The sequence below is a fragment of the Narcine bancroftii genome, chromosome 7, assembly GCF_036971445.1.
Source record: "Narcine bancroftii isolate sNarBan1 chromosome 7, sNarBan1.hap1, whole genome shotgun sequence".
Taxonomy (NCBI): Eukaryota; Metazoa; Chordata; class Chondrichthyes; order Torpediniformes; family Narcinidae; genus Narcine; species Narcine bancroftii.
In genome coordinates this window covers 155,263,785-156,108,405 of record NC_091475.1, presented here as the reverse complement: position 1 = coordinate 156,108,405, position 844,621 = coordinate 155,263,785, and the positions used below count along the sequence as shown (strand labels likewise).

The 844,621-nt window shown below is 40.9% G+C and overlaps 9 protein-coding genes, 2 long non-coding RNA genes and 2 pseudogenes across 63 annotated transcripts in view; 7 read left to right on the top strand and 6 right to left on the bottom strand.

Moving 5' to 3' along the window:
• The first annotated feature begins 4,032 nt into the window (after window positions 1-4,032).
• On the top strand, window positions 4,033-15,140 carry tmem126a (transmembrane protein 126A). The gene is made up of 5 exons (XM_069890965.1): window positions 4,033-4,136; window positions 4,484-4,593; window positions 6,591-6,784; window positions 11,142-11,256; window positions 14,635-15,140. Exons 2-5 carry the CDS (start codon window positions 4,487-4,489, stop codon window positions 14,837-14,839), a joined length of 621 nt encoding a protein of 206 aa, XP_069747066.1. The 5' UTR covers window positions 4,033-4,136; window positions 4,484-4,486; the 3' UTR covers window positions 14,840-15,140.
• On the bottom strand, window positions 7,202-10,977 carry LOC138739257 (uncharacterized). Its single transcript, XR_011342128.1, has 2 exons — window positions 10,693-10,977; window positions 7,202-8,555 (listed from the first exon to the last, which is right to left on the bottom strand). It is a non-coding gene; the product is annotated as an uncharacterized lncRNA (long non-coding RNA).
• A 13,574-nt stretch (window positions 15,141-28,714) lies between the features above and the next one.
• On the bottom strand, window positions 28,715-175,220 carry sytl2a (synaptotagmin-like 2a). 12 transcript variants are annotated; one of them, XM_069890947.1, is made up of 22 exons: window positions 127,938-128,130; window positions 124,706-124,740; window positions 87,823-87,880; window positions 87,125-87,524; window positions 83,318-83,463; window positions 82,387-82,519; window positions 77,759-77,837; window positions 67,747-67,849; window positions 61,133-61,975; window positions 56,391-56,462; window positions 53,676-54,125; window positions 50,200-50,292; window positions 49,629-49,682; window positions 48,822-48,910; window positions 47,004-47,117; window positions 44,964-45,133; window positions 43,155-43,257; window positions 39,153-39,314; window positions 37,121-37,205; window positions 36,953-37,043; window positions 31,926-32,131; window positions 28,715-29,647 (listed from the first exon to the last, which is right to left on the bottom strand). In XM_069890947.1, the coding sequence occupies exons 4-22, from the start codon at window positions 87,223-87,225 to the stop codon at window positions 29,499-29,501; spliced, it is 3,243 nt and encodes a 1,080-aa protein (XP_069747048.1). In that variant the 5' UTR covers window positions 87,226-87,524; window positions 87,823-87,880; window positions 124,706-124,740; window positions 127,938-128,130; the 3' UTR covers window positions 28,715-29,498. The 12 variants fall into 12 exon arrangements, with proteins under 12 accessions (XP_069747048.1, XP_069747049.1, XP_069747046.1 ...); XM_069890948.1 differs by lacking the exons at window positions 124,706-124,740; window positions 127,938-128,130 and adding an exon at window positions 175,198-175,220; XM_069890945.1 differs by lacking the exons at window positions 124,706-124,740; window positions 127,938-128,130 and adding an exon at window positions 128,155-128,313.
• On the top strand, window positions 174,084-242,701 carry ccdc83 (coiled-coil domain containing 83). 4 transcript variants are annotated; one of them, XM_069890955.1, is made up of 12 exons: window positions 174,084-174,179; window positions 174,945-175,038; window positions 188,098-188,182; window positions 189,278-189,446; window positions 199,904-200,071; window positions 205,157-205,248; window positions 213,047-213,115; window positions 216,879-217,000; window positions 218,461-218,558; window positions 233,187-233,377; window positions 235,151-235,327; window positions 242,382-242,701. In XM_069890955.1, exons 2-11 carry the CDS (start codon window positions 174,962-174,964, stop codon window positions 235,325-235,327), a joined length of 1,248 nt encoding a protein of 415 aa, XP_069747056.1. In that variant the 5' UTR covers window positions 174,084-174,179; window positions 174,945-174,961; the 3' UTR covers window positions 242,382-242,701. The 4 variants fall into 4 exon arrangements, with proteins under 4 accessions (XP_069747056.1, XP_069747055.1, XP_069747058.1 ...); XM_069890954.1 differs by having other exon boundaries at window positions 174,099-174,208; XM_069890956.1 differs by lacking the exon at window positions 174,084-174,179 and adding an exon at window positions 174,283-174,662.
• A 9,257-nt stretch (window positions 242,702-251,958) lies between these two features.
• picalma (phosphatidylinositol binding clathrin assembly protein a) lies at window positions 251,959-427,192 on the bottom strand. Of its 26 annotated transcripts, none has more exons than XM_069890923.1 (24): window positions 426,875-427,192; window positions 422,119-422,242; window positions 419,723-419,905; window positions 349,649-349,791; window positions 347,539-347,614; window positions 344,318-344,420; window positions 335,729-335,822; window positions 331,757-331,868; window positions 324,918-325,024; window positions 324,775-324,816; window positions 320,082-320,170; window positions 315,751-315,877; window positions 312,000-312,139; window positions 304,811-304,911; window positions 300,269-300,415; window positions 293,573-293,653; window positions 288,681-288,797; window positions 283,676-283,807; window positions 283,562-283,592; window positions 282,453-282,555; window positions 265,010-265,069; window positions 261,944-262,048; window positions 254,209-254,311; window positions 251,959-253,414 (listed from the first exon to the last, which is right to left on the bottom strand). In XM_069890923.1, the coding sequence occupies exons 4-23, from the start codon at window positions 349,766-349,768 to the stop codon at window positions 254,219-254,221; spliced, it is 1,980 nt and encodes a 659-aa protein (XP_069747024.1). In that variant the 5' UTR covers window positions 349,769-349,791; window positions 419,723-419,905; window positions 422,119-422,242; window positions 426,875-427,192; the 3' UTR covers window positions 251,959-253,414; window positions 254,209-254,218. The 26 variants fall into 26 exon arrangements, 25 of the variants coding, with proteins under 25 accessions (XP_069747024.1, XP_069747026.1, XP_069747028.1 ...); XM_069890925.1 differs by having other exon boundaries at window positions 422,140-422,242; XM_069890927.1 differs by having other exon boundaries at window positions 422,157-422,242.
• eed (embryonic ectoderm development) lies at window positions 426,348-447,878 on the top strand. Of its 3 annotated transcripts, none has more exons than XM_069890937.1 (13): window positions 426,348-426,501; window positions 426,718-427,128; window positions 431,413-431,565; window positions 433,026-433,118; window positions 434,167-434,232; window positions 435,215-435,340; window positions 436,805-436,886; window positions 438,422-438,513; window positions 443,091-443,224; window positions 445,707-445,812; window positions 446,141-446,299; window positions 447,071-447,144; window positions 447,571-447,878. In XM_069890937.1, the coding sequence occupies exons 2-13, from the start codon at window positions 427,036-427,038 to the stop codon at window positions 447,695-447,697; spliced, it is 1,305 nt and encodes a 434-aa protein (XP_069747038.1). In that variant the 5' UTR covers window positions 426,348-426,501; window positions 426,718-427,035; the 3' UTR covers window positions 447,698-447,878. The 3 variants fall into 3 exon arrangements, with proteins under 3 accessions (XP_069747038.1, XP_069747040.1, XP_069747039.1); XM_069890938.1 differs by having other exon boundaries at window positions 426,350-426,451; XM_069890939.1 differs by lacking the exon at window positions 447,071-447,144.
• Window positions 447,879-449,388: 1,510 nt separating this feature from the next.
• hikeshi (heat shock protein nuclear import factor hikeshi) lies at window positions 449,389-506,900 on the top strand. Of its 3 annotated transcripts, XR_011342118.1 has the most exons (6): window positions 449,389-449,527; window positions 461,475-461,712; window positions 473,981-474,132; window positions 481,496-481,614; window positions 481,777-481,904; window positions 504,181-504,340. XR_011342118.1 is itself a non-coding variant. In XM_069890907.1 (5 exons), exons 1-5 carry the CDS (start codon window positions 449,498-449,500, stop codon window positions 504,233-504,235), a joined length of 594 nt encoding a protein of 197 aa, XP_069747008.1. In that variant the 5' UTR covers window positions 449,389-449,497; the 3' UTR covers window positions 504,236-506,900. The 3 variants fall into 3 exon arrangements, 2 of the variants coding, with proteins under 2 accessions (XP_069747008.1, XP_069747010.1); XM_069890907.1 differs by lacking the exon at window positions 481,777-481,904 and having other exon boundaries at window positions 504,181-506,900; XM_069890909.1 differs by lacking the exon at window positions 504,181-504,340 and having other exon boundaries at window positions 481,777-482,139.
• On the bottom strand, window positions 462,877-466,308 carry LOC138739732 (RNA-binding protein 25 pseudogene; annotated as a pseudogene).
• Window positions 502,624-524,608, bottom strand: LOC138739248 (uncharacterized). 4 transcript variants are annotated; one of them, XR_011342120.1, is made up of 5 exons: window positions 524,575-524,608; window positions 515,532-515,664; window positions 508,763-508,896; window positions 507,688-507,753; window positions 502,624-504,028 (listed from the first exon to the last, which is right to left on the bottom strand). It is a non-coding gene; the product is annotated as an uncharacterized lncRNA (long non-coding RNA). The 4 variants fall into 4 exon arrangements; XR_011342119.1 differs by lacking the exon at window positions 524,575-524,608 and adding an exon at window positions 522,417-524,530; XR_011342121.1 differs by lacking the exon at window positions 524,575-524,608 and adding an exon at window positions 524,342-524,530.
• Window positions 524,609-528,229: 3,621 nt separating this feature from the next.
• On the top strand, window positions 528,230-623,797 carry LOC138739246 (coiled-coil domain-containing protein 81-like). 3 transcript variants are annotated; one of them, XM_069890904.1, is made up of 16 exons: window positions 528,230-528,527; window positions 528,808-528,867; window positions 534,081-534,142; window positions 534,530-534,683; window positions 536,125-536,381; window positions 563,233-563,318; window positions 564,744-564,901; window positions 569,792-569,903; window positions 598,344-598,464; window positions 601,175-601,321; window positions 606,600-606,707; window positions 611,150-611,319; window positions 613,854-613,932; window positions 618,297-618,520; window positions 621,084-621,209; window positions 623,483-623,797. In XM_069890904.1, exons 1-16 carry the CDS (start codon window positions 528,449-528,451, stop codon window positions 623,607-623,609), a joined length of 2,070 nt encoding a protein of 689 aa, XP_069747005.1. In that variant the 5' UTR covers window positions 528,230-528,448; the 3' UTR covers window positions 623,610-623,797. The 3 variants fall into 3 exon arrangements, with proteins under 3 accessions (XP_069747005.1, XP_069747006.1, XP_069747007.1); XM_069890905.1 differs by lacking the exon at window positions 528,808-528,867 and having other exon boundaries at window positions 528,231-528,527; XM_069890906.1 differs by lacking the exons at window positions 528,808-528,867; window positions 534,081-534,142 and having other exon boundaries at window positions 528,439-528,527.
• Window positions 559,154-562,457, top strand: LOC138739731 (uncharacterized; annotated as a pseudogene).
• A 10,834-nt stretch (window positions 623,798-634,631) lies between the features above and the next one.
• On the bottom strand, window positions 634,632-764,875 carry LOC138739245 (NADP-dependent malic enzyme-like). The gene is made up of 14 exons (XM_069890903.1): window positions 764,341-764,875; window positions 719,188-719,321; window positions 707,723-707,872; window positions 697,632-697,707; window positions 681,948-682,109; window positions 674,632-674,735; window positions 668,405-668,514; window positions 654,720-654,817; window positions 647,841-647,954; window positions 645,765-645,870; window positions 641,351-641,493; window positions 640,653-640,826; window positions 638,600-638,698; window positions 634,632-636,170 (listed from the first exon to the last, which is right to left on the bottom strand). Exons 1-14 carry the CDS (start codon window positions 764,521-764,523, stop codon window positions 636,009-636,011), a joined length of 1,815 nt encoding a protein of 604 aa, XP_069747004.1. The 5' UTR covers window positions 764,524-764,875; the 3' UTR covers window positions 634,632-636,008.
• A 47,166-nt stretch (window positions 764,876-812,041) lies between these two features.
• Window positions 812,042-844,621, top strand: part of LOC138739243 (serine protease 23-like) — a 51,551-nt gene continuing 18,971 nt past the window's right edge. For 3 of the 5 annotated variants that reach the window (XM_069890902.1, XM_069890897.1, XM_069890900.1), the window contains exon 1: window positions 844,002-844,307. The gene's annotated coding sequence lies outside the window, so the exon portion shown is untranslated. Of the gene's footprint in view, window positions 812,060-844,001; window positions 844,308-844,357; window positions 844,512-844,621 lie in introns of those variants that run through there. The other 2 variants (XM_069890901.1, XM_069890898.1) reach the window with 2 other exon arrangements.

Sequence of the window (844,621 nt, the reverse complement as noted above, 5' to 3'; positions counted from 1 at the left end):
TTAGAGATAGAGATAGAGATAGAGATAGAGATAGAGATAGAGATAGAGATAGAGATAGAGATAGAGATAGAGATAGAGATAGAGATAGAGATAGAGAGATAGAGATAGAGAGATAGAGATAGAGATAGAGATAGAGAGATAGAGATAGAGATAGAGATAGAGATAGAGATAGAGATAGAGATAGAGAGATAGAGATAGAGATAGAGATAGAGATAGAGATAGAGATAGAGATAGAGATAGAGATAGAGATATAGAGATAGAGATATAGAGATAGAGATATAGAGATAGAGATATAGAGATAGAGATATAGAGATAGAGATATAGAGATATAGAGATAGAGATAGAGATATAGAGATAGAGATATAGAGATAGAGATAGAGATATAGAGATAGAGATATAGAGATAGAGATAGAGATAGAGATAGAGAGATAGAGATAGAGATATAGAGATAGAGATATAGAGATAGAGATATAGAGATAGAGATATAGAGATAGAGATATAGAGATAGAGATATAGAGATAGAGATATAGAGATAGAGAAAGAAAGAGAGAGAGAGAGAGAGAGCAAGAATATTCATTTTGCATGTCATCCATGCAATCTAACTCAATAATAAACGAGAAGTTTATTAATGTAACAGTTGTCAATTATTGCAAGGTTGGAGAAATGTACAAAGATAATGCAAGAAATAGAGAATAGCTATAAAGACAATTCAAGGACATTACCTGTTGCTAGTATGATAGACTCAAAATGTGAAATGTTCCAGTTCTCAAAAACATGCACTTTCCGATCATTGGATGGGAGAAGGAGGGAGCACATTTTTAAAAAAAAATATTTTAATAGCTCTCCCAACAGCACGAGAGCTAAATGGATGAGGAAAGGAAGCCAAGAAGTCTGTCAGTCACTGGGTGGGATAAGGTGAAAATAAAAGGTATGCCACAGACAAGAAAAGCCATGGTTCTTTCAGCACAGGACAATTTTGGAACATTGTCCAGATTTTATGATGGCGACAAGTACAACAGTGTTTTTTTGTGACGTGAGCCTTTCTTGGGCACATGTGAAAATGAGAAGAGGACCATTCCAGAGGACAAATGATAAAGATTTTTGTTGGGAACTGGAGTGTGATGAGGATTTGACTGAAAGATCAGCACCTGCAAGAACTGGAGGGCAAATGGTTAAGACAAACGAAATTGTTCAAGCATGAAAGCCTACCCTTGAAAAAAAAGCAAAACATTTTAAAATATGAAAATTAGGGCAATACTTTTGTTTAATCTCAGTGGGCTGAGATAGGTTATTGAATATTTATTTTTGCTCAATAGCCCATAAATCAAGCATGGGGAGATAAAGTACATTTTGAATGCAAAATGTAAAAAAGACATACAAAATTGATTTGAACATTTTCTACTTTGTCTATGTATAGAATACCCACATTATTAGAAAACTAAACAACAAACACCAACACTCAGCTTTCAAGTCTAACTTTCGTGGTTGACTTAAGACTAGTGGTAGGGCAGTTTAAGCCTATACCTCTATGAACACTACTAACAGAAATATCTTATTCCCACTCATAGCCATAGGTTCTTAAATCTAACTCTGGAGAACCAATTTTGTTTCACTAAGCAAACAAGGAAATGAACGAAATTCTCACACCCCTAATAGAACATCAAAAATGCACAAGAGATTGCTCTCAAGCTTCAAAAACTGAGGATTGACGAGGGATGGGTTAGTTGAATAATGCAAACGCAGAACTTTGTATCTTTTAAGTCCATGTGGTCAAAGGTCTTTGACCCAGGAAAACAATAACTTCAGGGGAATGAATTAATTGGCGACCGAATCACGGCGACTTTAATCTGAACTCACCTTTTTTCACCGGCATTTTTCTCTCGGAATCCCGAGTTTGATTTGTATCAGCAGTGATTTTCTCCAGCTCTCGAGATGCTGACACTCGACGCCGTTCGTGTTTGCCTCTTCTCACTCCCATGAAGTTGCAGCCACGCCACCGTCAACAGTTAAACCTCCCTCGTAACGAAAGGCCAGTGCCTATATTAATTCATTGAACAAGCCTCGCTCGCTCACGCACACACACACATCCAGAAAACTCTCGAGAAAACTTCATGATTTTTTTAATGGAGAGAATTTGCATTTCCAGACGCTAGATTTCGGTCATTCAATCCAGTTTAAACTCAGCATGATTTGGAATTCCGTTTTTTTCTAAAAGGAAAGACACAACCTTTAACCTTCACTACTTTTAACATCCAGAGCCATATGTTCAAAGATTGTCCACGCTCGATGCAATTCCTTAGAGAAAGTGTTCTTTCCCTTCCCCCAAAGGTGGAGGGGGGGGGGGGGGGGTGGCTGCTGGCAGCCTGTTACGATGTGCAACTGACGGCGAGGCGCTGTCGGCCAGAGCCAGGGGAGATGAGGGGCCGGAGAAAACGATAGCAGGTGCTGGTGTTCGGCTGTACCAAGCGCTCCGACGTTCAAAGTACAACATCTCGTTTTCCCTTCATTCTCACGGGGTCATTTTGGGAAGGAGCTCCTCCTAGTGATCTGGCCCACCGTCCGGTGGAACTGTTTGAAAGACGTTTTAAACAGAAACAATGAATCAAAGCAATCAAGAACCATTTCCCCGAACCCACATGCAACATCCGCGAGAAAATATTGAACGCAATTTCAAGAGCACTCTTGCTAACTTTCAGAGGTGAAGCCCCTTCGAGAAACGAAAAATTACTGCTCATCTCAAATTCTAAACCAGACTTCGCTCTCTCTCCACTTGACTCTTTGGCACCTTCTGGTTCTCATGCACCAGGCTCAGTGATCGCTGCCCGTCTCAAATCCCATCTCAGTGATCGTTGCCCATCTCAAATCCCATCTCTGTGATCGCTGTCCATTCTCTGTGATCGCTGCCCATCTCAAATCCCATCTCAGTGATCGCTGCCCATCTCAAATCCCATCTCAGTGATCGCTGCCCATCTCAAATCCCATCTCAGTGATCGCTGCCCATCTCAAATCCCATCTCAGTGATCGCTGCCCATCTCAAATCCCATCTCAGTGATCGCTGCCCATCTCAAATCCCATCTCAGTGATCGCTGCCCATCTCAAATCCCATCTCAGTGATCGCTGCCCATCTCAAATCCCATCTCAGTGATCGCTGCCCATCTCAAATCCCATCTCACTGATCGCTGCCCATCTCAAATCCCATCCCACTGATCGCTGCCCATCTCAAATCCCACCTCAGTGATCGCTGCCCATCTCAAATCCCACCTCAGTGATCGCTGCCCATCTCAAATCCCACCTCAGTGATCGCTGCCCATCTCAAATCCCACCTCAGTGATCGCTGCCCATCTCAAATCCCACCTCAGTGATCGCTGCCCATCTCAAATCCCACCTCAGTGATCGCTGCCATCTCAATCCCATCTCAGTGATGCTGCCCATCTCAAATCCCACCTCAGTGATCGCTGCCCATCTCAAATCCCATCTCAGTGATCGCTGCCATCTCAAATTCTAAAACCAGACCGGCTCTCTCTCCACTTGACTCTACGGCTTGAAGGATCGACTCTTTGGCACCTTGTGGTTCTCATGCACCCCTGGCTCAGTGATCACTGCCCGTCTCAAATCCGAACGGGGAACACGTGCACCAAGTGAGGCCATGGGGGAACCTGGAGGCTGGACCAAGTATCTCCACCTCCCCATCCAAGCGGTGCAGATTTAATTCGAGCTACAGATTTAAAGGCAGCGCGACACCTGCCGACGATCTTTATTCATATTTTTCCGCGGCTGAAATAACACAACACGCGGAATCATTTAAAACGCACCTCCAGTGAAAAATGAACACTTTTTTGTTAAATCTGCAAAGCCGACGCAATGGAATTCGATCGCTCCGGGGTCTCCCGTCCCCACTTCAGTCCGGCTTCCCCAAGCCTCCTCTCAACTCGCATTTGGTCACGGAAGGAATTCGCACCCCGTTGGAGAGACGTTTGCCGTCGCCATTCAAATACGAGAAGCTGCCTGGGCGGGGCGCCTGAGCAGCCAATTGAGGCCGAGGAAAGGGGCGGGCCTTCCGGGAAGGCGAGGCGTCGGTCATCGGTCAGCTGATCAACATGGCTGCGTCCAGGGGACTGAACTGACATCGCGGGCAGGTGACTGTGTCACGTTTCATTTTTATATCAATAAGTTAGGGAAATTTTACTCGCGTTTTACTTTATATCAGGGATGTTTGCTGTTTTACATCGATTTTTCGGCAACTTTGCTATTTCGAGGATGCTGCTTAGACATTTTCTATCCTATTTCACTAACGACATGACAAAGATTGTTGAAGCCGCGACGGTTTCCTCTCCGGAACTCATCGGGTTCATTGATAAATGTCCTTTCGCTACTTTATCGCGCGATTTATTAAAAGTGTATATTCGGGAGGCTTGGCATTTTTGAATGGGTGTCGAGGATTGGTAGTTTGCATCATTTAATCGAAAGTTATTAATTATTGTAGGCGATGAAAATGGAAGACAACGTTACCTTGCATGGACAAGGTCATAATCCCAGCCCAAATGTGATGCAAACGCTCATTGAACGGTTTGAACGTCTTCCAGAATTAGACAGGTGGGTGACCTTATTACCATCCCTACAAAATAAATTTAGTTCACGTTGGGAGTTTGTACACAGTCGCTGCTCTTGTGTGCAGAGCTATGTTTCAGTTTGGTGTTGGTCAATCACTAAAAATGTACTTCGATTTGCATTTCATGTTTTCTTAATCAATTTTAAATAAGCATTATTGATTTTCAAACAATTCCATTGAAATAAGAGGCTGTAAAGGTCGTGACTGATATGACCTACTCTTTGTTATTGCACCTATTTGGTTGATGAAGAGGGAAGCCCTTGATGGATTGGAGGAGACGGAAAATATATTGCAAAACAAAGTCACCAAATACTACATTATTTTGGACTTTTCCACAACATCGAGCCACCTCAAGCCTGTGATGTTAGGTCCCTGCTCTATTCCCCAACGCTCATTATTGCGTAGCCAAGTTCAGTTTCACTAATATCTATAAACAACACCAACATTGATGACCAAACAGCAGGACATAATAAGTCAGAATACAGGGTACAGATTAAGAATCTGGTTGGGTGGGGCAGGGAACAATCTTGCTCTCAAGGTCAGCAAAACCAAGAAGCTTATTGGGGACTTTAAGACCTGTCTTCATTGATAGGATGCTGGATGGAAAAACATTAGTTCCATTGAAGTTCCTGGGAGTCCACATGTTAGAGGATCTCTCCTGGAGCCATCACATCAAAGCAACTGTTTTGAAGGCACACACCAATAGTTATAATAAGTCTGAAGCGAGAAGCATGTCCTCAAATACTCCACCAAACTTCAAGTGCACTATGGAAAGTATACTGACTAGTTGCATCACACACCTTGGTTTGGTACTTTTAGTGCCCAAGAACACAGAATGTAGCAAACATAGCTAAGTCCATCACGAGCACTGACCTCCCATCCCTTGAAGATGTGTGAGGCGCTGCCTCAAGGCAACCAACCTCCAAAAGGACCCCATCACCCTGGTTACAACCCCTTCTCCGTGCTGCCTTCCAGAATCATGTACTTGAAATCAGCACCTCTAGGTTTAAAAACAGTTTATGTACAGCAGCTATCAGGCCCTGTAACTCTCTCCTTACTACTCTTGTCATAAACTACTCTAGGACTACCAAAAGATCTGTCTTCACTCTTGAAATATTACTTTTTTTCTTGCACTAACTGCAACTGTGAATATTTATTCATCTATCCTTTATTATTTTTCTGCTTTGGCATATTGTGATAATATATAGTACTGTAATTGGTGTATTTGTTTGGCTGCAGCAAGCAAGTTTGGTGTATTTGTACATTGTATCTTATGTGTACGATAAGCTCTCATGAATCATTATCCCCATTAACTTCAGGTTTGTGATGTTGAGTCATGTGGGTGTAAATTCAACAACAGTAACATGAAAGGCTATTTAAAAAGGTTTATTCAATTAGAATAGGGATTGGAATATATTTATTAAAATAATGTAGTATTTGATTACTTCAGTGTACTCTACAATGTGAGACCTCTCCTTAGTTGATGTAACATAGAATCGCTTTCACTTATTGTCCCTTTAAATCCGCAATAGGGTCAATTCACATCCAGATTTGGTTCTTCTAATATTTTGTTGGCTAAAATTATCAAATAAAAATCTGAAGCACAAACTGAATTGGGCAATAACATTTCACCATAAAGGGTAAATGAAAAGTCAATTTAAGTAGTCCAATTTAAGTGGGAATGGGTCACAATATTATATATCCAATTTAGTAATTTAGTGTACTGATCAGACATTGTTATGCTCTTCTATTAACCCTTTTTTTTCCTGGAGCAGTTTATTTTATGTTCATGACATTGCTTCCAAAAATGTTATACATAGCCATTACTTGGTCTTGTTTCATATTTGAACTTCCTTCTAATCCACTTTCTTTCTACATGCATTTGAATTTGTGTTAAAGCCACCTCTCAGTGTTCTCATGTCAGGCAAGATGTTCTACATGCTTTTTTTTAATAAACTGGGTTTATTTTCCCCATTCACAGAACATTTTTTGCTTATGGACCTTTCTACCTTGGGATAAATTCAGCATTTGCTGGTCTAATTGCCAACAGTTTATTTCGAAGAGCCCTCAATATTGCACAGGCTCGTTTTGCATCCGGTTTACCGATGGCAGTCCTTCCATTGCTATCGACTGTAGCAGGGTATAATGCTATGGTATCAAAACCTTTGCTTTCAGGTTAGTAAAGACTCTTGTGTATTTAAAAATATTTTAAAAATGCTTTCTTTATGCTTGTGCTGTCTGGACTCAAATAGCCATATTCTATTTTTAATACAAAGTATTTTATGGCACTCTTTGTAATAATTTTGATTAATTTTATTGCTTTGTGGAAAGAAAAGCCTGCCATTTTTAAACAATACACACAACTTATACCATGTAACATTTTAATGTTTTCTTCAATAAAATGCCCCACCTTTTTCGCTGCAGGCTAATATGCTTGGAGGAAAGTGATATGAGGGAGAAAACTAGCAGGATGGAGGAAGGTGTTGATTGTAAGAATAATACCTCAGCTTAATCAATGGAGTGACTCAAAACAATGTTGTAGCAACTGGATCATAGTGTGAAATGAAGAATGAGAAAAGACGTAGTCGAGTCAAAATTCAATAAAAGTTGTTTATCCAAACAGTCACACTTAGCTTTTTAAAACACCCTGCGTTCCAACTGATATCATGATGTCACAATGCGATGATGTCACTCAGAACCTCCCAAGCCGATTCGATTAAGTCTCTGGTGAGCCACTACATGGTGTGCCGCACCCCCCCACCCCCGGCGATAAGAAGTTAAACCTCTGCTGCCATTACTGTGCACCATTCTTGGGTGGTCGTCTGCGCCTTCACATCAGGGAGTCATGGCAAGGGTTGATCAAGGTTGAAATAAGCGGGCTTTAGTCAGTCAATCATAAATGTTCTGGATGCCCCCCAATGTCCAGTACACAAGTTGTACTATTGTTTTGCAGCACTCTGAAGGGGCCCTCATACAGCCTCTGTACACCTCTATGCACAAACTCAAACTCAGTCCTGGAGTTACTTTGGGATGAAGGGTGTCGTTATTCCATGTCTTTTCATGAAAACTGGGGCCAATTTTTCAGGCACCTCCTGCCTGCCTGCTGAACTCCCCAGGTACAATGAGCAGGGCTACATAAACCAACTGTGCCGATGAGGAGATGAGACCCTCCTTGGGTGCTGTTGTTATTCCCAGGAGGATCCAGGGTAGCTTGTCTGCTCAATCAGGATTCTGAAGGTGGCCCATCAGTGCAGCCTTCATGTGCCTATGGAACCAGGCTATTCAACTGCGGGTGGTAGACTGTCGTGTGGTGGAGCTGCAATCCCAGCAGTCACAATAAAACGTCCCAGAGTGCACAAGTAAACTGTGGGCCTCTTTCAGAGGTGATGTGTTAGGTAGGCTGAACTGAGATATCCAGGTAAAAATAAAAGCACTGGCACATGAATCAGTTGATGAGTCCATCATAGGAACTGCCTCTGGTCACATCGTGAATCTATTGCTAACCGTTAACAAGTACTTAGACCCTCGTGACACTGGAAGTGGGCTGCCAATGTCAACATGCACATGGTTAAATCTGTACTGCAGTGGCTTGAAAGGCTAAAGCCCTTCACGTGACTTTGCATTTTTGCAGATTGGCAGTCCATGCATGTCTTTACCCAGTACGTGACCTGCTTTTTGAGTCCGTATCATGCAAACTTGTTAGCTATCAGGCAGACCATCGTTCAAGTTGAGGGGCAGGACAATCTGTGAATGGCATCAAAAATGCAACATCTCCACGCAACAGGGACGATAGGGCAAGGCTGACCTGCGGAAACATCGCACAGCAGAATGGTACCTTGTGGCCCCAAGGCAACATCCTTGAGTTGCAGGCTCATGATAGCAGTTCTATAAGCCAGGAGTTTGTTGTACTGGCATTGAGCTTTGGTGAGCACCATGTAGTCTACACCTGGAGAGAGAACAGAGGAGAAGGACAGGGCATCAGCCACCACATTACTCTTACTGTAGATGTGTTTAATCCAGGTTGAAAACTTGAATACATAAGATAGGTGGTGTTACCGGCGGGCAGACCAGGGATCTGATGCCTTCGCGAAAGTGAATGTTAGCAGTTTACCATGAAGCCCTTGCCTTCCAAAAAAAATGATGGAAGTATCCTACCGCTGGGTTTAGTGCCAGCAGTCCCCTATCAAATGTGCTGTATTTTATTTCCAGGGGACAGAGGTGCCTACTCAAAAACACTTCAGGCTACCATTGGTGTACTGTTCCAAGACCCTACCTACTGCCACATCGAACGCATCTATCGTCAAGGCGGTTGGTGCATCAATTTGTGGATGGACCAGCAATGTTGCCTTCATTTTGGTCTACTGGAATGCTACAGACATCTCCTTTGTCCACTCGAGTTCTTTGGCATCGCTAGGTATGAGGCCAAAGAGAGATTTTATAATATGAGCTGCAGAGGATAGAAAGCGGAGATAGAAATTGACCATCCCCACAAATTCCTGGAGTCATTTGATGGCATCAGGCCTCGCAAATTTGAGGATGGCTTCCACCTTACTAGGCAATGGAACGACATCCCCACTACAGATCTGATGTCCCAAGAACTCGATAGAGGACTGCCCAAATTTGCACTTGGCATGGTTCACAGTTTGCCCGAACACCTGTAGGCAGCGACAGAATAAATGCAGGTGCTCTTTGTGGGAGTGACTGATGTCAAGTATGACATCCAAGTATACGGAAGAAAGTCCATGCCACGCCCCACTGTGTTCATCAGTCACTAGAATGTTTGTGCAGTATTTTTGAGCCCAAAAGGCATTCTCAAAAATTGTTATGATGGCAGTCTTGGGCACATCCTCCAGGTTTACATGTACCCACGCACCAAGTCAATTTTAGAATATATCCTGGCCCCATGAAGATTAGCTGTAATGCTCTGTATATGAGGCACAGGGTAGCAGTCTGCAGTAGTAGTGTCATTGAGACACCTGTAATCCTCACAAGGCCTCCAGCCTCCTGTGGCTTTGGGGACTATATGTAGCAGGGAACCCCATGGGCCAGCAGACCTGCATATGATTCCAAGTTCCTCCATTTTGTGGAACTCTTGTTTTGCAAGGCGCAATTTGTCAGGCGGTAAGCTTGGACATGTAGAGATCCTTGGGTGAGGATGTGTGCGACACCATGCTTGGGCATTGCAGTGGAGAACTGGGGAGTGGCAATGTCTGGAAGCTCCACAAAAAGTTTGCCGAATTTGTTGTTGGAGTACTCCACAGTGTCTAGGGGCAGGTATTTTGGCTTTTCCAAGGCGGAAAGTCTGGAATGTTGTCACCAACTGACGCCCTTTTAAGTCCAACATCAGTGAATGGGCTCTAAGGAAGTCAGCACCCAGTAATGGCCAGGACACAGCAACAAGAATGAACTTCCATGTGAACATATTGTGGCTTAATTTCAGGGATATAGTCCATGTGCCGTATATACGAATTGAACTGTTATTCACCGCAGTGAGTGGTGGACCTGTGCTCCTGGTATGGGTGTCAAAGTCTGAAGGAGGAAGGAAACTCTCCTCCACACTGTGTTGATTAGAAATTTGCACTGGGAGAGTTCATCCCAGACATAGAGTAGGCTATTACAGTGGCCAGCTGCCATAGCCATTGTTACGGAGTCGTGCTTGTCCTGGGGATCGTGTGCCCTCGTCACTGATACTCATGAAGCCTGGGTCTTTGGGTGTGATGCAGCTTTAATTTTTATGGGGTTTGCACCCTGTTGTTTCGTACACCACAGGATGTCTGCACAGGTGGCCACTGTTTAAGGGTTATGAAAGTCCTCGTCAGCCAACATGAGGCGGATGTCTTCTGGCATATTCCCTAAAAACAACTGCTTGAAGAGCAAGCAAGGCCTATGGCCATCTGCCAATGACAACATGTTCATTAACTCTGAGGGGGCACAGTCCCCCAGGTCATTGATATTGAGGAGCTGTGCAGCTCAAGATGTAAATCTGGAGGAGGGCTTTTAGGGCTTTGTACTTGCCGAGAGCTAAGTGGGTCCCGAAGGAAATCTACTGCTCGACTGGCCATGTCCTGGTCCAGGGTGCTTACCACATGAAAGTACTTTGTGGTGTCCACTTTTATCTTGCAAATGTGGAACCGCACCTCAGCCTCAGGTTGAGTGGTCCAAAAGACAGGCAGTTTGAGCAAAACCGCTGCGTTGTTAGGTTGGGTCCAAAATCCATTCGGGCCTGTCAGGGTCACCAATGTAGCAACTGGGTCGCAGTGTGAAATGAAGAACTAGAAAATGATCAGATGTAGTCGAGTCGAAATTCAGTAAAAGTCATTTTCTCAAACAGACACACACACACGTAGCTTTTTAAAATCCCGCATGTTCCAAATGACTTCATCGCATTGTAACATCATGACGTCACCCGGAACCTCCCAAGATGGTTCAATTAAGCCTCTGCTGAGCTGCTACAATATCAAGATTGTTACTGAAAAACACATTTTTTTTTAACCATCTCAAACTAAAACAAGTTATGAATGTCTTTGTTTAGGTGATTTAAACTGTCCCACATGTGCTCTAGTTAGAGGAGGATTGGTGGCTACTCTTGGTGGAGGCCTGTATCCCATTCTCTTGGCTTTGCCTATAAATGCTGGACTTGCAACAAGGTAAGAATAACCACTGTTATAAAGCCATCTTATTAATGATTGTTTTGATCCTGTAGTTAATCTCTGTTGGTTTAATATGAGGCATGTATTGGTTACAATATTCCTCAGTCAAAATTCATTGTGAATAAGCATTTCAAATATACATGGGGGAAAAACAGACTCAAAATGTTCCTTTTGTACATGATCGTGAAGTTCTTCAGAATCAAAGTCTCTCTCTCTTTTCTGCCGCCCCCCCCCCCCCCACCCCAACCCCACCTTTCCCCCTTTGCAAACGACTGGGTGTCCTTGTTCTGGAGAAAGTGAGATTTCTTCCATTGTTCCAATGAACTTAGGGGGTGGATTATTATCTGAGGAGGACTTTCTTTTGGTGGGCGGGGGGGGGGGGCAATAAAACAGACCAGCAAGATTACCTTTATTTTTCCATACACATTGCAGTCACAAGGAAATTCAAAAGTGTAGGACCCTGTTTTCCACAAATGTTGGTTTAATTTTAAATAAATATTTTCCAGAATATAGAAACATAAGCAAGTGTGAAACCAAGGATCCAAAAATTTATTTTAAAAAATCAGGTCATGGTTAAGGTTCCTTTTATTGTCACATAATAATACATAAAAATATAATTTACTTAACATACTTCAACTCAATCCCATGAGCATTGCCCAGCACCCCTGATAATAAGAGAAAGAAGCAAAAGAGAGTCCCTTCAGAGGTGATGGCTGTCGATGGATTCACCTCCAACACTTCCACAGGCTCTGCAGACACACAGTCTCCTATTCAAGCCATTGGATACCCAAGCTCCAGATACAAACTTCCAATATAATCAGGAAGCCTTCAGCACCCGCGGTCCTTTGGAAGCCCTTGTTGCCTTCAGCACTCTCTCAAATCCATTCTGAGTCAGTCTCCAGCAATCCACAACCCTAGTGGATCCTTTTACCACACGTTGCCAACTGCCTACAGCCATGTAGGTCCTTCAGCCAGTGCCTCTCCCTGGCCAGCTGCCGTGGTCACAGTCATATCCCATCCTTGTCCTGCTCAACGGAGGTGGGGGGGGGGGGGGGGGGGAGGAGTGTTCTCCCCATTTCTTGTGCCCTGTATCAGTTTGCTGATCCCCAGGAGTCTGCAACCCCTCATATTATGCTGCTCAGCAACAGGCGTTTTCTTCTTGGCGACAGACTTCCATTGTTGAAGAATTTTTTTTAAAAAAAAAACACTGTTGGCTCTTCCAACAGGCCGTTTAAAGCCTTTACACGCTGTCTGAGTGTATACAGAGCCTATGTGGCCCATTAAGCCTGCTTTACCATTTAATATCATCATGGCTGATCTATAATTCCTCCTAAATGCAAGATCCTCAATACCATCCAGAATCTATCTGTCATGAGCTAATCTCCACAATTCTCCACAACAAATAATTCCAGAAATTCATTCTCTGCAAATAAATTTCTGCATACCTCCATTTTAACTAACTGTACCCATATATTAAAAGTATGTCCCTTTGTTTGAGATGCTTCCACTGGTGAAAATAGTCAGATAGCATGATGGATAAATGAGCAAAAGCTTAATTAGTCGAAAACCAAATTAACGCAATTTAAGGTCCAGTGGTCCTCAACCAGTGGGCCACAGCGTGTTTCCATGTGGGTCTTTAAAATGTTAAATAAAACATTTTAAATTAGATAATGATGTGTTTCTTACATGGCTACATTTGACTTGAAAATATTGCTCAGTCATTGCCACTAGTGGGCCATGGAATGTTAGGCCAGAAGCCGAGTGGATCTTAGACCAAAATGGTTGCAAACCACTCTTAAGATCATAAAATAACCATAATTGAATGATATCCAAAATGTATCATAGTTGCATATGAGCATGGATGAACATTAACTACCACCATGTACTGGAGAAAAGCTTGAATTCAACTTGTTCTTGAGTTGGAGGCTGTGATAAATAAAGATGATATTCATGTTTTAGACATGCTCTCTGAGACTAATATTTTCCAGTTGCTGTGGTATTAATTCTGTCACTCTCTGGCCCAGATCTGAACAAGATTGTTCTTTCCTCCTATCGTATTTGCTAAACTTCCTCAAGAAAAAAAATTGCTTAGACTAGCAACTTAGACGACTAAATCAAAAAGTATTCAGTTTTGTATTAATGCTATTATTTCAAGCAGTCCCAGTTTTTATTCCAAAATCATTTTTTGATAATATTGACTAAAATATCTTCTTGTATTCGGAATAAAAAGAGTGCCAGATTGAGTAAATCCCATCTGTAATTAAAGAAAGACGGTGATATGGCTTTACCTAATCTTAGACTATTATTGGGCAGTTATTTTCTGGGTCTACTCCTCTGACAAATTTGAACTCCCTTATTGGGTAGATCTGGAATTGAATTCCGTGCAGAGGTATTCAGTAGCCTCTTTATTAGGAGTAGCTCTTTCACACTTTCTAAGATTAGCAGAGATACCTTCAACCCAATACTTAAACATACATTACAGATTTGGTTTCAATTTTGGAAGTTCTTTGACTTGAAAATTTTAATTTCATCCAGCACCATTTCTCTTAATTATTTTTTTAACTGTCTATAATTAATCAAGCCTTGTCTTTTTGAAAACTTAAAGGAATTTTTTTTTCCAGATTTGTTTATTGATGTCTTTTGAACAATTATCTAATAAATAAAATATACCCAAGTCAATTTTTTTTAGATACTTTAAAATTAGATATTTTCTAAATACCCTTTACTGCCTAACTTTCCAACATCATACCAATCGGATTTAGTTGATACTTTTTTTTCCCCATTTGAACCCTTCTCATAAGGGTTTAATAGATAACATTTATAATAAATTATTGCAATCAAATTCTAATGACAAAAGTAGAACTGGAAAGAGGAACTTCAGTTACATCTTCCAGAGGAATCATAGGAGAAGATTTTTGGATTGGTTAATACCTCTTCAATATGTGCTCGTCATTCTTTGATTCAGTTTAAAGCGGTACATCGGGATCATACGTCAAAAGACAAATTGACCCATATTTTTTCTAATGTTAGTCCTATTTATGACAGACATAAATCAGAAGTGGTTTCTCAAACTCATGTTTTGGTCAAGATCTATGTTGGAGAGGTATTGGTTAGATATTTTTAAGACTTTGTCCGTGATATTGGATATCTATTTGCAACCTAACGCATTGACTGTTCTTTTTGGAATTATACTTCCAGAAGTGGGACAAGTTCCCACTTCCACATATCAGGTTATAGTCTTTTCTACATTTTTCCCCCTTTTTGATTATGGACTCCTATTCTCCTCATGTATTGTTTACCTATAATATGATTAATAAAAAGAAAAATAAGGTATTCAGTTTCAGTTTACAAACTATTCCATTATTTTTGTTCCAGATACAATTCGAGTCCAATGCCAGAGAAAGGAAATATAACAAGATTCTGGATCGCTATTTCTCAGCCAGTTATGAAGAAATTAAGTTTTGTGATAATTCTTCAAGCTCTCTTTGGAGCCTACCTAAGTTCTAAGCACTATACAATTTACCTGAAGATGCTTGAACTTCCTCCACCCAACAAAGATTCGGAATTAAACACTAATTAAGATAGAAAATTATTTAATTTCTTGGCTATTACACCATGAACCAACCAGTTCATCTGGTGTTTCAGACATTTTAATGACAGTAAAACCAGTTAAACTCATGAACAAATGACCTGAAGCAGTCTTAATTGTACCTCAAGACCAATAAAGTGACTTTTAAGATCTGCTTGTATTAAAAAAAATCTAGAAAACAAAACTTGCATTCATAACATAATCAGACAATTCAGAGAAGCAATGCTGATTTTCTTGATGCAATGGAACATTCATTTTTAAATTTGTAATATAATAAATGTACTTAAACATTTGTATTGTAATCTGATTTTTACTAACAAGTTCTTGCTCAAAGGAAATTTGATCTGTGTTCCTTTCCCACTTTCCATTGAATCTCAATTATACCTTTTCAAATCAATTGATCATTATTAAGTGGGGAGCTTGCAGTATATATTTTTAAATTGCTGTAATGTATTCCTGCTTTTTTTCCCTTAAATGTTGATTTGCTGCAATTTTTATTCATACCATCAAAAGGGCAAATTTTAAATAAAATGGTGTAGCACAGTATTCTATACTGAGCTACTATATATAGACATTGTCAAGTTGATGTACAATTTTACACACTGTGGAGTCTAGTGCAAGACTGACACCTCCAGGCTTGCATGCTGGGCTTAGATGCATCACTGTTTCTGTCTCAGGGACAGGAAGTGATGCCATCAGTAATGTCATCAGCTCAGATAAAAACCTGTGTTGGATGCAGGTCAATTTTCCATGTTTTCCACCACACGTCTGCCATTTCAGGAGCTGCTTTGCTTGCTGTTAAGTGGGTCACCACATGCCCCCACCCCCGAACCGGCATTCCTGTTGCAGACCCCACCCCCCCAAGTCTGCAGTTTGTTTTTGTATGGGCAGCCGTCCTCTCTGCTGAGGCACCTGATCCACCACTGGTCCGTCCAGATCCAGAGGAGCAGGTTTGAGGTGGTCAATTGCAAAAGCTTCCTCTTTATCTCTGATATCCAAAATGTTTGTCAAACCCTTGTTTTGAAGGGACCCTCATACGGACACTGGAATGGTGCGTAGTGTGCTTTTTGTACGAAAACATACTTGCAGTCCTGCAAGTTCTGGGGTATATAGAATCTGGTCTGATCATGTTGAGATGTCAGTATGTGCTCTAAAGAACTAAGCTTCTTGTGGAGCTTGCTTAGGACCGCCGCAGGCGTCTCCTATCTTCGTGAGTCTGATAGAAAATCTCCTGGAACCATCAGGGGCAAACTGTAGACCAACTTTGATGATGAGGCACCTATATCATCCTTGCGTGCTGTTCGTATGCCCAAGAGAACTCATGGGAATTCGTCAACACAGTTAAGTCCCTGCAGATGCGCCTTAAGGGCCGAATTCAAATGCCTGTGGAATCTTTCCACCAATCCGTTGGATTGTAAGTGGTACACAGTTGTGAGTAGTGCAACTTGGTTCCAAGGAGGGTGGCCATTGCTGACCACAGGCTTGACATGAATTGGGCACCCCTATCAGATGTGATGTGTGCTGGTGGACCAAAACATGCTATCCAGGCAGAAATGAAGGTCCTGGTGCAGGTGGAATCGCATGTGGCCCAATCCATTGCAGTGAGAAGAAAACTGAAACTACTTGATAACAGCAGGGGGCCTACAATGTCCATGTGTACGTGGTCAAACAATGGATATTTCAGCTCAAAAGATTGTGGGGCTTTGTGTGTTGCTGGACTTTGGATGTCTGGCAACAAGTGCATGTCTTCACCCAATTGCTGATCTGTTTTTGAAGGCCATGCCACACAAATCTGTGGGCTACCATCCAGATAGTCATTCTGATCGATGGCTGTGCCAACCTGTGTACCATGTCAAATATCTGCCACCTCCAGGCCACTGGAACAATTGGGCAAGGATGACCTGTAGATACGACACACAGGATTTTGAGCTCCCCTGGCCCTACCAGAATTTCTTCCAGCTGCAGGTTCAAGTCTCCTGTTCCGTAACATGGAATTTCTTCATCTGCCTGTTGCACTTTTGCAAGCACAACATAGTCCACCCTTGGGCTAAGGTCTGCACAGATTGTATGCCGGGTGAAACAGTGCATCTGCCACTACATTGGTCTTTCCTGAGATGTGTCCGATGGCCATCGTGAACTCAGAAATATATGCTAAATGTCTCTGTTAATGAGCCGACCATGGATCTGATATCTTGAAGGCAAATGTAAGTGTCTTATGGTCCGTAAAAGCCATGAAGAGCAAGTACCCGATAGCCAGGTATAGTGCCAACAATTCTCGATCAGAGCACAGTATTTGAGTTCTGATGGTCTTAGGTGCTTGCTAAAGAAAGCCAATGGTTTCCAATGCCAATCGATGTTCAAGCACCCCTCCTACTGCTATACTGGATGCATTCACTGTCAGGGCTGTTGGGACATCCATTCTTGGGTGGACCAGCAATGCAGCTTTGCCGTTCTCGAATACCTGCCAATGATTCTTCATCCCAAGTGACATCCCTTGCCTTACCTGACATCAGGGCAAAGAGGGGGCGCATGATGTGAGCCGCTAATTGTAGAAACCGGCAATAAAAGTTCACCATTCCAATGAACTCCTGGAGGCCTTTAACTGTGCTGGGCTTAGCAAAGGCCCAGATTGCCTCATCCTTTGCTGGTAGTGGCTTTGGTCCGCATTTGTCGATTCTATGACCCAGAAAGTCGATGGTCTCTAACCCAATTTGACACTCGGCTGGGTTGATGGTCAGCCCAAACTCATTCAAATGAGTGAAAAGCTTGTGCACGTGGGAAAGATGTTCTTGAGAACTGCGGCTAGCGATAAGTATGTCATCGAGGAATATGAATGTAAAGTTGAGATTGCGTCCCGCTCTGTCTATTAAACATTGGAAAGTCTACGTGGTATTCTTGAGCCCAAAAGACATCTTTCTGAACTCAAAAAGGCTAAAGGGTGTAATAATAACCATTTTGGAATGTCATCTCGGTGGATTGGGATCTCATGATACCCCCGGATCAGGTCCACCTTGAAAAAGATGTGGGCTCCCTGCAGGGAGTCTTGTAAATGCAGAACCGGGTAGCGATCCAGTGCAGTAAACACGTTTAACCTGTAGTAATCACTTCAGGGTCTCCATCCGCCTGTTGACTTGGGTATCATATGAAGTGGAGAAGTCCAGGAGCTATTGGACTGTTGTACATACCTATGTCCTCCATCCTTTCAAACTCCTCTTTGGCCAGATGAAGTTTATCTGGAGGGAGCCTGTGAACTTGGGCATGCAGTGGTGGCTCTTCAGTTGGTATGTAAGTACTGCACCCCACGTTTTGGCATCGCCAAGGTGAATTGAGGCATAATTATTGCAGGGAATTGTGCCAACAACCTTGTAAGTTCATTCTCCAAAAGAGTAAAAGTGTTTAAATGAGGAACTGGCAGCTTGGCTTCACTTAGGGCAAAGGACTGGAAAGTGTTGGTATGAATGAGCCATCGTCCCTCAAGTCTAGATCAACCAGCAGGCCATGTGCTCTAAGAAAATCAGCTCCCAGTAGTAGGTGTGTGACCGCAGCCAATGTGAACATCCACATGTACTTAGTATCGACAAACTGAAGTGGGATCGTACACGTGCCAAATGTCTGGATAGTACTGCAATTTGCAGCTTTCACTAATGGCCCAGGTTTTCTGTTACGTGTGTCATACCCCAAAGGAGGAAGCACACTGATCTCAGCCCCTGTATCCACAAGGAAACACTGGCCAGAATTAGCGACAGCTGGCCCCGACGTTTTCCCTGAAACACACAGCGAGGTCGTTGATGGTACGAACACCGATGGGTGCTACCTTCGTCCCGTTGTCTCCAGGCTGACTGGCAGTCTGACAATGAATTTGATCGACCCTGCTGTCAGTTTAAAGTTGGAGTTGCACAGTTCTGCTGCTATGAGCGGGATCTGGTGACCTATACTATGGAGGTCTTGCTTTCTTGCCTAGTTCGCCATAGAATGTCAGCACAGGCAGTGACTCTCCATGGGTCACTGAAATCCTCATCAACCACCAGGATGTGGATATCTTCTGGCAACTGCTCCAAGAAAGCCTGTTCAGTTTGGTATGAATTTGGCAGAGCCTATGCTCTTCTGCTAGTGCCAGCATTTCATTCATAAGCGTGGAAGGGGTCCTGGTCCCAAGCCATCCAAGTGAAATAAACAGGCCACTCACTCATATTGTGAGAGGCCAAAGGTATGGATGAGCAGACTATTGAACACCATTTACTTGCCCTCCTCTGGAGAATGGTGCAGAAAATCAGAAACTCGGTATGCCATCTCTTGATCCAGGGCTATTACTACATAGTAGAACTGTGCGGAATCATATGTCATCTACCCAACTGGAATTGGGCTTCTGCTTGATCAAACATGGTTGTGAAATCCAAAACATTGGCAGTTTCAGAGCCATGGTATGCATTGAAGAAAAATGTTCCATGTTGTGGAATCGCTGTACACGTTGTAAAGTTGATGTATATGCAGGGAAGTCAATGTGCACGCTGTGGAGTCAAGAGCAAGACTGACACCTTCAGGCAAGCATGCTGGGTTTATACATATCACTGCTTTGGCACATGGACAAGAAGCGACATCATTAGCTCAGATAAAAACCTATGTTGGATGCAGGTCAATATCAAAGTTTTCCACAGAACTTCTGCCAGTTCTGGAGCCAGTTCCCTTGCTGGTAGGTGAGTCATCTCGATGACTTTGATAAATATTGCATACCTATTTGTGTCATTGAAATAAGGCTTCCATATTTTCAATATCCAATGTAAAAGACAAGCATTTTTAAAGTGATTTTGCACACAAAGCCTAATGATTAGTTGTATCTGCTAAACAAGCCTGTCTTTTTTTTTCTGATAAAGCTAAATATCCCATATGTGCACATTATAAAACTTGGAATAAAATATTTACATCCCACTTTTCAACTATTCATACTAACAAATCTTGGAAGTTTTGATTTATAATTTTTCTGCAAATAATGTCAATAATATTGAAATTCTAGCAGTATTCCAGAGAAAATTCAAAGAAAAATTCCATTAATTCAAACAAATCCCAGGTCAACAACCAGAAGATACAGTGTCCACACCTGCATGTGATATCTGAAACATTTTTATATCAGTAATCCCAATGTAGTTCACATAAGTTTTGATTAAACAGATTAAAGGCATAAAAATCCATATAATTTTTCACATTTCCAATGAATATATAAATTTAATCTGAAAAGTCATGTATTTTAAGTAACCAGAATCATTCCTTACCAGCTAATTAGCTTTTTATGGGATAGAAAAGGAAAAAAATGAATCTTCCATATTAAAATGTGCCCCTCACTTTTTCAATTCTGGTTTAACTCACAGCAACATGTGAATACAATCTCCACAAGTCAGAATATTCCATGGAAAGTGATAAATAGAATGCATTATGTTCATGAAAATCTTCTTTGTTTTTAACCAAGATACAAATTGCATATTGTATTAATTTACATATTGTTTATTTCTTGCACCATTTTCAATACAAATTTAATTTATGGTTGTCTGATCTAGAAGGTACAAATACACGGGATCCATGATGAGTTGATAGGATTGATATGGGATTCCCTAGCCTATGGAAGACAGAGGTTAGTGATGGGGCCTATGACCAGTATATTTTTCAGAGATCAGTGTTAACACCTCTGTGGTTTATACATGATTTCATGGTGTCATTGCTGCGCAATTGCTCAGCAAAAGGAGGTGTAAGGCAGTCCTTCCGTCCCATAACCTACATGTCCCCCTTGGGCAAGGTGTTTTACCTGTTTAGCCTCCCAGTCAGGGTCACGTGAAGCCATGGATTGCCGATGGTGAATGTTTTTTTTCAAGCAGATTCTACAAATTTTAATTTATGATTGTAAAACTAAAAATGCTGGGCAGATGAATCTGCAGATCAATGGCCAGGGTTACCTGTCCAATATGGACACTGCAACTGAAGAAGGCAACGGGAAATCACTTCAGCATTTTTCCCTTGTATAATCATGAAGTCAACATCGATTATAGTCTCAGTTCAAAGATGGAGCCTTCACTGAAGGAGAACAGGGGAGGCAACAACTACAATTCGGAGGGCCAGAAATCATGAGGGATGAAGAGATATGATTGCCCATGCCGAACAGCAAGGCACATGAATGAATGATAAATGATTTGGATGAAAAAGTTGGGTGGGTTGATAAGTTTGAAGATGTTGCTAAGATTGGTGGAGCTCAGGACAGCATGGAGGGCCAACAAAGAATACACCTGAATAAAGAGAATACAGATATAGGTGGAGAAGTGGGAGATTGAGTTTAATCTGACAAATGTGAGTTGTAGCACTTTGAGAGGTCATATGCATGGGGGTGTGTTCAGTTAATGGCAGGGCTCTTAAATGTATTTATGCAGAGGGATTTGGGGATCAAAGTCTATGGGTTATTGGAAGTAGATAAGAGTGGTATATGGTATGTGTGGTAACTTCTACCTTGAAAAATAACCACTTGACAATTTCAAGTTCAAAAGAACAACTTTATTTGGAATAGCAAAACCAAGACTCACAGGAAGTAAAGAAGACAGACACGATGTAAAAACCCTCCCAGCCTCACTTTAAAAACAGCTCACATTACAACACTTCTCCCCCCCCACTTTGAATCCAACATGCCCCAAATATAAAAGAACAATGGTTTCATTAGCTAGTGTACTCCTAAAATTTATAACATCTCAGCAACAGTTTAATAATATAAAAACATCTTTAAAAAAGTGGCAGATTCCACATTCAATCTACTAAAAAGAACTGTCCAATCAAAGATTTAGTCCGTCAGGTTTGCGAGTATGCTGTGATTTGCATGCTACCCACGATGACCCAGCTGACCACTGATGAAAGTGTAAGGGCAGATCTGGTGTTGGGGACATAAGAGGGGTCTGTGTGTCCATGTGAGAAGGTCCATCCTTTTTAGGGGACCCAGGCCCCTCTGGCAAAGTCGCTGGGGAACACACTTCCACAGTAGTCTGTCTCACCACTGGAAACTCCATAGAACTGTCCGCCTCTGAGTAGGTCTCATGGTGCAAGCGCACATGGTCCTGATGCCTGTGGAAAACATGTCCATCAGTCAGCTGAACAATATAGGAGACGGGCCCCTCTGCTTAAGAATAACCCTGGAGAGTCATTGCTGTTTGTTCCTCACATCGACATTTCCATCTGGTTTTATCTGTCTTTCTCACCCATGTTGATCATGTCCTCCTTCTGCTTTCTCTCCACTCTTCCCTTCATGTACTGGTGCAGCAGGTCCAATCTTGACTTGGGCCTACGCCCATCAGCATCTCTGCTGGATGGCGTGCAGTTGTCTGTGGTATTAGGCGGTGTTTAAACAAGAAATGTGAAAGCCTGATGCTAAGAGAGTCCATCATCCTCTTTAGATCTTCCTTCACTGTCTGAACAGCCCACTCGGCCAAACCATTTGAGGCTGGGTGGAAAGAGACGTCCAAATGTGATGAACGTCATTCTGCTGCATGAACTCACTGAACAGCTCACTGGTAAACTTAGGGCAACCCCTGGACTGCAAACACTATTTTTTAAAACTTTATTTATTCGTTCAAAATACAGATAAGTAACATATATAACAAAAAAACCATAAACATGAACATTATATTATATATATATATTAAAAAGAAAAAAAAAGAAAAAGAAAAAGAAAGAACTCCCTCCCCCTTCAGCCAACTCTCCTAAGGAGAGCCTTAAAGCGAAGAAAAAAAATATTAAGGAAAAATTAAACGTACATATTAAGATCTAAGTGTAAATATTCTGAATATAACAACCACGTTAATAAAGAAATTATAGTTATCACGCAAAACATATGTAATTTTTTCCATTGTTAAACAATATTTCATCTCATTATGCCATCTATTAATATCAATCATATTTGTATCTTTCCACGTACTAGCAATACATTTTTTCACTACAGATAAAGCTAAATATACAAAAGCAAGTTGAAACTTATCTAATCCCAAACCTTTCAGAGGTTGCAAACTACCCAATAAAAATACTGTCAGATCTAAAGGTATTTTAATCTTATACAGGTATTCTAAAAACGATTGAATTTTCTTCCAAAAAGATTGTATATGTATACATGACCAAACAGCATGAAAAAAAGTTCCAACAGAATTACCACATCTAAAACACAAATCTAATTCATGAAAACCATACTTTTTTAATTTTTCAGGTGTTAAGTATAATTGATGTAGAAAATTATAGTTAATCATTGCGTAACATGCATTTATCAATCTAGTTACACTATCATAACAAATATCTAACCAATCGTCCTCGGAAAAAATAAAACCGATATCCACTTCCCATTTACCTTTGGATTTATCCCAACCCTTTTTATCCATACCATCCTGTAATATTTGATACATAAATGAAATATAACCCTTCTCTGGTACCTTCATAAGAAAAGTGTCAAATTTAGTCATTTCAGATAAAATCATATCTCTACCAAACACATGTTTCACCAAAGATCGAATTTGATAATAAAGAAACAAAGAGTTCTTATCAATACCATAACTATCTCTCATCTGGTCAAAAGATAAAAATTTACCTTCTTTAAAACAATCTCCCAAATTTTCCACACCTTTAAATCTTCAATGTAATAAACTTTGATTATGTATTGAGAAAGAAATAAGTTGATTATTATACAACGGAGTCAAGGTCGATAATTCACAGGAAGATAATTCATTTTCTTTTTCTTTGTCCATAACTTCATTGTATGTTTTAATATAGTCACATTATGTTGCTGTAACAAATTTACATTCCATCTAAACAAAATTGATGTATTTCAAATTCAGAGATATTTGCCATCTCAATTTTAGCCCAACTAGGGGGCCGTTTCAAATCCATCAATGAATTTAAATTGGGCTGCTTCATAATAATTTCAAAAATGTGGTAAACGTAGTCCCCCTAATTCATATTTCCAAATTAATTTATTCAAGGCTACTCTTGAAAATTTACCTCTCCATAAAAACTCCCTAACCATTTTATTCAAATCTCAAAAAAAATATTATCAAGTAAATACAGAATAGATTGAAATAAATATTGCTTACGTGGAAAAATATTCATCTTAATTGTATTTATTCTACCCAATAAATTAATAGGCATATCTTTCCATTTAATCAAATCAATTTTAAATTTTTTTATATAAAGATTGATAATTAACATCCAGAATTATACCCAAATACCTAATTCGATCCGCTGGACTGCAAACACTTGACTGAGTTTGTCTATGGTTGAGTGGGCTGTAATGTTGCTTATGATGTGAGCTTCTATCCATTGGGCTAGAAATATCTGCTCCATAAAAGGGCCAGCAAAGTCCAAATGTAGCCTGGACCAAGAGCGGTCTGGCTATCTGGCCACTCCCATCGGTATAAAGGTGCTGCTAGTGGAATTTTCTGATTGATCTGACATTGTGTGCATAATTTTACCTTGTTCTCTAGATCTTGATCCATTTTTGGCTACCAGACGTAGGATCTTGCAAGACTTTTCATTTGAGACACCGCCTGGATAAGTCTCATGAACTTCCTCCACAATCTTTGAATGGCCATCTCCTCCTGTAGGTCTCCTCGCAAGTGACCAATGCTGTAGCCCTTGAATCAATCTCAAACTTAATATCCTTTCCTTTGTAAGTGACTGTGGCAGAATATGGTTCAGGTGGTTCTTCATCTGTTTCCACTCCAAACATATTGTAAGTACACACCGTCTTTTCATCTGCTTCTTCTAGGTCACACGTCAATCTCAGGCCCGCGGGCCAAATTTGGCCCGTGATATTATATTTGGCCCACAAGATCATATCAAATATGTATTAGAATTGGCCCGCTGGCCGCCGCGCCAGTATAGCGCATGCACAGCTAATACTACAAATCCCAGAATGCTTTGCAAATGCGTTGGCGCCGCCCCGTCAGCCCGCTAATCGCCCCCACGTCTTCTCTTTACTTTCATTAGCATCTGCGACCTGTCGCCCAACTCACATGTAATAAGCCCCTTACGAAAAATGGCCAAACCAAAGACAGAAAACAGGACCTTTCAAGACAGGTGGGAGGCAGACTATATGTTCATCATTTTAAAAGACAAACCTGTTTGTCATTGAAGCAAGTTGTTTTTTTTTGACTTGTTGGCTTGTGAAAAAAAATACATTTAAAAGGAGCTTAAAGACTACAGAGAAATATTATTTATTGAATATTTTATTTCTCATTTGTTAATGCTTCTTTTGGAAAGAGTTTAACCAAAACTATTATTAAACATTTATTTTAATAAGAAAAAGTTTAACATTACATATGTTGAAAGAAGAGTAAACATGCAGATGTTGTTGAAAATTTTGAATAAATATTTAGTTTGGCCCACGACTTAGTCCAAGTTTTTAATTTTGGCCCTCTGTGAATTTGAGTTTGACACCCCTGTTCTAGGTAGTGTGTGGCTGCCAGAGCCTGTTGAGCTTTCCCCTGCCCAGGTTTAACCTTACCCTTTGAACTCCTGCACTTCTTAGCTAAATGTTCTTGCTGCAAGGGATTCCGCATACAGCAGTGTAACTGGATGATATTTTGATCACGGGGGGCCATGGAGGTGGACCATCTGGCTAACTTGGAACAGGTGTTGAAGAGACTCTCAGATACAGGGCTGCAATTGAAATGTGGCAAATGTGTTTTTGCCACAACCACAGCAGACAGTGTCTTTGAATTTGCACTCATTTGTATAGTGTGTCCCTCCACACCGAAAACCTTCTATCCACTTTGCCTGTATAACCTCCCTCCTGAATTGGTTCACTGCTGTTGACTTTCCCACCCCCACCCCCCATCCCCGTGTCCTTTCTAGATTTCCTTGGCATTATTAGCCACCATCTCCATGCCTTCTCCATGCAAAATGTGCACTTTGAGGTGAAAAATGTGGCAGTGAAGACAACCTCTCATTCAAATGATCAGGTGCTATGTCTTGCAGTGGCCAACATGAAGAGGGAGTTAGGCAAGGTCAACCTATGGAAAGCTGCTGGGCAGGATAACATACCTGGCAGAGTGCTCAGGGGATGTGCAGCTCAGCTAGCAGAGGTTCTCACCAATATCTTTTACATCTCCCTGAGAGGTGCTGTGGTCCCAACATACTTCAAAGCTGCCGCCATTGTTCCCATGCCGAAGAAGTCGCCTGTGTCCTGCCTCAGTGACTACTGCCCTGCTACACTCACGCCAACGTCATGACGTGCTTAGAGAGGCTCGTCGTGGGGCACATCAAGCTCCTGGTGCTCCTGACGTCGTCCTCCTACAGTTCACATACAGATCCAACCACTCTATGGACATTGCAATCGCCCTCATACATTCAAATGCTGTTTATCGACTTCAGTTCGGCATTCAACACAATCATACCTCAGTACCTGATAAGGAAGTTGAGCATGCTGGGTCTAAACACCTCTTCTGCAATTGGATTCTTCCTGTCAGGGAGATCTTAAGCAGTCCAGATCAGTAACAGCACTTTCAAGACTATCACACTGAGCACGGGGTGTGGGGGGGTGGTGGGGGGCAGGGTTGCATGCTTAATGCTTAGACCACTGCCATTCTCTCTGCTGACCCATGACTGTGCAGCTAAACACAGCTCAAACCTCATCAAGTTTGGTGATGACACAACCGTGGCGGTGGGCCTTATTACAGTTTCAACTTGTAGCCTGAAAACTGACTAAATTGTGAGAGAGGGGGAGAGAGAGAAAGGGAGAGAAAGGGAGGGGGAGAGAGGGAGGGAGGGGGAGCAAGGGAGGGAGGGAGGGGGAGCAAGGGAGGGAGGGGGAGCGAAGGAGGGAGAGGGAGGGAGGGGGAGCGAGGGAGGGAGGGGGAGCGAGGAAGGGAGGGGGAGCGAGGGAGGGAGGGGGAGCGAGGTAGGGAGGGGGAGTGAGGGAGGGAGGGGAAGAGAGAAAGGGAGGGGGAGAGAGGTAGGGAGGGAGAGAGAAAGGGAGGGAGGGAGAGAGAAAGGGAGGGAGGGAGAAAGGGAGGGAGGGAGAAAGGGAGGGAGGGAGAAAGGGAGGGAGGGAGAAAGGGAGGGAGGGAGAGAGAAAGGGAGGGAGAAAGGGAGGGAGGGAGAAAGGGAGGGAGGGAGGGAGAGAGAAAAGCAGGGAGAGACAGGGGCCAACCAGAATACAATTCATGCCCTTCGTCCCACGACATTGGACCAATAAGTTAATTTACTCCACAACAATCTCATTCTTCTTTATTTCAAAGATTTGGTTACTTTTATTGTTATATAATGCATACATGATATACTTTAACATTTATTTGCCGAAAGGCAAACAAAGTGACATCATGAGTATTACCCAGCACCCCTAACATGAGTTGAAAGAGAATGCCTTCAGAAACAGAGTTTCCACACTCATAACCCTCTATTTTTATTACATCCAGATGCCTATCTGTAATGGAGGATTTAGACCATACTTTTGCTTATGCAAGGCTGAGTATCAGTAACCTACTTTGAGAACGTATGAATCATGAATCAGCAGACATAATCTAATTTACATCATGAGGCCCAGAGATGCAGTTGTCTTTTGTTGGTCGCAGACTGTCAGGCGAGACCTTGAAGATAAGTAAATCATTTATTCAAAGTGATAAGCCATGAGTAGGCAATTTTTGGGTAATATAAGCCATGGTCCCGCTGCTGAAGTTTCAGACTCTCCAAGGGGTGGAAATGTCTCTCGGCAAGAAGAACTTCTAGAGTCCAACCAACTTCCCGGTCGGGGGAGGTGGAGAAGCTGCTACCAGTGCCCTGACAACCTACTACAAGTGTGCGGACATTGCCTCGCTTCGGCGATTGGGACCAGTCCAGGCGTTGATAAGTATAATGGGGCTTGCATATTGTAGTTCGAAATCAGCTTAAGATTTTGTAATAAAGTTTGTATGAACTAAAGTGCTCTCGGCGTGTGTCTCTGTTTTCTTTTGGTAGCTCAAACACTGTGACCAATCTAAAATGAACAAAATGAGAGGTACGAGTTTACCAGAACACTATCTAAGAGTCTTTTAAATATCTCTATTGTACTAGCTCCACCACCACCCTTGGCAATGCATTAACTCTGAATAAAATATTTACCTCTAACATCTCTCCTAATTTTTCCTCAACTCATCTTAAGCAAATGTCCTTTGGTATTTGTTACTGTCAGACCAGAAAAAAAGGTTGCTGGCTATCCACCCTATCTATAGAGTATATCTCTATAGGTCACCATAGAACACAACAGCACAGAAACAGGTCCTCAGCCCATCTAGTCTGTTACAAACTAATTATTCTGCCTAGTCTCAATAACCTGCATCCAGACCAAAGCCCTCCATACCCCTCCCATTCATGTCCCTGTCCAATTTTATTCTTAAATATCAAAATGGAGCCTGCATTCACCACTTCAGCTAACAGCTCATTCCACACCCTCACCACTCTCTCCATGAAGAAGTTCTCCTTTCATTCTGACCCTTGTCCTCTAGTTCTCGTCTCACCGGACCTCAGTCTACTTGCATTTAATCTATACACCTCATAATTTTATATACGTCTATCAAATCTCTTCTCATCCTTCATTGGTCCAAAGAGTAAAGTCCGAGCTCTGTCAACCTTGCTTCATGTCGCTTTAGCTTTTCTTGCCTTTGGTAAATGCGCATTTATTTTTAAGTCAATGCAAATAAGTGACAAAAACAAAACTTTTTCCATATTATCACACCTGGTCTTGGTCACAAAAATATTTTGTTTCATGGGTTTATTAAAAAGGGCTTATTCTGCACTTTCACATCACAAACTGTTTGTGAAATGTAGGTAGAGTGCCATGTATGAGACTCTATCTTGGACCCTGTAAATTATCAAGACAAGCACTCAATGGTAGTTTGTGTCTTTATTATGAATATACTTGTTTGCAGTGTTACATTGTCACAATTTAGAATACTTTGAAGTGAAACATGAAAGTCTGCAGACACAGTGATTGAAGTAAAAACACAATGCTGGAGAAACTCAGCAGGTGTCTGCCTCCATACCACGCATACCTTGATGAAGGGCTCAACCTCGAAACATTGGTTATGTATCTTTATGATATAAAGTATAATGTATGGCTGCTGAATTTCTCCAACATAATGTTTTTATTGAGAATACTTTATTTGTTATTTACACTGCCTAATTTAAAAAAAAATTCTCATTGATTATAAAGACATTGGGGTTGAAAATACTCTTTGGTTAGCAGTGTGAAATAGATTATATAAAATTATGGGCAATATCTTGTACTGGATATTTTAAGTGCTGCAAAATGAAAGAACAATTGTATAATTTCCATTCTATTGAAGCATATCTTCACACAATATATGAACAAGTAATTATTCTTTTATAACCTACAATATTGCAGCATCAATAATAAACTGTCTTCAGAATGAAACAGTTTATTTTTATCACTGAGTGTTAATGGGCATGAATGATAATATCTCAGTTTTGTAAAATATATTTTAATAAAACAACTTAAAGCTTTAGCTTGTATTTGGTAAATCCACATAGAAATTTTAGTCCAATGCAATTTTTTTTTTCTGGTGTTGAGCCATGAAAATATTTCATTTTACTTGTTAATAAAAAGACCTCACCCAGATTTTAAAATTTAATGTTCAAGATTTCAGTTTCAGTTCGTAGTGTTTTTGCTGAGCATCAGCACTCTCAAAGGAAGGACCTCCTCGACCCATATATTGGGCTGGGTAATCATTTTATTCCAAACTTGCCTTTCCTCTTCTGTAGAATCCATCCAATCTACCATCATTCCATAACTCTTACCTGTCCAATAAGAGAAATTGTCAATAAAAAGAGTACAGCTTTCAAGCTCAATTTAGAAACAGAGATTTCACAATCATATGATTAATAGATTGCCTTCTTTGTTACATCATGATACACTACATTTCTGCAGAGTGCTATGTATCTTTCGATGCGGTATGTGATATAAAAATAAACTGCCACTTACAGAAAAGATTAGAAGGTGTTGAGGTGATTTCTTCAATTTAAGAGGAAGTGTTAAAATGCAGCAACTTCAGAACAGGCTGCTACTGCATACGATTAAGGCACAAGATAGAATGGAAGCAATGAGGCAACAGCAAGAAGGCCAGAGTTAGGTGAGCAGAGAGTATTGTTATAGGCCCAGAGGACCCCAAGACCCAGCAGCAATAGAAATTCACCAAGACAAATGGTGACTTAAACAAAAGTTACTTTTAATTTTCTTTAAACATAAAAACAGGATCAAACTTTAACTTATTACTATTAACTTAATCTAACAACCCCTTCTAATTCTAAGTGCATGTGTATGTAATGTGTATATGTTCAGAAATTTCTTTGATTCACAGTCCAATCTCACTTCTCACTCCTCCAAGTTCACTGGTATCAGGCAATTCTTATACTGTGCACAGAATTTAACACTTATTTAACACCAAGCTCTGGTGTTTCAAGGTAATTGGTTACCGCTCAGGAAGGTTCTTGTTGATTTCAGAGAGATTCATTGCTCGTTGGGCACACAAACAGATTTCCTCCAATCAGTCACTTCAATGTCTTGCTGAAGAAACTTGCCCCCTCAGAGTTTTCCAAATGATAATCTCTTTCCATTCACCATAGAGTTCCTCTCGTTTCCCTTATTTCAGGAGAAACACTCTATCCAGCCGTTTTCTCACCAGGCTGAACTCAGAACTTACAACCTGTCTTCAAAATGGGGTCTTCAACAAGCTGCCAGCTTGTCATGTTCCAGTCTCAAAAGCCTCTGCAAAATTGAATTCTCTCCTTCCAAAGAATTACGTTTTTTCTCTCTCTGCTTGCAAAATCATATGACCCCCCCTCACTTCCCCAGACTCCAGACCCTGTTCATCTGTTGCTTTCAAAACAATAGACCATTACTCCACAGCGTCAGTCCAATTAACACTAGCGAAGTCTCCATCACCATTCTTCAAAGTTTTTGCAAAACCTCAATGTCTCACTTTCAGCAAACCTCTTGCATTTTAAATGAGATCTGTTTTGTGAAGTATTTCTTTGTGACCTACACTAAACCCCCACATTCTATTTTCTTTAAAAATATATTTATATATAATATAAAATATAATATACCATCACAGTATATTTTGAGGCTTTAAATTGGAGATTGTAATTAATACATCACAAAGGAATGGACAGGAAAGTAATGAGGCCACTTTCTCCACTGATTTGATACATCATTCTGTAATTGTTAAAAATTTTATTTTCAGGCTGGTGGAGTGGCATCAAGCAAGGAAAATGCCACTAAACCATCTCCAAATATTTAACAATACAGGGACAACATCAATTCACACAAACTGTTCAAATGAAAACAAAACGATTGTAATTCAGCACTGTAGCTCAATAAAGCAGTCCTTCATGTAACAGTTTCGGAAGCTGTGAATCAACTTGTGAAGTTATGAAAGATCATCGTCAAACCAAGGTGTATAATAGAGAAACACATATCCAGAACTTGTTTGGATAGAATTTTGACAGGCCATATATTTCATCAAGCACAAATCCTCTAACTTTCCCTAAATATCTGGTAAGTATAGAAATACAGAGTTCATGTATCTTTGATCAAACAAAGGAGGAAAAACCCAACACCCAACCCCAACCAACCAATTTTCCCCTGCAACCGTTGCAACCGTGTCTGCCTGTCCCGCATCGGACTTGTCAGCCACAAACGAGCCTGCAGCTGACGTGGACTTTTTACCCCCTCCATAAATCTTCGTCCGCGAAGCCAAGCCAAAGAAAGAGTATAATATCTCCTTTGGGAAAAGAGATAAGAGCATCTAATACAGTGGGAAGAAATGGTAAATAAGTCCATAATTTTATCCTGTTGCAAGGCTGTGTGAAATTATCATGTTGGAAGTAGTCAAGTGTTCTAATCAATGTTTGAATGCATTCCCAGGACATATATAAATTACAATTGAAATCTAATTTGTAGAATTATTTCACAAGCCCTATCGTTAAGGCTGTGAAAAAGCATAACAGGATAACTTTCATGGTTACAGTGGATAATATTGAAATTCAAACTATTTAAAATCTTAGAAGCTATTACCTGTGCCATAGCCAATCCTCAGTCCTCCAAGGAAATGATTTACCAATTTATCATGGTCCCAGACTGAGAGTTCAATACATGCATCTTTGAGGTCACCAGGCCCAAAGCCATCATAAACCATGGTATGATTGAAATTGGGATTTCTAGTTTTCTTTATAACCCGAGTCTTCTGACGGCTTTTACTGCTCGTGTCTGGAAGAATGAAGCTGTAGGGGGAAAAAAAACAATTGAAACAAACTTAAAACATAAGTTTCAAAAATAAATTGATTTTGGCATGCACATAATTTGCAAATTGCAAAAAACTAACTTCCAAATTGCAATGATCTGACGAAGTCATCAAGTTTGATGATTGTCACAAAAAGCAACATACCAAAAAATCCAGAGATCTTTCTTCTAAGGAATATAAGAAGAACTTGGACTCGATTTGGATGGAGCACAAAAAAGATTTATTATGATAGCCCTAGCTGTAGCAAAAAAATGTATTATGTCAACCTGGAAATTAGAAGATAGCCTGACAATATAGCAATGGTACATAGAAATGAATAAATGTATTCCATTAGAAAAAATAACATATAATTTAAGAAATAACATCACAGTATTCGAACAAATTTGGGAACCGTACATGGAACACAACAGATAAGTCCTACCGCGGACCTCCACCGCCTAAAATGACAGAAGGAGAAGAAGACGAAATGAACTGACCCAATGTGTAAAAGTAGAAGACACAAATTTCTTGTTTACTTTCATTGTGTGATGACATTGTTTAATGGGTTTAATGTATCATATAGGTTGAACGTTGAGTGGGTGGGGAGGGGGGGGGGTGAAGGAGGGAGGGAAGGGAGGGGGGAAAAAAGGGAAGAAAATGACACTGTGTATATTCAAGAGGGAAATGTTTGTGTGTATTTTGGTTAGTATGGTTCATAGTGTGAAAAATTAAAAAAAAATTTTTTTTAAAGTTTGATGATTGATTAGCCTTTGGAACCAGCTCTCAGCCAATTAAAGATCCACGCTGCCTAGCTTTAGTGGAAAGAGGTTAACAACTTACCACTGGACTGTTCGCATTTCTCCACTATATATCAGCAACAAAAATTGCTGCATGAAAATTACAGTTCCAAAGTTGCAGTCAATATGATTTCAAAAACCCTGGTGAATATCTACAGATGTGTGATGGAAAGTGTGCTGACCAGGTGCACACAGTCTGGTATGGGACACCAATACCCCTGAGAGGAAAGCTCTGCAAAAGGTAGTGGACACAGCCCAGGACATCCCCACCATTGAGAACATCTACAGGGAATGCTGCCATCGGAGAGCAGCAGCAACCATCAAGGATTCACACCATCCACCACATGCTCTGCTCTCACAGCTACCATCAGTTAAGAGTCACACCATCAGGTTCAGGAACATCTGCTACTCCCCCACCATCAGACTCCTCAACAAACAAACTCAAGCAGGAACTCATTTAAGGACTCTTACTTTTTCAGTTTGTTTAATACAAAGATAAAAAAAAAATCAATAGTCAGTTTGTTTACATGTATACGTATCTTGAGTACAGTTTTTTGTACTAGCAATAAACGGTAATTTTGGCTCGCCCTCAGGAAAAAGAATCTCAGGGTTGTATGTGAAGTCATGTTTATACTCTGACAATCAATCTGAACATTGAACTATTCACTATTTTCCTTACTCTCCTTCATCCTTCTCTTGTGAGTTCAGATGAAAACAAGGAAAGTTTCTATGAGGACCTAGACCAGACTATTCGGACAACCTGTCAGCAACAAACTTGTCATCTTGGGCCACTTCAATGCTCGGGTGGAGATAGTGACAACTAGGACAGAGTCCTTGGGGGGCATGGAATAGAAAAATTAAACAGTAATAACCTGCTGCATCATTAACATGATATTCCTGTGCATCATTAACATGATATTCAGACTTGCAAACAAGTACAAAACAATTTGAATGCATCCCTATGTCCAAACACTGGCACCCATTTGACTATGTCATAGTATGCCAGCGTGACCTTCAAGAAGTCACCATCACCCAGGTCAAGCAAAGTGCTGAGTGTTGGACAGATCACAGGCTGGTTCAGTCAGTCCTCAATCTGCACATATCCCCTTTGCATCATAAACAATCATAGACTCTCAGAGTGTCATTCAACGTTGACCGACTGCAAGGTCCAGGTCAAGTCCAACATTTTCAAGATGTACTTTAATGAAAAACTCTCCAGCAATTCACCACTTGTGGGAACCTGTTCTGAAAAGTGGAAGCAGTTCAAAGATGTTGTCACATGAACTGCAACAACTATACTTGGAATGAAAACCCAAGTTCATCAAGATTGGTTTGATGAAAACCACGAGACCATTTCAGCAGCCCTTTGGGCCAAGGACAAGGCCAATACAGATTGGCAAAATGACCTCAATGTCTCAAAGAAAGACAAGTTTAAGCATCTGCAGTCTAAAGTACAGGTGGATCTGTGAGAAATGAGGGACAAGTGGTGGCAGAGAAAGGCTGAGCAGATAGGGCTATGCTGACATGCATGCAACCAGAGAGTTTTCATGGCCTTTCTAAATCAGGATTCTCCCCATTGCTGTCATCAGATGGGTTGAGCCTGATCAAAGACCAGGAAATACTGAAAAATTGTTGGGCTGAATACTTTTCCAACCTACTCATTAGGCCATCCACAGTTGATTCTGATGTCTTACAGCACACCCCTCAGTAGCTTGTCCTGGATGACCTAGGCCCATTGCCCTCTACTGATGAGATCAATAAAGCGATCTCTCAGATAAATTCAAATAAAGCAACAGGGCAGGGTGCATTCCTGCCGAGATCTTCAAAGCTCTAAGCTCAAACACATTGCAGGCGTTCCAAGATACCCTGGAAGACATCTGGATCACAGAGGAGATGCCTGATGACTTCCACAATGCCAATGACTTCTGTCATGCCCTTTACATCATGGCTCTCTATAAAAATAAAAGGAGCAAATCAAACTGTGGAAACCACAGGGCTATCTCATTTGTCTATTGCAGGCAAGAATTCCGCCTGCATCCTCCTGAACAGACTTGTCACTGTCTCAGAAAGGAATCTCCTGGACGTGCAGTGCAGCTTTTGGCCAGAACGGAGTAGAGTGGGTGTGATATTTGCTGTGAGACAAGTTCAGGAGAAACACATCAAGCAGAACAAGCCTCTTTACTCTGTCTTCATTGATTTGACAAAGGCATTTGTCACTGTAAACAGGGAGGCTCTCTGGATCATCCTGAGATGTTACGGATGCTCAAGGAAATTCGTACAAATGATTCAGCTGCTCCATGACAGGACAGGTTCTCTGCAGTGGTGATAACATCAGCTGCATTTGCCATTTCTAATGGGGTGATGCAAGGCTGTGTACTAGCCACAATCTTGTTCAATCTGTACTTTACTCTGTTGTCACATGCTGTCCAAGGTCTGGAGGAGGGAGTGTACATCAGGTATCTGTTGGATGGGTCTCCTTTTGACCTTCGCCACTTGAATGCATCTACCCAGTCATTCAAGAAACCCTTTTTGCTGATGACTGTGCGCTCTTGGCGCACAAAGATAGTGATCTGCATTTAAAGCTGAACAAATTCTCAGATGCTGCTACGGTCTTTGGCCTAACCATCAACCTGAACAACATCAGTCCATGCCAAACACCAACACCAGGGAACCAAAAATCATTGTTGATGACATCCAGCTGACAAATGTAAACAGCTTCAAATACTTGGGGAGCATTATCTTGAGAGATGGGTCTTTGGGCAAAGAAATAGACTCCAGGATCATCAAGACCACCTAGGCTCTGGGGAGGCTGTGTACCAGAGTGCTCAATCAACACCATGTCCACATCTCCACAAAACTGAATTTCTGCAGAGCTGTGGTCATCTCTCCTCTATGTAAGATCTAGAATCTAGACTCTATACCAACGTCACATCAAGCAACTGGAGAAATTCCACATGCGCGTCATCCGTTCCATCCTTGGCCTCCGTTAACAAAACTGTGGCTCCAACCTGGAGGTCTTGGGTTGTGCAAAGTTGACCAGCATTGAGACCTTGATCATCAGAGGCCAGATGCAGTGGGTGGAACGTGTCATCAGAATGGACGACCACCATATGCCTCACCAGCTGCTTTATAGTGAACTGATGACCAGAAGGACACCTCAAGGTTGTCCACTCGAGCACTATAAAAACACTGTGAAGGAAACCCTACACAACTGTGGCACTCAGCCAAGAGAACTAGAAGCTGCGGCTGCTGACAGGTCCCGTTGATGAGCCCTGTGCGATGAAGCCTACACCAGTTTTGAAGATAGGTGCTGCCAAAAACTGGTGTAAGGCCAAGAACAGCATCACAGAGCAGTAGCCACCGTTGTTACAACAATGGACTTCCAGTGCCACATTGTGTTGGACTTTGGACTTCCAGACTGGGACTGCAAAGTCACCTTCGTGTTCATAAATGATCCGCACAACAACGTCTTCTTCAAACCAAAAGATAACCAATAATAATTTTTCTTAGATAATAATTACCATTCATCAAACTATATTGCTAAGTGCACTGGAAATCCCTCATTATTTCAAAATATAGTGCATTTTAAATTAAATATAAAAATATTCAGTTTCTAGCAAACCAATTTCCAAATGATTAGATAGAAACTGAACTACATGTTTTAATGCATTGTGTTCTGAGAATGTGTTTAAAAAGTTATTTTAAAATGTTTCTTCCCTAATAATTTAACATCTGAGAGGTTTTTTTTAATATTATAGGCAGTTACACGAGTTTGATAACATCTCAGCAACAATTGGATAACAGCAATCCCATTGAACTCTACCCAAAAGAAATTGATATTCATGTCAGAGATGGTTATCTCCTTAAGACCATTGGTCTTTTGCTTTCTTATTAGCACAAATTTAAAGGCCTTCAACTTTGAAAGAATGAAAGAAGTATTTGAAAATATTTTCTAAAAATTGCTTAGAAAGTAAAACATAGAAAAGATGTATACTAATTGTGCAATAGAAAAAAAATTTTATTACCATTTTACAAATGGATCCAAACGATGTGCCCTAACTTGTGGTAAATTATTGGCTTCCTTCACCCAAATCTGAACTTCGCCTGTTTTTTTCCCTGTGTGTAAAAATATTAGTAAGCATACTGATTCAGTACCATTAACAGTAAATGATCAAAAGTGAAAGATAAAATACCTCTGTGTTTCTGTGGTATGTAACGGAAAGCCACTTTTAAAGTACCTTTGTTATCCATTGTGTAAGGCGACACTGCATGCAAAGACTTATGAGCAAGAAAATTAATTTGGTCAACATTTTAAATAACATATTTGCCATTACTTATCAAAAACTCTGTTTATGTACTTCATTAAAAATGATCATAGTCATATACACACAAGGTATTTTTTTTAAAATTGCCTTGCAGTGCAAAAGTGCAGCATTAATGTGTTTTTAGCTCATGGAGCTATGTTAAACTTCTGGTTCTCTCTCTGCATTTTACCTCTTCCTTACAAAAGGAGTAAAAGAGATGGTCTTTTCTTGGTTCTAGCTATCTATCCAACCATTTCAAAAGCATTTCTAGTTCAGTATTTTTCCTCCAGTTCTACAGAGTTACCTCAGGAATCCATCAAGAGTTTGCTCCTTTTCTTTCTCATTTGTACTTTCAGCACAAGAAAACAAAGGGATTGATTGATTCAGAAGGGGAGAACAGAGTACAAGAGTAAACTTGGAGAACATAAAACCTGACTATAAAAGCTTCCATTGATATATGAAGAAAAATAATTAATGAAGACAAATGTTAGTACCTTTCAGAAAGAAACTGGGAAATAAAGAAATGACACCTTGCTTTTGTCTCCACAAAAGGCAATATAAATAATTTGTCAAAATGTTAGGGGATCATGGGGTCTCATGATAAGTAGGAATTAAACTAAATCAAAAAAGAGAAACTACTGGAATTTAGGACCAATAATCACCAAGGCCTGATAGTTTGCATCCCAGAAATTTTAAGGAACGGTTCCTAAAAATAGTGGACAACTATTTTCCGACATTCTTTTAACTCTGCAACAGTTCCAGTAGATTAGAGTAAAGCAAATGTGATCCACTTTTTTTTTAAAAAGTCGAAAAAAAACAGGCAATTGTACCAGTTAGTATAACAATGGCTGCAGGGAGCATGCTAGAGTCAATTAGAAAATATATATTTGCAGTGAAGACAGAATGTAGTCACAATATCAACATGGATTTGTGAAAGGAATATCTTGTTTGACAAAACACAGAAATGCTGGAGGACCTCAGCCAGTTTTGCAGCATCCACAGTTGGTAAAGATATATTACAGAAGTTTCAGCCCTGAGCCCTTCCTCAAGGTACAATGACTACAATCACAGCATCTGCATTAAGTTTGACAAGTCTATTAGGAATCTAACTGGCAGTATAGATGAAGGAGAACTAATGGACACGATGAATTTGGACATGCAGAAAACATTCAATTAGGTTCTACAGAAGAGATTAGTGTATGCATTGATAGTTATTTCCCAAAATTATTTATATTCTGGAATAGTTCCAGTAGTTTGGAGATTGGTAATGTAATTGCGGTATATTTTAAAAAAAGGAGGGAGTGAGAAAATAGAACTATGGATATAGGTACAATGGAATTGACAATCAGGAGCTGCTGTGGATGGCTGACAGGAATCCATTTTCTGATCGATACCACAGAGATCAGTGCTGGGATCCAATCTACTCACAAGATATATTAATAATTTGGATGAGGGAATTAAATTCTCCAAGATTCATGGATGAAACAAAGCTGGGTGGGAAGGTGAGCCATGAGGAGGATGCACAGAAGCTCCAGGTTGATTTGGACAAGAGAATGAGAAAATACAGTATATACTGATAAATGCAAATTATCCACTTTGATGGCAATAACAAGAAAGTTCATTATAGTCCAAATGGTGATAGACTGGGAAAAGGGAAGGAGCAATATGACCTGCACCAGCCACTGAAGATACGTGCCCAGGTGCCACAACAAATTAAACGCTGGCCTTTATCGCCAGAGTTTGACTACAGCAGCAGGGATGTCTTACTTTAGTTGTACAGGGCTTGCTGAGATACACCTTGGGTATTATGTGCGGTTTTCATCACCTTGTCCAAGGAAGTGACCAATATTTAATTCTGAATTAATATTTCAGATATACACCAATTTAACCATACATTTTAAATTATTTCTCAATAAATTACCCTTGGTTTCAGGTTGTACCATTCCATTTGCTTATTGTTCCAATTCCACTTATCCAATTCCATCACTACTTCACCAAGAAAACTGTTTCGTCCAAATGTGTCATTGTGCCAAACAGAAAGGTTCAAAGTTTGAGCCATCAGGACATTTTTTTCCACTTTATACTGTAACATGAGAAATTCAGAACATAATCAGAATGGAAACAAAAACAAACATTTATCATGAACAGTTTTTTTTTGAGGGTCACTAATGTGTGGACACTCAACATCTCCTCACTTGTCAGGAAGGTTCAACTGCTACTGCACTTTCCGAGAAGCGTCCTGGCCAACTGCATTACAGTGTGGTACAGTTGATGAGGGAATTGGGTCGGAGGTCAATCCACAGATCTATGACTGGCAGAGAGGATCACTGGAGTATTCCCCCCCCCCCCCAAATCAATGTGATCTACCGGGATTGTTGTCTGAAGAGGGTGTGCAAAATCATTGAGGACCCTTTCCACCTTGCACACAGCATCTTTCAGCTGCTCCCATCAGGGAAGAGATACAGAGGTATCAGAGCCAGGCTGAGGAACAGCATCTTTCCAAGGGCAGTAAGAATGCTGAATGACCAAAGGAACTGCTCACACCGGCCATCCATGACTCTCTTGTTCATGGAACAGTATTTATTTGTACAGATGAATACTTGAATTGTTTGTCTGTATGTGCATTATGTCTGGTTGTATGTCTGCGTATTTTGCACCAAGGGCCAGTTAATGCTTGTTTACCACTTAATGGCTATTCATTAAAATATGCATCGTATTCTTAAAGCATTTGCATGTTTAGTGCCAATTAATTTACAACTGAGTTTCAAATTTGCTGAGTAGGATATCAGTTCTGTTCAATTTAGAGATAAAATAACACAAGGTAGGAGCTGGAGTCTGGCATTTAACAAGATTGTATTTGCTCTGGCTGTGGATTTGGCTCCTTTTCCCTGCCCATAATCCTTAATTCCCCTACTATGCAAAAATCTCTCTCTACTGTGTCTTAAATGTATTCAATTAGACAGGTTCTATTGCTTCCTCTGACAAAGGATTCCACACAGATTCACTACTCTTGGGAAAAGTTGTTCCTCTTCTTCTCCATCCTAATTCTACTCCCAGAATATTTCACGCTATGGAACCGGTGCGGACTCGAAAGGCCAACATGGCCTTTTTCCGCTCCGTTAATGGTTATATGGTTAACTGCAACTAATGTGAACAAATTAAGTACTCCATGCGCTATTATAAAAAAAAAGTAGTTTCCGCACATTTCACAATGACCACACAAAATGGACCCAAGTATTGTTATGCATTCTAAAAGGGTTTTTTTTTGTGTTTTGTTTTAGGTTTCATGATAATACAAAACAGGTTAGTTTTCTGGTCAAGTGGGAATAGAGTGGATCTTTTCCCAGACCCTTTTATTTCATTATATGCCCACCTTGTTTTCCCGGTTTAATATTAAAAAGGCCTAAACTGAGACAATATCTTCCCTCCAGCAAAGATCGTGAAGCCATGAGAAACAGGTACAATGGCAAACCAGGCCATACTGCAGCAAAAATTCAACCACAACACCAGAAGCACAAAAAATTAAAAATATAATCGTAAAGAGTGCAAATTGAAAGAAAAGGAGATATTCTACCTCCATCATAGCATGTATGGGCTACAACTCCTCAGAGAGACTCTATTTGGACTCGCAGGGAGTAAGATCAGAATCGAACACAGCAGAAATTCTGCTGAAATTGTGAACATTAATTTTCAAACATCTACTATTAATATTCCATCCAAGTTAGAAAGTAAATGAAGATGTCCCAGGATTATTCATCTAGGGGACAAAATCCTCCATTCAAAATCACAACACCTTCCAAATTGTGTACACAATTTTAGCACAAGTAACATCCTCATTTTAACTCAGTATAATTAATTAGTCTGGTATAGCAAACACCCAACAGAACTAAAACATTTAACTCCTGAATCCTGTTCCAACATTTTATTAATGCATAGCTAATTTGTATCTCCAATCATCTACCTTACTTTGTCCCATACAAAAGTCCATGGAGCTATTGGGAAATTCCACAGATTTAATGTCTTTTTAAGGATGATAACTCCACAATCATTATTGAGAAAAACATTCTTAAAAATTCTTAAATAAAAACATAAGAGGCAGGTTATGTTGCATCAATGCAGAAAAGGCTAAGCTTTCAGATCAATATTTTGATGAAAATTAATTGATCTGAAATGTTTCTTGTTTCACAGATGGTATCTAATTTTCTGGTTACTTTCAACATTTCTTGTTTATATTAAGGTTTCCTCAAACTATTGAATTTTGCTTTTGTTAAGAAAATATTACCTGATTTCACTCCAAACGAACACAAATTAGCCCCTTGGTTTCAGATTTTCCAACCTGATAAAATAGTTTAAGAACACAAGAAACAGAGTAGAACCAGGCCTCATGGGCCATCCATCAAGCCTATTCTGCTGTTCAGTAAAATCAGGATGAATTTTATATCAGCTTCTCTTAGTTCTACAAACTCACTTGACTTAGTCCTGAATATGAAAATAGACCAATTCCAAAGGTAGTCTGAGTCCATGAAAAAGAGTTGTAAACTCTAGAGACCGTCATGCAGTGGAAACAGCCTCCCAGCACAAATCAAAGAGATCATGTTTTATTCTTCCAAGCTTACAGGTCTATTCTGCCTTAACACATGACAACCCTCTCATCCTAGGATTCAATGAAGTGAACTTTGGGTACAGACCTATCTCAGGTCATACAATGAAATTTAAACTAAATGCAGCACTCCAAGTTTGGGCTACCAAAGATCACTGTATTTGCCACAAGACTCATTTACTCCCATTCTAACCCACGTGAAAAGGCCAAAATAATTGCTTGTCCCACTAATTAATTTTCTTGTCCCTGCAACTTCTTAACATCTTCATTAATTCATCACATCACAATTTAACCACTTCTCAAACCTTTGGAATTTAAAAGCAATACAAATTATGTTTATGAAAACAACGTTAAATTTTCAGAAATTCATAAGTTCCTTTTATTGTCACATAATAAAACATAAAAATGTAATATGCATGATATACTTCAACTTTTGTCTGCCGCAAGGCAAGAGTCGCCATGAGCATTGCCCAGCACCCCTAACAATAAGAGAAAGGGAAGTAAATGAGAATCCCTTCAGAGATTCACCCCCAGGAGCCTCTGCAGCCACACAGACTCCTGATCAAGCTATTGGCACACTGAGTTCCAGGTCTAAACCACCGATACAATCAGGAAGTCTTCAGCACCTGAGCCTTTCTTGCCCTTAGATACTTGGCTCCCATGAGTCAATCTCTAGCAAGCCACAGCCTGTGCGGGTCCTTCAGCCGCTAAGTCTTTCACTGGTCTGCTGCCATGATCTCCTTCTCTGTAGGGTCATCTCCCATGCTTCTCCATCTCAATAAGGAGAGTGGTGGGGGTCTTCTCCCCATTTGTCCCTGGTGCCAGCCCACTGCTCCCCCAGTTTCCAACTCCTCATGGTACACTGCCCAACCAAAGTGCTACCATTTTGGGCACAGATCTCAGTGGTTGCAGGATTTTAAAAACAAATAACGTTGCCTCCTTGAAAGTCTGCATGAAGCCGTTGGCATCATGACCAGCAGTAGGATGTTGCGGAGCAGTGCTGCGTCTCTGCTTCCCCCCTCCCCCGCATCACTCTGGTATTTTCAATATAATCCAGACAAAATACATCTTATCAAAAGTGTAGGAAGGGTGGTATCACAATTGTCACATTATGAAATTTGCTTCTGATATTTCAGTGGCAAATATATTTATATAACCTGAAGGTTTTCTAATGAATAATCATTGGAAGAGCTGTATTCAAATGAGAATATTTAACTTCAATTAATTATTGATTTATATTCTAAATTAAATGCTACAAAAATATGAAAAGTAGTTGTTTTTTTTAAATAACTAAATGAAGAGCAGAAATATGCTCCCCCTTACCCTTAATATTTCATTGTAGACTGGATTCAAAGTTTTCTTCTTCACTGATGTTTTCTTCTTACCAAGCTTAACTCTATCTGGAAGCAGGTAGCTCTTCACATATCTAAAGGAATTGGACATTTATAATGAAATGCAATTGAATTGGGCAGATCACGATGATTTTGCTTTAAAACTGCTTGAACTTGGAATTCAATTTTCCCCATTCTTAATTTGCAAATGAAGAAAGTCACTTGGTCCATTATGTTTGTATTGGAGGATTAAAACCATGTACCCAGATGCTTTTTTGCTTATGTGGAACTGACGACACTGGGTCCACACGCAGGTCACCTTACTTTCAGAACTAGCAGATGTAATTAAACTCAGCCATGGGGACTTATCTGAAGATACACTTTGAAATGGAATTCCACTGTGAGGCCCAGGGAAAGCAGTTGTCAAATGCAACACTCTGAAATTGACGAATTGGTCACAACCTGTCTTGCTCGAGAAGTTTTAATAAGTCTTTGTATCTACGAGATAAACCAGGAAATCATAACATCCTGGTTCCATAATAATTAATCTTCTAAATCGTAGAATGTAATGTTCAGTTTTGATTTTGACTGACAAATATTAGAAGGAGTAGGCGCATGATTAATTGTTTTTGGGGTATATAAGCCTGTGGTCCTGCTGCTGAAGTTTAGACTCTCCGAGGGGTGGGAACACCCCTTGTCAAGAAGGAAGAACAGCCAGAGTTCGAGCAACGTCCCAGTCGGGGGAGGTGGAGAAGCTGCTACCAGCGCCCTGACAACCTACTACAAGTGTGCAGTCGTTGCCTCGCTTCGGCAGTTGGGACCAGTCCAAGCGTTGATAAGTATAGTTGGGAAGGGCTTGCATATTGTAGTGTGAAATCAGCTTTTGAATTAGTAATAAACATTTGTATAAACTGAACTGCTCTCGGTGTGTGTGTCTATTTTCTTTCGGTAGCTCAAACACTGTGACCAATCTAAAATGAACAAAATGAGAGGTATAAGTTTACCCAAGACAATGTTTCATCCACTTCATGAGTTACATTCAACTTTGCATCTAATTGTTTAAGACTCAGGATCTATGTCTCTGCTCCAAAGCAATAATTTTTTTTAAAAATCACAACCCGATTCTTAAATATACATTTTACCAGCCTGAATTTGTATCCCCTATACTCAATTTAATATTTGTTTTACCTTTACTATTCCAGTATTATTTATAAAAATATAAATAATTTCTTTATAAATTGTCTTTATAAAAATTACTTTGTATCACTCTTCTAAGGATGAAAAGCACATCGAGTCATTTTCGGCTTTTATACTAGAGAAGTGGATGCACGTTCTGCTTTGTGCTACACCTTTTATTTGAACATCATTTCAGTGACCGCAGCCGTGTCTAGGTGTGGTTCTTGTATCTTTGTTTAATTTCTCTTCAGCTTTGTGGAGCAACTTTCATCATCAGATGAAACATAATATCCAACAGTTCATCGGCCAATTAGCTGACAAACGTGGAGCAGCGGTATTAAATTGTAATGCACTAAATCCTAATTACTACTCGTCATTGGTTGGAAATAATGATGGTAGTTGGGGCTCTCTGGTCAATAATGTGCCTCTCTTAGGCACATTATTGGGGTGTTGCCACTCAATTTTTTAATTTTATATTACTTGATTTCAAATTTATCTGTTATTATTCTACTCATTCAACATATTTTATCAATAGACCATCACTGAGGTCAAGCAGCATGCATGAAATAGAACAGAAATAACGCAGAGAGGAATAAATAATGGGGAAGAGAAATAATATACTAACGGATCAGATCGATTTTTCTTCTCATCAACAGCAGCAAGATCTGAACAACGTACAACAAATATGTGGAATTCCTTCAACTTGTCGACATAATCCAATGAAATTTGAATTTTCCCTCTGACATCAATGTTTCCAAAGTCACCACTATAGATGCTCATTATACTCCCACTAACCTGTTAGGAATCAAACAGTTCATAAATTAAATACCAGGATTATATATTTACACAAGAAAATATTAAGCAAATTTAGCTTTACAGGTTTTTCATCCATTATTCCTTCAGCAAGTTTTGCTGCTGAGTAAGCATCTCCTTTGGAACTAAGGATGACATTTTAAATAATGAAACAAGAATTCCAATATTGAACAGAAAAATAACATCATGGTATTCTAGAAAATACATTTTCAAGGGGGAAAAGGGTAACATTGTGAACACTTGGCATATCCTTCTGCATTTTGAACAGTCTTGTCTATCCAATAGAAAATATCTTAGAAATTTTCAGATACAATAATTAAACTTAAATAGTCTGTCATTTGGTTTTTGAAGTGATCAAACAGAAATAAAAAGTGCAAGCTGACTTTTCAGCTAAACAAAAATTTTTTTAAAACTACTGATGTTGGGATCTCGTGCGTGCCTTACACAAAAGAGCCGGAAAAACTCAGCAGGTCACGCAGCACCCCACATTTTTCATTACTGTCAATTATTTGTTTTCTAACGAAACTCTCAAACCTGATTTTGGGACCAAGCTCCTCATTAGTTTTTTTTAAATAGATCTTTTCTATAAAACATGATAGCTGTACTTCTGCATGATTAGTTAAAAATGCTACCAATTATATGTATAAGACAGTGAATTTATGCAAATTAGGTATGACACCAAACAGAATTATTTCTCAAAGGTGCTATTTATTAGTACACACAAACAGATAAGAATGGGATAAATGCAGATGCCTTGCTTCATAGTGTGACATTATTGCAGTGAATCAAAAGGTTTGGCAGCTAGTAAGCAGAAGGTACACAAGGGTATTAATGATATGAACAGCTACATCACAGGCCTGCCAGTGACCATTCGAAACATTTCAGTGGTGGGTTTTTCCCACACATCCTTGTCATTCTACACAACTAGTGAAAGATGGGAAAATGGTGGGAAAGAGCTATCCTGTAACTACAAGTCTTAAAGAGTTAAAAGGTGCAAAAGCAAAATGTACTCAATATTAATGTGAGTTTTCTCCAACCTGTGGCATTCTCCACCAATCCCAAATAAATTTTGATGATGCCCCTCTGGAACAGTGGTGAAAAATTAGAGCAAATGGGCAAAAATCCATACAGATATTGGAGAGATCTTGGACTGAATGTCCATACTCTGACCAATGAAAGTTCAGGAATGTGGGGTGCTGCAAAATATTTAAAAATTAGGAAAAAACTCTTTTAAAAGTACCTTATTATTGGTAAAAATGTCCAAAAACAGGAAGATGCATGTATGGCTGATTGATTATGTTTGAAAGAAAGGTTTCAGTTCCATGGGACAGATATTGCAGGAAGAAATTATGGACTACAATTAATTAAATATATTTACACGAGGGGAAAGGTTTCATAAGGACTAGGATTACCATTAATCTTGCTCATAATCTTCATGAATAGTCACATGAGAATTGGAACAACAATTTTAAAACAGAAGAAACCAGACTGAGTGAGATGGAACACAAAGAAAGATTACATTAAAGATAGGCATGTAATTATCAAATTAAATCTAACAAAGATAATGGATTTTGAATTGAATAAAGAAACAGCAAACAACTTGGAGGATAATAGTGGGTTGATTCTCCCTGCTGCTGACCACTGGTTCCAAAGGAAATTCAGCCATTTGCTATTGTGGGCCCCAGACTTACATGACTGTTCATATAATGTGGGTGTACAGGATCTACAAGAATAGATGACTGTATATCCATTATTTAGCACTTCAATTAGAATTATTGAGGATCTTTTGAGAGTATAGTTAGCAAATTGTTATTTGGATAGAAAAGAGAAAGAGGTGGTGAGTTATACATACAGAGGATCTGGATGTCATGCCAGGCGAGCTGCTAATGTTTGTTAAAGAGCTTGCAATCGTTCCATGCTTGTTCATCTGGAAGCTCTGATCCGACAGTGAGTCTGCATCATCATTCTATGGAGTTCCATAATAAATCATCTGCTGTCAAATGCAGTTCAAATACCTTTGTAAAGTAAAGTAATATACTCTAAGAGTATATTACTACATATCTGGTAAACTAAAGGATGAGGTTTTACTCAAATCAAAACGATAAGGCCTAGTTCTCAATTTTTTTTTTGCTTAATCCCACGTATTAATCTTTATGCTATTCAAAATAATTAGGGCAGGTATTTCTTTAAAGTAAATTTTTTGGTACCGATTATCTTGCCTTTCTTAGTGTTGGATATTATTTGGCTTTCCAAAGTCCATAAGTAAGAACAATTTCATCTACCAATTTGGGATTAAACAGATAATGCGCAATTATATCCAAATACATTTTAAAATAACAACTGGGTGCTAAAATAAACTTTTTTTTCAGTAATTTCTCACAAATAAAACACCAGTATTATTTTATTTCATATACAAACATAATTGCTTTTTCTCCCCACTGATCAAACAGAAATCCACAAAAGGGGTTATTTTTGTCCTGAACAGATATTTATAAAAAAAAATTACACACTTTGGAGTATGTATGTGATTTCATGATGATTGTTAATTTGGTATTGTAATCTGATATTCTAACAGTAAATAAAGCTTTGTAATCACATATAATGTTTGGAAGAACCACAATTATTATTAAATCTTGAAGAAAATGTGTTTCAGCAACAACTGCACTAAAATATTGTGAGCTGTGCAATAAATTTCTTAAATTGCCATTTCAGCCACAAAACATTGCCTTTAGTGAGATACCAACTTTGTACTACTTTAGTTTTTCTGCACACAAAAGAAACTTAATTACTTGTGACTTCTAAAGTATTTGAGGGCGAGATGAAAAAATATGAATCGGGCATGGATGAAATGATAAGTTGAACAAATAAACCATTTGCTAGCACTACCTGACCCCAAAAAACACAAGGAAAATGCCTCTTGCTTCAATTTTCCCCTTCCATTTACAGCAATTTCAAGTTGCACAGAAAAACCTATCACTATGCATTTATAATGCAAATTAATTCCCATTAGATTTAGTTCTTTGCACAAATAATGGGCTAATAGTTTATATTCTGATTACAAGTATCATATGAGGATGGAGGTAATAAACAAAGAACTCGTCAAGTAAACACCAAGAATTAAATACAATCACACTTTATTTATACTGACTATACTTCCAGAGAGATTGTAGTGGGATAAAATCCATCTAGAAAAATTTCGTAGGCAATGACGGGATTTCATTAACAGTGCTGTTTCTGCTTTGATAAACTAAAATCATGAAACCATAAAAGAAACCAGTGGAGGATTGAAGACCATGCTAACATCAAGAGGTGTGAAAGGAGAGGAAGTGGGGCTTGGTTACAATTATAAATTGTTAAGTATTTGCATTTAGTTCTTTGCTTATTGCCTCCATTCTCCATGATACTTGAAGTACTTGTACCAAAATACAAATTACTCTCTTATTATTTGTGCAAAGAACTAAATCAAATGGGAATTTATTTGCATTAATAATGCATATTTATAGTTGTTTTTCTACGCAGCTTGAAATTGCTACAAGTATTTGCATTTAGTTTCTCCTCTGTAACTATACCAAAGTTTATTGCAGTGTGTGGGATTAAAGACCATCAACAGGAGTGATGAATGACTCAATTTTAAAAAAACTGCTAAAGCAGCTACCCATATTTGCCTTACCTCAGCAAGTACAGGTACTGATTGGCTCAATCTCTTCAATTTTTTTGACTGCAAAGGTGTGTTCTCTGGAGATTCTGGAAAATTAGAAACTAAACAGCAAATACAAACATCTGGTTAAAACATTCTTAATAATTTCTATTAAATAGTGTAGAAATTAAACGTACAAAAATAATTTCCAGCACATAATGTACATGATCAAATTATAGTGAATGAATTTCCAAAATACAATAACCCCATGTTACTAATTTTGATATTCTTGCAGATTTCTTATTTGCTTTGCTTTGTCAGGGGTAACAATAGAGATGTATCAGAATGTTGCAGGTTTGAAGGAAAAAGTTGAACTAACTTGTTTTTTCTTCTCCAGATCACGGAGGGGAGGGGAGAGGGGAAGCAGAAATTTATAAAACCATGAGAGGCCATTATATTATATTCTCGTCAGAACCTCTTTCAAGGGTAAAAGCATCACACATGCACATGTAATTAGCTGTCAGGCTTAGTGGTGAAAAAAAGACAATAAGGGAAAGTTAGAGAAAAAGAGGGAATGTAAGAAAGAGATAAGCAGGAAGAGGAGAAAGGGAGGAGAGAAAGAGAAAAGCAAGAGAGAGAAAGAAAGTGAGGGATAGAGAGAGAGAAAAGAGAGGGAGAGAAAAAGCAAGGGGGAAGAGAGAAAGAACGGGAGAAATCCACAGACCTTAACGCAGCCAATAGATGTTAAGCATAATAAAGCAAACTCACCATTGCTAATTTATTTGCAAGTTATTATAATTGTACAAGCTGTATATTTATCATTAAAACATATATATTTACCATCACCAGCACTGAGGACCATTTCTTTGTTCTGAGAATCCAATGCGCTTGGCACTATTGTGAAATCAATAAAAAGCTGTTCATGCATCAAACACTAGTTTAGTCGGCAGTTTAAACAAAAAAATAAAAACTATCAAGTTAGCAGTCACAATTTTCTTTAGTTATCTTTGGGAACAAAGCAAAATAAACACATGCCCATCATAATATCGTGGACCTTCTACTCACATGACTTCCACTGGTAGTAAAGATCAATAATTTGTGCACATTGAAAAGATTTTTTTTTAATACTAAACAATTTGTAGGTACAAATTAATATAATTTTGGGGTGAAGGTGGAGCTCTCTGTTCCCATTTCATAAAATAATCTGATGTGTGATTTTGCAATTTTTGTAAGGTACAGGGGGCTGAAGAAAAGCAGACATATTGTGCAGCTGCTTTGCTTTATGTGGCGAATAAAATTATTTTATTATGGATATTACTTATTTGTGACATAATGTTAAAGAAAAGTTTGTTTAATAGAGCATTGAAAGTATAGTTATAGTATCTAAATAATTAAAATACATAACTCTTACTTGATTCAATGGTATTGAGATCCTGCAGGCTTTTAGAAATTTCACTTGTATGTGGATTTCTTTTCCAAGCCACTCGAGTTGCGTCTTCGTTGTCTGTTATAAAGGAAAACATTGAAAATATTGCCAGTTTAAGAGTACTCTATTTTGTTTAATGGTGTTTAAGAAAAAAGAATTATGTGGTTTTTTAAAAATGTTTGCATCTCTGTATGAATAAGTCAGATAATTAAACATTTGATTAATCTTGAGCCCAGGGCCCTGGTACTGTAGAGCACTCACAATATTGTTAGCTCTGACAATAAAAATATTGGACCTTCTAAAGCAACTGCTGAACTGAGAACTGAATGCTTACTGAAGCATTGTTGGGGAAAAAAAAAACTAATGGGATGAATTAATCAATCAATATTTTCATTGCCTTCTTGAATTTTTGATATTATTGAGCCAGTTGATATTTTTGCACAAATTTACAATATAGTCAATTTGAAATTTGAAAAAAATAGGCCTATGCTCATCTTAATAAAGCAAAACTATCCTTCTTCCATCATTATCTCTCTGCAGTCCAACAACTTACTCTTTCTTACACGCCATCAATTCCCTTTGACTATTTATCCATTTACACACAGTAACTTACCAGTATATCATTGGGATATAGGAGGAAACCAAGGCTTCAGATAGAAACACATGGGGAGAAGATGCAGGCTCCACACAGACCCGAGGTAAAGATCAAACTCAAGTCGCTGGAGCTGTGAGGCAACAGTGCTCATTGCTGTGCACCATGCCACCATCCCCTTCAGGAACAGACTAAACTCCAAAGTGACAATTCTTGTCAAAATAAACTAGGATTCTAAAGAAACTGGTCAACATGGAAGCTTAAGAACAGTAATAATACCATTTATTAACCTGTAATTCATTGGATCTAAGCAACTCAATGCTATCTTAGCGTCAGCAAAACAGGTTTGAATCCAGTGCTGTCAGTAAAGAGTTTGTATGTTGTCCCCATGTCACGTGTGGGTTTTCTCTCTCTGATTTCCCCCACCCTCTAAAAATATCTGGGGTTAGTAGGTTAATTAGTTGTAATTGGGCAGCATGGATTTTATAGGTCATGATGTATCATTAAAATTAAAATGTTAAAAAATACTTAAATTCTTATTATCTCATCTGTTTTTTTCATTTGCACCAAAGATTTTTCAATAGCTTCAACTTATGGTTAATCTGAACCCTGGTTTACTTTAATTTCTTCAGTCATAAAGAGAGATTTCTCCAGTTAGAATTTCATCTGCCACCAAAATATTCCAAAATATACACAAATCATTCTGTGTCCAAATTAGTTCTCTACTGGAATTTATCTCCTTCAACAGTTTTGTGTTCTTAGAAAGCATCTTCATGGCTCTGGGTTCTTTGTTGCTTTCTTAGATTCCTTTTAAATGGATGAGATCCTGACCGAAAGATCTCTTTGAGATTCATATTTTCTTGAGAGTACAATGAACATATCAGGTCAGAATTAATGCTGCCTTTCAACATCCACACATTGTAACTTTCGATATTTTCACTGCAAGTGGATTTGGAAGGTGAGGAAATATCATCTTAGCAAAAAGGTGCTATTACTTCAACATGTATGCCAAAAATGCAAAGAGTTCCTGCCTCTGATATAGAAAGCCATCATTATAAGTGCAGCAGAACTGGAAACTGTACATCCCCTGAATGGGTATTAATAATGGACACATGAAAATGCTTTGAACAAATATGACTGGAAGTTTATTTGCACAGTGTCATCTGTGCACTTACCAAGATTGGCTAATTAAAATTTTATTTTTTCTTGTGAATGACATGTGATAACCATGTCAGATTGTGCCACTCAGAAAATTTGACTGGGTGTTTGTACTTTTTATACTGAAGCAATTTCTGAATCAGAAACACATGAGAAGACATCATTTTGGGTGCACAACCCCTTTTGGAGCACGGCAAGGAACTGACTTCCCTTTGTTGTGCATTCCCAGGATAGGACTACCTTCTTTCTTTTGTATTGACTTGGGGAGAAGATGGGTTGTGGGAAGGATGACTCCAAGTAAAATCCTTACCCATCAACCCATCCAACCAACCCCTACCCTGAACTTAAACAGGCTTTCCAGCAACTGAAATCCTTAGATGCCAATCCAGTGCTTGACCTTACTCAGCATAATGCCTTTAGAGCACCAGCAATTGGGACTGGGGTTCAAATCCCATGCTGCCTGTAAAGAGTTTGTATGCTCTCCCCGTGTCTGCGTGGGGTTTCCCTGGGGCTCTGGTTACCTCCCACCATTTGAGATGTACCAGGGGGTTTAGATAATTGGCTATAAATTGGGTGGCACGGACTTGTGGTCCGAAATGGCCTGTTACTGAGCGGTATGTCTAAATTTTTTTAAAAATTATTTAAAATTTACTGCTGATCCAAATCTCCATTCCCAACAAAGTGTCAAACTCTGATCTCCAGCTCTTTCATAAATTCTCAGTCTTTGATTCCTCCTTATTCCCATTCTCTCAAATCCCTTTTCCCACAACTCTTACCCAATTAATGTTATTCTGGTCAATACCCCCATCCCTTCCAAACCTTCATCCAAAGCAACTCTCAACTCCCTTCGCTCACCAGCACAAAAATAAATGGGTGGTACAGATTCCCATTTTTTTGCCAACCTCACCCATCATCAAGCACACTGTAACCATTTCCTACATACAACTACTCCTCCATCCCTAACAAATGGACCTTAACCACCTCAGATATCTTTCTAATTAATTCTGCTGAGTGTTGGCCCACCAGATCTATATTGTTTATTGTGCCCCAATGGGTAAATCAAAACTTCCAAGCTCTTTTTTCCCCAATTAGATTCATAAACAACTTTGTCAAAAGACAGCTTTGTTATGTAGATGTAGATGAACCTGGTATTTCTACAATTAATGGTCCAAGAGTAAAGTTTCTTGAATACTTGTATTAAAATTAATGACATTAAGAAAGCAAATTGACAGAATCCAAGTTAACTTCTCTCAAAGGCAGGATCTCTAGACAGTCATAGTGAATGATCAAGATTAGAAGTTCAAGTCTTGCAGAAGGCTTGATCTCATGATATTTTTTCACCAAGAAAAAGTTGAATCAATATCCGCATCCCATGTGCTAACATTCAAGCTGCAATAAGTGTGGAAAGTTAACATTTTTCAGAATCACCACAATTCTTTTGATGGTTTTAAATCTTGTTATTCTACCAGAATGAAAAAAAAAGGTTATTTTAAATGTGGCAATTAAATAAGAAAAATTTATTATTCCCATTCTGGAATTAAGCCAGGATAGAACTGAAGTTTTTTTTTGGGTCTATTATTGCAAACAGAGCATCCAAAATGAAAATCCAGAATCCATCAAAATCAAGAGATGATTGGTGGAAGTGTATAATCAGCTAGATCAAAGATCACAAGCAAATAGAAAATGGATAAAACAAGAGAATAATACAGACCAGCCACCATGCTAATAAAAAGATAACGCTGATGCTCACTGAGTGAACTTCTGGTTTCCGTGGGCAAGTGGCCGTTTCCTCCTGAATAATCTGACACTAACTTTTTAGCTTCCTGCTCAGCATTATAAGGAGTTTTGAGGATTTTCGTAGGTATATTATTGGAAACATCATCACTTTCCTTGAAGGTGCTTGTCCTTGTCATTGCAGATGGAAGATTCAACCTAGGTTCAAATTCTTCTTGGTATTCAAAACCTTTGTTATACATATCCAGATCTACTCTTGAGATTTCATCATATGTAGCTTCTCTATCACTCTTAATAGGCGATAATCCTTCTTCTTGTAAATATACACCAGCAGGGTTCAGATTTGTTTGGATTGTGCTAGCTGATGAATCAAATTTATTGAGTTTCTTCTGAGAGATGTCATTTTCCTCTCTGAACCTGGAACCTCCTGCAAACAAAGTAAGATTTCCTTCATTATTGCTCATAGCATCAGAGGAATTTTGTCTAACTGGTATCTTTTCATTCTGGTAAGATATACCTATTGATTGGATTCTGTTGTCTAATGATTCAACATTGCCCCTGCTCCTTTCCAGAATATGTTGCTCTTCCTTATTCTTGATTAGATTAGATCTGTTTTGTCCATGAACTGCTTCACCATCTCTGAGCATTGAGGTCAGGTCTTTTGATAGCAATTCTCCTCCATCTTCATTCAGTTCATCTCTAATTAATACTTCACTTTCATCTTCTTGAAGCAGTTTGTGCAATCCAATATTTGAAGTGTTTAATTTTGGCTGACCAGTTGTATTCTCTTCAGTGTCTTCCTCAACCTCAGATGATGGTCTGTGTAAAATACTGGAAGCAGGGGAAAGCCCTTCAATTAAGACATCAGGCATTTTCTTACATTTTTCCTGAATCTCCTTGGGATCTGTGGGAAGAACCTTGGGAAAGTATTTGGTATCCAGCTTTTTCTTTACACTTTCAGTTTGATTTTGTTGACAGAGTTGTTGCATTATCTCATTGACAGTTGGCCCTTTGTGACTCTGGGGTTTTTTGCATTCATTTTCGATACGTTCTTCAGGAGTTTCAAAGTTAGAAGTTTGAGTAATTCTTTGGACATGTGCAGAATTCTGTGTTGGCAAAGGCTGCAGTTCTAGTGGAAACCCTGGTTCAACTTCCTTCACCACTTGTGTGCTTAGAGATTTTTCACCAGGTGTTGTAGAGAACATTGGCTCATCATCATTACAATTAGAACTTTTAGTTCCCTTGTCCCAGAAATTCATTAAGTTTGTGAATTGTGTGTTATTAAGAAGAGAATTATCTGATGCTTCATGTATTCTTTTCTTGATTGAAACTATAGTGAAAGGTTTAGTATCCTCAGGAGTTATGTTTGCGTCATTGCCCTCCAAATTGAAATTCACCTCAGTATTATTTTCCTCTTTGTTCAATATTTGCTCCACCTCCGGGACATTAACATTTCTATTCAATTGTAAAATATTGGTTTCTTGCTTGTTTTGCTTGGTAGATGGACTCATTTCTAATTTGCAAAGAGCTGCATTTTCCATTGAAACTGTCCCATTTGCAGATTTATCTCCAGCTTGATTTTGTCTTTGCCTTTCATTTTTCAAGAAAGACTCCTCACATGTTATTTGTTCTTTCTTATTTCTATTTATTTTCTGTCTGTCTAATTCAACATCAGATTGTTCTTCCTTTGTTTTGCTCTGAGCTAATTCCTGCACTTCTCCATTGCTGGGAAAGGTAGAACTCATAGTTTCAGTTGGATCATTTCCTTTGTTTGCTGATCTGCCATTAATTGAATACACATTCTCTTTTTTGGATGACTTTCTAAATACTGCACTTGCAAAAGCATTTTTATCATATGATGTTTTGATCATTAGTGAAGACGTTTGAACAGTAGGACATGTATTCTTTTTTATATCTTTTGTTGGCACAATTTTAGGTCCTTCTAAGCTAAACTTTGTTTGTTCTGGTCTTGATGTAGACTCCTGTGCACTATTTTCAATGGTAGCAATGGGTAAAACATCAATATCCTCTGAAGCCGATTCAATGCTTTCAAACACTCCACCTGTGTTTTCTCGTATGCCAACACTCCTTTTCTCATTTAAGGGCTTTAAAATCAATGGTCCTTGTTCTGACTCTTCATTTTGCTTCTGGCTCAAATCCTGCTGTTTATCATTGGAATGGCTGTTCAAAATCTTGGATACTGTATCATCAATCCCATTGACATCTTTTGTTCCTGTTATACTTCTATCTCCCAAAAGCATTGATTCTGGGATTTCAGATTTATTAAAAAGGTTCTTCTTTATCTTAGTTTGTGCATCCTGCAATTGGATTTCTTGCTCATCTTTGCCCCGAACTTCGTAATTTAAGAATGGCAGCAATTGGGGATCTTCTGTCAGCAAAGCTGGTTCAACATGCGTATACTCAGTATCTGTCTTTGGAAGTACAGTTTTTAAAGGTTTAGATATGCTTTCCACCTTTGTTTCAATTGGACTCTTCATTTCTTCTAAATTTGCAGATGGTATTTCTTCACTTCTGGTGAACCAATCCAACACCTTTAATATGGATTCATCTGTTGCCTTGATATGTTCAGTGGTAAATCTGTCATGCACTTGAGACTTGGAAGAATGAGCTTCAAGTCTTTGTTCTGCTGGTGCAGTCTTGGAGAGAGGAACTGCAAAATTAACCCGCTTACCTTGGAATATTTCTGGACGCTGCCGATCGGACACCTGAGGTGACTCAAAGTCAGTGTGAAGTATCTGCTTATCTGCAATGAGACAAATATAACAATGAATACCGTATTTTCATGAATAGATTTCAAGTACAATTACATTGAATAACAGTAACACAAGGATAAAGACTCAACATATTTATAACCTAACAGTTAAATGAACTCATGTCTTTGTTAAAATGAACATACGAACACGAAAGATTTCATCCACCTATGCTCTTTACATCCAATGTTTTCTAAGACTGTTCAAAAAAAATGTTTGCCTTCATATTTAATCATAACAAAGAACAACTAGAACATTTGCTACCCTTAGTTTAATAAATGACATATACATTCTAAATGATGGATCTCTGATATCAACTAATAACCAACAAAACATTTAATCCATTAAGCAATTTAATCACCAGACATCATCAAACAAAGATTTAAAACAAGGACCTAGTACTTTAAAGAAAATGTGAAATTTTAAATTCACAGATGATCAAAATGCCAGAGTTGCATTGTATGTCGGGTATATGTAGATATAAAGACATTACATCATAGAAGAATATTTTTAAAAGGTGAAGTTATTAAACTTGAGGTTACTTAAAGAAGAACAATGTGGATCAGTGGGCACAGAACCTTGGGGTGAATAGGAGCTGAAAGGCATGGACGTCAATATTTTAGAAAACCTCGAATTACAACAGATGAACAAGAGAGGTCAACAAGCTGTATTCCAACGGCTAAGTCTGAGAAACAACAAAAGTCAAAGTTAGGTTTTCAAGGATGAGTTGAGCAGGGGGAAAAAAAAAAATCAGGCAAATTTGCAGAGGTGGAAATGAACAGTTTTTCTGGACAAGGTGAATATGGTTCACCTGACTGGAAAAAGAGTTACTGGGGTCAATAGTAATAGGTCAAAGGCTGCAAACAAGTTGAGGAGGATAAGAAGGTACAGTGTACCTCTCCTAGTCATAAAAACTGTTATGAAATATGGCTATTTTAAAACTATGACAGGGCAGAACAATGATGAAAGGAATTCAAGCTAACTCAAATAAATAGTGGAAATTAAAAATTGCATACAAAATTAGCAAAGCCACAAACACTCTGCTGGTCAAACAGCCTCCATGGTGAGAGAAACAGAGTTAGTATTTCAACTCAATTGGAAAAGGGAGAAAAACAAATACTATACACAAACATACTGGAGAAACACTGCAGGTCACATAAAACCCATAGTAAGTAAAAATTAACCAATGTTTCAGGTCTGTGTCCTTCATCAGGAATCAGGAAAAGTGAGCAAAAAGGTGGGGGGGGGGGGTGGAGGAGAGTAGGGAAGGAGAAGAAGGGCAAGAGCACAGATGAACAAGTGCGAGGCAATAAATGGATACAGGTGGGGAGGTAGAAGAGAAAGACGCTGAGAAGGGATCAGGGAGAGGGCTAAGGGGGAGAGGGCAGAGGGCTAAGAAGGGTAGCTCTCTGATGAGGAAGGAAGGGATAAGGGAGGGGACCTGGAGGAAAGGATGCAGAAAGATAGAGGCAGGGAGATAGTGGAGAGGGGGATTAATGGAAATTGGAGAAATCGATATTAATGCCATCTGGATGGAAATCAGTGAGACAGAATACAAAATGTTATTCCTCCAGCTTCCAGATGGCCTTGATTTGGCAGTACACGAGGCCATGGACAAACATGCCAGTATGGCAATGGTGTATGGAATTAAAATGGCTACTGTACATATTGTTGGCTAGTGGTCACAGGGGTAGGTACCAAGGCAGAGATTAGTGGGAAGGGAAAAGAGTGGATAAAGGAATCCTAGAGGGAGCGATCCCTATGGAAAGCAGAGTGAGGAGGGGAGGTGAAGATGCACCTGGTAGTAGGATCCTGTTGTAGGTGGCAGAAATTGTGGAGGTTAATACATTGGATTTGGAGGCTGCTGGGGTTGTAATTGTGGACGAAGGGGTACCCGGTCTTTTCACGACTTGGGAGAGGGAGGGTGTAGAAGGGGTCAGGATAGATATGTGGGAAATAGCAGAGATGTGGGTGAAAACAAGTGTGTTTTGTTATGTAAAAGGGTAGGGATGGAGAGAAGAAGGAATATCTGTGATAGGATTGTCATTAACAATCACTCAAAATACCAAAAGATAGTCTAAATTGAAACTGAAATATCCAGCAATATCTGTGAAGAGAAATGTAAAACAAGATGGTTACCTGACACTGTTGATTCTTCAGGGCTGCAGTGTGCCCTGTCAGGAGATGAAGTATTGATTCTTGAGCTAATGTTACTCTTACCTCTCTGCATTTGATTCCTACATTGTTCTAACAATACTCTATATAATCATGAGGAATGGTACGTCATCTTCTATCAGAGATTGTTACACACCTCAGTCTTCTCAATTTCACAACTTTGGTCTGCTACTATCACAGTCATTCCCTTTATTCTATTCTCTCCTCCCTAAATTTGCAACTTAATGCACACATTTTCTCACACTTTCAGTTTGATGAAGGGTCACTCCCAAAAACAAATTCTGTTTCTCTCTCCACAGACACTGTTTGGCTTTCTGAATGCTCTTGGAATTTTCTGTTTTGCTTCAGATTTTCAACTTTCTGCAGTTTTATGCTGCAGACTGATTGTCCAGTTATTGCTCATGTGAAGGTTGATGGACATGTGTGTAATAATTACTTAATGCTTAAAATATTTAAATGTTGTAGAATTTATTGCCATTGTATCAATAAAGTAAAAAGATCCCCAAAAAATCTGACTAAAGCGAAGAGATTTCTTTATTTGATCTTATTTTTCACCTCTCACCTGCCACCAAACTGGCATTCCTCTCCTTTCCCTCTCCCCCCACCCTTTCATTCAATCTTCTGCCCTTTTCTTGGTATTCCTAATGAAGGCTACAGCCCAAAACATTGCCTATGTATTATGTTCCATGGATGCTACCTGAACTGCTGAGCTCTTCCAGCATTTTATGTGTTGATTCTGGAGATTATGTCTTTTTTATCACATCTTCAAAGAAATTAGTTAAGAAGGCTTTTATTGCATTGGTCAGGCAATTGAGGTAATGTGGCAACTCTATAAAGCTATGGATAGACCATACTTTGAATACTATGTTCAGTTCTGGTGGCTTTATTACAGGAAAAATGTGGAAACTTTAAAGAGGGTGCAGAGGAGAGGCAAAATTATCAGAGCTAGAGCTTTTCTCTGGAGCAAAGAAGAATGAGAGGGCTACAAGATTATGAGAGGCATAGATAGGGTGGACAGCCAGTACCTTTTTCCCAGGGCAACAGTAGCAAATACCAGAAGATATCTGTACAGTGTGAGGGGATGAAAGTTTAAGGGAAACATCAGGGGTACCTTTTTTTTTTAAAAAAAATATACACAGAGTAATGGGTGCCTGGAATACATTGCCAGGGGTAGTGGTGAATGCTGGTACAATAAGAGCATTTGAACGATTTTTACACAGGCAAATAGATGCAATAAAAACAGAGAGTTATGGGTGTGAGGTGAAGATTTAGATTGTTGAGTAGGTTTATATAGGTTGGCACAACAACATGGGCCAAAGAACCCGTAAAAGATCTGTAAAATCCATATTTTACATTTCAGATCATCAGATTATAAATCTGGAAGTAGGCAAAATTAATTGGTAACCCTATTATGTCATTTCAATACTTTATCATGAGAATAACATTGACAAATATGATAACTTTCCAATCCATACAAAGTCATTGATTTGAAGATTCTCAGCTAAATGAAAAGATACAGAAGGAGAGCAAATGATTCCAAATGTAATCAAAGGACACATCTTTGTCTCACAAGGTATCAACTTATTGGCATAACTCATAATTGGACTATAGATATTCAAGCAGCAATTGTCAACAAGGAATCTGCCCAAGTGATGGATGTTATTAACAGTCATTGCCAACAACTTGCTACCAATGGCCAATGAGAGAATCTAAAATTAATATTGAAATAAATATGAAAGAGTGGATAACCAGAGAATTGCATGAAAAAAACACGCAAAACTCCAAATTTTTGTTTAAATCAGAGAATTACGTTACTTCAATTACTATAGTTCTGCATCTTGAGAACCTTGAATGCCAGACTCAACTGAACATAAAATGTAGACATGATGTATTCTACATGCAAAATCTGACATTTAGTTGAATCTTTGCAAGACAAAGAGTTTGATTTAGCTTGAAGACACTTCCCAAATTTGTGCTTCTACATAAGAACTGCATGCCTAGAAATTTATCCCAAATCAATATTGGTAAAATCAGTTGATGCATTTTCAAGTAAAATGCAATATGTTTATATGGTTATTTACTGAGGATATATTAATGCCCAAATGTTATCTTAATTGGCTTTATGCTTCAGACACCACATATTCAGAAACAGTTTTCATTAGCTTCCAAATGAGATTGTTCACAATACAAATAAAGTGTAGAAGAGAAATAAGTGATTAAAAAGATTTAGCATGCAGGCAGGCTATCATTGTAGAAAAGATGGTTTGGAAAATATTATAGAGTTCAACAATCCTCAAAAAAATAAATTATATTTGTCCTCTTCTTAAACGTGTTCCAATTTTCTGAAAATATTGCAGTAAATTTTCTAGATTTTGAGTTATTAGTGAGCTAAAATGTTTTTGAAATTCAAATTGATGCAAATCAAATAGATAGTCATGCTAGTAGATAAATGAATGATTGGCAATAGTTTCTTTAATATCCATCTTACCAATACTGTAATTGGATGGATTTGATGTAGAATCCAATCTTCGACTAGGCTTCTTTTCCATTAGCATTTCACCTGTGTACAGTTCATGGGCTTGGTTTGTAAGTCTATTAGAACTATTACTTGGTAAGTGAGTATCAGGATATTTTTTTGGATTTGAGTTTGTTGCTTGAATGGATTCCAAGTCTATATCCGTCACTGAATTAATATCTTCTTGGTTCAAATGAACAAAGTCAGTTTGTGAGGAAGGTATTAGATGTTGCAATTCAGAAATGACACTATTCTCCTGTAGATTTCCATTTTCCTCTGCGCTGTCTATTTCACCTGTATTTTTTTCATTTATTTCCCTTATATCAGCATCTAAGATATTATCACCTATTTTAGAAGTTTTGTTTATATCGTAATGCTCTTGTGTCTGAGGTATTCTTTTCTCATCCACGTTTGTTGAGAATCGGACTTGTTTTAATTTTTCAAGATTATTGTTTTCAAAGGATTCTTCATTCACTACAGTTTCATTTGGCTCTGTCGCTCCTTCTGGGATGGTTAGAGAAACAGGAACCTTGTTTTTTGAATCCTGGACACCAATGCGCAAGATTTCAGAATCATTGGAGCTTGTACTTGGACTACGCTTTAAAATGCTTTTAGGAGTTGAAGAATTGCCATGTAAACCATTCCAATTCTTGGGTCCTGATGCAATGCTAAGATCATCACTAGGGCCTTGCAGTTTGGTAGAAATATTTCTTGGCTTTGCCACTGGATGAATTTCTGAATTCTTCTCTGCAGGAGAATGGTCATTTGAGGAAAAGTGCATTCTGGAAATATTATCCTTTGGATGAGATAAACTCTCTGGAAGAAAAACAAGGGTAACAAGGGGAAGGATAAAGATAACTTCAACAAGGAAATTAAAGTATAGAAATAATCCAGGAAAGAATCACTTTATAAAGAGCTATAATATTGTAAATGCATATAAAATTGATAAGATATAAATATCCACACAAAAATAGTATAAACCATTTCACAGCTTAAAATTCAGACAGAAATTGAAATGTAAAAATACTAAATAATGTAATTAAAGAAAATTATAATTTTTTCTTTGTAATAAATGTAAATTCTGAGTATACTTTTAAAAATTTCAAAACCTCCAAATGTAGATATTTGTGCAAAGCACAATAGCAAACTTCAACCCTGTTAATTGAAAAATTGGTGAACTCAAAATGAAAATTATTACTCTAATTTGCATTTTCAAAATTCCAATAATTTGAATGGTTACAACATTTGGAGTATCTTAATTAATATAACAGCCTATTTCTGAGAGAAAGTCTTGTCTAAAAATGAATTTTTATTTAGAAAAAACTCAGTTATCACATAAAAGTGATTGGAAATAAAGATAATTAAGAGATTTAAGCTAGGTGGCCCAATGACCCAGCCATCGGTGCTTCCGCCTCATAGGACCAGTGATCCAAATTCAATCCTGACCACTGGAGCTAGCTGTCTGGGGTTTGCATGTTTTCCCTGTGACATATGGGACTTCCACAATATCTCCAGCGTTCTCCCATGTCCAAAGCATGATCGTTGGTGGACTAAATGACCATTATAAATTGCCCTAATAGGGAGGGTTAGGGTTAGAGTGAGTTGATGGGAATGAGGAGAATAAAATAATATCAATGTCAGACTACTGGAACTGGGTGCTTGATGGCCAGCACAGATCTGCATAGTTGAAAATTTTATTTCCATGAAGTTGAATCTTAGGACCATGAAATGACAATGTTAAACAAATATTTTAGTAGTAATTTGGATCGACACAGAGACACCTGCCGAGAAACATGAAAGAAAAATAAGGTGCAAGCATGAGAAAAAACATGAGGATATTTTCTGAACTCAACCATTTATAACAATTATGCCACCATTCAATTCTGATGATAATACAGAAAAATTCATGTCAGGGAGGTACTGGAGAAAATTTAGTCTGTCTCGTATTTGCAATATTTTGCCGCTACATTTTTAACATGCACATCTCTGAACAAATGTCTTAGACTAACAGAAGCAAGTGAAAATTAAAAGTACAATGGGTTTTAGTTAGTTTCCAATGTTCATTTTACAAAAAGATGTGGAAACCATTTTAATATATGCGTCTCTCATTTAATTTTGATCTGCTCTTTTACATTTGTATTTTAAAGTAACCGTGGATTTGAGTTAAAGTATTAATAACACCAAAAATGCATGGTTCAATGGCAATATCAAAAAAACACAATAGCAAAAAGACCAGCCAAGTGTATCAACATACAACATCATTTCCATGAACATAAAGCAAGTTAAAGCCAAAGACCTGCTTGTTTATGAAAACAGCTGAAGTGGAAAATGATGTATCAGTAAATTATGAGAATTGATCATTTACTGATACTCAAAAAAATTGTTTCCTTTCAGATTGTTCTCAAACTCATCTTCTTCACCATAATAAAAAACTTACTTTAGGAAGATAGTTTATGATTACCAGATCAGTTGTGAAAGAGACTGCAGCCAACTACAGGACTGAAAGTGAAATATGCTCTTATCTGTCTTGCATTCCAATTCCTCAATCATCTCATGTTTTCATCTAGTTACAGGATACAAACCATGCTCCTTCCCATTCAAACCAAACCCTTGTCTCTTTTTTGTTATTCAAAAGGTTCCCAAACTCCACAATATTAAGGCTTTAAACAACATCAAGTCATTCAATCTGATAGTCACGATACCATTTCAGATTCATGGACATCAGCATGTCTGTCATTAAATGTCCAGAGAAGTCCAGCTGCAATCATATACATGTATTTATCATGGGCCATGGTATCATTTGTGACAAAACATTATATTTTGATTGCTGGGACTTCTGCATCCAGATGGCTTATGGCACTAATACAATAATGACAGTATTTTAATGGAAATTAAAATTTGCTGTGTTGCAATGGTAACTTTCCACTGATGATAATGTTCCAAGTCCAAATGTTGCCAAAGTTTTGCAGCATAGAGATAATCTTGGTCAATGCCCTTATTCAGTGGAAAAATGACCCTTATCTGAATCACATGTGGGATAACCCATCCATTCACAGCAAATCTGGAGGGATCTTTTCATCATTACAGCATAAATTTTTTTTTCTTTCTTTCCTTAATCTGAAGAGCAGATGTAAAAAGGCTAGAGCCAGATTATTGCCAGAGTGCTGGATGTGGCACTTGACAAGAGCAAATCAGAAAACTTTCTTTTAAAGATACTGCAGGCACCCAATGATTCCAGATAACAAAATCACAGCTCAAAGACCTGAACGATCATCTCCATAGGTTTCTTGAGATCCTATGCCTCTGGTTCCAACAACATTCTCAAGCGTTTTGCAGGGATCCACTATGAAAGAAAAGCTGTGAATTGAGATCTTCGAAAGCTCAGACAGTGCAACAGGTGAAATATGGTGAACGCAGGCAATGGTGGAAGCAGATACAATAGCAAGGTTTAAGAAACTTGTAGATACACACATGAATGTGAAAAGGATAGAGGGCTATCCATCAAGTGCAAGCAGCAGAGCTTGATTTAGAGATCATTTTCGTGACAAACATGAGGGATGAAGGGCCTGTCCCTGTGCTATGCTGATCTGTTCTTAGATAAATGGGATATTCTGTAGGTAAGAAAAGAATTTCAGAAAGCAGCAATAAGATAACGACGAAAAATTAAGAAACATACAAAGTGAGAGACAATAAAAATGCATACAAGGGAAATTAAAAAAGATACAAGCATAGATTCAGAGAGAGAGAAAGGAGGAGGAAGGTGTTTGAAGCCCCTTTTCCACTGGCACCTTGTCCCAGGAATTAATAGGGAATTAACTGGGACAGGGTCCAGTGCAAAAAGAAAATAATCAACATGCTGGTGGCTTCTACCCCAACTCATATCCCTGGCATGAGCGGATGTCGACGTGCTGATTAAACCAGTGGAAAAAGGACAGAAGAAAGTCACTCATTTCCAGTTGAAGGTAGAACATTCTGATCCCTGGGGAGGAGTTGTGTTCAGTGGAAATCCAGTTAATGCCCCAGTTAAAGGTGGCCCAGTGGAAAAGGCACAATCGGCTTCTTATCCAGGGACATTGCACGGCCAATTAACTAGGATGCCAGTGGAAAAAGGGCTACAGAGACGAGAAGGAGAGGTGGGGGGGAAGAGGGGGAGAGGCAAACAGCTAGACAAAGAATGGAGGAGCCAGATACTGAAAAATACAAAATAGAGAAAGAGAATAGATTATTAGCGCTGGTACATTCAAGGACTTTCATAAATGGGACTTGTACAAAGGCATCGTTTTGAATTTATACCAATCTAACTGTGGTCCAACAACATTTTTTTGAATGGGTGAGGAATGCACAACCAGCACAAAATGGAAGGGTGTCTCTTGTACAAGTTTAAAATAGTGAGTCACAATAAAATTAGATTTTACTACTTAAACTGTTACTTGACAGGATGTAATTGTGAGCAAAATGTATTTAATGCAATTAAGAAAATTAAGAATGATTAAATTATTGAATGCATCCATAATTATAAAGATGTTTGTAATCAAATACAAGCTTGCATTGGTTCTGCAGTGATGAAAGCAGAATGATCCCGTTTTAGCTCTTCAAACTTGCCCAACTTCAAATTTATAAGATATCTTCCTTGAGCCAATTATGCTTCAATGGAAACTTAAAACAAATTAAAAACTGTTTATTGCAAGTTATTTATGCTGACTGTTAGACAAGTAATAGTGAATATATCCAAGTTACTTTTTTGTTCTTACAGTCCTCATCTATATGCTTCTTGACGCTACAAAAAGCATAAAAGTGCTAATATGCATAGAAAGATGCAAGTGCATTGGCCTTGTGGTCAAAATGCGAATTATGTCACCTTCTTAAATTCTGGGGCAAAAATTGTTCATTGATATGCTGATGAACAAAATGTAGTTGAGTCAGGCAGATACCATTGTTATATCTATTGTTTTAAAGTTTTAAAATCTGAAGTTCAAAATATGAATTAAAAATATACGTGATGTATTAGATCATTGTGTGTGGGTGTGGGTGTGGGTGTGGGTGTTTGTGTGGGTGTATACACACACCCGAACAGATCTACAAAAACACACACCCACACACACACCCACACCCACACCCACCCACACCCACCCACACCCACCCACCCACACCCACCCACACCCACCCACACCCACCCACACCCACCCACACCCACCCACACCCACCCACACACACCCACACACACCCACAAACCTTGAGCACAATCTTTGTGTGTGCGTGTGCGCCCATGCTAAGAGAGAAGGGTGCTGTTTATGACTCAAAGCTGGAGAAATTAAATTTGATAATACACAGCTAAAAAAACTGAACAACTTATTTAAAGGCAAGTAATGAAAAGGCCAAAAAGAGAGGCACATCCTTTCCAAATAGAACATCGTGAAGTTTCCTGCAGTTCTGCTCAAGATATACTGCCATCTCCACCGTCATACAATGAATATATGAAATGTGCTTCCACCATTGCCATTTAATACATGGACTCCCCATTGGTAAAATCCATGGTAGGAAAAGTCCTTGTTTAATACAGTCCACAAATGTTCAGATCTGAATAAATTCAAAACTTGTTTTTATTGTATATTGATAATAATCTGACTTTGGTAGTCTCTCCCAGAAAAGAGTCTTAGAAGATAACAATTATGGGGATCCCTCCAAAATCATGGGATAAGATGAGTTCAGAGAATCGAATCAAGTTTATTGCTATGAACATCTGTCATGAAATTTGTTCTTTTGTGGCAGCAGTATTGTGCATTACAGGTGCAAAATTGCTATAACTTACTGTTCTGCAAATAGAATATTTAAAAATAAATAATTAGTACAAAAAAGAGAAAAGAGTGAGGTAGAGTCTTATAGGTTCATTCTCCATGCAGAAATCTGATGGCGGAGGGGAAGAAGCTGTTTTTGTAATGTTGGGTGTGCATCTTCAGGCACAGCTCCTTCCTGATGGGAGCAATGAGAAACGGGCATGGTCTGGATGGTGAGGGTGCTTGATGATGCAAGGTGCTTTATGCCACAATTAATTTTGTGATACCTGATTTAGGATTACTTACAAGGCCATAAGACCATGACCAAGTTTGCTCTAGTATTCCATCAGGAGCTGATCTATTCTCCCACTCAGTCCCACTCCCCTGTCTTCTTCTCATAATTTTTGATACCCTGACAATTCAGATACTTCTCAATCTCTTCTTTAAATACACCCAACAACCTGGCCTCCACAGCTGCCCTCGGTAGCAAATTCCAGAGAATTATTCAGCATCGATTGTCTGCATTTATCACTTTAATCAAACTTTTTGGTTAAGGCACAGTTAAGGTGGAACCACAAACACAGTAAGCATTTGCAAGATGTGTGACTTCTGACAAATTGCCGAGATATCAGTCAATGTTTACATGAACATTCAGAGAAAAAGTCACCAGTAAATCCAGACCAAACAAAACAATAGAGTTTAAGAGAAGTTGATTTGAACAGCATGAATATTTAATCTCTCTTAAACACAAGATAAAAAGATGAACATGCTAGTTTCTGGATTATCTCTCTAAATTGGTTTATTGGTCATTACCTTGCTTGGCTGTTGACTGATTTCCAATAGATAGCGGTGATCTATTGTCTTCATTTGGGTAATCAGATGACAACATTGATTTGTTAAATGGGTTTTCTCTTTGCTGAAAAGTAATTGTTCCAAAAGTATGACTATGATTTATTAATCACGATAATAAAACATTCAAGAAATAAATCAAAATGTAGGTTACTATTTAAGAGTCCAAATATAAATACCATCTCAATTCTTCAGAAAGATAAATGGTAGAAGAAGAAATTTCTTCTGCATCCTCCAGAGGGAGGAAGAACTCTCCCTTTGAGAAAAGACTGGAAAAATGTAAGCTATTCATTCACTGGGAAAGCGTAATTGAGAATAAATCTTGATGATTTCATCAAATGTTAAACCATTTAAAAGGGTTATTTTTTTTTTAAAAACATGGCATTACAAAAGATTTCATTTTCACTATGGGTTATGGACAATAGAATTAAAATGGCTATTAATTAGTCAAGTAAAAAGATTACTATTAATATTTGAAACTAAAATAGCAAAGAAGTCAAGGGAAGGGTAATGCAACATCACATAGGTCTTCACGGGCTTGCACAGGTATGAAGGGCTGCAATTCCATAAAATGACTTGAAATCAATGGTTTGAAAAAAATAAGACAATTCAAAACTTACAAGCAACAAGAAAGCAATATAATTGCCAAGAAATTCTAATACATTCAATCAAGGGCACAAAATAATGCAGCAGTGAGGTACTAATGACTCTCAAGTTTCTGGCCTTTGGATACAACCAGGTTGCAGCCATTTATTTACCTTGCTTTCAGACAGCCTATGAACTTGCAAAAAAGACCATGGTGTGTTGGAGGGGTCATTGATAGGTGCCCTTAACACATTATCCAACTTCTTTACAATACTTCAGAAGTAATCTGATTTCATTTTATCCGAATGATTGCTGCCAAGAAGAGCCCAATTTGATTTCAAAATTATTTAAAATGATCCAGATATCCCATGCTAATATAGGATAGAACCAATGCTTGGAAGGCAGACCAGAAAGCAGAAGTTGGCTCAAATGGAACTGCTTTTTAATGATAATAATGTTTATTATCATGCACATTTGCAACAATATCTTTTCTTGCTCCAGGCACTTGTAATGAAAAACTAAATTAGGAAATTATTTGAATCAATTAAAAAGAGACAATAAATACATAAGATAGATAATAAATATTCACAATAATCCTAGTGCTAAAAAAGTGGCTTGCAATAGTGCAGTCTGTCGGAGCAGTCTATGATTAGTGAACCAAGGGGATGTGAAAGAGTCAAAATAGTTGTTGAACCTTGAGATAATGGTTTTGCCCAAAGGTAGCAGCAAAAAGAAGCAGTAGGCTTTTTAAAAATCAGAGATCAATTAAATACAGCCAATAAACATTCTCCCACTATCAACCGGTTTGCCAAGAAAATTGACCCATTTGCTCATGTTTTTAATGCACCAGCAATCCATAAAACTGATTTTACATACAATAGAGCATTTCCTGTTGAAACCTTGTCAATTGCAAAATTGGACAGGAAATTCTTTGGAGTAATTTCCTTTATCATTTATCAGTGTTATCCATGCATGTCATCAATGAGCTTGAGATCCATCATCTCCTCCCCAAAAGAATTTGAGCAATAATATTCAGTCAGTGACCTGAGGTTTAAACTTCTGATAAAACAGGAGCAAATGATAGACGGACCCAAGCTCATTAGAATTTAGAAGAGTAAAAGGTGATTTAATTGAAACATATATCTGAGTGGGATTGGCAAATTGGATGCATACAGTATATCCCCACGGTAAAGTACCCAGAGCTAGTCATCACAGTCTCAAAGAAATAGATGGATATTTGGGACTGAGATAAGAAGACATCTCTTCACCTAGAGAATAGTGAATCTTTAGAATTCTCTACCCAGGGGCTTATTTATTAAGTATATTCAACAAGGTCGGGTCAGATACAGCAATGAGCTCTCTGAACCCTTCTCCATTAACAATGGCGTGAAGCAAGGCTGTGTTCTCGCACCAACCCTCTTTTCAATCTTCTTCAGCATGATGCTGAACCAAGCCATGAAAGACCCCAACAATGAAGACGCTGTTTACATCCGGTACCGCACGGATGGCAGTCTCTTCAATCTGAGGCGCCTGCAAGCTCACACCAAGACACAAGAGAAACTTGTCCGTGAACTACTCTTTTCAGACGATGCCGCTTTAGTTGCCCATTCAGAGCCAGCTCTTCAGCGCTTGACGTCCTGCTTTGCGGAAACTGCCAAAATGTTTGGCCTGGAAGTCAGCCTGAAGAAAACTGAGGTCCTCCATCAGCCAGCTCCCCACCATGACTACCAGCCCCCCCACATCTCCATCGGGCACACAAAACTCAAAACGGTCAACCAGTTTACCTATCTCGGCTGCACCATTTCATCAGATGCAAGGATCGACAATGAGATAGACAACAGACTCGCCAAGGCAAATAGCGCCTTTGGAAGACTACACAAAAGAGTCTGGAAAAACAACCAACTGAAAAACCTCACAAAGGTAAGCGTATACAGAGCCGTTGTCATACCCACACTCCTGTTCGGCTCCGAATCATGGGTCCTCTACCGGCACCACCTACGGCTCCTAGAACGCTTCCACCAGCGTTGTCTCCGCTCCATCCTCAACATCCATTGGAGCGCTTTCATCCCTAACGTCGAAGTACTCGAGATGGCAGAGGTCGACAGCATCGAGTCCACGCTGCTGAAGATCCAGCTGCGCTGGATGGGTCACGTCTCCAGAATGGAGGACCATCGCCTTCCCAAGATCGTGTTATATGGCGAGCTCTCCACTGGCCACTGTGACAGAGGTGCACCAAAGAAAAGGTACAAGGACTGCCTAAAGAAATCTCTTGGTGCCTGCCACATTGACCACAGCCAGTGGGCTGATAACGCCTCAAACCGTGCATCTTGGTGCCTCACAGTTTGGCGGGCAGCAACCTCCTTTGAAGAAGACCGCAGAGCCCACCTCACTGACAAAAGGCAAAGGAGGAAAAACCCAACACCCAACCCCAACCAACCAATTTTCCCCTGCAACCGCTGCAACCATGTCTGCCTGTCCCGCATCGGACTTGTCAGCCACAAACGAGCCTGCAGCTGACGTGGACTTTTTACCCCCTCCCTAAATCTTCGTCCGCGAAGCCAAGCCAAAGAAGAAGATATTCAAGGTAGAGATAGGCATGGGTTGACATTTAGAAAATAAGAGAATTGAAATGTTGGGTTTGTACTGGAAAGTGGCACTGAGATAAAAATCTTTTTCATTCACTTTTTGAATGACAGTGTACTGCTGTTTAGCAGGGAAATGTGGCACACTAATTATGCACAGTAGCTTTCACAAACAGCAAGGAGGTAAGTGAACAGCTTCATCTGTTAAGGTGCTGTTGAAGAATAGATATCAGCAAGGACACATGTGAAACAACTTGTTTTTCATTAAATGCAAGACAGATAGGACATCTGCTTAACATGCATCCAATGTTGAAAAATTCTTTACTGCAGCATCAGGCACATTTGCATTGAAACACAGCACAGTTAATTTAATATAAAAACATTCTGGAACAAACAGTTCTGATACTTAGGGTCAAGTTAACAAGTTGAGCTAATATAATGCAGAAATACAAGATTTGAAGTTTTCTGAAGGAAAATTGTGAAAGGAACACAAAGTCCACAGTTAAATTTTCAGCATATTTAAAAACAGGAGGTGGAAAATATATTCATCAACCTGATTTAATCCAAAATATCCACTCCCCCACACCATAATTATCCATGTTGACAGATGGGATGGAACAAGTTGCAGTGCATGTATGAGAGACATCACAGACATCCACTGCATGTGAAGGTGCAAATTATACTGTGGGTATGAAGATTATGCTCAGAAAGGCTTTCTGTCAGTGTTTGCCCTGGCCACAGAGAAATAATGCAACTGCAGGGCTGGAGCATGGGAGACAATGAACATAACATAACATAACAATTACAGCACAGAAACAGGCCATTAGCCCCTTCTAGTCCGCACCGAACCAAACACTCCTCTCTAGTCCCACCTACCTGCACAATGACCATAACCCTCCACCTTCTTCTCATCCATATACCTGTCCAGCTTTTTCTTAAATAATAAAATTGACTCTGCCGCCACTATTTCTCCCGGAAGCTCGTTCCACACCGCTACCACTCTCTGAGTAAAGAAGTTCCCCCTCATGTTACCTCTAAACCTCTGCCCCTTAACTCTTAACTTATGTCCTCTTGTTTCAATCTCTCCTACTCTTAACGAAAATAGTCTATCCACATCCACTCTGTCTATCCCTTTCATAATCTTAAATACTTCTATCAAATCCCCTCTCATCCTTCTACACTCCAAAGAATAAAGACCTAATCTGCCCAATCTCTCCCTGTACTCTAGATGCTTAAACCCAGGTAACATTCTGGTAAATCTTCTCTGCACTCTCTCCACTCTGTTTATATCCTTCCTATAATTAGGCGACCAGAACTGCACACAGAACTCTAAATTAGGCTGCACCATCGCCTTATACAATCTCAACATCACTTCCCAACTCCTATATTCCATGCAATGATTGATAAAGGCCAGCATACTAAAAGACTTCTTCACCACCCTATTCACATGAGTTTCTACCTTCAGGGAACGATGTACCGTTACTCCTAAATCCTTCTGCTCTTCTGTATTCATCAATGCTCTCCCATTTACTACGTATGTCCTGTTCTGATTCTTCTTACCAAAATGAAGCACCTCACACTTATCAGCATTAAATTCCATCTGCCATTTTTCAGCCCACTTTTCTAAGCAGCCCAAATCCCTCTGCAATCCTTGAAAACCTTCTTCATTATCCACTATTCCGCCTATCTTAGTATCGTCTGCATATTTACTAATCCAATTCACCACCCCATCATCTAGATCATTAATGTATATAACGAACAACAATGGGCCCAATACAGATCCCTGAGGCACACCACTGGTCACTGGCCTCCAACCTGACAGACAATTTTCCACTACCACTCTCTGGCCTCTCCCTTTCAGCCAATGTTCAATCCATTTGACTATCTCAAAATTTATACCTAAAGACTGCACCTTCCTAACTAACCTTCCATGTGGTACCTTATCGAAGGCGTTACTGAAGTCCATATAGACAACATCCACCGTGCTACCCTCATCCACATTCCTAGTCACCTCTTCAAAAAATTCAATCAGATTGGTCAAACAGGACCTTCCGCCCACAAATCCATGTTGAGTGCTCCTGATCAGACCCTGTCTATCCAGATATTTATAAGTACTATCTCTAAGAACTTTCTCCATTAATTTACCTACCACAGATGTCAAACTTACAGGCCGATAACTGCCAGGCTTCCTCCTTGAACCCTTTTTAAATAACAGAACCACATGCGCAATACGCCAATCCTCCGGCACTATCCCCATCTCTAATGACATTTGGAAAATTACCATCAGAGCCTCTGCTATTTCCTCCTTTACTTCTCTCAATGACCTGGGGAAGATACCGTCTGGTCCCGGAGACTTATCCACCTTTATATTCTTCAAAAGCCCTAACACTACATCTTTCGTAATCACTATAATCTCCATATTTACCCAATTTACTTTTTTTTATCTCACATATCCCAATATCCTTCTCCTTGGTGAATACCGAAGAAAATAAACTGTTCAATATCTCCCCCATTTCTCTAGGCTCCACACACAGTTTTCCACTCTGATTTTCTAAGGGACCAATTTTGTCTCTCGCTTTCCTTTTACCATTAACATATTTGTAGAACCCTTTTGGATTAATTTTCACTCTGCTTGCTATAGTCTCCTCGTACCTTCTTTTAGCTTTCCTAATTCCTCTCTTAAGATTCCTCTTACATTCAATGTATTTTTCAAACATCTCCTTAATTCCATGCTTCCTATACCTAATGTACACCTCCCTTTTTCTTCGAACCAAGTTTCCAATATTCCTTGAAAACCACGGCTCTCTCCAACCTTTTGCCCCTCCTTTTAACCTAACAGGAACATAAAGCTTTTGCACTCTCAAAATCTGATCTTTAAAAGACTTCCATCTCTGTACTACATCCTGCCTATAAAACAAATTGTCCCAATGCACACCCTGCAAGTCCTTTCGCATCTCCTCAAATCTAGCTTTTCCCCAATCAAAAACCTCAACCCTTGGCCCTGACTTTTCTCTTTCCATAATGACATTGAAGCTGATGGCATTATGATCACTGGTCCCGAATTGCTCGCCAACACTAACCTCTGTCACTTGACCCATCCCATTTGCCAACAGTAGATCTAACACTGCTCCTTCTCTGGTCGGCACCTCTACATATTGTTGTAAAAAACTATCTTGCACACATTTCACAAACTCTAACCCATCCAGCCCTTTCACAGAATGTGTTTCCCAATCTATATGTGGAAAATTAAAATCTCCCATAATTACAACCCTGTGCTTATCACAAATATCCACTATCTCCCTACAGATTTGCTCCTCTAGGTCTCGGTCCCCTCCAGGTAGTCTATAATACACCCCTACAAGTGTAACCTCTCCTTTCCCACTCCTCAGTTCCACCCAAATAGCCTCCGTGGACGAGCCCTCTAATCTATCCTGCCTAAGCACTGCTGTAATATTCTCCCTGACAAGCAATGCAACACCACCTCCTCTTGCCCCTCCGACTCTATCACACCTAAAGCAATGAAACCCAGGGATATTCAGCTGCCAATCACATCCCTCCTGCAACCATGTCTCACTAATCGCTACCACATCATACTTCCAAGTTTTAATCCACACCTTCAGCTCATCCACCCTTTTTTTACCATACTCCTGGCATTAAAATATATGAATTTCAGAGATTTCCCAATTCTTAATCCCTGTTTTCCCTCATCTTTAATAACAAAATTATTTCCTTTTCCTGCCAATTGCCCTTCATCTTCTTCCAGAGCATTTCCTTTCTTTATCACCTTCCCATCCATATTCAAATACTTACTACAAACTTTCTTTGTTTGCATTCTAACCTTCTCCTTACTGCTCGGTACTATTTTGCTCCCTCCCCCCAACCATTCTAGTTTAAAGGATCCTGTGTAGCCCTAGCAAATACCCCTGCCAGGATTCTGGTCCCCCTGGGATTTAAGTGTAACCCGTCCTTACTGTACAGGTCACATCTTCCCCAAAAAAGGTCCCAGTGATCCAGAAACTTGAAACCCTGCCCCTTACTCCACCCCTTCAGCCACGTGTTAATCCTCCACCTCATTCTATTTCTATTCTCACTGTCACGTGGCACAGGGAGTAATCCAGAGATTACCCCCTTTGTGGTCCTTCTTTTTAACTCCCTACCTAACTGCCTGTACTCACTTTTTAGGACCTCTTCTCTATTCCTCCCTATGTCATTGGTACCTACATGTACCACGACCTCTGGCTCCTGTCCCTCCCACTTTAGGATATCTGGGACACGAGCAGCATTTAAATGAAGTGGAGAATTTCATCCAGCCCAATACATCAGCCTTCAAAAGAGAAGAATCATTTATTCAGATTCAAATAGTTTACCTCATTATTATGCTTAGAATTGGCTTTTCATTGGGTTCACTTCCTAATACAAGTTACTTACTGGGCAAGTTATTTCAAATTTTTAAAAAAACAACACTTCATCAAAAGTTTGCACTTGAAACACGGGTGAACAAGTGTCCCTTAAAAGTTTTAATCAGGCTGCAGTGGACGATCAACATTAATTATTTCAGAATTCCATTATTTTCTGTCACATTCAGGGAAACAAATTATTGCCCGCAAATTGGATCACATGATGGATTTTAGGTGCTAATGTCTAATAAATTGGATTTTTAACTTGGTGTAACTCCCAGATCAACAAGCCCAGGTTAAACAACCTGATTACACTTCTGAGGACATTCCATTATTTTCTGGTGTCAGAAACACACGATTGTTCATATAACTTCTATCTTCAACAACATAAATTGCTGTCTCAGCAGGATGAGGGGTACATGTTAGTTTGTGGCCTTTGTCACTATTATGCTCATATAAATGTGCAGCTTCTAAACTAAATATCAGCTATACAGACAGATTTCACAGTCCATGAAGTGTTTTCCCCAGAATTCCATGTATGCTTTCAGCAGCGAGTCATCAGGTAGCAATCCAATGCTAGAGACTTCAATATCGGCATGATTGGTCACTTAGGGTACTTCCAGAAAGAAGGCAATAACTTCTCAGTACAGTTCATCTGTACTAGACAGGGTGGAGACAAAATTTACCAGGACATTGCCTGGAATTAAGTGTTTCAATTATGAGGAGAGACTGGAAAGGCTAGGTCTATGTTTCCTGTAGCAGAGGTGGTTAAGAGGGGGTATAATTGAAAAATATAAAATGATGATGGGTAGAGACTGGACAGGAGTGCAGGAAATGTTTCCCCCATTACAGAAGGTGGCATGGTTAGCACAGAAGTTAGAGCAGTTATGCTGTTACATCACCAGTGACCGGGGTTCATATCAAGCACTGTCTGTAAGGAGCTTTTACATTTTCCCCACGTTCGCGTGGGTTTCTTCCCACTGTTCCAAAAGTGTACCTGTCAATTGGGTGTAAATGGGCGACATGGGCTTGTTAGCCAAAAGGGCCTGTTCCATGCTGTATGTTTGTCTAAATTTAAATTTAAAACTTAGGATGAAGCATAAATGTCTGCTGCCTGAGAGAGAGGGGAGGCCACTGTTGCTGGCATTTTAAGAAGAGTCAAGATAAGCTCTTGAATTGCCTTGGCATAGAAGGGTATAGGCCAAGTTCTAGAAAGTGGGAATAATATAGATAGGTGGCCACTGGTTGACATGGACAAGTTAGAACAAATGATTGATGTTTTTATTCTCTTTGTAGTGAACTCTTGTCTAATAATCAGTCCCATACGTGTACAATTAAAAGCTGGGAATTCTTACAATTGTGGGTGCAAATGAAATACAGTGTTGGAAAGTATGGTCGTGCACTTTGGTAGAAGGAATAAAAGGTGGGGAGAAAATCCAAAGATGCAAAGGGACTCAGGAGTCCTCGTGCAGATGAAAGCAATGCCGGCATTCATATCTGGAGGAATTGGATACTAGAGCAGCAATGTGATGTTGAGGCTCTATAAGGTGGTATGTGAGTGGGAAGGGAAGGGTGAGAATCACTGCTGTAGACTCAATTGTTATTGAAATGTCTTGCTTGAGAAAAATTGTCATTGGCCCACTTCCTTTGGAGTTATGAGTCCGGGCGCATAACGAGTCATTTAGGTACGATTAAAACACTGGTTTTCAAACTTTTTATTTCCATTCACTTACCACCTTAAGCAATCCCTTACTAATCACAGAGCACCTATGACATAGGGATTACTTGAAGTGGTATGTGAGTGGAAAGAAAATGTTTGGGAAACCCTGCCTTATGGTATTGACTTGTAGGTGGTTGAATGACATTTTTTTATTGATACAAAGTACTCAACCATAACCAGTTCTGCATTGTATTCATTTTAATGAATATAGCTACTCAGATTTAAATTCATAAAAGTCAAGAGCACTGAAATACTTTCAAATTTAATTTCTGCTATATTTACAGATCAGAAATGATGTGCTTTTTCCACAAACTCGTCTGAAGATTTAATTTTAGTGCACTGGTTTCTCTCCAATATCCAATATTTATATTACAGATCTGGAATATTTTATTAGAACCTACAGATAATTTAGGATATATTCTTTAAGTTGAGGCCACCCACACCAACCTGAGCTGAAGAATGAAAAATAAAAATTCTGGAATGTTGATGTCCATGCAAATCTGAGTAATGAGTATGAAAATATTCATAATTTCTTATTGCTCAAAACATATGAAGGAGCCATACAACTATTATGTATCGCGCTATGCCACGGTTGTCAATGGTGGTATTACATTTCAATTTCTTTTGAGTACATTATTTAATCATTGATTAGATGGACAGATTTGAAATTACTGAGCCATTATAAAACATACCTTTCCTGGTGATGGGGAAGTCTTCTTTCGTATTGGTTGCTGTTGTGGATTTGCATGGTTTTCTTTTTGTGATGTTGTACTGTAAGAGGGAAAAAAAATAAGTTCATGCACTTTCAAAAAGCATTCCATAATATTTAACTCTGCATTAAAAAATTATGCATTTTAATTTATTACAATTTTCTTTAATAGGTCAACTTGTTCAACTCATTTATTTCTTACGCTGTTTATTTCTGCAAAGCTTCATTCATACTTCCTGCATTCCAAAACCATATCCATTTAACCTTGCTTTCAGGATGGCTGTAGATAACCAAGCAGCTTATCGTCTATTGTGATTAAAATACAGTCTCAAATATCTTATAAGGAATGCCCAAGAAAAAGAGAAAAAGCATCCAACGACATACTTCAGTGTAATTCAGATTTATTCTATATTCTAAGCAGTTTGTTTCCATTAGGTACAATTACAAAAAAATGGTGCATGGAGGTATGCCGGTGGTGCTGACCCAGGAGAGTAGAAACACAGAACTGCTGCACAAGGTTCTACTGCCTGGCCATGATGACAATGGCTCCGTTACAACTTTAAACAGCCTATTAGAGGTTTTTTTTTTAAACATCCTGCAATCCCAGAGGTTTGTGCCCAAAATGGCAACCCCAGCAATGGGCTGCAGACTCCAGGGGAGCAGCAGACCGATGCAGGGCACCAGAAACTGGGAGAATACCCCTGTTGAGAAGGACAAACCTGGAGATAACCCTATAGGGAAGGTGACCACAGGAGCAGACCCACCGAGGGGCTCAATGGCTGAAGGATCCCCAGAGTCTGCAGGCTATTGGCAAGTTATTGTTGAAGGACTCACACAGCAAGGACTTGTACCAGATTGTGGGCTACTCACAAGTACCTCAGGTGCTGAAGATTTCCTGATCGTATCGGAGGTTTGAATCTGGAGCTCAGGTTACCAGTGGTTTGAACAGGAATTTGAGTGGCTGCAGGAGCACTGGAAGCAAATCCACTTACAAACAGTTTCTCTGAAAGGACTTTCTTTCTCTTGTTGCTAGGGTTCTGGGCAATGCTCTTGGTGACTCTTTGTTTGCTTTCATAGCAGTCAAAAGTTGAAATATCTCGCATATATTACATTCTTTGTCTTATAATGCGATTGTGGTAAACCACTGTATGTTTGACTGTCTGGGCACACCCATTGGCCAACTGTACCTGTGGCTCTTCCCACAGACTCCTGAATAAAGGTGACTGTTCCTCATCCCCCTCCTCATTTTGGGACACTTGACCAGCATGGATGTGCCTTCATTCTATTGAGAATAAAAGCCCATCAGTTTTGCTCAACTTAGTCTTTTGAGTCATTGATGGTGCATCAATTTTATTCACGATAGTCTTGACAATGGAGCAGATCCTGAAGCCAGAGAAACTGGAAATTGACCCTCAACCGCCTGAGGCATCTACCAACTTTGAACTCTGTCTGTGCTGTTTCGAAGCATTCCTGCAGGCATCATCAGCCATTGTACGGTTGGAGAGCAAAAAATTACAGGTACTGCAATCCCGAGTTGGGCCACTGGTATACTTGATGATCAGGGACACCATGTCATATCCAGAGGAAATGGACATATTGAAGGGCCAGTGCCTGAGAAAGGTCAACGAGGTCTATGCCAGACACCTCCTGGTGGCCTGAAAGCAGTGACCCGGGAAGTTAAATGCAGAGTACCTCTGGGCCCTGCGAACCCTTGGATAGGCCTGTGAATGCAAGGACCTGATTAGGTATGCCTATGTCACAGGGATCAGGGCCAATTACATCCACCAGACACCACTAGAGCAAGGTGAGCTCAGTCTGCAGAGGGCAGTCAAATTGGCATGCACACTGAAGATGGCCATTCAGACCTACTCAACTGACAACGTGGCCACCTCGTGGTTGCCCCGGGTGTCACCAACCTGGGACATTACCCCACTGTCACATTCCACCAACACCTCAACCACAGCCATTGTACTCTGCAAGCACCCAAAGTGCTACTTTACCAGTCTGGGCAAGCATCCGATGAAATGCTGCCCACCATCTTTGAGATCCATCAGAGCCACGTGTAGGCTATGGGGGCCACCATCTTGGATGCTGCCACCTCCTGACATGCAGTGACAAGCAGCAATCCAACACTGGCTTCTATCATACTCGACCAGGGCAGTCCCCATCAACTCGCCAAATCATTGATGGACATTCAGGTAAATGGCCATGTGATGAGTTTCCTGTGCTTCATCCATCCCGACACAGTGCAGATGCTGGCGTCAAGTGCAATAAAGATTCCAATACATGGACATGTGGTTTTCAAGAATTGATGATGTGTCACATGATTTTGAGAAATACATTGGCAAATTGAGATATTTTGATTGAGTTCAGAAGTCAAGACTCTGTGTGAAACACACAGGAGTTAGACTCTTGTGAAAGATAGGGTTGAATTACAGTAACTGGAATAAGTGCTGTTATGTGTTACTCCTAATCAAAGGGGAATACAATAAAAGTGGATTTCAAAAGGGAGACCACTTTCTGACTGGTCTTTTGAAAATAAAGAGTGCAGCCTCATCGTGGAAGAAAACTGAAGACTAAGAACTTAAGCTTCTGGAAAGACAGGACTTGATTGTCCTATTCATAGGAGATACAATGTAAATGGCTTTTAAATAAGTAAGACTCATTTGTGCCCTTATGATGGTCACTCCTGTTAGAAGAAATCTCTCTCTGAAAGACAGCTCATAAAGAAACTTTTAAGTTTAAAGAGATCTGAAAATATAATGTTTAAAAGAGCACCATATTTACTTTTGAACTACAATTTTAAAAGAAACTGAAGTCAACAAGGTATTTGAAACTGGACTTTTAAAAGTGAATTTTTCAGAATCAAGTTTAAACTGTAATGGTTTTGGACTTTAATACACGCGCGCACACGCACAGTGAAGTTTTAAGATAAAGTAAAGTTTAGAGATAAGTATGAAATGTTTTTAATAAAACTATTATTTTGAATTACCAGTATCGGGTGAATTTTCCATTGCTGGTCCTTTGTTAGTACTAATAATGTTTGTTAGTTCATAACAAAATTAATTTACATATTTGGTAATTTAAGAAATATAAAAGGCAATAAAAATCAAGTTGTACAATTAAAGGAGTTATATCAATAGATAATTCTTGATGTTCATCTGTACAATTTATTGAAGGGGGTACAACAAATTGAGAAGGTTAATAGTAAAATTGATATTGGTTGGTTTATCAAGTTCAAATTTATTATCTGATAGTACAAGTACAACCCAACAAAACAGAGTTCACAGGTCGTCCGATCTTTGTTAATATTGTGCAACATTCAATCCCCTTTGCAACTCCTCAGAAAATAAAGTAAACCATATTTTCTTGCAGCAAAACCTGAACAACATGCCAGCAATAGCTGATGTCAGAAGTAATATTCACTTCATACAAGGATCAGCTCCATCTTCCAAGAACTAAATCACCTATTCTTAACATTCTTCAGATGTGAGTAAGCACCCAACTCAATCAACTTTCCAGGTCAATGGTAACAAGAAACATTATAACATCAGCTACATTAATATTAAAGCTACAATAGCAAATTAGAGCTGGATATTCTGTGCCTGTTAACTCTCCATCTGGGTCCCCATAGACCTTCCACTCATCTTTAAGACCCAAGCAAGCAATGTGTGGAATAATCTTCATTTGAATGCATGCCCAACAGTATTCAAGAACCTGGATACCTTTCAAAATAAAGTGCTCCATTTGACTGACAAAACATCCATGATCTTAAAGATTCCCTGCTTCCACCTTGAGCACACCATGTGGTGCAGATCAACAAAAATAAAATGGACAGCAGTTCCTCAAAACACTTAGTTTTCAGGTGTTTCTTTCTCAGTCCCATTAATCCATCCCTCTCTCTGTTCACCTTTTCTATCCATCAGCCCCTCATTACCAAGACCTCCCCCTCCCCCACATGGTTCCATATGGATTCATCCTCCTTTTCTCTTTTCACCCAACATCCATCAGTTTGTCTCATCCATCCCCCTCACTTCTACATACCGGCTATTTACCCCTCGGCACTCTGTGAGATTTTGACACTTGTTTTGCTTCCACAGGCACTACTTAACCTGCTGAGATCCCCCAGAAGTTCCCCCCCCCCCACTTTTTCAGCATCTCGGCATTTGTGGATGTTAACAGCGTCAAAAGACAAGGTAACAGTTCCGATAAGCTACACATGTTGAATTGGGAACTTATCTTTCCTTTGACTAGATCTTGGAACATTATTAAATTACTTTCATTGAAAGAAGTTCATTTATTTAATTAGGAGACTCAACCTACAAGGGCAATTTGCATAGGCAATGAATGTTGACCTTGAGGGCAACATTAACATATTAGGAATAAACAGAAATGTAAAAATACAAAATCTCAGCTCATAATCAGTATCTTTTGTACGATAACATTTTCAGGTTCACTTTTTCATAAAATGCATAATAAACCACTCACTGAAAGTATCTACTTGATAAAGAAAAAAAATTTGTAAGTGAAGATCAGACACAGGGCACCTTTCTGTCTACGCAGTTCTACCAGCTCTAACTAAAGTTGTTCACATTCAATTATAATCAATACCTAGATTGAGGTTCTTCCAACTTTGGTTCTTGTACGAAGAAAGAAAGCTCGGGAGGTATAAAAATACTGCTCCCAGAACTTTTCAAAAACCTGCTGGATTTCTCCTTGAATTCATTAGCCTGGAGACGTTCATCTGTGAAGGAAAATCCATACATTCAGTGAAATAGAATAATAATTGAATAAATGACAGATGCTGAAAATGTGAAATAAAAGCAGAAGATGCCACAAATATTCAGCTGGCCAGGCAGCATCAGTGGAGTGAGAAAAACTGGGGGTAATGTTTCAGGTTGATGACTTCCTTCAACTTGAAAAGTTAACTTAGTTTCTCCAACTACAGATAAGAGAAACTCCTATGGACATTCTGTCTTCTAATTCTATATCCTGAATTTACTTTTACTTGAAATATTCACATTGTCTTTTGCATGTCACCTGTCATTATTCCTGGCATTTGCAGATGGAATATGTGAAACAGTTCAACCCAAAACTGCTGTTTTACAAGGGTCTGTCAAGCAGAGAATGGACTAGTACAAGGCATAAAACTTCAAAACTTGTACAGAGGCTATATTATTAAATAGAACATAGCTTTCACTGGACTGCATGCCTTACCCATATTAACAATTAATTACTTGCTGCATTGGTATAAATCATTAGAAAAGTACAGAACCTGTGCACTTATTCGGGGAGAAAATGTAACCAAGAGCATATAATTACTCAAAATGTTTTGAAGGATGCTTCATAATCCATATGTGAGCAAGGCATTGTGGTCATGACCATGTCCTGAAGCTGACAACAAAAAAAGACTGACTTGTTAAAATTCTTCATTCCATTGTGTTAGCTAGAGCCTTTCAAGTGATTGTTCCTCGTTTACACCAGGTTTATCATAAGTTAATGATTGGGAAGTCAATTTTAAAAAGTGATCAAGGAAACTTACATATAGTCAACTGTTTCTTCTTCCGTATTGATGCTTGAATTAGTTCAGCTCCATGCAGTGTATCTTTGTGCCTCTTTGCTTTGGCATCATAAAACCACTCACCAGTCATATTCTTACGTTGAATTTCATTTTTGACATTCAATTGCCTAGAAAACACAGAAGAACTCAATGTTTTGTAAATGACTAGCCACAGGTAATTTAAAGCCTCGAAATCACTTCTTTCCCCAACTGGAGATGAAAGCTAATCCAGACAAGCCTGTAACACTGATGTGGACACTTTGCATTTCACCTTTCACTAATCAGATGTGAAGCTGAAGAGGATTTAAAAATTGATAATTCAAAAGTAAACATACCCAAGATACAGCAACAATTAAAAGAAATAGAAAATAAAAGTAGAACATGCTGGAAACAAATCAGCAGGCCATGCAGCATCTGCCTGCCAAGAGAGAAACAGTTAACGTCTTTGACCTTTCACGTCTCTGGCACGGTCTGTTCTTATTTCCGATTTCCAGCATCCTAACCCATCAGCAGCATCTGTGGAAAATTAAATTGAGTTAATGTTTCAGGTCGTTGACCCTTTATTAGAAGTGTGATAGTAAGAATTCTAGCAAGTTTTAAGATGCAGAGAGAATAGAAATAAAAGCATATAAACTAATAGGAGGAGTCCACCTGGCCCCTCTATTCTACCCCACCATGAAATAAGATCATGATGAGTACATTTGAGAGAGCGATGGAGACACAAAAGGGAGGTTTTGAAACTGGGTAGTGAACAAGGTTGTCCAAGACTCACAATTGCTTTCAGTGCGGTCTCTCTCTCTCTGGAATGATGGAGGGCTCAGGCCCGAAAGTCTGATTAGCGAATACTTCCTATGAATGGTGTGTGTCCTGCTGAGTTTTTCCAACATATTAGGGCAGCACAGTTAACACAGTGGTTAGCACAATGCTGTTACAGCACCAGCGATCAGGACCAGGGTTCAAATCCCATGCTGTCGGTAAGGAGTTTGTACGTTCTCCCTGTTTTTGTGTGGGTTTTCCCTGGGTGTTCCAGGTTCCTCCCACCCTTCAAAATGTACCGGGGGTTGGAGGTCAATTGGTTGGCGCAGGCTCATGGGCCAAAAGGGCCTGTTACTGTGCTGTATGTCTAAATACAATTTTTTTAAAAATTTAAACATTTGTGTATTGCATTTGGCCTTTGCATCTGCACACACTCTTGTTTAACTCATCATTGTTCTTAGCTGGACTGATGGGAGCAATGTATGATTAATGAGGAACAAGAAAAAAAACATGCTGCAGATGGGAGCTGCACAACACAGCAAGTTTTGTGGAAAGTTGAAACAAAGGTGAATGCTGGAAATACTTATTGAATCAGGAGATAATAAAACTGAGTTGAAGTTACAGGAAGATGATCTTACATCATCAACAAAATCAATGGTACTATAATCAAGGAACCTACCATAGTCACACCATCTCTTTGCTAAACCTGAAAGTTTGATAACCATCAAAAGCTATTTTGATTATTTTAAAATATATCGTAAATTATCAATAACCAAAAGATGTTAATATAAATTTTAATAAAATAGAATAAGCAATGTCTATTGCATTAGACTGGAATGTTCATTGTTCTCTCACCTCATCCAACCTGCTCTTGCTTCTGGCATCCCTCTTAGTTACCTTAGAGCACTCTGACCATCCTCCTAGCCTGAGCTGAATCAGTAAACTTCAGTATGCAAAAGGGAATCCAAGGATTTGGGAAAAAAAATCAGCATTTTAAAGTCGAGATAGTAAAATGTGATAGTGATTGATAGAATAAGCTTGAACAAACATGTGATCTTTTCTTGTCCTTAATGTCTTATTCATATTTTAAAAGGCTGACTATTTATACAGATCCTTACGATTTCTGGCTTTATGGTTCTTCAGGGGAAACAGCCATTCACCAGGAACCAGTCATCTGTTATGTTTCAACAGATTACACGTTACTTTTCTAAATAGAAAATTTAAGGCCATTTTATACACTGTATCCCCATAGGTCAACATCTTTACATAGAATAAATCCTCCAGTTATCATCAACATCAATCCTTCCACTTCCCACTGTCGGCAGCAAGGCTGACTTATTTCATACCAGACAGTTTCCTCCTCTACACAGCCTCAGTGAGATAACTGAAGCTCTACTTTTCATTCAAAAGTGAGCACGAGGCAGTCCATGTACATGGATTTGCCAACATTGCACATTCCTCAAGGTTCAAGTATTGACATACTGTGTTCATGTGCATCTTCAAGCTCCTTTATGGAACATCAGTCAAAAGGTCACTCTCCCTTGGTTCAGGTGGCAGTTAAACAAGAGGCAAACCTTGAATCTGGAATGCATTGTCTGATGATGTGGTGGAGGTGAACATTCTGTCAGTGTTTGAGTATTTAAATCAGCTAATCTCATTAAAGACCATAGCAACACCGCTTACCCCCCACCCCAGGACCTTTAAGGGGACCACAGACTGAAATCATAAAATGTTTTTTTTTAATGTAGTAGATAGGAGAGAAATACGAAGAAACCAACTAAAGGACTGCTTCAAAGGGAATAAGCCCATAAACTTTGAGTAGTGTCTGAAGGGGTCCATAGCCAAAAGAAGGTTGAGAATTACTGATTTAGATGATGATTATAAATGGCATTTAAAGCTAACTGTCCAAGTGCAATAAAGTGGCTTTAATACAGATAAATATTTGATGGCTGGCATGGACATGATGAACTGAAAAACACGTTTCCATGCTGTTTGGCTCTGTCCCTTCAATATTTTTCTCTCAACACTCATAATTAATTGAAGTTAATGGAAGGATAGCATCAAAACCCATCTCTCACGAATCTGCACACTCAATTTGTGAATTCATCACATTTGAAATCTGAACTGAAAGGCTTAACTGGGCAAAACAAAATTAAAATATTAGTTCAAAATTAAACTTCCATTTATAATTTATTTTACTTCACACCCGAATACTTTCTCAAGCCTTCCACATCGGCTTAACATTCTGTTGCTATGCTCCTGACTACCATTGCTATGGCTGCCACCAGGGAGTGAATATGTTGCTCTTTTACCTTGATATGAGGCATCAGAAATGGATATCCACAATCAGCGGGTGTCTTCCAACCACATCATCCGTCATGAATGGATGCAGTTTGGGATACCTAGCTGTGGCAGTCAGGTGAAGGCATGGTGGGAGAACCTGTACTGGGGAGTGGTGACAAACTGGCATCGTGAAAAAGTAGTATCTTACTCTCCAATCCTACTGCAACTCTCACATGATCTAGTGGACAATGGAATGGTGATCTATGGTGATCTAGAACCCCTGTCACTGAATTCTCCACACTTATGTCAATTATAAATTTCTCAGACAACAACTTCTTTCCCCCCCCACCCATCCCCCCAGTAGAAACAAAATAAATTTGTTCCAGGTGACATGAAAGCAGAAATCCAGCTAAGAAAGTCCTCCTCTTTTCCTGTTAAAATACCACACTGTTCCTGAGCAGCATTTTTTTCTGTTTCTTCCCAACGGCACATCGTCCTTGGTAATGGCTATGTGAGTTCTGGTGGGATCACCTGGAGTTCCTACAGAGACATGAAGGTTATGCATGGCCACCAGCAGGAAAGTCAAACTTGATCCCTCCGACTGACTGGCAAAGAGCTTTACATGGCTTCCAAATGGCATCCTGTCACCAGTCAACTTCACACATGTCTGATATGAACAATTTTCTCACAAATGTTATTTCATATATTTTGCATTATCTATAATCAATAGCATTTTAAAATAAATCTTACCCAATTCTTTTTTCCTCCACTTTTCTCAACTCTGCATCTCTCTGCAGCACCCTCAAGATATTCGCCTGCTCCTCCTCTGTTAGGTAACTTAGGTCAATCATTTGTTCAGCTTGATCAGATTACTTGGTAAATATATAATTTCAAAAATTTGTTACAGTTACAGGTTCTACAAAATCGAGATGTTAATTATTTTACATTCCTTCAAAGTCCGTTAACCGCTAGTGACAGGTTAGTTCCTAAATCTTTGTAAAGTTGTGTTGCTCTACTTCATGGCTTTTGATATTTAAGGAGTGCTGTGAAAATAAATTCTTCTCTTCTGGTTTCTGCCACAAGTTGGCAAAAATGCAGTCTCTCAAATTTCACCCTGCAATTAAATGTTCCTGAAAGTATTCAGCAGGTTCTGAAAGAAAAAAAAAGCAATGTTACCACTCAAACAAGTGATTTCATGATTTGTAAATACTCATTCAAATTGAAGTTCAAAGATCCTTCCTTGACAAATGGTTGAACAAGGTATCATAAATTTTATAATATTCCTTTCAACTTAAACTAATTCTAGATGATTTTAATAAGTACTCAAAATTAGTTTTTGTCTAATTTAAACAAATTTAATTTTCTCTGCACCATGGGGAGATGGGGAGGAAAGGGGAAGAGAAAAATCTTGTTGGACTGCACTCAATACACCCAATACCCTCGCTTACCTGGTATGGACGTGCAGGTGAAATGTTGCACCTTTGGGTCTTGTTGACATTTCATAAGCTATGGTAGAAACATTTAAATATTAAAATTGATGTGTTATTTGAAAAAGATCACCAAAACATCTACAATAACTCAAATCAACTGGATCAATCTAATTTATCAACTTACTAAAGTGTATACCTAATGCTCTGTATAACCACACGTCATGCATGTGTAAGCAACAAATCCAGTCCACAGAAAGGCAAAAAAATCCCAAAATTTTTCCACCATCTGAATCCTGTATGTGTATAACATTCAAAAACAAAGGCTACTGAAAGTCAAATATTTGAAATGTTTGATAATTTGTAATAACTAATTTAAAATATATTGAGGAACACTACCAATCAATTAAGAACACTTAATACAAATAGAAATTCAAAAATTGTAAACCATGTAAACAGACCACTAGCAAAACAGTCGAAGTCGCAGTGAGATCAGGTCGTGGCTGGGGTTGGGGAGGGGGCACAGCACTGTTTTGAGACGACCGATTGAAGCTGTTTCAAGGAGGCGACCACCTACAACAGCTACGTAAACTTCAACGACGACAAGAGTTCAGTGACAGGCTACCTTAGCTAGTGCATTGAGGATGAAATGGAGATCAAATGCTACCCAACCAGGGCTAATCAGAAACTATGGTTGGATACAGAAATCTGTGCATTTCTCAGAGGTTGAGAGGCAGCTTTCAGGACTGGTGGCATGTAGGCACGAAGATCACCGAGGACTGAACTCTCCCATGCAATCCAGAAGGCAAAGCCTGGATAGTACAGAGGACCCATAATCTGCTGTGCAACAACGGCAACACGAGGCGCATATGGCAAGATATCTAAACAATAATAGATTACAAGACAACCTTGTGAGTCAATTACAATAATGTCTCCTTCTGGAGGAGCTAAACATCATCTGCAAATGGCTTGACATGAAGAACAGTCTGTCTTCCCAAAAGAACAGGTCCCCTGCACAGGCCTCAATGACTACCACCCTATAGTACTGCCCTCCACCACTATGAAATGCTTCCAGTATCAGTATCTGATGGTGGAACATATAAAACCGCATATCCCAGAAACACTAGACTAATTTCAATTCATCTGCTGAAGGAACTGTTCCACTAACAATGCTATAGCCTTGCCCCTCCACTCCATCCTAACCCACCTGGAGAACGATGTCTTATACACCAGACTGCTGTTAATTGACTTTAGCTTGGCATTTCATACAATCATATCCCAGAGGCTGATAGAGATGCTGTCATCAGTCTGCCTGGGTTGGCAGCCGAACATTGAGCACCATCAAGTTGAGCACTGGCGTACCTCAGGGCAGTGTGCTCAGCCTGAGCCTGTTCACGCTACTGACCCACAAATGCCACACCAGATCCAGCCCCAACAAAGTCACCAAGTTTGGAGATGACATGAGAGTAATGGGCCTCATCAGCAACAATGATAAGCTGCAGTACAGAGATAGAAAATCACGTGAAATGGTGCGTGAATAACAACCTGAGTCTCAAGATCCAGGAGATGATGTGAACTTCAGGAGAACCAGGGATGACCACCTCCACTACGTATTAATAAATCAGTAGTGGAGAGCCTCAAGTTCCTCAGTATTCACTTAAGAAGTGACCTATCCTGGACACACATCTCATTTGTCAGGAAGGTGCAGCGGTGACTTCACTTCCTTAGTAGGCCGAAGCGGGAAAGGCTACCAGCCGTCATTCTGTAAACTTTCTATAGGACCTCTATCATGGGTGTCTTGGCCATCTGCGCCACAGTGTGGTACGGTTGCTACAGAGCATCAGATCAAAGGTCAATCCACAGGTTTATAAAAATCTGTGAGGACCCCTGCCACCTCGCACACAGCATCCCATCAAGAATGAGATACAAAAGTATTAGAGCCAGAATCACCAGGCTGAGTAACAGCTTCTTCTCATGGGCATTTAGACTGCTGAATGACTGACGAACTGCTAAAACCATGAGTCTACTATGTATTAATATTTATTTTAATATACTGTATGAATACAAGTTCTACGTTTCTGTATCTTTTGTCTGTATGCACATTAATATCTGCATGTGTACTTGCACTGTTTTGCCTCAGGGATACACAGGGACTCTGAAGGGGCTATCTTTTGCTTCTCTTTCTCTCAAACTATAAGGGGCATCAGGTAACACTAATGGTAACTCTTTTGACTGTCTTACAGCAGGCAGATGGCAATTTTGTGTAAGAATACATGTTCTCTTCAATTACATGACAATAAAGGAATCTTGAACTTTGAATGAAGCTGCTTTTTCTGTGCCAGATCTGGCAGTGAACATATCGGAGCAATCCTGGGCTGAATGGTGTAAAGATGGGGTAACTTCAATTATCAATGCAAGGATTGGTTTGGTGCAATATAATTTTTTGCACCAATTATATTTGGCACCATAAAGATTGCACAAATCAAAACCAGAAATATCAGACAGATGTTTTTGACGTGAAATCAAGGAAGGACATTGTGGTCATGTACCAAGGTCAATTCTTTCTGGCAAAAAGTATTGGAAGTCTTGAAGATTACTGGAGTTAATTTACCCGGTAACCCGGAATTATATCTATTGGGGAATTTTATAGATATTAGTCATCATCTTACGGAGTATCAAATATCGTATACCAAGATTGCACTGGCGATAACCAAGACATGTGTGGCAGACACATTCAAATACAGGTACATTGATCTCTTTGGCAAGATGGATATCAGAAATGGACAGTTGTACCCCTATGGAAAATATCACTTACAATTGGCAAAACAAACATGATATATTCCTCAAGACCTGGCAACTGTATTTGAATTATATTGGTGCACAGATATAATATTGCTGTTGTAAATTTATGATCTTCCCTCAATTTAACACTACTTTTATTTATATTTTTTTAAAAAGTAAAATAGACTGCAAGCTCCGAAGGTGGACAGAAAGATGAAGGAGGTGGTGGGAGGGAGGGGGGGAGGTGGCTTGAATGCTTATTGCTTGGAAATTTTATTTTTCAGGTTGATTTTTGTTACAAATATTTACGAAAATGTGTATTTTTTTTTAAAAGAAGGATTTTTATTTTGTACGTAAGCAGCAAAGACTATTTTACTATATTTGTGTAAAAGATATGTTTGAAAACCAAAATAAAATATTTTTAAAATGTTGAGTTGACTGTGATGAAGATCATTCCCTCTGGCCTGTTTCATGCCATTTCCTGACCTGCTGCCTTTTCACATCTAACACGACTTCACGATCAGATGCACAACTTACGTTATTTCTTGTGCAATGTGCAGGACAGAAATTATTGATAATTTTGAGACAATTATATCCTAACAGTGCAGTGATGAACTTGGATTCCACTAAGTTTCATTCTTATAGTCTTATCTTTTGAGGCATCCCACCTCAGATCCCATCATCATGTTATCAACAAATCCACCGGACTATTGGTTCCCAAATTAGTCTGGGACATGTCCTCCAGTCTTCCATCAGAGCAAATATTTTTGGAAGTCATCAATGAAGCCCAAAGGAGGCCTTCTCTCCATCCTCCCCTGCTCCACTCTAATCCAAATTCTTAATTGATTTCCATCCAAACCTCATGCTCCGAGTTCCCTATAATCCTGCACTTAAAAAAATGCATTTAAACCTTTAAGGATTAGGAAAAATTAATTCCTTGAAAAGGAATCAAGATTCAAGAAAATGTAGTTAATTGCAGAACCAGTGGAATTTTTCAGAAATGCACAGCCCCTTTTATAATGGTCAGCAGCAGCTAATTTTTTCATAACCCAAGCTATTACAAAAACATTTATGAATGTTTGCATACCTTCCCCACCTACATCTGCAACACCTCACATGCCCTCATCTCCTCAGTGACTTCAAATTCCCTGAAATGGACCACCTCATTTTCACAATGGATGTCCAAACCCTCTGTACCTCAATCCCTACCCAGGTCTAAAAGCATTTTGCTTCTTCCTGGACTAAAGACCTGATGAGTCATCTGCTCTAACCACCCTCCTCCATCTGGCAGAACATGTCCTCACCCTAACTTCTCCTTTAACTCATCCCACCTCCCCCCACCTCCTCCAAATCAAAGGAGTAGCCATGGGTAGCAGCTATGCCTGCATGTTTGTGGGTTTCATGGAACAATCTATCCTGCAAGCCTACACAGGCAAGGTCCCTCAACTCTTCCTCTGGTATATTGACGATTACATCGGGGCTGCCTCATGCACCCATGATGAGTTTGTCAGCTTCATCCACTTTGCATCCAACTTCCACTCCAATCTCACTCATCTAGTCCATCTCTGACAACACTCTCTCCTTCCTGGATCTCTGTGTCCAGCTCAGGAGATGAGCTTTCCACTGATATCTACAGCAATCCTACCAACTCCCGCAACTACCTGGACTGCAATTCCTCTTACTCTGCCCCCTGCAAGGATTCCATCCCCTTCTCTCAATTTCTCTGTCTCCGTTGCATCTGTTCCCAAGATGAGGTCTTCCAGTCCAGAGCTTCTGAAATGTCTACCTTCTTCCACAAAGATAGCTTCCCCTCCACCACTATCAACTCAGTCCTCACCTACATCTCCTTCATCTCCCACTCATCTGCCCTGGCTCCCTCTGCAACAAACATAGAATCCCCCTTATCCTCACCTACCAACCCACCAGCCTCCACATCCAACACATCCACAAGAATTTCCAGCAGTTACTAAAGGATCCCACCACTAGACACATTTTTGCCTCTCCTCCCCTCTCAGCTTTCTGCAGGGACCACTCCCTCTGTGATTCCCTCGTGCACTCATCCCCTCTCCACCCATCACACCCCCAACACGTTCTCCTGTACCTGCAGGAGTTCCGTGGCCCCAAAATGGCCTTTCACATGAAGCAATACTTCACAAACATCGAGAGGACTTATTTACTGTATCCAGTGGTCCCTTTGTGTCATTCTTGACATCGAAGAGAGACTGGGAGATCGCTTCTCTCAGCACCTCTGCTCCATTTGCAACCACAGGGACCTCCCAGTGGCCAACCATTTCAATTCTGGGTCACACTTCTGCGCTCACATGTCTGTCTATGGCCTTGTGTACTGTCCCATTCTGACCACCCGCAGATTGGAGGAACAAAACCTTATTTTCTATCTGAGCACCATCTAGCCACATGGCATGAACATTGACTTTACTACTTTCCATTAAACTGGTTTGCCTTTTCTTCCCCCCACCCCTTTTCCTGTCCTTCCAGTTCTTTCATCCACACAGCCCTACCATCCTCCCTTCCCTTCTTTGCTGCTGTCCCCTCCCTCTTTACTCCACCCATCAACCCCTGCCTTGACACCATCAGCCCCCTTCCACCCTTTTGTTCAGATGCTTGTCAGCGTTTTTTCATACTTTGATGAAGGGCTTAAGCCAGAAACATCAGTTATGTAACTTTATCTTTGCGACATAAAGGACCCTGTTTGACCTGCTGAGCTTCTCCAGCATTTTGTTTTTACAAAATATAGCTGTGTATTTATTTACTGGTCTACAAATACTTACAGTTTGTTTAAAATGTTGGATATTGTAAGTATGTAAATATTTAAACAATTTATTTACTATTCAGGAGGAGACATTGTAATCTTTGAGAAATAATCAGAATACTTCACAAGTTACACTAAATTTATTTTAAGCACATGATCTTTGCTAAACAAAATAAGATCAATTAAAAATATAGAATCGTTAGGTGTTTTCACACCACAGGTGAGTGGTGACCCAACTTTGTCCTGGAGAAATTCCCAGGAATTAAGGATCTCCCAGGCCTTTGACACCACGGTCCAAATTCCTAAGAATTTGCTCTCCCCAGCAATTTTGGGAGAGTCCTGCCCCCAAACCGATGATGCATTATGCACTCATAGGTACAAGAACAAGATCCACCCCGTCCGTCGTTTGCCCACCAGCTCCATTCCTGTCCGTCCGGTCTCTCATCCGCCCACTCCCTCCCGTCATTCACTCACCCTCCTGCTCCCCCGCCCCCTCCCTCTCCCGTCCGTCAGTCAGTCTTTCACCCGCCTGCTCCCTCTCACCAGACACCCATCAGTCAGTCGCTCGCTCCCTCCACCATCCGGCTTCTCGCCTGCCCCTCCCTCCGGCCATCCAGTCACTTGCTTCTTCCTCCCTCCAACCGTCCATTGGTCCCTCTGACCATTCATCAATCATTCCCCCCCCCCCGCCCAGCCATCCATCGGTCGCTTGCCCACCCGTCCACCCCACCCCACCCCCTGCGCTTCCGGGCCCCTTCAGCATATCGTGACAGTGGCACAATGTGGCATGAATGGCTAACATTGTTTCCCATAATCCTTCACACAGCTGAAACTGCTCTGGGAAAACAGCTGTGTGAAGAATTATGGTTAATGAAGGTGGGCATCCATCCTCCATTCTGCTGCAGTCGTGACGTGTCGAAGTGGCCCGCTGTTGTCAGGAGGCAAGTATCTTTTAATGACCGAAGTGACACAGCACAAAAGCGCTTCCCTGCTTGGCCATTGGGCTCTTCAGACCGTAGGAAGAAGATGGTCTAGGAAAATTTCCCAGGGCCGCCGTCCTACCTACGAGGTTTAAACCATTTTAAAATTCCTGGGCTGACCTTTTCACACCTCAGGTTCACTAGAAACTTTCCAGGGAATCTCCATTTAACAATGTGGTGTGAAAAGGCCTTATCGTAATTTGGACAAACTTGAATCATCTCTACCCTACTTTCGATGTTGCTTTCTTTTCAGTTAACGAGGAAAAGCATCCTTGCCAGATTATTCCACAATGTAGAAAACGATAGCTTGAAAGATAAACTTGAAGGATTCATGTTGGCTGTTTTCAACCCCCTGGATATCCTGTAGGAGATATAATTCAGTAGTTGTCTAGTTTCTACTGCAACCATTTGCTAATCAGCATCATAAAATCAAGAGTTCCTGCATGGGTTATGTTTGATAGAGATTACAATTCTGCCTTCTTCATGAAGGTTTGATTTAAATGGTCTTTGTCTATAAGGTATGTCTATAATTTTAAGAGGGGCACAAACTTCACCAAAAAGAATATTTGTTGTCAGACTACAATAATTTCAATAAAAATACAAATGTTTATAACAAGGACTGTCCAAATCCATTAAAAAAGTATTTTATTCTTTTTGCTTTTTGAGAAAATGTTAGACTGGTAAAGAATGACACTAGAAGATAATTGCACATTAAACAAAACAACCAACCAGAATCTTGCTCAAAAACATGCACACAAGCAAAAATTGATTATTAAAAGATATAGTACTTTTACTTTTTATTATAATTTTTTATTTTTCACACCATGAACCTTATCGAACAAAATATGTACAAACGTTTCTCATTAAATTTACACAGTGGTCTTTTTTCCCCTTTCCCTCCCTCCCCCCCCTCCAAAACCCATAAATATTCAACATATACAATAAACCCATAAAACAATATTTTCTCACAAAGAAAAATAAACAACAAAAATGCATCATCTATTTATTACTCACTGAATCTAGTCATTTTGTCTTATCATTTTCATTCTCATTTTAGGGGATGGAGGTCGTACACAAGCTCTCTCTGATATGTTTCATGTATGGTTCCCAAATTTGTTCAAACATTGTGACGTTAATTTTTAAATTGTATGTTATTTTTTCCAATGGAATACATTTATTCATTTTCATTTCCTGCATTGATTTAACCATAAATTTGGCTACTTTATTCTTTTCATAAACTTTTAATCCTCCTCATTAGGCGCATATAGATTGAGCAAATTCTAAAATTCTGAGTATATCTGACACTTTATCACTGCATACTTCCCTGCCGGATCTATTATTTCCTCCTCTATTTTGATTGGTACATCTTTGTTAATTAGTATGGCTACACCTCTAGCTTTTGAGTTATAGGATGCTGCGTTTCATGTCCTACCAAATCTCTCTTTAGTTTGTTATGATCTGCTTCAGTTAGATGCGTTTTCTGCACAAATGCTATATCTATTTTTTCCTTCTTCAATAAATTTAGTTGTCTCTTCCTTTTAATTTGGTTATGTATTCCATTAATGTTTATAGTCATATAGTTCAACATGGCCATCTTATATCTTGCATACACCTCTTCGCCACCTCCATTCCCCTTTTCATCCCTTAGTTTTTTCTTATTACACTTAATGTACAACACATTTAAGACAAAGTACCCCCAGAGTTCCCACTTCCACTAATAGCTTGACCCCAAAAGTCCCCCCCCCTCTGAGTTGCCCCATATTCCCTCGCCGGGCAACCACAACTCCCCATTTCATTTGGATTGCGATCTTGTTCGCAGCGTCAACGGATTTGAGGGCATTGTTAATACAAGTTAAAATGTCTTGGTTTGCATACAGAAGTTGAAAGAAACCAAGTTATGAGACAACAGGAATAGGACTACTGCTGAAGGTCCACTTTGCAAACCTTTTAAAAGGAATAAAGCTCATAAGTTCACTCTTAAGTTAGCAATAAAAAATATACAGTACTTAAAATCAGAAAATAAAAACAAAATGCTGGAAAAACTCAGTAAACCGGTCAGTAATTTTCAAAAGAAAATGGGACTTAATGTTTCAGGTTGGTAATCTTTCATCAAAACAGTGAAAAGTTAGAAATCAAACAGATTTTGAGTTGTGGAGAGGTGAAAATAAATGGAAAGTACAAAAGGGAAACTTGTCACAAGGAGATCAACAGAGAACAAATGAGAGAAAAAGAGATGAACTGGCTAAGAGCAATTAGCCCTCCATCTCCTCAATGACTTGATATTCCCTGAACTGGACTACCTCATCTTCATGATGGATGTCCAATTCTTTTATACCTCTATCCTCCTCACAGAAGGTCTGAAGCACTTTGCTTCTTCCTGGACCAAAGATCCAACCAGTCACCTGCTACCACCACCTTCCTCAGTCTGTTAGAGAATGTCCTCATTCTAAACAATTTCTCTTTTAACTCATCTCATTTCCTCCAAATCAAAGGAGTAGCCATGGATACCCACATGGGTCCCAGCTACACCTGCCTGTTTGTGGGCTTAGTGGAGCAATCCATACTGCAAGCCTATATGGACAAGAACCCCTCAAACTCTTCCTCCAGTATATCAACGACTACATTAGGGCTGCCTCATGTACCCATGATGAGCATTTCAGCTTCAGCCGCTTTGCATCCAACTTCCACCCAACCTCAAACTCACCTGGTCCATCACCGATAAAACTCTCCTCTTCCTGGATTTCCCTGTCTCCATTTCGGGAAACAACAAGTTTTCCACTGATATCTACTACAAACCCTCCAACTCCCATAACTTCCTGGACTACACTTCCTCTCACCCTGCCCCCTGCAAGGATTCCATCCCATATAACCATTTACGGAGCGGAAACAGGCCATGTTGGCCTTTCGAGTCCGCACCGGTTCCCTCGAACAACTCCACTAGCTCAAACCTCCCACTCTCTGCCAATAACCCTCCAACCCCCCCACCTCCATGTACACATCCTTTTTCTTTGGCTTGGCTTCGCGGACGAAGATTTATGGAGTGGTAATGTCCACGTCAGCTGCAGGCTCATTTGTGGCTGCAGCGGTTGCAAGGGAAAATTGGTTGGTTGGGGTTGGGTGTTGGGTTTTTCCTCCTTTGTCTTTTGATAGTGAGGTGGGCTCTGCGGTCTTCTTCAAAGGAGGTTGCTGCCCGCCGAACTGTGAGGCGCCAAGATGCACAGTTTGAGGCGATATCAGCCCACTGGCGATGGTCAATGTGGCAGGCACCAAGAGCTTTCTTTAGGCAGTCCTTGTACCTTTTCTTTGGTGCACCTCTGTCTTGGTGGCCAGTGGAGAGCTCGCCATATAACACGATCTTGGGAAGGCCATCTCATGTTGTGCTGCATGTCCAAATTTATATTTTAAAACATTCTCTGTACCCTTCATGCTGATCAAGTCCCCTTCTAATTCTTCTACTCTTTTAAGGACCCCTTCTCTCAATTTCTCAGTCTCCTTCATATCTATTCCCAAGGTGAAGTCTTCCAGTCCAGAGTTTCCAAAATATTTCCCTTCTTCCAGAAACACTACTTCCCCTCCACCCTATAAAGTCAGCCCTACTTGCAACTCCTCCATTTCCCATTAATCTGCCCTGGCTCCCTCTCCCCCTGATGAAACAAACATAGAATCCCCTCATCCTCACCTACCATCCCACCAGCCTCAGCATCCAGAACATCATCTGCCAGAATTTCCAGTACTTACTACAGGATCCCACCACCAGACACATTTTTCTTTCTCCTCCCCTCTTAGCCTTCCACAGGGTCTGCTCCCTCCGTGACTCCCTTGTGCACTGATCCCTCCCCACCCATCACACCCTTGGCACCTTCCCCTGTGCCCAGAGGTGGTGCATTACTTACACCCACAGCTCTTTTCTCACCACTAACCGGGGACCCAAACAACCCTTTCTCGTAAAGCGACACTTCACTTGTACATCCAGAGGACTTATTTACTGTATCTGGTTCACCCTTTGTGGCATTCTCTCTAATTGCAATGACAGGTCACAGACTGGGAGATCACTTCGCTCACCTCCACTCCTTTCGCAACCCAGTGGCCAACCATTTTAATTCAGAGTCACACTCCTGCACTCACATGTCTATCCATGGCCTTATGTACTGTCCTCCCCTGACCATCCCAAGATTGGAGGAGCAACACTTTATATTCCGTCTGAGCACCTTACAGCCAGATGGCATTAAAATCGACTTTACTGCTTTCCATTAAACCTGCCTGCCTTTTCTTCCCCTCCCCCTTTTCCTGTCCTTCCAGTTCTTTCACCTGCACAGCCCTACCATCCCCCCTCCCCCTCATTGCTACTGTCTCCTCTCTCCATTCTCCACCCATCATCTCCTGCCTTGCCACCAACCCTTTCCCCCCACAACTCTTTTATTCGGATGTCTGCCAGCATTTTCCTCATACATTAATGAAGGGCTCAAGCCCAAAACGTTGGTTATGTACTTTGTCTTTGCTACATAAAGGATCCTGAGCTTCTCAGCATCTTCTGCTTTTACTTCAAGCACAGTGTCTACAAAATTTTGTGATTTATTTCTTACTGATTTGTCAGGCGGGGATACAAATACAGCAAAACCCCTGATATCCAGAATTCATGCAGCCTCAAGCAAAGGGCATAAAAATCAAGGAAAATAATTTTTTTAAATTTACATAAATAAGAAAATAATAGGTAAAAATGTAAATGTTCACTGAAGTAATACATAAACCATTGGTGAAGATGGGAGCAAATATTCAGCCAGCAGAGCACCTTGGTCGTGTTTTGCTCAATCAGCTGTTTGAATAAAGCATGTGAAACAGCAATGGCGTCGCCCAGGATGAAGAGCTGGTTGATGCCGCTCGCCATTGAGGTGACTCTCTTACAGTGTCTCCTTACCCCTGCTTAGTAAGAGTCACTCCAGTCAGAGGCTTTATCTGTAAACTTGGGGAAGGGATCGGGAGCTAAATTATTGATCATATTATTGTTCGTCTTTTGGGCGGGTCCATGGAGAGGGAGGAACCTACAGATGCAGTGATGGTTAAATGCATGACTGAAAATGATGTAAATTGCTTTAAGGTATGACGACCCATTTACCAGCAAGTGAACCGGCTCCCAAAATGGCGGATGTGCTGTGTAAAACACGGAAAATTGACCTGCAACCAACACAGGTTTTAAATCCAAGATGATTACATCACTTCCTGTCCATGTGACTGAAGCAGCGATGTATACAAGCCCAGCATGCAAGCCTGGAGGTGTGGGTCTTGCACTGGACTCTACAGTGTGTACATCGACTTCCCCTGTGTACAGCAATTCCATAACATGTACTGCAATGTCAATAATAACTCAGTATAGAATACTTTGCTACAAAGGATTATATATTAAACAAATATCGTTTGTTTAGCACAAGTACAGTATAGCATTTTTGTCTTTTAAACTGTTTATTTTTAATGCAGGTCTATTAGTTTGGCATTGTAAAAGAGTCTCAAATATCTAACAATCCCCATAGGTGCTGGATACCAAGGGTTTTACTGTAGAATGAGGTGAATGGGAGCAGGAGAGAGATGAAAGGAAAACATTCTGGAACTGTTTGATTACAAAGAATTCCAGTTAGAAGTTGAAAAGAAATGGCTGAAAATATTCTGTTCAGGAAGCAGCTGTGGAAGGAGTAAACTGGAATCTGCAGATTGATGACATTTCAACAAAACTGGCCAGTTCTGTCACAACTGGAAAAGCCAGTTAGCTGAAATATCTCCACTGTTGGAACCAATACTTACTTCTCACACAATATCATTAATAAAATTTATCTCATTGTCATATTTCAAGCATGAGTTGCACAATTGAATGTTTCTATTCTTTACAATAGAGGCAGAACTTCAGAATTACTATCCTAGTTTTCAAGCACTTCAACGTGTCTCAAAAAGGGAGAAGGACATGGTGCAACAGAAAAGTAATTTTTTCTTCTTGGTTTAAACCTATTCGTATCCTTGTGTATACAAACATTTCTGACATGTATGCGATAGAGCCCAGCCCCCCAACTTGGATACTTAGGCCACATATCTGTAATGCTAATTTCAGCATACAGACTGCTCGTCAGACACTCCAGATAAGTTCAGAAGCAAGTTAAAACCTAGCCAGTGGGGGCCTTTCTTGCACTCCATGGCTGCTTTGAGCACAATGACTGGCACATATTCAAGGAAGCAGCAACCAGTGGCAATTGCATCAATCTGGAGGAGTAAACAGGATCTGTAACTAGCTACATCAGTAAATGTTCTGATGACATCTGTGTTCAAGACCATCATAACTCACTCCATTCAGAAGCAATGGATGACAGAGGAGATGTGCATGCAGCTGAGCAACCAGGATGCTGCCTTCAGAGCAGACGACAAAGTAGTCTTAGTTATTACAAGAGTCAAGCTGTCTAATACTATCAGGGAAGCAAACTGTGTGCATGCCCAGCGCATTCACCGTCACTTCCTGGACAACAAGGATATGCAACACATGTGGAAGGGCATCGAAGTTATCACCAACCACAAGACTACACCACCTGCCCATGCTGGCGATGCCTCCCTCCCAGATGCACTGAACAACTTCTACGCACACTTTGAGGCAAAAATCGACATTGCAGTAAAGAAGACCACCTCTTCTCCAAATGACCAGGTGCTGTGTCTTGCAGTGGCTGACATGAAGAGAAAGTTAGGCAAGGTCACACACGGGAAGCTGCTGGGAATGTGCGGCTCAGCTAGCAGAGGTTCTCACTTGCATCTTTAACATATCCCTGAGAAATGCTGTGATCCCAACGTGCTTCAAAGCCACCACCATTGTCCCCATGCCAAAGAAGTTGTCTGTGTTCTGCCCTGTCCCACTCATACCCATCATCATGAAGTGCTTCAAGAGGCTCATCACGGGGCACATCAAGCTACTGCTGTCCCATCACTAGACCCCCCCCACCGCAGGACACATACAGACCCAACTGCTCTACGGACAATGTCATTGCCACTGTCTTCCATCTTTCCCTCACCTACCTGGAAAATAAGGATACGCATGTTTGAATGCTGTTTATTCAACACAATCATACCTGATAAGGAAGTTGAGCCTGCTGGGTCTAAACACCTCCCTCTGCAATTGGATACTCGACTTCCTGTCAGGGAGACCTCAAGCAGTCTAGTTTGGTAACAAAATCTCCAAGTCCATCACACTGAGCATGGGGGCCCCCAGGGCTGTGGGCTTAGTCCACTACTGTTCACTCTGCTGAACCACGACTGTGCAGCTGAATCACATCATCAAGCTCGCTGATGACATAACTGAGGTGGGCCTGATTAGTAAGAATGAGTCGTCAGTGTACAGAGATGAGGTGCAGTGGCTAACGGACTGGTGCTGAGCCAACAACCTGTATCTGAATGTTAACAAAAAAAACAAAAGAGATGGTTGTTGACTTCAGGAGGCCTGGGGGCGGTAGGGGGGGGAGGAGGCCTGGGGGCGGTAGGGGGGGGGAGGAGGCCTGGGGGCGGTAGGGGGGGGGGGAGGAGGCCTGGGGGCGGTAGGGGGGGGGGAGGAGGCCTGGGGGCGGTAGGGGGGGGGAGGAGGCCTGGGGGCGGTAGGGGGGGGGAGGAGGCCTGGGGGCGGTAGGGGGGGGGAGGAGGCCTGGGGGCGGTAGGGGGGGGGAGGAGGCCTGGGGGCGGTAGGGGGGGGGGAGGAGGCCTGGGGGCGGTAGGGGGGGGAGGAGGCCTGGGGGCGGTAGGGGGGGGGAGGAGGCCTGGGGGCGGTAGGGGGGGGGAGGAGGCCTGGGGGCGGTAGGGGGGGGGAGGAGGCCTGGGGGCGGTAGGGGGGGGGAGGAGGCCTGGGGGCGGTAGGGGGGGGAGGAGGCCTGGGGGCGGTAGGGGGGGGAGGAGGCCTGGGGGCGGTAGGGGGGGGAGGAGGCCTGGGGGCGGTAGGGGGGGGAGGAGGCCTGGGGGCGGTAGGGGGGGGAGGAGGCCTGGGGGCGGTAGGGGGGGGAGGAGGCCTGGGGGCGGTAGGGGGGGGAGGAGGCCTGGGGGCGGTAGGGGGGGGAGGAGGCCTGGGGGCGGTAGGGGGGGGAGGAGGCCTGGGGGCGGTAGGGGGGCGAGGAGGCCTGGGGGCGGTAGGGGGGGGGAGGAGGCCTGGGGGCGGTAGGGGGGGGAGGAGGCCTGGGGGCGGTAGGGGGGGGAGGAGGCCTGGGGGCGGTAGGGGGGGGAGGAGGCCTGGGGGCGGTAGGGGGGGGAGGAGGCCTGGGGGCGGTAGGGGGGGAGGAGGCCTGGGGGCGGTAGGGGGGGGAGGAGGCCTGGGGGCGGTAGGGGGGGGAGGAGGCCTGGGGGCGGTAGGGGGGGGGAGGAGGCCTGGGGGGCGGTAGGGGGGGGGAGGAGGCCTGGGGGCGGTAGGGGGGGGGAGGAGGCCTGGGGGCGGTAGGGGGGGGGAGGAGGCCTGGGGGCGGTAGGGGGGGGGAGGAGGACTGGGGGCGGTAGGGGGGGGGAGGAGGCCTGGGGGCGGTAGGGGGGGGAGGAGGCCTGGGGGCGGTAGGGGGGGGAGGAGGCCTGGGGGCGGTAGGGGGGGGAGGAGGCCTGGGGGCGGTAGGGGGGGGAGGAGGCCTGGGGGCGGTAGGGGGGGAGGAGGCCTGGGGGCGGTAGGGGGGGGAGGAGGCCTGGGGGCGGTAGGGGGGGGAGGAGGCCTGGGGGCGGTAGGGGGGGGAGGAGGCCTGGGGGCGGTAGGGGGGGAGGAGGCCTGGGGGCGGTAGGGGGGGGAGGAGGCCTGGGGGCGGTAGGGGGGGGAGGAGGCCTGGGGGCGGTAGGGGGGGGAGGAGGCCTGGGGGCGGTAGGGGGGGGAGGAGGCCTGGGGGCGGTAGGGGGGGGAGGAGGCCTGGGGGCGGTAGGGGGGGGAGGAGGCCTGGGGGCGGTAGGGGGGGGAGGAGGCCTGGGGGCGGTAGGGGGGGGAGGAGGCCTGGGGGCGGTAGGGGGGGGAGGAGGCCTGGGGGCGGTAGGGGGGGGAGGAGGCCTGGGGGCGGTAGGGGGGGGAGGAGGCCTGGGGGCGGTAGGGGGGGGAGGAGGCCTGGGGGCGGTAGGGGGGGGAGGAGGCCTGGGGGCGGTAGGGGGGGGGAGGAGGCCTGGGGGCGGTAGGGGGGGGAGGAGGCCTGGGGGCGGTAGGGGGGGAGGAGGCCTGGGGGCGGTAGGGGGGGGAGGAGGCCTGGGGGCGGTAGGGGGGGGAGGAGGCCTGGGGGCGGTAGGGGGGGGAGGAGGCCTGGGGGCGGTAGGGGGGGGAGGAGGCCTGGGGGCGGTAGGGGGGGGAGGAGGCCTGGGGGCGGTAGGGGGGGGAGGAGGCCTGGGGGCGGTAGGGGGGGGAGGAGGCCTGGGGGCGGTAGGGGGGGGAGGAGGCCTGGGGGCGGTAGGGGGGGGAGGAGGCCTGGGGGCGGTGGGGGGGGGGAGGAGGCCTGGGGGCGGTGGGGGGGGGGGAGGAGGCCTGGGGGCGGTGGGGGGGGGGAGGAGGCCTGGGGGCGGTGGGGGGGGGAGGAGGCCTGGGGGCGGTGGGGGGGGAGGAGGCCTGGGGGCGGTGGGGGGGGGAGGAGGCCTGGGGGCGGTGGGGGGGGGAGGAGGCCTGGGGGCGGTGGGGGGGGGAGGAGGCCTGGGGGCGGTGGGGGGGGGAGGAGGCCTGGGGGCGGTGGGGGGGGGAGGAGGCCTGGGGGCGGTGGGGGGGGGAGGAGGCCTGGGGGCGGTGGGGGGGGGAGGAGGCCTGGGGCGGTGGGGGGGGGGAGGAGGCCTGGGGGCGGTGGGGGGGGGAGGAGGCCTGGGGGCGGTGGGGGGGGGAGGAGGCCTGGGGGCGGTGGGGGGGGGGGAGGAGGCCTGGGGGCGGTGGGGGGGGGAGGAGGCCTGGGGGCGGTGGGGGGGGGAGGAGGCCTGGGGGCGGTGGGGGGGGGAGGAGGCCTGGGGGCGGTGGGGGGGGGGAGGAGGCCTGGGGGCGGTGGGGGGGGGAGGAGGCCTGGGGGCGGTGGGGGGGGGAGGAGGCCTGGGGGCGGTGGGGGGGGGAGGAGGCCTGGGGCGGTGGGGGGGGGAGGAGGCCTGGGGGCGGTGGGGGGGGGAGGAGGCCTGGGGGCGGTGGGGGGGGGAGGAGGCCTGGGGGCGGTGGGGGGGGGAGGAGGCCTGGGGGCGGTGGGGGGGGGAGGAGGCCTGGGGGCGGTGGGGGGGGGAGGAGGCCTGGGGGCGGTGGGGGGGGGAGGAGGCCTGGGGGCGGTGGGGGGGGGAGGAGGCCTGGGGCGGTGGGGGGGGAGGAGGCCTGGGGGCGGTGGGGGGGGGAGGAGGCCTGGGGGCGGTGGGGGGGGGAGGAGGCCTGGGGGCGGTGGGGGGGGGAGGAGGCCTGGGGGCGGTGGGGGGGGAGGAGGCCTGGGGGCGGTGGGGGGGGGAGGAGGCCTGGGGGCGGTGGGGGGGGGAGGAGGCCTGGGGGCGGTGGGGGGGGGAGGAGGCCTGGGGGCGGTAGGGGGGGGAGGAGGCCTGGGGGCGGTAGGGGGGGGAGGAGGCCTGGGGGCGGTAGGGGGGGGAGGAGGCCTGGGGGCGGTAGGGGGGGGAGGAGGCCTGGGGGCGGTAGGGGGGGGAGGAGGCCTGGGGGCGGTAGGGGGGGGAGGAGGCCTGGGGGCGGTAGGGGGGGGAGGAGGCCTGGGGGCGGTAGGGGGGGGAGGAGGCCTGGGGGCGGTAGGGGGGGGAGGAGGCCTGGGGGCGGTAGGGGGGGGAGGAGGCCTGGGGGCGGTAGGGGGGGGAGGAGGCCTGGGGGCGGTAGGGGGGGGAGGAGGCCTGGGGGCGGTAGGGGGGGGAGGAGGCCTGGGGGCGGTAGGGGGGGGAGGAGGCCTGGGGGCGGTAGGGGGGGGAGGAGGCCTGGGGGCGGTAGGGGGGGGAGGAGGCCTGGGGGCGGTAGGGGGGGGAGGAGGCCTGGGGGCGGTAGGGGGGGGAGGAGGCCTGGGGGCGGTAGGGGGGGGAGGAGGCCTGGGGGCGGTAGGGGGGGGAGGAGGCCTGGGGGCGGTAGGGGGGGGAGGAGGCCTGGGGGCGGTAGGGGGGGGAGGAGGCCTGGGGGCGGTAGGGGGGGGAGGAGGCTTGGGGGCGGTAGGGGGGGGAGGAGGCTTGGAGGCGGTAGGGGGGGGAGGAGGCCTGGGGGCGGTAGGGGGGGGAGGAGGCCTGGGGGCGGTAGGGGGGGAGGAGGCCTGGGGGCGGTAGGGGGGGGAGGAGGCCTGGGGGCGGTAGGGGGGGGAGGAGGCCTGGGGGCGGTAGGGGGGGGGAGGAGGCCTGGGGGCGGTAGGGGGGGGAGGAGGCCTGGGGGCGGTAGGGGGGGGAGGAGGCCTGGGGGCGGTAGGGGGGGGAGGAGGCCTGGGGGCGGTAGGGGGGGGAGGAGGCCTGGGGGCGGTAGGGGGGGGAGGAGGCCTGGGGGCGGTAGGGGGGGGAGGAGGCCTGGGGGCGGTAGGGGGGGGAGGAGGCCTGGGGGCGGTAGGGGGGGGAGGAGGCCTGGGGGCGGTAGGGGGGGGAGGAGGCCTGGGGGCGGTAGGGGGGGGAGGAGGCCTGGGGGCGGTAGGGGGGGGAGGAGGCCTGGGGGCGGTAGGGGGGGGAGGAGGCCTGGGGGCGGTAGGGGGGGGAGGAGGCCTGGGGGCGGTAGGGGGGGGAGGAGGCCTGGGGGCGGTAGGGGGGGGAGGAGGCCTGGGGGCGGTAGGGGGGGGAGGAGGCCTGGGGGCGGTAGGGGGGGGAGGAGGCCTGGGGGCGGTAGGGGGGGGGAGGAGGCCTGGGGGCGGTAGGGGGGGGGAGGAGGCCTGGGGGCGGTGGGGGGGGGGAGGAGGCCTGGGGGCGGTGGGGGGGGGGAGGAGGCCTGGGGGCGGTGGGGGGGGGAGGAGGCCTGGGGGCGGTGGGGGGGGGAGGAGGCCTGGGGGCGGTGGGGGGGGGAGGAGGCCTGGGGGCGGTGGGGGGGGGAGGAGGCCTGGGGGCGGTGGGGGGGGGAGGAGGCCTGGGGGCGGTGGGGGGGGGAGGAGGCCTGGGGGCGGTGGGGGGGGAGGAGGCCTGGGGGCGGTGGGGGGGGGAGGAGGCCTGGGGGCGGTGGGGGGGGGAGGAGGCCTGGGGGCGGTGGGGGGGGGAGGAGGCCTGGGGGCGGTGGGGGGGGGAGGAGGCCTGGGGGCGGTGGGGGGGGGAGGAGGCCTGGGGGCGGTGGGGGGGGGAGGAGGCCTGGGGGCGGTGGGGGGGGGAGGAGGCCTGGGGGCGGTGGGGGGGGGAGGAGGCCTGGGGGCGGTGGGGGGGGGAGGAGGCCTGGGGGCGGTGGGGGGGGGAGGAGGCCTGGGGGCGGTGGGGGGGGGAGGAGGCCTGGGGGCGGTGGGGGGGGGAGGAGGCCTGGGGGCGGTGGGGGGGGGAGGAGGCCTGGGGGCAGTGGGGGGGGGAGGAGGCCTGGGGGCAGTGGGGGGGGGAGGAGGCCTGGGGGCAGTGGGGGGGGGAGGAGGCCTGGGGGCAGTGGGTGGGGGAGGAGGCCTGGGGGCAGTGGGGGGGGAGGAGGCCTGGGGGCGGTGGGGGGGGAGGAGGCCTGGGGGCGGTGGGGGGGGAGGAGGCCTGGGGGCGGTGGGGGGGGAGGAGGCCTGGGGGCGGTGGGGGGGGGAGGAGGCCTGGGGGCGGTGGGGGGGGGAGGAGGCCTGGGGGCGGTGGGGGGGGGAGGAGGCCTGGGGGCGGTGGGGGGGGGAGGAGGCCTGGGGGCGGTGGGGGGGGGAGGAGGCCTGGGGGCGGTGGGGGGGGGAGGAGGCCTGGGGGCGGTGGGGGGGGGAGGAGGCCTGGGGGCGGTGGGGGGGGGAGGAGGCCTGGGGGCGGTGGGGGGGGGAGGAGGCCTGGGGGCGGTGGGGGGGGGAGGAGGCCTGGGGGCGGTGGGGGGGGGAGGAGGCCTGGGGGCGGTGGGGGGGGGAGGAGGCCTGGGGGCGGTGGGGGGGGGAGGAGGCCTGGGGGCGGTGGGGGGGGGAGGAGGCCTGGGGGCGGTGGGGGGGGGAGGAGGCCTGGGGGCGGTGGGGGGGGGAGGAGGCCTGGGGGCGGTGGGGGGGGAGGAGGCCTGGGGGCGGTGGGGGGGGGAGGAGGCCTGGGGGCGGTGGGGGGGGGAGGAGGCCTGGGGGCGGTGGGGGGGGGAGGAGGCCTGGGGGCGGTGGGGGGGGGAGGAGGCCTGGGGGCGGTGGGGGGGGGAGGAGGCCTGGGGGCGGTGGGGGGGGAGGAGGCCTGGGGGCGGTGGGGGGGGGAGGAGGCCTGGGGGCGGTGGGGGGGGGAGGAGGCCTGGGGGCGGTGGGGGGGGGAGGAGGCCTGGGGGCGGTGGGGGGGGAGGAGGCCTGGGGGCGGTGGGGGGGGGAGGAGGCCTGGGGGCGGTGGGGGGGGAGGAGGCCTGGGGGCGGTGGGGGGGGAGGAGGCCTGGGGGCGGTGGGGGGGGAGGAGGCGGGGGGACAGGACACCATGCTCCACTAATCATTGATGGCTCCACCGTTGAGTTGGTCAAGAGTATCAAGTTCCTTGGAGTGCACTTGGTGGAGAATTTCACCTGGCCCCTTAACCCCATCCTCACTACATTCTACAGAGAGAGGATATATTGAGGACATCCTGTTCAATTGCATTACCACCTTGTTTGGAAGCTGTACTACCTTGGACCACAAGACCCTGCAGAGGATAGTGAAGTCAGTGGAAAAGATCACCGAGGGCTTTCTTCCTACCATGAACGACATCTACAACTTTTGATGCAGGCGAAGGGCAATAAACATTGTGAAAGGCTCCACACACCCCTCGCATATACTGTTCTCCCTTCTGCCATCTGGTCAGAGGTACTGTAGCACTCAGGTCATTATGTCCACATTGAGCAACAGTTTTTTCCCCCAAGCCATCAGGCTCCTGGATTCCCAGAGCATATGTGGATAGTGTACCATGGACCTTTAATGTATACATCTTAATATTTTAATCTATTTAACTTCTCTTCTAACTTATATTTATGTACAGGTAAATACGTTTCATGGTCCTGGAGAAACACTATCTTATCTTTACCATGTGAGCATGGTATGAACAATAAATTAAGGTGACTTGACTTAATCCATTCATCACCAATGGATAAAAATCCAAAAATATCACACCAACATGAACACAAAACACATCTGTAATTCGAATGGAAACCTCTGGGAAATTAAGAATAGGAATTAACGCAGCCTTGATGGGACCACCTTCATCCCAAAAATAAACAAACATAAATGTGCTAGGCCATAATGGAAAAGACAGATCCAAACAAATCTAATTCTGACAAAATCCCACACAGACATGTCTTGTCCATGGCTCATGTTCTGCCAAATTGAAGCCTCTAGTAAACTGGAAGAACAACACTTAAATTCTGTCTCGAAAGATGACATCAATAATAACTTATCCCATTTCCGGTAATTCCCTCCCCCCTCCATTTCTGTCATCCTCTTTTTCCCTTCTCTTATTCATCTGACTCCTTTCCTTCTCTTTCCCCTGCCTGTCACTCACACCTTCCTAGCCCTTTTCCTTTCTTCCTCCTACCTGTATTAGCATCTTTTTCAGCCCTATCACCCCTCTTCTTTCGCGCCTCAGTTCCTTTCCCAGCAGGCTTCACCTATCACCTCTTAGGCCTGTACTGCTCTCCGCTTCCCCACTTTCTTGTTTGGGCATTTGCCCAATTTTTGGTAAACCTGACAAAGGCCTCAGACACAAAATGTCGACTGCCTTTTGTTTTCTATAGATGCTGCATGACCTGCCAAGATCTACCACCATTTTTATGTATTGCCCCTTGGTGAAAAAATATTGATTTGTAACATCCAAAATGTTTTGCCACTTCATATCCCATAATTTCAAGCATTAAAAATTTCTATCTGACAGGCAACTTTGTTCTTTATATTTATACCGGAGTCAGAAAACAAATTTGTAACTAAAAAAAAAGAGGAACAATGAAGCTAGTTTGATAACATCCTTCTGGGTTATAATTCCATATTTAAAGTAACATTTAAAAAAGCCAAGGTCTTTCCTGGAGGATGCAAACATGCTCTTTTTTAGATTCACAAAGGTGAAACTAGAGTGGCCCTCTGGATATACTTTCACCCTGGACCTAATCAAAGACCTATCAAAATATCATCTGCTCCATTTGTTCCATATTCTTGTTACCTGATCATAAAGCATTATCAAAGCATTGACTAACATTTACAAAAATAAACAGCGTGATTTAAAGTCAACAATTTAGCAGGGAGTATTAGTGCAGAGATTGGTGAAGTATTTGATAGACTAAGACACAGCCACACCCTCTGTTCACAAGGGAATCAAGGATCTGGGTGGTGTAGGATCGTGGCATGGAGTTAAAAGATCAGTCATTGGAAGGGCAGGTGCAAGAGGCTGAAAGACCCATTTCTTCTTCTTTTTGATTGGTCACATTCATAACCCGTCAATATCTTTTGCAGATTTTTTTTTAAAACAATCATCTTGAAGACTACAAGCTGAAGTCCTTTCATATTTAACATCGTACCTTTGACTACAAATCTTGTCCAATATGCAGCAACCATAAAATCTGCACACAAATACATGCCATTGAGGGGACATCAAGGAAAGGCTGCTCAACTTTCTCTCCATTTGCAAGCTCCTCTGGTCTCCACTGCTAATTCTTCCATTTAATACAGTTCCTGTGTGACAGATTCTTTGAAGACAGAGAAGTGATCTCTGTAGATTACTGATCCAAGAAATCTCAAGGCAAATTGTGCATTGTGTGGTGTACAATTGATGTTATAAGTTTGTAGCGTTCGCACTACTTGAGTGTGGAGAAAAACAACATGCGCACCAAAGCCTTGGAAAACGAGACTGGTTTATTGTTCTGGCCGTTGCACCTATTATGGACGCCAGGGGCTGATGTCAGAGCCCCGCATCATCAGAGCACCGGCCTCCGTTTGGCTGGAGTTTCCCCTCTTCCCACCATGCGGAGGTCTCCTGGGACAATGGCCGGTGCCATCCCCAGCTTCACGCGGTCATCAGCCATTTTGCAAGCTGATCTGTGACTCTGTGTACAGGCCGCTACAAGTTCAATATTATCTCATTCAAATTGGAGAATGTACACACAGTGACTATGAAGCAATGGCTCAGCTTTGCACATCTAGAATTGAAAATTGGACTCCAATTACACTGTACTGAATATGGGACAAGCCAACTAATATCTAAAATGTCCCAGGATATTTTGTCACCAAATTGCACCTGGCATGAATATCAAGCAAATCTTCTGACTGCCTTTCAAGTTATTTGTTGAATTGAGAAGCTAGGTTCCAGCAGGATAATAGAATTTCAAACAACGAAGGGAAAGGAAGTGTTTTACTTTTTCAAAACAAATCACTGCTGCTAAAATAAGAATTGTTCAAACAGTGAATGCATAACATCTGCTTATTAATTCAACCACAACATACAGTGAACACTTTATAAATTTGGCATAAAACCACCAAGCTCTTGTCATCCCATCATGTAGTTGAAAGAGTTAGTGGTGGAGACCTCAACAGTATGTCAAGGAAGCTGAGCAGCTCTTCTTTTCAAAGGACCTGTACAACATATCAGTTGGGGCCACTGTGACCAGCTTACATGCACATTCTGTAATTTGTATCAATTAAACATACATGCACACACATGCCTTATTTCAATCGGTCCCAGACTGCGGTCGTGTCACTATGCATACCACTGCACCGTCATGAAAGTAGGCCAGTTGAACATCTTTCATTTATGAACATTGACTTAACTGAATGTGGCACAACCTACAAATCAGAGCTTCTTTTGAGTTTGTACTGAAGAAGCACGACTACAGTAACCAGTAAATGAAGCATTTATCCAGCATTTAAAATATATTCTCTCCATTCAGCCATGACATCATTGAATGGTGGTGCAGACTCAATGCGCCAATCTCTTAAGTTTTATCGGCAATAATCTGGTACTGCCAAAAAGTGGCTAACCTCTGTTCAGGTACATGGCGCTTACTTTTTGACTCTGAGTATTACCATGACTATACAGGCAAGCCCACATTACAGGAGGGTTGCATTCTAGAAATGAGACCATATGATGACTACCTTTAGTATGAAGTCATATCATCTGTATTTGCATCAAGAAACACAAGTAAAGGGGAAAAAAAAAGTAGTTTTCCCCCCCACAAACACAGATTCTGTGAAGGCAAATTTTATTCAATATCTTAAATTTTAGGTTAGTGTTAGTGAATTCTGGAAAAACAAATTTCCATTATCTAAATGGTCACAACTCAGGGTCACCTGCATTGAATTCTGGTCCTCAAAAGATGCATGCTGGAAGCCATTAGGTTGTTCAAAACACGGATTGACTTCTTCATCTGTATACCAGTGATACAGCAGTAAAACACATTTACATTGAAATGGATAAAATGTAATTGATTAAATCAACAAATTGGAAAAAATAATTTCCAGATCTCACTTGTATTCACTGAACCTCAATATACAGACATTATCTTTGGAAAAATTCACTAGAGACAAGTACAGCAGATATATTTCTTTCCACACTGCTGTCAGTATCAATAGCAAAATTAAGCAAAGGATGCCATCAGTTTCTTGGTGTTGGTGCTGTGCAATTACTCAGAAAAAGGTGTCAGGTGCTCCTTCTATCCAATTGCCTGCAGTTCACTTTTGGCCAAAGTGTAGTACCTGTTTAGCCTCCCATTAAGGATAATGTGAAGCCATGGAATGCAGATGGTGGATGGTTTTTACAAGCTGATTCTATAATTTATGGTTGTAAAACTAAAAACGCTGGGCAAATAAATCTGCTGATCAATGGTCAGGGTTACCCATTCAGTATGGACACTGCAACTGAAGAAGGCAATGGGAAACCACTTCAGTATTTTTCCCTTGTATAATCATGATCTCAACATCAACTACGGTCTCAGCTCAAAGATGGAGTCTTCACCGAAGGAGAACAGGGGAGGCAAGAACAACAATTCGGAGGGTCAGAGATCATGACGGATGGAGAGACATTATCAGCCATGCCAAACAGAAAGGCACCTGAATGAATCCCATCAGTTTATATCACCATTGCAAACAAGATTATACGTGATTGGCATGCTGTTATAATGAGTTGCATCAGTCAATGTGTTTGATGGGCACCCCTCCACATTCCAAATCCTGATTTAAAAGTGCAGCCCCTGTATTTCTCCCTCCCCCTTCAAAAACCACACTCTACATTGTCAGGGTACGCATTTAAGTCGATTCATCCTCATTTTCCAGTTGTATTTTTTGCTCATTTATTTTGAAAAAAATTTTTTTTGGATTATCCCTCAGTAAGCCTACCAGTCTTATGGACTCATTGATGAGGCATCAATTTTATTAGCTATAATTTTCTATAATAGAGCTGATCCTGAAGCCAGAGAAGCTGGAAATTGACCCTCAATCACCTCAGCCACTCTGATACGGTGCAGCACTACTCCCTTGTTCTAAGGCCAGTAAACCAAAAGTTCTCCTTTGCCTCAAAGTCACATACAGTGGATGTCCGTGACTACCCCATTTGGGGTACAGACTACAACGACTGCAAGCCCGTCGCCACAAAAAACAGACAGTACAGTGGGACAGGGTCTTTATTCCGCAGAAGTACAGTGGCTACTTAATGAGAGGCCAGAAACAGCCCTTGGAGACACAAGTGGTGGTAATGAGGCATGGGGGTGAAGAAAAGAATGGTCATCAACTACAGTCAGTCCATTAACAGGTACACATAACTAGACACGTACACCCTCCCATCAACGTGAAGTCCACGTATCATCAGCTCCCTATCAGCCCAGAGGACTGCCAATATACTGGGTTTGAGACTGCTGGCTGCCTTTACCACTTCCTGCAGGTCCCCTTCGACATCACCAGCAGAGTATCTGTCTTCCAGCAGGAGATGGACCACATAATAGATCATTACAAGCTGCAGGCCACTTTCCATATCTCAACAATGTCGCCATTTGCAGCTACAACCTGCAGGGCCATGATGCCAACCTTCAGATTCCTCCAAACCCCCAAGCTCCTCAAATTCACATACAATGAGGTCAAGTGTGTATTTCTCACATCCTCCCTCTCTATCTTTGGGTGTGTCATTGAGAATGGAGTCATTGGTCCTGACCCTGACGCACCCACTCCAGGAAATTCCCCTCCCCACAGCCCCAAGGCCCTGAAAAGGTGCCTGGGCTTTTCCTCTTACTATGCCCAGTGGGCCCCTAACTATGCAGACAAGGCCTGGCCCCTCATTAAACCCACCTCTTTCCCTCTGATGCCAGAGGCCCGTGCAGCCTTCAGCCGCATCAAGGCAGATATTGCCAAGGCCACAATGCATGCTGTGGCTGAATCTACCCCATTCCAGGTGGATTGCGATATGTCAGACTTCACTCTGGCTGCTACACTTAACCAGGTAGGCTGATGAGTTGTTTTATTTTCCTGTACCCTCCAGGGCCCAGAAATTCACCAATCCCCTGTCAAGAAGGAAGCCCAAGCCATTGTTGAGGCAGTGCGGGACTGGAGACACTACCTGCCCGGTGAACAATTTACCCTGCTAACTGACCAACATGCAGTGGTGTTCATGTTCAATAATCAGCAGCGAGGAAAAACCAAGAACGACAAGATATTGAGGTAGAGAATTGAACTGTCCACCTACAATTACATTAAATTGTACCACCCCAGGAAACTCAATGAGCCACCTGATGCCCAGAACCTGTGCCAGCGCACAAATCAACCGCCTACAAGCCCTTCACAATAGCTCTGCCACCCTGGAGTTACCAGGTTCTTCCACTTCAAAGTCCACAACCCGCTGCACTCCATTGAAGATATCAAGCCAATGACCAAAAACTGCCAGGTCTGCATTGAGTGCAAACCACACTTCTACCACCCAGACAGAGCACAGTTGATAAAGGCCACCCACCACTGTGAATGCCTGCTCTCCATTTTATTGATGAGTACTCCAGTTTTCCATTTTCCATCCTCTGCCCTGACATGACAACTGCCACAGTCATCAGGCCCCTGCGCAGTCTATTCAGCTTTCCCTGTTATATTCATAGTGAACGGGGGTCCTCTTTTATGAGCGACGAACTGAATCAGTTCCTGCTGGCCAGAAGCATTGCCACAAGCAGGATTACTAGCTACTACCCCTGGGGGAATGGGCAGGTGGGAATGGACAGGTGGAAAGGGAGAACACCACAGTCTGGAAGGCTGACCTCCTAGCCCTGAGATCTAAGGGCCTTCCAGTCTTCCGCTGGCAAGAGGTCCTCCCAGAAGCACTCCATCAGGTCTCTCCTATGTACAGCCACCAATGCCAGACTGCATATGTATATTCTCCTTTCCCAGGAAATCTGTGACAAGGGCCACGCTGCCAACATTGCTGACCAGGGCTGGTCCTACTCCAGAAGCATGTGAGCAGCCCCAAGCCTGACCCTCTGGTTGAAAAGGTCCACCTCCTCCACACCAACCCCCCAATACGTGGCGTACCCTGATAAGCACAAGGACACAGTTAGGGATCTGGCACTCTCAGGGGCTCTGGAGACTTCCACTGATCACTTCACACCCCTAGCCACCCACGTTGTGCCAGGGCCATAGCACATTACCTCACCCCCAACAGAGGACACACCACTCGTCATCACAACCCACCAGCCCAACGCCAATGATTGTACACAGGCAACCCCAGACTGCCCAGGATCCCATTGCTGCATCGCAGCCAGTATTACAAAGCAGCAGAAAACCAGACTGCCTGAAAGACTTAATCTGTTATTGTATTATCAACACTTCACCCTGCCTGTCTCTTCTCCCTGCCTGTCTCTTTTTAAAAAGGGGTCAAATGTGGTAAACCACTAAATGTATATATTTAACTGTTTGGCCAACTGTACCTGTGGCCCCTTCCACAGGCTTCTGAATAAAGGTGACTGTTCCACAGCCCCCTCCCCAGTGCAGGACAGTTGAGCAGCATGAACATGCCTTTGTTCAACTTCAATCTTTTGGAGTCATTGATGGTGCATCAATGGCATGGAAGACCTTGTCCTGGGAGCAGATGCAACAGAGACAAAGGAATTGAGAGAAGGGAATAGTTACAAGTTTGTTTCATCTAAATCATCTAAAACAACCAGTTTGGGCAAAAAAATAAAACACTAACCTACAAATGATTCTGATTTCACATGCTCAAAAGCTGCCTTTCACACCCCTGATGACAAAAATGTCTCAGAGCTTGCTCAGTCTTGTCTGATTTTAGAATTCAAAGCTGAGTCAGCCCTGGTTAGTGTGGTGCATTTTCCTTTTGCAAACAACTTCTGTTGTTTGCAGTCTTTGTTATGGAATTCTAGTCTCTTCCCAGATATTCCAAAGATGGGAAATTGCTGCATTGAAATAAGTGACTGACTCGCTGGCTAGTGCATCACTTTTCCACACCATCCTCTGGTCTGGCAGCGTCCTGCCTCAACTATCCCAATTCTTCTGTGGATGTCTTGTCCCCCTTTCTCTCTCTCTCTTTCTTTTTACTGTTTCTCTCCAACTCTCCCCCCCTCTCCCTCACTCTCTCCCCCCTCTCCCTCACTCTCTCCCCCCCCTCCCTCACTCTCTCCCCCCCCCCTCACTCTCTCCCCCCCCTCCCTCACTCTCTCCCCCCCCTCCCTCACTCTCTCCCCCCCCTCCCTCACTCTCTCCCCCCCCTCCCTCACTCTCTCCCCCCCCTCCCTCACTCTCTCCCCCCCCTCCCTCACTCTCTCCCCCCCCTCCCTCACTCTCTCCCCCCCTCTCCCTCACTCTCTCCCCCCCTCTCCCTCACTCTCTCCCCCCCCTCTCCCTCACTCTCTCCCCCCCCTCTCCCTCACTCTCTCCCCCTCTCCCTCTCACGCTCCCCCCCTCTCCCTCACGCTCCCCCCCTCTCCCTCACGCTCCCCCCCTCTCCCTCACGCTCCCCCCCTCTCCCTCACGCTCCCCCCCTCTCCCTCACTCTCTCCCCCCCTCTCCCTCACTCTCTCCCCCCTCTCCCTCACTCTCTCCCCCCTCTCCCTCACTCTCTCCCCCCTCTCCTCACTCTCTCCCCCCCTCTCCCTCACTCTCTCCCCCCCTCTCCCTCACTCTCTCCCCCCCTCTCCCTCACTCTCTCCCCCCCTCTCCCTCACTCTCTCCCCCCCTCTCCCTCACTCTCTCCCCCCCCTCTCCCTCACTCTCTCCCCCCCTCTCCCTCACTCTCTCCCCCCCTCTCCCTCACTCTCTCCCCCCCTCTCCCTCACTCTCTCCCCCCCTCTCCCTCACTCTCTCCCCCCCTCTCCCTCACTCTCTCCCCCCCTCTCCCTCACTCTCTCCCCCCCTCTCCCTCACTCTCTCCCCCCCTCTCCCTCACTCTCTCCCCCCCTCTCCCTCACTCTCTCCCCCCCTCTCCCTCACTCTCTCCCCCCCTCTCCCTCACTCTCTCCCCCCCTCTCCCTCACTCTCTCCCCCCCTCTCCCTCACTCTCTCCCCCCCTCTCCCTCACTCTCTCCCCCCCTCTCCCTCACTCTCTCCCCCCCTCTCCCTCACTCTCTCCCCCCCTCTCCCTCACTCTCTCCCCCCTCTCCCTCACTCTCTCCCCCCCTCTCCCTCACTCTCTCCCCCCCTCTCCCTCACTCTCTCCCCCCCTCTCCCTCACTCTCTCCCCCCCTCTCCCTCACTCTCTCCCCCCCTCTCCCTCACTCTCTCCCCCCCTCTCCCTCACTCTCTCCCCCCTCTCCCTCACTCTCTCCCCCCCTTTCCCTCACTCTCTCCCCCCCTTTCCCTCACTCTCTCCCCCCCCTCCCTCACTCATTTTCTCTCTATCTTCCTCTGGTTTCTTCCTTTATTCCTGCTGCCGAGCACATGCTTTTGTCTCACTGCAACTCAACTTCATTCCTGTCATTGTTCTCTTCTCACCAAATTTTCACCTCCAAAGTCCTTTTTACCCAAAATCCTGTAGATCCCATCGTCCAGAGTGTGGAATTTTTATCCTCGTTGCCACTTCATCTTGTATTTTCCCTTTGTAAATAACCTCACTCAAGAGATGCTGTAAGCACTTTTATTCATGTCAAGATGGTGCCAAACTGAACCACCCCATACAATGTAACTCTGCGTATATGACATCACGCATGCATGCGCATTTCCATAATGTTAGGACTTGGATAGAAGACCACGCATGAATACTTGCTACAGTTTAGGTGAAGAGAAAATGCCCAAGAATTGACAATGATCCAAAGCTTCTTTCAACATCTAAATTGCCCAAAATTTTCAGTGATCTCAGGGCTGATTCTGACTGTTTGAATAACTTGGTACTCCAATACTTTATCAACTAGATATCAAAAGAAAGCTTGAACAGTATTTTTGTGAGTAGCCCTGACTTTGTTCAAAGAACTTTAGTTTGTTGAAACTCTTTGCTGACTTAGTAAGGCAGGGATGCCCATTTTTTATTTTGTTTTCAATGATAGCATCGAACATTACCACTTGTTGCATAGATTCTGACAGAATTCAACAAAGAATTTGTAAATCAAGAGGAAAGTTGAGCAACTTGAAAGCAACTGGAGATGATCCAATAATGTATTGAGTAAAACATGACGCAAACAAAATATTAAACCAATCCAGTCTCATAGTCTGTAACATATCCTACAAAGAATCTTATTTTGGTTCCTTATTGGAATAAATTCTATATGATTCTATGAACACATTTGCATAGAAAGTCACCATTTTATTGAGTTGAAGACTGTCTGCAGTCAGCAGCAAGAATCCATGCTGGGTATTTAATTCCAGCCTAAATTCTCACTCAATTTGTTCACATTCTGTTGATAAACGAAGCTGACTCCATACCTCTCATGGCAAAACCCTTCAAATGGATCAAAATGTCCTTTTTGTAAAATTGCTGATAAGGTGTTTGCAGCCAGTAAAACACGACTCCTGGCTTAGGCTGTTGTCAAAACATGCCTTCATGTGTGGAACAAAAGAAAACATTAGAACAAGTTGGGTGTTCATAATTGACAAAATACTATGTCTTCTTGGGCAAAATGTAAATTGCAAAGACTAGTTAGGAATATTGTATTTCATGTTTGACCATTAATCGCCCAGAAGCAACAACCCCCTGATAATGGTACAAAAAGATACCAAAATTTAAACAATTAATGTTACGTTTGGGCAAGGTTGGAGAGCAAACAATAAAATGTTTTTGTTAGAAGTAATACCATGCTCTTAAAAAGTGTAAAAATAAACTTCAAGCCTTGGTGGTAAAATTGAAAAAAAAGTGAAACAAATTGGATTCATTAGAAACATTGGAGCATAGAAGGTTGAGAGGGGATTTGATAGAGCTATTTAAATTTATGAGGGGGAAAAAAAAAAATCGATAGAGAAGATGTGAATAGGCTCTTCCCATTGAAGATAGAAGAGATTGGAATGAGGGGTCATAAGTTAAGGGTTAGGAGTAACACAAGAGGAAGCTTCTTCAGTCAGAGAGTGGTGGCTGAGAGGAATGACCTTCCAGAAGAGGTGGTTGTAGCAGGGTCAATTTTGTCATTTAAGAGGAGGTTGGATGAGTACATGGATGTGAGGGGGTTGGAGGGTTATGGGCAGAGAGCAGGTAGGTGGAGTTCACTTAAATCGGTGCGGACTAGAAGGGCTGATATGGCCTGTTTCCGTGTTGTAATTGATATATGGTTATAAAAGCATTCTTTAAAAAAATGCCATATTATTTCCTACTTCTCATGACAAGTGGCTATTCAGCCCATCACATGTATGTCAGCTTTCAAAGGTAATCCTATGGTCTTAATTTCAAATGACCTATTCTCTTTTATATCAACAACCCTGTGAAATTTTGAAGACGGAGAGGCAAACAAATAGGTTTGGTGAACCTATTACTGCAGTAAAAGTAACATTATTTGAAGTGATGTTCTGTCATAAAAGGCATTTTAAAAATGCACGTGTAATACTTGCACTGTAGCTTCACTGTTTTTAGCAAGTACAAGCAAATAATAGAAATCGAAGAGCTTCAGTAAAAGAAGAACATGTTAAATGTACAGATCCTTACACAAATGTTGGGAAGGAAGTGCAAAGCAGGGGGTAGGTGGCAGGGAGAAGAGGGGGTTGTCGTCGAAGTACAAAGAGGTTAGACTATATAATTTACTAATCTACATCAGATTGAGTTTTGAACAATAAAATTTATGGAAAGTGGAGAAATATAAACAGTGGCATAGATATTTGTGGAATGCTAATGGCAATTAAATCATTGGTGAGGATTTTGACCAAAGTGGAACTGGTAAAAGTGGCCCATCTTAGTAGAAACACAACATGGTAACTTGCAACTCATTTGGAGTTGTACATAATCTCTATGTTATTACAGCCAGAGCTAGTAACCGGAATAAAGGGAGGAAGCCAATGTTGTAAGAACTGAATTTACGGAAAATATCCAAAATGGTCTTTCTGAAAGTTACAAAGAAATTTGACTAATGTGCTATTCCAGGAACTCTTAAAAGATTTTTGAATGAATTTTTAAATTTTTCCAATTGTACTACCCCGACTAAATGCAATTCTTTTTTCTAAGTCCTCCTTTGAAAAACCTCAATGTAAATTAAATTTGTTTCTCCCACTTACAAGTATTAAAAATATTTTTAAAATTCTGACAACAATTCTGTCTGGCTCAGAGATCAAATTAGTTGAATCTTCAACCTGCATTGCAAAATGGATTTTCAGATGCCTCCTGCTGCTAAAAGGCAAATTACAAACAGATCTCATCATAGTGCCATGTTTCTACTGGGACACCTCGTATCACCGCAAATTTTTGTCCCCCGCATCACTGCGTATTTTACCCAAACTGTTTCTACTGAGCGATAAATGCAGGGCGACCAGGAAGTCGTGTATTTTTAGGTCACATATCAGGTCGTTTTGTTTTCCCATCCAAAATGCCCTTCACCATCATTTCCTGCCATTTTGTGATCAAGAATCGCTGAAGATCAAATGTCCAGTTGATTCTGTCCAACATATTCCAACGAAGAAATGAAAAAGTTATTATAACAACAGACAAGCTTGATATTTGTCCAGGGAAATTACTCCAATTTAACAATACACAAAGGAACAGCGGAGGTGATATGAACGCAGTATAGCTAGCTAGTAGGTAGCTTGTGCAGTATATATATGCAATAAGATAATGCGCTGTGCCGGTGCGTGCATGCGATGATCAATTGAAAAGCGCGGGCGAAAAATCGAGACTTCCGGTACACCGCGAATTCGTTACTCACTGTGTTTCTACTGAAAAATCGTCCCTCGCATCACCACGCATCGACCACCTCAAAAGGTGGATGACGGAACACCTCGCATCGGCCCGCTGTGTTTCTACTGAGGAAAAATTCGAGGTGTTACCTCGCATCGCCCCGAATTTTCATCGCTCAGTAGAAACACGGCCATAGTCATATTCAGCTCAGAAACAAGTCCTTCAGTCAAACTAGTTAATCTTGACCAAATCTGATCGATCAATCTGTCCCAAGATCTTGTAAATGTTTTAATTATACCTGTCACTACCATTTTCAAGTACCAATCATCCTCTAAGTGGAAACCCATGCCTCTCGGATCCCCTTTAAATCTTTCCCTTCCCACCTTAAACTTAATGTCCTCTTGTTGTAGACTTCCCACTCAAGAAAGAAGGTTGTCATCATTAACCAGTGTCTTATACATCTTGTACAGATGTCACATTGAAATGAATGAAAGCAAATGTGTCACATGCTTTCTTTAACACTGGGTCAAGCATTTTTGCCATCTTCAGGGAACCATGTACTTGTACCCCAGGTCCTTTTTTTTTCTGTACACCACTCCACAGTGTTCCATCATTTATTGTGCAGGTTCTGACTTGGTTTATCCGCCCAAAATGCATCACTTAACACTTCCTTCAGTTAAATTCTATCTGCCACTCCTTTGACCCACCTTCCCAATTGATCTCAATCCTGTCACAAGCAACCTTCTTCACCAATTCTCATGTCAGCTGCAACAGAAAAATAGAAGGGCCAATAATACATCCCCTGAAGAAAACTGTATAGAAATCTGAAGAGAAACTATTCCTGGAGATGCAATGTTGGCAATAAAATATAGTTAATGGCTTCAAGGTAGATGACATTTTGAAGTATCATTTGCTGACACTTTTTTTCAAAGCAGACATGCGATAACTGCATTTTAAAATATGATTGGACAAGTTAGAACTATGATCAAGAATACTGAGGATGCAAAAGTCTGACTAGACTGAAGCAAGGAGAAACAGAAAAAATGCAGGGAAGAGTCTTCTATCATGTATTTCCTTCTACCAACAATTACAAATCAGCAATCCATCTGCCACAAGTGTGGACATGAAAATTCATTATGAAAATTCATTAGGATGTCTGCAAGAATATTATAAAATTTAAACCCAGTCTTTGGTCCTAGATGTATTATGCAATGATTTTTTTCACAAATCACTAGACAACAATTTTCTTTCAGAAGGTTTGCTTACTGAAAACTAATTGGGGATTATGATAAACAATTTCAAGCAGAATAAAAAGATAAGTTCAGATTTGTTGTATCACATTGGAAGTTGGAGAAACATCAAATGAACTTTTATTGGATTTAGCAATGTTTATCACATAATGATGCTGTTCAACTGACCTAAAAAATGTTTTGTGGCTGATTTTCATCTATATCAGCATCTGATGCCTCTTGTGTCAGTGTCTTAACAATAGTCAGCCAGCAATGATGGATTCCACTTGCCCTAATACCACTTTTCTATGGTCTCAATGTCCTGGTGAAACCTTTCACCATGTTCATCCTTGACTGCACCAAGATCAGCAGGGAAGTCCAAGTATGAATGCAGAAAATGAATTTTCAGTGATTTTATGGTTTTGTATACTTGAAGGAAATCACAAAAATATGTTACATCTAAAAAATACAGTATGTGATGATAGGAAAATTTTACAGTGATTTTCATGATCGAGTCAGGAAGCAAAATCTTCATTGTTCAGTGTTTGGAGAGCGCAAAAGAGAGATCTTTATTCTAAATATATACATCCCTCTCTATAGATATATTATCTCTACCTCTCGCATATATATCTCTATCAACTCATTCAGATTATATGTCTTTAACATTCTAGAACATCCACTTGTTTACTACCTAAAATCAATACTTATGAATGCTAGATTATACTCATGTCAATGCTTTGCTCACATAAAAGATTATTTAGAATAAAAACAACAAAATGCTGAAAATCCTCAGTAATAAGGCATCATCTGTGAGAGAGAAACAGTTAACATATCATATTGATGAATCTTCATAAGAATGTTAAAGCAGCAGAAATAGCTATTGACAAATGCCTCAACCAAAAGTATTTACTTTCTGATCAATATTGTTTCACCTGCAAGATATTTTCCCAAAGTAGTCGTCTGCTTGGTAAAACTATTTAAAACTATGTAAGGTTTTGAATTGTCTAATGTTTTTCACAATGTCAAGACATTCCAATGTGCTTTAAGGTAGCAGAATTTTGCATGGATAACATTTTACATAGAGTCCTTAAAACAGTACATAGACGATAACCATAAAATACACTTCTCAGGAGGGTTGATTGGCAAGTAAGTACTAGGCAAGACACGGGAGAAATTTCTCCAATTCTTAAAAATAATCCCTGGGAACGTTTTGTTCTCGTCAGAGAGCAGGTAGCACGTTGGTTCTGTGTCTCAACTGAAAAACAGCAGGTTTATCGTTATTCCATAATTCCCAATAATACTCCAGAGTGCCAGTTTGGAGGTTTGTGCTTAAGACTCTGGAGTGAAACTCAGCATTCTAACTCAGAGACAAGAATGCTATCAAAATGAGCAAAGGGATACACACACAAAGGGACATAATTTTGGGTAATATTAGAGGCTTGTTTTCCTGTCATTTTAAGAGGAGTACTGATTGACAATTATAATGATCCTGCAAAATGCAAAAAGATTTAATATCTGCAACACTCATTTCTGCCACCTAGGGTATCCGAAATCTTATAAACAAATTTATATGCTGTAATACTGGCAAATGCAAATTCTGAAGAGGTGCGAAACTTGTAAGACCAGTCAAAACCATTCACAATGTGTATGCTCAGTAAATATTTGTGTTTATCAGTCAGATGATAAGACATGTAAAATAAATTTACATTTGCTGTCCATTCTATAATCCCATTTGGCATACTTCAGTCTCAAGCATAAAACTGAAAGTATTTTAACTGTAGATTATACAAATCGCACAATCACCAGCTCATCTTTTTTTTGTTATATTTTAGTTTTCCTAATTCATTTCCAGTTTTGAAAAGAAATACAATCTTTATGCTGTTTGCTGTAATAAATTGTTATTCAACTAGATTCAAGATCTACTGAAATAATGGATTGAAATTTTGGCAGATGAGGGAAATGGCAAGTAAGAGTATTTTCATCCAAAATGTTAATTATGGTCATTACATTCAATAAAATGTCTCTTAGCTAAACAACAAATTAAAACTTCAAATTTAATTCGTTAATATATTTCATGTGATTCAAGTGATCACTCCCAAAATTTTAGACGATAGGAAGTTATTTTAAAACCCCTGGACTTAAAAAAAATTATTTGAATAGGGTTAGGAATGTTAAATTAAGCTCAGCGAACCGAGTTGTGCATAATTCATAGCCTGTTGCAAATTGAGTGCCCATCCTAATATGAATCACTGAGGCAGTTTACTGTGAAGGCACAGGATATTAGTCATAGCCTCAACTAAACTCAAGTAGACTAAAAGCTGCCTCTATATAAACAACAAAATCCAATGTACCTAAATTTGACGTTATAAATACGAGTCTGGTTTATTTTGGATCATAGAATTTCAGACAGACTACCCATTTAAAAAAAACAATGATGGGTTGTCAGCAAGAAAAGTTAATTAAGTAATGCCATGCTCATTTTGGTGAAGCCCATGTCTTACTTCACACAAAGTAACTGCAAGATTGTTAAATGGTTTTAACTCAACTCTTAACACAGGATTTTCTACACATGAATTTGCCATGATGTGCATTTGAACAAATTATTGCCCTTGGGAAAAAAAAATTTCTTGGCAAACAAGGCATAAATCCGTAAAGGTAGCATATAAAAAAGTAAATTAATGAAATTAAAGCATAATATTTACTCTACCCAAAAAGTTGCAATGTGCAATCAATTTTACAGGATGTGGTGCGGCATTAAACATTACATACAAGGATACATTTAAGACTATTTTTCTACTGACAACTGGTATTTCTAAAGAACAATAATTTGCCAAGTTTCATAAATTAGAGTATTTTTAATCTGTGACACAAAATTAAATCATGGACAAAATCTATAAAATAGAGCAGATGAGTTCCACATCATCACATACTTTCATGTCTTTAGATTCTCTTCTCTCCCACATACCTGCACATTTAAGAAAACAATATGTCCATATCCATAACATATTAGTCAAAAAAAATTAGAATACTTTCACAAAAAATGTACTCAGAGAAGTGCTGCAATCTAAAATAGCCAATACCATAAATAATATATATTCAAAAATGTAAAATTAAGTTAGGTGATTTACTTATGCAACTCTTTCAAACCTCCCATACCAGTCATGCTATTCCTGGAAATGGTTATTTGGCTGAAAGCTCCTCTGAGCAAATTTTAAGATTCCAGTGTACCAAGACTGCTGTCATGTACACAAATAATTCATTTCAATGTACATTTTCTTTAATTTACAATCATGTTCAAATCTCTGCTTCTTCACACCACTATTTAACAAATAAGATATCACCAAGTTCTCAGTGAAATGAGTGATATTCACATTTCTGGTGGTAATTTTGTAAGAATGATTGTGAAGAGCCAAGATATCTGCAGACTTCAACACAACCATGGTCCAAACATGCACCACAGATTTCCCAGGCCCAATCATCTTCAGCTGCTTCTTCAATTAATCTCCTTTCAAGGTTCTTTTATTGTCGTGTACATAAATACACAAAATGTGTTTACTTTTGTTTTCCTGTAAAAGCACACAAAGAAACACCACTAAACCACCGCCCCTACCAAGAAGAGAAAGAAGCAAAAGAGAGTCCCTTTAGAGGCATCAAGTGCCCATTGATCATGCCATCTCCTCCTGAGTTTCTGTTATCTTTGGAGCTGTAGAGTCTCCTATCTGTTCCAGAGGTGAACTTGTGACAGAGTATTTAGAGGTGGTTTGGGAGGAATTGTTAGAGCAGCTTGCACACACACATTTTAAAACACAGAATATTTGCAGGACTTTTGCAGAATGCTTTCTAAAGGAGGCAACAAAGTATCGACAGCAGCTTGCCTGGGAGAGCATGTGATCTTTGCAGGCAGAGGAGAAGAGTTTTGCTCTCAGAGAAGGAGGGAGTGAAACAGAGAGATAGGAGACAGAAATCAGTTCCAGAAGGACAAGCTGGCAAACTTTGGAAGGCTGCCTGGTCAAAGGAGAAGACTGGTGGTGTGAAAGGTGACCTGAAAGAAAGAGGATCATCTGGAGAACTCTGAAGGGGGCAAGTTTCATCAGCAAGACTGATTGAGAAGGAATTAGTTGCGGATGTTCTGGAAAAGGAATCTCTCTCTGAAAACCAGCAAGAACCCTCCTGAGTGGTAACCATTTGCCTATTAAGCACCAAAGACTAGTGAACTTTGTTAATGCCAACTTCTGTGCACAGTACAAGAATTGCCTGCAACCAGTGAAATTGGACTGTGATCCAAAGAACTTTTCTAATCTTAAATATGCATTACACACACCTGCACTTGGTATTAGAGGGGGGATCAAGTAGTTAAGTAATAAGTTAAAGTTCGATTCTGTTTTCTTGTTTAAATATAATTAAAAACTACTTTTGCTTAAGTTACCCTGTGTTGTGGTGGATACCTATTGCTGCTGGTTTTTGGGGTCCTCTGGAGACTCTGTAACAAACCCAAGCTCCAGGCATCCAAGTGATTCTCCTTGACCCCTGGTTCTAAATTCCTGTACAATTAGGGGGATGTTAACTTCGGAGGCCTTTCAGGAACCCTGTTCACCATCAGTACCCTCATAAATCCCAATCCCACTACCTGCTTACCAAGGGCCAATCTCCAGCAGCCCACAGTGTGGTGTGAGCCCTTCATCCACCAAGACTCTTGCTGGCCTACTGCTGTGATCTCCTCCCCTGTAGGGTCTTCTCTCAGAATTTTTTTTCCACACTCTGTGCCAGTGCACTGGTCTCCAGAGCCTGCAAACTTCTTGGTGTGGGTTGCCAAGCATGGGCATTGCCATAATTGAACACAGACCTCCGTGTAGTCTCCAAACAAAAAAAAAACACTGCCAGATCCATTCTACAGATGTTTCAAACTCATATAGGATCATTAGTGTCACAACTGGGGAGTAAAACCTCACAGAGGAGCATTAGAAGATACAGTTCCTCTCCCCATGGGTCGACATTAGTGGCAGTGTTGGTGTTACCGCAGCTGCATCAGTGCCACCATTTTCATCACAAGGTCAAAAGTGTGGATGTTTGTTGATGACTTGCATTGTTCAATTCCATTTGCAACTCTTCAACAAATAAGCTAGTCCATGCCAGCACACAGGAAGGCTTAGATAACATTCAGGCATGTACTGTTAGTGGTAAGTAACATTTGCTCCACCAAAGTGTCTGACAAAGGCAATCTCCAACCAGAGAGCCTAACACCTCTTCCTGACATCACCATGCTAAATTCTCCACCAACAATATCCAAGGATCACCATTCACCCCATACTGAGCCATATGCTGTCACTATGAGAGGAGGTCTTACCTTCAGCTATTTAAAAGCCTTTGCATCAACTCCAAGCAACAAGTCTGATAGAATACTCTTCACTTGATCCAACAAACCCTCAAGAATCTTTGATAACATCCAGGTCAAATCAACCTGTCTTACTGGTATTTGATAACCCTTCCCCTGCAACACAGTGGAAATATCTTCACCTGAAGAGGTGCAGTGGTTCAAGGCCAACTGGGGATGGACAATAAATATTGACTCAGCAAACTGCGAAGCAAAAGATTTTGGAGAGAAAAAAAACCCTCTAATTCTTTTGAATGCAGTTGCAAAATTTACTATCCAGTTAACCCTTTGGATTCCGTGTCCCTGTTTTCACGACTTTCAACAGTGCATAGATTCCGTATCCCGGTTTTATTCCCAACTACCAACTGGTTCATGCTGGTGTTCGTACGAGTTAATCCATGGACGCAGTGCGGAGAATATATTATAAAAGGTTAAAAATGGCCGGAGTCCAAAGGGTTAAGTGGCAAGTTTAGCAACTTGAAGTTTCAGAAAGAAAAGAGAAACTAGAACAATCTAATTACCCCCAGTATTACACTAAACGTTCAGAGTCTATCTTGATAAATCCTCAAATCAAATCCTACCATTTATTTAATCAAAAGATTACCAAAAGTCTAAGCTAATGTACCTGTTGCTTCGATTTGTTTATTTGCACGAGACAAATGATACTGTGAAGTTGGACAGATTTGATAAATAGGGGGATGTGATTAAAATCACACAGTAAAAAGGACATATCGTGAAGATACCGTTTCTTTTTAAGCTAAAACGTTGACAAAGTACAAAAATGAACTCACCTTTCTCACAGGTAATATGCAGTTGCTGTAACTTACTCTATAAATTGTGATTGCTGGTTTCTGATTTCGACATTAAACATGCTCATGATTTTAAATACCAAATCACAAACCAAAGTTAATGTTCACATTTTTGTGACTCGTCTCTGTTAATCCTTAAACCTGCTCGACGAATATCATTCCGGACAACATTACTATTCATGGGCAAACTGCGACTCACCAAAACAGGCTTCGTCAATACTACTGCATAATCCAGTTAACAAGGCAGGAATGCTTAAACTGATCCCAGTCACAAATGTTACACTTCCCCAAAGTCAGAGAGTCACAAATATTTTGCGTTCAGCAACTCAATAGGGTGCTTTAAACAAAATGGTCTTTTTGCAGTCGATCCAGTACAACCAAACTGAAGTCTCCGCCCCCAGGATAATTAATACATTGCATTCCTATGATATACCGAAACTGGGCAAGGTTCTCGTGTGCAAACAATGACATGGAATCCGGAAGTGGGTTATCCACTGGTGTCAACCCTCAAAGCAAACAGGAATGTGAAAGAAAATGACATGCTTCTCTGAGTAGGAAGGAACCAGACGATTTCCTTCAAAAACTGCGCTGATTGCTTTTACAATCGAACGCCAAAGGCGTTGACTGAGCCTGAAGCTTTTTGCACGATGGGATCGGTGACAGATAATTTTCTAAACTTTATTGTCCAAAATATATGAAAAATTATATTCAGCATTTGAACATATTTACTAATATTTATGTTGTATCTCATTACCTCCAGTTGGGAACATATTGAATTAAAAACTGAAAAATAAGACACATCTTGCAATTATTTATTATCTGATATTTCACGTAACATGTTAAGAATATGCAAATTTTCTACGACACATTGAAAGATGAGATTGGCAAAACTGCTATTTTGGTTCATCTTGGGCATAAAAAAACCTCAAGAGATTCAAGGTAGTGTACACAATGTCACAAGCACATTTGTAGAAAGGATCATCCAAACTGCCCCCAAACTCACATACGACTTTAAGTAACCCCTAGGCCATCGGTGCTCTGTGATTAGTAAGGGATTGCTAAAGGTGGTATGTGATTGGGAAGGGAAGGTTGAGAGTCATTGCTCTGGACCCAATTATTACTGAAATATTTTGCTTGAGAAAAATTGTCATTGGTCCATTTCCTTGGGAGTTATGAAACCGTGCACATAACGACTCAATTAGATAGAATTAAAACAGTGGTTTTCCAACTTTTTCCTTTCCACCCACATACCACCTTAAGCAATCCCTTACTAATCACAGAGCACCTATGGCATAGGGAATACTTAAATTGGTATGTGAGTGGAAAGTACAAGGTTGATAACCACTGATTTATAACTTTCTTGAAAAAGAATTTATAATTTCATCTTTTTTTTTCTCCTTTGGGTTGTGGTTTTTTGTTGTCATGTTTTGATATACTATTACCACTGTGCAATGGATTTTTGAATAGTTGCATTTTTTTCCTTTTGTTTTAATTATGTGGCACATTTTAGAATTGTATTGTTCAATTGTTTATACTTGAAATACTAACAACAAATTTAAAAGGAAAAGAAAGCACATTGTTGGATACCTTCTTCTGGGAATGTTCAAGCAGGTGAGTTGGTTAAATAATGAGATAGAACAGGTCCTCACAATTAACTAAGCCTATGAATCCCATTATAATTAATCAAACCAAAATTTCAGACCTTGTTCAGAGACACCAAGAAGATAAAAATTTAAAGCTTTTCTCACATCTTTCCAGGCACCTATTGCCAGTGGATAAAAAGTTGCACATTTTGGATGTTTTTTTTTGGAAGTTTGCTATGTAACACCAGTTCAGGTTCATATCAGACAATTTATAGGTATCACAATGTTTATAAATGTCATCATTCAAGCCACCTATAAAGGGTTAAAATCTTATCTTTATGACCTGATAATGAAAAATTATGTGCATCAGAATTGCATCATTTGTGCTCAGAAATACCAATACCTGCAGCAAATACCAATGCACCTATACTTCTTTCCTGAAGGCAGCAGCAAAAACAGAGCATGAGCTGGGTGGTGTGGGTCTATGATGATTGCTGCTGCTCTCTGATGGCAGTGTTCCCTGAAGATGTACTCAATAGTGAGGAGGGTTTTGCAAATTTGTAGATGGTGTAATTGTTGTACGGAGCCACACAGTTGTAGGGGTAAAGTGAATAGAGCAAGGAGCTAAGAACACAACCCTGTGGTGCTCTGGTACTGATGGAGATTGTGAAGATGTTCTTACCAGTCTTCACTGATTGTGGTCTGGAGGTGAAGAAATCCAAGATCCATTTACACAGTTGGAGTTTACTAATTAGATTTGAGGGGATAATAGTTTTAAATTCCAAACTGTAGTCAATAAAGAGCATCCTGATATATGCATCTTTCCAGAGCTTTGTGTAGAGCCAGTGAAATGGTATCCACTGTAGACCAGTTACTACATTAGGTGAACTGGAATGTATCCATGTCACTGCTCAGACAGGAGCTGATATGCTTCATCACCAGCCTGACATATATCCTAATAATTGTGGATATCATTCATGTATCCTAATAGTTGTGGATATATTCACCAAATGATGCTTTTTCCACAAGAATAAAGACAGCTACAATTACAGCAGAAAGTTTAGTTAATTATTCGGTCCATTGATTGTGACCGAGGCACCCATTTTACAGTAAACACACAATGGGTCTATTTGTGTTAAGTAAAAATCAGCCGTGGTATTGTTGAATTCATTAATTGTACATTAAAACATTTAATGTTTAAGACAGTTTAACAAATCAATTCTTATTGGGCACTTGTGTTGCCCTTTTATGTTAACGATTCTTCATAAGACTGTTTCTATTTCTGCAAGATACACTTCTCATCAATTTATGACTGGACGTATCTGTAGAGCTCATTGAAAGAATCAAAGACTTGTTGATCCAAACCAAGGCTTTTATTAGCAAAAGACAGGAGCTCTTCACAGGTGGCCGACCAGTCCGGAATGATCCGACCTGGCTAGGGACACAACCCTTTAAGGCCCAGACAATAGGTGTGGCTTAGCTCTCAGCCAATCGCTGTAAGCACAGTCTAGATACTGTAACTATATACATTGGTGATAGATCTGTACTATCACAGTATCATAAAGGGCCATGTCAATCTTCAAGATTTTGATCTTTCATCATGAGCACAGGTAGAATATGATATTGAACAACAGGTCATACCTCAGATGTTCCATTTTGGTACTTTCCTTTCATCCAGATATTGGGGACCACATGCCAATGTTGATCAAGCCAGCCCTCCTGTGTGCAAACTTATGCTAACATCTCGAAAGACTGGCTGGTATCATGTTAATGAGTTAAAGGCTTTTGGGTCACAGCATAATTGTTATCATTAGTGGCATATTCTTCTTGATGCCCAAACTGAAGCTGAGTTTAATCCACAGCCCTAATATTCAACTCATAATCGTAGATGCAGATGGAGGTGTCAACCTTATTGTGAATTGCATTGCAGATCACTAGTAGGTGACAGGCTATTTTGCAGTCCTTCACTGACAGAAGTAACTGATGCTTATATCTTGTCTCACCCTTGATGGTGATGATTCATTTAAAGTTTTGTTATAAACTGGACATAACAGGAGAAACTATATTTTTCTTTTCCAGACTTGTCTTTGGGATTATAAAGTTTATTCACAAAGAAGTGCAATAATCAAGATTACTGAAGGAAAATAATGAATACTATGGATTCCACAGCCTGTTCTATCAATGAGAGCAATTCTTCATCGTATCTTCTTCCCAGTTGTCTGTCCTACTGATATTTGTTAACACTTAAGCCTTGATTTCAACTTGATTGAGAGTGCAATGTGTAGGAACCAGAACAGAAATTAAATACTCATATTAATGCTAGCATAAAACCCAAAAGATTTTGTTTACTCCCCAGCCTTCATTAAATATCCTGATGTTGATTCTTGTCGAAAGCCAATGGGGATGATATTGAATCCATTGGATGGAAGCAGGAAGTTGAATAGAACTGCCAACCCGCAATACCCTGACAGGGCCCTTGAGGACATGCAATAAGCTTTCCAACAAAATTAGTGAAGCACAGAAGTAGATGATCATGAGGATAGAGGAAGGTTTGTAACAAACACAGTTGGTGAAGGGACAAAAGCCTGAAACAGGGAGTCCTCAAGGTTTCTTTGTGGGGTCAGAACCTTTGTCCCTCATGGCCCCCCAAAAGAAAACTTTAAAAATATTAAATATGGAAATGACAAATCAAGCCCTGGTCCAATTTTTTGGGGGGCTCTGGATTACAAGATGGGCAGTAAAATTGTGCATTTATTTATCATTATAACCCATTTGCTGCATATCTTCATCATGATGGAGAATATTTGCAGCTTTCACCCCCAAGATCTATTGTTCACTGACCTGAACTGTTAACTCTATTTGTCTCTTCAAAGAATGTGCCTGCCCTGCTGAGAATTTCCAGCATCTGCAGTTTTTAAACATTTTCATCAAACAAACATACGTGTTAATTTAATGTCAATGGTCAGCACTATAACTTCATATTGTATTTTGTGGTTAGATATTTTTAAAGATATACGCTTACTCCACCACCATGTTTTCAAAGAGAAATATTATCCAACTGGAATAGAGATCAATGAATTATGGTTCCAGGTTGAATAAATGAACGGATGAAAGGTCTACTTAGTAACACGAGACCTGTGATTATCCCTCTTCATTATTACTTGTTAGTACCTGCAATGCTCTTATATCAAACTATTCTTCAGAAATACAAGCTTCACTTGTACTTTAGTAAAGAGATGCAAAAACCCAGATAAGAAGGTAGTGCCAATGGAATTTGTTCTTTCATTCCACATTCTGCACATAAAAGCAAAAAAAGATGAGGCACATCGCATTATAATTAACAGCTTCATGGTTCATTTATCTAAAATCATAATATAATCAATTTAAATGTGGTAACCAAAGCTAAGAAAGACAAAAAGCTGAAAGATTCTATCAAGGAAAAGCTGATTTCCTAGATGGATTTGAGTAAAGGCTGTCTGAGGTGTTCATCAACTAATAAAACAGACGATTTGTTTGAGATGATTGGACAGGGAAGAGTTTGTTAAATAAAGAAATTAACACAGAACCAGTTCATATCCTCCTACAGCTCTAATTGTCTTAAATAAAGCTGCCACAGATCATTAAAGAAGTAAATGACAACATAAATAATGAGAAATCAATGACCTAAAACCAAATCCAAATATTTACCAAAAGGCAAAAACTAGGGCAGGTCCTGGAGACTGGGAAAAGTACAAGGAAATGCATAAGGAGACAAAACACATACTGAGGAATCATCAGAATCAGACTCAGGATTTATTGTCATGAACAAGTCACGAAATTCGACGTGCAAACGTTCATATTGTAACCATCTTACAACATTGCTATATAAAATAAAGTAATAATACCAATAGTAATGCACGAAAAGTAAGGCAGAGTCTTTGTTTCATTGATTATTCAGGAATCTGATGGCAGTGGGGAAGAAGCTGTCCTTGTGCCACTGGGTGCTTGTCTTTAGGCTCTTTCCCCAATGGTAGCAGAGTGAAGAGGGCATGGTCAGGGTGGTGGGGGTCTTTGAGGATAGAGGCTGCTTTTTTTAAGACACCACCTCATGTAGATGTTCTCGATGGAGTGATATCATAGGCCGACAACAACCCTCTGGAGTTTATTCTTATCCTGAGGGTTGGTGCCTCCATAGTGAAGCAACCAGCCAGAATGCTCTCCACGGTACATCTGTAGAAGTTTACGAGAGCCTTCAGTGACATACTGAATCTCCTCGGACACCTCACAAAGTATAGCCGTTGGCGAGTCTTCATTGTGATTGCATCAATGTGGAGGCTCCAGGACAGATCATCAGAGATGTTGACACCCAGGAATTTGAAGTTTTTGACCCTCTCCACTACTGAGCCCTCGATGAGGATTGGGTTGTGTTCTCTTGACTTCCTCTGGAAGTCCACAATCATCTTGGTTTTGCTGATATTGACAATATCAATAAGATTGTTGTTGTTACACCATTCAATGAGCTGATCTACATCCCTCCTGTATGTTTCATCATTGCCGTTTGTGATTCTGCTAACAACTGTAGTGTCATCAGTAAATTTGTAGATGGTATTGGAATTGTGCCTGGCCACACAGTCATGGGTGTATAATGAGTAGAGCAGTGGGCTAAGCATGCATCCTTGGGATGTGCCTGTGTTGATGATCAGTAAGGAGGAGACGTTGTTTCCAATTTGCACTGATTGGGGTTTTCCAATGAGAAAGTCAAAGATCCAGTTGCAGAGTGGGGTACAGAGGCCTAGAGTTTGTAACTACTTGACCAGCACTGACGGAATAATGGTATTGGAGGTCAAGCTGTAGTTGATGAAGAGCAGCCGTATGTATGAATTGCTGTTTTCAAGGTGATCCAGAGCTGAGTGGAGACCCAGTGATATTGCATCTGCCTTGGAGTGATTGTGACGATAGACGAATTGCAGTGGGTCCAGATCTTTACTTAGGTACGTGTTAATTCTGATCATGATGAGCCTTTCGAAGCATTTAATCACAGTAGAAGTTAGTGCTACTGGGAGTTAGTCAATGAGTTAGTCCACGCTACTCTTCTTGGGAACCATAATGATTGATGCCCTTTTGAAGCTGGTGGGAACCTCTAACTGCCACAATGAGTGGTTGAAAATGTCTGTGAACACTGGCTAGTTGGTTGGTGCAATGTCCGGTACCCTACCAGGTACACTGTCAGGACCTGACGCTTAGGAAGGGTTCACCCTCTCGAATGATATTCTGACGTCGCCCTCAGAGACAGATATCATGAGGTCCTCAGCCTTTGCATGGATTTTAGAAGGCATTGTTTGGTTCTTCTTTTCAAAGAGGGCATAGAAGGTGTTCAGCTCATTGGGTAGTGAATAGTGAAGCATCACAGCCATCTATAGTGTTCACCCTCGTTTTGTAGGCTATCATGACCTACACTCCCTGCCATAGCTGGCATATATCTGTCTCTAGTTTCCTCTGGAATTGTCACTTTGCTTTGGACATGATGGCCACCAGTCATACCTGAACTTCTTGTAAAAATCTTGATCCCCAGCCTTAAATGTCCTTGTTCTCACCCTCAGCACATTGCAAATTCTCTGATTGATGAACACCCAGTTTGGCACACACTCATCCATGCAGGTCTTAATAAAATTGGTGACAAATATTGCATATTCATCATAATAATAACTACTGCAAAGAAAAATGCATCAGATTTCAAAATCAATGCCACAATGCAAATAAGTGATATGGGGAGGAAGCGAGTTATTATGATTAGGCTCCCTAGAAAAGAAACTGAAAGAAACAATAGACATTCAAGTTCGCTCCCATCCCTAGAACCCAACATTTTCCATTTTTAGTTAATAAAAAGATGACCTTAGTCTCATAGAATCTGAAAGGTTAAGAGAGATATAGCATGAAAACAGGCCCTTTTATCCCAGAGTCTGCACCAATCACCACCTCTCACTTACACTAATCCTACATTAATCTAATTTTTACTCTCACCACGTTCTCATTAATGCCCCCCGATCTACAACATATCTACAAACTAAAGACAATTTACAATGGCCAGCGAACCTACCAACCCACATCTTTGGGATGGGATGTGGGAGGAAAGTGGTCTCAGACAGAACATCCAGACTCCATGCATACAGATCCTCAGGTCAGATTGAACCCAGATCTTGTGCAGGAAAAATGAAATAAATTCAGCAAAAAAAAAGTTATATCTCAGCCATTCCAATCTAAGGATATTTTTTAACAATGTTATACAGTAGGATTCTAATACCGTAATCTACTCTCCTGTTAGGAAATATTGAAGGGTTAGCAGCTGGCTCATCAGACACCTGCCACACCCCTTTCAAATACCTAATTTCTTTGCTCCCTTTAAACTCACTAAGAGCCTGTTGATTTGTTCCTTTTAAACATTGGGACCTATTTCCCATGTTCCTTTGATATACACTCCTTCTTTAATCTTACTGAATGGCGAAACAGATATGAGAAGCCAACTTGCCTTGTCATTCCATTGCTCACATTTGCTGTGGGACTAATGTTATTAATTTTGGCCACGTTGGAATCCTATCAACTTTGTGCAAAAGCCCACATCATGATCTACTTTCTCTGCTTTCTTAAAACATAATCAATTTGCCTGATAGCTCAGACCATGATTTTTTTTAAAAACATGCAAACCATTTTTAATAATTTCTAAAATACCTTGAAGAAAATATTGCAGTTGAATCTTCTGGGTGTATAGTTCAAATTAAAGAGCATTATTAATAAATGGCATATTTTTAAATGTAGACATATAGCATAGTAACAGGCCATTTCGGCCCATGGGTTCTTGCCACCCAATTTACACCCAATTAACCCACACCCCCCAGTACATTTCAAATGGTGGGAGGAACCCAGAGCCCCCGAGGAAACCCACACTGACATAGGGAGAACATATAAACTCCTTACAGAAAGTGTGGGATTCGAACCCCAGTCCCGATCATTGGCGCTGTAAAGGCATTGCGCTAACTACTGAGCCACCTGTGACATCCTCCTCTCACATCATTCCAATTCAAAAACAAAAAAGGTTCAAATGCATGAATGAATGTGTCACGTCCTGATATGAGTAAACAATCACAGAACCTGGTCTTGAATATCCTAGTTAAGACCATGGTATTTTATGGCAATTTATACCATTAGTTGCATTATTATTTCAAAGGTCAGAACAGGTAGCTTCCAATGGACTGTTTTCAACTGGAATTCTGATTTGACAACACCAGATCCAAAATAGTGTGTTAGAAGCAGAGTGGGTATATTTCCCCAGTGTGTATTTTCAACAGAGTGCAGAGGTCAGAAGTTGGCAACGTATGGGCAGTGGTCTAAAATTTATTGGGGCCCTGTATTAATATAAAATTTGATAATACATCACATTGTTAAAAATATGACTGCATCAAAAAAACATTAATACTTACACCATTAAATATTTACATGTTGCAATAATATATAAAACATTAGATGTCATGTCAAAATAAACCAGAATTTTTTTTTCAGGTAAAAATAAATTTTCTACCTTCATTTTTTAAAAATTACTAATCATATATAGCATCTGGCAACACTGTTAGGCAGGGGCTTTGAGTTTTGTCTCCTTTTTATTTTTTCCTTGTTTTTTCCTATTTGATCCTTTTTTCCCTTTTTTTCTCTTTGTTTTTTATATACCTTTTGATATTAGCTTTTTTAATATAAAATGTATATATATAGTATAATACAACTCCGACTATCTGAAATGGTCAGGACCAGACCTATTTAATATAACTGAATTTTTCGAATAACTGGTTCGTTATTTAAAAACAGTCCGCAACAGCAAATCACTTGTATCGATGTTTAAACAACAAACAACAAGGGAAGGCTTTTTAAGCATTAAAATAATGTTTAATTCTCACCAAAATAATGCTGGCTGCTGCCAATCCCCGACACATCCCCAATGCCGCTGCTGATCACCAAGATCTCCCAACCCGCCGCCGCCGATCCTCAACACATCCTGACAAGAGCCCACTGACTCGCCGGGGATCACCCATGGCAAGTTGGCGAGCTCCTGTCTCCCCATGAGCTCATTTTGGCAGGGGCTCCTCTGGCTTCGCGTCCTGGTTCTCAATGTTGGAGCCCAATACAGGCCCAATCTTTGCCTACACACACTCCGCCTCCCAACTGCCACTGACGATTACTGACACCTCCACATTGAGGTCCTGCTCCTGTTTAGGAGCCCGAGGTCCCTGCTCCTGCCCAGGAGGCCCCTCTCTTTGATGACGCAGGGAAAAGAGATTCTTCAGTGGTACACCGTTTGAGAGGGAGAGTTGGAGAAAAAAGTCAATAGAGGAAGGTAAAGAAGAAATGGAAAGAGAGAGGGGAGGGTGTTACCTGAAACAAGGGAATTGTTGTTCTAAGCTCATGTCAGGTAAATTTGTTTTTCAACCTGTGAAGTCAGTTCAGATCAAAAAAAAATATCAGATAACTGAGGATTTCTGATTGTTTCGGATATCTTCATTTATCCAAATTGTTTTTTTGGAAGCGAAGAAACGTCATATCCAGCTCCAAAAAAATTTTGTGTTGTGACAGATTATGTTATGTTTGTATTGTATATAGATATGTTTTTGGGAGATAAATTGTGGCAGGTTTTTTAGTGTAGGTCACATACAAACACTTTAAAACAGATCTTATTTAACATACTGGAGCTCTGCTCATGCTAGACATGTTGGCCCAAGAGCCTTTGCAAAAACTTTGGAGAGTGCCCAAGAGACTTCTCTAATGGATTGTTGTTTGCAAAAAGGCCACAGAAGAAAGAACTTGTCAGAGCCACAGACTGTCTGGAGTGGAACTTGCTGTTCTAGGAGGGTCATGTGGTTTTGCAAGCAGAGAGAGTCAAACATGTTTTCTCTGTGTGTGTGTGTAAGGGAGAAAGACACACACAGTTCTGGAGTTTTACAGTCAGCAGCAGCAGCTGGGACTGGAAAAGAACAAGATGGCAAACTTGTGGAAAACCCAATTTGGAAGACAGGTTGTGAGTGCTTAGTTCAGTCTTGTCAAAGCCCTTGTGGTTCATGCAAGAGGAGAAGACTGGCTGTCTAATGTTTCACTTGAAATAAGAGTAACAGAAAGGGAACTCTGTGATGACCTGAAAGAAAGAGGTTATCATCTGGAGAACCCTAAGGGGGCAAGTTTCTTCGGCAAGACACTGAAGTGGCTGATTAAAACAGGAACAACAGATCTCTCTCTGAAAACCAACAAGAACATTCCTGAGCAGTAACCATTTACTTTTCAAGCACCAAAGCCTGGTGAACTTTATAAATGTTAAATTCTGTGCACAGTATAAGAATTATCTGCAACCAGTGAACTTGGAGGAATAAGAAGTGAGATTGGACTGTGAACCAAGGAACTTTTCTGAACTTACACACACATTACATACACGTGCACTTAGAATTAGAAGGGGGTTAAGTTAGGTTAAGTCAGTCAATAGTGATAAGTTGAAGTGTGATTCTGTTTTCATGTTTAAAAATAATTAAAAGCAACTTTTGTTTAAGTAACCATTTGTCTTGGTGAATATCTATTGCTGCTGGGTTTTGGGGTCCTCTGGGCTCGTAACAGTATAAATGAGGATTTCGGATAATCCTATTTCAGATTGGAGTTGTTCTGTACGTGGAATACAAACTATGGATATAATTTACAATTTGTGTTTGTTTTTGATCCACTAAATGTTTTATTAATTTTGTGTAACTATCATTATCATTTTATCAAATTGTATTATTCATATTTCTTTATTAAAATCAATAAATATATTTTAAAAAGAGAGAAAATCAACCACAATTAAAAATTAAATGGATCAATTATCATAGATGAACAGTTTCCATTCATGAATCTGCATGTTTTGTGTTTTACTTGTTTATGTAGAATTTGTTAGACTTTTTTAAAGACATATTTTACATTCAACTGCATGACCATAAATTACTGCAAAAAACAGACTGCAATGATATTCTTAAGCACAAGTCAAATAATACCATTACTGATTTTTGCAATTGAAATAAAGAAATAAGTTTATCCATATTGTATATCTCAAGCAAACCTGATATGCAAACATGTGCTAAACTATAAATCTGCATACTTTATAATCCTATCCATTTTAATGCTTCCAGCACATAGATGTGTAAGTAAAATGTGGGAAAAAATACAAACAAAATCTCCTGGGAATGTATGTTTTATCTCAGCATGAAAATGTTTACTTTTTCTCTGAATTGGGAAGCCAAACATATTTCCTCCCTATCCACCCTCAATAACCACGACCGTATATCAGTTTTATCAGGAATCCTTCATGTTCAGGTATGCATGATTGTTTCTAATAAATTAAATCTGGAAGGAATACCAATTTATAAAAAAATCTTTCAGCCTTGAGTGTCCATAACAGTTCTTTAAAATAATTATTTAAAATTGCAGACTGTGCAAATGAAAAACATACATCCACAAGTTCTGTATCCCAGTACTGACATAAAAATGGAAGGAATAAAGCAGGATTGAGCCAATTGACCCTTTGTGCCCTAATCTATTAGGGACTTCAGTAAGGCATTTGACAAGATCCCTCATGATAGGCTGATTCAGAAGGTATAAATACATGAGGTCCACCATGAATTGATAGTTTGGATTTGGAATTGGTTGGCTAATAAAAGACACAGGATAGTATGGAAGGATGTTATTTTTGATGACCTGTGGTGTTTCACAGTTACTGGTGATGGGACCCCTGTTTTTTGTGATGTATTTAAATGCCTTGGGTAGGTAGTAAGTTTCCAGGTGACAATAAGATTGATGGAGCTGTGTACAATAGAGGGAGACATCAAAGAATGCAAAAGGTTATAATATAGATCATCGATATGGGCACATAAATCACAGATATAGTTTAATTCAGATAAATATGAGTGTTGTTACTTTTGGAAGTCAAAGGTAAGGGGAAAAGTACACAGTTCATGGTGGAACTCTTGATGTGCAGAGGGTTCTGGGAGTTCAGATTGATTGCTCCTTAACAATGGCCATGCAAGTAGATCCAGTGATACAGAAGGTGTATGGTATGCTTTTCTTCAATGGGTAGGGCAATAAAGTTTTCCATGGCTGCAACATGACATCTTCACCCTTATTCTCTCAGAGTTAAGGATGTCTTGATGCAGGTATATTAGACTTTATTTATGCCAAATGTGAATTATTGCATGTAATTCTAGTCACTTTATTACAGCAAGGATATGGAGGCTTTGGAAAGGTTACAGAAGAGATTTACCAGGATGTTGCCTGGATTAGTGGGAATGATTGGAAAAATTTGGCGTATCAGAGGCTGAGAAATATATAAAATTATGAGAGGCATTGATAGTCTGGACAATCAGAATGTTATTACTTGGGTAAAAATGCTTGAGGACATATGTTTAAGGTGAGGGAAGGGAAGTTTAAAAGAGTCATTTTTTTTCCAGAGTGTTAAGTGCTGGGAATGATCTGCCAGGTGTCGTGGTGGAAGCAGATACGATAAGAGGCAATAATATAATCAATGTTTAAGAGGCTTCTTGGAAGACATATGAATATGGAGGGAAAATAAGGACATTGAGCATCCGAAATTAGAATCAGAATCAAGTTTATCATCATGAACATGTGTCATAAAATTTGTTGTTTTGTGGCAGCAGTATTGTGCATTACAGGTGCAAAATTGCTGTAAATTATAAGTCCTAAATAGAAGATTTTAAAAACTAAATAATTAGTGCAAAAACAAGAATAGTGAGGTCACGTCTGTGGTTCATTGTCCGTTCAAAAATTTCTTGGCAGAGGGGAGGAAACTGTTTTTGTAACATTGAGTGTTTGTCTTCAGGCTCCTGTACCTCCTTCCTGATAGAAGCAGTGAGAAAAGGGCATGGCCTAAGTGGTGAGAGTCCTTGAAGATAGGAGCTGTTTTCTTTGGACAGGGCCTCTTAAAAAATGTCTTTAATGGAGTGAAGACTAATGCCCATGTGGTGTTGGCCAACATCAAAAGCCTTTTCCTGTCCTATGCATTGGCACCTCCAAACCAGATGATGCATGATCAATTACGTTAAGACTGAAGATACTGGAACTGAAGGCTTTTATTAGCAAGAGATGGGCAGCATCCCTTGTGTTGCTGGCTCTCCCTGTCCCGGACTCAAACTGGGGACAGGCTTGTGGCATGACAGCCTTGATGGGGGGATAAAGGGGAGGAGTCACAAGCCAGCCAGTGAGAGCAGGGTCAAATGTAAAATATATATCATTTACTTATACAATAGTGGTTTCACCACATTCGTCCTCTCTTTTAAAAGAAGTCCCGGGGTGGGGGAGTGGGTGCGTGTTGTGGTCAGGTGACCTTATATGTTCAATCTGTCCAGTGCCCCCATCTGAGGGTCTGTGGTGGTCTCTGTTGGCTGTGGCTGCTCCATCTTGGTTAGCCAGGCTGGGGTATTTTGTGGAGCTGGGAGGGTTGGACTGTGTGTGTGTCGGCTGCTGGGTTGGCCGGGGTTGGGGGGGGGGCATACCTGTTGGTTTATTGGGGGGGGGTCCAGATGCTCCCATGTGTGCCGGGTCCCGGATGGATACTGTGTCCTCATGTCCGTCTGGAAATACCACGTAGGCATACTGTGGGTTAGGTTGGAGCAGCAGGAACCTCTCAACCAGATAGTCGGACTTATGGGTTCTCATGTGTTTGCGAAGTAGGATGGGTCTGGGGAAAGTCGGTCAGGTGAGTAAGGTAGTTCCTGATACCGATCTCCTGGGGGATGTAAAGAATCTCTCATGAGGTATCTCATTGGTAGCCATACATAGGAGGAACTGGGTAGCGTGGAGGGTCTCTGGGAGGACTTCTTGCCAATGAGGGAAGGGGAGGCCCTTGGACCTTAAGGCCAGTAGTACTGTCTTTCAGACTGTGCTGCTCTCATGCTTCACCTGGCCATTCCCTTTGGGGTTATAGCTGGTGGTCCACCTCGAGACAATGCCCTTGGACAGCAAATATTGATGTAGCTTATCGCTCGTGAAGGATGAATCCCTCTCACTATGGACATAGCAGGGGTATCTGAAGATAGTGAACAGGTTGTTCAGAGCCTTTATGACGTTAGCTGCAGTCATGTCCAGGCAGGGGATGGCAAAGGGGAACCGCGAGTACTCATCAGTGATGTTGATGAAGTACACATAGTTCATGGAGGGTAGGGGTCCTTTGAAGTCCATACTCAGATGTTCAAAAGGGTGAGTAGCCTTGATCAGAAGTGACCTGTCAGGCTGGTAGAAGTGCAGACTTGGAAATTTTTGGTCAGTGACCTGATGTCCTCAATGGAGTAGGAGAGATTTACGGGCTTTGATGAAGTGAAAAAAACAGATGATCCCTGGTTGGCAGAGGCTGTTGTGCAGTGCCTGCAACTGGTCCATCTGTGCACTGGCACATGTCCCTTAAGGTGTCAGAGGACTTGTTGAGGTTTCCAGGCCACTACAGTATATCATAGTTGTAGGTGGAGAACTCAATTCTCCACCTCAGGATTTTATCGTTTTTGATTTTACCTCGCTGCTGGTTGTTGAACATTAAGGCAACTGCCCGTTCATCAGTCAGCAGGGTAAGATGCTTACTGGTGAGATAATGCCTCCAGTGCCACACCGCTTCAACAATGGCTTGGGCCTCTTTCTCCATAGAGGAGTGCCGGATCTTGGGGCCCTGGAGGATGTGGGAAAAAAGACATCACTGTCCTGCCCACCTGGTTAAGTGTGGCAGCCAGGGAAAAGTCCGATGCATCACTCTCCACCTAGAATGGGATGGACTCATCCACTGCGTGCATTGTGGCCTTTGCAATGTTGGCTTTAATATGATCTAATGCCTCACGGGTTTCTGCCGACAGGGGGATAACGGTGGCCTTGATGAGGGGGTGAGATTTCTCCGCCTAGCTGGGAACCCACTGCTCGTAATAGGAGTAAAACCTCAGACATCTTTACAGGGCTTTGGAGCAGTGGGGGAGTGGGAGTTCTAACACTGGGTGCATGACTCCATTTTCCACAATGCAGCCTAATATAGCCAGGTGATGTGTGCTGAAGACACACTTCCCTGTCTTATACATCAGGTTGAGGCATTTCACAGTGTGAAGGAATTTTTGGAGATTCTCGTCATGATCCTGCTGGTCATGGCCACAGAAGGTGATGTTATTGAAGTCTGGAAAAGTGGCTTGCAGCCCGTGCTTGTCCATCATCCAATCCATCTCCCTTTGAAAAGCAGACACCCCATTCATGACCCCAAAAGGGACTCTCAGAAAGTGGTAGAGTCGACTATCTGCCTCGAAAGCAATGTTTTGCCGGTCCTCAGGACAGATGTGGAGTTGGTAATAAGCAGACTTAAGGTCTATGGTCAAGAACACCCTGTATTGGGCGATGTGATTCACCAAGTTGGAAATGCTGGGCAGGGTATATGCCTCAAGCCAGGTGAGCCTATTGATGGTCTAGGATTGCCTATGGCCATCTGGTGTTTCTCCCCAGTCTTCATTACAAAGACTTGTGTTCTCCAGGGGCTCAATGAGGAGTCATCTCACCTTGGACTTAATAAATGCCATGTCTCCAGCACTATATCGCCAACATTTAGAGGCAACGGACTTACAGTCAGGAGTGAGGTTAGCAAACAAGGGTGGGGGGGGGGGATCTAAACGTGGAGAGGCCGCATATCAGATGCGGTGATTGGGTTTGGGGCTGCTGGTTGGCCATGTGGTGAGGGAGGTGTGGGCGATTCATAAACTGTTCATTACATACTATGAGGGGAGGGTGAGGCCCATCGTACTCCATGGTGATGCTCTTTAAATTGCACTGAAAGTCTAATCCTTGTAGGATAGGTGCACAGAGCTGTGGCAGTACTAGGAGCTTGACATCACGATATACTGTGCCTTGGATAGTCAGTGTCACAGTACAACTGCCATGAACTTTAACCAATTTGGATTTGGAGGCTAGGGAGACGCTGCACATTTCGGGCTGGATCCCAAGGGAGTAGTGCTGTACCGTGTTCGGGTGAATGAAGCTCATCGTGCTTCCACTGTCAAATAGGCAAGCAGTGGGGCGGCCGTTTCTCTGGCTCTGGAAAATTGGTGTGGTCTGCATTGATCCAGGGTCACCAATGCCAGCATCTGAGGAGTTCTGTTGGCTGCCGGCAGTCTGATAAGATGGTGGCCCCATGGCACGCACGCACAGCCCAGTCATCATTCGCCGGAAGGGAAGAGGGAGAAGACGGAAGTGACATCATTGTGATCGGTGATCTCTGTGGCACGCATGTGTGGGGGTTCCAGGACCCTGGAAGTGGCGGTGGAAATGATTGCATTAAAGATGGTGGCCCCCATTTGCACGCAGTGCTGCTGGGCTTGGGGGTTTGTTAGACTTACAGACTTCTGCGAAGTGTCCCTTTTTCTTGCAGTTGGAGCAGACAGCATCCTTGGCAGGGCAACGTTTCCTCAGAAGCTTGCCCTGCCCATCGAAGTAGCACTTAGGGTGGTCGCTAACTGCTGCAGTGATCAGTTCAGGGCGGGAGGGGTTTGCGATCCCACCTCCCATGATGGCGCTGCCCGTGTCCCCCATGAGGTGGCCGCATACTCGCTGGAGGAAGATTCTGCATTATGGATGGCTACTTCCAGAGTGTTTGCCAGTTGATGTAGGCTCAGTCTTTTCTGCTCGAGTAGCCTCTGCCTCACATAGTCAGAGCGGACGCCTGCTACACAGGTATCTCTGATCAGCAGCTGTGTGTGCTGTTCAGCATTCACAGCCTGGCAGTTGCAATCCCTTGCAAGCTTCTCCAGTGCCCTGATGAAAGTTTCCCCATATAGCTGCATGCGTGAGTGGAGTACATGCCATGCATAGACTTCATTCACTTGTACCTTGTACTTGTCTTTCAGGGTGTCCATGGCTTCTCTGTAGGTCTGGCAGTCTGGGACAATCCAGTAGACTCGGTGTCTGATGTACGAAAATAACAGATGGAGCTTGTCTTCGTTGTCCTGGATCACAGCTGCAGAGGCTGCAAGGAAATTTTTGAAGCAGCAGTGCTAGAGTGTGAATTTGTCGGCTGCTTCAGGTTCTCTCGGATCAGTCTCTAGGTGGTTCAGCTTCAAGTATTTGTCCATGTTCCGAAGAAACAAAGTCTTGCTAATAAAATTGATGCACGATCAATTACTTAAAGACTGAAGTTACTGGAATTGAAGACTTTTATTAGCAAGAGATGGACAACATCCCTTGTGTTGCTGGCTCTCCCTGACCCGGACTCGAACTGGGGGCACGGTTGTGGCATGACAGCCTTGATGGGAGATAGAGGGGAGGAATCATGAGCTGGCCAGTGAGAGCAGGGTCAAACATAAAAAGTCATATCATTTACATATATAATAGTGATTTCACCATACCGGACAATAATGCAACCAGACAGAATGCTCTTGACAGAACATGTAAAAAAATTTCAGAAGTCTTTGGTGACATACCAAATCTTCTCAAACTCCTAACGAAATATAGGAGCTGGTGAGCCTTCTTCATGTTTGCATCAACATGATGGCCCCAGGATAGGTCTTCAGAGATTATGACATCCAGAAATTTAAAGTTTCTACCCTCTCCATTGCTGACTCCTCAATGAGAACTGGTTTGTTTCCACACGTTTCCCCTTCCTGGTCCACAATCAATCCTTAGTTTTGCTAAAATTGAGTGCAAGGATGCTGTTGTGACACCTCTCAACTAGCTGATCTATCTCACTTCTGGACACTTCCTCACTGCTGTCTGTGATTCTACGGATAACTGTGGTATCATCAGTAAATTTGTGGATGGCATTTGAATTGTGGCTTGCCACACAGTCATGGGTGTAGAGCAAGTAGAGCAGTGGGAATAGCATGCATCACTGAGATACGCCTGATGATTGTTAGTGGGGATGAGGAGATATTAAGGCAATACAGAAGTCAATTTTCCTTTCAGATACAGGGCTATTGGCAACCTTAGCTCTGATTGCGAGGTCACATGCCTGGCAACTTCTTAAGCAACACTGCCTTTCTCCTAGAAGTTCCCTAAACTAGGGCACCTGAGAGGTAAAATCAGATGAAACATGGGAAAAAGGCAGGAGACGGTAGATGCTGAAATCTGAAACTAAATCTGCTGGAGAAACTCAGCAGGTCAAACAGCATCAGTGGGAGAAAAAGAATGGTCAGTGTTTCAACACGGGAAATGTAGAGGAGAATCTAGTACAAACAGGACAGAGTGGGACAGGGTCCCATGTGAGTTTGATGAACCAGGTATAGGTGGAACATAACAAGCAGAATAAGTAGATTGGCAGATGCCATTCAAACAGAAAGAAAGGCAAGAAAATCAAAGAGATCAGGTGGAGAAAGATGAATCATTCAAAGTGAAGTAAGTGATGAAAAGACAAAAACTGCCAGGTCTGCAATCTGATCAGAGGAGGAAGTGCAAATCATTTTATAGAGGCTAGATGGAACTGAAGGGAGATTGGGGGTGAAGAGGGTAAGAATCTAGTGGGGATATGGGGGTTGAGGGGGGATGGAACTAAAGAGAGGGTGAATGAGAATGAGTGGGGGGAGCTGGGTGGGGGAGGGTTAAAAAGGGGAAAGGGGAAGATCAGAAAGGGTACAGAGGAAGATAGAAAGGACTCATTATCTGAGATTAGAAAATTCTGTGTTCACATCATTGGGCCTTGATTTGATCCACCATGATTTGACTTACTAAAGTGCAGGACCTTGCACTTGGCAAAGTTGAATTCCATTGGTTTCTCCTTGGCCCATCTTTCTAAATGGTCAGGATTCCAAGTAAATTTAAATATCCTTCCTCATTGTCCACTATACCACCAATTCCACGTGCAAATTCATTAATCATGTTAACTACATTAACTATAACTCATTCATGTAAATAGTAAACAACAGTGAACCCACTTGTCACAGGCTTCCAAACAGAGAAACCTCCCTCTACTACTACTCTCTGACTCCTTCCACAAAGTCAATTTTGAACTGCAAGGGCCAGCACCCTTCGGATCCCCTTCCACACTAAAGTGCCATACTGGAACTTATAAAAGTCCATATATAAAACACCCATGCCTCATGAATTCTCTCCATCACCTCTTCAATACACACGATCTGCTAGGCCATGCTGACTACCTCCAATCAGTCCCTGACTGCACAAATGCAGGTAGAATTCCCCCCATTAATTTTCTGAACAATGATATTAAGCTCCTTGGCCAATAATTCCCTGGCTTGTCTTTGCTCACCTTTTTAAATAATGACACAACATCAACTACCTTCCAATCTTCTGGCACTTTACCTGAGACCAAAGATGATGTAACTCTGTCAGCAAGGACCTCCACAATTTCTTCCTTAGCTTCCCACAGTGCGCAAGGATGCAATTTTATTTATTTACTTCAGATTTATTGTCAGAGTACAAACGTGACATCACATACAGCCCTGAGATTCTTTTTCCTGCAGGCAAAGCAGAATTATCACTGATTGCATTAATGCAACAAAAACTGTACACAATGTATGCATGTAAACAAATAAAGATATGTAAAGAGATAAAGAAATGTAAACAGACTAACTGTGCAGTAGAGAACATTTTTTAAAAAATCAATAAAATGCAAAATAAGTGTCCTTAAATGAGTCCCTCATTGAGGAGTCTGATGGTCGAGGAATAGCAGCTGTTCCTTATCCTGCTGGTGTGAGCCTCATGGCACCTATGCCTCTTTCCTGATGGTGGCAGCAAGAATAGAATGTGTGTTAGGTGGCGTGGATCCTTGATGATTGCTGCTACTCTCTGATGTCAGCATTCCCTGTAGATATTCTCGATGGTGGGGAGGGTTTGCCTGGGAAGTCCTGGGCTGTGTCCACTCCTTCTGGAGGGCTTTACGCTTAGGGATATTGGTGTCCCTATACCAGTCCATGATGCAGCCAGTCAGTACATTTTTCACCAAACATTTATAGAAATTTTCAAGGGTCTCTGATGTCATACCAAAACTCTGCAAACTCCTGAAGAAATAAAGGTCCTGACATGCCTTTTTCATGATGCTTTTAGTGTGTTGGGTCCAGGAAAGATCCTCTGAGATAGTGACTCCCAAGAACATAAATTTACTCACCCTCTCCATCTCTGATCCCCCAATGATCACTGAACCACATACCTCTCACTTTCCCTTCCTGAAGTCAACAATCAGCTCCTTAGTTTTGGTGACATTGTGTGCAAGGTTGTTGTTGGTGCACCTTAAGCCAAGTTTTCAATCTCCCTCCTGTATGCTGATTCATCACCTTTTTTATACAACCCACTACACCGGCATTGGTGGAAAATTTATAGATGGTGTTATTGTCCTACTGAGCCACACAGTTGTATGTGTAAAGTAAGTAAAGCAGGGGCTAAGACGCAGCCCTGTGGTGCTCCACTATTGATGGAGATGGTGGAGCAGATGTTCTTAATAATGCTCAATGATTATGCAAAAGACTGTCTGTTAATAAATTCTTTGGATATGCTCTAAGTGGACTAAGTTTAAAAAAAAATGGTTGTGCTGCCAGAATGGCAGTGTTGCCACTGCGGCCTCAGGGAGTTCCAGACTCCTTGAGGAAATTATGAGACGACTCCCCCACCCTCATTTGAGAAGAAGCAGAAGATGCACCCCACGGGATAGTGACTACGGCAGCGGACCAGCAAGGGATTCTGAGGCAAGGGATTCAGTGGACTGTTGATGACTCAAGGAGAGGAACCCACGCAGACTGTGGGCTGCAGGCGACTGCAGTCAAGGGACTCGCACCATGCTGTGAACTGCTGGAGACTAGTTTGAGACTGGCTAAAGGGGTACCAGTTATCGGAACTGAGATGTGAGAGGGTGCCTCATTGTGTCAGAGGTTTGGATCTGAAAGTCAGATTGCCAATGGTTTGAACTGAAGGTTGTGTGGCTGCAGAGGCAGCAGGAGCACTGGAGGTGTATCCATGGACTCTAGGGAGACTCTTTTGCTTCTCTTTCTCTGACCGTAAGTGACACTGGGCAATTTCTGCTGATGGCAAATCTTCGTCTACCTTACAGTAGACAAAAGGACATTTTGTATAATATTGTATTTTCCGTTTTATAACATGAACATAAAAGAATCTTGAATCCAAAAGAGCAGAAGTCCTGCATAAAATATAATTCACCTCACACATATGTGCACTGATTTTCTCCCACAACCTACAAACATCCCAATGAATATTTAAATCCAAAAATTATTCTTGTTAATATTTGAAAATTCCTCTGATTAAATTCTTTCATGTAAACCACCCTACGTGAAGATGCTTGTTGTTTCAAACATATTTGGATCTGTTGCTATTTCAGGGTGTGATTCATGCAAGCCGGAGGAATGATATGAATGCGAAAGGAGGAGTCACGTAATACAAACTTTGTGATTTACTGATAAGTTGCGCATTTTTTGTTGACATTGAACAGATAAATATAGCACTTCATTTTAAGTGCATTTTGGATGTTTAAAACTTGTATGCATTATTTTAATCAAAATACCACGTTTATATGCTGACTAAACTCATTATGTTACACTTGACAGGTGGGGTCAGATAAAAATGTGTTCAAACCAGAATTACTTAAAAGAATAGGTCAGTGAGTACAAAAATCCAAACTGGTTCAGTGAAGATTTAGCTATTTTAGGAATTTGGTTATCTCATGATATATAGAAATGAATCAAGCTAGCTGTGAAAACAAAAGTAGCACAAATATTTCAATTGTGATCATACACAAACTTGTACAACAGCCTCGCTATGAAAAAATATTAATACATTTCTTATTCTTATAAGTGAAATAACAATAACATTTCCAGTCTATGGTGTTATATAGGTCTATATACTATGCTTCAAATTTCTGAGGTTTGCCTTGTGCTAAAACTCAGGGAGAGAAAGTAAGTTCAAATGCAGGCCTGACTTGCTAAGAGGATCTAAAGAAAGTTGGACGAACATTAAAATTCTTCTAAAGTACCTTTATTGTCCTGGTTGGCTTTTTGCCAGTACTTATTTAAACCTTCCTATCTTCGGGGTTACACAAGTGTAACATTATTTCTTGGAATGCTCCTGCATTCTGAAGTACCAGAAGAGGAAATTGAAACATAACAACTTTGCTGGCATTTGAATATAGGGTTTACTCCCAGCACATATAACGAAAGGAGGAGTCAGGCGAACAGGCACAACATGAGTGAATTTTTCAACACAAGACCATCTACTACCAAAATACTCCAGCACCCATGCAAAAAAAGCTAAGAATAACATTTGGAAGGACTCACACAACAGCCAAGACTTGCTTTGACTCATGTGTTCTTAACTCCACCCCACATTGACAAAAAGATGAAAAGCTGACATACCTAACTGAAAAAAAGGAATCAAATGCAACAAGCATCCTCATGGAAGTTTTAAAACTTGACTGAGAGGAACTTCAGATGCAAATTCACAATTTCATCTTGCACCTAAGCGACATGGTTAGCACAGAAGTTAGCGCAATGCTATTGCAGCGTCAGCGACCCGGGTTGAAATCCAACGCTGCCTATAAGGAGTTTGTACGTATTCAGCATGTCTGAGTGAGTTTCCTCTTTGTGCTCCAGTTTCCTCCCACCCTTCAAAAACATACAGAGATTGTAGGTTAATAGTGGTAATTGGTGAGGGGCACAGCCTCATGAGCTGGAAGGGCCTGTTACCATGCAATGTGTTTTAAACAACATCTGGGAAGAAGAGAGCCGACCAAGGACCACATGACTCACCAATTATGACTACTTTCAAAAAGGAGAAAAATCAGATCGTAGTAACTACAGAGGGGTCTACAACAAGGAAGGTGATCACTAAGCTTTTCCCCTCACTGCCTCCTGCAGGTAACCAAAGAACTATTCCTGGGATAACGTTGGAGATCTATCTTATCTAGAGAATCATTAAAACAGCCGAAGAGATCACTGGGGTCTCCCTTTCCTCTATTGAGGACATTCACTGAGAGTGTTGCTTAAAGAAGGTTCAAATAATTATTGACGATCCCTACCATCCATCTCACAATATCTTTGACCTACCATCAGCAAGGAGGTACAAGAGCTTCAAAACCTGGACTGCCAGGCGGGGAACTAGCCACAAGGTGTGAGATTGATGAACAGAATAAATTAAATTGAGCAAATTATTCCAGAATATTTATGCATTTTTTAAAAATTATATTTTATGTATATATGTGATTATTATGTCCTGTGTATGAAATGTTTTATGTGTGTATGTTTGGGTACTGTGGTCCAGAGAAACACCATTTCATCTTATTTTATACAGTATGAACAGTCAGATGATAATACACTTAAACTTGAGAGCTCTGTCCTTCACTGTGTGGTAATGCTATGAAAAATGCAGGGAGGAGTATGAACCAACACGTATGCTCTTTTTTGATTTAAAAAAAAAGCATTTGATTCTGTCAATTGAGAGAGACTGTGAGGAATCTTTCTCAAATCGTTTCCTCAGAAATTGTTTTTCATTTTACTTTATGCAAGCTGTGATTTTGGCTAGTTCATCACAGAACCAGTTTCAAAATGGTGTCAGGCAAAGCTGTGTAATCATTCCAAAACTTTTCAAAGGTTTGCCACAATACCACACCTCTCCATCAACAGGCATCCTGCTGAAGTGAAACTTGAGGACAAATGGAAAACTATTCAACTGATGTTCCTCCACTTCAAATCCTAAGTCTCAGTGGACAAGAAAATGGCGGCTTCACCTAAGTGGCTTCTAGCAACCTGTTCCACCTGCGCTACTCCCCCACCTAAACCCTCCTTATTCTCAATGTTAGTGGTCCATGATGAAATCCTGGAAAACAGAGATCACCCCACTCCCACATAGCTTGAAAGGCTTTGTTCAGTTATGACAAACATCAATTAAGAAACTTACCACTGTTTTCAGTGCATTTAACAAAGAAAGCGCAAAGCTGATGTCTACTGGACAGTAGTGATCCTTGCCTTCCTGTACACTTCAAAAGTATAAAGAAAGTACATCAGGTAGAGCAATTGGATAGGTAGCACTAATGCTATCTCCAAAAATCCCCTATCAGCATTTTTACCAGGTTAATATTTGCAATATTTAACTCCACTTCTCTCTATTCATTTAACTTGATGTAACAATACACCCTACACTTGTTTATTTAATTTTTATTGTTGCAGTACCCGCTATATGAGTTGACCTGTAAAGATAGCACTCAAAACAAAACTTTTTACAGGTACATCAGCCTTTATCCAGACACCTAAAACCTGGAAAGCTCCAAAATCCGGCAAATGGGGACCAGTGGTCAGGGGAGGTGGCCAAGGGAGACTGCCGGGCGGCTGGGTGAGGCAGCCAAGGGAGACAGCCGAGGGACCAGCAGTCAGGGGACTGGCGGCAGGGAGAGACAGCTGAGGGACTGGCGGTCGGGGGAGACTGCTGGGCGGCTGAGGGACCAGCGGTCGGGGGAGGTGGCCGGGCTGCCGAGGGACCGGCAGTCGGGGGAGGCAGCCGAGGGACCGGTGGTCTGGGGAGGCGGCCGGGCAGCTGAGGGACCACGGTTGGGGGAGACAGCTGAGGGACCGGCGGTCGAGGGAAGCGGCCGGGCGACTGAGGGACCGCGGTCGGGGGAGGTGGCTGGGCGGCTGAGGGACCGTGGTTGGGGGAGGTGGCTGGGTGGCCGAGTGACCGTGGTTGGGGGAGACAGCCGAGGGACCAGCACTATGGGGAGACGTCCATAGTGGCCAAGGGTCCGGCGGTCATGGGAGGTGGCCGAGGGGCCGCAGTTGGGGGAGACAGCCGGGCAACTGGAAGGGGGTGAGGGTGGATACAGCAGCACAATTCGGAAGGGCTTTCCGAAATCTGGGAAAATCCAAAATTTGGAACACACTGTCTCCCAAGGGTTCCGGATAAAGGATCATGTACTGTACTGTATCTCAGTACATGTGACAATAAACGATTCAATCAATTCAAGTGTTGAGGTTCTAGTCAGACCTAGCTAACTCAGGGAAGAGCAATTGTATGCACATTCTGAGAGTTCTCAGCACTTATTGGGAAATTGAGCTGACCTTTCTGCAGGATCTTGGATTCCGATGCACCACTTTCAAGTATAAGACTCCCAAAAAATTATATCAATAGTAGAACAAAAGACAACATTCATAGAAGTGATATTTTCAACTCACTGGTCTGAAAAATCTATAGCTCTTATTTACTGAAAATACAATCAAGTTTTACTAAACTCACCTCCTTAAACCATGCTACTTCAAAGCTCAAAACTTGAAAACTCTCCATCCTCACTGTTACATTCTATGAACTGAAATGTAGCCTCACATGTGGGTCTGAAAATGTTTTACCTTTTCTTTTTTAAACACTGGCATTTGTAGTGTGTGTTCAAATCCTTGCTGCAGGATCTCTATCGCCCTCTTCCATGAAGAAAGCATCTCAATGATGCACTTTTTTTCAATGGTCTGTCCAGATACTCAGGAGCATTTTCTGATCACATTCCATCTTTCCAGCATCCATTCATTCAGTTGCAACACTCTCATTGCTTTCTTGCATTGTTTGGTTTAAGTTTAGTTGTCACAAAAAAAAACCTGGTAGTGTGAGAAGGATTCTTTTGCAAGCAGACTAATAGGTTATATCTAGTATTCATATACCCATGTAAAGAGCACAATTACAGAATATAGGATTGCAATGAAAAGAAAGGCCAATTAGCACTAAGCAAGGCAATCACGTTAGCACTGTTCTAGAGTTCATTTAGGGGCCTGATGGTTGTGGGGAAGAAACTGCCTTTAAGCCTGCTGATGTGTACTTTCACATTTTTAAGCCTTCTCCTGATGGATGATGGAGAAGAGTGTGTGTCCAGGGTGTATTTGGTTGTTCAGTATATTGGCAGCATTTTCATGGCAGGAAGTGATGTAGTTGGAGTCCATTGAGAGGAGGAAAGTTTGCATTATGTTCTAGGCTTCATTCACTACCTTCTACCAATCTTGAGTAGAGAAACGCCCATACAATAGTGTGATTCATCTATCAAGTGTGCTTTTGATGGTCCACCTGTGAAAGTTGGAACAAGGAAGACATTATGGAACCATAGAACAACACAACACAGAAACAGGCACCTTGGCCCTTATAGTCCATGCTGAACTATTATTCTCCCTAGTTCCACTGACCTGCACTCCAACCATGGCCCTCCAATCCATATACCTGTCCATATACTTAAAAATTAAAATGAGCCCACATTCACCACTTCAGTTGGCAGCTTGTTCCACACTCCCACCACTCTCTGTGTTAAGAAGTTCCCCCTAAATAAACCTTTCCCCTTTCACCATTAACCCATGTCCTCTGGTTTGTATTTCACCTACCATAAGTCTAGATCCCTCAAAATTTTAAATATGAGGCTATATTTCAGATCATAGAATGTAACAGTGAGGATGGAGAGTTTTCAAGTTTTGAGCTTTTAAGTAGCATGGTTTAAGGAGAAGTGAGTTTAGTAAAAATTGATTGTATTTTCAGTAAATCCTCTATCAAATCTCCTGTGACAGAGTATTTCAAGGTGGCTTGGGATGAATTGCTAGAGTAGCTTGCACACACACATTTTAAAATGCATAATTTTTGTAGGACTTTTGCAGAATGCTTTTTGCAGAGGAGCAACAAAGTAGCCACATTCAGCATCTTGTCTGGAAGAGCATGTGATCTTTGCAGGCAGGCCAGAACAGTTTTGCTCTCAGAGAGGGAGGGTGTGAAACAGAGAGAGAAGGAGACACAGAAATCAGTTCCAGAAGGACAAGCTGGAAAACTTTGGAAGGCTGCCTGGTCAAAGGAGAAGACTGACGGTGTGAAAGGTGACCTGAAAGAAAGAGGATCATCTGGAGAACCCTGAAGGGGGCAAGTTTCGTCAGCAAGATTGATTGAGAAGGAATCAGTTGTGGATGTCCTGGAAAAGGAATCTCTCTCTGAAAACCAGCAAGAACCCTCCTGAGTGGTAACCAATTTCCTGTTAAACACCAAAGCCTAGTGAACTTTGTTAATGCTAAGTTCTGCGCACAGTACAAGAACTTCTGCAACCAGTGAGGTTGGACTGTGATCCAAAGAACTTTTCTAATCTTAATTATACATAACATACAACTGCGCTTAGTATTAGAGGGGGATTAAGTAGGTTAGGTAGGTTAAGTAAGTAGGTTAAGTAATAAGTTAAAATTTAATTCTGTTTTCATGTTCAATTATAATTAAAAACTACTTTTGTTTAAGTAACCCTGTGTTGTGGTGCATATCTATTGCTGCTGGTTTTTGGGGTCCTCTGGACTCCGTAACATTCCCCTCATTCTTCTACGCTCCAGAGAATAAAATCCTAACCTGTTTAACCTTTCCATGTAACTTAGTTCATGAAGTCCAGGCAACATCCTAGTAAATCTTGCCTAAACTCTTTCAATCTTGTTGATGGCTTTCCTGTAGTTAGGTGACCAAAATTGTACACAATTCCAAATTTGGCCTTGCTGGGTGTCTTGTGTATTTTTACCATAACATCCCAACTTCTATACCCAATACTTTGATTTATGAAGGCCAATATGCTCTCTTTACAACCCTGTCTACCTGTGAAACCTCTGCACTCCCAGATCCCTCTGTTCTACCATACTCCTCAGTGCCCTTACATTTATTGTGTACATCCTTTCTTGATTTGTCCTTCCAAAATGCAACACCTCACACTTGTCTGGATTAAATTCCATCTGCAATTTTTTGGCCCATTTTTCCAGCTAGTCCAGATCCCTCTGTAAGCTTTGAAAGCCTTCCTCACTGTCCACAACACCTCTAATCTTTGTGTCATCTGCAAATTTGTGATCCAAAATTTATCACATTATCATCCATATCATTGATATAAATGACAAACAAGAATGGTACCAGCACTGATCCCTGAGGCACACCACTAGTCACAGGCATCCAATCTGATAACCAATCATCCACTACCTCTCTCTGGATTCTCCAGTATAGCCAACGTCCAATCCAGTTGACTACCTCCCCATGAATATCTAGCGTCTGAACCTTTCTGACTAACCTCCCATGTTGGACCTTGTCAAAGGCCAAACTAAACTCCATGTAGACAACATCCACAGCCTTTCCTTCATCAACCTTCCTGGTAACCTCCTCAAAAAACTCTATAAGATTGGTTAAACATGACCTACCACACACAAAACCATGTTGACTGTTACTAATCAGTCCCTGGCTATCCAAATACTTGTATGCCTGATCCCTAATAACTTACTGTGATAGTACAGATCTATCACCAATGTACATAGTGTATATAGTTACTGTATCTAGACTGTGCTTACAGTGATTGGCTGAGAGCTAAGCCACACCTATTGTCTGGGCCTTAAAGGGTTGTGTCCCTAGCCAGGTCGGATCATTCCGGACTGGTCGGCCACCTGTGAAGAGCTCCGGTCTTTTGCTAATAAAAGCCTTGGTTTGGATCAACAAGTCTTTGGTTCTTTCGACGAGCTCTACACTTACCTACTATTGATATCTGCCTCACCAGTCTATAATTTCCAGAGTTACTTTTGGGGCCTTTTTTTAAACAACAGAACAACATGAACTACCCTACAATCCTCCGGTACCACACCTGTGACTAAGGACATTTTAATTATTTCAGCCAGAGCCCCTGAAATTTCTACACTACTCTCCATTAAAATCTGAGGGAATATTTTGTCAAGCCCTGGGGATTTATCCATCCTTATTTGTTTGAAGACAGCAAGCACCTCCTCTTTAATCTATATAGGTTCCATGACCTCACTGCTTATTTTTCTTACTTCCTTAGACTCTGTACAGCAGTGGTTCTCAACTTTTTTCTTTCCACTCACATAACCACTTTAAATGATCCTTATTCCATAAGTGCTCTGTGATTAGTAAGGGATTGCTTAAGGTGATATGTGAGTGGGAAGGGAAGGTTGAGAATCACTGCTATAGATCCAATTGTTACTAAAATATTTTGCTTGAGAAAAATTGTCATTGGCCCATTTCCTTTGAAGTTATGCAACTGTTGGTTGTTTTTCCAGACTCTTTTGTGTAGTCTTCCAAAGGCGCTATTTGCCTTGGCGAGTCTGTTGTCTATCTCATTGTCGATCCTTGCATCTGATGAAATGGTGCAGCCGAGATAGGTAAACTGGTTGACCGTTTTGAGTTTTGTGTGCCCGATGGAGATGTGGGGGGGCTGGTAATCATGGTGGGGAGCTGGCTGATGGAGGACCTCAGTTTTCTTCAGGCTGACTTCCAGGCCAAACATTTTAGCAGTTTCCGCAAAGCAGGACGTCAAGCGCTGAAGAGCTGGCTCTGAATGGGCAACTAAAGCGGCATCGTCTGCAAAGAGTAGTTCACGGACAAGTTTCTCTTGTGTCTTGGTGTGAGCTTGCAGGCGCCTCAGATTGAAGAGACTGCCATCCGTGCGGTACCGGATGTAAACAGCGTCTTCATTGTTGGGGTCTTTCATGGCTTGGTTCAGCATCATGCTGAAGAAGATTGAAAAGAGGGTTGGTGCCAGAACACAGCCTTGCTTCACGCCATTGTTAATGGAGAAGGGTTCAGAGAGCTCATTGCTGTATCTGACCCGACCTTGTTGGTTTTCGTGCAGTTGGATAATCATGTTGAGGAACTTTGGGGGACATCCGATGCGCTCTAGTATTTGCCAAAGCCCTTTCCTGCTCACGGTGTCGAAGGCTTTGGTGAGGTCAACAAAGGTGATGTAGAGTCCTTTGTTTTGTTCTCTGCATTTTTCTTGGAGCTGTCTGAGGGCAAAGACCATGTCAGTAGTTCCTCTGTTTGCGCGAAAGCCGCACTGTGATTCTGGGAGAATATTCTCGGCGACACTAGGTATTATTCTATTTAGTAGAATCCTAGCGAAGATTTTGCCTGCAATGGAGAGCAACGTGATTCCCCTGTAGTTTGAGCAGTCTGATTTCTCGCCTTTGTTTTTGTACAGGGTGATGATGGTGGCATCACGAAGATCCTGAGGCAGTTTACCTTGGTCCCAACAAAGCTTGAAACAACCAACTGAAAAACCTCACAAAGATAAGCGTATACAGAGCCGTTGTCATACCCACACTCCTGTTCGGCTCCGAATCATGGGTCCTCTACCGGCACCACCTACGGCTCCTAGAACGCTTCCACCAGCGTTGTCTCCGCTCCATCCTCAACATCCATTGGAGCGCTTACATCCCTAACGTCGAAGTACTCGAGATGGCAGAGGTCGACAGCATCGAGTCCACGCTGCTGAAGATCCAGCTGCGCTGGATGGGTCACGTCTCCAGAATGGAGGACCATCGCCTTCCCAAGATCGTGTTATATGGCGAGCTCTCCACTGGCCACCGTGACAGAGGTGCACCAAAGAAAAGGTACAAGGACTGCCTAAAGAAATCTCTTGGTGCCTGCCACATTGACCACCGCCAGTGGGCTGATATCGCCTCAAACCGTGCATCTTGGCGCCTCACAGTTTGGCGGGCAGCAACCTCCTTTGAAGAAGACCGCAGAGCCTACCTCACTGACAAAAGGCAAAGGAGGAAAAACCCAACACCCATCCCCAACCAACCAATTTTCCCCTGCAACCGCTGCAATCGTGTCTGCCTGTCCCGCATCGGACTTGTCAGCCACAAACGAGTCTGCAGCTGACGTGGACTTTTTACCCCCTCCATAAATCTTCGTCCGCGAAGCCAAGCCAAAGAAAGAAGATGCAACTGTGCACATAACAAGTCAATTAGGTACGATTAAAATAGTGGTTTTCAAACTATTGCTTTCTACCCACATACCACCTTAAGCAATCCTTTACTGATCACAGAGCACCTATGGCATAGGGATTACTTAAAGTGGTATGTGAGTGGGAAAAAAAGTTTGAAAACCACTGTTTTAATTGTACCTAATTGACTTGTTATGTGCACTACTTCATAACTGCAAAAGAAATGGGTCTGGCAATTTTTCTCAAGCACAATATTTCAGAAACAATTGGGAACCAATGCTGTACAGGTTTCCTGACTAAATACTAATTTTAAAAAAAAAAATTAAGATCTCCCACATCTGGCTCTATACATAGCCAACCATTCTGGTCTTCAAGTGGACCTATTTAGTCACTTATTATCCTTTTGCTCTTAATATACACGTAGAAACCCTTTGGGCTTTCCTTCACATTGTCTGCCACAGCAACCTCATGTCTTCTTTTAGCCTTCCTGATCTCTTTCTTGAGATTTTTCTTGCATTTTTTAAATACTTCTCGAGTACCTTATTTTCTCTGTGTTGCTTATATCTTCTTTACACTTCTCCCTTCTTCTGAACCACATTCCCAATATCCCTCAAAAACCAAGTCTTCCTATGCCTGCTTAATTTGCTTTTAATCCTAACAGGAACATACAAACTGTATTCTTAAAATTTCACCTTTGAAGTTCTTTACTTACCAAGAACATCCTTTCCAGAAAACAACTTTATCGCAGTCCATGTATTTTAGATCCTTTCTCATTTCCTCAAAATTGGCCCTTCTCCAATTTAGAATCACAATCCAAGCACGGACCCAACCTTCTCCATAATTAACTTGAAATTAATGGCTTACCTAAATTTATATACCTTTTTCAGGCTTTGCCTGTGTTTATTCCTGTCTTTTTTTTATTCCCTTGACTCAGTCTTATCTTATATATGGAAGAATAAACATCTTTACCTCAATATAGTCCATTTTCAAAAACTTAAAAAGAATGGAGGTTTAGCTTTACCAAACTTTAGGTTTTATTATTGGGCAGTCAATATACGAAACATTATGTTTTGGTTATATTATAATAACTGTGAAGACTGTTCAATATGGATATGTCTGGAATCAAATTCTGTTACAAAGTTTTCTTTCATTTCTCTTCTTGGATCCTTGCTTCCTATAGCTCTAAATAAATTAACTAATAATATGGTGGTTAAACATATTTTCAGGATCTGGATACAATTTAGAAAACATTTTGGTTTAATGAGATTTTCTCTTTCTAGTCCTATTGTTTCTAATTATTTCTTTAAACCTTCATGATTGATGTAACTTTCAAAGAATGGTATAAATTGGGTATAAAATGTTTTAAAGATTTATTAGTCAAAGGGAGTCTTGCTTCTTTTGTACATCTTTCCATTAAATATGGTCTACCAAATACTCATTTTTTCGTTATCTACTGATTAGATATTTTTTTACGATGTCAATTACATAAATTTCCTAAGAAGACTGATAATGTATAACCTTTCTATAATGGTTCAATATGTAACATTTATGATGTGCTGTTGGGAATAAGAGAGCCTCCTTCAGATAAAATTTAAAAAGCCTGGGAACAAGACCTGCAGCTTTTAAGTCCTGAAGAAACTTGGAGTGTAATTTTCAAATTGGTTAATACCTCTTCTTTATGTGCCCGCCACTTCTACAATTTAAAGTGGTACATAGGGCTCACATGTCCAAAGTCAAACTATCTTGTTTTTATGTGGATGTATCTCCTCATTGGGAGAAATGCAACAATGGAGATGGCTCATTAATTCATATGTTCTGGACATTCCAGTCTTGAGAAATATTGGATTAAAGTATTTCAAACTTTCTCTGCACTTTTTAAGTTAATGTTAAACCAAATCCCTCAACTGCTTTATTTGGTATTGTTGGAGAGAAGGACATAACATTAACAACATATTAACTTTTATTTCTCTTATGGCTAGGTGAGTGGTGTTGGTCAGATGGAGGGACGTTACCCCACCTAATCATGATCATTTGCTATGTGATGTCACGTCATATTTAAACCTAGAGAATATTAGATGCTCAATTTCTGATTTAAATTTTCAAACTCTTTTTAAATTAGTTTTATAATCTTTGATATGTTATGAAGGTAGAATTATTGTCTAATGGGGTAATTTATCACTTTGGTAAAAATTATGTCTTTTTTTTGGCCAAACAGCTTCTTTCTTGGTAGTGGATTTAGAATTTCCTTTTTTTAAAATAAAATAATATATCAAAACAATATAATCTGTTTGATTAAAATATGGATGAAATATGATTTAAGTGTAATGTGTCTTTTTGAATTTTAACATATATGCTTTGCATTTTTGGATGTGAAATTTCAATGTTAATAAAAATATTGAGAAAGAAACCAATGGCATTATGATAACTGGACCCAAAATGTTCCCTTGCACAAACTTTTGTCACCTCTCCTGCCTCGTTCCCTATAGGAGATCCAGTATTGCACTCTCTCAAGTTGGTTGCTCTATATATAGATTTAGAAAACTTTCTTGAACACATTTGACAAACTCCAAGCCATCCACCCCTTTTATAGTAAGGGAGTCCTAGTCAATATGTGGAAAGTTAAGATCACTTACTAACATTTATGTTTCTTGCATCTGTCTGATATCTCTCTGCATGTTTCCTCCGCCACTTCTCACAAACTATTGGGCAGTCTTCAATACAACTCCATGAGTGTGGTTGTACCTTTCCCATACCTCAGCTCCACCCATATATCCTGAGTAGAACAACCCTCTGGGCTGTCCTGCCTGAGCACAAATGTGATATTTTCCCTGACAAGCAGTGCCACTCCTTCCCCTTTCATTCACCCTATTCTATCACATCTCAAACGGAAGCCCAGAACATTGAGCTGCCAGCCCTGCCCCTCCTGCAACCACAATGTCATAATCACTGACGACCACAATGTCATAATTCCACATGGCAATCCACACTCTAAACTTCTCTGCCTTTCCTAAAATACTTCTTGAAATGCATGTGTTAATTCCCTGTAATGAAAGCCAAGGGGAGTCAGGACTGTAAGTTGGCCAAATTAGTAGTTTTAAATAAAAGCTCCTGAAGCACCCACCCCATGAGGTATTTGCTTTTGTTAATGGGAGGGCTGGTGGGGACGCTGTCATTGACGAGTGGAAACAAAATATATACAATACTTCTTTGGTAGTATTTGATCTGTAATACTGTACTTATAAACTGTAACATTGTAATTGTGATCTGTAACTCCACTTTCCTGAGGGTACTGAGAGTCATTTATGGTTTTTAGACTGCAGATATGTAATGGCACAAATCAAGGAATTTTGCTGCTACACGGGCAGTGTAAAAATGAATGTGCAGGAATTTTGAGTCAATTACCGCACCGCGATTTATCCTGCAAGACTCCTACAGCATTTTGGAGGAGCCTGCAGTGTAAATCATACCAGAAAAATTTATTGTCAGTCATCCACTCTACTGCACATCCAACCACCCAGACTGTTGCACTCAGGTACTTGCAGTCTAAAAAGGTGCCCACTGTGAATGACCACACGGGCAGTAATGTTATTTTTTTCTCTGTGATTTTCCCCATCATTGCAGTCTAAGAACCATGACTATTACCACAGCTCAGAGTGTAGAAAAAAAGAAGCAAAAGGTCCTTTACAAAAGCTGTTCTTGGAATGTGCATAACAAAGGATGTGGCTATTGTTAAGCTCCAATGTCCAATGATGACCTTTCCATGGCAGTAGCTGTCATATGTCTGCTTGAAAGTTTGGGGCATAATAAGCAACAAAAGCTCCTTTCTGCTTAAAGGAGCTGGTGGGTTTGCAGCATTCTGTTTTGATGTGCGTTTCGTAGACCATCACATCGAGAAGAACAACAGCTTGAAGTGGGTGGGGGGATTGGTACAGCTCAAAATATAGATGGAGGGGAGGCTAGTCCAGGTCAGAGTGGGCAGCACACAGCAAACTCCACCTTCACAGGGCTACCTCAATGCTCTCTCCAGAGAATATGCATGTCTCTGATGCTGCCATCATTGATTCCTTCAGCAGACCGCCCAGGGTGCTCATTTCCCAATGAGAGAGGCAGACATTGGGGGACCCTTGTCCCATAGCCATGCAGCGGCATGGCTAGGCGTTTGCCTGGCCATTAGTGGTAATGGTCTCCTCGCCCGGTTAGCTCCTTAGTGGAGTAGTCCTGAGTCTTACGGTGAATACTTATGTGCCACCCGAGTTCCCCCCCCCCCCCACCATTTTGGCTACCTTCCTGTTTTGGAGGGTCAGCAGAGCACCTTTGTGGCAGACCTGGGCACACAGTGCCGAGGCCATGTGTCATAGGACTCATTTTCCTCATGGTCATCACCATCCCATCCACACATACCCATCCTCCAACCATGTGTTGATCCTCTCCCTTCACTGGACAATGGCTTGGACTTTGCCTGGGTCGAGCTGCCAGCCAGACCTGCAAGCTGCTTGCAGCTGCTGTGTTTCAATCAGCTTGGAAGTTGTATCCATGACTTTCATTTCTAAGATGGTCACTCACACTTGGGTAGACTGCATAGTCTAGTAGACGACAGTGATGTTGCAGGGATTCAATCTCCCTATCTTTCTGGGTATTCTGATCACTTAATCTAGACTTGATAACCCACTGGTCTTAAATAGGGATATGAGTAACCATTGAGCTCCCATATGACTCCCCTTAGCCTTGGTAAACCCCAGTTCCTCCAGGAGGGAGGCCAGATGGTGCCTATCTTCTCTCCATGGGGGTCCAACCCATCAATCCAGTCGACCAACATGGTGGAGCTTTCCAACCACACTGCTGAATGGTTGAACCCCTGACAGTTGTTGGTCCACCCGGGGATTTTATATTCTGACCTTGGGGTTCCTTTACTAGCTGTGGGTCATCTCCTTCTACTCCCATTGGTGAGCAGGTACAGAATAATGCATGCACCTGACAGGACACCCGCAAACACACTCATTAGCACAACCTCCCACATGGTTAGTACTCCATGAGTGTCCAGCCGATACTCTTTGAACCCTGCTTGCAGTGCCAATTGTTGTGTTTGGAAGGTATCAGGTTTGGTTGGTTCACAGAGAGATGAGTGGACACAAGTATTACAATCACAGATAACTTTAATGAACACACAGGAGACAAACAGGGGAGAATGTCAAATGATACTCAATTACTATACTGTATTATTAAACGACAATATAGTAATTCACATCAGACCACGGTTAGACTCCGATATCAGTGGTCGCCTCTAATCTATACGCTCATATACATGTATACACTCTACAGACAGGAAATTTCAGACACACTCCTGATTCCCTGTACCAACGGAGGTGCGGCTCACTGCAAGTACTGATCTATCACAGTACAGGCTCAGCTTAAGTGTGGTGCACACCTTACCTGCCACACTTCCAGCTATGTCTACAGTAGTGTGGAGCTCTGTCAGGGCTTGGACCATGACGCAAATGTGCTATGCATCAATGTTTTATACAGTTCTGAGCTGGGCATCTAACCAATGATGACCCTAAGTAATTTTAAGGAGCCAATGGCAAGGTGTGGCCAGATTTCAACCTTGATTGACAGGTGATGTGACTTCTGAATAATTTTCAGACAAGGATGACATATGACCACCCACAATCCACAATATTTCAGACAGGCAGGGATACCACGTGTTTCTCCATAATTCACATATAACAACATTGGCTTAATGGGAGAAGTCAGAGAGTAGTGATGGATGATTGCCTCTCTGACTGGAGGCCTGTGACTTGAGGTGTACCTCAGGGATTGGTGCTGGTGCCATTGTTGTTTGTCATCAATATCAATGATCTAGATTATAATGTGGTAAATTGGATCGGCAAGTTTGCAGAAGACACAAAGACTGGAGGTGTAGTGGACAGTGAGAAAGGATTTTAAGGCTTGCAAAGGGCTCTGGATCTGCTGTAAAAGTGGACTGCAAAATGGCAGATGGAATTTAATGCAGGCAAGTGTATGGTGTTGCATTTTGGAAGAACAAATCAAGGTAGGGCATAGGCGATAACTGTAGGGCACTGAGGAGAGTAGTAGAACTGAGGGTTCTGGGAGTGCAGATATATAATTCCCTGAAAGTGGTGTCACAGGTAAATAGGGTCGTAAAGAGAACTGTTGGCACATTGGCCTTCATAAATTAAAGTATTGAGTATAGGAGTTGGGATGTTATGGTAAAGTTGTATAAGATATTGGTGAGGTCAAATTTGGAGTATTGTGTGCAGTTTTGGTCACCCAAGTACAGGAAAGATATCAATAAGATAGAAAGAGTGCAGAGAAGATTTACTAGGATGTTGTCTGGACTTCAGGAACTGAGTTACAGGGAAAGGTAAAACAGATTAGGACTTTATTCCCTGGAATGCAGAAGAATGAGGGGAGATTTGATAGAGGTATTCAAAATTACAATGGGCACAGTGAACAAAGAAAGCTGAGGGACTTAACGATCCAGACAGTATCCATGGATGGTCAGTCAACATTTTGGGTCAGGATCCTTCTTTAAATGAAAGTAGGAAGGGGTATAAATAGAGTAAATGCAAGTTGGCTTTTTCCACCGTCTTTAGATGAGATGGGTTAGGGGTGAAAGTGGAGAAATTTACAGTGAATATTAGGGGGAATTTGTTCACACAGGGAATGAAGGGAGCATGGAACGAGCTGTCAGCTGAAGTGGTGAATTTTAACATTTAAGAAAATCTTCAGCAGGAATATGGATGAGAGGGGTATGGAAGGAAATGGAAGAGGTACAAGTTAGTGGGACTAAGCAGAATAATAGTTCGGCACAGACTATTTTTTTATGTGCTGTAATGTTCTGTGTTTCAGGCACTTTTATGATCTGTAAGCAACAATGTTCAATCATTATGTATCAAAAGCATGGTTTTCGCATTTCACAAAAGATTATAAGAAATATTATCCTTCCAAATAGCTGCACCAGTCTTACTGACAAAACCTGGTCACTAAGGGTGATCATATAATCATATTCAATTTTTCAAATAGATTAAAAGCTTGTTTATATCTAATGAGTTAAATCTTGGCAAAGAATACTGTATTAATTAAATTAAGTGAAGTGTAGATTCACTAAAATTATTCTTTGAGCTATTTTGAGTAGAGAACCTTATCTTTCACCTGTAATTGGCTATTGTGTTTTGAAACCAGAAACAAAGTAGAAATTGAAACAATTGTGCTGTTTTAATTTTAAGTTATAGCTAGTTATCTCTTGATTAAACATTTCTGGCTTTTCATTTTGTTACATTTATTTAAATCACCACAATGGAGCATGAAATGTACATCAATGCAGCACAATGAATTAAACAATTTTCTTCATTTTGCTGGATGTATCAGAGAATCCAAAATCTGCAGAGAACAAGATCAAGGGCGTTTAAGGCTGGAAGATCATCTCTGAAGCAAAATGGCAATTCTGGAGGAAACTAGAAACAGAGACAGATACAGGCCAGCTATGGCAGGGAGTGCAGGCCATTACAGCCCACAAAGCGAGGGCGAGCACCATAGATGGCTGCGTTGCTTCATTACCCGATGAACTGAACACCTTCTATGTCCACTTTGAGAAGAAGAACCAAACAATGCCTACTAGAATCCCTACATAGGCTGAGGACCCTGTGATATCTGTCTCTGAGGGCGACGTCAGAATATCATTTAAGAGGGTGAACCCTCGCAAGGTGGCAGGCCCTGACAGCGTACGTGGCAGGGCACTGAAAATCTGCACCAACCACCTAGCTGGAGTGTTCATGGACATTTTCAACCTCTCAATGAGGCAGTCAGAGGTTTTCACCAGCTTCAAAAGGGCATCAATCATCCAGGTACCCAAGAAAAGTAGTGTGGGTTTCCTCAACAACTACCACCCAGTAGCACTAACTTCTACTGTGATGTAATGCTTTGAGAGGCTGGTCATGACCAGAATTAACATGTACTTAAGTAAAGATCTGGACCCACTGCAATTCGCCTATTGTCACAATCGCTCCACAGCAGATGCAATATCGCTGGCTCTCCACTCAGCTCGAGAGCACCTCAAAAACAGCAATTCATAAATACGCTCCTTTTCATAGACTACAGCTCAGCCTTTGATACCATTATTCCCTCAGTGCTGGTCAAGTCAAATAATTACAAACTATAGGCTTCAGTACCCCAATCTGCAACTGGATCTTTGACTTTCTCATTGGAAAACCACAGCCAGTACAAATTGGAAACAACGCCTCCTCTTCATTGATCATCAACACAGGCACATCCCAAGGATGCATTCTTAGCCCACTGCTCTACTCGTTATACATCCACGACTGTGTGACCAGGAACAATTTCAATGCCATCTACAAATTTACCAATGACATCACAGTTGTTTGCAGAATCACAAACGGCAATGAGGAAGCAAACAGGAGGGAGATGGATCAGCTCATTGAATGGTGAAATGACAACAACCTTGCACTCAACATCAGCAAAACCAAGGAGATAGAGCTCCAGTGGCGCAATCGGTTAGCGCGCGGTACTTATACAGCAAAACCAAGGAGATGATTGTGGACTTCAGGAGCAAGTCAGGGGAACATAACCCAGTCCTCATTGAGGGCTCTGTAGTAGCGAGGGTCAAGAACTTCAAATTCCTGGGTGTCAACATCTCCGAGGATCTGTCCTGGAGCCTCCACATTGATGCAAACACAATGAAGACTTGCCAACGGCTATACTTTGTGAGGTGTCTGAGGAGATTCGGTATCTCACCGAAGATTCTCATAAACATATACAGATGTACCGCGAAGAGCATTCTGGCTGGTTGCATCACTGCCTGGTATGGAGGTGCCAACTCTCAGGACAAGAATGAACTCCAGAGGGTTGTTAACTCTGTCTGCGTCATCACAGGTATCAGACTTCACTCCATCGAGGACGTCTACATGAGGCGGTGACTTAAAAAAGCAGCCTCTATCCTCAAAGACCCCCACTATCCAGGCTATGTCTGCTCCACTCTGCTACCATTAGGGGAAAGATACAGGAGCCTAAAGATGAGCACTCAATGGCATGAGGACAGCTTCTTCCCCATTGCCATCAGATTCCTGAATAATCAATGAACCAAAGACACTGCTTTATTTTTCGTGCATATTTTTGTTACTTTTTTTAGAATAATGTTGTAAGATGGTTATAATGTGTATGTTTGCCCTATGACGCTGCCACAAAACACCAAATTTCATGATTTCTTTATGACAATAAATCCTGATTCTGATTCAAGAGTTTGCTGGTCTTGGTCTTGTCCAAAGGCAATGGTTCCCAAACTTTTTCAGGCTGTCGCCCCCTTGGCCTCCCCTTGGCACCACCCACCACCCACCTTCAATGGCACTGGGGGTAGGTTTGTGGCAGCTCTGAGCAGGGTGGGTGTTTAGAGACGGTGCTGATGGAGGGGGGGGGGGGTTTGTGGCCGAATTGAGGGGAATAGTGGTGGCGCTGAGAGGGGGGTTAGTGGTGGCTTTGAGAGGGGTTGGTAGCAGTGCTGAGACGGGAGTTATTGGTGGTGATGAGAAGGGATGGTAGCGGCACTGAGAGGGCAGTTATTGGTGGCGATGAGAGGGGTGTAATGGTGGCACTGATAGGGGATGGTGGCGGTGCTGAGAGGGGATGGTGGTGGCTCTGAGAGGGGGATTGGTGGCGGCACAGAGGGGGCGGTAATGACACCAGTACAACATGGTGGCCACTGAGACCAGCTCTCACAAGAATGCTCGCCATTTATTTTGCTCACTACTGCCACCTTGAGTCTGCCAGAAAATTCTTTCTTTCTATGGCTTGGCTTCGTGGACGAAGATTTATGGAGGGGTATGTCCATGTCTGCTGCAGCCTCGTTGGTGACGAACAAGTCCAATGCGGGACAGGCAGGCACGGTTGCAGTGGTTGGAAGGGAAAATTGGTTGGTTGGGGTTGGGTGTTGGGTTTTCCTCCTTTGTCTTTTGTCAGTGAGATGGGCTCTGCGGTCTTCTTCAAAGGAGGTTGCTGCCCGCCGAACTGTGAGGCGCCAAGATGCACGGTTTGAGGTGAGGTGGTGGTCAATGTGGCAGGCACCAAGAGATTTCTTTAGGCAGTCCTTGTACCTCTTCTTTGGTGCACCTCTGACACGATGGCCAGTGGAGAGCTCGCCATATAACACGATCTTGGGGAGGCGATGGTCCTCCATTCTGGAGACGTGACCTACCCAGCACAGTTTGATCTTCAACAGCATGGAATTGATGCTTGCGGACTCTGCCAGTTCGAGTACTTCGATGTTTGTGATGAAGTCATTCCAATGAATGATGAGGATGGAGTGGAAATAGCGCTGGTGGAAGCGTTCTAGGAGCCGTAGGTGATGCCTGTAGAGGACCCATGATTCAGAGCCGAACAGGAGTGTGTGTATGACAACGGCTCTGTACACGCTGATCTTTGTGTGTTTCTTCAGGTGGTTGTTTTTCCAGACTCTTTTGTGCAGTCTTCCAAAGGCGCTATTTGCCTTGGCGAGTCTGTTGTCTATCTCTTTGTCGATCCTTGCATCAGATGAAATGGTGCAGCCGAGGTAGGTAAACTGGTTGACTGTTTTGAGTTTTGTGTGCCCGATGGAGATGTGGGGGGACTGGTGGTCATGGTGGGGAGCTGGCTGATGGAGGACCTCAGTCTTCTTCAGGCTGACTTCCAGGCCAAACATTTTGGCAGTTTCCCCAAAACACGACATCATGCGCTGGAGGGCTGCCTCTGAATGGGCAACTAAAGCGGCATCGTCTGCAAAGAGTAGTTCACGGACAAGTTTCTCTTGTGTCTTGGTGTGAGCTTGCAGGCACCTCAGATTGAAGAGACTGCCATCCGTGCGGTACCGGATGTAAACACCGTCTTCATTGTTGAGAAAATTACTTTGCAGCAAACTGAATAACGATGGATTGTTTATACCGCTCCCTTTTCCCTCACTCCCTTGGATCTTTCCACTGTCCACAGGAGGGCAGCAGTGCCCACTTTAGGAATCACTATCCTACCCATTTTTTTCCGATATTGTACTTTTTTTTAGATTGGTTATTTTGATGGAGGGAGGTCTGGGAGGTGGGGGTGTGTGTGTGTGTGTGTGTGTGTGTCCCTGGGGGATAAATACGATTATGTATGCAATTTTTAATTTGTTGTATGGAAAAAATTAGATAAAATATTCAAAAAAGGAGCTCACTGTTGTAAGGTTTGCTAAAAGTTTCATTAAGCGTTGTGTGTGAAGATTGCTGGAGTAGACACTCTGTGTAAACCTCCAATATCATAATCTATTTATTGCATAATTAATTAAAATAATCATGGTAAAATGCACAATACTTGGCTTTAACACTTCACAACAGTTACCCCAACACAATAATAAATACTTAAAATCAATAACACATCTTTTTAAAACACTGAACAAAATGTTTCTTTTAACTTATTAATTCAGATTAATCTTATTTGCATATGAGATGCCCATATATATTAAAATGTATTGTAACTGAAGTGGGTAAATATACATGCCCTGTTAGCTGCCATTGACACCTGGAGGGGAAATAGATGGTGATGGAAACAAAAAGATAAATGGTCAGAAATTCATCTGAGGACAAATATGAAACTCAGTCAGAGTCGTGGAATCAGTCCCAGGGAACCAAAGCCAATGGGGTCGCCCTTGGTCATATTTAATTGGGGGAAAAAAATTGTTCATCTTGAACTGTTTTTTTGATGGTTTAGGAATGACAGAAACGATTCCTAATGATCGTGCGAGGTGTTCTATAGTGTTGAACAAGAGTGTCTGCAAATGTTGGGGGTCCAGTGCAAAATGCAAATGAGATCTCATAGAGAAACCCAGCAGGTCACGAAGCATCTACAGAAAATAAAAGGGGGGGGGGGGGTAAAACACGAAAGTCTGCAGACATCATGGTTAATGCAAAAACACAATGCTGGAGAACAGAAGATCAAAGAGTGCACTTTTATAAAGAGAAAGGAAAATGACACATAACCAACGATTCGGGCTTGGGCCTTCATCAAGATAACAGATGATCAGTTCATTGATGGATTTGGAACGGCCCCCTAGTTAGGCCAAAATTGAGATGGCAAATATTTCTGAATTTGAAATACATCAATTTTTGTTTAGATGGAATGTAAATTTGTTACAGCAACATAATGTGACTATATTAAAACATTTAATGAAGCTATGGAAAAAGAAAAAGAAAATGATAGGTTCTAGTGGTGAATTGTCGGTCTTGACTCCGTTGTATAATAATCATTTTATTTCTTTCTCAATACAGAATCGAAGTTTATTATATTGGAGATTTAAAGGTGTGGAAAATTTGTGAGATTGTTTTAAAGAAGGTAAATTTTTATCTTTTGATCAGATGAGGGACAGTTATGGTATTGTTTCTTTATTATCAAATTCGATCCTTGGTTAAGCATGTGTTTGGTAGAGATATGATTTTACCTGAAATGACTAAATTTGAGACTTTTCTTATGAAGGTACCAGAGAAGGGTTATATTTCAGTTATGTATCAAATATTACAGGATGGTATGGATAAAAAGGGTTGGGATAAATCTAAAGGTAAATGGGAAGCGGAAATTGGTTTTATTTTTTCTGAGGATGATTGGTCAGATATTTGTTATGATAGTGTAACTAAACTGATAAATGCACGTTATGCAATGATTAAGTATAATTTTTTACATCAATTATACTTAACACCTGAAAAATTTTTAAAATATGGTTTTCAGGAATCAGATTTGTGTTTTAGATGTGGTAACGCTGTTGGAACTTCTTTTCACGTGGTTTGGTCATGTATATATATACAATCTTTTTGGAAGAAAGTACAATTGTTTCTGGAATACCTGTATAAGATTAAAATACCTTTAGATCCGACAGTATTTTTATTGGGTAGTTTGCAACCTCTGAAAGGTCTGGGATTAGATAAGTTCCAACTTGCTTTTGTATATTATATCCGTAGCGAAAAAAATGTATTGCTAGTCCGTGGAAAGATACAAATATGATTGATATTAATAGATGGCATAACGAGATTAACAAAGGACTCTACATCACCTTTGTTGACCTCACCAAAGCCTTCGACACCGTGAGCAGGAAAGGGCTTTGGCAAATACTAGAGCGCATCGGATGTCCCCCAAAGTTCCTCAACATGATTATCCAACTGCACGAAAACCAACAAGGTCGGGTCAGATACAGCAATGAGCTCTCTGAACCCTTCTCCATTAACAATGGCGTGAAGCAAGGCTGTGTTCTCGCACCAACCCTCTTTTCAATCTTCTTCAGCATGATGCTGAACCAAGCCATGAAAGACCTCAACAATGAAGACGCTGTTTACATCTGGTACCGCACGGATGGCAGTCTCTTCAATCTGAGGCGCCTGCAAGCTCACACCAAGACACAAGAGAAACTTGTCCGTGAACTACTCTTTGCAGACGATGCCGCTTTAGTTGCCCATTCAGAGCCAGCTCTTCAGCGCTTGACGTCCTGCTTTGCGGAAACTGCCAAAATGTTTGGCCTGGAAGTCAGCCTGAAGAAAACTGAGGTCCTCCATCAGCCAGCTCCCCACCATGACTACCAGCCCCCCCCACATCTCCATCGGGCACACAAAACTCAAAACGGTCAACCAGTTTACCTATCTCGGCTGCACCATTTCATCAGATGCAAGGATCGACAATGAGATAGACAACAGACTCGCCAAGGCAAATAGCGCCTTTGGAAGACTACACAAAAGAGTCTGGAAAAACAACCAACTGAAAAACCTCACAAAGATAAGCGTATACAGAGCCGTTGTCATACCCACACTCCTGTTCGGCTCCGAATCATGGGTCCTCTACCGGCACCACCTACGGCTCCTGGAACGCTTCCACCAGCGTTGTCTCCGCTCCATCCTCAACATCCATTGGAGCGCTTTCATCCCTAACGTCGAAGTACTCGAGATGGCAGAGGTCGACAGCATCGAGTCCACGCTGCTGAAGATCCAGCTGCGCTGGATGGGTCACGTCTCCAGAATGGAGGACCATCGCCTTCCCAAGATCGTGTTATATGGCGAGCTCTCCACTGGCCACTGTGACAGAGGTGCACCAAAGAAAAGGTACAAGGACTGCCTAAAGAAATCTCTTGGTGCCTGCCACATTGACCACCGCCAGTGGGCTGATAACGCCTCAAACCGTGCATCTTGGCGCCTCACAGTTTGGCGGGCAGCAACCTCCTTTGAAGAAAACCGCAGAGCCCACCTCACTGACAAAAGGCAAAGGAGGAAAAACCCAAACACCCAACCCCAACCAACCAATTTTCCCCTGCAACCGCTGCAATCGTGTCTGCCTGTCCCGCATCGGACTTGTCAGCCACAAACGAGCCTGCAGCTGACGTGGACTTTTTACCCCCTCCATAAATCTTCGTCCGCGAAGCCAAGCCAAAGAAGAACTAGATTAAATATTGCTTAATAATGGAAAAAATCACATATGTTTCACGTGATAATTATCATTTTTTATTAATAAGTGGTTGTTATATTCAGAATATTTACATTTTGATTTACATTAATTAGATCTTAATATGTATGCTTAATTTTTCTTTATTTTTTTCTCTCTTTATGGCTCTCCTTAGGAGAGTTGGCTGAAAGGGGGGGGGGTTCTTTTTTTTTTCTTTCTTTTTTTCTTATATATATATATATAGTTCATGTTTATTGTTATATATGTTACTTATCTGTGTTGTGTTTTTTAAAAAAGATAACGGATGATCATGTCGTGACCGCTTGGGGGCACTGTTGCCCCCCCGGATGGTTTTTCTGGGCATGAGATCCGTAGACCAATCAGATTGCGACTTGTGCGTTGCCCCTGGTGACCGCATCGGGCTGCGGCTGCAAATAAACGGAGGCGCAGCTGTTGAGAATGGACACGGGTCGCAGAAGAACGGTCGGTTTCAGACGCTAGATCACCAGGAGGTTCGATGGACGTTGTATTCCCGCTGTTTTGGAGCATGTTGGGTTCCTTTCCCCCCCCCCCCCCCCGTTGGTAGGAGGCGGGGCGGGGGGCGGGGTGGGGGGGAATGGATGGCGTCCTTTTGCATTCTGCATTCTGAGGCGCCCTTGAATTGATGAGATTTAAATGGAGGAAGCCCAAAGAAGAAGTTGCAGCCGGCCTGTTGACAGCGCTTGCCCTCCAGAGACGAGCTGAGCACCAAAAAGAAAGTGCAACGGACATTTAACCGCAGAAGTCAAGCAAATCACTCACAAGGGAATAGAAGTCATGGAAGCGTGAAAGTATAGAAGAATCTTGTCCAGAGATCGCTCAGAGGGGATGTGCTGTTTAGCAGGGGCTTGAAATGTTTTGTGAGGAGAGGTGGAGAACACCGGTGTGGGGTTTTCTGACAGGACTTGAGCACGGCGTGTCGTTTTGGTAATTACCTTACATTACAGGAAAGGTTTGATTGCGCTGGGTTACAAGGACTAGAACGTTGTATATACATCAGAACAGGTTGTAGGGGCCAGAGTTGTCTTTTTTTTAGGAATATGGGATGTAATTGAAATGCCTGGAGAGAGTACACGGGATTTCCAATTGTCCTTGGCAAAGAAGTGGCTAGAAATAGATGGATGAGCAGATTTATTTCTGAATGACAAGTTTGAACCATTCATGACTTGTAGAAGTTTATCAATTGATGCGACTATTTTGAAAATCTAGCACGCCCTGAAGTGAAAATGGGAAAGAAAAAGAGAGTCACTAGAGGAAGTAATGAAGATAAAATGACTTTGGCAGAAGCTGTTCTGGGATTTCGGTATGTATGCACCCTTCAGTTGCCAATGTTATTTTAACTTCAGACGGTCTTTGATATGCATTCCCGTTCTCTTGCAATGTGCTGTCCTTGATTGCTCTAACATTTCATTCCATTGAATTTGTACAGTCTATTAATGAAGCTACACAAGCAGAGACTCACCACAAGGCTCGGTGGGGTTTCAGTGGAACTGATTTATTTGAAGGTCGCGCGCGCCCCTTCAAGGCCGACGCGGGGGTGATGTCATCCTGTTGCTGGGGCGCGAGCTGTGAGGTAATCAGTGGGCCCCGACGGCGCCATCTTCTTGCAGCTGCCCCGCGGGCCGGTTCGGCCCGAGATGTGCACCGCCCCAGAATGTTAATTGAATGGGTTAGAAATGCCAATAGCAACTGAATTGCTCTACTTTTTGTGCATTATGATATATTTTTCCATCCTAATGTTGCAAGATGATTATAATATGAATGCACTATGATGCAGCCGCAAAAATCCAAATTTCATCACTTGTTCATGACAGTAAATTCTGATTCTGAATTGTACTAGTTAATTTTTACTTGCGGTTTTTGCATCTTTGGACTTTGCAGTGGGCATTTCACGTATGATAATTCTGCATTTAAAGTGATGCTACAGATAAATACTGAAAGTCTTGCAGATTTGTCGTCAATATAGCAAAAGCTGGGAGCATGGTGGTGAGCCACTGCAGGATGTCGTGAAGGTACTCACATGTTTAAGAAGATCCTGTTCTTGGATCCACCACCAATGAACAACCTAATATTTACATTTAGGTTGGGGTAGTGTGAAACTTGCATGGCCAGTGGGAAGTGCTGCACCATTTCCCCTCCCCCCCCCCCCCCCCCCCCCCCCAGAAAATAGTATTTATTAGGTTTTTAAATATTACTCAGCAGTATAATAAATTGTATTCAAATAAACTAGGCGAATTTGAAGGGAGTACTGAAACTGGGGCCCCAGTGAGAAAAACAAAAATATCAATTACATTATCTATGACATTTATCTGAGTAAATCCATGTAATGAAAGTAGAAACATTTTGAGTACAACATCAAATCGATAATTTTATTTTTCTGGCCAGCTGGATTGTACAAAATGATGAAACTGATGCCAAATGTTCTATGTAAAGTAATACTGGTAATTATTAGCCATATGAAAACTCTATTACATTTTGGGAGTATAAGAATGCTTGGTTTATGCTTGAGACCTTGTAGCATTTAAACTGGCATGCAAATACTGCTATGTTGACAATCTGCCATGTAGGACTCAATGAGCCAGATTTTGATTTCTGTACTGGATGAAGGTACTTTCCCAGAGGCAATTGTGGAATTTAAATTTTCTTCACTAGGAGCTGCAATTCTTCAAGGGTCTTATGACTTGTGTTCTACAGGATATGAAGTTGTTTATCTCCTTAACCAATCACATTGGACACAGAGTATAAATGAAAATGTTTGATCAGAATACTTAACATCAAATCAAGTACAGAAAGAGAAAAGTAGTAAAACTTTAATTTCTGAGCCTCATCAAATTTTGTTTGTGCTTCTTTCACATTCCATTATGTGTAAAGGAAATGTGATGCGACCACTTCTGTTAAATTCATAGTTCAAGTCAAGTTTATTTTAGTCATTTGATTGCACAAGTGCAACCCCACAAAACAGCATTCTCTAATCCATGGTGCAAAGACACACAGCCAGATATAACATACATATATAGACAAATAAAGCACATGCAGGATAAGTATTAATATATACAAATAAATAAATATTATTTTGTGAATATGAGAGACTGGGACGGTTAATGTGAGCAGTTCCTTTTTGGTCATTCAGCATTCTCACTGCCCATGGGACGAAGCTCTTCTTCAGCCTGGTAGTGCTGGCTCTAATACTCCTGCATCTCTTCTTTGATGGGAGCACTTGAAAGATGCTGTATGAGGGTTAGAAGGGGACATCAATGATTTTGCTTGCCCTCTTCAGGCAATGATCCTGGTAAATCATGTCGATGAGGGGTTGAGATGAGGGAGACTACAGTGATCCTGTCTGCTGCTCTTATGGTTCTGTGGATTGACCTCTGATCCATTTTTCTGAAGCAACTGTACCACACTGATGCAGAGGGCCAGGACACTCTAGATAGAGCTTAGTAGCCTTTCCTGCTTCAGTCTTCTCAGGAAGTGCAGCACTGTTGCCCTTCATGACAAGTGAGGAGATGTTGAATGTCCACAATAGGTCACTAATTAATTGAACACCAAGGTGTTCCTGGTCTGACTGAAGTCCACAATCGTCTCCTTCGTCTTGTCCACGTTGAGACTCTGGTTTTTCTTATCGGAGATTTTCCACCTTTTCTCTGTTGCTGATCATTTTTCCTGATGAGGCCAAATACTGTTGTGTCATCTGCAAGCTTGATGACCCTGTTAGGGGGGGGAGATGGCGGGGCGGGCGGGGGGGGAGATGGCGGGGCGGGCGGGGGGGGCGATGGCGGGCGGGGGGGGCGATGGCGGGCGGGGGGGCGATGGCGGGCGGGGGGGGCGATGGCGGGCGGGGGGGGCGATGGCGGGCGGGGGGGGCGATGGCGGGCGGGGGGGGCGATGGCGGGCGGGGGGGGCGATGGCGGGCGGGGGGGGCGATGGCGGGCGGGGGGGGCGATGGCGGGCGGGGGGGGCGATGGCGGGAGATTAATGCAAACATGGTCATTATTAGCACATGTTTAATATTTTGCAAGTCATGTGCACTTTATCAATTAGTTTCTGCGTATCTCTCTCCGATGTTGCTATAAGCTCATTGTCCTCAGCAAATAGGAGACAAATTTGTTGATGACAGTGAAATGTTTATTAGAGGTTTCACCAGTAAATTAAATAAATGTGGTTAAAAACACACAAAAGCGGCCTTTATTTAGCAAAGGGGTTTTTACGAGGCTCTAAAGGCTGTGTATGGCCCCTCACCCCAAGTCCAAAGACCGCTGCACAGCTCAGATGGCAAAGTCCTCCTCAGCGACAAGATCTCCATCCTCAACCGATGGTCAGAACACTTCCAATCTCTTTTCAGTGCCAACTGCTAAGTCCAAGATTCCGCCCTGCTCCAGCTCCCTCAACACCCCCTAAGGCTAGAACTGGATGAGGTCCTCACCCGGGAAGAGACATATAAGGCAATTGAACAACTGAAAAGTGGCAAAGCAGCAGGTATGGATGGAATCCCCCCCAGAGGTCTGGAAGGCTGGCGGCAAAACTCTGCATGCCAAACTGCATGAGTTTTTCAAGCTTTGCTGGGACCAAGGAAAACTGCCTCAGGACCTTCGTGATGCCATCATCATCACCTTGTACAAAAACAAAGGCAAGAAATCAGCTCAAACTACAGGGGAATCACGCTGCTCTCCATTGCAGGCAAAATCTTCGCTAGGATTCTCCTAAATAGAATAATACCTAGTGTCACCGAGAATGTTCTCCCAGAATCACAGTGCGCTCAGAGGAACTACTGACATGGTCTTTGCCCTCAGACAGCTCCAAGAAAAGTGCAGAGAACAAAACAAAGGACTCTACATCACCTTTGTTGACCTCACCAAAGCCTTCGACACCGTGAGCAGGAAAGGGCTTTGGCAAATACTAGAGTGCCTCGGATGCCCCCCAAAGTTCCTCAACATGGTTATCCAACTGCATGAAAACCAACAAGGTCGGGTCAGATACAGCAATAAGCTCTCTGAACCCTTCTCCATAAACAATGGCGTGAAGCAAGGCTGCGTTCTCGCACCAACCCTCTTTTCAATCTTCTTCAGCATGATGCTGAACCAAGCCATGAAAGACCTCAACAATGAAGATGCTGTTTACATCCGGTACCGCACGGATGGCAGCCTCTTCAATCTGAGGCACCTGAAAGCTCACACCAAGACACAAAAGCAACTTGTCCGTGAACTACTCTTTGCAGACGATGTCGCTTTAGTTGCCCATTCAGAGCCAGCTCTTCAGCGCTTGACGACCTGTTTTGTGGAAACTGCCAAAATGTTTGGCCTGGAAGTCAGCCTGAAGAAAACTGAGGTCCTCCATCAGCCAGCTCCCCACCATGACTACCAGTCCCCCCCACATCTCCATCAGGCACACAAAACTCAAAACGGTCAACCAGTTTACCTATCTCGGCTGCACCATTTCATCGGATGCAAGGATCGACAACGAGATAGACAACAGACTCGCCAAGGCAAATAGCGCCTTTGGAAGACTACACAAAAGAGTCTGGAAAAACAACCAACTGAAAAACCACACAAAGATGCGCGTATACAGAGCCGTTGTCATACCCACACTCCTGTTCGTCTCCGAATCATGGGTCCTCTACAGGCATCACCTACGGCTCCTAGAACGCTTCCACCAGCGTTGTCTCCGCCCATTCTCAACATTCATTGGAGCGACTTCATCCCTAACATCGAAGTACTCGAGATGGCAGAGGCCGACAGCATCGAATCCACGCTGTTGAAGATCAAATTGCGCTGGGTAGGTCACGTCTCCAGAATGGAAGACCATCGCCTCCCCAAGATCGTGTTATATGGCGAGCTCTCCACTGGCCATCGTGTCAGAGGTGCACCAAAGAAGAGGTACAAGAACTGCCTAAAGAAATCTCTTGGTGCCTGCCACATTGACCACCGCCAGTGGGCTGATATCGCCTCAAACCGTGCATCTTGGCGCCTCATAGTTCGGCGGGCAGCAACCTCCTTTGAAGAAGACCGCAGAGCCCACCTCACTGACAAAAGACAAAGGAGGAAACACCCAACCCCAACCAACCAGACACGCTGCAACCGTGTCTGCCTGTCCCGCATCGGACTTGTCAGCCACAAACGAGCCTGCAGCTGACGTGGACATTTACCCCTCCATAAATCTTCGTCCGCGAAGCCAAGCCAAAGAAGAAATAAAGGATGCTGTTTTACTTGCTGAGTTTCTCCAACATTGTGTGATTTTTACTTCAACCACGGTGTCTACAGATTTCCGTGTTTTATTAAATAAATGTGGTAGCTGTCTATTTTTCCTAACCTCAGATGTTAATCTAATCCACGATGCTAGTTTCCTTTTGTCTTCATAGCTCTTGAGTACTTGTTGCAGATATTTTCTAATAGTCTGATTAGCTACTCAGAAATGATCAAGACGATCCATTTTGTTATTATACTCTTAAAATGAAAATGTACTTCTACTTGTTATACTAGTCTACTAGTTTTATAATGCATCAATATAGATGCATATAATTTTGTGTCATAATTTGGGTAAAATGTTACCCATTCTTGTTGCCACAAATCACATTGTTAATGGGATACAGCATGGATATAAAGACAGGCAATAACATGTAAGACATGAGACAGAATTAGCAATAAACTATTCGGTCCATTGAGTCTCCCCCACCATTCAGTCATGAGCTGATCCATTTTCCTACTCAGCCCATTGTATTGCTGTTCCCCATAACCTTTGATGCCCTGGCTCAGTGACTTGGCCTCCACAAGTGTCTAAGGCAACAAATTCCACAGATTTACTACCCTCTTCCTAAAGAAATTCCTCTTCATTTCTGTTCTAAGTCTGAATCCTGACTATATTAGTAACTGGTATTAATTACATCTGGTATAAATTCAATTTGTTGGTTTTCTCACTTAGTCTCCAGTCCTCACTTCAACTCTTTTCAAATGGTGGTGTTCATAAATAAATTGAGGTGCAGCTTAGTTACAAAATTGGACATTTGAATTGTGTCTCTTTTGACTTTAGGTTTGTAAGAAATTCTTGTATTTATTATTTGTATTTTTTTCACAAATATGTTTGTATTGAGGTCACTTTGATTAAACATCTTGAAAATCAATGCAGTTAATATCACCATCACCTGCAGGAAATTCTATGTCTTTGTAACTATCCACATCTTTTGTATCACTTGACACTCTAGTTCAATATTTGTAATCTTTGTATCCTAATTCAGTCTAAGATGAGCATCTAACAACACAATCTTTCTGCATCATGTTCAAGTTTATTGTCATCTGTACATATCAGGAGTTCTATACTGGCTTTGAAAGCAGTGCTGAGGAGTTTCACCAGGTTGATTTCAGAGATGAGGGGTTAGAAGATAGAGGTAGGTAAGTTGTTTCCACTGGTATGTGAGACTAGAACTAAGGAACATGGCCTCAAGATTCAGGGTCATGGATCTAGGACAGAGATGAGGAGGAACTGCTTTTCCCAAAGAGTGGTGAATTGCTGGAGTTCTCTGCCCACTGAAGCAGTAAATAAATTGAAGACAAGGTTGGATAGATTTTGGTGTTGTAGGGGAAATTAAAGGATATGAAGCAGGTGGATGGAGATGAGCCAATCATCAGATCAGCCGTGATGGTATTGTCTGCCAGAGCAGGCTTGATGGGTCAGCTGACCTTCTGTTTCTATTTCTTGTGTTCTTATATCCATAATCAACCTGGCAAAACAGCCTATCTCTGGACCACAGTAAAGGACACAAAGGTCTCTTACATACAAATGATGTATATACATAGCGATCCAAATTAATCCAAAAAACAGTGCCCTCCAAAATATTTGGGATAAAGACTTTTTTTTCATTCATTTGTCCCTGTGCTCCACAGTTTTAAATTTGCAATCAAAAAATTTGTGATTAAACTGCACGTTCCAAATTTTATTGAAGGTTATTTGTATACATTTTGGTTTGACCATACAGAATAAGCAGCACTTTTTAAAAATTGTCACTTAATTTCAGGGCACCATAATGTTTGGGATATTAAGCTTAACAGGTGTTTGTGAGTACTTGGGTATGTTTAACTGCTTCATTGATGCTGGTACAGGAGAGCTAGGCTTGCTTCTAAGCTTCTGATCACCTTTGGTGTCTGTCTTTTTCAACATGAGGACCAGAGTTGTGCCAATGAAAGTCAAAGAAGCCATTATGAGACTGAAAAACAAGAATATAATATTAAGTGTCATCACCCAAACTGAGGATTACTAAAATCAACTGGACCATCATTAAGAAAAAATGGTGAGTTCAGTAATTGCAAAGGGACTGGTAGGCTAATGAAATCCTTTACAGCTGATGACAAAAATTTTCATCATAATGGGGGAAAAAAAAAATCCCAAAACACCTGTCCAACAGATAAGAAAAACCCTTCAGAAGGGTGGCGTCAGTGTGTTAATGACTACTATTTGTACAAGACTTTGTGCACAGAAATACATAAGTTACACTGCAAGATACAAGCCACTTGTTAGTCACAGAAACAGGATGGCAAGATTACAGTTTGCCAAGAAGCAGTTAAAGACCCTACAGAATTCTGCAAAAAGGTCTTGTGGACAGATGAGATCAAGGTAAACTTGCATCAGTGTGATGGCAAGAGCAAAGTGTAGAGGATGAAGGAACTGCTCAAGATCTAAAGCATATCACCTCATCTGTGAAACATGGTGGAGGAGTTATGGCCTCGGCATGTATGGCTGCCGTAGGGACTGGTGCACAACTTCATTGATGATGTTACAGCTGATGGCAGAAGCAAAATGAGAAACCTCTTATCTGCTCAAGTTCGAGAAAATGCCTCCAAACTCATTGGACAGCACTTCATTCTACAGTCAGACAATGATCCCAAACATACTGAGAAAGGAACAAAGCTAAAATCTGGAATATTCTTGAAAGCCAAGTCAGTCCCCAAATCCAATTGAGCATGGCTTGCATGTGCTGAGGAAACTTGAGGAAAGAAGCCTCTGAAACAAGCAGGGACAAATTTGCAGACGATACTTCTGAAGTCAGTTATATAAAAGTGATAAGTCAGTATACAGGAGGGAGATTGAAAACTTGGCTAACTGGTGCACCAACAACAACTTTGCACTCAATGTCACCAAAACTAAGGAGCTGATTTTTGACTTCAGGAAAGGAAAGCCAGATGTATACAATCCAGTGATCATTGGGGGATCAGAGGTGGAGAGGTTGAGCAAATTTAAGTTCTTTGGAATCGCTATCTAGGAGGATTTTTCCTGGACCGAACACACTAAAAGCATGGTTTTCGGAGGTTTGGTTTGACACCAGAAATCATGGCAAATTTCTGCAGCTTTATGGTGGAAAGTGTGCTGACCAGTTGCATCAAGATCTGGTATGGGAATACTAATATCTCTGAGCGTAAAGCCCTCCAAAAAGTAGTGGACACAGCTCAGGACATCACAGGCAAAACCCTCCCTACTATTGAGTATGCTGATTTAGTAGAGCCGCAGCAATCATCACCACACCACCAGCACATTCTTTGTTCTCACTGCTGCCATCAGGAAAGAGGTAGAGGTGCCACAAGACTCACACCACCAGGTTCAGGAACAGCTGCTCCCCCTCCACCATCAGACTCCTCAACAACAAACTCAGAGACTCGTTTAAGGATTCTTACTTGTGCACTTTGATTTTTTTAAAAATTCTCTACAGTTCTTTATTTGTTTACATGTACGTGTGTACAGTTTTGTTTTGCATTACCAATAAGTGGTAATTCTGCCTTGGCCACAGAAAAAGAATCTGAGTTGTATGTGATATTATATATTATATATGTACTCTGACAATAAATCTCAAATCTGATCTTAAGATGGCTGCAGTAGAGGCCTGGTAGAGCATCACTAGCGAAGATGCTCAGCATTTTGTGATGTTGATGAATCACAGACATCAAGCAGTCATTGCATCCAAGGGATATGCAACAAGTATTAAACATGACTCTTCTTTGGCTTGGCTTCGTGGACGAAGATTTATGGAGGGGTAATGTCCACGTCAGCTGCAGGCTCGTTTGTGGCTGACAAGTCTGATGCGGGACAGGCAGACATGGTTGCAGCGGTTGCAAGGGAAAATTGGTTGGTTGGGGTTTTCATCCTTTGTCTTTTGTCAGTGAGGTGACTATTTTAATACATATACCATTGCTGTGAACCAAATATTATGATGCCCTGAAATGAGGAGACAATGTATATATTTTGTAAAAACAAAATACTGTATTTCTTCATTGTCAAATCAAAATATATACAAATAACTCTTAATAAAATCTGGAATGTGCACTTTAATCACATGTGAATTGTTTGATTTACAAATTTAAGTCTGGAGCTCAGGGGCAAATGAAGAAAAAAGGGTCTTTGTCCGAAATAATATGGAGGGATCTGTACATGTATATATATTTTAAATTACAGTTTTCTAGAATTGTTCAACAGTCCCACTGCCTGGAGTCCTTGGTTTTATGCTCTTGTATGTCTTCCTTCAAGGTAGTGGCTCAAAGATACTGTAGGCTGGATGGGAAAGGTCCTCAATGATTCTCTCTCCCCTCTTTCAGCAGACAACTGTGTTTCACTCCTCTTTAAACACCGCTCTCTGTAAATATCAATATCCCAGTGATCTTTTCAGCAGTTTTGACAGTCTCAATGGTTTGTCCAGGACATCGAGCACTGTCACACTGAGCTCTGGCGCACCACGGGCCTGTGTGCTCAACCTGCTCCCCTTCAAACAACTGACCCATGACTGCAAGCCAGATCTAACTCCAGCAGAGTCATCAAGTTTGGTAGTTGGCCTCCTCAGCAAAAATGATGAGTCGTACTACAGAGAAGAGGTGGAAAATCTTGTGATATGGTGTGAGAATGACAACCTCAGTTTCAACATGGACAAGATGAAAAATATGAGGACTCTGGAGGACCAGAAACAACTACCCTCCACCACACATTAATAAGTGGAAAGAATAGAGAGCACCAAGTTCCTCGGAGTCTACTAAATAAATGACCCATCTCGGACAGACAGCATCTCCTCACTTGTCAGGAAGACACAACAGCGACTGTACTTCCAGAGAAGACTGAAGTGGGCAAGGCTCTGGCCATCATCATGACAACCTTCTTGAAGAGTTCTATCAAGAGCATCCTGGTTAGCTGCATCAGTGTTGTATGGTCACGAGAGAGAATTAGATCAGTGGTCAATCCGCAGGACTAGAAGAGTGGCAGAGATGATCACAGGAGTCTCCCACCCCTCAGTATGATATACCAGGATCATTGTCTGAAGAGGGCATGCAAAATAGTTGAGGACCCCTACCAACCCACACACATCTTCCAGTTACTCCTTTTGGGAAAGAGATAAAGGATTATTGGAGCCAGCAGCACTAGGCTGAGAAACAGTTTCTTCCCATGGGCAGTAAGAATGCTGAACGATTAAATGAACTGCTCACACTAACCATCTGAGACTTTATTATTTATTAAACTATATTTATTTTTGTACATGTATATTTGTCCTGCATATGTAATGCTTGTCTGTATATGTTACATCTGGTTGTGTGTGTGTGCGCATGGTTTGCACTGAAGAATGGAGAAACACTGTTTCATCAGCATCGGATGATAAATGAACTTGGACTTAATCACCTTCCTTATTGACCATGATGCAGCTAGTCAAGATATTCTATTGTGCTCCTGTTGAACGAACATTGTTATGAGGCAAGGCATCATTCTCTTGGTTGGTCTGGATGGAGTGGCGGGTCAGGGCTATAACATTGTTCATGGATTGGTTTGGCTGATAAGCAAACTGAAATGTGTCCATTGTCACTGGTAAATGCACTTTGATGCTCTCCATTACCAGTCACTCAAAGCACTTAATGATCATGGAGTGCCACTGGATAGTTATCATTTAATCCAACTACTCTCAGGCTGATGGTGGGTGCCTTTAAACCTGCAAGGACAATGGACTAATGGAGTGAGATATTGAAGATGTCTATTAGGAACTCAGTCAGCTGGTCCACACAATCCTTCAATAACCAGGAATGTTATCTGGACCAAATACTTGTGAGGGTTCACCCTTGATGGGATCCTCTGCACATCAGTTACCTGATCCTCAAGGGTGGGTTGGGGCTGCCTTTGGTGTCATTGATGATGTTGCAGCTGATGGCAAGATTACAGTTTGCCAAGAAGCAGTTTTTCCCACATTGAACTGTGCGTAGAAGGTGCCCAGCATGTCAGAATGGGAGGCATCATTTTCAAGGTTGACTTGTGGCCCTTTATGGTTTTAATACCTTGTAACACACATCTTGCAATGCCAGTGTCTCACAGTTGTTTGTGGATCTTGTGTGCGACTTCCTGCTTTGTCATCCTGATTACCCAGGACAGTTTGATTGCTGTTCTTAGTGCTATCTTGTCACTATACCTGAAAGCAGCATCCCTAGCTCTGAGTAATGCATGGACCTCCATGTCTAGCCATGGATTCTAGTTCACTCTGGCTGTGTAGTGTTTGGTCACCATGACATCCTTTATACACTCTGATGTAGCTGTGCTTGTATATTCATTGATGTTGATGTGGTCATTGTAGGTAGCTGCCTCCTTGAATCTCCTCCAGTCCATAATTCAAAAACAATCCTGCACCTTTGCTGCAGCTTTATCTGGCCAAGTTCTGATCTCCCTGCAAACTGATTTGGCTTGTCTCATTAGTGATCTGTATGCAGGAGGTAGCAGAATGGGAATGTGTCTGGGTTTCTGAGGTAGGGGTGGGAAACAGTGTTGTTTGCTCCAGGGATGTACACCCTATGTTAGATATACTCTCCTCTGATTGGAAAGTATACACCAATACCCGAGCATATAGCCCTCCAAAAGGTAGTGGACATAGCCCAGGACATCACCGGCAAAACCCTCCCCACTATCAAGAACATTTGCAGGGAATGCTGCCGTTGGAAAGTAGCAGCAATCATCAACAATCCACACTATCCAGCACAAGATCTGTTCTCACTGCTCCCATCAAGAAAGAGGTATAGGTGTCACAAGTTCACACCATCAGGTTCAGGAATAGCTGCTACCCCTCCACCATCAGACTCCTCAATAACAAACTCAAACGGGGACTCATTTAAAGACTTACTTGTGCACTTTATTGATTTTAAAAATAATATTCTCTCTGTATTCAATTTGTTTACATTCATTATCTGTTTGCAGTACTTTATTTGTTTACATTAATATGCTGTGCAGTTTTCTTTTGCACTACCAATAGATGGTAATCCTGCCCTGCCAGCAGAAAAAAAATCTGTGTTGTCGTGCATATACTTTGACAACAAATCTGAAATCTAAAATTTAATATGCTGTTGGACCTTTAGCAGGACTGCTTTCAGGTTAGTGTGGTTGAACTCACCAGAGACTATCATAAAACTATCTAGGTGCATTGCTCAGGCTTCACATACGGCCCCATAAAGCTCTTTCATTACTTCTCCATCATTCACAGAAGGAGGAACATAAACCTGGTGATCAGGGTGGTTGTGAATCTTTTGGGTAGGTAGAAAGGCCTGCTCTTCACCATTAAGAGCTCTACCTTTAGTGAGCAGTGGGCCTTTTCTACAGAGATGTTGGAGATTAACCAACTTTAACTGTCCTAGACGACTTTCTCATCCAACCTCTGCAAACAAGCCTCAGTCCACAAACATGAACATAGACATTTGTTGTGCTGTACTGTAGAAAGGGCTTGCAGTGAGGATTTTTATATATCTAAACAAGTTCATTCAAAACTCTGGCATCTCTTTATTAATCTGTACCACGGTTGACATTTCATCCTCCCTGACCTTGCTGTCTTCATTTTATACCCCTGGTGCCTTCAACTTAACATGTTTACCTTTGTGGTATAAGATGGGAAGAAATTGGAACACCTTCTTGTCATGCATATCTAAGAATTCTGTTCATCTCTGTCGAATCCTGAGGTCAAACAAAGTCAAAACTCTTGGGTGGAGTTCAAATATACTCAGTCTTTTTCCACCATTACTGTTTTTTTTACTCCCTCATAATAGTGTGCAACATGCCAGCCGTTATCGTCAATAACCAATCTATATTATGCAAGGCATTACAGTCGATAACCGAACTATATTATCTATTACTATGACAATCTCCAGCTCTGTCTTGTGTGTCCTGTCTCCCTTCACTCCACCATTGACAATCATGTCTTTAGCTGATACAAAATACAAAACTGTCAAATTCTTCAAATTTTTGTTTCCCCAGCTTTAAAATACAGTACTTTGAAAGTGAAATTGGCTAAAGCTCTTGCAAGGTTCCATGTGTAGTGATTGCAATGTTTACTCTCTTTAATACCTATTCTCAATGCTACTTTAGATTTTAATGTTCTTAGATTTCAGATAAAGGAGAGAGCTTTTGAAAAAATCACAAACGAATTTAAAGAGCTTGAAGAAGTGAATGCACGGTGCAGAGAAAGAGTAAGGCATTATTATGTGAATTGAGTAATGTTGCTCAGATTACTAATATTCTAACAATGATTGATTTCATGAGGAGTTAGAACTCTTTCAATATCGACTTGCACCTTATGCCCAATATTTTCAGTGAGATAATTAAATATTCATACACAAAATCAGATGTGTGTTGCCATGTTTATTTGAAAGAGCTGGTGTAATTTCACAAACTGCATGATTCTCATGCCCATGCATGCATGTGAAAGGAACAAAATGCACTATTTAATTTTCTAACACTTAAATAGCTGACTTCCTTTGATTCTGTTTAAATTTATAAATGAGGAAACTCTGTTTGACCACTTTTCTGCTGGTCGCTCGTCTAATCAGAGAAACACAAGAACTGGAGATGCTAGAAACTTGAGTAAACAGAGAGAAGCAGGATGGACTCAGTGGGTCAGGTGACATTTATGGGGAGAAATATGACCCTTTGTTGAGATGTCTAATCTCCCATCTTTTAATTTCAACGGCCACATAGTTCATTGCCCACTTGCTTCTGAGTCAAGTTGTGGGATCAAGCCTCAGTCCAGAAACGTGAGCATATAAATGTGCTGTGCAGCACTGTAGGAAGAGCTAGCAGTTTTATGCAAAACCACAAAAGGTCTGTCCCCAAAATGGTTGTGCCCATATTTGGCAGCAGTCCACATGGGATTGTGGGGATCGGGGAACCAGTGGACTAGGGCAGGGCACCAGAGCAGGACAACACTTGCCTTTAAGGATCCTTGGAGATGACTACAGGGGTGGTGGCTGTGACCTCCATAATCATTTTTGGTGCCATTTCTTTTAAAACATCATGTGGTATTTTTCGTTCACAGTTCTAAAATTGCCAGATTCTCAAACATGGGGCATTGTCTTGTAACTAATCTAACTTTAAGCCGCAGCACTTAAACAGATTACAATGCCTTTCAAACTGTAAGATCTTGTTCTTGTAACAGAACTCAAATTTTGTTTTGGAGTGGAATTGTCAAATTGAGCAGTGTGCAGATAGAGGAAGAAATCCATTCTTGTTTGCACTGTTTTATGGCTGTTGTAAATATTTCTGGGTTTTTTCTGTACTTTTGTAAGAATGAACAGTTGAAGAAGGAACAAAAGGAACACATCAAGAATCTATTTAAATTAACCAAGGACAAAGAGAAAGAACTGGAACACAAAGAGCTAATCAACACTGAACAAGTAGAACAGGCCATAAAAGAAAAAATTGAGCTCGTTAGACAAAATGAACAGCAAGTGCAAGGTATTCACTCACTTTTTCAAAACTTATACTATGCCTCTAAGTGTACTAAAATGGGTTATGTATATACCTGCATTGTCTGCAATAAGAGTAAGCTACACCTTGCATGTTCTGGTTCTTTTTGTAAGTTAATATACAAAAGCAAAGATTTGCTCTAATTTAATTGCTCTAATTTAATTGTTCTATTTGCCAGGTAACACATGGTCGGTTTTGACAGGAATTAAAAATAAACTATTGTTATTCTTTTCATCTTCATTCAGTGATCGTTTTGATAGGTGCATTGCAATGGTTATTTTATCAGTGGCAACTAATGTTGTAGTTATGTTGCAAATTCAACTCTAGAAAATTAGACCTGCTCAGGTTAAAAGAAACAAAGTGAAACTCTCTTGCAGGGGTAGTCTTAATTTGTTTATTTTGGAATCAGTTTCCATCTTCCTACATTTCTTTTTGCATCATTGACTTGCATTAACGATTTGCCACTTGTGTTTTTGGTCAGCACGGGCTCATGGGCTGAAAGGGCCTGTTGCCATACTGTGTGTAACATACATAGATACAGATATGCGCACACACACTTTTAAAAATCTGTATATAAATCTAACTATACATGGAAGATATGAAGATGAACATAATCCGTCAAATGTATCTATTATAATAAATTATATTAAAATTGAACATTACAAATACTCAAATAATTCACAGTACAATAAAACTGCAATAATTCATTGTCCAATTGTTCAGATGTCTTGACTGTTTGACTTGTGGCTTAAGCAGCATTATTTCCTACAATGCCTCTACCATGTTGGGACCCTGGTTCTACATTTTCTTTAACACAATGAAACCCTAGTTCCTGCACTTCTTTTAAATTTGCCAGGTTTCCTGAAAGATTTATTGTATTGTGTCACTTCTTTTGTTTCAAGTGAGTAAAGAATTTGGAGTCTTGATTGGAATAGTCGAGCAAAATCGATCATTCAGCACCATTAAAGTTTTGAGTGTGTTGGAATATTATAGCAATATATTTCATCAAGATCAAGCTTATTATCATCTAATTGTACAACAAGTACAATTACAACAAGTACAACAAAACAGTAAAACACTCTTGTGTTCCATTAAGTAAAAAGTAGTTTAAAAAAAAACACTTGCATTGACATTTTGCACCACAATATCTCTTCTGCAGGGCTTTTCATTGACTAAAGCTCAACTTTCAATACCCTCAGAACTAGTTAGCAAACTTCAAAACTGACCTCTGCACCTGGATCCCTGACTTCCTCAACAGAAAACCACAGTCAATACTAATCAGAAACAGCATCTCCTTCTCACTGACAGTCAGCACAGGTGCACCTCATGGATGCATGCTTAGCCCACTGCTCTACTCACTCTATGCCCATGACTGTGTGGTTAGGCTCAATTGAAATGCCATCGACAAATTTGCCATTGACACCATGGTTGTCGGCTGAATCCCAGAGTGCAATGAGGAAGTGTACAGGAATGAGATCAGCTGATTGAATGGTATAAAAACACAGAAATGCTGGAGGAACTCAGCTAGTCTTGTAGCATCTATAGGAGGTAAAGTTGTACAGTATTACCAACGTTTTGGGCCTGAGCCCTTCTTCAAAGTACAAATAAAGAATAGGAGGGCATCAAAATAAAATGGCTGAATTACCGAGGGAAGAGTCCAAACCAAGGTTACAGTGCTAAATTTTTAGGTGCCAGAACTCACCAAAAACAGTGACGAGGTGCCCAGAGTGGCACCCTGAGGTGCTGGGATGGCACTCCAGTGAGCTCTGGCAGCACTGCACCCCTGGTCCAGACCAACAAAAATTGGATATGATAAGAGGAGAGGTGAGAATAGATTTTAGCCCTGTGAAAGGAGTCAGAGGGAAAGGGAAGAGCGAAAGAGAAAGACAAAAATGGGGGAAAGGGGGTTCAAATGGAAACCTGAAAAGTCAACGTTGATATCATCCAATTGGAGGGTGTCTAGATGGAAGATGAGGTGTTGTTCCTCCATTTTGTGGGTGATCTCAGTCTGGCAGTGCATGAGACCACTGATAGATAGGAAATTGAAATGGGTGGCCACTGGGAGATCCATGCTTTTGTGGCAGACAGAGCCATGGTGCTCAACAAAGCAATCGCTCAGTCTCTTCAATGTAGAGGAAACCCCAATGAGATCACTGGATGCAGTAGATCTGAAGATCTATCCTGGGGCCTCCATGCCAATGCAATCATGAAGAAGGCTTGCCAACAGCTATATCTTGGATGTGAGGAGAATTGGCATTTTGATAGGTGTACTGAGAAGAGCATTCTGACTGGGTGGATCACTGTCTAGTAAGGAGGTGCCAATGCATAGGACAGGAAAAGACTACAGAGAGTTGTGAACTCAACCAGAACAATCATGGCCATCTGTCTTCACTCCATCAAGTTCATCTACAAAAGGTAGAGTCTCAAAAAAAGCTGCCTCTATCCTCAGGCACCCTTACCACCCAGGCCATGCCCTCTTACTGCTACCATTCTCGATGCTACATGAGCCTGAACATGAACACCCTTTGGTACAAAAACAGGTTCTCCTCCTCTGCCATCAGATTTCTGAATAGACAATAGATACTACCTCACTTTTCTTTTGCACTAATTTATTTTTTAATGTAATTTGTAATTTATAGCAAGTTTGCTCCTATAATGCTGCTTCAAAAAAAAAACACATTTAGTGACACATGTTCATGACAATAACTTTTGATTCTGATTCACATAGATATGCATATCCTAATAAATAAATTAACGATTTGAAGTTCACAAAAAACTTGATAAGAGGTGGGTTAAAAGTATATTTAAAAGGAAAGGGAATTGGATATGCAGAATTTATTTTCAAGCTGAATTGACAAGAGACTATTGATGTAGAATTATAATTGACCTTGACTAACGGCTCCCATTCTTTAATTAGGATATCCTGTTCCACATCAAGTCATATACTCATTGCACTTAGATGAAATTAAAGATTCCAATCCAAAATGTCAACCATTCTTTTTCTTCCACTGAGGCAACTCAATTCACTGAGTTCCTCCAGCTCATTTTATTTTGCTTTGGACAAGCCAAATGATTTGTGTATTTGAGGAAAAGGGACTAGCATGACCAAAGAATGCACAAAAGAGGCCAAAGATAGAGGATCAGCAAATAAAATTGGAGTTCTAGTGATTGGGAAAACACAGCACTAAATTTAAGCATAACAATGGGAAATTTAAATTGGAGACTTTTTTTCTTTTAAAAATATTTTTATTACAGTATAACTCCAATTGTCCAAAATCCTCATTTATCCAAAAAAATTTACATTTCCGATAAATGAGGATTTCTGAAACAAATCAGAAATCCTCATTTTATCCGAATATTTTTCGGAGCCAAATTGACCTCGTGGGAAAAAAAATTAATTTGACATGAAATTAGAATGACTATTGTCCTCATTTCAGGTAACTCCCTCCCCTCTCTTTCCATTTCTTCTTTACCTTCCCCTATTGCCTTTTCTCCAACTTTACCTCTCAAATTGTGTGCCATTGTCTCTCAGCTGCAAGCGGTCAGAAGAATCCTTATCCCAACGTCATCAAAGAGAGCAGGACCACGGCCTCAGAGGCGTTCTCTCCCTTCTTTCCCTCCACCCCCACCCACGGCACAACGTAGGAGCTCCCGATGCCTAACCATCCCCTCTGCCTATTACTGAAAATACACACTGGAATCCCTGGTGTGCGTGTACGGTAGATTTGGGGAAGAGTTCAGAGTCGGAAGTCAGGAGCTCCGGTGAATCGGGAGGCAGGAGCCCAACAACTTGCCAGTGATTGTTCCACCAGCCTGGGAAGCCTCCCCAGGAAATGGCGGCAGTGTTTAGTCTGTCTTGGTGATCGGCAGCGGCCAACATTTTTTGGTGAGATTTAAACATTGTTTTAATGCTTAAAAAACTGTCCCTTGCTGTTTAAATGTTGATACAAATGATTTGCTGTTGCTACTGGGCTGTTTTTTTTTTAAATTAAGCCAGGTCCCCATCATTTTGGATAATCTGAGATGTACTTTAATTTCAATGATAGTAAATTTGTACAGTACAATTATAGAATGTGCTACAGAAAAAAAATTACAAACCATGCAAGCATAATCAGACAAATGAATTCCAAAGCACAGCCATAATAAAGAAAGGACATAATAAATTTAAATTAAGCAAAACCCTTAAACCAAACATATTTAAAATAGTACTCAATGAAGAAAAGAAAAAAGAGAAAAACCCTTTAATCAAAACCCCTCCATTAACAAGGTTAGGAAAAAACCCCTAGCATGTGGGTATCAAGTGACGACAACTCAAAAACCGACAACACAATATCGAGGTTTAGAACAATCTTAAAACTTTAGATTATGATAATGATCCATAGAATGACCCCATGTCTTTGAAAAATTAGTATTCAAATCTTTAATGGCATATCTAATTTTTTTCTAAGCTTAAACAAGACATAATATAATTTAGCCATTGTATGTGTATATTTTTCTTTGGCTTGGCTTCGCAGACGAAGATTTATGGAGGGGTAAATGTCCACGTCAGCTGCAGACTCGTTTGTGGCTGACAAGTCTGATGCGGGACAGGCAGATACGGTTGCAGCGGTTGCAGGAGAAAATTTGTTGGTTGGGGTTGGGTGTTGGGTTTTTCCTCTGTCTTTTGTCAGTGAGGTGGGCTATGCGGTCTTCTTCAAAGGAGGTTGCTGCCCGCCGAACTGTGAGGCGCCAAGATGCACGGTTTTTTTACAGAGCAATTAAAAGGCAAGGTTTCAATTTAACCTTAAGAATCACGGATAGAGTGTGAAAATATCTTTCCAAAATTTTTCAGGACTAAAACATGTGAACTGAGGAACTCTCTGCAATTTTACATCTCTCACATAGAGAATTTATATCTGAATTAAAAACAAGCTAATTTAGCTTTAGATAAATATACTCTCTGGACCACTTTAAATTGCAATAAATAATGTCATGCACAAAAGGAAGTCGTATTAATCAAATTACAAATGGAATCCCAAACCTCATCAGAAAATGAAAGATTCAAATCCTATTCCCAATCACTCTTGATCTTATCTAACAAGTTATTATAAGTAAGAGATATTAAACCTTTGTGAGAAAGTTGAAAATCCAAAAGTTAATCAAGAATATTCTCCTCAGGAATTTGTGGAAAATTGGGAATCTGAGATTGAGCAAAATGTCTAACTTGTAAATATCTAAAAAATGTGTAGGTGGTAAGTTAAATTTTGTCACCAATTGTTCAAAAGAAACAAAACTATTACTAATAAAGGTCTTTGAAATGTTTAATACCCAATTTATGCCACTAATTAAAAACTGTCCTGCAAAGAAGGTTTTTTTAAAAAAAGTGATTAAATATAATGGGACTAGCAAGTGAAAAATTCTAAAATCCAAAAAACTTTAAATTGTGCCCATATTCTCAAACTATATTTAATTATTGGAATATTAGTTACCTTGTATAAAAAGGATTAACAGGAACCTAAAATTGCATATAAAAGAGTATTTTTTTTGTAAAATTCAATTCCATTTCTATCCATGAAGGGCAGTCAAACAAATTATCAAAATGTAATGAGTTAATTTGCATATAATGACTGCCCAGTAGTATAATTGGAAAATGCCATTCCACCATCCCCTTTAGCTCTTTGAAGATGAGCTTTATTTAAGACATGATGTTTTCTTGGCATATGTAAGAAGATATAACCAAATCCAGTGAGTCAAAAAAATTAGGAATAAAAATTGGTAGAGATTAATAAAGATGACCATCTCAATAATGATAATTTAAGATTAATTTTTCCTTAAAAAGATGCTTGTAGCTCCTAATGATTGTAATACCAATAGGTAAATTGGTTTTCCACAAACATAAAAGGAAAATTAGCATAACTTGATATAGAACTATTTAAAGGTAAAAGTTCACTTTTATGTAGCTTCAACTTGTACCCAGAAAATGGACTAATATTAGAGAACAGAGCTAATATAATAGGCAAGGAAACATTTGGATTAGAAACAAAAAGCAATAGATCATCTGCATGTAAAGAAACCTTATGCTCAGTACCCTTTGGAGCCCTCTAAAATCTCTACTATCTCGAAGAGCAATTGCTACGGGCTCTAATATCAAAAAGTAATTACCTTAAAAGACAACTCTGAGTACGAAGTTTGAAAGGTTTTGATCTCTGTAAATTAGTAAGAATTGAGGCAGTAGGACATAAATTAAATAATTTAATCAATTTAGCAAAACAAGGCCCAAAATTAAACTTTGCCAAAGTAGCAAACAAATAACCCCATTTCACCCTATCAAAAGTTTTCTCTGCATCCAGAAAAAGGACACATTCAAGAATAGGAGTGGTATGTAAATACAGAATATTCAATAACTGATATTTTAAAAAAACAGCAATTTTTAATAAAACCAGTTTGATCTACAGAAATGATTGAAAATCCAACATTAAAGTGTTATTATTGGATTCAGAGGTATGCAATTTGGAATAAAATTCTCTAGATATATAATTTATTTGAAATTGGTCAGTTGTGTCCATACCATCTTCCATGCTAATTTTAATTTGTTTCTTGGCAGCCAACCCTTTCAATGAACTCGCCAAAATTTTTACAGATTTTTCACCATGAATGGAGAACTGACTCCTTCTCCTTAAAAGTTGCTGTTCAATTGAACAGGTAGAAAGAAGATCAAATCTAGTTTTAAATTAAGCTCACCTTTTATACAAATCTGGACTTTTAACTTGCGCACACTGTAAATCAATTTGTTTAATTTAATTGGCCAAATCTAATCTTTCTGCATTGGTCTTTTTTATTCCAGCTGTGTGAGACATAATTTGCCTTTTACGATATGCTTTCATAGTATCCTAAACAAGAAAACTAAAAGCTGTTGAAGAAACATTTGTAGTAAAAAAATAACTTCATTTGCTCTTTCTGAAGATTCAGAAAATCATTGTCTGAAATTAAAGTAGAATTAAAATACCAATGCCTCCTTGTGAAAGGAACCAAGAAAATTCAAAGATGAAATGACAGGACCATGATTAGAAATCACTATTCCTTGGTATTCACATGATTTTGTCAATTAAATCAATTGATATCTATTAAAAAAATAAGCTCTAAGAGACTAAGAACAGTGCACATCTGGGATGCCATAATTTGTTTTAAAAAGAAAGAATGAATTACAGTTGCAAATTTACTTAAGATTTAGTAGAGGAATGATGAATGATCTAGAATTGTATTAAGACAAAAATTAAAATCCACTGCCCCCCCCCCACATACCAATGAATAATGATTTAAGTCAGGTAAAGCTGAAAACAATCTCTTAAAACATTCCAGTTCATCAGTATTTGGGTCATAAACATTATCCAGAGCAACCTTTTTAATTATATAATTTTCCAGTGAGAACAATAGAGCAACCTTGTTTGTTTAACAACATATTATGCAATTCAAATGGAATGTTTTGATTAATTAAAGTAGAAACTCTTTTAATCTTGGCATCAGAACATGAGTGAAGTGGTTGTCCTTTTTGGATAAAAGCCTCTCTTTATCAGAGTTCTTAATATGGGTTTCTCAGAGTTCTTAATATGGGTTTCTCAAAGAAAAACGATATCTAACTTCATCATGAATGAGCAAATATCCTAATTCTTTTAATTGAACTTTATAACTTTAACATTCCAATTAATAATTCTCATTGGGCTAATCCTGTCTTAATTAATATTAATTAATAATATACAAAATCCTCTAGCTGTGTGGTCTCATTCCAAGAGCCACCATCTTGAAACTATACTGCAATACAGAAAATGTAATTGTGAACAGAATATAACCTTGCAAAATCCAAACCCAAAAAAAGAAAAACAACCTTCCCGACCCAAACCACCTCACTCCGAAAGTTGCCAAACAGATAGCAAGGCAATCATCTCATATCACAAATTCTTGTAAGTGTCTTCTGCTGTAATTTTAAAATAGCTCCTTTATATTAAAAGTATATTTTTTAAATATTTTATTTAAGATCGACACATATGTAATCAATTAAAAAATCATATCACATTATTACAAATTTATTGATTAAATACATGTTGATTTATATAAAGAAAAAAAAGAACCCATCTAAATTCTAACTAAACCCTCCCTCCCAACTCCTTCTACCCCACTAAAAACATTAACAATATTTAAAAAAAAAAATCTAAATTACTAAAATACATAATAAATATGATTATATATTAATTTGGATTGCTTTAGGAAATGCACAAAGATCCCAAAAACATTTCAGAAAAAAAATTATTAGTTTTTAAGGGTAGACTTCTCTGGTCTGGAGGATTCAAAATAATTATTTATAATTTCAAAACTAATGTTCGAGCATACAGGCTCCAAATCTGTTTTTTGAAAAAATGGAATAGTTACCTCTCAAATTACGTCATTTTTTCTGTTAATAAAACATCTGATTTCCAAGTGACAGCAATACATTTCCTTGCTATCACCAAATTTATTTAAAAGAAAAATTAATTGTTCCCCCTCAAAGTTCTATATGTGAAAAAAGAAAATTTTAACCAAAGCACCCATAAACAGAATTGTATTTACTGCCAATGCTTAACAGAAAAGTCTACAATGTTAACAGTAAGAATAAACAATATACACATATATTACCATAGCTTCATGATTCATTCCTAATATATGTCAAGTTAGAGAAAATATTCACAGCTGTGGTAATATCCAAACCTATAATAGATAAAGCGCTTATACATTATATCATTAATAACTGCATTTTCCCATGGTTGAGTAATAAGCTAATCACACAAGTCAGCTTTCCCAGGGTAGAATAATAAACTCCATTAATTATATTGATTGCAGCTTTAATAAATGAATAATCAAAATAGGAAAAAACAATTTACTGGATCACTGGGGTAGTGGGTGGGGACACTGGATCACTGAGAGAGTCGATGACGAGAGGACACAATGTCAGGATTGAAGGGCGGCCACTTAGTACAGAGAATTGGAGGAATTTCTTCAGCCAGAGGGTGGCGAACCTGTGGAATTTGTTACCACAGGCGGTTATGGAGGCTGGGTCATTGGGTGTATTTAAGGCAGAGATTGATGGGTTCTTGATTAGCCAGAGCATCAATCTGTATGAATCTGAATATCAAAAAAGCCTCCCAGAGTAAAAAAAAAATAAGATAAATTAAAATAAAGCCACTTAATTAATTCAGTAAACCCCTCAAATGGCAAAAAAGAGGGGTAAAAACAATCAAACTCCCCCACCCACTCAAAAGAAAAAAACCTTCAATTAAAGAAAAGCTAGCAAAATAAATTTTATTAATTCATGTTAAACTTGAAATTAAAGAGGGATCCTCCAAGATTTGGGGAGTGGGGGGTGGGGGGGGGGGTGATCATCCATTAAGTTTATTAAAAAAATCTTCTGACCCTTCCAAGGTGATTCTCAAGCAAGCAGGTCAGTAGGTCTCAGTCCTTTTTTTATGAAGCTCCGTCAAGACTCCACTGTATTCTTTTTGCTTTTCCATAATTTTGGGGCAGAAATCTTCCACAAATTTTATTTGTTGACTTTGATAATTCAGTTTTTCTTCTGACAGGCTTTGTGAATGACCTAGTAATTTTCTTGATAATAAGGAAAGCAATGGATTACTGAGCCTGAGTGCTGCTCCAAGACTGGCTTGGCAGCTAGAGATCAATGTGCTCTATTGAGCTCTGGTTTAGAGCCAAAGAATTCTTCTCCAAACACCTCCATAAGCAAGCCAGAGAAGAAATCAGTTGGTTTGCCTTTTTCTTTTGAACCTAAAATCCATAGGTTATTACATCTGCTCCTGTTCTCCAGGTCAAGTACCCTCGAGGTTAGCTTGGAATTGCTGGCAGCCATAGTTTCCCATCAGTTTTCCAAACTAGCTATATATTAATTAACTGACAGCAAATCACCTTCAACAGTGTCCAGATGCTCTTCAATTACTTTAATTGTTTCCAAAACTTGATTAATCTTGTGTCATTCCTTCAAGGCAGCAGCGATTTCTTTGACTAGCTCCCAAGATTATTTCTTCAGCATTTCAGTGATGTTTTCAACAATGGAGCTGTCTATTCTTTCTCATTCTTTGCAGCTTTCCCAGCTCTGTCGATGTAATTTCAAAAGGAATGATATTAAATATCAAAGGGGCAAACTTAAGCCACTTTGGCTAAAAATTAAGAATGATTAAATGAGTATTTAGAAATTATCAGGAGCACCTAATTACTGTCTCCTATCTCGTAGCAGTCACCAGCTATAAGTCTGAATAGGAGGTTTTGAGGGATCAGGGCTCGGTAGGTGCACAAGTGCAAGGAATATATGACTTGATGTGGAACAGGATATCCTAAATAAAGAATGGGAGGCATTAATTTCTACATTGTATTCTGAACACTTTTAAACATCTTATCAATGTGTGAATTTTTTTTGTTTTGAATAGAGTTACTGACCTACATATCCAGTGTGGAGCAAGATATCCTGAAGATGACAGAAGTAAAAGAGTATTGGCAAGAGTACAAAAATGTTGGAAGCTTTGAACATGGCAAAATCATTAAGATTCGGGAAGATGAGCTCCTTGAGATGGCCAGAAGTTTCACTGAGATAGAAGGTAATAATTTAATCATTATGGTCTCTAATTTCCTCCTTTTTCAAGCAGTGGAACAATACAAGCTTCTAATCTCTGACACCTTTCCTAAGCAAGTGGGGAATGAAATTGATGATCAGAACCTCCATAATGTACTTCCTTCCATCTTTTGATAGTTTGAGATGTATTTCAGCTGAGTCCAAATGACTTATCAACATTAAAACTTTGATAATCCACAATGAAGCTATTCAGAAATTCTGATTTTTGACAGTTGGTTCACTGGGTAATGTTTTCAGTACTCCATCTCCACTACCTCATGCCTGGTTCCTGCGCTTCCTTAAAATTCATCGGATTCTGTTAACCACTTTCATTTGAAACTTCCCTAGTGTGTTTGTCGCCCTTTCTTTTTTGACAATTTTATTGATGATTTTCCAAACTTAAACTCAAACATTTATCAAAATTATCAATGCTAATATTGATGATGTCAATATTGATTACAATTTACAATATCAATTCTATGCAAGATTTTCTGTAAAGTTCAGGCTTTTTCTGTCCCCTTCTTCCCCACCCCCCACCCCACCTCTTCTTACACCCTCCACATTTAACACAACTAACCACAGTCACACACATCCAGGACATTCACAACAAAGGTTTTCCTTTTCCTGATTGGGATGGGATTCCCCCACCAATTGAAGGATAGAAGGGGAAGGTAGGATGGCGAGGCACAATGGTCAATAATATAAATTGTGCTCCTATGGAATTTTGGTATGGTTGCCAATTTTTCAAGAAAGTGCTGTACTTCTTCCTCAAGTTGTAAGTAATTTTCTCCAGGGGGAGCGCAGCTTTGCATTTCTGCGTTCCAGTGTGATATGCTCAGGTAGGAGTCTGACTTCTAGGTAACCACTATGCATTTCCTGTCCACTGCCAGTGTGATCATTAGAAATTGGATTTAAAATTTGGACAGGTTCTTTGCAAGTCTTGTGTCCATTACATTTCCCAACAGGAATAGCTCTGGGTCCTGTGGGAATTCTTTACCTGTGATTTTTTTTTTTTTTCTTTTTCCAGGGTTTGTCTCAGTTCCATCCTGAAGAATCTCACCTTGGTACATGTCCAAGTTGCATGCACAAAGGTTCTTGTCACAATGCCACATCTGAAGCATTGGTCTGATAATTCTGATTTGGATCTATTCAATTTTTTTCAGTGTCAGGTATAGCTAGTGTAGGAAGTTGTATTGTACCAGCTTGTACCGCACATTAATAATTACAGTCATGCTGGTCCAACACAGGTTGGATCAGCACCGCTCATCAATCATTATTCCTAAATCTGACTCCCACCTCTGCCTTAATTTGTGAAGGCCTGGTTTTGGTCATTCTGCTTGGAGCAATAAATCCATTGCCGAGATGAACTTCAATGTGTTTCTCCTTCGAATCACTGCATGCTATGTCACTGCATGCTGCTAGGGCCATAGATGGACCTAATTAGTCCTGTAGAAAAGGTATTTTCTGAAGATAGCAGTGGAACACCTTATTTGATAAATCATACTTATTCTTAAGTTATTCAAATGACATTAGCCACCCCATTCGTAAAAGTCCTCTACACACATGATGCCAGGTGACCAGGATCTTGTTACCCACTGTCAATGGTATTAATCTATTTGGAGTTGGAAATTATTTGTTTTAGGATAGGGCTGCCTGTTTTCCCAGATAACGATTTAGCATCCCATTTATAAATAAAGTCTTCTGCCACCTTCTCACCTACCACTTGCAGGTAAATTTATGCCCAGGATGGTACACCTTCCTCCTTGATGAGTGAGGCAGTGTATCTCAACTGGGCTGCCCAATAATATTTCTTGAAGTCTGGCATTCATAGTCTGCCCAGACTGTAATCCCAGGTCAATTTTTCCATAGAGACTCTGGCTACCTTTTCATTTCCATAGAAATGTCCTTATTCGTGAAAGCAAATTTTGGAAGAATCCCTGGGGCAATGCCACACGCAGTGCTGGAAGAGGTACTGAAGTCTCAGCAACACATACATTTTAACACCATGGACCCTGCCCACTAACATTATGGGCAGGGACATCCACCTATTTAGGTCCTTCTCAATTCTCCCAAGCAAGGCAGGTATAATTTAGCTTATATAAATTATTCAAGTTATTGTTTATTCTGACTCCAAGATATTTGATCCCATTTTGTGGCAACTTTAAATGACTATTTTCTTGATATTGACTATAATCCCCCTTAGTAAACGGCATGATTTTGCTCTTTCCGCAATTGACCTTATACCCAGAGATCTCCCCATAGTCCTCCAGAGTAGACCGCAGCTTGGACGAGTTTGTTGGGTCTGTCAGATATATCAGTACATTATTGGCAAATAAATTTCTTTTGTATTCTTCCTAGCATATTCTAAAACCCTTGATGTTCTGGATCCTAGCAAATGGCTTCTGCTAGTGGCTCCATGGCTAGTATGAAAGCTGGAGATAGCAGGCACCTTTGTCTATTTGACCTAGTTAGTGGAAAAGCTGGAGAAATTTGTCTATTGGTCACACCTTTAGCCTTGGGTGCATAGTATCCAATTTAAAATCCTACTCCAATCTGTCAAATGCCTTTTCTGCATCCAGGGCCACAGCTAAACCCCTCTCATTTCTGGTTTGTGTCAGATGCATTATACTCAACAGCCTCCCAATGTTATCAGCTGCCTGTCTTTTTTGTACAAAGCCCGCTTGGTCTTTATTTATTAGCTTTGGCAAATGTTTCGTCGATCTATTTGCCAGGACTTTGGCAAGTATCTTATCTTTATTAAGTAGTGAAATGGGATTAGCAGATCTTTGTCTTTTTTAAGGATCATCATAATGATTGCTGTTGAAAAAGATTCTGGGAAGGTCTTGAATCCATAAATTCCTTAAAACTCAGGTGGAAATCCATCCTCACCTGGAGACTTGTTGGACTGCAGCAAATTCAATGCTTTTCCTATCCCTTCTTCAGTGAAGGGAAGATCTAGCCCTTCCTGTTCTTCTAGGTCTAAATTTGGTAACTCTAATTTGGACAGAAACTCGCTGGCTTTATCAGACTCCCCTGTCAATTCTGATTTATATAAACCCTCATAGAATTCCCTGAAGGTCACATTAATCTCTTTTGGCTTATCAGAGATCCTGCCATTTCCAGTTTGTATTGCATTGATCGTCCTTGAGACTTGTTTTGTCCTCCATTGCCAAGAGAAGACTTTGTGGGCTCTCTCTCCCAATTCATAATATTTTTGTTTTGACAGCATTATGGCCTTTACAATACTATACATTGAAGCATATTGTATTTCAATGTTTCATTTATTAGAGCCCTGTAATGGTCCTATGAACCCAATTTTTGGAAGTCCTTTTCTAGTCGAGTAATTTCCTGTTCTAATTTGTCCACCAACCTCATATATTCCTTTCTTACTGTTTTGGTGTATCCAATTATTTGACCTCTCAAATATGCTTTGAGGGTATCCCATAAAAGATTTCTTTCTGGAGTAGATGTACAGTTGGTCTCGCAGAACATAACTATCAGCACTCTTATATAACTATAAAACTCTGGCTTCTTTAACATCAACGTATTAAGATGTCATCTGTATACTGTATTCTGGCATTTCTATTGTTAGTATCAGGAGTGAGTGGTCTGAGAGAAGTCTTACTGCGTACTCAGCCTCCATGATCCTATCCTCGACATGGGCTGAAGCCAGGAAAAAAATCTATTCTAGAGTAGAAATCATGTTGTTTTGAGTAGAAGGAATAGTCCCTCTCCCTTGGATGTTTCTGCCTCCATACAACCATATAACCATATAACTGTTTACAGAGCGGAAACAGGCTATGTCAGCCCTTCGAGTCTGCACTGGTTCACTAGAACAACTCCACTAGCTCAACCCTCCCGCTCTCCACCCATAACCCTCCAACCCCCTCATCTCCATGTACACATCCAACCTTCTCTTAAATGACGGCAACTATCAAATTCAGCTCCTTCACACAGTCAATGGTAGTCCTTGCTACCTTTGGTTTAGTTATTTTCTCTGTTGACTTATCTAAGACAGGATCCATTTCTGTGTGTTTTTGTAGCTTTTGTGTTTCACCCTCATTCCTGTTAAACCATGAAATAAATTAAGTTGATTTCTTCCATACTTCTCTCCCACAGATAACATAAAAAATAATTAGCATTTCAATCCTTGCTTTACCCCCAATTTAATGTTCTGTGGCCCCCAGGAGGGGATGCATGTCCTCTGTTGAGAATGACTGACTAGAAATGTTCTTGCCTGGCACCACCAAGTCCTAAATATGTCAGATTAACAGTTATTTTGTATTTACAAAGATGTAGACCAGTGGTTTTCATACTGCCCCCCTAAACTCGATTTCACCTTAAGCAATCCCTATGCCATCAGTCCTCTGTGATTGGTCAGGGATTGCTTAAGATGGTATGTGAGTGAAGTCTGCTGTAGACCCAATTGTTAACCAAATGCATTTTGCTTGAGAAAATTTGTCATTGGCTCATTTCCTTTGGTCTTGTGAAACCGTGTCAATAAATGAGACAATTATGTCTGATTAAAACAGTGGTTTTCAAACTTTTTCTTTCCACTCACAGACCACCTTAAGCAATCCCTTACTAACTAACACAGAACACTTATGGCATGGGGGCTCCATTTTCCTTCCACCATTCAAAACATACTGGGGGTGTAGGTTAATTGGGTGTAAATTGGGCAGAATGGACTCATGGTCTTAAATGGTCTGTGAGTGTGCTGTATGTCTAAATTTAATTTAAAATTTAAGTTTTCATTTTGTCATTTTATTCTTGAAGATTTATCTTTAGATAATATGCAGTATCATAAGTAGGAGTTATCCCAAGCAATCCAAACAGCATATTATTTTTCATGTGTTGGAGTGATAAATGGGGGATGTTAATTGACATCTATGATTCATCAATAGTAGAAAAGCTAATTGCAGTACTTGTTACCCAAATTGACATTTTGCCAATTTAGTTCATAAAGAGATTGAATATGGATTCTGTTTGAGCTGTCTGATTTAACACTGTGATTCTAATGTCATGAAGGCAGCGATTATTTTTCATTTTTATTTTTTATCTGCTTTAAAAGATCACTTTCATCGAGCTTTGGAAAAGGTAAAAGAAGAAACTGATAAATTATCAATAGAGCAAATGGATGAAAAAAAAGCAATTGCTACACAGGTGAATGAAATGTTTTATTTATAATTTTTTTATTTCACCTCTGAAAATCGCAATTATCATGCAACAGAAGTTTGATTTCTAAAATTTAATAGTAATATTGAATATGTGCAGAACACTCAAAATCCAAATTGCTGCCGTGATGTTATCTGATCTTGAACTGGAATATTAATTATGCCTGTCACCTGGATATTGGAAATAATCCAAATATCTCTGAAAGAATGTCATCATTCAGAAGTGCTTTGAACTCAATTTTTAATCATAATGTTATATAGTCAGGAATCTGGCATTAATATTATAAATTACTTTTGCTTTGTGGCATATAACAAGTTTACAAACATAAAAATTGCTTGAAATCATGTGAAAATGAGAATTAAATCTTCAACTCCTTTAATAAAATCGGTAAGTGATCCTAACTGTAATGAAAGTCTAACAAAACTTCTATGCCCTAACTTTGTCCTGTTACTAATATCCTTTCTGCTAAGAATACTCTTTTCATACTGATTTAGCAACTTTACTTTTTTAACATGTATTTTAACATAAAGATCAAGTGTGAGAATGAGATTAAAACTTAAGACATTTCCATCATAATTGGTCTTAAATAGGACCATTAAAGGCTCTGGTCCTACTGTTAGTTTGTTGGGCTCCTTTTTTCCCCAACCCAGGCATGCAACAAAAGTATAAAACCCACATTAAGATTCCTACATTGAAGGCCCAGTGTCTGTAGAAGGACCCCATTAAGTATCAAATTTTCACCAGGCCAGGCAGCCTCTCACTCCAAGAAAGTTCTTTTTTTAAAAAAAATAGTTTGAAGTCCTTCCTGTAAAACCAAAAAGTACACAAGCTCCCCCTTCCTCTGCCCCATCACGCAGCACAGTCCGCATAGCAGTTAGCGCAAAGCCTTTACAGCACCAGTGATCAGAACAGGGGTTCGAATCCCACGTTGTCTGTAAGGAGTTTGTACGTTCTCCCCATTGAAGACTCTCAAACTTCTACAGGTGTACCGTGAAAAGCATTCTGGCTGGTTCTATCACTATCTTGTATGAAGGTGCCAAATTTCAGGACAAGAAAAAGCTCCAGAGGATTGTTAACTTGGCCTGTGACATGTTAGGCACCAGCCTTCTCTCTATTGAGGACAACTATATGAGGTGGTGTTATTAAAAAAAGCAGCCAGTAGCATAGATAAAAGCTCTCACACAACTAGAGGGAGAACAAACGCTTTTATTAGCTTTCAACAACAGATAAAGTTCACAACTAGGCTTCAGAAGGGTTCTGGGTTTAGGTGGGATATCAGGGTTATATATGGGTAAACGGGGGGTGGAGCTGGGAGGTAGGGCCAGTTATCAATACAGCACTCTCCCAGTGAATCCCAGTTCACTGCATTCACCCCCTTCCTGCAGAATTAAGGGTCTGTGGATGAAGAGAACATGGGATCAGAAGGTGGCAGAAGACAGAAAAAAAAAATACAATACATACACTATTTATAAATTTAGGTAGTCTGGGGGTCTGGAATCCAGGTGCAGCACCTTAACACCTAAGGGCTTGGGCATCTTGGGTCTCCTGGTCCCCCTGTGATGGAGGAGTAGAGGGCTGGGACTCTGGCTTGATGATGGAGGGGGGTTCACTCTCCTCCTGAACTGGATACCCTGAGGCCCTTAGTGGGGGTGGAGAGAAAGAGCTTGGTAGCTCGTGGGGCACCATAGGCAACTCTCTTCTGATGGGTGCCAAGTCTCTGAGGGAGACGGTGTCCGCCCTACCATCCGGGTACTCCACGTATGCGTACATGGGATTGGCATGAAGCAGTTTCACATCCTTCTTCTTAAGAAGGATCGGACCAGGACTAGTGAACCAGGCTGGGAGTGTAGTCCCCAAGGCTGACCTTCTGTCGAAAGTGAACAGTAGCTTGTGAGGAGTAGCATTGGTCGCAGTACAGAGTAGCAACCAAATGGAGTGGAGCACGATGGGGAGGACATCCAGCCAGCATGAGTCTGGAAGGCCTTTTTGCTTCAGGGCAAGTTTGATAGCCTTCCAGATCATGGCGTTCTCTTTTTCAACCTGCCTGTACCCCCTGGAGTTGTAGCTGGTAGTCCTGCTGGACGCGATGCCCCTCACCAACAGGTACTGGCGTCGCTTATCACTCAAGAAGGCTGAGCTCCAGTTGCTATGAATAAACTGGGATACCCGAACATGGTGAAAATGGAGTCTCGGGCCTTCATAACTGACGAGGCGGATGTGTCTGAGCATGGGATGACGAACGGGAAGTGGGAATACTTGTCAATGACAGAGAGGAAGAAAGTGTTCCTGTTCGTGGATGGGAGAGGTCCCTTAAAATCAATGCTGAGCTGTTCGAAGGGCCTGTATGACTTGATCACGTGCACTTTTGCAGGGCGATAAAAGTGTGGCTTGCACTCAATGCAGATCTAGCATGACCTGATCATCTCCCTGACTTCTTCTACCAAGTAAGGCAAATTGTGGGATTTGACAAAATGAGCCATGTGGGTCACCCCTGGTGCAGATATGTATGATCCACAGCTGGCCGGTGTGTGCAGAGTCACAGCATCCCCTGGACAAGGCATCTGGAGGGTCATTAATGGCTCCTGGCCGATACGCAATGTCATAATTGTAGTTGGAGAGTTCGATCCTCAACCTAGCAATTTTGTCATTCTTGATTTTTTTTTTCCTCTCTTGACATTGCTGAACACGAATGTGACAGAGAGCCACTCCGTGAGGAGTGTCAATCCTCTCCCAGCCAGGTTGTGCCTCCAGTGCCTTACAGCTTCTACAATGGCCTGAGCCTCCTTTTCCACTAATGCAGAGCTCATGGCCTTGTAACGTTCGTGAAAAGGTGACAGTCCTGCCTGCCTGATTGAGGGTAGCGACCATGGCTACGTCCGAAGCATCACTTTCCACTTGGAAAAGTACATTCTCGTCCACCATGTGCATGGTGGTTTTCATAATGTGACTTTGGAGGTAATTGAAAGCTGTCTGGGCTTCAGCCATGACGGGGAAAGTAGTGGCCTTTAAGAGTAGCATATTGAGGGAGGGATCCACTGGGCATAATATAAGTAAAACCCCAGGCATCTCCTCAAAGCTTTGGTGGTCCCAGGGAGGGGGAGCTCTAACAGGGGGGTGCATCCTATTGGGATCGTGGCCAATGGTGCCATTCTGCACCACATAGCCAAGGATAACCAATCATGTAGTCCTGAATACACAGTTGTTGGAATTATGTGAGATTCAGGACTCTCACCACATGGAGAAAGTTCTGGAGATTGGCGTCATGTCCTTCCGTGGTGTGGCCACAGATTATGATATTATCGATGTAGGGGAAGGTAGCCTTCAACCCATTCTGTCCATCTGCCACTGGAAGATAGACACCCTGTTGGTAATGCCAAAAGGGACCCACCGGAACTGATAGAGTTGACTGTTAGCCTCAAATTCCATGTACGGATGGCCCTCGGAATGGATTGGCAGCTGGTGACAGGCAGCTTTCAGGTCGAATAGACCCGATGCTGTGCGATATCATTCACCTTATCCAATATGCAAGGGAGGGGGTGTGTCCAGGAGTGTATCGGTTAATAGTTTGGCTATAGTCAATTACTAGCCTGGACTTGTTTTCCCTCTTTACAACCACCACGCACTCTCCATGGGCTGATGCTGGGCTCGATGATCCCCTCCTCCAGCAGGCGCTGGGTCTCTGTCTTTATGGAGTCCCTGACTGCCGCGCTGTACCTCCCACTCTTGGTGGCGAAGGACTTACAGTCGACAGACTGGTTTGGGAATAGAGGGGGAGGGTCGATGTTCAGCGTGGAGAGACTGCAAGTGAGTCCTGATTTTCAGGGTCCTCCATTCTGAACTGTTACCAGGGGGGAGGGGACCAGAAAACTCCAAGGCCACAATTTTAAGGTGACACAGGAAATCCAGACCCAACAGTACCAGAGCACACAATTCATCCAAAATATACACACGAAATTTACAAAATTGATCAGATGATCACGGGCGAGTTCGGAGCAGATGGCTCGGATCCAGGAGTGGTGCAGGCCATGGACTTTCCCGGACCTCCCTTTGCGCAGCAGACCCTCGCCCAATGTCCCTTCTTTCCATAGCTGGAGCACGCCGAGTCTTTAGCAGGGCAGTGGGCTCAGGGGTGCTGACCTCTTCCTCAGAAAAAGCACTCCCTGGCATGGGAAGTGGCAGCTGATAGAGCAGGGCATCCGTTGCGGGAGCACTTGGTCCTTGGAGGTGCTCACCTGAAAGCACAAGTTCGCTGGCTTCGAGATCGTTGTTTTTGAGTCTGGCCTGTTCCAGTAATTTGGCCAGCTTGACATGACTAGTGAGGTTCTTCTTTCCCAAATTGAGTAGTTGCTGCCTCATGTATGTTGAGCAGACTCCTGCGACCAGAATGTTCTGGATCTGCTCGTCTTCCTGGACGTGACCCGAAGCCACTTCATACCTGCACTTCTTAGCAAGCATCCACAGTTTTAGCAGGTAGTTGTCGATTGACTCTCCAGGCCGTTGGCGATGTAGAGCAAGCCAGTGCCTCACTAGGACCTTGTTCAGGGACTTCATGTAGAGAGCCTTCAGTGCCTCGATGGTGGCTTCGTACATCTGGCGGTCTCTGATGACTGCGTATCCCTTCGTTCCTACCTTGGAGATGAGTGCCGACCTCCAGAGTTTGTCTGTGTGGAAGACATTCCTGGTCGCGTTCAGGTAGGCCTGGAAACAGTCTAGCCAATATGCGAATTCCTCAGCCGTGTTGGGGGACTGGCGGTCTATTAGCAGCATACTGGGCTTGAGTAACACCTCCATCCTTGATTTAAAAGCTATTAAAATTGTAGCATAGATAAAAGCTCTCACTCAACTGGAGGGAGAACAATCACTTTTATTAGCTTTCAACAATGGGGAGGGTTTCTGGGTTTAGGTGGGAAACTAGGGTTAAATATGGTTAAATGGGGGTGGAGCTGGGAGGCGGGGCCAGTCATCAATACAGCTCTCTCTATCCTCTATCCTCAAAGACCCCCACCACCCAGGCCATGCCCTCGTCATTCTGCTACCATCGGGAGAAAGGTACAGGAGCTTGAAGATGAGGACTCAGCGGCACAAGACAGTTTCTTCCCTGCTGCCATCAGATTTCGGAATAATGAACCAAAGACACTGCCTTACTTTTCGTGTAGTTTTTTTTAAATAGTTATTGTTTTAAGATGGTTTATACTGTAATATGAATGTTTACATTATGATGCTGCTGCAAAACACTGAATTTTGTGACTTGTTCATGACAAATTCTGTCTCTTGTCAGTTTTCCCTTAGGGTTCCAGTTTTCTCCTACTGTTTGAAACCTACAGGGGTGTAGGTTAATTGGGTGGCAAGGACTCATGAGCTAAAATACTCTGCTGTATGTCTAAACTTTTGTTTTAAAAAAGCGTGCTGTGCTCGAGGCTTGCTCTGCCCCCCCAGACGTGTGGTGGGCTCGAGGCTTGCTCTGCCCCCCCAGACGTGTGGTGGGCTCGAGGCTTGCTCTGCCCCCCCAGACGTGTGGTGGGCTCGAGGCTTGCTCTGCCCCCCCCAGACGTGTGGTGGGCTCGAGGCTTGCTCTGCCCCCCCCAGACGTGTGGTGGGCTCGAGGCTTGCTCTTCCCCCTCAGACGTGTGGTGGGCTCGAGGCTTGCTCTGCCCCACCAGACGTGTGGTGGGCTCGAGGCTTGCTCTGCCCCACCAGACGTGTGGTGGGCTCGAGGCTTGCTCTGCCCCACCAGACGTGTGGTGGGCTCGAGGCTTGCTCTGCCCCACCAGACGTGTGGTGGGCTCGAGGCTTGCTCTGCCCCACCAGACGTGTGGTGGGCTCGAGGCTTGCTCTGCCCCACCAGACGTGTGGTGGGCTCGAGGCTTGCTCTGCCCCACCAGACGTGTGGTGGGCTCGAGGCTTGCTCTGCCCCACCAGACGTGTGGTGGGCTCGAGGCTTGCTCTGCCCCCCCAGACGTGTGGTGGGCTCGAGGCTTGCTCTGCCCCCCCAGACGTGTGGTGGGCTCGAGGCTTGCTCTGCCCCACCAGACGTGTGGTGGGCTCGAGGCTTGCTCTGCCCCACCAGACGTGTGGTGGGCTCGAGGCTTGCTCTGCCCCCCCAGACGTGTGGTGGGCTCGAGGCTTGCTCTGCCCCACCAGACGTGTGGTGGGCTCGAGGCTTGCTCTGCCCCCCCAGACGTGTGGTGGGCTCGAGGCTTGCTCTGCCCCACCAGACGTGTGGTGGGCTCGAGGCTTGCTCTGCCCCACCAGACGTGTGGTGGGCTCGAGGCTTGCTCTGCCCCACCAGACGTGTGGTGGGCTCGAGGCTTGCTCTGCCCCACCAGACGTGTGGTGGGCTCGAGGCTTGCTCTGCCCCACCAGACGTGTGGTGGGCTCGAGGCTTGCTCTGCCCCACCAGACGTGTGGTGGGCTCGAGGCTTGCTCTGCCCCACCAGACGTGTGGTGGGCTCGAGGCTTGCTCTGCCCCACCAGACGTGTGGTGGGCTCGAGGCTTGCTCTGCCCCACCAGACGTGTGGTGGGCTCGAGGCTTGCTCTGCCCCACCAGACGTGTGGTGGGCTCGAGGCTTGCTCTGCCCCACCAGACGTGTGGTGGGCTCGAGGCTTGCTCTGCCCCACCAGACGTGTGGTGGGCTCGAGGCTTGCTCTGCCCCACCAGACGTGTGGTGGGCTCGAGGCTTGCTCTGCCCCACCAGACGTGTGGTGGGCTCGAGGCTTGCTCTGCCCCACCAGACGTGTGGTGGGCTCGAGGCTTGCTCTGCCCCACCAGACGTGTGGTGGGCTCGAGGCTTGCTCTGCCCCACCAGACGTGTGGTGGGCTCGAGGCTTGCTCTGCCCCACCAGACGTGTGGTGGGCTCGAGGCTTGCTCTGCCCCACCAGACGTGTGGTGGGCTCGAGGCTTGCTCTGCCCCACCAGACGTGTGGTGGGCTCGAGGCTTGCTCTGCCCCACCAGACGTGTGGTGGGCTCGAGGCTTGCTCTGCCCCCCCAGACGTGTGGTGGGCTCGAGGCTTGCTCTGCCCCCCCAGACGTGTGGTGGGCTTAGGGGTCCACCTTGTTCTCCTAATTCCTTTTGAATTTTCCTGCTATGATCCAATACAAACCACCCCTGTTGTTTTCACGGCCCTTTTACACTGCCCTTAAAAAATGGGATTTACCCACCTTTTAACCGTTTCATTTACCTGTATGAGTGCAACAAATGCAGGATGGGGAGGGTCAATTTCATCCCAGTAATGCTCGGCAAGGTAAATAGTATCAAAGGCTTATCCACTTTCCCAGGTCCATGTCAGTGATGCATTGATCATGTTTAATGCTTGTGACCTTCCAGCAATACATTCATGCTTGAAACTGCATCAAGGAGATTGCAACAGTCAGTATACATTTAGAAACTGAACTATATTTGCATTTGAAATGTGCCATCAATGTGCATGGCTAGCATACACATCTCAAAATTGCTCACTATAATTGTGTACTGAAAGCTGTCATTGCCTGGCACAGGCGTTATACATCACACGGGACTTCGACACTGTAATGCTGCAGATACCGTGTCCTTCCGATCTGGGATACAGGATTGCTATGTGAAAGCTCGTTCTGACCTGGCTTTTCTTGGTACAGTGTGAACGACCTGATCCAACTTTAAACATGAATCATTCACATGCCAATTTAATAGGATCTCTTATTGATGCAGTCTTGTTTTTCCAGTGGCTATTTGTTCAAAACAGTTGTGATATATCCATCCATACTATTTATATGATATTTTTAAATAATCTTTTCTCCCCACCATAGAAAGCTACAAGTTATATGGGAAGGCACAGTCGACAAGAAGTAAAAGAAAATGACTGGCTAAAGAAAGAGGTAAAGCAACGCAACTGGAAATTTCCTAATGCATATCGTCTGCTTCAGTTTGAATTTTCCCTCAGCACAAGCAGAAAGGGCATTGAATGCAAACTCATTTTTTGTGTTTCAATCACTTTCTCTATATTCATGTTTATTTTGTGTCTGATGGGAACAGTGTCAGTCAACTGATCATCTTGTCCCATTTGATTTATTAAATACTTTTGCAGGTGCATCAGTTTATTTGAATATATAATTAGGGTAGAATTGCAACAAGCACCAGGACAGAGAGCTGTGGTTAAAGCTAATGATCTCAGTCCTTTCTGTATCTTAGTCCTAGTTGTGACAGTAATTCCTCAAGATGGTGCCTTGCACCAACCTATTTTCAATTGTTTTATAAATTAGGTGGTCAGATTTATGACATACACAAATGATTTCACAAAACCAAGCTTAATTTGCTATTATTATTGCTGAATACAATTATTGAAAACTTTAAATTTTTTTCTGACTTTTCTAAATAACTGGATATTTATTGTGTTTAGATCCACGCTGCAAAAATATCTTGGATGAGAAATAATTTGGATAATAGCCAATCTGCCATGTTGACATCATTTTTAATGAATAAAAACTGTTCTAGTAAATTGACTGAAAGCTGTGTTGATGGAACTAGATATTCTTGTGTAATGGCATATTATCCTACAATTACAGAGATTCAATCTTGCAGAGAAAATCAATTCGGCAGCAGAATTGTTGTAAGAGGAGATGAAGGGTAGAATTAAGAAACAAGACAAATTATTATTTGGGGCTGTTTATGCCCTCAAATTGTCAACAGGAATTGGAAGAACAGATGTGTGAGGGGAAATTGCAGATAGCTTTAAGAATAATAGATTTGTATTACTGAGAAATTTAGCATCCAGAGGTTGACTGGAGCACCCACAGTACAAAGGGCTTAGACAGGATGGAATTTGAGTGAGTCCAAGAGAGCTTCCTCAATCAATACATAACTAGAGAGGGGAAGGCTGGAAAGTGGAATATTTTTAAAGGTGAGATAGCAAGAGTTCAGGAATGGCATTTTTCTGTTGTGATAAAAGGCAAGGCTGGTTGATGAGGGATATTGAGTTTCTGATCAGGAAAAAAAAGAGGCATACATCAGATTTATGTGGTCCCGATTAAATGAATAAAGAATGTTGGCATATGCTTAAGATGGAAATCAGAAGGGAAAAAAAGAAGCCATGAGATGGAGCTGGCAGGTAGAATGAAGGAAAATTTCAAGAGATTCCATTGGTATGTTAAGAGTAAAAGGGTGACTGGGGAGAGAATTAGTCCCATGAAAATCAACAGGGCTGTCTTTATGTGGAGCCATAGGAGATAGGTGATACTTGCAGTGGATCATGGAAAGTCAAAGAATTGTGGAATGAGTGGCAACATCTTGGAACATATTGAAATCATGGAGGAGATATTATTTAAAAAGGACGGCAAGGACAAACCAGGCAACTGCAGCTAATGAATTTGACATCAGTGGTGGGTAAATTGCTGGAGGGGAGGGACAGTATCTACCAGCATTTGGATTGTGAGGGATTGGTTGAAGGAATCAGCATGAATACATGCATGACAGATTGTGTCTCATGAGTCTTTTGGAGTGTTTTGAGGCAGTGAATTTATGAACTTTTGCAAGGTCCTTTAACAGAAAGTTAATCTGGAAGGTTAAATCATACGGGATCCAAGGTGAACTGCCCTATTAGATTCAAAACTGGCTTAGTGGAAGAGGAGAGTAAAGGAAGGATTTTTTTTTCTGATTGGAGGTCTGTAACCAGACCTGATGAGCTGCAGGGGTCTGTATTGGGTCCACTGTTGTTTGTTATCCAGATAGTTAATATAGATGACAATGTTAACATGGTTAGTAAATTTGTGGATGATACACATTTTGGTGTAGTGGACAGTGAAGAAGGCTATCCAAGTTTACAAGAAGATCTAAATCAGTCATCCTAGGTATAGCAAACAGAATTTAACTCTTGACAAGTCAGGCGTTACAATTTGGTAAGTCAAACCAGGGCAGAACTTGTACAATGAATGGCAGGTCCCTGGAGAGTTTGGTAGAACTGAAAGACCTAGAGGCACAGGTGCATTGATTGTTCTTTGAAAGCGGCAAATTGGGTCGACAAAGTGAAGGTGTTTGGCATGCAGATCTTCATTGGACAGGGTACATAGTTCAAAAGTTGGGACCACATGATTCATCGGCACAAGATGTTGGTGAGACCACACAAAGTACTGTGTGCATTTCTGATTGTCCAACTACAGGAAAGCTATCAATAAACTGCAAGGGCTGAAGAGCAAAATCACCAGAATTTTGCTGGGACTGGATGCTTTAAGTTATCGGGAGAAGCTGGATAGACTGAAGCATGAAGCAGGCTGAAAGATGATCTTGTGGAGGCTTATAAAATCATGTAGTGCATAAACAAAGCCCCCCTATATCCCCTTGAAGATGGTGATGGCTGTTGCTTGAACAGCTGCAGTCTTTCTTGTGAAAATACTACGGTGTACAACTTGGAGGGAAACCTGCAGGTTTATGAGATTCTGTGTGTATAGTTTGTGGCAGCTCTTTCAATTTACACACCAGTCCATGGCCATCTATTACTTTGTAAGGTCAGTTGAGGTGAGAATGAACTGCTTTGCCATAGCTGAATTTGGGGCTTGGGTTGATGGATTATTCTTTCTGCTTGAACATAATAGTAATAGCACAACTCTGCTGAGCCATTTCAAAAGGAATCAGAGATAACCATTTGGATCTGAGGTTATAAAATGTAAGGAGTGGCTTTTATTAAATCAGAAAAGATTTTGCACAATTTAATGGTGTATAGTCATCATTAGGAATTAATGGAATTTAAACTCTATAGCTACCGTCAGGAACTTGAACATTTAACGATCATGAGTCTGAGCATATTTTAACCTCTACATGAGATTCCCAATAATTGTCAAGTAGTAATTTTTTTTGAATGATCTTTGATTTTCTATTGCTTTGTTTATCTGTCCTTCTCACCTCCTTCCTGCTTTCACATGGTCATAGACAAAAAGTCTGCATTATCCATCAAGAAAACACAGATGATAGAATTTATTTTCAAAATTTGCCTTGAGATTTAGCTTTACTGATTTTTCTTCAAGTAATATTGAAACGCAAAAGACCTTGCAAGAGAGGGAGAGATGCAGTTGGTGAATTGAATAGCCAAAATTATACAATGGCATGTACAAGTGTTTCATTTGTGGGAATTGATGGCAAAAATATTATTTAAGCTCAGGGTTTCAGAAGAGGTTTAGACCTTCAGTTAAAGTGCCAAAAACTCTGAGAAAATTAACAAGTAATTGTTTTTGAGAAGTATTTAATTTATTAGTTTACACACATACATTTCAATTACCAAGAAAATTTGAGCATTTTGTTTAAATAATAAAAGCCTTTTTAGTGATTCAGTAACAAACTGATGGCTAGATATTGTCGTACCCTTTTGGTGCAGTCCAAGAAAAATCTGTATCAAATCACTTAAGTTTAACATAGAAAATGAGTAATTTTTTTTGACAGAGAATATTTTCCATATACTTTTTTTAAAAAAATGTTAAATCTTTCAAATGAGAATGCTGACCATTACTTACTACAGATTTTGCTTTGGAAATAAATTGAATCCTGCATTATCTAAACCAAATTCAATTATTTTATTTAATAACTTGGCTATAAAATATTTTTCAGCATAATTCTTGATACTGATTAACTTCATTTGTTTTTTTGTTTATCCAGCTCAAACTGTACAGTTTGGAAGTTGCTAATTTAGAACAAGCTGTTCAGAAGGTTGAAGAGGAAAATCTAGCAATTTTGAGTCAATTGTTTGATTGTCAGATTAGTGACCTTAACATATGCAGGTAACTCCTACATTTGAGTGTCTCATGTAGAGAAAGATAATATAAATTATTGCTAATTATAATCAATGTATCAACTATGGAACCACAACTTTTTTTAAAATTACTTTTTGGTATTGACATATTCAAATTATTGGTAATGTCAAATAACTAAGGTTTTGTCTTTGTGAACTTGAGGTTCAAAATTTTGTATATTCATCATTTTACCCTTCAACCATTAATATAAACTGGAGGATACAATTCTAACGAGGGTACATGAACAATTCTTTTTTTTTCTCTTTTTTTCTTCTTTGGCTTGGCTTCGCGGACGAAGATTTATGGAGGGGGTAAAAAGTCCACGTCAGCTGCAGGCTCGTTTGTGGCTGACAAGTCCGATGCGGGACAGGCAGACACGGTTGCAGCGGTTGCAGGGGAAAATTGGTTGGTTGGGGTTGGGTTTTTCCTCCTTTGCCTTTTGTCAGTGAGGTGGGCTCTGCGGTCTTCTTCAAAGGAGGTTGCTGCCCGCCAAACTGTGAGGCGCCAAGATGCATGGTTTGAGGCGTTATCAGCCCACTGGCGGTGGTCAATGTGGCAGGCACCAAGAGATTTCTTTAGGCAGTCCTTGTACCTTTTCTTTGGTGCACCTCTGTCACGGTGGCCAGTGGAGAGCTCGCCATATAACACAATCTTGGGAAGGCGATGGTCCTCCATTCTGGAGACGTGACCCATCCAGCGCAGCTGGATCTTCAGCAGCGTGGACTCGATGCTGTCGACCTCTGCCATCTCGAGTACTTCGACGTTAGGGATGAAAGCGCTCCAATGGATGTTGAGGATGGAGCGGAGACAACGCTGGTGGAAGCGTTCTAGGAGCCGTAGGTGGTGCCGGTAGAGGACCCATGATTCGGAGTCGAACAGGAACAATAGTTCTTGGGATATTGGCATGGCAGTTGGAGAATAATTAAGAAAACATTCAGGATTCTTTAAGAATCACAATATTGAATATGCATAGAATCTTTTATAATAACTTGCTTTTGCCACAGCTGAACTATTGTGTCCAGTTCTGGTCATCATGACAGAGGGAAAAGTGTGAGAAGCGTAATGGGTTGCAGAGTAGATTATAAAGAGAGAAACTGACAGAAGATTAAAACATTTTGAAGCTGTAAGCAGATTATTTATTGGTATTCAAAAGAGAACTGCATCATCACTTGAAAGTAAACAATAACTGCCTTTAGTAGGAGGGTAGCAGCATGAGCTTTGTTGTTTGTACACTGAAAAAGCAGAGTTTTGATGGGCCAAAGGGTCTCTGCATTGTAATTCTTGTATGATTGTGTATGTTTGGTGCAAAACACTAGTTTTCCAAAGAATGCATCTATTTAAAAATATTGCTTATTTGTGGAGCATGAAATCAGTTCTAAGCTAGCTTGTGGTTTGGTTTTCTTCAATTGTTTATTCATCTATTGGTGCTTTATGTTTGATGATTGCAGGAACTTGATTGGGACTTGTGCAGTTGGAACCAAAAACAATGATCCCAGTTTCCTGGTGGGTAATTCATCTGAGTTGAACGACAAAAGCAAAATTTCAGGTAATATTGACAGAGCAAATATTCTTGAACCACACTTTGGATTTTTTGTAAAAAAAAAAATGCTGGACAAACTGCAGGTCAAACCGCATATTTTATATAGCAAAGATTAAGATACATAACAACATTTTGGGCTTGACCCTTTCATCAGTGTATGAACAAAATGTTTGGGGTGGGGCAGGGGGAGGACAGTCCCATAGGCAAGAATGTGGTAGATAAGAGGAGGCCACACCCACAAACCGGGGGAGAGGGTTGGATAGCTCAGTGAATGTGGAGGGAAGGGGTTGGAGAGTTGGAAGAAAGAAATCAGAGGTATAGGGAAGATTTGGATTTTTTTGCTCTGTTGTGTTAAACATGTAACTTTTTAATCAATAAACCTTGAACAATGTTTGATATTCAATTGATGTCAGTTTACTTAAATACTATAATGATTTGGAATCTGGTGAAGGAAAAGGAATCCTCCTTATTCTTACCTACCACTCTACCTCAGCTGATGGAACAGTACTTGGCTGTGTTGAACACCACTTATTTGAAGCATTCACAGTAAAGAAGACCAATGTACTTTGAATGCCAATGTTCATCAACAATGTAGCTTGGTGTCACCAAAGGTGGTTGATCTTTGAAAGGTACAGTTGTCAGACTGGGCCTGAGGCAGGGCATGAAAGAACCAACATGAGGAACAATGCATTCGATCTTTTTGTGATCATTTTATTGATGAAGACTTGTTAGTTCTTGATGGTATTTAGAGAATGATCACTAAAATCTTTGAAGAAGTCATTTCATCTTTATGCTGAAACCATTTTAACATTTTTCACCTTTTAATCTATTCTAACACTATCTGCAATAGCACAGTAGAGTGAGAGACATGTAAATCTGTTATACTCAAACCTCAGCTCATTGAAGAATATAGTAGAGCAGATCAGAAACAGAGACTTTCTCAATTTTGCATACAAGCAGAAAACAGCCAATGCAGCCAACAAAGTATTGTAAGGCAGTAGTGATCAGAGGGACCAAATCATCCAACTGACTGTTTGCTTGTGGATGAAACCGAATCAGAGGCAGAGCAGCTATTTATGGTCAGAGTTATATTAGAGTAACATACTATTCCCTTGTTTGACAGCACTTGGAGTTTATTGCTATGAATAAACAAAGAGCAGCTGGAGGGACTATGCAGGTCAGACAGTATGAAATGATCAACATTTTGGATAGGAACCCTTTGAGTGTAAAGTGGGAATGGGAGAATCAAGTAGAAAAATCAAGAATGATCAAAAGAAAGTGGCTAGCTCAGTGTAACGGTTAGAGCAATGCTTTAACAGCACCAGCGAACTGGGTTCGACTCTGATGGAGTCTCCGTAAGACTTTTGAACTTTCTCCCCTGTCTGTGGGTTTCCTCCAGATGCTTCAGTTCTCACCAGCCCTTCAAAAAAAAACATGCAGAACTTGTAGGTTAATTGGTATATTTAGGCAGTATAGGCTTGTGGGCCAGAAGGGCCTGTTACCGCGCTGTATATCTCAATTTAAAAAAGAATTAAAGTTTTAACAACCTGAACTTGACATTCAAAGGCATTGGCATCACTAAATTCCCCTCATCTTTCTGGGAGTTAAGAAGAGATCTTAAATATGTGACCTTTATCTGCAAGGAGAACAGGGGCATTAGGGGTAAGAGAACATAATCACAGGTGATTTCCATCAAGGTCACCTCCAATGTATCACAAGATTCTTTAAAGAGGCCCCCAGTCCAATTGTCTGTCCATTTCTTTCTATGGATGCTGCCTGACCCAGTTGCTCCAGCTTCACTTTGTTTTCTCATCATTACAATATCTACATATTCTTTTATTTCCACTCTTCTCCATCTCTGATTCAAAATCATGGCACTCCATACCTAAATCAATTGGAGCAAAATCACAAACAAAGACTCGACTGGCCATTCCTTTCCCATGGGTGATTAGAAAGTGACACATCACGGACAAAGGGTTTTTAAAAAAGAATTGGAAGGGAAAGTTGACTTTTTATTTTTCAAGAAATGCATAAATTATTAGCAATCCCACAGTTTCTTTTTATCTGCCCTTGATATGAGTGGCTTGATCACTTTGGATGGTCAGTTAAGGCCACATTTTTCCCTTAACATAGAACACTATAGCACATTAAAGGACCTTCAGCTCTCAATGTTGTACCAAACCATATATTCCTTAAAAAAAATCTACTAATTTCTTCCTACTTCGTAACTCTATTTTTCTTTCATCCATGAGCCTGTTTAAGAGTCTCTTAAATGCTTATAATGTTTCAACATCCAATACCATCCCTGGCAAAGCATTCCAGGCACCCACAACTCTGTGCTTATATATAATTTAAAAAAAAACACCCCTAATATCTCCCCTAAACTCCACTCCCTTGTACGTGGTATTTGCAATTCCTGCCCTGAGGTAAAGGTTCTGGCTTCCATTCTAACTATGCCTCTCCATCTTGTAAACCTCTATTAAGTCTCCTCTCATCCTTCTACACTGCAAAGAGAAAAGTCCCAGCTCTGTTAACCTTGCCTCACGATTTATTTTCTAATTCAGGCAACATCCTGGTAAATTTCCTCTGTACTCTTTCCTTAGCTTCCACGTCCTTCCTATAATGAGCTGACCAGAAGTAAACACTTATTCCATGTTTGGTCTCACCAGAGATTTGTAGAGTTGCAAATATGACCTCTTGAAATCAATCCCTTTATTAATGAAGCCTAACATCCCCAGGCCTTAACAATGCTATCAACCTGTGCGGCGACCTTGAGGAATGTATGGATTTGGTCCCTAAGGTCCATCCACACTCTTAAGTAACCGACCATTAATTAACCCTGTTCTCATACTTCTGGTTTGTCCTTCCAAAATGCATATTCTTGCATTTATCTACCCAACTCTGCGTCCTGTGATGTTCCTTTTGTAGCCTATAACAACTTTCAGCACCATTCATAACTTCTCCAACCTTTGTATTATCCACAAACTTACTGATCCATCCTTCCGCCTCTTCATCTACATCATTTATTTTAAAAAAAATCACAAAGAGCAAGGGGTCCCAGAACAGATACCTGTAGAATTCAACTAGTCACTGACCTCCAGGCAGAATACTTTCCTTCCACTATTACTCTCTGCTTTCGACATGCAAGTCAATTTTTTATCCACACAGCCAAGGTTCCATGGATCCCATGCCTCATGACTTTCTGAACAATTGTCTCATGGGGAACCTTGTCATATGCCATGTAGACCACATGTACTGACCTACCCTAATCTATTTCTTTTGTTATCTCCTCAAAAAACTAAATTCAGCTCTTGAGGCATTATCTTCTCACAAAGCCATGCTGGCTATTCCTGAGAACACTGTACTTCTCCAAATGCTCATAAATCTTATCCTTAAGAATCCTCTTGATGACGTGATGACGTGGGGTTAGACTGATAATCCCTGCTTTCCTTGAAAAAGTTGAGAAAAAGTGACAAAAAAGACTATAAAAGTAACAGAAAATATAAGAACTATCTGAAGACGCATAGAAGACATTAACAATGCCACCAAAGAGGTTAAAAGACTTACTGTTGTAGAAGAAACTGATCAAAAAAAAGGAACAAGAAAAGGAAGTGAGGTCTACCTTAAGAAAGGATCCTGGAGCTGTTTGTCAGGTAGTATCCAAAGGAGAGAGGCTAGAAGCTGGGAAGAATTTGGACACGCGGCACAAGGTCTCCCTCGATAATGGTCGCCGACATTGGGTGAAGATGCGACTCTGTGCATGTGCAGAGCACAAAAAAAGGAAATTTTAAAATAGATTCCAGACACCCACAGCTCAAGAAGAAGACCTAGAAAAGCAAAGGAAAGAACAAGGACGACCTACAATCAAGAAAAAAGTAGAATAAGGTGCAGAAGCTTCTTTATCTTCTGGTGAATTAAAACCAATCTTAATTTTTTTTTGACAATCCATGAAAGAGTTATCTGATGAAGTAAGGAAGAATGGTGATAAGATGGAAAGATTAGTGTAACAAGTGGACACTAGATTTGAAACGGGATGGAAAAATTAAAGGGAATGAGTTCAAGATTCAAAATATTAAAGATCAAATGAAGAAAGCAGAAGCAGCTGCTAAGCATGATCAGTTAATGCAAAAAAAAAAACATTTTGGAAAATTTTAGTAGATGGAATGATATCAAGATTGTTGGACTTAAAGAAGGGGATGAGGGTCAAGACTTGAAAAATTTTTTGCAACAATGGATACCGGAATCTTTGGGTCAGGTTGCATTTCAAGGAGACTTGGAGATAGAACAAGCCCATAGGGCATTGAGACCTAAATCTCATCCTGACCAAAGGCTCCGTCCAAATCTTGTCAGATTCCTTCGATATGAAATAAGAGAGAAAATAATGGAGCTGGCAGCGAAATAAGCTTAAAAAAAGACAAATCACCTTTGATTTATAATGGAAATAAGATTTTCTTTTATCCAGATACAAGTTTTGATCTGTTGGAAAAAAAAGTTTAACCCAGTTAAAGATTTATTGTGGGGAATAAAGGCGATGCCTATATTTTGAGATACCCAGCTGTTTTGAAAGTATTTGTCCCAGGAGGGAGGAATAGATTTTTTTTTTAGCCTAATGAAGCAAAGGTATATGCCGATTCACTGCCTGTTAAAGATCTACAGATGGTTGTGGATACTTGAATTTATTATATAACTGAGGTTTTGCTGTAACTGAAAATATATTAAATATACTGGATAAGATTAGCAGTTTAAAAGGTCTATTGATAAGATTATAGTAAGGGATAGTATGATGTTTTGAGTGGGTTAGTGGGAAATGTGATGCCGACCACTATGGAATCATGGGCACTAATGTGACTTGTTTTGCATCCCATACAGATCAGGGCAATAGAGAAGTCTTAATATCACGTGCCTTTGGGGTTTTCCCTTATCTTTTTTCTCTTCTTATTTTTTTTTGGTTCTTAGCCTGGACTAATTCAGGGAGGGTTGAGTTGGATGGGGAGATGGATGGATATAAGTTTTAATTTTGATGTCTAATGGCAGGGAAATTGTTATTTATTAGTTATAATATTAATAGAATCCGATAAAGAGAACTATATGAAACAATTTAAAGTAGTTGTGGCTTTTGTACGATAAACTCATTTAATGGAAATAGAACATATGAAATTAAAGAGAGATTTGGTAGTAGGGGTAATCTCTTCTTCACTGAATTCTAAAACTAGAGGAGTAGCAATATTAATAAATAAAAGTTTACCAATTGAAATATTGAATGTAATGATTGATAAAGTGGGCAGGTATGTGATGATAAATTGTAAAATATATTCTGAATATTGGAGCTTAATGAACATGTATGTGCCAAAGGTAGATGATGGAAAATTTAATCAAGATTTTTATGCAGTTAGCTAATGCAAAAGGGAAAATAATTATGGGAGGAGACTTTAATTTTACTTTTAATTCCAAATTGGATAGATCAGGAGGAATTATGGTTAAAAATAAGGTAACAAAAGATGTGAAAAATTTTATGAATGAAATGAAACTTGTTGATAGTTGGAGGAAGATGCATCCTGAAATTAGGGATTATTCATTTTATTCTTATAGCCATAAGACATATTCCCATATAGATATGTTTTTAATCGCCTCTCAACTCCAGACACTAGTTCATAGTATTGAATATCAGGCAAGGATATTGTCTGACCATTCACCTTTAGTTATGTCAGTTTTAATGGAGGAGGATCAAAATATAGGTTAGAGATGGAGGTTTTATGCAGCATTGTTGAAAAAGAAAGATTTAGCAATTTATAAGGCAACAGATAAAACTTTTTAAGGACCTGAATGAACATTCTGTAACATTAAGTATGATATGGGATTCTTTGAAGGCTTATTTAAGTGGACAAATAGTTAATTGTATGGCAAAGGTTTAAAAAAAAATGTCTGAAGTTAATTATTTGGAAAAGGAAATAATAAAGATAGAAGAATTGCAAAATTGAGGGAATGATGAACAAAGGAAAATAATGGATTTAAAGAAATTGAAGCTTAAAATGATACAATCTTATAGAGCAGAGGGATCTAAGATGAACCTGTCAAAAATATTCTGAGTTGGGAAACGGAGCTCAAAGTTTTAGCATAGCAATTGAAGACTGAACAAGTATCGAGAACAATAGTAGCTGTAAAAGAAGATTTGGGCCATCTTACTTAAAAAACACAAGGTATTAATGATGTGTTTATGAAACTTTGTTAGAAATTTCACAAATCGGAATATTTGAAAGATGGAGATAAAATAGATGAATATTTGTCCAAAATTACTTTACCACAGTTAAACATAGAAGAGAAGACAGAATTAACAAATTCATTAACAGTTACAGAATTATATGATATATTGATGTCTTTACCAAATAATAAGGCTCCAGGGGAGGATGGTTTATTTCCAGAGTTTTATAAAGAATTTAAAGAGTTATTAATTCCAATATTTATGGGGTTGTTAGATCAAATGGAAGATCTGTGGGACTTAACTGAGTCATTTAAAACTGCGTTAATAACAGTTATTCTAAACAAAAAGGAAGGATCCTTTGCTTCCTTTGCTTATTATAGACCAATTTCACTATTGAATACTGATTACAAAATTTTGTCCAAATTAATAGCTAATAGATCAGCCAAATGTTTACCTAAATTGATTAATATAGACCAAACAGGTTTTATTAAAAAATAAAAGATCAGGATATAATTGTTAGATTTTTAACTTTATTAAATATAGCTCAGAAAAGAAAAATGCCTCTGTGGCTTTAGCTTTAGTTGCAGAAAAGGCATTTGATTGATTCAAATGGGATTATTTATTTAAAGTACTGAAGGTTTTTGGAATTGTGACACATTTTATAAATTGGATAAGAGCATTATATAATCGTCCAAAGGCTAAAGTGATTACAAATAGAAAATCCTTTTTGTTGGAAAGAACATCTAAATAAAGTTGTCCATTATCTCCCTTTTTATTTGCATTAGCTGTAGAACCTTTAGCTAAGGTGATTAGAAGTGATAATGAGATTGAGGGTTTTAAGATAAATGATAAAGAACACAAAATTCGTCTGTATGCAGATGATATAATACTATATCTTACAAACCATGAAAGCTCATTAAAAAAAAGTAAATGATCAATCGGCAGAGTATGAATTAGTATCAGGTTACAAAGTAAATATTGATAAAAGTGAAGTGATGTCAATGATTGAGACAGATTATGTTCAAGTCAAGAAAAGGACAAAATTTAAATGACAGAAAGGCGCAATTAAATATTTAGGAATTAATGTTGAAAAGAATTTAAATAATTTATTTAAATTAAATTACATACCTTTATTGAGGAAAATTTAATAAGATGGAAGGATTAATTTCCAAGAATACAATATCTTTACCAATTTTTGTACCAATAATGTTTTTTTCAAGATTTAAATAAGTGTAAGAAGATTTATTTGGCTGGATCAAATGTCTCGGATGGCATTGGAAAAATTAACTTGGAAATGCGATCGGGGTGACTTAGATTGCCTAATTTTAAAAATTATTATAAAGCAGCTCAACTTAGATTTTTGTTCCTTGTTATCAGACCAATGAAAAGATTGCATAGGTGCAAATTGAAATGAGTAAAATAGGAGAAAGTAATTCTGAACATATTTTATATAAATGGCATGAGGGATTATTAAAAGGAAAACTAGATACCCCAATTTTGAGGGATATGCTTAAATTATGGAATGAATTATCAGTTGGCTAAAATTGTATTAAATCAAAATCCTCTAATTCCTTTTACGATTAATAATTGTTATTTGATGTTTGGTATAATTGTGGAATAAAAAGAATTAGGGATGGTTTTTTAGGATTTGTTTCTTTTACTTTTGACCAATTGAAAGATAAATGTATCACAATACTACTTTTTCTTATTATCCACTTAAATCATATTTATAAAGAAAGTTAGAGAGGAATTTTAAATTACCAGAACAAAATCCATTTGAATATATAATAACAGATATGTTTATTGAAAGATTCATTACCAATATGTATCTCAAATTACAAGAGACTATTCAGAAAAAGAATTTATTCAAATCTAAATCCAGATGGGAAAAAGACTTAAATATATAGATTCAAGAAGAAGTATGGTCAAAATTATGATATGAAAATGTAACTAATACAATTAATGTTAGATATCAAATGGCACAATTTAAATTTTTACATCAATTATATTATACTCCATACAAATTAAATGCACTTCACTTAAATTGATCTGATCAATGTTTTAGATGTAATAAAGAAGTAGGATCTTTCTGTATGTAGTTTGGCAATGTGAAAAGGTAGATAAGTTTTGGAAGGATATAAGTATCTTATTGGGATGAGATTTGAAGATGCAAATTTTGAGGATCCCAGAATATTTTTATTGGGAGATTTTTCCAAATTGAAGTTAGATATTTATCAGAAGTTGTTTTTAAGTGTAACAATAACAAAAAAATCTATAGCTGTAACATGGAAATCGGGTGATATTGTGGGGTTGAATAGGTGGCGAATGGAATTATTAAATTGTACACCATTAGAGAAGATAACATAGAAGTTACAAAATCAATCAGAAAACATTGATAAGATTTAGAAACCCAACATGGATTTTATTGCTATGACTTTACCTACAGCATCCACCACTCCCCCATCCAACCTGCCCTAATTAGTTAATTGTTTAAGATGATTATGGAAATTTGAAATTAATTAATTAAATGTCTTAAGTTTATTAGACAGGCTTTTTTTTCCCCCTACTTTTTTTAGGGAGGGTGGGGGGAGAAAATATAAAAAATAATATTCTTTGTGTGTCATAGTTTTTATTATTCTTGTTATGGTTAAATACTGTATGTTTTGACACAAATAAAAAATAAAATTAAAAAGATCCTCTCCAATAAATTGCACACCAGTGACATAAGACTCACTGGTCTATAATTTCCAGGATTCTCCCTATTACATTTTTTTAAACAAGGGAACTACATTTGCATTCTCCAATCCCCTGTGGCCAAAGAAGGCTCAAAGATCATAGCCACTGTCCCAGCTTTCTCTTTCCTCACTTGCTAATGTTCTTAAGAAGATCCAACACTACCTCTACTTTAATCTCAACATCACACAGCACACAAGCTTGTTTTATTCCAACCTCACTCTGTTCATTAAAGACATTAATAAACCAGATCAAATCTTACAATACCCTGTTAGGTTAATGGTCAATAACTAAGCTAGTTTGAGAGTTCCAAAATGCCGGCAGTAGATTTAGAGAGCTTCCGTAGCGAGGATCATAAAGGATTTTTTAAAAACCACAGAACCCTGTAGAAATTTTAAAAAATAGAGAAAATAAGAAAATGGTGGAAAAAATTGAGAAATGGAGAAATCTCACCTCTTAGAAAGGAGAAGGAGACCAACACCAAAAACAATGACACTAGCACCTGAATGAAGGAGCCCCTGTCAGGAACTGAGTTTGTTGGAGGAGGCAGGGGAGAAACTGACCTGGGAAGCCATCACGAAAGAGCCGCGATTGGAGCGCTGTCGGGCGCAACACAAGCAGAGGCCCAAGGTCAAGGGAACCATGGCGGCACCAAAATGCTGGCGACATCAGCCACAGCTGAGGGAAAGCCTGCACTGGTTGGCTGTCGAGAGAAGAGCTTGTTGGAGGGGGTGAATGAGGACTGTCAGGAGGGACTGACCTGGGTGTCAGGTGAGGGCTGCGACCAAGGCAGTGGGATCACTGTCGGGATCAGGACAGCGTCAGGAGAAGGCCATGACTGAAGTGGTGGAATCACTATTGGGTGCAACACAAGTGGAGGCCCGAGGTCAGGGGAGCCTGGATGGCACCAAAATGGCAGCAACATCAGTAGTAGTGGAGGGAGAGACCCCATGGGCCGGGAGAAAGAGGGACTCACCCGGTAAGGCTCCTCCTTCTGGCAGACGCAAGGAGATTGGGTCCGAGGGTGTTCGAGGTGTCGGGCCAGGTGGACTTCAGGAACAGAGAAAATGGTGGGAAAGTTATGTGACTGGACAGCCTGAAGTCGGAAAGTGAGGTGGAGGAGGAAGAGGAAGATTGAAGGAGTAAAAGAAATACAATTTAGGGAGGTGAAAGGCAGAGAAAGGAAGCAGAGGGCCTGATGCCTTTTGCAAAAGTAAGACTGGAGGCCATTGGCTAAATCAAAAAAAACTTTGAAGAAACTGGTGGCAGGGCAGGTGGCAATTAAAGAAAGATTGGATAAATTGACAGATAGGGTATCGGAAGTGGAGGAGATACTTGAGAGAGTGAAAGAAAGGTTGGATAAGAGGGAAAATGAAATGGATGAGTGGGAGAGGGACAGGGTGAGGATGAGGGAGAAGATAGATACCTTAGAAAGTAGGAGGAATAATGTTCAGATTGTGGGGGTGAAGAAGGGTACAGAGGGGAGGGACATAGTGGAGTTCCTGAAAAAAATGGGATCCTAGATATACTGAGGAAGGGACAAATAGGAAAAAAATTAAAAATAGAATGGGCCCACTGGTCTCTCACTTAACACCCCCGCCACCTGCTCAGGGCCACGTTCTTTCTAGATGAGACTCCTTTGCTACCAGGATAGAGAAGATTTTATGGTGGTGGTGGTGGAATTGAAGGCAAGAGTGGGGTCTGGAGGAATATGAGGGGGAAAAGGTTTTATATTACCTGGACATAAGTGTGGCACTATTGAAGCGCAGGAAGGAATTTAACCCAGACAAAAGGAACCTTAAACAAAAAGGAATTGAATTTGCCCTCCTTCGCCCAGCAATGCTGAAGACAGTAAGGGGAAAGAGTTTTTTTTTTAAAAAAGGGATCCAAGGAAAGCAATGGATTTAGTAAGAATCCTGTCACCACTTTGGGATTAAATGTAAATAAGGAGGAAAGAGGGAATTGGGGGAATGATGGACTGTAAATATTGTAATTGTGATAACTATGAAGGGGGATAAGCTTTTTTCATAAAGTAATTATTTAAAGATGAATGTATATTTCAAGTGAAGAATGAATACAGGGAGCTCAAGTTAAGGGTGGGAAGACTAAGCAGTAGATGGGTGTACTGGGCACTTTTCAAAATGGCAGGGAAGTTGGCACCAATAGCTTGGCTGTTGGTGCTGGGGTGGGTAAAAGTAAACCAGAAGGTAGAAAGGAGGTTGGGGGTTTGGGGGTATTTAATATATATTTTTGGAATTGTTGGTTTTAGTTTGCTTAAGTTTTGTTTCAAGCATGGACGTCTGCCCCAGGAGTCGGCAGAAAACAAAAGGGACGAAGGGAACCCTGAGGTAATGGAATAGATTAATTTCCCCCTTTTCAAAAAAAAAGGGATAAGGTAACACCCTGTCACAATAAGGCAGGGTGTGTGAATATAGAAAAGGGACTGAGTGCAGACGGCATGCTTTTCCTTTCAGGTTTTTAGTTCTTTGCTCTTTTGGGTTTCATTTTTTTTTTCTCTTTTTGGAGGTGTATTCATTGTTATTTATTTTTTCTCTTCTGGGTTTTGGTAGGGGTCATAGATAAACTTTTCAAGTGAATTTGTAGGATGGGTGGGGATAAATTCAGAGTGTATGTTGTATGTGAATGTTGGATTCAACTGTTGAATTCTGAGTATATAAAAATTAAAAGAAAATATTCAAAAAGAAAATAACTAGTTCACTAGACATTTTCTAATTAAAGAAAATATGAATTCCCAGTTCATGAGGATGTCTGGACTCTGAAGGGAGGTATGGGGTACTGAGCTGTAGGAAGAGGGTGAGCAGACTAGGTATTAATTTGACCACATGAGGTTGAAGGGTGAGATCAGAAAAGGATCAAATCGGGTGAGGAATAGATAGGGTGAATACAGTCTTTAGCCCCCAGTATGGGAATTCAGTAGCCAGAGGACATGGGTTTAAGATGGGGAGGGGGTGAGAAAGAGGATTAATAAGAACCTGAGGGGGCAACATTTGCATTTATTTATTTATTTTACAGAGTGTTAAGTATATGGAATGGGCTAAAAATAAGTTCACTTATACACAGGTAGGATAAGTTTAGAATTTAGAGAAATATGGTACTCATGTTGGTGGGACATTTTGGTTGGCATAGGCAAGTTGGGCCAAAAGGTGTGTTTCCACAATGGATAACTGGATGACTAACCTGCATCAACATTGTAGTGATAAGAGAATGACGACTGGGTACACTATGACAAAGTGATTATCCTCCTGAACTATTCAACTCTGACATGGATGTGGGAAAATCAATGAGAAAGAAACAGATTACAGTTTGCTCAATGAATGCTCACATTCTTCAACCAGATACAATGTTGTCCAAGTCATAAGAATAAACCAAAAATAGTTCCTGAGCAAGTTGCCGGGCATGCAGAATAGATAACAAAATGGAATATGAACCACAGATCATTAGATAGAATATGCAAGAAATCCACAGGAGATAATGCTGGCAAAATAGTGCATTGGAAAAGTCTAGCCCTGATTAAAAGGAATGAAAGGTTCAGCATGGTAGAAAATGGTGTTCATCATTCATTGTAAATGGGGATTACCATTCATTACGATCTTCATAGTTTTTCTAGAACAAGATGTACAGATTTAGGATTTAAAGATCTGCATATTCTACAAAATCAGTGCCAAAGAGAATTGCAAGAAAATACATGCTGTATAACTAACATAATAGTCCTGGAAGTAAAAATTTAATTTCAATACAGGCAAATTAAGTGTGGCATTTAGAAGGGAAAGTAAGGAGATTAATACTGATGAATAAACCAGGAAGTGCAATAGTTCAAGGGCAACCAATAGTCAAGTTTATTTATCATTCAATTGTACAAGTAAAACATGATAAAACCCCATTCTCTGGTCCTTGGTGCAAAATAAAGCACCATCAGCTCCTGTAACAGGCAGTGCGATTAGGCAGTAAGACCCTTTTGGGGAACGCTATGTCTCCTCTCCCTAGGTCCGCACCATCAGCAGCGCTGCCATTTTAGCTTTGATCCCTTGCCATAAGTACTTAGTGTTGCCAGTGTCACACAGCTGACTGTGGATCTTCTGTGCATAATCACACTTTGTCTTTCAGATTGCAAGTGAGAGTTCAGCCCAGGCTGATCTTAGTGCTATCTTGTCTCCTGTGTTGAAGGTATCATCATATCCTTTCAGAAGTGCAGACTGCTGCATCCATACATAGTTTCTGGTTAGACCTAGTTGTTTAACATTTGATCTTTGTGACATCCTTGATGCACTTGCTTATGTAGCTAGTAACTGAGCTCATGGACACCTCTATGTTTATATGGCTGCTTCCCTGAAACTGCTCCAGTCCAGAGTCTCAAAACAGTCCTGTAGCGCTGCCATGCATCCCCAACTCCCCCACGTCCTGACTTCCCTGCAAACATATTGCCAATGGTCTGTAAGCCAGCATTACCAGGGTGGATATGTGATCAGAGTAATGTGGGGCAGCCTTGTACACACCAGGGACATTGTTGTACACTTGATCAAGGGTGTTCTCTCTCATTTGGCAAAGTGGACATGTTGTTGAAACCGTGGTAGAACATTTTTCAGGTTGGCATGGATGAAGTCGCTGTTCACAATCACGGCACCTTCAGGGTGGGACATCTGGGCCTCTCAAAGCTCCTGCATTGCTTCACTCTCATTTACTGAAGGCAGAACATAGACTGCGGCAATCTGCGTGGCTGAGAATTCCCTGAGCATATAGAAGGGTCTGCATTTCACGATCAGCTGCTCTATTGCTGTTGAGCAGAACATCCTTACAACAGAGGCATTTGTGCACCAGCTCTCACTGAAGCAAATGCACATCTGCCAGAAGGAGATAAGGTCATCTAGCTGGATCGCTGAGTCTGGAATGGAGTGCAGCACCCATGAGCACACCAGTCAGATGCAGCTTCAGGTCATCCATTTTTCTTCTCCAGCAATCTTACAATTGCAAGTAAGATCAGTAGAAGCATGGATCTGATTTAAATAAGTGTTTCTTCAGTCAATTTTATGGATAAAATTAGGATCACATTTGAATTCTAACACTTGGGTTTGACCACATTCAGACTTTTGTGCTCAGCTGTGGTTTCTGCATTACGAGAATAAAAGTGCAATAGAATTTTGATAGATTGACACCTGAATATGTATAACTTTCAGAAAACACTGAACAGACTGACTTCTTAAAGACAGTTGACAATAGTCTTTAATACTAGAATATAATAGAATGATAGAATACAAGGCAATGATTTTTTTTCAAAATCCAAACCCTTGAAGGTCTCACGAATTCATATTTATTGGTTACCTGTAAACCAAAAAACCAACCTAATCAGATTGAGACACACCAGCTCATTGATATTGGGCATGACTTCAATCTCATTGCTCTTAAGCCTTGCCCAATGCCTTAACAATATACTATTGTTTACATTATTCCAGTTGCAGTGAACTGAGAATCACTGCCGGTGTATTATACTAGTGGCTGGCTCCACCCCAATCTACCCATATATAACCATGGTTTTCTGCCTAAACCCTTAACCCCTCTGAAAACCACTGTTAGACCCTACCCTCAGTTATAAGCTCATAAAAGCGTACGTTCTCCGTCCAGTCGTGAGAGCTTTTATTCACACTACACCAGTCAATGTTCATTCTTTGTTGTTGTTTCTCTTACAGAAATAGATAAATCTAATCAACCAAAATCCAAGAGCAAAACACTTCTGGCAGTTGAAAAGAATGTTTCCGCAATGCAACCATTTATTAAAGAGGAACAGACAGAAAGTTATGAAGTAACACAATTCAATTTAAGCAAGTCTGTATCACAGAATCTCGCATATCTGCTGCAAGATGATGAAAAATACATGGAGGTTAGTTAATTTTTAAAAATAGCCATTATCTGCTTTTTAGTGTATTAGAATTAAAGATACATTATATATTTCAAGGTATACCCTCAGTTATTATGCAGTCTTAAATAATTTCATGGAGATGCAATGTCCAAAGTGAAACCATTAATGTGTCATTCAGGAAAAGTTGAAACAGGTCATGACACAATTGCAAACTTTGATCACAAGAACATAATACCATCATGTAATCGGAAAAATGGGAAGCCTCATCATAAATAGCTACCTTCATTTCCCATTGACAATTTGATTGGGACACAGTGAATTGCCCTTATTCTAACATTTACTAACTTTCCATACCTGCCCCCGCAAAAAAAACCCTTAATTGTATTTTTTTTCCATTTGTAAAACAGAAATATCAAACATGCATCAAAATACATATTTTTCAAAATATATATTTGACCAATATATCTAGCATTTTGTTTTCATTGCATACTTTATAAAAATAACATTTGTGCAAAACATATTTTTCAATGTTGCAAACCCATCGACGTTTTGAAATAAATAGTTACCCTAAAACATCTGACTTTTTCCTGTGGTATGGAGACCTGGGTCTCATTCCATCCTCCTTTTTAATCCACACGGTTTCATTCCCATGCTTCTTATTAACTCACTGATGCCCTGTTTGTAGCATTACATTTAAACTTGCTGGGTTTTTTTTCCTAGAATCCTTTAAAATTCACCAGGACATAATTAACCAGCAATTTTTAAAATAAACTAAAGTCCAATATGCATTATATATTTTTATAGGTAAAATTATTTTGTTTCCTGAGAAATTTATTCTGTTGTGACTATTCTCAAGTGCCTGAGCTTTGCATTGCCTTTTTCATCAATACACCATCCATGCCCACTTTACATGTGTTTGGCTATCTGCAGTATTCCAGTGATCTCTGATTGGCCAGTCAGAACAGCACGTCTTCTATCTGGGCACATTGTAGTAGACTGCATTCAATATTGAATTCAACTGGTTTGGTTAGCAACTATTTAGCTCAGTACAGAGGATGCTGTATATTTGTTGAGTTTCTTTTCACCAGTTTTTAATGCTAATACCCCAATTACTGATCTCCACCCTCTCATAGACATGGTCTTTTCTCTCCACCCTTTGCAACTTGAAGCACAATTTTCTCCTCCAGTTCTGATGATGTGTTATTGTCTCTCTCCATGGATACTGCTTGATATGTTGTGCTTACATCATTCACATCCATTAGTTTTATAAGGGTCATCTTATTAAAGTTCTCCACTGATGGCAATGTAACATCACACTTGAGTGAGATGAAATCTGATCTTTCTCATTGTTCTGGCTATTTCCCCCTCATGCATATGAAGCTCATGTATTTGTGCTGTCCTCTAAATCGCATACATTACCACGATATGGACATGGACATTTTGTCACTCCCAACCTCAATCTTTTATCACCATCCAATTTAATGTATTCATTTATCAAAAAGAGAAAAATATAAGAATAGGATGACTGATAGTTGTAGGAGACAGGGGGTTAAGTGGCCCATCCTTGTGTCATCTGCTGCTTTTATCTGAAATACTGAATGTTTTTTTAAATTTAAATGTCAACTATACTTAAATATTTCAGCCATCTGCCCTCTATCTCAAGGATTGCAAGTGTGCCTGCAGGAAAACATGCTGGCCCCAACTTGATACTTTTTTTTTTAATTAAGGCTCTACTGAAGAAACTAAAAAAGGTTACTATATAATTGAGTGAAATATTTCTAATTTGCAATCCAGCACTTAGAGTGTACAGCATTTGAGCAGAGACGGTTACACATAAAAGGCCACGCAATGCCACTTCAAGCAATCGAGGAACCTTCCGGACAAGGAAAGAAAAATGAACAAAAACAACCAACTGAGACAGAGTTGGGATGGCCGGTGTCTGGTACAATGCTGCGATCTATTCTTTCATAGGTATTAAAACTAACTTAAAATCAATAGTTCATTTGAAGATGATTTAACTTCTGGATCACTAACTATAGTTACATTCCAATTCAGTCTATTTCCCTACCCACCAAGCCCAGCAATTTGAAGTTACGACTGTTATTGGAAAAATAGTTCAACAGACAAGGTCCTGTGGAATCTTACATGCGTAAACAATTATGACTCCATTAGATTTTTCAGTTTAACAATTTTCTACTTTTAATTTAGTTACAGTAGTATAACATCAATCCAAGCAAAAACATTTGATTAAGATATCCTTGGAAATTCAAAAGTAATTTATTTAATTCAATCATAGACCAAATTCATGCCTATATTTAAACTTTAAATTTTAGAAGAAATAAAGTGCCCCATCTGTAAAACTTAGAAGAGTGGAATCATTAAGGAATGAGTATTCTTGTTTGTAAGATCAGAATCAGGATTTATTGTCATGAACAAGTCATGAAATTCGGTGTTTTGTGACAGTATCAAAGTGCAAACATGCATATTATAACCATCTTATGACATTACTATAAAAAATAAAATAAATAATAAGAATACTAGTGCATGAAAAGTAAGGCAGAGTCTTCGTTTCATTGATTATTCAGGAATCTGATGGCAGTGGGGAAGAAGCTGTCCTTGTGCCACTGAGTGCTCATCTTTAGGTTCTTGTACCTTTTCCCTGATTGTTGCAGAGTGAAGAGGGCATAGCCTGGGTGGTGGGGGTCTTTGAGGATAGAGGCTGCTTTTTTAAGACACCCCCTCACGTAAGTGTTCTCGATGGTGCCTGTGATGTCGCAGACCAAGTTAACAAACCTCTGGAATTTTTCTTGTCCATACCAGGCAGTGATGCAACCAGCCAGAATGCTCTCCACCGTAGACCTGGAGAAGTTTACGAGAGTCTTTGGTGACACACCAAACCAACTCAGACACCTCACGAAGTATAGCGTGGAGGCTCCAGGACAGATCCTCATAGATGTTGGCACCCAGGAATTTGTAGTTCTTGTCCCTCTCCACTAGTGAGTCCTTGATGAAGACTGGATTGTGTTACCCTGACTTCCTTCTGAAGTCCATAATCATCTCCTTGGTTTTGCTGATGTTGAGTTGTTGTTGCTGGTTCCTCATTGCTGTTTGTGATTTTGACGACAACTATCGTGTCATTGGCAAATTAGTAGATTGTATTGGAATTGTGGCTAGCCACACAGCCATGGATGTATAAACGAGTAGAGCAGTGGGCTAAGCACGTATCCTTTGGGTGCGCGTGTGTTGAGATGTTGTTTCCAATTCATACTGACTGTGGTCTTCCAATGAGGAAGGGGGATACAGAGACCTAGAGTTTGTAACTTCTTGAACAGCACTGAAGGTATAAATGGCTGTAGTCGAAGAAGAGCAGCCATATGTATGAATTGCTGCTTTTGAGGTGATCCAGAGCTGAGTGGAGCCAGCGATATTGCATTTGCTGTGGAACAATTGTGACGATAGGCGAATTGCAGTGGGTCCAGATCTTTACTTAAGTACGTGTTAATTCTGGTCATGACCAGCCTCTCAACGCATTTAATCACAGGAGTTAATGCTACTGGGCGGTAGCCATTGAGGCAGCCCATGCTACTCTTCTTGGATACTGGGATGATTAATGCCCTTTTGAAGCTGGTGGGAAAACCTGACTGCCATAATGAGAGGTTGAAAATGTCTGTGAACACTCTGGATAGTTGGATGGCACAGATTTTCAGTATCCTGCCAGATTCGCCATCCGGGCCTGAAACCTTGCATGGGTTCACCATCTTGAATGATGTTTTCACGTCGCCCTCAGAGACAGATAACACAGGGTCCTCAGCTTTTTCAGGGATTCTAGTAGGCATTGCACAGAGGATACAGATGCTGGTGAAGGTTCATTTGGAGTACAGTGCTCAGTTTTGGTGACCAGTGATGCAGGAAAGAAGTCAAGCTGGAGAAGATCTGATGTTATTCCCAGGACTTACCTTGCCCACCACCCAAGCTACAGGAAAAGGTTGAGCAGGTGAGGGCATTATTTTCTTGGAGAAAAGGAGTGATCTTATTGAGGTATATAAAATCATGAGAGAAATAGATTGGGTAAATGTAGTCTTTCTTTCCCCCCCAACCCCACCCCCAGAGTAAAATCTGTAACCAGAGGATACAGATAAAGAGAAAAGGTAGAGGGTTAACAGGAACTGAGGTGCAAGTTTTTTTTTTTTTTTTTTTTTTTTTACACAGAGGGTGGTGAGTGTATGCTGGAGGAGTTGGTTGAGGCAGGTATTATCACAACATTTAAGAAAAAAATTGGACAAATGGAAATATGGGCCAAACACAGGCAGGTGGAACTAGTATGGGTAAGTGGGCTGAAGAGCCTGTTTCCATCCTGTATGACTGTTAAGTCAACAACCAAATAATTATGCAAAAATTCTTTTTTTAATTTACATCATTCAAAGGCAGGTTAGAAAATGACTATCAACAAGGAGTAGACCTCTGCTCTGCCTTGAGTAAGATGAGGTATAATCTTGCTCAGCAAATTTTCCCAACTATCTTTTTATCACTATACAGAAGTCCAAAACTCCAAACGTATGTAAATATTGAAAAACTAGGAATCTAGCACTAATTCCTACAAGACCATGCTAGAACCTGCCAACCTGAAGAGTACATGTTTATTCAGTCTTAGCTTTCTCTTCAGTCACCAGTTCTTAATGAATGGTACTTTACTCCTAAATGCATCTGCATCCTCCAACCTTGCTGAACAGCTTCCTATGTGGGATCTAATTGAAAGGCTTCCAAAAATCTAAATAAATCACCTTCTTGGAAACCATCTTATTCAATATACTACTCACAAGAAATCTAGTAAATCAAACAAATGTGTTCCTAAATCCATGCTGACTTTGCTCAATTTTATTTTCTCCAATGTATTCATGCAACAAAAAAATTTGCAGCATTTTCTCTCAGGTATCAGGCAAAAGTCAGTTTTTTTTCCCCCATTTTCTTTGTCCCTTCTTTAAGCAGTGAGGTCACATTTACTGTTTCCTACTTCAAAAGAATAATTCAATAATCCATAGGATCTGGGCCAGTAATGGGAGTCAAAATATAATTCTGACAAATGCAATGTATTTTGGAAAGTTAAACCAGGGCAGGGCACAAGGACTTTGGGGAGTGTTTATTGGCAGAGGCACTGGGGGCAATACATAGTTCCCTGAAAATAATGACACAGATAGATAGTGATGAAGTGAAAGGCATACTTGCCACATTGAAGATAGTACTGAATAGAGGAAATGGGTTATCATTTTATAGCAGTACAAGATGTTGGGGGAAACTGCACCAGGAACAACTTGTGCAGTTCCAGCTGCCATAATCAAGGAGGATTTGATTAAACTAGAGAGGGTGCAGAAAAGATTCAAAGCATGTTGCCAGGACTGGAGGGTTTGAATTACAAGGAGAAACTAAATAGGCTGTAAAAGGCAGAGTGTGACTCCCCACCCCTGCCCCACTCCCAGAAGAGTCCAACACCAGAGCTTTATTGGTTTAAAGTGAGGAAACATTTAAAGGGATATGAGACCCAAGTATTTCCATTATTGTAACTATACAGAATGTGCCGCTTAAGAAAGTGGTAAAGACTGGATATAATTTCAATATTTAGAACAAAAAATGGGAAAGGTTTAGAGGGAAATGGGTTATTTAGGAGGAAACTGAACTAGCTCAGGAAGATACTTTGGTAAGCAAGGACAAGCTGGGTTGACTCTAATTCAGGGGTGGCCAAACTTTTTGGTTTAGGGCCAAAATACAAGGAGTTACAGGCCAAACAAGGTTAAGCCTAGTATTTTCTACCAGTTACACTGCAAGAAAAATGGTGTTTTTAAACCATAAAACCCCAGTGCTGCGGCAAGGGAGAGCTGCACTGCTGGAGAGTAATACTGAGGCTGCATCACTCATCACTGGAGATGTCACAAGGCTGCCAGACCATTGCAAAGTTATCTCTCTGCAACTGTGCAGGGTATCTCATATGACACCATGTGGGTAAGTTGTCTGGACCTGCTCAGTTTCTACCCACATTTCTGCCAGAAAGATTATTTGATCATCTAGTTTTGGGATCTTGCTATGCAGTCAGCTGCAAGAGGCAGGAGGGACTGGACTGCAGAGTGGATTGCATTGGTTGGGACTCACTGAAAGAGAGACAAGAGGTGCATCAGTCATTCAGGTTCTAGCCTAATGAGCAGCCATCGATAGGTTGAGTCCAAAGATGGAAGTCTTGCAGGCTGGGAAATGTGGAAGTGCTCAATCCAGCACCCCCTAGACTCGAATGGAATGGTGTGTTCAGACTGTTAACAGAGCAGACAGTGCACACCAGGATGGCTCAACCCCCTTCATCACCTCACAGTTCTGGTCACTGTTGCAATGGCCAATCTGAACACAGCAAGATCCCACATGGTCGAAAAGCACCCCCAATTGCCTCATGGGATACTAAGTGTGGTATCACACATCTCTATGCTTCCCTGTGTCTGGTAGGTACAGGTTACACAGCACCCCAGGAGGTTTGGAGAGACCTATACCGGCTGCTTCCCTCAAGCATGCCCCTCCCAGCTCATCATGTCCACATCTGGCATTGCACAACTGCAACGTCACATCGGATTTTCACCACACTGCAGTCTCCAGGAGTGAGGGGGGGGGGGGGTTTGTGGGGTGGGGGGAAGCTTGCAACAGCAGCAGAGTGGATGACTGTAGGAATGGGAGTTGGACCAGCATGACCAGAGGAGAATCCCCCACCTCACCCAGTTCCCCAAAACAAAGCAGCTCCTCTCTGTGAGAGGAGGCCAGGCAGGGAACACCAATTGGAAAAGACATTTGTAGTTCCCTTGTATCTGGCTCCCAGCCAGCATCAGGTCAGCCCACAGGAAGTCAAGCCCTGCCCTCCCTCAAGCACGGTTACCCCACCAGAGCTCCAGGTGAACTGCACAGCAGTTGCCTCCTGTTAAAGGTTCAGCCCACTTAAAAAGAGAACAGGAGAAAATCCCCCCCTCCCCCCCATCCATTTGTGCAGAAAGAGAGCAGAGGATAGACTTGAGATTCAAAATGGCAGAGTGTTGGAACTAAATGCAACAATTCCCTCATATTGTTCAAAATGGCAGTGGCATCTCATACTGAAACTAAGAAGTGCAATTTATTGTTGGAGACCATGTTCTAACGGGCCACAGTTGGCCTGCAAGCTGTAGTTTGGCCACCCGTTTCATTGTCAAGCAAGCTAATTTAACACAGAGCTCGAAGGAATACATACACAGCAGCCAGAGATTTTCATTATTAAACACAGGTGTCGGCAGAGGAAGTCGACTTCCATAACCATACAACCCAAATTCAGAGAACAACCAATCTGCTGGACGGACTCAGCAGGCCAAGCAGCATCAGTAAGAAAAAAAGGAAGTATAAATTTTTGGGCTGGAACCCAAGACTTGAAAGGTTGACAAGACCCCAGGGAACCTCTCTGCCACTATTTTGGACCTGTGGATTGACCTCTGATCTGATATTTTACTTCAACTATATCACTTTGTGATGAAACAGGTCAGGATGCTCTCAATAGAGCTCCTAGATAAAGTTGACAGGATGGTGGTCGCCTTCCTGCCTCAGTCTTCTCGTGAAGTGCAGTTGCTGTTGTGCCTTCCTGCTAAAGTGAGGAGATGTGTGTCCAGGAATAGGTCACTATTGTTAAATCAATCCACAGTAATGTGAAAGTATAAGAAATATTAATCCAAATTTAAATGTCAATATTTATATTCAGCAATCAGAATTTTATGATTATGGATAGTCATTTTTAAGACAATAATATCACCGTACCTGATAAGGAGGTTGAACCTGCTAGGTCGAAACCTCTGCAAATGGATTCTCGACTTCCTGTCAAGGAGACATTAGCCAGTCCACTGTTGTTCAACAGAGCTCAAACCACATCAAGTTCATTGACATGACCGTGGGGGGCTTGATTAATAAGAATGATGAGTCAGCATGCAAAGATGCAGTCACAAATGGACTGGTGCAGAGCCAACCTGTGTCTGAATGTTAAAAAAAACAAGAGAGATGCTTGTCAACTTCTGGAAGCCCCAGGGGGACCTCACTCCACTGACCATTGACGACTTCATCATTGAGGTCATCAAGAGTATCAAGTTCCTTGGAGTGTACTTGGCAGAGAATCTTACTGGTCCCTTAACACCAGCTCCACAGCCAAGAAAGCCCAGCAGCGCCTCTACTTCCTGCGAAGGGCAAGTCAAGTTCATCTCCCACCCTACATCCTCACTCTACATTCTGTGGAGGATGTTTCGAGAGCATCTTGTGCAACTGTATCCCACCTGGTTTGGAAGCTGTACCTCCTTGAACCACAAGACCTTGCAGAAAATAGTGGTCAGTGGAAAAGATCATTGAGGACTCTCTTCTTACCATGAAGGACATGTACAACACTTGATGCAGGTGAAAGGCATTATGAAGGACTCCACACACCCCTCAAGTAAACTGTTCACCCTTCTGCCATCTGCAGCACTAAGGACTATCTATCCAGATTTGGCAAGTTTTCCCCCAGGATGTCAGACTCCTGAATTCCCAGAGCATATGTGCATAGAGTATCTTGGTACTGGGGACTCTTACAATATAAAATATTAAGGCGTATGTGTTTAACTTCTATCTTAACTTATATTTATGTAAATATTCTCCTTGGTCCTGGAGAAATGCTATGCAAGCATAGTAATGGTAAATAAATAGCATTGGTATATGATATAAATACCATAGTAATGGTAAATAAAGGTGACTTGATAATCCCAATTCAGTGCATATAAAACCATTTCTATTTTGAAGACAATGAAAGGTTTTGTAGAAATTAGTGCCAAAGTGTATAGTACATGGAACTCATATCCAAGGGGATCCTCATTATGGCAGCATAGTCCAGTATATTAAATTACTGCATTCATTTATAAAATGCACTACAAGTGTATAATACAATCTCATAAGCATCACAGAAATTCGTAATTGTTCTCATAGCTAAGATTTGTTCATTTTTTTTTCTCATTTGCAGTGTACAGACTGTGAGAACACACAATTTTGTTCCATATGCTCTTAGGAGGAGGTTACAATGAAAACAAATACAGTAGGTTCATAAAAAGCCAACAGGAAATGCAAACCATTATTCATCTCCCCAGTGTATCCAGGCAAAGTGCTCCAGCTTCTCATCATCCATTCATTTTGTTCATGGGGAATGATTGCAATATTAAATCTCAATCAACAAAATAAAGTCTACATTCAAGTTTGGAGAATCTAATTCAACCTGTGGGAAGAGACATCGAAGATTGTATGAAAACGTTAAGGCCAATAAATGAGAATAGGCTTCTTACTATTGATGAGTGTTAAGTGCCTTGTTAAGAGTTTATTGTTTGTAAGCAGGTCAAAAATTATTTTACACACTTCCATGCAACCAGCTCATGCAAGCAACCTATTTTAGATTTGTCAGCCTGGGTCTGGAAGATGTGGTTTTATTATATAAAAAAAACACAAGTTATCAATGAAGCAGGGAAAGAGATCAGAAAACTTTAGTGTAGCCGCTAATTTAATAAAGAATTGGAATGGGGTGCACTGAACCCCTTTTAAAAATTAGCCAGATGTCCAAAGTAGTGATGTCCTGAAGCAAAGAATAAACAATTTGCTGGAAGAACTCAGCAAATCAAGCAGCACCAGTGGGAGAAAAAGAATGGCCAACCTTTCAGGCTGGACTTCCAGCGTTGTTTTTTTTTGCTCCAGATTCAATCATATGCAGTTTCACACGTGTCCCTGGTGGTGTTTTGCACTGGATATTTTGACTAAGGTGTTACCATGCTAAAATAGGACCTTTCAAGCTTTCTTATAAAATGGGGTTAACCGGGCAATTTGCCCAGTTAGTGCCCTACTCAAAAGGTAGCATGAAAGGGTCTGACACAGTTAGCAACATCCAAAATCAACCTACCTCGGAGGTAGTCATGGAGCTCATTAATACTCACCTCGGTTGAGTCCTTTTGTAGCTTGATAGCAAAGATGGCCAACCCAATTACTCCTGTGACATCAGCGCTTGCATGCTGGCGACATAGGGAATCCTCAGCAGAAGGGGAGAAAGGGGCAGCTGGCAGGGCACAGGGTTCCCCACAATTGGTGGGCTTGGGGAGCGGAGGCGTTGGCTGCCACGGGTGGGGGGGGCGCAATTGACAGCTGGTGGGGGTAATGGGGAGACTTACCGATAGTTTGCGTGACATCGTGGGGGCGGGATCCCCCTTAAGTCACCGGGTTGGTGATTTACTCAGTCCATCCTGCCTCAGTTTGAAAGATGATAGGAGCACCATTGACCCATGTAATGCACCTGGGTCCCAAGAGGGCTACCCAGGTGTGGCAGTTTAAAAGCACCTATTGCCTTAATACTGTATGGAGTTAAGGGCAAATCTGACTCAATGATTGCTTTGGGGGTGGTTTTACCTGTCCCCAAAAATATCAATCAAAACCAGGGACATGGGACAGAATCTGTAATTGGAGATCATTTTAGCTAGATTACACAACCTTGGCATAACAATTTAATCATCTGAAAACAGCAAGAAAATTCTCACCAATGCAAGCTGCCCAACAGTATTAGCCAATTTGTTGTTTTAGTTGTAGCATACATGCAAGTGCATTCTAACATGTGCAACAGTTGGTGCCTCTCAGCCAATCCCATCGTCCTGACAGGATAATCTTTGTCAAAGCAAGCCAAAATCTTATTGAACTATTGTTTAAGATCCCCCAGTTTTAGCCTCTGAATTATGTTCTACATCATTATAAATGGAAGAGAGCAGGTTGAGCCTTGCATACATCCCTTTTGTAACCAGTCCCATCATTTTATCTCCTGAAGTAAAAGGATGATAGAAAATGTCAAAGTTGGATATCCATTTCCTCTGAAGAAAAATTCACATTGTGCTCAAATGTTGTACTTTAACTTCTATCATTCAAGTTTTGAAGAGTTCACAACTCTCTGACACTTTCAGGGACCTGAATCTCTTCAGTGTTACTCAACCTTTGAACCAAATAGCACAGCTAAGTTTTACCAGGATTTCTGTGTTGTACATGAGGTTGTGAAGGTTGTGGGCAGAGTGGTGATGGTGGACAAGGAGGAAAGATGTTTTCTCTCAAATTTTGTACGAAAAATCTGGCTATTTTCTATAATTTGGGATTCTACAAGACTTTTAAGACCTGTCTATGGCAGCTTTCAAAGATACTTGTCGAAAGCATTAGAATGAGGGGACAGAGATGCAGCTCATTTATCTTTCAGATGTACCTGACTGACTTTAGGGTGTGGACAACCAGAAAGATAAACCACTCACATTTTCCCTTGCAAAATGTAGGAACCTCAGGCGGCAAATCTAGACATACTTGAAGAAGCCTATTCAATTTGTTTTTATTTGCTAGTTTTGTTAAAATGGCCATAATGTTGAAGTTGTGCATTTAATTTCTACTACCATTCTGAAATATTTGGGTTGGTTGGCACAATTCCTTGTGTGCCAAAAATAGAACACTTTAAGCATTAGTGGTTTGGTCTTTTGTATATGTTATGAATTACTCAGTTTTACTGAATATATTTTTTCTCAAGGGATCAAAAGAGGGAATGTATCAAGTGGCCATTTGTACTATGACAAAATCATCAGTGCCCACCTTGACAACATGATTATACACTGTCTTTATTCTGTATACAATTGAGACCAATTGATGTACATGAGGAGTGAGTAATCAGACTAGTTTAAACTTCAATATGTTCAGAAATAAGAGAGTTCCAAATCCTCATGTTTTCATAAATAATTCATTTTACTGGGATTTCCATGTTATAAAATGGGTCGGGGAAGGGTGCTGGATGAAGAGAAATATCTGGCTATTTGCTATAATTGGGATTCTACACCCACCAATTGAGGCAATCAAGAGGTTTATTTCTTTAGTTCCTGTTGGTTCATTTGCACTCACCCACATTCAAACACAAGAACATTACTTCAGTTATACTATTGTACCAGAAGTCAAACAATATTTCTTTGTTTCAATCCTACAAATTGATTCAGTGCAAGAATGTTGAGAAAGTAAAAAAATTGCTCGTGTCAAAAGTGTAAATATTGTATGATGCAAAAAAAAAAAACCCAAACAACAAACTGATTGCATGAGAGGAACAGATAATTTAGGAGAATACACTTACCTATATATTTCATTTTGTTGACACAATCCCGGAGAACATAACTTAAAACAAATTTTGATTAGTTATACATTTTTGAAATTTGAGACAAAAGATTTTCTTCATAAATCTTATGCAGCAATTTTAGTCAATATATAATTTATATTTCCTCTTGTAGTTTTGCCATCTTTCCCATATTCCTCTGTGGTTTAATATTCTATGATAATCATAAATTTGAAAGGCAAATGATCACATTTGAGCAACCTATGAAGCTTGTTAATGTGGAGCTCTGAAAATCATTGGGGAAACATTTGTTTGGCACAGACTAGAAGGGGCAAAGGGGGCTGTTTCTGTGCTGTAGTGTTCTATGGATGCCAATAAAGTATTTTATAACCATGTGCCTCTACCAAATAACAGGTGAATATATCAGAACCAAAGAATAGTTGTTTTTTTTTCTTGCCCAGTTAGGATGCATGCACTGCTTTGAGACAGAAAACTTTTGTCATTGTTCATACACTTGACCAGGCAATGGAGTAGACTAATTATGCACACAAAAGTAAAAAAAAAATTATGGTAATCAATGGCGTACCAGCAGTTTAAAAAAAACAAGCCAGAATGGACCCATGTCAGCAAAATTCAATTTTCTGTGCATCAAATACTTAATTTCATAAAATATTTTGGAAATACTAATTTTACAATAGCCTAAATTAATAGAAAGAACATTTGTATGAAAGACGAGGGTTCAATCAGCCATTTGTTTATATTCCTAATCTCTACTGTCATTAGCAAGGATAATTAACAAGAGAAAATTTTGAAAATATTTATCAGGTCAGGCTGCATCTGTCACCATTTACAGTCGAAGACCTTTAATCAGAATTGGGGAAGAGAAATTTTTAAGATGCAGGGAGGTTGGGGCAGAGGGATGTCTCTGATAGAATAAAACTGGGATAAATCACAGGGTCAAGATCTAAACAAGGTTTTCTTGTCAAAGTGTGAAAGGCTGCAGTGAAAGTGAGAAAATACACATGCAAATATAGAAGTTGTGAAATGCAGAGCAAGACAACATACCCAGATCATTCCCAGAGGGAAAAAAGGGTTTTTTAAAAAAAAACTGAGCTAACATCACAAATGGACAACAGATACCAATTCAAAAATAACAAATTACCTGAAGCTGTAGAATCCATTATGAAATCCAGATTGCAATATGCCCAGGTAGAAAATAAGATGCTGTTTCTCAGGCTTACCTTGGGTATCACTGTGACAACACAGGAGACCATAAATGGATAGAACAGTGGGTTAAAGAACTGAATAGGCAGGCAATGGGAAAATGTCACCCTTGCTTCTGCAAAGCCATTTCCCATTCTGAGTTTGGTTTCTCCATTATAGAGATTGCATTGAGAACAAGGGATACAGTGCACAAGGTTGGAAGAGTTGCAAACAAATCACTGCTTCACCTGGAAAGACTGTTTAGTCTCTGAATGGTGTGAAGGAAAGAGGTGAAAAGTCAAGGGATGCATTACCAGCAGTTGCAAGAGGAAATGCTGTAAAAAGGGAGCTGATTAATGAGAGTAGGAAAGAGGACCAGGGAGTTGTGCAAAATGCTGAAATGAGGGGAAAATGTGTCTCGTCGTCCAATCTATTTGAACGTGGCAGAAATTGTGAAGAATGCAGAGACTGGTGGGTTCTCGATCCGTGTTCTGTCCTGGAGATGGGGAGAGAGCAAAGGCACAGGAAATTAATTGAATAGAGTCAAGGATTTTGAAAACAATGGTAGAAGGAAAACAATGGTTTAGGAAGGAGGAACACATTTCAGAAGTATCTGTACGAAAGAAAATCATCAGATCAAAAATGAAGGCAGAGGAACTGAGTAAGAAAAGTCCAAACAGAAGGCAGGGTGAGATGGAGGGAAGTCAAGATAGCTCTGGGAGTTGGTTGGCTTGTAGGGATGTTTGTGGCTAGACTACCTCCTAATAGAGAGAGATCAGGAAAAGGAAGAACCAAGAGATTGATCATATGAGGGTGAACGCTCTTTCCCTCTCTGGAAATGGATGACATGCTCAGCCCCACCTGCCTGGCATCTTGTTCTGCATTTCACATTTGCTATGTTCTTTTGTCATTTTTCATATTCTTACCTATTTTCACCCATTGACCAGATTACCTTGTTCTTGGCATATTCCCAGTCATCACTTTTTTACCTAACACAGACATCCCCTCTTTCCTGCATCTTAACAAGCTCTTTTTCTCTCCCCTCCCAGTTCTGATAATTCAACCTGATCAACTATTTCTCTTTACGCAGATGCATTTTTTTTTCAGATTTCCAGCATCTGCATTTTGATAGTTGTGATTGTCTGAAAACAGACCTCTAACATATAATTAATTATATCAAAAGGTGGACTAAGAATGACATTATTATCCTGAGGAGGAACATGCACTGAATTTAATAATGGAAATTCTTCAGTCCCTTGAACTTATTTTGCTCTTTGGCAAGATTACATTTAATTTGGGTCTTGATTTCATTTACCCATCTTTGGTCCATATTGTTATCTGACAAATATACAAAAATATGAGTGAATAAGATTACCCAACATCCATAGCTTTTTGGAAGAGAACTTCACAACACTAAATGTGTGCAAAAAATTGCTTCTTTATTTCACACACTATTATTGTACTTCAGTTTCAAATTATTTTCTGTGAAGAATACTAATCTCTGTACTTTGAATCCTTTTATCATTTATGAATGCAGTGATTAGATCACTCTTCAATAATCTGTTTGAATCCCATTTTTTTTTGCAACCACTGATATCTATCTGAATGTTGGTGCCCAAAGAAGAATACCACCCTCCAAGAGGTAACCGGACCAAAGCTCTGAAAAGTTGGTTAACAACTTCCTCCTCTAACATATGAAGACCGCATTTGTTTTTCTTAAATCCTTGCACTGTAGAACAGCAGACCCTTCAGCCCTCTAGTTTGTGCCGACCTATACTTACCAAAAAAATTACTAAATCTTTACCTTGTAACTTTTTTTTCTATTGATGTGCCTGTCTAGGAGTCTCTTAAATGCCCCTAATGTTTCAGCCTCCACCACCATCTCTGACACCCACAACTCACTGTGTTAAAAAAACTTACCACGATGTCTCCCCTAAACATCACTTTTTTTCCCCCAGATGTTCTTTGGTGTTTGTTATTCCTGCCTTGGGAAACAGGCACTGGCTGGCCACCCTATCTAAGCCTTTCATAATCTTGTAGACCTCTGTTAAGTCTCCTCTCATCCTTCTATGCTCCAAAGAGAAAAGTTCCAACTCTGCTAAATTTGCCTCATAAGACTTATTTTCCAATCCAAACAACATCCTGGTAAATATCCTCTGCACCCTCTTTATAGTTTCCACATCCTTCCGAAAATGAGATGTCCAGAACTGAATACCATACTCCACAAGTATGGTTTCATCAAGATTTGTAGCATTACAGCATAACCTATCGATTCTAGAACTCAATCCCTCATTAATGTATCCCAACATCCCATAGGCCTCCCAACTATCTTATCATCCAGTGCTGCAACCTTGAGAGATATATGAATTGGGATCCCAAGGTCCTTCTGTTCCTCTACACTGGTAAGTATCCAACCATTAACCCTGAACTCAGTCTTCAGATTTGACCTTCCAAAATGCATCACGTCATAATCATACTTATCTGAACTCTAGCAAAGTATTTTCTGCCCAACTCTGCATCCTGTCTATATCCTTTTGTAGCCTATGAGATCCTTCTACGCTATCCACAACTGCTCCAATCTTATCATCCACAAACATACTGATCCATCCTTTTGCTTTTTCATCTTGATCATTTATAAACATCTCAAAGAGTAGGGATCGCAGAACAAACAGATCCTTATGAAACTCCCTGGTCACCGACCTCCAGGCAGAAGATTTTCTACTACTACTCTCTGCTTTCTGCAGGTAAGCCAATTTTTAATCCACAGTCAAGGTTCCATGCCTCATGATTTTCTGAATGAGTCTCTCATGGGAGTCCTTGTCAAATGCCTTACTAAAAGAAAGACTAAAATCCATATATGCAATATCTACCAACCAACCTTCATCAATTTGTTTCCTCCTCAAAAAACATTTAGGCTCATAAGGCATGACCTTCTCCTTACAAAGCCATGCTGACTATCCCTGAATAGACTGCACTTCTCCAAATGTTCATAAACCTTGACTTTCTGAATCCTCTCCAATAGTTTGCACATCACTGATGCAAGACTCTCGGGTCTAGAATTCCCAGGATTCATTCTTTCTTTTACCTTTTTTAAAAAAAGGGACCATATCTGCCATTCTCCAATCTGCAGGCGCATCACCTGTGGCCAAGGAGAAGGCAAAGATCAAAGCCAACACCCCAGCTATCTTTTCCCTCCCCACAGCAACCTGGGGTATATTGCGTCCGGCCCCAGGGACTTTTCAATGTTAATGTTTTGAAGATCCAGCACTTCTGCTTTTCCAATCTCAACATGGTCCAGCACATGCGTGCTCTATTCTGTCCTCACCTTGATCAAGGTCCTTTTCTCTGGTGAACACTGAAGCAAAGCATTCATTTAGGACCTCCCAACTTCCTCCACCTCTGGGCACATGTTGCCTGCTTTATTCTAAAGCAGCCCTACCTTCTCTCTCATTATGGTACTGTTTTATACATACACATAGAATGCCTTGGGGTTCTCCTTAATCCTATTTGCTAAGGCCTTCTCATGCCCCCTTTGAGCTCTCCTGTCCTTTAAGTTCCTCCCTGACTACCATACAATTCTCATGAACCTTTTCTGTTTTTTGCTTTTTAAATTTAATGCTTCCTTCTTTCTCTTAAATAGCTGTCTTAACTATTTTGTCAACCTTTCCCTACCATCTTTTCCCTCTCAGTGGGATAAACCTATCCAAAACCCTGCGCAAGTCCCTCAACATCCTCTACATTAGTTCTGTGCTTTCTCCTATGAATATCCTTTCCCAATTCACTCTCCCCAGTTCCTGTCTCATCCATTGTAATTAGCCCTTCCCCTATTAAACACTTTCCCATTTTGTCTCCATTTATTCATGTCCATCGCTGAACTAAAACTCAGGGAATTGTGGTCACTGTCTCCAAAATGCTCCCCCACTGAGAGGTCAGTCACCTGATCAGGCTCATTACCCCGTACTAGATCCAGTATGGCCTCTCCTCTAGTCAGCTGGTCCACATACTGTGTCAGGAATCCTTCTTCGACAAACTTGACAAATTCTGTCCCATCTATCTCTCTTGCAGACAGGAGGTGCCAATTAATATTTGGGAAGTTGAAGTCTCCCATAACCACAACGCTGTACCATTCTAAAATCTGCCTACTTATCTGTTTCTGTGTCCCAGGGGCTATTTGAGGCCTATAGACTACTCCCCATACATTGACTTCTATTTCTGACCTTCACGCACACAGATTCAGTAGATATTCCATCTTCCATATCCCCATTTTCTACACCCATAATACTATCCTGGACAAGTAGTGCTTCTTCTCCCCCCATCTCTCTCTTACCTCCTATCCTAGGAGAGCATAGAGTAATCAGTATACTTAAAATCCTTTGTTCTTTAATTGCATCTTGTCCCTCATTCTGCCCTATTATATTGTCATTTTAACAATTTAATTGAGCATATGGAATAAGAGAGAAACTTTCTCCTGACTGAATTCATAAAGATGATAAATATTGTAATCAAAAGACAGCCATTTCTACCCAGAATACTACAAACAAGTTCCTTGGGACTACGTCAAAAGGATGTCAAAATAGTAGAGGGCAATATGTTGATCCTTGATTGGGAAGAGGTCAGCTCCATTTTCAAATTGTGGAGTGAGAAAACCTGGACACTTTTAGGCATGATTAGGCATATCAAATAATACAAGCGTTGGGTCATGATCAACCAGAGTCAAATATACTCACCAAGACATTCAATTCAGTTATTTTCAACTATTAATCTCATAAAGAACTTTGTTAAAAATCTACTGCATGCTCCTATGGCAAATATTTTTTGACACTACCCTTTTAACATCTTGTCCAATCGTCAAATGAATCTATCGGATGCATGCTACCCTGTGAAAAGTTAATAACTGGTGTTTTTGACTAAAATACTGAGATCACTTGGTTAAAGAACACATCTTTCTACAATTTAGACAATTTTGAGGGAGGACTGCTTGTCCTACAGTCAATCAATATTGGCCAATCTCGGATGCTACTTTTTTCCCCTGATAAATAATAAGTGAAACAAAAAGGAATTCCATGACAAATAAAAACTTGGAACTTATCAATATTTGTGACTAACTATTGATAAATCCTGTATGGGCTTCTATTATTTCCTTGAAAAATACAAAACTGAAGATCTTTACAAATGAGCACAGATATAATTTCTGAACACATAGCCTTTCTAATATTGTAAAAGATTGAGATGACAGAACAGCTTACCTATAACAGCTTAATTCTTTTATTAAATAATGCAGAGTTGTTATATCCATGCACAGGATCTTTTGTAATCAAGATGATGTAACTTGGACCTAGCTGGTAACAAAATTTCAGTGAAAGCTGCTCTTTATTTGAAAATCCAATTTTCTCCTACATACAGTTTTCTTTTAAACAAAATATATTCTGCAAAGACAATGCAGCAAAATTTTGCTAAGTTCATGTACTGAATTGCCTTAAGCTCAAACTATCCTTCACACTACTGATGTGGACAGAATTTATGTTATATACAATGAAGCACCGATCAACAGTGCTTTACTGTGTTACTTTTCAACTTTGCTCTACTTTGTTAAAAAAAAATCTACGCAGAAACTATTCCCTCATATCCAACTATGTGTAAACAGATCTTCTCAGAACCAATGAAGACACCATGTGTGGACATTTAAACAATTTTTTCTAGTGTTCTGAGATCTCCAAACAACTTGGAGTCCAATAGAGGTAGAGGATCCTTGTGAACTGAAGGCAATTCCTTACATTTTAGAAAGGCAGCATCAAACTTGGGTGTAAAATAATGATACACTGAGCATGGAGCAATAAAAATGGCCTTCCCATTTATGCTAATGCCAAAATACAAATACCGTGCTTTGCATGTCAATAATTGTTCCCTCACAAACTCCTAGGCACAGAATTAACTACATTGATTAATACATTTTCATTCTAAATCCCATATAAACGCAAGATTTTGTTCTGCCTACAAATAATTGTACTAGGAATAATTAAACTGATTTGTAGAATTAGTGCTTCATCTTTCAATTAACTGTATTTTTCATCCGATTGATGAATCGTGCACAACTATATTAATCCTCACAGGAAGCATCTGATGCAATATTGTTACTTAATCTGACAGTCATAAATAAATATAATACACAAGGAATGTCTACTGCAAAACTTGAATAAAGTGTAAAATTATGAATTAATAATTTTAGCAAGATTGTGAAAAAAATTGGTGAACAGAAGTTTACATAATTTACTGCTGTTTTTCAAAGAATACCTCACCAATTCTGATAATTTACATTCCAGCAGTTGTTTCATAATTATATATCCTACTTGTTTTTCAAGCCACCATTTTAAAATTAATAGAGGTTTTACTCAACAATGGAACAAAAGGTTGTTGTACTATGGAGCACAATTGGTTTCACCAATTAAAATCCTAATCAAATCGGTCATCAACCCATCAAAAGCCTTTCCTTCTGCTGCTGAAGTTTGTCCATCAACATTTTCTTTCTAATAAATGTTCTATCTTGATCATTTTGCCATCTTGTTTTATGTCCGTACTGAGGTCATACTTATGGAAGATAGTTTCACAACAGCGAGTATTTTGCATGAAGAATAAAGATTTGCTGCTCAGCACTCATCTTCTCAGAATCTATCCATTTGATATCACTACATAAATTGCATCTGAAAACAAAAACAAAAAGAAAATAGCTCATTACTATCAAGCAAGAACCATTTGGCAAATTTTGCCTTGCTGTTCAAAAATCTTGTTTGTTTAAAAAGTACAGTTCCTCCCAAAAGAACAACTCGCAAAATTACTTTTTCCATTCCAACTCAATTTAAATTCAGATTATTTTGATCCAAATAGTAACATAGACTAGTTTTCTCATTTTTCTCTTCTTTCACAAAGTTTTTTTTGACATTTTGTGAAACAATGGAATGAGGAAAAAAAAAGCTACAAAAGATCCAAGAATACAAGATGATTAAACATTCCATTTTCCAAATGGTCAAATTTTATTTTACATATGATGGGTTTGTCAAAGATCCCACTGATAATCGATGGAGTACAAATGACACCATCATGCATGTTTGAAAACAAATTCACTGTTTTATGGAGTACATTTGTTTGATGCTTTTTATGAGGACAGAAAATTAACTTTTATGGTGGAAAATTTAACAAAGACATGCTTAAACTGGCGTACAGGACCCATTTATGGCTGAAATTGTTGCCATGGTATTAACTCCACGGAAAAAAGGTTGTGCAATAATCTGTGCATGCACTATTTATGAAAGAAAATCAACATTACATATGGCCACAAAGCACAATTACATCACAATATCCCATGCAATAAGGGCACTGGCAGGATAATTAAGGATTTCAGCAAACTTTCAACAGCAATTCTAATGCAGCAGCCTCGTTGACTATTTTAGAGACTGTCCTGTAGCATACACAAACATACACATCACACCATGAATACCTTGTCTGTTCTACAAGAAGTCCTTGAGAGAGAGCTCTGCAAATGGATCCTTTCCGGGAGCTCTAGGAGGACTTTGACTAGAAGGACTTGAGGCTGCAGACAACTAGTTCAGAAAGTGAAGAGAGTGAAAGCAGAAAATGCGAAGAACACAGGAAATCAGTGACAACAATGCAGAAAACTCATTGCCACTTTATGAATATTTGCAAGGGCTTAACTTTTGCATCAGTATATTTTTTAAGATAATGGTGTTTAAGGAAAGAGCTTTAGCAGCTGAGAAGTTACTTCTTAATAAGAATGTTTATAATAACAAAGGTGTTAGCACAGAAATGGCTAGCTTAAATTCATCCAAACATTGTTCCAAACAAAATGTTAAGTTTTACTTTCCTGAAACAAAGAGATTCTTAAATTTAGCAATTGAATGACATGGTGTTTTTATGTTTATTTAATAAAAATGTATTATGTATATCTAACAAGTTTAAGAGAGGCATTTACACAAAATGTTAATGATAGTATTATTAATGGATATCATGCCTCTCACCATGGGAATGGATGACAGAGAATCAAAATTTGAACAGAGACCGGAAAACTAAAATCAAATGTGGCTCATCTTTCAGAACAGAGAAATAAAACTGGTCAGAAGGAAGAAAATAAAGCAGGAAAGTTATGAAGAACATTCTCAGCAAATAATCATTTGTTGATTCAATTTACAAACAATATCTGTTTTGTTTGAGTGGTTTTAAAACAGAACACAAAAACAAAATCTGCACTGCACCTTTAGCAAACCTCCAAGAGATTCATAGAAGTATGTGACAAAAACAGCATTAGACATGAGTGGGCATAATTGGGAGGAGAGTAGCTGGGGCATTCAGCAACCAACAAAGAGAAATAAAAATTAGTTAAGACGCAAGAGGAAAACGGATAGTCATTGTGATGGAGGGTACGGAATGTGAGGGAACAGATTGAGGAATGATGTGGAATGAGTAGCAAATGTATGGAATTTATCTGGGAAGCCTGAAGTCATGTTTATGGTCATCTAATTAATTGTTTAACTGAAGGTGAGACACACTCTGTAAAAATGGCTCTTCTGAAATGGAGCGAGATAGTACCACAGGAGAATGAACTACAGTACAAATCCGATTATCCAAAATGGTCAGACCAGACCTATTTCAGGTAACTGAATTTTTTGGATAACTGGTCATTATTTAAAAACAACCCAGTAGCAACAGCGAATCACTTGTATCAATGTTTAAACAACAAGAGAAGGCTTTTTAGGCATTAAAATAAAGTTTAATTCTCACCAAAAAATGCTGGCTGTCACCAATCCCCGACGCGTCCCCAACACCGCGGCCAATCCCCAAGACCTCCCAACTGCCACTGCCGATCCCTGGCACAACCCACCGTTGCCGCTGATCCCCAGGGAGACTTCCTGGGCTGGTGGAACACTCACTGGCGAGTCGGCGGACTTCTGTCTCCCCATGGGCTTGTTCCATTAAGGGCTGTTCAGCTTCATGTCCTGGTTCTTGATGTTGGAGCCTGATACTGACCCAGTCTTTGCCTGCACACACTTCCCCCTCCCAACTGTCACCACTGATCCCTGACATGTCACCACTGATCCCTGACATGTCACCACTGATCCCTGACATGTCCCCACCGCTGCTGCCGATCCCTTGGAGGCTTCCTGGGCCGGTGGAACACTCACTGGTAAGTTGACAGGCTCCTGTCTCCCCGTGGGCTCGTTCCGGCATGGGCTATTCCGGCTTTGCATCCTGGTTCCCAATGTTGGAGCCTGACACAGTCCCAGTCTTTGACTGCGCACACTCCCCCTCCCAACCACTGCCGGCAATCGACACCTTGTCACCAATGTCCTGCTCCTGCCTGGGAGCCTGAGGTCCCTGCTCCTGCCCAGGAGGCACTCTCCTTGATAACGTCGGGACAAGGGATTCTTCCAACCGCTTGCAGCTGGGAGGTAGTGGCACACAGTTTGAGAGGGAGAGATGGAGAGAAAAGTCAATAGGGGTCGGTAAAGAAGAAATGCAAAGAGAGGGGGAGGGAGTTACCTGAAATGAGGACAATCGACATTCTAAGCTAATGTGAATTTTTTTCAGCCTGTGATGTCATTTCTGGGTCCAAAAAATTTCAGATAATCTGAGTTGCAATGTATTTACAACAAGGAGTAGCAAGGGAAACTGAATAATCACATATTTACTGGAATTGATTTGTTGAAATATAAAATACTGCAGATGATAAAAATTCAATAAAATAAAATAATGAACCGAGTTTTGTCCAGAGATGTGACCTAACTTGCTGAGTATCCCCAGCATTTAAATTTTTTTTTACTGTATATCTGTTATTTTGGTAGAATGAAGACCATTCAAATTGAATGCTTGCATTGAGATGAATTCCTCCCTTGACTGCTTACCAGGATTCAAGAAAATATTTTTAGATCATTTGGTTGGTTCTTGGCAATATTTAGGATTCTGGAAAAAATGATGGACAGCACAAGTACTTGGTGAAACAAACCTGTGAACTATTACGCATGATCTTAGCCAAAAGGCCGAGAAGCAATACCTGTGAACTATTACACATGATCTTAGCCAAAAGGTCGAGAAGCAATACCTGTGAACTATTACACATGATTTTAGCCAAAAGGTCGAGAAGCAATACCTATGAACTATTTATTAATTTTAAAAATTCATTGAGCATCTTGATATTAGTTTGGAAATAAAGGTGTTCTCAAAGAACATTTGCAATATTATTTCTGACAACCTTTGGGAAAGCTCATACCTCCATTCTCAGTGCCACATTTTCTATTAATGACCAGCCTTCATTATTATCTCATTATCAATTTCTTGATTCACTCTTTATAGGTGCCTTTTACACATTTTTCCTACAAAATTATCAAACTTTGCCAAACAGACAGTCCCCCACGAGATTCAACATTCTGTCCAGAGAATGCAGAATTTACTACAGTAAAGCACTCTTATTAGTCTCCATTTTCAAATCTCCAGCAAAACACATGGACAATTCTGTAACTCAACAAGCATGACAAGCAAGCTTTGTGCTAATTACAACACAATTCTTATAAGAGGTTAAACTAAAATTCAAATTTTAAATAAAATAATGATCAATTGTTATTAAATCGCAGTAGGCTGTATATTTTTGTAAAAACACAATAGTGCTTTATTTGGAAAAACTCAATTCATGGTCATGGTTAAGATTTTTGAAATAACTTATTCCTACACTAATATGCCTTATAACTTTCAACAAAGCTGAAGTGTGACCATACTGTTAGAATATTCTTAAATGGAACTGTGTGGGATTTTACCTCAAAGTAAGCCAAAATACATCACAGTATGATCACAGTATGATCATAGCTTTGTAATTCAAGCAAATGACCCACTTAGGCAGAAAAAAAATGACTTCGACTCTGAAATGCACTCTCCATTATTAAACCAGGCAATAATTCCGGTGAGGGGATTGGGAGATTAATTTCGACTGAACCAATATTAAACACAAGTTTCAAAATAAACAATTAACACCCAGTGAACACAAAGCAGTCAGCTGCTAACTAAACTTCATGCAATTATAATTCCTTCATCATCCATCTATCAATAACGCTAATTTCATCAATGGTCAACTCCAGTTAAAGTTACCCATATTGCTTTGAGGTTATTGGAACGTCTTAGAAAATAAGAAAATATCACTTTATAGGATGCCCCACTAGCCACTGCCATGAGCCAGGCCCAGAAAAGCTAACAATAAGCAAAGTCTTAAGTGATCTTGCAAAACTGATCATCATCTGTGACTCCATTTCAAACACGACATCCGAACAAATACATTACTAGCCTCATAGACTATTCAATTAATCTCTCACCTAGCACAGAAATCATATACTGAAAAGCCTGTTCCTGTGCTCTACTGTTCTTTGTTTTATATACCTAGATTTTTTTTATTCAGAATTCATGGCTAATATCCCTCATCTTAAAAATTTGTGCATAATTAAACATGGCCATAATCAAGGCGGGTCGCCAGAATCTACACTTCATTGGAAGGTTGAGTAGACTTGGTATGTCACCAAAGACTCTTGCAAATTTCTAAAGTGGACCATGGAGAGCATTCTGACTTATTGCATCACTGTCTTGTATGTCGGTGCCAATGCACAGGACAAGCAAAGGCTAGAGAGTTGTGAACTCAGCAAGCGCATCATGGGCATTTGTCTTCACTCCATTAAGGACATCTACAAGAGCCAGTGTCTCCAAAAAAAGCAGCCTCTATCACCACCCAGGCCATGCCCTCTTCACTCTGCTACTATCAGGAAAAAGGAACTGGAGCCTGAAAATCAGCACCCAAAGACACAAGGACAGCTTTTCCCCCTCTGCCATCAGATTTCAGAATTGGCAATTAAACACAGACACTACTTCACTTTTTCTCTTCTTTTGCACGAGTTTATTTACTTAAAAAAAGGTAATTTATAGCAATTTTCACACCTTTAATGCTACTGGAAAACAATAAATTTTGTGACACATGTGCATGACAATAGATTCTGAAACCTGTGCATGTTGCTCTGCCTGAATTACAGGAACACATTTCTTGAAAGTATTTTCATAAACTGCTTTATTATCCACCTGTCAGAGACCAGGTCATGTGGCAACCAGTAAACAATATTAGATGATTTGCTATTCAGAATGCTGGGTTTGCAAAGCAAAGGTTGAAACCAGCATCCTTATCTACTTTCCATAATCAATGGCAGAAAATATTCATTAATGAAGCAGCAGGAATGTACACACTTCAAGGAATAACTCCTTCTGCATTGAAATACCCAAGAATTTAAATTTAGGTTGAAATATCATGTCAACAATGAAGACCCACAGTTATTTTTCTCACTCGAGTTTGTAGGCTCAGGTGCTGACATGCATTGTTTATGAAAGCTATATCATGGAGATGTACCACGAAGGGTATAAATACTCTGCAACGAGCAGAATAGGTAAGATAATCATTCTTTGGAATGAATCAATAAAATTACTTCCCCTCACAAAATTAAGGTAAACATTACATTGGATGATGCCCAATGAAATGCCTAATGCATTGGCGATCCCATTAGAAAATCCGTGTTCAATACAAAGGTGCATGCAGGAATGCAGCACCAAAGTAGATTAAGGCTTCAAGCAGAGCTCATCTCCCATTTTTTCTGGTCAAACTCCATGATGGCAGATGTTAGTTTAATGACAACTTAAGCAACAGCTATCGAAAAGAGGGTTGCCCTGCTAGGCTAGTCAGAAACACATATGGGCAGCCTTCTTGAATTTGTACTGTTAACACTGCACAGAATTCATAGGATTGAGACAATTTTGCATTCCTTTTAAAAGAAATTCTGAAATTTCACCCCAGGGTCGCAGCAACATCACTGATTTTTGAAGATGTTGTCTTCTGTCCAACAAGATCATTCATCCTTCAAACATTGACGTTATGTATGTACTTTTTGCAGTTCCAGGTCAGAAATTGTGCACACAACAGAATGGATTTTGGGCATTTCCTGATAAAAGGCTCAAGCCTGAAACAGCAGTTTTGTACTTTTGCTATATAAATCATGGTGTCTACAGATTTTCATGTTTTACAATGGATTTTGGGTCAGGGTTGTTCAAGAATTGACATCACTTTCAATAAACTTCCTCATAGAGTTCACAATCTTGCAAAAACAATGCTGCTGCTGCTGTGGTAGCACTGCAGTGAAACATATCCACTGACAGCCCTGCTGCGGACACCTACCCTCCCCGCTGCCTGATAGACCCTGGCATGGGACTACGGAGCTGGGGCGGCCGACGGAGGACTACGGGGCTCACGCACGCACACAAAATCCCGCTAAATTTAAAAAGTGAGAGCTTTCGATAAGTCAGGATTCTCGGGGACGGCCGCCCCAGCCCCGTACTCCCCCGCCGGCCGCCCCATCCCCGTACTCACCCCCCCCAGCCCCGTTCCCCCAGCCCTGTAACTCTCCCCCCACCCTGTTCCGTACTCTCCCGCCAGCTGCCCCAGCCCCGTACTCCTACCCCGGCTGCCCCAGCCCTGCAGTCCCACGCAGGGGGGCTTCAGGCAGCGGGGAGGGGACTGTCAGGCAGTGGGAGGTGAGCCATCAGACTGCTGCCCCTGGTCGGAGCTGGCGTTTGCTCTGTGGCCCCTCTTCCCGCTTCTGATCTTTCAGATGGCAGAACACCTCTTTCAGCGCCGCCACCTGAACGTCTCTTCACAGACACTTGCAGCCTGCACCGGAGCCGCATTCTCCATGCAATTCCACCTGAAAGCGGCTAAAGTTTCAAACACAAGTTCTCAGCTTGAATTCTCTTCTTCAATGAAACCCTGAGTTGAAGAGAATTGCATGAAACCCTGGCAGTGGCCAGTACTGTAGTAAAAGATTGCTGGAGTATTCAGCATTGCAGTTTCTGATGCTGAATGGACCAGGTTAGAAACAGAAGTTCCAAGCTAACCCTGCATCAGATGTTATTGCATACATCGACTGACTTTATCGTGGGAAGAGCAAGGGCGAAAAATACATTTACTGTTTTTAGTTTCGTTGTGCTCAGTTGCTGATCTATTGCCAATTTTATAAAGTTTTAATGGTATTTCAAAAGAAAAATTCATTTCAAATGCACTTTTAAAAAAATCTTCAATTGTTTCTACAAATCTCTTCTGGTTTTCAGTTATAAAAATAAAACTCAATTTCAATTAGAAGGGATTATGACGAGACCACAGCCACACGCTAAAGAAAAGCAAAATCCCAAACCCTGCCAGTAAATCAGGAAACCCACACTGTACCATATCCATCCTCCAATTCTGGCCTCAGCACCACCACTCCTCCTCAAAGATGGATTCTCAGATCCATTATATGGAGTATTATCCCATCCCACATTTTTTCAGCAAGTTCCAAGAACCAAGACTGCTTATTACACAGTAAGAAATGAAGCATACATTGTTTATTTATTTGCTTAAATGGATAAACCCATAGAATTTCAAAATAAGCTAATCAGAAGAAAATCTGAATGCTACAAAATAAAAATGAAATTAAGATCTAAGTCATCAAAAAAATGTCCAATGAAATGTGCAATTTTGCAGCTAACTTTAAACTGCCTCACTATGAAAAGTTGCAGAACTTTGTCACGTGTACTTCCTTTGCTATTTCAAAGTCATGGACAAACTCAATATACAGGTACACAATCCTTTATCCGGAACCCTTGGGGGACAGTGTATCCTGAATTTTGGATTTTTCCGGATTTCAGAAAGCCAGATTTAAATCCACCTGATTTGTGCTGCCGTATCCAACCCCATCCCCTTCCAGTTGCGCTGCCGGTCTCCCGCCCGCCCGACTCGCACTGCCGATCTCCCGCCCGCCCGACTCGCACTGCCGATCTCCCACCCGCCCGACTCGCGCTGCCGATCTCCCGCCCGCCCGACTCGCGTTGCCGATCTCCTGCCTGCCCGACTCGCGCTGCCGATCTCCCGCCCGCCCGACTCACGTTGCCGGTCTCTCTCCCCACTTGCCAGATTTTGGAGCTTTCCGGATTTTCGATATCCAGATAAAGGATTGCGTACCATTAAAAATAATATATATATAAAATGTTTCTTTACATCTGTTCAACCTTCGTAAAATATCAATGGGATGACCATTATATAACTGCTAAACAAATAGCCAAATGCATCAATCCAGTGGATCGACTTTTTTAATTACACAAAAATAGAATACCTGGGCACCAGGTCCAGAGCTGAAGGGGTTAGATGGTCTCATGACTGGCTGGGTGTACATCATTGTTGGTTGGGTCATCAAAGGCATAGTTCCCATTGGAGGTGGCTGGAGAAGTCAAAAAATTCAAAAATTATAGTTCAAATAAAAGATTCCACGTACTGTAAATAGTGACACCCCCTCTCCCTCTCCCCCCCCCCACCACATTACAGCCATTCAGATAATGAAAATGCACCTTTAGATAATTCACAAATCACTATCCAGCTGCTTGAGCTACAGAATAAATTGTCCTCTTGTGGAATTTATGTGGAAAACACTATTTTTTTCCACATTTTTGAAACATACATAGATGGCACCATTTTGTAATTTGAAAAATTGGATACAGACTATTTACTTGGAACACAGTCACTACCTGTCATGCACAAGGCACTTTTACTTCAAGCATTTACATTTTACATTACTTATGGTTTAAGTTTTACAAAATTTACAAAGTACTCCACAACCACACTCAACACTAGTGATCCTCAAGGGTGCGTTGTCAGTCCCCTACTATACTCCCTCTACAGCCATAACTGTTCATCTAAACATCATCCCTACTCCATCTTCAAATTTATCAACAAAACCATAGTGTGGAACAGGTATCAAATAACAATGAGAAGGAATACAGGATAGAAACTTAAAGTCTAGTGCAAATCACAAACTTGTTGGAGAAACTCAGAAGACCATACAGAATCTGTAGAAAGTAAAAGACAATCAATGTTTCGGTCCTGAGCCTTTCAACAGGAATCTGTGTCTGGTGACATGGTACCAAGATTGAAGCCTCTTTTTCAACATCAGTAAGACAAAGAAGTTGATCATCAACTTCAGGAGAGGGGGCAGAGTCTACACCTCTGTCCACATTAATTGCAATGAAGTCAAAAGAGTAGGTACTTTAAGTTCTTAAGAATAATATCTCTCATGTCCTGACCCGGAAGAAGCACATTGATATGAGACCCAAAGTGCATCCACAACACTACTTTCTCAGAGGACTAGAAAAGTTTGGTATGCCTCTGCCCCTCAACAGGTGCACTGTCAAAAGCCTAGTTGCTGGATGCTTCACAGCATAGTTTGGGATATGCTCTGCTAAAATTTGGAAGCTACAAAAGATAATAAATGCTGCTCAGAACATAATGCAAAATTCCCTCCGATCCACAGATTCCAATTACATCTCCTGCAGCTTAGAAAATAGAAAAGGCAGCCAACATACTGAATGTCCCATCACACCCCAGACCTGCTCTCTTCTCCCTCCTCCCATCGGGGGAATGCATGAGAGTGTGAATGCACACTCAACAGACTTATTGATAAGTTTCTTCCTTAATATTGAATGAATCCCAAAAATGCAGCCATTTATTGGTGCCCAATTGATCTTTCTTTTCACTGTAATACTATGCTCTGTAAATTGTATTCTTTACATGATTGTAATGGTAGAGGCAACCATGTGATCTGTTTGTAGAAGAAACCTTCTTAGTGTACTGGATATGGAGACAAATAAGCAAACAAACTTATTAGATTTGGTTTTGAAAGCTTCACTTATTTATTCACTCCTTCAGTAATCCATCCAATAGTTCCCAATAATTAAAATATATTTTGTACTATTTTGTTGAATATTATAGGAAGGTTCTTGATATCCCACCAATTTTCTCAGGAATCAGAATGTGGATATTTAAAGAAAGGACATGTACAAAAAAATTCTTGAAGATCATGAAAGGTTAGTGACCTGATTATGTGACATATTATATTTTATATTGTATATAGATAGGTTTTAAAGGAGATAAATTGTGGCAGGTTTTTTTAGTGTAGGTCACATACAAACACTTCAAAACAGATCTCATTTAAAATGCCAGAGCTCTGCTCAAGACAGACAGTCCAGGCTCCAGGTGCCTTTGCAAAAACTCTGAAGAATGCCTATAAGGACTTCACATGTAAGTGTTCATTGGAATGCTGTGGAGTGATGGATTATTGTTTTGGAAAGCAACAGATGGACAAACTTGGGAGATTGGGTCCAGAGCTGCTGTTTTCAGAGGGTCATGTGGTTATCTATGTGTGTGTGTGAGAGAGAGAGAGAGAGAGAGAGAGAGAGAGAGAGAGAGAGAGAGAGAGAGAGAGAGAGAGAGAGAGTGAGAGAGAGAGAGAGAGAAGAAAAGCCCCATTTTGAAAATGAGTTGTGAGTTCTTAGTTCAGCCTGGGCAAAGCCCTTGAGGTCCATACAAGAGGAGATGGCTGGCTGTATAATGTTTCACTTGATATAAGCGAAACAGAAAAGGAACTCTGTGGTGACCTGAAAGAAAGAGGTTATCACCTGGAAAACCCTGATTGGGCAAGTTTCTTTGGCAAGACACTGAAGTAGCTGATCTAAAGAAATCAGTTGTGGGTGTCCAACGAGCAACAAATCTCTCTCTGAAAACCGACAAGAACCTTGCTGATCGGTAACCATTTACCTTTCAAGCACCAAAGCCTGGTGAAATTCATAAATGTTAAATTCTGTGCACAATATAAGAAGTGCCCGATACCAGTGAACTTGGAGGAGTGAGAAATTAGATTGGACTGTAAATCAAAGAACTTTTCTGAACTTGCATATACATTACATACACGTGTGCTTAGAATTAGAAGGGGGATAGCTTAAGTTAATAGTAACAAGTTAAAGTTTGATCCTTTTTAATGTTTAAAGATAATTAAAAGCAACTTTTGTTTAAGTAACTATATGTCTTGGTGAATTTCTATTGCTGCTGGGTTTTGGGATCCTCTGGGCCCATAACATTTATGATAGTTAAAAGCAGCTTCCACCTGAAAATAATTGCCCTTTTATATTAGGTAGGCAGAGCAATTTGAATACAATGATTATTGTAAAGCTTTTGGCAAACACAGGCACATTAGAGGAACCACTAAAAATTGAGAATCAACATCTTAAGATGGGGTGTGTTTTGAATGAGTTACGTAGTGAGGTGAGTTACTTTTTATATATCTGTGCAGATATATAAAAAAATGTTTACACAATAAGAAAATAAATGAAAAAAGTTTAAAAGTACTTACCATGCCATATCCCATCACTGCTGTTGGCGTTGTGGCTGGGTAAGCCATAATTGGAGGAGCCTACGTCAGAATCATTTAATTACAATGTAGTAAGGTGACTTAACCACAACTACAAATAAACCACTTTTAAACCAAAGACAACACATTATGTCATTATCTGATCAAATACTGCATCCTTTGCTAAATAGCACAGTGTATAGAAGATATGGGTGTGTTAATTTTGCATTTTCTCAAAGCTACCCAAAATAAGAAGAAATTTACATAAAATTTGCAATGATTCAGTCAATTATCTTCAACAAAGAATGGAATCCAAGGTAATACAATACTACTGGTTAAATCATAACTAGAATGTGATTTTTAAAATATATTTCACACAAACTCGAATTTGGAAAAGCATTGCAGAAACTCCATTTTTTAAAAATAAACATAGGATTAGAATCACTAAATAGATACATCACTCATCGGCTGAGCTACTCGACCCAGATCATAGATGCAATTTAATTTTTTCCAACCGTGATCGTAGGGATTAAAATGTGTTTCATGCTCGCCACTTATCTGTGTTTCTTTTTGTTTAACATATTTTAATACTATCTCCTACCAACATCTTTGCTTCAGGGTCATAGTTAGTTTTCTCTACTTGCTTGGGAGATAAAGAGTTTAGTTTTTATTCTGTGGATTGGATGGTAAGAGGATATTCCAACATTTTTCTATTGACCATTTAACAACTTATAATGTTAACAATGTTTAATATCATTTAATAAACTTTGGAAAACTCAACTTTAGCACAAATTTGGTTGAAAGAGTCATAGACAACAACATTTTCTTAGCATCCAAGCAACTAATAATAGAAAGTAGTCGCTACAAATAAAGCAATAGAATGTTGGAAATTGGATTGGATTAATTGGGCTCTGATTAGAGCATTTTGAACTCAATTATTAACAGCAGCATCAAGGCCATCGTAAATGGTAAGCCTTACTTAGGGATTCCTTCTGTGTTTTCATTGCACGTTTGGAACACAGTTGGAGTTACTGCTGCTTGATTGGTTTTTGATTCGGGAGTTATTGTTGTGCAAGTTTGCTGCCTAAGCACAGCAGTTAGCTGGATGGATGAGTGATATGGCCACTGCTGCTGAATCTGTTGCCCCTGAGGAGCGACATATCAAGGAGATGAAGGTCCCAGAACTGAGAGAAGAACTGTAACAGTGGCACTTAAATAAAAGTAGAGCAAAAGCTGTTTTCTTTACAAGACTCAAAGAAGCAAGAGAAGCAGAGAAGGTTTTGGCTGCTGAGAATACAAACCCCACAAAACTACTGCAAAAAACATCAACAGAATCGAAGATCAGCCACTTGAAAATGTCTGAAGGTGTGTCCCACAAGATGGTGATGTGGAGGATAAGCAATACAAACTTGAGAAAAAGTTAGATTGACATAAAGGATGAAATACGACCCGAAGATAGTGTGTCAAATGCTTGAAGTAGGAGAAGCAAAAGAAGTTCTTCTCGATCAAGCTATAGAGTTTCCTGTACTTCAAGTACTGCATCTGCACATTTAAAGGTTCAGGCTGAAGTTGCTACTCTTGTTGCAGAACAAGAATAGTTTCAAAACAAATCAGGAGGATCAGCTAAGGAAGAAAAGGGAGCAGCTATGGAGGGAGGAGGACCAGCTATGGATGGAAGAGTAGCAGAGAACGGAGCTGCAGGAGGATCAGCTCAGGAAGAAAAGAGAGGAAATGAAGTTGAAAAAAACCCTTGCTGTTGCTAAGACTAAAATGAAGAAACTAACAACCTCAAAGGGACCTGATGTTCTAAGTAATTTATCTAAAATGTCTAATGTTATGGAGTCACGTTTTGAGGAAGGACAACAGAAAAAGGAAATATTTAATACTAAGGCAAAGCTTAGGAAGGTTTTCTCAACAGGACCAATTACCAAAATCTGTCTTTTATTACAAGAGGCAGAAAGTTTTGATACTGGACTTTGATTTTTTTTATTTTTACCCAGTTAAGCTGTTTGATTATTTTCTTTTTGATAATTATTATTTTTAAACATCACAATTAGGGGCCAGTATTGTAGGGGTTAAAATGTGTTTCATGCTTGCCACTCCTTTGTGGTTTTTTTTTTTGTTTAACTTTTTTTTAATGCCGTCTCCTAGCAACATCTTTGCTCAGTCATAACTAGGTTTCACTGCTTACTTGGGAATAGAGTTTAGTTTTTGTTCTGCGGAAAGGATGGCAAGAGGATCCTCCGACATTTTCCATTGGCCTTTTAATGATATAATAATGTTAAGTGTTTAATATCATTTAATAAACTTTGGAAAACTCAACTTTACACGAATTTGTTTGAACAAGTGATAGACAACAACATTCTCTCAGTATCCAAGCGACTATAATGGAAAGTAGTCGGTATAATGACAGTGTGTGCCAGGAAGTTTAAAAAACAAGCAGGAAAAACCTACTTGAACTTCCCCATGTCAATTTACCTGTCATAGTCCATGTCAGCATGGTAGGAGTGACTTCAAACCATGTGCAGAAAAAGTTCCATGATGCTGGGAACATAATACAGCATTGTATAGAATTCCCTGTGCAAGATTAACAGCAGACCTTATTCCTCAAAATGGAGCTGAAATCTGGGCTACTAGCAACAGAACTGCAATTCAATGCATCTATACCTTTTATCTCACCCTACCACAAACATACACGTCAGGATTAACTTTGCTTGTATTCAGAAACAAAGCATGCCACAACCTGATGAACCCAATAATGAGATGCCAATTTGGTAAAGCTTCACGATGGTATGGCAACATGTTATAGATGTAGGTAAGTAATTCCTGAACTAACAAATCAAAATGAGCATCTCCAGATTTGACACATTCAGTTTTACAAATGGACGAGCATACCAGTTGCGGCTACACAGCACCAGAGACCTGGGTTTAATCCTGACCATTATACTATATTTTTAGTTTCCTTGAGAACTCCAATTTCCTCCTCCATTACAGAAGAGCTGACTGATAGATTGTCTATTGTAAATTGGCCCTTGGGTGACAGGACAAGCAGGTGAATTAATGGGCACGTGAGAAAGGTTATAGACAAAATGGGTGACTAAGAATGACAGGAATGCTCAGAATTAACACTGATAGTTATTTTATCACGAGAAAACGAGGAAGTTTCATTTCTAGCTCCACACACAATGAGTGAGCTCCTACAAAAGATGACATTTTAAGGACATCCATGACACTTCATGGATGATCCACTCATTTCTGCTCCAGAGGACCCCATCATTCCAAAATAAATGCAATGGATTCTGCATGAAATTAAGAAAAAGACAAAAAAAAGTGGCTAGAGAAAGGGCTATTAGCCCCTGACAACATCCCAGTGTAATGCTGAAATGTATGCCAAAAATAGCTGCCCAGCCGTCTTCATACGCCATGACACTCAGATCTAACCAACAAAATGAAGAATTGCTCAAGTATGCACTTGTCCAAATATCTCAACTTCAGTCAAGTTTGTTTATTTACAATAGTCAGCCAATTATTTTAGGGAACATTAATGAGGTAGCACTTGTACACTAAACTGACTGATGTTCAAGCTAAGTTCATCTAGGACCATCTGGATGAAGAGCTATTATCACTTTTGTTCAATTATTAACAAATGAAGCCAAACTCCAGATGTGTAATGGGAACATCTACCCATAGATCACATGTCAGAATGAGATCAAGAAATTTAAATCAATATTGTGGCAGTCATTAACCATATTTTACAAGCTCTGGAATGACCAGAGTTCAAACCAAGGTCTAAACTCCTGCCTTTAATGTTTAATAACACTAACATCAGATTCTGCTTCTTCTTGGAGTGAATAATGACCAAACTTTAATGAAACCAGATTCTTCATTTGTTAATAAACTAGATCAGAGCACCAATAACATCTCTTACTCTCTGAAGTCTTTGCACTGTGTAGAGTGTGCACATTATGGAACACTTTCTACTTCCCTCAATGAGAGTAATGCCGATGGAGTATAATGCTATCTGAGAACAAGCAGCTCTCTTATTCCATTATCGCCATCAATATTTGCTCCTCCACTGCAACCTCATGCCCATCTCAAACTTCACATTTCTGTACAAAGTCATAGAAGTCGGAGATGGACCAATAATACCAGGACAACACTGGAGACATTTTTTTTGCAAAAGAGCTGATTACAGCCAGATGAAATGTCCCATGAAACCTCATGTTCAACAAGAAACATTGCAGCTTCCAAAAGAAACTCATGAACTCTTGTATCTGAAAAGACAAGGGAAACAGGGCCATAGGTGCACTAACCAGGCTGGTCCTCTTCAAATTATACATCATCCTAAGTGGGAAATATTTCACTACTTACACAGGAAAAAAAAAGTGCAATTCCCTGACACTACTGCATGGGCTGTAGTGATTTAAGACATCTCAAAAGGCAATCAAGTTCATCAAATGCTGGAATTTTGGGGAACACCAGGATTCCACAAACAAATAGGAAGTTTGTATTGGTTATTACTAAATTACAGTAAAATTAACAAGAATTTCAGGGAAGCAAGATACACCAATCCAAAAATTCCTCAAGATTTCACAGCAGCAGTTTGATTAAACAATTGTGGAACAAAAAATTTACAGTATGAACAATTGCACATATATTTATTGCTTATTAAAAATAAACTGCAATAGAATGTCACGAAAAGCTTTGCGGCTCCGACAATAGCTTATGGGAACATTTTACTTTGAATAATTCGATAATCATTTCTTATCAGCAATCTCAAATGAATTTAATAATTGGGCAGGTGATGAAATGCAATTCAATTTTCACCCTCTCCTGCAGGTGTAATGTTCTCTTTTCACAGAAAGATTTGCTTGAATGAATGAAATGATTCCATTTCCTATTTATATTTTCTTCATGAAAAAGTACAACTATCTTTCCCCGACCGTACCATCACCATAGTACCAATAATGGACAGGACATGATCCTGGAACTGTGCCATGTTGTTTATTGACTTGGGTGACAATACAAATGTTTTGAAAACATTGGGGAAACCAGAAATGCTATTAAACATTTATTGGACCTACTGTCCAAAGTAACAAAGAAACAAATTACATTCACTACTTTTTTTTAAACTTAATATTAGTGATCCATTAGACTCAATGGCTCAGCTCTGTCCATTAGTGTGCTGCCACTGGTCTCTGCAGCGAGTCCTGCCCATCTCAAACTTCACATTTCAGTTCAAAGTCATAGAAGTCGGAGATGGACCAATAATACTAGGACAACACTGGAGGCTTTTTTTTGTGAAAGTTCTGGTTACAGCCAGATGATATGTCCCATTAAAGAAGTCCATGATCATCAAAACTATTTTTAAGGTTATCCTGAAAACAAGTTTTCTTTTCTTTCTTTAAAGAGCTCCTTTGCAAATTGTGATGGTTTGATTGTGTGGTTCACCATGCCTTTTCCTTCCCAAATTTTCAACTAAAATTTCTCACATTAAACACGTTGACATTAATTCTGCTTGCTAAAACGGGACTACCACAGACTACACTGAATGGAATGGTTCTCAGACAGTATATTAATGATAAAATCCAATGTAACCATGAATGTCAAACAACTCAAGGAAAAAAAAAATTAGGCAAGAATCTAATTTTTGCAACTTCAATCTTTTAGTCATATGGTGTTGGCCATATCTATAAGCCAGTTCATCTTAATTAGGTCAGCAATCTCAGAAAAAAAGATAAATTTAAAGATAGAGATTATTGGACTGGATATGTGAAGAACACATTGCCCATTCAATAAACTCAATCTTTTTTTCTAGTGAAGGCTTTTAATTACCTGTTTTAGTATATAATTACTATAATAATGTGCTCAGTCATAATGCAGACCAATTCAATTCCAAAATTCTAAGCTACTCTCATTTAAAACACCCCCCCAAATTACTCAGTTGGTAAATGAATAAACCACAAAAGCAATTGAGTTATCAGACTAAGACTGATCGAGATTCATTTCTTGATAGAATGATCCCATTTGAGACAAAGGAGTTAAGCACAAGAAAATAGGATCAGGAAAACACTATTTAGTCTTTCAAACCTGCAACACAGCTGACCTACCCTTGGTCTTGATTCCTCCTCTGTGCCAGATCAACATAGCCTTAAAATGTGGATGTACATCCACTTTAAATTGTACTAATAAGCTTTCCTCCATAACACTATAGAGTATAAAAATTACCAGACCCCTGAGAAGAAATTTATCTGTACCTCAGTTTTAAATGACAAGTCCTCTTGACTGAGCTTATCCTACAAATGAAAACATCATCATGTTATGCCACCTTGGGATTTTAGATTATAGCGACTATGATCCAATGAATAGCTGCTTGAAGGCTAAGTGAGGCACTTTATTTGTGACACATTTCAATTATTTTCAATACAAATCAAGATGTATTTAAATCCTTTATTTAAACACAAACTTGAAACCATCTTCTTAAATGTTGCAATTTCAATAAATAACATCCTTATAAATGTTTAATAACCTCTGTATTAATCTGTGTGAAAAATGGTATTCATCCCAGTGAAAACAGTCAACGAAAATTATGAACGTTTCACTCACCCTTCTCTGTTGCCTTGTATAATAATACTCTAAAGATCCTGATTTGCGCCATACACTAACGGGCATTACACATTTTGTCTCCCACAATACTCGTCTCTAATTATTATAATAAGTTGTAATGTCTTAAATAATAATTACATAATTACAAAGAACGATCAAACATAATATTCAAACAATATACACATCTTCTTTCTTCACAAGGCTAGAGGTTACTAGCACATAGCCTTGAAAAAGAGTGATCGTTTCCACCAGTCTGGATCAATAAAGTCTATAACCTGTGTAGTAGGCAGAAACCAACAAAATAAAGTCAGTTTGTACTTATCAAAGTTCCTTGGTCTCCAGAATCTTTTGAGTTAAAATATCGACCAGTAAGCCTCAAATCTTCCTCAGACAGAGTAGATACAACTTTTGAGTTTAACATGAGGTTCTTCTTGAGCATGTCATTCGGCTTTCTTCCTTTCTTCAACATTCTGCTTCTCAGAGAAAGAATTTGAACTCTTAAAACCAAATTTTGAAAATTTATCTGATCCTCCCGATTTTAATAAAATGGGTCTCTATCCTTCCCTGCAACAGATTTGCTCATCCTTTTCTCTCATTTCTGCAGTTGGTCATAAATCAGCAAAGATTCAAATGACATTAGTTCTTCAAATTCATCAACAATCACAACATTTGTAGAAACATTCTGTAAAGAAGTAGACTGGTTCCACTTATGGCTCATACAAATCTCTAACTGGAACTGCAGCCTTTTCAACCACTCTGGCTTCCATTACCTTTTCCTGCAATTCCAGATCCAATTTTGCAAATTCCAATTCAGTTGCAGTTTCTGATGATTTATTTTGAAACCTTCATTAAATTCTCTTTCTGCATTCAGTTCTATCAATAAGTAGTTCTCTCATTATCTTCCAAGAAATGAATAACTTGATCCAAAGTTGAAAAGTTCATGTGATACTTTGGGAATTTTGTTGTCAGCCCTGAAGTGTTTGAATTTCTTCATCGTTTGTGACATTGTTGAAGTGCAATTTCTCTTTCTTTCTATTTTCTTATTAGCGGAGCCTTCTTTACATTTTTGTTTGTTTTCTATACGCAGCTGTCTTGTGTTATTAACCAATGACGTTCTCTTTCAAAAGATGAATCTCTTCCTCCAAACTTTTGCATCTTGATAAGGCTGAATTTCTTTCCTCAATAATAATTTCTTCAGCAGTTATTCTTTTCTTCTGTTTTTTTTTGGTTTTGAGAATTCCATCTACAATTAAATCTTTCTGGTTACTTTTTTCATGATTATCTAATACTTTCAAGTCCCTTTTCAATATGTTGTTCCCCGAATGCAGTTGGACCAGTTCCGTCAACACAATTTTCTGCACTCGCCCGTTTTGCAACACATTGCGAGATTTCTTCAATGTCCTTGTCTGCTGTAACCTCTGAGCTACAAATGTTACTTTCAAATTTGTTTTCAATCATTTGTTTTGGTCCTGGCTCAAATTCAATTACACAGGAATAATCACCAGCAGTATTTGCAACATCTTCTAAGAATTGATTTTTATCTATTGTTGATGAAAACAATTCCTTCAATATTGGTTTAGATGTCTTGGATTATTTTCACATTGATCCAGTTTTTTTTCCTCTAAGTGAATTTCTTATTTACAGTCTTTTGCTGCTCCCACAACTCATATCCTGCTGACACTCGTCTTTAAATGTTCCTGAGCAATTTCATTCTTTCTTTCTAATGGTCCAGGTCTAGTTTTAATGGCGTAAAGTCCATCTCCCACACTCCGTATTACTTCTAATGGTTCCAAAGCCTTTGGCATATCTGAGCCAATCAGCATCTCTACCTCAAATTAACTTCAGGTAGATAAGATGCATCATTATTATGTGGGATGTTTCCTTCATACATGGGCATAGTCTTCTGAATGTATAAAATTGGAAGATCAGAAAAATCTTTGCCATGCAATCTAGCAAACTCTAAATTTGAAACAATGTTGGTTTCAACAACTTTTTCTTGTCCCATGCTTTTCAACATAATCTTTGACCTTCTTCCCTGAAGATTAAGTTTGTTCGTTAGTTCCACGGTGCAAAAAGATGCAGTGCTGCCGCCTGGATCGAGAAATGCATTAGTACATACTGTTGCATTCCTGTTCTTAGATTACAAGTTAACTTGTACCGGCACTTTTGAAAGTTTGCAGTTATCCTCACTGCCCCCAGTAAGACCACTTGTCTGAACTGAGGCTATAGAACTGTTTTTTCATGTTTCCTTTGTTTCTGTTTGCTCCTTTTCCAATTCCTTGCTCTTTTGTTGGATATGCAGCATTCTAGGATGCTTAAAATGGCATATATTACAACTAAGTCGCTTCTTGCAGTTTTTATTAATGCCTCCTTTACAGACAGCTAAAACATACTCTATTTTCCAATATGAAAGTTCCTTCTTTTCCAACCGTAAACATATTTCCAAAGCATGTCCACTTTTACAGAACTCTTCTCAGTAGGCAAATTCTCCTTTTCCTTAGTTAATCTTTTTCCTTATTTATAACTGACACAGTAGTAGCAAAGGTGCTCCTTTGCAATTTTGAACTAGTCTGAGTTGGACTTCCTTACATCTCTGTTCCCCATTGAAGTGTCTCTGGTATTTCCATATACTGGATCTGTTGCAATATACACCTGCCGGTCAAGAAAATCCACCAGATCCTTTAAGGTAGCTCTTTGATTGTAATTTTTCTGGAATACACAAGCCAAAGTTCTCCATATATCCCACAGCCAGTAGGGTACTTAAAATGATTTGCATATTAACAGGCACGTCAAGCTCACGAATATTGTGATAGCTTCCATGGCATTACAACATGCTCTTAAAAAGATTGTATGCTTGTAGAGCTTTTGTGTCATTTGGTTTTGTTGATGACCATGAAAGAACTTTATCCATAGAAGCTAAAGCAAATCTATGCTTGTTGCCAAAATGCTCCTCTAGTAAAATCTTAGCCTTGTTGAATCCTTTATCCAGGGACATATAACCATTTACGGAGCGGAAACAGGCCATGTTGGCCTTTCGAGTCTGCACCGGTTCACTGATTTTGTGTGCCCTCTTCAGGCATTGGTCCCGGTAGATCTTCATTCAATAACGATGGGCAAATTCAATGCAGGTGGAATCTTTACTTAACTAGTTCCTTTGGCTGTCCTCTTGTAAACATTTCCAAATAATAAAAACATTCTTCAGGATCTTGGCAGTTGTTTTCAATATTGTGTCTAAAAAAATCTCATGAACGATTGGTACTGAAGTGGTAATCATCATAAGTTTTAATCTCCTTCTTGGGCAAAGAGAGAGACTGTAGCTGGATCAATGATGTGGCGATTTCATTTTGTCTTCCCATGGGTGAGAGTACATTGTTCTTGTAGCAGGTAATGTATCTGGAAACCTCATAAGTGTAGGTTCACCCATATTTCTGATGTTTGACTGGAATGCCAAAGGATCTACAGTGTTTAACTGAACCCATGCCACAGCTCTATCTGTGGATGTTACTACTGGTACATGTGGCTTGATAACCCCATGCTCAGGGAGGATTTGTCCATGTATATGCAGGTCTAGTACCCGTGGTAGTAAAATATCTGCCTTATTAAATGGTTTCCTTTCCTGTGGTTCTTTCTCAAAATATGTCTCCATACACTTTAGATAAATTACTCCAAACACCAGATACCGTTGAGCCTTCTGGTACCTCCATTCTGTCCCTGGTAATAGCAATAGTTGTTTCCAGCTCCTGCTGCTCCTCCTGTTCTTCTAAGACAGGTTTATCCTCAAGCTATTTTTTTTGTGCAAGAAGAGCAGCCATTTAAGCTTTAATCTTTATATATGTTGAACTGGAAACTCTGGACCTTGAACCAGAAGAAATTTTCTTTCTTCTCCTGCTTTCAACATTTGACACACTGTCACTTGCTTGCATTTCTTTCTGTATGTCAGATGTTGATTTATTATTTGACTCTTTCTATAGTTCAAATTGTACATCCTTTGGATTTTCTTCATCACAACTTTAGCCATTTTCACGTTGCTGCCTTCAAATTCAGTCGTCTTCTGCAATGGTTTTGTAATGTCTTCATTCCCATTAACCGAAGCAGCCTGTTCTTCCATTCCCTGTTTCAAACTTGCAATGAGAACACTTTTATCACCACTTGTCTTTTTCCTCCATTGCTTCACTTCTTCTCGGAGATCTGCAATCTTCATGTCTTCAATACGTCGTTCCTTGATAGCAAAGCCAGTGGCTGCTGTGGCCATTTTTACTTGCCTTGTTCCACTGTCTATTGAACATGCATCAGTCCCCAATGGACTATCGGCTGCAAAGGCCAAACTGTGTTCAAACTTGCCACAAATACACAGGAGTCCACAGACTATCACTTCTGATGGTGAAATGTGCTGCTATTAACAAACGGGTTTCCATCGCAGCATCAGTCAATAATATCACTGATTTGCAAGAAATGTCTTCACCAAGGTATCTATAAAACACTTTGCTATTAGAATAGAAACTCTGAATCCATCTCTGGCCGATACTAATGGCTGATGGATGTGGATTACAAATTGCCCCAAACTCAAGGGATCTCCAATATGGCTGCCATTTTATTTTCAATATCAATCCAAAACACAGAGAGATTATTTTCCTATCTTCTATTTTCTGTTTCAAACAATAAATTTTTGTTGACTAAATTGTAGCGACTTCGATCCAATAAATAGTCGCTTGAAGGCTAAACGAGACTCTTTATTTGTGATGCATTTCAATTATTTCCAATACAAATCCAGATATATTTAAATCTTTTATTTTAACACATAAACAAAACCATCTTTTTAAATGTTGCAATGTCCATAAATAATATCTTTATAAATGTTTCATAACATCTGTATTGATCTCCATGAAAATGGTCAATGAAAATTATGAACATTTCACTCACCCTTCTCTATGTCACCATGTTGTATAATACTCTAAAGCTCCCGATTCGTGCCATACACTGCTGTGCATGCTCCAGCCATCCCACTAATATATGAATGCACTGTGCATGCTGCAGATTGCATTTCAATACAAAAAAGCACCCTGCATGCTCCACCCCAGCTTGTACTCCAATACACAAACGAACCTCGCATGCTCCAGCCAACACTTGCACATGCACACAAGAACAAAAATGATCGCGCCCAGCCAATTGACCCAAGAATGCCAACTGAACAAGGTAAGTAAACAAATTACACATTTTGGCTTATATATAGATATTTCAATAAAACTATTCCTCATTCTTCCACAATTCCAAAGAAAACAGACCCTAACTTGTTTAACCTCTCCTGAGTGGACAATACTCTTAATCTAGAATTAGCCTGGTAAATTCCTCTGGAACTGCCTTTACTGCTGCTATATCCTTTCTGAGGTAAGGAGACCAGAAATGTGTGGTCTCACCCACACCCTGAACAAATATATAAAATAAATCTTCTATTTGCCTCAGCTATGGGCTTTCGAGAGCCACTTTCATTTCAGGTTTATCATGGATGCTTGGGGAAGGTGTTTTGGTTATATGAAAAAAAATAGAGATTCAGCATCTGTACAAAAAGAAAGCTTTTTTTTAGGTCAATGATCTATCATAACTGGAAAAGTGCAAAAACAAGCATGTGGAGGGATAGAAAATTAATGTCTGTAATACAGGATTTTTGGTGCTATGTCAAAGGGATAATGAATGATCAAATTTCATAGATATGAAATGTAAAATCTGTTTCAGTTGCCACCGATGTTGTCTGACCTGCTGTGTATGTCCTGCTCAAATTTTATGTCAGATTTCCAACATCTTCTGTTTCTTGCTTTATGATTTTAGTTTTGATGCTTTTGTGGAGAATAATCTATCAATCTTTCATTTAAAAGGACTGTGCAGTCTTTAAGGTCTACTCAAGTTCCAAGACAATCATGGCAAAATAAGATTAACAGCAGTGTTTGTTTATGCTATTTAATGCTACTTCACCACGCAATTTCTAAATTTAGATATACAGCATGGCAAAAGGCTCTTTCAGCCCAATTACACCCAATTGACCTACGGCCCCCCAGTACATTTTTTTTTAAAAAAGGTGGGAGGAAACTGGAGTCCCCGGGGAAAAAGACACATAGACACGGGGAGAACATAGCGCAGGATTCAAACCCCAGTCCCGATCGCTGGCGGTGCAACACCGTTGCGCTAACCATGCCAACTTTGAAACTATTCAATAAACATTTGCTATCTACTTTAACTCACCATAAAGACTACAAAAATATTTTACCATTAGAGGTTATCCATGTTTATCAGTAAGGGAGACATTACTCTATATGACCTTAATGTAGCTAAAGGTAAATAGAACTGGAAAATTTCTGAGGTAGATCATGCTTCAAACTTAAGTGTAATTTTGTTTTATCAGTATATCAGACAGAGGTGGTATTTGCTTCACATTCGGTGTCAAACCACTGCCAAAGTAGATTACTAAAAGAATTCATGCATTATGGCTATTTTGGCAGTTCTTTCATGTATGAGTTCATGAAACTACACGCAAACACACCAGATCTGACTAGGAGAATGGAAAAAAGATGGATAGGAGGCAAGAAAAAGGGTTTCATACATCAATTTATGTGGAAGTTTTTTTTAAGATTAGTTCACATGCTGCCCTCAAGAGTGACATTTTGAAGGTAGTCAATGGCAGCAGCAGATGAAAAGCACAACAGCTGTATTTTTCAGATCTGTAGCAATTGACAAGAGCATGCCAGGTTTTACGGTAAAAATCATTTCACTTACGTATTGAGGGAAATGCATGCCATTCTGCTTTTCAAAGGAAACAATTGCAGAAAGCATCAAATATTTAGTTAGACTGCACTCTTAAAATTAGTTCATACATTTCTCACTTTAAAAGGGCTTAACAAAATACTATATTTTAAGTCCTAATAAAAATAACCCGAGTCAAAAATAAGTGTCTGAAAGTATATTTCATTTTTAAAATAACTTGATTTGCTCTACTAGTGCTCAGACAAAAAATTCAGATCTGACACATACAAACATTCCTGCACTGCAATTTAGCCTGAAGGACCCCTACAACTTTTTGGAGGAAGCCTGAAATGTAAATCGTACCGGAAAAATTTGTGTCGGTCATTCACTCTACTGCATGTCCAACCACCAGGACTGTTGCACTCAGGTACTTGCAGTCTAAAAAGGCACCCAGTGTGAACAACCACACAGGCAGTAATTATGTTAATTTTTTCAGTGATTTTACCGACACTGCAGTCTTAAAAAAAAAATTACTGAGTCTCAATAAGTATGCCAAACATTTTTGTCTGAAACACTGAGTCCCTGAAGATTCTTTGTTCACTCAAGATTCCAACATTTGCAGTTTTTGTGTTTTACTGGATTGTTGGCTAGTTCACACCATTGCCAGAAGCCTTTGAGGAACATTTATATTATCCCTAGTTGTGGTGCTAATGGGGTGGGGTTTAATCTTTTAGACATTCCTATAAAGGGTTAGGGCGTTATTGGGAGACGATTTACAAGTACCTGGAAATTACTCTGTGGTTCAACCATCTACCACTATCATGATGAAATAAAGCATCAAACAAGGTGCCACTCTACTAGGAATGATGAACCACGCACCTAGTTCCAGTGTCTTGCCCATCTGGTCTAGCAGCTAACGACAAAACAAGCAAAGCTTCAATTCTCATTCACACCACAACTCCAACATTCTTTTCCATTTGATAGTGTGCATACATCTTTAGCAAGAAAATCAAAGGAGCATGGTTAAAAAAAAATGAAGGGAATAGAGTCTTTTGAGAATTACTAATGGGATGAGGGAGGTCTGATCCTCATCCAGGAAGTAGAGGCAAGGATGAGAATTGAACCTCTCTTATCCCATTAAATTTTGTGTCTCATCATTCATAAGTACCTGCTTCTGTTCATTCTCTTTTACCATGAGCATGCTCTTTTTATATAGAATCACAGGCGATTCTACCTGTGCAACTTTCTCACCCCCCACCAAGGAATCAACTTTAACATGTTGATGAAGATGCACCTCAATACACATGAAATTCCCAGGCACCAACTCAAACTATGCCTCCTCAGGGAATGTGGAGGGCACTGCAGAGGCAGAAATTTCACCAGGAGGCTGCAGCCAAACTTGAGGATTATTATAACTATAATGCATTTTTTTCCAGAGGGAGAAATTGCACAACAGTATGGTTCCAAAACAACTTGATGAAAAACCTGATGCAAATCCACATGGTAGAACTGGGTATTTTGGCAAAAGTCCAATGCACCTATCCTTGCTTGTCAGGAAATGGTGGCTACCTTGTTAGGTGAGGTAAGCAGGTGATGGCAGAGCTATCAGTTTCCACTGTAGCACATGCAAATTGCTCAGAATTAGTTAGTTAGTTCAGTTTAATGCTTCTTTTTTTCCCCCTCAAAAAAATCTGCAACATTATCAGTCTTCCAACCCTCTAAAATTCTGCCAGAAACAAAAAAATGAATTGGGAATCACAGCCTGAAATAATTCCTCCTTCTACTTCTGGAACCTGGGGCACATTTTATCTAGGATTGGTGATTTATGCACTCTTAAATTAGATTCTTCAGATTTCGGTTTTCTTCCCAATAATTACATTCTTCCTTGTTACTGTCTTCATTATTCCTCCAATACCATGATGAAGACAAAATTATTTATTTAGGACTTTATTCCTGCCTTTTGTATTCACACAGAGACCACTGTTTTTGTCTCCTAAAAGGAACAAGCCTTTCATTTTGTTATCCCTTTCCTTTCACATCTTTAACTTTGTCAGAGGATGATGGTGTCCTACTCCCTTAATTGAATTCTTCTCGGGTATAACAAGAAGGATCAAGAGTGGTGCTTTTGATGTAGTAAAAATTAGATATCAATAATGCTTAGTAAATGTACCACATACTAAGCACAAGTCCATAGATTGATTAGAAAGTGGCATAATGGATTAAAAATTTGTTCAGAGAGTGAGAGAGAGAAAATCAATGGATCTGATGTGACTGGAGTAGGTGCCACAGGGCTGAATACCATGACCCCTGCTTTCTACTTTACATCTTAATTTCTTAGAACATAAATCAGGGACTGTGATTAAGATCAGAAATTCTAATATGCAGGTACAGATGAACAGATGGGTTAGGTGTACACCTAAAATTTAAATCCAGGAAAGTTTGAGCTACCATATTTGAGTGCAATAAAAACAAGGAATAAACAATAAATGATAGGATTCTAAGAAATGTCGAGGAACAAAGATGTGCACATCTATCGATCGCCAATGTCCATGAGACAAATTATTAAGGTAGCATACCAGAATTCATTAAAGGAGACGTGGAACACAAGATCAGGGTGATCACATTGGAAATGTATGGTTAGAATATATCTATAGTAATGTGTATGGTTATAGCCAGGGTGACATAACAAAGTCTGCAGCTGAGTTTACTTGAGCTACAGAAATGTTAAAGTGATCAAGGAGGCTGGGCTGATTTATTTGGAACCAAGGAGACCAGATGTTTAAAATTATGAAAAACAAAGTGAATAGAAAAGGTTGAGAAATTGGTAAATAATGAGGAGGTGTAGTTTTAAAAGTTACATAGTCAAAGGTAGAGATGAAATGGAAGAAAAAGTTTACTGGAAATTAATGGGAATGGCAGTGGCAGAGGTGGGATCAGGTGTAAAACTCTCCATCCAAAAGGATGGTGGGGATCAAAACCAGTGTCAAATTTTAAAACTGTGCATAGATAAATATTTGAAGAGCTATGAAATGTACTAACAAAGCCAAAATAGGCCCATGGTTCCTGTTTATCCAGGCCAAAAAACATGCCCTCCTGATATAGTCCTAATTGCCCATACTCCTCCAATCCATACCCATCCACTCCCATCCAAGTAGTTACCCAAAGCTAACATACCTGCCTCTAACACTTTGTCTTCACAGCTCATTCCTCGTGCCAACCACCCTCTGAGTAAAAAATTGTTCCCTCATGATCCCACCCATTTCACCTTATTGTTATGCCCTCCCATCTTAGATTACCCTCCTCTGAGAAACAGACTGTAAAGTGCAAAAGTGTAACTCAGGAAAAAATAGGGTTGCTTAAAATATTAACGAGGTCATCCATGAGTGGAGAGGTCGTAAATGAATAATCTTCCATGGAGAATCTCAGGAAAGTTAATAGCGATGTATTAAAGAGACCTCACACGACAGAAGAGAAGGTGCTGAAACGCACAAAGTGATAGATAAATCCCCAGGATATGATCAAGTGCATCAAACATTATGGGAAGCTTAGGAAGAAATTACAGGAGCTCTGGCAGAGATATTTGCATCTTCTTATGCAGGTGAGATGGTAGAAACTGGAGGGAGGCTAACATTGTGACTAATAAGGTTATTAAAATATGAAGGACATAGACAAAATAAATAGACATTGTCTTTTTCCCAAGGTATGGTAATCTTAAAAAAAAATAGCCTACAGGACAGAGATTTGAAATGAGGAGGAAAGATTTGAAAAGGGGCCAGAGAGGCACCTGGTCTGACAGAGGGTGGTGGAGTATGTAGAACAAGCTCCCGAAGGAAGTGCTAGAAGCAGGGACAATTGTAAATGTTCAAAAGACATTTCAACTGGTACATGGATAGCAAAGGTTTTGAGAGATATGGGCCAAACACAGGCAAATGGGACTAACTTGGTCAGAATGGGCAAGTTGGATTGAATGGCCTATTTCTGTGGTATAGAACAATTCCTCTGCTAGCTTCAGTGCAATAGGTGGTGTGCTCAACTGATTTTACAGATGTTACCCTTAACTTAAACAGAAATATTCCTTCCAAGATCACCATTAAAAAAAATAAATTACCAGTGTAGCAGGGTTCCAAGTTGTAGTGGGAGCAACTTTGGGTTGCCAATTGGTTCCTCCCGTTAGTTTCTTTTCCCCAGGCTGGTTCCAATGAAGATCACTTCTTTGACAAAGGATTATTGAATTAATAATTAATCAGCACATGTCATACTATGTTGTCCAATTGTGCCAAACATTCACAAATCATATTTAAAAATAATCAGACAGACATTCCAAGAAATTGGAATTGTAGAAATAAAAATGAAACCAGATGAGGCAGTTATAATAAACTACATCGAACTGAAGACAATGACATCTTCAAATTCAGTCATCATTGAGTTCTTCTGCCACAACAATAAAGAACATGGAAGCAGATCTGTATTGAAATGTTTCTAATTATCATCGTTCTTTAATGCATGGATACATTTTATGAATTATAACCAATAAACTACTGCAAGAAACAGAATAGGCTTCCTGAGTGATCTGCTTCTAGTCCTTCATGTGTGCCAGGAAATTCATGGTGCAAGTAGGCAAACATGTTATGATGAATCAAGCCATTTGAGTTGGTGAGAGAGAAAAAAAAACCAGGATTTAAAAAGGCACAATGAAAATCTTAGCCAAAGTCATCCTTGAAGAATGCTTTCATATTTTAAATATAAAGAAAGACTACATTTCTGTATTTTGTATCATTGTTTTTCTTAAACCTCTGTTCCTTGATTATTACTATCCATGCAAGTGAAAATTTACCATCCAGGTTTAACAAAGGCATAGCGAAAGGTGTGCACTAAGTATGATCCATGCATTGAAACTGGAGTCATTAAGCATGTTAAATCAGAGACAAAAATCTCTATTTTCTGATAAATTCCTATCAGTTGTATCATCACACAAACTTTTCAGAGTCAGCATTAATTTTTATCTCAGGAGAGATACCAAAAACCTTGACAATGACTCAATGTTTGGAACTCATTAATGGCAAAACATTCCCAAGAACCAAAAGGACCAAGTTGAAACATTCACAAAATTAGTCCTTTTTAAAATCACCCAAACTCTATATTAATACACAAAGTGTGGTCTGTTCAGAAAATAGAGCATCAGTCATTTGAATAAAAACATGCAAAGCTGGTCCTTACTTTTTTGCAGATCCATTTCCAATTCCCAAGTCTGAAATACATGAAATTGATCTGCATTACATGACCCGCATTGAGAAATGAACATAGTTAAAAATGCATCCATTAGACACTTACTGCCAACAATATTAGCCAATGACGAATCCAAATCTTCTCCAACGAGCTTGTTTGACTGCGCCTTTGAAGTTTGTTGAGTCTGATTCTGCAAGGCTACAGTTGGTTTCAGCAGTCCACCTAATCCATCAAAGTCTTTGGAGGTCAGTAATGCATCACAATTAGAGCAATACACAACAAAAATTTTGCAGGGACATCACTGATATATTTTGCCAATAAAGATCAAAATGTTAAAATCCCAACTCACCCATTCAAGCATGCCAAGCAAAGCCGAGGACCCATAGGGATGGATGGTGGAAAAAAATTAGAATAATATGTTTATAGAACAAGCCAGAAATGGAATGAATGTATATTTATTGATTAAAAATAAAATGGAAAAAAAATCCAAAAAAGTATTAACCAATTAAATGTCCTTCTTTCAGTCATACCTCATAAATACCTAGCAATAACATGCAGGAATGAGCCAACATTGCTGCATGCAGAAACAAATTGCCTAACTAAGAGCAAACATTATGTATTATTAACAATTATTAAAGAATTTTGCAAGCAACAAGTCAAATACGAGCACTTTCAAATACAATCGCAATAAACATCACAGGTACTTTTGAAAGTTGAGGACTTCATAATGTTACATTAAATTGAGACAAGAATATAGCCTCCTTAACTTGTTGCGACAATATGGAAGGAAACTAATCAACCTTGAAGTCAGCTCTTAAAAGTAATTAATCTCATTTCCCCCACTCACTTCCCTGTAACCTATTCTCTCTCACCTGACAATCAACACAACCCATTTATGCTCAAAGTAGCTCACAGCAGCCAGTTAACTTCACAAACATCAAAATTTTGGAATATGGGAAGAAACTAAATTACATGGGAGAAATATACCTAACCATCTGGAAAAGAGACAACTACATGGGGAGTAGCAAGAGTTCAAGATCACAACCAGAGTTGCAAGATACAGCATTATCGACAGTGCCACTATGCCATCTTATAAAGTTCATATGAACGTAGCATTCCATGGAACCCAATGATTAAATGAGAAATCTGAACATAAATTCATGCCACCACAGCACAAAGAACAATCTAATAATAAACTTAGTTTAATTCACAATTTTCATTTTTATTAGCACAGATAACAAAATGAAGTATCCTGTAAGTTTTGTTGCAAATATTTAGTTTGGCTTCTTGGAAAGCTATCTGTTCTGGACACAATTTTCAGATGATATACAGCATCCAATTTGCAGGGTAATGAGTAATTACCACAATGCCTTATTTTGGTATGCTGAACCAATTGCAATGAATATACATAGCGTTCTGAAAGAGCATAGACACAATTCATGGTGATATAGAAGGGAAAAATCAACTAGGAAGATCAACTCCAACTGAATGACTATATCCATTCAGATGAATTTCCTCCAGTCTCCTGTCTACAACCTTTATCCACAAGAAGTCAACACTGGCAATGTAAATATCAAATGTTTAAAACACCAAATGAGCATTTAATTGAACATTTTAAGACAACACTGAAATAGTTCACTTTGAATCCATTTTTAGGTGAGGACTTAGTTCTGGGCTGATAATTAATATATGCAACAAAGTCTGATCATACCTCGATGAATGCTAAATTTAACCAACTTAACTGGCTTCTTTATATTGACAACTGCATCAGTTACGAGAGAATCCATCCTTAAGCCTCTTAAAAGTCAGGTATGTGTGTTTTTTTTAAACAACATATCTGCAGCAAGTCAGAAGCTCTGTCCATTTGCCATTAAGTGCAGTTAAACAAGAAAGTCTGCAGACACTCTGATTGTAGTTTAATACACAAAAGTGCTGGTGAAACTCAGCAGATCAGGCCTGATTGACTAATTATCATTATGCAGTTCAGATATTGAAGTTCCATGTACAGAAAATTGAAAAATCAAAACAGCAATGCAAAGTATTCATTTCTTCAGAGGATGGCTCCCCTCAATTATAGAAGAAACCAAAGACCATTTATGAGAGAGACTGAACAAAGAAGGGGGACTTTTGAATACTTGCAGGAAGGTTTGCTAGTGCTGCTCTGGGGGAGTTCAAACTAAATTTGCAGGGGGGTGGGAACCAGAGTGCTAGAGCAGATAGTAGAGTGGAGGAAGAAAAAGATGTTAAGACTGCATAGTGTGACAGAAATCAAAGGGTTGTGCATGGTGGAAATAATGTTCTCAGATGCATCTATTTCAAAGCAAGGAGTATTATAGGAAAGGCAGACGAGCTTAGAGCATTGACTGGCATGTGGCCATGAGTGAAAGTTGGTTACAGAGGGGCAAGACTGGAAGCTCAATGTTCCGGGGTTCCGTTATTTCAGACACGATAGAGCAGAGGGGATGAAATGAGGAGTAGTAGCATTGCTTATCAGGTAAAATATCGAAGCTGTGTTCAGACAGGACAACCAGTGGGCTTGTCTCCTGAGGCTCTAAGAGCGGAGTTGAGGAATGGGAAAGATATGAGCACATTATTGGGGTTGTATTAAAGATCACCCAATAGTCAGCAAGAATTGGAAGAGCAAATCTGAAGGGAGACAGCTGCAGGAAATAAAGTTGTGATAGTAGGTGATTTTAACTTTCCACATACTGTAAAAGGGCTAGATGGCTTAGTTTGTCAAATGTGTTGATGAAAGTTTTCTAAATCAATGACTGGAGAGAGTACAATACAGGATCTCCTATAACAGAACGAGGTGATAGAACTCTGTGTAGGTGAACATTTTGGGTCCAATAATCACTATGTCATTAGTTTCAAGTTAATTATGGAGAAGGATAGGTCTGGACCTTGGGTTGAGATTCTAAATTGGAGAAAGGCCAATTTTTAGGAAATGAGAAAGGATCTATAAAGTGTGGATGGGGCTAGGTTGCTTCCTGGCAAGTATGTGCTTGGTAAATGGAAGACTTTCAAAGGTAAAATTTTGGGGATACAGAGTTTATATGTTCATGTGAAGATTAAAGGAAAAAATAATCCTTTAATCTTTGGAATCAGGACATTGGTTTTCAAAGAATATTGAGGATATGGTAAAGAGAGAGGTGTATAACAAATGTCAGCAATAGGGAACGAATGAGATACTTGAGAAGAACCAAAAAATGCAAGAAAAAACAAGAGGGAAATCAGGAAGGCAGAAAGAAGACACGAGGTTGCTTTGGCAGGCAAGGTGAAGAAAAATTCTAAGGGCTTCTACAGGTATATTAAATGCAAAAGGATAACAAGGGACAAAATTGGTCCTCTTGAAGATCAATGGTTGGCTCTATGTAGAGTCAGAAGAGATGGGGAAGATCTTAACTGGGTTTTTTTTGCATCTGTATTTACCCAGGAAACTGGCACAGAGTCTAGGGAAGTGAGATAAACAAGCAGTCAGGTCATAGAACCAACACAGATTGTAGAGGAGGTGCTTGCTGTCTTAAAAGCAAATAAAAGTGGATAAGTCCCCAGGGCCTGACAAAGTATTCCCTAATACTTTGAGGGAGGCAAGTGCAGAACTTACAGTGCCTTGGCAGATATATTTAAAATCTCCTCAGCCACAGGTGAGATGCTGCAGGATTGGAGAGTAGTTCATATTGTCCCATTGTTTAAAAAAGGCTCCAAAAATACCCTGAAAATGATAGGCCAGTGAACCTGACATTAATAGTAGGAAGGTGTTCTAAGAGATAGAATATACAAGTATTTGTACAGTCAAGCACTGATTCTGGATAGCCAACGTGGCTTTGTGTGTGGTCGGTCAAGTTTAACAAATTTTATAGAGTTTTTCAAGGAGGCTACCTGGAAAGTTGATGAGAAAAGGCTCTGGATGTGGTCTACATGGTCTTTAGTAAGGCCTTTGACCCTGTCCCACATGGCAGGTTAGTCAGGAAGATTCAGTCGCTTGGCATTCATGGTGAGTAGTAAACAGGATTTGACATTGGCTTTATGAGGGATGCGACAGAGTGGTAGTGGATGATTGCCTCTCTGACTGGAGGTGTGTGACTAGAGGATCGGTGCTGGGTCCATCACTGTTTTTCATCTATATCAATGATCGGTGATTATGTGGTAAATTGGATCAGCAAGTTTGCAGATGACAGAAATATTGGATGCGTAGTGGACAGTGAAGAAAGGTTTCAAGGTTTGCAGAGAAATCTGGACATGCTAGAAAAATGGGCTGCAAAATGGCAGATAGAATTTAATGCAGACAAATGTTGCATTTTTGAAGGACATACATGTTAAATGGTAGGGTACTGCAAAGTGCAATAGAACAGAGAGATCTAAGAATACAGAAACATAATTCACTGAAAGTGGCAACACAGATGAATAGGGTCATAAAAGAGCTTTCGGCACATTAGCCTTCATAAATCTAAGAATTAAGTATACAAGTTAGGATGTTATAGTAAATTTGTATAAAACATTGGTGAGGCCAAATTTGGAGTATTGTGTGCAGTTTTGGTCACCTGACTAGAGGAAAAATGTCAATAAAATTGAAAGAGTGCAGAGAAGATTTATTAGGATGTTGCCAGGACTTTAGGAATTGAACTACAGGGAAAGGTTAAATAGATTAGGACTTTATTCCCTGGAATGTAGAAGAACGAAGGGAGATTTGAAAGGTATTCAAAATTATGATGGGTAAAATACAAGTAGGGTTTTTCCACTGAGGTTATGTGAGATACCAACCAGAGGACATGGGTTAAGGAGAAAATGGTGGGGGGGTATGGAACAAGTTGACAGTGGTGAATGGTGACTAAATTTTAACATTTACAAAAAATGTGGACAGGTACAGTACATGGATGGGACGGATATGGAATGGGTGCATGTCAGTGGGACCAGGTAGAGTAATAATTTGGAACAGACTAGAAGGACCAAGGACCCATTTTCTGTGCTGTAATGTTCTATGGTACTGCTTATGTGCCAAAGTACTTAATTTTATTGGCATACAAATAAAAGATCTGAATATACTGTGGCATTCTAAATTATGTGATTTTTCAATGACTTCTCCTCCAATAGAAGAGGATATCCTTACCACCAGAATCCATAATGCTATTGGTTGTGGAAGTTGATTTAGTCCCAAATACAGTCTCGAAGTCAACATTAAGGCTTGCTGAAGGTAATGCCTGAGTAGCTGGTGAAGGAGTGTACCCTAAAAATACAAAATAAAACACAGCTACGTTCAAATCAATAAAACTAAGCAAAACCTCTTTTAACAGAATAGAGTTTTAAATCAATACATAATTGATAGCTGAAAAGTGAACATTTCAGATTTATTGTCAGAGTACGTACATGACATCACATACTCGAGATTCCTTTCCTCTGGGTGAGACAGAATTACCACTTATTGACAGTGCAAAAAAACCTGATAAAGAAATGTAAACAAACTGACTGCAGTACAGAGAGGAAAAAAAAATCAATAAAGTGCATAAGTATGAGTCCTCAAATGAGTCCCTGATTGAGCTTGTTGTTGAGGAGTCTGATGGTGGAGGGGTAGCAGCTGTTCCTGAACCTGATGGTGCGAGCCTTGTGGTACCTATACCTCTTTCCTGATGGTGGCAGCGAGAACAGAGTGTGTGCTGGTGGTATGGATCCTTGATGATTGCTGCTGCTCTCTGACATCAGCATTCCCTGTAGATGGTTCTCAAAGGTAAGGAGGATTTTAGCTGTGATCTCCTGGACGGTGTCCACTACCATTTGGAGGGCTCTGTGCTCTGGTGCATTGGTGTGCCCATACAGATTGTAATGCAGCCAGTCAGCAACAGGGCTTCTGATGCTATGCCAATCCTCCACAAACTCCTGAAGAAGTTAAGGCTCTGATGTGCTTTCTTCACGATGCTATTTGTGTGTTAGATTCAGGAAAGATCCTCCAAGATAGAACTTAAAATTTTCTCATCCATTCTACCTCTGATCCCCCAATAATTGTATACCTCTGTTTTCCCTTCCTGAAATCAACAATCAGCTCTGTTCACTGTGATACATTATTTACATTAATGAAAATTCTTTCTGCAAAATCTTTAATGAGAAACCAATATGAATATTTGAATATTTATTGCAATGTATTATCCAGTATAAAATCTAATTTTTGAAGAAAAAATGTCTTCATCTTACTTATCCCATGTTTTTCTACTCCATGTTTCTTCCTTTGGCCCTTAGCCCCATAACCCTCCAAATTTAAGTACTATTCCTGACTTTTTCTAACTTGCTTCCCTCATTGGGCTACGATCTTCAGTTACTGCATTCTTCCTCTCCACACATTGTATTATTATTCAAAAATTATCATAGCCACTGCATACTGAGGGATGAAAAATAATATTTGCTCGCAAGATTTTTAACCACAGCAATTGAATTATTTTTTTTTAAAAAAGCAAAACTAACGAGAATTCTAATATCTTCAGGTGCCTTGCCGTTCGGCATGGGTGATCATGTCTCTCCATCCGTCACGATCTCCACCCCTTCGAATTGCAGTTGTTGCCTCCCCTGTTCTTCTTCGGTAAAGGGAAAAAATACTGAAGGGGTTTTCCATTTTCTTCTTCAGTTGCAGTATCCATACTGGAAGGGTAACCCTGGCCTCTGATCAGCAAATTCATCTGACCAGCATTTTTAGTTTTACAACCATAAATTTCAATTTGTAGAATCTGCTTGTAAAAACCACCCACCATCTGCAATCCATGGCTTCACATGACCCTAATACAGGCAGAGCCCTCAAAATTTGTGCCGTTAGTCTACATGCAATGTAATAAAGGTAAACATATTACTATTACCAGAAAAAATGTACAGCAGAATTGAAAGAGAAAAACTAAAAATTATACCAGTGTATATTCTCTAAGGTGATTAGTAATACTGTACCACAATCTCTCCATGCTTTAAGGGAAAGAACCAGTTTGTAATAGGAATCCCCAAAATTAATTTCCAACTTTCATGATGGCGATATCTCCCAGGCAGTTGTTGTTATTGATTTGAATCATCTTTGTAAATAACACATCTGACTTTGCCTGCTGTGAAATCTACTATAATATAATGCATCTTCAAATTAAAAATTAAAAAAAAAACAAAGACATGTCAAGTACATCAGGTAGCAAGAAAAAAAAGATATGAATGTTAACTAATAAAATAAAATCAGATTTTGGGCTGGGCACATGGGGAAAGTCTATCTGAGACATAAATGATGACATTTGGCCCAGTTGATGTATACTATTTTTCTATGCTCCAACTCTTGGTTAAGTGCAGCATTCTTTTTACGGAGTTTCTCTCATTGTTACTGCTAACAGAAGATACTTTACACCAAGTGGTCTGTGTCAGATGCATTATATCCTATCCCTAACCTCATCCTTTAATTCTCCCAGCATTCTGATCTAATGCTCTAATGCACTAATGCTCTACAAACCGGGCACAATTTATAATAACCATGTAACTGACCAACTTATACCACTTTGGAGATGCAAGGGGAACTAGAGAAGCTCAGGAGGAAACCCACAGGGTTACAGAGAATGTGGTAATGCCACAGACTGCATTGAAGGTCAGAACGAAACCCAGATTGCAAGAACTGTGAGGCAGCAGATCTACTGGCTGTGCCATCCCAGTCAGGGAAGATTAATTATTCAAACCAAAATATTGCAAATATTAATTATCAAAAGAAAATACTTAATTCTTACTTGTCAACTGTAGAAATAGAGGCACTACGCAGCCAAGTCCCCAACAGCAGGACTGTCATCACCTGATATTCACCTCCAAAATCACAACAGTGAAATGACAGCAGAAATAGACATTCATCACCTTGCTTCTACAACTGGGAGGGCAATCATCTGGAAACCTATATTGGACTATTGTTTACTTCCTCCTCAGCCAATTTTCAGGTTTTTTTTGTGCATCTAGTTGAAATTGTTCATTGCACTACCTGAAATATTGATTACAAAGAAAAAAAATGATGGCAGTTCAAATTTACCACGGTACAGAATTGGTAGCCATTACAAAAAAAACCACATTGCACCTTCCCCCCAAATAGTCATTCAGTGCTAATAGCTACTTTAAAATATAATTTGAGTAATGATACAACCTGATATATTTGTAATGTTATTGCTCACCAGATACAATGTTTACGGAGCTGAACTTCCATGGTAATTATAGCTTTAGCAATTTGCTCATATAATGCAGGTAGCAAACTGAATTAAATACAGGAAGGCATCTCCATCATTCGAATCAAAATTTTGTGCATTAAAGAGAAAGGGGTCGAACTTGAATATTTTCACCAGTTTAAGAAAAGGGCACATTACAATTCACACATTTATAGAGTGACATGTCCAGTCTTCCCTATTCCTCAACCATATTACTCTGAGTAATCATTGGTAATAACATATGGGAGAATAGAGAAGTTCCACTGAAATACAGACTAGAATAAGTTTTTGCAGGCAAAATTAATATTTAATAATGCAATTTGTACATCGGCGAGACTGGATGCAGAATGGGAGATTATTTTGTCAAGCACCTCGGCTCTGTCCACCACAATAGTGTAGATCTCCCAGTGGCCACACATTTCAACTCTACATCTCATTCCCTTGCCAAAATGTCTGTCCATGGTCTCATGTCCTGCCAAACTGAGACCATCATAAATTGGAGGAAAAACACCTCATTTTCCAAATGGGCACCCTGCAACCTGATGGCATTAACATGGACTTCTCAGGCTTTTTCCCGTCTCCTTTCGCACAGACCTAATAAATTCTACCGAGTGCCTTATCACATCCAATTAACACCTTTTGTTGATCTGGATTCCTTTCCCATTATTTGAATTCTAAGAATTTCTGATGCATCCTGCTTCTGCCTTTTCTGATTTTTCCTTGAAGGGCAGCTCAGGTCCAAAACGTCGGCAATGCATCTTTGTCTCCTATAGATGCTGAAAAGACCAGTTGAGTTCCTCCAGTATTACTGTGTTTTTACTAATTGTGTATGTTGGTGGGTATTGCGACCATTTCCCTTCATCAATTGCAGAACATGTAGGCGTCATTGTTTCTGACTAGTTTAACAATGAAAAGTCTGTCCAAAATAGCATTTAGTTTTTCACTATATATTTGAACTTTGAAAACAGTAAACTATACTTAAACCAATTATTAAACAAACGAAAAGATATTAATACATTAAAAAGTAAACGGTCGAAGAAATTATCTGAATGAGCTCAATGTTCTTGATTTTAACAGCACAAAAGCAAATTCAAAACTAAAGTTTGTTGGTCGAAATCACAGCTTTTAACCTTGACTGGAAGGCTGTAACTATAGAGACACTCAAAAGAATGTCAACAAACTTCTGCAGACTGCTAGAAACTGGCAAAAATATGTTTGGAAGTCATTTTAAGTTATTTTAACCCTTACAGTGGGTTTGTACAAAATGACTGTAAAATGTTTGTCTCCTGAGATGGATAAAGAGAAATCAAGAAAAGGGAGAGTGCTACCAGAGATGAACTAAGCGAATTTGAGGTTGGGGTGAAAGTTAATAGCAATGTGGATAAAGTTGACAAGCTCATCATGGGGTGTATGAAGCAGCTCCAATGTATTCATCAATATAGAAGACTTGACAACCCTTTCCTATGTAGGCTTGTAGAATGGATTGCTTCATGCTACACATTTCTCCAACATTTTCATGTTCACTACAATCACAGCATCTGCAGATTTTCTTGTTTAATTTGATAATGCAAACTCTAGTGTGGTATAAAACACAAATGTGAATAACAATGCTACATGCAAAATAGTGAATGCACTGCAGTACATATTTAGGAAATAAAGTATATTCTGTGAAATACCAGGACAGTCTCTGATTGAGAGGGTTGAACTTGAACTTAATTGTACATTTTCGGAGAATCTGCTCGGTAATTCAGCACAGCAACAAAAAGACTTGAGCAATAGCAATTTCAGAAGAAAAAAACTGGATAAAACCTACCTGCAAATAGACCAGCTACAGCAGGGGACTCAGTTCTAAACTGGGAAGCATTAGAATAGGCTGGCGGACCACTGAAGGAATCTGACAAGACAAATTAAGCAAAGAGAAGATCAGAAATATTGCCAGCAGTTACGCAGCCAGTATTACAGTTAAAACAGGAGAATTTAATAAAACTATTAAGTTCCTGTGGATCTTAAATACACTCTAGAAGTTCATTTCCATTTTTAAACAATTCCTTACTAACCTATAACTACAAGTATAATCACATCAATGTCCAATTCTTAAAACTTTATTTCTGGAATACAGAACTTGGATTACGAACTTAGGACAATTGATCTCATCTCACTTAGTCACATCTTTTGCTAGATTAAACCTATTGATGCCCTAAATGCATTCTAAATACATTGCTAAAGCAGAATATTTATTTCTAATAGATGAAATGCAACAGAAACCAAAAGTCCATTTTCTAGTTTTAAGGTCCAATTCACAACAGAGGTTTTGAAATTAATGACCTAAACTATTACATGGTCAATTGTAGATGAAAATTTTAATGAAAGTGGGATGTCGAAAAGTTCACATTCTCAGAAGATATTTACCAGGATTGGAGAAAGTGTCTTATCAGGCAATCTTAACAGAGGTAGAGCTTTTCTCTTTGGAGTGTAGAAGGATGAGAGATGGCTCTCTAGAGGTCAACAAAATTATAGATAGGGTGGGCAGACAGCATCTTTTTTCCCCCCAGGACAGTAGCAAATACCAGAGGACACCTGTTTCAGGTCAGAGGAGGAAAGTTTAAGAGAGATGTTGGGAATAATTATTTTTTTTTAATTTTACAGCGTCGTGGGTGCCTGGAATGCATTGCCAGGGGTGGTGAAGGAGGTTGGTACAATAGGGACATTTAAAAGACTCTCTGAAAGAAACATGGATGCAAGAAAATTAGAGGGTTATGGGTGTGAGGTTCGAGAAGATTGTTGAGTAGGCTTGTGTAGGTTGGCACAACATCATGGGCCAAAGGGTCTGTACTGTGCTGTAATCATGTACTCCATGTACTCATTCTACTGGCAGAGCAATCTTTTTGCATACAGATAAGGCACTCATGAAATGCAAGGTCAATTATTATTCTCTTTTTGCAAATATGGTTGTGAAATTACATTGAAATACTAGGTATTGGCTCTTCTTTTCTATACTGAACTTTTAATATTATTTTGCCTCACAAATAGGCATGGCAAAAGCAGAAAGCAAATCAAAAAGAAAATTAAGTGACATTATTTAAGAATAAAAGATGGTGCAATGGCAGAATTTATTACCAAATCCAGGACTGGAAGTTACATACATCTAAAAGATTTAATTTCACAAGAACCAAGCATTGTGTGCTTCCAACAGTGAACTTTCTTCCTTTTTGTGACATCTGCAGGCATAGGTGAAATTAAAGACATGGATACAAATAATGGATGCAAATGAAACAATGCAGGAAGCAAAACTACTGCTGGAAATGAACCAGTTGAGCTCAAATGAGTAGCCAAAGCAGTTTCTCAGAATTAATTGAAAACTGTAAAAAGACTTGGAAAACAATGAAGATGAAGACAAAATGAGCTGATAACCACATGTAATTCTTGGAGAGTGATTTGACACTGTGAGCATGAAGCAGTTTCATCACCCTAGTGACACGAATTTGATCCTAACCTCAGGTGCTGTGTGGAGTTTGCATTTTCTTTGTGGCCACGGTTTCCTTTTACATGCCAGAAACATGCTGTTTTGTGGAAATAATTACCCTTGGTATAGGTGAATATTAAGAAAGTCCATAATTTTACTGTATAGGTATGAGAGACCAAGTCACAGGGAAATAAGTGGGGGAAATGGGACTGAAAGGGATGCTAAGAGCTCCCAAATTGTCTCTGCTTAATAAGGGAGTATGACAGAAGATATATGAAGTACGATACATTTTTGAAAGGCCAAAATTCTCCTTGACATGGCAGCATATACAGATTTTTAAAATTTTTTATTAGCGCAGAACATGAGAAAATAATCAGTGCAAGTATTTTACATAGTTCAATTTCGGATACAAGAAACAACGTAAATCGGAGCTACCTTCTATCTTCTTCTACATTAGGGTAGAGGAAAATGGTTTTCTAGCTTCTCCAATTTTTGTTGGAGTTTAAGATCTTCTGCTCACCTTCTCAATATTCTGAATAACCTTCTACCCTTCATCCATTTCTCCTTTTGTCATATGCTCAGTACTTTCTTCCTCACCAAATCAAGTGCCACAATCAATTAATGTAATGTGGGATTGGTTGGCATTCGTCGCTGAAATCACTTCTTGTAAGGTCTCTTCCCATCAACCCAATGCTCTTTTTAGACACTTTCAGACGCAAGCTTATTTGTATAAAGTTATTCCATGTCCTGATCAGATTAATGATGCTCAATTTATTGTTCTTCTTTGTACAACTTATTTCTATTTCTTTCTCCATTCTTCAGTAATTGGTGGCGAGTTAAATAAATGCAAACTGCAAATTCTTCTCTTCCAAGTGACATTATTTCTGTTCCCTTGTAAGTGGTTTTAATTTACAGTTTTCTCATGCTTTATTCAGCTTGGAAGTGGTCTCTTCACTATCTGCAAATAAGACTTGATTATCATCCAAGAAAAAGCTCGGTTGATGTGTTGTCTTTTTCCATGGGGTGCTCTTTTGTAAAGATTTTCAATATTTGCAATGAACAGAAAGAACATATCCTATCTGTGCACAGTTGTATTTGCAAAACTTGAGATGTTCCTGTTTTCATTCTTACAACATAACAATTATTCTTATTATAGTTTTGCTCTATGGTGGATCATCTGATGATTGATGCCATTGAAACCAGAGGACATGTTCACTAGAACATCAAATTACAGCTATTTCAAGAAATTTAAGATTATGGGACAATTTCCTTTTTAGCAAGAAAAAGCTAAGAGGACATTGATGAAGGGGTAAAAAAAAATTAAAAAGGAGATCTTCTTTTGTTCTGGAGTTCATGAGTTTGAGAGGGATTATATGAAATTTATTTATGCACCTGTGATTGTAAGTTTTGATGTATAATCAAAATAATATGTAGAGAACATTCCATGGTATGTTTTATAATCTGCCACGGTTGAAGAACAATAACAACAACTCCTTATTTGGTAAGGTAGTTAAAGACTATTAAACATTGGGTAAGGGATATGACCCTGAGAATTCAAAGGAGCCTGTACATACATGGAGCAGTCTGTTCAAATGTTCTAGAAACCTAGGGGTCTGAAGTTATAAAGATCTGATTTGTAAGCCACAAAGGAGTCTCTCTTGGGGTGAGACTAGCTGCTTGTGACAGTGTGCTCCTTGCTGTAACAGAGTTCTCATGATTTGCAGTTTGTGCAGCTATATTTACGCTTGTTTTCAAACAAAGATCCACTTTAACACACCAATGCTTTTGCATTTTTCATGGTAGATGATAGAGTATCAACATTTGAAATTGGTTAATGTACAAAGTACAGAAAAAGAATTCAGAAGTGAGACAAGAACAACATTACTCTAGTAATGTGAGGATGAGCTGACTAAATAGTTTTTTTCTCTGCTACAGACTTCTATATTTATTTCATGAAGCAGCAGAATTAAGGGCAACTGGCCTTGGTCAATAATAATGAACATTACACAAAGGATGCATTTTAGACCATGAAAATGGGGCAGCACGGTTAGCGCAACACCATTACTGCACTAGCAGTCAGGACTGGGGTTTGAATTCTGTGCTGTCTGTCAGGTGTTTGTACATTCTCCCCATGTCTGTGTGGGTTTCCTTCGGGGGCTCAGGCTTCCTCCCACCGTTTGAAACATACCGGGGTAGGTAAATCGGGTGTAATTGGGCAGCACAGGTTCATGGACTGAAATAGCCTGTTACTGTGCTGTATTTATAATTTATAATTTTTTAAAAATCAATTCTCGTCATTTCAGTGGTTGTCGTTTTGGGCAACACACAGACAAGTTTGGAGTGAGACAGCATAAAATGACACTGCCAATTGCAATTCCATTTCTTATTCTACTTCTTCCATTCTTATAGTGGCTGCATCTACATTTGGAACAACATATAACCATACAACAATTACAGTACAGAAACAGGCCATCTCGGCCCCTCTAGAGTGATCTCCTCTAGTCCCACCTACCTGCTCCCTCTCCATAACCCTCCAATCCCCTCACACCCATGCACTTATCCAACCTTTTAAATGACAAAATTGACCCTGCTGCAACCATCTCTTCTCGAAGGTCATTCCACTCAGCCACCACTCTGAGTGTTACTTTTAAACCTTTGCCCTCTAACCCTTAACTTTTGACCCCTCATTCCAATCTCACCACCCCTCAAGGGGAAGAGCCTATTCACATCTACTCTATCTATCCCCCCCTCATAATTTTAAATACCTCTATCTAATCCCCCCCCTTAACTTTCTACACTCCAATGAATAAAGACCCAGTCTACTCAATCTGCCTTTGTATTCTAGATACTGCAATCCAGACAACATTTTAGTAAATCTTCTCTGCACCCTTTCTACCTTATTGATATCCTTCCTATAATTTGGGGACCATAACTGCATACAATATTCCAAATTTGGCCTCACCAATGCCTTGAACAATCTCAACATCACCTCCCAGCTCCTATATTCTATGTTTTGATTTATAAAGGTCAGCATACCAAAAGCCTTCTTTAACACTCTATTCACATGAGAATCCACTTTCAAAGAATGATGAACCATTATTCCAAGATCTCTCTGTTCCTCTGCATTCCTCAATGCCTTCCTTTCGCTGCTTATGTCTTGTTTTGATTATTCTTCCCAAAATGAAGCACTTCACACATTGATATTAAACTCCATCTGCCATCTTTTAGCCCATTCTTCTACTTCGAAGCAGTCCAAATCCCTCTGCAGTCCCTGAAAACCATCTTCACTATTCACAACTCCCCCTACTTTTGTATCGTCCGCATATTTACTAACCCAATTTACCACTCCATCATCCAAATCATTAATGTAAATGACAAACAACAAGGGACCCAACACCGATCCCTGAGACACACCGCTTGTCATTGACTTCCCATCCTGACAGTGATTCACCATGACTCTCTGGCATCTACCTTCTAGCCACCGTTGAACCTATCTGACTATCTCAACATTAATACCTAGCGCCTGAACCTTCCATGTGGAATCTTATTGAAGGCCTTACTGAAATCCACATAGACTTCATCTACTACTCTACCCTCATGAATCTTCCTCAAAAAATTCAACAAGATTTGTCAAACATGAACTTCCACTCACAAACCCGTGTTGGGTGTCCCTGATCAGTCCCTATCCCTCTAGATACTTATACATATTATCTCTAAGAATACTTTCCATTAGTTTACCAACCACCGACATCAAATTTACTAGCTTATAATTGCTGGGCCTACATCTGGAGCCCTTTTTAAACAGAGGAACCACGTTTGTGATACACCAATCCTGCGGCACCATGCCCCCCTCCAGTGACTGTTGAAAAATCACTGTCAGAGCCTCCGCTATTTCCTCCCTGACTTCCCTTAAGGTCCTGGGGAAAATCTCGTCGGGACCCGGAGACTTATTAACCTTTATATGCCTCAAAAGTTTATTCTCCTTCCAATTTACAATTTTTTCGTAAAGGCACCATGCTTTCCAAGTTAAGAAAATATAGGCAGGCTGGAGGAAAGGTAGTGTTGCTGCTGGTGCGCACCCAGGAGAGTTTAGGGCAGAGACACAGTGTTGCTTTGAAGGGTTCATCTACTGCTCACCATCCGATCCCACTGCTGACGGCTCCGTGCAGGCTCGAAACGGTCAGTTAAAGGAGCAGATGGAGTTTGAAAGGAAAATCCTGCTACCGTGGAGGTCAATGTTCAAGATTGTGGTACCTGTGCTTGCTGTGGTCTGAAGGAGTTGCAGACTCGGGGAGCAGTGGACTGGTGCAAGGCACTAGAAACTGGGAGAACTCGCCCTTCCCCCTCCCACCATTGAGAAGGGGAGGCAGACGAAACAACCCAACAAGGAAGGTGAGCATAGCAGTGAACCAATGAGGGCCTTAGTGGCTGAGGGACCCACACAGGCTGCAGGCGACTTGCAGTTGGGGGGACCCACACAGGCTAGGGCAGCTGGAGACTGGCTCATGGAAACCAAGTACTGGAGCTGGAAAGAATGGCTCCCAAAGGGCTTTGGGCACTGAAGGCTTCATGATTACATTGGAGGTTTGGATCTGGAGTACAAGATGCCGATGAATCGAAAAGCAGTCTGTGCAGCTGCAGAGGTTTGCAGGAGCGCTGGAGATAAATCCACACTCAGTGACTCTGAAGGGACAGTCTTTTGCTTCTCTTTTCCCCGTACTGAGGGGCGCCAGGCAACACTAATGGAGACTCTTTGTCTGCCTCACGGCAGGCAAAGCTAATTTTGTGCAATATTACATGTTCTGTATTATTACATGACAATAAAAGGAATCTTGAATACTGTTCCATCGGAGTGCCTGAGACAAAACGACTTAACTGATTTTGTGACCACAGAAAAGTTTGGTTCATTGTAGGGATTAAAATGATCTGAAGAATCATGAAATGATGTATTCATAGATTTAAATGCTTGAAAAGCTGAAATATTTTTCAATAATTAAAGATAGTTTAAAGTTTCCTAGCAGAAAATATAAATAGTTAACTTTTTACCAAACATTTCATGGCTATGCGTCCTAGAAGTAAAGATCACACCCTCTGAGAAGGCGACAGTGGCATTTAGAACTTCATCAGTTTTCGTAAGAAAAGGATTTAAGCTCGGAAGGGCTTCATCTGCAGCATCAGAAGTGGAGAAAGGATCTATAAACGGCAACAGTAAACAAAGTGGAAAGAGAAACACGAAAAAAGCAAAGGACATCAAGTCAAAAGACAAAATTACTCAATTAAGGGACACAAATTGAATTAAATGACCAATTCAAATACATTGTTGCTAATTTCAAGTTCTTCCTGGTAAATATGTAAACTGATTTGCAATGAAAGTCAAAATTTCTTTAACATAGTAATCAGCTTCCCACAGTAATCACCCCAATGGGTGAGTTTTGCTTCATACAGCCTGCTTCGTAGAATTTCTACACATTTTATTATTTTTCCCAAAGAATTTAAAATATTTCTGCAAATAAATTAAACATGACCATCCACATTGACGAGGATTAAATTTTATCAGCCATTGTTCTGTCCAACTTTCCAAATGATCTGTGTCCTTCTGCTTTTCTTAGACACCTTCTTAGCTATTTACAACCCCCAATTCTCTTCAACACCTTACAAAAAGTCTCAGCGCCAATATCTGCTGTGCATTTATTGCCACAGATTTCACATAAGAAAAACATCCAGCCATCACTTCCTACTGCCTCCTATCACCAAGCTAATTTTGACTTTGGTTTATCAACATGCCTCGGATGCCTTGTGCCTTAACCTTCTGGATCAGCCCAACAGGCAGTACTTTGTCAAATGCCTTATTAAAATCTTTGCAAACCAAATCTATCTCTCCCTTCGCAATTAGTTTCCTCTTAAAAGGCATATTTTCTGCAGAAAAACTTGCTGATTAGTCCCTGGCCTTCCAAGTTAACATAAATCCTGTCCTTCAGAATTTTCTCCAAGAATTTCCCACCACTGATGTAAGGCTCACTTGCCTGTGGCTTCCAGGCTTACTCCTCCTGCCCTTTTTTTGAACAATGCTCTAGCCTCCTGGTATATTTCACCCAGGGTTAACAAAGCCTGAGCAATCTCCTCTCTCATTTTCCTTGTTATCCCAAGAATTTTAGCTAATTTTGAAATTTAAATAGTATCGGACGTCTCATATTGTGGACTCAAGTCTAGATTGGTTCAAGTTAACACAAAATCTAAAATATTCCAATGGCTCTATGACATGCTTCTGCAGTTTTCATTTGTTCTGCTGCAACTTGCCTGTATTCCTTTAAGATTAAAGTGAAACAAAATTGCTTCATAATTTAAACATTTAGGCTGGTTCATGAGCAGCTGAACTTTTGCTTTAGTTATGCAAAGTTGGTGATTTATATTTCACAAGTTTTCAGTAACCTCCATCCAAAATATCCTATTCTCCTTTCCATTTCTCTTGCATGTGCCTTTCAATGCTGAAAGAGATCGGGGTGGGGGGTGCAGTGGGTGGTGTTGGTTTAGGGTTGCATCACCAAAAAGCACAAATACCTGTCACAAATGTCTACATGCACCAATCAAACGAGCTCAATGCAGGATTTGCCACAGTGGAAGGTCACATGACAGGAGTTCAGAAGAGATGTCAAGAGCACATTGCTCTATTACTCAGGAAGTTTTATTCACTTTTCAATGCACTTTTTCTGTACTCTTACTTTAGTTCAAGGACTCAAATATACTTTCTGTACAGGCCTTTATAACTGTTTCAAAGACCCATGCTGCACACTCAAAGCTGGTTAAATCAAGAGTCCACTACATCAGCAGTGACTAATAAGTTTCCTGCACCATTATAGATCATAATCACTGAAGATTGACCTCTGGTCCCAAACTAAATCATGCAAACTGAAACAATACTCAAGACTTTTAAAATATGTGATCCATATCTAATTTAAATAAGCCAAAAGCCTTTCTGAATCTTGACAAAATTGGGCTTTCAAGATACAAGTTGCTGGAATAACGTTTCTTAAAAAGGAAATGGTAATGCACCTCTGATAATCCAAACCATCTGTAAATATCTTCCATATATTTGACAAATCGTTTTCCATAATGAGCAGATAGAGAAAGACAAATATACCCCTTTTTTTTTAATAGTTTTTGGACATCTTTGAACAAAGCTCTTTCAAGAGGTTTTAAAAAAAACCTCATTGCTCAGGTTGAATCTCATTTTTCTTGAATGACTACACAGGCAAATTCCATGCTTGGATTATGGGAATTTGCTGGTACAGAATTTATGCAGGGGTAGAAAATAAATAAAGACAACATTTGTCAATTTTTATTTTTAGTCATTCAATACTGTGGTTCATGAGATTTGTATCAGATATCACCATGTTTGGGTTGGCATTCAGAGGAGACTCCCTTCTTTGCCATGCCCTCTCCAATCCAAGAATACATTAACAGATAACTCGGGTTGCAATGTTGCTGCACTCTTCATCTGCAAAGCATTTTCTCCAATGTGCTATATTGTGGGCAGCTGTAGCAGCTCTGGTCTTCAGCTCCTCTCAGTTATCGCAATTTAACCCATCACCACCCCAAACTCCTTCGACACCACATTTATCCCATCTTAACCCACAAATCCCATCCCTGTGACCATAAGAAATGGTACACGGCCCCATACCTCCTCCCTCACCACCATTCAGGGCCCCAACAGTCCTTCAAAGTGAAGCTACACTTCACTTGTGTATCTGCAGGGGTCATCTACTGCATCTGATGCTATCATTGTGGCTTCCTCTACAGGAGAGACCGGACGCAGACTGTGAGATCGTTTCATGGAGCATCTTCGCTCTGTCTGCTACAATGCAGGGACCTCTCAGTGCCCAACCCCCCACCCCCCCCCCACCATTTTAATTCCACACACTATTCCACACCAGCTCATGCAATTCCAAACTGAGGTCACCCACAAATCAGAGAAACAACACCTAATATTCCATCTGTGCACTCTCTAACCAAACAGTATTCATATTAACCAACTTTTATGAAACACTTCCCCCAGTCTCTCTTTCCTCCAGCTCCCCACCCCGTTCCCTTCTCACTCCATTCAGAGCTACCTTTTTTTTTATTCAGGCGCATGCCTGCTTTTTATCCATTCTTTGATAAAGGCTTTAGGTTCAAAATGATGGTTACCTTTCACTTCCTATGGATTAACTGCTGAGTTTCTCCAGCACTTTTGTGTATTGCACTACAATCACAGCATCTGCAGACTTTCCTGCTTTATGAGGATTAAAAGCATCCTACTTGCAAACAATCTAGTTTAGATGCACAACATTGCCAAAACCACAAATAGAATTGGTGGCAAAGTCATTCCAGATATGAAATAATAGCTTCAAACCTCTCATCAGAAGTTTAGGTGCAGGAAATGTCATATTCAAGGGTCAAAGTCAGAAATTTTACAGTAACAAGACAAAAACAGAGGAAGGGTTGAGAGATGAGAGGCTTCAGCTGGGTAACAGTTAACAAGTGAAAGCTGACTAAATGTACACTGGCAATATCACCCTGCAATAGCATTTGGACAGTAACTACAGAAGTACAAGCCAAACATTAATTAGTCAGAGAAAAGATTCATGTTGATAATTTCCAAAAACAAATTTAATTCAACAAGCGTTAGGAAAATTTCAGACCTTTTTTGAAATGACCCAATTTCAGTTTTGAAAGAGTTAGAGACCAGGATACCGAGTGCCTCATCTATTCTCAAGAAGCAATTATCAACAGTTAACTTGCTAACTGGCCCCCCCACCCCACCCAGCACCACCCCTCAGTAAGCAACAAAGATAAACAGATGTCAAGAGGAATGATCATCAATAGACTACCACGCATTGGGAATGGAAGAATGTTTAGTTTCAGCCCATGGAGTTATCAACTCACCAAGGCACATTCCATGATACATTTCCCCTTAACTCAACCTGAAATACATTCTATTCATCCTCAAACTACATTCCCCAAGACTCCCAAAAACTGATAGCTCTTTATATTTGCCTTTTATAGTGCATGTTTTTATTCTCTCCAACACACACACTCTTAACAGAGGAATGTCAATAAATTGATAAAGCCCCAAAAATATGTTGCTTATATTTTCTCCTCTGATTTGATCCCTATATTTTAGTTATCCAATACATTTTTTAAAAATTTTGCGCACTTCAATTACATAATTTATTAGCCTATCAGTGAATTTAATTTCAATTTCAGGGTTAACAATTTTTTGACCCATTTGGCATTCTGATCAAATAATCCAACAACTCCAAGTTAGCTGCAGTTAGCATTGCGATTACAGTACCAGCAACCCAGGTTCGTATACAGCACTTTCTGTAAGGAGTTTTTATGTTCTTCCCGTGTCTGGGAGGGTTTCCTCTGGTTTCCTCTCACCCTTCAAAATGTACAGGGGGTTATAATTTAATTGGGTGTATTTGGGTGGCACAAGCTTGTGGGCTGGAAAGGCCTGAAACTGTGATACATAACAAAATTTAAAAAGCTCTTTGTTTTTAATTTGAAAGAAGTCTACTTTGCCAAGTCAAAGATTTTGCGTCATCTTACCTCCCCATGTCGTGGCTGCCAGGGGCACTGTTATAACAGAATGCATGGATGGCTGAAACGTTGGCTGAAGATCAAGCAAGTCATTTGGCAGTTTGGATGTACTGGAAGTAAAAAATTAAAACGGAACTTGCATCTTGTATTCTATAAGAGTGTTTCAAAGTAGATACAATTTCAAATCAGACAAGATTTTACAAAATAATCCAACAAAGTATTCCCCCCACCCCAAAAGAAATATCTAAACAAGTTTGGCATTTTACTTCAATTACAGTTAGAAAATATGCTTCAGATCTGATATCTGATGAAATGGCAGTGTAAAGGTATTGGATTTCAGGTGGTCCTAGTCAGGAGAGACAAGGAGAAAATGAAAATAGGAATCTTAATTTTATAAGTAATTCAAGCCTGTCCACAAAGAAACATTTCACTAAAAATATGCAGATCACCTCTGGGAAAATTAGTGTGAACAAATGGTAAAATACCTCTTGGTTATGAAATTGCATCACCAGATCAACATGTGGAGACCACCATCTCCATTGACTATCCTTTCCATTTCAAGATGCCAATTCTAATAGTGAATACATTAGGCAAAACGAGGCAGCAGTTCAGAACATGAAACAAAGAACTCCGTATGTGAAAATACTGGAAAAATTCAGCAGGTCACGCATCTATAGGAAGTGAAAGGCAACCACATTTTGGGCAGGAGACCTTCGTCAGGAATCTGGTAAAACAGAAATCTGAAAAAGTGGAAAGGAAGAGGAAGAGCACATGCTTGCATTGACTTGCATTCAAGAGGAAATAGGTGGACAGAGGCTACCCTTTACTTCCTATGTTTGCTGAGTGACCTGCTGAGTTTCTCCATCCTTTTTGTGTATTGCACAACCCTATCATCTGCAGATTTTCTTGTTTACATATGAAAAAGGATATAGGATTTGAACATAGACTTTCTAGCCAGGAGGCCGGATGGGAAACAATTTGCTTGTGTTGTCATTCCAAAAAAAAGCACTTGATCCATTATTTATACATTTCCTTAACCCCAAAATGCATTAACCTCAATTTCTCCACAACATCTTCTGCTTCCCACGCAATGCTTTGTGTTGAGAGGATGAATCCCCTCTACTGTTTTTTTTGTGATTAGAGGGGGTTAAGAAATAAGCCAGGGAAAAAATTAACATGAAAGTATGAATTGGGAGGTCTGCAACTTCTAAATTAAAAAAAATTATAAGGCGACACAAAGGAGAGAAATCACTATGGATTAAGAAAGATGGATAAGATGGGAGAGAAGACATCTGAAGATTTTGTATATATGGGAACCGAGATTAATATCTGGAGACAGGGATACACCACTGATGAAACATCTGATTAATATATGGAATAAAGTAAATAACGAAATGGGAATGAGGAACTCTGTGCTAATTAAAATGCTTTTGACTCAAAATAGACTTAACCCATTTATAAAGAATAATGCATGACCACAAGTTTCTCGATACCATTCAAAATGTTCCTTTGTAGCAGCAGCTACACTGCAACTGAAAGAACACACAACCATACGGGTTGAGCTCAGTGACTTATACTCCCAGCCCGGACCTGGCTGAGAACTGTGCTGGGGGGCACTGACGTCACCCGGGCGTCAAGTGATCCTCCAGCGCGGGCTTCTGAGCCCTGTGCTGAGAAGAAGGGGAACCCCCAACAGTGTCATTTTGGCCAGCTGCCCCGCCACGTGGATTACAAATGGGGCTGGTTCACTTGCCTAGTGGTGTGCTGCCACACAGCCCCCACCCCCAGAACTGGTGCCACTGTCCTTTTTAGTTGGGCGGCCTCGCTTCTTGGGCTGGGCCACAATCACTGGTTGGGTGGGGTCGAGGTGCGCTGCCTTCAGCCTGTCCACAGTAAACAGTTCTCACCTGCTGCCAATGTCCAGAGTGAACGTAGGCCCTGAACGCTGGACAACCTTGTAAGGTCTCTGCAGAGGTGTCGCGGGCAGGCCCCGCCGAATAAAAACATACTCTGTGCAAAGAAGCTCGCTGGGGATGTGAGATGGTCGTGTGCAGTGTCTGGGCGGCAATGGGGGTGCGAAGGAGTCCAAGCGGGCCCGAAGATGGGGAAGTAGCTTGTGTGGCGATCGCTGGGGTTGTGAGGTGTGTTGATGAACTCACCAGGAAGTGCCAGCAGTGCACCGTAGACCAGCTCAGCTGATGACGCCTGCAGATCCTCCTTGGGTGTGGAGCAGATGCCCAGGAGCACCCAAGGCAGTTCATCCACCCAGTCTGGACAGGTGAGGCGGACCATTAGTGCCGACTTAAGGTGGCTGTGCAGACGTTCGACCAGCCCATTGGCCTGTGGATGATAGGCGGTGGTGTGGTGTAGCTTGATCCCCAACCTGTTGGCGAGCTGTGCCCAGAACGCAGAGGTGAACTGGACACCCCGATCGCTGGTGAGATGATTCGGAACTCCAAACCGGGCGACCCAACCGTGCAACAGAGCTAGGGAGCAGGAATCCGTGGAGGCTTCTGGCATTGGGATCACCTCGGGCCAACAACTGGTGCGGTCCACCACCGTGAACAGGTAACGGTTGCCCTGGCAAACGGGTAAGGGCCCGACTATGTCCACATGAATGTGGCTGAACCGTTCCCGGACATGTTTGAACTCTTGTACGGGCACCCTGATGTGCCTGTGTACCTCGGACATCTGGCATTGGGTGCATGTTCTGGCCCAGCCCCCGATCTGCTTCCGCAGCCCGTGCCAGACAAACCACTCTGCTACCATCCGGACTGTGGACCTGATGGACAGGTGTGAAAGGTCGTGTATGTGATGGAAGACTTGCCTGCACCACTACTGGGGGACCACTGGCTGTGGGGTACCCATGAAGACATCGCACAGGACGGTGCTTCCGCCGTTCAGAGTCGGGAGGTCTCAGAACCGCAGGCCCCTGATGGCAGTCCTGAAGGCTCGAGTCTCCTCGTCGGACTTCTGGTCCCGGGTGAGCTGGTCAAAGTCGAGGCCGGGCGTCAGCACGCAGATGGCCGGTCGCGAGAGTGCATCGATGATCACGTTGTCCTTCACCGCCTTGTGCCAAATGTCAGTGGTAAACTCCGACACGAAGGAGAGGTGACGCTGCTGGTGGGCCGACCAGGGGGTCCTTCGCCATCACGAGTGCCTGTGAGGGGTTTGTGGTCAGTGAAGATGGTAAAAGTCTTCCCCTCCAAGAAATAGCGGAAATGCCTTACCGCCAGGTACATGGCCAGTAACTCACGGTCAAAAGCGCTATACTTGCACTCTGAAGGGCAGAGAAGCCAGCTGAAGAATGCAAGTAGCTTCCATTGTCCATTCTGCTGCTCCAGGATGGCACTAATGGCTGTGGCAGAGGCATCGACGGAGAGTGGGCGAGCATGGTAGCCTTCGCGAGTGCGTCCTTGGTGGCCTCAAATGCACCACAGTCTTCTGGGGTCCAGGTGAACACTTTGTGCTTGGCTGCGATGAGGGCGAAAAGTGGCTGCATGATGCGCGCAGCTCCCGGGATGAATCGGTTGTAGAAGTTGACCATACCCGCAAACTTCTGCAGTCCCTTGAAATTGTCTGGACGTGGGAACTCCGTGATAGCGGAAAACTTCGTAGCGGCAGGCATGGCTCCCTCGGCCATGATGGTATGGCCCAGGAACTGCATGGACTCTTTCCCAAACTGGCACTTGGCTGGGTTGATAGTGAGGCCGAAGTCGGCCAGCCGGGAGAAGAGGGAGCGCAGGTGGGCCTTGTGTTGCGCCCAATTCCTGCTGGCAATTAGGATGTTGTCTAAGTAAATGAAGACAAAATCCAGGTCCCTGCCCACTGAGTCCATGAGACGCTGGAAGGTCTGAGCGGCGTTCTTGAGCCCGAATGGCATGCGAAGGAATTTGAACAAGCCGAAGGGAGTGATGGCCATCTTGGGTATGTCTTCAGGGTGCGCCACGATTTGGTGCTACCCGCACACCATGCAGGTTGGCCGTAAAGTCCTGGATGCGAGGGATGGGGTAACGGTCAGGAACTGTTGCCTCGTTGTGCAGTCGATAGTCTCCGCAGGGGCACCAGCCGCCGGAGGCTTTTGGGACCAGGTGGAGTGGCGAGGCCCACGGGCTGTCGGACCACTGAATGATCCCCAGCTCAAACAGATGCGAAAACTCCTCATTCGCCATCTGGAGCTTGTCAGGCGTGCCTTGACGTGAACTGGTAGGCCCTGGGTGGGGATGTGGTGGAATACCCCGTGGCGCGGTGAGGCAGTGAAGAATTGTGGCTTGAGGAGGGTCAGAAAATTGTCTAGGATTTGCTGGAACTCGTCTCTGGGTGTGCTGATCGTGGCCATCTGCAGATATTCTGTGTGGGAGAGATCGAGGCGTACGACCTAGAAAGTACAGGCGGCCACCAGGCGCCTACCTCGAATGTCCACCAGAAGCCCGTGGACGAGGAGGAAGTCGGCACCCAGGATGGGAGTCGGAAGGGATGAGACAGTGAACCTCCACGAGAACTTGCGTCGGCTGATCTGGAAGTGGACTTTCTTGTCTCCATACATCCAGGTCTCTTTGTGTTGGCCGCACGGAGGGGAGGTCCTCAAGGTTGGTTCTTGGACTCGATAGCTGTGGTTGGGATGACGCTGATCTGGGCCCCAGTGTTGATGAGGAACTGCCGGCCACTAACCAAGTCCCGCAGATAGAGGAGGCTGTGTCCTTGGCCAACCGCCGCAGCCATTAACAGCGGCCAGCCTGCTCATTTCCCTGGAATGAGCAGAGCTGACGACACTTCTGAGCCTTGGCTCCCTAGTGCTGGTGGTAGAAGTAGAGGGCTGGAGGAGATGCCGTGCCCCTGGTTATGCTCTTGGTGGCCCCTGCAGGGGCCAGATGCTCTACCTCAGCGCTAGGGGCGGGATTGGTGTGGTCATGCCCGTGCCTCGTGACCTGCTGGACTGCCGAGCCCTCCGGGAATCACTCGAGCCATAGCTCTTGGGCCTTCTGAGCGATCTTCCTCGGGATGGTAAAGCTCTCTTGGGCCAGTAACAGCCGGATGTCCATGGGCAGATAGTCAAGGAAAATGCGCTCGAAAGTGGCAAATTGATGTGATCACCCATGAGCGCGAGCATCTCGTCCATCAGTTCCATCGGGGACCTGTCCCCCGAGGCATCGAGGTGTAGCATCTGAGTGGCACGCTGGCACCTGGATAGTCCAAGGGATCCAGTGAGCACTCACTTGATGGTCTCATATTTGTCTTCGGCAGGTGGGTGCTGAACGAGGTGCAGCATGGTGTTTGGTGGTGGCCTAGTCCAGGGCAGCAACCACATGGTAGAATTTGGTCATATCAGATGAAATCTCACGGAGGTGAAACTGAGCCTCCACGTGGCCAAACCAGGTCTCCGGCTCCTGAACCCATAAGTCAGGCAGCTTGACAGCAATAGCACTGATACCAGGTTCGCTCATGATGGGTTCAAAGACATTTGAACCAGTTGGGGCCACCAATTGTAGCAGCAGCTACACTGCTACTGAAAGAACACAACCAGACAGGTTGAGCTCAGTGTGCAGAACTTATTTATTGCAGGCTGCTGGGCTGGACTTATACTCCCAGCCCAGACCTGACTGAGAACCGCGCTGGTGGGGAGCTGATGTCACCCGGGCATCATGTGGACCCCCAGTGTGGGATCTGAGCCCTGTGTTGAGAAGAAGGGGAAACCCCCAATGGTGCCATTTTGGGCGGCTGACCCACCGCGTGGATTACAAGAGGGGCAGATTCGCCTGCCAATTGGTGTGCCGCCACACATTCTCATTTCAAGCAGAAATGGGGCCAGAGATTCCCTGATTACAGTTGGGTTGGTGGGGAGGGGGAAGAGAGAAAGAGTGCACTTCAAAGAAGCTGCTATCTGAATGAAAATTTCTCCCATGACACAATTCTGAAACGAGCACCTGTTTTGAAAGTTTGGGGTGAACTATGTTAACCACATAGACTGTCCAACATAGCCCACTGACAGCAACTCTCATCTTAATGCTGGGGATGTTGGCCTTGGGCATACTGGCATTGATTTGCTTGTCCTTTCAATGAACTGAGAATGTTGCTAAGATAGCACTGGTGAGATTTCCTGCTGAGAATGCCTCTCTCCAGAGTACATATCTCAAATGCAAACTATCAGAGTGATCTGAAGGCCAAGCCAGAGAAATTCAAAGACTGCAGATGCTGGAATCTTGAGCAAAAAAAGAATTGCCATAGGAACTCAGCAGGTTATACACCAACTTTTTGGAGATACTGATAAAAGGGTCCAGATCCAAAACATTGACTACAATTCTTAGTTTTTCAGACTGAGTCAGATGCAGTCTCCGCCCAACAGGTATAAGTCACGGGGAGATCAAAGCCCTGGACAATTCTCTTATTCAAAACCAAGAAATAATTGCCATTTGTCAATGATAGTTCACATTTCAAAATATTCTTTCTCTCCATGGAGAATGTTCCCATATCAAAGAGGAACAACATAAAGCTCCAATTCGGATATCCTGAGAACTCTGGTTAGAGTAACCTCTTACTCCTGTGAGTGAGTAATGAGTCATCGCTGGGGGCGGCCCCCCCCCCAAATTGCCAGGGAGGAAAAATTCTAAGGAACTTGGATCATGGTGTGAAAGGCCCGGGAGGTCTTGCCTTCCCAGGAATTTCATCTAGGTCCAAGTATGATCACTGCTCACCCGCAGTATGAAAAGGCCTAATGGTAGCACCAGATCCAGTAAGTGAGCCCTGCAGATTCATGTGAAGTGTTGCTTCACTTGGAAGGACTGTTTGGGGCTCTTGATCCCTACTCCTGTAGCTGCAGGAGGTGCTGCACTTGTGCCCACACCTCCTCTCTCACCACCATTTGGGCCTCTAGTTCCCTAATGTGCTTAGTATTTCTAGCATTATCGATTTCCAGCAATTGTTCTGTATCTCAGAATTCAAGTATTCGTTCCCCCCCCAACTACTTTCCTCATTTATGTCCTATTCAAATCTTCTCTTCAACATAAACACTTCTCACTTTTCCCAGTAATGATAAAAAGATGCGTGCTGCGAAACATTAACTTTTCACTCCACAAATACTGTCTTGCCCTGCTGAGCAATTCAATATCGTCAGTATTTTGGATTTTGAAATCGTATTTACCAGTCAAATTCAGAAAGCAGCTCAAAAAGCCCAAAGTAAAACCAGTTGCCAAGTTCATACCTGTTGGAAGAACTAGGGGTAGAGAAGAGATCTATGGCTGCTGATGTGTTGATACTTCCACCCGAAGTAGAACTGGGTGATGCCGCAGTTGTTCCAGAAGGTGGGTAGGATTTCTTTGCAAGTTCCCTCAATCGTTGCTCCTGTTAGAAAACAACTCTAACTATTTAACAGACATGAGAAAACAGCTTTAATCAGCCACAAATAATGTCAATGTAGCAGCTGTTTAACATATTACTCAAATTTAATTGGAAAAATTAAATTAATTTTTATGCAGTTTATTACATTAAATTTGTGTCTTCCTTTTACATTTTCATAATTCGTATCAACATGAGGGAATTCACTTTATATTGATTTTGAAATACTTTACATTTTTAATGAAAAAAAGCACAAGTCATTATGATCTAATTAAGCACAAGACCCAAGTTTGGACAATTCTATGATTGTGGGCAAAAAAAACCTCGAAAGAACACCAAAAGCTGCACTACGGTTTGAGTAGATGGCAAAACAATATTGTCATAATCGAGGATTTAGCTCTGCTTTTTGGGACCAATTAACCACAATAGCTCTTAAAAGTAGCATAGAATGGACTTTCAAAGTCAGCTTGCAATGGTAATGGATTTGAAACTAAAAATGATAATGTGAGTAGAGGGAACCATTTACAATGGCATGACCACGGAAAGGAAGAAAGATTTGTTCAGTGTTCTGTAGCATAAGAAACAAAAGCAGGAGTAGGCCATCTGGCCCATTAAGCCTGCTCTATCATTTAATGAGATAGTGACCGAACTGGGTCTGGATCTCCACCGTCTTGCCTTTTCACTACAAGCGCTAATTCCCTACTATGAAAAAAAAACTATGCCTTAAATATATTTAATGAGATAGGCTCTGTTGCTTTTGTGGGCAGAGAATATCAGAGTCACTGCTCTTTGGGAAAGGCAGCTCTCTCTCAACTCAGTCCTAAACCTATCATCCAAACCTTGAGGAGATGTTCCCTAGTTCTGGTCTCACCTACCTCCTTCTCATCTATTGTTTGTAAAAACATTTCCTCTCAATTCTCCTGAATTCCAATGAGTAAATCCCCATGATTCAATCTATCCTCGTGGGTTGATCCCCTCCCCCCTCATATCCAGAATTGACTTGATTAATCTTCTTTGTTCTGCCTCCAAAGCCAGTACATCCTTCCTCAAGTAAAGAGTCCAGAATTAAACCGTACCCTGTACAATTTAAATGAATTTAGATACAGTACAGTATAGGTCTTTTTTTTTTTTTTTTTTTAATTTTTTATTTTTCACACCATAAATCACAATAGCCATGATATACACTTTTTCTTTTCCACACATTTACAGTGACTTTTTCTCCCTCCCCCCTCCCTCCTCCCAAGCCACCCCCAGTATAGGTCTTTCATGCATAAGATACCAGGCTACCTAAATACACACATGAAACAAATTAATCTACAACCTCGTTCATCTTTGCTAATATTGGAGGAAATTCACAAGGACATGGGGCAAATATACAAACTCATTACAGACAGTGGTGAATTCATACACAGGTTGCTGGCACTGTAATAGCAATGCACTAACCGCTAAGCTAACAATGCCACTGAGTTGCTTTGCCTAACAAGTTGCAAAGTTGCAGCAGAACTTCCCTTTTCTTAAATTAAATCCTTCTAGCAATGAAGGCCAACATTCCACTTACCTTCTGGATTACCTGTTGCACGTGCAAACCAATCTTTCGAGATTCATGCAAAAGCATTCCCATGTTCCTCAACATAACGTAACAGCATGCTGCCATCTTTCATCATTTAAATAATCTGATCACCATTTTTTCCCTTCCGAGTGAATGAACTCACATTTACTTTATCTGGCAGACATTTGCCCACTCATTTAATCCATCCACATCTCTTTGCAGATTTACCACATTCTTTGCAAAATTTGCTCTTCCATTCAAATTAGTGTCATCAGCAAATTCAGATACAATCGGTCCACTCTTTCAAATTGATAATGTATGTCATGTTGTTAGTGTACATCATGAACAGTAGTGGGCCTAGCACTGACCCCTGTGGCATTCTGGTCACCATGGATTACAACCAGAGAAACAACGATTTATCCCAACTTTCTGCCTGCCATTGGTTAGCCAATCCTCTATCCATGTTAATAATGTACCCCCAATTCCATATGTCCCTAGCTCATGGATAATGTATTTTACCATATCTAACACCTTCTTGAAATCTAAATCTACAACATCCAGGTACTCCCCTTTATCTCCTGCCTTTTTATATCTTTGAAGAATTCCAGTAAATTTGTCAAATAGGACCTGCCCTTCCTGAATCCATGCAGTGTCTGCCTGATGTATTAATCTCTATCCAGCTATGTCACTACTTCCTCCCTCATAATAGCTTCAAGTATTTTCCAAACTTCAGACATTAAGCTAACTGTCCTACAGTTATCTGCCTTTTGTCAACATCCTAGTGGCATGACATTTGCTATCTGCCAATCAACTCAGATTTCTCTGAGTATTTTGGTAAATTTTCACAAACAGCTCTACTACAACTTTCGCTATTTCTTTCAATAAGCTGGAATGTATTCCATCCGGAGGGGACTTTATCTTCAGACCCACTAGTTTGCTCAGCACTACTGCTTTAGTGATAGCGATTGTATTGAGGAACTCACTTCCCATCATATCCTTAACATCTCTCTTTGGCACATTAGACGTGTGTTCCACCATGAAGACAAAGACAAAATAGTTGTTCAAGGCCTTGGTCATTTTCTACTTAACACGATAATAATTCTCTCTTCTCATCTTCTATCGGACTGACATTCACTTTTGCAAACTTTTTCCACTTTATATCATTATATGATTTTTAAAAATCATCTGTTTATATATTTGGGCAAGTTTACTTTCATCATCTGACTTTCCTTCCTTGTTGATTGCTGCCTTAGTGGTTCTTTGTTGCTTTTTCAAGTTTCCCCAACTTTTCATTTAATGCCTTCCTTTATTATCCAAGTCTGGCTCTCCCTCCCCTTGCTGTCCTTGCCTTTTACCTGAAATATACTTTTGTTGAGTGCAATGGAAAAAAATCCTTTCAAAGTTTTCTACTGCCACTGTTTCATCATACACATACATCATTCAGCATACAAATGCTCCTTCATCCCGTTGTAGTCTCCCTTGTTTAAGCAGAATAGAATGATTTTATAGTGAGGGGTGGGGGAATCAACAGAGCATGAATGGATCTCATGCTAAATGGATCCCAGTGGTTCAGCTGAGTACCGTATATTAAGAGGAGAACAGTCTCTGATGGATCTTGCAGGAGGATATCATCTGTATAATGGATGATTGACACCTCTGGGGGAAGTTAAATGAGTTGTAAATTGCAGGAGATTAACTGCAGCAGATTGTCTCTTGTCCCAAGTAAATGCAAATTGCTCTTGTGATTTGGAATGTAGATTACTACACCCACGCAGTATATATGTGTGCAGCTATACGAGAATATGTTTTACATAGTTTAAGAATTTCCATGCATTATATGTGTGTGTGCGCATTATATGCGTGAAAATACAGTAATCACAAAGTACAGGGGAAATCAGTAGTCTGAATTGAAAGGATTGTTCAACAGAGTTATGAAAGGCAACAATTCATCTTCACATTCAAACATTACTAATGAGTACACAATTCTTAAGTAATATCACTTTGGAAATTTGATTTGTCTTGCACAATATGAAAGAGGAAGAGAAAATAAAACAAAAACACAACACACCACCTTGAGTGCTTTCAAACGGGCCTGCTCTTCCTCCAAAGCAGCTTGTTTCTCTCTTTCATCTACTCTGCTAAGTGACATCCCAGTGTTAGAAAGTGATGAGACTGCATTTGAAAGTGTGGTAGCCCTGGGGGAAAATAAATACAAGAATCAGCAACTTAAAACACTCACCAAATGAACACAAATAACAGGTTTCAAAACCAACACAATTATTTGCATAATTTGTACATTAACTATCTTACAAGACTGAATATATCAAAATCCTTTCTTTTAGAAAATAATTAACCAATTGAGATGAATTTCAGTTTCACAGAATTCAAAGAAACAGCTAAATTCATTAATGAATGTAGCAAATCAATGTATTTTTACATTCTAATCTTATAGAAGTTTAGTTTGCTCAAATAATTTTAAAAATTGGAGACTGGTTTATCAAATCCCATTGGAGAAATTTTGACACCAACTGATGCCTTGTGCCAAGCACAATAGGTTTGCAGACTATTTATAATGTTCAATTATATTCCCCTTCCCACCTTCAACAGACGTGTCTCTCTCCTAATCGGATGTGGCAATTCTTAGTACCCAGACCTAAGTCGAAGTAAACTAGTAAGTGACTAGTTTTAAACTTTTGAAGCCTATCAACTACAGTAAAATCCCCATTATCTGGCATTCAATCAATAGGAAACTCAAACAGCCAAAAAGGAAGAAAATAAAGGTTTAAACAAAAGTTTAAAATTGTAAAAGTAAATATTCTGTGAAGCAACACACAACCCCTTGGAACAAACATTCAGCCAGCAGAGCGCTACAGTCATGTCTTGCCCACAGCAGTTGTTTGAATAAAGTTTCAATAAAGTTGTGTTTAAATAAAATGGCAGGACCTAGGATGAAGAGCCAGTCGGTCCCACCGGGTAGATTCTCTCGAAGTTTTGCCCTATTCCTGCCTGGTAAGTTTTTTTTTAATCTTTATTAGTATATTATTAAGTAAGGCTTTATCTATAAACTTGGAGGAGATGGGAGGTTAATTAGATGGTGGCAATTAGTGTAGTTAGCTCAACGCTGTTACAGTGCCAGCGACTGGGGTTTGAATTTAAAGGAAGGCGCACTTGTGTGAAGGTGAGCTTGATTGTGCCAAGGGTTTGACCGGGACACTTGTTACGAGCCTAGAGGACCCCAAAACCCCAAAAAGATATTCACCAAGACAAATGGTTACTTAAACAAAAGTTGCTTTTAATTATCTTTAAACATGAAAACTGGATCAAACTTGAATTTATTACTATTAACTTACAACCCTCCTTCTAATTCTAAGTGCACGTGTATGTAATGTGTGTGTGTGTAAGTTTAGAAAAGTTCTTAGATACGCAGTCCAATCTCACTTCTCATTCCTCCAAGTTTCCTGGTTGCAGGCAATTCTTATATTGTGCACAGAATTTAACATAAATGAATTTCTCCAGGCTTTGGTGCTTGGAAGGTAAATGGTTACCAATCAGGAAGGTTCTTGTCAGTTTTCAAAGCGATTTGTTGTTCGCTGGACACAAACAGATCCCTTTTAATCAGCCACGCCAGTGTTTTGCCAAAGAAACTTGCCCCATCAGGGTTTTCCAGATGATAACCTCTTTCTTTCAGATCACCACAGAGTCATTTCTTTTCCCCTTACTTCAAGTGAAACATTAGGCAGCTAGTCCTCTCCTCTTGTATGGACCACAAGGGCTTTGACCAGGCTGAATTAAGAACTCACAACCCATCTTCCAAATGGGGTTTTTCCAGCTTGTCATGTTCCAGTCCCAGTTGCTGCTGAACTGAATTCTCCGTCTCTCCCAGAGAAAAGCCTGTTTGACTCTCTATGCTTGCAAAACCACATGATCCTTCTAGAACAACAAACTGCACTCAGACAGCCTGCACCTCCGAACTTAATCCTCCGAGTTCTTTCATGTGTTGCTTTCCAAAACAACAATCCATGAGTAAAGTCTCTATATGCACTCCTCAAAGCTTTTCCAAAGGCATTTGGAGCTGGCCTGTCTAGCTTGAGCAGAGCTCCAGTATTTTAAATGAGATCTGTTTTGAACTGTTTGTTTGTGACCTACACTAAAAAAAACCTGCCACAATTTATCTCCCAAAAACTTATCTATATACAATACAAAGCACAACATAATCCGTCACACACTTGCGTCAAGGTGAGGCAGGTTGTGCCGAGGGTCTGACTGGGACACTCGTGTGGAGGTGAGCTGGAGTGTGCTGAGAGTCTGACTGTGGGACACTTTTGTGAAGGTGAGCTGGGTTGTGCCGAGGGTTTGACAGGGACACTTGCATGGAGGTGAGCCAGGCTGCACCCAAGGCCTGACTGGGAAACTTGTGTAGAGGTGAGCCAGGTTGTGCAAAGGGTCTGACCGGGACACTTACGTGGAGATGAGCTGGGTTGCGCCGAAGGCCTGACTGGGACACTTGTGTAGAGGTGAGCCAGGTTGTGCCAAGGATCTGACCGGGCGGGACACATGCATGGAGGTGAGCCAGGTTGCACCAAGAGCCTGACTGGGACATCAGGGTAGAGAGATGGTCGATGCCACACACCAAAGTGACTCCCTATCCTTGCCTTGTAAGAATCTATAATCTTTAGTATTAAGTGCAGTAGTAAGGATTTATCTGTAAACTTCGGGGAGGGGGTTAATTATGATGGCAGCACCATTAACATAAAGGCTAGCGCAACACTGTTACAGTGGCAGTGACTGATGCAAGAATTTAAATTTTATAAAGGAATTAATTAATTAAAGTGAACCTTAAGCCCCTTTCAAACTTGCATCCCACTAAATTGGCCATTTAGTATCCTGGGACAGGAATGGTGATTTGGCTTTTCATACTTGACCACTCCTAACTGGGACACTGAATGCTTTTGCACTTGCAAGGAGCATCCCCGGGGTTAGGAGTATTCTACCTTCTACTGATGACATCATGATACATCGAATGAGGTGGACCTGCCCTAAATCCTGATCAATGTATTATGATCTTACATCTGAACAAAAGTAATCATGCATAATTATAACATAATTAATCTTTATGTACAGCACAGTATGAGCCCTTCAGCTCCTGCTGTTGTTATGCCGACATATACAAGGAACTGGGAAAGTGCGAGCAATATATAGCAATAGCAGACAATTTTTAAACAAGGTAAGAAAGTTGGTAGTACTATCACGTACAATTTATAAATACTGTAGGATAAAGCGAAGGTGGACCTGCCCTCCCAGAATTCCATGCGGCAGAGAAAGGGCTGTATGCCCGGCTGCATGCATGGAACATTCATAGAGGGGTTTCTCTGCTGCACAGTATTCTGGGAAGTCAGGTTCGCCATTGCTTTTTCCCCTCAGTCTTTAAAAATTGTGTACTATAGTGGTACCAATTTTCCCACACTGTTTAAAACTTGTCCACTATTGCTATTTATTTCCTCTCTCATTCCCCCACTGTGACTTTTCCATGGCAATGTTTATACCTTCATTTTAATCTTTTCTTCCTCCACTCACGCAAAAACATAGGTAATTTCAATTCATCAATGTAATTACCAGTTTCGCACTTGCCTGATTGCAACACAGGCGTGATTGTACTAGGGGTTGAGGCAGTCAATCCCTGTCATGAGATGACATAATCTACGCTGGCATTGAGCTGATTTTGCTTTCACACTTGCCACTTTAAAGGCCGATTGGCGTGTGATTCCTGGGATCACTTGCAAATGTGAAATGGGCTTTTTATAATTAAAGACTACAATACTAATTTTTTTTTCAAATTACTTTACATTTTGTACTGTCTTTTGTCTTTTAAATGGTGTATTCTTAAGCATTGTAAGAGTGAGTCTCAGTCAACCTGAATATTTGCATTGCTGGCATCCACAATCCTCATAAGTGCTGGATAATGGGGATTTTACTGCGCAAAAAAGGTACAAAAGAATTCTTCACACTCGCAAATAAAAATGCAGCTTCAACATTAAAAACAAAAACTGGTGATGAAAATAGCCTGTTTGATCAGCTATTTGATTATTATCTCAAATTTCTACCTCTGCAAATGACAAAATGACATTTGGTCATGTTCATTCTTATGGGGGGGGGGGGGGGGGGATTCTCCTAGATTTGGAATGACAAAAGGAGATCAAGTGCAAAATATTACATCTCAACACATTGTCAGTCTATTACATCAAAGGGTCTCTTTCTGCATTGCTCACCATACCTCCCAGACTGCATGATGGGGGTACAAATTATGGACCCTGCAATTCAGATATTTTGACATTTTCTTTCATGTCAATTCTGATTAATTTAGAAATTGTCATTACAACTGTTCAGATCAATGTATATTACCTGCTAGCAGCTGTTGAAGAGTCTTTAACTTTCTTTCCTTCCAATGAAGCTAGATGCTGTTCTAATGCATCAAGGAGACTACTTGGTGCCTATGATGTAAAAAAAAAACTACATATCATGCAAATAATGAAGTTTCTGTTTAAAAAAAAATGTACCAGATTTTTAATCATTTGATTCTGAAATTGCTCAGCAGAATTTTACCCTCTTAAATTAAAAAGTGAAGTTCTGCAAAATTTAAATAAATTCTTTAAATGTAAATGCTATACCTTTTATTTGGCTATTATCACACTAATTTATTCAAGCAAAAAAAAGTTCTCAATGAATATTTTAAAAGCTGTCCATTCTACCAAAGTGTTCAACAGGAAAGACTGCAGACACTGTGATTGTAGTGCAATGCACAGCTGTGTTGGAGGCACTCAGCAGATTGTGCCAAGTCTACAAGAAGCAAAGGGAAATAACAAACGTTTCAGCCCTGAGCTTTGCTTATACCCGAATGAAGGACTCAGGCCCTTTCCTTTCTATAGACGCTGCTCTGCTCAGCCTGCTGAGTTTTTCCAGCACTTTTATATATTGTGTTATCAAGATGGTAGTCCTTGTAAACTGGTCATTAAAACTATCCTAGTTCTGCTTATGCTGGACCAGAAAAATGCATTATTTTCACAGATTTAAATTTAATCCTTTAATTTAATGAATATAGCAAAAATAAATCCCTTGCAGTAATTTTAAACTGATGTTTTTTATTTGAAAAGATGTTCAGTTTCACTGCAAATTAGAAATTTCAAACACAAATTGGCATTGCTAATAATGTGTTCAAAATTGAATATTTAAACATGCCATTGAATTTCAAAAAGAAATGGAAAACATCAAGATCTTCACCATTGATATAGTACAACTCGATTATCCGAAATCGGATTCTCCAAAATCCTCATTTATCCAATTCTTTTTGGAGCCGAATGGACCCAATAGGTTGAAAAAACATTCCTTCGACATGAAATGAGAACAAATGTCCTCATTTCAGGTAAATACCTCCCTATCTCTTTCACTTTCTTTTTTACCTTCTCCATTGACTTTTCTCTCCAACTCTCCCTCTCAAACTGCAAGCAGTCCTAGTGTCATCAAGGAGATCAGCCTCCCGGGAAGGAGGAGGACCTTGGGTGGCATTCCCACCCCTCCTATCCCCTTCCCTCCCTCCTCGGCACAACAGAGCTCTTGACGCCAAATCCAAACCCTTCCCTCAACCTACTATCATACATGCACACCGGACTCCCTGGTGTGCATGTTTGGTAGGCCTAAGGGAGAATTTGAAGTCTGGACTTGGGCGTCAGGAGCTCCAGTGACTGTGGAAACAGGAGCCTTCTAACTGATCGGTGGTGGCATTGTGGCCAGCATTTTTTTTGGTGAGAATTAAACATTATTTTATTGCTTTAAAAGCCTTCCCTTGTTGTTTGTTTAAACATTGATACAAGTGATTTGCTGTTGCTAGTGGGATGTTTTAAAAAAAAAATGACCAGTTATCTGAAAAAAAAATTCTGACCATTTTGGATAATCTGAGTTGTACTGTATTTACTTTAAACAAATGGCACTTTATAAACAAAATGTAATTGCGTGGTTAGAAAATCAGTTTTTATATTTCAGTTGACGCATTTCAAGATAGAAAACTATTAATGACTGATTTTATGAACATGCTAAAATGACCTACAGTAAAAATTTGGCTGTAAATTGAATCTTCAAAATCCCATTTATTGTTTCATGGTCAATTACTATTTCATGGTCAAAGTCAAACCATATTTGTCAACTTTTGATTTCCCATGCCAAAGTCGCACTTTGCAATTAAAGCAACATGGAAATAAGGCTAGATGGGAGTAGAGATCAAACTTGTACACAAAATGAACATAAGACGCAAATTAAAAAATGGTAACATTGAAAGAGAAGATACAAAGTGGTAGGTGGACACATCTATTAAATTGAAGAAAAATTACCATTTGCTGCAGCCAGAGTGCTCAAAGGAACATTTCTGTTACATGGGATTTGCAAAGGGGTTTTCAGCAATTAAGCAAATATACTAAAGAAAATGCAAAGAATTGTAGATGCATAGCAAATATGAGCTGAAGACCAGTCAGCCCTTCAAGCCTATTACCCTTCATGGTAATCATGGCTGATCAAATGATTTCAAGATCTTGATCCTTCTTGCTACAAGAGCAAAATCCAACTCCCTTCTGAATATATCAAATAAACTGTGGTAGGGAGTTCTACAAGTTGACAACTCAGTAAAAAAGTTTCCTTATCTGTGTCCTAAATGACTTACCCCTTATCCAAAGACTGGTATCCCTTGATCTAGACTTTTCCCAACATAAGCAGCATTCATCCTGCATCTAAACTGTGAATTTATTATCTCAATGAGATCTCCTCTCATTTTCCCAAATGCCAATGAGTCCAACTTTATTCTATCCAGCCTTCCTTCATACATTAGTCCTGCTACCCCAGAAATCAATCTGGTGAACCTTCATTGTACCCCCTCAATGGCATGAATGTCCTTCCTCTGATAAGTAGACCAAAGCTGTACACAACACTTAAGGTCCTTAGCAAGGCCCTAAATAAATATTGTGGGATCTTGCTGTTTCTATGTTAAAAGCCACTCACAATCAAGGCCAACTTGCCTTTTTATTTCTTCACTGCCTGCTGTCTCTGCATTCAAACTTTTCAATGACTAATACAACGTGAAACATGTGTAAATTGCACTTGTCCTTTTCCTAATTTCTCACCATTCAGATAATAATCTGCCAGCCTATTGCCTCCGAAGTAGATAACTTCACATTTAATAATATTGTATTGGATCTGTCATACATTTGCCCATTTTCCTCATCAGTCCAAATTATCCTGCAGTCTCTTGGAACCATCCTCACAGCTCGCACTGTCATCCAGTTTTGTGTTATCTGCAAACTTAGAGATATTGTATGCAATTCATTCATCAATATATATTGTAAATACAGTAGGCACCAAATCTTGTGGTACCCCACTAATAATTGCCTGCCAATCTAAAAATGATCCATTTTTTAACCATTCTCTGCTTTCTGCCTGCCAACCAGTGTTTTCTAATTCTGCAATCCAATCTCTTGTGCAGGATCTCAAAGGTTTTGAAAGCCCAAATACATCACATCAACTAGTTCACCATTGTCCACTTCACTGGTAACCCCTTCAAACATGGTGGAAATCTGAAAAATCGAAAGCACTGGAAATATTCAGCACCTGTGGAGAAAGAATTAAAGCAGCACTAATTTGGAAGGTCAGAGAGCAGAAATGTTTTCCTCCACAAGGGTTGCCTCACCAGCTATTTCCAGTAATTTCTCATCTTGAAATTAGCAAATACACTCAATCACCAGAAGTTCAAATAACCCTAATAAAAGTCAAAATTGTTTCCAAAATAATGATTTGGCTTTAAAATGACCACAACCACAAAGCATTTACTGCAGTGTCTCTTCTCACCTCCTCCAGGTCGATTTCTGAATGAATGGGATATCTTATGCAAAAAATAGAACTTTACTGTTTGGAGGTCAGACAATCAGAAAAAGCTTTATTGACAAGTGGAGTACTGAGAAGATATTTTCCTTCGTGAGAAATTTGCAACTCATAAACTCAAAAGACAGAATCTTAAAATTAAACCAAAAATGAGGAGTTTTTTTTCTTTGTAGGGTGGGGATCGTTAGCTTTCTACACTCAGGAAAACAGTGATCACTGAGTCATGGAGAACATTAGGCTGCAGTGAATAAGGGTCACGGGAAAAATCACAGGACAGCAGAGTCCAGGACAAGAACAGATTAGGTGTGATCTTATGAGCCAGCCTGAGGAGCTAACTGGCTTTCTCCAATTATTCCTCATACTCCTTCATTCCATATATAAAATCCATTAGTGAACCAGTCCAATGGACTGATGTTCATATTTTAGCAATGGTTTAAATGTTCATTTATATAGAGTTTAAGAATGGTAACTGGGAAAAAAGTCAAACTTGACGCATTTGAAAATACTGCACTCAGCTTAAAAAAAATAAAAGCATCTTTAAACAGGTGTCAATTTACCACCTGATAACCCAGTCTTAGATTACTTAAAATAGTTTATTAAATATACAGAACTAGATTCTGGTTATATGAGAGTATTTCAGTTCCTTCCATAGTGTACCCATGTCCTTGCACATGAAACACCTGCCATAAATTTTGAAACCACAAAAACCACAAATCTCTCGATGATTGTCAATTCATCCAGTTTTTTTGGCAGAACCAGATCCCAACATTTTTTTTTAAAAAGGAGAATCTAACATATTAAAAACCTAAACTACGTTGATTAGAAATTCTCCATTTTTTCACTGTGATCAAAAGGACAGGAATTTCATAAAATCAAGCGAAAGGTCAAAGGCAGAGGATTAACTGTACTTCTCATCACTTGAACTGTGAAGCTCACAATGAGTTTAGCCTACCTACAAACAGGTAACCCTCACTTTACAGCCCACCTGCAACCAGAAGTTTGCTCTTACAGAATTCACAAATCTCTCTCCAAAAAGATATGGAATAAAAATCTCTCAACAATAGATAAATAATTTTTTTTGCTCAACTTGATACAAGTACAGATGATGCAGCTTTGCACAACATAAAAATGTTTTATTTAGAATTAGAAAGCATATTTGACTCAGAAAGATGCCTACCTGAGAAAGATCTGGTATGTCACCCCTATCAATTCCAACTTGCTGTATTTAAACAAAGAACACACAAAGTTAGAATAAATAATGTGCAATTTTTTAAAAATCTTTAATATTAAGGATGTGGTTTACCATATAGAAAGCCTTACTTCGGCAACTTTAAGGAATTCTGAGATCCTTGTCATTCTAGTCAGGAACTTCTTATATATGTCAAGCGCCTCCTTGCACTGATTTTTCTTCATATCAAAGTATTTCTCTAACAAATGTTAAACAGTTTGAGAATTAAATGCATATTCAGCACAAAATTCCATGTCATAAGTATTTAAACTGCTGGCTTTGTAATTCCCTGCCACTCATGGCTTCAGGCACTGATCATGGTTCAACAAGTACCTGTGCCCAGGTATTGCTGTTTAATTTGCATTACCAAATTACCAGAAAGATAGATCTTCAACTGAGTAAATCACAAATAAAAGGAACAATGAATAACCATTTGTTAAACAATCATTCACTGATCAGCTGCAACTCCTGCATTGCAGACTTTTCACCAATCTGTAACCACATTACCATTTTTTCCCTTTTTTAAACCCTAAAAGCTGTACCAAGAATCCAGGTGTAAGAAGGGATCAGAGAAAAGGCAGGGCTAATTTAGCTCTTCTTCTTTCTTTGGCTTGGCTTCGTGGACGAAGATTTATGGAGGGGGTAAAATGTCCACGTCAGCTGCAGGCTCGTTTGTGGCTGACAAGTCCGATGCGGGACAGGCAGACACGGTTGCAGCGGTTGTAGGGGAAAATTGGTTGGTTGGGGTTGGGTGTTGGGTTTTTCCTCCTTTGTCTTTTGTCAGTGAGGTGGGCTCTGCGGTCTTCTTCAAAGGAGGTTGCTGCCCGCCGAACTGTGAGGCGCCAAGATGCACGGTTTGAGGCGATATCAGCCCACTGGCGGTGGTCAATGTGGCAGGCACCAAGAGATTTCTTTAGGCAGTCCCTGAACCTCTTCTTTGGTGCATCTCTGTCACGGTGGCCAGTGGAGAGCTCGCCATATAACACGATCTTGGGAAGGCGATGGTCCTCCATTCTGGAGACGTGACCTAAACTTATGAACAAGCTATATTGTTCCAAAAGAAGCAACAGAATGATTTTCAAACTGAAATCATTACTTGACTATTGTAATTACCAGCACAAACCTGTATTATCCATTCAGAAATATACTTTCCCACTATTATTTAAAAATTGAGACTAATCCTTTGATATTGCTGGGTCTTGCTGGCAGGGTCACATTGAATTGTTGTCATCCTTCTGGCAAGTTTCAGGACTTGTACGCAAACTTACAGGCAACACTTGGCAACTGAATTCTACCATTGGACTTCAAGGACAGTAGAATTATCCAGATTCTGTGTACTCTTGCAATTTGGTGGTATCAAACTGAAAGATTTCCTGGACTATTGGACATTATCCCTATTAATATACGTTACACAGTAAATTTTACAATGGCATGGTGAGTTTAAACGAAGCGCAGAAAACTAACTGGGCAAGCGAGATGCCAAATCATCAACATTTCACAGTAGGAAGCAGATTACTGAACCTACAGTTAGCCTCGTTTTATATACATCAACCTCACATGATTAACCAATACTCACAATTGTATGTCCTGCTTGTGTACAATGAACATGGAACAAAGCAAAGATGCTGGAAATATGTGAGACAGAATGGAATAAACAGTCAATTACCTGAAGTTGCTAAATTTGCTAGAAAGTCTAAGGCACCTTTCTGTATTTTAATGTAAATCAAAACATTGTTCTTCACTACTTGAATTAAGTTTTGGTGGACAAGTGAATAAATAAGTAAGATTGAAAGAGTACAGGAAATCAAATTAACATTTGAAGCCAATTTCTTTTGTGAATACGGTCACTTGTGGAATTTTCTTGCACATGGAACACCCTGTGATACATTGCTGAAGAGTCATTATGAAAACATGGTCTTAAATCCTATTTTTGACTCTTATTTTAATCTTAATTTTTTTTTTAAAAACACACCATGAATTTCAGAAATTGGAACAAATTAGACACACGGATCTTTAATTTGTATCACATATGCCAATATTTGCAAATATATGTGAAATTCAGTGCTGACAGTCTTTTAGAGGAGAAAACAGTGCTTTATCACAGAAATGTAAAGCTGGAACAATTTTTTTTCAAAAACAAATAATTCTAATAAACATTAAAAAAAAACACATTGGTCAGCAATTTCTTTCTCTGCACATTTTTTTTCCTCATTCCTCTCCTGGCAATATTGTTTTACTATTTAACATTTCCTCAGCATAAGGATCTGCAAAGGCCTGCACAGCAAATGACATTAGACAATTTAATCTGACAAAACTATTGCCCAAACAAAACCATCAAGAACAACTTTTCCCTTTCCTGATTAACCCATCTCCCCCAAAATGGATGTGTAGAAGAATGGGCAAATTATTAGTAGAGAATGACTAAATGATAGAAGGAACTCTGCGAGGAGTGTTATAATCATTGAAATACCACTAACGTTTTGGATGAATTATAAATGACCTCCATAACTTCTGGAATTTTGTATATGAATTTTTTCCCTCTTCAAACAGGCTTCGATGTCACGCCACCACTGATCATGAATAGGTGGGGCAGCATCCTTCTATTTAAGAAAAATCGCACGCCTCGCCAAAACAGAGATGAAAGAAATGGCGCGACTCTGAACCAGAGATCACGTAACGAAAAGCTATTAATCAACTGAAGAATTATGTCCCAATCCACATCTGATATAATCAAATTTAAATCCTGTTCCCAAGCATTTTTGATCTTATTTTATAATTTTACTCCAATGGAATTAAATTGTCTGTCTTGTATTTTTTTCATGTTACTTATATTATTTTTTTTTTAATCTTTGTTTTTCTTTTCATACCAGTTTTTCTTTTTTCCTTTAATACTAGTCATACATAGCATCTGACAATGTAGTTAGGTAAGGGGTTTGTTTTTCTCCTCTACTATTTTTTTCTTTCTGCCTTTTTTGTATTAATAAATATTTTCTAAAAAAGGTATATACTAATTAGAGTAAGAATTATGGATATGATTTACAATTTTTGTACGTTAGTGATATACAAAATATCTTTAGTTTATATCACCCATACTATCTTATTGAATTGTGCCCATTTTATTTGTAAAAATTCTTTATAAAAAAAATTAAATATATTTGATGAAAGATTGCCAACTTTATCCTATTCACTGAAACAACTTTCTCCCAAGTAGATCAAATAATATCAACAGAAAAACAACTAGATCTGATGAGAGTTTGAGGATACAGAAAAGCTCTAATTGCTTAATTATCATGTAAGCCGTTTCTGCCACTCCACAATGCAAACACAATTTGCATTGCTTGGACTGAATAAATCAATCTTACAGCATTCCTCATTTCAAAATCATTACCTACAAAAACTTTTATCAAGTGGATGTTGCATTTTAATTAGTCTGAGGCAATTCTGTGGAGTGGTTAGCTGTACGGCAAATACTAAAAATATAAAGTTCAGTCGACAAAAAGAAATCCTATTGGATGAATTTATTAATTAAATCTTCCATCATTTCATAATTTATCAGTTTCTATTCAAATTGAATCAGATTAAAACATGACACAATTAAGATCGTTACAAGACGGTATTCCTCCCTAATATAAATTTCACACCAAAAAACTATAACAATACACGTTTCTATTTGCTGATCTGATGGCCAATCATCTGGTGACTCATTAATCAGCATCTCAAAAACATGTAATGCTTTCCAGCAAAGTTCAAGTTTCATTTACATATCTACCTTATCCAGTCTCGTTTTGGGAGTGCTACAGGATCTACAGTTAGTGGTTCTTTTTGAGGAATCAATCATGCAGGTTTCTTTGTCCTGTCTTAAGTGTTAATGAACAACTCTGCTAAAAGTGCACAAGTGACAACAATTATTAAGCAGAGATTCAGTCTCAGCTATGATTATTAATTCTGTACAGCATTTTAACACAGCAAGTGATCTCTGCACACAACCTCAATACTTGCTACAATAAGAACCACGCACCTTCTCTTATTATTATTTTGTGCTTCTCATCCTCTATTGCAGAAATCACATCGTTACTATGACAGCAGATCCTGTCCCTAAACTTCGGTCATCCTCTTCAAACAAGAACACTTTTCTTTTATCTATTTATCCATATTACTCAAACACAATCATTTGACTCATGGTAAATCATCCCGTTAATAATCATCACATGACTGATATCAGAAGGTTACCATGATGTGCAGAAATAGACTGGAGAAAAAAAATGAGAAAAGGAAAAACACCCATCTTTGCATCTTGGTACATGTGACAATAAACAAACTTGAATTGCAGAACAGAGAAATCAAAACTGCTTGCATTTTTATTTTACAAATAAAAAAAACATTCAAAACCATTGTGAAAACTCCATCAAGAACAACAAATTAACAAATTCCTTTGCACGCTTCCAAATTTTTTCAAATCATAGCTAAGACTAAATTGTAAAATCTTTACTGAATCAATTCTTTCAAGCAAAGATTACAGAGTCGTAAACTCTGTTGATAATTATTGTTGCTGCACTGTACATTTTATTAAAACCATTTATTTTGTCAAATTACAAGGAATTCTGGCATTTTTAATCTTTTACTGCAATTTCATGCTTTGTTGTACAGCTAAATTGCTAGATATATAACATGTTCCTTTACCTAAGCACTCAAATCATTGTATTTTAAAAAAAATTTATTTAGGACATGTACACAGCAAAGTATACTGAAATTTACATGTGAAAGCAAATGTGCCAAACAGCAATGCAAGTTTTCATGTAGTTTGATAGAACATGAAAAATGAAATTGGACAACTTGTTCAAGTACTGTTGACCTGAGATTCTGGTTGCCCGAGATCTTCACAGTCAATGAAAAAGTCAACACACTAAAGTACTGCATCAATGTTGCAACTAATTGGCATTGTTACAAGCCCAGAGGATCCCAAAACCCAGCAGCAATAGATATTCACCAAGACAAATATTTACTTAAACAAAAGTTGCTTTTAATCATCTTTAAACATGAAAACAGAATCACACTAACTTATCACTATTGACTTAACTAACCTTACTTAACCCTCTTCTAATTCTAAACACACGCGTATGTAATGTGTGTAAATTCAGAAAAGTTATTTGATTCACAGTCTAATCTCACTTCTCATTCCTCCAAGTTTACAGGTTGAAGGCAATTCTTAAACTGTGCACAGAATTTAATATTAATGAAGTTCACCAGGCTTTGGTGCTTGAAAGGTAAATGGTTACCGCTCAGGAAGGTTCTTGTCGGTTTTCAGAGATTTGTGGTTCGCTGGGCACCCACAACTGATTCCTTTTTAATCAGCCACTTCAGTGTCTCGCTGAAGAAACTTGCCCCATCAGGGTTCTCCAGATGATCACCTCTTCCTTTCAGGTCACCACAGAGTTCCTTTTTGTTTCTTTTATTTCAAGTGAAACATTAGACAGCCAGTCCTCTCCTCTTGCACGAACCACAAGGGCTTAGACCAGACTGAATTAAGCACTCACAACCCTTCTTCCAAATGGGGTTTCCCACAGCTTGCCCTGTTCCAGTCCCAGCTGCTGCTGCTGACTGTAAAACTGCAGAACTGAATTCTGTCTCTCTCTGCTTGCAAAACCACATGACCCTCTTACAACAGCAAGTTCAAATCCAGACAGTCTGTGGCTCCAACAAGTTATTTCACCTGTTCCCTTTTTGTAAACAATAATCCATTAGTGAAGTCTCTTGGGCACTCTCCAAAGCTTTTGCAAAGGCTCTGGGGCTGACATGTCTAGCATGAGCAGTGCTCCAGTATTTTAAACAAGATCTGTTTTAAAGTGTTTGTATGTGACCTATACTAAAAAAAAACAGCCCCAATTTATCTCCCAAAAACATATCTATAAACAATACAAACACAACATAACCTGTCACAGCATACACAGGCAACATAATAACTTTGTAATCCAAGTGGTGTTAACTGAGGGTCAAAACAGTAAGGATGACAGATTGTCCCATTTAAAATGAATTAATGAAATTTTTCTCATCTGCCTGAAAGGACAGAATCAACCCTATTTAATGCCTCATCTGAAACCTAGTCATAAGCCCCTTTCACACTTGCCAGTGATCCCAGGAATCGAACGCCAATTAGCCTTTAAAGTGGCAAGTGTGAAAGTAAAATCTGCTCAACGCCAGCATCAGATGACATCAACTCAACCCAGAGATTGCTGTCTCGACCCCTAATACAATCCCCGGAATCTGCAGACGCCGGCATTGAGATCAGGCAAGTGTGAAACGGACAACTGAATTGCAGGCACTTTCTATTAAAGGTAGAACAGACCAAACGCCAGGGATAAACCCTAGCAAGTGTGAAAGTGTTCAGCGTCCCAGTTAGTAGTGGTCTGATGTGAAAGGCCAAACCCCCATTCCTATCCTGGAACACTGAATGGCCAATTTACTGGGATGCAAGTGTGAAAGGGGCTATATTTTGTCAACATAATTCTCAAATGTTTCAATGAAAAAACACAAACAATAGCTAAATGTTATTTGTGAGAATAAAATAATAGTTTACAAAGTGCAAGTTAATATTTTTATATGATAGAACACCTGTGATAAAACCCAAAACATTTTTAATTCAAATGTGAAATATGTTACGTAGTCAATTAATATATGTTTCCAGTAAACCATTTATTCATAAAGGTTGGAATTAGGGTCTGATTTATTTTAAAAATCCAGAACTTTATTTATTCTTGGAAAGTAGGCACTAGTGGACAGGCAGTATTTATTACCTATCCCTAACTGCCTTTAAGGAGGCATGAATTTCTGATGGTATTCACAATTCTAATGTAGGGAATTCCAGGATTTTAACATCTCATCAAAACTGGCATCCTAAACAGAATGCATTATCCCCTCAGAAACAAAAAATTACCTAATAGATTAATGATTCCTTCATTATATGCCGCAAAAAGTCTTATGGCATCTTTGAAGAGTAGCATGAAAGCTGCATTGATCACACCATTTGTGAGCTCATTGGCACTGACCTGTGAAAACAAAATTTATAATAAGATTAAAATGCAACTTTTCCAGATTGAAGGTATTCACCTGGCACTAATTCTGAAGTTAAGCATAATTAACAATAATTTTCTCATGAAAACGATGAATTGTCAGTACTGCAAAGGTTATTATTTCAAAACCGCAATCATAAACCTTTCCTGTGTTATTATTAAAGTGACTCTTACATTCATAATAAGTAAACAAGTCAGTTCACTTCAGGGGTTTTTATGAGACACTAAAGGCTGTGTACGGCCCCTCACCCCAAGTCCAAAGCCCTCTGCGCAGCTCAGACGGCGAAGTCCTCCTCAGCGACAAGATCTCCATCCTCAATCGATGGTCAGAACACTTCCAATCTCTTTTCAGTGCCAACCGCTCAGTCCAAGAATCCGCCCTGCACCAGCTCCCTTAACAACCCTTGAGGCTAGAGCTGGATGAGGTCCTTACCCGGGAAGAGACATATAAGGGAATTGAACAACTGAAAAGTGGCAAAGCAGCTATGGATGGAATCCCCCCCAGAGGACTGGAAGCCTGGCGGCAAAACTCTGCATGCCAAACTGCATGAGTTTTTCAAGCTTTGCTGGGACCAAGGAAAGCTGCCTCAGGACCTTCGTGATGCCATCATCACCCTGTACAAAAACAAAGGCGAGAAATCAGACTGCTCAAACGACAGGGGAGTCACACTGCTCTCCATTGCAGGCAAAATCTTCGCTAGGATTCTCCTTAATAGACTAATACCTAGTGTCGCCGAAAACGTCCTCCCAGAATCACAGTGCGGCTTTCGCGCAAACAGAGGAACTACTGACATGGTCTTTGCCCTCAGACAGCTCCAAGAAAAGTGCAGAGAACAAAACAAAGGACTCTACATCACCTTTGTTGACCTCTCCAAAGCCTTTGACACCGTGAGCAGGAAAGGGCTTTGGCAAATGCTAGAGCGCCTCGGATGCCCCCATAAGTTCCTCAACATGGTGATCCAACTGCACGAAAACCATCAAGGTCGGGTCAGATACAGCAATGAGCTCTCCGAACCTTTCTCCATTGACAACGGCGTGAAGCAAGGCTGCGTCCTTGGACCAACCCTCTTTACTATCTTCAGCATGATGCTGAAACAAGCCATGAAAGACCTCAACAATGAAGACACTGTTTACATCCGGTACCACACGGATGGCAGTCTCTTCAATCTGAGGCGCCTGCAAGCTCACACCAAGACACAAGAGCAACTTGTCCGTGAACTACTCTTTGCAGACGATGCCGCTTTAGTTGCCCATTCAGAGCCAGCTCTCCAAAGCATGACATCCTGTTTTGCGGAAACTGCCAAAATGTTTGGCCTGGAAGTCAGCCTGAAGGAAACTGAGGACCTCCATCAGCCAGCTCCCCACCATGACCACCAGTCCCCCCACATCTCCATCCGGCACACAGAACTCAAAACGGTCAACCAGTTTACCTACCTTGGCTGCACCATTTCATCTGATGCAAGGATCGACAAAGAGATAGAGAACAGACTCGCCAAGGCAAATAGCGCCTTTGGAAGACTACACAAAAGAGCCTGGAAAAACAACCACCTGAAGAAACACACAAAGATCAGCGTGTACAGAGCCATTGTCATACCCTCGCTCCTGTTCGGCTCCGAATCATGGGTCCTCTACCGGCATCACCTATGACTCCTAGAACGCTTCCATCAGCGCTGTTTCCGCTCCATCCTCAACATTGATTGGAATGACTTCATCATCAACATCGAAGTACTCGAGCTGGCAGAGTCCGCAAGCATCGAATCCATGCTGCTGAAGACCAAACTGCGCTGGGTGGGTCACGTCTCCAGAATGGAGGACTATCACCTTCCCAAGATCGTGTTATATGGCGAGCTCTCCACTGGCCACCGAGACAGAGGTGCACCAGGGAACAGGTACAAGGACTGCTTAAAGAAATCTCTTGGTGCCTGCCACATTGACCACCCGCCAGTCGGCTGATATCGCCTCCAACCATGCATCTTGGCGCCTCACAGTTCGGCGGGCAGCAACCTCCTTTGAAGAAGACCGCAGAGCCCACCACACTGACAAAAGACAAAGGAGGAAAAACCCAACATCCAACCCCAACCAACCAATTTTCCCTTGCAACCGCTGCAATCGAGCCTGCCTGTCCTGCATCAGACTTGTCAGTCACCAACGAGCCTGCAGTAGACGTGGACATACCCCTCCATAAATCTTCGTCCACGAAGCCAAGCCAAAGAAAAGATTAAAGTGACTCTTACATTCGTAATAAGTAAACAAGTCAGTTCAAATAGTTCTCAATGTAAATGAAGTTTCACTGAAATCTTAAAACTGCTCGTGTAACAAAAGTGTGATCCATACGAAGAGCTCCCACAAATTCCTCAAAATATTTCCTGATAAATATTTACATCTCTGCTTTCCCTCTCAAATTAAATATTAAAATCAAGGGTTTTAAATCTATTTTATAATCCCATCGAGTAATTAATTGCTCTAATAATTAAAGTTATGGATAATTATAGTTCTACAAGATTGTGAAGAGTTCAGATAGCAAAGAGGCAGGGATGAAGAAAGAAAAAGGAGCAAAGGTTTAGTCAACATAGACATCAGCATTACAGACCATTATTGATATTTACTCCTAAAAAAATCACCAACATCTTCATTTCAACTTTATTAATGCAGATAGGACCATGTGCTCTAAAAGCCATCTTCTAGCAGAACCTGGCCATGTGCCCAAAGACCCTGCTTGGATCCCCAACACATCCCCACCACTGTTGCCTAACCTGCCCAGGCCACCAAGATCCCCACTCGGATCCTCGACATCTCCCCACTGTCTTTGTGGAACCTGCCGAGGTGCCCGTGGTCCTCATTCCAATCCCAGACACCTCTTCACCACCGTCGCCGGTCACTGCTCGGATCCCTGATACCTCCCCGTTGCCTTGAACTTAACTTTTTTTAATGCTTGAAAAACCTTCCCTTGTTCTTTGTTGTTGTTGTTTTGCTTTTGGGCTGGGATTGGAGCCGGGAACCTCAGGTTCCCAGGCAGGATCAGCGATGGCAGTGAGGAGGTGTCGGTGATCTGAGCGGGAACCTCGGATGCCTGGGCAGGTTCCGCGTCAGTGGTGGGGAGGTATCATGCATCTGAGCAGGGACTGGCGACAATGGTGGAGAGGTGTCTGGGATTGGAATGAGGACCACGGGAACCTGGGCAGGTTCCACAAAGACAGTGCGGAGATGTCGAGGATCCGAGTGGGCATCTTGGCAGCCTGGGCAGGTTAAGCAATGTGGGTGGGGATGTGTTGGGGATCAAAGCAGGGTCTTTGGGCACATGGCCAGGTTCTGCAATGGCACTGGGGAGATGTTGGGCATCTGAGTGGGGATCTCGGATGCCTGGGCAGGTTCTGTGATGGCAGTATGAAGGTGTTGGGGATCCAAGCGTGGACCTCAGGCGCCTGGGCAGGTTCCACAATGGTGGTGGGTAGGTGTCAGGATCGGCAATGGCCAATAAAAATATTCAGCTGCTCAAGGACATTTCTCAGATATCTGTAAAATGCAGTCAATCGATACACATCCTGTCCAAAGCCTTTTGTATCAATCAGAAATGTACTTAAAGTAAACTCCCAATAGAAACTGACAATTGATGGCTCAATTTATCATTTTACTGCAAGTACCCTGTTCACAGAGAGAAAAGAAACTCGAGGATCAGGAAATATTAACTAAAATAAGAGTTCATCAGATTAACATATTTAAATTTTGACAATGCACATGGATATTTACATATTCCTGAAGTGGAAAATTTTATATGCAATAAATTAACTCTGGAAGCCAGAAACATTGCATTCAAATAAACTGAAGGCATCACTCACATTGAAGTCCAGTAGTGCATCCATCTGATTTTGTATGAGGGGCATAGTCTTCAGCAATTTCTCCGTGCTCATCGTCCTCATCACACCATCAGCTCTGATAAAAATAAATTGTATTAAAAGTACAATATTTACAAAACAAAAATGAAGTAACTTCTAGACCGAAAAGTTCATTATAAAAAACTTAATGAAAGCAAAATAGTTCCTGTCAACTGCAGATTGGAAATTTGGTCCCAAGACCATCAACACAGATTCTCAACATATGAAAGGAGGCAGCAAAATTTATCTCAGCAGATTCTGCAAGGGCTGTGGAAGCAGAGCTTTGGACTTTCAAGGCAGAAGTCAGGGAATTGTGCGTATATGGAGCTGAGATTAAAATCAAATCAACCAAGACTGCACCAAATGAGATCAAGCTTGCAGAAGAACAGTGCGAGTTCCTCACCTCGAGACACCAACAGCCCACTGCATGTGTGCTCTTCAGCCTCAGAGACTCTCACAACTCTGCCTCACCAACCCGTGGGTTCAGTGGGGAAAAAAGTTGTTTCAATAGTGCAGATAGATATTTTTGTGGTGCTGGAGTAGATTATGACAAGGGTAGTAAGGGGAAATTCAAGAGCCTGATCATTGTTGGAAAGAAAGTGTTTTTGAATCTTGAGGTTCTGGACTTCAGGCTTCAGTTTCTTCTTCCTGAAGGTATCAGCAAGAAGAGGTTGTGACCAGGATGATGGGGGTCCTTCATGATGATGTTGATTGCCTCTTTAAAGGAACATCTCACATATATGTATTTAATGGATGGGAGGCCAAAGCAAATGATCAACTTGGGCATATTTTCTTCTTTCTGCATCCTTCTACATTCCAGGGTACTTGAATTAACAAAGAAAGCTATGACATAACCAGTCAGTATACTTTCCACAGTGTACCTGTAAAAGTTTGATAGAGTGTTTGGTGATGTGTAAATCTCCCAAGACTTCTGAGAAAGTGAGGTGTTGGTATGTCTTCTTCACTGCTGCCTCCAAGATAATTCTTACAATATGTGGACTCCCAGGAAATTCAAGGTACTAACTACCTCCACTGCTATCCCATCAATAAGGACAGGTGTGATTCTTCAGCTTCCCCTTCCTAAAATCCAGAATAAGATCCTTGAACTTTTTGACATTGAGAGCAAGACTGTTGTTTTAGCACCACCAAACTAAATTCACAATTTCTAATCTGCATTCGGACTCATCATTTTCCATTATTCAGTTAACAACAGTGATGTTATCAGTGAACTTATAGATTGTATTTGAATATGGGGCACCAAATTTGACATGACGCAACCCACCCCATCCAGCGCTGTGTCTTAGTGCTCCTACCAGTAAGACGTGCTGGGAGCCCAAGGTCTCCGCTCCTGCCCAGGAGCCCGAGGCGTCTTCTTCGATGCGGATGGCCGTCAGTCCCCGACACATCCCAACCACCGCCACCGGTCCCTGACTACAGTCCCCAATCCTGCCCAATGGCACTGGAATAAGTCTTAAAAAGACTCCAACCTAAAAATGATGGCCACCATATTTTCAGGTGTATAGCTTAGTTTGACCCGGCTTATGCCTGAAGTTTTATTGTATGTTTTTCTTAAAAATAAAAAGGAACACTAGTAATTTTATAGTCTATCTTTATCTCACTTCATTTACCACCCGCACCCCCCCCCCCCCAAGTCCAGCGTGGGTGCCACCCCCTCTCACCCATCCAGAGACTCTTCTAGTTAGAGTGTGTCTTTATTTTGCACAAATCGGAAATCAGCGAAATTACTTAATTTATCGCCGTTACTATAATCCAAAAAATTCCAAATTCCAAAAACTGTCTGGTTTCAAGGATTTTCGATAAAAGATAATATATACGTACTTTTATTAAAAGCAGATTCTCCTACCAGCAGTAGGGAAAATACATGTTTCTGGTAACAAGAGGGTCTGCACGTATATGATTATTTGGTATTCATTTATTTCTGCTTTCTTTTTGTTAATTTGTGGCATTTGGATGTTCATTCCTGGTCAACGTTTAATACCCATTCCAAATTGGCCTGAAGATGGTGGTGAGATGTGGAGAAATAAACTCTCAAAATACTCTCACACTAAAAAAAAATTTTAATGTTTTATTTTTGATTTTCAAAGACTCATAAATTCAGGTAATAATACACTTTCTTCCATCACTTTATGTATAACATACCAAGTCTGTTTTTCCCCTCCCACTATGACCAATACAACCAAGATAAAGTTATACAAATTATACAAATACAAAGAGAAAGGAAACAAGAACAGGTCGTCTGCACCACGTCCCACTTCAATCCCAATCATTTCCCTGCTGGAACCAGATTTAACCATATAATAATTACAGGCCAACTTGGCCCTTCTAGTCCATGCCGAAAATTTTCTCCTACCTAACCCCACTGACCTACACTCAACCCATATCCCTCCATTCCTTTCCCATGCATATACATATCCAACTTCTCCTTATAATGCTAATATCGAGCCTGCCTCCACCACTTGGTCTGGAAGCTTGTACCAACACCCACCACTCAGAGTAGAGGATCCCCCCCCCCCCAATGTTTCCTCAAAATTTTGCCCCCAACTTTCAACTCATGTCCTCTCGTTTGCAGCTCCCCCTTTTTTAAAGGAAAAAGCCTCTCCACATCAACTCTATCTATACCACTAATAATTTTAAGTACCTCAATTAAATCCCCCCTCAACCTTCTACATGCCAAAGAATAAAGACCAAACTTATTTAACTTTTCTCTATAAATTAGATCCTATAACTCCAGTAACATTCTAGTAAATCTTCTCTGCACTCTTTCGAATTTGTTGATCTCTTTCCTATACTTTGATGACCAAAACTGTGCACAATACTCTAAGTTTGGCCTCATCATTACCTTGTACAATTTTAACACAACCTCTGTTCTACTGCACTCTTCAATGCCCTAGCATTCACCATGTATGTCCTATTTTAATTAGCCCTACCAAAATCTAACACCTCACACTTATCTGCATTAAATTCCATCTGCATCTTTCAGCCCACTCTTTAACTCGCCTAAATCCCTCTGCAAGCTTTGAAACCTTCTCACTATGCTCCACCTATCTTAGTATCATCTACATACTTACTAATCCAATTTACCACACCATCATCCAGATCACTAACGTACATGACAAATAGTAATGGACCCAATATTGAACCCTGAGACACACCATTCGTCATCGATTTCCAACCTGACAAACAGTTGTCTACCACTACTCTCTGGCATCTTCCATTCAACCATTGTTGGATCCATTTTACTACTTTAATGATTGAACCTTCCTAACTAACTTTTCCGGAGGAACCTGATCAAAGGCCTTACTAAGGTTCATATATACAACATCCACTACCTTACCCTCCAACTTTCCTAGTAACCTCCTCAAAAAAATTCAATAAGGTTTGTCAAATATGATCTTCCCTTTATAAATCTATGTTGGGTGTTCTTAATTAAACCCTGCCTATCCAAATATTTATATGTGTAATCTCTAAGAATATCCTCCATCAACTTACAGGTCTATAATTACTAGATTTACTCCTTGCACCTTTTTTAAACAATGAAACTACATGAGCTACCCTCCAATCTTCTAGCACCATTCCCGTTACTAATGACATTTTAAATATCTCCGTCAAAGCCCCTAGTATTTCTACACTAACCTCGCTCAAGTTTCTTAGGGAATATCTTCAGGACCTGAAGACATCCACCTTTATTTTCCTTAAAAGTGCCATTTCTTCCTCTTCAATCATCATCATTTCAATAACTTCTCTACTTATTTCCCTTACTTTACACAGATCAATAGCTTTCCCCTTAGTAAATACTGAAGAACAAAAAAACTATTCAAATCTCCCCCATCTCTTTTGGTTCCATGCATAGTCATCCACCCTCATCCTCTTGGGAACCAATTATATCCCTCACTATCCTTGAGATTTATTTTCACTTTACTTGACAAAGCAGCCTCGTATCTCCTCTTAGCCTTTCTAATTTCCTTAAGATTCTTTTTACATTCTTTATATTCCTCTAACACCTCACTTACTTCATGCTGTCTAGACTTTTTGTACACCTCTCTCTTTTTTGGAACCATATTTTCAATATCCCTTGCTTTCCTTTCATCCTAACAGGATCATACCATTTCTGTATACTTAAAATTTCCCCTTTGAATGCCCTCCATTTTCCTTTCACATCCTTCCCATAAAACAATTTATACCAGTTCACACCTTCCAAATCCATTCTCATCTCCTCAAAATTACCAATCAAAATTCTTAACCCTGTGTTCAGACCTTCCTTCATAATTATTTTGAAACCAATAATATTGTGATCACTGGACCCAAAGTGGTCCTCAAAACACACCCGTCACCTGACCCATCTCATTTCCTAATAGCACATCCAACACTGCCCCATCTCCAGTTGGTACCTCTATATAATGATGTAGCAAACTATCCTGCGCACATTTAACAAACTCCAAACCATCCAGCCCATTGTCAGTATGGGCATCCCAGTCAATGTGTTGAAAGTTGAAATCTCCCACAATCATAACCCAGTGCTTACTACAAATTTCCTTATAAATTTGTGCCACCTTAGGTGTAAGTGTTACTATTTCTTTCCCACTCCTCAATTCCACTTAGTGCTTCCCTAGACGAGCCCTCTATTCTATCCTTCCAAAGAACTGCTGTAATACTCTCTCTAACAAGCAATGCAACACCTCCCTTTCTTGTTCCCCTTTTTCTATCACACCTGAAGCAACAAAATCCTGGTATGTTTAGTTGCCAATCACACCCCTCCTGCAGCCATATTTCACTAATGGCTACCACATCATAATTCCAAATATCTATCCATACTCTAAGCTCATCTATGTTTCTCACAAATGCTCCTAATATTGAAATAAGTACATTTAAGAAAATCTTGTCTTACTCTCTGTTGATTCACTCTAGTTCTCCTCCCCCTTGACATCTAGTTTAAACTCATTGAACCCACACTAACAAACCTACCAGCAAGAACATTTGTCCCTTTCCAGTTAAGATGCAAACAGTCCCACGGGAACAGTTCCTACCTTCCCTGGAATGTTGCCAATTATCTACAAATCTAAAGCCCTCCCTTCTGCTCCATGTTTTCAGCCATGTGCTTTGCTGCACTAGCTTTCGATTTCTTCCCTCACCTGCTCGTGAGGTGAAAATTATGTCTGTATACCTATGAGTTTTGAATAGGGTTGGCACACTCTAATGAATGGATCACATTTCCCCCTTAAATTGTACGTGATTTTCTCCAAGGGAATGGAACTCTGCATTTCCATATTTCATCGCGTAATATTTAGTTGGGAGTCAGATTTTCATGTGACCACTAGGCATTTGGATCTTGGACAGTTTAAAAACACATATCCATAATGTTACCCAGAATGTACAATTCTGGATTTTGTGGAAAAATCCACTTTTGCAATTTTTTTTTCAGAATGTCCCCCAGGTCCTCCAAGAAGGATCTCACCTTTGTACACAAACAGATTGAGTGGATAAAGATTCCAATCTTAACACCACACCTAAAGCACATTTCCAAGATTTCTGCTTTAGATTTATGTAATTTTTGTGGTATGAGGTACTGTTAATGCAAGAAATTGTATTGCACCAACCTGTACCTGGCATTAATAAAAGCTGACATGCTGTCCAGACACAGATCTGACCAGCACTGCTCGTGGATTGTTGTGCCCAAGTCCAACTCCCTTTTTCCCCCTCAATCCGTGTAAGCCCTGCTTTGGGCCCTCACTTGGAATATTACTCGAACAATTTCACTCAATCAATGCAAGCTAGTCCCATGTGAACAAACCCAAAATGTCCATGCAAATGCAGTTGGTTAAATCAATCTATTTTTTAAGATGTAGCAAGCAAAGGCAATCTTTTAACAGTTGCTACAATTCAAACGGGACTGAATTCAATAAAAGAGGAGACAATGAGGGACTTCATAATTGCAATGTTAAGTCAATAACTTAAAAAAATGAATAATCCTATAATAATACACACGATTAGAATATGGGAAGAAATAAATGAAGGAATTGGGGGGGAAAAAGCAGGTATATCACAGAGGACACCATTATGTAAAAATAAACTATTGCCTATGAATCTGGGTAACAAAATATTGAATTCATGGCATGGCATGGCATGACATGGCATGCTAATGATTGTTATATGGAAGGATCTCTCATGTCTTTTGAACAATAAGAAATAAGATTGGAGTGTTTAATGGGACATTCTTTTGCTTTCTCCAATTAAGATAATTTTTAAGAGAAAGATTGGGACTAAACTTGACTCCACCTGAAATTAGTGAGATAGAACAACTGATTTGGCTGGGGTCACTGAAATTCCCCATCTCTTCAAGTTACTCAGGCATCTGAATGCCATGAATCATTAAATGCTGTCTTGAGATCAAAAGCAACCGGTCATGATCACTTTGCTGCTGGGAAAATAACCCTTTTGTCCAAGTACTCCTGACAAACTGAACACGAGGACCTAGGTTATTGGCTAAGTGCTGCTTGTCTGAGACATTGAGGGGATCATCCATTTTTCATTTAAATAGATTCAGGGATAGCAATTAATTGGGTTACATTATTTTTAAAAGATATCAAATTCCTTTGACTATCAAAAATCTACCAAAGGATACAAAACAAAGGAAGATACCAAAAGCTAGATCAGATCAGCTACTCTTTCTTTGAATTGAAGTACCTTCTTGTGGGATTTGTCCTGGCTTTTATGATCAAGAAATGTTCTACAGCTAGATAACAAGCCAATGTAGTAATGTTGGGATCTCAACTTCACTGGATGTTCAACTGATTTGGACAAGACTTCTGCATAGAATTGTAATACACTTTTGGGAGCACTGAAAGAGGTGGACTATCACTTCAAGGGCAGGAATCTCAGAAAGCAGACATCCACTGGGATTGAAATAAAAGTGGTTGAAATGTTTTAGCTGTCTTTGTCACTGGTGTGCTGGGCTCTGCCACTAAGGAGGGAATGTTGAATGCACTTCACTCCTCTATATTCTGTTAATCATTATTCTGGAATGGAGAGCTCTGACAGTCCATAATCTGAAAGATACTTCTTGTGGAGTTCAATGAGACATAAAATCCACCAAATTTGCACCTTATTTTAAAGGTATGCCTGATCCTGGCAAGTTCTTCTTTAAAAAATAATTGTCATTATATCAGGTTGGAACCAATTCTGGAAAACAATTCTGCTGGGGGCTCACAAGACCACATTAATGTCCAGTTGATCCATTATAGACTATCCTATTTAACACAGCAGTAGCACACAACTTCGACTGCTACCAAAATCATAGACCACTTCATCTGCAATAGTTAAAGAAATACAATCAATGTAGATATTTCAGAAATCAGTCACAAGTCAATCAATGGTGTCATAGTTGGGCAATGACAATCTTGTTTCCCCAAAGTTATTGAACCAGTTCATTTTTAAAATGACAATAATCTAGTGACTTTACTATCACTAGTAAGGTGTTCAACAGTAGCCTTGACATCTCTAGATGGACAAGAGTGTGAGAGAGAGTGCTATGAAAAGAGGTTTGAATCCCATTGACCTCTAGTAGAAAGTATGCAAAGCCCATTTACATTTCTGTTAATTATCAGGTTTTGAAGTGCTTTTAATTCCTGCCACCAAATCAAAGCTGAATTTTATTGGCTTCCTACAGAAATATCTCTGCATTCTTCATCAGAGAATGCATTCTGAGATAAATGGCAAGGTCCAATAAAATTCTCAAAATAACTGAGACAAAAGCCCCTTGGATCTTACAATAATATCACCATCATTTAAAAAATATTAAATTAGGATTATCAAGCATCATGGAGGTATAATTTTAAATCAACACACTTCACAGCCAGTGGATAATTCAGGAGAAAAAACAACTCATATTAGCTTTTTGTGAGTTACCGTATATTTCAGCGTACAAGTCGAGATGCAAAACCCTAAAAAAAAATCACAAAAAATGGGAGTTGACTTATAAGCCAGATATACTTTTGAGACCTTAAATTCATGTCAAAAACTGTTTTGACGCCAATTCAGCTTATTAGTTGACCACGGAATTGCTGATTCAGCATATTAGTTAACTATAGAAGTACCTCCCCACCCCTGGGCACTGCCATAACCCATCCAGACATCCTGTTCCTGTTTAGTAAGCAGAGGTTCCTGCTCCTGCTTGGTAGGACGAGGTTGCCACTACTGCCACAGAGGTCTGAGCCTCCTGCCAGGAGAACGAGGTTCCCGCTCTGGCCTAGTAGGACAAGGCTTTTATTTTTAAAAACTGTTTCTTTTTACTTGCTTACGGTAATTTACAACTTTGTTACTTGGCGATTGTGGGTTTTAAAAAAAATTTTGGGTTGTTACTGGGAGGCCCAGACAGCCAGAAAATGGGGGTCAAGTTATACGCCAGATATACCTTAAAACCATTAAATTAGGCTAAAAAAAAGGGTTGACCCCTGTCTGTTGAAATATACGGTATATCTACATTTTTTTTCCAAAAAAAAACTATTATAACCTTTTACTATCGTCATTATTTCTTACCCTCGTTTCACCTTCGTGAAGTCAAAGGCAACCTGTCTGTAGGAAACTGCCTTTTCATTCAGGTATCTACTATAGCGCCGGATGAAAGTAGACATATCGTACCCTTAAATACAAGATCACAGTGTTACAAAATGCAAAATATTCACTAGTTTTGGCTATTTTAAACATTTGTCAAATATTAATGGGTTTTCTTTTAAATCTATGTTAAATTGGAGATCAGCAGCAAAAACAAAAATCAAGCTTCATTTGACAACACTAAAAACAAAGCTATACATTTAATTTCTGAAATGAACAAAATGAAACAAAAATTTTGAGAATGAGTTGAATGTGTAATACCATATTGCACGTTTAGTACTTTCAACAGACAATAAATTTCTTGGTGTAAATTCTACGAAACACAATCCAAGTGGATTAATTCTCGCACAATGATTCAAATGACCCAATTTAATTAACTTTCACACACCACTTAGATCAGTAAAAGAGTACATTTCAAGTAGTCAGCATCTGCAAAGTATGGACAATGGACTTTGATCAACCAACCACATACCCCTCAATTTTGTACACCTCCAGCAAACATCCCCTCATTCTCCGACGCTGCAGGGAATAGTCGTAACCGAGTCAACCCTGTTCTTCGGCTCTTCATTACATACATTCTTGTAAGTTTTCTTCCTACCCTTTCACGTTTATTGATATCTTTCCTGAAGGCTAGTGACCAAAACTGCACATAACACTCCAGATTTGACCTCAATGTCTTATGTATTTCCAGTTAATTAAAAGCACCACCCTTTTCTGCCTTCAATATGATCAGATCACACACCTGCAGGGACATAGTGGTTGAGAAAAATATTTCCTTATAGGAACACATCTCCACTAACAACGGGGTGGTGGGTGGGGGGGGGGGGGGGGGGTGGGTTGGGCAGGTAACATAATGGACAAGTTTCTTGGAGTGCAACCCCTCTAACACATGGATAATAGAGTTTTGTTGTGAAGTATTCTATACAGAAAGCGTTTACTATACAGTGTGAGCTGCATCCGTTGTCAAGTTGATGTATACACTGGGAAGTCGATGTATATGCTGTGGAATCTAGTGCAAGACTGACACCTCCAGGCTTGCATGCTGGGCTTATATACATCATTGCTTCTGTCACATGGACAGTGATGTCATCAGCCCAGATTAAAACCTGTGTGGGATACAGGCCATTTCCCGCATTTTTCACAGCATGTCCATCATTTTGGGAGCCCGTTTGCTTGCTGGTAAATGGGTCGCCACAGTATACAGTTTCCTCTGAATGTGGGCAAGGGTGGGAGATGATTTTAAAAATCCACAATACATCAAATGAAAGGCTTCATACACATTTCATGCACTTGTGTGATAATTATTCCAAGGACTCTGTACTTCAACAGTACAAAAGAAAAATGCTGCAAGGATATAAAACTTGTCAAAACAAGATAACCAATGAAAAATTATATGGTTACAAATCAAATTCACATTTAAAACTGGAAACTAATAGATTATTCAGAAAAAGTATTAGTCATTACCATTATATTCACATCTTAAAGTAGAACATACCACCTTGAATTTACTCCAATCCTTCAACCATACACCTCTCTCAAATGAAATCTTCTCAAGTTTAATATCACTCATCAATTATCTTAAACCCATTTCACACTTGCGTCCTATTAAATTGGCCGTTCAGTGTCCCAGAATAGCCATGGGATTTTGGCTTTTCACACTTGACCACTTCTAACTGGGACAATGAATGCTTTCACACTTACAAGGAGCCATCCTGGGGCTTAGGACTGTACTACCTTCTATTGGTAACATCTTGACGCATCGAGTGATGGTGGACCTGCCCTAAATCCTGGATCAATGTATTATGATCATGTATTTGAACAAAATTAATTGTGCCTATTTATAACATAATTAAGCTTTAGGAGCCCTTCAGCCGATGTTGTTTTGCCAACCTATATAAACCTTTATAAGGGACTGTGGGAAAGTGCTAGCAATAAAGAGCACAAGCAAACAATTTTTAAGCAGTGTCAGAAAACTGGTAGCGATAATGCAATGGGATAAAGTAATGGCAGACCTACCCTCCCAGAATTTTGTGCAGCAGAGAAAGGGCTGTATGCATGGCTACATTCACAAAGCACTCATGGAGGGGTTTCTCTGGCGCGCGGCATTCTGGAAAGTCAGGTCCGCCATCGCTTTTCTCTCCCCCCCCCCCCCCAGTCTTTATAAATTATGCGCTATAGCACTACCAACTTTCCCACATGGTTTAAAAATAGTCTGCTATTGCTATTTATTTCTTCTCTCACTCTCCTGTGCAACTTTCCCACGCCAAAATTTATAGCTTCATTTTAATCTTTTCTTCCTTCATGTTCCTGCACTCGCACAAAAACTTTGGCCATTTCAATCCCACAATGTAATTGCCCATCCTACACTTGCCTGATTGCAACACTGGCATCTGCAGACGCTAGGGATTGTACTGGGGTTAAGGCAGTCTATCCCCAGCATGAGATTATGTCATCTGATGCCGGCATTGAGACAATTTTCCTTTCACTCAAGACACTTTAAAGGCTGATTAATTCCTGGGACAACTTGTAAGTGTGAAAGGGGCTTTACATTTAAGATCAGAAACTATACACACAAATAAATTCCCACCTGTCAAAATAAGATGAAATGGCCATTTTCTCAAAGAACTAAACTGAATAAAGCAGTTATCACCTGAACTCACCACCATAAATGTCTCTTCTAAGTTTGGCCATAAACTTCTTACCGGGACACTGAGAACAAAGCCAGCATACTGCACCGCTGCAACATTACTCAATATTTTAATTATAATTTGAATAGGAACAAAAATAACTCTGGGATGGGTAGAAAGCATGACATGCTAAGAGAGTAAAATTCTGATATTCAATCATTCAAATATAGCTGATTTGGTATCTGGGTCACCATTTTAATCATGACTAAATCTCTTGAAACATACCTGATTGACTGGAGAATTTAATATTATACTTTACTATTGAAAAAAATCAATAAGAGCTTTGGGATTTTAATAGAAAAAAAATCCTAGTCTGGACAATCTATCTGTCCAGCATCAAAGTCCAGAGTGTGTCAGATTATTGGAATTTTATTACTTAATGCAGCTAACAAATAATATAGGGGGACAGAGAGAAAAAAAACAGGGTAACAAGAGAGTTTCAAAGCAAAATTCACTCACCTTGCAATCCACTTTTATCTAAAAAATTATTCAGGTTGAACAAGGTGTTTCTTGAAGCTAGGTACTGGATAAAACGCTACACAGATAAAATGCGTCTGCATTAATGATTTTATCCCAAGAGAACTTCTCATAAAAATAACTTTGCACATTATTACAAGTTCAATCATTATGAAATTATTAGGAAACCTCTCGAACCACTGTAGAAATACTTGTATTCAATTCTAGAAATATATTAACAATTCATAATCTATATTTTTGCCTTAAATGAAGAGACCGAACAGACTACACAACATTATGAGGATTTGAAAAAAGGATCAAGTGAACAGACTAAAATTTTGAGGTCAGAAAATACTCTGGTGGGAAGAACATAAAAGACAAGTATCATTTAAATAGAGAATTTGCACAATGTTCCTGTCAACAGATCTGAATGAGCTTCAGAAATAACTAAATTGGCTTGCAGGTACAGGCAACCCTCACATTATGGGTGTCCAGGGTGGTGAACCTAGAAATCAGTCCATAAATAGCAATTTTCAGTAATGTGAAACCACTTAATTCATGCATGCATCAAAAAGAATGAAAGGATCTTATAGAAACATAAAATTATGAAAGGCATAGATAAGATAGAGGCAGGTAAGTTGTTTACATTGGTAGGGGAAGACCAGAACTGGAGGACATTGACTCTGGATTCAAGGTACAGGTACACAATCCTTTATCCGGACATCTAAAAATCCAGTAAGTGGGGAGAGATGGCAGTGCGAGCTGGGAGGGGTGGGGGGGGAAGAGAGATGCCGGGCAGGCGGAAGAGACCGGCAGCGCGAGCCGGGCGGGGGGGGGGGGGGGGGGAGAGACCAGCAGCATGACTGGAAGGGGGTGGGAGTGGATATAGCAGCACAATTTGGGTTGGTTTAAATCTGGCTTTCTGAAATCCGGAAAAATCCAAAATTCGGCACACACTGTCCCCCAAGGGTTCCAGATAAAGGATTGTATACCTGTAGTAGATTTAGGATGGAGATGAGAAGGAACTGCTTTTCAACCCCAGAGGGTGGAATTCGCTATAGAATTCGCTACTCATTGAAGCAGTGGAGACGACTTTGGTAAATATTCTTAAGACAAGGTTGGATATATGTTTACATAGTAGGGGAATCAAGGGATATGGGGAAAAGGCAGGTAGGTGGAGAGGAGCTCATCGTCAGCCATGATCACGATGAATGGCGGAGCAGGGTTGACAGGGCAGATGGCCAACTCCTGCATCTATTTCTTATGTTCTTATGCAAGAAGAGTTAGAAAAAGGGTTGGGTTCACAGCTTTCAGTAAAATTCTGTGAGCAAATTCATCATCTCAAATTTTTGGATTGTGATCTGCAAATTCTCTAAGGGTAGATCTCCATTACCAGAGCAGCATAATGCAGAGGTTGCCTGTATAGCAATTAATTCACAAGATAGATTGAATGGGATGGAAAACTTGCGATATTTGCACAATCTACAAGTGATGAGAGCCCTCCAAAATTGCATATACAGTAGTTTCAATCTGTTCATTTAAGCGATGACATTGTTGTATTGGAAATATTTCAATAAAGGCTTGAGGTTGAGCAAGTTGGGCAAAACTAGCGAAAATGCAACATCACACATAGGGCAGCACAGTTAGTGTAGCAACCCGATTCGAATTTGGCGCTATCTTCAAGGAGTCTGTACATTCTCCTCGTGTCTGCATGGGTTTCCTTCCACCCTTCAAAAACGTACATTGGTTGTGGGTTAATTGGGTGCAATTTGGTGGCCCGTGCTCATGGGCCAGAAGAGCTTGTTACCATGTTGTATGTCCAAATTTTTCAAAATAAACATCTGGAGCTCACATTCTTTCTGGAAAATGTGGTGCTTTGAAAAAAACAATTGAGTTGTAAATGCCCTTCATAATAGAGGATATGAAAGACACTCTATCAATCAAATGAGAAGTCGCAAAATAAATATAGACAGAACACAATGCTTCTGATGTTTAATGAGTCAAAAATAGCCTGGATTTATAATTAAACAATTTAGAAAATAGTTATTAAAACAGAAGATTTCATCCTATCTTTCATTTGTCTTGCAACCAAATTAATTTCTAAAAATCTTGCCTCATTTCCATAAACCATCATTTGATGGGTTGTGATGAGAGACTTGAATACCACCACCCAGCTGCTGTTCATAGTTCTTTCAAAAAGGCTATCCGCCAGCTGAGGTATGTTTACGTTCATTTCATTTGTACACTGAATCAGATCTGGAAAAGAACAGAACAGTTACTGAATTAACATTGGGAGAGCAAAATGACATCCCTAACTTTAACAGTAAACAGTGTGCACATCTAATGCATCTTCAGTAAATTTAGGGTTAGGCCCATTTCATGATGTCTTATTATGTAATATCCCAATGAAAGGTAGATTTATTTAAGCCAGTTATTTTCTAGCTTTAAATGAGAAGAATCCTTAAAATTGCAATTATGGTCCCAATAAAAACAGAAACCAATTTGTTCCTCTTCATTCCAAAGTCCAGCATGAGTAGATTTAGTGACTGCATTTCAAATGGCCTGAGCTGACCAAGGAATTTTCTTGAAGGTTATGGAAACAACCCAAATTCAGTGACTGATCTGTATTGTTTCAAACATTTATTCAGATCTAACTGCATAGTGTTAATTTAAAATGAATAATTTCAGGTTAAATACATGAAAGCACAAAAATTAAAAAAAAGAAATGCCTCTATGTGCAGCAAAAATTGAATGATCCTTTAAATAAAACCAATAGAACAGGAACATGCCCTTCAACCCACCATTTCTGTTCTGATCATGACACTCATTTAAACTAATCACATCTACCTGCTTGTGGTCTGTATCCTTTTATTCCCTAACTGACGAGATCCCACTGATCATCTCACCACTCCCTCATCTCTACATATGACTATCTTCTCCCTGCATTCTGTTCTTATGCAGGATCTCGACCTGAAACCTCAGCCATCCTTCCACAAATGATGGTTGAGCTAGAGTTCACTAGCTGTTTACTACTGTTAGCTTTATTGTCCTCATTTGCCACCTCAAACAGAAAACAACAAATCATCCTCTTTTCTTGGGATTGCTCAAGGAAGGGAATTGGTCTCACAAAATAACAAAAAAAACCTTTGAAAAGTTGGTGTTGGGGTACAGAAATGGGAAAAGTAAACTAAGAAAGTCAGGTTTTTTTGATAAACGAGTTATGAAATTCTCAGCTTTCATAAATGAGTTTTCCAATGGAATTTCATCCAACCAAGTAGACTTGCTCAGGTTGGAAGGTTTCTGTCAGCGCCACCCACTGTGGTGCCCCGTCTGAGACTATTACATTGGACAATATTATGAGGAAAGTTAAACAGACAACCAATATATTAATGCTAAATAAGAAATTCTACCATTCCAACTCTTCTTTTGGGATTCCAGTCTGCAGTCTGCAGTCCTCCCTACCTTTCACAGTCCTTTGAAATGTCCCAAAATGTGCAAGATTCTGTTCAAAGATGCTGTACAAATCAAAATTGCTGTTTGTATTTACAAAGTTATAGTAATGTGGGAAAATTTCCTACAACACTTCATAGGCATATGATAAGAAAACAACAGAGCACAAATAATTAATCCTCAGCAATATGCTTCAGAAGCAGAACGAGTTTTCAGAACCTATCGCCAAAAATACACCAGACCAAAGCTGGAACAAAATGGATGAAGAAAAAGCCAAAGAAAAGTAGACAGATTTTTGTAATGATGGATTTTAAAACATAGTGGAGCATCAAACAAAAAGATCCACATACCTGGATAGGTTGTGATTACAGTGCGGATCAGTCACTGGAAGAAATACAAGTTGGTGGAACCAGAGTGATGGGGGAATGAAACATGGAGCATTGGATTCTGAGACTACGGCAGATGCCATCTCACGGGCACTACACAAAGCTTTGGAAAACCTGGATAGCGAAGTCGCATATATCAGGATGCTCTTTATCGACTACAGTTCGGCATTAAACACCTTCATCCCTTCAAAACTGATCAGTAAACCCCTCAATCCCCACTCTGTAATTGAATCCTGGATTTCCTCACCTCAAGACCACAATCAATGAGGATTGCTAAGAACACTGCCTCCACAATCTCCATCAGTACCAGAGCACCACGGGGCTGCATTCTGAGCTCCTGCTCCACTACTTTATACCAATGACTGTGTAGCTCAGTACAACAAAAACATCATCGACAAATACCACAGTAGTAAGTTTTATAAAAGGGGATGATAAGTCAGCAAACAGGAGGGAGATTGAAAACTTGGCTGAATTATGTACTAACAACAATCACTTCGCACTCAATGTCATCAAAACCAAGGAGCTGATTGTGGACCTCAGGAGAAGAAAACCAGAGGTGTACAATCCAGTGGTCGCTGGGGGAAATCAGAGGTGGAGAGGGTGAGCAACTATAAATTCCTGGGAGTCACCATTTTGTATCTTTCCTGGAGGCAACACACAAATGTAATTGTGAAGAAAGCACCTAAGTGCCTCTACTTACTCAGGAGTTTGCAGAGGTTTGGTATAACATCGCAAAACTTGGAAAACTCTACAGACGTGCAGTGGAAAGTGTGCTGACCTGCTGTATCATGACCGGGTATGGGGCACCAATACCTCTGAGCAGAAAGCCCTGCAAAAGGTAGTGGATACAGCCCAGTACATCACAGGCAAAACTCTCACCACCATCGAGAAAATCTATATGGAACACTGCCGTCGGAGAGCAGCAGCAACCATCAAGGATCCACACCACCCAGGTCATGCTTTCTTCTCCTCATCAGGAAAGAGGTATAGGTGCCACAAGATTCATACCATCAGGTTCAGGAACAGTTGCCACCAGACTCCTAAACAACAAGCTCAGAGACTCATTTAAGGATTCTTACTTTGTACATTATTTATTATTGAATATTTATTTTCTGTAGTGAACAGTTTGTTTACACTTCCTTCTTGTTTACATTTCTCTCTTTTGTACAAGTAGCTTTTCTTGAGTACAGTTTGCTTGTTCTACCGTGAAGTAGAAATTATGTCTGGCCCAGAGGAAAAAGAATCTCAGGGTTATATGTGTACTCTGACAACAACTCTGAACTTTGAAAGAGATGCAACAGAGCTTGTTTTATTCAAAATGTTGTTTGCAGGGTGAGACTTGCAGAAATCTCCCCACATATACAAGGAACGCTGCCATCGGAGGGCAGCAGCAATTATAAAAGACCCATACCACCCAGCAAACACTCTGTTCTCGCTGCTACCGTCAGGAAAGAAGTATTGGTTCCACAAGATTCACACCACCAGGTTCAGGAACAGCTGCTACCTCTCAACCATCAGTCTCCTTAACGACAAATTCAATCAGAGACTCAATTAAAGATTCTTAATTGCACACTTTATTGATTTCCTTTTGTTCTCTCTATAGCACAGTCAGTTTGTTTACATTCATTAGCTGTTTAGTGCTTTTATTTGTTTACATGTTTACGCTGTGTACAGTTTGTTTTGCTCTACTAATTAGTGGTAATTCTGCCGCCCCCTTCGGAAAAAGGAATCACAGGGGTGTATGTGATATCATGTGTGTACTCTGAAAATAAATCGGAATCTGAAGAGTGCCCTTTCAAGCACCAATAAAGGCAAGTGTTTCATGTGAGATTGGTTAATTAACCGCAGCAAGGTCACTGGTATGCTCCTCTTGAAGAATGTAGAAAATAAGGGACACCGCAAGTGTCCCTGATGGCTTCAACTCCAAGAAGTGAATTTAGTTGCAGCTCCTTAAAACTAGTTTCTGGGAACTCCAGATCTTTCAGAGGTAGAGGGGTTGAAGACAGGAGTTACAGGGAGACAGTCACACTGAAGTGGCAAGGTAGCTGGGTGACTGTCAGAGGGAAAAGGATTAAGCGGTCAGTGCAATTTAACTCTGTGGCTGCTTCCCTCAATAATATGTTTGTTTACAGATTTGGATACCATTAAGGGGGACAACCTACCAGGGAAAAGCCAGAGCATTCAGGTCTCTGATACTGAGTCTGGCCTTCAGCTCGAAGAGAAGTTAAGGGGTGGAATAGGTGAATATATAGTGATAGGAAATCAAATGGTTAGGTGAACAGATAGGCAGAGACTCCCAGATGATGGTCAAGTTCACAGCATTCTCAAGTGAGAGTGAATTTTGTGGTCCACCTTGGAACCAATGACATGGGTGAGCAGGGTAATGAGGTCCTGCAAAGCGAGCTGAGGAAGTTGGTACAAAGTTAAATGAAAAAGGCCTCCAGAGTTGTGATATCAGGATTGCTACCCATGGCACGTGCTAGTGAGGCCATAAATAGGAGGACAATGCAGCTCGATATGTGGCAAAGGAGATGCTGCAGGAGGGAGGGCATCAGGTTTTTAGATCATTGGCTGCTCTTCCTGGGAAAATGGGATTTGAACCAACAGGACTGTTGGCTTCCGAACTGGAAGGGAAAATAATATCCTCCCAGGAAAGTTTACTGGTGCTGTTATTAGAGGGGGGAGGTTTAAAACTCAAATTACAGGGAGATGCAAACCAGAGTAGATAGTGGAGTGACTGTGATGTTGTTATGCCTGCAGACAACAGCAGAAATATAAAGGATGAGCATGCTGGGAATCATGTACCGAGTTGTGTCTATTACAATGCAAGGAGTATTGTAGGAAAGGCGGATGAGCTTAAACCACAGATAGCACATGGAATTATAACTGTTGTCATTATTGAGACTTGGCTGCAGAAAGGGCAGGACTGGCACTCAATGATCTGGGGTTCTGTATTTGACACGATAGAGAGAGAGCAACAAAAGGGGGAGTGGTGGCACTGGAGGTCAGGGAAGATATCACAACAGTGCTCACAAAGAACAGACTAGAGGGCTTGTCGACTGAGGTTATACGGATGGAATGGAGAAATTAATTACCCAGTTAATAGGATTACATTATAGACTACCCAATGGTTGGCAGGAATAGTAGAGATAGCAGAAAGTCACAAACAAATGTATAGTTGTGATGGTAGGTAATTTTAACTTTTCATTTGTTGACTGAGACACTCATACTTTAAAAGTGCTGGAGGGGTTATTTTGTCAAATGTATTCAAGGACATTTATTTTTTTAATAAAAGAGGTCCACATGAGAAAGAGTACAATTCTACATCACCTGTTGGGAAACAAGACAGGGCATGAGTGCAAGAGAACACTATGAATTTATGATCATAATGCCATTAGTTTCAAGATAATTATGAAAAAAAGATATGTCTGGTCCACTGGTTGAGATGCTAAAATAGAGAAAGGATGGCATCAGGATGGAGCTGGCAAGTGTGGATTGTGACAGGTTGATTTCTGGCAAAGGTGTATTTAGTAAATGGGAAGCCTTCAAAGGTGAAATTTTGAGTGTACGGTTTGAATGTTCCTGTCATAATTGAAGGCTAACAGATAAAGGGTGCCTTTGTTTTCTTTCTTTTTAAAATATTCTTGAGTTTAACATATAACCATACAGAATAAATGATGATTACATAATGATTCAATTGTGTTGAAGTAAATACACACAGAAGGAAGACAAAAATGGGTAAATAACAAAATATGCATAATTACATAAATAATTCATAATAACTCAATCTAGTAATAAACAATGTATACATCCATGTAGGACCCATTTATTAGACTGTTATAATAAAATAATAAAGAAAAAAAAGGAGAAAAAGCTAAAACTAATGGAGTAAACTAATCTAATCTATCCCCTCCCCTCCCCCAATCAAGGTTACAATTTTTTTAATAATGAAACGAAGAAAAAAAATCAATAATGATGTGGAAACACTGACAAACCCTGGAAAACGAAGAATTATGGAACGTTTAATAATTACTGATTTTTCCAATTGTAAAAAAATTCTAAGAATGGACCCATAATTTCATAAATTGAAACTTTCTATCTTTCATATTATATCTGATTTTCTTTAAACTTAAATAAGACATTACATCATATAGCCACTGCATAAGAAAAGTGAGGTACAAGCTGTTTAAGGAAGGATTTATAAAATTCAGGAAATCCATCTAGTCCAGGAGATTTACTTGACTGTCGTGAGGAAATAGCCACAGCTATATCCTCCTGTGAAACAAGTTTCTCTGAACTAGCCCATTTTAATCGATCCAAGAAATCCGAAATTGAAACATAATCATTCTTGTATTCAAAAGTGTAAAGGTTAACATAAAAATCTCTAAAGGTCTCGTTAATTTTGGCATGGTCTGATGTTATATCGCCATTGCTCATACGAATCTATTTGTTTTTTTTTAAAGCAATTATTCCTTTTAATTGTCCAGCTAGTAACTTGCTAGATTTGTCTCCATGACTAAAAAAAGGACTTCTATTTCTTACAAGTGCTGTTAAATTGGGTAGGTATAAAGTAGATCAAATTGCTTTCAAGTTCAATTCTTCTTTTATATGTATTTTTAAAAAAAACAGGATTTTTGTTTTGAGCAAATTGTAGATCAATTTGCTTAATCTAATTAATTAAATCTAGCCTTTCCTTATTGGTCTTTTTTTTTTTAATTTGGGCATATATGAAATGATTTGCCCTGTTAAGTATGCTTTCATTATATTCCAAACAATCCAAGTTAGACATCATTGGGGAAGAATTTGTTGCTCCATAAAATCTAAAAATTCTCTGTCAGCAAGAGTAGTATTAAATCTCCATTTTTTTTACTTTAAATGGGGAATTAAAAAAATATATTTGAAGATGTAATGACTGGGGCATGATCAGAAATAGCTATTCCTTGATAACCACATGATTTAGTCAGAGTGATTGGTTATCAATTAAAAAATAATCAATCCTTGCACAAGAATGATGTACATCAGATTAAAAAGGGTACTCTCTACAGGTAGGATTTAGAAAACACCAAACATCTGCAATACCAAAATTAGATAAAAAGGAATGTATTATTACCACCAGATTTTGAAAGGAAAACTATTCTAGAAGAGGAACAATCTAAAGTTGTATTCAAACAATTAAAATAACCTCCCAAAAATCAAAGATTATTGATTTAAATCTGATAATACTGTCAAGAAATTTTTTTAAAACTGGATCATCTATATTAGGGGCATAAACATTAGCCAGAACTACTAGTTTATTATATAATTTACCTGTTAAAATAACAAAACGTCTTTGTTTATCTGAAATACTGTTATGAAGAATTAATAGGATATATTGATTTATTAATATCAAAACTGCTTTTGTTTTAGAGCATGAATGAAAATGCTGTCTTCTCCATCTAAATACTGACCTATCCTTGTAAGAATTCCTTATACAAGTTTCTTGGGGGAAAAAAAAGCAGTATCTGTTTTAATTGTTTAAGATGTGTCATAACTTTGCACCTCTTAATTGTCCCATTCAGACCCTTAACTTTCCATTAAACTATGTTAATTGGAGCCATCATCCAATTAATAAAATGGTTTACACCCAAAAAGACCCTCCTTTCCAGTCATTCCAGTCCGGTTCTAGGGGCCACCACCTCGAATCCACAGCATAAAAGAAAATTGAAAAAACACAAAAGGTAACCTTGCCAAACTAAATAATTCACTAATGGGCCCTATCTTCCAGCCCTCCCAAATCTGATGATCACTAACCACAGTTGGAATCAGCTTGTACAGAAAAAAATGAACTTCTGTTGATAGTCTTGAAGCTCCTCAAAACCAACATAAAAATAATGAGAAAGTTTAATTTAAAAAAATCACCACTTTCAGCTTCAAAATAAAATCTTATATTTAAAAAAAGTAAAATACAAATACAAGACCCAACCTATCTATTTTAAATAACTTATTTATATAATCCAGTTAATCAAGAGCAAAAGTATCTAAATTCTTATTAATCCATTTTTCTTTAACATATAATCAAACATTCCAAATGTAAATTAAAATTTATTTAAAAATTCTCCTTAAAATCATAATACAATCAATATATGGATTGGTTACAAACAATTGGCACAGTAGAATTTAAAAAAAACACTTCCTCAAATTTAAGTAAATCAGTGTAACAAATGCTTTCACATTTTAAAACGAGAATTAATCTTTTTTAGTATACCCAATTCAAAAAACCCAGTTGTCACTCTTCACTGCATATATACCATAATAATGTCCATATTTTGTATTCGGAGTTGCTATTGCGTATGGGCAGAGGAAGATGAGAAGTAAAGACCGTTTACTTCATTTAACACATTCTCCCCCCTTCAAACTACAATAAAAACTGTAAACCAAATATCAACATTTAGAATGAAAATCACTAGTAAAATAATACTCTTAAGAATACAAAAGAAATCACAAAATTTATATAAAAAAACCTGTGCACGTGCACGGTGATATTGCCAGCACTGAAGCCAGAACCACCATATTTCATACTCCAAAACACCACCGTGCACGTGCAAGAAAAATACTAGCTCCCATCAACACATGAAATATAATCCAAACAAATTCTCACAGTAAATTCACAATGACTCCATCAATCAGACATAAGAATTATTAAAACTAATCTAAACACAATTAAACCATTCTTACTCTAAATCATGTGAGCATACGCAATTAAGATTTTATATCCATTAGCAGCCATTTTCTATACACTTGAGCTTAAAGAAGGGTATTCTGTTTCTTCTGTTCCATCCTTCAAGGTGGACCAGACGAGACAGTAATTTATTGCTGCAGACAGTCCGCTCCTTTCCAGTAATTTCGAGCTTTTCCATTTTATCTTCCAGCATACTCATTGTTGCCTTGCAGATCTTCTTCGGAATCCTTTAAACGACTTGCAAACATAGGCAAAGCTACCATCAATCTGTCAAATTTGTCCTCCAGCGTTTTCATAGCACGCATTAATTTCTGCGTAATATCATGAAGTTGTGCTTTAATCATTGCGGCAACCACAACTGAGGAATTAAATCCCTCTTCTTCTGCTTCAAATTCAGTAGTATCTTTTTTCTTTGGAATTCTGGAGCCAATTTCTTGATGTAGTTGTTGATATCTTCAATAACAAACAAGTCCTCCAAACTTTGAATACCTTAGTCCAAAAAAAGTTTGGTCTCAAAGTGGAGAGAGTTGAGTGTTGGCAGAAACTAATGACTAACAAAGCTTAGATCAAAAGTCAGCCCTTGTTTTTAAAAAGGTATTGAGGCCCTGGTGAAGAATGTGCAAAGCAGGGATTGGCATCAAGGAACAAATTATGTTTGAGTACTAGAAATACAAGAAAACACTTAAAGGAAATCAAGGAGGCATAACTTGGCCCTACCCGTTTTGGTGAAGGAAAATTCCAAGGGCTTCTGCAAATAATGTTAAGAGCTAAAGGAAAGCAAGGGGAAAAAATGGTCCTCTAAAAGGACTGCATGGAGCCAAAAGAGTTTGGGGTACTTTAAATGGATTTTTTGCATTGTAACAGTCTATAAAAAGTAAGGTAAAGCAGCAGTGAGATCATGGAACCTTTACAGGAGGAGATGCTTGCTGCCTTACAAAAAATAAGAATGGATAAAATATTCCATCAGACCTTGAGGGAGGCCAATGCAGAAATTGTAATTTCTTTCTTTGAAACTTTCTTTGCCACAATTGATGTGTCAGAGGATTGTTTATGTTTTCCATTGTTTAAGTAAGGTTACAAGAATAATCTGGGAAATTATAGGCCAGTGAATCTGACATCAGCAGGGGGAAAGTTATTGGAAGGTATTCCAAAAGTCACAAAAGTCAGGATTACGGATAGTAAACATGGCTTTGTGCTTGGTAGGCAAAGTCTAACCAATCATAAGTTTTTGACGAGGTTACCAGAAAGTTGAATGGTACAGTTAGCTGAAAGGTTTGCACAGCGCTGTTACAGCATCAGCAATCAAAACTGGGGTTAAAATCCCATGGTATCTGTAAAGAGTTTGTACATTCTCCCCGTGTCTGCATGGGTTTTCCCGGGGAATCCGGTTTCCTCCCACCCTTCAAAGTGTTCATGGGGTTGCTGGTCATTTGGGTGGTATGGGCTCGTGGGCTAAAAGTGCCAGTTACTGTGCAGTATGTGCAAGTTAAAATTAAAATTTAAAAAAAATTAAAAGGCAATGGATGTTGTCCTCATGAACTTTCCTAAGGCCTTTGACAAGGTTTATTTATTCAGTATTCAGGATATAGTAGTAATTGAGTCATTGGCTTTGCAGAAGCAACAGTAGTAGTAGATAATTGCCTCTCTGACTGGAGGCCTGTGACTGGTGACATGCCTCAGGGATCAATGCTGAGTCTATTGCTGTTCATCATGTATATCAATGATCTAGATTATAATGTGGAAAACTGGATCAGCAAATTTGCAGATGACACCAAGATTGGGAGTGTAGCAAACACTGAGCAAGGCTTTCAAAGCTTGCAGTGAGATCTGGGCCTGCTGGAAAAACAGGCTACAAAATTTAATGCAGTCAAATGTGAGGTGTTGCACTTTAGGAGGATAAACCAGGGTGGTACATATTCGGTAAGTATGAGGGCAGTGTGGAGCGCAGGTGAAAGACTGATTTGGGAATACAGATTATACAATTCCTTGAAAGTGGTATCACAGGTAGATAGATAGATAGTCATAAAAAGACCTTTTGGCACAATGGCCTTCAAAAATCAAAATAGCAAGTAGAGGGGTTATATTGCTGATTTATAAAACATTGGTGAGACTAAATTTAGAATTTTATGTGCATTTTGGGTCACTTACCTGCATCACTAAGATAGAAAAAGTGCAGAGAAAATTTACAAGGATGTTGCCAGGACTTGAAAAGGAGAGTTATAAGAAAAGGTTGAATAGGTTAGAACTTTAATCCTTAGAGCATCAGAGAATGAGGGGAAATTTGATTGAGGTATACAAAATTAAGAACGTAATGCATAAAGGCCTTTTTGCACTGAGGTTGAGTGAGAGAAGAACTAGAGAAAATTAGTTAAGTGTAAAAGGTGAAATACTTAGGAGCACATTAGGGGAAACCTCTTCACTAAGAGGGTGGCTAGAGAGTGAAAGAGCTGCCAGTGGATGTGGGTTTGATTTCAAAATTTTAGAGAAATTTGGATAGGTATGCGCTTGGGAGAGGTTTGGAGGGCTATGGACTGGGTACAGATCTATGAGAAGAGGTGAACTAATCATACAGCATGGACTAGATTCATCAAAAGGCCATTTTCTATGCTGCAATATTCTCTTGTTCGAGTATTAGAGTAGTTAAGTCAAATGTTCAGACGGGGCATTAAAAAATCCCAGAAACTGGGTCCTGAATCGCAAAGACAACCGACCATTTCTTTTTCCAAGGTTGCTGCTTGCCCCATGTAAAAATCGATCCTTCCTATTTTTGGTCCCTCCTGCCTGCCCATCCGAGATCCTGCCACCCCAACCGCCGTACCTCGCCCAGGCCCCAGCCCATCCAAACTCCCAACGTCTCAACCATGTACTCTCATCTAGGCCTCGGCTGCCCACCCTCTGGACCTCACAACGCCTCAAACCAACCAGTCCTGGCCACCCATCCAAGCTCATGACGCCCTGAACGACGCAGGTACTTTCTGTGGTCAAAAATAGTTTGCATTTATTAGTCATCCTCCTAAATTTTACCCTCAAAATTGGTCCACAAAATTCAACTATTACAGATATATATGGTATGTGTACTTTTTGATTATTGAAACTAATACAAATTTGCAGTTTAAAAATTACATACATGAATAAATATTACATTAAAAATTATATAACTAGCAAGAAATGTAACAAAAATTCAAAACGTGTATGTAATATTTTTTTCATGTCTTGCAGCTTTCAAACATCTGAAGTTTATCGTATGTGGCTCTTTTGTTAAGCAAGTTTGGCCATCCCTGATCTACAAGGTTATCTGTTTCTGATCAAAGTGGAAGCTTCAACCTGGACATCAAAGGTCTAAAGTTTCCAACAACAGTTTTTAAGACAGAAGCAAATTGAAAATGTATAAACAACATTCGTACAAGCAACCTGCGGTTTGAAAGATCACTTTTTTTTAAATAAAGGAATATGATAATTAAGGAAGAACCTGAAAAGGGAAATCCATTGACATTATTGATATACTCTTTGACTTGCGGTTTTCCCAGCGTAGGTTAATTTCAATGATCTATAATAATGTATTAGATTTAAAAGCAGCATCAACAACTGGGATTAAGAATGATTGAGAACACTATTTGAATATATCTTTTTCAGACCAAGATTGGTTTTCCACTCTCGACTTGAATAATGAATCTTAATTTTGTGCACAACATTGTTTGTTACAATTCAAGAAGGTGCATAGGTTACATATGTCCAAAGTTAAATTATCTCGTTTTTACCCGAATATTGATCCTTTATGAAGTAGGTGTAAAATCTTTGAAGCTTCATTGATGCATAGGCTTTGGGAATGTCCTAATTTAGAAAATTTTGGAAAGCTAACTTTCAGACTTTATCGAATATTTTAAAGATCTAATTAGAGCCATGCCATCTTATAGCTTTCTTTGGTTTTTCTCAAGAAGATATACTTTTGATCAACTCATGAGAAAATTCTTGCTTTTACCTCATTGATAGCTAGGCAAGCAATTTTAATGAAATGGAAAGACAATTCCTCACCTACTCATGCCCAGTGATTACATGATGTTATTTCCTGTTTTAAGCTTGGAGAAAATTAGATACAATATCAAAGATACAAAGTTTTATTTTCAAGTCAAGTCTCCTCTATTTGTTCATACCATCCTCGCACGGAAAAGACGAGATAGCATTTCTCCAGGACCACAGAGCATACTTACATAAATAAGTTATAATAGAAGTTAAACACTTTAAAATATTAAAATATTAAGTATACAGTAAAAGTCCACGGTACACTATTCACATATGTTCTGGGAATTCAGAAGCCTGATGGCTTGGGGTAAAAAAACTGCTGCTAATCTGGACATAACAACCTGAGTGCTACAGTACCTCCTACCAGATAGCAGAGGAAGAACAGTTTACATGAGGGGTGTATAGAGTCATTCACAATGATTTTTGCCTTTTGCCTGCATCGAGTGTTGTAGATGACTGACCTTCATGGTAGGAAGAGAGCTCCCAATGACTTCACTATCCGCTGGAGGATCTTGCGGTCCAAGGAGGTACAGCTTCCAAACAAGGCAGTGATGCAGATGGACAGAATGCTCTCAAGACATCTCTGAAGAATGTAGTGAGGATGGAGAGTGGGAGATGAATTTTCCTCAGCCTTCACAGGAAGTAGAGGCACCGTTGGGCTTTCTTGGATATGGTGTTAAGGGACCAGGTGAGATTCTCTGCCAAGTGCAGTCCAAGGAACTTGATACTCTTGACAACCTCAATGGTCGAGCCTTCAATGGTCAGCATAGCATGGTCCCATTTGGCTCTCATGAATTCAACAACCATCTCTTTTGGGTTAAATTGTTCAGATACAGGTTGATGACTCTGCACCAGTCCGATGACAAGATGTGAAGCCCATTCATAGATTACTATCATAATAGGAAGATACAAGAGGTTTGGATGCTCTGAAGATTCTCTGTCCATTGTCTGAAGGTCGCTGCTCAATCCATATTGTTACAATTGTCATAAGCAACATTGTTTAGAGGGATGGGCTAGATTCATTTTAGTTTAGTTTTTTTTTCTTTTTTCATTATATTCTTTACAAGATACACTGGTTAAATATGGATTCAAACATGGTTGTCAAGGATCATATTAATCAAGAGAGAATTTGCCCTTCATTTAGATCAAGGGATGGTTAACTCAGTCTCATTTATTTATATTCAATATTTTATTTGATTATATTATGCAAAAGAGATAAATGGTTATTATCATTATTGATAGTTATTTAACAATATTTCTTTAAAACATCAAATTCTATGCAGACAACTTTGCATGTTGGATTTATATGTTAAACTCAATAAAAATATTTTAAAAGACGATGACAGTATTGAGCTTTATTTCCTGGAGTGACAGAGGAAATTATGACTTTGTGGATTCCAGGTTCAACCTTTAAGTGACAATCAGGATATGAAAAATTTCAGACTGTCCATAGGAAGCCAGAGTATTTTACAGATCTTAAAAATTCCACCAAATCACACCAATCTTCAAAAACAATGCACATTTTTAAATTTTGTGCCATTCCTGTAAATTTTGAATTGTTCTAAAAAAAACTGAGAATCCATCAACAATGTGATACCACATCTCGTGCTATTATTTACATGACAAGTCGTACACCACAAGAGTTATTAGTTTGCATTAATTCTCGATTCTCCCAAATGGTGAGGGTGGGCGAGGGTAAAAGATTTCCATACATTATTTTCACCAGAACGAAATTTGAACAATTTGAAAATAAGCATACCAATAAAATGCAGCTCTTGCTTCATTTACAAACTTTTAAAATTCTAAATAGTTATATTAACATAAATATCTTTCCATTCATCAAAAATGTGCCTCATTTAAGAGAATCAGAAAATGACTGAAGTCGGCTCCAAATCATCTTGTGAAAACTGGGTTCCCGAAAGGAAAATACTTTTCAAACATTTTTTTTGAAGTCCAAAAACTCAAAGAATACTACTTCCAAAATCAAATGGCAGATCTTTAGGATACAAGAACCTCAATTTCAAAGCCTATGTGTTAGCATGGGCTTGTCGGCCAAAATGGCCTGTTACTGTGCTGTTTGTCTAAATTTAGATAAATTTAAACTACTTATAGACAGGACGGAATTCAAAGCCTGGTCCCAGTCGCTGGCGGTTTAACAGCGTGGCACTAACCGCTATGCTAACTGTACTGCCCTGAATGCCTTTGTACATTGCTATTGATTCAAACTGTCAAATTTTAAGAACACGTCCTTCATTATATTTCCCTTCTCTTCTTAAACTTATTTAACATGAATCACATTGAGCGGCCTCCTGGGATACATTTTACAGAAAATCCTGTTATGGACTGATTGGGCTAAATTGAAGGCAACTTTGTGTCAACTGGAATATTGGCCAAAAAGCAAGAAATTAGTCTCAGGTAACCATCAAATTCTTGGAACAAACATCCCCAACACATTTCATCGGTAGATTGACTGCTGACTGTAACTGCTCCATCAACAATGAAGAGCTAAGGTTCCTCTTAATCATGCTCTGAAGCACAGCAAATAGTTCAATTCAAGGAAATCTCCACCTGTAAGAGGCACTTCAGGCAATTTCAGACAAAAGCCATTTTGTGTATTATGACACTTATTACATGACAATAAAATGAATCTTGAATGGGGATGGATTTGCCAGGTGCTGCGAGACTGCAGACATCTTCTGCCACTAACATAAGAATTTACACATGCCATCTCTCTGCACCAACTTCACCAAGCCATAATAATCAAGGGCTGGGCCAAGCCAGAGTTAAGAGCACCAAGCAAACTCATTTTTTTTTTACTTACAGAATCAGTGAGGCCAACTGGAGGGGAGGGAGGGGCAATCTTCCTGCACCTACTTGCTCTCCCATTACAGCTGCTTCAGTGATCCTCACCCACACATTGCTTTTATTCATTTCTAATCAAGGAGCTGTTCAGGTTATTAACAGTTCTCTGGAACAGAACCAGGTTATGGCCTGGGAACTTCCTGTTGAAGTTACAGGCCACGATTAGTCTGCATGTAAAACTTCATGTTTATTCAGCATCCAGTCAAAACAGAAGAAATCATCAGCAATTTAACCTTGCACTTGGTGGTCTATTCAATGAGATAGTGGTCAACGTTCTACCTCAGAGCTTCTTTCCAGTACTAATCCAAAAACTTATCAAATCACTTTGAATCAGCCCAACCACAGAGGTTCCACAATCCTGAATGGCTGATTATTATTTTGAGACTACCATCCCTTGTTTCCCAGCCAGAGGTTTTGACCAGGCTGAACTAAGCAGTCACAATCCATCTTTCAAATGGGGGTTTTCCACAAGCTTGTCAGCTTGTCCTGCTCCAGTCCCGGCTGCTGCTGCTGACTGTAAAACGGCAGAACTGAATTCTCTCTCTCTCTCTCTCTCTCTCTCTCTCTTTTTCTCTCTGTGTGTGTGTGTGTGAAAGCCCGTTTTACTCTCTCTGCTTGCAAACCTACATGACCCTCTTAGACCAGCAAGTTCCACTTCAGACAGCTGCGGCTCTGACAAGTTCTTTCATCTGTTGCCTTTTTATAAACAACATCCTTGTAAAACCCAGAAGTTGACCTTTCAATAACATGACTTTTCATTCTTCTTTATAGTAGACAACATCAACATAATCTGGGATATAACAGGAAAGACTGAAGACACTGAGCTTGTAGTACAATACACTAAAGTGTTGGAGAAACTCAGCAGGTCACACAGCATCTTCCCAAAGCAAAGGGATACAATGAACATTTCAGGCCTGAGCCCTTCAACAGGTTATGAGCAAAAGGTAGGCAGGCACCCGAATAAAAAGTGAGTGGGCATGGGTGAAAGGGGAGAGAGGAGGGAGAAAGAGGTAGGGGAGTACAGGTGAATAGTTAAATAGTCACAGGTGGAATATTTAATTGTTAAGGTCCTGGAACTAATTGAACTACTAAATCCACATTATGTAAATCCTTCCTTGGGTAGGAAGACTACATTTGTACAAAATATTCCAAGTCGGCTTTTTTTTCCCATCTTTAAGCCAGATTCAAGGGTTGCTTCTTAAAAAGGGCTTATAAGAAATGGATACTGATCAGTCAAGATAAAAATACAATGAAATTTAGAGAAATAAATGGATAGATAATCAGGAGGTGTTTTAAATGGGAATAGAGGCTGCAAGTGCAAGAAGTAACAAACCATGTCACATTAAAATAGTGGAATTAGGAAGGGCAGCTTGGATAAGCCAAGACTGACCAGCTGAAGGGTACAATTTAATATCAGTGAATCTGACAATATTTGCAAATTCATAGCAGCACATAAAATCCAGACACAAAATTGTGAAAAAATGCATAAACCATCTTCACCAATTTACCAAAAAGGCACATATTCAGTTCAAGGTAAATTCAGAGCAGATTATAGGTAGATCAAATTCTATTAAGCCTCTACAATGATCCATTGATGAAAATGATCCATTTTCATCCTCAGATGAAATAGGCAAGTGCAAGATAAGAACAATTTACAAACCTAAATAATCTCAATGACTCCTCTTCCAAGTAATTCACTGTAATGTTAAGTATTTTGCATAACTTTACAGTAATGAGCTCTCTGAACCCTTCTCCATTAACAATGGCGTGAAGCAAGGCTGTGTTCTCGCACCAACCCTCTTTTCAATCTTCTTCAGCGTGATGCTGAACCAAGCCATGAAAGACCTCAAAAATGAAGATGCTGTTTACATCCGGTACCGCACGGATGGCAGTCTCTTCAATCTGAGGCGCCTGCAAGCTTACACCAAGACACAAGAGAAACTTGTCCGTGAACTACTCTTTGCAGACGATGCCGCTTTAGTTGTCCATTCAGAGCCAGCTCTTCAGCGCTTGACGTCCTGTTTTGCGGAAACTGCCAAAATATTTGGCCTGGAAGTCAGCCTGAAGAAAACTGAGGTCCTCCATCAGCCAGCTCCCCACCATGTCTACCAGCCCCCCCACATCTCCATCGAGCACACAAAACTCAAAACGGTCAACCAGTTTACCTATCTCGGCTGCACCATTTCATCAGATGCAAGGATCGACAACGAGTTAGACAACAGACTCGCCAAGGCAATTGCGCCTTTGGAAGACTACACAAAAGAGTCTGGAAAAACAACCAACTGAAAAACCTCACAAAGATAAGCGTATACAGAGCCGTTGTCATACCCACACTCCTGTTCGGCTCCGAATCATGGGTCCTCTACTGGCACCACCTACGGCTCCTAGAACGCTTCCACCAGCGTTGTCTCCGCTCCATCCTCAACATTCATTGGAGTGCTTTCATCCCTAATGTCGAAGTACTCGAGATGGCAGAGGTCAACAGCATCGAGTCCACGCTGCTGAAGATCCAGCTGCGCTGGGTGGGTCACGTCTCCAGAATGGAGGACCATCGCCTTCCCAAGATCGTGTTATATGGCGAGCTCTCCACTGGCCACCGTGACAGAGGTGCACCAAAGAAAAGGTACAAGGACTGCCTAAAGAAATCTCTTGGTGCCTGCCACATTGACCACTGCCAGTGGGCTGATATCGCCTCAAACCGTGCATCTTGGCGCCTCACAGTTTGGCGGGCAGCAACCTCCTTTGAAGAAGACCGCAGAGCCCACCTCACTGACAAAAGGCAAAGGAGGAAAAACCCAACACCCAACCCCAACCCACCAATTTTCCCCTGCAACCGTGTCTGCCTGTCCCGCATCGGATTTGTCAACCACAAACGAGCCTGCAGCTGACGTGGACATTTACCCCCTCCATAAATCTTCGTCCGCGAAGCCAAGCCAAAGAAAGAAGAATAATAAGACAAAATATTTGCAAGTTATTTTTACTTAATAAAGATAGACTCATTGCAAAGACCAAGTCACTCACAGCGATCACAGAACAAGGCTGGTTACTTGCCAAATTCCAAAATTAACTTTGCTAAAATGGGCTAACTCAAAATTAGTTATTAACTATGTTATGGATTTCCATGCACCACCAAAATATTTTTTCTTTTCCTCAGGTCCCTTCCAATCAGGACTAAAATAAGCAAAGGGAATGCACTCAAAGATTACGCACAACTGCTGGAAATACTCAAGTTTTACCTTGGTATCCAGCCACTTACTTTGCAATGACTGGTTCAAGAGATACCCTAAATCACTTGATGAAGTGGAAAATACCGATAAGAAAATTTTGACTAAATTCAGACATGCAACTTCCAGCAACAAAGCTGTTCTTGGCCTTTACTCTGCATCCCTTATAGTTAAGAGTCATATTCACATCTGCATTATTCAGAGTTCACATGCAAGTGTCAAAAAAAGTAAACTTTGGTGGAAGTTAATTAATGAAAAGAGTTTTGAACATCTTCAGGTTCACAAAAAGCATTGGAAACACCAAGGCTAGAAAATGCATAGATGAGTGTATAAGCAATAGACAAGATGAAGTAGGAATGAAACATTACAGCAGATCAAAATTAACAGATTTGACAATGGTGCAAATGGGTCTAAACCACATCATGGAGTCAAATATGATTTCAAGGTTACAAATTCTAATTCAGTCTCAGGCAGAGGTACAGAATCAGTCAGTGGTGGAGGAAAAGAGCCTACAGAGAAACAAAATCATCATGGCTTTAGCCCTTCTGGTTCCGCTGCAACTGTGCCTGCCTGTCCCGCATCGGACTTGTCAGTCACTAATGAGCCTGCAGCAGACGTGGACATACCCCTCCATAAATCTTCGTCCGCGAAGCCAAGGCAAAGAAGAAGAAGAAAGAATTTATTCAAGATTCTCCTGCTCTCTCAGCATTGGATGTCAGAGAAGCATTTCAAATTTGTAAACAGTGAGTAAATTTTAAGTGCTGAGAGACATTGAACAGTAAATTGTAGGTGGAATCAGCAAACAGATTAAATTGTTTGATACTGCTGTAGAGCCAACACAGATGATAAATAGGAGAGCCAAGATTAGTTCTCTGGCAGACTCCAAAGATAACATTTGAAAATTAGAAGTAAACCCAATATTGTGTCCCACCCAGGTTGACAAAAGAGATTATTGATAAGGTTAATGACACAAGGTCACAGACAATTCAGGAGGATGAATTAAGATTGTATTGATTACACTACTTTTATTGGATGACAATAAAGCAATATTGAATCTTGAGGTAGATACCACAATTGCATGGCAACACATTACTTCAATAAGATTTATTTTGATATTATGGCTAAGGAAGAAAATGGAATGAAGAGGGAACAGGATTGGAGGGATTCAACAAGGGTTGTGATACAGGGGCAGAAATTCAATATCCAAGAACACATTCAAGGTCTTGAGAGTTAAGCAATCTGGAATTGGGGGAGTGTTTTTTTGATTAACATTAAATATGGGTTTAAAGATAGTTGTCATAGTTCTGTACAATTTATTGAAATGATCTAACATCTTGTTCAGATCAAGGGATAATAATGTAGTTTTATTTATTTTCTATCCATATGTATATATGACCTGCTATTTATTTTATTAAAGACTATGCATGTAGGATTTATATGTTAAACTCAATTTAAAAAAAAAGACGGAGAGGGGCACTGATTAAAAAGTCTGGAATAGACAAGGACAATTACTGAGAAGAACTTGCCTTAGGCTGATAAGAGAGCCAGGGGGAAAAAAAACTGAGACAGTCAATAGTTTAGTAGACCAGGTACTCATCACACTATATTACAAAAGTATGAGTTTTCACCATGAGTTGATCAACATACCCTCCATTTTAAGGGTCAATTTTTCTTTTCTTTTGAATATTTTATTTAGAATTTTTTAATATATAAAAAAAACATAATACCTCCCTCCTCCAACCACCCCCTCCCACCCAATAATCCCAAAAAGAAAAGGAGATTTAAACAATAAAATCAACTGCCATGGATCAGAGCAACACCACCACAACGAAATTCAATTTTTAAAACTCATTTGATTTAAATGAGGGCTCCTTACTTTCTGAAAAAAATGATAACTGTCACGTAAATTATATTTTTTCCAATGGAATACAAGATTTCATTTCCATATGCCATCTCTGCAATCCCAAATTACTCATGTTTCCAAGTAATAGATATACATTTTAACATTTTCTTTCAACAGCCATCGCTAATCTTAAAAACACAATTTGATACAAAGTCAATCTCAATTTCAAACTAAGTATTTTAACATTACCTAATAAAAATAACATTTGGTCCATTGGAAATTGAACTTTTAAAACTTCCTCGAAAAATTCCTTAAGTCGTATCCAAAATAATATAACACCATCACACAACCAAGTCGAATGTTAAAAAGATTCTACTCCTTTACAACATCTAAAACATAAATCTGAAGAAATTAAATTGCATTTCTTTAATTTCTGAGGAGTTAAATACAACTGATGTATAAAATTATAATGGACTAATCTATATCTCATATTAACAATCTTAGTCATACTATCCTTATATATAGTTCTCCAATCATCTTGGAGTTCGACAGAGCCCAGAGAGCTATTAGGAGGAAGCCTTTTCCCAGTCTACTTCCATGCTCTATTCTAATTAAATATCTACGATATCAAGATAAGGAAATTATATTGAGGGTTGCAGTTCAGAATGCGAGAAAACATCAGACCCCTCTGCTGGTTGTAAATAGTAGTATTCTTCTATGCAGATCTGAGTCAAACTATTATCAAACATCACAAGGAATTTAATCCTGCTGAGGCTGCTTTATGGAAAAAAGGATATAAATTTGCCTTTAGATATCCTGCCACACTCAAAGTCTATTATGGAGAATATCAGTCGCAATTCTTTGCTGATGAAGATGAAGCTCTTTATTTGCCAACACATTACCTGATAATAAGCAGAGGAGGAGCCAAGATCATTCTTCCCAACAAGTTAAGATGGACCAAGTGAAGAAAATAAATGGTTCACAGAAGGTGGAGTGTCATGAACAATTGAAATTGATATTGATGATGACCAGATTAATAGTAATTTGGAAGCATCTTAACATACTTGAAATATTGATGATTACAGTTGTGTTTTTTCCTATGTATTCTGTTCGGGGGGGAGGAGGATTTGTTTATTTTCCTTCTGAAGTTGTCAGCCACTTGGTGGCATTGGTCGATTCCCGTAGAATAGAGGGGAGTAGTACTGCTTTGGTGTAAACAGTGTTTTTTGGGGCTTTTTTTTTCTTTTCTATTGCTGGAGATGTATTTTATTTTGAAGAACTGCAATGGACTGGAGTCCCATCATTGCGAGTGGCAGGAGTTTTATGCTTTTAGTGTTAACTATGTCAGTGACTAATTTGAATTTTGTGACATTAATGTGAATGGGGTCAATAACCAAATTAAGAGAAAAAGGGTTTTGGCTTACAAAAATAAAATGAAAGTAGATATTGCATTTTTTAAACATGAGACTCACTTGACTGAAAAGGAACACCAAAAGTTTTTAAAAAAAGACTGGGTCAGTCAGGTTATTGCTTCAATTTTTAAATCATAAGCGAAAGGTGTTGCTATTTTGGTTAATAAGAAATTGCCTTTTCAATTAGAATAAGTTATTATTGATTCAGCAGTAAGGTTTGTTGTTGTAAATTGTCAAATCTATTCAGAATCTTGGACACATCAATATTTATGTCCCAAATGTCGATGATGAGAAAATTTATTCAAGATACCTTTTTTTTTAAATCTGGCACAAACATATGAAAATTGGTGGAGATTTTAATTGGTTAGATCCATTGTTAGATAGATCTCCAAAGACAGTGACTAAAAACCAAAACGGCAAAATGAATTTTTTCATTGATGAAAGGAATGAATTTAGTGGATATTTGGAGGATTATTCATTTTATTCCTTTAGATATGATTCTTATTCTGGAATAGACCTTTTGTTATTATCATCTCAGTTGCAAGGACGTATAATATCTGCTGAATGTAAAAGTAAAATTTTGTCAGGTTATTCTCCGTTGCTAATTACATGCATAGGTTCTGAAAGAAAGATTTAACGATGGAGATTTAATTCTTCATTGTTTAAGAAATGTTCAATTTTATAAGAGATCAAATTCAACAGTATTTGAAAATAGATTCAGTTGACAGCAATTTTGTGAGATGCTTTACAAGCTTATTTAAAAGGACAAATTATTAGTTTTTCTACTAAAATTAAGAAACCGTAATCTAAGGAAGTTGATACACTGGAGAAAGAGATAGAGGGTTGAGAGAAAGATATACAGAAGGACTCAACAGAGAGGAAAAAGATAGTTATTAAATAAGAAATACATTATAATTCAAGAGATTTACAGAATGGAGAAATTAATATAAAAAACTAGACAAAAATATTATGAATTGGGGAGAGAGTTCATAAGGTATTGGTGTGGCAGTTAAAGACAGAACAGGGTTCTAAAATAATTAATGGTATTAAAAAGATTCAAAAATTACATATAAACCTCAAGATATAAATGACTCAAGAAATTTTATGCAAAATTGTATACTTTTGAGTCTGATAATGATGATGTTAAAATTAACTATTTTTTAGCTGAACTTCAGTTACCTTTTTTGAAAGCATAATGAGTTGGACTCCCCTTTTACATTTAGAGAAATTGATGGTGCACTTAAATCAATGCTGCTGTATGGTAAGTCTCCTAGTTACATTGGAATTTTATAAAAAATTCACTATTTATTAATGCCTCTTTTGATGGACGTTTTGAAACAGGCAATGGAGGTTCATTCTTTACCAGAATCTTTTTCTAACACAATTATAACAGTTATTCTTAAGAAAGATAGAGATTCATTAAAGACTAAATCTTACAGACCTATTTCATTGTTAAACATTGATTATAAAATTGTAACTAAGGTTTTAACAAATAGATTTGTTACGGAGTTCAGAGGACCCCAAAACCCTGCAGCAATAGTATTTACCAAGTTTAATTAATTTAGATCAGGCTTGATTTATTAAAAACCATTATTCTGCAGACAATATTACAAAATTAATCAGTTTGATTCATATTTCTCAGAAGGAATCTGACTTACCAATGGTTTTATTATTAGATGCAGAGAAAACATTTGATAGGTTAGAATGGAGTTTTGTTTAAAGTATTGGAAAAAATTAGGTTTAGACCAATGTTTATTAGTTGGATTAAGTCTTTATATAAAAATCCTTCTGACAGAGTGGTGACAAATGGCCAAATATCATCATCATTTTTATTAAAGAGATCTAGAAGGATGCCCTTTGTCCCCAGCACTGTTTGTATTAGCTATTGAAACTTTAGCATAATTAATAAGACAGGATAGCAATATTAAGGGTATCAAAGTTAATTCTGATGAATTTAAGATTAATTTGTTTGCTGATGATGTTTTGATTTTTTTAACAGAATCACAGAATTCATTAAGTTCATTGTGTAAGAGACTGAAACAATATGGAGAAATATCAGGTTATAAAATTAATTGATATAAAAGAGATCATGCCATTGATTGATGGTGACGATACTCAATATAAGAAAACTGTTCAATTTAAATGGTCAGATCAGATTAAATATTTAGGTATTAGAATTGATAAGGATGTGGACAATTTATACAAGTTAAATCATTTATATTTATTTCATAAAATTAAGGAAGATTTAAACAGATGGAAAGATTTACCTATAACATTAATAGATATAGTGGATTGTATCATGATGAATGTTTTTCCTAGAATTCAGTATCTTTTTCAATCTATTCTCTGAAATTCCTCAGAAGTTATTTAAAGGGTCAATTTTTCCATGAGAATGAATAGCAAGACTCTCAGGATCACACTGTACCAAAATATATTCCATCCAGTCTTTGATATTTATAGGTATTTTGCTTCACAAGAAGTAAAAACAGAAAACAATATTTACATAAAGTCAGGTTCCTAAGGTCTCATAGACAAGTTGACCCGTGCCTGTCTGGACATCAGGAAAAAAGGTAGAAACATGCAACATGAGAACAAGAACGTGTTGGTAGAGGTGGTGATGCTATGGTAATAAATTATGGCTGAGTAGGAGGAAAAAATGCAAGTGGCTAATCAAATAATCTTACTCTTCTTGTCTACCATGGACTCATCACAGATTTTGCCAGTGGTGGAATAACTGGGGATAGTGAGATTAAGAATATGGTATTCTGTACAGAAAAGCAGCTTGGTGAACACTCACATTCCAGAAGAAACCTAGCTCAATGATAAACTTTGTAAAACATTAGTAGGACTGAATGGCCCAAAACAAATTTGACTAATAGGTAAAACAGTAATCTGCCATGACATTCAAATTTACATGCCTAAGCCTTAAAAACAGAGAGGAGGGAATAGCAAAGTATAATTTTAGTGGGGAGTTAAAGATAGAGATGATTGTGTCATTGAGGAGGTCAGTGGCATAATTATCTTAATGAAAATAGGACAAGAGGCTAGCCAACTGGGACAAGTATTGCAGACACAAGCTGACACAGTGTGTGAAAGTTCTCCAAATGGTGCACAGCATTCACTTTCAGGATTAATGGCCAAGGCATAAACAGTCAATATTCAAGGTAGATTGCAAGATAAAATAACTGGGAATTAAACAAGGAAAAGGGGAATAGAATGCCATATGTATTGTTTGAATGGTAATGTTTCCTCCCCTGCACTGCAATTTAAATTTATTTCTATATATTCATTTAATAGTCAGAAACTTTTGACTTTTCACAAAAAGATGGCAAATTAGAGTTTGAATCACATACAAGAGTAGGAGAAGTTTTTAATTAATGAAGCAAAAACAAAACATTTAACATCTTAAATTAACCTCTTTTTCCCTGATTCTCTCCAGAAAGAAACAAAAACTGGTCAAAATTCAAATCAGTTTCACAAAATAGAAGGGTAGATTCGAAGTGAAACTTTGAACCTCCAATTTCCTTCATCCATTACATATTTAAAAATCAATGCACAAATGCCATTGCATTTTGTGGAACAAAATATCACCTCTCAGAACAAGTTTGTAAAAGACAATCATATGCACATAATTAGTAATGCATACAAAAATCATTGCAAATTGTTTGATTCTGAATACAATGCATTCTAAAACAAAATGTTTAAATGAATTGAAGAGTAATAAATGAATAAATCTCATGACAAATAGTTTTGGTCCAAAAAAAATTCATTGAGATACAGACATCTTTTAATTACAAAAGGGAGAAAGGAAATAAGTCATACTCATTGAAGAGAACAAAAAATATCACAGCAAGCCAATAATTATCATCAATAGGTTGTCACAATCTCCAAATTCTTTCTTCTATAAAAAAAGGAAAGTTTTGACAGAGCGTGGCAAAAAGAATAGTCGAGGATATAGTTACTCTTTAAACCTTCTTCTAAAGTATTCTTCATGGTGGTATCTCCATTCAGTTTTCAATGGAACCTCAACTGTGCAGGCACTGCTGGCAGATAAACAACCAGCAATTCTCCTCTTTGCACCTGTTCTATACATTGGAAGACCCATGAAATACTGCATTGAGACTGTATACTTAAACCAATGTTAGATTTGGATCAGCTCTATTTCCATCACGGGAAAAAAAGCCTGTTCTATTAATGCGAAATGAATGAGCTCGACAGCGTAAAAGTAAATAGCTGTCAGTGTTAACCATGTGAATAAATGGCGTATTTTCTCCCATTAAAAAGCTGCCATGTCTTTTTGTTAACTGCCACACTTGCCAGCAAGGATACTGTTGTTTGGGTTCACAAGGCCACTTTTAGATAAGTCAAACAATGCCCATCTGTACTGTCGCTGGCACTTGAATTGGCAGCTGGGACTCTGGTATCAATTGGTTGATTGTTGATCTGGCATCGTATCCCAATACATGCAGCCAACAAAATTTGCTTTAAAATTGAATTGAATAAATCACAGGATGTAACCAAGTATTAATTCCATCAATCAAATAATCCAATTACCAGTAACTAGGATTAATCTTGCTACATCCAACCATAAACTTGAAAAATGTTTATCAAAACTCTTAATTAAAATCTGAAACTATTTTAAGATGAAGAAATAATTAGACCATTGGATTAAAAAAAACACAAGTACTAATTTATACCTCCAAAAATTATATTTTCTTTCTAAGATGAAGCCCAGCTCATAGGAAACTAATTTTTCATTCTTTCCTCTATTTCACCAGTCCAGTAATAGCAATCGATGAACATGTTTTGATTGAATTACAAAGTTAACCAATTGATGGATCAATAGTTGAGAAAGTTGTTTTATTTCGATGTATGGAAACAATGATACACACATGTCGTCAAAGACATCCATGTTTGCAAAGTTCAACATGAAGGGGAATTTCTTCACTCAGAGGGTGGTGGGAGTGGGGATTGAGCTTCCGGCCAAAGTGGTAGATGCGGGTTCAATTTTAATATTTAAGGAAAAGTTGGACGGATATATGGATGAGAGAGGTATGGAAGGTTATGGATCGGGTGCGTGTCAATGGGACTACGGTGAGAAAGTGTTTGACGTGGACTAGAAGGGCCGAACTGGCCTGTTTTCTATGCTGTAATTGGTCGACAGCATCGAGTCCACGCTGCTGAAGATCCAGCTGCGCTGGATGGGTCACGTCTCCAGAATTGTGGACCATCGCCTTCCCAAGATCGTATTATATGGCGAGCTCTCCACTGGCCACCGTGACAGAGGTGCACCAAAGAAAAGGTACAAGGACTGCCTAAAGAAATCTCTTGGTGCCTGCCACATTGACCACCGCCAGTGGGCTGATAACGCCTCAAACCGTGCATCTTGGCGCCTCCCAGTTCGGTGGGCAGCAACCTCCTTTGAAGAAGACCGCAGAGCCCACCTCACTGACAAAAGGCAAAGGAGGAAAAACCCAACACCCAACCCCAACCAACCAATTTTCCCCTGCAGCCGCTGCAATCGTGTCTGCCTGTCCCGCATCGGACTTGTCAGCCACAAACGAGTCTGCAGCTGACGTGGACTTTTTACCCCCTCCATAAATCTTCGTCCGCGAAGCCAAGCCAAAGAAGAATTGTTATAATTGTTAATCACATCTAATGGAAACAGAATCTATGCATTATGCAGAGCATTTCAACATTAAAGTATATCATAGTCTGATTAAGCTAACCATGTATTCACAGTATTTCCCAGAAAAACTTACCAATTGCTGAAAATTTAAGTCACACCTGAAAAGGGACAATTCAGCAACTTTACCAACATCATCAGGTATGACAGATCTTCTTTCTGCAAATGTCATGAGATTAACTAATAATACGAGGACACATGCAAGGACACACAAGTGACCTTGATTTTAAAGATTGTCAAATATAATGACATGTGAAATCAGGAGAAATACATTGGCCAATGTGGTGGTTTGAACAGGAAGTTTCTACCAGAAGAATTAACTGATGCAAGAAACATGAAAGGAAGTCCCATACACATGAAGGAGAAAGATGTATATTGATGAAATTAGAAGAAAATGGGAAGAAACTTTTATGGTGCATAAATAAAAAGGATAGACCAATGGTGTCTTGATATCCTGTCCATTACTTTGTGAAACCATACAATAGTGTAATTCAATTTATTGTCATAGTAATAAAGCAGTGTCCTATTACTTGAAATTTCTTTTTGCCTGCTGTAAGGTAGATTCGCCACCAGCAGGAATTGACTAAGCGCTTCTTAGTCTTCGTCCAACACAGTCAAGAACCCTCCAGCACCCTTGACACCTCCTTGCATCCTGGTTCCGATACCTGGTACCCCTCTAGCCAGTCTCCCAACAGTGATCTCCAGCAGTCCACAGCCCACCGTATGCAATGGTCCCTAAGCCGCAGAGCCCTCTTACTGGTTCGCCACCATGGTCACCGTTCTCGTGGGTCATCTCCTCTGCATCTCCCTCTCAGACGATGTGTGATCTTCCTGTCCTCTAGTGCCCTGCTCCAGTCCTCTGCTTCCCCGGAATCTGCAGCTCCTCATTACCACCATCTTGGGCACAGACCCGTGGTTGCTGGTTTTCAACTAAAACCACCTTTGGCTCCCTCAGTGAATCATTCAAAGCCCGTGCAGAGTAGATGGCACCTCCGCTCCCTCGCTCTCCACAGGTCCGCACCAGCGTCTGCATCATCATTCATTCTGTACAGTTAAAATGTTAATTTCAAATGGATCATTGATGATCTCTCGGGCCATTCTGCATTCACATGAATCACATTGATGAATTATTTCTTTCTAACTAAACTGATCAATTTATTGCAACTATATCACTCTATAAGATTTGTTGCCACGACTTTCTAACAAAATTAGCCTTTTGGACAAAAAAAAATCAGTTCTTTAATGATATCTCTGAAGAGTTTACAACCTTGAAGTAGTGTGCTAATTTACATGTACATATCAAGGTCTCAAACACCAATGAAATAAATGAGTCAATAATATAAATTCTAAAACTGCTAAGCAATTGATCATATAGAATATTAAAAACATTCAGCTGGATTTCATGAGTCTTATTGGCATGGACAAAAAAAATAGAATACTGTAGCGGCGGCAACAATGCTAACTGAAGGATTGCACAACCAGACGGGTTGAGTTCAGTGAGCAAAACTGATTTATTGCAGGCAGCCTGACTGGTCCTATACTCCCAAACTGGACCTGGCTGAGAACCACGATGGGGGGGCCCCCGATGTCACCGAGACGTCACGTGGGTCGCTCAGCACGAGCTTCTGAGCCCGGTGCCGAGGTTGGGAGGAAATCCCCGACGGTGCGATTTTGGCTGGCTGCCCTGCCACATGCATGACAACTGAGGCCGGTTCGCCTCCTTAATGGCATACTGCCACACAGGCCCCCCCCCCCAGAACCAGCGCCAATATCCTTTTTTGCCGGGCGGCCCCGCTTCTTGGGTTGAGCCACAACTACTGGTTCAGTGGGGTCGAGGTGGGCTGGCTTTAACCTGTCCAACGTAAACAGTTCCCTCTTACCACCGATGTCCAGTGTGAAAGTGGATCCTGAATGCTGGAAAACTTTGTACGGCCCCTCGTATGGTCTTTGTAGAGGTGCTGTGGACGGGCCCCGCCTGATAAAAACGTACTCTGCAGAATACAGCTCACTGAAGATGCAAGAGGTCCGTGTGCCATGTCTGGGTGGAGCTGCGGGTGTGAAGGAGTCCAACTGGGCCCAGAGGCAGGGAAGTAGACCGTGCGGTGACTGCTGGGGGGTGTGAGGTGTGTTGACGAACTCACCGGGTACGGCTAGTGGTGCACCGTAGACCAGCTCGGCTGATGATGCCTGTTGGTCTTCTTTGGGTGCCAAACAGATGCCCAAGAGCACCCAAGGCAGCTCGTCCACCCAGTCGGGGCCGGTGAGGCGGGCCATCAGTGCCAACTTAAAGTGGTGGTGCAATCGCTCGACTAGCCCATTGGTCTGTGGTTGATAGGCCATGATGTGATGTAGCTCGATCCCCAGCCTGTTGGCGAGCTGTACTCAGAGGTGAACTGGGCGCCCCGATCGTTGGTGAAGTGGTTCGGGATGCCGAACTAGGCAACCCAACTGTTCAAAAGCGCTTGGGAGCAAGAGTCCATGGAGGCGCCTGGCATCAGGATCACCTCGGGCCAACGCGTGGTGCGGTCTACCACTGTGAAAAGGTAACGGTTACCTTGGGAAACAGGTAAGGGTCCGACGATCTCCACATGTATGTGGTTGAATCGTTCCCAGACATGTTCAAAATCTTGTACGGCCACTCTGGTGTGCCTGTGTACCTTAGAAAGCTGACAATGGGTGCAGGTTCTGGCCCAGCCCGCAATATGCTTCCGAAGCCAGAGCCAGATGAAACGTTCTGCCACCATACGAACCGTGGACCTGATGGAAGGGTGGGAAAGGTCATGGATGGATATGGTGGAAGACTTGCCTGCACCACTGCTGGGGAACCACTGGATGCAGGGTGCCCATGGAGACATCACACAGGATGGTGCCCTCACCGTGAGGACTCGGGAGGTCCTGGAACTGCAGGCCCGTGATGGCAGTCCGGAAGGCCCATGTCTCCTCATCGGACTTCTGGTCCCAGGCAAGCTGGTTGAAGTCGAGGCCGGGTGTCAGCGCACAAATGAGAGTGTGTCTGTGACCATGTTGTCTTTCCCCACCTTGTGCCGAATGTCAGTGGTGAACTCCGACACAAAGGAGCGGTGACACTGTTGGCTGGCCGACCAGGGATCTCTTGCCATAGCGAGTGCCTGAGTGAGGGGTTTGTGGTCGATAAAAATGGTGAAAGGCCTCCCCTCCAAGAAATAGGAACTCGAACAAGCCGAAGGGGGTGATGATGGCCATTTTGGGTATGTCCTCGGGGTGCACCGGGATTTGGTGATACCCGCGCACCAGGTCAACCTTGGAGAATACCCTCGTGCCATGCAGGTTAGCCATGAAGTCCTGGATGTGAGGGATCAGGTAACAGTCAGGTACTGTTGCGTCATTGAGCCGTCGATAATCTCCGCAGGGGCGCCAGCTGCTGGAGGCTTTCAAGACCAGGTGAAGTGGTGAGGCCCAAAGACCGTTGGAGCGTCGAATGATCCCCAGCTCCTGCAGATGCGAGAACTCTTCTTTCACTATCTGGAGTTTATCCGGCAGGAGCCGGCAGGCATTGGGCGAGGATGTAATGAAACATTCCGTGGCGTGGTGAGGCAGCAGAGAACTGCGGCTTGAGGAGGGACGGGAACTCGTCCAGGATACGCTGAAACTTGTCCTTGGGTGTGCTGACTGTGGCCATCTGTGGCTGCTCTGTGCAGGAGGCGTTGAGGCGAAAGGATTGGAAGGTACAGGCATCAACCAGTTGTCTACCTCAAATATCAACCAGGAGTCCATGGGCGAGGATGGCGGTTGGAAGGGAAGAAACGGTGAACTTCCACGAGAACTTCCGCTGGCCGATCTGGAAGTGGACGGTTTGGTCTCCATACATTCAGATCTCCGTCGAATTGGCTGCATGGAGGTGAGGTCCTCGAGGCTGGTTCCAGGACTCGATGGCTGTGGCTGGAATGATGCTGATCTGGACCCCGGTGTCGATGAGGAAGCGTCGGCCGCTGACTGAATCCCGCAGGTAGAGAAGGCTGTGTTGTTGGCCAGCCGCCGCAGCCATTAACAACGGCTGGCCTGCTCGTTTCCCTGAAACGAGCAGGGCTGACGACACTTCTGAGCCTTGACTCCCCAGCACTGGTGGAAGAAGCAGAGGCCTAAAGTGGATGGCTTGCTTCTGGCTATGCTCTGAGGCCCACGCAGGGGCCAGGTGTTCTGCTGCAGCGCTAGAGGAGGGCTTGGCATTGTCATGCCCGTGACTCATAACCTGCTGGGCTGCTGAGCCATCCGGGAATCGTTCGAGCCATACATAGATCCTGAGCCTTTTGAACGACCTTCCAAGGGCCAATGAAGCTCTCCTGGGACAGCAATGGCCGGATGTCTTCAGGCAGATGGTAGAGGAAGATGCACTCAAAGAGTGGGCAGTTGGTGCGATCGCCCATGAGCGCGAGCATCTCGTCCATCAACTCGATTGGAGTTCTGTCCCCCAAGGCGTTGAGGCGCAGCATCCGAGGGGCACGCTGTTGCCTGGAGAGGCCGAGGGAGCCAGTTTGATGGTCCCACACTTATCTTCCATGGGTAGGTGCTGAACGAGGTGCAGCACTCGTTTGGTGGTGGCCTGGTCCAGGGCGGCGACCACATGGTAGAACTTGGTCAAATCCGATGAAATCTGCTGGAGGTGAAACTGAGCCTCTGCATGGCTGAACCAGGTCTCCGGCTCCTGAACCCAGAAGTCAGGAAGCTTGATGGCTATAGCGTTGATCGAAGGGTCATTCATGTCGGGTTCAAAGACGTTCGAACCTGTCGGGGTCACCAATTGTAGCAGCGGTTACACTGCTAACTGAAGGATCGCACAACCAGACAGGTGGAGTTCAGTGAGCAAAACTGATTTAATGCAAGCTGCCTGGCTGGTCTTATACTCCCAGCCCAGACCTAGCTGAGAACCACGCAGGGTGGCCCCGATGTCACCGGGGCGTCACGTGGGTCGCTAAGCGCGGGCTTCTGAGCCTGGTGCCAAGGTCGAGAGGAAATCCCCTGACAGCGCCATTTCGGCCGGCTACCCCGCTGCGTGCCTGACAAGCAGGGCCGGTTTGCCTGCCTAATGGTGTACCACCACAATACTGTATATGTGATTGAAATTTAATTATAATTTACCAAGCTTTTAAAAGTATTGACATAATCTCTTCATAGAGAAAATAAATGCAAAGTGGAAGCATATTCAATTGTATTCAACATTAAAGTAACACCTTGCATCAACACATCATTTATTGTAAGAATTCAGTACAAAGTTAGGAAAGCAATGTTTCAGTTATCGGGGGAAATGACAAAATAACATCCAAAATGTAGACATCACATTGTGTGCAGCCAGTCCCCAGGTTACGAATGTGATTCATTCCTAAGTCTGTCTTTATGTCACATTTGTAGATAAGTCGGAACAGGTACGTACGGTTCTTATTTAGCGCCAGTTAGTGAAATGTTCGTCTTCGTATACAGTACAGTATATATTTTGTCTTTCTATGCATATAAAACTACTGGAGTCAATTTCTTGAAGTAGGCACACCCAACAGAGTGTTAAGGACAAAATGATCTGTTCGTAAGAACGAGTTGTCCGCAAGTTGGACGTTCGTAACCCAGCAGCTGTTCGTAACCCAGCTCTTCATCAGACTAACAAAGATTTTAAAAAAAAGAACTGCAAATGCTAGAATCTCAAGCAAACAAAATTAATATGGAGGGACTCGCCAGGTCACGCAGCATCCATGGAGAGAAATGATCCAGTCAACATTTTGGGTCAGGAGCCCTTTTTCGATATAGTTCAAACATTGACAGTCCAAATTCTCTCTATGGATGATAACTGCTTGGCTAAGTCACTCCAGCATCTCTTGCTCACTAGATTAGTACCTGAATGAGTGGGTTATCTTAAGAGTAAAGGTTGGATGAACTCAGCTTGAATCCACTGGATCTGAAAGTGAAAGAGAAGCCTGGATAAAGCATACAAGATCCTCAGAATCCTTCCAAGGTGAATTTCAAGGAGAGCATTCCTCTCATTAGAGAATCTTAAATCATTTCAGAGATGACTCATTGAGAAAGTTACCCTTCCTCAAATGGAAAGTGAATGTGGAGTCTTTGAATTTTTTTTTTATTTTAACCACAGTCAGATTGATTCTTGATAACCAAGTACTGCAAAGTGCAGAGTTGAAATTGTAATTGAACACAATCTGCTGGAGGAACTCACTAGATGGATCAGATAGCATTAATGGGAGGAAAAGAATGGTTGACTTTGAGCTGAAACCCTTCATCAAGAACAGGAATGTGGAAGAGATGGTAATGTTGAGTTTTTTTTTTAAATGGTAGAACAGATATGAGAGGAGAATGTCCTACATGTATTCTATTTCATATATTTCTTATTTGATTGGGATGCTCTTCTAGTCCATACGACAGATGAAAAAAAATTACATGATTACATCAACATTTCTGCTCAAACAACAAAATGATAACAGCATATCTGCCCCTTACAGCCAATGAATGAATCTTTAGAATTATCCACTTACAAGCACAAAATTATAGTACGATAATGCCAATTTATTTACATGACCCACACATTATCTGATAATCAAAGTCATCATACAATGAACTCAGCCCGGCCAATCCCGCTGTAAAACAAGATCATAGAAAGGTTATTCATGGAAGAAGTTTGCAAACATTAGTTTGTGTCACAGTGCAGCCACCACACTCCAATAAGAAAGACTTATGTACTCTTTAGTCAACAAAGTATGTGCTTCTCAAATCTATTTTCAACATATTTTCCCAAAGGATAGAGAAGAACCACAAGGAACCAAGTCTATCAAGTAATTTCCAAAACAAATCAGCAAATTTTCAGTCAGTACCTGGAGTATTGCAAAGAAACATTACTAACGACCAACATAAAGTACAAATACACAGCATGTCAATAAGCATCTGAAGAGAAAAGGCAAGTATCACTTTCTACTGGAAATGTATACAATATTTTGGTTTAAAATAAAAACAGTTTTGTTTACAGAATACATAAAATGGTATTTGTGGATATAGGTCCCTTGGAACATTAGCCTTCTATAGCCAGTTACTGCCAGCCTGAGCCCAATTCAACTGGAACCAAACAGACCCCTCCAAGTTCAGACATTCCCCATCAATAATAAGCTGGGTTCTTTCAAAACTTGTTTGTCAGAAGTTTTTGAAATCAAGATTAAATATTTTTGCTTTAGCATTATGCTATGTGTTCTGTGTTTGTGAGGAAGGACAGGCAGAGGACAAAACATAAATTTAGCTAGTTGAGGGGTTGAAATGTGTCTATTTGAACACTAGGTGTATTAAGAATAAATGGGGATGATCTTAGTACATGGAATTATGATGTTGTGATCATTACAGAGACTTGGAAGGGCAAGATTGGCTGATGGAGACGTTTTAAAAGGAATGAGATGGGAGTTAAGAGAGAAGGGGGTGGGGAGTGGGGGAAGTAGCATTATTGGTCAGGACTATAGAAAGGGAAGATATTTCAGAGGGAGCGTCGACTGAGAGTATGGGTGGAAGTCAGAAATAGGAAGAGAGCAATGACTGTACTAGGAGTAGTCTATAAGCCCCCAAATAGCCTTTGGGATACCAAGGAGCAGATAAGCAGGATGATTTTGGAAATGTGCAGGAAATTCAGGGTTGTGGTTATGAGAGACTTCAACTTCCCTAATATTGACTGGCACTTCCTGACTGCAAGGCAGATAGATGGGGCTGAATTTGTCAGATGTGTTCAGGAAAGAATCCTGACAGTATGTGGAGCAGCCGAAAAGAGGAGAGGCCATACTGAATCTAATTCTGGGTATTGAACCTGGTCAGGTGGCTGACCTTTCGATGGGGGAGTATTTTGGTGAGAGTGACCACAATTCCCTGAGTTTTAGCATAGCTATGGATAAGGGTAAAAGCAGACAAAAATGGGGAAGTGTTGAATTGGGGGAGGGCTAATTATGTTGGGATGAGGCAGGAACTAGTATGTTGGAAAGATGTTCAAGGGTGAAAGCACAGAACTAATGTAGAGGATGTTTAGGGACCACTTGCACTGGATTCAGGATAGGGTTTGTCCCATAGGGACAAGGAAAAGATGGAAGGAAAATGAAACCATGGTTGATGAAGCAAGTAAGGCAGCTAGTCAAGAGGAGGAAGGAAGCATACATTAGATATAGGAAGCAGGAAAGGCTCATGAGAAGCATGTAGGGCCCTTTAGAGTTCAAAAATGTGACTGTAAAGGTGGAGATTCTCTGCTCTTGCGTTGCAGAACTTACCTTTATAAATGCTCCATGAGCAGCTACCAGGTGCTGACTCCAATCCCTCTTCAACCTCGTGTCAGTGGTGGAGTAGAGAACTCCACCTCGCTTCATAAATGTACTCCCACTGCAAGCTGCTGACTAGGGGTGGACTGATGACATCAGGTTGAATCTGTCAGCCCACACTCCAGGACCCAGTAGAAGATGGGCCTGCTGCAGTCTTGTTTTCTGGGAACTGCTACATACCAAAAGAATACTGCATACATTTTCCAATAGTCCTCGCTCAGTTTGGACAGAGAGCCAGCAACCCAAGAATACCCCCTACTCAACATCAAACAAGGAGAGAAGAGCAGATCTAGTGAGGCTGCAATAAGTGATGTCGCCAACCCTCTGCGCTCATATACATATCTGAACTTAGACTTGCTAAGTGAAACAAAAATGTTCAAGGCAAAATTGAAGAATTAAATATCGAACCTGGATAAATAAAATTAATGACATAGGAGGTGGCGGACAGGGGACGTGCAAAGGGGAAGAATTGGGGTATGGGCAATGAGGAGAGGAGGCAGAAGTTGAAAGGGGCAAGTGCCAGGTGAAGGTAGAATAGAGTAGAAAGAACCAGGACATGCACTGGCACGTAACAAATTGCTGAGCACTTTATGCTACCTGCACACATTCCTCAACCTCCTTCCCTCATTTTCCCTCTTTCCCCAGTTCTCCCGTTCTCAGTGCCCCCCTCGTCCTCTCCTATTCCCCATCTCTCTTCCCCACATCCCTCTCTCCCTCCCTCATCCTATCCCATTCCCATCTCTCCACACCCCTTCTCCCTCTCTCTCTCCACCCCCACCCATCCTCCTCCTTTGACCCATTTTCTTTTTGCTGTACGCTCGATGATCGAGAGAAAAGAACGGATAAAGTGAGGCAGACAAAGGGAAGGGAAAGACACGAGTGGAGAATGCAGGCATATGGAGGAGTGCAGCAAGAGCCAAAGATGGAAGCACAGAGATGGAGAAATGAGAACAACTAGGGACATAAGACACGCAATGGAAGATATGTGTTAAGCAGAGACTTGCTCAAACTTTAGTTAGAAAGGATGATCTTGGGCAAAAGGATATCATATATATACTTCCCTGAATGGGGGGGGGGGGGGGGGTGATCCATGGGCAGGCTGAGGGGGAAAAACATACCGATGATAAAAAACTCCAATCACAGTCTCTTATTTCAATCGGTGTCAGGCAATGATAACTAATACTGGAGTCTCTGGGACCTGAGTATCTGGCAGCTTGGGCAGAAGAATGATCAATGCCATCTTCCCGTATCCACGATCCCCCATGCACAACATCGAGGGCTATTGAGGTCTGTGTTTTTCCAATTTTGGGTTCCACTGCTTGTTCCAATATGATAGCCAGCAAGATATTAAGCCAAATGAATGGCTAGGATAATGAGCAGATTGGTCTTGAGAATGCTCTCCACATTTTTGGACAAGGTGATTTTGTTAAAGGAATTGGTAATATCCAAAAATTTAAATTTCTTAAAAAATGATAATACTGTAAATCTTTTGCACATAACTTAATTTCAGAAATGTTTTTGTTTACAACTTGAAGCCCCCATCCTGAACAATGGAAGGCCATCTATTTATTAACTCAGTACACAACAATAAATTATTCAATCCCATTCAAATATTTTTCCAGATGTTTCTAAACATACAGAATAGCAATTTTCAGCTACAGTAGTTCTCAATCTTTTTCTTTCCACTCACATACCACTTTAAGTATTCCCTATGCCATAAGTACTCTGTGATTAGTAAGGGCTTGCTTATGGTGGTATGTGGGTGGAAAGAAAAAGTTTGAAAACCACTGTTTTAATCATACCTAATTGATTCATTTCATAACTCCAAAGGAAATGGCCCAATGACAATTTTTCTCAAGCAAAATATTTCAGTAACAATTGGGTCCAGAGCAATGATTCTCAACCTTCCCATACTACCTTAAGCAATCCCTTACTAATTACAGAGCACCTATGACCTAGGGATTACTTAAACTGTTATTTGAGTGGAAAGAGAAAGGTTGAGAACCACTGAACTAAGATATCCATTCCTGGAGAGAGACAACATAATCACATCAACATCCTCCATTACTCCTAATGGGACCTGAGGATTCCCAGGTAGCTCTATAGGTGAATTTAAGAAGGGAAAGAAACAATTTATGAACAATGGTACACCTCCTGCCATAATAATTCACATCTGAATTAGATAAAACAACTCAGAATCAAATCAATGACAGAATGAGAGGTCCTGGCAAAGAAAATAACAGAAGAGCGGTTGAAACCCAGCACAAAATATTCCTTGCAATCAAAATGTAGATGCTAGAAGTAAAACAATGTGTATTAAACAGGATTTTTAATGTAGGAGAACTTCTCAACAATGCTTTCAGGGAGAGTAAGCAAAAACTGTCACCAAAGAAAAGGAGGGGACATTAATTCAGGTTACTAGAAGTCATCAAAGCTCTAGGGTTTGAGACAAATGGTCAAAGGATAATTATGAGAAAAGAATAAAATATCAAATTGGTTTTGAAATTTGGAGGCTGTGGGTGTCAACAAAAATTGGATAAATTATCAGAATGCAGGAGGAAAATGACACAATTTCATATATTGGTGGTCCTGGTGCCAAAGATCAGGAAACCAATTGGAGAACCAAGATTTTCTGAAAGTTAGTTTATGCAACATAATCTCAGAGATTAGGCACTTTTACACGGCTGCTGAGAAGCAGAAAATTTTTGCAAATTTTCTGATCTGCTGGCAGTGTAAAAGTGTCAAGACAGAACTTATTACATAAATTCCACCCTGTACACATTTTTATGGAACAGCTGCATACTAAATTAACTGCAGGCACTCCACAAAAAAGGGCTCCTCGCCCCAAATGCCTTGTTTCTAGCCCTGGCCGTCCGTCACTCCACCCCACCCCCCACCCCCTCCCGCCCCTGGAGTTAGATGGGGGCGGGGAACTCAAGAAGCAGCAGCAGAGGTGCTGTGCTGCCGAGCCCAGAGTCCACCTGAGCACTGCACTGGCTTGCTGCGAGAAGCAGGCCACGCCAAGAAGAAGGCAGTGGTGGGCAAGAAGCAGTCAGTAGTGGCTCAAAGTGGGACTAATGGCTGTCTTTCTTACCCATAATCCCCATGCAGCTCCAGAGCCAAGGATACGCAGAGGTTCCAGCTGTGTGAAGGATCATGGGTAAGGATGATGACCATTATCCCGCATTGAGCCAGCCACCTGCTTCTCTCCCATCAGGAGGTGCTGGGGGCCAAGTCACCTTTCCAACGAAGGCGAGAGGGCACCCACTGGGACAAGAGCAACCTACTCCCACCTCAACCTACCCCAACCTCGGAAAACACAACTCCAAAATCACTGCAACTGGAGTGTAAACACCCTGCCTGTGTGAATGGCCACCCGGAACTATGTATGCTATTTTCACCATCTCTCCCCCACCCACCCATCCCCTTTGGTATTTTTCCTTTAGTTTTATGTTAAAAAAAATCCAATTTTTCCTCTCAGGTGGAGGTGAAAAAAATTCAAAGAAGCATTTTAGCAGTAGTTGGAATGTGATGCCAGACATGTAGATAACATTGTTTACATGTTAATAATGCTTCTCTGATGTGAGACAAAATGGAATCTCAAGTTAGTTTCAGGATCAGACAGAAGACAGAGACTGCACACTCAGGTTTAGCCTGAAGGAGTAACAAGGGTGCAAGGGAATAAGCAACTCCCAGATCTCATATCACAAACAAAAGCAAGTCTCAGACATCATAACAAAGAACACCAACTTAATGCCAGCTAACAGAGTGCATTTCGTGCACTCCATACTGAACTGAATAAACATCTTAAAAATGCTTTGTCTTAATTTACCAAAGAACAACTTCTTTTTATACACATTTCAAAATATTCAGAGAGTTACAATGAAGAGATACAAATGCATAAACAATCTACTGGGCAAACTCAGTTGGTCGAGCAGCATCAGGGTGAGGAACTGGTGATGTTTTGACACAGACTAGAAGGGCTGAATGGCCTGTTTTTTGTGCTGCAGTGTTCTACGTTTTATGGTGATGTTTCAGATTGAGACCTTGAATTGTGACTGAATGGAATAAGAGCCTCAGAGATGAAGAGTTGGAGCAGCTTAATTATGAATCAAGTTGTATTAAAGGACAGATTTCTCTCATCTCCACTTGAGACAAAACACCAAGCTCCATGCTTTCTGTTTCAGGATCTGTTCAGAAAGAAAGTTGATGTGAATTCCACACCAACTTACCCTGGCCTAGGCAGTTAAAGCACAATTAGCTACTAATGAAGGACCAGTATCACCTACATGAAGCTCCTGCATATTTATGAAGCTGCCAATCAGAGGCTTCAATCAAACCAGAACCATATAATGCTGTCAAGAAACAACATACCAACCAGGAAAAACAGAGAAAAAAATAAACTGTAAAATGAGATGCACACATGTTCACTGTAAAATTAGTCAGAGATAAAAAATGAAATGAAAATTCATCTCCTAAATATACATTAACTGATCCAGAGAATCACAGAGCTGAATCAGAGGAGGACAAAAAAAAACTGATGACACATGAAATAAAGATTAGAACCTGTTTGCATTTCAACTCCTTGATTTGTTTTCATGAGCAAATCTTTACTCTTTTGAGCCCAAGAGAATTGGAAAATAGTTCAAAATGCCAAATTTCATTCTTGAAACCTTCAATGTCATCAAATGTATTGTCATTTTTAAGTTATTCCTGTTGCTCACCATTGGCAGGACTAAATACTCACACAAGAATCGAAAGGGAGGCCTATTCTTTTTATTTCTAGGCCTTGCCCAACTGTTACCTGGACATTGGACAGCAACTGAAGAAACCAGAATAAACACCAGTGCCAGCATGAATTGTGATTCAACACAAGAACCAGAAAGAGAAAAACTCTTGTCGAGGACCAACAACTTTCTGAAGTTGCCATTCATCCAAAAAAACATCATTTTTTGTAAAATATGAAAGTGTTTCAGATGAAGCCTGATCAATGGGTGGCGTCATCGCGACTCAAACTTAGGAGCAAAAGCAGCTGTCAAGTCACACGATCTGAATTTTATTTTCAGATTTACAAATGTGACTGTTAATCAGATGCTCTAATAATGTATAGTTCTCATGATGACTTAATGCAAACCACAATGTTCTTTTGGTTCTCAGTTAGCTCAAATGGCAGTGTTTAAAGTACTGGCAATAAAAAAAAGTTCTACGACAAATCAGTGGGAAGTGGTCAAAGCACTTACGTGGAGTGGCAAAACAGGAGGAAAGGCAAGACACTCCTGGATCCCTGCTGTGTTTGCAGTGGTCCATGGGTCAATAAAGGAGACACATGGATCAAAAGAAACTGAAGCCATTCTCAATCTTTCATGAGGATGTTTTCCAAGTTTAGAGATTGAACATTTCTGTTCTACACACAATCATTCTTGTGAAAACCAAAATATTGATTTTGTGGGAGGAGTTGGAGAAAAGACTTGGTATTAAAAGAAATTCCTGGATCATATGAAATTAATCATGCCTTCAATTTATCTAATGAAATGTCAAAATACTTTCCACAAATTACTTTGTCATTGTAACGTTTTGCAGATAGGGCAAAACTTCAGAAAGCAAATGAAATAAATTATTGTTGAAGAAAGGTGAGACAGGCCACCAAGAATTCCATCAATTTTTTGAACTGGCGCAATAAAATTCAACAAGGTGACAGAGCATCAGTTTAACATTTCATCTGAAAAACTGAATTACAGTGATTCTACCCTTCCTAACTTTTGCACTTGCCTGGACTGATAACTGATGGATGGAGACGTCCAAACCTACTTGCAAATTAACATGCATAAAAATGACTAAAATATTTTAAAAAATATTCCTTCCCTGTTATCTCTTCTGAAAAGTATTGCTGCTTGATTTAAAGCGATTCACAAGAATGTGCGACTTGACAGCTGCTTTTGCTCCTAAGTTTGAGTCGCTAGGATGCCAACCACTGATCAGGCTTCATCTGAAACACTTTCATATTTTACAAAAAAATGATGTTTTTTGGATAAATGGCAACTTCAGAAAGTTGTTGGTCCTCTACAAATTCTCTTCTATGGAACTAGTGGGTCTTGATGTTGTTTCCCCATGACACAAGGCCATTCATCCAACTCTCAGAGAATAATTTACGAGATCTCCACTGACATTTTTTAGACATTAAATGTTGCAATATTGAGTTTCCCCACAGCTCAAAGCTGGTTGGTTATGAATCAGTGTATCTTTCCTAATCTAACAAAAAAGGAAATGAACTGTCAAAAATTTACGAGGGAAATCATAAAAAAAGATCATTAAACATTGAAAGTTGTGATTTTTGTTTAAATCACGTATATGCACACAATGTTCACATTCAACTCCCAAATCCCTTAACCCTAATTATTACATGAAGGGCTGCACCACAATTGGGACAGGATCTGGAACAGTGAGCACCGAATCAGGACAACATGGGAGTCAGGTTTTTTTTCCCCAACAAGAGGAAAGTGGTCACCTGGGAAATTGGTGCCCCGTTCCTGACCCCCACCAAAAAACCTCGCCCACAGATAATGACTTGACTTCTCTCCTTAGGGATGTTTTAGTGCGCGAAGACCCGGCGCATCAATCAGCTCCAAGGAATGTCGTGTCGGCCATCGAGAGAGAGAACCATAATCAAAGCTGTCACTCAGGATTACTACATTTTTTGAAATGCTGATTCATTACAACGTGTCTTGGAGGTGAATGGAAGCTTTCAGAAATGTCACCACAACCACCACATCACAAGACACCACAAAAATGTACCTGAAAGTGGGCGAACCCACTCCCCCAGCCCACGACCCAAACTCCCCGCACACAAGTTCTCAGGGAATCTTCCTGCACGACAAAAAACTGGAGGAACTGCATGACAGACAAAAGACTAAAAACTCTACAGTCTCCATCAAAACGCCGGGCATCTATTGAATAAAATCAAGGCCAAGGGCGTTATTTGGGCCTGTAACCGCAAATCAACCTCGGAAACATCCCCGGCAACAGACAGGACCCCCCCCCCTCCCCCACCCCCGGCTGGGGTTCGAAGTCAACCGAGACCCGAGCCATCAGGGCGGGACGCGACTCGGTGTTGCACCCTGGCAAAAGTGAAAGGAAGTGCTTACAGTCCAGGTGTTTCTTCTTGGGACCCATGATCTCGTGTGTGGTGGCTTTGCAGACGGTTTTGGAAACAGCAGAGCCGGTGACACTGTGCTGAGCAGCGGCGATCCGGTCCGTGATACTCTGGCCCGACATCTTCTCTCGTCGCCAGTGCCCCCCGCCACAGCTTCCTCTCCCCGGCCACTTCCACACACGCGCAGGAAGGGCTTTAAATCCCTCGTCCGGATCGAGCCGACGGGAGAGATGGAGAAAAACAACCCCCCCCCCCTCCCCCAACAAAAAGTGAAGTGAAAATCCCGGAAGGAAAGCGAGAACAATCGTCCGCAGCAGGATTCTCTAAAACATGCACGGCAGCACGGGCAGCTGTCGCCACCCAGGGTTCAACGCCTCTTGCTTCCTTCCCTTTCTTTCTTTCCCTCCACCGAAGGGAAAATGGCGGGTTTGAGCCGGGCTCCTGCCCACTGGATTGTTATCATGTGATCATCCACCAACCCTCGGACCCGCTGAAGGCCATCAGGCAGCCCCACGCCGATCGCGGCTGACACTCTCCCACTTTCCAGGCCACGTTCCTTTCTCCGCTCAGGCCACTGATTTTTTTTTGTCAATTTGCTTGCACTTGTGCAGCTCTTACATGTGTCGCGCTGAGTCGAAACACAGTTTTGAAAATGTGTTAAGAAACCATCTTGATTACCTTTAGAGTGAGAATTGGGCACAAAGTTTCCCATTCTTCTTGCACGAGTCAAGTTTTGAGCAGGTTGATGCAGTCGCGCATCTTGTCGCCTCACAGTTTGGCGGGCAGCAACCTCCTTTGAAGAAGACCGCAGAGCCCACCACACTGACAAAAGGCAAAGGAGGAAAAACCCAACACCCAACCCCAACCCACCCATTTTCCCCTGCAGCCGCTGCAACTGTGTCTGCCTGTCCCGCATCGGACTTGTCAGCCACAAACGAGCCTGCAGCTGACGTGGACTTTTACCCCCTCCATAAATCTTCGTCCGCGAAGCCAAGCCAAAGAAAGACAGTCTTACTTGACCTTAGCAGACACTGGCACTGGGTAAACAGGTTTTTGAGGTCCTGAGCTTGCCTATCATCATGTCAGATGGTCATGACTTTCAGAGGACAATTAAAGTGGAAGAGGATTCTCCATAATCTCTCTTGAGTGCATGAGTTAAGGGTCACAGAAATCCTACAGCAGTTGGTACTTTTCCCCATGGTATTCTTGGTCTTATTGTGCAGTGAAAATCATGATGGATGAAACCGCCTTTTTGGCTTTGCAAAGAAACAGTACAGAATCCATGAAGTGATATTTCCTGAAACAAAAAAAGGAAAAAACCCTCTGTGATTACCACAATCAAATACCTTCTTTCAGGAAGATGGCATGATTACAGCATCTGAAACCTGCTGGCAAAGTTTTGTTTTCCATGATGAAGGAATTGGAATCATGGATTCACAAAAGCAATCCTTCTCTGCCCCAGCATCAAGATTACCCTAACGTCAAATTACAGTCAGAGACTAAGCCGACAGTATGCATGTACTAACATTATGAGACTCAGCTTCAAGACCCTCATTAAATTTATATGAAATAAGAGGTCAAACACTAACGATTTGCAAGGCACAGGTTCTCTATTATTTTGACCTCCACACAACTATTTTTTCTTTGGCTTGGCTTCGCGGACGAAGATTTATGGAGCGGGTAAAAGTCCACGTCAGCTGCAGGCTCGTTTGTGGCTGACAAGTCCGATGCGGGACAGGCAGACACGGTTGCAGCGGCTGCAGGGGAAAATTGGTTGGTTGGGGTTGGGTTTTTCCTCCTTTGCCTTTTGTCAGTGAGGTGGGCTCTGTGGTCTTCTTCAAAGGAGGTTGCTGCCCACCAAACTGAGGCGCCAAGATGCACGGTTTGAGGCGATATCAGCCCACTGGCGGTGGTCAATGTGGCAGGCACCAAGAGATTTCTTTAGGCAGTCCTTGTACCTTGTCTTTGGTGCACCTCTGTCACGGTGGCCAGTGGAGAGCTCACCATATAACACGATCTTGGGAAGGCGATGGTCCTCCATTCTGGAGACGTGACCCACCCAGCTCAGCTGGATCTTCAGCAGCGTGGACTCGATGCTGTCGACCTCTGCCATCTCGAGTACTTCGACGTTAGGGATGAAAGCGCTCCAATGGATGTTGAGGATGGAGCGGAGACAACGCTGGTGGAAGCTTTCTAGGAGCCGTAGGTGATGCCGGTAGAGGACCCATGATTCGGAGCCGAACAGGAGTGTGGGTATGACAACGGCTCTGTATACGCTTATCTTTGTGAGGTTTTTCAGTTGGTTGTTTTTCCAGACTCTTTTGTGTAGTCTTCCAAAGGTGCTATTTGCCTTGGCGAGTCTGTTGTCTATCTCATTGTCGATCCTTGCATCTGATGAAATGGTGCAGCCGAGATAGGTAAACTGGATGACCGTTTTGAGTTTTGTGTGCCCGATGGAGATGTGGGGGGGGCTGGTAGTCATGGTGGGGAGCTGGCTGATGGAGGACCTCAGTTTTCTTCAGGCTGACTTCCAGGCCAAACATTTTGGCAGTTTCCGCAAAGCAGGATGTCAAGCGCTGAAGAGCTGGCTCTGAATGTATAAGCTTCTATCAATCAGCATAAAAGCAAGATTCATAAAAAATACAAAGTGGATTACTTTACAGATCTCAGTGAATTTTACATTTAATATTAATTTAGAGATACAGCACGATAACAGACCCTTCTGGCCCATGAGCTCCTGCCACTCAAATACACCTATGTAACCAATTAACCTACTACCCCATATGCCATTGGAATGTTAGAGAAAACCAGAGGAAACCCACACAGACACAGGGAGAGCACATAAACACCTTACAAGCAGTGACAGTTTCAAGCCTAAGTTGCTGGCACTGTAATAGTGTTGTCCTAACCACTACAGTGATAATGCATACTGCTTTTGTTTGAAGACAAACAAAAGTAGAAAATTCCACATTGCCTTCAGTAAACCAATATAATCTTCATCTAACTGAGGGAATGAATGTACAAAGAACAAGACCAAGATCTACCAAGCAGCAGAAATCCCAACTATTCTCTATACTTCAGCGACATGGACAACATACAATCAACAGAAGTATTTGAGGAGCACCTCCAACACTGTTTCTGTAAAATGCTCCAAATTAATCTGTTGAATGATGAATCAATATCAGTGTCCTCTCTCAAGCCAAAAGAGGTCAATTGGCTCCGGTGGGCGGGCTACATTGTCCATATGGAAGCACTTTACTACTAGCTCAATCATGAAATCCGGCCTCTTCTGTATTCATAATTTTAATACTCTGCCACTCACCTGTGTATGCTCTAAACTCTTCATCAGCCTCTCCCTCTTTGGCTCTCCATATGAAAGCATTCTTTAAAAGTACATTAGTAAAATACAGCCAAAACTTCTGGTCCACTCCTCCAGCTCTGAGATGGTGTGGTTGCAACTTGTTAGATTTATAGCATACAGGTAACTTTGACAACCCATCGCTCCCTACTCTTAAGTTGCACATTATTCTAATTTGCAATATTTGTTGGCATTCCCTCAAAATTAATTTGATCAATAGTTAGAATCGCTTGCCTTACCCTTCAAAACAGCAATGAGAGTGTCATTACTATAAAAGTCAAAGTATTCCATCACAAAATTCACAATTACAGTACAGCAATCAGGAATGCCAGACTGGGAAATAGCTTCTTCCTGCAGACTATTTTAGGAACAGTATATTTTTCTGAATATTTTATTTTTAAAAATTCCATACATGTAATTGATAAACTTTTACATAGACAAAATATTAATTAAATTTAAAATTACAATGATATATGTTAGCTTTACCCAATTCTTACCCTCCATTCCCTCCCTCCTTATACCCCCCCATTCAAAAAACATATAATAAGATATAAATGTGATTATATAGTTATATAAAATATAGAAAAGGAGAAAAATAATTTCCTGGATTGCACACTGGGGTCCTGCAGTATTTGTACAGTCATTTTAGGGAAGAAGATTAACACAGGTCTTAAGAGGCTAGAAGTATATTTTTTACATATTCACCCCTAAACTTTGCCTATATGGGCTCCAAATTTGTAAAAAGGTAGGATATTTATTTCTTAAATTGTATGTAATTTTCTCCAAAGGAATACAACTTTGAATTTCTGCATTCCATCTCTCCATACCTAAATGTGCACCTGATTTCCATGTCACTGCAATACACCACTACCACTAGTGCTATATTTATAAATTTCACTTGACAAAATGATAATTTCAAATTAAATCATGTTCCTTCTATATTTCCCAATAAAAATAAGTCTGAATTTTGTGGAAATACAATACCTGTAATTTGTACTAAAAAAAATTCCTAATCCACCCAGAAAGACCTTACTTTAGAACATGACCAAGTCAAATGTAAAAAGGTTTCTATCTCTTCACCACAAAATGTAAAGTATAGATTAGTTCAGTGGTTCTCAGCCTTTTTCTTTCCACCACATACCACTTTAAGTAATCCTTATGCCATCGGTGCTCTGTGATTAGTAAGGGATTACTTAAAGTGGTATGTGAGGGGAAAGGGAAGGTTCGAACCATTGCTCTAGACCCAATTGTTATGAAATATTTTGCTTGAGAAATATTGTCATTGGCCCATTCCCTTTGGAGTTATGAAACTATGGACATAACGAGTCAATTAGGTACGATTAAAACAGTGGTTTTCAAACTTTTTCTTTCCACCTACATGCCACCTTAAGCAATCCCTTGCAAATTACAGAGCACCTATGGCATAGGGAATACTTAAAGTGGTATGTGAGTGGAAAGGAAAAGGTTGAGAACCACTGGATTAGTGCAACATAATTATTTACACCAAATATAATTGATGTAAATAATTATATTGAACTAATCTATACCTTATATTTATAACATTTGTCATACATTCTCGACAGAGATCTGACCATCTTTTCTCAGCAACTGTAATATTTAGGTCTGCTTCCCATTTGGGTCTAGATTTATGAACTCCCTGCTTGTGCCTGCTTGTAATAAAAGGTACATTGCAGAAATTAGTATTACCTCTCCTTGTAAGAATTTCCAACTCACTACAAGCCGGTAAGAAATATTGCTGGTCGTAATTTTTCCCACAGATATCCTCTCAGTTGAAGATAGCAAATAAGAGTATTCTGGGTTATTCCATATTGATTCCTTAATTGTTGAAATGACATCAATTGACCTTGTTCATAACAATCTCCTATATTTTTGATGCCTTTATGAAAAAAAATTAAAAATTGATTATCTTTCCTAAAAGATACGAGATTATTTTGAATCAAAGATGTCATTGGTGATATTCTTCCTTTTATTCCAATTTCATTATTTATCTTGTTCCTGATAGTAATCAAATGTTTCAACAATGGTGTTTCTTTCACATTAGTTATTAACAGTATACAGTAACCAAGTAAGTAATCCCAAAATATTTATATTATTTTAAATTATATCACAATGTGTGATTATCACGTACAATGCCTTGTGTGCAAATCTTAAATATGTACATATTTAAGATAAAAAGTATATCACAATATGTGATTATCACGTACAATGTCTTGTGTGTACACACCTTAAATATGTACATATTTAAGATAAAATTTGCTTTGTGAATTATCACACAACAAGAAATACTTATCTCTATCAATATTATGATTACAGATTGTATACGACAAGAAATACTTATATCTATCAATATTATGATTACAGATTGTATACCTCAGTCCTTCTCAACTAAATTCTCAATATATTGATCATTCTTGGTGCTAATAACTTTACTGATGCCTGTTCTGCATTTGTAACAATTTGGTGGTTTCATAAATATGAAATTTTGGAATACAATATCAATAATCTATTGGGCAGATCTGCAGCTCAGTGATTGCTGGTTGCCTGTGCCTTGAATCATGCTGTATTTTCCAGCTCATTGAAGGATGCAGTTAAAAGGGTAGCTCACAACTCATCACTGTAGAAGAGGATATTTTAATTTTCATTTCAAGGTACTGCATAGTAACATGCTCTTTCAACTCATGAGCCTGCGCTGCCCAAGAACATGCACATGCCCAATTAACTTACTAACCTGTACATCTTTGGAACATGCAAGGAAATTGGAGTGTCTGGAGGAAACCCACGCAGTTGCAGAGAGAAGGTACAAACTCCTGACCTCACACCAGCGCACCTCAGGGCTGTGTGTTCAGCCCGCTCTTGTTCACACTACTGACCCACAACCGCAATGCCAGCTGCAGCTCCAGAAGAGTCAGTTTGCAGATGACACAACAGTAGTTGGCCTCAGCAGCAACAATGATGAGTCACACTAAAGAAAAGAGGTAGAAAATCTTGAGAAATGGTGCAAGAATAACAACTCAATGTGGACAAGATAAATTAGATGATTGTGGAATTCAGGAGGCCCATGGATGATCACCCTCAACTATACATTGATAGCTTAGTAGTGAGAGAGTGGAGAGCGGCAAGTTCCTCAGAGACCATTTAAGAAGTGATTTATCCTGGACACACAAGATCTCCTCACTTGTCAGGAAGGCGCAATAATGACTGCACTTCCTTAGAAAATTGAAGTGGACAAGGCTACTGGCCATCATCCTGTCAGCTTTCGACAAGATCTCTATCAAGAGCGTCCTAGCCAGCTGCATCACAGTATGGCATGGCAGCTGTAGAGCATCAGATTAGAAGTCAATCCATAGGACCAAAAGGGCGGATCACTGGGGACCCCCTACCCCTTATCAATGTGGTTACCAAGATCATTATGTAAAGAGGGCTCACAAAATCAATGAGGACCCCTACCTCCCCACAAGCAGCGTCTTACAGCACCAGATCCACCAGCTTCATCCCACGAGCAGTGAGACTGCTGAATGACTGATGAACTGTTCAGATAAACTCTCTCTGACTCTTCTATTTATTTAATAATAATATTTATTTATTTTAATATTTGTGTGAATATACACGGTGCATATGTTTCATTTGTCCGTATGTGTGTTATGCCTGCAGGTATGTTTGCAGTGTTTTGCACCGAGGAACGGAGAATGCTGTTCTTTTGGGTTATACTTATACCAGGGGTGTCAAACTCAAATTCACAGAGGGCCAAATTTAAAACTTGGACTAAGTCGTGGGCCAAACTAAATATTTAGGTTGAAAATTTTCAACAACATCTGCATGTTTTCTCTTCTTTCAACATATGTAATGTTAAACTTTTTAATAATAGTTTTGGTTAAATTCTTTCCAGAAGAAGCATTAACAAATGAGGAATAAAATATAAAATAAAGTTTGCTGTAAAACCAGACTTCTTTTCATCTCCTCCACCTTCTGGAGCTTTTGCTTCTCGTTCAGATCCTTATACCTGTCCTGGTATTTCGTTTCATAGTGTCGTCGTATGTTATATTCTTTAACTACAGACATGCTGGCTCCACACACAAGACAAACAGGTTTGTCTTTTAAAATGATGAACATATAGTCTGCCTCCCACCTGTCTTGAAAGGTCCTGTTTTCTGTCTTTCATTTGGCCATTTTTCGTGAGGGGTTTATTACGTGTGAGTTGGGCGACAGGTCGCAGATGCTAATGAAAGTAAAGAGAGGAGGTGGAGGCGATTAGCGGGCTGACGCCAATGCATTTGCACAGCATTCTGGGATTTGTAGTATTAGCTGTGCATGCGCTATACTGGCGCGGCGGCCAGCGGGCCAGCTCTAATACATATTTGATATGATCTTGCGGGCCAAATATAATTATATCACGGGCCAAATTTGGCCCGCGGGCCTGAGTTTGACATGTGTGACTTATACAATCAGATGATAAATAAACTTGAACTCACACACATCAGTGGATGCATACTCAGGTTGCAGGTGCAGTAATAGCAAAACGCTAATCATTAACTGCTACACTGACTGTGCAAGTGAGTGGCCTATAATGACAGAATGTCTATGACAGCTGGTGAGAGTCCAGCCGAAGATTTGATATTTACAAACATTCAAAATCAGTCAGGGTCTGTGAAAAAAAAATCCTTATTTTAAAATTCTACACTCAGCAGCCAATTTCTCCATTCATTTCAAAGCCTGTAATTTACCTGCACCAGTTTAACCTGCCACGGGTTTTCCCAGACAGATTTTTCAAACTGAGAATGGGAAATCTGTGGAAATTCATGCTGCTTGTTAACTCCATGACAAGTCCTGTGCCTGCATTCTTCTAAGAGGAGGGTCACATCTTACACTTTCCTCAAGAATATCCAGGAACAAGCATGTAAGTTCACAGATCACGCAGCTTCTCCATGAAAGATGGCCTTCAATATGGAAATGTAACGAGAACTTTATTCATGCTTACTGACTTCCTGTGCATATAATTAGATTAAAATGCCTTTATTTTTATTATACTTCTCATTCACATTACAACATCTTTAAGAGATGTTTATTAAAGATTGTCAATACCATTATGGCAAACATAACATAACATAACAATTACAGCACGGAAACAGGCCATTAGGCCCTTCTAGTCCGCACCGAACCAAACACCCCTTTCTAGTCCCACCTCCCTGCACAATGCCCATAACCCTCCATCTTCTTCTCATCCATATACCTGTCCAACCTTTTCTTAAATAATACAATTGACTCTGCAGCCACTATTTCTCCCGGAAGATCATTCCACACGGCTACCACTCTCTGAGTAAAGAAGTTCCCCCTCATGTTACCTCTAAACCTCTGCCCCTTAATTCTTAACTCATGTCCTCTTGTTTTAATCTTTCCTCCTCTTATCAGAAATAGTCTATCCACATCCACTCTGTCTATCCCTTTCATAATCTTAAATACTTCTATCAAATCCCCTCTCAACATTCTACGCTCCAAAGAATAAAGACCTAATCTGTCCAATCTCTCCCTATACTCTAGATGCTTAAACCCAGGTAACATTCTGGTAAACCTTCTCTGCACTCTCTCCACTCTGTTTATATCCTTCCTATAATTAGGCGACCAGAACTGCACACAGAACTCCAAATTAGGCCGCACCAACGTCTTATACAATCTCAACATCACCTCCCAACTCCTATATTCCATGCAATGATTGATAAAGGCCAGCACACTAAAAGCCTTCTTCACCACCCTATTCACGTGTTTCTACCTTCAGGGAACGATGTACCGTCACTCCTAAATCTTTCTGCTCTTCTGTATTCCTCAATGCTCTCCCATTTACCACGTATGTCCTATTCTGATTCTTCTTACCAAAATGAAGCACCTCACACTTATCAGCTTTAAATTCCATCTGCCATTTTTCAGCCCACTTTTCTAAGCAGCCCAAATCCCTCTGCAATCCTTGAAAACCTTCTTCATTATCCACTATTCCACCTATCTTAGTATCGTCTGCATATTTACTAATCCAATTCACCACCCCATCATCCAGATCATTAATGTATATAACGAACAACAATGGGCCCAATACAGATCCTTGAGGCACACCACTGGTCACCGGCCTCCAACCTGACAGACAATTATCCACTACCACTCTCTGGCCTCTCCCTTTCAGCCAATGTTCAATCCATTTGACTATCTTAAAATTACCCAAAATTAAAGCAACAAAACATTGGTGTCTGTGTGTATATAAATATTTTAACTTATGCATCCACTATCATAGAAAATGTACATATAGGTTTTAATGCTTTAGCTTTAATTATTTAACAAATGCGATAAAAAATATAATTAACAAATTAAAAGATTTTTCTAATATTGAATCTAGTAGCTAAAAGTGCATTAGCAAAACTTTGTACTAATTTCTTTGTGATGCTAATTAATACAAAACTGGTGAAATGAGACAAAACACACATTTTAATTTATGAACACTTGGATACTAACTTTCAATATCAATTTTTTTTATAATTCATTTTATGATATCAAGAGAAACCTTTTAACATTATTAATCTTGAAGTAATTTCTAATTAATTTAATATCATTGTAATAGAACACTGACATTTTGAAAGCTGTGCCTACTACAGATTATTTTCCACTCTACACATCCCTGCTGTCTCAGTCAGATCACACTTGCCCAAAGTAAACTCCTTCCCAATAAACCAAATTTCCTGCTCTGAAAATTCATGCAATGTTAACTCAGTGAGAATTTAGTTGAGAATAAAATTTCTGAGGTGTTATTGTTGTATCCAGGCAGGAGGTGCAATGACAAAAAAAAAATCAAGGTTGTGTAGTCGTTTAGAGATTAACTAAATGCCAACCAGTTGCCAGAGTTGAGCAGGATCAACTGCCTTACTCCGACCTCCATGAGCTGGTTCATCTACAATACGCCATTCAGCCTGCTACAGGACCCCCCCCCCCTCCTGAACCGGCGTTAGGAAGTGATAATCCCATTGCCTACTTTTGTGGCCGACCTCTTTGTGGCAGGCATGCAACCTTCATTGGCTGCTGTAAGTCCACGTGTGCTAGCTTGAGGTGATCAACTGTGACTGTCTCTTGCCAGCCTCCCATACCCACCACACACATTATGCTGTCATGCTAAATTACTCTAAATGGGCCCTCATACTGGCACAGAAGATATATGAAGTGTTTGCCACGTGCCTTGAGGTAGGAATCAGTGCCATCCTCCAACTTTTTCACGCAGCCGTTAGAAGTGCCGTGGGTGCCTCCGTCTGTCCTCTTGCTGCTGGCATGAATTCTTCTAGCCGTACACTAGCTCAGCAGAAGACGAGGCCAGGTCCTCTTTTGATGCCATACAAATGCCCAGCATCACCCAAGGCAACTAGCCTATCTAATCATGGCCTTTGAGGCGCACCATAAGGGCCGACTTCAAATGGCGGTGAAATCTCTCCAAGAAGCCATTCAATTGCGAATGGTATGCTGAGGTGTGATGTAATTGGCTACCAAGTAGCCAGTATAGTGCTGTCCCCACTGTTGATGTAAATTACATCCTTCTTTCTGAGGTTATGTCCACAGGTAACCTGAAACGAGCCACCCAATTCACGATAAATGCTCTGGTGCATGAGGTGGTGGAGGTGTCTGAGAGTTGGACAGCTTCCAGTCACTTGGTGAACCTGTCAACCACTGTCAGAAGGTACATGGCAGCTCATGATGGTGGCAGTGGTCCCACAATGTCTATATGTACGTGGTCAAAAACCTGTGTACCAGAGGAAATGATTGAAATGGTGCTTTCAAGTGCTGCTGCGTTTTCGAGGTCTTGCATTGTATACAACTCTGGCCCACTGTACAACCTGTTTCTATAAGCCACGTCATATGAATTTTCCTGCCACCAGCTGCATGGTGGCTCGATATGTGCCAGGCCACATATCGCATCAAATACTTGGCGCTCCAAGCAATGGGTATAGTTGGTCAGGTTGCCCTGTGGACACATCACACAGAATAAGGTCCGAATCTCAAGTCTTTAAACTTAAGGCCAGATACTGCAGATCAGTAGGCTGCTATGTCATCCTCCTCCTGCTGTGCTGTGGCAAGAGCTGCATAGTTTATGCCCAGAGACCATGCATAAACTCCATTGATTGATGTTTGGGATAGTGCATCCATTACATGATTCATTTTCCCAGCAATATTTCATATGGATGTGGTATATTCTGAAATGAAGAATTGCCTTGCTGATGAAGGGTCCAAAACCTTAGCAAAGGCAAACGTCAGGAGTTTGTGGGCTGTGAACACCTCAAAATCTCTTCCTTCGAGAAAGTACCTGAAATGTTGGATGGCTAGGTAAACGGCCAGAAGCTCCTTATCAAATGCACTGTAATTATGCTCAGTAGGCCTCAAATGTTTGCTGAAAAAAGCCTACGGCTTCCAAATACCCTCAATTAGTTATTCTAGCACTCCTCTTACAGCTATGGTGGATGCGTCAACTGTGAGAGCTGTAGGCACATTGGGTTGAGGATGCAACAATATGGTCGAGTTGGCCAGCGCTTCCTTGCCTATGTTGAAAGCAGCTGTCATTTCCTCATCCCAGTTCAGGTCTTTGGGTTACCCAGAAAGAAGCCGGAAAAGGGATTGCATTATTTGGGCCACCAATGACAAGGATCAAAGGTAAATATTTACCATGCCCATGAATTCTTGAAGTCCTTTGATCATTTGGTCTGGTGAACTTTCTTATGGCCTCGATCTTGGCAGGCTGTGACGATCAATCCAATGGCTGAGGAAATCAATGGAAGACAGGCCAAACTGGCATTTGGCTGGATTGACGGCCAGGCCATAGTCACCTAGCCGTTGGCATCGATGACGTAAGTGATGGCCATGCTCTTGTTGAGAGCGACTGGTGATCAGTATGTCGTCCAGGTAAATTAATTCAAAATCAAGGTCACGACCCACAGACTCCATTAGTCACTAGAAAGTCTGTGCAGCATTTCTCAATCAGAAAGGCATTTGCAGAAATTCAAACAGACTGAAAGGCATGATGATTGCCGTTGGGGTGGACCAAAATTTGATGATATCCCCTCACTAGGTCAATTTTTGAGAATATCCTGGTCCTGTCCAGGTTTGCAGTGAAATCCTGGATGTGCAGCACACGATACCGGTCACCTGTTGTGACATAATTTAACCAGTGATAAACACCACATGGTCTCCATTCTTTGGTAATTTTTGGGACCATGTGCAAGGGAGGTGCCCACAACTGTCTGAATGATGCACTATGCCCATCTCCTCCATTTTACAAAATTCCTCTTTTGCAATCTGGAGGTAGTCTGCACGCCCTGGCATGCAGCGGCATTCCCCTGATGGCAATATGATGCTGGACCCCCATGCTTGGGCATTAAGGTGGAGAATTGCAGGTGACTATGGTTGGAAATGCTGCCAGGATCTTGGCATGCTCATTCAAGGAAAATGTAACCGAACTCCAAATGGGGTGCTGGGAGAGTGGCCTGATTAAAGGCAAGTGATTTGAATGTTTTGGAGTTCACCAACTGCTTTCCTTTTAGGTCCACCAATGGCGAGTTAGCACACAGAAATTCTATGCCTAACAGAGTTTGCAAAACATCGGGTGATGTGAATGTCCAAATGAATTGACAAAGGTTAAAATCAAGGGTAATAGTTTGCACCCCATACGTTCTGATATTGCTTTTGTTAGCAGCTGTAAGGGATGGTCCAAACTCTCTATTATGGGTGTCCCAACCCATGGGAAGCAAAACACTGACCTCCGGTCCTGTGTCTACCAAGAACCTCCAACCTGAATGTTGGTCCCATAGGTAGAGGAGGTTATCTCAATGGTCAGCCAACGCAGACACTAGTGACAACCGGTTGAGCGTTTCCATGGTATGAGCAAGGGGATGGTAACTGCAGGCTGTAGAATGCCAAGTTTGATGGTAATAATACCAGCAGTCTTTATTTGGACTGTTATCCACAGTTGTTGTGACTACCTTGCGTCCTAGAGCATTGACCCAACGAGCACTCTGGTGTGGTGTAGCAATTAAATCCACGGTGGCTCTGCCATGTTGTTTGCATGCCAGAGGATATCAGCATAAGCCACCAGTTCCTTGGGGGGGGGGGGGGGCGGGTGGGCGGTGGGTGGGTCATTAAAATCTTCCTCCACCAGGAGTAGGCGAATTTCGCCCGACATCTTCTTGAGGAACAGCTGCTCAAAAAGCAGACAGGGCCTTTCGCCATCCATTAGTGTAATCATTTCATTTATAAGAGCAGATGGTGTTCAGTCACCCAGGCCATCCATTCTTAACAGCCTTGTTGTTGCCCGTTTATGGTGGGACAGTCCGAATGTAGAAATTAGTAATGTTTTAATGGCATCGTACCTGTTATTCTCCGGGGGTTGACTGAGGAAATCGACAATCCTTCCTTCGGTATCCTGGTTCAATAAGCCAACCACGTAATAGTATTTGGTGTTGTCCAAAGTTATTCTGTGAATGAGGAACTTTGCTTCTGCCTGCTGAAACCAGACCACAGGCTGCGAGGTCCAAAAGGTAGGCAGTTTGAGCGCTACCACATTTTGGATGTTTTCTTCACTCATGCTGAGTCCAAATCGCAGATTGGACCCTTTGGGGTCACCACTGTAGTCACTTAGAGATGAACTAAATACCAATCAGTCACCAGAGTTGAGTAGGATCAACTGCCTTACTCGACTTTGGTGTGTGCTTTTAAAGCACCCGTGTTCCTGATGGCCTTTGCACTGTTCAGCTCGGAAGTGACGTCCTCCAAGATGATTGACAGCAATTTTTTTTTTTTTAATTTAATTTTTTATTTTTCACACCATAAATCACATTAGCCATGATACACACTTTTTCCTTTTCACACATATACAGTGACATTTTCTCCCCCCCACCTCCCTCCTCCCAACCCACCACCCCCACCCCCCCCCTCCCATCCATTTAAGGTATACAATCTAGGATACATTAAACCAGTCAGACAATGTTGTCACTCAACAAAAATACACCAGAAATTCTACTGAGTCCATTCTTTTCTTTCCTTCTCCTTCCATCAACTTAGGTAATGATTGTCCCCGGTAGGTTTTCGCTATTGTATTTAATGTAAGGCTCCCATATTTGTTCGAATATTTCAATATTATTTCTTAAACTATATGTTATTTTTTGTAATGGAATACATTTATTCATTTCTATATACCATTGTTGTATTTTCAAATTATCTTCCAATTTCCAGGTTGACATAATACATTTTTTTGCTACGGCTAGAGCTATCTTAACAAATCTTTTTTGTGCATCCTCCAAATCAATTCCAAATTCTTTGTTTTTTATGTTACTTAGGAGAAAGATCTCTGGATTCTTTGGTATATTGTTTTCTGTTATTTTATTTAATATCTGATTGAGATCTTCCTAAAATTTTTCTACTTTCTCACATGTCCAGATTGCATGAATTGTTGTTCCCATTTCTTTTTTACATCGAAAACATCTATCAGATACTGTTGGGTCCCATTTATTTAACTTTTGAGGTGTAATGTATAGTCTGTGTATCCAGTTATATTGTATCATACGTAGCCTCGTATTTATTGTATTTCTCATCGTTCCAGAACATAATTTCTCCCATGTTTCCTTTTTTATCTTTATATTTAAATCTTGTTCCCATTTCTGTTTAGTTTTACCATTTGTTTCCTCATTCTCCTTTTCTTGCAGTTTAATATACATATTTGTTATAAATCTTTTGATTATCATTGTATCTGTAATCACATATTCAAGGTTACTTGCCTCTGGCAAACTCAAACTGCTTCCTAATTTATCCTTCAAGTAGGATCTCAATTGGTAATATGCCAGCGCTGTATCTTGAGTTATATTGTACTGATCTTTCATTTGTTCAAAGGATAAGAATCTATTTCCTGAAAAACAATTTTCTATTCTTTTAATCCCTTTTTTTTCCCATTCTCTAAAGGAAAGGTTATCTATTGTAAAAGGGAGGATTGACAGCAAACTTGATGCTGCCAGGCTTCTTGTTGCTGCCAGCTCTGACCTCCGTGAGACGGTTCGTTTATGCTGCGCCGTTCGGCCTGCTACAGTTAGCTTATTTTGTGCCACCTAAAATAGTTTTTTAACCATCTGCACATGACCTTGAAAACTGATTAAAAAAAAGGTACTCAAAAATAAATAGTGAGACTGTGTGGCAGTGTTGAGGGCTTGTTCTAATGTTGCATGAGTGATAAGTTATGGATTTAAATTGGAGTAATCTTTAAAACATAGTTTGTAATATGAAGATGCTTTGTCCATCTCAATACGAACTGCAATTAGATATAATTATTTTGAAATAATCTTATTCACCATATTGTGTTAAACAACCTGTTAAAGGTATAAATGGCACAAAATATTTAAAGTTCTTTGTTCTTTCCTCCTGCCAGCCTGACACAAATTTGTGCAACTATTTCTTTCACTTCAAACATTAGGTCAGCTGTACTCTGAAAGGGTAATTAAAAGTAATATACAAGTGATTAAACCCATGATCCTAAAATCAAAAATCAATCAATAAAAAAATCCAGGCAATCCTTTTTTTTTACATTTTTTTTCATAGATATAAAGTGCATCATCATAAAAAAGATTAAAGTAAGAGAGACTTTTTTTTCCCAAAGCCCTGGGAAATATATTAAAATTAAAGGTCAAATCATTCTAGCCCTATGTTTCCATTAGGAATACAAAATGTTACATCTTACAACTTATTTCAGATCTGCAGCATATTCTACTGACAATACAAGAGAAGGAAGATAGTTAGTCCATTTCACCTCAATCATCCAAAAAGACGATCCTTGAATGCTGGCCATCTTCTAATTAATGTCTGAGCATCTGAGTTCCCAAGCTAATAGTATGGGATTGATATTCAATTTTATCATTGTTGGGACAGTTCATGATCCCAAGTCCAGTACTTCATAGAGTGCAAGTTGTCATCTGTGTCACTTTCCAGTATGAGGAAGCCATTGCACACCAACTACCACAGTGGTTTTACAGAGTGAGATCTTAATCTAAATGAGTTCTCCTCTCCCAAAAAAATTCCACCAACTCCACCAGCCGGACACCCTCTTCTTGGTTCCTCACACAGTTAATCTATATCCCTGAATCTCTTCATTTTGAGAAGTACCCAGCTCTCTGACCTCCATCCACACTCCCACAGAACCCTCCTTTTGGCCCTTACAACTCCCTTCCTCTCTGGACATTTCTAGCCCATACACCCTTCCATATTCCAAACCCGAGTTCCAAATTTTGATTATGGTAGATGTTCCAATGCCTAGCATTAAGGCCTAAATAACATTAGGTTGCTTTGTTGGGCAAACCACATTGATTGAATACCTATTACAAGACTTTCAAAACAATGTATCTCTATCATGTGATAGGAAGAGACCATCACGTTGATTACAAAATAACCAGATGACATTCAAGAACGTTCTCAACACCTCCTTTTAAATGTAGAACATTCCTTGCAACTGCTGGAAATCGCTCAAAGTGGAGTTGGAACATTTGGGATGGCAGTGAGAATTTTAAGTCCTTACTGGAAGCATATACAGAAGGCCTGTACAAATGACAGAAACTAATTAAACTTAAATGCATCTGCACATTGGTCAGTCAGCAGGGTGAACAGTTTGCTGGCTAGATAATGCCACCAGTGGCACACAGCTTCCACTATGGCCTGGGCCTCTTTCTCAATGGCTGAGTGCCAGAGTTCATAGGTCTGGAGGGAACATGAGAATAATGCCACCGGCATGCCCGCCTGGTTCAGTGTGGCAGCCATGGTGGTCGGATGGATTACTCTCCACCTGGAATAGGATGGATTCGTCTATGGCGCACATTGCCGTCTTGACGATGTGGCCTTTGATGCGAGTGAAGGCTGCTTAGGCTTCCGTCAAGTGGGAAAGGTAGTAGTTTTTACCAGAGGGCGGGATTGGTCTGCATAATTAGGGTCCCACTGAGCATAGTATGAAAAGAGCCCCAGGCACCTTTTCAGGGGAGTGGGAGATCCAGCAGGAGGGGGTAGGGTGGTACCGCCTTTATTAGAAATCTTGAAGAGGGAGGAGTTACAGCATCGGGGCAGGCCAACCAGTACAATGCATGTATTACTGTGTTCCACCACAAACAATATGAATGTTTCAGGTCAATGCCCTAACATCAGACCTACTTTTTAAAAATGGACTCTGATCCAAAGAGAATGTTGGCAAAGACAATAATTTAGATATAACTTAGCCAACAATGTATCTCCTTAAGAGAGATATTAACCAACAATAACAGATTTGATAAAGGGAACAGATCTAATACAATGTAATTTTTTTTCAAATACTGTTACTGTTTGACTACAGTGTATTTCCAGTGTTTTCTGTCTTCTTGTCAAGAATGATTGAGTACACATTTTAAATAAGTTAAAAGTTTTGAATAAAACAAACAGGGGGGAATCACATGAATGTGTTACACAATGTCACAGTTTAATTAAGTCAATATTTTAAAGGATCAACATTTGTCTTCATCATGAATTGCACCTCTGGGCAATGGCTTCTGGCATGCTTTACTCAAATGGAGAAATAAAAATAGAAATGCTGGTCAGGAAAAATCTATCCAGAATAATCAGTGGAATATTGGCAGAGTGGAATGTCTCTGGTGGTGATGGCAATGGTAGAGGGTGGGAATGGAGGGGATGGTTAAAGATTAAAGCAATAGAGCTATGACAAGAAGCCAGTTCTAAAGTTTTACCAACTGCTACAGCTACCTTAACTACACCTCTTCACGCCCTGTCTCCTGTAAGGATTCCATTCCATTCTCTAAATTCCTCCATCTTATCGCATCTACTCTCAGGATGAGGCCTTCCAAGACAGATCATCAGAGATGTCCTCCTTTTTCAAGCAACATGCTTCCCCTCTACCAGCATCAATGGCCCTCACCCACAGATCATCCATTACCTGCACTTCTACCCTGGCCCCTTCTACCCCCAAATGCAATAAGGATAGAATGCCCCTTGACTTCACCTCCCACCCCAGCAGTCTCTGTATCCAACCTATCATCCTCTGCTATTTCTGGAAACTATTATGTGACCCCTCACCACCTGACACATCTTATTTTCTCCTATTCACACAGCCTTCTGCAGGGTCTGCTCCCTTCATGACTCACTTTTTCCTTCCCACCAAACTCCCCCTTGAAACCTACAGGAGGTGCTCCACTTGTGCTTCACCACCATTTTGTGCCCCAAAAAGTCTTTCCAAGTGAAGCAATGCTTCATTTGTGAATCTCAAGGATCATCTACTGCATCCAGTGCTGCTGTTGTGGTCTCTTCTATATCGGAGAGACTGGACGCAGAATAGGAGATCCACTTCATGGAGACATTACTCTGTCTGCAGCAATAGCATGGATGTCTCATTGGTCACCCATTTCAATTCCCCCCTCCATTCCCTTGCCCAAAGTCTGCAGACATTGTGATTGAAGTAAAAACACAATGCTGAAGAAACTCAGCAGGTCAAAGAGTGATGAAGGGCTCAAGCTCGAAATGTTGGTTATCTATCTTTATCTTTGCAATATAAAGTACACTCTTTAACCTTCTGAGTTTCTCAAGCATTGTGTTTTTACCTCATGAACTGGCAGACTGAGACCACTCACTAATTGAAGGAACACCTCATATTCTGTCTGGGCACCATCCAACCTGATGGTATTCTCCAGTTTCTGTAAACCTCCTCCCCCCCTCCACCACCCCCACTGACCTTGCCATTTACCCCCATGTCTCCTTTCCTCCAGCTCTGTCTCTCCCTTTCTTCCCTTTTCCCTTTTATGTTTTATACACAGCTGCTCACTGCATTCCAGGAAATGATTGCCACTTTCCCAGAACTCATGCTGTGTAAAAAGGTCAGAATGGGAATGAGGGTGCCATTCCCAGTCTGATATTTTACCTCCTGGAGCCCAAGTAAATTTCCTGGAATGCCTTCAGTCTGAAGTTAACTACAGGCATTTCCTGAACAACGGGCTAATGAACAGCACATATTGATGACATGCGTTGCAAGTCCCACCTCTTTAATTACTGTCTAAGCTTGCATAAGGAAACGGAGATTTCAAGTTTTGGTCATTTGTGTGTGACTGACCAATGCTGAATAGTCAGACATTTTTCAGACCAGTAAAATCACGCAAAATCTATCTAAAAAACCTAAATGTCTCCTTTCACAAATCCAAAAACTACCCCTCTCCCCAATCAATTTTCACCTTTCCTCTTTCCTGTCCTTTTATCATATCAAACCTTTTGTCTGTTGGTCTGTACTCCTCCCCTTCCCATTCTCCCTTTTCTCCAGCCTTTTTAATATAATCCCCTGCCTGCTTTTTACTCATACCTTGACAAAGGGCTCAGGCCCGAAATGTTGGTAATACATTATATCTTTCCCTCCTGTGGATGCTGCAAGACCTGCTGAGTTCCTCCAGCATTTCTGTGTTTTTACTGCAGTCCCAGTGTCTGCAGACTTTCATGTCGTACTCTAAGGTTCTAACACATCAGTTTTTGGGTTCAACTCAGGTGCCCTGGGCAGCTTACATTTTTAAAGAGGCAGCTTACCAATTTAACTGCATCAATTGGCACAATGGATTGATATTCTAACCACTGGGATATTCAAAACTTCCTGTTGAAAATCATAGTGGTAATTCACAGAGCTGATTCAAAGTTAGTAAAATACTGCAATAAATTTGCTGCATTTCTCCCTTACCTATGGAGGGAGGGGGCAGATGTTCATTTACAATATCTGTAAGTAAATTAATTTCCACATTTTGTCTGGAGTGGGGTTTCAGAAGAGAAAAATGCTGTTGATGTGTACTGGGTTTCAGATGAAGGGCAAGCTGACAATTTACCACAGCATCAGAAATAAGGAGAGCCCTGAGAGAGGACGGCAGGCATATTAGCAAAAAGCAAACAGCACAGTTCAGAGATTTTGAAGTTGTACAATGCACTACCACTGCAGTTGGATGGACTGACAGGTGCTCAGCTTCTCAGAAAATTTAATTATTTCAAGAGGTCAAAGAAGGAAATTGCAGCTCTTAATGCTGTGATTGGGAGCCATTCATTACCAGTAACCTGGAAAGTAAGCAGCTCTCAGAACCATTGCTCATTCCAGATCCACTGCAGCAAATCAGGATCAGGCAAATCAGGATCTTCCAGTCAGCTACACAAAAATGCAAACTGAAGGTGAGTGAATGCTTTTTGCCAGGCTCAGGATATAACTTTGTCTATGATAACTCCAGTCAGATAGTTCTGTCATTTGATTCGTGTTTCTGATCGACACAGTCAACAAGGTACATATGAAATGTCACACAATTTCAGATTAGCTAACCCAAGAACAGATTAGAGAGCACAAGAATTAACATCTTCCAGCAGCAAGGGAATCATATTTCACTGCAATCCGTAAACTCATGGCCCTGTCTATCCCTTTAGTACCAAACCGGGGACTGACTGTTGTTCAATATAGAGCACAGAAAGTCATACTTGAACATTACAATTATGGTGTTTGTAAAAATTAGCTTCCAAGATCACAAAATAGCAATATAAGATTATGTGCTTGCCTTTTGGCAGAAGCTACATTTAAGAGACAGTGCAAAGTAATCTCAGAACCAACAGATTAGATCTAAGGTCTGACAGTCTATTACATTTAATCGTAAATGAAAAATTGTAGTTAACAGGAGCAGGATGTCCCCGTACATTGACAATCTCAATGATGCTGCTGGGTCTAAACACAAATGGCACAGCACAGTTGGTGTAGCGGTTAGCTCAACGCCTTTACAGTGCCAGCAATCGGGGCCAAACTAGGTTTTGAATCCTGCACTGTCTGTAAGGAGTTTGTATGTTCTCCCCGTGTCTATGTGGGTTTTCTCCAGGGGCTGCGGTTTCTTTCCACCATTCAAAACATTCCGGGGGTCTAAGTTAATTGGGTGTAAACTGGGAGGCACGGGCTCGTGGCTGAAATAGCCTTTTACCATGTAGTATGTCTAATTTAAAAAAATATATATAATTTTTTTAAATTTAAAAATGTCAGTGTCAGTAACCATCTCAGCAAAATGCTGAGTGGTAATCTTGCTCAGACAATTTGATTCATTCTACATTGTGTCAAGGGCACTAGACACAACCAGATTTACAGGACCACTTTCTGCATGCAATACTGAAAATCTACACTCTAAAGCCAGAAACCCCCTATGTTAAAGTTTATAATGATAGCAGCAATATGAACAACATGGAAAAATGTCCAGGAATGCCCTCGACACAAAATACAGGACAAATCCAATCCAGTTAATTACAATGGCAGCATGATTGGGGTAACGGCACGATTCTATTATAGCAACAGTGACAAGGGTTCAAATCTGGCATTGTCTGTAAGGAGCTTGTACGTTGTCCCCGTATCTGTGTGGGTTTTGCCACATATGGGGTTGCAGGTTAATTTGGGTGTAATTGGATGGCAACAGGTTTAAATGTCCAGAATTGGTATTTCCTGTGCTGTAAATAATTTTTTTTTTAATGGGATCTAATTTCTTTTTATCATTAGTAAAGTATGAAAAATGTAATCAATAGCATTATGAAGTTGAATTTACTCACCAATAAATTGTTCACCAATTCTATTTTAGGCTTTACAAGAACTTTAGAACTTAAATTAGAAATGGTTGAAATGTGAACTAAAGAGCTGAACTCCAGGGGTGGTGAGAGTGGCTGCACTTGACATCAAGAGTCTTTGACAAAATCTGGTATCAGGGAGCCTGTGAAATGGGAATCAACATGTATCAAGTGGAATTAATTCCAGTGGCTGGAATCAAACATCACACAAAGCTTGAGGTTGTTAGCTGTCAAGCATCCCTGCTTATGAGCATTATTGTATTCCTCGAGGAAACATTTTTGACCCATCCATTTTCACTGCTTGATCAATTAATTTCTTTCCAAGATAAGGATGGATGTAGGGATTTTTGTTAATGATTGGATGAAATTTAATTCCATCCATGTTATGTCAAAAATTGAAACAGTCATGTCTGCCATGTAGCAAGATCTCAACCATATTTAGGAATGGATTGATAATATCAACACCATATTGTACATGTGCAAGGCTACGACCAATTCCTTTGAGATGAATAGTTTGAAGAAATTTTGGTGGGGCCAGTAATTAAAAATCTAACAGGAGATTGTCATTCCAGACAATTTATGCAGTATAGATGCAATCTTCAAATATCTGGGTTAGGTTTCATCCTGTGCAAAAGGTCATGGGCAATTACAGGCCATCAAAATTTGTTTACATGTCAATAAATATCAACCAATATCATCTGTGTAAATGAGTGTCATATGCAAGAGGGATCTGGAATATATTTCACAAACTGTATGATTCATGAACGAGGGACCTAATCATGTTCAATGATCAGGTTTTTGATTAAATTCTCTTACCAGTAGGGACAAATATGGCAATATTCAGAAAGGCCTTTTCCTTTATGTATTCCATCTAAATTCTTGATTATTTTAAATAGGTTTTGTGACTTATTTCCAACTATGAATATTATTATTTATTTGTTAGTTTGTTATTATTTATTTTTTACTTATTCTCTTTCTTGTTGTGGTGCTACCACTATGTGTATAAATGTATATCTGTATTGTATGGGTTGGCCAGCCCCCTGAACCTGTGACTCCTTCCTCCCACATATCTCCATAAAGGCTGTTACAATCAAACTCTTCCCTCAGTACCTGCCTTGGAACCAGGCCAGCAACATGTAAGCTGTGCTGACAATTTAAGGTGATTAAAACTTATTAATCACGATTTTCTGTCTGATTGTGGTTGATTGGTAGTACACCTATATGTTATCAGCTTTTTTTCTCTTATGTGTTGCTATGCATTTTGTGTTTTATGAACCTGGGAAACTGCAGCTAGTAAGACTTTTATTGCAATTGTAATTGCACTTATGTACATGATAATAAATTATATTAATTCATTCACATAGCTAATAAATTTTCTCTGGGTCCTCTCTCCTCTAAAGATAACAATGTGGGTTTCTCCAGTCTATCCATGTAATGGATACCGTTACCCATGGAATTATTCCAGTAAATACCTCAAGGTTGCCACACAAGTTAATAGGATGGTTAAGAAGGCTTCCAGTGAGCTGGCCTTCATTGGTCAGGGGATTGAGTTCAAGACCAATGAGATAATGTTGTAGCTCTATAAAACTCTGGTTAGACAACACTTGGAGTATTGCTTAATTACAGGGGGGATGTAGATGCTTTAGAGCAGGGGTGGCCAAACATTTTTGATTGTGGGCCATATACAAAACAAAATAAGGAATCACAGGCCAAACAATATTAAGCCCGGCAGTTATCATCCAGTTAAACTGCAAAGAAAATGGCGCTTTATACCAGAAAATCCTTGTGCCATCAAAAATTCATTTTCTATCAAAATGGCACCACTGAACAGTTTCTGTTGACATTATAGTAGTTTATTGATATGGTCACATATTACTGTAGGCATTTCTGTATCTGTTGCTCTTAAATTTAATTTAAATTAATACAATAAAATTCTTTAAACTCTCATTCAAAAATCAGTGCAAAATAAAAAGCTGGGTACAAAAGAAGAACAGGAGAAGAGATAAAGAAAGGGAAAAGCCTCCACAGCTCTCAGTGAATACAGTTCATGGCCCATGTGTCCACCTTGCTCAATCAACTGAAGTAAACATTTTTTTTTAACTGAGGTAGACGTTTTCATTGATGAGTAACATTGCAAAGCTTGGTCCAGTAGTTCAAAATGGCAGTGACATCTGGTGTTGAAACTGAGAAGTGAAAAGTATATATTGTTCAAGACTATGTTCTAATCGACCATATTCCATTTTATTTTAAAAATTCAACCTGGGCCACAGTTAGTCTGCGGGGCTGTAGTTTGTCACCCTTGCTTTAGAGAAAGTGCAGAGGAGATTTACCAGGATGTTGCCTCGTTTGGAGAACATGTCTTATATAACCATATAATCATTTACGGCAAATTCAATGCAGGTGGAATCTTTACTTAACTAGTTCCTTTGGCTGTCCTCTTGTAAACATTTCCAAATAACAAAAACATTCTTCAGGATCTTGGCACTTGTTTTCAATATTGTGTCTAAAAAAATCTCATGAACGATTGGTACTGAAGTGGTAATCATCATAAGTTTTAATCTCCTTCTTGGGCATGAAGCAAAGTTCACAGATTTTTCTTCTTGGAGTGACAAAGGATGAGAGGTGACTTTATAGAGAAATATAAGATTATGAGGGGCATAGATAGGGTGGACAGCCAGCTCCTTTTTTGTGGGTAACAATAGCAGATATCAGAGGACATCTGTTTAAGGTGAGTGGAGGAAAGTTTAAAGGAGATGCCATGGATAGAGTAGTAGGTGCCCAGAATACATTGTCAGGGTCATGGTAGAGGTTGATGTAATATGGACATTAAAAAGATTCTTAGATTGGCACATGGACATAAGAAAAATAAAGGGTTATGGGTGTGAGGTAGGGAAGGATTAGATTGTTATATATAGATTTACATAGGTGGGCACAACATCATGCGCTGAAAGGCCTGTATTGTACTATAATGTTCTATCTATCTAAATTTATTTTGTATCCTCTCCCCAAAGCCTCCACCCCGCCCCATCCAGCATCGTGTCTCAGTGCTCCTACCAATCAGACATGCCTCTGCTCTTCACGCACCTTGAAGACTGTGAATAATGATAAGCATGAGGAAAATTGAAGTGAGGAAGAAGACATTGTGAACACAAGTGAAAAAAATGCCCATAGATGATAAGATTAAAATGTGTGATCAGTTAATTGGTGGCATGGAACAATGTGCATTTATCAGTGAGCATGAGATTATGGCAGTTTATTAAATTAAAGGGAGACTGCTTAGTAAGAAACCTGTTAATGAAACAGATGACACTGGAAGAAGTCTTTAAAAAGACTCCAACCTGAAGTCGATGGTCACCATAACAACAATGAAAACAATGTTTAGCTTAGTTTGAGCCAGATTATGTTTGAAGTTTTACTGTATGTTTTACTTAAAATAGAAAGTGTGCTAGTGATTTTATAGTCTATCTTTATCTCACCATTTATCACCCCAACAGTCCAGTGCTGCCATAACCCGCCCCCCCCCCCCCCCAACCCGGTCCAGCACCACCGCAATCCCCTGTCCAGTGTCGCCAAAAATCCCTGTCCAGCACCGCTGCTGCAACCCCCCCAAATCCGGAGTACCTTCTGGTTGGGAGTGTGTCTTTGTTTTGTGCAAATCTGAAATCACTGTAATTACTTAACATACCGCCATTACTATTATTCTATTATCCAAAATATCTTGTCATCCGAAAAGTGTTTGGTCCCAAGGATTTCTGATTAAAGATTCTGTACCTGTACTGGAAACATACTGAAATCACTGAAATCTTTAAATAATCCAAAGGAATTCAGAGTTCATATACCACATTCCAACTGCTGATGGATTGTGTAATATTAGTATGAAATACTGTGAATGCTGAAATCTTAAAATTTTGGAAACACTCAGTGGTTCAGGGGTATAATCTGTGGATTATAAAATCTAATTAAAAGAGGCAGTGTGAATCCTCCAGATCAGAAAGGACAGGCATTGGTTGGGGTGTAAATCTGTCAGTTCCCGACCTGTAGCTCAAATACACACACGGGTTTAGACGCCGCACAAGAATCGACAAGAACATGAAGCTCAACCCATTCAGCTGGAGAAAATCAGAACGATTAATGTTTCAGTCCACTGTCTCTCATCAATATTAGAGTTGAGCATTTCCACATGTGTTCCAGGTCTTCTGAGCATATAGAGGTTATTGAAAAGCACACTACTCACTTTTACATTTAACAGAGACAAATGTGCGCAGAAGAGAAGTGCCAGGAGGGGAATGAACAAGATGGAGCTGCAGAGAATAATAGAAAACAGGCAGATCTACCGTCCATGTCACAGGCTTAGAAAGGTTCTCTGTACTTGATCTTAATGAAGGAAAGTTCCTGGTTGAGTGGTCACATCAGACATCAACAGTGATTTTCAAAATTTCTCCAAAAGAAACCCACTCTCCGCTCAACCTGCTGTAGCCTGACACACTTTCCTAAACCTTACCGAGGCCAGATGATAGCTATCAGAAACAATTTTTTTAAGGCACACAACAAAGTAACAGATCCTTCGAGCCCACAAGTCCGTGCTTCCAAAATACAGCAATTAATCTACAATCCTTGTACATTTTTTGAAGAGTGGGCGGAAACTGGAGCCCCCGGAGGAAACCATTGCAGACACAGACAAAACATACAAATTCCTTACAGACAGCACTGGATTCAAATCCATGTCAATGATGCTGTAACATCATTGCGCTCACCACTATGCTAGCTGTTCTTCCCTTTACTTACCACTGTTACGTAGCAGACAGCAGCAATAGAAATGAGCCCAGATAGTGTTATATTTCAAATACTTTAAAATTATTAATTAACAATATAACACTTTATCTAATTTATCTACACACGTGTGTGGAATGCCTTTGCCACTAAAGCTCAGGCCTAATTCTGGAAAGGCAGTTCAAAGTTCAGCCTCAGAAAATCCAATGTTCATATGCAGTTTTTAAATCAATGCAAAGAAGTCCTCACACAGGCTTTAGATGGATGGCGACAAGCAGGCTTTTGATGGAGGCAAAGAAGTTCACAAAGTAAGTGGGAGAAACCGGGATGACAAACTGTTTATTAACTCACAAAATCCACGTTGAGGTCTTTTTTCCTTCAGCCACGATGGGGTTCAACAATTCCCTTCAGAATTGACTTTTCCTTTGCCACGATGGGATTCAACAGGTCTCCTTTAGTCATAATGGGATTCAACAAGTCCCCTTTCAAAGTGACCTTCCCTTTTTTTGGTCACAGAATGGTATTCTCATTTGCCTATAACATGGAGAAATCAAACAAATTGTCTACAATTTGTCTACACAAGGCCACATTCATCACAGTATCCCTTCAAAGGATGCTTCTCCAAGTTTTGTCTCCGTTAAATGGCCACTACTCATTCCCTATAACATGGGGAAATCAGACCGATTTTCTATAACCGCACACGAGGCCACTTCAGTACTGTATTACTTTCAAGAGCTCTGCTCTCCAGCACTGCTTCTTTAAAATGACCCCTGAGCAAACTGTGTATTGTGTCTTGAATCTGTTATCACATGGTATCTGCACCTAGATTTTCCAGGGCCCCTTCCTTTTTTCAGATGTATCCAATTCAGGAGCACGCTGTCCTTAGCCTCTCTGTCAGCTCACAAACTCCAAAGCCTGCAGGGTTTTGTTAAATTTGTTCTCTTAAAGTGACAGTCCCACTCAAATGAAAATGAAAGCATGTAATATCCCTTAAAGAGTGGAGCAATTGGTGTAGCAGGATGGCAAGGTTAGACTCGTGGTTAGTGCAAAGCTGTTACAGTGCCAGCGACCGCAGTTCGTATCCTGTGTTGTATGTAAGGTGTTTGTACATTCTCCCTATGTCTGTATGGGTTTCAAGGCTTACTTTCCCTCTGAACAGCTGGCTTCTATAAGGATTATTGCATGTAGGGAGCTGCCGAGAGATGGAAGCCAGCCGCCTTTGGAAACATTTTTGCTCTCAGTGCAAGTCAGTGAACGAGGAAGAGGGTGGGGGAGGGTAGTCAAAGTGGCAGGTTGTTGATTGGATTGTTGTGGGGGGGGGGGGGGGGGGAGATAAGTGGGCCCACAAAGGGAATCAGTTCTGGGCAAGCAGCATGATTGTGAAAGCTGGCCTCCTGCCCTGTGTCCCCCACTCCCTAAACAAGCTTCTGACAGTAACTCACCAGCTTCAGAGTGACAGGGGCTGCCATTCTTCTCCCCTCTATCAGTCTGGATGCCAGGCAGAACAGAGTGCTGCACTTCAGTGTGAGGCAGGGAGGAGGCGGCAAGCGGCTGGGCACAATCCCTCCACTCTACACCAGCCACCCTCGCCCTCTCTCCTTAATGATGACGTGCCATCAGTGCCGAGCCCTTATTTACTTTCTATTCACAAAAATCAGGGACCCCTGCAAATGCCAAATGTGTGTGCCTATGAGTATATGTTACAGAGGAGGTGGGGGAAATTACATCAAATAGACAAGTAACACAAAGTCTTACTGCAGCAGCAGTATGAAATACCAGAACAGGCTACTCACTGCAATATCAGTTGGAGCCGATTGCCCGATGATGCCATGTTCTGTGCAATCATCCCACAGAGGGGAAGCAGCAACTCACTTGCCGGCGAGCGGTTCTGCCTGGCAGCGAGGCGAGGGCTGTGACCGACATGCACCCCGACATGCACTTGAAATTTGCCGACCGACTCAAGCGAGAGGGGGATTTTGAAGTCAATCACTGTGCTGAAAAGCCAAATTTCCTGTGCACATGCGCACAGATAATGACACACATGGCAACGACTTTACCAAAACAACTGCAACTAATCATAGGCCATGGCAGTAGTTTTCAGCCATGCTTTATCAGGTTTTGAATTTCAAAAAAGAAATGGGTGAGTGTCCAGCGTTTGTGTCACATTGCTGAGCAGAGAAAGTTTCATTCTTTTTTCCCTGTTGGACTAACAACTAGTTTTTGAGAAGAGTTTGAAGTTCACGGTTCGAGCCGTGTTGGATTGATATGTTGCGGTGCTGTTGAATCACCAAACATGACCCACCCCAGACACACTGATTTCAATTTGTTCAAACGGTTGGTGTGTGGCAGTTTTTGGGTCTTTCTTTTAAAATGGGGGTGGGGCCACCAATATCAGTGGCAACCATCGGACGCCTCTTTACCTAGATATGCCACTGGTCCCAGTAGACCCATTGTTTTCCTGTGATCCTGCCCCATTGAACTGGTATCATCATAGCTCAATTTAATTTGACCCCTTTTTGTTCAGTCCCTTCCACCTTACATCTGCCATATCTTACATGCCTTCCATCACTTCAACAACTTTCATTTCCCTGGGAACAACCGCCTCATTTCACCATGGATGTCCAATCTTTATACACCTCCATCCCCCATACAAAAGATCTGAAAGCCCCCTGTTTCTTTCACAACAACAGACCTAACTAGTGCCATTCCACAACCACTCTCCTCTGCCTGGCAAAATGTGTACTCACCCTCAATAACTTCTCTTTTACCTCAAGTGAAGACATACCAAAATGCTGGAGGAACTCAGCTGGTCTTTCAGAGTCCATAGGAGACAAACAAATATTGTTGATGTTTCAGGCCTGAGCCCTTCTTCTGGAAATAAGCAAAGAATAAGCAGAATAAGCTAAAAACAGGAATTCTCAGAATAGAGAAAGCGCTGGCTGGGTGAGGAATCCAGACCAGCAAAAGGTATTAATTGGATGTGATAAGGGGAGAGGTGAGAATTGATTATGTCTGTGTGAAAGGAGACAGGAAAAAGGGAGAGAGACAGATCTTGGGGAGTGGGGGGCACATTTAATGAAAGCCAGAAAAGTCGATGTTAATGCCATCTCATTGGAGAGTACCCAATCAGAAGATGAGGTGTTGTTCTTCCAATCTGCCGGTGTTCTCAGTCTGTCAGTGCATGAGACGATGGACAGACTTGTCATCAAGGGGATGGGATTGGAAATTGAAATAGGTGGCCACTGGAAGATACATGCTTTTGTGACAGACAGAGCCGAGGTGCTCAACAAAGTTTGTTCTCAGTTTGTCCGATATAGAGACCACAACAGGAGCACCAGATGCAGCAGTCGACCCCTGCCGATTCGCAAGTGAAATGTTGCTTCACTTGGAAGAACTGTTTGGGGCCTCAAATGGTGGTGAGGGAGGAGGTGTGGGTGCAAGTGGAGCATCTCCTGTAGCCACAGGGATAGGTCCCAAGGGGACGATTGGTGGGGAGGGATGAATGGATAAGGGAGTCACGGAGGGAGTGGTTCCTGCGGAAGGCGGAGAGGGAAATGTGTATCTTGTGGTGGAGTTGCTTGGCAGTTGGCGGAAAGATGTGTTGGATGTGGAGGTTGGTACAGTGGTCGGTGAATAGGTGGCAGGGTCCTTGTTGCGCGTAGGGGTGGAGGGGGCCATGGCAGATGTGTGGGTATTGGATGATATGCAAGTGAAGGCTAAGTTGATGGTAGTAGAGGGAAAGCTAAGAAGGAGGTATTCTCTGATGATCTGGCATGTGAAAGAATCAGAGGAATTGAGAGAATGGAATGGAATCCTTACAGAGGAAAGAATGTGAAGAGCTGTGGGAGTAGGTGGATTTGTAGAAGATGTCTATCAAGAATTTGTCTCCCAAGATGGAAACAGAGAGATCAAGGAAAGGGAAAGTGTTGCTAGAGATGCACCGTTAATTTGAAATCTGGCTAGAAGTTGGCAGCAAAGTGGATGAAGTTGATTAGCTTATCATGGGTGCATGAGACAGCATCAAAGTAGTCATCAATGTAGTGGAGGCAAAGTTGAGGGGTCTTACCTGTGTAGGCTTGTCGCATGGATTGCTCCACGTAGCTAATAAAAAGGCAGGCATAGCTGGAGCCCATGTGGGTACCCATGGCTCCACCTTTGACCTGATAAAGTCACTGTACTTTGGCTCGTCCTATTTTCTTTAAGTCAAAGGTATAGCCATGGATACTTGCATGGGTCTAAGCTATACCTATGTTTTTATTGACTACGTGGAGCAATCCATGTGACAAGCCTAAATGGGCAAGGCACCTCAACTCTTCCTCTGTTCCACTGGATGACTGCACTGGTGCTGTCTCCTGAATACATGATCAGCATGCCAACTTTATCCACTTTGCTGCTAACTTTCACCTTGACTTCAAATTCACTTGGTTCATCTCTAGCAATGCTCCCTCTTTTGTTGACCTCTCTGACTCCATCTTGGGAGATATACTATCTACAGACATCTTCTATCAACCTGCCAACTTCCAGTTACCTCGACTACAACTCTTCCCACCCTGTCTCCTGTAAGGATTCTACACCTTTTTCTCAATTCCTATGCCTCTGTCACATCTGCCATCAGGATGAGGCCATCCATTCTAGAACATCTGAGATGCTCTCCTTTTTCAAAAGTCATGGCTTCCCCTCCACTGTCATTAACTCAACTCTCACCAGCATTTCCATGCATTGGCCCTGGCCCCTTCCACCCTATAACACTACCAGGATTCCCTTTGTCCTCAGCTACAACCACACCAGTTTCCACATTCAACATATTATTCTCCACAATTTTTACCACCTACAATATGATCCCCCTACTAGTCACATCATCACCTCCTGTCCCCTCCCTCTCCACTTTCTCTAGGTTTCACTCCCTCCAGGACTCCCTCATCTACTTTTCCCTTGCCACAAATCACCCACAAAGTACCTACCACTTTGACCACAAGAAATGCTACACTTGCATTCACACCTCCTCTATCACCACCATTCGGGGACCCAAATAGTCCTTCCAAGTGAAGCAACACTTCATGTGAATATGTAGGGGGTCATCTGGTGCATCTGGAACTCTACATCAGCAAGAAATGGATGCAGATTGGGAGATCATTTTGTTGAACACCTTCGGTCTGTTTGCTCCAACAGCAAGGACCTCCCAGTGGCCAGCCATATCGATTCCACAAACCATTGCCACACTGATAGGTCTGTCCATGATCTCATGTGCTCCCAAACTGAAGCCAGACACAAAATGGAGGAAAAACACCTTATATTCAGTCTTGGCACTGTCCAAGCTGATGGCATTAACATAGACTTCTCCAATTTCTGTTAATCCTCACCCTTTACCCATCATTTGTCTCTTTTCCTCCAGCTCCACAAACCCTTCCCTTCCTTCTCCTTTCAGAAAGCTTCGCCTTCTCCAATTTCTGTTAATCCTCACCCTTTACCCATCATTTGTCTCTTTTCCTCCAGCTCCACAAACCCTTCCCTTCCTTCTCCTTTCAGAAAGCTTCGCCTTCTCCAATTTCTGTTAATCCTCACCCTTTACCCATCATTTGTCTCTTTTCCTCCAGCTCCACAAACCCTTCCCTTCCTTCTCCTTTCAGAAAGCTTCGCTCTTGCCCATCAACTCAGCTTTGTTCTCCAACATTCCCACCTGTATCCACTTATGACCTCTTGCCAATTAGCCTGTACTCTTCTTCCTGCTGTTCCTTCCTCCCTCCTCTCTGCCTCCCCCTCCCACCACCTTTTTTTATTCAGGCGCCTCCCTATTTTTGATGAAGGGACCAAAATGTGGTTACCTTTTACTTCCTATGGATGTTGCGTGACCTGCTAAGTTTCTCCAGTATGTTTATGTGTTGCCCTCAACCCCAGCATCTATGGACATGTTTTTAACTCCAGTCCTTTATGGAGGCAATTTTCCATTCAACTTCGTTTCTGAAATACAGTTCCATTGAAAGGAACCAGAAATTTTGCCGGAATATGATGTCATATTTAACTATTTAAGTCAGACCTGAGGCCTGGCATAACTGGGGTAAGAGGAGAGCTAAGAATCTTATGGAAATGCAGTGCCTTCATTGAGGCAACCTTTGGTCTTCAGAGGACTGCTAATGTAGCTTAATGTAGGATCAGTTTTATTAAAATATCTTGCTCTTCTTGCTTAAATGCCCATCAAAACAATATAATTATGTTTATGCATAAAATAAGGTTGATTGAATTCCAACCAAATTTTACACTGCCTTAATCTACCATATGAGCAGCAGCTGCTTGCTGATTGATTCAAGATTCAAGATGTTCAGCTTCCACCGATTGCCAATCTAATCTGATTTTTACAACAGCATTTCTGTTGAATTTTAATATCATTAACAACAGTATTTAACTTTATTTTCTTGAAACAAGGTAACAAAACAATCTATTTACAATAAAAATTATTTATCTCTCTACTTCTCAAAGCATCACAGAGATGCCAAAATGACCAACAATTTGCATCAATTGCCTTAAATGCAGAAAACAATATCAACAGCAATCTAAAAGAGCATGATCATTTAAACTTTCTCACTGACACGTGATGTTATAGTATGGATCGATATTAAGGCATGTTAGAGAAGCGGTGTTAAACAAGTATGTAGCCTTCTGTATATTGGGGAGACGAGAGACAGATTGGGAGATAAGTTTATTGAACATCTTGGCTCTGTCTGCTGCAACAACAAGGACCCACCACTTCAATTCCACACACCATTGCCATAATGACATGTCTGTCTATGGCTAAGCTGAATCCACCCACAAATTGGAGAAACAATACCTTCCGTCTCAGCAGTCTCCTACCAAACTTGAACTTTCTTTACCCTCCTCTCTCACCCTTTCATTTCTCTGCCCTGCTCACAAAATTCCACCGATTAGCCTGTGCTCCTCCCACCTTTTTATTCAGGCGCCCGCGTGATTTTCGGCACTCCTGAAGAAGGGCTCAGGGCTGATGTGTGTCTTCGTTTTAAAACGTTCCCTGGTCACTGGGTGACAGTTTACTGGAATACGTGTCCACAATAAGAAACGGATGAGAGGGTGCGAGTGAAAGGTTTTGTTCGGGTGGATGCAAAGTTTGCGCGATTGCGGTAAATTAAAATTAGGGATTACTATTTTTAAAAACAGCTTAAAATATTATCCTTTGGGCATTGAGTTTTTAGAACGCCTTTAATCGTCGGAGATCAATTGATCGTAAATAAAATGTTACTGTGATTCTCAGGTTACGAAAACTCCTAGATAATCGTATTAAATGGATGTGTAGAGTTGAAGGGTCCAATTGACTTGCTGCTGTTCCTCGCTCCTAGGTCCAAGGCGTAAGTGCCAACAGCAGTTGGATGCAGCAGTTGAAGGTGGCTCACGACCACCACCCCAAGGGCAAGCAGAGATGCACCACGATCACTGGCTTGGCCAACCCAGGCCTGCCTTCGCAGCAATACAACTGGACAGCCCCTCTCCGTTTACCTTTCAGCCACTCCATTGAGGAGAGGCAGACGTCCACCGGACCCACGGGCAGCCCCAGTGGCCGCAGGCCCTGCCCTTGGTGATCGCCGCCGCACTTTACGACAGCGGCTTCACCTTGGCGACACCCGACGGCGGCCTGACGGGCGTTCTTTGTGCGCAGGATGGCGGAGGGCGCGGCGCGGCCCGACATGCCGGCCAAGAGGCCGAAACTGAGCGATGAGAACAGCAATCCTGACCTGTCGGCAGACGAGAATGTAAGTGCAATTGTCGAACCCTGAGCGCAAGTGAGGCGGTCCCTCAAACTGAGCCCTGGGCGAGAGGACTTGCCTTCCGCCGGTGGACTCTCCACTAACCCCCCCCCCCCCCCCCCCGCTTATCATGTGAGATCAGACCGAGGATAGTCGTCGAGATTTGAAACCCAAGGCCCCATGAGTTTAAAGGGTATAAAGGGTAAGGGGGATCGCCCCAGTCATGAGAATAAATGCATTTTTTTTTAAACAAGGCCTTATTCATGATCTGGGTTTCATTTCACTTTTTTGCATTTTAATAGCTGGTGCTAATCTGAGATGGTATCTTTTCAACAATTGCTCTGCCTCCATCGACTGTGACAACAGGCGATCATTCTTCCCAGTGAATTGAACTCTTAACTTTTGCTGTCCCACGTGGCGCCTCGTTTGTCAGACGGAGGGGTTTTGAATTGAAGGGATTTGATCGTTTGCATTTGTTCCTGCACCCAGCGGTTATGCCGAAACATGGACTCGGAATCGTAGAAAATAACAGTACCATCGCTTCACTCTTAATTGCACCTCTTGTCCAAGGTTTTCCGCACTACTAAGAAATCGGTGATTTAAAAAAAAATTGCTCGATAGAATCCCATTTTTGTTAGACTGAGCCCATCATCAAAAGGACTGATGAAGATGCAGTGAATTGGAAAATGGTCCGCTGAATTGCCTCTGGTAATGTTGGGTTCTTGTGGTCAGCTACCTATGATGTGGAAGGACCTGAGAGTCTACTCAAGTACTTTTTGAAAATTTTATTTTTAATTTGCATCAATTCATCATATAAAAATAATATAATTTTTTTCTTTTTATCCCCACGCCCAAAGGAAAAGAGAAAATACCTGAATGTATTCATTATTCATATCTTCCTAACCTATTATTCTATCCTGTACCTACTAATGGGTCACGTCTCCAGAATGGAGGACCATCGCCTTCCCAAGATCGTATTATATGGCGAGCTCTCCACTGGCCACCGTGACAGAGGTGCACCAAAGAAAAGGTACAAGGACTGCCTAAAGAAATCTCTTGGTGCCTGCCACATTGACCACTGCCAGTGGGCTGATAATGCCTCAAACCGTGCATCTTGGCGCCTCACAGTTTGGCGGGCAGCAGCCTCCTTTGAAGAAGACCGCAGAGCCCACCTCACTGACAAAAGGCAAAGGAGGAAAAACCCAACACCCAACCCCAACCAACCAATTTTCCCTTGCAACCGCTGCAATCGTGTCTGCCTGTCCCGCATCGGACTGGTCAGCCACAAACGAGCCTGCAGCTGACGTGGAATTTTTTTACCCCCTCCATAAATCTTCGTCCGCGAAGCCAAGCCAAAGAAGAAGACCTACTAATTGGGAGGAGTGGGTGTTATGGATGATGTGGATGGACTCCTACTAATGAAATCCATATATGGTTTCCAAATCATATAAAAATTCTCAGGTTCATTCCTTAAATTATAAATAATCTTTTCCAATGGTATACAATTTTGAATTTCTGTATGTCACCTATCCAACCCTATAAAATGATCTGACTTCCATGTTGTTGCCATCATTTCCGTGCTTTTGCGACACAAATTTTTTTTAGATTTGTCTTAACTTCAATTTGGTCTCAATGTCACCAAGCAAAAATATTCTGGGATCTTTTCGTAGCTGTATCTTCATAATTTGTCCCAATACTATATTCAAATCTTTCCAAAATTTTCTCACTTGTTCACAAACCCAAACTGCTTGTAATATGGTTCCTGTTTCTTTGTTACATCTGAAACATTTGTCAGAACAATTTGAATTGAGTCCATGTAATTTATATGGAGTGTAGTATAATTCCACCAGCGTTGTCTCTGCTCCATCCTCAACATTCATTGGAGCGACTTCATCCCTAACATCAAAGTACTCGAGATGGCAGAGGCCAACGGCATAGAATCCACGCTGCTGAAGATCAAACTGCGCTGGGTAGGTCACGTCTCCAGAATGGAGAACCATCACCTTCCCAAGATCGTGTTATATGGCGAGCTCTCCACTGGCCACTGTGACAGAGGTGCACCATAGAAGAGGTACAAGGACTACCTAAAGAAATCTCTTGGTGCCTGCCACATTGACCACCGCCAGTGGGCTGATATCGCCTCAAATCGTGCATCTTGGCGCCTCACAGTTAGGCGGGCAGCAACCTCCTTTGAAGAAGACCGCAGAGTCCACCTCACTGACAAAAGACAAAGAAGAGGAAAAACCCAACACGCAACCCCAACCAACCAATTTTCCCTTGCAACCGCTGCAACCGTGTCTGCCTGTCGCGCATCGGACTTGTCAGCCACAAACGAGCCTGCAGCTGACGTGGACATTACCCCTCCATAAATCTTCGTCCGTGAAGCCAAACCAAAGAAAGAAGAAAGTATAATTGATGCAAAAAAAATTATATTGTACCATTTGAGATCTAACATTAATTGTATTAGTTACACTCTCCTAGCACAATCTTGACCAGGCCTCATCGTGAATTTGTATATTTAAATCTTTTTCCCTTTTTGACTTAAATATTTCCTTTTTCTGCATTGTCTTGAACTCAGTTGAATACATACTGTATTTAATCCCCTTTCTTCCTTAAGAATTTGTTCTAGAATTGTTATATTTTTTTTCTTTAATTAATTAGATTTTTAACTGTTTGTTGGGTTCAAGTAAGCTGAAAGTATAAACTTAATACCACATTCTTGTCATTCTGACAGGAGTTCTGGACTTTCTATAGCAGAAGTAAAACATGGATGTCTGCAGACAACATGGTTGAAATACAAGTGCAATGCTGGAGGAACTCAGCAGGTCAAACAGTATGCTTTATACTGATGATGCTGTTTTAAAGATAAAGATACAAACCAATGTTTTGGGCTTGAGCCCCTCATCGAGGTATGGTTAAAATAATAATCCTTTCCACTTTTTTCTCCATACCTTGAGGAAGGGCTCAAACCCAAAACATTCGTTATCTATCTTTGCATAAGGTACACTGTTTGACCTGCTGAGTTTCTCCAGCATTGTTTTCACTTCCCATGGCAGACATTGAGCAACAATGACACATTAATTTTTATATTTTTTTAACATTATTAATACTGATAGAATGTGAGTTGTTTTTATACTTCCTTTGTATGTATGAATCAGAAGTTTAATGTTTAGGTGTCTGTACTTGCACATTGTAGACATTTAAATATTACATTAGTGCTTTTAAGTATTAATTACTTTTGCAGATGTATTTTGGGCTGTCCTGGGATTTGCATTCTTGCAGTGAATCCTTCAATGGAGAGGCAAAAGTATTTTTAAACTGACTAGTCGAGGTGTGCTCAAATTTCTTTGCCACAGTCATAAAGCATAGACCACCTGACTGCATTTCAAAATTTGTGAAGCTCAGCTTGTATGATCAGATGGAGTATCCATTATAATTCCATTGTTGGTTGTTGGGTTTTGTTTTTTGCACTTAATGGAGTTTTTACATCTTATAAATTATCAAATGTTACTCTGGGCTTTATTTGTTTCCCCTTTGTTGAAAAGCTAATATTTCTGGCTTTTTTAATTTAAACTTTCAAATGAAAACTCCAAAGTAGCTGATGCAACATGAAAGAATATCAGTGGGTCTCGCAAGATATTGTCTAACTATTCTAGGGAATCTTGTGGAACATGTACAACAGTGCCTTTGGTTCACTGCATTGGTGCTGACAATTGCTCAAAAGAGCTTCAAAAAAAAATTTAAAATGTTATTGGTGCATTTATTTTACATGTTTTTTTAATGCCTTTTGTATTTTTTTTTCCTAGTTGTCTAGTTCTTGCCTCTGGCTTATCCAGTGCTCTCAGACATTTCTTTATTGTATGGAATGAATTGCATTGACTGAAGACTTTTTTCTGACGGTAGCCAAATCTGGAGAAGGCTTTATCCTTGGACGCTGAACATGGTTGTTCAGCCACTTCAGTGCTCACACACTAGGCCCCGCCAACAGCGCTGAGGGAGCTCTGATCTGTTAAAGATATTTTCTTTTAGTGAGACATTAACCACTGACTTCCTCTGCTTTGCAGTAATATTAAATGTACACTGGCACTAATTTATGAGGAGAAAAATGGAGTTGGACGGAAAAATATATCAGCCAGACTTGAATGGTGGATCAGACTTGATCCTAAATTGTATGATCTTATGACTCTGGTTGGCCAGAGTGATTAAATGGGGCTTTCATGTAATGTAGAAATAGCAAAGTTATACAGAAACTGTAAGCTGACACTTGAGTTTATTCTATTCATTTTGTAGGATGATGCTGCAAGTATAGAGAGTGGTACAAACACAGAGAGACCTGACACACCTACAAACACACCAAATGTACCTGGACGGAAGAGTTGGGGTAAAGGAAAATGGAAATCCAAGAAATGCAAATATTCCTTTAAATGTGTCAACAGTCTTAAGGTTTGTGAGAATGAATATATGAATTATATTGTGTATATTGTAACTGGAGTTGTATAGTACCAAAGGCTTAATTGTCTTTTGACAATTTTATTTTTTAGTTAAAGTAGTTGCCTTCAGGTTGAATGTGCTATATTCCACTGTAGACCAGTGCTTTGGTTACTAACACAAAGAATGGTCTCTGTGTACTTTATAAAATATTTTGGGGGAAGTATAGAAATAAAATATATCATTTGAGACCAAAGCCATGACTAAATAGCCAGAATGTTTCTTGATTTTTCACACTTCTTATTTACTACTTAAGACATTTTCAGGTGTGTTCAGATTGAAAGATCTTTCTGCAATATATGTGGAGAAAATGTTTCTACTTAGAAAATATAAACAAATTAGTAGCTAAAAATAAAATTGATTACTTGCCCTTCTTGGGCAGTTTTCCATTTTATTAAAATGAAGGATCCCTATATTATCGAGCAGAACCACACAAAGTTGGTGCCTTCAGACTTTGTGATTACCAGTGTGGAGTGCAATGAGGGCCTTTCAGGAAATTGAGGACTTTATTGCGCACCAAGTAGTCTGAAAGTGGTCAGAGGTGATAATCTGGCCTCCCATGCATTAAAAAAAGTCATGCCTTACTGATTTAAGGGAAGGCTTGATAAGTGCAGCAAATAAATTAATGTTGAATGAGCGGGTTCTTCATTGTGGTTAAAAACAAATTGTAATTCTTGCATCCCTCGGTGGTTTGGCACACTCTTTTGAATGCTGATTTCTACAGGGGCTAAGGAAACTTGCGTCCCAAGTCCTAAATTTATGTCCTTGCTATGTCCAAAGTATGCCAATAAATGAGGGACCTTTTTATTTTATTTTTGAATTTAACGTATGCAACTGCTTCATTTGCAGAGCAACAAATAAGATGTCCCTTATCTTAATCCTAACTTTTAGACAAGTGATTTCCTCCCCCCCCACAAGGTGAACTGCTGCTTCCATTTTCGTAAGTTTTTTGTATCCCATTGGCAGAGCTATTATTGAGGTGTCTCTCAGGTTATTGATTAGCCAAGAAATTCAAATGAAGAAAGCTGATGTGATAATATTAGCCAAAATTATTTGTATATCAGGGCTGAGTTTTGCAACCTTGGCAAACAATTTGCCAAAAGCCAGGTATTGGATATAATTAATATGCATAATTTTTAATACAATTTCAAAATTTATTTCATAAAAATATGCTGGAGATTGCATCCTTTTAATGAAAGCCATATGTTGTGATTTTTTTAATGATATGAGATTAGTTACAAAGGAAAACAAAATGGAAATGGCATATGACGAGGAAGAAAATTTTAAGTTATTCCTTGGTGTTGTTAAGAATGTTAACAATCTGGTCTCTTGAGCATTGATGCTGTTGATAGCTTGACATTGCTCCAAACTAAATGTTTTGTGGAAGAAAATCATTTATTTTTATTGTTTTGCAGGAGGATCATGGTCAACCACTTTTTGGAGTACAGTTTAACTGGCACAGTAAGGAGGGAGATCCTTTGGTTTTTGCCACTGTTGGAAGTAACCGGGTTAGTTTTACAAATTGTAATTCCACATATTTGTTTATAAACTTTCTGCTAAAGTTAAGAGCGTTTGGATCTAAGCAAGGTGGTCTGACTAGCTTGTTTACATGCTTTGGGATTCAATGACTTGCAACCCCTTTATTTAAAGTTCTCCAATTTGTTTTGCTGAAATCTTCTCAGTGCAGTGGTTGAGCCAGTCATTCTGGTTATGCCAAAAATTGTGCTGTGGCGCTGTCCATTAGTTTTGCTCTCCAGTCCCAGCAACATCCTAGTGAATCTCCTATGCACCCTTCCAACTTCGTGATATTCTTCCTATAGCTGGGCAACCAGAACAACAGAGTATTCCAAATGTGGTCTTGTCTTTCCCTTGTTCAGTTGCATCAACCTTTATACCCAATACCAAGGCAAGCAAGTTAAATGTAGACTTCACCACCTTGTCTACTTGAGTCGCTACATTCATGGAATTATGCCCCACACCTGGTTGTCTCAGTTCTGCAACATTGTTGAGGCCCTTCCATTTACTGTGCAAGTCCTGTCTTGCTTAGACTAGAGTGTAGCACTTCGTGATTGGCAGTTGAATTCTATTTGTCATTCCTTGGTTAATCTTCCCAACAGTATAGATTCTTTTTATAAAGTTAGATGTTCTTCCTCACCATCCACCACCAATTTTGATTTCATCTTCAAATTTGCTAATTGTGTTAACAACATTGCCATACAAATCATTAAAATAGATAAGCAATTAATGTAACATTATTCTGTTCAGTTTTTGAAAAAATGTTCTTTAGTTCACTTTTAATAGTTTTATAAAATTCTATTTTAAAGTATTTTAAAATCATCAGAGCGTTAGTTTTGCTGGTTCTGATTAGCTGTTAAATGTTTTGGGGATGAACTTCCACTGGTCACCATTGTTGGTGCACAGAGGTCCAATTAAATCAACTTTTCACATCTGACCTAGATAATTGAAGTGTGTGAATGCAGGCAGCAATTACATGCTACTTGTCCAGTCCAGCATTGTTTGATCTTCATGCACTAATTATCTTTTTTTTTGAACTAGGTTACACTTTATGAATGTCACTCTCAAGGGGAAATACGATTATTGCAGTCGTATGTGGATGCTGATGTATCCTTGGAGTACAGTTGTATGATGATTGGTGTGAAATAGTTACTTTGGGGAGATTAACTTTGTATAGTTTGCGCTAATGTGCAATTTAATATTTAGAATTTTGGAGACTTTTTGTTGAGGTATAACTGGATAATCAATTTTGGAGAAAAGAATCAAGTCCAAGGTCAGTTTGTTTTATTGAACAAGTTAAATATTCTTGCACTTATAAGGTAGAAACCCATCATAGGATAAACTTTTAAATAATTTGAAGAACCAAGATTTTACTTCATGACCAGTTAACTTCATTTGGTTTAAAAAAAAAAACTAAACCTCTTGCTATCCATCCTGTAGGATGATGATGGTTCCTTTCAGTCAGTTTTTGGGGTTTATTCTCCACTCCTCAGAAAGGAGCAGTGTGTGCGTGAATGAATTTTAAGTGAGTAGAGGGTTGCACAGGTCCAGACCCACCCTCTCAACATCCCCTCCTGGATCCAACGGCATGGGGGAAGTTCTGTTGCAGTGAATGGCCAGACCACTCCGATGCAAGAGATGCACTTTCTGCACTTCATGGCAGTTTGCTAGACGGCTGTTTACCTCTTAGAGGATTTGTCTGCCCTTTGTCTTGTTTTTCATTCTGCAGGGGTGTCTAGCCACCCTCCGCACCACGAAAGCCTGGTGGGGGAGCCAGTTTAGTCACAACTGTGTGACAGGTAGTACTGGGTTTCATGGTACCAATAGCACTCAGACAAGTGCTAAAATTAATTTTAAAAGGGCAGCAAACTTGAACAATGTGTTGATTGCTAACACATTTGCATGAAAACCACATGATATTTTAAAATCAAGTTGTCTAGTTGAAAATGTCATGATAAATCTCCAAGGTAAAATGATTTCCTCGCTTAGATTGGAGGAAGAGTTGGAATTTTTAAAAAAATTATACGAGAAAATAGAAATTATGAATGAAGCCTTCAGTATTGACCTCTTCAACTTTGGAGCTGATCAGACAGATGAAAATTTCTACACATGTGCATGGACATATGACAGTAATACAAGTCATCCCCTCCTGGCTGTCGCAGGATCAAGGGGAATTATCCGAATTATTAATCCTATCACCATGCAGTGTATTAAGGTAAAGCACAATCTGTTTTGTTTGTATAATTTTTGTCAGTTAAGATTTTGCTGATTGTATCTCTTGATACAAAATGTATTTGGATGGTTCTACTTATGTCAACTTTAATAATTTTATAACTTTGTACTCTTTTTTAAACCTTAAATTTTTTTATTAAATGTTATTGGCTTCAAATGTAACAGACTCTAAACCAAGTAGATTGTTAAGAGCTTTGATATCCTGTTTAAGAAAATAGAAAGGATGTCTTTTCCCACAAGCATTTTAAATTTGAGCTTTATTGATATTGCAATGGTAAACTTGGTCATCAAATGTTGACCCGTAAAATGATGCAAAAATGAGTTTCAAACATTTGGCAGTAACACTCCAACTTTGTCTAAGTTTAAAAAGTATCAGTTATCAATCTTGAAGGGTCCCGACCTGAAATGTTAACTTGCAATTTCTCTCCATGGATGTTGCCTGAACTGTTGAATCCCTCCAGCAACTTGTTCACTCAAGATTCCAGCTTCTGCAGTTTTTTTTTTTCCAGCATCCCTTGTCTTGTTCCACTTATTATTGTGCTTTCTATGAAATCCTCTGGATAATTTTTTAAAAATTGATAAATTAATGAAGGATGGTGCTCTTTATGCTGATAGATGAAAACAATTGCAGTTTGTATTGAATGTTTTCTACAGGTTAAAGACCATTTCCTTGATCGCGTGTTAATTTATCCTTTCATAATTTGCAAGTTAACTTCAACATTAAATGATAATTCTTTAATAGAACTTCAAGAAGTTGGATTAGGCTAAATCACTAAATTGTTGGGTAACCAATGTTTCATGTCTAAGCCCTTCAAAGTATGAACAAAAAGCAGGCAGTTACCTGAATGTAAAGGAAAGATGAGGAAGGAGGAAGGAGGAAGGGGCAAGGGAAGGAACGTGATCAACAGGTAAGAGGTCATGGGAGATATGGATTGGCACTACATGGTGCTTTTTCCCTCTGCTCCTCCTATCTTTTTATTCAGGAGCCTGGCTGCTTTTTGCTCATACTTTGATGAATGGTTCAGGCCTGAAACTTTGGTTAACATTGCTTTCCATATTTGCTGCATAATCTGCTGAGTTTCTCCAGTATTGCACTAAAATCACAGTGTCCTCAGACTTTCCTGTTTAACTCCGTGATCTTTAGAGGGTTTCCAGTTTCAGATTCATCAGACATTTCCCATACTGGAAGAAGTGAATAATCGGATGACTGCATAACTCAGTTTTGACTATAGCTATAGAAATGACTGATAATTTGGGGAGTTAATTTTATTTGTAGAAATGCCTTCAGAGAGCTAAAGTGTACGAATTATATTTGTGCTTTTATAGTCGAGGCATATTTTGAGTTTGGTAACTTGCTACTTTTTAAAAAGTAGACTAACCTAATTATTTTAATTATGTGTTATTAATTGTGAATGAAATTGACAGAACTTCCCTTTTTTTGTTTTAGCACTATGTCGGGCATGGTAATGCAATTAATGAACTGAAATTCCATCCCAGAGAGCCAAATCTTCTTCTTTCTGTGAGCAAAGGTATGCTGACAATTCACAAGTTTGGCTTTAAATGATCTTGGAGCCTGTGCAGTGGTGGGATGAAATAATCTGAAATGTCTTTTGATGATGAGCTATAGATTCAGCAATATAGCTGATCTAAATGTTTGTGAACTTCGTAGTAGGAAGTGGATAATGTATGCAAATATCTACCTTCTGTAAATTAACTGATGATTCTTGCAAAAGAACCAAGATATTTAATTGTGGTAGGGAAAGGGAAAATTAATTAGAAAAGAATAAAATTGAAAATAGTGCTTTTACAACAGTAGGGTTGCACACTGGATTCAACATTGGCTATAGAGGAGAAGCCAGAGAGTGGTAGTGGATAATTGCTTCTCAGACTGATCGGTGCTGGGACGATGGTTGTTTGTCAACCATTGATCTGGATGATAATGTAGTAAATTGGATCAGTAAGTTTGCAGATGTGGGATTGGAGGCATTGTGGACAGTGAGGAAGTTTTTCAAAGCTTGCAGTGGAATCTAAACCAGCTGGAGATATTGGGCTAAAAAATGGCAGATGGAATTTAATGCAGACAAGTGTTGGGTGCTGCATTTTGGAAGGACAAACCAAGGTAGGCCATACACACTGAATGGTAGGGCATTGAGAAATGTAGTAGAGCAGAGGGATCTGGGAGTACACCTACATAATTCTCTAAAAGTGGCATCACAGATGGATAGGGTTGTAAAGAGAGCTTTTGGCATCTTGGCCTTCATAAATCAAATATTGAGTACAAGAGTTGGGATATTATGGTAAAGTTGTATAATATGTTGATGAGGCCAAATTTGGAGTACTGTGCAGTTTTAGTCACCTAACTGCAGGAAAGATTAAAATAGTGCAGTGATGATTTACTAGGATGTTGCCCAGACTTCAGGAACTGAGTGGGATAGACAGTAAATGTAAATAGGCTTTTCCCACTGAAGGTAGGTGAGATACAAACCAGAGAGAATGGGTGAAAAGGGAAAAGTTTAGGGGGAATTTTTTCACACAGTGGTGAGACTGTCGAATGAGCTGCTAGCTGAAGTGGTGAATGTGGGCTCAGTTTTAACATTTAAGAAAAATTTGGACAGATTCATGGATAGGAGGCATAGGGACTGGGTACAGTCAGTGGGACAAGGGCCTGTTTCTGTGCTGTAATGTTCTATAGTTCTAGTTTCCATAGCTTCCAATCTTGTGTACTTTCATCTTAAGGTGTAAATTTATATTAAATGTACAATGTTATGTGTGTAAAGATTCAAGGCATTTGTATTAAATTCAGTGTAATATTTGAGCATCCCTTTTGGAGTATCTTTAATTTAAAGATTCAGCAAAGTTTTAAATTCAAAGTAATTTGTCTTTTTAAGAAATTGTGTTATGTATAAAGATAGAATGGTGAACATTAGATTATTGTCATTTGAGATATGTTTTGCACAAGTGTTGTAAAGATGTGGAACTGTAACTTTTGGTTTGTAATGGTAAAAACCACAATTTCCTTGAAGTATTCCACCTGAGGCTAAATGGAATCTGTGTTTAATATTAGATCATGCTCTCAGGTTTTGGAACATCCAAACTGACACTTTAGTTGCGATATTTGGAGGTGTGGAAGGACACAGGGATGAAGTTCTGAGTGCAGTAAGTGATTAATGTTCTCTGCTGTTGTAATATTTGCCCTCTGTTGGTAACTTAAATCTATTAATAATTTGCCTGTATGTATGTGTAATTTTAAAAAAAAAGACAATTTGGGAATAGTTCAGACCCTGATGGATAAATCAATTCACAAATATTGGATAGAGATGGCCTGAGTTTGCAATTCAATAATCTTGAGGGCACTGTCATGGGAAATTTCCAAGTGCTATTTTATATATTAAAAAAAGTTTTGACTTTTCCCTTGCCACATTATTGATTCCATTTTAGTCTGGCAGTCAAATGTGGTATGAATGGGCAGCAAGTGAAGATGGAAACCAGGGAAAATGCATAGAACCATAGAACATTACAGCACAGAAACTGGCCTCTTTTGCCCTTCTCGTCTGTGCTGAACCATTTTTTTTGCCTTGTCCCACTGACCTGCACCCAGTCCATAGCCCTCCATACTTCTCCCATCCATGCACCTTAAATGTTAAAATTGAGCCTGCATTTACCTCTTCAGCTGGAAGCTTATTCCACAACCCCAACACTCTGTGTGAAGAAGTTCCCCCTAAACTTTTGCCCTTTCACTCTTAACCCATATCCTCTGGTTTGTAACTCCCCTACCATCAGTGGAAAAAGCCTATCTACATTTACTGTCTCTCCCATTCAGTAACTCAGTTCCTGAAGTGTGGGCAACATTCTAGTAAATTATCATTGCACTATTTCAATCTTATTGAAATCTTTCTTGTAGTTAGATGACAAAAACTACACACAATACACCAAATTTGACCTCCCCAATGTCTTATACAACTTTAACATGTTGGGGTAATGAAGTGTAATTGCATCATTAAAAAGATGCTAAGATTTTGTACAACGTTGTTTTTTGGTCGAGGTTGGGCTGGGGTAAAGGAGATACATTTAAAGAAGGTCTATGCTCAAAATACTAATTATTTATTGGCCAAATGAAACAATCACCAAGATGTAGCCTACTGTATAAATAATAGTCTGCAGATGCTTTGATTTTTCGTAAAAACAAATGCTGGAGGAGCTCGGTCTTGGTGTCCAAAGGATCTAAAGGTGTATTATTGGCGTTTTGAACTTGAGTCCTCCTTTAAGGTATGAGAAAAAAGAGACAGGCATTTGAACTAAAAGAAATGGGAGGGGAAGGAGTACAGACCAACATCCAAAATGTAATAATTAGATATGGCAAGGATGCCAGGAGAAAAGTGAAAATTGATAGGTGGAGGGGGGGTAGGTTGGCTCTGAATGCAGAGCTGGGGTAAAGGAGACAGGGAAAAGGGGAGAGAAAGAACTACAAGAAAGGACACATTGGGAAAGTGATCTCTCAGTCTATGTCCAGTTTCTCTAATGTAGAGGAAACCACAACGGATACAGTAGATGATCCATGCAGATTCACAAGTGTTGTTTCAATTGGAAGGAATGTTTGTGGCCCTGAATGGAGGTGTGGGTGCAAAAGCAGCACCTCCTGTGGTCACAGGTAGGTGCCAAGGGGGAAAATGATGGTAAGGGAGGAGTGGATGAGGGAGTGGTTGCTGTGGAAGGCAGAGTGGAGGAACAGGGAAGGTGTGTTTGGTTATGGGATCATAGTTGCTGAAATGGTGGAGGATATGTTGGATGGAGATGCTGGTAGGTAAGGACAAGTGGAATCCTGCCCTTGTTGCACGAGGGGGCAGAGGGTGCAGGTAATGGAGGATATGCAGGTGAGGACAGAGTTTGATTGTGATGGAGGGGAAACCACATTATTTGAAGAAGAAGATCCTCTCTGATCTGGCTTGGAAGACAGTGTCCTTTGAGCAGATGCAACTGAGATGGAGGAATTGAGAGAATGGAATAGAATCCTTACATGCAATACAGTGTGAAGAGCTGTAATCATTGGTAGGTATGGGAGATGATGGGTTTGTAGATGTCTGTTGAGATTCTGGCTCCCAAGATGGAGACTGTGAGAATGAGAAAGGGGAGAGCTAGAGATGGACCAAATTAATTTGAGGTTGGGGTGGAAGTTGGCAGCGAAGTGGATGAAGTCAACAAACTCATCATGGATACATGAAGCAGCACCAAAGTAGTCATTGATGTAGCAAAGGAAGAGTTGAGGTGCCTTGCCTGTATATGTTTGTAGCATGGATTGCTCCACATAGCCAACAATATTGTATTGGTTGTCCTTTGGTTCAAATAAGATGCTTTGTTATACAGTTCATTTGTGGACATGATGGTGACTTTGCAGTCCTAGTCCTGAGATGAATTGCACAACAGAAACCTGCATGTGATGGAGTTTTAAATGGGAAAAGCCATTGCACAGGGGTGATCCCGCTCTCTTGGCAGGAGACACCTTGATCCAGCGGCCCAGGCAACCATTACAGCTGGAGACCTCTCTTGTTGCATTGGATGACCAGGATGTCTTATGTCGTGTCATGCTCTTAATGCTCCACAATGCCTGCTGGGGCTGCCACCTTGACCTTTGGACCATTAATAGGTCTCTTCTGCTCAATCTGATAGGGCCAGGCATAACCGGGGCCCTTGCAGGTACCCTTGGCTACCCCACTAATGTGGAAAAAAATGGGATGAGTCAAAGGAGAAGTTATTGAGGGTGATGGCAAGTTCTGCCAGATGTCAGTGTGGTGGTAGAGGGGGACTGGTTGGGTCTTTGAGAAAGAAACAGGGTTTTGAGACGTTTGATATGGCGGATGGAGGTGTATAGTGATTGGATGAGACAGTTGAGTTCTGAGAACTGTAAATTGTTGAAATGATAGAATGTGAAGTATTGCGTCTTTCGGTGGGGAGGGACTGGACCAGGAGGACAAAACTGAGTATAGGTAAGTGGATTCCAGTTCGGTGGGGTAGGGGAATGCAGAAACAATGGGTCTGCTGGGACTATTCGGTATGAAGATCTTGGGTAGGATGTCATTTTGGGCATTGTGGGTTTGGGAAACAATTAGATTGAAGGCATTGAGAGGGATGACTGGAATTGATGAGTTTAGAGAGTGCGAGACAGTGGTTTGAGTTTTGGTGGAGTCCTGTTGGATAAGTAAGAAGAGGTGTCTGATAATTGTTGTCTGGCTTCCGACAGAGAGCAGTACATCAGGCCACAACATTGCAATTTTTGTCTCCAGGTTTCATAGTAGGGTTGGGATTAGTGCACAGAGAGTGAAGGGCTAGGTGTTTTGAGGGGGTGAGAATTAGTGAGGGGAGTGGTGAAGTCGAGACAGTTGAAGGCTCAGTGGCAGTTGAAAATATAAAGGACCAGAGCAGGCAGAAGGCTGGAATAGGTGTCCAGGTGGAGGAAAAAAGGTTTAAAATAGAATGTCTATGGTGGGGGTTGAGGATCTTGGTTGTTAGAAATGTGCATAGAGTTGGAGGCAATGGAAGAAGAGTTCGGCATCATGACGTGCGTGGATCCCATTGAGGTGTGGGAGAAGGGGGATGAAGGTGATGCCTCAGCCAAGGACAGAGTTCAGTGTCCAAGAGGAGAAAGTTGGGGATGGTAAAGACAAGACAGGGGTTAGAATGTGAGTCAATGGGGTGGAGAATGTCTGGAGGGAGGAGTGGGGTGGATCAGCACTTGGAGTTTAGGAACAATCCAAGGGAGGGGAAGGCTGGGGACATTGTAGGGGAGGGGAATGTGAGGGTTAGAGAGTTTGAAATGTAGGCTTTGTTCTGTAGGCTGCTGAGACCAGCATGAAAGTTAGCATTGGAGAGTCCATTCTTTAGGTCGCTGGGGCCAAAGTGGGAGACTGCAATGGAGGCTTGGTCCTAAAGGCCACTGGGGCCAGAGTGGAGACCTGCATTGGAGGTCAGAGGTAGCAGCCTCCAGGGAAGATTATATTTTTAAATGTTTTTTTAAATTCATGCAAGGTCACAGGGAGACCTTGTCCAAAAATTCCCATTTGTGAAGAAACTTCCTAATCCAAAATATTGGTCATTGGTTGAAGTGGTGGTGATTGCAGAAATCTCAATGGAATGCTGCACCAAAATGTACTGAGAACCAAAAGTTGAAATGGATGAAAACATGTATTCATCTTAGCAAGGAGCAGTAATGTGAAATGATAAATTATTTCTAAGGTGTTGTATATACCAAAAAAAATTCCTATGACGTACAGTCACTGGTTTAAATTGGGGCAAATATGGCAACTGTACAACAAGATCCTCCAAATGATAATGAGATAGCTAAGATGCTGCCATATTCTTCATAACAATGGAAGAACTTCACATTACCATGAATTGTAGCTTGAGATATTTTGGTTAGAATTTTATGCCTCAGATAATGTTTTATACTTCTGATGGTGAAGTCTGATATATTAGTAAGCTTGTGTTCAAGGTTCCAAATTGAAAAATGAATCCACATTTTTATATTGGGGTGCTTTCAGCAAGTTTTGTGGTGGATATGTAAAATTTGGCTATTCCTGTTAATTCCTTGATATACTAAATGGAATTTGGATATTTACCTTGAAACTTGATGGGTCCTACAACAGAAGGTTTTGCATTTAAAAAAAACTCTGCAGCATATTCAAGAAAAAATTGTGACCTTGTCAACATGATCATTGTGTTATATTTACTTTAATTTGCAGGATTTTGATCTCCTTGGAGAGAAAATAATGTCTTGTGGTATGGACCATTCCCTTAAATTGTGGCGAATCAATTCAGAACGAATGTTAAAGGCTATTAAAGCATCAAATGAATATAATCCAAGTAAAACTAACAGGTAACATTAACCGTTTGTTCTGTTATCACATTGATTTTAGATCTTGCTGTGACATTTATTTATAATGGAACTAGCTGTTTTCTTGTAAAACATTGTAAAGTCCATTGCAAGTTGTAATTCTTCGCTATTGTGTATAAACCACTCATTCCAATAAGTTTGTAAAACATTTCATTTCTACTATCTGGTTTAAATTTACAATACAGGTCGTCCTCAACTTTCAACCAATGCAAGTTATGCCCATCCTATGACTCATTTTCTAAAAAACTTTATTAAAACTACTGTACAAGTACATATTTTGTAGTAAAAGTACTGTATTCAGTGGTCCCTGCTCCAGGTGGCAGCCTGAAGTTCCAAGTTGTTACCAATCCATGTTATGACAAACTTTGGTTGGCCTCATTAAGACTTGTGGCACAAAGATCAATGAATCTACTCCTAATTGCTATTGAGACTTGTTAGATTTGCAAGTCTCTTTCATTAACAATAATTGGACTTCTCCATTTCACCATTTTCTGATTTCAATTAAACCAGCCTTGTACTGGAAAAAAACAATGATTTGAACTAAATCACACAGTCTAATTGTGCCAGGCAATAAAAAGACAGAAATGCTGGAGAACTCAGCAAATCTTGCAGAGTCCATAGGAGGTAATGATGATGCTGCGAGAGCTGTTTTGTTTCTCCAGCATTTGAGTTTTTACTCCAATCACAGCATCTGCAGACTTTCGTTTTTATCTCTTAAACTCTTTGCCATGACATGTCAATTTTCTCAGCAAGATTTCAGCAGTTTGAGAATACTTCCCACTGTTACTTTTTATGGCAATTGGGATTGGGTAATGAATTGTGCTATTGTCAGTAACATGTATAGAAATATTGAATATATTTTAAATGTCATGCTGTGAAGCTCTTGCAATACCCTTTCTAAAATGCATTCTGCATATTTTCCTTTCCTCTGCACTTCTGACATTTTCAACGTAGAAAGCAATGATCCCAAAATTGGGGATTGCACAAGATTCTGTTCCCTGTGGGGCCAGGCCTGAGGTGTTGAGTGAAAGGATTGATTTGAAAATAATATCAGCCTAATGGATGCACATTTAGCCAGGAGAACTTGACATGGTCATGGCGCAGTGTGAAATTTTGATGAGAGGTCTGCTTTACTATTTGATTTATCTGGCAGTTTTGATATTAAGCACCATGCTTGACTATTTCAGAAGGCAAATCATGGTTAATAGGAAATCACATAGGTTGGATCAGGGGATGCAACATTTGACAAAATGTGGCAATTAGCACCCTGGCAAACTTGAAGTTTATGAGTATCGGTATTGTATCTTGCACAAAGAAAGATAATTGTGATTATGTTGACCATGTCAGGTCCAGTCATTAGTCCAGGAGTTTCTGAGGACATTGTTCTTAGCTCATCTTCAGCTACCTTTTCACTCACTCACTCACGTTCAAGCCATTGAAATCTATGCCATCCATTTAAAGCCAAGGGTGGGAAGCACCTGGAATAAACCCATGCAGGTCATGGGGAGAAGCTACAAATTCCATACAATGTCGGATTCAAACCCAGATGGCTTGGACTGTAATAGTGTTGTGTTCCCCTACCTTGTTAATTATCTTTCCTTCAAAAAGTCTTAAGTGAGTTGTTTGCTGCTAATTACACAACATGAACAATTTGAATGCCATTTGAAATGTCGTAACTTCAGTAACCCATAAATGCATGGATTAATATCTAGAAAATACTCAGGCATAGGCAAATAGGGGCAGACTATAAAAAGTTGATGACCATCTCCAACAGTGAGTGCAGCCATTCAGTTATATGACCATCATGCAATCTCCAATATCCTGAAAATCTCCATTATCCAAAAATTCAACTGAACCAGCCATGTAAACACTGTGGCTACAATAGTATCCTCTTAAAAAGTAATTAACATTTTTTTTCCTAGATGGGTGCAGTTCAACACCTTCCAGGACAAGGAAGCCCACTTATTTGGCTTCCATCCTAAACAATCATCCCTTCCATTTCCATCACTTGTGGAGTTTCTTGTCCAGGCTACTCTGAAACTATCTCCTAAAATTTCTTCCTCAATCACAGAGGGAGAAGGGCAGCAGATTTCCTAAGTTGGATATCATTGTGAATTGGAAATAAATGGCCAGTCCTTCACCACGCGGTCTAAAAGCTGGAACTCTCCATACAAAATACCTTCAGTTTGTTGGCTGGTGACACCAAATGCCAAAAATGAGTTGAAGAAAATATAAATTCACTCATTCCTGTGGTGGCATTTGAACTCTCAAATTGCATCAGGCAAGATCTTGTTAAATGACAGAACAAGCTGAATGGCCTACTCCTGCTCCATTTCTTCAAAATCCAGATTATTTGTTCAAATTCTCCAAGTTTCACAGTTGGTTACCAATATCCCTTCTTTCAGCTACTTTACATGAGAAATGTTCATCACAGTGAAAAAGATTTTCTTTTTTCTCTTTAAAGGCCATTTGTGTCACAGAAAATTCATTTCCCTGATTTCTCCACAAGGGATATACATAGGAATTACGTGGACTGCGTGCGGTGGCTAGGAGATCTGATATTATCAAAGGTAAATATTTTGTTCCTCCTTTAATAGTTAATTCCTGAATTATGAATAGACATTGTGAGGGTTGCACTGAAGGCAGGTTTTTTGGTGCATCAGGTCAGGTGTGAAAAACCAGTGCAGATTTGCCTTGAATAAAAATATATTTGGTTTTAACAGGTTTGAATAATGATTTGGATCTTTTGTGTTTGTGAACTGCATCTTGGATCTTGTGATGAGTATGGAATTGTATCAAAGATTCTAATGGATGATTTGCTTTATTTTGACATGGGACAGATTTTTTTATTATTCAACAATATGAATAAGGGACGCTAATTAATGTCATCTTATTTAGTCTTGTGAAAATGCCATTGTGTGCTGGAAACCTAGCAAAATGGAAGATGACATTGATAGAATAAAACCAAATGAATCAAATGTGACAATACTTGGAAGATTTGATTACAGTCAATGTGACATCTGGTACATGAGGTTCTCGATGGATTTCTGGCAGAAGGTAAGAATAAAAGATGCAAAGGTGTCGGTTGATTTAATTTAGTAGTGTTTTCTTAAGTTTTATTATTTTTAGTTTTATGGTTAGTTGGCTGCCAATAACCCTCCCAAAGGTTATGATCCACTCTAAGGATTTCAATGTTTATAGAGAATTGTAGACAACATTGTGAATAGAAGAGTGGGAAGATTTGGAGTATTGTTTTTTGGTCAACTACCTGCAAGATTAAAAGCATGTAGAGAAAATTGACAGAGGTTTTGCTGGGAATGAAGGAGCTGAGTTATAGAGAAAGGTTGAATAGGTTTGGACTTTATTCCATTGAGCATCAGAGAATGAGGGGAAATTTGATGGATGTGCACAGAATTTTGAAGGATACAGATAGGGGAGATACAAGCAAGTGTTTTCCCACTGAGATTGAGTGAACCAAGAACTGGTGGACATGGGTTAAAGGTGAAATGTTTGAGAGACTGAGAAGAACTTTACTGGAGGATGGTGGGAGTGGAACAAGCTGCCAGAGGAACTGGTGGATCCAGGTTCAATTTTGACATTTACCAAAGATTTGTATAGGTACATGAATGGGAAGGATATAGAAGGCAACAGTCCAAGTTAATGGAACTGGGCAGCATAGTTTGGCATGGACGAGATGAGCTGAAGGGCCTGTCTGTACCATCATGTTCTATGGTTTGAAATAATGTTTCACTATCTTCGATTATGTTCATTTTAAAACCTTTTAAACTCAAACTATTCAATTCCTAAAATCTGGATTTATTTTTAAAGATGCTTGCATTAGGTAACCAAGTTGGAAAACTCTATGTATGGGACCTTGAAGTGGAAGATCCTCATAAGGCTAAGTTAGAATTTTTTTTCCCATTGTCTTATTTTGTAATTGACATATCAAAATAAAATCAACTTGGAAATTATTGAACTGTTGCTCTCTGTGAGCCTAGTTTCAACAATGTCATTCAGCAAAATGGAGGCTTATTCAAACAAATTTTAATTCCATTTTGCACAAATTTGTAATTTGCCCTCATCATGCTGGCTAATGTATTCCTCTGATCTGCTTGAGTGCTTCATTAACCTAGTTTTTGCAATGAACTGATTGGGGTGACTGAAGCTCATTTTCAAAATTTACCAGCATCTTTTATACGATTGACTGACACTTGCAAAAACAGAAACATTTGTCCATTGTGCAAAATTATTTGCAAATTCCACCATTGTAAGCTGCTGTCCTTACTTGATACCACAGTTAAGTTTTCATTTCTGATTTTGTTTTTTAGATGCACAACACTGGCTTATCCAAAGTGCACTGCAGCTATACGACAAACCAGCTTTAGCAGAGATAGCAGTATTCTCATCGCTGTTTGTGACGATGCCACAATTTGGCGCTGGGATAGACTTCGATAAAAACATTCAATGTTATAAATTGTACCAATGACAGAAAAGTATTTTCTCAGCTTGCTTTGGCCAGTTTTGATTTTTGTTAAATGAATTGTCTGCAGATCTGCTAATGCAAACTGCAGTTGTTTAACTTTCCCTTGTGCAGCTTGTTACTTTTATTCTGTCAATAAATATATTTTTTTATTTATTGTCTGCCTGTATGTATGGACAATTTCATTTACAATGATAATAAAATTGGTGAATTATGTACAAAACCTAGACCTCAAACTTGTCAGCAACTTATTTTTTTTTTAATAATGCCTTTGCAGTGGGCATTTGTGCTGAAACAGACGGCTATGATTGAAGTGTTGGGAAGTGGGATTGGAATAGCTTGCACTATCAGATAGCATTAGTTGGTCTGATCTTTTGTGCCATAAATTTCGTTTGTGACAAATTATCATTTTTGGCACCTCTACTACTCACTCCACTGCAATTCAATCTAGTTAGTTATGAAATAATGGCAGGTGCTGGAAACTTGCAATGAACTAAAATTATACAAATATTTATCAGCATCTATGGAAATAGAAAGAGTTAAGTTTGGATTGATCACTCATGGACCTGAAATTGTTCCTCTGCATAATTTACCTTATTCTTATTAACCAACAAGATGATAAAAATTCTTAATAGTAGAATATAAAATAGGTGCTCAAGCGATTGTTAGATAGTAGTTACTTTGGACTTTCAATGGTGCTTGCACACTGGTGCACAATAGTCTGAATAGTGGATACATTTGTATCATTCAGCCAAGGATGTGGTATGAAAGAAAATGTAAATACACATTGAAGCACAGATCTTGGAGTTGGTAAATGATGGACTAAAGCTGGCCGCATATCACTTTATACCCTAATGTGCGGTTAGGGTTAGCTGTGAACAAAAAAAGATCTTTTCTAAATTGGGGGAAAGCAAACCAATGAGGTGATTGGTTAGTCAAACATACCTGTTCAGTTTGCAGTGGCAACTCGGAATGTCCAGTTTTGTAACTTTAATTCTCTATCCTACTTATTCTCTGGTTCTTTATATTTGGCTTCCTGATGGGCATCATCTGAGTAGATTCACATTTTTCAGAAAATAATTTTTAGTTTTGTAATTAAATTTCCAACATCTATTTTTGTTTTTATCTGGGAATTTAAGATTTCATTTGTCTCCATTTTATACATCTCCAGATAATTTTTGATATTCCATAGCAATTGACACCTCTTGTAACTAAGAACACGAATACATTCCTCGAGGTATTGGGAGAAGCAGGCAGCACCGAGGAAGCGGAGAAAGGTCGCAGGCCACCACTGGACAGAGGTCTCGAATACCAACCAGAGCAGTGTCTAAAATGTCACGGGAAATTGCAATTTAATTCATCTTGCTCGGAATGAAAGATTGCAGAGAGCCCCCATCATTCACGTTGCCCTGGAGAAACGCCACCTCTGGAGCCCAACTTAACAAAACAATCGGTGATATTCCTTGACGGCGTCAGAAGCCGGTAATAAAAATAACCCGCAGAAGAAATCAGACCTCAATCAAATGATTTGCCAAAAAAAAATAATTTGCAGGGAAGCGTTTCCAGTGGCTCATCATCGGGGACGTGATTTCAATGGGAATGGCGGCCCGCCGAGCGTTTCCGGTGTGAAAGGTCGGAGGGCGGCGGCGGCGCTGCTGCGGGTTCGAGAAGCTTCCTTCCGTGGGCGAGGGGAGGCGGAGTGGAGTACTAACATGTCAGAGGTTGCTTGGAGTTGGGTTCGAGGCACATAGGGACGGCGTATTTGCTGAGACAAAATGTTCGGATGCCTGGTTGCCGGTCGATTGGTAAGTTTATTTTGGGGTTGCACCTGGCAAAGCCGATGATTTGGAGTGGAAAGCAACCCCATAGTTGACGTTAAAGTAATAACGAGAGGAACGAAGGGTTGTTTTATAAAGAAGTTGATACCCTTGCCATATTTTGGGAATGCAGTGCCTTGTGTGGTGTGGGACCTTACCCTCACCAGCAGGTTGAAGGGGGCAGGTGTGAATGGGTCTGTCAGGCTGACGCCTCCAAACCAGGACTTCATCCTCTTAATTAACCTTAACCTCTCAAAACACTTCACGAGTGATAGCAACGCAGAGAACCACAGATAGTAAATGTAGCACAGAAGACTATAAATATTTAGAAAACAGTTTCAGAGAGCAAACGGAAAAGAAGGGAAACATTTAGGAATGATATCTGGCAGCTGTTTAGGTGCAGCTGAAAGCGTGGGCACCATGGGTAAACTTTTTAAGATCGGGGAGCTGATTTGTGACAGGATTTCTAGAATGGTGTATTTAATCAATGTAAGTGAGGATGAGGGAAACAGGCAATATAATTACGAAGGTTGAATGAGAGAGGACTCACGAGTGCTTTGAAAGTCGAGAAGTATGGATGGGTTTCTGAAATGCAAGCAGAAATAACTGATTTTCCATGTTGATGCCATATAAGGTTAGTCAGCATGGATTTAGGGTGGTAGGTCATGTTTAACAAATCTTATAGATTTTTTTTGAGGAAGTTACCAAGAAAGGCTATCGATGTTGTCTACATGGACTTTGACAAGGTCCCACTTAGCTTGGAACATTCAGACACCAGATATCCATGGAGAGGTTGTAAACTGGATTTGAAATTGGTTGAATGGGAGAAGACAGAGTGGTAGTGGAAAATTGCTTCTCAGATTGGAGGCCTGTGATGAGCAGTGTGCCTCAGAGACCGGTGCTGGAACCATTGTTGTTTGTTGTCCCTATCAATAATCTGGATGGTAATATGGTAAATTGTAACAGCGAGTTTGCTGATAAACACTAAGATTGGAGGCATTGTGAACAGTGCGGAAGGCTTGTAGAGGATCTGGACCAGCTGGGAAAATGGATTAGAGAATGGCAGATGGAATTTAATGCAGACAAGTGTTGAGGTATTGCATTTTGGAAGGACAAACCAAGGTAGGACCTACACAGTAAATGGTAGGGCATTGAGGAGTGCAGAGGAACAAAGGGATTTGGGAATAAGGATGCATAATTCCATGAAAGTGGTGTTACAGGTAGACAGGGTGGTAAAAAGATTTTTGGCATTTTGGCCTTCATTGATTTATGTTTTATGAAGTATTGAGTATAGGAGTTGGAGTGTTATGGTGAGGTTAAATAAGAATTGGCGAGGCCAAATTTGGAGTATGTGTGCAGTTCTGATTGCCGAACTGCAGGAAGGATATCAGTAAGATTGAAAGAATGAAAAGAAGATTCCTAGGATGTTGCCAGGTTTTCAGGAGCTGAGTTTCAGGGAAAGATTAAACAGGTTAGGACTTTATTCCTTAGAGCATAGAGGAATGAGAGGAGATTTGATAGATTTACAAAATTATGAGGGGTATAGACAGAGTAAATGTGAGTAGGCTCTTTCCACTTAGATGAGGAGAGAAATGCAAGAGGGCATGGCTTTAGGGTGAAAGGTGAACCTCTTCACTCAGAGTGGTGGGAGTGTGGAAAGAGCTGCCTTCTGACATGGTAAATGTGGGTTCAATCTGAAGTTTTAAGAATAAATTGGATAGATACATGGATGGGAGAGGTTTGGAGAGGTTTGGAGAGTTACGGACTGGGTACAGGTCAATAGGACGAGTGGAATAATGTTTCGGCACAGACTAGAATGGCCTGTTTTCTGTGTTGTGTTCTATAGTTCTATGTGGTTGGAACCTCATTTCTGGGCCAAAGAGGGATAGATAGGATATTCAGGAAATTCAATTTATGAAAAGCATCAAGAGGCTTTAATTCACTGTTTACTTGGAACAAGAGTTCTGCACAGTTTGATAAAACTGACACAGTGAGGTAGGGGTGATGTTGAGGCAGATGTGGATATCCAAGTAACAATCACATAGCACAGTAAAGGCCCTTTGGTCCTCAATGTTGTGCTGACTGTATGTACCTATCCCCTAAAAAAAACTAAACCCTTCCTAACTCCTAACCCTCCTTTTTTTCTTTAATCCATATTCCTGTCTTGGAGTCTGTTGTTTGTCCCTATTGTTTCAGCCTCCACCACCACCCCTGGCAATGTATTCCAGGTACCCAGAACTCTCTATGCAAAAAAAAAAACTCGCCCTTGATGTCTCTGCTAAGCTTTCCTCCCTTCACTTGAACAAATGTCCTCTAGTTTTTCTCTGGCTAGCCCCCACCCTGGGAAAAGGGTGCTGGCCGTCTACCATATCTATGCCTCTCATAATCTTGTCCATTAAATCACTGCTCATCCTTCTTCATTCAAAAGAGAAAAGCCCTAGCCCTGTTAACCTTGCCTCATAAAGCATATTTTCTAATCCAGGCAACATCCACTAAATCTCCTCTGCACCCTCTACATAGCTTCTACATCCTTCCTATAATGAGGTTACTAGAGCTGAACACAATATTCTAAGTAAAACAAAAAATCTGTAGACACTGTGGTTGAAGTGAAAACACAATACTGGAGAAACTCAGCAGGTCAAACTGTACTTTTTATAGGAAAGATAAAGATACATCATCAACGTTTCGGGCTTGAGCCCTTCATGATGTGTGATTTCACCAGAGATTTATAGAGCTGAAGCATTACCTCACGACTCCTGAACTCAGTCCCCCAACTAATGAATCCCAGCATACCATAAGCCTTTTTAACAATCCTATTAACCTGCGCAGCAACCTTGAGAGATCTATAGATTGGACCCTAGTGTACCTCTGTTCATGCATGTACTCTGCCTTCATGTTTGATCTTCCAAAATGCATCACCTCACACTTATACAGATTGAACTCATCTATCACTCTTCCACCATCTCTGCATCCTATCTACCTACATCATGTTGTGTTGTAGCCTATAACAACTTCCAACACTCCATAAATCTTCCAACCTTCATAACTCCCCCAAGCTTCGTATCATCCGTAAACTTACTGACCCATCTCTACTTCTTCATCCAGGTCATTTATAAGAATCACAAAGCAGTAGGAGTCCCAGAACAGATTCCTGTGGAACTCCAATGGTCACTGACCTCCAGGCAGAATACTATACTTCCCATCTACTAATCTTTCTGCAGCCAAGCCATTTCTCAGTCTACATAGCCAAGGTTTCATGGATCCCATGCCTCATGTCTTTCTGAATGAGTCTCCCATGGGGAACCTTTTCAACTACCTTACTAAAATCCAAGTATTACCACATCTCGGTAGTGGTTTGAATAAAAAGGGGTGATAAGTCAGCATACAGAAGGGAGATTGAAAACTTGCTGAATGGTGCACCAACAAAAACCTTGCACTCAATATCACCAGAATCAAGGAGCTGGGATCAGAGGGTGAGCAAATTTAATTCTTGGGAGTCACTATCTCGGAAGATCTGTTTGGACGAAACAAACAAATGGCATTGTGAAGAAAGCACATAAGTGCCTCTACTTCCTCAAAAATTTGCAGAGATTTGGTATGACATTGGAAACCCTGATAAATTTCAGTAGATGTGTGGTGGAAAGTATGGTGACTGACAGCATCATGGTCTTGTCTAGGGACACCAATGCCCCTGAACTTTAAGCTCTGCAAAAGGTAGTAGACGCAACCCAGGACACCATGGGTAAAACTCTCCCCAATGTCGCAGCACACGCTCTGTTCTTGCTGCTATCATCAGGAAAGAGGTAAAGGTGCCTCTCCATTATCAGACTCCTGTGACAGAGTATATATGTTTTTGGGAGATAAATTGGAAAAAGTTTGTTCGAATAGGTCACATACAAACACTTTAAAACAGATCTTATTTGAAATACTGGAGCTCTGCTAATGCTAGACATAGTGGCTTCTTTAAGATTTTGCAAGAGTTTTGAAGAGTGCTCAAGAGACCTCAGTAATGGATTGTAGTTTTTCAAAGGCAACAGATGAATGAGAATGCTGGAGCTGCAGACTGTCTAGAAGGAGAACTTGATGTTGTAAGAGGATCTTGCAAGCAGAGAGAGTCAAATAGGCTTTTTCCTGAATGTGTGTGAGAGACACACACACACACACACACACACACACACACACACACACACACACACACACACATATCACTTGGAGAGGGTTACACCCAACAAGAGAGCAGCTGGAACTGGAACAGGACAAGTTGGCAAGAAATCCAGTTTGGAAAATTGCCTAGTCAAAGCCCTTGTGGTTCATGCAAGAGAAGAGGACTGGCTGTCTAATGTTTCACTTGGAATAAAAGAAACAAAAAGGAACTCTGTGGTGACCTGAAAGAAAGAGGTTATCATCTGGAGAACCCTGAAAGGGGCATGTTTCGTCAGCAAGACACTGAGGTGACTGATGGAAGTACATCAGTTGTGGATGTCCTGGACCAACAATCTCTCTCTGAAAACTGACAAGAACCTTCCTGAGCAGTAACCATTTACCTTTTGAGCACCAAAGCCTGGTGAACTTTGTACATGTTAAATTCTGTGCACAGTGTAAGAATTGCCTGCAACCAGTGAACTTGGAGGAATGAGAAGTGAGATTGGACTGTGAACCAAAGTACTTTTCTGAAGTTACACACATTACTTACACGTGCGCTTAGAATTAGAAGGGGGTTAAGTTAAGTTAATAATGATAAGTTAAAGTTTGATTCTATTTTCATGTTTAAAGATAATTAAAAGCAACTTTAGTTTAAGTAACCATTTGTCTTGGTTAATATCTATTGCTGCTAGGTTTTGGAGTCCTCTGGGCTCGTAACACTCCTCAATAACAAATTCACTCAGGGACTTATTTAAGGACTTTTACACTATTGATTTTGTTTCTCTCTCTTATTGAACAGTAAGTTTGTTTACATGTGTACATTGAGTCAGTTTTTTTGCGCTATCAATAAGTAGTAATTCTACCTTGCCCATGGGAAAAAGAATCTCAGGGTTTTATGTGATGTCAAGTATGTACTCTGACAATAAAAAAATGAAATCTCCTGCCCTACCTCCATCAACATCTTTTGTTACCTCCTCAAAAAACTCAATTGGACTCATGTGACACTACTTTCCTCTCACAAAGCCATGCTGACTATTGCTGAGAGGAATGTATTTCTTTAAATGCTCATAAATCCTGTCCTTAATAATCTTCAACAGTTTGTCCACTGATGTTAGACACACTGGTCTATAATTTCCAGGATTCTCCTTTTTGTTTTTTTGTAAACTTTATTTAAAATTTTATGACATGAATAAAATAAAAATTACATTTAAAGAAATAATAAAAAATAAGATAATAAAAATTAGAATACTACATCATTAAACTACACAAATTAACCCCCCCAATAATTATAACACATTAATCGTCTAATTTAAAATTAGTCCAACCCTCCCCCCAATATAAAGAGTGAAGAATTAATTAACAATGTTGTAAATAAAATAGAAAAAACCCCACTTACAAAAAAAAGGATAAACTTAACAACGACAAAAAAATTACTAACAACAAAAAAAATATCAATACTAAAATAATACCCTTAAACATATATTTAAATCAAACATAATACATGTATTTAACAAATGAAATCCACTTTAAAACTAAGTTCAAATATTAAAATCATATATCAACCACATATCTGTTATACAAAAAATCATAATTAATAATACATAAATACAGAATTTTTATTAATACCAGGTTTCCTTTATAATTCATCGAGAGAACAAAAACATCCCTTAGAAAAACAATCAGATAAACTTTTTATTCCCTTCCCCTCCCCTTATATTTAAAAAAAAGAAAAAAAAGTTCAAACTCTTATAAAATTCTCCATATTTTTCATTTATAACATCTTCAAAATTTTCTATCAAAATTAACTTAATTTTATTAAACTCTTTTCCCTCAATGTATTTGTACTTGATTTTCTTCTTTTTCTTCTTATCACCTTTCCCCTCATCTTCCTCTTCATCTAATTCAACATCCTCAATTTTTGACTTATTATCTTCTGTGACATCATCCTCTTAAAATAGAGAGAAAAAAGAGAAAAAAAAAACCCCAAAAAAAAGAAAAAAAAGGAGAGAAAAAAAACCTCCTAATTCCCTCTCAATTACAATCAGAAAACAAAAAGAGTTAAAAAAATTATTTATTTAAAAAAAAATAATTAAAAAAAACTTCACTTCTTAACCCAAAAATTAAAAAGAAAAAAAAACAGGTCGGAGGTCACGACTACCTCCTCCTGTTTAAACTGCCCAAAGCGGTAACTCCCCCAAAATATTGGGTGTGAGATAACTCACAGGTAGCTGATGACTTCTAGAAACTAGTGCCCACCCAGTTCCCTCTCCCAACTCCCATTTCATTAAACTATAATCATTATTTAAACTATTTAAACTCTTCTCAAAAAAAAAGATAAAAGATTTATTTTCTTTATATCAACGTTACCACTTCGGTCACCATTGCTTCCATTTCTTTTAAAAAAACTGGATCCCACCTTACATCTCTACTCTCTTTGGAGACCTTAAAGGACTACATCGTTCCTGAAACTGCATGATTGGTAGAGACTGAGCAAAGTCCATAACCTCTTTAGGATTGTCAAAGAACTTTGGCTGATTTCCATCCTGAAAAATCTTCAGTACCGCAGGATACCTGAATGTTGCCTTATGTCTTTTTTTCCACAACCGTTCTTTCACAGAATTAAATTCGCGTCGTTGAAACATAATTTCTTGACTCAAATCTTGATAGAAGAAAACAGGATTATTCTGAACCATCAAAGGAGATGTATTTTGCTGGGCATTTCTAATAGCCGTACGTAAAATTGTCTCTCTGTCACAATAGTTTAAACAACGGATCAGAACAGGTCTTGGATTCTGTCCTGAAAAAGATTTTCTTCTTAAAAATCTATGAGCACATTCCAGTATTAAACCTTCAGGGAATTTATCCTGTCCTAACACTCGTGGAATCCATTCAGTAAAAAATTTTCTTGGATCTGGTCCTTCTATGCCTTCTGGCAAACCAACAATTTTCACGTTGTTCCGTCTAGATTGATTCTCCAAATAATCAACCTTTTTTGCTAAATTTTTATTTTGGATCTGCAATGTTTCAATTATTCTATTTTCATCTTGCAGTTGATCCTGTACATCAACAAAACCTTGATCACACATTTCAAATCTTTCAATGGTTTCAAGCTTAAAAGCTCCATTAATGGCTTCCGCCATCGCATTAATCTTGGAAATAAACGGGTTCACAAAATTAGCTAAGTGACTCAATACAGAATATATCTTATCTTCAAGATCCTTAACAAACATTTCAACAGAAGTAGATTCAGGCATAATGGGGTCTTGCTGTTCCTTAGAGACCACGGGATCTTCTGTCTCTTCCCTTAATTTAGTATCTTTTCTAGCAGTTTGACTTCGTATAAAAATCCCTCTCAAAGTCCCCCCAGCAATGCCAGGAGACTGAAGATCAGGGTTATTTTTAAGCCAAATCTCTTTAATCATCTTCACTGAATCGATGTCTGGAAAAACCGTTGTAATTGAAGATGCATTTTGCAGCGCCACCACTGTAGCAGTCGAATGACAGCTCTTTAACTCTCCAGCTGGTGGCACCCCAGCTGATTCAACTGTCAAAATCTCAGTAACAGCATTCACAGTGGCCGTTGTGTGAAATACTGGCACCCGGCCAGCTCTTTGTTCTGAAAGCTGCTGAGTGCGACCTTCAAAGAGCCTTACTGGTATAAAACGGAGTTTCAGTGCTGAATTCTGTACGTCTTCTTCTGGATCCATTCTACGCTGAGTCCTGGCTTCTTGTAAACAAGTAGGCTCAGACAATTTCGGAAAATGTAGTTTTTTTAACAGTCTGTTGATGTTTTACCTTTTTTTGCATATAAACCATTAGGCACTAATCCAACACCTCTTATTATTTATAAACTTTTAAAAGAACTTTAACGGGCACTTAAAGACAAAACAATAAATCAGAGTCAGGAGAGGTCTGGAAGGCACGTCTGTTCCCTACGCCATCTTGCCACGCCCCCCCCTCCCCCCCCCCAGGATTCTTCTTTTTGTTTTTTAAACAAGGGTGCTACATTTGCCATTCTCCTATTCTTCGGCACCTCTCCTGTGGCCAAGGAGTATGGCAAGATCATTGCCAATGGCCCAGCAATTTCTTCCTTCCCTTCCTGTAACAACTTGGGGTCTGTCCATAGCAACATGGAGTATATATGACCTTCATAACATGTGTTCCAAGTGCTCTGAGTGATGTTTCTCTTCTGACGCATGCTGTCTAAAACCCAGTGCAGTACGATAGTCTGAGCAAATAAGATTGAAGGATTTTTCCTCACTTTAATATTCCATGCCCTTTTATAAAAGGGCTTCATTTTATTACAAAGTTCACATTTATTGTCAGAGTACATGCATGACATCACATACTACCCTGAGAATTACCACTTATTGGCTGGACATGGCCAGAATTAACACATACCTAATAAAGGACTGGACCCACTGCAATTTGCCTTTCATCACAAACACTCCACAGCAATATCGCTGGCTTTCCACTCAGCTCTGAATCACCACGAAAACAGCAACTCATACATATGGCAGCTCTTTATAGATTACAGTTCAGCCTTCAACACCATTATTCCCTCAGCGCTGATCAAGAAGCTCCACTCCCTAGGCCTCTGCACCCCCTTCTGCAACTGGATTCTTGACTTCCTCATCGAAAGACCACAGTAAGTACGAACTGGTTAAAAAAGTCTCCTCCTTATTAATTATCAACGCAGGTACATTTCAAGGATGCATGCTTATCCCATTGCTCTACTCACTATTCACCCATGCCTGTGTGGCAAGGCACAATTCCAATGCTATCTACAAATTTGCTGATGACCCACAGTTGTCAGCAGAATCACAAATGACTGAGGAAGTGTGCAGGAGAAAGATAGATCAGCTCAGTCTTGCCAACAACCTTGCGCTCAATGTTACAAAAAACTCTCAGAACAAGAAAAACTCTAGAAGGTTGTTAACTCAGCCTGCAACCTGCAACATCACAGACACCAGACTTCAGTCCATCAAGGACACCTACAAGAGACAGTGTCGTAAGAAAGCTGCCTTTTCCTCAAGAACCTCCGCCAGGCCATGCCTGGTACAGGAGCCTGAAGATGAGCATTGAGTGGCACAAGGTCAGCTTCTTCCCCGCTGCCATCAGATGCCTGAGCAATGATCAATGAACCAAAGACAATGCCTTACTTTGGCTTTTCATGCAGTATTTTTATTTATTGTTGTAAGGTGGTTTAGATGAATGTGATGCTGCTGAAAAACAAGAAATTTCGTGACTTGTTCATGACAATAAATTCTGATTTTGAAAAAAATTATTCAATAAGACATGTAAGCATGTAAACAAAGTGTATGCAAACTGACTGCAATGCAGAGAGAGAAAAAAAATAAAGTGTGCAAGTTAGAGTCCTTAAATGAGACTCTGAATTTGTTGCTGAGGTGAGAAGTGTGACTGTGGAGGGGTAGCTGCTGTTCCTGAACCTGGCGGTGTGAGTCATGTGGCACTTTTTCCTCGTTCTTCATGGTAGCAGCAAGAACAGCATGTGTTGGGAGATGCGTATCTTGATGATTGCTGCTGCTTTCCGACAGCTGTGCACCCTATGGAGGTTCTTGATGGTGGAGATGGTTTGCCTGCTCTGTCCACTATCTTTTGGAGGGCTTTCCACTGAGGAGTGTTGGTGTCCTCATACCAGAGAATGATGCAGCCAGTCAGCACACTTTCCACCATATATCTGTAGAAATTTTTCCAGGATTTCTGATATCATACCAAACCTCTACAAACTCCTGAGGGAACAGAGGCAATGACGTGCTCTCTTCACCATGCCATTAGTATGTTAGGTCCAGGAAAGATCCTCTGAGTAGGTGACTTGCAAGAACTTAACATTTGCTCACCCTCTCCACCTCTGATCCCCCACTGTTCACTGGATAGTACACCTCTTGATTTCCCTTCCTGAAGATAATAATCAGTACTTATTTTATCAATTTTTATACAGGATATTTAAGCATTCTTGTTTAAAAATACTACATCCATTGTTGAATCCAAGCTAGACAACCTCATACATTATCATATAGAAATTCTTTTGTCACAGTTTTGCACAAATCTGCCATTGTGTTTTTTTTTCAAAAAACTTGTTGCTTCAACCTATTGATTTTACTAAGCCATATTGTGTGGTAATTGAAAACATGGATGGACCACTTAATCCAGGTCAACTACACATTATGTTAAACTCTCTCAAGAAAGTTTAAAGGTAACACTGAGGGGGAGGTAGGAGTCCAGGTCAGTTGAAAGGGAACTGGTTTTGCTGAGGTCCTGGTCATCTTCAGTGGAGTTGGGGAGAGTGAATTGAGGTCCTACCTAGTCATTTTCAAGGGAGTAATAGGTGGAAGGAACAGTTTGTGGCTGTAAACAGAGCAGTCATTTTTCAAGAGAAGGATGAGGCGTGGTGGTGAAATGAGTTCCTGGTCAGTTTCAAAGAAGTGTAGGGGTGTGCAATCGGGCCTGGTAATTTTCAAAGGGGGAGAGTGAAACAATGTTCTGGTCAGTTTTAAAGAACAGATGCCAAACTATCACAATTTTTGTTTAGTTGGATAACAAATTATTAGAGTTTGATCTCTATTCTCTGCCTCAGATTTTAAACTATATATCCTTTCTCATACTGAAATATTAATTTTATCTTGGGATCCTTATTAAATAGATGGGCAAATTTGTCATCTGAGCCTGTACAAGTTGAAGATGGTGTAAGTTAACTGGTCTTATTGACTTCAGTGGGAAATTATAAGGTGATTAATTCTTAAATCTAGTCAAATCAATGGTTTAAAATTAATGTTATGTATTTCTTTTGTTATGTGTTATCTTTGGAGGAGAGTTCTGGTTATAACTTTTATTAATAGGGTAATGGTAACTTTAGTGGAAGGTGGAAAATAATATTCCAGTGTGGTTGATGGGTCCTGTTTCCTTTAAAATACTGGATGGTACTGGAACTTAAAGTGGGACAAATCAGAATGTTGGCAATTTCATTAATTTGGTGGTTTTGATTAATACCAATTAAGATTTTGACAAAATATATTTTAAAATTTGAGTAAAAGAAATTAAATTTAAATGCAGAATAACATTAATTGGTGTATTTTAATAAGTTGAAATAAGCTATCCACTTACTCCTTGGAAAGTTTAAAGGAATGGTACAGATTTATAAGATTAATATTAGTTATGGAGGTAAATGAAGCATCATCAATAGTGCTCTTGCAGCACTTTTATTTTCAAAAGCAAGAGCAATTACATTAAATGTTTATAAGATCTTATGTCTCCATATTTCAAAATGAATCAAGAAAATATGCAGTAAGGATTTTCCAGCATGAAAACTAATTATACATTATTATTGAACATCTTGAGGAAGGGGGAGAAAGAGTTTATGATTTATGAAGTGATGCATCAGAAATAAAAAGATGATGTTTTCACGTGATGAAACAAAAATAAGGGACCATCAATGTACATTAATGCTAATTAATTTAATAAAAATCTTGGGTGAAATGTTTACTTCATAAGAAAATGGTACTGGTGAAATATTTGAGGTGAATAGCAAACATATATTTAATAAAAAGGATTCTGCATGAAGGAGAAAGGATTAAAGGGTTACCTCAATAGAAGACGAAGAGGAGCATATAAACTTTGGATATTGGTCTGTTAAAACGAGATGTCACTGTGCATAGTGGAGATGTGGTCTTATATATTGTCATCAATTCTATTGTGAAAATGCTGAAATATATTTAGGTCATCTATTTCTTGAATTGTGCATCTACTGATGGTGTTTCTCCCCAATGACTAGGTGCAGACAGATGCACAACAAGTCGCAGAGGGGAAATTTGTATTTAATCTTCCGGATTATGAGAATGTCAATCATGTGGTGGTCTTCATGCTGGGAACAACACCATTTCCAGTGGGAGCAGGAGGATCTGTATATTTCTCTTATCCAGACAAGTGTGGAATGCCTGTGTGGCAGTTGTTGGGATTCATAACTAATGAAAAACCAAGTGCAATCTTCAAAATATCACGTTTAAAGACAGGCAAGTAAAAGTTATTTTTTGAAGTAGTGTTTTTCATATTAATGGACATAAGAGGGGTGTCACGGGCCCAGAGGACCACAAAATCCAGCGGCAATAGAAATTCACCAAGACAAATGGTTGCTTAACAAAAGTTACTTTTAATTTTCTTTAAACCTATAAACAGTATTAAACTTTAACTTATTACTATTAACTCCCTTCTAATTCGAAGCTCACATGTATGTAATGGGTACAAGTTTAGAAAAGTTATTTGATTCACAGTCCAATCTCTCCTCTCTCATTCTCTCCCTCAAAGCCTGTTTGGCCTCCTCTCTCGCTCTCTCTCTCTCAAAGCCTGTTTAGTCTCTCTCGCTCTCTCTCTCTCTCTTTCAAAGCCTGTTTGGTCTCCTCTCTCATTCTCTCCCTCAAAGCCTGTTTGGTCTTCTCTCTCTCTCTCTCTCTCTCTCTCTCTCTCTCTCTCTCTCTTTCTCTCCCTCTTCTCTCTCTCTCCTCTCTCTCTCTCCTCTCTCTCTTCTCTCTCAAAGCCTGTTTGGTCTCCTCTCTTGCTCTCGCACTCTCTCTCTCAAAACCTGTTTGGTCTTCTCTCTCGCTCGCTCTCTCTCTCTCTCTCTCAAAACCTGTTTGGTCTTCTCTCTTGCTCTCTCTCTCTCTCTCTCTCAAAACCTGTTTGGTCTTCTCTCTCGCTCTCTCTCTCGCTCTCTCTTTCTCTCACTCTCTCTCTCGCTCTCTCTCTCACTCTCTCTCTCTGCTCTCTTTCTCTGCTCTCTCCCTCTGCTGTCTCCCTCTGCTGTCTCCTTCTGCTCTCTCCCTCTGCTCTCTCCCTCTGCTCTCTCCCTCTGCTCTCTCCCTCTGCTCTCTCCCTCTGCTCTCTCCCTCTGCTCTCTCCCTCTGCTCTCTCCCTCTGCTCTCTCCCTCTGCTCTCTCCCTCTGCTCTCTCCCTCTGCTCTCTCCCTCTGCTCTCTCCCTCTGCTCTCTCCCTCTGCTCTCTCCCTCTGCTCTCTCCCTCTGCTCTCTCCCTCTGCTCTCTCCCTCTGCTCTCTCCCTCTGCTCTCTCCCTCTGCTCTCTCCCTCTGCTCTCTCCCTCTGCTCTCTCCCTCTGCTCTCTCCCTCTGCTCTCTCCCTCTGCTCTCTCTCCCTCTGCTCTCTCTCCCTCTGCTCTCTCTCCCTCTGCTCTCTCTCCCTCTGCTCTCTCTCCCTCTGCTCTCTCTCCCTCTGCTCTCTCTCCCTCTGCTCTCTCTCCCTCTGCTCTCTCTCCCTCTGCTCTCTCTCCCTCTGCTCTCTCTCCCTCTGCTCTCTCTCCCTCTGCTCTCTCTCCCTCTGCTCTCTCTCCCTCTGCTCTCTCTCCCTCTGCTCTCTCTCCCTCTGCTCTCTCTCCCTCTGCTCTCTCTCCCTCTGCTCTCTCTCCCTCTGCTCTCTCTCCCTCTGCTCTCTCTCCCTCTGCTCTCTCTCCCTCTGCTCTCTCTCCCTCTGCTCTCTCTCCCTCTGCTCTCTCTCCCTCTGCTCTCTCTCCCTCTGCTCTCTCTCCCTCTGCTCTCTCTCCCTCTGCTCTCTCTCCCTCTGCTCTCTCTCCCTCTGCTCTCTCTCCCTCTGCTCTCTCTCCCTCTGCTCTCTCTCCCTCTGCTCTCTCTCCCTCTGCTCTCTCTCCCTCTGCTCTCTCTCCCTCTGCTCTCTCTCCCTCTGCTCTCTCTCCCTCTGCTCTCTCTCCCTCTGCTCTCTCTCCCTCTGCTCTCTCTCCCTCTGCTCTCTCTCCCTCTGCTCTCTCTCCCTCTGCTCTCTCTCCCTCTGCTCTCTCTCCCTCTGCTCTCTCTCCCTCTGCTCTCTCTCCCTCTGCTCTCTCTCCCTCTGCTCTCTCTCCCTCTGCTCTCTCTCCCTCTGCTCTCTCTCCCTCTGCTTTCTTCCTCTGCTCTCGCTCCCTCTGCTCTCGCTCCCTCTGCTCTCGCTCCCTCTGCTCTCGCTCCCTCTGCTCTCGCTCCCTCTGCTCTCGCTCCCTCTGCTCTCGCTCCCTCTGCTCTCGCTCCCTCTGCTCTCGCTCCCTCTGCTCTCGCTCCCTCTGCTCTCGCTCCTCTGCTCTCGCTCCCTCTGCTCTCGCTCCCTCTGCTCTCTCTCCCTCTGCTCTCTCTCCCTCTGCTCTCTCTCCCTCTGCTCTCTCTCCCTCTGCTCTCGCTCCCTCTGCTCTCGCTCCCTCTGCTCTCGCTCCCTCTGCTCTCTCTCCCTCTGCTCTCTCTCCCTCTGCTCTCTCTCCCTCTGCTCTCTCTCCCTCTGCTCTCTCTCCCTCTGCTCTCTCTCCCTCTGCTCTCTCTCCCTCTGCTCTCTCTCCCTCTGCTCTCTCTCCCTCTGCTCTCTCTCCCTCTGCTCTCTCTCCCTCTGCTCTCTCTCCCTCTGCTCTCTCTCCCTCTGCTCTCTCTCCCTCTGCTCTCTCTCCCTCTGCTCTCTCTCCCCCTGCTCTCTCTCCTTCTGCTCTCTCTCCCCCTGCTCTCTCTCCCCCTGCTCTCTCTCCCCCTGCTCTCTCTCCCTCTGCTCTCTCTCCCTCTGCTCTCTCTCCCTCTGCTCTCTCTCCCTCTGCTCTCTCTCCCTCTGCTCTCTCTCCCTCTGCTCTCTCTCCCCCTGCTCTCTCTCCCCCTGCTCTCTCTCCCCCTGCTCTCTCTCCCCCTGCTCTCTCACCCCCTGCTCTCTCTCCCCCTGCTCTCTCTCCCCCTGCTCTCTCTCCCCTGCTCTCTCTCCCCCTGCTCTCTCTCCCCCTGCTCTCTCTCCCTCTGCTCTCTCTCCCTCTGCTCTCTCTCCCTCTGCTCTCTCTCCCTCTGCTCTCTCTCCCTCTGCTCTCTCTCCCTCTGCTCTCTCTCCCTCTGCTCTCTCTCCCTCTGCTCTCTCTCCCTCTGCTCTCTCTCCCTCTGCTCTCTCTCCCTCTGCTCTCTCTCCCTCTGCTCTCTCTCCCTCTGCTCTCTCTCCCTCTGCTCTCTCTCCCTCTGCTCTCTCTCTCTCTGCTCTCTCTCTCTCTTCCTCTCTCTCTCTCTCCTCTCTCTCTCTCTGCTCTCTCTCTCTCTGCTCTCTCTCTCTGCTCGCTCTCTGCTCTCTCTCTGCTCGCTCTCTGCTCTCTCTCTCTCTCGGCGCTCTCTCTCTCTCGGCGCTCTCTCTCTCTCGGCGCTCTCTCTCTCTCGGCGCTCTCTCTCTCTCGGCGCTCTCTCTCTCTCGGCGCGCTCTCTCTCTCGGCGCGCTCTCTCTCTCTCGGCGCTCTCTCTCTCTCGGCGCTCTCCTCTCTCTCGGCGCGCTCTCTCTCGGCGCGCTCTCTCTCTCTCGGCGCGCTCTCTCTCTCTCGGCGCGCTCTCTCTCTCTCGGCGCGCTCTCTCTCTCTCGGCGCGCTCTCTCTCTCTCGGCGCGCTCTCTCTCTCTCGGCGCGCTCTCTCTCTCTCTCGGCGCGCTCTCTCTCTCGGTGCGCTCTCTCTCTCTCGGTGCGCTCTCTCTCTCTCGGTGCGCTCTCTCTCTCTCGGTGCGCTCTCTCTCTCTCGGTGCGCTCTCTCTCTCGGCGCTCTCTCTCGGTGCGCTCTCTCTCTCTCGGTGCGCTCTCTCTCTCTCGGTGCGCTCTCTCTCTCTCGGTGCGCTCTCTCTCTCTCGGTGCGCTCTCTCTCTCTCGGTGCGCTCTCTCTCTCTCGGTGCGCTCTCTCTCTCTCGGTGCGCTCTCTCTCTCTCGGTGCGCTCTCTCTCTCTCGGTGCGCTCTCTCTCTCTCGGTGCGCTCTCTCTCTCGGTGCGCTCTCTCTCTCTCGGTGCGCTCTCTCTCTCTCGGTGCGCTCTCTCTCTCTCGGTGCGCTCTCTCTCTCTCGGTGCGCTCTCTCTCTCTCGGTGCGCTCTCTCTCTCTCGGTGCGCTCTCTCTCTCTCGGTGCGCTCTCTCTCTCTCGGTGCGCTCTCTCTCTCTCGGTGCGCTCTCTCTCTCTCGGTGCGCTCTCTCTCTCTCGGTGCGCTCTCTCTCTCTCGGTGCGCTCTCTCTCTCTCGGTGCGCTCTCTCTCTCTCGGTGCGCTCTCTCTCTCTCGGTGCGCTCTCTCTCTCTCGGTGCGCTCTCTCTCTCTCGGTGCGCTCTCTCTCTCTCGGTGCGCTCTCTCTCTCTCGGTGCGCTCTCCTCTCTCTCGTGCGCTCTCTCTCTCTCGGTGCGCTCTCTCTCTCTCGGTGCGCTCTCTCTCTCTCGGTGCGCTCTCTCTCTCTCGGTGCGCTCTCTCTCTCTCGGTGCGCTCTCTCTCTCTCGGTGCGCTCTCTCTCTCTCGGTGCGCTCTCTCTCTCTCGTGCGCTCTCTCTCTCTCTGCGCTCTCTCTCTCTCGCTCTCTCTCTCTCTGCGCTCTCTCTCTCTCTGTCTCTCTCTGCTCTCTCGCGCTCTCTCTCTCTGCTCTCTCTCTCTCTGCCTCTCTCTCTCTCTCTGCTCTCTCTCTCTCTGCTCTCTCTCTGCGCTCTCTCTCTCTGCGCTCTCTCTCTGCGCTCTCTGCTCTCTCTCTGCTCTCTGTCTCTCTGTCTCTCTGCTCTCTCTCTCTCTCTGTCTCTCTGCTCTCTGTCTCTCTGCTCTCTGTCTCTCTGCTCTCTGTCTCTCTGTCTCTCTGTCTCTCTGTCTCTCTGTCTCTCTGCTCTCTGTCTCTCTGTCTCTCTGTCTCTCTGTCTCTCTGTCTCTCTGTCTCTCTGTCTCTCTGTCTCTCTGTCTCTCTGTCTCTCTGTCTCTCTGCTCTCTCTGTCTCTGCTCTCTCTCTCTGCTCTCTGTCTCTCTGCTCTCTGTCTCTCTGCTCTCTGTCTCTGTCTCTCTGTCTCTCTGTCTCTCTGTCTCTCTGCTCTCTGTCTCTCTGTCTCTCTGTCTCTCTGCTCTCTGTCTCTCTGCTCTCTGCTCTCTCTGCTCTCTGTCTCTCTGCTCTCTGTCTCTCTGCTCTCTGTCTCTCTGCTCTCTGTCTCTCTGCTCTCTGTCTCTCTGCTCTCTGTCCTCTGCTCTCTGTCTCTCTGCTCTCTGTCTCTCTGCTCTCTGTCTCTCTGCTCTCTGTCTCTCTGCTCTCTGTCTCTCTGTCTCTCTGCTCTCTGTCTCTCTGCTCTCTGTCTCTGCTCCTGTCTCTCTGCTCTCTGTCTCTCTGCTCTCTGTCTCTCTGCTCTCTGTCTCTGCTCTCTGTCTCTCTGCTCTCTGTCTCTCTGCTCTCTGTCTCTCTGCTCTCTGTCTCTCTGCTCTCTGTCTCTCTGCTCTCTGTCTCTCTGCTCTCTGTCTCTCTGCTCTCTGTCTCTCTGCTCTCTGTCTCTCTGCTCTCTGTCTCTCTGCTCTCTGTCTCTCTGCTCTCTGTCTCTCTGCTCTCTGTCTCTCTGCTCTCTGTCTCTCTGCTCTCTGTCTCTCTGCTCTCTGTCTCTCTGCTCTCTGTCTCTCTGCTCTCTGTCTCTCTGCTCTCTGTCTCTCTGCTCTCTGTCTCTCTGCTCTCTGTCTCTCTGCTCTCTGTCTCTCTGCTCTCTGTCTCTCTGCTCTCTGTCTCTCTGCTCTCTGTCTCTCTGCTCTCTGTCTCTCTGCTCTCTGTCTCTCTGCTCTCTGTCTCTCTGCTCTCTGTCTCTCTGCTCTCTGCTCTCTGTCTCTCTGCTCTCTGCTCTCTGTCTCTCTGCTCTCTGTCTCTCTGCTCTCTGTCTCTCTGCTCTCTGTCTCTCTGCTCTCTGTCTCTCTGCTCTCTGTCTCTCTGCTCTGTCTCTCTGCTCTCTGTCTCTCTGCTCTCTGTCTCTCTGCTCTCTGTCTCTCTGCTCTCTGTCTCTCTGCTCTCTGTCTCTCTGCTCTCTGTCTCTCTGCTCTCTGTCTCATTGCTCTCTGTCTCTCTGCTCTCTGTCTCTCTGCTCTCTGTCTCTCTGCTCTCTGTCTCTCTGCTCTCTGTCTCTCTGCTCTCTGTCTCTCTGCTCTCTGTCTCTCTGCTCTCTGTCTCTCTGCTCTCTGTCTCTCTGCTCTCTGTCTCTCTGCTCTCTGTCTCTCTGCTCTCTGTCTCTCTGCTCTCTGTCTCTCTGCTCTCTGTCTCTCTGCTCTCTGTCTCTCTGCTCTCTGTCTCTCTGCTCTCTGTCTCTCTGCTCTCTGCTCTCTCTCTGCTCTCTGTCTCCCTGTCTCTCTGCTCCATGTCTCTCTGCTCATGTCTCTCTGCTCCCTGTCTCTCTGTCTCTCTGTCTCTCTGCTCCCTGTCTCTCTGTCTCTCTGCTCTCTGTCTCTCTGTCTCTCTGCTCTTGTCTCTCTGCTCTCTGTCTCTCTGCTCTCTGTCTCTCTGCTCTCTGTCTCTCTGCTCTCTGTCTCTCTGCTCTCTGTCTCTCTCTCTGTCTGTCTCTCTGCTCTCTCGCTCTCTGCTCTCTCGCTCTCTGCTCTCGCTCTCTGCTCTCGCTCTCTGCCTCGCTCTCTGCTCTCGCTCTCTGCTCTCGCTCTCTGCTCTCGCTCTCTGCTCTCGCTCTCTGCTCTCGCTCTCTGCTCTCGCTCTCTGCTCTCGCTCTCTGCTCTCGCTCTCTGCTCTCGCTCTCTGCTCTCGCTCTCTGCTCTCGCTCTCTGCTCTCGCTCTCTGCTCTCGCTCTCTGCTCTCGCTCTCTGCTCTCGCTCTCTGCTCTCGCTCTCTGCTCTCGCTCTCTGCTCTCGCTCTCTGCTCTCGCTCTCTGCTCTCGCTCTCTGCTCTCGCTCTCTGCTCTCGCTCTCTGCTCTCGCTCTCTGCTCTCGCTCTCTGCTCTCGCTCTCTGCTCTCGCTCTCTGCTCTCGCTCTCTGCTCTCGCTCTCTGCTCTCGCTCTCTGCTCTCGCTCTCTGCTCTCGCTCTCTGCTCTCGCTCTCTGCTCTCGCTCTCTGCTCTCGCTCTCTGCTCTCGCTCTCTGCTCTCGCTCTCTGCTCTCGCTCTCTGCTCTCGCTCTCTGCTCTCGCTCTCTGCTCTCGCTCTCTGCTCTCGCTCTCTGCTCTCGCTCTCTGCTCTCGCTCTCTGCTCTCGCTCTCTGCTCTCGCTCTCTGCTCTCGCTCTCTGCTCTCGCTCTCTGCTCTCGCTCTCTGCTCTCGCTCTCTGCTCTCGCTCTCTGCTCTCGCTCTCTGCTCTCGCTCTCTGCTCTCGCTCTCTGCTCTCGCTCTCTGCTCTCGCTCTCTGCTCTCGCTCTCTGCTCTCGCTCTCTGCTCTCGCTCTCTGCTCTCGCTCTCTGCTCTCGCTCTCTGCTCTCGCTCTCTGCTCTCGCTCTCTGCTCTCGCTCTCTGCTCTCGCTCTCTGCTCTCGCTCTCTGCTCTCGCTCTCTGCTCTCGCTCTCTGCTCTCGCTCTCTGCTCTCGCTCTCTGCTCTCGCTCTCTGCTCTCGCTCTCTGCTCTCGCTCTCTGCTCTCGCTCTCTGCTCTCGCTCTCTCCCGCCCGCCCCCTGCTCTCTCCCGCCCGCCCCCTGCTCTCTCCCGCCCGCCCCCTGCTCTCTCCCGCCCGCCCCCTGCTCTCTCCCGCCCGCCCCCTGCTCTCTCCCGCCCGCCCCCTGCTCTCTCCCGCCCGCCCCCTGCTCTCTCCCGCCCGCCCCCTGCTCTCTCCCGCCCGCCCCCTGCTCTCTCCCGCCCGCCCCCTGCTCTCTCCCGCCCGCCCCCTGCTCTCTCCCGCCCGCCCCCTGCTCTCTCCCGCCCGCCCCCTGCTCTCTCCCGCCCGCCCCCTGCTCTCTCCCGCCCGCCCCCTGCTCTCTCCCGCCCGCCCCCTGCTCTCTCCCGCCCGCCCCCTGCTCTCTCCCGCCCGCCCCCTGCTCTCTCCCGCCCGCCCCCTGCTCTCTCCCGCCCGCCCCCTGCTCTCTCCCGCCCGCCCCCTGCTCTCTCCCGCCCGCCCCCTGCTCTCTCCCGCTGTCTCACTCTCTCTCTCTCTCTCTCTCAAAGCCTGTTGGGTCTCCTCTCTTCTGCTTGCAAGACTGCATGACCTTCTTAGAACAGCAGACTGCATTCAGACAGATTGCGGCACAGGACCAAATCTTCTGAGTCTGTTTCCTTCATAACAATATTCCATCACTCCACATCATGTCCAATTAACACCTACTTGTGAAGTCTCCATAGGCATTCTTCAAAATTTCTGCAAAGGCACCCGGAGCCTGGACTGTCAGTCTTGAGCAGAGCTCTGGCATTTTAAATGAGATCTGTTTTGTGAAGTGTTTTTGTTTGTTTGTGACCTTCATTTAAAAAAAACTCCACAATTTATCTCCTCTAATACATATCTGTATATAATACAAAATATGATATAATCTGTCACAGGGGAAAAACATAGATTTAGATATTTTTTTAATGTTAAGCATGAAAATGCTTTAGAATTATTTAGTTTTTAAATAATTTCACAGTCATGTAGGCAAAAGCAGGAGACAATTTGCATACACATGTTTCCACATACGGCGGTAAAATTTTAAAAAAAATTATTTTTGTTGCTGAAGGTGGTATGAAGAATTAATTGAAGTGTGTTTATTTTGATTGGGATCTTCCATGTTCAACTGAAAACTCAGGACAATTGCTTCATGTAATAATTCATCCTCATCAAACTTGGTACTGATTCTTTGCACTACCATGATATTTCAGTCTGTATTGAATTGTCACAATGTGGAATGGAACTTTCAGCCACAGCTATTTGGTTCTGAGATAATGCAGCTATTGAGCTGATACTTCAATAACAGTATATTACGTTCACTGCTTCAAAGACAAGCTGAGCTGCATACTGAACTGAGTTAAGCAAGAAAGTCGGCAGATGCTGTGATTTACCACTCCCTTTACTTTTTCTAACAGTGAGACATCAACTGTCTTAACTTCAACACTCCCCTCATTTAGGATTAGAATTTATTATTGTCAACATGTCTTGAAATTCATTGTTTTGTGACAGCATTATAGTGAAAATATTGTATAAATTACATTTAAAAGTAATTAAATTAATGCATAAATAAGAGAAAGCAAGGTAGTCTGGTTCATTGTTCATTCAGAAATCTGATGGCAGAAGGGAAGAGGCTGTCCTTGTACCACTGGGTGTTCATCTTCAGGCTTCTATACCTCCTTCCTGATGGTAGCAGTGTGAAGTGGGCATGGCCTGTGTGATGAAGGCCCTTGAGAATAGAGGCCGCTTTCTTAATGGAGTGAAGACTGATGCTCGTGATGACACTGGCCAAGATAACAACTCTGAAGATTTTTCGACCTGTGCATTGGCATCTCCATACGAGGCAGTAATGCAACCACTCAGAATGCTCTCCACGGTACACCTGTAGAAATTTGCAAGAAAATTTGGTGACATTTCAAATCTCCTCAAACTCCTTATGAAGTTTAGCTGCTGGTGAGCTGCCTTCATTTTTGTATTGACATGGAGTCCCCAGAACAGATTCTCAGAGATTCTGACATCCAGGAACTTTGTGCTTTACTCTTCCACTGCTGGCCCCTTGATGAGGACTGCTTCATGAAGTTCACAATCAGCTCTTTAGTTTTGCTAATGGTGAGTGCAAGATTGTTGTCGTACCACTGAACTTGCTGATCTCTCTCCCTCCTGTGCGCTTCCTCATTACTGCCTGTGATTCTGCTGACTCTGGTGTCTTGAGCAAATTTGTAGATGGAATTTGAATTGTGCCGAGCTATTCAGTTATGGGTGTATAGCAAGTAGACCAATGGGTTACGCACGCATCCTTGAGGCGTGCCTATGATGATCGTCAGTGAGGAGGAGACATTTCCGATTCGTACTGACTCTGGTCTTCCGATGAGGATGTCAAGGATCCAGTGGCAAAGTGGGGTGCAGAAGCCTAGGTTTTGGAGCTTGTTGGCCAGCACTGAGAAAATGATGTTAAAAGCTGAGCTGTAGTCAATAAAGGATGGCCTGAAACACCTATGGTCTAGGTCAGGGGTGACAAACTCAAATTCACGGAGGGCCAAAATTAAAAACTTGGACTAAGTCGAGGGCCGAACTAAATATTTATTGAAAATTTTCAACAACATCTGCATGTTTTCTCTTCTTTCAACATATGTAATGTTAAACTTTTTCTTATTAAAATAAATGTTTAATAATAGTTTTGGATAAACTCTTTCCAGAAGCATTAACAAATGAGAAATAAAATATTCAATACATAATATTTCTCTATAGAGGATTTGTCAAATGTTGCTAGTGTGCTGTCGAATAGTAAAATCTGAGGGCTATTGAGAATGTGGGAGAATAACATGATTCCTGAAACAATCAAATGGGTGACTGATTGTGGGCATGGACTCTAGCAGGGTTATTTGCCATGCCCTTTTTCCATTGGTACAGATATCCTTTGATTTACACACTTTTCAAGTTTTATGCCTAATGAGCTTGTATCCAGGTGCAGGACCATTTTTAGCCAGGAATATATTTATCACTGTGACATGAAGCTATTGGAAGATCATTTTATCCTGAGATTAAAGTTCATAATACTTACTCAGGCCTGTGTGCGGGAGGGCGGGGTTTACGGGCGATTGGGTTGGACAACGACAGTGCGAGGGGATCGGCTCTCGCTGCAAGGCGGCATCTCGGCGGATCAGCGGCCCCATCACCGTGAGTCGCGGGTCAGCCTGCGGCAGGGAGGGGGAGTGGGCAACGGTCCTGGCAAGGTCAGGCCCGAGGCTTCCGGTTCCGGGCGCTGGGAAGTGGCCTTGGCTTCCCCTGACACCGGCCAGGCCCCAAAACCAGAGTCCACGGTGAGACCCTGCAACGTAAACAGAGGAGGTGGGGGTGATTAGCAGGCTGACGCCAATGCATTCTGGGATTTGTTGTATTACTGTGCATGCACTATGGCGCGGCGGCCAGCGGGCCACCTCTAATACATTTTTGAAATGATCTTGCGGGCCAAATATAATTATATCGCGGGCCAAATTTGGCTCGCAGGCCAGAGTTTGACATGTGTGGTCTAGGTGATCCAGAGCTGAGTGGAGAGAATATGTTGACTTTAACTTTTGAGTAATCCTGTGAGGTCTGGATGATAATTGAACCATGGGTAATATTATGTGAAGGCCCTGCCCCAAAATACCCTTTATAAAGCCAGTCTCAGCAAGACTCATCTTTTGACAAAGTTGTCATTTAACTTTGATAATTTTTAAAATCTCGACTATAACAGTTTAAAATAAATATTTAAAAATCAATCCAAAGATTTATCAAATAATTAGAATCATTAAGCTAAAGCATAATTGTTGGAAAAAAAACATAAGCTTCCTCCCTGCCTCAACTGTAAGCCCAAATTCTCCATTGAAATCAGTAGGATTTTGAATCTTTCTCCAGGTTTGACCTGGCAGGGATTTTAGAGTTGATTTTTCTGGCTCTGGTCTACAGGTACCTAACCTTTTATTCAGGATCATTGGGACTGGACACCTGCTGTTATTCTTAATCTTCTGGATTTCAGAATCATTTTAAAATGGCAGTCCCTTGAAGCAAATATGATGTTTCAAAATAACACAAAACAGGGGCATGGGGTGTTAAATGAATTTAGATAAATAAAGACCACTAACATGTTTTTTTTTAATTTTAAAGTAAGACTTTAAATAAAACTGGCTCCAACCCCTGCCACCCCCCCATCCCTGCTGCTCCTGTCCCCACCGTCCGGCCGTCTTACCTTCAGTGGAAAGGTGACTCTTGCCCCAAGCACCTGGTGGGAGGGAAGCAGGTGGTGGCTGGCTCAGTGTGGGAGCAATGGCCATCTCCCTTACCCATAATCCCCAATGCAGCTGGGACCGCACTGATTCCGGTAGAGTGGATTCACCTGTGGTGGGGGGGGTTATGAGTAAGGAAGACGGCCGTTGCTCCCGCATTGAGCTGTGGTCAGCCGCTGCCAAAAGTGAACTCCAAGCTTGGCAGCACTGTACCCCTGCTGCCGCCTCGAGAATTAGTTGGGGGAGGGTGGCGATAGACAGATTGGCAGGGGCAACTGACGGACAGATGGCCAGGGGCGGCTGCGTGGGAGGGGAGGGGGGCTAGGAGCGAGGCGGTTGGGTGTTTTTATTACTGAAAAGTGATGGTTTTTGGAGGTGGCCAGTGTTTGGAATCCTGGATAAAAGGTTATGCCCCTGTATTGTGCATTTCTCCAAAGGCTTTGTTGTGTTGTACTATATATTTCAAGTGATGCCTAAATCTTTTATGTTTTGAAGCAATTAGTAAATAACTTCCGTACTTTTTAAACACTATAGCATTGTGCAATTTTAGCATTAGTGATATAAATGTGATAATCACTTCATGTCAGGTTTAAAGACGTTTACTGTTGTGCAGTTTTGTTTCCATGATTTTATATTCGATTGGAAAACTTTGAATGATATGGTCAGTTTTTGTTCATATTAATAGCATGAATTTATATACTCTTGCAGAAGAAGGTAGCCAACATCCTTTTGGAATGATGAATATTGCACAGACTCAGTCATTTGCCCAAATTGGGATCTCTGTGGAGCCCATGGAACTATTGACCCAGCAGACTCCAGAAGCAAGTGCAGCTGTATCAACAGTTGATTCATTTACACAGGTAAAGGAAAATGATGGAAAGAAAAATATTGAAACATTTCAAGTTTGACATTGAAAAATCATTTTGCAGGAATTAACCTATACTAATTGCTCATAATCTAGAACAGTGATTTTATAATCACAGACCTCTGTTACATCATTACTTGTGCTGTCAAATGCTACAGAACTTCATTTTTGTTGTGAATTTAATTTGCAAATATCACAACCATGGTAAAATTTTAGCAAGTGAAATAAATATGAAATTCTGTTGGTGTGAACCAAATAGCAGAGCAGGACTCATCATTGCCGTAGTTCTCAATTTAAGGGTATATCTCCTTTGCCAAAATTGTTGGCTCATATGCATGTTGATTGTGACATGCTTCATTTACATTATTATCTGGAAAATTGTCCCTCTATTTAAGTCAGTTGAATCTGTAAATTAGATTATTTTTACTGGAAAATTAAAAAAAATTTGTATCTACGAAATTAATCTTTCACACTTTTTTCCTAGTTCAGATTGTCACTCATTATGCTCGATCAAACAGTAGTTAGTGTACTATTGAAACCTTCTGTGGTATTTCCTCAGCATAATATTATTTTGAGTTGTGGGATGATAATTAACTGAGGAGTGAGAAAATGTCTGTTTATATTAAAATTTACTTAAACAGTCTATGTTGTGTTCAGGATTACTGTTATATCTTTTATTATTGTGGAAATCTCAGTTACAGTATTCATTCTCAAGTAATTTGATTGACTTTTTGAGGTCCTCTGACAATTGTTCCCTCAGTCTTCTCTCAATCCTACAAAATGAAGAAATTATTTAATTGTGTAAAATGCCCTTCAAACTTATGAATGTACATGAATGGCTAGTCTTTTGAATATTTTAATTTCATTTTTTAAAACCATATTTGAATCAATCAAAAATAAAAATATTTGGTATACAATTTAGAATTTGTAATCTATGATACATGTTGACTATAAGCTCTCGATCCTCCAACCACCCCCCCCAAAAAAAAGTAAGGTAAAGAAATAATCTCAAAGATAATTAAAGAAGGAAAATAGAAAGACATGAAAATGAAAGGAAGATAGAGAGGAATTGTCAAAGTCCACTATCCACTCCAGAGGATCAAATTTCCATGTCTGAGCTAGATCTAGGGGAATGCTGACTCAAAGTTCAAGGGTGAGGAGGGGCATCACTAGAGGTTTATACAAACGTTCTGTGAATATGGTTTCCATATTTTCAAAAATATGCCATTATAGTGGATTCTGAGCGAGCACAGTGAAGCAATTGAGATGACAGGCTGTGAGCTCGAGTATCCCAACTGCTATATTTTGAATTCCACGCTGCAGCCTTTAAGTCTGTCCTCAGTCCCACCACTTATGTCCCGGTGCTTGCGACCCGATGCTGCAAGCACATACGCGACCTTCCGGTCTGGACCAAAAGAGACAGTCCCGCGATGCCATCCTTGCCCTGGCTGCCCTGCCAACCGCGTGTGACAAGCAAGGCCTGTTAGCCATTGCAAACATGTGCATCGCCACACAACCCCCCTCCTCCCTCAGAACCAACATGGATGGCCTCTGGATGCTTCGAGGTTGAGGTGTGTGGTTTCGACAGTCGATCTCTGCGCACTGGTGGGGGAACCTGTACTGGCTGAGACAAGTCTAGATGAGCTGCATTTAACTGGTTCAGCATGAATAAATCTTCCTTGCCCCCAATGTCAAGGGTAAGGGTGAACGTCGAAGCGTTCCTGTGTAGCACCCTGTATGGACCTTTATAAGGTCTCTGAAGTGGAATCCTGTGTGCAGCCCGATGCACGAATACATACTCACAGGAAGACATCTGGGGGGTAGTTGTAGGGCAGTTGACCATGGTGGGGGTGGTGCAGCGGAGCCCAGTTTGTCACGCAGCCTTTTGAGGACGAGGGGAATGTTGGTGTCTTGCTTGGTTCCTGGAGGGAGATACTGTGATGGTCTCTCCGTAGATTAGTTCAGCAGAGGAGGCCCTAAGGTCTTCTTTGGGCACTGTGTGAATCCCCAGGAGAATCCAGGGTAGATCGTCCACCCAGTTGGGCTTCTTGAGGCATGCCATCAACGCCAATTTGAGATGGCGGTGGAAGTACTTGACTAGCCTATTGGCTTGAGGGTGGTAAGCTGTGGTGCAATGTAGCTGAGTGCCCAGGAGTCTGGAGAGTTATGTCCACAGGTGGAGGTGAATTGTGCCCTCGGCTCAGTTGTAACGTCTGTCGGAGCACCGAAGCGGGAGACCCAGGTGGCAAGGAAAGCTCTGGTGCAAGTCTCTGTGGAGAATGGGAATGGCCTCTGGCCAACGAATGAATCTGTCCACCACCATGAGTAGGTAGCATGACCCCCAGGAGACTGGCAGGGGTCTAACTATGTCAAGATGGACATGTTGAAAACTGCAGGTAAGGGTATTGAACTGCTGGAGTTGGTGTGCCGCTGGACTTTGGCCATCTGGCCGTCTGTGCGGGTTTTTTTCCCACTCTGTGACTTGTTTACACAGGCCGTGCCAAACAGATTTTGCAGACACCAGTCGCACAGTTGTGCGGATTGAGGGGTGCAACAAACTGTTCTCCATTAGACGAGATTGAGAGGTCGGGGTTGGCCAGTGGAAACGTCGCAGAGGAGTGTAGTGCCATTGGCATCAAGTGGGAGGTCTCGGAATGGCAATCCCGTGATTGCAGTTCTGAAGCTGAGTGTCTCGGAGTTGTCCTGTGTGTCCATACCATATCATGGTAGATAATGCCCTGCAACATAGCATTGACTGCCAGCTTGGAAAGTGCGTCTGTGATCACATTGTGTTTTCCTGATAGATGTTGAATAGCAGTGGTGAATTCAGAGACGTAGGATAAGTGTCTCAGTTGGCAGGCAGCCCTTGGTTGGAGGACTTTGAGAAGGCAAAAATAAGCGGCTTGTGATCATTGTAGACAGTGAATGGGCACTCTTCCAGGTATAAGAAGAAGTGGCAGATGGCCAGATAGAGAGCAAGTTGTTCCGGGTCAAATGTGCTGTATTTCAGATTGGACTGCCACAGGTGTTGACTGAAAAAAGGCGAGGAGTCTCCATGAGTAATGAATCAACTGTTCCAGGACAGTACCCACTGCTATGTTGGACACATCGACTGTGAGGGCGATCGGTGCATCCATTCGTGGGTATACTAGCATCATTGTGTGGGCCAAGGCCTCCTTGGTCTGCTAAAAAGTGGTGTGAGCCTCGTCGGTCCATTTGAGCTCCTTTGATGAGCACGACATTAACGAGAAGAGAGAGCACATAACCTTGGCTGCCGCAGTAATTAATTTGTTGTAGAGATTTACCATGCCCTCAAACTCCTGCATGCCCTTCAGTGTTATTGGTCTGGCAAAGCATCGTATGTCATCCACTTTGTCTGGTAAAGGGGTGGCACTGGCTGTGGTAATTTTGTGGCCCGGACAGTCTTTTTCAGTGAGGTCAAACAGGCACTTTTCCGGGTTAATGGTGAGGCCGAACTGTGCGCCACATTTTTTAAACCAAACAGCATGTGTAAGAACTTGAACAGGCCGAACGGAGTGATGATAGCTGTCTTTTGGACATCATCCGGGTGCACAGGTGGTATCCCCAGATTAGCTCGACTTTGGAAAAAAGCTTTGCTCCATGGAAGTTTGCTGCAAAATCCTGGATATGGGGAGTCAGATAGTGGTCCTGCGTCGTTGAGACATCTGTTACCACCACAAGGTCTCCAGCTGCTGTTGGACTTGGGCACTAAGTGGAAGGATGAAGCCCACGGGCTGTCAGAATGATGGACGACACCGAGCTCCTCCATGCGCCTAAACTCTTCCTTGGTGAGGTTGAGTTTGTCCGGGACCAGGCGGCGGGCCTGTGAATGCAATGGTGGGCCAGTGGTCGTAATATGATGTTGGATGCCATGCTTAAGCACGGCTGCCGTGAACTAGGGGTGCAGAATGGTGGGAAATTCTGCGAGGAGGCAGCTGTACTGATTGTGTTGGGTTTCCACAGAAGCAAGTTAGGTGGAAGGCTCATTGGACATGTTGAGGGGCACCGTGTGGAAAGTCTGCCTGGAGGTCAACAAGTAGGGAGTGCGCCCGGAGGAAATCCGCACCTAGCAGAGGTTCGTCCACAGAAGTGAGTGTGAAGGACCATTGAATGTGGTGTTGCCAAAACGTACACGAATTTGCCTTTTTCCAAGGGTTTTAATGACGGTGTTATTTGTAGCACGCAGGGAAAGACCATGGGATCACGTGCACGTCTTGAGCACCATGGGGGTATGACACTTATCTCTGCCCCCGTGTCCACAGGAACCTGTGGCCTGAGATGCTGTCCCAGACATGGAGAAGACCATTCAGTTGGCCAACGTCTGCTGCCGCTTATGGCGGCTGGCCCCGTTGTTTCCTGGGAATAAACATGACTGGCGGCACTTACATGCAGATGCCCCCCCCCCCAATGTTGGTGGGAGAAATACCATTTGGGATTGGACCTCTGTTTTCTGGAGGGATGGGGCCTGCTCACGTGGACTGGATCTGGGCATTGTCCTTGGTGGTGGCCGCGTGACATGCTTGACCAAGTGTATGGCTTCGCGCTTGGAATGATAGAGAACATCCACTTGCACCGCAATCTTGCGTGGGTCACTGAAGTCCGCTTCAGCCAACAGGATTCTGATGTCTTCAGGCATCTGCTCGAGAAACGCCTGCTCAACTTGATTCAGGGCTTGTGCCCTTCCACCAGTGTGAGCATCTTGTCCATGAGGGCATAGGGGTCCTATCGCCTAGGCCATCCAAGTGTAGGAGCCTGCTGCTCTTTCACGTTGTGAGGAGGATTTTCAGAGCCATGTATTTACCTTCCTCTGGCAGCACCTGAATGAGGTCATCGACTTGTGAAGCGGCTTTCTGGTCAAGCGAGCTGATGACGTAGAAGTATCTCGTCAAATTGGAGGTTGTCTGTTTGATCTGGTATTGGGTCTCTGCTAAGCCAAACAAAGTGTGGGGCCTGTTCATCCAGAAAGTTGGCCACTTCAATGCAACAGCGCCTACAGCTGCTTGTTCCATTGGGTCGAGTCTTCAGGATGTGGAGACTCATTGGGGTCACCAATGTAACTGGTCGTGACTGAGTGCAGTGAAGAGACTGAGGCAACAGGCTGTGAGCTTGAGTATCACAACTAGTTTATTTTGAATTCCACGCTGCAGCCTTTTAGCCTGTCCTTGGTCCTGCCCTGAATGTCCCAGTGCTTGCATCCCGATGACGCAAGCGTGTATGCGACTTTCTGGTCTGGACCGGAAGAAATGGTCCAGCGATGCAATCCTTTCCGCGGCTGCCCTGCCAACTGCGTGTGACAAGCGGAGCCAGTTCACTGTTGCAAATGTGCGTCGCCACACCATACTTCCTTCTTAAGTTGTAGGTAATTTTCTCAAGGGGAACACAACTGTGCATTTTTGCATTCTAGTGAACTATACCCAGGTGGGAATCAGATTTCTAGCTAACAGCTATACATTTCCTGGCCACTGCCAATGCAATCTTGACAAATCTGTTTGATATTTAGACAGCCTCATTATAGGTCTTGTGTCTGCAATATTCCCCAATAGAAAAAGTTCTGGGTTTTGTGGAAGTAATTTTCCAATAATTTGTTCCAGGGAATTTCCTAGATCTACCCAAAAGGGTTTTGCCTTGGAACATGACCAGGTGGAATGTAACAAGGTTCCTGTCTTTTCATTGTATCTAAAACATTGATCTGAAATATTAGAATTTAGTTGATGCAATTTTTGCAGCGTGAGATATAGCTGGTGCAAGAAATTATATTGCACCAATCTGTATCTTAAATTTATCGTATTAACCATACTGTCCTGACTTAAGTAAGACCAGTTTTTTTTTAAAACTAATGTTCATATACAAGTCTGATTCCCATCCTTGTCTAAATTTAGGTACCCCCTGTTTGCGGGTTCCCATTTGAAGTAAGATACGCATTGCTGAAGTAAATTCCCTTTTGTTTCCCTTTTGAATCAGGGTCTCCACTTCAGTGCACTTTGGTAGAGTCATTGTTGGGCCCAATTTATGTCCCTTAAATAAACTCTTAATTGGAAATAGCAGAAGGTTGTATTATTGACCATATTATATCTAGCTTTTAAATGTTCAAATGATATGTTGCCCTTGCTCATAATAATCGTCAATATACCCAGGACCAGGTATCCAGTATTTTACAATTCATTGTTAAAAGTATTAATCTATTGAGTCAAGGGCATATTTGGAGATATTCCTCCCTTATTAATTATATGTTTTAACAGGAGCTTCTTTTTCACCCTAAATTAATTTTGAGTCCCATTTATATATAATATCTTCTGCTATCTTTCCTCCCACCTTGTTTCCACCCATGAAGGCTTGTCTCCTCCCTCAAATAGGGAGGTGAGAAATTTCATCTGGGCTGCCCAATAATTATTTTTAAAATTTGGGAGTTTTTAACCTCCCATTTGATATTTCCAAATGAATTTATTTAAGTCCTGGAAGAACCTCTGAGGCAATGGCATAGGCAGTGTTTGGAATAGATATTCATTTTTACGCAGTTAACTCTTCCAACTAACGTTATTGGAAGGGTCATCCACCTATTCAAGTCCTCTTCAACTTTTTTAAGCAAGGGGAGATAGTTTAACTTGTATAAATTTTGTACGTTATTATCTGTTCTGATCTCAAAATATTTTATCCCATTTTTTAGGCCATTTAAATTGAGAATTCCTTTGACAATGAATATAATCCCCATCCGTAAGTGACATAATTTCACTTTTATCCCAATTTATTTTATCTCTTGAAATCTTTCCATAATCTTCCAGCTGTGAATAGTTTTTGTAACAAGGTTACTGCCTGGTATATTAATACATCATTTTCAAATAAATTAATCTTGTATTCCTTCATGAATTCCTTAATATCTGAATCTCGCCAAATTGCTTCCGCTATTGGCTCAAAAGCCAAACCGAAGAGAGTTGGAGATGATGGGCATCCTTGCCTGCCAGGAATGGCTGGTTATTGTTAAAAGAGCTGTTCATACTCTTTTGAACTTTAATCTGTCTTCTAATCCAAAATCCAGAAGGGCATAATTTAAAGAAGTCAGTTTCTTTCAAGGTAGATTTTTTTTTAAAGTTTGTCTTCACGTGGTTTATCTGCAGCTCAATTTATTCAAATTCTTGACATCAACTTTGTAGCTTTCTACCATTCATACCCTCTGCAAATTTGTTAGCTTGAGTTTCATAGTGTCTGACCCCTCTCCAAAATTAGTTTTCAGTCAGAAACCAAGTTTGAATATGTCCATTTTCAAGTGTCAAGTTGCTGAATATTGTTGAAGTGTGTGTGCAATACTGATTTCTATAGTCTGATTGTCCTTGTACTTTCAGTTTACGCAGAAGATGCTAGATAATTTCTATAATTTTTCAACCTCGTTTGCACTGACCCAGGATCAGATGACTCCAAATCCGACTGAAATGTTTATCCCTGCAAGTATTGTCTTGAAATGGTAAGTAGAAATATTCATTTTCTATTTGTTTTCAATAAGTAGTGTTGCTCTATTCTTGTTTACATACTTCCGTCAAATTGCTAGCTGTACGCAAAATTCTTATGTATTTTGATCCAATTTGGATTTAACTAATTTATTAATTATTGTTTGTTTTCCTTGAAGATAATACTCAAAGTTCCAGTGCTTGAGTTTAAATCTTTATAATCGCAAGACTGTCCAGCATAATAAAACAGGAGATATTTGTGGTGTGAGAAGCACAGTGGCATGTTGGAATTTTAAGAATATGTAGGGTGTGTATTAAATCTGTTTATTTTGGGGTTTTATACTTTAAAATTAATAGTGTAAAATAATATATTTTAATGAAATGCATTAATACAATGAATGCATTGCATTAAAATACAATCACCAAATAATTGGCAGTTACTAAATGATCATTCACATGGCTAGCAAAAAAGTTGTCAGTTTTGTTTTTATTGATACATATTGTGCCTTTACCTCACTTGCATGTACTGAATATATTTTCTGAAGAATAAAATTCATTATAAATGTTTACAGTGATTTATTCTCTCTGTGCCTTTCTGAAAGCTATCATTCTTTTATCTGCATTGGCTTGCTTGTTAACTTTTTTTTGAATACCAGTGAGTTGAGCTGTTTTGTAAACTCTTAATTAAAATATATACCTCAATATTTTCTAATTTAGAATTATGATTTCAGAATGTATATGTATCTTTAATAATCAAAAGATATGTGTAGGAGTAGGCATGTGGATACCCAACAAACTAATCTATTTGGATTTACATATTCTATATAATAGATAATCTGTTTAGATTTAGATCATAGTTTATCTTCCTGGTCAACTTTTGTACCCAAATTTCATGGTGCTTTATTTCCTTGATGGCTGGAAATCTGTTATTCTCAGCCTTGAATAAATACAGCCTTGGCTTTCTGAGTGGAGATTTCCGATGAAATTTTAAATTTCTAAATCACGATTGCTTGTCACAAGACTCTGTACAAAATGTTAAGATGCATAAAATACAAATAATTTGTCTTGTGACCTGCCCTTTTTAAATTGAATGTTTTCTGATGGATTGGAAGACTGCTGTAGAATAAGTGTACATTCGCCATCCTGACACATAGTCATTCACTCATAAACTACCATATAATCCTTCAGCCACTATCTGTTGAAAATATTTGCACATCATCCTAGTTAAGTGGATCCAGTTGCTATGTTCATTTCAGCTATATTTTATCCAATTCCTCTAAAATCTTCTGATGTAGGTTGAAACTAGGCAGTCAAAATAAAGGAATACCATTGGAGGTTCTATATTTGGAGATTCTTCCATTCCTGAGCCAGAAAGAATTCTTTCTCCCAGTTCATTAAATGTTTACACATATAGAGCTCATTAATGTCTTTATATTGTAGCAAGTCAAATGTCTTGCATGTTGTGTTTGCTACTCCTGCTTTTAATCTGTGCATTTAATCTCCTTAGAACTTTTTGTATTTGTGTATGTTTTAGTCATCTAGAATATTGTAAGCACTGAATTGCATTGTGATTCTGCTTGTGGGTTTTTCATAAATCCTAAAATATATGTGATCGATCAGCAAATATTCTCAATTATGGATCTTTGTAACAAGAGACTTATGGGGTGACCTGAATATGTTCTTGCTGCAAGAAGTTTTCTATAAATAATGGATACGATTGTGTTCGTTGCTCTACAGAAGGAGCAGGTATGACCTACAGAAAATCATCTACCAGGCGAAGTTGTGTTTTTAGATGAAAATGGAAACAAAGGATACCAAATGACTGTGGCAAGGCCCAAATTACATAATCTGCTACAAAACAAAATCGGGTGCAATAGGAGATGGAAAGCTTCACTCCCATATGAACTCAATGTCGACTAAGGCCAATTGAACCACAAGAACAAGAAAGAACCACCACCCCTGAGCATATCCATGTTCCCTGATGATCCTTTCCTGTCTGTATCCAAGGATGATGTGCGGGCTGCCTTCAGGAGAGTGAATCCCAGGAAAATATCCCATCTGGATGGAGTATGTGGCCGAGTATTTAAAAAAAAAATTGTGCTGACCAATGTATTCATGGATATCATTAACATTTCACTCTGGCAAAGTGTGGTACCCACCTGTTTCAAATAGGCATCTATTGGACCAGTGCCTTCATGACTATTGACCAGTAGCTCTCACATCAACAGTGATGAAGTGTTTTGAAAGGTTGGTATTAAAGCATATCAGCTCCTGTCTGAGTGGCGACATGTATGATAGGTGAATTGGAATGGATATCAACAGGTTTACGGTGCATACCATCTCACTGGCTCTTTACATTGGCTCTGGAACACCTGGACAGCAAAGATGCATACACAAGGATGCTCTGTATCAACTACATTTCAGCACTTAACGCCATCTTTCCCTCAAAATTGATCAGCTAACTCCAAGACCTGGGACTCAACACCCCACTGTATAACTGGATCCTTGATTTCCATACCTTCTGACCACAATCAGTGAGGATTGGCAAGAACATCTCCTCCACAATCTCCACCAGTACCGGAGCACCACAGAGCCATTCTTATCCCTCTGCTCTACTTACTTTACACCTATGACTATGTGGCTCAGTACGACAACAACACCATCTACAAACTTGCTGATGATATCACAGTTGTGGGCTGTATTAAAATGGATCATGAGTCAGCATACAGGAGGGAGAATGGAAACTTGGCTTAATGGTACATCACTCAATGTCACCAAAACTAAGGAGTTGATTGTTGACTTCAGGAAGAGAAAATTAGAGGAGTACGATCCAATGATTATTTGGGGGATCAGGGGTAGAGAGGCTGAACATATTTAAATTTTTGGGAGTCAACATCTTGGAGGATCTTTCCTGGACCCAACACACTAATGGCACCGTGAAGAAAGCTTGTCAGCGTCTCTACTTCCTCAGGAGTTTGCGGAGGTGTGGTATGACATTGGAAACCCTGGCAAATTTCTACAGGTGTCTGGTGGAAAGTCTGCTGACTGACTGCATCATGGTCTGGTATGGGGTCACCAATGCTCCTGAACATAAAGCCCTGCCAAAGGTAGTAGACAGAGCCCAGGACATCACAGGCAAAACCTTCCCACCATCAGAACATCTGCAGGGAATGCTGCAGTCAGAGAGCAACAGCAGTATTCAAGGGCTCACACTGCCCAGCACACCACCAGGTTCAAGAACAGCCGATACCCCTCCATCATCAGACTCCTCAATGAAAACTGAATCAGAGACTCATTGAAGGACTCTTACCTTTGCACCTTACTGAATCGTTTTTCCTTTCTGTATTGCACAGTCAGTTTGTTTACATTTCTTTATTTGTTTACATGTGTACATTGTGTACAGTTTTTTCAGGTTTCAGATTTATTGTCAGAGTACATACATGACATCACATGCAAGCAACCCTGAGATTCTTTTATTCTTGCTGGTGAGGCAGAATTATCACTTAATTGTAGTGCAAAAAAAAACTGCACATGATGTACAAATGTAAACAAACTGACTGCAATATAGAGAGGAAAAAAGAGTGCAAAAGTATTGAGTTTATTGCTGAGGAGTCTGATGGTAGAGGGGTAACAGCTGTTTTTGAACCTGGTAGTGGGGAGGGTTTTACTTGTATTGTCCTGGGTTATGTCCATACCAGACTGTGATGCAGCCGGTCAGCACACTTTCCACCTCACATCTGTAGATATTTGCCAGGATTTCCAATGTCATACCAAACCTCTGCATACTCTTGATGAAGTAGAGGGACTGATATGCTTTCTTCACAATGCTATTAGTGCCACTACCAATAAATGTTAATTCTGCCTTGCCTGCAGGCAAAAAGAATCTCGGAGTTGTATCTGATATCATGTATGTACTTAAATTTAGACATACAGCATGGTAATAGGCTATTTATTCCCACGAGCCTGTGTCATCCAATTGATCCTACAATCCCCGGTGTGTGGAATCCATAGCCCTCGGGGAAAACTTGCACAGACATGGGGAGAACATATACACTCTTTACAGACAGCGCAGGATTTGAACCCCAGTCCTGATTGCTGGCGCTGTCACAACGTTGCGGTAATCACTTTGCTCACAGTGCTGCCTCTGACTATAAATCTGAAAAGATATCGAATGATAATTGCTGTGACTTTCATACTGAATTTGGCTGTCACTTGTGTATGTTGAGATGTCCCGCTTAGTTATGTACCCTTGTTGATATGAACCATATGACTAATTGGATGATTTGATAAAACTATTTTATGTCAGTCATCTCCAGTTTGAGGGGAGAGGGGGGTGAGGGAAGAAGAAATTAACCCACTATCCATCTCATTCCTACTTTTTATAGTTTTCTATAAAAATTAACATGGATATAATGTATTTGTTGGATGTTTAGGTCTTGCATTAGAATAGGTGCTTGAGATCTATTTTGCTTTGTCTCTTGCATTGATGGTGACATAATAATTTATTTCCTCATACCCAGAGTTAACTTGATTTTCAATGTGTGCTTTATACATAGAAAGTTAATTTCAATTCCTCACAAAGTGAGTCCAAAAAATATAGCATCTTTCTCTTTGCATGCTATCCCAAAAAATATTAAATAATTTTGGCACTCAATGTTTGACATTTTTGTCTAATTAAAGGATAATAAAGATTGAGATTGATATCTGATTTGCATAGGTCACAAGTAGGATTAATATTAGAAAAGATACAAACTAACTTATCTTTGGACATGTGAACATGATGCACCACTTAGAATTGGATGAATGAATGTCAAGCACATAATGAAGATTTGTTCACCAATTTAAGAATCTTGACCCATAGATCCTCTGATAAGGGTCTTCCAAGTTCCAATTCCCAAGCCTTTTTAATCTTATTGTGAAGAACTGGATGAAATATCAATAATTTGTCATATATAATTCTAATTAATCCTTTCTGAGAAGGATTCGTTTGAAAAATATTATCAATATATTTGGTGTATATACAAATGGAAAGTCCAGTAATATGGTATTTAAGAAATTTCTAATCTGTAAATATCTAAAAAAAAAGAATATTTGGTAAGTCATGTTTACTTGCCAGCTGTTCAAAAAACGTTTATCAACCTTCCTTAAATTTGCAAAAGAAATAATGCCTTTGATTTTCTGTGTAGAGAAGGATTGATCAATTATTGATGGTTGAAAAAAATTATGAGATAGCACTAGATAAAATAGCTTTTTAAATTTAAAAAAATTCCTAAATTAGAACCAGATTCGCAATATATCTTGGAGCATTGGATTAGATATATCCTTATTGATTTTGGAAAAACTTAATGGGAGAGGGATACCAAATAAAGAGGCCACTGCAGTTTTAAATCTGTCCATAATGGACAATCCAATTTGGCAGAATTTTTAAAAAATCCAAAAAGTTAGATAACGAATATTAACAGCCCAGGAATAAAATCTAAAATAAGAAAGGGCCATACCTCCACCTTTTTTCAATTTTTGTAAGTGTAGTCTACTAATTCTAGAGTTTTTGTTCTTCCAAATAAAGGAAGAAACTTTTGAGTCAATATTGTACTTTAAATAAAAAGACTATGGGATGAAAACTGGAACCTCTTGAAATAGATAAAAAGCTTGGGTAATATTATTATTTTAACTGCATTAAAACAACCTATTAAAGATAATGATAAAGGAGTCCATCTAGAAAAAGACAATCTCTCGGACTCAAACATTTAGTAATTTTAACCCCTAAGTATGTGAAATTATCTCTTGACTATTTTTAATGGAACTTGACTGTAGATAGGGACCTGCATATTAATCAGAAAAAGTTCACTTTTATGAAGGTTTAATTTCTATCCAGAGAAAGAGCTGCATACAAAGAATCCTTATGGAACATAAGAACAATAAAAATAGGAGCAAGGGTAGGCTATTTGACCCATCGAGCCTGCTCTGCCATTCAATAAGATCATGGCTGATCTGATCATTGACTCAACTCCACCTACCTGCCTTTTCCTCATATCCCTTAATTCATTTTTTATGTAAAAATCTATCTAACTGAACTTTAAGTATGTTTAATAAAGTCGCCTTAATGGCTTCCATGGGCAGAGAATTCCATAGATTCACTGCTCTCTGGGAAGAAGTTTTTCCTCATCTTCATCTTAAATATACTCCCCTGAATCTTGAGGCAGTGTCCCCTAGTTCTGGTCTTACCTATCAGTGAAAACAATTTTCCTGCCTCTATCTTATCTATATCCCTTTCATAATTTTATATGTTTCTGTAGGAGCTCTCATTCTTCTGAATTCAAGTGAGTATCATTCCAGGTAATTTAGTCTATCCTCATAGGTCAACTTCCTCATCTCCGGGATCAACCTGGTAAACCTCGTCTGGACTGCTTCCAAGGCCAGTATATCCTTCCTCAACTATGGAGACCAGAACTGCACACAGTACTACAGGTGCAGTCTCACCAATACCTTGCAGCATGACTTCCCTGCTCTTGAATTCAGTTCCTCTAGCGATGAAGGCCAGCATTCCATTTGTTTTCTTAATAACCTGTTGTACTTGCAATCCAATTTTTTTACGATTCATGCACAAGCACTCCCAAGGCCTTCTGCACTACAGCAGGCAGCAGTTTTTCACCATTTAAATAATAATCTGCTCAGCTATTTTTTTCTGCCAAAGTGGATGACTTCGCATTTACCAACATATTCCATCTGCCAGACCTTTGCCCACTCATCTAACTTAACTATATCCTTCTGCAGCCTCTCCACAATTTGTTTTTTCCACTCAATTTAGTATCATCTGCAAGCTTAGCTACGCTAGACTCTGTCCTCTCTTCCAAAACATCAACATAAATGGTGAACAGCTGCTGGTCCAGCACCAACCCCTGCCGCACTCCACTTACCACTGCCAATCAGAAAAACACCCATTTATCCCGACTCTCTGCCTTCTGTCAGTTAACCAATCCTCAATCCATGCCAACATACTTTCCATTACTCCATTCATCTGTATCTTATTAACAAATCTCTTGTGAGGCACCTTATCAGATGCCTTCTGGAAATCCAAATATACATCAATCTGTTCCCCTCTATCAAACAAGACCTGCCCTTTCTGAATCCACGCTGCATCTGCCTGATGGAACCCCTTTGTTCTTAAATGCCTCGCTATTTCATCCTTAATCACAGCTTCAAGCATTTTCCTGACTACAGACTAACTAGTCGATAGTTACCCATCTTCTGTCTACATCCCTTTTTAAAAAGTGGCATGACGTTTGCTGTCTTCCAATCTGCTGGGACCTGTCCAGAATCCAGAGAATTTTGGTAAATGACTACCAATGCATCGACTATAACTCCCACCATTTCCTTCAGTACCCTAGAATGCATCCCATCAGGATTAGCGGATTTGTCTGCCCTCAGTTTGGTTATCACTATCTCTTTTGCAACAATTATTTGTCAAGGCCCTCACCTCCCTTCACATCCTTAAACCACTCTTTGGCATGCTGGACATGTCTTCCACCTTGAAGACTTACACAAAATATCTGTTCAATGTCTCAGCCATTTCCTCATTACTCAATAAATTTACCTTTCTCATCTTCCAAGTGACCTATGTTGGTTTCAGCCACCCTCTTCTGTTTTATATATTATTAAAAAATTTTGCTTTTTTTATATTTTGTGCTAATTTACCTTCATAATCCTTCTTCCCTTTCCTTATTTCTCATTCAGTTATCCTTTGTTGCCTTTTAAAGTTTACCCAATCCTTCAGTTTCCCACTACTCGGCTATTTTGTATACATGAGCTTTTAATTTTATACTTTCCTTTATTTCCTTAGTTAACCAAGGCTGGCTCTTCCTTCTCTTACTGCCCTTATTTTTAACGGGAATATATTTTTGTTAAGCTCTGTGAAAAATCTCTTTGAAAATCTTCCACTGTTCTTCAACTGTTCTGCCAACTAGCCTGGGCTCCCAGTCCACGCTCACCAATTCCTCCCTCATCCTGTGGTAGTCTCCCCTGTTCAAGCATAATACTCTAGTTTGAGATCTAACTATTGCACTCTTCATCTGTATGACAAATTCATTCATACTCTGATCGCTTTTTCCAAGAGGGTCCCTACCTACTAGATTGTTAATTTTATCTAACTCATTGCACAATAGCAATCTTCCTTGTTGGTTCCTCGACTACCTCGACCAACTTGATTATCCCAATCTACGTGGAAGTTAAAGTCCTCCACGACAGCTGCCGTTGCGTTCTTACATGCCTCAGTTATCGCTCAGTTAATTGCCTGTGCCACTGTGCTATTGTTATTTGGTGGGCGATAGACAACTCCCACCAGTGATTTTTTTTTTCTTTACTATTCTTAATCTCTACCCAGATGGACTCAACATTCTGCTCCTTAGATCTTATTATCGTCTCTCACTATTGTCCTGATCTCATCCTTAATTAAGACTGCCACCCCACTACCTTTACCTTCTTGTCTATCTTTTTGTATTTTCTGACACCCTTGAATATTTAATTCCCAATCGTGCCCACCTTGCCACTAAATCATATGCCTGGGTACCGATTTGCACCTCAAGTTCACTAACCTTGTTTCTAATGCTGCGGCCATTCAGATAAAGTGTCCTTATGCTCATTGTCCTTTTAGAATCTAGTGACTTCTGCATCCTTTGCTTTTGACTTTTCTGCCCCCTATTTTTCTTTTTCTCTTTCCTAACTCTAGCTTTGGTCTCTGTACCACCTTCCTCATTCTTTTTTTGTAGGTTCCCAGCCCCCTGGCCCATTAGTTTAAACTTCCCCAACAGCATGAGCAAACAATTTCCCTAGGACATTGATCCTGGCCTTGCCCAGATGTACACTGTTCAGTGTGTACTGGTCCCATCTGCCCTAGAACTGGTTCCAATGCCCCAAGAAACTGAATCCATCCCTCCTGCACCACCATTCAAGCCACATGCTCATTCTAACTATCCTACTATTTCTACTCTGACTAGCTCGTGGCACCGATAATAATCCTGAGATTATTACTTTTGAGGTCCTACTCCTTAATTTATCTCCTGGTTCCCTAAATTCAGCTTGAAGGACCTCATCCCACTTTCTTCCTATATTGTTGGTACCAACATTGGACCACAACAGCTGGCTGTTCATCCTCCCCTTTCAGAAAGTCCTGCAGCCACTCAGAGATATCCCTGACCTTGCACCCGGGAGTCAACACACCATCTGGGAGGAGGAGTCACATGATGGAGTAGTGGCCGGTTGGGAAAACCAGCCCTCTCCAGGAAAATAGGAAAAAAGTTAGGAAAAAGCATAACAGAAATAGAGTACAAGAAATAGAAGATAAAGATACAGAGAAGAGAAAGAAGATGGCCCCCAAGAAGGAAAAAGTAAGAACAGCTGGGAAAAAAAGAAGTTTAAAAAGTCACCAGAGAAGAAGGAAGAAGGCCTTATCTGCAGGAAGGAACAGGACGCTGTTGTGACGAGGAGCGCCCGACCCTTGATGTCAGTACCTGCCCTACAGAGATGCGACCCACTAGCCGGTACACTACAAAAATGGGTCTTGGAGCCAAACAAAAGTGTGCAATCAGAGGAGAAAGAGGACACTGGTGGGAGGGGGGCTCAGCAGAGGAGTGGGCTGTCACAGACCGAGCAGCTGAGAGACGCCCGACACCAGGGCTCTCAGCTGGAGGATAAGGAAGACAGCAGAAGAGGGTGTGATGAAACAGATGTGGAAGACAGATGGAGGGAAGATCGACAAGAAGACAATGTCAAAAAGCACAACAGACGAGCAGCCCAAGAGGGGAGGAACAGCAACAAGAGGCCCAGCAAGAAGAGACCCGACAAAAAGAATCAAGCAGCTCATCAGGAAAAACAGAAGTGATACAGACACAAAGAAGAGAAGAAGACACAAACGCAGATACAGACACAGAAGAAGAGGAAGAAGAAGACCAAGATCTTCACAGACAAATAGAAGGTAAAACTGATGGAGAAAGAGAAATGAAAGATAAAACTGATGAACAGAATATAGATGAAGTCTTTTTTGAAGAATAAACGAGATCACTAAAAGAATGGTTGTCATTAGAGTTTAATGTAATTAAAAGGAAAATGAAAAGAACAGAAGATAAAATGCAAAGGTTAGAACTGGTAATGACAGAAATAGGGAAAAGAGTAAAGAGTGTGGAAGAGCAGGAAACGGCTGTAGAAATGGAAGTGAATGACGAGAGAAAAATTGGAAGAAAGTGACAAAAAAGTTAGAGACACAAGAGTTGTTATCTCAGAAAATTGATATGATGGAAAGTTATAGTAGGCGAAACAACATAAAAATAGTGGGCCTGAAGGAGGGTGAAGAAGGCACAGACATGAAGGAATTTATAAAAGGATGGATCCCAAAGTTCATTAGCACCAAAACCACAGGCACATCAAAAACCAAGATCCATCTTAGTAATATTTTTGAGATATACGACAAGAGAAAATATACTGGAATGGGCAAGGAATAAAATTAGAGAAGATGATAAACCATTGGAATACAAGGGTCAAAAAATATTTTTTTACCCAGGCATAAGTTTTGAACTCTTTTTTTTTAATTTTTTATTTTTCACACCATAAATCACAATAGCCATGATATACACTTTTTCTTTTCCACACATTTACAGTGACTTTTTCTCCCTCCCCCCTCCCTCCTCCCAAGCCACCCCCCCACCCCCCCCCCTCTCATCCATTTTAGGTATACAATCTAGGTTGCATTAATTCAGTTAGACAATGTTGTCATTCAACAAAAATACACCAGAAATTCTACTGAGTCCATTCTTTTCTTTTCTTCTCCTTCCATCAACTTAGGTAATGTTTGTTCCCGGTAGGTTTTCGCTATTGTATTTAATGTAAGGCTCCCATACTTGTTCGAATATTTCAATATTATTTCTTAAACTATATGTTATTTTTTCTAAAGGAATACATTTATTCATTTCTATATACCATTGTTGTATTTTCAAATTATCTTCCAATTTCCAGGTTGACATAATACATTTTTTTGCTACGGCTAGGGCTATCTTGACAAATCTTTTTTGTGCATCTTCCAAGTCAATTCCAAATTCTTTATTTTTTATGTTACTTAGGAGAAAGATCTCTGGATTCTTTGGTATATTGTTTTCTGTTATTTTATTTAATATCTGATTGAGATCATCCCAAAATTTTTCTACTCTCTCACATGTCCAGATTGCATGAATTGTTGTTCCCCTTTCTTTTTTACATCGAAAACATCTATCAGATACTGTTGGGTCCCATTTATTTAACTTTTGCGGTGTAATGTATAGTCTGTGTAACCAATTATATTGTATCATACGCAGCCTCGTATTTATTGTATTTCTCATCGTTCCAGAGCATAACTTCTCCCATGTTTCCTTTTTTATCTTTATATTTAAATCTTGTTCCCATTTTTGTTTAGTTTTACCATTTGTTTCCTCATTCTCCTTTTCTTGCAGTTTAATATACATATTTTTTATAAATCTTTTGATTATCATTGTATCTGTAATCACATATTCAAGGTTACTTCCCTCTGGTAAACTCAAGTTGCTTCCTAATTTATCTTTCAAGTAGGATCTCAGTTGGTAATATGCCAGCGCTGTATCTCCAGTTATATTGTACTTATCTCTCATTTGTTCAAAGGATAAGAATCTACTTCCTGAAAAACAATTTTCTATTCTTTTAATCCCTTTTTTTTCCCATTTTCTAAAGGCAAGGTTGTCTATTGTAAAAGGGAGTAGCTTATTTTGCGTCAATATTAGTTTTGGTATTTGGTAATTTATTTTATTTCTTTCTACATGAATCTTCTTCCATATATTGAGGAGATGGTGTAATACTGGAGAAGTTCTATGTTGTACCAATTTTTCGTCCCATTTATATAATATGTGTTCAGGTATCTTTTCCCCTATTTTATCTAATTCTAGTCTCGTCCAGTCTGGTTTTTCCCTTGTTTGATAAAAATCTGATAGGTACCTTAATTGTGCGGCTCTATAATAATTTTTGAAGTTTGGCAATTGTAAGCCTCCTTGTTTATACCATTCTGTTAATTTATCTAGTGCTATCCTCGGTTTCCCCCCTCTCCATAAAAATCTCCTTATTATTTTCTTTAACTCTTTGAAGAATTTTTCTGTCAGTTGTATTGGCAATGCCTGAAATAAGTATAGTATCCTTGGAAAAATGTTCATTTTAATACAGTTTATCCTTCCTATCAGTGTTAGTGGTAGCTCTTTCCAATGCTCTAAATCGTCCTGTAATTTTTTCATTAGTGGATTGTAATTGAGTTTATATAATTGGCCTAGATTTTTGTTTATTTGCACACCTAGGTATCTTATTGCCTGCGTTTGCCATCTGAATGGGGATTCCTCCTTAAATTTTGAGAAATCCGCGTTATTCATAGGCATTGCTTCACTTTTATTTACGTTTATCTTGTATCCCGACACTTCTCCATATTCCTTCAATTTCTTATATTGTTCTTTTATTGATAGTTCTGGTTCTGTTAAGTACACTATCACATCATCCGCAAACAGACTGATTTTATATTCCCTGTCTTTTATTTTTATTCCTTTTATATTATTATCTCTTCTTATCGATTCTGCTAGTGGTTCTATAGCTAGCGCAAACAATAATGGTGATAGTGGGCATCCCTGCCGCGTTGACCTGCTTAAGTTAAATTGCTTTGATACATGTCCATTTACTGTCACTTTCGCTAACGGTCCCTTATATAATGCTTTAATCCAATTAATATACTTCTCCGGTAAACTGAATTTTTGCAATACTTTGAACAAGTAATTCCATTCTACTCTGTCGAAGGCCTTCTCTGCGTCTAAAGCAACTGCTACTGCCGGTGCTTTATTTCCTTCTACTGCATGAATTAAGTTAATAAATTTACAAATATTGTCTGTTGTGCGTCTTTTTTTGATAAATCCAGTTTGGTCTAAATTTACCATTTTTGGTACCTGTTCTGCTAATCTGTTCGCTAATAGTTTAGCTATTATCTTATAATCTGTGTTTAGCAGAGATATTGGTCTATATGACGCTGGTGAGAGTGGATCTTTCCCTTGTTTTAGTATCACTGTAATTATTGCTGTTTTACATGAATCTGGTAAGTTTTGGGTCTCATCAATCTGGTTGATTACATCCAGGAGGGGCGGTATTATTAGGTCTTTAAATGTTTTGTAGAATTCTATTGGGAGTCCATCCTCTCCTGGTGTCTTGTTATTTGGTAAATTTTTTATTATCTCTTGTATTTCTACTGTTCCAAATGGTTCTGTTAATTTATTTTGTTCCTCTATTTGTAGTTTTGGTAGTTCAATTTTAGTCAAAAATTCATCTATTTTCCCTTCTTTCCCTTCGTTTTCGGTTCGGTATAATTGTTCATAGAATTCTCTGAAGTTTTCCTTAATTTCTTTTGGATTATATGTAATTTGTTTGTCTTTTTTCCTTGTTGCCAATACCATTTTCTTAGTTTGCTCTGTCTTAAGCTGCCATGCTAAGATTTTGTGTTTTTTCACCTAGTTCATAATATTTCTGTTTTGTCTTCATTATATTCTTCTCCACCTTATATGTTTGTAATGTTTCATATTTTATTTTTTTATCCGCCAATTCTCTTCTTTTGGTTGTATCTTCCTTTATTGCTAATTTTTTTTCTATGTTTATTATTTCCCTTTCCAACTGCTCTGTTTCCTGATTATAGTCCTTCTTCATCTTGGTTGCATAACTTATTATTTGCCCTCTAATGAATGCTTTCATTGCGTCCCATAGTATAAACTTATCTTCCACTGATTCCGTATTTACTTCAAAGTACATTTTTAATTGTTTTTCAATAAATTCTCTAAAATCCTGTCTTTTAAGTAGCATGGGGTTTAATCTCCATCTATACATTCTTGGAGGGATGTCCTCTAGCTCTATTGCCAATAACAGGGGTGAGTGGTCCGATAATAGTCTAGCTTTATATTCCTTTTTCCTAACTCTCCCTTGAATGTGGGCTGATAACAGGAATAGGTCTATCCTTGAGTATGTTTTATGTCTAGTCGAGTAGTGTGAGTATTCCTTTTCTTTTGGGTTTTGTTTCCTCCATATGTCCACAAGTTTCATTTCTTGCATTGATTTAATTATAAATTTGGTTACTTTGTTCTTCCTGTTAATTTTTTTCCCCGTTTTATCCATATTTGGATCAAATTCAGATTGAAATCCCCTCCTATTAGTATGTTCCCTTGCGTATTAGCTACCTTCAAAAAGATATCTTGCATAAACTTTTGATCTTCTTCGTTAGGTGAATATATATTAAGTAGATTCCAAAGCTCTGAATATATCTGACATTTTATCATAACATATCTCCCTGCTGGATCTATTATTTCCTCTTCTATTTTAAATGGCACATTTTTGCTAATTAATATAGCCACTCCTCTTGCTTTTGAATTATACGATGCTGCTGTTACATGTCCTACCCAATCTCTCTTTAATTTCTTGTGCTCCAATTCAGTTAAGTGTGTTTCTTGGACAAATGCTATATCTATTTTTTCCTTTTTCAGTAAATTTAGTAGTTTCTTCCTTTTAATTTGGTTATGTATTCCATTAATATTTAGAGTCATATAGTTCAGCGTAGCCATTTTATATTTTGTTTATCTTCTCTTTCCGTTTTTCCATCATTACCTTTCCTCCTTTTCCATTTCTGTTTTCTTATTTTCAACTCTTTACCAGACAACATTCCTACAACATCCAACATTTTCCTTATTCTCCTATTTCTATCTTCTTTATCCCCAATCTCCCCTTCCCCTCCTGAGTTGCCCTTTATCCCTTGTCGGACAACCACATTTCCCCTCTCCATTTGTATTTGCGAATCCACTCGCAAGCGTCAACTGATTTTGCAGTGACCGCTCTTTTCCCCCACCCAGCACCCCCCAGAAAAGATTTCGCTTTTTATATGTCACAAAGGTCACTCTTTTAATTCCCTCCTTATTCTCTCTATTCCATTACCTTCCCTTATTAATTCTTGTCTATACTCTCTATGTTTTCCTCTAATTACAGATACTTTCACATATGCCCATTGTCTCTATTCACTCTTATACCTCTTTACCCGCATACATATCAATCGTGGTCATTTTTACCCTCCTTACCCGTCTTCATCCCTCAGTCTATTTTTGTCTTTACCCACATACATATCAATCGTGATAATTTTTGCTCTCATTACCCGTCTTCATCCCTCAGTCTATTTTTGTAATTGTTCTGCAAATTTTCGTGCTTCTTCTGGATCCGAGAATAGTCTGTTTTGTTGTCCTGGAATAAATATTTTCAATACCGCAGGATGCTTCAGTGTAAATTTATATCCTTTCTTCCATAAAATCGCTTTTGCTGTATTGAACTCTTTTCTCTTCTTTAGGAGTTCAAAGCTTATATCTGGATAAATGAAGATTTTTTGCCCTTTATACTCCAGTGGTTTGTTGCCCTCTCTTACTTTTTCCATTGTCTTCTCCAGTACCTTTTCTCTTGTAGTATATCTTAGGAATTTTACTACAATAGATCTTGGTTTTTGTTGTGGTTGTGGTTTAGGGGCCAATGCTCTATGTGCCCTTTCTATTTCCATTTCTTGCTGTAGTTCTGGACATCCTAGGGCCTTAGGGATCCATTCTTTTATAAACTCCCTCATATTCTTGCCTTCTTCATCTTCCTTAAGGCCCACTATCTTTATGTTATTTCTTCTGTTATAATTTTCCATTATATCTATTTTTTGGGCTAGTAATTCTTGTGTCTCTTTAGTTTTTTTATTAGATTCCTCCAATTTCTTTTTTAAGTCTTCTACCTCCATTTCTGCTGCTATTGCCCGTTCTTCCATCTTGTCCATTTTCTTCCCCATTTCTGTTAAGGTCATATCCATTTTATTTATTTTCTTTTCTGTGTTGTTTATTCTTCTTCTTAAATCATTGAATTCCTGTGTTTGCCATTCTTTAAATGACTCCATGTATCCTCTAACAAGAGCAAGTATATCCTTTACCTTGCCTTTCCCTTTATCTATTTCACTGTATTCTTCCTCTTCTTCTTCCTCTAGGTTGGCCATCTGTTGTTTCTTTGATGCCCTTTCCTCCTCTTCTTTCTTGTTTCCATTGTCTTCTGTGGTCTCTTCTTGCTGCAGGTGTTCTGCAGCTGTCGTTGCCGGCTGTGGAGATCGACTCCCCAGCTGGTCCCCCCTCCCGTCGGTGTGTTTTTTTTCATGCGCGGTTGCGCACTTTTACTCGGCTCTGTGAGCCATTGTTGTAGTTCTTTTTCTACAGACCTGAGGTAGTGGGGTCTTCTCTCCACAGCGGGCCTCTTCGGACAGGTAGGGCCTTCACCTTTTTCCTCCGTTGTCTTCTCTTCCTCTCTTCTTTCCGTTGATTTTGATTTTTCTCCTTTTGTCTCCATCTTCTTTCCACCTTTATACTCACTTTTCTTTAACTTGTATTTCTGTGCCTTTGTATTTTCTCTTGTTTTTCCCGACTTTTCTGGAGAGGGCTGGAGTTCACCGTCCGGCCACTACTCCATCACGTGACTCCTCCCCGTTTTGAACTCTTTAAGAGGAGGAAGGAATTTAATACTGCGAAATCAACTTTTTGGTAAAAAGGTTACAAATTCATATTAAGACCCAGCTGTGCTTAAAATATTTATCCTGGGGAGCGAAACAAACTATTCTCGGATCCAGAGAAAGCACAAGAATTCGCAGAACATTTGCAGGACAGGAGAAGAGATGTAACAATAATGAAGAATGGCGATAAAATATATATAAAGATGTAAAAACAATGTATATGTAAAGAACTAAAGAGGGAAAAGAAAAGGGAAGGAAGGGAGTGGGGGGGGGGCATTGTTGTGTGTTTTTTTTTTAAATGTGTTTTCCGGAGAAGGCTGGGTGGAGGGGGAATAACCGTCACTGCAAAATCAGTTGACGCTGCGAACAAGATCGCAACCCAAATGAAAAGGGGAGTTGTGGTTGCTCGGCAAGGGATATGGCGCAACTCATTTGGGGTTAAGGTATTAGTGGATGTGGGAACTGCGGGGGTACTTCATGTCTTAAATGTGTTGTCGTATATTAAGAGTAATAAGAGAAAACTAAGAGATGAAAATGGGGCAAAGGGGGATGGAGGTGGCAAAGAAGTGGAAAAGAGATAAGATGGCCATGTTGAACTATATGACTATAAACATTAATGGAATACATAACCAAATTAAAAGGAAGAGGCTACTAAATTTATTGAAGAAGGAAAAAATAGATATAGCATTTGTGCAGGAAACTCATCTAACTGAAGCGGAACATAATAAACTAAAGAGAGACTGGGTAGGACATGTAATGGCAGCATCATATAATTCAAAAGCTAGAGGTGTAGCCAAACTAGTTAACAAAAATGTACCAATCAAAATAGAGGAGGAAATAATAGATCTGGCAGGGAGGTATGCAATGATAAAGTGTCAGATATACTCAGAATTTTGGAATTTGCTCAATATATACGCACCTAACGAGGAGGATCAAAAGTTTATGCAGGATATTTTTTTTTAAGATTGCAGACACACAAGGAAATGTATTGATAGGAGGGGATTTTAACCTTAATTTTAGATAAAACTGGACAAGAGACAAGTAAAAATAATAAAGTAGTGAAATTTATGGTTAAATCAATGCAGGAAATGAAACTTTTGGATATATGGAGGAGGCAACACCCAAAAGAGAAGGAATTTTCATATTATTCTAGTAGGCACAAAACTTACTCAAGGATTGATATGTTTTTGTTGTCTGCCCATATTCAAGGGAGAGTTAGGAAAACTGAATATAAAGCTCGACTACTATCAGATCATTCACCCCTATTATTAGCAATAGAACTGGAGGACATCCCACCAAGAACAGATAGATGGAGGTTAAACTTCATGCGACTTAAAAGACAGGAATTTAGGGAGTTTATTGAACGCCAAATTAAAACATATTTTTAAATAAACACAGGATCAGTGGAAGACAAATTTATATTAGAGGGCAGATAATAAGTTGTGTGACTAAGATGAAAAAGGATTACAATTGGGAAAGAGCAGTTGGAAAGGGGAATAGTAAGTATAGAAAAGGAATGAGTAATAAGGGATGATGTAATGAAAAGGAGAGAACTGGCGGACAAAAAAATTAAATATGAAACATTACAAACGTACTGAAAACAAAGCAAAAGTATTATAAACTGGGAGAAAAAACACATAAAATATTCGCCTGGCAACTGAAAACAGAACAAGCTAAAAGAACGATACTGGCATCAAGGAAAAAGGACAAACAAATTACATATAATCCAACAGAGATTAATGAAAATTTTAAGGAATTTTATGAACAATTGTATGAAACTGAGAATGAGGGGAAATATGATAAAATAGAGGAACTTTTAGCTAAAATTGAACTGCTGAAATTGCAAGAAGAGGAACAAAACAAACTGATAAAACCATTTGAAATAGAGGAAGTAGAGGATATATTAAAAAAGCTGCCGAACAGTAAAACACCAGGAGAGGATGGATTTCCAATAGAATTTTATAAAACATTTAAAGAGTTATTAATTCCTCCTCTCTATCTGAACCAGATAGAAGAAACACAAACTTGCCAGATTCATGTAAGACATCAATAATTACATTAATACCAAAGATGAGGAAGGATCCATTAACACCAGCATCATATAGGCCACACATGTCAAACTCAGGCCCGCAGGCCAAATTTGGCCCGTGATATAATTATATTTGGCCCGCAAGATCATATCAAAATGTATTAGAGCTGGCCCGCTGGCCGCCGCGCCAGTATAGCGCATGCACAGCTAATACTACAAATCCCAGAATGCTTTGCAAATGCGTTGGCGCCGCCCCGTCAGCCTGCTAATCGCCCCCACCTCCTCTCTTTACTTTCATTAGCATCTGCGACCTGTCGCCCAACTCACATGTAATAAACCCCTTACGAAAAATGGCCAAACCAAAGACAGAAAACAGGACCTTTCAAGACAGGTGGGAAGCAAACTCTGACCCCAGGGTTTGATGAACTTTCATCTAAGAAGAGATGCCAAGAATCTGGTTTAGACCCAGGTGCATCAGAGTAAATCACAGTGTAGCAAGCTAAGCTTGGATTAATATTTTCTTTGGTTAACTTTGGACTGTTCATAGTTGAAAGATTGGATTTTCATTGAAGCAAGTTGTTATTTTTTTGACTTGTTGGCTTGTGAAAAAAAATACATTTAAAAGGAGCTTAAAGGCTATAGAGAAATATATATTGAATATTTTATTTCTCATTTGTTAATGCTTCTTCTGGAAAGAGTTTAACCAAAACTATTATTAAACATTTATTTTAATAAGAAAAAGTTTAACATTACATATGTTGAAAGAAGAGAAATATTTAGTTTGGCCCATGACTTAGTCCAAGTTTTTAATTTTGGCCCTCTATGAACTTGAGTTTGACACCCCTAATATAGACCAATATCTCTACTTAACTCAGACTATAAGATAATAGCGAAATTATTAGCAAACAGATTGGACGATTGTGTACCTAAAATAGTAAAACAAGATCAAACTGGATTTATTTATTAAGAAAAGACGAACAGCGGACAATGTCTGCAAACTTATTCATCTAATCCACTTGATAGGGAAGGAAATAAGAAACTAACAGTGGCTGTTGCTCTAGATGCAGAAAAAGCCTTTGACAGAAAAATATATATATATTGGATTAAAGCATTGTATAATGGACCATTGGCGAAGGTAACAGCAAATGGATATGTATCAAGTCATTTTAAATTAAGTAGGTCAACAAGACAGGGATGTCCACTATCCCTCTCATTGTTCTCCTTAGCAATAGAACCTTTGGCAGAACTGATAAGAACAGAAAATAAAATAAAAAGGATAAAAATAAAGGAGAAGGAGTATAAAATCAGCTTATTTGCAGATGACATCATAGTATACCTAACAGAGACAGAGGTATCAGTAAAAGAATTACATAAGAAATTGAAGGAATGTGGAGAAATATCTGGGTACAAGATCAATGCAAATAAAAGTGAAGTGATGCCAATGAGTAAAACAGACTATACAGAATTTAAAAAAGAATCACCATTTAAATGGCAAGCACAAGCAATCCGATACCTAGGGATCAGGTTACATAATAACTTAAGCCACTTGTACAAACTAAATTATCAGCCACTAATAAAGAAATAAAGAAATTGCAGGAAGACTTAGAACATTGGAAAAAAATTACCACTAACGTTGATAGGGAGGGTAAACTGCATTAAAATAAATGTGTTCCCAAGGATACAATACTTATTTCAAACATTTTCCTTTAACATAAAAATTCTTTAAGTAACTAAAGAGAATAATAAGGAAATTCTTGTGGAAAGGGAGGAATCCAAGGGAAGCGTTAGATAAATTAACAGAGAGGTATAATCAAGGTGGTTTACAGTTACTAAATTTTAGAAATTATTATAGAGCTGCTCAATTGAGGTATTTATCAGATTTTTACCAGATAAGGGAAAAAGCAGAATGGACTAAGATAGAACGAGATAAAATAGGGGAAAAGGTATCTGAACATATATTTTATAAGTGGGATGAAAAGCTGGCGCAATATAAAATCTCACCAGTACTGCATGATTTACTTAATATATGGAAGAAGATCCACTTAGAAAGGAAATAACTGAATTATCAAATACCAAAATTATTATTGACGCAAAATCCGCTAATCCCTTTTACAATAGACAACCTTTCCTTGAGAGAATGGGAGAGAAAAGGAATGAAAAGAATAGAAAATTATTTTTTGGAAAATAATTTATTAACATTTGAACAGTTTAAGTACAAATATGGAATAACTCATGGTACAATGTTTGCATTATCATCAATTGAAAGTGTATTTAAAGGATAAATTGGGAAACAGCTTGAGATTACCTGAAGGAAGCAGCTTTGAATACGTGATTACAGACAGAATGATAATGAAAAGATTTATAACCAACATGTACATTAAGCTGCAAGATAAGGAAAATAAAATAAACTATAAACCTAAGCAGAAGTGGGAAAAGGATCAAAACATAAAGATAAAAAATGAAGTATGGGAAAAGTTATGTTCTGGAACTATGAAGAATACAATAAACACAATGTTATGCTGATACAGTATAATTGGTTACACAGGGTATATATTACTCAAAAATTTAAAAAAATGGGATTCAACATTATCAGATAGATGTTTTCGCTGTAAGAAGGAAATGGGAACAACATTACATGCAACTTGGGCATGTACGAAAGTAAATACGTTTTGGGAAGAATCAAATCAGATACTAAATAAAATTACAAAAAATAGCATACCAAAAAAACCAGAGATATTTCTTTTAAGTAACAAAGGAAGTAGAGAATTAGGCCTCAAATTGGATAAAGTGCAAAAAAAAATTCATTATGACAACCTTAGCGATAGCAAAAAAATGTAAAATGTCAACTTGGAAAATGGAAGAGAGCATGAGTATACAGTAATGGTACATGGAAATGAATAAATGTATTCCATTGAAAAAAATTACATATAATTTAAAAATTAAAGTCACAATGTTTGGACAAATATGCGAACCATACATGGAACATATCAGAGAGAGCTTGCCTATGACCTCCATCCCCTAAAATGAGAATGAAAATGATAAGAAGACAAAATGACTAGATTCAGTGTGTAATAAATAGATGATGCATTTTTCTTGTTTATTTTCCTTTGTGTGAAAATATTGTTTTATAGTTTTATTGTATTGTATATGTTGAATATTTATGGGTATTGGAGGGGGGAGGATAGAAGGGAGGGAGGGAAGGGGGGGGTGAAAAGACCACTGTATAAATTTAATGAGATATGTTTGTACATATTTTGGTTGAGATGGTTCATAGTGTGAAAAATAAAAAATTATTAAAAAAACACATCATCTGGGAGTCCAGTTTGTGGCCAAAGAAGCTTCTGTCTGTTCCCCTTACTATAGAATCCCCTTTAACTATTGCTCTTCCACCCTTCTTCCCTCCCTTTTGCACAGCAGAGCCACTCATAGTGCCATGATTTGGCTACTGCTGCCTTTCCTGATAGGTCATCTCCCCCAACGATGTCCAAAGCAGTATTTCTGTTTTGGAGGATGACACCGCAGGAGGCTCCTGCAGTACCTTCCTGTTACTGCTCTTGCTGTTGATCACATAATCCCTATATTTCTCTGGTGTGTGACCAACTTACTAAATGTGCTATCCATCACATTCTTCACATCCTAGATGCTCCAAAGTGAGTCCATGTGCAGCTCCGTTTCTGACAATATTTTTGATGTCTTTCAGTTTCATCCAGTGCAGTGGAGGGGAGACTGAGTTTATACTATTTGAAGTTGTATCTTGACATATATTCACATATGATAGTGTATTTTCAGTTTCGTTCCCTTTTCTTCATTGGTTATTTATTATAAAAACCTATAAAAAGATTGAAAAGGGATGAGATTAGTTAAAGTCGACAAATGACCAACTTAATTTTAGTAAACATGCCAAGAAAACCAGTGTAATTTTTGATTTTCTATTTTGCTAATTATGCCACTAATCCCTGTATTTCTTTTTCCATTTGTCAGGTACGAGAATTTCCACAGAAGATTGTCCCAAAACCCAAATTTTTGGAAATCATAAACTGAATGCTGCAGATGTTAATTGTTACAACACTGTTCATCTGTTTAAACTTATTTTTATACATCCTTTCCTAGATGTCATTCTAAATACAAGCTTTCATAGTAATCAGGCTGGTTTGAAACTTATTTTGGAATACCTGTCATATTTGTATTCCAAAAAGAAACATTTTTAATCATGTTTGAATAACCTTTATTATTGCTTTCAAGAATTGGCTCTAAATTGCAATTCAGCACTGATTTAGAAGTTGTATTTCATTGCAAAATTTCATTATATTAATGACACAAACGTGTTGTTAGTCGTCGAGAAAAAAAATCAGAGGGATACAAGTACAACTCTTTAAGAAACGATGCAATGTTTTCTTATAGTATCCAAAATACTCTTGTCACTTCTTTTCTTAGATCCCTGGTATGTATAACTTACAAAAATATGGCTGTGTTTAAATGTTATGCTTTATCTGGATCTCTCAGTTCCAATCATTTCTATATTATCTTTAGAGATGACACAACCATACAATGGGAGTAAAATTTAGCCTTACAGCCTATTTGAGTCAGCACTGCTATTCAAATCATGGTTGATGTATTTTTCCTTTCAACTCCATTCTCCTGCCTTCTCCCCATAACCTTAGATGGCCATCAGAATCAAGAACCTATCAATCCCTGCTTCAAATATTGCCAATGATCTTGGGCTCTGCAGTGATCTGTGGCATCAAAGTTCACAGATTCACCACCATCTGGCTAAAGAAACTTCTCTTCATTTCTGTTATAAAAGGATCCCCATTTATTCTGAGGCAGTGCCTTCTGGTCCTAGACTCTTCCACCATTGGAAACATCTCCATGTCCATTTTATCTAACCCTTTCAAATTTCGATCTGTTTCGATGACATCCCCTTGACCTTCTGAACTCCAGCAAGTACAGCTGAGAGCCATCAAATGCTGCTCATACATTAACTCTCTTATCCCTGAGATCTTGTAAACCTCCTCTGGACCCTCTCCACATCCATCCTTAGATCTGTGGTCCAAAGTAGTTGTCACTGACAACCAAACAGAAAAGATCCCCTTTATCCCACTCTTTTCCTTCTGCCAGTCAGCCAATTTTTTATCCATCATAATCTTTCCCATAACACTATTGGATCTTGTTTAACAGCCTCATCTGAAGCACCTTTTCAAAGGCCTTTTGAAAATCCAAGTAAACAAATTAATTTATTCTCCTTTATCTGTCCTGCTTGTTTACTTCCTCAAAGAACGCCAACAGATTTATCAGACAAGTAGGAAAGCATGCTGACTTTGGCCTATTTATCCTTTGCTTTTAAGTACTCTGACACCTCACCCTTAATATTGGTCACTGACATTAGGCTAACTGGCCTATAATTTCCTGTCTTTTGCCTCTCTCCCTTAAAGAGTGGAGTGACATACACATTTCCAGTTCTCTGCAACCATTCCCAACTCTTAACGATTCTGGAAAGATCACTACTAATGCATTCACAATCTCATCAGCTGTCTTTCAGAACCCTGGGGTGCTGTGTATCCAGATCTGGTTACATCCACCTTCAGCCCATTTAGTCTCCCAAGCACCTTCCATTTTGGAATAGCGACTACATTTACTTCTGCCTCCTGACTCTTGAATTTATGGAACTAGAAAGAAAGATACTTCTTTCTTTTCTCGTACTTTTAACATCCAAATACTAGGGAGAGAAAAAAATGAAAAATTGTGTTGCAGGATTTTGATTTTTGTAAAATGCAGAATAATAATTTGTAATGCTTGTGTAAGCAAGGGCTAAAATTCTGATTATATTGCAGAATCAATCAAAGCTCCATTTTTTTTGAAGCATTGCCAGGATTCCCATCATGCAAAAATGCCCCTTGGGATATTTTGTTTGTAAATTAATGAATGGTGGTATGTTTCTATCAGAAGTCCTGTGTTTAACATTATTGAGTTTGGTTTTGTAGTATACTGATGGAATTAAGTGGATTGAAATGCTAAATCTTGTATCGATTGGAATCGATGGACAAGTAAAAGATAAGCTTTCTAGCTCTGTGCCTCATACTCAAATCCTCTCACACAGTGTTTGTAGGAAATGAGGTCATAAGATGTCAGGGCAGAATCAGGCCAAATGACCCATCAAGTCACTATTTGAATCAACCCCACTCTCCAGTCTTTCCCCATAACCTTTGACACCTTTAAATGTACTCAATGACTTGACCTCCACAGCCAATAAACTCCTTAATTTCACGACCCTCTGCAGCTGAAGAGCAGGTTGAGACTTGTGGATGGGGAGGCATAGAGGAAAAGCAGAAATATGAAGGGAAAGCTAAATACAGAATAAATGTAGCAAAGGAAACTCACAACTAACAAGTGCCATACAATTCAACCCAATCAACATTACTAATGAGCAATAAATTTAGTCAGTAAATGGATAGCTGGTACTTAATAAATATAGTATTGACCAATTATTGGCCCTAAGCATAAAGATATTGTTGCATTGAAGAGATTTCAGTCATCCTTGTTAATTGAAAGGCTTATAAAAGAGCTGCTGGTGGGGAAACAAGAACACTTCCTTTGCAAGCTTTTCAAGCAACGATTAACAGCTGAATGGAAGATTGAAAATGCATGGAATTGAAATTTGTTCCAAATATTACTGAGACAATAAATACTTGCTATTCTAACGATTCAATTGAAATGAGGTGCATTACTAAGAAGGCTTTTGGAGACTTTCAGGCATCATTTCAGAAACTGGAAGAGAATCACAAAAATTGATCTCAAAATCTTTATGAAGTTCATCAAAATAGTAAGTAATATTAGAAAATAGTTTATAGCTAAAGTTTTATTTTGTAAGTGCCATTAATGTAACAATTTAATTTTCATCAAAGCAGAGCTTTTAAAATTGTTTTTTCTTTCCTATTTATTGATTATCTCTTATTGAAATGGGGACTAAGTGAAAGAAAATATTTTGCATGACAACTTTCTAGGTATCCTTAGCAACTAATTCAAACACAATTGCAAATACTTGCCTCCAATTTGAAATTAATAACAAAGACACATCAATGCTCATTTGCTGAAGAATGTGCCTATTTGGTTAAGAAATGTTTCCTCAATCGAAGGTCTATCTTGATTTTTAGATGATGATCATTAATTCCAGACCACCCATCCAGCCAAAAGAATAATTTCCTCTATTTATTGACTTAAATAAAAAATATTTTGGAAGCTCATTTCATAAGTTTCTCTATTTAAAGTTAAATGGGAAAGTCTTCAAATGCTGTGATTATAGTGCAGTCCTTAGTGGTGGAGAAACTGAGCAGATCACACAGCATGTATAGAAAGCAACAATTTGGGCCTGAGCCCTTTGTCAAGGTATGAGCAAAAAGCAGGCAGACATCTGAATAAAAATGTTGGGGGAGTAGAGGCTTAATGTTTAAATTGGGAGCTACCACTTAATGATATACATAATCTTTGTACTTTAACTCCTTGTTTTCAAGTGTCTTCATGGTTAGTCTGTGCTTCAGATCTGCAGAGAATAATTGCCTAATAAAGTAAGAGAAGAAAAATAGAAATGAAAACTAAAAAATTCCAACAATTTCTTGCAGTTACATAGCCATATTCTTTTATTTCACAATTCTATTTCCACTTCTGAGGTTAGGGTGTTAAGCAGATAGCACCTGCTTCCTGCACTTTTTAAAAACAAAAAAGTTTTCTAATTGAACCTTTTCAGACAATGCAATTAAAAAAAAACAAACCAATACCACTGAAATATTTTATTAACCTTCACTGGAGGATTTCTTCCCACTGTGGGTTACATTGGCCTTAATTACGTCCTTTCCATTTCCTGCAGTTGTGGTCATGCCCTTCCTTTCAATTTGGAATCATAATAAAATCCCTTTTGTACTTCCCAACTGTTCCACCTTCCAAATTTAATGGATCACTTGTATTAACTTTGTCAGAACCTTTGTAATAGTGCAAATTATATCTTTCTTCTTCCCTCAATGTTCAGAAAGAGTTGGTCATTTTGGATAAAGTGATTGTGTTTTTAGAAGTGGAGGAAGTTCTTCACTGAGTTGAATGTTTTAATTTCTCTCCTCCAGAGAACTGAGGATTGAGTTCTGCATATTTAAAACAAACTGATAAAATTCATACGCCAAGAGAATGTGGAAAAGTGTCAGGTATGGACTGGAGGTAGCAAATTGTTTATTGAGTTTTGGAGAAAGTTTTATGATCTGCTGTTACTTTTTTACTTTTGCTCCCCCTGAAACTTTATTCTACAACTATTTCCATTCCTAGAAACTGAGAAATTTTACCATCATTTTCAACTTGTTTTTCTTATCATTGAATACATTTTACATTTGCTGCACACAATTGTGACACCTTATGGAGCTGACCAAACACAAATTAATGTATTACTTTACTAAATGCACGTTTTGGAAGCATGACGTAGAACTTCTGGTTGTGTGCAATTTCAATTCTGTATCACATTCCCCGACTACCATTTACACCATTTCTCATGAAATTCAGTTACACCTTAGGGAAAAATACTAACTCTGAATTTGATGTTCTACAATTTCAAAGTGTGATCTTCATTTCCTTTTTCATATGGAAGGTTTTGATTGAGTCTTCTGTTATTTCTGCTGACTTCCATCCTATTGTGGACCATGCCTTTTTTCTCTTTGTTTTCTGGATTGTTACATCAAAAATTAGAAATGCAATGGGTTTAATATCTCTGACTTGAAACAAATGCCTCAGATGTTTGATGACCTACTTTCCAGTAATTTTAGGTTTCTCTTGGATTTCCAGCGGCCTTTGAATTAATAACACCAGTTGATTTGACTGATGAACATAGTTAAATTTTAGTTGTAATTGAAATTTAAACAATCCAATGAAATGCCGAATAAGATGAAAATGTGAGGATTCGTTTCTACCTTGGGGTTCAATAATGGTAGAATTCATTTCCGTATGTCAGTGGAAACCATCAAATGTGTAAATTGTTGCATGGCAGACAATGTTTCAAATGAATAGATAGGCTCTGTGATTGTATAACTTCCAGCAGGTTAGAATTTTACTTCTGTCACAAAGTTTTAATAATAACCATATAACCACTTACAGCACAGAACAGGCCATTTCGGCCCTACTAGTCCATGCCGTAGCAAATCCCCACCCTCCTAGTCCTCCTAGTTCTTAATTTTTAATTAAGCAATTGATTATGAATTGTGGACAAATTATCATTGGAAACTGAGGATGTAGAATGAAACACTTAATAAAATTCTATTCCATTCAAATGCAGGTGTAATCCAAATACAGGTTTGATGGAGGTCTGATTAGGAAGAACAAAATGTAGAACAGATTCAATGCACTTGAATTCACCCCCCCCCCCCCCAATTAATACCAATTTTTCTTGTAATTAAAAATAGAAGGAAAGAAAGATGCTGCACATTTTTTCTAACCCAGAAGTTGAAAGCTTCATTATAAAATTTCACCTCTTTCAATCATACCTCCCAAATACAGAATACCTGTACTCAATTTGGTCACTTAATTAACATTAATTGTTCATTTTATTTTGAAAACTTAGTTATGTTTCTAAATTCAAATAATTATTTTAGTCAGAGTACAAAATCATTATTAGAATTATGAATAAACATTTATCCATTATTGAATCACAGGTTTGACTAGTATTTTGATTCACATTGCCACTACATCATTTTTTTGGGGGGGGTTCTAAATAATTTCTGGTTTCTGTTTTAATAGTTAAAATGAAAATTTATCTTTTTTTTAGTGTTCCAACCTTTAAATCCAAACCAAGTAAGGAGGTAGGGTTGGAGTCATAATCAGAAAACAGTTCTGATTATCACACATCACATTGTGTGTATTCTTGGATATTAAAATCAGAATTTATTGTTATGAACATGTCACAAAATTTGTTGTTTTGCAGCAGCTTCTCTGTGAAAATATTGCTAGAAATTACATTTTTTTTAAAACTAAATAAACTGTGAAAAGAGAAGAGAAAGTGAGGTAGTGTCTGTGGTTCATTGTCCATCAGAAATTTGATGGCAGAGGGTAAGAAGCTGTTTTTTGTACCATTGGATGTTAATCTTCAGGCTCCTGTACTTCCTAATAGTAGCAGTGAAGAGGGCATGGCCTGGGTGGTGAGGGTCCTTAAGAATGGAAACTGCTTTCTTGAGGCACCACCTCTTTTAAATCTCCTCAGTGGAGTGGAGACTAATCCCCATGATAGCACTGGCTGAGTTTACACTCTCTGTAGTCTTTTCGTGCCCAGTGTATTGGCACCTCCATACCAGACAATGCTCTCTGTACACCTATAGAAATTTGCAAGAGACTTTGGTGACATACCAAATCTTTGGAAAGATGCTGCGAGAATAACATAGTTTAAATACTTAATTTTAAAAATTACTATTTTAAAAAAAGAAACTATTATCAAATCCAAAGTATTGGTTTATTTGAAATTCTCGCTGATGAAGAATGTCCTCTTTCAAGACTTGACCATGTAATGTAGGCTCGCACTTTGAAAATTGTAACACCAAAACTGTATGTTCTCCACATGGAACAGTACAGCACAGGACTAGGCTCTTTGGCCCATCGTGACTGCTCTGATCGTGATGACAAATTGAACTCTTTTGCCTGCTCAAGAATAAATCTCCATTCCCTGCATACTTAACTGCCAATTAAACTCTCCTGCCATGTCAACTTCAACATTACCCCTGGCAGCCCATCTCAGTTACCTACTATGCTCTTGGTGGGGTTGGGGGAACAGAAAATTTCCCTACCTATCTCTAAATAACTCTTTTAAATTAAGTTCTTCCAGTGTTTGATATTTTACCTTGTTGGGGGGAGGGGGAGAGAGAAGATTCTGACCACATACCCTATCTATGCCTCATAATTTTCTAAAGTTCCATCAGGTTTCCTTCAGCCTCTCATATTCTAGGAAAGATGACACAAGTTTGTCAAAACTATCCTTGTAGCTCATAACCTTCTAATCCAGGCAGCATCCGAAGCCTCCATATCCTTCCTGTGGTGGAGCAACCATAATTGCACACTATCCTTCTAGTGCAGCCGATCCAAAGTTTTATTTGGCTTTGTTACTCTTGTCATGAAAGCCCTTCCCACTGAAGGCAAGCATACCATATTCCATCTTGCTTTCAGGAAGCTATGGACTTGGAACACAATATTTCTCTATGCATCAATGCTGTTAAGAGCCCTACCATTAACTGTACATTCCCCTTCCATTTGACTTTGCACATGATTTGAATAATAACCTCTAACATTTCTCTTCCCATTACATTAACTGTGCTATGTTCTGCTGCATCCTTCAAGAGACTTCTACATTGTCCATAGCTCCATCAATCTCTGTATCATCTGTAAGCTTATCTACCCACCCACTTTTTCATCCAAATCATTTATCCATATCATAAACATAGTCCCAGCACTGATTACTGCAAAATACCATTAGTCTTGGACCTTCAACCAGAATAACACCTTTGACCACTACCTCTGTCTTCTATGGGCAAACCAATTCTGAATCCAAGCCATCAATTCATTTTGGATCATAGACATCATTACCTATTGGATCAGGTAAGCAGTTATCTTGTGCCCTTCAATCTGTCCCCATATTACTTTTTCCTTTTCATTGATAGCCATTCTAGAAATAAGTATGAGATAATTTCATTTTAGTTGTATGTGATCATTTCACAGCCTCAACTGGTATGATAATAATTAATTCTTTCTGCTCTCTGACCCAAGCTGCTTGTTTTGGATTTTGTTATGTGTTGCTAAAGTAAATAACTGCATTTATCCACATTGTACTTCTCTGCCATGATTTTTTTCCTGCCTATTTTCTCAACCTATCCAAATCAACTCGAAGCTTCTCTGCATCATCCTCAAGGCAAGCCCTGCAGGTCGGCTCCTTCTCATCCACAAACTTGATATGAAATTTCCTGATCCAAATACTTAATGAATAGCTTGAGGTTTGACTCCAATTCCTGTGATTCTTCAATAGTCACTGCCTGCCACTCAGAAAGTGACCTTTCCTGTTCACCATCCAGTTTTTTTATGCTTTAAATTTGTACACTAACCAGCTGCCTACCAACTGATGTATCTGGCTGATTTGTATCTTTGGGCTGGTGCAGCAGAAACAGGCAGACAGATGATTTGATGCTGATCATTGAATCTGCTGTCAGGATTGCATCCATCTCATCCCTCCTCTCACCCCAACTTTCTGTCGTGATTGGGAGATAAATCATGGCATTTGATTGCATTGATTGCATACCGATATTTGACTTGCTTGGAGTTAATCTGTGTTGCTATTTTTTTTGAGCCAATGTTTATCCACTAATAAGGAGATGCACAGATGTATCAGATTTTCCAAGTCATTACTGGGAAAAGAAACAATCTCTATCGGTGGTCCCGCAGACCTTATCAACTTCAAAGGATGCTGATGGTATTAACATATTGCTGCCTCTTAATGTCATTTTAACATTTGGCAAAGTATAACAATAATTATAGCCTATATTTACAAGTAACCAATTTCAACAGTGTTATGGATGCTTAATTCTATTACCCTTATGAGGAACTGTTAATCAGGGCCAAACAGAAGGAAACTAGCCCCTCTTCCATGCTTACTGTGTTAACACTTTGACAGATTGCAGCTTTGATCTGCTGAGAGCTGAACCCACATAAAATTTTCAGATCTCAGAGAATGCAGACTGATGGTTGACAGTAACCGTGAAGAACCACCCCTCTGCACACTCAAGTCTCCTGATGATCCCATGTTCTCTGTATCTGAGGATGTGTGCTGCCTTCAGGAGAGTGAATCTGTGGAAAACATCTGGCCTTGATGGAGTACCTGCCAAGTATTAAAGTCTGTGCTGACCAACTTTCCAATAAATTCACAGATATCATTATCTCACCTGTTTCAAACAGGTGTCAAGAAGAGTGTGGTAAGGGAAGTCATGTGATGGAGTAGTGGCTGGTTGAGTGGAACCAGCCCTCTCCAGAGAAAAGAAAAAAAAAGTTTGAAAAAACAGAGCTCAATAAACATAAAATACAGGAAGAGAAAGATAAAGTTACAGCGAAGAGACAGACGATGGCATCTAAAAGAGAAAAAGTAAGAATAACAGAGGAAAGGGAAGAAAGAAAATCACTGGAGAAGAAAGAAGAAGGCCTTACCTGCATGTCGGAGCAGAGAGCCACCATGGAGAGGAGTGGCCGATCTCCGATGTTGGTGAGTCCCCAGAGGAGCGATGTCCTCCCGACCGGTAGACTTAAAAAATGACTCTCAGAGCCAAGAAGAAACTTGCAACTGTGCATGCATGAAGAGTTGCGCATGTGCAGTGCGCAAGTAAAAGAAAAGGTTAATACCGGCGGGAGGGGGACTTGGCTGAGGAGCGGCCAGCTGCGGATAGACGCCCAGTATCGGGACGTTCGGCTGGGGGGAAGTAAGCAAGAAAGAAGGGCTGGAAGAGGGTGAGCGACAATAGGACGACCTGCGGCAGCGAGTCAGCCCAGCAAGGATACAGAAGCAGCTCACCAGAGAAGGATGAAGATACACAGATACAGAGAAGAAGATGACACAGACATAGATACAGATACAGAAGATGAGGAGGAGGAAGAAGATCAAGAATTTCAAATGAAAGAAGGTGTTAAAATAGAAGGACAAAATTTAGATAAAGCCTTTTTTTTGAAGAACAAATTAGGTCATTAAAAGAATGGCTATCATTAGAATTTAGTTCAATCAAAAGAAAAATGAAAAGAGCTGAAGACAGAATGCAAAGCTTAGAGTTGGTCATGACTGAAATAGGGAAAAGAGTAGAAAATGTGGAGGAACGAGAAGCTGCTTTAGAAATGGAGATAAATGATTTAAGAGGGAAGATGGAAGAGAGCGAAGAAAAAAAATTAGAGACACAAGATTTATTGTCACAAAAAATTGACGTATTGGAAAATTACAGTAGGCAAAACAACATAAAAATAATGGCCTAAAAGAAGGCAAAGAAGTGTCAGATATGAAGAAATTTATAAAAGGATGGATCCCGAAGGTGCTGGGATTGACAGATTCACATTCACATGAAGAAATGGAAACCGAAACTGCCACCATATCAAAAACTGAGATCCATATTGGTAAAACTTCTAAGATATACAACAAGAGAAAACATACAAGCAGGCAAGAAAGAAGGTTAGAGAAGACAATAAGCCATTGGAATATAAGGGACAAAAAAATATTTTTTTTTACCCGGACATAAGCTTTGAACTTTTAAAGAAGAGGAAGGAATTCAACACGGAGAAAACAATCTTATGGAAGAAAGGGTATAACTTTATATTGAGACATCCAGCAGTACTCAAAGTATTTATTCCTGGGGACCCAAAGAAAGCCCAAGAATTTGCTAAACATTTGCAGGACAGGAGAAGAGAGGAGGAAGAGTGACAAGAAGGAAGACCGGCAATAAAATATACAAAAATATGTAAAATTATAAAGTAAAGATAATGTATGTTTAAAGATTTAAAGATGGATAAGAGAAGGCGAAGAAGGGGGTTAAAAAAAAGAGAGAGCTTTGTTATACGTATAGGAAAATAGTGTTTTCTGGGGGGGCTGGGGGTTGGAGAATAATGGTCACTGCGAAATTGGTTGATGGCTGCGAGTAAATTCGCAAACCGAATGGAAAGGGGAGTTGTGGTTGCCGTCAAGGGACAAGGGGCAATCCAAGGAGGGGAGGTTCATTTGGGGTTAAAGGGTTATTGCTTGTGAGGATTGTTTGGGTATTTCATCTCTTAAGTGCGTTGTCATATATTGAGATTAAAAAGTAAAACTTAAAAAACAGTAATGGAAAAAAAGAAGTGAAAATAAAGATATAAGATGGCCATATTGGACTATATGACTACAAACATTAATGGAATATATAACCAAGTTTAAGTGTATCCCATTGTTTTTAAAAAAAAAATCACATATAATTTAAAAGACAAAGTTACAATGTTTGAAAAATCTTGGGAACCATATATGGAACATAACAGAAAGAGCAGGGCTCGGACCACCACCGAAAATGATAAGAAGATAAACACGATCAGATTTAATGTGTATAAGTAGATGATGCATCTTTTTTGTTTGTATTCCTTTTGTATAAAGATATTGTTTTATTGTATTTTATATGTTCAATATTTACTGTTTTTGGAGGGGGGTGGGAAGGGGGAAGGGAGGGGTGGGGGAAAAAAAGAAAATGTCACTGTGAATATTTAAAGAGATGCATCTGTACATATATTGGTTGATATGATTTAAATAAAGAATTACGAAAAAGAGTGTGGTAACCTGCCTTAATAACTATTGGTCAGTCGCACTTGCTGGTGTTGAAGCATATCAGGTCCTGTCTGAGCGGTGACGTGGATACATTCCAGTTCATCTAACGTGGAAACAGGCCTAGGACAGATGCCATCTCACTTGATCACCTGGACAGTAAAGATTCATCATGATGCTCTTTATTGACTACAGTCAGCATTTAACACCATCATCCCCTCAAAATTGATCAGCAAACTCCAAGACATTGGACTCAAATATCCACTGTGAAAATTGGATCATGGATTTCCTCACCTCCAGATCAGAATCAGTGAAGACCATCTCCTTTGCAATCTCCATCAGTGCAGGAGCACCACATGGCTGCATTCTTATCCCCTTGCTCTACTCACTTTACACCTATGTCTGTGTGGCTTGATAGACTAATACACCATCTACAAATTTGCCAATGATACCATGGTAGTGGATTGTATGAAGAAAGGTGATAAGTCAGCATTCGGGAGGGAGATTGAAAACTTGGCTGAAAATTATACTCAAAGTCACCAAAACTAAGGAGCTGATTGTTGACTGCAGGAAGGGAAAGCCAAAAGGTATACAATCCAGTGATCATTGGGGGATCAGAGACGGAGAGGATGAGCAAATTTTTCTTAGGAGTTAATATGTCAGAGGATCTTTCCTGGACCCAACACACTCAAAGCATTGTAAAGAAACTACATCAGCGCCTCTACTTCCTCAGGAGTTTGCGAAGATTTGGTATGACACCAGGAACCCTGGCAAATTTCTGCAGATGTGTTCTGAAAAGTTTGTTGACCAGCTGCAACACGGTCTGGTATGAGGACACCAATACCCTGCATATAAAGCCCTACAAAAGGTAGAGGACACAGCCCAGGACATCACATGCAAAACTCTCCCCACTATTGAAAATATCTACAGGGAATGCTACTGTTGGAGGACAGGTGTGGATCAAGGATCCACACCACCCAATAAAAGCTCTGTTCTAACTGCTGCCATCAGGAAAGAGGTAGAGGTGCCACAAAGACTTGCACCACTAGGTTCAGCAACAGCTGCTACCCCTCCACTTCCAGACTCCATAACAACCAACTCAATCAGGACTCTTGTGCACTTAAAAAAAAATTAATGATGTGGTCTCCTGTTTAATAATTGGTTGTTACAGATCACGTCAATGTCATTCAGTAGTTTACTCGTATATGATGCCTCTCCCTCCCCCCGGGAGAAAGGGAAAGGTAGAAATGACATGAAGAAAGTAAGTTAGAGGAAAAAGAAAAACCGAGAGGCTGCGTGTGGCATCGGCGCTTCCAGTGTGTGTCCATGGAGACCATGGGCAACCCCTTGCGTAGCCACTTTACTTAATCCATTTGTTAGTGACTCTCTATAAAGCTTTTTGTCGGGGAGTGGCTATATTTGTGCTCCTGTGTATTCGAGGTATGGCTACCATATTCCAGTGAAGGTGCTGTGTTAGTTCCTAAGGTTATACATAATTTTTTCGGGAATACAGCTTTGCATTTTGGTAGTTCATTTGCTGATGAGAAGAGGAGAGTTGCACTTCCAGGTCATTACTATACATTTCTTTTTGCCATAGCTAGAGATATAAATATAAATTGAATTTGGTTAATTTGTAGCCTTTGTCCATAAGGTTCCCTAGTAGATATTACATTGTGTCTGGCAGGAAGTCTACCTTTGTTATTTTGGTGAGTATGTTGGCCAAATCCTGCCAGAATGGGGCTACCTTTACACAGGAACTGGTGGCATGAAGAATGTTCTTTGCTCCACCCCACATCTGAAGCATGTTTCTGGCACTTCAGGTTTTGCTTGTGAATTTTTTTTTGTGGTGTGAGATAGAGCTGGTGCAAAAAATTGTACTGAACCAATCTATCTAGAGTTGTGACACTGTCCTTGCACCAGTCTGACCAACATCTTTTGTCAATTGTAATGCCCAGGTCTAACTCCCATCTTTCCTTTGATCTGTATAGGTTTAGTTTTGGACTTTCAGGTTGGAGTACAGAGTACATTCTTGATAGAAATTTAGATGCGTATCCCTGTCAAAGCAACCCTTCAGCCTCACTAGGTGCAGGCGGGGTCATTGAGGGGCCCCAGCTGTCCCTCAGGAATTATCTTAATTGGTGGAAACAGTGAAAGGTTCCTTAAGACAAATCTTATTTGCCTCTTAGCTGCTCGAAGGACATAAGTTGTCTCCCTTGGTAGTAGTCTTTGATATATCGAATCCCCTGTTGGTGCCAAATCTCCAAGATTTTATTGCCCTTGTTCATGGGCATCAATTCATTTTGAATCAGTAATACAGTGGGCAATATTTCCACTTTTTCCCTCAATGCATATGTTAATCTCATGCCTAATTTTAATCAGGTGTTTCAGTATGGGGTTGTCCATTTTATTTTTTGTTTTTCTTTTGCTATTAATTTTGGGTCCCATTTGTATATGAAATCCTTCACCGTCCTCTCCCTCATTGGGTGCAATCCCATTTGCACCCAGGCGGGTGGATCCCCCTCTTCCAAGAAGGATGCAAGGAACCTTGACTGAGCTGCTTGATGGTATTTCTTATAATCAGGTAATCTTAGCCCTCCCAGGCCATAGTCCCATGTCAGTTTTTTTTAGGGCTATTCTGGGTACTTTCCCATTCCAAATAAATTTTCTTATGCTGTCATTCAGCATTTTTTTTAAAGGGTTGTGGGAGTGGAATTGGCAAGGATTGGAAAAAGTATTGAAGTCCTGACATCACCTTCATCTTTATGCAGTTGACTCTTCCCATTAAAGAGTTGGGCAGGTCCCTCCACCTCATCAAGTCTCCCTCAATCTTCTCAAGCATTGGAGGGGGGGGTGGGGTAGTGTAGTTATGTTTATATAAGTTTTCCAGATTATTATCAATCTTGATTCCTAGGCACTTTATAGCTCCTGTCTGCCAACTGAAGTTGCTGTTTTTTGGTGTTCTTCATGGTCAAATTTATTCAATGGCATAATATTACCTTTTTCTATATTGGCTTTGTGGCCTGATATTGTACCATAGTCCTCCAGTGTGATGAGCAACTTCGGCAAGAACCTGGCCGGATCTTTCAGGTACAACAATACATCATCTGCCATTAAATTTATTTTGTGCTCACATTGACCCACTTTGAATCCCTTTATCAATGGATCTTTCCTAATAGCCTCTGCCAATGGTTCAATTGGTAGGGCAAACAGCCCTGGAGGAAGAGAACAGCCAAGCCTACTGGATCTACTAAGGGGAAATATTGGTGTTGTTTATCCATTTGTACTGACTTTTGTCCATGGTTTATCGTACAATGTTTTTATCCAGTTAACAAACATCCCATTCTAAATTTTTCCAGAACTTTAAAGAGGAAAGGCTATTCTAGCTGATCAAAGGCCTTTTCTGCATCATGTGAGACTATTATGCTTGGATCTTGCTTTGTCTGTGCCAAATATATAATGTTGAGTAGTCTATTTAAGTTATTGGTGGAGTGTCTTTTCCTCATGAAGCCCACTTGGTCTGGATCTATCAGTTTAGGAAGATATCGACCCAACGTGCCAGTGCCTTGGCTATTATTTTGTAGTCTGTACTTAATAGTGATATGGGTCTGTACGAGGATGGCTTTGTTGGGTCCCTGTTTTTTTTTCAAGTATCATCACAACGATGGCTGATTGGGAAAAAAAACTCCGGAAGACTCTGCATCTCTGCCACCTGGCTCACTATCCTCATTAACAATGGTATCAGTAAATCTTTAAATTCCTTATCAAACTCAGGGGAAGCCATCCTCTCCTGAAGACATGTTTGTTTGCAAGGTTCCCAAGGCCTGTTCAATTTCCTCATTAAAAAGTGGGGCATATAACTCCATCTGGTCCTCTTGGGCCACTCTCGGGAGTTCAATCCTCGCTAAGAACTCCTTAATTTTATTCGTATCTCTTGGCGCCTCAGTTTTATACAATTTCTTATAATAGTCCCCATCATTCATAGGCATTACTTCACTCTTTCCTGCATTAACTTTATAACCTGATATCGAACCATATTCTGCCAATTGTACATTTATTTTCTTCAATGAGGTGTCTTTTTTAAAAAAAAATATTAGTGTATCCCATAATAAAAATTTGTTATCTGTTGAGGGCAGTTCTTTTCACAGAACAGGGCAATTTGTCCTCTTACAAAGGAGCAGAAGTCTGGATCTCTCAACCATGTAGTATTAAAGCACCATCTATATGCATTTGCCTGATTTTCAGGCATTGTTATCTGTAGAGTTAGCAGTGAGTGATCTGATACTAGCCTTGCTAAGTATTCCAAATTAAGGACTCTGCTCTCCAACCAAGCAGACATCAAAAAGTAGTCATTTCTGGTGTGAGAATCATGGGGGTTTTGAGTAAAAGGAATTGTCCCTGGCCTGTGGGTTCCTCTGTCTCACTTTATTTCTTATTAAAAAATTCTCTGTATTGCAGTCAGTTTGTTTACATTTGTTATCTGTTTACAGTTTTTTTTCACCACCAATAAATGGTAATTCTGCCTCACCCACAGAAAAGGAATCTCAAGCTTGTATGTGATGTCATGTATGTACATGTAAGGAAAATAAAAGGTGGAAAAGTCTCCATGGCCTAACAAGATATTCCCTAGGACCTTGAGGGAGGTTAGTGTAGAAATAGTAGGGGCTTTGAGAGAGATATTTAAAATGTCATTAGTAATGGGAATGGTGCCAGAGGATTGGAGGGTAGCTCATAGTTCCATTGTTTAAAAAAAAATTTGCTATGAGTAAATCTAGTAATTATAGGCCTGTAAGTTTGACGTCAGTGGTGGCAAGTTAATGGAAGGTATTAGAGATGTTATGTATAAATATTTGGATAGGTAGGGTTTGATAAGGAACTGTCAATATGGATTTGTAAAGGGAAGATCATGTTTGACAAACCGTAAGACATTTTTTTGAGGCAGTTACTAGGAATATTGATGAGGGTAAGGCAGTGGATGTTGCATATATGAATTTTAGTAAGGTCTTTGATAAGGTTCTTCAGGGAAGGTTAGTTAGGAAGGTTCAATCATTGAGTATTAACATTGAAGTAGTAAAATGGATCCAACAATGATTGAATGGGAGATGCCAGAGAGTAGTGGTAGATAACTGTTTGTCAGATTGAAAGCCAGTGACTAGTGGTGTACGTTAGGGTTCAGTATTGGGTCCATTACATTTAATCTGGATGATGGGGTGGTAAATTGGATTAGTCAGTATGTGGGTGATACTAAGGTGGAGTAGTGAAGAAGGGTTTCAAAGCTTGCAGAGGGATTTAGGCCATTTAGAAGAGTGGGCTGAAAGATGGCAGATGGAGTTTAATGCAGATAAAGTGTGAGGTGTTAGATTTTGGTAGGGCTAAACAAAATAGGACATGCATGGTAAATGGTAGGGCATTGAAGAGTGCAGTAGAACAGAGGGATCTAGGAATAATGGTACATAGTTCTCTGAAGGTGAAATCACATGTGGATAGGATGGTGAAGAAAGCTTATGGTATGTTGGCCTTTATAAATTAGAGCATCGAATGTAGGAGCTGGGATTTTGTTAAAATTGTACAAGGTATTGATGAGGCCAAATTTGGAGTATTGTACACAATTTTGGTCACCAAAGTATAGGATAGATGTCAACAGATTGGAAAGAGTGCAGAGAACTTATTAGAATGTTGCTGGGGTTTCAGGGCCAAAGTTATAGGGAAAGGTCAAATAATTTAGATCTTTATTCTTTGGAGCATCAAAGGTTGAGAGGGTATTTGGTTGAGGTATTTAAAATTATTAGGGGAATGGATAGAATTGACATGGAGAAGCTTTTTCCTCTAAGAAAGGGAGAGGACATGAGCTGAGAGTTAGGAGGGAGAAGGTTTAGTGGAACTATGAGGGGGGCTTCGAGTTGTGGGTGTGCGGAATGAGCTTCCAGACTAAATGGTGGAGGCAGGCTTGATATTAGCATTTAAGGAGTTTTGTGTGTGTATATATAAAATAATGTGTATATGCATGTAAAATGGAGGGCTATGGGTTGAGTGTAGGTCAGTGGGGTTAGATGGGAGAAAGTGTTCGGCATGGACTAGAAGGGCCAAGTTGGCCTGTTTCTATGCTGTAATTATATGGTTAAATCTGAATCTGATTTTTATGAAAGAGGGAATAAAAAAATAAACCACACATGGCTCCACTGAACAGTTGTTGGAGGGGAAATCCTTGCCTCGTTTAACTAAAAATTTACACTAAACGGAGTGTTATTTGCATCTTTCAAGAGCAACAGTCTAAGTGCTTTGTGGTACATTTTGGAAAAATAGCTGCACTTGTTTAGAATCTGAACTGAAAACAAATGTTGGAGGTACACAGCAATTCATTGTCATAAAATAATCAATAAATTCAGGTTGAAGACCCTTTGGCAGAACTGAGGAGCACAGAAAAATGTTTTTTTATTAATTGCAGGGAAAGCTGTACTTCTACTCCCAACTTACAAGCAGAGACCGAAGACCACATCACCAGTGGTGAAGATGATAAAGGTATGGTCAATGGAGAGGGGGAGTAGGGAGCATTGCAGGATTGCTTTGAATCAGTGGACTGGAATATATAGACTTGAATGAATGTGCAACATGTGACACTGACTTCATCAAAACCTGAATGGATGAGTGTGCCCATGCGCAAATACCAGATGTGCCCATGCACAAATATGCCATACCTGGCAGGGTACTGAAAATCTGTGCCAACCAACTAGCTCAAGTGTTCAGACATTTTCAACTTCTCATTGTGGCAGTCAGAGGTTCCCATCAGCTTCAAAAGGGCATCAATCTTCCCAGTACCCATGAAGAGTAGTGTGGGGTGCCTCAATAACTACTGCCCAGTAGCGTTAACTTCTACTGTAATCAAATGCTTTCCAGAATTAACACGTACCTAAGTAAAGACCTGGACCCACTGCAAATCACCTATCGTCACAATTGCTCCATGGCAAATACAATATCGCTGGCTCTCCACTCAGCTCTGGATCACCTGGAAAACAGCAATTCATACATACGGCTGCTCTTCATCAACTACAGCTCAGCCTTCAATACCATTATTCCCTCAGTGCTGGTTAATAAGCTACAAACTCTGGGTCTTTGTAGCATCCTCTGCAACTGGATCCTTGACTTTCTCATTGGAAGACCACAGTCAGTAGGAATTGGAAACAATGTCTCCTCATTGGTCATCAACACAGACACACCCCAAAGATATGTGCTTAGCCCACTGCTCTACTCGTTTTACACCCACAACTGTGTGGCCAGGCACAATTCCAATGCCATTTACAAGTTTTCCAATGACACCACAGTTGTTAGCAAAATCACAAACGGCAATGAGAAAGCATACAGGAGGCAGATAAATCAGCTTCTTGAATGGTGCAATGACAACCTTGTGCTCAAAGGCAGCAAAACCAAGGAGATGATTGTGGACTTTAGGAAACAGTGACAACCCAGTCGTCATTGAGGGCTCAGTAGTGGAGAGGGTCAAGAACTTCAAATTCCTGGGAGTCAGCATCTCTGAAGATCTGTTCTGAAGCTTCCACGTTGATGCAATCACAAAGAAGGCTTGCCAGCGGCTATATTTTGTGAGGTGGTTCAGTATTGTCACCGAAGACTCATAAACTTCTATAGGTGTACTGCGGAGAGCATTCTGGCTGGTTGCATCATTGCCTGGTCTGTAGGTGCCAACTTTCAGGACAAGAATAAACTCCAGAAGGTTATTTACTCGGCCTGTGACATCACAGGCACCAGACTTCACTCTATTGAGGACATCTATATGAGGAAGTGTCTTTTAAAAAAAGGTAGCCTCTATCCTCAAAGACCTCGACTACCTGGCCATGCCCCCTTCACTCTTACCATTGGGGGGAGGAAAAGGTACAGGACCCTAAAGTTGAGCACTCAAGGACAGCTTCCCCATTGCCATCACGTTCCTGAATAATCAATGAACCTGTATTGATATGGTTATGTGTACAGGCTGGGCCAACCTCCTGATGACATCCTCTCCTGGACTCCTCCCATGTGACCCAGGCCATAAAGGTCAAGTCCCGTCTTCCTCTCTTTATTTTCCCTAGCCTTGACCTGGGCCAGCAGTCTCTTGTGTAATAAAGCCTATCATTCCCTTCAGTCGTTGTCTCTGTAATTATGGGGGCAACTGGTAGTGTCCAACAATTTATTACACAAGATTTTGAAGGTCTCCGGTAATGGAGAAGTTGCTGCACCCTGATCAGCTAGAGGGTAGACCCCAGGTCCTGGGGACATCTATATGAGTACTCTTCAAACATTGGGTGAACTGTTTTAATAATTTTCTCAACGCCACCTCTGATGTAGTCGATTCCGACGAGAAGAAGATGAAGGTCCTACAGGCACGAGTCAGCCAGAGGGCTTTCCAGGCCATCCAAAGCAGTGCAATCTACGTCGAGGTGATGGCTGAGCTGCGGACGCTGTACAAGCCAAAGGTGACCAAAGTCTACTCCATTTACCTGCTGGCAACTTGAAAACAACAGCCTGGTGAGTCCGCTGAAGAGTTCATCCGATCCTTGGTCATACTGGGAAAGTTCTTTGGGGAACCCCATGGCCACGATATCGTTGACCCAGTGCATGGAAGATCTGGTCTGAGACGCCTGTGTGTCAGGATTGAGGTCAGATTCTATCCGACGTCTCCTCGAGGAGGATCAACTCCCGCTAAAAAGGATGATCTGCCTGATCAGAACTCTAGACTCAGCCCAGGGCCACGCGGAGTCGATCACGGGCAGAAGTGGGCCTACCATGTACATCCTGCCGTGAGGGCCACCATCCTGGGACTCAGCATCGAGGGATACCGACCTGACCACTGCTGCGGTGATGCCGTCAGCATTGTTGAGATGAAACTTCTGCGGGCAGGCTAGCCACTCGAGACGCCCCTGCCCCGCGAAAGGAGCCACATGCTTGGGCTGCGGGAAGAAAGGCCATTACCAGAAGGTCTGTAGGTCCAGACCCCTGTCCAGGAGCAGCACAGCGTGTGTGCCCGAGGAACTTCCGGTACCGACTGGGTGTGTGGTAAGGGGGCGGCATCTTACCTGCTACCACTCCCAACTTCTAGGTCGCGGCCTACCATACTGATGATGTCACTTCCACTGCCACAACTCCACTTCCCCCTTCTCTGACAAGGGCAGCATGGTATCCCCACCGATGATGAGATGCCTGTCCTGGCGTCAGTAACCCTGAATCAAGCCAGCCTTGATGCAGATCAAGGTGAATGGGCATAAGATGAACTGCCTCTTTGAAAGCGGCAGTACAGAAAGTTTTGTCCATCCCAACGTGGTCCACAGACTTTCCCTTCCCATCAGGCCGATGACCGGATTGGTATCAATGGCAGCAAAAGACCAACAAACTTGTATCCGGGGGTACTGTGTAGCGTCTCTAACAGTGGGGAGTGTTACAATGATTTTGTATTGTTGATCATGCCTTAGCTCTGCACGCCGATCCTCCTGGGCCTCGACTTCCAGAATCAATTCAGGAGTATGATAATGGCGTTCAGGGGTCCCCAACTGCCGTTGACCGTTCTCAACCCCCGGCTCTCAACCAAGCACCCAGTTTCCGCCACCGTTCTGTAGTCTCACCACCTTACAGGTGGCCCCTCCATCGTTATTCGTGAACCTCATCCCGGACTGTAAGCCGAACGCCACCAAGAGTAGGTGCTATAGCACAGAGGATTATGGAGCTCATCTGGGCTGTGGTTCAGTGACTTCTGACGGAGGGGATCATTGCCCCTAGCTCCAGCCCCTGGAGGGTGCAGGTTCTCATGGTCAGAGGGGCAGGCAAGCCCTGGATGGTGGTCGACTATAGTCAGACCATCAACCGCTTCAACCAGTTGGACGCATACCTGCTACCCTGGATAGCCGACTTGGTCAATAAGGTTGCGCAATATAGTTTTTTCGACCATTGACCTTAAGTCGGCTTACCACCAGCTCCCCCTCCACCCGAGCGATTGAATCTACACAGGATTCGAGGCTGACAGCAAACTTTTCCACTTCCTGTGGGTGCCTTTTGGTGTGACTAACGGTGTCTCTGCTTTTCAGAGGGTTATGAACTGGATGGTGGAGGAGCACAAGCTGACGGCAACGTTCCCATATCTCAATAATGTCACCATCTGCGACCACGACCAGCAGGACCACAACACTAACCTTGCCAATTTCTTGTGTACAGCCAAGTCCTTCAACTTGATGTACAATAAGGACAAGTGCGTGTTTAATATAGATTGCCTGGTCCTTCTTGGATGCGTCGATGCACATGGTGTCATTGCCCCGGACCCTGACTGCATGTGACCACTCATGGAGCTCCCAGTCCCAAATGCCCGAAAGGCACCGAAGAGGTGTCTGGGGCTGTTTTCCTAGTACGTACAATGGGTGACCAATTATGCCGATAAAGCCCACCCCCTGATTAAGTCCACAACCTTTCCATTATTGGTGGAAGCCCAGGCTGCTTTTCATCAGATCTGAGGAGACATTGCAAAGGCCACAATACATGCCGTGGATGAATCCATCCCATTCCAGGTGGAGAGCGATGCCTCCGACTTCGCACTGGCTGCCACACTTAGCCAGGCAGACAGGCCAGTAGCATTTTTCTCCCGCACCCTGCATGGTCCCGAAGTACGGCACTCCTCCGTTGAGAAGGAGGCACAAGCAATCGTTGAGGTGTTGTGCCACTGGTGGCATTACCTGGCCCGTAAAAGGTTTACCCTGCTGACTGACCAGAGGGCCGTGGCCTTCATGTTCAATACAAAACAGCGGAGTAAAATCAAAAATGACAATTCATTGGTGGAGGATTCAGTTATCCACCAATAATTATGATATCTTGTATTGGCCAGGCAAACTCAACTATCCCCCAGATGCCTTATCCCGAGGGACATGCGCCAGTGCGCATCTCGATCATCTCCAGACCCTGTACGACAATCTGTGCCACCCCGGAGTCATGAGGCTGTACCATTTTGCTAAGACTCGGAACCTCCCGTATGCCGTTGCGGACGTCCGGTCCACGACCAGACGCTGCCAGTTCTGTGCCGAATGTAAGCCACAGTTCTACCGGCCAGAAAAGGCACACCTCATTAAGGCACACACCCTTTCGAACGACTCAGTGTTCATTTCAAGGGCTCCCTCTCAACCTCCAATAGAGGCGCCTACTTCCTGACGGTGGTGGACAAATTCTGCAGGTTCCTTTTTGCTATTCCCTGCCCAGATATGACCTCGATGACGGTTATTAAGGTGCTGCGCAGCATCTTCACCCTGTTCTGGTTCCCCGACTATATTCATAGTGACCGGGGGTCCTCGTTCATGAGTGAGGAACTGTGACAGTACTTCCTAGCCAGAGGCATAGCCACCAGCAGGACCACCAGCTATAACCCCAGAGGTAATGGAAAGGAGAATGCCATCATCTGAAAGGTGGTGCTCCTGGTCCTCAGGTCTAAACATGCCAGTGTCCTGCTGGCAAGATGTTTTCCCGAGGCCCTTCATGCCATCCAGTCATTGCTATGCACCGCTACTAACACCACCCCACATAAATGCATGTTGCTTTCCCTAGGAGATCAGCGAACAGTTCATCCATTCCTCCCTGGTTGGCAACCCCAGGGTTGGTCCTGCTACGGAAGCACGTCAGGGGCCACAAGACGGACCCACTGGTGGAAGTGGTGCACCTCATTCATGCCAACCCTCAATATGCGTTTGTGAGGTGCCCTGATGGCCACGAGGACACTACCGATCCAAGACCTGGCGAGGGCTGGAGACCCCGAAACGGTCCTATCGGCCATCGACCAGACTGCGGATCTGATCGCACTACACAGCACAACCCTGGAGTCTGAACTGCCTGTCTCGCCACCAGACGTCCAGGAACCTACCCCCCCCCCCCCCCCCGGGTCCCCCGCCAGCACCCTGACCCAGATGGTTCCTGCCTCGGACTCTCCTGCGTCGGCCTCCTCTCCGGAGGAGTGGGGCATAGACACCGGCCCCTTGGAGGTGCAGCAGAAGGAGGAAGCCACCCGTGTGACTAAACCTGTGGTCAGAGGGAGCGTCTGCCTTTTCATCCGTTTACCTCCCACCCCCCCCCCCCCTTATTTTTTTCTTCTCTGATTGTTCCCGATGGTTTCTATTTAAAAAGGGGTGAGTGTTATGATATGGTTGTATGTACAGGCTAGCCCGCCCTCCTGGTGACATCCTCTGCAAGAATCCTCGCATGTGACCCAGGCCATAAAGGTTGAGACCCTTCTTCCTCTCCTCGTTTTCCCTAGCCTTGACCTGGGCCAGTAGTCTCTTGTGCAATAAAGCCTATCGTTCCCCTCAGTTTGGTCTCTGTGATTATTGGGGCAACTGGTAGCGCCCAACAGAACCAAAGACACTGACTTATTTTTCGTGCTCTTGTCGTGGGCCAAGCTGGCGCACAGTGTGGTATCGCGAACTATTGCCGGTGCAGCTCAGCAGTGAATGCGTGGAGTCATGGCCGGGCCTCTATGCACTCACCTCGGCAACGGACCGTGTCCATGTGGTACTGTGTCTTGAATGATGGATGGCATGCTGGATTGCCGTGGAGGCCGGGACGGGAGGGATATAAAAGAAGCATGGCAAACTCATGAACAGTCTTTGGTTGACTAGCCTTGTGTGTGTGTGTGTGTGTGTTGACGGCTACCTGATGCTCCTTTATTCAGTGAAAGGAGAGCGAGGACAGACGTGGGGAGAGATTGGGGATCAAGTGCATCAACCCCGAGTGACCAACATGCAGCTGCGATCGCCTCTCTGCTTCGATAGTCCCGCCTCCTCGCAACGTGAACAACGTCATACTTGGTAACCGAGTTGGGGTGATTGGTTGCCTGTCGCGTCGTAGCAACGGTTCAGCCGGCTGGTTGATGTCGGAGGTGGTGCGAGAGGGTCGGGGGAGTGGGACCATCAAGCAAATAAAGCAGCAATGCTCGACTCCATACAGTGCGCGATCGCAGAAATCGGTAGAAACCTTTTCCTAACGCTCTCCAACCTTTCGGCTGATGGTAAGGATTAGCTTCGATGAACTAATACGTTTCATCTGGGTAGGTTTGGTTTGAAACAAATGTATTTCCTCGCTGGCCAGAAGTGCACATTGAATCGCAGAGCAGAGTGTATAGAAGTTTCATGGGTCGATGGTCGTTTTTTAGCGATCAGTTTGACAACTGAAATTCTGTTGACATTTACATTTGACGACTCCTGATCATTATTCATTTTTTCCTCCTCGTGGTCCATTAATTCTCACGGCATCAGGTCCGTCATTTTGACTCCTTATTACTTCTACAGGTTCAAGAGCCTTTGGCACATCTAATCCAATTAACATCTCGATTTTGGCATCAATCTTGGGTAAGCAAACATCTTTTAGATAATCCCACTGTTTGATATCATCCTAATAGGGATTATTCTCCTTATTCACAGGTATAGTCTTCTGAGTATATACACTTGGAAGATTGCAAAATTCATGGCTCTTTAATCCAGCAATCTGTAAACCTGTAACTATATTAGTTTCAATGATCCTTTCATTATTCATTGTCTTCGAGATTTGTGATCTTTTACCATGAAGATTAAGTTTATTCATCAATTAAACAGTACAAAATGATGCAGTACTTCCTGGATCAAGAAATGTGTAGGTCTTCAGTATGAAGCTTCCTTCTTTAGCTTTAACCTATACAGGAACTATTGAGAGAGCTTTGTCACTGGCGCCAGTAAGACTGTTTGTCTGAAGCAAAGCTGAAGCATCCTTTCTGACTGACACGTTAGTCTTGGATTCAGTTTGTTTGACTTCTTTCTCAACTTTACTTTGTTGCGTATGCAGTAACTTGGGATGGTTTAAACTGCATATATCACAAAGGTGTTGCTTATTACAACTTTTGCTGATGTGTCATTTACATAAGCAACCAAAACGTATTCCATTCTTCTTTAAAAAGGTTAATTTCTTGTCATATAACCATATAGCCACTTACAGCACAGAACAGGCCAGTTCGGCCCTACTAGTCCATGCCGTAACAAATTCCCACCCTCCTAGTCCCACTGACCAGCACCCAGTCCATACCCCTCCAGTCCTCTCCTCTCCATGTAACTATCCAGTTTATCGTTAAATGTAACCAATGATCCTGCCTCAACTATGTCTGCTGGAAGCTCATTCCACATCCCTACCACCCTTTGTGTAAAGAAATTTCCCCTCATGTTCCCCTTATAATTTTCCCCCTTCAGTCTTAAACCACACCCTCTAGTTTGAATCTCCCCCACTCTTAATTGAAAAAGCCTATCCACATTTACTCTGTCTGTCCCTTTTAAAATCTTAAACACCTCTATCAAGTCCCCCCCTCAATCTTCCATGCTCCAGAGAAAAAAGCCCTAGTCTGCACAACCTTTCTCTGTAACTCAAACCTTGAAATCCTGTCAACATTCTTGTGAACCTTCTCTGTACTCTCTCTATTTTGTTTATATCTTTTCTATAATTTGGTGACCAAAACTGTACACAGTACTCCAAATTTGGCCTCACCAATGCCTTGTACAATTTCATCATAACCTCCCTACTCTTGAATTCAGTACTCCGATTTATGAAGGCCAACATTTCAAATGCCTTCTTCACCACACCATCTACCTGAGTATCAGCCTTGAGGGTACTATTTACCACAACTCCTAAATCCCTTTGTTGCCCTGCACATCTCAATAGCCTACCATTTAATGCATATGACTTTTTCTCCAATTGTGAACATTTTTCTAAAGCATGCTTATCTTTGCAATACAAACAGCTCCTGAACAGTCTGATCTTCCTTTGATTCCTTGTTCTTTCTTGTGCTTGTATCTGACACAGCAGTAACAAAGATACTTCTCTTTTGTTTCTGTAGAGATGGTAATTTAGACTTTACATCTTTCAGAACTATTGAAGTATCCTTAATATTTCCAAATACTGGTACAGTATAAATTTGTCATTCCAAAAATTGTACAACATCCACAAAAGTGGCACCCCTTTCAGTTAGAACACTGCAACTTGGTTCTCCATAAGTCCCTTATAATAATCAACAAATTAGCAACCAAATTCAGCTCTTGGAAGTGTACACTAGTTCCCATTGCATTACAACATTCTCTCAGAAAGAGTGAATATGCTTGTAAAGCCTTTGCATCCTCTGATTTTATTACTGGCCAAGAAGGAATCTTGTCGATGTGGGCCCTTGCGATTTTATGTTCGTCGCCATAATGATGATGCAATAATTCTTTTGCCCTTTTAAAACCTTGGTCTGGATCCATATATTGGCAACTTTTGACCAACTCCTTCATTTGTCCTCTAGTATACTGTTCCAGGAAATACAGACAATCTTTGGTGTTTTTTAGTCTTACTTTCAATATGATGTTCAAAGGATTTCATGAATGTCAGATATTACAATGTATCTCCATTAAAATTTCCTTCTGAGGTAAACCATATGAACCTTGTTGCTGTGCTAACATTGCAGAAATTTCATTTTGTTTTGCTTTGTGTGATATTATATTGTCTTGTCCACCATGGCTTCTGACTGGTTCTCTTGTTATGAATGGAGCATAAGGAACTTGAACTAGTGCCATAGGTGTAGGATCTTGAGTTGTAAGTGATGGCATTGGTGGAGATGCTTGACTTGTCGCCAGTTCTTTCGCAACACGAAGAGACATCAATGGTTGAGCATGATCAACTCACGTGGTTGAACCTTTTTGAAATCCTCTCCTTTTAGGAAGATTCATAAATTGTGCGCTCAGAAGAGATTGAATGTCACTTGCCCTTTCCACTGGGTTGGTCATTGACATTTGACAATTATCAGCGCCACATGTGGCTCCTTGCTCGAGTATACTTGTGGCTGCAGTGCCCATCGATCTGTTGGAACGATGGGTGATAACTCTTTAGGTATTTCACTTTGAGTTATAGATCTTGCAGAAGCCTGAGATAATGCTTTTACTTTGGCCATCTTCATAGCCTATTGTTCCTCAAGATCTAGTTCTTTTATTTTCTCTCTTCAATAATCTTTTTTGTTCTTGCTGGAATTGTTGTTTCTTGATTTCAGCTTCTTGCCTTAGTTGCTGATTCTTCATTTCAGCTTTCATATCTTCTAAAGCGCGTCTTTTCTCCAACCACTCACGTTGTGTATAGATAGTAGCCAAGTCTGCTTGTGCTTTAGCCTGCATTGCTGATATACTTGAATTGAGTCCCTATCTTCAGCATTTCACTCGGTACAGCACCCGTGGGGCTTTGCAATGTACAGTACATTCATCTGTTTAAATTCTACTAACCTTTGTCAGCTAATGAAGCCTGCAGTGCCTTACTGGAGTCTTTGTCTTTCTTGGTAGTTGAAGCCACTTCTTCAGTGGTGGCTGGCTCCAATCTCCTGCCGAGCGTTGTTGGTCTGCTTTGCTGGTTCAACTCACGATCAAACAGTTCTTTGAGAGGAGCTGTTTGCTCGAGGTCTTTAGCCTGACAAGACTACTTCTTCTCCATCTTGGATTCTTCTCTTCTCTTGGTTCTAGGAACTGTAAACAAATTTGTATCTTGCATGGTCCCTTTAAGAGGAGTTCTCTGGCTGAATTATCTCTGTGATCTGCAGACAAACTTTCTTTACAGTTGCTTTTAGAACACATACTTCTGGACTTCCTGCCAGATTCTGTGGTCCATTAGCTGTTATCTCTGCAAGGTTATAGGTGTCTGTAGTCAGACATATTCTAACTGAGGCTTCTGGAATATTCTCACAGACTTTTTGTTAAAACTTAAATGCTTCTTATTTTTAACAAGTTGTGGTTCTTTCATACAAATTTTACGAGCCTTTCTTTCAAACAAACTTCACAAACATAACTTTTCTTTGAATAAAAATATAGATGACACTTTCCAAGTTCTAATATTTCCCAATTTCAAAACATCATCTTCACTGAAACATAAGCAATGATATTCCAAATTACTATTTTATTAATCCAATAAACAAAACTTTGTAGTTGCAGCTTTAAGTAGCTTTAATTCATTGATAAAATAGATAAATATTTTGCACAACTTTGTATTGAAATGTTCATAACAATGAATTTAAAAAAGAATATTGTATAATGATAATGGTATTCAACTTTAAAGAGATATAAAAGAAATAAACAAAATAAGATGAATGAAAAGTATCTTGAGCTCACATATCTTTCATGGTTCATCAAAGAATGAAATGCAAGCTCTTGCTCCACTCTGATATTATGACATATGACATCATAGTCATTTTGGAAACACTACAAACAATAATTTTTCTTAAAGGGATGGGCACAAAATTAACAAAAATCAAAAACACAAGGTTTTAACTTTTACAGCTATTAGTAACAGCCATTCCCAGCATTTTCCAGAAAAGGCAGCAGCAATGGGTTCCTGAACCCCAATTTTGGTGGTTTAAAAACACCAATGGTCAGAACTGGGGTCGCTACTTGCTACAGGCATCACCAGCTTTGGTGATATGGGGAAGGCCAAGGCCTTAGGGCGTGATGTAGTAATTTGGTCAATGGAGGCCCCACCATGCTGCTTGGTGTGCCATAGGATATCTGTGCGGACCGCTAATTTGCATGGGTCACTGAAATTGTCAGCGATGAGGAGGTGGATATCTTCTGGCATCTGCTCAAGAAAGACTTGTTCGAATAGTAAATTTGGTTTGTGGCCGTCTGCCTGTGCCAGCATCTCATTCTTTAAGGCCGATGGTGCACAGTCGCCTAGGCCATTCATGTAGAGCAACAATGCAGTGCGCTCATGGTGAGAGAGGCCAAAAGTAGGTATTGGGAACACCTTGATTGTTTCATACCTGTGGCTGGTGTAGGAAAATTATGATGTGGCCTGCTGTTTCCTGGTCGAGTGAACTGACAACATAGTGGTACTTTGAGGCATCCAAGATGATTTGCCTGACCTGGAATTTGGCTTCAGCTTGTTTTAACCAGGCCTGCGGCTGTGAGGTCCAAAAAATTGGCAGTTTCAGTGAAACTGTGTTCTGTGTGCTTGGGTTGGTCATTGTTGGGTCCAAATGCCATTTGGATTGTCAGGATCTCCAACATAGTCACACTTGGCATGCAGTGAGCGAAAGAAACATGCAAAGTTGAAAGTGAGTTGAACCCACTGTCTTTAATGGAACTCACACGAATGTTTAAATCCCTCGTAACTCAATGATGCTTGTGACTCTCGGGACCTTTATGACATCAGCCACCAGGCGGTGGGCTTGCCCCACACCCAGAGTTCTCACAGTCAGATCTGTTGCGGACTTGGCTGAGACTCCTTGAGCTGGTTCACCTGTTGCGTGGACGAGTCGCCACAAGGTATATAAATCCTTGAAGAAGGATTAGGCCCAAAACATTCTCTCACACACACACACACACACACACACACACACACACACACACACACACACACACACACACACACACACACACACACACACACACACACACACACACACACACACACACAGCATTTCTGTGTCTTTGCTACAATCAGAGCATCAGCCGTCTTTTGTGATCCCATCCCTCACCCCCACCCCGCTTTGCTTGATTTACTAGCTATTTCACCTCATTTATTTTCTCACCAGACGTTGTGAACATATGGGCAAATATTTCTGCTTTCGTGGATCGTCACATGTCCCTCCAGAAGGTAAGAATTCGCTGGGCCTTGAAGATACCACACTGCTGTCCATGAATAAACCTGCTGAATGCAAGGAAAAATAAGTTCAGCAACATAAACACACTTTTGAAAGAGGACATCATTCTTTTTTGCTTAAAATCAGAATGAATCCACAAAAGGTTTAATATTGTTTCTATTTCTCTTAAGTTACAGTGTTAAATAACATTTGCAGGTCTAAATGTTAACCAAGAATGTTCATGTATAATAAACTTGGCAAATTTCAAATTCATTAAAATATCAGCAAACAATGAAGCTCTTAATATTTAGATTTGAAAATACTGTATCATATTAATGATCGGTGATAAAATTGTGCTTAAAATTACACATTTGATTTGCATCATGTATCTTGTATTTCAGGGAGTACATATTTCGGGATTGGGGACTTTTACTTTTTCACATCAAAAATTGGATGTTGGACATAGATTCATTTTAATTCAAAAGCCAGTATTTGTGATGTCTCAAAAATTTCTGCAGATCCATGGATTATCACACGCAAAACAGCACGTATCTGGTAATAAGTCATCTTATTGTATAGCAAATAATACGTACAATAGAATTCTAAAATTGTGAGTTAGGTGCAGTCAGTGGTAGCTTTAAAAGGTTAGCAAGACATTTATCAGGTAAGCCAAAAAATGAAAAAAATGTGTTTGCAGCACTGTTGATTTGCCATTTAATTAATTCTCATTTAGAAAATTATTAAATCTTTCAAGAATTCAGAGAATGCTCCTATATTCTTGAAGACACACCAACATTAAGTTCTTGCGATAAGTAACATTAAGTTTTAGCAATGGACTTAGATGTTTCAAATGAGCTATCCCCTTGCTCAAGGCTCCTATTTTTTGTATTGAATATAATTAAAGATTCAAAAAAGCCATTGCATAAAAATGAACTTCACATTTGAAGAAATTAATTGTATCAATTCCATTCATCACTGACTCCACTTTAAACATTGCAAATTGCTTTGCACTCTAAATTCATGAGGTGAATTGAGAAACAGGCTAAAATTCAGGAGAATGTTCTTTGCAGAACTGGATCTCGCAACCATAAAAAGCAGTTAGGTCAAATACCCTAGGAGTACTCAAGGGAAGCCATAGAAGAAAGCAGAGGGGAATGGAGTGGAGGATTGTGTTGGCAGGACTAGTGGAAAACTGGTGATAAGAGGCTTTTTAGTTCATTCATGTTCCAATCCATCAATTGCCTCAGATTCTGAGCTGTGCTTTCTTTGAGGTTTGCAAATATTTGTTCTTTTTTTATTATTTCAGAGTGAAGGAGGAATTTATCAGTAGCATTGTTTCACTAGAATGACAATATAAATTATGTATGAGAAACAAGTATCATCAAGGTTTTGTATACCTTTTCCTTCCCTTTTCAAGCTGGCAGCATTGACAGAATGGTTCACTGTTTTTATGCAGTAATGGCCAATAATTTCATTTTTTTTTGTATTCAGAACATTTTCATTTTCAGTATGAATTTCTGCAGTTCCTTCATTATTTTAAGTGTTCCATGAAACTCAAGGACCTCTGAATTCTGACTTGAGAACAGCTGCTTCCATAATTTTTTAAACAAATTGGTAAAGGAATAAGGACTTGAAAATATTTAATGTAATATTAAGTTGTTCCATTTTTTCTGAAATATCATTTATCCTATCTACAGCTTTTGCTGCATATCTCCCTAATACCCATCATTAAAATGCAAGTTTCAACAGATTCAATGATTACTGGAGTCAGTGAAGTCCAGATTAACCAAATCGTTTAACGTACACAATGATACAAATTGTAAAAAAGTTACTAAATAGTAAAGGATTGAAAATCATTCTTGTGTGAAATGATGGAAAATCCTCACTGCATTTTTTCTTACAATTTTAGATTTTCCCTTGATCTTCATTTTGATTGTCTATATTCTAGTAAAAATTTGTACAGAAGCATTATTGATATTTATTTGTATTTCTACAGGTGATATACCTATTGTTGAACTTAATTTTACATTCCTTGCTCTGGAGAGTCCATACGATCGAGATACAGTTGAAGGATGCGTCAAAGAGACTTTGCAGATCATGAATCATTACATTGCCAGCAACCGTGATGTGTATTTCACATTCAAAGATATTGGTGTACTAACGATACAAAACAACAAGGTCAAAATGAAGTTTTATAGAGAATTTCTTAACGCTATGGATGGCAGTGGAAATATAGTGAAAGCCATTTCAAATGTAAGTACAATAAATATAAAACAAAACAGAATTCACTAAAACTACTTGATTGTTTCAACCAGATCAGTTGCTCAGTAGTGAACAATGAAAACAAATTAAACATGCAATGAGAACATTAAAGCTATCATGTTGATATCCATAGCACTGAGGTTCAAGTACTGTTTAATTTGTTGAAGATTTTATCTCTACTACTCCTTCATGCAGTGTGTTCCAGACCCCTACCACCCTTTGTATGATATTTAAGGTAGATTGTTCATGTGATAGATCTGGTTCAGAGAACATTATTGGACAGATACACAGATTGGATGTTATCTTCTGAGGAAAAGTTGGTCAGAGTAAGCTTGTAGATACTGGGGCCTAGATGAATGAAAATATACTTGATTGAAATTCTTAAGATTATGAGGGGTCTTGACAGAGTAGATTTGCAGAGGATGTTTGATCTTGTGATAAATTCTAGAGCTAGGGGTCACTTTAAAAATAAGGAATTGCCCATTTTAGACAGATGACCTCATTGTTTTTCTCTCTGACAGTGGTAAGCTTTTTTATCTGTTCCTCAAAGGTTGGTGGAAATAGAGGGTGAATATTTTCAAGACATTAGATAGATTTTTGATAAGCAAGGGCCAAAAGTTGACAATGGGTAGGTGACAATGCAAAATTGAGGTTACCAGCAGATCAGTTATGAATGGAGCAGACTTGATGGATGAATGTCCTTCTCCTGTTCCTAACATATGTTCAGCTGGTCATTTTCAGAACCAGTTGTTACACATTAATCTTTATTTAAGCATGGAAAAAATACAGCATATTGGATATCAATGATGCAAGGAGAGGTTTGAGATGGGAATGGCCCAGTAATCACCTTTAGATGTTAAAACCAACTACGTGACCATGGTTTTCAAAATTCTTATAACTGATTTATCAAGCAATAGTTATTTGTATTTTGAATATTTTTTAGAATGAGACAAAAACATATGGTTTCTACGTGCAGTGTTTCCTATCTATGTAAACATCAGCAAGTGTATGCTATACTTGTAATTAGATTATGTCACAAATGTTAAAATTATGTTGATAAAGACAGGATGAGATTATGATATCCTTAGCAGATTTTTATCTTGAGAAGAGGTAAATGTGAAAAAGTCAGCCCATACAAACTGCTGAAAGACATTTAAATTATGCAGTAAAGGTCAGGGACTGTATGTTTTCTCCCAGTATCCAAAAGAGTGTCAGTAATAGACCTCAATGAATACCACCCTGTGGCACTGACTGCCACCATTATGAAATGCTTCAAACGTCTGGTGATGGAATGCATCAAAGCATAGCTCGCAGAGACACTGGACCCATTTCAATTCACCTACAGAAGAAACCATTCTACAGATGATTCGATAGTTGTGTCCTTTCACTCTGTCCTGACTCACAAGGAGAACAAAGCTTCATATGTCAGGCTGCTGTTCATCATCTTTAGCTTGGTATTTAATACAATCATTCTCCAAAAACAGTGGAGAACCTGTCCTCGCCGGGATTCAACATCCTCTCTGTAACTGGATTCTGGACTTTCCTAATGTAAAGTCCACAGTCTGTCCTCGTTGGTAGCAGAATGTTGAGCACTGTCACGCTGAGAACATGGGCACCTTAGAGCTGTTTGCTCAGCCCTCTCCCATTCACACCTGTGACTCACGGATGCATTGCCAGATCAAACTCCAACATCATCATAAAGTTTACAGATGACACAACAGTAGTTGGCCTCAACAGCAACAACATTGAGTCGCACTACGTAGAAGAGGTGGAAAATTTCATTATATGGTGTGAGAGTAATAACTTGAGTCTCAACATGGACAATGTGAAGGAGAAGATAATAGACATCAGGAGGGCCAGGAGCAGCCACCCTCCATTACAAGTTAACAACTCTGCAGTGGAGTGAGTACAGAGCACCAAGATCCTTTGAGTTAACTTAAATAGTGACCTATCATGGACACTTAACTTCTTCTCATTTGTCAGAATGAGCAACAGCTACTGCACTTCCTGAGAAGACTGAAGTGGGCAGGGCTACCAGCCAGCATTATGCCTATCTTCTACATCAGCTCTATTAAGAGCGCCCTGGACAGCTGTTTCACAGCGTGGTACAGTTGCTGCAGAGAAATGGATCAGAGGTCAATCCATAGGACCATAAGAGTGGCAGAGAAGATCACTGGAGTCTCCCTTTCCCATCGACGTGATCTATCAGGATCTTTGTCTGAAGAGAGCATGCAAAATCATTGAGAAACTCTTTAATCCTGCACACAGCATCTCTCATCTGCTGCCTTCAGGAAAGAAATGTAGGAGTATCAGAGCCAGCATTGCCAGGCTGAGGAACAGCTTCTTCCCATAGGCAGTGAGAATGCTGAATGACCAAAGAAACTGCTTACACTAACTGCCTGAGACTCTAATATTCATGAAACAATATTTATTTATTTGTATATATGAATACTTTCCCTGCATATATGTGTAACGTGTGTCTGTGTGTTTTGCATCAAGGATCAGCAGGTTGCACTTGTACAATCAGATGACAATAAACTTGACTTGACACTACAATGTTTCCTCCTCCTGATCATAAATTCTGTTCTTTATTCACAACTATTTTCCTTGCTCAAAAGACTGGAATCACGAAGAGTGCCCAAATTGAGAGGGTAAGGTGGTAGATGTGGTCTACATGGATTTTAGTAAGGCATTTGACAAGTTCCCTCATGAGAAACTTGTTCATAATGTCTTGAGGCATGGGGTCCATGGAACCTTAGCTGTGTGGATTAAAAAATTGGCTTGAAGGTAGAAAACACAGTAATAGTGAAAGGGAAAGCATTCTTCCTGGAGGTCAGTGACTCGTGGAGTATCACACTGTTCTGCTCTGGGACCACTAGTCTTTGTGACTTTATAAATGACCTGGATGAAGAAGCAGAAGGATGGGTCAGTACATTTATGGATGATATGAAGGTTGAATGAGTTGTGGATGGAGCTGAAGGTTGTCAAAGGATACAAAAAGATATAGATAGGATGCAGAGTTGGGCAGAAAAGTGGCAGATGGAGTTCAATCCGAATAAGTGTGGGGTGATGCATTTTGAAAGGACAAACCAGAAGACTGGTTGGTTACTTAAGAGTGTGGATGAACAGTGGGTCCCTGGGATCCAAATCCATACATCCCTCAAGGTTGCCGCGCAGGTTGATAGGATAGTTAAGAGGGCCTATGGGATGCTGGGATTCATTAATAGGGGGATTGAGTTCATGAATAGAGAGTTCATGTTGCAACTCTCCAAATCTCTGGTGAGACCACACTTAGAGTATTGTGTTCATTTCTGGTCACCTCCTTCCAGGAGAATGTGGAAGCTATGGAGAGGGTGCAGAGGAAATTTACCAGGATGTTACCTGGATTGGAAAATAAGTCTTATGAGGCAAGGGTAGCAGAGCTGGGACTTTTTTCTTTGCAGTGTAGAAGGATGACAGGAGATTTAATAGAGGTCTACAAGTTCATGATAGGCATAGATAGGGTGGAAGCCAGTGCTGTTTATCAGGGCAGGAATAGGAAACACCAGAGGACATGAGTAGAAAGAGAGGGGAGGGAAGTTTAAGGGACACATTAGCGGTAAGATTTTTTTAATGTAGAGTTGTGGGTGCCTTGCCAGGGATGATGGTGGAAGCTGAAACATTCAGGCCATTTAAGAGATTCCTAGACAAGCACATGGATGGAAGAAAATTAGACGGTTGCGGGGTATGGAGGGTTTAGTACCTTTTTTATGGAATATTTGAGTTGGCACAACATCAAGGGCTGAAGCACCTGTACTGTGCTTTAGTGTTCTATGCATTATTCAAGGTTTCTATCTCGATGTTGCCAGAAGAAATGAAATTGCAGAGATCCATCTGTGTCAGATCAACAAGTTTATCACAGTACCGGAGGAGATCTAGCTACATGATTTAAAGGGAGATTAAACAATTTCAAAGCCTGTGCTAGAAATAAGAATTGAGAAGATCCACTTTAAGTTACTTACTTACTTACTGGCTTTCCTGTGGGTTTCATTTTCTTCTGTCTACACCTACTCCTTCAATTACTTGCTTTCACTCTCATTTTATAGGTTCTGAGGTGACAATTGTATCAATGTTCTGGCATTGATCATTGTACATGAGACATCTTGTGTCAACAGACAGCTGACTACACCATTGAAAACTACTTTCTCCTTTCCTCCCCCTCCAATTCTGATTATAGCCCAACCAATAACTTCTTCTATGCTTGTCTGCTCCCCTCACCTCCATATCTGATCAGCTATGTGAGTTTATTGTCATATATATGTGTAATTTTGGCGAGGCTAGTCCACCACTCATTTTGGATCTCCCGGAGTTTGCGCTGAAGGTGGCTGCATGCAAGACGGAAGGATCGTTTTTTTCTCTGGCCAGGAAGGCTTTGCAAGGTGTCCTGTTTTGTGGAAACTGCCAAAATGTTTGGCCTGGAAGTTAGCCTGAAGAAAACTGAAGTCCTCCATCAGCCAGCTCCCCACCATGACCACCAGCCCCCCCACATCTCCATCGGGGACACTGAACTCAAAACGGTCAACCAGTTTACCTACCTCGGCTGCACCATTTCATCTGATGCAAGGATTGACAAAGAGATAGACAACAGATTCGCCAAGGCAAATAGCGCCTTTGGAAGACTGCACAAAAGAGTCTGGAAAAACAACCACCTGAAGAAACACACAAAGATCAGCGTGTACAGAGCCATTGACATACCCACGCTCCTGTTCAGCTCTGAATCATGGGTCCTCTACTGGCATCACCTACGGCTCCTAGAACGCTTTCATCAGTGCTGTCTCCGCTCCATCCTCAACATTCATTGGAATGACTTCATCGCCAACATCGAAGTACTTGAGCTGGCAGAGTCCGCAAGCATCGAATCCATGCTGCTGAAGACCCAACTGCGCTGGGTGGGTCACGTCTCCAGAATGGAGGACCATCGCCTTCCCAAGATTGTGTTCTATGGCGAGCTCTGGCCACCGAGACAGAGGTGCACCAAAGAAGAGGTACAAGGACTGCTTAAAGAAATCTCTTGGTGCCTGCCACATTGACCACCGCCAGTGGGCTGATATCTCCTCCAACTGTGCATCTTGGCGCCTCACAGTTCGGCGGGCAGCAACCTCCTTTGAAGAGACCGCAGAGCCCACCTCACTGACAAAAGACAAAGGAGGCAAAACCCAACACCCAACCCCAACCAACCAATTTTCCCTTGCAACTGCTGCAACCATGCCTGCCTGCCCCGCATCGGACTTGTCAGTCACCAACGAGCCTGCAGCAAACATGGACATACCCTCCATAAATCTTCATCCGCGAAACCAAGCCAAAGAAGAAGAAGATATGTGTAATATACAGATGCATTGAAATTCTTACTTGCTCCACCAAATAGGTACATAAGATAGGACAACTATAACAATTAAAATGACCAAAATACCAGTACAGAAAGAGATAGTAAATGTCAAAGGATAGATATATATTCACAATTGCAGTTAGTGAAACAAGAAAAGAAGTGACAATCGTGCAGTCCTAATTTCCAGCACTCATAACTTCTCCCATCTTCAGATCCACAATCTTCCTCTCTGGCCTGACCACTCTAGCCTTGAAATTTGATTGTGTCTGAAGATTTATCCGATGTTCTTCTCTTCTGCACGAGTGCAATATGTGAATGAAATTTCTTGCCTAGATTAAACCAAGATCTTGCCATAAGCTTCAGGCATTAATGTACATCTAGATAGCTTTGTACAACAATTGATTAATGCACCACAAAAATGAAAGAAAAATTGCAGATGCTGGAATTCTAAAATATAAAGAGAAAATACTAGAAATACCCAGGAAGTCTTGGCACATCTGTGAGTGATTTTAAAAACAAAGTTAACCCTTTGTCAGAACTGGGAAGGAGACAACATAGTTTGTTCAGCTACAGGAACGTTATGAAGGGGAGATGTCTCATATAGGGTAAAATCAGGGTGACCATGGGGATAAGCTGTAAACTAAGTTATTTGGGCATTGAGCCAATGGGAGCAGATAGAGAGTGAAAACACATGCAAAAGAATGTTGAAGAAAATCTGCAGATGCTGGGGTCTTGTGCAATACCCAAAAGTGGCATGGCACTTGTGATCTGCAACTGGGGTTTGAATCTTGCCCCCGCTGTCTGTAAAGAGTTTGCACATTCTCCCTGTATCTGTGTGCTTGGGTTTTCACCAGGGACTTCGATTTCCTCCCACCATTCGAAACATACAGTTAATTGTGGTGTAAATTGGGTGGCACAAACTTGTGGGCCAAAATGGCCTATTACCGTGCTGTATGTCTAAATTTAAAATATAAATTAAAAATTTTAAATCTAAACTCAGCAGATGCTGCAAGATCCTCTGAGAATCTCTAGTATTTTTGTGTATTATTGGAGGCAAAAGACTGGAGAGGCTGGAATTTAGAGAAAATATAATAACTACTGGAGGAACTCTGTGAATCGCTTATGGTGCACTAAGTCTATCATTGCTGATACTCATTGCTCTGTGGATCTGGAGTACCTGATTATTAAGTGCAGACCTTTTTATCTACCAAGAAAATTTACATATATCATTGCTGTGGCAGTTTATGTACCTCTGGACACGAATGCTACAGCAGCATTGAAAAACCTCATTGCTGCTATCAGCAAGTTGCAGACATTACATCCAGATGGAGGCTTTATTGTGGCTGGGACTTTAATAACTGTAACACATATTGTACTTACAAGATTCCATCAAACTGTAACGTGTAATACGAGGGGTAATAAAACCTTAGATCACAAACATGGCTGAATTGTACAAAATCACTACCCTCCCTCACTTGGGTTAGTTTAACCATCTTTCATTGTTTGTTTCCCAAGTACCTCCCAGTCCATAAATGAGCAAAACACATAATAAAGGTTATTAAGATCTGGCTGGCGGGTCCTAACTTTGTTCTTCAGTAACATTTTCAGCATACGGATTGGAGTGTGTTTGCTGCTCATGCTACAGTAATTTCCCAAATTAGTATCAATTCATATACCAACTTTGTTCTTGAGTGTGTGGATGGAGAGACATCATAGAATAAAATTAAAATATTTGCAAATCAAAAACCATGGATGAACAGTAAGGTTCGCCTTTTGCCCAAAGACAGAGATTTAGCATTCAGATCTGGAGAATGGGAGATACTTCAGGAGGGAAGTATCTCGGGCTAATAAACAAAAGATCAAAGAGCATTTTATATCCTTGGATCCTCTGCACATGTCGTATGGCATATAGATTATAACAAATTATAAATCATCTAGTACTGTGCCTCCTTCTAGTTGTAACTCTCTTTTTGAGGAGTTTACCTCAGTTGAGGTCCAGTTGGCAAGGAGCGAAGAGGCAGGAGCGTGCTGTGCTGAATGGACGTGAGTAGAGTGGTCCTAATTTATCTATTTATTTAAAAAGTCAGGTGTGTATTTATTTATTAAAATTGTAAGGGAAAGGGTTTGTTGGTGTAAATTTAAAGTTAAAGTAGTTAATTTAATTTTAAGTTAAAATTTAAAAGGGGAGGGGGCTAGTGTGCAGGCGTGTGGTGACGTCAGCAGGGAGGGAGTTTTAAAAACAAAGAAAACCTTACCTCAGATGAGGTCCAGTTGGCAAGGAGCGAAGAGGCGGGAGTGTGCTGTGCTGAACGGACTTGAGTAGAGTGGTCATTTAGTCTTAATTAAGAGTTAATAATTTAGGTGGGGATTACTGTTCAGTGCAGAGACAGTAATTGAATAGGGAGTGCAGGTGGGAGTAATTAAAGGAAACTGGTTAGGATTGGACAGTGCTAGTGGTCACATTGGGTAGTGTATTAAAGTAAAGGAAAGGTTTTTTGGGAGCGGCAGCGAGTGAGCGGGAGCACAGGTTGAGGACGAGTTACTGCACATTAAGGTAAGATAGTCTTTATTACTACTTCATTGGGGTAAAGGATGAGTGTTAGGGCTGTGTGTTGTTGGGAGTGCCAGATGTGGGAGGTCCTGGAGTCTTCCAGACTCCCGGATGTCCATATCTGCACTAGGTGTGTCGAGCTGCAGATTCTTAGGGACCGTGTTAGGGAACTAGAGCTGCAGCTCGATGACCTCAGGCTGGTTAGGGAAACAGAGGAAGTCATAGACAGGAGTTACAGCCAGGTGGTCACGCCAGGGCCATGGGAGGAGGAAAGGTGGGTAACAATTAGGAGAGGGACAGAAAAACGTAAGTTGCCAGAGAGGAGCCCTATGACTGTAACCCTCAGCAATAAGTACGCCTCTTTGAGTACTGTTGAGGAGGACATCAAAGTTGGGGGGAGCAGCAGTGGCTGTGCCTCTGGCACGGGGTCAGCCCCTGTAGCTCAGAAAGGTAGGGAAAGGAAGAGGAGGGCAATAGTGGTAGGGGACTCCATAGTTAAGAGGACAGATAGGGGATTCTGTGGACGCAGCAAGGAGAACCAGGGAGGGTTTGCCTCCCTGGTGCCAGGGTCCGGGATGTTGCTGCTCGTGTCCCGGATATCCTAAAGTGGGAGAGACAGGAGCCAGAGGTCGTGGTACATGTAGGTACCAATGACATAGGGAGGAATAGAGAAGAGGTCCTAAAAAGTGAGTACAGGCAGTTAGGTAGGGAGTTAAAAAGAAGGACCGCAAAGGGGGTAATCTCTGGATTACTCCCTGTGCCACGTGACAGTGAGAATAGAAATAGAATGAGGTGGAGGATTAACACGTGGCTGAAGGGGTGGAGTAAGGGGCAGGGTTTCAAGTTTCTGGATCACTGGGACCTTTTTTGGGGAAGATGTGACCTGTACAGTAAGGACGGGTTACACTTAAATCCCAGGGGGACCAGAATCCTGGCAGGGGTATTTGCTAGGGCTACTCAGGATCCTTTAAACTAGAATGGTTGGGGGGAGGGAGCAAAATAGTACTGAGCAGTAAGGAGAAGGTTAGAATGAAAACAAAGAAAGTTTGTAGTAAATATTTGAATATGGATGGGAAGGTGATAGAGAAAGGAAATGCTCTGGAAGAAGATGAAGGGCAATTGGCAGGAAAAGGAACTAATGTTGTTATTAAAGATGAGGGAAAACAGGGATTAAGAATTGGGAAATCTCTGAAATTCATATATTTTAATGCCAGGAGTATTGTAAAAAAAGGTGGATGAGCTGAAGGTGTGGATTGAAACTTGGAAGTATGATGTGGTAGCGATTAGTGAGGCATGGTTGCAGGAGGGATGTGATTGGCAGCTGAATATCCCTGGGTTTCATTGCTTTAGGTGTGATAGAGTCAGAGGAGCAAGAGGAGGTGGTGTTGCATTGCTTGTCAGGGAGAATATTACAGCGGTGCTTAGGCAGGATAGATTAGAGGGCTCGTCCACAGAGGCTATTTGGGTGGAACTGAGGAGTGGGAAAGGAGAGGTTACACTTGTAGGGGTGTATATAGACCACCCGGAGGGGACCGAGACCTAGAGGAGCAAATCTGTAGGGAAATAGTGGATATTTGTGATAAGCACAGGGTTGTAATTATGGGAGATTTTAATTTTCCACATATAGATTGGGAAACACATTCTGTGAAAGGGCTGGATGGGTTAGAGTTTGTGAAATGTGTGCAAGATAGTTTTTTTACAACAACATGTAGAGGTGCCGACCAGAGAAGGAGCAGTGTTAGATCTACTGTTGGCAAATGGGATGGGTCAAGAGACGGAGGTTAGTGTTGGCGAGCACTTCGGGTCCAGTGATCATAATGCCATCAGCTTCAATGTCATTATGGAAAGAGATAAGTCAGGGCCAAGGGTTGAGGTTTTTGATTGGGGAAAAGCTAGATTTGAGGAGATGCGAAAGGACTTACAGGGTGTGCATTGGGACAATTTGTTTTATAGGCAGGATGTAGTAGAGAGATGGAAGTCTTTTAAAAAATAAGATTTTGAGAGTGCAAAAGCTTTATGTTCCTGTTAGGTTAAAAGGAGGGGAAAAAGGTTTGAGAGAGCCGTGGTTTTCAAGGAATATTGGAAACTTGGTTCGAAGAAAAAGGGAGGCGTACATTAGGTATAAGAAGCATGGAATTGAGGAGATGTTTGAAAAATTCATTGAATGTAAGAGGAATCTTAAGAGAGGAATGAGGTAAGCTAAAAGAAGGCACGAGGAGACTATAGCAAGCAGGGTGAAAATTAATCCAAAAGGGTTCTACAAATATGTTAATGGTAAAAGGAAAGCGAGAGACAAAATTGGTCCCTTAGAGAATCAGAGCGGAAAACTGTGTGTGGAGCCTAGAGAAATGGGGGAGATATTGAACAGTTTCTTTTCTTCGGTATTCACCAAGGAGAAGGATATTGGGATATGTGAGATAAAAAAAGTAAATTGGGTAAATATGGAGAATATAGTGATTACGAAAGATGTAGTGTTAGGGCTTTTGAGGAATATAAAGGTGGATAAGTCTCCGGGACCAGACGGGATCTTCCCCAGGACATTGAGAGAAGTAAAGGAGGAAATAGCAGAGGCTCTGACGGTAATTTTCCAAATGTCATTAGAGATGGGGATAGTACCGGAGGATTGGCGTATTGCGCATGTGGTTCCATTATTTAAAAAGGGTTCAAGGAGGAAGCCTGGCAATTATCGGCCTGTAAGTTTGATGTCTGTGGTAGGTAAATTAATGGAGAAAGTTAGAGATAGTACTTATAAATATCTGGATAGACAGGGTCTGATCAGGAGCACTCAACACGGATTTGTGGGCGGAAGGTCCTGTTTGACCAATCTGATTGAATTTTTTGAAGAGGTGACTAGGAATGTGGATGAGGGTAGTGCGGTGGATGTTGTCTATATGGACTTCAGTAAGGCCTTCAATAAGGTACTACATGGAAGGTTAGTTAGGAAGGTGCAGTCTTTAGGTATAAATTTTGAGATAGTCAAATGGATTGAACATTGGCTGAAAGGGAGAGGCCATAGAGTGGTAGTGGAAAATTGTCTGTCAGGTTGGAGGCCAGTGACCAATGGTGTGCCTCAGGGATCTGTATTGGGCCTATTGTTGTTCTTTATATACATTAATGATCTAGATGATGGGGTGGTGAATTGGATTAGTAAATATGCAGACGATACTAAGATAGGTGGAATAGTGGATAATGAAGAAGGTTTTCAAGGATTGCAGAAGGATTTGGGCTGCTTAGAAAAGTAGGCTGAAAAATGGCAGATGGAATTTAATGCTGATAAGTGTGAGGTGCTTCATTTTGGTAAGAAGAATCAGAACAGGGCATACGTAGTAAATGGGAGAGCATTGATGAATACAGAAGAGCAGAAGGATTTAGGAGTAACGGTACATCGTTCCCTGAAGGTAGAAACTCATGTGAATAGGGTGGTGAAGAAGGCTTTTAGTATGCTGGCCTTTATCAATCATTGCATGGAATATAGGAGTTGGGAAGTGATGTTGAGATTGTATAAGGCGTCCGTTAAGAGTAGGAGAGTTTGAAACAAGAGGACATAAGTTAAGAGTTAAGGGGCAGAGGTTTAGAGGTAACATGAGGCGGAACTTCTTTACTCAGAGAGTGGTAGCGGTGTGGAACGAGCTTCCGGGAGAAATAGTGGCGGCAGAGTCAATTTTATTATTTAAGAAAAAGCTGGACAGGTATATAGATGAGAAGAAGGTGGAGGGTTATGGTCATTGTGCAGGTAGGTGGGACTAGAGAGGAGTGTTTGGTTCGGTGCGGACTAGAAGGGCCTAATGGCCTGTTTCCGTGCTGTAATTGTTATGTTATGCTCACTTTGAATGAGAGAATAAGGAGGTCACTTTCAAGGTGGATCTTTTTCCTGATGAAATGCCTCTCTCAATTTCTATCATTGATGTATGGACCACCCTGAGTAGGGTGAATGTGCAGCTGGTCTGGATGGCATACCTGGTTGTGTGCTTAGAGCCTGTGCGGAACAGTTGGCTGAGGTTTTTAATGGACATTTTCAATCTGTCCCTAGCATAGGTAGTTGTTCCAATGAGCTTTAAGACTGCTACCATCGTCCTGTGTTTAAATGCTCTACCACTATGAATCTAAATGACTACCATCCAATGGCACTCACTCCCATCATTGCAAAGTGTTTTGAGAGGTTGGTCTTTCTCATCTGAAATTCTATTTGCCTGCCAATATGGATTCCCATCAATTCGCCTACCGCACTAACAGGTCAACCGAGGAGCCATTTCAACAGTGCTTCACTCTGCTTTGACTAATTTGGACAGCTCTAACTCCTATGTTCTTTTTTTTTAAACTTTATTTAAGATTTTATAACATGAATAACATATAGGATTACATTTAAAAAAAATTAAAAATAAAATAATAAAATTACAATACAATATCAGTAATCTAAATAAACTATACCCTCCCCATAAATTATTACACATTAATAACCCAACTCAAATTAGTCCAACCCCCTTCCCCCAAAAATAAAGAGTGAAGAATTATTAAAGTTAATAATATATGTGAGAAAAAAAACCCCTTACAAAAAAAAACAAAAACATAACCGATTAAAATACTAACAAAAAGAAAAATAATTAATACTAAGATATCAGACTTAAAAAACATATTTAAATCAAACTTAAACGCATATATTTAACAAACGAAGTTAAGATGAAACATATATTTAACTCAAATTTAATATAAAACATTAGTAAAGTTAGTAACATTATCAAAAATTCTTAAACAATAATCAATTCTTAAAAAAAATTGTAGCATGAAAAAATAGATGAAAAAAAACTTTCTCTATAGAGATAAACCTTCACCAAATATCAACTAACTTCACATCTATCATCATATTAGTCACATAAACCACCATCTTAAAACAAAATTCAAACCTCATTAAGCATTGTACAATTCAATTTTAGTACTCTTCCACCATTTTTCCCTTTTACTCTTGAATAGTTATCCAATAAAAGCTCCAATACCACATTTAAATATCCCCAATCATTGTTAAATTCAGATATCCAAATAATAAAAACACATCTACAACGAAATCTATATCTTCAACAAATGGAGCATAAACCACAAACAAAATTCAAGCCTCATTAAGAATTATACAATTCAATTTATAACTTTCACCATTATTCCCTTTGTTCTATAACTAAAATAGCAAAATAATATATACCAGAATTACCACTCCTTTCACCTTAAAGTTAAATAAAAAATATAAAAAAAACTTATCCATCCCATTCAGATTTAAATTTCAGATATTCCTTATCTACTGAATAAACTTTACAAAAAAAAACCACATCAATTTTTAGTTTTTTAAACAATCAAATACTTTCTTATGCTTCACTCTTTAATCTAATAATACAAAAAAAAGGAAAAAAAATGGGTAGGAGGTTAAAAATACCCCCTCCCGTCTAAACCGCGCAATGCGGTAACTCCCAAAAAAAAATGGGTGTGGGATAACTCACACGTAGCAGATGACTTTCAGGAAATAGTGCCTATCCAGTTCTCTCCCCCAACTCTCACTTCATCTTAAACTAACATCATCATTATTTAATATCCCTTTTTTTTAAAAAAAAACATTAGAAAAAAAAAGGACAACTCTTCTTTTAATCAGCTCCAACTGCCGAGTCACCATTACAACCATTCCTTCTTGGAGCACGGCTCTTTTCTTCCATCTCTTGTCTCCTTAGAGATCGTGGCGGACTATGTCTCTGTTGAAACTGAGTAATTGGCAGCTCTAGAGCAAATGCTATAGCTTCCTTTGGAGAATCAAAAAACTTTGGTTGGCAACCATCTTGAAAAACCTTCAAAACAGCTGGATATCTAAAGGTTGCCTTGTAACCTTTCTTCCACAACAACTCTTTAGCAGGATTGAATTCCCGTCGTTGGAACATAACTTCTTGACTCAAATCCGCATAGAAGAAAACTCGATTATTTTGAATCATCAAGGGCGTGGCAGGATGGCGTAAGGATCAGACGTGCCTTCCAGTCCTCTCCTGACTCTATCTTATTGTTTTGTCTAGAAATGCCCATTAAAATTCTTTAAAAGTTTAGATAATTTCAGTGCTGTTAATTTAACTTATGATGGTACAATTGGTGGAAAAGAGCAAAAAAAACGACAACAGATCATCAAATAACTACATTTTCCAAAAGTTCAAGTTTTGGAGCCTACCTACAGGAAAGACACCGGGACTCAGCGTGAAATGGATCCCAGGAGAGAGGTACAGTGTTCGGATGTAGAGCTCTATGTTACATCGGTAGAGCTCCCTAAAGAGGGTGCCAAACAGCCTTTAGAACAAAGAGTTACTCAAAGGCATTTGTCAACTGTAGAGGTGGCGCTGCAAACTGCATCTCTTGAGATACAAGAACCTATACAACTTGATGTACTGGGAGAATTTAATACATTATGGACTGGGGAAAACCCCAGCCAGCGTCCTCCAGTCATTGCTGGAGAGGCTGTGGCTGGGGTTTCCACACGCAGTCATACTACAAGGAAGGCAACCAGAATGAAGGAAGGAATAGAAGATCCTTTGGAGAAGAAGCAGGAATCTGTTGAGCCAAAATCTCTTCCAATTGAAAAGATTTTTGTGAATCTTGAATCTAAATTATCTTATACAATTTAGGGATTATCCAAGATTATGACTGAACTTGGTACTAGGTTTAATACTTTGGTGAAAATACATTCTCAACAGATGGCTGAGTTTGGAGCTTTTAAGCTTGAAGTGAGAGATAAATTTAATTCGTGTGAAGAAGATATAGACAAAATACGGGATCAAGTTTTTGATGTGACCAAAATGGTCGAAGACTTACAAACTCAAAATAAAAATTTGGTGAAAAAGATTGATTATTTGGAAAACCAATCCAGACAGAACAATATAAAGATTATTGGTTTGCCGGAAGGTATGGAGGGACCAGACCCAAGAAAATTTTTTATTGAATGGATTCTGCAGGTGCTGGGTCAAGAACATTTCCTGGAAGGTATAATACTGGAATGTGCTCACAGAGCCTTGCGTAGAAGACCTATTTCAGGTCAAAGTCCAAGACCTGTTTTGGTTCGTTGCTTGAATTATTACGATAGAGAAATAATTTTACGAGTGGCTATTAGAAATAACTCCTATGTTCAAATGCTATTCATCGACTATAGCTTGGTTTTCAACACTGTTATCCCCTCTGAACTGATAACCAAACTTCATCTACATGGTATCAGCCCATCCCTTTGTAATTGGATTTTCGACTTCCTAACTAACAGACCTCAATATGTTAAGATTTCTCTTCCATTTGTGTGTTTTTCCCCCTTTTGTATTCCCTTTTTACCTCCTACTGCATTCCTATGTATAGTACAAATTTAGTAATGTTTGCAGATGATGCCGCAGTGGTAGGCCTGATTAAAGGGGACAATGAAACAACACCTGGCCATTTGGTGTGCCGATAACAACTTGACACTGTGTGATTAAAAAATTATGGTAGGGGGTGATTTTAATTGTTGTTTAGATCTATTATTAGATAAATCTCCAAAATCGGTAATTAGAGTTAAAATGGCTAAACAGCTAATGGTGTTAATGAAAGATATGAATTTGGTAGATATATGGAGAAAGCTAAATCCTAAGGAAAGATATTTCATTTTATTCATTGTCATGATTCTTATTCTAAAATAGATTTATTTATAGTATCAACATAACTACAAGGTCGAGTTTTGAAAGCTGAATATAAGAGTAGGATTTTGTCTGATCATCCTTTGTTATTAATTATGTGTATAGGTTTGGAGAGAGTGGAGAATGTTTATCGTTGGAGATTTAATTCTTTATTGAAGAAAAATCCTGAATTTTGTAAATTTATAAAGGATCAGTGGGACTAGGAGGGTGGAAATTTGTTACGGCATGGACTAGTAGGGCCGAACTGGCCTGTTCTGTGCTGTAAGTGGTTATATGGTTATACAGCTTTTTTTGAAAATGAAGATCGGCTCAGTTGATAGTAAATTTGTTTTCTGGGATGCTTTGAAAGCTTACTCATGGGGACACATTATTAGTTATACTGCTAAAATTAAGAAACAACATATGACTGAGATTAATAAATTGGAGAAGAGATAGATATTTTGGGTAAAAAATACCAACTTGACACTCAACACTCAGAAGACCAAGGAGATCATTGTGGACTTCAGGTGTACCAGAAGCCAACTCACGTCCCGATTTACATCAGTGGAGAGTGGTGGTGGAACATTTATTGAGCTTTAAATTCCTTGGCATCCATAACTCTGAAGATCTTGCTTGTTCCCTGAAATCTTCAATTCTGATTTTAAAAGGCTCTTTACTTTTTTTGAGGAGCATGAGGAAGATGCACCTCTGTCCCAGGATGCTGTTGGATTTCTACAGATATACAATTGAGAGCGAGCTAACAGATGGTATTTCGGTGTGGTATGGAATTTGTCTTGCACAAGGTTGCAAGGCACTCCAACAGGTCGAGAAGACTGTCTTATGGATTATTGGCATCACATTGCCTGCCATCAAAAGCATCTATACAGAATGATTTCTGAGCAGGGCAAGAAACATCAACAAAGATGCATTGCACCCAAATCACAGGTTATTTACCTTTTTCCCATCGGGCCAACACTGCAGAAGTCTTCACTCGCACATGAGTAGGGTCAAGAAGAGCTTTTTTTATGAAGTTATGACTGGTGAACACTGTATAACAGCACTGAGTGTTACTGCTTTCACATTGTAGAATAATGTTTTAATTGCACGTTTTATTGTAATGTATATTACACTATTTTTTAAACTTCCGGTTAGATACTGGTTGTATTTCATTGGCTGGTTTACTGATACAATGACCATAAAGTGAATCTAATCTAATTAAATCAACAGGTCGGGCAGCATCCGTGGAGGAATACTTCAGGATGTTTCCCTGTATGTGAGCTGGATGAGTTTAATATCCAACTGTTGATTCTCTGCTCAGAAGTCATTTTGATTACTATAGTGAAATTTTTTCCAACCTAATACATAGGGAGGTTATCAATAAGAGGCAGACCAGCCCCTCCCACTATATTTTTTCATTTTAAAATTTTCAACACTGATGCTGCAGTTTTGACTTTCCTTCCTCTCTACTGAGACTTTTTTCAATTTTCTAGGATCCCTAAGGCTTCTTAATTAATCTGAACAATCTTTGACCATACATCTACCTGTACTAGAGGCTCTGATACTCAGTGGTTAGCTCATTGGTTTTGTAAACCAGGGGCTGCTTACTGGGGTCTAATTTCTGTGAGGGGCACTTGACAAAGTGGCAACTCTCTGCTTTCTTATGGTAGACAAAGTTAAAGAATTTCATGCATGTTACATTCTAAATGTAGTATGTAGTGACAACAATAGAACCTTTCAGTTATTTGCATTCCAGCTTTGACACCTCTTAAACTACTTCAGGTCTTGCACCTGGTGATATTTTTTCTTTTTTTTAAGGACTCTTACTTTGCACAATAGTTATTACAGATTTTCTAAATTGCAGTTTGTTTTCATTTGTTTCTTTACATTTCTCTCGTTTGAACACTTTTTTTTCAATATTTTATTTTTGATTTTCATAGACTTGTGTAAATTCAAATGTACAAAGCAATCTCTTCTAACACCAGTATAACATCCAGTGTCTGTTTTTTATCCCCCATCCCTTTCCCATCCCCTTTTATTGAATATTTTATTTTAAAATTTTCATCCACAATGTAGTCAATTACAAAGTTGTAGGTATGTTCATCAAACATTAGTCATTGTGTTTAATTCCCCCCAACCCGCTCCCCGCAAAGGTCTCGAAAAAGGAAGTGGGAAATAAAAAGGCTAGAATAGATACAGCAAAAGAAAAAAAGAAAGTGAAGATATTTTCCCAGTATTTGCCCTTTTGATTTCAAGAGGACTTTCAAATTTTTTCACCAGGCCAGCAGTAAACTTGATGTGCCAGTAGAATTTGAAAATTTGTCTGTTGACTACAAGGAGAGTCGAGTTATTAAAATTCATGGTACCTGGAAATAGAACAGAAATCTTGATACATGAATAATTGAGTGAATATGGTGCTTATTCTGCCCTGAATGTATTGCTCATTGGCTGGAATCATGAAGTTGAGGCCAATATTGTAAATGTCAGTTAATTTCAAGCTGAGATGTACTTTGAGAAAGAGGCTGCATTGTGGCTGGAGTAGATGATGACCGTCAATTTAGAAGTAAAGGAAGAGAAGATTTGCAAACATAAAGAGAGATTGACTATGATTTCCAGACACTGCTTTGAAGACAATGGAAGAAGAGTAATTAAGAAATATTCAGATCAACCTGAGGTTGGAAGACAGTGGGTGCAGACAACACTGGAAGTTAACAAATCTAAGTGTAAGGAGCTTTATGCAATGCAAAAAGAAGAAATAACCTCAAATGAGCTCTCTTTTATGAACATGTTTTAAAATATAACATCCGACTAACCTCAATGCTCCTTAATCAACTGAAGCACCTTTATGCACCCACTGATGACTTATATTAGAACTCATACTGGATCTTCATATATTCCATTGCACCATCATGCTTGGTAAGCCTCAAGCTTGCCCCCTTTTCCCATTTCAGATATTCAAGAAATGCAAATTGGTTGGGCAGTGTAAGTATAGGAAGTAAACATTAATGATGAAGATACACTGCCATTAAAAGATGCTGACACAATTCTTAATTTAGCATAGAATTGAGACACCAGGCCAGGAATAGAATTCTTGCCAGGTTTCACATTTCAAATGCTTTCTATAGACTTATGTATTGAGTGCTGCAGATAACTTGGCCAAGTGCTTAATATTTAAGCTTGTGGAAGATGTTTGAAATGCTTAGTGCATGCGGAAACCTGCTAGAAAGCTTGTTTTTTTTTCTCCCAGGAAAAGGAGTGGTAATTAATTAAGTTGGACTGAGACATTCAACAGTGCCCAGAATCTGTAATTTCAATGAAGGAAGCAAAATTTAACTATATTTTCACACATGTGGACTCAACATTGTTAATGTCTTTTATGTCTCTATTGCTTCCATTACATTTAAAGCAGCAACTTGTGTACTACAAAGGAAGCTTAAATTGTTGTTATGTTGTAAAGTAAGTTTGGCCTGTTGCCATTATTGCTGTCTATTGTCATGTGCAAAGCCGCTAGCAGGGTGTCATAAAAGTTTTGCAATATGCTCTTCAATAAATTACTCAAATTGTTGGGCATCTCCTCAGAAGAGTGGTGGTGATTCCCTGGAGCATAGTCTTGTTTTCCTTTCATGGAAGAGTAGTATTAATTTCTCTCCATTCCATCTCCCTACCCTGTTATCATGGTACCAATACCCTTGTGTTGTCTAATGATTAGCAAATTCGGTCTGTATAAAATGAAAACTAAAAGGTCATGAATCAGTTGTATGTAGAGTCCCTTGGTAAAGGCTAGAAGGAATAGACAACATCACAAGCTTCCCACTTGCCCACGAAATCAGACATTATCTTGGTTCTCATTATTTGCCTCATTGGCCATCTCAGAACCCACAAAGCAGGAGTTTCATCTGGATTTATCAAGATATGTTATCCCTTATGCTCAAAATAAGTCTACTCTGAAAATACTTTCAATGTACTCTGAGTCACAAGATCTTTCTCTTTGTACCTATTTGGACTAGTAGAATTGACTTATTTTATTCATTATGTCATATGAGACAGTACTATACTGTGTCCATTTTTTTGGGGATGTCAAATACTTGATTCCATAAATGAGCATGTATTCACTTCTTCCACCAGTGCACCAAGAAATATTGGAAGAAACATGACAGGAGCCTGATGAAACACTTGCATATTCTGTGGATAATTCCATTGATGCAATTATTTTATAAGGCTTGATATTTTTGAGGTCCTGCATCCTCAATAGCTTTGAATTTATCTGATTATTGTTCAGCCAGTATAAATCTGGATTGTTATGCTCTGTCCAGATCTCTTTGATTTACTCATTAATGACCATAACACATAAGCAACAATTCAACCAATTGTTTGTTTCCTTGTATCAAATTTATAATTCAGTAAGTTCACAAGATGTCATAATATTCCTTTAACTTTAATGTTTAACAAGGAGAACATAACCAGCCTTTTGGAGGGTATTTATTTTCCTTTCCCCGAACAATTTGATTTAATTTGTGAATATGACTTCAACTTCTGTGATATTTATTTTAAGAATCCTATCCATGTGTTTAATTGTTCTGAAGCTCCAGTAAAAGGACCTGGACACCCAATGTAATCATTTGGCATTAGTGTGATTTCCTTCAAAAAATTGTTACTCAATGTGTGTAACAATTAACATTTTCTATTTATTTTCTGCTTTATTTGGTTCAAATTGCTTTTCCTGTTATAACTTCCTTAAAGTCTGAATAACCTATGCCACTTCAATACAGTTTTCACACACTGCAATGTGTCTGCTTGCCCTTTCTGCTTTCTTTTTCATTTTGTTTTTCCTATGACTAGTTTAGTCACGATGTTAAAGTTAGACATTCCCGGAAAAGTGCACAAGACTAAAAGAAGCATGAGCCTAATCTATCATTAATCAAGACTTCTGTATTTACCCTTTCAATTCATTCAAAGACATGTTTCAATCAAACCCCTTTTTTTCTAATATTGGCCCAAACTGTTCAACCTCCCTTCATATGTTGACCCCTTCATTCCAGGAATCAGCCCAGTGAATCTTCTTTGTAAAGCCTCTAATGCAAGCACATCCTTTATTGAATATGGAGAACAAAACAAGACATAGGACTCCAGACAAAGCCCTCAGACAATTGATCTCAGAGTTTAAGATGCAGATCCCATGGCTTGCTGAAGCTCAGAGATCATCACAGGTAAACTGAGGTAACTGACAATCAGAATCCTCAATGCCAATGCAAAGGCATCATTGTCTTGAGATACTAGATAATTCAGTATTAAACTGTTGCCCTTTTTCTACTGGCATCCCAGTTAATTGGCTGTGCAGTGTCCCAGGATAGGAAGCCCTTGTGCCATTTCCACTGGGCCTCCCTTAACTGGGACACTAATTGCTTTTCCAGTAAACCCACTCATTCCCCGAGGATTGGGGTGTTCTACCTTCAATTGGAAATAAGTGACTTTCCACTGTCCCTTTTCCACTGATTTTATTAGCATGCCGGTGTCAGCAAATGCCAGGGAGTAGGGGGTAGAGGTGGTTAATCCCTGGCATTCGGACAATGTTCCCTTTTCACTGGACCCTGTCCCAATAAATTCCCAGTTAATTTCTGGGACAGGCTGCCAGTGGAAAAGGGGGTAATAACTTTTTATTAAGGGAATGAACAAATTGCAATGTTGTCTGGTTAGTTAAATTTTAAGAATGGAGTTTGGTTGCAGAGTGCTATGGATACAACATTCACAGATGCTGTTGTCACACTACATCATAAACCTTATCAAAATATGCCCATAAATAGAGTAGTTTCCATACTTTGAGGTCCTTCACCCCCCACTCCCCTACTATTGACCAACACTTCATGGTGAAAAGTATTGGAAATCCAGGCAGGACAGAACTCGTGTACTCACATTGAGTAAACCAAAGATTTCTATTGATAAAGTGTTTACTTTCACATCTGGTGAGTCAACTCCAAGAATACAGCCCAAATCAGAAGATAGCTTCAAAATTAGGGGCAGCATTGTTAGCGTAGTAGTTAGCTTTACAATGCCAGTGATCAGGACTGGGGTTCAAATCCCACATTGTCTGTAAGGAGTTTATATGTTCTCCCTATGTCTGCATGGGTTTTCCCTGGGGTTCTGGTTTCCTCCCACCATTCAAAAATGTACTGGGTGTTATAGGTCAATTGGGTGGCACAGGCTCAGGGGCCGAAAGGGATTGTTAATGTGCTGTATATTTAAATTTTAAAAAATTCAAGTAGTGAGGTAGGTACGTAACAATCAGGAGCTTGGGAAATGAAAGGTAAAGAGTTGTCAGGATATGAACCACAAGGAGCTCCATTTTAGTATTAGTGTTAGGTGTTCTTGTATCTCTCACAATATGTTTTATTAACTTTGAGTAGTTTTCAGCCGAAGTGTAACCCGTCTTTTGAGAATAACTGATGCCTTTAAAAAGATCGGAATATGTGAAAACCAAGTTGTCAATTTCACAAGCCACAAATGAATAGCAAATTTTTTCACTGTAAGCTATCTTTTTCCATCCATGTAATCAGCATCATTCTGCCAAGTTAGTGCACATTTTCTAGTTGGAAATTGGGGCCATGCAAGTTTCTACCTCACAATGAGTCAGGTAATAAACCAAGAACAATGCTTGGATTTTTTGTTTGGTCAAATTAATTTTCTGAGAAAGCACCTGGCAAATTACTTTTGACATTAACACCTTTTTCATACAGCGTAAATGCAGCATTGTAGTTTATTTAGAGGCTGTTTCTTTTATCAGGATTAGGCTTGAGTGCAAATGACCACAAAACTGATACTGAAAAACTGTTCAGATATTTGAAATGCTCTATTTGTGTTTGTTCAGTAAGGAATTAATATTTGTTTTGGGAGTGGAGATTGCTTCAGTGCTCTATTTTTGAACACTTTATTTGTGAGATTAAAAAGAATAGTTTTTAGCGGTGCTATGGCAACACTACAACTCCCAGAAGGCATCGAACCAGCTATGTGACGTCAGTGAATGATGACATCATCCCGGGTTGAGTGCATGAATCTGGGTTTTTAAAGGTTGTGCGGGTTCTGAAGATTAAATTCATTTGATTCACTTTAAAAATGCCTTGTATGGTTATTTCATTATTGTCCACTGCGATTCCAGTGGCCACAATTGGTGATTCAGACGAGTCCAAAAATGTATTTTTGGACAAACATGGACACTGCAGCCGTTGCTGTGAAGCTACCATCTTTCTGGACAGCTGATCCTGAACTGTGGTTCCAGTTTCATCTTCACAAAGTTGAATTGGACACTTATTATTACCATCTCATCAGTACCCTGGACCAGGCCTTCACTAAGACTTCCTATGGGATCCACCATGTACCAGCAAGTATGACGCTTTAAAAGTACTTTTATTACAGGTATAAGGTATGTCCCGTCGGGAAAGGGCAGCCAAACTACTACATCTCGATGGGTTGTGAGATCACGCCCCTTCAGAACTAATGGATGAAATGCTCTTCCTGGCATCTTGCGAAAATCCTAATATGTTATTTGAGCAGTTCTTTTTAGAGCGAATGCCAAATGATATTAGGCTCTTGTTATCCAAGTGTTCATTTGAAGATCCAAGGGCTGCAGCAGCAGAGGCAGACATTCTATGACTGGCTAAAAAGCACAGCAAGGAAAGACAAGTCTATGCAACCAACCCCTCCGATATTGACCCCATATTATACTCTAGTGCTCTTAGCACATCACTCCCTATAAGCAGGCAATGCCCCAAAACAAGCAAGCAGCCTATGGACAATTCGTCTTGGTGTTATTATCACAGGCACTGGGGAGTAAATGCCTGCAAGTGCCTTCCATCCTGCTCATTTGTGGGAAATGTCCAGGCCAACCACCAGTTAGGGCTGCAGAGGTTGGCAAGAAACTTCAAGCCTACTGTATGTATAGTACCAGCTGTCCCAGCAAAAATTTCTTGAAGACATGGGTTCAGAAGTTAGTATATTTCCACCCACCGTTTTTGACACACACCACTCTACTCTGGACCTGCAACTACAAGCAGTTAACAGTTCCAACATTCTGGCCTTTGGTACCAGGAAGATGAATGTCAAGTTCAAGGATCATATCTACACTTGGCTATTTATTAGAACAATAGTATCTCGACCTTTGCTTGATGCAGATTTTCTTCTGGCTCATTCATTCCTCGTTGGCTTAAAAGGACATCAACTAATAGATGGAACTACTTTTCAGTCTATTCCTCTGGCAGATGCTCCAAACGTTAAGTAAACCAGTAGATGAATTCTCCAAGCTGTTGGAACATTTCCTTGAGATTACTACTCAAAAGTTTTCTGCCCCCACTGCAAAGCACAATGTCACTCACCGCATTTGTACTAAAGACCCTCTCCTATCCATGCTAAAGCACCTTGCTTGCCTCCAGAGAAGCTGCGCTTAGCTAAGGAAGAGTTTGCCAAAATGGAGGAACTAGGCATAATCTGTAGGTCTAACAGTCCCTGGGCATCTCCATTACATATGGTGCTGAAACACAATGGAGGTTGGCGACCACATGGATATTACAGACTGCTTAATGATGCCACCATTCTGGATCGTTATCCGATACCTTATATTCAGGATTTCTCAGCTAATTTGCATGGAGCGAAGATCTTCCCCAAAATAGACGGTGCGTGGCCATCACCAAGTACCAGTTGAGCCAGAAAACATTCCAAAAACAACAATAATTACCCCATTTGGGTTGTTCAAATGTTTACGAATGCCATTCAGATTAAAGAATGCTGCTCAATCATTTCAACGGGTGCTGGATGCTTTAGGACGTGGTATGACCAATGTCTTCACTTACCTCGACGATATCTTAGTGGCCAGTGTGATTAAGGAAGAACATTTGGAACATCTTCATACACTTTTTATTTGTCTTCAAGAATTTGGTCTAATCATCAATCCAGATAAATGTATTTTTGGACAAGAAATAATTGATTTCTTGGAGCATAGGATTAATCAGGAAGGCATAACCCCACTGCCATCCAAAGTTGAGGCCATTGCCAAATACTCAAGATCTACTACGGTTAAAAGTCTGCGGAAATTCTTGGGAATGGTTAATTTTAACTATTAGTTTCTTCTGGAACCAGCTTATATTGTGAAACCTCTTTTTGATTTACTGTCCGGAAACGCCAGAACCATCCAATGGACTGAAGAGGGAAACAGCGCCTTCTTGAAGATGAAAGATTTTCTGGCTCTTGCCACTCTGTTCAGCTACCCAGTTTTAAATGCAGCCCTTACTACAGACACTTCCAGTATGGCCGTAGGAGGTGCATTTCATCAATATGTCAATGGGCAACCAAAACCGTTAGCATTCTTCAGCCACCATCTTTGTGAAACAGAGAATTTCAATGCTTTTGATAAGGAGCTTTTGGCCATTTACTTGTCTATTCAACACTTCAGTTATTTTTTTGGAGGGTAGAGATTTTACTATGTACACTGTCCACAAGCCCTTAACATTTGCATTTTCCAAGGTTGGCATGACAACAATGGCAATTATCATTCATTTCAGAATTTTCCAGAAAAATACTACATATTTCCAGAAAAGACAATGTAGAAGCTGATGCACTGTTCCACTCTGCTCCACTTGAGGTTTTGTCTGTAGATCAAGGTATTGACTACACAGCTTTGGCCATGGCCCAAGAACATGACCATGAGACAAATGCTTATTGGACTGCAATTACAAATCTGCAATTGAAGGATGTCCAGTTTGGAGTTGATGGCAAACTACTCCTCTGTGATGTATCAATAGGACACCCATGCCCAGTAGTTCCAGCATCACAAAAACGTCAAGTATTCGACTCTATGCACGGTCTCTCACATCCATCAACTAGATCGACCGTTTGTAGGGTTTCAGACGGGTTTGTGTGGCACTATCTTAAAAAAGACATTATACAAATGGCGAAGTCCTGCATTGCCTGCCAGAAAGCAAAAGTTCAGAGGCATACTAAAGCACCACTGCAGTCCTTCTCAGTAGTTACTCATCGTTTTGCTCATGTCCACGTAGACATTGTTGGTCCACTTCCTGCTTCAAGAGGATACTGTTATCTTTTTACAGTAATAGATAGGTTTATGCGATGGCCCAAGGCCAAGCCAATGGTAGTTGCTACTACAGACACTTGTGCTCGGGCATTCCTTAGTTCCTGGGTGTCTCGCTTTGGTTTACTGGCACGTTACTTTGGATAGAGGACCACAATTTACTTCCTCACTGTGGACGACCTTGTCTCGCTTGCTCGGTACAACAATTTATCATATGAATGCCTATCAACCCCAGCCTAATGGAATGGTGGAAAGATTTCATCGACATCTCAAGTCAGCCTTGATGGCTCAGTTAGAGGGCCAAAACTTGGCTGATGAGCTGCCCTGCATATTACTAGGCATTAGAACAACTTCAAAGGAGGACCTCCAAGCTTCATCTGTGGAGCTCGTGTATGGCGCACCGTTTTCCAATGATGTTCCAAGGAACTGTTGATCAGGCTAAGGGAGACTATAGGAAAATTGACCCCTATACCACCATCTTCGCATGGAGAGCGCTCTTCCTTTGTGCCTCAAGATTTCAAAAACTGTGAATATGTCTTCGTCTTTAGGGGAACACTTGATCAACCTTTGCAGACACCTTACGAAGGACCTTATAGGATACTCAGACAAACTAGGTCGACCTGTATTTTGGAGATTGGAGGGAAGCCACAATCTTTCACCATTGACAGGCTTAAACTAACTTGCGGACAAGTCTTCCCCACTGCAGCAGCCAACAGTCAGTTGCAGAGATGGACCACCTAAGAGACAGACAAACCTTTCTGCCGGTTCGGGGGGGGGTGGGGTGGTGTTTAGCGGCCCTATGGGAGCACTACAACTCCCAGAAGGCATCAAACTGGCTATGTAACATCAGTGCATGATGATGTCAGCATGTGTTGAGTGTGTTATTCAGGTTCTAAAAAGGTTGCATGGGTTATGAAGAATAAATCCATTTGATTCACTCTAAAAACACCTTGTGTGGTTATTTTGTCATGTCCACTGTGATTCCAGTGGCCACTTCTAATTTGAAAAAGCTTAACTTAAAGTACTGGATAATGTGACGTACTGGCAAATGCAAAAAAAAAACTGAACAGACAGGGGTATATTGGACATGGATAGATTAAATATTTAAAAAAGGTGAATAAACAATACTGACAAATAAACTGAAGTAACAGCTTATTTTTAATTTTCATGTCTTTCATGTAATCAATACACTTTATCTCTTCGAACAGCGACCTGGAACTGCAGACTCAATAAAATCAGTCAAAGATGCATGTTCACTACGGCCTGCAACAACTAATTCTGTTCTCTTTCCAAGGTGAGAGTCCTTGTACATATTTAAAAATAATTCTTGTGAATAATGGGTGGAATGGTTAATGTAACAGCACAGTGCCAATGACTGGGACCGGGTTTCGAATCCTGTGCTGTCTATAAGGAGTTTGTATGTTCTCCCCATATTTATGTGGGTTTTCCTCGGGGCTCCAGTTTCTTCCCACAGTTTGAAATGTACTGGGGGTTTTGGGAAAACTCTTGAAAATTTCTGCACGTGTACCGTGGAGAGCATTCTCACTGGTTGAATCACTGCCTGGTATGGAGGCGCCAATTCTCAGGACAAGAATAAACTCCAGAGGGTTGTTAACTCAACCTGTGATTTTCTTTTTATAATATTACTATAATATGTTTAATTGAGAATGTGAGGTACCTTGAATGAACTGATATAATATATTTTGACCTTTAATATACATTTTTATGTACTTTGTATTTTTTGATGTGGAATTTCAATAAAAATATTGATAAAGAAAAGAGTTTTTAATTCATATTCCTAGTGAGGAATAGGCAGAGCTTTTTGCCTTCATTATATTAAGCAGAAAATGCCTGGGGACCAATCTAACTGTTTTATAACAAACTCCATTAGGTTCCCATTAGAGTTGATAGAACCATTGAGAAAATATAAAATAATTATTTTCATTTCATTAATGTGAAATTTTTTTTGGACCTGATTGTAAACTTTAGGAAGGGAAAACCAGAAGTGTATGATCCAGTGATCACTGGGGATCCAAGGTGAAGAGGGTGATCATATTCAAATTTCTTGGAGTCACTATCTCAGAGGACCTTTAATGGACCTAAAATACTAATGTCATCGTGAAGGAAGCATGCCTCCACTTCTTCATGTATTTGTGTAGGTTTGGAATGACAAACTTCTACAGATGTGCAATGAAAAGTATACTGACTGGCTGCATCACGGCCTGGTATGGGGGCTCCAATATCCCAGTACATCAGAGGTAAAACTCTCTCCACCATCAAGAAAATCTACATGGAACACTGTCATTGGAGAGCAGCAGCAATCATCAAGGATCTACATCACCCAAGACATGTTCTCACTACTACCATCAGGAAAGACATATAGATGCCACAAAACCTGTACTAAAAGGTTCAGGAATAGTTGCTCCCTCTCCATCAGACAAGTAAACAAAGTAATCAAAGACTCATTTAAGGACTCTCACTTTTGCACTTTATTTATTATTGAATTTTTTTGTGTATTTGCACAGGTTATTCACATTTCTATCTTTTTTTTAACATTTCTCTCTTTTGTATATGTATTTTTTTTTTCTTGTGTACAGTTTACACTGCTGATAAGTCAAAATTTTGCCTGGCCCGCAGAAAAAGAATCTCAGGGTGGTATGTAATATCGTGTGTGTACTTGGACAATAAACTTGAATTTGGATATGTACCCTTGCTGTAGGATTCAATCCCTTGATGCCAATGAACGGAAATCAGTGATTCAGACGATTAAAGAAGAAAATGATGACAATCCATGCAAAATTCAGAAAAGTGAGACTGGCAAAGAAAATGAACAAACTGAAGAGATGAAAGAAAGAGAGAAAAGGAGACAAACAACAGGTATACCAAAGGAAATTGCCCCTGACAAATTTATTTTCTTGATTAGAAAGAAAACCTAAAAATGTGTGATTAAACTAATTTATTTTTAGGTTTGAGTTGTTGCCAAATGTGAGATCTTGCATCTATGTCTGCACATTTTATAAAAACAAAAGTTCTATTTGTTTTGTTTAAAATGAATCTCTAAACTACTGTTAAATGTGCTTTGACTTACTTATTTCATCCCTCAACTCTTTGTTTGTAGTTAATATCTCACTTTATTACCAAGAAGCATAAATCAGAAAGTATGATATGCTGTATCAAGGTGGCCCTGGAATACAAAATCATGACTTGAACTCCCCTTGCACTGGGATGGTGGGGAGAAGAATGTCTATAAAAGGTATTATTGAGAGAGGAGGTTGGAGGAGATCCAGAGGTGGTCTTGCCTACTTTTATTTGAGCAAAATCAATTAATTATCATGATTTAGAATCACTGTGTTATGTATAGCTATAATTTCTCTTTTTCTCTCTCCATTGCTATTATTTCTATTAGTATTTGTGGTTCTGTTCTGTCAAAGATAGGAGGTCTTGCTTTTTTTCAGTATGTTCTCTATCTGTGGATCTGTATCTGCCAATACATTTGAAAAGCTATCTACCATTGGTGCCCACACTCAAAATTGAATTGAAAAGAAATAGCATATACAGATTCAGGAATCATATTCCATATGACATAGCTACAAAGGAAATTGATATCTAGAAGATAAGACAGTCCTTTGAACAACTCCAATCAAGAAAAAAATAGCATGTAGTTGAAATGTTTGTTAATCCTCTCTAGAACAAGTTTATACATGTTTTTGTGTGTTTCGGCTCCTGGGAGAAAATTCAACTGGCAGCGCTTTTTAAAAAAATCCTGGCATATTTTTTTCTAATATCAATGCTATCAACTACAGTATAACCTGAAACTCACCTGCATTCACTTTTAATTGCTCACAGGTCAGCCAAGTACTATTAATTCCAATTCCCCTCTTAAGCTATTTTAAGGGCCAGATTGCAAGCTCTATACTTAACCCTCAGAAACAACGTAACATCTGAGCCTTTTCTGCCTCGTTACAAACATTTTCTGCTTCTGAGTCTTAAGATCATTTCAGCTATTCCTGCTGATTTCTGCCATCTCTCCTGGTTGGCTTCTCACGGCTATCACTGAAAGATCACCTCAATCTCCCAACTGAAGGACTATTTTTCTTTAATCCAGGGGAGCGGTGACGGGCATGGGTATTTGCTGAGATTGCAGCCTTCTCCAAAGTATAAGCAATCATAGCCTATATTCTTACCTTTGCAGAGATTCCCTGGTGATCTCTTACAAGGAGAGAGGAACAATTAATGCTATGGGTTGTAATGGAAGATTTAAACTGTGTTTTTTTACGTCTGCAGCTGTAAGGCTGAGAACCTGTTTATTTTTTAGAATCAACAGACATAATCTAATTTACACCATGAGGCCCAGGATGCATATTTAGTAGACACACCTAAATTCCACCATGAGGCCCAGGATGCAGTTGAATCAGAAGACATTATCTAATTTACACTTATGGAGCCCAGGGATGCATATGAATCAGTAGACATTATCCAACTTCCACCATGAGGCCCAGAGATGCAGTTTTCTTTTGTTGGTCGCAGACTGTCAGGAGACCTTGAAGATAATTAAATTTGTCAAAGAGATAAGATCTGAAGTAAACAACTTTTGGGTAGTATAAGCCATGGTCCCACTGCTGAAGTTTGAGATTCTCCAAGAGGCAACATCTCTCAGCAAGAAGGATTTCAAGAGCCCAGCTAACGTCCCGGTCGAGGGAGGTAGAGAAGCTGCTACTGGCTCCCCGACAACCTACTACAAGTGTGCAGTCGTTGCCTCGCTTCGGCAGTTGGGACCAGTCCAGGCGTTGATAAGTATAATTGGGAAGGGCTTGCATATTGTAGTGTGAATTCAGCTTTAGATTTAGTAATAACGCCTTGTATAAACTGAACTGCTCTCGGTGTGTGTGTGTGTCTATTTTCTTTCGGTAGCTCAAACACTGTGACCAATCTAAAATGAACAAAGTGAGAGGTAGAAGTTTACCCAAGACATGGGTCCGTGACCCTTCATTAGAACTGAGAAAGAGAGAAAAAGAAGTTAATTTTAGGAGCAGAGAAAGTTGAGGAGGAATTTATGAGAGGGAGAGACCAGATGACTCGATGTTAAGTTGGAGTTAAAATCAAATTAAACTTCTTTGTCCATTAATATGTTTCAAAAGGTAAGATTGTGGAACATCTTTAGCAAGACAACCAGACAGGAAAAAGGGAAACCTAGCCAAAATAATGACAGGGAGGAGTGGTCACATCTGATACAGAAGGAAAAGTGAATTGTCTAAATTTAAATAGTTTGATAATGAGATCTGAAGACTGCAGTGTGCTCATATGGAAGATGAGTTCTTGGTGTCCAAGCTTGTTTTGGGCTTTGTTGTAAAAGTACAGGAGGCCAGAGGCCAGAATAGAAGTATAATGGGGAATTAAAGATTGGAAGAATTATTACTTTTGTACTGACAATAACCACACCCGCAGTGCAAGTATAAGACAGCTTTAAAAAACTAATATGTACACTAAGAGGTCTTGTCTCTCTGCAAGACGAACCTGGAAGGCTAGACTGTAGCTCTGGACTGCTTTATATACAAGGTCACCGGGATGACCCCTGATGACCTAGTGGCCACAACTTAATCCGGAAAGGCTGCTTGATTCATTGGATGATGTGAAGGGAAGAGATGAAAGGGCAGGTAGGTGTTGCATTTCCTGAATTTGCATGGGAAAATGTCACAAATAAAGGATACAGTGCAATAAAGGATTTAGGACTGAAACATTTACAGTTTTTCTTTCCAGATTTTATGCATGTCCTGGTGAGTGCTTCCAGAATTTGCTGCTTTTATTTCAGATTTCCAGCATATGTAGTTTTTTTTTTTATAAAGTTAATTCTCTTGCATTGAGAGCTTGATTGTTGGTCTGAGGGGTCACTTTAGCCTCAATGCACAAGAACGTGCAAGAACTATTCTTCAATGGTCTGCTCAGGTCTGAGTTATTTGGAAAGAGGAAGATATAAAGCATCAGTGCAGGCACCCTGGCATGTGAGCTATTAATTCTTGTTTTCAGTGCAGGAAACTCTGATTTGTATTATGTCTGGCTCAAGTAGGGATTTTGAAATGTCTACACAGAAGCCTAATTTTTCCTACTCTGCTTAAGTTATCTCAGGTCGAAACCATTATACATATTTTAACCAAAAAATAAACTGTTTGAGAATCTCAGAGGTCAGACAGTATCTGTGGAGGCAGAGGATGGTACTTTCCTTCTTGCTCCAATATACATATATTCCAACTCATCACATTAATTCAACTTGTATTACAACAGGTTTTTCCTGCCCATCACATCTTTTATCAATGACCATATTAATTCTTATTTCACCATGCCTTCAATTTACAATTTTCACCCTCTTTTCAAATCTCTTCATGATTTTACTGATCTCTATAAGTGTATCCAGTCCGATACCCAGAGCCTTACCCTAAAATCTTCTTTCTTCTGATTTTTTTTTTTTGTAACACTCCTTCTCTTTGTTCCATCAAAGATAAACCCTGGTCACTTCGCAACCACAGCAGAAATTTCTGGAATTTGCATCTGATCCATCTATCTTCTTCACCTTATAACTTTCCTTTCAGTTCTTCTGGTAAAGTGAATTCTTTGAAAATATTTTCATCTCTTTTGTTCACATTTTGTCATATCTTTTTCTTTGGCATGGTAAAAATTCCCTACTTGAGCCAGACATAATACAAATCAGAGTTTCCTGCAATGAAAACAAGAATTAATAGCTCACATGCCAGGGTGCCTGCACTGATGCTTTATATCTTCCTCTTTCCAAATAACTAAGACCTGAGCAGACCATTGAAGAATAGTTCATTAGAAGTGAAATAGTTTGATGTTTTCATACAGGTTATTTCTCCTGAACTTTTTTTCCCAATGTAGTTGAATACTCCTATTAAAACACCATTTTTCCATCATCTCATTTTATAATCTTGAGCTCTTTCATCTTTTGCTGAACTCTCCTACTACCATGTATATCAATAAAATGCACGAGATTATTATTTTTCAATATTAAGGGAACAATTCTAATTGCCCACTGAGAACAGGACTGAAGAAGACCAATTTACAATTGCACAGCCATTTTCTTCTAAACAATCACAGAGTGATCCAAGCCTTTTTCTGATTGTCGGACCATGGTGCAATTATAACACACCAATGGACAGAGCATTTCTTGTCCATGAGCATCTTGTTAGTATTTATTATTGAAAAGTTGATTGCTGAATAATAAGCAATAAAGACACTGCTACTCCAAAAGCAGGCAGGTTTCTGATTATTCAGTGATTTCTGTACAATCAAAGAAAGGAAGATAATTCCCCTAGCCTTCAATAGATATTCAACTTTATTATGTGATGATTTACCTTGGTAATACTTATTCACATGTATTTGTGTTGTACCCTATATAAATGATAAATCTTGCATCATCATTTTCAATGGGAATGTTTTGTGACTCTACCATGATTTGGGCACTTCATTATTACTTTACCTTGCCCACTGTTACTCTGTCAAAGCCCTATTTTGTATTACGCTCAAGTTCTCTCTCCCCAACATAAATCTTATCTTCAGTCTACAACCAAAGGGGTAAGAAGATTAATGTTAATCTTGTTCAAAAACGTGAGCTCTCTGTGGATGTATTGTGGTTCCAACGTCTATCAATTTGTATCAATAGGATTTGAGATTCAGGTTTGGCCATACCTCATAGACTGGGCCCATGTAGAGCCACTTTACTGCCTTTCTATTCCTTGTATCTTTTTCTTTCAACAGAAATGCCCATTGTCAAGCAACCTAGACAATCTCTGACTCCCACTAAAACCTATTCTGTGGGCCTGATGGAAAATTTTCAAAGACCTATTGAACCCAAAGATTTATCAGAAAGGTAATATCTGATTTGAAGTCACCCAGTTCATTCCTTGTTTCATTTTTTTTTTAAATTACTGTGTCTGTGTTGCAAATTGTGTGTATTTTCAATTTTTCCAACTTAAAGAAGTTAGTAAATAAGATTTCCCCTTATTGCATTTGCAATGAAGAGGACTAACTAACTTACAAAACAGTGCTTTATAATACAATTTAATTTTGCTTCATAATTTGATTCTTTCATATTTGTGCACCCTGAAGAAACCTCCAATGAGCTTCTATGCAGGCCTGCTCTTTACTGTTTGATCTTTAAAATAGATATTGAATTGGAGCATTGTGATGCACTATCAATAACTCAAAAGGCGGGAGTTACATATAGGCTTTTATTTATAATAAACGAAGGTCATCCAGTGCTGTGACCCAGGCTTTCTGGGAGGGGACAAGAGGGAGGAGCCATGGGTAAAGTCACAGCATGGGGCAGAGCCAAATTAACGTATGCAGCAGTTTACCACACATTGGCATCACCTTTCAACATGTCTACCGGTCTCAACTCTTGTTTACCAATCTGTGATATGCCATCCACATGTAGCATAGTAGAATGGTTGAAGCTGAACCCATTAACTCATTTCAGTTCAGGTATGTGCTTTTCTTTTTAACTTTTGAGATGCACCATGGTAGGAGACCCTTCCAGCCCACAAGCCTGCACTGCCCAAATACACCCATGTAACGAATTAATCTTGTATTAAGTATTCATCTCCTTCAACATTGTTATGTGAGATTTAAATCGGATGTGGTGGGTTCACAGAGAAATGAGCCAGACACAGGGTAACAAACAAAGTATGATCTTTATTGTATACATGGAAATCGGGAAGAAACAAAAACAGCACTTGATACTAAAACTATTTAGACATTCACATCGGATACAGTGACCTCTGATACCAATGGTGGTCTACTCCCTCTCTTTATTACACACATTCTCTAATATTCAGTAACTAGCGCACCCTTACAAGATGGGGACTTCAACATGGACTCCCAATTCCCTGTACCAACAGGGTGAGCTCAATGCTAAGTATTCTCACACAATACTATGGTTCTGCTCTAAGTGTAGTGCACATCTTACCAACAACTCCTTTAATGATGTCCACAGTTTGTGGCCTAGAGCAGTGTTCGTAGTCAGGACCAGGGAGTAAAGAGAATGGGCTACTGTACATGGTAGACACTTAAAGTCCAGTAAGCTGAGCAGTCTTGTCCAGGTGATCACTAAGTGATTTAAAGGGGCCAATGGTCAAGTGTGAACTAATAGGCGGACAGAATCTTTGATTGGCAGGAGATGTGACTTCTGACTCGGTTCCAGACAGAAAGGTCACATAACCCTCCACAATCCACATTCTCACCTGGTTTCAGAGAGGCCACATAACTTTCCACAATCCAGATTCCCACCAGGTTCCAAATTGAGTGGCCTCATGGCCCTCCACAATCTACACTACAGGCATTACATAAGGTTTTTGTCAGGTTAGCTTGTGCAAGCCTTTGTGCTTTTTTCCAACTGGAAGCCCTGTAACTGTAAGTAATTTCAAGAGTATCAGTGAATAATTTGCAATTAACCTGCATTGATAGATTTATGACATCTCCCTACAAAGTGGAGATGATTATTTACCACCAAAAGTCATTGCTGAGTTTAAGGCAAACTATTTAGAAGAAGCACTTGCATGGGAGCAGATATTCTAATTCTCTAAATCTGTAATCAACATCTGCGTGAAAGATGAACACTGGTCCAAAATGTTGGGAAAGCCAGAAATAAAAGGTAAATGGGAGACAGTGGCCTGGAAGATCAGTGAACATGGCAATACTCTTTGGCAACATTGTTTCAGACTCTTGACTTTGCACATTTGAATATTATACAATGCAGCTGAAATCCCATTCATCAGAATACTGCACTTATACACTGCTCCATTTCTAGTACCCTGATAGTCAATCAGCAACAATCTCTTTCAATCAACAGTTCAAATTAATATGTCCCATACAAGTTTGCACACTTGCCTAAAACTATTCACAGATATCAGGTTATTGACAGAATAGACCCTGCAGGCCGCAAAGTCTGCACTCTACATGATATCCAAATTGAACTAAAACTTTGCTCCTTGCATATGATGAATATTTCTCTAGTCCTTAGATATTCATGTGGATATTTGGAAGCTTCTTAAAAACTATTCTCCTATCTGGCTCCACTATCACCCTGGCTAATTAATTAAACAAAACTAAAGTAAAGGTAAAAAGGGAAATCAAGTCCTTGCTGTAATCTTTATCAAATTGTGATTGATTTTGTCCCGCTGGCCATAAACAGCATTTGTCCAGGAAGGTGAGGGTCAAGCAGGAATTACCACATCAAGATCAGATGGTTAGGTGGGGCAAACAATTGGAAAATGGTGGCAGACTGAGGTCAGAGGCTCTACTTCTCAAATAAAATTGCAGAAACTGACCTCAGACCAGACCTTATAGTGTGGTTGGCCTCACTCCTTCTCGTTTACATCATTGAGCCCTCAGTGCCCTGGGAGGGTGCAATGCAGGAGGCCTATGAACACAAGAAAATGAGATATGCTGAGCTTGCAGCTGATGTGCAGCAACGTGGCTGGAAGGCAAGGATCTGACCGGTTGAAGTCGGCTACAGAGGATTTGTAGCCACATTGACATCAAGGCTACTCCAGGAGTTGGGAGTGCAAGGAAAGATGTACCGACAAGCAGTCAAAGATCTCTCCAGAGCAGTTGAAAAGGGTAGTCAGTGGCTCTGGATAAAGAAAAAGGATTCCATCTGGGGCTCCAAGTGAGTGAATGGTATCTAGGGATGCCTGGATTCACTGTTGAACTCTCCGGAGGTGTTGTGGGTCTATCGACGAAATACTGAGGAAGGAGGAACCCACTTGATAACCCAGAAGGTGTCACCACTCACTTGGCTACCCCGCAGAGTCTAGACAGCAAGTCACAGAAGTGGAATAAGGGATATTAACACCTAGTCCTACATGACATACCTGTGCATGTATGGGGACCATTATGTATTCAATGGAAAATAGAATGGTTCTCTTGATTTTTCAGCATTTATAGGAAATAGGTTCTTATGAACTGTAATTTAATATTAGTTTTCTTAAGCCCTTTGATTGTTTCTCACTTGCAGTTTTGTAGCCAGTTTCTTCACTTTTGCTGAACATATTCCCATCTTGCCATTTATGAATTTTATTGTTTTGTTGTTTAATCATTGGAGTGTGGTAATGATCATTAAGTGAAGTGGTGAGGATGTGATAGAAAACCTTTGACAAAAATAAAACCCATCACAAACAGGATGTAGATATTGGATGAAAACCATGTCTGCATGACATATATTTTGTACAATGTTGTACCAAAAATGTGTAATAAATCAGGATTTAACCAATTCTAGTATAATCAATGATTTCCAATGCAAACCATTTTGGTCAGGGAATTTCATTTCATGGTTTTATCAAAAGCAGTCAGCTGCAATTCAGTTGTTGTTAAAAGACCAACCTACATCTTGAGCTAGGAGATAGAACTAATTTGAATGGGGAAATCATCTGATGTTCTTGAATTAATTATAAATTATTTTTTAAAAATTTTTATTTATTTTTCACACTATGAACCATACTGACCAAAATACAGGCAGACATTTTTTCTCTTGAATATACACAGTGTCATTTTCTCCCCTTTTTCCCCCCTCCCTTCCCTCCCTCCCTCCCTCCCCCCTCCCCATTTATTCAACGTTCAATCTATATGATGCATTAAACCCGTTAAACAACGTCGTCACATAATAAAAATAAACAAGAAATTTGTATCTTCTACTTTTACATACTGGGTCAGTTCATTTCATTGTCTTCTCCTTCTGTCATTTTAGGTGGTGGAGGTCCGTGGTAGGATTTCTCTAATGTGGTCCATGTATGGTTCCAATATTTGTTCGAATACTGTGATGTTATTTCTTAAATTATATGTTATTTTTTCCAATGGAATACATTTATTAATTTCTATGTGCCATTGCTGTATTCTCAGGTTATCTTCTAATTTCCAGGTTAACATAATACATTTTTTTGCTACAGCTAGGGCTATCATAATAAATCTTTTTTGTGCTCCATCCAAATTGAGTCCAAGTTCTTTATTTCTTATATTACTTAGAAGAAAGATGTCTGGGTAGAAAAATTTTTTTTGGCATTTGCATTCCAGTGGTTTTTTGTCTTCTCTTATTTTTTTCATTGTCTTCTCCAATATATTTTCTCTTGTCGTATATCTCAGGAATTTTACTAGAATGGATCTTGGTTTTTGTTGTGGCTGTGGTTTAGGGTCTAATGTTCTGTATGCCCTTTCTATTTCCATTCCTTCCTGTAATTCTGGCATTCCTAGGACCCTGGGGATCCATTCTTTTATAAATTCTTTCATATCTTTGTCTTCTTTATCTTCCTTAAGGCCCACTATCTTTATATTGTTTCTCCTATTATAGTTTTCCATTATATTTATCTTCTGAGCTAACAGCTCCTGTGTTTCTTTAACTTTTTTATCAGATTCTTCCAATTTCTTTTTTAAATCATCTACCTCCATTTCTATGGCTGTTTCTCATTCTTCCACCTTGTTTACTCTTTTCCCTATTTCTGTCATGACCATCTCTAATCTATTAACTTTTTCTTCTGTACCTTTTATTCTTCTTTTTATTTCACTGAATTCTCATGTCAGCCATTCTTTTAATGTTTCCATATATTCTTGAAAATTTTTTTTATCCATGTACTGTCCCTTCCCTTCATCTTCCATTTCTCTGTGTAGAGTTTGATGTTCTCCCTCCTCTTCCTCTGAGTCCACTCCAGGATCTGTGTCCTTTACCTCTGTCTCTTCTGACTTTCTTGTTGGGTTGTTTATCTCAGTTTGCTGGGTATTTTTGTTTTTATTATTTTTATTAATGGTGTCTTGGTGTTGGTCCTCTTCCTCTGGGCTGGTCATCTGCTGTTTCTCTGATTTCCTTTTTTCATTCTCTTCCTTCTTTTTTCCATTATTTTCTGTGTTTTCCTGTTGGGAGCCTTGCTGTCAGGTCATTCTTGTCTGTTCAAGCTGTGGAGATCCATTCCTCAGCTGGTCCCCCCTCCCGTCTGTGTTGTTTTTGTTGTGTGCATCGCGCATGTGCGAGGATTCGTGCATGCGCGGTTGCGCACTTCTATTTGGCTCCGTGAGCCATCTTTGTAGTTCTGCGCTCGGGGTTTCCACTGACCTCAAGGAGCGCGTTTCTCTCTCCATGGCAGGCCTCTTCGTACAGGTAAGGCCTTCACCTTTCTCTTCCAACATCTTTCCTTCTTCTTCCCGTTGTTTTTGGTTTTTCTTTCTTTAGTGCCATTTTCTCCACACCTTTATTTTTAATTTGTTGTGGTTTGTGTGTCTGGGGCTTTGCTTTTTCTTTACTCTTTTTCTTTTCTGGAGAGGGCTGGTATTTTCTTACCGATCACTACTCCATCACGTGACTCTCTTTTAATTATAAATTAATTTTTGAGGCAGAGGGCAATGTACAACCATAACAAAATACTGCTTTCAGTGCTTTAGATTGTTGTTTAATTTCCAGGAAGTAAATCTTTGAATTAAGCGCTTTAGGTACAGTTTTTTGTATAGATTCTCAATTAATTACCTTTAGCTATTAAAGTCTAGCCCCTTTTGCACTTGCCAGTGATCCCAGGAATCGAACGCCAATTGGCCTTTAAAGTGACAAGTGTGAAAGCAAAATTTGCTCAATGCTGGGATCAGATGAAGTCATCTCATGCCGGGTATTGCCAGCCTCGACCCCTAGTGCAATCTCCAGCATCTGCAGACACCGGCATTGAGATCAGGCAAATATGAAATGGGCAATTGCATTGCAGGCACTATTAAAGGTAGAACAGACCAAACGTGGGGGATAAACACTTGCAAGTGTGAAAGCATTCCGTGTCCCAGTTAGGAATGGTCTAGTGTGAAAGGTCAAATCCCCATTCCTATCCCGGGACACTGAGCAGCTGATTTAGTGAGATGCAAGTGTGAAAGGGGTTTCTGTCTAGAGTTGTATGATTTTATTTATAGATTTTGAAACTCAAACTATTTTCCAGTAATCAATCATAAATTACAATTATCCATTATATACAAAATTTGCCATTGAGTCCAAGCCATCCCCCCCGGCACCCCCCCACCACCCCCACATTCAACAGACCACAATTACACCAAACATTCAAAACACCCGCAACAAAGTTAAGGAAGACATCAGGGATTTGCCACGGCCTGACAGCTGGCACTTAGGCTGTTATATTTTCTTGACTTGATTGGGCTAGAATGGACCTCCCCACCCCTGCCTCAGTAGAAGGATAGATGGGGAAGGCAGGGCGGTGAGATACACAGATTCTCACTATAACTATGCTCCCTTAAAATGTAAATATGGTTACCAAATTTTTAGAAAAATGTTATATTGTTTTCCTTGTTATAGGTAATTTTCCCCAGGGGAACACAGCTTTGCATTTTCACATTCCAGTGCGCAATGTTTAAGTGAGAGACAGATTTCCAGGTAACCGCTGTGCACTTCCTGGCCACTGCTAATGCGATCATTGCAAACTGGATTTGGAATTTGGACAGCTCCATCTTGAGCCTTATGTCCATCATGTATCCCAATAGGAGCAGCTCTGGATCCTGTTGGAATTCTTTACCTATGATTTTTCTTTTCCAGGGCTTGGCCTAGTTCCACCCAAAAGGGTCTCACCTTGGTACATGTCCAAGTTGTGTACACAAAGGTTCCTGTCACAATGCCACATTTAAAGCTTTGGTCTGAAATTTCTGGTTTCGCCTTATTCAATTTTTGTGGTGTCAAACATAGCCGGTGGAGAAAGTTATACTGCACCAGCCTATACCGCACATTAATAATCGCTGATCTGACCGGCACCACTCATCAATCGTTGTTCCTAAGTCTGACTCCAACTTTTGCCTTGATTTGTGAAGGCCCGGTTTAGGGCCTTCCATTTAGAGTAAGAAATACATCGCTGAGGTGAACTTCACTGTGTCCCCTTTCAAATCAGGGTCTCTATGACACTCCACCTCGGTAAGGTCATGGATGGACTTAATTTGTCTCTCATGAAAGATCTTATCTGAGGGTAGCAGAGGAACATCTTATTTTACAAGCCATATTTATTTCTGAGTGGCTCAAATGACATTAGTTGCCCCTGCTCATAACAGTTCTCCATACACCTGACCCCCTTTCAACACCAGGTGTCCAGGATCTTGTTGTTCACCACCAATGTGACTAATCAATTTAGAGTGAAGATCATTTTTGGGGACAACCCCACTTTAGACCCTATGTATTGATTAATTTTGTTCCATATAGAAATTGAGTTTTAATATGGGGTTGTCTTCTTTTTAAATCAGATAATAATTTAGTGTCCCACTGTAAATAAAGTCTCCTTCTACCTTTTCCCTCACCGTGTGCAGACCAATTTGTGCCCAGGATGGTACAACTTCCCTGTCAAATAATGAGGCAATATACCTCCACACCTCTCCCATCCATATACCTATCCAACCTATCCTTGAATATTAACATTATCTTGCTTCTACCACCACTGCCGGAAGTTCATTCCACACTCCACCACTCTCTGCGTGAAGAAGTTTCCCCTTATGTTATGGAGATTTATCCAGCTTGATCTTTTTTAATATAGCCAACAGTACCTCCTCATTAATTCTTATATTATCCATGAGCTCCCTACCATATTTCTTCACTTCATCTGGCTCAATATTCTTTTCCTTAGTGAATACTGAAGAAAAAAGTTGTTTAAAATTTCAGCCATCTCCTTTTGCTTCTCAGACAGGATACCCACCTCATCTTCAAAAGGACTTACTTTTTAGTGATGGATCACTATTCTTTTATTTTTAATGTATCTATAGAAACCCTTTGGATTTATTTTTACTTTTCCTGCCAAAGCAGTTTCATATTTCCCTCTTAGCCATTCTAATTTCCTTCTTAAGATTTTTAAAATTCTCTTTATCTTCCAAAAGCAGTTCATCCCTTCCTTGTTGTTTATACCTGTTGTACACATCCATCTTCCTCTGAACCAAGTTCCCAATATCTTTTGGAAACCAAGGCTCCCTACAATTTCTAACCTTTCCTTTATTTCTCATGGGGGCATACCAACTCTGCACTCTCGGAACTTCTCCTTTGAATATCTTATCCTAATCCACACCCTCCAAATCTTTTCTCATCCCCTCTAAATTTGCTTTCTTCCAATCAAGAATCTCAACCTTTGGTCCACCTCTATTCTTTTACATTACTAGCCGAAAACTAATAGTATTGTGATCACTAGACCCAAAGTGTTCGCCCCCACACTAACCTCTGTCACCTGACCTACCTCATTCCATAATAGGAGATCCAATACTGCCCCTTCTCAAGTCGGTTCTTCTATGTATTGATTAAGAAAACTTTCTTGAACACACTTAACAAACTTGACCCATCCAGCCCCCTTACTGTATGGGTGTCCCAGTTAATGTTCGGAAAGTTGAAATATCCACAACTACCACCTTATGTTTATTACATATATACACATTCCCCTTACAAATTTTCTCGTCTACTTCTCTCAGCCCATTTGGTGGTCTATAATACACTCCTATTAATGTATTCATGCCTCTCCCATTCCTCAATTCCACCCAAAGAGCCTCGCTGGACAAACCCACCAAACTATACCACCACAGCACTGCTGTAATGTTCTCGCTAATAAGCAATGCAACTCCTCCACCTTTTATCCCCCCCGTTCTATTGTACCTAAAGCAATGGAATCCTGGAATATTTAACTGTCAAACATGCCCTTTCTGCAACCAAGTTTCACTGATGGCCCAATATCATATTTTCATATGGCCATCCATACTTTAAGCCCATCCTTCTTATTTACTATGCTCCTTGCATTAAAATATATGCACTTGAGAGACTGTCCTCCACATATACTCCTTTTGTTACCAACTACTTTTACCTTCCTCCCTCTTTCATTTATATTTTTGTTCTGTTCCCTCCATTTCTTCCAATCTAGGTGTTCTTCCTCCTTAGGTGTTCTTCCTCCCTACTCTCTGCACTCTCATTTATTCTGATTCCCACCCTAACTCCTAGATATTTGATCCTGTTTTGTGGCCACTTCAAATAACTATTCTCTTGATATTGACCATCCCCTTAGTAAGTGGCATAACTTCTCTCTTATCCCAATTGATCTTAACCCCAGGGACCTCTCCATAGTCTTCCAGAGTAGAGTGCAGCCTGGCCAGTGAGTTTACTTTGTCTGCCAGATATATCTCAGATAGATTGATTTTGTGTTCCTCCTGGTCTACCTAAAATCCCTGATGACTGGTTTATAGTGAATGGCCTCAGCCAACGACTCTATAACTAAAATGAATAGAGCTGGAAATAATGGACACTCTAGTCTAATAGATCTTAATAGTGGGAAGGATGAATTAATTTGCCCATTGGCCACAACTTTAGCCTTGGGCATGTGGTACAATTCCTTTATCCAATTTATAAAAGTTGGCCCTAGCCACAATTTTTCCAGCACCTTGAACAAGAAGTCCCACTCCAGTCTGTCAAATGCCTTCTCTGCAACCAGGCCTATAGCTATGTTTCTTTCATCCTTTGACTGTACCAGATGCATTATACTCAGCAGCCTGCTTAATGTTGTCCACCGCCTGCCTTTTTCACACAAAGCCCGCTTGATCCTTATTTATTAATTTTGGCAAATGTTTCACCGAGGCTTTGGCAAGTATCTTATAGTCCGTATTTAATAATGAGATTGATCTGTCAGAGGATGGTTTCAGCGGATCCCTGCCTTTTTTGAGAATCACTGTAATAATTGCTGTTGAAAAAGATTCTGGAAGGGTATGGGTCTCAATCACCTGGTGTACCACCTCCATAAAAAGGGGTGTCAATAAATCCTTAAATTCCTTGTAGAACTTTGGTGGGAACCCGACATTCCCCAGAGATTTGTTAGTTGTAGTGAACTCAAAGCCTTTCCTATCTCTTCCTCTGTGAAGAGGAGATCTAACCCTTCCTGTTCTTCTAGGTTTAAATTTGGTAGTTCCAATTTTTACAGAAACTCGTGAATTTTATCTGTCCCCCCTGTCAATTGTCTCATATAGATTTTCGTAAAACACTGAGTTGCTGCAGTCACAGCCAGCCTGGCTCTGTGGTTTTTGTGAATTAAAGCCTGTTGTTCAGTCTTTATCTTGTGTGTGTCTGATTCTGTCTAACAGCGCACCACAGTAAGCTGAACAAGTGAACTTGGAGAAATGCAAAGACTGCATCTGCTGGAATCTTGAGTAACAAAGAATTACTCGAGGATCTCAATGGGTCAGACAGCATCCATGGTCAGTCAATGTTGAGCAGCTGAGCTTCTCCAGCAATTTCTTTGTTTGCTCAAATGTTGAACTTCAATTGCATCTCAGCTTTGTTTGTTTAACCTTACAGAAGATTTGCATTATTTATTTGGTCTTTTTCAAGTTAATAATTTATTAAATATATAAAACATTAACAAGTTTAAAGTCATTAGTTTACATGATAGTCAAAGGTTCAATTAGCCCTTTGAATTTAATTAACAATAACAATGGTCTGAGGCATATGTATTGAAAGAAAAACAAAATTCTTTAAAGGTATGACAGGTTCCTTCCCAATGTCATTCTCAATGTGAGTTTATTGTTATAGTCATAAAAACAATGTGCAGATTCATTGAATTTATTACTTGGTGCAGCCAAAGAGGTATATAAGATACGGTAACTACAAAAGTTTTTTAAAAATTACCACAATATGCCAAGACATAGAAATAAATAATAAATATCGAAGAATTGATTAATATTCACACTCATAGTTAATGCAATAAAAAGCAAATTATATTTCAATAGTGTGGATAGATCTTTTAATGGGCTCAAAATAATTTATGGTTGTGATTAGGGTAATATGTGGAAATTCAAGAGCTGATAAATGTTGGATAACACACACCAGTCCCATCTGTCTGCATTTGACCAAGACATAGGTATTTTTTTCTCTCAGAGAGTGGTGGGTGCCTGGAATGCATTGCCAGGAGTGGTGGTGGAGGTTGGTACAATAGGGACATTCAAAAGGTTCTTAGATAGGCAAATGAATGTAAGAGAAATTGAGAATACGGGTATGAGCTGGGAAAAATTGGATGGTTGTGGTGGATTAGGTTTACATAGGTTAGCCCAGCATTGTTGGGGGTGGGTGGGTTGGGGGGGCACACAATGTTCTCTAATATTCTATATTGTTGAACCTGGAGATGCTAGACTTCAAACTTCAAAATTCTGCACCTTTGCATGAAGGAAACAACAAGAAGATATTGTGATGAATGTGATGCAGGGTGGAGGGTGGTTGGGTTCCTTTATGATGTTGGTTGCCCTCTTGAGACAGCTTCTCTCATCAATTTTTCAATGGATGGGAAGTCAGTTCCTGTGATGGACTTGGCTAGCTTTGCTATTTTCTGCAATTAATGATACTACTGTAGCGGCAGCTACACAGCTCCTGAAAGAACACACACAACCAGACGGGTTGAGCTCAGTGAGCAGACTATTTTATTGCAGGCTACTGGGCTGCACTTCTACTCCCAGCCCGGACCTGGCTGAGAACTGCGCTGGAGGGCACTGACGTCACCCGGGCACCAAGTGGTCCCCCAGCATGGGCTTCTGAGCTCCGTGCTGGGAGGAAGGGAAAACCCCCAACAGCACCATTTGGCTGGCTGCCCCGCAGCGTGGCTTACAAGCGGGGCTTACAAGCGGGGCCGGTTTGCCTACCTAGTGGTGAGCTGCCACACAGCCCCCCCACCCCAAACCGGCACCCATGTCCTTTATCGCCAGGCGGCCTTGTTTCTTGGGCTGGGCTACGACCACGGGCTTGGTGGGATTGAGGTGTGCTGGCTTCAGCCTGTCCACAGTAAACAGCTCCCGCCTACCGCCAATGCCCAGCGTGAACGTAGAGCCGGAATGCTGTACAACCTTGTACAGCCCTGCAGAGGTGCCGCGGTTGGGCCCCGCCGAATGAAAACTTACTCTGTGGAAAACAGTTTGCCAAGAACTTGAGATGGGCGGGTGCCATGCCTGGGTGGCAGTGAGGGTTCGAACGAGTCCAAGCATGCCCTGAGGTGAGGAAGTAGTTCGTGCGGCGACCGCTGGGGATTGTGAGGTGCGTTGACGAACACACCAGGTAGTGCCAGCGGCACACCATAGACCAGCTCAGCTGATGATGCCTACAGATCTTCCTTGGGAGTGGAGTGGATGCTCAGGAGCACCCAAGGCAGTTCATCTGCCCAGTTGGGACCGGTGAGGTGGGCCATGAGTACCGACTTAAGGTGGCAGTGCAGACATTCAACCAATCCATTGGCCTGCGGGTGGTAGGTTGTGGCGCGGTGTAGCTGGATCCCCAACCTGTTGACGAGCTGCGCCCAGAGCCCCGATCACTATTGAGGTAACCCGGGATGCCAAACTGGGCGAACCAACCATGCAACAGTGCTCGGGAGCAGGAGTCGGTGGAGGTGTCTGACATCGGGATTGCCTCAGGCCAGCGAGTGGTGCAGTCCACCATCGTAAACAGGTAACGGTTGCCCAGGGAAATGGGTAAGGGCCTGACGATGTCCATGTGAATGTGGCTTTACTGTTCCTGTACGTGCTCGAACTCCTGTACGGGCACCTTGGTGTGCTTGTGCACATTGGTCATCTGGCAATGGGTGCATGTTCTGGCCCAGCCTGTGATCTGCTTCCACAGCCCATGCCATATGCACCGTTCTGCCACCATCCGGACCGTGGACCTGATAGACAGATGTGAAAGGTCGCGGATTTGATGGAAGACCTGCCTGTGCCACTGCTGAGGAACCATTGGTCACGGGGTACCCATGGAGATATTGCACAGGATGGTGCCTTCGCCGCTCGATGTCGGGAGGTCTCGGAACCCCAGGCCCATGATGGCGGTCTTGAAGGCCCTCATCTCCTCATCAGACTTCTGGTCCCAGGTGAGCTGGTCGAAGTCGAGGCCGGGTGTTAGCGTGCTGATGGCCGGTCGCAAGAGTGCATCAGCAACCACATTGTCCTTCCTCGCCTTGTGCCGAATGTCAGTGGTTAATTCCGACACGAAGGAGAGGTAATGCTGCTGGCGGGCCCACCAGGGATCCTTTGCCATCGCGAGCGCCTGGGTGAGGGGTTTGTAGTTGGTGAAGATGGTAAAAGTCCTCCCCTCCAAAAAATAGCATAAATACTGCACCGCCAGGTACATGCCCAGTTACTCGCGGTCGAAGGCACTATACTTGCGTTCCGGTGGGCGGAGCAGGCAGCTGAAGAATGCCAGCGGCTTCCAATGTCCATTCACCTGCTGCTCCGGGACGGCACCGTTGGCTGTGGCAGAGGCATCGACAGAGAGTGCCATATGCAGGTCGGTGTGTGGGTGGGCGAGCATGGTGGCCTCTGCAAGGGCATCCTTGGTGGCCTCTAATGCGGTGCAAGCTTCTGGGTTCCAAGTGAGCATTTTGTGCTTCGCTGAGATGAGGGCAAATAGCGGCTGCATGATGCGTGCAGCTTCAGGGAAGAAGCTGTTGTAAAAGTTGACCATACCCGCAAACTCCTGCAGCCCCTTGAGGCTGTCCAGGCGTGGGAACTCTCTGATAGCGGCGACCTTCACAGTGGCGGCCGTGGCTCCTTCGGCCATGACGGTATGGCCCAGGAACTTCATGGACTCTTTCCCGAACTGGCACTTGGCTGGGTTGATGGTAAGGCTGAAGTCGGCCAGCCGGGAGAAAAGGGCACATAGGTGGGCCTTGTGTTGCGCACGGTCCTTGCTGGTGATGAGGATGTCAGCCAAGTAATAAAGACAAAATCCAAATCCCTGCCCACAGAGTCCACGAGACGCTGGAAGGTCTGAGTGGCGTTCTTGAGACTGAACGGCATGCGCAGGAATTCAAACAAGCCAAAGGGGGTGATGATGGCTGTCTTGGGTATGTCCTCAGGCTGCACCGGGATCTGGTGATATCCACGCACCAGGTCAACTTTGGAGAAAACCCTCGCACCGTGCAGGTTGGCCGTAAATTCTTGGATGTGAGGGATGGGGTAACTGTCAGGAACTGTTGCCTTGTTGAGCTGTCTATAGTCTCCGCAGGGATGCTAGCCACCAGCTACCTTTTCGGACCAGGTTGAGCGGTGAGGCCCACAGGCTGTCAGACCACTGAATGATCCCCAGTTCCAACAGGTGCAAAAACTCCTCCTTCACCACCTGGAGCTTGTCAGGCGGGAGCCGGCGTGGCTTGGCGTGAATCGGTGGGCTCTGGGTGGGTAAGCACTCGCTTGATGGTCTCGTATTTGTCTTCGGTGGGTGGGTGCTGAACGAGGTGCAGCACACATCTGGCGGTGACCTGGTCCATGGCAGTGACCACATGGTAGAATTTGGTCATGTCGGACGAAATCTGGCGGAGGTGAAACTGAGCCTCCGCGTGGCCGAACCAGGTCTCTGGCTCCTGAACCCAGAATTCAGGCAGTTTCACAGCTATAGCGCTGATCCCAGGCTCGCTCATGATGGGTTCAAAGACATTTGAACCAGTCGGGGTCACCAATTGTAGCGGCAGCTACTCTACTCCTGCAATAACACACGCAACCAGACGGGTTGAGCTCAGTGAGCAGACTACTTTATTGCAGGCTGCTGGGCTGTACTTATACTCCCAGCCCAGACCTGGCTGAGAACTGCGCTGGAGGGCGCTGATGTCACCCAGGCGTCACGTGGTCCCCCAGCGTGGACTTCTGAGCCCCATGCTGGGAGGAAGAGAAAACCCCCAATGGCGCCACTTTGGCCGGGTGCACCGCTGCGTGGCTTACAAGCAGGGCCAGTTCACCTGCCTAGTGGTGAGCCGCCACACTACCTCATTTCAAGTTGTAGGATATGATGGTATTGAAGGATATGATGGTGTTCAAGCCTTACTACAGCTGCCGTGCATCTGTCTGAGATTCCAACTTAGTCTGGAATTTCTTTTTGCTTTGGTAATGGCCTCTGGAGTTGTACCTGCATTTCCTATATGACTCTGCATCACCTCATGTGAATGCCACAGATCTGATCTTCAATGGGTTGTTGATCTCTGTCTATTCATGGCTTTTGGGTAGGATACTCTTTGGTAGTCTCAGTAGGAACACAATCATCCACTCATTTCCTGAAAAGGTCACTAACAATTGTGGCATATTCATTCAGATCTGCCAGCAAGTCCCTTACACAGCCTCAGTACACTGACTTCAGTCACAAAGTCAATCTTCTACCTCGTGTGACCAGCTCTGTATAGTCATTTCAATATTTGATATTCTTTTATTGCTTGTACGTTTAGATAGAGGACCATTCACAATAAGTACAGATAGATTTTATATGAACATTTTTTGAGAATAGATGCTTTTAAGTAAGTAAAGCTTAACAAAATTTTATCAGCTGATTGATCATGGACAAGAGGGAAAATTTAATGTATGTGTCCAAGTTAAAGGAAACCCAGCTTTGCTATATTGGCTGCACTCTTACAGTGAACTTTTTTGCATTATGTAGCATCCCTCGTGAAGGGTTTTGATTTAGTACAAATTATTTACCCTCATGATAGTTATAAAGATCCAGAATCCAGTTCAAATTTGTGGTATAGAGGGAGCAATTAACTTCTTCACAGCTGGTAACTGTTGCCAGTTTGTGACTGGATGAGGTAAAAAAAACACAAAGCTGGAGAAACTCAGCAGGTCAAACAGGGTCCTTTACATAGTAAAGATAGAAATACATAACTGACATTTTGGACGAGCCCTTCATCAAGGAAAAATATCGGCAGGAGTCAGAATAAAAAAAGTAAGGGAGGAGGCAAGAGGGGGGAGGAGCATGGTCCCAAAGGCAGGAAGTAATAGTGGAGAAGGGAAGGAGGGCACAGTACCAAGCAGGGGCAGGAGTGATGACTAAGTGAATAGAGAGGGGAAGGGAGAGCAGGTTATCAGAAACAGGAAAAGTCGATGTTAATGCCAACCGGCTGGAGAGTGCCCAGACTGAAAATCAGGAGTTGTTTCTCCAATTGATTGTATGACCTGGATTGTAGCAGTGCCGAAAAGCTGCATTTCTGAAGTCAGGTCAAGTTTATTGTCATCCTATTGTACAACCCGATAAAACCGTGTTCTCAGGTCCTCGATGCAAAACATGCAGACACACGACCAGATATAACAGACATGTGCAGACAAACAATACATATGCAGGTCAAGTATTTCATCTATACAAATACATAAATAAATTTTGCTTTGTGCATATAAAAGTCTTGGATAGATAGTGTGAGCAGTTCCTTTTGTCATTCAGCAGTCCACTGCCCGTGGGAATAAACTGTTCCTCAGCCTGGTGGTGCTGGATCTGATACTCCTGTATCTTTACCCCGATAGGTGCCATTAAAAGATGCCGAGTGCAGGGTGGAAGAGGTCCTTAATGATTTTGCATGCCTTCTTCAGGCAACGATCCAAGTTGATGGGGAGGAGGGAGTCTCCAGTGATCCTCTCTGCCACTCTTATGGTCCTGTGGATTGATCTCCAATCCATTTCTCTGCAGCAACCATACACCACACTGTGATGCAACTTCTGTAGAAGCATGACATAATGGTGGCTGGTAGCCTTGCTCGCTTCAGTCTTCTCAGAAAGTGCAGTCCCTGTTGTGCCTTCCTGACAAGTGAGGAGATGTTGAATGTCCACAATAGGTCACTTGTTAAATGAACTCCCAAGTATTTTGGTGATCTCCACTCTCTCTCGTACAGAGTTTTTGATATGTAGTGGAGGGTGGTCGTTTCTGGTCCCCCCTGATGTCCACGATCATCTCCTTCATCTTTTCAACTTTGAGACTCCGGTTGTTACTCTCACAGCATTTCACAAGATTTTCCACCTCTCCCCTGTAATGCAACTCATTGATGTTGCTGATGAAGCCAACTATTGTTGTGCCATCTGCTAACTTGATGACACTTTTGCAGCTGAATCTGGTGATCCAGTCATGGGTCAGTGGCGTGAACAGGGGTGGGCTGAGCACACGGCCATGAGGTGCACCAGTCCTTAGCATGAAGGTGATCAATGTTCTGCTACCAACCCAGACAGACTGTGGTCTTTCTGTCTCGTATCCAATTACAGAGAGGTGTGTTGAGGACAGCTTCTGCATCAGCCTCTGGGGAAATCATCATATTAAATGTAGAGCTGAAGTCAATGAATAGCAGCCTGGTGTATGAGGCATTGTTCAGTGAAGCATGAGTAAAGTAACAAGGTTATAGCATTGTCTGTGGAACGGTTTCTTCTATAGGTGAATTGAAATGGATTCAGCATCTCTGGGAGGTGTGCTTTGATGTGTTCCAACATCAGACACATAGCATTTCATAATGTTGGAGGCCTGTGCCACAGGAGGTAGTCATTAGACTTGTTATTATCACCCTCTTGGATATCGGTATGATAGTAGCTATCTTGAACCCTATGTGAATGAAGGATTGTTGCAGTGAGGTGTTGAAAATGTTTGTGAAGACCTCCATCAATTGGACAGCACAGCTCTTCAGTACCTGGCCAAGTGTATTATCTCGTCCCACCTCCTGATGTAGGTTCACCTTGCACAGGTTTCTCCTCACCTCGGCTGCAATTATAGAGGGGGCCATTTCATCAGGGGGGCATGAAGCTTTCTTGGCATCATCCTGTTCTTTTCATCAAACCATGCAAAGAAGATGTTCAGTCTGTGTGGAAGGGAGACATCATTGTCCTTAACTTGCAAGATTGACTTGTGATCCATTGTACTCTTGGTGATGCACTGCAGTGCGAACAAACAAGCTCAAACTACAAAGGCTGTACTGCAGGCTTTAATTAGCTTTAAAAACTTGCACACAAGATTCAGTATCCCTTCTGGCTCCATGTGCTCTACTACCTGTACAAGGGCTGGCATGAGCCTTCATGTGGGGCCAGTGATTGGCAGAGAGTAGGTGGAGCCAGCCTCCCAGGTTACCTCTCTACAGGTACAATGGGTGCCCCTTGTAGTAGGCAGGTAGGAAATGCAGACAAGCACAGGTAATCAGAGACAGTGGTTGTATCGCCACATTCACCCCTTTTTTAAAATGAGTCCTGAGGTGGGGGGGAAGAAAAGCAATGTCTATCACCGTCTTCATGCCAAATGTCTGTCCAAGAGTTGGGTTTGGAAAGAAAAGCAATCAGGCAATCTGGTGGTCGCCATTGCCTTTGGGACCATAACAGGACAGGATCCTGGTTAATGGTCATTGGGGTCAGGGGTGGTTGGTGTGGGCAGTGTGGTACATGGCAATGAGGGGGTGTAGGTCTGAATTGATGACCTCAGCCTGAGTGCGGATGATTGCCCTGATTGCATGCTTCCAGATCTTGAAGTGGACTGGACCTTCCAGACATGGTGGGGGGGGGGGGGGGTGGGTGGGTGGTGTGGGGTTTGATATCCAACTTTTCTATGCTGAGAAATTTCTCTATGGTTTTTTAATTTAAGCTAATTAAAATGTGATGCACTGCAGTGTGAATAAACAAGCTCAAACTACAAAGCTTATATGCACTACAGGCTTTAATTAGCTTAAAATGCACACAAGGTTCAGCATCCCTTCTGGCATCATGTACTCTATTGCCTACACAAGGGATGGCATGAGCCTTTATATGGGGCCAGTGATTGGCAGGGAGTAGGTAGAGCCAGCCTCCCAGTTTGCCTCCCTGCAGATACAGTGGTTGCCCCCTGCAGTAGGCAGGTAGGAAATACAGGCAGTCAGAGACAGTCCAGTGGTTGTATCACCACACTCTTGATCCCTTGTCACATGCACCTTACATTGCTGGTGTCGCTCAGCTGTTTGTGGATCTGTGTGTATTCCCACTTTGTCTTCCAGATTGCATGGAAGAGTTCAGCCTGGCTAATCTTAGTGCCATTCTACACTCTGTCCTGAAGGCAGCATCATGAGCTCTGAGAAGGTCCCAGATCTCTACATCCAACCATGGTTTCTGGTTAGTCCTGGTTGTGAAGCATTTGATCTTGGTGATATCCTTAATGCACTTGACGATGTAGCTAGTCACTGATGCAGCCAGTTACTGAGGTCACGTACTCCTCGTTGTTTACATGACCATTATAGGTGGTAAATTCCCTGAAACCGTTCCAGTCTGTGGTATCAAAGCAGTCTTTCAGCGCTGCTGTTGCCCTCCCCCCCCGCCCCCGCCCCCTTCGCTGGCAACATCTTGATCTCCCTGCAAAGTGACATAGTTTGCTTTGTCAATGATCTGTATGCTGGGGTTAGTAGGAGGGATATGTGATCTGAGATACAAAATGGGGGTGAGGTGCAGCCTTGAATGCACCAGGGGCATTGGTGTACACACAATCTTGGGTGCTCTCTCATCTGGTGGCAAAGTTCACATGCTGTTGAAACTGTTTTTAGGTTGGTATGATTGAAGTCACCAGCAACAGTGTCAGGGTAGGAAGTCTGGGGTTTGCAAATAACACAGTAAAGCACATTCATGTCTTCACCCTCATAAGCCAAAAGCAGAATAAAGACTGCTGCAATCAGAATTCCCTGGGCATGTAGAAGGGTCATAGTAATGCTGGGAAATGTGGCTGCAGAGCTTCTACCAGCTTGGTAGATTTAGAGGTTTCAGAGAGACAGAGGGGGAGAGAGAGTTCCAATAAATGGAAAGAAAATGGGATTTGTTAACACAAGGAATATTTGAAGGGAATAAAGAGAAAATGGATATGTACATGCAGGGCAAAGAATTGAAGTTAAGCTGGAGGTATGGGATGAGGCTTGTTTAACAAAAATGTTGGGTTAGTCAAGCAATTGGTCTGAATTACCTGTTTCTGTGGTTAAATGCTCTCTTTTATATCGTTCTATAAGTGGTTGACCACTTGCTGTGAAAACACTCAGTGTGGAGTGTGTGTTTTGGGAGCATGCTAACAAGGCATCCTGGTGATTGGAGCTGATACTTAAGATGTTGGCTCTGGAAAGGATACTGACATTGGTTTACTTCTGCAACATTCTACCTATATATTGCTTTGAGGCGCCCCTCTTAAGTCGTTTGTGTTTCAGAAGCATATGGAGAGATGAAGATTACTGTTGTCAAGTAAACTATAAATTTTGTGCCTGACTTGAGGTCTTGATCCTTAGATATTTTCCTCAAAGTATGCTGAAGGTTTCCTTGTATACAATATTTATTTCAATCAATTCCTTGTTGTTTACAAAAAAGATTTTTTAAGGATTTATATAAAGTAATTAGGGATTTTTTGTGGAAAGGAAAATTTCCTAGGGTGGCGTTGAAAAAATTGATGTGGGATTTTCAATTTGGAGGGTTACGGCTACCTAACTTTCAATTTTATTATGAAGCAGCTCAATTTAGATTTCTTAGCGCATTAATGGCCACACAAGATACGCCTAGTTGGGCACAGATAGAATTGGCAGTTATTTCTGAAAAATTTTGGAATGAATTTTTATTTCGATGGAATAAAAATTTGTTACGAACTTATGATGTACCAATATTGAAACATTTAATGAATTTATGGACAAGTAAATTACATAAAATGGGATTGAAAAATAAGTGGTCGGGAAAATTACCATTATATAATAATCAACTTGTTCCTTTCACGGTATCTAATACTATTTTGAAACAATGGGAGGAGAAAGGAATACATAATATATCTGACTGTTTTTTAGAAGGTCATTTTTGTTCTTTTGTAGAATTGCAAAAGAGATTTGATATAAGTGGTTATTCTATATTTGTGTATTATCAGTTAAGATCTTTTGTAAAATAGGTATGCGGTCGTCAAATGAATTTACTGTCTGAAACTGATTTTGAGAAATATGTGCTCTCATTTCCAAAAAAGGGTTATATATCAGGTTTGTATCGTATTTTGTTGGAAAGTGAAAGTAAAATAGATTGGGATAAAGATAAAATGAGATGGGAAAAAGATTTAAGTTTAACAATAAATGAAGAAGATTGGTCTGAAATCTGCCATAATAGTGTTCGAAAATTGATTAATGCTAGATTGGCGATGATTAATTATAGTTTTATACATCAAAAATGTATAAAATGTATAACACCTGAAAAATTAAAAAAATTTGGTTTTAGTAAGTCAGATCTTTGTTTTCGTTGTGATCAGGTTTCTGGTACTCTTTTACATGCTGTTTGGTTGTGTGATCGGTTACAACAATTTTGGAAAGGTATTCAATCTGTATTTAATAATCTATATAATCTTCATATTGTATTAGACCCTGATATATTTTTATTAGGGAATATGCAACCATTGATTGATTTAGAATTAGATAATTACCAGATCTCTTTTATTTACTTAGCGCTGGCAGTGGCCAAGAAATGTATAGCGATTACTTGGAAGAATAGAAATGTATTGTCTTTAGATAGGTGGTATTCAGAGATGAAGTTTTGTTTGGTTATGGAAAGAATATCTTTTTCTATACAAGATAAGATGTCTTTTTATGAGTTAAAGTCGACCCCATTTATTGATTATATACAATTTAAATAAGTTTGAATTAATCATTTTTTTCTTTAAAAAAACTTTTTTTTATTATATTTTTTCTATATATGTTTTCTTTTTTTTCTTTCTTTTTTTTCTTTTTTTTAGTTTTTTTATTAGTTGGTTTTTTTTGTTTAAGTTCTTTTTGTTTTTTCATATATATTCTTATATAATAAAAAAATTTTCGATTAATAATTAATACTTAATTAAATTTTTTTTGTTTTTTATATATATCGATCTTTTTTTTAAAGATATATATTTTTTATTTTTTTTAAATTATACTAATAGTATTAATTCTTCACTCTTTATTGTGGGGGTGGGGAGGGGGGGGTTTAGGGGTTAAAAATCATTTTTTTTTGTCTTAGTTTTTAGTTGTTAGGGGGAGATGCCGAGATTGGTATTGTATTAACTATGTTACTTTGTACTTGTATTACTTTATTTTGTATTTTTTCTGTACGTGAATTACTTACTTTCTTTGTATGTTAAAATTAATAAATAAAGTTTCGAAAAAAAAAAAGTATGCTGAAGGCAAAAGTAAATTTCATCATCATTTAACTTCACTGAGAGTTGGCACCTGAGATGTGGAGAGTGGTTCACATTTTCCAAGGCCGTGTTGTGAACCTTTCTGAGTGGCACATTGCAAAGCAGGACCAGGTTTTAGCTATTTTGTAAATCCACACTGAAATGCTGGAGTAACTCAGCCTGTTTCTTCAGCATCTATAGGAGACAAAGCTATATTGCTGACATTTTGGGCCCAAGCCCTTTTTCAAAGAATAAGCAGAATAAGCCAGAAGCATGAAATTTCAGAAAGTCTCAGACAATGCTGACTGAGGGAGGAATCCAGACCAACAAAAGGCATCAATTGGATATGATAAGGGACAAAGTAAGAATTTATCATTTTGTTCAAAAGGAGATGGAAGGTAGAGACAGAGCTAGGGGAAGGCGATGGGGGTGGGGGTAGAAACAAGGATGATGGGGGTGGTGTTTAACAAAAACCAGAGAAGTCAATAATAATGCCATCCAGTTGGAGGGTGTCCAGTCAGAAGATTAGGTGTTTGTTCCTCCAATTGGCAGGTGGTCTCAGTCTGACAGTGCATGAGACCATGGACAGACATGTCAGCAAGGGAATGGGATGGGGGATTGACATTATTGCAGTGGACAGAGCTGAGGTACTCAACAAAACGATCTCCCATTCTGTGTCCAGTCTCTCTGATGTAGAGGAGACCACAATGGGAGTACCAGATGCAGTTGATGCCCCTGCAGATTCACACGTGAAATGTTGCTTCGCTTGGAAGGACTATTTGGGGCACAAAATGGTGGTGAGGTAGGAGGTGTAGGCGCAAGTGGAGCATCTCTTGCAGTGGTAGGTATTTTGCGTCAGGTAAGATCTTTCATTGGATCAGTTGACCATAACTTGAAGTTCAGCATTGCCAGGTGTCAATGAATACTGCAGCTTGGTGATAGAGTGATGGAGAGAGATGAAAGGGGATGGAGTGGCATTGCTAGTCAAGGAGAATATCACAGCTATGCATAGACAGGACAGCACTGTGGACTCACCTACAGCAGCTATATGGCTGGAGCTAAGGAATGGGAATGGTGTGAGCATACTAATAGGCTTGTATTATAGACAAGAGAATTGGTGACCATTGTAAGAAACAAAAAGTGTGGAGGTAGGAAAGTTAAATTTTCCGCACATTGAATGGGACTCCCATAATGTAAAAGGACCGAATGGCATGGAGTTTGTCAAATGTGTACAGAAAAGTTTTCTAAGTCAATATGTAGTGGTACCAGTGAGAGAGGATGCAATACTTTATTTCCTATTAGGGATCCAGATAGGTCAAGTGGCAGAAGTCTGTGTAGGTGAGCATTTTGGCTCCAGTGACCATAATGTCACTAGCTTCAAATTGATTGTGGTTAAGGATAGGTCTGGTCCTTGAGTTGAGGTTCTAAATTGGAGAAAGTCCAATTTTGTAGAAATGAGAAAGGATCTCAAAAGAGTTGATTGTAATAAGCTGTTTTCTGGCAAGGATGTGTCCAGCAAGTGGAAGGCCTTCCAAGGCAAAATATTGAGGGTGCAGACTTTGCATGTTCCTACCAGGATTAAAGGCAAAATTAACAGGCATAGGGAACCTTGGTTTTCAAGGGATATTGGTGATATAATTAAGAAGGAGTATAACCAGTATAGGCAACAAGGAACAAATGAGGTATTTGCAGAGTATGTAAAATGCAAGTGAATACAAAAGAAGGAATCAGGAAGGCAAAAAGAAGGCATGAGGCTGCTTAGGAAGATAATGTGAAGGTAAATCCGAAGGATTTCTACAAATATATTAAAAGGATAGCAAGAGACAAAGTTGGTCCCCTAGAGAATCAATGTGGTCAACAATATGTGGAACCTCACAAAATGGGGGAGGTGTTAAACAGTTTTTTTCATCAGTGTTTAGTCAGATAACTGACATAGTGCATACGGATGGAAGGGAAACAAATAGAAATGTCATGAAATCTATGGAGGGGAAGGTGATTGCGGCCTATCAGCGAATAAAGGTAGACAAATCCCCTGGGCCAGATATGATATTCCCTCTGACCTTGAGGGAGATGACTGTTGAAATTGCAGGGGCCCTGACCGATATATTCAAAATGTCCTTCGAGGTGCCAGAGGATTCGAGAGTAGCTCATGTTGTCCCGCTATTTAAGAAAGCCTCCAAAAGTTTGGAAGGAGTTCTGAGAGCTAGGATAAATAGGTATTTGGACAGGAATGGGCTGATTAAGGACAGTCAGGATGGCTTTGTGCGTGGTAGGTCATGTTTAAAAAATCTTGTAGAATGTTTTGAGGAAGTTACTAAGAAGGTAGATGAAGGAAATGCTGTGGATGTTGTCTGCATGGACTTTAGTAAGGCCTTCAACAAGGTCCCACATGAGAGGTTAGTTCAGAATGTTAAGACATTAGGTATCCATAAAGTGGTTGTAAACTGGATTTGAAATTGGCTGAGAGGGAGAAAACAGAGAGTGGTAGTGGATGGTTGCTTCCCAGACTGGAGGCCTGTGACGAGTGGTGTAACTCAGGGATCTGCATTGGGACCATTGTTGTTTGTCATCTATATCAATAATCTAGATGATAACGTGGTAAATTGGATCAGCAAGTTTGCTGATGACACAAAGATAAGAGGCATAATGGACAGTGAGGAAGATTTTCAAAGCTTGCAGAAGGATCTGGATCAACAGGGAGAATGAGCCAGTAAATGAATGATGGAGTTTAATGCAGACAAGTGTGAAGTATTGCATTTCGGAGGAGAAAATCAAGGAAGGACATACATTGTAAATGGAAGGGCACTGAAGCATGTGGAAGAGCAAAGAGACCTGGGGATACAGGTTCATTGTTCCCTGAAGGTGGTGTCACAGGTGCACAGGATTGTAAAGAAAGCTTTTGACATCTTAGCCTTTGTAAATCAAAGTATTGAGTATAGGAGTTGGGATGTTATGTTGAAGTTATTTAAGACATTGATAAGGCCAAATTTGGAATATTTAATGCCGTTCTGTTTGCCTAACTACAGGAAGAATATCAATAAGATTGAAAAAGTGCAGAGAAAATTTACTAAGATGTTGCTGAGTCTTCAGGAGTTGAGTTACAGGGAAAGATTAAACAGATTGTGGCTTTATTTCTTGGACCGAAGAAGAATAAGGGGAGATTTAATAGATATTTACAAAATTATGAGGGGAGTAAATGTGAATAGGCTCTTTCCACTTAGATTAGGAAAGACAAATACGAGAGGACACAAATTTAGGGTGAAGAGGGAAATGTTTAGGGGGAACCTTCACCCAGAGAGTAGTGAGAGTGTGGAATGAGCTGCCATCTGATATGGTGGGTGTGGACTTGATCTTGAGTTTTAAGAATAGATTGGATAGATACATGGATGGGAGAGGTCTGGAGGATTATGGAATTAGAGCAGGTTATTGGGATTAACAACAATGATTGGCACAGACTAGAAGGGCCAAATGGCTTGTTTTCTGTGCTTAACATTCTATGGTTCTATGAGGTTGAAGTGATCTTGAAGCATTGTGAATGGAACAGTTCTACATTTGGCTTTTAGTTTGTTCGAAATGAGCTGGACTACTTTGGTATGAAAAGTTAAGAGTATTTAGGAAAAGATTAACCTTACTTGACACCAGTCTACATTGAATGTGCACCATTATTTATCATGCAGCATATCTCAGATGGAAGCAATTTTCTCATGGCAGCTAAATCTGAGGAAGGCACTCTATTAATCCATCAGGAGGATTTGTGTGGGCAGAAAGGGCATAAATTGTGTATGATGGTGTTCCCTACATTTCTCTTGCCATTGTCATGCAGAAAATTTCATATCCATAGCTCTTCTAGGTGAAATCCACACTGATTCAGAGAGGACCTCTTCAACCATTGGGAAGGGGTGTTAAGGAGAATTCTGGTAATGACCTGTCCTGTAGCAGACAGCAAGAAAATTATTGAGATTATTCTGAATAGTTCTGGGTTTTTTTTATTTTGAAGATTGTTACAATTACACTGCCTTTGAGATCCTCTGGAATGTCTTCCTCATTCCAGATGGATTTGTGAATTTATCTCCAGTGTTAAAACTTAATTGTGTTTGCTTGTCTGACTCTGAGATCCTGTTGTGTTCCATTTACTTTTCAGTTAGGAGTAACAGTGAGACTGGGCCCAATTGATTGGTGTGGGATGTAATCAATGATAGTTAAAGTAGAAAAAGATTTAAAGTTTGAGGAATTGTTTGAAGTGCTCCTTTTGGATGGCATTCTCCTCCATCTTTGACTTTTAGCAAGGTAAAAGTTTAAGCATTTAGGCATTGACAATACTGAAGAAAGAGCCCATGCATGTTTTGGTTATCAGTGAGTTGTATATGCCATGCATTCTTTCCTCTAATATCATTACTTTAGGTTGTAGCTTCTTTTAAAAAAAAAAAAAAAATCTGTAAGTTATCTGAAATATTATTTCATTTCTCTTGGATTAGGATCAGGGTTTTCAATCAAAGAATGTCCTGCACTTGTATTTAATTGATTCCAGAATCCCCTTGAAACTCTAATCTTGATGATTTCTGGTACAGGTAATCAAAACTCTTAATTCTCCACTAATTATGAAGTACTGCAGAAGGAGCCCAGATGCTGTGCACAATCTGTGGTTGGGAGTCTTCATGTTGTCTGTGAGTTGTTGTCTGAGAAGAGGTTTCTTTGTGGAATCCTTAACATTGGTTTTCTTGGATCTGCAATTTTTGTCGGCACTGTTGAGCCAAACTGATGGAGAAAACAAAGCCTGTCATTCGATGGATGGCATGGATACATTTGTGATCACTCACTTGGACAAGCCACACTTGGAATACTATCGGCAGCATACCACAAGGAATTGAAGACTCCAGGGGAGAAGTGTGCCAGCGCAGGGCACCAGAGATGGGGAGAACACTCCTCAGTGAGAAAAATCATAGGGGATAACCCTACAGGGCAGACTACAGCAGCGGACCAACGAGGGGCTCTGCAGCAAAAGGAGCCACACAAATTGCAGGAGGTTGGCAACTTGTGGTGGAGGTATCCACATGGGGTGCTGGAGACTGGCTCATGAGAATCAGGTATCAGAACTGGGCTTTGAAAGGGTCCTGAGGGCAAGATGGGCTCCCAAGGGCCTTTGTCATTGAAGGCTTCCTGATCATATCGGAAGTTTGGATCTGGAGCTAAGGTTTGAACTGGAATCTGTGGTGCTGCGGTTGTGTGAGCTTTGCAGGTGAATCCATGTACTTTGTTACTGAAGGGACTTTCTTTTGCTGTCTCTTTCTCCTATTGTAATGCTCATGGTGACTCTTTGTATGCCTTATGGCAGACAAAAGTTGAAGAATATCATGTATATTACATTTTAATGTATTATTATACCAATAAAATGAACCTTTGAATCTTTCAATGTCCCAGTACCCAGTGCTGGCATTAGATACATCTGCAATGGCATCTTCTGCCTTGCCACCTATGCTGCTGACAGCCTCTGTGTTATTCTGGAGTGCTCCTCAGGAATCAGGCTGGGATATCTCCAGGCTGCTAGTTAAAACTGTGTTGATGCCCAAGTAGAGGACTGCCAAGGGTCATATCGAAATAAGCACTTGTTCAAGCCTGGCAGTCACCATTCTAAGTAATGGATGGGATGGTTGGCATAGCAGTTAGCGCAACACCTTTACAGCGCTAGTGTTTGGGACTGGGGTTCGCATTCCAAGCTGTCTCTAAGGAGTTTGTACTTTCTCCCCATGTCTGTGTGGGTTTTCCCCAGAGGCTCTGGTTTCCTTCCACCGTTCAAAATGTACCGGGGGGTGTAGATTAATGGGATATAAATTGGGTGGCACGGACTCGTGGGCTGAAATGGCCTGTTACTCTGCAGTATGTTTAAATGTAAATGTTAAAAAAAATAATAAAATTAATTAATTAATATGCTTCTGGGAAAAAGTTTTTCTTTAGCATTTATTTACATGAGTTTTATTGACGTGTGATATTTTATAATGTCAGTTTATTAAATGTAAAAGAGAGTAATATTTTAATTTTTATGCAAGAAGTACAACTGAATGTCATAGGTGTTAAAAAATATTCAGTGGCCACTGATTATATTTGCATTTTGACAGCATGTGAGTCTGGGAGAAGAGTCTCATCAGTTTATCAATGGGATTCTAAGTCCAGTACTGATACAATCAGTGCTAGTTAAAACTGTGTTGATGCCCAAGTAGAGGACTGCCAAGGGTCATATCGAAATAAGCAGCATGGCATCGGGCTAGGCTGACTACAATTTTGGATCAATGGAAGATTTGCACCATTACTTCCAAGCTGATTGAAAGATATTAAATCTAGCAGTTTGCCATGAAAGTAATTTAGATTCTTTTGAATTAAAGAGGAATTTTGAATCATGTGTTTTTCTCAATACATCTTCAGGTTGTCTTCTCCATCTCGTTCTTTAGCCTGTAAGTCTGCCATTCAAAGTACAAACACGCAGGTAGTAAAAATCAGAAAACCACCTCCCTCTGCCTGCTCTGATCATTGCAAGGCGGGACAGGTATGTAACACCTTAAGTGCTGAGGAATCTAAATACAAATGTTATTATTTTTCATAAGTCATTTATCTATTGTATTCACAATAGATCACATCAGTGAACCAAACTGATGTGGCGGCATGGTTGGTGTAACGGCTAGTGCAACGCCTTTACAGTACCAGCGATCAGGACTTGGGTTCAAATCCTGTGCAATCTGTAAGGAGTTTGTACATTCTCCCCATGTCGGTGTGAGTTTTCCCCAGGGGCTCTGGTTTCCTCCCACAGATCGAAATTACCAGGGGTGTAGGTTAATGGGGTGTAGCTTGGGCTTGTGGGTCAAAATGGCCTGCTACTGTGCTGTATGTTAAATTTAACTATTAAAAAAATTACATTTAAAATTTAAACCTTTTATCTCAAGGACTGCAATTTATTTTAAAATAAAATTCTTGAAAGCTTTTGTCCATTTTTAAAAATCTTCTAATTGTTTATAGCATTTGTTGAAGGTCATGGGGGAAATTATATTATAGAGAAATGCCATACTGCCCCCAATCCCTTTATAAAAGCATTTTAATGTCTGACAACTGGGAGGAAACAGCCATTTGAAATAATTAGGAGGCTCATCATAACATGTAAACAATTTACTGGATTTCTTGGAGTTACTCAACACTGAACTACAGACAAAAATGTACAAAGGGCATTCAAGAAGATTTATTAAACAGTTCCCTTGTCCCATTTGTTTGGGCACATATTTAATATAAACTGAAATCACTGATTCAAATGAAAGTTTTAATCATTCTAACATTGTGCTCTGCAGTATGATACAACCCTTTAATCCTCATCACTCACTCAAGCACCAGATTTAACTGGATCAGGAATCCTGCAGACATTAAATGTATGATTTTTTAATAATATTTTAGTTCTAAGCCATGTTTTCAAGTGATTCTAATTTTCCTCTCATCCTCAAAGATCTCAAGGCTCCTTTATTGCCATGTACAAAAATATACTTTTTTTTTGCTTTTGCTTGCCTGTAAAGGTACACAAAGAGGCACAACTAGTCTGGTGCCCCTAGGACTTTGGTTTGCCAAGTCTGATTTGTTTTAATGAAGCAAAATAGTTGAAAAATTGCTTCCTACTTTTCTGATGTCTTCCCTGAGGTCCTCACAACTAAAGGAATATAAGAAATGAGAACTACTTTGCCAGAAATTAGAGAAACAGCCTGAAGAGTGGAATGAAATGGTTTTAGCTAGAGGTGCACAATGTAGTTTTACCAAATGCAAAATCTATTGCTGATTTGTAGACTTCAAAAATAGGTGAAATATAAAGATACATACGTTTGTTCCTACCTTGAGTATGATACACCAGATTTTGGAAATGACCACAAACAAAAGCAAATTGGCTACAAGGAAAGAAATCTCTCTGAGGTGACATTTTCACATTGCCAGATATCAGTTAATCCCCTTCAGAAGATATTTTGTTTACAGCAACAGCGATCCCATGAGACAGGGCTAAACAGCAAGTTGCAATGGATTAGATATTGTTGATCTGAAGCCCTAACCCAGAATTATTATGCTTGCCTCTCAAAACCTACACTAACTTGGCTTAATATGGTAGTCCAATCTAGATGTCCAATACATTTGGGGTTACATGGACGCAAGGAACTCTTGAAATGAAAAGCTTCCGAGAACTTTTACCTGTGGGCAATGCTCTGTCATCTGTAAAAGTCTAAATGATTTGTAGTAGTTTTCACAAATTTCTGAATTGTGTGTAAAAACTTTACCTTCATCAACTATTTAACTAGAATACCCAAACTGCTTGTAATTATAAACATTGTATTGAAGGGAACTAACTAAAGAAAAGTAATAGCTTCCATTTTGCCACCATATTGGAAGGTGTATAATTCCAATTGAAAATAATGAAAACAATTCCCAAAGTAAATGCTGGTGAATTTCAGCAAAACTGAGCTCTGCTGCTGGACTTCAAAGTGAGTCCAGTGACAGAAGTAACCAGTAGATTCCACATATCTGTTAATAAGTTTGTGTACATGTAAAAATACATGATTTCCGGGGGAAATAAAGCCAACATCAAGGAATTCTCACAGAGAGCAAAATGGGAAAGAATTAACAATTTAAAACTATATTTTATAAGGATTAAGATATGCATGTAATTTCAGCTCAAAGCTGAAACATTAAAATGCATCTTTTTATGATTTTATAAAGCATAAAACTTTGAGATAATTATCTGAGGGAGTGATAGTCCATCAATAACGTTAGTTATTCTTGGATCAGGGATGACGCTGCTAATAATGGTGAGTCATTACAAACAAGGTTAAATCTTTTGGAATGATGCACACGATTTTCAAGGTTTTGTTTTACCTACTTAAAACCCATCATTCTCATCTGTTAATTATGCTGGAGAAGATTGAAAAATTGTGGTTCCTGTGAATGACTAGGGTATCACTGACAGTGCCTTTTGGATTTTCACATGTAACTGCAGAAGTTGTCAAACCTCCTGTTATAATAATGAGACGTTACATCCTCCCTGTCATATTTCACTTAAATCCAGAGCAATATTATGCTTTCAGATGACATTTTAGAAAGAATAATTAAAAGGATGAAAACATTAAAAAATGCTGGAGACCTTGTCATAAAATAATTTTTCAAGGAATAGACTGAATATTAGATTATAATTAGAAGGCATTGAAATGTGTCAAATTTTCTGCTGTGTGATATTGCAGGAGTTATGTTACCTTTGCATGCAACGAGCTCTGAAAAATTTCCCTATTGATCTTTCGGAGAATAGAAGAAGAAAAGAAATGGAGGAAGAACAACTTCTGCGGCAGTATCAACAAATGAAAAACCAGGAGGCACTCTTCCAGGAACAGGTATGTTGAAAAATTGTGAACAAAGAATATTATTGAATTATGGGACCTGAACATCCATAGTAATAAACTATTTCAATGCTTTGGAGGGGCTGTAGCACATTGAATGACTCAAAGACTTGTTGACTCAAACCATGGCTTTTATTAACAAAAAACTGGAGCGTAGTACATTGAGGTTGACCAGTCCAGACTGACCTGGGCCTGGTTAGGAGCAGCACTTTATGACCTACCAGTAGGCGTGGCTACTGCTCTCAGCCAATCACTACTACGATATGTAAATATAGTATCCTGTACTATCACAGGGGCCCATAATGTGGATAATTGAATGGACATGTTGCATGAACTGTTTAGTATTAATAAAAGTCCATTCTTTTTCTTGTTTAAGTGTAACCATCATCCCTTGTCAGAAGGATAGCAATAATTAGGTTACATGGAGCATTCCATGCTACAGACCAACACAGGCAAGGCCCCTCAACTCTTTCTCTGATACATCAAGGACTACTTTGGTGCTGCCTCATATACCCTTAAAAAGCTCATTGACTTGAGCAACACTCTCCATTTCCTTGATCTCTCTTTTTCCATCTCGGGAGACAAACTCATGACAGACATCTTCTGAAACCCACGAACTCCCATAGATACCTCAACTTAACCACTTCCCACCCTGTCCCCTGTAAGGATTCCATTCCATTCCATTCTCTAAATTTCTCCATCACATTTGCACCCAGGATGAGGACTTCCATGCCAGATCATCAGAGATGTTCTCCTTCTTCAAACAATGTGGCTTTGCCTCTACCATCATCAATTTGCACTCAACCGCATATTCTCCATTACCCACACATCTGCCCTGGCCCCCACTGCCTCCACGTGCAACAAGGACAGGATTCCTCTTGTCCTCACCTAACACCCCACCAAACTCCACATCCAACATCTCCTCCTCCCCCATTTCCACCAACTACTACATGATCCCACCACTAGACACATATTCTCCTCTCCGCCTTCTGCAGGGACTTCTATCTCTGTGACTCGCTTGTCCACTCCTCCCTCCCCAGCAATCATCCCCTTGGGACCTACTCCTATGACCATAGGAGATGCTTCACTTCCACCCATACCTCCTACCTCACCACCATTTGGAGCCCCAAATAGTCCTTCCAAGTGAAACATCATTTCACATGAATCTGCAGGGGTCATCTACTGCATCTGTTGCGCTTGTTGTGGCCTCCTCTATGTTGGCAAGACTGGATGCAGACTGGGAGATTGTTTTGTTGAGCATCTTGGTTCCATCCGCCGCAATAGCATGGAACTCCGGGTGGCTACTTATTTCAATTCTCCATCCTATTCCTATGCTGACATGTCTGCCCATTGGTCTCATCCACTGCCAGACTGAGACCACAGACTGGAAGATCAACACCCGACCTTCTGACTGGGCACCCTCTAACTGACTGTCATTATGGTAATAATGACCTCTAGATTTTGTTAACCACTCCCCTCCCCCCACTTCTTCCCCATCACCTTTCCCTCGCTCTCTCTCTGTCTCTCTCTCTCCCTTCCCAGTCTCTTTTTGAACAAACATGATAAATTCTTACCTCGTCCCTTATCATATCCAATTAACACCTTTTGTTGGTCTGGATTCCTCCCCCAGTCAGCATTTTATGAATTCTGAGACATCCTTTCCTGCTTTGGCTCATTCTGCTTATTCCTGGAAGAAGGGCTCAGGCCCGAAATGTCAGCAATATAGCTTTGCTTTTTTATGGTCGTTGAGTTCCTCCAGCATTTTGGTGTGTTTTTTACTAAAATCACAGAGACTGCAGACTTTCTTGCTTCACTCTGCAATTATTAGTTGAACAGGAAACAGAATAATCTGGGTTTAAAATGGAAATATAATAGTGGATAATTATGAGAATAGTTTAAAAGAATTTGGCATCTAAATTTCAAATTCTATTGACATTTGTTTCTTAATGGCAAATACAGCTTGTACTCTCATTGTACTATTAAATTCACAAATAATCTGTAGGGCCATTATCAAACAATATTTGACATGTTACCAAATGAAGTAACAGAGCAAATAAGCTTACAGAGGAAAGAAAGGAGTAAAGTAATCCAAATATGGTCCCACCAATGGCCCACATAAATGAAGTGTTATTCCCTATTTTGTGTCAAAATTGCCTCACAAAAAATTATAACAAATTAGCTTTCCTGCCCACTTGTTTCACCAATACTCCAGACTTTTGTGAATCATGTGGCCAGGATACTCCAATCTCTTTCCACCTCAGAGCCACCAAAATCATATTTCTTTTTACAGCTATCCTTGCTGAAATAGACAACTTCACATTTTCTAATATTGCATCCAGGTGCTACGGTGTCTTGCAGCTGTGCTGGAAAATCGGTGGACGAGTGTCAATGCTCTACCTCCCCCTTCATCCCGCTGGCCATTAACAGCATTTTTCCAGGAAAGTGAGGGTCAAGCCAGAATCACCACATCAAGATCAGACTCTGGGCGATTAGGTGGGCCATGTGATTGGAAGGTGTCTGCAGACTTAGGCCAGAGGCTTTGCTTCCCAAATAAAATCGCAGAAACCAACCTCAGACCAGACCTTGTGTTGTGGTCGGCTTCATTCCATCTCATTTACGTCATCGAGCTAACAGTGCCCTGGGAGGGTGCAGTGCAGGAGGCCTATGAATCCAAGAAAATGAGATATGCTGAGCTTACAGCTGATGTGCAGGAACAAGGATGGAAGGCAAGGATCTGACCGGTTGAAGAAGGCTGCAGAGTAATTTGTAGCCATGTCGACATCAAGGCTACTCCGGGAGTTGGGAGTGCAAGGAAAGATACACAGACAAGCAATCAAAGATCTCTCCAGAGCTGCTGAAAAGGGGAGTCAGTGGCTCTGGATGAGGAGAAAGGATTCCACCTGGGCCCCCAAGTGAGTGAACAGCATCCCGGGTCACTGGGATCCACTGCTGAACCCTCCGGAGATGTTGTGGGTCTATCAACGAAGCACTGAGGAAAGAGAGTGCTGACTTGATAACCCAGAAGATGCCACCACTCAGTTGTCTACCCCGCAGAGTCTAGGCAGCAAGTCTCAAGAGTGCAATAAGGGATATTACATCTAGTCCTCCAAAAGATAACATAACATAACATAACAATTACAGCACGGAAACAGGCCATTAGGCCCTTCTAGTCCGCACTGAACCAAACACCCCTCTCTAGTCCCACCTCCCTGCACAATGCCCATAACCCTCCATCTTCTTCTCATCCATATACCTGTCCAACCTTTTCTTAAATAATACAATTGACTCCGCTGCCACTATTTCTCCTGGAAGCTCATTCCACACGGCTACCACTCTCTGAGTAAAGAAGTTCCCCCTCAAGTTACCTCTAAACCTCTGCCCCTTAATTCTTAACTCATGTCCTCTTGTTTGAATCTTTCCTCCTCTTAACGGAAATAGTCTATCCACATCCACTCTGTCTATCCCTTTCACAATCTTAAATACTTCTATCAAATCCCCTCTCAACCTTCTACGCTCCAAAGAATAAAGACCTAATCTGTCCAATCTCTCCCTATACTCTAGATGCTTAAACCCAGGTAACATTCTGGTAAACCTTCTCTGCACTCTCTCCACTCTGTTTATATCCTTCCTATAATTAGGCGACCAGAACTGCACACAGAACTCCAAATTAGGCCGCAACCCACGCTTCCAAAGGAGACTGCGACCTGATACCATATAATTTTCCTGAGTTGTGCCATTCATTTAGTCTCATTATTTCATGTTCAGAACTTATTTACAAACCATATTTTTGTCATCTGCAAATTTACTGACTATTGTTTAAATGCTTTCATTTGTTTTTTTTTACATTACCTGCAAATAGTCAAGATTCAAGATTCAATTTATTGTCATTCTAATAAAACAATGTCATATTACATGAAATTGCTTTCACTTGCTGTAAGGCAGACAGATTTGCCATGGGCAGAGAAAGAAGCAAAAGAGAACACCCCCTTCCACCCCCAGCCAGAGTCACCAAATGTCTATAGATTCGCCTCCAGTGCTTCTGCACTTTCACAGCCACAGTCCAGTCTAAAGCAATGGCAACCTGGGCTCCAGATCAGAATCTCTGACGTGGTTAGGAATCCTTTAGTGCCTTTAGCAAACCTTGCATCCTGGTTCCGATACCTGGTATCCCTTCAGCCAGTTTCAAGCCAGTCTCCAGCAGTCCACATCCTGGTGCAGGTCTCCTGACAGCAGTCTCCAGCAGCCCACAGCTTCCATGGGTTCCTTGACTGAAGTTGCCAGCAGCCAGCCACATGCATTGGCCTTTCAGCCTCAGCTCCCCCTCAATTGTCTGCCGCTGTGGTCACCGTCCCTGTGGGTATCTCTCTGTTCCCAAGACCAATCCCAAGGAGAAAAAGACCTAGTTATTTCTAGTATGTTTACTGTTAGACAGACAATCATCTATCCATACCCCTTACACAATAAGGGTTTATTCTCTGCAGTAGCTTGTATATGGTAACTGACTGAATATTTTCTGGTAATCAAAGTTTTGTACATCCCTGATTTCCCTTTATCCACCACTCGTGTTACTTCTTCAAAGAACTCCAATAAATTGGTCAAATAATGTTTTCCCTTTCACAAAGATTTTTTGACTTTATCTGAATATTTAAATTTTAAATAAGCTCTGCTATAACAGCTTTAGTATCTTTAGTAATAGCTTCTAACATTTTCCTTAAATAAATGTGTATTTGTTAGTGATGACTTACTGATGGCTTCCCTTCTCATCGTGAATGCTGAGGGTCAGCATGATATTGGTTCCATACCCATATCGTATTGTCATCTGGGGAGCTAATACAAGCCCTGCTTACAAAATAGCTGAAAAAAAAACTTTGAGGGCAATTAAGCTACAACCTTTGTCTTCTCTGCTTATCAGAATTGTCAAGGATATTCAGTACAGGTATATCCTGCTTTATGAAGGTAGAGCGTTCCTGAGAAATCATTCATAAACTGAAAATTAGTAAAGCGAAGACCTATTGACTACTATTGGAGGAAATTTTTGTAAAAGTGAAAACCCATTATAATTTCTTTGTAAAAGCGAACATGGGCTTCTTTGTATAAGCGAATTTTCATAATTTGAGTATTTGTAAAGTGGAGTTTACCTGAATTTCTAAATGTTGCTAAAATAACAAGCAATTTTTTCTTTTTATATTATTTACTTAAAATGCAATATATTCTGCAGTGATTCTTTGGTGATGTTTTGTTTTAATGTTGTTTGATGTGTTTCCATTATCAGTGTGAAATGTTGGCTGGAAGAGAATATAACCAAAAGATTTCAGCATTCAATATAGGAATCGCTGAAGCCAAAAAGAGGCGAAAGAACTCAAAATGCAAAGATGCTAATGTAAGACTCAAGCAACAAATCAAACATTTTCTGGGATTGTTTTATCTATGAGTTTGACTTTTTACTTTAAAAACTATTATTTAGTAATAAACTGTTAGAATATGTGATTATGCTAATTTGTGATGGTCCAATTGTACTATAATGAGTGGAGAGGACAGAAATGTTTACCTCACCTTGCACCATTTGTCTTGAGAAAACCACATTCTAGATTTTAGAGTTTGGTCAGCAAGTGATCATTACCAAAACTACTGAAGGCTAAAACAAAAATGCAAGCATTTCCATTGATGTGCCGCTGTAAGGACTAGGAATGCTTCCCCTGGCACTATGTGACACCTCCTTTGTCAATCTATACTTTCTGTTCCTCTTCCTTCCCTGACTTATTTAAGGACCCCTGGAGATGAGGCAAATAACACTAGTTCATTTAAAAAAAATAAATTTAGACATCTAGCCCAGTAGCAGGCCATTTTCGCCCATGAGTCTGCCGCCCAATTTACACCCCATTATCCTTCACCGCAGTACATTTCAAATGGTGGGAGGAAACTGGAGCCCCTGGAGAAAACCCATGCAGACACAGGGAGAATGTACAAACTCCTAAAGACAGCATGGGATTCTTGGCAATTACGAATTAATTAATTAATTAATTTTAACTTCATGGCAACTATTAGAGGGACCTAGGTCTGAAATTACAAAAGATGAAGTAAGATCATTCACAGGGATAGAGGGACTCAAGCACTAACTTGAATACATTCTTATGCCATTCAAAAATAACCCATGATGAATTTAACCACCAGAAGTTTTCTTGGTCATTCTTATTATCGAATGATGTATCAGTGCTATGAAAATGGTCTGCTCAGGATAACTGTTGAAGCTAAATATGTTAGAAACTCATTCTTTTTTATTCTGAATTTATACCTCAGTCTTCATCAATGCTTTTTCCTTTGAACTCTGGATGCTACTTGGGCATCAGGTCATTGGTTGCTGGCTCTAAGGTTTCAAGGCTACCTACTTAACAATGACTCTTGGTCAGAAGCTGTTATAGGAAATGGAGGCAAGGAGGAGTAGGGAATATATGTATAATGCACCTATATATGTATTATTAAGCATGTAAAAGGATATTGTGCTGGAGAAAGTGCAGAGGAGATTCATTTAGATGTTGTACCCCTTCCAAGTAGTTATTGGGAAAGAAAGGTAGGACAGGCTTGAAGTGAGTGAAGGAAGATGAGGGGTGACCTGATAGAAGTATAGAAGATTAAGAGACATACACAGGTAGATAGTCTTTCTCATGGTTGGGTTATCAAAAATAAGTGGGCATATAATTAGGAGTTTTTAAATGGATCCAAGGTGTAAGATTTTTTACACAGGGAATGGTTGATATCTGTAACATCCTGACAGATGAGTGAACGAAGGATGTAGACAGTACAGAACAGAGCAGGCCATTAAGGCCACAACATCTGTGCCAACTATGATGCCAATTTAAACTGATCTTAACTACCTGCACATCATCTATATCTTTCCATTCCCTACCTTTTCATGTCCCCACTTAATGACTCTTAAATGTTGCCAACTCACATGCAATGATCACGTAGCAGCATATTCCAGGCATCAACCACTCTGGGTAAAAATAAAAATAACAACTTGTAAATCTCCCTTAAACTTTCCCTCAGTGCATCTCCTCTGCAATCTCTCCAGTGCCATCATATCCTTCTACACGGTCCATAGCACAAATCTAGGAGCTGGCAGCCAACATTACGGGCACCTCCTCTTCTCCAGTACATATTGGAATCACTGTATTTAAAAGACATTGAGACGAACATTGAAAAAGGCAGTGAAGTAACAAAGTCTGCAGACACTGTATTTGCAGTAAAACCACACAGAAATGCTGTGGGAACTCACAGCATCCATAGGAGGTAAAGATATATTACCAATGTTTCAGGCCTCAGTTCTTCTTCAACGTATAAGCAAAGAACAGGAAGGTGTTAGAATAAAGACTGAAGAATGACAGGGGGAGGAATCCAGACCAACAAAAGGTGTTAATTGGATATAAGAGCAAAGTTGAGAATACTCACCTTTCTTCTGATCATATCCAATTAACAGCTTTTGTTACTCGTGGTCTAGATTCCTCTCCTTGCCTTTCTTAAGTCTTTATTCAGATACCTTCCAGTTCTTTGCTTATACAGGTACAAAATCTTTTATCCAAAATTCTGAAAACTGAAACTGGAAAAAGAACATTTTTTTCCATGGATGTTGTCTGCACACCAAAGCTCATATTAGGCGCCAAACATGACCCAATGCACCCACCCCTGTCCAGAGCTGTGTCTCAGTGCTCCTACTAGACAGACGTGCCAGGAGCCAAATGTCTCCACTCTTGTCCAGAAGCCTGAGGCAACTTCTTCAAAGTGGATGGCTGCCAGTCACCAACACCTCCCAACTGCCACTGCCGGTCCCTGATTATGGTCCCCCCTCCTGCCCGGGAACCTGAGGTTCCTGCTCCTGCTGCAGCTACCCCGTTCAGCGCCTCTGCCACCCACCCCCCCATCCAGTGCTGTTGCAACCCTCCTTCCATCCAGCAGACCCCCCCTCCCCACTCCCCCTCCTCCAGAGACCCTTCTAGTTGGAGTGTGCCTTTGTTTTGCACAAATCTGAAATCAGCTCAATTACTTAATGATTATGTACCTGTACTTTGAAGAAGGACTTAGGTTTGAAACATCAGTAATATACCTTTTAAGTGAATTAAGTGAATGTAAATAGAGTGTAGAATTTATTGCACTGCCCCACTGATATTGAATGTACTTAAGGCATTCTCAGGATATAGGAGTGAAAATCAAAAATCCAAAAGTTGCAGGCTTAAATTGTCTTACTGTAAATTTGCATTGCTTGATAAACCGAACTTTAAATAGATGTATATTAGTTAATTTGTGTGGTGGGAGTATAATCTTGCACAACTTAATTTCACTAAAATATTAATATTTTTGAATGTGTATTTTGAATAAAGTAGATCAAGAATAAAAATTGTAATTGTAGCCGACTGCTACAAAGAAACATACACTTTCACACTTTTGAGGTTAAGCTCTGAGATTTATTGAGGCTGGAAAGGCTTCTTTTATACAGTTGGAGTTCCCGCTGTCTGTTTGATTGGTTGACATTAGCCGCATGAATAACAATAGTGGGTGGAAACATTCTTGCATGTGAATACCCTTCTTCCCCAACCTGTTAGCTGGGCAGCTTAGCCAGTGCCATTTTAGGGCTTTCAGCTTTCAACCGTGATTCACTGTGTTAAGAGATGTGTTATAGAAAAACCCAACACCCAACCCCAACCAACCAATTTTCCCCTGCAGCCGCTGCAACCGTGTCTGCCTGTCCCGCATCGGACTTGTCAGCCACAATCGAGCCTGCAGCTGACGTGGACTTTTTACCCCCTCCATAAATCTTCGTCCGCGAAGCCAAGCCAAAGATAGTGTATTATGATGCTGTTTACTACCGTGCCAGCGTGATGTGCCAGCTCAATCTCTGTGGTGGCAGACCACCACGTGATTTATTTTATGTGGTTTGCTCTCCTTTTATTCATTAAGTCTGGATTGGTGTTTCGTCGAGAGGGTGTTGCTGCATTTATCTGCACATTGGTTCATGGGATGTGATTAAAGTGCTTATAAAGAAATCTCTCCAAGGTGGCTCATGACATGGTTTCCTGGGATAAAGCTCCAGCCCCAACTTCTCACTAATAATGAAGCAAGCTAATCATGGAGAATGATTAAGGATGGCGCTAGCCCATGTGATGTCAGACCTGCTGATCAAATGAGTCTATGAACTCCACATAATACTTATTATTTAGAAATGCCAACACCTATTTTCCTTTTAAAATAAAATTACAGCAAACTTTTTTTTCATGCAAGAACCATGGTCTGGGGATCACTCATTCAAACATCTTTGAGTATCAATGTGATATACTTGCTTTATTAAGAGTTGTCTACCTAGGTCATAAATCAGAATGTTTTGATACAATTTCTGTCATTAGTAATTAAAATGAGATTTGTATGAGAATGATGATGTCATCATGTGCATCAAATGTGAAGAGTAGGTGAATTTTTTTTATGGAGGTGTGTCATGATATAAATTTCCCAAAGGATAGGATTTCAACAAAAATTACCACCTAGGATAGGTACAAATGCTTCAAATCATGAAGAAAATTATCATAATGTGTGATTCATGCATAAGAAGATTGGGCCCAATTTCTATTTTCATTAAATTTTGAACCATTGTGCATATTTGTTTTTTTTTGTATTTACTATATAGTTCTCTTGCATTGCAAAATAATTATTTTAGAGCATATATTATGTACTTACACATAAAGAAATCAAATTGCTCAATTATTAATATAATTTTTGGAAGTTTGAGTATTTCATACAAAACATACACTTGAAAAAATGTTTGGGATTTCCTCTTAGAACGGATACATATTCCAAAAGCGACTCTTGACCCCACCAGTCATTCTGAAGCAACAACAATATGCACTGTGTTTGAGAAAACAAATGGAGGAGAAGAAGCAAAGAGAGAACAAAAAGAAACAAAATGAAGAATTTATGGATCGCTTGGAACAAGTGCAGTTAGCCGAAGAGTATGTGTTTACAATTCACTGATATATTGGCTACATTGTAAAAGCAGTCTTTATTACATATACAAAATCATCTTAATGGCATCAGGAAACACCATGCATTAACTTTATTTATGGATGTAGCAAGGCCAAATGTTGATACTTCACCTAATGGGTCTTCAAAAGGTGGTGGTGAATTGTCTCTTTGAACCACTTTCCAGTTAAATAAGGAGTGCCAATGTTTTGAGAAGGACGGATTGGAGATATATTTTTGATTCATAAGGGCTTTCCACTTGGAAGGAAATTTACAGGTAGTGATTTTGCAACGATTTTCCTCTTTTAGGTTCAGGAGTGATGGCTTTTGAGAATTGTCAAAAAACATTAATAACTTGCTGAAAAACATATTGTAAATTGTACGGACTTCAATTGGGAGCTGGTATTGAAGGCAGTGAAAATTTAGGATGGTGGAAAGGATATGAATGAATGGTTCATCCTGATGGCATGGAGTGTTGTTTGACCTGCATTGATCCAAGCCTGTGGATGGCCCAGATAAATTTCTGGTCAATAAAGGGCATTAGAGTGTTGTTGGTCCATTGTAATCAAAGCAGAATGGTTAGACTCTCTGTTGGAAATAGTTGTTGCCTGCCATGTATATGAGTTGCCATATTTGAACACTGTCTAAACATTGCTACCTCAGGCATGAACCACTTCAGGATCAGAGGAAATATGAATGGAATGTGTTGTGCAATCATTAATGAGCTGTCCAACTCTTACCATAGAATAGAGTGAAAAGCATTGACAGAATGTGTTATTGTGATTAACACCACCCCACAGAATTCCCGAATCAAAGTCCTGGGGATGGGTGAATGGCCTCCACAACAATCTTCTGGGCTTCCAGGGCTTCTGGGTGCACCTCCTATGCCGGGGTACCTGCTCAAGCCAAGTCCTGGACAGACACTGTGTCTTCCCATCCGTTCGGGTACTGTACTTGGGTGTACTGTGGATTAGCATGCAAGAGATGCACCTCCTTGACCAGCAGGCCTGGCTTGTGGGTCCTAATGTGTTTACGGAGAAGCACCAGCCCAAGGGTCATCAGCCAGACCGGCAGCGTGGTTCCCGATGCCGACCTCCTAGGGAAGGAGAATAGTTTCTCATGTGGGATGGGGTTTGTGGCCATACCGAGTAGGGCCTTTGTGGCATGTTGCACTTCCAGGAGGTCCTCTTGCCACTGGGAGACATCCCTTTTGTCTTGAGGGCCAAGAGGATTGCCTTCCAGGTAGTGCTGTTCTCCCTTTCTACCTGCCCGTTCCTGTGGGGTTTGTAGCTGGTGGTTCTATTTGTGGCTATCCCCTTGGACAGGAAGTACTGATGCAATTCTTCACTCATGAATGAGGATCCCCAGTCACTGTGAATGTAATTGGAGTATATGAACAATGTGAAGAGGTTGCGGAGGGCTGTAATGACCGTGGGCGTGGTCTTATCTAGGCAGGGGATTGCATATGGGAAATGGGAATACTCATCCACGATTTTCAGGAAATAAACAATCCTATTGGACAGAAAGGGGCCCTTGAAGACAAATCTGAGGTGTTCGAAGGGGCGAGTGGCCTTGATCAGATGAACTCCCTCTGGCCAGTAGAAGAGCAACTTGCACTCCATGCAGACTGAGCAATTGCTGGTCAGGTAGACTGGCAGCTCTTCAGGACATTAAAGCCTTCAGCCATGAGCTTCATGTCTGCGTGTGGTCATTGATCGATTTACACTCTTTTGGGCCTGAGCCCTTCATCGAGGTATGACCGAAATACAGGCAGGCTACTGAATTAAAAGATAGAGTGAGGAGGTAATCAGGGTCAAGGGGAGGGGCACAGGCCAAGAAGCCTTAGATGGACATTGATAGGAGGGCAGGAGAGGTCCACCTATGGCCTCTTGGCTATTAGCCCATGTGCTCCTCTCCTTGCCCCTTCTTCCCTCCTCCTGCTACCTTTTTATTCAGATGCCTGGCTGCTTTTTGTTCATACCATAACAAAGGGCTCAGGCCCAAAATATTGGTTAAATATCTTTGCCTGCTATGGATACTGGGGGACCTGCTGAGTTTCTCCAGAACTTTTGTGTACTTATTGCAAAATATTATCATTTATTTTCTCCTGAAAAAAGCGCCAATTCATACACAGCTCTACAAGCTTAGGTGCATTAATTCTGCCGCTCTGTAAAATTGGTGTAAAATCAGAAGATAGCAAGTTCAGATCCAACTCTACCCGAGTACAAAGAATAGGACTCTGGGATAAACATGTGACATGGCATCAAGATGCTGTGTTTACTCACTAGAAGTGGACAAAGGAAGACCTAGAATTTTATGAAAACAGGCCTTTCTACACACTTTGAGAAAAAATATAACAAAGAATATCATGAAACCAAATTGTTGAATGTTTATCTGTTACTCAATAGTACTCAGAAACAGCTTATTTTGTCATTTTTATTTGTGAAAACCTTGCTTTGACCAAATTGGATGCTGCAATTGTTTCACAGTAATCATGCTTAAAGAGTACTTATTTGTTTTGTAGTCTTGCTATCCAGAGAGAAATGTATCTAAAAAAGAAACAGGAACAAAAAGAAGCTTATAAGATTGCATTGGATATACAGGTAATAAGATTTCAAGCCATAGAAAAAATATTTGTATTTCTATGTAAAAAAAAATACTAGAAGAAGCATTACAGCAAATTTTCAGAAATAATTCATTGTAAAATATGCTTTCCTCTTAGCATGCTGCTTCTGCGCAATTTCCTCAAATATTTTAGAACACTCATCAAGTAAAAACAAAAAAATGCTGGAGGAACTCAGCAGGTTCTTGCAGTGTCCGTAGGAGGTAAAGATATATAACCAAAGTTTTGGGCCTAAGCCCTTCAAGATGTGAGCAAACAAAACTGGCAGGTGTCTGAATAAAAAGGCTGGGGAGAAGGGAAGAGTCTTTACCTGCTATGGACGCTGTGAGATTTGCTGAGCTCCTCGAGCATTTCTGTGTTTTTTTTCTACAATCACAGCATCTACAGATTTCCATGTTTTTCAAACACTTATCAAGGTAATTCTATTTGTCCTACTTAACAATATACTGAAATAAAGTAGCTTGATGATCAGGGTGCAAATTTTGATGTTTCTGTAAAAGTTCGTGTTATCCATAACAATTATCAGCAATATTGCAAAAATGGAGAACATGCATCTTAACAATATATTTGCTGCATTTTTGGGTCATTTGATGCCTCATTCGGACTATTTGATTCTATTGTTGGTCACTAAAAAAAGAAATACAACTTTGTCAATATAACCAAAATTGTTGATTTATGTAAAGCATCACCAAAATATACATTTAACAAAGAGCAAAATATAACTTAATGTAACAGAAGATGTAGAAAAGGAAGGATTTAATCTTAAAAATTTCAGTCATTCTCCTAAACTACTTTTCTGATTTTATTAAACTAATTCTAATCAATTCACGCTTACTTTTAAAGAAGTTGGTTCAAATCCAATGATGCCTTTGAGTTGCTGTGACCTTTAGTCACATAGTATACTTTAACACTGATTGAGCAATTTCTATTACTTAAAAATTCGTAAGATGATGAAATGAAATAACTGGTAGGAATTTTAGTTCACAGAACTTGGAAAATAGTAATGAATGTGTGTGTAGTAGCCGGGAAAGAGCAAAGATACTGCAAAGCAAAGAGTATCAGGTAGAGGTTTAAACAAGTGTGCAGATGCTGTGATTGTAGTTTAATACAGTATAAAAAAGTGCTGGAGAAACTCAGCAAGTCACTCTCCCCTTTTTAAATCTTTCTGTCTCCAAATTAGAAGACAAGTCTCTACAAACATTTTCTATAATCCCACCAACTCCTACATTTACCTTGACTACACCTCTTAACCCTCTGTCATCTGTAAGTATTCCACTCCTGTCTCGCCAATTCCTCCATCTCCGTCGCAACTGCTCCCATGACGAGGTCTTCCATTCCAGATCATCCAATAAATCCTCCTTCAAAAAATGTGGCTTCCCTTCTACCACCATCAATTTAGCCCTTACCTGTATCACTTCTATTTACTGTGCATCTACCTTGACCCCCTCCGCCCCTAGATGTTACAAAGAACTTTACTCACCACACTATCAGCCTTCACTTTCAACATATTATCATTCGCCATTTCCCCCTCTTAATACCAGTCACAACTTTCCTTCTCCTCTTTTGTCTGCTTTTCACAGGGACTGCTCCATCTGGGACTCCCTCATCCACTCATCCCTTCCCATTAATTGCGCCCTTGTCACCTACACTTGCGCCCACACCTCCTCCCTTACCACCATTCTGGGTCCAAATCTTGTGAATCTTCAAGGTCATCTACTGCATGCATCCAATGCTCCCATTGTGCCTCCTTGACGTCGGAGGGACTGGAAACAGACTGGAAGATTATTTCATTGAGCCCCTTCTCTCTGTCTGCTGTAATAGCAAGGACTTCCCTGTGGTCAACTATTTCCGTGCCCCACTCCCAGGCTGGCATGTTTGTCCACGGTCTCATGAACTGCTAATCCAATGCCACCTGGAAATTGGAGGAACAACACCTAATGTTCCATCTGGTCACTTTCCAACCAGATTGCATTAACCAACTTCTCTGGTTTCTGTTAGTGCATGCTCTCTCTCTCTCACTTTCTCTTTTCTTATCTGTCTCCTTTCTTCTGGCTCTCCATCCCCGTCCTTCTCCATTCAGAGAACTAACCCACCCCCCCTCACACTTCCCAGCTTTTTTCTCTTCTGCTCACCCACCCGTATCCACCTCTTGCCAGTGGGCCTTCCCCCAACTTCCCCACCATTTTTTTTAAATCAGCCCCTTCCTGCCTTTCTCTCGTACACTGATAACAGGCTCAGGCCCAAAACATTGGTAATGTATCTTTGCCATAAAGAATGCTGTGTGACTTGCTGAGTTTTTCCTGCACCTTTGCGTATTAAGCATCAGGTAGAACCAGTGTTGCAATAGTGATCTGAGTAAAGGCAAAGATTAATACCACAGAAAAAAAAACTCCAATACCCTTAAAAACAATGGATTAATAGTCCCAAATATATAACCAAATAGGGAAGAAAAGATGGCCTTTTCCCATTTTTGTTTAAAATGTCTTTGAAGTTTGGAATGCACATATTAAATATAAGGGACAGTAATCATCTTCCCTGTCAAACACATACAAGCAATAGAAAATTCAAAAATATTGTCAGCATGTGCTGCTCTTGTCCATGAATAGTTTGTTGACTTTAGAAAATTTTTCAGGTCCTAGATAAAAAAATAATGAAGGGTTTTAATGCACTGGAACAATATCCAAGGCTCTGGGTACAAGTTAAAGGGCTCACACAGGAATCTTCTCTTAAAGCTTATTTGGGTGATTGACCACAGGACTATTCAAACAGACAGATTGAGGCATTGGAGCTAAGCACTGTGGTCTTTCCATTAGGGAATGCAGTTACAGTTGAGTCCCAGCAAGGACATCTTCTCCACCAGCCTCTGGGGAGTGATTGTGTTATATGCCAAGCTGAAATTTGCCATTCTAATGCCATTTTAATTTGCCCTTCTCATGCCATTTTGGCTTCAAAAGTGGTAATTTGCCATTCTGAAATCAACAATGGTGTCATTCACCAGGTGGATCAGGACAGGGTGAAGGGACAAGGCTATAGCATCATCTGTGGAACAGTTTCTTCCATAGGCGAATTGAAATTAGTCCAGTGTCTCTGGGATGTGCGCTTTGATGCATTCCATGTGCAGGTTAATAACAAATTATATAATCATCATACTGTAGTTTAAGTTGACATTCATGATCTTAATTAAGAAATACTGTGAGACAACAAGGAATTTAAAGATTTGTGAGAATTACACTTTGAGTAAAACCAAAAAGATTGATAAATAGGTGGAAGGAATGCAATAGTATTGTTTGTAATGAAATACTTTGATCTGGAACCTGCCTATCAGTCCAAACATCTAGCAAATCTAAGGTGTGCACAAATGTAATTATTAGTCCAAGTAAATAGAAATGATGAGTCAGAATACAAGATGGGGATTGAGAACCTGTTTGGCTGGTGCCATCACACTGATCTAGTCCTCAACATCACCAAGACCAAGGAGGTCATTGTTCATTTCAGAAAGAGGAAGCTGAGGGGATCATACACCTGTCCGCATTGATGGAAAGGAGATGGAGTAAGTCAGAACCTTTAAGTCTGTGAGAATCCATATCTCAGGAAACCTTTCTGCAGCCAGCACATTGAGGCACCTATGAAGAAGGCACAGAAACACCTCTACTTTCTATGGAGTCTGAGGAGATTTGACATAACATCAGATAGTTCTATGGGTGCACTGTGAATGGTACACTGACTGGTTGTCTCACTGCCTGGTTTGGAAAAACAAGAGTTCAGGAACACAGAAGGCTGGAGCAGGTAGAAAACATAGTCAGGTCTATCACAGGGTTGACCTTTCATTTATTGCAGACATCTATGTGAGGTGCTGCCACACGAAGGCAGCCAACATCATAAGAGACCCTCATCACCCTGGTCATAACCTCTTCTCACTACTACCTCTAGGCAGAAGGTCTCTTCTCTTTGGCTTGGCTTCGCGGACGAAGATTTATGGAGGGGGTAAATGTCCACGTCAGCTGCAGGCTCGTTTGTGGCTGACAAGTCCGATGCGGACAGAAGCCTGAAAACCAGTGCCTCTAGATTCAAGAAGTTTCTTTTCAACAGCTATCAGACATATGATCCTCCCTTGGTACACTAAACGTGGACTGTACATTATTGCAAGCCACTTTTTGCATTAGGATTACTGTGAATATTTATTATCTATCTTGTATACTTATTGTCTCTTTTAATTTAATTTAATTAGTTCACTGTTACATCTTTTCTTTAACTCCCTGTTCAGCTGCAACAAGTAAGATTTTCAGGCATATGTACATTTTACAATGTGTATGACAATAATCTCATTATCAAACCTGTACCTAGAGAAAAGAAAAATCACGTCAGTTGCCTGCGTTTGTCCCTGATTCTTCGGGGTCAATCTTTGGGAGTTTTGACTTACCTGGAAAGTCAGAAGAACAAAAGCAAGCTGCACGTAACCTTTATAAGGAACAGATGGAAGCTGCAGCGAATCATAAGAGGAATGTCATACTGAATCAACTTTACGAACAGAAAAATGAGACAGATATGCTGGAAAGAAACAGGAAGGAGTAAGTTAATTACTTTGCTGGACTTATCTGCTGTTTTGATTTGCCTCCATATCATAAATGTGTTTTGATTTCTGACAGAACATGGCCAAGTTACTGATTGGAACCGTTGACTATTTTGCCCTGTGGGTTCATCAAATAATGCAGTGGATTTAGTAATCCTCTTTAAACTGCAATGTAATGAAGAGAGGTAAAGAAGTTCAGATGCCATCAGTGATAGCCCATTTGAAAATATGGATGTACACAGAAAACTTACGAGTGATATTATTTGGAATTGTAATTATATGTCAGTGAGAATGAAGCAAGCATCTTACCTGGAACATTATCATGTTCACATTTTTTAAAGATGAGGGATAATCAAATTGAAAAATTGAAATAGCATTAATGGGAAGATTAAAATGTCCATGAGATTAACTAATATAAAAGAGAATCAAGTTTTTTTTAAAATAAAAAACAGATCTAATAACCACAAGTACAAATTAATGCTTATTGGGAAATATCCTCACAAAATATTCCTGATAACAGGTGAAAGTTGCCATTTCTTTGTTCTGCTGTGTAAGTTATCAGGTTGGAAAAAGAAAGGAAATAAAATTGTCAAAGTTCCTTCAGTTATTTGATGTTAATAATCGAACTGAAGTTTTATGATTGCCTCTAATTTAAATCACTCTCAGGTAGGGCATTTTTATTTGCAACAGTAAAATCTAAGGCAATCAAATAGAAAAGTTCTACAGGGAAGATGAGACAGAAAAGAGTGGGTTAGAAAATTAATTTCAGTCCTGTATGATAAACTGGTGTGAGTAACATACAATCATTTCTATTTTATGCATTTGACAGATTGAAATATGATAATTTGAGCATTATTATGGTTTTGTATGTTCACAATATAACATTTTCATGCTAACCACAGATCACCTCTTTTGGTCTTCTGTCTTCAGATTGGTTAAAGGAACATTTGTGCAAAAGATGCAAAAAGGTACTGGTAGGTGGGATGAGAGGAGAGTACTTGGTTCAGTGTGGACGAGAAGGGCTGAGATGGCCTGTTTCTCTGCTGTAATTGTTATATGGCTGTATCCAATCTATGTAATTGCTTTTGTTGCCTCTTTGAACAATGAGAACATGTATGGAATTATATAAGGTGGAAATGAGACCCATTAGAACTAAGCATTACATTTTAAGGTGAATCTGGTATCACTCAGCTAGAGATATATCTATGAATCCCAAATATGGAGGTATACAGTAAACCAGGTACAAATGGATGTTTCACCCAAAACCTAGCACTGATCATGTAACATTACACTTCAGTATAATGCTTCAGGTTAAGTCCGAAATTACGGAATCTCTGATAAAATTGGGTGCACTAACAGCTTATTGTAGGGTTAATGAATCTAGTATATTTTGATAAAATTTTGAATCCAGGTTCATATTTATGACAAAAACGCTTGTAGTTATATTGGTAAGGTTTGTGGCTGTCATGTGACAGCGCTGTCCCCTACCTAGTTGATGGACACACTAGCTACCAATCAAGGTTTGGTTCTGCCCCACCTTGCCATTGGACCCATGTAAATTACCTGGACTGCACTCTCCAGCCTGCCTGTACTTGCCCTTGGGCCATTGGCTGTTGTAATTAGATTAACCCTCCTGGCTCTGAGGCATTTTACCCCGTAACTGATCTGGGCTGGACCCTCTAGCATTATAAAAGAACATGTTTTCCTTTGGTCTTTCTCTTTTTGACTCCTCGTGAGTATTACCTTTTGAGTGGGGTTGGGGTGAGTCCCAAGACCAGTTAGTTAGAGCCATGTCTGTACAGGTCAAGTGGTGGGGGCATGCAGCATTACCTTGATCTGATTTATTGTATATGTATTTGTGACATTTCCTAAGTTCTGTTGGTTTTCCCTCATTACCCGCAGTGAACATCCATCCCCTTGTGAACTGTGTGTTTAGGTTAACTTAGCATTTTGATTCCGTTGTTCCATCCGCATCCCTTGAGAATAAACTTGTGCTTTGTACCTCAATCTCGGTCTGGTTCTTAACCTGTGGGACCCACATGAACCCTCACTCACAACAGTAGTTGGTTAGTTTGGTTGCCAACAAATAAAATTGTTAAAAATATTTCCACTGGAATGTTTTGGACACTTTCTGTAGATATTACAGTATATCAATTGAACTTTGAATTTAGAGAAGTTAAATTCTTTGTTCACTAATAGGGATTATGTTCCATCTGCGAGCCAATTGTCAGCATTTACTCCTGAGTCAGAAGATTGTAGATTCCAAGAATCTCCATGCTGACATCTTTCAGCAGAATTCATGAAGTCCTGCACTATTGGAGGCCCTTTCTTTAAAATGGAATTTAAACTGTTGGTCTAAAAGTAGGACAGAAAATAGACTTTCATAATATCAGGATGTTCCAAAGCAATTAATAATCAATTAAGGACTTTAGTCTTGAACTTGTTTAAGAATAAATCAATATGACTAAAACAGGTCAGTTCATCATTGCAGAGTCTGATAAAGAAGAGGAAAGCACTAATCTGCCATTCTGTAACTCATGATATTTAAATATTTTCCACAGTTTAATAGAAGAACATAAAATGAGATATGAAAATTTACAGAGAATGCGTAGAACTTTAGAGAAAGCCTGGGATGAAAATATATCTATGAAACGATTGAAAGACCATGAAGAAAAACAACATGCAAAGTAAGATGATGAAATTGTCACAACCGTAACATTCTGCTATAATTCATGTTCAGCAGGTCTCCTTTGGTAATTCCACTATCTGTAGAATTAATATTATGGTGATTAATTTAAGTAAGTGCTTAAATCTTCTCCCAGAGCCTATGCATTCTAATTGTTAGCAGAATAAATCTCATGTTTTTGAAGTGTAATATGCAAAAAGATCAAAATAATTCAGATGCATTAGTAATTCTTCAGGTTGTTCAGTTTTCATATTTTTCTCAAAGTATCATGTCTGGCTTTTATTTTCAGACAATTATCATTTTAGTTAAGAAACACACCATGATTTTGTCACCAAGAAAACATAATTGTTTATTCTATGTTTTAAATTCCAATATAAATACATAATAAGGAATGACAAATAGAAGGCTCTTTCTCTAAATTTTGGCAGTGACTAGATAACATATAGGACTATAGAACAACACCTCAGCACCCTTCTGGGCACCCTTCAACTGTAAGCCATTAACATTGACTTCTCCAGCTTCTGTTAAACCCACCCCTCCCCCTTCTTTTCCCCCTGTTACTTTTCCCCAGTGTGTGCACACTCAATCTCCTCTTTCAGAACCAAAATTCTCACTGCTTCTCTTATCATATCCAATTAACACTTTTTGTTGTCCTGGACTCCTCCCCCAGCCAATCTTGTCTTTATTCTGATCCTTTCCTGCTCTTTGCTTATTCCTTGAAGAAAGGTTCAGGTCCAAAATGTCAGTATTATATTTTTATCTCCAATGGATGCTGTAAGACCAGCTGAATTCCTCTAGCATTTCTGTATGTTTTTACTACAATCATAGCATCCTCTGACTTTTGCATTTCACGTAGGACATTTTTAAATGGCCAAGCCAAGAGTAGGTCTAAATGTTGACCAGGTGGAATGTCAGGAGATAGTGTGCTGTATGAAAAAGAGAAATCAGCACCAGGTCTAGGATGTAGCTTAAAAACAGTTTTGTGCTGGTCAGTTTTCCTGGCTTTGTAATTTCTGAAGGGAAGAGATTGAGCCCCAGATCTGTCCTCCACATCTAAATGATTTAGCCTTTCTGCATGACAGGTAATGAACTCCACCATTTGTATTGTCAATGCTATTGTGCCACATTTCAATGTGGAAATTCTTTCCTTCACCAAAATTCTTTGATGAGGCAATGGTACAAGCCAACCCTTGAGATCATTTTTAGAGTTTCAGAGACATAATATCTGGCAGAGCCCCACTTAGTTCTCTACCTAAAGAACTGGTTAAAATGGTCTGATTCAGATTTTGTACTTTATACAGTAAGATAGAGATGGAGTCGATCTTGCTGTCTGAGCATTTTCATCACCCCATTGCCATTTCCCTGTCATATATTGTCTCTTTGTACACCCATCAATTCCCCTATGATTCACCTGTCAACCACCTACAGTAACAGCAATTTCTCGTACTATTACCATTCTGGGATGCATTTGGTGATTACAGAGAACATGCAAACTTCACAAGAGGAAAGAAAGTGTCTCTTTTTTAATCCTTCCACCAGTGGCCAATTATATCTATACCTACTGATTTTTGACTCCATACCTTAACTAAGGTCCTTTCACTCAATCCAGGTCCTTCATAATGTTTTAGACTAAAATCAATGTTCAATGACAGAGAGGATATTTCCTATAATTAGGATTAGTAATTTTATGAAAAACAGAAATTGGAATGAATAAATCCTATTTTCTGGTGGATTTGATGGATATTTATGATACAAGTACAGTAACCTTCCCATATCATAGATTGCCAAATCTCATAGAAAGATAACATTGCAATGCCTTGAGAGAAGCAGGAAACTTCAACAGCAACTTCCTCATCTTTGTTAAACCAAAACACCTGCTTCACATTTTGCTTCATACAGTCTTACAATGGTCATCAGTGTGATTTGCATATCAGTCAGTTTTAATTTGGATATCCAAAGTACCTAATATGACACAGCTGCTGACCTTTGAATGTCTAACACCAAGGAAGGCAAGGGCTTCTAAAATATCACCATTTGCATGTTCCCCTTCAAATTATAAACCATCTGATTTAGAAATACTTCGCTGTTCCTTCTGATCTCCCACTCTAATAGCATTGTGGGAACTTTTGCCAGAAGGTCAACAATTGTTCACGACAGTATCTCACTGTACTAAGAAGATGGATAGTTAACGAGAAGATCTTCAATATTTAAGTAGTTGATAATTTGTTAACCAAGTCAAAGTACATGCTAACTATTCTTAAATTAATTTTACAGAGCGGGAAGCATTTTTCTACTTGACCAATGCAAGAATTATCGCCGTTGTTTTCAGTGTAAGCGACGTTTATCAAACTGTGGGGGGACAAACATTTGGAACAATTCATTCTTTAAAACAGGAACATAAAGAATTACCCTATTCTTTAATAAGCATGGACAGTCAAAATTCCCATCTATTTTATGAATTAATAATGGTTCAGTACATTTCTTTTGGTTTACTATGGAGCTGTTGTTTTCAGGTGTGTGTATGTTGTATTGTTAATTATTTTTGTCTCGTGATATTTTTCCATCATATAATAAATTCACATTGCAAGATGTGAACTTCTGAAATAATTTCCACCCTTGAACACATGGAGGCCAAATAAAGCCAAAAAGACCTTATTAGGACCTTCAATTATGAGCTAAGGATGTGGATACCTTCAACCCCATTCCTTTGAACACTGTAATCTGAACAGAGCCTAGTTGGGATAATTAGCATTCAATTTAATTTTTATCTGAATTTTAACCAATCAAATCTCCATTCACAATTTTTAAAAAATTTAACTGTTTTACTGACTCAAATTTTTTGGGGGGCAGAATCCTTGATACTGGGTAGGTCACATTAAGTGATGATGTGGCTTTGTTCCTTATTTATTTCTTGTATACTAAAGATATGAGCAGCAACTGGCATCTGTAATGAGCTTCAATTCTAAGCATTCTTGTATTTCTGGTTTAAAAACAATCATATGAGTTATCTTAAATTATATTTTAATAAGAGAATTAACCATTTGAGACATACAGGCTAACTATATATAAGAAGTTTGGAAGACATACATGAGAGTTGTGAAAGAGAGCTGTATGGTATATAAATATTATAAATCTGCAGATTGTGACTGTACAAAGTTCAATTTTTTAATACAATACATGCTCATATTTAATTTTTACACAACCCAACTCACATAGTAAGTCAGCATAACATACTCTTGGGGATATAAGCCACCTACTGTATAAGGGACGATGGGCAATTGAAGTTTAACATTTTTCTTTTCCCAAAAGTTATAAAATTCTTTTGAAAACTGGGAGTTAAACTCATTCAAATTTGGGAAGGGATGCTTATGAATATATACACTAGTTGGTATTTGAATAGGACATAGAATCAGAGAACATTACAGCACAGACCTGCACCCAGTCCATAGCCCTTGCATCTATATACCTGTCCAAATTCTTAAGTGTTTTAACTGAACCTGTATTCATCACTTCTCTGTATGAAGAAGTTCACCCTCGTGTTCTCCCTAAACTTTTCTCCTTTTACTCTTAACTCATGCCTTCTGGTTTTGTATCTCACCTACCTTCAGTGGAAAAAGCCTACCTGCATTTATATTGTCTATACCCTCAGAATTTTAAAACCTCAATCAAATCTCCCTTCATTTTTCTGTTTGTACAATCAGATGGCAATACATTTGATTTGAAAGTCCTAACCTGTTTAACCTTTCCCTGTAACCCAGCTCCTGAAGACAAGGCAACATCCTAGTTAATCTTCTCTGCACTCTTTCTATCTTATTGATATCTTTCCTGTATATAGTTGGATGACCAAAACTGCACACAATACTCCAAATTTGGCCTCACCAATGTCTTACACAACTTTTCCATAACATCCCCACTCCTATACACAATACTGATTCACAAAGGCCAATATGCCAAAAGCTCTCTTTACAACCTCCACTTCCAGGGAATTATATATCTGTATTCCCAGATCCCTCTATTCTACCGCACTCCTCAGTGCCCTACCATTTACTGTTTATGTCCTTTCTTGGTTTGTCCTTCCAAAATGCAACACCTCACATTTGTCTGCCTTAAATTCCATTTGCCAGTTTTCAACCCATATTTCCTGTTGGTCCAGATTCCAATACAAGCTTTGAAAGCCTTCCTCGCTGTCCACAACGCCTCCAATCTTTGTGTCATCAGCAAAGTTGCTAATCCAATTTACCACATCATCATCCAGATCATTGATATAGTTGACAAACAACAATTGACCCATCACTGATCCCTGAAGCACACAATTAGTCACAGGCCTCCAGTTTGAGAAGCTCATCCACCACCACTCAAACAATCACTCCACTTTTAGTTTTGTCCCACACTAATTAGTTACTGCTTGTTCTTTATATTCCATTCTTCACATGTGTTGATATGCTTAACACTGACAATATTTGTTAAATTTGAGAATGTGCTGCTGCTCTGTGTTGATGAACAGATACAGTCCTTGTGGTGAAAGTACTCCCATTGTTCTGTTGGATCAAGTCTTTGAATATTTAGATATAGTAACAATGAAGGAATAACAGTGCTTCGAAGCCAGGATTGTGTATGATGTGGTAGGAAAATGGAGGTAATGGTATTGCAATGCAAATGCATTGCTTGCCCTTCAAGGTGGAATACATCATTTGGCTGCTATATTGTTGATTGAGAACAGAATTCAGGGGTTGTAATTACCTGGATTTGATTTGGCCTGTTTTTTGTGTGGACAGAACAGTTTTTTCCACATTATCTGGTGGGCATCACTTTTGTGGATGTACTGGAGTACCTTGGATGAAGGTGTTGCTGACTGTGGAAAGCAAGACTTCTGCACTACAGATGGAATTTTCAGGTCTCAACGCTTCTGCTGTGTCCAGAGTGGTTCTTTTAATCACTTGGGATGAATTGATTAGAGATTTGATTCTATGATGGTCATAATCCCAGGATAAGGCCAGGATCAATTATCCACTCATTAGATCTGACTATTTGATGATGTTTCAAACTTCTCTTCACCATTCATGCACAGGCCCTTGCCATCATTAAGGATCATGAAGTTTATGTAACTTTTCTTTCACTGATTGGTTGTCCATAATTTTTGACCACATGGGGGAGAAGTTTGCACTATTGATCTGATTTGATTGTTGAATCATGTAGCTTTGCTGGTGTTATGTTGTTCTGGTATAAAGCATATTTGGATTCTTGCTTTATAGTTGCTCAGGTTGTTACATCATTTTTAGTCGAGCATGGCATGGATCCTGGCATGCTTCTTTGGCACTCCTTGTTAAATAAGGCTGGTCCCTGATCTGCTGATAATGGTGGACTTATGGCTATGGAGAGTCATGATGTCAAAGTACATACCACCCTGAGATTTTTTTTCTGGGTGAGGCAGAATTACCACTTATTGGTAGTACAAGAAAAACTATAGTTGTATTTGTATAAAACTATACAAATAAGGAACTGTAAACAGACAACAAATGTAAACAAGCCGACTGTGCAATACATAGAATAGAAAAAAAATCAATAAAGTGCCCAAGAGTCTTCGAATGAGTCCCTGGTTGAGTTTGTCATTGAGGATTCTGATAGTTGAGGGGTAGCAGCTGTTTCTGAACCTGGTGGTGCAAGTCTTGTGGCACCTCGACCACTTTCCTGATGGCAGCAGCAAGAAAAGAGTGTGTGCTGGCTAGTGTGAATACTTGATGATTGCTGCTGCTCTCCGATGGCAGTGTTCCCTGTAGATGTACTCAATAGTGGGGACGGTTTTCCCTGTGATGTCCTGCATTGTGTCCACTACCTTTTGTAGGACTTTACACTCTGGGGCATTGGTATCCCCATATCAGACCTTGACGCACACTTTCCACCATACAGCTGTAGAAATTTACCAGGGTTTCGGGTGTTGTATGAAACCTCTGCAAACTCCTGAGGAAGTAGAAGCGTTAACATGCTTTCTTCACAATGCTTTTAGTAATTTCGGTCCAGGAAAGATCCTCTGAGATAGTGACTCCCAAGAACTTAAATTTGCTCACCCTCTCCATCTCTGATCCCCCAATGGCCACAGGATTGTATACCTCTGGCTTTCCCCTCCTGAAGTCAACAATCAGCTGTTTAATTTTGGTGACATTGATTGCAAGGTTGTTGTTGCATTATTCACCCAAGTTTTCACTCTCCCTCCTAAATGTTGACTCATCACCTTTCTTTATACAACCCACTACCCCCACTACCGTGGTATCAGCAACAGTTTTGTAGATGGTGTTATTATCGTACCGAGCCACACAATTGTAAGTATAAAGTGAGTAAGAATGCAGCCCCATGGTGCTCTGGGACTGATGGAGATGTTCTTGCCAATCCTCACTAATTGTGGTTTAAAGGAGAGGAAGTCTATGATCCAATTACACACTGGGGTATTGTGTCCCAGGTCTCGAAGTTTGCTGATCAGTTTTGAGGGAATGATGGTGTTAAATGACAAACTGTAGTCGATAAAGAGCATCCTGATGAATGCATTTTTACTGTCCAGGTGTTCCAGGGCTTTAAATAATGCCAGTGAGATAACATTCACCATAGATCTGTTGCGATGAGAGGCAAACTGGAACGTATCCATTGTCATCGCTCAGATAAGAGCCGATATGCTTCATCACCAACCTTCCCTAACACTTCCTCATTGTTGATGTGTTACTGGTTAATAGTCATTAAGACAGGTTACTACACTCTTCTTGGGCACTGGTATGATTGACGCCTGTTTAAAACCCTGCTGGAGTGAGAAAGTGAAGATATCTGTGAATATATTGGTATGTTGGTCAGCACAGATTTTTAATACTTGGCCAGATACTCCATCCGGGTTGAATGCTTTCCTGGGATTCACTCTCCTGAAGACAACATGCACATCATCATCAGATTTGGACAGAATAGGATCATTAGGGGACATGTGGGTATGGAGAGGTGGTTTTTCAATGTTACTGTCATCAAATTGGGCACAGAAGGCATGGAGTTCATCTGGGAGTGAAGCTTTGCTGTCTGCTACTTCACTGGATTTGATTTTGGGACACAATTTAGCTTTTCTCGATGGATCAGAGTTTTTGATTATTGTCCAGTGTGTTACTGAAAGGTATTTCTGATGGGATAGAATGAAGGGTTGATATAGAAAGTGTGAGCATTTGTCTTGAAAATTTTATCTAGCTCAATGATGGTCATTTTTTCTGTTTTATTACTTTTGGTTTTATTCAAGGTAATTAGGCAAAATTAGCAGTAGTGTTTCTAAAATAAGATTTGTTTTTATGTCAGGTTATTTAATAAATCAAATATAAATTTCTTGGGGTGTGATGAGATGTGAAACTTTTTTTTGCAGATTTATAACCATGTTTAGTCACATAGCTTTGTGCTGTTATTTCCAATTCCCCTTAAGAATGCCTTTCTCTTTAACCAGTTTCTCCATCATCTACTCTTTTGATCTTGCAAGTCTTAGAGTCAGATTTTGTTTGAAAAGTGTATAAGGAAACATGTTGTTGAATATAAGTATTGGTGTTCTGGGTGAAAAGTGGCAAATAACATGGTGCCATAGAGTGCTGGTCAATGATCATCACCAACAAGCATGAATGTAACCGATGTTCAATAGATTTGCCACTGTAGATCTGAGACTCCCCCCCCAACAAATCTATATTCTGATGCTCATGACGGATTTGCCACAGAATACTCACCCTGGCTCTTAAAGCGTGGTAATTATATGGCTAATCCTGTTGACTTTCAAAGGTTCCCCACCTGAGACAATATATTTCCATCGTTCACAAACCCGTAATGCGATGGAATACTTTTCACTTGCTTTGATGAGACTGAGCAGCACCAACACTCAAAGCCATTCAGGAAAAAACCACCCATTTTATGGGCACCCTATCTATCACTAGCATCATTAATTCTCACCTTCACCAGTGCACAGTGAGAGAGCAGCTCCCAAATCTTTGCAGGATCACGAGAATACCCTAACCAATAGGTTCCTCTAAAACTGGTTCTCAACCTTTTTCTTTCCACTCACATACCACTTTAAGCAATCCCTTACTAATCACAGAGCACCTATGACATAGGGAATACTTAAAGTGGTATGTGGATGGAAAGAAAGAGGTTGAGAACCATTGCTCTAAATGTTGCATACCTTTCTGACTTGGAACATATTACTATTACCTCATAATTGTTTGATCTAAATACTGGAACTCCCCAACCTTCAGTTTTACCTTTACCAGAAATAGGCACTAAAGGCTGGCCTTACCATTATCACCCCAAGCTATTAAAAATGGATTTAAAAAAAAATATTAGCCCTTTGCTTTCAGGGATGTTAATAAAGCAGAGCTGCAGAGTTTGCATAAAATAGAAAGGATAAGTAAGCTGAAAGTCTCCTCTATTACACACAAGCAGAGGTGACTTTCAGATTATTTATTCCTTCCAACCTTTCTATTAATGTTGAAATGATTTTGATGTGACAAAAAAAATCATTATTTGTATGATAAGTTGTTCAAAGCTACAATGGCAGAAAACACAAAACAAAAAATGTAAAATGTTGTGCAGGAAGTTTTATTAACCAAGAGGATGAGTATAAGTGGTATGATTTTGGACCAAAATGTGTTCTACTTTGCAAAGAAATGTAATGTCTTAAGTATAGCAAATGTGTGTTACATTTTTTTGTCTGCTCTATGGTTATATTTAAATATTGAGAAAGATAAATATTTGTGAATGTACTAATTTGCACGTATTTTTAAATTATTGATTTGTTGCCAATAAAACTTCAAATTACAAAATCAAAAAGCTGCATCTGTTAGTTGAGTACAGATCTCAACTTTATACAGTAGTATAAGAACGAGCAAGAATTTTAATACTGGATTCCGTGACATGAATGGGGTGTAAGATGAGCAGAATAAGCACAACCTGTCCAGTGCAACCAATTGTATGGAATGATAGCTTGAAACATTTGCAATGTCAGGCTTTTATTGGCATGCTCAAAAACTGAGCAGATCAGTGATTGGAACACCTGGGGAAATTAGAAGTTAGTCTTCAGAACAAAATTAGCTTGAGGAAGAGTTTTTGAGAGTGGGGCTGAATTTTTATAGAGCTAGAAGGAAAAATGAATAGTGATGAAGGGAAAGATCCAGATAACCCATTGTAGAGAGAAAGGAAATTGAAGGCAGTAAACTAGCTGTGGATTTGAATATATTTTGTGCAGGCATTAAGGCTTAAGACAATGCAGAATGGGGGAAAAGAATGGCAATAAGGGAGGAGAGAAAGAATTTGAAAGGTAGAAATTGTTGGTCGTGCGTTGGGACCCAGGAAATAAATATATAATTTGTGTGTACACAAGTTTTGTGTTGCCTTTTGAATGCCTGATTTCACAGGTTCTCTTGCATTGACAAAAGATTGAAAAATAGTCAAGCATTTGTTTAATTGGGGTCAAATTAAGTTTCAGCACCATAATGCTGATAAAGCAATTATCCAGTTATGAGGCAGATCTGTTTTCTTGTTATCCACTTGATGGAGCTGAAGGATTCGGAATTGAAGTCAGCGAATTGAGATGACAGTTCAAATTAATTTGTCCTGCTGTTGTATATGATATTGCACAATTGCATTCACAATGTTAGTGTGACTGGCTGTCCATGTCTGAATCCAAAGAAAACAAGGTAACCCCCACCCCCTTAATGGAGGTAAATGGGATCAGTGTAGATGGACAAAAAAGGTGGTCATGAACATGGTGGGATTAAGGGCCTGTTTTTCTGCAATGTAACTCAATGACAAGCAGTGAAAGCCTTTCAGACTGTCGTACCCCCAAAGTAATGGTTGCATTTTACAGTCAATAGTACTAAAGACCTTTATGGCTCCACAGACCTTTGTTTATTAGGCTTTTAAAACATTTACAAAATAAATCCTGAAAAGTTTCCTGATTTTACTTCTTTAATCTACATCAGTACTATTGTGAAGTCATTAGAACAATTCATGAAGAGGCAGTATTTATACCATAATTAACAAGGCAAGTCTTCCAAAGAAAAAGAAATTAATTTACCACACAGAAAATACAAAATCTTTCAGCATTCTCTGCACAAGCTTGGACCAGACATGTGCTGAACTCCCAACAAGCAGAAATGGTCAGTAACTATTCCCAAAAACAGAGAAATGCTGGAGGAACTCAGCCAGTCTCGCAGCATTCACAGAAGATAGATTATTGACGTTTCAGACCTGAGCCCTTATTGCAAAGAACATGAAGATTTCAGAATGAAGACTGGCAGGAGAAGAGTCCAGACCAACAAAATGTATTAATTGGATAGGATAAGAGGTGAGAATTGATTTTGACTCTGTGAAAGGAGACAGGGAAAAGGTGGGGGGGGGGGAAGGGGGAAGAGAGAGAGAGCTGGGGGAGATATTTAATAGAAACCAGAGAAGTTTCTGGAGGGTACACGTCAGAAGATAAGGTGTTGTTCCTCCAATTTGCATGGTCTTAGTCTGGCAGGGCATGCAACCATGGACAGATGTCAGCAAGCTGGAGCGGGGAATTGAAATGGGTAGACACTGGGAGATCCACGCTATTGCAGTGGACAACACTGAGGGGCTCAACAAACTGATCTCCCAGTCTATCTAATTTAGAGGAGGCCACAATGGGACCACCAGATGCAGTAGATGACCCCTGCAGATTCACAAGTGAAAAGTTGCTTCACTTCAAAGAACTGTTTGGGACCCTGAATGGTGGTGAGGGAGGACTTATGAGCACAAGTGGGGCCACAGGGGAAGGGGCTAAGGGAACGATTAGTGGGGATGGAAGAGTGGACAAGGGAATCACGGAGCGAGCGGTCCCTGTGGAAGGTGGAGAGGGGAATATATATCTAATGGTGGGATTACATAGCAGGTAGCAGAAATTTGGAAAAAGATATGTTGAACACGGGGGATGGTAGGATAGTAGATGAGAACAGGGGGAATCCTGTCCTTGTTGCGCAAGGGTGTGGAGTTGGCCAGGGCAGATATGAGGGTGAGGGCAAAGTTGATGATGGTAGAGGGAAAGCCATGTTGTTTGAAGGAGGAGGACATTCCTAAACATGGTATGTCTGAACATGCATTTGCATTTTGAGATTATTTTTGATTTCAGCATTGGGAAATGGAATACATGTTTTCATTATTGGGTAAGCAACAAGTTTCACTATCAGCAAACAAAGAATCACTGGAGGAACTGAGCGGGTCAGACAGCATCCATGTAAAGAAAAGTCAGTGGTTTAGCAGAAACCAGAGAAATCAACGTGAATGCCATTTGGTTGGACAGTTCCAAGAAAGAATATTAGGTGTTGATCTTCTAATTTACGGGTGGCTTTTGTTTGGCAGTACATGTAGTCATAGGCAGACATGTTGGCACAGGTGTGGGGTGCAGAATTGAAATGGTTGGCCACTGGGAGATCCCTGTCATTGATGCAGACAGAACAAAGGTGCAGTAGATCACTCCAGCAGATTCACAAGCGCTGCTTCACTTGGAAGGACTTTTTTGGGTCCTGAATGGTGGTGTGGGAGGATGTGTGGTCATAGGATGGTGCCAAGGAGCTGATTAATGGGAAGAGATGAATGGATGAGGAAGTCATAGAATGAGCAGTCCCTACAGAAGGTGGAGAAGGGAAGATGTGCCTGGTGGTGGGATTATATTGAATCCTTACAGGGAACTGGGTGTGAAGAATTTTAGTCAAAGTAGTTGTGAAAGTTAATCTTTGGCTTGGCTTCGCGGACGAAGATTTATGGAGGGGGTAAATGTCCACGTCAGCTGCAGGCTCATTTGTGGCTGACAAGTCCGATGCGGGACAGGCAGACACGGTTGCAGGGGAAAATTGGTTGGTTGGGGTTGGGTGTTGGGTTTTTCCTCCTTTGCCTTTTGTCAGTGAGGCTCTGCGGTCTTCTTCAAAGGAGGTTGCTGCCCGCCGAACTGTGAGGTGCCAAGATGCACGGTTTGAGGCGATATCAGCCCACTGGCGGTGGTCAATGTGGCAGGCACCAAGAGATTTCTTTAGGCAGTCCTTGTATCTTTTCTTTGGTGCACCTGTCACGGTGGCCAGTGGAGAGCTCGCCATATAACACGATCTTGGGAAGGCGATGGTCCTCCATTCTGGAGACGTGACCCATCCAGCGCAGCTGGATCTTCAGCAGCATGGACTCGATGCTGTCGACCTCTGCCATCTCGAGTACTTCGAAGTTAGGGATGAAAGCGCTCCAATGAATGTTGAGGATGGAGCGGAGACAACGCTGGTGGAAGCGTTCTAGGAGCCGTAGGTGATGCCGGTAGAGGACCCATGATTTGGAGCCGAACAGGAGTGTGAGTATGACAACGGCTCTGTATATGCTTATCTTTGTGAGGTTTTTCAGTTGGTTGTTAAGATATGGTTGTTAATAGGTTTGGAGAAAGAGATGGACAAAGTGAATTTGAGGTCGGGGTGAAAGTTAGCAGCAAAGTAAATAAAGTTCATGAAGGCAGCAATAGCAGGAACCCATATGGGTATCAACTTCAAGTCAAAGGAGTAGCCATGGATACCACATGGCCAGCAATTTTAATTCTGCAAGCCACTCCCACACTGCCAAACCAGAACCACCTGAAAAATGGAGAAGCAACACTTAATATTCCATCTGGGCACTCTTCAACAGATGACATTAACATAGATTTCTCCAGTTTCTGCTAGATCACACCCCGTTCTCCCTCTCTTCCCTATCCCCGTCTCCTTTCCTCTAACTCTCCACCCCTTCCCTCTCCATTCACAGAGCTATCTCCCTCTCCCCTGCTTTTGCTTGTTCCCTCCCTTCTCAATCCACTGCTTACTCTTGGCCTGTGGCCCTGTTCCCCTCCCAGCCCCAAACATTTTATTTAGGCACCTGCCTACAATTTTCTTGTATATTGATGAAGAGCTCAAACCTGAAACATTGGTAATGTATCTTTATCTTTGCTACAAAGTACATTGTTTGAACTGCTGAGGTTCTCCAGCATTGTGTTTTTACTTCAATTACTGCATCTACAGACTTTCCATATGTAGAAATGGTCAGTCAACATTTTGGGTTTGAACCCTTTATCAAGACATGTAGAGAAGTAAGGGAATAAGTTCCTAACAGCAAGAACAGTGCCTTTTCTAATTTTCAGTCACCCTGATTCCCATCTGATTCTGCTACCATCTCTTTTTCACCTCCCCCGTACTTTTTTCTCTAACTTTTCTTTCTGCAACCCCATTTCTCTCTCCACCTCCCACACCTGACATATTCTCTATCACCTCCAGGCCTCTCTCTCAGCTTCTGTTCCCCCTTTATACAGGTGCTCCTTAACTTACGATGGGGTTATGTTCCAGAAAACTCATTGTAAGTCAAAAAAAATTGCAAGTTGAAAAAGAATACTGCACCTACCATCTTTTTAAATAATTACATTTTGAATACCTTTATTCCACACTGAAAAAAACATTAACATACACAGCTGAAAGAATGTTTGAAGCATTGCTCTACAATTGCTTGTTGGATGGTGGGGATGCTAAAGTGACAGGGTCAACAATTTCATTCACTCCTGATGATGCTCAAGAACAACTCATAGAACACACTGTGTCTACAACGCTTGTTGAAGGGATTTGTAAGTTTCTTGAGTTTTGTCTCCAGAGTAATTGCTTTCTTCTTTTTCTTCTCACAAGAAAAAGTAGACACACATAGGCATCCAGTAGACATGATGGGTTGTTTACAGTGCACTTAAGTAAGGGAGCACCTGTATATGTAATTTCATTTATTGTATATTAATCTTAATAAACAGTTCACTCCCAAAACATTGATTGACCATCTCCACCCTTAGATGCTGTCTGATTCTTTAGTTTGCTCAAAAATCCAGCATCTACAGCTTTTGTTTCTGTTACCGAGTTTGCACAATTCGGTTATATGCTATACAGATGGGACATTGAATTAAAGTTCTTTCAATTACTAAAAAGGATCATTGTATTTGTGCAAGTTAGGATTTCTCCTCTAAAGATATGGCAAAAGGTTTGTCAGTTTGAATGCTAATGCCAATTAGGATCCAAGTTCATCCAGTCTTAAAATATTCTAACAAGAGAATCTTTAATTTCGCATGATTTGATGACTTTTGGTCTTCCAAAATAACTTGATTCACAACAGGTTTTGTTAGCTTACCCAGATCCTCTCTACACAACTTTAAAAAAAAAATACAAGCACTCCAGATGCATCCAAAGACAACATGCAATACTGACTCTGTACCTGAAGAACATCCTGTAACTCAAACCAAAATAATGGTACCATAAACATGAGGAACAATGTGTACAGAAAAGGAACTTAACTATATTTTTATGCAAACGTTATTCTGACAACATGGCTATTTGCTTTTATCAGACTATACAGTTTAGAGAACTAAGAACTTGTAGGCAATTTCAATGTTTGCTTTGACCTTCATCATTGCAAAGCAGTAAAAAGATAGTCTGTTCAAATGGCAAACCGAGCTTGGTTAAGGCAAAAAAATTGATTAAAAAAAGAAATGCTATACAATTCCTGCAAGTTATGATGGGAAAAGTAAAATTAACTCCTGAAAGATTATCTCTATACACTTGTTCATGAAGAATAGTATTTGTTCCTGGGAAATTAATAAATGAGAACAGATTTCTTTTTAAAAGTGATGCAATAGCCACATCTAATGGAAGTATACTTGGATGTGTTTAGCGTCATCAGGCTTTGAGAAGAATATTCAAGCCAATGACTTGAGAGAGGCCTTCCAACGTAACTCTAATGGCAAAAGGTATTATACTTTCTGGACTTCCATTGCATCTTTAGGCCATTCGTAGTTATCAAATACAAAGGAATCATAATCCGGACTGTAGACTTGAGCACGAACAAATGCTTCTTTGTCCTTGGGCTCAGGGTACCAGGCAGCAAGGCTGTTTTTATAAGCATAGTCCACGATCTATAACAAAAAAGAATCTTTCAGGCAGACAAATCGATGTCACAAAATCTGACTTTCCTTTCATGCTAAGGTTTGAATGTTTTTTTTTAAAAACAAAATTGTACAGGGTTAAAAGATCACCGGCTATACTATGAAAATGTGTTGGGAATTCAATTATTTAAAATTGGAGATTTTTGTACATTGAAACTATTAAGAGGCTTGGTAGTACATCCCAGTTCATTTTATTTTCAATAGAATATCCATACTTGTATGATAATGACCATTTGATTAAGCCCAGAGTATTAAGAAACATCGAGGGAAGGGATAATTAGTTTGGTTGACATGCCTACTGGTACATGATTGAATAGGAAAGAGACACCTCTGTCCCTAGTTACCATTCACTTCCACTATCACTCACTTCCTGAAAGGAGAAGATACATGCAAGGCAGAAGTGAAGTTGTAGAGCAGCTATGAGGTTACTGGCTTTTAAACCAATGTGCAGGAGAGGGGGGGGTAACTGGTTTTTGTCACTGAGATTTTATACATCAATTGTTGATTTAATGTTTTCTTGATCTGTGTTAATCACAGATGGTTCGTTTTTAAAGAACAAATACGATGGATGCTGGAATCTTGAGAAAACACCCAATTGTTGGAGGAACTTGGTTAGAAATAGTCAACGATTCAGGTCTGGACCCTTTATCAAGACTGAAATGGAAAAGGGGAAAAGAAAATGAGGGAGAGGCCAAGATGAGATAGGGTGTGAGACAGTCCCAATAGAGCTGCTCTCTTCCTCTACTAACTGTGCTATTACCAGATCAATCACAATTCATTTTTCCCACTTTGAGCCCCTTTTACTCCTGATCTCATTTCCCCCCCAAGCAATTTGCAAATAATAATAGAGAAATTATCACCATTGTGGTTCTCATTTCAATTTTGCTACTAATAATCCCTCGCAAAACATCCTTTTCCATCTCCTATCTATGTCATTGGTGCACTATGATGCATGGACCCTCCTCATGCCATTCTAAATTCCTCTCTAATACAAGCAAAAATTTTTTGGGATTCTGACTCTCCTGCAGAGAATGGTGTCTGTTCCTGAGATGAATCAATCCCTAATGACTACACTTGTAATCCCAAATTGAATATTTTCTTTGCCATGGTGCAATATCCACTTAGAACGCCCTGCCAGCCCTCATCCTTATAAAGATAGGGAGGAATAAAAGTAGGAACTTCAGCCCTTTGAGTCACCCTCTCAATTTCTCCATCTGCCTATTTTGTGGTCACACCCTCCTTCCTCTCAACCTGAAATTTGAGAGGATTAATCTAAGGGGTACCAACAAAATCCAGGTAACTCTCCCTCATCCCTAATGTGCTAGTGTCTGAAACCCAGAATCCAGCTCATCAACTGTGAGGTGTATTTCCACAGGCAATCTTTCAATGTTCCTCCATGAGCTCCTACTCCCTGGCTGTCCCACACATCTTTAAACCAAGTAGAATGGAGCTGGTGGTGTGTTACTTTACACTGAAGATCCACAAAGGTCTGTGCTTCAGATGGTGGCTCCTTTGCTCAGTGGTCTTGGGCTCCTGGGGAACAGAGTACATCCAGGGATGCAGAGCATCACAGTGGGAGAACACATCCCCACTGGAAGGAGAAGTTGAGGAGAAGACCCTACAGCAATGGACCAGTCTGGAACATAGTGGCTAAAGGATTCACACCAGGCTATGGGGTGCTAGAGACTGGTTTCTAGGAACCAAGATTTGAGAAGGTGCTGATGGTGAGCAGGGTTCCTGAATGGTCTTGGTTGCTGATAGCTTCTTAATTATTATGGGTGTTCAAAACCAGGGCACAAAGGAGGGTGTTCACTGAGGCTGTATGGCTACAGTTGTTATGGGAGCGCAGGAGGCAACAGCATCAAAGTAGTGGGATCCATGCACAATCAATGTTGTTTCAGTTTCTCATCTTGATTGTGGTGCTGTAGCAGCAATGATTTACCAAGTTTACACACAATTAAAGAATACACTCATTCATTTATTTCAGTATAAAATGGAGTTGACTCTCTTTATTCCCTTCAGACACAATTTTTCATCTCCCCAAACAACAGCCTGCTAAATGCCTCTGACCTTCTCAATGGCTTTCCACTACATGGATGATCTGGTCACTCTCACTCTCCTCCTCCTTCGTCCGAGATCCATCCCACGTAAGCATCCTGCTTAACATTCACACTATTACCCCCGCGCATCGCCTCAGATATGTCATTAGTGGCGACTGGCACTGTTCCCGACGCAGGCAAGTACACGGCCGCGACAGTGCCTCTTTGCCTTCGGGGGCAAACAATGGTAAGCACATTTGTGAACACAGTGATAGAATGGATCTGAGTTTTAGTTCTCCTCCTCTATGGTAGCTCTTTGCAAGTGCAGAATTTTATTTCTTTCAAAAAATATTTACATACCTTTGTAGCTATTTTCAGTGAAACATCTCTTAGGGTGCTGAGTGGGGGGTACAAACGTCCTTCTGCAAGATGCTTTTCTGTCACTGATTGAGCAATAAGCTGAGAAAGAAAAAGCTTCAATCAGCCCAGGAATCATCAATCGTCATGTTCATTTATTTTCACCATCTGTTTATTCACCACTCTTTTCAGAAGTTTTACTTCTGAGTTGTATTTGCCTATTTTTTATGCAATTAATTCATCAGAATTTAAGAAAATAAGAAATAGGAGCAACAATTGTCCATCCAGCACATCGTGCCTGCTCTGACATTCAATAGAATCATGGCCATGAACTCTGCTCAACTTACACACCCGTTCCACATCACCTTTAATTCTCCCATTATTCAAAATCGATCTAATTTTATCTGAAATACATTTAATGGGGCAGCTTCTTTGGATACCCTTGTCAATATTGGAGAAATGAAACCCTCCTGAGATGATAACACTGCTTTTGGAACTTGACATAAACTGTGTACATATTTGTTCCTCTATATCTTGGGAGCCCTGTCAGAGTGATTGCACCTTTCTTATTTCTGATCTTTACCAACACTCAGTAGTTGAGCTTACTATTGGGTCCTCTGAGTGCAGCTAGAACACTATCCCGGATTAGAAATGTTACAACTTGACCTCACTTCCTTCTTCATCTCATCTAAAACAATGACACCCAGGAACATTGAGTTGTCAATCATTTCCTTCATTGCAGGCTACATCATCATAATACCAAGCACTGGTCCAGATTCTAGGGGAGGAGATTTAGGTGGATTTTCTTTATTTGAAGGCCTTGATACCTTTTAATCTGTCAATACAGTATGTTTCCGATTATTCGAAAACCATTTAACTGGAAATCTCAGTTAACCAAAAATTTTTCCGGCAGCAACATGACAAAACAAGTTGAAAAAAGTTTTTCACCCAACATGCTCAAGTGGGGCTCTGACACGGTTAGTGCCAGTTTGGTAATAACAAAGCTCAGAACTGCCGAGAAGACAGATGCTGAACAGCTGGATTCTGGCTCAGAGAAGTAGGCTTGAATCTCAAGCCATCAGTGAGCGACTGGAGGAAGTCGGTGGGTCAGGCAGTGCATGGGGGGGGATTGTCCTCATATCAGTTAACTCCCTCCCCTCTCCCTTTCCATTTCTTCTTTACCCTCCACTGTATTTGGTTCTCTGCTGTCCCAGTGTGACCAAGGAGAGCACCCTCCTGGACAAGAGTGGGGACTTTGGGCTCCCAGCTAAGATCAGTGACAAAGGTGGGGAGGTGTCGGGGCTCAGAGATGGTGGCAGGAGCTCGACGGTGGTGGGGAGGTGTCGGGGATTGCCAATGGCTGATACAAGCATTCTGCTGATACTACTGGGCTGCTTTAAGCCATTTCTCATTTATCTGAAAAAACGTTCAGTTCCAAGCATTTCAGATACATTGTGAGACGGAGTTATGGCCATACAGTACTTCAGCTAGAAGAACTACTGGCTCAGCTCCAGTGGGTTTATTCCTGACCTCTGGCACTGTCTATGAGCAGTTTTCCTTGTCAGTGGGAGGGTTTCCCCTGGGTGTTCTGGTTTCCTCCCACTTCTCAAAGACATACTTGGTAGGTTGATCTCATGGGAATAATTGGGTAGTGTTGTCTGGATGTGCCTGTAACTATCTGTATCTCTAAACAAAATTTAAAATTAAATTAAAACTGCTACAAATTTTCCCTAATGGGTATAGAATTATAGGGAGAGGGGGAAGATGTGTGATGGGAATGTGGGAAGAATAAATGGGACTATTAAGTCAGCACTTGATGGCTACTGTGAATTTTTAGAGTGGAATGATTTGACTCAGAAACGTTGCAATTGCTTTTCACTCCAAAACTGAATGATCCTCACAGACACAGTGGTGGTAAGAAAAAGTACCCAACTGAATGTCTGAGCCCAAAGTCATTTAGTTTACAGTTACATATCTGTATTTGCAAAGAAAATAGACTTAAAAATTAAGGATGGGACAACTATAATCTAAAATCTGAAAATTAATTGATACAAACCTCAGCTGAAATGAGAAAGATGTCATCATTTATGTGCCTCACTCCACATGTGATAGCTCCAAGTGCAACTCCAGGGAAAACGTAAGCATTGTTACCTTGACCTGGGACAAAGGTACGACCATCAGCAAGGGTTACAGGATCAAATGGACTTCCACTAGCAAATATTCCACGGCCCTGAAAATATTGAAAATTCATTAATTGCTAATAATTAGCATATCTAAGAAATGGTGCAAGCTGTATTGTCAAATACTTTGCTTCCAATTAATTTACATAACACAAATATTGAGTGCAATTATATGAATCTGAGCTAAAATAGAACCTGACGCATAGACAATATGCACTCTAAGAATGTGATAAATCTCTTCACTCCTCCTGAATCAAACTTTACTGTACAAACATAAAGTCAAGTGCAAATGGGTAGAGAGCCAGGTTTCATAAAGTGTATTTTATCAAATTAAACCCCATGTAATCTGAGCATTCAGCAAATTAGTCTTTTATTAGATCTTCACCTATTTACAACAAGTAGGACAAGCAAAAATGGAAGCTGAAGAGAGAATAAAATTAAATTATTTCAAGTATTCTTGAAAGTTCTGCAACATCATTGAAGAAATCTACATATAATGTTCCCACAAATAATGTTTCTCATCAGTTGCTTTAAAAATACTGAGAACTTGAGCAAATACACTGTAGATTCTTACGTCTGTCAGGCGATAGCACTGTTCTGCAGTGCACTCAGACTTGCTAGTAGGATTACTCAATGCAAAAATTATTGGATGTTTATTGAATGATGCCATGTCCTTTATAATCTGCTCTGTAAATGCTCCCCCAATGGCTGCTACTCCTGTGAAAATACAAGAATAGTACTTGTACGTCCTCGATTATTCTGGTGTAAAACACTTGTAGAAATGAACACCTATTTTTGTCGATAAAGGGTCCCCATCCAAAACAGTTCAAGTTTATTGTCATGTGTCAAGATGCAATGATAGTGATTTTTTTGGACATAATTTTTGTTATCTGTTGGTGTGGACTGGAGCTATGTTTTAAACTATTCGTCAGATCCTCAGGATAGGCTGCTCAGTTGTTTTTCTTTTTGTTTTTGTTTTAGTAGATTAGTTGGGGTTTTTATATTTATAATATTATAATTATTTCTTATCTCTGTTTTCTTTGTTAGAGAATTATTTCTAATATGTCACATTTTCACTCTTTGGAATTTATATGATAAATATGTTGTGTCCTAAAAAGATTGAAAAACAAAAGATAGTGATTGTTTTGCAAGCTGACCAGTGGACATTTCATACATTGTACAAGTAAGTCACATTACAAAGTGACAGAGAGAGATCAGTTGATACAGAGCAAAGGCCAAAATTTTACTATTTTGAGGTACATTAAGGTGTCTGATAACAATGGAAAATAAACAGTTGTTTAAGCTAATGATGTGCGATCTTGTTAATCTTCTGCCTGATGGGATGGGTATAAAGAGAGTATGGCCAGGGTGGAATGAGTCATTTATTATGATGACTACTTTTCCAATGCAGCAGGAGTTATAGCTGCCTGATCTGCTTCTTAATCCTAAAATTGAATTTAGGCCAAATGGATTCCATGTGTATTGCTGAAGTCAATTCATAAATGCCAAAAAGGCATGAAATTGGGACATTAGAAAATTGTTATCATGTTTTCCTACCTTTCAGGTGTGTTAAAACCTGACCTCCATGATTCATACTAGTCGCTAGGCAGGCAACAGTGTAAAATAATCTCTCCAAAGTGGACTGAAGCTGCCAGTGAAGATGAGGTCAAAGAGTAGCATAGGGGGAAAAAAAAAAGCAAAAAAAAAAATCATGGTAGGAAGTTGAAAAATCTGGCAGGAGAAACGAATCTCAGAAGATACATGCCCTGAGTTTGCAAATGATTCCAAGTCTCTGTAGTCAGCTGCTCACACATCCCTCAATCTGGACAGGGATTACTGACAACTTGGTTTTGTATAGATACATTTATAATAGATGATTTTCAACATATATTATGGGAGAGACACACACAGCTTACTGCTTTCAGAGTGATGTACTCTTTGTTCAAATGAATTAATGAAGAATATTGCAAGTTATGACATATTGACTGATATTTCTGTCAGTAAGTAATTAGTTGGCATTATGATAATAATATCAAGCAAATAGAATACATCAGGAAACAAGGTTGTCATGAAATATCTTAAAGCGAGAGACTCTAGAAGAGGTGGCTATATCTCTCAGCAAGAAGAACTTCAAGAGTCCAGCTAACGTCCCAGTCGAGGGAGGTAGAGAAGCTGCTACCAGCGGCCCGACAACCTACTACAAGTGTGCAGTCGTTGCCTCGCTTCGGCAGTTGGGACCAGTCCAGGCGTTGATAAGTATAATTGGGAAGGGCTTGCATATTGTAGTGTGAATTCAGCTTTAGATTTAGTAATAAAGCCTTGTATAAACTGGGAAAAAAAAAAAAAATTTCTTAAAGCCAATTTCCAATTCATAGGAAACATGAAATGTATTCAAACAACAAAAAATGTGCTCAGAATACATCACCAGAGATCGACAAAACTGGTTTCTGGCCCTTTTTCAGCAGAATAGATACGTTCAAATGACATTTCAGCTCACAATAAAGGAATGGAGATTTTGAGCTTTTTTTAATAGAAATAATTTTAAATCGTGCAGAACTTCATAATGCAAAATTTTAAGTGTAACTCAAAGAAAACTTTTGTTGTATGTAGTTTCATGATTAGATAGGGTGCATAAGATTTAAAAGTTCGTTTCAATTTGCCTTAACTGAAATGATAACACATTAATGCATTAAAAGATTAAAAGTCGGAGTTAAAACATAAAATGGCTCCCTGCTAAATTTGTGTGGCCTAGAGAAGAACTGCTTGGTAGATTGCTTGATTTGTATGGATTTTAGCTGCCTCTTCCCATGTACTAATCAATTCATATGAAGTATGAGACCCAGACACAATCGTGATTTTTTTGTAAATTTCTTCATTCTCTTTTCAATACAAAAGGTCATTCATTCTATCAAGTCTATGCTGACTCTCACAACAATCCTCTTCTCTCACCTTCATCTATGTAACTCTACCACTGGCATGGACTTTACTGGAATCTCATACGTGGGTACAAGCTTTCACAGTTACATTGGCATTGAAGGAAATGGAAATTCCAATGCAGCCACCCATGAGCAGAGGAAACAGAGGGGACTAGATGGAAAAAGCTACCCTTTGACTATTCCCTTGGCTGCAAGTGTCAAATTGTGAAAATTGCTGGGATTTCAAGCCACACCCCTGAAGTGACTTGACATGGGTTTCATGACTTCCGCCAATCAATCTCCAATAATATTAACTTGAATCTGAAAGTAAAAATGTTTTATTTATTAACTTTAGTCATTTAACAATAAAACTCAACACACAATAATACAACTTCACTAAAATTTCCATGAAGTTAAATGTATTATTCCAAAGTTTAATCATTTTCAGGTTATTGGAATGCTATAGTATAGGTTTTGCCAATTTGTGCTCCTTTGCATATGTTTCTTAAATTGGAACTGCCTTGTCTGTCTCTTGTTAACTACAATGCAAGCCTAATTCTGAGATCAGGAAACCATATGGGTTCTTTTCAGAGCCCAGCAAGAGTTATAAACTTGTCAATTAACTTTCCTTCCATGAGTTGTCAAGAAATTCAATTTTTTTTTTTTAAAAAGGAATATGTGCATTATTTTAATTCAGTGCTTCTGTCCCATTAGTTGTCAATATCAATATGGAATTTATGGAATCTGAGTAGTGAAGATTTCATAATGAGATCTTCACTATTCAGAGGTGTATGGTCTCATTCAACTTCCTAAAACCCTCCGGAGGTGTCGTGGGTCTATCAGCGAAAACTGAGGAAGGAAGGCACCCACTTGATAACCCAGAAGATGCCACCACTCACTTGGCTACCCTGCAGAGTCGAGGCAGCAAGTCTCAGGAGTTCAATAAGGGAAATTAACATCTGGTCCGACAGAACATACATGCAGATCCTGTTCAACGGATGATGGAATGGCAGGATGAGGAATAAGGGGAGCATGTCACAGTGAAATACTAATTTCAATCAAGAACCAGTAACAAAGCCTAATGGCATGAAATAAATATTACAGGGACACAGTCTAAAAATTAGAGAGACATATTTGAGTCTTTTTTTTTTGGCTGACTGCTTTTATTAAAAACAAATGAATGTCATAATTCACTTCAATCACTTTGAACACAAAAGGTTTAGATCTCAGACCAGAAGTAGCAACTTACTCCTGGATCTGATAATTCTAACCTTTTGAAGAGCTCCATCTTCTAACACTGGAAATCAGAGAGAGCACCTGTGGTCCACTTGTATAGTGTGTTCTTTGGTAAATTTATGGATATGGGTCTTTAGCACAAAATACTTAAATATATCACTTCCATTTTTAAAGAATGTGGTCCTTTAATGAGCTGGATTCAGTTTGTGAAGACTACTTCTCTAGCAGATGATGATGTTGCTAGAGAGTGCCAGCAAATGTTACTGAAGTATAAAATACAAGCATTTGACAATTGAGTGGTGACAAAGCATGAAGTTTCTGTGATAATTCAGCTGTTTCATAATGGTAAATGATATGTGCCTGTTCCTTTGACCAGAATTTAAACATTTTTTATTAGTGATTTAAATAAATCATTAAATAAGAAAATAACATGCATTAAGTTAATCCGAGCATGCTTTATTTAAAAAGTGGACTATATTCATTTTGTTTAAATTTTTGATATTAATATTTATGTCACCATTTCATTCAACAATGGGAATTATAGGAACAAATCTTGTGTGTGACTTGATTAACAGCATACACACATTCTGATATACACAATTAGACCCAGTTCTGATTTTACAGTAATAGCTGAATGAACTGGGCCTCAGAAAAACCCGTCTATCCTTGTGATTTAACTTGAAACATTTACATTTTTCTTTAAAAACATTACCCAGTTATATGACTTAAGCTAGTTTCTGAAAATTTGAAAATCTTTTTTTTTAATTTAATGTAGCTTGTTATTGGAGTATGTCATTTAAGCTTGAAACTAAATGTCCATGAATCATTTAAACATACCTATTAAAGCAGTTGGCTTAACCTTCTGAACAATTTCCTCCAGGCTTTTTATTGGTGGATGATCCTGAGCAAACATCTGCTTTTCATGGGTCAGATGGCTTCTTCCCTGCACAAGGATACAATAAAGCAGACTGTTATTAATGTTATACATGAAGCCCAACTAATTCCACAGGGAAAAGATAGGATGAAGGAGTCAGGTCATTTTCACAGGAAGAGTTTATTATAGCAATAGGGGAGAATGGCTCACGTCAGGGGTTGAAGATGAAAGATCATTTGTGGAACAGTATCGGCCTTGGTGTTAATTACATGCAAAGGAAGAGCATGAAAATTAGTGGGAAGGGACCTGTGAAGCATTACAAAAAGACAGGAAAAAATGACAAAGAGAAGTAGAGAATGATTGAATAGAAGATATAGATGGATAATGTGACCATATCATCCAACTTCATAGGTGCAATGTAACAAACTGACCAGATTTTCTGAAGAAAAAAACACTTGAATTGTCATATATTTACTACACTAATTTGTATTTCAGACTTGGCAAAAGCTAATTTGTTAAAAAGGGCATTGAAATCGTGTGCAATACAATTAAGGAGTAATCGATTTCTACAATATCACTTATGGTTCTGGTTAAATATGAACTGTTGCATAGTCATGCAGCGAACATACATTTTATGCATGGAGAGAATGGGTTTAGAGAGATATAGGCCAAATGCAGGTGGGTGGCGTGCTTTGGTTGGCGTGGGCAAGTTAGGCTGAAGGGCCTGTTTCAAACTCCTTAACAGAAAATCTGAATTTCCAAGGATCACTGCATATCACCAATTTCCTTTTTATAAGGAGTTCAAAGAAACATTTTGCTGGTTACACCAGCTGCCCTCCATTGGCCACCAATGAGTTAATCTCCATGTTGTAAGTGCTGAGACCAGCCAATGCACAAATATAATCACGAGGCATTTCAACGAGAGAATTCTGAAGGAGTTTCAAGTGCATTATTTCTCTCATCCAGCAAACAAACTTATTCAGATAATCCTGAGACAGTCACAAATGATGGTACTGATCGAGCCATTGCACAATGCAGAGACTTGTGCAGAAGCCATCTGATTATCATTCTGCAGACACCTGGTGTTCAGTTCTATTTGTTTCTTGAAGCAATTTATGGACTTGTGCAACAATAGTTTTGAACTAGTAACATTCATGCTATCAAACAGACAGGAAGAAAATTCTCCACTGAAAACAAAAACACTACCTGCATTTGCTGGATCTCACTCATGAAAAACTTGAGCATTTTCACTGAACAGAAACAAATGGACCAGTCCCACAGACACTACAGCCATTAAAGCAGGTCAGAGGGTGAATATTCCATCAGAATTAATTTGCTTCCCAGATCCTTTCCAGCTACACATCAGGATTAAGATTGAACAGTCTCTAGTAATCTGGCTATGTACAGTTTCAAAAGCATTCATACACTTCAACATCATCTAGAATAAGTAGCCTCATGACTGCCAGCACAAACATCATCTTAAAAGCTCACTCCATCTCTGAAGCAAGAAGCTTGCCAAGGCTTTGTTAGCAAAAGCTCCCAGTCTGCAAACTTTAATGCAGAGGTTCACGGGCAGCAAATGCATGGCAAAGTTACCAGCTCGAGGCTTCCTTCAATTTCAGTATGACCGCATCGTTGTTTGGGAATAAGTGGTTGATCCTTTATCATATTTTCACCTTCTTACCCAATACCCATATAGCACAAGGAGAGTACCTTCAGACACGCACACACACAAACTAGTGGCTCACCACCATCTGTGCAAGAAGTAGGGACAGTGAAAATACTGCACTTCCAGTGACGCAGGAAATCATGAATTAATTAAAAAATACTTGACATACTAAACACACACACCGGCAAACCACTTATTTTGGGGGATTGAGAACTTGTGACTCAAATCTGTAACTGGGATGGCAACTTGTTGCTGAAACCAACCTGGTTCAAGATTGCTTAAACACAGTGGTATTTTAATTGCATGGTTTTCCTCCTTAAATATTAAAAATAAATATGTTGTTAAAATTTTAGTGACAAAGTATTACTACCTTAACAATAAGGCCTTTTGAGTCCACCATCCAAATCTTCTTTAGTGCTTCGTGCTTTGGGGTTCCTTCTTTTTCCATTGCCATCATAGTGAGATGTGCAATTCCCATGGCTGCCTGTGACACATCAACAAGGTTCAAGTCAATTTGTGAGGAGAGTTCTTCTACGAACAGACTGACAGGTTATCTCTAACATTCATAAGAGCTGTGTAAACAACACAATTTACAGAGTATAAGATTACAATGAAAAAGATCAATTAGCACCAAGCAAGGGCAGCATTGATAGCACTCATATGGGATTAATTCAGGAGCCTGATGGCTACAGGGAAGAATCTGCCTTTAAGCCTTTTGGTTCATGTATTAAACTCTTAAAACTTGTACCCATTGGCTAGGCATTGGGAGATGTTGATAAAGTCCATTTTATTCCTTTATTTGTCCCTGTGATCCACAGTTTTAAATTTGCAATCAAACAATTCACATGTAATTAAAGTGCACATTCCAGATATTATTCAAGCTTATTTCTATACTTTTTTTTTAAATACATAGTTCCCTCATTTCAGGGAACCACAGGTGTTTGTGAGTACTCAGGTATGTTTAATTGCTTCATTGGTGCAGGTATAAGAGAGCTAGGCTTGCTTCTAAGCTTTTAATCAACTTTGGAGTCTGTAGTTGCCATTTTTCAACATGAGAGCCAAAGATGTGCCAATGAAAGTCAAAGAAGCCATTAGGGGGCTGAAAAACAAGAATAAACCAGTAAGAGACATCGCTCAAACCTTTTGATTACCAAAATCAACTGTTTGGAACATCAGTAAGAAGAAAGTGTGTACTGGTGAGCTCAGTAATCACAAAGGACTGGTATTCCAAGAAAGATCTCTACCGCTGATGGCAGAAGAATTCTCATCATAATGAAGAAAAATCCCCAAATGCATATCGGATAGATCAGAAACACTCTTCAGAAGGCAAGTGTGAGTGTGGTCAATGACTATTGGTCCATAGAAGACTTCATGAACAGAAATACAGAGGCTTTCTTCTGAATGATACCCCAGTTGATTTTGGTAATCCTAAAGGTTTGGGCAATGTCTCTTAGCGTTTTATTCTTGTTTTTCCGACCTGGAAAAGTGTGACATGACACAATTGGGAAGAACGTGAAGGCAGAGTTCAACGTTAATGACAGGAATCGAGGCAGTGTGAAAGAACAGAAGGATCTTGGAGTCCAAGTCCATACATCACTTGAACTTGTCACACAAAATTTAAATTTAAAATTGATAGGGTAGTTAATGAGGTTTATGGTCTACTGATCTTCATAAGTTGGAGGATTGAAGTCAAGAGTTGCAAGGTACTGTTGCAGCTCTATAAAAATCTGGCTACAGCATTTTGGTTAGTTGCGGTTGACTCATTGTAGAAAGGATGTGAAAACTTTTGATGGGTGCAGAGGAGATTTGCCTGGATTAGAAAAGATGTCTTTTGAGGAAAGGGTGAGTGAGCAAGGGCTTTTCTCTTTGGAGCATCTGACGATGATAGACAACTTAGAGCTGTATAATATTATGAAAGGCATAGATAGAGTGGATAGCCAGCACCTTTTTGTCAGGGCAAAAGCTAATACCACTGTCTATCCCTTAAAGGTGAGGGAAGTTTAGGGGAGATATCAGAGGTATCTTTTTTTTTTAAAAAACAGAGTGGTGAGGGCCTGGATGGCTTTGCTGGGGGTGTGGTAGACTCTAATAAAATGGTGACATTTAAAAAAACCTCTTGGATAGGCATTTGGATGCAAGAAAATTATAGGGTTTTAGATTTCAGATTTATTATCAGAGTACATACATGATATCACATACAACCCTGAGATTCCTTTTTCCTGTGAGCGTGGAAGAATTACCACTTATTGGCAGCACAACACAAAACAATTTGACTGAAGCAGGGAGGAGTAGGAGTTGATTGTGGAGTAGGGGTATTGGCTGAAGGGCCTGTATCCTTATTTGAAACCTGGCCCAATACTGTCAGGTCATTGGCTAATTGAAGATGGAGTTGGAGCAATATTTATTTGTACAGTCATGGATGCAAAGGGAGTATGGTAAGGGACTGAATGCATATCCTTAAGGAGAGCCAGTGGTGAGTGTGGTCGTGGAGGATATGTGGCCATAGACCTCACATTTATTTCCAAATTAGGATGACTATTTTGTCATTAAATGTTCACTTTCAAATGAGAGAATCAGAAAAATGGACTATTTTTCATAGCAGACCAACAACTTCTACACACAACAACGTATAGAATATTTTTTTAAAAGCTGATTTTGGATGCATCAGAATTTTACATGGCATTTGAGGGATTTTTGACATGTTAAAACAAATTACCTATTGAGGCCAATTACAAAAAAAATTGAAAGCAAATGGTGAAGTTTTAACTTTTTCCCAACATTTGATGCTAAAAGTCAGGATGATGGTTTTCGCAATATTGAATGGACAGAAGATGTGCCCACTCATTGAGCCAATGGGTACATTTCAAAGCACAAGTCTTAACATTCAAAACTGATGTGAAATTGGGAAAGCAAGTTACCTGTTCAAAAATCCCTGATGGAAGCAACATAGAACCATAGAAAATCACAGCACAGAAACAGGCCCCTTCAGCCCTTCCAGTCCATGCCAAACCTTCTTTTGCCTAGCCCCATTAACCTGCACCCAGTCCATAGCCCTCCATATCTCTCTCATTCATGTACCTGTCCAAATTCTTCTTAAATATTAAAATTGAACCTACATTCACCAACAGCTGGAAGCTTGTTCCACACTCCCACCACTCTCTGTGTGAAGAAGTTCCCCTTAAACTTTTTTCACCCTTAACCCATGTCCTCTGGTTTGTATCTCACCTACTGTGATAGTACAGGTCTATCACCAATGTACATGGTGTATATAGTTACTGTACCTAGACTGTGCTTACAGCGATTGGCTGAGAGCTAAGCCACTCCTATTGTCTGGGCCTTAAAGGGTTGTGTCCCTAGCCAGGTCGGATCATTCCGGACTGGTCGGCCACCTGTGAAGAGCTCCGGTCTTTTGCTAATAAAATTGTAGAGCTCGTCGAAAGAACCAAAGACTTGTTGATCCAAACCAAGGCTACGCCCAATGGGTTCCAAACTACGCCGACAAGGCGCGTCCTCTTATCAAGACCACCTCTTTTCCCCTCTCGACCGAAGCCACAGCGACTTTCGATCGAATCAAATCTGACATCGTTGCTGCGACGCTGCACGCGATCGATGAGTCTGTCCCGTTTCAAGTCGAGAGCGATGCATCCGACTTCGCCCTGGCAGCCACCTTGAACCAGGCCGGCCGGCCTGTAGCCTTCTTCTCCAGAACCCTCCAGGGTCCGGAGAGTAGACACTCCTCGATTGAGAAGGAGGCCCAGGCCATAGTTGAAGCGGTGCGTCGTTGGAGACATTACCTCGCTGGGAGGCGCTTTACACTGTTGACTGATCAACGCGCGGTCTCCTTCATGTTCAGCAACACCCAGCGTGGTAAGATAAAAAACGACAAAATCGCCAGATGGAGAATCGAACTCTCCACCTTTAACTATGACATCCTGTACCGGCCTGGTAAGCTCAACGACCCGCCTGACGCGCTCTCCAGGGGGACGTGCGCCAGCATACAGATGGACAGACTACGGAAACTCCATGAGGCGCTCTGTCATCCAGGGATCACTAGGTTTGCTCACTTTGTCAAGGCGCGCAACTTACCCTACACAGTCGAGGAGATCCGCTCCATGACCCGAGCCTGTTCGGTGTGCGCTGAATGCAAGCCCCACTTCTTCCGTCCGGATAACTCCCACGTTATCAAAGCCACCCGCCCCTTCGAGCGTCTTAGTGTAGACTTTAAGGGGCCCCTACCGTCGACCAACCTTAATACCTACATCCTTACGGCCATCGACGAGTACTCCCGCTTCCCATTCGCTGTAGCCTGCCAAGACACCACTGCCACCTCAGTGATACAGGCCCTTCACAGTATTTTCACCATCTTCGGGTACCCCAATTCCATCCACAGTGATAGGGGGTCCTCATTCATGAGTGCAGAGCTGCAACAGTACCTTCTGGAGTGTGGTATTGCTTCAAGCAGGACCACGAGCTATAACCTACGCGGTAATGGCCAGGTCGAGAGGGAGAATGCCACCATATGGAGAGCGGTTACACTGGCTCTCCGGTCTAAAGGTCTCCCCACCTCTCACTGGCAGGAGGTTCTCACTAGTGCTTTACACTCCATCCGCTCCCTCCTATGTACTGCAACAAATGCCACCCCCCACAAAAGGATGTTCCTTTTCCCGAGGAAATCCGAATCGGGAACCACTGTACCGGCATGGCTCACCGTCCCAGGCCCCGTCCTTTTGCGTCGCCACGTCCGGCACTCAAAGAACGACCCCTTGGTCGACCGAGTGACTCTACTCCACGCGAACCCACATTACGCATACGTGGAGTTCCCAGACGAGCGGGAGGACACTGTTTCGGTGCGGGACCTAGCTCAGGACGCGGTAGACCCAGAAAACCCCCCAACTCCTTCTCCAGGCCCCGTGCCGCAACAGAAGGACCAACAGCATCCCAATGACCCGGGCCACCCTGCCGACAAAACGACTGGGGAATTGAGCGACGGAGCAGTCGCTCCCGACGAGCCCGCTGGCAACACCACTCCAGTGACCCCAATCCCAGCACCACGGCGGTCACGCCGGATGGTCAGACCCCCTGACCGCTACAGTCCTTGACCTACCCCTTCCTTTCATTCTCTCCCTCGTTTTTGTTTTTTTTTCCAGGGTCAATTCTCCAAGAAGGGGTGAATGTGATAGTACAGGTCTATCACCAATGTACATAGTGTATATAGTTACTGTACCTAGACTGTGCTTACAGCGATTGGCTGAGAGCTAAGCCACTCCTATTGTCTGGGCCTTAAAGGGTTGTGTCCCTAGCCAGGTCGGATCATTCCGGACTGGTCGGCCACCTGTGAAGAGCTCCGGTCTTTTGCTAATAAAAGCCTTGGTTTGGATCAACAAGTCTTTGGTTCTTTCGACGAGCTCTACACCTACCCTCAGTGGAAATGCCTGTCTACATTTACTCTGTATATCCCCCACACAATTTTAAATCCTCTGTCAGATCTCCCCTCATTTTTCTATGCTCCAGGGAATAAAGTCCTAACTTGTTTAACCTTTCCCTGAAGTCCAGGCAACATCCTAGTAAATCTTCTCTGCATTCTTTCTATCTTATTGTTATCTTTCCTGTAGTTAGGTGACCAAACCTGCACACAATACTCCAAATTTGGCCTCACCAATGTCTTATATATCTTTACTATAACATCCCAACACCAATACTCAATACTTTGATTTATGAAGGCCAATATGCCAAAAGCTCTCTTTACAATCCTTTCCTCCTGTGGCACCACTTTCAGGGAATTACGTACCTGTATTCCCAGACCCCTCTGTTCTACCGCACTTCTCAGTTCCCTACCATTTACCGTGTATGTCCTTTCTTGGTTTGTCCTTCCAAAATGCAACACCTCACGCTTGTCTGCATTAAATTGCATCTGCCATTTTTCAGTCCATTTTTCCAGCTGGTCCAGATCCCTCTGCAAGCTTTGAAAACCTTCTTCGCTGTTCACGACACCTCCAATCTTACTGTCATCTGCAAATTTGATGATCCAATTTACCACATTATCATCCAGATCAACAATGGTCTCAGCACTGATCCGTGAGGAACATCACTAGTCACAGGCCTCCAGTCTGAGAAGCAATCATTCACCACTACTCTCAGGCTTCTCCTGTCCGGCCATTGTTGAATTCACTTCACTACTTCACCATGAATATCTAGTGTCTAAACCTCCCATGTAAAACCTCGTCAAAGGCCTTACTAAAGTCTCTATAGACATCATCCACAGCCTTTCCTTCATCAACTTTCCTGATAACCTCCTCAAAAAATTCTGATTGGTTAAACACAACCTACCACGCACAAAGCCACATTGACTATCCCTAATCAGTTTCTGGCTGTCCAAATAATTGCATAACCAATCTCTTAAACAGCTTCCAATAATTTACCTACTACTGATGTAAGATCACCATCCTATAATTTCCAGGATTAATTTTGCAGCCTTTTTTAAACAATGGAACCACATAAACTACCCTTCAATCCTCTGGCACCATACCCAAGGCATACTGGATGCTAGCCTTCATTAGCAGGGACATAGTCAGGGCAGGGAAGTTATGGTACAGGTTTACAAAATATTGGCATGTTAACATCTGGAATGCTGGCTCCAGATTGTTTCACCCAGTATGGAAAGGAGTCATTGTTCTGGAGAAGATATTGCCTTGGATAGTATCTCGGGTATGAGGAGAGTCTGGCTCAGCTAGACTTATTTTCCTTTGGGCAGAGAAGAATAAGAAACCTGATAAAGCATCCTGAAATTGAAGGGAACAGATCCAGTTCACAGTCGTAAATCTATCCCCATAGCAGAAGTGCCTGCAATCAAATTTAAATTAAAGATTAAAAGATTAAGAGGAAATGGAAGGAGGTGTCTGGTTTTTGAAGCAGGCTGCCTGAGGGAGTGGTGCAAATAGAAACTTTCACAACATTTAAGTATCAAGACCAACACTTGAATTGCCAAAGTATAGAAGGCTGTGATCCGAGGACTGGTAAATAGATAGGTAGTTGATGGACAAGGTGAGCCAAAGAGACTTTTGTATGACTTTATGACCATATAAATCCTGTAGGAGATGCAAAAGCTACAGATAACAAGCAGGTCAATGTATTACCAGCAGATTAACAACAACAACATCTCAGAAAGCAAAGGGGTATGATAAAAAAGATAAATATACAATACAACCTCCCCAGCTGGGGTATGATAAAAAAGATAAATATACAATACAACCTCCCCAGCTCCTTGGAAGACAAATGTATGATCAGAAAGTTTGTTGTTGGTAATTCTCAATGCAGCCAGTATGCCAGCTACTGCCACCGATGCAGTTCCTGTGAACAGAATGCAATTTTATGAGAAAACTGGAAACATGCTATTGCAAGGTATGTTCAGACTTAAAAGAGTCAATGTCAGTAAAGAGATCAGTAAAGGTTGTGGTCAGGTCGTAGTCTCGACTTGAGGCAAAGGTTGTGGTCAGGTCGTAGTCTCGACTTGAGGCATAGGTTCAAATTTCACTCCTGAGCATTGGGTGCTTTAGGGCTGCACAGTGGAGCTGCTGCCTCAAAGTGCAGGAGACATGGGATCAATCCTGACCTTAGTTACTGTCTGTGTGGAGTTTGCACGTTATCTGTGACTATGTGGATTTCCATTGCGTGCTCCAGTTTCCCTCCATACACCATGGAATTACAGATTGGGAGGTCAGTTGCTTACTGAAAATTGCCACGAGAGTGTAGTTGAATGGTAGAATCAGGGGACAGTTGATGAGAATATGGGGTAACCAAGGATGAGATTGATGTAGATTTAGTGTTAATGGGTGGCTAATGGTTGCACTAGATTGATAGGCCAATTTCTGTTTAGTATCTATGAATGTGAATCCAAGATCCAGAATCCAAATAAATGGTACTTGGTACTATCACCATATGGTAGGAAGGTCGTCAACAGATAGGAGGTCCACGGATATGGTTCACAGCTAAATCTTCTAACACCATTTACAGGTCAGGACCACAAAAGGGATAATTGCAGTTCTTTGCATAATCGTTAAAATAAAATCTTGAAATTTCTGGTTAGCTGTTGACCCATTAGTTAAAAATTAGATGGTTGTAGAGTAGGTTTACATAGGTCCACACAACTTCATGGGTGAAGGGCCTTTATTGTGCTTTAATGATATACATGTTCCATACATACTAAATTGCGTGCAGAATGCTTACTCCTTCCCACCCCCACCCCACCCTCTATCCAACTGCCTGACTCACATTGTACACATTGAATCTACTTTTAGACTAGCACTGAAGTAAATTTCCATGTTTAATTGTGAAACCAGGTCTCAATGAAACCTTTTTGGAAAACTTTATTTAGAATTTCTTATTTTCCTTCTAATTAATTAATTATTGTTTTAATTAGAACCATTGAACACTACAGCACAAAACAGGCCCTTCAGCCCTTTTAGTCTGGGCCAAATTAATTTTATTCATAGTCGCACTGAGCAGCACCCAGACTGTTTCCTCCATTTCCCTCCCATCCATGTATCTGTTCAATTTTTTATTAAATGTTGAAATTGAGCTTGCATTTATGAATTCAGCTGGCAGCTCATTCTACACTCCCACCACTATCTGTGTGAAGAAATTCCCCTCAACATTTCCCCTTTCATCCTTAATGAATGTCATCTAATTTGTATCTCACCAAACCTCAGTGGAAAAAGCCTCTCTACGTTTACTCCGTCTATTCCTCTCATAATTTTAAATACCTCTATTAAATCTTCCCTCATACTTCTACACTCCAGGGAATAAAGTCCTAACCTGGTGAACCTTTCCCTGTAATTCAGTTCCTGAATCCAGGCAACAGCCTAGTAAATCTTTTCTGCACTCTTTCTATCTTGTTGATATCTTTCCTGTAGTTAGCTGACCATACAATACTCCAAATTTGGCCTCACCAATGTCTTATACAACTTTAACATAACATCCCAATACTTTGATTTATGAAGGCCAATATGCCAAAAGCTCTCTTTAAACTTTTCCCCTTTCACGTTAATCCATGTCCTCTAGTTTTTATCTCACCTGTAGTGTGGATTGTAAAGGGTCATGCGATCTCTCCATCAGTAACCTGGAAGGAATGTGTATTGTGAAGGGCCATGTGACTTCTTCATCTGGAACCTGGTGGGAAAGTCGATTGAGGAGGGTAACTTGACCTCTCCATCTGGATCCTAGTTGGAAGTCATATCAATGCCAATCTAGGTTGTACTCCACTCCACCCCCCCCACCCCAATTAGAGCACACCTGACCACTGGCCCCATCTATCACCTAGTGATTATCTAGGCTGGACCCTCCAGCTTACTGTTCTATAAAGTCTACTATGTGCAGTAGTTCTTCCTCTCTGTTCTCCGGTCATGAGGTGAACATTGCTCCACTCCAGGATGCGAATTGTGACAATACTAGAGGAGTTGTTGGTAACAGAGATCGGGGCTGTTAGATAGCATCCGCACCTATGTTAGACAAGGAATGGTGGGCAGTATATTGTAATCCTTGTTTGTTACAAGTCCGAACACAGCTGGCCTTCGAATCATTCTATTCTAAATTATATAAATCAAAATCCCAAGGAGATATTAATAAAATAATTGATTATTTATCACAATGAGCTTTTCCAAATTTGGATTTGGCTGAGTAGATGGAATTAATGCTTCTTTTACTCAATGGAGATAGAGGAGGCATTGAACTCATTGCATGTTAATAGATCTCCTGGTGAGAATGGGTTTTCACAGGAATTTTATACAAAAATTAATTTGTATAATATACGGATTCATTAATGCCTCATTTTATTGAAATATTAAATCAAGCAGGTGGATCACATACTTTGCCGGATTCTTTCTCAACAGCAATAATAACGGTAATTCCCCCCCAAAAAAATATGGATCCATTGAAACCTTCTTCATATAGGCCGATTTCGTTGTTGAATACGGACTATAAAATAATAGCCAAAGCTCTGGCAAACAGATTGACAAAATTTTTGCCAAAATTGTTAAATAAAGACCAAACAAGATTTTTAAGAAAAGCCAATCAGCAGATAATGTAACAAGATTGCTCAGAATAATTTATTTGGTCCAGAAGAGGTGAATTAAATGTGGCAGTTGCCTTGGATGCAGAAAAGGCCTTTGATAGATTGGAGTTGGATTTTCTATTTAAAGTACTGGAGAAATTTGGACTAGGTCAAAATTTTATAAACTGGATTCAAGGCCTATATAATGAACCTCAGGTCAGAGTTGTGACAAATGGTCAATTATCTTCAACATTTGCATTATCCAGATCTATCTCTTGCTCGTTTCATATTGGCTATAAAATCTTTGGCAGAAATTATTTGAAGGGATCCACACATTAAGGGGTCAGGGTTGACCAAGATGAACATAAGATTAGTCTGTTCATAGATGATGTTTTAATATACCTGAGAAAACCAGAGACTTCTTTGCAGAAGATTATGGGAAGTTTATGGGAGGGTTTCTAGGTACAAAATAAATTGGGATAAGAGTGAGATTATGCCAGTAATTGATGGAGATTATACAAATTGTCAAATAAATACACAACTTAGATGGGTGAAGAATAGGATTAAGTATTTGGGGATAAAACAGATAATGACTTGAAAAATTTGTATAAAATGAATTACCTCTCCTTGCTTAAAAAAGTTGAGGAAGACTTAAATAAATGGATAACTCTTCCGTTAACTTTGATTGGAAGAGTTACCGTATATTTCGGCATACAAGTGGATCAGTATACAAGTAGACCTGTCTTTTCTGCCTCATTTTAAGGGTTTTATGGTATATCCAGCATACAAGTTGACCCCCATTTTCTTCCTGCCTGAGGTGCCACATTGAATGGCATATAAGTCGACTCCCCCACCCCCCCAGCAAAGTTTATGATGCCTGAGATGGACTGTTGACCAGCTTTTACGTCGACCCCCCATAGATCTGTTGGGAGTTAGCTTGAGCTGATTGCTATCATGGAGGGTCCATCGACACAACGCAGCTTACGACGAAAATATAAAGCGAGCTTTAAGTTGAAAGTGATAGAAATGTCCAAGAAAACTAACACTGGGCTGCTGCGAGAAAATTTGATGTCCATGAGAAGTTGGTAAGAAATTGGAGGAAGAAAGAAGAGACTTTATGAAAAATACCAGAAAGGCAATATCTTTGGCCAAAGTTGGAAAATCACCTTGCAGAATCAGTACATGAACAGAGGCAAAATTGCTACATAGTCACCTGAAGTGAAATAACATGTGCACTGCATTGAGCCAAGTCGCACCCAGATCTCATTGATAATTTTGAGACTACAGTTGGCTGGTGCAATCATTTCATGAACAGGAAAAATCTGGTATTACACAAAAAAACAAAAATTGCACAGATCCTACCAAAAGATCTTGATCATAATGTTGAAGTTTAATTTATTATACGAAACTGGCAGAAACACCAGTTTGCATTGGCAAATATTGGAAACATGGACGAAACCCCCCAATGAATTTCAACATGATGGGCAATAGAAAAATGGAATGGAAAGGTGTTAAGACTGTGCAAACCAGACATACAGACCACGAAAGGACCAGGTTTACAGTAGTGTTATCCTGGATGGCCATCAGGACAAAATTAAGACCCATGGTAATCTTCAAATGCAAAATTAAACTGAGAATGAAATTCCCTGAAGGTATTTTTGTACAATTTCATGAAAAAGGATGGATGGATGAAAATGGTGTAAAACTATAGATTGGCAATGCGTGGAACAGGCGGCCAAGGGGTTTATGCAAACAGAGATTGCTGGTATGAGATAAATTTCATACCCACTTAACTGAGAACACTAAAAATTGATTAGCACTACATAATACTTACATGGAGGTTATCCCAGGTGGTTTGACGTCTAAATTGCAACCTCTCAATGTCTGCTTGAACAAGCTATTCAAAGACCATGTGCATGAGGGATGGAATACATGGATGTCGAGTGCAGAAAAGTAGTTTACAAAAGGTGGGGCAATGCGTACTACATCACTTGATGTGGTGCGTAATGTCATGCTCAAGGAATGGGATAAAGTTAAAGTAGAGACTGTGATTAAAATCCTTTTAAAAATGCAGTATCTCTTGTGCAATTGATGGCATGGAAGATGATTTATTGTGGGACACTGACGATGAAGCTGAAACCAACTCATCAGATACAGACTGGGATCCATATAATGATTGTTTAAACAGTATGGATGTACTTGCCACCATCTTTGAGAGCGAGAGTGATTTTGAGGGGTTCTAAATGTGTAACTGTAAATACTGTAAACCTGAGGCGCCTGCAAGTTCACACCAAGACACAAGAGCAACTTGTCCGTGAACTACTCTTTGCAGACGATGCCGCTTTAGTTGCCCATTCAGAGCCAGCTCTTCAGCACTTGACGTCCTGTTTTGCGGAAACTGCCAAAATGTTTGGCCTGGAAGTCAGCCTGAAGAAAACTGAGGTCCTCCATCAGCCAACTCCCCACCATGACTACCAGCCCCACCACATCTCCGTCGGGCACACAAAACTCAAAACAGTCAACCAGTTTACCTATCTCGGCTGCACCATTTCATCGGATGCAAGGATCGACAACGAGATAGACAACAGACTCGCCAAGGCAAATAGCGCCTTTGAGAAAAGAGTCTGGAAAAGAGTCTGGAAAAACAACCAACTGAAAAACCTCACAAAGATTAGCGTATACAGAGCCGTTGTCATACCCACACTCCTGTTTGGCTCCGAATTATGGGTCCTCTACCGGCATCACCTACGGCTCCTAGAACACTTCCACCAGCGTGGGCTCTGCTCCATCCTCAACATTCATTGGAGCGACTTCATCACCAACATCGAAGTACTCGAGATGGCAGAGGCCGACAGCATCGAATCCACACTGCTGAAGATCCAACTGCGCTGGGTAGGTCACGTCTCCAGAATGGAGGACCATCGCCTTCCCAAGATCATGTTATATGGCGAGCTCTCCACTGGCCACTGAGACAGAGGTGCACCAAAGAAGAGGTACAAGGACTGCCTAAAGAAATCTCTTGGTGCCTGCCACATTGACCACCGCCAGTGGGCTGATATCGCCTCAAACCGTGCATCTTGGTGCCTCACAGTTCGGCGGGCAGCAACCTCCTTTGAAGAAGATTGCAGAGCCCACCTCACTGACAAAAGACAAAGGAGGAAAAACCCAACACCCAACCCCAACCAACCAATTTTCCCTTGCAACCGCTGCAACCGTGTCTGCCTGTCCTGCATCGGACTTGTCAGCCACAAACGAGCCTGCAGCTGACGTGGACATTACCCCTCCATTAATCTTCGTCCGCGAAGCCAAGCCAAAGAAGAAGTGTGTTGCTTTCAGGCAATGATAGGAATTTTGAAGGGTGTTAATTGTGTTGCTGTTTTCAATAAAAATCTCAATGAAAATCTGTTGCAGTCAGGTTTTTTTGGGTTTTTTTTCCCCCAAGGATCGACTTATACGCAAGATTAGTGTGGATTGGATTTTGCGCTGAATTTAAGGTCTCAAAAATATATCCGGCATACAAGTCGACTCCCATTTTTTTGAGAGTTCTTTTGGGTTTCACGATTCGACTTGCATACCGAAATACATGGTAATTATATTTAAATAAATATATTTCTGATATACAATACCTTTTTCAGACACTTCCAATACCATTACCACAGAAGTTTTTTCAGAATTTGAGTAAGTTAATTAGGAAGTTTCTTTAGAAAGGTAAGTTAGCCAGAGTCTCCAAGGAAAAATTAACTTGGAAATATAACATGGAGGGTTTGCAACTCCCAAATTTTAAACATTACTATTGGGTAGCCCAGATGAAAATTGTCACTTCCCTCTTTGACAGAAGGGACAAGCGTTCATGGGTGGAAATTGAACTGCATAAAGTTGGAGAGAGTTTACATCAGCAATGTATTCCCTACTTCAGTCAGGAACTCCTAAGTGGGAGTTATACAAATCAAAACAAAGATGGGAATCAGACTTGAATATTAGTATTGGTGATCAGAACTGGTCCGATTTATGTCAGGATTGCATTAATGTAAGATATAGATTGGTGCAATTTTTTGCATCAGCTATATCTTACCCCGCAGAAGTTGCATAAATTAAATTCTAATATATCTGATACATGTTTCAGATGTGGTGAAAAAACAGAAACCTTTTTACATTACACCTGGGCGAGCACTAAAGTGAAACCCTTTTGGGAAAATTTTAGAATTTTATTAAATCAAATTATTGGGAAACAATTAACACCAAGTCCAGGATTGCTTCTCTTAGGAAATATTGTGGACACAAAATCCAAAATGAAACTGTCCAAGCATCAATTAGAATTTCTTAAAATTGGACTGATGGTGACCAGGAAATGTACTGCGGTTACTTGGAAGTCTGATTCCCCTCTGGATATTGCCTGATGGAATGCGGAAATGCAGAGTTGTGTTCCCCTGGAGACAATTACTTGCAACTTAAGGAAGAAGTGCCATACTTGCAAAGTGCAGGGTTGAATATGTGGGGGCACCTATTCTGTTTGAGTTCTACATCCTGGTTCTTTTCCCTATCTAGAGATAGAAGTAAGAAAAGGAATTAGATCCTATGAACTGGATACCAGATCCCACCATTCCTTCCTTTTTCTTTCTTGTTTCTCTGTTCTTCTTTTCTCGTATATATCTTCTCTTTTGTTATTTTTTCTACTTTGGGGCTTTGTTTGGGGGAAGCGGGGATGGGACTGTTTGAAGATATGGACAACTTGTACCACTGATCTTTTATTTCAATTTATGTATTTAATTAATGGTTGTTTTTTGATGAATGTTGTTCCCGAAATGAAAATAAAGTATTCAAATAAAGGTCTGAACACAGTTGTTAAGTTCAATGTGACTGTGTTATACTGTGTTGGTATAAGTGTAAACAGTTGCGAGTATCAGTTGTGTCAAGTCCAATATGACTGATTAAACTCTGTATGAGTGCAAGCAGCTGCTAGTAATGGCAATGTGAAGTTCGATGTGACTGATTGTACTGTGTTTTGTGATTGAGAGTCCTAGCGTGTGTTATCCCTTATGCGATCCACTTGTGTGTTCAGCCAGTGCCCAGACTTGCTGCTCTTTGAACCCACCGAACTTCTCCCTTCCCATGCAACAATTGGTGCTGTGAGCAGGGTTCAAGGAGTCTTGGCTGGACACACGCACGATCATGATGTTTGAACTTGCTGTATATGTGGTTGTATAGGACTATCCCCAAAACTTAAAAATTTCACTGTAAAATTGAGGTCGAGATTTCCTGAGACTAAGAGGAGTTGTAGTAGGGCCCTTTGGCTTAATGGCATCTCTTCGGAGACACCAACGGGAAACTAGAGGAGAATTAGGCCAACAGGGTGCCCAGAAAGATAGGGAGATAAAATCCAACATTGTTCTTGTGCACTATGAGGGCAACACTGACTGCCTGTGCAAGTGACCAACCGAGAGAGGAAAGGCTTAGAGGCAGTTTGCAAGCTGATTAAAATGCAGCATCTGCAAGCAGCTCGCAGGTCTGGCTGGCAGCTCGACCCAGTCAAAGTGTGAACCATTGTCCAGCAGGGAGGGGCAGGGTTAATGCATGGTTGGGGGATGGGGTTGTGTGGATGGAGTTGTGTGGATGGATGGTGATGACCATGAGGAAACAGTCCTACTACACACATCCTACATCCTGGGTGCCCAAGCCTTTGCAAGCCCACCAGTGACCACGTGGGGTCCCAGACCAACCACAAGCCCCCTCCACGATTCTCCAGAATGGGGAATTAGCCGAAAATGGGGAAACCTCAAGTTGACATGCATAGATCACTGTGACATTACGGAGACCTGGCACTACACTGCCAAGGAGGTAACTGGACTGAGGAACTGATACCACCAGTGGTCAGGCAAACACCTAGCCATGTGACTACTATGGCTGTGGGATAAAGGGCCCCAAACATCTTCGTCTCTCATTGCAAAGCAAGCACTCTGGGCAGTCTCTCTGGTCAACAAACGATTAACAACACCTTACAGGTGCTGCCAGAAGGGGGTGGCACCACCATGGAAATAGGTGGAGACTGCAGTGTAGGTCAGGTTCCCTACCCTCTTAGAATGGGACCTACACATCAGGCCACAGTGCAACACCATTAGTGAAGGGACATGGGTTATTAGGGAGTGGGCATTGAATATGGACATCTGCAGGGGGGGTCCTGCAAGCACCACTTTCCTAAGAACATGACTGCAATTGGTGCCTTGGTAGGCTATTTAGTCACCACCACACTCCCTGACATTAGAGGGGTGGTCTTGCCCCTTATGGGACCAGTGGCCAGGAAAACCATCCAGGAAGCCATTCCACTCCTGGAGGGATTAGAGTACACCAGAGCCACTCAAGTTTGCAGGGCTGAAACAAGGTTCAGTGTTGACACCCTGCCGGTGACTCACAGAGACAGGTACCTAGCTCTAATGCGCACCAACATGGATCATGTCTGCATTCATGGGATCCCTATGTCTACCATGTAAACTGTCTGGAAATAGCATTGTGGGGGGAGGCCCCTAAAAGTTGAGCTTCTAATGCACTGGACAGTCTGACATTGACCAGCTTCCCCTCTGCTCCTCCCTTACCAGAGGTGGCCTCCGACTAATCTATCATGTTACCACACCACAAACTCACCAGATGTGAGTGTGTTCTCCCAACCACCCCCCCCCCACCCCCCCAATCAACAGGAGAAGGCTACCATTCCAGCTGTTCCTCTTCCAGCCTACGGATGATTGGTGCTGAGGGAGCCTATGAATACGCAAGCAGCGCCACCACAACAGACTACGGCACCTGAGTCACTGCTCCAGCACTCACAGATGAGGGTCTTCCACCTAGGCCATTTAACAACAGCAACAGGAGCTGCTTGTATCAAGCCTTTAATCAAAGTGTTTCGGTAATGACGGCATTCTTCCACTCCCTTCACCACTTAACCACCTCACTTCCAAAGATCCTTGCTGGAGTGGGTGCTTCTGGGAACTGGTTTCTTTTTCCCCTCCATACAATTTGGCACACAAACAGTCCTGACTCTCCCAGTGAGTCCACAAAAGGGGCACACCTTGTCCACAGCCCAGCAATGGCTGCTTCTTCAAGAATCACTGGTACGTCCTGATTGCGCCCCTGCCGGGCCGACCCTTGGCTTGCCATGGGATGGCACAGCGGTGGCCATCTGGGATGCACATCCCCAAACGATGGAGGAGCACCTGGATGAATGGCCACCATAGCAGAGATGCTGGCCAAAGAAAAGGCTGTGGTACTTTGGATTAAGGAGAAGCCAGATGACCTTGCACTATCTGCTCACAGACAAAGGTGGTAACACTGGTGTTGCTGGTGAGACGCACTGCACATACATCCCAGGAAAGTCAGTAAGACAATATATGAGAGTCAGTGACTAACAAAAAAAAACAAGCATACAGGGGGCCAGTTCCCACAGCACGACAGTCTCTGGGAGAACAACGACCCTTTTAGATTGTGTAGAGTTGGTAGGCTGTTATCATTGTCTGAATCAATACTTCACCCTTATATTGCGCCTATCTGTTTATCCACAAAGCACTTGCATTGTAACAATATAGTTACTTTTGTAACAATGCATAAAATTTTTTTGTAATGTTTTTACTTATTTCATGGTGAGTGGTGTGTCTTGGGGTGGAATGTGGTGTGGATTATGGAGGGTCATGTGACCTCTGGTACCTGATGGGAGTGTGGAATGTGGAAGACCATGTGACCTCTCCGTCTGGAACCTGATGGGAATGTAGATCGTGGAGGGTCACATGATCTCTCTGTCTGAATCCTCATCGAAAGTTACATCACCTGCCAATCAAGGTTGTACTCTGCCCACCCATTGGTGCGCACCTGACCATTGGCCCCGATGTAATATTGTAATCCTTGATTGTTATAAGTCTGTTCACAGTTGCTAGTATTGGTGGTGTTAAGTCCAATGTAACTGATTGAAATGTGTTTGTAAGCAGTTGCTATTATCAGTTGTGTTAAGCCAAATGTGTCTGATTATACTGTGTTTTATGACTGAGAGTACTGGTGTGTGTTAACCCTTTAGTGTGTTTCAATAAAGATCCTTCCTATGTTCAACCTGGGTCCAGGCTCACTGCAGATTTTTATGTTTTACTTCGTTGCTCTTTGAATCCACCAAATATTTCCCTTCCCACACAACATCACCCAACCTCGGTGGAAAACGCCTGCTTCCATTTACACTGTCTATATCCCTCATCGTTTTCTATTCCTTTATCAAATTTCTCCTCATTCTTCTGCACACCAGGGAACAAAAACCTAACCTGTTTAACCTTACCCTGTAACTCAGTTCCTAAAGTCAGAGCAACACCCTAATATTCTCTGCACTCTTTCTATCTTATTGACATCTTAATTAGGTGACCAAAATGCACACAATATTCCAAATTTGGCTTCAACTATTTTTTATATAACTTCACCATAACATCCCAACTCCGATACTCAAGACTTTGATTATGCCAGAGGCTCTCTTTATGACCCTATCTACCTGTGACGCCACTTTTAGGGAATTCTGTATTCCCAGGTCCCTTTGTTCTTCTGCACTCCTCAGTGCTCTACCATTTACTGAGCACGTCCTATCTTGGTTTCTCCCTCTGAAATGCAAAATCTCACATTTGTCTGAATTAAATTCTTCCTGGCATTTTGCAGCCCAGTTTTCCAGCTGGAACAGATTCCTCTGAAAGCTTTGAAAACCTTTCTGACTGTCCACAACACCTTCAATCTTTGTGTCATCCGCAAACTTGCTGATCCAATTTACCACATTGTAATCTATATCAATGATAACAATAGTGGAAAGCATTGAAGTTCTTAAGCAAAACCAAATTAAGTCCTTTGCAATGTTCAGAGAAAATGAAAAGATGACAGGGTGGGGAAAGATGCCAAATTCCTAAAACATTTCCATAATATACATTCCATCCTTGCTTAATTTGTTTAGTTAGCGATGTTGAAAGAAGTTTCCCTTCCCCCAATCACTTGAAATAATGAGTCATCCTGTTTTGTCATGATCAGGACTTCCTGAACAAACTACATTCTCTTGGACCAAATTCAACAGACATCAATTAACATGAGAACTGGACAGGGTGGACAAACATCTGGTTTTAGGCCAGACAGTCCACCTTTTGAACCCTCTGTCTGGTGCCACCTCGAGCCGGATGTTAATTTGTCCTCCATTTGTGGGTGTAGGGCATTCACCCCCAAATGGAAGACAAATTAAGTGGCAGAAAGGGCACTTAAATGCGGCATGCGCGGCCAAGTTTCTTCTCGACTCATGCATAGGTGATGAGGGGGAATTAACAGGTAGGTGAGGCTGTGATTTCAAAGGTCCATCCTGCTCACACAACCCAGTAATCTCACCTAGGTCCCAAGAGGGCTATCCGGGGGCTGCAATTTGAAAGTGCCTATTGACTAATAATCTATTCCCAATGGCTAATTTGAATTTTGCAATGCCTTCTTGGCTGCAGACATTGTGGCTTCCTTTCCCATGAAGAATCGAAGAGGTGAGGTGAGAGTGACTATCGTCGACATCGAGACAGCATTGAACAAGCGTGGCATCAAGCAGCTCTGGTAAAATGAGCACAGAGAAGAAAACGCTTCCTTCCCACCGCATCCAATGATTGCAGATCACTCAATTTCATTTGTAACTACCAGCAAAACTTAGAAAGCATTCAGGCACAAGCTGATGATGTGCAGGTAACATTCATAATCACGAAAGTTTTAGGCTTTGAAAATATCGAATGAAAGAGCCTAACCACTTCTCATTGATATTCAATTGCTGTTCCCAACTACTAACAAATCAGGGGTTCACTATTGACCAGAAACTGAACTGGGACAGCAACATAACTATTGTGTCTGCAAAAGCAAGCCATTGATTGGATATCCTGCAGTAACTGGGTGACTGCAGACCCCAGAAACTGATGGGAAACTCTACAAATAACTGGATATGCAGCTCCTAGAATATTCAAGTTTAGCACCATCCAGGACAAAACAGCCCTCTGAATGGCACTCTCACCCCTTGCCCTAAAAAATTAAGCCCCTTCACTTCTGTTTTACTCTAACAGCAGTGTGTCCTATCTACAAAATGCAGCTATTTCAACAATCTGCACATATCCTCTCCCATCAAGAAGGACAAGGAAAGCAGGAGAATGGGAACACACCACCTGCAGGTGACTACCCCGCCCCCCCACCCCCCCAGCATGGAAATTTACCTCAATTCCTTCATCATTGCTGGGTCTAAAGCTTGGAATTCCTAACCAACAGCACAAGAAAAATTGTAGATGTTCAAACTATTGACTCACCAGTACACCAGCTGAAGATTAAATAGGGTTGCAGCAGGGTTCCCTTCTGTCATTTAAGAGAAGGTTGGATGTGTACATGGAGGTGAGGGGGTTGGAGGAATATTGGCGGAGAGTCAGAAGATTGAGCTAGTGGATTTGTTCTAGTGAACCGGTGCGGACTCGAAAGGCTGACATGGCCTGTTTCCGCTCTATAAATGGTTATATGGATGGATAATAAATGCTGTGCTTACCAGTAACATCCACAACTTGATCAATAAATAGATTTAAAAACCACAACATAGGTTTGAATGCAAGAGCCTGAATTCATGGATTTTTTTCCCCCATTTCGGAATACCCAACAAGTATTACTGAGCTTGGTTATAGATCAGCTAAAACCTTCGGGATGTCATGTTTTCGAGTATAATGTCCTATTTTAACCCGGTGTTATCTTCTGATCACAGCAAATCAAATTTATAAGTTACAGGAAAAGGACACGAACAACAAATATGAAAGTTCATAATAAATAATAGAACCCAATGGTTGCAAACATCAGTTGTGAAAAAAAATTAACTAAAATCACCCTTTACTGCCTACCTTGGATATCATCATTGAAAGTGAGATACTTGTTCCGATATTTGTTCAGAAGGCGAAAAGCATTGGAGTTTGCAAAGTCTTCAAATTGAATGAGACAGTTCATTCCGTATCTTAAATAGAATGAAATATATTAATAAACTATACATAAATTAAATAAAACCAATTGATAAGAAAACATCACATGTACCTGAGACACGACACCAGATGCAAGCTCTCTTTTCGGCCTCTGGTAACTTAGTGCTATTATTTGATAGCTCTTGTACAAATGCTCAGCATTTCATCCACAATTCTCTGGCAATGTGATGGTGAACTGATCACTGAATTTGTCTTTCAAAGTCCTGCCCTGGGATATGTTGCTGCCTCAACTTTGTATTTTTGATTCATTATGATTTTTTTTCCTTTTTTTCTATTTTCAAAACTAAATCGAATCCAACTCCTACTGCTTTAGTAATGAGCTTCTCTCTTTCTCTGGTGTTGCCTGAAAGCACTCCCAAGGCAATTTTTGGATTCTGCAACGATGAAGACCGATTATGAAATTGGCAAGATGCCACAGTATATTTAGGAAATGGTAAATAAGTAGCCAAATCTTGCAAGTAGAGGGAAACATCATTTAAGACAGCGAATGGGAAATCATTCAAGCAGCTGTCTTGGTTTGTTTTTTGGGAGCCTGAGTACTATTTGAGCTGCATTAACCTGGCTTATTGAGGGCATTTTATCACACTAACTTATAATTTTCTTGATGGTAGAAGCAGTACATGGAGTCAGGAATAATCATCCATCACAAGTACATAGCTTTTGATTTCTCTGCAACCCATAACAAGTCTGCTTAATTTAAGCTTCTGATCATGACAGATCCAAAACTATATTGAATGTGATTTAGTGTTGGCAATTTCTGGATGATATATGGGAGATAACCTGTGTGGCATTTGAATGTTACTTACCAATAAGCAAATCTTATGGTTTCCCATCTTGCAACATGAAAGCAGGCTGAGATGGATTACATCATTTTTTATATTTATATAGATACATTTTTGAAGGAGATAGATTGTGGGGGTAGTGTAGGTCACAAACAAACACAAACACTTCACAAAATAGATCTCATTTAAAATGCAAGAGCTTTGCTCAAACCAGACTGTCTGGGCCTAGTGCCTTTGTAGAGACAATGAAAACTGCCTTGTTAGGGGTTTTCATAAGGAGGTGCAAATAGAAGAACCCCAGCTCAAGAAACTTCACAAATAGGTATTAGACATGCTGTGGAGTAATGGATTATTGTTTTGAAAGCAACAGATGAACAGATTCAGAAGTTTGGGTCCGATTCTGCAATCTGTCTGGTTGCAGTTTGCTGTTCGAAGAAGGTCAGGTGGTTTAGAGAGAGAGAGAGAGCAAGAACTGGTTTCTGTAGTCATGGCAAGCTGGCAGCTTGTTGAAAGCCCATTTTGAAGACAGATTGTGAGTTCTGAGTTCAGCCTGTTCAAAACCCTTGTGGTCCATACAAGAGGAAATGGCTGGCTAGAGTGTTTCACCTGAAATAAGGGAAACAAAAGGAAATCTGTGGAGACTTGCAGAAGAGGTTATCATTTGGAAAACACTGATGGGGCAAGTTTCTTCGGCAAGACACTGAAGTGACTGATAGAAGTAAATCAGTGCGTGTGTGTCCAACAAGCAACGACAATAAACCAACAAGAACCTTCCTAAGCGGTAACTATTTAAGCACTAGAGCTTGGTGAAATTTCATAAATGTTAAATTCTGTGCACAGTATAAGAATTGCCTGATGCTGGTGAACTTGGAGGAGTGAGAAGTGAGATTGGACTGTGAATCAAAGAATTTTTCTGAACTTATACATACATTACATGCACGTGCACTTAGAATTAGAAGGGGGTTAAGTTAAATTAACAGTAATAAGTTAGTTTGTTTCTGTTTTTGTGTTTTAAAGAAAATTAAAAATAACTTTTGTTTAAGTAACCATTTGTCTCGGTGAATTTCTATTGCTGCTGGGTTTTGGAATCCTCTGGGCCCGTAATTTCATGGTCGATGAGTTGTGACAGCAATTGAAAATTATAATCATAAATAATTTTCAAATTCAGATTTTAGATTTATTGTCAGAGTACATACATGATGTCACATACAACCCTGAGATTCTTTTTCCTGTGGACATGGCTGAATTATCACTAATTGAGGTGCAAAAAATAAACTGTACACAGCATAAAACATGTAAACAAATAAAGAACTGGAAACAGATAATGAATGTAAACAAATTGACTGATTTTCTTTTTGTTCTTTCTGTATTGCACAATCAGGTGCACAGGTACGAGTCCTTAAATGAGTCTCTGATTGAGTTTGTTGTTGAGGAGTCTGATGGTGGAGGAGTAGCAGCTGTTTCTGAGCCTCGTGGAGCTTCTGCTCGCCGACAGTAGTGCTCTCTGTAGATATGCTCAATTGTGGGGAAGGGTTTTACCTGTGACGTCTTGGGCTGTGTCCACTACTATTTGGAGGCTTTATAATCAGGGGTATTGGTGTTTCCATACCAGAACATGATGCAGCCGGTCAGCACACTTTCTACCACACTTCTGTAGAAATTTGCGAGGGTTTATAATGTCATACCAAACCTCTGCAAACTCCGGAGGAAGTAGAGGCGGTGATATGCTTTCTTCATGATCTCATTAATGTGTTGGGTTCAGGAAAGATCCTCGAAGATAGTGACTCATAAGAACTTAAATTTGCTTACCCTCTCCACCTCTGATCCCCCAATGATCACTGGATTGCATACCTCTGGCTCTCCTTTCCTAGTCAACAATCTGCTCCTTAGTTTTGGAGACACTGAGTGCAAGGTTGTTGATGGGCACCATTCAGCCAAGTTTTCAACCTCCATCCTGTAAGCTGACTCATATCTTTCTTTATACAACCCACTACTGTGATATTATCGGCAATTTGTACTGAGCCACACAGTCGTAGGTGTAAAGTGAGTAGAGCAGGGGGCTAAGAACATAGCCCTGTGATGCTCCGGTACTGATAGAGATTGTGGAGGGGAAGTTCTTACCAATCTTCACTGATTATGGTCTGGAGGTGAGGAAATCCATGATCCAATTACACAGTGGAGTGTTAACTTATAGGTCTTGGAGTTTGCCGATCAGTTTTGAGGTGATGGTGGTGTTAAATGCTGAACTATAGTCGATAAAGAGCATCCTGATATATGCATCTTTGCTGTCCAGGTATTCTAGGGCTTTCTGCAAAGCCAGTGAGATGGCATCCACCATAGACTTGTTACTATGATAGATGAACTGGAATGTATCCATGTTTTTGGTCAGACAAGAACTGATAAGCTTCATCACCAGCATTTCCTTGTCACTTTAACGCAGAGTTCAGGGAGTGGAGACACAGAACTCCCAAAAGGTCCATCCACATTTGGTGAACAATAGGGATGGAAAATTAAACAGGAAAAGGAGGCCAAAAGAACATTCCTGTCCTTAACAATAGAGTGCCAATATGAGTGCAAGAAATGAGTATGAAGTGTTTGTAATCACTTGTAATCACTTTGTAATCTCTTTGTACACACTTTCAGCCAAATGAACCATGAACTAAATGTCTCCATCTTCTCCTGAAGTGTCCACTATCACAGAGCTCGATCTTCAGTTCAATTTCAAAAGGTTTCTGAGTACACAGTTTGGACTAAAACTTATGAGTCAATTAACATCCTGCCTGAAGTGTTGGCCCTTTGTCCAAATCTAGGCTTTGGATCTGTCTGGAAATGTTGAATTTTTTCTTAATGTGACCTGTCAGGAGAAAACCTTCTGAATCTGGCTTCATGAATCTACTCAAATCATCACCAAATTGATCTGTGGCTCTGCACAGGATTTAAATGACCTATTAATGGATCAGACTGTGGTTTTATTTAAAAATTCTGTGATTGCTGGGCCAACACTTAAAATGGCAGTACCTATGATCGGCAGCAGCTTCAAGGGATTGCAGTCTCCAGGGAAGCAGAGGACTGGTGCAGGGCACTAGAAAATCGTGAGACCACCCCTTGTCTGAGAAGGAGAAGCAGAGGAGATGACCCTCAGGATGGTGGAACAGTGAGAGATTCTGCAGCTGAAGAACACACAGACAATGGGCTGTTGGCAACTCAAAGCAAGGAACCTCTGCAGGTTGTGGGCTGCTGGCAACTGCGGTCAAAGGATTCACACCAGGCAGCGGGCAGTTGGAGACTGGCTGAAGGGGTACCAGGTATTGAAACCCGGAAGTGAGAGTGTGCCAAGGGTGCTGAAGGCTTCTTGTTCATGTCAGAGGTTTGGATCTGGAGCTTAGGCTGCTGATGGTTTCGACTGTGTGAAGCTGTGGGGGCTCCAGCAGCGCTGACGGCAAATCTACAGGCACGGTGACTCTGGGGACTCCCTTTTGCTTATCTTTCTCTGACTGTAAGAGGCGCTTCAGGTAATCTCTGCCCACGGTGAATCTGTCTACCTTATGGCATACAAAAGGAAATTCCGTATGATATTGCACTGTCTTTATTACATGACAAAAAGGAATCCTGAATGAAAAACCAAATGATGAAACAGGTAAAGGTATCTCAATGCTTCAGGTAGTTCTGATGCATCTCTGCAAAGCTGCCCTTGGGCTGAGATGACTAGTTTCCAAATATCATATCAAGCTTCCTTTGTGCAAGTTCCAAACAGGCTTGTTTCCCTGGATTCTGAGTACAATTTTGTTCAACTTCCTTGAACCACACCATCAAACATGGTTCACAACAAGAATTCAGTTTTTTTTTCCTGGCCAAATTTAATCCAACACTATAATGAAATTTGAGATTCGAACGTTGGGAGGAAAACACATTTAGCAACAAAAAACAGATTATTGATGAGAAAGTGCCATATGATTATTCAGTTGGCAACAATTTAAAAATAATCAATTTGGTGATGATTTCAGTAGATTAATGATGGAGTCAGAAGGCTTTCTCCCAACAGGACATATTGAGAAAATTTTCCACATTTCCAGACAGATGCAAAGCATGGATTGAGACAAAGGACCAATACTTTAGTACAAACTGAGAAACTTCTTAAAATGACCTAAACTGAACAAAAGATCGATTTCTGTGATGGTGGACACTTCAGGAGAAGACAGACAGATAATTCATTGTACATTTGGCTGAAAGTAATTACAAACACTTTCTTGTACTTATATTGGGGAAGTATTGAAGATGTTGTTGAGGACAGGAACATTTTTTTTGGCCTCCTTCTCCATCTCCACTGTTCACCAAATGTGGTAGGATAGTAGAGCTTTGATGTGGTAATTCATTGCTTACCGATGCACATAGCTATGTGTTGTATCTTCTATAGGCTCATATGCCATTAAAAAATTAGATGCCAATGCGACAGTAGTTATTAGAAGGACAAGGCCAAGAAGATCATCTTGACCTTCTCAAAGTAGCAAAGGTGTAATCATTCAATAAAGCCCTTCTGTCAGCTTGGTCAGTAGTTACATTTATCAGTGAATTCACTCCATGCCTATTCTTCATGCTTCTTCCCAATACAGTAAAACCCCCTGTATCCGACACCTATGGATATTGGTTGATGCTGGATAAGTGAATCTGCCAGTTGCTTGAGATTATGTGTGGCATGACTGGGCAAACTAGCCGCTAGGGGACACCAATTTTAAAATTTTGTATTTCCCACAATTTGTTTTGTCACTTGCTTGAGGCTGCCGATTGCTTGAATTCCGGAAAACGGGGATTTTACTGCAGTATTCAAATTGACTCGTCAGTTGAGAGTTGACAGCAAGTGGTGATCCACAGGAGATTTCCTTTCTCAACCAGATGCCGCAATATTTCAAGGAATTCTGAGGCAATATTACAAACCCTAGGGATCATTCCTCCTGACTGGATAACCACCACCTACCATCTCTGGTCAGTTTGTCCTGCTAATGGAACAAAATCTACTCGGGGGAGAAGGTTGCTAGAGGAGAATGGGACATGATACAAATTTTTGAGTATAACAATGTTACTATCATTTAATAGGCCTGAAAGGCAGCTATCCCAATTAGGCACAAATTCCCAGGTACTTTGCAGGAAGACTTTATCAAATCAACTTGAGTGAATTTGCCTTTGCTTTGTCTGCATTGTCACTATTGCACAGCTCAATGCTGACTGGCCTATCCAGTTTTAAACAGGCACATTCATTTGATGATCTATCACACACAATTTTCTCCAAGGAAATAAGAGATTACAACATCCTACCTGTCTGTGACTGCTTGCATAAACTCATCAATCAGTTCATCATAGACCTGCCCACGAATACGCTTGTGTTTCAAACCAATATAAAGTGGGTCGTTGAGGAGTGCCTGGGAAAGATAAATTTTGCCATAACACATCATTTTATCCGAACATTAAAGAAGAAGATGTTAAGCAATTTCATGCCTTGAGTCCTTCTATATTTTTTATTGAATTACTGTTACTTCCAAAGTACAGTTTTTGTCTCACTGTGAAAACTGGGCCAGAGCTTTTCTCCAAAAGTTCCCTAAATCATACATGCTTCAATGTATTTAAACCACTTGACAATATTCTTCAAAAAAAAATCACCAACATATTACAAATCGTGCTCTTGCATAATCCAAAGTGGTGGAGTTTTCCCAGAATGCAGCAAGCTCATCTCCAGCACAAAAAATTCTCAATGACCATCACACAACGAATTGTGCATTATGTTGGACACTATCCCTCATCCACTTCCCATCTGCACAATCTCCCTTTGATGATACCATATGAAAGCAAGGTGTCAGTTTCTGCAATGCATGCCAACTTTCGAACATCAAGTTGCAGACCAAGCCAAAATATCTTCCAATTGAAAATTAGATAAGCTAAAGCTTAAAAATTACTAACTCCCACTGGCATTGTGGTCATGCTGACAATGTTTGTCAATGTTCAGTAAAGACCAATTCCTAACTGGTGTTGCCACAGGATGAACAGATTCAGCACTGGTGAGAGGAATGCAGGAACGTGTTTCACTGATACGAGAAGGACATGGCAAATTCAAGGAAAGGTCTCCTAGCACCAAGAGTGATCAATGTGTGGAAATATCCATTCAGTTGGGCTAGAGGCAAATAATTTATAATTATAGTAGAGATAGAGAAAACAGAAAGCATGTTTGCTGTGCAACAAGCCACAAAAACGTTCAGTGTGGCAGCCATGAGCTCCAGGCTGGAACTTTGTAGCAACAACACTTTATTATTTCAGTTTATAAATCCCATTTGTTAAACACTTGCCTCTCATTTCTTGAGTGGTTCATGGATTCACGGTGCTGCATTGGATGAAAAGCCATTGACCTGAAACTATGTATCTCCGCCTGACTTGCTCATTATTGACAAAAATCATTGCTTGCATCAAACTTATCAATCACCACAAATCTTAAATTAGTATGGGGGAGGGGGGTGTCCCTTTTGATATTCATTCTACATTCTTTTCTATTGAAGTCAAGACACATTTATCACAGTTGCAGTAATGTTCCCTTCATTTTTGTCCCATTTTTCTCTGCTGGTTCTGCATGGCCACTTTCCTTTTTACATATTTTTTTCTGAATCTTGAAATACTTAGCACTGCCTCTTCAGTGAACACATCTGGCAGTATCACATAGAAACTCTCATTATCCCACATGCTGAAAATTGCAGCTAATTAGTCTTTGAACAAAAATCCACTGCTCTGGAGAATACAGGTTCCATTGGTGGAATCTGTTCCATATTGGTATTCTGTGGCTATCTAATGCTCTTTGAAAATAATACTGTGCTGCAAAAATCTTAAATTCATATCCAGTCTTCACACCTCCTCCCCTGCAAGGATTCTATTCCTTTCTCCCAATTCCTGACCTCCTTCTTGCACAAACATGGATTCCCCTCCACCACCATCCACTCACCCCAACCCACATCACCTCCATTTCCAGTTCATCTGCCCTTGCCCCCTCTGCTCCCAGATATTAAAAAAGGATTCCCTTTGCCCTCAATTACCACCCTACTAACCTCTGCATCAGCTTATCTCCTGTAATTTCTGCCACCTACAACATGATCCCACCAACAGACCCATCTTCCCATCTCCTCTCCTTTCTGCCTTCTGTAGGGATCGCACCTCCCCGACTCCCTTGTCCATATCTTTTCCTTTGGCACCTTTCCCTGTGACGACAGGAAGTGCCACACCTGTGCCCACACCTCTTCCCCTGCCAACATTCGGGGCCCCAGATTTTTCAAGTGAAGCAGCACTTCACTTGTGTATTCATGGATGTTATCTACTGCATCTAGTGCTCCCACTGTGGCCCTCTCTGCATCAGAGAGACTGGACACAGACTGGGGAAATCACTTCGCTGTGCACCTTCACTCTGTCCACATTAGTAATAGGAATCTCCCAGTGGCTAACCACTTCAATTCTGTGCCCCACTCCCATGCTGATTATGTCTGTCCATGGCCTCATACTGTCCCACCAAGAGGACCAGTAAATTGGAGAAGCAATACTTAATTTTCCAGCTGGGTGGCATTAACATTGACTTTTCCAGTTTCTGCTCATCTATTCTCTATTCTCCCTCCCTTCCCTCCAGCTCTCCATCCTCTTCTATCTTCATTCACAGAGCCACCCCAGAGCCTAACAGCCTGAATACATCTGAGATTATATGATCTTGAAAGGTCAAGCAGGCTCGGGCCTGGTCAGTACTTGGAGGGGAAACCGTCTCGGAACACCAGGTACCGTAGGTTTCTGTGAGGGGCACTGGACAAAGTGGCGACTCTCTGTCTAACTTAGGATAGACAAAAGTTAAAGAATTTCATGTATGTTACATTCCAAAAGTAGTATTATGTTACAATAATGGAACTATTACCTCCTCCCCTGCTTGATAGTTCCCCCCCCCCCCATTATGCACCTATTATCTCCTGCCTTTGGAACTGTTCTCCTCCCCCTGCCCCTTCCCCTCTACCATTATGTTTGGGCACCTGCCTACACTTTATCATACCTTGATACTATTGTTTCTAAGTTTTCTGCTATTTCTTCTTTTATGATAGATTCTTATACCTTCCTCACTACTGATGTCAGGCTAACTGGTCTGTAATTGCCTGTTTTCTCTCACCCTCCCTTCTTAAAAAGTGGCACAACATTAGCCACCCTCCATTCCACAGGTACCTCTCAAGTCTATCGAACATTGGAAAGTGTTGACCAATGTGTTCACAATTTCAAGAGCAACCTCCCTGAGCACCCTGGGATTCAGTCCATCAGGCCCTAGGGACATCAGCCTTCAGTCCATTCAATTTACTCCAAGATCACATGCTTCCGAATCTGGATTTCCATCAATTCCTCCATAATCATTGGAATTTCTATCAATTCCTTTGATACCACAGGACTTCTACCCCTATCTGACCTTTACCTGCATTTTTCCTGGTGAAGACAGATCCAAAGTATCTGTTAAACTTGTCAGCCATTTCCTTGCTTCCTGTAATAATTTCACCCGTTTCTGTTTTTAAGGGCCCAATTTTGGTCCTAACAAATTTTTTCTGTTTTACATACCTAAAGAAGCTTTTACTATCCCTTTTATATTATTGGGTAGTTTACCCTTGTACCTCATTTTTTCTTCCCGTATAGCTTTCTTAGTTATCTTCTGATGCTCTTTGAAGGTTTTCCAATCCTCTAGCTTCCCACTCCTCTTTGCTATATTATACTTCCTCTCCTTAGTTTAATACTGTTCTTGACTTCCTTTGTCAGCCACGGTTGCCCTTTGCTTGCCTTAGAACTGTCCTTACTTTTTGGAATGAACTGGTCCTTTACCTTCTGAAAAATGCCCAGAAATACCTGCCATTCTCGTTCCACTGTTCTCCTAGCCAGAATATCCTTCCATTGTACTTTGGCGAGCTCCTCCCTCATGGCTGCATAATCTCCTTTATTCAATTGTAATACCGATACTTCCGACTTTCTTTCCTTCACCATTTCAAATGCAAATTAAAACATCATATTATGGTCACTATTACCTACTGGCTCCCCTACTTCAAGGTCCCTTATCAAATCCACATTGTTACACAACTCCAAATCCAGAATCGTCTTTCCCCCGGCGGGGTTCATCATGAACTGCTCTAAGAATGTATCCCAGAGACATTCTATAAACTTACTTTCTTGCAGTCCCGCATCAACTAGATTTTCCCAGTCTACTTGCATGTTGAAATCCCCCATAACAACTGTATTATTACCATTCCGACATGCCAATCTTAACTCCTGATTTATTCTGCCTCCTATATATGAGCTACTGTTTGGGGGCCTGTACATGACTTCCATTATGGTCCTCCTGTCCTTGCAATTTTTCCAACTCTATCCAAACGGACTATACTCCACCTACTTTTGTGTCGCTCCTTTCAAGGGACTGAAAATCATTCCTCACGAACAGAGCCGCCCCACCCCCTCAACCCACCTGTCTGTCATTTCGATAGGACATATACCCTGGAATATTAATTTCCCAATCCTGGCCCTCCTGCAGCCATGTCTCCGTTATTCCTAGAACATCATACCCTCCAATATGCAGTTGAGCCTCAAGCTTATCCATTTTATTTCTTATACTCTTTAAGCATTCATGTATAATACCTTTAATCTGTTACTCACCACATCCCTCACCTTGTTACCTGATGCACTTGGCCATACTTTCCGATCTCTTTCTGCTTCTTCTGCCCTTTTAATTTCACTGCCAATCTGAACTTTTCCTATTTTCTCTTTCCTATCCATTGCCATATCACTACAGTTCCCATCCCCTAGCCAAATTAGTTTAAACCATACCCAACAGCTCTATTAAACCTGCCCACCAGGATATTGGCCCCTTTTGGGTTCAGGTGTAACCCATCCTTCTTGTAGAGGTCATGACTCCCCCAGAAGAGATCCCGATGGTCTAAAAATCTGAAACCTTGCCCTTCTGCTCCAGCCCCTCAGCCACACATTCATCCATCTGATCCTTCCACTTTTACACCACTTGCACTCGGCACAGGTAGCAATCCAGAGATCAAGACCCTAGAAGTTCTGTCTCTTAGCTTCCATCCTAACTCATTGTAATCCCTATTTAGGACCTCCTCCCCTTTTTTAAATCTATGTCATTGGTACCCACATGTACTAAGTCATCAGGCTGTTTACCCTCCTCTCATAATACTCTGGACCCAATTTGAGAAATCTCGCACCCTGGCACCTGGGAGGCAACACACCATGCGGGTATATCTATTAGGCTCACAGAATCCTTGACTGCACCCCTAATGATGGAGTCCCCTATAACCACTGCATTCCTCTTCCTTCCCTTCTTCACTACAGTGACAGGCTCAGTGCCAGTGACCTGGTCACTGTGGCCATCCTCTTTCAGGTCATTCCCCTCAACAACATCCAAATCAATATACCTGTTGCTGAGAGGACTGGCCTCAGGGGTGCTCTCCACTATCCTGGCATTTTTCTTCCCTCCCTGACAGTTTCCCACTTACCGACACCTTAGTCCAGGGGTAACTACCTCCCCGTATGTCCTATCAATTACTTCTTCACTCTCCCTAATGAGCCGCAGGTGATCAAGCTGCAACACCATCTCCCCTAATTTGGTCCTTAAGGAGCTGTATCCCGGTGCACCCAGTGCAGGAGTGACCACTGGAGAGGGTGAAAGAACCAATCAACTACCTCCTCACTCTCTCTAACAAGCTGAAGATCATTAAGCTGCAGTTCCAGTTCTCCAACTCAGTCTTCAATGAACTGCAATTTGGTGCACCTGGTGCAGATGTGCCCATTGGGATGGGTGGAAGTCACCTATGGTCCCTATATCTGACACCCAGAACAGAGCACTAACTATATTAAGAAAGGCAAATTATACAGCTTACCTTTCTCCTTGCCTGCTTTTGCTGAAGCCTGTTGAGCCAAAGCCTGGAAGTCCCAAGTCCCACTCCGCTGCGCCACTCACTCACTGGGCCACTCCTCACTGGCCACTCCTTGTCCCTCCCCTCCTTTTATTGGTCCCTTACCAATTAAACCTGACCGGTAAATAAGCTTGTTGCTTAGCCAATGCACCTCCTCATCACCCGATATTGACTTGGGAATGAATGGATGGCATGCAGAAGTTCGAAGTTGTATTCCACTTGAGAAAATTACTTATAATTTAAGAGATAAATAGCATATATTTTGGAAAATATGGTGCCCATATTTACAAAGTGAGGGTATTAATATTTAAATGAATCTTGAAAACTCCTTTTCTCTTATAGGTCTCCACATGTATTTGGATTGAATTTGAAATATTGTAAACATTTATTTTGTGGTTTTATATTTTAAAGAAAGTATATTAAAGAAATGTTTTTTTTTGTACTCATTCTTGCTTTTAACAGCTCTAGTTGTGTGGAGCTGCACTGCTCTATCCACCTTGCTGGTCCAAGTCTCAGATCATCCAAACCTTTCTCACTCTTTCATGACCCACAATTTTGTAATTCAGAATTTGATCTTGTATATTTCATCTTCCTTTCCTCATTTTGTAGAATCAGGCACCCTCAGTTTCTCTCTAGGTCCTTTCAGGTGGCCCAAACCCCCACCCCGTGTAAAGCCGCAGATTAACCCCCCCCACCCCACCCCGCAGCTAAATACCTACTTATCTGAATGTACCCAGAGCACCTCTGAGGTGCTGATGCCAACCCTCCCCGGGGAGGGATAATTGGCAGAGCACAGGACTGTGGCTGCTTAGGGGAGAGGGCTAGTGATCCATTAGCTAGTGACCCAATCCCCGCTGCCTGACAGCCCCCCGGCCCATTGGGGAGGGGAGGTTGGCGGAGGCCGTTGGGGCAGGGGAGGTCTGGGGAGGCTGTTGGAGCAGGGGTTGCCGGCGTCGGGGACAGCCAGTGTGGGTTATGATAGCCCTGCTGGCCGCTCTAGCACCTCAGGGTGCTTCCGTTTTTGGGGAAACTCTCTGCAGCTCAAAACATGGCATAGTAATGGCAGTGTTCCCTACCCATAATCCCCCTCACAGCTAGAACTGTTATGGGAAACACAGAGCGGTTCCGCCTGCATGGGGGATTATGGGTTGGGAAGACTGCCATTGCTATGCTGCATATTTATGATGCGTGGCGCTGTGGCAAACCCCACCTCCATCAAATCTGGAGGGCGCTATGAGGCACCTCTGGATATGAATGGGACGCTGGAGCAGCCTTTTCAGGCTGCTGTCTGAAAGATGAGTACTTAGTTTTCAATCCGCTCCTGTTGCTGGCCTCAAGGCGGAGGGTTCACCTGAAATGGCCTTCCGTGTCTCAGTCTCTGTCCACGTCTCAGTCTCTGTCCACATCTCAGTCCACGTCTCAATCTCCTTCTTTGACACTTTTCACAGAATAAACTTTTACTTCTGGTTATCTTGTACATGTCAGCATTTTGCTCATCTGTATTGATCCTGACTGTAAAAACTCTGCTTGATTTGTGGTTATCCAATCCAAAAAGAACATTAGATTTTGAAAAGTTGATTTAAAAAAAACATTTTAATGGTACTAACAAGCCAGAGAACCAAGTTTTATTCTTTGAACATTTAAAAAGGAAGAAATTAAAGTGCATACCTCATTGTCTGTACCAACATCCAGAAGCACAGGGAGGCAATGCTGTGGGTTCACACCTCCACAGGCTGTGTAGAGAGCTAGTTTTCCCACTGGAATTCCCATTCCATAGCTTCCAAGATCTCCAAGACCAAGAATGCGTTCACCATCTGTTACAACAATAGCCTGAAAAAAATGGGGGAAATGAAGGAAAGCTTTCAGTCCAACAAAAGCTTGGCTTGATCTCCATGAATAACATTTGCTTGCTAGCAGATAAATAATAGCCATTATTTTAACAACTGCTGTGTAATATTTTAATGCTCTACAATCAAAGGATTTCACAACACAATGTGATTATGATACGAAGTGAAGACTATTCTGCTTATTGATCAAGTAACAAATGTTTGGCAAAGACGACATTAAGGAATAACCTTTGATTTATGATTCTTTGGATGTTTTGTTGAAAAAAGAATCAGTATCGGAATAATCTCAAATACACTGTATTTAGTAATTACTGATACAAGAATAAATACTGCAGCTAACCTGCATTCAAGGTTCTACCATAACAGGTATTAGCTGCAAATCACATTGGATACAAGGCACAAAAACAAACTATGTGTCCCAAATAGTTCATATTTGATACTCGGCACACTTCCTCTACTAAATTCTCATCTCAATTTATCTGCTTAACCCTGTAACCCTTCACTGCTTATCCAGCCTCCCCTTGAGCATGGTCATATTGTTTATTCCAACCATTCTCTCAGAGAGTTCCACATTTTCACAACTCTTTTGGGAAAGATGTTTCTTCAGAATTCCACGCTTCCCCGCAAGACTGAATTGGATAAGAAGCACTTTATTTTCCATTTGAAACAACTGAATAGCGAGAGTAGGCCCATACAACTTTAATAATAATGAAAACACAGAAATTCTGGAGGAACTCATCAGTTCTCGCAGCATCCATTGGAGGTAAAGATATATAACTGATGTTTTGAGTCTGAGCCCTTTCTCAACATGCGAGTAAAACGCAGGCAGGCACCTGAATTAAAAGGCTGAGGAGAAGGGAATTCTGGGCAAGGGGAAGAGCATAGACCAACAGACAAAAGGTATTAATTGGATAGGGATGGGGCACAGGAGAGGAAAAGTGAAAATTAATTGAGGGGGTTGTTTTTGGGTCTGTGGAAGCAGAGCTGGGAAAATGAAGCAGAGAGAATAGGGAGAGAGGAGAGACAAAGCTAAAGGAAAGGAGATATAGGGAAAGATTACGTGTGCTATCCATAAATTTCCACTTATTAATTTTCATGAATTAATTTTAATATGGAAAGCAGTCTGAAAATAATGTCCTAGAATCAATTAAATTAAAAGCAAACGACGAATTGAACAGCTAAACAGACCTGCTTATAATACAAAACAGGAAAACTTTCTTAGCTGCCCAAAAGTTGAGGCTAAACTCAACAAATTTAACAAAGACCACTATTGTCTTTTCTGAACTGCCTGACACAATCCAACACCAAATGGGTTTATACACCTGGCCAAAAAGATCTAAATTATATCTATGATCTAAATTATATCTATGATCTAAATTAAGAAAAGAAGGAATTGCACTAAGTTTTCCTGATCTAACAGAATCAGAAAATTTGTAACTTTTTTTAAAGCTTCTGAGAAGCTGAGAGAGCAGCAATTAAATTATGTCTGTCCAAGTGGAATAGCTACAAAACCAGAACAGCATTCAGAGCATTAAACTAACATGGCAAAGTCTCAGATTCTTTCTGTTCCACCCCTTGCAGAATGATGTTTTCACTATGAGTAAAGTGAAAGTGAATTAGAAAATCCAGTTTACAAAGAAGTGTGGAGGGATGAAGGGACCTGTCTTCATGCCTGATGCCATATCTGCACGAGGGTCATCAAGTGATATTACACACACGCACACACACACTCTCAGTTCCACAGCATTGCTAAGATTTCACAAATGGCTACAATTCTAAGAACCTGGTGAATGGCATTTTGGACAATCCAGCCAATTACATTTAAAGAAAATCAATAAAAAAATGGTGGAGTTGATTAAATAGTATCATGGCACATTGAATCCAATTTAACCTTCATTTGGTAGATAGTTTTCCCACAGATAATCTTTAAATTTATCCCTATTCCATTACCAAATAATGATTGCAAGTTGTAGTTATTAGAATCAGTTACATGAGCCTTTTTCAGAATCTGCATATCTATTTTAATTATGACCATCAATCAGTCAATCAAGGAACACTCTGTGAGAATTTTATATTTTCAAATCTTTATTATTTTTGGATGTGCCATTCATTCTAATGGATTAGGAAATTTAATAAACCTACTGCTACAATCTCTGGCTCTAAGGAGCCTATAGGGGAGGAGAGGTTATACCTATATGCAGGTTAGCTTAGAAAGAACACAGTCTTCCCGAAAGAGCCCCAGTTGAGTGTAGTTAACACACTGAGCTTTATTGGGCTCACAACCCTGCTTTTATTCTCAAGATGAGGGGCGTGGTCAAAACCCTCTCATCACTGATTGGTGTGTTTGTGATCCACTTTCTCTGATAGGCTAGTTAAGCTCTTTTGGTTTTGGCCAATTGGAGGCCAATGCTGTAGGCCTCATGCAGCCTGCTGGATCGTTGCGTTTGTCCTTCATTTTGTGAGGCCCCATGGGGGAGCTGCGAGGGGTCACCACAAGATTGCTGCTTAGTTCACCAAAGAGAAGTTTGGTTCAGCAGAATAAATTCCCAGTCAAATTGTGCCGAATCATCATCTGACTTCTGTGCCAGGCTTATATAGTTAATATTGCTACTGCCATGCAGTAATGCTTTTGTGGAACTACAACTACTTTTCTATGGGAATCAATCATCGGATTCTTCAAAACCAGAATTTATTGTCATGAACAAATCACAAAATTCGGTGTTTTGAGGCAGCATCACATTGCAAACGTTTGCATCATGAACCATCTTACAACAATAATATAAAAAATAAAAATAATAGTGCACGAAAAGTAAAGCAGGTCTTTAGTTCATTGATCATTCAGGAATCTGATGACGGTGGGGAAGAAGCTGACCGTCCGCCGCTGAATGCTCATCTTTAGGTTTCTGTATCTTTTTCTCGATGGCAGCAGAGTGAAAAAAGCATAGCCTGGGTAGTGGGGGTCTTTGAGGATAGAGGCTGCTTTATTATTGATCATTGGAATCTCTTCTGTGGAAGTTGGACCTCTACAAAAAGGATGGGCTGTACCTGAACTGGAGGGACCCAATATCCTTGCAGGCAGGTTTGCTAGAGTGGTTGGGAGGGTTTAGAATCAGAATGTGAGTGTAGAGATATGGGGAGAAAGGAATCAGGATCGTGAAAGGTGGTTAGAAAAAAAGTCAAAAATAACATGCAGCAAAGAAGACAGGCAGATAAAAAAGGCAGGATAATTTACTATACAGAAGAAAGATAGCCGAATCTGAATTGGTAACAGATACTGGTTGAGGAGTTCTGCACTTGAATCCACAGAGCATTAGGAATAAAGTAGAGGATCTTGTTGGACAGTTACACGTAAAAGATATGACATTGTGCCAGTCATAGCTTAATGATGAATGTGATTGGGAGCTGAATGTCCAAGGGTACACAGGTACAGGAAAGATAGGCAGATAGGTAGAGGAGATGGTGTGGCCCTGGTGGTAATCAATGATATTTAACCACTAGAAAGAAGGGACATAGGGTCAGATGGGGTAGAATCTGTATGGGTTGAGTTAAAAAATGGCAAGGATAAAAAGGCCCTATTGGCAGTTGTATACAGGCTCCCAGACAGAAGCCAAGAAGCGGACTACGAGTTACAGCTGGAAATAGAAAAAGTGTGTCAGAAGGAAAATGCCAAAATAATTACGGGAGATTTTAACATGAAATTGGATTGGGATAGTCAGGAAGGTACTGGATCTCAGGAGAGAGAGTTTGTAGAATGTCTACGGGATGGTTTTTTGAAACAGCTTGTCGATAAGCCCACCAGGGGAATTGGCGGTTTTGGATTGGGTGATGTGTAATGACCCAGAGGGGATTAGGGAATTAAAGGTAATGGAACCCTTAGTGATCATAACATGATTGAGTTCAGTTTCAAATATGAAAAGGAAGAGTTGATATCAGATGTGTCAACATTTCAGTGGAACAAAGGAAAATGCAATGCTATGAGAGAGGAACTGACACAAACAAGTTGATTGGAAAAATAAGCTAGATGGGGGAATGGCAGAGCAGAATTGGAGGATATTTCAACAAGAAATAAAGAAAGTTCAGGATAGATATATTCCAAGAAAAAAGAAAATTATAAATGTAAAAATGGCACAAATGTGGGTAACAAGAGAGGTTAGGGCTGAAATAAAAGCAAAAGGGAGGGCATACAAGAAGCAAAAATTAGTGGAAAAACTGAGGACCAAGAAACTTTTAAAAACTTTCAAAAAGAGACAAAGAAAGTCATTTGGAAAGAAAAGATTAATTATTAAAGGAAGTTGGCAAATAATATACAAAAGGATACTAAGAGTTTTTTTTTAAATAAAAGAGAAATACGGGTAGATATAGGACCAATTGAAAATAAAGCTGGAGAAATTATAATGGGTAACAAAGAGATAGCAGAGGAATTAAATGAGTATTTTCTATCAATCTTCACTGAGGAAGACAATATACCTGACAGTCAGAGGTCTCAGGGAATAGAAGTAAACATGGTCAGGATTACTAGAGAGATAGTGCTTAGTAAGCTGAATGGACTAAAAATAGATAAGTCACCCAGACCAGATGAAGTTCGCCCATGGGTTCTAAAGGAAGTAGCTTTGGAGATTGTGGAGAAATCAGTAATCTCTGGCATGGTTCCTGACAATTGGAAAGTCACAAATGTAGTTCTGCTGTTTAAGAAAGGAGGGAAACAGAACAAAAGAAAATGGTAGGTCTATTAGTCTGACTGGTTGTTGGGAAGTTATTTGAGTTGATCCTCAAAGATGAGGTTATGAAATACGGTTCATGAAGGGAAGATCATGCCTGACAAACCTATTGGAATTCTTTGAGGAGATCTTAGGTAAGATGGACAATGGAGAGGCTGTGGATATTGTATATTTGGATTTTCAAAAGGCCTTCAATAAGATGCTACATAAGAGGTTGCTTAATAAGATGAGAGCCCGTAGGATTACAGGAAAGATAGTAGATTGGGTGAAACATTGGTTGACAGGCAGAAAGCAAAGAGTGGGAATAAAGGGATCGTGTTCTGATTGGTTACCAATTACTAGTGGTGTTAGGGCTCCTTCGTTTAACAACATATACTGATAATTTAGATTATGGATTGAATGGTTTTGTGATGAAGTTTGCAGATGACACCAAGATAGGTGGTGGAATAGAAAGTATTGAAGAAACCGAAAGGTTGCAGAGAGACTTGGACAGCTTAGAAGAGTGGCGATAAAATGGTAGATGAGATATAATGTTGTACATTTTGGAAGAGGAAATAAACAGGCAGATTATTATTTGGATGAGGAGAAAATTCAAAATTTGGAAGTGCAAAGGGACATGGGGGTCCTCATGCAGCATAATCTAAAAGTTAACCACCAGGTTGAATCGGCAGTAAAAAAAAACTTAGTGCTATGTTGGCATTCATTTCAATGAAGAGTAGAAAAGTAAAGAGGTGTTGATGATGCTTTGTGGGCACTGGTGAGACCTCATTTGGAGTACTGTGTGCAGTTTTGGGCCCCTTATCTTAGAAGGGATGTAATAATGTTGGAGAGAGTACAGAGAAGATTTACCAGGATGGTTCCTGGAATGCAGGGACTAACAGATGAGGAATATTTAGAGGCTCTTGAACTATATTTGTTGGAATATAGAAGAATGAGATGGGATCTTATGGAGACATATCAAATGCTGAAAGGATTGGACAGAGTAGATGTGAATAGGCAGTGATGTGTACCAGACAGTGATGCAACCAGCCAGAATGCTCTCTATGGTACACCTGTAGAAGTTTTGAGAATCTTCAGTGACATACAGAATCTTCTCAAGCACCTCACAATGTATAGCTGCTGGTAAGTCTTCTTCATGATTGCATTGTCATGGAGGCTCCAAGACAGATCCTCGGAGATGTTGACACCCGGGAATTTGAAGTTCTTGACCCTCTCCACTAGTGACCCCTCAATGAGGACTCGGTCATGTTCTCCTGACTTCCTTCTGAAGTCCACAATCATCTCATTGGTTTTGCTAATGTTGAGTGCAAGATTGTTGGCATGACACCACTCAACATACTGATCTATCTCCCTCCTGTACACTTCCTCATTGACATTTGTGATTCTACTGACAACTGTAGTGTCATCGTAAAATTTGTAGATAGAATTGGAATTGTGCCTGGCCACACAGTCATGGGTGTATAATGAGTAGAGCCGTGGGCTAAGCACACATCCTTGAGGTACGCCTGTGTGGTTAATTAGTGAGAAAGAGACATTATTTCCAATTTGTACTGCCTGGAGTTTTCTGATGAGAAAGTCAAGGATCCAGTTGCAGAAGGGGGTACAGAGGCCCAGAGTTTGTAGCTTCTTGACCAGCTCTGAGGGAATAATGGTATTGAAGGCTGAGCTGTAGTCAATGAAGAGCAGCCATATGTATGAATTGCTGTCTTCAAGGTGATCCAGAGCTAAGTGGAGAGCCAGCAAAATTGCGTCTGCTGTAGTGATTATGATGAAAGGAGAACTGCAGTGGTTCCAGATCTCTGCTTAGGAATGTGTTAATTTTGGCCATGACCAGCCTCTCAAAGCATTTTATCACAGTAAGTTAGTGCTACTGGGAGATAATCATTGAGGCAGCTCACATTGGTCTTTTTGGACACCAGGATGATTGATGCCCTCTTAAGGAACAACCTGGTTTTATTCCCACAATGCAGAACTTGCAAGTCTGCAAGCAAATGGAAAATTTACACAGATCATTGGGCTACCTGCACTCCCACCATCAGACTCAATCATCTCTCCCAGTATCCTGACTGTGGCTACACTGCAAATTGTATCTCCCCATCCTTGATGCTGCAATTACCACATCCCTTAGCTGTTGCAGACCTACCACTCAACTTGACACACCTCTTCTGCCCTCCACCCCACAACTCCTCACATCTTCTTACCATCTTTATGATTTGCACCAGCTTCCCTGAACAGTGCTACTATTTTCTATCTTGACTTAACTATGCACACGCTGCACTCCAACTATTGCACTCCATGGCCACAATCCTGATCTTCACCAAAGCCTTGGAAGGGAAGTAGCAGTTGGCACTGAATGCATGCAACAGTAGCCAAAATGATAGAGGAACTCAGTAGGACAGGCAACAACCATGGAAAGCAATAGCAGATGACATTTCAGGCCTAAAGGCTAAAGCTCTTCATCAGGAATACCACAAATTGGGCTGATGGCCAAAATGATGGGGTGGGGGGGAAGCACAGATTGGGAGGAGATAGGTGAATACAGGTTGCACACACTCACACACTAGCAGGTGCTGTGTAATGGCTGGTAACATGTAACGAAGTCCTCGGTTGAATTTGTACTTCAACCTTTCACAGCTTTGAGCTATATTAAATGTCTATCCTGCAGAGTTTTGCTGAAAGGTTTTTGGAAAGTTTGTTTAAAATGTCTACATAACCTTATGATGGAAGAGAAAGCAATGACATCAAATTTACTGCCTTTGATATGACTGAAAACCTTGTCCACTATCTCATTTTGTAAGGTAAAACACAAGGCCAACCGGATAGGCCCATGATTCAAAAATAATAACCATACTTCAGGAAAGGTGAAAGGAAGCAGTAAAAGAAGATAAGGAAAGTGAGAATGAATAAAAGAGAATCAGACAAAGAAACAAAGAATAAAAGGAAATAGAAACACAATATTTCTGTTATGTCGAGTTACAAATTAGATTCTCTTTTTAAAATATTTTTATTGAGTTTAACAAAAATCCTTTACACAAGGTATACTCTTCTTTCTTCTTTGGCTTGGCTTCGCGGACGAAGATTTATGGAGGGGGTAAAAAGTCCACGTCAGCTGCAGGCTCGTTTGTGGCTGACCAGTCCGATGCGGGACAGGCAGACACGATTGCAGCGGTTGCAAGGGAAAATTGGTTGGTTGGGGTTGGGTGTTGGGTTTTTCCTCCTTTGCCTTTTGTCAGTGAGGTGGGCTCTGCGGTCTTCTTCAAAGGAGGCTGCTGCCCGCCAAACTGTGAGGCGCCAAGATGCACGGTTTGAGGCGTTATCAGCCCACTGGCGGTGGTCAATGTGGCAGGCACCAAGAGATTTCTTTAGGCAGTCCTTGTACCTTTTCTTTGGTGCACCTCTGTCACGGTGGCCAGTGGAGAGCTCGCCATATAATACGATCTTGGGAAGGCGATGGTCCTCCATTCTGGAGACGTGACCCATCCAGCGCAGCTGGATCTTCAGCAGCGTGGACTCGATGCTGTCGACCTCTGCCATCTCGAGTACCTCGACGTTAGGGGTGTGAGCGCTCCAATGGATGTTGAGGATGGAGCGGAGACAACGCTGGTGGAAGCGTTCTAGGAGCCGTAGGTGGTGCCGGTAGAGGACCCATGATTCGGAGCCGAACAGGAGTGTGGGTATGACAACGGCTCTGTATACGCTTATCTTTGTGAGGTTTTTCAGTTGGTTGTTTTTCCAGACTCTTTTGTGTAGTCTTCCAAAGGCGCTATTTGCCTTGGCGAGTCTGTTGTCTATCTCATTGTCGATCCTTGCATCTGATGAAATGGTGCAGCCGAGATAGGTAAACTGGTTGACCGTTTTGAGTTTTGTGTGCCCGATGGAGATGTGGGGGGGCTGGTAGTCATGGTGGGGAGCTGGCTGATGGAGGACCTCAGTTTTCTTCAGGCTGACTTCCAGGCCAAACATTTTGGCAGTTTCCGCAAAGCAGGACGTCAAGCGCTGAAGAGCTGGCTCTGAATGGGCAACTAAAGCGGCATCATCTGCAAAGAGTAGTTCACGGACAAGTTTCTCTTGTGTCTTGGTGTGAGCTTGCAGGCGCCTCAGATTGAAGAGACTGCCATCCGTGCGGTACCGGATGTAAACAGCGTCTTCATTGTTGGGGTCTTTCATGGCTTGGTTCAGCATCATGCTGAAGAAGATTGAAAAGAGGGTTGGTGCGAGAACACAGCCTTGCTTCACGCCATTGTTAATGGAGAAGGGTTCAGAGAGCTCATTGCTGTATCTGACCCGACCTTGTTGGTTTTCGTGCAGTTGGATAATCATGTTGAGGAACTTTGGGGGACATCCGATGCGCTCTAGTATTTGCCAAAGCCCTTTCCTGCTCACGGTGTCGAAGGCTTTGGTGAGGTCAACAAAGGTGATGTAGAGTCCTTTGTTTTGTTCTCTACACTTTTCTTGGAGCTGTCTGAGGGCAAAGACCATGTCAGTGGTTCCTCTGTTAGCGCGAAAGCCGCACTGTGATTCTGGGAGAATATTCTCAGCGACACTAGGTATTATTCTATTTAGTAGAATCCTAGCGAAGATTTTGCCTGCAATGGAGAGCAACGTGATTCCCCTGTAGTTTGAGCAGTCTGATTTCTCGCCTTTGTTTTTGTACAGGGTGATGATGGTGGCATCACGAAGATCCTGAGGCAGTTTACCTTGGTCCCAACAAAGCTTGAAAAACTCATGCAGTTTGGCATGCAGAGTTTTGCCGCCAGCCTTCCAGACTTCTGGGGGGATTCCATCCATACCTGCTGCTTTGCCACTTTTCAGTTGTTCGATTGCCTTATATGTCTCATCCAGTGTGGGAACCTCATCCAGCTCTAGCCTTAGGGGCTGTTGAGGGAGCTGGAGCAGGGCGGAATCTTGGACTGAGCGGTTGGTACTGAAAAGAGATTGGAAGTGTTCTGACCATCGGTTGAGGATGGAGATCTTGTCGCTGAGGAGGACTTTGCCGTCTGAGCTGCGCAGCGGGCTTTGGACTTGGGGTGAGGGGCCGTACACAGCCTTTAGAGCCTCGTAGAAACCCCTGAAGTCGCCAATGTCCGCGCTGAGCTGTGTTCGTTTGGCGAGGCTAGTCCACCACTCATTTTGGATCTCCCGGAGTTTGCGCTGAAGATGGCTGCATGCGCGACGGAAGGCTTGTTTCTTCTCTGGACAGGACGGCTTTGTAAGGTGAGCCTGGTGGGCAGCTCGCTTCTTTGCCAGCAGCTCCTGGATTTCCTGGCTGTTTTCGTCAAACCAGTCCTTGTTTTTCCTGGAGGAGAAGCCCAGTACCTCTTCAGTGGATTGCAGTATGGCGTGGTATACTAATGATAACATAAATCAATTCCTATCATATATGTTACATATTGGTTGAAAATTAGAAGCAATAACCATAATTATTACATTAAATTATTTAATTCAGGACACCAAATTTTATAATTATAAATACTTAAACAATTAAATCTTAACTTGTAATATGTCCAAAATCAATATTGAAATAAAAGGTTATACAAATAATACACGTAAAATTCCTCACACAAGATATTTTATACCTCTCTGATTTGATCATGCTGTTCTGTGATATGATCTGTCTTTCTTTGGCTTGGCTTCGCGGACGAAGATTTATGGAGGGGGTAAAAAGTCCACGTCAGCTGCAGGCTCGTTTGTGACTGACAAGTCCGATGCGGGACAGGCAGACACGGTTGCAGCGGTTGCAGGGGAAAATTGGTTGGTTGGGGTTGGGTGTTGGGTTTTTCCTCCTTTGCCTTTTGAAAGTGAGGTGGGCTCTGCGGTCTTCTTCAAAGGAGGTTGCTGCCCGCCAAACTGTGAGGCGCCAAGATGCACGGTTTGAGGCGTTATCAGCCCACTGGCGGTGGTCAATGTGGCAGGCACCAAGAGATTTCTTTAGGCAGTCCTTGTACCTTTTCTTTGGTGCACCTCTGTCACGGTGGCCAGTGGAGAGTTCGCCATATAACACGATCTTGGGAAGGCGATGGTCCTCCATTCTGGAGACGTGACCCATCCAGCGCAGCTGGATCTTCAGCAGCGTGGACTCGATGCTGTCGACCTCTGCCATCTCGAGTACTTCGACGTTAGGGATGAAAGCGCTCCAATGGATGTTGAGGATGGAGCGGAGACAACGCTGGTGGAAGCGTTCTAGGAGCCGTAGGTGGTGCCGGTAGAGGACCCATGATTCGGAGCCGAACAGGAGTGTGGGTATGACAACGGCTCTGTATACGCTTATCTTTGTGAGGTTTTTCAGTTGGTTGTTTTTCCAGACTCTTTTGTGTAGTCTTCCAAAGGCGCTATTTGCCTTGGCGAGTCTGTTGTCTATCTCATTGTCGATCCTTGCATCTGATGAAATGGTGCAGCCGAGATAGGTAAACTGGTTGACCGTTTTGAGTTTTGTGTGCCCGATGGAGATGTGGGGGGGCTGGTAGTCATGGTGGGGAGCTGGCTGATGGAGGACCTCAGTTTTCTTCAGGCTGACTTCCAGGCCAAACATTTTGGCAGTTTCCGCAAAGCAGGACGTCAAGCGCTGGAGAGCTGGCTCTGAATGGGCAACTAAAGCGGCATCGTCTGCAAAGAGTAGTTCACGGACAAGTTTCTCTTGTGTCTTGGTGTGAGCTTGCAGGCGCCTCAGATTGAAGAGACTGCCATCCGTGCGGTACCGGATGTAAACAGCGTCTTCATTGTTGGGGTCTTTCATGGCTTGGTTCAGCATCATGCTGAAGAAGATTGAAAAGAGGGTTGGTGCGAGAACACAGCCTTGCTTCACGCCATTGTTAATGGAGAAGGGTTAAACCCCCTTTACTTATTACTCTAAATAATGAAAAGGAAAAAAAATCTCTCTACTAATCAACCCCCTCCCTCTAAACAAGGTTATGTGTATATATTGTAAATATGAATCGAATAATGGCCCCCAGACACTAGGCAGGGAATCCCACAAAAAATTTTGATCGTGTTTTTGTTTCTAACACGTTATCAAATATGGATTGCATCCTGTAAATTCTGTCATTTTGAAGGAAGACACTGCACCCAATCTTGCAGTACAAATTTTTCCCCTGTTGAATGGCCCACCATTCTGTGATGTGCAGGAAATAAAATCTAGTGGTTAGGAGCATGTAAAGGCAGACAATGCACAAGGGTCTGAATGCCAACTATAAAATTCTGTGCTTTCTTGTACCATACATATATTATTGTGGCTGAGTCACCCTGGGTGGGTGGAAATGGAGTGTGGGTTACTATTGATCAAAAACTTGTATATTTATGAGTAGAACAGGTCAGGGGATGGAAATTTTGCAATGTGGCTTAAAGGCCTAAAAGCTTTTCTAACATGAGCAAGGCACAGGTCAGGAGCATTATGGGACACTCTCCATTTGTTTGGAAGCTGCGGTTCCAACAACATTTTTTTCTTTTGAAAATTTTATTTATCATTTGTATCAATACAAAGTATAAATTCAATAATATAGTAACTTAAACCATACAGGATGATACAATGAATTTTTAATTTTCTCTCCAACCCCCTTCCCCCAAAAAGAAAAAAAGAAAGGACGCCTACTTCTACATATATATATTAATTTTTTTTTAATTGTTAGAGTCCAGAGGACCCCAAAAGCCAGCATCAATAGATATGCACAACACAAAAGAAGTGTTTAATTATATTTGAACAAGAAAATAGAATTAAACTTTAACTTATTACTATCAACTTACTTAACCTACCTAACCTACTTAATCCCCCCTCTAATACTAAGCGCAGGTGTGTGTAATGTATATTTAAGATTATATTTAAGATTGGATCACTGTCCAATCTCAATGGTTGCAGGCAATTTTTGCACTCTGCATAGAAGTTAGCATTAACAAAGTTCACCAGGCTTTGGTGTTTAACAGGTAAGTGGTTACCACTCAGGAAGGTTCTTGCTGGTTTTCAGAGAAAGATTCCTTTTCCAGGATATCTGCAACGGATTCCTTCTCAATCAGTTTTGCTGACGAAACTTGCCCCCTTCAGGGTTCTCCAGATGATCCTCTTTCTTTCAGGTCACCTTTCAGACTGCCAGTCTTCTCTTTTGACCAAGCTGCCTTCCAAAGTTTGCCAGCTTGTCCCTCTGGAACTGATTTCTGTGTCTCTCCTCTCTGTTTCACTCCCTCCCTCTCTGAAAGCAAATCTGTTCTCTGCTGTCTGCAAATATCACATGTTCCCGGGCAAAATGTATGTTGCTACTTTGTTGCTTTCTGCACTAAGCATTCTGAAAAAGTCCTGCAAATGTTAGTGTGCAACCTGTTCTAACAATTCCTCCCAAACCACCTCTAAATACTCTGTCACATTACTTACTGAGAGGGGTGGGCAAGGTGGAGGATGTGGATGGACTTTTATTCATAAAATCCATATATGATTTGCAAATTTTATAAAAGTTTTCAATTCAATTTCTTAAACTATAAGTAATTTTTTCTAAAGGTATACAATATTGCATTTCAATATACCATCTGTCTCTTTTTACCAAATTCTCAGTTTTCCACATTACTCCTATACATTTATTTGCTGTTGCTACAACTATATTTAAAAGTTTTTCTTGACATTTATCCAATTTCAATTTTATATCTTCTTCATTTATATTCCCCAAGTAAAAATATTCTTAGATCTTTTTGTATCTTTATCTTCATAATTTATATTCAAATCTTTCCAAAATTGTTCCACTTTCACATAAAGGTCCCTATTTAACATCGAAAACATTTATTCGGATAATTAGAATCAAGTCCATTCAGTTTATGTGGAGTATAATATAAATGATGTAGAAAATTATATTGATATCTAGCATTAACTGTATTAGTTACAATCTCTTGACACAATTTTGACCATATTTCCTCTTGGATCTGTATATTTAAATCTTTCTCCCATCGTAATTCTGATTTATATAAATCTTTTTTTCTTTTAGTTTCTTGTAATTTTATATACATATTAGTAATAAATTTCTTTTTTTTGAACATTTTATTTATCATTTGTATCAATACAAAGTATAAATTCAATAATACAGTAATGATAAACCATACAAAATGATACAATAAATTTTTAATTTTCTCCCCTTTCCCCAAAAGAAAGAACACCTACTTCCACATATATATTAATTGTCTATTTTTTATAATAACTAACTGAGAGGGGTGGGCAAAGTGGAGGATGTGGATGGTTCCCAAATTTTATACAAGTTTTCAATTCGATTCCTTAAATTACAAGGAAATTTTTTCTAATGGTATACAATTTTGCATTTCAATATGCCATCTGTCTATTTTTAATAAATTTCTTAATAATAAATGTATCTGTTATTATACATTCAAATAGATTTTGTTTGGGTAGTCTCAAATTTCTTTTTTAGATATGATTTTAGTTGATAATATTCAAAAATGATATTATTTTGTATATTATATTTATCTTTTAATTGCTCAAAAGTAAAAAAGATCCAAAAAAACAATCTTGTATCTTCTGTATACATTTACTATAGCAATGATCAAATAAAGAATTATTCAAAGTGAAAGAAATAAGCTGATTTTGTTTTAACAGCATTTTGGGTAATTGATCATTTTTAATCCCTCTCCAAATGAATCCCATTCCATATTTTCAATACATGTTTTAAAATTGGACCTTCCATTTTTCCTTTAAACAATTCACTATTCCATTTATACAAAATTTGTTCTGGGATAATTCCTCCAATTTTATTCATTTCAATTTCAACCCAAGCTGTTTTCTCACCTATTTGATAGGAGGACAAAACTCTTAATTGAGGTGATTTATAACAATTTTTAAAATTCAGTAATCCTGATCAAATTTCCATGTTAATTTTTCAAGACCAATTCTTGGCATTTTACCTTTCCAAATAAATTCTCGTATAATTTTATTCAAACTCCGAGAAAATATTCATCTTAATATAATTCACCATGTTATTGTTAAATCTTTCCATCTTCTCAGATCTTCTTCAATCTTTTTTAAATAGCGGTAAGTAAATTAGCTTAATAAATTATTTCTATTTCTATCAATTTTTATTCCTAAATATTTAATTGCTTCTTTTTGCCACTTGAATTTTGTCAATCTCTTACATTGTGAATAATTCAAATCAACCATAGGCATCACCTCACTTTTATCAACATTAAATTTATAATCTGATACCTATCCATATCCTATTAATCTCATATTCAACTTATTCAATGATATTTCTGGTCTTGTTAAATATACTATGACATTGTACGCAACAGTTCCAACATCATTGAAGAAGTTCAAACTATCCAAAACAAAGCAATCCACTTGATTGGAATCATATCCATGCCCTAATCATTAATCCCTTCTACTAATCTTGCACATTGATGCAGTCTGTATCATCTGCAAAATGCAGTGCAATTACCTACCCAGGGTATTCACAGAATCCTTGAAACCCACAACCACAAAGGAGGACAAAAGCAACAGGCACATTGGAACAGGACCCACTTGCAGGTACCACTCTGCCTTGGATAAATGTGGAAACACATCCTTCATTGTTGCTAGGTCTAAATCCTGGAAATCCAAATCCAATTACACTGTGGAAATACTTTCAACAATAGAACTGTAGCAGTTCAAGAAGGTGGTACCGCCTTCTCCAGAGCATTTAGGGAGTGACAATAGTTGCTGATCTTATGCTTACATTGCTCCTCTCCACCTTGGCCTTCCATGTGTCATGCTTCAATAATAATTTTCATAATCACAATTAAAATAGAACTGCAGATCCTGAAAAATATCCTACCTTTATATCTTCTTCAGGCCAAGAGTTTAACATAGTAGCAATGTGGCCCTTGTCATGAATAGTAATGAACAATCCTCTGGAGGGGAAAAAAAAGAACATTAGAATGCAATAAATAAAAACAAATCAAAGATTTCTTGGATTAACCTCTGAGCGTTGGTCACAACTAGCTTTTTAAAAAAAAGGAACTGCAGCGGCAGCTACACTGCTACTGAAAGAACACACAACCTGATGGGTTGAGCTCAGTGAGAAGAACTGGTTTATTGCAGGCTGCTGGGCTGGACTTATACTCCCAGCCCGGACCTGGCTGAGAACTGTGCTGGGGGGCGCTGACGTCACCCGGGCGTCATGTGGTCCTCCAGCGCGGGCTTCTGAGCCCTGTGCTGAGAAGAAGTGGAAACTCCCGACGGCGCCATTTTGGCCGAATGCCCCGCCTCATGGATTACAATCGGGGCTTGTTTGCCTGCCTAGTGGTGTGCCGCCACACAGCCCCCACCCCAAAAAAAACCGGCGCCAATGTCCTTTTTAGCTGGGCGCCCTCGCTTCTTGGGCTGGGCCACAATCACTGGTTTGGTGGGGTCAAGGCGAGCTGGCTTCAGCCTGTCCACAGTAAACAGTTCCCACCTGCCACTGATGTCCAGTGTGAACGTAGACCCTGAACGCTGGACAACCCTGTACGGCCCCTCGTAAGTTCTCTGCAGAGGTGCAGCGGGCGGGCCCCGCCGAATAAAAACGTACTCTGCGGAAACAGCTCGCTGAGGACGTGAGATGACCATGTGCCGTGTCTGGGTGGCGTTGGGGGTGCGAAGGAGTCCAAGCGGGCCCAGAGGTGGGGAAGCAGCTCATGCAGCGACTGCTGGGGGTTGTGAGGCGTGTTGATGAACTCACCAGGAAGTGCCAGCGGTGCGCCACAGACCAGCTCAGCTGATGACGCCTACAGATCCTCCTTGGGCGTGGAGTGGATGCCAGTTCGTCCACCCAGTTGGCAGCAGTGTAGCAGGCCCTAAGTGCCGATTAAGAGGCTCGACCAGACCATTGGCCTGAGGGTGATAAGCTGTGGTGCGGTGTAGCTCGATGCCCAACCTGTTGGCAAGCTGTGCCAGAGCACAGAGGTGAACTGGGCGCCCCGATCATTGGTGAGGTGATTCGGAATGCTGAACCAGGCAACCCAACCGTGCAACAGCGTTCTGGAGCAGGAGTCTGTGGAGCAGTCTGGCATCGGGATCGCCTCGGGCCAACAAGTGGTGCGGTCCACCACCGTGAACAGGTAACAGAGTAAGGGCCCGACTATGTCCACGTGAATGTGGCTGAAGCATTCCCGGACGTCCTCAAACTCTTGCACGGATGCCCTGGTGTGCCTGTGTACCTTGGACATTTGGCAATGGGTGCATGTTCTGGCCCAACCCATGATCTGCTTCCACTGCCTGTGCCAGATGAACTGCTCTGTCACCATCCAGACCATGGACTTGTAGAAATTCTTCCACTTCTTTCTTACTCTTGATAAAACATTGATTACCATCCGTTACTTCAACCCTCAGAGTTGCAAGTTGTATCATCGAGTATTTTATATTTTTTGACTGCAATTGTCTTTTTACATCGTCAAACTCCTTCCTTTGATTAATCAAAGTTGGGCTAAAGTCTTGAAAGAATAACTCCTTTCTGTCATTAATCTCGAGCGGGACATTGTGCTGCTTGGAGTAATCAAATGCTACTCCCAAAACTGCTTCCCATTCCTGGTAACTTAGAAATCTCACCTGGACGAGCCGCAATCGCTGCTCATCAAGATCTATTGGGTCAGAGTGTCTGATGAACCCTTTCAATTTGTAGTTTTCTGTTGAATTTATTTTCTCCCAACATTTGTGGGATCCAAGCTTCAAAGAAGCTCACTGGGTCTCTCCCTTCATTCTCTTCCTTCAAGCCAATAATTCGAACATTATTGCATCTGCTAAAATTCTTCCTGTGGTCAATCTTGTCCAGCGTAGCTTGTTTATCCAAGTCCCATTTCTTTGCATCCTCTTCCAAAGTTTCCAGTTTTTTTGCATTTTAACCAAGTCAACTTCCACTTGGCCCATTTCTCCATTAAATCAATTACCTCTAAATTCAGTCATCTTATCCGACATACCTCTCATTGTGGTTTAAACACCCGTGAAACGATTGGATAACGATTGGCTATACATCCAGGATTGTATTCAGGTCTCACGCCGACCACCACCCCTCCCCCCCACAGCACTGCTGGGTTCCGCTGGTCCCAAGACCACTCTAGTGCCACTCCCTTCGGGCTTTCATTTGACATTCCTGGCTGAGTTGGAGTCTCTTCTGATTTTGTTTATTGCTGTCTTGCCTTCTTAGTATTCATTTTGTTCATCCACAGTGAAAAATTATAAAATTTAAACTTTTAAAATCATCTTTCTAATACTCTTCACAGAGAGGTTATCCAAGACATATCTGTCTCGATCCTTCACATCGCCACGCCCTTGACGTTAGTAGTTCTTTCAAACGATCCACTATGTTACTAGTCTCTTCATTCCAGCACCATTTCTGGTCTTTTCATAACAACTGGTTTAGGGGGCTGCACAGCATTGACATATTTGGAATGTGCTTTCAATAATGGTTAACCAAACCCAGGAATTACTGCAATTCAGCTTGGTTTGTTGGGTAGGGTGCTCTGCAGACATCTATGGTACCAGTCGTGTCCATTCGGACTCCCTTACTGTTAATTGTAAAGCCTAAATATGTTACACACCTGTTCTGGTGCAGACGGGTGTTTGCTTGTTGCAATCGGGTTAGAACTTTTGCTAGGTTAGATAAGTGCTCAGAAACATGTTGACCTGTAATTATAATGCCATTGAGGTAACATCCTACATTAATACCTATATCTACAGGGAACACTGCTGTCAGAGAGCAGGAGCAATGATCAAGGATCCACACCAAACAGCACATGCTCTGTTCTTGCTGCTGCCATTAGGAAAAAGGTATAGGTACAAGACTGGCACCACCCAGGTTCAGGAACAGCTGCACCATCACCACCGGACCCGTCAGCAACAAACTCAATCAGGGACTCATTTAAGGTCTCTTACTTTTGCACTTCATTGATTTTTTTAATTCTCTCTGTATTGGACAGTTTGTTTACATTCGTTATTTGTTTACATGTATACACTGTGTACAGTTTTATTTTTGCAGTTTTAGTTTTGCAGTTCTGCTTCGCCCACAGAAAAAAAAATCATGTATGTACTTTGACAATAAATCTGAAATCTGGATAACTTATTCATTTTTTGACCTGTGAGTTCTTCCCAGTACCTGTCCTCAGGATAGAATTTCTTTTATGCTCTTTAAACCCAGCCCCATCCGTTACCTTTAGTCCCCTGTATCATAAAGAAACAAAGACAAGTATGGGTTTAACTTATCTGACATTTCTTTGTTTTCTTAAATTATTAATTCTCTGATCTTACCTATCCACTGTCCCACTCTTGACTTATCAACCCTTTTCCAATAGAAGCTTTCTCAATCATTTTTGCTCTCATTAGCCTTTTATTCTTCCACTATGGTTCATAATAAAATAATCAAGGCAGTTAACTTTAAGAGACCCACCATAGGCATGTCGGACTTTATAACAATTTACAGAACGGAAACAGGCCATATCGGCCCTTCTGGTCCGTTCCGATTTACCATTCCCGCACCAGCTAACCTCCTACATTTTAATTTTGCTGGAGCAAAGTATATTTGTGTGGAATTGACAAATTCTCACATACCATTGTGAAGACTAGTGGTTTATCTGAAGCCAAGAGGGAGGAGATGTATCTATGTACCTGACTTGGGGAAATGGGACACGCATGTCTTCAATTAAAATTTTAAAAATGAACATCTGTGTTTTCTTTAAAAAAAAAGGATCTTATTTGTACTTTTTCTGAATAATCTGAGGATTGTCTTTAGAATTTCATGGTCAGATTTCTGGAAGAAATAACTGGAAAATCATGCATCTTCATTTCCTTTTCTCACTCATTTAATTCTGCTGCTAAGAAAATAGTTTCCTAAAGTGGTAAATCACCCAAAAAGATATTAAATTTGAGAAAATAGAAAATATTAAAGAGAGTGGTGTGGAAAATAATTTTCATTACACTTCTTCTTGAAGGATGCTCTTTATCGACTACAGTTTGGCATTTAACACCACTATCCCGTCAAAATTGATTAGCAAAATCCAAGACCTGGATTTCAACACCCCACTCAGTAATTGGATCCTGCATTTCTTCACCTCCAGACCACAATCAGTGAGGATTGGTAAGGCATCTCCTCCACAATTTCCATCAGTACCGGAGCACCACATGGCTGCAGTCTCATCCCTGCTCCACTTGCTATACACCCATGAATGTATGGCTTGATAATGATGACAACACCATCTTCAAATTCGCTGATGATACCACAGTAGTGGGAATTAGAAAAAGGTGTGATGAGTCAGCATACAGGAGGGAGATTGAAAACTTGGCTGAATGGTGCACCAACAACAACCTCACACTCAATGTCACCAAATCCAATGAGCTAATTTTGACTTTAAGGAAGGAAAAACCAAAAGTATAAAATCCAATGATCATTGGGAAAATCAGAAGTGGAGAGCAAGAGCAAATTTAAGTCCTTGAGATCTTTCCTGGACCCAACACACTAATGGCATCGTGAAGAAGGCATGTCACCACCTCTGCTTCTTCAGGAGTTTGTGGAGGTTTGGTAATGACAAGGGAAGGAAAACCTGGCAAATTTCAAAAGACGTGAAGTGGAAGGTGTGCTGACTGGCTGTATCATGGTCCAGTTTGAGGACACCAATACCGCTGAGTGTAAAGCCCTGTAAAAGGTAGTAGACAATGCCCCATCACAGGCAAAACCCTCCCCACCATTAAGCAGCAGCAATCATCAAGGATCCACATCACCCAGTACACACACTATTCTTGCTGCTACCATCTGGAAAAAGGCATAGGTGCCAAAAGACTCGCACCAACAGGTTCAAAACAGCTGCACCATCAGATTCCTCAATAACAATCTCATAAAGGGGCCCTTTTAAAGACTTATACAGTCAGGCAATTGCAACGAGGATCAATTCATGGATAATTTGGAATATCATCTGCCAGGCAAATCCCAGTTTCCGATTTACAAACATTAATGAGTGCAAGGAATAAATGTTTTCCCACAGCATTAGTGTTAAAATTTCATCATCCAAGAAGAATTAAAAATATCGAAGGCAGAAATGACCACTGTGACAGAGTATCTAGATAAGTTTTTTAGGAGATAAATTGGGAAGGGTTTGTATGTAGGTTACATACAAACACTTTAAAACATATTATTTGAAATACTGGATCTCTGCCCCATGTGAGACATATTGGGGCCTCAGACCTTTTGCAAGAGCTTTGAAGAGTGCTCAAGAGACTTCACTAATGGATTGTTGTTTACAAAAGGCAACAGATGAAAGAGCTTGTTGGAGCTACATATTGTCTGGAGGAGAACTTGCTGTTGTAAGAGGGTTATATGGTTTTGCAAGCAGAGAAAGTCAAACAGGCTTTTTGAGAGAGTGAGAGACACAGAGATCACTTGTACAGTGTTACAGCCAGCAGAAGTAGCTGGGACTGGAACAGGACAAGCTGTCAAGCTTATGGAAAGCCCAGTTGTAAGATGGTCTGGTCAAACCCCTTGTGATTCATATAAGAAGAGAGGACTGGCTGTCCAATGTTTCACTTGGAATAAGAGAAACAAAACGGAACTCTGTGGTGATCTGAAAGAAAGAAGTTATCATCTGGAGAACCCTGAAGGGGCAAGTTTCATCAGCAAGACACTAAAGAGGCTGATTAAAAAGGAACAACAAATCTCTCTCTTAAAACCGACAGGAACCTTCCTGAGCAGTAACCATTTACCTTTCAAGCACCAAAGCCTGATGAACTTTATAAATGTAAAATTCTGAGCACAGTATAAGAATTGCCTGCAACTAGTGAACTTGGAGGAATGAGAAGTAAGATTGGACTGCGAACCAAGGAACTTATCTGAACTTACACGTGCACTTAGAATTAGAAGGGGGTTAAGTTAGGTTAAGTAAGTTAATACTGATAAGTTAAAGTTTGATTCTATTTTCATGTTTAAAGATAATTAAAAGTAACTTTTGTTTAAGTAACCATTTGTCTTGGTGAATATCTATTGCAGCTGGGTTTTGGGGTCCTCTGGGCTCGTAACACCACAAATCACTATATAAATGCTTAGAACATTTAAATTGTAGGCAATGAAAGTGGAGTGTCCCAATCATCATCTGGTATTTCTGAAGCCATGTATGTAAAATGTTGAGGTAGCTGTCACTCATTGCAGCAAATGTATAACAGCAGTTAATAAAATTTCAACCTCTTGCATCCATTCTGGAGAAAAAAATGTTTTTTTAAAAAAATCTGTTTAAAGTCTCATCTGAGATTCCCCTAGCCTCTTTTCCACTGGCATCCCAGTTAATTGGCCGTGCAGTGTCCCGGGATAGGAAGCCATTTGTGCTGTTTCCACTGAGCCACCCTTAACTGGGACCATGACTGCTTTTCCACTAAACACATTCATCCCTGTGGATTGGAATGTTCTACCTTCAAATGGAAATGGGGGACTTTCTGCTATCCTTTTTCCACTGGTTTAATCGGCAAGCCTGTCGGTGTCGGTTGACGCCAGGGATACAAGTAGGGGTAGACACTGTCGATCCCCAGCGTGACTTGATGTCATTTGACGTTGGCGTGCTGACTGTTTTCTTTTCCACTGGACCCTGTCTGTCCCAGTTAATTCCCCGTTAATTCCTGGGACATTGTGTCAGTATTCTTTCAACCTTAGTGCCAAGGGGCGGATATTGTAACAAAAAATAAAATTGGAGACTGTGACCCCAGTAGAATTGCCAGAGGGTATCACTAGAATTCTCTGAAATGGAAACTGAAAATTGTAGTAGTGTGGAAACTCACTTTAAAAAAGGCAAACATTTTACTCAATTTTGTTTCTCTGCATGCTGACTTCCACATGTAGTGCCTGAAGTCAGGCACTTTGACATTTATGCAGTACTCATGTAAATTGAGACCCCCACCCAAACCCTAACTGCTTGTGATGCTCTACCCTTTTGCAGGCATCAAAGGCTTCATTGTTATACCTTAACATTTAAACACATGCTTCACTGTGCGCAAGAAATTCAAATAAAAGCTCGACTGGATTAAAAACTGACAGAATTAAATCATGCACTCTGCTAACAGGAGGCCAGTTGTGGGAGGACAATGCAATGAAAATTACTCAACAAAAGCCTGTCCTTGTTCAAAAGAAACACAGGAAACCATAGATAACAGTTGCCCCAGATTTGCTGAAACTGGTCATTCTAAGATAGTGTTCATTGGGCAAATTAAATTTGAGGGAAGAGAAAGGAAATAATAGGATTGGAAATGGAATAAACAAGTCAAATTACTCAAAAAAAGGAAAGCAAACAGTTGAAAATATTTCAGAAAAGAAAAGGGAGAATGAAGTGTCTGGAAGATTTTTTAAAAATGTGTAAGTACTGCTGACAAGAAGAAGACATTCGAATTATTTTCACCACTAATACTTGTTTTTTTTTTAATTAATTCCTCCCAATGCATTTTACATTTTAAGTTGCAAAATTGTTCATTCATAATGGCAATACAAGCTCTCAAGCTGCATACAAGATAATGATTATATTAAAGGCAGAAACTGAACTGTTAATGCAATAGAAGCATCAATGCTGTCCAAACATTCACCTACATTAATACTCACAGACCAAATGGTTTGTTGAGCATTTTTTTTACATTACTTCCCTTGCTCCTTTACATTAATCACAAAAACAAACACAACAGTCTTGGGTCAACAATTTCCTTGGCTTTGGTTTGCACCTTGGTCTTATCTGATCTACTTCCAGGAAGGAGGCAGAGGTCAAAACTGACTAAATTGTGGTAAACCTGTATCCCAACACTATACACTTAAATTGAATTGCCTATTGTGACATGAACTGAGATGCAATGAATAATGTTTTTTTGAGTGCTGTCCCAGCAAATCAACCAATCACCAACAGGTGGTGAAAAAGTGCATCATGTTGTGTTGCAAAGGAAAATATTCAGTTCAAAACAGTGTAAGATAGCATCATTCTATTAATGAGCAATCCATTCAATAGTCTGATGACAGCAAAACTCGGCCACTTGAGAAATAGTAGTTTTCTAATTTTTAAAATAACATAAGCAAAATTAGTTCAAGACATTAAGAATCCATATTTAAAAAAAACACAACTTTTAGTCATTGACCTGCAATTCAGAATATATTCTAAATCCTTGCTGAAAGTAATACCCTAATACTGTATATATTTACACTCCAATTGGTTTCATGTTCTTTTACACTGGAAGTGCCAATGTGTTTTCCAGTTGCATTTATTCCACACAATGCATTGGACTCCATTGCACAACAAATGTTAATTGGCTTATGGGGTAGCACTCTTCTGAGCAGTTTCTAGGCCTGTTGAGCTGGTGTGCTTCATTATACAATGATAATTGACTTTAGAAATAGAAGAACGTGCAGCATGGGTATGCCACTTGGCCCTTCAAATGCAGGATGGAAACAATTCTATCCAGATAAAGGATTAAAGGTTATCGAATTATTCATTATAATTGATATACAAACAGACTGGATATTCCGATTTCCTTCCTGTTAGGATATTGTTTGAACCAGTAACAACTTAGAAGCTCTCTAGTTCATGAACTGATAGGAGTTGAATTTGTTAATCTCAGCTGGAAAACAAGAGGGCTCATATATACCCTGTTTTTTGTGGAGATGGAAAAAGGAGCAGGGAAATAATAACACGGGGATTGACAGACAAATCCTTCACTACTAAAGAGGTTGTTGATGATCACTGCCCAATTTCAAGATAAAGTATAGACCACTGTCCCTCAATTGAATGGGTTTGAAGCCAATTGGTGGAGAAATTATGCTAAATGGTGGGAATTTTGTAACCACTGTAAATAGATTTAAGTACTCTCTTTCACCCTGTAATCTACATACCTAGAGTGCAAAAGCCCAATAACAATAAATGTCAATGGCACACTTTTGATTATTGCACAAGGGGCCATTTAAAAATTGACTTCAACCCTTCTCCACGCAAGAGAAGAAATGTTGGAATTAAACTAACCTCATTACCATGACAAAATAACTCAGCTAGGTCAAAATCATGTGCGATTTGGCCACCAAACTGAAATTAATATTAAAAATCTTTCCAGATGACTTAGTGAGTTAAACGTCATCCAATGTAATGGTTCAAATCTAATATGAACCAGGATAACTATCTCAGATGGAAATCAGCAAGACTAACCCAGTAGGCCACAAAATCTAAACTATGGTTAGAAATGGACATCACATCAGACTAGAAAAGGCCCAGCACTGGCATTGCCTGCGGTGGCTCCCACTGTCAAACAGTTTCATGGTTCATCAATCACTTTCCAAGCTCAGTAGAGGAATATTATTTAGCCAAGGCCTCAGAGTGTATCTGGAGCTCAAAAGTAAACAAAGAATTGATGACTATTGTTAGGTCTGCTTTGTTCAAGAATGAGTGAGTCAGACACCAGACTGAGTCGAAATCAAGGTTCTTTATTACCGGATTCTAACACTTACAACTAACAGTGTTAGTTGGAGAAGGCGCATTCCCCTGATATCAGCAAGTGGTGTTTTTTTTATACCTCGGGACACATACTTAGTAAATTATCATACCATTACACTGTCCAATGAATAAGCTGTTGCTACCCTTCACTGTTAATCTGCTGCTCATCAGCTTGTTAGTGCCAAGCTTATCTTGAGTGTACAAGGTCACATCTGCATTCTGTTACTCCTTAGTACTGGGTGACTCCTTCTCCGGTCCCATCTCATGATGTTTTTACCTTACACTATCAACAATAAAAGTAGATACCAAACATTTTAATATTGACAATATTTAGAAATGATATTTCAAGAAAACAATTATGAAATGAATTTAACTGGTCATGAATAAATATCCTGCATATATTATGCACTGTGAAAAAGACAGATTTTGGGTGGATGTGATTTGTGAAACAGAAGCATCGACTCACCTTGGTCTTCTAAAAGCAAGACCATACTGCTGACATGCCAGACCCACTGTGGGGGTGTAAATAATGGGCATAAATCTTTCAATGTTGGAAGTAAGCACTCTGTAGAAAAGCTTTTCATTCCGATCCTGGAGAGTCATTAGGATAATATATCTGTGGAAGAGAACAAATAAAAATAAATGTTCACTATTGGATAACATTATTGATCAGGAATGATTGAATCCATCTAGATTTCATCTTCTACACCAGTATTTTTCACCCTGTGGTACAGGAACACAGATGGTTCAAATGTTTGTTATGAGGTTCCACCACAACAAAATTACTGATGTATGAAACATAAAAACAAGGTTATGACAAAAAGAAAAGAAAGCTCTCAAAAATTTTTGCATCAAAATAAATTTTTTAAATCCTGTTGGTGGTCATGGATGAGGCTCCAGCTCTCCTGATCACACCTTACCCCCTACCACTGGTGTCCTATAGTAAGTAAAGGAATACTTTAGGTAGTCTGGGTGAAAAAAGGCTGAGAGCCACCATTCTATAGGATAATTCTTGAGTCTTGAATAGAGAGAAGTACAATATATTTCAATTTCACTATCATCCTATTGTACAGTACAAACCGACAACAGCATTCTCCAGTCCTCAGTGCAAAAAAAATGCAAAAATACATTCAGACATAGCACACGTACAAACGATACATATGCAGAATGTAAATCTGTATATAAAAACAAATAAATATTGTTAAATAAATAGTAGAGTCTTAGAGGATTTGTATGAGCAATTCATCAGTTGTTCAGTAGTCTCACTGTCTGTGTGTGGAAAGAAGTTGTTCTCCCCTGGTATTCTGGCTTGATACTCCCATATCTCTTTCCCAGCAGGAGTAGCAAGATAATGCTGCATGCGGGGTGATAGGAGCCCTCTTCAGACAATGATCCAAGTAGATCACATTTATTGTGGGGGGGGGACAACGATGAAAGTATTGATCCTTTCAGCTGCCATTATGGTCCTGTGGATTGCCTCAGATCCAATGCTCTACAGCAGGGGTGTCAAACTCAAATTCACGGAGGGCCAAAATTAAAAACTTGGACTAAGTCGAGGGCTGAACTAAATATTTATTGAAAATTTTCAACAACATCTACATGTTTTCTCTTCTTTCAACATATGTAATGTTAAACTTTAGGATATAACTTTAGGAGGATAATGTTACAGGTCAGGAGTAGGTAGCTCAAGTTCACCCTTTGCTTGACCTGAGGGAAACATATTTGGTCCCTGTGGAGATGTAGTTAGCATTCACAGGCTGTGTCCATTTTGGCCTGCATCAGGACTCAGCATTTCCTGCTCACTCCTCAGGTTCTAGGCCTCTATTCACCCTCGACCCACCATCCCTCTACCTGACCAGTCCTTTACCCAACCTCTACTCACCCCTCACTCCACTCACTCTGCCTCTACCCACCCCATCCTATACACACCCCTCTACTGCCTCTCCCCTCAACCTGTTCCTCCCTCTACCCGTCTCTCACCCTCTAATCACCCCTCCCCTACTCACCCTGCCCCTCCCCTTTTACCTCTTCCCTGTCCACCCCTCCTTCTACTCATCCCTCGCACCACCATAACTTCCCCTGCCCATTACTCCTCACCTACACCTTTTCCCCACCCCTGCTTACCCACCCACTCAGGCCCAGCGCGCTGCCGATCAGCCTTTGCGGACAGCCACCATCTCTCTCTTCACATGCAGGGCCGAACCAGCCGTCCCTGGGGTCCGCGCGGGTGCAAGCGCTGAAGGCCGTGGCGACCGGGAGAAGTGCGCTCGCGCTGTGGAAGGGCCGTCCGGTGCCAGTCGCGCGGGGCTCGCGCTGCCCGGGGGCTGTGCGCAGCCTGCCATGTCCGTCGCGCCGACAGGAAATCACAGGCGCTCGCCCATCCGCCGCACCGCTCGACAGGTGGGAGAAGTGACTGGTTGTGCGGGGAGCCTTCCAACTGGCTTGCCGGCTGATGACATCGACAGACTTCTCGTGTTACAATTTCTCGTGTTACAATGGGGAAGGATGTGCAATGAAGGGGGAGGATGGTGGGGGTGACATTACCAAAAAACAGCATTGGCTCTCGCTGCAGGGCGGGCCACCTCTAATACATTTTTGAAATGATCTTGCGGGCCAAATATAATTATATCGCGGGCCAGAGTTTGACATGTGTGCTCTACAGCAACTGTACTGCACTGTGATACATCTGGCCAGGATGCTCTCCATAGAGCTCCTGTGGAAAGGTTGAATGGGTTAGGATTTTATTCCCTGGACCACAGAAGAATGAGGGGAGATTTGAGAGACGTATACAAAATTATGAGGGGTGTAGACAAAGTAAATGCTTGTCCCTGTCATCACTGAGGTTAGGTGAGATACAAACCAGAGGATATGGGTGAAAGGGGAAAAGTGAGGGAGAATATTGTGGGAATTTCTTCACAAAGAGATTAGTGGGAGTGTGAAATCAGCTGTCAGCTGAAGTGATGAATGTGGGCTCAATTTTTTACATTTAAGAAAAATTTGACAGGTACACAGATGGGAGGGGTATGGAGAGCTCTGCACTGGGTGCAGACTAGAAGGGTCAAAGGTGCTGTTTCCTGTTCTGTAATGTTCGATGGTTTTATCAGAACATGTACACTTTTATGCCTCCTTTCATCGTGTTCAAATCCCAAGTCTGCACCAAAGGTAATGCCCATCCAACTATCCCAACTTAACTAGCAAAAGCTCAAGCAGCACCAGGCAAGCACTCATCTAAAATCTAATGTTGGTGATTCTGGATCGTCATCTTAATTATTAAAGCCTTAATCATTCGGCAAACTTCCTCGGCCTATACCTGCATATTTTACTGATCTCAATGATTTTCCAAAATAACAGATTTTTAATAGTTTTTCTTATGTATGATATTTCAGGTTCTATATCAATCTCACATATACTCTTCCTTTACAAACTGCTTAAAATGTTAGTTTAAATGTTTTCAGAAAACCATCAAATGCTTGCAGGAATTTCATGTTAGTCTTCCACCCACCCCATCAAATTCACCTGTCACAATGATCTACTTCCTTCCAGTGTTTTGCCGATATCCAGTGTAAAGTTTGAACTGCAGGACCTTTTACCTATCTATCCTCCCTCACACCACAACCTGCCCCTCCCTTCCAGATCGACCATTCACTCTACCCTTGTCCCTGTCATCCCAGGCAATCCAGTCTTATCTCTGTGATGCACTGGTGCATTAACATCTGTTTCCCTTTGCATTTCACTAGTTTCCAGCAGCAATCTTCCACCAAAAGCTTCTACTCAACAACCATCCAACTTCTCAATCTGTCTGTCTGTTGGAGGGGAAGCAATGGAATAATTTGGCTGAAATTCTATTTTATCAGTCCCTGCACCTGCCACACAAATGGAAGCCAATGAGTCAGTGTTTCCTCAGAATACAACCAAAATATTCAATTTTTCCCTCAAGGTTGGCTGTAAAATGTTTGTTTTGACAATATTAAAGGAAGATTGCTTACTTATATTTAAATCACAATTTAAATGTACAAAATAGAATATTTCACAAACATAAATGGAATTTCACTTCAAGATTTTGACAGTCAATTATAAAATCAATCTGCATACTGCCTCAACTACTGTTCCTCTTCTCATATCCACTCACCACCACCTCCCAGGTCACAGCAACTGGATTTTCAAATGTCTTTCAGAAACCCAGTGGATTTATTTCCATGCAGTACATAAAAGTGGTGGAGAAACTCAGCAGGTCACGCAGAATCCACAGGAAGTCAAAGGCAGTTGACTGATCGTGCCTGAGTCCTTTGTCAGGAATGTATATTTCCGGAAAGTTTCATAACACCTCTCTGCTAAATGATGCCGCTTAAGTGAGTAGAAAAATTGACCCACAGCACTTTTGTACAAAAACCTCATTCCATAAAGAGCAAAATTCCACAATTGCCTGAAGATTGGGTTTTGTCCAACCCAAGAACAAAGATAGTGGGGACAGGCAAGAGGGGAAGATGAATTGTTGTGGTGAACACAGTCTCTAATGAAATGTTCAGATCTTCAGCACTAGGGATCACATTTTAAGGCTTTTACAACAATGCCAATGGCTCTCTCTAGTATCCCAATGATAAAAACTCTCTTTATTCCAGTTACATCACCTGAAATGTGCTTAGTCCTCTGCACTATCCCTGTACACTCATGACTATGTGGCCAAGTTTCGCTCCAGTGCAATCTATAAATTCACTGACAACACCACTATTATTGGGTGAATAACTGGAAATGATGAGTCAGAATGCAGGATGGAGGTAAAGAATTTAGTGGGGTGGTACCAGACCAAGAATCTTTCTCTCAACGTTACCAATGCCAAGGCATTAATTGTTGATTTTAGGAAACAGGGACGAGCACCAGATGCCCATCTACATTGATGGGATGGAGGTGGAGAGGGATAGTACCTTAAAATTCCTGGGAGACCATATTTCATTGAGGCACATTGAGGCAACTGAAATAGTGGCAAACCAAAGCTTATATTTTCTAAAATGTCTGTGAAAATTTGGCTCACTGTTGAATACTCTATCAAACTTTTGCAGATGCTCTGTGAAAAATATACGTAGTGGTTGCACCAGAGCTTGGTTTGATCATTTGAGTGCCGAGGCACACAGAAAGCTGCAGAAGCTATCAAACATAGCCAAGTCAATCACAGGCTCTGAACTTCCGTCCATCAAATACATCTATGTGAGCTAGAAGGCATCTGACATCATTAAGGACCTCACCATCCTAATCACAATCTCTTCTAACAGCTTCCATTGAGAAGAAGATACAAAGGCCAGAAGCCTCAACAGTGTCTTTCCAATGGCCATCAGGCTCTTGAACCTCCCATTGGTACATTCGACATAAAATATACTAGCATCACAAAGAGGACTGCACTATTGTACCACCACCTTTTTTTTCTTGCACCTTAGTAACTGAATTTTTATTACCTATAATTTGTATTTATCTCTTTTTGATTTATTTTAATGCGTACATTGTAGTTTTTATTCACAGAGTATCTGCAGCAAGCAAAAATGTCTGTGCATATATACATTGTACAATGTGTATGTCAATAAACTTGTTACCATCATCACCCTGGATTGTTTAGTGGGTCAGAGAAATAAAACGTGCACTTTGGTAGCCAAATATCTCAGCTGTGCTCTTGACATTTACAGAGGAACTGCTAAAAACACCAGATATACTTCAGTTTGAGAATACTGAAAACCATGGAATAACGTAGAACAAAAATATTCAGCAAAATAAATAATGTCAAATACAAAATCAAAGCTATTAAGATGCAACAAAAATACAGTATCCTTTCAATACTATCCCTGCAAGCTTAGGGATTTTTTTTCTCTAAAAGCATTATCGCTCGTTTTTTGTGTGCAACGTTAAAAGGAGAGGCTGGGACTTTTTTCCCCCCCCCCCGGAGTGAAGGAAGCAGAGAGATGATCCCATAGAGCTGTACACAATTATGAGGGGCATAGATAAGGTGAATGTCATTGGTCACTTGTCTTTTTCCTCAGGATAGGGAGTCCAAAACTCTGGATAGAGGTTTAAAGCGAGAGGGGAAAGATTTAGAAAGGAACCTTATGGGACTACTTTTTTTTAAAAATGTGTGATGGGTATATGGAATGAGCTGCTTGAGGACTTTGTAGAGGGTGCATACAATTGTGATAGATTCTTGAAGAGGGTACGATCGAATACTTGTGCATGGATCAAACACAGGAAAATGGGACTAGCTCAGATGGCAACCTGGGCATGTTTCAAGTTGGGTTGAAGGGCCAGGTCACGTGCTGCATCGCTCTGTGACACATTTCTAACAGCAGTGACATAGGTCTTATTTTTACTGAACTTCAAGAGTTTCAATAGGTTTTCTCTCTTTTAATGCTGCATCATTTCAGTTGAGAATTTATGTAAAATGTGTTGCAAAGGATAATAGCTTAAAATTCCCTGTATGGCAAAGATTTGAATGAAGGGCATATATTAAAAAAATGGAGCAGCAGCTGGTGTCTGGGAAGCTTGCTATTTGTGGATCTTCACAATAGTTTTTTTTAAACTTTTTGTTTTCCCCTTCAGTTTTTTGAATACCAATGACAATTCAGCATTTGCTGTGAAGATCATTCTTTATTTCAGGCAATAAAATGGAGATATTAATTTTGCTAATATGAAAACTAACAATTTTATATGAAATCACGAAATATATTACAGAGAAGGTCACATTTGAAAATATAGCATCTTGAGAACCAGTATCAGTGAAAAGAAATTCTCTCTCTGCAACGAATAGCAATCTTCTGACTGTTAAAACATACTTTCCATCATCTTTGCACTCACACCTGTGATGCTTCTTTTATTATAATAAAGAAACTGGTGTTATTTTTAAAACAACTAGATGTATTAACTAAGCAAACAGCACTCAGGACAGAACACACACAGACAAGACCTCATGGGAGGCATCCATCTAGAATCAACTCAAGGTGCAACAGCATTTCCAAGATTCTACATAATTCCATTTCCAACTCCTCCTGGTGGTAGCACTCTATCACTACATCCCCTTTCCTTGAGATGTTTAAACAAACATGACACATTAATACAGTATTCTTTCATTTTAAAGTTCAACACAATGTAACACGAACATCAGCAGCACAAACTTTTAAGTGTGCAGTTCTTTTCCTTTTATAGATTCAGTCTCTCAGGTGCTTTGACAACTCATTAAATTGTCTCTTTAACACAGGTGCTTGTGTCGACTCTGCTGGTCCACTTCTGTCTAGAATGGGTGGTGATTCCTCCACATTTATCTGTTCCTGCAGTATATCTGGTGTTTTCAGCAGGCTTCTTCGATTCTTCCTCAGTATTTGACCCTCTTTTGTTCTGACAGTGTATGATTTTGGATTTACTTCTCCCAGAACAGTAGCCTTTTTGTCCCAAGTGTTGGAATCTCTGAGTCTCACTGTGTCATGTTGTGCCAAAGGCCCTAAACGTCTTGCTGACTTGCCATAGTTTGCCTTTTGACTCCTTTGCAGATGGTTTTGTTTCTGTTCAACATTCTCGGTTCTTGTTTGGGTCTGCAGAGTAGGGAAGTCTGATGTGTAGTCTACATCCCATTAGAAGCTCTGTAGCTCAGTAGAGCTAGCTACAGAACTGAGCCACTGTCTTATGCTTTCTTGAGCAACTGTTTAACAATGTGAACCCCTGTCTCTGCTTTGCAGAGGACTTGAAGTCACAAGTCAGAAATTATACTCCTCTGTAAAGTTCTGGAATTCTCTACAACTGTAGCATGGTCCACTGTCACTATAAACAATTTGAGGAATTCTGTGTCTTGCAAAGATTGATTTCATATATTGGATCACACAAGCAGCAGACATGCTAGGAAGCAGCACAATCTCCAGATAGTGCGATAAATAATCAATCACCAGTAAATAATTCTTTCCATCCATGTGGAACAGATCAGTCCCAACTTTCTGCCATGGTTCTGCTGGTAAGTCAATTATTATCATGGATTTCTTTGTTTGCTTCGCATGATGTTTCAAACAGGTCTCACAGCTGGAAACCATCCTGTCAATGTCAGCATTTATCCCTGGCCAATAAATAGCAGTTCTGGCCCTCCTCTTAGATTTTTCCATTCCAACGCACCCTTTTCAGCATATCTTGTTTCAGTGATTGAGGAATGATTATTCTGCTCTGTCTGAGTACAAGCTCATTGACAACACTCAGCTCAGCTTTGATGTTGTAGTATGGCTGACATTCACCTCTCGGCCTTTATTCATTCACATTCTTGGATGACTTTTTGTAGAACTGTGTTCTTTTCTGTTTCAGCTGTGATCTGCTTGGATTTCATATCAGTTATGGGAAGAGATTCAGTGATCAGATTTACATCGGTCTCTGTGGAACTCTCATTGTGTGCTTCACTCTGCATTGTTGCCCTGGATAATGCATCAGCTAACACCACAGGTGAGTACACCAAATCAAAAATCATATAGCTTCATCATCAGCCTTTGGATTCTCGATATTTCACTGAGATTTTTTCTTAATTATTGCTATTAATGGCTTGTGGTCTATCTCTGCCACCAATGTTGGTAGACCATACCCATAGCTATGAAATTTCTTGAGTGCATAAACCAGACCTAGATATTCTTTCATGATCTGTGCATGTCGACATTCAGATGTCGTTGTCCTTGATGCGTGTGCTACTGACCTCCAATAATTTCCCCTAGCCTGAAGTACTACGGCACCTACCCCATCTTTTGAAGTGTCTGTAGATATTTTTGTCCTTCCGGATGCATCAAAGAATGTCAAAAGCATTGGTTCTGTAGTTAGGACGGTCTTCAGTCGTCCCCATTCTTCTTCGTGGTTTTCTTTTCACTTGAATTCACACTTGCCTGTAACAACTTCCTTAGGTACATTGGTTAATTCGTACCAAACTGGTGTTCAAAAACAATGAAATTGATAATTCCCAGCATTCTCAATATGCTTTACTTTGTCAGTGGGTCTGGGCATCTCCAAAATTACTTTCACCTTGCTCTTGTCTGGCTTCACACCTGCCTCTGACAGCTTATCTCCCAGAAAGGTGATTTCCTTCACACCAAACTGACATTTTTCTCTGTTTAGCTGTGGATACTGCTGGATGCATTGTAGCACTTTGATGAGCTTTTCATTGTGCTGTTTTTGTGTGGATCCCCATAGGATCTTGTCATCCATGTACACACGAACCCCATTTATGCTATCTATGATGTGCTCCATTATCCTGTGGAACACTTTTGGGACTGAGGAAATTCTGAAAGGCATCCTCAGACAGGAGAATTGGCCAAATGTGCAGTATTTTGTGCCATCATTATGCAGTTATTTCTGCTAGAAGCCCTAGGATGCATCCAATTTAATGAAAAACTTTGCACCAGTCATCTCACTTGTAATTTCATCCCTAGTTGGAGTCTGATTGGCATTCAAGTTTTTTGGGTCCATGCACATGTGTAGGTCACTGTTGTTTTTGACACACACTAATGAATTCACCCATTCTGCGGGCTCCTCCACTTTCTTTATGACCCCTGGTGCTGTCATTTGATAAGAGTTCCTGCTTTTAGTGGCTCTGTAATCCGCCTCGGGACATGCACTACTGGCAGTGCATCTCTTTTAACTGTATCTTTTAGGTGAATTAAAGATTTTGGGAAATTGATCCAGCATTTCCTCTAGGCTGTTCCATGCATTGTCACTGTTAATGTGGTACACCCTTTTGACTAGGTTTAAGTTTTCATATGCTTTGTCACCAAGCAGTTAATAATGTACATTTAAGACTACTGTGAACCTGAGGTAGTGTTCTTTCTCTTTAACTTTAAACTTGAATTTAAATGTACCTTTTACGTTGATGCTCTGTCCATTGTAGGCTTTGAGCTGTACAGGATTTGCATGGATGTGTGGCTTTATCTTCATTGCCCTGAAGTCGCGCTCATGGATCAAATCAACCTTTGTCCGTGTCTAACTTGAAAGAAATATTTGTTGTGTGTGTGTGCATGTGTGTATAGACACTGTGATTTTACACCAAACTTTATCGTGTGCTGCAGAGCTAGTTCACTAGTGTGGAATATCTTCACAGTGCCAGCTCTGGTCATTTCTGTCTCTCTCAGCAACCTCTCTCTCGCTTTCTTATCATTAATTCTGAACATAATTTTATCATGGATCATTGAATCCTGCAGCGATTCAAAATTGCGTGTTCTTACTTTTAATTTTAAAAAAGTATCAAAGCTCTCTCCCTGCATCTGCGTGCGCGAGCAAAACACATACCTCTTGAAGGTTTCATTTTGCTTTGGTGAACAGTGTTCATCAAACCTCAATAACCTTGTCAAATTTGCTCTGGTCTTCTGCCTCGTTGAAAATAAATGCATTGAAAACCTCTAGTGCTGGAGGTCCCATCACAATAAGTAGCAGTGAAATCTTCTATGTATCCGATTTCAATGGCTTGCAGATACCGGATAAAGCTTTGCATAAACAGCCTCCACTCATGGTTGACATTTCCAGTCCATCTTACAGTATGAGGAGTTTTTAAAAACTCTCCATATTTACACTGCTGATATCGACTGTTACTCACTATGCACAGTTTTTTTCTTTTACTCCTGTGCAGAGTAGAACTTGGATGTTTCTTTCACTTCTGGTACCATATGATGCTTCTACTATTACAATAAAGAAACTTGGGTTCTTTTTAAAACAACTAGATTTATTAACTAAGCAAACAGCACTCAAGTCCGAGCATACATATGTCAGACCACATGTGGAGGCATCCTCCATCTTGAATCTACTCAAGATGCAACAGCACTCCCCAGATGCTGCACACTCTGACTCTTCTTGATGATAACACTCTATCACTACAATGTCTTTTTACAGTTTCAAATATAACATCACATTTTAGATAGCAGCAGTGGATCTAAATGTCATAAGAGCTGAAGGGGCTCAAAAAGTTCAGAGAGCAGGGATTTTCAATTTTAAAAAATTAGAAATATAGCATGATAACAGGCCCTTTCAGCCCTTGAGCCCTTGCCACCCATTTATACCCAAATGTCTTATAACCCAGTACATTTCGAAGGGTGGGAGGATACCCAGGCAGACACAGGGAGAACATATAAAATCCTTATAGACAACGCCAGATTCAAATCCATGTTGCTGGTGCTATTCCACTGTTGCGCTAACCACCTCGCTAAACGTGCCGTCCTATCTTGGTATCAGAAAAAAATTCCGAAAGGGTCGACACTAAATTCTGATACACACGATTCCCTTCTTATAGAGGAAGCTTGTTTTCCAGTAAAACAGTCTGTATGGATATTTTCCACACCAATGTCATCTGCACATGTGCCAAGAAACAAGAGTAGAAAAAAGTGTTCATTGATTTTCCTCCTCCCCACAAAATTTTCTCTCACTTTATTTTGCATCTCCAATCTTTTAAGAATTCTACGTAGCAAATTTCCATGACCTAAATGGCTGTGAAATGGAGGTCGCTCAGAATTAAAATGATTAAATCAAGTTTCCATTTATCTCCTTAGAGATGCACTAATCACTGCCATGCTTTTAGCTGTTAAAGCACAGAGCACTAGAAATATCCCAACAAAGCTCTGCTTCTCCACTTCATCTACAAGGTGCTACAGGAAAAGAGCTGATTTTGCTTTGATGTGAATAAAGTATTATTTATTTTCCAGCATGAATCTGTACATTCTCATACTGTAAAAAACAAATGATCTGAAACTTAATGCTCTCCCATCCTGGCTCGCACTGAAAGTATCACTCTGTCTAACTATTTTCCCCCATCAGTCCTGGCTCAGGGGAACAACTTGGCCATTAGGAGCACAGGTTGCACTTCCGGTGTTTAAATTATTGTAGTCATCAAAAACAAATGATAAAAAGAATCACCCATTTATACATTTACCAAAGGTCTGTAGAATTTCTTTTACATACTTGTCAAGATCATTGGTTTTGGTCTCGTAGCTTTTAAGGACACGGAGAACTTGCACTTCCTGAGTTAAAAAACATGGTGGAAGCAGGCCGTGAATTCCTAGCTGCAGCCGTTCCTCAAGACTAAATGCCATACCCTGCAAAAACAGAAAAACAGGAATTCTCAATCAAATGGCACTACTGCATGACAATGCTATAGATTAATCAAAATATATATTTAGCAACAAACAATGGCCTTGATAGAGTTTTATACTCTCACAGCCACCAATTATTTTGGCAATACAAACTGAAATGGATTACATTTACATAGAAAACTAAGAATGTTAGTTTATCAAGCAATTTGTAATATTTCTGTCAGGGAAATGAATTGGTTTATTGTTTTATGTACCAAAATACAGTGAAAGCCTTTGTTTTATTGCTATCCAGCAACTCTATCCCTATTTCAGTACAGCAGGGTGTAGTTCTATAGTTAGAGTGCAGGGTATAGACCTACAAAGACAAAATGCAAGATATTGAGAAAAGTACAGTTAAAAAATGGGGCAATCTTTTACCAAAGTGTGGTCTATCAACTGGCTTCAATTCTGCAGTATTATTCATCTGATCAGAGGAAGCCAGTGAAGTGATACATATTAACTAGTCTGGCTGTAAAATAACCTGTAAGTATTTCACGTGACAATCGTGCACTTAAATATTAACATTTAGCAAATTATTTGGCAATAATAATAAAATTATTTTTTTTTAAATGTGTGTTGCAATTTCCTCAGGTATTTCAAATGACAAGATTAGAAATACTTCAATGCATGTTTTATTGCTTGTCAAAGTATGAAGCACATAGCGAACTCAGATCTGTGCAAGTTGCAAAGGCAAATCCTTGCCTTGCCCTATCAACTGCTCATTTTGCCCTCGGTTTAGAAATCTCAGGCCTTGAAATTCTTTCTAAAGCTTGTAAAAAATAAGGTATGGTTGAAAATAGCTTCACTTAGGTCTATTTAGCCTCTGGAGGGAAATCTAACACAATTTATTGTTTATTCACCTGAATGGTCTGAAAGCTAACAATTGTTTCTTATTCACAGAACATCAGTTTTCTTTAAACTAATTCCGTTGTAATAATATAATTTAAAAGGACTCATCAAATTCCCTGACCTCTCATAAACTTTGATATAGTCTTGTATGCACCCTAGGGTGAAATCAAGATCAGAATTTCTCCCATCTTCCTGGCCTCATTTCAGAATGTTGGTGCTAAGCTCTGCCAATGCTATATTATGCAACAAATCATTCGAGTAGTGCATACTGAAACATGAACAGTATTTCACAGGAAACCTCAATCATGTTGCTCTGTAAACCTCATGGCTGAAGTTATGAGACTTTCAAAAAATGTTGTTACTGTGTTAACTATGACTGCTATAGAGGTCATTATAATGTATTCAAGCCAATTTCAAGGCTTTGATCTTTTATGGGCAACTTGCTTTGAGCATTACAATCTCTAGCCTGTCCTGCCTCTTGGCAAATTTCCCATTACTTTTAACTCATCCTTATACACTAACCCAACATTTGTCAGATCTTTGTCACACCCCAGTTCTCACCACAACCCATTCCTCTTCTTCAGGGGAATGTTTGATAGTCAAGTGAGGAAGCCAGTTACTTGGTGCTTTTGAAAGATTGACAAGGTGGATGTTGATCAACTCATTTTCTCCAGAGACTCAGAGGATTTGGTCAGAGTAGAAGTGGTTGGCTATTTTGAATGGAGCAGTATTTTTCAAAAACAGATGGAACTAGCTCCTGTATGGACTTTGGATGCTCATTGCTAAATGTTTTCATAGCTGAGATATGTTCCTACACATTTTTGCAGTAATAAAGGAAGAAAAACAATGTGGGGTCAGCAGGGAGGAAATGTAATCCTCAGCTGAAGACCAGTTACATTCTCACTAACTGACAGGGTATTTTGACAGACCACAAATCAGTTTTCCGATTCTATTTTGTCGCTTCAGTATTTTTGCGAGCGATTTGAAAATCTGCATAGATTCCATCCAAGAATGAAAGGTGGCAAGCATACCCAGCATCGGAGACATTCTGCAAGTAAAATAGACAATTAATACTGCTGCAAAGGCAAATAATGAATAGGAAATCTTTAAAACATCCCCGAAGACAGTTAACAGTTGAAAAATTTCATTAGGAGCTGTAACATTTCATTAATCTCAGAGGAAAGGAGAAACTCTCACTAAGAAATGGTTCTGATGCACTGTTGCTTCATGCTACAGAATGGGTTTCAAATAAAATTTCAAATAAATTCTTTAGCTTGATTGTGCATTAGTTGATTGCCGGCAATCCTGCACACGACACAACCTTTTGAAAGTGGCCAACAGGCCACTTGAAGATTTAATATTCTATTGTATTTCATTTACTCCAAATACACTGTTGACAGAGATTGAAAGAGATAAGACCGCGTACACCTTAATAAAATACCAAGAGACTTTCAGCAATTAGCTCCAATTTGTCATGTGATATTTCAGCATTGCCATTCGATGTTACAAATAATTCCTTCAGTTTCTTTTTTTTAAACTACACATCAATAAAATGCAGGTAGTAAAGAAAATCAAAAGTTGGTCTCAGGTTTCATGGGATTTTTTTTAAACAATGGATACTATTCTCTGCAATTCCGGGAAGATATAACTGACCTATAGCCTAGCTTCCAGTTTCCTTCATGTTAACATCTCTAACAAAGTACCCCATAATTTAGATCCATGAAAGCAATAGCAGTTAATGAGGGACAATATAGTGATTATTAACAAATTATACGGAAGGATATATTTTTCTCCCAACAGAGATGAGATTTAAACATTTGAAACAATGCTGGAAAAAAAAAACTGTACAGATTTTGTGCCAAAAAAATTGGATTAAAACTTCATCTTGCTTTTCAAATTATTCTCTTTGGGAAACAAAGCATGTTTCTGGACTTCTGGAACTAACCTCTGGCATGGTTCTTTCCTCCCTTTGCGTTAGTTCTGACTAAAATGTATTTCCTTTTCTCATTTATGGAAATTATGATCAAAGCTTGCAGCAGGAGTTGGATCTTATTGCAATCTGTGGAACAGATCTTTCTGAGAACAATGTTGATAGCCACAAAGTTCTTTTGATCATATCTCCCCAGGAGAAGTTTGCAAAATAATTTGCTATGAAGTGTTTTGTTTCAAGTTTAGAAACTAAGAAAAGGCAATGAGTTGAGACAATGGTTATCTTAAATGTGAATGAGACAGCTTTAGCGATATCCTTATGAATTTTGAATAATAAGGGATTTCTTCACTGCTAGATCACTGGGAATGTTTTAACGAGGAAGTAAATACTTTTTTGCAAGATCAGAAAATTGAGCACAATGGGGGAAGCTGGCACAGAAGAGACGAGTTGAGACCCGGGACAGATCACCCATGTTCATCTTGAATGGTGGGACGATCATGAGGGGCTACTCCTTTTCCTATGTTTTTTAAATTTTCACATCTATTGTGTGGAAACATTTGATCTCAGGAGTTGGAAGGAGACATGGTGCACTTCCTTTCTGATTTGAACAGTGAGAAACCAATGAATTTTCACCTTCAAAAAAATAAATATATACAAACTTGAGTTGAAACTAAAATTTTCGATTAAAGAACACAAACCACCCACCAAGCAACAAACTTTCCAACAGCATCTCTAATTCCAATGGATGTTGTTAATACTTTAACATTAAAAAAGGATTCCAAGATCTGTTGGATGTCCAATTATATTGCTATATATTCAATGCATGAATTCTACTCTGTTTTGGAGGTCAACATGGAATAACAGAATAAACAGCTCTTGCTGCAGCAATATCCTGTAATAGGTCAATAATGTGATCAGTTTTTCTTTTAAATAAATTGTTTTCCTAAATGTAATCACAGACTTCTTGTCATAGAAATGCCTGGATTCTGAAACCAGTTTCAAGATTATTGCCAGTAGTTGAAAAAAAATGATCAAACAGCAAAAGAAGACCACAGCTACAAATTTTTAAAAACATAGTACATCATTTCCACAAAGCCACAGATAAATTTCAATTGGGATTTTAAGAACGCTGGAATAAATTTGAAGCACTGAATGACTAGAATTGACAGAAAAAGGGGCACACGTGTAAATGACGATTTTACAGTAATGATCTTTGGATGAATAACGGGAATGGCCAGGGTTATCCCAAACCTCATTATGCAATAATAAAACCAGACGTGATTTTGATCTCATCAACAAATATACAATTACTATTGTTTATAATCGTGTTAATACAGTAACAGGGCTAAGTTCATCCTTGAAAAGCACAACCTATATAAGAGTATAGATCCCCACAGGCAAGTAAAAGGACAGTGACTGGATGGAGCAAATAAGATATTAGATAGGGAAAAAAAGTCTATCAATACAAAAGAAAAATCAGTGCATTATGCAAAATTGATGAAAATACATTTTCAACAGCTGTCCAAAGGAACTACTTCATCCAAAATATTGAGGATGATTGGAGCAAATCTGACAGGAAGGGCTAAAATATAGACCAATGAAGGAGAGGCACAATAGATATGTTAAAGGTAAATCATGGATGACAAGTTATTATTCAGAAAATTGTTGCTCAATCATGAAAAAATGATCAGAGAGAAATATTGTCCTATAGCATAAATTTATATGTATACAGAGGCACGGGTTAAAAGGATATTGTTAGAAAAATTTGATGATTGATGAAGTTGGATTGTTTGTGTTCAGTCCTCCCATTGATAGACATCTGGAATCAACCAAGTTCTTTTTCACTTTTTTAATTTGTTTTTATAATAAATACAATATCACATATGTATATATCTCGAGATAACACTTCAAACAGAATAAACTTCATTCCCTCTCCACTGAACTGGATGAAGACAGGTTACCAAAGGTTCAACCTCAAGTTGAACTGATAGTTCTGTTATCTACCCATCTACCAAAACCCACATTATTCCCTCTTTCCAGTGCTTAAAGGCCAGAGGACTCCCTTTACCCAGCGGTGCCAACCTTCAACATGACTACTTCCAACACTGTCTACTCTATCAATTTCCATCACCCCAACATCTCTATTCATGGCATCTAATCCCAATTTCAAACAAAGATACTCGCAGGACTTCTACTACTGTTACAAAAGTATGTCTGCCTATTGAACACAGCTACCTGCACATGCAGGACCACTATTCATGGAATTTCCAAATCCTCAACAGAGGCCAGACTCTGGAACCACTGTCAAATATAGAGTGGGGCAAGAGTGACAATATGACAGCGGCAGGGAAGGGTGGGGCAAGAGTGAAGATACGACAGCGGCAGGGAAGGGTGGGGCAAGAGTGAAGATATGACAGCGGCAGGGAAGGGTGGGGCAAGAGTGAAGATACGACAGCGGCAGGGAGTGGTGGGACAAGAGTGAAGACACAACAGCGGCAGGGAGGGGTGGGGCAAGAGTGAAGATACGACAGCACCAGGGAGGGGTGGGGCAAGAGTGAAGGTTCGAAAGCAGCAGGGAGGGGTGGCCAAGCAGAACAGGGGAGCTTTTTAAGCTTCTGTTGTGTCTCATACAAACTCTCATTGTTACAAACTAATAAACCTTATTAGTACTAACAAAAGCAACAGCAATGGAAAATTCACCAATGATAAATTCAAAATAATACTTTTATTAAACTATTAATAGCATAACATTTCTTACCTTATCTCTAAATTTAACCCCACTATGTGTATGTGTGTGTCAAAGTCCAGACTATTCTATTTTAAACGTGAGTCTGAAAAATCAATTTTAAAGTCTAATTTCAAGTTTCTTGTTAAACTTCAGGATCTTTTTAAATTGTAGTTCAGAAATAATTATGAAGCACTTTTAAACATTACATCTTCAGATCTCTTTAAACTCACAAGTCTCTTGATGACCGGTCTTTCAGAGAGATATTCTTCACAAGTGTCCCCCTATCTTGTTAGGGTTGTGGAACTGTGATCTTCACAATGAATTATTTCTTAATCAGGAGTGATCATCTTCTGGGGACATATGAGACTGCCTCTCTTTTCTTAAAAGAGCAGTCAGAAGTGGTCTTACTTATTTAACAGCTGCTTATGTTTTGCATCTCCTATGATAAAGATAAAACAAAACAGTACAGCATCTCCCTCTCTAGAGATTACAGCCATAGTCCTGTCTTTCTAGGATGTCCAGTGTCTCTTCAGTTTTCTGATTTAAAATGTCTCTCTGCCTTCAGTAGATAGTTCTCTGACTTCATGTGATGTGACATCACCACAGTTTTCGAGCGCAACAGCTGAAGGCAGAGGAGCAGCTGACTGGGCAATCGAGCGCAACAGCTGAAGGCAGAGGAGCAGTTGATGGGGCAATCAAGTTCTGGTGACCTAAGCATCACTATAAAGTGAGAGAATGTGTAGCTGAGCAGTCATTGCCAGAGTGGCAAAACGAGGATGAGGTGGTGGTGCAAGAGTTAAAGTAAGAAAGGGCCACTTTATTCAAGGAACAAAAAGGATTCAGCAGGTAGGCATAGGTAAGGACATGTTTTGATATTTTTTTCTCCATTCATAGACAGTGGGAATGGCAGCCAAGGTAGGGGAATACTCCTCTTGCAGAATGTGGGTCAACAGGGAAGGCAGCCATATCCCTGATGACTTCATCTGCAAGAAGTGCATCCAGTTGCAGCTCCTGACAAGCCTAGTTAAGGAATTGGAGCTGGAGTTTGATTAACTCCAGATCATTCGGGAAGCAGAGAGGGTGCTAGACAGGAGTTACAGGGACACTATAACACCTGGGAGGTAGGAGAAGGGTAGATGGGTGATAGGAGAGTAAAAGGGAACAGGCAGGCAGTGTAGGGCATCCCTGTCCCCCTCAATAACAAGTACACGTATTCTCTGATTTACCACCTATGTAGCTTACAGCCATCTGTACGTATAATCAATTTTTTTTTTAAATAAATAAAAATATAAAAATTACACCCTTACAGTGAAAATCAGGGCCTATCTATGGAAAATAATGCCTCTGGTGAGAGGTTGGCAGGGGTGGCCAACCTTTCATGAGAGTTGGCCTTGGTGGCTACCATGTTGTATTTGACAAATGATCACATGGATACAGTGCATTTCCAACATATGTCCATTTCAAGATACAACTGGTTGGTCAGAATGGATCACTGCCATATGTTGAGGAATAACAGTATACCATTTTGGATACGGTTGGGAGGGAGACAGTGATCATGTTTCTGGCACTAAAAAGGGAAGGGAGGAGAAGAAATGTGCTATAGTGATAGGGGATTCCATAGTTAGGGGGATAGATAAGAGGTTCTGTGAAAGAGATCATCTACTGGATGATAATATTGCCTCTCTAGTGCCAGGGACTGAGATATCTCAGATCAAGTTCATGGCATTCTCAGGAGGAAGAGTGAGCAGCCAGATGTCATGGTTCATAATGGGACCAATGACGTAGGTAGGAGGGAGAGGAGGTCCTGCAAGGATAGGACCTCCAGGGTTGTGATCTCAGGATTGACACCTGTGCCATGTGCTAGAGAGGTTAGAGATGGGTGGATAATGCAGCTTAACATGTGGCTAAAGATGGTGCAGGAGGGAGGGCTTCAGGTTTCTGGATCATTGGGCTCTCTTCCAGGGAAGGTAGAACCTGTTCAGACTACTCTGCACCAGAAATGGAGGTGGACTAATATCCTTGTAGGAAGGTTTGCTAGTGCTGCTCCAGGGGGTTTAAACTAGATTTGCAGGGGGATGGGAACCAGAGTTCCAGAGCAGATCGAGGAGTAGAAGAAGGAAAAGATATGTGAAAATTGCTTGAACTATTAGAAGCCAATGTGTTGTACATGGTGGAAATGTTCTTAGATGCATCTAATGCAATGCAAAATGTATTATAGGAAAGACAGACTAGAGCATAGATTGAAATGTGATTTAGGACATTGTGGTCATTAGTGAAACTTAGTTGCAGGAGGGGCAGGTCTGGCAGCTCAATGTCCAGACTTCCATTGATTTAAACGAGATAGACGAGGGGAATGAAAGGGGGGGAGTGGCATTGCTCATCAGGGAAAATAACACAGCTGTGCTTAGGCAGGACAGACCAGAGGACTCGTCAACTGAGGCTATATGAGTAGAGCTGAGGAACAGGAAAAGTATGACCACACTCATGGGGTTGTATTATAGACCACCCAATAGTCAACGAGAATTGGAGGAGCAAATCTGTAGAGAGATAGCAGACAGCTGCAGGAAACACAAGGTTTAGATTTTAATTTTCCACATATTGTCTGGGACTCCCATGTTGTAAAAGTGCTGGATGGCTTGGAGTTTGTCAAATGTGTTCAGGAAAATGTTCTTACAAATAGTGACCACCCAATAATATAATTTAAAATTGGGAAACGCCAGTCAGCCATTCCTTTTATATTTTTGAATATAAGCCTTATTTAAGTGAGGGCATTTCCCCGCCATATGTAAGAAAATATAAGTGAGTCAAGTGAATAAAAAAAATTTAGGGATAAAAATTGGTAATGGACTAAAGAGGTACAAAAATTTAGGTAAAATGTTCATTTTAATGAAGTTAATACGACCAATCATTGAAAGTGATAAAAGGCGACCATCTCGATGGTAACAATTTAGCTTGATTAAATAGGGTGGAAAATGTTTCCTGATAAATGTTTATAGCTCTTAGTAATTGTAATGCTGAGATAAGTAAATTGATTCTACACAATCTTAAAATAATTAGAATAACTTGATTAAAACCATTAAAAGGTAAAAATTCTGGAAAGTTTTCTAAATCAATATATAGAGGTACCAACTAGATAGAGTGCAATACTGGATCTCCTTTCAGGGAACAAGACAGAACTGGTGACAGAACGTTTTGGCTCCGATGATCATAATGCCATTAGTTTCAAGTTAATTACAGAGAAGGATACATCTGGGCTTCAGGTTGAGATTCTAAATTGGAGAACAGTGAATTTTGAGGAAATCAGAAATTATCTAGAATGCATGGATTGGGTTAGGTTGTTTTCAAGCAAGGAAGACCTTCAAAGGTTAAATTTTGAGAGTGCAGAGTTTGTATGTTCCTGTCAGGATTAAAGGCGAGGTTAGCAGACATAGGGATCCTTGATTTTTGAAGGATATTGGGGATCTGGTTTGGAAGAAGAGAAAGGAGTATAGCAGATATAGGCAACATGGAGCAAATGAGATACTTGAGGAGTATTTTTTAAAAAAGCAAGAAAACCCTCAAAGAAATCAGGAAGGCTAAAAGAAGACTAGGTTGCTTTGACAGACAATGTGAAGGAAAATCACATTGTTATGTGGGTGGGAAGAAAAAGTTTGAAAACCACTTTTAATTGTACCTAATTGACTCGTTATGTACACGGTTTCATAACTCCAAAGGAAATGGACCAATGTCAATTTTACTCAAGCAAAATATTTCAGTAACAATTGGGTCTAGAACAGAGATTCTCAACCTTCCCTTCCCACTCACATCCCACCTTATGCAATCGCTTACTCATCACAGAGCACTAATGGCATAGGGATTACTTAAAGTGGAATGTGAGTGGAAAGAAAAAGGTTGACAACCAATGAACTTGACAAAAAATGATTCAGCAGACTAGAAGGGTTGAAGAAGCCTGTTTCTATGCTATAATGTTCTTTGTTTCTAAGTAGTAGGGTAATTAAGTATCATTTGACATTTTCCCCTATTTGTTTCTTGTGTGTTACCTTTGATTGTAACGCGGGTCCAGTCTCGTACTGTTAGGTAAAAACATCATGAGCTGGGAATGTAGAGGGAGTCACCCAGTGCTGGGCCGTAACAAGATGCAGTTGTGACCTTGTACTCTCAAGATAAGAGTGGGGATGACAAATTGATGTGCAGGAGGCTAGCAGAGAGGGACAGCAACAGTTTATTCATTGGACAATGTCATGGTATGATAATTTACTAAGTACGTATCCTAAGGTATATAAAAAACACCACTTGCTGATAACGGCAGAATGCGCCTTCTCCAACTAACACTGTTAGTTGCAAGTGTTACAATCCGGCAATAAAGAACAAAGAACCTTGATTTCGACTCAGTCTGGTGTTTGACTCACTCATTCATGAACAAAGCAGACCTAACAGTACCTCTGTGAACCCACCGAACCAGATACTTTCCCAACACAACATCATCCCATAGGCATTCTTATCTATTCTATCAACCTATGCAGCAATCTTGAGTGCTGTATTGATTTGTACCCAAGGTCCCTCTGTTCTTCAACACTGTTAATTATTCGACCATTAACCCTGTACTCAGCCTTCAGGTTTGACCTACCAAAATGCAGCATCTTACACTTATCTGGCTTTAATTCCAGCTGACATTTTTCCACCTATCTCTGCATCTTATCTATATTATTTTGCAACCTATAACAACCCTCAGTACTCTCCACAACTCCTCCAACCTTTGTATCATCTGCAAACATACTGACCCATCCTTGCACTTTTTCATCTAGGCCATTTATGAAAATCACAGAGTAGGAGGTCCCAGAACAGATCCCTGGGGAACTCCACTAGTCACTGTCCTCCAGGCAGATTACTTTCCATTCACTGCTACTCTCTGCTTTCTATAGGCAAGCTAATTCTGAACCTGCACAGCCAGGTTTCCATGGATCCCATGCCTCATGACTTCATGAGCAAGTCTCTCATGGATGACCTTGTGTCAAAAATTCGCTACTAAAATCCATATGCACCACACCTACTGCCCAAACTTCATCAATTTCTTTTGTAACCTCTTCAAAGAACTCAATTGGCTTGTGAGATATAGCCTTCCCTTCACAGACCCATGCTGACTATCCCTGAGAAGATTCTAGTTCTCCAAATGCTTATAAATCCTGTCCTTAAGAAGCCTCTTCAATAGTCTGCTATCCAGTGTTGTAAGACTCACTGGTCTATAATTACAAGGATCATCCTTATTACCTTTTTTAAACAAGGAGACCACATTTCCCATTTTCCAATCCTCTGGCACCTCCCCTGTGGCCAAGGAGGATGCAAAAACCATAGTCAAAGCCTCAGCTACCTCTTCCCTACCTTAACACAGCATCCAGGGATATATTTCATTAGGCCCCGGAGACATCAATTCTTATGTTTTTAAGAAGATCCAGCACCATTTTTCTAACCTCTACATCAGGGGTGTCAAACTCAAATTCACCGAGGGCCAAAATTAGAAACTTGGACTAAGTCGAGGGCCAAACTAAATATTTATTCAAAATTTTCAACAACATCTGCATGTTTTCTCTTCTTTCAACATATGTAATGTTAAACTTTTTCTTATTAAAATAAATGTTTAATAATAGTTTTGGTTAAACTCTTTCCAGAAGAAGTATTAACAAATGAGAAATAAAATATTCAATAAATAATATTTCTCCATAGCCTTTAAGCTCCTTTTAAATGTTTTTTTTTCACAAGCCAACAAGTCAAAAAAATAACAACTTGCTTCAATGACAAACAGGTTTGTCTTTTAAAATGATGAGCATATAGTCTGCCTCCCACCTGTCTTGATAGGTCCTGTTTTCTGTCTTTCGTTTGCCCATTTTTCGTAAGGGGTTTATTACATGTGAGTTGGGCGACAGGTCGCAGATGCTAATGAAAGTAAAGAGAGGAGGTGGGGGCGATTAGCGGGCTGACAGGGCGGCGCCAACGCATTTGCAAAGCATTCTGGGATTTGTAGTATTAGCTGTGCATGTGCTATACTGGCGCGGTGGCCAGCGGGCCAGCTCTAATACATATTTGATATGATCTTGTCGCCAAATATAATTATATCACGGGCCAAATTTGGCCCGCGGACCTGAGTTTGACATGTGTGCTCTACATGGTCCATCACACAAGCTTGTTTTTTTCTGACCTCACCTTCATCAAGGTCCTTTGGTAAATACTGAAGCAGAGTATACATTTAGGACCTCCCCAATCTCCTCCAGCTCCAGGCACATTAATGGCTCCTCTCTCCTCACTCTCATCATCCTTCTGTTCTTCAAGTATACATTGAATTCCTTGGAGTTATCCTTAATCCTATTTACCACGGTCTTCCCATGTCCTCTTTAAACTCTCAGACTTTAAGTTTCTTCCTGGCCGTAATACAATTCTCATGAACCTTTCCTGTGTTTTTTTTGCCTCCTAAACCTAACGTATTTTTCTGTCTTCCTTTTGATTAGCTGCCTCACTTTTTTGTCATCCATGGTTCCCTTATCCTACCATCTTTCCCTGTCTCAGTGCAACAAACCTATCTAGAACCCATGCAAGTTGTCTCTAAACATCCTCCACATTACTTTTTCTTCTTTCTTCCATGAATATCTGTTCCCAATTTACTCTCCAGAGTTCCTGCCTCATCTAATCATAATTAGCCCTTCCCCAATTAAACATGTTACCATTTTGTCTGTTTTTACCCTTGTCCATAACTCTGCAGAAGCTCAGGGAGTTGTGGTCACTATTACTGAAATGCTCCCCCACCGATAAGCTACTTTGCATATCATTGCCAAAAGGAAAAACAAATTGAATTCTTACAAAATTTCTTTAAGCCCCTAATGGTACCCAGTTAATTAAATGCTACAAAGGCAAAAAAAAAGTAGTAACTCAACACCTGGATTTTGCTGGGAAGTGCAAAATTTGACTTTCTCCCCCAAAAACAAATGTCAGTCTATTCAGATTCTTGTGAAAATACAGCAATTTCTAACATGCAGGCTGGGTTCTGTAGGAACTTCTCAGCTGTGCAATAATCTTGAAATCCTGAGTCCAGAGACAGATCACAAACTTGCTGAACTTTTCACTGGGGAATATGCCTGCTGAACTAGCTTAAACCTGGTGAGGAACAGAGAGCTCATTTAATAGGGAGAGCCAGTTACAAGGGAGAAGAACAAATAAGCTTATTTACCATTTTTCTTCCATTAACTCGTGTTTGTGGTAACTTTCTTTTACATTTTCAATCATTTTATTTTTCCAATTGTTAATTTTTTTTGGTAAATGCTTTTACAAAGCTTCTGAAACTGGAACAAAAACAAAATATGTAGCTCCAGATCAAGGCAGGATTGTGGATGAGGGGTGGTATTGGAAGGAATGATCACACCCCGACAAGTGGGATGATCAGAGCTGAGCAATTCAGGCAAAGATCTCGGGGAATGATCAGGTTAAATGCCAAGCTGTTTGGAGATTAGGGGCTCCATTAATGTTTGGGACAAACTATGAAATGAGGTTTCAATTAGGAGGAGGACAGATGTGGCTGTTCAGCGAGATGAGAACAACAATAGAAAAATGACCATAAGCAGGCATTTGGCCAAAAATGGTTGATGTCAGGACAGCTTCCCTTGCAATGTTCCAAGATGCATTTTGCACAGGGAGTGGCATTATATTGTGCACCACAAGGGTGACCCACATCAGTGGGCACGTGGTGCAAAAGGAGTTTCAATAAGCATTTCCCAGTAATTGGAATTTAATTTTATAAATCTGAAATAATACCCTGATGAAATTGAATTTCATAGCAAATTATTTTACATTGAAATGCTCGCAACAGCAGCAAGTCTTGATAGCATTACATCTCTTCTGTAGAATCAGACAATTTGACAGGAACTTCCTATTGCTTAATTTAGCGGCAAAAAAAATGGAAGCTGCTACCTGATTTACACCTACATTGCAAGCTTCAATTGTTATTTCTATAGCCCTTTGCAGAACAGGTTTCCATTAAAGGCAGCGGATGCAACTAGCATTTCAACTGAAGCAGTTGAATACTAAATTAAGAGGGGTGTTGAATATTTAGGCTTAAAATAATCACAATGTAACATTTATTTGAACAGGAGATGCTGTGACTGTAGTACAATACACAAGTGTTGGTGAAACTCCGCACGTTATGCCCCTATAGATGCTGCGTGACCTGCTGAGTTTCACCAGCACTTTTGTGTATTGCGCACCTTTATACATTGTGTTCTCAGATCCAGTGAAATATCAAGAGTGAAAGCACAGAACTTATGAAGAGGAAGTTTAGGGACCACTAATGCTGGATTTAAGATAGGTTTACCAAATGGAAAAGGAAACAGTGGTTGACGAAGCAGGTGAGGCAACTAGTCAAGAAGAAGGAGGAAGTATACATTAGATATAGGAATCACAAAACAGGAAGGGATATGGTAGCCAGGAAGGAGAATAAGAAAGGACTTGGGATAGCTTGAAGGGGGCATGCGAAGGCCTTGGCATGTAGGATTACAGAGAACCCCAAGGCATTCTATGTGTATATGAAGAACAGGAGAATGATGAGAAAGAAGGTGGGGCCGCTACAGGTTAAAGGAAGGCAGAGGAGGTTGGGAGGTCCTAAATGTATAATTTTCTTCAATATTCACATGGGAAAAGGACCTCAATCAGGATGAGCTCAGAATAAAGCAGGCTTGCATGCTGGACAATGTTGAGATTAAGGAAGAGAAGTGTTGGATCATCTTAAAAGCATTAAGATTGGTAAGCCCCCAGGGCCGGACACTATATACCTCAGGTGGCTGTACAAAGGGAGGGAAGAAATAGTGGGGAAATGGCTATGATCTTTGGCCACAGGAGAGGCACTGAAGGATTGGAAAATGTGATCCCCTTGTTTAAAAATGGTAATAGGGAGAATCCTGGGAATTACAGACCAGTGAGTCTTACATCAGTGGTGTACATAGGATCTATGGGCATTTGGAAAAGTACAGACTTCTCAAGGATAGTCAGCATGGCTTTGTGAAGGGAAAGCTATGCTTCACAAGCCTAATTTTGAGGCTGCAACAAAATAAATTGATGATGGTGGAGGGGGTAGTTGTGGCCTACATGGCATTTGACTGGGGTCTCCCATGAGGTTTTTTTTTTTAAGAACATCATGAGGCATGGGATCCATGGAACCCTTGAATGTGTGGATAAAACAATTTGCTTGCAGGTAGAAAGCAGAACATAATAGTAGAAGGCAAGTATTCTGCCTGGAGGTCAGTCACTAATGGAGTTCTGCAGGGATCTGTTCTGTGATCTCTGCTTTTTGTGGGGTTTTTTTATAAATGACCTAGATTAAGAGGTGGAAGGATGCAACAGTAAGTTTGCAGATGATACAAAGGTTGGAGGAGTTGTGGGTGGTGCTGAATGTTGTAGATTACAAAAGGATACAGATAGGATGCAGAGTTGGGTAGAAAAGTGGCAGATGGAGTTCAATCCAGATAAATGTGAGGTGATGTATTTTGGAAGAACAAACCAGAAGGATGAGTATAGGGTTAATATTCAAATACGTGTGGATGAATAGAGGAATTTTGGGGTCCAAGGTCGTCACGCAAGATGATAGGATAGTTAAGAAGACTGATGGGATGTTGGGCATTAAAAGGGCAATTGAATTTGATGCACCATCAAGGACTCCAAAAGACTGAAGTTGAACAAACAGATTAGGCTTTTATTAGCTTTAGAACAAAGGCACATCCATGCTGCTCAACTGTTCGGCACTGGGAAGGGGGCTGTGGAACAGTCACCTTTATTCTGGAGCCTGTGAGAGAAGCCATAGGTGCAGTTGGCCAATGGGTGTGTCCAGACAGATACATATTGTGGTGAATGTCTGCCAAGCTGCCTTCCCACACTACTGACCCAGGACCTGTACCAGTTCCCATGGTTGCAAAGGAGCCATCTGTTTTGAGATGAAGCACCAGAATTTGTAAACAATCTGATAGGCTGACATATTCATAAAACATCTCATTATATTCTGATTGCTTGCTAGATACTGGCGTATTTTGGCTGTTAGAGTATCTCAAGGCCAACCATGGTATCCATGTATTGCTTGCTTCAGTCTTTCCTAGCAGCTGTCCTTTTGATTTTAACCCTTCTTCTGCCGGGGGGAGACTGTGGTGAATGTCTGCCAAGCTGCCTGTCTCCCCTCTGGCGAGCCTTGCTGTACTAACATTGGCTGTGCATTATCTCTACTGTTAAGGACATTCCCCTTGGATATAAATGTATATGCATCTATTGTCTTTCATTATTGTACCACGAGTTTCTGCTAATAAAAGCCATGATTATAGTTTGACCACATTGACTTGGTCTACTTCATCAACTGGCACTTCACATATACATGCAGTGGTTTACCACAGAATTCAGTAGAGGTCATGTTGCCACTTGACAAATCCCTGGTGAGACCATACATGGAATATGGTGTTCAGTTCCCTTCATTATAGGAAGGATGTAAAAGCTATGGAGGGGGTGCAAAGGAGATTTATCAGGATATTGCCTGGATTGGAAAATAACTCTTACGAGGCAAGATTACCAGGGATGGGACTTTTCTCTTTGGAGCGAAGTAGGAGAGGAGACTTAATAGGGGGTATGAAGATTATGAAAGCCATATATAGGGTAGACAACCAATGCCTATTTTTCCCCATGGCAGAAATAGCAAACACCAGAGTGTAGCGCTCACAATACAGTGGCACTACGAAGAGAAAGGAACATATCTGCATCGAGTAATTGGTTAATGTCAAACAAACTGCACTATAAAAGCAATACTACAAACTCCCCACCTGCCGAGCTGGTTCATGGGAGTGACGTCAGGGCACAGTCTCAGGAGCGGCGCTCACTCCCCGCAGTCTGCTCTTTAATCCTGTCACCTCTCAGTGATGAGGTAGTCTCTACGCCATTGTGTGTAGGCTGCATGCTGTGGCGATTCAGCCCCTTATGTACAGGGCTGGACCGAACCACTACAAGAGGACATATATACAAAGTGAAGGGAGGGGAGTTTAGGGGAGACATCAAGGGAAAGTTTTTTTAAAATATAAAACACAGAAGTGCAGGTGCCTGGAATGCCTTGCCAGGGATGGTGGCGGAGGCTGAAACGTCAAGGGCATTTAAGAGACTCTTAGGCACACGGATGGAAAATAGAGGTTACAAGGTAGGGAGGGTTTAGTACTTTTTTTTTAAGGAATATGGTTCAGCACAACATCAAGGGCTGAAGGGCCTCTTCTGTGCTGTAGTGTTCTATATTCTATGTTCTTAAAATAATTATTTTAATTCCACTTCAGCAAAGTGCCTTAGAGAAAATTATTAATTTTTGCAAACTGAAAAAACTGATTATTGAAGAACAAAAGTAAACATTCCTGGCTGCTTCAATAAAACTATTATGAAAATACGTTTCTGGTCATATACATAGAAATAGCTTCATGATTAAATTACCAGGAAAATTTTGCAAATATTATTTTATTTAACTCTAATACTCTGATTGAATGATTTTTCTGGTTTAAGCAATGTTCAAAAAAAAACCTTTCATCCCTACTGATAGATCTTAAGCATGAGGGTCATATTTCCTGAAAGGTCTTGATCAGGGTAACAGGATTTCTTTAAGAGCCCCTCACTTTGGAGATCTTGTGTTTTTTTTAAAAGTTCAAAACACTATTCCATGGTTGTAAACTCAGTTCCTGATTTAATTGATTTTGTGAAAAGATCTTTGAGGAAGTCCTTCCGATTACAATTTGCACATCAAAAGCCAGATTCTAGTAAAGAACCAGACTTTGATGTGCAGCCTGAAACAAACAGCAGAGAATTGTTGAGGAGTGTGAAGGAGGAAGTAGAAAATGAACAGAAAGGACAATTGGGACATTCCCCAAACGTTCACAAGAGATGAGGATCCTGATCCCCCTCGGCAATTTATTAAATCAAAAACTCACTGACCATCAGCAAGAAAAAAGGAGCTAGTTAAAAAGGAAAACGCATCATTTTTTAAAAATCTGATGCAGATTTGATAGAGTTAAGAGAAAGCAGAGCAGACTGTGTGAATAGATTGCAGTTAATCTGTCCACCATGAGCTTTGGAGACTCTAGCTCAGATTTATTAAGCTGAGGAGTGGGCTGCAGGCACTGCCACATGCTGGATCACTGTCAGGATGGTGTGTCTACTGGACAGCAGAGTAATGGAAACTCAACTGATAGAATTGAGAATCTACAGAAAATGATCTCTGGATTCTATTAGCACCTTCCTTCTTTCCCCCCCCCCCCCACCCCCTCCACACACCCACCATATCTTTCCCCATGGGTCCCTTTGTCTTGCTCTCTCCTTTTATAGACAAAAAAAAACTAACCCCTTGCACAATCAATTATCACCTGTCCTCTTATTATATCCAATTCATATCTTTTGTCTGTTGGTCTGAACTCCTTCCTATCCATTTCTTCGCTTTTCACTAGCCTTTTAATATAGGCCCCTGCCTGCTTTTTGCTCATACTTTGAGGGGCTCAAGTCCAAAACATATTTAATATATCTTTACCTCCAAGGGGGGCTGTGAGACCTGCTTAGTGCCTCCAGCACATTTACTACAATCATAACGTCGTCAGACTTTCAAGTTTTACTCTCCTTGTACGATGTATACTGGATATCAGCGGATGACAACAGCAGTTCCTGCTGAGAAAGTTTCTGGCCACAACACCTTCCAGCAGTAATACTCCCTTAAAGATAAAGGAAATGTAATAGATTGGTTTAAGTGTCAATAATCAGAGGGATCCTTTAAGAGTAGGATTGGATACCCATGTAATATATTGATTTGTTGCTAAATGGGAGACCTCAAACTAACTTGAAAGGTAATGGGGAAGAAGTGGGTCCAATCCCTATAGAACACATGGGGAGGGGTGGGGGGCAGGCACAAGATACTCAGTAGATAAGAACCATTTTTTTAGAGAATTCCTCATAGGAGAGGCTAAAGAACAAGTCTTCAGAGATTAACATTTATGTATTTTTTTCTCATACAAAGTGGTGCTAAGAGAAGCAAATTGGGAGGAAAACACTTAACTGATGATGGAAAAGAATATTCAATTTTGTGTAATATTGAACTATTACGAGGGGATAGGATGGACCTGTACCATTGTGAATGCAAACTACAAATAAATAAATCAATGAAGGAATTTAGGAAACTAATCGTCGGAAAATGCGCTTTATGCATTTAAAAGCAAAACAAATAATTAAATCAGAACATAAAAAATAATGCACGAGAAAAGCACAACATCTTTCTTGAATATAATCAATAAGGCAGTTCTTGTTTTCTGGGAAATCCACAGATTCACTACATTGTGGCTGAAAGTAAATTCTTTCCAAGTGACCAATCCATTGTTTTGAAACCATGACTCCTGATTCGAGACATTATAGTTTGAGTAACCATCACCTCTGCATCAAACCTGTTAAAAATTCTGAATTTTTCAACTAGATTACCCTTTCCTCTTTTGCACACTGCATGGTAGAGGCCCAGTCTTCTTATTTGCTCTTCACTCAAGAAAATCACCATCAATTTGGCAAATTTTCACTGCACTCTCTATTGCAAATACATTTGAATGCAGCAAGATTATAGCAATATTCCCCCCAGGTCACAATCTATATTGATTGAAATATATCATAGATTCTTTATCATTTCTTGGTCAAAATCCTCATCCAACATTATTGTACCAGATTTACCATAAAGACAGTGGTGGCCAAAATAGCAGTTTAAAACCTGAAAAAAACAATTGGAGATGAATATTAAATACTGACATTTCAAGTAACATAGATGGAAGCATAACATTTATAACTTGCCAATAAATAATTGAATGGGCAAAGCTGGCAGATGGATTTCAATCATGGTAAATGTGAGTCCATCCACTTTGGTCCAAACAAAAGAAAACTATATAAAATGGTGAAAAGGTAGAAGCAGCATTTCTCTAAAAAGTTGAGAAAGTGCATGCAACATTCAAATCTCATGGATAACCAGACAATTGCCAAAAAGAACTGAATACCTGGAGGACCAGAACACAAGTAGGAAGCATAAATGACATACAGACTTGGTCCTTGTCTTTGCCCTGCCTTTATTCCAATGTTACAGTGTGAAGAGCAAGATGTAGGTTAGCCCAAGTAACAGTACCATCTATCTCACAGGTCAATGATTTCAACAGCACAGAAATCTGCCCTTCACCTCAACTTGTCCATGTCATCCAAGCTACTCCCATTTGTCCACATTCAGTACATGTCGGGGTTACAAAGTTTGTGACCTCCACAATGTTTTCACAGACCCAGGCAAGAGTTTTAGATGAAATAACCATCAAATGGTCATGATTCAAATGCAAGAATCATCATGATTCTTTACCCAGATATGGGTCAGTCAAAAGTGACCAATACAATAGCCACAGCAAATCATTGTTTCACCCTAGCAAGGAAAACAGCAGTAGTGTCTATCTCACAGAATGTCACTGCATTTTGGTCTTCAGATCAATTTGGTTGATGATACTCAAGCTGCTTTTTGAAGTGTTTTAATCACATGGCTGACTTGAACACTACTGTTTTAGTTTCTTTTTTCCCCAAAATCACGAGTCATTATAGCAAGTGGCCTCCTGTTTGACCGGATGTCTTTCTATTTATACAGGTGTCGTTCTTAGCAAACATTAATTGTTTCAGACTTTCAATTGGAACACTGGTTTTACGAATCTGCATTGGCATGTTCAAGTGACAGAAAGGCGTCCTCTCCGCAGCCACCTGAACGTGCCAGCTAAACTCCCCCAGCCGCCACTGCCGGCACATGATCTTCGTTGGAACAACTGAAAGTGTCTAAAATGTAACATCAAGTATTCAGATTCAACTTGTGCGAATCATGGGGTCATCGTGTTGAACTGTAAAAGGTCCAAATGCAATAAGATCGGAAAACATTTGTCTTATAAAGCAGGTGCTTCGGACACGTGAACGTGCCACAGAGGCGGCATATTCCTATCTGGAAGGGAAAAAAAATCTGATTCTTAGTTCGGCATTTGTTTATTCTATTTTTTCCGCCATCAACCTTGTTTATTAATTCAAGCCATATAATGGTAGGCTTCCTCAATGGGGTTTGGCATCCAGCTGTGGGACCCCTGCACCATCCAGTAATGAGGCAAGATCTTGCCCCATTTTCTGTTCTCAACGAGTCATTTCAAAACCACTTGTGCGCAAAAGTGCTGGAGAAACCCAGTAGGTCATGCAGCGTCCACAGAAAGTGAAAGGCAACTGATGTTGAGCCTGAAAAGTCTATTTTTTTTTAAACTTCGCTGAATTTTGTGCACTACTCTAGACCTCAACATCTGCAGGTTTTCTTGTTTACAGTAATTCTAAACTAACCATTGCCAAAATTAAAACTTCAAAGCATTTTAGATTTTAAAGTTAATACACACTTTTCCCCACACTTCCTTTCCTTGACCTTTAACTGAATGAGGTTGGGGCAGGATCCAAAGCATGGGTGGGACTAGGCCACAGACCCAGAGAGCCAGCGTTTGCAGGTAGACGGCTATCCAACAGCTGGCATGTTCAAGTGACAGAAGGGCCATCTGAATATGCCAGCTGCACTCCCCCAGCCACAACTTCCAGCACATGATCTTTGTTAGAACACCTGAAAGTGCCTAATGTAGGTGCATTTGTGTCTGGGTTTCAAAATCTGTGTGCCTTTCCCCATCCAACCCACTAAAATTCAATATATAAAAATACAGATTAAAAAATAAAATAAGCCTCTAACAGTACTTATATGTGAAGGCTCCTTGTTTTACAACATTCCCCAGGAACCTGTCATTCACTAAACAAGTCCTACCCTGGTTCAACTGACAAAATTGCAACACCTCACACTTGTTGGAGTTAAATTCTGTCTGCCAATACTGTGAGCACTTTCCCTGTTTATCTAGATCCTGTTATAATCTTAAATAATCTTCTCACAAAAACCATACAGCAGAGAGGTCTCTTGGGCAAGGTATGCAAAACAGAAATGGATTTTTTAAAATGGGGGTATTGTAAAAATTTATGAAATCACCCCCAAGGAAACATATTCTGGTCACAGTGCTGCCTAGATTTACTATAGATTCAGGAAGACTCTTGACAATTAAATATCCCTATGGGTTGGCATTACGTGGACGAGGAGTTGAATACCCTGGAACATGCAAGGTCAAGATGTTATCTGACTAAACTTTAATAAAGCAATCAGAGAAAATAGCTTCCTCTCTTTGGGATGTCTTGAAATTTTTGGAATGAAGAGAACTTATAGAAACGCTCTCCACAACACCTGCTATTTCCATCTCTGAAAAGTTTAATGCTGACACTAAATATTTAAAAAAAAAGGGGAAAAAAATCTTTCGTCAAACTCAAAATGAACAAAAGCAGCATTCCAAAAAACAAGCATCATCCCCAAAAAATTTTGAGCTTTTAAGTGACTTGTTATTTTCTCAAAATTTGCAGTTAACATTTTGTCTGTTACCGTTCTGCTGCCAATAGTTAAAAATATTGGGATCAGGTCTGTGGAAAATTCAATCATCCTGCTGCAGCAAAAAGTTCTAACCAACTTGCCTTGGGTTTGTTATATTGCAATAAATTTGTTTCTCCAGTTGGTGAAGCAGTTGTGCTAAAATACATTTTTTTTCCCCAGACAGAAAGCAAGTAGTAAATGGAATCAGAGATTTAAAAATACACATGCTTAGAAATCTATCTGTAGTTGATAATATTCATGTGCACTATACAGTGCCCTCCATAATGATTGAGACAAACACACTTTTTTCCTTTATCTCTATGCTCCATAATTTTACATTTGTCATCAAACAATTCACGTGATTAAAGTGCACCTTCTTGATTTTATTCAAGGTTATGTTGTGGCTTTCTGCCCACGGTAAATAAGGCCAGGTTTACACAGTTTTCTGGGAACTTCAGCACTGTTTATTCATTGTTTCATGGTCCGCACGCAAGGTTTTGCATCCACCATTCCACAGGCAGCACATAGGCTGCCAGCCTCACTCTGAGTTCAGTGTCCCAATGCTTCAACATAAAAGCCCCTGAGCACACTTCTAGTGGTTTCAAAATAAAAGACCTGCTAATAGCAGTATTAAACATTACATCTCCCTTCAACAACAAAAAGTGTCGTGGTACAATCTTCTTGTGCAGAACAAACCCTTTTTTCTCCCCAGTAGGTAAGTGTAACAAATCACATTGTGTGTAGTATACAAGTTACAATGCAGGTAAATGCAACAGGTCACATAACAGCTTTTTTTTCCCCATAGGGCAGCGTTCTTCATACACCCTTTCAGTCATTTATAAGTCAAAGTTTGCCAAGGTTACCAATATCATACTGAACTTCAGTAACCAGAGTGATCTGGTTCGCACAGTGAATCAGGGTAACGTTGCTGTTCCCCTGGTTCACCTTGTCCAGTGATCAGGTTGTCCTCGCTGTAGGTCGGGTGTGGGCTTATCATCTCGGGTGTCGAGAAGGTGCCGTCGGTTGCGTCTGAAGGTCCGTCCATCGCTGGTTTCGATGTGGTAGCTTCATGAGGTTTCTGCGGTTTGGATGACTGCTGCTGGTTTCCATGTACCATCTTCCTGCTGGAAGCGGATGTGTGCTCCGAGCATGTAGTGTTGACAGCGGCCGAGCAGACTTGTCGTACTACTGTTTCTGGCGTCACTGGCAGTTCTCTCTCCTTGCCTGCATTGTTCCCTGAGGGGCTACCTGAGGTTGTAACTTGTCATTGGAAAGATAGAGCGCAGCCTGCGGCTCATTAGGATATGGGCTGGAGATTTGAGGCCGTCCATCTGTGTGTTCCTATACTCCAGCAGGCTGAGGTATGGGTCTTTCTTGTCCTCTCTGACCTTTGTGAGGATCTGCTTTTTGGTTTGGATAGTCTTTTCAGCTAGCCAGTTGCTCTGGGGATAATGCGGGCTTGAAGTGACATGCTGAAAACCCCATGATTCTGCAAACTGTTGGAATTCCATGAGTTGTAACATGGCCCGTTGTTGCTAACGACCTTTTTTGGTATGCTGAATCTAGCAAACACGATTTTCGTTTTGTGGATTACAGTGGCTGAGGTGATGTAGTGCGGGTGTTCAATTTCAAAGTATCTGCTGAGGTAATCACATATGATGATGTAGTTCTCAGAGTTCCAGGCGAATAGATCTGTTGCTATATCATCCTTCATGGGTTCTCTGGAATTGCCTGTGAGAGCATGGGTTCCTTGGTGTTGGTGTTGCGGTGTGTTTGGCATATCTCACACTTCATTACTCCTTCCTCTATCTGTTGACTCATGCCTGGCCAAAACATTATGTCCCTAGCCCTCCACTCCAAAATGTCCCGTGAGTATGCGCTGAAGCATGTCGGTTCTGAGCTTCCGTGGAATAATTATCTTCTCACCCTTCAGAAAGATTCCATTGGTCTCGGTGGTCTCATTGCAGTGGTTCCAGTATTCCCTGATTTGTGGGTGACACCTTTTTCTCGTCTCTGGCCAGCCTGACCGAATATAAACAAACTCAATGTGCAAATAGAGAAAAAAAATTAGTAATAAATAATGTACAAAGTAGGAGTCCTTGCACAATTCTTTGATTGAGTCTATTGCTTAGGAGTCTGATGCTGGAGGGGTATCAACTGTTGGTGAAGCTGGGATACAAGTTTTGTGGCATCCATACCTATTTCCTGATGGCAGCAGCGAGAAGAGAGCATATCCTGGGTGGTATGGATCCTTGATGGTTGCTGTTGCTCCCTGCCAACAGCGTTCCACATAGATTTTCTTGATGGTGGGTAGAGTTTTGCTTGTGATGTGCTGGGCTGTGTCCATTGCCTTTACACTCAGAGGTATTGGTATCCCCATACCAGGCCATGATGCAGCCAGTCAGCACACATTCCACTACATATCTGTACAAGTTTGCCAAGGTTTCCAATATCATACTGAACTTCAGCAAACTCCCAAGTAGAGGTATTGACATGTTTTCTTCACAATGGTAAGCCAACGAAAAGTCCTCCGAGATCGTGACTCCCAGGAATTTAAATTTGTTCACTTTCTCTTCCTCTAATCTCCCAATGATCACCGGATTGTACACCTCTTGTTTTCCCTTCCTAAAGTGCACAATCACCTTGGTTTTGGTGACAATGAGTTATTACACCAGTCAGCCATGCTTTTAATCTCCCTCCTGTATGCCGATTCATTACCCCTTTTTACTCCAGCCCACTACTGTAGTATTGTCAGAAAATTTGTAAATGGTGTTGTTGTTGTTGTACTGGGCCTTGTAGTCATAGGTGTAAAACAAGTAGAGCAGGGAGCTAAATATGCAACCCAGTGGTGCTCCTGTGCTGATGGAGGAGACATTCTTGCCAATCCGTACTGATTAAGGTCTGGAAATGCAGGATCCAATTACATAGTGTAGTATTAAGGCCCAGATCTTGAAGTTTGCTGATTATTTTTTAGGGAATGATGGTGTTTAATGCTGAATTGTAGTCATTAAAGAGAATCCTTATGTATGCTACTTTGCTGTCCAGGGGTTCCAGGGTTCAGTGAGATGGCATCTGCCATAGACTGTTGCTGCAGTAGGCAAATTGGAATTGATTTACGTCGTCACTCAGATAGAAACCGATATGCCTCCCAAAATACTTCATCAATGTGAATGTGGGTGCCACTGGTCGGTCGTCATTTAGGTAGGTTATCACACTCTTCTTGGGCACCAGTACAATTGATGTCTGTTTGAAATAGGTGGGTACCACGCCCTGTTGGAATGAGATGTTGAAGATATCCATGAAAACATTGACTTATTAATCAACACAGGATTTCAGTACTTGGCCGGATGCTTTCCCTAGATTCACTCTCCTCAAGGCAGCACACACATCATCCTTGGATAATGAGAGTAGAGGATCATCGGTGGATTTGGCGGGGGTGGGGGGGGTAGAGGGTGTGCAGTGGTTCTTCCTTGTTGTGGTAGTCAAATCTGGCAGAGAAAGCTCATCTGCGAGGGAAGTTTAATTAGTAGCATATTTAATTGAATTAAGAAGAGGTAATACATTTTAAAAATATATAGATAATAAATATTCAGAGTTATCCATTTGCAAAAATTTGTTACTTTGAAAGAATGTAGTGTTGACAATCCTTATGTGTTGTTGGAGCTGAAACAAGAAGAGATTCAAGAGCTTGACGGCTGTTGGAAAGAAATGGTATTCGAACTTAGAGGAGCCAGTCTTCAGACATTTGTACCTCCTTGCCCAAAGGTAGCAGTGAGAAGAGGTTGTGACCTGGGTGATGTTGGCTGCCTCATGTAGATGCATTAAATGGATGGGAGGTTGGAGCCTGCGATGGACCTGGCTATGCTCGTTTCCTTCTTGACCCTGGTATTTCTGGGCAGTCGAATTCCCAAGACAGGCTGTGATTCAATCTGTATGTATACTTTTCAGTGAACTTTTAGAAGCTTGATAACATAACATGTTTGATGACATGCTAAATGCAGAATGGAGGACCATCGCCTCCCAAAGATCGTGTTATATGGCGAGCTCTCCACTGGCCATCGTGTCAGAGGTGCACCAAAGAAGAGGTACAAGGACTGCCTAAAGAAATCTCTTGGTGCCTGCCACATTGACCACCGCCAGTGGGCTGATATCGCCTCAAACCGTGCATCTTGGCGCCTCACAGTTCGGCGGGCAGCAACCTCCTTTGAAGAAGACCGCAGAGCCCACCTCACTGACAAAAGACAAAGGAGGAAAAACCCAACACCCAACCCCAACCAACCAATTTTCCCCTGCAACCGCTGCAACCGTGTCTGCCTGTCCCGCATCGGACTTGTCAGCCACAAACAAGCCTGCAGCTGACGTGGATATCTACTCCTCCATAAATCTTCGTCCGCGAAGCCAAGCCAAAGAAATCTCCTCAGAAAGTATCAGAGTTGGTGTGCCCTCTTCATGGTTGCCTTGATGTAGTGGCTCCAGAAGACTTCTGAAATATGGACTCCCAGATGAGCTTTTAACACTCTCCACCTCCATCCCGTCAATGTGGACAGGTGTACTGTCCCTTTCCCTATCCTTCTTAAAGTCAACAATAAGCTCCTTGGTCTTGGTGGACAGTGAGAGCAAGGTTGTTACTCTGGCACCACCCAACCAGATTCTCAATCTCCATCCTGTATTCTAACTTGTCATTTCCAATTACTCGGCCAACAATGGTGGCATCGTCGGAAAATTTGGAGATCGATTTAAAGCTGAACTTTGCTACGCAGACATATGTGTACAGGAATCAGAGTGGGGAACTAATCATGCAACTTTGAGACACCCTTTTGTAGATGGTCAGTGTGGAGAAATTATGTAATTTCACACTGCTTGTGAACTGTCATTTCAGCTGATTCATTTCACTTTCTTCATTTTTGGTGACCTGCACATGGCTAAGATTGAAAATGGTGATTTCATTAAGATATCAAGGGAAAATGGTCATGTAAACCCTTGAATGACAAATGTTAATTGGCATATTATTCTAAAGTCCATATTTAACTTATCCAAGTTTGGACTGTTACATTTTCTTGAGGAACAGTGAATGGAGCAGAACATGGGGGCTAACAGAAGGACAAAGGTGTTTTGACATAGTTAAAATATATCTTGATATGATTCTAATGTTTTAATGCAAAACAAAATGCAACAAGACTTGAATCACCTTACAATTTTTTAAGAAATCCAAAAGATTTTTCAAATTCCAGAATATTTCAGTGCCAAATTTCAAATGCCATGCAAGATGAAAATAGATCTTTAGGGAAGATCTATCATGGAGATTGATCTGTCAGAGGCAAAATGATTATGGTATTCACTGCTCAGAACAATACATAGATGTTGAATTGCACCCAGATTTATTTTTCTCATACATTCCTTCACACACTAAAGTCACTGTGAACACAAGCATTACTTTTATCAGCAACAAAAATCACAGGATGTCCTGCACTTTAGCATCCATTAATGTGTGAAATGCAATTGCAAGCAAGTTTCCCATCAAAGAGGAAACTCATGTTTTCAGAAGTATAAGGATCGCAGTTAGACACGCAGATATTGTTTTCATTTACGGATGAGTGAAAATCTGACGTAGTGAACAATTCACCATATATATTGTTTAAATCCAAGCATAGTCAATTCTAAAATAATCAAAACACAAGAAGTCCATAGCTGAAGTCTCCCGTATCCAGTTGTTTTCAGATATGAATAATCATACAACCTTAAGAATAAAGGAACCAAAAATCTGAAAATAAAACTCATGCCGTTGAGACAACAGTGCGAGCAACACCCTCTCTCCCATTTCAGCTGTGTGGAGTTTACAGTAATTAGAAAAGGATACTATTATACACCGACACATTATACAAGCTCCAAGCAACTGACAGAAAAAATTAGGAGTCGAAGCAAAGAGATCTACACAGGATTTTAGGTTCACAGACTCTTTAAAATCAGGTTGTGCTTAACCTTTCAAATAACAATAGTCTTCTGAAAGTTTGCCAAACTGGCTAAAAGGCAGAAGAACAAGCTTATAGAATTGACCAGAGTGTTTCATAGCTCTTTGATGGCATTCTTTCAACCTGAATTTAGAATTCCATCAACTTCAGAATTTCTTTGCCATTGGCAAAGACCCCTTTCCTTTTTTTCTTTCCATTCATACTGTGCACTCATACCATTAATACCAGGGGTCTTAAGTTTACAAATATTTGGGATTGAAAATATTCATTGAAATATTAGGAAGAGGTCCGAGAACTACTTGGAATGTACAAGAAGCATCAAGTAACCGAGCAGCATTCATACATCACTGAGCTAAGTGGTAGGAGCAGTGCAGGAGGGGGAGAAAACCAATGCATGTAATAGAAAAAAAATGAAAGTCTTAATTCACTTTATTCACCAAAGTTTCTTCATCCGAATCCCAAATGTTTTTTTTTAATTTGTTTTCCTTTCATTTTCCTCAAATGCATTACACAGAATTGACAGCACCCAAAGAGGCCATTCAGCCTTCATATTTATTATAGCTCTGTTCACTCCCATATGCATTCTTATCATTTTCTACCATATCCCTTTAGATCCTGCACTTTTGTACAAGCATCAGACCTTTCTTTGATTCATGGATCTGGTCAAGCCAAGAGGCAGACCGTTCTGTAATTTTAATCAACTATTGTGCAAATAAATTATTCTTGAATTATATGTTGTTACGGGTTATATTATATTTTATATTATATATAAATATGTTTATAAAAAAGAGATAGATTGTGGGGGTTTAGTCTAGGTCACTTCACAAACAGACATTTTAACATTTCACAAAAGACATCTCATTTGAAATGTAAGAGCTATGCATAAGCAGAGACTTCATGTCCACAGTGACTTTACAGAAACTTTGAAGAATGCCTATGGAGACTTCACAAATAGGAGTTAATTGGGCTGATGTTATGGAATAAATGGACTATTGTCTTTAAAGCAACCGATGACCGGGTTCAAGAAACGATTCTAATGCCAGTAATCTGGTTGCAGTTTGGTGTTCGAAGAGGGGTCAAGTGGTTTTGCAAAGAGAAAGAAAAAAAAACCAAACAGGTGATTCTTTGGAGAGAGAGTGGTTTCTGAGGCTGCAACATGACAATCAAGGAGGCTTGTTAAACCCCCATTTTGAAGACAGGTTGTGAGTTCTGAGTTCAGCCTGTTCAAAACCGTTGTGGTCCTTACAAGAGGAAATGGCTGGGAATGTTGTGGTGACCTGGAAGAAAAGGTTATCATTTGGAAAACCCAGGATGGGGCAAGTTTCTTCAGCAAGACATTGAAGTTACTGGTTGGAGAAAATCGGTTTGTGTGACCAACGAGCAACAAAATTCTCTCTCTGAAACTGACAAGAACCTTCCTGAGTGGAAACCATTAAACTTTAAGCACCAGAGACTAGTTAAAATTCATAAATGTTAAATTATGTACATAGTATGAGAATTGCTGGATCCAATGAACTTGGAGTGAGAAGTGAGATTGGACTATAAAAGCAAAGAACTTTCCTGAACACATATATATTACATACACATGTGCTTAGAATTAGAAGGGGGGTTAAGTGGCAACTCCAGCAACTTTTGTTTAATAACCATTTGTCATGGTGAATTTCTATTGCTGCTAGGTTTTGGGGTCCTCTGGACTTGTAACAATGTACATTCTGATGGTTCTCTCTTCTTTATGTCTCCTTGATTTGCCCAAAATGGAAACCATATTCACACCATGAACCCCTACATAAAACTTTAAAGATCCTGAACAGGCCTTTTCACTTCCACAGAAAAGGAATTCCAGTCTAATCCTATTTTTTTTGTTGTCATCATATCCTTTCAATTCTGAGAGTATCCTTGCCAATCCTTTCAACACTCTTTTCATTTTTCAAAGTCAGTTCTGTAGTATGCAAATTGCAACTGCACATACTGGTTTCAGACACTAAGATACTGCCTGGGTGAAGACTGCCCTCCGGATGCACAGAACCTCAGCAATTGTGCAAGCTGCACACATGACTGTTGCCTACTTTCTTTACAGCATATTTTCCCATGTTATTCATGTTTTTCTTTTAGATTTTGTACTATTTACATTTAGAAATGAATCCATTGTAAATTTCTCACAGCTCCAATTCTGAAGTACATTTTACCATATTTAAGTTGGAAATAAAGATATTTTATGCTTCAACTAATAATGTAACTTCTGTGATTTCTAAGTGACCCCCTCTCTAGTAGGCCTGGAGTTACTCATTTGGTTCAGTTCTCCCTCTTTTCCAGTCCTCCTGCATCTGGAAAATAATGGGCAAAGCCTCCAAAATTTCCTCCCTTGATTTCCCCAAGGAATAAATTTTATTCAAATCAAGCAATTGACCTACTTTTAAAAGATGTGAGATTCCCAAATGTTTTTTTATATCAAGTGTTTCACATTCTCCCTCAGCAGCTTGTCAAACAACATTCTAAAATGTTCTGCTGATGAGTCAGTCTGTATCTCCAAGGCACCGCACAAACCTTTTTCCTTGTCCTCCTCCACTCTTCAAATTTCTACCTGGATTTCTGGCTGACTTACCCTAGACAGAACAAAATTGTAGACTAGTACAGGAAAAATAGCTTGGAAATTCTCTGCAGAGAAGCAGCATTAATGAATAAAATAGAATGAACATTTTCCATCTGTGAAACTCCAGCTGAGCTTCTCTCTACAGACGTTATCTGACTTGCTTATTTTTTTCCTTGAATTTTCTGTTTTTATTTCACATTCCTCGCATTTGCAGTATTCCATTTTTACCCATACACAAAAAGGAAACATTCAGCTTCATTGGCCTGCTTTTCTAAAGAGACCACCAGTCCTGACACCTGGCCCCATCCCTGTATTTTATTCTCCATTACATGATCTGCCTATTTCTTTTCAGAAATAACTGCTAAATATGTATTCTGAATATCCATATCATACATGTCAATATCTTGCCATCTATTCTTGAGATGTTTGAATTTCTGCTTCCTGTTGAAATGTAGAACAGGACAGATCAAGAACAGGAACAGTGCCTTCTGTCTACAGTCTTTAATGCAACAAATCTTGTCCTTCCCTTTAAGTAATTTGCATGTTATTTTATCTCCTGTCTTTGTGGGGTCCTACTTTCCCCTTTTTAAATGCCATCCATATTTACTGTTCTGATGAAAGGTTCCTTCATTAAATCTGATGTAATTAATGATGCTAAGCAGAGCTAAACATTATAGCAAAAACTAATTTTCCATTAGCATTCAGCAGAAACCTCGAGCTATTTGCCAAAACAAATTCCATAGCCTAGCTTCTAAAATTAATATTGAAAACAGTTTGAAATTAGAGCCAAAATGTCGGTTATGTATTTTAAGAAATCTTTGCTGTGTAAAGGACACTGTTTGGCCTGCTGAGTTTCTCCAGCATTGTGGTTATACTAGAGCCAAGATTGATATTCATCTCTAACAGGCTTACTGGATGATGTCACATCTCAGCATTAAACTGGGAAGAATATGAAAAAGAAGGAAGCAAACCACACTTCCCTGCATGACCTTTGTGCACAAGTGATAAAGCAGAACCTAGGGTTACAATCCAATGATTTAGAAACATGAGAAACTGTCAGCTCAGCATCCTTGCAGTTTTAATTAATAAGAAAACTTTACGTCAATCACAAGCTTCACACCACGAACACCAAAAACAAAACCGACTGTCCTAGTGACTTCTTTTACTTGGTTATAATAATTCCATTTTCTCAAAATGCAAATTAATGGCACGGACAAATCAGTTTGATTAATGTGATGCAAGAATTTCCAATTTAAAAAAAAACTTTTATACAAATAACAATCACATTCCTTTCAGAACATCTAGAAGTGCTTTATAACAGTTTAAATATTTGAGGTGTCATCACAGGTGCTGACACTTTTGCCCTGATCACATCTCTTCACTGACTCTCTAACTTTGAATTACTTCCAAATACAACTTTAAATACACATGTAAAGAAAGAAAGTTAAAAATTAGAGTTGAGCAAGTGTACATCTGCTGGTTTTTATGGTAATGTGGTGAACTTTGGATGGCTGCAAAACTGAATTACAGGGCATTTATAGCTTTAGTTCAAAGATTTCAATTTTTATGATTAAATAGAAATATATAATTACTCCAGCTGCAATCAACATTAATTGATGCAAACCTGATAAAATACATTTGATTTTAAATGAGAAAATAGACTGTGCCCCAAGCAGTCATTAATTACACATTTGTAAAAATAAATCAAGTTATTTGAACGAACTAATAAAACTGCAAAGATGCTGAGCTGACAGTTTCTCATGTTTCTGAATCATTGGATTGTAACCCTGTGTTCTGCTTTATCACTTGTGCACATAGTCAAGTTAATTTAAATGTTGAAAAATATTTCCATATAATACAAAGAAAGGGTGGCTTTAACAATAGTGATGAATTTTTACAAAAATCAAAATCTGAGACACATTGCTATGGCCATAATCTGGAGCATGAACAATGGGCAAGGAGGAGAATATTTGGTTCATATCCTTCCATGCCCTTCCTATCTACAAACCTGTCCAAATGTTTGCATTCTGCCTGCTCCTACGTTTACCTTTAGCTGTTAATTTCGGATATGACCACCACCTGAGTTAAACAGTTGCCCTCAGATGCTTCTTAAATCTACTCGTAACATTTTTAAACATCCAGCCTGGTGGAAAAGGCTATGAGCATTCACTTTACCCATTGTAAGGTAAAACATCATGAGATGGGAATGTGTAGGGAGTTACCCTGTACAGGGCAGTAACAAGAAGGGGAGGTGTCCTTGTACTCTTGTTAGGTAAAACATCATGAGATGGGACCGGAGAAGGAGTCACCCAGTACTAAGGAGTAACAGAATGCATCCTTGTACTTACAAGATAAGAGAGACATTGATGGATTGAGAGGCAGGAAGCTAGCAGGGAAAGGATAGCAACAGTTTAAGAGAGACATTGATGGATTGAGAGGCAGGAAGCTAGCAGGGAAAGGATAGCAACAGTTTTAGTCATTGGACAAGTAATGATATGATGATGTTCTAAGCATGTATCCAAGGGTATAAAAAATCACCATTTTGCTGATAACGGCAGAATGCATTCTCCGACTAACTTGTTAGTCGCAAGTGTTACAATCCGGTAATAAAGAACAAAGAACCCTGATTTCGACTCAGTCTGGTGTTTGTCTCACTCATTCATGAACAAAGCAGACCTAACACCATGCGTCTCATGATTTTATAAACCTGTACAAGATTACCCTTCAGCCTCCTGCACTCCATGAGGTTGCCCATCCAACCTCTGGAATAACTCAGTCCTCTTGCCCAAACAACATGCTGGGGAATCTGCTCTGTACCTCTTCCAATTCATTGATGTCCTTCCTCTATCTGGACTTGCACACAGCACTCCAAGTATGATCTCATCAATGCCTTATACTGCTGGAAATGGATCAGAGACAGGAGAGAGCAATACATCACTTTATATATAAATTGAATTCTTTGTTGTTACAAACATACAAGTTACCTGTATTGAATCATTTGTTGAATGTTTGGAGTAAATGGAATCAATCTATAGGTTCGAAAGATATATGTCCAATTAAAACACCATTATATGGCGAGCTCTCCACTGGCCACCGTGACAGAGGTGCACCAAAGAAAAGGTACAAGGACTGCCTAAAGAAATCTCTTGGTGCCTGCCACATTGCCCACCGCCAGTGGGCTGATAACGCCTCAAACCGTGCATCTTGGCGCCTCACAGTTTGGCGGGCAGCAACCTCCTTTGAAGAAGACCGCAGAGCCCACCTCACTGACAAAAGGCAAAGGAGGAAAAACCCAACACCCAACCCCAACCCACCAATTTTCCCCTGCAACCGTGTCTGCCTGTCCCGCATCGGACTTGTCAGCCACAAACGAGCCTGCAGCTGACGTGGACTTTTTACCCCCTCCATAAATCTTCGTCCGCGAAGCCAAGCCAAAGAAAAGAAGATATCAGAATTAATTAATTCATTTTTCTATGTATAATCCTTATTTGAAAGATTGGGACTCTAAAGGTTCGGTATTAGTAGAAGACTGTTTTGAAGCAGGCTCATTTCTTTCGTTTGACAGAGTTAAGGAGAAGTTTGGTATATCACAGAATACTATATTTGTATATTATCAAGTACATGATTTTTTAAGAGAGTCATACGGTAGGGAAATAATATTGCCAAGTCAATCAAAGTTTGAATTGTTACTAATGGATAAGGGAAAGAAGGGGTTTGTTTCAGAAATTTATTTGTTGTTGCAGGCAAAAATAAAGACAGGTGTATTGAGATTGAGAGATAAATGGGAACAGGAGTTATCTACTTTTATTTCTGAGGAAGTATGGTCAGGTTTATGTTTGAACAGTGTAACAAAATTAATGTACATTATAGTTCAGTAAATTATATTTTTTTTTACATCAGTTATATTTAACTCCTGAAAAATTAAAAAGATATGGTTTTAGTGATTCAGATAGGTGTTTTAGATGTGGTGATCACATAGGTACTTTTATTCATTCAGTGTGGGATTAAGTTAAAGTTAAAACTTTTTGGGAAAAGATAATTAAAATTTTGCAAGATTTATTTCAAATGGAAATATATGTGGATCAATGGTTGTGTTTATTGGGTCATATGAATCCTTCAACAGCGCGTTTAGATAAATTTTGAATTGCATTTATTCGATTAAGTTTGGCTGTCGCTAGAAAATGTATAGCAGTAACATGGAAAAATGATGTGGAGTTAAGTATACAAACTTGGCATAATGAAATTCAATTAAGTTTGCTCTTAGAGAAAATTACATATCATTTACAAAATAATTACTCTTTTTTTTTGAGAAAATGTGGATTCCGTATTTGGAATGTATGAATTTAGATGTTAGGTCATTTTTGTTAGATTTTGGGGAAGTCGTATATTGTAATTCAACTCACGTTGATTTTGCATTTTTAATGAATTTTTTTTAATATTTAATTTGAGCTCCAAGAAAGGGGAGGGTTGCTAGGGGAGGGATGGGGGGGAGGTTATATGTGGGCTGTTACATTTTGCTTACTTTATGTTTGATACTTGTATTTTGTAAAATTTTAAATAAAGTTTACAAAAAAAATGCCTTGTTCAGCTGAAACACAAGGTCTCAACTTTTGAATTCAATGCCCCTTCCCATGCCAAATGCTTCTTCACTACTTTGTCCACCCGAGATGCTACTTTCACGGAACTATGCACATTCTCCAGGATCCTGCCTTCCACTGTACCTGCTCTGACTTACAAAAAATGTGACCACTCAGACTTCTGAAAGATGAGTTCCATTTGCCTCTCCTTGCTCCTTCATCCCAATTTTGTTGTAAACATGGATATCCTTCCTCACTGTCCACTACAGCACCAATTTTGGGGTCATCTGCAAATTCACTTATCATGAACAGCAGGATATTGTATTACTGGAATTAGAGAATTATTCTCTGAGCATAGATTGATTAGAAATGTTTTGTGCCCATTAGAGTAATGCAGAAGATTCAGAGGACAGATAGAAAGGCAGGAATGTCAAAAAATAATTGTACAGTTAATCTTTGAGAACTGAAACCAGGATAGTACTGAATTCCAATGTTCAGATAATACTGGACAACAAATCTTTTTCCAGAATCAGAATTTATTGACATTAAAAAAAATCATGAATTCGTTGTTTTGTGGCAGCGTCTTAGTGCAAACATTCATATAAACCACCTTACAACAATAAATAGAAATAGTGCACAGGAAGTCAAAGTAAGCCAGTGTCTTTGCTTCATTGATCATTTAGGAATCTGATGGCAGTGGGGAAGAAGCTGTCCTTGTGCTGTTGAGCGCTCATCTTTAGGCTCCTGTACCTTTTTCCCCCGATGGTGGCAAAGAGAAGAGGGTGTGGCCTGTGTGGAGGGAGTCCGTAAGGATAGAGGCTACTTTCTTAAGACACCACCTCTTGTTGATGTCCCCAGTGGAGTGAATTCTGGTGCCAGTGATGTCACAGGCCGAATTAACAACCCTCTGGATATTTTTTTCTTGTCCTGAGCACTGGCACTTCCATACCAGTGTCAGTGATGCAACCAACCAGAATGCTCTCCACGGTTACCTGTAGCAGTTTGAGAGACTTCTGTGACATACCAATCCTCCTCAAACACTTCATAAAGTATAGCCACTGGCAAGCTTACTTCATGATTGCATCGATGTGGAGGGTCCAGGGCAGCTCCTTGGAGACGGTGACACCCAGGAATTTGAAGTTCTTGACCCTATCCACTGTTGAACCCTTAATGAGGACTGGATTATGTTCCCCTGACTTCCTACTGAAGTCTACAATCATCTCCTTGATTTTGCTGACATTGAGCACAAGGTTGTTGGCGTGACACCACTAAATGAGCTGATCTGTCTCTCTCCTATGTGCTTCCTCATTGCCATCTGATTCTGCTGACAAAAGGTTTGCTTCCTGAAAAGAAACTGGAATTATGATAGACAAGTTCAAGCTGAACACAGATAATTTCAGATTTGGTGTATCACATAGGAAGTTGGAGAAGTGATTAAATTAACTTTTATTGAATTTAGCATATTTAATCGCATAATGATGCTGGCACATTGCATTAGTTCAATTGACTTAAAAAAATGCTTTGCCACTAATTTTCATTTGGACTCAGCATCTAATGCCTCTCACGTCAGTGTCCAACAATAGTCGGCCAGCATTGATGAATTCTAGTTGCCCTGATACCACTTTTCCATGGTCGAAATGTCCTGGCGAAACCTTTCCCCTGTTTGTCAGTGACTGTACCAAGATCAACAGCGAAGAAGTCTGAGAGTGAATGCAGAAAATGAATTTTCAATGACATGCTGCACTTCATTGTTTTATACGCTTGAAGCACGTTGTCAATCAGTTGGATGTAGTTTGGTGCTCTGTCGTGGCCAAGAAAACTCAAATTCTTTAAATACCTTGTTCCAAGCATGCTCAAGCCTAGGACATTTGCATAGCACCTGAATTGAGTTCATGGCCAAGCAGGCTTGGACAGTCCAAAACCACTTGCTTTGTGGGCAATGTTCTAGAAGAATTAAAATATGATAAGAAATCACAAAAAAATAGGTTATATCTGAAAAATGATACGTGATAGGAAATTTTTAAGGTGATTTTCATGATAAGCAGCCCAAAATCCATAAATCACACCGAAAAGTGTTCAGGAAGTAAAATCTTCATTGTCCACTGTAACCAGTTCTTTCAGTTTTTAATCAAAACTGGCAACTGTAATGAAGGGATATCAATCTGAAAAACTCACTTCATTTCTCTCTCTACTGGTCTGGCCTGACCTAATGAACACTTTATTTTAGGTTTGTACCAACTGTGCTGCTCTTAGAATATCTGGCCTGGGGACAAGAACTCTCCAAGTTTTACAAAATACACGTGTAATAAAAAATGGCAGATATTTGGGCTGGAAAATTGCTTACACATTGCACCAGTATACAAAATAAAAGTAGAAAATGCCAGGGCTCATATTTCAGGGTGATAACATTTCATTCGATCTGCTGCCCTGCTCCAAGCATGCACAGGACCCGATTCTTGACTGTACAAAGAAACAAGTTCAGAGAACAAAATAGCAAATTATTGGAGAGAAAATCAGAAGAGGGGGATCAGAGGTGGAGAGGATGACCAAATGTAGGTTCTTGGGAGTCACTATCTTGGAAGATCTTTCCTGGAACCAACACACCAATGGCATCATGAAGAGAGCTTCTACTTCCTCAGGAGTTTGCGGAGGAGCTAGTGGAGTTGTTCAAGTGAACCGGTACGGACTTGAAGGGCCGACATGGCCTGTTTCCGTGCTGTAAACGGTTATATGGTTATATTCCTCCATTGAATAAAAGGGCCTTTAAAAATTGGTTTCTATACGTTTGCGAAAATGTCTATTATTTTCTCTTTTTCTTACAACTTCCAAGCATCAGCACCTATTCATTTTAGTCACAATATTTAATTTAAATCAATACAGGGCCCTTCACACAATTCCATAGAATCTAATCAAAATCTTGCTCCACCAAAAATCCAAACAAATAAGAAATGAAACTGGAGTTTTTAAATTCTACTCCTATTGGAGTAAGATGTCCCAAACCTGGGCTGGAGGATCAGTTACAGGTGACCATGGGGTAAAAATGGTCTTGTAGTGCACTAGGCTACTGCAGTCACTGAACATGCGCAAAGATGTCAAAGAGCACACAATACTGGTTTGATGGCATGCTCAAAATTCCACCGAATACACAAGACCAGTATCAATATACAGGCCTGTTATGGTTTTCATTTTAAATAATCCAATTCGAGGGGGAGGGAGGGAGGAGGGTGTCCTTCCCCCATGATCCTCTCCTAAGCACAGAGTACATTGCACCAACCCCAAAAGATCCTCTCTCTGATTTATTTCTTCCGCCCCCCCCCCCACCCAATAATCTCAAGTCACTCCACCAGCAAGAGATCATGGGGGAAAATATGACATAATATTTTGGGCCATTTGCATGGTAGAATGTCAAAAGTACTACCTCAACTGGCAATATCAAGATTTGCCACAATCCAGAGCCAAATATATCCCTGCTTCAGAAACACACAAGGCATTAACTCTACAGTTAATTACATTAACTGTACAGCTTCTTGTGATTTCTGTAACGGTGTAGAGTTTTCATCTTGCACTTCATATTGTAAATGTCCACTGTGCATCCAAATGGATTCTGGGAACTCCTCTTTGTCCGGTTGGAGGAGACACAACAATTTAAGAAGCAAACACCAATCACGAAAGATGGCTTTTCTCAACTTGCAAAAGCATTTGGCTCCCTCAACCAAGAGGGCACCATAAACACCTTCCTAAATTTCGGCACACCACAGAAAGTTGTCACTATTTTACATTTCTTTTATGGTGACACAAAACCCATGATTGGAATGAACAGGCAATCCAATACAGGGTTTTGTCATGAGCAAGGATGAATCACTGCCCCACTTTCCAAACTTTCTGACTGTGATGCAGCCAGTAACCTCCCATTAAGTTTTCTACTGGAACGGAATCAATCAACAGGACTATACAGTTTACTGTATAATAACCTTCACCCCAGAACCAAAATCATACCAACCTCAATAGCTGAGCTGTAACAATTGTATTTTCTCATGCTTGAAGGGTGAACTCGAAGTGTAAATCAACTTGTTCTTGGCCTTTCACTTAACATTCACAACATAAGTGTTCTCAACCAACCGGTCCAGATGCTCACCACCACCAGCCAGTATTCAAGTTTCATGAGAGACCTTGAAAATTAATTCAAAACTAACCAGCCCCTTCGGTGCACAAGTATGGCTTTTGGTCATATGCTGTAAAGGGTGTTTGAAATCAAAGAAGGGCTCATAGGCTTTCTTAGTAAGTTCAGTCCTGGTGCATCTTTCAGCCTTAAGCATATACTTGCCACAAATGTTTCACAGCTGTTGCAACACTGCAAGACATTTCTGCTGCATTGAATCTTCCTGAATGCTAGTGTTATGTACACTCACTATGGGATTGCCAAAAGGACATGTGCATCAATATGTGTTCAATCTATATTAATAGCCCCTTTCACACTGGCACTTTATCCCAGTAATTAACTGTTAATGTGCCAGTGTGAACGCTCGTGAATTGGCACACAGGTCCAGTGTGAAAGGAACATGGGCTATCAATTGACGTGTTGATGAAGTACTTGCGTGCATGCAGGGACATGAAAAGGTATAAACTTTGTATTCAATTTTCTGATCCTGATCAATGTATCCTGATCTTGTATTTAAACAAAATTAATTATGACTAATTTAAACATAATAAAGCATTATTTTCAACACAATCTGAGCCCTTCAGCCCATGTTGTTGTGCCAACCTACATAAACCTATACCAAAGTATTAGAAAATCATAGTGGGAATAAAATATACACAAATAAGAGCATGGGAAAATATATGCACAATTTAATAAAACATACGTGTGCTGCAGCCCGACAACAATCGGGTAGACAGCACACAGGATGAGACACCCGCTCCTATTGTCGCAGGAATAGCGGTCAAATCGAATCAAAGATTTCTTAATATGTACCTGAATTTCGATGTCTTTGAAATTTATGATTTGCTGTTAAAAAAAATCCCCAGTGTCCTCTACCTATTCTAACACAGAATCACAAGTATTAATATCATTCCATTGCACTGTTCTGCATCTTCTGCACCCACGAGAGGGCCAAATTTAGACAAAGTATTTGAAATATGGTCCAACAAAATGTCTTGTAGAAGTGTTGCACTTCTTTAATGTGTAAAAACCTTGCTTCTCCCAATGATCACAGTCCTTGAATTTTATACAATCTACACAGTCATAAACAGGTAAACATGTATACTGTGCCCAATCAAAATGATTTCAACTCAGATATATCATGTTTGGTTTTTTTTTGTAAAGTTTATTTAGTAGATAAGGAATATTTGAAATTTAAATCTGAATGGGATGGATAAGCTTTTTATTTTTTATTTAACTTCAAGGTGAAAGGAGTGGTAATTCTTGTGTAAATTATTTTATTATCTTAGTTGCAGAACGAAGGGAATAATGGTGAAAGTTATAAATTGAATTGTACAATTCTTAATAAGGCTTGAATTTTGTTTGTTGTTTATGCTCCATTTGTTGAAGATATAGTTTTCGTTGTATATGTGTTTTTATTATATGGATATGTGAATTTTAAAGTAATGATTGGGGATATTTAAATGTGGTATTGGGGCTTTTATTGGATAAGTATTCAAGAGCAAAAGGGAAAAATGGTGGAAGAGTACTAAAATTGAATTGTACAATGCTTAATGAGGTTTGGATTTTGTTTTAAGATGGTGGTTTATGTGACTAATATGATGATAGATGTGAAGTTAGTTGATATTTGGTGAAGGTTTATTTTTATAGTGAAAGTTTTTTTAATCTTTTTTTCTCATGCTACAATTCTTTTTTAAGAATTGATTATTGTTTAATGTTTTTTTTTGTAAGTGGGTTTTTTTTCTCTTACATATATTACTAATCTTATTAATCCTTCACTCTTCATTGTGGGGGGGAGAAGGAGGGGGTTGGATTAATTTGAGTCGGTTTATTAATGTTGTGTAATAATTATTGGGGGGGTATAGTTTGTTTAGATTACTGATGTTGTTTTGTAATTTCATTATTTCATTTTTAAATTTTTTTAATGTAATCTTATATCTTATTCATGTTATAAAATCTTAAATAAAATGTAAAAAAAATAAAATTAAAAAAATAAAAATAAATATATCATGTTAATTTATTGGGCGAAGCAGATACGTATGATTAAATTATGGTCATTTAATATTTCTGTTCATTATTTTTGTGGCTATATTACATCTTTCCTGATGTAGTGTTATGTCAGTCTTGTAGCGGCGGCTACACTGCTCCTGCAAGAACACACGCAACCAGACGAGTTGAGCTCAGTGAGCACACTAGTTTATTGCAGGCTGCTGGGCTGCACTTATACTCCCTGCCCGGACCTGGCTGAGGACCGCGCTGGAGGGCGCTGACGTAACCCAGGCGTCACGTGGTTCCCCCAGCGCAGGCTTCTGAGTCCTGAGCTGGAAGGAATGGAAAACCCCTGACGGCATTATTTTGGCCAGCTGCCCCGCCACTTGGCTTACAAGCAGGGCCGATTCGCCTGCCTTGTGGTGAGCTGCCACAGTCTTTTAATTATTTTAGACAAGTACAAATATCAAGATGGTGCACAATTGGAAAGTAAAGACAAGTTGTTATTAAGACTGTACGTGGCACTGCAACTACTATCTTCACAGATTTGTAGCATGAAGTGAGTTTTTTTTTTAAATGGATATATTAAAAGGTTGCCAAGTGTAGAAATGTCAATAAATTAACACATATTTGACTCAATGTTATTCTGATAGGGCACATTATGCATGTTTACCTGTCTAAGACAGTGGAATACAAGGGATCTTATAGATGACATGAAATTTAAGGACTAATATTAAGATGGTGCTGTTATTAATACTGTAAGTGGCACTATAACTATTTTGGATTTTTTCTATGAAACCCATCGGGACCATTGCCTGAAGAGGGCGCACAAAATCAGTGACCGGTGCGGACTCGAAAGGCCAACATGGCCTGTTTCCGCTCCGTTAATGGTTATATGGTTATAGGATCAACCTATTTTGCTGTCATTCTACAACCATCAAGTGCTCAAAGTTTCACAGAGGATAATGTAATAAAATATGCTTTTTTAATATTCCCATAAAACATCTTCCCTACAAAATAAAATGAAAGCCCTGAAATAAATCTTGTTCTCAAGATCTGAGCAGTTTAAAACATTAGCGACAAGGCTCTCCAGATAGCGTTCCAAAGGCCTTAACTGGATGAAATTTTAGATGTATACAGTTGTAAAGCTCAGAAACAGGTCCTTCAGCTCAACTTGTCTATGAAGATCATACCCCATCTCTGCTGGTCCATTTGCTTGCATTGGGCTTTTTCCTTCCATTCTCTTCCCAATCCCTTTCAAACATCCCTTTTAGATCTACCTCCACTTCTTTGGGTAGTAATAACCACCTGGTGTGTGTGCCCCTCAGATCTACTTTAAATTTCTCCTTTCTCACCTTAAATCTATGATCTTCAGTGTTAGACTGCCACATCCTTGAAAAAGATACTCCTGCCTACCCTTTTATGCCCCTCATTTTAAAAAAATAAATAAATATGAATATATTGTGTGTGTGTGTGTGTGTGTGTGTGTGTGTGTGTGTATATATATATATACACACACACATATATATACATATAATATATACATACATATATATTATATACATATAATATATATATTATATATATATTTGGAAGACTACACAAAAGAGTCTGGAAAAACAACCAACTGAAAAACCTCACAAAGATAAGCGTATACAGAGCCGTTGTCATACCCACACTCCTGTTCGGCTCCGAATCATGGGTCCTCTACCGGCACCACCTACGGCTCCTAGAACGCTTCCACCAGCGTTGTCTCCGCTCCATCCTCAACATCCATTGGAGCACTTTCATCCCTAACGTCGAAGTACTCGAGATGGCAGAGGTCGACAGCATCGAGTCCACGCTGCTGAAGATCCAGCTGCGCTGGATGGGTCACGTCTCCAGAATGGAGGACCATCGCCTTCCCAAGATCGTGTTATATGGCGAGCTCTCCACTGGCCACCGTGACAGAGGTGCACCAAAGAAAAGGTACAAGGACTGCCTAAAGAAATCTCTTGGTGCTTGCCACATTGACCACCGCCAGTGGGCTGATAACACCTCAAACCGTGCATCTTGGTGCCTCACAGTTTGGCGGGCAGCAACCTCCTTTGAAGAAGACCGCAGAGCCCACCTCACTGACAAAAGGCAAAGGAGGAATAACCCAACACCCAACCCCAACCAACCAATTTTCCCCTGCAACCGTGTCTGCCTGTCCCGCATCGGACTTGTCAGCCACAAACGAGCCTGCAGCTGACGTGGACTTTTTACCCCCTCCATAAATCTTCGTCCGCGAAGCCAAGCCAAAGAAAAGAAAGAAAAAAAAAATATATATATATATATATATATCTATATATATATATATAATAAATAAATAAATATATATATATAGATATATATATCTATATATATCTATATATATATAAATAAAGGTCACTCATCAGCTTCCAGCAAATCCAAACTCCCTTTAAAGATAAATCTCTCCATTCCAGGCAATATCCTGGTAAAACACTAAAACAGCAGATGTTGGAATGTGTGACCAAACAAGGAGAGGTTGGAGGAATCCAATGGATCATACAGCATCCATGGAAAGAAAAGGTTGGTCAATAAAGGGTCAACCAGGGACCATTTATTGAGACTCTCATAGTTTGCCCAACATCCTAGTAAATCACTCTGCAAGATTTCTCATGCTGCCATAACCAGAGCCATTGGTGAGGCGACTCTCAGAAGGGTGGAGCTAAAGTTTCTGTTTAGAATTGGGAGTAGTGGTGACAGGATGGAGAAGTTGAAAAAAATACGATCTTGTGACAAAAAGTGACAGAGACTGCCCCAAGAAAAAAAATGGTGTAACATCTTTAAGCAGTCTTAAGCTACTCCAGCAAGTTTATTTGTTATACTGCAGAACCTCATTGCATTGAATGGGCAGCTTTGGTTCTCACAAAAATGGAGGTGAGATTTCTGGAATTCATTGTAAATGTTTGAGAGCATTGGAGATAGTGCCCATGGCAAATAAAGTCCCTGATGCAAAGTAAAAATTGTTCTCAAGAAGTCAAATCCAAAACACACATTTATCGCGTTTCTTTCCTCTATTGCTACCGACTTCTGCTGAATGTTTCAACTATTTCCCTCCAGATTGCCAACATCGGTAATTTTCTATTTGAAAACGGTTTTGTCTTATTTGAATGAAACAAAGGATAGAATACATTGTATCACTTGAGCTCATGGATTGACATGCGAGCATTCTGCTCCGAGGCACAGATCAAAGATGAAACACAGGTTCTGTTGACACCCTGGTGAAGTGGTGGGGTGGGTGATGTATCTTAACCTTTGCTCCATAAAGGCACTGTTCGACCTGCTGAGTTTCTCCAGCATTTGTGAGCGTTTTTCACAGATCAAAAATGGTTTTCTGCTCTTGCAGTCCAGAGATTGGACCAAAATTGGATTCAGTTACACTTTTACACTGGCTCATTAAACCAAACAGCTGCAACTCGATGTTCTGCTCCAGTCGAGTCAACCCTGCGCCCTCCTTGGTTTCTTTTCAATTAAAGATCAAATTGGTGGTCTTTAAAGACAACAGGAGCTGCTGGACAACATTCCGCGCGGTCGACCTTGGAGGTGAGCGTTCTGAGACTCTGGCTTGCCACCACCAGCGAAGCCATGTCGGGTGGAAGGTGCCCCTGGACCCCACTGCAGCGCCCGCACTAACCTTGTTGAGGTGTGGGTTGCGAGTAATCTCATAGCCCCGTTTCTTGGTGTGACGTTGAAGGTCGGGCCCTCGGCCACTACTGCCCGCTCTCGCCCAGCTTCGGATCACGTTTCCAGGAGCCAGCGAGCCGCCGACAGCTCTGAGCAGGCTGGCGAGCCGCGGGGTGCAGGCGAGCGCGCTCATGGTCCTCGCCGCGTTCGTCTGCAGTGGAAGCGCCCCCGGGATGGGCTTGGCCGGACCAGCTTGCGCACAAGCCTCCCCAGCGCTCGGCTCTGCTTCGCAGCACGGACCAAGATTGACAGCGCTGAGGTCAAAGGTTCGTCCTTAATTGGCCCTGGTTCTGCATTCGTTATCAGGCGGCTCTGGTGCCTTGTGAAACAGTCGGGGCAACGCTGCTCTGCCCGTCACACCCTCCCTGGCAAGGGTACCCCCGTCCCAAGCCGCTTTGGGTAGGCCTCGACCCACTTCCCTTATGTTCCTTTCCTTGATGCTGACTCCGACAAGAGGTGCCTTCCACCACAGGCGCACAACAGCTTCAGGTCGAGGCAGCGAGCTTCCTCCAGTGAAATTCGTGCCCCACAATCCAACATAGCATCTCAGAGAGATTCTATTTATTTACCGCATGAAGATTGCGATACTGCAATGAAATACAATTTGCAATCCAATTTATTTTTTGCAGGATTTCTTTGTATCTATCCCTGCCAATCCGCCTTTGCATGATGAAACGAGGGAGCATATGGACCAAATTTTTACCTGCGGCAGAATATTCAGCCAAAAGGTACCGCCAGCATATTTCACCGATTTCATGGCTTTGGCATTTTACCCTCATCCCTGGATAGATAGAGTGAGAATCTGGGGTTAAAACATTTTGAAATGGTTGAATGGTATGTGCCCTGTGCACATTTGACACCCTTTTCTCAGCGGTGCGTTTGTGGTTCATGCTGCGTCCACTGAAATTTTACACTTTACCCCCAAAAAACACACAAAATTACTTCTTCACTCGACAATGCCTCTTGGACAGGCGGTCATGACTTGCTTTCATTGAGGAGTGGAAGTTTTTGTAACACGGTACATGCTCTTGACAAAGAAAGTTTTGATGTCCAAGACAGCAGATGATCAGACAAGGCTGTTCAGATTTTAAGCTCTTACACACTCTTAAGTACAGACTTGCGGCACCTATATTTCTTTCCTGATAGCAGCAGCGAGAACACAGCATGTGCTGGGCTGTGTGGGTCTTTAATGATTGCTGCTACCCTCTGACGGCAGCATTCCCTGCAGATGTACTCAGTAGTGGGGAAGGTTTTGCCTGTGATATCCTGGGCTGAGTCCACTACCTCTTGGAGGCTTTATGCTCAGGGATATTGGTGTTACCATACCAGTTCACGATGCAACTGGTCAGCACACGTTCCACAACACCTCTAGAAATTTTCCCAGAGTTCCGATGTCATACCAAACCTCCGCAAAGTAGAGGCACTGATGTGCTTTCTTCACGATACAATTGGTGTGTTGGGTCCAGGAAAAATCCTCGAAAATAGTGACTCCCAAGAACCAAAATTTGCTCACCCTCTCCATCTCTAAACCTCCAATGATCACTGGATTGTAAACTTCTGGCTTTTTTTTCCCTGTAGTCAACAATCAACTCCTTAGTTTTGGTGATATTGAGTTCAAGGTTGTTGTTGATGCACCATGTTTTCAATCTCCATCCTGTATGATGACTCATCCCCTTCCTTTATACAACCCACTACCATGGTATCATCAGCGAATTTGTAGATGGTGTTATTGTTGTACTGAGCTACAAAGTCATAGGTGTAAATGACTAGAGCTACAGGCTAAGAACACCTGTGATGCTCCGGTACTGATGGAGATTGTGGAGGAGAAGTTCTTACTAATTATTACAGAATTATGCTATTATTAATCTTTAGGTTATAATATTTTTAGAGCGATATCTTGTGGGTTTGAAACAGGGAGACACACACAAAGACACTTACACACAGATAACACATACTGGAGACTGTTTGCCTGAAGCTAGAAAGCCATAAAGCTAGAGATGATTGTTCCTTAGAAATACCGAAGACAATGAATGTTTACTCAGAAAGACATCTGGTCAAACAGAAAACTATTTGCTTCATGAAGTGGTTTCTGGAGAAATGAAACTTCAAACAGAGCCAGTAGTGATGTCAAGAAGAGATCTTTAATATGATAAACCAGTTTCATCTGAAGTCAGAAAGGCAGTAACATTCTATGAGAAAGGACTACTGTCATGTTCTGGTCAAGGGAGGAACACAGGATCAAAGTGGCTTTGGAAAAGATGGCCACTTCAACTATTTTTCTTTGTTAAGAGAGAGCAGTAGTGTGGCTGTTGTAATGTTCATTTCATCTAAAACCCTTGCCTGGGTTTGTGAAATCATCTGGAAATTATAAGTTCTTTTACCTCCACACAAGAGAGGGGAATTGTGTAAAAATCATTCAAATGAAGAAACATTCCTCTCAAAGTGGAATTCGTGAATTTTGGGAAGTCTGATGACTTGGTGCCTCACCTATTCCATAATTACTTTTGAATAACAGTTTAAAGATTCTGAGTTTCAACACAAAAGATTTATAAGAGTGAACAATGAAATTGACTCTTCAGAATCATGCCTGAACTGTAATGGCTTGGGATCTGCCACGTGCGCGCGCGCGCACAGTGGGGTTAAGTTTAGAGTTAAGTAAGAAATGTATATTATTAAAAATTATTGTTTAGAAGATACCATTGTCATGGTGAATTTCTATTGCTGCTGGTCTAGGTCATAACACCAATCTTTACTGATTGTGATTTGGAGGTGAGGAAATCCATGATCCAATTACACAGTGTGGTGTTGAGTCTCATGTCTTGGAGTTTACTGATCAGTTTTGAAGGGATGATGGTGTTAAATTCTGAATTGTTGTCAATAAAGAGCATCCTGATCAATGCATCTTTAATGTTCGGTGTTCCAGGGCTTTATGCAGAGCCAGTGAGATGACATCCATTGTAAACCTGTTAATACGATTGATGAACTGAAATGTATTCATGTCACTACTCAGTCAGGAGCTGATCTGCTTCATCACCAGCCTTCCAAAACACTTCATCTCTGTTGATGTAAGTGCTACTGATCGATAATCATTAAGGCAGGTTGCTATACTCTTCTTGGGTTATTGTCGTCAAATATACACTAGAGTATGAGAAATAGACTGAGCATCTAAAAATGATTACAATGTAAATTGATTGCTCTTTACCTGAATCTTTGCAGCAGTCATAACAAGATTTGGAAAAATTAGAAATAAATGTGCAAGCTTTAATAACAGAGTCAAAGTTGCAAAGTGAACACATTTGGGAAATAAGTACTCCAGGACATCTAAAGCTGAGGCAAATATGATAAAGGAGGAAGAATAGTCCTGATTATAAAGGATGGGATAATGACAAAAAGATCTTAGCTTGGAAAATGAAGAAACAAATTAATTTGAGAGGAGCTGAAGTCAATCAACCATCAGAAAACTTGGTGGTATCTATTTCTTCTTCTTCTTTGGCTTGGCTTCGCGGACGAAGATTTATGGAGGGGTAATGTCCACGTCAGCTGCAGGCTCGTTTGTGGCTGACAAGTCCGATGCGGGACAGGCAGACACGGTTGCAGCGGTTGCAAGGGAAAATTGGTTGGTTGGGGTTGGGTGTTGGGTTTTTCCTCCTTTGTCTTTCGTCAGTGAGGTGGGCTCTGCGGTCTTCTTCAAAGGAGGTTGCTGCCCATCGAACTGTGAGGCGCCAAGATGCACGGTTTGAGGCGATATCAGCCCACTGGCGGTGGTCAATGTGGCAGGCACCAAGAGATTTCTTTAGGCAGTCCTTGTACCTCTTCTTTGGTGCACCTCTGACACGATGGCCAGTGGAGAGCTCACCATATAACACGATCTTGGGAAGGCGATGGTCCTCCATTCTGGAGACGTGACCTACCCAGCGCAGTTGGATCTTCAACAACGTGGATTTGATGCTGTCGGCCTCTGCCATCTTGAGTACTTCGATGTTAGGGATGAAGTCGCTCCAATGAATGTTGAGGATGGAGCGGAGACAACGCTGGTGGAAGCGTTCTAGGAGCTGTAGGTGATGCCGGTAGGGACCCATGATTCGGAGCCGAACAGGAGTGTGGGTATGACAACGGCTCTGTATACGCTTATCTTTGTGAGGTTTTTCAGTTGGTTGTTTTTCCAGACTCTTTTGTGTAGTCTTCCAAAGGCGCTATTTGCGTTGGCGAGTCTGTTGTTTATCTCATTGTTGATCCTTGCATCCGATGAAATGGTGCAGCCGAGATAGGTAAACTGGTTGACTGTTTTGAGTTTTGTGTGCCCGATGGAGATGTTGGGGGGCTGGTAGTCATGGTGGGGAGCTGGCTGATGGAGGACCTCAGTTTTCTTCAGGCTGACTTCCAGGCCAAACATTTTGGCAGTTTCCGCAAAACAGGACGTCAAGCGCTGAAGAGCTGGCTCTGAATGGGCAACTAAAGCGGCATCGTCTGCAAAGAGTAGTTCACGGACAAGTTGCTCTTGTGTCTTGGTGTGAGCTTGCAGGCACCTCAGATTGAAGAGACTGCCATCCGTGCGGTACCGGATTTAAACAGCGTCTTCATTGTTGGGGTCTTTCATGGCTTGGTTCAGCGTCATGCTGAAGAAGATTGAAAAGGGGGTTGGTGCGAGAACGCAGCCTTGCTTCAAGCCATTGTTAATGGAGAAGGGTTCAGAGAGCTCATTGCTGTATCTGACCCGACCTTGTTGGTTTTCGTGCAGTTGGATAACCATGTTGAGGAACTTTGGGGGGCATCCGAGGCGCTCTAGTATTTGCCAAAGCCCTTTCCTGCTCACGGTGTCGAAGGCTTTGGTGAGGTCAACAAAGGTGATGTAGAGTCCTTTGTTTTGTTCTCTGCACTTTTCTTGGAGCTGTCTGAGGGCAAAGACCATGTCAGTAGTTCCTCTGTTTACGCGAAAGCCGCACTGTGATTCTGGGAGAACATTCTCGGCAACACTAGGTATTATTCTATTTAGGAGAATCCTAGCGAAGATTTTGCCTGCAATGGAGAGCAGTGTGATTCCCCTGTAGTTTGAGCAGTCTGATTTCTCACCTTTGTTTTTGTACAGGGTGATGATGATGGCATCACGAAGGTCCTGAGGCAGTTTTCCTTGGTCCCAGCAAAGCTTGAAAAACTCATGCAGTTTGACATGCAGAGTTTTGCTGCCAGCCTTCCAGACCTCTGGGGGGGGATTCCATCCATACCTGCTGCTTTGCCACTTTTCAGTTGTTCAATTGCCTTATATGTCTCTTCCCGGGTGAGGACCTCATCCAGCTCTAGCCTTAGGGGCTGTTGAGGGAGCTGGAGCAGGGCAGAATCTTGGACTGAGCAGTTGACACTGAAAAGAGATTGGAAGTGTTCTGACCATCGGTTGAGGATGGAGATCTCGTCGCTGAGGAGGACTTTGCCGTCTGAGCTGCACAGCGGGCTTTGGACTTGGGGTGAGGGGCCGTACACAGCCTTTAGAGCCTTGTAGAAACCCCTGAAGTCGCCAATGTCCGCGCTGAGCTGGGTTCGCTTGGCAAGGCTAGTCCACCACTCATTTTGGATCTCCCGGAGTTTGCGCTGAAGATGTCTGCATGCGCGACGGAAGGCTTGTTTCTTCTCTGGCCAGGACGGCTTTGTAAGGTGAGCCTGGTGGGCAGCTCGCTTCTTTGCCAGCAGCTCCTGGATTTCCTGGCTGTTTTCATCGAACCAGTCCTTGTTTTTCCTGGAGGAGAAGCCCAGTACCTCTTCAGTGGATTGTAGTATGGTAGTCTTCAGCTAATCCCAGAGGGTTTCAGGGGACGAGTCCGTGAGGCGGATTGCATCCTCGAGCTTTGCTTTGAGGTTTGCCTGGAAGTTTCCTCTCACTTCATCTGACTGCAGGTTTCCAACATTGAACCTCTTTCTGGGGGCTTTACTGTTCCTGGGGTTTGTCTTGAAGTGAAGGTTGAGCTTGCAGCGAACCAGCCGGTGGTCAGTGTGGCATTCCGCGCTGGGCATGACCCTGGTGTGGAGCACATCTCGTTTGTCTCTTTCTCGCACCAGGACGTAGTCCAGGAGGTGCCAGTGTTTGGATCGGGGATGCATCCAGGTAGTCTTCAGGCTGTCCCTCTGCTGAAAAAGGGTGTTTTAATGACAAGCTGCTGTTCTGCGCAGAGCTCCAACAGGAGGCGCCCGTTGTCATTGCACTTGCCGACACCATGCTTGCCCAGGATTCCTGGCCAGGTTTCTGAGTCTTTGCCGACGCGAGCTTTGAAGTCACCAAGGATGACAACATTGTCGGCTGTAGGGTGCGTTGAATGAGGTTGCGCAGATCAGTGTAGAACTTGTCCTTTTCTGCTTGTTCTGCCTGGAGGGTTGGAGCATAGACACTGATGAGGGTGATGCGACACTTGTTTTGAAGGGGGAGTTGCATGGACATGATCCGGTCCGAGTGGCCTGTCGGGAGGTTTTCGAGTTTGGAGGCAATGGAGTTCTTGACCATGAAGCCTACACTAGATAGGCATCGTTCATCCATAGGCTTGTCAGACCAGTAGAGTGTGCAGCCCGCGCCGCGTTCTTGGAGGCTGCCTACATCTGCAAGGCGAACTTCGCTAAGAGCGGCTATGTCGATGTCAAGTCTGAGGAGTTCATGTGCAATGAGGGCAGACCGACGTTCAGGTCGGTGTCTGTTGGCCTTGTCTAGCATGGTTCTAATGTTCCAGCATGCTATCTTGAGTTTGTGAACATCTTTTGAGGGGGAGGACATGGAGGGGGAGGACGTGGAAGGGGAGGACGTGGAGGGGGAGGACGTGGACCTGTCCTCGGGCCTGCGCAAAGGAGCTGTTAGGTGGAGTGCAGTGTGCGCAGTACTGGCCCCACCCTTTACACCCATGGTTCGTGTGCCGTGGCCAAGCAAGCTGGGACGTGGCAGCGAGGTCCTTGGGTCGTAGGTTTTATATTGGAGGGGCCTTCTCCTATGCAGGTTTCTTACCCGGGCTGGAGGGGCCTGCCTCCCCTCCTAGGTCGGACCATACTGCCCGGACCGGGGCCGGGGCCACCGCTGCTTTCCCTGTGCCCGGACCGGGGCCGCCGCCTCCTTCTTTCTGCCCAGACCGGGGCCTCCGCCTGCTTCGCTCTGCTGAGGCTGGGGCCACCGCCTCTCCCTCGCTTCTGCCCGGACCAGGGCCTCCGCCTGCTTCACTTGACCGAGGCCGGGGCCGCTGCCTCCCCCTCGCAAGCAATACAGACACAAAATAAACAGGACAAGTAATACAGATGTGGAATCAAGAAAAGTTAAAAGGTAGTATTAGGTCAGTTGAGAAGGTTTATAATGTTACCAAAAATAGATCAAAGCTTGAGGACTACATGCATTTCAGAATTCAGCTAAGATCAAATAAATTTGTAGAGAAAAAGAAAGTAGAATATGAATAAAATAAAGTGAGAAACAAAAGCAGGCTACAAAAGCCTCTAATGATATATGATGAGGAAAATATTTACCAAACAGCAATTTTTTTTTTTTTTTTTTTTTTTTTTTTTTTCTTTGTCATGAACTATATTTATTTAGTAAGGTGATTTATATGCAGTGTGCATATAAATGTTTGCAGTGTGATGCCGCAAAACAACGAATTTTGTTACATGTTCATGACAACAAATTCTGATCTGAGTCTCAAGACGAGTCAAATCCAACTCCTCAGCCCCACCACCATCACCCACCCCTCTAACGCCCACTCCTTCCGCTCACCCCCCTCTCCCCAAACACCCACCCCCTCTGCCCACCACTAACACTCACCCCTTCTCCCCCACCACCCACCCCTTTCCAAACAGCAATTTTTGAGGTAATAATGAGAAAAGGCAAGTGAGAATTTGTGGATAGGAATGTAAACTACGGTTCCCTGAAACAAAAAAACAAATGGAATAATTCCTAAAGTGAGCCATTGTAGTATTATAAATGGATGCAATATAGCCCTGCTGAGTCTGGAACCTGGCACAAACCCAGCAATGAATTGCTCCATAAATCGTAGGGAGAGGCCGTGAGGACTGGTGTTGAGGAGCATGAAATGTTGACCAATGCTGGGAACTGGCAGCATGTTCTCCATGTGTTGAGTCTCTTTGTTTGGCTACACAACTCTCCCCAATACAAAGATTGCTCAATGGCAAAAGCTCAGTGACCAATGATTGTCATTCCCCACACAGATTGTACTGGCCATGGAGCCTGTCATTTTTCTCAGCATTGAGCAGTCATGTCACTCACTTCAGTATCACAATCAACCTCTGCTTTAAATATACCCACAATGCCAAATCTAGATTTGCCTTTTCTCTTGTGAGCACGGCCACAAGCTGCCCTAAAATGCAATTTTGTAGGCCATCAATCAATAAATTCCTTGGGATCCAGTGCCAACCCAATTTTACTACATATTGAAGATCGTCATGACCACCATAACATTGCCTCTTTTACATGTTTTTCGAGCTTCTATTGTCATTTGCACCCTACATCCTAGCTGCAATATGTAAAAGTGTATCACAACTTTCTAATACCCTTTTAACAAGGAAAAATTTCACAACCTCCAGCAAAAGTGATTTGGTTTAACTTTTAGATTTTGATCACTCGCTCCCTCATAATATCTCGAAAACTTCAACCAAATTCCCCTTTAAACATCTAAATGACAGGTGATAAAACCCTAGTTTGTGCTGTATTTGATTATAATTTAATTCTTGGAATCTACATATTATTTTGTTAAAATTATACTGCACATTCTCCTTAAAATGTGGTGCCAAGAACTGTGGTCCTGCAATGCTATATGACAATTTCTTGACTGCAGCATTTAAGCTTTCTCAGTATAAACAATATCCTCTTATGGGCCTTTTGACTATTTTCTGCACTTAGGTATGAAATTTAATGGCCTATGGAAAGTGTATTTGGTAGTTGGTCTTACCTTTTTTGGTCCATATTGTAGTGCTATCAATTAGACCCAACAAATCAGGTCGAGATTAATAGGCTTTAATCGCTATAAACTTACAGACATGTCTTACCAATTCCAAGGCAGTACTGAGGAGGGGACTGGTGCGGTACTGCCTTTATTAAGAATCCTGAGGGAGAGGAGTTACAGTATAAGGGGCAGGTGAACCAGTACCATGCCTGTAATACAGCTGGTCTGGTGGTTTCAACTATCAAATTGACTGTTACAGTGCCAGCTGAGGTGTAGTTGTTGGTTCCTGGGCAATGTGTGACAGGCTATGATTTGGATGGCTGGACAGAACCAGTTGGGGCTGGATCAGTGGGTGGGGGGGAATGTGGGTTGGGGTGGCGAAACTGGTGCCAACGGTGGGGTCGGATATTCGACCATGTCCCTGATAGTCGTGGGGGGTGGTTCTGGCTGGTCAACTGTGGTTGGTTCAGCGAGCGTCTTAGTTTCAGGGGCTCCTGCATGTGCCAGATCCTGGACAGAGACAATGTCTCTCTGCCCATCCTGGTATTGTACTTAGGCATATTGGGGGTTTGCATGGAAGGGTCTGCTTTATGGGTTCTGGTGTGATTCCAGAGTAACACAGGCCCTGGGGTCATCAGTCAGATCAGGAGCATGGTTCCCAATGCCTACCTCCTGCAGAAGGAGAATAATGTTTTGTGGGGAGTAGCATTTGTTGTAGTACAGAGAAGGGTCCTGGTGGTGTGGACCTCTTGCTACTGGGAGACAGGCAAACCTTTTGACTTGAGGGTCAGGGAGGACTACCCTCCAAATGATGCCATTCTCCCTTTCCACCTGGCCATTCTCTCAGGGGCTATAGCTGGTGGTCCTGCTTGTGGCTATGCCTTTAGACAGCAGGTATTGACGTAATTCCTCACTTATGAATGAGGACCGCCAGTCACTGTGGATGTAGCTGAGGTATCCGAAGAGCATGAAGAGGTTTCACAGGGACTTATCTGGACAGGGGATGGCAACCGGAATCAAGACTATTCGTCAACAATGTTGAGAAAATATATGTTCCGGTTCATGGAGGAAAGGGGGCCCTTGATCAGGTGAGCTTTCTCCAGCCGGTAGAAATGTGCCTTGCACTCCACGCAGACTGGACAGCTGTGGGTTGTCTTCCTGATGTCTTCAACCAAGAACAGGAGGTTGCGAGCTCTCACAAAGTGATAGAACATGGTGACCCCCAGGGTGGAAGAGGCTGTTGTGAAGGGTTTGGAGATGATCTGAGTGTTGGCGCAGGTACTTCGGGACAGGGCATCAGAAGGCTTCCAAGGCTGAGACAAGATCTTGTAGTTGTAGGTGGGCAGTTCAATTCTCCACAACAGGATCTTGTCATTCTTAATTTTTCCCCAGTTTGTTGTTAAACATGAATGCAACTGCACGTTGGTCAGTCAGCAGGGTGAACAGTTTGTCGGCTAGATAATGCCTCCATTGGTGCACAGATTTTACTATGGCCTGGGCCTCTTTCTGTATGGCTGAGTGCTGGAGTTAGGGGCCCTGGAGGATATAGGAGAAAAATTCCACCAGCTTGCCCACCTGGTTCAGCGTGGCAGCCAGGGCGAAGTCAGACGCATCGCTCTCCACCTAGAATGGAATGGATTTGTCTATGGCGTGCATCGCCACCTTGGCAATGTCACCTTTGATGCGGTTAGTGTTACAGTGTAGCTACCTTGGATTTCAGTCAAATGGGACTTGGAGGCCAACAAGATTTTACACTGGACTGGGGTCAATGTGAGGGAGCAGCACTGTACTGTGCCTGGGTGTATAAAGCTTTTGGTGCTTCCCGTGTCAAACAAGCAGTTGGTAATGCAGCCCTTTACCTTGATGTCTATGGTAGACCTTGCTAATTGATGTGGGCTGCTCTGGTTCAGGACAATGGATTCCAGTGTCAGCTAATTCTCCAACTTGGTGCTACTGTATGAGTGCGTTGGGAACCTCCAAGATGTCTGTCCCGAAGATGGCTGCCCCCATGGTTCTAACTTGGTCGTCATGCCCAGGTTCCAGCTGCACTATTCTCCGTGACCAGACGTGGAGTCGGAAATGACACAGTCCAAGATGGTGATGGCTGCTGCCCACACACTGTGCTGCAAGGGGAAGGTCTGGACCTAGATACCCTTGCGTAGTATCCTGTTCTTCTGCAGTTGGAGCAGGTCATGCTTTTGGCTGGGCAGTTCTTCCATGGGTGTTTTGTCTGGCCACAGTAATAGCACTTTGGGTGCTCCGTAATAGTGGCTGTTATTTGGAACCCCGCATCCCAAGATTGCGGCGCCCATGCTCCCGACATGGCGGCCACATTGCTGGAGGAGTAATTCTGTTGGGCTCTCTCCAGTGATTTGGTGAGATCGACCACATTCTGCAGGGTCTGATCGGCCTTCTCCAAGAGCCTTTGTCTGATAAGGTCAGATCTGAAGCCAGCCACACAGGTGTCCCTGATCAGCTCCTCCTGGTAGACAGCTGCTGTAATATCAGTGCAGTTAAAACCTCGCCCCAGCTCCAGTAAGACCTGAACTTATTTATCAACGGGCTCACCAGGTGCTTATCTACGGCTGCCCAGAAGGTGTCTGGCGAAGATTATGTTCTTCAGGGCTCAGTAATGTTTTTGCAGAAGCCCCATAGCAACTGAGTAAGTTTCACAGTCCCTGATCATCTGGAAAATGTGGTGGCCAACCTGTGCAAAGAGCAGTTCTCAAATGTCGTGTCATAAAGGCATTCAGGCAGTGTACCCATTTGTCGAATTTTACAGAGCATTCTGGATCCCTAGGCTCAGTGTCCAGCCTCTCCGCCCAAATAGCCTTGTCCATGGCATGTAGGTATAGTGATTAAATTGTAGCGCTATCAATTAGACCTGACAGACCAAAAGTCGAGATTAATAAGCTTTAATCGCTATAAACTTACAAGCATATAGTATATGCTGTTGGCCCAATTCCAAGGCAGTACTAGGGAGGGGAATGGGTGATACTGCCTTTATTAGGAATCATTAGGGGGTGGAGTTACAGTATCGGGGTGGGCCAACCATACAATGCCTGTAATACAGTGTTCCACCACATACATATCTGTTTATATTGAAATCCATTTGCTTAAACTATTAATCTTTGTTTTTTAATGTCTTCATCTATATCTGCTAACACTTGTTGCTTCAACAGCAAATTTAGATAATGAGAAAGAAAACCATCTGCCCATGCCATTTAAAAATGGAATGAATTATTGTGGTCTAAATATAGATTCTGTGAGAAACTACCAGTTATAATATGCCATTTTCTGTAGTGTCCCATTATCCCAACTTTGTATGTCTTGATTTTCAGCCAATTTTCTAACCAGCTCAATAATTTGCCTTAATTTTCATGAGCTTCAAATCCCTTCTGGGTGATGTGAATAGCATTCATGGAAATTTCCGCATCCACTTCTTTGGTAAAAAATTCAGTCAGTTAATAATTCTTGGCCTTCCCTTTATTAACTAGTATGGCTCTCTCTGATCAAATATATATTCAAGGTACAAGAAACCCCCTGGTATCCAGCACCTATGGGGATTGGTAGAAGCTGGAAAAGTATATTTTCCAGTTGCTTGAGACTTTCTCTAACAATACCTAACTAATACACCTGCATTAAGAATAAACAGTTTAAAAGACAAAACTACTAACCTTACACTGAACAAACTTCACTTGCATGCATATATATGAATCTTAAAGCATTTTACTTCAACCCCTCCATGGAGTTGCCTGAAAGGTGAACAATAACATTATAGATCATTAATTTAACACATCCCACCACTACCCCCCACCAAGTTTACAGATGAAGTCTCTGACTGGGGTGGTTCTTTCTAAGCAAGGATAAAGAGACACTTTAAGAAAGTCACTCCAATGGTGAGAGGCATCAACTGGTTCTTAATTCTGGGCAATGCCACTGCTGTTTCACACAACTTTATTCAAAGAGCTGCTACAAGCAAAGCATGACCAAGGCACTCTGTTGGGTGAATATTTGCTTCCATCTTCACCAAAGTTTTATGTATTACTTCAGAGAACATTTACTTTTACAATTTTAAGCTTATGTATTGTGATAGTACAGAATACTACCACCAATGTATATATTTGTATATATTTACATATAGTAGAAGTGCTTGGCTGAGAACCATAGCCATGCCTATTGGCAGGTCATAAAGGGGTGCTCCTAACCAGACCCAGGCCAGTCTGGACTCGATGTACTACGCTCCAGTCTTTTGTAATAAAAGCCTTGGTTTGAGTCATCAGGTCTTTGATTCATTTGACGCGCTACATGTATTTTTACCTATTATCTTATTGTTATTTATTTTAGTGTTTTAAAATGTATTTTCCTTGATTATTTTGACAGTTGCTTTAATTCCGGATACCAAGAGTTTTACTCTATTCAGTCACTATGTCCTGTTTACAACCACACGTGCTTGACTAACATTGAACTATATTGGGGTTCATAAACTATGAAGTACAGTAAAAGGAGAAAGAGAGCTAGTTATTTATTTATTCAATCAATCTATTTATTTATCTAAGGTAGCTGGTGCAGGGGGTAGGGGTTTAGATTTCTGGATCATTGGGATCTCTTCTGGGGCAAGTTTGGCCTGTACAAAAGGGATGGGCTGCACTTGAACTGGAGGGGGACCAATATCCTGGCAGGCAGGTTTGCTAGAGCTGTTGGGGAGGGTTCAAACTAGTTTGGCAGGGGGGTGGGAATCAGAATAAGAGTACAGAGATTAGGGAGAAGGACACCTAGATTGGAAGGAATGGAGGGAACAGAATGTAAAAATAAATGAAGGAGGGAAGGATAGATGGTAACAAAATGAGTATTTGTGGAGGACATTTTCTCAAGTGTATATATTTTAATGCAAGGAGCATTGTAAAAAAGGAGGATGAGCTTACTGGATAGACACATGGAAATATGATATTGTGGCCATCAGTGAAACTTGGTTGCAGGAAGGGCATGTTTGGCAGTTAAATATTCCAGGATTCTGTTGTTTAAGGCATGATAGAACAGGGGGATAAAAGGTGGAGGAGTTGCATTGCTTATTAGAGAGAACATTACAGCAGTACTTTGGCAGGATGGTTTGGTGGGATCATCCAATGAGGCTATTTGGGTAGAATTAAGGAATGGCAAAGTCATTAATACATTAATGGGAGTTTATTATAGACCAACAAATGGACTGAGAGAATTAGAGGAGCAAATTTGTAGGGAGATTACATATATGTGTAACAAACATAAGGAGATAGTTAAAGGTTGAGCAACTTCCCGAACATTAACTGGGACACTATTACAGTAAGAGGGCTGGATAGGGTAGAGTTTGTTAAGTGTGTTCAGGAAAGTTTTCTTAATCAATATTTAGAAGAACCGACTTGAGAGGGGGCAGTATTGGATCTCCTATTAGGGAACAAGGTAGGTCAGGTGACAGAGGTTTGTGTTGGGGAACTCTTTGGGTCTAGTGATCACAATTCTATTAGTTTTAGGCTAGTAATGGAAAAGAATAGAGGTGGGCCAAAGGTTGAGATTCTTGATTGGAAGAAAGCAAATTTTGAGGGGATGAGGAAAGAAATGGAGGGTATGGATTGGGATAAGATATTTTCAGGGAAGAATGTACCAGATAAATGGATGATATTCAAAGGAGAAATTCTGAGAACACAGGATTGGTATGTCCCCATGAGGATTAAAAGAAAGATTAGCAACTGTAAGGAGCCTTGGTTTTCAAAAGATATTGGGAACTTGGTTCAAAGGAAGAGGGATATGTACAACAAGTATTAACAGCAAGGAAGGGAGTATAAGCTTGAGGAGTATAAGAAATGTGTTTAATTTAAAAAAAAACAAGAAAGAAAGTAGAATGGCTAAAAGAAGATATGAAGTTGCTTTGGCAGGAAAAGTAAAAATAAATCCAATGGGTTCCTATAGGTACATTAAAAGTAAAAGAATAGTGAGGGATAAAATTGGACCCCTTGAAGATGAGGGGGGTAGGCTCTGTGGGAAATCAGACTAGATGGAGAAATTTTAATTTTTTTTCTTCAGTATTCACTAAGGAAAAGAATAATGAGCCAGATGAAGTAAAGAAGTATGGTAGGGAGGGTCATGGATGATATAAGGATTAATGAGGAGACTATATTAAGAAAAGATCAAGGTGGATAAATTTCCAGGTCCTGACAAAATATTCCCTTGGATCCTGAGGGAGGTAAGTGAACAAATAGTGGAGGTATTGACAGCAATATTTAAAATGTCACTGGCTACAGGGGAAGTGCCGAAGGACTGGAGGGTAGCTCAAGTTGTTCTGCCGTTCAAAAAAGTATCAAAAAATAAACCTGGTAATTATAGGCTTGTAAGTCTGACGTTGGTGGTGGGTAAATTAATGGAAAGTGTTCTTGGAGATTGTATGTACAACTATGTGGAAAGACAGGGATTGATTCAGTGTAATATGTGGTAGATCATGTTTAACAAATCTTGGAGTTTTTCAAGGAGGTTACTAAAAAGGTTGATGAGGGGAAGGTGGTGGATGTTGTTGTGAGAGATGGGAAAACTGATCTAAAATTATGAACATGAAGGAAACTAAAATTCATACATCAGTTAATGGCTGTAACCAGTACAAACAGGATGAACTTGGGGATTAGGATGCAGGAAAGCAGAGTCAGCACGATTAACATAAGAATCTTCTAGTCTTTGTGACAAGACCATAAGACTAAGATAAGGAGTGGTAAGGAACAATAGAATGTAGGAAGTTGAGGTAGTCTGGATCAGATAAAGGTCTCCTAGCCCTGGACAGAAGTACCAGGTCCTACATATCTAATTAGCTAACCTTACACAGATTTATACATATTAAATTAGCCAACCCTAGACAGGATGAGCCAACTCTGCATATCAAGAGACTGTAGCCCCGAGAATCAGGAAGGTGTGAATAAGGACAATAACATGAAGGGACACCGACAGGATACCCCCCTCCCCCCCCCCCCCCCCCCCCCCCCCCCCCCGGTCCTCCAAGTATACTGAAATTGCACGTAGGCAGGCAGGATTGCCTAATGCCAAACCTCTCCAGCAGGAGGCAGAAGAATGTAAGGGGGAGGGTATTCCTATACTGAAATCAACTGTATAAAAGTTGGGTGAGCCCCAGTATATGTGTGTATTCCCAGGGTAAGGGGAAGCACCCAACTTTGCATTGTTGCTGTAATAAATGTTCTTTGTTCTCAATTTTTGTCTCGAGCAATTTCTTTAAAGGTACTTCTATTTCTAACATTGTCTATTTGAACTTTAGTAAGGCTTTTGACAAGGTTCCCCATTAGTAAGGAAGGTGGAAGTTTTAGGTATTAATACTGAAGTAGTGAAATGAATTCAGCAATGCTTGGATGGGGGATGCCAGAGAGTAGTGGTGGAAAATTGTTTGTTGAAATGGAGGCCGGTGTCAAGTGGAGAGCCTCAGGGATTGGTACTGGGTCCACTGCTGTTTGTCATATATTTTAACGACCTAGATGATAGGGTGGCAAATTGGATTAGTAAATTTGCAGATGATACAAAGGTTGGCAGGATTGTGGACAGCGAGGAAGATTATCAAAGCTTACAGGGTGATATAGGACAGTGAGAAGAGTGGGTTGAAAGATGGCAAATGGAATTTAGTACTGATAAATTTGAGGTGCTACATTTTGGTAGGACTAATCAAAATTGGTCATACACGTTAAATGGGACTTAGGAGTCGTGGTACATAATTCTCTGAAAGTTGAACCACATGTGGATAGGGTGGTGAAGAAGGCATTTAGTATGTTGGCTTTCATAAATCAGAGTATAGAACACAGGTGTTGGGATGTTATGTTGAAATTGTATAAGGCATTGGTGAGGCCAAATTTGGAATACTGTGTGCAGTTTTGATCACTGAATTACAGGAAAGATATAAACGGTATTGAGAGAGTGTAGAGGAGGTTCATGAGAATGTTGCCAGGGTTTCAGGGTTTGAGTTACAGGGAAAGGTTGAGCAGGCTGGGACTTTATTCTCTGGAGTGTAGAAGATAGAGGGGAGATTTGATAGAGGTATTAAAAATTATAAGGGGGACGGATAGAGTCAATGTGGATAGTCTTTTTCCATTGAGATTGGGGATGATTCAAACAAGAGGGCATGGATTGAGAGTAAAAGGGGAAAAGTTTAGGGGAAATATGAGGGGGAATTTCTTCACGCAGAGGGTGGTGGGGGTGTGGAATGAGCTTTCGGCAGAGGTGGTATAAGCAAGATCAATGTTAATATTCAAGGAAAAGTTGGATAGATATATGGACGGGAGAGGTGTGGGTTTTGGGCTGAATTGTGGGTCAGTGGGACTAGGTAGGAGAAGGTGTTTGGCATGGACTAGTAGGTCCGAACTGGCCTGTTTCTTTGTTGTAGGTGTTTATATGACTCCTCAAGATACTTTATGCTTTTTGAAATTCTATTTCTAATTCTGTAGATGTCATGTTTCACAGAACCACTCAACTTTCTCTCTGTCCCCACAGTCATGACCTGCTATTGCAACCCCTACTCCAGGTCCAATCTCTGACTTTTCTTTTCATGGCCTGAGGCCACTCTCATGGGTGATTAGATTTGCTGTTCAAGAGCACAATATTTACCTATTAACTATTCTTGCTTCTTATGGACAGAAGTTTAAGAAACATTTTCTGACCTTGTGTGCCAAGTTTTATATCTCCATTATGTTAATTTGCTTGCCATTAGAAAATTGATTATATATACTTAGTTGTTGCTGGAAAATTGTGGACTGTAAAAGCCCAGGATTCAAATATGTGTTTTGGGAGAGCAAGGAACACAGCCAAGTATTCAAAGTAGGTAAATCCACTTCTAAGACTACAGTCTTGAAATGTTTTCTAAACTTTAATCAACTCTAGTGGTCTCTGAACTATAGGTTGATATTTACCCCTTTTACACAGAGGATTCAAGTCGGATATTATCCACCTTTTGAATGCTTCACCGAGCTGTGTGAACATGTCAAAGGTGGATTGGACTCACCCAACTTTAATCCGCCAATGTAGGTAGTGCAGAGGTGAAGCATTGCAAAGTGAGCCCAGTCTAAAAGGGTGAGTCGTTTTGCTGGGTTGAAACAAGAAGGGAAGGTGATGTTGTGATTATGTCTTTTGTATGCCACATGAGTGCAGGACTTTCAAAATTAACCAACATCAACAACAGCAATGAATTCGGCAATGGTCAGGATACAATCAGCTCTCACCATGTCATGCATCTGGGGAGATAATGAGGTCTGTGAGTTCCAAACACTCCGGGCACAGGACAAAATAAATTACCTGGTAATGGGCGGTTGAAGGACAGTTTGATTTTTAAAGCCACTCAACTCAGGAACGCAGGTTTGAACAGAGCAAAGCCCAGGTAATAACAAAGTTGAAAAGCCTCTCCAAGAAATTTCATCAGGTCATGAATCATATGGCAAGATTGGGAGAGGGTGTCTGGACTGGCCCTATTTTGACCTGTGCCATTCGATCAGGGGGGCAAGCCACTCTGCCAACCCGGTCGATGCTTTGGAGCCTCATCGATGATCCAGCTTCCCCCAACCCATTCCTGCTATATTTCCTGCTGCCAGCAGCAGGACTGATGCAGGAGATGTTAGTTGCTTGGAGATGGATGCCACCACTCGAATTGATCAAGCTGCACCTCACAATCAGCCAGGTAAAAAACTATTTTGGTTTGTGTAATGGAAGATTTAAACTGTTTTTTACTTCTGCAGCTAAGAACCTGCTTGTTTTTTAGAATCAGCAGACACAATCTAATTTACACCATGAGGCCCAGGATGCATAGTAGACACACCTAAATTCCACCATGGGGCTCAGGATGCAGTTGAATAGGAAGACATTATCTAAATTTACATTATATGGGGCCCAGGGATGCATATGAATCAGTAGACATTATCCAACTTCTACCATGAGGCCAAGAGATGCAGTTGTCTTTTGTTGGTCGCAGACTGTCAGGAGACCTTGAAGATAATTAAATCATTTGTTCAAAGAGATAAGATCTGAAGTAAACAACTTTTGGGTAATATAAGCCATGGTCCCACTGCTGAAGTTTGAGACTGTCCAAGAGGTGGCAACATCTCTCAGCAAGAAGAACTTCAAGATTCCAAACCAACGTCCGGTCCAGGGAGGTGGAGAAGCTGCTACTGGCACCCAGACAACCTACTACAAGTGTGCAGTCGTCGCCTCGCTTTGGCAGTTGGGACCAGTCCAGACATTGATAAGTATAATTGGGAAGGGCTTGCATGTTGTAGTGTGAATTCAGCTTTAGATTTAGTAATAAAGACTTGTATAAACTGAACTGCTCTCGGTGTGTGTCTATTTTCTTTCAGTAGCTCGAACACTGTGACCAATCTAAAATGAACAAAGTGAGAGGTACAAGTTTACCCAAGACAGTTTGTGATTATCATTGTTCTCATGTGTCTTTGTGAGCGAGTATTCCCATAAGGACCTGTTAGAAATTAAAGTACCTTTAAAGAAATTGCTCGAGACAAAAATTGAGAACAAAGAACATTTATTACTACAACAATGCAAAGTTGGGTGCTTCCCCTTACCCTGGGAATACACACACATACTGGGGCTCACCCAACTTTTATACAGTCAATTTCAGTATCAGAGTGCCCTCCCCCTTACATTCTTCTGCCCCCTGGATGGGTTTGGCATAGGCAATCCTTCCTGCCTACGTGCAGTTTCAGTATACTTGGAGGACCAGGGGGTATCCTGTGGGTGTCCCATCATGTCATTGTCCTTATTCACACCTTCCTGATTCTCGGGGCTACAATCTCTTGGTATGCGGAGTTGACTCATTCTATCTAGGGTTGGCTAATTTCATATGTATAAATCTGTGTATGGTAAGCTAATTAGATATGTAGGACTTGGTACTTCTATCCAGGGCTAGGAGACCTTTATCTGATCCAGACTACCTCAACTTCCTACATTCTATTGTACCTTACCATTCCTTTTCTTAGTCTTATGGTCTTGTCACAAAGACTAGAAGATTCTTATGTTAATCGTGCTGACTCTGCTTTCCTGCATCCTAACCCCCAAGCTTATCCTGTTTGTACTGGTTACAGCCATTAACTGATGAACTTTAGTTTCTTCCATGTTCATAATTTTAGATCAATTTTCCCATCTCTCACAGACCCATCTCGCTAATGTCACTTGTGTTGTTCTCTAGGAAGCCAGATGCAGCCAAAAAAACAGAAACCAACTAAGGCACAGGTCATCACCTAAGGAGATGAGGGATCTGCTGCTTTTGATGGACAATGAGGAGGTAGAGAGGGAATACCTTCGTCTGGAAAGGCAGAGGTAACATGAGGAGCAGATGTGGAGAGAAGTGCAGAAGGTGGAGAATGCAGCATGGGCGGCACATCAGATGAATGGTTTTGGCACCTTCAGTGGCATATCGAGGTAAAGTGATGCCCTAGGGTGCACTGATATCGGGCCCCCCCTTTTAAAAAAAAACCTGCCCAAAAAACCATCACACACCAACCGTTTGAACAAATTGAAGTCAGTGTGTCTGGTGCGGGTCATGTTTGGTGATTCAATAGCTCCGCAACATATCAATCCAACACTGTTCGAACCATGAACTTCAAACTCTTCTCAAAAACCAGTTGTTAGTTTCGTCCTTTTTCACTGTTGGTCTTTCTCTGCTCAGCAATGTGACGCAAACACTGCGCACTCACTCATTTCTTAATTGAAATTCAAAACCTGATAAAGCATGGCTGAAAACTGCTGCCATGGCCTTTCATTAGTTGTAGTTGTTTTGGTAAAGTTGTCGCCATGTGTGTCTTTATCTGCACATGCACAGGAAATTTGGCTTTTCAGCACAGTGAATGACTTCAGAATTTCCCTCTCGCTTAAGTTGGTCGACAAAGTTTGAATGCATGACGGGGTGCGTGTTGGTCGCAGCCCTCGCCTCACTGCCAGGCTGAACCGCTTGCCGGCAAGTGAGTCGCTGCTTCCCCTCTGTGGGATGATTGAACAGAACATGGCATCATCGGGCAATTGGCTCCAATCTGCGTGTGTCTGTGATATTGCAGTGAGTTGTCTGTTCTTGTATTTCATACTGCTGCTGCAGTAAGTCTTTGTGTTACTTGATGTAATTTCCCCCACCTCCTCTGTAACACATACACATATACACACACATTTGGCATTTGCAGGGGTGAATAGAAAGTAATTAAGGGCTCGGCACTGATGGCACCTCATCATTGGGCAAGGGTGGCTGGTGCAGAGTGGGAGAATTGTGCCCAGGCACTCGACGCCTTCTCCCTGCCTCACACTGAAGCACAGCATCCTGCTCTGCCTGGCATCTAGAATAATAGAGGGGAGAAGAATGGCAGCCTGTGTCACTCTGCAGCTAGTGAGTTACTGACAGAAGCTTGTTTAGGGAGTGGGACATGGGGCAGGAGGCCAGCCTTCACAACCATGCTGCTTGCCTAGAACTGATTCGTTTTGGTGGGCCCATTTATCTACCCCCCCCAACAATCCAATCAACAACCTGCCACCTTGACTCCTTCCACCCCCTGCAAAGACAGCTGCCACCCCTATCCATGCCCCAAAAATGTTTCCAAAGGTTGCTGGCTTCCATCTCTTGGCAGCTCCCTCCATGCAACAATCCTCATAGAAACCAGCTGTTCAGAGGGGAAAGCAAGCCTTGACTGCTGATGCCGCTGGCAGAGACAGTGGGGAATTGACTGCTGCTGAGATCTCCATGCCCGACCCTGCTATCTGGTGCCCACTTGCCACAGCTCTGTTCAATGTGGGATGAACAGGCAAAATGGCCGTCTTTGTCTTCCTTACTTATAATCCCCCTCACAGCTGGAACTGTTCTGCCAGCACCAGGGAAACAAAGAGTGGTTCCAGCTGTGTGGGGGATTATGGGTAAGGAAGACAAAGACAGCCATTTTTCCCATTCACCCCACATTGAGTGAAGAGCTGGAGCAGCCTCAAGTGAGCAGTGGCAGCACTGCACTCCTGGGATGGAGATTCATTATTGGGATAGGGACTCAGATATTGGGCAGGTAAGGTGAGGATAGTGATGCAGTGAATTGGGATTCACTGGTAGCGATTTGTGCTGATGGCTGACCCCACCTCCTGGCTCCACCCCCATTGCTCACAGATAACCCTGGTTTCCCGCCTAAACCCAGAACCCTTCTGAAGACTACTGTGAAACCCTACCCATAGTTATAAGCTAATAAAAGCATTTGTTCTCCCTCCAGTCGTGAGAGCTTTTATTCATGCTACAAGTGGCGCCCCTCAATTTGTACACCCTGGTTCTGTGCCCCAGCTGGCATACCTTCGATGCGCCTATGGTCACCATGCTTGAAGGCATCAGCGGGAGATGAGGAATCAGGCCTCAGTTCTGCAAGAACAGATTTCACTCATGGCTTCCCCTGCACAAAAGTGCCCTTCTCTCTCTCCACAGCACCAAACTCCTGCAACCCAGAATAGTGTTCCTGCATCCCAGAGCCACCATCCTATTTCCCGCTACATAATAATATCAATTTCATCCAGATGGATGAAGCATATGAGTAATCAAGTCCACACACCTCCTCCTCCTCCTTCCTCCTCCTCCTTCCTCCAGGTGCTGGAGCGATTTAAAATTAATCCACATTGATTTGTGTCTTACCACTTTTGAACATGTAATAGGTGTCTTCTTACTTTGCCCAGTTGTAAATAGTCATTTCCAGTTGCATTTGACCTCTTTATTGTTATTGTCATTGATATTGTCCTTTACATGCTTTAAGTGCACTAAAAAGTTGTGATATGTGCCATAAACATTTACTAAAAGATGTTATTTGTTGGCTTCATCAGCTTATGTTTACAGAATAGACATAATCAGTTTACAGAATGGAGATAATAGCTTCACGGATAGCCTGGTGACTGTGTGTTTGTCCACTCTGATAAGCAACTCGTTCAGGCTCAGGGTAGCCTAGTGGTCCACTCTGGCAAGAAGTGTTCCTCTTTGAGTTCACATCTATTGTGCAGAACACAGAGGCAACAACAACGTCTGATACAAAAGTGGTACAAACATCACATTGCTTGGCCAGGACCTCCAGCGTCCTTTAAGACTTCCTAATGCATTCTCTACCACCAATCTTGCCGAGCTGAATTGATAATTAAAGTTTCATTCCCATTGATTGAGTGCGTGGTGGTTAGTGAACCCCTTCATCAGCCATTTCCTGAGGGGTAATGTGGGTCTCCTATCAGATGACCAGGGATTTCCACTCTGTTAACAGTTTTGGATTTCTGTGGGTAGAGCAATTTATAAATACTTTATACAACCTCTGAACTCCAAGACCCCACTGTGTAATTGGATCTTGGATTTGCTTAATTTCAGGCCACAGTCAGTGAGGATCAGTAACATCTCCTCCACAATCTCCATCAGTACCGGAGCACCACAGGATTGTGTTCTTAGCCCCCTGCCCTACTCACTTTACACCTATAACTGTGTAGCTCAGAATGAAACAACACCATCTAAAAATTTGCTGACAATACCATGGAAGTGTATTGTATAAAAAGGGACGATGAGTCAGCATGCAGAAGGGAGATTGAAAACTTAGCTGAATGGTGTACTGACAACAAATCCAAAACCAAGGAGTTGATTGTGGACCTCAAGAAGGAAATCCCAGAGGTGTACAATCTGGTAATCCTTGGGGTTCAGAGTTGGAGAGGGTGAGCAAATTCAAATTCCTCGGAGTCACTACCTTGGAGGTCCTTTTTGGTCCTAACACATGAATGACTTCATGAAAAAGCACATCATTTTTCAGGAGTTTGCAAAGGTTTTATATGACATCGAAAACCTTGTAGTGGAAAGTGGGTTAACCAGCTGAATCACAGTCTAGTATGGTGGGGGGGGGGGGGGACACCAGTACCTCGGAGCAGAAAGCACTGCAAATGGTAGTGGACTCAACCTAGTACATCACAGGCAAAACTCTCCCCACCATCAAGAAAATCTATGTGGAACACTGCCGTCAGAGAGCAGCAGCATTCATCAAGTATCCACTCCACCAGGACATGCTCTGTTCTCACTGCTGCCATCAGGAAAGAGGTATGGGTGCCACAGAGCTGGTACCACCATGTTCAGGAACACCACTCCACCATCAGACTCCTAAACTACAAACACAATCAAAGACTCACTTAAGGATTCTTACTTTGCACATTATTTATAATGAATATTTATTTTCTGTAGTGAACAGTTTGTTTGTACTTCTTTCTTTGTTTATATTTCTCTCTTTTGTGTACATAGCTTTTCTTGAGTAAAGATTTTTGCACTACTATTAAGTAGAAATTCTGCCTGGCCCACAAGAAAATGTATCTCAGGGTAGTATGCGATGACAAGTAGGGACTCTGAAAATAAATTTGCACTTTGAACCAATGGATGTATCATCTTGAGATTCTAAGCAAAATGTGGGAAGATATGAAATTGGTAGAAATAAAAGAAGCATATTCTCCAAATGCTGAGAGATGGTAGAGCTGTGAGGTGCAGACTGATCATTGTGTCTTGATGTATGAGGAACAAATGGTTTTATTACATACCATTTGTACCATTACTGACATACCATGAAAAGAATTCCTTTGCATTCATCCACCTGCCAGCAGAGTCATCACACTCTGGCAGAATTTTGCCAAAAAAGAAAGGAAAAAAGGAAGAAAAGTGCTTTCGGAGGGAGGAAGCAGATCACTGGCATCTCCTCTTGTGTAGATAAGAACATGAGACCGTAAGACATAGGAGCAGAAATAGGCTCATTGTGTCGAAAGCTGATTCATTTCCCCACTTGGCCCCACTGCCTGGCCTTCTCCTCATTACCTTTGATGCCCTGGCTAATCAAGAACCTATCAATCTCCGCCTTAAATATACCTAATGGACTGGCATCTACAACTGCCTGTGGCAACAAATTCCATAGATCTACTACTCTCTGGCTGAATACATTCCTATGCCACTCTATACTAAGCAGACACCCTTCAAACCTGAAATTGTGCCCTCTTGTCCACCATGGGAAACAACCTTTCTCCATCCACACCTTTTAACATGCAAATTTTTTTTAGAGATCTCCCTTCATTCTCCTAAATTCCAATAAATACAAGCCAAGAGCTGTCAAACAGTCCTCATATGATAACCCTTTAATTCCCAGAATCATCCTAGTGAACCTCCTTTGACCTGTCTCCAATATCATCTCATCATTTCTTAAATGAGAAGCTCAAAACTATTCACAGTGCTCCAAGTGAGGTCTCACCAGTGCCTTATAAAGCCTCAACATCACATCCCTGCTCTTATATTGTATTCCTCTTGAAATGACTGCCAGCATTGCATTTGCCTTCTTCACCACCATGCAAGTTTAACCAGTCTATCCTGGATGAGGACTCATGGGTCCCTTTGCATCTGGGTAATTTCAGTTTTTAAATTTTGTCTCCATTTAAAAAATAGTCTGCCCATTTATTTTTTCTACCAAAGTGCATGACTATACTCTCCAATATTATATTTCATTTGCCACTTCTCTGACCATTTGCCTAATCTGTTTAAGTCCTTATGCAGCTTCCATGTTTCCTCCACCTACCTTCATATCATCTGAAAACTTGGCCACAAAGTCATTCATTCCATAATACAAATCATTAATATACCACAAAAAAATGAAGCAGCCCTAACACCAACAGCTGTGGAACATCACTAGCAATGGGTGGGGGGGGGGGGGGGGGAAATCAGAATATGATTCTTGTACTCCAACTCTCTGCTTCCTGCAATCAGCCAATGCTCTATCCTTGTTAGAATTTTTCCTGTTATACCATGGGCTCTTATCTTGTTAAGTAGCCTCATGTGCAACACCTGATTCACAACATCCACTGCATCTCCCTTCTCTAGCATGCTTGTCACTTCCTCAAAGAATTCCAAAAGGTTTGTCAAGCAAGATTTTCCCTTAAGGAAACAATGGAGGCTTTGATCTGTACTGGCATGTTTCTCCAAGGGCTCTATAACCTTATCCTTTACAATCAACTCCAACATCTTTCCAACCACTGACATCAGGCTAACTGGATTATAAATTCCTTTCTGCTGCCTTGCCTCTTTCTTGAACAGTGAGGTGACATTTGCAATTTTCCAATCCTCCCGGGTCATGCCAGAATCTATTGATTCTTGAAATATCATTACCAATGCCTCCACAACTTCTACTATTATTTCCTTCAGGACTTGAGGATGCAATCCAACTGATCCAGAAGACTTATCCACCCTTAGACCATTCAACTTTCTGAGCACCTTCTCCCTAGAAATAGTAGCTCCATTCACTTCCCTTCCCGACACTCTTTGACATCTGTTACACCTGATGTCTTCCACAGTGAAGAATGATGCAAAATACAGATAAGCAGGCTACAACGGGAAAACCAAAATTTTGTTGCTTTTTTGGAACTCAGATAGAACTCTTCTGTGAGATGAACTGCCCCTCTACTGATAATAATTTTTTAAAATTTGGGACACTTTGAAGGCTTATTTAAGGGGGTCAGATAATTGGATACATTAAAGGGATTAAAAAGGAGATATATGAGGGAAATTAATAATTTGGACCAGGACAATTGGAAAAAGATTATAAAAGGCCTGGGATCTGAGGAAAATATAGGGATTTAGTCAATAAAAAGTTTAAATACAAGATATTGCAGACATGCAAAACAGAGAAGCTGATCTTACAATCGAGGCAACAGTATTATGAGCTGGGGGAAAGTCTTGTCCTGGCAGGTGAGGGTGGAAGAGGTCTCGACAATAAATGCGATTCAAGTCGGGGAAGGCAAGATTTCATATAAGCCAAAATAAATAAATGATACATTTAGTAAGTTCTATAAAGAACTGTATAAATCAGAATCAGGAGGGCACCCTGCCAAAATAGATGATTTCTTGCTTTCATTGGAACTATCAAATTTGGATCAGGAGGATCAAGAGGACTTAGACGCTCTCTTCTTTAGAGAGGAGATCGAACATACTCTGCAGGTGGGTAAATTGCTGAGAGAGGATGGTTTTCCCATCAAATTTTATAGAAAATTCAAAGACATTTTAATGCCCCTCCTTATGAAGCTGTAGATCAGATGGCAGAGATACATTCCATCCTGAAGTCTTTCTCAACAGCAATCATTACAGTGATCCTGAAAAAAAAGACAGAGTTCCATTGAAACCCTCATCCTATAGGCCTATATCATTATTGAATACAGATTATAAAATTATAACAAAAACACTGGCTAAAAGGTTGGCAAAACATCTGCCGAAATTAACAAGCCCAGATCAGGCAGGATTTATTTAAAAAAAGGCAATCAGCAGATAACATAGCCAGATTGCTCAATATATTACACCTGGCACAGTGGGAGGAGGACCTGGGAGTGGCCATATCCTTGGATGCAGAGAAGGACTTCGATAGATTGGAGTGGGATTATTTGTTTAAGACACTGGAGAAATTTGAACTGGGTCAAACATTTATCAATTGTGTAAAGACATTGTATTATAAACCACAGGCTAAAATCATTACAAACAGGCAGATGTCTCCAGTGTTCCCGCTGAGTAGATCTAGTAGGCAGGGCTTGCCACTGTTCCTAGCTCTGTTCATACTAGCTATTGAACCACCGGAAGAAGCCATTCAGCAGGATCCAGACATAAAGGGGTTTAAGGTAGGCCAGGTGCAACACAAAATCAACCTGTTTACTGACGATGTGTATTTGACAGAACCTGGGAAGTCATTGACCAAACTGAGGACCATACTGGAGGATAATAGGAAGGTCTCCTGATATAAGGTTAATCTGGATAAAAGCAAAATTATGCTTTTGTCTAAAGGAGATTACAGACCCTATCATTCATGTGGCCGCAGGAAGGCATTAAATACTTACGGATAAGAGTGGATAAAGACCTACGCAATATCTATAAATTAAATACTCTCCCTTTGCTCTGGAAGATTGAGGAGGGCCTGGCCAGTTGGAAAACGTTGCCCATAATGTTGGTGGGCAGAGTTAACAGTGTAAAAATGAAGGTAATGCCAAGACTACAATATCTTTTTCAAACTCTGCCCATTTTGTTGCCTCAGTACTTCTTTAAAATGCTCAGTGTTAGAAACTTCTTGTGGAATAGCAAGATGTCTAGAGTTTCCATGGGGAGGGGGCTTAAAACTGCCAGATTTAAAAAAATATGACTGGACATCCCATTTTTTGAGGGAGGGGTTTTCCCTTCTTGAGCACAAATTGTGTTACATGTGGTAGGAGAAAAGATAGCAGGGGAATTTATATACAAATGGGACGCTAAATCAGTTTTGAAACAAAACAGATAACCCCATTACAAAACATGTGCCAGATGTGGCAAAGAATAAATCGATGCATTAGATTGAAGGTTGGGTTATCTCCTAAAATGCTCTTGACCCAAAACAATTTAATACCTATGACTTTGGGCAAGAAGATCCTGGACACCTGGTGCCAGAAGGGTTCAGGGGTATTGAGGATTGTTACAATCAAGGGCAGCTCATGTCATTCCAGCAACTGAGTTATTGAATAGAACATTCTTCTGTTTTCTACAATTAAGATTTTTCCTAAGGGATAAACTGGGACCAACAATGACTCTGCCTGACTGTAGTGACATGGAGACTCTAATTCAAAAGGAGATTGTGTGTAAATTTATTTCTAGGATGTATTCCATAATCCAAAGTGAAGGCCTGAACCCTGGCTTACATCAGTCAAGGGAAAGATGGGAGTCAGACTTGGGCATAATAACTGATGAACGATGATGGCAAGATTTGTGTTTGAATAGCCTGACAGGAATTATTAATGCCAGACACATGCTGGTGCAATATAATTTCTTGCATCAGCTATATTTCACACCACGTCAAAGCCAGAAATTTTTCAAATGTGCTTTAGGTGCAATGTGGAGGCAGGAACCTTTGTCCACTCCACCTGGCTGTGAACAAGGCTGAGATCTTTCTGGGAGGACCTGGGGGACACTCTGAAAAAAATTACAACGGTGGATTTTCCACAGGATCCAGAATTGCACCTTTTAGGGGACATTGGACAAAAACAGTTTAGACTGTCCAAACACCACATTCAGTTTGTGAAGGTCACCTTGTCAGTAGCCAGGAAGTGTTTAGTGGTTACATGGAAGTCTTCTTTGGCTTGGCTTCGCGGACGAAGATTTATGGAGGGGGTAAATGTCCACGTCAGCTGCAGGCTCGTTTGTGGCTGACAAGTCCGATGCGGGACAGGCAGACACGGTTGCAGCGGTTGCAGGGGAAAATTGGTGGGTTGGGGTTGGGTGTTGGGTTTTTCCTCCTTTGCCTTTTGTCAGTGAGGTGGGCTCTGCGGTCTTCTTCAAAGGAGGTTGCTGCCCGTCTAACACCCAGCTAAATATCACACGATGGAATATGGAAATACAGAGTTTCATTCCCCTGGAGAAAATCTCCAACAATTTGCAGAAGAGATATGACACATTCGTTGAAGTGTGGCAACCGTATCTGAGGTACATAGGGGCACAGATATAATTCACACCACCCCTCCCCACCGAATAAGAAAAAAACAATCTGCCCCAGCAGGTAAAGGATTAAGAGTATGAAATGTGGAATATGGCACAGACGACGTGTGTTTTCACCGCTACCTGTTTTTATTTAATAGCCGAGATCCTCTAGCTTTGAGGAGGATTGTTTTCTTTGTTGGTATTTAGGTGGTTTTTGTATTTTTATAACTTAAAGGATAAAGGAGGGGAGGGTGTAAGGAGGGGGAAATAAGGACTTTGTAAATCATATTATGCAGAAAGGGAATGTAAAATTCTATTTATTGCATTTGCACGAGTCTTTGAAAAATCAAAAATAAAATATTGAAAAAAAGAATGATGCAAAATGATACAAAATATAAAACAGGAAAGTAAAAAACAAAATGCTGGAGATGATACTCTGTGGTGATACAATCACTACACTGGCCGCACTCCTACCACTGTACTTGCAGGTAGGTAACCTGGGAGGCTTGCCTGCTGTCAATCACTGGCCTGAACAAAGACTTGAGCCAGCCCCTTTGGGGACAGTCAGACACATGGATCCAGCAGTATACAGAGACCTGGTGTGTATGTTTAAGCTAATTAAAGCCTGTTGTACAGTCTGTGGACTTGGTGTCAAATTTATTCCCGCAGTTGCACTCACAATTTAATTAGCTTAAAATTAAATGTCCAAGGAGAAGAGAGGCTGGATATCAACCCTCAACATCTGGAGGCTCCAGCATACTTTAGGATTTGGAAGTATGTGATCGAGATGATCATCCACACACAGGCTGAGGTCATCAACACTAACCAGAAAAAAACTCATGATACTATGCAAAAGCTGGGCCTGCATGCTTTCCAAGCTATCCTAGACTACACAGATTTTGAAACAGCAATGGCTGACTGGAAGGCTTGTACCGGTTCCCGACAAACATACTTTACGCCTGGTACCTGTTCGGCATCAGGGTACAGCAGCCAGATGAGATGGCAGAAATAGCACACCCGTGCACGATCAAAGCTGGGGTGACTGCTGGGGAAATAGAGCAACTCGTGCGAGGGCTGTGGTCAAGGGCGACTCGACAGACTGTTGGAGGAGAATAATGCCTCCTTTACCAGGAACATGGAGGTGGCGCACTCTCTAGAAGCTGCAGCTCATCTTGTAGAGGTCTTCGATGCTTGCCTCCCCCATCCTCCGGCCTGGCCGACGCCAATGACAGCGGTCGATAAGGGGCCTCATGGGGAAAAGATGATCGCTGCCACTAATGCAATCTGCCACTGTAAGTACTGTGGGTCCCAATGTTGGTCGGATAGGTGCTCCCAAAAGAACTGCCCTGCGAAGAACTCTCATTGTTCCTGATGAGGCAAGAAAGGCCACTTCACTAAAGTGTGCCTCTCCCAACCTGCCGGGAGTGCTGCAGTCCTCCACAACCAACAGGAGCCCCTCTTGAATCTCTGAGCGCCCCCACGTGAGAATGCTGGGCAGCACCATTATTCCACCCGCCACTTCCGCCTGCATCAATGGAGTCATTTCCGGCCGCTGTGTGCTCACCATGGGTGCCACCAACTTTCATCGTCCAACTTCCACCCTCTCCGATGATGTCACTTCCACCCACACCAATGATGTAACTTCCTGCCAGGTTGCCCGACCACACTGATGCCATGTGCATCTCCTGGGCACTGCCATCATGGGCCAGATGACCCCCATCCACCCCAACTCGCCAATCAGACAATGTAGTCAACACGCATGCATACAAAACCATCGTACCCCAGGCTCCTAAAGAGACCCATTGGCCATTACTCACCACAACTGTTGGGGAGCAGCGACTTGGATCCTAAGGTGGTCCTAAGTCCACCATGCTAATGGAGGACATTCCCTATGGGCTTGGACACTCGATGAGAGACATTGCTGTCAACAGGAAGGTAATAAAATGTCTGTTTAATAGTGGTCATACTAAGAGCTTTGTGCACTCAAACGTAGTCCGTACGCTGAAACTCAAAATATACCCAGCGAACTTGACTATTGCTTTCGCGTCCCAGGACCACTCCATCATGGTACTAGGATGTTGCTCAGTGAACTTGACAGTGGCGGGGGATGGAGGGGACATACCAAGGGTTTAGGCTACTGGTAATGCCCAAGCTCTGTGCCCCAGTTATCCTGGGACTAGACTTCCAGTTTCACATCCACAGCCTCACCCTTGCCTTTGGTGGCCCACTACCCCCTCTCACCATCCACAGCGCAAAGTCCAGTGACTACTCCCAGTCAACCTGCAGGCTCTATACCCTACAAATGGCCCCTCCATCCCTCTTCAACTACCTGACACTGGACTATAAACCTATAACTGCCAAGAGCAGGTGCTACTGTGCAGCTGACAGGGCCTTTATCAAGGCAGAGGTGAGACGGCTTCTGGTGGAAGGAGTTATAAAGCCCAGCACCAACCCCTGGAGAGCCCAGATCCTTGTCATTAAAAGTGGGCAGCAACCAAGGATGGTCATTGACAATAGTGAGACCATTAACCAGTAAACCCAGCTGGACACCTACTGACTGCCCCACATCACTGACATGGTCAATGTGATAGCCCAGTACAGGGTTTTCTCCACGATTGACTTGAAGTCGGCCTACCATCAGCTCTCCATCCATGTGCATGATAAACCTCATACCGCTTTTGAGGTAGATAGTTGCCTCTACCTGTTCCACTGGGTCCCGTTTGGGGTCACAAATGGAGTCTCCTGTGTTTCAGTGAGAGATGGACCACATGGTAGACCGGCGCAACAGGCTTTAACACACAAGGTGTCAGTATACTGTTGACTCCACGTGTCTGACTGTTCCCAAAGGGGCTGGCTTGAGTCTTTATATGGGTGGTGATTGACAGCAGGCAGGTGGGACCATCCTCCTGGGTGGCCTACCTGCAGTACAGTGGTTGTCCCCTGCAGTAGGAGTGTGGCCAGTAGGAGTATGGTGTCCCCCTCACCACATTCAACAGGTCAAACAGTGTACTTCATATAGCAAAGATAAAGATACATAAGTAACATGTTGGGCTTGAGCCTTTCTTAAAAGTATGGACAAATATCGGCAAGTACCCGAATACAGTGGTAGAAGGGGGAGAGGCAGGAGTAGGAGCACGATCCCAAAGACAGGAAGTAATAGATGGATGAAAGAGGAAGGGCACAGCAGTGAGCAGAGGGAGGAGGGATGGCTCTGTGAATAGAGAGGGATTAGGGTGTAGACTGGAGAGCTAAGGCAAAGAAGACAAGGGAAAAGGGAAGGGAGGGAGAAATGAGATTAGGCTTGAAGAAACTGGAGATGTCGATGTTAATGTCATCCGATTGAAGAGTGCCCAGATGGAAACTCAAGTATTTTTCCTCCAATTTATGAGTGGTCTTGGTTGAATAGTACATGACCACTTGGACAGACATGTGAGTATGTGAGTGGGTTGCAGAATTGAAATAGTTGGCAACTGCGAGATCCCTCTTTCTCTCCCCTTCCTTGATCTCTCTGTCTCCATCTTGGGAGACAAGCTTTCCACCAATATATTTTATAAGCCCACTAACTCCCACAACCACCTCAACTACACTTCCTCACAATTTCCTCACTTTCTCGCAATTTCTTCATCTCCACCGCATCTGTTTCCAAGATGAGGTCTTCCAGGCCAGATCATCTGAAATGTCTGCCTTCTTCCACAAACACGGCTTCCGCTCCACCACCATCAACTTAGTCCTTACCTGCATCTCCTCCATTTCCTGCTCATCAGCCCTGCCCCTCCTCGCCCCCAGTCACAATGAACACAGGACTCCCCTTGTCCTTATCTACCACCCCACCAGCCTCCTCATCCAACACATTATCCTCTGTAATTTCTGCCACCTACAAAATGATCCCACTACTAGACTGTAGGAACCGCTTCCTCTGTGTCACCCTCAAGCTCGCATCCTTCCCCACCAATCATCCCTCCCCCCCAGCACTTTCTCTTGTGGCCTGAGGAAGAGCTACACATGTCCACACCTCCTCCCTCACTACAATGCATTCAGTAGATCACCCCCGTGGCCACTTTGTGGCCTTCTCTACATCAGAGACTGGGTAATAGCTTCACTGAGCACCTTCGCTCTGTCTGCATCAGTGAAAGCGATCTCCCAGTGGCTAATCATTTCAATTCTGCATCCCACTCCCGTACTCACATGTCTGTCCATGGCTTCATGTGCTGTCCCACCAAGATCACCCATAAATTGGAGGAACAGCACTTGATTTTCCGACTGGGCAGTCTCACATGGGATGGCACTAATATCGACTCTTCCAATTCCTGCTCACCTATTCTCCTTCCCTTTCTCTTTGCCTTCTTTCCCTGAACTCTCCACCCTCTTCCCTCTCTACTCACAAAGCCATCTTCTCTCTCCCTCCTCACTGTTGTGCCCTCCCTTCCTCATCCACCTATTACCTCCTATATTTGAGACCATGCTTCTCTCCTACCCCTCCCCCTCTTCAATTTTGTTGAGGTGCCTGTTGACATTTTTCCATACCTTGATGAAGGGCTCAAGCCTGAAACGTTAGTTAAGTATTTTTATCTTTGCTATACAAAGTACACTGTTTGACCTGGTGAGTTTATAGAAACATAGAAGATAGGAGCAGGAGTAGGTCATTCGACCCTTCGAGCCTGCTCCGCCATTCAACGAGATCATAGCTGATCTTAAAGTTCAGTACCCCGTCCCCGCCTTCTCTCCGTAACCTTTAATACCCTTATACTGAAGAAATATATCTAATTCCCTCTTAAATAGATTTAATGAACCTGCCTCTACTGCCCTCTGTGGCAATGAATTCCACAGATTCACCACCCTCTGGGTATAGAAATTCTTCCTCATCTCGGTCCTAAATGGCTTGCCTATTATCCTCAAACCATGGCCCCGGGTTCTGGATTTTCCCATCATTGGAAACATCCCATCTGCATCCATTCTGTCCAGTCCTGCCAGAATTTTATATGTCTCTATGAGATCCTCTGTCAATCTTCTAAACTCCAGCGAGTACAATCCCAATTTGCGCAATCTTTCCTCATAAGTCATTCCTGCCATTCCAGGTATCAGCCTGGTGAATCGCCTCTGCACTCCCTCCATTGCAAGAACACCCTTCCTTAGATAAGGTGACCAAAACTGCACACAATACTCCAGGTGTGGTCTCACCAAGGTATCCTTGTTCCTATACTCAAACCCTCTTGATATGAAGGCCAACATACCATTTGCCTTTTTAACCGCCTGCTGTACCTGCATGCTCGCCTTCAGAGACTGATGTACAAGTACCCCTAGGTCTCTCTGCACTTCCCCATCTCTTAATCTATTGCCATTCAAATAGTAATCTGCCCTCCGGTTTGTATTACCAAAGTGGATAACCTCACATTTATCCACATTGTAGTGCATTTGCCATGTATCTGACCAGTCCCTCAATTTATCCAAATCGCACTGGAGCTTCCTGACCCCCTCTTCCGTGCACACAACCCCTCCTAGCTTAGTGTCATCTGCAAATTTGGAGATATTACATCCAATCCCCTCATCCAGATCATTAATGTAAATTGTGAACAGCTGGGATCCCAGTACAGATCCCTGTGGCACCCCACTGGTCACCGCCTGCCATTCAGAAAATGAGCCATTTATCCCAACTCTCTGTCTTTTACCTGCCAGCCAGTTCTCAATCCACATCAATACTTTGCCCCCAATCCCATGAGCCTTGATTTTGTTTCTCCATCATTTTATTTTTACTGATGTAAATACTCATTTACTTCCTCTTACATCTCCTTGTCTCCTATTATTATTTCTACAGTGTTATTTTCTAGTGGTTCTGTATCTACTCTCACCTCTTTTATTCTTTACATACTTGAAGAAGCTTTTTGTATCCTCTGATATTATTTTATTGCCTAATTTCATACTTCGTCTTTTCCCTCCTTATGAGATTTTTTGGTTAACTTCTGCAAGTTTTTAAAAACTTCCCAATCCTCTATCTTCCCACTAATTTTTGCTTTTACATTGACCTTGACTTCCCTTGTCAGCCACAGTTGTGACATTTTTCCATTCAGATATTTCCTCTTTTTTAGTATTTATTTATCATGCACTTCTCCAATTTTTTGCAGAAACTCCATCAATTCCTGCTCTGCCATCTTCCCTACTTGTGATCCCTTCCAATCTACTTTGGCCAGTTCCTCTCTCGCGCCACTGTAATTTCCTTTACTTCACTGCAATATCAACACATCTGACTTTAGTTTCTCCATGTTAAATCTCAAATTAATTTCAATCATATTGAGATCATTGACCCCTAGTTCCTTTACTCTTTGCTCTCTAATCACCTTTGGTGCATTACACCCAATCCAGTACAGCCGATCCCCTTGTGGACACTTCAACAAGCTGCTCTAAAAAGCCATCTCGTAGGTTTTCAACAAAATCTCTTTTTTGAGATCCAGTCCCAACCTAGTTTTACCAATCTACTTACATGTTAAAATCCCCCATGACTACCATGACACCCCTTATGACATGCATTTGCAATTTTTTTAAAGTTTATTTTTGGTTTTCAAACATCACTTATGCATTCTTTACACACACACATATACCAAAATAATCTATATACCACTTACAAGTAAATATATAGAACTTCTTTTCTTTTTTTCTTTAAAAAAAAAACAAAAAGGACATATATATAACAAACCAAAATAAAAATTCCAAAACAAAACAAAAACATTCCAGCCTCTCCACCAGCAACCCCGCCCCCCCCCCCCCCCCCAACCCCGCTATTACTGCTTTTCCTTTAACTTAAACAAGTTAAAGAGATACAGAGTCTTCTTGTCGACTGCCAAGGCTCACAGTCTATTTTACTAGTAAAAATAATAGTGTAAGGTTGAGGACAGATCATGTATTTACAGCAGCGATATTACATTTGTGCACCAATAAAGTTCAAATACAGTTGCCAGGTCTTCAGGAATGTATCGTGTTTATTTTTTAAATTATAAGTAATCTTTTCCATTGGAATATTACTGTCCATTTCTGATATCCATCTCTTCAGAGAAATCGGTGTATCTGATTTCCACATGATGGCAACACATTTCTTACTTATCGCCAATGCAATCATAATCAATGAGATTTGGAACTCAGTTAAATGATTACTGATGTCTATAAAATTCCCAAACAAATATAACTCTGGATTTCTGAGGAAGTTACTCCTGTAATCTTAGCTAACACTTCTGACACTTCCTGCCAGAAAACATTTACTTTCACACAGGACCAAATGGAATGGAGAAATGTTCCTTCTTCCATTCCACATCAGAAACATTTGTTGGATATTTCAGGCTTTGATTTGTGCAATCTTTGCAAAGCCAAATATAATTGATGAAGAAAATTGTATTGCACCAAACCATACCTCACATTAATAATCAATGTTACACCTTCTTTACACCATTCAGCCCAGGACTATTCTGATATGTTCACTGCTAAATCTGCTTCCCATCTTTCCCTGGACCTATGAATTCTGAGTATTTTCCCATCTGACTGGAGGGGAATACAAATTTGAGTAATAAACTTAGGTATATTACCCACCCATAAAATGCACTCCAATTGCATTTAGAGGAGGAGGCATCTCCACCCGCACTTTCCGTTGAGGCAACTGGCGAGGCTGGAGCTTTTTCCATCATGGATTTTGGCTTCTTCCCATGGGATCTTCCAGTCATTCTTCAATATTAATCTTTAAAAGATGTATCCACAATTTTGTAGTTGGAAGTTTTTAGTTAAAACCACTTATTGGTCATCTTTTAGAGGATTTTCTCAGAGAAACACATCTGCTCATCCACCCAGCATGGCCATGCCCCCATGCATTTGCAAATTTGTTGTCCACATCCCAGCCACTGTTTGGAGGTCCATATATATAATGTTTACCCTTGCCATTTCTTAACTCAACCCAAAAATATCCTATATCTTCTGATCCTATGTCACCTCTTTTTAATGATTTAATATTGTCCTTTACCAACAGAGCCAACCCTCTGCTCGCTTTCCTATCCTTTCAACACACTGTGTATCCTTGAGCATTCAGCTCCCAATGACATCCATCCTTTAGCCACAACTCTGTGAAGGCCACAACATTATACTTGCCAATCTGTAGTTCTGCTACGTCATTAAATTTATTTCTTATACAGTACTATAAGCATTTAAATACAAAACTTTTAGCCATTCATTTGTTATATTTGACTCTGTTTCTCTGTTGCATTGCATCACATCTCCATGGCTGCAATTTAGCCCTCTCTGCCTGCTCTTCCATATAAATTCCCTACCAGCTGTTTCTACTTATGTGCCAACCACCTCTTCCTCTGCTTCTTCATTTTGGTTCCCATCCCCACTCTCAACAGCATTAGCAAACCTCTCAAGTGCAGGTGCAACCTGTCGCACTTGTAAAGGTCACCCCTTCCTAGAAATATATCTATCCCCGCTACTCCAGATGCTGAGCTCAAACCTTTATATCCAGTTGCCTGGTCCCCATCACACCTATTTGACCACTGGTCCTGATTCCTCAAAGCCGCATTCACAAAAGTTTTATTGCCAAGAAAAGTGAATTCAAAACTTATGTTGGGTATTGCTGAGATTCTATATCTAAGGTGCAATATTGGACTTTTTATTTCAGGAAGCAATTTGGAAAAGGTTTACTAAACTTGTCCCAAGGATGGATGGACTTTCTTTTGAGGAACTCTTGGATATACAAGATTTGTATCTGCTGCAGTTTCAAATAAGTGACTTGATTGAAACAGAAATGATCCTGAGAGATCTTTTCAAAATTCAAGTGAAGGAAACCCTAGAAATAGGGTTCGTTGTTTGAAAATAGGAACCACCTACAAGACTTATGGAGTTTAATCTGGATAAGTGTAAAGTGATGCACTTTAGAAGCTCAAACGAAGGCAGAATATGTGTTTAATGGCAGGATCCTTAAAAGTGTCGAGGAACAAAGAGATCTTGGGGTCCAAGCCCATTGATCCTTCAAGGCTGGGACACACTTGATAGGGTTAAAAAAAGTGTATGGTGTGTTAACCTTCATCACTTGGGGGATTGAGTTAAAGAACCAAGAGGTAAAACTTCAGCTTTATGAAGTTTTGATCAGATTTCACTTGGAGTACAGTACAGTGTTCAGTTCTGGTTGCCTCATTACACAAAGGATGTAGATACTTTTAGAGAGGGTGCAGAGGACATTTATCAGGATGTTGCATTGATTGGAGAGTATCTTATGAAGGAAGGTTGACAGGGTTAGGGCTTTTCTCTTTAGAGTGACAAAGGATGAGAAGTGACTTAATAGCAGTACACAAGATGAAAAGCTATAGGTATGACAGAGACCCTTCGCTTATTTCCTGGGGGGGGGGGGGGACAATTACAAATAATCGAGTTCATCTGTTTAAGAAGAGTGGAGGAAAGTTTAGGGAAGATATCAGAGCTAAGTATTAATACACAGAGAGTAATGGGTGCCTGGAATATATTGCTGGGGGTGTTGGTGGAGGCTGGTATAATAGAGATGTTCAAAAGACTCTCAGATAGACAGATGTAAGAAAAATAGATGGATATGGGGTGTGACATAGGGAAGGATTAGATCAGTAGTTCTCAACCTTTATCTTTCCACTCACATAACCACTTTAAGTATTCCTTATGCCATAGGTGCTCTATGATTAATAAGGAATTGCTTAATGTGGTATGTGAGTGGGAAGGGAAGGTTGAGAATCACTGCTCTAGACCCAATTGTTACTGGAATATTTTGCTTGAGAAAAATTGTCATTGGCCCATTTCCTTTGGAGTTATGAAATTGTGCACATAATGAGTCAATTGGGTACAATTAAAACAGATTATATTTTCAAAGTTTTCCCTTACGAATCACAGAGCACCTATGGCACAGGAATTACTTAAAGTGGTATGTGAGTGGAAAGAAAAAGGTTAAGATCCACTGGATTAGATTGTTATGGAGTAGGTTTATATAAGTTGGCAAAAAATTGTGGGATGAAGAAACTCTTCTGTGCTGTAATGTTCTATGCTAGTAAAAGATCAAGTGAATGTTTTCTCTCTTCTTCAAAGGTGAGTGGAAATAGAGTATGTACTGTTTTAAAGGAAGAATTAGGTAAACAGTGTTTTAAAAGCTTACTGAGTCTAGGCAGTGATGTTGGTCTCTTTGAATGGCCCATACTTGTTCTGAATTCATATGTTTGTAGATATAAATTTCAGAAAACTAGTTGTTGGTGGTGAATAAAATGATGATGCCAGAGCAATATTTGGTTATTTGGATTTAAAATGGACTGCCAGAAGAGATCCAACAAGGATTATGCACATTTCATGTTTTACTGAAAATGCTTAAATACTTTAACCAGTTGGAATAGGAATGTTTATTAAACTTTCCTTTTCTGGTAAATTTTTCCAACTGAATGTGGATGACCTCAAGTATACTCTGAAACATTGGACATGGTACTAATAGCACTGTCAGCTACGAATTTAAAATTCTGGAACAATTTAATTCCTGAATTTATATGTAGTCTCTACCCAAATGAAACTTTAATCTAGTTTTTAATATAACTGTTAGCACTGATTGGATGAGTTGTTGAAATCATTTTGCATCCTTAACACTGCAATATAATAACCCAATCATAATTAAAATACATTCACATAAATCATATACAGTATATTTGTTTTAAGTAACTGGATCCCTGACTTCATCATTGGCAAACCCCAATCAATGTGAATCAGCAAATTCACCCCTTCCTGACTGACCATCATTTAGGGGCATCTCAAGGCTCTATTCCCTGTACACCCATGACTGCACAGTCAAGTTTGGCTCTAATTTAATCTACTGTGACAGAGTATATAGATACGTATTTGAGAGATAAATTGGGAAAGATTTGTTAGAGTAGATCACATACAAACATTTTAAAACAGATCTTATTTGAAATACTGGAGCTCTACTAATGCTAGACATAATGGCTTCTTTCTTCTTTTGCAAGAGCTTTGAAGAGTGCTCACGAGACTTCACTAATGGATTGTTGTTTACCAAAGGCAACAGATGAAAGAGCAGGCTGGAGCCGCTATTGACTGAAGAAGGACTTGCTGTTGTAAGAGGGTCATGTGGTTTTGCAAGCAGAGAGAGTCAAACAGGCTTTTCTCTCTGAGAGAGAGAGAGAGAGAGAGAGACACACACACACACACACACACACACACACACACAGATCACTTGTACAGTGTTACAGCCAGCAAGAGCAGCTGGAACTGGAACAGGAGACATGCTGGCAAGAAGCCCCAGTTTGGAAGATTGCCTAGTCAAAGCCCTTGTGGTTCATGCAAGAGGAGAAGACTGTGTGTCTATGTTTCACTTGGAATAAGAGAAACAAAAAGGAACTCTGTAGTTACCTGAAAGCAAGAGATTATCATCTGGAGAACTCTGAAGGGGCAAGTTTCATCAACAAGAAACTGGAGTGGCTGATAAGAGTACATCAGTTGTGGATGTCCTGGAATAACAAATCTCTCTCTAAAAACCGACAATAACCTTTCTGAGTGGTAACCATTTACCTTTTGAGCACCAAAGCCTGGTGAACTTTATAAATATTAAATTCTGTGCACAGTATAAGAATTGCCTGTAACCAGTGAACTTGGAGGAATGAGAAGTGAGAATGGACTGTGAACCAAAGAACTTTTCTGAACTTACACACACATTACATAAACGTGCGCTTAGAATTAGAAGGGGGTTAAGTTAGGTTAGTTAAGTTAATAATGATAAGTTAAAGTTTGATTCTATTTTCATGTTTAAAGATAACTAAAAGCAACTTTTGTTTAAGTAACCATTTGTCTTGGTGAATATCTATTGCTGGGGTCCTCTGGGCTCGTAACACTACAAATTCATTGTTGATACTACAATTGTTGGCCAAATGACTTGAAATGATGAATCAGAATGCAGAATGGAGATCAAGAATATGCTTGGGTTGTGGCACAACTATTACCTTGCTCTCAATGTTGCTAAAACCAAGGTGCTTATTGTTTAAGAAGGAAAGAATGAGGGACCACGCATCTGTCCCATTAATGGAATGGAAATGAAGAAAGTTAAAAACTTAAAGTTCCTGCGAGTCTATATTTCAGAAGGCTTCTCCTGAAGCTAGCACATTGATACAACCGTGAAGAAGGCACACCAATGCCTTTACTTTCCAATGAGTCTGAGGAGATTGGGCATATTGTTACTCTATCAAGCTTTTATAGGTATACTGTTGAAAGTATACTGATTGTTAGCCTGGTTTGGGAATTCAACTGCCCAGGAATGTAGATGGTTGAAGAAGGTAACAAACATAGCATGTCCATCACAGCCTCTGAGCTTTCATCCACTCAAAGCATCTATATGAGGCATTGCCTCAAGAAACAAGCAAACATCACAAAAGACTTCCATCACCTTGGCCAATACCTCTTCTCATCTTTGTGCAGAAGGTACAAAAAACTGAAAATCAGCACCTCTAGGTTCAAGAACAGTTTCTTTTCAACAGCTATCAGACTTGGGAACCTCCCTTTGTTACACTAATCATGAACTGCTCTGACACCACAAGTCTGAACTATGGAAAAGTCACATTTTTTGTAATAGTGTGAATATTTATCATCTATTTTTTGTATTTATTGTTTCCTTTTCATTCATCTTCATTTAGTATTGCAGTATATTTTTTTTAGCTTTTTACCTATTCAGATACAGTGACAATTTTGGTGCATTTGTACATTGTGAGATGTATATGACAATAAACTTTTTATCATCATTCAACCCCTAAATAATTTTGTTTAATGAGACCAGTGATCTCTTTAATCACCTTCTGTACAAAATATTCTATGATCCTCTCCGATAGTGTCACAATGGAATTTTGCCATCAATGTACATCAAGCACTAGTGTTAATAAATTACACAAGTGACCCTTTGTTTAATTTTCACTTGTAGTCTGCACTCTGTTCAATTCGCACTTTGGCAGAGTTGGCACTCAAAGTCTTGGCAGCAGTGCCAAAGCCTTGACATTCCATTCTATCATTGATAGTTTGGAAATATGTGACCTTTTCAAAGGATCTCACACTTTGTAGATGATGAATTCTTTAATTTTATTCTGGAATCAATGACCTTGAGGGAAAAAAATGAAACGAGCCCTGAGTGAAGAGATCTGTGGAGATTTTACTTATTTTTCTCGCAGAACCACCCCTATTTGTTCTTATGTTTATGATGAAAGAATTGTTTCATCAGGAATAATTTCCTAAATGTGACCTTCCAAACTAAAGCAAGACTCACCCACCAAGAGTACTTACTGGAAAGATTTTTTTTTGCAATTCAATCAAGATTTTCCATTATTTTATGTTGTTTTACAACACTCAGTGGCCATGGTATGACTATGGAAGAGGTAAGGAAAAAAAAGTTGAAGAAAGGCTCAGGCCCAAACCATCAGTAATATATCTTTACTTCCCATGGACACTGCAAGACCAGCTGAATTCCTCCGGCATTTCTGCGTTTTTACTACAATCACAGTGTCTGCAGACTTTTGTGTTTCACAACAATAATTTCTTCCCCTGCTTCTAATGGCATAGAGACAACTGGTCAGGCTGTAGGGACTTATCTGTCTTTATATACTTCAAAACTGTCAACACGTCTTCTTTCATGACTACAGGAAGCATATTGCTCTATAGTCAGACATATAGCTCTTACATGTGTGTGCATATGTTCTGAAGTTGTTATTAGGCTCTCATTCACTCCAACAACAAAGGGCTTCCCATCATGGCCGAGTTGAGAAGTAACAGACCATGGTGCCTCTGGCATACTCTGGAACTCTCAGTTGGAGTTATGCTTTTCACAGCAGTCTTTTCTGCAGCCTAGTGGATACCCCAAGGAATCAACAGTGTTAAATTACTTAAGATTTAAATATTTTACAAGAATGCTCATTGATATTATGAAATGATTGTATTGGTGCTCATTCATTTGTCCAATAAACAATCCATTTGCATTCAGTTCTGTATTATTTGATATCTACACATGTACAGTACATGTATGACAGATGAGCTGAACAGTGTTGAGAAAATATCCAATTTCTCTTAACTCAGAAAGAGTACAGCTACTTTTGCTTCAACTTAAACAATCTTTGTAGTTTTATTTCTAACTGCGTGCAAAATATACAGTTAAATACCATTTTGCAATGAAAAGTGAAATTGTCCAAATCATTAATCTTAACAAAACAATATCATTTACTGCAAATTTGCAAATTCCATTAAATCCTGGAATAAAACTCAGTGGAAAAATTGACTAAAAATATAGATTGTTTAAGGCTACAGACCCCAAGTATATCTCAGTCAAATCTGTGTGGATTAGAAACCTGCACGAAGTCCAAGTTGGATGTTCTTGTTTCCCCCGATGAACGGGCCCCTTGCATAGTCAAGGGCAAAATGAGGAGAGTCCTATCCAAGGTAAACCCACACAAGTCAGTGGAAACAGCCAGTCAACATACCCAGTCGGGGTCTGAAGGATCGTGCAGACCAACTGATGGAGGTGCTTATTATTGTGTATGCACTCACACAAATAAGACTCGGAGATGTGATGCTTCCTCATCCTTTACTTCTATTAGACTAACGTGGCTACTGACACACAGGGTTAAATATGGAAACGTAGCATCATGACGTTAGCGTCATGATGTCCAGCAGAGGGTGGATTTATACCCAATAATGTCTGACTATAAATGGTTCCATAGAGCCGTCCATAATTTGTTGAATGTCTTCATCCCTGGATCCTCCAGGAACAGCAAGGTCTTAAGGAAGTTGAATGTTTTGCTGCACATTATATTGAGGAAGAGGGCATGTTTGCAGTTTACTGGACCTTCACAATATTGTGGGCTATGCAGTAGTGATTAAACCATTGTACGTAGTTACCTCAACTTTCTTCTACTTCGTTGAATTCCCTGAACATTCCCTCCACCATCTTGGCGTGCTTTCACCTTGATCTTTTGATGAAAATTTGTTGTGGTTGTTATGTCGTCATTTTCTACCTTTCTTCTGTTGTTTTCTTTCTCATGGTTGGTGTATGGAGTATGTGTAGGGTTCATTTTGTTCCTTGTCGCCACTGTTGTGTATGCACTCACACAATTAAGACTTGGAGATGTGTCTGGATTGACAGCAGACTGTCGATCACCATCACACTGTGCACTGACACATCTCAGGGCTGTGTGAAGAGCCTGGTCTTGTTCATACTACTGACCTATGACTGCAAAACCAGTTCCAGCTCCAAAAGAGTCATCAAGTTTGCAGATGACATGACAGAAAATGGTCTCATCAGGCACAATGATGAGTTGCACTACAAAGAGGTGGAAATTTTTGGGAAATAGTGAGAGAGTAACAACCCAAGTCTCAATGTGGACAAGATGAAGGAGATGATAGTGGACTTCAGGAGAACGAGGGTGACCACCCTCCGCCACATATTAAAAGCTCAGAAGTGGAGATAGTAGAGAACATCATGTTTCCTAGAATCCTCCCCTGGACACACAACATCTCCTCACTTGTCAGGAAGGTGCAACAGCAACTGTAATTGGAGGTCAATCCATAGGACTATAAGGGCAGCAGACACGATCACCGGGTCTGCTTCCCTCCCATCAACATGATTTACTGGAATCTTTGATTAATGATGGCTCACAAAATCAGTGAGGGCTCCTATCACCCCACATGCAGCATTTTCCAGCTACTCCTATTGGGAATGAGATATAGGAGTATCAGAGCCAGACCACCAGGCTGACTCACCACAACTCCTTCACCCAGGCAATGAGTCAGCTGAATGACTGATGAATTGCTCATACAATCCCTCCATGACTACTATTTATTTAACAATAACATTTATTCATTTATTTTAATATTTGTATAATATGTAGTGTGCATATTTATAATTTGTCTGTATGTGTGTTTGTGGTGCTTTGCACCAAGGACCGGAGAACATTTTTTGTTGGATTGTATTTGTTTAATTGGATGATAAATAAACTTGAACAATGTAAGAATTTCATGTTAAAAACAATAGATTAATTAGGTCATGTAGCTGCTCAAGCAAGCCCTGGTATTCAATGAGATCAAGGCAAAACCAATCATGATCTCAAAACCATTTATTTCTCCTTATTTCTCTTGTTGCAGATAGATCTTTGGTGGTCTTGAAGTAGTGCTATGAGTAGGACAGTACAGAGATGTTCAAGAGCCTAATACCAGATAGGAAAAAAAAATCACTCTTCAACCTGAAGGGGCTCCTCCAGTCTCCAATGACAGAGCAAAGTAACAAATTCAATGGCAATGATCCATCAGAAAATGTGAGACTTCTACGTTCAGATACACAGGTATGGAGACAGTTGCCCACCTCACTTATTCACTAAGACTGTGTGGAGAAGGATGCAAGGGACCTGGTCATGGTTCATACCCAGCAACAGCATAACAAAGGACTAATTGATTTACAGGCTGTTCCCAGGGACACACACAGATCTCAGACATCGAGAACTGCCAGAAGGCCATCAACTTGGTGAAAGACGTCCTTTGGTCTGCTGAAAATTGTGGTCTTTCAGCAGCTGGAGATGTTGGTGCAGGACGTTCCAGGCTGTAGGAATACAGACTGAGGGATGCACAAAGGCTTGGCACAGCCAATGCAAGGGTGTTGTGGGGAAGGACCATAGTCCTTCTGTCACTGGGCATTGAGGGTCTAAGATTGAGAAGAAGCCCCTCAAACAACAGAGGGGGAAGAAATGACATGGTGGCACACAGATGGCAAAGGTGTAACTGAAGATTGTATGTATCAATCAACATAAAATTATGGGATGTATGGACCTACACTAAGGATGTGAAGATACTTTGAGGGTTTTCTTCTTTTGTAAAGAATTTGTTATGAATAAAGTCCAATTTTGAGAAAAAAACATTCACTTAAGTCCCATCATAGTTGATGCTTGCTTGTCGACTGAGAGCATTTACATATACCTCCTGGGCCAGGTTTATTGGCTGGAAGTCACACACACACGGCCATAGTAACTACTGTCACAATTGGCCATTTCTACCATTTCAATTTTTGACTAAATGGCCAAAAGAGTTTGTAGAGCTGGCAAACAGTAATTGAGTTGGAAATATCTCTGAGTCATGGATGATTTTTCATAGCTATTCACCACAAAACAGCAAATTGGCCTAAGTGCACATTTAAAAGCTGCTTGGAGTGGACTACAGCTCTTCCCATAAATGGCATTCCTCCTTGTAGTGTTTGGTCATAAATATTGTTTTATTTCACTTGACAATGCACACAGCACAGAAATGTCTTCAGAACTTTTCCTGCACAATTGCAAGAATTCAAATAACTTCTTAAGAGCTGTCCCTTATTATTGATCTTCTCCCTCTATTGATGGCATTATAGTATATTAAGTATCACTGCTTTGTACAACAAAGTTAAAGATTAACCATTCATTCCTAGGCACCTATAAAATGCACATTTTCCTCACAAAATGGTCAATTATCTTAAACTCACTTCAATTTTGAATTTTAGTTTCTAAAGCCACCATTTTGCTGTTAAAAGCATCCTTCAATAAATCAAAAAGGATTTTTGTTTCACCATGTTCAACTGTTGCCAAATAATTTAAATATATATTTTTGCACACCAACTCCTTTGAATTCCTTTCCAATTCCTTTTTTAATTAATGCTTTGATAGCATACCTTCTTTCCATTGATGAAGTGGGTGTATTCAGCAATTATAAAAGCATAATTTTATTTCCACTTGTCCCAAGCACTTCCTTGATATGTACTACTGGGGTCATGACCAGTTCACACATACCAGTAACAAATAGTAAGTAAACCAAGGAGCCAAATGATGTCACCAGATTTGTATTTGAATTTCAGTTTATTATGCCATTAGGTTCACGTGATATTGCTATGCAAGATATATGATGGCAAGTTTCTCATAAATTAGACTTACTGAGGTCGATGAGTAGAGTTTGACTGTATACTTCAGTAGAAAGACAGCATAGAAGGCCACAAGTTCTGCATTGCTTTTGGAGATTGCAGTGGCAATATGAGGGAACAGCAGATGTAGAGGAGAAAGACTGGCTCGTCAGGTTAATTGTCAGATTCGGTAATATAAATTCCTCTTCCCCCATTGATGTTGCTTGACCTGCTGAGTCCCTCCAATATATTTTTGCTTCAAATTTCAGCATCTGCAGCGTCCTTTGTAACATTTGTTCAAGTTTTCAAGAAAATCTTCTACTGTTGAATAGAAATTGTGTTAAAGGTAAGAAAAAGATTTTCAAAAGATTCAAGCATACTGAATTTGAAAAATATGGACGTCCAAATTTACATAAGAAGGATCAACAAAGAGGATTAAGACCAATGAATTCATCAGAACAAATAACAAAATAGAGCCCGAGAAACCTGACACAGAACTCGTTAAAATTGAATTTGCCATGATTCTCACTGTGAAATAAGCTGTTCAGCCAAATAACTTTATTTGGAGTAACTGGAACATTTCCCTTATTCCTTCTAGGGAAGAGTACTCTTCCAGAACAGATTGTCTCTTAATGTATTAATTGGAAACATGTTGCTTGTTAACTTGATTTTAGCTGATGTGTATAAAACCTTGGAGGACTGCAGATGCTGTTTCACTCTCTTTTCCTGCATTCTTTCCTTCTTCTTCTGCAAGATAATATCACCACCAAAATACTCATCAGGAATCCCCTCCCTACTTCACATTACACAGAGGCAACAACCAGCAAATCAAAAGCAGTTTCAACACAAAGTGAAAAGAACAAACTAAACATAGTTACTGTTGCAACTGGTCAAAAGTCAAAGTCTCCATTTGCAAAGCAACTATTTTAAACTAATCCTGATATACTCAGCTCCAGTACATTACAATCTTTGCACTATCTTGCTGGAATGCATGCACCACACTTTTTCACTGCATGTTAGTACACATAGCAATAAACAATTCAATTAGCTCAGGTTATTGGCAATGTAAGACTGTTGTCTATGTAAATGTGTGATGTTACACACACACACACACACACAGTAATTGGAAACTGTGGAATATACAAGATGAATACATTTGAGCATTTCTCTGGATTTCTTGATGACTCAATATTCCTGTTGATACATGTAGTTAAACTAAGAATTCTCATGTTCATTACAAATTGTTGCAAAAGACATAAATATTAAGCCTTGTGAAAAAACAACAAATTGAACCGTTGTAACTCCTTTGTTCTTTGCACAGCTGTATGAATGTTTGAGATAACCTGCTAAGACCCCTTGCAGAAGAACCCTCTTCATTGTACTCGGTATAATGTGACAAATAAACTTAAACTTGAAAATTGAACAGAAATAAGCTTGAACGGTAGGAAAATCTTAGAATTCAGCAGAGGAGGCTAGAGCATTGGTAAGAAAAAGGAGTAAAGAACATGAGAATGGGCTGAGGATAGCATAAAAACAGATTGTGAGAATATCATTAGTCGTGCACCTTGGAAAAGATGAGAAAACATTGATGTGGGGTCCTGACAGATTGAAATAGGAGGAATTATGCAGGGAAATAAGGAAATAACAGAGAAACTAAACAATTTTGTGTTTTGTCTGCATAAACAAAATAGTGGAGCACAACAGGTTTAGAAAAAATAGGCCTTCAAATGAATTACAATTAATATATAATGAGTAATAGAGAAGTTAATAAAAGCATGTAAATCCTGTTCACCTGCATCCTAGCATTTTAAAGGAGGTGCCGAATAAAATGATAACTACACTGTTGTCATCTTTCAAAATTCCATAGATTCTGGAATGGTTTCCACTGAGTGGAAAACTCTACCCTACCATGCAAGAAAGAAGGGAGGACTACAGGCCATTTAGCTTGTCACCTATTATTAACAAGTTGTAACAAGGAGGTAATGATACATTCCCAAGAACTGTAAGTAAGAAGTTCATTGGTCTGACCCTAACCCTAACCCTAACCCTAACCCAGATGCTGCCTGACTGTTGAGTGTTTCCAACATTATTTTTTTTAATTTCACATGTCCAACATCAGTAGTATCTTTTGCTTAATGATTACCAGTTAGGTTACCAGGTGCATGTCTTGACTCCTGTATTCATTAGTTCTTTATTACATAAAATTAGAGTTGTCTTTTTACTTAAATTTAACAGTCCAAACTTCCAGTTATTTTAGTGAAGAGACCTACAATCGATAAAATACCTGCAAACTGAATAAAAATAGCCCTTTCACTGACACCCTGCTTTTAATTTTCTGCATTTTCCTCCCCTGAGGGTGTTGACTCACTGATCAGATATGTTTCAATTTCAGACTACCATTTATCAACTTATCGACTATGGCTACACTTTCAGTATGAGAGGTCCAAACAAACTAATCTCCAAATTACATGACCTGGTCTCAGCACCCCTCTCTGAAAATGAATCCATAACTTTCTAACCTTCAGGCCACCATCCACGAGGATTGGTGACAGCAGCTCCTTGACAATCATCCCCAATTCTGGGCCACCATAAGACTTTTCTCCCTGGGCACCCACAAATGAGTGGCCAAACAAAGCTCCAACTCTATCTACAAATTCATGGATGATGCCACCATCATAGGCAAGATCTCTAACAATGACAAAACAGAGTACTGAAGAGAAATAAAGGTTGACGCCAGGACAATGACCACTCCTTCAATATCAGAAAGATGAAGACATCAAGGTTGGACAAAGCTCACTCCCCAGTCCACATCAACAATGCTGAGGTGGAGGTAATAGACAGCTTTAAGATCCTAGGGGTAAGTATCTCTCATGACTTGTTCCAGTCCATCCATGTTGTGCAATGGCCAAGAAAGTGCTCCAGCACCTCTACTTCCTCAGAAGCCTGAGGACATTTCACATTACCAGTTTTGTGTACTGAACAAACTATGAATATAGTTTGAAGTTCCAGTAATTAATGTACGCAATCTAAAAAACAGAGACAAGGCATGGATGACTTGATAGAGTGAGATCTAAAACTCAAGTGCTTTATTCACATATCACATGGACCAAGCAGTGGTCAAGTCACGTTCCAAAGCAGTTCAGTTCAAGCTGTAAATTTTAACGTATATGGTAATAGTGGACATTCCTTGGGTACTAATAAAACAACAGATCATTGACATAAAACAAAAAGTTAATGACTTAGCATAATTGCTTAGTCACAGATAGTTATAATAGATTAGCATGGATGCTAACTTGTAGGATACTACATTCCTTCCCTTCTAATCATGACTTCTATAAGTCTTAAGTCATACGTCTTCAAGAAAACATGCGATCACATTTTTCAACTTGGTACAAGTGCACACAATGGATATTGTACCTTATCCTTTTAACAATATAAAAATTTAGCTTCTGCTGTTTCAATTCCAAATCAATTACTCAAGGACCGAGTATTATTGCTTATTACAGTACATTAGTATTTTATGAGAGCGTATACAGAGTCATTTCAGACTTTAAATCTGAATTTATGATATAACAGAACATACTAGGCCGATCATTACACAGACTTGTACAATACCATGTGCTTAAGGTTCATAACATTTTGGAGGTCAAACGAGTCTGCCTGACTGTGTAACTATGAATGGGATTTCTTTGTTGATTTGAGCTGGGAGCAATTGGTCACTAAGATCAGAATTAGGAGTTGAATGTGAACTGAGTGTCGGTACTGCATCATCATCTAAATCAATAAATGTGTGCTGTTCAGCCAAGTCGTCTACAGATTCATTACTCCTAAATTCATCTGGGAGCAGGTGATCTGCATGAACAACTCTTCTATTGTTTCATGGCCCTCTGAAACGTCAGTTTTGCACCTGGTTTGCATTTAGTTGAAGCAGTAAACTCTTTTATTCCCAATACTTCATTCCTGAACAATTTGTCATGCCTTCTTAGAACTGGGCCTAACTCTGACTGGGCAGAAGATGTGGTAGTTAATTTATGGTGTGATTTAGGGGTTGGCTTGGTCTGAGATTTGCCCCGATCCCTAACCATCAAAATGTTCTCCCAGTTCAATCTGATTTTAGTTAGACAGTTTCTCCCAAAGAGAGCTGGATGATTTCCTTTCACAATCAACAATTCAAGCATGAATGTTTCACAATTTTCACACAGCACTGGGACAGTTATCTTATTGAGAAGTATCTTCCCACAGTGGCTCCGAAGGATGATATTTGTTTCCTCTAATAAAAACTCTGGCAATTTTGCATGGTACACCAAGTCAGACAGGATCAACCAGGAAGCTCCTGTATCTACCTTCATCTCAATAAATGAATTTCCAAAGATGATAAAATAGAAGAGTGTTTAGCTAAAATTGAACTGCTGAAATTGCAAGAAGAGGAGCAAAGCAAACTGATAAAACCATTTGAAATAGAGGAAGTACAGGATATATTAAAAAAGCTGCCGAACAATAAAACGTCTGGAGAGGATGGATTCCCAATAGAATTCTATAAAACATTTAAAGAGTTATTAATTCCTCCTCTCCTGGAAGTAATGAATGAGGTAGAAGAAACACAAAACTTGCCAGATTCATGCAAGATAGCAATAATTACAGTAATACCAAAGACGGGGAAGGATCCACCAACACCAGGATCATAAAGACCAATATCTCTAATTAATTCAGATTATAAGATAATAGCAAAAGTATTAGCAAACAGATTGGACCACTGTGCACCAAAAATAGTAAAACAAGGTCAAACTGGATTTATTAAGAAAAGACGAACAGCAGATAATGTCTGTAAATTTATTAATCTAATTCATGCAGTTCAAGGAAATAAGAAGCCAACAGTGGCTGTAGCTTTAGATGCAGATAAAGCCTTTGACAGGGTAGAATGGAATTATTTATTCAAAGTTCTACAGAGGTTCAATCTACCAGAAAAATATATTAATTGGATTAAACCATAATATGATGGACCATTGGTGAAGGTAACAGTAAATGGATATGTATCGAACCAATTTAAATTAAGTAGGTCAACTGGGCAGGGATGTCCACTATCTCCCTCACTGTTCACTTTAACAATAGAACCATTGGCAGAACTGATAAGAAAAGAAAATAAAAGGGATAAAAATAAAGGAGAAGGAGTATAAAATCAGTTTATTTGCAGATGACATCATAGTATACTTAACAGAACCAGAAATATCAATAAAAGAACTACATAAGAAATTGAAGGAATACGGAGAAATATCGGGGTACAAGATTAACGCAAATAAAAGTAAGTGATGACGATGAGTAATGTCGGTTATACAGAATTTTAAAAAGAATCACCATTTAAATGGCAAATACAAGCAATCCGATACCTAGGTATTAGATTAGGTAATAATTTAAGCCACCTGTACAAATTAAATTATCAGCCACTAATAAAGAAATTTCAGGAAGACTTAGAACATTGGAAAGAATTACCACTAACGTTGATAGGGAGGGTAAATTGCATTAAAATGAATGTCTTCCCAAGGATACAATACTTATTTCAATAGTTACCAATTCCCTTAACAGAGAAATTCTTTAATGAACTAAAGAGAATAATAAGGAAATTTTTATGGGGGGAAACCGAGGATAGTATTAGATAAATTAACAGAGAGGTACAACCAAGGTGATTTGCAGTTACCAAACTTTAAAAATTATTATAGAGCAGCACAATTAAGGTATTTATCAGATTTTTACCAGACAAGGAAAAACCCAGATTGGACTAAGATAGAGCTAGATGAAATAGGGGAGAAGGTACCAGAACATATACTTTATAAGTGGGATGAAAAGCTGATACGATATAAAAGCTCACCAGTATTGCATCATTTACTCAATATATGGAAGAAGATTCACTTAGAAAGGAAAAAAAACAAATTACAGACTACCAAAATTATTATTGACGCAAAATCAACTAATCCCTTTTACAATAGAGAATGGGAGAGAAAAGGAATTAAAAGAATAGAAAATTGTTTTTTGGGAAATAATTTATTAACATTTGAACAAATGAAGTACAAGTATGGAATAACTCATGGTACAATGTTTGCATACCATCAACTGAAAGTCTACTTAAAGGATAAATTGGGAAACAGACTGAGATTACCAGAAGGAAGCAGCTTTGAATATGTGATTACAGAAACAATGATAATAAAAAGATTTATAACGAACATGTACATCAAGCTGCAAAAGATGGAAAATGATGAAATAAGCTATAAACCCAAATAAAAGTGGGAAAAAGATTTTAACATAAAGATAAAAAATGAAACATGGGAAAAGTTATGCTCTGGAACTATGAAGAATATAATAAACACAAGGTTACGTATGATACAGTATAATCGGTTACACAGGTTATATATCACACCCGAAAAGTTTAAAAAATGGGATCCAACATTATCAGATAGATGTTTTCACTGCAAGAAGGAAATGGGAACAACAGTACATGCAATTTGGGCATATGAGAAAGTGAAAAAGTTTTGGGAAGATCTAAATCAAGTATTAAATAAAATCACAAAAAGCAACATACCAAAAAATCCAGAGATCTTTCTTCTAAGTAATATAAGAAGTAAAGAATTAGGCCTCAAACTGGATGAAGCGCAAAAAAGATTTATTATGATAGTCTTAGCTGTAGCAAAAAAATATATAATGTCAACTTGGAAATCAGAAGAGAGCCTGAGAGTACAGCAATGGTGCATAAAATGAATAAATGTATTCCATTGGAAAAAATAACATATAATTTAAAAAATAAAGTCACATTATTTGAACAAATTTGGGATCCGTACATGGAACACAACAGAGAAGTCCTACCGTGGACCTCCACCCCCTAAAATGATAGAATGAGAAGAAGACGAAATTAACTGACCCAGTGTGTAAAAGTAGATGACACAATTTTCTTGTTTATTTTCATTGTGTGATGGGTTTATTGTATTGCATATGTTGAACGTTTAATGGGTTTGAAGGGCCTTATGCGTTTGTGCACTTTCAGTCTTAGAGTCATTGTCAGAAGCAATTTCAACAAATTTTGTCTTCTCGTGACTATGCTTTGAGGAGAAACACATCGAGTGAATATGTCCTCTCTCTGTGCATCCGTGGCACGTAGCATCTTTGAGCAGAAGAAATAAACATATTTCCTTAGCTTCTCAGGAGTTAAATATAACTAATGTATAAAATTATAATGAACCTATCTATATCTTACATTTACTAATTTAGTCATACTATCCCCACATATAGTTATCCAATCATCCTGAAAAATAGATATAAACAAATCTTTTTTTCCCCATTTTAACTTTGATTTATAAATATCTGGCTTATACATTTTATGCTGTAATAAGGCATACATTTCAGATGTAAATCCTTTCTTACCCACTTCAGAAAGTAAACTTTCAAATTTAGACCGCCTAGGCAACCGTAACGTATGCCCAAAATTATCCAACAGTAAGGCTCCAACCTGATAATAAGTAAACAGAGTATTTGAAGACATTTCAGATTTTTCCTTCATTCTTTGAAATGAGATAAAATACCCAGCTTCATAACAATCTTCTACATAATTAATACCTTTCTGTTCCCACATTTTCAAAAGCTGATTATTTAATGAAAAAGAAAAAAAGCTTATTTTGAAACAAAGGAGCTTTAGCCGAAATTTTACCTTCAGTACCTATAATTTAATTCTTCTTACTCCCTCATTCCATTAAATGCTTCAACACCAGTAAATTGAAACTCTGTAAAAGCTGAGAATTCCACTTATAAATAAACTGGTCAATCCTCTTCTCATTAATCTGAGACAATTCAATCTTGGCCCAAACCAAAGGTTTATCCACTTCAAACATTCTATTAATAAATTTCAATTGCACCAATTCATAATCATTCTGAAAATGAGGAAGTTGCAATCCTTCTAAAGCATATTTCCAAGTCAATTTCTGCAACAACACCCTTGCCATTTTACCTTTCCATAAAAATGTCCTCACCAAAGCATTCAAATATTTTTTTAAATTTTGGGAAATCTACATGGAATAGACTAAAAAAGGTATTGTATACGGTGAAAGATATTCATTTTCACGGAATTTACCTGTCCTATCATGTTATTGGTAAATCTTTCCACCAGTTTAAATCATATTTGATTTTAGACAATAAAGGTAAATAATTCAATTCATATAAATAATTATAATTATCATCTATTTATAATTCCTAGATACTTAATTCGATCAGACCACTTAAATTTTGCAATATGTTTACAAAATGAATAGTCCGTATCAGCCAAAGGCATTATTTCACTCTTATCCCTATTAATCTTATAACCTGATAATTCACCATATTGTTCCAGTCTTGCATGTAAACTCCACAAAGATTGCATAGGTTGCTATAAATATATCAAAATATAATCTGCAAATAGATTTATTTTATATTTATCTGCTTTCACCTTAATACCCTTAATATTACCATCTTGTCTAATCAACTGAGCTAAAGGATCAATAACCAATGCAAATAGAGCTGGTGATAAAGGACAGCCCTGTCTAGTCAATCTAGATAATACAAACGAAGAAGACACTTGTCCATTTGTCACAACTCTAGCTGAAGGGTTTTTATATAAAGCCTTAACTCAGCTAATAAAAATTCCAAATTTAAACTTTTCCAACACTTTAAACAAAAAAACTCCATTCCACTCAATCAAAGGCCTTTTCGGTATCCAAAGCAACTACCGCAGGTTGGCCAGATTGCCCTGAGAAGTATTGATTAAAGAAATCATCTTCACAATATTGTCTGCTGAATACCGATTTTTAATAAAGCCCGCCTGATCTACATGAATCAAATCTCGTTAATGTTTAGCTAGTCTATTAGCCAGAACCTTGGCAACAATTTTATAATCCACATTCAATAAAGAAATAGGTCTATAGGAGCCCACTTTCAATGGATCCCTATCCTTCTTAGGAATAACTGTAATAAGTGCTCTAGAAAAAGAATCCAGAAAGGAACCAGTCTCTGTCGCCTGCTTCAAATACATCCATCAATATAGGAATTAATAAATTCTGAAATTCTTGATAAAATTCAGAAGTATAACAGTCCTCTCCTGGAGATTTCACACCAGACATTGACCACAAAGCATCCTTCACCTCTATAACAATAAAAAAGAAACATCTAAATCTTTGATCTCTGTATCCCTTAAAGACGATTAAGCCAATTCAGACAAAAAGGTATCGATTTTAACATTATTTTCCAATACTTCGGAAGTATACAATTTCTCATAAAATAAACAAAATTATTGTTAATTTCCTGAGGTTTTTAAGTAATTAACGAATCATGCCTAATAGCATTTATTGTCCTAGAAGCCTGTTCAGTCTTTAATTGCCATCCTAATACTTTATGGACTCTTTCACCCAACTCATAATAACACTGTTTAGTCCTCTGCAATAACTTCTCAAATTTATGTTTGTAATGAATTATAGTGCAATTTCTAATTAGTTAAACAAACTTTTTTAGTTTCCGTAGCATCCGCTGTAATTCTTTTTCCAAAGTCTCTTTCTCCTTCTCTAGTTTATTAGTCTCAGCCAAATGTTGTTTTTTATTTTAGCTGTATAACTAATAATCTGTCCCCTCAAATAAGCTTTCAAGGCATCCCACAAAACAAATTTACTATCAACCGAATCTACATTTATTTTCAAAAACAACTGTATATGATCCCTCATAAACTTTATAAAGTCAGAATTTTTCAACAACATAGAGTTAAATCTCCATCTATGCACATTCTCCACTACTTCAGAATGAGTACAAGTAATTAATAACAAAGAATGATCAGACAAAATCCTACTCTTGTATTCAGCTTTTAAAATTCTTCCTTGTAACTGCACTGATACTAAAAATAAATCTATTCTAGAATAAGAATCATGTCGAGATGAATAAAAAGAAAATAATTTTCTCATTAGGATTTAATTTCCTCCAAATCTCCACCAAATTCACATCTTTCATTACTGTCATTAATTGTTTTGCCATTTTTGTTCGAACTACCATTTTGGGAGATTTATCTAACAATGGATCTAAACAACAATTAAAATCACCTCCAATATTTTATCATATACTTGATTTAAATTAAAAAAAGGAAGTTCATCATCTATATTAGGAGCATAAACATTCACTAAAGTCCAAGATTCTGAAATAATTCTGCAATTAACACTCAAAATCCTACCAACAGCTTCAAAAACTGAATCCAATTTTAAAAAAAAACTTCTTATGAATTAAAATAGCAACACCCCTTGGTTTAGAATTAAAAGAAGATGCTATAACTTGTCCAACCCAATCTCTTTTTAATTTTTGATGTTCATTTTCAGTCAAATGAGTCTCTTGCAAAAATGCAATATCTACTTTCAACTTTTTAATATAAGCTAATGCCCTCTTTCTCTTAATCGGACTGTTAAGCCCATTAATATTAAATTAGCCATAATAAGCTATATTTACCACCCTCAGTGGGGAAATACCCCCCCCATGGCTTCATTACACATAAACAAAGATCTCCTCAATTAAAGACAGAAAAAAATTAAAAAAAAAAAACCCAAAAAAATCTTCAACAAATCAGTGTAGTACCCCCCTCAATTATGCAGGAGTAACAAGTGCCACAAAGTGGCCGACAACTTCGGAAGGATTAACAGTCAAACCACCTCCCCCTGAGCAGAACAAATACAGAAAAAAAACATAATCAATTCAAGTATGATAAGCTGCTTCCAAATCACGGTTGATTTGATTATCATCAATACCAATATCAATTAACTGTTGAGTCTCCATCTCTTGCTTCCCATTTCTTCCCTTTCAGAACCAAAATTGATCTTGGCCCTGGTTATTAACAGGCAAAGAATGAGCAAAAGTAAGAGCCTCAGCTTCATCATTAAAAAACTGAGTTTGATAATCCCCATAAAAACTTTTAACACGGTAGGATAACAAAAAGCAAATTTATAACCCTTCAAACAGCTTTAGCTGAATTAAATTCTTTACTATGCTTAATTACAGCCTGGCTCAAATCAGCATAAAGAAAAGACTATTATTCTTAACAAAAAAAGGACCCTGGTTATGTCTAGAATTCTGTTCTTCGAGTCTCAAAAACAATTCTCGGTCCTGATAACGCAAACATCGAATCAGAATGGATCGTCACGCTTGACCTGGAAGTAGTTTCCTTCTTATTGCTCAATGAGCTCTGTCCAATTCCAAGCCACTTGGGAAATAAGCCCACAGGAATCCACTTCTGAAAAAATTGAACTGGACCTGAGCCTTCAAAATCTTTCGGGACACCAACAATTTTAACATTATTCCTCCGACTCTGATTTTCCAAAACATCAATCTTCCTCAACAAATCACTCTTCTGAATCTCCCAACTAGTAAATGAATCCTCCATCTGTCCCATCTTTTACTTACACTGCTCCACATCATCTTTACAGTCAAGAAATGCATCTTCAATCTTCTTAAATTTTTCTTGAACTTTATCCACTGCTCTCAGGCACTTTGTAACATCCTTTTTAAGAGAAGACATTTCACCCTTCATATCAGACATTTCACCTTTCATCTGAATCAATTGTTCCTTGACTACTGAGAACCCTTGGCCCACTGCATGACCAAATTCTCCATTTGCTTGGATATATCAGACAAAGCAATATTAGAATGAGAAGGGTCAGACTTAAGCTTAAAAGTCTGCCTCAACACAGGCCTACCCCCAAACAAGCCTACTTCCTCCTCCACAAGCTGATCCTCTTCCTCTTCCATTCCAGTGATGTCCTCCTCTTCCTCCATTGCAATGGGAGTCAGCACGGCTGAGGGAGATTGGGTCCCCCCGCAGCCTTGGCCATTTGAAATGTCGCACACATGTGCGATGAAGCCTCTTGATCTGGAGATCAGTGTCGATCGCTGGTGCCATCTTGTACGACTGTACGCGGGGATGGCGCCAGCATGGAATGGACCCTACCTGTCAACGATTGCTGCGGCTGAGGCTGTATTGAAATCGACGCCGTAAGCTCCATATGCACGGTAGGCCGAGTTTCTTCAACAATTACTGGCTGTTTAGTAGCCATTTTTTTAAATTATTTGAGCTTTAGTCTTCCTCATAACTATTTTTAAAGTACTTCAACAGTATAGCTAACAGTTATAAAAAAAAATTTAAAAACTTTTAAATGGGTTTTGAGTAGTTCTGCCAGGAGGTGTTATTTCATTTTTTCTCCATCATCGAAAACTGGCAATAGATGTTTGAGGTTATCTTTCATACATGCTAGGTAATCACTGTCCATGAATATTGGCTTGGTGAACCACCCGAGTACAGAATTGATGGAGCACTGGCATAGCTGCTCAGTTTCTGGATTAATGACCCCATCCTTTGGTCTCCCTACACCATCACGCCATGCCCCCCGCTAGGCGCTTTCTTCATGTAGTCCTGGTTTGCCACCCCCTCCATCTCATCAGTGATTTCTTTAGCCCTTGTGTCATCAAATGTCAAATCATGAACCGAAAGAAGATGTCACTGAGTACAGGATGTAGTTCCAAAACAAGTCTGTCTCAGGGTGCCTCCTTCAAAAAGGAGCCAAAGGAACAAGTTGAAGCCAACTGTTTCAGTCTGACGACAAAGTCTGCCAGGGACTCTTTATCTCCCTGTTGCGCCGTCCAAAACTTATGCCTCTCTGCAATGACGATAGGCGCCGGATTAAAATGTTCAGTTAGCAGCTTCTGCAAGATTGCATATTCCTTTCTGCTGGGCTGGTCCGGACTGCACAGATTTTTCAGCAACTGGTTTGCGTCGGTCCCACGCTTGCAAGAAATAAACTCGTTTTCTTGCCCTCAGCAATTATATTGGCATTGAAAAAGGCATCCATACGATTAACATAGTCCTCAAAAGACTCCACAATCTCCTCAAAAAAACCAACATTACCAAAAACTGCCATTGTGGGTACTTTAAAAGTCCTCTTTGCCAATTTTGTCCCCTGGAGAAACTTGTAGCTCCAGCAGTTAATGTACACCGTCTAAAGAGCAGAGACAAGTAATGAATGACTTTTTGATAGAGTGAGATCTAAAACTCATGCTTTATTCACATAGCACATGGACAAAATGATGGTCAAGTCACATTCCAAGGTGGTTCAGTCAAAGCTGAACAGAGGTTACATTTTATGGTAATAGTAGGCATTCCTTGGGTACTAATTATTGCAATAGATCATTGATATAAAACAAACAAGTTAATGACTTAGCATAATTGCATAGTCACAAGGTACTTATAATATATCAACATGGATGCTGACTTACAGGATACTACAACCAGCATCCCTTAGCATCTTCTACAAATGGAAGACTTAAAGCATCCTATCAGGATAAAGCAGGAAATGCCCTGCACAAAATCGCAAGAAATGGCAGAGAATTGTGAATGTAGTTCAGTCCATCACACGTACTCCAGGTGTTTAATTATCCATTTATACATCACAATGTTTTGTATTTTTGACACTTGTTTCCTGTAAAAAGCCAGGGTTTACCATAATCAGGAAAGCATAAAGAAGTTTCAATGTGAATTTAGGAAAGCCAAATGGACTTTGCTCAGGGATTTATGCAATCTGTTAATGCTCGGTGTATTAACTCATTATGTGAAAGGAGTGGCAAGAATTTTTCATGGAGATCAATGCAAGCTATTTTGCAGCATGCATGAAATGTGTAAGATTCAATATTGTTGCTCATTTGTATTCAATTCAAAAAACAGCAATCCACATACTTCATTGCTTATCTGTGCAGTTATCAATCTGTTGACTCTGAGAAAACAGTTACTGGCAATATGTTTATTGTAGTGTAACACTCAAAGCCCTTCACAGAAACTATTGAACAATATTTAACAGATAAGAGATATCAGAACAGAATGGGTGTTAAGAGAAACTTAAAGTGGAAAAAAAGAGATAGCGATACAATGGCTTTTAGGGATATAAGAGATTAAGTCCAGAGCTTAATTGCTTGGCATGGCCATCAATAATAAAGCATTGACATTTCGAGATGGTTAAGTATTCAGAATGGGAGTGCTGATATGATAAGTATTGCAGGATCAACTCGAATAACCATAACCATATAACCATATAACCATTTACGGAGTGGAAACAGGCCATGTTGGCCTTTCGAGTCCGCACCGGTTCACTGATTTTGTGTGCCCTCTTCAGGCATTGGTCCTGGTAGATCTTCATTCAATAACGATGGGTGAATTCAATGCAGGTGGAATCTTTACTTAACTAGTTCCTTTGGCTGTCTCCTTTTGTAAACATTTCCAAATAATAAAAACATTCTTCAGGATCTTGGCACTTGTTTTCAATATTGTGTCTAAAAAATCTCATGAACGATTGGTACTGAAGTGGTAATCATCATAAGTTTTAATCTCCTTCTTGGGCAAAGAAGGAGACTGTAGCTGGATCAATGATGTGGCGAATTCATTTTGTCTTCCCATGGGTGAGAGTACATTGTTCTTGTAGCAGGTAATGTATCTGGAAACCTCATATGTGTAGGTTCACCCATATTTTTGAATATGAGTATTCCTTCTCCTTTGGGTGCTGTCTCCTCCATAGCTCCAAAAGTTGCATTTCCTGCATTGATTTAACCATAAATTTGGCTACTTTGTTCTTTCTGCTAGTCTTTTGTCCAGTTTTATACATCTTTGAATCCAAATTAAGGTTAAAGTCTCCTCCTATCAATATATTCCCCTGTGTATCTACAATCTTCAAAAAAAATCTTGTATAAACTTTTGATCCTCTTCATTCTCTTCTTTCGCTTGGCTTCGCGGATGAAGATTAATGGAGGGGTAATGTCCATGTCAGCTGCAGGCTCGTTTGTGGCTGACAAGTCCGATGCGGGACAGGCAGACACGGTTGCAGCGGTTGCAAGGGAAAATTGGTTGGTTGGGGTTGGGTGTTGGGTATTTCCTCCTTTGTCTTTTGTCAGTGAGGTGGGCTCTGCGGTCTTCTTCAAAGGAGGTTGCTGCCCGCTGAACTGTGAGGCACCAAGATGCACAGTTTGAGGCGATATCAGCCCACTGGCGGTGGTCAATGTGGCAGGCACCAAGAGATTTCTTTAGGCAGTCCTTGTACCTCTTCTTTGGTGCACCTCTGTCTCGGTGGCCAGTATAACACAATCTTGGGAAGGCGATGATCCTCCATTCTGGAGACGTGACCTACCCAGCGCAGTTTGATCTTCAGCAGCGTGGATTCGATGCTGTCGGCCTCTGCCATCTCGAGTACTTCGATGTTGGTGATGAAGTCGCTCCAATGAATATTGAGGATGGAGCGGAGACAACGCTGGTGGAAGCGTTCTAGGAGCCTTAGGTGATGCCGGTAGAGGACCCATGATTCAGAGCCGAACAGGAGTTTGGGTATGACAATGGCTCTGTATACGCTAATCTTTGTGAGGTCTTTCAGTTGGTTGTTTTTCCAGACTCTTTTGTGTAGTCTTCCAAAGGCGCTATTTGCCTTGGTGAGTCTGTTGTCTATCTTGTTGTCGATCCTTGCATCCGATGAAATGGTGCAGCCGAGATAGGAAAACTGGTTGACTGTTTTGAGTTTTGTGTGCCCGATGGAGATGTGGGGGGTCTGGTAGTCATGGTGGGGAGCTGGCTGATGGAGGACCTCAGTTTTCTTCAGGCTGACTTCCAGGCCAAACATTTTGGCAGTTTCCGCAAAACAGGATGTCAAGCGCTGAAGAGCTGGCTCTGAATGGGCAACTAAAGCGGCATCGTCTGCAAAGAGTAGTTTACGGACAAGTTGCTCTTGTGTCTTGGTGTGAGCTTGCAGGCACCTCAGATTGAAGAGACTGCCATCCGTGCGGTACCGGATGTAAACAGCGTCTTCATTGTTGAGGTCTTTCATGGCTTGTTTCAGCATCATGCTGAAGAAGATTGAAAAGAGGGTTGGTGCGAGAACGCAGCCATGCTTCACACCATTGTTAATGGAGAAGGGTTCAGAGAGCGCATTGCTGTATCTGACCCAACCTTGTTGGTTTTCATGCAGTTGGAGTTCTGAGTATATCTGACATTTTATCATTACATATCTCCCTGCTGGATCTATTATTTCCTCCTCTATTTTGGTTGGTACATTTTTATTGATTAATATAGCTACACCTCTGGCTTTTGAGTTATATGATGCTGCCATTACGTGCCCTACCCAGTCTCTCCTTAATTTATTGTGTTCCACTTCAGTTAGATGTGTTTCCTGCACGAATGCTATATCTATTTTTTTCTTTTTTCAGTAAATTTAATAGCCTCTTCCTTTTGATTTGGTTATGTATTCCATTAATATTTATAGTCATATAGTTCAACATGGCCATCTCATACTCTGTTTACATCTCATTTCCACTTCCTCACCACCACCTTTCCCCTTTTCCCCATTTTCATTTCTCAGTTTTCTTTTTTTGAACGCACTGTATGACAACACTTCTAAAACATAAAATAGTTCAACCACTCCTACAACCCCAAGTGTTCCCCCCCTCCCCTCTCTGAGTCACCCCTTGTCCCTTGCCGGGCAACCACAACTCCCCTCTCCATTCGGACTGCGAACCCATTTGCAAGAGTCAACTGATTTTGCAGTGACTGTTATTCTCTCTCACCCAACCCCCTCCAAAAAAGACTTTTATCTTCACATTACAACAAAACTCCCCCTTTTTCTTCTCTTTTTCTTTTTTAACCCCTGTTCCCCCCCCCTTACTTCCTTTTTCTTCCCTCCTTTAGTTCTTACTTATACATTATTTTTACATTTTTATATGTAGTTTGTCATTGTTCTTTGTTCTTGTTACATCTTTTCATCTCTCTTTCTGTTCTGCAGGTGTCCTGCAAATTTTCGTGCTTTCTCCAGATCCGAGAACAGTCTATTTTGCTCCCCTGGGATAACTATTTTAAGCACCGCTGGATATCTTAACATGAATTTATAGCCTTTTTTCCATAGGATCGATTTTGCTGCATTAAACTCCTTTCTCTTCTTCAGGAGCTCAAAACTTATGTCTGGGTAGAAAATTTTTTTTTGACCTTTGTATTCCAGTGGTTTTTTGTTTTCTCTAATTTTATTCATTGCCTTCTCCAATATATTTTCTCTTGTCATGTGTCTCAGAAATTCTACTAAAACAGATCTTGATATTTGTTGTGACTGTGGTTTCAGGGCTAATGTTCTGTGTGCCCTTTCTATTTCCATTCCTTCCTGCATTTCTGGTATTCCCAGGACCCTTGGGATCTATATTTTTATAAATTCATATCTTTGCCTTCTTCATCTTCCTTATGGCCCACTATCTTTATATTGTTTCGCCTACTATAGTTTTCCATTATATCCATCTTCTGAGCTAACAACTCCTATGTTTCTTTAACTTTTTTGTAACTTTCTTCCAATTTTCTTTTTAAGTCATTCACTTCCATTTCTGCCGCCATTACACATTCTTCCACATTTTCTAATCCTTTCCTTACATCTGTTATGATCAGCTCTATTCTACTCACTTTTTCTTCTGTACTTTTCATTTTTCTTTTCATTTCACTAAATTCTAGTGTCAGTCATTCTTTTAATGCTTTCATTTGTTCTTGAAATTTTTTTTTATCTATGTGCTGTCCATTCATTTTACCTCCTATTCCTCTGTGCAGAGCTTGGTGTTCTTCTTCTTCTGTGTCTGCTCTTGGGTTTGTGTCTTTTATTTCTCTTCCTTGTATCTGTGTCTCTTCTTACTTTCTTGTTGAGCTGCTTGTCTCAGTTTGTTGGGTATTTTTTTTCCTGGTTTATTGATGTTGGTCCTCTTCTTCTGGGCTGCTTATCTGTTGTGTCTCTTGCTTCCTTTTTTCTTTCTCACCCCTCCCTTTCCCGTTGCTTTATCTTCCAGCTGGGAGCCCTGCTGTCGGGCATCTCTCAGCTGTTCGTGCTGTGGAGTTTCACTCCACAGCTGGTTCCCCTCCCGTCAGTGTTCTCCTTGTCATGCACAGTTGCGCACCTCTGTTTGGCTCAGTGAGCCATTTTTGCAGACTCTGCGGGGTCTCCACTAACCTTGGGGAGCAGGCTCCTCTTTCCACGGCGGGTCCCTGCTTTTTTGTGCAGGTAAGGCCTTCACCTTTCTCTTCCGGCGTCTTTCCTTCTTCTTTTCTTCCCGTTGTTTTTGGATTTTCTTTCTTGGGTGACATTTTCTCCACACCTTTATTTTTTATTTGCTGTGTTTTGTGTATCTGGGGCTTTGCTTTTTCTTCACTTTTTTTCTTCTTTTCTGGAGAGGGCTGGTATTCTCCTACCGGCCACTACTCCATCATGTGACTCCTCACAAGTATTGCAGGGTAAGAGAAGATTACAGATATAGAGATGAGCAAGACCTCAGGGAGATATGCAAAAAAAATTAGAGTATTGCTTAACTGGAAGTCAATAAACACAAGTTTAAAGGTTGGGCAGATTGAAGTATATTATTGAACAGGTGGAAAAGCCTCAATGGGTTCAAGTTTATTGAGAATATAGATAGCTGACCCAGACTATGTGAATATAAGTGCAGAGGTAATATCAATCCACAGAGATAATAATATCAATCAATAGTAGCTATATCCCCTGCCAATATGTCTGTCCATGGCCTCATGCATTGCCAGACTCACCCCTTTCAGGTGCATTCTCCGCCAAGAATGCGCCTGCAGAAGCAGGTTCAGACCTGTGGAATGGCCACAAGAAAGGAACAGCTGCACGGGAGGTGCCTCAGAGCACACTCCGGCCACTCCAGCTCCTGTCCCTTTGGGCTGTCAGAGCTGGGGCGGCTGGCATGGGCTGTTCCTACACTGATACCCACTGCCCCATGCTCTCCCCACAGCCCTGTGTTAGTCCCCACACTGATCCAACTTCCTTGCTCTCTCCCCACAGCCCCATGTCGATCCCCACACTGATTGCACTGCCCCGCTCTCTCTCCCCACACCCAGTGTCAGTCCCCACACTGATCCCTCTGGCCCGCTCTCTCCTCACAGCCCCATGACGGGCCTCACACTGATCCCACTGCTCTGCTCTCTCCCCATAGCCCCGTGTCAGTCCCCACAATGATCCCACTGCTCTGCCCGCGCCGGCCGCCCCAGCATCCTGCGCCTGCCACCCTAGCGCTGACAGCCCGCACTGGCTACCCTACATGTGGGGACTGATACAGGGCTGTGAGGAGAGCATGGGGTAGTAGGATCAGTGTGGGGATTGACACAGGGCTGTGGGGAGAGAGTGGGGAGTGGGATCAGTGTGGGGACCAACACGGGGCTGTGGGGAGAGAGTGGGGAGTGGGATCAGTGTGGGAACCGACACGAATCTGTGGGGAGAGAGCGGAGCAGTGGGATCAGTGTGGGGACTGACACAGGGGTGTGGGGAGAGAGCGAGGCAGAGGGATCAGTGTGGGGATCGACACGAATCTGTGGGGAGAGAGCGGAGCAGTGGGATCAGTGTGGGGACTGACACAAGGCTGTGGGAAGGGAGTGGGATCAGTGCGGGAACTGACACAGGGCTATGGGGAGAGAGTGGGGCAGTGGGATCAGTGTGGGGACTGACACAGTTTGTGGGAAGAGAGCGAGGCAGAGGGATCAGTGTGGGGATCAACACAGGGCTGTGGGGAGAGAGTGGGGCAGTGGGATCAGTGTGGGGACTGACACAACGCTGTGGGGAGGGAGTGCGATCAGTGTGGGGACGGACACAGGGCTATGGGGAGAGAGTGGGGCAGTGGGATCAGTGTGGGGACTGACACAACGCTGTGGGGAGGGAGTGCGATCAGTGTGGGGACGGACACAGGGCTATGGGGAGAGAGTAGGGCAGTGGGATCAGTGTGGGGACTGATTTGGGGCTGTGGGGAGAGAGCGGGCCAGAGGGATCAGTGTGGGGACTGACACGAGGCTGTGGGGAGGGAGTGGGATTAATGTGGGGACCAACACGGGGCTATGGGGAGAGAGTGGGGCAGTGGGATCAGTGTGGGGACTGATATGGGGCTCTGGGGAGAGAGAGCGCGGTAGAGGGATCAGTGTGGGGATCGACACAGGGCTCTGGGGAGAGAGTGGGGCAGTGGGATCAGTGTGGGGACTGATATGGGCCTGTGGGGTGAGAGTGGGGCAGTGGGATCAGTGTGGGGACTGATATGGGCCTGTGGGGTGAGAGTGGGGCAGTGGGATCAATGTGGGGACTGATATGGGCCTGTGGGGTGAGAGTGGGGCAGTGGGATCAGTGTGGGGACGGCCCACGCCGGCCGCCCCAGCGCTGACAGCCCACGCTAGCTGCCGTTGCCTTGACATCCAATGCCCGGTGGGGGTGTAGGAGCAGCGGGTAGGGGGGCTGTCAGGCGCTCACCAGCTGATTGTCATCCCCTCAGCAGCCGCTTTCAGGCGGCTGCATTCAGGTGGCTGGTTGGACCTCTGGCAATTATCCCTCCCGGAGGAGGGTTACCAAGTGCGCCTCGCAGGCACCCCCTGTGCTTTCAGGTGTCCTCCCAACAGTCGCATAGAGGTCAAATATGCGGCTTTACATCAGGCATATTTTGGCCATCTAAAAGTGCCTACTAAAACTACCTGCAAATTGGAGGAACAACACCTCATATTCTGAATGGGCACCATCCAACATCGACTTATCCTGCTTCTGTTAACCCCCCACCCAATCTATCCCTTTTTCTCCTTTTGTCTAGCTTTCTCTCTCTCTCTCTCTCTCTCTCCTTTTCCCTCTATCTCCTTTCCTCCAGATCTATATTCACAGAGCCACCCCATCCCCCTTTTAATTCTCACCTTTCCTCTCCTGTCCTCTTAACCATGTCCAATTATCACCTTTTGTCTGTTGGCCTGTGCTCCTTCCCCGGCTTTCCTTTCCTTCTCCCCAGCCTTTTAATTCAGGTGCCTGGCTGCCTTTTGCTCATGACTTGAAGAAGGGCTCAGGCCCGAAACATTGGTTATATATCTTTACATCCTCTGGATGCTGCGAGACCTGCTGAGTTCCTCCAGCATTTCTGTGCTTTCACTGACAACAATAGAGCAATGGTGGTCAGTTTACCAGAGCTGGAGATAGGAACGAACAAGTTAAAAGTAATCTCATCCCAATAAATAAAAGTGCCAAAAATAGAAGAACAGTGTGGGGATGGGAGACAACAAGGTTGGAGGCAGTGAAATGGAAGTGACCTAAGGTGATGAGATTGGAGATGGTGGCTTGGTGAACAGTGGTGGAGACTTATGGAAGGGTTAAGTAGGAGGAGGTGTCTGAGAGCTGTTGTGTGGAGTCAAAGAAGCTTGGGACTATCTCTCAATGGATTTTGGAGTAATGGTGTAGACTCAAGAGAGGAAATAATTGATACAGTTAGATAGACAGAAGAAACAAGGATTCCCCAAACTGGACCATCTCATTTTCACCATCTCCATCCCTTTATACCTCCATTCCCCATACAGAAGATCTTAAAGCACTTTGCTTCTTTCTGGAGCAGATACCCGACTAGTCACCCTCCACCTCTACCCTCCTCCACCTGGCAGAATTTGTCCTTATTCTAAGCAATTTCTCCTTTGACTTCCAAGTGAAAGGAGTAGTCATGGGTACGCTCATGGGTTCCAGCTGAACCTGCCTGTTTGTGGGTTTTGTGGAGCAATCCATGCTGCAAGTCTACATGGGAAGGCCCCTTAACTCTTCCTCCATTATATTGATAACTACATCGGGGCTGCCTCACGCACCCATGATGAGCTCATTAAATTCATTCACTTCATTGCCAACTTTCACCCCGATCTCAAATTCACCTGATCCATCTCCGACAGCACACTCCCCTTCCTGGATCTCTCTGCCTCCATCCCAGATGACACCGACATATTTTACAAACCCACCAACTCCAACAACTACTTTGACTACACTTCCTCATACCCTGTCTCCTGAAAGAATTCTATTCCCTTCTCGTAATTTCTCCACATATCTCCACCACATATGTTCCCAAGACTTCCAGTTCATATCTTGTGAAATGTCTGCCTTCTTCCACAAACATGGCTTCCCCTCCACCACCATCAACTCAGCTCTCACCCACATCTCCATTTCCTGCTCATCTGCCCTGGCCACCTCTGTCCCCAGATGCAACAAAAACAGGATTCCCCTTGTCCTTACCTACCACCCCACCAGCCTCCACACCCAACACCTTCCAGAATTTCCAGCACTTACAACAGGATCCTACTACTAGACATATCTTCCCCTCTCTACCTTCCACAGGGACCGCTCCCTCCATGACTCCCTTGTGGACTCATCCCACCCCCTCTGGCACCTTCCTCTGTGGCCGCAGAGGGTGCCACACTCTGCACCCATACATCCCCTCTCACCACAGTCTTTCAAGCGAAGCAACAGTCCTCACCAGTGACAGGGACCTCTCAGTGGCCAACCATTTCAATTCTCTGTCCCGCTCCCATATTCACATGACTATCCATGGCCTCATGTACTGTCCCACCAAGACCACCTGTAAATTGGAGGAACCTGATTATCCATCTTTGCATACACCAGCTGGAAGGCATTAACATTGACTTTTCCACTCTCTGATAACCTGCTCTCCCTTCTGCCCTCCCCTCCCTTCCCCTTGTCTTCTTTCCCTCAGCTCCTCACCTCTTCCCTCTCTAATCACCTAGCCATCCCTCCTCTCCTGTGACCTCCCTCCCTTCTCTACCTATTACCTCCTACCTTTGCGACCATGCACCTCTCCTACACCTCTTCTCTTACCTTTTTTGTTTGGATACCTGCTGATGTATACCTGCCGAAATGCCACCTATATGCTTTTATCTTTGCTGTGTGAAAGATATTATTTGACTTGCTGAGTTTCTCCATCATTCTGTTTTTACTTCAACCATGGTGTCTGCAGACTTTCATGTTTTACTTCCAAGTCAGAGAATGCTGGGCCAGCGTCATCTGGACCATTTCCATGCCCTGGGTGAAGAGAAGGCTGGACCAAGTCCTTCCATTATCTCTGGTGAATTGTGTTCAATATGTAGGCCATACCAGCCACCTGCAGCACACTAAAGGGGCCTGTGAACTAATGACCAGTGGGGCAGTCTTTGTGAAAAGATTTTTTTTTAAACAGAAAATGTAATCCATGTCAAAACCACAAGCACTCCAGCCACTTAGTGTTTCTTTGTTTATCTTTTATTTAATTTGATTTGTCTGTGTTACTTTTGACATCACAGAGTTGCTGAATTACTCAGTTTTTCATCTTTCAGTTATTTCAGCTTGGAACCATATATGCTTGAAATGTCAGACAGCCACAGTTTCTCCTTACAAATAAATGTGTGATGAACCACATGCAGAAGCTAGACTGAACAGAGCAATATTTACTGTCTGCCTGGAGCAGGGGCCTTTTGGAAACTCAATCCAAAATGCAATATTTACTGTCTGCCTGGAGCAGGGGCCTTTTGGAAACTCAATCCAAAATGCAATATTCAATAAATATTTAATAACCACCTACCTTTTGTGTTCCTGATGTATTTTTAATTTAATGTATACTGTTGTTTTTTAACTTGAAGTATCTGTTTGGCTGCAGCACGTAATAATTTTGGTGCATATGTACCAATAGTCTGTTTTCTAATCATCGTCATCCAATCACGAAGGACAATGGCCTGAACCAGCAGGAGCACAATTCTTCCAGGTGTGGTAACTCCCTTGTCTTTTTAACCAATCCACAGAAGAACCAAAGATAGCAAGATGCCTTTACTCTTCCTTCCATTGTATCTTCATGCTGAGGAACCTTGCCATAGCAATCCATTATTCAAATTGCAAATGATAAAAAAAATAGGCTTAATAAAATGTACAAATGAATATATTTATTCTGTAGAATTCAATCAAATTGCTCAAACAAAATAATGAAATAAAATAATCTCAGAGAGGCCTTTAATCTTAGGCTGAAAAGCAGCAAGGTCATTTTGTCTTTTTACATGTAGCAGTATCCGTAACAGAGATTAAAAATGATATAAATGCCTAGTTTTTGCTTAAAAATGCTCATTAACTTCACATGGGGAAAATATATTATTTTGTGAACATCATGAAATATGTAATCTGTTTGGGCTGTTGATAATATGAGGCATAAATATTAAGATGCAAGAGGATAACACAGATCAAGTTGAAATAAAAATATTTAACTGGCTTTCAATGCTCTCATGTCCAAATGAGCTCAAATATTAAACTTTAAGGAAGATTTCATTAAATACTTGAATAGAATGCCATTGGTAAACTTGCCATCTAATCTAGGATTCAATGAACATTAAATTTCATATTTCACTAATGAGATTAATGCTGCAATTCTCTCTCCATCCATTGGCAATGCACTTTGGTTTAAACTTTAGCTTCAAAAATTCTTCACTAACCCATATTACTCTGTTGGGAAGATGTAAACAAATGTGGCCTGTTTATGTTCTTATCCTTTGTTTATCTGATAGTAAAATCCTTGCGTGGATGTTATGATAGTTGATACAGTAAGAACTTGCTCCAAGAACCTTGGTTCAATTCTGACTGTGAGTGTTGTGTGGAGTTTGCATGTTCTCCCTTGATACTGCAGATTGCTTCTGTTCCCTTCTTGTCAGAGTACATACATGACATCACATACAATCCTGAGATTCTTTTTTGTGGACGAGGTAAAATTACCACTTATTGGTAGTGCAAAAAAAAATTGTACAGCATATACATGTAAACAAATAAAGAACTGTAAACAGATAACAAATGTAAACCACATACCAAAGACATACTTGGGTGGGGGGGGGGGGGCAATTGGCTCCTGTAAATTACTGCCTGGTATAGGAAAGTCACAAAAGGGTGAAGTGGAATTGATGGACGTGAGAGAATGATGTCATAGGGATTGCTGGGAACTGGCACAGAGCTGATGAAATAAATGCCCACCTGTATTGTCATGAGTAAATACAGATGTAACATTGGTTTTGCCCAGCTAGCAAGAACAAGGACTGAAGGAAATGGCAAATATGCAAGGCAGAGGGGTTGAATGGGGTGGAGGGCTGGTGGCTACTGTATGGTGTGCCAATAGTTGCATTTAACACTATTTAAAGCTGAACAATTGTTTCAAAATTTTGATACACCCTCCAAGATGCTGAAATCATTTTATCTTTGGAAGCAAGTAGATTTTTCTTCTTGGAATTGAAGCAGTATGTGAATACATTTCTTAACCATTGAGGAGAAAAAAAATATCAGAAATCAGCCTTGCAATGATAAAAAAGAGAGATGGATGGCCATATGAAATGAGGTGGCTTTTGATAATACATGATATGCATTTTCCAGCTTCCAAGTGATATAATCCATATGTAAAATTCAGAATCAGAATCAGGATTTATTGTCATGAATAAGTCAAAATTTGTTTTTTTGCTGCAGCATCAAAGTGTAAACATTCACATTATAACTATCTTACATTACTATAAAAATAAAATGATAATAACAATTACAGGGCACAAAAAGTAAAGCAGTGCCTTTGGTTCATTGATAATTCAGGAATCTGATGGCAGCGGGGAAGAAGCTGTCTTTGTGCCGCTGAGGGCTCATCTTTAGGCTCCTGTACCTTTTCCCTGTTGGTAGCAGAGTGAAGAGGGTATGGCCTGGGTGGTGGGGGTCTTTGAGGATAGAGTCTGCTTTTTTAAGATACCACCTCATGTAGATGTCCTCAATGGAGTAAAGTCTGGTGCCTGTGATGTTGCAGGCCAAGTTAACAACCCTCTGGAGTTTATTCTTGTTCTGGGAATTGCCACCTTCATACCAGGAAATGATGGAACCAGCCAGAATGGTCTCCACAATACACCTGTAGAAGTTTATGAGAGTCTTCGGTGACATACCAAACCTCCTCAGAAACCTCACAAAGTATAGCCACTGGCAAAACTTCTTTGTGATTGCATCAATGTGGAGGCTCCAGGACAGATCTTGGGAGATGTTGACACCCAGGAAGTTGAAGCTCTTGACCCTCTCCACTACTGAGCCCTCGATTAGGACATGCTTTGAAAATAATCATTCAGGAAGGGCTTTTCTAAGTCACGGCAGGAGAGCTAAGTGATCTTGTTGCTGTGTAAGGGCAACAGAGAAGGATACAAGAAAGAAACATTGAGCTCCTTGGACTTGCTTCCAGTTCAATTTCATGTTCGGTTTCTGAAATTAACCTTAAGCATTTTAACCCTAACTTTAAGTAATGCTTAGTGTCAAATGCCTAAGATTGATAATTGTGTCTGAAATATGACTGCACCTATTTATCATGAAGTACATGTCTTTACATCACTCTTTTGCGTTGGTGGGCCATGAAGAACAAGAATGTTCATTGAAAATCCAGTTGTCTTGTAGGCAGCAATAATCTGCACTCCCAACATAACCTGAAGCAAAAAGCAAGCTGCTGGAAGAACTCAGCAGGTGTGATCACATTTGGGGGACAAAGTGATGGTCGATGTTTGTGGTGTGAGGAGTAAGGGTGTGGAAGGAAGCTGCCAGAATAAGAAGGTGAAAGGCAGGAGTGAGACTGGGGCTGATAAGTGATTGGTGGAACCAAGTGAACTAATGTGATCTGTCACCATAAGCAAGTAGACACAACCTTTCCACCTCTGACCTGGATATAAGAATTAAAACCACCACTTAAACCAACCTCTTTTGAGAAAGGAGGCATCCTGACATGTCTTGTGCAACAAGAGTACAAAGTATAGAATGTGCTTTAAATGTAATTTTATGGAATGTTATCAAATAAAATTAGAGAACAAACTACCCGTAAATAAGAATATTGCCAATGACAACAACTGGTGGCCTGGTAGTTTTTTTATGTTGATGTTAGTGAACCCATGGACTATTTGTTTTTGTTAGCTGCCTTGCATCATGTTATGATTAGAGGTTGATTAAAAACATAAAGTTATATCTTACACAGTTGATAATTCAATCCTCCATAAATCTCATGTTTATACCGTACTTGAATGCGTTAATAATTCTACTGCTGCTTAGACGCAATTTGGCACTCCTGCCAAGACATATTTCAATAACATATCAGGGCATAAAAGCAATGAAAAATTGACAATTTCCCAAGGATGTGTTTATCAAAGAGGAATGGGGTGAAGATTGATTAGAGAGCTTCCAGGGATGGCAGATTCACTGCTTGAGGAGAGTTTGAGTAAACTGGAACAATATCCTTTAGAATTTAAAAGGATGTGCGCAAACCTCATTGAATTTTACAAAATTTTGAAAGGGGTTGGCATGCTTCATGCAGGGAGGATGTTGCCTTTGGATGAGGACCCTAGGACCAGAAAGCACAATTTGAGAATAAGGGATATGCTGTTTAATATGGTGATAATGAAAACCTTTGAAATTCTCTATTTCAGTGGGCTGTGGAGAGCTGAGTCATTATGTTTATTCAGAACAGAGATCTAGTTCTGGACATAGAGGGAATCAAGGAACCACTATTCCCTCTAAGCTGTACGTGTGTGCACATGTTTTGCAACCAGTGCACAAGGGAAATTAATGTGTGCACAAAAGGTTAGTTACTTAAAATAATATAGTAATTAATAATTATACTTATTGAAAATAATCTCAGTTAAATGTATCTGTTAACTAGTTAGTCAGTTTTTCAAATGCCACATTTGCCCATCACTAATTTACATCACCTCACCTTTTTTATTCCAGTTTGTACACCTGCAGCACGACTGAAGTCATGTTTGGCGGACAGTGTTCATATCATAAAGTTTATGAAGATCTGTTTTCAATTCTGTCAATAGCTTACTGAGTTTTTATTGAAAATAATCATTTCACTATGTCAAATTCAAAAGTAGCAAAGGGTGTGAAGCACAAAAGAACTGCAAGTTATTTACACATTGCATCACATAAAAATAAATACTTATTGATACTTTATTTAATGGAACAACAAAAAATAGTTCAAAGTATAGAATAAAATCTTAACTAAATACATTATTTCGTCGAATGCAATCATACTTGTATCATATTAAAACATGCAATACAATTTTATTAGCCATGAGAGATAGACTGTGTCAAAATTATCTTGAAACAATTTCAAGTTTATATTTACACAAGCATTTAGTGCGCACGTACTTTTGTCACAGGAGAAAAAATTTGCACAACAAAAGAATTTTGCGCACACTGATCATTAAAAATTAGAGGAGATATTCGATAGGTCCATAAGAACATAAGACATAGGAGCAGAAATAGGCTATTCAGCCCATTGAGTTTGCCCCACCATTCAAACATACGCTGATCCATTTTCCCATTCAGTCCCACTGCCCAGCCTTCTCCCCATAACCTTTGATGTCCTGGCTAATCAAGAACCTATCAATCTCTTCCTTAAATAGACCAAATGACCTGGCCTTCACAACTCCCTGTGGCAACAAATTCTACAGATATACCACCCTCTCGTTGAAGAAATTTCTCCACATCTATGTTCTAAGTCACAAATGTCAAACTCTGGCCCGCGGGCCAAATTTGGCCCGCGATATAATTATATTTGGCCCGCAAGATCATTTCAAAAATGTATTAGAGGTGGCCCACTGGCCGCCGTGCCAGTATAGTGCATGCACAGTAATACAACAAATCCCAGAATGCATTGGCGTCAGCCTGCTAATCGCCCCCACCTCCTCTGTTTACGTTGCAGGGTCTCACCGTGGACTCTGGTTTTGGGGCCTGGCCGGTGTCAGGGGAAGCCAAGGCCACTTCCCAGCGCCCGGAACCGGAGGCCTCGGGCCTGACCTCGCCAGGACCGTTGCCCACTCACCCTCCCTGCCGCAGGCCGATCCGCGACTCATGGTGACGGGGCCGCTGATCCGCCGAGATGCCGCCCTGCAGCGAGAGCCGATGCCCCCGCACTGTCTTTGTCCAACCCGATCGCCCGCAAACCGCGCCCTCCCGCACACAGGCCTGAGTAAGGATTATGAACTTTAATCTCAGGATAAAACGATCTTCCAATAGTTTCATGTCACAGTGATAAATATATTCCTGGTTAAAAATGGTCCTGCACCTGGATACAAGCTCATTAGTCATAAAACTTGAAAAGTGTATAAATCAAAGGATATCTGTACCAATGGAAAAAAGGGCATGGCAAATAACCCTGCTAGAGTTCATGCCCACAATCAGTCACCCATTTGATTGTTTCAGGAATCATGTTATTCTCCCACATTCTCAATAGCCCTCAGATTTTACTATTCGACAGCACACTAGCAACATTTGACAAATCATCTATAGAGAAATATTATTTACTGAATATTTTATTTCTCATTTGTTAATGCTTCTGGAAATAGTTTATCCAAAACTATTATTAAACATTTATTTTAATAAGAAAAAGTTTAACATTACATATGTTGAAAGAAGAGAAAACATGCAGATGTTGTTGAAAATTTTCAATAAATATTTAGTTCGGCCCTCGACTTAGTCCAAGTTTTTAATTTTGGCCCTCCATGAATTTGAGTTTGACACCCCTGTTTTAAGTGGACTCTCTTCAATCCTGATATGGGGATAGTGTTGGAACATAGTGCTGAGATGGAAGGCCATCCATGATCTTGATAATGACAGAGCTGGCACAGAAGTCCTATTTCCTCTAATCTAATGAATTAAGCAACCTGACTACAGATAGAACCATGAATTCTGACGACATCAGTTGGATGTAAGGGGACTGGAATTCTTTTTGCTTGTGGTGTATATGAGATTTAATATCCAGTGTACACAAACTGACATGTTCAACTAATGGCATCCTGAACCAATGGAAAAGCAAGTTACTCTCAACAATTGTGTGCTCACCCTGCCTCCTGAACATTGGCAAGAGAGAATGAAATGTAGACACCTATCTTGAGCGTCTGCTCTTCATTGTGCAATAGTGAAATCTTATCAACATCTCCAATTCCCGTCAAAAAAAATTGGTAGACACGTTAAAGTTCATAATCACAGACAATGCAAGCTTTTCTCCATGCTGAGGTAACAGTTCCAGGTATAGTATGTGACAGGTTTCAATGAAATACACTTACCAAGTTGTAGACATCTCACATACTTGGTTGCGGTTCGGACCGAAAAGTCTCCTCCCTCCTACCCCAATTCATTCTCACAGCTTATCCTATTCATTCTCTCACTTTTGCTGCCTGACCTCTAAATTAAACTCTGTTAGGAAGTACATAGAACACTACAGCACAGAACAGGCCCTTCAGGCCTTGATGTTGTGCTGCCCTATATATTCCTACCAAATTAAACTAAACCCTTCCTACCTCATAACCCTCTATTTTTCTTTCACCAATGTGCCTATCGAAGAGTCTCTTAAACACCCCTATGTTTCATCCTCCACCACCACCCCAGGGAAGACATTCCAGGGCATCCACAACTCTCTGCATACAAAACTTATCCCTGACATCTCCCCTAAACTATCCTCCCCTCAATTGGTACAGATGTTTTCTGGTGTTTGCTACTGCCCCTTTGAAGGGCATTAAAATGGGCTGTTTAATGAAATGTAGAATCCGAACTGTGCATTTTGATCTACCTCACGACCTCACAAGAGCCATGTCTGACCACTGGCTCTTTTCTCACCTGCTGCCATGCATAATTGACCATCGCCGCGTCTCTCCACTTAAAATATTAAACAATGGTGGGACATAATAATAGCCGGCTACCTGGCCGGCTGCAGCAAGTGCCAGAATGATTCAAATGTGATGGACTATTTACTCTTCAATCAAACCCCGGTGATCACAGGGGTGGAAATCTTTTGATCAATGTGCCCGGTGTCACATTCCCATTGACATTTCACAGAACGATCCCATCAAAGCTGTTGCTTTGTCAATGATCCCAGCACAGGGCTGGTGAGAGTAGGAGGGAGGGAGGGAGAGTGGGAATGGGGGAGTGGGAGTGGGACGGGTGGGACGGAGGGAGGGAGGGAGGAGTGGACGGAGGGAGGGGAGTGGGGGGGAGAGGGGAGGGGGTGGGGGGGAGAGGGGAGGGGGTGGGGGGGAGAGGGGAGGGGGTGGGGGGGAGAGGGGAGGGGGTGGGGGGGAGTGGGGAGTGGGAGGGAGGGGGAGTGGGAGGGAGGGAGGGGGAGTGGGAGGGAGGGAGGGGGAGTGGGAGGGAGGGAGGGGAGTGGGAGGGAGGGAGGGGGAGTGGGAGGGAGGGAGGGGGAGTGGGAGGGAGGGAGGGGGAGTGGGAGGGAGGGAGGGGGAGTGGGAGGGAGGGAGGGGGAGTGGGAGGGAGGGAGGGGGAGTGGGAGGGAGGGAGGGGGAGTGGGAGGGAGGGAGGGGGAGTGGGAGGGAGGGAGGGGGAGTGGGAGGGAGGGAGGGGGAGTGGGAGGGAGGGAGGGGGAGTGGGAGGGAGGGAGGAGGGAGGGGGAGTGGGAGGGAGGGAGGGGGGAGTGGGGGGGAGGGAGGGGGGAGTGGGGGGGAGGGAGGGGGGAGTGGGGGGGAGGGAGGGGGAGTGGGGGGGAGGGAGGGGGAGTGGGGGGAAGGGAGGGGGGAGTGGGGGGGAGGGAGGGGGGAGTGGGGGGGGAGGGAGGGGGGAGGGGGAGGGAGGGAGGGGGAGGGAGGGAGGGGGGGGGGAGGGGGAGGGAGGGAGGGGGGAGGGGGAGGGAGGGAGGGGGGAGGGGGAGGGAGGGAGGGGGAGGGGGAGGGGGGGAGGGGGGAGGGGGAGGGGGGGAGGGGGAGGGGGGGAGGGGGGAGGGGGAGGGGGGGAGGGGGGAGGGGGGAGGGGGAGGGGGGAGGGGGGAGGGGGGAGGGGGGAGGGGGGGAGGGAGGGGGGAGTGGGGGGAGGGAGGGGGAGTGGGGGGGGAGGGAGGGAGGAGTGGGGGGAGGGAGGGGGGAGTGGGGAGTGGGGGGGAGTGGGGGGGAGGGAGGGGGGAGTGGGGGGGAGGGAGGGGGGAGTGGGGGGGAGGGAGGGGGGAGTGGGGGGGAGTGGGGGGGAGGGAGGGGGGAGTGGGGGGGAGGGAGGGGGGAGTGGGGGGGAGGGAGGGGGGAGTGGGGGGGAGGGAGGGGGGAGTGGGGGGGAGGGAGGGGGGAGTGGGGGGGAGGGAGGGGGGAGTGGGGGGGAGGGAGGGGGGGAGTGGGGGGGTGGGAGGGGGGAGTGGGGGGGAGGGAGGGGGGAGTGGGGGGGAGGGAGGGGGGAGTGGGGGGGAGGGAGGGGGGAGTGGGGGGGAGGGAGGGGGGAGTGGGGGGGAGGGAGGGGGGAGTGGGGGGGAGGGGGGGGGAGGGAGGGGGAGTGGGGGGAGGGGGGGGGAGGGGGAGGGAGGGGGGGGGAGGGGGAGGAGGGGGGAGGGGGGAGTGGGACGGAGTGCCGAATGCAAGCGTTGGGCGACGCCTGAAGCCGCGCAATGACGAATAAGGACCGAGAGAAAGTTCAGGGTAAAAAAAACTATCCCAGGAACTTGGGCTGAAGGCTTAATAAGTACAGGGCTGCATTCGCATTTGTCCGGGGCAGTTCTCACGGCTTCATTAACATACACAACTCTGCAGGAAGCATTTACAGAGGAAAAATCCAACCGGAATCCCCCCCGCCTATAAAGTGCTGAGAGCATCCTGGCGGTGAATTTTCCATCTGCAGGACCTGAGCGCAGAATGAGCTCTTATACACCTGCAAGAATATAAGCGACGTCCCTGGGAGAGAGAGAGAGAACGTGGAACAGGGTTTTAAAATAGCGAGGTAAGGAGACTTCGCTCCTATTGCTGGAGCTGGGTTATTTGTGGGAGTGCCACAGGAGGAGCGCGGTTTAAAGTATTGTTTTAATGAACCGACACAGCGAGCCCGACCCTGTCAACTTGAAACGAAAGATGGTTTTCGAAGTCAATGTAAAGTGGAGTAGCTGCGTCTGCAACGTTAACTGTTTCTCCCACTGATGCGTTTCAAGCAAGTTTGATTTTTAATTAATATCTGTCGTGTTGCTTTTCACCTTCCTCAATGTGAGTCAGTCGGATTTAATCGAGTTAAAATTCTAAAGAGCTAAGTTTTCCACGATA

Bases quoted from the DNA above. Each gene is read 5' to 3' on its own strand.
- tmem126a (XM_069890965.1), top strand. From the start codon at position 4,487: ATGAAAATGGAAGACAACGTTACCTTGCATGGACAAGGTCATAATCCC. The intron at 4,594-6,590 runs GTGGGTGACCTT...CCCCATTCACAG, and splicing joins CGTCTTCCAGAATTAGACAG to AACATTTTTTGCTTATGGAC. The intron at 11,257-14,634 runs GTAAGAATAACC...TTTTTGTTCCAG, and splicing joins AATGCTGGACTTGCAACAAG to ATACAATTCGAGTCCAATGC.
- sytl2a (XM_069890940.1), bottom strand. From the start codon at position 56,196: ATGAAGAGTCCAATTGAAACAAAGGTGGAAAGCATATCTAAACCTTTA. The intron at 49,683-50,199 runs GTAAGAGTTATG...ATTTCACAATAG, and splicing joins TCTCAATACCATTGAATCAA to TGCCAAGCGCATTGGATTCT. The intron at 29,648-31,925 runs GTAATAGCTTCT...CTTATTGGACAG, and splicing joins GAGGATTGGCTATGGCACAG to GTAAGAGTTATGGAATGATG.
- ccdc83 (XM_069890955.1), top strand. From the start codon at position 174,962: ATGGGAAAGAAAAAGAGAGTCACTAGAGGAAGTAATGAAGATAAAATG. The intron at 188,183-189,277 runs GTAAGGCATTAT...TACTTTTGTAAG, and splicing joins ATGCACGGTGCAGAGAAAGA to AATGAACAGTTGAAGAAGGA. The intron at 200,072-205,156 runs GTAATAATTTAA...CTGCTTTAAAAG, and splicing joins AAGTTTCACTGAGATAGAAG to ATCACTTTCATCGAGCTTTG.
- picalma (XM_069890934.1), bottom strand. From the start codon at position 392,720: ATGTCGGGCCAGAGTATCACGGACCGGATCGCCGCTGCTCAGCACAGT. The intron at 344,421-347,538 runs GTGAGTGAATTT...CTTGTATTTAAG, and splicing joins AGATAAAAGTGGATTGCAAG to GGTACGATATGTCTACTTTC. The intron at 331,869-335,728 runs GTGAGTGATGCC...TTGTTTTCACAG, and splicing joins ATGCACTACTGGACTTCAAT to GTCAGTGCCAATGAGCTCAC.
- eed (XM_069890937.1), top strand. From the start codon at position 427,036: ATGGCGGAGGGCGCGGCGCGGCCCGACATGCCGGCCAAGAGGCCGAAA. The intron at 435,341-436,804 runs GTAAAGCACAAT...TTTTTGTTTTAG, and splicing joins TCACCATGCAGTGTATTAAG to CACTATGTCGGGCATGGTAA. The intron at 447,145-447,570 runs GTTAGAATTTTT...TTTGTTTTTTAG, and splicing joins GAAGATCCTCATAAGGCTAA to ATGCACAACACTGGCTTATC.
- hikeshi (XM_069890907.1), top strand. From the start codon at position 449,498: ATGTTCGGATGCCTGGTTGCCGGTCGATTG. The intron at 461,713-473,980 runs GCAAGTAAAAGT...ATACTCTTGCAG, and splicing joins AATATCACGTTTAAAGACAG to AAGAAGGTAGCCAACATCCT. The intron at 481,615-504,180 runs GTAAGTAGAAAT...TCCATTTGTCAG, and splicing joins GCAAGTATTGTCTTGAAATG to GTACGAGAATTTCCACAGAA.
- LOC138739246 (XM_069890904.1), top strand. From the start codon at position 528,449: ATGCTCGACTCCATACAGTGCGCGATCGCAGAAATCGGTAGAAACCTT. The intron at 528,868-534,080 runs GTAAGCAAACAT...TTTTCTCACCAG, and splicing joins GATTTTGGCATCAATCTTGG to ACGTTGTGAACATATGGGCA. The intron at 606,708-611,149 runs GTAAGACTCAAG...ATTTCCTCTTAG, and splicing joins CAAAATGCAAAGATGCTAAT to AACGGATACATATTCCAAAA.
- LOC138739245 (XM_069890903.1), bottom strand. From the start codon at position 764,523: ATGAGCGCGCTCGCCTGCACCCCGCGGCTCGCCAGCCTGCTCAGAGCT. The intron at 697,708-707,722 runs GTGAGTCGATGC...TTTCCCCTCCAG, and splicing joins CTTGCTTTTAGAAGACCAAG to AGGATTGTTCATTACTATTC. The intron at 668,515-674,631 runs GTAGGATGTTGT...ATTCTATTTAAG, and splicing joins ATGCAAGCAGTCACAGACAG to ATACGGAATGAACTGTCTCA.